The sequence below is a fragment of the Aulonocara sp. 'chitande type north' Nkhata Bay genome, linkage group LG19 (genome assembly GCF_057382095.1).
Source record: "Aulonocara sp. 'chitande type north' Nkhata Bay isolate Kocher_YH1m ecotype deep benthic linkage group LG19, A_spYH_male_GT1.1, whole genome shotgun sequence".
In the NCBI taxonomy this organism is placed as follows: domain Eukaryota; kingdom Metazoa; phylum Chordata; class Actinopteri; order Cichliformes; family Cichlidae; genus Aulonocara; species Aulonocara sp. 'chitande type north' Nkhata Bay.
This window is the reverse complement of record NC_141362.1, coordinates 18,184,167-19,308,737: the sequence shown is the minus strand read 5'-3', so window position 1 is coordinate 19,308,737 and position 1,124,571 is coordinate 18,184,167. Positions and strand designations below refer to the sequence as shown.

The window sequence follows — 1,124,571 nt, the reverse complement described above, 5'->3', positions numbered from 1 at the left end:
GATCACTGACTGTTTTAGGAGCTTTTTGAGATCAAATAGAAGAAAATACATAGCATTAAATATGTTAACAACACAAAAGCCATATTAAACGCAGACTACTTTAGACCCGGAAGTAGGATTCGTCGCGTCATCACTGAACAACCGGATAGTCATCTATTTCAAGCTTGCATTTTGACCTAATTCATCTCCTTTGCTTCACACACACTTTTTTTTTTTTTATGTATGTGTTACCGGCACCAGACCTAGGGGAATCTGGACCGGCAGCAAGCGGCACACAGGCTAGAGAGCACTGCGTAGCCAAATATGAGCAAACTGTGGATTAATAGAGAGGACACCGAAGTTAGCGTCTTGCTCAGGCCGGAGCTCATTTATTTCTACATATACACAATACAAATCACACTAGACCATGCATTCTTCCCATAAAATAACAGAGTTCATAAACATAAATAAAGTTACAAAAAGCATTCTCTCAAAAGCAAAATAAATACAAACTAATTCAAAATGACTTTACATACTCACAACTTAAACAAAACACTCGCGGTTAAAGCATAACATCATACCAAAATAACCCATCTCACATTCACACAACCTTTCCCCACATTCGCGCCATATACGCTATTACTTTTGAACATGGCGTCCCCTGAACGCAACACAACATGGCGGCAGACGACTGCAAACGTTGTTTCACCAACAAAAACCTTTCCCCTTAATACATGTACTCAGTACTGCTTGGCTAAAACTAAAACAAACACTAAAACACATTTTCGGAAGTCGCAGGTTGCCACTATCATAGCATATACTTATAGTGCTACGTAGCATTATAGCATTATGCCGATGATACACTAATACTCATTACAACAAAATACCACTCTCAAAATATAGCCGAACAGTTGTTACTCAACTTACATGACATTTATTACCAGTTCGGTAACATAAAAGTTTGTTTGTCAGTACCTGTGGATTAATAGAGAGGACACTGAAGTTAGCGTCTTGCTCAGGCCGGAGCTCATTTATTTCTGAGCTGCGCATGCGCAGAGCCTATAGCTAGAGTCTCTCTGGTAGTTTCACAGCAGTGCAAGAGCACCATCTACTGGCATAATGAAATATAACCATGGTCTGGCAACACATAACAATGTCAAAATAAGTCACAATAATAAACAAAAAATAAGGGGGTAATTGGTTTTCTTGCAAAAACAAACATGTAGCTTTTTCAACCTGCTACATATGCAGCAAAAACCTACTTAAACGTAACTGGTCGAGAAAATTACAAGCCAACTACAGGAAAGCTCATGGTACAAAAAGTGATGGTAGTTTCCCTTAGACAGAGTGTTTTCCTGCTCATTGTACAGAAGGCGATGGTCTTTGCCATACAGATTCACTAATACAGTTTAAGGATAGTAAAGAATGTATCTATGGCTTTTATTATGAAAAATAGACCGGAAGTATGTGCATTATTGCACAGGGGAAGAACAAGTTGTGTTTCCAGTGCGGGTGCGCATCATCAGGCAGGAGCATCCAGAGGTAGAGTAGAAGGTGTATAATGGCTGCGGGTGAGTGTTTTGAACTTGTTGAAATAATTACCGGTGATCTGTGAGGTCAGCGGGTTTTTTGTGAATGAAAATCTCCGCATATGGCTCCAAACAGTGCGCAGCTTGCCACGTTTGCGTCAGTCTGAACAAGCGTCCCCCTAACATGTAGTCAGCTACATGAACTGATACCTTCCAATAGAAGGAGAGAAGGAGCTAAGGGAGGAAGCTAAGCGACACACGGACATTAAGCATGGTCGTATGGGAGCAGTGAAGGCAGATACTCGTCTGATAGATACAACCCCATTTCCAAACAAAGTTGTGTAAAATGTAAACAAAGACTGAATGCAGTGGTTTGCAAATCTCATAAACCCATATTTAATTAACAATAGAACACAGAAAGCATACCACATCTATAAACTGGAAAAATTAACCGTTTTAAGAAAAGAAATGAGATCATTTTGAATTTGATGGCAAGTTGGGACAGGGTCATGGGCACGAGAGCATAGGAACAAGAGCAACCAACTTTGACTGAGGGGCATTTGGCTCAAGTAAATTTACTATTCCATTAAAAAAAAAAAAAAATTAAAGGTGCTTGCTCTCACACACAGCCTGCATAACTGCAGCCATGCATGTACACTCAGAGAGCTGTAGCCACAGTTATAAAAGTGCATACATGTCTTTGATTGCAGAGGCAACAAACAACAGAGACATTATCTGTGCAAACAGCTGACTATGAGCTAAAAGTATCCTCAAAACATTAGCATTTGATTTGCAGAATTTTAGTAGACTGATACTTTAAAACTAACAGCACAAGCTGATGTGTGACCTCGTTTTAGAATCAAAGACAAGTCTTCCCAAAGTCTGACCTGCACCTGTCCATCAGCTCAGGGTCCCCCTCGGTCATGCTCGTTAGCACTATTGCTGTACAACCATTAAACCACTGTTAACCAGATAAATAATCTAAGCTCGCAAAACATTTAGCTGTGACATTTGACAGGTTGTCTGTGTTCTATTGTGAATTAAAAAAAATGTGGATTTATGAGACTTGCAAATCTGTTTTATTTACATTTTATGCAGTGTCACAACATTTTTACAATTGTGATGTCATATGCAATTCCTCTAATATTGGATCATTAGCATACAGATTACAGAAAAATTGTACACAAAAAACTTCATAAAATGCAGAAAGTTGAAGTATTAAAAACAAGAAATCCAGCTGTGCAAAGAAGTCAACGTCCATCATTAGCTTGTCCCAGAGGAATGAAAATACTCAGTGAATGTTACCTGCATTTAAAAATATGGAGAAAAGGACCACTTCAAATGATTGATTTTGTATTTCCTGGTCTAAAATGTTTGCCAGTGGATGATCGTTCTTTGTGTAATGGTTAAATGTTAGCTAATCAATCAAATGGTTCACCCTGACAGAGAGAAAAAAATACATTTATAAGTATTCCCTGTTAACTGAAACAGTTCAGTAAAAGGAAATCTATCCTGCTGATTTTTATGTTATAGGTTAGTAGTAGGTAGCAGTAGTGGGTGTAATATTCAGCAATAGGAAATGGTGGGGTGAGAATAAATTTGGAGTATTGTAAAGGTGTATGATACCAATAGCTGTACATATCAGAAGAGGAGCTGCATGGCTAGTGTTGAGTTGTGTATTTCTGGCACAAATGAAAACTGAATACTCAGTCGGACACTCAGAATTGAAATGATTTTTTGAACTGGGAGAATATACGGGCATTTGTGTACCCTTCAGCCGTAAAAGCCTGATAGGGTATTGTCGACACCCCACCTGATAGGTGGACGATGTGGACACCCAGGTTTGTGCATGTGATACATCGTCATAGAGGTGATGTATTGTTTTTGAAATTCATAACGTCGGCACATCAACTGAAAGATTACACTAACTTCAAGGTCAAGATGAGAAGTCAACTTTTCTGAAAACTACCCATGATTTTCCAACTTATAACATAGGTTCATCTGCTAAGAGGCTGAGGGGCAGCACTGCTGGCTGGATGGTATTGGATGGCAATGTCATTTTCTATTAGGTGGTCACAGTTAAGATTAATTTAGATTATATTTAATAGCACTGTCTATCCACAGTCATCTCAGATCTCACTAACATGGAGTATTAGTACCAGTGATAAGTTATGTGATTATAGAGTTTTTGCTCTTAATTATGAGTGTGTGTGTTTCAGTCTTCCCTGTAGATGTCCAGCAGCTACTGGTGATAAAAGAAGAGGTTTCCCATGAATGTGAATGGAGCCCCAGTGTGAACCATCCTGACTCAGAGCTGTGGAAAAATCAAGAGCGAGTTCACTGTAATGGGCTGGAGGAGGATATCAAGAGGTTTCCATTTACTGTTGTTCATGTGAAGAGTGAAGATGAAGAAGAGAAGCCTCAGTCATTAAAGGTTCATCAAAACCAAAATAAAAACAAGATAGAGACTGAGACTCAAGCGAGCAACTCCTCTGAACAGAGGAAAATGGACCGAAGTACAAATAACAATATACAAACAAATACTGATGGCGAAGCACCGGAATCTTCTGAGACTGAAGTCAGTGAGGATGGCTGGCAGGAACCTTTGTCAGATTGTGGACCTGAAACTGACGACAGCGACAGCCAATTGAATGACGACAGAACACCTGAGTCAGGTGTAAATAATGCAAAAAGGTCTTCCAGTTGTTTGGTGAATGAGAGAAGTTCTAGAGTGGAGCAAAGTGTCGATTCTCAGATGAAGCGATTTGGATGTGATGATTGTGGTAAACGATTTAACCAAATGAAAGATCTTAGAGTACACATGAGAGTCCACACGGGAGAAAGACCATTCTGTTGTGCAGATTGTGGTAAAAGATTTAGATATCAAGGAAGTCTGAATGTACACATGAGGCTCCATGCTGGAGAGAAACCGTATGCTTGTGATAAATGCGGTAAAAGATTTAGCCTAAAGACAAACCTTACCAGACACATAAGAGTCCACACGGGGGAGAAACCATTTAGCTGTGACATTTGTGGACAAAGATTTAACTATCGAAGAAATCTTAACATGCACATAAGAGTGCACACAGGAGAGAAACCGTTTAGTTGCGACAATTGTGGGCAAAGATTTAACCAAAAGATCGAACTTAGGAGACACATGAGAGTTCACACAGAAGAGAAACTGTATACCTGTGGCGATTGTGGTAAAACGTTTAGTTACCAGTGTAATCTGAAGACACACATGGCACTCCACAAAGGAGAAAAACAGTTTGTTTGTGGTGTTTGTGGTAACATATTTAACCAAGAGGGGAATCTAAAGATACACATGAGAGTCCACACAGGAGAGAAACCATTTGGTTGCGATTTCTGTGGCAAAAGATTTAATCAAAAGATTCATCTTGAGACGCACATTAGAGTTCACACAGGGGAGAAACCTTATAACTGTGGATTTTGTGGCAAAAGATTTAGACACCAGTGTAATCTAAAGATACACACCAAACTCCACAAGGAATAAATAAGTATTGAGAGTCTCAACGGGATTTTTTCCCGTGACTGGGAGTAGCGATGCCCATCAAAATTATCTCTGCAAACACAATGATGTGCAAAACAGTGTTCTTATCAGTGCTGTTTTTATTTTTGACAAAGCTAGCCATAGGGCTGCTCGATTATGGCAAAAATGATAATCACGATTATTTTCACTGAAATTGAGATCTCGATTATTTGACGATATTTATTTAACAATAACAATGTATTGAATAATGACTTTAAAGATTGTCAAAAAATAATATAAAATAGTGTGCAAATACTGATAACGGTGCAAATGTTTGCAATATAAAAAATAAATGAAAAATGTAAACATCTATGTTTAGTGAACTTTGCAGCGTTGCTCTGTGGTGCAGCTACGACACTGTAGCAAAGTTTACACACTATGTCTACTTGATCCACGTCTGACTCCGCGAACCCATAATGTTTCCACACCACTGAAGTTTTTTTTTTTACCTCTCTTTTCAACCAACGGCAGTCACTCTCCTCTCCAAATAACTTCTGCTTAGCTTTCCGAGCTTCCCTCGGGTCCTCTTAATCAGTGGTCCCCAACCCCCAGGCCTCGGACCGGTACCGGTCTGTTAGTCGTTTGGTACCGGGCCGCGAGAGTTGAGGCTCAGGTGTGAAATGTATAGTTTTCAGGGTTTTTATCGGTTTTCAGCGTTATTTTGTTATCGTTTTTATCGTTTACTCGGTTTTCCTTGGTCTTTTCACGTGTGTTATGAATAAATCTTCTTTTTTTCGGTACCGGTACTAGTTTTATTTTGTTGTATTTATCCGCGACACCTTAAAGGCCGAGTGTTGTGCCAAGTGATTGCCTGCCAAAAACTGATTTCCAATGTTTCTGTTTATTTTTTTTTACATGTAATATCTTTACGTATGTTGGTAAATAGACTTCGGTGAACAGGGTTTACGAAGGGGTTATATATAGAATTAAAAAATTATCTGTTTTTCAAGTATCTTTATAACTCTGTGTTATTGTACTTACATTATAACCAATCTGGTCCTTTATCCCCACTTAAAATATTTTTACAGAACTATTGTAATATTTGCTGCCATTTCTGCTGTCCTCTTGGCCAACTTACTCTTACAGAAGACATTTTTAATGTTAATGAGATTTTTGTAACTGCATAAGTAAAGGTTATATAAAAGTCACTGCCAAAAACTGATTGTGGCTTCTACCTTGTTACACGAATGTTGCTTGTGGCTCAAGATGACTTTATGTCATCCATGAGGGATGCATTTGACACGTGTTTCACATGTTATAGCCCAACAAGTTACTTTTAGCAGTTTAAATACGAGCAATCAGTTTTTGGCAAATACCGGAAATCAGTTTTTGGCAGACAATCACTTTTTGGCACAACACCGGTCCATGAAAATATTGTCGGGCATAAACCGGTCCGTGGCGCAAAAAAGGTTGGGGACCGCTGCTCTTAATTGTTGTGACACGTGTTCGAAATGCAGAGAGGTGTGCTCGATTTGCCACACGGAGCAGCGCGAGTAAAGCACGAGGGAGGGGCTAATAATCGGCTCAGTTATTTTTAATGATCGTTGAAAGCCCAGATCGTAATCGTGATTAAAATTCGATTAATTGAGCAGCCCTAGCTAGCCACAACTTCCAATTTTCAAAGGTGGAAAATGTTTGTCATTTTGTTGCCAAAATTCAAAAATGTGTTTGTTTGATTGTTTTTCCTTGACATAACTGTGCTTTTCTTACTCATTAATTTTACTGATCTACTGGTCCAATTCTCGTCTTTACGCAGCAACAAACTGTCCTTGAGAGTTCAGTCAGACTTGTGCCACATATCAAACACACGGTTACCACTATAAGAGATCCTTTTCATAATATATATTGTCTTCATCATTCTGGTAAGTGATAGCAGTCTGTCAGTCAGACGTGACAAACTTTAACACTAATACAGGCATCATTAATATAATTGCTGGTGTCAATAATTTCAGAGTCTCAGCTGAATGTTCACTGCTTAGAATAGTTTTCATTTGCTCATTTCTTAACTTACTTATTTGCTTTATCACACAAGATCACCAAAACCCAGATTTCCAAATGAACAAGGACCGGAAATCTTAACACCAGTTATCAGCCTTCACATGTATTTTGTAACATGATGGAAAATTCAGATGACGTCACATTGCAACTACTTTAAACCACTGAAGAATGGAAAGATAGCCTCTTGTATTTTTAAAACTGTTAAAATGATATTTTTGTGTAGTATATAAACATACTACATGATACTGCACAGTCCAAAAAGTACAGTGGCACTATTGTGTAGTGATTAAAGATTTGCCTAACACCTGAAAAGTCTGAGTCAAGCCTGGGAGGAGACGCAAATCCCAAAGAGGGTTGCGTCATGCAGGACACCTGGTGTAAAAATTGTGTAAAATTCAGTATGAGTACAAAACTTCTTTATGATAAGCATATTGTGTATTTGTGGTAGAATATTCTTTTTATTGATTGATTTCTACTCATTTCCAATAGTATATTTAGCTCATTCAGCCAAAGGACCTGTGAACTTTTCGTTACTCATTAGTCCTCCTATAGAAATGTTCAAATTTACACATAATGGTCTTTGGGCTTTACCTTACAATATAAAGCGTCTCAAGATAGCATAATTTCCTTAGGGATTATTAAAGTATTCTGATTCTGATTGTGAAGATCAAGGTTACGTTTGTCACTTTACAGGCAATAATCTGAATTGTGAGAAAACTGAGCTGCTGGGTTATTGACATTATGCTCTAGTTTTTGGTACATTAAAAATATGTATATAGAGTATATTCCACTTTGACTTTTATTTAGTACGTTTATGAGATATTTTACTTGAATTAATCATCACTAATTTGCACAGAGATAACTACTTTGGCTTTTTTTAATTCATGTTCTTTTACTGTGCTGTAAATAATGTTTAAACCTGGATTATAACAGCACCATGAGGTATGAACAGTGAAATTTAATGGTGATGTTACATTAAACAGTGGTTTTTGTGTTGGTTATTTGTTAGGTGTTACCATTTTTATTATGTACAATAGTGACAAGGTTTTTGTTTTTGATTTGTTAATCAATCTAAAATTTAAAGTCAAGCCAAGTTTATTTATATCACTCATATCACAACAGACATCAACCGAAGTGCAGCACAACAATCGGTAAAACAATTTAAAAGACCGATTTACATAGCATTAGGAGGACATGCTAAAGAGAAATGGTGAGTCTTCAGTTGAGGTTTGTAAGCTGTTATTGAAGCAGGCAGTCTGACCTGGAAGGGGAGATTGTGCCAGAGTTTCAGAGTTACGTCTTTATACCCCAGTCTGATAGATACTGATACTTGTGTATGACCGATGCAAACATTTACAAGTGAACTAAGGAATTTTATAGTGAACTCTAAACTGCACAGGTGTAACGATGCCAAGGCTGGTGAAATGTGTTCATGTTTTTCTTTACCAGTCAGATAAGGCATCTGGTGTAAAAGATGTCCCAAATCAAACATGTGGAGCTACCCACTTTGGCAATAAGAGAACAGTCAAAAGTAGCTGCTTCAAATTTTCAGACCACAAGTTTTTACCAGACAGATGTGGAGCACCGTCTAGAATTAATTCTTGGCGTCTAGCATTACAATTGCATTAAAATCCACTGATAAAATCCTATGATTTGTTCAGACAGACACTTCTAGTCTCTCTCACTCATACATTCTGAAACTGCACAAATATCAATATAATACATTTTTAGACCAGGACATTTCAGACTGTCTAACGTTTTGCATAAACATCGCTGTGGATTCAATTCTGGGACAGTTTGTGATGTAAGAAACCACAATATAAAGTTAGGCTAATACCCACTGCTCTATTGATTGTTAAAATCCAGATAAATTAACGTGAATGTTTCTCTAAAGAAAAAATTCCATTGAATTTTATTTTGATCTCAATAAAGACAGTTTTGCCGCTCATGATCCAGCAGTGCGTGTATCTATGACTTTTATTTTGACAAAACAGAGACCGGAAGTTGTTGAATTATTGCACAGGGGAAGGACGTGGCGTATTTCCGGTACTGGCGGCATATCCAGAGGTAGAGTTGAAGCTGTCTAATGGCTGCGGGTGAGTGTTTTGATCAAAAAATTTACACCGAACTGTGAAGCCAGCGGATTTTCTGTGAATGAAAGTCTCCATATGTGAATCCAAACAGTGCGCAGCTTGTCACGTGTGCACATATCAGACATTACTGTCATATTATGCTGTGGCAATCTGCGCTAGCTTCCCCCCTAATATTTAACCAGCTACATGAGAAATGCTGCTTTCAAAAGGAGGAGAGAGCTGATGGAGGCAGCTAAGAAAGCGCTGCAGCAAGTTTTGATCTCTTGTAGTTTATTATTAAAACTGGGAGCTGGTTTGACAGAAGAGGGGCCTGAAAGCTGAAGGCTCTGCTTCTCATTCTGCTTTTAAAAACCCTGGGATCTACAAGTAAACCTGCCGTCCAGCGTTGCCAACTCCTCAGTAAGGAAAATCGCTATCGGCTGTCCTAAAAGTCGCTAGAAGTCGCCAAATGACGTCATCGCCTAATTTGCATAATTGGTCATGCTAATGTCATTGTAACCTACGCTGTTGGAGAGAGAAATAACATCGTAGAAGAGACATAAAGTGAGTAACAAACGTCCTAAATGCAGTTAGAATTTATTTAGAACTACAAATTAAATTTCTTTTAGCAATTATTGTTTTTTTAATGTCACAATTCCAACCCTGCTCCTTTATCCGGGCCTGGACCGGCAAAAGTGACCTGAAATTGGCACTCTGGTGGAGTTACTTTGTGTGTGAGAGTGTGTGTTTATAAGTAGTTTTTAACCTTGTGATCCACAAAACAGCATAACAGTAAAAGAAGAACTGACTGCGTTACAGTCAGTGCGGGAGCAGCGGCTTCGCTCATGCGCGATTCATTTGCTGTTCGGACGCACAGGTGTGAACGTCTCCTGCTCTGATAGCAGCTGGGGAGGACTATCCTCTGCCTGTGAGCACTTTGGCACGGGTGAGGTGCCCAAGGCAGCACTGCTGCTTGTTGAGAGTAAGAGTGATACGCGTTTTCACGTCAAAAAGTCGTCATAAATAAGTCTCCAATAATACCAGAAAAAGTCGCCAGATTTGTCGCTAGTCGCTTTTTAGAAAAAAAAGTCGCTAAGGGGGTCTGAAAACTCGCTAAATATAGCGACAAAATCGCTAAGTTGGCAACACTGCTGCCGTCTGAGAGCAAAGAGCTCTATTGGGATGATACGGTATATGAGGTCATTAAGGTAAGATGGGCCTGATTATTTAAGACCTTGTATGTGAGAAGCAGGATTTTAAATTTGATTCTGAATTTAACAGGGAGCCAATAAAGAGAAGCCAGTATAGGAGAAATAAGCTCTCCCTTTCTAGTCCATGTCAGTACTCTCACTGCAGCATTGTGGATCAAATGCAGACTTTTCATGCAGTTTTTAGGACATCCTGATAATAATAAATTACAGTCACAATACATACATGAACTAGGTTTTCAGCATCACTCTAAAACAGGATGTTTCTAACTTTAGAGATATGGGACTAATGAAAAAAAACTGTTTAACATTGAGCTAGCTGCCATTGTTCATTATAAGTGTGTGTGTTTCAGTGTTTCCAGCAGATGTCCAGCAGCTTTTGGTGATAAAAGAAGAGGTTCTCCATGAATGCAGTCTCAGTCTGGACCATCATGACTCAGAGTTTCTTCACATAAAGGAGGAACAGGAGGAATTCTGGAAAAGTCAAGAGGGAGAACAGCTCAGTGGGCTGGAGGACTATATCTCTGGGTTCCCATTCACTGCTGTTCATGTGAAGAGTGAAGATGATGATGAGAAACCTCAGTTCTCAACGCTTCATCAAAGCCAAACTGAAAACAGCAGAGAGACCGAGCCTCCAGCTAGCAGCTCAGCTGAACAGATAAAAATAGGAAACTATTCTTCACCAGATCCAGTCAGACACCCCCATCCAGATACTCCTTTACAATCAAGTACTGATGGAGAGGCCTCAGAGTTTGAAAAGACTGAAGTCAGTGAGGACGATGATTGGCAGGAACCTTTGTCAGATTGTGGACCTGAAGCTGATGAAAGCAACAGCTGGCTGAATGACAGCACATTAACTGAGTCAGGTGTAAAAAATGATGTGAGATGTAACGCTGCAAAAAAGTTTCTAAGCTGCTCTGAGAGTGGAGAACAGTTTGTCTGCAAGCAGTCTCTTCAGAAACACGTGACATGTCATTCAGAAAAAAGGTCTTCCAACTGTTTGGATAATAAGAAAATTTGTAGAGTGGAGCAAAGTGTTGATTCTCAGGTGAAACGATTTGGATGTGACGATTGTGGTAAACGATTTAACCAAAAGAAAGAGCTTAGAATACACATGAGAGTCCACACGGGAGAGAGACCATTTGGTTGTACTGAGTGTGGTAAAAGATTTAGATATCAAGGAAATCTGAAGATGCACACAAAAGTTCACGCAGATGAAAAACCATTCGGGTGTGATGATTGTGGACAAAGGTTTAGCCGAAAGACAAATCTTACCAGACACATGAGAGTCCACACGGGGGAGAAACCATTTGGCTGTGATGAATGTGGACAAAGATTTAACCATAAGGCAAACCTTAAACTACACATAAGAGTACACACAGGGGAGAAGCCCTTTAGTTGTGAAGACTGTGGACAGAGGTTTTACCACAAGACTGATCTTAAGAGACACATGAGAATTCACACAGAGGAGAAACCATTTGTCTGTGATCACTGTGGTAAACCGTTCAGATATCGATGTAATCTGAGGAGGCACATGTCAGTTCACTCAGGAGAGAAACGGTTTGTTTGCAGCGTTTGTGGTAACACGTTCAACCGGGAGGGAAATCTAAAGATACACATGAGAGTCCACACTGGAGAAAAACCATTTGACTGCGAATTTTGTGGTAAAAGTTACAGACATCAGTACAGTTTTAAAACACACATGAAAATCCACGTAGTGTAGAAACTGCACTGTTGCACTTCATTAAAACAACACATTTCCTAATATATTTAGTATATTCTATTTAAAATATTTTATTCTTTATTTAAAAAAGATAACATTTGATCAGTGTACGTTGATCTGTGTCACGAATACAACCCAGGAGTACGAGTGCTGCATGTTAGTTAGCATGAAAGGTAGAGGCACTGACAGTCAAAGATGGTGTGGATTTAAAGAAGAAATGAGGTGTGTAACAGTCAACTGTTTTTAATGTGCTTTTTTACTGTTTTGTGTACAATGTGCATATTCAACACCTGCATTAATTTAAAATGTACAGTATTATACTGATGTCCAGAACTTCTTTACACTTCTACTTGTCTTAGGTATCCCAAAATAATTTCATAATGCATATTGAGATACACACTGCTGTGGTGTCCATAAACGTGGAGTCTTTGTGTTTTATATGCGTTGCCAGCAACAAAAGAAAAAGAATGCTGGGACTTCTTCCCCTACTGTGTCGACTCTCTTTGTTATGCGCATTCTGTCTGTAAACATAGTAGCTCAAAAAGTTTTGGATGAATTCTGATAAAGACTTTGCAGGGGTGTGGAGTCATGTTAACAATCCATTAAAATTAGATTTACATCCATTGAGGTCTTAAAGGCCAACGTAATAATTTATTGCTTGAAAATTAGGGCTGTGCGATATGACCAAAATCTCATATCCCAATATAAACCATCTATCAGCCGATAACGATATAAATCACAAAAATTTAACATTTTCTGTAAATTCTGTGAATCTCAGGTTGCTGAACTGTTTCCAGCTGGGCGTCGTGTACATGGAGTTGAGTGTTTTAACCGATGCATGAAACTACACATTTTTAGACATATGTTGTATCGGCTGCTGTTTCCTTTGTGAGTATTTATTACACAGCGTGCTGCGGGGGAAAGCCTGTTCTAACGTTTGAGTCTAAGGTTTATTTTTTAGCACCACACCTCCTTTTTGCTTCTCATCTGTAAATGCTCTGCATACTTTTTCACGTGATTCCGTTTATTTTGAAAAGTCAACAGGATCTTGAGCTTTATTGTGAAAGGTTTATGTGGAAAATAAACAAGCGGACATGCGATGGTTTTACCGTTGTTGTTGCTAACGACAACGCATAAAAACAGCCGCTTGTCCGTCTGTAGTGTAGTTATATTAAATATAAGAGAAAGAGAGAACTTTAATAAATTAATATAACCACTACAGTGACCATCAAAACGATGAGAAAATATTTCCGTAAACAGTTTATTTTGTGACACCGCGAAACAAACGATAGCGTAAAATGAAACGATAGATGTTTTTATATCGTCATCTGATATATATCGTTATATCGAACAGCCCTATTGAAAATTAGTAAAAGTTTTAAAACTAAAGTATAAAAGTATAAATCTAAATCTAAAATATGTCACAATTGACCTCTGACCTCTCCTTCAAGGCCAAAAGATTGATATGAAGTTCAAAGTGATTAAAATGTTAAATAGGTTTTTACCCCACAGCCTTAAAACACTGATGGGAGATTTTTTACCTTGCAGGGCGGGCGCGCCGTGTGGACACCTAATTTTGTGAATGCGATAACTGGAGAACAAGGCGAGATTTTCAAATTAATTCAAATCTCAGCGACAGGTGCATGTACAAGAAAGCTTAGGGAAAATTCATCAGCCACCAGTATCTTTGTAAGACTTCTTTCAAAAAAAATGCCTTATCTTTAAAGCAGTTCTTAAAATTCTACTCCCTTTGTTTGTATTGGAAGCATTTAGGAAATGATATGGGGATTCTAAATATCACATTATAGTTTGCATCCCAATAGCATGTCATGTTTCACCGCTGATCTCAGTTTTACATTTCATGTCTGCCTTTCTGTCAGGTTTACTCCAGAATGTGTTATTTGTACAAACAAAATCTCCTTCCAGGAATTTGCTGACATCTGTTAATCTTTATAATCAGGCAAGAATTATTAATCTCTCACTGAGAAAAGTAAAATTAAAAAACTGTAAATGCAAGTGGGGAAGCTGAGGGCTGCATCAATGCAATGTGGAGTTGCATTCCCATGGAAGTGCACGTGAGGTTACTGCATAGATTACCTTGTAGGTTTTCAGAGCATTTGCGGTTAAAACATACCTATTGTCATGGTGAGCTGTGTGGTAGGCCATGGTTGGACTCAGGTGCAGGACTCAGAGACGAAATATTTAACTTAAAGGTGGCAGTTTTTATTCACTGGCAGAAAACAAACCTAGAAACACAATACATAGGCACTAGAAACAAAACCAAAATTCAAACTAGGAAGGATGATCTAAACTGGGAGTTCATTACGTGGCATGACATAACCTGACAAAACATGACAACTGAGGAACACACAACTAACGCAGAGGACGCAACAACAGGCAGGGAAAAACACAGGGCTTAAATACATACTGGCGTAATCAGTGAATGGGAGACAGGAGGGAAACAGCTGGGATAATGCACTCATGACGAGACACGAGGAGCAGAACTGAAATTATAAACATGGGACAAAGACTACCAAAGTAAAACAGGAAACTGAGACAAAGCACCAAGATGCAGACTTGACACTAAGACGCGGAAACATAGGAAGCTGAAGCACAGAGATGATACAAAACAGAAACCACAATCCAAGGACTAAAGATGTAAGCTAAGCAGAAAATCATAATAATAATCAGAACTATCAGTTCACCAATAAACACAAAGCACTGGGTCTGTGACCCAGTACCGTGACAACCATGGCAATATTAACACAGAAGTGTAAATCCAATGAGCGACTTTAATCAAAAGCCAGACTTCCCAGCATGGTGCAGGTGGTGCACGGATGTGATCGATTGCTCCAGCAGAAGATGAAGGCACCTGAAAAATGCTTTCAGTAAGAAATGCATCAAACAGCTGACACCAAGGTGGATTTCATTTATTATATTGTGTGTATCTGAGCTTATGTCTAGCAAATAAATCATTTTTACTGATGGCAGTAAACAAAAAAAGCTGCCCAACAAGGTTAAAACTGCACCAGCAAGAGAAAAACTAGAGAGCTCAGAGACTTGATTTTCAAATAGGACTGAATGTTAAGATTGTGTTGTAAAAATTCAGTGGACTGTTAACTCTTTAATTGTATATATAATATACATATATAATATATAATATCTTGCAAGATATTATATCACAGATCTACATTCGGTCAGTCAGCTTTTTCCATAAAGGCCTGCCATCTGTGGAACATACTTCCAACCGAAATCATATTGATTACAGACATCAGATCCTTTGCATTGAAGGTTAAAGGGAAATCAGAGATGTAGTCATTTTAACTAATGATTTTAATTTTATTTGAAATTATTGTCTATTAACTGTAATTGTATTTATGATGTTATTTGGCTTTATGAAAATGTATGTTTTATTGTAAAATGTACCTATTTTGATTGTAAACCCAACAAGGGACAATTGTTGAAAATTAGCAATAGCTATAAACTTATGTGCGTTACATCAGTTTCATGTTTCGTACTTGGACTATGTTAAACCGCACTGTCCCTTTTAAATAAATAAATTCAAATTCAAATATTTTTGGGAAATAAACCTAAAAATTTAGACAGCAAAGTTCCTCCAGATTCCACTAAATATCCAGGTAGGGCATGCCCCTGGACCCCTATATGTCACCTTCTGGACCAACTGGTACAACTTTTACTGCCTTTTCAGGCTTTTTGGGGGAGGATCACTCTCTTATACATAACCTGCTATTCAGTGATAATTTAAAGACTAACAAAAGACCAGAATTAGAGCACAAATTTCTTGGACAGCCTGTACATCGAATGAAATTCTCATATTCTCATAATTCAATTAACATGATCTAAAGAGCACAAACACAATGGAGAGCTTTAGTTTAATGACTCCCAGTTAGTGAAGTCTAGCAGACACCGATTGGCTACAGCTGCTGGAAAGCTTCATGAAAAGCACCAGGATTTTAGAGAGGCTCTGCTCTTTAATTCTATACGCCTATAACCTCTCTGCTGTCTCCCAGGTGAGAAAACCTGCACAGTTAAGCATGCATTCATGAGAAAATGGGAATGTGCTGTGGACTCGGGATGGCAAGCAGCCAAAGGAATCTGTTAAGCACACAGAAGACACAATAACAGCAAATCCTGCTTTTTCAGACACAAGCACCTTACTTAAGTCAGACTCAAACATACTTATCTAAGATAAAAGCCGAGCGTTAAGCCTTTTAACAGATAAGAAATGTCCGTCTGAATTTCCTTCTGTGTAACATTAACCATAAATCAAACATTATTTTCCATAAAATGACAATGTGTTTTGGCACGCCAGGATGTGAGACGCTCTGACGCAGGTCAGCCCACGTGGTGCGCCCGGTTGTCCTGGTCACACACACTTAAGCACAAACACTCGCTGTTTTTTTGGTTCACAGACTCTTTGTTCGGTGGGTGTGTGTTTGCGTGACCACAGCTGGTTACACAGAACACATCGCTGGTCAAGCTCATGCTTTCTGAAACAGAGAAAGGAGTTCCCTTTGGGATGATAAATGGCACCAATTCACATGCCAAAAATGCTACTGATTATTTCATATGCAAATTAGCATTTCTTGCTATTAAATAATTCAAAGAAATTCACATACTTGTTTATTTTTCTTTCTTTTTGGGCACATTTGCTTGGAGTAAAATTTCAGTGCCACAGGAAATTGTTGTCCTTTTTCCACCAACGACAATTGTTCCTTTCTGTAGTCACTCTAGAGATAAGGATAAAATTGGCCATATACAGCAGTGGCATTAAATTACTTTCCAATAACAGTGAAATCGGGGGGAAAAAACAGGATGTCCCTGTCCGGGAGGACACTGTGGATAACTATCTTACTGTTTGCTTTGACAATCTCTCAATCATAGGCTTCTTCAATAAAAAGTGACAATAGTAGCACAGTGGTTTATGGTTGTTGACTTGTCTCATAAGTACTGCAGAGTGTGTGTAACGAGTGTAATGTGCAGTACATGCTGTAATCCAGTCTGTTTTTTTTTATATGTGCCACTTGTATTTAAACCTGTTTTTTCAATCAACACACTTCACATTTTCAAACAATATGAACTTTTTATTACACTAAACTTTTACATTCAACACTTTTTATTTACATTCAATATATAAAAAAAATCAGAAGCACAGAGCTAATGTTTGACACAGAAGCCGCTGTTTTCTCCAGTAACATGACACCCTGTGAAGTTCAATTATGGTAAGGGAAAACCTTCTAGCTCACATTTAGGGAATTTTAAAGGAAGTACATTTTGTTTCTCCAAAAATATTTAGTAAAGTGCCGAGAGATACAACTTAAAATTGTTTTTTCTACAAAACACTTGTTCATTCCTCAAGTTAGGTGCCTGATTTATTCATATGTCATTGTTAGAGCCTAATAAAATAAAATAAAAGCTCCTCTGAAACTGGTCAGGTACAAGAACTTGACTAAAAATGAATAAAAAGCAGCCAGTGTCCAAAGAAAAGCTTTGAAAGGCTGTCTGAAAGCCTATTAAAATTACAAGTAAGTCCATGGAAGCAAAATATAAAGACATGATGAGTGGCTCAAAAGTTTTGCACAGGACCAGAAGAAAAATACTATTTTTGTAGGTTTTATAATTATTTTATATTTCATTTTATGCCTAAAACTATGAAATTTCATTCTGCTGTCGTCATGCTAGCCAGCTTGCTTTAAAAAATATAAATGACACTAAATATTTCTGGCTTTTTTAAAAGAATTTTAAAAGATCTTTAGTTAATAAGTGACTGAATAGCAGACTTTCTATGGTTTTAAAAATACAGAATACCACCAACCTTACACTATTAGATGAATCTTCTTTACAGTCTGAAACCACTAAAGTAAATATGGTTTTCCTATCACCTTTCTCCTGCTTGTAAACTTTCTTTGCAAAATGAAGCAGACTCATAAAGCATGATACTTCCACGTCATGCAACTTGCAGAAAACAGCTTATGTACAGTACAGCTAAATGCTAAGCAATTGAATTGTTAATTTAGGAAATGCTCTACTGTTTTTAAGAAATATCCTTCATTTAGTCTACAGTAAACACACACACAAAAAATAACCTTTCGACCATCTACATTTTGTTCGAAACCCTTATTTATAACTGATCACTGAATACGTGCACTGTCTCTGTGGAAATTTCCCAGAGAGCACGTTCAGCAGTTTACAGTCTGGTCAATCAGAGTTGACTATGTCAACGTACAGGACTGTGGCTGGCCAACTGGAAAAGTAAGCAGGCACAGCGAGATGTGCAGCACGAGAGCACTATGTCAGTAGCTGAGAGAAGAGGTTTAGGAAGAACTCAGCCTGTGCCACGCTGCCACCACTTTCTCTGGATGAGCCATTGTGTCCTTCCACTGCTCCACAGCCTCTGGAATAGGGCTATTGAGTCCCAGCTGAATCTGCCACAGACGCAGAGGAGGCAACTCCTCATCAGATTGTTGCAAATAACTTAAAAACATTTTGATTTTCAGGCTAAAATAGATGAAATTGTATTCATTATATTAGAAGTAATGAAAGAATAGGCTAATAAAATACACCAAGGGACTCATAACTAAAAGTAAAATCTTTGGTGCTTGACAAACTCACCTGTCCGAGATATTGTTTCCTTCTGACTGAGCTGCGACTGTAGAGTTTCACTGAGAGTGAGTAGGCGTGGTCTAAGGTGGCCAGATGGAAGTGAAACGTCTCAGCCCACTGACACTGACCTCCAGAGGCCTTGAGCACTCGGGTCTTCTTCTTGGTCACCTCCTCTAACTGGGTCATCTCCACTTTGACAAAAAAAGCTTCAGAGGACAGGTGCAAGAGAAGACAAGTTACCATTAAAGCTACAAAGCTACTTATTTTAGGGGTTAAATATTGAAAAATACAGATGTGTATTTTACAGGTACCTTGAGTGAGCGGTGAGGAGGACACTGGGAGGTTTTGAGCAGCAAGGACCTGGACCTGGATGCGTCCATTCACCGGCTGAAAGCACGTAGTAAGATGCAGCTCAGAGTGGCACACCTGTAAGAGAATGGTGTCAATGAGCTTTTACATTTACTAACATTTAGAAAGAAATAATAAACCTCTTGCGAGCCACTGTCCTCAAATAAGAGCATCACATTTCTGCACCTTATAAGTTATAATTACGGTAAGTAAAAATCCATTAGCTGCTTTCTAGTAAATTAGACCCAAAGTAGCTCCAGTCTTGCGCATTTGGAGCTTTAACCACTGTTCTGCCTTTAAAGTAGTCAGTGCAGGTTGTCAGGGCATGTTTTAGTTGCACTCATAACATGAAAGCTTCAACAGATTGAGCTTTAATAATGGTAAAGTGGCTACAGTTACAGTATAGAGTATGCTTTTGGTCTTATCAACAAGGTTTTAGACTACAAGGTGCTTTTACTGCTTTTTCTTGTTACAGGACATATTTCAAAGAATTAAAACAATATAAAGGCTGTTTGTCAAAGGAGGCTATGTAGAGTCATTTAATAATCCAAAATAAATAAAACAAGTTAAACACTGTTGCTCATAAGGCGTTTGGTTTGAAAGAACAGCTGTAAAACTGATGCAGTGACACCATACAGGTTCCTGTTGAACAGCTAAAAACAAAGAAGAGATTGACACGGTTACTTTTCTTTCATTACTCAGTGTTGTGGTTTTTCCCCTTCACTGCCGTCTCCACCATATTGTCAACACTGAGTGCCACACCAGCGCACTGAATCTCATCATGCTTCACAGGCATCTTTGCAGAGCAAGTCCAGCCTCAATGCCAGCCTGGAACAAAACTTACTTCATGGTCTGGAGTAGTACTGGAGTATGAACCCTAATGACCTGATTTCTTCTACATGAAGTGCAATTTTGCTTCATCTCCTACAAATATCCTGAAGTGACATCACATCAGCAGCAGCTGTACTTTGTGTTTGGTGCTACCGAAGTTGACTGAAGGGTAGTCTTCTAATAAGATGAAACTCATAGTCTATAGATGATGAGGTGGGAACATGTCAGCATGTTTACATTATCACCAACACTCTTAACAACTTTTAGACATTAATACAGTTTTGACAATGAGATATTTTGGGACAGTGAAGTATTTTTGGTCATTTGTTTTCTGTACAATAGTCAAGATGAAGTGCAGATTTTGGGCTTTGACTTTAGGGGTTCAACAAAACTATTTCAGTAACTAGTCTGTAATTACAGCCTTTTTATTTTACTTTTCACAGGCTCGAGAGTAACTGGACAAGCTGAATAATCTGAAATACAAGAGATGTTTTAAATACTTGGTTGAGAAGTCTTTGCAGAAACCACAGACCTAACCAGAGGCTGCATTTCCTCTTAAAGATGCTCCACCAAGCTTTTACTGGAGCCATCTTTAGCTGCTGATTATTTGTGGATCTTTCTGCCTTCAGTTTTGTCTTCAGTAACAGAAACACTGCTATGTTGGGCTGATGTCAGTGGACTGCTTAGGCCATTGAAGAACATCCCATTTCTTGGGGTGCTTTTACAGGATGTGTCAGGTCAGTGCTGTGCAATGAGTTTTGCAAAATTTGGTTGTATCAAAGAGCACAGCCATGTACACTTCACAGTTCATCCTAACCGTAACCATTCTGCCTCTATAAGCAGTCACGTCATCAATAAACTCTAGTAGCCCTGTTTCATACATCCATACATCACCATGCCATGTTGCCTCCACCATGTTTGGCAGATATTCTGGGCGGTAGGGGAGCTTTGGATCATGAAATGCTAAAGAAAAGTTAATCTTGGTAAGAAATTTCTTCTGTCCTAAGACTTTTCCCCAGATCTTTGCTGGCTCTATTAGGTGTTTTCTGACCTTCCTGTCCTTGAGTGTATCCAGTAGTTTGCAGCCTGCTATGAACACCCAACAATGATAAAACCTACTTCTTTGAGTGTGTTCTTAGCGTTGTTAGATGTTGTGAAGATGTGTTTTTCTTAAATAAAGATATGAGGTCAACCAGGCTTTCAGGCCCTTTGGTGTTATTTTGCTGGCCAGTTTATTTCTTCTTGTTGACTTGCCCACTCCACCGGGAGGAGGCCCCGGGGCAGACCCAGGACACGCTGGAGAGATTATATCTCTCGGCAGGCCTGGGAACGTCTTGGTGTTCCCCCGGATAAGCTAGAGGAGGTGGCTGGGGAGAGGGAGGTCTGGGCTTCTCTGCTTAGGCTGCTGCCCCCGCGACCCGGCCCCAGATAAAGCGGATGAAGATGGATGGATGGATGGATGGATGGATGGATGGATGGATGGGTGACTTGCCCACTCTTAAAGTCCTTGTTATCTCTCTGACAGGTTTTGGTTTGCAGAAAAATAAAGGGACAGACCTTACCTCACCAAGAAACTCCTTAATAGTCCATTTTTGATCAGTAGGCAGAAGGGGACTATATAAAAATTGCTGTAATTCCTAAACAGATGATGCAATTCTTTTACCAAACCCCTTGAACTGAAGCTAAAAATCTGCAGTTCAATCACATATTGATTGTTTAAGATCAAATCCACTGCAGTGGTGTACAGAGGCAAAACTACAAAGCACATTTCAGTGTCCAAAAACTTATGGGCCTAACTATGGGCTCTCAGAACTCCTAAACATGCTGCAAACCAGTTTTCCCACTTAATAAGTCTACTTTTTTTCTTCATTGGGTTCAGCTGTCTTCAGCCTTAAGAGCCCCCCCTCTGAATGACAGTGATTTGGACAATTTTGCTCTTTTGTGTCCAGCAGATGGGTAAAATAACCGAGTGAATCAATTTGTCCCTCTGAAATCTAATGATGAGTCACCCTCTGATTTTCCAACTATACAGACAGTTTGTATTTTACCATCACTGGCCAGACATAAATCCATTTATCAACAAAACCACTCTGCACTGGTAAAGTGGTTTAAGGTCTGACCTACTTTCCATGTCTCACATTTCCAGGACATGCTTTCTGCTTTTTACTCTCTTATTGTTAAAGCCTGTTTCCTTATTCCCTGAAAAATGAATTCCATTTCTGTTTTTCCTGTGATTATGCAACAAATTCAGCCACAGCATTAATATTTTTCTGTTCAGGCCAAGAGGATAGTGTGTGTCAGTGGACTACCATGCATCATGGGGACAGTTTTATGAGGCACCTATAGCACTATTTCCTTATTTTCTATACTTTTAAAAAGAAGTGACAAAGGAAAGCAGCCAACACAGGAAATGGTGAAGAATAGGTAGTAAAAATCCAGGGAATTCCCACACAGAGTTTTTGCTCTTGGCCAAAGGAGTTGGAAAGTTGTGGCCAGGTACAAATCACATACATGGTAGTTAACACTTTTCTTATTCTTTGCTTTCAAATAAGTTACAATCTTATCTAAAACTTAGAGCTAACATAAAAGTAAAAACAGCTGCAGAATTCATGCAAAGTACTGATGCAACATTGCCCTAAAACAGCAACAAGATTGGCAGAGATAGATACAGAATAACAACTTTCTCTCTCTGTATACGTCTTTCATTGTCCTGTATTACTATTTAACACATCAGTGATGGAAAGCATCATGGAAACAGCAAACAGACTCTGTAAACCAAGCTTCAGCGCTACAGGCCCACCTAATGAACAATGTAGTGAACTCCTACCGAAGATTTAGACGGAGGGTTGAGTTCAAGCCAGTGCTCCGTCTCCTGAGAACCGAGGTGTCGCAGGGAAAGGACACACTCTGCCACCGTACGTTTTTTGGGGTTGTGTGTCTGCAGTCGCAGCACCAGGGCACTGCAGCGCAACAGCTGGAGATGCAGCGCAAACACAAAGGTCTCCATGAAGGACACATCCTGAAAGCAAAGAAAGGTTAAAGTAGAGATTAGGCAGTTCTGCAATAGCGGTTTAAGGGCCTATAAAAACTTAATAAATATAAACAGCATCAATACCTGACAGTACTCTCTAACTGAGCTCTTGAACTGTATGGGTTTGGGGGTGGTAATGATTGATTTGAAACCAATCATTTGCTGCTCCCCTCCATCCGGATGAAGGTTGAGGTCTGAGCACTGTTAAAAAAAGAAGATGTGGTTCAGTCTGTGTGTAGAACAACAAAGGTTTTATCCACGGCGCTCTACTTGGAACAAAAGATGAAAAAAAAAAAAAAAACAGTTCAGGTTTTGTTCTAAGAAAGTCATCAGGCCAGACATCAGTGGCAAGATCAAGTGCCACTAATGTGACCTTAGGATAAAAAACAAACCCAAACCAACAACAAATCCCAAATCAAAGCTGGCAGAAGAGTACACCTTGTGGAGTTAGAGTACATATCTGCAGTAGAAGTTTATTTAGTGTAGGGTTTTGATTTCTGAATAAACATACACTTCCTTAGACGATGTTGGAACTATTGTAACGTCAGTCAGGACAGTTCAGTTCCCTTAGAGGAACTTTTCCTTCTGAGTGTCTGAGCCGGAGTTAATAGAGCATTGAGAGGAGCTAAAGGAGAGCTGTATTCTGGACGCACAGAGGGTCCATTGAGAAATGCTACCAGTGACCACAATAGGGCTTTTTGTCCCTGAATCCCCCTCCTCCATACTGCATGTAACCTTACCTGAACCAGGGTGATCCACACCTGCTCCAGAGCCTCCTGATAGTTCAGCCGGACACACACCTTCCCCAACTCGCGCTCATCCCCAGACAAGGTGACAGACTCTGCAACATTTGGAAACAGACAGCAGGATGTGGCGTTAGCATTTAAATACGAGTTTATGTACTGTATAATATGATGTTTTAAAGATTTTAAAGATGATGCTTTTCAATTGTTAAACTCAAAACTCAAGGCAGAAAGATTTACAAACACACAGTAACTCAAGATTGCTGCACTAAAGGGTGAGAGGAGCATCTCAAGGGAGGAAACACAGAAATTGGTGATGTCCATGAGTTCTAAATTTCAAGCAATTATTTTAATTGTGATATTAAAAACAATCCTTATATTTGGGATTATAATTGTTTTTCCAGCTACTTTTGAACCTCTGAAAATTCCTAAACAGTAAATGCTACATTTTGATTAAACCCCTTAAAAGTCTCCACTTCAGTCACATCTTGATTGTTTAATTTCAAAAACTGTGCCTTTGTCCCAAAAATGATTTGCTTGGCTGTATGAAAAAGCCAGAAACATTATATATCAGGAACTAAGGTTGAAAGTCACTTTTTCTTTTTACATTGGGAAACTGCTAGAACAAAAAGGTTTGTTTGTATGATGTTTACCCAGGCTGCTTGTCATGGAGCTCATCTTGGAGGATGCACTGCTGAGGGACTCAAACCGCTGCAAGGAAAACAGAACAGACGACACGTGTGAGACCAGACTTTCTGCAGTTTCCCCCTTCTTGATCCCACACCCCCTTTTTTTCTTAGCAAATGTGTCACACTTATCATTAAAGAAATTTTAAGAATACAATTTCAGTTATTAGGGGTAAAAAGCTATCCAAACCTACCTGGCCCTGTGTGGAAATGTAATTGCTTCTAAAACAATAACTGGTTGTTCCACCCTTGCACCAAGAACTGCAACCAAGTGTTTGTCATAATTCAAAATGAGTCATTCGCATCATTGTGTAGGAATTTTGGCTCGTTCTGCTTTCCTGAATTGCTTTAAAGAGGCCAAAGTGGAGGAGTTTTTGAGTGTGAACGACCCATTTAAGGTCAGGCTAAAGCATCTCAATCTGATTTTAGTTGAGATTTTGACAAGGTCAGTCCTTTTTTTTTTTTTTGCTTTTTTTGTGTGTGTTTTTTAACATTCGTAGGTGGACTTGCTGCACTTACTTTCAGATCATTGTGCTATTACATAACCCACATGAACTTTAGCAGGTCCTGAAGCAGCAAAGCATTACACTACCGCCACCATGTTTGACTTGTTTGATGTTCTTTTTATAAAATCCTGTGTTTGTTTTAAACCACACATAAACCTTCTAAAAAGTTCATATTTTGGCTCATCAGTTTAAGTTTTCTTTTACAAAGAATGTTGTTCATTTTATAAATTGTGGTGCCATTTAGAGTAAAATGGAGAAAAAACATAGTATGATGTGGTGTGTAGCTCCCCTGTGATTGCCCTGCAGTATCCTCTGGATTTTCTGCCTATAAAACTTTTGTTTGCTCATGATGGTGTCAAACTAAACAGCTATGCTAATTTAACTGCAGTTGTGCATGCAATGGATGCCGTAGTGAGCCATCAAGCCAAAAGAAATGCACAGAAATGTATCTGTGTTAGTTCCCAGGAAGAAACTGCTCTGACATTTTTCACACCGTGGGCTCTGAATGAGGTTTTGTAATGTTTATTTAGGTTTAGAGAGTGACTAGATTGATTGTAAGAGACAGTCAACTATTTATGTAAAGTAACAAGGAGCTGATGACAGGTGTATCACACCACATCCTTTATTGAACAAAGAAATCCAACCCAACCTGGTCTTTTTTTAAATTGGCATTACTGATAAATGGCCACTTTATCAAAGGCAATCAACAGGTATGTTCAATCAAAACAGCTGGAGCTGAATCACATGTGGAAGTAGATTTTATCATAGCTACTAAAGTGGAAGAATAAGCCCAAAAATGAATCACGACTTTCAAATTCATCGTCGTAATTTTAAAACAAAATTATAGGCTTATCTTAGCCATAGATTATTAGTTGAGACTGAAGGTAACTGAATGCTTTAAATGAGGTCTACTACCTAAATAAATTACACAGTTACATAACTAAACGCGACTGTAAACATCATCTAAAGAAGATTTCATCTTTATTTCATTGTCAGATCAGTTGATAACTACTACTTGGCTTAACTAATCTCAGAACACTTATTCTCACTTCTTTTTTCTACCAAGTGTTATGGGACAGGAGTCATACCAATCTCATGTCTGTATGGTAAATATAGAGGTAGCTGCATTACACAGTACACATTACACTCTTTGCTGCTTAAATCAAAATACCAGCTTCTGAGCCTTGTTTGCAATTCTCCACTATGCTGCTGAGGACAGTGGAAACTATAAAAACTATATTTAGTCTAGGTTGAGACAAGGTGAGAATTCTGTGTGAATACAGATTAGATAGAGGACGGTCTCACCTGCATGTGACCCTGGGGGTTGGACAAATCAAACATGGAGCTGCTCAGTCGCTCCTGGCCACCTAACTTCATATTCCAACCTGGGAAAAAAGATAAAAAGATGTTTTGAAGCTGTTTCAATCCTGAGATAATTCTGGTTTTCATGCTTCACTCTGCAGCAATCTGTTGATGAGTTCAAGTAGAGCTCAGTAAACTACTGAATAAACTGCTCAGTACTAAGATGAAACATGTGTCTATGTCCAATTTTGTCATTATTTAATATGTTTACCACAATTTTAGTTAAATCATGCCCAAATTCTTGTTTCATATTCCTTTCATCCATCCGTTTTCTTCCATTTATCCAATTTAGGATCATGTTGGAATTGGAGCCTGTCCCAGCTGCCATTAGGCGAGAGGTGGGTATGGGGTACACCTCGGACAGGTATTCAGTCTGTTGTGTTTCATATTAAACAACAAAATACCACTTTTTCTGGTATTTGGTACCTGGGCTTTGTGGACCAAAGCTTCTCTTCTTCATTGTGTCTCGGCGGCTCGAGCCGGGGGAGATGTGCTCTGCCATGTGACCCTGATGGAAGAAGGACTCAGGGTAGTAGATGAAGGGAGTGGTGCTGACCAGCTCTGCCTTCCTTGCTGCATATGTGCACCGGGCTGAACCTGCAAGCAAACAGCGCAGCTGGTTGTTATCATGCTTCAAGCACATTATTGTTCTCTGCATCTCTAACAAGTATGAATAGCTATTCATCAAGAAACAAAGTGCCTTCACTTCAGTGCATTGAAGAGAGCCGATAATATCTTAATAACCCCTGAGATAGATTTACTGCAGCTTAGATTCTGTTTGTTTGCCGTAGCCTTTGCGTCAAACTAACCCTGAGTTGAGGCATGTTATGTAACTTTCACTTATCTGTCTTGTGGGGCTTCTTGTTGAATTTAAGAGTGAATTAAAATTAAAAGTAAATGTTTCCACTTTTGGCAGTAGGATCCTGCACTAGTTGATCATACCCCAGGTGTAAACTTCCAAGTCAGCGTAGTCATACGTTTTGTTGTGATATTCCCTGGAATCTGAGTGTAGACGTGGGCTGAGTTGAGCAGAAATTCGGCTTCATTTAGAAGGAATTCAGCCCAAATGAGCCAGATTTGGCAAACAATCACCAGCAAAAGTCATTTTTGTTAACTCACATTCTAGTACAGCCAGTCAAATAAAACAGGTACAAACAGCAGTTTTTATTTTATAATTTGTCTGTTAATTTATATGTTTTGCTTTTAGGATAACTCTTAAGGCAGACTGCACATATTTAAATATTGATATGAAGCAGAACCGAAACCAACAGTTCAGTCTCATTACTGGAAGTATCATTATTTACCAGCCCATCCTATAAGTCATCACTATCCTCTCACACGCTATAACTAATTTGGATCACCACTGTTTGATTCTTTAAATCATATACACACCTTAAGACTTAAAATGTACTAACTGATACAAGTACGTACTCTGTGGCTCAGCCTGTAAATTAGGGTAGCTTGGTTGGACATAGGTCGGCACAACAAACGGAACCTCTCTGCCGTCTGGGGGCATCTTGGAAAGTAAGTAATCTTCAGATACATTTGGTCCTGGGACTGCTGCTGTGTTAGGGGGCATCTTCAGTGCAATCACTTTAAAACAGAAGATATTATTCAGTGAGACACAAGTAGGTCTGTTGAAACCTGTCTGATACACATCTGTGCAGGACGGCAGCTTACCTTGGGTCTCCCGCTCCTGCTCGTTCTTCTTCATGAAGTTCTTGCAGCAGTTTTTGATGCACTCCATGGCTGAATCTGGAAATATTTAAATGTTGACATAGTAAGTGGAAGTTGCAGATTGCATGGTAAACAGTAACAAGGTGGATAACAATGAAAAGCCAAAAATTATTCATGGAACATGCCAAAATGACCTGGGTTTGCTACTTCTAATCTAACTGAACACTCAAAGCACTTTGATCTGTAAGCCTCAGTCACTGAGTTACTCTGACATTCATGCAAGCATGCAGACTCAAGGTACCCAGGATTAAACCAGTGACCTTCCAATAAGTGGATGACCTGCTCTGCTTCCTGAGCCGCAGTCACCACCTTTAAAACAAATAGTCCGCTTGCACAAGTCTAATAAATTTTAGGAAAGTCCCCAAAATGTGCTGAACTTGTTTACCTGCTCTGCAGTTGCCACAGTGTGGTAGGCTATTTTATATCTGTTGAATTCCACTCTTTGATATGATCTGAGATCTCAAGGTCCCCTCATATCACCCCCAAATTTAATTTGGTAACATGTCATTTTTTGACAGTGCTTAAATGTGGTATAAGTACCTGTTGCTATGGTGTGACCACACTTTATAAATCGGATACATTAAAAAATATATGTTATCTGTTATATGCTCAAATTAGGAGCACATAAAAAAAATCATAAGACACATAAACATAAGAAAGTTCAGTCATTCCACACCACTTCTACAACTATTCTAGTCCCCAGAAACAAACAACTACATTCACTGCCATGACTTTCTTCAGGGGGCTTTGATTAACCGGGATTATTGATTAACTCACCGCTTAAAACTTAATAACTAGTTATTTAATAAACCAGTTGGGCTGCCAGTGGATGGAGGAATTTCCCTATGGCGCACGCTAAAAATAGCATATCATCAAACATCACTTTAACTTACCAAACAAAACACAGATACAAAAAAAGTTTATAAAAAATAAACTTACCGACGCCTTGTTTTCATTTAAAGAGGATCCGCTTCGACCACCCAGGCCTGAGGTTCACACTCACCGGCAGGCGGGAGAGAAATGCCACCGAGCTCAGGTTTAAGGCTGACTTTCGTTACAGGTCTGGATCCCTCCCTCTCTTACTCCCGCCCACGCTTCTCTCCTCTGTCATTCCCGGACTGACAGTGGCGCGCGCTTCCTTCCCCGAACAGCTGTGATCACAGCGCTTTCTATTATTACCTTTTTGTTTTTCACTTATCGCTGTGTGCTCACTGTCATTTGTTTCTTTTCATCCTCGGTCGATATGTTTGCATTGTGTGCATCATCCCAGCAGGAACTTGGCCATCTCCCGGGATCGGCGCTTACTGACAGATTTACGGCTCCTTGCTGAGATAACAATGACGCAAATAAGAAATTGAAAGAAAACACGTCATAACTTTCTCAAGCTACTGTTTTCCTTCTAAGTCGCCTATACTTGACATATTACCCACCGATTAATTAATGTAGACTGAATTCGCTGATTGCAAAACATTTGCTGATATGTAAATATATACATTTTTTTCTTTATATACCTAAAAACCGTCATGTGTGCCCAAATCACGCAAATTTTCTCAGTCACCCCTCAAATCTATTAACAGTTTAGACCCTGAAAAAATTTACAAGAGGTGTTAAAAATGTGGTTCCCCATATTCAAATCAAGTGTTGCTATAACAACCATATTAAGTAACCCTCACATGGTATAGCACCCAATGGTTTATTATATGCCCTTTTCACAAATTCTGATACCCAAATAAGTGCTGCTATCAACCCATACTTATCCCAAACTGACACTTTTGTATATATGTGTAAATGCAGTAATTCAAAATGTATCACAGTCCCACATTATAATCCATAAATTAGCTGTTGTTTCAGGAGTTTTTGCTAAAGTGACCCCTAAAATGCATTGATATAATCCCACATTTTGTTATAGTGCCAAAAAAAATCCCCATCCCAAATTCCCCAGAGTATCCACAAAACCAGGTGATGCATTAGTCTGGGAGCCGCCTCATGCCAGGGACAGCTGTTTGTGTGGTGAAGAAGTTTATTGGTCAAAAAGAAACTGTGATCAATAATTCAATTAATGACTTGTTGTTACATCATTTTAAATACTGCCTCTGTAAAATGCACATTTACACTTCTGCTTCGGATAACTGGCTCTCCTCTTGTCAGCTAAGATCAGATGCCACTTGAGAGGAAATGACAACATAAAACTCACAGCTTATGTGAAGGGATGAAGGTTCACAGACAAATGGACGAGCTCGTGTGTATATACACCGATTCTCCGTGATGTTGCTGTTGTCAGGTCGTCCTCTGAAATTGTACACCATAAATATCCCTGCATGTCTGTGTGTGCGTGGGTTTGTGTGTTGAAAGTCAATATCGTAGTCGTAAAAGCTCAGTGTCTATTAAACAAGGGTGGAGATTCCAGCACGGGAAAGTCTTCCCGTCAGCTGTTCTCAGCGGAGTCCTGTTGTGTCTCTACCGAAGGTGACATAATGAGGGGGGAAGGGGGGCAACAAGCAAACTATTACATCAGCTGCAGGTGAAAACAGCTGCTTCATGCTTGACTTTCTTTTGTGGCAATGAAGTTCATTTGGGACCCTCAAAACGGATGCTCTGATACAAATATTGTCAGACGGATGATGGAGCTGCCTCTGAAGTTGATGACATTGTTGACCGTGACCATCTCCAGGTCCAGCACCACCTTCTTCGGCCCCTTGATTGGCCGCGATAAGACGAGCGTGGCGCTCACATTACTGGTTTGCTTTAAGAGAAAGAGGACAGAGACAAAAGGGGAATGTGAGGAATGAATTACAGGAAACACTACTGCACACAGCGGAAGAAACACGTGGCTCAGTGCCTGGTTATACAACTTCCAGTAAATAAAACAAGAGCACACTTGTTTAGAAAGCCAACTTAGCAGTTTCTGATCAAACTCAGCTTCTCAGATACATTACACCATCTGCTGGGTGCACTCTGCATTGTCAGGTTCTTACAACTCATTAAACCTGTGGTACACACATATATATATTTATAATTTATTCAAAATAAACGGTATTCCGTAGCCAATCTTATCTAAACACCTGATATTTCTTTGAAGTGTATCTAGAATTTGATCATAATCACAGCTACAAAAAAAAAAAAGATCTAACCCTAACTTTAGCCCAGGATCAAAACTACCATCTTTTTCTTTCCGTCTCTGAGCACAAACTCGAGTCCTTATTTTAAAACGTCAAATCAGTCCTGTGCAAACTGTAAATAAAAACAGAATGCAATGATTCGAGAATCTCATAAACCCACATTTTACTCATAAAACTACATAGAAACCATGTCAAATGCTTAAACTGAGAAAATGTATCACTTATGAGCTCATTTTAAATTTGATGACACCAACACATCTCAGAAAAGGACAGTGCTATGTTTACCACTGTGTAGCAGCCCCCCTTCTTTTATCAACAGTCTGTAAACATCTGGGAACCGAGAAGACCAGCTGTTGGACTTTTGAGAGGAATGTTGTCCCATTCTTGTCTCATGGAGGATGTTGGACTGCTCAGAAGTCCTCGTATTTTTGGTTTCACGATACTCTAGTGTTTTCAGCCAGTAAGTCACATGTACTTTTTTACAGATTGGTCAACCTCTGTCCATTTACTTCTGGGTATAAAAAGAACATCAGCTGACTTGTTCCTAATTAACCTCATTAGTCGCGAATTGTTCCTCGAGCTGTTTCTTTTTAGCACCACTTCCTTTTACAGCCTTTTGTTACCCCCATTCCAACTTTTTGAGACATGTTACTGCCACCACAGTCAAAATGAACTCTTTTTTTTTTTTTCGAAATAGCAAAAGGTCTAAATTTAAAATGTCATGTTTTCAATGTTCTATTATGACTAAAATATGGGCTTATTGGATTTTCAGATCATTGCATTCTGTTTTAATTTACATTTTACGCAATGTCCCAATTTTGGGAGAGAATATGGTTTGTATTAGAATGAAGATCAAAAACTTTGTGTAATTATTTGTTGTATTTTCGGTTACATGTCACTCCGTGCTGTGGGTGAACAAATCCCGATCATCTCACTGTGTAATGATACGAGGAAGTGCTGATACTATTCACTTAGATAAGTGCCAATACTAGATGGAAATAATAAAGCATTACAAGGAAAGGTGCTCCAGGTGGTCTTACTTAAATCTCAGATCAAACGCCTATTTTGTTACATTATATCATATTACTGAATCAATAAGATGGATTACATTAAATGTATCTTTTAGACAAAAGTTTTTGTAATGCACTTACATAATTCTTTCAGTTGTTTTCAGTATTTCATTATGAATAAATTTGTATTCATTCATCTTTTTAGATAAATGTCAAGCATTGCATTACTTAACCTTTAAGATAAATGCAATACAATAAAAAGGAGATTTTCTTGCGTCGCATGGTATCTTCTTTGCAGTGATTCTAATATGTTTTTCTCACTATTAAGCTGGTGAATTATCATCATCTAGGACAAGTCCAAGACTGATTTTGAAAACATCTTTGGTAACTAAACAGTCACAGCTGTGGAGTTTCTGGACTGCATTCTTTAACAACCAAACACTACTGTCATTTCCTTTCCTGCCTAGTTCTGCAGTTTCCTTGAATTTCCCCATCTATAGAGTTTGAGTTTCTGTAGGAGTGGGGGCCCACTTTCATTTATTGTGTTACTTTGCATTAATATAGTGCACTAAAGTCTTCCATCTGCCATATCTTCTGTTGATGGGTCTCTGAAAAACGTACCCTCATGTAAAACTCTCGCCCATCGTTGCCCGACTTTATCTGGAAGATGTAGAAGGCGCCGGGATAGCGCGTGGTGGCCTGCATCTGGAAGATATCTGCAGGCACACTGCGCCCCGACGACATGTCCATGTGTCGGTACAAAATGGTGAAGGGCTTATCCCTGCAGGCAGGGTTCTCAGCTGAACACATACACTGACTGCCAAGGAGGAGACACGGTCACTTTAAGCTTTAGAGGATATTTTAAACAAATAAGCAGTGAAACAGTTTAGAATTTGGTGTTAAAAGGCGTCTAGAGAAAGCGAAGAAGTAAGACTCACTTGTCACTAACTTCGATGTAAGGAAGGTTGCACTGTAAAGGATTCAGGCATGTATAGCTTCCCTGGAAATTGAAACACACTTGTGCTGTTGTACAGGTGTTGTTACCAGTGTCACATTCATTGACATCTTTAAGAATCAAACACACAACAATCAAAGTCAGTTTAAACATACTCATCACGAGAGAAGAAGAAGAAGCTTCAACAATGTTGATATTAAAGAAAAATAGATGCATGTGTCCTGAGTCAAGAGAAGTATTTAACTGATAACAATAATAACTTTATCACATAAACTAATGCATTCAGTTAGGAAATGATGTATCTGTGTGAGAGTTCCTCATCTTCTTACCCTCACAGCTCCTGCCGTCCTCATATATATAATATCCAGGTGGACAGATGCAGGAGTAAGAACCGGGGATGTTGACACATCTGTACTGACACAGAAACTCAGAGAAACTGCACTCATCCAAGTCTGCACGAAGCAAGAAACAGAATTAACACCTATCAGAAAAGGACATCAGCACCAACAGTGTTCAGTGTTCAAGCTCAACCAAGCCCGCCTCAATATGTCTGAGTGAAGTCTGCATGTTTTGCACGGTGTCAGTCATGCAGCTTGCTCTTTCTAAACTGTGTCGACCTAGCCTGTGATAAACTGGAACTAGTCTCATACAGCACACCTGCTCTCTGTGATCCTGCTGCCAAAGCAAACATTTTTATTCTGTTCAATTCACCTCTGTCATACGACTTTTTGCTCCTTTTTACAAAAATGCATCTCAGTTTCTGGTTCTTTACCGACTCAATTATTCACACTGCTTCAAAGATAGATTAATATTGATATATCAAAAGAATAAAATCTTCCTCACCGATGCAAGTAGTACCATCAGATGCCAGCTCAAATCCTTCGTCACAGTTGCACATGTAGGACCCGTAGGTATTCAAGCAGCCATGACTACAAGGTTCATCTGCACACTCATCCACATCTGGAACAACAGAAGCTGGAAGCTGACAACACTGGTACACGATATACAGGTGTTTCTTTTCCTGTTGTAAAGCCGTGGCCCGGTGCTTGTGAATGTGTTTACCTTGACAGGTCCGGCTGTCTGGATTGAGGATGAAGCCAGGATTACAGGAACAAGAATATGAGCCGGGCACGTTGGCACACAGCTGTTGGCAGTAACCATAGCGACATTCATCAATATCTGGTACCAAAAAAGAAAAAAAAAGAAGAAAATTTAAGTAGAAGGTAGTCACTGACCATAATACATATTGTGCTGTAGGCAAGTTTACTGTAAGTAAATATACGATTAGTGTTTTGATTTGAACAGACTCTGCTGAGCTGCATTGCACCACAAAGCATCAGGAGGGCGCTGTTCTTCTTTTCTAAATGAGGACAAGTACATGCAGGGACTTTTCTGCATTATCCGACAGTGATCATAAAAATTGACATGACCTCTGATCTATGCTTTTTACAGTGTTAGTACTAAGATATAATAGATTGCTGGTTTTGCATGTCCAAGACTACATTTGCATTTATTAGTGCTTGAAGAAGAAAATCAAAGCTTTTCCATCACTTGGTAATTCCAGAAAATATTGAATTAAAATGCTCAGTGCTTGTTTTCCTAGCTTCCCTTCATTTGATAATTTGCACAAAGTAATGGCAAAATTGAGCGATGGCTGAACAATAATAAACTGACTCTGAGTTCACTTTGTAGAGTATTTGCAGTGATGCAATGTGAATCCCATTGGGTAAAGTGTATTGTTAATATATGCTAATGTTTAAAGAAGTTTCAGGGAAAAACTGGCTCACCCTGACACTGTCCACCAAGGAGCCAGTAACCTTCAGTGCAGGAGCATGTGTAGCCACCTGCTGTGTTGATACAGACCTGGGTGGGGTTACAGTGGTGAGAGTTTGTCTCGCATTCATCAATGTCTGCAATTAAAAAAAAGAAAAAAAAAAGAGGAGAAAAAATTAACAAAATTCAACAAAATTAAAAAGGACGCTCAAAGAGGCAGAAGCGACATAAAACAAAAAAAAGTTCAGCACATTAACACAAAAAACATGTTTTTCTGTTACATTTGGCAGCCAGCCCTTCAAATCTACACAAAAGTAACACCCAGAGAGACACTTTCAAAGTTTATTGAGAGTTAGGAGAAGAGTATCACGTATCATCTAAAGTATTTCATAAAGTGAGGCATGGATATTTTTAAAATGACATCAAAGTAAACAGATGAGATAAAAGCACACTGATAATACTGATTTCCATGTGGGAGTTATGCTTTTTGCACTTCTCGGACGTCAGTAGATTTGATTCCAAACATTTAGGTTTAGCCTTCACCTCACCTTTTATTGACTAACTCCAATGCAGGATTTGATACTCATGTGCCTTGCTTGAAAGCACATCAGCTAGGGAACTTTTTCCTGCTGGCTTGAAGATTGCACCAGCAATCTTCTGTTTGAAAATCAGTTTATCCAACACTCAGAGTTTCATCGCCCTGTGCTTAAAAAAAACCCAAACTCTTAACCAAACAGTTATCATTTCAGCGCTTATGATCGTTTCTACACAGATTTGCAGATTTCTCAGATTACAATCTGAATTCCATCAACGCCCCTGGAGCAGCTCACACACTAAATCATAATGCCCTTATGAGGATACGACAAATCGCAAATTCCAACTTCTGTTTATGGTTCTCAGACAATGAAGTCACCGATCTCTAGAAAACCGGTGGGGGGAAGTGGGTGGGAGCCTGGTTTTTTGTTTGAACAGGCAGCTATGATAAGCGATAACGTCTGTCTGTGGGACCGTTGCCCTTTATGCCAGCTGGGACCACTGGCCCTTCACGAGGGTGGAGGAGACCCGGTGCATTAGGCCACCGGCCAAAAGCTACACAGCCACGGCACCTGCTTACAGTTTCCAGTGAAAATCTCCCTGAATGCCCCTCATCTGCACCCCATGTGTAGACCTTACTGCAGATCTCCAACATATACACACACAAGCCGCAGGAGCGTTTCAGTTCACCTCCTTATATAGGCTGTTTTATGAGCTGCCCACAAGTTTTTGGAGTTGCTGACAGCCCTGATCAGCTTCAGAGAAGACATGACAGGGTCAGATGTAGATGCAAAAAAAAAACCAAACTCCTGTGCAGAAAGATCTTGACCACATATGGCTGCACAAACTGATTCAAAATAACAGTAAGTGACACAAAACCAGCTTGCTTTTCTTTATCAAGATTCCAATGAAAATATTATAAAGGATAAGAGTTTATAGCTTCACTACCAGAAAAATGCTCTGTTAAAAGATGAGCTGTTGTGCATTTTTGAGTTGACCCACTGGTTTCGAAAGTGCATAAGGCTGGATACTTTTCTCCAGGCACAACGGAGCATGTAAATCCCTGGACTCCAGTAAAAACCTGAAAATCCCTAAAACTGAGTTATGAGCTGTAATGAATATTACAGTCTCTAGTGGGATGAAAAGCACAGCATCTGAACGTTAATGGTTTCTTTTTTTTTTTACTTGGTAGAGAATAAAAAGTGTGCTTAAGCAGTGACAGTTTTGTACAGATTTTCAGCAGGTGTCATTTTTAGAATGTTAATTTGATCTATCCTCATCTATCCTAATTATTGTGTGTTTGTCTAGAAAGTAAACTGTAAGCACTTTTATTATGGTCCATTTATTAGAGATAGTGTGGTTAAATAGAGTGAAAGCTCAACCGTATTCAACACCTTCAGGATGAAGCTTATCATTTCTATTGTTCCCCCAGACTGGTTCCATTTGAAACACTGACATACCATTAACTCAGAAACAAAACCACAATTGTTGCAGGTTCAGACGGGAAGTCGCAGTCTGTGTATTTTATGCCCCACAGCAGCATCAATCAGCAACTAATTACATCACTGCACACACAGTGTGCCAGCCTTCAGGGGTGTGCTGAGTCGCTGCCTCCACAGAGGCATGCCTGTTCTCTTGCCCTGGCCTGGGCACAAATTTGGCAGCATATGACCTCATTTTTGGCACTCACATAGTGTAGTTTACCCAAACAATGTTGCGAGCTGATTCCCTCACAGACCTTCTCCCCTACAAAGAGGGGAAAAAAGTCCATATTTGTCCATGAGCGAACTTCTAGAGCTCTCTTTGGAGGGGGAAAACTGTACCACATATGTACATTTTCCTCCTCCCAGCACAGTCATGGCTAATTTATCCAAAATGACAGGAAAACACCCCAAATGGACCTTAAGGAACCCATTTTTTAACAGCTTGTCCCTGCTAGACCCGCCAAGGAAAGTTTGTGAAGTGTTTATCTAACAGCTGGGAACTCTTGAAGTTGTGAAATTGAAACAGCTCAATTAAAAAAGATGACATTTATTCGCTTTGAAACGTTAAATGGGCCTCTGGGTCGGTGGGGTGACAGCAGACAGGCTGCGGCACAAAACACTAAAAAACATCTGTCCCTGTGATGCGATGGATTCATGTATTTCTCTGGATTTTAACCACACTGAATTCCTATTCTTTATCTTTTCCCACTGATGTTACCTCGTTCATAGCTTGACTCTAATATCTGATAAACAGCAGCAGGTGGCAGATGTCAAGACTGTATTCTGCAAAACATTCAAATTTTTCAGCCACTGCTGAAATCCAGTTAAGAGCCTCAAGACCAGAAACAGCTGCAGCCGCGGATAGACACCTTCCACCCTTATATCTCCTGCAAGCAGTGAGACAGTATAAAAATGAGCTTTGGCAGAGATGGGTTGCAAAGCAACTTGCAGATGTGCAGTAACTTCACGCCCTATGATGAAATTTGCCAGGTGATTTCTGATCAGCTAATCCACAGGGATCCTGGTTGAAATTTGACTTCATAACTTGCCTGAAGTAACTTTAAAGATGCATTAGAGTGGCAGCAAAGGGAAAAGCTGCGATTGTGTTAAGAAAAATACTCCAGAAAATCAAATATGACATTCTTATGTCAGTTAGGGGGTTAGAATCCTCTTAAAGGGTAAGGTAATTAACAAGAGAGGTTACAAGATGACCACACATTTTAATGGAAATTTATGAATAATTACGTCTTCAGTCCCCAAATAGAGTTGTTGAATTTCAGTGTTTTTCTTTGTTTGTTTGTGCGTTTGTTTTTAATAGAAAGGCTGGGATCTAAACCCTGCTTGTGGTTACATTCCCTCACTGTGATGAATGGGTGCAAATGTTGACCCACCGTGAACAATCAAACAAGCGCTTTGTCAGACTGATGTAAGCAAACGACTGAAAACAATAAGCAACTTTGAACTTTCGGGGACTTCTGATGAACACGAACAAAAGACTTGGCTCGAACAATGTTTACTTCATTTTTGAAATTGGCTTGAACGGAAGAATTGTGAAGTTTTCAGCAGAATTTTTTATGAGTCAGTCTCGTATGACTGAACCGAAGCTACGGGAGTTCTCCTGAGCCCAGAGTTAATACTTTCTGCATGCGCAAATATGCAAGCATCCAAGTGACATCAATTTCTAATGGATGCTAATTTTGTCATCAGAGGTTTTACATGATGATTTGCACAGACAACCACATACCCTATGATTATCAGGATTTAACCCATTAGCAATTACCAGATCATTTCTAAATAGAGTAGTGACTGCACTGGCTTCCTCCAAATGGACAAAAAAGGTTGTATAATAAGAAAAACTGTAAGTATAATCCTGGCTTCAAGCAGGTGACCAGCCCCGTATAGAACAACTGGGGAATGAAATCAGACTGAAAAACCTGCAGTACAATGTTGAGTTACAATACTTTGCAAAAGCCTTGAGCTGGCTCTCACTCCCTTATATTTTGCTTCCAACAGGCCAGACTTTCTTGCCTTTTTTTAAGGGTTCTTGAGCAACAGTTCTCCATCTTTCAGAAGGTCATTGTCTGCTTTTTCACATGAACATTTTCAGAGGAATGTTTTTTGTGTTTGTTTGTTAGGCAACATGGACCTGTGTAATTATGTAAACAATTATTCAAACATAAAAAAGGCACCTAACTCAAGGGATAAACCAGTGTTTTGTCTACAGATCATAGACAACTGAGCAGGCACTTTGTTAACAGCAGCCTGTCTCACAAAAACACATAATTTGTTCGAACTTCTTTAGTTGAATTCTAGAAATTCCAAAGATAAGGCAGTTTGACAGACATAAAGAAGCACTTTTGCACTATTAACTACTAGCAGCTATTAGTTGAAAACTTGTCACACCTCAGCATGGTGTGCAGTCTTTCCTTTAAAGAAGGGAAGCAGGGAGAAAAGATGGAGGCATGTCAAATTACATAGGAACTGGACTGAAAATCAATGGGAACAGGTCTTATGGAGTGATGAATCCAATTCCCCCCCTAAAACTGACAACAATTTGAGGGAAAAATTTGAGGGAGTTGGGGAGAAAGGTACAACAGTAACCTGTGAGCCATCTGTAAAACACGGTGGAGGCTCTGTCATGGTTCGGGGCTTTGTTTCAACCAGTGGTGTTGGAGATCTCATCAAAGTTGATGGAATTATGAAAACTGAAAAGCACCATCAGAATTAAATCCAACATGAAATACCATCTGGAAAGCTTCTGGTTGACAATAAATTCATTTTTCAGCATGACAATGATCCCAAACACACTGCCAATGCAGGAAAGGCATATCTGGACAGACGAACACACAATACTATCAGTCATAAATTGGCCTCCCTAGAGTCCAGACCTCAAAGTTACTGAAGCAGTGTGGGATCATCTGGACTGAGAACAGAACAAAAGGCAGCCAACATCCAAAGAAGAGCTTTGAATGTCCTTCAAGAAGCCTGGAGAACTATTCCTGAAGAGTACTTACAGAAATAACAAGAAATCTGGCCTAAGAGACTTCACACTGTGTAAAGAATAAAGGTTTTCATTTTAAATATTGACTTTCAAGCTTATTCAAATTGTACAAACTGTATTTGTGCCTTTATTTCTGTTTTAATAAATTATTGCAATTATTTCTCATTTGCTTCTCAAAATATAAAGAAATCAGGGGTAGCTCAAAAACACATTACTATATTCTACTTGTGGTAGTAAATATCTTAGACCAGTGAGAACAAACTGCAGAATCCTACTAACCGTTACAGGTGCCATCCTCTGCAAGAGTATATCCCAGGATACATTGCGCAGTGCTGATCACTCTTGGGTAGCTGGGCTCCACAGATCTTGGGGGAGATGGGAGGAAAGAGTTTGGAAATCCAGCTGAAGGGTCCGGGTAAACCGGCTCAGGCACTATGGGATCCGGTCTGTAAGGCTGGTTGTACAAGTTCCTTGGGATGCATAGGTAACCTCCGTTCTGGTTCACACAGCGCATGTCTCCTCGGCAAGCATCTGGCATGGTACGGCACTCATCCACATCTGGAATACAGAGCCGTGCACTGATAAGGACATTCTTGCATCCGGAGCATGTGTGAATCTGTGCTACAACCCATCCCGGTGCTTTGGGATTTGATTTTCTTGCGCACACTGTGTTTGAATTCCAGACACGTCTCTTTGTTCTATAAATGTAACTTTTCGATGCAAAAAAAAACAAAAAACAGAAGTGATGCCACTCACCTATACACTGTCTTGTTCTGGGTTCATATGCGAAACCTTCTGTGCAGGTCTGAAGAGAAGTGATCAAAATGCGGTTTGAGCATGTTTTTAACGCATTCATTTGCTGAGATGTCAAACTAGTATGAGAAGAATATATGTTATAATGCATAAATATATTAGCTTGCATCAAAGACGCATTTGCATCTTTATTTGGCTTTGGTAAGTTTCAGAGCAACTTTTTAGTTAAGTGATCACAGCCTTAGACTAAATGGATGAAGGTGTCTTACCTGTCCGCGCCCAGGCTGGACACAAAGCAGAATAAATACCAGAGCTGTCAGCATCCTGCAAAGAGGAAATTTTACGTTTTTAGGCCCTTCTCGGAAGGAGTTCGCAGAAGAAAACAGGAACTTGATACAGGCATTTGTCACATATTCATTCAAACATGCAACGTAAGTTTAAAAAAAAAAAAAAGAAAAGAAAAAAGAAAAAAAAAAGTCCGTTACGCAAAAGATGCCTGCGGAGAAAATAAAGTGGAGACTACTGACCTTGAAGGAGAGCAAAACCTGAAGCCACGTCCCTCTAAATGCATGGTTTACGACTCCAACTGAGTTCTCTCAAAGGAAAGATTTGAAACGACCCGTAAATTTGAATCCCCTCGCCACTACTCAGCAGGACTCTCACCACCACCCCCAACTATGCGCCTTTACGCGAAAGCCGACACCAGGTTTTCATTAACCGCTGCCTGGTCGAGCTGAAGCTCCAGTACATTGACCAAGTGTTGGAAGAATGCTTTTTCAAAATGGACTGTTCTGCTTCTTCCCCGCTCTGTCGGCGCTACAGATTATTTAGCAATGCAAATTAACGGGCCCCCTCCGAGCACTTTCCCAACAGCTGGATTCAATCAGGAGAGCCAGCCCCCTCCAGTCAGAGCGCACGGAGACGGCGGCCCCACAGCGGCGCGCTCACTCCGACAAGCGGCTTCTCCTGGGCGGTTAGGAGGCAGAAAAGCATAAAGCTTACACACACAGTGTCTGTTTTCCAAAGATATAAACAGCCCACCCCCTCACCCCCTTCCCCGGGTTGAATGACACTGCACATCTGGCGCAGGAAACGTACGCTGTCCGCGCTGTAGTAGCCACATGTGGTTCAGATGCCTAAAATCTGGCGTTAAAATAAATTTAAAAAAACAAAGCAAAAAACGGTAAAAATGACAAGATGCACACAAACATGGGGTCAGCAGTGGTACCTTTATTTGATGATAAAATTCCAATTAATTCACGGGTACTAAACTTAAGTAAAGCTCATCAAAGTCCGAGGCAACCCGACTCCTTTTAGACGCCCAAGTGTTTCAGATTTTACATCTACAAAAATTATTTTCAAGGAGGATTTACAGTTTGTACATTTAATCATTACACCTGGAGAAGCCCTGTAACATTCCTTCTGCAGCAGCTGATTGATGTCTATACAAAAATGTAGAGCAGCTTCCGCTACTGTGGTCCTTCTAAATGTGCAATTTTGTAAATATATATTTTTTTATATTATTTTTTACAATCCTGATTATACAACTATGAAATTAGGAAAAAAGACAGGCACTTTTTACTTCCACAACATCCTCAGTGCCTATAAATAGAAAACAAAATAACACCACCCATTTTTACACATATAACTATATAATAGTACTGTACTTAAACATAAGAGCAGTCTCAAGCTTCCGATCAACCACAGTCAGCAGTTATAGCCATAATTACAACGCTTATTGCATATCACAGTCTAGCCGTCTGGAAAAGACAAGATTTCTGCAGAAATGTCTTTATGGTTTTAACAGATGTACTGAACCACATAAATCTCTATGCAGGCTGCTGCTGCCAGAGTGTTTCAGGCGAGTCCTGGATAAGAAACAGCTCACTGCATTGTTGAAAAGAAAAATAAAAGTATTCAACAAATAAAAAGTTGTCCTGTGAAGGACGTGTTTCCTCTTGCTAACAGAGGTGATGACTAGATTCAGCCCACTTGTATTGTACTGCGCAGACGGAGCTGAAAAAGGTCACTTGTGTTCAGATGTGGTGCGATAAATAAAAATCATAATGTAACTCAGATGACCAGATCTTTGAAAATTCTCACTCTGAATGACTCAAAACTTTAAAATGCTCCGATCCTGCATCGTTTTTGAAGGTAGTCTCATCATTGATCACTTATCAATAATTCTGAGTGGGAAACACTTTCACTGGTGTGTAAAGGGAGAGTCTGTTGCATAGAACAGTAATTGCAAGTGAAACAGAATCTAAAAAAACCAAAGAACTTCCGTTTTAATCATCTCCCCGAAATAGTGACATTAAGCCTTTGTGAACGCTCTGCTCATTTATTTTTGCAGAAAGTAAAGAAAGCAGCAAAAAGAAGCAGATCTGCTCCAAAATCTCAGTCTTTGTAGTGTAAAACTTGTGTTGGCTAAATTAAGACATCTGTGTTGCACTCCTCACAGGGCCGATCACTGCTTTAACAAGTCTTTGAGCACGGCTCCACCGCTGGCCTCAGCTGAGACCGGCACAGGAGTGAAGGTGGGCAGGGTGTCAGAGATGGGCTTCATCAGCAGGTGGCCTCCTGGGCCCCCAGAGCCGGAACCAGCCAGCAGAGGCACCGCTGCAGAGCGAGGGGCCAGGAACGGATTGGAATCACCGGCTCGCTTCTGGGAAACTGGAGCCCCTGAGAAGAAAGAGGCTTAAATTTAAATAAAGCTGGATGCATGAAAGGAAATAAGAAGCAAGTGTTTTTCTTTTAAGTGGGCCATTTACCTGCGGCCATGCTGGAAGTGCCGCTGCTGGTTCTTCCCGCGGGTGGGGCGCTCAGAGGCTTGATGTCATGAACCGGAAGCTTTGGTGCAGGCAGAGAAGGAGTCGACTCCATCTCCAGAAATTTCACAAACATCTCTGAGAAGGACTGCAACAACAAGGAACATGACAGCGAGTGAATGAGATATTTTACTGAGCCAAATGGGGAAATTCTTCCTGAAAACCAAAGTAAAGAGCTAGCATCACAGTAGCATCCTGGTAAAAAATAAGATGAAATTTTTAAAAAGAAACTTGTTTTCTTATTCTTTAAATGTGGATTCTTCACAAGCACTAATATTAAAAAAGCATTTATTTTGCTAAAAAGCAGTTTTGTGTTGTAAAGGGTTTTATTTATAATTGTTGCTATCATCTCAGCCTTTTGCACATTTCTATATCATTCTGTTCTGTCTGGTGTTGCACTGTCTTTGTTTTTTTTGCAATTTTTGCACATTGCACTTCATGTAGTCCTGTGTTGATTGTGTGTTATATGTCATATGTGGCACCATGGTCGTGGAGGAACGTTGTCTCGTTTGTGTACTCTACCACTGCACGTTCTATACATAATTGTGGCTATTAAGTACAGAACACTTGTCAGTATTTCTCTTTAATGAATCCTGTGTCAGTGCTACACTGCATGGTGATGAAAGACAGTTTAAGGAACTGTTGGGCTGGGTTCTATTCTTCAGGGCAAAATATATACAGTGAGAACTGTGAATCATGTCTTACAGAGTTGAGCCCTTGGCCACTGGTGGGTCTCTGTGGAGTGTTTGGGACACTTTGTGCTCCTCTGCCTCCCAACCAGTTCGATACCCATCCAGTAACACCGTGGCCCCTGTCCTCCAGCATCTGCAGGTAGGAGAAGTGCAGATAAATATTTGGGATATTTAGAAGAAATACACCGATTTGCTATGATCAAATACACAAAATAGACTTAATTCTTATTTAAACAAGCACAAGGATGAACAGTGCTGGCAAAGAAAAGGTGACACTGATGATTCAGGCTACTTTTTGGGATTTTCTTTTGTCACAAAGTTTTTTTCCCCCTTACAGCGCTTGCCAAAACTTTCTGGAAAGTTACCCCCTGTCACTCACTCCAAGTCCACAGTTTGTAGAAGAAGCTTTACTCACTGTCACACAGTCCTACCTAATCAGAATCATCAGTTCTCTGGCAGGATTTAACTGGACAGAACCCATATAGACTTTATGGATGACAGCATAAGACTTAAAAAGGGGACAAGAAAGGGGGTTAGCTTCTCTACAGAGACAGATTCTGAAAACTTGCCTGGTTTTGTGGGACACTTGGCTCCCATAAACACGAGTTGAGTGGAAAATTTAAATAGCATTAACAGGAAATGAAGAAGGGATGAGGAAAAAAAAAGCAGAATGATTTCCAACACAATAAAATGGCTTTTCTGAGGAGTTTTAATCGCATTGCCCCTCACTCTGTATCTGTTTTCTTTTAGGAGGGTTGGATAATATACTTGGAGTACTCTGGCGGGAGCCCTGTGGGAATCCCGCCAGAGTACTTCAAGATCTGGACAAGAAAATGTTTTTTTTTTTCCAGGGCTGAGCTCCGAGAGGATTTTCAGGGACTGCTGGAGTCAAAAGAAACTGTTGGACAACTTTGTAGTTGACTGAACGATATCTGAAGGACATCATTACCCAATTCATCCTGTCAAAAATGTAAAAAAGGCCTGTTGACAGAGTGTCAGTGTGACCTGTGACGGAGAACGCAAATAACGGAATCAGCCACTGAACTAAACTAATATTGATCAGCCTGACATAAATGTAACATTTTGTGAAGCTGACATAAGTAAATGTTTTTGCCAAGTGTGCCAACGCAGCGTTAACGGTGCAACATTTAAAAATACTACACAGGTGCAATTTTGCTGCAATTAATATTTGACTCATTTTAAACTGAACTTGCTGGAGTTTCTTCTACAGAAAAAGGTGTCGCTGGAGAATCTTTTTAAAATACTGATGGAAGAGGGAGTACAGAAGGCTCTTTTTTTTTCCCCCCCTACGGCTTCTGCAGAAATTCTCCTTTTATTTTTCCTACTGCTACATTCGTCTCCCTCTGTAAGTGCTGTCTGGGAGTCCCATCATCCCACGTGGAAGGAGATGCTCACAAACTCAAGCCTGCTGGACTTTGCATATGCAACTTTCCTGTTATCATTATTTCATCAATTGTGACAAGATCCCCGACAGCACTGCCTGAAACGCAGCCCCAAACCATGACAGAGCCTCCACTGTGTTTCACAGATGGCTGTGGACACTCACTGTTGTTCCGCTCTTCTGACCTTCTCTGTACTTATTGTTGATGACTGAGCCAAAAAAATCAAATTTCATCACTCCATAAGACCTGTTGTTACTGATTTTCAGTCCAATTCTTGTGTAATTTGGCAAACCTCATCCTTTTCTCCCCCTTTCCCTTCCTTAAAAAATGAATTCTTGACATTCACATTTCCACTGAGACTGTGGTGGCGGGTGTGGTTTTGGCTCGGCTACAGGAGGAGATGTGGAGAGGAAGGTTCAGAGGTTCAGTGTTAAGGAAAAGCTGAGTGGCACAGCTGTCGCCGATCTTTTAATCAACCTCATCTATTTATGCAGTAGCATGTTAGGCATGGACACTCATGGAAGTACCGACAGCAGCTAGCTGATGAGTCTATGAATGCACATAAGAGTGAAACACACCTCGCTGGAGTATAAAGTGTAAATATAATAATAATAGTGAAAAGATGAGTTCATGTGTGAGTGTTTGGGAACCCACAGTAGACAAGAGGCCAATCTGATGAGGCTTCAGTGAACAGTAGATGGATCAACAAAAGAGCCATGTGTCATGTGTCAGGCCTTTGCTCGATTTCTTTTCCCATTTCTTAAAGACATGACTTTCAAATACTGCTAGTAACAAAATGTCTAAAGACACTGCTTTGTTGAATTGCCTGTAATGTGTAGACAAAACTAGTTCATCCCTTGAATTAGGTACCTTATAATGCTATAATGGTTCATAGGTCAGTGTGAAGTGGCTAAACAAACATATACACACAAATACATTCCTCTGAAAATGTTCAGATACAAGGACTGAAAATGATTGAAGAAAAAAAAAAAAAAAGGCAGCTGATGTCCAAAGAAAAACTTTGAAAGGCCTTTAGATTACTGGAGAATTATTGCCCAAGAGCATTTTAAAATAATTACAAACTGACTCCGTGGAAGGAAAATATGAAATGATGAAGGGTGGGTCGAGAATTTTGCACGTATAAATCTTTAAACACTTAATTAATTTGGCAAATAACCAATATTCAAGACCTTTTAGTGATTACTGCAGGAAGCATAAGGATGTTAAAGAGTCAGTTTTATTTTTAATTAAACAGACTTTCATTTTTTGGTTTTCTACTAATTCAGAGTTTTAAGAGAAGCAAACCAGCTGCTACCAGACAGACGCTGTCGCATTGGTGTCTTTTCTTTATCAACAATGCTTACCAACCTTTTAGGTAATTGGACTTTTTGCAAAAAAAAAAAAAAAAAATCAATGAAACAAAATGATTATTGTCAGTCCAGAAATCTCTCACCTTTTCAACATCTTCTCGGTTTAGACCCAAGACACTTCCCATGAGCTTCAGCACATCGGCACGCTTGGTTTTGGGTGTGTGGAAGTATCCTAAGAACAAGTTACGCATCAGGACCCTGCAGAAAGAACAACATGGGCAACAATGCTGACTGATGATGTAATTTCAAGGTTTTAAAAAAAACAACAAAAAAACCCCCAAAGATGTGGCTATGATCCATTTTTATGCAGCTGCATGAACAATACCTAAATTCAAAATGCATCAATCTTCATCAAAGCTTATTTATAGCACTAAACACTAGAGTGGCTAGAAGGGTACATTTCTTTTCCATAATTGCTGCAATCCTTTAAGACCACGTATCTCTAAAATAATCCAGTTTCTGTGAACTTAGTACAATTTGGAGGGATTTATGTTGCTAAAGATGGAAAGTATTTTTTTCAAGCTAGAAAAAAAAAAAAGGATTCAATCACTTCAGTTTAACAGAAAAGGTTTAGTTTGATTCACCTGGTTTTCCCTAAATGGGAACAAACTGCTTCAATCATAAGCTTGATCTTCTCAATTTCACAGTTAAAAAAATGAGAACTTGAAAGTGGGAAATCTACCTGAGGATTTTATAATAATCCATTAAAAACAATGGAAAAATGTGATCATAATCTAAATAAACTGGAACTAATATTTAACAGAAATGCACTTGAAACTTACTTGTCTATTTTACCCTCTGTGCTGTTCAAAAGGTTCATGAGTTTCCTCTGTGCCTCTTCCAGCATCTCCTGCCTCACATCCACTGCAGCATGGACACAAACAAAGCGACAACTTTACAAGTAATGTTCAGGCCTCTATTGCACATGGGCCACTTTGTGCCTCTTGTGTTTCAACATCTGCAGTGAAACCACAGTGACACAAGTTACAGACTCCTCTAATCCTTCTTGATTAAAAATATAACAACGACTGCACAAATACAACATTTTTCTCTCCCGTTTATCAACAGATGTAACAACAAATGGCAAATGACAAGCAATAAATTGTACTATTTTGTAGGAAATCAGGATAACACAACAACAACAAAAAATAAAAATGTGTATGTTTTCTGGCTAAGGTGGAAAATACAGTGCAAAAAAATGTTTGGCAAAGTCTTAAATGAGTCAGAAAAACTTTCAACAAGCTGTTAGTGTTGCAAAAAGATCTGGATTTACAAAGATTTCAGGCTATTTACTTTTCTGAATCTCAGATATGTTAATCTGTGGTTCAAATGACAGAGCAATGCTCCACTGTTCAGTGCGTTCTCAAAGTTAATCAACTATTTTTAGACACAATGTAAATTTTCATATAGGTGACTGATTTGTAAAGAAAATATAGCGCCTCGTATCAGGTCTGGACAAAGTCTGAACAGCCAGAGAGCAGTCTGAGAATTTGCTGTGATGTAATGGTCATATCTGATAGGAATGAAATCTGCTGCAGAGTGTGAAACAACGAATGGCTTCCCACTTCAGAGAATTACAGTTTCACTCATTTGGTCCTTTTCTTGGCCTATGCAAGGGAAGTAAGTGTTTCTTCAAAGGCTGGCAGGTAGATGCCTTCCACACGATATTTACAAAGTGCTGTGATCTTTAAACCGACAGCAGTTTTACTGCAACCTCACATTTTTCAGTAAAACTGGAAAGCTGTGTTTTATACAGTCTGATAAAGACACCATTAACACAACATTTATAGTTGAGATTTTTAAAAAAAATAAAAAAATAAAATAAAGACATGTTTAAGTCAGTAGGTGAAAGTGCTTGGCTGAAGCTCACCTTGTTTTTTCAGCTCCTCAATTTGTTCCTCCTTCAGATCGAGCTGATCCGTGAGACGAGATGCTGAATCTAGAGCAGCGTTGGCTTCATCCAGGTTTATCTGACAGAGAAAGTTACAGCGTTACATAACGTTTGTCTTACTGATTTTTATTAAAGTGTGACATCCACCGTCTTCAAAAGATTACCGTATTTTCACGACCATAAGGCGCACTTAAAAGTCTTAGATTTTCTTCAAAAAGTGCGGCGCGCCCTATAGCGCGGTGCACCCTATGTGTTGTAAGGAGGACGTAGTAGAGAACACCATGAGAACGTTAAAGGGTGAAGTGTGGGCGTTGATCGTATATACCGGGACAATCGCACATACCTGTATAAAAGAACAGGTATGTGCATTATGCAGGACATCGTTGTTTTAACAACCCTGAAAATGGCAAAGAGACACGCTTACGAAGCACAGTTTAAACTGAAGGCCATCAGCTACGCGGAGGAACATGGAAATCGAGCAGCGGCGAGAGAATTTAAGATTAACGAATCGATGGTTCGCAAATGGAGGAAGCTGGAAAACAAGCTCCGGCAGGTCAAGAAAACGCAGCTGAGTTTCCGCGGACATAAGGCGAGGTGGCTCGAGTTGGAGGAAAGACTCGAGCGGTGGATCATCGAGCAAAGCGCGAGCGGGAGAAGCGTTTCGACGGTCACCATTCGGCTAAAAGCAGTTTCACTAGCTGAAGAGATGAACATTGAACATTTCCAAGGAGGTCCGTCTTGGTGCTTTCGTTTTATGAAACGGTGCCATTTTTCCATCCGGACCAGGACTACGGTAGCGCAGCAACTTCCAGCGGATTATAAGGAAAAGCTGGCCATCTTCCGCTCCTACTGCAGCAAACACATCGGCGACAAAAACATCCAGCCCAGCCACATCACTAACATGGACGAGGTCCCGCTCACTTTTGACATCCCGGTGAGTCACACTGTGGAGAAGCAGGGGACCAGCACGGTAGCGATACGCACAACTGGGTATGAAAAGTCTTCTTTTACTGTTGTGCTTGGCTGCCATGCTAATGGACAGAAACTCAAACTATGGTGATTTTTAAGCGAAAGACTTTGCCTAAAGAGAAGTTTCCAGCAGAAATCATCATTAAGGCAAATGAAAAGGGCTGGATGGATGAGGAAATGATGAAAGAGTGGCTGAGGGAGGTGTATGTAAGGAGACCAGGTGGTTTTTTCCACGCATCACCATCGCTGTTGATCTGTGACTCTATGCGTGCCCATCTCACAGCCGATGTGAAAAAACTAGTGAAACAAATGAACGGTGAGCTTGCTGTCATTCCGGGAGGCCTGACAAAGGAACTCCAACCGCTGGACATCGGTGTGAACCGCCCGTTCAAAGTAAGGCTGCGAGCGGCCTGGGAGCGATGGATGACCGGTGGAGACCACAGTTTCACTAAGAGTGGAAGGCAGCGCCGGGCGAGTTACGCCACAATTTGCCAATGGATTGTAGATGCTTGGGCTAACATGTCTGCTGGCACTGTTGTTCGAGCTTTCGCAAAAGCCGGCATCGTTTCCGAGGAGCTGCACGGCACGGAAAGTGACTCTGACGGTGAAGACAGTGAACCTGGCATGTTTGATGGAGATTTAGCGCAGCTGTTCAATTCAGACACAGAGGATGAGGACTTCGATGGGTTTGATTAATGATAAAAATGTGAGTACCAAACTTTGTTTTGCTCCTGCTTTATTTTTAAATACGCACACTTGTATGCTTGTGTGTTGTTGATGATGACGATTACCGGCAATAGAAATGTGAGTAAGGTACCGAATTCAGGGTTGCTCCCGCTTTATTTTTAAATACGCATACGGTACTTGTATGCGCCCTATGGTCCAGTGCGCCTTATGTGTGTGTTAAATACAGTAAGGGCACACATAACTGAGACTGCGCCTTTTAGCACAGTGCACCTTATGGTCGTGAAAATACGGTATATGAAATTCTGATATCTAGCAACTTAAAAAAAGAAGAAGAAAAAAATAGCGCTACTGATGCTAATCACAGAAATGATTCTCTGACAGGTGATTGGTTGCTGGTTTACCTGGAGAGCAGAAGCTTGGTCCTCCAGTTTCAGAGCTTTTCTTTTCCACTCCTCTTTCTCCTTCTTGTGCTTCTCAAGTTCTGCCGAGTACATGGCTTTCTCTTCTGTCGGAGAAATGCAGATAAAAGTATTACTAAAAGTAATCAAAAAAGGCATTGCCGGGTACACCAACTGTAAAGTGCTATGAGGAAAACACAGTTTTAAATATTCCAGGATAACAGACACACTTATCCTGCTCGAGTCTGGTCTAAACAGCAAAGATCTCTTTGAAGCCCTCAAACTTGCCTTGTTGGAATTGCTCTAGCACCATCTGCAGGTTGGAGAGTGATACTGCATACTGGTTGACTTGTTCCTGAGAGGTTCTGAGTTGGACCATTGCATCGTCTCTCTGCTTCACCACCCCAATTAACTGCTCCTGCAGAGACTCTACCTGCATGCTGGCCTGTTGGCTGGAAGAGAGAGGACGGGTAAGTAGAAACACAAAAAGAATGACACAAATAATTTTAAAACATTTTCATGCAAAATTATTTTAAGGTAAACAGCAATGTTGGATCCAAGTGAAAGTAACACAGTTTTATAATCAGTAAATAATTAGCTGTCAACTAGTGGTACAAACAACATTTTAGTTTGACAAAAAATATTTGATCCTACCAGGTTTAAACATGTTATGTAAAAAGGTCAAGGGTGAGGAAAGCCTACTGTAGATGTGTTATTTCTATGCATTTCCGCTTCCTTGTCAATGAGAACAAAGTGCAATATACATAAAGAAAATACCTGAACTAATTACAGTAAATAACGAAGAGTTCCTGGTGATTTTATCAGTCTTTAATCAAACATTTTAAAACACACATTAGTTTTATGCTAACCTGGCACTCTCCACAGCACTTGAGGATGTCGCCAGTCTCTCATCCAGCAGAGCCACCTTCCTGCGCAGCTCTGTCTCTCTGTCCTCTGCAGCGAGGGCTTCTCTCGTGTATGAATCTTCAATTTCCAACAGGTGATTACGCAACCGCTCTAGCTCCAAGTTTAGGCGGTGCTCTTTGTCTCTCACATGTTGGAGCTGTAAACAATCAAACAAACAAAAACAAAAAAGATAGCTTCAGCAGAGTGCCATTTAATTTGAAGCAGCCATGTGTTATTATCAACAGACTAAGTATTTACTTGACTATACAGTTATAGGGTATATATACACAATGGTTGAGCGACATGATGAAGCAGAGATTCTATACTGCAATAGTCTGAGTATTTAATGAATGAAAACAGAGCATGTATAATGATGCCTGATAATTAAACTTGGTAACCTGGAGGGTTCCATATGAAGTTACAATACCACAAGTAAAATTAAGGGCCATGGGTGAATATCGTTCTTTTACCTCAGACTGTAATGCCGCAGTCTCCATTTGCTTCTGCTTGAGTGCCATCATCACCTGATCCCTCTCCTGCTGAAATGCCACAGCTTTGTCCTGCATGGACTTCACTTCGTTCAGGAGCTGATTCAGCTCACCAGATCTACCCTACAAGAGAGCAATAAACAGTAAATCATAAACAAATTTTGAAAGAATAAATGACAAAGTTTCCTGTCTAAAATGACGCTGATGGATACATTTCATTACTAAAATGCGTCAGTATAAATTCAACTACCAAAAAAAAAAAAGTTACTGACCTGCTCTTTGTCTTTGAGCAGTTTCTCCACAGTGGCAGCCTTCTCGCTCATCGCACTCAGTTCAAACTCCTTCTCTCGTAGCAGGAGGGAAACCTGCATGTTAGTTTCCTGCAGAGCTCTAAACTCTGACTCTTTCTCTCGAGAGCGTGCAGCAACCAGCTCATTCTCTTCCTTTAGCTTCTTCACGTCCATCTCAAGAATGAGCGCACGCTCTTTGAGGTTGGTCACCGCCTGCTTCAGAACCTCGTTGTCATTCTCACGGTTACGCAGTGCTTCACTTACTTGAACTAGTTGGTCTCCTTTGCTTTTGATGAGCAAGTCTTTCTCCCTCACAGACCTCTGCAAAGCCTCCAGTCTCTCTCTGACCTGTCGAGCCTCCTCTGCCTGACTTCGCTGCTCGCTTTCTGAGGCAGACGCGGAGTTGGAGAGTCTGTGGTTGTTTTCTTGAAGAGTCCTGATCGTGTTTTCTTTCTCAGTCAACTGTGCTTTTAGTTGAACAACTTCTTGCTGCATCTTCTCATCTTTTACAGCAGAATCTGGCTGATGGCTTGGAGCATCAGTACTGAGAGAAGAGCCACTACACTGAGTGGCTGTGACTTCAGGTGTCTGTGTGACGCTGTCCAGTTTACCTAACAGGACATCCTTTGTGCTGCTGAGCTGGGTAATAGTTTGTTGAACCTGTGCGAGCTCCAGACTCAGACTTCCCAATCTCCTTTCCTTCTGCTCGTAATTCTGGACCAGTCGAGCGTAGTCCACTGAGAGCTTTGAGCTACAGTCACTGTCGGCAGAAACCTGACTCTGCAGTTTGATCAGCTCCTCGTGCAGCTGAGCCGACTCGTGCTGCATGTTCTTGACTGTTGTGATGACCTGCTGCTTCCACTCCTCCATCTTCTTCACCTGCTGCTTCAGTGTGTCCCGCTCCTGCAGTAGCTCCTCAAACTGGTTGCTGCTGACCCCTCCAGAGCCAGCACCGGGCTCTCCTCCTGAGGACTGCAGTACGGTCACCAGCGTTTGGCACTTCTGGGTCAAGGCATCGATCTCTATGTCCTTCTCCCTAATAATTCGAGACAGATTCTGGATGGTCTCCTTGAACATCTCCTGGCTTCCCGAGGGATCGCTCATGTTAGAGAGGCGCTGATTTTCCTGCTGAAGCTTCAACAGGGCTGCTTCCTTTCCTGCCATGATATCCATGAGGCGGTGATAGTCGGACCGAAGCTGGCTGTTCTCTCTGGTCTTCTCGTTAAGCACGGCAATCACTTGCTCTCTCTCCACAGCGTATGCCTGTAGCTGCTGCTGTAAGAACATGACATCCTGGCTGTGTCCGCCTCCCATGGAAACTCTGGCATGAAGTGCCTGAATTTCCAGGTCCTTCTGCATGATCATCTGTGAGAGTTTTCCCACTTCATCACGAGAAACCACCAGCTGATCCAGCTGCCTGGTCAGTGAGAGGTTCTTCTCATTAAGCTGGGTGATCTCAGTCTCTTTCTCCTTGATGCCCCTCACCAGTCTTTCTATATCTACCTTAGACAGGTCGTGTTTCTCATTGCCATTCTCCTGATTTAGGGTCTGAGTCTTTTCCTCCTGCAAGATGACCTCTCCCTGCACAGACGGAGAGTTGGCTCTGCTCTGACTCTCACTAAGCTGCTCTACATTTTGCTGGAGGCGGGTTATCTCTTCGTCTCTGGCCTGGATGAGTCTGTCATAGTTTAGCGTTGTCTGCTGATGGTGAGCACGGGCCTGTTCAATCTCACTCTGCTGAGCCTGCAGAGACTGTTGAGAGAGAAGTAGAGAAGCTTGCTGTTCCTCAGTGGTTCTCCTCAGAGTCTGGACCTCCTCTTCCAGGGCATTACGGGAGGATTTGAGTTGGGTGATCTCCGTCTCCAGCTCTGTGATGATGTCCAGAGTCCTGGGCTCAGCCAGAGGTTGAGGTCTGCTCTGTTGATCCCTGAGGCGGTCAATCTCCTCTTTCAGATGGCTGTTCTCCTCCTTCATACCTCCCAGCTGCTTATCCTTTTCATCTAGCGACTGTTTGAGCGTTTCAACTTCCTTGGTGAAAACTGAAACCTTATTATCCAGCTCTGTCTGTAAATCTGCAGCATTTTGTTTTAAAGTGTCCATAAAGACATCTTTCTCTTGCAGCAAATCCGTCAGCTGCTGCTGCCCTGCAACTGTGATCGATAGCATCTCATTGGTGTCTCTGTGGTCAGCTGCCACCTGCTCCACATCTCTTTTCAGCTGAGCAATCTCCATGTCTTTCTCCTGGTTTAGTTTGATGGCACGTTCATGCTCAGTCTGCAAAGCAGAGGCGTCCATAGATCGAGCTCGAGTTAACTCCTCGATGGTCTGCTGGTACTGTTTTACCTGTTCTTTTAGTTTGTTCTCAGCCTGCGTCAATTCACCTTCGAGCTGGTATTTCTCCAGTTTTAAAGCTTCAATACGAGTATCCTTCTCCCTCACAACCCTGTTCAGAACACCCTGGCTTTCCTTCAGCTGCTTGGTTAGTTCTTCCACTTTACCCAAGGTCTGCTCATTGTCCGCCTTGAACCTCCTGTTCTCCACCTTCAACTCATAGTCTTCAGACATCACCTTCTCGTGGGAGCACCTCATCTCATCCAATTCTCTCCTGAGGTCTGACAACTCTCTCTCCTTCTCTGCTAGCGCCTCATTAGCACCCTGTGCCTCACTTGCTCTCTCCCCTCCTTCATAAAGTTTTGCTTTAGCAGCAGATAACAGCTCCTCTTTCTCCTGCAGGGTCTTCTTTAGCTCGGTGACCTCTCTGCGTGCATCCCGGCTCTGCTCCTGTGAGTGTCCCAGTTTGTCTTTTAGCTCTTTCACTGTCCGTTCCAACTGTTGTTTTCCCATATGCAGCTCGTTAAGGGTAAAAGCACTCTGGCTCATTTTCTCTTTTTGGGTCTCCAGCTCTTGCTCAAGTGCCCTTTTCTGGTCACTGGATGTGTTGAGCTCTGCAGTCATTCTTTTCAGCTCTGTCTCAGCCTCTTTCAGCTGTCCAGAGAGCTGCTCTTTCACTGAGATCATATGCTAAAGTAGAAAAACAAAAGTGTTAATGTTGTCTCTACTGTTGGTCTTTGTTGTGTCAAGTTGGACTGTATTTTAGTTTTTGTTTTGTTTTTTCAAAACGATGTTTTTTCAGGGTAAACCATACAGACTTCATATAACTGCTGAGGAAAAGGCTGAGTTGTTTATTGTGCATTTTTCTAATCAAGTAAAAAAATTTAAAAGTCCAAAATGTGTCAAGAAATGACAATCTGAGATGCTAAAATGTGACACTTGATATCAATATCTCTAAATAAGTTGCTGAAATACAAATAAACAAAGAGATAAAGCACCAAAGTCATGCAGACCTGTGTAGCTTCCTGGTTTTGTTGGTCTAGTTCCTCCAGTTCAGACATCAGCGTGTCCCGCTCCTCCTCAGTAGCTCTCAGGATCTTTTCTCTCCTCCCCAGTTCTGCCTTCAAATCATCCAATGACTCCAAATCAGACTCGGCTTCATTTCTGCTGACTAGTTGTTCTTCTGCCACTTTAAGTCTTTCTTGCAGATTAAGCTGTGGACAGAAAATCTGAAACTTACTTACAGAGGCTGAGTACCTTCCGCAACCCATTATTGGCAGGAACCAATCAACAAAACCACCTTTTGGTTTTCTTTGGTGACACTGTGTTGTCTAACTGAATACTGTTTTTCTTCTTACCACTAACTGACACAATTACACAGAAAAAATTCAAATAAATTAATGCGACAAGTTCACGGGTGACTAAAATAATATTTATGTACAATATAAACAAACCTTTTCTTGTTCTAAGTCTTCCTTTTCTTGTCTCAGTGCTCCAATAATGGTGTTCAGTTCTAAGATGTCTGCATGCTCGACTTCTTCCTTTGGTTCTGCCTAAAGTTAAAATAAGTCATTAAATTAATTGGAGAAGCCTATGAAGGTGACTCCAGCCATTAAAAGCAAAAACTGCACACCATTTAAATGTATCTGTTGTCCCCATTTAGGTCTTCGTCTTGTGCAACTCTTTTGAAGGTCGCCTTTCTTTGGTGTCACATTTGACATGCACTAGATCTCCTCTTTCTTTTTTAAAGGAATGGTACACAACCTCCTTAAATTTGGCAAGCCTGATCCTGTTTGCACTCCTGACCTGATGTGTTGATTTTGTGCTTAGACAATGCAAGCTTTCCACTTGAGACTGCTGTTTGATCTGAGTCACAGCTGGAAACGCAAATCTTATCATCGGTGATGATCTTCAACAAGAAAGCTGAATCAATGTGACTGAAGTCCATCACAAAGTGTCCAGGATTGAAAATCCAGTGTAAACAAAAAGCAGCATAAGCACATGAAACAGTGCAGCACATCACTAGATGACAAGATTAAAAGAGAGGTAGCCAAACTTGCACACAGATACAGTTTTTGCTTTTATAGCCAGAGTCACTCAGTTTATGCAAACATGTGCACATTGCTGATCTTCATGCTTACCTCCAGGTTTTTCAGTCTCTCTATTTCCTTTTCTGCAGCTAGAAAGTGGACATTTGAGTTAATATACAGATAAGCAATGGCTTAAAATGTGACGCCTATGACAATTTTCTGCATCTACATGTTCCTACAATAAAAAATAGAATTAGCAATAGCTGCAACATCAATAAAGAATGTTAATTAAGCAGATAACACATCCATATGAATAAGCCATAATTTAACACAATGAATACCTTCCAAGCTATTTCTTAACATTTGGATCTCATGGTCTAGCTGGGCTTTTTGCAAAGCCTTCCCCTCCTGCTCTTGTACTCGTGTCTGGAGCTCGGCCACGGAAGCCTGCAGCCGCGTGTAGTTCTGCAGGAGCCCGGTATTCTCTTGCTGAGCATCATCCTTCTCAAGCTGTAGTGAGGCTTGTATCTTCTGTGCCTCCTCCAAATTGGCAGACAGTTCGGCCAGCTGCTTCTCATGCTGCTCCGCTGCTTCTTGCAGGGACTGTATGGTTTGATGGAGTTCATGCAGCTTGGAGGTGTCTGACACAGAGGTGGGCTGACCGCCACCTGGAGAAAATTATTAAGAGGACCAATTTAATTTGTGTGCGACACCAGAGTTGTGCGACTGAGATACAACTATTTTACATCAGATGCATTTACATATGTGCCTTGCTCTAACACACTGTAAGAATTTAGGTCATAGCAGATCATTGTTGCAATAAACTCTCAAAACTCTCTAATGGCCCAAGCTTCCCACAGTTATTCCAAAAATGAGCTGACCACTCTGAATCTGTTCCTCCAGCTCCTCTATCCTCTCCTCGTACTCTGCCAGCTCCTGCCTGTGTCGCCGGGTGACATCTGCCAGCTTCTGTCGCTGGGCATCTTGCAGAGCTGCAAGTTCATGCTGGTGTTCATCCACCTCACGACTCATCTCATCTCGAAGCTCCTGAAATGAAAATCCCACAGCAGCAAAGTTAGAAAAATGCAATATCATTTGTACAGACAACAATAACAGACCATAACATTTACCTTAATAGTCCTTTGAAGCTTGAGAATCTCACTGTGGTTGCCATTACCAGCTCCTGTTGCTGTTGATGCCTGTTACAAAAAACAAACAAACAAAAAAAAGTGTGTTCATGTGGTTATTTTTAAAAAAATATTCAAAAGGTAAAACCATCTGTTCCATAGTCATTTAATTATTCTGTAGTCTTACCTGAGACATTCGTCGCCAGTGTGCTACCTCCGACTCCAGACGCATGACTTCTGTCGACAGCCTGTTGATCTCTTGCTGCGACCAGATCACGTCGCTGAGGTCCATTTCTTCACCATGGAAGCCATGGTGAGATCCTGGGTGACGTGACAGGAAAGAGGAAGCAGAAGAGGAGGTAGTGGACGATGACGTAGTGGTTACGGGCAACATCGCAGGGCCAGCTGAAGCAGACTGGGCTGATTGCTGCAGCTTCTGGACTTCTTCTTGAAGCCCACTCTGCCGAGCTTTCAGGTGACTGATCTCCACCTGAAGGGACAAAAATGACAAGACTTTCCCTAAAAGACTTCCAAATGAAACTGGGTTTGTCTTAGTCTAACAAAGCACAAATGCCAAGTTTGATTTAGGCTAGACATACATGTCTATTTAGAGCTAAAATTCCTTTCATAAGTAGCTTTCCATTGCAGATAAATTCCCAGTGTTATTGCCACATCTGCAAACAAGGTTCACATGTTGGTGCATACAAAACCTTTTAATAAATCTAAAACTGAAATAATGTGTCTTAACCACTTTTCAATCTTTTCTCACTTAAAGCCAACACTGTTAAATTCACATGTACATACATCTTTCTGCTGCAGGAGGGTCCTGTATTCTGCAGACTGACGCTTGATTTGGATCTCCGCTGCCTCCAGCTTCTCCTCAAGCTCTGCATGAAGCTTTCGCAATCTCTCATGCTGCAACAAAGACATATCAAGGAGTAAAGACTGAAATACAGAAACATTCAGAAAATTAGAATGTATTTACAACTTTTACAGGGATCACAGTCAACTACAAGGCAGACATATTGGATCTCAGAGACACTAAAATACTGCATTTTCGCCAAAACTAAACCAACAATATTAACCCATTTCTGTCTATTTACAACTTTTCTGTCTACTTTTTTCAGTCGCACTGAGCTCCAAGCTTATTTAATCCTTCCAGAGACTTAAATCTGTTTGTGACCATAAAAAGCACATCACAGAGTACATGGCCTTATGCTTTTATAGGGTTAAATACTGGCCACAAAACGGATGGGAACAGCAGTAGCTTTGAGCAACTGTTACTCAAAAAGGAAGATCTAATGTAGCACATTTGCCCAGGGCTATATTTAGCCACAGATTACAATGCATTTGGAAGAGTAGTGAAAGCAGCAGGATAGTGTGTGAGGGACTCAAAGTCAACTATAGCTTGAGTCATGGTAAGACAGAAGCATACAAACAATGTTTTTCACTAATGTGTTTTTAATAGTTTTGTGGGAGCTCAATGTCACAGAGGAAAAGCAATATGAAGCCTAGAGACAGTGCATGCTACTAGGTCAAATTCACTGTTGGCTTATTTATCTTAATTGGCAGGAAGACAAAATACAGAATGCTGCTACTTTTATTCATTAAGGAAGGACCTATTGCCATCTTTAAAACATAGTTCGATAGTACTGATAAAGTTCAACTATGATTATGGAAGTTTGATGACTTGGGGTATGAGCAAAACAGACAAACCAAACAACAAACCCACAGTTAATAATATTAGTTTCACATTTCCTGTTATGAAAGTGGCCAGAAAGGTTTAAAGTATTGCAGAGTAAAAAGACTAACCTCAGATTTCTGAACACCAAAAGCAGACTCGACTTCAGCCAACTTGGAATTGGAAACCTGCAGTTCCGTGGCAGCATCTGTAGTTGCATGTGGGGGAAAAAAACATTTTAAAAAAGTAGCAGTTCCAAAATTATTCATGACTCAATGTAAAAATCACGCAGCACATGATTTAAATCTGTTGCATCATTTTAATGATACAACTACAATAAACACAGTAAAAACACACTTGTGCATTACTTTTCTTTGTATTGAGAGGGGCTTTTCTGCTTTATTCATCATGGTATATGTAGCACATTTAAGTGATTCTAACTGGAGCCTAACCTTGCTCACATGATAAACAAACACGCTTGGCTGAGCAGGCTGAACATTCCTCGCCATCTTGTCTGAGTTATGTGATCTAACAGCTGAAGGAATCTCAGCCAACACATAACATTCACACCAAGCCTCAGTTAAAGATCCAGCAATAAAAGTTTACTTAAAAGTCCCTCCTGCAGTGATAACAATTCACACTTCTTGTTTCTGTCTGGAGCTGTGAGTTGGATATCTGTGGCCAAAGTTCTCTTTCTGTCAGTGTTTTATCATTCATCACTGTTTGCTTTAGTAAGATGACACTTCAGGGTTTAAGTGGGTAAGGTTGATGGGGCTCTTCTAATCCAATCTCTACAATAACTGCATTTTAGTACTATGCCCAAAATTGGCGAATCAGCAATCAGTATTTTCATATTATGCAGTAGTGTAAAAAAATATATTAAAAAAAAAATCAGACTCTTTGCTCCCTTTTTCATATCTAGCAACTGATGAGTTCAAAACAACACTGACAGGAAAATTGTTAAACACCGACTACAGTTTAACTCTTGGTGTAAACAACGAAGCAATTTAGTGAATGATGATGAGTTCAAAAACTAGATATGAACACCCAAATATGAGCAATTCCGGAAATCAAACAACGCCTCTCTATCAGTGTTGACGATATGCTGCTAAACCTCAGCTGACAATGAAAAACAGGGCCCATGTTTGCTTAAGTTTGCACCTAAATGAACTCAGAGTTGGAGCTTTTACTTCGCAGATAGCCTCAGAGGTGAATCGAGTCGCATATTTGGTAACATGCATTTGTAAAAAAAATTAATAAATAAAAAAATTCCAGTTGATAAAATCAAAGGCTGATGGGGAATTAATGTGTTTCAACATACAAGAATGTGTCTACATGGAATATAAATAACCAGTGGTAAAGCTGAATAATCCAGTAGTGTAACAGGAAAATAACATAATGCATAAGAGGGAAAAATCCACTTTAGGATTCTAAAACAAAGAGCTGAATCTACTTTACAGTTAGTTCTTGAATACTGAAGATAGTCTGACCATGTTCTGATAGCAGATTATGCTGCACAATAGCCATCAGTCTAATCAGGCAACAGTCAGTTTGAAACGAGACACCTTTGTAACTGCACCACACCAAAATCACTGGTACAGACTTTTGTGTTACAACAAGTAAACTGCTGTGTTTCTCCGACCCATGTGTCCATATTCAGCTGCTCTCACCTGGAATTTATCTGTCGGTTTACAACTGAATTATTATTTTTAAATTCAGATATTACTGACTTTAATGTACCATTGAGAAAATTTTGAGTGTAATAAACACAAAAGGAAAATTTTATTTTTTCAGGAACTAGGAGTTCTTTCAGTCAACACATGTCTATCAGAAGCTCAACCTTAAATATAGTGCTGTGGTGGTGTGGGAATGCAAGTATGCAAGTATGCTCTAAAACCTACACTGTAAGTCACAGCGGCTGTTTCAGCCCTTCAACAATTTGGAAACTTTTGGAACTTTTAGTTCACTGCTAATGGATATAAAACTCAAACACTGTTATCATACTAGCTGTCCCACTCATTCAGTGCCAAACAGAGGAGCTCCTTTTAAGATCAAAAAAGTTGTTTAACTTTTATAGACTAATAGCACATAACTATAATTATATACAGCACAGCATGGATTGTTTTGGGGGGGGGTTGTTGGGATTTTTTACATCTAATGAGGACTCACAGGTGTCTAATTAGATACGTAGATATTTTACTGTAAATACACAAGAATACAGAAATGCTTGCAACTTATTTGAACTTCTAAAGACTTGTATGACAGGCCTTTTTAAATTTTTAGTTTTGAATTGCATTGTATATTGTGCTTGATACTGAATTCAAAATTTTCAGAACTCTTAATAAACTTTCAGAAGTTTTAATAAACCAATTTGTTTATATTTTATCCTGCATTTTGAATCAATCACCATTTTGAAAGGTATGCATCCCAGTTTAATACATAGCTAGGTATTTCACTGTCTATATTATGTGCTGCTGTAGAGCACTAATGTTATTATTTATTGGAAATGGCCTATATCTCATTTGAGATTAATTCCAAGCACCTAACAAAGTAAACTACATTTACACACTGATTTGACAATTTATAGCAAAACTAAGCTGAAAATGACAGACTTTAACACAACAGCGCTACTGTAATCGTGATGTCAGTTAAGTTTAAATCTTTATACAAAGAAGATGATTCAACTTCAAGTTGAAGTTTGTGATGGTGTTAGAGTGAGCTGTGCGGCAGTGCAACTCGTTTCTGATCCTGATATAAATGTTTGTATAAGCACGGTGCAGTACTATATTATTTTCTCAATTTCTTTCAACAAAAGTGAGTTGTGTCTGTTATCCGTTGTGTCATATCCAAAATGCTCAGTGAAAGTATAATTCAGAGCTGAGAGGCCACCAAAAAGTTCAGATTTTCTTTGTGATGATGTCTATTTTGGCAAGTATTATCTTGTGTGGGTCAGGCAAAACAAGCAATTTATGCATTTCTGCTCTTTCTGTCACATCTGAAAATTAGAAAATGCACTGCAATATAACCAGTTACTTCAAGTCAAAACTTTTGAGGGATTACTTTTGGACGTTTATGAGCTTTAGTAGCAGTTTATTAGAGTGAGGTTATAGGACATATACCAAAACTGAAAATCATGTCCCTACACGTGTAGAAAAAGCCTCACTCAGGTGTGCTCTAAAGGTGATGTGGACATCGCACGGATCAAACCAGAAACACAAACAAACTTACCTCCTACTTCTTCTACACCCTCCAGCAGCATGTCTTTGGTAAAGTTCGATATCTGCCCGGTGAAAGATGACAGACTCCCGCTAACCTGGCCCAGAGACTGGCCGAGGCCGGAGCCGATTCCCCCCAACCACGATGACATCTTCGGAGGAGACAAAAACCAAACAAAAACAAAGCAGGGCCGAGGAGAACAGGGGAGCTAGCCTAGCGTAGACTCGAAAGATAATACAGCTAGCTCGCTCATCAAGCTCAGCTGGAGACTCTCAGCCACGGGGGACCCGTAAATTCTAAAATCCAATTTCTTTCCTGCGTGACAAAGTCGCTTTCCAAACCGACAGAAGCTCATTTAGCAAGCCCACAACCCGGCTAATGACAGCTGGTCGTCCACACGAAGTAGTTCCTGAAGACCGGCGGACATAATATCGAAGTCTGACAGCTAATACCTGAGATGACGACTTTATGTTGGAGTCTGTGTCGTCTGCGGTCAGCCTGAGAGGAATATTCAGCGGTTTTTTTGGCAAGTCTAAACACCACAGCGACCCAAAAGTGCCACCTCGACTGCAGCCATTATCGACTCGACCGTAGCGAAGGGTGTCAAGTTTGACGTGGACACCGCACACGACAGCGGTGCATTGTGGGATACTGGAGGACCAACACACTGAAGGTGCGTTCAAGTCCCGAAGAACACCAAGCGTTGCAGTTCCATTTAAATAGTTTATTATAAATGGTGTAAATTCCACAAAATACACTATACTACTACCAGTGTTGGGCAAGTTACTTTGAAAAAGTAATTAATTATAGTAACTAGTTACTTCTTCAAAAAAGTAACTGAGTTAGTAACTGAGTTACAAGTTTCTAAAAGTAATTAATTACTTAAAAAGTAACTATTGCGTTACTTTAAGAAAATGTTTAATTGGCCATTTTTAACTACTTTTGATGTTTCCTCTACATTTCACCTTTAAAAACTATTTACTTTGCCTTGTTTGGTATCATCCTTTTCAGCACAACCTCACGTGTCTGGATTTACAGTTATGTTTTCATTTTGGCATACTGTATTAACACAATTGATCTAAAATCAGATAAAAAAACATTTAACGTTGATTGAATAATATTTCATAACTTTAAATGTAAATATAAATTGTAAATTTTAAAATCATATACACAAGTTTTGCAAAACAAACAAAGTTATTTGCAGCCATTTACCTTTTACCCTTTTTTTAACCATTTCAAACTATTTACATAACAATCAGGTGTTCTGCATTCAATAAGATGCCACACAAATTATTTGTGCCACTCCAAATATTTCTGTCCACTATAAAGGAGAACATCACAGCCTGATACCTGCAGGTCTGACAGCAGCAGGTGTATCACTCCTGTTTCTACCTGGAGACAGCAGTCACCTCATTGTTCTAACACACAACACAAAACTATCCACAACACTACACACTAACTACACAAGACAACACATTAACTACACACTATAAACAAGCTAAACGTCACAAATCTCTCTTCCTAAATAACCAAATGTCGTATTGCCATATCATTTTTGATTGGTCGCGCGCAGCTGCTTAAAGGTGTAGCCCCAGATTACTTACAGCTACTTCTGTACAACTGATGCGGTAAGATGCGGTAAGCTGAGCACAGCTTCAACCGTCTGTTTGTTGAAAAATAGTAACGCGACCGCACCGAATTTTCTTGTTAGTAACGGTAACGGCGTTGTAACGATAGAAATAGTAATTAGTTAGATTACTCATTACTGAAAAAAGTAACGCCGTTAGTAACGTCGTTACTTGTAACGCCATTATTCCCATCACTGACTACTACTATATCTTCTTTTCATAAAATGGAAAATATTATTAAGATAGTTGATTAATTATTGTCAAATAAGCAATAAGTTAGTTTATTACAGTGCTTATATCTTCCACTCAGTATTTTGAGAAAGAGCTTTATCGAAATGCATGCAAACATATCGAAAAACAATTTATAAGGGATAAGCAGAGCTTGAAACTCAGTATTTGGTCTGATCACCTTTATTCTTCAAAACAGCCTGAAGTGTCTTAGGCAAGCTTTATTATAATTTCTTCAGACAGTCTTCAGTTCTCCAGACTTCTTGAAGGACAGTCAAAACCCTTTTTTGGATGTGGACAGCCTTTTGCTCCATTCTGTTTAAAGATGATCCCACACTGCTTCAATAATGTTGATGCCCAGGCTGTGGGAAAGCCAGTCTATGTCTGATAGGGTTCCACTATGTGTTTTCCTATCCAGGTATGCTCTTACACTGGCAGTGTGTTTGGGATCATTGTCATGCTGAAATATGAAGTCGCTGCTTATCAGATGCTTTCCAGATGGTGCCATGGTGGTTCAAAATGTGACTGTACTTTTCTGTATTCAAAATTCCATCAACTGTAACAAGATCCTCAACACCACTGAATGAAGTGGAGCTCCAAACCACAACACTCTGTGTGAGCCTCCACTCTGTTTATGGGCACTGTTGTACCTCACTCTTTGCTTGTGGTGCACAACAATGATGATTTCGACCAAAAACTTCACTTCTGGATTCATCACTCTATTAGACCTGTTGCCACAAATTTTCAGTCCAGTTCTTCCTTAATTTGGCGTATCTCAGACTTTCTCCTTGTTTACCCTTCTCCAAATGATTTCTTGACACCCACCCTTCCACTGCAACCATTTGTCTGGTCTTGTGCCAGGTCTTTGCCGTCTTTCCTGTTTCTGAAGGACATGACCTTCAGATACCGTTTGTCTGCAGTTTTGTCAAACTTTTTAAGGATACATTGCTCACCAAGTCAGGATATGCTGAGTTTTCAGCTAACAACTCTTTGGAAACCATCTTTTTGGTTGAAAATACTTGTTTGTTTGTCAAACCGTGTTATCACATCATCCTTCTGTTCATCCATTGTGTTCTTCATAGCCCGCAGAATTTTGATTCTGTTCATCTGAACGTATCGTATTCAATCCTCAAATACTTTTAAACTGAGTGTTGTGCAGAAGCTCTGTGAAGGTTCCATTTCTGTTGCTTTGTGGCTCAAACAATGTGACAGAGAAGAGCCAGTCTCTGTTTTTCCTTCTAATTCATTTATTAAAAGATTATTTTTTGTACATAGTGTTAAATACAATCTCTCAGAATTCTGAAACCAACACAGTTTTTGATTCATGTCCATTTAAAAGACCACCGAGACAATATCACTCTGTAATTACTTTAAAACTCAATGCTAACCATCTTGATTTGGAAACAATATAGAAGAAATTAGAGGAAATGTCTTTTAATTCATAGCATATTTGTGCAAAACAGGGAGAGGTCCCAGAGCCCATATTCCAGCAGCTTCCTTACATTAAAGGCCAATGAAAACATCTTTAAATACCCAACCATAAAACTCAGGCCTTCTATCTTCCATCAGGACGACCATGCATTTCTGGTGTGTAGGTCAGAAGAACAATCATGACCCACAGGTGCAGTACCGCCTGCAAAGAAAGAAAAAAGATCATGAATAAACTACAGATGTTACAGACCACTTTACCAGCTACTGAGCACTCTCTCATTGAACAAAGGGTTCATATCATTTCAATACTAACACTGACCATGTACAGGATGACAAAAACTCTGGCCATTGGGTAGCGCCTCAGAAAGATTCCCAGTCTTATGCTGTTAGAAATAAAAGTATTGGTCACAGTGAACAGTTTTTCACTTGTAAAACAATGGAACTGTTGCACAGTAAAACGGTGAACAGTGAAAGCTTACCTGAAGCGGTCAATTGTGCTGGCTGCCTTACGTACTTTTCCATACACTCCTGGACTGTCCTGGTCACTGAAGAGCACAGGTGTGTTTCTTTGTCTTGCCCCTGACAGTCCAAAACAGAGAAATGTAAATGCATATATTATATATTAGGGTTTTTTTTAAATAAAACAACTGTTCAAAACAGGTCTCATTTACCAAAACAAAAAGAAAATGACAGCTTCTCCTACCTGCTCCCTCTAAACCGCTCATGTTGATTGCCGGCCCTCCACTTTGTCCTCCCTGAGTATTCTTCAGCTGCTGCTCCAAGCGCTCCAGCTGAAAGACGAGGGAGTTTTTTTCCGTGCCAAGAGCTTCCACCATTGTCTGCTTCTGGATCAGTGTCTCCGTCAGCTGGTGGAGCCGGTTCTCCAGCTCTGTTTGGCTGTTGCTGAGTGTCTTGTTGGTCAACTGCAAAAGGAAATTCATCAGACATTATTATTCAGTGGTTTTAATAGACACAAAGCAAATGTTCCCTAAGTTCTGATCTGGGAAGGAGACTCCTCAATTTTTTTGTATAACTTTAAGGTACTGACCTGGTTCCTGAGTTTTTGGATTTCATCTTCTCTGTCTTTGATTCGACTCTGCAGAGTGGTTTTGGCTCGATGGTGCTCTTCCTCAAGGTACTGAAGCTCCTATAGGCACAAAGATTAAGTTAGTCAAAACAACAGCTTGTGCACAGCTTTTATCATTTTTAGCCTATTATTATTATTGTAACTCTCTTTTACCTGTTTGTAGCGCTCCACCTCAGCCTCTACCTCCTGCTTTGCTCTGTTCTGTAAGGTCTGCTGCTCCTGTAACTGCGCCTGCTGCTCCCTCCACGTCTCTGCCTCTGCCAGCGCCTGATTCTCCAAATCCTGTAAGCAAAAATTCAACCTCCACTGAATTACTGGCCTCTCTCGCTAGTAAGTAATTTTGCTTTTTCCTACTGCATATAGTATCTCACCTGTATTTCAGTCCTCAGAGTGAGAACTTGCCCCTGCAGTTTTTGGATCTCCTCCCTCTGCAGGTCCTTTTCATGACGTAGCTCCTCAAGCTCCAGAGCCATGGTCCCACTGCCGTCCAGGGTGTCTAGACCAGATCCCTCCTTCAGACTGCTGATCAACTTCTCTTTGGACTAAACAAATATTTAAAAGTATTAAATAAAAGTTCAAACATATAATAATGAGATTTACTCCACTTTACTCCAGGGTAAAGCTTTCAATGAAATCATTTTTCGGGAGAGCCTCCACAAGCCTTACTTGTAGGATGCGTGAAGCTTTTTGCTTATAGTCTTGTAACTCTTGCTTGGCAGACTCAGCTGCAGCTTTGGCACTTTTTAATTGGTGTTGGAAGTCGTCGACCTTGAACTTCTCCTCTGCTGCTCGCCGCTCAGCTGCAGTCACTGTTTCTGCAAGGGTTTGCCTCTCGGCCTCCAATTTAGAGAGCCGGCCAGCATATTCAGTCTACACAAGAACAGAGAGTTAAGTCTCATCATTTCCATATGACCAGTCTATATTTAACCGTTGTAAATACAGAAAATGAATGGCATCATGTGCACCTGCATCTGCCGGTAGCTGTCCTGTTCTCTTCTGAGCGCCAGTTCAGCCTCTCGCAGCCTCTCCTGTAAGGTTTCCAGAGCTTGGGACTGCATGCTGTTCCCTTCTGTGTGGTCTTGCATAATTCTAAAAAAATCAAACAAGACAAGAAAATGCTATCTAAATCAGTTCTTTATAAGTTTAGTGTAATTTCTATTTAAGACTTTGGCTCCAAAAGCATACTTTGACTTTTCCTTCTGTGCCTCCTCTAATGCAGCACTGCGGGATTTTAGAAGCTGATCGGCTTCATCGAGTCTGATTTTTAGGACTGCAAGCTGACCGTCTTTGGCTGAGAGAGCTTCTGTTAGGTCATCGACTTGTGACCGAAGTTCTCGTAACGTTCGGTCAGTCTGGGACTGCTCCGAGTTCCATTTGTCTGCACGTAGACGGGCCTGGTTTAGCTCTAAGAGAGAAAAAAACAAATTAAATCATAGGAAGAGGTGTAGCCAGGTGAATGTGTGCCATTTTCGGGTTTCAGTATTGGCTTTTTTTTGCTAACCATCTTGTAAGTCTTTTGCTCTCTGGATAACTGAAGCCATCTCTTGATTCAGGGAGGCCACCTCACTGCGCAGCAACTGGTTCTCTAGACGCAGGCTGGACAGGATCTGGTTCTGTGGTTCTTCTGTTGGTGGAGGAGGCTCTTGCCTGCTGGACTCCAGAGGGACAGCCAAGCTTGAGTCTGAACTCTCAGGTGTATCTGTGGTGGCCAGGCAAAATGGTAAATGGTAAATGGCCTGTATTTATATAGCGCTTTACTAGTCCCTAAGGACCCCAAAGCGCTTTACATATCCAGTCATCCACCCATTCACACACACATTCACACACTGGTGATGGCAAGCTACATTGTAGTCACAGCCACCCTGGGGCGCACTGACAGAGGCGAGGCTGCCGGACACTGGCGCCACCGGGCCCTCTGACCACCACCAGTAGGCAACGGGTGAAGTGTCTTGCCCAAGGACACAACGACCGAGACTGTCCAAGCCGGGGCTCGAACTGGCTTGGACAGTTACAAGAGTAAAGAGAAAACAGCATTTACAGATATAAGTGTGGTAGCTCTTATGTTATACTTCTAAACAGCAACAAACTGGCATAATAAAGCATTAATATAAAATTATCTTATTTCATACCATTGTACTTTAAGGTTCCCTGTCAAGTTTTGGACACCAAGTGGGTTAATTCTTTAGTGGGGCGTGGTAAATTTACCATTTTAAAAAGGAGTCCCACAAGGTTCAGTATTAGGTCCCATGTGGTTCATATTAACAATATTGCACCCTCTCTCTATAAGAAAATATACCATCCATCTTTATTCAGATGCTACAGTTCTGTACTGTATTAATAATATTCTTTACTCAGCCACTGAAATCCAACAGCAAGTCTTTCTAAATTGCAAGAACCACATAACTTGAAATTAGCTTTGAAAGCAAACAAGTTATCAAGAGCTTATGAGAGATTATGGAGACTATCTGTAAGTACACCTCTGACTCCATTCTTAAACCCCCTTAATTAATTTCAGCTCTTCAACCAAAGATTTACTAATAAAAACATTGATTCTTGTTTTTACTGGGTTTCATATAGAAAAAGCTGAGTTATGACTGTGGCACAGTAGTCACTGGTTTTCATTCACTTTCTTTAAAGACCTTTATTTTGTTGTAAAATATTTTTATCCCTTCAAGCAATTGACTATTTCAATATGCAATTACAAACCAGAATGTTCTTGAAGGTAACTTTTATCTTACCAAGTGACTAATTATTAGTTCCTTTTCATGTGTTTATTCACTCCATTTTCACTGTACTCTTTAAATCTTTGCAAATTAGAGCATGCTATCACTGATTTATTTAAACAAAGGCTGCTTTCATGTGCACCTGCACATAATTTTTCTCTCATAGTCATGAGAGCCTATCAGTAGAAGTAATGTGACAAAAATGCACTGATGCGCCAATAAAGGTGAAGAAGTAGTTAAAAAAAAAGTGTCTTAACTGTAAGCTGAAATTTTCTTCTCCTGTGAATAAAGTTTATTGTTTATAAAATGTTTGAGTGTTGTTAATTAGTCAGACAGTGCGCTGTTGGCTTTGCTCATACCTTGGCCTTGCTCTTTAGCAGAGTTCTCCTCTGTTTTGATGCTGTGAGCTGATAATGAGCTCATGCTTGAAGCTCTTGATACACCCCGGGTGGAAGGGGGTGTGGAGGGGACTGATGGGGTTGTATGAGAAGTGGTGGAAGCGGGAAATGTTGGGTTTTGGGCCTCTACCACTTTTACAAGGTCCTTTCTTGAATCTCTCCGATTGCTGACTTGAGGCTCAGAGCTATTCAGAAAATCAAAGAGCATGTCATCGTCCACATTCTGCTCACTCTTTTTGGGCCTCACAAACCCAGATGAAGTCTTGCCAGTGTTGGGGGCGCTGCTACCAGAGCCCAAGGGTGTACTGGTCACGTTGGCAGACCCAGCCAGCATGGTTGCATTAGATTTCTTGATGTTGCCAGCTGCAGCAGAGATGTAGCCCTGGGCATCATGAGAGGATGCATAGGTATGATGTGTCACAGCTGGGTTGGTCTTGTAACCTGCAGAGTTGTAGTCCGTTTTAGCAGTGGATTCTTCTCCATAGGCTATTGAGAAGGAGGAGGATTTTTCCTGGCCTTTACTCAGGGCAGTAGCAGCTCCCTGGTCCACTTTATTAAGGAAGTCTTCAGCTTTCCCAGCCAAGTCAGTAAACCAAGACATTTTGCAACCTAGCGATAGAGACAAACAGCAACATGTAAAGATTTATTTGACGGATAATATATTTATTTACTTTCCAAGTTCTTGGATTTCTATTTAACAACATAAGGAAGGTCAGTGGTGGAGTAACGGTCACTATGTCAATGACAGACGCTAAATCTAGACACGCAGTTTAACTGTAAATAGCATTTCACCTCCCCTCATCATTATCACCACTGAGATACCATCCAGTGAGGCCTTCAGTTTCGAAAGCTCAGGATACACTGCCTAACTGTACCTGTGCATGACAGAGCTACTTCTGGTGTGGCTACTATCAGCCCAGGTAACCATAGCAGATCTTCTGCCTTCATCCCCCTCTTTCTCTAAGGCTACGTTCACACTGCAGGTCTTAATGCCCAATTCCGATTTTTTGATCAAATCCGATTTTTTTGGTCTGCTTGTTCACACTACAAATAAAATGTGACAGCAAACACGCTCTAGTGTGAACCCTCAAAGCGGCCCGCATGGGCAAAAGAAGATGTCACACACAACGCGCTCTGTTTAGATCCAGACCAAACAGTATTGTTTGACTGATGGACCTTAATATAAAGACTTGTTTTGGACTTTACATTTCCCAATTTTGCTTTAAGTTATAAAGTTATTTTATTATTTACATATGGCCTAATAATTATCCTTATTGCTGTTTTAGAGAGGAGCGGTGCTTCAAAGGATAGTTGCAGATTTCTGTCAGAATCTGCAGATTATACAGTACAAATAAAATGTTCACATTTCTCCAACGTTGTCTTCCCAACAGTTTCACTAACATCTACACTGGATGGCCAGGAAGCGTTCACATTGTCTTCTCGGGCGCTGATAATTGGCGTCTGTCTTGTTCAGTGACGTAAAAGACAGATTTAATGTCTGCCGGTCTGATTTTTAGGACTGCAAGCTGACCGTCTTTGGCTGAGAGAGCTTCTGTTAGGTCATCGACTTGTGACCGAAGTTCTCGTAACGTTCGGTCAGTCTGGGACTGCTCCGACATGACCATTAAAACAGCAGTCGCTTTCTAAAACATCAGATATGTATCGGATTCAGTATCACATGCGAAAGTGACCCAGGTCGGATTTGTGCTGTTCACACTGTCATACCATGATCGCATATGGGTCGCATAGGGTCAAAAAAGTCGGATTTGATGCGCTTCCGCCTGCAGTATGAACGTAGCCTAACAGTCTCCTCTGTTACATCACACCACTGTATGCCCTCCTTCATTAGATCTATAATTCTACTCTGATGTCTTCCTGTAGACTACAGGAAGAGCAGAGCAAACCCCCTCCCCCTGGCTGTCAACAAAGGCTGTGTAGAGAGGGTTTCTCAGAACCTTTATTGCTGACAACCTCACCTGGTCTGCTAACACAACAGCTGCAGGTAAGACAGCTCAGTGGCGCATTCGCTTAATAAGGTTCCTGAAGAATAACTGTCACGGATGAGAAACTACTTTTGGTAACACTGCAATATGCCAACTGCTTTGCAGCAGCTATACATGTTATCCACAGGGTTATAAAGACAACAGAAAAGATCAATGCCTGTGCTCTTCCCTTTCTCAAAGCAACTGCAAAAGCAAGAATCCACTCAAGAGGGTCAAAACAGCTCTCACCCTGGGCACTTGCTGTTTGACCTGTTGCCCTCTAGTAGGCACTACTGATCCAACAAAGCAAATGCAGGCAGTTTTGGGTTTTGTTTTTTTTAATCCAAGTGCATATTGTCCAAAATAAATGTGGCAATAAATGCATTCTGAGGATAGCATTGAAACTAGACAGGACCGAGCTAGATGGGAAGAAAAACTGCGAATTGATCCATATTAAATAAACAGGATCGCAGCAACAAATTGTAGACAGTTAAAGTTGGGACTCTTCCAGCTTTGTGAGCAGCCTCTCAAGTTCTACTCAGGACTAAAACGGTCCCTGCGACAAATGCTGCACAGCTAGCATGCTATAACAAAAAACTAAGCAGCGAAATGTAATCAGCTATAATTTTTAACGACACCACGCTTTTTTTTTGTAAAACGTAAATGAACAAATGGGGGGTTATTGGTTGTGTTTTAACTCTAACGTTATCGTAAAACGATGTAAACACAGTTGTTCAGGATCAACTCCATCAGTGCTGCGGCTAACAGGCTAGCTGGCTGTTAAAGGAAACATTTAAAGGTACCGTTTGACAAGAGGTATCAGTCTCAGGGTGTCTCCAGTCACCTGGCTGCCGCCGAGGTTAAACAGATCAGAGTGAAAGAATAAAACTGCTTGGAAAACGAAGTCAAATATCATCATCTGTCAAGGAGGATGTTGGTGATCCTCTCAATACGTGGACCAGGAAGCGCTGCAAATAAGGACCCGACAACAGAGCGCCCTGAGAAAAGCCTGATCGAAAATTAACCAACGGCGTTTCCAAAGCGCAGAACTCACCTCTGTTAAGGACTTTACTTTACTGTAAATAAAAATAAATTAATGGAGAACAACAACAACAGCAACAATAATACTAAGAAGAAGGAGGCGGAGGAGAAGACCTGACCAACTGGTAAGTTGTTTACTGTATTTTTTAAAGAAAATTAAACATAGTTTTTAAGTTTAAATATGATCCTATTTTAATTAATATTCGGATAAACACGTATAAAGTACTCATCTTTGGATAAAAGCTTGCCGTTTGAAACAAATGAAGCTAAACACTGGGAAAACTACTATAAAATAAAAAATAAGAAATAAATTACAGACTATGGCCAGAGTACTTTATTTTGTTAAGACAATCGAGATATTATTGAAGTGCAGACTTTCAGTTTTATTTCAAGGGGTTTACCAAAAGTTTTATCAATTTTGTAGATTGTACCTCATTTTCAGAAGACCAAAAGTATTTAAGATATTAAAAAATAATTGCTTGTTTGTTTGTTTGCTTTAGTCCACTAACCTTAATTATGGAACACATGGACGTTGCCAAATAGATGTTCTGCTAACCCTTTACTACTGTCACCTTCCAGTCCTTGTGACACTTTCCGTATTCAGTTTTTAATTTTTTTTGCTGTATGCAGCTGTATGGGTTGCCTGTGAAGGTTCTCAGTCATCCAGGTCATAGTAGTCTAAGGAGCTTGGAAAGAAAAGCCTCTGGACTTCTTTGTTTCTTCAAGACGTTTCACCTCTCAACTGAGAAGCTTCTTCAGTTCTAAGACCAATTGGTGGAGAGTCCCTTTGAGCTATTATCCATTTGCACTATGAAGCACTGTTCAATGAGTTTGGGAGTATTTGGCTGAATCTGAGCAGAGAATATAGGTCTGTAGACTGTACATTTCATCCTGCTACTTCTATCAGCAGTCACATCATCAGTAACAACTAGTGACCCGGTTCCACTGACAGCCACACAGGCATATGCTGTAATATTATTTCCATTACATTGGATGCGGTATGGTTCAGCTGTTTCTGTGCTTCTTCGTACTTTTCTCTCCCATCATTCAAGTGCAAGTTCTTCTTGGTTTCATCTGTTCAAAGATTTTTTTCTCAGAACTGCACATTTGAGGGTTTTCTGGCAAACTAATCTGTCCTTCTTGTTCCTGAGTGTAATCAGTGTTATTGTAAACCTTCTCTATACATCTCCTAAATGTAGATCTTGACAATGATATGCCTACCTGCTTGAGAGTGTTCTCAACTTGGTTAGATGTTAAGTTTTTCCATCTTAACCATGGATATAATTCTTTTACCGTGCCCTTTAGCGGTCTTGTTTTTTTTTGGGCCATTTAATGTTGCTGAGCTGCCCAGTGCATTCATACCTTTTAAGAATTTACCAGAATGTTGTTATGCAGTTCCTGTGACATTCAGCCTAAGGATGACCTCCTTTGCTTGCATCTGCATGTCTTTGGACTTCCTACTTAAGAGTTGTCAAATACAAATTCAACATTTGGAATCAGCTCCAGCCTTTTTATTGGCTTCATTTGTCAACAAATGGTGAACACTTGTCAGTTAATTGCCTTCTTACTTTTGAGTGGGGCACTAGCATACAATCGAATGCGACTGTCTTCTTTGAGGGCACAATTCATTTGCTCATGTCTTGGCAGCTGTATCCAGACAAAACTGTCACTAGTTTTCTTTCCAGTCTTTGAAATCTCTCTCTTCTTACCTCTGCTGAGCTTGTTCTGTACTTGAAGGCTCTCTTTAAATTTCTTGATTACTTCTAACTCCAGTTCCTGAAACTTGGAAACATTGTTCTAACTTTGTATATTCACTTGTCCTCATCTGTAGTCCATGCAGAAGACAGACAAAATGACACAGAAGTTATGAAACAGTGCCCCTTTATTTTTTTCCGCACTCACTCAAAAATGCATATTTACATGGCATGCCACATCAAAACAGGAACTGACTATGGACACAATCAATAACACATAGAATCTGCTCTGGGAGTTGAGGGCATGGGAGTTATCCCATGAACAACCAACCGAGGGAAACCAAAAATGAAGCAACACTTAGAATAAGGTCGGCCATACAAAAGAGTTCCTCTTTATTTAGGTTGATTAAAAAGTGACAGATGTCCAGCTGACCTGTACTGAACGTTTTACATTTTTCATGAAGGGCCAACACTGTGGTTAAGTCAGAGATGATGATAGTGTGAACTCTGCAAATAACCACAATGCTGTTGAAATTTAGGATGGAATGCAAGTACAGATGTTCATACATACAGAGGGGGAAAATGTACTATTTTAATTTATTACTGATGAGAACAAGCTGGTCAAATCTGAAGATGTCCATAGACTTTAAAATGCCTAAACAACCTAAATTTTCTAAGATAGGTTCCTTGTTCAAGGTAATAATCCACAAGCGTCATGTTGTCTTTGTCCTCTTGGAGAAAAATTTTAAAAAAAAAATTAAAAAAGGGAGTTGACTCCAGAAGATCCAGAAGAGTAGGAGAGAAGTTAAATACATTAAAAAAAACAAACAAACACACAAACAAACTCCGTATACAAGTTTGTCTGTGAATGCAAAAAGAACAAAAAAAAAAACAAAAAAAAAAAACCCCAAAAAACAAACATAACTGGACAAGGTTTTCTTTTTTCTTTTTCCCGAGAAAGATCCTTTGAGAAAAATGTTGTCTCCGTTTAATCAGTATTTCCTTTGTGTTGGATGAACAGTCTATTTTATCATCATTCAAACACACATCCTTCAGGACATTCTCGCTCTTGCTCATACATACAAACACCCAGTCTCTCACTTTCACTCACACACACACAAACTCTTGCTTACACATGCAATGTGGGTTCTCGATGAGGTTCTGCCACATCAAATCAGCCCCCTCCTCTTCTTGTAGTCTTCCAGGTTGAGGGACCTGCGGGGAGCGCCGTCCTTCACTGGCAACGCGTTAGAGCTCACAGACAGAGACTTCGCCTCTGCAGACGAAGAGCAAAATTACACAACTTCACTATATCACTGTGATACACACTGGCATTCACCTTGTGCTCCAAGCAAGCAGAACATCTAGGTCGTATAGCTTCAACAGTACCACAAAACACACAAGGTTAAAACGAGGGTCTCACCTGCATTGGGAACCTGTAGGTCAATCTTTACATCAAAGTCGTGAACTTTAAACAAGTCTTCCGAGAGGTCAGTGGTTGGCTTCGGGACATCTTTGTCTTTCGGGTTTGTTTGACCCTAAAACAAACAAAGTAAAGATTTCTTCAGGATAAAGAGCTACAGTTCAGGTTAGTACTCATTTCCAGTCCAATCTCTTTTAACAAGACCTCAAAGAAAAATACATTATTTTCTGCTATAGTTTTGCCATATTCTAAAATAATAGTTTTGTTTTCATTCTTTTAAATACGACAGCTTATAATTCATGAATTCACCAAAAAACAAAAAAAACAAAACAAAAAAACAAAACAAAACACTACAGTGCTGAACTCAGTTTAGTCTTTCAAAAAGTTGAGTTTATCTCAAAATGTCTTTCCTTGGATAAAGCCAAACTTCAACACCAGTTTTGGCATAATTTTTATGAGCTATCAGAGAGGGTCCTGCTTACCAGTTTGTTCTTCTCTGGACTTGAATTGTCTGGTGTTGAACCAGAGCCATATTTCTGGTTTAGGTGAGCAAGAATAGCTGCATGGACTGACGGATCTCTGGCCTGCCAAATTAAAAGAATCACAGTGACAGATCAGATCAACGGAAGTAGAAGTAGTGGTAGTTTAGGGACATTTCAGACTGCTGTTATGCTGCGTGGACATAATTAAGCATGTCTTCAGTCTTATTTATAACAATTCAGTCATTTAAACTGTCACCTTCATGATTCAGGTATAAGTGTTTGTGAAAATGAGGCACGTGTTATTTCAGTGTGTTTAAACAAGCACAATTATCCAATCTGATAAATTTATTATAGAATACTTACATTAGACACCATGGTGGGTTTGCACTGTCTTCGTGTGAAAGGATCCATTTGTTGGTTTTTGGCATTTTGTCCTTCAGCCTGTTGGAAAATAATTAATAATATAAAAATGAATAAACTAAAAATTAGTATATAGAACCCCGCACTATCAAGGTGATGTATAATCATGAAAGCTGCATTAAAATTCATAGGTATGTTATTTTTACTACACATGCAATAGGACGTGACGCCTCTGCAGGTTGTCTTGGACATACAGGTGCTATAGTATAAAACTCTTAGGCTGGCAGATGCCTGAAGTGAACCACAGTGATACTGAACACGGTCACAGTAAAGCAGCACCAAATTAAGAAAACACCTGACATGAGGAAGCACTTTGAGGAAGATTATGAATGTACCTTTTTTATAAAATGCTGCAAAAACAGACTCCAAGTGTAAGAAAACAGACTTTATAGCCTGATGCTTGAGTCATTTATGGTTTTCCTATCCATAGATGTATTAATATGGTGTTATGCTGTCAATATTTTAGCATAAAGTTATGAATAATGAGTAATTGCATTATGTAATATAGCTTTTTTTTTTTTTTTAGCTCATCTAAGGTTGTGATGACTGTCTATGGTGCTGTTTAAGAAGGTGAACACTTACCACAAGAGCTTTCTCAGATTCAACAATGTTCCAGCTTCTGTTCCTCTGATTAATGTAGCTGGGTGGCAAAAGAACAGTTTAAGGTCATTACAGAGTAATGATAAAGGACTGTATTTACATATCACAAAAAGTTTTTTTAAACATAATACCTGGCACTACCAACAAAACACAATTTAGCTGTTTTTCTGTAGTTTCCAATAACTTTATTTAACATTAGGTTTACTAAAACCAGTGTTTTAAACTGTGTATTTTAATTCAGGAACTTTGGATAAGCAGTTTTATTAAACACAGTAAAATGTTTATAAGTGTAGATTGTGTACCTAATAGCAGAGATGTTCTTGGTCCTTTGTCTGTCGAGGGCTTCTGCCCTTTCCTCAAGCTCATTCAGTTCATCCTGGATCACTTTCACTCGTTCACCATCTCCACTTTCCTCTGCCATGGCCTTCAAACCAAAAGAGAAAAAGAAATGAAAAGGTAAGCCTGATTAGCCTTTGTCTCTCATCAAAGTTCAGTTCAATGACATTTGCTGTCAGTGTCCATGTTTTGTTGGTACAGATTTACAGGTTATCAGGGTGACATTTAAAGGGCTACGATAATTCCACCTTAACTTGGAGTTTAAAAAAAAAAAAAAAATTCTGGTTTTCTTTTACCTTATCTTTGAGTAACTGCGTTTTCTTCATGGCATAATTTGGTGGTGCTTTCCGGAATCTGTCCTTTTCTTTTACAATCTGCAGAGAGTTTAGACAAAAATTTTTATGATCGCTCATAATTAATGACGTCAGAAAAAAGAATGAAGACCTAGTAAAAAAAACAACAACAAAAAAACGACTTACATCCTCAATGTCTTTATCATTGAACTTGTAGTTGAGAGCTTCTTTGATGGATTGCTCCTTCTTGGTGATTTCATCCAGAGTTGGTACTTGCATTCCAGCAGCAATCATCTGAGAAAAATCGATGAAACACATTTCAGCATCACTTTATCGATTATATATTTAGGACTGTTTAAACATTCTTCTTTTTTAAAAATCACCTACCGCCTCTTTCCACTTCATGAATTCACTTTCTGTGAACTCTTGATTTGATACAAACTCAAGCCTGAAAACCCGTGTGTCACCACCATGCCTGTAGATGATTTACAACATTAAGAGTTGTGTTTTTGGAAACCAGGACAACTAAATGATCCATGTATCCATGACAGTATACCTACCTTAACTGTAATCCCTTGTTTGTTCGTGTTGATCCAAGCTGGTAAACCTTTGCCGTCTCTACTACATCAACAATTTCAGCAACCTTTCAACAACAAGGGAACAAGAAACTCAAACATAAGTAAAAATACTTCCAAAATAAATAAATAAACCTTACAATAATATATTGGTGGTAGAGGAGATGTAACGAGAATATAAGCTCACCCTATAAACTGGTTTACTGCTGCTGTTCCCGATTCCTATCCTTACAAAGCAGCCAGTCACAGTCTTAGCAAAGAAGGGCATGTGGCACCAGCGCTCCAGCTTGTGTCTGGACAGGCGGATCCTGTTGAGTTCATCTGGCAGGGAAACGGGCTGTGACTTTGGTGGAGTCTCCTCTTTTCTGGTAGCAGAACACAGTTTAAAAAGTTACTCAGAATCAAGAGAAAAGCATCAAACTTGACCATTGCTCTTGTGATGGCACTGTGGTGAATGCACTGGTTGATACACTTACTCGTCTTCATCGTAAGATGATGAACGGGAGCTGCGATCGCTTTTGACAGATGACTTGTCATCATCCTCCTCCTCTTCTTCCTCATCGTCAGAGTAAACCTCACTCGTCTTCAGCGGCTGACGCTTAGCCAGCAACTCCGCTGTTAAGAGACGACACGTCAGCGTTTGAAAGACAATCAGATTGGCACAACAACCTGTCACAAAGGAGTACAAGGCATGCCAACCTGTTTTATTTTTCTTCTTCTCTCGTTCAGCCTTTAGTTCTTCCATAGCCTGGGATTTTTTGTCAAGTTTTTCATCACGCTTGGATCGTCTTTCCTTGTTGTGGGACATGACCTGTAGACATGAGCACTTAGAGGTTAGAATTAGAAATATGATAAAGACAACGTGTAATGCCACTCCTTCTCATACCAGGCAGAAATGAGAAGCAAAAGAGGAATCTGATTTCACTTAAATTACTGAGTGAAATTAAAACTTCAGTTCAAGCTCCTATTTAGGCAAGACTATCAATTATTGATAGAGGCTTCATTAATCCTACACTGGGGAAAATCAGTTGAATTAGACAGCCTAAAGTATTATAGAAGTGTAATTTGTACTATATACAGATTACTACTATATACAGTAAAAGGCACTAAAAGACGTCACAGAGATTTTTTTGTTGTTGTATATATTATAAAGTGCAGTGGGAGTACTAATATACTCCCACTGCACTAAAAACATATTGCTAAAACAATATGTTTTAGCAGGTACTGATACACACTGTTGTATAGTATGTAGAGCAGGGCGATATGGCCAAAAATATTTCGCACGATTGAGTGGAAAAGTGTTAGCATTCATCCTGCAGCTTCACTGTGTTTATGTTATGCTAACATAGCTGTGTCGCTAGCGATCACGTAGCACATCATTATATACCAGCTAGCTCACCTTCAGTAACCCTACAAACGTCACTGCTGTTTAGTTTTGTCTTTATTTATGTTGGAAGTGATAGCAGAGCTGTACGTTTGAATTTTTTCAGAAATCTCTCAGTCAGAACATGCTATGTCATAGGGCTGTGCAATATGACCAAAATCTCATATGCCGATAAAAGAATTCTATCGTCCGATAACGATATAAATCACAAAAATTTAACATTTTCTGTAAATTCTGTGAATCTCGGGCAGCTCGACTTGCGTGAAGTGTTTCCAGCTGCGCGTCCTTCAACCGGAGTCGAGTGTTTTAACCAATGCATGAAACTATACATTTTTAGACATAAGTTGTAACGGCCGCCGTTTTCTTTGTATTTATTACACGGCGTGCTGCGGGTTGCCTGTTCTAACGTTTGAGTCTAAGGTTTATTTTTGAGCACCTGGCGGCTCTTTTTTAATTCTCATCCATAAATAATCTGCTCTTTCACGTGATTCAATTTATTTTGAAAAGTCTCAACAGGATCTTGAGCTTTATTGTGAAAGGTTTATGTGGAACATAAACAAGCGGAGACGCGAAGGTGTTACTGTCATTGTTGCTAACGACAACGCATAAAAACAGGCGCTTGTCCGTCCGTAGTGTGGTTATATTACATATAAGAGAAAGAGAGAACTTAAGAAATTAATATAACCACTACAGTGACCATCAGAACGATGAAAAAATATTGCCGTAAATCGGTTTATTTTGCGACACCACGAAACAAACGATAGCATAAAATGAAACGATTGACGTTTTTATATTGTCATCCGATATATATCGTTATATGAATAGCCCCACTATGTCATGCTTAGGTAACTAGTGAAACTAGCGAGCTGACCTCCGCTAGCTTCCTGCTAACGTCTAACTCTCTTAAATGTAATAAATTCTGTTTTCATGGATGCCTGGATGTTAAACTTAATTGTTACACCTGGTAAAGCAGCAGTGCTGATCATTTTATTAAGATGAAAGAATTTAGACAGTTTTTAACTCTCAGTGATGCTGCAGTGTTCGTTTGACTTTGGGACCTGAAGAGGACGGAGTTTTGGTCCCAGATTACTCCCAGATTTACGAGCACCTTAGTCCGACAAATACAACAATAACAACAGCCCGCTTGCATGTTGTACAAAACAATGTGCTTTGGTGGGTATCTGACAGACAAACACTAAACCAGTTCCACATCACTGAAGTTGCAACATTTTTACAAACCAATTCTGTTTCATCCGTTTCACTCAACGATCCGCTTTCCCCCCCCTTCTCATTCTCAGTTGCCGCCATGCTTTTTCGGCCATGTGCGTATGAAAACAAAGGCACTGTGCATGCGCGTTTTACCCATTTTCTATCGCGATATTTTATTTTCTTATCGTTGCCCAACATTGTACCGGTATTACCGTGAACAGTATAATATGGCCCAGCCCTAATAGTGTGTCTAATATTGTTTTAGATGTGTGTGAAACTAGACTCACCACTTGTGTATCTTGAACCTGAGATTGCTTCCTTTTTTCTTGCTCTTCTTCCTGCTTTTTCTTCTTCTCCTCCTTCTCCTTCTTCTTTGCTGTCTTTAGTTTCTTCTTGATTTCAAACCTTTGAAAACAAGCAGAATCCTGAGTGAATAAACTGTGAGCTCACGTCATAACTTAAAAATGCCACGTTTTTGCATTTTTTGGCAAATTTGTTGAAGTAAAATAGGAGTGCTCTAGTGTATTTTAACAAATAACTATCTTGTAGGATTTTTTTTAACAACTAAGAAAAAGTTATTTATGCCAAGTACAACTTTTTTTAACGATTTTTATTCCCCACTCACCGTCTCTTTAGCACCTCTCTTTTCTCAATTCTGTTGAACAGCTCTTGTTCTCTCTCCTTTTCTGTCATCTGCTCAAGTCGAGCTCTGTCCTCAGCATCACCCATCAAGTCATCATCATAACCATCCCTGAACACCTCGTCCTCAGAGGAATCCGAGTCAGAGCTGGAGGACGAACTGTTGCTCTCTGAATCAGACACCTCGCCTAAAAAATTTCAAGGAACCAGAGACAGGGAACACACAAAAAAAAAAAAGCTGTTTTCAAATCAATTACAAAACAAAAAGGTAGACACGTCATCAGAGAGATTTTAATTCTAATATATCTGACTTTTGTCTACGAAATGTGTCATAAACAGCTTTTATAAGCAGAATTTGGAAGGGAAGCTTTTAACTATGAAGCAGTTCTAAATCCTTTTAACATTGCCAATGTAATTAGGTCCCAAAAAAAGTAAATAAATAAGTGTAAATGGCTTAGTGAAGTTGTACTGTAGGCTTTTCCTCACTCAATGTAGACAGTTTCATGTTAGTGGATTACCAAAACTGAATTGGATTTGTGAACAACCACAAATTCCCAGGAGAATTTTTTTCCAGGTTTTTCTTAATGCTGTCAGCCAGTTCACACCAGGACAATGTGACAAAAATAAACAACAGCTTAGATGCTTTGCTGTGAGACACCTGAGATAAACAGGATGAGTGAGTGAGTCATGTAATCCTAACCTCTTGAAAAACCTGTGGATGCAGCACTCTAGTGATGTATAATCTACAGTTCGTAATATGTCTGGATGTCCCGCTCTACACTTCATGGAACATGTTTTGAACATGTTTTGAACATGAGAACGCGTGCAAGTCTGTTTTGCTCACCAGTTTAGTAGCATTTCAAGGATACTAAACTTATGAATAGATGTGTGACTTAATAATAACTTAATCTTAATAATAGATTTAAAAAAAAAAAAAGGCTGCAAAGAAGCCTTATTTGAGAGCAGGGAAAATCTTTTTCAATGTGAACACTGAATTAAGAAACCCACCTTCCTCCGGTGCAGAGCTTTCAGCTGAGCTGTCCCCATCTGAGCTACCAGACGCTGTCGCTTTATTAACCTTCTTCTTTGTAGCGTTCTTCTTTTCAGACCCTTTGCCCTGCTTAACCTTCTTTTTGCCTTTGGTGCCACCGACCGTCCACTACACAAAAGGAATGAAAATGTAACTTTTGATTATATAATTGACAGAGAATTGAGGTTTAGTCTCCTGTGCCTCACATGTCCAAAACTGTAAGGTCTTTTAGAGTAAATACTAATAGTGCTATACCTCGTCATCACTGTCAGATGTCTCAGAGTCTGTGGAAGCTGCTGCTTTGCCAACAGGTTCTTCTTGCTCACCCGAATCAACCCTTTTCCTCTTTGCCAAAGACAGCAGCTCCTGAAAGTGACAAAACAGCGATGTGGTTCACCTACAGTGAGGGAAATAATTATTTGATGCCCTACTGAATTTGTAAGTTTGCTCACTTACAAAGAACTGAACAGTCTTTAATTTTGTTCCACTTTAATGAAGAGACAGAATATCAATCAAAACATCCAGAAACAACACATTACATAAAAGTTATAAATTGATTTGCATGTCACTGAGTGAAATTAGTACTTGTTTGATTGACTAAAGCCCAGCCAGAATTAAGGCTCCACAGGTTAGTACTCCTGCCTACAGAATCAATTTCTTCCATTCTGATCTCATGACCACCATAAGTAATAGGGCTGAACGATTATGGAAAATAATCTAATTGCGATTTTTTGCCCCAATATTGCGATTGCGATGCGATATGCGATTATTTTTTAAGGTCTTTGTCTTCTGTATTATTAAACAAAGACAAGCAATACATCATATAGTATGGTCAATACTATATTACATTAATTTTAAACTGTTCTTTCCTGGAAGACAGACCTCTGTTATGATGACATGAGGTGATGCATGAATTGATGACTGACATTTTTATTTAACTTCTTCAATCACAACAGTATATTTGAACATACACAATAGTTTATTTTTAGCTTACAAACATCTGAGCATAAAGTGCTGACAAGGAACCCTGGTGTAAACATTAAAATGAAAGTCAGTACAATGTGCAGATTGCAGAAATATACATAAAAAAAAATCAGTGGCTTTACCACACTCAGTTTTTCGACATCTGTGAACTACTAGACAGTCATTCAATTAAAAAATAATATTAAATAAATAAAACTAATAAATAAAAAATACACACATCTTACTGATCTCTGCAGTCAGTAACATTACACATAAAGTGCAAACATAATAGCAATTGTATAAACACACACACAAACACGCCTTTAAAATTTAAAGGCGTGAAATTGGACGGTCTAGCCTTCTGAATCAGAAGGCTAGTTCTGATTAGCGTCACCGCTGTCTCGGTGGAGTTTAATAAACTCGGCCGTCTGCTTCTTGCTATCTAAAATATAACCAGACACTGGCGTAAATTCTCGACTGTCTCATACTTCTGTTTAATAAGTTTTCTGTTTGACGTTTAGTCAGCTGTGTGAAAACCAAGGAGGAACCCACCCGGGGGATTAATAAAGTTTTATTTTATCTAATCTAATAACTTTAATCTCAGCCAAACCGATTTACTCACGAACAAACAAAACACTGAAAAAAGCCCAACAATAACATTTTTAGGTTGTCTAAGTGACTTATATATTACGTTTAACCCGAGCAGCGACAGACAAAACGCAGATTTTGGCAAATGTGAGCCTGAGGAGAAATACGATTGCTGATCGGATTTGGCCACTGATTTAAGAACACAGTTAGAAGCAAAAACTTTATTGCATACTCTCCTGCTGTAGATGAAAGTACAGACATGATGGACATTGCACAGCTGGTCATCTTCATCCGTGGAGAGGAAATATTGAACATTAAATCGATGCACGGGACGACGACAGAAAAAGACATTTTTTAAAAGGTATGTCAAAGTGTAACCGACATGAAACTGCCCTGGGACAAACTTGATGGACTTACAACAGATGGAGCGCCGGTGTTGTGCGGTGAAAAAAGCGGACTAGTCAGCAGGATGTGAGTAAAGATGCAGGAGGAGAACTGTACCGGTGAGTTATCAGCATATCACTGCATCGTACACCAGGAAAGGCTGTGTGGTAAAGTCCTAAAAATGGAGCATGTAATGATCACTGTAACGCAAACCGTAAATTTCATCTGAGCAAAAAGTTTAAATCACCGTCAATTTCAGTCTTTATGTGGGAAATAGATTCAGAGTTTGCCGACATTCCTTATCACACAGAGGTCCGTTGGCTGAGTTGGGATAAAAATGCTCAATAGAGTTTTTGAGCTCAGCAAGGAAATCTGTCAGTTCATGGACATGGCATGTATGATGCGGTGAAGGCATTTCAAGTGAAGCTGCCACAAATGCACCAGTGCAACCTGCCTCACTTTCCCTGTTGCCAAGTAATGTTGAACCAAGTCAGCGGACTTTGCTGAACTGCACCTGTGCAGATTCAGATGGAGCTGCAGTGTAATGATACACTCAAGGCAAAGGACGACACTGAATGGCCCACACAGTTTATTAGTTCCATTCCTGAAGCAATGCCCAGCTCCGTCTATATGCGTCTCGAACCTTGCGTATGCTTTCATTTATTTTTTCGGGGGTTTTTGGCAGCATGTTCATATTTCTAACTTGCATAATTTTGACAGGATATATTTTTATTTTATTTAAAGTTAAAGTTTATTTTTTTAAGTTTATTTAATCTGGAATAATATTCCTGTCTGTTTTTATTCATATTTATGTTTAAAAAAACATTGTTTTAGTGTGTTCAATAAATGTTTATCTTGTTTGGCCCGCGACCTAAAGTGTGCCTTGAGTTTTGGCCCCTGTGCAATTGAGTTTGACACCCCTGATCTAAATGATTCACAGGTTTGGTGAGAAAGTGCTGTAGTCAGACAAAACCAAAAATCAAGTTCTTTGTCATCAACTCAACCTGGCGTGGTTAGAGTAAGACAAATGCCAAGTATGAGCCAAAAAACACCTTGCCCACAGCCAAGCACAGAGGTAGAAACATTACGCTTTGGGGCTGTTTTTCTACTAAGGGTAAAGAACATCACTACATTGAAGAGTCAAGTACCAGAAGATTTTCTGGTATGTGAAGAGTTTTAGATAAGAGACCCTTTCCGTCAGGCAGAACACTCCGGAGAGGTCGTGGATGGGTCTTCCAGCATGACAATGGACAAAAGCATACCACCAAGGGATCAGGAGTGGCTAAAGAAGCAGCAGATTAAGATAATGCAGTGACCTAGCCAGTCTGAAAAGTGTGAAGGGAGCTGAAGCTTTGAGTTGCCAAGCAGCAGCCAAGAAAATTAAAGAACTTCTTTATAAATGAGCAAACATAAAAATTCAGCAACGGGGTCAAAAAAAAATTATTTACCCATACTGCAGTACAAATGGACAGAACTTCTCAAGCCACTTGAACTGAAATTCATATAGTGGGACAAAGTCAGCAGAAGTAGAACACTTTAAATTTAATGATCAAACCCATGGAAAGCTTCTCTTTCTTATTATTTAGCAGCAATCTGTTTCCCAGAAGTAAAATTACATGTGCCTTGTATTTCTCAAAACACCTTCTGATACTAGTTTGATGATTAACTTGCCTCATTAATGCGGTTATTCAAGACAACTACTCAAACAGACCTGATAACACACAAAAAGAAAGTGAACCTGCATACTCCACTACTATAAAATGTAGAAAAAGAAAAACAAAACTATGCTCTCTCTCTCTCTCACTTGAGAGCTTTCATTAAATATAATTTCTTTCCCTGTGACATAATATAATGCAGGGAGGATCAAGTCGGGACACTGGTCAAAGATGGTTTCTCTCGTGAAGTTCACAATAGCAGCTTGCTTGTTTAACAAAGACTCCATTTGGTTTATTCAAGGTTACCGATTGTATAGAGCAGCAAAGAATGTAAAGCCTGACAAAACTGCTATATTCTCACATGGATGAAGCAAGACATGTGGTATTTGTACTAAAGAGCAAGCAGCGTGGAGAACATTCGCAATTCAGCTTAGAAAAACAACCGCATTTTCATATACAGCTCCTGCAGTTAATGTTAAGATTCACAGCCACATGCCTGTGAAAACAACCTGTTATACTATAGCTCCTCCAAAACACTGAGGGCATCTCTTTAGCTTTACATGCATTTATTAACCATTGCTCCATATCATTAACAAGTCCTCTCAGTCTTGCAGTTTCTACTTTTTACCTGTACCCAAAGAAAGCCATGTACGTCTGCAGTTATTGTCCTCAATAATTTGGCCAAACACATATCCATTAACTCTGAGTCTGCTTCTATTGGAGGTCTCTTCTTGTTACAAAGGAGCTTTCCTCACCGCTGTCTTGAAATGTTTGCTTTGGGGCTAATTTGAGGGTTCATCTCTATGTTAAAAAGATCTAGAAATTCAATTTGTAAAAAAAAAAATCAAAAACCTTAACTTAAATTTAGCTAATTTAAATTTTCCAATGACCTGACTTATTTGGGTTCGGAAACTGCTGGCTCTTCCAATGAAAACTCAAATTCAATCTTTGGGAGACTCAAACCAAGTTTCTTCAGCAGCGATTATACTCATTGTGAATTTTGCTTGAGTGTTTAAGGTCCATGGCGAAACTTTTAATATCCACACTGAAGTGCTCAGAAAAGGAGTTCCAGGAACCAATCTCAAAATAGCATTGCAGGAAGAACCAGCGCAGAGACTGGACATGAGAAGAACGGCGCCTTGGCTACAAAATAAGGTTGGTGAATTAGAGGCTTATTAAAATGCCTTCTCCTACATGCATGTTCTGGCTGTCATCTTTGACACATTGTGCCACGGATTCACAGACGTCTTACACATCCATTTTCTAGTGCAATTACAAAACAAATTTGGTTATTCAGACCATGAGGGTACTATTGAGAAATACCAACAACACTATCATGCTGTAAACATGAATTGATGCATGTTGCTCAGATTAATGTCAGGCTTAAACAGCAGCAGCGTTGTCGTCTTTCTCACAAACTGTGTAAACAGGCATGCATGACAATGAGTAACTATGGTTACAGTGTGACGCTGTGAAGCTCATGATTGCCAAGAAAAGATCTTAAATTATTATGCATACGCAAAATCAAGTATGAACCTCAGTGCTTACGTTTAAGTAATATGGATATATACTCTGTGGGTGGCTGTAGCTCAGGAGGTAATCACAGGGTTGGTAGTTCAATCCCTAGCTGTTCCAGTCTGCATGATAATATCATTAGGCAAGATACTAACCCCGGCTTGCTCTCAGATATATCCATCGGAGTGTGAACGCTAGATAGGAAGCACTTAACCATAGAAAAGGTCCTTTTATGAATAGGTCAATGAGACAAGATGTATAAAGCGCTTTGAGTCCTCAGAATAAAATAGTGCTATACAAAAAACAGTCAATTTACTATGTAGCATAGATTACCTTTTCAAACATAATATTATTGACACAAAACTATATACTGTGTGAATAATCATATTTTAGAAGGAAACAATTAACCATCTGTGTGCATTTTATGTAACTTACCCTATAAACATTTGTTGTGCTATTCAGAGCTATGCATGTCTATTTATTCAAAGTGTGCCATAATAAGAAGAATATTTGAGTCTGATTAGTGCATACTGATTCTTTTTATATCCTGGACAGGAGGAGAACTGATTGCGTACTTAAAAAAGAAAGGCAGGCTAACACACTTGATTGCAACTGTTACAGAGTATGATATTTTACTATAATGTCTAATTAACAACTTTAAAAAGTTGCTGTTATCAAGTGAAAATCCAAAATATTTCTGGGTCCTTTTAATCACCCAAAGTTTCAAGACCCGAGCAATGCCTCTGGTAACATTCGACACCTCATTCCTCAAATTTAAGGCTCACCACAGTGGATCATCTGCCTTGAGCTCACACCATCCCTAGAATACCTGCATGTACTCCTTTACTACATCCATGAACTACATCTGTGGCTTCTATTTTTCTCCTGCCTCACAGATCCATATTCAACACCTTTTTTTCCAATATATCCACTATCCCTCATCTGCATATTTCCAAACCATCTCTAACCGTCTCCAAACTGCTCAATCTGAATTGTCCCTTTGATGTACCCCCCCTTAAATCTTGGCATTTTCTGATCACTCCCACTGATCAGTGATCATCTCTACCTACTCTACCCTGTCTGCACTCTCTTTTTCACCTCTCTTGTCTGTTGCTTTGGATGGTTAACATCAGGTATTTAAATGCATGTATCTTCACTACCTCCTTGCAGCTTTAGTTACACCTGTTTCCCTCTCGTTCACATACGTTTTCTGTTTTGGTTCTACTGACTTTTATTCCTCATCTCTCCAGATTTACTTCCATCTGCTCCCAGCTCTCAATACAGATCACTATGTCATCTGCAAACATCTTAGTCCATGGAGACTCCTGCCTGATCTCACCTGTCAACCTGTCCATCAACACTGAGAAGAAGAAGGGGCTCAGAGCAGATCTTTCAATGTAATCCCATCCCCACCTTAAACCCTTTCTCTTACCACACACCTCCCTACTGTCTGTGTCCTTATACATTATCCTGCACCAGCCTCACCTGACTTCCTCATGCAGCACCACAGATCCTCTCATGGCACCCTATCACACGCTTTCTCGAAATCCACAAAGACCGTGCAACTACTGAAGATAACTATATTAATCCGCACTTGGTCAAAAAACACGCACGATCAAACCTACTGACGGTTTGAGCAACCAAAGAAGCTCGTCTTACTGACCCAGTCTGAGCTTCTGTGGTCACAGTTTCTGTTTTCTCGGGGGGGGGGGAACAAACGGGTCAAATACACGTGAGTTTACAGGTGATGTAAACAGCGTTGGCAGCTCTTCAGACTGACATGTTTCTCTGCCAGCTCCAGTTTGACAACAACACCACCGAAATAGAACTTCGTCTCATGACGTCATGCAGGAGATAATGTTCTGACTAAAGCAAACGCGACTCCAGAACGATTTCACTTTATCAAAAAATAAACAAACAACACACTCCATTCCAGTTTAGTCTGAACGCTAACGCACCAATTATTCAACAGAGCACGGCTGCAGTCACGCAGCTTACGGCTCGAAACCAGTCAAAGGCCCACGGCGCGGCATTTTCATGGCTACTTAATACTGCATGATTGCAAGCGTTGGGTACCTTTCATAACTTAACGAGCTGGCTCTGTTCAAACTCAAACACTTTCCATTTTATCCAGTACCAACCCGTAAACGCTTAGTAGAAACCTAGCTCCGTGTTAAGATTTGAGTGTTTTATCACAAAGGAAACAGCGGTTGTAAATAAAATAGGCCCACTCAACGCAATCAGCTAGCACACATTAGCGTCAGCCTGAAACTGTTGTCAACTTCAGAATCCACCGGTGGGGAAAAGGGTAAAAATAACACCTACCTGATCTAAATTATCGTCACTAGCGCTGTCTTCGGAGTCAGAGTCAATAACGACTCGACCTTTCCGCTTCTTTACATTCACCATGATTAGCTGCAGAGCTAACCCACTAGCTACCACTGTGTCGTCTAATGTAATGTTCTCTACGATAGCTGTCGCTGCTACCTGGCTAACTCCGGAGTCGATCACACAAAGGCGGCACTGCGCATGCGCGCCTGTATTACCAGCTTGATTAACGAAAACATGTTTAAGTGAGATATAACAAAAATTTCTGTTCTTGGTCCCTGTGTATTAAATACGAAGATTCAACCAAAGAACATACCGCAGAAACGGAACCGCTGGATATAAGAGCATATACAGTTAGCAGAGAGAGGAACCATATATGAGTACAGGAGTCAGGACAGTAATCTTTGATGCACGGAAGCTGTGTTGAGTGATTACCTTGTGGCTCATTCAGTGACATTTCTGGTCGAAGGTTTGCTGAAGGAATTTCAGTCGTGTTGGTTTACCTATTTTTACTAGGACAGCGTACACCGGCAGTCTATATATTCTTTTGTACCTCATAGCATAGTGTATGATGAAACCTAACCCAAACAAGCCCTGATGTATCTACGAGACATTTGCTTCTACATCGTGGTCAAGGTAAATGTAAACAGTTTACACTGTGTTAAGTTATTAACTGTAGTTTACGTCATGTAATTCTTTCCACGAAGTAAACAGTTTCAATCATTCCAGTATGGTTAAGCTTTTGATTAATTTGTGTGTTTAGACAAATATAATTCGAAATGTATCTGACAGTCATTCTAAACGAATAGCACGCAATCAATTTTAATTCTAAGGACTTAGAGGTAACAGTCTTTATTCACCAACTGTGTAGACAGAAAAAAGTAAGTAAACCTCCTCATGACCTCTCCCGAAACAACCTGGAGTCAGGTGATCGAATTAAGAAGTGAGAGTGGGAGTGTGATTATAGAAATGCCCCTCCCTATTCTAGTAAGTGTCTTGGGTTGAATTCCTCTGTCTTTAATGTTTTCCCTGTTGTGAATAATTTTTCGCGTTGTAAAACCCTTCCAGAAACCTCTTTATGATCTTTGCTAATGTCATTTTTCATACACACATGTGAATGCTCCAGACCAGCAAACTGCCAAAACTTCTGCTCACACTTGCCGATATGTGAGCAAGTGTGAAAATGGGATTATACGTAAAGAAAACCCATGAACACATAATTCAAACAAGAAACCTTTCATTTTTCTACATAAATATAGTTGTTTGAAGTGGGACATTTTAAATGCCCTCTATTGGATAATTATACAAAACGATATAAATATTGTTTTAAGTGTGTCAGGCCATTATTTTGTTTTTGAGAAACATATTCTTATTTATATTCATTTTGACTCTGTTACTCTGTTTTGTATCTCAGCAGTGAAACCTGCAGATCAGCGTTGAAATGTCCCTGCCGAGGATCACACACCTCCCTTCTGGGAGGCTGCTGAGCACCATCCTCCACCACCAGCCGCTTCTCCCCTCCATCATTCCTCTCACTGTGCCCAAAAGAGCTGTGATCCAGGGTGAATACAGACGACCTGGCCAGCCCAAAAAGACCAAGTTTGCCTGGCAAAAGATTAACTTTAATTTCTCAAAAGGTTTGGAGGGGATAAAGAAACATTTCACACTCCTAAAAAAGGAGTTTACTGACCGCTGGGTTGGCCCTGAGGGTAAACCGATTGTTGAGCACATGCTGGAGCAGAACAGAGTTGTATGGGAGTTCAGAGGTCCAGAGAGCCTGAGGGAGTGGACGGTGTCCTCTGATCGTGAGATTGGAGGCCATAGTGAAGCTTACCTGAAGCTGGGAAGGAACAATAATACCTGTTTTCTGTACGGGACACTGAGCTCTACTCCCCCACGAGATGGAGAAACACGCTACAGTGGATACTGCACTATGCGCTCAAAGCAGCCTCTGGTTAGTGTTAACTGCTGGATACCATGTTTTTGTTGAATTCAGTAGCGCAGAGAGAGATTAGTCTCCCTCCCGTGATTACTTTTCATTTAGAACATAATATAGGATGGATGCAGAGGGGAGGAGGGGGTTCCCCCATTGCAGTTTATCAATGAAAGTTTATGTAAATGCCAATTTCCAAGTCTTTTGTGTCTTCTAGGCTTCCTTTGACAGAAAAAAACACCATGATTGGAGCAGTTTTAACACTCTGCAATTACGTGTACGTGGTGATGGTCGCCCATGGATGATTAACGTCTCAGCAGAAACATACTTCTCTCACCAGAAGGATGACATATACTGTTATTTCCTATATACCAGAGGAGGGCCCTACTGGCAGGATGTTAAGGTGAAGTTTGTTTGTTTTTTTTTTTAAAGTAAAATTATTTAATAAATCTATATAGGTCTGTTTAAGAGGCATGATAGTATCAAATACGTTGATCAGCCTGACTTCAAATGCTCTTCTGCAGATACCTTTCTCCAAGTTCTTCCTTACACATCGAGGGAGGGTACAAGATGACCAGCATCCTGTCTGGCTGGACAAGGTAGTGCAAAGAAAAATTCCCTCACAAAGTGATGATAAAACTGATGTATCATTACCCTAATCCCTTTTTAGCTTGTGGCCTTCACATTGTTTTTCATATTTGCATTTACAGGTTAACACCATTGGGTTTACTTTGGGAGACAAAGCTGATGGCCCATTCCAGCTTGAAATTGATTTCATTGGTGTTTGCAAAGATTATGCACACACAGAGGAGTTTGCCTATGAAGCATACAAGAGGAACCCAGAAGTCTAAGAACGGTTAATGCTGCAGTCAGACTGTTGGGAAAAATTTGAACTTATATTGACACCATTTCTGTAATGTCATTATAGATTTCAAACTATTAATATTAATGACTTGTGCAGACCGTTTATTATTAAATTATGTATTAAATACCACAATAGAACAAATATAAAAAGACAAGATCTTGGGTCTTATGAGTGCCTCAATTCTAGCAAAGTAATAAAGCAAATGAAATTTTTAATTAGTAGTTTCAAAATGCAGCAAAACAGGACAGACTTATATCACATCAAAATATCCTTTTAAAAAAGGTATTAGCGTTTGAGCTAAAAGTATTTAAAAGAAATGCAGGATTTGAACCTCAAAGACGCTGGACAGTATATGTAAGCTTCTACTACTTTTCTATAGGGGCTACAAAATGCTGAAACTGAAGCTGCAGACAATGAAATATTTACACTTCAACAGGGTTTACAAACGGCCCCAAGCAGGCACAATATTTTATGCCATGACAAGGCCTCTTCTTGCCCCAAGCATACTTTCTTTCTTCTGCTTCCGATCTTGTATCTGCTTTGCTCTCCTGCCCTGCCTAAAATAAGAATAAAGATATTCAGAGATGTGGCATGAGCCAACTGCAATGGGAGAATTTTCAGCATCAATTAAAAACCTACCTTGACTGGACTTTGTGCTGTTTGTAAGCTTCCTGGTGCGGATTTGAGACAGACTTGTTCATGGCCGTGTTTTCTTTGACATCTTCAAATGGCTTCAGTTTACCTATGTATAAAATAAATAACTCAATGCTACATCTTGTCCAATCAAATGGTGTTTCACACGAACAGGGAAAATGAGAACATTTTTATACCTTTATGAGGCTTGTAGGTGAGGGGACGTGACAGACTCGCCTTCAGATCAAAGCTGGGTTTCTTGTTTGTGCCAGGCGTTGTTGAAGTGCTTGTGTTGCCAGTGAAAACAAATGGTCCTTTCAGAGGGGGGGGGAAAAAAAACAAAAAAAAAAAACCAAAACATAATCATCTACTTTTTAGAAACATACTTCAAATATATCATTCCAAGGGTTGAAAGGCCAAAGTACCTGGAGTTTTTGTTGCAGAGAACGATGCAGTTTTGACACTGCTGGGCTTTAATCCATTGGCAGTCGGTTTCTGCGGGGTGCTGGAAGCCACGCAGGGTGACATGCGTGCAGGTGTCTTCACCAGTGACCTTTTATATTCATTGTCATGAGTAGCTTCTGAGAACCTGTATGTAGACAGTTCTCATTAAAACCCCTTAGCAGTCCTACAAATTTTGCCTAAAATTTGTGAAAAAGGCATATCCAAAATAAATTGCATGCTGCTCTTGAACCATTTGGAGTATATGCATGGTTTTGGTCTCTTTTGAAAGGAGACAATCTGTAGTTTGTTCCTGAGGTGTCAGAATCACTTTATGTCATACTGCTATTGAGTAATAGAACTTTGAACACACTAAAAAAGAGAGAAAAAAAAATCCGCCCAAGTTTTTTTTTGTAAGGAATGCATGCAGATGCCTACCTTGTGAGGTATTAGCTGGAAAACACAACAGGATCAAAGCATGAAGCCTTACCAAGCCACAATTCAAATTTGATAACAATATCTTAGAAAATGAGTGTTCTATGCAAGTTTATTTAGGTCTATGTATAGGCGCTACCCAAAAAAGGCCACTTGGAGACTCCAAATGGCCCTTTGTAACAATCAACACATAAAAGGCTGTAATTCTTGAATGCTTTTATGTACAGTCCTAATTTTGGTCTCTAATTAAAGGTTACACTCAGAGCTATTCTTACACTCAGAGCTATTCTTACATCCAGATTTATTGTCAATACTTTACAAAATTACAGGAGCATAAACATTATACAGTGTTTTTTTTTCAATTTCGAAACAAATGTAAAGGGAAAAAAAAGTATTATGGCATTAAAACTCACTATATATACACATTATGTATATGCATCTGTGGGTGTATAAATATATATATAGTTTTTCACACAAATGTATTTTTACAATTATATTTTTTAGAGATCATTGGCATCATGCCAGTCTTTATAACAATCTCGACTTGGCAAAAAGCACAAAGGCACATCACAGGAGGAGCACTTTACTGGTGTCTTTGCCTGGCAGTGTCTGCACCTCAGACGACCTGTGGTGCTGTGTCCACTGATATGCACAGGCTTGTGATGTGCTCTGTTTGGAGAGGGTGATGGTGCGGGCGATGGAGCAAGGCTGCCAGCTGCCGCTGCCAGCTCCTCAATAAGTGTCTCCCGAAAAGCCTTTTGGTGCATGGGTACCTCTCCTTTACCCTTTGTGATGCTCTTGTGAAGCAGGAAGGCATTCACAACAGCAATGTCCAGAAAATGATAAAAAAATGTCTTATACCACCTCTGAGTCTTGTGGATGACTTTATAGTAGTTTATCAAGGCATCGGAGTGGTCCACCCCACCCATGCACCTGCATTGACAGAAAAAACAAGAACAAACAGAATTGAATAACAAGAACAAACAAAATTGGATTTCCAAAAAACAAAATAAATAACATAATAGTTATATAGATTGTTGAATATAAAATACATACCGATTATACTCCTTCACTGCTGGTGGAACAGAGATGTCTTTCAGCACCCAGTGTCCATCTGCATCTCTAACTCTCCTTTGAACAGTGTCCCCAGCATGGGCTGTGTGGAGGGTTGAGCACAGGAACACATCCCTTGTGTCTCGCCACTGAACGAAGAGAAGGGAGTCCTTTCGGATCCATCTTATGCTGCCACGGGGAGATTTAGAGTCCAGGCAATTTTTTTTGGTTTTTGGAAATCCAATTGTATTTGTTCGTATTGTTCCACATGCCCAGATCCTCTTCTGAAGGAGGTCACAGAAAAGGGAGGGACTACTATAAAAATTATCTACAAAAAGTTTGTATCCTGTGCCAAGCAACCGTGTATCGATAAGCTCCATCACGGATTCATAACCTAGTCCCTTGCCACTGTTTCCCTGCAGCTTCCCTTCATACACGAAAAAGTCCCATGTATATCCGTTGCTCGAATCTGCCAAAACAAAAAGTTTGTATCCCCAGCGAACAGGCTTATTTTTCATGTATTGCTTTATTCCAATACGTGCTTTGGAGGCAACCATTCGCTCGTCAATGGAAATTTCTTGGCCAGGGTTATAGTTTATTTTACAGACCTCCCTCATCTCCGTGTATAATGGTTTTATTTTGCAGAGACGGTCAAAATCTGCCGTACCTCTTCTCTGCTCATTAGCAGCATTGTCCTCCAAACTGCTTAGGTGAAGGGAGCGGCAGATCCTTTGAAACTTCTTACCAGACATTATTTTTTTAGGGAATGGAAGGCTGTACAGTTTACTACCTCGCCAGTAATCAGTGATTGCAGGGAGTTTGACCAGACCCATATAAATCACCATGGCCATAAAAGCATACATGTCCTGTAAAGTCAAGTCAATCCATGGGTTAGAGGGCTTGTGGCATGTTGATCCAAAGTCATTTGTGTTTTTAATTATTGTCAGCAACATGGAGTTTGTGAAATAAAGTTGAAAAAGCTGTAAAAGTGTGTATGAAGCTGTAGGTATGATCTGAGGTCCTGGTGATTTGATGGGCCTGAAGGTGGGCTGTGGTGGTATTATGTCTGGAGCATCTGTATCATTCCATCCCTCTTCAGATGTACTGGCTGGCATCTCAGCTTGACTGCTGCCAGTTCTCCCTCTTCCTCTTCCTCTCCCCCTCCCTCTTGGCCTTCTGCTTCCAGAAACTCTTTGGAAAGTGGAAGGATGTGGCTCCTCTTCTGACGAAATGCTAGGGCTGCTCGATTATGGCAAAAATGATAATCACGATTATTTTCACTGAAATTGAGATCACGATTATTTGACGATATTTATTTAACCCTTTAAGACCTACTATAGAACCAAGTCCACCAGAGCTTATATTATTTTTTTACATGCTGTAGTGCCATTTGTGGGAGCATTTCAAGTTGCTATACATCAATACAACTGTTATAGCCCATATTTTAATAATATGTATGCATTAAGTCCATAGTAATTACATAAATTGCAAAAAAGTGCAATAAACTACAAAAAAAATTGAAAATCGCTTTTGTTTTGTTTACATATATTTCTACTTGGAGAAATTTAAGAGGCTTATCCCTCAAAACTTTAAATACAATAAAGTTGCAAAAAATAGTTTACAACAACAGGAAATTTATTTTGAGTGTCTTCATAGTTTTATTTTGGAGATACACCAATTTTTATATACACTGCAGGAAAAACAAAAAACAATCATATGATGCAAATTTGCAAAGAAAACAGCATGTGCATCATTTCACTGTGGGAAGTGTTACGAACAGCTGATAGGAACGGCAAAGCGTGTTTCTGGAATATTATGTTTTTGTTCCTGCAAGCGCTTTTTATGCAGTTTTTGCAAAGCTATATGTGGAACGAAACCGTGACCGAGGACAAGCTGATGGCATCAGATGTAAGTACAACTCCTCCGGTTTCATATGCAAAACAAATTATTGCGCTAGCTTACACGGTTCAGGTTCTACAGGGATTTAAAAATAGTTATGCAAAACGGAGCGTGCTGCTCTGACCGGCTTTAAAGGGTTAACAATGACTTTAAAAAAATAATATAAAATAGTGTGCAACACCACTGAAGTTTTTTTTTTTAAACTCTCTTTTCAACCAATGGCAGTCACTCTCCAAATAACTTCTGCTTAGCTTTCCGAGCTTCCCTCGGGTCCTCTTAATCAGCGGTCTCCAACCTTTTTTGCGCCACGGACCGGTTTATGCCCGACAATATTTTCACGGACCGGCCTTTAAGGTGTCGCGGATAAATTAGGGAGGGGCTAATAATCGGCTCAGTCATTTTTAATGATCGTTGAAAGCCCAGATCGTAATCGTGATTAAAATTCGATTAATTGAGCAGCCCTACGAAATGCTGTCATCGTGTTCCTCTGTACTTGTCTTTTTACTGGCTGGCTCCCATAGTTCATCTGATTCTGATGATTGTCTGTGATATACAAAAAAAACAACAACGATATAAGTTAGCAGGAACACCTCAAAACACACACAAAATAAATATATATATATATATATATATATATATATATATATATATATATATATATATATATATATATATATATATATATATATATATATATATATATATACGCATTATATAAAGACACACGACGTGAGTTAGTAAGAACACAATCAAAACACAAAGATGCACACACACAAACAAACAATATAAACACAGCAGGAGTTAGTAAAAACGCATCAAACACACAGAGGAGCAGGCGCGCACACACACAAAGGCGCACACACACACAAAGGCACACATACAAACAGTAATATCATTGTATGATATAATAAACACTTACATGTCGAGAGTAGCGTCTCCTCCATCCAAAAAAATATCCTCTGCTACCGAGTCAACAAAGGAAACATCACTGTCTTCTTCGGAAATATCTTCCTCCGACTGATCACTGTCACGCCGAGTGCATTGTTCGAGGACTTCTTCCAGTGAGAAGTAAGTTTTCCTCTTTGCCATTTTGTACTTACAAAGCTCCTTTGGTCGCAAGTTCTCTCAAAATGCTGTATGAACACAGACGCTGTCGTCGCTATGAAAGTTTACGCAAAAGCGCACGAGTGACAAAAACCTTTTGCGCATGCAAATAAAAGGGGAAAAACAAGTGTCCTCCCCCTTAAGCTGCATATCAATCTTCTTTAAAGATCATTGGCTATCTGATACGCCAATCATTTTGACACTCTGCCACAATTGGAAGAAGTTACTGCCCATCAAAGGGGGGCTGGCCAGACCGCTGACCACCAGCTGTGTTTGGCTATCGCTGCTTGTTCACACCTGTGTGAAGCACCCATTGGTTCAAATGAGGTGTCAATCGAAAGTGCAGAGGTCAGCGGCCATTTTGAGATCAAAATACCCGTCAAGAGCTGCTAATGCTTCAGGAAGCACCGAAAATAGGATTATTCGCCGGCTACTTTGAAACAATACTATTACATTCAGTGGATGTTTATCAACATATAAATGTCTCAGAGACTAAATATTGGACTGATTTGGATTGCCTGGACTCTTGGCAGTCTAACTACACCGTTTTTGTTGGAATATTATGAACCAGTGCACTAACAGGTGCTTTATATGTGAGTACAGACCTTATTAGTGTGAATGCTTGAAAAGCATTCACAGTATTGTTATTCGAATCTTTATTATTAGTGTGAATGCTTGAAAAGCATTCACAGTATTGTTATTCGAATCTTTATTAGTGTGAATGCTTGAAAAGCATTCACAGTATTGTTATTCGAATCTTTATTATTATTATTATTATTATTAGTGTGAATGCTTGAAAAGCATTCACAGTATTGTTATTCTAATCTTTATTATTAGTGTGAATGCTTGAAAAGCATTCACAGTATTGTTCTTCTAATCTTTATTAGTGTGAATGCTTGAAAAGCATTCACAGTATTGTTCTTCTAATCTTTATTAGTGTGAATGCTTGAAAAGCATTCACAGTATTGTTATTCTAATCTTTATTATTAGTGTGAATGCTTGAAAAGCATTCACAGTATTGTTCTTCTAATCTTTATTATTAGTGTGAATGCTTGAAAAGCATTCACAGTATTGTTCTTCTAATCTTTATTATTATATTTTATTTTTCCGTACGTTTTTTGAAAGCCTACTCCTTCAAAACCGTTCAACTTAGAAAAACCATTCAAACATCGTTAGATTCCTATTATTTTGGACAACATTGCTTCTATTTTTCTCATTTTTAACATTTATATTTTTAATTTTATTCAACTTTATTCAACAAAAATTTCCCATGTATTTCAATGGGGAGACCCTTCAAATTCTCATTCAACTTACTCATTTTTAAACTCTTACTACTTCAACATACGTTCACATAGAGCCACCATTCAAACTTTAAAACGAAGACAAGACATTCAACTATTCAACTTGTATTTATCTTTTCAATATCTATTATACTTTTTCTTCAGTTCCAGTTTAAGTTTCATGATGTTTTTTCACCCGTTTCAGAGTTTATAATGGGTGTGTATGGGACGGAATGTTGGGGCTAGAGTGAGGCAGCTCAACTGCTAGAGTGAGAGGAGCAAAAAAATTAATCTTAAAATCTTTTTTAAAACTGCTGCTGTGTCCACAGCATTTGCTCTACAGGTATGATTTTACCCTCAAAACGTAGCCATGGCTGTCCTCTTTCATCCAATGTGTTTACTATTGTACTAGGTGTTATAGTTCTTTCATAAATGTCACCAATGCACAGCCTCCTCCCTCCAACTCTTCCATAGACTCTAATGTTAAAATGGCTCAGAAGGTTCGTTTGAAAATCAGAAGAGCATGGTGTCTTTCCACTGTCACCACGTCCATATAATAAGCTCCACAGGCATGAAAACTGAGAATTAGGTAGACTAGACATTGCTGTCGCTCACGGTGAAATAATTTTGTCAATACGACTTTTACTTTTCATTTGGGAGCGATTTGTTTCGGCCTGACTTTTCTGTTCATTTTAAGCAGCAAAAGTGAGGTGCATGTCTGTGTACGTGTGTATGGAGCCATTGGGTGCGGTCACTATAGCAACCAGGCTCACACCTGCCTGCTTAACGAGCTCTCTCTCTCACTCTGCCAAGATTCATCTTAAACACTTCTCTTTCAACTGCTGCTGTCTCCACAGTTTTACAGCCATCATTTTACCCTCAAAACGTCGCCATCGTTGTTCTCTTTCCAACATCTTGTCTTTCAAAGCTCAGAGATGTAAACTTTTTAAACTGTGTGGATCCAAGTGGAGGGATCACATTTTAGTCATTCAGTGATTCAAAGAATATGACCTTTTAATATTCTTTCAGATGTTTTCTGACTCTAAATGTTCTTTTCTCATTTCTTAGGTTTTTCTAATTTACAATTAAAACATTTTCAGCTTTTTTCCAACTTCTTCTTCTGTGTAACCTTCAGCTTTTAGCAGTTCAGCACTTTTGTTTTCAGGTTAAATTTGGTTTTGTTTTTTTTTATCTCATTAAAAAAGTTTTAACTCAAAATTCAGCAATTAATTCATTTCAGTGCATACATTCAGATTCAAGCATTCACACTGCAGTTTCTTCAGAAAATGCACTTTCTAGTTCTATTTTATTATTATCTATTCCGTACGTTTTTTGAAAGCCTACTCCTTCAAAACCGTTCAACTTAGAAAAACCATTCAAACATCGTTAGATTCCTATTATTTTGGACATGACTGCTTCTATTTTTCTCATTTTTAACATTTATATTTTTAATTTTATTCAACTTTATTCAACAAAAATTTCCCATGTATTTCAATGGGGAGACCCTTCAAATTCTCATTCAACTTACTCATTTTTAAACTCTTACTACTTCCACATACATTGACATAGAGCCACCATTCAAACTTTAAAACGAAGACAAGACATTCAACTATTCAACTTGTATTTATCTTTTCAATATCTATTATACTTTTTCTTCAGTTCCAGTTTAAGTTTCATGATGTTTTTTCACCCGTTTCAGAGTTTATAATGGGTGTGTATGGGACGGAATGTTGGGGCTAGAGTGAGGCAGCTCAACTGCTAGAGTGAGAGGAGCAAAAAAATTAATCTTAAAATCTTTTTTAAAACTGCTGCTGTGTCCGCAGCGTTTGCTCTACAGGTATGATTTTACCCTCAAAACGTAGCCATGGCTGTCCTCTTTCATCCAATGTGTTTACTATTGTACTAGGTGTTATGGTTCTTTCATAAATGTCACCAATGCACAGCCTCCTCCCTCCAACTCTTCCATAGACTCTAATGTTAAAATGGCTCAGAAGGTTCGTTTGAAAATCAGAAGAGCATGGTGTCTTTCCACTGTCACCACGTCCATATAATAAACTCCACAGGCATGAAAACTGAGAATTCAGTAGACTAGACATGGCTGTCGCTCACGGTGAAAGAATTTTGTCAATACGACTTTTACTTTTCATTTGGGAACGATTTGTTTCGGCCTGACTTTTCTGTTCATTTTAAGCAGCAAAAGTGAGGCGCATGTCTGTGTACGTGTGTATGGAGCCATTGGGTGCGGTCACTATAGCAACCAGGCTCACACCTGCCTGCTTAACGAGCTCTGCCTGCCACTGTACCAAGATTCATCTTAAACACTTCTCTTTCAACTGCTGCTGTGTCCACAGTGTTACAGCCATCATTTTACCCTCAAATTGTCGCCATTATTGTTCTCTTTCCAACACCGTATCTTTCAAAGCTCAGGCATTTAAACTTTTTAAACTGTGTGGATCAAAGTGGAGGGATCACATTTGAGTCATTCAGTGATTCAAAGAATATGACCTTTTAATATTCATTCAGATGTTTTCTGACTCTAAATGTTCTTTTCTCATTTCTTAGGGTTTTCTAATTTACATTTAAAACATTTTCAGTTTTTTTCCAACTTCTTCTTCTGTGTAACCTTCAGCTTTTAGCAGTTCAGCACCTTTGTTTTCAGGTTAAATTCGTTTTTTTTTTTTTTTTATCTCATTCAATATTTTTAACTCAAAATTCAGCAATTAATTCATTTCAGTGCATACATTCAGATTCAAGCATTCACACTGCAGTTTCTTCAGAAAATGCACTTTCTAGTTATTAGTGTGAATGCTTGAAAAGCATTCACAGTATTGTTCTTCTAATCTTTATTATTATTATATTTTCTTATTCCGTACGTTTTTTGAAAGCCTACTCCTTCAAAACCGTTCAACTTAGAAAAACCATTCAAACATCGTTAGATTCCTATTATTTTGGACATGACTGCTTCTATTTTTCTCATTTTTAACATTTATATTTTTAATTTTATTCAACTTTATTCAACAAAAATTTCCCATGTATTTCAATGGGGAGACCCTTCAAATCCTCATTCAACTTACTCATTTTTAAACTCTTACTACTTCCACATACATTGACATAGAGCCACCATTCAAACTTTAAAACGAAGACAAGACATTCAACTATTCAACTTGTATTTATCTTTTCAATATCTATTATACTTTTTCTTCAGTTCCAGTTTAAGTTTCATGATGTTTTTTCACCCGTTTCAGAGTTTATAATGGGTGTGTATGGGACGGAATGTTGGGGCTAGAGTGAGACAGCTCAACTGCTAGAGTGAGAGGAGCAAAAAAATTAATCTTAAAATATTTTTTAAAACTGCTGCTGTGTCCGCAGCGTTTGCGCTACAGGTATGATTTTACCCTCAAAACGTAGCCATCGCTGTCCTCTTTCATCCAATGTGTTTACTATTGTACTAGGTGTTATGGTTCTTTCATAAATGTCACCAATGCACAGCCTCCTCCCTCCAACTCTTCCATAGACTCTAATGTTAAAATGGCTCAGAAGGTTCGTTTGAAAATCAGAAGAGCATGGTGTCTTTACACTGTCACCACGTCCATATAATAAACTCCACAGGCATGAAAACTGAGAATTCAGTAGACTAGACATTGCTGTCACTCACGGTGAAAGAATTTTGTCAATACGACCTATACTTTTCATTTGGGAACGATTTGTTTCGGCCTGACTTTTCTGTTCATTTTAAGCAGCAAAAGTGAGGCGCATGTCTGTGTACGTGTGTATGGAGCCATTGGGTGCGGTCACTATAGCAACCAGGCTCACACCTGCCTGCTTAACGAGCGCTCTCTGCCACTCTGCCAAAATTCATCTTAAACACTTCTCTTTCAACTGCTGCTGTGTCCACAGTGTTAAAGCCATCATTTTACCCTCAAAACGTCGCCATCGTTGTTCTTTTTCCAACATCTTGTCTTTCAAAGCTCAGAGATGTAAACTTTTTAAACTGTGTGGATCAAAGTGGAGGGATCACATTTGAGTCATTCAGTGATTCAAAGAATATGACCTTTTAATATTCTTTCAGATGTTTTCTGACTCTAAATGTTCTTTTCTCATTTCTTAGGTTTTTCTAATTTACAATTAAAACATTTTCAGCTTTTTTCCAACTTCTTCTTCTGTGTAACCTTCAGCTTTTAGCAGTTCAGCACTTTTGTTTTCAGGTTAAATTCGGGTTTTTTTTTTTTTTTATCTCATTCAAGATTTTTAACTTAAATTCAGTAATTAATTCATTTCAGTGCATACATTCAGATTCAAGCATTCACACTGCAGTTTCTTCAGAAAATGCACTTTCTAGTTAGTGTGAATGCTTGAAAAGCATTCACAGTATTGTTATTCGAATCTTTATTATTAGTGTGAATGCTTGAAAAGCATTCACAGTATTGTTCTTCTAATCTTTATTATTATATTTTATTTTTCCGTACGTTTTTTGAAAGCCTACTCCTTCAAAACCGTTCAACTTAGAAAAACCATTCAAACATCGTTAGATTCCTATTATTTTGGACAACATTGCTTGTATTTTTCTCATTTTTAACATTTATATTTTTAATTTTATTCAACTTTATTCAACAAAAATTTCCCATGTATTTCAATGGGGAGACCCTTCAAATTCTCATTCAACTTACTCATTTTTAAACTCTTACTACTTCCACATACGTTCACATAGAGCCACCATTCAAACTTTAAAACGAAGACAAGACATTCAACTATTCAACTTGTATTTATCTTTTCAATATCTATTATACTTTTTCTTCAGTTCCAGTTTAAGTTTCATGATGTTTTTTCACCCGTTTCAAAGTTTATAATGGGTGTGTATGGGACGGAATGTTGGGGCTAGAGTGAGGCAGCTCAACTGCTAGAGTGAGAGGAGCAAAAAAATTAATCTTAAAATCTTTTTTAAAACTGCTGCTGTGTCCTCAGCGTTTGCTCTACAAGTATGATTTTACCCTCAAAACGTAGCCATGGCTGTCCTCTTTCATCCAATGTGTTTACTATTGTCCTAGGTGTTACGGTTCTTTCATAAATGTCACCAATGCACAGCCTCCTCCTTCCAACTCTTCCATAGACTCTAATGTTAAAATGGCTCAGAAGGTTCGTTTGAAAATCAGAAGAGCATGGTGTCTTTCCACTGTCACCACGTCCATATAATAAACTCCACAGGCATGAAAACTGAGAATTCAGTAGACTAGACATTGCTGTCACTCACGGTGAAAGAATTTTGTCAATACGACTTTTACTTTTCATTTGGGAACGATTTGTTTCGGCCTGACTTTTCTGTTCATTTTAAGCAGCAAAAGTGAGGCGCATGTCTGTGTACGTGTGTATGGAGCCATTGGGTGCGGTCACTATAGCAACCAGGCTCACACCTGCCTGCTTAACGAGCTCTGCCTGCCACTGTACCAAGATTCATCTTAAGCACTTCTCTTTCAACTGCTGCTGTGTCCACAGTGTTACAGCCATCATTTTACCCTCAAATTGTCGCCATTATTGTTCTCTTTCCAACACCGTATCTTTCAAAGCTCAGGCATTTAAACTTTTTAAACTGTTTGGATCAAAGTGGAGGGATCACATTTGAGTCATTCAGTGATTCAAAGAATATGACCTTTTAATATTCATTCAGATGTTTTCTGACTCTAAATGTTCTTTTCTCATTTCTTAGGGTTTTCTAATTTACATTTAAAACATTTTCAGTTTTTTTCCAACTCCTTCTTCTGTGTAACCTTCAGCTTTTAGCAGTTCAGCACCTTTGTTTTCAGGTTAAATTCGTTTTTTTTTTTTGTTTTTTTTTAATCTCATTCAATATTTTTAACTCAAAATTCAGCAATTAATTCATTTCAGTGCATACATTCAGATTCAAGCATTCACACTGCAGTTTCTTCAGAAAATGCACTTTCTAGTTATTATTAGTGTGAATGCTTGAAAAGCATTCACAGTATTGTTCTTCTAATCTTTATTAGTGTGAATGCTTGAAAAGCATTCACAGTATTGTTCTTCTAATCTTTATTATTATTATTATATTTTATTTTTCCGTACGTTTTTTGTAAGCCTACTCCTTCAAAACCGTTCAACTTAGAAAAACCATTCAAACACCGTTAGATTCCTATTATTTTGGACAACACTGCTTCTATTTTTCATATTTTTAACATTTATATTTTTAATTTTATTCAACTTTATTCAACAAAAATTTATAATGTATTTCAATGGGGAGACCCTTCAAATCCTCATTCAACTTACTCATTTTTAAACTCTTACTACTTCCACATACATTGACATAGAGCCACCATTCAAACTTTAAAACGAAGACAAGACATTCAACTATTCAACTTGTATTTATCTTTTCAATATCTATTATACTTTTTCTTCAGTTCCAGTTTAAGTTTCATGATGTTTTTTCACCCGTTTCAGAGTTTATAATGGGTGTGTATGGGACGGAATGTTGGGGCTAGAGTGAGGCAGCTCAACTGCTAGAGTGAGAGGAGCAAAAAAATTAATCTTAAAATCTTTTTTAAAACTGCTGCTGTGTCCGCAGCGTTTGCTCTACAGGTATGATTTTACCCTCAAAACGTAGCCATGGCTGTCCTCTTTCATCCAATGTGTTTACTATTGTACTAGGTGTTATGGTTCTTTCATAAATGTCACCAATGCACAGCCTCCTCCCTCCAACTCTTCCATAGACTCTAATGTTAAAATGGCTCAGAAGGTTCGTTTGAAAATCAGAAGAGCATGGTGTCTTTCCACTGTCACCACGTCCATATAATAAGCTCCACAGGCATGAAAACTGAGAATTAGGTAGACTAGACATTGCTGTCGCTCACGGTGAAAGAATTTTGTCAATACGACTTTTACTTTTCATTTGGGAGCGATTTGTTTCGGCCTGACTTTTCTGTTCATTTTAAGCAGCAAAAGTGAGGCGCATGTCTGTGTACGTGTGTATGGAGCCATTGGGTGCGGTCACTATAGCAACCAGGCTCACACCTGCCTGCTTAACGAGCTCTGCCTGCCACTGTACCAAGATTCATCTTAAGCACTTCTCTTTCAACTGCTGCTGTGTCCACAGTGTTACAGCCATCATTTTACCCTCAAATTGTCGCCATTATTGTTCTCTTTCCAACACCGTATCTTTCAAAGCTCAGGCATTTAAACTTTTTAAACTGTGTGGATCAAAGTGGAGGGATCACATTTTAGTCATTCAGTGATTCAAAGAATATGACCTTTTAATATTCATTCAGATGTTTTCTGACTCTAAATGTTCTTTTCTCATTTCTTAGGGTTTTCTAATTTACATTTAAAACATTTTCAGTTTTTTTCCAACTTCTTCTTCTGTGTAACCTTCAGCTTTTAGCAGTTCAGCACCTTTGTTTTCAGGTTAAATTCGGTTGTTTTTTTGTTTTTTGTTTTTTATCTCATTCAATATTTTTAACTCAAAATTCAGCAATTAATTCATTTCAGTGCATACATTCAGATTCAAGCATTCATACTGCAGTTTCTTCAGAAAATGCACTTTCTAGTTAGTGTGAATGCTTGAAAAGCATTCACAGTATTGTTCTTCTAATCTTTATTATTATTATATTTTATTATTTTTCCGTACGTTTTTTGAAAGCCTACTCCTTCAAAACCGTTCAACTTAGAAAAACCATTCAAACATCGTTAGATTCCTATTCTTTTGGACAACATTGCTTCTATTTTTCTCATTTTTAACATTTATATTTTTAATTTTATTCAACTTTATTCAACAAAAATTTATAATGTATTTCAATGGGGAGACCCTTCAAATTCTCATTCAACTTACTCATTTTTAAACTCTTACTACTTCCACATACATTGACATAGAGCCACCATTCAAACTTTAAAACGAAGACAAGACATTCAACTATTCAACTTGTATTTATCTTTTCAATATCTATTATACTTTTTCTTCAGTTCCAGTTTAAGTTTCATGATGTTTTTTCAGCCGTTTCAGAGTTTATAATGGGTGTGTATGGGACGGAATGTTGGGGCTAGAGTGAGGCAGCTCAACTGCTAGAGTGAGAGGAGCAAAAAAAATAATCTTAAAATCTTTTTTAAAACTGCTGCTGTGTCCGCAGCGTTTGCTCTACAGGTATGATTTTACCCTCAAAACGTAGCCATCGCTGTCCTCTTTCATCCAATGTGTTTACTATTGTACTAGGTGTTATGGTTCTTTCATAAATGTCACCAATGCACAGCCTCCTCCCTCCAACTCTTCCATAGACTCTAATGTTAAAATGGCTCAGAAGGTTCGTTTGAAAATCAGAAGAGCATGGTGTTTTTACACTGTCACCACGTCCATATAATAAGCTCCACAGGCATGAAAACTGAGAATTAGGTAGACTAGACATTGCTGTCGCTCACGGTGAAAGAATTTTGTCAATACGACTTTTACTTTTCATTTGGGAGCGATTTGTTTCGGCCTGACTTTTCTGTTCATTTTAAGCAGCAAAAGTGAGGCGCATGTCTGTGTGCGTGTGTATGGAGCCATTGGGTGCGGTCACTATAGCAACCAGGCTCACACCTGCCTGCTTAACGAGCTCTCTCTGCCACTCTGCCAAGATTCATCTTAAACACTTCTCTTTCAACTGCTGCTGTGTCCACAGTGTTAAAGCCATCATTTTACCCTCAAAACGTCGCCATCGTTGTTCTTTTTCCAACATCTTGTCTTTCAAAGCTCAGAGATGTAAACTTTTTAAACTGTGTGGGTCCAAGTGGAGGGATCACATTTTAGTCATTCAGTGATTCAAAGAATATGACTTTTTAATATTCTTTCAGATGTTTTCTGACTCTAAATGTTCTTTTCTCATTTCTTAGGGTTTTCTAATTTACAATTAAAACATTTTCAGCTTTTTTCCAACTTCTTCTTCTGTGTAACCTTCAGCTTTTAGCAGTTCAGCACTTTTGTTTTCAGGTTAAATTCGGGGTTTTTTTTTAATCTCATTCAAGATTTTTAACTCAAAATTCAGCAATTAATTCATTTCAGTGCATACATTCAGATTCAAGCATTCACACTGCAGTTTCTTCAGAAAATGCACTTTCTAGTTAGTGTGAATGCTTGAAAAGCATTCACAGTATTGTTCTTCTAATCTTTATTATTATTATATTTTATTATTTTTCCGTACGTTTTTTGAAAGCCTACTCCTTCAAAACCGTTCAACTTAGAAAAACCATTCAAACATCGTTAGATTCCTATTCTTTTGGACAACATTGCTTCTATTTTTCTCATTTTTAACATTTATATTTTTAATTTTATTCAACTTTATTCAACAAAAATTTATAATGTATTTCAATGGGGAGACCCTTCAAATTCTCATTCAACTTACTCATTTTTAAACTCTTACTACTTCCACATACATTGACATAGAGCCACCATTCAAACTTTAAAACGAAGACAAGACATTCAACTATTCAACTTGTATTTATCTTTTCAATATCTATTATACTTTTTCTTCAGTTCCAGTTTAAGTTTCATGATGTTTTTTCAGCCGTTTCAGAGTTTATAATGGGTGTGTATGGGACGGAATGTTGGGGCTAGAGTGAGGCAGCTCAACTGCTAGAGTGAGAGGAGCAAAAAAAATAATCTTAAAATCTTTTTTAAAACTGCTGCTGTGTCCGCAGCGTTTGCTCTACAGGTATGATTTTACCCTCAAAACGTAGCCATGGCTGTCCTCTTTCATCCAATGTGTTTACTATTGTCCTAGGTGTTATGGTTCTTTCATAAATGTCACCAATGCACAGCCTCCTCCCTCCAACTCTTCCATAGACTCTAATGTTAAAATGGCTCAGAAGGTTCGTTTGAAAATCAGAAGAGCATGGTGTTTTTACACTGTCACCACGTCCATATAATAAGCTCCACAGGCATGAAAACTGAGAATTAGGTAGACTAGACATTGCTGTCGCTCACGGTGAAAGAATTTTGTCAATACGACTTTTACTTTTCATTTGGGAGCGATTTGTTTCGGCCTGACTTTTCTGTTCATTTTAAGCAGCAAAAGTGAGGCGCATGTCTGTGTGCGTGTGTATGGAGCCATTGGGTGCGGTCACTATAGCAACCAGGCTCACACCTGCCTGCTTAACGAGCTCTCTCTGCCACTCTGCCAAGATTCATCTTAAACACTTCTCTTTCAACTGCTGCTGTGTCCACAGTGTTAAAGCCATCATTTTACCCTCAAAACGTCGCCATCGTTGTTCTTTTTCCAACATCTTGTCTTTCAAAGCTCAGAGATGTAAACTTTTTAAACTGTGTGGGTCCAAGTGGAGGGATCACATTTTAGTCATTCAGTGATTCAAAGAATATGACTTTTTAATATTCTTTCAGATGTTTTCTGACTCTAAATGTTCTTTTCTCATTTCTTAGGGTTTTCTAATTTACAATTAAAACATTTTCAGCTTTTTTCCAACTTCTTCTTCTGTGTAACCTTCAGCTTTTAGCAGTTCAGCACTTTTGTTTTCAGGTTAAATTCGGGGTTTTTTTTTAATCTCATTCAAGATTTTTAACTCAAAATTCAGCAATTAATTCATTTCAGTGCATACATTCAGATTCAAGCATTCACACTGCAGTTTCTTCAGAAAATGCACTTTCTAGTTATTATTATATTTTCTTATTCCGTACGTTTTTTGAAAGCCTACTCCTTCAAAACCGTTCAACTTAGAAAAACCATTCAAACATCGTTAGATTCCTATTATTTTGGACATGACTGCTTCTATTTTTCTCATTTTTAACATTTATATTTTTAATTTTATTCAACTTTATTCAACAAAAATTTCCCATGTATTTCAATGGGGAGACCCTTCAAATTCTCATTCAACTTACTCATTTTTAAACTCTTACTACTTCCACATACATTGACATAGAGCCACCATTCAAACTTTAAAACGAAGACAAGACATTCAACTATTCAACTTGTATTTATCTTTTCAATATCTATTATACTTTTTCTTCAGTTCCAGTTTAAGTTTCATGATGTTTTTTCACCCATTTCAGAGTTTATAATGGGTGTGTATGGGACGGAATGTTGGGGCTAGAGTGAGGCAGCTCAACTGCTAGAGTGAGAGGAGCAAAAAAATTAATCTTAAAATCTTTTTTAAAACTGCTGCTGTGTCCGCAGCGTTTGCTCTACAGGTATGATTTTACCCTCAAAACGTAGCCATGGCTGTCCTCTTTCATCCAATGTGTTTACTATTGTCCTAGGTGTTATGGTTCTTTCATAAATGTCACCAATGCACAGCCTCCTCCCTCCAACTCTTCCATAGACTCTAATGTTAAAATGGCTCAGAAGGTTCGTTTGAAAATCAGAAGAGCATGGTGTCTTTCCACTGTCACCACGTCCATATAATAAGCTCCACAGGCATGAAAACTGAGAATTAGGTAGACTAGACATTGCTGTCGCTCACGGTGAAAGAATTTTGTCAATACGACTTTTACTTTTCATTTGGGAGCGATTTGTTTGGGCCTGACTTTTCTGTTCATTTTAAGCAGCAAAAGTGAGGTGCATGTCTGTGTCGTGTGTATGGAGCCCTTGGGTGCAGTCACTATAGCAACCAGGCTCACACCTGCCTGCTTAACGAGCTCTCTCTGCCACTCTGCCAAAATTCATCTTAAACACTTCTCTTTCAACTGCTGCTGTGTCCACAGTGTTACAGCCATCATTTTACCCTCAAATTGTCGCCATTATTGTTCTCTTTCCAACATCTTGTCTTTCAAAGCTCAGAGATGTAAACTTTTTAAACTGTGTGGATCCAAGTGGAGGGATCACATTTTAGTGATTCAGTGATTCAAAGAATATGACCTTTTAATATTCTTTCAGATGTTTTCTGACTCTAAATGTTCTTTTCTCATTTCTTAGGTTTTTCTAATTTACAATTAAAACATTTTTAGCTTTTTTCCAACTTCTTCTTCTGTGTAACCTTCAGCTTTTAGCAGTTCAGCACTTTTGTTTTCAGGTTAAATTTGGTCTTTTTTTTTATCTCATTAAAAAAGTTTTAACTCAAAATTCAGCAATTAATTCATTTCAGTGCATACATTCAGATTCAAGCATTCACACTGCAGTTTCTTCAGAAAATGCACTTTCTAGTTCTATTTTATTATTATCTATTCCGTACGTTTTTTGAAAGCCTACTCCTTCAAAACCGTTCAACTTAGAAAAACCATTCAAACACCGTTAGATTCCTATTCTTTTGGACAACATTGCTTCTATTTTTCTCATTTTTAACATTTATATTTTTAATTTTATTCAACTTTTTTCAACAAAAATTTATAATGTATTTCAATGGGGAGACCCTTCAAATTCTCATTCAACTTCCTCCTCTTTAAACTGTATCTACTTCCACATACATTGACATAGAGCCACCATTCAAACTTTAAAACGAAGACAAGACATTCAACTATTCAACTTGTATTTATCTTTTCAATATCTATTATACTTTTTCTTCAGTTCCAGTTTAAGTTTCATGATGTTTTTTCACCCGTTTCAGAGTTTATAATGGGTGTGTATGGGACGGAATGTTGGGGCTAGAGTGAGGCAGCTCAACTGCTAGAGTGAGAGGAGCAACAAAATTAATCTTAAAATCTTTTTTAAAACTGCTGCTGTGTCCGCAGCGTTTGCTCTACAGGTATGATTTTACCCTCAAAACGTAGCCATGGCTGTCCTCTTTCATCCAATGTGTTTACTATTGTACTAGGTGTTATGGTTCTTTCATAAATGTCACCAATGCACAGCCTCCTCCCTCCAACTCTTCCATAGACTCTAATGTTAAAATGGCTCAGAAGGTTCGTTTGAAAATCAGAAGAGCATGGTGTCTTTACACTGTCACCACGTCCATATAATAAGCTCCACAGGCATGAAAACTGAGAATTAGGTAGACTAGACATTGCTGTCACTCACGGTGAAAGAATTTTGTCAATACGACTTTTACTTTTCATTTGGGAGCGATTTGTTTCGGCCTGACTTTTCTGTTCATTTTAAGCAGCAAAAGTGAGGCGCATGTCTGTGTACGTGTGTATGGAGCCATTGGGTGCGGTCACTATAGCAACCAGGCTCACACCTGCCTGCTTAACGAGCTCTGCCTGCCACTCTGCCAAAATTCATCTTAAGCACTTCTCTTTCAACTGCTGCTGTGTCCACAGTGTTACAGCCATCATTTTACCCTCAAATTGTCGCCATTATTGTTCTCTTTCCAACACAGTGTCTTTCAAAGCTCAGGCATTTACATTTTTTAAACTGTGTGGATCAAAGTGGAGGGATCACATTTTAGTCATTCAGTGATTCAAAGAATATGACCTTTTAATATTCATTCAGATGTTTTCTGACTCTAAATGTTCTTTTCTCATTTCTTAGGGTTTTCTAATTTACATTTAAAACATTTTCAGTTTTTTTCCAACTCCTCCTTCTGTGTAACCTTCAGCTTTTAGCAGTTCAGCACCTTTGTTTTCAGGTTAAATTCGTTTTGTTTTTTTGTTTTTTTTTTATCTCATTCAATATTTTTAACTCAAAATTCAGCAATTAATTCATTTCAGTGCATACATTCAGATTCAAGCATTCACACTGCAGTTTCTTCAGAAAATGCACTTTCTAGTTCTATTTTATTCTTCCGTACGTTTTTTGAAAGCCTACTCCTTCAAAACCGTTCAACTTAGAAAAACCATTCAAACATCGTTAGATTCCTATTATTTTGGACATGACTGCTTCTATTTTTCTCATTTTTAACATTTATATTTTTAATTTTATTCAACTTTATTCAACAAAAATTTCCCATGTATTTCAATGGGGAGACCCTTCAAATTCTCATTCAACTTACTCATTTTTAAACTCTTACTACTTCCACATACATTGACATAGAGCCACCATTCAAACTTTAAAACGAAGACAAGACATTCAACTATTCAACTTGTATTTATCTTTTCAATATCTATTATACTTTTTCTTCAGTTCCAGTTTAAGTTTCATGATGTTTTTTCACCCGTTTCAGAGTTTATAATGGGTGTGTATGGGACGGAATGTTGGGGCTAGAGTGAGACAGCTCAACTGCTAGAGTGAGAGGAGCAAAAAAATTAATCTTAAAATCTTTTTTAAAACTGCTGCTGTGTCCGCAGCGTTTGCTCTACAGGTATGATTTTACCCTCAAAACGTAGCCATGGCTGTCCTCTTTCATCCAATGTGTTTACTATTGTACTAGGTGTTATGGTTCTTTCATAAATGTCACCAATGCACAGCCTCCTCCCTCCAACTCTTCCATAGACTCTAATGTTAAAATGGCTCAGAAGGTTCGTTTGAAAATCAGAAGAGCATGGTGTCTTTCCACTGTCACCACGTCCATATAATAAGCTCCACAGGCATGAAAACTGAGAATTAGGTAGACTAGACATTGCTGTCGCTCACGGTGAAAGAATTTTGTCAATACGACTTTTACTTTTCATTTGGGAGCGATTTGTTTCGGCCTGACTTTTCTGTTCATTTTAAGCAGCAAAAGTGAGGCGCATGTCTGTGTACGTGTGTATGGAGCCATTGGGTGCGGTCACTATAGCAACCAGGCTCACACCTGCCTGCTTAACGAGCTCTGCCTGCCACTGTACCAAGATTCATCTTAAGCACTTCTCTTTCAACTGCTGCTGTGTCCACAGTGTTACAGCCATCATTTTACCCTCAAATTGTCGCCATTATTGTTCTCTTTCCAACACCGTATCTTTCAAAGCTCAGGCATTTAAACTTTTTAAACTGTGTGGATCAAAGTGGAGGGATCACATTTGAGTCATTCAGTGATTCAAAGAATATGACCTTTTAATATTCATTCAGATGTTTTCTGACTCTAAATGTTCTTTTCTCATTTCTTAGGGTTTTCTAATTTACATTTAAAACATTTTCAGTTTTTTTCCAACTCCTTCTTCTGTGTAACCTTCAGCTTTTAGCAGTTCAGCACCTTTGTTTTCAGGTTAAATTCATTTTTTTTTTTTTTTTTTTTATCTCATTCAATATTTTTAACTCAAAATTCAGCAATTAATTCATTTCAGTGCATACATTCAGATTCAAGCATTCACACTGCAGTTTCTTCAGAAAATGCACTTTCTAGTTAGTGTGAATGCTTGAAAAGCATTCACAGTATTGTTCTTCTAATCTTTATTAGTGTGAATGCTTGAAAAGCATTCACAGTATTGTTATTCTAATCTTTATTATTATTATTATTATATTTTATTTTTCCGTACGTTTTTTATAAGCCTACTCCTTCAAAACCGTTCAACTTAGAAAAACCATTCAAACACCGTTAGATTCCTATTCTTTTGGACAACACTGCTTCTATTTTTCATATTTTTAACATTTATATTTTTAATTTTATTCAACTTTATTCAACAAAAATTTATAATGTATTTCAATGGGGAGACCCTTCAAATCCTCATTCAACTTACTCATTTTTAAACTCTTACTACTTCCACATACATTGACATAGAGCCACCATTCAAACTTTAAAACGAAGACAAGACATTCAACTATTCAACTTGTATTTATCTTTTCAATATCTATTATACTTTTTCTTCAGTTCCAGTTTAAGTTTCATGATGTTTTTTCACCCGTTTCAAAATTTATAATGGGTGTGTATGGGACGGAATGTTGGGGCTAGAGTGAGACAGCTCAACTGCTAGAGTGAGAGGAGCAAAAAAATTAATCTTAAAATCTTTTTTAAAACTGCTGCTGTGTCCGCAGCGTTTGCTCTACAGGTATGATTTTACCCTCAAAACGTAGCCATGGCTGTCCTCTTTCATCCAATGTGTTTACTATTGTCCTAGGTGTTATGGTTCTTTCATAAATGTCACCAATGCACAGCCTCCTCCCTCCAACTCTTCCATAGACTCTAATGTTAAAACGGCTCAGAAGGTTGGTTTGAAAATCAGAAGAGCATGGTGTTTTTACACTGTCACCACGTCCATATAATAAACTTCACAGGCATGAAAACTGAGAATTAGGTAGACTAGACATTGCTGCCGCTCACGGTGAAAGAATTTCGTCAATACGACCTATACTTTTCATTTGGGAGCGATTTGTTTCGGCCTGACTTTTCTGTTCATTTTAAGCAGCAAAAGTGAGGCGCATGTCTGTGTACGTGTGTATGGAGCCATTGGGTGCAGTCACTATAGCAACCAGGCTCACACCTGCCTGCTTAACGAGCTCTCTCTGCCAAGATTCATATTAAACACTTCTCTTTCAACTGCTGCTGTGTCCACAGTGTTAAAGCCATCATTTTACCCTCAAAACGTCGCCATCGTTGTTCTCTTTCCAACATCTTGTCTTTCAAAGCTCAGACATTTAAACTTTTTAAACTGTGTGGATCCAAGTGGAGGGATCACATTTTAGTCATTCAGTGATTCAAAGAATATGACCTTTTAATATTCTTTCAGATGTTTTCTGACTCTAAATGTTCTTTTCTCATTTCTTAGGTTTTTCTAATTTGCAATTAAAACATTTTCAGCTTTTTTCCAACTTCTTCTTCTGTGTAACCTTCAGCTTTTAGCAGTTCAGCACTTTTGTTTTCAGGTTAAATTCGGGTTTTTTTTTTAAATCTCATTCAAAATTTTTAACTTAAATTCAGTAATTATTTCATTTCAATGCATACATTCAGATTCAAGCATTCACACTGCAGTTTCTTCAGAAAATGCACTTTCTAGTTATTAGTGTGAATGCTTGAAAAGCATTCACAGTATTGTTCTTCTAATCTTTATTATTAGTGTGAATGCTTGAAAAGCATTCACAGTATTGTTATTCTAATCTTTATTATTATTATTTTTTCCTATTCCGTACGTTTTTCGCCGACTATCTCCTTCAAAACCGTTCAACTTAGAAAAACCATTCAAACACCATTAGATTCCTCTTCTTTTGGAATGGTGTGCTTCTATTTTTCTCATTTTTAACATTTATATTTTTAATTTTATTCAACTTTTTTCAACAAAAATTTCCCATGTATTTCAATGGGGAGACCCTTCAAATTCTCATTCAACTTACTCATTTTTAAACTCTTACTACTTCAACATACGTTCACATAGAGCCACCATTCAAACTTTAAAACGAAGACAAGACATTCAACTATTCAACTTGTATTTATCTTTTCAATATCTATTATACTTTTTCTTCAGTTCCAGTTTAAGTTTCATGATGTTTTTTCACCCGTTTCAAAATTTATAATGGGTGTGTATGGGACGGAATGTTGGGGCTAGAGTGAGACAGCTCAACTGCTAGAGTGAGAGGAGCAAAAAAATTAATCTTAAAATCTTTTTTAAAACTGCTGCTGTGTCCGCAGCGTTTGCTCTACAGGTATGATTTTACCCTCAAAACGTAGCCATGGCTGTCCTCTTTCATCCAATGTGTTTACTATTGTCCTAGGTGTTATGGTTCTTTCGTAAATGTCACCAATGCACAGCCTCCTCCCTCCAACTCTTCCATAGACTCTAATGTTAAAATGGCTCAGAAGGTTCGTTTGAAAATCAGAAGAGCATGGTGTCTTTCCACTGTCACCACGTCCATATAATAAGCTCCACAGGCATGAAAACTGAGAATTAGGTAGACTAGACATTGCTGTCGCTCACGGTGAAAGAATTTTGTCAATACGACTTTTACTTTTCATTTGGGAACGATTTGTTTCGGCCTGACTTTTCTGTTCATTTTAAGCAGCAAAAGTGAGGTGCATGTCTGTGTATGTGTGTATGGAGCCATTGGGTGCGGTCACTATAGCAACCAGGCTCACACCTGCCTGCTTAACGAGCTCTGCCTGCCACTGTACCAAGATTCATCTTAAACACTTCTCTTTCAACTGCTGCTGTGTCCACAGTGTCACAGCCATCATTTTACCCTCAAATTGTCGCCATTATTGTTCTCTTTCCAACACCGTATCTTTCAAAGCTCAGGCATTTAAACTTTTTAAACTGTGTGGATCAAAGTGGAGGGATCACATTTGAGTCATTCAGTGATTCAAAGAATATGACCTTTTAATATTCATTCAGATGTTTTCTGACTCTAAATGTTCTTTTCTCATTTCTTAGGGTTTTCTAATTTACATTTAAAACATTTTCAGTTTTTTTCCAACTCCTTCTTCTGTGTAACCTTCAGCTTTTAGCAGTTCAGCACCTTTGTTTTCAGGTTAAATTCGTTTTTTTTTTTTTGTTTTTTTTTTAATCTCATTCAATATTTTTAACTCAAAATTCAGCAATTAATTCATTTCAGTGCATACATTCAGATTCAAGCATTCACACTGCAGTTTCTTCAGAAAATGCACTTTCTAGTTCCATTTTATTATTATTATCTATTCCGTACGTTTTTTGAAAGCCTACTCCTTCAAAACCGTTCAACTTAGAAAAACCATTCAAACATCGTTAGATTCCTATTATTTTGGACATGATTGCTTGTATTTTTCTCATTTTTAACATTTATATTTTTAATTTTATTCAACTTTATTCAACAAAAATTTCCCATGTATTTCAATGGGGAGACCCTTCAAATTCTCATTCAACTTACTCATTTTTAAACTCTTACTACTTCCACATACATTGACATAGAGCCACCATTCAAACTTTAAAACGAAGACAAGACATTCAACTATTCAACTTGTATTTATCTTTTCAATATCTATTATACTTTTTCTTCAGTTCCAGTTTAAGTTTCATGATGTTTTTTCACCCGTTTCAAAATTTATAATGGGTGTGTATGGGACGGAATGTTGGGGCTAGAGTGAGGCAGCTCAACTGCTAGAGTGAGAGGAGCAAAAAAATTAATCTTAAAATCTTTTTTAAAACTGCTGCTGTGTCCGCAGCGTTTGCTCTACAGGTATGATTTTACCCTCAAAACGTAGCCATCGCTGTCCTCTTTCATCCAATGTGTTTACTATTGTACTAGGTGTTACGGTTCTTTCATAAATGTCACCAATGCACAGCCTCCTCCCTCCAACTCTTCCATAGACTCTAATGTTAAAATGGCTCAGAAGGTTGGTTTGAAAATCAGAAGAGCATGGTGTCTTTACACTGTCACCACGTCCATATAATAAACTCCACAGACATGAAAACTGAGAATTTGGTAGACTAGACATTGCTGTCGCTCACAGTGAAAGAATTTTGTCAATACGACTTTTACTTTTCATTTGGGAACGATTTGTTTCGGCCTGACTTTTCTGTTCATTTTAAGCAGCAAAAGTGAGGTGCATGTCTGTGTCCGTGTGTATGGAGCCATTGGGTGCGGTCACTATAGCAACCAGGCTCACACCTGCCTGCTTAACGAGCTCTCTCTGCCACTCTGCCAAAATTCATCTTAAACACTTCTCTTTCAACTGCTGCTGTGTCCACAGTGTTAAAGCCATCATTTTACCCTCAAAACGTTGTTCTCTTTCCAACATCTTGTCTTTCAAAGCTCAGAGATGTAAACTTTTTAAACTGTGTGGATCCAAGTGGAGGGATCACATTTTAGTCATTCAGTGATTCAAAGAATATGAACTTTTAATATTCATTCGATGTTTTCTGACTCTAAATTTTCTTTTCTCATTTCTTAGGGTTTTCTAATTTACAATTAAAACATTTTCAGCTTTTTTCCAACTTCTTCTTCTGTGTAACCTTCAGCTTTTAGCAGTTCAGCACTTTTGTTTTCAGGTTAAATTTGTTTTTGTTTTTTATCTCATTCAAAATTTTTAACTTAAATTCAGTAATTAATTCATTTCAGTGCATACATTCAGATTCAAGCATTCACACTGCAGTTTCTTCAGAAAATGCACTTTCTAGTTATTATCTATTCCGTACGTTTTTTGTAATCTATCTCCTTCAAAACCGTTCAACTTAGAAAAACCATTCAAACACCATTAGATTCCTATTCTTTTGGACATGACTGCTTCTACTTTTCTCATTTTTAACATTTATATTTTTAATTTTATTCAACTTTATTCAACAAAAATTTCCCATGTATTTCAATGGGGAGACCCTTCAAATTCTCATTCAACTTACTCATTTTTAAACTCTTACTACTTCAACATACGTTCACATAGAGCCACCATTCAAACTTTAAAACGAAGACAAGACATTCAACTATTCAACTTGTATTTATCTTTTCAATATCTATTATACTTTTTCTTCAGTTCCAGTTTAAGTTTCATGATGTTTTTTCACCCGTTTCAGAGTTTATAATGGGTGTGTATGGGACGGAATGTTGGCGCTAGAGTGAGACAGCTCAACTGCTAGAGTGAGAGGAGCAAAAAAATTAATCTTAAAATCTTTTTTAAAACTGCTGCTGTGTCCGCAGCGTTTGCTCTACAGGTATGATTTTACCCTCAAAACGTAGCCATGGCTGTCCTCTTTCATCCAATGTGTTTACTATTGTACTAGGTGTTATGGTTCTTTCATAAATGCCACCAATGCACAGCCTCCTCCCTCCAACTCTTCCATAGACTCTAATGTTAAAATGGCTCAGAAGGTTCGTTTGAAAATCAGAAGAGCATGGTGTCTTTCCACTGTCACCACGTCCATATAATAAGCTCCACAGGCATGAAAACTGAGAATTAGGTAGACTAGACATTGCTCTCGCTCCCGGTGAAAGAATTTTGTCAATACGACTTTTACTTTTCATTTGGGAACGATTTGTTTCGGCCTGACTTTTCTGTTCATTTTAAGCAGCAAAAGTGAGGTGCATGTCTGTGTGCGTGTGTATGGAGCCATTGGGTGCGGTCACTATAGCAACCAGGCTCACACCTGCCTGCTTAACGAGCTCTCTCTGCCACTGTGCCAAAATTCATCTTAAACACTTCTCTTTCAACTGCTGCTGTGTCCACAGTGTTAAAGCCATCATTTTACCCTCAAAACGTCGCCATCGTTGTTCTTTTTCCAACATCTTGTCTTTCAAAGCTCAGAGATGTAAACTTTTTAAACTGTGTGGGTCCAAGTGGAGGGATCACATTTTAGTCATTCAGTGATTCAAAGAATATGACCTTTTAATATTCTTTCAGATGTTTTCTGACTCTAAATGTTCTTTTCTCATTTCTTAGGGTTTTCTAATTTACAATTAAAACATTTTCAGCTTTTTTCCAACTTCTTCTTCTGTGTAACCTTCAGCTTTTAGCAGTTCAGCACTGTTGTTTTCAGGTTAAATTCAGGTTTTTTTTTATTTTTTTTATCTCATTCAAAATTTTTAACTCAAAATTCAGCAATTAATTCATTTCAGTCCATACATTCAGATTCAAGCATTCACACTGCAGTTTCTTCAGAAAATGCACTTTCTAGTTATTGTGTGGATGCTTTAAGCATCCACACTATTGAGTTCCTGTTTCTCTTTATTCTTTATACTTTATTGTGTGGATGCTTTAAGCATCCACACTATTGAGTTCCTGTTTCTCTTTATTCTTTATTATTGTGTGGATGCTTTAAGCATCCACACTATTGAGTTCCTCTTGGGACTTCCGTACACTTTTTGGCACTTAACTACTTCCACAATTTTCAGCCGATTTTCACCGTTCAAATTTTAAAATATTCTGCTATTTCTGCTAATTCCTGCTATGTCTTTTGGTATTTTTCACTATTATACTTTTTAAAATATTAAGCTTAATTTGTCCCATTGAAATGAATGGGAAACTTCTGCAATTCTGCTAAAATTTGCTTGTTTCTGAAACTTAACTACTTCCTCATATTTTCACGTAGAACAACCATTCAAACTTTAAAATGTTCTCAAATTATTGGGCTATTCAGGTATGAGTCAGCTTTTTCAAATCTTTTACCGTTTTACCTTTATGCCTCTTAAAGTTTTCAGTTGCAAAATTGTGATTTTTCACAAAATACATGCGTTGTTATGGTTGCTATGCACTTGGCTTCCAGTGTGCCACTGAAGGTTTTGCAGTCTTCTCTTCATGTCCGAACAACTTCTTGCTACTTGCTCAATCTTCACTCAACTTCCACAAATTATACATCAAAACGTAGGTATTTTTGCTGGGTTTCCGAAAATGTCACTATCATTGTTGTGGGATTTATAGAATTTTGGCAAATCTCCTCAGACCAACACAAAGTCGCAAAACTCTCCATAGAAAGTCAATGGAGAGCTTGTTCAAAATCACCGCTTGATTTCTGTAATGAGAGGCATATTCGAATCGTCATATCTCCTTAACGAAGAAAAGTTAAGACATAAGGCTTGTCCCAGTATATCTTCAGACACTCCTGACGCTCACAATTCAAGAATTATTTTCTCACCTATTACCGTTCTGAAATGAGTTAGACTTGTTTGAGGGTAGGAAATTCGTCCTTCGCTCAGATTTCTTCAGATTTCAAACTCTGGAAATGAACCACTTTTTTCTCTCGTCATATCTTTTTAATGGATTTCCACAGAGACCTGAAAATTTCCATGATTGTTCACCAAAGCCTGCTGTCTCTTACGGTGAAAGAATGATATTGATACTCCAAATAGATTTAGAGTTAGAAAGCGTTGTTTGAGGGCAAGTCAAGGCAGTTTTTGCTTTGCTCTACTCAGTTATGGTGCATTAGAAGTCAATTATCTTTAATAATTCATATTTTAATGATAAATTGTCAACACTTTAAGATTCCCCCATCTCTTCTGAACAAAACGGTGTAAGAATGACCGTTCTAGCCCCTACAGTTAGGAAATTATGGTCATTTGTTTGAGGGGAGTCGTCATTATGAGAAATAGACTGCAAAAATCCTGTGTCTCTCTGTGCTGCGTGCACCTGTTTTGGCGGGAAAAAGTGCACAGGCTCTCTGATTGGTGGATTCAAATTCAGCAGCTCCAAGGCTGCTTGACTGAGCTAGAAACTTACTTCTCTCTCTCTGTGTGTGTGTGTGTGTGTGTGTGTGTGTGTGAGAGCGAGAGCGAGAGAGAGAGAGAGAGGGGAAGCCTTTTTATGGGATGATCTCATTGTAAGATTCAAATTCAATATATTTAGACTGGTTGACTGAATTGGATCTTGTGTGTGTCTCTCTCTGTGCATGTGTGTTTCCATATGTGTCCATATTTGTGATTGTGTGGCTGTTATTTTTTTTTTGCCAATTTTTTTCATTTAACAAGTATATTTGAGGGACCCTTAGCATGTTCAGCATTTTTTCAGCTGTCCATTTTGCTTTTCCAATTTTTCTGTTTAACTTATTACTATTGTGCTAAATCATACTATTTCTGCTATTTTATAAGATTTGTGCCTAATATAGTATTTCTGCTAAATTACAGTATTTCTGCTTTTTATACTATTTGTGCTAAAACATAGTATTTCTACTAAATGTAGTATTTATGCTTAATCATACTATTTCTGCTTTTTATGGGATTTGTGCCTAATATAGTATTTCTGCTTTTTATAGGATTTTTGCTCAAACATAATATTTCTACTAAATGTAGTGTTTATGCTTAATCATCCTATTTCTGCTTTTTATAGGATTTGTGCTTAATATAGTATTTCTGCTAAATTATAGTATTTCTGCTTTTTATAGTATTTGTGCTAAAACATAGTATTTCTACTAAATGTAGTATTTATGCTTAATAATAGTATTTCTATATATTTCTGCCAGGTCCCCAGGCAGCCAATCCTCTGTGAGGACTGAGACATTCAAATTTTCAAATCAGGGCCTGCACAGTTTCCCAGCCAATCAAATAAGTGTCCTGAGGCATTCAAATTTGCATATTGGGGCCTTCGTGGCTTCTAAGCCAGCCAATCATATCTGAGGGCTGAGGAATTCAAATCCACAAATCAGGGCCTGCACGGCTTCCCAGCCAGCCAATCACATATGTGGTCTCAGGCATTCAAATTTGCATATTGGGGAATTCGTAGCTTCTAAGTCAACAAGTCATCCATGTCATATATCTCTAAAAATTCATATTTTAATATTAAATTGTCAACACTTGAAGATTCCCCCATCTCTTCTGAACAAAACGGTGTAAGAATGACCGTTCTAGCCCCTACGGTTAGGAAATTACGGTCATTTGTTTGAGGGGAGTCGTCACTATGAGAAATAGACTGCAAAAATCCTGTGTCTCTCTGTGCTGCTGCGTGTGTAAACAGATGCACCTGTTTTGGTGGGGAAAAGTGCACAGCCTCTCTGATTGGTGGATTCAAATTCACCAGCTCCCAGGCTGACCTAGAAACTTACTTCTCTCTCCCTGTGTGTGTGTGTGTGTGTGTGTGTGTGTGTGTGTGTGTGTGTGTGTGTGTGTGTGTGTTTGTGTGTGTGTGTGACAGAGAGAGAGAGAGAGAGAAAGCCTTTTAATGGGATGATCCCATTGTAAGATTCAAATTCAATATATTTAGACTGGTTGACTGAATTGGATCTTGTGTGTGTGTCTCTCTGTGCATGTGTGTTTCCTCATGTGTACATATTTGTAATTGTGTGGCAGTCATAAATTTTTTTGCTGATTTTTGTCATTTAACAAGTATATTTGAGGGAACCTCAGCATGTTCAGCATTTTTTCAGCTGTCCATTTTGCTTTTCCAATTTTTCTGTTTAACTTATTACTATTGTGCTAAATCACACTATTTCTGCTATTTTATAAGATTTGTGCTTAATATACTATTTCTGCTTTTATAGGATTTGTGCTTAATATAGTATTTCTGCTAAATGTAGTATTTATGCTTAATCATACTATTTCTGCTTTTCATAAGATTTGTGCTTAATATAGTATTTCTGCTAAATTTAGTATTTCTGATTAATTATAGTCTTTCTACTAAATCATAGTACAGTATTTCTGCTTTTTATGGGATTTGTGCTAAAACAAAGTATTTCTACTAAATGTAGTATTTATGCTTAATCATACCATTTCTGCTTTTTATAGGATTTGTGCTTAATATAGTATTTCTGCTAAATTATAGTATTTCTGCCAAATTATAATATTTGTGCTAAAACATAGTCTTAATTTAAAATTACAATATTCATAGTTCATCACAGTGTCTCTGGTAAATCACAATATTTCTTCTCTGTTGTACTATTTTTCTAAATCATAGTGTTTCTGTAATGTTTAAGTATTTTTGGCTAAATATATTCTTTCTGTTATCTTATACTATTTCTCCTAAATTCTTGTATTTTTGAGAAGTTATCATGTTTCTGGTAAGTTACAATATTTCTGCTAAATTCTGCTATGCTATTGTATTTCTGCCAAGTATTATGTTTCCTCTAAGATATTGCAGTTCTGCTAAGTTATTCCATTTTAGCAAACTTCTTTTGCTTCTGCAAAGTTTTTACAATTTCTGCAACTTTTCAGCTTTTTCAGCTACTTTTTGCATACAGCTTCAGCTTTAAGCATCCACACTGCATTTTCGCAGGAAATGCAAATTTTTCTAGTTATTATTATTATTCTAGTTGCTTCCGTACACTTTTTGGCACTTAACTACTTCCACAATTTTCAGCCGATTTTCACCGTTCAAATTTTAAACTATTCTGCTATTTTCTGCTAATTTACGCTACGATTTTTGCTATTTTTAACTATTATACTTTTTAAAATATTAAGCTTTTTTCCTTTAATTTGTCCCATTGAAATGAATGGGAAACTTCTGCAATTCTGCTAAAATTTGCTTGTTTTTGAAACTTAACTACTTCCTCATATTTTCACCTAGAACAACCATTCAAACTTTAAAATGTTCACAAATTATTGGGCTATTCAGGTATGATTCAGCTTTTTCAAATGTTTTACTGTTTTACTTTTATGCCTCTTAAAGTTTTGAGTTGCAAAATTGTGATTTTTCACAAAATACATGCGTTGTTATGGTTGCTATGCTCTTGGCTTCCAGTGTGCCACTGAAGGTTTTGCAATTTTCACTTCATGTCCGAACAACTTCTTGCTACTTGCTCAATTTTCACTTAACTTCCACAAATTATACATCAAAACGTAGGTATTTTTGCTGGCTTTCAGAAAATGTCACTATCATTGTTGTGGGATTTATAGAATTTTTGCAAATCTCCTCAGACCAACACAAGGTCTCAAAACTCTCCATATAAAGTCAATGGAGAGCTTGTTCAAAATCATCGCTGGATTTCTGTAATGAGAGGCATATTCGAATCGTCATATCTCCTTAACGAAGCGACTTTAAGACATGAGGCTTGTCCCCGAATATCTTCAGACACCCCTGACGCTCACAATTCAAGAATTTCTTTCTCACCTATTACCGTTCTGAAATGAGTTGGACTTGTTTGAGGGTAGGAAATTCGTCCTTCGCTCAGATTTCTTCAGATTTAAAACTCTGGAAATGAACCACTTTTTTCTCTCGTCATAATTTTTTTTTGGATTTCCACAGAGACCTGAAAATTTCCATGACTGTTCACCAAAGCCTGCTGTCTCTTACGGTGAAAGAATGATATCGATACTCCAAATAGATTTCGAGTTACAAAGCGTTGTTTGAGGGCAAGTCAAGGCAGTTTTTGCTTCGCTCTACTCAGTTATGGTGCATTAGAAGTCAAATATCTTTAATAATTCATATTTTAATGATAAATTGTAAACACTGGAAGATTCCCCCATCTCTTCTGAACAAAACGGTGTAAGAATGACCGCTCTAGCCCCTACGGTTTGGAAATTATGGTCATTTGTTTGAGGGGAGTCCTCACTATGAGAAATAGGCTGCAATAATCCTGTGCCTCTCTGTGCTGCGTGTGTAAAAAGAGGCACATGTTTTGGCGGGAAAAAGTACACAGGCTCTCTGATTGGTGGATTCAAATTCAGCAGCTCCCAGGCTGACCTAGAAACTTACTTCTCTCTCCCTGTGCATTTTTTTGCTGATTTTTTCATTTAACAAGTATATTTGAGGGACCCTCAGCATGTGCAGCATTTTTTCAGCTGTCCATTTTGCTTTTCCAATTTTTCTGTTGAACTTATTACTATTGTGCTAAATCATACTATTTCTGCTATTTTATAAGATTTGTGCCTAATATAGTATTTCTGCTAAATTACAGTATTTCTGCTTTTTATACTATTTGTGCTAAAACATAGTATTTCTACTAAATGTAGTATTTATGCTTAATCATACTAGTTCTGCTTTTTATGGGATTTGTGCCTAATATAGTATTTCTGCTTTTTATAGGATTTTTGCTCAAACATAGTATTTCTACTAAATGTAGTGTTTATGCTTAATCATCCTATTTCTGCTTTTTATAGGATTTGTGCTTAATATAGTATTTCTGCTAAATTATAGTATTTCTGCTTTTTATAGTATTTGTGCTAAAACATAGTATTTCTACTAAATGTAGTATTTATGCTTAATCATAGTATTTCTATATATTTCTGCCAGGTCCCCAGGCAGCCAATCCTCTGTGAGGACTTAGACATTCAAATTTTCAAATCAGGGCCTGCACGGTTTCCCAGCCAATCATATATGTGTCCTGAGGCATTCAAATTTGCATATTGGGGCCTTCATGGCTTCTAAGCCAGCCAATCATATCTGAGGGCTGAGGAATTCAAATCCACAAATCAGGGCCTGCACGGCTTCCCAGGCAGCCAATCATATATGTGGCCTCAGGCATTCAAATTTGCATATTGGGGGAATTCGTGGCTTCTAAGTCAACAAGTCATCCATGTCGTATATCTCTAAAAATTCACATTTTAATGATAAATTGTTAACACTGGAAGATTCCCCCATCTCTTCTGAACAAAACGGTGTAAGAATGACCGCTCTAGCCCCTACGGTTAGGAAATTATGGTCATTTGTTTGAGGGGAGTCCTCACTATGAGAAATAGGCTGCAATAATCCTGTGCCTCTCTCTGCTGCGTGTGTAAAAAGATGCACCTGTTTTGGCGGGAAAAAGTACACAGGCTCTCTGATTGGTGGATTCAAATTCAGCAGCTCCCAGGCTGACCTAGAAACTTACTTCTCTCTCCCTGTGCATTTTTATGCTGATTTTTTCATTTAACAAGTATATTTGAGGGACCCTCAGCATGTTTAGCATTTTTTCAGCTGTCCATTTTGCTTTTCCAATTTTTCTGTTTAACTTATTACTATTGTGCTAAATCATACTGTTTCTGCTATTTCATAAGATTTGTGCTTAATATAGTATTTCTGCTTTTAATAGGATTTGTGCTTAATATAGTATTTCTGCTTTTTATAGAATTTGTGCTTAATATAGTATTTCTGCTTTTTATATGATTTGTGCTTAATATGGTATTTCTGCTAAATTATAGTATTTCTGCTTTTTATAGGATTTGTGCTAAAACATAGTATTTCTACTAAATGTAGTATTTATGCTTAATCATACTATTTCTGCTTTTTATGGGATTTGTGCCTAATATAGTATTTCTGCTTTTTATAGGATTTTTGCTCAAACATAATATTTCTACTAAATGTAGTGTTTATGCTTAATCATCCTATTTCTGCTTTTTATAGTATTTGTGCTAAAACATAGTATTTCTACTAAATGTAGTATTTATGCTTAATCATAGTATTTCTATATATTTCTGCCAGGTCCCCAGGCAGCCAATCCTCTGTGAGGACTTAGACATTCAAATTTTCAAATCAGGGCCTGCACGGTTTCCCAGCCAATCATATATGTGTCCTGAGGCATTCAAATTTGCATATTGGGGCCTTCATGGCTTCTAAGCCAGCCAATCATATCTGAGGGCTGAGGAATTCAAATCCACAAATCAGGGCCTGCACGGCTTCCCAGGCAGCCAATCATATATGTGGCCTCAGGCATTCAAATTTGCATATTGGGGAATTCGTGGCTTCTAAGTCAACAAGTCATCCATGTCGTATATCTCTAAAAATTCACATTTTAATGATAAATTGTTAACACTGGAAGATTCCCCCATCTCTTCTGAACAAAACGGTTTAAGAATGACCGTTCTAGCCCCTACGGTTAGGAAATTATGGTCATTTGTTTGTGGGGAGTCCTCACTATGAGAAATAGGCTGCAATAATCCTGTGCCTCTCTGTGCTGCGTGTGTAAAAAGATGCACCTGTTTTGGCGGGAAAACGTAAACAGCCACTCTGATTGGTGGATTTAAATTCGGCAGCTCTCTCCCTCTGTGTCTGTCTGTGTGTGTGTGTGTGTGTGTGTGTGTGTGTGTGTGTGTGTGTGTGTTTAGTGGGAGAGAGAGGACCCTGCCCTTATTTGGCAGCATGTCATTGTAGGATTTAAATTGAATATAGTTAGACTGGTTGACTGAATTGGATCTTGTGTGTGTGTCTCTCTGTGCATGTGTGTTTCCTCATGTGTACATATTTGTAATTGTGTGGCTGTCATAAATTTTTTTTCAGATTTTTGTCATTTAACAAGTATATTTGAGGGACCCTCAGCATGTTCAGCATTTTTTCAGCTGTCCATTTTGCTTTTCCAATTTTTCTGTTTAACTTATTACTATTGTGCTAAATCATACTATTTCTGCTATTTTATAAGATTTGTGCTTAATATACTATTTCTGCTTTTATAGGATTTGTGCTTAATATAGTATTTCTGCTTTTTATAAGATTTGTGCTTAATATAGTATTTCTCCTAAATGTAGTATTTATGCTTAATCATATTATTTCTGCTTTTCATAGGATTTGTGCTTAATATAGTATTTCTGCTAAATTTAGTATTTCTGATTAATTATAGTTTTTCTACTAAATCATAGTACAGTATTTCTGCTTTTTATGGGATTTGTGCTAAAACAAAGTATTTCTACTAAATGTAGTATTTATGCTTAATCATACCATTTCTGCTTTTTATAGGATTTGTGCTTAATATAGTATTTCTGCTAAATTATAGTATTTCTGCCAAATTATAATATTTGTGCTAAAACAGTCTTAATTTAAAATTACAATATTCATAGTTCATCACAGTGTCTCTGGTAAATCACAATATTTCTGCTCTGTTGTACTATTTTTCTAAATCATAGTGTTTCTGTAATGTTTAAGTATTTTTGGCTAAATATATTCTTTCTGTTATCTTATACTATTTCTCCTAAATTCTTGTATTTTTGAGAAGTTATCATGTTTCTGGTAAGTTACAATATTTCTGCTAAATTCTGCTATGCTATTGTATCTCTGCCAAATATTATGTTTCCTCTAAGATATTGCAGTTCTGCTAAGTTATTCCATTTTAGCAAACTTCTTTTGCTTCTGCAAAGTTTTTACAATTTCTGCAACTTTTCAGCTTTTTCAGCTACTTTTTGCATACAGCTTCAGCTTTAAAGCATCCACACTGCATTTTCGCAGGAAATGCAAATTTTTCTAGTTAGTGTGAATGCTTGAAAAGCATTCACAGTATTGTTCTTCAAATCTTTATTATTATTCCATATTCCGTACGTTTTTTGGCATCTAACTCCTTCAAAACCGTTCAACTTAGAAAAACCATTCAAACATCGTTAGATTCCTATTATTTTGGACATGACTGCTTCTATTTTTCTCATTTTTAACATTTATATTTTTAATTTTATTCAACTTTATTCAACAAAAATTTCCCATGTATTTCAATGGGGAGACCCTTCAAATTCTCATTCAACTTACTCATTTTTAAACTCTTACTACTTCCACATACATTGACATAGAGCCACCATTCAAACTTTAAAACGAAGACAAGACATTCAACTATTCAACTTGTATTTATCTTTTCAATATCTATTATACTTTTTCTTCAGTTCCAGTTTAAGTTTCATGATGTTTTTTCACCCGTTTCAAAGTTTATAATGGGTGTGTATGGGACGGAATGTTGGGGCTAGAGTGAGGCAGCTCAACTGCTAGAGTGAGAGGAGCAAAAAAATTAATCTTAAAATCTTTTTTAAAACTGCTGCTGTGTCCGCAGCGTTTGCTCTACAGGTATGATTTTACCCTCAAAACGTAGCCATGGCTGTCCTCTTTCATCCAATGTGTTTACTATTGTACTAGGTGTTATGGTTCTTTCATAAATGTCACCAATGCACAGCCTCCTCCCTCCAACTCTTCCATAGACTCTAATGTTAAAATGGCTCAGAAGGTTCGTTTGAAAATCAGAAGAGCATGGTGTCTTTCCACTGTCACCACGTCCATATAATAAACTCCACAGACATGAAAACTGAGAATTAGGTAGACTAGACATTGCTGTCGCTCACGGTGAAAGAATTTTGTCAATACGACTTTTACTTTTCATTTGGGAACGATTTGTTTCGGCCTGACTTTTCTGTTCATTTTAAGCAGCAAAAGGGAGGCGCATGTCTGTGTCCGTGTGTATGGAGCCATTGGGTGCGGTCACTATAGCAACCAGGCTCACACCTGCCTGCTTAACGAGCTCTGCCTGCCACTGTACCAAGATTCATCTTAAACACTTCTCTTTCAACTGCTGCTGTGTCCACAGTGTTAAAGCCATCATTTTACCCTCAAATTGTCGCCATTATTGTTCTCTTTCCAACATCTTGTCTTTCAAAGCTCAGAGATGTAAACTTTTTAAACTGTGTGGGTCCAAGTGGAGGGATCACATTTTAGTCATTCAGTGATTCAAAGAATATGACCTTTTAATATTCTTTCAGATGTTTTCTGACTCTAAATGTTCTTTTCTCATTTCTTAGGTTTTTCTAATTTACAATTAAAACATTTTCAGCTTTTTTCCAACTTCTTCTTCTGTGTAACCTTCAGCTTTTAGCAGTTCAGCACTTTTGTTTTCAGGTTAAATTCGGACTTTTTTTTTTTTTATCTCATTCAATATTTTTAACTCAAAATTCAGCAATTAATTCATTTCAGTGCATACATTCAGATTCAAGCATTCACACTGCAGTTTCTTCAGAAAATGCACTTTCTAGTTAGTGTGAATGCTTGAAAAGCATTCACAGTATTGTTCTTCTAATCTTTATTATTCTATTTTATTATTATCTATTCCGTACGTTTTTTGAAAGCCTACTCCTTCAAAACCGTTCAACTTAGAAAAACCATTCAAACATCGTTAGATTCCTATTATTTTGGACATGATTGCTTGTATTTTTCTCATTTTTAACATTTATATTTTTAATTTTATTCAACTTTATTCAACAAAAATTTCCCATGTATTTCAATGGGGAGACCCTTCAAATTCTCATTCAACTTACTCATTTTTAAACTCTTACTACTTCAACATACGTTCACATAGAGCCACCATTCAAACTTTAAAACGAAGACAAGACATTCAACTATTCAACTTGTATTTATCTTTTCAATATCTATTATACTTTTTCTTCAGTTCCAGTTTAAGTTTCATGATGTTTTTTCACCCGTTTCAGAGTTTATAATGGGTGTGTATGGGACGGAATGTTGGGGCTAGAGTGAGGCAGCTCAACTGCTAGAGTGAGAGGAGCAAAAAAAATAATCTTAAAATCTTTTTTAAAACTGCTGCTGTGTCCGCAGCGTTTGCTCTACAGGTATGATTTTACCCTCAAAACGTAGCCATCGCTGTCCTCTTTCATCCAATGTGTTTACTATTGTACTAGGTGTTATGGTTCTTTCATAAATGTCACCAATGCACAGCCTCCTCCCTCCAACTCTTCCATAGACTCTAATGTTAAAATGGCTCAGAAGGTTCGTTTGAAAATCAGAAGAGCATGGTGTCTTTCCACTGTCACCACGTCCATATAATAAACTCCACAGGCATGAAAACTGAGAATTCAGTAGACTAGACATGGCTGTCGCTCACGGTGAAAGAATTTTGTCAATACGACTTTTACTTTTCATTTGGGAACGATTTGTTTCGGCCTGACTTTTCTGTTCATTTTAAGCAGCAAAAGTGAGGCGCATGTCTGTGTACGTGTGTATGGAGCCATTGGGTGCGGTCACTATAGCAACCAGGCTCACACCTGCCTGCTTAACGAGCTCTGCCTGCCACTGTACCAAGATTCATCTTAAACACTTCTCTTTCAACTGCTGCTGTGTCCACAGTGTTACAGCCATCATTTTACCCTCAAATTGTCGCCATTATTGTTCTCTTTCCAACACCGTATCTTTCAAAGCTCAGGCATTTAAACTTTTTAAACTGTGTGGATCAAAGTGGAGGGATCACATTTGAGTCATTCAGTGATTCAAAGAATATGACCTTTTAATATTCATTCAGATGTTTTCTGACTCTAAATGTTCTTTTCTCATTTCTTAGGGTTTTCTAATTTACATTTAAAACATTTTCAGTTTTTTTCCAACTCCTTCTTCTGTGTAACCTTCAGCTTTTAGCAGTTCAGCACCTTTGTTTTCAGGTTAAATTCGTTTTTTTTTTTTTTTATCTCATTCAATATTTTTAACTCAAAATTCAGCAATTAATTCATTTCAGTGCATACATTCAGATTCAAGCATTCACACTGCAGTTTCTTCAGAAAATGCACTTTCTAGTTATTAGTGTGAATGCTTGAAAAGCATTCACAGTATTGTTCTTCTAATCTTTATTATTCTATTTTATTATTATCTATTCCGTACGTTTTTTGAAAGCCTACTCCTTCAAAACCGTTCAACTTAGAAAAACCATTCAAACACCATTAGATTCCTATTCTTTTGGACATGATTGCTTGTATTTTTCTCATTTTTAACATTTATATTTTTTATTTTATTCAACTTTATTCAACAAAAATTTATAATGTATTTCAATGGGGAGACCCTTCAAATCCTCATTCAACTTACTCATTTTTAAACTCTTACTACTTCCACATACATTGACATAGAGCCACCATTCAAACTTTAAAACGAAGACAAGACATTCAACTATTCAACTTGTATTTATCTTTTCAATATCTATTATACTTTTTCTTCAGTTCCAGTTTAAGTTTCATGATGTTTTTTCACCCGTTTCAGAGTTTATAATGGGTGTGTATGGGACGGAATGTTGGGGCTAGAGTGAGGCAGCTCAACTGCTAGAGTGAGAGGAGCAAAAAAATTAATCTTAAAATCTTTTTTAAAACTGCTGCTGTGTCCGCAGCGTTTGCTCTACAGGTATGATTTTACCCTCAAAACGTAGCCATGGCTGTCCTCTTTCATCCAATGTGTTTACTATTGTCCTAGGTGTTATGGTTCTTTCATAAATGTCACCAATGCACAGCCTCCTCCCTCCAACTCTTCCATAGACTCTAATGTTAAAATGGCTCAGAAGGTTCGTTTGAAAATCAGAAGAGCATGGTGTTTTTACACTGTCACCACGTCCATATAATAAGCTCCACAGGCATGAAAACTGAGAATTAGGTAGACTAGACATTGCTGTCGCTCACGGTGAAAGAATTTTGTCAATACGACTTTTACTTTTCATTTGGGAGCGATTTGTTTCGGCCTGACTTTTCTGTTCATTTTAAGCAGCAAAAGTGAGGTGCATGTCTGTGTGCGTGTGTATGGAGCCATTGGGTGCGGTCACTATAGCAACTAGGCTCACACCTGCCTGCTTAACGAGCTCTCTCTGCCACTCTGCCAAGATTCATCTTAAACACTTCTCTTTCAACTGCTGCTGTGTCCACAGTGTTAAAGCCATCATTTTACCCTCAAAACGTCGCCATCGTTGTTCTTTTTCCAACATCTTGTCTTTCAAAGCTCAGAGATGTAAACTTTTTAAACTGTGTGGGTCCAAGTGGAGGGATCACATTTTAGTCATTCAGTGATTCAAAGAATATGACTTTTTAATATTCTTTCAGATGTTTTCTGACTCTAAATGTTCTTTTCTCATTTCTTAGGGTTTTCTAATTTACAATTAAAACATTTTCAGCTTTTTTCCAACTTCTTCTTCTGTGTAACCTTCAGCTTTTAGCAGTTCAGCACTTTTGTTTTCAGGTTAAATTCGGGTTTTTTTTTTAATCTCATTCAAGATTTTTAACTTAAATTCAGTAATTAATTCATTTCAGTGCATACATTCAGATTCAAGCATTCACACTGCAGTTTCTTCAGAAAATGCACTTTCTAGTTATTATTATATATTCCGTACGTTTTTTGGCATCTCACTCCTTCAAAACCGCTCAACTTAGAAAAACCATTCAAACACCGTTAGATTCCTATTCTTTTGGACATGAATGCTTCTACTTTTCTCATTTTTAACATTTATATTTTTAATTTTATTCAACTTTATTCAACAAAAATTTATAATGTATTTCAATGGGGAGACCCTTCAAATCCTCATTCAACTTACTCATTTTTAAACTCTTACTACTTCCACATACATTGACATAGAGCCACCATTCAAACTTTAAAACGAAGACAAGACATTCAACTATTCAACTTGTATTTATCTTTTCAATATCTATTATACTTTTTCTTCAGTTCCAGTTTAAGTTTCATGATGTTTTTTCAGCCGTTTCAGAGTTTATAATGGGTGTGTATGGGACGGAATGTTGGGGCTAGAGTGAGACAGCTCAACTGCTAGAGTGAGAGGAGCAAAAAAATTAATCTTAAAATCTTTTTTAAAACTGCTGCTGTGTCCGCAGCGTTTGCTCTACAGGTATGATTTTACCCTCAAAACGTAGCCATGGCTGTCCTCTTTCATCCAATGTGTTTACTATTGTCCTAGGTGTTATGGTTCTTTCATAAATGTCACCAATGCACAGCCTCCTCCCTCCAACTCTTCCATAGACTCTAATGTTAAAACGGCTCAGAAGGTTGGTTTGAAAATCAGAAGAGCATGGTGTCTTTCCACTGTCACCACGTCCATATAATAAACTCCACAGGCATGAAAACTGAGAATTAGGTAGACTAGACATTGCTGCCGCTCACGGTGAAAGAATTTCGTCAATACGACCTATACTTTTCATTTGGGAGCGATTTGTTTCGGCCTGACTTTTCTGTTCATTTTAAGCAGCAAAAGTGAGGCGCATGTCTGTGTACGTGTGTATGGAGCCATTGGGTGCAGTCACTATAGCAACCAGGCTCACACCTGCCTGCTTAACGAGCTCTGCCTGCCACTGTACCAAGATTCATCTTAAACACTTCTCTTTCAACTGCTGCTGTGTCCACAGTGTTACAGCCATCATTTTACCCTCAAATTGTCGCCATTATTGTTCTCTTTCCAACACCGTGTCTTTCAAAGCTCAGGCATTTAAACTTTTTAAACTGTGTGGATCAAAGTGGAGGGATCACATTTGAGTCATTCAGTGATTCAAAGAATATGACCTTTTAATATTCATTCAGATGTTTTCTGACTCTAAATGTTCTTTTCTCATTTCTTAGGGTTTTCTAATTTACATTTAAAACATTTTCAGTTTTTTTCCAACTTCTTCTTCTGTGTAACCTTCAGCTTTTAGCAGTTCAGCACCTTTGTTTTCAGGTTAAATTCGGGGGTTTTTTTTAATCTCATTCAAAATTTTTAACTTAAATTCAGTAATTATTTCATTTCAATGCATACATTCAGATTCAAGCATTCACACTGCAGTTTCTTCAGAAAATGCACTTTCTAGTTGTTATTGTTTTTTTTCGATGTTGGCAGCCTGACATAAACACTAATTGTACCTGCTATGTTGATTCTATCTTGAAATGCTTTACATCGTTCGAATCACGAGAATCTCAGCTTTCCAAATATATATAACATGTTTAGCTTCTTTTTTGATAAGTTTTTGTACGTAACCAATTAGTCCCCTAAACCATCCAATGTACCGTGGGCGGTACGTCCGACTGCTAACAGGTTAAAGCATTAGATTTAATACAAAACTTAAATTTGAATGTTTCCACTTTGCAATACCACTTAAAGTTTATTTTGGAATATCCACTCTTGAATTCAGGTTTATCCTTTAGAATGAACCATTATTTAACAAGTGTTTGCAAACAGAGACTGCATCGCTAAGTCATAAGTTTTATACACCTGTGCGAAAGTGATTGATAACTAATGAGAAGATTAAAAGACTGTGGCTCAGTACTTTTGTCCATTTAAAAGACACAGATCCCGAAGAAATTCATTAGATTTGTTGTATCAAAAGGCCAGAGGATAAAACGGTGACTCACCGAACATTGATCCTGCGAGTAGAAAGAACAGACGGCCTGAAGGAGGTGACCTCCTTTGAAAGAGGTTTTTTGGTGGCTGAAAGCACAGTGTGCCTGCGGTTTTTGCCACCTGGTGTCTTGTTCACTGGGGCAGGGCTGAACATGGAAGCACGAGTTGGATTTGCCCTCTGTGGGATTATATACATGTGTCATTAGTGTGCTTCAGAAGTAATCAATATATACATCAAATGTGGGTGACCAGTAGATGGTGGTGCTTACCACTTGATCTTTGCCATCAACTTGCAGCAGTTTAGTTTTGTCTGACAGACTCTACAGGTAAAAAAAAATAAAAATAAGACAAAGTTCAAGTAAAAGTTACCTTTAATTTTTCCTGAATAAAACTAAGCCAAGATAATTTGGCACCTTTAATTCCTTCACTGAATTTCTGTACGTCTCCATCTGTTTCGTCTTCCGCTGAACATAGGAATCAATGGACTCCATCTTGTTGAAATGAGCCTCGTGAAGTTTTTTGAAATCTGGATAAACAAATAAAATGTATAACATATTCAAAGATTTATTTATGCATTTTTTTTTGGGGGGGGGGGGGGGGGGGGGGTTTCTTTTTAATCGATTAAGGTTTTATTTACTCAAGCAAAATAGTTGTGCATCTATAGAAAACAGGAAAATGTACACATTTCTCTGAAATAAAGTAGGACAGGCTCTGCTGTACATAGCAGAGACTCCAAAAAAGCTTTTGCTGAATCAAGCACAAAAAGAACCATATCATTGAAAGAGGAACAAACAAAACTTACTGGGGGTAACAGGCTTCAACAAAGGCTTACTCTTCTGCTGGAGACGAGGAATTCTACCAGCTTTTGCCCCTTTTGGTGCCTTTTCTGGACACAGACCTTTAAAGGTAAAATTTGTGCAAAAGTACATGATCGTAAAGTCCAAGGAAGAAAACATAAGTGTGTATCAGCTTTTATCAACTATTGCTAACCTGTTTCAGCAGTCACTGGTGCTTCATCCTTAATGGCAGGCTGTAGCTGCTGCTCCTCACGGTCAGCAGTCTGGATCTTTTTAGGAGGCTCATTTTTTTCTTTATCGTTTGTAGAGGACACCTTTCTCTTCTTACCACCCCTGGCATTGCAAGGTGCAGTAAATGCATCAGCTTCAGTGTCATCCTTAAAAAGAAAAATAAGCATAAAGGTTTTAAACCTCCAGAATGCAAAGAACTTAAACAGCTGCAAAGCAACCCTATGCACAGGGATATAGAGTGCTTCAGATGTATTTATGTTGAATGCAGTGTAATGTATAATACCTTTGCAGCAACTGGAGGCATCTTGGCATCGCTTTTAGTCGGTGTCGCAGTATCAGAGATTTTTCTCTTGTTACCCTTTCCTTTACCTCGACGTGTGTTCACAAACCCAGTAGTGCTGGAAACTTCTTCCTTGCAAGCTGAATCCAGGACAACCTCAGATTTCTCCTGAGCTTCATCATTAATATCTTGCCCCTGGAACAGTCATAAACGCATTAGCGCTGTGCACATGAGATGCTGACAACAAAGCCAATACATTACAAAACAGCAGTAAGTTACCTGCTCCTTCGCCTCTTTGTTCTTTTCTTCTTGATAATGCTGCTTTATGGCCTTCAGAAGTTTGTCGGCCTAATGTTGCCGAAAAAAAACGGGAAAAAATGCATTTGAGTGTAGTCTGCCCAACACACGTTGACGTTAGAGAACAGCCAGCTACCGTTAGCGAATACAAGGTAAGTCTACCATAACCCCGCTAGAAGCAAATTTTTAAAAGTACCGCTTCATTACCTTCATGTTCGCCTTGAGTCCCAGCTCCTTAGCGAGACTTCGCAATTCTGCATATTTCATAGAGTCCAAATCCATGCCGGTATGACAGTTTATTTCGCTTTTTTTAAGAAAAAAAATCCGCGCACACGTCGGTGTTTCTCCTCACCACAAACGGCGTCGGTTAAAACTACCCTCCGATTCAAAACACAGAAGCGCGACACATTTGATTGGCTCTTCACTCTAACCGGATATGCCTCTCAGCCAATCAGAACAACCGTGCATTTTCGGGATTTTGTTTTTATCCCTCATGCTTATTTTTTCTTTCTAAAATCTTATTTTTTATTAGACATTTTATACATTTAAAATATTAAAATTTAATCAGTCACAATTTTTTTGTTAAACTTGTAGAAAAGTGTTATTTGGTATCTTGCACGTTTCTTTGTAAGGGCGTGGTTACGCTGAGGGCGTGCTTTCCTCTGTTGTTCAAATTCGCGAGGAGGCCAAGTTGCTGGCTAGGCACCGTGAAGCATGGAATTTAACGACAGCTTTTTAATTAAACACACCGATGACTTAAAGCTGCCGGTCACAGGAACAGTGCACAGACAGCAGATGACTTTCCACTGTCAGCAGTGCAACGCCGTCCTGGCGGACTCCACAGGCGTCTGTGGAGAGATGAAAAGCATGGACTCGCTTATGTGCTTAAGTAAGTACACTTCATTTCTAAAAGCTTGTTCGCTGAGGCATTGGGCTTGTGTTAAATGCAGTATCAGTTTACAGTGCTAACTAAACTCATAGTAGATGGATTTTGACTTGTTTTTATGGCGACTGTTTACATCATATGACCTAATATGTTCGAGTAAGATAATCAATGAGATGATAAATACATTATTCAATAGCAATATGGTAGTATGCCTGGTGATAGATGCCTTTCCTGTAGCTGCAAAGCTGAATCAGTCTTTTAGAGAGACTGCCTATTCAGCACAGTGGTGGATTATCAATGATGGATAAGTTTCATCACAATATCCTCAAAGTTTCCAATTTACAGCCAGTTACAGAGTCAGCCTTTATTCAGTCTTCTCCCCCAGCAGAGTTCAGCCTATTGTTGATGCGGACACCCAGGTACCTGTACTCCTCCACCACCTCAAAAGGAACCTTCTGAACTAGATCACATTCCCTCTGGTCTTATTCATATTCAGAAGCAGATGAATCCTCCCAGGCCATGACACAAAATCATCCACTAGTGCTCTCTACTCTCCATCCTGCCTCTAAAATCAAACCGTTGCATACTCATTAGAGTATTTCTGTAGGTGCCACAACCCAGAGCTAAACTCCTCAGTGTCTTAGGTGTGCAAGGTGAACAACAATGAAGATTGCAGAGTCCCCTGCAGAGCTCCTGAACTGAACATCACCAAACACACGGAGTACTTCCCCAGTCTCATGTGCTGTGACCTGTCTGTCAGTGGATGTGTTTCCTGACATTTCCTGTAGATTCTCTCTCAGTAGCAGCAGATGAAATTGTGTTAAATGCACTTGCGAAATCAAAGAAGGTAATCCTCACTGTGCAGCCATTACTGTCTAGATGGCAGTAAGCTCCCTGCAGGATGTAGTGCAAACTGCTGAGGGTCAAGAGATGATTTCGCCTGTGGTCTCAGCTGGGCCAAGATTAGTGTCTACAGTACCTTTGTCACATGCCGTGAGGGCAGCTGTTTGATAATCGTTAAGCTTTGGCGATGTTGACTTCTTTGGTACTACTTGGGCCAGCGCACTTGCTCTAGTGTAGTTTCTTCTGCTGTCTGTTTGGGAGTGGAGGGGATGGAATAGTATCTCGGGGTCTTGTTCGCGAGTGATGGGAGAAGGGAGCCGGAGATCGACAGACGGATTGGGGCTGCAGCTGCAGTAATGCGGACGCTGCACCGGTCCGTCGTGGTGAAGAGGGAGCTGAGTATAAAAGCGAAGCTCTCAATTTACCGGTCGATCTACGTCCCTACCCTCACCTATGGCCACGAGCTGTGGGTAGTGACCGAAAGAACGAGATCGCGGATACAAGCGGCAGAAATGAGCTTCCTCCGAAGGGTGGCTGGCCTCTCCCTTAGAGATAGGGTGAGAAGTTCGGCCATCCGGGAGGGGCTCAGAGTAGAGCAGCTGCTGCTCCACATCGAAAGGAGCCAGCTGAGGTGGTTCGGGCATCTGACAAGGATGCCCCCTGGGCGCCTCCTGGGTGAGGTGTTCCAGGCATGTCCCACCGGGAGGAGGCCCCGGGGCAGACCCAGGACACGCTGGAGAGATTATATCTCTCGGCTGGCCTGGGAACGCCTTGGTATTCCCCCGGACAAGCTGGAGGAGGTGGCTGGGGAGAGGGAGGTCTGGGCCTCTTTGCTTAGGCTGCTGCCCCCGCGACCCGGCCCCGGACAAAGCGGATGAAGATGGATGGATGGATGGGGATGGAATAGCCTGCCTGTAGTCCTGTCCTCAACACCATTGAACACTTGTGGGATCAACTGGGACGTGCTGTTCGTGCCAGAGTGACAAAAACAACCACATTTGCTCCCTAATGCTCTTTTAATGTCTGTTTTTTCAGGGGTACTATACTTAAACTCCACTGATGATTTTCAAAAGTTTTATGCCAATATGATATTTCTACCTAATGTCTTTCTACCTAATTTTCTTTAGGAGTAACCAATGATGTAGTCATTAGTGACAAGATGGAGTCAGAACATAAAGGGGAAATGACTAATTGGTGAGTAGGGTTAAGCTGCAGCGTTTATTGACCTTGTAGAGGAAATTTGTTTTGTACCACAAAGCATTGTCATGAGCACAGCTTAGACTTTAGTAGTATAGACAGGTTGATAATGAATGTCTTGATCACTCCCAGCATCTACAGCTCTTTAAAATGCCGTGGCTGCCGCTGTGCTCTGGGGAAAGTCATTCACTCAGCACCCTCACGTTTGGCTCTGATTCGGTCCATCTTTCTCCTCTACAAAGCAAACATCAACTGGTAAGCCCTCCGGTTTCTACTAACCACACGACCATATTGACTACTTGTGTACATGTTTGTCTGGGGAGGGTAGAATAAACATGTGGCTTATGAGCTTTCTTTGTTCACTTCATATTGTGAGCTCAGGTCAGAGATGAAACAAACCCTGTATATGTTGTACACTTGATGAGTAGGTTTAACTATTCACTTTATAAATAAGTGTGTGTGGTAATTATATTTTTCATTCTTTAATGGAAACCATTTCATTGAAGTTATTTTTTGCATCCCTCGATCTTCAAGAACTTGCTTAATTCTCTCTGCAGTTACATCCTCAACAGCAGCTCCTTGGTGAAGGCATCCACACTCACATTTGATCAGAAGCCGCTCAGACAAAGCATGAATGAGGTGGGACACTGAAATAATAATATCATGTCGGAGCAAGAGAACCAATTTTACTTTTTTCATTGGGTTTTATTGTGGTTCATCAGTGCACACACTCACTTCACAATAGAAGAGATTAGTGCATAAAGCAATCCAGTTAGGAATGAAATAAATTATAATTGCCTCTGCTGAGCAAATAAATGTGTTACTTGCTTTCCGTTGCAGGTGAGACAACAGTTTGAAGCACAGCTGGAACAGATGTCACGCATTAAGAACAGACTGGTAGACAGAAGTGTTACCAGTAATATGGTCAACTAGTGTACACAGGACACCCAGCTCAACCTGGGATTAGGGAAAATATGTTCTTCAGTCTGCTGCGTACTGTAGATGGTTTTTGGTGATGGTGGCATTTATGCGCCTCCATATGCTTGTAAAGAAAATTATATCACTAATAATGGATTAGAGCTGAAATGTGTTTGTTCCATCGGAAAATAAAGGGAAGATCAGTGAACACTAATATGTCAGATTGTATGTAAACAATGGATGCAGCTCCAGCATTCAAGAGTGTGAATACTTAAACCGGACACAGACCTGCATTCTTTAGAAGAACCAGCAGAGGGCGCCTCCTCATTAAAAAATCAATTCTTAAGGTAAAGATGGAAAAACCCTCCCGCTTCTTTGATCTGCCGCTTTCCTGTTGAGTTTATGGCCTCCGTCACTATTTTTATGTCTTACTGAATACAGCATGATTGTTTTATTTTGTAAATTATGGCCCCGCTTAGGCTATAAGGATACAAAACAAAATGGTATGCTTTATGATAGGCTAGTTGCTACTGTGTGACCATGAAGTGTCCTTGGTTAATCTGTCAGATTCACCCCTCCCTTCTGATGTGTTGCTTGCTGACCAGAATGCTTCAGAACTGGACCTCACTGTGCCAACATCCATCTTTTATATACAGTCTATGTTGACAGCTACTAAGTGAAATTACTTTTTATTATTCATTTTCTTAATTGTTGTAGGTTAAATCAGGGCATTGTTGTGAAATATAAACGTCATTCCACCTGTATTGTTACTTTGGTTCAAAACATTGTTGCTGGTACCCTCACAAGGTATTTGTGAGGGTGGCAGAATGCAGATATTAACAATTGTTACAGATGATAGCAACAGTTGTTGACACAGCTTCTCAGATCCCTTCTCTGCTGCTGATAATGACTTCTTGCCAACGTTTGAGATATGGTCAATGTTCAGTCACGCTCAGTTCAGTTCAATTAAAATGTCAAAGTAATCTTGATTTACTGTAGTTTGTTTGTAATGGACAGCATACACTCAGTGGCCACTTTATTAAGTACATCTTGCCAGTACTGTTTTTGCCTTCTGATCTACTCTAATTCTTCATGGCACAGATTCAACAAGATGTTTGAAACATTTCTCAGGGATATTGGTCCATTTAGAGATGATAGCATCACACAGTTACTGCACATCCATGTTGTGGATGACCTGTTTCACCACATTCTAAAGGGATTATTGGATTGGATTGAGATCTGGTGACTGTGCAGGCCACCACTACCAGTCTGAACCTTTAATTATGAAAGTGAGATCGATCCATACTTGCATATTGTTTATGCCAAATTCTGACCCTACCATCCTCTTGTTCTCGTAACTTTCTGTTGTTCAGTTTTTGTAGCCTGAGTTTCCCATTCTTAGCTTTGCCTTAATTTTCTTATGCTTGCATAATGACAATAAGACAATCCCCTCTTACTGAGAGGAGTGGCACCTGCTGCGATCATCTCTATCTGCTTCAAGGCTGGACATATTATGTTTTAAGACATGTTTTTTTTTTTTTGCATAGCCTGAATGGGTGCATAACTGCTAATCTAAATTATTATTGTTGACAGCAGTTTCTGCCATACTCATTCAAACAACCATGTCACATTCAGTGTCAGTAAATTACTTTTTCTCCCCGCTCTGACGCTCGGTTTAAACGTCAGTAGATCATCTCAACAACAAACACAGCCCTCAATGCTTTGAATTGCTGCCATGTGATCGACTGCTTAGATAATTCTATTATAAAGCAGTTGAACCTAATAAAGTGGCCAGTGAGTGTATATCTCATGTATTTGCTGTAAATGCTATTTTGTTAATAAAGTTAATTGTTCCCACGATTTTAGGATCAACAGTTCAGTGAGAGCAAAGGTGGTTTTGTTCCTGCTTACAATCTTCAAACCAAGCTAGAATTAGGTTCAAATCTTCCTTTAGTAATCATTTTCTGGTGTGTAACCAGCCTCAGAGTGGTATTAAGGACAACAAACTTTTGGTTTGTTGGTTTGTGTTATATGGCATTCAAACTGTAGTCGACACCCAAAAATTTAATTGGCACCATGCTGCGTTTTATTGCTTAACTTCTGATACAGATTCTTTTTTCTTTTTAAAGTTAATACAAAACCAGACAAGAGGCTCACACATAACAAGCATGCCCATTTCCTCCCTCTGGAGTGCATAGTTTCTACACAGTCCACGTCCTCTGTGGGAAAAGTTGATCAACAAAGTGATGTCGTTAATCTTACCTAAGCTCTTGATATTTTTTTTTTTTTTTTCCTTAATGGGAACAAAGGTTGATTTGTTTTTCAGCTGCACTGTGGCTACACTGTCAGGTCATATTTGACACAATGGAGAACTACTCTGTTCTTTACTGTATCAAACTAGCAGGTAGTCTGTAAAGCCGTTGTGTCAAACAAGTCCTGACAGAACATCCAAAATGAACATTTCAGTTTCCTAATTACACTCATTCACATTACAAAGTTGGATTATTGCATGCAATACAAATCATTCATTATTCTGCTAAGACATGCATATTTTTCAAACCCATATATTAATGTTGCTAGATGTCTACTTGCTTATAAATTTTTGATTACAAATTCCAAGAAAGAGCATTACAGGGTTGTTAGAACAAAGTATCCAAGACAGGGTGGAGATGATGACGGTGCAAGTCAGTACATAGAGAGAGAAAGTGCTTTTCAAACAAGTGTCAAGTTCGCTCAGTGAGGCCTTTACAGTTACAGAATTACTTCAATATTTATTTCTAAATAAGAAGTGGGCTTTGAATGGATGTAAAAATGCTACGATTGAAGTTTAAAGCATCTCTCGTGTACTGATGTAATAACATGACGCTACAGCTGTTCTAGAATACACTTTGTTCTGCAGAAAATATCCTAAGCTTTCAGTGATAAATCCATAACTCCCCAATGAAAGAAGTGTAATCGACTGCATGAGCAAAAAATAAATAAAATAAAAACGGGTGAATATAACCCTTTCCATGTGATGCTACAGAAACCTTTAAAACACTTTCACCCGGGCACTAAACTCATGCATTATTGTAGGTTATTGCTTCTAAAACTCTAATCAAATACAATTTTATGGAATTAAATATAACGCTCTGAATCCCAAAACTATGAGGTAATATGTACAATGTGATGTCATTGAGAGATCATTATTCTAGGACTAAAAGTCAATTTCAGATCCTTACCAATCAGATCCAAATCTAGGATTAAATTTAATCTCATTCCCAATAGAACATTTCTTCGTCACCATCACACGTGAGACTTGAGAGATTTTTGGCTTTTGCATATTAACTAATTCTTTTAATGCTTTATAGTGCATAAATAAAAGAAGTTACTTATTTTAAGCATATATGCTATAGTAAATGACTTGTTTAAATACTTAACTTACCCTGATTGTGCCTTACATTAGTTGTATTTCGATTGCACAAACTAGCCATGTGATGAAAATGAGATTTTGCAGTAGAGTTTAGAGTAAAGCTGTGTCTCTATGCAGTGTATTTAAATGTACCTAAGTCTACCACCCTTTAACTTCGCTGAAATAGTTTCCAAAGTTTGGCGCTCCAGCTTAGCCTAGAAATCGATTTCACTATTCCTCATGAAGCAAGCATCACTACTGGTCATGCACGGCTACTATAATGTTGGCACCACAGTCCCGCTAAATAAGCTAATGCACATGAGTCTATACATATCTTAATGGAAGACATTGGTGATTTTGTTGCTTTCAAACAACTTGTCACTTGTTTATACAATATACAGTTTGGTCAACAACATGACAGTTAGGATAAAATATTGCACAAATCCCGGTAAAATGTGATTTTTTTTCCTTTGAAAAATCACAAACGTGAACAAAAGAAAGAAAATGCACAGAAGCAGCATGCATTCACTTGAGGAACAATTATGCATTTCATTAGATTACGTTACCATTATCATGAGAAGCTCTGACCAGCCTACTCTTTGCCACTTGTTTATGCTTTCAAATACATACCTGAATGCAGTTTAGATGCATGAACATCAACTGAGCTGCGAAGAATTTTTTTGTTCGGCTGATCCTAAAGAAACACCATAATGTCCGACAGACCAAGATGAGCTATCTACCTAAAGAAAAAGCTACACTAGATTAAAATAAACAAGCAGGACTTTGTTTGATTCCATTGGGTGGATCTCTAAATTAAATGTAAAGCTTCTTCTAGGAGTAATTTCACTAATCTCTGAAATCTGAGATAATTACCTGGGTAATTCAGTGGGAAACTGTCATTTTCTTCCTCAAGTGACTGCATTTTACTTCTGTTAAAATAAAAAAAATAAAGAAAAAGAAAAATGAGACCAGGTTTTTGGATGAGATAAAGCATGTTTGATAAAGAAAATCTGATTGCATCTTCTCACAATTCCTTAAAAGAAATCAAAACTGAAAATCTATCTCAACCTGAATGTCCCATTATACACGCCCTACATGCAGGAGGGGGGGAAAAAACCTCCCAGCAATTTACATGGGAAAAAACTAAATAAAAACATGTTAAATTGAAAATTTAAATTGAAAGAGACCAGATGAAGGAAAACTGAATCAGAATGCTTCAGGAGACAAATCTGAAATAATACAAGTTGCCAGATTTCTACGTAAAGGACTCAACATTAAAAGGAAAACTTCCCAATTTTATCTCTATGTGCTATTTGTAAAGAAACACCTGCCGACCTGACAAAGGAGAGCACAATACAATGCAAAACAGATGCATAGGAGACCACAGTTTGAGTGGTTCAGTGGTTTTTTGTTTTTGTTTTACCTAAAATGAGTGAAAGTGTGCATCGTGTGCTGCTCAGTCTTCTCCCATTTACAACCTCACTTTTTGACCCCCAGAAACAAAACTAATCATCCAACATTATACAACTTTCTGTGGCACTTGACAGCCTTTTAGCTAATTCACCACTCTCCTCGTCCATGCTGTTGGACTTCCCATGGCAATGAGGTAGAGCAAAAAACAAAACATTAACACACCCAATGAGTCTAATGAAAATCACAGGCCTTGATCTTTGCTACAGTATCTTGTGTCTTTTGCTATGTTTCCCAGAAAATTGGGAGCAGTTACTTTGTTCTTTATCAAACTGTTTTTTGTAACTGTGGTGAAGTAATTTTTTCCTTTCTTACTATTTGGGAGAGTAGAGACTATGTTTACATGCAGCCTGACGAGAATGTCACGCGTATTTCTAAAGGACTTTCAGGCAGACAAAATAATACTAGGCTACATGTAGGCATAAGCAGTGTGCATCATGCAAGTCCGACCGCCCAAAATTTCAACAGATGGTGTTCACTGATGATCCGTGGGATGCTGTGGAGGAGAAGTGGTTAATGTCCCAGCAGGAAGGAGAGCACCAGTGTCCCAGAAGCCCAAATGAGGTCATCTTGATAGTGTCCGTTTACCTCCAAATGTCTTGGTGGTGGCGGATGTTACATGTTGGTGTTGCTGGGGTAAATTTGCAAAGCAATATCACTTGCAGAGGATTCATGACTCCATTAAATGACGGTTTATTCCTAAAATAACAATTCACATGTTACCTTCATAGAAGAAATATGACCATTATTCATAATTATACTCAGCACATTCTCTCATTGCATTTGGAACAATTAGATATGCAGTGATGTACAAAAATCTTAAGCCATTCTTGATTTCTTCATATTTTATCTCAGCAAATGGTAAATATTCAATATTGAAGTAAATTCAAAACTCTTCTTTGGATGTTCACTGCCTTTGTTTTGTTCTGTCCCAAAAATCTGTTTTATTTTCTCTAAGCTGTCTGTTATGTGTAAACAGAAGAACACAGGTCATCCCTTGAGCTAAGTGCCTTTTTTGTGCTTCAATGACGAGGTGATTATTAAATGGCTTAAACACTTAAACAAATAAATGAAATATCATGACTGGATTGAAAATGAGTGAAAAAGCAGCCAATGTCAAACCCCCCCAAAAGAAACATCAAACAAGGGAAACAAGGAGGGAGAGAAAGCCTGAAGCCACTTTGAAAAATAATAATAATTTAGGTTGACTCCGTGGAAAAAAAAATTCATAGAAATGAAGGGTGGCTCAAGAGTTTTACACAGTACTGCATAATGAATGCATTATATAATGCTGCAATCGATTCTGCTCCTTAAGTTAATTTATTCGATTACGAATCATTTCAGCTTTAAACAGAGATTACAGTAGAATCTTATGGTGCTTAATGGACACAGTGTCATTTAATGCAGACAAACAATTTTCGATGGTGTGACTTTCGGTTAATGTACAGACGACTCCTTAAAATAACTCAAATAACACAACGTAGAAGTCCGCTGGCATGCAATTGTCATCAGTTTTCAAAAAGTGAAGACAGAGGTTTAAGTAAAAGCTGACCGAAGCACTGACCTTGATGCGAGTTAGACCGAAAGGATGCAGAGATATTTCCTCTGTGGTCTGAGCTGCAGTTGCACACAATGGTAAACAAAAGCCGTGGGGAGGAGAGGGGGTTTCTTCCGCTACCAGGACACATTTAGGACTCCCAAACGAACGACTGTCTGATTTATCTTACTAAGAGAAACCGCAGCGGCGAAGAAATAAAGTTCTGGACCCTCTTCTTTCCCCGGTTACCACAAACGAGGAGAGAAGAAGGTCCTGTCGTCCTGTTCTCCTGAACACCTCCGCTCTACGCCATTTTCGCTCCGCTACTACGAGCTAACGGGAAAAGGATTGCGCTGGATGGCTGTCAATCAACATTAAACCCGCCCCGGAAGTTGTTCTTCTTGTGTCCTGAACATGGAACGCTTCACTGCCGCTAACTGGGTCACCCAAAAAACTTGAAAATAATCCATACAAACAATAATAATAAAAAAATATGTTGGTTGTGTGAATTACATTTGCCCCAAAGACAAAATACTAAAATTCAAACCTATTTAATATAACAAATAATTAACACAGAAAAAGGGATATGCGGTTAATCTTCGGAAAGTACCAAACTCACAAATTTATTTACTCTAGTTTTTCACAACGTTTAAAAAGGAAACTGCGTATTACATTAAAACCACATCTGAATTCAAAAATAATAAATCTCAGTATATTTCTTATTTATTTTATTGCTATCGCCGTTGACTCCGTTAATGACTACCAGTGTTTATTGTATTTGCCAATATTTACGATTTTTTAAACTCCTTGAATGCCACATGTCATATCTAACATCTAAAATAGTTACAAATCCACGGTTCATTTTGTTTATACATGTTTCTTGTTGTTGTTTTTTACGATTGTTAAACCACTTTTACTAGAACAGTAATCATGCAATCATCCACAGTGCATTACACTCCACAACTTGCTTCTGTTTTTGAGAAAACACCAATATTAGCACTTATTGCAACCTTGTTACCGTGCATACTGAAATCAACTTTATAAAAACACGTTAAAAACATATAAAATACTGTTAAGTAAAATTTCTTAAAATGTAACCATGTCACCATATCATTTTCAATAAAAGTAAGCAAAAATATTTTTATTAGCTCACAAAAGGGTTTAATCTGTTGCCTTTATGATAAATGTATTCATTATATTGATAGTGTATTTAAGCATATATTTGAAAATAAATACAGAAATTACTGAGGGAAAACATGTGACTATTAAAAACTTGGGCAAGGATGTCAAAAGTTGCTTGAATGAGTGAAAATTCTCTATTAAGGTGATTTTTCAGGTTCTAGGGCATTGGTAACAGGGTTGAGTGTTGTTTAAACCATAGCTGCTTCCCACCAGCCAGACAAGAGAAATGGCGGCCTTGTGCTAAATGTAAAGGTACAGTGCTTTTACAAATTACAATTTTCAAAGACCACCATCCAGAGCTTTATTATTAGCAGAAAACAATAATAAAGCGTGTTATTATGTTTTGATTGAGATGATTCAAATTTCCACATAATCACTGTCTCTCCTATTCAGGGCCTTAGTGCACTATAGCAAGTCTAAAACTCAGCAGGTGATTATTATTTATGAATATCTGCTGTGTGCCTGCATCAGTGTAACATGATGATCTGTTTCCTGTGTCAACTGTTGATTAGCTTTGTGGGGGCAGTGATCTGATAAATGTCACCTTTAACATTTCCAGAATCCTCCCATAGATTTTTATGGAAGATTTTTGATATTTCTGGGCCATCCACTTATAACTGGCTGCTTTAACTCCTCTCCCTTTGAGGTTCCACAGATAATACAATTTTCTTCTAAATGGGAGATCTGTGCCCACGGTTGCTGAGATGACCGTATTAAGAATACCAAGCGTAAGCAGTCCAAAGTCTAAGAGTTTGTTAACATGGGATCACTTTGTACACACTGACCTCATCATGTGGAAATCTGGATATGGTTAGTATCCACAGTTCTAACAGTATGTCACACAGAAAAAGAAGGAAAACCATGATAGGTCCACTTTATATCCCTATAAATATAGTAAGTATATCTACAGTATATTATTTGTCACTGTTGTCATTGTTATCAGCCAAATATTTAATCCAAGAAATCAACATTAACATATGAAGTTGTAGTCTGTTATATTCTAATTTTATCACACTCTACAATTTTTTAATTCCTAAAGAATAAATAAATAAAATTGCCAAGCTGGATGTAAACTGTGAGTAGCACAAAAAAGTGTCATAAGAACATCCCAATAAATGAGACAAAGAAGCATGGCACTTATTTTTATTCAAATCAAATTCCTGAATCACTTTGATAATACCTCGACCAACATCACATAACGTGATTCACATCTGACTGATGATCACAGAATGATTGATAAAATGGTTGAGCTGTGTTTCCTGCACTGGAGGGTGCTCTAGTAATGACTTCACAGACTCACATTAAAGATTTAAAAGGGGTCATGCACAGTGACATGTCCCAAAAAAAATAATAAGCCCAATGCATCAGGCGCTGGTCAGTGAGGAAAGACATTCTAAGAAATACAGAGCAGAGGAGAAATCAGCATTTTTCCTTAGCTGCAGGGAAACTGATCAAATGAGTAAAAGCACAGTATGTTATCTTTGCCTGCTCTAAGTCTACAGACTAGCTGATCCCACAGCCCAATTTCCAAAACAGTACTTATAGCAAGGCCTTCTTTAAGTCTTAAAGCCTTTGAGGGCTGGTCCAGGTGGCAGATACTTTTTGAGGATATCAAAAAACCTGCTGTGAAAGTCTCACATACTGATGAGACACCAGCATTTTTGAAATCTCCATGCCACCGTTCTCACCTCTAATTGAGTGAGGCACTCCAGTGGCTCCAACAGGCCCATAATTTGAGTCTACAGGTAGCAGTTGATCCACGGTGTAGTGGTTTACACATTCATCTAACAAATGAGATTCCAGGGTTTGATCCCAGTCGTGAAGGGCATCCGGCTTAAAAACTGCCAACATCAAACATGTGGTCCTACCCACTGTAAATACGGGAGCAGCTAAAAGTAGCTTTAGATTCTACTGGCAGCAGCTCTGTTAATTATATGAAACCGTACACAAACATGGCCATGGGTTACTGTTTAGCTAATAACTTACAAAGGGGAACCAGACACTTCAGTGAATTACACAAGAACCTGAGGAACAGGTCAGTCCGATTTTGCTTCAAGAGACAAACTCGGATTGGCTGGTCTGGCTCGCTCAAAGGAAACAATTCATAACAGATGGCATTAAAACACTGACATTTTGAAGTGGAATCACACAATTTTGAATCTTTGCATATTTATATGGACAAAGATGCAGCATGGGCTAAATATCAGTGGAGCAGCATAAATAAACTTATAAACTTACCTACTGCGATAGCAAAAAGTTAATCTGCCACGCTATAAATATTTAAATGTTCATGTGAAAAATGAACAGAAGTGGTAATAACTACGATCCTCTAAAAAGTTTCCTAATAAAGAATGTATCATTACTGGGGGAAAAAATACATAGTGACATTGCATAAAACAACCCAAGGCACGCAACGTTTCCCTTTGTTTACAGAGCAGTGCAAAGGCCGAAACTCAAGATTTATTATGGTATCCACCCAATGCTTGGCCTGAAGGACTGAACCCATAGCGTGGGCCACAGCAGCTCGTTGAGCAGCCGGATGAGATTGTGTCTTGAAATCAACGGACATGTTCAAGCGCTACTCTAAATAGAATTACAAAAAAAAAAAATGATAACAATAATGAAACTTTAGTGCAGGAACCGGATGCTCATCTTCTGTTCCACATCCACCTTTTCCAAGACCTGCGAATAAACAAACAAAAACAAGAAAAGTTTATACTACAGAAAAATGTGCTGCTCTAAAGTTTACATTTGCGGCTGGGCCTTAAAAGAACATCTGTTTTAAATCAATCCCAAAAACAAGTCAAAGCTCTCCTGCCATTTCAGTTAACCATCACCCCTGTCCTGGGTGCTGGTTCACCCATTACACCACTACGACTTCAGTCCCACACAAACTATTTAAATCTCAATGTTACACAGTGTGACATTTTTGTCCAGCTACCCCATAAAACACCTTTAACTGTCACGATAAGCTGAAAATAGCACATTATATATTAACTAAAACAAGTCTTTAGAAGAGTTAGAGGTTGAGACAGTTTAACTTACTTGTAAATGTCCACACAAATCAAACTGTGAAAACCAAGGCCTGAATTAACTGGGATTATTTCATCCTCATCCTCTCTTAATAACTAACATAGATACACAATCAAATTTTTGTCCTCTGGAAAACCATGCTCTGCTATGCAAAATGCATGCTTGATAGATATATATATTTCCTTCTTTTCTGTGGTTAGTCTTGGGTTCTAGTTTGTGTACCACTGAGGCCTCAGATGCTAAAAATATACCTGCACATGGTAGTGGTCAGTTTTTAATTAAAAAGAATCCTTCAAACAGCATCTGTTATGTCATTTTAAGTTTAGCAGCAATGCTTCAGTGGTTAACTTAAAAAGGAAACCACATAACAGTACAAATATGTATGTTGACCACAAAGCTTGCCTTAATAAACTCATTGAAGGAAATGCAGCTATCTCCGTTTGTGTCAGCCTCCTGGATGGTCCTATCAGCAATGCTGCCGAGTTGTTCATCTGAAATGTTAACGCCAACCATCATCCGCAAGACCTGGAACAAACCAGCAAAATCTATTTTTAAGAGTCACCAAATAACAAGGTGACGTATATTTTTGCAAGATCACACAAGATCATTTGTAGCTATTTTGGTTCATTGGCAAAGCCACACTTGACTAGGAAATACATGATAATAACTGATGGTGCACGCATAATGAGTGAAAAACGAGTGCACAAATAGTACATTTAGCCCTACAGGTTCATGCATTACACAAAGCAGGTGACACAGTGAAATGTTTTGCGCAAAACAAGAGGTGTGGCTGAGTCATTAACCCTGAGCTTATAGCAATTACAGGTCAGAGAATGTCACTGAGCTTGACCCGCTTTAAAGCGGGACGACAAATAACACAGAGGGAGTGCAAAGGAAGCCAAAATACAGGATATTAGACTGTCTGGGAAGGATCAGCCTGTAGTTAAGGTGAGATATCACATCATTATCAGCACAAGGGCAAAGTCTTCTTTGATGGTGAAATCCTCCTCTCTGTAAAACACTTTAAAACAAATGTGGTGCAATAGCACTTGTTCATTTGTCAAACATACAGTCTGTAGATATAAATTTACAGAAATAATAACTGATATTCACCGAAAGGAAAAGTAGCAACTGAAAAGGTCTTACATTCTGTAATGTACAAGCAAGAAGGTAGGTATGAAATCATATCCAGACTTTATGAGGGCTTCCAAGAGGCCTCGGATGCAAACAGCCACCATATTAAAGACATATGAGAATTTGAAGTCAAAATAGTTCTATCTACAGGGGACTGGGATTAAAATGACACAAATCTCAACCCAAATACTGTTTCACGTACTTGGAGTGGATCCGATTAGAAAAATGTTGACTTTTATTTTATTACTCCTACCATAAAAGACACCAAAGAGTAGGAACAAAGTGCTGGAGGTTATACGGACTAACAGTAGCTAATCATTACCATTAATTGCGTTCTGAGTATCTATCTGGGAACATTTGAGCACAGAACATTCAAGCTAAAGAAGACAAATACAAATAAAAATACATGGAAAGCAAAAGCGAAATAAAGATGTGGTTACACTCTGAAGGCTGGCTCAAAATCATTTATGAAATCTACGTAAAGGAAGGAGTCATTTGCTCACATTTACAGCAGGATGAATTTATGGAATTGTGGTTAAAATTGATTGCATTCATCACCTCATTTAGATCAGATTTAGCCTAAGTGGAAGTCACAAATTATCTTTCACCGAGAGAAAAACAAAAAAAATCAACTTAAAACTTGTGTGTGAACTGCAACAAGAATAGAGAAGAGAGGGAAGTTTGACATCCTTCTGTTCTGATGTATTCTAGTGAAATTATACAGAAAAGTAAGTTAATATGACATAGAGGTTTCTTATAAATGTTACAGTTTTTGCTATATTAACAGACGACAATCCCATGCATGTAAAATTTAACCTGTATGCTGATGTTTTTATTTGGGAAATTACAATTTGACCTCGGAAAAATGATACATGACGTCTCAACTAAAGAATGACAACACAGGGCTGACTGAACTTCTGATAAATGGGTGTAGAATTAGAGATATTAATTTTTCTTGTAAGCCCCACAGTTGCCAAAAGACTCTGTAATGTTTAAACACACTAATTATTCACTGTGTGACATACTGTGTGAACCACAAACTACATGATGACTCCAAGTCAATCCACTCACCTGCAGGAGCTCATCTCGGGAGATCTTGTCATCTCTGTCCAGGTCATACAGACGGAAAGCAACTGAATAGAAAGAAACAGGTAAGTCACATACTCTTAAACCGACGCCAAGATGATACCAGTTACACCCCAACACTCACAAAGCAGCTTGTTTGTCCTGCTGTTCAGGGGCTCTGTAGCTGGGTTCTTGTTCTTCTCATTGTCTTCGATTGGTCTGAAGTGAGCCAGGGTCCGCATGAAACCCCGGAAATTTACCTGGTCCTCTCTAAAAATCACAAGCACGAAATATCTACTATAACTCTCTGGAAAGTTCAGTCAGATTACCTTTGTGCTCAAATGCGTATTGTGGACACCACAATGAGCTAGTAACCTAACACCAACATGCAGATTGGAATGGTTTCTACATAAAGTTGTTTAAAACAAACAGGCCAAAACCAGAGAAGCCAGAATCCGTCTGAAACCATTAAAACACAGAGCTGCAATTACAACGCCTACACATGTGACCTTTTAGAATTTTAATGATATATCTAAAGACATCTGTTTGGGTTTTTTTTCCCTCCCACAGTGATGAAAACATCCAAATAACTGTCAAGTATACAACTCAAAACCCCATTTGATTTACTTCCACGCAGACTTGGCAGTAAGGACTGAGCTTCTCCAGCCTGCAGTCAGGAAACCACAACTGAAAGCCTGGTCCAGCTTTGTGGCGATGGTGCTGGTGACTCAATTTTATAGTAGTGCAAAAACAAGCTATCCAAACTACTGCAGAGCAATAACACAGACTACTCACCCCTCAGGAAAGAATGCATTGATGATTCTATCTCCCAGAGGGTTGATGGCCAACTCGGGGATTCTCTGGAAATCTTCTCGACTGTAAAAATAAGGAGACGTGATCAAAGTTAAATTCTAAACTCAGTATGTTTTAACTGTTCATTTTTACCTAACAATTCACCAGTCTTATACTGAGAGTTGATGAGCTTTACTAAGACATGACACATAGCAAAACTTATGAGGTCATGTGATGAGTGATATATGACATAAATCATCATTTGTTTATTAGAACAAAAAAAAAATTTGTTAAAATCATTGTTCAGATTTGTTACACACTGAAAAATTTTCTTACTCCAGTTGGTTGGACTAGAAACAAATCTGTGAAATCTCACTGTTGTGAAAACTAATGAAACGATAAGGAAGTCACACTGAACAAACGTGACTTCTACTGTGACTGGAAGCACTTGAGCAAGGAAAAAAAAAAAAAGTATAGCCAGGAACTTATTATCTGTAAACACAACATCTTTCATATATCCAAGTTGAATGAAACCAAACAGAGTTGTGTGTGTGTGTGTATGGGAGGGGGGGTTCCGTCTGCCCTTGAGAAACTGACTGTCCTTTCCCCTTCAAGGAATCATTTTCAAATAACCAAAGGGCCATCAAATTTAAATTTTAGCTGCTTAATGATTACCAGTCTCTTCACCTATCAGTTAAGACAGAATCTGAACCAGATGAATAGTCAGTGACAGGAGAAAGATTCATTACATGATTTCATCACTGAAATGAGACAGATCTCACATTGCCCACCTTTATCTCAGCACAACACTTTGTCTTAGACCTAATTTATTAATATAAATACCACATTCAGAGAGGCAAATTTGGTAAAACAAAAAAAAAATATATATATATATACACACTGTAAGATTTTCTCAATTTAAATACCCTTGGAGGTGTGTTCATTCTCAAGTCAACCAGAAAACTTAACTGCTTAGGTGACCTCTATAACGGTGTCCTTGTAGTGTGGGCTGGTAAAGGAACAAAACAAATGAGGTGCAGCTTGTGGCTCCTGTTTATGTTTTTGCTCACCTGAGGGTGCCGTTTTCCCCTTTATCCAGGCTGGTGAAACGGCTGTACAGGCGAGTGATCTGACTGTGGGAAACTGCGGCGACAAAGATTTTGACTATCAGATGAGCCAAAGATAGCTGATACACAACTGAATCCACAATAACCCCTCACCGATATAATGCAACAGATTAAACTAGCAAAATATAGAGAGTTAATGAGTACAGCCTCAATCAGAAAAAGCATTCAGCCAAAGGCATCTCAATATGAGAGTACAGCAATCAACTAGCTAATGTCCAAGAGGTTTTGTCTTCACACAAGGACTAAACTCTAAACTCTGAGCTCAACTTACAGCCAGTTTCCTTCTTAATTTCTTCAATTTCCTCTTCTCTGAGTAATCTGGACGCTCTGGATCCCATGGTGAGATGTTAACGGAGGTCGAGATGATTCTTGCGCAAGCTCTCCAAGAGTCTCTATTAAAGTTAGCAAACAAGCTAACTAACCGAGCTAAAAAGGCTGCTATGTTCGGTTAAAAGGAACGCAGCTGGTGTTGAATCTAGAAATCTGCTGTTTATCTTCCTGCCGATGTAACGCAGCTGTAAGTCTGTCTGCTGCTATTGCTTTTCTCCGGCACACAGCGACGTTTTGACGTTACCAAGACGGGTTTCGGTGAGGTTATCTTCCTGGTTTATGGAGGAGGCGGGGTTAGGGAGGCCGCCTCCCCGTTGGGCCGTTCTCACCGGGGTTAGGTGGCAGACTTGATGCCTGCCTAAAAATGTCAAAAACGGCGATGTGTTTATACACAGCGGTGTATAAACAATAATTACAGTTTTAAAGCTTAACAATTATAATTAAAACTAATAATGGACAGGACAGAGCTGGATATATAAATGCTTTTAAAAATTGTATAATTTGTGGAAAATGTCGACAGGTTTATTTTCTGGCTGAAGTAAGAACTAGTAAATAAATAGATAAAAATAAAAATAGTTTCAACTTTTAACAGTTCCAGATAAACACACGCAAAGTGGATATCACTTCCATTATACATTATACTATACCATTTTTAAACAAAGTTCACTATGGCTCATAAAATTAAAACAAACAAATAATAATGATACTACTACTACTACTACTAATAATAATAATACTAATAATAATACGAAGAAGAAGAAGAAGAAGAAGAAGAAAATAATTTCAAGTTACGTTTCTCAAAATTTGAACTTTTCAACATACTTCCACATACTTTTTTGTATGATGAAATTTTGAATACCTTACTTTAAATTTAAAGCTATCAAATCAAAAATTTAAGAGGCCTGAAAAGAAGAAGTCCGATTTTTCAGGTCAGTACCCACAAACCTGGGCATTCTTCATAAATCAAATTGGGGTTTTTTATATCTCCCACAAATAACAAATAAATAAATAGACATGTACATACATACTGATGATAATTCCAATGCAGAGCTTATACAGAGACATACACTGCTGTTCAAAATGAAGGACTCAACCACCATTTCTTTCAGTTTTGCTACCAAGGATCCAGATGTTCTTCTAAGTTTTGTGTTACGCACATAACATCGACCTGGGAATCATTCAAGCATAAAAAGAAGAAATGAACCAGTGTTATGTCTACACATAACAGACAACAGAAACTGTTTTAATTTTTTCTTTTGCCACTTTGTAATCATCAGCCTGTCACAAAAACACATAATTTGTTCCTGCTCCTTAGCTGAATGAAAAATCCTGAATTAACCAACTGTAAGGGGGAGGGGGGAGAGAGAAAAAAAGGTTTGCACCAACAAGGCGATTCTAAAAACTTAGCAAATCTCAAGAAATTGGACAACTGGAGGATAAATAAAGAGTGATTGCGTGTGTGTGTATTATGTGCAAGTGTTGTCTGTTATGGTTGTATTGAGAGTGTGCATATGAGAAAGGATGACTCACAACTACAGATCTACCTTTGAGTAAGTAAGGTGAACCTGAAGATTTGTCTGCCCTAAAAAAAAAAAAAAAACTATCTCCAGCACATGTCTGGAATGCATTTCATCCAGCGGTCATGAAGATCTTATCAAAATGGGTGGAATCATCATCTTGACGCAGAATAGAGAACAAAAGCAGAGGTTTGGGTGTCCTTCAAGAGGCCTGGAGAACTATTCATCCTGAAGACTACTTAAAGAAATTACAAAAAGCTTGCCTAAGACGGTTCAGGCTGTTATGAAGAATAAAGGTGGTCATACCGAATATTGAAGTTTAATCTCGTTAAAACTCTGCCTGATTTACTGTATTTCCACGAATGTTTGCACATATTTAAATAAACTGCTGCCCCTTATTTTTCAAATTTCCACGCAAAAGAAAGCCGTAAGTGACACAAGGGTTTCACACAAGCATGTCAATAACAACAAATACGGGGGCTGAGAAATATAGTCAGTCAAAAATTAAAGAACCCAAACCGAGTATAATTTTAATTTTAACATGTAAGTAAAGATTTCACCACTAGATGGAGCAATTTTATAGTTTTTCCGTCACACTAGTTCATGCAGTTTTAAGGGTTTCGTGTTATGTTCAAAACTCAAAGTATACTTAGAATGACATTATCTTTGATGTGTTATAAATAATATCAATAAATAACAATAAACAGCACTTCCGGAGGAGCTAACTGGAAGGTAATTAGCTCTTCCTAATTTGAGGTAATCAGCTCTCTTCTTCCTGGAATCCATCTCTTTCGTTTTCTAAATTATAATTTTTAAATTATCACAGTTTAAACATATGTTTAAATATATATATACATAGGTTCAAAAATTCTTCTCAAAATGAGAACTTGTCAACTAGACTTAAAAAGCACTGATATTTATAACAACAGTCTCCACTGAACTCTGGAGAGACAAAAAATAGTAAAGGAAATGTGACTTCATTAGGTTCAAGTGTTCGACTGTTTGTTTTTTAGGCAAAATCACTAATCAGCCAATCTCATGGCCTCAACTCAGTGCTTGTAGGCATATATGGCCAAGATGACCTGCTCAAACTGTTCAAACTGAGCTTCAAAATGGGAAAGAAGGTAAATTAGGTGAATTTGAAAGTGGTATGGTTGGTACCAGATGGGCTGGTTTGAGTATTTCAGAAACTGCTGATCGGCTGGGATTTTCTCACACAACCATGTCTGAAGTTTACAGAGAAAAGTCCAAATAACAGAAAATATCCATTGACTGTCAGCTGTGCATGTGAAAACTCCTTGTAGATGTCAGAAGTTAAAGGAGAATGGCCACAAGTCTACTACTAGAATGGAAAACTGAAAGTCCCACAGGCTCACCAAAACTGGACAGCAAAAGATTGGAGAAACATTGTCTTGTCTAATGAGAGCGACATTCAGATGGCAAGGTCAGAATTTGGCGTGAACATGAAAGCTGATCCATTCTGCCTTGAACTGACAGTTTAGCCTTCTGGTCGTGGTGTGAGGGAGTTTTTCTCAGCAATCTTTGGCCCTCTTAGTACCAGTTCAGCACAGTGTTTACCCATCTTGTGATAGCTGCTTCCAGCAGGGTAACATGTCATAAACCAGTTTCATCTGAAACTGGTTCCTTGAAAACAGTTTACTCAAATGGCGTCCACAGTCACTATATCTCAATCCAACAGAGAATCTTTGGGACATTTTAGAACAACAGATTTGCATTACAGGTGTGCAGCCGACATCTGCAGCAACTATGTGATTTTATCATGACAATATGGACCAAAGTCTCTGAAGTTTGCTTCCACTACCTTAATAAATCTGTGCCATGAAGAATTAAAACAGCTCTGAAGGCAAAAAAAAAAAAAAAAAAAAAAAAAAAAAAAAAAAGAGTCAAAGCCAGTATTAGCAATGCTTAGTGAGTGCATTTTTACTTTATTTAGATTTCTTTCTGCAGTGGAAAATGAGGAAATTCCTTTAAAATGTTTTTAAAGGAATTTACATAAATCAATGACACTAATAGCCCCAATGCTGTAGTATAAACAAGTTTGTTTTTAATTGATCAATCTCAAGCCCTTCACCTGATCTCTGATGACCCCACAGTCTCTGTTCTGTTTCTGTAAATATAGACCTGCTCTCGGGCTCATTGGTATCCTGTAATAAACTATCAGCTTTTAAAAATCAAGATCACAGGGAGTCCAAAATCCTGTTAAAGCTCACAGCAGTTCACAGCCAGAGGATATGGGTGCATTTATGTATCTATCACACAGTGGTGTGCAAACTTAAAGGTTTCTGATCATAGGAAATGCAGAATTATCTGGAAAAGAAATCCTTCTGAGGTTAGCTGCTGAAACAGTAAACAGCAGCTATTAGAAATATCATCCAGAAAGCATGTCACCTTGGCTCCATCGGATTTTATTCCCAGCAGTGTCACAAAAAAAGTCTCTTGAGGCTTAACATTCATTGTTTAGTGGTCTGCCCTTGGCAATACCACAAATAAAGCTTAGCAAACAATTTTATTTGCAGTCCATATTATAATTGTGTATTTTGTTCTAAAAACAAAACGGGTAGCAATAAAAAGTCTTGCACGCTCTTCACTGTGAAGTCATCATAAAAGAAAAATCAGTAAAATCAAAAACAACTTTAAAATTTATAGTGTGCTCATAAGACAATAAGGTCAGCTCCACATCCAACTGATTCCCAAGTGGTGCAAAGAGAAGCTCAGTTTTCGCAGCTTCTCAAGCGGAAGAACCAGAGGCTTTGATGGTTTCACAGAAATCCTTTTAGTGGCCACACACGGTGTCCATGGCCTGCTGGATGCTGCGGAGAGACAACAAAACAAGATTACCTTAGTATTAGATCACCAAAAAAAAAAAAAAAAAAAAAATTATAATAATAATAAATACATACATACATACATACATACATACATACATATATATATCCACAAGAAAAAAAAAAAAAAGAGTGTCTTTATCACTTTTCAGTAAGAAATATGACTGATTATCAGCTATTGATTATCTGTCAAAAATGTTATTTTTAAGGACTGATGTGAAAAATTCACTTCATATGTTCCTAGAGACCAAGATGATTTATTCAAACAGCTTTCCCCTTGACAAAAACACAGCAAAACCCACTGTTAACAGACAGGAGAGTCATAAACAAACAAACAAAAAGCCACATTTAAATGGTGCAAAGGTTTTGTACTAGTGTATAGCTACTTCTATTTACAAGAAACAAATCGACTAAAATCTGAGTTAAGATCAGCTTGAATCCACACACACACACACACACACACACACACACACACACACACACACACACACACACACACACACACACACACACATACGTGTTTTCGTGATATATCAGTACGTATGACAAAAATGTGACAAATGGGAACGTGCCTTTCCGAAGGTCCTAGAGGCATGGGGATCTCAAAAAATTTGACCCATGCTTCCAGGAACACACCCATCTGTTGAGATTTTGGCTAGGGCTAAATTTTGGTCAAACCTGAATTTAATGCTACTTGTGAGGACACTGTCAGGTTTATGTGACTTATGAGTACCATAAGGTCACACACAGATATTTCATGTTTAGGTGAATTGTGAAGCCCATGGAAACACATAATTTTCAAGTATACATGACTTATAAGGACCAGGTAACGGTAGGTTCTGCATTTTTAGCTTGGCTCCTTTTGAGATTACAATATAATAGACATGGATGCACAATAGTAATGCTCATCAGTTGGGTAACTTCTGACAGAAATATCAGACATTTATGTGTTAATAAAACAGTAAATCTGAGCTGTGTAAAGACTTTTAAAAAAAAAAAAGACATGGGTCAAATGTGGTCAGTCTACTTTTTAAGTCTTGATATTGTAATGCATTAATTCATTTTGTAGTGAATGTTCATGTGAATAAAAACGTGGAACATTATCTGCCTTTTTTATCATTTAATTGCAAAAAGCACCCAGCATAAACCACAGATTTATGAGTAAGAACAATGCAATACAGAAAACTGCAATACTGACATAACTGTGGAAGTAACAAAGTATCTCTCTTGCTTGTTTCTTTTTTTCTTGCATCTTTCTTTTAATGCTATGATCCTGTTGTGGCTGTAGTACCTTATGACAACCCAGTCTCTGCCTTTCAGAGCTGCCGGCTCTGCTTGGAGGCAGCAGTCACATTCCTTTTTACCTGGTACTTTGCAGCTTTTTATGAAGTGAAACATGCCGCTCAGCAACCTTCACTTCATCATTTGTCCACTTGCTTCTCACCGTCCCAGCTGTCATAAATGGAAACAAAAGAAAATATCTTAATGTGAATGCAAGAAAAGATAGAAAATATTCTAGTTTATAATGTGAATACAAAATGTTCTTAAACCTTGCTTTCTACTGGAGCACTTTAAAGGAGCAATAAGCACAATTCATCATACTTAGGTTGAAGGAATTAAAAATGACTATGTGAAGAACTAGAGGTGTAATTACATCTGAGTACAGCATGAAGTCACAATCCCTCTCTCTGTGTTGATCTCCAGCCATAGACTTTGGTTTGGTTCACAGGCAGTGCAAAACAGCACACCTAGCAGTGAAAAGATATTGCTTATTGCTCCTTTAAGGATGCTTGGAATGAACCATTTGAAGTGCTGTGTTCTGCTGGGAATCAAATAAGATGAAATGATTTATGATAAAAGCTCTGAATAGTGTCATGTCTGAAAACAAACTTGTTCTTTGATCACAAGTATATTAACCTAAAACATTTTGTATTTTGGTGCCTTTACCCCTTCTTGGTGAAGTGTTGCTAATGTTTTTGTTGTCCAGGGTGATTGAGGCAGAGGTGCCCTTCATGTTGTCCAGGGCAGCTGAGTAAAGCGTGTGGCTTGGAACCCCCGGAATACTTGGTCCTTGAGCCTTTGAAAAGTAACAGTGAAATATGAGAATCAATGCATGCAATAGGTCTGTTTGCTTTTTTCTCTGCATTGTAGGCAAAGTCAGCGTTGGGCAGTGTGTAATTCTACATTAAGGGGCTAAGGGGCGATCGTGGCTCAAGAGTTGTAATCAGAAGGTTGCCGGTTCGAGCCCCAGCTCCGACAGTCTCGGTCGTTGTGTCCTTGGGAAAGACACTTCACCTGTTGCCTACTGGTGGTGGTCAGAGGGCCCGGTGGCACCAGTGTCCGGCAGCCTCGCCTCTGTCAGTGCGCCCCAGGGTGGCTGTGGCTACAATGTAGCTGCCATCACCAGTGTGTGAATGTCTGTGTGAATGGGTGGATGACTGGATGTGTAAAGCGCTTTGGGGTCCTTAGGGACTAGTAAAGCGCTATATAAATATAGGATATTTACCATTTGATATGAATATTTTACATGTGAACATAATCTACTAATAATACTCATCACAGTGTGATTGTTTGAAATCGGATAGAGTGTTATTATCTTCATGACAAACATCCCTGCTGTTCAGTTTCAATGTAACACAAACTAGAGTTGTTGGTTCTACCAATTGAGAAAGGCTAAAAACAAAAAAACAAATTCATGTCCTTCACAGCTTAAAACAATCTGAGGACAATGTAACACAGAAATATCAAATTTAGTAGGAATAAAGATCAAGCTGATGCTTTAAAGGGAAAGTTAGGACTAACAAATGATATGCCAATTTCTTTCTCCTAAGATGTTCACAAACAAGTAATGCTAATGTTGAATATGGGAAACTTTCAATCAAACTGATTATTTTAATATAATCAAAGGGCACTTAATTTATGCACTAGGCCCAACTGACACATATACTTGATGCCAAATACAAAAAAATAATGTGTAACCTGTTGGAAGAATGAAGTGGGTGTGTCACTCACCAATTGGTCTGAAGGAGGTTGAGACAGGACCTCGGCACTTGGTGTCTGCAACAAAAGACAACAATATAACGTCAGAAACATTCTCTAGTATAAATCCCGACTATTTAATTAACTACAGATCATATTTGTATCAGTGAATATTATTACAGAAGGATCTGACTTCCTTATACCAGATTCTATAGAAACTTAACACTGTACGGTTCTGCTACCCAACGATATGAGGACATTGTAACACACACTAGAGTTGTTGGTCCTACCACATGAGGAAGGCAACTGAAACACACTCCTGTCCTTCACAGCTTAAAACAATATGAGGACAGTGTAACACACACACTACAATCACTGGTCCTACCATATGAGGACTTCTACTTAAACACACTCCTGTCCTTCACAGCTTAAAACAATATGAGGACATGACGACTGAACACATGTAGAGTTCACATTCCTGACCTCTAACTTCTCCTGCTGTTGTCAATAAAAGCTCTAAACCCAACACTGATGTACAGCCATCTATTTCCCCAGAAATTAAATCATGTAAACTGATCAGCGGGAGCTTATTTTGACAAAAACATGTGTAAAACGACAAAAATATCAAATTTTGTCAGAATAAAGATCAAGCTGATGCTTTAAGGGAAAGTTTGGACTAACAAATGGTATAGACAATTACTTTATCCTAATGCTAATGTTGGTTTTGGTTAACTTCGACTAAAACTGATTGTTTTAGTACAATTAAAGTGCATTTCATTTATGCACTAGGCCCAATTGACACATATACTTGATGCCAAATACAAAAAAATAATGTGTAACCTGTTGGAAGAATGAAGTGGGTGTGTCACTCACCAATTGGTCTGAAGGAGGTTGAGGCAGGACCTCGGCACCTGGTGTCTGCAACAAAAGACAACAATATAACGTCAGAAACATTCTCTAGTATAAATCCCGACTATTTAATTAACTACAGATCATATTTGTATCAGTGAATATTATTACAGAAGGATCTGACTTCCTTATACCAGATTCTATAGAAACTTAACACTGTACGGTTCTGCTACCCAACGATATGAGGACATTGTAACACACACTAGAGTTGTTGGTCCTACCACATGAGGAAGGCAACTGAAACACACTCCTGTCCTTCACAGCTTAAAACAATATGAGGACAGTGTAACACACACACTACAATCACTGGTCCTACCATATGAGGACTTCTACTTAAACACACTCCTGTCCTTCACAGCTTAAAACAATATGAGGACAGTGTAACACACACACTACAATCACTGGTCCTACCATATGAGGACTTCTACTTAAACACACTCCTGTCCTTCACAGCTTAAAACAATATGAGGACATGACGACTGAACACATGTAGAGTTCACATTCCTGACTTCTAACTTCTCCTGCTGTTGTCAATAAAAGCTCTAAACCCAACACTGATGTACAGCCATCTATTTCCCCAGAAATTAAATCATGTAAACTGATCAGCGGGAGCTTATTTTGACAAAAACATGTGTAAAACGACAAAAATATCAAATTTTGTCAGAATAAAGATCAAGCTGATGCTTTAAGGGAAAGTTTGGACTAACAAATGGTATAGACAATTACTTTATCCTAATGCTAATGTTGGTTTTGGTTAACTTCGACTAAAACTGATTGTTTTAGTACAATTAAAGTGCATTTCATTTATGCACTAGGCCCAACTGACACATATACTTGATGCCAAATACAAAAAAATAATGTGTAACCTGTTGGAAGAATGAAGTGGGTGTGTCACTCACCAATTGGTCTGAAGGAGGTTGAGGCAGGACCTCGGCACCTGGTGTCTGCAACAAAAGACAACAATATAACGTCAGAAACATTCTCTAGTATAAATCCCGACTATTTAATTAACTACAGATCATATTTGTATCAGTGAATATTATTACAGAAGGATCTGACTTCCTTATACCAGATTCTATAGAAACTTAACACTGTACGGTTCTGCTACCCAACGATATGAGGACATTGTAACACACACTAGAGTTGTTGGTCCTACCACATGAGGAAGGCAACTGAAACACACTCCTGTCCTTCACAGCTTAAAACAATATGAGGACAGTGTAACACACACACTACAATCACTGGTCCTACCATATGAGGACTTCTACTTAAACACACTCCTGTCCTTCACAGCTTAAAACAATATGAGGACATGACGACTGAACACATGTAGAGTTCACATTCCTGACCTCTAACTTCTCCTGCTGTTGTCAATAAAAGCTCTAAACCCAACACTGATGTACAGCCATCTATTTCCCCAGAAATTAAATCATGTAAACTGATCAGCGGGAGCTTATTTTGACAAAAACATGTGTAAAACGACAAAAATATCAAATTTTGTCAGAATAAAGATCAAGCTGATGCTTTAAGGGAAAGTTTGGACTAACAAATGGTATAGACAATTACTTTATCCTAATGCTAATGTTGGTTTTGGTTAACTTCGACTAAAACTGATTGTTTTAGTACAATTAAAGTGCATTTCATTTATGCACTAGGCCCAACTGACACATATACTTGATGCCAAATACAAAAAAATAATGTGTAACCTGTTGGAAGAATGAAGTGGGTGTGTCACTCACCAACTGGTCTGAAGGAGGTTGAGGCAGGACCTCGGCACTTGGTGTCTGCAACAAAAGACAACAATATAACGTCAGAAACATTCTCTAGTATAAATCCCGACTATTTAACCCTCGTTTTACCCTAGCGAAAAAAGGGACCCGCTTGGGTAACTTTGGATTTTTGATTCTCAATATATCAGTCATTTTAAAGACTAGTTGCATGAAACTTGGCCAGGATGTGTGTTTTAGGATTATTTTTGAAATTCAATGATCCCCTCTATGGTGTGGTGTATAGTAAAGAAGATTCACATATGTACTACCTCCTTTTACCCTTGTATCCGTTTGGGCCCCATTGACTCCCATTATAATCACATATTTTCGATATACTGTAATCCTGACATGCGATAATGCCTTTCTCGTGAATACCTAATGGATCTAAGCCTCAGCCTTCAAAATAAAGGAAAAATAGGTTTTGGATCAAATGAGCACAATATTAGGTACAGCACCACCATAGACATTTTCAGTGCTTTTGAATGGAGGACATGGTTATCTTACTATGCAAAATACATGACAATAAAACAGCTGACCACCATAAAATAGTCTTGATGTAGTGGAACTGATATAAGAGAGTGGTGTGAATGTGATTGAGAATATATATATATACTGTGTGTGTCGGTCACAAACAAAACGGCCCGTAGAGCCGCCTCCTTGAAGTGAACAACGGGAGCCTGCTCCGTTTTTTTCTCCTTTCTCTGAACCTCTGTCAATGTTATTTTGCTTCACTTTGCACATGAGCCTTGTTTTTGCCCTCAGCAGAGAGGGGAGGGGTGCAAAAGCAGCCACGTGTTTGCAGAGCAGAGGGGGAGGGGTGCAAAAACAGCCACGTGTTTGCAGAGCAGAGGGGGAGGGGTGCAAAAACAGCCACGTGTTTGCAGAGCAGAGGGGGAGGGGTGCAAAAGCAGCCACGTGTTTGTTGAGCAGAGGGGGGAGGGGTGCAAAAGCAGCCACGTGTTTGCAGAGCAGAGGGGGAGGGGTGCAAAAACAGCCACGTGTTTGCAGAGCAGAGGGGGAGGGGTGCAAAAACAGCCACGTGTTTGCAGAGCAGAGGGGGAGGGGTGCAAAAACAGCCACGTGTTTGTTGAGCAGAGGGGGGAGGGGTGCAAAAGCAGCCACGTGTTTGCAGAGCAGAGGGGGGGAGGGGCAGTCGTTACTCTCCCAGTGGCATCTCAACAGAGCCGGAGGGAGAGAGAGAGATCGTTTTGGATTCAAGTGCACACTTGAAGTCTGTGAGAATAGTTTGCAGCCTTGTCTTACTAGTCATTTCTGCACAGACGCCACTAAATGCACAGACTCACGCACACACAACACGAAGCGCACGGTCAATTTAGGGGAGCTTGGAAGCTGTGCTCATCGTGCAAACAGCGCGTTATTATCGTAACGGCTGCAAAAGTTAGGATATGTCCTGTCTGCAACATCCATCTTCACCTGTTGGAAGAATGAAGTGGGTGTGTCACTCACCAATTGGTCTGAAGGAGGTTGAGACAGGACCTCGGCACCTGGTGTCTGCAACAAAAGACAACAATATAACGTCAGAAACATTCTCTAGTATAAATCCCGACTATTTAATTAACTACAGATCATATTTGTATCAGTGAATATTATTACAGAAGGATCTGACTTCCTTATACCAGATTCTATAGAAACTTAACACTGTACGGTTCTGCTACCCAACGATATGAGGACAGTGTAACACACACTAGAGTTGTTGGTCCTACCACATGAGGAAGGCAACTGAAACACACTCCTGTCCTTCACAGCTTAAAACAATATGAGGACAGTGTAACACACACACTACAATCACTGGTCCTACCATATGAGGACTTCTACTTAAACACACTCCTGTCCTTCACAGCTTAAAACAATATGAGGACATGACGACTGAACACATGTAGAGTTCACATTCCTGACTTCTAACTTCTCCTGCTGTTGTCAATAAAAGCTCTAAACCCAACACTGATGTACAGCCATCTATTTCCCCAGAAATTAAATCATGTAAACTGATCAGCGGGAGCTTATTTTGACAAAAACATGTGTAAAACGACAAAAATATCAAATTTTGTCAGAATAAATATCAAGCTGATGCTTTAAGGGAAAGTTTGGACTAACAAATGGTATAGACAATTACTTTATCCTAATGCTAATGTTGGTTTTGGTTAACTTCGACTAAAACTGATTGTTTTAGTACAATTAAAGTGCATTTCATTTATGCACTAGGCCCAACTGACACATATACTTGATGCCAAATACAAAAAAATAATGTGTAACCTGTTGGAAGAATGAAGTGGGTGTGTCACTCACCAATTGGTCTGAAGGAGGTTGAGACAGGACCTCGGCACCTGGTGTCTGCAACAAAAGACAACAATATAACGTCAGAAACATTCTCTAGTATAAATCCCGACTATTTAATTAACTACAGATCATATTTGTATCAGTGAATATTATTACAGAAGGATCTGACTTCCTTATACCAGATTCTATAGAAACTTAACACTGTACGGTTCTGCTACCCAACGATATGAGGACAGTGTAACACACACTAGAGTTGTTGGTCCTACCACATGAGGAAGGCAACTGAAACACACTCCTGTCCTTCACAGCTTAAAACAATATGAGGACAGTGTAACACACACTACAATCACTGGTCCTACCATATGAGGACTTCTACTTTCCTGTTGGAGGTTGAGACACGACAGAGGGACAGCAGGGTAGTAGCTTGCACAAATGATTCTATTGACACAACAGGGAAGTGAGATTAATGAACTGAACGCAACAGACTCTTTCAAAATAAAACAGGAAACATGGCATGAAAATACAAACGTGGTAATATACAGCCCTAACATAAACTCCTTAAAACGATATTAATAACGTTAAGCCAAACTCAACTAACCCGCCATTAAACATAAGAAACTCAAAAACCTTAGAATAACATCAGAAACGCTGGGCCAGAGACCCAGACCGTGAGCAAATAACTATAATATTATTGATTTGTGCTGAATAAGAAAACATTAATATTATCATTTAAATCCCCCCAAGCATATCTTGTGTTGAAAAAAAAAGTGTGTTGCAGTTAGCTACACTGAGCTTAGACTGACTGTCTCTGCAGTTGAAGATGCAGAGCACATGCAAGGCCGCAGGTCCCTTTAACTCCGGTGGGAATTTAAAAACAGTTAAATTTAACTTCTAATATCTATTGTTAAAGATAAATCTTAAGTAATTTTTTAGCATTTATCATCATTCACCACTTTCAATTTGTTCAAATCGGTTGTGTATTGTTTTAATTCCGTTTAACTAACCTTAATTAGCTTGTTAAACATACAACTTTACCTCGCGGAGCTTTCGTCGACGCATGGATATCAAAGGTAAATACATACCTCAAGATAAATCTCTCCTGAGTGCTGAAGGTCCCGGATGTGCCGTTCACGCAGAGCTCCGGCGAGTTTGTATCTTGCCGTGACCAGCAGCTCTTTGGTTGACGCTTTCGAACAATCAGATGCATCTTTACTCACTTTTTGACCAATCAGAGACGTCGTTCTATGCTCCACTGACGAAATGCTGCATCCTCTCACCAGCCACGGTCTCTCCTCGTCCATTTAACAACAAAAACACAGCAACACGTGCTGGATTTGAGGTAGGAACACTTGAGAACTGTCACAATGTTTTGCAAACTGCTGTTACAGTTCATTTCGTTCCGTTAATTTGTTTGGTTCCTATTCTGAAGTAACACTTAATACACATGGGGTTAGCTTGCTGGTCTAGTTTAAGTTAGCATGGGCATGCTGTTCACTGATAGAGTAAGGCTAAAATTGTCCTGATATTGTCAGTGTGTTATCATAAACATGCAGCACCCCTAGACCCCCAAGTTAAAATACAGATAATAGATAAGCAATTTAAGAAAATAAGTATAATGTGTATAATAAATGATTTTACTGTCACTTTCCTGGGTCTGTTGACCCAGCGTTTTAAGTTTTAGTTTGTTTAGATGTCGATGTTTATTTATAAGTTCTTTAGGTTTGCTAAGTTCATTTGTTTATTAGATTACCCTTGTGATGTCTGTTTTATTGGGAAAGTCTTTGTCCTAAATGCAGTGAGTCTAGTTTTGTTTCCCCTTGTCCCAGCTGTTCCTCATCCCCTCATTATCTCTCTGTGTACTTGCAGTGGCTTGCAAAAGTATTCGTCCCTCTTTTCCACATTTTGTCACATTACTGCCACAAACACAAATTGTCATGGTCCTGGGTCGGTGACCCAGCGCTTTTAGTTTATTATTATGATGATGATGATGATTATTATTGTTTGAGTTCTATGTGTTATATTTGGTCTGCCTTTGAGTCTGTGTCTCTGTCTATGCTGTCACCCCGTCTGTTTGTGAATCTGTCTGTTTAGTTCTGTGTCTTGTTTGGTTCCCCGTGTCTGAGTTTCCTGTTTTATTGTGAAGGTCTCTGTCTGATGTGAGTGTGTTCAGTTTACGTTTCCCCTGTCCCGTCAGCTCTGATTCCTCCCAGCCGTGTTGCCCTCCTGTCTCTCATCCCCTGATTACTGGTGTGTGTATTTAAGCCCTGTGTGTTCTCCTGCCTGTTACTCGGTGTCCTGCTCGGCGGCTGCCGCGCATCCCTTTGTCGTATGCACCCAGGTCTGTTATTTTAGTTCTTCCCAGTTTAGGTGTCTTCAGTTATTTGTCATGCCCCACTGCTTGTTTGCCACTACACCTTGTAAATAAACTTCACTAGCATTTTCATCCACTGCTTGCATCTTGGGTCCTCCTTCCTCCACACCACACGGCTCGCCTTCCCAGCCGTGACACAAATCAATTTTAATGGAATCCAATTGCAGCAAAAGGTGGTTCTACAAAGTATTGACTCAGGGGGCTGAATAATTGCGCACACCCCACTTTTCAGTTATTTATTTGTAAAAAATGTTTGGAATCATGTATGATTTTCTTTCACGTTCCTTTGTGTCAGCATTTTGGGTCCACTCCTCAAATTCATACATATGTCTAACCGTTTTTCCCCACTCGGCGACACACCCGTCGGGGGTCAAACTCTGGTAATTGGCAATTCTGTTCTCAGACATGTGAAGCTAGAGACACCGGAAACCATAGTCAATTGTCTTCCAGGGGCCAGAGCAGGCGACATTGAAGGAAATTTAAAACTGCTGGCTAAGGGTAAACGTAAATTCAGTAAAATCATAATTCACGTCGGCAGTAATGACACCCGGTTACGCCAATCGGAGGTCACTAAAATCAATATTGAATCGGTGTGTAACTTTGCCAAAACAATGTGGGACTCTGTAGTTTTCTCTGGTCCCCTCCCCAATCAGACCAAGAGTGACATGTTTAGCCGCATGTTCTCCTTAAATTGCTGGCTGTCTGAGTGGTGTCCCAGAAACGATGTGGGCTTCATAGATAATTGGCAAACCTTCTGGAGGAAACCTGGTCTTATAAGGAGAGACGGCAGCTCTCATTTCTAGAAATATGGACAAATTAATTAAACCCCCATAATATGACTATCCAGAGTTGGGACCAGGAAGCAGAGTTGCAGTCTTACACGCCTCTCTGCAGCTTCTCTCCTCCTGCTACCCCCCCAAAAACCCATCTCCATAGAGACTGTGTCAGCTTCCAAAAAGACAAAAAACAAACTAAAAACCAGCAACAAACAACTTAAACATAAACAATTACAAAGAAAGAACAATACAGTATCCACATCCTAACTAAAGAGTAAAACAGTGAAATGTGGATTATTAAATATTAGGTCTCTCTCCTCCAAGTCTCTGTTAGTACATGACTTAATAATTGATCAACAAATCGATTTACTCTGCCTTACAGAAACCTGGTTTTAGCAGGATGATTATGTTAGTTTAAATGAATCAACACCCCCGAGTCATTCTAACTACCAGAAACCTCGAAGCACAGGCCGAGGGGGTGGTGTGGCAGCAATTGTTCACACCAGCCTATTAATTAATGAAAGACCAAGACAGACTTTTAATTCATTTGAAAGCCTGATGCTTAGCATTGTCCACCCCAGCTGAAAAATTTTAGAAACCAGTCTTATTTGTTATCATCTAATTGTCCACCTGGGCCTTACACAGAGTTTCTCAGACTTTTTATCTGATTTAGTGCTCAGCTCAGATAAAATAATTATTGTGGGTGATTTTAACATCCATGTAGATGCTAAGAATGACAGCCTCAACATGGCATTTAATCTGTTATTAGACTCAATTGGCTTCTCTCAACATGTAAAAGAACCCACCCACCACTTTAATCACACTCTAGATCTTGTTTTTAACATATGGCATAGAAACTGAACATTTAACAGTGTTTCCTGAAAACCCTCTCCTGTCTGATCATTTCCTGATAACATTTACATTTACAATAATTGATTACACAGCAGTGGAGAGTAGACTTTATCACAGATGTCTTTCTGAAAGCGCTGTAACTATGTTTAAGAATGTAATCCACCCACTGTTATCATCTTCAATGACCTGTACCAACACAGAGCAGAGCAGCTATCTGAACGCTACCCCAACAGAGGTCAATTATCTTGTTAATAATAATTTTACCTCCTCACTACATATGACTCTGGATACTGTAGCTCCTGTGAAAACTAAGGTCTCAGATCAGAAGTACCTGACTCTGTGGTATAATTCTCAAACACGTAGCCTAAAGCAGATGACTCGTAAGCTGGAGAGGAAATGGCGTGTCACAAATTTAGAGGATCATCATAATTGGAGAAATATTTTGCTGATTTATAAGAAAGCCCCCCGCAAAGCCAGAACATCTTACTATTTGTCACTGATTGAAGACAATAAGAACAACCCCAGGTTTCTCTTCAGCACTGTAGCCAGGCTGACAAACAGTCAGAGCTCTTTTGAGCCAACCATCGTTAATTAGTAATGACTTCATGAACTTCTTCACAAATAAAATTCTTATCATTAGAGAAAAAAATTACCAATAATCATCCCACAGATGTAACATTATCTACAGCTACTTTTAGTACCGTTGATGTTAAGTTAGACTCTTTTTCTCCAATTGATCTTTCTGAGTTAACTTCTATAATTACTTCCTCCAATCCTCCGTGTCTTTTAGACCCCATTCCTACAAAACTGCTCAAAGAAGTCCTGCCATTAATTAATGCTTCAATCTTAAATATGATCAACCTATCTCTAATAATCGGCTATGTACCACAGGCCTTCAAGCTGGCTGTAGTTAAACCTTTACTCAAAAAGCCATCTCTAGACCCAGCAGTCTTAGCTAATTATAGGCCAATCTCCAACCTTCCTTTCATATCAAAAATCCTTGAAAGAGTAGTTGTCAAACAGCTAACAGATCATCTGCAGAGGAATGGCTTATTTGAAGAGTTTCAGTCAGGTTTCAGAGTTCATCACAGCACAGAAACCGCTTTAGCGAAGGTTACAAATGATCTTCTTATGGCCTCTGACAGTGGACTCATCTCTGTGCTTGTCCTGCTAGGCCTTAGTGCAGCGTTCGATACTGTTGACCATAATATCCTATTAGAGCGATTAGAGCATGCTGTAGATATTACAGGTACTGCACTCCAGTGGTTTGTATCATATCTGTCTAATAGACTACAATTTGTTCATGTAAATGGAGAGTCCTCTTCACCCACTAAGGTCAATTATGGAGTTCCACAGGGTTCAGTGCTAGGACCAATTCTGTTTACATTATACATGCTTCCCCTAGGCAGTATCATTAGAAGACATAGCATACATTTTCACTGCTATGCAGATGACACCCAGCTCTATCTGTCCATGAAGCCAGATAACACACACCAATTAGTTAAAGTGCAGGAATGTCTTAAAGACATAAAGACCTGGATGGCCGCTAACTTTCTGCTTCTTAATTCAGATCAAACTGAGGTTATTGTACTCGGCCCTGAAAATCTTAGAAATATGGTATCTAACCAGATTCTTACTCTGGATGGCATTACCTTGGCCTCCAGTTATACTGTGAGGAACCTTGGAGTCATTTTTGACCAAGACATGTCCTTCAATGCACATATTAAACAAATATGTAAGACTGCTTTCTTTCATTTGTGCAACATCTCTAAAGTTAGAAATATCCTGTCTCTTAGTGACGCTGAAAAACTAGTTCATGCATTTGTTACTTCCAGGCTGGACTACTGTAATTCATTATTATCAGAATGTCCTAAAAACTCCCTGAAAAGCCTTCAGCTAATCCAAAATGCTGCAGCAAGAGTACTGACAGGGACTAGAAAGAGAGCAGATTTCTCCTGTTTTGGCTTCCCTTCATTGGCTTCCTGTTAAATCCAGAATTAAATTCAAAATTCTACTCCTCACATACAAGGTCTTAAATAATCAGGCCCCATCTTATCTTAATGACCTTGTAGTACCATATCACCCTATTAGAGCACTTCGCTCTCACACTGCAGGCTTACTTGTTGTTCCTAGAGTATTTAAAAGTAGAATGGGAGGCAGAGCCTTCAGTTTTCAGGCCCCTTTTCTGTGGAACCAGCTTCCAGTTTGGATTCGGGAGACAGACACTATCTCTACTTTCAAGATTAGGCTTAAAACGTTCCTTTTAGCTGAAGCATATAGTTAGGGCTGGACCAGGTGACCCTGAATCCTCCCTTAGTTATGCTGCAATAGACGTAGGCAGCCGGGGATTCCCATGATGCATTGAGTTTTTCCTTTCCAGTCACCTTTCTCACTCAGTATGTGTTAATAGACCTCTCTGCATTGAATCATATCTGTTATTAACCTCTGTCTCTCTTCCACAGCATGTCTTTCATCCTGTTTTCCTTCTCTCACCCCAACCAGTCGCAACAGATGGCCGCCCCTCCCTGAGCCTGGTTCTGCCAGAGGTTTCTTCCTGTTAAAAGGGAGTTTTTCCTTCCCACTGTCGCCAAAGCGCTTGCTCATAGGTGGTCATATGATTGTTGGGTTTTTCTCTGTATCTATGAAGCGCCTTGAGGCGACTTTTTTTGTGATTTGGTGCTATATAAATAAAATTGAATTTAAATTGAATTGTACTTCTGTGACATTTACAGTTGCTTAGTTAATTAAGTGACTTAATTACTCACTTTTATTTACTAATTGAATTACTAAATGAAGCTGGAATTGTGCATTCTGCAGTTTTTAATAGTGTGTTATTAGTTTTTAAAGAAACAATATGCATTTTATACTATATTGTAAAAAGTATAAGGTAAGTTGAATTTAAAATATAATTAATAAAGTGTTGACTTTTTTCATCAATTCTTGTAGATACACAGAGTCGAGACTGAGCCTGATGATCATACTGAATCAGATGACAGCGGCAGGAATCTCCAAGTTCAACTGCAGATTGCAGATGCAATTATATTAATGTAGATTAATATAAACTCTTCAAGGGTCAAAATCTGCACACACATCATTCTGCATAGTGAAGGTCAGACAATTTGTGCATTGATCTTGAGAAGTAAGACTCATTAATTAATAGTAATATAATTAGACAAATGTTGAAACTTTATATTTCGATACATTTTGTCAACAACAAAAGAAACCAAGCTGTGCAGGTACTGATAACTGAATCTAAAGACCTTCATTTTTGTCAAGATTTGCCTGATTTAACTGTTGTTACCCTTGCTTATAGCTCACCTTAATATGTATAAAAATGTGAAAAGTTTTTGATGTGTGTTAGAATGATTGTTTAATTGGCAAGGTTTGAACGAACAATTTTCAGAAGCCTCAAAATTCATCTGTTACTATTCCACGAATGATTGAAATAAAGTTCACCTCCATTTCAACATTGAATACGACTTTGGACATAAGAACTAAAAGGTGCTGTCCACGCATGTGTCCGCTAAGCCCCAGAAGGGTATAACCTGGGTCAAATGTGTTATTGTGTCTGACACACCTACAATATGAGGACTCGCAGAGTGACGTCACTGAAAGTGTGTTTAAAGTGTGTTAAGTTCCAAAACTGGCCAGTAGGCGGCGAAACTGAAAGTGAGCAAAAACGCTAAACACACTTAAACACACTTTTTCATAAAATTGTGATGTTTCAGGACTTTCGAGATTTTTGGTTTGGGAGCATGTTGGGAGCCTCTAGAACACTTTAGAAGGCTCAGAAAAATGAGGACCTCAAAAATGTCCTCATTTTTCTGAGCGTCCTCATTTTGTGAGTGTGTTATCATAAAATTGTCCTAAGATGTCATGAAAACAAGTACACACACACACACACACCCCTAATCAGATGACTGACACTGAATTACAGAGAAAAAAAACCCCAAAGACAACAGAAACTCAGGTAACTCGTTACATTAAATGAGAAGTGGTCTATACCTCTCTGCAGGATATCCTCCCTCACAAAGGTTCACCAGCGCATACAGATGTCTGAGTGCGTATTCGTACTGCAAAGAAATCAAATCGTCACACGTCAGAAACGTCACCACAAGCTGTGTTTTACACGAATCTTCAAATGTTCACCAGCTTCCTCTTTTTTTCTTTTTTTATCTGATGCCCTTAAACGTCAGAAACTGTCCAGAGAAAACAAAAGAAGATTTTCAGAATAAAAGCACACAGCTGCATGAAAGCACCTGGGAAAATACTGAGTTTAAATCATGTGATTAAGGGCTTTCCCAGTCACTGAGATTCAAGCTTATTCTCAGAGTGTCTGGATTAGAGTCAGCTGAATGCAAAAGAGCAGATGAATGCGAGTACGATACCTGCTGATGAATAGCATGTGAAACTGGTCTGGCACTTCCCCTTTACAAGGAGAACCAGAGTCCAGGCATGAGAACGAAATTCTACTATAAGCTTGAAATGTGGCCACAATGGTGACTCATTTATTAATGGCTTTATATGAATCACAGACACTCTGTAAACTGCAATGGGATGTCCCGGGTCTGTTAAAAAGGAGCTGAAAGACTCATAGTGTGTGGCTCTACGTCAGAAACATCAGAAACTGTCCAGAGAAAACAAAAGAAGATTTTCAGAATAAAAGCACACAGCTGCATGAAAGCACCTGGGGAAAATACTGAGTTTAAATCATGTGATTAAGGGCTTTCCCAGTCACTGAGATGACAATTAGTGTTACGGAAGTTACTGATTGTAACTTTGTATTCTGGTGACGTCTTTCCCTTATAATAAGCGCCTTGAGGCAAATGCTGTTGGGATTTGGCAATACATAAATTAAACTGAATTGAATTGAAGTATTTCTGATCATTCACTGCCAGATGGTGTGACAACCACGATGAACAGAGAAACAACATTTACTGCTCAATTCTGTTTTAAAAATCCAACTAATACTGATTTTTTTTTTTTTTTTTTTTTTTACACGTAATTAACATATTTCTCAGTATTATTCAGCAAGTCAATCCAATATCTTAGTCATGTGATTTTCTTTCATCATTTATTACTTTATTGAGTGATATTACTTTTAATTTACCTTATTATTTATATATTTTTTCCTCCATTTTCCTTTATCCTGAACCTAAATAATCAAAGATCACAGTGGGCAATATGCTTACTGTGTGATGCTTTTAATATGGCTTTCATAGAACTGTGAGTGGGAGTTCAAGCTTATTCTCAGAGTGTCTGGATTAGAGTCAGCTGAATGCAAAAGAGCTGATGAATGCGAGTACGATACCTGCTGATGAATAGCATGTGAAACTGGTCTGGCACTTCCCCTTTACAAGGAGAACCAGAGTCCAGGCATGAGAGCGAAATTCTACTGTAAGCTTGAAATGTGGCCACAATGGTGACTCATTTATTAATGGCTTTATATGAATCACAGACACTCTGTAAACTGCAATGGGATGTCTCGGGTCTGTTAAAAAGGAGCTGAAAGACTCATAGTGTGTGGCTCTACCTCAGGTTTGCTCCAGTTGAAGCAGTTGTGTTTGAAGTGCTTCACTGCCGCCTTGTAGCACTGATGCTGGGAGAGGTCAGCTCTGCTGTTTACCATGTCATTGGCTTTGAACGTATTGCCGACGACTCTCTCGACCACTTTGCGCATAGTGTCGGCCATAATGTCCCTGAGCTACACAGACAAAGGTTCACACACTCTTTAATGGTAAATTGTCATCAAATGGATTTTCAGTGTACTGGCACACTGCCACAAACATTAGAAAGCTTTGTCAGTCTTTACCTTGAGGTGGGCACTGATCTCCATGAGCAAGCCCCGTGCCACACTGATGTCATTGGAGGCCATCATCTTCCTCTTCAGGATGGCCAGAGGAACGTCAGGGCTCGGGGTCAGATCCAGGTTTGTAATTGGTGGCAGGTTCATCGGAGCTGGACTGTCTGCTTTGTGATTACCCTGAAACTGTATAACTTTCATGTGGGCCAAAGTCTGTAGAGAAAGATGTACAAGCGTTAAAATAGAAGGAGGAAACAAACTTTGTTTTTTTTTCACTCACATACATGAACACATTCTGCAAGTCATTCCAACTTTAAACGAAACACTACTTCCCCCTCAAATTTCTTTAGTCTAGAACTGACAAGTGCTCATTGAAGCATTTCGTTCACAGTTTGCACAGCCTTCTTGCTCTAACCTTGTTTCCGTACTGCTGGACGTGGCTCGTGTCTGTGTGGTTCTTCACAATCTTAAACTGCTGTAGCAATGTTTCTTTTCTCAGATCCTCCTGGATGCACAAAGACAGAAAAAAAAAAAAAGTGAATGTGATAAAATGCTTCCAAAATAACAGTCACATGAAGAGTCAGTGAATTCGTTCCGTAAAATAATGTGTGGCAGTTTGACTGTCTCATGGTCAGGTTTCTGTTCTACTGTTACACACTTATGCAAAGTACTCGGGGCTGGTTAAAGACAAAAGTTCTGCTGCTACGTTTGGAGACGTTTATCACTTCCTTTTCCTGCCAATCTTAGACGTTAACCGTTTCTTCCTTTTTCATTCTCTCAGTGGATTCATGTTTCTGGATTAAATCTACATCTACACCATAATCCGATGTGCACCTCTCCCTGCAGCCTGAAGTCTAAACATTATAAGATGTGTTAAAGCCACCACACAAGATACTCTGAAGTTCAGAGTCACAATATAACAGACAACAATTACATTTTTCTTTTTAAAATATTTTTCAAAAATGAATAAATATTAGAAGCTGTGATTTGGACACAAATGAGGAAGATAATCACACACCACATCAGAGTCCTCCATCCAATTCACGCTGTACCAGTCACCCAGGTAGGTGTCCCGTTTCTCATCATAGTAGCAGGCATAAGAGGACTCCTCAGCGTTGGCTGCTGTGGTGGCATACACTGAAGAATACACAGAGATTCTCATGTTAGGAGACTTTAGTTTTACACTAGGCAGATCTAAAGGTCGCTCGCTAATCTGTTCAACAGCCTCAGAAAAATTTGAAGGTTGTAACTGAAGATCTAAACACAAATTTCAGTAACTGCTTTACACTTGGACACATCAAAAACAGACATTAATTGAAAACAATCAAAGAAGAATCTTGATCAATGTCATGTGCAGGTCCGGTTCTGTTTATCACTTGATGTCCGACACAGTAACTGTGCTTAAAGATGACCACAAGCTGGGCAGCTGACCTCAGCATTTAATGGATTCTTACAAAAGACTAAAAGTCAAAAGCAGAAGTCCTCAAACCACGGACCTGACATCTGTCTAGTCAACATAACACGTAGCGTAACGCAGGGCTGATTTAAAAAAAAAAAAAAAAAAAAAATTAAAACATGAAAAATAAAAATCACATGATCCTAGTCTGATCCCATCAAAAGCATAGACCAGCATCAGTTTCGCTCTCATCACTTGATGCTGGTTCATCATTTTTTTTTTTTTTTTACAGGAAAGTAATTCTGCTGATAAAGTTCAACTCACCATCAACGTCAGTAGGCAGGTGGTTCATCATTGACCCCGACTCACATGCTTCAATGTAGAACACCATCTATGTGTGTGTGTGTGGACCAAACACAAATGTTATGACCTTACACATCAGCACAGCTACATCAACACTTTATCAACTGAATTTTAGACTGCGGGACGTGCCCACACTTGTACGGTACATATCAAACATCACCTTTTTGTATTTCTTGTTGTCGTGCATGTATGTAATGGCTGCTTGAAGGTCTTCAACATGGAGCTGCAGACAGAGAGGTGACAAATTTGCATTAACCACAATTATACACTAGTGTTTCTTAGAGCACCGTGATGGCATGCACTGCAAACATAAAAACTGATTTATCAGCAAATTAGGAGATATGTAAGGTCCCAAAACACGGTTAGTTTACTTGGTGAGGATGTCTTCCTGGTTTGACAAGTTAAACACTAACAATGCTGATTGCAATGATAATGTTAATGTTCAAATTGTGTTAACCATTTGTGTTTGACCTCAATGCGGCGACTGCTATCTTTTCATAATATTCCATCTAATAATTAGATATTTCACCAAATTGCAAAAAACAAAAAAAACAAAAAAAAACCCAACCCAGACATATCAAAGTGATTGTGAAGCAATAAGGCTCTTTGTGAATCTGGTGTAACCTGTCTGTGGTTGTTGCAGTGCCAGGAAGTTAAAAAAAACAAAAAGGTACTCACCTCATCGGCGGGAAATGCCAGAATACCAGGTGCTCCGTGATCGGTGAAGTAAACAAACACATGATCATTGGGTCCACTGCCAGGAAAATGAGAACAAAGTTAACAGGGACAAAAAAAAAAAAGTATATAAACCAGATTTATTGTTGTTTGGCCACGCGCTCGTTACTTCCTGTCTTTTTTTAACCACTTACCTCTTCAGCACTTTTCCAGAGCCACCTTTGACTTTTGAGGCATCACCCTTCAACACTGCCAGGAAGTTTTCTGGGGTAACATCCTGCAATAACAGACACATCAACCCACAAAGTTTGCTTTCAGCAGAGAAGCCTCTTCAAACAATCGTCTGGAAAATATTGAAATCAGTTGATCTTTTATAGAAATGCACTGAAGCACTCACTTCCCCGATGTAGTCTTTAGGAACTCCCTTGTACACATCACTGCCATTTGGTCTATTGATCAGTATCCCAGGGGTAGGATTCCTGGAAGAAAAACATGATTCAGACACACAGAAGGAAGTGCAAATAGCTGATAAAACACTTTGTGAGATAAAAGGGAAACAGATGGATAACAATGATTCACTCATCTGGTGACAGAGCCACAAAACAATATGACACCACAGGTGTTAAAATAAATCAATGAATAACATTTATAGTGAAATGTTATGGTATACATATCTGCGCACAGATACGTACAGTTTGTCTTTCTTTTTTACAATTCTGTAGCTAGATATTTATTAACCAGATGCTCAGTCTGTGATTACAATGGCAGTGATACAAGCGCGTGACACGGATATTAAAATTTTTTATTTTTATTTTTTTTTAAATCCCATATTGCATAATGTCTCTCAAACTCTCAAAAAACAAAGCAGACTGACATTCATGGAACATTTTAAGGTGTGGGAACAGTTAACAATAACAGCATTACTCAGCGTGCATCGTGCCTGTCAACTTGAATAAACATGTCTACACATGGGTTATGATCCAAAATAACCAAAAAAATAAGGAACATATGTCTCCCATTTTATCAGAAAGTTCTATCAAAAACTTTACTAAATGTCTGAAATGAACCTGAAAGAATGACTCGATTGACTGCCCGGTAAACTTCAAGCAAAACACAGTGAAAAGTCTTTGTTGTAAACAGCTGCTAATATATTAAAGTATCTCTAATTAAAGTAACAGCTAACTGAAATTTAAGTAGCACAGGCCAACTCTATCAAATCACTGCTAAAGCTGGGTTTTACATCGCGTCCCACTATGTAACTGCCATTGTGATTCCCGCAACCAACACATCTCCTTACATTACCCCTCCTCTGCCAGTAACATAACTCCGAGACTATTTCTATGGAAGCACCTTCCTCGTGACTCCTCTCAGCACGACTCATTCACTCAACATGTTTTTCTGAGCGATGCAGGGCCCTGCAACACAGTGACAGGAGGAATGCCAATGCAGCTTTTTGATCTGATTGGGAAATTCCTGTGAAAACCCTGAAACCCACCACTATCTCCAAAGATGATGCCAGCAGACTGTTAGTTTTCCATGAGATAGACTAAAGATGTTCCATCAGAATCAAAAAAGACAAAGACAAAAAAGTAATGACTGACAATACAACTATTTTTATTTTTTGAAAAAGTAGATCCAAGAGTAATTTAATCTTCTGAGCATTTTTAAACATCAAGAATTCATTCATTAAAAAACAAATCCTGTTGTTCAGTGTCTACAATGGTTGCTCTGATTTGTTTGTTTATGTCAGTCAGTCACCAAAGCTGAAGGCCATTTAAGGTAATTTAGCAAACAACTGGATTGTCAGCAGTTACTTTTTGTCTTTGTCTTTGTCTTTTGTGATCCTGATGAAACAGTGTTAGTCAGTCTTTACAGGGAGGAGATTCACAGTTTGACACCATAGAGAGCTGGGGAAAGTCTCCAGCTTTAGGTTCCTAGGAGTCACCATCACAGAGTGCCTTTCCTAAGCCAGACTCCTCCAAAAACCTGCTTAACAACTTCTATAGATGCATCCTCACAATCTCCGGCTCATCTTTAGCCTACTCACTGTGCAAAGAGTGAAGGGGAAATCCACAAAGACTCTGAAGGTGCTTCAAAGCTATCCTCACACAGAGACTTGAAGATTATTTCAGGCTTCTTGCTGAACATAGCTGTCAAATGACTTTATAACCCTACTGTGATATATTCTCCTGCTCAATTCCACATGTTTATGCTCCTCAGGAATATATGGATACATTTATACGTTATATATTTAGTAACTCATGTAAAGTGCATTATCCTATTTTTTCAAATCCACCCTAAGATATATACATTACACATATTTATATACAAGTAGTTTATAATATCTCATATTCAGTGCTAACGTACAATATTCTTGTGTATACGTGTATTTGTATGTATATATACACAAACACAGCAGATACACGTGTCAGTATATTTATCTGTTATGTAAATGTAATGCATCATGTGAGATAGTAAAGCTAGACTTTTGTTATGGATGCATAATGACAGCAGAGACTCTTGAATTTGAGTCAGATGTAACAGGGCCTACAAACAGCCTTTTCTGGCTTAAGATTGAGTTTTTGTGTGCTATATCTTACTAATAGTTAATAGCCTACTAAGGTCAACAGCTACTAAAATTAGGATGAGTTTGTGTCAAACATTTTAAGGAAAGAAGAAGTATGAACAAGCAGAGAAACAAAAGTGCCAACTCACTGTTCATTTTCAGCCAAATCATCGTACATCATGACCACAATCTGCTCGTCGGGGATGCCATTCCTGTGGACAATCTGGTAGGCATGGCAAGCATCGGCCTGAGCGAGCAGGAGAGCAAAAGATTCGGAGGTCAGTTCCACATTATCACAGTATGCAGCCTTTTAAGCAGCGGGAGGAGCACTTGGAAAACATGCATTAGGGAGGGGAAGTTAGCTTATCAGAGCTTAAAGCGGTGCTTATCAAAAACCATGAGAGAAAACTATCGAGTCATGCACAGCTCGCACGGTGGTCGCAGTTTCACCTGGTGCCTGTAGTTGTACCAGCCGTTGGAGCCAGCCACAATAAGCACCCAGTGTTTTCCGCCACTGTTTTCCTCTTCCTGGGTGGGAAACCCAATAACGAGTCCGGCTGTCAGACCAAGCAGGGCGAATAGGACGGACCGACACATCTCCTCGCTTTCTGTGGGATTCCTGGATGGATGACAGTAGGGAAAAATATTCAGATCCTCTTCTAGATTTCAGCTATGTTTACCGAGGTGGCAACAAACACGTAAACGTCTCACCTGATAATTCTGGGAAGCTAACTAGCCATCAGTAGCACAACAAGCTTCGCAAAACATGGACTTTTAAAAAAACACTCGGAGTGAGTTAAAGCTATTAAGACACACCGCTCAGTCCTAGAAGTTTTAAAGGAAGACAAAAACATATTTTATTACCTTTTCTTTGCGTTGTTAGACGAGGAAGGGGGCAACAACCGACTACACTCAAATCCTCAGCGGCACTCCAGTTATATTTAATGTCGGGGGGCAAAACAGTTGGCATCGTCTTCTACGGGAGCCAATCAGAGTGCTCTGGGGCGGGGCTAATCATGTGAGTAAGGTAACAGCTCTCCGTCATGTGACACTATTATGTTATAAGGCTATAACACAAGTATAAATGCATTTATGTTTTGGATGTAATTTCAAAACACCATAATCTCCTTGGACATCGGTTTTTGTTATTATTTTTTATTATATTTTAATTTGGTTTTGAGGTAATTTTGTGTTTCCTTTTGAATGATCACCTCTACTTCTTTGTCGTATTTTCTCTCTGTGGTTACTATCTCTTTCACTTCATTTTAATCACCCTTTTATATACTACAGCAAAACCATAAATATAAAATTCAATCCACGTGCTGATCACAAGTTTGATTTTATGCTTACTGACACAATTATGACTGCTCAGCTTCTGCTTAAAAGTGGGAATTTTACCCCATATTTTCCATATATGGGGTATAATGTTAGACTCAGGCTTGTTGCAGCCCGTCATTAAGGTTGGAAGAGCAGGTAGGTGGGCTTGTTTTCACAGTTAAAGCGGTGCCCTTAACATTATCAAATTAGTGAAATCACCGCTCTTTAACATCAGAGATCCAAATGAAGAAGAAAAAAAAAACTTTCTGAAAGAATGATTTTAACCCATACAATTCTATCAAGCTTCAAATATTTCCTATGACCACCTTTGTTCTTCAACAACCAGAGCTCTCTTATTGTAATTTCTTATAAGTAGTATTCAGGAATAGTTATCCAGGCAACTTGAATATGGAACGCCAGGACTGATATAATGAATTAATTCAAAGCTCTTCTTTTGATGTTGCTGCCTAGATGATACCACACTGCTCCAGTAATGTTGAGGTTTGGACTCTAAGGATGTCAGTGTATGACATCGCTCCACAGCACCTGTTCCCACTGATTTTCAGTTTAGTTCTTGTTTAATTTGGCATACCACAGCCTTTTCTGCCTGTGCCTTAAGAATGGCTCCTTGACAGCCATCCTTCTATTGATGAGGCTTCAGTGAACTGAATAAACAGAAGAGCTCTCCCTCAGGGCCTGTGTTAGATCTTTGCTGGATAACCCCCCCCCCCATTTATTAAAGACATCACTTTCTGACACTGTTCATCTGCTGCAAATATATTTTTTAAGACTGTAGGTAAAGGAAGAGCTGGCAATTTTGTTTGATTTTTTTAAAATGAACTGCACACCATAAAATATGCTAATTGTAAGCAAACAGGTTTTTGGAAATCACCTTGTTGGTGCAAAAACACTATTTTATCTTTGTCCAACTGCATTTCCTTTGGCAATTTTCATAGATTCAGGTAAAGAAATGGGAACAAAATCTGCTTTTGTGACAGGCTGACAGTCTCAAAGCGTACAAAGACAGAATTTAAAATTGGTTCTTTGTCAAGATGTCCGTTATTTGTAAACAAGACTAGTTTCAGCCTTTAAATTAGGTGCCATTTTTATGCTTGAATGATTTATGTAAAATACTGATCTGAAAATGGTCAAGAACAAGGATTGGACTGAAAATAATGAGTGAGTTTCACAGAGTGAAAAAGCAGCCAATGTCCAAATGAAAAACTTGAAAATGAAAAAAGAAAGTCTGTCTCCTTGGAAACAAAATATAAAAGATATGATTGGTGGGTTGAAACTTTTGCATGGCACAGAACAATTAGCAAAGCAGAAGAGAGCTACTTTAATGATAAAGTTGTTTAGGTTGTTCTTTTGAAAATAAACTCATGAATAAAATCATTCAGAGTATCAAAGACAGCAATAAATCAAACTTTTATTTCTCCATATAGAAAAGAATTAAGTTAAATAGAGAAACAGTCCACTGAAATTGCGGCATCTCATTTTCAACCAATGGTCCTTTGTACATTAATCTTTGTCCCAAAATGAAAAAAAAAAAAAGATGTAACAAAGTGTAAATACCGTATTCACAGTAATAAATATTGAAAACAAAATCTTTTATACATTGACATTATATATATATATTTGTGTAAATATATATAGATATAGATATAATCATATACAGTAAAAAGTTATTTTCAAGTTTATCAAACATAAAATATTAAAATAAAAATGGCCAAAAACAGAATAATGATTGCATTTTTCTTTCCATTCCCAAGGCATCTGTAACCATGGCCATTCAGAATCTGTAATAAATAAAATGTGAATTTATCTAAAGATTGTAGTCCATCACTGTAAATTAAAAAAAATATATATAGTGCAAGTTCTTTTTTTCTTAGGCGTAAATTAATCTTGCAAATTTCAAACTAATCCAAACGGAATGACAACAATGAAACAGAGGGTGTTGAGGACAACATCGAGTCTCTGACTTCTGTCAGTTCTGCACCACAACTTTCTTTGTAGTCTTGGCAGCAAAAAACAAAAAATAAAAAACATAAGGATTTCACATGTATGAATCCATAGCAGATATTCAATAAACTTATTTGGCAAATAGAGGACAAACAAGAAAGAAGAAAGAGCTCCACGAGCTCCTTACACTCAGCTCTGTCAGGATTTCCAAAAGAAAAAAAGAAAAGGAAATGCATAGAAATTAATTACCAGTAGCAAGAACTAACTTAAGAGTTGTTTACTGTCATGCAGCATTTCTGAGACGCAAAGCAAGGCAGATAGTGTGGATGTGAGTGTCGATGAAAGCATTGGATAAATGTATACTCTGCCTGTGCTTGCACATTTCCCTGGCCTCCTTTCCCCCTCAGCAGTAAGGAACGGGGGAGGGGGGAGAGCTCCCATTTCCTGTTTGTCTCCAGCCTCCTGTTAAAAGCCAGAAGAAGGTCTGACTTCATCTCCACGCAAGCGCGCAGGGGTATATGTGTGCGTGCAAGTGTCTGTTTGTGTTTGTGTGCTTGCTTATCCTCAAACCTCTGCACCCAACTCAATGACCCCAGTCTCAATAATGGGCACTAGCTTATCTTCCACCTGTACCAGCAGGATGGTTTTGTCTATATGGGAGCGATTGGCTGGGTCTCGGCTACAAGGCACCCACCGGTGAATCACCTGCAGGGGGCAATAGAAGAAACATCCAATAAAATTTATGAAGCATTTATGACAGAACAAGTAGGTCAGAAAGGGTGTTACAGGGCAAAAAAATAGGTCATGTGCAAGCATGATAATAACTGCTAAATCACATTTATAGCACCAGAGGTGAGTGGGTGTGTAAAATGAGTGTATGAGGCAAACTATAGCCACATATTTACATGACCTAGAGTTTACTTCATCTGTGTGTGAAAATAAGTAAAGGTGCTGATTTGGTAACATCTGTGAGAACACACTTACATGCCCTTCCATGCCCTCTAAAGGGCTCCAGTCTCTCCAGCAGGTCCTTCCTGCTGTCAGTCTCATGGTTTCGTCTGGCCACTGCAGCTCTTTCCGCTTCGATAAGTTAATGTTCTCCAGCACCAGACTCACGTCCACAATCTGAGGTGAAGACACGGACCGACAGTGTGTAAAAACTTATGCAACCACAAAGGAACTGAGGGCTTTTACTAGAAAGAAATCACTGACACTGCACGCACAAACAAACACACAAAGGATAAAGTGGAGAACAATAAAAAATAAAAATAGTTATATCAGGACTTTTTTTGCTGTTGTGGATACACAGAACAGAGTATTTACAAACCTGCACTCTGTAGGAGATGTCATCTCTCCGTACTGTGGAGACAGTGGGGTTGTGTTGCTGTAGGTGTTGATGATGGTGATGGTGCTGGCTGAGGGGGTCTGTCACAGTGTTGCAGAGGCCATCATTGCCCAGTAGGCCAACCAGTGTGTGGCGTTTGCAGGGAGGTATGCTGTGGCTGGAGAGGGAGGCCGAAGGGCCAGCGGGATCAGAGGTGGAGCCCAGCCGGAGCTGCAGAGATGTAGGGAGCGTGCGTAGAGACAGCTGGCTGGTAGAGGAACGTCGACAGGGCTCCAGGCCGGTGGTGGAGGTGCGAAGCGAGGAGTGGCGGCTGCTGCCATAGCGGTATGATGACGAATGGCTCGCCACGGAGGCCCGGGCGGGAGAGTGCCGCACCAAACCCGACTGAACCGACTGGGAACTTTGACTGGTGCCTGGACACAAAGGGGAGAATTGGTTAGTTTTCATACTATGCTGTTAAAGGCAAAATGTGACAGAGGAGCAGTAGTTCTCACCCAGAGTATGTGGCTGGTATGAGTGAGGAGGGGGAGGTCCTGAGGTGCCCCCCTGAGATATTGAGCTCTGCTGAGAGTCGCCACCTGTCCCATTCCCACTGCCGCAGGACAAACCCCCTGCATCTGAATCCTCGATATTTCCGCCACTATTACAGCCTGCACCACAACCTTTCCGTAATCTGACAAGAGAAATCTTCACATTAATCTCAACGCAGATCCAAAATATACAGAAGAAATACTCAACAGAGAAGAACAACACAATAGGAAATCCAGCAAACCTGTGCCAGGTGCTGACAATAAAGTTGCGGATGTTTCCGATGCTGATGGGACCTCCCAGGATGTGTCCGAGCTGCGGGTGTGAGTTGCAGTAGGAGGTTGTCAGCGGGGATACGTAGATTGGATATCCAATAGGCTGGTCGCAAGAAGAGTTGATCATGTTACGCAGAGCCTGCTTGGCGTTCTGGATGCTCCCACGCTCTGGATTTCTATTTCTCAGGAACACTAACTCCTGCTGCTGCCCTGCCCAAAGTCCTCGGACACATTCTTTATTTACCTGCAGCAAAATTCACAAGTTTGCATTAAATAACCCGGCTTAGAGTGAGTATCATTAAACCGTTCTGTGCAGTCTGTTGACTCTGTTGCAGACCCACCTTGATAACCCGGAAGCTGAGGTATCGCCTATTGAGCATTATAATTTTATACTCGTTGGTTCCTTCGTCCAGGACGTGGCGCAGAGCTAGGAGCGACGGAGCGTTTGACAGAACGGCACTCCTCCAGGCAGGGTCCCCTTCGTGAGCGATGACCAGGTTCTGCTGGTGAGAGGAGATGGCCTCGAAAAGAACTGCTGGCTCATCGTACTCGTCGGGGGACGTGAAGTGGTCCTGAGAGGGAAAAAAAAAAAAGTTGAGAAGATAAAGTTGAGTATAGGGTTTAGGACAGTTTTTGTCTCAGTAGGGGGCTCAGTGGGGCCACATTCAGGGTCTCACCTGGTGTAGTTTGAGAGAGATTCGGATACCAGGCACCACAACTTTCCTGAGCAGTTCCATGTCTGCAAAGATCCACTCATCTCGCACTGAAGAGATGCGAAAATCTCCTTTAAAAAGAGCATGAAGTCCATAAAGGAAAGACTCCAGATTGCTGTGATGAAAAGAAGAAGAAGAAGAAGAAGAAGAAGGAAAAAAAAAAAGATTAGTCGGTACTCTTTATCTGGCTCACACAGACAGAGAGAAAATAGGAAAAGACAATGAGTGCATTTATGCTTAGAAAGATGTGCTTTTGAAAGCTAAACAGGAAAACTACAGGAACAATTGTCACAACAAGTCAACCTCCTGTTACTGTTTACTCTCAGTTCATGACACATTTGAACTCCTTCACTCACAATACAATAACAATTACTAAATAACCTGGACATATGATGGGCTGCAGTTCCCAGAGCTCTCCTTCCCAGCACGCACAGTCCAAAGCAGAGCAGCACCAGAGGTGAGTCTTTCTCACTGTCCAGTGGCTACAATCCAAGCAAAACATGAAAGATTTTAGAGGGCAGCTTTTATCTCCAAATACAGATATTTGCAACATGTCTCTGTGATCCCCCACATAGTTTTTTATTTAAAAAAAAAAAACAACCCCCCATATCATCTGACAACAACTGACGCAAATACAGGACCCCTTTGGGCAGTAACAAGATGCAATGACTTTTTAAAGAGTGATTAAAATCAAACTGCTCAAGGGATTTAAAGTCTTTGAAGATCTTAAGTTGCCACTGTCATGCTATTAGAATATTTTTTTATTTATTGTGACAATGCAATGAAATATGCTTTGCTTGTACAGCTGGGGGGAAAAAAGACCAATAGCCTGCTGCAATTTGGGGGACAATAACTGTTCCACAAGCAGAATTGAAGGCCTTATTACCTTGGGCCTTCGGGAGTTGCAGTACTGGATCCAGCCCAGATAGACACCACAGAAACTGTCCCTGGAGATGCCCGCAAGCCGGTGGTCATAGTCCTCATCAATGTTGGGATTGAAAGTGGGATCCAGATCGACATAGTTCCTCTCTCCACATCCCCGCAGGCCATCTTTCATGGTCTCATTGGCCAGCCATTCCTCCAGTTTAGGAGAAGCAACTACATAGTAGATGATACCCTGAGCACAGAAAGGGATGATGCATTTAGAACTTTTAGAAATCCCACACTGCACTAAAACATTCTTCTCTCGTGTCATCCCACAAACCTTGACATAGTAGGTGGTGAGGATGCGGCGTAGATCGAACACCTGCAGCATGGAGGCAGCGCTGTTATCAGTGATGCTGTAGCCCTCCAGAACATATTTGGTGACCAGCACCTCCCACGCCAGCCAGCGCTGCCCAAAGGCAGCATTAAAGGATAGGATGTGAGGGAGATGGCCTGGCTCGCAGCAGCAGCAGCCCTCATCTTCCTCCACCCCTTCAGTGATGGCTTCGACTTCCCTCTGTTGGCAGTAAGTTCCTGTGGAGGAAAAGTCAGCATGTTATTGATGCTGTGTGGGACACAGGTCCGTTCCAGTTCAGTCCGGTAAAGTGCAACGAGTGAGAGAATCGTGATTATCATTAATAGTTCAACCTATAATTTTCTGTTAACTAACTCGTTGATTAATCACTTTATCATTGGAGCTTTAATCCAATAAACCGGCAGAAGGAAGATGCTCTGTAATAAACACAAAGCTGCTGACAGAAACTGGTGATGAGTGTCATGCTTTGGGGTGTGCCTGCAATTCTATAAAACGTTTACTCCGTCACATGTTCTCAGCTAATGTTTCAGCAGGTTTATTTGCAGCACAAAGCTTCAGGCTGAATAAAACAAAGTCATGCTGATGATAAAGCACGACCAGGTGTGTTTGGGAAGGAGATAAGAATGACTAAACAAATACAGTGGAATGCCACTGATGAAATATCTCAAGTAGTACTTGTAAATAATTCTCAGGGTTTAGTTTGACCTCCTTAAAAAAAAAAGAAACAAAAAACAAAACAAGTGCACAAATATGAATGGAGATTGAAACTGGAGATCTATGAAATGCCAAACACACTTGAAAGCCAATACGTGTCACATTTATTTTGCTCTATGGCAGATCTACGATGGGAACTGGCTTCACAATTTTAAAGTTAACTTTGTGCTGCTACACTACATGGACAAACATACTGGGCCACCTACACATTACTCCTACAGGAAGTGTTTGGCCTTGGAAACTCATGTCATGAAGCTCCTTGTCCACAGTTTTCATGCTGATCGTAATGGAAGAGGAGGTTTGGAGCTCTGCAGTTACTGAGTCAGCACAGCGTTTGCAACTTTTACACATTACATGCCTCAGCGACCCCACCCTGTAACTTCATGTCATCAATTCATGGCTGAGTTGCTGTGGTTCTTGCACCATTCCCCTTTGCAATAATACACTTACAGTTGATTGTAGAAAATCCAGGAGGGAAGAACTTTCACAAAATGATTTGCTGCAGCAGTGACGTCCTTCTACAGTACCATACTTGAAACCAGTGAGTTCTTTAGAATGACCCACAAACGTTTGTTAAGACAGATGGCTAGGTGCTTAATATTATACACTTATGGCCATGGGACTGAAAAGGCCTGAATTATAAGATTAAGAGGTGTAGGACAATACTTTTGTTCATGTGGAAATATAAAAATCTTGTAAATAACAGAGGTCAGACCAGACAAAATAATAATTACACAAAGAATATAAAGAATATGTTGACACAGCTGTCCAAGCTCTAAAACTAACTGAACGATACATACAGCCTGTTTAGTGTGAAGAGTAAAAGGAGAGATGTGATATGGGCCACAGGTCTGACCTGACACTTGAAAATAATGTTTAATGAGGTACACTAAAAAGTCATAAAATACATTTTTACAAACACTTACAAAACGTTAGACCACATGATCTTGGTTAGGTTGACAAGACCCAAATAAGGTTACGTTTGAAGATTGTTTATAATATTTTAGTCACTTGGGATTCTACTTGGAAACAAATAAGACTGATCATATTAGCTGTAGTGAAACACCTGTTTTCTGAATTTCTTTTAACCTTCAGTTCTTGCACTACAACGCATTTGTTAATAATTAATTGTCATTAATTAGTGACTGAATTCCTGCAACAGCTGGTTCAACACTTTTTACAAATGGATCTCCTCACCTCTGAACTCCAGCCCTCGAAGCTGAAAGGTAACAAGGCCGTTACCAATTTCTATGAGGTGCACCAACGCGTTCAGGTAGTCAGAAGCCAAAATGAAACAGTCCCCGGTGCTGAAGTTTCCCCAGCGGCCCAAGAGGAGGTCTCCACAGAGGCTGTGCTGCAGGGAGCGGGTCAGGTGCTCATAGAAGATGGAGTTCAAATTGTTGTCGTCAGAGCCTGAGGACAGATGAAGGAAGGAGTAAAGTACATTAATAAATCACACGTCACTGCTTTATTGTGTAACCAGTGTGATCACTAGGACACAATGAGGATTTAAGTCTGCCCCAATTAAATATCAACATTTAAGCAAGCAATTCTCTGGTTACAGTTTTAACCAAAAGACATGTCGTCACCTGGATTTCTGTCCAACTGAGAGGCCAGTCGAGTGTTTGAGTGATCCACTCTTTTAGTGCTGCAAGAAAACGGAAAAGAGCAACACATTTTAGAAGTGCAAGAAAGTGTCAGAAAAATGTTTAAAAACAAAAAAACTCTTCACTTGTAGTCTCTCTCCCAGAACTTGACAGGACGGACATAAGAAGTGATGAAAATGGCGCTGCCCAGAAAGGGATTGAGGGGGGTGGAGAAGATTGCTGACACTACAGCCTGGACAAACAGCATGGCAGAGTCTGATGAGGCCTCAGGTCAAGGTCATTTGACAACTTGCTACAAGAAAAACTACAGCCTCAAAAAACAAAACACTTAACATGTTATAACAGGAAGAATTTACTGCAGTGCTGCAGACCAACATAAGAAACTGCTGACTCAGTCTATAGTATGCTGTGATAAGAGACAGCAGTGAAAGGATACGAGGCACGGCAAAGGGCTGAGCAAAGGCGTGGAAGGCTGAACCCCACGTGATCTGCCAGGGGGCGATGTAGGTGTAAACAAAGTGCAGCTTATAGAACAGCTCCCACATCTTAAAAAAACAAAACAAAACAACCCCCCCCCCCAGAAAGAAACAGTCAAGAAACCAGTAATATGAATCATCCACCTGTGATATGATATGTATGCATGTGTCTTGCAGTTAATCAGAATATTCACTCAAATAATTTAAATACATTTCTCTCACCTTGCTGAAAATGATAGACATCAGGAAGAGGTCAAGCAACAGCGTCTCCGACAGTTGACGGTAGTCAAAGGTGAAGAAGAGGACAGTGAAGAGGATCGTCACATACTGGTAGGTAGGACTGCTGTAACAGGAGCGAAGCAGTTTCAGGCCTGCCACTGTGATCATCAGTGCGCCGATTCTGGAGCAACAGCAAAGAACATTTTTTGTTTTAAGTACCACGCATTCAAACTTGCATCACTCTAAAAAGCTGATAGAAATCAGAGAAAGAGTCACAAAGAGAAACAACGGAGTCCTCACTCGGTGTCGAGTCTTTTCGGGCTGGCCAGCTCTCTGGCGCTGCCGCTGAGCTCGTTGAGAATAACGAGTGGATAGAGAACGTTCTTTTCCACAAACAGCAGCCACACGTGCAGCTTTTCAAACCACATTACATGTGCTGCATCTGACAAAAGAGAGGAAGAGCATTTGAGATGATGAAGAAAATGAAGAAAGAAAAAGACTAAATAAAAATTATTTTTCTGATTTCCCCCATGTGACTCAAATTCACTGTACTTACCCCTGACTTCAAACTGGTAGTACTCCTTGTTTTTTAAAAGAGGGTGAGAGAAGCAGTACCAGGGTAGCTGCTTGCGAACTTGAGGCAGCAGGTAGTGGGTGAGCAACCCCACCGTCCCCAGCAGAGCATACAGGACATAACTGAGGAAAGGCTGCGGGAACACAGAGATGCAATAATGCTTACAGTTTGTGTTTGCTGGTTTTAAGAACAAGAAAAAATAACTGCATGGATCATCATGAGTGTTAAAAGAATATATAATGTAACAATACAGCACACATTACATTTGATTTTCTGTATTCAAAACCAAAGAAATGACTGTACCTGCAGCGCTATGAATACTGTGCTAACGTGGATGGCGAAGTAAAGGACAGCAATGACCACACAGACGATCAGGTCGGACTGCAAACGCTCATTCTAAAACATTTGAAAAGAAACACTTAAGGGATCAAAGAAACAAAAAAAACTATTTTAGACTGAAAATTAGAACTGTGCAACAATTTTAACAACTAAAATTGATGTATACTCACCACTGAAGACCTAAGTTTCTCTGGCAGAGGGTCCTGGACCTCTGACAGGGGGTCTTCTGGATTTTTGTCTCTTAAATTGGGTAAAATCTTGGACTGTACCAGTGAGCTGTAAATCAAAGAGACGAAAATATTACCGGTTTGAAGGCCATCAACCTCCTGTGAGGGATTATACAATCAGAAGGATCGCAGAGTCAACATCTGTTAACACAACTATTTGGTGAAGCAGTGTTAAGCTATTTGAACTGATTTCAGGAAATCCATATCTAAGATAATCCACAGAATATGTTTGAGTAGAAAGTTCACACTTAACTCTTAACGGATGAAGCAGTTAATGGAAAATCCTTATTTGAACCAGATAAGGCATTTTCACCCATCCAACCATTAGGACCAGTTTTGGTTTTAAAAATCATGTAATATGTGAATTTTGCTTTAATACAAATCAAAGCTGTGGTGCATGTCTGTAAACTTACAGGAGGACAGAGGGGTCACTGCTCTGCCGGCTCAGGTGGTAAGACACTGCCACCAAGAGGCCACAGAATACAGAAAATAGCACAGGGATGTGATGAGGCTCCCAGGTCTCCTGAAACACAGTATCAAGGATTTAACACACTTCTGGGTGTCTGACCTTATGTTGCTGGTATATTTACACATACAGTTTGTTCATGTAGATGCCTGATGTTTCCAAAACTACTGGATGGACTACCATGAAACAGTCCAAGACGAATCCTGACAATAGCTTCTTTTCAATATGCTAAATTATGGTTCTGTGTATCCTCTATCCTGCCATGACCCACAAATCTCTTCCTCCAACATTATGACAGATCTTTTAGCAGATTAAAAAGAACATAGAGAAGAGGCTTCTGGAGAAGCTAGGAGTGAGCAAGAACAAATGTAGCCTATATGTGGCATCGACTACATCTGCATAATTTTAAATGTTGCTCTTCCACATGTGATGCAGCTTATTCCCACGAGGCTTACTTTGTAGTGCTATGGATAAAGACCAGCAGCCAGTATAACAGAACATAGCGACATAGGGAGAGTCTCTATACCTTCTTGTTTCATGTGTTAAATCTAACACGTTTGCAATGTGGTTTGGCATCACGGAAAGCAACAGTTAGTCTTATTTTTTATTTTTATATTTAACACCCACACCTTTATGTAGTTAGGTATACTGTACAGTAATACTTTACTTATATATGTGAATAAAAAATACGTTTTATGGACATTTGTACTTAACCGTTTTAAAGGTAATTCAGATGTGCAAAACATCAATACAACGATTAAAACTGATGCTATACGAGTAAGAACTCGTATAGCTCATAACAACTCAACTATGGATGTGTCTCTTCATCACATCTCTCTCCCATCCTCACCGGGAGGACGAGAAGCAAGTGAGGGAAGCGAGGAGACATGGAGAATTAAAGGATAATGAATTAGGACAATAAATATCAAGTAGTGTATCCTGGTGATTCCACAATAAATTCTCTACTGCAAACTGAGCATCACAGTTTTTAGTGTCGAGTGATGTTGACAACAACTAGTTGGACTGAAATTCGACACAATCATTCATGTTTTCCTCAAACGCCAAGAACAAGAATCAGGTACTTCTTATTTTTTCCATTTATTGTCACCACCTCAACAAAATACGTTTTTTTTTGTATTTTTAACATTATAGATCAAGAATACACTCCTCCTTGAGCGTCACTTGCACTTTGTGTTTAGTCGTTATTAGGCATTGTTTGCGTTCACCTTCAGAGCTCCGTAGCAGAAGCCGTAAAGCAGAGCGACAGTGACGATGCTGCGCAGGATGCTGTACAGTGCTGACAGAAGGCTTGTAGAGGCTGCAAAGGGAACAGGGAGGATGCCAGCAATGAGAGCACTCAAACTGACAGCAACAAGGGCAGGCAGAATTGAAATCAGCACAGTGGCCTCTTATGATGCCTGGTATATCATAATGTATAAGGTAAAGCAACGTGGATAAGTGGCTGACGTCTCATCCTGTAGAGGTCAAAGTCACCCCTGCAGAAAAGTTGTGTATCTAAAAGTTACTCACCATTGCCCCCGAATACATGGATGTCCAGCTGCTCGAAGAGATACATGACGAACGTGTTGACTTGTGGCAGCAGCCCCACAAAGAAGATGATGGGAAAACACAGAGTAAAGACTGCAGGGAGAAGCAAGCAAAGCAAAATTAAACACATTTATCATCCTATAATTCTGTAATTTGCAGGAATCACCTTTCACACACAGGAAACAATACCCTGAGGCTCACTTCAAATATTACTGGTTCCTAATAGTGTACAGCAACGTCTCCAAAGACAATGCAGCAATAATTATTGATTATGGGTTGATGAAAGGAGCATTTAATATCTATATAAACCAAAAGAAAAATTTTGTTTTTAGTAGAGATTTGTTGCTCACACACAGTCTGCACTTTATGACTGTTGCAAAATCAATGGATCAGATCCCAGAAACCTATTTCATACATCTTATTAATGGTGGCAAACGTTAGAACCATTTGGATTACTTTAGAGATTTCTGAACTCGGGCTATTTTGTCAGTGCTTCCATAGTTTAAAACACTTTCAACATTTCATGATAGCTGCTGGGTTGTTTGGTTATTACTGCTCACACCAGGAATTCTACATCAGATGAGTCCTGAAATTTAACTCTTAATATTCTCAATAAATTTTTCCAAAAATGCTTTTGTCAGCTTTGAAAGTTCCTTATTTAGTCATTAATATTTTATCAGATAAAGTGCTTATGGCCACTTGCAGGATAAGCAAACTTTTTAGGGCCCTTAATATGTTTACTTATAACTTTTAAAGCATTTCCTGGCCTGGATTCAGCCTCCAGCTTTTGCACACATACACACCCAAACTGTGCTGCTCAAAGTTGTCTTGCTACGTCACCCCCTTTCATTAAATCACTTCTAAAACATCCAGGATTTAGCATTTTGGCATGTTTCTCTTTGACTTTCCTTTAAACACTGATTGTTATTCACAGAGTACAAAGAAGTAACAAGGTAGTGTACTCACCTATGACGAGGTCCCTGGCAGAGGTGAGCACCAGGGAGCTGGTGAGTGCGACTCCATACAGGGTGAAGCGAGAGGAAGTGGTCCGCAGGCTGCTGTAGTGGAGAAGCCAAATGAGGCCACAGCACAGGCAGAAATAGACAGGCCGGCTGTATGCTATGATACGATTATGGCCCTGCAGGGACAAGGGTATGAGGATACAAATGGATCATTAAAGAAACATTTTTTTTGTGGTTCAATATAGCTCAGTAAGACATACCCTGTGTATTAAAATAAGAAAAAAAGGAGAGAAATCCTAATGTTTTACATTTTTCTTTCTAAATAACAATTGTCTGTTGTCATAGTATTTATTAAGCAAGATAAAAAGCCATAATGCTAGCGTGCGTACTTGTTTTAAACCTTGGATAACAGCAAAAAACAGTAACTGCCAAGTGTAATACAACAATCATTCTAACAATCGTTCTTTAAAGGCATCAGTGTTATATCAGCCCCATGGAGAGTGACACAGGTATAAACAGAAATAGTATCAAGTGTAAGGTTTCACAGGAGAAGGAGGATGCATATCTGCAGCGTGCAGGTTGCAACCCAAGAGGCTATAAGATGTCCTGCTTTTCTACTCTGGGAGGCAGCGACAGCTCACGCACCACCAATCAGATTAAAAAGACTTTTTTTTTTTTATCTCCCCACCCCGAAATGTCGAGAAATGGGAAGGAATAAAGTCCTTGAGGTGAGATGAGAGGACACCCAGGGGGAAAGAGAGAGAGAGAGAGAGAGAGACAGAGACAAAGAGTAAGAGAGTGAGCTGTGGTCTAAACTCTGACCAGCTATTTAAAGCTTGTGCCTGCAGCTGAGTATGAGCTGCATTAATAAAAGACGCCGTTTCAGAGCAGGCCACTGACACAAGGGAGGGAGGAACACCCAGGCTCATAAGGAAGGGGTGGGGGGTGGGGGTGGAGCAGCATCAACTTTCAGGACCACAACAAAGCAACAAAAAGCTGCTGAATAATAACTACAGAGCTTCAAAGTACTACTGACTTTCTACTTTTTCTACTTCTTATATAAAATCCATTTAATATCTTGTTTTGATGTCATTTCTCAATAAGTCTCCCTGTTCTAATGATTTGCAAATGACATACTTACATGACGAGGGGAAGAGGAGTCTGGTTGAACACTCTGTCGATAAAGAAAGGCACAATTAAAATGATAATGTTGACATACCTCGTACGAACATGTTATTACAAACTCTCCTAAGTAAAGAAATAAATCATTTTTATTTTTGCACCAGCTATTCCCTTAAAGGCATAACAAACCTCTGCAGGCATGCCTAACACATTTTGCAGCTTTTAAACTGCTTCTTTGCAGCAGTGCTCCTCTGTTGCACTTTAAGGTTGAGTCCTGTACACCCAGCTACTCACCTTTAGTAAGGAATACTGGCAGCTTGCAATGACGAGGCAGAACTGAAAGACCCAGATATCAGTGAAGAAGCCGTGAACCAGCAGCACGGAACCCAGAAAGGCCACAAGGACAGCCAGCACCACTGCCAACACATTCTCTAAAACCTCACGGTTCCTGTAACAATTGGGAAAAAGTCAATTCAAAAATTATTTGGAAGATTTAACAGAGAAGAAAAAAAACTGTTCCAAAGACTGGGATCAACAAATAAATAATGTCAACAGCTCTCCATTTAAACTGGCAGCATGTGGTGATGGGTCAGCAAACTGGAGCGACTTAGGAGGATAATATTGACTGCAGAGATCCACGTGGTGCTTTAAAAAACAACAAATCATAAATCAATTCTTTCACTGCCAACTGTGGTTATTCTTCTTGCTGCTGTTGAGAAGCTTACAGCTAGACAAGTCTGACTGAGTAACTCCCACATAGAGATAATTGCAGGCAAGTGATAGAAAGCAGAGACTCCAAATCCCCAAGCAAGATGAATGATTTTATTTTCAAAGACTTAACAATGTGGCTGATGTTCTTGCTGGATCCAGAAACAGAAACAGAATTGACAACAGTGCTGTGCAAAAGTCCTGAGCTATCCTGTTTTTGAAGAAGAAAGAAAAAGAACAAAAACTCTCTTAGGCATGCATTCTTAAGGTCTGGGTTCTGGGGAAGCCAGTCCATGACCAAAGGTGTTGCATTGTGTGTTTTTCCATCCAGGTATGCTTTTAGTGCCCTGGCAGTATGTTTGGGATAATTGTCATGATGAAAAATGAAGCTGCTGCCAAAAGCTAATCAAGGTTAACCCTTTCTTCTCTTTTCTGATCAGAGCCATTTCTGTCTGGCCTCCTTCCAGAACATAATCAATGGGTTACTGAGGGTGATCTCTGCCTGTACAGCTTACTACAGCTACACTTGGGAAAAACTTCAAACATAGTCTTCATTGATAGATATTGAGGTGTCATAACTTGTCATTAGGGAATGGGATTGTCGTCAAATATCATCTTTATCGCAGGAAGGCCTCTTAGTTTTTACTTTCGTCCTCAAATTGTACAATTTGTTTTCTCAAATTTCTCAGGGCTACACTGCACACCATGCTGAGACATGTTACTTTTTGGCCGATCCCCTTTTTGGTGCAAAAATACAAATTTATGCCTGTAATCTGTGCTGTATTTGACATTTTGCATAGATTTAACTAAAGACAAGGGAAGAAATCGTGTGTTTTTGATACAGACTGCTAATAACAAAGTACCAAAAGACAATTTAAAATTTGTTCTCTGTTATGTAAACACACACAATGCTTGAATGATTCAGAGGTCAATGTTAATTGGCTTTAAAAAATAAAAATAAAAACGTGAAGTGAAAAGGATCCCATGTCCAAAGAAAAACTTTGAACGACCTTCAGAAAGCCTGGAGAACTATTCCTCAATTCAACTTTGGAAACAAAATATAAAGAAATAAGGTGTGGCTCAGGACTTTGGCTCAGGACTTTAGCACAGTACTGTCGATTACCATAACAGCTTTTGAGTTTACTATTTGAAGACAAGACTTTTGCAGGAAACTGCTAAACAAAAATGCTTACGACAGAAACTTAATATCTAACATCCTAAAATGTTCACAACAAAAGCTGACAGCAGTATAAAGCCAATGTAATCAACACAAATTAAAAATTACGGCAAACAAAACAAACAAAGCGATCCCACCAAGCTGTTGCTACAAAATGTTTCACAACAAAAGCACTGTTAATAAGCAGGGATTGAACGATCTGATATACAGTATCGGCCCAGTAATGACCTAATTTACTGGATCGGATATCGGGGAGAAATAAAAAATAAATAAATAACCCAATCCATTAAATATCACAAAAGCGCCTCACAAAACTTGCGACATGGTATAACCCAGGTCATGACCTTAGCACGACGGAGGAGTGTGCGTCACGTGATTTCGTGGCTAGCGTGTGCGAGATCAACTTAAAAAAAAAGTTCATCTCTGAATGTTTGGAAAGCATTCCCATGTTAAGCTTAACAACCAATATCTGGAGCTCGGACGTCTGTCCGATGTCATTGCTAAGTCTGACTGTACAATGGTACTGTACAATAACAAATGCGTTATTACAAGAATGTTTTTTAGTTGTTTTTTTAGGGTTTGGGCAGCTACTGCCTTTGTCTGCTAATAGTGCACTTCATTTGTTTTTCAGAACCAAAAGGGTTTTTGAAATTTGCACTTTTAATTTCTTGAATATTACTTTATATACTTAGATTTAAAGTTCTGCATAAAGCTGCCCACTTTCAGGATGGATGTTTGGATGCCGGTGACAGATAAATGGTGCTAAAGTTTAAATAAAAAGATCAGTATTGCTGGACTGAGATATATTTTGGGTGCAGTGTATTTCTTGCATTCAAGTATAATAGCTTTAGCTAGAATAGCTTTACTGCTTTGTCCTCTTAAATTTGTATATGAACTAATACAAAATGCAGCAACACATAAAAACAAACAAACAGTTAAAAAAATAGACTATAACAGATTCATATCAGTATCAGGAGATATCCAAATTTATGATATTGGTATCTTGCCATCTCTATTATTAAGTAAAAACTCTGATCTAAAATTGTTACATGAGGTGTAGCAGCCTGAGAGGTCATGTCGGTGAGGATCTGGGTGTGCTTTAGCAAAGCTTATGCTATGACCATAATGATTCACTCCAAGCTTGTTCAGACATTTTTACAGTTTGTTTGCACATGCTGTGTTTCATTTACCTTTGCATTAAATTAGCAAAGGTCATCCCTGTCTTAGTGGAAACAGGTGTGGTAGGTGCAATACTCTGCTTAACCGTAAAACACAAGCTAACCTGTTGATCTCTTTGAGTAGTGAATGTAATGCTGTAATTCTGACTGGACAATGGAGAGCAGATTGTAGTTTTGTTTGTTTGTTTCAATTAAAGGCTTCTTGTGTGATTTAAATAAAGGCCTGTTTTTTTGTATTTTGGACTAGTAAACCTCAGCTAATAATGCACAGATAGATGTTTTTGCAAGCTGAGACAATTTCAGGTATACACTTATAAAGCAAAGTAACATCAAAAATTATTTCTATTGAATTTCACTTTATTCTTCAAAAGCAGGCACAAAATATCCTGCAATGGGTGACATTTAAGGAAAATTTATACATGTATGTGCTAGAGATGGACCGATCCGATATTAGTATCGGTATCGGTCCGATACTGACCTAAATTACTGGATCGGATATCGGAGAAAAATAAAAAATGTAATCCGATCCATTAAATATCACGAAAGCACCTCACAAAACTTGCAACACGCCGTAACTCACCTCAGAACGTTAGCATGTCGGAGCAGTATGCATCACGTGATAGAGCGGCTGTGGCATGCGGGACCTGTGGTCTGGATAGCATTTGGAGCTTCGCTAGCAACCTGGCATTTCATCTCCGACAAAGTTATCCCCGAGAGAAGTAAAGCAAGTGTGTAAGTCCATCTCTGAATGTTTGTAAAGCATTCCTGCGTTAAGCTTAACGAGCGACTGCCTCTCGCTCTCCGGCTGCTACTTCAATCGTGAAACTGCTTAAATGATCAGCTGATCGGCTTTTCTGTCGCGAGTCCGTCTTTGTTTTTGGCCCACTTTGCACCAGAAAGAGGAAACCAGCGGCTGAACAACAGCAGCACGTTTAAGCTTGATAAGCTGTTGTTAGAATTTATTTAATATTACTTTCTACACCAGGATCGTTTTCTACGTAGCTGACGCTGGTAACTGTGCAGGGGCGGATCTAGCAAAGTTTAGCCAGGGGGGCCGATAGGGCATTAACTGGGAAAAGGGGGCACAAAGACATACTTTTCTTTCTTATTCTCATTTAAAATGTCGAGCTTTTAATAAATAATAATCTGACACACAAAGTTTTAATTTGATGTAAAATGAATAGAAGTCAATTACTGTATATAGTGACTATTAAGTCTAATATATATACCCTAGTAAGCTATAGTACTTTTTCCTTTGGGAAGGTACCATCTGTGCAGTCTGCAATTTTGTTGAAGAAAGATGTTGAATCTATTTAATATTTCTTGAAAAATAATTGATTTCTGTGCATTTTTTTTTTCACACTGCATCAAATTAAGGTTGATTACGTCGATTAAGCATCATGAGGTGGAGCGTGAGGGGTGGTTCCCTATTTTTTATTTATTTATTTTTGTTGTTGCTGGGAGTTGGAACCCTATTAGTTAGGTTGCTTAATATTTACGCTAAGTACTCTTTAAAATACCAGAATAGGGAGGATGGTGTAGGTTTAAGTTTATTAGATTGATCAGTATTGCTGAACTATGAAATATTTTTTTTGTATACAGGTATAACAGAATAGCTTTAGTGTAGTTGTTGTTTTAAACTTGAGTATGAACTTGCAGACTTGCAAAATGCAGCAAGATATTTTAAAAAACAGTTTTGTTGATTAAAAAACACTATATCGGATTCATATCGGTATCGGCAGATATCCAAATTTATGACATCGGTATCGGTATCGGACATAAAAAAGTGGTATCGTGCCATCTCTAGTATGTGCTTGAAATACAGTTAGGTAGTTCTTAAGGAGCCGAATGCTCTGGGAGAAATGTCAGTCTCAAACTAGGGGATCTCTTTTCGTTCATTAGTCAGACACTGCTGCAACCCACTTGGCCTGCTTTTTAATTTAATTGGAACTGATTAAATAAATGGCTCATGCTGTGATAGGCAGACATTTCATAAAAAGAAATATCAATTTTCTAAATAATCTAATTTATCTAAAAAACAAACCGGTTTTCTAGTAGAAAAGTTCTAGACAAGTCCAACATTCAGTATTTTTGAGTCCGACTAAATTGTGATGAAGTATGCACGTGACACACCGAATTTAAAATTTGCATTGAGGTCACCAATGGTGCTTTGTAAAAATAAAGCTGAAGCAGATGGAAATGACCTGATGTGAAGCCCTACCTGTCGAACAGCGCCAGCAGGGTAAGTCGGTCAAAGTGCAGGCCGACCCACAGGTAGGGGAGAAGCCACAGACGGTAGTACTGCTTCGCTTTCCCAGCTGCAGCAGAGCCCGCAGGATCCTCTTGTCCCAGTGGTGCATCCTGAAGCTCCGGACTCAGATCTCCGTCCTGCTGTTCCAGCAGCTCTGGGTCCATAGTCAGCAGACGGTTCAAACGGATCTGAGGGAGGGAGATCTATCCCACAATCAGACAAATGTCCAAAAGACATGATTTGGAATAAAGAAGAAATTGATTACATTACAACAAGATAAAGAGATCATATAGGAGTAATAATAAAGCTTTAACAGCATTAAACATTTTCTTTTAGTACAATTAAATATTTGATTTTGACACAGGTCAAAGCTTGCACCATCACATCCCGTTCACTCTTCAAACCCTATGAGCCCTTGTTGCATACTTGGTTAGACAACACCACTGAAGACATCTTTGTTGCATATTGGCAAAAGAAGCAGAGCACATACAGTACTTTGCAAAAGTCTGTAGCCACCCTTCCCCTGTGTCTTTATGTTTGGCTCTCAAAGAGCCAGACCTTTTAAGTCTTCTTTAGCAATAACTTTTAGGCTTACATAAAAAGGCACCAATCTCAAAGGTTAAAGCAGTGTTGTGTCTACACATAACAAACAACTTAGCAAAGAGCCAATTTTAAAGTGTACCTTGAGACACCTGCCTGTTGCAAAATATACAGTTTGTTCCGGTTTCTTTAGTTAAATAGTTTAACAGACAGAAAATACTTTTTTGCAACAACAGGGTGAGTCCTAAAGAGCTATTTGCTGAAAATCTGGTAAGTGTCCTAAAAAAAATTTTTTTAATAATGAAAACTGCAAAGGGAATGACAAAGAAAAGAAGTGGCAGGGTTAAAAACAACTAACAGCAGATGAACACTATCTCAAAGTCTTTAGGAAATAAGAAAAACTCCAGCTGAGACCTGAGAAAAGATTTAACAGATGTATCTGTCCTTTCATTCATGGACTGTTTGGTGAAACCTTCTCAGATACATACTTGCCTAAGGGTTGTTAGAATTACGTAAACAGTTTTTTTTTCTTCTTATGTACTGAATTTGCACACATGTATCAAATTGTAAATTGCTTCACCTATTCCCCATTTCCTGAGCAAAACAAAGAAACGATAGGTGGCTTGAGAGTTTTGCACAGTACTGTATAACCACGTAAAACCATTTTAAACTGGTCAAGTAGACATTTGAGATGTGAAAGTCTCCTTTTTTTTCACAAACATACATGCCAAAAGGAGCTCACTGGTTGGGTACACACCAGGTCATGAGGGTAAAAGCGAACTGAGGTAGAACTGGAGAGGTGGGAGTCCGTATCCCTGCGGGGTATAAAGAAAATGAGAACACTGATGAAAGAAAAGCATCTGCTGCAATTACTGTATTAAACCATGATTCATTTCCTGATGACCTCAAACTAAATAGCCAATAGGCAATTTGCTGTGTTTTTGTACTGTACAGTCATGTTTTCCTTTTAAGCTAGGGTTCCATTAAAAATAACCGTTGGAGACATGACGAACTCACTGCAGCGACTAGCAAAACACTACAATCAAGAAAAGGTCAGCAAGCTAACTTGACAAAGTTAGTAATGTATTTATTTCAATTTAAATCAAGGTAAGTGATCCGATTTCAAAACTCAAAAAATGCTGACCAAGCAAAAATCATCAGGGCATGTGTTATGGTGTTTAAATCCTTCAAAGCTTAATGAGAAGATTAAGACTTCTTCTCTTTCAGTGGCATTTTGTTAAATGTGAAGCTACTGCCATCAGAAAGTTCTTGTATTTTATAACAATGGAAACCAGGGAAAAAGGTCTAGCATGGTACAGAAGAAAAGGTAACAGAATCCACCCACGAGAAACCTTAGAGGTACTGGTAGATGCTTTCGTTTAACCAATCATTTCGCAGCTCTTTAGAGAAAACTGCTACCTCCTGATTAAAAACACAAAAAGCTCAGGGTTTGTATCCCGTCGTCTAAAAACCCACTACACAAATCAGGTGATCATTCTGATACTAACCATATGTTATTGGAGGCTCGTCTGGTTGCAGGTTCAAAATTGACCAGCGACATATCACATCCGCCAGCCTCATATAAAGAGGGAGTGAGCTTTCCTGGAGGCACACAACAAAAAGAAAGAGACGCAGAGTCAGTCCATGGAAATCACAAGCACAGAGTGGCGTCGTCTGTGGGAGTAATTTCATTAAATTACATGTTTATATGTGGAGAATTAGATGGATTTGACAATATTGCTGTATTCATCTGAGCTAATGTGATTATGCAGTGAAAGTGCCTCCTCCCAGTGGCTGTAGGCAAGTCACTCATTTCCTGCTCAGTCTTGACAAGTGGTCAGATTTTTCCTAATACATGTCTGTTGCTTCAGAGTAGTTTTACTGCACTTTTTTGTGATGAGGTACAAAACACCACCCAAAAATTACAGATGTACTAAGCCTTTCTATCAAATCCAAACCCTCCAGTATGAATCCACTGAATGTAATGGGTATTAAAAGTGTGGGGAAAACGCAATAAAAAAAAAATAAAAAAAAAAGCCTAGCTAGACATTTAAAATATTTTACGTACATTTTCTGACTCTCAGTGATAGAAATTAGGATTCCAGCAAGACAAAAAAAAAAAAAAAAAAAAATCACTTTCAGGAATTTGTTACAACCCATTTCTATTGAAGTCCTTTCTGTTAAGGACCTGACCGTTTGTGCAACGCATATCCTCCTGGGAACCAAGTTAAAGAAAAATCTCTCAGTTTAACTTTTTTTTTTAGTCCACTACAGAGAACATAACGAATAGGCGGGATCTCAGGAGGACATGGCATGATGAAATTTTCTGAAAAATTTCGAAAGATAATATACTTCATCTAGTTGTTCACAGATGTTCCAAAAACCACATCTTCACTTGAGTATTCTTTGAATCACCTTCACATCTAGAGTACATAAAAACCTGCATCAGACCACTCTCAGTCTGTCCTATACAGACAAGACAACGGGACAAGTGTACACACACACACACACACACACACACACACACAAACCATGCAGCATGTCACAAAAGTAATCTGCTTCTAGTTCAATTATGAGCAGGAGTAATAATCCATTCATCACTGGTTCTGGTGAAGAGTGCATGGCAGCCCCTACACAACCCCTTCTTTTCCTTGATGTAAGTGTTTAAATAGACATGCTTACGTATAGACATCTATACCAATCTGTTACAGTGCTGTCAGCATTGGGGTATGTGCTATGATGTGACCATAAGGTAACATTAATATCCAAGTAAGGTCAAGTATTAGCTACAGACCACAATATCACAGAGATAAATGGAGCATGGATAATGGTGCCAGGCTTTGACTGATTACAACAGTCCACCGACTGTGGAAAATAGTGCACTGCTATGACTGATGGCCATGGTCATATCTGCGACAACTCTTTGAGCAAATCCAAAATATCAAGCAGCAGCTTTCTAATCAAGCATGAGGAAAATACCACAAAATATAGGTCTTATGACAAAAATGACCAGATCTGTCACCTCTCCCCAAAGAAATTCTTTCCTAACTGCTCAGCTCTGTTCATGAACTCCCTACCGAAGTCCTCCTGCAAGCTGGTGGCACCAACAGTTGAGGCCTTGTCCTGAGAACCCTCCAGGTGTGCGCTTCCATTCCTGGCCAGCAGGGACGCGCTAGCGCTCAGCACTGTAACCTGGGACGAGGTTCTGGATGGCTGACTTTTCACCTGGGAAGTAGAAGGCTGGGAGGCCTGGTTGAGAGCCTCCTGAAGACTGTTGGGAGGAGAAGGGAAGAAGGGGAGGAAATGAGTGGTGGAGTCCAAGGGGTTGGTATTGCTGGCACATAACGTCAAAAGGTGAGCAGGATATGACGTGTAGTTTTGAAATGGTGGGATTTGATGCGGAGGCTACAGACTAATTTTTGCTCCTCACACAATAATCGTTTTTTGTGATGGTGTCAGACATGGTTTAGACTTGTGAATGAAGAAGTTATTTCTTATTGTTTCTCAAGTTACAATCATTTATAAAGCTGTGTACCTAACTCCATTCTTTTAATTCTTCTTAGGAAAAAAAATCTACTAAGACGTGAATGTCCTGTCAAACTTTAGATGGAGATTATCCTTAATGAAGCTGATAAATTCAGGCCTCTGATTACAACAACAGAAATCAGACTAATGAATGCAGACAATTCAGAGGATTTTCATCAAAATAATAAACTCAATTGCTTTCCCTTATAATGTTGGATTAAGAAAACTACCTGAGAAGGCAAAGGTGTCTAGTGCAGCATAAGTACATAAAGTAAAAATGTGCTGGGAGTGAAGGGACAGTGAAGGGTGGAGGAATCAGTGAAAGAGGGAATGATTTTGCAAGTTTATTGACCCCTGGCAGGCTGCACGCTTGCTTTTGTTGCTTAAGGCTCAGCATTTAGCAACGTGACCTTGTAAGATAGATTAAAGAAAACAGAGCTTTGCCTAGAGCACAAGTAAATGGGAGGGGGTTTAAAGAGACCTCGGAGGAACCTGATGTGCATCCACAGAAATATATCAGTGGAAGATTAACATATTTTTTCTTTGAGCATCGACACAACTGCTACTTTACATCTCTGAGTGGTTTTCTTCCTTTTAATCATTCTACAAACCGAGGAGTAACGGTTCATTTGTAGTATTCTGCAGGGAAGCATGGAGCACAGAAAAGATTAATACACTCCAGACAGTACTCTGATCTAATATAAAGGGTGCTAGAGACCTGCTGAGTTTGACACTTACTAAACTTGTGTAAAGATGTGATTTGCCCATGTAATAAAATGAATAAAATGTTGCATCAGGGATGTGATCGGGACAAGCCACAACATTGGAATTAAATTACATAAAGGCATTTTTTTTTTTTTTAAAAAGAGCTTGAATTTAAAAGAAAAAGGTGGGGACATTAAAACATCTTTGTCCAGTGTGCTGAAAAACTGTCAAAACTGGGCTCTTAAAATCTAGAGAAGAGCAACTGGGAGTATCACAGATAATAAACAAACAAAATAAAAACATTCTATCGTCACATATTATTATTTTATCATGTCAGGAAAGACTGCAGACCTAACCTGTGGCTTTTTAATGATCAGTATAATCAGTCTCTCTCTGCACAGAAAGTTCTTTCTGAAGGGCAGAGCAATGTGATACAGCGGGGCGCCTGTATTGCTTAACAAATCATGCGCACATCTGAGAGGAGACGGCGTGTCAGCCAAGTAGATTAGTCAGATCTTGTGGCCTTGTGCCTTTGAATTTGTAAGGACTCCAAGTGGAATTTAAAAGATTGGATGGGATGACAACAGGAGGAAGAGAGAAGTCTTGAGAAAAGGAGGACCAAAGAAACCACATGCAGAGTGGAGAAACCAGTCCAGTCATAAATGATGTCCCGTTTGATGTCATGCACAGCAGAAGACCGAAATTGGTGGTGATGTGGCACAGGAAAGAGCGCCACCTGGTAACATGCTCATACCAGGCAACACAACAATAGAAACGACCCCCTGCTCCATTCACGGCGTACCTGAGAGGAGATCCAATGATGGAGGTGGGTGGGGTGGGGTTACTCCCTGCGTTGTGTCGCCGCCGCACAGCCTGCCGACGAAATGTGCTACGTTCGCGGCGAAATATGACCGTCTCCTCACTTCCTGGGGCTGTCGTGATGAGAGACATCATTGGCCAGTTAGAATGGATAAGTTTCCTCTCTTTATGAGAGCTTTATGTGGACACGAGGACATGATTTTTCCGTGTGTTATGGCTGCTTTCAGGTACATTTTAAAACGGTTACAGAGCAACACCGAAACACAAATTAATGACATAGTCACTGAAAAATGAACCTGGTATGCATATCCTGCATCTTACTCTCTAAACAAATTGTCTTCCTACACCTTTATTGTCACAATAAAAGGTACAAGAAAATATTCCCCAATATATACCAAAATGTGAAATATTTTAAAGATGGAGGTGCAGTATTTAAACCATATCTGATGAATTCTGCTGACAAGCACATGCTCTGGTCATGTGGAACTGGAGGCAGGATGATGGCAGAAACAATGAATTTTGCTTTTACGGCGCTACTTGATCTGTTATGACCAGCAGCTCCTTTTAGCTAAAGTTAGCACATCCGCTAAGTAGGCACAGCCTGTTTACGTCTTATGCTCCATCAGATAAAACACTCCAAGGGTCGATGGGTGAAAGACTAAAAAAGTATGCCAAACAGATAAGGGCAATAAAAGCAACAAAATGACACAGCAGCTCCTAGCTAAACTTAAGTATCTCCTACTAAATTTAGTTAGCATTGGGTGCAAGTCAACAAGGAGTGCTGCAGCAGCAAAACCACCCAGTGTATCAAGATGAGCCAATGTGGCCTTTTGTTTGCATGATAAATAATGCACAACTTATTCACTGAAAAAGTACTTAAGCTTGTCACAGAGGTAGGGTTTGAATTCATCGGCTTCTTCCAAATCGGCCAAATCTCCACTAAAAACCACCACTGATAACTTCAAGTGCAGTCACGGACTTATATTATAACACCAATAAATATCCCTCGACTGACTGTGATATAACAGTGTATAGTGAAGTTATGACATGTTTCTAGCCAACCAGTCATATGCCCTGGCATATCCTGCCTCCAATACTGTATCCAATCCCACGAGGTGTACACTCCAGAAGCCAAAAAATAAGAACCCAGACAGAGCAAATGTGAGATCAGGTTGCAAATTTGAAGAATGTGGAGTATGGAATGTCTATTATACTATCTGAGCTTTACACTAATAAGAGAGCTGCTGCTTGTCTAACCTCAATACAAAGCACACACTGTGCCATCATGCTAACTGATCTACACAGGGAACACTATGCTTGCCACTCCATGGTAACTTACCATGGCTACACTGAACGAACAAGAGAGACAGCATCTTGTCTGCAGTCTTGTCTCACGCACTCACTCCCACACAAACACACACACAATTTTGAGGCAGCTGGACGACTACACCTAAACAGATTAAAGTTGATCAACTTTACCAGTGTGCTCCTGTTTCATGTGCCAGAAACCATGAGTATGACTAAAGGTTTCCAGCGAAGCAATGTTCACTGTGTTCAATACATATCCAAACCATCACCAGCGATTATGTAAACAATTTGCAAGGCAGGTAAAAACAAAACCAGACTAATAACCCTTAATTCTGTCTGCCAGCATAAAAAGTAGACTAGTCATGCATCACTAATGCAAACCACACAGAATGCAATGTGTACAGTACATTGGAGCTCAGTGTGTGGTACATACCCCGTAGGGAAGCAGCATTAGCATCCTGAGGCTCAGCGAAAGCTGCCTGGTTGGGCAGACTGTTTCTGGAGCGAGTCACTGATTCCAGCTGGGAGGCCCGACCCAGTAGGGATGCCGCATCCAGGACTTCCCCTTCTTTGGCTTCCAAATCTGACTTGGAGGTGGTAAGAGGTCGAGGTCCTGCTGGAGCTCCTAGGTGGGTGGGATCATTAAGGCATGCAGCCGTACCGCTGTCTAAGCTCAACACTCTGGCATGTGTTTTGGCACTGCCTGTGCTTGGAGTACGGCGGGAGGTACGCCGCTTCCCTCCGTTTCGAACTCCTGTCTCAGGTTTTACTGTGGTGGAAGAAGAGGAGGAGGCGTTGGCTGAAATGTGCTTGGCTTTCAGGGCCCTGTAGTGGCTCTCTGGTGAGTGGCAGGAGCGGGAGGTGGTGCTAGATGAGCTGTCTGTGCTTAGGTGCTTGGTGGAGCGGAGACTGGAGGCACAGCTGAGTTCACTCTGATCACTGGAGTCATCCTCTCCACCACCAGTGAATACAGCACTACAGGGCTTGGCCATAGCACGCGTAGAGATGTAATCCCGGTGATGGCTGGCATCAAAGCTGCTTGCTCTTTTCTTTCCAGTCCGCCGGCGTCCACTGCGACCCGCTGATAGAGAAGAAGTCCTCTGAACAATGTTAGCTGAGTTTGGTTGAACGTTGTCTTTCACCTGCTCCTGCTCTGTGACAGCTACACCTGTTGAGCCATCGGCACTGGTCCTGATGCCAGGCTCTTCGGCACACTTGACAGGTTCCACCAGTTCTTGGGTTGCAGGTGACTGAGTGTCCGCAGTTTGTTTAGCAGTCAGCTCATTGGCATGTGGGTTTTTATTGGCTTCCCTGGAGGGAAGATTACCGAGACTTCGAGGTCTAATACTAGAAGTCCTGTCGTCTGCAGGAGCAGATACTGTCTCTCCCGTTTCCCGTGCACGTTCATCCCCTGAAAGTGACAGCAGGCTCTCCACATGTGTAGAGCTGGTCTGTTCACTGTGGAAGCTGCTGACAGTGCTGTTGGTGTCTCTGTCTGTGCCACTGCAGTAACTCTCAGTGGAACCACTACTGCGAGTACTCAGACTCCTCAGGCTATCGGCACTTCGCTCCCCTCCTTGGGACTTTGCTCCTCCACCAGAGGCTTTTCCACCACCACTTCCTTCCACCTGGTAAAGTCCCGAGCTACTCTCCCCTGCTTCCTTAGAGGCTGAGCGAGCAACCCTGCGTTGCTCTTTGTGTCTGTAGCACTCTACTCCAGAAGTTGAGGGCACAGCTTGGTCCTGCTGGTGCAGGGGGTCTGCCCCATCTCTGTCACACAGCCCTGGCCTGTGTGGTCTGGCAGTCTCCAGCTCACGCACAGGGTCAAGGCCACCTCTTCTGGGTGGAGGATACAGAGCAAAGTCTGGCAGACTCGGGTCAGGGAAAGCGGAACCTGCCGAGCTAGAGGTCCGTGGCAGACCTCGAGAACGGAGCTCCTTCCTGAAGGTCTGAGATTGCATGGATGAATGAGAGGTTACCTCCGTGTCACAGGAGGAGTGTGACAGGCTGAAGTGATAAGCAGCAGAGTTACAGAGATCAGCAGGCTCCCTGGACAGCTCTGAAGGACACAAGGAGGTTGACGGCTGCAAGGAGGCGAAGGAATCATTGGGAACGAGGCAGTACATCTTTGTGTCTGAGAGCAGATCTAAATGGATACAAAGAAAATATACATTGAGGAAAATACTGAGAAGTAATAGTAATAGCATATGTGACTGTGTGTTTACCATGATCATGACTACAGCTCTCAACAAGAGTCAAACTAATGTCATCTGAGGTCCTTCCACAATCTCCTGAAAATATAGGAAAAACAGTTTTTAAGAAAACCATCATCTTTGAAAACCTACACGTAACTGGGAACTACAGACTACATAACAGAACATTATGAATACAAACTGTTGCCTTGCACTAAGAAATGCTTTTTCTGGGAGGTTTCCCTAATTGTTTATGGGGAAAGGCCACACTTAATGGAGGTATGAGCTAGTCTGAATAGATTCTTTGAATGCTCTGATGACAGCACAAGATAACAATTGAACAAAGATGTAACTGTTAGGATTTGTCTTGGAAATGTTAAGGTTTTTTTTAAAGGAGTTGCCATAACTTCCTGGAAGTCTGTGGCAAACTGTCTAAGTGTACAGTAAAGGGGAGGGGAGATTAAAAAACTAAATCCCTGCAGAGCCCTTGTCCCACTTCAGACCATTTAGTCTCATCACAAACTGCCAGCTAATTAGAATGGCATCGAACAGACTCACTGAATTATTCAGGCAACGCAGGCGCCTCACTCAAACACTCAGTACAATGGCCCCCTAGCACAGCTACAAGTTCAGTTGTTGTCTTCATCTCTGTGTTTCAATAATGTGCTCTCAGAGAATGACTCCCATGCTGGGTCTTACAATGTATAACCCCCCTTCCCATTTTTTTCAAAGCCAGCAGTGCCTGTCGAAAGCTGCCTCATCATGGTGTGACTGTTGAGGTCACAGCAATGCTGAGTCAGGCTGCATCTCCTGAGCAGCTTGGGTGTGTGTGTGTGTGTGTGGGGGGGGGGGGGGGGGGGGGGGGAATCATGGTTACGGATGTGGTTCTTTCACAGTCAGAACATGCATTAGTGTTACATACAAAGGATTTTTTAAACCAACCCTACTTGTAACACGTCACTTCTTTCTCTTTTGCTCTTTTTAAGTTGAATAGGCACAGAAGAAAGCTGTGTGGCATATTACCTTTGGCAACTGTTGCTCTTCGATGTGAAGATGCTATCTGAAATTTGAATGAAAAGATAAGTTAAGCTATTTGTCTTTCAAAAGGAAAGGTGGTCAGGATATCAGAGGCTTATTTCTGCAACAACATTTTCATCAAGAAAACTGACAAGGTGTGATCTTTACAGAATATGACATCTCTAAGAAGACACCGTTTGTGTATTACAAATAGCTAATTGCTGTGTACTGTCAAAAGAAAAAAAGTTTTGGGTTGTCTTCCAACTTGCCACACAGCAACTGAGCAGAATGTGTAGGCTGATTAGAGACTCAAGGACATACAGTACAAAGACACAGAACACAGCACCCATGGGGATTCAGAGGTTAAATATATCTCACAGAATAAGGGAGCTAAAGAACTTTGAATATTAAAGGAGATATCAGCCTGACAGCAATATGTAAAAAAAATAAATAAAGAAATAAATCATTCCTAAGGAAAACACTCTAGTGCATATGCACACACACACACACACACACACACACACACACACACACACACACACACACACACACACACACACACACACACACACACACACACCCCAACAGTTGCTTCCTCTAGTCCAGCAACAACAAAAGTAAAATAACTTAGCATGCTCAGAAGACCCATATGAGGAAAACATCGAGGGAACAGTTTACCCTGCCCGGGATAGGGTTACCGGGGGCCCGCCCTGGAGCCAGGATCGGGGAGGGTGCCCGAGGGCAAGCGTCTGGTGGCTGGGCCTTAGTCCATGAAGCCTGGCCGGGTACAACCCGAAAAGGGGACATGGGCCCACCCTCCTGCGGGCCCACCACCCGCAGGATGCGCCCTAGGGGTTGGGTGCATTGTGTGCCGGGCGGCGGCCAGGAGCGGAGGCCCTGGCGGACTGATCCCCAGCTACTGGCAATTGGAACATGGAATGTCACCTCTCTGGTGGGGAAGGAGCCTGAGTTAGTGTGTGAGGTTGAGAGGTACCGGCTAGACATAGTCGGGCTTACCTCTACGCATGGCTTGGGCTCTGGAACCAGTCTCCTGGAGAGGGGCTGGACTCTGTCTCAGTCTGAAGTTGCCCCTGGTGAGAGGCCGCGGGCTGGGGTGGGTATTCTAATATCCCCTCGGCTTGCTGCCTGTATGTTGGGGTTCTTCCCGGTGGATGAGAGGGTTTGTTCCCTGCGCCCCAGGGTCCTGACTGTCATTGGGTCCTGACTGTCATCTGCGCTTATGCGCCGAGTGACAGTTCAGAGTACCCAGCCTTCTTAGAGGGCTTTCACTTCGGTGGCCTCAGAATCTCATCTCTGCTTTTCGCAGATGATGTGGTTCTGTTGGCTTCATCGGGTGATGGCCTCCAGCTCGCACTGGAACGGTTCGCAGCTGAGTGTGAAGCAGCGAGAATGAGGATCAGCACCTCCAAATTTGAGGCCATGGTCCTCAGCCACAAAAGGGTGGAGTGCCCACTCCGGGTCGGGGATGAGTTCCTGCCCCAAGTGGAGGAGTTCAAGTATCTCGGGGTCTTGTTCGCGAGTGATGGGAGAAGGGAGCCGGAGATCAACAGACGGATTGGTGCTGTGGCTGCAGTGATGCGGACGCTGTACCGGTCTGTTGTGGTGAAGAGAGAGTTGAGTGTAAAAGCGAAGCTCTCAATTTACCGGTCGATCTACGTCCCTACCCTCACCCTATGGCCACGAGCTGTGGGTAGTGACCGAAAGAACGAGATTGCGGATACAAGCGGCAGAAATGAGAAATGAGCTTCCTCCGAAGGATGGCTGGCCTCTCCCTTAGAGATAGGGTGAGAAGTTTGGCCATCCGGGAGGGGCTCAGAGTAGAGCAGCTGCTGCTCCACATCGAAAGGAGCCAGCTGAGGTGGTTCGGGCATCTGACAAGGATGCCTCATGGGCGCCTCCTGGGTGAGGTGTTCCGGGCATGTCCCACTGGGAGGAGGCCCCGGGGCAGACCCAGGACACGCTGGAGAGATTATATCTCTCGGCTGGCCTGGGAACGCCTTGGTGTTCCCCCGGATAAGCTGGAGGAGGTGGCTGGGGAGAGGGAGGTCTGGGCTTCTCCGCTTAGGCTGCTGCCCCCGCGACCCGGCCTCGGATAAAGCGGAAGAAGATGGATGGATGGATGGATGGATGGATGGATGGATGGATCTTAGCATGCACTGCTAAATAGCTCTGCTTACTAGAAGCACAATACAGATAACAATAAGACAATCTGTAGAAAAAGTATGTACATGCAATATCAGAAACAGGCATGTTCTGAAAACCCTTGTTCAAAATTCACTATTGGGACCGTTAGGAAAGTAGTGCTTCTGCTGCTTCTGTGGTTATTTCTTTTATCATTCAATGAAATGTAAACAAGCTCAGCTGCGATGCGGTGCACTTATACTGGTGCATAAACACATTGCTTTCCCCATGCTGTAAATAGGAAATAAACTCCCTGCTGTCTCCCTTCTCTTGAATATAACGCCACACAATTAGTGATTTGCTTTATAGCAGTAGACAGTATTACATGAGTTGAGTGCAACATTGCACTGTATTCCCACTTGGCAGCAACACTTTCTGCAGCCATCATATGTAACAACTTTCCTGTGGAAACCTGGAATTGTTAATTGTTTAGATTGAAAAATGTCCAAAATATGCTGTACAAGCTAGAATCTAAAAGGTTATCATAATAAGCCGCAACATGTATTAACTTGGATTTGAATAAACAGCTGGTAGGAACATTGAAGATCAGCAAGCTATTAAATATAAATCTAATGAAAGGTCTGCAGAAAGTAATACAGGGGGCAAAGGGACTTGACAATCAGGATCCTTTTATTTTCAGCTAGTTATGGAACACAGTGTACAGCAGGCCAGTGCTCTGCTTACCTGCTGGTTAGACTCCATCCCAATATAGGAGTTCCTGGAACTGCAGTCCACTGGTGGAGTCTCTTGTCGGATGAAGTCTGCCATCTCAATACCCCCTCCAGGGTCCCTTTGCAGACACACAAACACATGCACATCGATGGAAACTACTGAGTTCACCAAGATTGTTCAGCCCTGTTACATGCCATTTATCTCCTTCAGTCAAACAGAAAGAAGATGGCAGCAGCTTCAATTTAGGGAAAACACACCAAGTGAACTTCTTAAACAGGCCTTTATTTTAAATATTTTGCACAGGCTTTGAAATTCCACAGAGAGAAAACAGATGAAAGCATCCATGATTTTTTTCTGGGTCTATATTTAGCCCAGACGTGCTTATTTAACCAGATGGTATGTAGAAACAAACAACTTGCCAGGGATATAAATCATTTCCATATGCCAAAACTGCATCATAGCAGGTCAGACCACAAAACAACACTTAAAGAAATCAACCACAACATGTAGCACCAAAAAAAAAAATACTGGAAAAAATGGAGCAGGAAGTGGGGAAATTGAGTTGGTGGTGGAAGAGGAAATAAAGAAGAAGAAGGAGAAGAAAAAACACCTTAATGAATGTCATCTGAGCTTGTCGGCTTCACTGCAAACTCAAACAACCTGGAATGCTGTTCCAGATGTGTGGGCAAAGCTATGACTGGTTGAGAGGTCTCATTCTCTTTTTTTTTTTGCCTCTCCCCTGTCCCAGCATCCTGCTAAGCACTGCTTCTGGAATGTGAGTATGAGTCACTTCTTCAAGTCATTTGCAGTAAAAGGCTGAAACCTCAGTGGCTTTTGTTCATTGTGAATGAGAGCTAAACCTAATGTCAGAAACCTGGCATGCAGCAGCTAAATAATGCTCAACTGGTACTAAGGAGCCCGAAAAATATCCCCCACACCATTACACCATCACCACAAGCCAAAAACCACTTATACAAGTTAGGATGTATCAGTGGTTTTTACACCAAATTCTGACCCCATCTGCTGAATCTCACAGGAGAAATTGAGACTAATCAGACTAGGTTAAGTTTTTCAATCATCTGTTCTCCAATTTTGGTGGGCTTGTGTAAATTCTAGCCTCAGTTTCCTGTTCACAGCCAACCAGATTGGGCCTTGGTGTGGTCTTCTGCTGCTGTAGCCCATCAGTTTCAAGGCTCAAAGTGTTGTGTGTACAGAGATGCTCTTCTGCATACCTTGGTCAATTAGTGGTTATGTTAGTAGTTCATGTTGATTTTTCTTTATCTCCTCTTAACTCTGGCACCAACAAGGCATTTTTAACTAGTAACAAAGTGGTCAGTAAGTGTACTCCTACAATGTACTACTGTTTCTTAGTATTAACACTGATGAAACGTATCCCCACAAAAGGTGGGGATTAATTGAAAGCACATATACACCTGTACTGTTAAAGATAAGTGTAGATTTATGTGGCCAATGAGAAATAATCTTAACATCTTTTTAGTTTGTCACTGTGAACACTGAAATTGCATTTAAATAAGATAATGCTTCAAAATAACTAACCAAATAAGTGCCTGAAAGCATTTCAAGATGGCTGCTGAATAATGACGCTTGCTTCAAGAGCTTTGCCAATATGACAGATCCAATAAATTGGGAGGAAAAGAAGTAATAAAACCCAGTGCATGCTGTGTAAAGCACATGGCAATAACTGTAAAACCTCTATTTTTTGTCAACTGGTAGCCCTCTGGAGGTTTTTCTTTTTCCCTTTAAGGAGTACTCCCTCGTTTGGTTTGTACTTTAAAGCAAACATGTGGGAGACATGATGAATCTTCCTGCCAACACTTTCACGCCACTTCACTGGCCTACAAGTGCTGGTAGTGTGCCAAAACAAAACCAACACACAAATGAACCAGAAAATGGAGGGGATGAAACAGACTGCTAATGTAAGTAACACTAGTTTTACAGACAGAATTAAAAATAAATAAATAAATAAAAAATCAGCTTCATAGAAATTTATGGCCCAGAAAATGCATCCAACACATTTGTTAAACTTTAAAGAAAAACACAATAGTTCTGGATGAATCTAAACTTAAGTGTTGGCAATATTATTGAGACGGACAGAAAACTCTGCAATGGTTTTTAGAACAGCGCCACATAACAGATGTTTTAGCTGAGGAGAAATTAAAAGTCACTAAACAGTTTGTTTAAAAGTAACTTCCTGAAGTGGTGTCAGCATGTATGGTTTAATAATTTGAAGTCACCCTAAAGCAGCTACCCAGCTAACCTTTGAGTAACTTGTGTGTTTTCCAGAGTCATCACTACTCTAGACCTCCTTCCTCAGCTCCATTAGACAATGACAGATCACATGAAGTGACTGATCACTTAAAGTCAGTCACACTTTCTGATCACTCATCTTCAGTGTTGGGTAAGTTACTTTAAATTAGTAACTTAGTTACATTACTAGTTACTTGTATCAAAAGTAACTCAGTTACTTCAAGTTACTCATTACTTTCAAAGTAACTAGTTACTAGGGAAAGTAACTTTGGTTTTACTCAGAATTCTCTTGTTAATGTGTTGCTTCCATAACTTTGCCAGTCTTCTAGCTTGCTTACTTGCCACAAGTGCACTGTGCCACCTACCAATAGAAAGAAAAAAATAATGTGAATATTTCCACGAGAGAAATCCCACGCCTGGACAGTCATTGACTGCTGCCATGATTCTAGCGTACGTCACAGCGTCATGTGCGCTTTTTACATCCAACACAAAATCTGCAGTTGTGGTGCTTTCGATTGTACTCAGAACTCGGAAATTCTGCCTTCTGAATAGGAAGATGTAGGTAACACCAGACTGCAGATGAGCTGCATACAGGGCTGGACTGGGACTGAAAATTGGCCCGGGCATTTTGACTAGAGACCAGCCCGCCATTATAGGAAAAATCATAAAGCCTTTGAATGAAAACAAACGCTGTTGTGACAGTGATGTACACTGTTCTGATGGTATATATGTATCAATCTATCAATCGTTTGTTGTAAGACTCAGATAATTATTTTTTAAAAGCTAGACATTTTAAATGAGAATAAGAAAGAAAAGTACTTCTTTGTGCCCCCCTCTCCCTGTTAATGCCCTACCTGGTCCCCCTGGCAAAACTTTGCTAGATCCGCCCCTGCACAGTTACCAGCTGTCAGCTACCTAAAAAAGGATCCTGGTGTTATTTGTCTCTCAGAAACAGTTCATAACTTCCCTTCAACTCATTCATGTCACCTAAAAGGTCAACCTGTTTCTCCATCACAGCTCTGATGATTCAGTAAGGACATCTCCTGGTTTCATCTTCATGTTTCCCTCTCACCAGATGACCAAACCGATAACATGACCAGCAGCTTTTACAGCTGTGGCTCCAGCAAACATCAGCTGATACTAGAAATTAATATTGAATAAATTCTGTCGTGCTGCTGTTGTTTAACGCGACCTCTGCTGGTTTCCTCTTTCTGGCGCAAAGTGGGTGATAAACAAACAAGAGAGAAAAGCCGATCAGCTGATCATTGATCAGTTTTCATGATTGAAGTAGAAACAGGAGAAGGAGGGTGAGCGGATGAGAGAAGAAGAGGCAGCTGTACAGCTCCAGCTTTGTGTCTTTTTCATTGTAGCTGAAGTACGGGACAAACTGTGTTCCTTTTCACCTCAATACGAAACGCGCGATATTTTCTCTGAATATGAGACGATTCTGTTTTTTACGGGACGGTTGGCAACTCTAATAATTAACCTTGTGAACAAAATAAAGTTCAACATCAGTAACATCATAGCATCCACCCAGCTGTATAGAAACTCCGTCATGCTAGCTAGTACCCAGTACGGAAAAAGTCAGAATAACGAAAATAAACTCCACCTAAACTTGGTTTATATCTGACCCAGAGAGACTGCAGGTCATAACTTCTTACCTGAAGTTCAGTTCACACTCGGACCGGCGGCCGCCTCGGGTCTCTCCTCTTGCCTCCCCTTTCTCTCATCCACCTGCTGGCCTCCACCACTTGCTAATGTTACTGAATATGTGGAAGCTCCGCGATAGCCACCACACGAAGTAACGAGTAACGACCCTATCTAAATCCCAGTAACGACTAATGCGTTCCTGATTTTGGCATAATACCGTGCTCGTTACCACAATAATAACGTAGTTACTGTAACGCGTTACTTAATAACGCGGTAGTCCCAACACTGCTTATCTTACAATGCGATTTATTTCTGCTTAATGATCTTGCACATCCTCTACAGAATATTTTATCAGTTGTGCACTACAGTGCTCCATCTCCAGATAGTAAATCCGCCAACAGACTATAACGTGAACTTACCCTGGGCCATTGCTGTCCTCCCTTCGGGTCACGCCTCCATCAATAGCCCCCTCTGTGCCACCTCTGCTCCCCTGATTCTCCTTAGCCTGATGCTCCACCACCTCCCCCTCATCCAAGGCATAGTGGAGGCGGTAATTCACCGTCTTCAGCAGCAGGAACATGGCAGCAATCACACCACAGTAGATTCCCACTATCACCATGGTTGGCGGTAGGGCCTGGAAGTAGAGGAAGAAGTAGGGAAAAAGGTTACATAGACAACCCTCTAACGGTTTCATTTTTACCCATGTTACAGCATTTTATATCCATTTTCTTTCCTGTGTTTATCTCAGCAGCCCAGGAGTGATGTTGATTAAATTTGGACATTCAGACATGACACATCATTTATAAACCCGTGAACTGGAACCAAGCACTGCCACAGAGAAAATGAGCTCTGCTAAATGCAGCTAAAAAAGATAATTACATTATTGCACCTATTGTCCCAATTATTTATGACACATCTGCAGTGTCTTAAGATTTGATTATGAATTTTATGTCTGCTTAGTGCAGCTGACAAGGAGGCTATTACAAAAAGAGGTGACTAGATGGGCTCTAGGCTCTCTCTTGTCCTTGAGATATCCTCCTGCATCTGCTTGTAGCTCTCACAAACAGCAGCAGCGCAACTCAAACTTGCGGCTCAATATAAACCACAGAGCTGACCAAAGCATTTCCACTCCAGGAATAGAAAGGAAACCACAAACCTATTTCAAACACCCCAGTTTCTTTATATAGAAGTGAGCACACAGACATTCATAATCACGTCAGCAGTTATAAATGTGCATTTTATGTGTGCAGGACATAAAGTTTGGCAAGCAACCTTTTATTGACGTGCCACAGAAAAGAGCACCTTAAGAAAGTAAAGCCGTTTAGGAAACCCGCAAACAAAGACATTTTGAGATGAAAAAACTGAACAAGCAGCTCTCAGCTATATGATTTTGATTCCTGGGCTTTTACACGGGGAAGATCACTGCTAACATCCTTGTGAACTGTGCCCCTACAGTCACAGCTGGTAGCTTCTGAAAACTGGTGATACCGAAAATCACTGCCGACCGGAGGACAACAAATAGATAAAGATGGGGGAAGGGAAAATAAATTCACTGATTACAGCCTCACACAGTGTAAATATCCAAGTGGACCTTAACCGAAACACAGAATATGAACAAAAGAGCGTTTAGGTACGATCTAGTTGATGGACAGTAGACTGAAACCTGAAGGAGTTAAAGGCTCTTTTGTTAACGTCTCCACCAGAATAAGGTTTATTTGCTAAGAAATGCTTTTGCTTAATGGATAATTTGGATAATTCAACTATACTTCAAATATTCCACTCCGTTTTCTTAGTTTAATATTAGTGTACGTTGTCTTCGCTCCAGATAATAGACCGAGACCGACCGTTAGTGAGCTGTGGCTGCTAACCTAACGGACAGTTGGTTTGGTTAACTTAAGCTGTCAACAGTCATGACAAATACATAAAGAAATACCAGTCTATGAGGTAAAAATAAATAAAATAAAATAAAATAAAAAGGAGACAAAGCGGCTCACCATGTACAGCGTGAAGGGGAAACATAGCAGAAAGAGCCAGATGTATAGATGTAAAGCGTTGACGAACGTATTCTGATCGGGGTCGTAGTACCATCCGCCTGTGATTGAAGCCCAGACCCCCTGCCTCAGGATCTGCAAAGTCTGCGACCCCATGTTGTTTTATCCCCTCCGACGAATCCAGGCGGAACCGACCGACACAACAACCGGGGTGACACGCTGGGGCTAGTCGTCGTTCAACATGACAAACGGCGCTCTGTTTTCAGACACTGGCCTGAAAATCCCCTCTGCAGCCATCTTCTCTCTGCAGCTAGCCAGCCAGCTGGGGCACTGTTCAGTCCTCCACTGAGGAAGACTGCTATCCCACCACGCCCTGCGAGGAAGTTCTTCTTCGTGGCATCGGTACTGTTTACACTAAATATAAGACCATACGTATAAGCTTTGTGCCTTCACCCTTCTGGTTTTCACTCGCTCTCCTTATTGGAAAATTATATTTTTCAGTGAGTAGGCACGTTTATTTGATTGTGACTCAACAGGGTGATGGCAGAGAGCATAAACGTATGAAATAAATTTTTAAAAATCAGCCACATATATGGAGCTTTATACTAAATATGACTAAATGGCGACACCTGTCGGTTAAAAAAATACCTGCTACATTAAGGATGCAAAATGGTACGCGAATCCTCTCCCATTAACAAAAATCCTGGTCCCACATGGTGAAATATGGCATGTCTGTTTTTCTGTGGTAACTAGTCAAGGTGGGGTGACCTCCAACCACTTTTAATATATATGGTGTTGTAAAAAAGTAAGAAGCCTTTTGTTAAATCATGAATTAACTGCACATTTTTTTGTTCAATTTCACTACTTATACCCAGGTCTGATTACAGCCAGACCTGACGAATTTAGAAATCACCAAAATAAAACATATTTGACAAACTGAAGTAGGTTAAAAGATCTTAAAAAGCAACATATCATGTCATGATCTAAAGGAACAACTGAGAAACAAAGTCACAGATATCTGTCAGCCTGGAAAGGATTACAAAGATATTTCAAAGGCTTAGAAACTCCAGCCAACCACAGTGAGAGCCATCATTCACAAATGGAAAAAACTTGGAACATCGGTGGACCTTCCCAGGAGTGGCTGAGGTACCAAAATTACTTTAAGGGTTTGATGACTCATCCAGGTCACAAAAGAATGCAGCATATCTAAAGAACGGCTTCCTGTAATGATCGAACCATGAACTCCGCGCTATACCAGAAAATCCTGAAGGAGAATGTGCACCAAAGCTCAAGCGTACTTGACTAATACAGTAAGACAATGACCTGAAACACACCAGCAAGTTGAGCTCTGATTGTGTTGTGGTGAAGAGTGGTTCAAAAATCCTCCACAGAAATGTGAAGGACTCGTTGCCAGTTATCACAAATCCTTCAAAATTAGTGTAATCAGGTACAAAATGGGACGAATGAATAAACCTACAACCACCCATGAACTCAGATCATGAGATTAATAAGAATCAGGCACAGATACAGTAATGTGCAAAATTCCACCCCTCATTTCTTTACATTTTGCTTCCAATAAGTAAAAGTGTAAAGTGTCACACAAAACACACAACAAAATCCCCAGAAACCAGATGACGCAGTGTGAGATCATCTTGACAGGGAGCAGAACAAAAGGCAGCCATCATCCAAAGTAGCATGATATAAAGAATTCAGGGTTGACGCAAGACAGGAAAAACGCTACAGTGCAGCAAATCTTAATCACAGGTTGAAATAAAACAGAAGAAAAACGGATCAAATAAATGTGAAGCCTGTTAAATGTTAAGAATTAAACAGATCAGAACACATTAATCAATACCATTTAATGTATATTAAAAAAAACATACAAAAGCAGGACATTTCTTCCGAAGGAGATGAAAGTGTCTGAAACGAACAAGCCATGTTCGGGTCAAGAGGCCATTTGCTTGGCAGATGAGATGACACATCTTGTTTGTAAAGCAGACAGCGAATTAAATGATCCTCTGAAGTCACTACAACAGAACCATTAGCATGATGTTGACAGTAAGCTGACACCGATGCTGATGTCAGCTTATCATCATCAAAAAAAAAAAAATCCTCCCCCACTTCAAATTGCTTGTTTGTGCTACAGCTGCTTGAAGCCTATCAAGGGCACAGGACTAATGCTGCAGCGTAAAAGGAGTCTCAGCACTTACATAAACAACTGACTCCTTTTATTTTCAGTATTCTAAAAATTGATCAAATAAGCAGAGAGTTGGGGAGGTAACACAAATGTCTCAAGTCATTTTCCCAGTGAGTGATGTAGGACTGCAGAGCTGTGCGCAACCTTCCCAGTGTCTGACAAATATGGCTGTCACTGCAGTCTTGCCCTTTTCTCAGGAGGTGGTTTGTTAGGTGGAGCTGGGGCAGAGGACTTGGTTGCCTGCTCCCTCTCCTCTTGCTTCACTGTTTCTGTGGGAGGTTCAGGTTCCTTTTTCACCTCAACTGCAAAACAAAAGCCTGTAGTTAAAAGTAAACTCAAGAATTTGGCCTTGAAGGACAGACATTAAAAACGAAACTTAACTGATTTTAAAATTGAAATATTCAGCAGAAAAACTAATTGATTTTCTTTTAGTTTAATCAAACAACATGAATTCAATTCTGAAAGTAAAAGCAATGCTTCACATATGAAAATAAATTAACATATTAGTAATCTGCAGAGTGTTAAGCACTTCCAGACAGACCCTGATAGACTCTTATTATATATCATAATGATCTATAAACAAAAAACAGTTTTAAATATCATACCTGGAATGGGCTTCTCACCAGGCTTAGGCTAAAAGTTCAGAGAAAAGCAAAACAAAATCAATACGATTGACTCCTCTTAGACTCAAAATTCAAATGAACAAACTGGACAATAGCTGACAGTACCTGATAGAAAGTTGGTGGAAATTTTGACCTCAGGTCCAAAAGGAGTGTGTCAACGCGATGCCTCTGAAACAGAGAGCTAGGCTCCTCTTTCTTCTTAGTCTTTGGTTTGGCTTTTTCTGTATAAGAGATTCATGTTAATCACTTTCTGTCAAAGTCATTATTTTAAATAAACAAGGAAAACAGGTTCTGGCTCCTTCTTTGTTGCTAGTGTTTGTGATCACATCACATAACTGATAATCAGAACTTTAACATCTAAATTGTAAACTGCCAAACTGCTTACCTCTCTCCTCATGGTCCTTGAAGTGCCACCAGTATCCCTTGGATGGGTGATAGCGACAATAGGACATGGCCTCATCAAAAGCAGACTGGATTCCATGTACAGCGGAAAGCTAAAAACAGATATGATTAATATAAATAACACTGATTTTTTTAATCAATGTTACACAAACCTATCTTTTACAGAATTACAATGAATATTTTTACCACTCTAGAGCTGATAACTGTTCCCAGGTCTGGAGCCTGATACACGACTCCAGCTATGATGTAGTAATCAGCCAAGGGAACCACTGTAGTATGAACAGAGAAGCAGAAATTCAACTGATGTGAAATGAAGACTTTACAAATCTAACAAATAACGGCTTGAGTGTTTGGAACTCACCTTGAGTCGGTGACTGCCTCTGTTGTTTACGGATTATATAAAGAATTGGCTCCTGAGCATGAAGAAGGATGTATTCAACTCCCACCATCTGACTGTAAATGAGACAGAAGCAATGTTTTCACAAATCGGCAGATGTGGCAATATTATAATAGTATTACTTGTCTGTGTGTGTATGCGTTTGGGCTCTACTTGACAATATGATTTTGATCAGAATGTCTCCCTTCATAATACTTAATGTAATATGTTTAAAAACCTTTTCACTGCTCTGTATCAAATTTCCATCTATAAAACAAACTTACTTCAGATGATCCACGGTAAGCCGCTGCATCTTCACTACCTCATTATTGCAGGTACGGTCATAGAAAGGGTTGCTTCTGTCAGAAAAGTACTCCAGCACATTTCCAGGATTAAGACCTGGTACCCAATTGCTGTCCACCCAGGATATCCCGAGAAGGTTATCTGGAAATTAAACAAGCATTCAATTTATGAAATTATATTATTAACTGATGCTGCCTGAGAAATAACTGTGAGTGCATTTATATGTTAGGGATGAAATCACATCTCAGCTTGACATGGATATTGTCAATACTGATAGCATTTTATTGATGAAAATGTCTTGTTAAACAACTATAGAGATGCCTTCTTTTTGTGTGCATGTGTGTGTTTCTGTGTGTGTGTGTTTGTTGGGGGGGGGGGGGGGGGGGGTATGAATATAATTGAGGAACTGAGTCAGTATTAACACAACCTGATAATGAAAATGGGTCAAATGTTTATGAAGGAAACATGACGGTAATTCTGGTTTCCTGATTAACATGATTAGGATTTTGATAATAAAAGGTTCTATTTCAGGTAATAACAAGACACTCTATTAACAGATGACTTATCTCACTGTGAAACCCGCCTTTTGTGAGAGCCGAGTTCCTCAACAGATCCGAAATAATGCTCAAACAGAGCAGCTATTTGTATTTCTTGATTTTATATCAAATAAAATCAAACTACATAATATAGCTTAATCTTTTATATGCTTCTCTATTGCCAGTATATCTATCAGATGTTAGGATACATGAATAGAGATAATGAATAAATATAACTCGGAACAGCTAAACGGACCAGTGAGCAGCGTCCATATTACCAATAATGCAGACATCACTTTACCAAGGATGAATAACCCACTATACTGGAAAAACTGAAGGCTACAATGACTTGAAGTTGTTTTCTGTTGTAACCACCACCAAAAGTCATTCTAAGGCTCTGGCAGACAGCATAAGCTATGCTAGCCGATATGCTAATAAAAAGCGAAGGAGACGCTACTCGTTAACAGATTTTCTTGCAGCACAGACGAATAAGCTTGAAGCTGCAGAAAAAAAACAATCAAGGCGCTGTTTCGAAGTTATAAATAACATGAGATTTTTATACTAATTAAACTGCACATCTAAAAAAAAGAATATAATGGATTTAGCTACCTCTGAAATCCACCGACGCCATGATATAAACAAATGGTCTCCTAAAGATTACGTCTCTGGTCTTTAGGTCGTACTTTGATTACGTCATTGTACTTTTCGGCTGAGAATGTGATTAAGAGATGAGAAATGCTTTTGCTACAGCAGCTGAAATGGTGGTGAAATATTTCTGTTACTACTACTACTACTAATAATAATAATAGTAATACGAATAACAATACTAATAATACTAATAATAATGATATGACAGATATATATGACAGATATATAATGTTAAAGAGGGTGATGGCATGTGGTATGAAAGACTTTCTCTGTTTTTGTGGCAGCAGAGCTGAATCAGTCTGTCAGAAGAGATGCCTTTTAAATAATTTATTTACAATTTAATCAGTAACCTTCTCTTCACCACAGCTTTACTAGTCTCCAATTTACAGCCAGTCACAGAGCTAGCCTTTATCATCAGTTTATTCAGTCTGTGGGTGTGACCAGCTCGATCTCAGCTTTTTTGGAAAATAGTTTAGCTTGTGGATATAGACACCTAGGTATTTCCTGTCCCAGGATAGACATAGTTCATTTGGTATTCCTCTTCCTTCTGAAGCCTATCTCCACCTCTAGTCTTATTATTCACAAGCAGAACTCCTCCCAGACCACTCATCAAAAAATATCCAGTGGTGCTCAGTAGTCCTCCTCCTGCCCATCACTAATACATTCTGTAATTGGCACAGCCCAGAGGTGTACTGAAATTCTTAAGTGTAAAGCATGAGCAGGACTGGAGGCAGCACAGTCTCAGTGGAACTCCTTTGCTGCTCATCACCAGATCAGTCAAAAGCACTGCCCAGTCTCACATGTTTTGGTCCGTACTCAGTAATCCATGAGATCAATCAATCAATCAATCAATCAATCAATCAATCAATCAATCAATCAATCAATCAATCAATCAATCAATCAATCAATCAATTCACTTTAGAATAAATATGATCCTCCCAACCTACCAGTCATTACTATCTAGAGTGAAATAAGCTGTATACAGTATGCAGATGATTGCACCGTCCACTCCCAGATTTTGTGTTTATGCAGACTGCAGAGGGTTAAGAGATGTATTTCACCTGAGTGTTCAGAAATAATGCAGAATAATGAATGTTTATTCATTATGTATTTAAAAAGTGCATGCATGAAGTGGAGTGTAGGACAGAAAATTGTGCAAAAGTGTTTTATTATTATTATTTTTGATCACAGATAGAAAATATGCTATGATTCTAGGATAAAATAATAATAATACCAAGATAATGTTACCCAGAATCTACACAGTCAATGTAAGAGTCCAAATGTTAACGTATAATTCTTGTGATGGGCAGACCGTATTTTCCATTAGGTTCCCATTGTATAGACTTTATAGACTTTATAAAAAAGTTCATACAAAAACTTATTATAAGATTTTTTTTAACTAAAATTATGCTTTATGGAATATCTTATTGTAAATGTACGTTTTGTAATTACCCCATGCTAATTTTAACTAAAGCGTTCGCCACCAGAGGTCAACATTTTGCCAGTAGATGTATTGAAATGTTTTTTGATGCCTGCCATTTTTCTTATAACTTTTCTTTTCTTTTTAGGCCTAATTCAATTTCCTTATACCCTCAGTTATACTCCATTGTGGACGTGTGCACAGACTTCTGGAGGTATAATAATAAGGCAATCTGTTTAGTTATTTGGTAAGATTGTCAGCTAGTTTTTAATATATATATATATATATATATATATATATATATATATATATATATATATAAATAAAGATCTTAATATATATATATATTAAGATCTTAATCTTAATATATATATATATATTAAGATCTTTCAGTTATTACAAACATGCAATAACGTCGCATATTTTCGGAGTGTAGATTTAACTGATCTCATTTAGTATTTAGTATTGACTTAAAACCTTAAATTCTACCCTCACTTTCAGTGCATACAAACTCTTGTAGTAAGGCTAAGAACTGCAGAGACATTTTTACACGTGTTCGCACTTGTTGACAGCAGCATGCTGTAGATCCCAGGCGCGTGATAACGATTTCATGGGTTACATGGTCTTTATTTCTGATCAGCAGCATTTGTTCAACGCTGAAATTCCAGAGACACACCCAGACAGACAGCTGACTTCATTGCCCCAGTGACAGTCACAGGACAGACACGGTGAACAAACAACCTGACACAATGGCCAGTCAAAATGAAACCGTATGCCCGAAAATGCTCCTACACATGCCCTTCCGTCTTCATAACAGAGACTAATAACACTATCATCCTGCAAAAACCCCATCCGAATGACATCATAGTTTGTAATTAGGAGTCTGTAGTCTGTCAAGAGTAGCTGCTCTGGCAAAGCTGCTCTGTAGAGATAAAATGAGCTGGATGAGCTTTATCTGATTCATCTGAGTAGAGATGACTACATTCCTCCACTTTAAGACAAGCGTGACACCAACCCCCCCCCCCCCCCCCCCCCCCCCCAAAAAAAAAATAAATTATATTCACTCCGATCAAGTCTTTCCATGGGGTATATGGCTTAGGAAGGATGAAATACGGCAATTTATTACACGGTCATTTGGCCTTATTTAGAAATACAAGAAATCCCCGATTGGGCCACAAATTACCACTGGCGTCTGAAGGGGAAATAGAATAACTTCTTCTTTAAAAAAAAATGTTAATTCAAATACAGGACTGTAACTTCCCTCTCATTTCTCACAGGTTGCAGATAAATTGATAATGATATTAAACCTCTTCTTCCTGGTGTGGGACCCCCATGGGACCACTGGCTCTGTGTGTATCGACCAATCGGCGCGTTTGAAGAGAAACATACGAGAGCAGGCTACAACAGAGGAGCGCGCATCGCGTAGGGGTGCGCACACAGACGTAGTTGCGACACTGGCGAGGCGAAGGCGCGATACAGCCGAGAGGATGCAGTGAAAAGCCTCAATTTCCCAGCTAATTTACAGCCGGGCAGGGCAGCTATAATAGAAATAACGTTGAAGATGAGTGTGATCCAGGCTGCGCACGACGGCAGGGTGGATAGTGGCAAAGGCAGCCACACTGACAACGCCTGCGGATCCCCACGGCTTCAGCAGTGCGCTCACCCCCCTAACAGCAGCAGCCGGACCAAAGATGCCAGATATCAGCAGCAGCTCCAGCAGCAGAAGCATCATGGTGGGTCGATGCTGAAACAACCATCCTACAACGAACCAGCGGACGTCGTGAGACGGGCGCTGGACTTTAAGAGCCAAGGCACCCAGTGCTACAAGGATAAGAAGTACCGAGAGGCAATCGGCAAGTATCACCGGGCTCTGCTCGAGATTAAAGGGCTGTGCAGGGTTCTGGGGGATCCGGACACAAGCTCCAAGTCACCCTCCTCCCTGCTGCCGACCATCAGCAAGTCCACCACGCTGACGGATGAGCAGAAGGGGGCAATGGAGAACGCAGAGCTGGAGTGTTACAACAGTCTGGCCGGTAAGAGACATTTCTCGCATACATTTCCCACAGATGGACACAGATTCCACTTATCAGCTGTCTTTTCAGCAGAGGGAAATTCTGGGAATACTCCAGAGCTCATGAATGATTCACTGCCAGTATGAGTCATTCTCAGGCTTACCCCACAATCCGCCTCACTTTCTTTTTAATTATCACTTTGCATAAATGGTATATTTATTCACCCCTTGGCAAACTTATAATATTTGCTATATGTTTAAGATTTAACCAAAGAATCAGCTGTGTTTTAGTCCCTGACAGGACATATTAGTAGTTCAGTAAAATAATGCAAGTCTAACATTGGGTCTTGCAGTGTGATCAGGAGTTTCGCCCTCTCTCCCCTCTTTTAATCTCTTTCTAGCTTGTCTTTTGCAAATGGAGCTGGTGAACTATGAACGAGTAAAGGAATATTGCCTGAAAGTGCTTAACAAGGAAGGAAAAAACTTCAAAGCTTTGTACCGATCTGGAGTGGCCTATTACCACCTAGGAGACTTCCAGAAAGCCCTGTACTACCTGAAGGAGTCAAACAAGCAGGAACCTTCAGGTAAGGATTGCTGGTTCATGGCAAGGAACATTACACTAATATCTGAAATACACAATACATTATTTATGCAGCTTGCTGACTGTGAAAAACATTTAAGGGTGATGAGATGACTAGTAGAGAAAATAAAATAAAAACAAGTAGGAGTCATCCTTCATCATGCTTCATTGCAATTCAAAATGTGGGTAAGATTCAGTATTTCAGTCTGGACCAAATAGAAGATATCTAATTTAGTTGCTTTGAGCATTTAAAGAAACGGAGTTCTGGGACAAGGTAAAAAGACGGCATTAGTGTTGTAGTGGCTCATTAGTGTAGTGGTTTATACATTTGCCCAAAAAACAAAAGATCCCTGGAGGAGACATAAATCCCTTTGGGGTTGTATCAGGAAGGGCATCTGGTGTAAAAAAACAAAAACAAAAAACATGCGGAGCTACCTGCTGTGGTGACCCCTGTGAACAAGGGTGTAGCTGACAGTAGCTTGTGTATCATGTAAAAGTGTTTCACATGAACATGAACAGGTGCACTGCAGAGATATTTGTGGACTTCAATAAATAAATAAAATAAAACAGGTGACTGTTGTGGTATAGAAATGGAATAGCAGGCTGTTGACTGGCACTAAACTGACTTCATGCAAAAATATCAAGTGCATTGCAGATATGACAGTGAAACCACTGAGTGACATGTTTAACATAGTACAGAGTGCTTGAGACAGAGGTAGCTGGACTTCTATTGAGTTCCTGAAGATGTTTCACATCTAAAAGCTAACAGGGGGAACCAGGTATTTGATTAATAATATGAAATTTACAAGATTAAGAGTAAAATTATCACTGTGGGCTTTTGGCCTATTTGTGATTCTGTTCCTAGATGTTATTTAAATAATTGGGCAGTGAATCAGATTTTCTAGCACAACCTTGGCCTTTTCAATGTGGGTGCTTCATTCATGTCACCCAACATTAATCAGAGCTACAGAAAATAACACAGGAAAACTAGTCAAGTTAGGTAATATGACAACTTTAGAGGTGTATTTGTTGCTTGAATGGCAGGTGGGAAAACTGTAGATGAAGAGGAGTCTGCAAACAGCCTCCTTCACGTGGTTAATATCTATTTGTTATGTGTATGTTTGTTTATTTATGTACTAAGCTAGTAAGATCATTTACAAAAAAAAAACCTGCAGATACACAAGATCTTCATATGGAGCTTGTTTTGTTTTTGCACTGCCAAAAAGCTGTGGTATAAATGACTTCTAGCTGCTTTAATTCCATGTACTACAGAGTTGTGTTTAAATGGAAGATTTACGACCTTATTGATGCACCGTTTCCTGTCTGAGCAGGAAATAAATCAGCCTTTTCCTGCCTTTGTTTTCCAGACACCAATGTCATCCGCTATATTCAGCTGACAGAGATGAAGATTCGGAGAAATGCCCAAAGGGAGAAGAAAGAGGCCACATAAGCATTCGCTGTCCGATGACTTCTCTCTCGTCATAAATTTCAGCCCTACTGTGTGCCACCCAGACCTTAAACACCACGGCTTGGAGGTTTTGGTGTAAAATGATGTTTGCTCGCTTTTGCCTTGCACAGCATCTGGTTGCCAGTTACGTGATTGAATTTCACTGTTGTGTGCTTGAAATGTTTATTTTTATTTTTTTTAATTGTACAAGGTATTGTGTTTCAAACTTCCAATCATATCTAGTATGAATTTATCCTGAGTATGTTTTACCCATTCCAATCTGATGCACTGCCAGTCCAAACATCGCACATACAGGCCATAACTTGTGATGGAGACAGGAGCAATAAAGGTGAATCCAGCATGTCTGCAGGCGAGTATAACTGTAAATTAGCACCTGCCCTCGCACAAGATGTCTTTTAAATGCCTTGGAGTAAATGAGTAACAACCACCTACACTTCTGTCACCATAGTTTGATTTTGAAAGCACTACAAAACTCACCTTTTTATACTCCCAATTATACCTGAAGTAAAGGTGCTAGTCGTAAGTAGGTTTAAAACTCAAAATGCTTGGACAAGGACATCAAGAGCACATGGTTGCTAACTGCGGTATGAGACATATGAGACATATCACAAAATGTAAATAGGCTACTTTATAAAATCACAAGAAGATATCCTGTAGAGGTGAGCTTTTTGTGTTTATTAATGCCAAAACGAAGCACTTCACTCACAGCATTTACTGTATCTTAAAATACTGTGTTTACTGTAAAGGTATGGTTGTAATGTGTGTCTATTGATTGCATTATGTTTTGTGGTGCTGCAGCATTGGATTTCTCTTTAGTTTTCCTTTTTTATTTTCCTAATGAGCTTAACTAAATGAATAGAGAAAACATGATGAAAGCACACGTGTAAATAAATAAATGAAACAATGCTGGGTGGAAAGAGTTAACGTTTTTGTCTCGGTAGTTGACATTGTAAAGCATAATGTTAATTTTCTAGAGGGATGGTATCAGGATGCAGAAATCCTGACACTGGCAGTTATTTAAGAGTTAATCAATGCTTTTCATTTCCACCATTTTAGTTGATATGGCTAATTTCTTAGCCCCAGCTTTTAAATCTTTATATATTAAGAGTATTATCATTGACAATACAATAAAGTATAAAACTAACATTTACTCTCTTTTATGGAAAATAAAATTCATGTGCTAGCTAGCTACCAACTTATTCTATCTTATCTTAAATGCTGGATTTCGGTCTTGTGCCTGTATCAACATTAGTTACATGTGAATCAAACCATTTTAATATATCTGTTTAATGTTTGGCAAAGGGATAGCAGCAATAGCCCATCCTGTAGCATTAGCTGCAACAAGGGACAATGATAGCTTTCCTGTTTTAAAAAAAGGGTTTGCAAAACTACAGAAACTGTACTGAAAATGTTTGCATAATCACTTAGGAGAAATATTCAGTCCAACACTCCACATACAAAGATTCTTTAGATACATCATTTCAAGTTGGTGGCTAATTGGTTGCTTGCTAGCAGATGGGTAACAAAGAGTTGAAAACTCGATTTTCTTTCTTCTTTTTCAAAGTTTTAAATTGAGGATTTATAGATATTTTTGGTCAATTTAGACCCTTAGCGGATTGCAGAATCATGTTTCGAACATTATTGGATATTAAGTTACATTTTTCTTAAGTTGCAATTTGATGCTAATGCTAATATACATAAAACAAACTGCTACTCAGTAATTTTTCAGCAGCTTGTATATAATTTTGTCTGTTGCTTGCATCTGAGAAGAATTATGGTTTATAGTATATCTTTTTTAATAGTTTCCACTGTTTTCTTACATTTTTAGAACAGTAAAGTTACTGGTAGAGAATAATAAGTTTAAGCTGACATGAAGCTGAGGAGACCCAAAAACTTTGGCTGCCAGGTTTGTGGGACAAAAGCACCAGTGGCCACATGGTTGGGGATTATCAGAGTGCATTGGTTTTCATCTGCAATCTGAACATATGCATGAAAGCTTAAATGGTGATTCTAAATTGTCTGTAGGTGTACTTGCAACAAACAAAAAAAATGTCTATCTCTCTGTTTGCCCTGTGATTAACTGATGATCTGTTCAGGGTGTATCCTGCATATCCCGTAAAAAGCTCCAGCCCTACCAAGAACCTATATCAGAGGTGGGCAATTAATTTTTCCCAATGGGCCAAATGAGAAACTAGGACAGTTGTAGAGGGTAACACCAATAAGCCGAACTCAATCCTACTCAGTATTATTTTTATCTTATCGGCGCAGCCCCCCACAACAGTCCCAGTTTCTCATGTGGCCCCTTGGGAAAATTAATCACCCATTTCTGCCCTAGAGGGAAAAGTGATTAAGAAACTGGATGAACATTGTGAGGCATGCACAAAGGAGGCTGCAGAGAGTATTACAGCACATCGGGTGTGTCATCATGAGTAGCATCAGCATGTATGTGCTGCTCTGTTGTTGGTTTGGTATGTTTTGGGTATAAATTGAACATTTCACATAAAATCTACATATTTTTTTACATGCAAAATAGTTCACTGGGATAAGCAACACAATTTACTCTTGAGCTACTCAAACCCTACTGACTGGCCTAGTGAATACACGCTTGTGTTATCATCATCATGGCCCATAGTCACATAAACAATTGTAGAGCCTTAACAAAGAAATACTGATCCAGTTAAATAGTTTACTATGATTTTACTCAAGTGTGTTCCAGTGCAATACAAATCAGTCATTAACAGTATTGTTCCCAGCATGAGCAACAGTTCAGCTTATTCGTGGTAACGTTTCAGACATGACACCTTAAGTTTGTTTCAACTACTGCCCATAGTTGAAATACCGTGTTTCTACATTGAGCATGAGCACATTCTGAAAAAGCATTCACATACACAAGTACATCGGGTCACACTTAGAATAAAGAGAGCTGAAATATAAGAGGCCACTTAACATTTGGAAATAAAATGAGAGAATCAGGCATTGAGACTGAAGTCAGAGAATATTTCTGTTCATTTTTTTTTCACATAAGTGTTGCTCTATTTTAATGTGGTAGATTTACAGTCAATTAACAGGATTAACCTCTGGCAGAAGCACAGTAAATCATTCCTAAATATATTTTATTTTGTTATAAACTGCCCTGTCCAGGAAATTAAAACAAGTAGAATCTGTGAGGAAAATCCCAGTTTAAATGCATTTAGCACCTATTTATTTCAAAGCTGCTACCTTGTTATTTTTTTATTTAATAAAATGACTAAAAATTGTCATGAAATTAATTTTGATATGTAGCTGTGGTCATGAAATCTGTTGAATAGTGCAACATCAGATCAGACCGAGTGTTTATTTGCACAGATACTGAAAACCCTAAAAACATTTATGGAAATCATTAATAAGTGTCAGAAGGCAAATAAAACAAATTATATAAAAATAAAACATCAGATAAATTAATTAATAAATGCAATGAAATAAACGCAAATATAAAAATAACCGAGGCTAAACTTCCACATGCCACCAGGGCCTGATTGAAAGTGAAGTCTTTCATCACTGAGGCTCACATAACCTAAAAGCCACTTTGTATCCCTTATTACATCATCTTCCTAATCAACAATTTATGAGGCAGACAATTTACATAGTTACAAACACAAAGTTCCCTTTTTAGTTTGGAGAAATGTTTCTCTTCTGGCTGCTCTTGCAGGGTTACACCAAATAGTAGACAGGAGAGCGAATGGTCTCTATTTTGAACCCAAGCGGTAGTGACATTCTTCTTTATGGTCACCATACAGAGCTCGAGACGACGTCAGACATTAGTTAACGGAGACCGTTTCTAGACTGTAGGTTGCTAATACAAAGAAGTGCACATATTATACTAGAACATCCCCCATCACTGGGATAGTGGAAGTGACTGGTGACAACAGGTGGTCAGTACAAAACAGGAATCCATCTGCCATGAGAACAGGAGTGGGTGATATACATGAACAGAGGATTTCACATAACACAATGCTTTTACAGACAAGCAGAGCCAGAGGTTTTTGACAGTGGGAAAACCTGATGCTTTACATTCATGATGCTTTTCAAAAGTGCACTTTATTAAATGCACAATCTTTAACTCAATCTTAAAATCAACACAAGTATGCAAAGCTTTATGTAGGTGAAAGCCATTACTGACTTTAGTCTGAAAGAAAAAAATAAATGACACATGAAATCTCTTTCCTCTAATGAACAATCGAGCAGGCTTGGGTCGGATTATATTTTCAAATTCTTTTATTTTTTTGTTTGAGCAGTTTTGGATGCAAGATTTAAAGATTTACTGCAGCAAATGCCAGAAAGGGAGTGTTTTCACAGTAAATATCTTCCTAGCATTTACGACCACTGTGTAGATGGAGAAAGGTGAATAAATTCCAGATTGCCAACTGACCCAGATTTGTGGTCATCCAAAAGCTAACAGCAGGTAGAGTCTCCATGTTGTGTTGGACCAGTGAGGGTCAGGCTGGGTTATGACCAGAATCCTGGTTTGTAGCGGTGAGGTGAGTTTTTAGGAAGACTCGTCTCCGGTCTGCAGAGTGGGATTGTTCCATCCCGATACTGTCCCTCATCCAGCTGATCCAACAAATTTTCATTCCGGCGTGGGGAGTATGGTGTTGGGGCCTCCATGGGTGTGGGTAGCACTGTTGAGTCTCTCCCGAACTCTACAGTGGGTGGAGTCTCTGTGCTTGAGGTGTGGGCAGGGGAGTCGCCGTTACCTAGGGTCTGTCCGTTTCCCCTGGGCCTAGCTTCTGCCCAAAACACATCGGAGCGCGCTCGTGGTGAAGGCCGAGGTCGTGCCACAAAGTCCAAGGTTTTGGGGCGTTCAGGAGGACAGCGACGGCGGGGTGTTGGTGGGAAGACAACATTTGGATTGGGCAGCCGAGGGACCTCTGAACAGTCTTCTTTTAACACTCTGAAGCCACCTGTTGTAGCAGAATAAAAGTTGGCTAATTGTTTGGCAAAAAATTAGGATATTATTATTAAATATCAGCTAGTGGGAAATGATTCTAAACAACATCATCCGATTAAGGATGCTTTACCTACAGACTGTATATAAACGATGGACATAGTAGAAATGCTGTGACTCACTCATTAACTTTGCTTGAACAAGACATTATGAGGTCCGACTGGGAATTCACTTAATCACAGGAAAGGTTTTTACTGAGGTAATAGAGCAATGGCGCAGGTTTTTAGACTTTGCAACAGAAAATCTTTTAGCAGCTACACATTTTTCAGAATGGAGGCAGTATATAGCTGCAATCTAGCATCTCTTTGCAGATTTGTAAGCCACATCCACATTTGTCTTTGGTTTTACCTACTGAGAAAACATTTAATTAAAATAAATATGATTGTTTAAATGTTGTCTTTTCCACACAGTTTATGTTTTTTTTCAGCTAATGGCTAATGCAATGATCACAACATAATAATAGCAACATGCTGGTGGTGATGCTTAATTAACACTGTTAATCCTGATTCCCAGGCTTCTGTCTTCCTTAGATTTATGTTAGACATCATGGGAACCAGAAAAACAAATCCAATTAGTCCACAAAACATCATCCATCCATTTTCTTCTATCTATGTAGTTCAGACTTGGGGGAGACTTGGAACTTAACCCAGTTGCCATAGGGCGAAAGGTGGGTTACACCCTGGACAGGTCGCCAGTCTGACACAGGGTTAACATAAAGAGACAGGCAACCATTCATGCTTCATAACTGAAGAAGTTTCTCAGATGAGAGGTGAAACGTCTTCAAGAATCTTAAAGAAGTCCAGTTGCTTTTCTTTCCAAGCTCCTTAGATTACTAAGACCTAGATGACTGAGAACCTGCACAGACCATTCATACTCATAGTCACAACATGGCAACACAGTCAACACTTTACCTGCGTTTTCTAATGTTGTTTTTTCCGGTAATGGCTCCAGATTATTAGGTGGGCAGCTCTTCTTGATGGCTCCGTCTGATGGCGTTCGACGGAGGCTGCGTGAGGAACTTGTGGTGCAGGGAACATGTGTGGGTGTGAGCGACTGGCGTGGGTTGCGCTTGAAGCTCTCAAGGTGTGTGTTGACCAGTGGGTTGATTGGAGTTTGGATGGCCTGATGCTGTGAGACATGAGAGGGAAGAGGAGGCTGTGTGGGCGGTGAGGCAGGGCGGCAGACCAACAGCTCCTCGCTGTCAGAGCGCAACAGCGAGCGAGTGGAGTTGCAGTCAGACACTGATGATAAAGATAGCAGTGTGTATGAGGAGGGTAAGCCTCGTTCAGGTAGTGAAGGTGCCGACGGTTTGAGCGGGCTTTCCCGCCGGAATAGTCTGCGCGTCGGGGGGCTTGTGCTTCGCCTCTGGCTCCCCGTTCTGTGGAAAAAGCCCTCCCAGCGTGGTTTGATATGCTCTTCCGGTTGGGCCAACGTTAGCAAGTTGTAGCCCAGCCCGACGGCTGCAAGCAGAGCCCCACAGCCCAGCAAAACCAGTTCAGAGCGTCTGCTTCCACCTGGGCTCTTCCTGCATGGTGGTGTTCCTGGCACCTGACTGCTGAGGCAGTATTCATCTCCATCACCATCAGCAGTGGCAGCAGCAGTGTGGGTCTCCTTATGGAAGGGAATGCAGAGGTAGGACTGACCAGGAGCTGCTCCTGGTTCAGTAGTGAAGCAGCAGTCTTCATTTTCTGAAAAAAAAAAGTACCATGTTTGAACTATAAAACTTATTTAATTGGTTAAACAACATAAACATAAAACTAGTTTCTTTCTTGATATATTGACAGAAACAATAGTGTATGTTTAATAGTGGAAATGACCTGAAGTCTATTAGTATTTCAACTCCATCTTTCTAAATTCAGTTTGCTGAAAGTACATAATCTTCATACAGCTGCAAACATGCACATCTGTGAGTCTGCCAGGCCAACCACTAAGAACTGTGTGGGAGTGAAATAGCTCACTTCCAGCCAGCCTGCCACCTTTAAGCTACAGCTCCCTCTAATATAATGTGGAGTGTGCATATGTCAGACAAAAACAGATCTACTACGCTCTTCCTGCTCACCCATCTCCACAAGGCTTGGCACTCCAGGCACTGCTGGGCTGTGTCTAGGGGATCTGCGGAGGTTTGGGGCACTGCAGGACCGTTGTCGGCTGCCCTCATGGGGAGGCTTCACACTGTGAGCAAGAAAGGGTTTTGTATTCCAAATCATGCCTTTTAACTCTGGAAGCAATTCCAATATTGGAATGCAACAAAAAAAGTATAAGCCTTACTCCACAAAACCTCAGCAAAACTACAGTCTCCTCACCTTGCATCAGCGCTATGCTCCCTGTAGGGGCCACATCCACGAGTTCTGCCCTTCTTTCTTGACCCCTTCCTCTCACTTTCCTCCTCATCAGGTTGAAAACAAGTGTTGCGACCCCAACCTGTACAACCTTCCCCCGGCGTGACTGCAAAATGACATATTGCTAAATCTTTAGAAAGAAAATGCAAAATGGGTTTTAAAGAATAGTAACAAATAAAAAAGGAAACTACACGAGCCAATAACAAGTTTGATGGAAAGTTAAGTTATGGAATTTAATAATAAAAAACTGTATTATGCTTACGCTGGATGGCTCTCAGGCGAGGCAACATCGGTGGACTAGTGGGAGGGCTGGAACCGCTGCTAAGCAAACTCCTCCGTCGATCATGGGAAGGAGATGCCTGCACAGTGATTTTGTGCTGAAAATCTAAAATATTTAATCAGACTTGCATTAGTTTTTCTAATTGTGTATGTGGTACCTTAGTAAATGCAAATCCAAGACAAAAAAAGTAATATGAATTATAATACATGAATAGCTGGCAGCAGTAATGGAGAACAATTTTGATTAATCTTTATTTCTACAATGTCTGGACTGATAATTGAGTGCGTATGTTATTAAAATCATTGAAAATTGTCAGAGTTGTACAGCATTATGCACAGATACTGTATAAAAGATGGACATCACACATTCATTTTACACATTCACTGATTTGAGTGATTTTTAGAGGTCCCGATTGTCTGATTACAAGCCAGTCCGTATCATGCATGTGCACATTCACTCTCTAACAACATGTTAGCGTGTGGCTATGACCATTAGCGAGTTCTTCATTGTGAGTGAAGAAGACACAGTTCGTTAAAATAGGGCTGTAGGGCGGGTTGTTAAATATGAGTCCACTTTTAAAACATGTTTTAAAACCCATTTTTATTCTTTGGCCTTTGACCTCAGTGAGATTTAGTTTCTCTTGTAATGAAATTAGTTATTAACTAACTAATTAAATATTTTTCTTTTATTGTACTTATTGTAATTTTGTTATTTAGTTAGCTGTGGTTATTTTTTTTAAATGCTGCTGCTGCTGCAGAATTGACCTATCAAAGACTCCAATCCGGCACACTGGATGCCATTTGAAATTATGAAGGCGTACACAGATTTACAGTTTTATAGATTTTCTATTAATAAATACACCCTCCCCCCCAATTTGCCATCCATACTGCAATCAAGTAGTTTCACTGGTCCATCCCACTAATGATCAAAGTCAGTAGTATGTGGCCCACAATATAAAATGCATTTCACATCCCTGTTGTAGGGGGACCACCACGAAAATATTCATACCAACAAACCTAAATCACCCCCAGCCAGCTGAGCATAAACATTTCAGAGACACTAACAAAGGAAAAGTGGCTAAATTTCAAGCTATCCAGAGCTCAGAGCCAGCCACACGCCAGTAGCCTTGGTATGAGCCTCGGTATGAGCAATGAAAAGACAAGTAAAGAAGTGAAAAAGATTGATGTCCTGCTGTTTGGTGAAATTAAAAACATACAAGAAAGTGAACAAAGACCCTGTCATTTATTTTTTTTATACAAATCTGTCAGAACTGCTTTTGTTTTCAAGATAATATATGTCAAGTAAAGGTAGGTATACCCCAACCCATTTTCTTTTAATTATTTGCAGCATGTTTTCATTTTCAGTTGTTTCAGTGAGACAAGTTCCTGCAACTTACTCCATTTCAGGGAAAAATGTAAGAATTTCTGTTATCATAAAGAAAGGGACTTACTGGGACATACTGCCTTCACTTGTAGGGCTTGGAAGTGACACCTATCTTTTATATATAGTCTGTGATTACCCATGAGGAAACTATTGCTATTATCTGTCATCTGAGTGTGACGCCACACCCCAGCTATGTTGACTCAAGTGACAAAGTTGAAGACAGCTCGAAGCAATGTCTCAGTGTCATCACAAGGCCATATAAAAAGCTTTTTATGAGAAAAATTCCAACTAAGAGCAATAAAAGCAGCAAAAACCACACATTTGTTAAAGATCTTGTCAGTATGATTTACTTTATTGATCATGTGACACTGTGCTTGTCATGCTGATGGGAATGAGTCTTTATGAACAAACAAAAATATAATTGGTAATAATTACAACTATTTGCATAAACAATGGGGCAAAACATACAGGCGGAGTCTATAAATTCATTTCAGCTCGCTATAATCAATCAAGGGTGAAATATTGTATAGTGCAACTATGATTTTTGTTTAAGTACCATATTTTGTTTTCATTACCTGAAGGCAAGCTAATCCTGTTTCCATCCTTAAGTTTAAGACGGTTGCGGCGGAACTTGCCCTGCCTGCTCTCCACATGAGGCTTTTCCTGGTAGAGCTGGTGAATGATGATATTGAGCTCTCGCTCCAGGATGTGGATCTCACGTTCAGCTAGTTCCTGCTCCCGCCTCCTCAACGCCTCCTCCTGATACTTCTGCTGCAGTGCCGCTCGGGTCAGCTCCTCCTCCCACGATCTCAGCTCCTGGGAAATCCAAATACAAGAGGTGAATTTAAAACAACAACACTAAAACGTACAGCAAAAACAAAGCTGTATTTACAGTGAATGGGAAAAAGAAAAGCTCAGGACATCCCAAAACTGGGGTTGTTTTTCAGGAGTTTGGCTCGGCCCCTTGGTGCCAATGAAAGGAACTCTTAATGCATCAGCATAACAAAACATTTTGGACAATTTCATGCTTCCAACTTTGTGGCAACAGTTTGGAGATGGCCCATCCCTGTTCAAACATGACTGTGCATAACTGCACAGAGCAAAGTCCTCGAAGACATGAATGAGTAAGTTTGGTGTGGAAGAACTTGACTGGCCTCCACAGAATCCTGACCTCAACCCGACAGAACACTTTTGGATCAATTAGAGGGGAGACTGTGAGCCAGGCCTTCTCACCCAACACCAGTGTCTGACCTTACAAATGCACTCCCCCCCCCCCTCAAATGACTGTAAATCCTAACCAGCAATTTTCCAAACTACCTGCATCAAAGACCTCTCATCTTTACCTTTTCCTTGGTCCTCAGCTGATCAAACATGTCCTGGATCTCCAGTTTCCAGTCATCTTGGAGAGAGTGGAAGGATTCTGCTGGCATTTCAAAAAAGCCTGACTCCTCAATGGCCGTCAGCTGGTCTAGGATAGCTGTGAACTGTGGCCGAGAGTGAGGGTCTGGGCTCCAGCAGTCTGTGGCACCAGATGAAACACAATCCAAGCAAATTTGCTCTTTAACTGTTTCCAGAAAGTAATAAAATATTCTGTGCAAGTTTGATGCTTGTAAGTTATGGTTCACAGAATCTGAACACACAGGAATCTTGTAGTTAACCATCTCATTTTTAATAAAATAAAAAAAATAGAAAGAAAATCTGTGGTATGTTTGGGAAAACAAACTACCATCTGGTTAACATATTTGCTTCTGAATCTCAAATATATATGTGATTCCTTTCATCTAAGCTGAAGGGCGACACTTCACATGAACATTAAATTATGTTCTTTTCTTACCCTCCATAAGACGTGCAAAGGGCTCAGGACAGGTAGACGGGATTGGCAAGGCCATTTTGTTCATCGCCACTCCATAAGCTACTGCCAGACCATCGATACCACGAAATGGGACTTCTCCAGTCAGCAGCTCCCACAACAGCACACCATAACTTTTAGATTTTTTAAAAAGGAAAAGATAAAAAACAGTTGCTGAAAAAAAACCCAGAAACTGAAAGATTCACGAATTAAATTTGGATATATAACTGAAAAAAACAACAACAAAAAAAACATCAACAGGTTCTCTGGTGTGCTCTCAGGAGAAAGGAGCTTAATGTACATGCAGAAGTACTTGCACAATATCTGTCAGTGTGCCTCTAAAGCTAAAAGTGTGTATGAATATATGAATGTTAAGTACGATGCTTGCTGAAAGAGACTGTGAGTGTTCACCAAATCCATTTTATTTGAATAAATGTCAAAAAAGATTAGTGTGGCACTGCATTTGTGCACCACTCATGTAAATACCAAGGTGAGATATAAAAAGGTCAAAATGAGAAAATGTCAACAGGACAGAAAAGAAGCTCACAGATCCATGTGACTAATGCTGGAGCTAAATAACCAAGAAATCAAATAAATCAGGAATGCGTGAAGATCAGTGTATGACAGGTTAGTCTTCACAGATTTAAATCAGAAGGACTTGGAAGTAATGACACAAACTATGACCTGACTGTCTACACAGTTTGTTCACCTATATAGCAATTAAACAGGTCAAAACAGACCTCTGTTCTTAGGAATTACTGTATTTGATCTGTGTTTATGCTACATCAGGGTGGAACATTGATTAGGAAGAAGAAATAATTCCCCTTTCTTGTCTGCACTCTTGAGAAAAGAGTTACTTTTATAATGCATACTTCTTGGTCTTGGCTCCCACAATTCTCACACTATATGTGATAACGTGAACAAGTTATTAATCCAATAACGTCAGGGAACTTTGAAAATTAGCCATTTTTAAAGTCTATTCATTCATTCATTCATTCCTTTAACTGGCTTTCCAACCAGGGTGACAGAAGGGTTGAGTCTATCCCAGTTTTCATTAGGCGAGAGGTAGGGCTGCACGATTAATCGTTAGAAAATCGCGATCTCGATTCATACTTATGTGCGATCTCATTTCCAAATGACAACGATTTAAAAAAAGAAAAAGAAAAAAAAAAAAGAAGGACGACGACGACGATTGTACCGCATTTTGATCCGGGACGTACTCTGCATGAAAACAAGTGCTCACTCTTCCTGCTCAACAAATGACAAGGGCGGAGCCTTATACCACGTGATACAGAACATTTGTTGTTTTTATGTTTATTTATTGTTTTTATGTTCAGTCTCAACTGTTACGAAGTTGATGTGCAGTTAATAAGAGCAATAAATATTTATACTGGAAAAGAAAATCGTGAGAGAATCGTGATCTCAATTCTAAGTCAAAAAATCGTGATTCTCATTTTATGCAAAATCGTGCAGCCCTAGCGAGAGGTGGGAGACAGCCTGGACAGTACATCACAGGGCTAACACAGACAGACAGTCAGCTGTTTACACTTCACCCCTACACATAATTTAAAAATAACTTTTTATCCTGACATGTTTGTGTGGGAGAAAGCCGGAACACCCAGAGAAAACGCGTGCATCCATAAGGAGATCAAGCAAAATCAACACAGAAACGCCCCAGGTGACCAGCAGGCTCAAAGCTGACGGTGCTAAACCCACCACCAATATGCTTCCCACACTGAAATGACATACCCAAATTAGACATTCAAAGTGGAACAATTGTCATCTCATTTACATACACTGATGCTTGAGTTGGTGTGACTTGGCTTCAGACTGCTCTTGGCTCTGTATGATATCTCAGAGTGGGGATATCCTCTTTGCTGTCACTTCAGGAGTACAGCTCTGGCTGAGAGCACAGACTACCCACCCACCCACTGTGTAACCCTTCTGTTAATGAAGGGCAGCCAATCAGAAGAAAGCTGGGTTAAAGGGTTTGTGAAGGAAGCTAAAAAGGCCTATTTCAGATGCATGAACTGAGAGGATTCACCAAAGGACAGCACAAAAGATAAATTTAAATTATTTTGACCTGTAAATCATGCAGTTACTCGAGCACAGTTTAAGAATAAAAGCATGGAGATGGAAATGAGGATATAAGGCTAAATCATGATATCTAAATCCTCCAAATAAACAGGGCATTGTTATGTATTTTATTAAATATTCTGCTGATTATTTCCAGACAAATATTCCTTCCAGTTGATCAGAACATCCACTGACATCTTCAGATTGCTAATTTAGTATGACCAATGATCCAGACACCCAGTGATACACCACTGGAGACAAATATTCATATATTAGAAGCTAAAACCACCACATGCTTGATAGTCTTGCTTAAAACATGACTGCAAAGTACTGTAAATCAATCAACTAGATGACCGGCCTTTTCAACTTTTAGCATAACAAATAACACTGAAATGAATGTATGGGACCTCTGCTCTCACATTAAATATGGAAATGAAAACACATGAGCTAAGTATGTGCAGTATATCTTAGCAGTTATGGGTGTGAGGGTTGCAGGTGTTTCTCTGTACACATTTCTGTAAATCAGATATGTGATTGCAAAAATATTTAAAATATTGATCTTTTTTGCTTCCTCATTATCCGTTGGCATAAAACATCACAGTGCATAAAGCTACGGTTACATGCACTGCATTTGTATACCCTTCTCATAAAACTCAACATAATGTTCTTGTTCCCATGTGTCAGTCTGTGCTTTGTCACTATGGCAACTGCTGCCCGGGCTGAACTTTTTTCTAGTGCGTGGTGTTTTAACCGTTTCAGACCAGTTCCACAACATGATGCTTTTGGTTTTTTTCCCTGCAAAAACACCCTCCCCTGCCCACCTCCAAACGTCGCTACCCTTGGAGAATGTAGATGAGCGGATGACTTCAGGAGCCATCCAGGCGTAGGTGCCGGCAGCGCTCATCTTGGTTGTGCGGTGCCACTCTCGAGCCAGTCCAAAGTCTGTGATCTTCAGAGTCTTGTTGCTGAGATCTTCCATCTCAACCCTCTCAAGGATAAGGACTGGACAGGGTGGCAATGTAGGAGGGGGAAGTGATGAGGGAATTTTATTGCATGATGGGGAAGAGGTTGGAGGATGTGGGAAGGGGAGGTATACGTGCAGATTGGTGGGAGGATTGACGTAAAAATAAAAGGTTTCAGTAATCGCCATCAGAAATGTTTAAATGTTGGGGAAGGCAGCAGCAGGAGTACCATGATAAAACACAATGCATGTGGAAACGCAAAAAATTGGACATGTAATGATTGAACAAAACAGGGTGCGGTTGGTGGGAGGCCATGATGAAAGGATTGGAAGGATAAAAGTGGAGAAGAGAAAAGGAGAGAACAAACAGAGAAACCAAGAAATGGTGAGCTACTCCAGTAAAGCAGAGATGAAAACCACCACCCTTGATCAGTGACAATCCTCTCATTATGTATTTTAACAACACAAACCTCAAATAAACACTGATAATATGCTTAAACTACACAAATACCCTGCTGTGACACACCCATTTTCACCATTAGGCATTAAAAAAAAAAAGAAAAAGAAAAAAGAACCCAATCCCAACATGCGCAAGCCAAACAGGACTCCTCCTAACCACATGCTCCTTCTCCCCCATTCAGCTCTGCACTGCCAGACCATCTGCTGTGGCCGTGCCCAGTGGAGGGTGTGTCTGCAGGCTGTGGTGCACATCAAGAACCCCCTTCATCTGGTGCTCATGTGGCTCTAATGCTAGACAGGCAGTTTTCAAAGAAACTGAAACCAAACACATGGCTAAAGTAACTCCTGATAGGGAACTACAACATGAAACAAACACAGCTGATTCCCCTTGAGGCCAAAAATGCTCCTCTCACTGTAATGCGCAGTGCTTTAGATAAGAGCATCTACCAAATGGCTATGAAGGAGAGGCCAGAGAGGCAGTGGAAAGTGTTCAGATATAAAAATGGCATACTGCCGAGTGGGATAGAATGAAAAGCAAAGCTATGTGTCATTAAAGCAAGAGTTGCAGTTAAGCTGGTTTTCAGGTCAGCAAACGATGGAATATAAGGTTAAAATAGGATGTGGTGGATTAATAAAACTGTTTTTTAAAATATGGGCCAAGTTTTGACCATGTTTTGTAAAAACAGTCATACCAAGTACACTTCACGCTAGAAGAGAAGCTTGAGGATGGCCAAAAACACAAAGTCTCTGGAGACCAAGAATGTGCAATAGTTCAAGGAACTCCCAACTTTCTTTGTAAACAGAGTTATGCAGCTCTAGACCAGACAGTTATCTGGCCAACACTGCAAGTATGACTGAAAATGAGACTTCCACATAGATCAGTTCCTGTGTTACAAAAAGAAATCTTAACTTTTCTGCCTTTTTGGGGGATTAGTTGCATGATGCTGCCTTCAAACCCTTCATTACCACAGCAGCGTGTGACTAGGCAGTGTCTCACTTCTCTAATCACTATAATTCATTTGTCTGGATGTTAAAGAGACCTACTTTATAGAATAAAATGGGGAATTTTTCATTGGGGAATTTCTTAAACTAAACTCAGATACATGTACCTAAATATGCCCTAATTTCTGTTTAATTTACTATGCATAAAAAAGTTCTACAGACAACATATCTAATGTTGAAACGGAGAATAACTGTCTTCATTTTAAGTAAGTGTTCATTTTGAATCTAATAGAAATAAAGTTGACGATGAGTATCTTTACTGTTGAATTGTATCATATTTAATCCTGAAGAAACTGAAGAACCTGACAAGACCAGTTGGTGTAGTTTGGAAAATGAAATGTTCTCCCATGCTCGAAAAAGGATTTCAGTTGCTCAACTGCAGTTTAAAGCTGCAGTTACATGATATGTACTGAGAGTTCTTGTGTCGTCAAACCCAACTTAACACCAGAGCCGAATTTATATTTAAAACGGTCAGGGTTGATTTAAATGAGTGAAACAAATGTTTGCATATGAACCAGAAAGCATTTTTTTTTTTTTTATTTCAACAGCTTAGAAGCCCCTTTGTTGTATTTTTTGTTTAATAATGTGTCCCTTTTCTTTTCAGTGATGCACAGGTGTGGGCTGTAAACCAGTTAGCCTTGCACCTGTAGCCATGATCTCCCAAAATGTGCAGAATATGTTTTTGCATTGTCTTCCTGGAATAAGCAAAGGCCTCGCCTGGAGATGTCATCTTGATGGCAGCATACAGTCATTGCATAAAGAAAATACACCTACATTAACTTCTACAGTTACACATATTTATTTACCGCTTATTATTTTTGAATGTTACATAGTGGTTTTTCAAAATATATATAAATATAAATATTTGGTTCTTAGCAGCTTTACTAAGCCAAAATGCAGAATGTGAAAAACTCAGTACACCCTTACTGCTCCCAGTAAGTAGCAGCCAGTTATGCTAATCAAATACACGACTTGATTAATTGATCATTAGCATGTGTGATCTCCCCTATAAAAGCAGAAGTTTTGGCAGCATTCAAGTATATGTCAATGCAATTCCAAGGAGGAGAGATACTCGGAATGACCTTAAAGAAGCAATTGTTGCTGCCCATTAGTTTGTGAAGGCTAATAAGACCATTTGCAAACAATTTGAGATTCATCGTTCTGCAGTGAGAAAGATTCACAACTGAAAAACATTCAAGAGATTTGCCAGTCTTCTCAGGAATGTATGTCCCAGGACATTCAGCTCAAGGTCAGACAGTGCCATGCTCAGAGAATCCAGTGTCAGACTAGCATTTAACATGCTAACCAAGCTTGTAAAGTTCATGGTAAGGCAAACAGAAAAAGAATGAAAGAAGTTCGGCTTTAAGTTTTTCCAGCAGAAAGCTCTTGTCTCTAAAATGAATGTGGCTATCATTAGCATTGTATCATAGCTACAGTAAGCTGTGCTGCAATGGAATAATGTCCTTTGGACAAACGAGACCAAAGTGGAGATGTTTGGCCATCATGTATAGCGCCAGTTTGGGAAAAACCAGGCACAGCATTGGCACAAGCGCCTCATACCAACTGCAGAGCACTGTGACAGGTTGTTTTTTCCTGCCACAGGACCTGAGCACCTTGAAGTCATTGAGTCGGCCATGAACACCTCTGTTTACCGAAGTATTTGAAAGTCAAATGTGAGGCTGAAGCTTGGCTGAAAGTGGGTCATGTAACCTGACAAGCACAGGAGCAAATTTACAACAGAATGGCTGAAAAAGACAAAAATCAAGGTGTCACAGTGGTCGGTTCAGAGTCCAGACCTCAACCGGACTAAAATGCTGTGCTAGGACCATCAGAGTGCTGTGCATAAATGAAGGCTTGCAAACCTCAATAAACTGAAGCATTGTTCTGAAAACACGAGTAGACCAAAATTTCTCCCCAAAAATGTGAGATAATGATAAAGTCAAATGGAGAGTGATTACTTTATGCTAATATTACTGAAGGTGTTTCTACAAGCTTTTGACTCATGGAGCATACTTAGTTTAAAAACACTGCATCTGCATTTCTGGCTTAGTTTTTGTTAAATAAATAATGTAATATGTTGACATATATCATGTGCATCTGAAGTTATATTTACTTCAGTTTAAGACCTGCTAAAGACCAGATATTTTTGTTTTTTCCCGATATGTGAAAGCTTGGAAATGCCAGAGGGTGTACTTTATTTTTAAATGACTGTAGGTTTCTGACAGTAAGCTCAAATTTTGATTTGTTAGACAAAAGGACAATTTTCCATTCAGCTCAGTACATCTTAAATGAGCTCAGGCCCAAAGCAGCTGTTTGTGTAGAAACAGTATAGAATACATACAAAATATAACTGAGCATTACAGTATAGGCCTTTAGGCATTCACTCAGAAACCACAGCACTGAAAGGCGAACAGTTTGATTGTTAAGAATCAAATTAAGAATTAAAGAATCAGATTAAGGAATCGCCAAGGTTTTTACAATTCATGCCAACAGTGATATGAGTCAGCAGTGAATTAATTACAGAATTTTTACCTGGGAGCCAGAAGACTGCTGCCAATCAATTATTTTTCAGAGTTCTCCTGTGCATCTAGAGAGTTCTTCAAATTCTGAAGTCCTCCATGTTCTATAGACAATGAACTCCCCTGAATCTTTTTTTTTTTTTTTTTTTTTTTTACAAAATAAATATTATTCTTTCACTGTCAAACTATATGACCATTCTGTCTTTTGCAGACTGATGGACCCCCCCTATTACTAATAAAAAATGTAGAATCTGTGGGATGTTGGTTTGGTGCTTAAATTCAGTCCTGTAGCAGTCCTAGTATCAAGGTCAATGACTTCATGTGTTGTTTTTGTAGTAGTTTAAACTTAAATATAGGGCTTGAAATTGTTTTATTTACATTTTAGATAGTATCTTAACTTTTTGGAAGGATTTTGCAGTCTCTAAAGAAAAACAGATAGATATTCTTTCATGTTATGTATGTCTTTGCTAGGTAAACTAAATTTTGAGTCACAAGAAACAACGGAGGGGGGAAAAATAATCACTGGCATAACTCTGAAATAGCTAAATGACAACTGCGGTGTCCTGCAGCGCTCCTGTACCGTGATGAGGACATGGGTTTTCCCCTAATTTCCCAGGATGGTAACCAGTTAGACTGACTTTAACGCTTTAAAGCACCCTATTGAAGTGCGGCGTCTGAGCTGATCACTGCAGAACAAGCCAATGGCAGGGAAGAGGCTTGGGCTATGTATTGTCAGAGCCTCCAATAGGCAGTCTGGGACAGAGCATTGGGCAAATCCTCACTAATAGGCTTGGGATTTAGGTGATTCAGTTGAGTAAAATGCAAGATTACAACTGCTCCATAAACACACACGAAAACTCCTTTTCCTCTCTACTCTCATTCCTGAAGTGAATACAAGCAGTGCAGGTCACAGAATGAGCATTACTTTCAAAATTCATTTCATGTGGTACTTGAATAGTGCATCAGCGGAGCTATTATTGTCCCAGAAAGACTGTAATATGATATATCTTTGGGTGAGGGCTGTTTGGAGGTGTTAAGCACCAGTGATTAGTATCAGTGACAAAGTCATGTCAGTCTTTGCAATCGTGGCATTGCTGGGTGTAGATAATAACTTCTTGGCCTCTCTTTTGTTTGGCAATTACATTCCTTATCGTATCTAAATACTGAAAACTAATGCTGTCGACTTAAATAAAAGTCCATTTCAGCATATTTCACGTTTTGCCCACACATATGGCAAGACTTATGATGTATCACAGACCTTTATTGCTTTGAATGCTATAACTTATGCATGAAAGACATCAAAGGCACAGACAGTTGTTCAATTAATTGAATATTTCACAATAAAATAGTAAGCCATGTCTCTAAGAACAAAGCCAGATACTCTTTTCTTTCTTTCTTTCTTTTTTTTTTTTAAACATGTTCTCTTCAGGAAACCTGTTTTTCAGATCAGACACACAATATGAAAATTGGCCTTTTTCACCATTTTTCAGCATTGGTTCTTAAACTTGGTAATAAAAAGCAAAGTGAGATGACTCTTACTGTTGCTGGACTTGAGATCCCGGTGAATAATGGGGACAATAGCCTGGCAGTGGAGGTAGTGCATGCCTCGGGCAATCTGCACAGCCCAGTCAACCAGAGTACATGGAGGGATGCGTTTCCCAGCTAGAGCCCGGTTGAGAGGGCCTCCTCGGGCATACTCCATTATCAGGCACAGGTTAGGCTCCTGCAGACACACTCCCAGCAAACCCATAATGTTGAGATGGCTGAGCATGGCAAAGAGCTTGGCCTCCTGGCGAACGCTCTCCATTGTCTGCTCCAAATCTTCATCGGGGTCCCGTCGTGCTGCCTTCACCGCCACCTCTGCACCCCGCCACATTGCACGGTAGACTTTTCCAAAACCACCAACCCCGATAATTTCTTCCAAGGTGAGCTCTGAGAAATCAATCTCAAGAACTGAGAAACAAAGAAGACACATATGAGACAAACATAAACATCAGCTAAGTGTATTTGTACTTACAGCCATCCAGTGACATTAGAAGTCAGGGTCAACCTGTCTGCAGCCTTTAGGATTTCCCCATTTTGCTTTTCAACAAGGTACATGCTTGCTAGCAAGGATCATAAAAACAGGTCATTGAGTTGAAGGAGGCCTTCTTAGAGCTCTAAGCCACCCTGCTGCCCCAAATTCAGAAACTATCCCTCTTGCTGTTACACAAGGATAAGCATCTGTCCTAAAATCTGGCTAGAATGTCTGGAGAAGGAATAAATGCAGGTTATATAGAAAAGAAGGTCTATGTGCTGATGTGAACAGACTAAGTGTTTGAGGCTGTATGTGCTCATGTTGTAGAGTCCTAACAGTAAGCAGACTGACCTTGATGAATATTTCAGGTGTGTGAAAGTAGGCCAGCTGCCTCAGTATGAAGACATGAAAGCCAACAAGACTCAGACAGCTGCTAACAAAGACAGCTGAGGTGGTTTGGTCTGCCCAAATAGCATGTGATAGTTTGTGTTTTATTACCTTAAAACACCTGCATATGCTCACATGCAGATTTGTAGTTATCAGTCAAAAAACAGTGGCTTTGTACCTGTGTTTGGAGCATCTTTATTGCTTAAAGGCCAATAAGAAGGAAGAGTATTTTCATTTAGGGCTTCACAGTTTAGTACACATAGCTACTTGTAATTATGCTCAGTGTATCTTTCTGAGGCATTGGCCCTACATTTCCCTCCAGAAGTTACTTTTTATTTTTCCCTAAGAGAAGAATTTTACATTTCTTTCTCTCTTGCACCTGGACACTGGACAAAAAATCCTTTCTGAAGCACATAACATCATTCAAATTTCATCTAAGAATATCTACAGGATTCCAGTTCTGTGACAGGCTTCCTGCCTTGTATCCTGCACACTTTGTGCGTTGTAATTTGAGAACTGAGGTGGGGTGCATCACTGTTTGTTTGAAAGGCCGTGTGATGAATAGCGGTCCTGAAGCTGTAAGGATGCTTGGGGCATCCTGTTTCTAGGCCAACAGGAATGCACTGCGCCTACCATGACACAGCACTCTACGTGGTTTTCCCCCTCTGACAAAAGATAGGAGAAAAGACTGCAGCCCTGTGCTCCTTTTCAGTGATAGCACATTTATTTCATTAGCAGAAGTATGAAGCACAGTGGGATACTCACGGTGCAAAGGAGGCACGGGGTACTGCTGTTCTGAAGTGGCCCGTATTTCCTCCGGAATGCCGGTGCCTTTGCTGACATAATTAGACGGGAAGATGCCTACCCGGTCTGCTATCATACCGGTCCACCATCCCTCATCTCCTGACACCAGGGAGTCCTTGGACAGGACTTCCACCAGATCCCCCTTTCGAAGGCTGAGCTCGTCGTCCGCAGTCGCTTCATAGTCGAACACGGCCGTCCAGAAGCCCGGTGCGGCTGGTCCCGTATCCGGCGCGGCGCTGATGCCATTTGCCGGTGTGGGCCAGCGAAAGACATCTTCCTCTGCTTCTTCCGTTGAAGAAACGCACGCCTTAGGACTACTACTGTCCAAAGCGGGTTTGAAGACATCCATGGACGCGATCCATAGGGACTACCTGGATCACTGCAGGCGCATCCACCTGGCGCGGCTGGCTGGAGGCTCGGTGCGCCCTGCTTCTACAACACACACACACGGAGCTAAGTAGCGGCTAATCCGGCACACAAACACTGCAGGAAACCACCATCCTGCTGCATCGCACGCCCCTCAGTCTCAGCTGGCTGCTATCAAACATGCAGCGCCTGGTTATTTTCAATGCACAATCCTACACCCAATCATCGCTGCAACTTCTCGGACGCAGTGGTCTTTATTCTAAGCCAATTGTGCCAGCGTGGGAATCATCCCCGGCGTCCTATTGGTGCACAGACACGTCAACAACACTTTATTTCCCACCCTTGTCCCAAGACAGTGTCCTTTTATTTAGTCGTTTGCCTTCAGAAAACCAAACAAACCAGAACAAAAATACTCAAGTTAGAGTTAAATTCCATGCGCAATTTCCTGAAATACAAAACAAACAACCCCAAAACAAAACAAAAAGAAAACAGACAACATAACAACCCTCACTATTTTAGTAATGTGATTAAAGAATGAGTGTATATAGATAGCTGAAATCCAATCAGCTGGCATTCTGCAACCCACTTTTATATTGATTTAATTAATTCCAGCCTATTTGCAAAAACTATAACTATCCTTAAATGTTATATTTTAGAAAGTCTCCATAGTGGAAATGCAATAAAAGTGATCTACTTGTTTTCTCAGCCTGAATGGAAACCACAAGTGAACAAAAGAAAACAAGTGTGAACAAGAGTCCTCTGCTTCAGTCCACTTCCTGACACGTTTTATAAGAAGCTGCTTGCAGTTTTAATTTGCACCCTGTATTTGCACGGATGCAACATGGATGTAAATAAATAATGTGAAAACACGATGACTGACATGATGGAAACCCAACACCCAAACATAAGAAAAGACATGGAAAATATAAACAGCATTATTCAGTTTCGATATTTTTTTACTTAACATGTCAAAAGCAGTTTAAAATTAACCTGTAAGAATGATAAAGTCAAAAGCACGAGGCTAAAACTTAAAATCTGACCTCACTAAATAAACAATATGAAGTAATAGCTGGAAAGATTAAAGAATAAAAAATTATGGCCTAAATATTGTTAAAAAATCATCTGCATCCTTTTTTCCTCCTTTGGCACAAAAGAGCTTCCATATTTTGATATAGTTGAAAAAAATATTATGCAAGCTTATTAGACAATTGCTCTTTCTAACAGGCTTATTTTTATGAAGCAGCAAACAAAGACTTCATTTATTTTGTGAGTGGGAAAGAAAATGATGGATTTATTGAACTAAGAATGATACAAAGAAAAGAAAACAAAAGAAAAGGGAAAAAAGAGTTTTAGATTCTCAAGGAGGCTTTGATTTAATGTTTTCCAAAAAGAGTAATATACAGACATTGACAATAATCCTTGTTAGAAGTTGCTTCTTATCTGCTTATGGTTGTGTTTCCTCAGTGCTGACTTTAAGAAGTGTCAAATATAAATTTGGAAGATTCTGAGGTTTAGAAAAATGCTAACAAAGCAGTTCCTCTACTGCCGGCTCTTGGTTTCTTTAACAGCATCAGGATAAACATTAAACCATAAACAGCAGGCAATTTGAGGTGTGGCTAAACAACCTAATACTCGAAATATGCTTTAAAGCTGCAGTTACATGATATGTACTGAGATTTCTTGTGTTGTCAAACTCAACTTAACACAAGAGCCTTGAAATCTTATCAGAATTCTAATGAAATCATTGGTTTGTTGCTGGATTCCTGGTGATTTAAATGAGTGAAACCAATGTTTGCATATGAACCAGAAAACATTTTTTTTATTTCACAGAAAAAAAGAACAAAACTGTTTAATCTCAAAACACTTTGGAAATTTGCTTTTTTATTTTTGACATCTCATTGCAGGCCAGGAAAACATACCCATCCATTAAAACGTGCCCCTTTTCTGTTACACAAAAACAAAGTTAAAAGAACAGTATTCACCTCATCAATGAAACCTTCCACAGTGTCTTACAACATCATCAACCACTAGTCCAGTTACTGCACGGTGATATTTCAATGCCATCCTATAGACAGAGAAGAAGAAAAAAAGACTGGTGCCTTCAGAAGTGATTTGTATGATTATGTTTTTAAAAAAAAAAAATTTTTTTTACAGACTTAAGACATGTATTAATACGACAAAATGACAGAACCAATTTTGAGTTGCGTCCCCGTGACGACAACAGCATCATCATCGGCGTGCACATCATCTGTGCACACGGGTGTGAAGAGGATGCGCAGCCTGGCTTCGGCACGGCAACATGCACAGCACACAAACACACACTGGCCAACGTTTCAACTCAATAAGTCCTGGCAGATAAAACCAAAAACACAACCAAATGAACAATATAAACAGCCACTAACGGCAGGGATAAAAGGAAGAACACTGGCACTTCCTTTTGTTCACGAATACCTGTTCAACTGAGGACCAAAATATTTCCTGTTGCAGGATTTTTACAAAGGGACAGATAACAAAGTGACCCCCTGTGACTTGCAAAAAAAAGAAGAAGAAAGAAATAAAAACTTCACACTTCCACTGGCTCAGACGAAGCGACTGCAGATAACCTGTAGATGAGATGTGAGAGTTGTATTGTCATGCTTTTTACCCCCCAGGACACCCAAACTGTGTCTATGTAAACATACACTGAAAGTTATGTACATTATCTGTTTTGTGTTGCATCTGAATTGGGACAGCAAGCCCCTCCAACTGTCCTCCCTATTGTGCAGCAGTGGACCCATCGCTCTTCATTGAATATATGCGTATGTGTGTTTATATGTAAGAGAGAAATAGTGTGAGAGAAAGAGAGATAGCGTGAGGTGAGCATGTGTGGTCCAGGGCCAGGAAAAGAGCATCCGATTCAGCCACGAGACGTATTTACAACACTGCTCACCACAAAGGAAGAACACTGAGGAAGAGGAGGAGAGTGCTGAGAAATTAAAGAAGGAACAACCACAGGGACTGGAGATTGACATCCCCCTTGTGGAAATACAGTGTTACTGCCATTTACTGTCGCCTACTCTAAAAAAACGTTTTTTCTTTCCAATATATTTTTTCTTTATATACTTTAAAACAGATGTTGCATCCCACCTCCTCTTTGGTAATCTCTTGGGTGATTTTAAAATTAGCCAAGAATCAATTCCCACATACACTTTCAAATTATTCAATAAACATGTTTTCTGACACTTTGGGAGTTTCTGTAGTTTTTTAAACTCTTGTTTTAAAAACAAAGCACCAGTCATGTGTTAAACGTAGTTCATTATTAATATCGGGCTACTTTCAAATCCAACCTGGAGCTACCTGCTGCTCTCACGCCCACACCAACAGCTCTCGATGCTGAGCAGTTTCACCCCAAACGGAGAACCGCTGACACTTGCTCTTTACATAGTGACTACAGCAAAAGGAGGCCAAAATTATGCAACACATACAAAACTAATACAGTAATAATAATTCTAAGGAAGGATACATTTGTAGACTTTGGCAAAGAAACATTTAATTACTTCAAAGCTGCACTAATGACCATTTCTTAACTATGAAATAAATTTATGGAAAGTGTATTGAAATGAATGAAGTATTTTAGCAGTTTTAGTAACTGAACATTTGTGCTAAATGCCTGCAATTAATCGGAAATGAAGCTAGCCTTCTGCACACGTCAGGTAAACAAATTTTTCCTTTAAATATTCAGTGATAATTCAAAGAAAGTGAAAACTCTAAAGCTATTACATACTTTATTATTTCAGCCTTCAAGCTCAAGTAGATTATAAAAGATGGTCAAGTCCATGCATGAACTGACCAGCAGGGGGTGACTTTTGTGGATGTATAATGAGCAAGAAGAAAAAATAACCCTGAAATCCTCACTCTGTAACCCCAGTGAACACTTAATGATGAATTCATGGGCTGATTGCTAGTTTCAGGTAATACTAAATAAAACATGAAGTTTATTCTCTGAGTTATCGATGGGGGATTATCCAGGATATCAGGAGTTTGCTGTCAGATGTTTGCTCATCATCTCCTGGTTTGAAACACAGAGAAGACAACAGCAATAATGCCCAGCTCATGTCATCATAACGAGACCAACCAATGGATGATGTGAGGATGGATATGCCCATCATTAACAGTCGACGATGGGCGACATTGCACTCACAACCTGGTGGCTGGTTGCAGATTAGGTACCTAAATGTTCCACTCTAAATATTAGACTTTGTTTTTTATTGGTTAAAGTAATTTCAAGGGTGTCTGTAGACCTCTGTAAATATATGTAGTTTGAATGCTTGAAGGACCTAAAGCAGGGATGTCAAACCCATTTTACATCATAGGCCAAACATAGCCCATTCTGACCTCCAGGCTTTAGTTTGACACCTCTGCTCTAAATGACACGGTTGACATGGATGGATTATAACTCTAATAATAGTCTTTTCTAAACTTAAACTTGTCTGCTTTAACCAAAGTGTCACAGAAAAAAAAATCAGTGAAACCCCACAAAACCTATTACCTTTGAAGGACCTTTTCTAATGTAACCATGTGATGGTGAATGAAGGGCATCTGGTATAGCTAAAAAGCTAAGCGCACAACCAATCCATAGGAGAAAGCTTTTTGTGATTGTACAGATACCTGAAAGAGAGATCTTAGCCAAATTCAGTGGGTATGTGCTCCTGGAAAGCCCTTAATTCCATGATTCCAATCAATTAATGAAGCTTAAAAAAATAGATAAATAAATAAAAGCTCATGCACCATATAAGAAGGAAACGCTCACGTTCTTCAGCAGAGCAAAGAGCTGGTGGTTGTGGGCAGCTGCAGCAAACGCCTTTCCCTCCACAGGCACTCTGTTCAGTCCATAACGACACCTTTTTATTGGCCTTTTGCACATGTACAAGTAGAATTCTCCAGAAGTCGAACTATACAGCAAAGTGCATGGAAGGAAAAGTACAAAAATACCTCTGAATTTATCTCTGCAGCAACACGTTTTTTTGTTTTTTTTCCTATTTTCAGATTTCTGATTGAAAAGGTGAAAACTTGAGTGAGACCAAGATATCAGTAAATAAATAAAATACAATGTCATACTTTTACCTAGGCAAGATACATAACTCTTAGAAATGTGAAGACATCGTTCCATTATATAGTTTATCCCCCACCCTCCCCTCCCACTTAGCCACAGCCTCTGTTGTTAGAGCAGAAGGTGACCACATTTAAACAAATATTCAAAATATACAGAAAATATGGAAATATATTATATATAGATACGTTTAGAGTACGGAAGTAATGTTCAGGGCAGTTTGACCATGTTCACGGTGTCCACCTCTTCCCCTCCTGTTTGAATGGTGACTCGTCTGCCAGTATGAACGGACGCTGTCGCTGCTGATTTTCCTCTTCGTGTAATTTCTGACAACTCTGCCGTGCTCCTTAGGAAACTATGCAAATAAAAATAAATACTATGAATCCATCCCACTGTCACTCAACAACATATTCCCATTTTCACTATAATCATTTGTTACTCCATAGATCTGAAAATAGTTCTTTGATTCCTCTTTGTGTCCTTGTGTGTTCGTTTTTTGTTTCTTTTATTTTTTGCATTTTTATCCCCAAAATACTTTTTTGTTTTTTAAAAAAAGTCATTCTCGTCAGATGTTGAGAAAAATATAGACCTCTGATTAACTCAACCCTCTCCGGATATAAGACTGCAGTCTCTTCCAGTGGAATGCAGGACCACCTATTGGCATCGCCATCTTCTGTACTCGGTGGTATCCCAATCCCAACTGTAAGCACACTCACACAGGCTCAGGGTCGCTCTTTATCAGCCAGGCCTGTCGGCACTAGAGGGCAGGATACACACCTCCAAGCATCCTTACAGAAGGGGTTGAGAGAGGAAGAGGAGTAGGGAGGTGTAAAGGAAAACCCTCTCCTGTCCTTTCCATACAAGATTGACCTAAATTCCACAGTGAGAATTCACTCTTTTACCTCTAAAGTTGTACTTTAAACCCCTGTATGTTTGTATTGTGTCACACTGGAGTCTTTTTTTGTTTGTTTAGAAGCCCTCTATATGACAGTAGGCCTCCAGACTGGAGAAGAGAATGTAAAGAAACCAGAGGCTGAAAAGGAAGGCTGATGTGGCCAGTCTGTGTCCCCGGGGCCCGCCCAGTTCTCCTCCGATGTGGGCCCGGCGCCGGTAAAGCAGCACCGAGATGGCCAGGAAGGCGAAGATGGTGAAGAGAGTGACAGAAAAGGCCAGCGAGCCGGCCTCCACCACAAACGGCTTCCCTTTCATGTGCCAGTAAATGGCCGCCACTGACCAGGCCATGCCGATTCCCAGGAAGACATTGACTGCGTTGCTGCCAGTCACATTCCCAATGGAGGCGTCTGCGTAGGTGTCCTGGACTGCTGCTACTTTACTGGCAAAGGTGTCTGTAGAGAGAAACCATCTGTCATGAATATTTTAATTTGATTTAATTATTTTAAATGTTGTGGATAAATCACAAAAGCTGTGATGGTGAAAGCAGCTGAATTTAAACACGAACTAATTGTGCTGGTGGGCAGCAGATTAGTGACGTAAAGAGGAAGGTAAGTACACTGTAGACCAAGTTATTTCTGCTCCATATGATACCAATCAGTGCAATATCCCCACAGCTCTGGCTATGAGTCATCCACATGTTGTTTAGTCTTTTCAGAGGTTTTGGAGGGGCAGCCAATCAGAAGAAGGCTGCCTTAATGGGAAGGAGAAGGGAGCTAAAACTGCTTATTCTAGACAGAAGTTGAACTGAGGGGCTGCACTAAGGCTCAGTGTAAGATAAATAAAGAAATGAGAATGAGCACAGGACAATGAATAGGCTTTAGAGTTAATGCTCTCTCCTCATTCATTTATGGTAATGGGAAGGCATTTTCATAGCCCTTTTCTAATCTTACAAACCTTTTGAAGCGCAATACAAAGCTCTACAAATTTGATCCTTTTCACATATAAATTCATACAGCACATTTTCTATGCACTTAAGAATTTTATCTATTTGCATTTTGAATTACTAATTAACCTGAGATGCACGCTCTTTATTTTGGACTGTGGGAGGAAACTGTGGCAAATCCACACAATAACAAGGAGAACATGCAAACTCCACAGTGTGAGGCTACAGTGTTGATCACAGCAACAGCTTCAAATAAGCGCAGAAAAAATAAAAACATTTTATGGCATTTCATTTATACGTTTTCTAGAGCAGTACATATATGTGGATAAAAGAGTTAAAAGAGTCTTAACAAAGCTAATCTTAATTGCTTTGACTCAGTACTGGTAACATTAAATTTTGATTGAAATGCTGCTAAATCAGGTTTGATGGGCAGAACTACATGAAGTCAGCTTTTTAAGCAAATCCAAGCATAAACCGAAGGCCCAAAAATAATGACAACAACAGCAAAACACAGAAAAGAAACACCCTCTCAAAGCTGCTGGGATTTCCTGATTATACATAAGGTGTCCGCTGGAGTAAATTTCCTGACGCTGTGGGTAATGACACAGTCGGTAAGTGTTACTTTTCAGTTTGCAGAGTTAAGGCTGCAAAAGAGTGTATTTAAACCCAAACCATGATCTTTTCCTAAACCTTCAGTCCTGTCTGACAAACATCTGACTTACTCCACCGCAACCCTTTCAACTTCTTAAAGCAGACTTTGTAACTCTGCAAAAAAGGCAAAAAAGGACAAAGTAAACCTTGTTAATAACTTCATGTAACAAATCAAAGCATCTGATTTTGATGAAGATTTCTGAGCCGTGTTTAACTGTCATCTAGATTCTTGTAGAATAGCAGTTGATATTTTTAAAAATGGAAACTACGTTTCCCACAAATTGTGAAAGGCTCTTCTGTGAGCCAGGCTTGGTTGTTTTAAAAAAATTTATATCTATCTATCTATCTATCTCTCTCTCTCTCTCTCTCTCTCTATATATATATATATATATATATATATATATATATATATATATATATATATTAGGGGTGCAACGATACACAAAATTCACGGTTCGGTTCGGTTCGATACTTTGGTGTCACGGTTCGATATTTTTTCGATACAAAAAAAATGTTCATGCCTTTTTAATTTGTCATTTATTAAAATTATAAATATATATTTTAACTCAAAAGTACAGTTTTTAAATTTAACCCTAACCCTTGTGCGTGTTTTTTATTTTGACAGCGAATGCGCACCTGCGGACCACTTATGTGCACCCCTGGTTATTTAGCTCGTCATATTGCAGCCACAGAAATTCTTTTGTCCATGAAACCATAAAGCTGCACTTTCTTTTTGCCTTATAGTCTGATTTGTCATAACTTCTCCGTTTTGTGGTAAGCTTTTCTTTGGCTGTCACTTCTTCACCCTGACCTGTCTTATTTGGCTCAGCAGAACTAAAATATATATCCTGCTGCTTTTACACAGGCACTCACATAAGCTCAGCGATTCTCTGCGCGATCAACCTGTCACATGTTTAAGCTTGCTGCAGGAGATTTCACTTGTCATGTTTGCATAGTAAGCTAACGATTAATAAGACGATGTCAGAGGAATTGGTGCACAAATTATCATCACTCACAGATCAGTGCTGTCGCTCTCTATACACAGTTCGCACGATTGCAAAGTGAAAGCAAAAAAACAAGCGCAAATTCAAACGCGATTTCAATATGTCACATATTGACAGTGGCTCACCGATGCCAATGACATAATTACCCAGCTACATTTCCGAAAGAATGCAAAAGCATTGACATATATTTTTCCTACAATAGCCCGACGGGCAGGGAAGAGATAGATTTTGGTAGCCCGACTGAAAAAATCGCTAGCCCCGGGACGTCGGGCTAGCGATATTGCAAGCCCTGTATCTGATTGAGGAATCACTCATCTTTGGAAAAGAGAGTTTATTACAGAGAAATGTCTCTTTCCAAAATAAAAGCTATACTACACGCTTCTTCTGGGCTATATTCTCAGCAGCATATTAAACAGCTGTCTAAATGACTCGGCTAAAGTTAGTAGCATGCTTGTTGTTTTTGTCTTTGCACTAGGATGATGTCGGCGTAAATGTGCAGTCATATTCGTTGTGTTCCCACTAGTGCTTTCAGGTTGCTACCGCCGATCGCCCCGTGCATGGGGCTAGACTGCGCTAACACACTAGTTCCCACCCATGTAATTGAGCATTGCACGACACATCCAACATACTGTTTTACTTTAGTCCATGACTCGCTTACCTTCAGGGTCATACGTCACATGAAAACCAAAATAATTCCAAACGCCAGATCTGAATGAGGGTGGGGGAGGTCCATGTTACAAGGAGAGCTTAACTTCTGTCTCGCTAGCTTGCCCTGCGCTCTTCCTTCTGTCTATGCTGTCTGTGTGGAGCGCTCAGTGGATCTGCGCTCGACAGTGCAGCCTAGGCGGAGTAGTCGAACGCAGATTCACTGAGCGCTCAACACAGACAGCATCGTCAGAAGGAAAGTTGATAAAATAAATTACAAATTTTGTATTGTTCGATACATATGCGTACCGAACCGAAAGTACTGTATCGAACGGTTCAATATCGATACGAATATCGTTGCACCCCTTATATATATATATATATATATATATATATATATATATATATATATATATATATATATATATATATATATATATATATATCATATCATATATATATATCATATTAGTGCCACATATAGGACCTTTAATAGCAGAAAATGCTGATGCAGTGAGAGTTTTTGGTGACATATTGTTCCTGTCAGGGTGGAAAATGTCATTTTGGAGTAAATAAGATCAGCAATCTTGATGACAAAGCATGTTTACTGTTGGAGCCCATGAAGTCACAATTTTCATAACAAAAATATGAACCACATATCCATCAAGCGACATAACAAATAATGAACACAATTTCAGAGCCCAGATTTGTATGTAATAAAAATTTGTGTATTGAAAATGACACGTGCTTTTCAAAAACAGTTCCTTCTGCTACTCTTGAACTCACCTGGGACTGAGGTGCCGAGTGCCACAAAAACCACAGCAGTGACTGAGTCCTTTAGGCCAATAGTGCAGCCGAAGTGAGATGCCAGGTCGCCGATGACGGCTGTGAGCAGGCCGATTATAATGATAGAGATGGTGAAACACGCCCAGCCATTCATGTAGTCCGTGGGAGGAACACAAGCAAACAGGACCTTCCAGAAGACGGTCAGGAAGTGCATGACGTAGTCAAAACAGGAAGGAAGCCTTTCTTCCCCTGTGTCATCCTCGTCCTCATCTCCTGGGCAGAAGTGGGGCCGAGCAGGGGGAGACAGAGGGGGAAAATAGGATGACAGGAAGGAGCGGAGGGAAAAATAGCAGCATATGGACAAGGATAAAGAGACAGCCGTGAAGCAGGAGAGGTAAATATTAAGTGAGGAGACAGGGAGCAATGAAGAAGAGAGAGACAGAAGATGAAGAAGCAAAGGGGAGTATGACACAGAAAGAAGGATGACATGATGAAGCAGAAAGTTGAGAGAGCGAAGAGGATAAAGAACCAAGAGTTGGAAAAAAGGGGTGAGATAAAGGATCCATAAAGTAAGCAGATAAGGGATGACAGAGGGGAAAGAAGAGAACAACATTTACTTAAATGACATCTCAACTTATTTCTCAGTGTGAGACAGAGAGAACCATCTATCTGTTTGTCTGTCTGTCTGCACAGTTGTTTACATAACTAATCACATGGAAGAAACTTAATACATTTGGACACTTAGACATAAAGACAACCTGCTGAAGCTGAAAAGGACGAAAGGACAACAGGAGCAAATACAAATCCAAATTTTAATATTCCAGAGTGATAACGGAGGTCAAGCAAATGCAGACTACTAACACAGGTAGTGCAGAAAACTGGTGGGAAGGGAACAAATTTCAGAAGGATGGATGAGAACTGATGATTACAGATTAAAACAAAAACCTATTGCAACAATAACGTTAAAAAAATTTCAAAACTACATTAGATATTAGAAAACTCTCATGAACTCTCCCTAAACCAAACTACGAAGTAATTCTGGGCAGGTTTTAACAAGGTTTCAGATTTACACTCGAAATGTAATTACGTTCTGGTTTGAATGACATGTTTCAATCACACTGTGTTTTGGTCAATTAGATTTGATGTTTTCTCTTGTTTAGTGAGCGTGTCAGAAGTGTTACCCAGTTAACAGTGACATGGATGTAAACTCTAGCATATTAAAAAAGCAGTGCACATAGTACTATAAATCAGCTGCCCTTGCAGAAACTCTGGGGTAACATAAGAGGGATTTTCAAGGGATGAACGCAGCCCTTTTGATTTGCAGGATGGCCAAGTGGCCAGAGAATGCTCCTTACGAGCGCATTCGGATAAAAGTTTCATCTCAGCAGCTGAAAATGTCCGTGGATACCCTCCTCAGGTGAAGGAGCAGGGTACTCTCTGTGTCCCAGCGCCTCAAAGGCAACTTAGCAGAAAGGCAGGGACACTGTCAGGACTCAAAGTGTCAGACTACGTGAACTGCATGCATTTTTCAGCCAGTGGTGGATCATGAAAAAATAAAGAGCATTGCAGGATTTAATATTTCAGCAGCAAAGTGACAAACCAAGGCCTTCATGGCGCTCACTGTTGTGGCTTGACGTGATAGATGAGGTATGTGTTATGTACAAGACATTATTCAAGAGCTTTGCTTTCACCGATATGAGTTTTTGCAAACGAATAGTGGCGTCTATATTTTTAGACTGAAGACTGCGGCAAAGCAAACAGTGCTGCCAGAGTCTTCGCCTGATTAGACTCTTTCTTTATGTTAAATAATTACACAGAAAAACGCATAAAAGATAAATGGCTTGGCTTTGTATACCTTTTGCCTTTATTGTCATACATAGTCACATATAACATCTCATACTGAAGTAAAGTTTGGGTTTTACAGCCCACTAAGAGCGGATTACATTACCTGCACTGACTGTAATGGCCTCCATGAACTGCTCTCTCCAGGAGTTTGTTCCCACCACCAGAGCCAGGTTGGTCTTCTTGATAAGCTTATCCACTGTGCTCTGCATGACACGACACCAAAACACAAATCAAATCCATCCGTTATTTAGCCCCAGAGTTTTTACTCTGCATCCATGGAGCCTCCTGAAGAAAAATACTCGAGCTTCACCACACGATGGCAGTGCTTTCCAATCCCTGATGACAAAAACCCGTTTAAAGCATGATAAAAACACACACACACACCAGAAACAAACATGGAGGGTATATTTGGAGGGCAGAGGATGCATTAAAACCAAATCACCTCCAGAAATAAATCTATGTGGGATGGGAAGCCTCGGAAGAGAAGCTGAAATTAGAAATATGTAGCTGTTCTTTTATGCAAGGTCGCAGCTGGATTAGTTATTATGATCTCTGTCTTACTACAACAACCATGTATGCGAAGCTATCTTCACCTTGTTTGAAGAGTAACCTTTCCCACCTTAAATTCATACGATTCCTCAATAATGACTTCTAGCTTGGAGTGCTCTCCCAGCACCGGCTTCCCCATCTCCGCGATGCGCTTGGCTTCCTCCTCGTCAGAAGTCAGCTTCCTGTCTGGTACATCTGAGCAGACGGTGCAGGAGGGAGCAAAAGACAAAGGAATCAAAGTGAGAAAGATGACAATCAGAACAAGCAGACGCACAGCTGAGCATCGTGTGGTGTTGCACTTTGGAGCGCACAAACAAAAGATCAGAAGGTTGCTTTATTTAGAACTTTCATATTATGCTCAGAAAACACTTTTTATGTGCGGTGTTCAAGTTACTTCTGTGTCAAACTAAAACAGTCATTGTGGCAAAGCATTAAAAGTCTCTCTGCACTGCATTTGGTGGTGAGCCAACTTAGTTGTTTAAAGGTTAGACAAACACATTCTTTATCGATCACAGCAAAAACTCAACCCAGGCAAATATTGGGTGTAAACATTTTCCATTTTGCTTTCAATGATTCTGTTTTTATCCACATGTGCTGGACTTTACAGCAAATTTCATACTATAAGTCAGCACTTCATCAGGAAATCTGTCATGCTTTCTTATTAGTCTTATAGGTATTTACTGTAAATTCCTCCATCTCCAAAAACATTGTAGCTTTTGGTGAGCTTTCAGTCTCACTTAAACTGACTGCTTTATAATCAGAATCAGAAAGGGTTTTATTGCCAAATGTTGAGCCGTATTTGACGTATAGACGTATTTGGTGTATTCCAGGCTTTAGCACTCAGTATTTCTTGTATTTCAGAGACACAAGTCTCAAAAGCTCAGCATAATAAACCTAATACAGTATAACTCTGCATGTAGCTACATGATATGAGAGGTGAGAAAGGGCATTCCCTGCTCAGTGTCCACATACTGGCTTTAAATGATATTACATGATCTTTACATGGCAGAGTAGAGCTTGTTCAGTTGTCAGTGAGATGGATGTTGTTGGTCTGCAAATTCAGTGGCTGATATGATTTTTACAGTTGGGAAAAGGTCAGCAGATTCATCTCAATGACAACAGAGTAGATCCATACACCGACGAAGACAGCTTGATATCGAAGAAAGTTCACAAAAATGAGTGAGTCTTAAGTTAGAATTATTTTATCAACCTTAGGAGGAATAATGAACTTTTAAGGATTTGACAGCTCAAGCTACAGCGCTCTAACAACAAAGTCCAGTAGGACGCTTTTAGAAGTATCTATTCTTATTCCTTGCTGTATTTTCTGTTATCCACACACTGTTCCACTGGTGGATGCTACAAACATGGCTGAAATTCCACAGAAGTGCAAGTAATTGAGAGATAAAAGCTAAAAACTAAACTTTATCTGACACATTGTTTTTCTACTCCTGTCTCTGTGTGATGACAGTGATAGTGGATATGCTTAATACAGTAGAATACAGATTCTACAAGTCTCACTTAGTTCATGAAACTACAATCAGAAAAAGGCTGAACAAGTATGGCTTATTTGGAAGGAGGACACCTCCAAAGAAGACCATGGCAGGACAGCTTAGGATTGCAAAGCTGCGTATGACAAAACCAATGTGGAGATATTTGGATGATGAAAACCAAACACAGCTTATCAGCACAAACACCTCCTACTAAGGCATGGTGGTGGTTGGGTGAGTGTTTGGGCTTGCCTTTCAGCCGCAGCTCCTGAACACCTTACAGTCACTGAATCAACCTGAATCAACCATGAACTCCTCTGTATACTGAGGTATTCCAGAGTCAGATATGAGGCAGTCCGTCTGACAGCTAAAGCTGGGCTGAAAGTAGGTCATGCAACAGGACAAAGATCCCAAGCACAAACAGAATGGCTCAAAAAGAAATGAATCAAGATGCTGCAAGGGCCCAGTCCAGACCTAAATCTGGCTGAAGTGCTGTAGTGAGACCTTAATAGAGCTGCACCTAAATGAATGCTGGGAAACCTCAATGAACTGAAGGAATCTTGTAAAGAAGAATGGGTCAAAATTCCTTCACAACATGAGCGACTCATAAAGTTATGCCAGAAACCATTACTTGCAGTTACTGATGCTAAAGGTGGTTCTGAGTTATAATCAATCATGGGGATGTACTTAATTGTTTTTCACAGGAGTGCATGGAGTTTTTTTGAAAACCTTCACATGACTTCACTTTCCAGTTTTTGAGGGACAGTTGGTTTAAAGAATCAGCAGCTAAGAGAGCTTGACTGAAGCAGAGGATAAACTGAGGGGCTCCACCAGGTCCCAGTATAACATAAATGAAAAGTTTTGCAAGTAAAGCTGAAAGAGCAATAAACATGGAGATGGAAATGAGCATGACAGGTCCCCTTCAACTGTAATGTGGAAGCTCTGATGAATTTGCTTCCAGTCCGTGTGTGCCTGCGTGCCTTTGCTTTGCAAAGAAGCAGCAATGCTTTACTGAGCTCCTAAGTACATTCCATCAAGCCCCATAACATCAGTCCTGTGCTGTTCAGCTCTATCAGGAAGGAGCCCTTGTGCATCCAGAGGCCTCTCATCCTACTCTGCGTATGACACCCCCACTGAGCCACCTGGTGCAGAGACCCTGTCATCTTTTATACGACTTCAGAGTTAGCCCTGCTGCTCTTTGCTGACAACATGCTTACCATTAAATATTAACATTACCATTAACGATCACAGGCAAGTCCCCTTGATAGGAGGGCGCGTTTGCAAGTGCACACACGCGGGCATGCATAATATACCAGTGCATGAGTGCCTGCCTGCACGCACACACACACACACACACACACACACACACACACACACACACACACACACACACACACACACACACACACACACACACACTTTTAAGCTAAATCAATTACACATCCAAGACAGTGTGTACCCTCAACTCCTGACAGCATTCCTTTTGCACAGTGCTGCACCTCTACATGACACAATTTGCTTGACAAGGATGGGAAATATAATAATAACAGAACCACAAAGAGGTAATTAAATTTCAAATTTCAGGACTGTAGGTTTTTATCTTGATTGTTATCAACTGTTTGTACCTTGCTCTTGACTAGAGAACATAATTTATGGATTTGTGATTAATAATCCTCTGATTAGCATGCAAAACCATCATTAAGTGAAGAAGAGCGCTTCAAAGGAGCCATGTATTGTTTGTAACAATGACAAGAGAAGAGGACACGAGCGTGGGCATGCAGTTTATTTATACCAAACCTCTCAAGTATCAGTTCAGACTCAACATCTTTGATGGTGACAAAAAATTGTTGTGATTTGGATTTCAGATCATTAAGGCCTCATGTTAAGACCACAGCACGCACAAGAGGTGATGTTAGTGGAGATTCTTATAGAGAAGGAATGGACAACTTACCATCCGCTAACAACAGGGCTGTTGATGGAGAGGAGAGAGGGAGGAAGAGGAGGAAGAGGGGAGGGAGGAAGGCATGGAGAAAACAGAAAATGCAATGAGCAATGGAAATGCAACAAAGAAACAAACAAGAAAGAAAAATGGTTAATAAGAAGGAGAGAAATGTGATGGCCTCGGAGAATTACTTTGTACTGACCCCGAGGTGCAACCGAACGTTCGATTGGCTGATGAGGAGGAAGGATTACGGCACTTTGTAGCTTTTTACAAGCATTTATTATGTTCATTAGGGGGGAAACTGTTAGAAATCAACAAAGCTGTTGAAAGTTTTCCTTCCCCGCCTTTTTTTCATGTTTTTTACTCTCAGCTTTGGTCAGATAACTGAGAGTAAAGAGATGACAGTTTCACATGAACACATATTTAACAAGAACGCTCATCTCCTAAACTACTAATGACCTCTCCTCCTCTACAAGCCCTTTAATAAACAGAAATAGTACGGTAAATACTAACCCCTGAAACAAATTAATATATGCATCAATTGCAAAAGTGCATTTGCTGTGGGCATCTGCAACTCGTGAAATGTAACACTTCTATAAATACTGTATTATGTAAAAGCTAGATTCACTACTGTCAATATGGTGGAGGGGAGGATGACAAGAATTTATTTGGCAGCTTCGGTTAGGGGGTGTGGGCCGTGAAACAACAACAACAAAACCTGCATCAACCTGTCGTGAATAGCTGCCAGCCAGCCTAAAAACCCAATGAGTGTTTTAAGGAGTGTGTCACGAAAGCCTGCACGCTGCTTTTAAATTCTGCAGAGATTCAAAACTAAACACTAGCAGTTCATGAAAATTCCCTGAATTTAAAGATTTTAGTCATTTTAGTCATTTTCAGTTTAAACCTGCATTAATTGGTGCTTGGCCCCTCAGCAATGATAAATAATTGTCTTGTAATACACATGTGTGCATCAGTATCAGCAATCATTAATTTCTACCTAGTTGTTTGTGGTCACCACGCACTGCTGAGAACACTAGGTGGTTTTTCAGCTGCTAAACTTTCACCTTTGTGAACAAGCTAATCATAATCCAAAACATGGAGCCCATTATACTCAACTGCCCACATTGTTATTGAGTATTTTCGTAATAACATACTTGAAACTATGAGCAAATATCTGTATTTAAATCTCTTTTTGGGCCGATCAAAAAATGTCACAGGACGAGGAGGCTGTGATAAAAAAAAAAAAAAAAAATACACTTCTGCAGTATATGTTCACCTAGAATAAGCAAGCAGGCACTTGTGCACTTGCTGAAATATTCTTAGTCAGATGTGGTATTCTGTAACACGATGATGAAAATGTCTCTCACAGCTGCTCCAAAACATCACTCCCCTTTCCCCACGTTTTGATTTGACTTTGCCTGGTTGTTTATCTGCATGCCGTAGCTGCGGATCACTGACACACTCAGATGCCCTCGGGAAAGTTTAAACCATAACAAAGATGAAATCATAAAGAAAAAAACTGGGGGTTTGTAAAGTAATTTGGCAAGAAAGATAATTGCATGACAAATTTTGCCATTAGTGAATGAAAAGCGAGGAGAAAAGCGTCCCTATGGCTTTCAGCCTCTAGAGGTTCACAGTGACAGCTCTACCTTTTGACATCTTCACGGTCAAATTCTCCTTAAATTTACAAACCAAAGATTTCACATGACTTTAAAAAAGGAATAGGACGACAAGCAGGAAGAAACTAAGCTGTCTACATCCAACATGAATGGACCGGCTGCTTACTGAAACCTTTTTCACTGAGACATGATACTAATTGACCTGTTTGTGTTCAGAGGCACCTTATCAACTCCCGAAATCAAATACAGTCCACAGTTAATCATGATTAGAAGCTAAGTGCATTAATTGCTATGGGTGACTTGCTTCATTATCATTAGTGGTCGCCGAGCTGTGTTGATCTTAAGCCAAATGTGGTGGAGTGTCCACACCACACTAAGTAATAATAGGATGACATTTAAAAAAAACTGAGAAGGGAGCGTCTAGCATTCACACATTCAGGTGCAGAAAATACACTAGAACAACTACACATTGTTAAAGTGGGTTTCTTAAAATCTCTAGCATGTATTAATTCATCAATAACTGTTCTGAACACCAGAATGATATCTATAAAGTACAAATGTTGTCTTTGGTGAACAAAAATTCAATTCAATTTACTTCTAATTTATTTATATAGTGCTGCCAAATGACAACAATAGATGCCTCAAGGTGTTTTATATTGTAAGATAAAGACTCCATAATAAATAAATAAATATTTCCAGGTAGGAAAGAAGTGTTTTTGCTCATTATTTTGTTCATAATGATGTTGATAATGTGGAATGGTACGAGGAAGTTAGCTGCATCTAAATGTTCCAATTTTCATGACATAAATTTATGTTTTATTAATCCAGAACAGCCATGTTTTGATTGCAAGGGCCACTGCTCATTTTTGTCTAACATGCACACAGAGATCATTGCTAGTTGGTCTCTTTTTATTAGTTGTTTATAAAAATATATAAAATGAACTATGTGCATGTAGTCATAACTAGGGCCTCCAGTGAATGAAAGGCTATAGTGACATGCATGTTCTTAGGCCATGAAGCCCTCATGAAGTAACAGCTCGGGGGGTTTAGACAGATTGACAAAATACTGGACTCTGATGCAAAAAAAAAAAAAAAATGCTGTTTATTTGTGCAAATGCTCAATTACTTTAAGAACAAAAATGCCCAGAATGTCAACATGTGTAGGAAGCCTCTATCCTGTATCATTTTTCACTTTCGGTGGATAATTTCTGAGGCATTTTCAGCACAACCATCAGCGTGTGCACCCACAGTCATGCCAAAAAGGGAGCAAACAAGCTCACAAATCTATTATCAGACACATAAACAGGAGTGTTTTAAAGGCAGTGGGCTGGCAGTACTGACTGCACTCACAGGCCAGAGTGCTGTCATTTTGCCAGGAATACAACTGCGATAGGGAAGATTAACCTAAGAGATGTAATTGTAGAGGTGGAGGAGTGTGCTTGTGTGTGTAGACAGTGAATGTGTAAGTGGAGGGCTAGGATATCTGTGTCTCTGTTTAATTGCCATCATCAGCATGCTCTTTTGTGTGCTCTGCCTCATCAGATCTGTCCGGCTACAAAACAGTGAGTCCTCCTCTTGATGTTGCACACATCTGGACTCTGAGACCGGCATCAATACGACACTAATGGGGCGCCTTTTCTCTCTTTAGCTCATTACGGAAGAATCATCATTTGACTTACTGGGGCTACTCTGGTTGCCAAGGACAAAGTGGCTGTGCTGGGAGTGTTGTATGTGAATACATGAAGGAGTGGATGTACGTACGTATGGATTGGGGAAAGAGATACAAAATGAAGGAGAATTTTGTGCGTGCACAAGCAAAGTATGGGAGATGGGTAAATAGATTTATGAGGCAATAACAAAAGAATAGAAATGAGCGATTGGTGGAAAAAGGAGAGTAGCAGTGGAAGCAAGGATGGAGAAAGAAATTGAGGAAGCAAGGGGTATTAAAGGATAGAATCTGAAGAGATGGATGGATGAACACTGGCAGGAACTGCTACATGTGGATAGACAGATGAAGGGAGTAGTAGATATGATAATAAAAAAAAAGAAAGAGGGATTATTGAGTGGAATGAAAGGAGTGGGTGGTTGGAAAAAAAGATGGGATCAAAGATGAACAATCTGTTGGATGCAAGGAAGAATAATAATTTAGTGAGTAGTTTAATGGAGGGATTGGCAGAAATGGGAGGGCAAGAATTTACAGAGCAACCAAAGATGTGAGGTTGAAAAAAGGAGAAGGAGTGGAGGAAAGAATACATAGGCCACAGCCAAAACAAGGACAACTAATCTAAGGAATATGAAAGAAAAAATGGGAATCTCAGCAAATGAACTAATGGACAGGAGGACAGATGGATGTTTGCGGGGATTGAAAGGATGGATAAAGGTACTAACAGAGCTAGGATGAGTGATGCATGAGTTCTCTGATGGATAGAAGAGGTACAGAATGAGCACCATTGATCTATATACAGAAAGATGGATGGAAATGGAGAAAGAGACTGCAAGAACAGGCTATGGAGCAAAGAAGGGATTGCAGATTCTTGATAAGAAAGAGATCACAGCTTAAAGGAAAGGCTGGAGCATACAGTTGGATGTGATGTTAACTTGTCTGCATTTCGCATGTGTGACAGTTATGGTTCAAGTGAATAAGGTCCCATTCACACAGGTTAACAAACAACATGTCATGAGGGGAAAAATGTGTTTCATAGCAGTTGCTGGAAAATCAATTGCTAAAGCCCCAAACACACAGCGACCACCTGGCAACCACTGGTTGCCATGGAAAAATGTGTATTCCCAAACTGTGAGGCACAAAACCTGCTTAAGATTGCTGTGGTCACCTGTAGCTTGCATGACTCATGACGACTTGTCTACAAATACTCGCCAGCTGCTCTCTGAGTGGTAGCGAAACTGGGAAAAGTGCGACAAACCAGAAACAAAGGCCGCTTGTTCCTAATGCAAAAAGTTGCATCTTTTAAAATGTGTCGGCCGACTTTTACTTTGAAGGTAGGCAATCTCAGTCTCCAGTTTGCGTTGCACTTTTTCAAGTTTTTTCTACGACTTTGCTTGGAATTCATGGGTATTTTCAGATTCAGAGCTCCTTTAGAGAACTAAGCTATTACAAGTCATCTTAAGGAGGATATCTGCAATCCATGTTATTGTTATTGCAAAAACTTCACCAATTTTTTCAGTCTCATGGTGCCACTGGAGATCAGGAAAATTATTAGGTCTCATCAACCACACTGTTCAAACAGATAAATAAAGACAATCTGCAGGATGTAAGCTAGAGACCATACAGCGACATGCTCAGGCAATAAAACCTCAGACTACACCTGCCGTTGAAAATATCAGAAACGGGTACAGATACCTTATATAGAGGGCTAGAAAGAATATGAGTCAAGGGTGTAAAGTGGCCAATCACCTTCAAACTTAACTTTTATGTGATTTAATGTGAAACTTTTGCGACTGTATGCGACTATGACAGAGCTGTGATATCCCTGTATTGGCAAAATCAGTTCAACACACACACATACACAGAAATGCGATCAGATAGGACAAAAAGGATAAGTGGAAGGCTGAAGATGTGGACATAGAGGGAAGGAAGGAGGGTTGAGTGATGTTCATCTGTTTCCTGCAATCGTCCAATCATGAAGAGACATTATCTACTGTACTGAGCACAAGTCATCAGTCTTCATAAGGCACACATTTGCATTTGTGAAGATATCGACACCCGTACTGCACATCATTTCCACACACACACACACACACACACACACACACACACACACACACACACACACACACACACACACAAAGCGACTGTGAGAGAAAACGTGGTGCACAGGAATCTCAGCAGACAATCTGAGTGTTTCCTGCAGCTCAGAGTGATTCGTTAAATAATAATGGTTCAGGATTGCAGCTGAGTGGCCACCGTCTCTGGTCTGCACCGCTACTCAGCTTGCACCAAACACACGCACACAATTGTCAGCCTGTGAGAGAAACAAGATGACAAAGACGGATGCTTCAGCTGCCTTTATTATGTTTCAATATGCAGGCTGTGTAACGCGTCCATCATCTTGTTATGCTGTATCCATGTTTCTGACGGTGTGGAATCGGAGGGAGTCAAAATGCTGAGCACACACCATGCTTCATCTTCTCAGGCAACGCTGCTAGACTGAATGAACTGATAATTTAACTGAATGCTGGATGATTTCACTTGAGCATCCTGATAGAGGTCTTTCATGGATGAAAAGTCATGTTTTTAATCTTGCTGCGCTAATTAATGCCGCTATGAGTAACATTTTGACATAAACAAATCGTCGGCACATTAATTTTGAAATATTATAGTGATTACTGTAAACAAATACAATCATTGGCAAGAAGATTGGCACACCCTACCACACACAACACTGTGCTTAAATAACATGCAGCAGGCAGCTGATGGTGGTCTGGTTTACGACAAATGAGGAAGAGTTTTGTGTTCTCCCATCTTCCTATTTATTGCGTGTAATTCATCTTATATCATATCACAGCATATAATATGTTGATTAGAGATGCTGGTAGGTGAGTTCTGTTAACCGTGAATACAACAAAGCCAGCTTCTCCTCTCTGATCCCACTCTTTCTGCTAATATAGGTACAGTAATGATTAAAGTGGTACTCACTTGGTAGAAAACACTAATTATGGGGATTTCCCCAAAAAGCCTAACTGTTTCTTTAAACATTTGTAGGAGGAACTGATCAGTTGCTAGGTTCCATATTTGGTTTAATCTGCATCTCTAGATAACGGCTGCTTGGGAAAGCCCACAAAGCCCCAGACAGTCTGCCTCGGGACACACCAGAGATGCTCCTAATCGGCACATATGGCGCATTTCGCTTGGGACGTTTTTTTATATTAACAAGAGTCTTGTTCCTCTCACTATTACTGCCTTATCATCTCTTTGTGGCCTTTCCCTGTCTGTCTCTGGATCTTTGCCTTCAATCCTTCGAATGTTTTCTTTAACATCTTCTTTCTGTGCCTCATGTGCACATCTACCTCTGTCTTTATTTTCTTGTTTTCTTTAGCTATAATAACTTGGTAGGTGTGAGGTTTAAAAGGTAGTGATTTTAACTGATTTTCACTGTCATTTTTTATCTATCATTTATATTTTTATAAGGGTAAAACTAATTGAAAAATTAGGGTCACCGGGCTTTACAGTCTTTCTGTCTTTTTCACTTCCTTTTAAATTAAAACTAGACTACGTAAAACTCAATGCAGGTTGGATCTTCCTGTTGTAAGTAAAAAAGAAATTTCATGATTTTACATAAGCTACATTCAGCTCTTCCCTTATTCAAAGGGGGTCACCATAGCAGGTAGCTCTGCGTGTTTTGCACAACCCCTTCCCGACGCAACCTCAAAGGGATATACGTCTCCTCCCGGGATTGAAATGAATCTTTCATTTGTTAGGCAAATGTTTGAACTAGTACACTAATTTCCTGCTTTTATGTATGAAAACAATTTCTAAGACTTATTAGAAAGATGTTCTGGTTCTGGATCAGCTACTGGCCAGCTTTACTGATATTTGGCATCAAAGATATCTCACAGAGTCCTGGATCACTAATATAATTTTGACTGCTTCGGTTTTCATGACTCTTGAGCATTCTTAAAATAGTTTTTAATATCATGCGGCGGCTAACATTTTGACAGGAAATATCAGAGTAGCAGTTTCTGCCTCTGTAAAGGCACCATTCTGAGCTTCTGTGGATTGATCGATGTGTGGAGGTCTCTACCTACGCGCGACGTGTGACTTGCTGTGCTGCAGTGGTTTCACATGATCCCTCTGACTGATTGCGCTAAACAAGCAGGAGAGGATGTAATTAATGTGGGTTTAAAAAATCAACTTTGAAAAGATGTTCTGGTGAAGCAAATGAAATGAACACAGAGGAAACACGTTCGTTAAACCTCAACGATGCACAGTGCATTTCCATGTGGAACACTAACACACTAAGCAAACTTTATTTGCTTGCAAGGAGAAAAAAAACTATTATCTCAATCGACACCTTTCAGCTGATTTTGTATTCTGCAGCTGACTCTAGAACGTTGCTACTACTGTACACATTCTTGGCCTCCAATTTTACTCTGTGTTCTGTATTTGTTTACACGTTATTTGATTCTTTGATCTGGCTTTGAGGACTAGCTGCCCATTGCTTGTAGAGATAGCATAATTCACTATTTTTAAAAAACAGGCCATATTCTGCCAAATAATGCCACTGTTACAACAGCACCACCTCTTGTCTATGTTCATTCCCTACACATCCTCCTCGCCTTTCTCCATCCTGCCTCCATATTTTATGCATCTCTTATTCCTCGCCTCTGTTTTTCTCTCTCCCCGATTTGTCCGGTCCAAATTTCACGCTGAGCTGCGCGGATCAAGTGGAGACGAGCTCCCTCTACTTGTTAACACTCTGTTTATTCTGCAGCCATATCAGCCTCTCTACCGTGTCAGCAGCAGGCAATTACAGAGCAGATTACCAGCTCTGATAATGTCATCAGACCAAGGCTTCGACACAAACACGCGCAGTGAATACACACATATGCATGCAAACAACTAAACACTGAAGTTCACCAACATGTAGAGGATAAGCAAACTTACACCTGCAAGTAAACAAGCGTTCCGCAAGTGTGGAAAGAAAGTTTATCCCGCTACATTGTAACTGACAGCTGTATGTGATCATTTATAATAAATTGAGTAATTACATAGAGTAACACAGTAGTTTAAAACTAACAGTTCACAGGTTCCTGGTTCAATCCTGCCACCTGGCTGGGTATTTTCCTGGGTCTACTGCAGCTTTCTACCAAAGCCCAAGGACATGCAAGTTAGTTCATTATTTTAAATTGGTGGTAGCTGTTGATGTGAGAGTGTGTGCTTGTCTGTCTCTCATTGTTAGCCCTGCGACTGGTGATCTGTCGAGGGTGCACCCTCGCCCAAGCAACCCTGGATGGATATCGTTTCTTTATAGCCAGTGTTGCAATGGACGTATGCTGAAGTACAATCCAAAAATTATTTTATGCTTCTTTCTACTTTAACTTCACTATAGTTTGGGGGAAATGTCCATTACTCTGTCTATCTGAGAGCAGTAGTTACGTTACAGCTAAAATATATTATTAATGGTATACAAGAGGAATCATTTATCATACAGTCAAACAGGATAGTGAATAATAGAACACTGACAAAGTCCTTTTCTGTAATAGTTTTATACTCTATGTTTGCTGATAACAGTTTTACTTCAGGTTTAGCAGCATTTTTACTTTAAACAGAGTTATTTAAAATTGTAGTTTTGCTACTGGTTTGAGAATGTCTTCCACCATTGCACCAAAGCAATACTGTGTAGTTAAGATAAGATCAGGTGACTTGGTGTTCAAACTGTGTTGCTGTCACACTCCGATGACTAAATCACAGAGACAGAGAAGTTTTGTTAAACTGAGATGCAACTGCTATGTTGCAGAGAAGCTTGTAATCATGAATCATGTTTAGCGATATCACTGGATTTTAACCTTTTGCAGTCTGGCAAAAACATCTGCATTGTGTTCTTATCTGTTTAGCGAGGACTATGCATTGGTCTGCAATCCACCAGAGGGTTCTCTCTCTGGAGACTGTGTGTTGGAGATGTGCTGAGTTCATCGGGAATCGAGGGGTCTCTCAGCTACTCGATTTAATCTATTGTGGCCACTGTGCTTACTGATGTTACCCTGAGAGCTGATTAACTGCCTTGCTTGGCCTTTGCAACCGCACAGGCAAAGCTGCAGCCGCCACTAAGTCGTCTCATCGGCTTTTTAAAGCCCAAGGGGTCCTTCTAAAGCCCTCAATATCCACTTATCATATACAACATTATTATCTGCACCATTATTATGCCTTTTCTACTAAGCACTAAACTGGAAGTAACTTTTTTTTGGTTGTTTTACCCTCTGGATATAAGACAGCCTGCATATGAATATTTCAACATGTGTATTTTGTCCCTAAATGAGACATCTTTCAGAATAGCTGGCACCACACAATTAAAACAAATGATTCAGCAATGTTACTCATTTGTTGACACAAAAAAAGAACAATTTCTTAGACTAAGCCAACTGAGATTCAATCTAGAAATACTGAATTTTTACAGGCAAGTAATCTTGTCAAGAGAAAAAACCTAATTTCTGCATCATTTTATGTATTTATGGTACACTGCAAAAACTCAAAATCTTACCAAGTATATTTGTCTTATTTCTAGTCAAAATTAATCTCATTACACTTAAAATAAGACACAATCAGCTACAGGGTAACATTAGAGACTAGAGATTTTTTCCCCTTTTCCACTGGCAGATTTTTTTTCACTTATTTCAAGCTAAAATATCTTGTATTAAGTGAAAAAAATCTGCCAGTGGAACAAGTGAAAAATCTCTAGATGACACGGATGACACGCTCCTCTTCTTTAACTTCCTGTGCCTGATTGCTACAGTGGATCATTTGCTTTCATCCTCTTCTGTCACACCAACAACCTGCATGTCCTCCTTCAAACATAAACCTCCTCTGTGGTCTTACTTTTCTCCTCCCAGATAGTAACTTCATCTTCAACATCTATCCACGGTCTCTCCTCTTCACAGGTCCGAACCATCTCGACCTTGACTTTATAACCTGATGTCCATCCTGGTCACTCCCAATGAAAAGCTTCACATGTTCAACTTCGCCACCTCCAGCTCTGTGTCCTGTGTTTTTGTCAGTGCCACCATCTTCAAACCACACATCACAGCAGCTCTCGCTGCCTATTAAATAACTATTAAATGGTAATCTAAGTCACCTGTAAAGATTTCAAATAGTTAGCCTAACAGCTTCTGCATACATGTAGACCTACATTTCACTCACTTTACTCACTTTTAGACCAATAGGGATCCAATTTTCTATTGTGTACATTCCTGTAAATTTATGGCTGGTTTGATGATACAATTTTGTAACAGTATTTGGGTTGAAATGAAAATGAAAGCTACAATGTAGCTGCAACAGTGAAATCTGGTTTAAGCGCTTTCTTCAGCTGAATTTGGTCAAGGAAAAAGAAATCATTCTTTCTTTCTTTTTCTTTTTTAGGGAGGGTACTATACATAGGAGCATGGACACACAACCACACACGTGCTCCTCACACGTCCGAGGTGACTGCTGACATGCCCCAAAATAAACTGGCTTAGTCAAAATAAATCAAATCAGAAGTCAAGTGACTACTGGGAGCCATCTAGCATTAAAGGGAGGGACCTTCCCTAATGCAAGAAAAAGCACCTGAGCTGCTCCTCCTGTTAGGTGTGTCAGTGAGGGGTGAGCTTGGTTTTCGGGAGGGTAGGGGCAACACAAGGTCATCAGCGACACAGACTTTAATGAGGGCCCACACAGAAGCCGGTGCCCTTGCCGGTCCCCCCGTGTGTTAAGACAGGCCTGACACTGTAGTGTGCCACTGGCATGGCAGGTAGCAGTGCAGCTCATCCATATCTCTGTGCTGAGAACAGCCCCTCCACACACCTCTCAGGAACAATTACTGCTCTTCCAGCTCCTCATCACAGATGGCGAGGGCTTTCAGAGCGACCCCCGCCCCTCACCGCCTTTCCTCCGCGTCTCATTGTATCTTTGGTTGACTGTGTCTGTCTCTCTCCACCTCTCTGTCTTTTTTTATTTATGCTTAGACTATTTCTGTCTGCTTCCTCCTCCCTCTGCTTCTATCCCCCTCCTCCTCCGCCTTACCCCTTTGCCTCTCCCAGCTCCAAACTCAACAGTTCAATTTAAATCCATTACACCCAAGCCCCTGACAGAGTGTGGCATCCATGGTAGCCGTTACTAGACAACATTCTCGCTGTGACTCTGCAGCAAGGCCACCGCTGGCAGGGAGATGCACTGAAGGCATGTGGGGCCTTTTGACGTAAATGCCTGTGTCATTTGCTAAGTGACAGGTCCCGTCCCTCAACCGCAACCCCAATGTGGAAGGGGAAAAGATCACATCATAAATCATATCGTGCTGACGGAATGAAACATATTTGTTTAAAAGCATGACAATTCAAAGCAGAAGGATGAATCTAATTTGATAGCAATATGGCATCCTTCTATTGTCATTCCCTGTGCATGGCTGCCCCTGTAGCCCTCCTATCTGCTGAGCATGATGCTGAGTAAACATGGGTAGGAATTTAGCAGCAGTGATGGCTGAGGTAAACCTGCTCCAAGCCTCCGTCCTTGAAGAAAGAGTAAAGACACGCTAAATCACCAACACAGCATCTCACATCCTACACTAACTATTGTACAAAACCACAGTAATCATAGCAGAGAAACTCAGCTCTGACCTTTCCACTTGGAAGGCGGTGCTGTAAGCATACACTGCACTTCCACTATTGTCTTGATCCATGCAAAGTTGGGCAAACAATGTACATAAAGATAAAGATTCACAGTGAAAATATGCAAGGTTATAATCACAATCAGAGATAATTAAAGGGACTGCTCATGCAGTGCTTCCCACAATAACACTGCATCAATGAATTACCATTTAATTGCATGTTGATACAATCAATGCTGCTGTGACAGTTAGCTTGGCGCTAGCAGAAGGGGAAAATTATCATGCATTTCTTCACTATAATGGAAGGAAACTGTAAAAGAAGACATCTGCCTTTTAAAATAAGTGGCAACTGTTCTTGGAAAATGATTGCTGCCATCATGCCATTACAGCTGTCTGAAAAACTTTTTGTGGACTTGATGCAAATTCTGACACTGTTTTGAAATCTTTATTCTCTGCAATAGTCATTCCGTCATTCTGTAATACCTCCTCTGCTGTTACTGGTAGATTTAGCTGTTACTGTGCTAGATTTAGAATAAACAGGCCTCAAATCCAAACACAGAAAACGAAGAGGTGGGACTCTGGTGTGGTGGTTATCAGTGTCACCGCAGAGCATAAATGTTCTGGGTTGGTACCTGCGAGTCTGCTGGGGCCTCTGAATCTGCATTTTTTGCAGGTGCTCTGGTCCAAAGACAAAGAGCACAAAGGTTTGACAAAAGCGGCGTACGCTAAAGGTTTAGCTTGCTATTGTGCCCTTTTTAAAAAACATATTTTAATAGGTGGCCTTTTCACCACTTTTCTAGCAACGGTGAGCTGCAAGGTGGTCGTTGTCCTCCAGCAGCTTCCTTCTTATTCTTCTCACTAAGCTCCAACATGTACCAGCTCAATTTAAGTTACGGTATTTTGGATGCTGAAATTCTTGCTTTTTTTCTTTATTTTTGGCATTAGCAGCCAGTTTCTCTCTTAACAACTTCACGGCTGTCTTCATGGCACTATGCAAATTGTAGATAGCAATCAAAGACCTGTCAGTTTGGAATGGAGGTCAGAACAAACCAAGCTGGTGGACACGTACATACATTTTATGGTAATGATGATTTTTTTGGGCATTTTATGCACACATTAGGAAACAAGGCACCTTGTGAAGCATCTGAAGAGCCATAGGTGACAAACTCAAGTTAACTGCTTATTATTAACTTTCTTTACAAAACTTGAGTTTGCTTGGCTGCACTATAAACAGATGAACCAACTAAATATCTGTTTACGTCTGCCAAAGCAGATGTGTTTTTTTTTATGAATCTTTATTGATCAAAACTTCGATAGCTCCAGTTTTCAGCTTTTAATTGACAATTTTCTGTGTCGAAGGTATCCCAGTTATATAGACAGTACATTAACTCTACATAACCTTCATTATCATGTCACACCCTTCCTCTGACAATCTTCTCAATGACCCGAGAAAGAAGTGGAGCTTTAATGAAGTCAGGGTCTGCGAATGCATGAATAGCACTGGACTCCCATTTGAATTAAATCTATTCATCCATGCCAGTGTGATTTCTCTGTGGTACTGAGGAAACCGAAGGCCCTCTGAGTCGTGACATTTGTGCCATGGCTGGTGGAGCAGGCTGGGAGGTGAACACCCATCTGCCTATATCCCTGACCACAAATTCCAAACCCATTGCAATACACAGACTTTGCCTGGAATGAGAAAGATAAGGGGAAAGGAAATCACAGTGTAATAGGTTTGTGACCAGGTGTTTTAGCAGACATGTATACATGTGTCTATTTGAAAGAAAAGCAAAAACACATTTCTTACAAGCAAACACTGTTATTCTTCCACATACACCAACAAAGGAGCATCCAGATTCACTTCCTGCAGTGCACCTGTGACACACAGTCTCTGGGGCGTATTTTATGATTACATAATAATCTTTACTTAAATCCATTTCTTGCATGGGAATTAGTATCAGTGTCACACGATTCTAATTTCAGAAGTCTCTCGACATACTAAAGTAATCCCTCCCAGATTTCAATATTAATTTGTCATGTGTATTCAAAGAGAGCCTTGCACGCTTTGAAAATGAGCTGAGAACAAACCAAGAGACTTTGCTGACAACAGAGAAGGGATTTAAATGATTTTAGACAGGGGGAGGTCAAACTGTGAAACCCCCACCAGGACTGACGCAAGTTCATAAGACAGATGTGCAATGTGCAAAGCAGATCTCCAGCAATTAAGACAAGAGAAAATAGCACATCAGAGATATAAGAGATGTTCTCGAGGCTGATTTCATTGCTCAAATGTCAAGGTACTGATTATGAGAAAGAACTGCAGCACAATGCTGAAAACACAGTTTTATACACTGTAGTCCATGCGCTATTAGTATTATTAATAAAGTGGACCTATCCTACTTTTTTCCTATTTTCTGTCATAACTATGAGCTAAAACTCAAGAGCAAAAATTTATTATAAAACTAGCTTAAAGGGAGAGGTTAAACTCAGCAGCTTCACCAAGTCCCATTGTCAGATAAATACAGACTAGTTATTATAGAATCTGCACAATTACTCTAGCAAAGAATAAAAATAGGGAGCTGGGAACGAGCTTGATATGCACCTTTTACACTCTTATTAAACATCATTCACACCACAAATCACCAGACTACACAAAGCATCAAGTCCAAATTGCAGCTCATTATCATTTTGTTGAAGGACTGCTGTGTTAACTCGTATAGTAAATCTGAAATCTGACAGTTTAAGCCAAGATAATGATCAATAGTCAAAGCCTACTGCTGTGCTCCCATACTATTTAATTAATCACTGTGCAATGTTTCAATGGAGATTGTCTTTATTTTTAATTCAGGGCACAAAAGAGTTATTTAGTAGCTCCATTTAAAAAAAAACTGGTCAAATCTATTGTCTCGCTTTGTTTTTGTGCATTGTTTATTGTGTCAGTGGTCTCTGTGGTAATGCCATTTCTGCAAAGCTGTCGAATACATTGTAACTTAAAGCGAAACACTGATCAACACAGTCTTATTTGATAAATATAAAGTCACTTTCACTGGCTGATTAGCTTAGCACAGATGAAAAAAGCGACTATGTTGCAGAAAGCCCTGCTCCCAGTCTAAAAAAAAGAATCTAAAGAGTCCATAAAAAAATAAATTATTTTTCATGCACTATAGCTATCACACAGATGAGGTATAAATTGTTATTTTTGTAAGTTGCAGTACTTGTTTCCTTAGTCTTTGTGTAAACCCACAACTCATTTCTTTATATTTTTCCAGTAAATCTGGAAATAGGTGCAGCTATTTATCAAAATGTATGCAAAAATAAGGAGCATATGAGGGAAAAACAGAGTATGTAGAATCTAAAAAACTTGAAGGTGAATGTTTGGTATGATGACCTTTATTCTTCAACACAGCCTGAACTCCCTTAGGAAAGAGTTCTGTCATTTCTTTAAGTAGCTTTCAGGAATAGCTCTCCAAGCTTCTTGAAGGACATTCAAAGCTCTTCTTTAGATGTTGGCTACCTTTTGTTTTGTTTTCTTCTTCTAAAGTAGTTTTCAGACAGTACTTCATGGCGAATCAAAATTTGATGGTACATTTCTGCGTACATTTTCCAAGTCCACAACACCACTGGCTGAAATGCTGCCTCCACCACATTTACACCTGGCTGAGTCTAACCTCAGCCTTTTCTCCCTGTTATTCATTAAGTATGGCTTCTGGACAGTCCCCCTTCCACTTACAGCATTTCTGGTGAACAGGAGGTGGATCAACAGAAGGTCCAGATGCATCTCTCAGGTCTTGTGCCAGGCAAATTTGTTCCTATTTCTTCAGGACATAAGTTTCACATATTGTTTATCAGCTTCAGATTTTTAGGCCTGCAAGTTCTTTTTTTCTCTTTTGTCCAGTTTATTCGGTTTTGTTTTTCGAGATATGCCTTATGCATTTTCAAACTTTATGTACAGGAACTAAGCTGATCTTTTAAATTAAATTCTCAGTGGGAAAGCAAACAGAAGGTGTTGAGGATTGTGTAGTGAGGCAAAACTCACCTTAAATACTTCAATTTGAAGCCTGAACATTGCTTGATGTTACAGATCTTACTGTAATTGTCAGCGTTCATCCATCTCTGCCATCACTCCACCCACTTTTCTTTTTTTCCTAAACTGAGCTTTATTAAGAAAACAGACTGAGGTCCTAGGGTCACATCCCTGAATTGTTTGCCAACAGGTGGTGAGGTTGCTGCTCCTGCAGGGAGCGGCAGCTGTTCCCCATCGCTCACTCACCAAGGTCTTGCTGTTTCTGCCATCATTCGTGGAAACAAGGGCAGAGCTTGATGAGCCTCTGGAAAACTGATGGCAAACGCACCGGGAGACAGCTAAAATGGCAGGTATTAGTAGATTAGTGGCTCTTGTGTGTCATTAGCTAAGGTAATAATGGAAGGCTTTGTGGGAGGTTATGTTGTGTAATGATGCATATGATAGCATAAGCCCTTATTAAACTACATTTCAGGCCTATACTGACCCACATAAAATGTGTCATTTGATCAGTAAATGGCATCTAATCCATGGATTTTCTGATTACCACTTCCTGTGCGTTCTTGTGCGGACTGCAGCCGTCGGTTCTCTGCACACCTGTTAAATTGTAGGAATATTTAATCCACCTTTCTCAGAGGATACCATGAAGGGAATGTGTCCTTACATGCTCGTGGTGCCGTGGGAGGTTCCACTGCACAGTCACATAAATGGTTGTTCAGTGTAATCCAGCTCACGCACCTATGCAAACCTAACCATGCTGCAGTATAAGTCTCCCGTTTTGTTTTTTTTAATCTTAAAGAGCTTAACACAAAAACACAAAAGAGAAAGGAACAGGAAGGTATTTTATGGAAATACCCGCCACAGGCCACCTGTCATCCAGACAAATTGAACTGACGTAAAATATAAATAATTTATGCTGAACAACATAATCCAGAATCTGTTATGCTGTGCTACTTTACTTCCTCAAAACTTGAAATTAATAAAAGACATATTAATTCATAATAAGTTCATAATAAGTAGTCATACAATGTATAGTTGTGGTGTGCGTACAGTACACATCCTTTTCCTCAGATTCCCTGGATTACTATGAGATTGCCAAAAAACATGAACAGCTTCATTCTGACATACTGGCACATCCATTGGGAGATCCCCAGTGCCATCTGTAATGGCTGGTGGGGCTGGTGATAAGGAAAGTGAGTCTTTATCTCAGCCCAATTAGGCAGCTAATTGATTCAATACCAGTCATTTAGACCTCCTCCAGGCTCAGGATTGAGCACTTCAAGCCTTTGAAAAGACATCAGGTCCCCGCAGGGGAGCAACCAGGGAAAGATTGTGTTTGACCCTGCAAAGGAGGTAGATTATAATCTAGATTTAAATCCTCTAACTAGGAAGAAATGGGTAAATCTGACAAGAGATTCAACCCTTAATATTAACTGTCACTTTAATCTCTGACTAGTTTCATTGATTATAAGACAAAACTGTTTCATTTTAACTTCGCAGTGATCAATTAGCATTTTTTTTAAAAGATATTAGAGTATTTTTATGGGTGTTTATTGGAATTATTGACCAATAGAATGTTAATAGTAATATAAAACATGATATGCTTCAAAATGTGTCTATTTTTGTGTGGGCTATTGGTTCCCAGCCAAGTGTAAAGTGGATGGAATGAGAGTTAGCGCCTCCAAGTCTGAGTCCATCGTTCTCAGCTGTAAAACGGTGGAGTGCCCCACTCCGGGTCAGGAACAAATTGCTCCCCTAAATGGAGGAGTTTGAGTATCTGCAGTGATGCGGTTGCTGTACTGGCCTGTTGAGGTACAGAGCGAGCAAAGTGTGAAAGCACTGTCAATTTACTGGTGAATCTACATTCCTACCTTTAACTATTACCATGAGCTGTGGGCAGAGATCATGATTACAAGCAGCAGAAACAAGCTTCCTCTGCAGGGTGGCTCAGCTCTGCGAGATAGGATGAAGGAGTCTGGTCATTCATCTTATCTCCTCCACATTGAACGAACCAGTTGGGTTGGTTCAGGTATCTGATCAGGATGCCTCTTGGGCGCCTCCTAAGTGAATGGGGAGGAGGCCCCAGGGGAGAATAACTCTTGGGAATTTCTTGGGGTCCCCCCTGGATGAGCTGGGAAAAGTGGCCCGGGAGAGGGAGGTCTGGGCTTCTTTGGCCTTATGACTCAAACATAGATAAATGGAGTGGAGACCAGAAAACACGGGAATGCATAGATTTTGAAAAATGCAAGACAATAGGGACAAAATTGCATACACAGCAATTTTGTCCCTATTGTCAACGTCTGTAACAAGTACCACCTATCATACATGCTTATTACAAACTGCACAATTACTATAAAACTATTTATAAAAGAGCACTGCAGATTAACACTTTCTCAAATCGAAATATTTAAACAAATTTTTATCCATTCTATTTTCTATAACACCTGGATTTTCCATGTAATCTATCTACATATTTCCATAATTCCATTGATGTGCGATCAGATTAGGTGCAGATCAGGATCAAACTGCAAAGTGGGACACTGCCCTTGATTGAGAATATGCTCTCTTAGTGTCCTTCTGAAAAAAGGATGAGCCTACTGAGCCTATACTTGCAACATAAGAACAGTGCTATTTACAGAGATGGAGGTGGCCTTTCATTTCCCACGGTGCTAATCCAGCACTGCCTCTGGCTTTCCATTTCACTTTTCTGAGGAGGCAAATAACTCTTTTTCTTGACATACTGAAAGCAGGCGATTCATTTGAGGTCAAATACAGGTTGGCTGCTAACAAAGGGATGATAAGCTTGACTTTTAATGCAAGACAAAGAGCAGGTACATGAAATTCATTGAGTCATAGAGATTTATGCAGCCCGTGACCTCAGCAAAGGGAACGTAATGAGCGTCAAGTTCATAAGTGGTATGCTCTTGGTTCTATCACGTAGGACAAAGCAGATATTATTCATAGGATGATGACATGGAGGAGACTGTGTGGAGCATCACATGGTCTCTAGTGGTTAGTCTAGTGGTTATGGAAATAAAGCAAATCTCAAAGAGATGCCATTTTAAACAATTTAGTCTGGGTATAATATTACAGTATTGTGGTCACATGTAAAGGCCTCATCCACACATACACTTAGTCTTGCTTCTTTAATGAAGACAACTTTTTCCCTTTACACACAAAGCTCGTGAGTAAAACATTTTAGATGCAGGTATCTTCAGAAACACAGAGAAGTGCAGGAAAATGTCGATGGCTGGAAAGCTGGTCTATTTGTCTATTTGAACTTCACGTGTCCTAGCGTTGGTGATCTGGCCTGAGCATCCCGCCACAATATAACTCACCCCTCATTCGGAGGTAATGAATGTGTGTGCGTGTGTCTGTGTGAGATGGAGAGAGAAATCTGGAAGAAGGACCCGGCCAAGCTCAAAGAACAGCATGTGAAGTGCCCTTAGATGCCACAAGAGCTCACTCTGAGCGAGGCGCCTGACGGGTGGCACATTTCCCAACGATGGGCATGATTTGAATGAAAAGTGGCAGGGTTGGAGATGGATTACCACAGGGAGGAGAAGGGAATTAATCCTCTAGCCACGCACGCACAAACGCATTAACACATGCAACAAATGTAGGGGATAATAATATACTTTCATCACAAACACGCTAAAGCCAGGAATACTTTCTCCCTGATTCTGTTTTAAACAAATGCAAGAAACACACTCAAGTGTTTGCTCCTACACAACACACCACAGTACATGAATGATGACACTGCCAGCCAGTGCTTTGTAGCACACTTTTTGCAGTGTCATTTGAAGGTCCCACACTTTCAAGTCTACCCAGGATGCTCCACCCCTCCTCCATCCCCTTTGCTCATATACTGATGTTTTTCCTGAAACATTAAAGTAGCTTATTGTTTCCTCTGTCCTTCCTTTCTTCCTAAACATATCAATTATTATCACGTCTTGACTCCAACTGGCCAAGTTTATAATGGCTTTAGATGTCAGGAAGCAGACTGTTTGGGTATGATTATTAATTTGCATCTACTTACCGTAGAAAGCTAGATTAATTAGTTTGGCCAATTTTATTTGCAACTAGTGCTCAAAAGACTTGTTAATTAGTCTTTTAAAAGCAAAAATACATATAATGTGAAGATGTGACCTTTTTTGTTGTAAATATATATCTTTGTATTTTTGGACTGTCAGAATGAACAAACTTGACATTTACATTTGACATTTTTGAAACATGCTATGAGTCTGATTGCATAGAAGTCTATGAGAAATTACTCTACAGCCACTTTGATGTAATGCAAGAGTAAAACCTTCCCAGCTGGTCGCAGTTGGTACTTTCTAGTCAAATTTTAGTACAGCAGGATATTCGTTTTGCAGATTAAGCTTCCATTTTGTGCAAAATAGACTATTAATCAGGGTATGAGTTAGTGCATGGGTACCCTGAGATTGACAAGTCACTAGTACAGGTAATCAGTATCCATTACGTTTTTTCCTAAATCTGTAAAACAGTGGTTATTAGATAATCAAACCAGAGGCTAAAGGTGAAAATTAGCCTTTGTTGTCTCAGCAGTGTAAAAGTCACACTCTATGCTGTCCTGTGAAAACTAAGTGCACCCCAGCTGCTTAAACAGGAATTAAGAGGGTAAGTAGCCAAGTGCTTCTTCATTAATTGATTATCAGCTAGTCTCACCATCTCTATAAAAGCAGAGGTGCTAGAATCTTCTCAGGAATGGATGTGCCAGGAAATTCACCCTGAAGTCAGACTGTGCAAAAAAACCCCAAGACCTACATTGCACAGTCTACAGGCCTCGGTTAGCATGTTCAGTGTTAAAGTTGATGACAATGCAATTACAAAAAAGTCTGAACAGGTATGGCTTGTTTTCAAGTATTGCCAAGAAAAAACTCTTCCCTCTAAAACATCTGGCTGCAGGGTTTTGGTTTGCATAGCTGCATCTGAACAAACACAAAGACCTCTGGAAAAGATGAGACCAAGGTGAAAATGCCACATTTAATAAAACCAAACACAGAATATCAGCACTAACACCTCATACCAACAGTCAGCACTTTGGTGAAAGGGCTGATCATTTGGCTTGTTTTGCATCCATAGGACCTGGGCGCTCAGTTATTGAGTCGACCACAAATTCCTCTGTATACTAAAAAATTCTGGAGTCAAATGTGATGCCATCAGTCTAGAATTTGGAGAAAACTGGGTTATGCAACTGGACAATGAACCCAAGCACGACAGCAAAATTACAACAGAGTGGGTGAAAAATAAAAGAATCTAGGTGTGTAATGGCACAGTCACAAGTCCAGATCCCCAAAGACTGGAATACTGTGGTGATGATGTGAGATACTGATAAGCCAAGTTACTGTAAAGCTGATTTTAAGTGAATGCTGCTAAAGATGGTTCTGTAAGTTCTTGAATTCTTGAGGTGTACTCAGTTTTTCACAAGACTGCATAAAATCTACCTTTCTGTTCTTTCTACCTTGCTGCTAAAGCTTTCATTCCTGTGAAGAAAACTTGAAAAACATCTGATTATAAGCAGTACTCCACAACAGAAACCGCGCCAGGTTCAATAGTGATGTCTCCAAACGCGACTTACTGCTTTCTATCAGATGTATTTTACTGCTTTGGCCTGGATTGCTGCTAATTTAATTAACGTCAACAATCCAAAGATTTGTTACTTTATATAATTTTAAATAAGATTCCATCATTTTTGAATGTTACAAGGGACATTCAAGTGAGTTTCACTTGAGTTTAATAGTTTAATGCTGCATATTTATCTGGTTTACGCACATAAAAAATGGCAGAATTAACAATTAATACTACTTAAATCAAATGTAACATATGCCAAAAAAAGGCAAACATTTGTGCCAAATCAACGACAACAACATAGCTTTGTTGCATATTACAATATGTGTGTTTTAGGTGAACATCCATTCTTTATTATTCTACAGAAGCCCTGGCCTAACGTCTCCACACATGTCTGACATGAATATCGACATGCCTGAAATAAAACTCAGTGGACTGGGAAGTGACAAGTCCTAATTCTGCAGCTTGTGTTGTAGCCGCGTAAGTGGACTGGCTGGACTGGCCACCTCACCAAAGGTGCTAATGGTATTGACCACTTCATTGTGAGTTAGGGAAGGGCATTGCTAGAGCTGGCAGTAAACAACTCCAGACTGACAGGTCAGGGTGACTGTTGGCTTGATTGCTTTCATTACTCAAACACTGTCCAAAGTCTGACCCAGCATCAGCGCCCAGCTTCAGCACCCCCAAAAATGAATCAAAGCACCCCCAAAGATTTCTTACTTTTTTGACAATATTTGCTGTTTGTGTGACACACTGCTAAAAATATAAAAAAGCATACAGTACTTTGTTGAGACATAACATTTTAGTATAGATACACCCCCCCCCCCAAAAGCTGCATTTAACCTTCAGTTACTCTTTATATAGTTAGGTAGGAGTCAGACCATGTTTCTTTTTAGCTGAAAAACATTACACCAGGTAACCTGGGTGTAAAAAAAACAAAACAAAAAAACAAAACAAAAAAAACCTTTTCCGGCGATGTTTGCTACCCTACAATCTGTCCTACAAATCAGCGACATTTGACCATCCTGTTGCTCCCATTGAAATGTATACAGCCTATTTAAAACCTAAAACTTAAAATTGTCCGTAGCCTACTGTTGTTACCACTGTCCTGTTTTAAGGACAGTGGTAACTAACTAGCTAACTAACTAGCTAACTGACCGAATGCCCATTAACCTTAGAACTCCTGTTGTGTGTGTGTTTTGGGGCCACCCTGGGGCGCACACATGTCAGTGCGCCCCAGGGTGGCTGTGGCTACAATGTAGCTTGCCATCACCAGTGTGTGAATGTGTGTGTGAATGGGTGAATGACTGGATGTGTAAAGCTTTTTGGGGTCCTTAGGGACTAGTAAAGCGCTATACAAATACAGGCCATTTACCATTTTTTTTTGTACAGAGAGACAGCCAGTTCTGTTGGCTTCATCGGGTGATGGCCTCCAGCTCGCACTGGAACGGTTCGCAGCCGAGTGTGAAGCAGCGGGAATGAGGATCAGCACCTCCAAATCTGAGGCCATGGTTCTCAGCCGGAAAAGGGTGGAGTGCCCACTCCGGGTCGGGGATGAGTTCCTGCCCCAAGTGGAGGAGTTCAAGTATCTCGGGGTCTTGTTCGCGAGTGATGGGAGAAGGGAGCCGGAGATCGACAGACAGATTGGGGCTGCAGCTGCAGTGATGCAGACGCTGCACCGGTCCGTCGTGGTGAAGAGGGAGCTGAGTGTAAAAGCGAAGCTCTCAATTTACCGGTCGATCTACGTCCCTACCCTCACCTATGGCGACGACCTGTGGGTAGTGACCGAAAGAACGAGATCGCGGATACAAGCGGCAGAAATGAGCTTCCTCCGAAGGGTGGCTGGCCTCTCCCTTAGAGATAGGGTGAGAAGTTCGGCCATCCGGGAGGGGCCGAACAAAAGGAGCCAGCTGAGGTGGTTCGGGCATCTGACAAGGATGCCCCCTGGGCGCCTCCTGGGTGAGGTGTTCCAGGCATATCCCACAGGACCCGGGGGCAGACCCAGGACACACTGGAGAGATTATATCTCTCGGCTGGCCTGGGAACGCCTTGGTGTTCCCCCGGATAAGCTGGAGGAGGTGGCTGGGGAGAGGGAGGTCTGGGCCTCTTTGCTTAGGCTGCTGCCCCCGCGACCCGGCCTCGGATAAAGCGGATGAAGATGGATGGATGGAGACAGCCAGGTTCATAATGGATATAAGGGAGTTTTTGGGGGTTTTTTTTAAAAAAAGGAGCCACATTCAGGTAAAAGTGTAAAATCAAATGATCCGTCAATCAAGAATAATGTTGGATCAGTGTTTCAATATTTTTTTATATTGAATTTATATTGAATATTTTATATTTCTTTATACTTTTATTAGATGTTCATGTGGTTTGGTTATTTTCCTTTTGGTTGAAAGTAAACTGAGAGAGGACTTTTTGTTAGTGATCTTAATAGTATTTTTTTCATATTAATGTAATTTTTCATCTAATTGAATACAATCTATTTGTGTATGATTGTCAGTCCAAAGAGGAAGAGGAGAAAGAGGTGAATGTGAGGAGAAAGTACAAGGTCAGGAAGAACCAGGTAAGAAAACAGACAGGGAACAGTGACAGGCAAAACAGAAACTATTAAACTGACAAAGAGAAAAAACCTTATTTTACTCATACAGTCTGGAAGTTGTGTTCTCCCTATATTAAAGCTGCTATACAGAATCTGCAAAACAAACTGGTTTGAAACATTTTTGACCCTCTTTAACAACATTCCAACATAACATTATAATTGATCACGGAGATTAAAATTAATAATATATTTTTATGTGGTTCAGCCACAACTCTACTAAAACCTCAGCCAGTAATAGGTAGGCCAACTTTTGAACCATCCAGTTGTCTGTATGACTGCCGCTGTCACGGTCCTGGGTCGGATTGACCCAGCATTTTGAGTTTTTTTATGTCTTGGTTTATTTTTGAATTATGGATTGTTCTTTATGTTTCTCTGGTGCTTTGTTGGGTTTTATGACGAATCTGTGTTTCAGTTATTTTGGTGTGTTTTTGCATTATGGATTGTTTTCTTATTCTCTTGTAGGGCTTGTGGTGGTGATGATGATTATTAGTTTCATGTTTCTGTTTATCCGTGTTTAAGGATTTGTTGTTGCATGTATTGTTTGAGTTGCATGTGTTATATTCTGTCTGCGTCTTTGTTTAGTGGTTTCTTATTTTCTGTTTTATTGTGAAGGTCTGTCTCATGTGAGTGTGTTCAGTTCTACTGCTCCCCCTGTCTCGTTAGTCCAATTTCTCCCAGCTGTGTCTCCCTCCTGTTGCCCATTCCCTGATTACCACCCTGTGTATATTAGCCCTGTGTTTTCCTGCGCTCAGTGTCGCGTCGTACCCTCAGATCCTGCCTGTGTGTTCCAGTTAGTGGTTTCATGTTTGGTTTCTGTTCTGTTCTGTTTTGTTTGGTGCCAGCAATAAAGCTGAGGTTTTCAGTTACATTTCCATCTCTGAGTCCTGCACTTGGATCCACACCTCCACCTGCCCGCACACAGAGCCCTGACAGCCGCAGTACGTGCGCCACATTTGCGCGCTATCAGAAAGTGCCAAACGGTGCCCTGGTGGAGTGAGGAGCTGTAAGGAGAAGTAGAGTGCTCTGTTTATATTCTAAAAATGTTTTAAGCTAGCTTGTTTCAGAGATTCTGTACAGCAGAATGTGCACACATACTTTTTACAGTGTGTACCACCTGATAAAAATGTCAAGCTCTCCTAAGTACCACTATGAAAGAATGAAACCCATAAATCTTACAGCACAAAATTAGTATTATTAAATTAGTAAAATTAGTGTCTGCAGTAAATATTTTTATTTGTAATAATTTATTCTGTTTTGGGAGTGTTTTTTTTATGTATCTGTATTATATTATACATAAACATTAAAAGAGAATCTCTGTCCAAAAAATGCACTCAGTTTACTTTTTACTCACTATGAGCATCATTCACTATTCTCCCCCAGTAATTAAGGTTAGGATATGTATTTTTTCTTTTTATTCCAATCCATTCTTCTTTGGCAGCATTTAAATAACCTTTATCAGATTTGATGGTTTTGTTACAAACTTTTCAAAAAAGTGTTTTGCTTTTCTTTCACAAATGTGGGGATTAAATTGTGTTAAAATGTACAAAACAGTGATGTCATGTTTTGAGACAAGGACCCAAGGACAGAGAGACTTGATGAATTTAAGAATCCTATGATTTATCTTGCCTGGCTGGGCAGCTCTCTGGGTGCGCAGCACCCCCAAAGCTCTAATCCTAGAATCTCCCCTGGCTGCAACAATGAGTGATGTCACTGTGAAGATCAAAAATCTAACAGTTGTTTTTTTGTGCTCCTAGTTTGATCATCATGGGAAGGAAAGAATAAAGAACTAAGAGCTAAGTTTGTTGTTTGATGCAAAGGCTGCGAGGAAAATGGAGCAAGGCTGTTGCATATGAAAAAAAGGGCAACAAAACAAAGACTCTCATAGAATATTCATCAATTCTGCTCCTACACTACAGCTTTAATAAGGAGAAAAACAAACCCAATCAGCCCCACATCAGCGGTTATGAACAACAATATAATCGCTACATTATATATGAAAACGGAGAAATTATCATATCATCCATATCACTGTGATCCAGCAGCACCTACTATGGCAGCAGGAGAATAGTGTATATGTAACCTCTAAAACACTGGTGTGTGCTTTCTCTAATATCAAATCAAACAGATTTCATCAGCACGGGCACATTCATAAAAGATAATCGTGCACGGGAAATAAATAGAGAAAAGCTTTTTCATTACCTCCTCATCACATATAGATCAAACATTTATTACCCTTGATCAAACATTCATTACCCCGTGCATTTAAAAAAGTAAGTAGACAGAGCTCACATTACTCACTGTCAACACGGTCTGCACTTTCATTGTGTTTTTATCTTTCTAGTATCAGAATTAGTAACACTTTAATCAGTCTGGCAATAAGTATACACGAGTATGTTTAATAGAAAGAAATTGAAAGAAAAACATGCATTGAATATTTTCAGCCTATGGCCCAACAAAGCAGCTGTTCTGATTTCTTTAGACTGAACCTGGCCATTGGCATGTGTCCTCCTCAGCTCCAGCCGTCATTATCCATCTTCATCTCTCCCTCCATCTGAGCAGATAGCTCGCTCTTCCTCCACTTCCTCTTCACCTATTCTGTCTGTAACAATCCTCACTTGTGTTCACTGCAGTGAACCCAGTAGTCCTGCAGTAGACCTCGACCGTTGGAAGCAATAAAAAACAAACGCACAAGTGATTAAAATTATATATTTTTTTTTGCATTAAAGCACCAGGAGGCACCTACTGCAAGGTCTAATCATATTTACAGCAATCTATCAAAATATATTTATTTCACCTGTCGATACAAATGCTTCCAAACGTCTTTACCTCCTTTTAAGCACCTGTCTCTTTAAAGTTTTTGGCTTTTTGTTTAATTTTACTCATGTTGGAAGAAATATTATACACTACTAAATATATTTTTGTGTTGTTTTATATACTAAATGCTAATTTGTGTGACTAATTAGTGAAATCTTGTCCAGATTTGATTTGATACTAATGAATGTATGTGTCACAGGTTTTATTGACAGCTTACGTGTGCATGTTGAAGCTTATTTTATTAAGAGAATATTCAAAAACTAAGAGTGGACGTAAAGGAAACGTTATACAGTAGATGCTTCACCAAAATTTTGCACTAACTGTTTGGGAATTACACATTGTTTTATACAGAGTCTCTATTTTCAGAGTCTTAAAATGAACTTGACAAGCTAACATAATTTTACATATAAGAACTCTTTTTAATCATCTTTGCATTCAGTGACTGTCTGACATCTGTGATGCTCTGCCAGGCTTTTACTGCAGCCACTTTCAGCTCCTGTTTGTTTGTGGGTCTCTGTGCCTTCATTTTGTCTTCAGCATGACCTTTCCGTTTTTTGCCTTGAGAAACTCTTGGGTTACTATTACAGTATACTTTGGGCCATTATCCATTTGTACTGTGAAGCCCAATTAGTTTTGCAGCATTTAGCTGAATCTGAGCAGAGATTATATCCCTGTACACTTCAAAATTCACCCTACTGCTTCTATCAGTAGTCACATCATCGATGAACATTAGTGGCAGCCATACATGACAATGCCACAACACTGCTTCCACCATGTTTGAATAATCTTCACCTCATGAGCTGTTCCTTCCTGTTCTCTATGCTTTGGTTTTCCCATCATTTTGATACTGGTTACTCTTGGTTTCATCTTGACAAAGATTTATTTATTTATTTTCATAACTGTGCAGACTCTTTTCGATGCTTTCTGGCAACGTTTAATCTGGCCTTCTTGTTCTTGAGTGTAACCAGTGGTTTGGACCATGTAAACAGACACCCTGTTGTGTGTTTACAAGGCCAAAGATCATCTACCAATTGGCAAGTCCGTGGTTGGCTCCCTTCCTGCATGTGAGTTTGTGAATATTACATTAAAAGTGCTTATGCACAGAGAAAAGCACATAAGCGATTGAAGATTGTGGTAAAAAGTGCTTTGGTTGATCAAATAGAGCAGAAAGACATAATTAGGGATGGGTATCGTTTAGGTTTTATCCGATACCGGTGCCAAATCGGTACTTTTGAAATGGTGCCGGTGCTCAAACGGTGCTCAAACCGGTGCTTAAAGAATGGAGAACACAAAATTGGTCCAAAAACCTCTCATGTTCAGCTGTTTTTTGTAAAAAGATAACAATGTTAGCCTTTTCTGCAGCTATGGGGCATATATGGTATCACTCTTGGCTGGAAGCAGTGCCTAAACAATGGAAAAAAACACAAACTTTGTCCAAAAACCTCTCATGTTTAACTGTTTTCCACTTTTTCTTTGGTCATTTTAGCCTTTTTGGCCAGGGTGAAGGGAATATCTGCCATCAAACAAGAAGACAGCTGCATGTAGCTACGAAGGTGTTTGCTAGTTCACCTTACATGCATTAATGTAATAACGTGGTTAGCCTACTCAACGTAAATTACACACGAACAACATTTAGCTACTCACGCAGAAAAGAACGGCTGCTGCTGCATCATCATCCGTCATCATTTCTGCTACACTGGCAGGGCTAGGGGCCAGGACTCTCCTCTTCGTGTTTTTGGGGGATGTTGCATAACAGGCAACCCACCCGCAGTAGATGCGCTCGGTGTGAGGTCTCGCAGCAAGCTATCAAATACGGCGCATTTCTGGGCTTTTAAAAAAAACGCTATGCGTCGCCAGCTGTTTCATCGGATTCTTGGTGTTACCTCCTTTGACAGTATCACAGTATCAGCTTAAAGCACTTGTTGCTGCTGAGTTTGCATATTTTGCTGTGAAGTACAGCCAGACTTTTGACCGCTTCGCCTTGGACATTTTTAATCTGTAGCTCTGCTCTAAAAGAGCGTACGTACCTGGACCCGCCTACTATCCTCGGAAATGTAAAATGATTGGCTAGAAGTGTATCACAGCTCAGGAAAAAAAAAGCACCGAAATAAAGCACCGAAATGTGCGCTGCTTTTCGGTCTGGTTACTACCGTTTATGTCAGAACCGGTGCCATCATGGCACCGGACACCGGTACCCATCCCTACATATAATTATAGTTTATTTTTACTATTACATTCACAATTGGGATAAGCTTAAAGGCAATCTTACAAATTTAAAACAAGATGCTTGACAGACAGCTTGCATGTGTGCGTATGGGGAAAAAACCCCTGCAACAACACAGAAATGGAATTTAAAAACAAGAAGCATCACAGAGCAGCGGCACAGTGACGCGGCTGTCACTCATGGAGACCTGCGTAGTAGCTGCTCTTCATCATGACTCTGAGAACATGGGAAGCTGGCGCACAGACAGTGCTGCCAGACCCAATAACGTAAACATAATGAGCTGTAGTGTTTGGAGGGAACAGCCAAGTGTTAGTTTCTGCACCCTCCGCACCAGCTTGTGAGCTTCTCCCGTTGCCTGGCCTTGAGCATGGTTAGATAACACTGCATTAGATAACGGTGCACAAAACTTAAGAAAATGCCTGTTGGCTTCTTTCAGCACACATTATCAACAACAAAAGGCAACAAACAAAACTTATGACGAAAACTTGCTCTGATTTGGATTCTTTTATCTTACTTTTATTCTCTTATTCACCTTGTTGCAAAAAAAAAAAAGTTATGCTTGTTATACAGGAGAAGAAATATAAGAAGCTAAGAGATGCACATGTCCTCATTATGAGATGCTATGATAAAAAACAATGTTTAAAGCTCACATAGTTTCAGGTAAACTATGAAATTCAAAGATTCCTGTGAGTTATTCTGTCTCACAGCAAAACAAAAACCGGCAACGTAATTTCACCAACAACGGCATGCTTGCATTTTTCACTCAAGCAAGAATATGGTTAAAAATAGCTACTAGTAAAACGTGTCTTTGCATAATAATGGCTACTTGCTCCTTTGAGAAGGTAAATGAAAGCAGCTCCTAGACTCCCTGTTCTCTTTTTATGCAGATGATGATGCTGTCTGGGGAGACTGTCATTACAATAGCGATGGTGTGATTTTGCAGCTGTTTTTATTTATTTATTTTTTTGAAAGAATAGCTGAGAATGGGTGTAAAATAAAAGGAGGGTGTCGTGAGGTGAATAGGGCGCCAATGTCGTAGAGTAGTGTAATGAAAGAGTAGGTGAAGCAAGAGGACAGATAAGCAGGGAGGCTATAAACAGTGAGATATAATACAATGACAATGTAAGAAGATAGCAAGAAGAAACTGAGGGAAAGAAGGGAAGTGGTTAAAAAATAAATAAATAGAGACAGTACTGCACCTTTTTGCAGACTCATGTCTACCATGCGAGGTTCGGCCAGCTCCAGGAAGAAGTTCTTGTTTTTCTCATACTCCTCATCATCAATTATTTTCACGTGAACAAATTTGCTGCAAGAGGGAGGAGGGGAGGAGGAAGGGGGGGGGGGCGTGAGAGAAAAAAGGACAGAAAAGGAGAGAGAGGGGAAAGAGAAGAAGAAAAAGGTTAATTTGTGATGGAGGGACACAGGAAGTGTGCTGTAAGTAGGATTAATAATCAGCATGGAAGAAAGGTTAGGAGGTGGAAGGTCAGCTTGCTTTGGACCAGCCTGTCTGTCAGCAGCTGGACATGACACACACACTGGTTTCAGTGAGCTCATTGGCTACAACGGGTGTCATGACAACCACATTTATCACGTCGCCAGACACAAGTGGAACGAGTACGAGGGAGGTGGGGGACGTTGAGAAGCACTCCACGGCAGGGCAGATAAAAAGAGCACAATGAACTGAAAACAGCAGCGTGTAATCACTCGGGTTGTAAAATGTGTAAACGAACATTTCGCAAGGGCAAGAAGGTGAATGAAGGATAAATGAAAAAAACTGCCACTACTACCTAAATTGATTTTTGCGGCTCAGTGTTTCAGTCAGAACCCCTTTAAACGAGATGGCCGGCTGGACACAGCGAGAGCTCGGCCACCTCTCGAGGCACAGACGTGGCAGAGGAAAGAGAGAAGCAGCTCGTTGCTGAGTTCACTGCTCCGGTTTGGGGAGAACACCCCTTTAATGAAGTGGAATGTCTGGAGGGCTCAGGCTCCTTCTCTGGAAAAGGACTGCTTGTGACTTCATCACACAGAAAAAGCTCAATATGGCACCTCAGCCCCAGCAGCGTTCTCACCACTGATCGCCCTAATTGATCTTTATAAAGAGTTATCGACAAGCGCAGGCAATTAAGTGGTCAGTAGGTACCCAGATGCCTCAGTGACTTGCCATATCGCAGCACGAAGCTCCTCGAGGAAAAGCTCTGTTGGATTCAACAGGATTCACGAAAACAGCTCATCGCACATTGTCTGGTGCTGGAAAATATAAGCAAATTCAAGTCTTGCTGCATTCACTACATCAAGGCCTTGAAAGCATTCCCTGCAAGCACAGACAGGTCAACAATACTCAACGGCGACGCTGCCGCCCCTCAGATAGGGATGACACACTTCATTATGCGTCTGACATCTTCACAGGAAGACGCTTTTCGTCTTGATCGGCCAAAAAACACAATTTTCCGCATGTTATTTAGGGAAAGTACTTGGAGAGCAGGGGTTCAGCTAGTAAGATAAGTAGCAGGGAAGCATTCATTATGGATAGCTGCTCATGTATCAAGTCAAAAAGCAGCTCCCTCTCCCAAAATCCCGCTGATGTACTTCCAGCACCATGACATGTAGCGCCGCTTGTGTCAGTCAAAGCACTGACACGCACAGAAGTCTGCCGCACAAACCAGCATGCTGCACACATGCCACGCATATAAAACTCCTAATCCGAGCATCTCGAGAGGAATGAAAATGCATAAGTAACCTTGCTGTAATGTATAGCCAAATTCCTGTCTCTGCCCGGGGTATTTTCTAGATCTGAATTTGAATTGCTGCGGGGTGTGAGCCTACAGTTTCAACCTGTTAGCACAAAGAAGATCCATGTTTGTCTTTCCCCCTCTCCTTTCACATTAGATCAGCAGGTGAGACGTCTCCAGTGCTGTGAAAAGCGCCTCAGTTGTCATCAGGACTGAAAGAAGAAAGACCTGGAGTCTGATGAGCAAGTGGAACACGGCAAACACACACACACACACACACACACACGGCCTGGCTGCTGTAGGCAACGGTAATCTGGCCTGACATTCACAGCGAAGCTACAAATGCAGCCTCTCGATTAATCTAATCCCACATGCAAAAACCCCAAAACAGCTACATAGTTAATGACGCTGAGTAAAAATGAGCTACAGGACCCAGATTCCCAACTTTCTCTACGCACTTACTACAGTTTTCAAGCCAAGATGCTATCCTTGCTCTTAGATCCTTAGGTTAATTTAGAAATAGGCAACAAGTAATTAGACAAGTGAATTTTTTTATGCCTTAAACCTAAAAGAGTCACATTAGACACAATAATCTTAAAGTTATTGGATTTCTGCACTGCTTAAACCTAATATAGTAGAAAATCATCTGGAAAAAAAAATCATATTTAATTTTCCATGAGTTTGACCAACCTGACAAGGGACTGATGCCAATGAAAATGATCTTCTAATAATAAATGACCATATTAGTGTTATTGAATAACTTCTCAAAGAATGAGTCACATTTAGCAGGCAAATGAGTAAATGAGATCACAAAATTAATTTCTTTTTGTTTGTGTTGATAACAGAGTAAGCATCATGCTTTTGGAGCCTCTTCAACTGAAGTCAATAATAACCTTTCTGCATATTGGATACTACACTCCTGCAAACCCAATAGGCTCTGGTTTTAGGCTTTTAAAAATCTAGGCCAGGGGTCTCTAACTCCAGGCCTCGAAGGGCCAGTGTCCTGCAGTTTTTAGATGTGTCCTTGATCCAACACAGCTGATTCAAATGGCTAAATTCAAATGGCCTCAACATGTCTTGAAGTTCTCCAGAGGCCTGGTAATGAACTAATCATTTGATTCAGGTGTGGAGACCCAAAACCTGCAGGACACCGGCACTTGAGGCCTGGAGTTGGAGACCCCTGATCTAGGCAATGAAAGGAGATTTTATCCAATCACAAGCCTGTTTAGACAAGATCAGTACAAACCATAATATATCCTTCAGCATAAATTAGTACAAAGAGGAAAGAACATGAAGAAAGAAAGACTTTGTAGTGCGGTGGGTTAAGTAGCGGACTTTCACCTGGAAGAATGGGGTTCATTTCAGAACATGTGTTCATATGCCCAGGCTCGTCTGGTGGGAGTGTTTTATCTATGTTTTGGCCTATAGGATTGCTGCAACTTTTAAATGGCAAATGTTGAGGCTCATTGGTTGAGGCTCAAGAAGTAGCGCCCCCTGTATTAGAGTTTGCAGGGATGGTAATAGCATAGGACGAAGGTAAAGGGGCAGCTATGGACTATGGTTCACTCCTCTGCGAAGTTATACACTTTTCTCACCTGCTGGTTTAAAAAACTAAAAACGATTTGTTTTTTATTGTAAAAGACTGTGGTTTGGTTTTAAACACACACCTTCACATCAGTAATGCTTTATGTTGACAAGTTAGAAGTGACAGCCCTGTCTCACTAATGCCACAACCTAGTGTGTCACGCACCACCGCCAAAGGACACCTTGTGCGTAAGCGAGACACAGTGAGCAAGTGAGAAAAAGAAGAGGAAGGGTGAGAAGATAAGAGATAATAGAAAAGGAGTCCATACAATAAGTCCTTATTATAAGTTTGTATATGACTGGTGGCAAAAAAAAGGAAAAGAAAATATCTGTGTCCTGCAGTGTTCCCTTTTTCTAATTTAGAGTAATATTCACACCCATGGCACACACTTCACAAAGCATCGCAATCATAACTGCCGACAGGCTAAATATAATCACGCACAAACCTATACAGTGCTTAACAAATTTATGTAAACATCTGTCGTTAAAACAAGACAACAAATGTTTTGGAAATCTGTCAAAAACTCAGTCATGTCCAGAGGGCCGGCTCAAAATTTGGTTATAACAACATTAATTCGGTTTTGTTATTTGCAAAATAAATACCATTATTTTTAGTTCTGAACAAGTCAGAAATGAATCATACATAACATTCAGCCACTAAAATGACCCACACAAACAATTAATTTTGGTAAGTAATTTGGCATTATAATAAAAAATAATAATAACACACTCGACTATTTTTATATGCATTTTTTGCAAAATGGTAAATTTGAAAATTCATGGATAGCATTAAAAATGTCATTCAGATTAAAAGACTAGCACACACTAGTAGGTTAAACATTATTTTGGTAATTACCAATACTGTAGGACAGCTGTGGCATAAACCTTAAACTGGGTGGGGTTTAATAAATTTGTTAGACACTGTGCATGACATGAGATTTGTCTGTGAAAATTGTCAATAATTCGTTCATTCAGGCAGGTTGATACAGTTTGTGTGAGTGCATTGTCAAACATCTGCTGTGCACACTGACGCAAACCAGAGTGTTTGAAGAGAAGTTTTAATATCGCCTTTATCTACAGGGAGTGGTGTAACAGCAAAGCTTTGGATTGATGTGTTGACATAAAAGACACAGAGGGTTTGATAAAGTGATACAGTATACACAGACACACAAAGTACTGTAAGCTTCTGCTGCTCTGGTTTTATTTATAGTTTTTTGATACATTTTTTGAGTATGAGCTGCTGTGATATTAGTTTTTCGGAGGTGTAACAGGTATTTTCATGAACCAGTTGAGATGTGATTATCTAAACACTTATCTTTAGTCAATCTTTATGCAGTTAGCTTGACATGCACATTACAAAGGAGAAAAAAAGCAGCAGAAGTACAAAGACAAATGCATAGTGTTGATATGCAATTTCATATTAGTAATTTACTATATTTACTGACATGTAACAGAGAAATATGTGTGCAAAATACCAAGAAACAACAATTCCATCTATTAAATATATTAAATGACATGAGAAAATGGTACATGGCTTCAAATGAAGCTGCATGACATGGAAGTAAATAGTGGATGTTATTCTACCTTTAGTTATAAAAACAGGCTAATAGTGATAACACAGGGACAAAGGTGGCAGATGGTGGCTTTACACATTAGCACAGGATGCTATAGCTTAATATACAGTAGTGTGCAGCAGTCTTGAGCCACCCCTCATTTCTTTCTATTTTGCTGCTAAGGAGCCGGACTTTTTTAACCTCCTAGGACCTGGCGTCCACATGTGTGGACATCACATTTTGGGTTGTCTAGACCAAAATACTAAATTTTGCTCTACAAGTGCCTGATTATAATTATACTGATTATACGAGGACATTATACTGTCACTGTTCTATCGAAATTTAAAGCAAATGTCCTCATGTGGATCTCATTGTTCTCAGAAAATACAAAATCAGGTTAAAAATAATTAAATTAATCTTTGTTTTTACATTCATCAGGTCCCAATCAGTCCAAAGAGCAAAGAGACATTAAAAATGCATGCCATGAAAGAGCTCAGGTTTTAGGAGGTTGTGATCTTGAGCGGTAGTTCTTCAGGCTTTTTGAAGCATTTTTTCTTTGGACATTGTCGGCCTTTTCACTCATTTTCATTCCAGTCCTTGTACATGATCATTTTCAGAGGAATGTTTTTTTGTTAAGCCACTCAATACTGACCTATGAATCATTCAAGCATAAAAAAGGCACCTAACTCAAGTGATGCACCAGTATTGTGCCTGTATATTACAGTCAAAGAAACAATTTTAAATGTTATCTTTTGGCACTTTGTTACCAGCAGCCTGCTGCAAAAATGTATAATTTGGTCCCTTTTGTTTAACTGAATCAATGAAAAATGACAAAGGTAACACAGCTTGACAAGCATAAACAAATATTTTTGCCCCAACAAGGTGATTCTTAAAGAGATAACAGCCAGTATATCTCAGTATACAGTATATCTCTGCATGGTGTGTAGTGTGTGCTTCAAAAATATTATGAAACTGGTCAAGTGGAGGACAAAAAACAGTGGCAGTCCTGAAAAAAAAAAAAAAACTATCTAGAGTAGATGAGTTTCAGAACAGTATCTGAAAGGTATGTCCTCGATGGGGAAAAAATCCAGCAAAGACCTGACACAGGACCTGACAGTTGCATCTGGCCCTTTAGTTGATCCATATACTGTTCACTGAAATGGTCTCAGTGGAAGCATGGCTGTCAAGAAGCCTTTTTTAAGGAAGGAGAAAAGGGAGAAAAGGCTGAGGAGTGCCAAATTACACAAGAACTGGGCTGAAATTCACAGGTAACAGGACTTATGGAGTGATGAATAATTTGAAATCCAAATTGTCAATATGCAGGAGAGAGATACAACTGTGTACAGCCATCTCTAAAACACGGTGGAGGTTCTGTCATAATTCTTGGCTGCTTTTTAGCGAGCGCTGAAGAGATCATACGAACACAGAAACATACAATCAGATATATTAATCCACCATCTAGAAAGCATCCGATTGGCATTTTCATACTGGCAGAGCACTTAAATATTATAGAGAAGGCAAATTTACTGATGAGCAGGATCTGAAGGTTTATGTATATGGTGGGGGAAAAAATTAAGTAAATATTAATAAGCAGTTTAATGTCAGTCAGAAAGGCTCTACTTTTGGTACATGACTGCGAGCTGCGAGGCTAGAGCAGGATAGAACTTATGACTCAGGAAACAAAGTTTCTGTACTTCCTGTAACTCTCAACAGATTGTGGTTCTGCACTGTACTTACAGTAGAAAGGCAAGTAAGCAAGACAGTCATTAAGTATATTACCTATGATGCCAAACTAATCCTTCAATGATGCTATCTGTAGCAAGTGGCTTTGATCCTTGTACCCCCTTACTGCATCCCTTTACTGTTCTACTTCTATGGAAATTGTGTTTGCTCTAAAATGTGGAAAAAATAATAAGTCATAAAGCTCAAGTATGAAATTCAGCAAAAATAACATAAAGTTGAATCTGCTCAGTTCTGTGTCATTGAATATGCATTCTTTGTTATGAAATAAGAAACACATCATGCAGGAAAGTACAGCAGAGTAAAAATGATGTCAGTCTTCGCACCAGTGTCCTCATTTGTTAAAGTGAATTACCCTAATGTGTCAGAATTAATGTGATAATGATTTATTGATGCTAACATACTAGACATGACGCCCTTAAGTTGAGTATTAGTGTGGGAAGTGCCAGTGGGTAATGACAGACGATTAGAGGGTTCACACCTCCGCTGCACTGGGCTGCCGGGCGGCCAGCAGTCTCTGTGTTCCCCAAGTCCAAAGCAGATGGAGAAGAGGAAAAAAAGAGGGATGGAGGGGGGGGGGAGGAGAAAAAAGTAAAGGGAATGAGACATGAAAGTGGAGGTGGTGCAGGGAGCCAAAGAGAGAGAGGGAGAAGAGATGGAGAGGCTGATACAGAGTGCCTCTTTCTCCCTCTGTTCTGTGGCCAAAATCCACACTGCGGCTGAAATTTGCTTTAGCTGCCACCTCCTCTCCATTTTCAGATGCCTCTTCTTCGACAGCAGATTTACTGTTTTGGTCTCCTCGCTGGCTTCGGTTCCACAAACACTAAATAATACAACCGCTCAGAGTGTGAAGCCACTGTGGTGGAGTAACACATCAGAGGAGGTGATATGTGAGATGTGTGATATCCAATCTCCAGTTTGACTTTTTGCTTGTCTGTTGGTGCAGACTGACCCTCAGATTATTGCTCAGCTTTTCAGCAAAGTTCTCTCTTTTTGAGAAAATCTTTGGAAAGACTCGGGTACTCAGGCAGCTGAAAGCATTGCAATTAAATGTGACCCTTTTTTTTTCCAGGGTCGTCCTTCTCTATAAAACACCTGCTAACACCAACCTGCTGTCTTTCTGGTTTAAACTAAAGACAGTGTGTCCAAAATGTCTTTCCTCTGTTTCCATCGACTGAGTTGCTTTTTCACCCTCACGCAAGGCTGCTTTTACACAGCATGCACGAAGGGACTCGAGCAGGGTTTTTAAACAGAACCCATTACTTCTACTTCAGTGGAGCAGCCCTTGTTGGTTGTAGGATTGTGAGAAGTTCACTTCCTAAAAAGTTTTTGTAGTAAACATCATTTGAATATTGCTAGAGGTAAAAGCAAACATGTCATAAAAGATCAGTAAAAACCAAATATTCCAAAACCAATCTCTTTTCCTTCGACAGATCTTGGAGACATCTCCGCACAAAATACCAAATAAAGCGAAGCCTATAAAGTCAGGGCGAGGACAAGGGGGGTGAAAAAAAGGCCCGGTGCCCTGTGGGAAATCAGTGCCTTAATTAAGCAGGCCTGGTTTCTGTCACCAAGCACAGGGATTATGGGCCTTACTCATTATAGTCCTGATTATTGCTTTTCCCCAGCAATCACAGAAAAAAAGCCAGTAAACACATTTGTCAATGATTTCTTGCCAATCTGACAAGCTCACATCAGATTTAATACTCCACACCCAGCAGGCCTACATGACTGGTCTTCCTCTTACCCTCATCTTACTTTCATTCTTTTCATCCCTAAAAAGAGATCAAACTATACTTGACCTACTAGTAATCATCCCAAAGAGCAAAAGCCTTGATAAACAAAGAAATTGTGACTGACCTGCTTGAGTCAGACATCAATCTTATACAAAATCAAACAAAACTGAAAGTCTCTAATTGGCCGCTTGCAAATTTGCTGGACAAACTTTAGCCAGATGAGCTTTGAGTGGGAGTTGTTTAAGGGAAAACGCATCAGAGTTCGTGCAGTGGTGCCAGATGTTGTTTGAATAATACATGCGTCAAAGTGACTCCCAGTTTAAACAGTGCACAGTCGAGTCAGGAGAAGGGAGAAAGCAATTTGGCCAAATTTACCAATACTGAAGATGTGATGTACTCCCTGTTATGTTCACTCAGTGTGAGGGGAAGGGTTGGCCTTGTATGTGAGAGACAGTCATTCATCCTGAGAACCCAAAGTCAAGCCCCCGCTCTGGCAAACACCCTCCCTTCTTAAGTGTCCTTGAGCAGTTCATGAAGGGTGTGATCACACTAGAGGCAGCGGTTGTTTGTAGAGAGAAATTGATTTCAGTGTTTATACAACTAATGTTTTAAAAGGGGCATAACATTCACACACAAATATGCACTCTGTATCTACAGTACTGCCAAGGGACTTGCGTGGTGATTTAGAAATAATACAATAATCTTTAATGAAAAAAAGAAAATGTTTTTGAGTTTCTAGTTTAATAATGCATTGTAGATTTAGTTCAGTCATTTGGACCTCTGGTGGAACTTAGCCCTGTAAAGCCAGTTCAGGTCATTCTATTTTAAATCAGTTCAATTCAGTTCCCATTCTATTTAAGTCCAATGTATTTATAAAGCACCAAGTCACCAACAAGAGTTGATGTACTATAAGGTAAAGAGCAGACCCCAGCAATTAGAGGACCCCCTATGAGCAAGCACTTGGTGACAGTGGGAAGGAAAAACTCTCTTATAACAGGAAGAAAAAAAGGGGCAGCCAAGAGCAGTTGGGGGTGAGGGGTAGAAAAAAGGACAACAGAATGGATGAACATCCTTACTAAGAAAAAAAACATCAATTTGCATATATGAGTTTAAATTTGTATATAATTTTTTAAACTGTTTTTTCATCCTAAACAACAACAACAACAACAACAACAACAACAACAACAACAACAACAACAACAACAACAACAACAACAACAACAGCAAAACATCAGAGAGTTCGAGTTAAAAAAATCCCACTGATGATGTCGAGATCTCAAAAACTCATGTATCAAATATAACACACTTGGTGCTACAGGTTTAAATTGATCAGAAACAAATATATCAGCGCAAATGATTTGAAAAAATCCTGAACTTTGTTTTAATCACTGCTTTTAAAACTCATCAGTTTCGCTCAGTGGGAATCCCGGGTGACTCACCTCTGTTACATTTTTTCCTTAAGTATAACAAAAACACTTTATATCCAAATTATGAGATGTTAAGCTTGAACCTAAGAACATCCTGGTGTGCAATAATGTGTAGAAAGAGATTTTGCATCATATCCACACATCTAAAGTAAGTACAGAATGGGAACATCACCAAACTGCCCCAAAAGTAAATCTCATGCACACCATCTGGTTGCAAGATCTGTGGGAATGAAAGAATCTGCTTGGGAAGATTCCCCTGATCCAGTCTCCTTCTATTTCCACATGGAAATTTCCGATCTCAGAGTGTGTGAATATGGAAAACTTGGACACTATTATTCTTTTTCAGCAGAAATGGGGAAGACAACTGGAACTTCTAGGGTTTTGACCTCTGCCTTATGTTTGTAGTAGTTTTTCTTGTGTATCTCATATTTCTGTTCCAGGATATTGTGTAGATTCACTCACTTCCCATGATTTCGATTATGGACTACACACTTTACACCTTGAGAAAAAAACTTAATAATAACTTCATAACACACATCGTCTTCATTGTCTGAATCACTTTTATAAAATAATCTGTAAAATTTCTTCCAAGATAAGACAAATTTATATTTGCAGATAGCACCATTGCTTCTACAACACTGTATCCTAAAAAGAAAAAGCATTTTTGCTAATAACGTATTTGGCATATAACAAACACGTTGTTTACTGTTTCCTTCCCTGGAGAACTTTGATTATTTTGTCTTGTACAATATTCAGTTGTATGGTTACACAACACTTATTTACATAAAATTGAAATCCTTCTCCAAGCTTAGCCAAAGATTGTAGTTTGAATGGAACACCAGTCTCTGATGTATTAAAGTTGTGCTTATCATTGACCCCAACGCCCTCCTGCGGATGCAGGTCATAAATATGGAGCTTCATTTATTGCAGGTGAAATCCATCCATCCATCTTCCACTTATTCAGGGCCTGCAGCCTACATGGAAAATCCCAGACTTCCCTCTCCCCAGCCACCTCCTCCATCATATCCAGGGGAACACAGAGGCATTCCCAGGTCAGTCAAGAGATGTAATCTCTCCAGCGTGTCCTGGGTCTGCCCCGGGGCCTCCTTCCAGTGGGACATGCAATAGAGGGGTAGTAGCTCTACTCTCTCAAATGACTGAACTCCTTTCTACATTCTTTAAAGGAAACTAATTTCTGCCGCTTGTATCCACAATCTCTTACTTTCGGTCTCTACCCAGAGCTCGTGACCATAGATGAGAAAGTGAAAAAAATCCAGCCAGTGATTACGATGCCACAAAAACTGTGTCTAAGAAAATAATTTAGTTATCTAGGAATGTAATTTCTCTGTGACAGGGCTGCTCAATAACACCACAATTCTTTACATAAGGTGTAAGAGGTAACCTTGGGTTCTGTAGTCCCTCAGATTGGTATTTTGGACAACTATCTGATACCTTGACTAATAAATGGAATATTAAATCATTCCAAGCCCCCAAACTAAGCTCTACTTTGGTTTACTCACTCCGCTTTTCTTCTGATGCCTTTAAAACGACCACTTAGAAACCAGCGGTAGATGTCACTTTCACCTCGTCCACTATTATTTATTGTCAGTGGCTTCAAAAAAAGAAATGCAGTGTGCCCAGCCTTCACCCTGAGCAATCACGGCAAGCTCAGGGGACACAGCTGCAGTTAACTCTGGGGGAAGTGTCATGGGTCATGGCAACAGACTGATCAATAAAGTATTACATGACTTCACAATATCAGGTAGAGGACGTAGGGGAGGGAACGTTTTATCAGTTGCAGGCGCATATGCAAACACGCACGTATACAGAAGCAGATGGAAAGGTGACGCCTCGCAGTGAGGTACACGTTCCTGCAACTCACTGGGGTGTAACTCATGTCGAGAGCTTGCAGTGAGAACGCAGCCAGGTTTATTAATACTGCTGCAAAGAGGAATCATGGGTAGTCACGATGCTGGACTAGGTGTCAGATTTTATGGATTCCATGGCAGGACTGCAGCTGTCCCTTCTCAGCCCTCTCGCTTTCTTCAGCATAGCCTCACACACCTGCATCCATCTTTGTGGGAACATTATATCTCTCATTTATCTTGCCTGGTGGGCAGCTGATCAGGTTAGAGTGTGTGTTACATTTAAGAGAGGGGTGATCGTATATGCCCTCACAGACAAGACACGTATGAAATTCTCCAGCCTCGGATAGAAATGTGTAATGTAAAGAACCCGCTCCCATTTGCTGCTCTTGCTTTTCCTTGTTGTCATGGATACAAAACCCCTTCACCAGCCCGACTCTTCTTTAAATGCGATGCGTGACACACGAGCACTTTCTGCAAAACTTTTCCATTCATTTTCTTTTCATGTGAAGGCATCGAGCTAAGCAACACAATGAACCTGTCCCTGGAGGGAATAAAGACCCCTAACAGGTTTACCTCTGTCTGCTGACACACACTCCATTACTTCATCTCCGACCTGCACACACATTAACCTCAGCAGCTGTTGCAGGTGGCAGGAGGAAGGACCAGGAGTTCACACAGTGGCAGCTTGCTTCCTGTGCCCTATTGGATAGTTACTCCAGCACTTAAACCTATTGTCCACATTAGTAACAGCTGAGATTTCATAGTTCTCTTGGCCCTGCAGAGGGCACAAACAGCACGTACCCTACTCTTGACATGCTCCTTAAACATTACGTTCAGAACGTAAACTGAATCTAACAGTCAGGGCCCATGGTTCTGAGAAAATGGGATGAGCTTTTTACTATTTCATGTCTTTTTATATCACATATCTGATCAACAGGTGGTGGTAGCACGGCGTTTGGCAGCAAAGATGATGACTGAGAGTGAGTAAGCATTAATGTAAACAATGCAGGCTTTCAAATTCAAAAATGAGGAAGGAAATCCGCTTTTCAAAAATTACAAGAGGAAGGATAAAGTATCCATTGTCTGTCTTTAATCTACATGTCTGCATTATCAATTTAAAAAAAATGTGTGAAAAATAAATACAATCCTTCAGTACTTTTGGCAATTGGGTTTTAACTACTTTTTTTCCCCTTTATTTGCTTTGGAAGTTTAAATTGTGAGCAGATTATACAAGTATGTTTTGGCTACAATGATCATGATCACTCTAGTTTATTATTAGAAAATAGAATTGCTTCATTATTAATGTCTGAATAAACATTTTACCTTTTTTTACCATAGACCTTGATTTATTGGAAAGCTATGAAACTGGGTAACAATCATTAACTGGACCTCAATCAAATTTTTAATCTTAACTCTTAACGCTTTGCGCAAAAAAATAGCTCTCATTATGCATTCGCTAGCTTAAGTCATAGGAAAGGGAAGATTTTTCCTAATAAGATTCGAAGAGAAAGGCCAGGGTACGGATTTTGGACAGAAAGCGGGGAAACGGAGAGCTCTGATAAACCAGGAATACTAAAGACATGAGGGACATGGCTGAGAATGAAATGTACTTTCTGGAGAGGCAAGAGACTGTCACTGATCTAAAGAGAGAGGCCTGGATTGGGAGGAGGAGGAAGAGTGGAGCTGGTCGGCTTCACTTGTCATGCACCCTTGCAACACTGTCTCCATAAAAACATGATGACTGCCAGCACTGAAGGAGAAAAAGACAAAAGAAGAAGATTAAAAAAGGGAGAGGACACTCAAAGGTGAGCGAGAGAACGGGGGAGCAAGTGAAAAAGCAGACAGCCATGCTCCATATTTTCTGAGCAGAGAGCAAGGCGAGCATCGGGTGTGGGATTTGGGGGGGGTGCACGCTCTATATTTTTAATTTTTTTGTGGGGGGAGGAATGTCTGGAGCAGGCCCAAAGGTCCTCCTCAACAAGGACACAACGCAATAAAACACTCAGAGATGAAGTGTCTGATAGGGGGCGACAAGGGAAGGAGAGGAGAAAGAGTAAGTAATAGAGGATGGAGTCAAGCCTCCACAAAGAAAGAAAGAGCACCAGCCTGGTGGGGATGAAGGAGATGGTCGAGCTGAGGGCAAGAAATGCACGAGTGTTATTCTGGGTGTCTGGTGTGGGTCCGTGACAGCCCAGAGAGCCGAAGCAGGCTAAGTTAAACTGCCGGCAGCCAAATGACAAACACCATCATATATGAGTGACTTGGGAGAATGAAAAGCTCCCATTGCATCAGGGACGAGTAAATCTTAGAAATGCAGTGCACATAATAAAGCATAACCTTTCTTGTCAGAAACAAGGCAAATTGTTACAGTTTCGGAAAAAGAAAGCTGGTCTCCGCTGTTGCTCTACTTGCTCATCCGTGGGCCTGGGTCAAGACTCTAAAGCCATTAGATTCTTTGACTGTATATAAACAGTCAAAATATGTAGGTTTGCAAATAACTGTAAATTGCCTGTTATTTTCTCTGTTACTTATTTGATGACTTTAAAAATTATTAAATTTGCTTAACATACACAGTATAGTAGACTAAGTTACTCCATTCAAGAAGTGCATGGTGAGAATACTGGTGAAATACGTCTGCCGAGGAGAAGAGCCAACATCTAGCTTCAAAGCAAGAATCTGATGATGGTGCATTAGTAACACAGGATTGGTAACTTCCTAGTGCTAATCGACATACAAAGGTACTGGAGCAATAGAGCATGATGCCATCCAGATAATATCATTTTCAGCAAAGGCTTGCTTGCTTATTTTCAGCAAGACCGCAATGTGCATGATTCTGTAGAAAGAGTTCAGGTGCTAAATTTGCAAGTGAAAATAGATTTTTTTCAAAATATGTAAGTAATAGTATCCTGTTGCTCTACTGATTAAAGTGTACACGCTGTATTTTTTCCTTAACTTTATTTCTTCTTAATTTCTATCAGAAAAAGGAAATAAAATTGTGGCTTCGAGTCTTTCTCCACTTCTTGTCACACTGTCCCACATCACTATCTGAACAGTAATAACCTTAACATATTCTTATTATTCATTAGCCCAACAGCCTTATCAGTTGGTTTTTCGAATTTAATTTAGACTTGGGATACGAGGCTATTGAGCCTCACTTCCAGATGACTGAGAATAATTTCCCCACACTGTCGCGGCCAGTGTCAAAGTTGTCAGCAAAGATAAAAGGTAACTTAGCCTACTGTCTAATTTATTTCTGCCTGCCGGTTTTTCTTTCAGCATGACCACAGTCGTTCGCAGAACACGACTGTTCCAAGATATCTGACTCCCACTGAACAAAAAATAATTTAGCTAGAAAGCAAACATAAAAGTCATGTTAATGTCCACAGGGACTAAATGTCATACATCATTGATGGCTGTACAGAAATTCTCTACTCCCCTGCTCTCAAGGAGGACACAGCACAGAGGACCTATTTTAGAAGAAAATGTGCAGTTGTTTAAATATTTTCCCTCACACTCTCTGCAAACATAAAAAGTACAGTGATCCTGCTCATGAAGAAATACGAAGAAGAAATCTTAAACAAATGGTTATAGTTGATTTATATCATACCGTATATACATATCATTATTCATCTAGCAAAACTAATGAGTCCAAGTCCACGAACGCTGTCAGAACTTGGGCCTCAGTCACAAAAGCCTAAAGACCAGTCGGTGACCACCTAGCATCGCGTAATTCTGCAGTAGTCACCAAAAAAGAGGGTGCAAGGAGATCTGAAAGTATGAAACAAAGAACTCTTTGGCCTGAATGCCAAGTGTCATATCTGGAGGAAACCAGGCACTGCTCATCACCTGGCCAATACTATCCCCACAGCGAAGCAGCATCATGCTCTGGGATGTTTTTCGGTTTTATCTTCTAATAGGACAACGACCCTAAGCACACTGCCAAGATAACAACGGAGTGGCTTTGGGACCACTCTGTGAATGTCCTTGAGTGGCCAGAGCCAGAGCTGTGCTCCATCCAAACTGATGGAGCTTGAGAGGTTCTGCAAAGAAGAAGAACGGGAGAAACTGCCCAAAAATAAGTGCATCAAGCTTGTAGCGTCATGCTCAAAAAGGCTTGTGGCTGTAATTGCTGTCAAAGGTTCTTGAACAAAGGTTGTGAATACCTATGTGCATGTTATCCTTTTTTATTTTTAATACTTTTGCAAGACTTTAAAGCAAACGTTTTTCACTTTGTCATTATGGGGTATTGTGTGTAGAATTTTAAATTGAAAATATGAATTTAATCCACTTTGGAATAAGGCTGTAACATGACCAAGTACAAATGGGGATAAGTCTTTCTGGGTGCTCTGTATATAGCATTATTATCACTTTAACCTTCAAATCAATCATTGTCCTTCAAGGAGAGGTCAGAGGTCAAATGTGACATAATATTTTAAATCTTTATAAGGTACTTTCTATGCTCTGACAATACAAACCACACTTGCAAGAATCACACACTTAGCTTATAACTTGTAGTTATAAGGCTTTTTGTCTTTTTTTTTTACCAATAAATCCTTAAGCTGGCCTTGAAGACCTCGGTGGATGTAACAGAAATCCACTCTACGCTCCTACAAAGTTTTATCAGAATTCCTTCAAACGTTTTCGAGCATTCACATTTACAAATACATGCGAATGCTACCAAAAACACGGCCTCTTTGGCAGAGCTAATGTAGCACAAATTAACAGTTATAGTACTGTGCAACAATAACACAAGTGATCATTGTCAGTATAACAGTTAAGACAAACAGGCCTGTACACTATAAATAAAGCCTAAAATAAAATCTAGTGTGCCCTCTTTGTTATGCACAGTATGTACCAAATAGAGGTATCATCACGTATCGAATGGTGGTTTTCGAGCAGTAATTTAGACACCTACTAAATGATGATCCCTAAAGTTGGGTCATCACAATGAAATCCTTCTCTGTAATTACTAGGGCACGCTGTCACTACCTGTAATGTCTGAATTAGAGCTCCAACCACACCTGTCTGTCATGTTGGCTTTTCTGTGTGTTACGCTCTAGAGGAGCTGGGCAGCAGACCAACCCCAGCACAGGTTTCACACATAAGGCATCCCTTCCTCTGCTCCCGTTCTGCACATTAGTGTTATGTTCTGCTTCTTTTATTTTTTCCTGCACCAGGAACAGAGGAGACCAATAAAAGAAAATAAGAAATAAGACACCTCAGCAAATCTCTAATCAAGCAAAAGAAAGCACATTTATGAGTGTGAATATGTCAGTTGGCGCAAATGTTCCTGAGCATTATGTCAATTTGCGCATTCTGTGGATGTCACCATTTTTACAGCTACAGTGGAAAGAACAGATGTGGCAGAGGGATTGAAGTTTTTTGCATATGTCCAAATGTTGCTTTTCTTAGCAGGATAAATGGTGTTTTAAATATTGAGAATGAGGACGAATGTAAGACGAGGGCATTTTTTAGGGAGTGAACCGTCTGAAGAATAAATCAGTATTTCAAAATGTCAACAGCTTAGTTATTCTTGTGACTACAAAACCGATTTGAAAACAACTTGCTGCAAACCTACAGTATATTTGGCTGCCACAGTGTTACACTGCTAACACATTTCACTGCGTGTTATGCTTGTATAACTATGCATGTGATGAATAAAGAATCTTGAATCTCATAACCATTATTGTATGAGTGCAACATGAGGTAAGGGTGCTGTTGTGATATTTATTCTGCTCGTCCACTGTAACCTCCAAATTTATTTAATTCGAGGGAACATCAGTGGTCCTGACAGATGAACTCCTTCAGAAAAAAAAGTTGAACCTGGCTCAAAACTTGGCTCAGTTGCACTGCGTTAGCCAATGAAATACGGGTGCCACTGAGTGTCATTCTGCTGCTTACAATTGGTAAGACAGAAAAGAAAGGAACTGCAGCAGTGATGATAAAATCCTGTGTCTTTTGAAGGCGGGCCCTCATGGCTAGGGGTTATGGCCACAACCATGAATGTCACCCTGCATCTCTCTCATATTATTTCTTATTTGCTGAGATTTGGAAGCATCACACGATCAGACAGGAGCTGAAGCGGTCAGAAGATCATAGAGAGCACACAGTTTCAGCTTTGTTTTTCAGTCACCCAGCTACTACATTAACCAATCCCAGCTGTTCAGGTGCACATTATGGGTTGCCTTTTTTGTGACCTGAAGTTTTTTGGGGGGGATTTCACCTTTTGAGTACATAATTTGGGATATGGCCACTGTGAATTGGGCTTTGAGTGCTCCCAAAATGCAGATGACCTACAGATCAATATTGTTTTCAAATTCCCACTGTTTGGACATACACTGGTGCTAATGTGCTGCTCACATTATGTAGACACAGAGTAAACAAACCGTTTACTCAGTTTACCGAAAGAGAGACAGAGGTGTGAATGGTAAAATTTTCAGCTATCTCTTGTAAACAGCCATTACTGCTGACTTCCTGCTTTTATTAGAGTAGCATGCAGACAATTCTTGTGTGCAATGATGGGTTGTTAGTAATGTTTGGGCAGCCTCGCTCACAGAATTATCTCTAAATGGAGATGTTAAGAACAGTGCTCTCCTGCCTCGAGGTTAAGATGATCACATTTCTAAAATCCTATTTTTTTCTTGCTAAATACAGAGACTTTCGGTATACCCCCTATGTGCCATAAAGTAAAACAGGCTGAAAAGACAAAAATCATGTTTTGATTGTACAAAAAATAGACCACTCTTTAAGTAGATGTGACGTGTCTTTGATTTCATTTAAAGCAAAAACAGGGTAAATGAGAGTCCTAACAAGAACTACAGACGTGTGTGTGTGTGTGTGTGTGTGTGTGTGTGTGTGTGTGTGTGTGTGTGTGTGTGTCTGGTTTGGTTTCAGTGGGGGGGCTCATTTGATTCGATGCAGACATTGAAAGACATCACTGATTGGGAAGCGGATCGCACAGGGAAGATGCACACATTTCTAAAAATAGTCAGGGACATGGATTCTTTCTGGCAGGGTGTGTGTGTGTGTGTGTGTGTGTGTGTGTGTGTGTGTATGTGTGTGTGTGTGTGTGTGTGTCAGTCAAATACCTCTGTGTCTCTGACATTTAATGACTACAAGCATACACCCTATAATACAGCAACGCACTTTAACTCACATGAACACAAACTCTTGAAAACACCATGAAATTGTGATCACTATTCAGAGCCTGGGGTCCTGCACACACAATGCTGCCATACAAACTCCACATACGCATACATAACATGCTCATAGCTAGGTTTTACTCTGCAATTCTCTACAGTACATCACAGCTTTCTAACCTTAGGGCTGGCAACCAATGCAGTGTCTTCTGATGTTGAAATGGGTCCCTTGATAAATTCCTAATTATACAGAAATGACTGTGGAATGTCTTCAAATGGCCTTTGGGCTGCATAGAACAAGTATAAAACGTCACACAGCTTGCCAATGAATTTCCATTGACCGGCTTATGAGAGCAGCTTTATTTCTGCCCTCTGGAGCGTTAAAACACTCCTCTACTGTATGTAGTCTACAGCCTCAACCTAAACATTTCCTTCAGTAGTTACTGGGGTCAATGTGTATTTTGGTCTCAACACAGGGCTGAATAGCAAAAACTAAGATTCTGAACCTTACATAAATTCATGCCCCTGCTGTTCACGTCTTCAAATGTAGTGCTGTGAGGCGAGCAGGTGCAAGGTTTCTTCAGCTGGCATGAGGGTTTGGGTGGAGGAATGGGTTGTTAACAGCAAGGTTAACCTCTAAATCAATCCGGCCCTATTATAATATACAGTATCTATCCTTGTCTTCTAGGTGCTGAGAGATAAACCCACAAGAAAAAAAATGAAGTCAGCTTAGGAACTGAGCACAAAGGGTAGAGAAGACTGCTGGCTTTGTCCCTGAGAGAGGATGTACTGCATTATGCATTGTATGTTAGTGAGTTTAAGAGGTTAAACTCACTATCTGCCCATAAATGTGCTTGGAAGTCTGTTTTTCCAGCTCCAGTTTATGCAACAAATCCAAGCATTTTTTTTTTCACAAGTCACCATTAAATGAAACTGATATTAGAATATTGTTCAGATGTTCATTAAACATTTGCACAATTTAAAATAAAGTTTGTTAGCTTCCAGATGTGAGTTAAGAAAGGTGAAACTTTAGCAGGAACTGCAAAGATATTAGTAATATGCTAGTGCTTTTACTGCCAGTTTAACTGTGTATTAAATTCAATCTTATATAGTGTCACTTCCCAGAAGTTATCTTATATTAAAGGCAATCCAATCACAGAACTCAACCTCTTGGCCACCTTTGTGTTGTTGGAGCCTCTTGGAATATTTTTAAAGGGCTTTATCACACAGATACTATGGCCTGTTGGAAGATAAAGCTGTACTCCAGTTTTGATGAATGGAATTCACATATTATTGTATTAGTCTCTAGAACTAATGCATGACTACCAGTCCAGGCTTCAATCCAAAGCGCAGTATCGTGTGTATGTTCCTGACAGTCTCTGGCTGGGCACCCTACTGTGCATACAATATAAGTAGACTTTAGGGAGATTTCTTTAGCAGTAAAACAGTACAACAAATGATAAAATAACTTAAACTTTACTGCCTGTGCTTAGAGCGGTGGTGAAGACTTGCACATCTCCCATTAATAAGAAAGAGAAGTTAAGGGATTTCATGTAGCATAAGAATCATAATCTGACACTATATACTGTGCATATACACTCACTAGCGTCTTCATGAGTTGCACCATGCTAGTACTGGGTTGAACTGTCTTAATTCTTCATGGCATGGATTCAACAAAGTGCTGGAAACACTCCTCCCAGAGATCCGTGAGATTTTGGTCCATGATGAAATGATAGCATCACACAGCTCCTGCTGATATTTGTCTTCTACATATCCTGGTTCTAACAAGTGATTATTTGAGTTATTGGTGCCTTCCTATCAGCCTGAAACAGTCTGGCCATTCTCCTCCGACCTCCGACATCAACAGCGTGTTGTCTTCCAGAGAACTTCTGCTTATTAGATATTTTCTGTTTTTATACCATTCTTTCTAAACCCTACAGGGTGGGGAAATCTCAGTAGATGAGCGTGGCTGGCACCAACAACCACATTCAAAGTCACTTAAATCACCTTTTCTTTTCCCATTCTGATGCTTAGTTTGAAGTTCAGCAGGTCGTTTTCACCATGTCTACATGCCTAAACGCATTGAGACACGACCATGTGTTTAGCTAATTTGAGAATTTGCGTTAATGAGCTGTTGAACAGGTATAACAAATGAACTGGATAAAGCATTACCAACTTCCAACAGGTATCACAGTGTTGTGATTAAAACTAATGTTAGAAAAGCCTAACTAGATTACTTACTCTTAAGCGTTAAAGTGGTAAAAAAAAAATCTGTTTGTCATATTGTGTGTTTTGGACAATAAAAGACTTGATTATAGTGAACAGAATTTCTTCGAAGTCTGTCAGGGTTATTGTGCACTCTGTATTCAAAGACCTGTAAATGCATAATTTCACAGTATTAGGGGTATTAGTGTTATTTTAAATATGCATAGAAATCTGAAAACAAATGTGCAGAAATGCAGTACGATCACTGTGTGTTTAACAGTTACTGAGAAGATGTTTGTCCTGCCAGCGTGCTGTTTTCTGTCTTCACTTCAAAGCACAGCTGACAGTTTGTTACAAAAAAAAATTAAAAATCTTGAATTTCCTTCACATGTACTCTGTACGACTGATAGTTCCCTTGCCACATTACACCTTTCTATAATGCAGACAAGGATGCTTGCATACACACACATACACACACACACACAGAAGATGAATGGCTGCATGGCGTATTCCCATCTCGCGCACACACATAGCAACAGGGAAAATAGGGGTGGAGGAGTAACAGGAGAGGAAAGAATTGAGATGAGCCAGGAGAGGAGGATGATTCAACATGTAAGGGAGGAACTCGCCTCCGTCGCACTGTATGTCCTCTGGTGTCTGATGAGATTATTGGGTGGCTCCTCCCTCCCTCCTGGCCCTCAGCTGTGTTGTCTTAAAAAGATTAACCACACCATTGTCTCTGCCAATAATGACGGGATAACAGGGCCTCTGCCTCACAGGGAAAGTTGAAATGCTCTGCGCTAATTCCATCCCATGGAGCGTGTTGCCATCATCCGTCCTCATGAATCCTGATTACCATTAGCTAACAGCGCAAGAGATCGGATTGGGTGCCCGAGTCGCGCAATCTGTCCCACTAAGCACAGCCCAGTGCTGGGGAGGTATTCTACCTGTTTGGAAAAGACTGAGGCCTCTTTCCCCAAATTTACTGGCAGCAGCAAACAGTTAACAGGCCGACAGACCACACTGTTACCCGTGAAGCCAGCAGATTATAAATAACGAGCTGTGTGGGCTGATGAGCTGCTGATATGAACCTTCTCACATCTTATCATAACGCCACGTCAAATCATTATCATTTCACAACTGAGATCCAACAGCCTCTGGGCAAAACTAATTACGTCTACCTGAGTTGGAACACTGAGTACAGCATCATCTTAAAAACAGCAATCACATATTCAGAAATGACTCCTTTATGATATTTTATACTCCACAGAGGTATAATTATAATTATCCATTTTCACTAATTTACACACTATTTAATTTATAATAAAGCATAAAATATGTAAACGCTTAATGTATTTGTATTTGTCATGACCTGAGAGATGTTGACTTTCCGATCATAATTCTCTAATGTCTCTGGACTGAGGTATGCGTCTAGTACACCCTGGTCATGCAGTTTTAAAATTAACTGAGAGTTTAATCATGTTTTTAAAGTAAAGTTATTACCCATAAAGTCTGCAGATCCAACAAATTCAGGGGCGCAAATCAAGTTAAACCCAAATCCTGGCTTACCTTTGCGGTCGGAAGCTACCTATAGATCCTTCCATAATCTGGGAATGCAACAGACCTTCAAGTTTTCTGTCTGTCCTTTGGATAAATTTAAAACAAGGCTTTTGAAGCCTTGCCATGAACATCAGATCTCTGACCTTGAGTGCTTGTTATTAACTTTAATTGTTTTGTGGTGCATAACAAAGAAAAATAGTGGCACCAGCTACACAGTCATCCACTTTGTAGGAACCTTCAACATACTTCGGATGTCCATCTACACTATCACTCGTAAGATTAGATCCAGCATCCTTTGCTGCATTTATGATGATGATGACCTTGTGAGCAGCAGGATATCAGCCAGGTAGAAGGAACATGCAAATGGCAAGAACCAACAGTAGAGGAAGTGGGGGGGTGGTGAAGTGCTGGTGCGCTGTATGCCTCGGGGAAGAGGGGAAATGAAGAGCATGTAGCCAGTCAGCCAGTCAGTGGAAGCATTTAGGTTCGCTGAGGCAGAGATGGGAATGCACAAATAGCAGGAGAAGTGGGGGCAAGGGAAGAACCAGCAGGAACTAAACGATCGATACCGTCCTCCGTCACTCACCTCATTCACTATGACATTTGTTGAAAACCTCTCGAGGACAAGCTCTACAGCTGTACATGCCTATTCGATTAAGATGCCTGCCTGATGTTTTGCTCGCATTCCCCTCTGTGCCTCCTTTGGCATGCCCTATCTTCATCTCTGTTTCCCCACATTATCCCTGTTTATCTCTCTTGGCTCTTATGTTTTTCACCAAAGTTAGTTCAGGGACTAAACTCGCGAACTTAAAGCTTCTTTTATGTATTCTGTGTATTCAACTAAACATGCCACACAATCCCTGAAGTCTTTGTGACGTTGCACACAAGTTATTATCTCACAAGCACAAATCATTTATTATTTGAGCAGTGTTAGATGTACAAATGCATACACAGAAAGCTAGGCCTTCTGTGTATGCATTTCTAGTTTTAAGCTCAGCACTTTGCTGTAGCTTTGTATTCCCAAAAAAGTCGAGTCCATTCTTTTAAAGATCAGTTGCATCTCCAGTTCCTTCTGTTGGCAACACATTAAAGACATTTCATGTTTGCTTACAGTGTGAATGATTGTTGATTTGTGTTTGAACACTAAGCAGCGTGCAGTGCTGCTAACTTGGCCTGCATTCCAGGGCCCACCGGGAGAAAACGCCCACTAAGCTGCTCGTTTTCGGGGGTTTAGAAGTTAAATTTAAGAACCTATCTCAGGTGAAATGCAGACATAGTCCCTAAGTTCATAAAAAAGGTTGTGTTCTGGAAAACTTCTGGGGTTGAAAAGAGTGTTTTGTCGCCTGTCACGACAGAACATTCTGTTGAAATTTATTTAAATCTTCACTGTACTCGAGCAGCCTCCATCAATCATGTCAAAGCAAACACTAAGAAGTTATTGCAAATCCCATCTGACCCTGGTATGACTCTGTTTCATATTCACCCCCCTTTCCGTACTATGTGAGCTAATCCCTCTTTACAGTATGTGTCTTCTTTCTTTCTCTCTTGTTCGTCGACTTTCTCCTTTGCCCACCCTGCGTGACCATGTAATTCAGCCTGAACAATACAGCAATGCCTCCTGCAGCCACTGTTCCTTAGGAGCTCTGGTTTTTTTCTCGTGTCCCCCCCTGCTGTGTTTGTCAGGAACACAGTGTGTCAGCACCTAAGGAAACACCTTAACAAGGCATGGCAGGGGCAATCATGGAGATATGGTTTGCCCCATTCAGCCACCTTTTCCTTTTTCCATCCTCATCGTCTCTCTCATTTTTCCCCACTGTCTTCTCCTCCCCTATACGCTCCTTCTTTCACTCTATGTATATCTTCTACCTACCTTCTCTCCGGGCCACCCTTGCGCTCATCATATCCTCCACTTCAGCAAATGCTTCTGCTTTCATTTACTTTATTTTCCTGTCCACCCCCAGTCGGTGACAACATTATTTTTAGACACTCTTGGCAGTGTGTAGCAATGTTTGTGTGTGCAAGTTTAGGAAGCTGACCCGATTTCCTAGTCATCTCAATGCCAACTTCATTCCTAACATCTCCTTCAAGTGTGGCCCCCGACAGGGAAATAACACCTGTTCACGGCACCGTAGGTGTGCCAGCTGGGCCAAATACAGAAGAGAAGCAGGGAGGAGGTGAAATACAGGGATCGAAGGAAGGAATGAGATATTTGGGAGGGGAAGTGAATGTCCAGCAGCTGCCCAGACCCCAAGGGAGCATACTTGGGGTATTGACCTCCATCAAAAACAGCTCAGAGTCCCTGAAACACTGTGACAAGCTGGGATTAAAAGCGTGGATTTGGTAATAGTTATGACTGATAACCACTGAAATAGACTTAACTTTAAGATCTAACATTGATGCTCACTGCATGTCATCAGTGTCCGGATCTGAAGAAGTTCTGCCTTTTGCCCTGGCTCTCTTTTTTCATTTATAAGACTTTGTTTGTGCTAATGTTTAATATGTACAGCTGCACTCAATACTGGCAGTGCTAGGGTCAAAACATGTGTGCTGTTATTGCAGTTTCTAAACAATATCCCATCTCAAGCCACCATCTATGACAGCCACCTCTTTACTTTCCAGCATACATGTGTTGGCATTTGCTGTGAAGAACATTCGACTTCTAAGGTGGTCGTAGAACAACTGTCCAACTCACGATGAATATTAGAGGTTTCAGAGGAAGTCACGGAAACATGCAATGTGATCCACAGGTGAACAACATCTGAATGACTATTTAAAGTATTGGAATGAACCTTTTCTAACCTTTTAAATCCATTCAATTTGCATCTAGAACAAAAAATGTAATTTGTCCAGCGTAGCCTGGTGTTTGAGTCATGACTAAATACCTCATATAGCTTTTATTAATGCCTTCATAATAAATAAATTATTGTAGTAGTCAAACAATATCATAGTCATGGTTGAGGTATGCTGAAGGTCAGAGCTAGCCTGTTAGATGTGAAAAAAATCAGAGTTGTAACAAGTGCAATTCATTAATTGTCTCTGTATGCTTGATCCTTTTCAGTCTTAAAAGATTTTGGGAATCTTGGGCTGGGATTACCAGTCCACTGCAGAAATAACACAGACAGGAATTTGCAATTTAAAATCTCAATCCTTTCTGACCTGCACGTCTGTCTTCAGAGTCTGTAATGAAATCCGTCTTGAAGAAGCCCAAACGGCACAGGAATAATGCAGGCCTGCATTAAACCCAATTAAATTATCCATTTATTTTTTTATTTGCTTCAACTGGTATCCTTAAAATGCATTGAAGCTGGAAAGTAACAGTAAAGCTGAAGACAAAGGAAACACAAAATGACCAGCCTAATCCACAAGGACCTCTCAGCTGTATCTGGCGACCTTGTGGAGGGAAGTAATGACTATTTGATCATTAGAAGATTAAAACAATACAACACCACAATAAACTTAGATTCACATCCATGAGAGAATAGGTCAGGATCATTCAAGTCTTGCATTAACCCATAGTCTGCTGTGTCCTTGATCTCACATCCTCTGTTTTCTACACTGCTTCCTTCCCATCATCCCAAACTCATCTCTGTTCAGTCACCAGCTGTTCACACATCCAAACCTACGCCTCTTTCGCTTCAAGTCTGCTGGGGAGGTGCACAGATCGTCTGCCTGCTATGTCCTTCTGGCATGCAGCAACCACTTGGATTCTCTGCTTCTTGCTTGCACACAGCCCTCATTCATTCAATTTGAGTCCACTCCACAGCCAGGCATCATTAGTTGGTAACCATTAGATTTATCTGTCTGTCTGTGTGCAGGAAGGCCGCAAGACATAGACTGATGTAAATCAATGCAAACAGGGATGACATATGACAAAGTAAGGAAAAAAAATGACATAGGAGCATGGTAGACAAAGCGTGGCCCACAGGGAAGAGCTGGCTGACATGCTTTAAATGAGTGTCATCTGATCAGGGCAGAGAGTTTGTCCTTCAACACGCTTTCCCCTTTGGACACAACAGCACTATGGATAGTGAGCAAACATGTTTAGGCTACTGAGTAAACAGTTCTTCCAAGTATTCCACTTCTTAGCCAGCACTGCTGGGAATCGGAGTTTTGAAACTGGCATTTTAGGACATACAGTAAAAGACACGTAAATTATATAAGAAAAGAAAACACTATTTTATTATATTACAAATGTGCAACTGAATTACGTCTTAAATCTTAATTTATATAAATATCCATTTAAAGTCATAGACTGCTCCACAGCATTTTTTCTCCCTCCCACAGGAACTGAAGTCAGCTGAGTATGCAAAAAACTAAAAGACATGATGGATGTTTTTTTTCTGCCTATCGTCCAGGTGATTAAGGAAAAAAAATGTAAAAGCATAGTTGTTTAATTTGAATTTAGCACAACAAAGATGTAAAGAAAAATGTATTTAAAGTAATGTGCTACTGTGGGATGTGTTACACCCAACCAATTTAGACCAACAGTTTGAATACACGACTATCTGCAGCCCTGTGAAAAACTACGATTTAGTAACTTGGAGAAGCACATTTAGCAGCAACAGCAGCTTCATTAGTCTCTCACATAGTTGTGGAGGTGTTTTGTCCCACTCTTTTCATTGAGGTTTGCAGAGATTCATTCGTGCACAGCTCTCTAAAGGTCCCGCCACAGCATTCAGTCCAGCTGAGGTCTGAACTTTGGCTGGACAATTGCATCATCTTGATTCTTTTATTTTTCAGTCATTCTGTTGTAGATTTGTTGCTGTGCTTGGGATCATCATCCTGTTGCATGACCCAGTTTTGGCCAAGGTGTTGGATAAATGGCCGTACATTTGACTCCAGAATACTTTGGTATACAGAGGATTTCACGGTCGACTTAACGACCAAAAGATGCCCAGGTTCTGTGGCTGCAAAACAAGCCCAGAACAGCAACCCTCCACCGCCATGCTTGACAGTTGGTATAATGTGTTTGTGCTGATAAGCTCTGTTTGATTTTGTGCATTATGGCCAAACATCTCCACTTTGGTCTTGCCTGTCCAAAGGACATTGTTCCAGAAGGCTTCGCAAGCCATTTTCTTGGCAACCCTTCAACAAGTCACACATTCTCAGTCTTTTTCTAATTGTACTGTTGTGAACTTTGATATTTAACATGCTAACATACACAGCTAATCTGAGGCTACAACTCAAGAGCTGTAGCTCTTAAGTTTCGTGCAATCTCTCTAAACATTGCAAAGTTGAAAGATGTCCACTCTGGAAAAGATTGTGGATTTGCATTAACACACACCTGAATGGTCCAATCTAGCAACATTTCTGCTTTTATAGAAGTGCTCACATGATCAGTTAATCAAGTATATTAAATTAGCAGCAAGTGGCTGCTACTTACCCTTTTAATTCCTATGGAAGCTGCAAGGGTGTACGCAGGTTTCACGGAACTGCATAGAGTCCTGTGGAAACTTTCTTTTTCACATGACTGCAGGTCAATTTTATATTACTCGTGACTTCATAAATAAAATATTCGTATTATTTAACGCAAAAAGATTCAGTTCAGCCTTGTAATGTGTTAAAGAGACACCTAAATGAAATAGTAAGATCACATTCAAGTTTTACAACAAGACAAGAGAGCTCATACAGAGAAAAAGTCAACACTTTCAGATGCTGTAAGATTGTTAGAAGTGCAGCCTTAAAGGGGCTTAAGGAGTTCAGAATTTCCTACACAGTTATATGCTACTATAATAAGTCATTTCTGGTTTGTTTAAAAACTGAATCATGCATACATGCTTTTAACATGTTGTCCAGGGCTCATGTTGTCCATTAAGAACTCTCCCAAGTTATATAAGGTATGCAATCAGGTATCTTTTGTTTACACCTCATGATTCACCTTTTACCACACAAGCATGCAACACACCACATCTCTTTCTTTATAAAAACAATTAAGAAAAGTTCATTTAATTTGCATAGAAGATTGATGAGTCATCCAGAGCACCCCTATGTTTAGTTGTCAGTTGTGGGAGGCGTTCACTAAGTTTGACTGTGCCTTGCCTCTCTTCTCACCAGTGAACACTCAAAACTGCAGATCAACACACGTTTCAAAAGGACACGCCTTTTCATTCATGTCAACCTTTTTCATCCTGAGAAATCGAGAAAAAAAAAACCACTCTGGCATGAATAATTTATATTACCAAACAGATATGAATGAACTTTGACTGGGAGCCTCTGTCTCACAGCTGAACAAACAACGCTGCTCACGTGACCAAAACCTGAGCAAACCACCATAGCCACATGGACTCTATCTCTCTTAACTCTGCCCTCAGTGAAAGTACTGTAGCAACAGAGCAGCACACGGCGAACCATCAACATGCAGAAGCACTTTAATGAAAATTGGATGAAAACTGGGTTTAAATGTGGGTAAAAAGCAAATAAATTCTGACGGTTCTTTCAGTGCCAGATGCACGGTCATTGTGAATGCGAAATGTAAACTGTGTGCCAACACTACATCTTATATTGCTCTTAACATTTCTCACCAAAACTACTTAATTTTGAGGCTAAGCAAGTGCATCCATTCTAATAGAGAGCTTTGAGAGCAGCCTTATTTTTAGTGAGGTGAAACGGCCAGTTCACCTCACTTTCCTCCTAATCACTGCTAACTCTTTCTGGCCTGAGGAGGTTGAGGAGATCTGTGCCTATCACTTGCACCAGCTGCTTCTTTTCACGCAACAATGAGATGCTTTCACCGCTGGGAAATGACTGGCTGCACGTGGTCATGCTATCCTACCATCCCAACCAACCTAGGTAAGTAAATGTTGAACCAACATGGCATCAGGAAATGTGGATAATACACTCTGAAATACTAAACCTCTGTCTTTGTTGTTTTGCTTGCTCCTCTTCTCTGAATACGTGGACACACACTGATACAATGAATGAAAACTTATGACTATTGTATAAAAAGATAATACAATAACAAGCTAATAAAAGTAAATGGAAAGTTATAGATATAGAAAATCTTTTAAGGAAAATTACAGAAGGTCATTCAGCAGAATATAAAAAAAAACATCACTAACTGAAGCAAGTCACAGCCATTAACCATGTTCCACAGTGGGAAATGATCACTTTTTGATGTGTGCTGAATAATTTCCAGGTAAGTGGACTTTGAGAACAATAATCTTTTTTTTCTGTCTCTGACCAGTGACAAATCTGGCTCTGGACTACACATCCTGACTCAGAGAGTGACACAACGTCATGTGACCAAAATGGTAAAGAAGAGGAGGGAGAGAGAGGAAGAGAGGATGAGGAGGTGGATGATGTCACCCTTAGTGACTTTTCTATTAACAAACATGAGTAATAGACTACATATCTGATCATCAGAAGTGCGGCCATTCCTAAAAAAACAAAGTTAGAAAGAAGCTGAGGAGGAGGAGGTAGGGGGGCGGACAGTTGTTTCTTTTGACCAAAGTCTGTGCAGCCATGCATAAGGTGTGCATGCATGATTATATAAGAACATCTGCTAAACCTTTTGCACATGGATGTATGCAGGTACACAGACATGCACACACACACACACCTAGACCTTGTTTTATGTTTGTGCGCATACTTAAGATACATTTGGTGAGCTCAGAGAGGAAGAGTAGCAGCATTAGAAGGCTCATTAGCATAATGCAGGATGCAGGGAGAGATGCCATGTACTTAATTTGCTTTTGCCTGATCCTGTCTGATGGTATGTGTCACATACACCCTGAGCAACTCCCCAAGCTCCACCGCCACACATACACATCTACCCAGTCTGTCCTCCCTACAGTCCCATCTCTCCCTCTCCTCTTTTCATTTCTCATCTGTCTTACTATCCAATAACACCATCCTCCTTCCTCATTCTCCTCTTTCTCTCTCTGCTATCCTCCCATCACTTCTTACCTCATGACTCTTCTCTTATTCACTTCCTCCTTTCTCTTATTTGGTCCTTTGTTCTGCTTCCAACACTGGACTTCAGATTTTGGACAGTCTGATAAAAATGCACATATTCTGACACATTTTATTTAGATTACATTATATTAAAAAGTGCTAATTGGAGGTTTATAACAGGTTGTTGACTTTTGTTGCATGCCACTTCCCTCTGTCTGCACTTATTAGCAGCAAAATGCAAAGTTTTAAAATAAGAGCAGACAATCAGAAGTCTTTTAGTGTTATATTAAAGAATAAAATGAGTTTTTATACAATGCTTTATCAGCCTTTAATATTATGTTACTGTTAAGGCATAAATGTTTTACATATTCATGGTTAGACTCAACTAAGGTTGAGCAAAAGTATTTCTCTTTTAAATGTAGAGTTTAAGTACTATAAAATGGAAATGATTAAGTAAACTACTACAAATACCTCAAAATTTTAGTGCACAGGCTTAAATGTACTTAATCACAGAATGTAGCAGATAAATCTAATCATCTAAATAATCTGTAGCGTTATATCAGCTTTAATGTTCCCTCCTCATGCTCTTCATACATCAAACTTCTCTTCTTTACCTCCTGCCTTATCCAGGGACTCCTCCCCCCATTTAATTTCCACGCTTCCTCCACCGCCTGTCATGGCTCATCTTTGTCATTAAAAATTAAAATGTTGTCTGCCTTTTTGCTCTCATTAGAGATCACACAGTCTGGGGTAAAAAAAAAAAAAAAAAGACAAAAGGAACGTGAGCGATGCAGGATGACAAACCTACATGAGCCTGATTTAAACCTGCAACACTACAAATTCATGGCACACCCCTCACTCGGGTGAACTATGAAGACACCCCGTCTAATTTCTATGGCTTCCTCCGTTGCCTCTCGTGGCCCCTCTTCGTTATTAATCTGACACTTTCCTTCCCCCTGAGTCAACACTTTCCCGGCTCGATATTGCCTTGCCTCGCAGCCAGATAAGGGGAGGGGGAAAAAAAAAAAAAACGCAAACATGCGCTTTGAATTTTGACAAAGAATGGCATCCCAGACTAATCATGTCCAGAATATTAGGTCAGTCTCGCTTGAATGGAGGGATGAAATTTTTTTAGAAAAGATACTAAAAGCCTTGGCATGACAGGAAAGAGATGTGGTAAACAGCATCTTCCACACCTGTCATCGACTTTGGTTTGCGGTATTTTAAATCAACATCACTCTGCATGGTCCTGACAGTACAACCAGCCACTTCATAACACAGATGAGCGCAAAGCATTGAAAAGGAGAAAAACAGCAAATAAAGCTCTGTCTTAAGGGAACTAAATCCTCCTACCAGCACTTCTAAATCCCTAAATCTCAATAATAACTAAGGTACAGTGGGGCAAAAAAGTATTTAGTCAGCCACCGATTGTGCAAGTTCCCCCACTTAAAATGATGACAGAGGTCAGTAATTTGCACCAGAGGTACACTACAACTGTGAGAGACAGAATGTGAAAAAAAATTCCATGAATTCAACTGGTAGGATTTGTAAAGAATTTATTCGTAAATCAGGGTGGAAAATAAGTATTTGGTCACCTCAAACAAGGAAAATCTCTGGCTCTCACAGACCTGTAACGTCTTCTGTAAGAAGCTTTTCTGTCCCCCACTCGTTACCTGTATGAATGGCACCTGTTTGAACTCATCATCTGTATAAAAGACACCTGTCCACAGCCTCAAACAGTCAGACTCCAAACTCCGCCATGGCCAAGACCAAAGAGCTTTCGAAGGACACCAGGAAAAGTATTGTAGACCTGCACCAGACTGGGAAGAGTGAATCTACAATAGGCAAGCAGCTTGGTGTGAAAAAATCAACTGTGGGAGCAATCATCAGGAAATGGAAGACATACAACACCACTGATAATCTCCCACGATCTGGGGCTCCACGCAAGATCTCATCCCGTGGGGTCAAAATGATCATGAGAACGGTGAGCAAAGATCCCAGAACCACACGGGGGGACCTGGTGAATGACCTGCAGAGAGCTGGGACCAAAGTAACAAAGGTCACCATCAGTAACACACTACAACGGCAGGGAATCAAATCCCGCAGTGCCAGACGTGTTCCGCTGCTGAAGCCAGTGCATGTCCAGGCCCGTCTGAAGTTTGCCAGAGAGCACATGGATGATACAGCAGAGGATTGGGAGAATGTCATGTGGTCAGATGAAACCAAAGTAGAACTTTTTGGTATAAACTCAACTCGTCGTGTTTGGAGGACGAAGAATACTGAGTTGCATCCCAAGAACACCATACCTACTGTGAAGCATGGGGGTGGAAACATCATGCTATGGGGCTGTTTTTCTGCCAAGGGGACAGGACGACTGATCCGTGTTAAGGACAGAATGAATGGGGCCATGTATCGTGAGATTTTGAGCCAAAACCTCCTTCCATCAGTGAGAACTTTGAAGATGAAACGAGGCTGGGTCTTCCAACATGACAATGATCCAAAACACACCGCCCGGGCAACAAAGGAGTGGCTCCGTAAGAAGCATTTGAAAGTCCTGGAGTGGCCTAGCCAGTCTCCAGAAAATCTGTGGCGGGAGTTGAAAGTCCGTGTTGCTCGGCGACAGCCCCAAAACATCACTGCTCTCGAGAAGATCTGCATGGAGGAATGGGCCAAAATACCAGCTACTGTGTGTGCAAACCTGGTAAAGACCTATAGTAAACGTTTGACCTCTGTTATTGCCAACAAAGGTTATGTTACAAAGTACTGAGTTGTATTTTTGTTGTTGACCAAATACTTATTTTCCACCCTGATTTACGAATAAATTCTTTACAAATCCTACCATGTGGATTCATGGATTTTTTTTCACATTCTGTCTCTCACAGTTGAAGTGTACCTCTGGTGCAAATTACTGACCTCTGTCATCATTTTAGGTGGGGGAACTTGCACAATCGGTGGCTGACTAAATACTTTTTTGCCCCACTGTATATCGATGTATACCTGTACAAAGAATTTTCTTTAGCATTTTCTATTTCTGTTGTGTGAGTGAAAGATGCAGTGCTTTGTAAGGAGATTGACCATCTTTCCATACTTTTTAACTGTGTATCCCACAAAGGTTGCAGAGGCTATCAAAATATATCCTTATATGTACAGCTATGTATCCATGCAGCTGTGTTTGTATAGTAGTGTGAAGTGAATATAAATGTATAAAAGGTCAGATTCAGTCACCAGAAAATTCACAGTGAATCAAACTGCTCGCTGGAAAACCCAACGAATGGATTCCAGAGGAGGTGTGAACCCAGAAAGTTAATGAAAGAGTAGACAGTACAAACACGACAGGCATACAATCCTAAACATGCATCCACATATAGAGAAGAACATAGGTGCAGGGAACTCAAAAGCAGCATAAAAGGTCACTGTTGCTCGCACTGCCTTGAGCAAGATGTAATGATGTGTCACTGAGCTGTCAGGCAGAAAACTACAGCCAGTGGAAAACCCTCTCTGCGGCTGCCTGTCAGTCCCCCCAAAAAGCCACGTCTGAGCTGCACAACACCTGCACACACAGACGTAAACGCTCCTGCATTTCACATATGGGGTTTTCGAAACGTAAACCTGGCTAGCTCATGCATATTGCCTCAAAATCCTTTTCATACATACAAACGCAACCCCCATTTGCAGCAGACTGTGACCAAACATCACTGTAGAGCAGCAGAGCAGTCCCTCCGTGATGCTCACGGCTGTTTCTCTCGACTCAGCTGCAACAGTGAACATCAGACCCAGCTTCGTACAATGACTGAGCAGGATGAAATGACTGTGAGTGCAACAGAAGCCAGCGCGGGACTGTCGTTACCAAAAAGCTGTATCAACAACAGTGTGATAGATCATTGCTTTGCTGCCTCGCTCTGTAATCCAAGATCAACAATAATATTACACTGCTTTGTCCACGTCTGCCATCATAATGCCTGGACGGGCGCCAGATGTAATTTCCTGATTGACCCGAGAAGGTTTTTTCATATTATCAGATTTGAGAGCTCGGGGTGAGCATCCAAGGTTTTTACACGGGATAAGGTCAAGATAACAATGTGGAAAGGGGCAGGTTTCCTAGCAAGCAGTGCACACATTTGGCAAAAACATAGTCACTACTAGCTGAATTTACTCACGACAGGAAAAACAGGAAAAGTTGAATCATTCAAAGAATTTCACATGTTGTCAATGACTGTCACGGTCCGCTGTGACGGACCGAGTGGAGACCCAGGTGCGTACACAAGTGAACAGACGGGAGTGAGCTTTAACAGAAGGCGAGCCTTTAATATGGCTGAAAACAAGGTGTGCAAATACAGCAGGGATGGCGTGGCTAAACAAAAACCTAAACTGGAAACAAACTATGGTGAGGCTATGGCTTGGAAGACAACAGACCAGGCATGGAAACACGGAGGGTGGGAACACAGACGACGCGACACAGACTGTAAGAAACACAGAGACTAAATACACATGAGGGATGATCAGGGGAAGTGGCCACACATGGGAACGCAGCTGACACACATGAACTTAACGACAGGACAGGAGGAGTGAGCTGAATACACAGACAGTGAATGCAGGCCTTCAAAGTAAAACAGGAAACATGAGACATGAACCGGGGAGACGTAGTACAGGGGGAGGTGACATAACTGACAGCATGAACTTGACAGTACAAGACACACAGACATAAACACACGAAGGGCAAGGGAGACGTAATGCAAGGGTAACATAATTACAAAAAGGACTGGACTACCTTAAAGAACTTAAGCAAACAATAAACATCAAAATAGGTTAAGCATAACACACTGGGTCACACGACCCAGGACCATGACAATGACCTTCTTTGAAGAACCAATTTACGACCCTACGTCACCAGGACTGTGAACTTGCATTTGGTGAGTTGCATCTTATGTTGTTGTTTTACATTATGAGTAAAAAAAAAAAAAAAAAAAAAAAAAAAAAAGAGTTAAGGGGAAGCAGTTATCCCCCCATCAAACTCCAGAAAATTATATCTAAATTATATAAATGTAGTACTAAATTATACTAGCATACATTTAAAAGAGGAAGTGTTATTTCCACAGAAGAACTACAAATGCACTAAGTTAAATATGATATTATGACATGTCATTTGGGACAAAACAACAGTTATACTGCATTGAATGTATATTATTATTTTTTTCTAGTTTGTGGCAATTTTTTTACTGAACATGTTCAAATGTTAAGATGCAGGTAATTGTTCTCTATTACTCTTTTCTATTATATAGCCCAGTATAAGCCAACACTACAGTAATGACTGGCTCTTTGTGCTGTGGGCAAATAAAATTGCGGTAAATGCAATATATGTGATAAAAGTGGGTCATTTTAGCTGGTTGCTAGGTGGTTACTAGGCATGTATAATTCAGTGTGGATACAAATGATGTTATTGTAATGCAATTAAAATGAAAGCATGCTTTCATAAGGTTCTGTAGGTGCATAAAGGGCTAAAAACAGATCATTATAGCCCCTTGTTAAGTGGTTGCCAGGCAGCATAATGGCGTCATAATATATCACAAATAACTCGGTTTTTGTAGATACAAATGAAATGATATTGTTGTGAAATTAAAATGATAAGATGGTTTCTTGAGGTGCTGTAGGTGGATAAATGCTAAAAACAAGCCATTTTAGCCTGTTGTAAGGCGGGAGTGAGGCAACATGGTAACATCATAATCTCTGAAGTACATGTACACATGTGGCTGCCCAATTCCTGATGGTCTAGCAGAAGCTTGAGGCCGACGAAACAGACACAGGTTTTGCATATTATAAGATGAAGGAATTCTGTGAGTTTTTATCTCTTTTTACAAAATGTAAACAAAACTGCATCATTTAATTAAATATTTAATCACAGAGTATATTTAATAAAGTATCTACTTTAAAAATCAAAACTATTATGTTACAATGGATGTGAATAAAAGTAACTCTGTTACAAAGTATAACAATGCATGTTACTGCAGAATACATACAAGCATATCTATACCCGTAAATTACTACAAGTTCGATAGTTTCCACTTAAAGTAAAGTGAAACAGTGTATATTAAGAATTAAGTGGGTGGTTTAGCTAACATAATAAACACAAATGACTTTTGACCAGTGACTAGATTTAAATCTTGTCTTGTCACATCGAGCTTAACTGACCTGGTTGAGTTAAAATATTTACAAGTGACTAACATTGATTTTAGATCGATTTTAATGCCTCTTCTAACTCTGGTTGGGGGTGAAATGCCTGACTGTCTGTGTTGGATCCAAAAGTGTTTCCGGCTGAGGTCCAGCAGATAAACCATATGGTTGTGTGTACAGTAGTCCATTAAAACTCCTTGGTTAGGGTGAGGGTTAGGAAAAGGTGGAGTGAAAAGGAAAAGGTCAGTAACTCCTGAAATCAGAGACAAATCAGACCTCGACCAAGAAGCGGTGCAATCCTCAGTTTATGCCCCCAATCATAGCTGCTTACAGTGCCTCCCTAACTACAGTACAGTTACTGCTTGAGATGCTGACACGACCAAGTGTCAAGCAAAAGTAATTAGAGATGATAGTGTAAGCATTTTTCCACAGCTGTACAGAAGTGGGATGCTGTGCATACATGCAGTAGCTACTGTTACTTTTTGATGACTCCTCGGATGTGGCATTGATCCACTCGTTCGCATCAAATACACCTCGCCGTACAGCAAAGACCAGCAAACATGTAAATCCACAGAGAGGTCATATACGGGTAAAGCTGTGATTTGCTGAATATTACGGGAGTAAGGCAGAATGGGTTATTCCCACCAGCTTGGCTGCTGGCCTTCATGAGCCCACTCTGCCTCTGATCCCACTAACTAATCCTGAAATGTCATCTATTTTCAAATTACCTTAAGGAATGAGCTCACGCAGACGGGGAGGAGGGGAAAAAAGGGCTAAACAAGAGTGTGGATCACAGCCCACTTGGGATATGAGTCTTTAAAAGCAGCAAGCAAGACTGTCAGAGAGGATCTCTGGTCTTTGAGAAGTCTTTGTGCACTCTGCACCACCTTCTTCTAATTCTGTAGTGTTACAATCTGTTTACTCACCCATTTCTCTCTGTGTTCTCATCGTGTCTCTATCTCTTTTGCCTTACCATATTTTCTCTAATTCTTTCTCCTGCTACATTGCTCTTTTGCACCCCCCATTAACAAGACTATAGAGTGCCATAGCAAAGGTAGAGATGTCTGTGTGGCGAGGATAAAGAAAGAAAAGAGAGGAGAGGCGAACAGATACAGATGACAGTTGTGGGAAAGACAGAAATGCACGAGGAGAGGAAAAAAAAAAGGAGAAGATGTTGAGTCAAATATATAATGAGGCAGGGAGCATGGGGGGACTAGAGACTGAGGCCGGAGAGATGGAAAGAGGAGTGGAGAAACAAGAAAATACCAGGAAAGAAAAAAAAAAAAAAAAAAAAAGCAAGAGAGAGAACACATAGGAGGAAAAGCAGAGCAAATTTGGCAGATAGGGGCTAAAGGAAATACAGGAGATGTTTTCCCCTTCCTTTTATTTCCCCCTAGTGTCACCCTGATTATATAAGCACCACGTGCTAAAAATAAAGCCTGCAGTACAAACTGTGAATGTGAGGCTCTGTGTGTGCGCGTACCAGTGTGTATCTCCCTCTTGTGCACACATGCCTGCACTTGATGCTCACAGAAAAACACACACACACACACACACACACCAACCGAACGGCAGTTACACTTCAGACGGAGGCACACATGCAGCGGCGATGAGCCGATGTGTTTGCGCACCACACATTCATGCATGCGCACGTACAGCCCAGCCCGGTGAGCCGGGAAACGGGTGCAGATTCTCGCTCGTTGCCATGGCGACGTAGCCTCCTTCAAATGGAGAGGAGAAGTGCTATGACTTCCTGGAGGGACAGAGCAGAGCAGAGCAGAGGCGCTCCCACAACCAGCATGCATCACATCATCCTCCTTGGCCTTCTCCCTTTCCTTTCGCTTCTGCGCCTCTCCTCTCTTTCTCTCCTCTCTTTGTCTAATTTCCTCCTCTCAAGTCCTCGCTAGTGTTTCATTTGTCTTATTTTCCTCTGTGTGTTTACTTGACCCCTCCAGCCAACCCCAGCGTATTCATAAATCCCATCATCAGCACTCCAGAGAGCCCTCACTGACTTGGGGCCAGGAGCCAGAGGGCTGGGGCTGCTGTGCCTCTGGAGAGTCAAGGATGAGTCTGCCACTCATCCCCTTCACACCTTCATCAGTAATCTCCTCATGTGCTGCTTGTGATGCGCTCCCCTCCATCCATCTCTATCAGCGCCTGGCAGGGGTGAGACAAGGGCCTCTTAGAGCCGCTTTCATCTGTTTTAGCAGCTCCACTCCTGCAGCCGAGGACCACATCACATCAGCTTCCATCAGGAGGACGCCCGGGGAAAACGAGGGTGTCCAGAGATAGAGTGGGAAGGGTACAGTTACTGGAAACATGTGATCCATCCAGCTGACACTTATAACTGTGGCAAAAGAGCAGCGACCCAAACACTATCTGGGACTCGAGAGATTTTTTTCCCCCTCACATTGAGAGCACGTGCATTCACACGAATAGCAACACTCCAGTCAGTAAAGCACTAGCGGTGCATTCCCCAAAATAATGATGACACAGGTACAATCTACACACACACTAGTGATGTGCGGATCGATCCTGAAATATCGATTCCTCCGATACCAGTCATTTATGTTCTAGAATCGATTCTCCCATTAAAATATCGATATTTTAGTAATTTAGGGTAAATATCTAGTTTATCATCAACAGGAACACAGTGGATAGAAACTATAACATTCGGATTATCTACATTTGAAGGAACTACTTCCTCTTCCGCCTTTCTTAGTCATGTGCGAAATACGGCTGTATAAATGTCTCGCAGCCCCTTGGCGTGCGCACTTGCGCACTCAAAACAATGGCCGAACGCAAGCGAAGTCATGTGTGGACATATTTTACCTCCACAAACAGCCAAGACGCGGTTTGTGATGTATGTGGCAAGACAGTGAGGTGTTGTGGCAACACCACTAAACTCGTAAAACACCTCAGAATTAATCATAACACAGAACATGATCAGGTCATGTTGAGGCGAACCGAAGAGGAGGAGAGGAGAGGGACAGGTGCTGCTAGGGCGAGACAGACGTCTCTCGCGGAGTCCTTTAGTGCTGCAGGCAGGCACTATCCAGGTACAGAGGAGGAAAATGCTGGGTACACAGGCTAGGTCGCATTAAAATATACAGAGTACTTGCAGTAAAACAGGCATTGTAATCTTTAAAACATAAAAATTCAGTTGAAGATTATTTCATAGATAAGAGAAACGTTTTATAGATACTATTATTATCTATTAGCTTTATTATTATTTTCACTCAGTTTAATTTTTTTGGCTGAGTTATTTGAATATTTTAAAATGCAGGTATTGACAAACTTATTTATTCCTTTAATTATGTATTATACTGACAATTTCATTCACACAGCATTCTATGTAAAACAGCAAGTATATGTAAACTATCAATTCCTTTCCCCTTAGGCTATTTTAACAGACTGCATACATGACTCTAAAAAGATTAAACATTCAGTGCAGTATACCCCATCTTTTGTTTTGCCCTTTGTATTTTCTTTTCTTTGTAGATGATTCCCCAAGAGCAGCAACACTCACAAGATGCCTTGTAGAGATGATTGTGAAGGACCTCCAGCCTCTGTCCATAGTGGAGGACCAGGGTTTCCAGGGATTTGTGAGCGCTCTTGACTCAAAATATAAACTCCCAGGAAGAAAATCACTGACTGAGACTCATCTTGTAAATTTGTTTGATGAATGTAAAGACAAAGTAAGAGCATCTTTGCAAAATGCTTCCAGTGTTGTTCTCACCACTGATATGTGGACCTCAGTGTCCACAGAGGCATATTTGACTGTAACATGCCATCTCATTGAAAACTGGCAAATGAGAGAATTTGTCCTGGAAACCCACTCTTTCCATGGGCAGCATACAGCAGATAATATCAGCTCAGCACTTAAGCAAATCACAGAAGAATGGGGCATAACTGAGAAGGTGGTTGCAGTTGTCACAGACAATGGTGCAAATATGGTTGCTGCAGTGCACAAAGCTGGATGGAGGCATTTTCCATGTTTTGCGCACACACTGAATTTAGTTGTAAAGGACAGTGTAAAAGCTGTCCCAGAAGTGGTGCAGGTGCTGGAAAAATGCCGTGCGATTGTGTCCTTTTTTCACCACAGCACAAAGGCTACTGAGAAGCTTAAGGATATTCAGCAACAGTTGAAAGTGGCAGAGCACAAGCTAATTCAGTCAGTAGATACCCGCTGGAACTCTGTCTTTTACATGTTGGAGCGGCTCTGTGAGCAAAATGAAGCCGTGACCACAGCCCTCTGCCTTTTAGGGAAGAATCAACTATGCTTAAATGCGGGAGAATTATCCCTGATCAAGGAAACAGTTGTTGTACTACGGCCGTTTGAAGAAGTAACACAGGAAGTTTCATCTGAAAAACATGTTTCAGTCTCCAAAGTGATTCCACTTGTGTCACTCATTCACAGGGCTGTAGCAGCCTGTGAACATCAGGGCAGCTCCCTTGCCACACAGCTGGCACAGCAATGCCAGCGCAGATTCAGGGGTATTGAGAGCATTCACTGTCTAGCTGCAAGTACATTTCTGGATGTTAGGTTTAAACACCTTGGTTTTCGTGACAAAGACAATGTTGAAGTATTAAAGAAACGTCTCCACACTGAAATGCAAGAAGTCTATCAGACAGGACAGTCTGCTCCCACTCTAACTGTAAGCTCAACGCCTATTGTTAGCTCTGCCTCAGGGCCTTCTACTTCAGGGTCTATCCCGAGTCCTCCACCCGCAGGTCCAGCTGCAACAAAAGGAGGGATATGGACAGATTTTGACATGCAGGTTGTGTCAAGCCAACATCACCGGTCAGCTTCCAGTGATGTACTCATTGAAATACGCCGGTACTCAGAGGAAAAACTGATTCCCCGAGATAAGAATCCATTGGTTTGGTGGCAAGAACATGAACAAACCTTCCCATCCCTAAGCAGACTTGTAGTGAGATACCTAGGAATTGTTGCTTCTTCTGTACCTGCAGAGAGAATCTTTTCAAAAGCAGGAGAGGTTGTGAGCAAAGAACGGAGCAGACTTAGAGGGAAAACTGTAAATATGCTGTTGTTCCTAAACAAAAACCTGTGAATAAGGGAAAGTGTTACTGTCAAATGTTTTTGATGACATGTCCAGACAAGTTAAACGTTAAATGACATGTTAAATTATGTTGAATGTTTTTGTTGACATGTCCAGACAAGATAAACGTTAAATGACATGTTAAATTGTGTTGAATATTTTTGTTGACATGTCCAGACAAGATAAACGTTAAATGACATGTTAAATTATGTTGAATGTCTTTATTGACATGTCCAGACAAGATAAACGTTAAATGACATGTTAAATTGTGTTGAATATTTTTGTTGACATGTCCAGACAAGATAAACGTTAAATGACATGTTAAATTATGTTGAATGTCTTTATTGACATGTCCAGACAAGATAAACGTTAAATGACATGTTAAATTATGTTGAATGTCTTTATTGACATGTCCAGACAAGATAAACGTTAAATGACATGTTAAATTATGTGTTCAAATAGCACACAACTTCAGGTTTTTTTTTATGTATATAATAATTCTGCATTATTAAACAGTAAAAAAAAAAAGTAGTCTGATGTTCTGTAATCAATTTGAAGCTAAAATTTGAAATACAATGTAGAAAAACTTAATGTTAAAAAGTATCGGTATCGGATCGGTATCGCCAATACCACCCTGAATTTTACTTGGTATCGGATCGAAAAGGAAATCACTGGTATCGCACATCACTAACACACACACAGTCACACACACACATGCACTTTGTAGAGATTTTGCAGTTTCAACACAGATTCCCTAGCAACAACGGCTGGGCTGCTGCCATCACGGAGTACCATGAGAGAATTGGCTGTGCTCAAAAGAACATCTAAATGTAACAAACGTGAAACCTGTAAAATACTTTTGTGCTGTCAGCTCCATGTTTCCACTTTAACACCTGCCAGGTAGAATCTATTTGGCAGGGAAATCACATCCCAATATTTCAATCCACTGATATTTTTTTTTAATTCATTACTGATATCTACAATGTAGTGGTTTACACATTTGGCTAACAACAGAAGATCCCTGCTTGAACTCGAAAGCAGACACAGATCCCTTTGGACTTGCATCAGGAAGGGCATGCGCCCTGAAAGATCTGCCAAATCAAGCATGCAAAGCTACTCCTTGTGAATAAGGGAAAAGCCAAAAGTAGCTATCGAAACGTCTGAACCCTCCCTTAATTACCCTGCAACAGGTCCAGGCTGCTCAGGGCTTCACATGAATTTGGTGTTGTGTGTGAATACAAGAACTTAAATATAGTCGGTTACTCCTCTGTACCATAGAACTCAAACAATAAATGCCAAACATGTTCTTTATCACAATGAGCACAGGCGTCACAGTTTATTTTGAGCCAATCTCCCATAGATTATAATCACCAGTACATCAGAATTGGTCCATCAAGAACATCATGCTTGTCCATAAACATGTCATTTGCAATAAAAAATATTAAGAGAATACCCCCCATCCTACAAAACTCTATCTTTGATATCTTAGATAATCATCCTTTAAATGTTCAGCATGTAAAATAATTAACTTTTTAAGCTCTTTAAGGCAGAGTTGCTGTTTTTTAATATCCTGGCTTAAATTTCTGTGGATCATTGAGCAACGACTGTTAGTTTCTACCATCACCAGTGTGCCCTGAGGGCAGACTGAATGTAACACAGATTCAGTTTCTCACTGTGAGATACAAAGTTGCATTACATGAGGATACAAGCGAGTGCAGGCTGGTTAGCGTGCTAAATTCAGCAGAGATTTCTGCAACACAGTACATACATATGAAAGTCAGCATTTGAAATGACTGCCGTTATTCATCAAAACAACCTGAATTATATCTGAAAAACTTTCTTTTTACTTGTATTTGATCATTATGAAAATGTTGAGAAGGATTGCACAGAAAATGAGTGAAAAAGCAGCCAATATCCAAAGAAAAGTGTTGACAGACCTATCAAAGGCCTGCAGAAGTATTGCCAGATACCTCTTTAAAAAGATTTAGACTTTCAAGACGTTTGCACAACCCAGTACTCTTAATAATTTTAGGTAATTTTGAAGGTTATAAACTATTTTTGAACTAGATGTCTAACATATTGGATCTTTAAGTGCTCGCAAATTACGTGTAGTCATCTTGCACTGGTCCTGGTTTTACACATCTACTTCTCTTATTTTGACCTGCACATTCAGTCCATTCAAAGAAAAGTCTTGCTTCTTAGTTTTGAGGAGGTATGCGACACACTGAGCGCTAAGCTCGGCTGCAGAGAAAGTAGCTTTAATGACTGAAAAGCAGATTATAGAGCAGCCTACAAACTCTAAGAGCCACATTTCAGAGCTATTCCCACTCCAAAAACAATTTCTTTAAACTTTTGGGGTTCCTGTGTTTGGCACAGGAATGAGGATATTTCTATATAAACTTTTTTTAGTTAACCAGTTAGTTAGAAAAATTTGCTAACATGCTACGATGATCAAATCAAAGCTGATAAGATGTGTCAGAAGCAAAGTGATCAGCTCCCAGCTAAATCAGTGCAGAAATTAGCCATGTCAAACACAATTTTCACTCCAGACAGCCACGACTTTCATGTCTTCACTTGAGAAACCCAGTGTGACATTCACAGTCATTGTTGCCCATGACCTCAGGACCTCTGTCACGACTCCCAGAAGGGACATTACATCATCTGAAAGCTTCCTACAAGCATGTGTACTTATGTACAACTCACAGAAACAAGCTAGTGTGATATAGTCTTTGTGGCGGAGTGTGGTTTGTGGCTCAGCTACAGGGGAGGGGTGGAGCGGTGGGTTTGGGGGACAGTGCCAGAGAGGATGGGCCGGCACAGCTGAGGTACATCACGTTAACCACGCTTTCCCTATTTCAGTAGCTGCCAAGGCCCGGAAGAGGTGTGTGAGGTTTGGAGAGGAGAGCAGTGGACTGGAGCACGCTGGAAAGCGTACAGCTGCACAGGTGGATACCTGTGACAGCAAAATAAAAATGAGTTTGCTAAAACAACCTGCAGAATCTTTGGGTCCTTGTGTCACAGTCTTACTTACAGTTTAAGCTTTTTTTTTTAAAAGCATCATTCCTCACTGCTCTCTCACTGCTAATCTCCTCATTGCATACCACATGTATAATGTATCCTTGGGTGATATGATCAAGGCTTGGTATAAATTCAGACAGAAAACTAATCCACATTTGGTCTCAGGGTAACTTTAGATGGATTGTAATCCTATAGCCTCCAACGAGGCCCCTGAAATTCATGGACATTAGAGGAATGTGCTGGGTCTCTTTGGCAGATAGACATATACAAATAGCGTATTGACACAAACACATTTGGAGCCATTCACACACGTATCAACTTCTTACAAGGTTGCACCAGCTAACTAACCATCTAGCTCATCTTGCAAAAATCCCCTTCATCTCTTGCCACAAATAAAAACCTGGAGGGCATCCCAAAGGCCTTGTCACATGGGCAGCCATCTACACGTTTTATTGCTCATCCCAAAGTGCCTTCTACAGCCCGTAAAACGTGGTCACGCTATCAGGCAAAGACACGTACTCACGGGCCACATTGGTACGTGTAGGATACAGCAACTGATCTCTTTCTGTGTTGTTCTGTTAGTATTACTAAGATATTCATTCAGAGTGTTTCACAGCATGTGAACAATGCAGACAGCCTGTTATGCTTAAGCTGACATTGCTTGGCTGACATTATGACAGTCTGACAAAAATAAAGAAAATAGATGCTTAGATTAGACGGTCTAAAAATACCTGATTTAGCATGGAAACTTCAAGCTGAGGGGGAAACTTGTACCCCACCGGCAGGTCTTATTTTTCCTATTTCCATGTCTCAGCGTGCAGCTTTCACATCACAGATTTGCTTTCTCTTTCTCTCTGCCTGGGTTTCTCAGTCAGTCACAAGCCTGTCTCCAAACCAAATCAAGAGAATGGAGAGTCCCACTAGCTCTCCCTTGTCGTCCCGTTGCTTTTGTCAGGCTCTCCAATTATTGCTGCGTTCAAAGAACGGACTCTCACCCAAAGAGCACAGTTCCATTTTCCATTCGTTTTCATTCAAAGCCACTTTAAGGCCTATGAGAATTCACTGAGAGACCCACGTAGTTGTTGTGCTCCCTTTTTTTCCTTTTTTTTGTTTGCATATTTGTCACACTTACATGTTTCAGATCATCTAATAAATTTTAATAATAGAATTGCTCTAAATGGTCGTCCAAATTTTTGTAATATAAGTGTAGACGCCGTCACTGTTCCGGGATATTTATCCTTTTGTAGTAAAGCCATACCTCTAAAGTATGGAATATTTTACAATAAATGTTTACAGTTTTCTGTCCAAGATTATAAGGAGACAAAAATTTGATTTGATTGTCATTGTGAAAAACGTCCAAGCTGTACCTGAACTCACGACCTTCAACATACAAGTGAGAGGTAAGAGAGAGGACTGGCTCTTCCCTCAAAGTTGATGGGACTTCATCTCCAGAAAAAGTAAAATATTTCAGAAACAGTATGAAATTTAGAAAATCAAAGCCCGCAGTGCAATGGTCATTTTCTGGTATGAATGATGTGATTATAAAAAAAAAGAGAAAACATGGCTGATGACAATAATATTAACAGTATTAGTATACTGATTGTTTTCCTAAAGTAATGATTTGTATGTGAAACGTTCTTATACACAATTTGCGTGCAGATGTGTGCATATACACTGTTAGTGAATGAGTGCTATTGAATGGATAACAATATAATAAATATCAGTGATATGGTATCATCCTGTATACCAGTGGTTCAGCCACTTTTAGGAGCAGACAACAAAAGGTCATGTGCAGTAACAATAACCTATGCACGCTACACCGGTCACCATGTCTTTTTGTATCATTAGTCTCCTGTATACAGGAAATGACCACAGCATCTGCATTTATTTTTGCTAGTGCCAGTCTGTTGTTGCTTAGTAACTTTAACCATTATATAAAAGTGAAGACAGCAGGTGTTAATTTACCCTTATTACACAAACTTACATTGCCCTTAGTCCACAAACTGAAACCACAAGAAAATCTCACCATCTTTTCTTGTCTTTGCCTCCCACAGCCCGACACTACTGTACATGGGCGCTGCAGGTAAACTGAATATATTTAGCAGCACATTTCTTCTGAAATGGACCACAAACATTATGCAATCGGTGTTTTTTGAGTTATCTGTGACTATCAGCACAGATATTGCATCAGAAGAACTAACAATGTAGTTTTAAGCTTTAAGCGTTTATACATATGAAAGAAAAATGACTTTTCAGTTCAAAATGAATCAGTGGTAATCAATTACTTATTGTTTTTATTATTAAGCAAATATGTAAAATATTGAGAATTGAGAGTAGCAAAGCATAAAGAAGCTGTCTGTGCAGGCTTTTGGACTGTAATGCCTATTCATTTCTATTTCTTTTTTTAACATTTTTGAACTAACAAAGAATCAGCTGAGCAACAAATTATTCGTAAGACTAATCAGCAATGAGAAAAATCATTAGTTGCAGCCTTGGAAACTATGGAACGCCAGGACTGCCATAATGAATTAATTAAATACACCATTAAATAATTAATTAAATGTGGCAATAATTAATTAAAATTGGAATTAATTAATTAAATAAATAGTTATGATATATGTAATTAATTAATTATTGACACATTTAATTAATTATTTATGTATTTCACGTTTTAATTAATTATTGACACATTTAATTAATTAATTATTGACATATTTAATTAATTATTTATGTATTTCACATTTTAATTAATTATTGACACATTTAATTAATTATTGACACATTTAATTAATTATTTAATGATATATTTATTTATTTCATTTTGGCAGTCCTGACGCCTGGCTCTCATCATGAAATAATTTTATCTGTCAGCCTCACCCATCAAACTCAGGGGGCGGGGTTAACGCTGATCGAGTCAAAACCATTGCTTTGGCCTGGTGGCCATTGTTTCTAGCACACAACAACCGGCATGTGGAAGCTAACAGAACTGAGCTTTGAAAAACCCTGTTTGTGTGTTACCAAATACCGTTTTAATATTTTTTTAGCCGAGAATGTAGTGGTTTAATCTTCATGTGTCTGGTCGGTTTGTCAAGATACAGCCTCTTTGCAAAAGTGTTTCGATGATTTCGGAGATGTCGTCCCAGTCTCACGGCAAAGCGTGGGATAGACCCGCTCGCCTCGCAAGCAATCCCACCGACAAAGCGCAGGCCCCGGTACACAGCTGTAGTAACCCCCGCTGACTTCTTTTACTGAGGTTATATTTATCGGTGTTTTATTTCCTGATGTTCTTATGTGTCCTACGTGTTTCAGTCGCCAATTCTGAATTATAACTAACATTAAAAACATGTTTAAGGAGGAGAGAGAGCAAATAAATCTGTTTAACATCTGATCTTTGGGTTTTTGTTCAGTAATCAGCGTGACCTGTGTATAAACACATAAAAGAGATAACGTTGGTGTTTCCGTCATGTAGTAACTGCTGGCTTTAACTGTACAAAGGTTGTTCGACACTATGAAACACATACAGACTTCATGATGTTCGGCTAATATTTTTATTGTGAATATTAATCATGCTGACCTCGCTCTGTACACCACGCAGCGAGGTCAGCATATCCACGATATCCTCAGCTCCATGAGTTAACACAAAGTTTCCCAGCTGACTATCTAACTGCCAACTATTCCAGAGACGTGAAAATATACAGCATAAAGAAAAGTGTAAGAGACTCAGCAGCAGATTAGAATAACAGTTTGTGGCGTGAATAAGACACGGCGGGACCACGGAGCAACGTTCAGAGTCATCTTTATTTACATCTCACCACACCACAACACCCCCAAACCCCTCAGTCCCCGTGTTTTTAACTAGGCGGGCGTGATTAAGGATGCCGTGCAGGTGCGTCCGCCCTCCCTGCACGGCACCGCAGACCACGCCCCACCACATACCCCCATCGCCCGATTGAGGCCGGGGAGCCATCCGGCCGAACCTACTCCCCCACCGCCAGTGGGAGAGGGAATCAGCCCGGACAGCTGGCACCCCCAGGCCCCGGCCAAGCGACGGGGAGGTGCGAGTTCAGGCGGTCGCCCGCGAATCCAGCGGCGCAGGCAAAGCTGGTTCGGAAGTCGGACACGTGACAGGTGCACCCGGCGCGGCCGGCACAAGCGTGAGCCCCAGCTCACAGGTGGCTGGGCAGAGGTGTGGCGTGTACAGGCCTCTGGTGGTGGTGAGGCCGTTCTGGCGAGCACGGCGATCTCAAGCGTGGCGCCCGCCTCGCTCGCCAGTTCCACTCGAGCAAGCTCCCCTGGCACTGGGACCTCCAGCTCCTTGCGCGGCCCCTCCGTCACCGCTGTCGCTCCCTGCTGGAGCAGCCCATAGCGCGACTCCTCCGTCACTACTGCTCCCTCCGCCGCCACTCCCGGCTCGAGCAGCCCCTCGTGCAGCTCCTCTTTCTCCAACCGGCGCAGACCCTCGCGCACCTCGTCTGCCGCCTCCGGTTGGAGCGGCTCATCCACCACTCCCGGCAGGAGCAGCCCTTCACCTGGCTGTTCCCCCTCCTCCAGCAGGCGCAGATCCCCGCGCGCCTCGTCTGCCACCTCCGGCTGCTGAGGTGCCTCACGCGGCTCCTCCACCGCTTCACTGTCCTCGGGACACACCTGTGGGGGTGGCGCCCAGGCCCAGAGCAGCGCCGCCAGCTCCCCAATCCTTTCCAGGTGCCGCTCGGACTGGTCCTGCAGCTCTTCCTGCTGGCGACGCACCTCCGCCGCCTGCTCCCGCTGGGCGGCCGCCATTTCGGCCACCCTCTGGGCCAGCTCCTCCATTCCCTGGCTCCGATATGGACCCGCCGTGCTGCCTCCTGGGTTTCGGCACCAATGTGGCGTGAATAAGACACGGCGGGACCACGGAGCAACGTTCAGAGTCATCTTTATTTACATCTCACCACACCACAACACCCCCAAACCCCTCAGTCCCCGTGTTTTTAACTAGGCGGGCGTGATTAAGGATGCCGTGCAGGTGCGTCCGCCCTCCCTGCACGGCACCGCAGACCACGCCCCACCACACAGTTATACATTTAATAAATCACCAAATGAATCCAAGAAACGAGCAAACCTGTTCCGACAATTTGAATTTGTATTCCCTCAGCTGCAGACTCGCTGCTGTTTAAATGTTTGAAAAGGAAGATTAGATATAAACAAACGTCAAACATAGACTCAGTCTGCCTTCACATTTGATATGAGGCCAGCACGTATAGTGGCCTCAGCAGGCTATTACTGAAATACACGTGCTATATCATAAACTATGATATAAACAGGGAGGTCCTATTAACATGTTTAGTTTTAAAGGACACCTTCCTGCCTTTAGTCTCATTCATGAGCAGTATTCGTTTTCTTCTAACATCCAGAAGTCTGCACAATGTGTTTCATAGTTTGTAACAAGCCTTTGACAGGTAAACATAACATGACCGAAAAAGCAAAAAAAAAAAAAAAAAAAAAAAAAAAGAGAGAGAGAGAGAGAGTGTTGACATAAGAAGAGAAAATGCTCTCAATTATGGAGACAGGCAAATGGTTCATTTATGTTTGATGTGTGTTTATTCCTCCCTAAATATCGTCGGTGAAGTTTGCCATGCACGTCAGATTTTCCTGCGCATTTTTATACCTCTGCCAACAGAGAGAGAGAAAAAAAATCACATTCTAACAGACAGCTGGTGCTTAGAATACAGTTGAATAACTATTAAAAAACAGATGATATTTAGATGATAGTTCAGTCTAACACATGTGCCAGTGGTTCATTAAACGTCTGTGAAACTATGCAGTTATGAAACGTAACTTTAACCTCAGCCAAACCGATTTGCTCAGTTGTAAATAAAACAGCGAAGTAAACGTGACCCGACAGACAGAACCTGAGTGAATGAAGTCCAGCGTTTAACCACTGAGAGCTAAAACTCAGCTGAGGTTTGAAAGCTGTGTGCCGGTGATTGGACATCAGCCGCTGATGAAGCTGTTCGCCTATAAAGTGCTCTGTAAGGAAACAAGCTCCAGCAGCTCTGCGCTCGGGGAAAATACTATATTTACTTATCTTGTGCAGTTAAACTGTGACTATCACCAGGTAACTAGGCGTGTTTCTTGAATTAGCAGCAGGTGTTAAACAGCTGACAGATGAGGAGGAGGATGCATGCAGGTAAACTGAGGGTCTGCTGAGCTGATCGCTGGTTTCGTGAGAAAAATGTCAGCTCGTTCTTTATGTTACAGAAGCACAGAGACACAAGACCAGGCGGAAAGAGACGATCGTTCGGTGAAAATGAGAATCTGCGAATGCAACATGTGGAACACGGAGAGTGGAATATGTAAACAAACCGGTTAATGTAACCCCCTCGGTGCGCTCTGCATGCTAACTGTTAGCAGAGCTAGTGAAATCTCTGAAAACATCTGAGCACTTTTGCAAACATGTTCTATGTTGACAACCTGACCAGACATACCGACATTCGCGGCTAAAACACTGTTAAAAGTGTAGCTGGTGACAGAAAAACGGCCTGTGATTTGATCTGCATTCTGGGATAACTGGCTGCCCCAAGTCTGCACAAGCAATCGATTATCTAGGATCGACCTGTTTTGACTTACTTTGCACGGCAACCAATCAAATGTTAGAGAAGCTGCATGGGCAGCGTTAACCCCGCCCCCTGAGTTTGATGGGTGAGGCTGACAGATAAAATTATTTCATGACGAGAGCCAGGCGTCAGGACTGCCAAAATGAAATAAATAAATATATCATTAAATAATTAATTAAATGTGTCAATAATTAATTAAATGTGTCAATAATTAATTAAAATGTGAAATACATAAATAATTAATTAAATGTGTCAATAATTAATTAATTAAATGTGTCAATAATTAATTAAAATGTGAAATACATAAATAATTAATTAAATGTGTCAATAATTAATTAATTACATGTGTCATAACTATTTATTTAATTAATTAATTCCAATTTTAATTAATTATTGACACATTTAATTAATTATTTAATGGTGTATTTAATTAATTCATTATGGCAGTCCTGGCGTTCCATAGGAAACAGCAGACCAAAGGACAATGTAAATCATGAGCCAAGCACATGAGTCAAACTCAGATGAACACTTGGGCTAATTCTTATGCATCTACTGCCGGAGAGGAATCGTTGACACTTCAAAAATAACTTGTGTTTTCAGTTCACAGTGGAGATTAAACCACACCATCACTTTCAGCGCTGACAATGAGATTCATCAGCCTGAGTATTCTTGGGGTGGCAAACACCTGCACTAATCCGAGCCTGAATGATGTCCTCCATCCATTATACGATGATTAAATCATTACCACCCCCCTTTCCCCCAGTCACATCACTGTTATGAACCAGACATTCATCAAGGTCCTGTCTCGGCTTTTTTGGCAAGAAGGTGAGCACTGGGAGACTGAGGATGTAGAGGAGCATCTCTGCTACGCAGCCAAGCAACTCCCAGAAAATGAGGCATGATGGGTAAAGACCCAGTGACCCGTTAGGCCTGCGGTCACGCACACTGGCACTGATGCTGAAAAGCCAAAATGAGATTTAAACAAAGCAAGCGTACTACTGCTTCAGATATCACAGCTTCAGATTAGAGGATGCTGTGAGTATTTCAAAACGTAGGTCAGCCAAATAAACACAAAGTCATACGATGACCATCTTTTTCTAGAAATACATGAAAATAGCTGCAGATTTTAGGATGTTCAGCTTGCTTAGCTTCCTCCGTAGAGTCTTAATTTTACATATCATTACTTCCAAAGCCAAGGGAATGTTTTTCCTACATACTACACAGTAAGATTAATGGTTACGGAAGTACTGAGGATAAAGTTATTTAATGCCATGAAGTTGGCTGGATCATCATGGTAAGTTATGGCGCACACCTAACCTGCTCCAGAGGAGAAATGTCTCTTTCCAAAATAAAAGCTATACTATCCGCTTCTTCTGGGCTATATTCTCAGCAGCATATTTTAGCGGGTCAGGGCTGTTCGGGGTTCTGTTTGTACAGTTATGTTTTGTTTATGTTGCCATAGTGACGGGTGACGCCCTCTCGCTGCGACGGTGTGTCCTTCCGGGGTCAGAGGGCGCCTTGTGTGTTGTTGTTGTTGCTGTGCGGTTGCCGCGCTGAGCAGTTAGCTAGCGGCAGTGTTCTTCTGCAGATGTCAATAAACGGCTGTGCTCCCTGGCTAGCTCACGGGAAGCAAGACCAAACGACACATCCGTCTCCTCGTTGTCTGAGCTCGCCACATTGGTGTCAGAAGTGGGATGATGGTGGCACCCCATGTTCTGACCCGAGTGACTTTTCCCCCGCCGGTCGTGACCGGCCGGTGCGCCAAAAGAAGGCACTTGGACATTTGCAAAGTGAAAGCAAAAAACAAGCGCAAATTCAAACGCGATTTCAATATGTCACATATTTACAGTGGCTCACCGATGCCAATGACATAATTACCCAGCTACATTTCCGAAAGAATGCAAAAGCATTGACATATATTTTTCCTTCCTACAATAGCCCGACGGGCAGGGCAGAGATAGATTTTGGTAGTACGGCTGGAAAAATCGCTAGCCCCGGGACGTTGGGCTAGCGATTTTGCAAGCCCTGTGTTACAGGCATGGCCCTTTAAGGATGAAGCCTGATGGGAAATGTATTCGGGATGTGTGTAGCGGGACTGCCTGGTGTGTGTGTGAAGAGAGAGAGCGGAGCAGGGGAAAAGTAACGGTTAGCTACAGAAGAGACTAAAAGAAAATAAATAAAAGGAATATAATAACTCCCTCGACAGCCAGAGTTGTGTCGGCGATGCTCGCTGTGAGTAAACTGTTTCAGCCCACTGTACGTGGTGTTCGTGCCTTAGAGAAGAAATAAAGTTCGGTGAAGCAGTTTCCTAAGCCTCCTTCGATCTTTTTGCTAGCGGAGTTGACCTGTATAGTAAGCTGTTGCCGGCTACGAGTCAGTTACGGAACCTTCAAGTAACTGCCAGAGGTTTCCTTACTACGGTTCGGGGCCGCGGATCTGGCGCGGTAACACCTGTATCTGATTGAGGAATCACTCATCTTTGGAAAAGAGAGTTTATTACAGAGAAATGGCTCTTTCCAAAATAAAAGCTATACTATACGCTTCTTCTGGGCTATATTCTCAGCAGCATATTGTAGCGGGTCCGGGCTGTTCGGGGTTCTGTTTGTACAGTTATATTTTGTTTATGTTGCCATAGTGACGGGTGACGCCCTCTCGCTGCGACGGTGTGTCCTTCCGGGGTCAGAGGGCGCTCTGTGTGTTGTTGTTGCTGTGCGGTTGCCGCGCTGAGCAGTTAGCTAGCAGCAGTGTTCTTCTGCAGATGTCAATAAACGGCTGTGCTCCCTGGCTAGCTCACGGGAAGCAAGACCAAACGATACCTCCGTCTCCTCCTTGTCTGAGCTCGCCACAATATTAAACATATCAGGTCCCCATAAGGAGAATCATGTGCTAACGGCTGTCTAAATGACTCGGATAAAGTTTGTAGCATGCATGCTTGTTGTTTTTGTCTGCTTCCACTTGTCTTTGCACTAGGATGATGTCGGTGTAAATGTGCAGTCATATTCGTTGTGTTCCCACTAGTGCTGTCAGCGTTAACCTCGTTGAAATGACGTTAACGCCACAACACGGCAAATCTCCGTTAACGAGCTACCCCTGCATGGGGCTAGACGGCCAACACGTTAACGAGCTAACTGCGCTAACACACTAGTTCCCACCCATGTAATTGAGCATTGCGTGGCACATCCAACATACTGTTTTACTTTAGTCCATGACGTGCTTACCTTCAGGGTCATACGTCACATGAAAACCAAAATAATTCCAAACGCCAGATCTGAATGAGGTTGGGGGAGGTTCAATTTGCCATGTTGCAAGGAGAGCTTAACTTCTGTCTCGCTAGCTTGCCCTGCGCTCTTCCTTCTGACAATGCTGTCTGTGTTGAACGCTCAGTGGATCTGCGCTCGACAGTGCAGCCTAGGCGGAGTAGTCGAACGCAGATTCACTGAGCGCTCAACACAGACAGCATCGTCAGAAGGAAAGTTGATAAAATAAATTACAAATTTTGTATTGTTCGATACATATGCGTACCGAACCGAAAGCACTGTATCGAACGGTTCAATATCGATACGAGTATCGTTGCACCCCTAATATTTACAGGAGTGTGCTGTGATAACTGCATGTTGCAATGGAAATTGAAATTGACACATTAATTTTAGCTCTGGAACCATTGTAAAAAGCAAAACAAACAAACAAACAAAATAAACAAACAAACGAAAGAAAACAGAAATTTGTAGAATAGATCATTTAACTGTTTATCTGTTACTTAATAACTTTGGCCATGGGGGAGGTCTTTATCAGCAGGAAAAGCTGTAAAACTTAAAAAGAACAAAAAACAAACTGTTAAAAGTCCAAAGTTTAAGCCATATTTTCCAAAGCCCTCTAGTGGGCCAAATTGAAGTCTTTTTCTAGCCAATTCTGACCCCTGAGCCTTATATTTGACACCCCTACTATAAGACCTGATTATAATACTTGGTTATGGTATAAAACTGTATAAATAAACAGCAGGAGGTGTCAAAAGAGCTCTCAGCGGTAAAATAAATATATTTAATCACATATATACAAGATTACAGTTTTTCTATTGCCTTATTTGTGTTGCACTTTTCAACAATGTTTTTTTTTTAATATATTTCCGTGACTCAGGGGACAAGACTTCAACTCAAAAACAGCTTTAAAGTAAAAAAAACAAAACAAAACAAAACAAAAAAAACGAACAAAATAATGGCCACGGTGGAGCCAGGAATTCAAACACTAAGAATCCAGGGGAAACCACAGAACAAGGGAGCACACAACCAAGAGGGAGGATATGACAAAGGGCAAGAAGAGAACTGAGGTATAAATTCACACAAGATAATGAGGCAGAGGGCAAACCGGTGGGAGACACAGTGGGAACAAATTACAGATAACAAGACACAAGAGGAAAACCAAATGCAAAGCACAAAAGACACAGGACTATCAAAATAAAACAGGAAGTAACTACACACAGAGACAAGACTAATATAGAAGTTGACACAGAAGGACTCCAGGGAAAGGTTAGGAAAATATCAAGGCTATACCTGATGAGCCCAAAGCAGAATACTAATGAAAATATCCATTTACATAAAACAAAGAGCTGAGATTTAGGAACTACTAATTAATCATGACTGAACTAAGAACCAGAAAAGGCCTGGTTATGTTGAACTTGCTATTGACATAACACGCTACTATAAACTTCATTAGCTAATCAGCTAGCTTGGATGCTGACATATAAGCAAGAAACGTCTTATAAAATATCAGATATTTACACTTTAAGTTATATTTAAAATGCCTTTTACACTGGGTGTAACAGACTTATAGAGCACATAACTAATTGGCAAGCTAAAAAAGAAACAGTATTGTAATATATACACATAATATTCTTTGAAATGTTACTTCTGTGCTGCTAGGTTTCAGGTGAACTTTTTTTTCACAAAACAGCTTTGCCGTGTTTTGAAATGAAACCTTTCAGCTGTTCTATCTTCCTGCCACTCCCATCTTGCCTCTGACAGCAATTAAAGCAACCGAGTCTCCTGTTCAATACTGGCTCTTCCACAAGGCACTCCTTTGAAACTGTCACTTTTCTGTGCGCACGTCTCTCTGTCTGCATGTAACTGACAAAGACTGGGACACACCAAAAAGAAGAAGAAAAAAAAAAGATCCAGGAAAAGACATAAAGGCGGGCAGAGTGAGACGTAAAGAGGAGATGAAGGGGAGGAAGAGAGTCTAGCCAAAAAAGAGAAGAGAGAAAGATCTCAGACAGGTTGTGTTTGTTTGCGAAAGGCGAATCCCTATTTATGGGCTACAATTACCATCACATAAGACCTCAATTATTCAGCTGCAGTTCTTTTAAGCTTTCATCTGTTACACATAGGCAAAAAAAGTTCCAATCAACTCTCAAACTCACAACAAGTAAATGTCTGAGTTTCCACTCTGGCCAAACACGATCGTCATTGTAGCTCAATGATGAACAGTGTGTGTGTGGGTGGGGGGGGGTTGTATTGCTGCTTTTGTGACACAACTCTGTTTCATACCTGCAGCTCGAGGGAGAAAATCTACAGCTTCTCGTGAAATCTCATTCCCAGCGAACAATCCCTCATCAATCTATATCTCCCCCAAGTCGCAGTCGGCCTTCCCTCCCCTTTGGGTGCCACATTTGTTCTGTTCTCCTTTTGCTTGCATTCATCAGTAGGCAACAGAAATTCTATGCTACTCTTTTTTCCCCTTATTGACATTCTGATGAAATGGCCTGGCCAAAGATGACATGCAACAGATTCCCATTAGCCAGGGCTGCCACGCAGCGCGCTGCCTTCCGAAGACACGATGTCCCATGTTTAACCACGACCCATCAACAGAGGAACACCTCCACCTCAGCTGTCTCCTGCACTCTTTTTCTCTCTCTCACACACACACACTTCCTATCCACAGACTTTTTACTCCATCTTTAATCTAGGCTGACTCAGAAACAGGCCAAACTTCAAACAATCAAAGATTAAAAGTGTCTGCTACTGCCTTTATCTTGACGCCAAATTACCTTGTCAGAGTTGGCTGGGTTGTTCCTGCAAACGAGCTAGTGGATCACTTTAAACTTAGGGTGTTTAAAAAAAAAAACAGCATACCATTACAACTGGTAATTTTGACAGATCGACACTGCAGTAATTGCTCAATTAACAGTTTCATAAATTGTGGCAAAAGGAATTAAAGCAATTTTGAGGATGTCAAAACATCAAAGGATGGATTTCCAAAAGAGAACACATGGAAAACAACAGAGGCTTCAGAATGAGCCGTTTTAAATATCTCAGAGGATTGATGCCTGCGACGTGAAAGCAGGAGGGAACAAGAAGACCAGAGATGACCCTTCCCGACACGTTAGGAATGAGAGATGCATTTCTGCCCACTTCCATGTTGACGTCTGTCAAGCTAAGTCAAACAGAAAGTGCACTTTGAAACAGCTATTAGCGTTTCTGTAATTTAATTCTTAAATAATAGCCATGTGATTTTTTTGGCTAATATGTTTAATATATTTTTCAAGCCTATTATGTAAAGTTTGGAGTCTAATTACCAAAGGAGTTTAGAGAGTCCGATATGCATGGGAGAAAGGATTAGCATCATTACTACAGTGTAAAGCAGGGTTGGGTTCAGTTCACTTTGCAGTTTAGGGAGTAAATTATAATCTACTCTGAAATCCCTAATGTTTTTGCAAAGTTTTAATTATTATAATTAATCTAGGAAGAAATTACTGAAAATGAAGGCATTATTTAAAACCTAGAACTCTGTGTTTTTATTGCAAAACCTATAGAAAAACTAATTTATATCATAAAAACTCCAAACGCTCTTATTTGCTTTCAGACAAGAAGATAGATGATGGAATTAAGAGATTAATACCATCTCATGTTTATGAACTACCTGCAAATTTACAGCCCAGCCTGTCTAGCCCAGTGAAAAGACTTGAAACCTTCAAAATGGCCTTCAAAGTTAGATTGTAATTTACTCTGCCTTAACTGACAGCCAGTATTAGTTTTACTCGCCTGAAAAGCTGAGTTAATTTCAGACTAAAGTAGCATCAGCACAGCAGAGAACAAACTAACCAAACAAAACCCTGGATACGGATGCTTGCTGCACAGAGGCCTTGTGTATGGAGAATTCAATTTGAAGAGCAAAACATACACTCACTGTTAGGTACACCCATTCAGCTGCTCATTAATGCAGATATTTAATTAGCCAATCACATGGCAGCAACTCAATACATTTAGGCACGTGAACAAGGCAAACTGCTTAAGTTCAAACTGAGCATCCGAATGGGGAAGAAAGGTGATTTAAGTGCCTGATAGGCTGGTCTGAATACTTCAGAAACTGCTGATCTACTAGGATCTTCACACAAAACCGTCTGTAGGGTTTATAGAGAATGGTCTGAAAAAGAGAAAATATACAATGAGCGGCAGTCGTTTGGGTGAAAATGCCGTGTTAATTCTGGTGGTTTAGAGGAGGATGGCCAGACTGTTAATAGGAAAAGTAAAACTCGAATAACGACTCATTACAGCAAAGTTATACAGTGGACCATCTTTGAACGTACAACACTTTGAACCTTAAAGTAAATGGGCTAAGGCAGCAGAAGACCACACCGTGTACCAACCCTGTCAACCAAGAACAGAAAACTTAGGCTACAAATGACACAAGATCACCTAAATTGGACAACAGAAGATTGGAAAACATTGCTAGTCTATGAGTTTTAAGTTCTGCCTTACAATTTAAGGTCAGAATTTTGCGTAAACAACATGATCCATCTCCATTTTATGGATCCATTCTGGTTCAAATCAACTGTTCAGGCTGGTGGTCATGATGCAATGATGTGGGGGATATTTTCTTGGCAAACTTTAGTACAATCTGAGCATCTCAGCCTACATGAGTATTGTTGCTCACCGTGTCAAACCCTTGACCACAGTGTACTCGTCTGTTCCCTGGTTTCTGAGTCACTGCACTCAAATGGCCCACACAGTCACCAGATTATATTCGAATAAAGCAACTCTGTTATATGGTGGAATGGGGGATACACATCATGGATGTGCAGCTGACAAATCTGCAGCAACTGTGTGACGCTATCATGTCAATATGGACAATATGTTTCTAGGACCTTGTTGAATCTGTGCCATGAAGAGTTACAGCAGCTCTGAAGGCAAAAGTGTCTTTTTAAGCTGTTTATTTCTCACTTGCTAGCTATTAATAGGTTATAAGTACTACTGATTCAGCCAAACCCAAACATAATAATCAAAGCTTAGCCCTACCCACATTCTGCTGGCTGACTTAGAAACAGTTAGCTTGGCTCATTCCAAGCTAAGCTAAGCAGCTGCTGGGGTAAACCTCATATTAAACAGGTACATATAAAATTGGTACCAATCTTCTCATCTGACCCTCTGCCAGAGAGCAAACTTCAAAGCATTTCTTAACTTATGCGAAGAGATTCAAAGTATCCCTGGGGACTTTCTTAAACTCGCAGTACATTTTGATCCAGTTCTGCTACAATGCACTTGCAAAATACTACAAAATGTCTCATCTGAATGCACACATATGTACATCATATATACCTGTACTTGGAAACCTGCTTCTGTGATTAACTCAGAGAACTAAAACATCAAGAGAGTTATCAATTGCCCACGAAAAACAGCAAAGTGACCATTATTCTGATGAAAATAACAATAGAGGAACAATAAAGAGACTCAAACAAGAGGAGATGGTGGGTTATAGGACAGAAGTACAGAGGGGAACTGCGACATTGAAGCCCATCCACTGGGACTCTATAGAGAGATCAAAGAGAATTCATAGCATTGGAAGTTTTAATTAGGCTTGTCTAAAGCCTCGCTGCCTTTCTCTTTATGAGGCCTCTGACAATGAGAAGAAGAAATACGTGCTTCCTGTCTATTTCTGGTTTCAAAGACCTGGCTCTTTGCTGACACCCACTTTGCTACAGTTTTGTGTAGTTCAATTGCAAGCGTATAGTATTCATTTCCCACTGGAGCCACTTGTTGTACAAATTAATACACTCATAGTACAACAAGCTGCAGTGTCAACCTAATAACATCTGTTATAGGTGGATATGATTTTATGACTGACATACCAAAAAAAAAAAAAAAACAGTCCTATGTTCTGTTACACCCCCCAGGTGGATGCTGTTTTCTCTCTTGCTAAATAATCCCTCATGTTCTGTCTAGGCTCCGCCGCCTCTGTCCTGATTGGATGCTGCTCAGAGAATCCGCCTAATTGCCAATCAGCAGAGCACTATATAATCCATGGGTAGCTGTGTTTCTGGGCCCTCTGGCCATTCTGACTGCCATACTTGTGCAGGCTTGCATGCCTTTTGACGTGTATGTGCATTTTGTGTTTCCATATTCAGATTGCTTGTAGGGGAGAGCTGCCTTTTGTTTTGATCGCCTGTTGTCTCCTGTTTATGTGTTGTTAGGTAGGTTATGGTTATAGGTTGTATATTTTGTTTCCTTTGGAGTTAGGCAAGTTTCTTTTATTTTCGTATCAGCGATGTTTTGTTTGTTATGTTGGCCTTGGCTCTCCCTGAAGTTAATCCTCAGTCTGAACCAGAACTTTAATGCTAGCAGAAAATAAACATTTTAAAACTACCATCTTGACTCCTCCTTCACTATTTTACCTTTATGTTAGTCTCTTCTAACCCCTAGACTAGCCTGGGGATGTAAAAGTTCTAAAAAGGTAACAGATCCTCAACAAAATCAAGCTATGCTAAAAAAAAAAAACAGTTTCATTCCCTGGCCTGTCACATATCTGTTGTTTGGCACAAAAGTTTAATGGATGGCGAATGCAAGGTAAATATTTTTCCTACAGACAGTTACGCATGCTTCTGACATTCATTTGCTCCGAAAATCCACAATAAAAAGTGCCAGTTTGATCAAATGCCACTAACTTTTAACAATAGCTAAATAGCTATAAATTCAAAGTCCTCTTGCTCAGACGTTCTAATTTTAGTTATCAGGGTTTTTTTTCACCAGTTTGAAATGGCGCTGAAAAGAACAACAAAGAGAGCATTGATGTGCTGAGCAGGAAATTGTGTTGTGGTTTTTTTCAGTTTGTGATTGGCTCAACCAAATAATCTCGCTCAGATTATCTCGCTGATCTCACTCAGAGATCTGGCTGGACTTCTCTCCTTTGTCTCCTAACGATGGAAGATTTTCAAAGTGTCCAGTTCAATAATCAGTATTGATTGTGAGGAAATTCAATCCCCTCCGTTGTGACCAAAACACTGCTTTCCTCCTCGTCCTGTTTCCTCAGGCCTGGTCAGAGAACATCTGTGGGTTCCTCTCTCTTCGCTTCTGTCTAGTATTTCACTCTCCTTCTCAAACAAGCTCCACTTTTGTCTCTGCCCCTCATTCTTTCTTCTTCTCTCTCCATCCCTCCTTTTTTGTCTCCATTTCTTCTGGCTGCCTGCATGTTTCATTTCACCGTCACAACCTCCTCCACCCCGCTGTCCTCTTGTTGCTGCAGTTGGTGGCATGTTAAAGAGCGCTGCTAGACCAAGTTGGATGAAATCCAACATGACAGTTGCCTTGACTATTGCAGGAAGGCAATGTATTTTTTTGGAGTTTACATCCAGAAATGACAGCCTCTCATTTCCTTTGACACTGGTCTGAATGTTTTAAAGGCTTCATTTCCTATAAATAACCACTGTGTACATAGGCTGGGAACACCCTGAACTAGATTCTAGTACATCACAAGTTAACAGCAATATTTTCTGAGACTGCAATACACTTACTCTTCCAAAAAAAAAGAAAAAAGCCAAAGCTGATACATCATTTTAAATGTAAAAAAAAAACAGCATTAAAAGAGTTTCACAACAGCTAAACATTAGAATTAACAAAAAATAATAAAACTACAAGACATCAAACGATGAAAGTGAAACGTTTGAATCTGATGTTGAAAAAGTGTCAGCGGCATGTTTACTCCTGCATTGCATCACCTCTTCTTTTAATAACACTCTGTAAGCTTTTGGAAACTGAAGGAACCCACTGTTATAGACTTGAAAGAAAAATGTTTTTCCATTGTTGCTCGATAAAAGATTCCAACTAGGAGAGAGATCCGAACAGAGCCGGAGGCCAGTTTAGCACCCATATTCTTTTTTAAAGAGCAGTGCTGCTGTAACATATACAGCAAGTGGTTAGACATTGTTTTGCTGAAATAAGCAATTATTTTACTATATATGTAGCTTTACCCATGCCATGTGCACTACTATACCTCACATCTAATGAAAGCCAGTATTAAATTTAAAAACTGAAATAAATAAAATGAATGAAATGTATCTGTTTGTCCATTTCATAGAGTCCTTAAATAGGACTTTATTTGCTGATGACACCAATTTTTTGGTATAGAGGAAAATTTCAAGCATCTTTTGGATACTGTGGGAAGTGAAATACTAATTGCAAAAATGTGTTGACTCTAAATCTAATTCAAGTTATCTTCACCTTTGATAAACAAAATGTATAACATTTGGAAATCTTACATTATATACCCAAAGAAATGTTCAAATGAATGAAATTGGCAGGTTTATGTTTATGTTGATAATAAATTAAATTGGAAATTGTGAATAAACTTGTGCAAAGCAAAATGTTTAAATCTGTGGTAATATTGTACAGTGTATTTTAGATTATTAACTTATTGTTAGATATATCACTTACTATGTAAATCTGTGGAGAAACAAAGATAAAAATAAAAATCATAATAATCAACTCAAATGTTAGTCAAAAGAATTTAAATGCATCATAACACACAAACAGCGCCTATGGGTGTCACGGAAATTCAACAATTTTGCAAATTATAAGATATTTCATTCTTATAATGGCTCTCTTTCACAGCATGTTTCTATCCTGTCTTCATTCGCCCTCCCTGAGCCTGGTTGTGTTGGAGGGTTCTTCCTGTTAAAAGGGAGTTTTTCCTTCATATGATTGTTGGGGTTTTCTCTGTTTTTTTGCTGATGTATTATTGTAGGGTGTGTTATTGTGATTTTTTTAGCTAAATAATTAATGTAATAACTCAAGAAAGGGGGGGAAGAAAATGATTTATCAGTTGCAGCTTAACATCATGGTCTTTACATCCAGTGGGAGAATGTACTAATTCACACATCTCAGTTCACCAGAAATGATCTATTCTATTAAACTGTGCGTGACCAGTTTGCCCACAAGTTTAACACCTCAGCCCTGATGCTGTGACACTCTAAGGGACATTGGTGTGAGCAGCTCTCAGTCCAAAGCACAATTACAGGTTGAGACAGAAGTAGGCCAACATCTATAAAGAGGAAACGGCACATACGGAGGCACTGCTGAGGGCTTAAATAATAAATATGAGCAGTGGGAGGGTGAGAAGAAATAAGATGGAATTAGAACGATTCAAATGAAAAGAAATTAAGGCGATATAAAGAGGAGGAGGATGGAGAGAAAATAGAAACCTGGGTAAAAATGTGAGAAAGGTTGTTTGAAAATAGGCTTGCGGGGATAAAACAGAGAGCAGCATACAAGGGAGGGGGTGTTGGGGAGGGGGCATAAGTGAGCCAGGAACAAGGATCCCCAACACGATAAGGGACAGAGGAACTTGAGGAGAAGAAAAGGAGAGGGTAATGAAAGGGGCGATAGTGAAGGAGATTAGGCTGAGTGTTGTAAAGGGAAAGAAGTCCTGCAGGCTTTGGCAGAGCTGTGATCCAAACAGCGTAACCTCTTCATCTTTCGCCAGCTCCCTCAACATGACAGCTCTTCCCGTCTTTGGACCCCAGAGGGGCAGCGCAGGCACGTTTGTTTGCCAAACTGACCCTCCTACCGACCATGCAGTCCCATTACTAAGCCTCTGGCAGGTCTGGCCTTTGACATACAAGTGGCCAAAATGTAAGCATCTCAGTTTAAAATTATTGCACAGACACTATGCATTACAGGCATCTGAATTTGTCATTCGTTACCAAACTTTGTTTGCAAACCTGTAAAACAATGCCAGTGAAATTCCATCACCTTATTAAGCTGCTGTGAAGAATGTGAAAGCAAATAGCAGCAACAGCAGCATTTATTTGGAGTAATTTCTGGCCAGCTCATGAATGTAAAGCTGCATCCAGGAACGACTCGCTGGTCGCTAACGGATGTTGCAGTCTTCGGTTGCCTAGGTAACCCTCTAATGTATTTGCTACCCTGTCATATTACAGTATCCTGCACTCTCACTGGCTTCAACCGCTTGCATCGAAATTGACAGAAGTTTCTCTCGGGATCCGCCTACTTTGCATCACCATCCATAGTCATTGGCTTTCTGTGGTCTCTGGTTGCCATGTCGCTCCAAGGCGCTTAAAACCTTTTTTTTGTCTTTGGCAGCTGTAAAATGCTGCACTTTCTAATAATCCCACTGTACAGACATAGGCAGCTATTTATACAGCGTTGTTGCATGTGCATTATCGTTTTATGTTTTCTAATTAGTTTTTATTTTTACTTCATTTTGGATTTTTGTTTTTAATTCGGTTTAGTTTCAGTTTAGTGGATTTTCGTTTTAGTTTAGCTTGTATTAATTTTAAAAACACTCTTTTATTATACAATAAAGTCGTCCCGCCCCCAAAACGATGTCATATTGTTAAAGCACACTGGTTGGTCAATTAGGCATTCACAACAGGACGTACTCACTAAGGTTCAAACCTTTAAAAGCATAGTTAAATTGCATACAGGTGGTCGATGGTGACAGTTATCAGCTGGCAGCGGCTAGAAATTCTCTGCTGGCGCTTTAATTCTTATCCTTAGCTTATGGAAATGTATTTTACAATCTAAAGAAATAAAAAAGCAAACTAAACCTTATATCTGGCTACTGCTATAATGAAAATTTACAGAAGCGTTCCACAGGGCCTCAGTTATTCCAGACCATCCAGTGGGAGTTCTTTGTAGTTATCCACAGTTAAGTCAGATCAAACAAACAGAAATCAGTGAATTTCAGAAAGAAACCTTAAATAAGTTTTTCCTAAAAGTTCAGCAAACAAGTAAACAAGTGGTTTTTTTCCCCTTTTTAAAAAAAAGGCTCTACAAGTGAATTGTGATTTCTTTTTTTTCGGGGCGGGGGGGGAGGGGGGGGGGTAAATGTAGACCCTATACGTGGGAGGCAGCTTGTAATGCTGGTGTTTTGACGTTATGTTAAAAATAAAACACAAGCGAGGAAAAGAAATTCAAACTCCAAAGGTAAACAAAACTGACAGAGTACAAACAAGCAAGAAAAGAGTGAAAAACAGCACCCCACAAACACACAGACTAAAAAAAGAGATGGCAAGCAAGTGACAAAAACATCAGAAGTGAAGAAGCACAACAGACAGGGAAACAAACACAGAGTTTATCTCTATAGACAAAACTCAAGTTCTGTTGAATGTGGACCTGAAGATGTCTGCATTCACCAAAGCACATAAAAATGTGATGTCTGATTCCTGGGGCAGGCAAAGCAGACACAACTTCTTAGAACTAAGAATGTTCAGGCTTTTTAGAATGAAGGCTAAAAACACATAAAACAAAAGAGGAATATAAATATAACTCCACAGGTAGAGCCAAAAAACCCAATGGGAATTACAAAAAGGAGCTCACCCAGAAAGGAGACAAAACAGAAATGCTGAAAAAAAACAACAAGACAGAAACAGACGCCAGAGAAATGTACTGATAAAAGATAAGGGACTGAAACAAAAGACTAGACCAGAGGTTTCCTGGATTCGGGATATCTTTCTGCTGTTCAGCAAAGTTCATCGGATCACCCGCAACCTTAGCCGACCCGAGGCTTATGCTTCCTGTTCCCTGTCGTGATTCATATTGTGCTATCCAATAAATCCTTGAGGAATATAGTTATCAGGCAACTTTCCCCCTGTTGTGAGCCTAAGTGGGAGGGATTGCTGCGCTATTACCACATTCAATTCTCAACCTCTTAAGGGATGTGGCACACTGCATAGAGGATGCTTTATTTTGCACCTACTGTTGTGGGTTTGAAGCACGTGGAAAGCCCTGAGAGCAAACCTTCCCTTGGTGCAAAGCGTACGTTGTCTAATAAGTCTGCCACTCGAGTATCAACAGGGAGGATTAGGAGGAACACAAGATCTATTTCCTCTCCCTCTCTCCCACCGGCACAGACGCATCAGGGAGAAATTTCACGCATACAAACACACACACTCAGTCTCACAAACGCACCCCGACAAGCATTCAATATGTGTCGAGCATGCAGTCTGTCTTCAGCTCTGTCCTCGAGGCACCAGGGAGAGTGTTTGGCTAGCTTTTGCCTCAGGGACCGGATTGTTTTTTTCCTCAAGGGGGAAGAAGGAAAGTTGAGACAGACGGGGGGGGGGGAAAGGGAATTGGACAGAGAAGAGATGCATAAAAAGAGAAAGAAAAAATATTTTCCACTAATTACAAGTCTGTCTGAGCTCAGATTTATCTGTCACAAACGAGCACTAAGACACACTGCCTCTCATCAAAGTGATTCCAATCAAAAGCTGGCATTTTCTTCCTGTCTTTTTACACACAGTGTTGCTCACCAAACACAATGAATCTATGATAGGACTGTCTGAACCACACTGCCAATGTTTTTTCACCAACTTGGAAAAATAAAAGCACTCATTATGCAGCGGGATAGTCACAGGCTGTCGGTATACATATTTGTGGAGCATAATTATGGCTGGGCGATATATCGGTCTATATTTTGGGAATATCTACACCTGAGATTTAGCTGCACTGTTTTAACTAAAGTATCCTAGCACAACTTTAGCATGGCTACTCCACTGAAATCCAAAATTAGACTATTTCTTATTATGGTGAGGTAAGTTGAACATTCATCTGTGTTATTCATTGAATTAACTGGATTAACTGACTTTCTAATGTAACAGTTTTATCTGCAGATGGTTTCCTAATTTAAACTCAGATGAATGATTTACTCTACTGCGATACATCATAGTACAAGTATTGAGCTACCCCTCATTTCTTTATATTTTTGTGAGGACAATCAGAAATCAGAAATAAGAAAAATGGAAATTTAATATAAAAGACAAGAACAGAGTTTGTAAAATTCTAATAAGCTTGAAAGCTAATATTTGGTATTGGCCAAAGACTGCAACACCACTGACTAAATTGTGGCTTGAGCCTCCACCTTGTTTTCTCCTTGTTTCCCTTCCTAAATGGCTTCTTGACAGCCACCCTTCCACTGAGACAAAGCATCTCTCAGGTCCTTTGTCATCCTTGCTGAATTTTCCCTCCTGTTTTGTAAGGACATAACTTTCACATACTGTTCATCTGCTGTAGTTTTTATTTTATTTTATTTTTTTAAACCTGTCACTTCTTTTTTTCTCCACTTGTCCAGTTTCCTCAGATTTTTTTAACGCCACACTACACGCCATGCTGTCTGTTAAACTGCCTTTTCTTTTCTATTTTTGATAGACTGAGCTAAAGAAATGGGAACAAATTATGTATTTTTGCAAAAGGCTGTTAAAAAGTGGCTAAACATACAATTTAAAATTGATTTTTTATCAAATGATCTGTTATGTGTAGCCATAACACTGGTTCATCCCTTAAGTTAGGTTCTTTTTTTTATACTTGAAGGTACAAAGACTTGAGTAATAATGAGTGAAAAAGCAGCCAATGTCCAAAGAGGAACTTTAAACGACTTTCAGGAAGCAAAAATATATATTATTGAAGACCACGTTTTAAAAAAATAAATCGAGAAAGCAAAAGTAAAATATAAATAAAAAGTAGCTCAAAACTTTGCAGGAAACTGTATAGAACAACTATATAAATTGATTTGATCCCTGTGACCCTCATATACTGATGGATAAAAGTGTAATATAAACAGGTGAAATGATTTTATTATGTGGAATATTGTAAAATAACCAGAATTGATCATATATATGTTAAATGACTGTCTGCAAAGTAAGGAGGAACTATTGCAGTCATTTAAATTAAATGCAAAGTTTCCTCCTGAAAGGCAGTGCAGATAAAGTACTGTAAAATGATAATGTCTAAGTAAAGCACATGTGCTTAAGTGCAGAAGCTGAGTAAATGCACTCTCTGATTCTCCACCTCTGCTGTTTGTAAAAATGATCTGACAAATACAGCTGCATAAGTAAGATGAAAACAAGAAAAGGCAGACGAAATGCTAAATAATACAAAGCATGTAGATAATAAAAGTGGATGGATTCATGATAACAAAGTGCATTTATGACACAACATTCACTTTTTCTTGTTCTGCATTCTCACTGAGATGTTGTCCAGCTATGCAGTTCCTCACAGACACCAAAAAATATTTAAGAATCAATGTCTCCAGTCTTTTAAGTTAAATATAGAAAAGTCCTGCTGGCTCTGCAAAGCAAGATTCACTGCCTACCCTAATTTAGCTTCGAAACACAAATTAAGCAATTCTTTTAAAACAGCTGATACGTGAATGTTGAGGTCATGCCTGCTTTTGCACCAAAGAGCTGCTGCCCCAACAGGAAAAGGATGAAAAAGGAAACAGGAGAAATGGGAGGCAGCATAGGAAAGAGATGAAGGGTGAGGGTTGACATGCAGGAACAGGAAGAGGAGCGAGGAACTACTGATGCATTCTGGCGTATTTTCTGCTGCAGCATCCAGGGAATATTACGGAGAAATGAGTTCCCCCCCCAAAGAAGGTCCCCTGAGCTGCTCACAGAGCATGCTGGTCCAGCCTGAGAGGAGAGGAGAGGAGAGCTAGGGGACTGTGGACAGTCTACATGGTAAAACTGGAAAGAGATCACAACAAAAATCTGTTCGGGGTGTTTCAAGAGAAACCCACTGCAGGGACGGTGGACTTTGGCAAGAGAAGACTGCTACAAGTTGGATAATCAAAGATGAAAGAAAGAAACACACACACACAGCTGAATGTGAGCTTCCTTGAATGCTCTGCATGGATCGCTACATTATGGCACGACAGTTGTCTGAGTTCGGGGAGTGAATAATGGACCTGAGGCTGATGCATTTCACTCACTGACCTGACCAGAAGATAACAGAGATCGACTGGACAGATTAGCAGAAAGAGAGCTACCAAAGTCAGTTACTTGTAATACAATTACATTTTAATATTTTAGCACCAACGTGCAGTTCCTCTACTGGCCACTTGAGGTCGGCTTCAAAAGTAAGCACACAGGGGTGATTTTATTTATAACTCACAGTTCAAATTTTTATAAGCCTTAAGTTTATGTAATATTGTGGAAGCTTTGAGTGACATGTCAGCTAGGCCACTAGCTCATCCATCCATACACTTCCATACAGCTCCAAAATGTTAGATGATGGACCAAGATGACAGTCAGATTGCTAAATTTGAGGTTTCCTACCAGATGTTGACAAACCATCGGGTGAAGTTACAGTGATCTAAAAATGGTAATTTACAAATTCCCATTCAAAAAGTAATCATGCCTCAGTTACACAGGCCTAGAAAGATCAGCACTCCCCCTGCTGACCTCGAGTCAGGGGAATAACCGTGTATGGTTGCTGAAGGTTGCGCTGGTCGCAAGACACACACTTGTCTGCAAATATTTGCCGTTTAATCTCAGAGCTGTACTGAAATTTGAAAAAGTGCAATACAAACTAAAGTGAAATAAAGCTGTGTCTGCAGAGCTGCAGGAACGTGTTTCAAAAGGCACAACTTTTATTTTGAAGGTCAGTGTTTTCTGTTTCCAGTTCTCGTTGCACTTTTCACAGTTTTGCTACTGCTTGACCAGTAGTTTGTGATAGTTCGCAGACAAGTGGGCATCTTCCATTCAAACTACAGATCACCACAACCACTTGCTAGCGAACAGAGCAATAGCAGGGAGGTTACTGAAGCAGCATATGGCTATTTTCAACCAATTCCATGCCAGCAACCAATCAATAACCACTCTACAAGCTGTTGCAGAATACAATATTGGACTATAAATTACCAGTTAACTGACATATAAATTCAGCACTTAATAGAAAAGGAAAGGAAACACAAGTAATAACTTAAAAACAGAAAAATGGAAGCTGTCAAATTATTCTGCAGGACTGACAGGTGATCTCTGGGAAATGAAGTACTAAAAACTCACAGCAATTAACAGTCAACACCAAAGACACCTCCGCAATAAGTAAAAAGGATGATGCAAATTCCCTGCTTCTTTTCTTTTTGCAGAAGGAAGGGAAATAAAGGTGAGAAATGTTTACAAAAAAGACCTAATTCAGATTCATTCATTCAGCTTTACTGATTCTCATCTGCCTCTGGGGTTGCTCAGTGAAGCACTTTGTATATTGGTCAGACATCAAATGCCAGTAGCCAAATTCACATATTCACCGTAGTACATTTGAACATTTGCAAACACATCCCATTCTCTCATATCCTTTTCTATTGTTCTTTAAGGTACTACAAAAATAAGACAAGAGCAGGGGAGGAAAAAAAGCTGACATCTTCTCTCATCTCCTTCAGCCTTTTGCAACCTTAGCTCCTCTCTCTGTGAGCCGTATCGATTTCTAGTCCTAATGCTGCTGCGCTGTGCATGGAGGAAGATGCTGTGAAGCGAGACTGACCTTTATCAAAGTATGCAGATGCTGGATGTAGGTGCAGGGGCAGCAAGGGCACCTCCACTGGCACCACAGACCGCCGCCCTGGCAGGTAGGGACCAAAATGGGAGCAGTGACCTGTATTGACCAACACTACTCTCCGTCCCCTTTTTTCAAGTTCAAATCTACATCCAGACTTACACACAAAAAAAAGACATCAACAGCAGTGTAAAACTAAAGAGGGGATAAACACAGTCACATTTAGAGATGAAGTGACGGGCAGAAAAATGAATTAGTATTACTAAAAAAAAGAAAACTATATAGTCTCTTAAAAAGCTTTTTTCCAAGACCATTGAATGAGAAGATTGCTCCTTATGAGGTCCAATATGAAGTATTAACCTGATTAAATGCAAACTGGCATTTCTGATAATGTCACTGCAATTGATTATTAGGAGAATAATTCATTAGGTGCAGTCGTATAGCCCTTTCTTATCTTAAAGATCTTAAAACTTTTGCCTGTATGCAAGTTTGTTGTATTTGTTTATTCTTCCAGTATTTAAAGTGTGAGAACACATGGCTCTGTCTTTGTCAACATTTTTGAAAAGTGCTCTATAAATAACTAAAAGCTAAGAGCTAGCACAGCCTCCACAAGTCAAAATTGAAGCAGTAACGGTCAAAGCGTCCTGACTTTTATAGTCCCTGTGGGTAAAGTATCATCCATTGTGCTTAATGGTAAACAGCCTTCGACCTCCAGTTTACCACTTCCACACTTTCAATAAAAATGTGCAGCTTCCAAATCGAAGCATAAAACAACCTGGAAACTTTTTATTTTTTTTATTTATTTTTTTATTTTTTTACAGACTTTAGAAAAGTAATACTTCTCTAAAAACTTTACTAGATCATCATGGACATGTTTTTAATATTCACTCTTTTTTGTCTTGCCATTTCTGCTGACATACTTCCACATGTTTTTATGTCAAGCTGTAGATATCACAGCCAATGAAGAATTCCCACATATCCTACTTGTCACCTCTAGGAGGCCAACATCAAATGTTTTTCCCAGCAGGCAGTTCCTATTTACAGCACATGTTATATGACTGAAGGCAGCCTCAGAGTGCTTGAATAGTCGACTCACAAACAAGCTCGCACTAATTAAAGACACATATCTAATACCGCAGCACGCTCCGGTTTCAGGCTGCATATGATCATAACATCAGCTATGATGTTGCTGTGCTGAACAGGATGCGTTTAAGGAGGATCTGCGTTATATATACTACAAAATCATTAGTATTTTGTAGTATTTGGTAAGAAATAAATGTACTGGACACTTTTTCACTCAGTAAGTCCTGGGATTATCTGTTATTAAAACCTAACCTGCCATCAAGAGTTTTTGGATATCTCTATAGATAAAGGGACATCAGTATGACTACACTGCAAAAACTCATTTCAAGCTAAAATATCTTGTATTAAGTGAAAAAAAAACTGCCAGTGGAACAAGTGAAAAATTCTTCTGGCAGTGTACAGTGGGGCAAAAAAGTATTTAGTCAGCCACCGATTGTGCAAGTTCCCCCACTTAAAATGATGACAGAGGTCAGTAATTTGCACCAGAGGTACACTTCAACTGTGAGAGACAGAATGTGAAAAAAAAAATCCATGAATCCACATGGTAGGATTTGTAAAGAATTTATACGTAAATTAGGGTGGAAAATAAGTATTTGGTCACCTCAAACAAGGAAAATCTCTGGCTCTCACAGACCTGTAACGTCTTCTGTAAGAAGCTTTTCTGTCCCCCACTCGTTACCTGTATGAATGGCACCTGTTTGAACTCATCATCTGTATAAAAGACACCTGTCCACAGCCTCAAACAGTCAGACTCCAAACTCCGCCATGGCCAAGACCAAAGAGCTTTCGAAGGACACCAGGAAAAGTATTGTAGACCTGCACCAGACTGGGAAGAGTGAATCTACAATAGGCAAGCAGCTTGGTGTGAAAAAATCAACTGTGGGAGCAATCATCAGGAAATGGAAGACATACAAGACCACTGATAATCTCCCTCCATCTGGGGCTCCACGCAAGATCTCATCCCGTGGGGTCAAAATGATCATGAGAACGGTGAGCAAAGATCCCAGAACCACACGGGGGGACCTGGTGAATGACCTGCAGAGAGCTGGGACCAAAGTAACAAAGGTCACCATCAGTAACACACTACAACGGCAGGGAATCAAATCCCGCAGTGCCAGACGTGTTCCGCTGCTGAAGCCAGTGCATGTCCAGGCCCGTCTGAAGTTTGCCAGAGAGCACATGGATGATACAGCAGAGGATTGGGAGAATGTCATGTGGTCAGATGAAACCAAAGTAGAACTTTTTGGTATAAACTCAACTCGTCGTGTTTGGAGGAAGAAGAATACTGAGTTGCATCCCAAGAACACCATACCTACTGTGAAGCATGGGGGTGGAAACATCATGCTATGGGGCTGTTTTTCTGCCAAGGGGACAGGACGACTGATCCGTGTTAAGGACAGAATGAATGGGGCCATGTATCGTGAGATTTTGAGCCAAAACCTCCTTCCATCAGTGAGAACTTTGAAGATGAAACGAGGCTGGGTCTTCCAACATGACAATGATCCAAAACACACCGCCCGGGCAACAAAGGAGTGGCTCCGTAAGAAGCATTTGAAAGTCCTGGAGTGGCCTAGCCAGTCTCCAGACCTCAACCCCATAGAAAATCTGTGGCGGGAGTTGAAAGTCCGTGTTGCTCGGCGACAGCCCCACAACATCACTGCTCTCGAGAAGATCTGCATGGAGGAATGGGCCAAAATACCAGCTACTGTGTGTGCAAACCTGGTAAAGACCTATAGTAAACGTTTGACCTCTGTTATTGCCAACAAAGGTTATGTTACAAAGTATTGAGTTGTATTTTTGTTATTGACCAAATACTTATTTTCCACCCTGATTTACGAATAAATTCTTTACAAATCCTACCATGTGGATTCATGGATTTTTTTTTTTTCACATTCTGTCTCTCACAGTTGAAGTGTACCTCTGGTGCAAATTACTGACCTCTGTCATCATTTTAGGTGGGGGAACTTGCAAAATCGGTGCCTGACTAAATACTTTTTTGCCCCACTGTATGTGAAAATCTTCATTCAGCAAATTTTTGAGCTTCCAATGGGTCCTGGAACCTGGGCTAAACAAGTGATTTGATTTAGTGAAGTGATTCACGACCTTACAGGTTGTGCACTTTAAGCATTTCATAGCATGGTTACCCAAAGCACCGTGACTATACTTGCAATCATTGGTTGTTGGACTCACAATGTCCAGTTGGAGATTATTAACATATTGGCAAACCCATTACAGCGATTTAATTAGTCATGGGGGTAAACACAGATCTCTGTCTGAACTAAATTTCATAAAAATCAGCTTCTTCAGTATTTTATGGTGTCTTTAGAGGAGATGATCATCAATCTGGACCAATGAACCTAAAGACTGATACTGTCATGAATCGCTGTACGGCAGGCAGGAGTTGGACCCAAAATGCAGGACTCACAGACTCAGGGGATGAACTCAAAACACAGCTTTATTTGCTGGCAGGGAAAAAACATACAAACTAATCTAAACTGGGAAACCACAAACTAAGAACTCACAGAGAGACACAGGGAGATCCACACAGCATGAGGGACGACGCGACACTGACTCAGAGAAACACAGGGTTTAAATACACTGGGAAGTAACGAGGGGAATGAGACACAGAAGGAGGGCACAGCTGGGAGAAATCAGGACTGACGAGACAAGCAAAGCAGGACACATTCATATAAGACACGGAACTTCAAAGTAAAACAGGAAGGATCACACAGAGACGCGAACTTGACACAGTGGAGACAGCAACTAAGAAACACAGAGACATAAACCATAAGGCAGAGGACTCTAAGAATCGAGAGACACAGAGGGGAACTCAAACATGCAGACACAGACTACACAGAACAGAGGGGACACAGAGAAACATGAAGGGCAAGGGATCGAAACTAGAAACCATAAAATAACTCACACAAGTACAATATTACAAACATCACAAGGAACTAAAAACGCTGGGTCAGGGGACCCAGGACCATGACAGATACTGCACTCCACAGCAGCCATTTTCAGTCCTATAATTCTCAGAAATTAACCCTTTTTTAATGAGCATTTTACTGTAGTATGCATAATAGAAAATGTTCACATGGCTACACAACAATAGCGTTTATCTTTTTTTTTCTTTTTTTTTTTTTTAACTGCTCGCTTATTAGTGCAATCTGTTAATTTTAGCCTCTAACATTAGCTGATGAGGGTCATTTTCAAGTGTGTGACACCTTAGAGTAAACACATTCTTGGGGTTAATTAAAGGAGGCATTTTTCTGAATTATTTAAATTTTATTATTGCTTTGAATACCTGCAGATTTAAGGTGAAATAGCCCTACAATGCATTGCTGATTCTGGTCTCTGAAAGAATTACTGTTCTGTTGAATGAGCACTTAAAATTACAACGTTGCACTATTAAATCACCACGTATGAATAGATCTCTATAGCTATGAATAGTCATCTGTTATAGAATGAAAGCAAATTGTAAATTAGTGCAGGGTGCCTTTGTTAAAACATCTGCAGCTCTGACAGTCAAATGGGTCAAACTGATGCACTTACTTCCATCCTAACTCCATTAGGCTGGAGAAGCTGTCAAAAGTTTGGGGAGCCTGAATATACAATCCCAGTCAGATTTACACACTCTGGGGGTGGAGGATGGTTGGGGGGGGGGGGGGGGGGCTCAGAGCTGGTGACACGCCCTGCACTGAGCTGTGTTATAAATAAGCTTTAACTGAATTGCATTTCCCCAACTGAGAGAAACAAACGCACAGGCAGCATATTTATTACCACTAAACCTGTACGTGATTAAATGTGTTGGTGTGTGTTTGTATGTGCGTGTTCCTCTACGGTATTTGTAAGTAAGACCAAAGTGCAAAAGGTACACTAAGTTGGCAGAGGAAATGTTTTCATGAATCTTTTGCTACTGTACATCTGCGGTTGTGGTTAGAGCCTGTGTGAAACATTTGTTTGGCCTTCGTTTCACTATTTTATACTTTTTTGTAATGTTATCCAATCGTTCTGATTATTTTTTCTTTAATAATAATAATAATTTTTATTTTTTTTTTCTTTACAGCTCAGACTCTCATCTGTCCTCCAGTAGGCTGTTTCCAGAAACTATTTATATCATATTTTTATTATTTATGACCTTTCATGACTGTGACTGGATGGAGGTGTAGCCCTGTATTTACCTCCAGCCAACTGGAATACACCTTAATGAATAATGCAAAACCTATGTAAAGAGCGCTCCTTTCAACTTAAGCTAATACAGCTTCTATGAAGCGAAGACTGACCCTTGATGGTAAAAGGAAACATCTAACTGCACCAATTACCACTCAAAAAGACAAATTTTCTGCATTGCAGCCACAGGTAGGTTAGCTTTAGCATAAGTTTTGCTGCGCAACACAACCACTTGGAAGGAACTGAAGGAAAAACTGCCTCCAAAAATTAATTTCAGCCATTCCAGATGTAATTTTTCATCCTCATGAAAGCTCTTTACAGACTATTTAGCTGCTGACAAACAGGCAGAAATACCCTTCAATGCATCACTTGTCATCTTAGCACACTGCAAAGCAAACTCTAGCTATAGAAGTTATGTGCATACTCACTGTGGCACTGGTCACAACAGACCACTTCAAAATTGCTTCATCTTTCTAGGAAGATGGATGTTTAACAATTTGTCATCATAATCTAACCCAAAGCGTCTTGCTCTTCTACAAAGAACTGCTACAAGCACTGGGGGCTGAAGCACAGCAATTCGTGTCGTGTTGTGTGATTCCCAGATTATTTCACTAGTGTCACAATTAGGTAAAAAATCTTTGTCTCCTGCAGAAGTTTCTTGGCTGGATTGGCATGAAACTTACAACAAACACTTGTGATTTGCAGAGGACGCTTCACTGACTTAATTCTTCAGGTGAATATTCATTTAATGAGAGAAATATTTCTTTATCTGCAAAAAAAAGAAAACATGGAATGGAAACACCCATCGTCCCCAAGAGGATGAACTCTAATAGTATTGGTGACCTGTGACCTTTTCAAAGGCCCGCCCATAACTACTGATTTATTGGTGACATGCAGGTCAAGACTTAGATACACAGGCTAAAATTGGACTCAATTCGGGAGCAAAGATGGCTGATGTAAGCGCCTTGAGGCGACTTTTGTTGTGATTTGGTGCTATATAAATAAAATTGAATTGAATTGATGTATTATCAACATTGAAATTTCTATATTTAGAGCAGGGGTCCCCAATCCCAGTCCACGAGGACCGGTGTCCCGGCAGGTTTTAGATGTGTCCTTGATCCATCACAGCTGATTTAAATGGATAAAATACCTTCTCAACATGTCTTGAAGCTCTTCAGAGGCCTGGTAATGAACTAATCATGTGATTCAGGTGTGTTGACCCAGGGTGAGATCTAAAACCTGATTTAGAGCAAGCTTCACTATGAAATACAGCTATAATATAAATACCTTTTAAAAAATATCACCTTTCGAACCAAAAACGGACTGATGTTAACCTACACGTGAGGAGAATTTTTCCCCCAAGGAGGAGGTAAAGCTGAGTGGTCAGCAGGATGAGGATCAGTGTGGACATGTGTTCTGTCAGTCATGGCACCCAGAGGGGGTTACAGCTACACAGTCCTTAGATATTAAGGAAAAATGTTGCATGAGGGGATTTAGGGGAGGTGGGCATTCATCTCCTTATGAGCACAATGCAACCCCCAATGCAATGTTTTTCATACAAAAATATAAGGCGAGTTTACAAGCACAGAGGCGTGCTCACAGAGGCGTAACTACAGTGGCAATTACTGTAGGTGATTCAGGTCTGTCTGCTGCACACCACTCATTTGTTTATTAATCTTTCAGTGCCTGGTTAAACAGCCGTCTCTCCGGGGGATGGAGCATCTCCACTTCACAGCTGTGTTATCTTTAATGGGTCAAAGGAAACAGAGGCCTACATTTATTATTCTCAGCAGCTTAATACCAATGGCTCCTGAGCTAAAGATAAGAACAGCCACCCCTCAAAGACACAAATGAGGGGTCACAAAGGTTTACTACCAATTAATATTTCAGTAATTTTCTTGATTATTCATTTGTCAAAACAAAAATTCAGTCGAAGACTGAGAAGTCTGAGGTGTCTTCTTCAACACACATGGATATTCAGGTCAGGGAAGCAGCCAATAGTCATTTTTCTTTAGTAATTATTCAAACTCAAGGACTTGCTTTGAGGATAGCTGCTGAATCAGGAGATGATCAACCAATGTGAGGTTTTGCAAATACGTGAGCATAAGATAGTAACTTGTCCATCGTTTTGGACTGTGACAGTTACGCTGACAGTCTAGGATCAAGTCCATAAGGTCTCATGTATATAGGACTAGAGACTGGACTGTGACCATCAGTATTCCCCAACCGATTGTGAGTGATTGGTGGAGGTTGGTGACTGCTGAATGGTAGCGATTGCTGGAACCACAGTAATGCAGGTTTACAGACTGATCAGAGAACCATCTGTCGCTAAAGTAAATTTTTTATTTTCCAACGAGTTGCCAAAAAACTCCTTTTGATTGCTTGGTTTGCTTGCATATGGCTGCAGTCATAGTTTGAATTGAAGTGACTTATTTCTCTCCAAACATTGCCCAGCTGCTCTCTGAGCTGTGGTGAGACTGTGTGACATAAATTGGAAATGGAAACCATGTGCCTTAAAAGCAAAAGTTGTGACTTTTGAAACATGTTAGCTGCACCTCTGAGGCATAACTTTTACTTTAACAAGGAACTTTCTTTATTTCTGGTTATATTGCACTTTTTCAAGTTTTACTATAAATGCCGGCAATCACTGGTTTTGTGCCACATTAGGGCTCCCAAATTTTTTATTATGTTCATCCTAATCAATTAATTAATGAATACAACTGCAGCATTCACTGATCATTGCTTAATAATTATTGATAAATAATCATATTTCTAACATATATAATTAAACTTAATATAATCAAATAATATAATTGATTAAATTAAATAATTATTAATTTAAATGAAATTAATAATTTAATAAATAAATTGTTGTAACATTGTAAATCAAATACATTTGGATTGTATTTGGGGTCTGAGTGTTGATTAGGAAAGATTCTTGACTGTTTTTATTGGAATTTTTTAATCAATTAATTCATTAGGAAAAAAACTAAAAGTGATACAAATCAATTTATGGTAATGGTTAGCTGCAATTATAAATGAGAGATGTAGCTACCCACTGGTCTGTGAATTCCTTTTATGAATTTCTGAAATGTGCACCAGTTAAATTAGCCAAAATTAATAATTTATTAGGAAGCAATCTTGGAGTCAGAAGTTACTGAGCAGTTTTGACCACCAATTTAAGAGGTATAATATAAGACGCTTATGTTATCTTGATGAGATTCATACCAGTTGGCTTGGCCCATAATTACTGGCACCAATAACTGAACTATGACAGCTATTGTCCAGCTAAGAAGTGAAGTGATGTATTCCAGAGTTCCAGATTAGGACTCTAATACATTTCCAGTCTGGTTGTTAACAATGGGACCAAAGTATGTCAAAAGAAATTGAAAGTCAATGCCTCATAAAACATGAGGAGAACAAAAGGAAGAGTGAAAGAGTGGAAGCACTATGTGGTCTCATTGCCCTATAGGGCATCAAAAGTGCCCTGCTCTTTAGACTCTGCCCTCACTCGGCTCGGCTGCCACAGTTACCAATGAATTAGCGTCAGGAGCGTTTTTATATGCATGCCAAACAGGGAATCCTCCTGCAAAATGGAAATAAACAGAAGATTCCCATTTTTAAATATAAATGTGAACGCAAAGGAGGGAAATAAATTCAGTATTTTTTCTTGTAAAGAGCATGAAAATGACCCTGGGGAGAGCTTTCAAGGCAGTAGAAGAAACATTGTTGTAATTATGCCTTTAGTGAATATTCTACACATTCATCCCTTTTGTTTTGTACATGGAAATGTTCTCATGAATCTTCTGGTATGCTTCTGGATGAAGCTGTCACTTCCACTGTCTTTTTCTGTCTCTCTGTCTTTTTTATGGATACACACCGAATCTAATTCATCACTACCCAAGTGTAATTATGGAAATTTCTGGAGATTTGTTGGAAGTTCTGAAACAGCAGTCTGCCATTCTACAAAAGATCTAATAGTCTCTGCAGAGAGGAGCAAAAATTTTCATATTAATACCGGAGCGTGTTGATGCTTTTGACAATTTTCAATATTTTAACTGCTTAACTGAAAATTCATTCAACATCTGTCATTACTGCATACAAGTACATTCATCAACACTGACAGTGTTCAATACCTACGATGTTTCAGGATGTGCTTTCGCAACAAAAGTCTTATTTTGTAGCCTTCACTTCTGTACAGACTGACACACGTTATGTCTATATAACTGCAGGAAAACTGACTTTTTATTTGCGTACCATATAATTCCTTCCTTAAAGTGCACAGCCTCTTCTTTCCACTGCCAGTGAAAACCTCAGAGTTGATATTTATCACTGATTTAAAAGCCAGACTATGATTTTAGAGCTCGCTAAAAGAATCAAGGGTTGACTTTTTTCACTGTCCTTAACCTTTGCCTCATAATTCATTGCAAAATGTTGACACAAATTTTCACATCCTGGGTGCATGTATAATAGAGTAAGGCTATGTTTCAGAAGGTGTTTTGGTAATTTATTTAGCTCTTTCTTAGTTTAAAATTAGTTTGAAAGAGAGGGTGCCAAACATAAGGCCCATGGGCCAAACGCAGCATGCCAAAAAGGTCCTGTTCTGTCCAACTGAGGGGCTTTGCAAAGTAAAAGAAATAAAAAAGAAAATGTACTGAGATTTCTGATGTGGGAACAATAAAGCACAGGAATGGAAATGCATGGACAGGCGGACGCGTTTCTAGATCACAACAAGTTGCTTGAATCATAGAGACGTAAAGTACAAGTGCTGATGAGTAACAAAGTGCTGATCTGATATCTGGATCAGATATCGGACCGATACTGACCCAAAAAGCTGGATTGGCTATCGGTGACAATGAGCCGATCTATTCAGTTCAGTTTTATGCTGTTCCGAGTTTACTTCATCACTGGACGGCGGGAGCTATCGGCAGAGTTAATGTAGCATGGAGGAAGCTAACAGCAGAGGGACAGCAGTTTGGAGGTATTTCACGCTGCTACACCAACAGCTTCTATCTGTATGTTTGCAAAGATTTTTCACTTCACTGCAAACTGTGGTCAAAGTGAGCTGACAAGAATGAAAAGCTCCAACAACGGGATGCTGTCTCTCTCTCTCTCTCTCTCTCTGTCTCTCGTCAGTCTCTCCCTCGCTTGTTTATTTTACTACTTACATTCAGTCAGAGAAGAGAGTTGGGTGAGTGCAATACTTGTTGTTGAGCTATTTATGGTGTTGTCAACAGTATTAAATATTATTTCACTTCAGTTGTCTCCTGAGGAGAAAGTGCACTGGTGTCACTTCAAATGACAGCAGTTTGAAATGACACCAGTGCAAAATAATGCAAATAAATTACTGTATTTATCCTGGGCCTGTTTTCATTTATTATTTCATCAATAAATACAAAAGAAAAAAGCTCTAAATTTATATTCTTGGATATATTTATATTTGTGACTTCCAAGCTGTTTAAGAATGGTTCCTAATCTCTTCCTGACAGCCAGATTATTAATATGATATAATAATTAATACTGACACTCGGTAGACAGTATTGGTATCAGATCAGATACCAATTTTAGAGTGAGAGTGTTCTGTGAACTGCATTGCAGATATAATACCAGGAGAGTAATAATTAAGTGACATAATAAGACCTAATGGTTAATTATTGATAAATGATTTTTTAAAGGCCATTTTTTGTTAAATATACAAGTTATTACATATTGGTTTTAACTGCCAAGCCAACTTGACCTTAAATTGGTCTGCATGTGACATAAGAACTAAAATTACTTTAAGTTAACAAAGCGTTAAAAGTGTTTCCATTTTGCAAATAAAGCCTTTCATTCTGTTACACGGGACTTTTAAAACTGATAATTTATAATTTAGCTACAACTAAAACACAAAGAAAGAAACAGTTAAAAATCCACCATCATGTAAACCCAGATTGTTCACCCCATGCGAAGACAGATGCTATAAAGAGTATTAGTGAGCTTTACAAATGCTTGTTAGGAGGATTTAGTTAACATTATCCGGTTGTTCAGTCTGACGTCACTAGCCGTGTCTGGGTCTAAACTCAGCTGCAGGTCCATATATCAAACGATCACTATGGCATTACTGAGAGTTGAAAAACTGTCTAAAGTCTTTCATCTTTAATAAAATGATCAGCGTTCTGCTCTACCAGGTGTAAAAATTGAGTTTAACATCCAGGCATCCATGAAAATGGAATTTATGACATTTAACGGAGTTAGAAGTTAGCAGGAAGTTAGCTCGCTAGCTTCTATCTAAATACAATATAGCATGTCCTGACTGCGGGGTTTTGGAAACAAATTAAAACGTACAGCTCTGTTATCACTTCCAAGACAGAAAACTAAACAGCAGTGATGTTTTCAGGGTTACTGAAGTTTGGCTAGCTGGTATATAATGATGTGCTACGTGACCGCTAGCGACACAGCTATGTTAGCATAATATAAACAAGCTAACTTTTTTTCCACTCGATAAAAGTTAACGTGAGTGTTGTCGGTGGTCAGGAACAAATGTAATCGCATGGCAGGATGCTGTAAAAGGACCAAACTTCAGCCAGGAGAACAACTGAGATAATCCATCCACAATACGAGGTTAGTCATTCATATACTGCTGCATGGGCTGGGCTGTAGTTACATCCTAAGGTTTTAAAAACTGAGCTTAAATAAATGATTAGTGGTAATAAAAGCCGAGGGAGGTCAACAGGGATCACCGACTGTTTTAGGAGCTTTTTGAGAAGAAAATACATAACATTAAACATGTTAACTGCACAAAAGCCATATTAAACGCAGACTACTTTAGACCCGGAAGTAGGATTCGTCGCATCATCACTGAACAACCGGATAGAGAGCCTGGCTCGCTTATCAGCCCCTTTTCCAGTGTTTATGCAAAGCTAGGCTTGCAGGCTGTGGCTTTAAGCTACATGTTTCGATTAAGGGTAAACATTAAAAAGTATAAAAAGCATTCGTTTAATTATTTCAACATGGATTCTCATTTTTATACCTGGCTTGTTTATATTGTGAGATTGAACGCATCCAATATACAACAACGAAAATAGTTTGGACCATTTTAAAGAAACGTTTGCTAATTCTGCTTCTAACACATGACTGGTCTTTATCAATTTACAGTGTTGTGCACTCATACTGAAGCTGTGCCGCACTGTAAGAAGCTCGCAGCATGATGCTCAACACAATGAGCAGATCGATACGCTAACATTCCCTCACAATGCCGACAGCATCACAGCAGTCTCTCTCCGCATTTCTCCCTTCTAACTCCCTCAGCAGCCCAGCTCCAAAAAAGCATCTCTCACATAAATCAAGCAAAAGCCTGAGAGCTCAACGGGCCCCGAGAGCATGGTGATCACCCCGACACCCCTCCCCCCGGTCCCCTGGGCTGCCTCAGCCCTCAGGAACCCACAGCCTGGAGCACAGTCCCTGCCAGTCCGCCACGGCACACTGAGTGGGTCCTGATTGGTGGCGGAAGGGAATGTCACAGATGCATGTCACTTTGATTCAGTGCCTGCAGACCAATATGTGAGAGGCAAACGGATGCAAGCTGTGAAATAAGCAAATCAATATTTTTTAAGAGCCACTGTTTTGTGTACAATCCAGTATCCTAGAGAAGTGCTTTGTATACATCTTTTTTTTTTTTTTTTTAATGCAGCAGTGTCATACAATATATGGCCCTGATAGAATTTCTGCTACAGTATGGTATGTTGGTGTTATTGCAAAAACCGCCAAAAATGCCCACTCATTTGTAAGGCTATGTGTTTTTGGGGTTTTTTCCGTTGTTGTTGTTTTTGGGCAATATTGTACACAGATGGTACAGCTGACAAGGCTACACAACACACACAATTTACGTAATTGTACTATCTAAAATTAATTCAGGGTTTTTTTGTTTTGTTTTTTTAAATCGGGGCTGCCTCATGGAGGAATCACACCTACATGTCTCATCAAATCCCAGAGTTTGACAAAACAAAAACAGCAAGGATTAGAGACGAATTCGTGTGACGAATCCAAAAGTTGAATCCCTTTTGCATGCAACACACACGCAGGATTGCTACCAAAGCACTGTGATGACAGCAAAATCTCCTGACGGGAAAACAAGGGGATATAGAGTGCACGCTCAGATGAGAGGATACATCACCCAACCATGTAAAGAAAAAAAGGCATTTAAAGGTCACAGCTTGATGAGTGCAAGCTACACATGAACAGGTTATCAAAGTATGCTCCAAACTAAATGATGTCAACAGGCAAAGAAGACAATATCTCTTTTCAAAGCAAATGCGACGAGCTTCTCACAGCCTTCTCGCAGACTGCTGAATATCTTTGAAGCTATCAAATAGTATATTATTTCTAGAAAGGTACACCGGCATCAAACTGAATTTCAAAAGCAAAACATAAATCAGTGAGTTTAAACTAACCCAAAATTATCAATGACTCCTGGGTGCATTTCATTTTGAATAAGCTTGCTAACTAAAAATACCAAAAACACAATAAGAAAAAGCAACTCCTCTCCAACCACACAAAGAAAATGTTGGTGCCTTACCAGGTTTCATCATTTTTGAACTCAAGCTCTCCGTACGTATCTTCAAAGTCCTCTCCTCCTCCTTTAGCAAGTCCCTCCACAGTGCGATAAGGCACGATGACCGTCCCCCTTGCCCCAGAAGTCCTCAACACTTTGACTTCCATGATACCGATGCTCTCACTGACATGGGCTGAGTTACTCTCAAAGGTGAAGATGCCTGAATGATCATCGTCCAGAATGGTCACAGTAGCCACAGTGGGGAACCCCAACACCGCCTTTGGATATGGGAGACTGTTGGCAGACAACACCTCATCCTCAGTTTCCAAGACGCGCAGATTACTGAGACGTACAAAGAAGTGCTCGTCCTCTTCGAAGATGTCATCATCTATGATGCCAATGCTTATTTCCTTGATCATCTCTCCGGGTTTGAATACTACCATACCCTCTGTGAACTCATAGTCTGCCCCGGCATTAGCCGAGCCATCCTCCGTCTTATAATCCACGTAGATAGTCTTATTGATGTCGCCTCCTTTTCTGGTGATGGTCAGAATAACGGCCCCGCAGTTCTCGAGGCACTGGTAAACAGCAGGCTCAAAAGCGATCCGGGAAACATACTCTTCTGGTTCCTCCACGTGCACCTCCTGCACGCTGGCGCTCTTTTTCGCCTGTTCTGCTACGTGTTTTTTCAGGATATTTCCAGCTCCGGTCATCATGCGCGTAGCTTGAATGCGGTAAAAGGCACGGCTCTTTTGCTGGTGCGAGAGAGCGTAATAGTTGGCCATCTCAACAAGCTGATCCAACTCTTTCTCCGGGTGCTTCTGCTTCAGGTCTTTCAAGATGCGAATCATATCGCGTCGGGACTCATCTACCTCTTTGCTCTCAATCAGACCAATCAGATTGCTGGTTGCACCTCCATCCATGAAGTGAGAGTTAACCATCTTGCCGTCCATTTCAATCCCCTTGGAGCGTTCGGTCTCGGTCTCAATGATGACACCCCTATGTTTTTCAGTGCGGTACTTCTTGTGCATGAACTTATAGAAGAGCAGTCGTCTGTCTGCCACCCATGCGAGGAGTACACATATGGGGAAGAAGGCCAGCGTGACTAGACCCTCCCAGACTTGGACTTCATTGGGAGAAAAAACAGCCAGGATCATGTAGAGCCAGATGTAGGCAAAGATACTCCAGCCTGTAGTGACAAAGAACACTCTGAGGTGCTTGACCTTTCGTACCTCGCCTTGGGGGATGACAGACACGCAGAGGCCAATGATGACAAACATATTGAAAGCTGCACTGCCAACGATTGTGGAGGGCCCAAGCTCACCAGATTTGAATTCATGTCCACAAACTTCGATTACAGAAAGCATGATCTCAGGAGCCGACGAGCCCAAGGCCATGAGGGTAAGGTTGGAGACCGTTTCATTCCACACACGGATCGTGGTGGTGGTTGTTTCCCCATTGGGCCTTTTGATAATAATTTCTCTCTCTTGGGAGGTGATGACCTCAATGGCGGCCATAAAACGGTCAGCAATGATGGATACTCCGAGGAACATGTAGATCAGTGCCACGAAATAGACAATGACCCGTGCAATCTTGTCTCCCATGGAAGGATCCTCGGGATACCAGATGGGCAGGATAATCCCTGTATGACACTTTGTGTTCCCTTTGCAGGTGCCATTGCTGGGGCTGAGCAGAGGGCTCGGAGTGGTCCGGGCCTCTGTACAAAGGAAGGCTACAGCCACAGAGACCAGCCCCAACCAGAGGCAGGCTGAAGACCCTGGTTTTACAGGCTTTGAGCCCTCCATGCACCCTCCTTCGTCTCAAGGGTCCTTACCACACTGAGAGTCGCTCTGGGATCCAGCACTGGGCTGTGTCTTTCCTCCGCCCACCACCTAAACACACCAGACAGAAACAACAGATATTATACAGTTTATTACAAGAATGAAAGACTTTATTTTCAGCCTTACAAAGCAACTGTCTCACATTGCTTTGTAAGCTTTTTTTTTTTTTTGCCTTGAATATTTTTAGTACCAAATAAATATTATTGTACTAGAGTACAGTGCATTCTCAATAGTTGCGTAATAATTTAATATTTAATGTAATGACATAATGGAAGGAGTATCCAACCTCAGGGTATTTTCACATCGTTTTAAACTTCAAGTGGTACAAGTCTGCAAGACTGTGTTTGCATTTCACAGGGAGAAACAAACACGAACTGAAGCAAGAAAAGAATTTCTTAATTTTAAATGAGCGCAAGAATTCAAATTATCCAACCATCCTTCTGTGCGGCTTAATTGGGTTTCTCCTTTCTACTTCAAACACCATTTTCATGAGATCTTTATGTTATCTCCGAAAATGCTCAGCGATTCAGGTCGGTAAATGAATATGTGAGCAATGCAGACAACATTCGTTTAATAAAATTACAGCCTGCGGGCTCATTTCCAATCATAAACTTTATTTTGATTTGAGATGTGGATACATGCAACAAATAATGTGGATTTGAGCATGATTGTCTGAAATCTCTCGGGTAATACACAGCTCTGAACCGAACAGCTCGCTCAGCAGGCATGCAATGTTGCCAAACTAAGCACTGTCCAAAATGTCGCATTGGCAAAAAAAACAGCAGCAGGGAGGCAGGAGATTGTCAAGAGGCAAAGTGAAACAAAGGCTACAGATGTCCCATCCAAATTCATTATACACTGAGCCCTAAACACGCACTTACCACTTCTGCAAGAGAGAGCAGCATTACAATAGCAATGCAGACACTGTCCAAATTCATAAAAGCCCTAGCTAAGCATTTTACGCACCTCTTCAGCTCTTATGAGATACAACTCGACCATCCTTCTGATGCCAACAGCTGGGGCCTAAGGCAGCAGGAGCATAATGAACAGTTGACCACCCCAAAACTTAGATGATATAACACAGGGGGGAATTATTATAAAGGCTCTCCCCTTGGTGTTACCCGATTGTTTAACAGTTCAGTGAGTTGGATGGGACCCTCTATGCAGCCTCCACAACACCTCCGGACCTCCTGAGGCTCACAGGCAGTTTAGTCTGAATTAAAATGATCTCTTAAGAGAGATACATGCAGGGTAAGTTAATAACGCTACCCAAAATTCACCAGAGGATTACATTTTTGTATTACTGTCACACTTCCCTTTGCTTTTTTCGAACTAAATCTAGTTCAAGTCATTTTTCAATTTGTACACAAAAAAGTGCATTCTTAGGTTCTGATTCCTGCTTAAAGGGTTGATTACCTCTGGGGCCACCCTGCACTAAAAGGTGTACAATACAAACCCATGGCACTTTAAAGCACTCTCGGGAAAAAAAAAAAGAGATCCATTAAAGGACATATTTTATGCAATGTAATGCACCTTTCTTATTTGATTTAGCTCATTCAATCTGAAAGGCTCTTACAATAACACCAACTACTTGAACTCCCAGGTGATGTTTTTGGATATGATATCATCCGGGTGGACCGCTGGCTAATTTGGAAAGCTGAAAAAACTTTTATTGGAGGTGTGCATAGCAAACAGTTGGTGGCATATTTTAAAAAGTACACCAATTCAAAAGCCAAATATTGGATAGGACAATGATAACCCACACCTTCTGTGAAATCTGCAAGAAACCGGGAAAATCTCTGTCAAGGTCTTGTGTGCAAGCGTTGATAAGATCAATTCATCTATTCTGGAATAAATTATCCTTAATATCTCTAATTTAATGGTTCACAGGCATAAATAATTGCATCACTTGCAAGACTATAATGTCTTTTTGAGAGATCATAACCTCAATAACATCCACAGAGATGAGTCTTTTTAGAGGTGATACAGAGGCGATCTCAGCTCGATATAACAATCCTCTGATGTTAATGTTAAAAAAAAAAGACGTTGATTGCAGCACAGCACACTGATCTGGAGGACAGAAAATGGGATGACAGCAAACGGCAGCAGAAGCTGGAGACAAGGAACTTAAATTTAACTGAATCAGCAGCGCCATTTATATGGATTGGAGCCAGCTATGCCATCCCTGTGAGAACCAACAGCGCCGAGCACAAACAAAATCAACAGGAGAATAATTGAGTGACAAAGTTATAACTTAGCGAGAGAAAATTTGAATTTAAAAACTCAGGTTTTTGCCTTTGTTTGGACCTGGACACTGATGAGAGTAAACTTGGGGGGCAATTAAATAAAATATGTGTGCATTCCCCTTGTTAGTGCTATAAATCTCTAATAACACGTACTAACCATTTAATTTAAAAATGTGAAAATGGTCAAACTGACAAGCAGGTATTAAAGAGCTGCTGAAGCCACTGAGAAAGGCTTAAGGAGATGCTTCTTCCTGTTTTAAAATCAAGAGCAGTACTGCTGAGCTGCTAGCTTCTCCTTGTCTTTTTATTGCATGGTGACAAGCTGAGGTGGAGGGGTAAAAACTGCAATGAAGCACACAGGATTTAAGATTGCAGGGTCAGCCTCTCTGCATGATACATGTTGGGAATGGCAATAATTAATTCACACTGCTGTTTCCATAAAGAAATAAAAGCTGATTTGAATGAACAGTTATACCAAAAAAATTTTAAAAGTTTTAAGTTTTATTCATTATGTCGCATTACCTCTACTTTTAATAACACTGTGCATGCTTTAGGAACAGGCACAGACAGGCCAGGTGAGTTTCACACCTGGCCTCTTGCAGTGGGGCCATGCTGTTGTAATGCATGCACGGTGTGCTTTTGCGCTGCTAAAGTAGTCAAAGCTTCCCCTGATAAAGATGTCAAATTCAAAATCTCTCTGATCAGACCATATTTAACCTTTTATTTAACCTGCCACCATAAATGAGACACAGCGGAAGCATTTTTGGAAAATGTTTATGCATGTTTTTCTCTTTCAGTGAAAGAGTTTTAACTTGTATTTGTGATGCAGTGATGAACTGTGTTCATTGGCGCTGCTTTTTGGTGATTTCCACAACAGAACGTTGGCTGTTTTTAAAGACGCGCCATCTGAAATCCCAAAAATCAAGTCCACTTTGTTTTGCAATAGAAATTTTTAAGGATTCTGTGAGTTTTGTTAAATTAAATGATTCTGTACTTGTTAAACTGTCATTCTTTGTCAAATACCACACAGCCTGGCTGCTGCTATACCCTGGCCTGCTATTAGACCCCTTTGCAAATGTAAATTCAAACCTTACAAAGACAACTTGTTTCAGATTCCCAAAACAGTTTTTAGCCTTTTAGATGTCACCAGATTTCCTGTTTTATTTTAATGATTTTATATACTTTAACCCTTTAAGACCTACCATAGAACCAAGTCCGCCAGAGCTTATATTATATTTTTACATGTTGTGGAGCCATTTTTGGGAGCATTTCAAGTTGCTATACATCAATACAACCATTACAGCCTAAATTTTAATAATATGCATGCATTAAGTGCATAGTAATTACATAAATTGCAAAAAAGTGCAATAAACTATAAAAAAATTGAAAATCGTTTTTGTTTTTTTAACATATATTTCTAGTTAGATAAATTTAAGAGGCTTATCCCTCAAAACTGTAAATACAAAAAAGTTGCACAAACTAGTTTCCCACCACAGGAAATTTATTTTGAGTGTCTTTATAGTTTTATTTTGAAATACACCAATTTCTATACACTGCAGGAAAAACGAAAATAAATATTATACTGCAAATTTGCAAAAAAGCAGCATATGCATCAAAATAAACTATTTCCAGCAGTGCAATATGAGTCCTAAGCATCCCAGAAACGACACAGAAAGTCATAAAGTCAAACATAACTTTTAAAAACACCAGGCCTTGATGGCCTTGATGGGAAAAAAACTACATTTCCACGAAAATGACGTCACTTCCGGTTTCGGGCAGGTCATGGCGGACATGCGATAGTTCGTGCTGATGGACGTAGGAAGTGTTATGAACAGCTGATCGGATCGGCAAAGCCTGTTTCTGGAATATTATGTTTTTGTTGCTGCAAGTGCTTTTTATGCAGTTTTTGCAAAACTATATGTGGAAGGAAACTGTGACCTAGGACAAGCTGATGGCATAAGATGTAAGTACAACTCCTCCGGTTTCATATGCAAAAAAAATTATTGCGCTAGCTCATGTGGTTGCAGTGCTACCAGGATTTAAAAATAGTTACGCAAAACGGAGCATGTCCGCTCTGGCCGGTTTTAAAGGGTTAATTAAATCCCCGAAAACTCCTTTCCATTTGGCTATGCAGTCTTTCACAGAGAGATGAAGCCCACTCATCTTTACCTCTTAAACGCTCAGGCTCTCTGGGATGATTTTTATACCTTGTCTTGTTACCTATTAACCTGCTTTGTTGTGAAATGTTCCACCAGGTCTGACAGTCTTTTGTTGCACTTCTGCAATCTATTTTTTTAAAATGTGCTGCTTGCTCAAATTTGCCCTAAGCACATATTTTTTTTAAAAGAAATAACGATAGAGTTTCAGTATTTGATACTCCGTCTTTGTGTTATTTTCAGTTAACAGACTTTAAATAATTTGAAATCCGCACACTGTTTTTGCTGTGTATCATCTTCTATTGTGTCAACTCAAAACAGGTCATGAATTTAAAAAGTACATTGCCTGTCCAACTTATTACTATAATAACTCCTGTGGGAAATATATTATCTGCTAAATGCTGCATTATATATCATCGCTGTTTATCTCCAGTGTTGTGCTGAACAGGTAGAGCGCAGCTGGTTCTCTGAGCTTTTTCACTCAAATCAGCTGAAAATTACACTGCAAGAGCTGTGCAGATTACACCGCTCTTATGGGGTAATTTTCAACACTTTCAAAACGATAAAACCAGATCACGACCAACAAAAAAGGGGTAAAACGCTGGTGTGATGATTAGCACTGTCGCCTCACAGCAAGAAGGTCCTTGCCTTTCTGTGTGGAGTTTGAATGTTCTGGCCAGGCCTGTCTGGGTTCTCACTGGGTACTCTGGCTTCTTTGCAAGGCCAGAGGTTAACTGGTGATTCTAAATTGGCCGTGGTTATGAGTGTGAATGGTTGTTGGCCCCACGACAAATTGGCGACCTGTCCAGGGTGTACCCGACCTCTCAGCTTGTGACAGCTGGTGTGAGTCTCCAGCCCCACTATGACCTTGAATTGGATAAGCAGAAGAAGACAGATGGATGGACCAAAGCAAGAACAGACGGGCCCTGCAGAGTTAACTGATAATTTGCTGTTGATTTATTGCTACAAATGACGCCTTTCATTCATTGCAGTTAATATAAAATTATTGATTCTAGCTGCTTCCAATGAGCTGTGATCCCCTATGATTTTAACACTTTGCTGTCATTTCCTGCAGCTTTAATTGAGGCAGCGGCACTCTTGTGCCTCCAAGTGTAATGTGTGTGGAAGGGGAGTGATGAAAAACACTCAAATGTGTTCAGTCACTCTGCCTTGGATAAACAGAGGTAAAACAAAATGGCAAACAAGCCAAATACCCACGAATCCAAGAGCAAACTACCAGGCTGACAGAGAGGGTTTAAAGATATAATGCCATACAGTGACACTGGACACAGAGAGTCAATTGCTTGGTAACTGCCTCCTGTCTTATCCCATTAGACTTATAAATTTCACAAGCTGAATAAAATCATGCTCGGAAGAAATACTTCAGCTGTAAACCATAGTCGTGCTCATTTTCATGCCTCCCAAAAGACAAATAATAAACACTTGTACTTTTCTAAGCTGTAGATTTTGCCGTTTTAAGGGCACAGTCATTCCTTATGCATGTAAAAATTCCTTCCTCGCATTTGCAGCCCTAAAAGCGAGGAGCTGATTGATTGACTCACTGACTGACTAACCGAAGACACAAAAGTACATAATCTTAAGGAATAAAGTAAAGTTCATTACAGTAATTACATTAAGCACTCAGAGAGACTGTTCAGGTGTATGACCCCGCGAGGATTTTGTTTTTGAAATATTGATTTTCTATCTTCACACAAATTGCATTCGGGGGCTGTTAAGCAGTGGAGATTTAACCATCCCATTACTCTACGTGCATCACCATTAGAACCGTGACCCCTAAATTAGGAGCTACACAGAACAATTTGCATACTAATTACTGTTTTAAGGATTGTATTTTGCATTGTGAATGCAGGGGCATTTAATCGAGGCCGTTCAGCAACTCCCGGAAATGTGCTAAAAATGAACAGATAAGACCAAGTTATTAACATATGCTGGACATTAGCATAGGAACCACATCACAAGTGACATTTCTAAATTAAGGCTAAAGATCAGATTTGACGTTTTCCAATTAAATCCAACAGTGACCTCTTCAACCACAAACAGTTAAGAGTGAAAACATTTCAGCTCCATTCACACAACTTTGAAACACTTTTTACTTCAAGAAAATGAAGTTCAAGTGATATTCTGAATATGCAGAGTTCTTTGTGTATGTATATAATTGAACTTGATGGTGAAAAATCCAAACGTCTGATCTACATATGCCAAACACATTTAATAGACGAGGCACTAATCTAGATAATTAACAACAAATATTGAGTCATACTATTGTTGCTACTGCAGATTAAATGCAAACAGATTGTTGGCTTCATTTTGAGGAGATTTTAAGCTGAAACCTACAGGCCTGAAAACCAGGACAACAACAGCATAGCATAAAACTGATTTCATTTTGCTAAGATTAGGCAGTCCTGTCAACTTTTAGCAACAACCTTTAGCAAAAGTTGTCTAAAACATGAACTGAAAGTGTTACAGATATTTATTATCTGTAATGGGGAGCCTCCAGTTAATCAGCACACAGGCCAGTGTTGCACAAAATCATCATTTCAGTGTTTTTTGTTCTTCTTGTTAAAGCTTCTAAAAATGTCAGTTTGTTGTTTTCCTTAAATTGAACAGAATATATTTGTTAGTTTTATTTTGAGCTTTTTCTTAGATGTCAAATCCGTTTTTTAGTAAACAATTTGTGGATTATAAAACAGTTTTTAAAAAGTATCCAAGTATACCATGCGGGGTTTAACAGAGAAATGCACATTTTCTTATCATGTGCATCATATAGTAATCACTGTGCACCCCCTTCTATATGTCCTGACAGATGCAGATAGCATTATGGACGAGACAGTTGCTCTTTCTCTATTTTGGGAAGAGGGGTCTTGTTTAAGGAGGCTATCTGAGATCCGTGAAACATGGACTCAGCAGACAGGGAGCCGCAGCTGTTGCTGATTAATCATCAGAAGGCCGTTTCGCTCTCCGTACCAGTGTCAGTACTACCTGAGGGGGGAATCCCTGCTGGAGAGACTATAGGCCCGCAGTTTAACTTATAGTGTGCATGCAGGCCTGGGCTGCACATGTCTAGGAGACACTCGTCTTCAGATATTAACTCCCAATTGAGACACAGCGTACAGGAGAATCCGGGATATAAACGTAAACATAAAAGCACATACGTGAAACTGGAAGTCCAGGTGTTCAGCCAATCACCAGCAATGATGAGCTCGGCAAGCTGTAACAACCGGTATCCTTCAGTTGCGTTGCCAGACGCCAATTATTTTAATGGCACACCCATTAGAGTGTATCACGAATCCATTTCAGTCCGTTGCAATGGATCATATCTGCACAATCACGAGGAGCAGTGTGAGCGGACAGACAGGTTAAAGCCTGGGCAGAATGAAGCGCTCCGGAGTGACAGACCGCATCCAGCTATCGCCTGTTTTTGCATCTTAAAACGCATGTAATGTGATTCGTGTTCAGCAGCATATTATATTTAAAATTCTGTCTTCTGCATACCAAGTTGCCCTCCATGTCACGAAGACTAGGTTCTATAGACATACCTGCGAGTTTGAATCATGCCTTATTCATTGTAACCTACCTGGATTTGTATTCCGGGGAGTTTAGCGACTGCGAAATAGCTCCTGTCCGCCCCCTTTATTATTGTTTTACCGCGCAGATCAGCCTGCCAACAGTCTCAAAATAACCTCGCTGTTTGGATCTCTTTAGTCTAACGTGCTCCTCGGACCAAAATCCTCCAGTGATGCCGCTGTCTCGGTCTCCAGCCTGCTCGAGATTGGCGATTGGATCAAACTGGTCAGAGGTGATCGCCTTTGGTCTTCTTCTGCCTTGGCGCCCTCCTGCCCAGATCCTCCCCGTCTGACGGATTGACCGGGTCGCAAAGCTGTCAGTGACAAGGGAGGAGGAGGAGGGGGGTGGTCAGTATTTTAAGGTTGCAGCCTTGGTGGAGATGGATCCTCTTAGCCTGTCCGCACGGCTCTCCCTCCTCCTGCAAGCCGTGAATCAGCGCTCTCCTCCTCCTCTCTCGGCTGCGGTAGCGCAAGAAATCTGTGATGTAGCTGTTAGAGACACTGGCGTAAAGCTCCCCGCCTGCTGTCTTCGCTACAGATGTGACATCGTGTGTTCATGGAAAGCTCAGCTGTGCATCCAGCTCTCTGAGTTGCCAGGGCTCTCTGCTGGACTTGGCGCACCATCGGAATGACCGCGGTGTGTCTCCTGTGCGCTCCCCTCAAAGTCAGTTTCTGCAGCTTGCAGTAAAAGCTGGAGACGAGCGTGCCGTCCTCGCGTGAGTAATATTTAAAAAATTTGTATAGTTGTCAATATTAGAACCACTCTCACGCGACGATGGTGTGAAATGGTTGCGCCCTACAGCCCTCCGCCCCCCATTTCTAAAAGTCACACAGACAGACTCGGTTAGGCGCGCAACTACGTCACCATCAGCTGAGAGAAGAAACCTGCAACACAAACCGTGAATCTCTTCCAGACCCACAGTCCGCTGCTGCTAAGAATGAGAGGAAGGGGATAATCGAGAGGTAGGAAATCACAAAGGTTTTGACACAAAAACTGATTGCTGTTTTTTCCTGTTTGTTTTTCTTTTTATTAGTTCTTTAGACCATTTGTTAACTCTAGCAAATACAATATGCCACAGAAGCGAGATGAAAATTACTCTGGCTGGCTACATCCCACAGATACTAATTATTATTATTATTATTATTTGGTATTCCTACAGAAATAACGCGCGGATACGCTGGATACGTGTATATGATACGATGGACTAATCTTAACAATTTCTTTCCATCTTATGAGCATTATTATATAACCTACAATGGCTGTAGGCATGCACTTAAAGAGCCAACTTAAAATACCAGCAAACATTAAAGGCCCAACACATCAGCACACGTGTTTTACTCACACAAACTCTTAACTTACTTTGTTATGTCATGATGGCTGATCTCAAAGACGAAGTTATCAGCCAATGCTTCCCAGCTTGGTTAGTAGAAGCTACAGCTGAATCCAAGCAGGGCAAGTGACAAAAATGGCAGTTCCCCTAGGTGCCACTAGAGGCTGCCTGCAAAAGGGAGTCAATCCTCCTGGATTATCATGTTAAAAATGGCTACCTCTACATCATTCAGAAAAGTTGTGGGGTGAGGGGAATTAGTTGTATAACTCTTCCACCAGAAGGACTGAGTCAGTCAGATATCTGTGTTGAGTGACAGGTGTCCTTACCAGGCAGTTAGAACCATTCGTTAGAGCCATGGCAGCAAGACGGCAATCAAGTGTTTTCTGTAACTGACACAGACTCTTTCATACTGCTGTGGAGGAATTTTGGCCCACTATTATTATTATTATTATTATTACTATTAAATAACAATTATTCCATAATTGTTTTAAATCAGCCACACTGGAGGGCCTCTCTAGTATTACAGGCTTTCTAAGGTCATTCCAAAGCATCTCAATATGATATATTCCAGACTTTGACCAGGCCACTTCAAAACCTTCATTCTGTTGTTTTGGAGTCACTCAGAGGTGGACTTGGAGTGGTGGACATCAATCCATCTTCTACCAACTATCTAAGTCCGGGTCGTGGAGGCAGCAGTTTACGCAGAGATGTCAAGACCTCCTTCTTCCTGACCACCTCCTCGAGCTCCCTTAGTACAGTTAATTATGATTTGTGAAATAATGACATTTAAAATTTGCTCCAAAAGTAACCAACAACTTAATCTCTGTCAAGAGGTCCAATTCAGTGACTCAGTTTAGCAGCCATCTGTTGCCTAAAGACACCTGTGTTCGAAGTGGCAAATATTCATTAACACAAATAAAACGTGTGAGATTTAAAATACAATACTTTTTTGAAGCTGTCTGCTGTCTTCTTAATTCTTGTTGGCGTTTTAGCATGGGTATCTATAAAAAACAAGCCTCAAGTGGCCATTGGATGAACTGCATGTTCAGTGACGACATGGTGCTTCTTGTTGTTATTTATTATGTTTCATATCAGGCGACAGAAGCTTTTTCATAAGAGTCTTTGTTGGACGTTTATAATACAGAAGTCCCTGAAAAATAAGCAATAAATTGAGGGCGCCACAATCTGTCGTTCCTGCTAGTTAAACCCACATTTGATGCATTATATTGTCATCAGGCAGCGGTACAATCAATCACACAAGTTGTCAACATACAAATTATATCAGGTGGCTGTGGCTCAGGAGGCAGAGCAGGTCATTCACTAAGCAGAAAGCACTTTGAGTGCTCAGTAAGAGTAGAAAATAGTATAATATAATTACTATTCCACTTCCATTTACCACCCTAATTAGTATCAGCATTAGGGATAAAGGCTGCCTTTAGAGGTGTAACATTAGAATAGGATATATTCTATTAATGATCTTGAGAAAATCAGATGGAGTACATGAAAACATACTGAATGTGTCAGGGCACAAAAGGTGTAATTTAACTATAAGTAACAAAACAACAGGGCAAAAAAAGCTTTTATATCATGTTTGTACTTATATTGGATGCATGTGTTTATAAATGTATCAAATCACCAAGGAATTAGAAATATTAAAACATATAACATCAAAAATGAGTACTAATACGTATAATTCTTTCATAAAAGGAAACTCATTCAAGTTATTTGAATATGGTTACCATCGACAAGGGATCACTTGGTGGTCCTGCTGAACACATTCTCAATGATCTCTCATCAGCTCTTCTGTGTTGTTGTGCCCATTGTTTAGTTGCATTGCACAACCCGATGATCTCTATCTCCAGTTATATGCATTACTAGTCAATAAGAGCTTCGCTGGGCACACAGTCCTTGATGCAGCACAATCACCCTGCTGACGAGACAGACGAAGCCCCAGAGACGGGAGCAAAGCAGGAGGATGTTGACACCACCACCACCTCTAATTATAGCATCATACAGGCCTGAGGCACTGTGAGGGAGGGGGAAAAATCCTTAAACTCCCAGAGCAAACCAAACTGTATGTAAAATTAATTCCGGTATTTAAGTCTTTTAAAATAATTAGCAGTTAATCAATAATGAATAATTATTCCCCTGTCTAGAAACAACACGGATAGACTCTTACTGCAGCATGCAGAGTCCCTCTCTGTTGGGACGGAGCCTGTATGCAAAGCAGGAAAAATCAATTGGATCCGATTTTAATTACATAGTCCGGCACTGTGGTACAGAATCTCATTAGCCTCTTCAGATTTCCATGCTTGTTGAATTCAAGTCTGAGATTCAAAAACAATCACTCCCCAAATGGACAGACTGTGTTTTTGTGTGCGTGCGTCTGTGTGTGAGGAGTGCGGAGGTAAAGAGGGGGAGGGGTGCTATGATGAGCCAATCTGTCCAGGTAGTCCAAACCACTAGCACTCCCCCATCCTCCACTCCTCTACATGCAATGCTGTAATTAGTATGGAGACTACAGTTGGATTTTTAATGAAGTTTTCTTATCTGCAGGAAAAAGGGTGGAGGCTGAGAATACACTGGACATACTGGTGGTGCTTAAGTGTACCTGCACCCAGCATGCATCACATGATTGGAATTCAATGCCTGCTCTTGCCCCTCTCATCAAAGTCCTCAATGCATTTAGTGATGATTAATGGATTATACACCAGGCCTGCTTGTGCTACCCACTGAGAGGAGCAGCACTTACAAGGGGGAGGGTGGCTTGATGGTCTTAGCTCTGAAAACTGACTGCTGACATTGATTCTCAGAATAAGGCAACTTTTCTCCAGCTCCTCCTTGCTAATTTCTCTCTTCACTGTTTTACCACAAGAAGCTTGACAACGGCATGCCACACCACGCAGGAGCACCAGCAGCAGTGGGGAATAAAACAGCATAGCAGGAGAGAATAGTGCTGCACTTGCATTTTCTGATTCGTAATTTCACTCTCTCTCTCTGTGCTGCACTCGGCACTTGCTGATAATTTGTAGGATTGAGATGCAACAACTTTGCCCACCCAGGCAAAGGCACTGTGGGAGCGGCCAGAGAGAGAAACAGGAGGGAGCGGTCATCAGGAAAGTTAACATCAACATCACCCCCTAGGCGACGTCCACTTACAATAGGTGGTAATGAACGGTGAACCTGTGAAACAAGAAAGGTAGAGAGTCACCTTGCATCAGGATCGCAGGGATGGCAGTCACTCTGAAGACTTAAAAGATGCATGGAGTGTGATTTAAATCAAAATATGGCTAGGCTGAAGGGTCATTTGGTTTTCACTGCTTAGCTAAATGGCTGTCTGGCATTATACATTAGTTTTAGTGTTATCTACCATGTAGACATTTGATTGTAGCATTTGTAATGTCATGAGAAACCTGTGACCACATCTGGTAGCCCCTTCTATCCTTGAGATGAGCTGACACACACTACCACCACCCAGGATGTATCAGAAGAAGATCTATCATCTAATTCTGAAGAAGTCCAATCAAGGACTGGTCGTCTTCTACCGTGAGTTTTTTCTATCCAGGCATGCTTTTACTGCGTTGGCAGTTTGTTTGGGATCATTCCCCATGAAAAAATTAGGTCAGTTGACAGTTAGTTCATTTCAGATAGTATTGCATGGTGGATTAAAATCTGATTGTACTATTCTGTGTTCATAATTCCATCAATTTTGACCTCCTTCGTGCATGACGATGACTTGAACAAAAAATTTAGAATTTGGATTCATCACTCCATAAGACCTGCTGTCTGAGATTTTCAGTCAAGTTCTTGTGTAATTTGGCACACCTCAGCTTTTTCTCCACACTTGGTTTCTTGAGAGCTACCACCATCCACTGAGACCTCTGAGGTCCAGGATTCAGATGAGGCTTCGGTGAACAGTAGATGGATCAACCTCTCCTATGTCCTTTGTCAGTTTTGTTTGATTGTTTTGTTTTTCTTAAGGACGTGACTTTAAGACATAGTTCATCTGCTGTAGATAATTTTTAGGCCTGGCACTTTTTCTTTGTCCTTCTAGTTCCCTGGACCCTGCTGAGATATGCCGAGTTTTCAGCTAATGGCTGTCTGGGACAAAACAAAAATCTATTTTATGCCCAGCAAAGTGTTATCTTTGGCATTTCTCATATATTCAGCTCAAGAAATGGGAACAAATCACACCATAGGGCGACCAGCATTTTTATTCCGCATCTATGCTTACAAATAACAGTAGATTGCTGTACAAAATGTGCTGCAAGAATTTGCTCAAATGTTTGAATATGTTTGCCATATAAATATACTCACAATGTTGTAGTCCCAGAAGGAAAAATCCTAATATAGTAGAACAGCTCACACCTCCACTGCACTAGAAATATTTTCTTCTTTTTGTGGCATCTAGCCAAACACCATCACCTTTATCCCATCATCCAGACATACATGCTTTGGCTTGATTAGGTGGGGATGCACATAATCAAATTGAGAGGACGAGCTGGTTATTTTTTCTATAATGCAATAAAAGCTTTACCACTGTGCACCAATAAATCCTCTCCTCAAATAAAAACCTGACAGTCCATAAATTTGTACTGAGTGCAGATAGAGAGGAACCACTAAGCTTTCCCAAATATATGATAAATGCACTTTTACTTCAGTATTTGCTCACATAGTGTAGCCTGTCTATGAAGAGTGCCACCTCCGCAGCTGCAGCTATTGGAGCTGAGCATTCAGTGGTTCACTGGTCCGGAATATATTTGCAGGGGAAGATGGGTGAGTGAGGGATACCCGCACCGACTCCATTACATCAGAGGGACGGTGCACAGAAGACGAGTGTAGGACACTGGACTCCACATTCATCTACTCGTCTCCCTTGTGCCTTATGGTGCTGAATGAAAGACAGAAGGACAGGATGGAGGGTGGAGCATCAAAAGTACGGGATGGCGATATGAAGGAAGACCGGATGAGACACAGATCAAGGCGGAGAGGTCAGTTCGACTGAGGGACTTAGCGTCACATCGCCCGGGCCCCTGTGCCCCACAGCCACATCTCCATGGCAACTTGTGGCCCCTGCCTCGGTCGCGGGGAGAGTGGAAGTGACGGCGGCGATCTGTGCGTGTTCCGTCTGGCTCATTATGTGGCGAATGAAGTGAAACAGCCAGGGGGTGCATTTGTTCTGCGTGGACTACCCCCTCAGCTGCCAAGCGTCTGTCTATTTATAGAAATGAAAGAAAAAGAGAGAAAGCGGGCCTAAATAAAATAAGCACAAGGGCCATTTCTCGACTCACTTTTCCTCCTCTCTTCCCCCTCCTCCAGGTAGTAAAAGTCTCTATTTTCTGCATCTCTCTGAGACTCAGAAGGGTGATGAAGGCTCTCCCTAACTAAAGACCGTTTTCATATTTGATAAAACTCTGTTATTTTCCTTTAATGTATAAAATTTCACAGATAAAACATAGAAAATCCTGAAACTACAAACTGATACTGACTGGAGTCTAATACCAGGCATCATCATGAAACAAAGTTTAAGTTTAATAATTGAGTTATTAACATTTTAACTGATAGATGACTGAATTTAGACAGAAAAATCAATGTTTCTTTAAAATATATAACTCTATATTGATATATTACAGTGAAAGCCTTGTATCTGTGATGATATGCACAAGTTATTCTTCCATGATGTTAATTATTTTACCCCCAGCCAGGAAGAATATTCAAATCCTCAGTCAATTATAATACAGAGGACAATAGACAGTTAGCGAGTGACTACCCTACTAAAAAGGACATAGGCATGCAGGAGGGGTTTCCACAAGTACTAACTAAACTGGCCTTTTTGAACTTATTGCAGAGAAAATGGTGCCGAAATCAAATGAGTGCAATACAGATGTGTGCAGTTCTTTGTTTGTTTTGCATGAACAAATTTCTGCAAATCTCAATGAATTGAAATAACAAGAGCAAAGCAAAATTCCTCCACATTGATGTGAGAGTGATAAAATCAAACAGAAAGTTATTACTGCAAGTTATTGCTGCTAAAAGTGGATCATGGTGTGTACTTGGCTTTTTTTTAACTAAATAACAACACTCTGTAATATGTGTTGTTGTTGTTTATAATATTGAGATATTAACACCTGGTGAGAACTAGATATTATTTTATTATGTCCAGATATGTCAAATCTGGACATAGTGGGCATACATTCTTTTTTTTTTTTTCTTTTTTTTTTTAAACCATGCCTGTACATCGAGTTCTCTAAAAAGCAAATTCATCAAAAATCCGAACATCAGTCTCTGTGACTTAAAGATTTCAAACTTTCTGCTTATTGCAGCTTTAAAACAACAGCATTGATGCTAACGTCAAAGATCACATTAAATACAGTTCCTGGAAAGAATCAATTCTCCAGTGTTTACTTTGTGTCATCAAAGTGACACAGTATTTCTTTTTAATTTTCTGGTGATGATTTTTAATCAAACTACCATTCCCTATATAAGTGACAGTCTGCTGGTTAAGCTGTCACTGATTAGCATTAAGTAACAAATATCAAAACGTTGTGATTTCAGTCTGGTGTGAGAATTCACCCGATGATGACAAATGAGATATTATATTCTGCATTTCTCTCACTGAAGTGAATAGTCATGTCTGCAATCCTTGTGAAAAATGTCTTCTCATGAGATAATACCAGTGGTAATTAATCATCATCTGGGGAATGTGTGAGTGAATCTGCGGAGAGGGAATTTTTCATTCATCAAGGGCCAAAAGGACTGTGAGCAGAACGCTTTTTCTGCAGAGTTTCCACATCAGAGTTGTGATGATTTGGCAGATTAAAAACCAGACTTGCAGGGCTGCTAATTAAAGGGGGAATCGACTGATGGAGGGGCCCCAGAGCTGAATAGGGCCACTGGAAGATGCTCAAGATTATTTTGAGAGCCCCAGTTGTCACATTGCCCAGAATCTCAACCGACTCCACAATTCTTGTTTCTCAAACTTCATTAGTTCTCATCAAACAACACGGTAAATATTGAATTTCATTTCCCCCTTGTTTAGCCTTGTCCACTTAATATTTAATTGCATTTAATTGCATTTTCTTGCATTCTCTAATAAAAAATTGATGTGCATGTGAATGGGCGTATGTTTTTCAAATATGGGCTCCATCTCATAACACATCTTGGCAGCTCACTTACGATAGCAAGCCCTTCCAGGCTGACCTATTTTGGCCTCTGATGACTACACCCCCGCTATATCTCCTCATCGTAGAACTGTAGAGCTGTAACATGTCTTTTGCTTCAGCGCTCTTAAGTCTTCTTCACGTGACTCACTTGAAGTAGGCTCTGTGGAAAAGCTGCGAGGCTGTAGAGCCGTACACAATTAACAAGGTTACACGGTTCACCAAACACTGAGCTAAATAACTTCCATATAATGTACAGTGAAGTAGGACAGTGTGGAGGAAATAAAGAAACAGCTAAACGAGTGGGATGTTTAGCTGAAAGCAAAGCCACCTCACCTAATTTCACACATCATTTTGTCTTCTAGAGATTTCCTTGCTAGCAAGAGAAGGGCCCACTTTCCTAGACATGTGTTACACTTCGTCCAAGAATCTTGTTTCCTTTTTGTTTCTTTTTTTTTGTTGTTTTTTTTCCAGGACACGGTGCAATCTGTGTTTAGGAGACCGACGCCAAAAGTCTGCAGTGATGAAAGGACATCTGTGAGGAAGCTAACTGCTAATACTATCATGCTGTGATCCATTTGTTACCATGTTAATATCAACCACGTTCATGCTGACAAATATTTATCATGTCCACGGAAAAATCTTGAGCTACCCCCATTTCTTTATATCTTTGCTTTCTAGGAGCCAGATTTTTAATTTTATATTTCGTTATTTTTGGAAAAAATGATCATGAGTAATAGTTTTCTAGGTTCTCTTAACGTCTTTCAAAGTTTTTCTTTGGACACTGGCTGCTTTTTCATGAATGTTTTAGGGTTTTTGGCTGCATTTCATCCAGTGATGTTGATGATCTTGTCAAAATTGATGGAATACTTTTCCGCATCACGAAAAAACACACTGCCAGTTCCCTTTCTACCACAACTGTTTGATTTGTTTGTTAGTCGGATTGTAGTGCTTCTTTTACTTAGACTTTGAATGTGTCACTTTTTATTGTATCACATTTTCAAATGTTCCTGTTATTTAATAAAGAAAATAATATTTTTTTCCACCACCACAGCTAACCCCTCAGTATATTGAGGCCAAGCTTAATGAGCATCATCAAACTCAATATCTTTTCTGTCCCAAAGAAACAGCAGCATCCTCGCTGTAGTTCTTATTTCTAGACAGTATTCATCTAATCAAAAACAGCCCTGGAGCCACCCGGTGGAGCATCCAGCACGAGTGTGTGATTCACCTCTAAGATTACAAATGCACCAACATGTGGCTATTCTAATTTTAGAAGCCTCTTCGCAAAACACCAGACATTTTTATCAACCCTCCGCCTGACGCAAGAGCTTTGATGTGATCCGCTAATCCTGTTATAAACACTTGATTACTCCGCTTTGTTATTCAGAGGTGTTTGGCGGATAAGAGGCGATTGCTACTTCATGGCGCTTTGCCACACATTCAAACAGCCTATGACAAAACAGCACTCTGAGCAAGATGTATTTTTGTACAACCTGTGCATGGGAAAAATAACCCTCACATATGATCTGCTGTTTGTTTCTTGAGCCCAAGAACACTCTGTATTAAAACAGCTCAAAAGTCAGGAACGTAAAAAAGGGATTGCGGAAAATGTATCCCAAGACATTTTCATGCACCTGAAGAATATTCATTACATCTCATTTCACAGCTGAATGAGATGAGGCAGCACATGCATTATCTGTCACTCACCCACACATTACCTAAACGTACGAATCTAGGGCCATTGTTGCATACAGAAACTATCATGTTCTTTTGTTTTTAGGACCAAAAAAGCAAAAAGGTAATACTATTTCTATTATAAGCACAATAAATCCACTGCAGTGCAAAGTAATAACTGTCAGAAAAACAGATTACTGTCGAGAAGTATAAAGCCTGAGGAAAGGCTGGACTGTTCTCTTATTTATTCCTTTATGCTTCCAACTGGTAAATCAATGCAATACCATTGTAAACAAAGACCCACCACATCCACCAGCTTTTGTCAAAAACAAAATGAAAGTGAAGGCAACACTGTGGATAAACAACAATAATTTATTGAGTCATGTAAATCATACATGGATATATAATCCTTTCTTTGTGGAAGATGCAGCAGGACACAGATGGGCCACCTGCTGGCTGAGACAGGTGACACCTGATTTATATTTGTGCATTAAATTATAAGTATCAACTTTTTTTTTTATTATAACACCAGTTTTGCTTCTATGGCATAATAATAGTAGTAATGGACAGCTTGAGCCAATCACAATGCTGGTATTTTGGGTGTAAAAAAATGATGATAAAGTCATTGTCTATCAACTTCCCAGCAAATCAGAAAACACCGCTTGACTCTGCACCACCACGTATTCAGGTGTGAAGCCTACTCTGCTCCACGTGCTGAAAACAATGGAGACAGCATGTGTTTTATGACTGCATTATATCTATATAAATATATATTAATAATAATATTACTTAATATTGGACACCACATGAATTTATCTGTGAACGCAGAAATGGTCCTGATGATACATCAGTCTGACTAATAGCTGTGAACATGTTACAACCAGAAGAAACCATTATCGCCTATTAATGTATATTCCCCAAGTCTGAATTCCTGCACAAGCAAAGACAAAAGAGTCCAGGCCCTGAAGCTGCAGAGACTACCATAACTGAATCTCAGGTCTCTCCACAGTTCATTCTTGTAATGTTCCCGGTGTGTATTTGTGTGTGTGCCTGCTCAGCCTGATGTCCTCCAGTCTCAGTCTTTATTGCTCAGCTTCCTGCGCTGCTGCTCCTGGTACTCCCTGGAGTCCTCCCAGGGACGAGGGCCACGGATGTTCTTCCATTCGTCCAAATTCATCTCCTTTAGCTTCTGCAAAGCAAAAAACCCACAAGAGGCAGAGTTAAACTCCAAGATGCCTTGAATGAAAAAACAAACAAAAAAATATAAAAGAGGATCATCTGCCCCCATCTCATCCTATGCTAACATCCTCCTCTGTCACACAAACTCTCCTCTTGCCTTATTGAGCTCCATATTTAACATTTTTGTCTAATACATCCACCATCCTCAAACCATCTCAGCGTTGTCTCCAAGCCACTCAATCTGTGCTGTCCCTCCGATGTACTAATTTTCAATCTTGTCCACATCCAAATCTTCACTTTCTGCATCTCTTCCTCTGCCACACCTCCAGCTCCTGTCTTTTTTGTCTGTGCCACTTTCTCCGAACCATACATCACAGCAGGTTTCACTATCTTGTCAATCTTTCCTGTAAATTAACCTGGTACTTAAAATTTTTAACAATGCACCAAAAATTCTGTCAGTGAGGCATTTTGACACTTAAAAGCATGATTTTTGCTCTCCCAGCTTTCTTGCAGACACACTACACAAGTCAGAGTCTTTGATCTATTCCACTGCTAGTCTCACAGCCTTGTTCCCCTTACCTCGTACTCTTCTTCCAGTATGACCGGCTGCCTCTGGATGTTCACTTTAGCCTCCAGTGAAGGATCCAACTGCAGGATGGGGGAAAAAAGAGGGGAAACAATGTTTACTTAGCTGTCACAGCGTCACAGAATTAAATTCCAACAGTAAGAAATAAAGAGATTATGCAAAGGCTCCCCTTGCTTGAATGACTGATTTGTAGATAGTTAGTTAAGAGGAAATTAAAAGTACTAAAATGAGGTAAGAGAAGGTTTGTATAGTTGCAACTTGCAAATGAGGTCACCATTTCATTTCCCACAATGTTATTAAATATTATGTATTATGCTATTTAAAAGATGACATATGCAGAAGAGGTGAACTACTTTCCTTGTGACTATAAATAGAAGTAAGAAACACTCTACACTTTGTCTCACCGGTGTAGAACTCTCTAAACCCAGAGGGAGGATCCAATTTACCCTGTTTTACTGTACAAATTGTTCTCCTTGAATTGCCATCAACATTACCCAGTTCAGTTACATATACACACACACACACACACACACACACACATAAGAAGGTTATCGGAGAGAGAGTTGAGTCCAGTCGAGTTATGAGGACTTTGCAATTCAAATTGATTTTGCCTGAGAATAGGGCTGAAATGAATCCCATTCCGAATCATTACTTTTAATGAGTTCTAATATTTCACAGCAATAATGCTGCAGTTACACAGCTGACTGATGAATTTCATAACACCATGATTGATTTACAATTAGACCTACATTACTACAGCCTATTAATAATATATAGAATATTCTAGAGCATTGACACCAGGGAATTAATTGCCTAAGTTAGTCAGGTACCTGCTGTGGAGGTGTTAGCAGCTGAAAATGGGTACAAACTGGGTATGCCAGAAATAAAGAAAGTTCACAAAAATCTGAACAGGGAATAAAAAAAAAAAGGCATTCAGGTTCATCTCTGCCAACAGGCTAAATCAAATCATTGAAGGGAAGATGCAAATTGGATCACACAGTGACTTACTCTGAGTGGCTTCACTGACTTAAGTGAGCACTTATCTGCGAGAACAAAAGAATGAAACTGGCCAATAACAGGCAAGCTAAAAACAGTAAGAGTGGTTTTAATCATGAGCATACAACTTTTTAGATATGCCATGCATTAAATTATACATGCAAACACACACACAGCAGAGTTCAACATTTACTCCACAGTGTCAGAGAGAGAGGAACAAGATTCTCTTTGCTGCAGGCCCAATCAGAAGAGAGTGATACGTGTGGGGGCTGCTGCACAGGCACAGTGCCAGGGGCCCAATGCCCTCCTCCTCCTCCACCATGATGATGATGACGATCATCATCATCATCATCAGTCTAGTGCTGCTTCACATGGACAGTAATAAGAAAAGAAGCCCCTGCTATCTGGCTCCCACCCAGGTATCACGCATCAACGTATGTCGAAATAAAATAACACAAAACTTGTGCTATTACTTCCCCTCACAGCCAGCTTATCAGACTGTAATGCCTTCTAATAAATGCCCAACCTTTTATCATTTTAATGAATTGGTTGTCATTTAATGTATTATTAGAACTTGTTCTCCCAGCTTGCTCTTCTACCGACTCTACCGCTTGTCTGAAAAGATGGGTAGACTAAGTATTCAATTCAGATGTCTTAAAACTTGACCACACTGTACTAATCTGTAACAATCCAGGAGTCTTAACAATGAGACAAAGTGTGTTTTGTTTTGACACCTTACACTTGGGAGGAAATCTGCTGCAATTACAGTTCCAACCACTGGGTGGAGAACTTGCACACTGTCTACTGTATTGTACAGAGAGAAATTATTTTACCCGCTAACTGTACACTTAATTACATTGTATAGGAAGGGGTCTTCCCACTTAACAGTTTATGTAACCATAAAGATCTGGGAGTTTAAATGTAACTGACAATTAACTGACTTTGAATAAACCTCGACCAAATCCTTTTTCTTCTTCTTAAAATACAAAAGGAATCAAACTACAAACCCTTTTTCTGATCTTCTGGGAATCATACCGGATTTGTGTGAACTCCCGCAAGCCAAAGGAACCACCAACTACCAGCAACTGAAATAAGAAATATAAGAGAATGGAACCATAAGCATTGTGGTTATCTACAGCACCGTGCAAAAGTCTGGAAGCACTCCACACTTTGTAATATTTTGCTAGGTAAATCAGTAAATAGCAGCAATCAATTTATTGAAATAAACACACATGTAAATACAGTATATAAAGCAGAAAAAATGAAGCTGTTGCCGATCACGTGCTTTCTCATGGTGGATCAAATCTGATGGTAACTTTCTGTGTTCATAATTCCATCATTTTTGAGAAGATCTCCAACACCACTGGCTGAACTGAAGTCCCAAACCATGACAGACCTCTACAATGTTTAACGGATTGTTGTACCTGTCTCCTGAGGTCCTCTGCACATATTGGTGACAGTTTGAACCAATAATTTGATAAGATTTCTATTCATTACTGCAACAGACCTGTTGTCACTGATTTTCAGGATGACTCCTGTTTCCCTTCCTTAAGAGTGGCTTCCTGACAGCCAGTGACACCATTTATGATGAGGTGAACAGTAGATGGATCTGAAGGGTGAAATGCACCTGTGAGGTCATCTGTCATGTCCTTGACCGATTATTTCCCTTATTTCGTAAGGATGTGACTTACGAGGAAGGATAGGCAAAATATAAAGAATCCAGGAATGGTTCGAGACCTTTGCACAGTACTTTATGGTATAACTTAGGTATTTCTCGTTAAAGTGGATATAAATAAATAAGAAAATAAATGCTGCGGTCACTGTAGCTTTCAAGACTTTCAAAACAGAACAAGAATTGCTAACTATCTAAAACCTTAATGATTTAGTCCACTGTATGGGCCTGTATGCCTACCAGACGAACAAATACAGCTTCCTTCCTAAAACTGTCAACAAAACCAAGCACTACAACCTTTAAGATGCTTCGACTCACATTTGTATACCTAACTATAGAAGCCTGGGATTCGGTTTGAAATACTGTTAAACAGTCACGATTAAAGATAAATGTCGTTACAGCAAAGAAAGGAAATGCCCAAAATGGGCTTTAACACCCAATTTAACTATAACTAAGACAAAACGAAAAAACAACTAATACTATTATGAAGTTCCAGATACAAGATCTTACTTCAATATTAGGAGTGAACTGGTTAAAGAAGTCATTTACACGCACCACGGTGGGGTCATGTATTCATAAAACAGCTAAGCTGCTAGCAAATATTAGCTCAAACTGCTTAGTCTCCGTAAATATCGTCGCATAAAAGTTACTTACAAGCATAGGGATTCCATATTTCACCGTTTTGTTTTTCTGCAGCAACTTTAAATTAAACATAACTCTCCTTCAGACTACAAGCCCATGTTACAGGTTCAAACAACAAACAGGTGACATCTGAGATGCATTTCCTGGAAAGGTCCCACACTCAAACTGGTCCGTATAGTTTTGAGGGCACGCTGAATTGTTCCGTTGACTGTTCGTATAAGGGAAATGAGTTTGTCACATTTTTTCTCGTTGGTTTAGATAAAAAGTAAAATATCAGATCTTTACTCATGTCGCTCAACCAGGGGCTCTATAAATGTTCCCAGCAGGATATTTTGAGCACCAATCATTTTATATCCTGTGAATTTGTAGCATGAAACTTTTGTTGAAATATCTTTATAAAAATAAAAATAGATATCTTTCTCTATTATGCACCCTCTAATTTCTAACTAGGCAACCAGCCAAATTCTTTAAACAGATCAGCTGCAACAAATTTGAGACTGATGATGTTGACGATTAGTACAGATGATCCAAATTCAATTAAATAATATAAAATGATTCACAGAAAGCTTTGGAGAGTAGTGGAAAGGGCTGCTGTCAGGTGTAACAAAACTGAGTTCTATCCAAAATATCCAAAGGTGATCTGAAGTAGTTTATATCCCACAAAACCAGATGAAAATTATTTTTTTTAAAGATACACCAACTGAAGTTTATTCTGCACTGAAATAGTTTCGATTAAGCAATTTACTGATAAAACGTTTTTTGTTTGATGATTGCTTACACAATAATGAAAAAACATCTCTGAGAATTTCACAAAGTGACCTTCAAATGTTTTCAGTTCAAATGTATTCAAATAATGGCAAATTACAGCTCCGTCACTGATGAAGTAAATGCAATTCAGTAATTAAAGGTGAGTGGCTATAATTGACTATGTGTGTATACTGTATCATAAGTGGACAGACATGGATGTAAACCACACCTTAACTGTTTGGCTGAGGCAAAACAACCACAAGGCAGTGATTCTAACTTAAAGGTACTCTGGGTATTATTAAATGTGAACATATCGTTAGAAATGACATTTATTGTTTGTTGGGTGTCCTGTTTGAAGAAAACACTTGGGAGCCACTTGAATGAATGTATATAAACACATTTACATGAGAGGAACCTGATTTCAAGGAAATGAAAATGCTCAAATTTGAAAGTTTCTGAGTTATTTTGTTCATGTCCTCGTGTATTAGCTGTTTAGTTGTTTTATGATGAGATGGACGCTGTCATTATATTTTAGTATAGTGTTTGAGTTGAGGAGAATAAAAGAATATTTAACATTAATTGTTGTGTACTAAGCACAGATTAATTTGATAAGTTATAATTTACGCATTTTTGAGCAAATGGTGTATTAGGTTGTAATTGTATGTTTAAGGATATAAAGAAGTACATTCACACAAAACACAGAAGCAAACAATATAAACAATATCTTATATGTAAAACAAATGAGTCATAATAAGTGAAAAGAAGTGCTTGGAAATGGTAATATAAACAGAACTTTCAATTTTTCTATTACCAGAAAATATCAGTTAATGACACAAAACATTTATTCAAAGAGTTTTTGAGTTCATGTGTGAAGCGCTTGTGCACAACAACTGCTGTTTTCTTATTGTCAGGGACCTGGTCTGTGTTGGCATCAGTCCAACACTTTGCAGGTCCGTTAGTGTAAAGCTGCTGTGCAATGGCTATGTGTTTGAGAATTATACCAGGGAGTCAAGTACTTCTGATTTGATACTCTATTTTTCCCTGGTGCTATATATATATATATATATATATATATATATATATATATATATATATATATATATATATATATATATATATATATATATATATATATATATATATATATATATATATATATCACAAGATCTAGAGTGTGATTAAAGTGGTGGGTGGGTTCTTTTACATTTTGAGAGAAGCCAATTGAGTCTAATAACAGATTAAATGCTGTGTCGAGGGCGTCATTTTTAGCACCTACATGAATGTTAAAATTAACCACAATAATTATTTTATCTGAGCTGAACACTAAATCAGATAAAATGTCTGTTTTACTCTTTGGTGCAGATGTGGATATTGTTCTTTCTTTGTGATTTTTTATGTTTAAGTTGTTTTTTTGGTGGTTTTTAGTTTATTTTTTGCCTGTTTGCGAGCTGCTAAAGGGATGGAATTTTTAGGGGGATAACAGGAGGAGAGAAGCTGCAGAGAGGTGTTTAAGACTGCAACTTTGCTTCCTGGTCCTAACTTTGGATAGTCACATGTTGGGGGATTTAATAAATTTGGCCAGATTTGTAGAAATGAGAGCTGCTCCATCCAACGTGGGATAGATGCCATAACTCCTAACAAGACCAGGTTTCCTCCAGAAAGTTTCCCAATTATTTATTTATTTATTTATTTGCCTGTCCCCTTGGATCTTTAGCCATCAGAATTGTTGTCTGAAGGCCAAGAAAGATGCCAAGCAGATTTACTTTACCAATTGGATGTCTGTGAAGGTTCTCAGTCATCCAGGTCATCGTAGTCAAAGGAGCTTGCAAAGAAAAGCGTCTGGACTTCTTTAAGTTACTTGAAGACGTTTCACCTCTCATCCGAGAAGCTTCTTCAGTTCTGAGGTCAAATGGTGGAGAGTCCCAGATATAAACCTAGTGGGAGTATCCCCCCACAGAGGGACAAAAGGACCCCCTGATGATCCTCTAATCGCCTGAGCCAAGGTGTGAAACTGGGTGTGGGTCCCAATCAGCCAGAGTTTCGGGTGAGTTCATTGTGAAACCTAGCCCCACCTTATCATGCAAATTCCTGAGATCAGATGGCCCAGGATGTGAGTGGGCATTAAGGCGTCTGGGAAGGGATTCCCAATTATTGATAAAACCCACATTGTTTTTTGCTCTTCATAGACTACAGCTCTGCATTTAACACCATAATTCCCTCCACACTCACCACCAAGCTGGAGCATCTGGGACTCAGCTCATCTATGTGTCAGTGGATCTCCAACTTCCTAACTGGCAGACCACAGGCAGTAAGGATGGGCGGACATGTCTCAACCTCCACCACTCTCAGCACTGGAGCCCCCCAGGGGTGTGTTCTGAGCCCCCTGCTGTACTCTTTGTACACATATGACTGTGTGGCCACTACCAGCTCCACCACCATCATCAAGTTTGCTGACGACACCGTCGTGGTGGGCCTGATCTCTGATAACAACGAGACGGCCTACCTGAAGGAGATTAGGAATCTGGAGAACTGGTGCCAGAGGAACAACCTCCTTCTAAACGTCAGTAAGACAAAGGAGCTGATAGTGGACTTCAGCACTAAGCAGGAGAGGAACTACCAGACCCCTGTCATCAACGAGTGCCCAGTGGAGAGAGTGGACAGCTTCAAATACCTCGGAGTTCACATCACGCAGGACCTGTCATGGTCCTGTCACATCAACACCGTGGTGAAAAAGGCCCGTCAGCGTCTCTGCCACCTCAGACGCTTGAGAGACTTCCAACTGCCCTCCAAGGTGCTCAGGAACTTTTACTCGTGCACCATAGAGAGCATCCTGGCGGGAAACATCTTAACCTGGTTCGGGAACAGCACCATGCAGGACAGACGAGCTCTACAGAGGGTTGTGCGGTCAGCTGAGCGCACCATCCGCTCCGAGCTCCCTGACCTGCACTCAATCTACAGCAGGCGGTGCTGGACCAAGGCCAGGAAGATCGTGAAGGACCTCAGCCATCCCAACAACAGACTGTTCTCTCTGCTGAGGTCAGGAAAGCGATTCCGCTCCCTGAAGACCAACACAGAGAGACTGAGGAGGAGCTTCTTCCCGCAGGCGATACGGTCTCTCAATCACACCACCACACAGTACTGACCCACACATATGGTTCTTACACACACACTGGACATTCTGGACATTGTTTTCACTTCATCACTTAAATCACTTTAAGCATATTTGCACTGCACAAGACATAATGTGGATTGCACAACACTGGTCACTACATTCTTCATTTCTGGTTAATACTTGTACAGCTGCTGTTATTGTGTATATATTTATTTATATTTCTTCATACATTCTTATATAGTTCTATATTGTGTATTTTGTTGTACAGTTATTTTATTTTCAACTTTAATTTATATATTTTATCTTATTCTTTCCCAGTTAAATTTACCCTTCATTCTAATTTGTGTTGTACAGTTATTTCATTTTTAACCTTAATTTATATTTTATTCCTTCCTAGTTAAATTTACCCTTTTTAATTTTTCATATTTATTTCCTATCTTATTCATAGCCTTTTCCTTTTTTGTTTTCTTTAGGTCACGAGCAGTTGTCCAAGCATTTCACTACATATCGTACTGTGTATGACTGTGTACGTGACAAATAAAATTTGAATTTGAATTTGAATTTGAATTTGAATTTGAATTTGGACTCCACTCAGACAGACAGAAATATAAGGAGAACATGTGGCTAAACATGTGACTCCTGGTCCAATTGGGGAGGGGACCAGAGAAAACTACAGAGCCCGATATTGTTCTGGTAAAGTTACACACCAATTCAATATTGAATTTCATGACCTCCGATTGACGTAACCGGGTGTCATTACTGCCTTTTTCATTTTACTGAATTTACATTTACCCTCAGCCAGCAGTTTTAAATTTCCCTCACTGTCACCTGCTCTGGCTCCTGGAAGACAACTGACTATGGTTACTGGTGTCTCTAGCTTCACATGTCTCAGAACAAAAAAAGAAAACAAAAATAAATAAAAACAATTCTTCCCTCTGAGGGAGCTGCTGGGTCCTATTTGATTACTGGAATGAACTTCAGGGTTCCTGATGTTTCTGACATAATGTCTGCCTCATCTGGCACAGGACAGCTGTGATGAAAGAAATGGAGTACGTTTCTACAAAACACTAGACCAATCAGTCCAGACCCTAGACCCTGTTTCCTTTGCTTGATTTCCCCAGGGCAACTGTAGCTGTTGCATTGTAAAATCTAATTAGTTCGTAGAACTTAAAAAAAAAAAAACTATGCAAAATTGTTGCCTCAAAAATGATTGCTGAATGTTAAGTTAAAAATGTTGAATAAGCGGATATTCACACAGAAGTTTGAAAGTTGAAAAGTAGCTCTTTTGAGTAATGACAAAAGAAAAAAAATAGAGTCAGAAAACATCTGAACATCTCAGTGTCCTTTTCTCCCTGCTTTTAAATCAGATGTCACTCTGAACATAAACACAAGCTACATGTGATATCTCTGATTGGTACCTTTTTCTGCCTGTGCTCATGCTGGCATGATTAAAGCTAGCCAAGCAGCAGTAAATATGTGAAGCATGGCAGAAGGATATACTCATAAAATGAACAGAGTCATAAGAATATAAGACTATGAGCACTGCAAATGTAACAAATATATGTTGACATCAAATGGTAGGTTATTTGAAATTTATATATGAAAAAATGAGACATGTATTTTTTTCCAATATTCTTTTTTCATTTGTTTTAATTAATTTTATTCATTATTATAAGGAGAACTAACGCAAATGTGTTGTAAACGTCCATCTGCAGCTGTTACGCTCTGTTATCAGATGAGGAATGCCGCCAAAAGAATGGCACAGATAAATACAGCAGCAGCAATTAGGAATTTGAAGGCATCATCACGCCAAAAACCCCTTGGCCTCCTTGCAATCTGCTCGAGGATTTCGTTCATACAGAACTGAAAAACCTTCACAATTATTCTGTCCACAGCAAGATCTGGTGTGGTAATTGTGTTTTTCAGTTTCTCAGCAGTTAGTACCTTTTGAAGGTCACTGAGGACAGCCCTGCTGATCCGTTTGACGACATTTTTTGACATGTCTATGCTCTTTGGGAAGCTGAGGCCCTCCATTATCTGGTCTAGCAGCACTTTAGTGTGGGTGGCATGCTCGTCTTTAGTGCAGCTTTGGAGAGCATTACATTTACTCAGGACTCTGACCAATACAATGCAAGCAAACAGCCGGTGCTGCTCTTCCTTGGCTGTTGTTTCAGGACCTGGCTGTGATCGGTCAAATATATCTCTTGCCAATGGTTCCATAATGTAAAGGGTTTCTTGTTTTTGTTGTCTTCCAACTAATCTCAAAACTCGCCAAAAGTTCACTGACAATTTTGGTGAGTTTAAGGTCCCTTTATGTGCCCTAGCGAATTCTCATATTTGTGACGCATCAAAGGTTTACATTCGCACATGCGCACACCCGCACACTTATAAATCATAGTTTTTTTGTTTGTATTTCCAGGTGAATTGATCGAAATGGTTTTATTTACATATGTAAATGCAGTGTCCCAAACGTGTGTGTGGAAAACAGATTCTTAAAGTTTAAGGAATGCCTGCAGTGTCGCATTCAGTCCAGAAATGCGATAATGCAGAAATGCTTAATGAAACGAGGGAACAACGGTTGAGTTGCCAGGATCATATGGTGATGATCGGTAAATAATGTGTTAGTATCACATCCGATAGGTCATTTCTAAGTAAGGAATACACTGGATCTTTAAGCATTTTTTTTACAGTGTTTTAATTGTTTTTGTCTAGAAATTGTTCATACAATAACATATCCAAAATGTTTTCTTCACCACAATAAAACTAAAATCGGCTGCATTCACGCAGTCATTAAATAATGCTGCCATTAATGTACTTTTATCATTAATATTGTACTGTAAGAACAATAATCCGGACTCTTCTTCAGCTCCGTTGCGGAGCTTATTTCCTGTAAACACTGGTATGCTTCCGTCTCTCTCATTAACTCAGTAACCCTCATTAACTGCAAATTTAACGCTGTATTGTGAAAATGTTTTCACAGTATTTGTGGCTGAAACAAACTGTTTATAGAATCGGTTTCATTGTATAGCAGGTATCTCAGTTGGTTGATGGCATAGCTGATGTCCATAAAATAAAAGAAACCTGCTAAATTTAAAAACCAACAACAATAAAAATAGTAAAGTAATATTTATGTGTTGAAACCAAATGATGACATTTTAGCTTATTAAGTCAAAGTTGTTGTTTTTTTCAGGAGACTCTTTTTTGGGGGTTCTTTGGGGTTTGTTTGTTTTTTCCATATATCAATACTAAAAATCTGTCTGCATCGTTCTTTTATAACTATAACTTACAATTGTTCCAGGTCCTGCACAGCTCCTCCTCACCAAGAAATGTGTTCGTATGTGTAGAGAAAAGAATTGTTATTGGGAGCAAATAAGGTCTACAATTAAGGAGAACTAACGCAAATGTAAATGTGGTGCAAAGAAGTGGTCAAGATGTGATTACTCACACCAGTTCCGCTTCTTCTTTTTCTGTGGTTTTACTTCTGGTGGGCTCTTAACCTCTGGTGTCCTTTTCTCCCGCAGGCTCCTGAAGAGACATGAGGTCTGTGTCCTCTTTTTCTTCCTGTTCTTGTTCTCCGGTCTCTTTTTCTTCCAGAGGTTCCTGAAGAATGGTCTTGTTGGAGCAGAGCTGGGCTTTCAGGTGTCTGATTTCCATTTTGAGTGTCTCCTGGTCCTGGCTATGTTTAACTACCTGTTCTTGGAGTTGATTTTGACATGCTAGGAGCTGTTTCTGGAGCATCTCTATCTGATCATTTTGGTTCCTACACTGGTCCTCCAATTCAGCCTCCAAAGCAAACTATAAGTTTTAATAAATGTTTGTTAAAAAAAAAAACCTAACCAATGTAGAAGACGACTGTTTAGTGGAAAAGTATTTGACATTTGAGAGATTCTCACACATAATAACTTATTTTAATCACGCAAACTAGGACATTTAGAAAACTTTCATGTTTAGGGAAAGATATTTATTAACACTATGCAATGACTATTACTGAATGTCTGTTGGCAGTGGGATCTTGGTGGTTGCCAACGCAACAGAATGTCAACTAAGTTTTCTTTTAAATTCAGTTTCATTGCTGAAACTTTCATTGCTTCATTGCTTTTTTGACACATCTATGCTCTTTGGAACGCTGAGGCCCTCCGTTGTCTGGTCTAGCAGCACTTTAGTGTGGGTGGCATGCTCGTCTTTAGTGCAGCTTTGGAGAGCATTACACTTCCTCAGGACTGAGCTATACGATGCAAGCAAACAGCCGGTGCTGCTCTTCCTTGGCTGTTGTTTCAGCATCTGGCTGTGATCGGTCAAATATATCTCTTGCCAATGGTTCCATAATGTAAAGGGTTTCTTGTTTTTGTTGTCTTCCAACTAATCTCAAAAGTTGCCTGACTTTCACTCACAATTCTGATGAGAATAAGGTCCCTCATAGGGACAACATTTATTAAAGCTTTCGGGGCAGGGAGCATGTCTTATATTGATGCTGCTGAGAGTTACTTTATTGACAGCTCTAAAAAACATAGATCTACGTCCTTGTTGCTTAAACTGGGCTCAACCTTAAACATTCCATAAAATTTAAGCAATTTCTGGAGGATCACAGTTTTGTAAGTATGCGCATTTACATGTAATAATGGGTTTTTCATCACACCCAGTAGGTCAGCTGTTATACAGTGGCTTGCAAAAGTATTCAGCCCACTTGAACTTTCCCACATTTTGTCACATTACAGCCACAAACATGAATCAATCACGTGAAAGACCAATACAAAGTGGTGTGCACGTGAGAAGTGGAACGAAAATCATACATGATTCCAAACATTTTTTACAAATAAATAACTGCAAAGTGGGGTGTGTGTAATTATTCAGCCCCCTTTGGGCTGAGTGCAGTCAGTTGCCCATAGACATTGCCTGATGAGTGCTAATGACTAAACAGAGTGCACCTGTGTGTATTCTAATGTCAGTACAAATACAGCTGCTCTGTGACGGCCTCAGAGGTTGTCTAAGAGAATATTGAGAGCAACAACACCATGCAGTCCAAAGAACACAGCAGACAGGTCAGGGATAAAGTTATTGAGACATTTAAAACAGGCTTTGGCTACAAAAAGATTTCCCAAGCCTTGAACATCCCACGGAGCACTGTTCAAGCGATCATTCAGAAATGGAAGGAGTATGGCACAACTGTAAACCTACCAAGACAAGGCCGTCCACCTAAACTCACAGGCCGAACAAGGAGAGCGCTGATCAGAAATGCAGCCAAGAGGCCCATGGTGACTCTGGACGAGCTGCAGAGATCTACAGCTCAGGTGGGGGAATCTGTCCATAGGACAACTATTAGTCGTGCACTGCACAAAGTTGGCCTTTATGGAAGAGTGGCAAGAAGAAAGCCATTGTTAACAGAAAACCACAAGAAGTCCTGTTTGCAGTTTGCCACAAGCCATGTAGGGGACACAGCAAACATGTGGAAGAAGGTGCTCTGGTCAGATGAGACCAAAGTGGAACTTTTGCCAAAATGCAAAACGCTATGTGTGGCAGAAAACTAACACTGCACATCACTCTGAACACACCATCCCCACTGTCAAATATGGTGGTGGCAGCATCATGCTCTGGGGTGCTTCTCTTCAGCAGGGACAGGGAGGCTGGTCAGAGTTGATGGGAAGATGGATGGAGCCAAATACAGGACAATCTTGGAAGAAAACCTCTTGGAGTCTGCAAAAGACTTGAGACTGGGGCGGAGGTTCACCTTCCAGCAGGACAACGACCCCAAACATAAAGCCAGGGCAACAATGGAACGGTTTAAAACAAACATATCCATGTGTTAGAATGGCCCAGTCAAAGTCCAGATCTAAATCCAATCGAGAATCTGTGGCAAGATCTGAAAACTGCTGTTCACAAACGCTGTCCATCTAATCTGACCGAGCTGGAGCTGTTTTGCAAAGAAGAATGGACAAAGATTTCAGTCTCTAGATGTGCAAAGCTGGTAGAGACAGACCCTAAAAGACTGGCAGCTGTAATTGCAGCAAAAGGTGGTTCTAGTATTGACTCAGGGGACTGAATAATTACGCACACCCGACTTTGCAGTTATTGATTTGTAAAAAATGTTTGGAATCATGTATGATTTTCGTTCCACTTCTCACGTGTACACCACTTTGTATTGGTCTTTCACGTGATTGATTCATGTTTGTGGCTGTAATGTGACAAAATGTGGGAAAGTTCAAGGGGGCCAAATACTTTTGCAAGCCACTGTATATGTCTGACTTTCTATGTTTTTAACAGGAATATTCTCTGTGGCTTATTGTGGCGCTCTATGTCAACTTTATCATAGAACCATCTCACTCACCTCTAGGCCATGACAAATAACGCAAGGATAATTATTAATAAGCGAAAGCTGCCTCTGGCTCTTTTCTGGTGTGCCCTCTTTTTCCCCCACTTTTTTTCTCCATTATTTTTCTAATTTGTGACATCGAGAATAATTTTAATCATTTTATGTACATCTACGGTAACTAAACTGGCTGCTATATGGGGCTTTTCTACTCTACTTGAGCAATCAAAGCTCTGTGTAAAAAATGTCTCATTCACCCATTCATTCGAGCACCATTTCTAGTTTCTGTGTAACATTCACATACATTCATAATCTGATGGATGCATCAGAGAGCAACCTGGTGTTCAGTGTCTTTCTCAAGGGTACATTGGCATGCAGACTGGAGCAGCCAGGAATACACCAACCTTCCGATGAGTAGATGGCCTAAAAATGTCTATATATATATATATATATATATACGCATATACACATACTGGCTACCAGCTTTTCTTTGGATTTTAGGAGTCATACAGGTAGTTTAAAGATGTAAGAAAATATACTACAGGCACAAACTCCCCACTTAACCCTCTTTGGGGAAAAAAATGCCACTGATGATTCCTGGAGCAAACAAAATTAGAAGAGAAAGTATAGCATTTTTTTCTTTATTACAATTGTTGTCTCTTATTTTCAATCAGGTGAAGAAAAATACCTTTTTTGTTCAGTATAATAAAATATGTTAACTTTATTCATTTCATGAAGAAAAACAATGACAACAAGAAAATAAAAACAGAAAAAATATTTTTTGTCTCTCCCTCTTTGTAAACCTGGAGAGCTGCTGCATTGCGTGGGAAGCAAATACAACGGAAACAGAGTGTGAGGGAGCGGTGGAGAGGCTGGACAGGTGGAGGGGGAGAAAAGCAGGAGGAGACATAGGATAATGACAAAAAGATAAGGCCAGAGACATACCAAAAAAAAAAAAAAAAAAAAAAATGAACAGGAGGGTGGTGACTGGGCATTTTGGAGGACGTGGCGGTTGATTAGAGTAGGCTGGTGGTCCCGCGCCAGGACGACTGACAGTGTTCAGAGGTCACTCTCTCCATACAGGGCGGTGGAGAACGACATGTAGTCGAGGGCTCCGGGGACACCGTCGGGGCCAGTGTACGGGGCCATGCGAGCGATGCAGTACTCGGCCTGGTCTGGGGGCAGCTCCCTGCGGAGCTCATCAGCTAGGATGTAATTCTAACAGGCATGACAAAAACAAACAAGAGATGTTACAAAATTAGACAAACATAAGATAATAGAAAAGCCAGGAAAACAAACGATGATGGTCAAAAGCTCTGCAGAGCTGAGATGTATTGCAGATAATCTCCTGTGTACTTATGGTAGTCATGCCATTCATTGTTAGCGCTCAGTTATTAACTATGACCACTTTAAGTGCAATTCTAAAGGATTAAGCTTCAGAATTATCTATGTTTAATTTTTACCAATATATATAGGCTGTGTGTTGTTTAATATAATACTTTACCTTATCCCCTGCCAGAACTTTGAAGGAGGCCATGACTTGGTCGGCGGTGTCTGTGTCGGCTGTTTCGCGGGACATAAAGTCGATGAATGCCTGGAAGGTGACGAGGCCCATTCTGTTGGGGTCCACTATGCTCATGATGCGGGAGAACTCGTTTTCACCCTGTGGTAACAGAGAGGATGTATGAGAGACGATGCACAAAGCACAGCAAATGACTGACACCCTGCATGCAGTGATATATTTGTCCTACTGTTAATGTGCAAGTATGTAATAAACAAGCAAATTTTAAGCAGTTCAGAATAAATTGAATTGCACTTAAAAAAATTTAGACAAGTCCAAAATAACATCAACAGCACAGTATTTGATCATATTTAAGGTTAAAAAAAAAATCTCATTACCGCTTCTTGTTACTAACACATAAACAAATGGTCATACTTGAAAACTGCACATGGCTTTACCAGGTTGTAACCCATGGAGATAAGGCAGGTTTTGAAGTCTTCAGGGTCCATGATTCCTGTTCTCTTCTACAAGATGTCAGCGAGGGAAAAACAAAACCAGGCGGAAAAGAGAGAAACAGAGAAGGAGGGGCAGGGATAGCCATGTGAAGCATTAAAGGTTAAAAAAAAAAAAAGAGTAGAATTAAGGAAGAAATCCACACAATTCGCGATGTGGATGTTGCAAGGTGAGGGGGAAACCACAGAGGGACATGTAGAGAGGAGGAAGAAAAGCAAGAATAGAATCGAAGGGGAGGGATTGAAGTATAAGGGGGAAAAAGCCAAAGAAAAACAAAAAAAGAAACCAGTTAAACCTCTCACCGTAAGGGCGTGGTTACAATTAAGTACCTGTGCATCGTTGGCGATATCGAAGCCCAGGCTGATCAGGCAGGCCTTGAACTCCTCCGCGCCCAGAGTGCCCGAGTGGTCCTGGGGTGTGGGAGGCCAGTGCCAGGCGAGGCGTCGGGCCACAGGCCATGCAGCAACACATACAGGGGTGTCAGTGGTGGTGAGGTGAGGGAGTGGTGGTGGAAGGGGGCAGGACAGGTGAGGTGGTGTTGGTGGGGAAGGAGTAGAAGTGGGTGGGGGGAGGGCGTAGTGCACCATGCACGGTGGGGGCAAAAAGAGGTGAGGGGGTGAAGAGGGCCATGCACAAGAGATAGAAAACAGAGAACACAGTGCATATTAATTAGGATCTGGCAGGTGAACACACGGTGGCAGCAGTGCTGCCATGCTTGGCGAGGCATTCAGAGGCGTTAATGTGCAGTGTGGCAGGCAGACTACAGGACCTTGTGGAGAGGTTATCGATATCATTGATGGCACATGTACTTAGCAACACAATGGTTATCCTTCTTAGAAGCAGAACTTTCTTTTTACAGCAAAACACTGGAGTGAGCACGTCATAAAACAGTTACAATCATAAGTCTTTTTTTTTTTTTTAAATCACAAAATCAGATGGTTTAAGAGCGTCAGTTTGGGTTTCGAAAACAAACATTTTCAGTTTAATATGAGAGAAGATGAAGTAAACCTCAACTATTCCCATTTGAGAAGCTGTAACCACCATCATTATTCAGTTATTTTTTTCAGTATTGGCTAATCTGGCTTAATATCTGGCTAATCAAGCAATGTCAGAAAAGCTGTTCATTAAACATGAACAAAGAAAATCTTCAGAGAAAGATGTGAATCCTGAGACAACCAGGAAATACTTTTTGCTTTTATCCTCAGTAGAATTTAAAAAGCAGATAATTGCAGCACTTTAGGTCCCCATCACATCTACCAACTCGTGTTTAGCTGAGCTTTCAGCTAAACATGTGTAAACCAAAGCAGGACGAGGTCTACATTTGTGCTCCTGTGGACTCTGATTGTTGAGCTCGGGTATTGATTAACAATAGGATGGCTCCGGATGAAGGCATGAACTTATGGTAATATGCGGGGGTGGGATGGTGGAGATAAATAAAATCTCATCCATAATTGATGCTGCTCCTGACATGTCTGCGCCAGTGTAAACACTAAGCTCTGGAGGTAGGAGAAGGAGCTTTACAGAGGCAGCTATGCAAGGAAAGCCTGTAATGTGAACTTTAATATTCCTCTTCTGTTCCATCTTAATTTCACGTATCACAAAAGCATCCAGCTGAGCCTTGAGGCTCATTCTGCCAGACTACCACTTTTCCAAAAATGTCTGAAAGCTTTTAAAGATGAATGTTGCGTCACTGAACTGTAAGTCTCTTTTCAACCCAGCCATAACACTTGGGTGCACCCTTACGCGTTCCACAAACAACTCTACTCTACACACTCATTTTCTTCAAGTTTCTGGTTAAAGGATTGCTGTTAGCCACACGTCGGGCAGCATGACAGGATAAAAAAAAATGATCTCAAACCGGTTAGGTTATACAGCCTCACCTCATCTTCTTTGCTTTGCTGGTGATGTCTGAATATACAGAAAAATGAGTGACTCCACATGCCACAGTGTTACTTAAATCTGCAGAAGAATAGTTTGACATTTCGGAAAAATGCATTGTCTAATAGTAGAGGCAGTACATGGTTAGCCTAGAGCTCATAAAGCTCACAAAAGGGCACCTCAGAAGTTCAGAGTTTTTCCTGCATAGAGGAATTTTTGGCACTTCCCAAAGAGGTTTGAGGTTGTTGCTATTGGTGCGTGTATGTGTAGAAACCCCAAAGACCTGGCCAGGAAACAGTCTGAGTTAATACCCTTGTCAAACTGTGCAACTTGCACTTTGAAACCTTTTCATCTCATTTGCTGAATGCAAATGAGGTACAGCATGCTAATTAACCAGCTAGTGTCTGATGTCGGTTGCTTGAACATGGAAAACCGTTTTTCTTCTTCTGTGTTTAGCTGGTTTAGTCTCACATTTATCAGACAAACATGAGAGGTGCATCAAATTTGTTAGTGAAGGAACCTAAAAGCATATTTCCCAAATGTCAAAAAAAGTTTAAAACAAACTAAAGCTGTCTGCAAATGTCCGGACCTCTCCAGTGTGCCTGCACAGTGCGAGTACTGACCCTGTCGAAGTGGTTGAAGGAAGCCCGGAACTCGTTAAGCTGCTCCTGGCTGATGCCCTTGGCGTCTCGTGTCAAGATCTGGTTCTCGATTTCGTTGATGGTACGAGCGATGGTGGTGAGCAGCTGCTCCCAGCCCACACGGATGTGCTGGAGGGGAGAGAAAGATGAAGACGAAGGAAGTGTTAAGGTGGGCTAAAGAAGAGTTTCAGAGGGACTGGTTTTAGCTGAGCTTTAGCCGAGGTGGTTTGTAGATTGTTTTATGCCCTGTGTAAAGAGAAGAGGAAAATTGCAGCTCAGTACAAGGCAGATGTGTCAGATATAGACTGTAAATTGAACTTTTGAAGAATAAAATGTTAGAACTATCTGAATGCTGATAATGTACATTCTATTATTTGTCTGCCCTTTTGCTCTAACAGGTACAAAGATTACAGTGAAAAATGATGGCTGTCTATCAACCGCACTCCAGACTGAGTACAATTCACTCAGCTGTGTATAAAACAGCATCCTCCAAACTATGTTCATGTCAACAAAGCCCATAAAAACAGCAAAACCATGTTTATACCATCTCTCAGCACTGATTTTACAGCGTGTGGTACTCAGGGTTCAAATCCATTAGATTCTGCTCAAATATGTGCAGCTAGAAAATGGTCAAAACACAAACAAATATGCAAAATAGTTTACTAAACCAGCCGAGCATGGCAAACATTGCAACAGGAGCCAATATTCTACTTGCTGGGGACTAGTTTCAACTGCAGATCAGTGCGTGTAAGGCAGGGGTGTCAAACTCCCGTCCTCGAGGGCCAGCATCCTGCTTGTTTTTGAGATATCCTTGCCCTACCTGCAGCTGATTACCTGGATCAGGTGTGCTTTGCCAATAAGAAGCTACAAGGGCAGGTTAGTTGGAAAACAAGCAGGAGAGCGGTCCTCGAGGCCTGGAGTTCGACACCTGTGGTGTATGGAGAGGACTGTATATACGGGACTGACCCTTAAACAAAGGGCGACATCACGGCTAACAGATGTGTTTCTTCTCTAATTTTTGGACAACAGTAGAGCTCGCTGGCACAGAAATACACCAATGAGCTTTTAGTGAATTTATTGCTGGTTTTAATATTTTCATGTAATTTGTTGTGTGAGACAACAAGAAAGTAGATTAAGAAGAGATCTACTCTCATAAGAAAAAAAGAATGTCCTTCATTTACTAAAAATCAGTAGACGAGGTGCTTTTGTTGCTTCCCAGTAGCTGATTCTGGACAGATGCCTACATAAAAGTTTGGAAAATATGTCTGTAATTATGCAGACAAAATACAAATTAGTTTGGCTTGTAAAAGCTATTCTTGGCGGGGATAGTTCCCCAAAACTTGGCTCATGAGCCAGAAAGTTGATACTGTACACTGAAGACCAGATGGTATTCTTAAAGGCCTTCTTGTGGGCATGTAAACATACCGCCATCTATTGTTCTGTAGTGTTTGGAAACCAAGAAAACCAAAGTATTCACAGGACACAGACAAGTCAGACAGACGAGTCAAAAAGCCGGAGTGAAATTAGGAACAGTAATGTGAATATTTGTTGGCGCCAGAAGAAATGTTTACCTCCATGGTGTAGTTAGTGTGCTTGTTGTCAAAGATGAGAGCTTCCTGAATGAGCTGGTGGTCTCCCTCCAGCTGGTCGATCTTTGGCTTGTAGTTGACGATGCTTTTCTCGTACTGGCGGAGGTGCGTCAGCTGGTCCTCCAGGGTGCCGTGCATCTCGATTGAGATGCGGCCAATTTCCTGTGTAAGCGCACAGAGAAGGTTATGACACCTTTTAATGAGAACAATGAGTCACAGCGGAGAGGAGGACATGCACACATGAATCCATTCAAGAATAGTCAAAAATCAAATACCACAGCCTGGCTTTGAAGCTTTTCGTTCATCAATTTTTTTTATTTTTTATTTTTAAAAGGACAGCATCTCTGCTATTTTACTGAATATAACATATGTCACCATTATGTAAGTACCACCTGGATCAAGCTTTCAAGAACACGAAAATGTCTCCTTTATATAAGGCTACAGTAGCTCCCACATTTCAAAGTGTTATCAAATAATATTTTAACACCAAATAAGAGCAACTATCAAAAAGCCAAAACTAAAGTCTTATATATTTTATCATTATTTAATATGAAATTGAATATGAAATTCTGTGACAGGAAAAAAAACTAATAACCTCTAGTTCAGACCTAAAGACCAAACCATCACTCTGGCCTCATTCTCAACTTATAACGTGCTCCTCCGACTGCGGTTTCTGCTCACACTGACCTCCATCTTGGTTTGGATCCAAGGCCCGATGACATTGGCCTGGTTGGCAAACTGTCTGCGCAGACGCTCGTTGTTCTGCTGCCGGGCATGCTCTTCAATCAAAGCCTGGTCGCGCTGCGGCACCAGCTGCCTGACCTACAGCAGCCGGGAGATTGATGGAAACACCCAAGTGCGTTAATACTGAGTCGTGTGGCTATAATAAAGATGGGAACAACGCAACCTGTAATGAATGGAGAAACTCTTTTTTCCCCCCCCATTTTTTTTTTTTTTAAAAGATCTTCTCTCAGCGCTTCACTCTTTTCATAACACAAGTTCTTATTCCCTTACTGAATATAAAAATAAATCTCTTATGCCACTAAAGCTTACCAAAGCATGAATTTGCTTTGACTGGAGCTGCCATACTCATTTTACGTTACTTTAAAGAGCTCACATTTTCTTTGTTGTCTCTTTTGTTGCCCGCCTTTTTCTCCCAGTCTTTTGTTCTAAATTTAATTATCTCTGAATTATTACGGTATGCAGAATTGTAGGCAATAAAATGTGGGTTTGTATTCTGACTGATTAAATATTAAAAAGTAATAAAAACCAACATGACACAAAACAAGCTTTTCTTTCCCTGATGTTTTTCTCTTTACCAATTGTTCTCCCAAGACCTCTATTATTTACTATGTTATGCCTCATCCAAAGTTTTTGTCGTGTACATTTTTGCTTTTATTTCCTTCACAGGCTTTCTTTCTTTCTTTCTTGTTTGGATGTATGGACAGTCCAGATCACTTAAAAATCTGGATTAAGAAGGGAATGGATAACTGAAAAGGGGGAAAAAAATGCACTAGACCCCAAATTTTCACTCATCATGCACAAAAAAAAAAAAAGGGGGGGAAAAACCCACACATGAAAACACCAACAAATGAAAACAAAAAACATAACATTTTACATGTTTATTGATTATATTACCTTGTCCCATTTGGCATTAATCTCCTGTGGGTTGATGGTAGTATAGGGGTTGGTGCCGGCAATATTCACGTGATAGGTCTGCACAATTTTGGCAATCTCATTGTGAATTCCCAGGATGGCCAAGCGCTCTTTGTCAGCCTCTGGTAGCGTGGCTTTGAACTGCTCGTGGGCTGTGCTTAATCCCTGAGACACAAAATGTAGACAAACAATTAGGACGACTTCTTTGAACATCAGGACTTGGAAATGTTCACAGACAGTGTTCTCTGCTATATAAAACACTGCATAGACACTGTTACAGCAGTCAAATGGATCTGGGCTTATCCCAACCAAAAGCCCTGGATGACCCGGGAGGTCAGGCAGCTGCTGAAGGAGAGGAACATTGCGTTCAGGTCTGGCAACAGGGATTACTACACCACAGCCCGATCCAACCTGAAGAGAGGCATCAGAGAGGCGAAGGGGGACTATAGGAGGAGGATTGAGGACCATCTGAAGAGTAATGCCAGCCGGCAGGTGTGGCAAGGCATCCAGCACCTAACCAACTATAAGATCAATCTCGGAGCTGCGGACGGTGACCTGGAGCTGGCAGAGGAGCTGAATATCTTCTTCGCCCGCTTTGAGACCAGGGTACCGGAGGTATTGGAGCCACAGCAGCAACACGCCACCCATAGCAGCACCACCCTCACCCTGGAAGAGCACGAGGTGAGGCGCATGCTGCAGGCTGTTAACCCGAGGAAGGCGGCGGGTCCTGATGGTGTGCCAGGTCGAATATTGAGGGATTGTGCAGAACAGCTGGCTGGGATCTTCACCAGGATCTTCAACAAATCCCTCGCACAGGCGACTGTCCCACTCTGCCTCAAGTCCTCCACCATAGTCCCCTTGCCTAAGAAGCCCCACATCACCGGCCTGAATGACTACAGACCGGTGGCACTCACCCCAGTGGTAATGAAATGCTTTGAGAAGCTGGTCCGCAGACACATCACAGCAGCCCTGCCCCGCAGCCTGGATCCACACCAGTTTGCCTACAGAGCAAACAGGTCCACGGAAGACGCTGTAGCCACAGCACTCCATGCTGCATTAACACACCTGGAAGAGCATGGTAGCTATGTGCGGATGCTCTTCGTGGATTACTGCTCAGCTTTTAACACCATCCTTCCACACAAACTGGTGGCCAAGCTACAAGACCTGGGGCTTCCATACAGCACCTGCATGTGGATCAACAGCTTCCTCTCAGGCCGTAGACAGAGAGTCAGAGTTGGCCATCACACATCCTCAGCCCTGAGTGTCAGCACTGGCTCACCCCAGGGCTGTGTGCTCAGTCCACTGCTCTACTCTCTCTACACACACGACTGCACTCCTCGCCACCACAGCAACATCTTTGTGAAATTTGCAGATGACACCACAGTGGTGGGGCTCATTTCCAAGGGAGACGAGTCTACGTACAGAGACGAGGTGGAGCAGCTGACGTCATGGTGTAAGGCCAATAACCTCCTCCTCAACACTTCAAAAACCAAAGAACTCATAATAGACTTCAGAAGGAAAAAGGCAGAGATCCAACCACTATTCATAAATGGGGACTGTGTAGAAAGGGTGGCAAGCTTCCGCTTCCTGGGAGTCAATATAGAGGAGAACCTTTCCTGGAGTGTGAACACCTCCGAGCTGCTGAAAAAGGCCCAACAGAGACTGTACTTCCTGAGAATTCTCAGGAGGAATAACATCACACAGAGACTGCTGGTGTCCTTCTACAGAGCCACCATTGAGAGTGTTCTAACTTACTGCATATGTATTTGGTACACTAGCTGCACAGGGGCTCAGAGGAAAGCACTCCAAGGGATCATTAACACCGCCCAAAAGATCATTGGCTGCCCTTTCCCCACACTGGAAGTTCTACACAATGCCCACTGTTTTAAAAAGGCCCAAAACATCATAAAAGACACCTCACATCCTGGCCACTCCCTGTTCGAACTGTTGCCCTCAGGCAGACGGTACAGGGCAATCAGAGCAAGGACTAATAGACTCAAACACAATTGTTATCCAACTGCAATAACACATCTGAATACTACAAAAAAAAAATGTCCATCACGCCACTCTGAAACATGTGTGTGGGAATGTATGTGAATGTTTCACTGTTACATCTTATTAGTATTTTAAGTATTCTATCTATTTTATTTATTGAATTTTATTGGTTTATTTATATTTTGATATTGCTAGGGATGATGCAATGATCGGGGACCATTCTTAATTTCGTTGTTCTCGTGACAATGACAATAAAGTTTCTGATTCTGACTAGCCTTTTTTGTGAATTATGAAATATAAAAAAATTTGAGTTTGAATTTTTTTTGCTTAAAAACTGTAGTGATATGGAACTTATATAACACTGTGCAGAGATATTAAGAAAGATTTATTTTAAAAAGAAGCAGCCAAAACCAAACACATGTAATATAAGCTTCCTCAGTCTGATGAAGTGTTGATTCAAACAACTGCATTTTCATTTTTGTTCTCTTGATTGATTCATTAGTTAAGACAAACTTGCTTAGGTCTGCTTGCATCTGCTTTTATGGTTTTATACCAGAATCTGACAAAGTCAAACTCTGATATTGTGTTTAATTGCATTCCTGCTGTGAGTGAGATGAGAAGATCCATGTCTGTGTGTCTGTGTCAAATCTGTTTGATAAATGTTAGATTTAAGTCTAAAGCCCATCAGAAGAGAACAACATCCACCTGCTGAGAGTTTTTAATTTAAAAAAAATTCAGTTTTAAAGAGGCCCCAGACAGTGCTTTATTTTATGAAAGCTTTCTGTTACAGCCATCCTATCACTGGGCTGGAATTCTCCTCTGTTAGATCAAATATGATTTGTGGCAAAGAGGAAGTACCTCACACAATAGTGCAAACAAACCTGGAAGTGCTTAACTGTTAACAATAGGCTCCCTAATGCAATTTCAGTGCTAAGCAGCTATAGAGAGAAATTCAAAACAAACAGTCAGCTCATGTTATCGCGATTTAATCATTAAGTAGCAAAAACACCCTGCTTGTTGTCCAGTTCATAATTTTCATATGATCTTAGAATACTCCAGGGGTCCGTTCTTCGTACCTCGCTAAGTAAGTTAGCTGGATTTGATTGTTGACGATTTCGCGTGATCCTGGATCGTTCGGTTCTCCGAAGCTCATCCGGGACTTGCTGTCATAGCAACAGATCCGTAAGCGTAAACCTGCTCGGGAGCAGGCTTACTTTATGTAAACAAGATTAGATCGCGGCCACTCAGGTATGTCCGCTTCATTTATACGAAAGCAACAGCGATATTTTACCACTGTTTTACCATAAATAAATATTATCAATGTACAGTGGGGCAAAAAAGTATTTAGTCAGCCACCGATTGTGCAAGTTCCCCCACCTAAAATGATGACAGAGGTCAGTAATTTGCACCAGAGGTACACTTCAACTGTGAGAGACAGAATGTGAAAAAAAAATCCATGAATCCACATGGTAGGATTTGTAAAGAATTTATTCGTAAATCAGGGTGGAAAATAAGTATTTGGTCAATAACAAAAATACAACTCAATACTTTGTAACATAACCTTTGTTGGCAATAACAGAGGTCAAACGTTTACTATAGGTCTTTACCAGGTTTGCACACACAGTAGCTGGTATTTTGGCCCATTCCTCCATGCAGATCTTCTCGAGAGCAGTGATGTTTTGGGGCTGTCGCCGATCAACACGGACTTTCAACTCCCGCCACAGATTTTCTATGGGGTTGAGGTCTGGAGACTGGCTAGGCCACTCCAGGACTTTCAAATGCTTCTTACGGAGCCACTCCTTTGTTGCCCGGGCGGTGTGTTTTGGATCATTGTCATGTTGGAAGACCCAGCCTCGTTTCATCTTCAAAGTTCTCACTGATGGAAGGAGGTTTTGGCTCAAAATCTCACGATACATGGCCCCATTCATTCTGTCCTTAACACGGATCAGTCGTCCTGTCCCCTTGGCAGAAAAACAGCCCCATAGCATGATGTTTCCACCCCCATGCTTCACAGTAGGTATGGTGTTCTTGGGATGCAACTCAGTATTCTTCTTCCTCCAAACACGACGAGTTGAGTTTATACCAAAACGTTCTACTTTGGTTTCATCTGACCACATGACATTCTCCCAATCCTCTGCTGTATCATCCATGTGCTCTCTGGCAAACTTCAGACGGGCCTGGACATGCACTGGCTTCAGCAGCGGAACACGTCTGGCACTGCGGGATTTGATTCCCTGCTGTTGTAGTATGTTACTGATGGTGACCTTTGTTACTTTGGTCCCAGCTCTCTCAGGTCATTCACCAGGTCCCCCCGTGTGGTTCTGGGATCTTTGCTCACCGTTCTCATGATCATTTTGACCCCACGGGATGAGATCTTGCGTGGAGCCCCAGATCGAGGGAGATTATCAGTGGTCTTGTATGTCTTCCATTTTCTGATGATTGCTCCCACAGTTGATTTCTTCACACCAAGCTGCTTGCCTATTGTAGATTCACTCTTCCCAGTCTGGTGCAGGTCTACAATACTTTTCCTGGTGTCCTTCGAAAGCTCTTTGGTCTTGGCCATGGCGGAGTTTGGAGTCTGACTGTTTGAGGCTGTGGACAGGTGTCTTTATACAGATGATGAGTTCAAACAGGTGCCATTCATACAGGTAACGAGTGGGGGACAGAAAAGCTTCTTACAGAAGACGTTACAGGTCTGTGAGAGCCAGAGATTTTCCTTGTTTGAGGTGACCAAATACTTATTTTCCACCCTGATTTACGAATAAATGCTTTACAAATCCTACCATGTGAATTCATTGATTTGTTTTTCACATTCTGTCTCTCACAGTTGAAGTGTACCTCTGGTGCAAATTACTGACCTCTGTCATCATTTTAGGTGGGGGAACTTGCACAATCAGTGGCTGACTAAATACTTTTTTGCCCCACTGTAACTAAAGATAATGCAGTATTTGATTCTTTTATTGATTCCATACAGATACATACAGGTCATTTCCTAAAAAAAGGGAAATGTACTATTAATCATTCTATTTCATGTATTTGATTATTTCAGATGTAATTCATATTTCAGAGTAGTAATTGTAAATTACTTCATGTAATCAAGATGAGAGACCACGGCTATAAAAGCGAAGGTGGATTTGGGAAGTCTGTCGCAGCCATGTCCTGTCCGTATACGCGAGCCACCCATTGCGGAAGGTGCAAGATTGATAAGGAGAGTCCTCAGAATTCAGCGTATATTGCGGGACAGACAGGATCCTTTAGCTCAGCGCGACAGTGTGCTCATAGAGAGATATCGATTTTCCCGTGAGGGTATTATTTACTTAACCAACTTGTTGACGAGGGGGTGCAGGACCACCACCTGTCTTTTTTTGCTCTGCCCTTTTCTTGGTTGCTGTTATGAACAAACAAACAGATTATTCCAGGGTCTCTTTCCAAGAGACGAAAAGCAATATCAGTGATAAATATTACCATTCTGTAGACTATTCTTATATTTCACTTTTACTTGTTCCCATGTTCTAGTGGGTCCTGTCGTGGCTCTAATGTGAAAGAGGATATAATGTAATATAATATAATATGATATAATGTAATATAATATAATAAATTACTTACAAGTTTAATTTGTCAGAAACTTTCTGCCAGCCCTCTCTCCTTGCTTTTGCAGCCTTTGCAGTGTTCCCTTGCGTTTTAATTAAACTCTGAAACTCCTGAAATCCCTCAATCAAGAGTTCTTGCTCTGCTGCCAAAAAATACTGAGCGCGCTCCTTCGACATTTTCGCCGACCAATCAAAGGGTTGCCGATCAATGTTTCTACTATCGATGCGTAGCCCCTTTTAAGCCACCCAGTGATCTCACATTACTTCATCCAGCTGTACTAATCGTCAACAACAGGTGTGTTCGGAGAACCGGAATAGCGAGCTCAAAGTTGGCACGATGATTTGATCTTGGATGTAGTAAGCGAGGCACGAAGAACGGACCCCTGGAGTCATTTGACCTTGAAATTCAATTCAATTCAGTTTTATTTATATTGTGCCAAATGACAACAGCAGTCACCTCAGGACCCTGAAATATTACAGAGAAAACTCCAATAATCAGATCAAGTACTTGGTGACAGCGGGAAGGAAAAATTCCCTTTTTAACGAGAAGAACCCTCTGGCAGATCCAGGCTTAGGAAGGGCAGCAATCTGCTGCAGCTGGTTGGGGGTGAGGACAAAAGAGAGCCCATTCCTGTTGAACTCTGCTGTTGCTTCCTTCCCTGTTCTAGCCCACAGATCAAAGGCTCTGAATACTGAATGGAACTGAAATTAATGGAATTTGTTTTTTGTGTGACAAGTCGTTAAATATTTAGATAATGGTAAATCGTACACCAAAACTTTACAGAAGCACACTTTGCACAATTGAGCCGGTCATTTTAGAGTTTGATTGATCTTTCTAAAACAGACGGTGTTGGACTAGCTAGGAGCAAAAGTTTTGGAGAATTTGTTTCCATATAATAATGTAGTCATGAAATAAAACCATAAATCTTAGCATATTTATGATTTTAGTAGTCTCACATCATAAGAAGTACTCAGCGAAATGTAAAGTAACAACCATTATGACTTATCCAAAGCATCTATTTAGTTTGCTGAAGATATATCAACTTGGTCATATGTTCATTTATTACCATTATGTACCACTAGAAGGTGCAATATGCTGTTATGGTAGCAGGCAATATGTTGCTTCTTCACATTAACTTGACATAGATGATAGCTGCTTAGCCAACGCTCATCAAGAAAGTAAAGAAGCACCAAACGAACAAATACCTGCGTTAACTTCGCAGCTACATAACCCCTGCTGTGTGTTTAAAGGCTGACAATTCTATTTATTCCCTAAAGTCGCATGTATTTTTCCCCATCTCACCTGGATCTCTTCAATGGTGTGGACAATAAATGTATCCTGCAGGTCCTCCATTGCGCCCTCCATCCAGTTGTTGAACGGAGCCGCTCTTTTGGCAAACTCAAGGTACAGCTGGTCGATGGTTTCAAGGAGCTTCTCTGTTCTCTGTTGAGCATTAAAAATGTGATAAACATAAATTTACAGGGTTTTTATTGACCTTCAAAGTCTATTTGGGTGAAATTTAAGAATTCGTGGAGGCTTTTTTTTTTTTTGCATGAGCATTCACAGAGCTCAGAGGGATTTGGGGGGTTATATCTTCACAAATAAAGTCTCTAAACTTGAAAGGCTTTTCAAGGCCAGCAGAAACTCTGAAATTGTCGTCACAGTTTCTCACTGTGAGGAAAAACTCTTTCATCTCTAAATTTTTGCCCTCACCGGCATAAAGAAGGACAGGGGGAATTTAAAACACTTTAAAGCGAGTCAGAAATGTGACTCTTTGCTAGGTTGTTTACTTTCGATTCCCTTTGGGCTTGTCCCATGTTACCTGCAGAGCCTCGCTGCGTTTCTGGGTCAGACCTCCCAGAGCGTCCCATTGGTCGCAGATCCGCTGGCAGCGAGCGTTAACACTGGGGGAGTCATAGTAGTCCAGCTCACTGGAGCACAAAAGAGAGGAACACAAGTGGTTCGTTATCTGCAGCAGAGCAGCTTTAACTCACATTAATCATCTTTCATAGATAAGAATTTTGTTCCTGTTTGTCTGTCATCTTGATTTGTTGATTTTGTGTTTTATGTGGCGTGAAATGAGAATGAGCAGAATGTCCTAGTTGTAGGCTCAGCTCTTACTGTGCAAACAGGCAAGCTGTAAATGCACAGGAGCCCTCAAATTATCCAACTCTACTTCATCCTTTTATTGATCCACAGAAGGTGTTCACTTCTCTTACTTTAACTCCTGTGCAATGGCTGCAATCTGCTCCACGCGGTCCTGGTGTGCCGCCAGGTCACTCTCAAAGGCCTCGTGTTTTTTCAGCAAAGCCTTAATCTCTGACAGAGAGGCCGTCTCATAGTCCCGCTTCTGCAGCATGTCCTCTTTACCTTCAGGGGGAGACACAGAAAGTATATCATTAAAGCTAAAATATCTCCCACCTATACTTCTGCATTTTTACTTTACCTCAGCCACACAGCACTAAACACAGGAGCGCTCTGGTTCGTTATGTTCATATGTGCACTTTTTTCAAAACAGCAGATACCTTCAGTCCAGGCTTCGTGGATGGCTGCTTTCTGCCTGAACTTCTCTGCCAGGTGGTCGAGTCTCTCCAGCCTGCGGATCTCGTTGAGGAGCCATTCTTCGTAGCCTTTCTCTGCTCCCTCTAGATTTCCCCATGCATTGTTAATGTCCTGCATGAGGCAAAGGAGAAACAGTCTAAAACAGGCTGTGACTTCAACGGATGAAAATCTGAGCTATAAATCCAAGTAAACAAAACAGCTTTCATGTTCTGCGACTACATATATTATTTTACAAATACACACATCCACAACATAACATTACTTTACTTAAACCTCACATTTACTTTTATGGCTCACTGTCTTAAGTCTGTACTTAGCAACTGTATATATTCTACTTAAGGAGTGACGACTTATTCTGTTTAGATCAGTCCTCAACGTGGAGCTGAGACTGCTAAACCTTGAGTGTAAAATGTTAAGGTACTATTTGTTGCACTGTTTGAAAATGCTAAATGTTTTACATGCATTCAAATTGCTTGGAATTTGCATGTGCAAATGTTGAGCACCTTAATTACACAAAAATGGTTTTAGAAACTTGGTTTGAGCCATTTAGAAGTTCAAAAGCAGTTGTTACTTTTGTCTGGCTGTATTTGAGCTTTGATAAATGCTTTGCAGATGAGGCTTTATTGCCTTTTTCAGTTAATAATGAAAGCTTTAAGACTGAACCAAAAGGGAATTGAAAACAGTGAAGTTACAGTTGGTGGAATCTTATTCGATTTGTTCGTATACTATTTATTTCACAGTTATAATGGGAAAAATGCCTCCTGATGTTTTGAGACTTTACAAATTGTAAAATGTTTATGTAATTGTTGTCACGGCGTAATTATTCATATTATGTAATAGTAGAAAATTCAAAATTGTTAGAGTAAAAAAAGTTACAATGTTTTCTGACATCTCAAACTTTTTCAAGTTTGTTCTTTCAGAAACTGCCCTGACTTACCGAGACCATCTTTCCCTCAGAGGGCATGAACGCAGGCCTGTTGCTGAGCCTCAGCTTGGTCTGCAGGGTGTTGAAATTGATCTCCAACTGGCACTTTTCCTGCACTTTGGGCGGCTTGTGGAGGCGGCGATAATCTCTGAAGTCCTCCAGCTTCTGCTGCATGGCCTGCATGGTGTTCTCCGGCATTCGGTTCTCCAGCCAGGGGATGGTGCGACGGATCCACTCCAACAACTGGGGTGTTGTGTAATGTGTGGAAAAGTGTATGTATGTATGTGTGTGTGGTAAAGGATGAGATTATGAGGAGGCAGATGGAGGGAAAATGAGTTCATGGAGATGAATGGGGAAGAAGAACCATGCAAATCACAGAAAATGGAGCGTAATGATCGTCAGAGAGGAAGAAGATGAGATGTGTTGGATGTGATTGACATGTGAAGAAAGAATATAAGGTGAGATAATTAGTTGACTAGTTACGTTTTACTAACTGATTGCAACGAAATGTATGTTTTGTGTCTTTTTGTTTTCTCTCATTTTCTTTACCATTATCTATAACACAGCATCAGATATACACAAATATTTTTGTATTGAAAGTTCACTTATTTTAACCTGACTTTACAACAAGAATGCACCAAAAATAAGTCTTTTTAAAATAGTTTTTAATAAACAGTTAACTTTTAAAAATCCACTGCTTTTTTCAAGGAATTGTTCATCATTTGGGGAAATAGACATACTTTCTTTTGTCATGAGAGATAAAAGTCTCAGCTTCAGTGGCATAAAGTGCTAGCCTGAACCTGCCCACTGGTACTGTGGTAGGTAAATACGTAAGGATAGAATGAAATAAACACGTTAAGTTCATATCTGTTTGTTTAATCTGTGACAATTTACATAACTGTAAGGTAACTCTATAATGTTATCATGCAGCATGTACTTTACCAATCTGGTCTAATTCTCTGCTACATCAAAAAACCTCATTTATAAGCAAATGGTATAAAATGAGAGAGAAAACAGACCGACTACCAAAAAATCTGATTTTATCTGGTGCACTTCTATGCCTAAAACCTGTTTGTCTGGCCGCTGGTTATCTTGATCTGCCATGTTTATACCTGTTTAGAGCACAAACACCCCCAGGGGTAGGAGGTGAAGGAGTGGTGCAGTAAGGGTGGGGAAAACAGAAAGGGGGGGGGGGGGGAGTAGAGAAGTTGCAGGGCAATTAAAGGATAAAAACTGGGGTGTGCTCACATCACTGGCCAGCTTCTCATAGTCCTCCATCAGCTGCTCATTCTCTTGGTTGACAGCCAGCACCTTGCAGATCCTGTTGGCCGCTGTCTCTGCCTAAATGGCGGGAGCGAGGGGGGGGAAACAGAGTGAGACCCACAGCTGAGAGAGACAGAGCAAATTTTGAGCCTTGGTGTTATGCAGCTATCTCTAATGTTCCTTGCATATCTAACTGGTGAGTGTGCCACAGGTGATATATTTGATCTGACTGCATCCATCCATCCATCCATCCATACTGCCTACACAGAAGCACTCCAAGATTTCCCAAATGAGTCATTTTTAGGGAATGAAGCAATACATCAGCAACAGCTCTGCAGGGAAGTAAAATCAGGACAGTCACTGCATGTTACCATACCTATAATGTATAATGATGCCTGGACGTGTGTGCTGTACTGAGAATGTCAATGAAATGCCCCAAGATTAAATAGAGTCCAGCCTGTTTCCAGCAGGCACGACTCTAGAGAACAACGGTGACAACTCAGAGAGCTGTAACAATGATGCATTAAACTGTACCTGCCATCAGGTGTAGGGGCAGCGTTCTCTCTGCAACACTATCTTTTTATAGCATAGCAGCAGCAAATAGTGTTATTTTAGCCTCTCAACCTACATAAAGAGAGCTCTGACTGGAGAAATGTAGAGTGAAGCCCAGTGGGGGAACAGAGGGGCTCATCTCTGACATAACACCTCTCTCAGTCTTTAATACTGAATGCACAATGTATGAATAAGTCACTGTGACGATATGTAGTCAGGTAACCTGTTGTGTGTAAGATGAAAATGCTGTAAAGAGAAAAGAATTCTGAAAGAAAATACAAGCAGAAACTGAAGTGACATGCATAAAGTCTGGAAAATATGCAGCAGATTTTAGCTGAGAAATGCAGCACACCCAGACACAGTTTTTAGAATAAAACAAGAAACTCCATCTGCGACTGCAGCAAATCAAAACCATTGGCAATATACCTCTGAAGTGCTTGACAAGTAAATGTATTGATTGAAAAGGCAGCACAGCCTTGCAGCAGTGTCCTTTTAGAGGGTGCACAGTCTCAGTAAGCTAAACCAGAGTCTCCCTCCTGCCCCATTTCATAGTTCACAGCCTGGCATCCCACACTGAGGACTGTTTCCAGCCTCTTTTGTTAAGAGATCACAGGGGAAACTTGGCTCGGTCAGAGACATGCTCCGGGGGTTCCACCAGGAGTTGCCTTAAAAGGAGAGCCATGATGTGCAGGTCGTGCTTCTGTGAGCAAATGTTTGCATGCTGGGCCTGTTTAATGAAAGGCTCGACAGCCAGGACCTCTTTCATGAATTACTTTGTTGTGACATCACAGCGACCAGAGGGAAGGATTATTAAGGTGAAAACCATCTTCCCATTTATCTGCGGTGCCACTGTGGACACTGCCCTATTTTGTGTCTCTTCTGTATGATCAGCAGAAGCCCCACAGACCTGCTGCTCAAACCTTCAGGTCAGAAGAAAGTCAACTCGAAGAGATGGTTTGTTTCAGACAGTGGAAAAACTAAGGGGGCGCACCAAGACTTGATATAACAAATATTTTTAATGGAACAATTAAAGGAAATTTTATCATAATAGGTCCCGCATTAAAACCTAGAGATCATAGTTCTTTGATTCTTTTGACATTCCTTTTTTGATTCAAGCCCTTAAACTTGCAATTACTAATTTTTAGCCCCTTTGGGACAGCAGAAACACTCATTAAACACCACAAATTTCTACCAAATAACAGATTTTGAGCATGATTGCAATTTTCCCTCCCGTTCCCTCCTGTCTCTTTAGCAGCTATAAATGAGTTCTTTTGTCTAGTGTGAAGTTTAACTGAGCTTTTCACTTTAAACATTTGACAACACTGACTGAGAAACAAAAGAAATAAACTGGCATGTCTGACAGCAAAACTAAGAGCTGAAAGAAGCTAAAACAAAGCACAGAAGAGCGACAAACTGTGATAAAATTCTGGGCACTCTCCTCGCCACACAGACTATGCACTAATAAAAATGGACCATGTGATCCAATGTTAATAATGGGGCCGTAACTTAAAATTGGACCTTAAAGAAGATGGAATATGTGTGTAACTACAAACTCCATCAAAGCTCAATGAAACCTCCACAATGAGAGAAATAACTAATAGTTTTTTATATTCATGTTCCATTGTCATGTAGCAAACAGGTGATACACATGTGTCTCCTTGCTGCCACCTTTTTTGAACAAGGGAGAAAAAGGAATAACAACATAATCATGTAGCACAGAATCTATTTTTGGATCAGAGACTGAATTGTAACCTGATTATCAGGAATTACACTTCCTTAAAAAACAATACTGTTATTTAACTTTGTGGAGTTAATGTGAGGATTTCCACGTGCAGAGCGTTCCAACATAGGAATGTCTAACTCATAGTGTTTATTGCTAAATATCTGCCCTAAAGGGTGAAATCGGAGGTGTTAAAGAGAGGAGGAGTAACTGTTCCTCCACCCATTGTTTCTGAAATCTACGCCAGAGCTGTAAAACTGTGTGCCAGCCAGCAGCAGTTTCCGGACTCCTGCTTCTCAGGAGAGCTCCATTAAGAAGTGGATCCTAATAAAGATTTTAAGTACAGGAGACTTAGCGGATATCCTGCATGTGTGATAAGTCTCTATTACTCGCTGCGGAGATCTTTAGCGGATTTGGCATGTCTTTGGAATAATATATTCCACTGAGAGTGCAGGGACTAGTTGCAGGGGTGTACATTGTATCAGGGATCAATATACTGCTGAAAGAGAGGAGATAAGGAGGCTCTGAATAAGCCAAGTCTCCCAGTGGAGCCACCCACAATAAAAATGCATCAAGCGATAGCACTTCGAGGCACATAAACTCAATTTTCAGATAGCAATGATGTCAGCAATGCAAATATGTGTGTTTCTTGGATTGCTTAATGTTTTAATATGAAGTCAGAGCAACCAGATATCCTACTCCCACCTAGTCTATAATCAGGATTTGCTGTGCAGAGAGGAAGAACTCTGGGTGCCCTGCCTTTACTGCAGGACAAGAGAAAATGCTCTTTAGAAACTTATGTTATTGTAGTAGGAAACGTGACACTTTACATACGAATTCAAAACATAGACCCTGCTTTTAGCTCTATTTTTCATCTCCACAGACTTCCTGTTAGCTACTGAATGCTCCATTATGTTAAATACGTAAACTCTTATTGTTTCTGTCTGCTGTCTGAAGCTGGACCAATGATGTACAGTAAGGGTTTTTGAACATTGCTATGAGGGAGGTGTAAGTGAATGGAAACATGGAACTGTATAACCCAAACAATGAGCTAAAAAAAAAAACGCTAAAAAGCTTCAGAGAACTAAGACAAAAAAAATACTGCCAACCAGTACAGCAGGTATTTTGTGATTTTTATTTTACTTTTTATTATGTTTTATTTCTCACCTTCTGTTTGCCTGAGAATGCGTGGTAATAACACGACACATAAGTCATGACGGCCTTCTCATCTGGCCTCAAGGTGCTAATGATATCTGCCAAGGGAACAGAGGAAAAGGAGAGAGGACAGGGAAGAGAAAAAGGCACCAGTGTAAAAGTGTGCAGAGACAAAAAAAGGCCAGCAGGGGGTGCAGTGACAAGTTATCTCCAGTTTACCTGCAGTTGGTCTTCAAGTTAGCTTGTTATTAGCGATTCTTAATTTTTCTCGTGAAAAGTGAGATGCTTGCCTTGATTCAAAGTGGGAGGTGGAAGCATGAAGTGAAAACACATTCATTTTATAAGGAGTAATGGTTTCTTGAGTGTTTTAACTTTTCATTTTGTTGCATTGAGAGCCAGCTGTATGTCATCCCACACCTCCTTATCTATGATGCAATCCAGAGTCCAGCTGTAGTTTAACTTCTCTCAATGAGGCACACCACTCTCTCCACTTATAAACACAGACGTTTTTAGTGCACGTTGCTTAAACACAGCTGTGGTGAAGTGCTCTCTCCACTGCTGGGCCTCTTAGATGAACCTGGCTCTTATATAACTTGTGCCTCATGATGCTGCAGAGGTGCAGCACAGTCTCACATTTCCTGTTGTATTTCTATGTACGCTGTTGTCAAACTAACAGACAGGAATTCGTTATCCCACTGAGAAACTCCAAAGTAGCACTTCTTTCCTGTAAAGAAACAGGGAAATGGACTCCTGTGTGTAACCAGCTGCCACATATCCAGCCTCCTGCTTGACTACGAAGCACCAGTTTTAATTGTATTCATTCCTTCACTCTCAATTTAAGCTGTCACTCCGAGGGCTGAACATAATCGTCCAATTAAACAGTCACATATCCCCTTCTGTAATACACTTCAGGCTAATTTGTGTCAAGCCATTGCTGTTATCACAGCCAATCACCATCACTCCGATCAGATAAACGTCGCCACACTTCCCACTCTGCTTTTGCTCAGCACCATGAAACCCTAATGAGGGGTGGCTCCGCTAGCCTGCAGTGCCATTACAACAAGGTAGACTGGAGACACACTTGTACTCGCTGCCTTTAAGAACAGCGTGTTTTTGTCCCATCATGCATTTGGTAGTGTGAACCATGCGGAAAGTAAAGAAGACGACCCCTGCAGGGGGCGTTGTGCACTGCAGAGAGAAGGATACTGTTAGGAGAAACACGTGGAGGTGGAAAAAAGGGAAAGAGGGGAGTGAGGCGAAGAGGAGAAGGAGGAGGAAGGAGACGCTGCATCCAGGATACCTTCTGAGCGCCTGAGAAGGCGTGGTAGAAGCTAGAGACGTAGGTCATGATTGCCTTCTCGTCCGGACGGGCAGTGCCCACAATGTCTGTGGGGAAGAGAGGACGTCAGGGAGGGGATGGAGGTTAGGGTTGAGTGGGAGGAGGTTGAGGTTGTTAAACACAGAACAGTTAAATGAAGAAACAGGAAACAAAACTCATCACATAAATAATATTTAGAACGAAAACAAAATCAGTGGTATGGACCAGATGCGCTTATGGGCTTTAGCTACATCTCTTAACAGAAAACCTCCAGTTTTCAAATCTAAAAACTACTTGGTGAGCAAACCATACTTGAAGATACAGGATGACGTCAGTAAGGCTTAATTTATTTGTAGAGAAAGAACTGAATATTTACATTTAGTAGAAAATAGTCTCCCATTGTTTGCACAGCTGCACAAGTGAATGCTAAGGCCAAAATATACCCTCTCAGGAATCAGGATAACGCGCACTTGTTGAAAAGTTGGTCATTTAAAGTCAAAGCAGAATGTCATTACCAAAAAAAAATTCAACAAATAGACAGAAAAAGTGGTATTTTTTGCATTCCTCCACTCTTTCTGAAGGCACAGTAACTCTCACAGCTGTAAACACTAAAGCAGTTAGAGTGGTTGAAACTTGAAATAAAGTGATGCAATAATACAAAGATCGAGTTAAGGTGACACCGAGGTCTTCAAAGAGCTTTCAGATTTCTGAAGAGGAAATCTAAGAGAGCAGATTTTTGCTTTTAAACAAAGAGAGGCAAGAAATCTGCTCTTCGTGACGTGATTTTACAGTTTGACTCCCTGCCTGCTCACCTTCTGCGTCCAGCATCTTGGGGATGTCCAGGTACTTCTCTGCCACGTCGAAGGCTGTGTTCAGGTTGGTCATGGGGTCGTCCTGGCAACAGGAACAACCAGCAGATCATCAAGACTTTTACATTGCTTTTAACTGCACCATAGAAATAGTTAACATCATCATTGGAGATATAAGCATGGTAATTAAAGTTAGCTACAGGGGCTGGCAACCACTACAGAAGAAGGTACAGCTAGAGTTTCTCGTTAATTGGTCAGAAGACAATCATGTTACTTCCTTGTCTTATTTTCAGAGTTTATTTGAGGCATCTGAAACGCAGTGACTCCTGTCTACAGCTCCAGTTCGGGGTTTCCATTGCCTTTGAGCAGCACACTCACCTTGCGCAATTTTCCATAGTCAATGAGCTCTGGACGGTGTCGATGAATGAGCGCGCAGAACCCCAAACCATCTTTCCAGCTGAGAGAACGAGGCAGAGAAAGAGTGATCAGGAAAAATGGCAGGAATTTAACTTTAATCAAGACCATCCCCATCAGTCTGTCCTCCTTAATCAGCTCTGTGTCAACCCCGAATCATTCCAACACCACGTGCCATTTTACTGTTATCTTCTGCACCAAACGTGCTCAAACAATAGCTCTTAAGAAATTCAATGTTTTTTATCCTTTGCCATGAAATTTTCCTTTGTGCTTTTGTTGCAGAATAAGAAATAAGACATACTAAGACGAGACAGATGTTCAACGTGTGTTCGGGACCCAAGGTGGGGCTTTTGGTGCTTTTCAAAAGAGAAACTGTTTAAAACTCGGATATCTGTTGGAATTTGAGCGCCAGAGCCTGGAACACATTCAAAGAAAAAGATATTCCTGCTCAGACACTTTTGTACACTCAGACATGATATCTTGGTACTGGTTTTCTTTCATTTTCCAGAGCAATTGTCTTGGCAAGCGATCTCACTGCGACTCACTAACAGATGTTACGTGGTTCGCTTTTTATTGTATGCAGAAACCAACTGGCTCTCTTCTGCACAAATACAATAGAATGCCAGGTTTTAGTGACTCATATAAAGTTATTTATAATTCATCTTCAGCATTTACTGCATTTTGTCATATTTAAACGATGCAGCACAACAATCTTCATGCAGATATTCTCTGCCTATGCTTTCCCTTTTGATGAGACTGGCAATAATGCTAACATTTGGCCATTTGATGATCAACATGTTATATGCACTAATATACTCCCATATCATCCAGATGCTGGTAATGTAACCATGTGTTCATAAGACACCAGATGGCCAGATCCTCTTTTACCCAGAACATGGAGTGTCTATGATTTTCAAAAGGAATTTCAAACTTTGATCACACATGCTTACACTCCACAGGTGTTTTTTTGTGTTGTTTTATTTGGTTTTCTTTTGTTTTATTATATTTTGCCGTTTTCACTGCCTTAAGGCACCGTTAACCTAAACAGGACTTTAATCCTCTGTGTTCAGCACATCAGGATTGTGTGTAATAAAATGTGCTTTATAAAGGAAACCGTCATTGCCTTCAACCTAAGTAAGCCTAAGCACAAAGAAGGCCTTTGTATACAAATAATTCTCAATCATTTAAAACTATCATGCACTGTGATGTAATCTGAGAAATAATTCCGTATCATATTACTGAGCTATTGTCAATTGTTTTGTTTTGCTCTTATTTATATTTCACTACTTTCCAGCCTTTCGTATCTCCAATATGTGGAGAAAAGCCGACCATGTGGATATTTTGCGATTTTAAGATTAGATATATGAGATTTGAAATTATTTCCAAGTCATTGCATCCTATTATTTTTGGATCCCAGGTTGTAAAATCCATACAAGGCATAGCAGCTAAATCTGATTTTGATCGTGATTTTGTTTCTCTGAAATATATTTCTAGCTTGGCCTTCTGTGGCTCATTGATTGGTGCCCTTGGTGCTGAAACCAGTCGGTCTAAATGCAGCACGATGAGATGGAGCCTCACAATATCATCAATCTGGGGAAGCTGGAGAAGGTTTATTAGTGCTTTCTGGCTCCAAACAACAAATTAGTGAGATGGGATGCTTAATGTATTATTCGCCATAAAAAAGTGCCTGCAACACACAACAGGAGTTTTTACAAGGGTGCTCATTGCTTCTTATACCTGAAGCAGCAGTATGTGAGCGTTCAGAGAGAAAAAGCAAACTCTGTACTCTTCCCTCCTCTTCCATCTCAAAAGCCCTGCTATCATCTCTCACAGTGAGACCACATCAAAGATCGGGACTCTGCTCTGGCAATCCCATTCTCCTGAAATGACCTCATCTCCACCTTCTCATCTCAGCTTTCATCCACATCTGAGGATCACAGAGGTCTTCTTTCAATAATTCAACATACATGGAGGCATTCTGTGTCATGGATCCAGGCCCAGCCAGGCCTGAAATAGGGATGCCTGGGTAGCATCCTCGCTTGTATTTTCACATTCAGAACTTACAGCTAGTCGCTGTAATTTGATTAATTATTTGCATGCAACATGTCTATGGATAATTACTTCCACTTCCTGCGTTTCACAGTATACTTTACGAGGATGTCTACTGTCTGTTCCTGGTTAAGGGTGTGCACTCTGCTATTTCAAGTCTGATCTGTTACCTATCAACGCTGTCTGAGGCAACAGCTCTCATCTGCATCGAGTCTGAGCTATTTATGAAATTATGTGTTTGTGTAATTCGGGTGTTTTAAAAAATTAACTCCACATAAAGACCTCACTGAAACAGCCAAGCTGAAAACCACATTTTAACTGAAGCAGTGCCCTTTGCCGATATTTGGAGAAGGATTCATGCATAAAAAGCTTACCAGTAGGAAAGTATCATGTGTCAGTAAGGGGACTTCCAAAATTTAAAAACACTTCACTGAAAGAGGCTTATGCTTTAATTTTTTTGGCATAGGTGGCAACAAATGGTTGCAACAGGATACCTGAAAGTGCAAGTCCTCGAACACGAACAAAGACTAAACCCAAATACAGAATTTAAACACATGATGAAGCATCCTGTCAGAGATTTAAAAAAAAAAAAATCTCTAACAGGTTGTCTCACAGCTGGGACGCAACCTAAGAATCTGTGTTGCATTAAGGTTATTCATAGTTCATAGTGTTAGAAGAGATCTAGATCACAAGGTGACACAAATACACTTCTGTTTATGTGTGTGTGCACCTGCCAGTCGAGCAACAACATGCCTCAGGTGCTTAAGCGTTTCATCGTCCGCCCATGATGAGATTTGTGCGTTTGCAAAGATTTGTTTTTCCCAGAGTTTCCAAAACAAAGACGAACAACAAAGACAAAGGTAACATAAGCCAGAGTGGACGGGACGATATTTAACCATCCTCCTGTAATCCAGCTCTGAACTTTTGCTCAGGTAATATCTGCTTACTGTATCTCCTGATTGTCAGAAATATTTCCAACACTAAGCAACAAACTGGGCTGTTTTCCTTTTTCCCCTCATCTTATTTTAAGGTTTGCTTATAAATGAGCATTAGAACAACGAAGAGCCAAAAGCAAAAATGCACAAAAGGTAAATTTTTCCACTGAGGTTAAGCTAAAACTGTTTTTAGCTGAGGTGAAGGCACCCCTGCTCGTACACATTCTTTAGTCTAATTTTCCCTGTTTGACATCAAATTTTGAGCCTCCGATAGTTATGTTTATGGTTCCACAATCTCATGTGATTAACTGCAACTGCAGCTTAGCATGTGAGTAAAACAACCATCTGTGTGGCTTAATTTGTGCTCCTCTCCAGCCTCGTACCTGATGTGAAAGTTTTGGATGTTAACATTCTTGTATGGCGCAGTCTTCCTCTGGCACCACAGCAGGAGGCCCTCTTTGGCAGATGTCTCTGTGGTTGGAGAGAAGGGATCATTGTGAAGTTGGAGGAACTCTCGGGCTTTTACTTTGACCGACTCTCCACTAATCCCTGTTTAGTGCTGGATTAAGTGGAGGTGAAGAGAATGGAAAGCATGTGTGACTGCTTGGAGGTTTCATGCTTTCCTATTTCCAGTCAATACCAAATGGTGTCAAACATCCTCTTTTAGCAAACCAGTAAAGCAAAGTTCACTAATAAACACAGTGTGGAAATGCCGCACAAAGCAAACTTTACAAACGTCTGGCGTTTAAATTGGATTATCCTGTAAATGCATTATATACGTTAACCATGGGCAGGACCACATCGCAAACGTTTCCACCTTGAAAAGAAAAAAAAAGAAGCTTTTTTAAGCTCAGTGCAAAGGTCTTAACACTGAGACACTGTGTCAATGAAAAGTGTTTTCAATTGCAAATGAAGACAGTGAGCTAGGCTTCTTTTCAATAAACCAAATGAATAAGACGCGTGTGGAAATGTTCCCACAAACACAACCACACACACACAATGCTACCTTCCACAGAAATGTCTTGAATGGCAAAGCGGAGGATAATGGTCCAGATCATTCCCAGGGTCATCTTGGCGTTGCCATCTACGATCTCTGTAAGAGGGAAAACCAGTAACATTTCAGGACTGATGCATTCAGCAGGCACTTATAGTATAATATATTTTTCTCACATCTGGCTTGTTTGGTGGTTTTCAAGCAAAGAAAAACTAAATTTTTAGGTTTAAAAGCTGACAATTTTGTCCATGGCTCTAAGGAGAAGGCAAAGCCCTTTGGTTTCATCTATTTAATGGATTGCCATAAACTTTGAAACTTTGCCACATCAGGCTTTACAGACTGCACCTATTCTTAGTCCCTTGATGTGGATTAAAAACACTCAATAAAACTCCTTCAACAGGGTGGGAAAAAAAATAGAAGAAGAAACTCTCAGGAACGCAGACACGTTTAAAAACAAACAAACAAAAAAAACCCCATCATATTGCTCTGTGAGACTTGTACAGTAATATTAGATGTTAAGATTACTTATAATAGCTTTTAAAAGACTATATTGCTATTCTGTGTTGTATAGATACAGGCATTTACTGTAAATGTTATTGCAACAAAACTTATATGTATTTTGGGTGTTTGGAAAACATTTCCATTAAAATTATCATATTTTAAAGATGCTAAAAATACAGCACAACAATTGGATGTCATCCTAAGGCACCAACATCCCAACTTTGAGTAGTTTCTTATACTTAAACTACTGAGTGAATGCTTGTGAGGCCAGCAGTTTAACAGACTCACATAACCTAACATGCACTTGCACACAAACCAGCTACCAAAACAGAGAGTGGAGACGCTCAGGTTACAGCTCACGCGCAGGGAGGCTGATCTCATTTGCTGCTAAGAACTCCACTATATTTTGATCCCTATTTAGTAAAACAGCTACTTGCTGAGATATCAGTGTTCAAAATCTTTTAATCTCGATGCTTAGATTAGACAACAAGATAACCAAGAGGTCAACTAAACACTCAACTCCACTTTAATGATTTCCCTTATGTGTGCAGCAAAGCCTTTATGAATGAAACATGTGATGATTCAGTGATTTGAGCCAAGACCTGTTAAGCTGTCAATCAGCTGTGTGCCGGCAGCTGAAGGCTGTGAACGAACTGCCTGTGTCCAGCCCTCTCTGTGTTGTCGATAATGAAAATCCCCTCCAACAGGTCACCCTGTTTGCCCGCCTTCAATAATTATTTGTTTCTGCCTCTAATCCAATAAGGCTTGGAGCACGGCCGCTCGACTGTGACAAACTCAGACTGCGAGATGCCAGTCAGATGTCTCTGCGTGTAACGCGGTGCGAAAGACGCCCGCGATTGAATTAGGAGGCAGAAAAAAGTCAAGCTCGGTGCTTCAGGCTGACACATGCAGATACATGTTGAGATTAGCTCTAATGAACATGACTGATCCACCAGGGGAAGAACAAAAATCCTTCTAATTCCATTTGAAACTGCATCCCCCAGTCTTTTATCCCTCACCCACAACAAACCCCCTGAGGAGTCGCAAAGACCTGAGCCTTCGACTAGTCACTTCCCACCAACACAGCTAGCAGAGCGGCAGGACCAGGAGGGGATTCCAGGCGGATAATCTGTCTGGAATGTTGGTCTGGCTTAGGAGTTTTTATACTATTACTCTGGGCAGAAAAAAAATCTCTAGTTAATTTCAAGTTATTTCAATTAATTTAAATTTAAAATGCACCTGCCCTGTCTCAGTTGTGATTATTCGCTGGTGTTCTTTGTTTGTAATCAAATATTTTTGACTTTCCTACTGCTGGTCTCATTGAACACATAACTGATATCTCTCAAGCTAAGGAAAAATGACACAACCAGTTTTTTTTTTTTATAGTTTAGACATTGCAGATCAGGTCTGTCAAACTCATCTACCCCACAAGTTTGAGCTCATGTGGGGTGGACCAGAGTAACTAATTATTCCCCCTAATTGCAAAAATCACCTAAAATCTTATTCAGTTGCTATATTTTAAAATAAAATAATACTATAAGCCACTTAAAAAGTTGACATTTATACAGCTTGTGAATTAAAAATATGTTAAATCAATTTTTCATTCAATCCATGTTTACGCAGATGAAGCACAATTGTGACTTTGTCAGATTTTGCGTTGCAGCTCAGCTTTTGTCATTAAAACCTTCTCAAGCTAAGGAGTTCTTTGCAAGATTTGTGCACGACGCTGACAGAGACCGGCTTATGATGGAAAGACTAGAGATTCTGAACAGCAGGCGTTAAGACTGGTCAGAGGTTAACCTTATTAAGGAAGGGAGGCATTGGGGAGGGACAGTAATGCCCGTCTTAGCCACCGTCCAAGGGATCATATTCATTAAAGGGACACTTCACAAAAACATTAAAACATATAATACATATTTAGTCAATACAGTTATAAATTGAAGGAGAATCTATCAACCTTAAATTCTAAGGCTTTAGTTTTGTTTATTTTCAGTAGAACAGACTCTGCTAGAGTGCTTTTTACAGTTAAAATTATTCCTTATTCCTGTATTTACCTTCAATTGTTCCTTAATGAAGAAATTTTCACTTGTCTCACTTTAAGATTAACCTCACTTTGCACATGCAGGTTTGTGGGACTTCTGTTATCATAGGCAGAGCTGTGTGGCTGAGTTGACTGCATTAGGCCTCAGTCACACAGCCCTAAAGACCAGTCAGCAACCATATGGCAACCAGAAAAAAATCCCACTGATAGGTGAGTGGCTGCTGGAGGTTGCTACAGGACCCAAAGAGATATATGGTGCTGCACTCCTCCTTGGGATTTCTTTGTTGCTAGCAGGTCGTCACCAGTAGTTTACCGCAGAAACAGAGAACATACACCTTCAAAGTAAAAGTTTCCCCTTTTGAAACCTGTTGATTGCAACAGTAAGGCAAACCTTTTACTATGAAGTTGAATTTTCCAATTTCCTTTTCTCTGTCCCATTTTTTCACGTTTCCAGGAAAAAAGGAGATTTTTGGGTGAAGCTGATCTTACCCAGCAACCACTTGCCAAAAGGCTGGGGGATACACATTTATAGCCACTGACTATATCAGGGGTAGGGGACTCCAGGCCTTAATGGCCGGTGTCCTGCAGGTTTTGGATGTGTCCTTGATCCATCACAGCTGATTTAAATAGCTAAATTACCTCCTCAACATGTCTTGAAGTTCTCCAGAGGCCTGGTAATGATCTAATCATTTGATTCAGGTGTATTGACCCAGGGTGAGATCTAAAACCAACCCTTGAGGTCTGTATTTCCCCCCACCCTTGGACGATATATAGAAATACCTGTTTCCAACTCAAGAACCGAAAACTTCATTTGTAAGCAGATTTCATAGGGATTGCAGTATGTGTTCAGGAACATAAATGTTAAACTGTTAACAGCAAAATCAGCACACCATCTTTAGTAATTCTGGGTAGTTTTTAAAGCCATCTTTCAGCGTTTTGAGGATATCTGTTTACTTTCACTCTAAACTAAACAGTAAGCCAAAAAATATCTGACAGTATATGATTTTTTTCAGATTATCTACAGCCATTGACAGACTTCCTGTTTGTTGCAACACATGTATGCAAACTATGCATGTGGCCAAGACTGGGCAGACAGTCAGAGAGAGTGAGAGAGACAGAAAGTGAAAGTCGAGTGTTTACTCTGCTAAAGACTTGTTTACTCTCAGATGGGAAGAGGGTGGACATCCCCAAGTTATTTGTGCTGAACAATGAGCAGCCTCAGCCCCAGAGGGGATTGCTGATCCTAAGATCTACTCTCAGAAAATGCACTGCAAAGCACAAGCTCTGCCCGAGCACTCGGCAATAAGGATCTCATTAAACCGCACAGCAGCCTGTGCCACTGCCATGGTAACGGGTGAGAAAGCGAGAGGGAGGGCCGGAGGCCACATTATACATAACTATTTACAACAGAACAGTAGCTATTGATTTGGCTGATGACCTAATTAAAATCAACAGGTGACAAATGCAAACTAACTACAGAGAAGGTCATTCTGGGTTTTGTGGAAACTGTCTGACCTTTGCTTTGATGTGACATCACTCACCTTCAGCTCCAATAGAAACCAGCTTCACTCCTTTGCTGGCGATAAAGTCGAGGGCTTTGTTAACATTGGAAATCTTGTGGACTCTCATTTTGCCTCTCTCTGGTTTGGCCAAGCGTTCGCCTGGACAAGAAACACATTTTCAATTACAGAAAAATGTTTTTTGATTAGCAAAAATACATGACATCTTACAAAAACAATGTAATGTTATTTTAATACTTCATTCTGAACTCCACCTTCAAATTGACCTACAGCTCTGGTTTCCATCTGCATAATCAAATATGAAGGCCTTAATTTAAATTCCTCTCATAACCAGACACATTATAGAAGATAAAGCTGTTAAAATTGTGTTTCTTTAGTTCAAACAAACACGAGAGTGTTATCTACACTATGATTTAGCTGTCAGAAATACATTTTATACAAGCATACTGTTGGACTAGTCCTGTAAGGGGAATTCTGGTAGCTAAAAATCAACAAGTGCTGTTTTCATTCAGGTAATCTTGTTAAGCAAGGAGCTTTTTTCCCTCACCTGAGATGACCTCCAGCAGCAGCATGAGTTTCAGTCCATCCCGGAAGTCCTCTTCGATGTTCTCAATCTGCGTGCCTGCTTTCCTCAGGTGAGAGTTACACCAAGCTGTAAACGTCTATATGATGGGGAAAGAAATCAGATAAAAACACCGTCACATGTGTGTATTTAATGTGCTGCAAAATATACACCAAACATGAGCCAACCAGGTTCTTAAAGGGGCAAGTTTACTTATCAAGCAACTAGAGTTTCTTTGTTTGCATTGTATTGTATTGCAGGCTTATTCAGTTTTACAATCTGATGATATTGGCACTAGTTCAAAAAAATCAAGCAAGCAACGGTGACAATATCATCAGCAGGAGATTATTTGGATTAGCAGATTTATTTAATTAAGTGGGTTTTTTTGCATTTTCTCAGCCTTCCAGATCACACACCACTTCCTCCTCCTTTCAGACCTCATCTGCCCTTTCAAAGTACACACTGTTGTTGTGTCTTGAACTGTAACCTTTTTGCTGTAAGAGTAACGGGCACAGTGGATGGTGAATGCCATAAATCCTGCATTTTTGGCTCATTGCACTTGGCATAAATAATGGGACTAAATCTTTCTCTGACATATTAAATAACACCAATGTGGGTACAGTAGCGCACCAGAATTATCAGCTGTAAAACAAAGAACAGCTCACAGGAATGCTGTTAGCTTTAGGGCACAAATTTGGTAAAAAATAAGAGAATCAACATAGTTCATCTTTTGGGAACTACGAATGTTTGTACAAAATTTGTGCATTTTCTGAGAATTTGAAGTAGATGCTGACATTTTTCAGTCTAGCCCAACATTGCTATCCACAGGGAAAAGCTGCCAGGAAATCATGTCTGGTTAGGATATCTGTGAACAAAATACTGAAACACTGCCAGCTCCGTTTACAGTTTATGAGGGATAAGGAAGTTCTCCTACAAGGACTAATAAACCACAACATCGGGACCTTTAAAAGTTACATATCAATGGAAATCTGTTGATGGACAGATGCAATCCCTGCTCCCACACTTTCACCTTTTCCTGTGGTGCCGACAAACTTGACTTCTGGATTTTCTTCACTCAACACACACACTGGACCATTGTATACATACAGTAGGTGTAGCAAGCCTTGGATTGTCTGGCATTGCTGGCATGCAAACATGCTAATGGAAACCATCTGGAGCAGGACCTCAACCGCCCAACAGGAGCTGGCATGAGGACTGGGCCCGTTATGCACCCTGTTGCAAAACGCCTTTTTATGAGTTCCCGGGTTAATTGCATCCACTGTGCGCAGATCAGACACTGTGTTTCCTCCAGAGAGCTGAAGGAGGACCTGCAGGAGCAGAGCCAGGCGTTTATGAAAGCCAACACTGTCTTTCACTGGCTTGCTTTCCACTGCTGGGGAACAAAAGCCACTTAAAAGTCATTGGCGATCTGGTTCGAAGCACTTGTGGAACTTCCGCGATGAGATCACGCTTAAAAATGGAGTCGCGTGAGGTTTACACGGCTATCAATAAACTACAGTGTGGAAGAGCTGGGTTTAAGATGTGTGCGAGGTTGATGGCGTGTGGTGGAGTAAGAAAAAAAACTGGAGGAAACTCTGTAGATACCGTAGAAGATGTGAAGGGAAACAGACAGATTATATGGTGTTTCATCCCTAAGGGCAGGACTGACGGAAAAAGACCAGCACTGAAGATTTATGTGCAAACAGCAGGCACACGCCCTGAACCCAGAAGATACTACTTTCCAGCAATACTACTCATGATTTAAGTCAAGCTCCAACAGGCACTAAGATATTTGAAATAATTCTAATCAATAGTCCCTTTAGGGGCTTTCCAAATGTTTTAAACAGTCGAGGCAGAGCTGTGCTGTCAGCAGCTTGTGTGAATACTGTGCAATTTAATCAAAGTATTAAGATAAGAGTGTTTGCTGGCTCTGCAGGTTCAGATTCTTACAATGTTCTGTCTCTTTTTTGTCTAAGATGTCATTCTTGACAAGTGCCAGCTCTTTTGTTCCCTCCTCTTTGTGAAACACCTTCAAAATAACAGAAAGACGATCTAAATTATATCAGGAAATTTTGCTAACCACCTGCAAACAGCTTCATGTTAAAGGAGAGCAAAAAAGACAGGAAATGGTGTGAAGTACAAAGTGGAGTGTTTTGTATGCTCTGAGCAGAATAAAATGAGTTTTTACCTAAAACTCGTGATTAGTGCAGGTTTATGAAGACCAGAGTGTTGAAAACACTCAGAGTGAAGCTGCAAAGAGCACAGTTGTGAAAACGACTAAAAGTTCCCAGAAGGAATGTTAGCTTGTTAAATGTCTTGGAAGGAGGGCAAGTTTGGCTGCTTCGGGTTGGACGACAGGCCTCCTCCTGACAGGAATTAGCCGGCCCTCCTGCAGTTTCTCTAAGTCTCTGGGTCACTGTGGAGTTTGGCAACAGCACACAGTCCAGGCTGGCAGCCACCTGCACCCTCACATGACCCCCCTCTGGCTGCGCTGTGGACTACACTCCCAGACACCTTCAGGTGTTCTGAGGCTCTTGGCAGGGCAGGGCTCAGAGTTGCTGCTCCACTGATCACAGAGAGACAGATTACTGCACGAGCAGACAGCCAAGCATGGCTTTGACCTGAAAAGCTCTAGTCAGTCTAATCTTACAAAAAAGAAAGTTAATAAAAGAAATGTGCACATTTTGTTGACCCAAGATCCACTTGAGGTCACCGCATCTGTGGGACTTGCCAGCGACATTACCCAGCACAGTTCAGTCCTCAACCTAAAAGTCTTTCTATTGTAATGTTAAAAATGAAGATATACTATCTGATCTGTTTCAAATTTTCCATCAATAAATTGTTAGGATGATAATTTATTTTCCTGGAATAAAACACTTTATCCTGGAAGACCAGATTTAAGATCCACTTTGAAGGATTCTTGGTTATAGTTGCTTGTCCAGCACCGACTGCTACAGAGTGGAAAGGTCACGTTTTCCCCATTGCTCCTCCTTGGGATTGAAAGTGACAACTGTGCAATGAGTTTCCATATGACTCAAGCTCGTCTTTGCAGAAGATTGCCAACCCAACTTAATTAATAGCCGTGGTGGACTCCCTAAAGAGCTAAGAGAGAAAAACCTCTGAGAGTTACCTAAGAGTGAGGCTGAAGGGCTTTCCCTGTGCTTAGCACATATATATTTATAGCCTGAGGAGGACGCAGGTTGAGTAGCATCGTCAAAAAAAAAAACCTTACACAGTATCATCAGGCACAATATGATGTGACATCAATATAATATACTTAAAACTTCAAGACTTACATTTATTTAAAAAAAACAATATTAAAGAAAGCCCATGTTTACCCATCATCTCAACTCTGTAGCTCACTGAGACTCTGTGTCTCTACTACCGTCAACTTCTCTCTGTGTGATTGTTGAAAAGCAGGGACTGATTTAAAAAGAAAACAAAAAAAAAACTGTGTCATTGTTTTTGGATCTGCAACAAAAGGACAGAGTTGCCCACATCAATACAGCAAACTGACCAAAAACTCATGCAGCTGTGAAGCACCTAAAGCAATTAAAAACTGCTCATTATATGAATCCACGGTGTGGCGTGTCTCGTACTATTCCTCTGCACTCCATGTGCAACTGTTTGGTCCTTGTACAGTTTGTGTCAGTACAGTATGTGCTGTGAATCTCTGTAAGCTGTTGACATGTCTGCTCCAGAGTCCTGCCAGTGCAAAATCGTTCTCATTACTGCCATTTAACGCAGTCTGTTTCAGCTTCAGCATCATAACGTGTAACAGAGCAAAGTGAAAGCATGACTGAAGGGCTGAATGTGTCTGTGGGAGGAACTGGAGGGTCGTAAAAATTGGAGGCCTCCCCCATTCTCTGCTCTCTCTCTTTCTCTGTCTGGTCTCAGCCTCCCAGAACTGAGGCAGGCTGTAAAAACAACAGGGGTCAAGAGTGGGAGAAATCTGCTCCACATCAACTTCGGGGAAGTCTGCCAGTGAGCATCATTGCATGCAATGTTTGTCCCATGGCAACCACCGAATCCACAGTTCAGGACCCTTGAATACCACAGGATACTCAACCTGGATAACCTGTACTCAGTGGTTATAAACACTCTATAATAATTTATGTCACTGGGTATTTTGTTAACCACCAGCACCAATGAAAGAAATCTGACTCAGGTTTTAGTAAAATACAGCTAGAGATCAGTGAGCAACCATCTAGCAACCACTGGTTGCAAGGGAAAAATCTGTATGCAGTAGCTGTAATTACTATTCATGCAGCCCTAAAGGCCGGTCGGTAACCTCGTGGTAACTCCTGGTCACTAGGGAAAGGTGGTTGCTAGTAGTTACTACTATGAAATTGGTTGCAAAGAGTGCTATACTGAAAACTTTCTTGTGATGGCTTGCAGGTTGCATGTAGTTTGCATGGCAGATGTCGGTTTGGCAGATGCTAACGAAGCAGAAACAGAGAAAATTCACCTTTAAATTAAATGTAACCAACACATTTAAAAAGGTGCAACTTTTACTTTGAAGGCAGACATTCTTAATATCTGGTTTGAGTTGTACTTCCTTAAGCTCAAGTCTTTTCCCTTGTGACCATTTGCCAGATGGTTGCTAACCAGTCTCTAGACCTGTTACATAGAAGTTCACAGACATGTACTGCATGAAATTTTTATTTGTGATTGTCAAAGCCAACTGCTTACCCACAGATACTCTTGCTAAAGTTATTCTGCTAATATACTGGTAAAACTTTGTTTTGTTACCGTTTGCATTTGCTTGGTGGCTGTTATGCATAAAGAGGATATGAAACAGCTCACTGCAACCAAAATAAAATGGACTATTAAAGTCAATAAACATGCATATTTCTGTGGGTTTGGACATTTCTGGGAACATCTGGGGCAATGTTAATACATACAGATGAATAAATAAAAGAATAAAACTGACCAAGTTTAACTGCAGGGAGTGGGGCAAAAAGAAAAATGTATTATATAAATAAATAAGCAAATAAATAAAAGAATTCTGTAAACTTAAGAGCTTTTTCTTTTGTTTCAACCATACTTTCTTTAAAGTGCTTTTTACAAAGCTGTTTGGATTTAATAGGTTCACTTATATGTAAACCTCAACCTGTCAAACTACCAGGAATAAATGATAATACTGATCATATATTGCAAAATGGGAGAAAAATCCCTAACAGACTTACAAGAAAAAAATCTACCAATATAATTTGACTTGATTTGGGAATTTTAAATATCTAATGAAGGTCAGCTCGACTGAAGCTTGATTATAGATGACACAGATTAACTTGTTTTAGCAGACTCATCCTGACATATGACATTACTCAATTAAAAGGTGACTGTGAGTAAGCCACTGTTGTTTTTATTTTAAAAAGCACTAAAGAATTAATCAGGTTTTGAAGCAGTGACTATGATTAATACACTATGATTAGTAACTACAATCATTTCTCACTGTATAAAACTCTCACATATTTCCCTCTTCTTTAAAAACCCACCACCTCCCCTCACTCCTCTTCCTCTACTCCCATCCTCCCCCTTTTTGCCCACTCTCTCCTCTCTCCCACTTCATTAATCACCCTCACGTAGAAAAAAGATTTCCTGCCTCTCTGCCAGTTCCATATTAGTACAATCCTTTTAGTGAAACAAGCCAGCTCATGAGTGTGAGCCCCTGCCATATCCAAACACACAGGCAGGGTGAGTTTAGGCGAAAGAGGAAAGGCAGACTGTGCTGGCAGAGCCTTTGACACAGGAAGGCGGTTTTCAACACTGCGACCGGTTTCTCAAGCCTCAGCCTCCAGCTCAGGGCCTCTCGTGTCCCCACGAAACCCCAGAAACAGGCAGATAAACTGCAATGAAAAAAATAGAGTCTAGGAAAATATCTTTCCAGCATCTCCTCCAAAATGTTTAACAAAGATGGTTAAAAAAGAAGTAGTTTTTCTGTTTTATAATCAAATCCACAACATGAAAAATTGTACTGCTGCTTGCAGCTCCTGCAGTAATGAGAATAAATACTGTCTGGATGAGCTGACATGGAAATGGGCCTCTGTAGATCCTAGGCAGGTAAAAACTGTCATCTCTATCCTAAGTATTTCTCCTACCTTCACTTCACACTGGCTCGTGGGGCAGGAAAGTGCTGATGGAGAGAGTTTTTTGTTCCAGGAAAACTGAGCTGCTAACAGTCATACAGCACTTTCCTCCTCCTCAGACCCCCAGATGATTTCCTGATGTGTGATGGATTAGGACATTGCATTTAACCAGACATGCTCACAGAGAGCACATTCTGATTTAAAATGGCACCCCGGAGGAACAGCTGTGCAGGAGAGGAGTGCCTTGCTCAAGAATACGTGAGCAGTAAATGATAAAAGGCTGAGTTGTTCCTCATTTTCCCGTTCATGGGAAACAGGAAAAAAGCTTAATCGTAGCTGTGTTTGTAATTTTATTTCCAATAAATTACAGAAATGTGTAGATTCAGACATGCAAAGCATATCAGTACAAATAATTCACGCTTAATTAAAATTTGGTGAACTCTGACAATGCCGTTGAGGAAACTGAGGTCCAAGGAGACAAAAACACAGGGCCTTGTGGTATAAACTGAGCCCAAAGCACATCCAAGAGAAGCCTCTATGTGGCCAAAAAGCCACAAAACGCGAATGAAAACCAAGCTAAAGTTAAACCACAGCTGATGCTTCCCTGTGCATTTCTGACAATGCCATAATCTGATATTGGCTTCATTTATTTGTTACATCCTTCCATCCAAAACCCAGAACTGAGAATAAAGGTCTGGCAGAGCAGATCGGATAAGATTCGTGTTACTGCCGTCTTCAGTTTGGAGGCATAGCGGGAAAAAGAGCCTTGCAGGACGAGCCAAACTGCTGTCTGGATGCTCTGCAGACTGCTGCGCTGTGGCTCCATGCATCTGGCATGCAAGAAGGCTTAAAACCCATCTCAGAAGTTGAGGGGGAGACAAAAAAGAAACTGATGGTACAGAGAGGAATAACTATGTTATATGTTCACAGACAGAGACGATGAAGAACAGCCAGCAAGAGTTACTATCTCTAAGCCTTTCAAACCATGCCCAGCTGGTGGGGGGTGGGGGGACCCCAGGTAGACCCATAACTCACTGGAGAGATTTTAGATCTTGCCTGGCCTAGGAGTGTCTCAGGACTCCCCAGAAGGATCTGGAAAATGTTGCTGGGGCTTAGACAACTGCCATTGCAGTCCTACTTCGGAAAAGCAGATGAAAACTGTTGGATGGTTGGAGATTGTAGGCATTCACCACCAGCCAAGTTGCAGTTGTATGAGGTTTACATGGATGTAGGGCTGTGCGATATGACCAAAATCTCATATCCCGATATAAGACATCTATCGTCCTGATAACGATATAAATCACAAAAATGTAACATTTTCTGTAAATTCTGTGAATCTCGGGCAGCTCGACTTGTGTGAAGTGTTTCCAGCTGGGCGTCGTGTAGGTGAAGTCGAGTGTTTTAACAGATGCATGAAACTATACATTTTTAGACATAAGTTGTAACGGCCGCCGTTTTCTTTGTATTTATTACACAGCGTGCTGCGGGGAAAAGCCTGTTCTAACGTTTGAGTCAAAGGTTTATTTTTTAGCACCTGACGGCTCTTTTTTGCTTCTCATCCGTAAATACTCTGCATACTCTTTCACGTGATTCAGTTTATTTTGAAAAGTCTCAACAGGATCTTGAGCTTTATTGTGAAAGGTTTATGTGGAAAATAAACAAGCGGACACGCGATGGTTTTACCGTCGTTGTTGCTAACGACAACCCATAAAAACAGGCGCTTGTCCGTACGTAGTGTGGTTATATTAAATATAAGAGAAAGAGAGAACTTTAAGAAATGAATATAGCCACTACAGTGACCATCAAAACGGTGAAAAAATATTGCCGTAAACGTTTATTTTGCGACACCACGAAACAAACGATAGCGTAAAATGAAATGATAGACGTTTTTATATCGTCATCCGATATATATCGTTATATCGAACAGCCCTACATGGATGTATATTTTCAAAATTCAGAGTAATAATTTAAAAAGGAATTCAATAGGTGAGCACCACATATAAAACATAGCTGCAACCCCTCCACCCTTCAGTTCCTGAGTTATAGCATTGCGCAATGACCAAAAACAGTGTGATGTCATAGTCAAGCTGACCTTTGGGATATAAAATGCTTCATCATTTCATTAATCATTTTACCAACTAAAAAAGCCATTTATAAAATTCTAGCAGTCTTTTAGAATGATTCAATGGATTTGCAATCAGTCTTGACATTGCTGACCTTTTAGGGAACACAGAGTAAACTGAGGAAACCACGCACTAAAATTAAAGTCTCACCAAAGCATGCATTTTAAAGAATGAAGCAGGGGTTTCAGTCATTTGTCAGGAAGTAGCTGATTGACTGAACTCACTGTGTAAGCCAAACAGAGCTACTACAACATCTTTCATAGCAGAAATGAGTTCAGTGTTGTCACTTTCTGGGCTCAACTCCTGGATCTGGGAACATGTTTTTGTTTTTTAAAGTCTGGCCCAGAGTCTAGTCTTACTGTCTGTCAACATCTGATCACTGAGCTGTTATCTCTTCTGCCCTAATGCAGTTTGTTGTACTAAAATCCACCAAAAGCAATGAATACGGTGACCAGAACTCCCAACAGTAACATGAAGCTGTTACTATCTATTTATGTCACACGTGTACTTAGGAACATTGATGCTACCGGTCAGTCAGACAGGTAAACAAACACACCCAAACAGAGGCTCCTAACATCCCTGCACGGGTGTGTAATAAAAGCCGCTGCTCCATCCATCCTGCTCAGAGTGAGTCATGCACATGAACAATATGACCTTTCTGACTCCTGAACCTGGAGGAGAGATGAAGGGAAGGCATCTGCTTTACTCTCTCTCTCTCCCCTCTCTCTCTCTCTCTGTTAGTAGTCACAGTGCTCTCTCTCCCTAACAGAGGAAGGGCAGGAGTGCCAACGAGCAAAGGGAGTGTTCTGAGAGGGTCAAAGGTCATCATTCATCCCCCTCTGTCTCCTTCCTTCAAAGCGCACTAGAGGATGCAGCCTGACTACCCACACTGATATTTAAGCACTCACTTCTCTGGCAGTGAAAACTGTGAACCAGGCCAAGGCTGAGGCTGCAGGGCACATGTGAGCGCTGGTCCAGTTGGCTGAACCAAAACTTACCAGTATAATCTAGCGGAGTGGGAGGAAATATCAATACAGCATGCTATCGCAATAATTTGCATGGCAATATTGTATTGATACAGGACACCAATATTTTATTGAATAAAAAATAATAATAATCTGGGAATGCTGTGAAGAAGAGGGCTCAGCTCTTGCACTACCATCCTAAAATAACATTAGCCGAGCAAAAAACATCTAATGCTGGACATGACAAAGCTACCTCCTTGTTCACAGCAAGCTAATGGCTCAGTCACACACACACAAAAAAATAATAATAATAATAGAGCAACCTCCTTACATCTATGAACAAATAAATAAATAAAGATAGTGGCTTTCTGGTGATTTTAACCACTCTTAGAGAGATTGCTGAAGGTCTGCAAAAGGTCTTGCTGTCTAATTTATAGATGCAGACATGGCAGCATGTTGCAATCAGTCTGAATGACTGCCAGCTAGTTGTATTCTGTTTATTTTTCTATAGAACAGGAAGGTTGCAGAGAACAATTTTAACAGTTAACTCTGAATTTGTGTCTATGTAGACCGCAACAGATACGTGATTCTTGATGGTTTATGAGTTAATTGCTGTATCATTAGAAATCGATTGCATGTAATTGCCAACTTGGCCCCAATTAATCACAGACTGATAGCAGACTTCCATTTTACGGCAGATTTTACGGTTGATGTGCTTAATAATCTCATTTGACAGTAAAAAAAGAAAAATAACTGAAGTGAGATAACTTTATCTTATCGTATATCAACAAAGATTAACTTTGAGGACATAATCTCAATCTTAATTTACATCTCAACATGTTAGTGCAACACTCAGCATCCCACAAAATGCTAAAAATCACAATAATATCATATAGTGCTTGTAATATCGTGATAGTATAATCTCTGGTATAATCCCAGCACTGTTGTTTCCCTAGTATGTCCCCCTAAGAGCTGCATGACTAAACCACTCACTCTCACTTTCTTGTTCTCTCAGTTACTTCCTGTATTACAGCTCTCTACAGTTTCTGGATGACAAACACAACAAAGCCAGACTGAAAATTAAGCGAATATCACAAAACTTCTGGACAAATATTCAAATAAAACTGAAACTCCCTCACCTTCAATTAACTGCCCAGTTGTTATGCCTATAAAATGTTGATTAACAGCTGAAAAGAGCGGTTATTGTCTACGGACGGTGTCCTAAAATCTCCAACTAAAAACTGGAAAATATTCCCCTGACAAAAAGCATCATAATGAAGTTTTACTTGAAAATGATCTCAGAATTGTTGCCAGCGTTTCTGTACTCAATCTGCTAAGCTTTGCAGTCCAGTTAGGCGGTACTCAAATATGTGCACGAGATACCACGAAATATGTGCACGATGTGTGCATAAAACTACAGACTAAAGATCTAAAAAATGTCAAATATAATGCATGACACTGAAGTATCTGCAAAAACATGTACTGTAGATTAACACAGCTCATTTCAGTCCAGCCGTGCGATGGCGTGTGAAAGTCTAGTCTCTCAGGTGCAGCATCCATCCAACCAGGCACTCAAACAGGCTGTTACTACAAACTGCCAACTCAGCAAAGTCATCCCATTACATTTAACTATTGCCTTGGCTGCTGCTTCAGCATGCACACATGCAAGGAGGCAAGTGTGCCTCAGAAAGAGAGTGCAAAAAAAACCAGCATGCGACACAGGAACACATATAGCCAGTGTGCAGCTGGTGCAGAGAGATACTGTATGCTGTGCAGGCAGAGGCACTTTGCACACATGCATGTACACGCTCCTCACTGTTCCCGCGCGTGCTGACCAAGCTGTGGACGAGCCAAAAAGCGCCAACTGACAAAGAATAGCAGCCATTGTGACCGGTCGACTGATATTTACTCTCTCGTGGCCCAGAGCTGCCCTGCTGCATATTCATGTGTGTGTGCGTGTCACAATAGAAAGTCAAAGCGTGGCGATAGCTCTTTCCTCCGGCGTGTTCATTTAACAAAGACCGGCTCGTCTGTGAAAATGTTGCAGAGTGCCCGACACTGGGCGGTTGCTATGACAACCATAAAAGCCTGGAGACCCGCAAACAAACAGCTCGGCTGCTCAGAGGCTCTTAAAAAACAGAGTCCACACACACACTCTCCCCACGCAACACAAGTTTATGACCACAAAAGCATCTGTGTTCAGTGCGTGGCTTCCTCCCTGGATGTCAGCAACGTTTTAGAGATGATCTGTTGCACTCCTGAAGTTCATGTAATCTCGCTCAGGTCATAATAACACAGATGCTGCATCAATTTCCCATCAGATTTAGATTTCTAAAGGATGCAACAGTGATGTTATTTAATAAAAATATGTTTTAGATGCAGACAGTTTATGCAGCAGATACACTTACCTTGTAGATTCAAAGATTTTCACCAGAACATTTAGTCAGTTAAAAGTATATCCTCACAAAATGAATTCAAAGGAACATCCATCCATTTTCTTCTGCTTATCCGGTTCAGGGTCATGGTTGAGCTGAAACCCATCTCAGCTTTCACAGCGCAAAAGGCGAGATATACCATGGTGACATCGCCAGTTTATCAAGAGACACAAACCACCATGCACGCTCACATTCACACCTACAGCCAGTTTAGAATGACCAACTAACCAAACCCCATGCATGCCGTTGAACGGTGGGGGGGATAACCAGAGTACCTGGTTAGAGCAACACACAGGAAGGCCTCAGCCAGCTGGTTAGGTTCGAACTCAGGACTTTGTTGATGTGAGGTGACGGTGCCAACCATTCCACCACCGTGCCTCCAAAATTAAAGGAACATGTTTTTCCATTAAGGCATCTCGATTGTTTTTTGGTGGGAGTTACCCAGTATTTGAGATATCGGCTCATTTTTCATATATAATGGAACTCAGTGGCACTCCCTCTGTAGTGTCCAAAGCACCAAAAACTTACCAGCAAGGTCACATTGCAGAAATCTACGAAAGCTTTTTAGCCACTGAAATGTTTTTCCCCCTATCGAAGCCACATTTTGACTTACTAACTCAACCATCTGAGATAATAACCTGAAATTTTGACTTACGAATGACAAAAAAAAAAAGATTTTCTTTCAGCTTCCATAGAAATCAGCTCAGTTCTTTCCAAAACTCTTATTTCTACCAAATTACACGAGGATTTGTCATGATGCTCAAACTTCAAACTCCATACGACACCCAGGAATAGACACTGCTTTCAATACCGTGGGCAGAAACTGAGGAAATTAAGGCAGATTTTGGTTAGCAATGATTGGAACTACAGTGGCTCTTGCAGCAGCAGTTCTGTTTATTTTCTGTGCTTCTGGCACCATATTGTCATTGCTGATGACAATATGGTGACAAACTTTTCTCTGCTTCAAACTGGGACTTTAAGAGAAACATAACACTTCTTAGACACAAATAATTGTGTTATCCTATTAATGTAGCACCATCTTGTAACATCACAGACACAAAGGACTGACAACACTTGTTGAAACGAGAGCTTTAGTGAGGTCTCGAAATTCTCCATAAAAAGCGTGAGGTCAACTTTAAGGTACTTCACAGAGTTTTTGGTGCTCATGTTCATGTTTGTGCTGCCATTCTGCAACAATGCTGTCAAACCTGCTGCAACTCCAATTTTAATCTTTACTATCAATTAGTGTCCAAGTATCAATTTCTCTGACAACCCTACTCGCTACCTATAGCATTGAAAGAAGTCCCACAGCACTTTCAAAATTTTGGTATGGAAAGTTACCATAAGTAGAGGCTCTGGCGACATCCCTAATTACAACTGTCAACCACATCACTGCACAGAAGGAAGCATCTATCCGTGACGGCGTGTTGGGAGGTAAATCAAATGGCATTCAACCTCAGTTAAGCTAATCTTTAGCCAGATGTATTATGACAGAAAGAAAATGGTTTCTAAATAATCCAACAGTTTCTCTCTGTGCCATCTCCTCACTAAAGACAATCAGGCCTTTGATGTCATTGCATCTGGGCGGCCTTCCCTCATAAAAAAAAACCTCTTCAAGAATTGTTGAAATCAGCTGTACCTAGTCTCAGTTGCTTTAAGTCACCTCTGAGGTCCCTCACGGTTTGGTCACTGTAAATATGATCTATTCCTCTTTTATTTACCACAGTTGGAATTTAACATTTTTATTCTGACATTCTGACTAATTTTCAAGTTATTATCTTTACTATATTGTCTGTGTGTGCATGTTCGGTGTTGTGGGTTCTTGGAGACGTGGATTGCGAATGAAGGTATCTGTTCAATTCAGTTTTATTTATATAGCACCAAATCACAACAACAGTCAAACGCCCCAAGATGCTTTATATTATATTTAGGTACACCCTACAATACATACAGAGAAAAACCCAACAATCATATGTCGACAGTGGGGAGGAAAAACTCCCTTTTAACAGGAAGAAACCTCTGGCAGAACCAGGCTCAGGGAGGGGCGGCCATCTGCTGTGACTGGTTGGGGTGAGAGAAGGAAGACAGGATAAAGACATGCTGTGGAAGAGAGCCTGTTAAGCACTTCGGGTTGGCTAAAATATGCTATATAAAACTGACTTGACTTGAAGCTGTACTCAGCAATTTTGTTTGAAATTTTCGCACTTTGAGCACCACTTTTCCTGAAAGATGCATCACCATCTAACCCTTTTGCAGCTTTTGAATGCACTAGAAATAAATAACTAAAAACATCTTACAATATGTAGTTTTATTTCTTCTTCCTCAAATGTACAAAGTGCAAACTTTGAAGATATCCATAAAACAGCAAATACCTTCTATCTACTTCCTGAATTTTACATATTTGATGAGACTAAGAACAAGCAGGTTTATATCCAGACAAATGTCTGAGTATGACGCAAGCTGATAAGAAGACGCAGCACTTCTGATGATCTCACAGCACACAAATTGGATGCAAATCTATGTGCAGATGCTATTCAAATAGACTCTGGGCATCAAAGAGGCCTTGCTGAGCAGCGAGTCATTGAAAAGCCCAGCGTGAACATGTATCTCCCCACTTCGCTGGCTCAAAGCAGGAGTCTCCCACCGCACAAAGGCCACTCTGTGACGGATCCCATTTCACTGCAGCGTATGTGTCCAAAATGAAAGTACAGCTTATGTTCCTAGTACTTAAACAAACATTAAGGTCTGTGTTTTTGCAGGAGGCTGAGTTTACAGCATGTGCATACACTTGTAGTTTGAATGTTTCTTTTATATGCTTGCGTCAATTAAATTATATTGTTTGTTTGCAGTGTTAGTATCAATACAATTTTGTTTTTAAAAAAAAAATACAAATTTACGAAGATGCTGACACTGTAAAGAGAACTTATTATCACAGCTTCGAGTCCTGAGTCATGCCTGAGCTGTCTCTGACAACAGTTGGACAGCAATGTAAACAGATATGATGAAGCACAGTGGCCGGGTTCAGAGTAATCGTGAGTCAGCTCGAGCTCGGTTTGCCAGCAGCCGTCGTGTGATGGTAGGTAGCCAGTCGTGGTGCTGCTTTGTGCCGAAGCAGCGATTTTCACTGCTGACCATCACCTGACTCAGAGAAATGCTGAGCTGGGGAGGAGCTACACTGCACTCAAACAAAAGACACTTTCAACTCATCCACCCATCAGCTATACTGCACATGTCCTGTTAAGGCCAATGCACTTCTGCAGTAATTTTCTGTGCACCAAACTAGAAGCTTCCAGGAAAACAGACATTTCTCTCCAAGTTCGCAAACAAAATATGCTTTCCCGATTTATAATTACTTGAATTAACATATTTAATTCTGCAGGTAGCCAGAGCAATGAGTCAGTGTGTCTTTCACATGTCCAAAAAAACCCCCTCATATCTGTAGTTTTTCTCTTCCTCTTTCTACCTTTGTAATTGTTTCACTGTGGCAGACAGCACAATTCACACAGGAATAGATTTGTTTTTGGTGTTTGTTGATGATCTGTTTCCAAAGTTGTCCTCAAAAATGCTGATTTGTTCAGTGTTTTAATGTTAATGGGAGAGTCTCGAGGGACGCTATGTGACGTGGGCCACATGAGGGTGTTTCAAGCCTTTAATAGGTTCTTTGCTTGTTTTTCTGTGGCTAAAAATGTTATCAGTGAAGCTCCCCACGTCAAAAAGGGAAAATGCTGAGACCTGTTCATCCAATTTCTTATATTAATGTAGCATTAAATACAGCATTACATGGGAAAAAAAAAAAAGAAAGAAACTTGCATGCACACATCAATTTATTGTGTATAATTCGGTTGAGTTTCAGCACTGAGCCATAAAAACAATGCAGTCTGATGCTGTTGATAGCCAGACATACAAAATTAAACTTCGTGTTCATCAGTTCCACCTGCGAGTCAAACACAGAAGTGGTAACACTCTCAGTTCAGAAAAAAAACCTGAACTGAAAATTTTCTTCAACAGAAACGAGCACTGCCAAAGGTCCAAGTAATACATGCACCCAAACCTTGGTTACAGCGTCCTTGACCTATACAGCTCAGCTCCAGGGGCCACTGACCTGCTCTAACATGAAACAGCCCCTTAAAGTGGTGCCAACCTGCTGCTGACCCCAAAGAACATCAGAGTTTAGCTTAAATATCAGTTTTTCAGAATAAACGTGGCAGAAAAGCTCCAATCAAACGCTTCCATCTAAATATGTGCACCACATATTTTCTGTGGCAGTTACATTTGTAATTGTACACATAATCCTGTATGAAGTTTATGAAACCCTTTTTAAGACTTATGATGGATGATTTGCTCATTGCTCGTTTAGAGAAACAGCAAATAGCAAAAAGTCACATGGTATGTGGACTATAAAAATAATTTAAATGTGGGCTCATATTCCCACATCTGGAAGAATGACCAAAAATGGCTACACAAGCCTAGATTAGACTGATGCTGCAAGCTGAGATAAATGTCCTGGAGAAAGTGCAGAGAGCTATGATGGAGGCACACCGGCCCCACATGAAACACTTTAATGAAAGTATTGAAACGAGCAGTGGCCTTTCTTCTTTCTTCCTTTGGAGTCTCATCTAGTAAATGCTCGGCTGAGATGACCTTCAGCTGGATCAGTGATTGATTCATAAATCAAAGCCATCAAACGCACCAAGAAATGGATAACTTGACTTATTAGAAAGGATGAATGTACCCCATTTTACCCAGTTTAAGTTCTTTTATTCCTATTTTTGTTTTGCTCCTGAGAGAAACTCTGTGCTCAGGGCAACACAGCTGAACCACAATTTATCATCAACAGAAAGGAGAGAAAACTTCATACAAATAAAACCATCCAACACCAGTGGATAAAGTGATATGTGATATACGTTTCTCCTCTGGCTGTTCTGAGCTGTATTGGTTTTTGGTCATAGAGATTATCCTTCAAAAAAACTGAGAAAAACAAAGTGTGGGAAGACTTTTATGGGCGTTCAGGAGGACACACGCGCACACATCTGCCAAGACTACAACTCAACTCCACAGTTAGCTACTGTGACGGTTGTACCACCCTCCCTCCTAAAGTCCATCCACCAGCACCAGCACCTGCCAGCACTTCATGCAGCTTAAACCACTCTGCTGCCCCACCGCTCTGCCGAGGGCTCTCCACTACACACCAACAAGCAGCAGGCTGGCTTTCCTCCTGCTTTGGGTTGCTGGGGTGGGGCCATCAAGGGGAGGTGTCTGTTACAACTTGTAATGAGATCTGCTGCGAGCACTTCACAGAAGCTGCTGCTGCTTACCGTCATAAATGAAGTGACGTCAGGAGGTTGCAGGCTAATCCTGCAGGAAACTGACAAAAGAGAGCAGGGCAGGGAGCCGAGGTGTCGCTCAGCCCTCGCTGCTACTGTGCAATTTAAACGCGTATCACAAACAGCTCAGAGTCGTCAGACCACAATGTGACGTGCCTGCAGGGAGTCCGCTCTAGCTGACCATGAGTGCCGGTGGAGCACAGGATCAATAGCAGCCACTGATTGAAATTCAGACGTTCAATACTTGTCCCACTTTAGAAGAGTGTAGGAGTACAACAGAACAAATAGCCCCCGGCCTCAATTTTCCCAGTGACACTCCCCACGCCAAGAACTCACTTATTATCACTCACAGGATCATTTTCATCTTCATATTTACTTCCTCTCATCTCTTTCTGGCCACCTAGGAAGGCTTAGTCACTGCAGTGAATTTGACTCCTTCTGAATTAGACTTAATTGCCCACAGTGTAAATAAAACACTAAGAAACATCCCGCCTGTATTGTTCAAATGCTCCAATTGCCCATTTACTACACACAGTGCAAACAGTGATGCACCACCCTGTGCGCAGTGGCTTCCTGATAAAGCTGGAGGGAGATTTCAACATGCCCAGACTAAAACAAGCACGGAGGAAAAAAGCAAAACAAGTTTTCCTTAAATCCATTGCCACCCACTCAGCCACACAAAGGGGGATAGATAGTGGAGAGAAAGTAAATAACGGGAAGCGAGGGAGAGAAACGGATGAAAGGAATGAAAAAGAAAATATAATATGATGGATAAGATGTTTCAAGCTGATGTTATGGAATGATGTTTGTAGTGATTGTTTTTAACCCTATATCTGATGAGTTTTTCACATCCACTTTGTCAGTGAGCTTCCAAAATCAGTTAAGCCATCCAAGAAACAATTTTACATCATGTGGGAAGTGATCAGCAAAAGCAGATTTTTGATAAAGAAAAAAAAAAAATTTTTCTGTAAAAAGGGTGGCAAACTGCTTCCTGGAAATCCATTTAATTTGACCATGTTCTTAGCTAGTTTGCTAATTAGGAATGTCCTTCCTGTTTTTTCCCCTCAGTCTGGAAACTTTGCAGCTGGTCATTAAGTGCTATGAGTCCTGTTTTACCATTTCTTTCAATGTTAAATGAAGAACTCAAAAGCAAATTCTAGAAAACAAGGTTACCTGCTATCTGGTATAGATGTAATGAGGAGGTTTATATGCCTTACATGTCTGTCTATTAAATGTAAAAAATAAAAATAAAAAAATAAAAAAGTAGCTTGGTTAGCTTAGCTAGAGATTGCTTGGCAACCACATTTCTCTCAGGAAAAACGTGTATTTCCCAACCAGTTGTCAAGCAGTTGCTGGACATCGCTGGGCAAAATCTTTCACAATGAGGGTGTGACACTTTTTGCAGTTGCTCTAGGACTGGATGAATGAAGCTTTCCACAGCGACTGTCGGCAACCAGTTGGGGAATACTAATTTTTGCCCTCATAACTGGTGGTTAGCAGGTGGTCACTGACCAGTCTCTGGACCCATGTGACTGTACCATACCATCTTTTTTTTCCTTCTACAAAAACTGAGGAATAGAAACAAATCTTCTCTTTTATTAATCGGTGTAGGTTAGCCGTCTCCCCAGTTTCCAGTGTTTATGGTAAGCTAAAGCACCTGAAGAGGGAAGTCATTTGATAGCTCAAACTCTAACCTTGCTGATGATGATGAATTATTGAATCCAGGTTGACAATGTGACAATAGACGGCCTCTTGAACACACTCTCTTTGTCCCGAGCCCTGAAAGCTCCTCTGTCCGAGTCTCTTCTTCCACTCACTGCCTCCTCCCCCCCATGCTCTCCTTTCTCTGCCCCTGAGCTACACCCACACAGATGAATGAATGGAAAGGTGTGCCTGCGCCCTGTTTTTACCATGGTGTCTGTTTACTCAAAGCTTTTTTTCCCCCTTTTTTTTCTGTATAGGAAACGCACTACAGCTGCTCCCATGAGGAGGCTTAAAGCTAATACACTAGCATGTGCACAGACCTTCTGAGTACAGTACAAACCCCCTCCTGGCTTCAAAGCAGTCAGCACATGCACTTGAGAATGCATGTGGTGTGATTAATAGCATTAGCGGAAGAAAGACTCGACTACATCCTTCCCATGTGGTGCATGAAAAAAAATTCTTGGAAACATGCAGACAGATCACCTATAAACGCCCCTCTGGGTCGTACGGTATTGAAAACATGTGATCATAAGTGTGCAGTGGATCCACACATGGTTGCATATTGGGTATTGAGCAGATTTATTTTTTTGGGATCGGCAGTGTCGTCTCCACAGGAAAGCACCTTGACCCCAAAGCTCAGAGTTAATGCAGAATCTAAAAAGTCTGGGGTCTCAAAGAGGCTACAATAACGTACACATAACAACAAACTGCAGTCTATGCAGCATTAATTGTCATTCATGAAACTTCAAATGAAGCAAAGCAGTCAAACGTATCCAAACCCGTGAAACTAAGTAATTAAAATTCACTGAACAATGGGTCTTGAAACTGTTTTAATGACCGATGGCTTGGGGTTGACTTCTATATACAACGTTTCTAAATTTGGAGCTAGAGAAAAGTCAAGAATTTGCATCAGGGCCTGGGCCTTTGGGAGCTGCTCAGATAAGAGCCTGGTAATTGCTCACATTTGACTTTTCAAACAGTGGATTCTTACAAACTAAGATGTACTGTTCAGCTGGATGAGGATAGATTAGCATGCACCTTCCTGAAACAAATAAAGGAGAAACTGTTCAGCGATGAGAATTTCACCAACAGCATGGAAATGTTTTTGCAGGCCAAGAACGGACGAGAAGTTGTGCAGCGGTCTGACCTTCTTTCTTCAGACAGCTGGGAACAACTCTCTCAGTCGCTGGCTCTCACTGCATGGTAACACACACACAGAGGAGATACATCCACAGTGCTGCACATGGCTATTCAGATATTCAAGTTTAAACTAATTCTTCCAGCAGCATCTGATCAGGAAAATCTGTATCCAAGGAAAAATTCAGGTGAAAAAAAACTAAACACTAAGCAATGCTCCAAATGCAGGGACCTAAAGCACACTCATGCCAGAAAAAAGATCCCACCACAATGCCAGTGAGTTCTGAGAAAATACTCCTGCACTTCATAAGGAAACTAGACATAAAGTGGGAACTGACATTTGCCCCTCTGATTCCAGCACTCTTTACTTTGAACTAACAAAGTTTCATGCCTTTACCTTGCACAGTTGCAGTGTTATTTCCTTGACAAATCCAGTCAATATAAACTCAAAAAAGCCTGTGCGGTTGAAGAAAGAAGGTGTCGTCAGGTCTCAACTTTCCCCTGAAGACAAACACACACAGACTCACAAGATACAGACAATACCTACTTCATAGCATAGCTGGGAATCATGAAAACTCATTGAGTTACATCTGAGAACCATTAATGTGTGCCAGTGCATCCAGTAGTTCTTCCAAAAATTATGAACTCAGTAAGGGAACATCACATAAGAAGCAATTAAAGTAAAAACAGCTCCTTCAATTTGACATTTCCTGGGCAAACAGTGACACCAGTCCTCCAACTAAAGCCCCAGCAGAATAAAACACCTTCTTGAGACGCAGAGTGGGGTTATGTAAGAGTCATTAGACACAGGTCAGTCTTCTGACACACCGTACATCCACCAAAAGCTTCAGGCCATAAAGAGGAGAGGGTTTCCTCCAGACTGAAAGCTTCTCATTAGCAGCAGATAACAAGATGTTTCAGCTAATTATGAAACAGACTCCATCAAACCCACATTGCGTTCACGCCGGATCAGTTTACAGGAAGATTTTACAAAAGAAGAAAGGAAGCAGTTTCATGGCAGGAATCTTGTTTTTGGTTTGAATCCCAAATGAGAAAACTGGAAGAAACATGGAAGACATTCAGTTTTTCATGGGAACGTGCATATGGCATTCAACAGGTTGACAGTAAATGCTTCTTTCATGAATAAAAATCTATTTCAGTCAAAATTATAAACACGTCTGTGTCATTAAACCACTGCATTTCAATTCAAGATAAAACATCTGCTCTTTAATATCTGGAATATAAAATTTGCACAACTCCTCTGAGCACACCCCTCCAGCTGAGCTAGGAGCACGCACATAAAACTTCCTATGATGGGGAGAGTGGATGATCCTGTGCGCTCTCAGCCTGGGTGTCAGCATGTGACCCCATCAATACAGAAAACGAGACAGAGCCCTGAGAGCCGTGACCGGGGTATCATGACTGCTTCTCCTGGGAGCCCCTGTTGGGATTTATAGTCTGGCGGCAGTAACCACAACAGTAGGATCCACCTGGGAGTTCCTGAGTCTTCTAATAAGATATCTTTCACTCACATATTGAATTTTGAGACTTTTTAGTGCTTCACAGGGAGCTGCAGCCACCCTGACAGATGACTAAGTGACTGAGAAAAGGATGCTGAACTGCCTCCTGCTGACAAACAGACAAAAGGTTGCTCACTTCCCTGAAGCATCTCTGAATCAGATAAAGGCCGCATCGGAGAAACGACCGGGACTTCACAGTCTCGCAATAGTTTTTTTTTTTTTTTTTTTTTTAAAAGTCCTCTAAATATAAAGATACATCACAGAAATGGGAGAGTGGCTAACACATCCCAGCAACATGTCACATCTCGTCTTCTTAACCTTGGCAATAGCTCTCCAGGCTTTCTGAAGGTCTTTGGCTGCTTTTTCCACTGACGTCCAGTCTCGTAATCAGAATCATCAAGGGAAGAAAACTTTCCTAAGAAAGTTCAGGCTGCGTGAAGAATAAAGATCGCCATACCAAATACTGACTTTCAAGCTCATTAGCGCTTAAAACTCTGTTTTTACCTTATATTCTGTATTTAAATCCATGTTTACATACATATTAATAAATGTTTCCCATTTTCCTAGGAAGATATAAAGAACATTAACACAAATTCATCTTCCAAACTTGGAAACGGTTTAGGATAAACCAAGAAAATGTCTTTGCTTGTATTTTTTTGTAGCCTGTCTCACCCCGAGGAAGCGGATAACCTGAATTTGTTCACATGTTAAACCATGACTGTGGACATATTTTAACACTATAACTTTGACTATTGCACATTGTGCAAAGCACATGCTGGGAATGTTTTACCTCAAAGCTGGCTGAGCAACAACTCTTCCCATTGACTGTGTGTGTTTGTTTCTGTGTTTGTAGACCGGAAATAGTGCAAATATTATCCATATTATTAGATTGTATTGTATATTTAAACAAACTAAATTCACATGTGTAAATTTATGTTCCTAAACTGACCCTCACAAGTTAAAAAAAAAAAAAAAAAAAAAAGCATTTTCTCTTTTGTTGTTCATATTTTCTGCATATCTCAGTCCTATCGTGTGTTTCATTTAACTGCTATTATAAGACTTATAACTGTTTCTCTCATAAGGTCACTGACAAAATGACATTTTACTGGCTCAAAATATCATTCAAGCGCTATGTACACAAACGATGATAAGCACATGTGAGTTTAATCATATGATTGAGTGCAGTCCTTGGTGGCAGTGGTCATCAGGGCTCAATGACAGGCCGCAGCAAGGAAAACATCACATGACACAGACGGGCAGTTTACTGAAAATGGAAAATAAATGTGACACACTCTTCAGCCTGCTCATGTTTTATGTAGTGAAGAGGAGCAACATTTCAGCACTTGACGCCTTGATCAGTGTGGAGAGCAGAGCTGCCTGGGAGACAGAGACAGAGAGGAAGGTGGGTGGCTGGAGGGTTTTTTTACTCTTTTGACATCCACCGCTTTGTCACCAACGATCTGACACTCTTCTCCTTTTGTTTAAAAAAAAAAAAAAAAAGGTTTGGAAAGGTGCATCATGGGAACAGAGGAATTTGATGACAGGAAGCATTTTGAGAGGTGGCCAGAGCTGACATTACACATCCTATTATGCAATGTAGCAAACAGCTGCCAGTGTGGAACAAAACACTCATCTCTTAAAGGTTTTCTTACTAGAAGTAAAACGTCACACCGTCATTCATGTGTTGAGTCAGTTTCCTGAGTGATGAAACTTGATGTTTTTTAGGACACGAGCAGCCAACAGACTTGCTTATTTACAGAACTAAAATATCCATGTATGGTGAAGGAAATCACTCAGCACATCGCCACATGGGAAAATCTTTGAAATTTTTACTTCAGTTATTGAAATTATTGCTTATCAAATTAATCGTGCTACTTCTTCCAGAAGAGGTTGAGTGACTGTACGTGGATGTTGGTCAGGGTGCCGAATTGGGAAGTCTGCTGCCTGTGACAGCCACGCCCAGTGCTGATTGATCACAGTGGTGACTGATTCGCTTTACAGACACTTCCCACATATGCATCACACAGACAGGCAAGCCTCTGCAAAGCCTTCCTGGCCACATAGCACATGAACTCTCTGACATCACAATTCAGAGAAATCTATTGATCAGCACGCTGATTCTGCTGCCGGCAGTCATCACAAATTAAAGAGACACACCACTTTTCTGCTCTTTGCCTCAGAGAACAGGTATGCTCTGCGTCTGTCTCCACTTTATTGGCGAAGGTGAACAAATCGTGAGATCAGAGACTCTGATCTGTGACCTGGCTTGTAGAGTCTGGCCAGGGGAATGTGGGTGTGGGTTGGGAACACAGAGTTTAGGGGTGTGTGAGATGGGAAGTAGGAGGCGGGAGGTTTACAGGCAGATCTGGTGGAACGTGCTGCAGCTCATACCCTTATAAGGACAAACCTGGACAAATTAGCTAGAGCAGTTAACACCTGAACTCCACCTTCCAGCTACAGAAAAACAAAATGACCAAAAATTAAAGGAGCGCGACGATAAAGTTCACTCAGAGTGATCACTAAGGAATGTATCATGTGATAAAGGTGACAATATGTGAGCTTCATGTAACCTTTGGCAGAGGGCAGCAGACACCTGGGTATGCAAAGACATTAGGATTTCAAGATTAGAAGATATCTTTGTGCGTGGGAGTCAGGTTAAGACTTGTATCGGACTCCAAATATTTTAAGCACTCTCAGACACGCCAGGCTTGTGTGTGTGTGTGTGTGTGTGTGTGTGTGTTAGTGAATTGCAAAAGAGCCTGGAAAAAAAGCCCTCACCTGTGTAATGTGCTCTTTTTTTGTACTTTTGCACTGTTAAAAAGTTTAAAAGACACTTGAACAGTAAAGAGACACCCAGCATGGACACATATGGCCACTTGGACCCAAAGAGAATTAATTTGGTTGTAAATTTTTATCCACCTAATTATCACATCTTGGTGGTCTGTATCAGTATCCAAACAACAGTGAGTTTAGATAACTCCAGTTATATTCTACAACAGCAAAAACCTTCAAATAATCAGCTATCGTTTCATTTTATGTTTAAGTACAGTGACCAACATCTTAGATGTTGAAGCACTTAAACACTAAGATCAGAATAAAGAAAGTTATGAGGGAGAGACTGAAAGGCTTCCTGGTTATCTGTACATCAGCAGTAGAGCTGATTGCTGAAGCTTGGGAGGAATTTTTCAGTGCTGTGTGCACGCGTGTGACAGTTATCCATGCCCTCCTTGGGGCAAAGGACAGAGGTGCAGGCCTGCAGAGGAAGGTGGGGGCTGCTGTGATCCCTCTCAGTCTGCAATTGTGTCTGGTCAGACCTCAACATAACCCATCATCAGTGCTCTGTCAGACAAGGGGAAGTTTACATGAATAAATATCCTTGCTCTCTGCTGGATGATTAGATCAATGAGGGCCATGCAGGCACAGGAATGTGCAGGTTATCACAGGCAAGTGTTTCACCACAAATTCTGACTTGTTTGCGATATGGGCAGAACAAAACAGCCAGGTGAAACTTTCCCGTTTGTTGCATGATGACCTTTATATACCAAAAGCCCCTAAAGAAGCACCAGCAGGAGACAATTACCTACTGATGTCCGAAGCACTTCGGTCTACTGTTCACACCTGACATCAACCCCGCATACCTTTCCTTTACTTCCCCTTTATCTGCTCTCGACCGGTAGCAGCCTGCCGATGACATAATCCAGGAAACCAGAAGCCGAGAGCTTCGTAGAGCAAGAAAGAAACTCGGGGAGAAGTTTTCCAACAGCAGCGAGAGGGGCCGATTATTACCATTTTTGGGCACGCTTGCTCCCATCCAAGCCCAGCCCAAACCAAACCACAGCTTACTCAGATTCCACAGCGTTTTTCTTCCCCCTTTTTCAAAGCAGAGGACAAGTATGGGGAACAGGGAGGGGAAAAGTAGCACCCATTCTCGAAACAGACCATTCATATTCCATTTGGAAAACGAGCAGCAGCTGGGAGACGCGTGTAGAAGATCCGGACTTGTTAAGACGTCTTAAAGCTCTTTATTGAAAATATAAACCGTGTGCAGTTCGGGTTACAGCGCTCATAATCACTCAAAGGGGAAGAAAAGTAGTGTCAGAAGTCAAATGGCTAACTTTCTATCACTGGTAATAACACCGCAAACAACTTCCTAACTAGAAACAAGTACTCCTTTGTTAGTGGCGCTAGAAAATACGTAGAATCCGCGCGTAAAATGGCTAAATAAAGGGGAGTCGGAGGGAATTATGGTGAGTTTACCCCCCTTCTCACACAAATACACTCCATCCCCGGGTTGTTAATCATGGCCTAATCCACGTCGCATCATAAGCCAGATGACAGGAGGGGCCAGGTACACACCATATGCAGTCAAGCGCATGGCTGACATCTGTTGCGCTGAAAAAGTGGCCGTCCCGTCCGCCTTCTAATTGTCCCTCCTCATACGCTTTCCCTCCTGCTTCACGTAAAGTGCTGTTCCTACACACGGTCGCTATACGTCTACAGCTCTGCGGGATATCCGCAAGTCTCTCCGAGATCTGTAGACGAGAAAAGTTTTGGAGCCGTATTTAAAAGTACCCAAAGAAGCCGTACAGGTGATTTTGGCCGCGATAATGAGCCTGATAATTAAAGCAAGCCACTGCCAGCTGGTTTTTGGGGCTGCCGTTGGTTGTCTGCTGGCTCCACTAACGGATCGATCTGGAGCCAAAGTCGCCAAGTGCAAATCCAAGCGGATGTGTGGCGATAATATTAATGAGCTGTGTTATTAGAGCCTAATTATTATCACAGGCAACAATCCCACTTCCGCACGGGAGACAGAAGGAAGTCAAAGCCCTTACCTTTCTCTGCTGCTTCTCCCATGCAGGATCCAAGAGGAGATCCCGATCCCAGTCATCTTCTTGTTGCATATAGTAATTTTCTTCATCATAGTGTTCCATATTATACATGTATATATAAAGCTTTATATATAGACGCTCTCTGCTTGTCTCGTAAGTCCTCCGGTCCTCGGCGAGGTGATGTTTTTTTACAGCAGCTCAGTCTACTCTCCTCCACGCATTCAAGACGGTGTGTGGATGAAATTAACGGTCCACCCCCGGCTTCCCTCTCTCGCTCTCTTTTTCTCTCTCTCCCTCCAACTCTGCCTCTTTTCTTCTTCTTCTATCTGCTCTATTTTTTTCCCCAAGCAGGAGCATTCAGCCCTCAGTAGGCAGGTCTAGTATCGAGGAGCGACGGACGCAAAAACTTTGCCTCAGACAAATTGGAATCGATAGCAGACCCAGGAATCCGATTGGACGCCTCTGGGACTCAGAAACCGCCTCCCCGAAGCAGACTGGCTGCTTGGGCTGTCAGTGGTGAGGCTTTATAACCAAGGTTGACTGCCTGGGTCGAGCCAAATATCTTTCGGCCTGTAATCTGACTAAAACAAGTGTACTTTTTTTTTTATTTCAATTGTTTTATTTAAATAATTAGAGGTAATAATCTTTCCGCAAGTCAAAGTATCAAAAAGTAAAATTAAAAGCTGTGCATTCAAAGTGAAGTAGAGGAAAGTAACCTAGAAACAGGGGCGTTTCTAGATATTTTTCTTTTTCAGCGGTGGGGGCTCCCCAGAAAATATTGAAAACAGAAATAAAATTATGGTAGAAAACAGGCATAGTAAACATGATTTTCGTGCTCATGTGCAGCCCTGTTTCCTGTTTCAGACTTCTTATGTGAAGAGTGGAGCTTCACAAGAAGGCATGTTGGATAATTGTTCTGCTAGGGAGAATTTAATGCATTTAAACTTTAAATGCATTAATGCAAGTAAAACCTATAATCCTACTTCAGTAGCTTAATAATGCACAGGTTGTATAATCCAAATATATTCCCAATATTTAATGCACGTATTATGTCCAGTAACACTTTTCAAAATGATATTATTGGATTATGATAACAGATTCATTGATGCATGTATCTCTTTAATGTTCCAGCTGTTGATGATTTTAATCACTTATTTATTGTTCTGTAGCTTGATCTACAATAAGGCAATTAATCTGCAAAAACACTAACTAACAAGACCTTTAAAATAATGCAATGCGGTAAAAGCAGAAAGTAGCATAATATGGAAAAACCACGTGTCTAAGTAACAGTACTCCAGTCCAGTAGCTTTGGTGGATGGGGCACCAGGGGACCAGTCATATTTTGGTAGGTTGTTTTGCAGAGTGCATTGCAGTTATACCAAATGCCACACTTTGAATTTAAAAGGCTATATAGGTATTAAAAGTAAAGTAGTCCCCTCATTATGCAGAATATCATGTACTGGTACTGCTTTAAATGTTTTCATTATTGTTCAGGCAGTAACACATAAGCAGGATATCTTTAAAAATATTTACTACATTTATATTTTAAGCAAACTGGAATTATTTGTGTGACTGTAAAGCAAACATAAAGGAGTGGTTTCAAAGAGGGCTGCATTCATGTTGTGGTGTTGTGTTAAAAATTTCGGTCACTATTGAGATGCTTTCCAACCGTTTTGATATTATCCAGCAGGAACGAAGCTCCTCTTTCAATCTGTTTAGTCATAAGTTGGGATCCAATGACATGAACCAACTCCAACTAAAGTTTGGAGAAAATATTTGACATCCAAGAGGAGGTCATAAGATCGTACAGTTGCTTAAAAATGAAAAGAAGCACAATCCAAGAGAGATCATGCATAAATAATAAAATCATTGCCAAAACTGATGCCTGTTCACACATCACACTTGGCAAATGCAAAGAATGATGCAAAGTGTGGATGAATGAAACCAGTCTGACACTCCATGCAAACGTGTTGTAAATTAGTGAGTGTGGACAAAGAAAAAAATGGTCCTACTAAACAGGGACAATTCTGTGGCTCAGAAACACTTCAGAAATTAGCATCTGTGACACAGTTCACTTAGCCATCCACAACTGAGAGTTAAAGTTAAAGAAAGTTGATTTTAGTGACTTTGAATCTGGTATGGTTATTGGACCGAGTTTTTCAGAAACTGCTGATCTACTAAGAGCTGAGCTCACTGCATTCAAATGGCCTTCACAGTCACCAGATCTCAATCCAACAAATCACCTTTGGGAAGTGGCGGAACAGAAACTTCTCATCATGGATGTGCAGCTTACAAATCTGGAGCAACTGTGTGATGCTATCATGTTAACCAAAATTAGAAAGGTGCAGAATGTTTTCTGCACCTTTGTAATTCTATGCCACAAAGAATTAAGTCCATTCTTAAGTCCAACCTGGTATGAGCAAGGTTGGATAACAATGAGATGTAAAAACAACAAAATTAAATCCAACATCATGCTATAAAAATAATAGATTATTGGACAAGGTGGGTAAGGGGGTTCCTTTTGTCTGAGCCCCAGTGCTGCTAATCTCATAATCCATCCATTTACTACAGTATGAGAGCTGTGAGTAGAAAGATGAGTCACCACAAAGCTCCTGCAAACATGTGAAGAGATGGCCAAGTCTGTCTGCCTTGTAAGGTAAAACCGGCTATATCTTTCTCTGTCTCTCTCTCACACACACACACACACACACACACACACACACACACACACACACACACACACAATGCAGGAAAGCGGGATAGACCTGACAGTCTGGAGAAAGTGGAGCTCTTCCATATATGGACAACCTTCCAGTGGTAAGTGTTTGGAAAAGTGATGTCACAGTCAGAGAGCAGGCTGCCAGCTCACTGCCTGCAGTCCCCAGCCAAAAGGAAGCTGCCTGCCACTGCTCTGCACCTACAAAGGAGCAGAAAGAGGCATGCAGCAGCAGCTCTGTGGCTCAAAGATGGAGGCAGTTGGCTGCAGCTTTTACTAAAGAGTTTGGACTCATACACACTCCCATTAGCTAATTAGCCTACAGCCATTTGAAGAGCAAAGCAATTCATTACATTTACTTTTAATATAATTCCAGAAACAGCTGGCTAAAAGGTGAAACAGTGGTTATTATCTATGTGAACTAACTCTGTTTGATAAGTCATTTGCAGACTAATGATTTAATTAAGAAAGCAGAGCCTGCAGCCACACCGTTTGCATCTTCAGGTCTTGAAGCTAACAGTTATATGCTATCCAATGTTAGTAAGCTGATACTTTATATTTAGCATGCCTGTGTAGGTTCTCAAAGTCAGGGCTAAAATTCAAAGCAACTGGACTTCTTCCCCCACTCCTAAATTTTGGATCACATGAGCCAAGATCTAAATCTTGGGGCATTCAATTTGAATTTAGAAATCCGAAATACCAAGTTCCCAATCAGAATTTTCAACTGGAAACCCCTCCCACTTGAGTTGGAGTTCCAACTCCAAAAGTCAGAGTAATGCTACCCCACCCCAGACTCCACAACCCAAGATGACAGCAGTGCACATAAACAGCAGTAAAATTCTACAAAGTCTGTACTGCTACTGTTGTATATTACTCACAACACAGACCAGCTGCTATCCATGAGTGTGCTGAAGCACAAACAAGTGTTACACCATATTGTTAGTGAGCATGGCTCTAGTGGTGCAGTGGTTAACATGTTCATTTAGCAATCAAAAAGGCATCTACTTCAGTTTCACCCAGAGATGAAAATTCTCTTTAGGGTTGTGTCTGGAAGGGCATCTGGTGTAAAAAGCTACCTTTGTGGAAAGGAAGGAGCTGAAAGTAGCCATCAAGCTGTATTGCTAGTAATGCATAACTGGCTCTGCTTTGCTAAGGAGCAGTCAACGTGCGAATGATGGGGAAAGAGATTTCAAGAGTGCATTATAGGTGGCTGATATTTTGTGTCCTATAGGGCACCACCTCTTTTCAGCGATGGTGTCCTTTCTCCTTTAGGTGCAGATTTAAAGCTCAGTCTTGCTTTGAGGAGCTGTTTCTATGTAAAGGCCCAAACTCTCTTGCACAGCATATGTTTTATTGTTTAGCTTGTTTGTGTATTTTGTCCTTGGGATGAACCAGATTTTGTCCGAGGCTGTTGCTGGGTCTGAAGCACGCCGAATGTGATGTTTGGACAAAATTTTGAGTTTTTCCGACAAACCTGCCACATAAAGAACGCCAGTGTTGTTCCTCCTGCTGTTCTGCTTCTCCCTGGTTAATATCTTTTCCAAGGCCAAGTTTAATAACCACATATTTTAAGTGCTCTCTTAATGTGCTGTGTGTCCCTTTTCTGTCCCTCGTGCCTAAGAGGAAACACTCTCTGCTCAGCAGTGCGAGGTCATGATAACCAAGTTTTTGTTCCAGTGGGCGGTGGGAGTCCGAGAGTTTTTATATCTGAACAAGTCTCTCAGATAAGACGTGAACTAAAAAAAGGAACTCTGGTTGCTTTCAATTAAAGGACCAGAACACACAATGCAGCCAAAATGATGGGAAAGTATATTTTGACCCTGAAGGGAAGTTGAGATTACTTATGACAAGCTTCTCAGTCTCTTTCCAGTTTTATGATGTCCTCCTCTTGTAACATGAACAAGCTTTCCAAACTTTGAGAATGATAGTGAAATCAGCTAAAGTGTGAAAAAAATCCTACCTGGAAAAAAAAAAAAAAGAGCATTTAAGAGGACATTTGTTATTAATGGATGCTGCTGCTATCAAATTCATGGAAAAAAGAAAGTAGACATTCTTTAAATTCTATGATTTCACATTTCTCAACGTAATAAAACAAATCATCTTGTCCTTAGCAGGTTTTATAATAGATAAATACAGCCTCGCTGTGTCAATCAAATAAACTTCCTCAGAGAGTGTGAGCTCCTCTATAAAACACAGATGTTTTGGCAGCTTTCTAGTCTGGAGCATCCAGATATGTGTTGTTCTCAAGGTCTTTCCAAACAACTTGAAGTCCACCATTCCACAGCGAAAAAGAATATAAACAAGTGGAAAACATTCAAGACGGTTACCAGTCTTCACAGGAGTAGATGTCCCAATTTCACCCCAAGGTCAGACTATGCAACACTGCAAAAAAAACAAACAAACAAAAACAAAAAAAAATCCAATCCAAGAGCTACATCTCAGACTCCCCAGGCCTAAGTCAGCATGTTAAATGCTAAACTCCACAAAAGCACAATTAGAAAAAGACTGAACAAGTATGGCTTGTTTGGACAGGATTACCAAGAGAAAGTGTCATCTGTCTAAAAAGAACTGCTTAGATTTGCAAAGCTGCAAGGGATGAAACCACAATACCTCTGCAACAAAATTTTAGACAGATGTGACTGATTTCTGTCCATAATGCACATCACCATGTTTAGTGAAAACCAAAAACATAGCATATTAGCACAAACACCTCAAACCAACTGTCAGCACGGCAGTGGTGGTGTGACGATTTGGGCTTTTTTTGCAGTCACATGACCCGGGCACCTTGAAGTCATCGACTTGACCATGAACTCCGCTATAGAGGAGAGAGTTTGTCTGGCAGCTATAGCTTGGCTGAAATTGGGTCATGCAACACGACAATGATCTCAAGTACAGCACTAAAGAAAAAAATGAAGGCGCTGCAATGGCCAGTCAAAGTCCAAACCTCAACATGATTAAAATGCTGTGGTGGGACCTTAAAAGTGCTGTGTATAAACAGATGCCTGCAAACCTCAATGAACTGAATCCCATTGAAAAGAAGCCAAAATTCCTCGAGAGTGACGTGAGAGACTGACAAAGTCTGCTGAAGGTGGTTTTACCAGCTGTGGCATTATGGGGTGTACTTTTCACACTCTGTTGCAGTATTTTGACTTAATTTTTCTTTGATAAATAATAACATCCAATATGCCGTATAGTGTTGTCCATCTAAAGTTGGATTTAAATCATTTTAGAATCTGGTAAGGACGAGACAATTTTTATTATGACCTGAAACCTTAGACTTGAAAGAGGGAGTATTTTATTTTATTCTCCAAAAATCAGGACACTTTAAGTTGTTGAGCCATTTCAAACTAGTGAACTGACCAACATTGTGATCTCTACAGCTATACTGCTAGCAGGGCTAATAAGGTTTCTATTTTTATGCTTTAAAATACAGCCAAAACTAATAGAAGTCCACCCCAGAGAGCAGCAACAGGAGCTCTAATTGGCCGTCTGACAAAAGAGGCTCGTCCTCTCAGTGCTGCAAATGATGGCTTATTAAACGCATCAGTTAACCCATTCTAATTAACCGCTGAAATATGTATAATTACTCTGGTGGCACACTCCACGCCACACAGTTTGGGTGGGCAGACAAGGGGAATTTCTGTGCGGTCCGACTGCTTGACGTCAACATTCAGCAGAATCCCAGAATATCTTCTGAAGAGTTAGTGGTGCAAAGACGCTCAGGCCTGCTTTCTGAGGCACACGGGTCATGTGAAGAGCTGGTGCGTTTGGCTCAGTCTGGTCTCTGGCAAGTTCCCAAGGTATTCCAGTCATGTCGGGAGGGGAATTCTTAAATAGCTGTCCTTGCTGTTAAAGCTGAGCCATGTATGGGATACTGCAGCACAACCATGATAATCCTATTGAGTTGTACATGTGTTTGGGTTTGTGGTCAAACATCAGGAGCCAAAACACCATCTGGGATCAAAAGAAACATACTGCAGGAACAGGATAGAGAACAGCACGACTCGGTCCAAAACAAAAGGTTGGTGCTTTTAGCGTACAGATTTGCAGCAACTTGCAGGAGCTGATTTTAACTGAGAGCTCAGGATCAAAAAAACGACATTGGACAAAGCTCCTAAAAACATGGTTTAAAATCTGTACCTCTTAAACAAAGCAGGACCAGTGTCCTTGGATAATTATGCCTGCAATAGGCCAAGTTTTTAGGCAACTTATCTGAATAAATCTAAAAAGGCTTAGCAGCTCAATTAGATTGATGTTATGAATTAGAAAGTTGCCACCTTGAACAGTGGCTAATGCAGTTTGCAGATTTAAACCAGGGGAAAAAGTGTTTATTGCCTGTAATGTCAGACCTACAGAAATCTCATATTTCAAGCATTCAACAGCCTGATTATGCCATTGAGACTGAATTTAGTTGGTTTTAATTGGACTGAGTTTCCAATAAATATATATATGGAGATATTGCTAAATCCTTACTTGATGATGAGAAAGACAAAATATGCAAGATGCATTGAATATTTCTTTTTCAGTCACCTTTCTAAATCAACATGTGTTAATAAACCTCTCTGCATTGAATCACACTTGTTAATCTCTGTTTCTATTCCAAGGCATGTCTTTTATCCTGTTTTCCTTCTCTCACCCCAACTGGTTGCAGCAGATGGCCCCGCCCCTCCCTTAGCTGGGAGGTTTCTTCCTGTTAAAAGGGAGTTTTTCCTTCCCACTATCGCCAAAGTGCTTGCTCATACCGGGTCATATGATTTCTGTATTTTTTCTTTGTATATATTATTGTAGAGTCTACCTTACAATATAAAGCACCTTGAGGCAACTGTTGCTGTGATTTGGCGCAATATAAATAAAATTGAATTGAAAATATAGAAATCCCTCATCAGAAACGACCAAAACTGTCAGAAAAAGATGTTTTGTGTAAGAGCATAACACTCCACAAGGAGGCTAATGGGAAAATTAGATTTTCAAGACTTTTATGTAACTTAAACTGACACGGTGTCTCCTCCCAGGCCAGTACAATACATGTGATTAAACCCATTCCTGCTCCAGTGGAAGTCCTCAAAGGCTTTGGCTCGAGTGGCCCTCTATGAGGGAAGGAAAGGGAACAGAGAGCCAGTTAACCTTCCCTGAACAAATACAGATAAAGAGTTCACAAACAAGTGCAGTTCTCCTCCTAATGTGACCACCCAAGGACACTTGAGTTTTCTGTGACGTGTGTGACCTTTTTCGGGTTTCTTAACTGTCCACATAATTTAGATTGACATCAATGTGTGAAACAGTACAATTAGCTCATAAAACAGGGAAAGCCCCCGTGTGTGCCTGTAGTCTGTAATTAATCATTAAGCCACATGCACCCAGCAGGCACACGCCTAGCAAAACAGAAACAGCTCCAAAGCATATAATATTGCAACTTGAATACTTGTACGAGGAGAAGCATGGGTTAAACGAGGGTGTCTACTTCCTGCAGATAAGTGACAGCCAGTAGTAAGAAGAAAAGGAAATTATTTTGACAAGAAAGCTGTGCAGGCAGCTCGATAAGCCTGCCCTCAGATTACCACTTCACCACCAGCCCGAGACTGTGATGCCTTGTGTTGTGCTTTCTTTTGTAATCTTTCTCGACAGCTGCCGGTGAGCCCTCTGTTAGTCTGCTTTCGCCTGGCAGAAGAGTCTCATCGTTCAAGCGGAGACAGGATGCCAGTTTCCTCAGAAAATAATGACGTTGCATGCTTCATGGACAATCGCTACACTGTTAGAAGAGCTGAGTGGTAGTCAGAGGGGGCGTGGTGTGGCTATCTGCTGAAAATATTTGGGCATATGCTAAAATAGACTCTCCTTTTTGTCTATTTCTGGCAAAAAAAGCTCTAAAATCTACCTTAAAGTTCCTGCTCAGCACCAAACATCTGACTAACACAGCTGGGAGCTGCTTTAGACACAGTGAACCAACCAAGTCCATTTTTGGAGATGGTAGAGACCAAAAACAGAGCTACAGGAGTGTGACGAGACCATTTATATGAATGATAATGTTGTTCTGCAATGTTGGATATACAGAACTTTCTCATATCGGGTTAAAAATGTCATGCTTTACCTCCTGGGCTGCTGATTGATGTCTACATTACAGTTTAAAGAACACAAATATAATTTATTGTATGCGAAAAAATCTTGGTGATTGAAAAACGGACAGTTTCTATGTATAAAGAATGTGATTGTGGGGACACTGTGTTTAGGGAAAGATTCATTAAGTGGAGCTTAATACAAACAAGAAAATCTCAGGATCTGAGTCCATCTCTTGTCTACCTCATTTTGGTGGCATGTTGCTTGGCACTAAAGGGTACAAGCCAGATGGGTGACAGCTGTGGCAGAAACCACGACCTGTATCAGAAAGACAATCTAATTGTTTCTAAATGTGAATCCTCACAGTAGCCTGAAAGGCAGAAAACCGCATTACTCATCTTCTTCCGAGCATAAAAACATATTGTGGTAATTATCCAAGTCCATACAAAACTTCCAAAGCCATAATGAGTATCCCACATGGCTGTTTTAAACTTTCTAATGCTGGTTTCCCGGCTGGTATCTAAGCAGCACGAGGCTTAATGAGCCTACTGCTGTGAAACGATTTCAAAACTATTTCAAAAGACGATACAGGAACAAAAACAAATTGTCTATTAATTGCAGTACAGCTTTTTCAAAGTATCTTGATCATGTCCATGACTGAGCTGGCATTTTAGGTCTTGTAAATAATAAAAAAGGTCTAATTACTCAAATTATATATACCTGATATGGCTGTTTATATATAGCCAGATCCCTAGAAATCTGCATTTCTGATGTTTTTTGGGGGGGGGATTATGCTCCAATGGAAGCTATTGATGTAAAACTTACCATTTATGAAACACTACTGCCTTTAATGACTACTTTTATTACTTTTCCCCAAATCTTTCTGTTAGCACAGAGTTTGTCAAAATGTTGACCAGCTGGGAAAGCAACCTTTTAAATATACTCAAAGGTAGACATGGCCAAAGTACAATAAATTGTCAATGATCAGTCATACAATAAAGTGTAAAGGTAAGCAACAAACAAGCTATTCTGAAGCTTTTGATTGGTCAATGTGTTGTACGCGGATAGTGGGAACAGCAGAGAAGATCATCGGGGTCTCTCTCCCCTCTATTGAGGACATCTACACCACATGATGCATTCGCAAAGCCACCAGCATTGTGGCTGATCGGACACACCCCTCTCACACACTCTTCACACTCCTGCCATCTGGAAAAAGGTACCGAAGCATTCGGGCACACACATCCAGACTGTGCAACAGCTTTTTTCCACAAGCCATCCGTCTCCTCAGCAAAAAGGGACTGACTGATAAACACGCACACATACACACATACACACACAAACATTATCACTCAGCTTAACTCAACTACCTCAAAACATTGAGACTGGACTGACTAATCAACACAAGCGCAAACATACTGACCTACACCACCAAACCATCGTACACACCAACCTGTAAATGCTCTTTTGCACAATATTATTACTGGACTTTCTGCACTAACTTCTGCACTTCCTAATTTTTGCTGCTACACTAAGGAATGTTTACTGTTCCTCCACTACCTCAATTCATCATCACAAAACCTTATTATTATGTTACGTTGTGTTTTTTTTTGTCACACTGTCACTTGCTGCTCTTGTTTGCACATTTGCACGTGCACTTTGTTGTCTGCTGTCTGATAACAAAAAAAAAAGTCTTCCTTAGATAGTTAGATAGTTTTTTGTTAATTTATGTTGTAATTTATGTTAGGTCAGTCTGTCTTGTCTCTGCTAGCCAGCTAACTAGGCCTCTTAGTTAGCTAGTTTAGAGTTTTCTGTTAATTTATGTTGTAAATTTATGTTGCATGTAGCACCTTGGTTCCTGGAGGAACGTTGTTTCGCCTCACTGTGTACTGTTAAACTGTATATGGTTGAAGTGACAATAAAGCCAACTTGACTTGTCTTGACTTGGCTCTCTAATATCGCTTATATTAAAATTGATAACATTTTTAAGTCAAGGTGGATGAAAAGCCATTAAAACATTCAGAATACCGGAACGTATCCATGTGCCAAGTGGGTAACACATCATGTGACGTGAAATAAGAAACATGGAGCTTGTGGTGAATTTGTGTTGTTAGCTGTGTTAAATGCAGCTTTAATGCAGTTGTTTTAGGGGTGGTTTTGGCTCAGGTGGTTGAGTGGGTTGTCCACTAATTGCAGTATTTGCAATTGCCCCCCCCCCCCAGTGGAAGTCCTGGCTTTTTTTTTTTATCCCTCCCAGAATTTAAGTCAGACTTGCTGCAAATCTATTTTGAAGACAAATCAGAATTCTGAGAATAGTGTTTTGTGATAAAGTTGGACTTCTGTGGAAAAAATTGTAAATAAAGTCAGAATTCTAAGAAAAAAGTCAAGTCTGTGAAACAAAGTCATATAATAAACTGTCTTCTGTGACTAAATTAGACTTCCACAGGAAAATATATAGATATTTAGAATTTGGCTAATAAATTCAGACTTGCGTGGAACAGAGTCAGACTTTCATGTGGGAAAAATTCTGGCTTTTTTTTGTAGTTCTGTGAATTAAGAAGAAAAAAAAAGACTTTCTTCTGGCATTTTTCCTCTAAATTCTGGAAATTCGTGGACTGAAAATATAGTTTGTTTGTTTTTTATCCTTGATCCCAATCTAGTTCCTTAAGAGTGAAATCCAAGACTTCGGTCCTGTCCCACTCCAGTGTTTTTCAGAAATTAATCACTTGTGTTGACATGTAAATCTGCAGTATTAGCAGACTGATCATAATTGACTGAACTCACTCTCCTAAATAAATGCAGCTTTTTGGTTAAGTCAATAAAAGATTCTACTCGGACTGATACGGTTTGCACAGGGTCACGTTTCTTTCACGGGAGAGTTGAGGTTGCGTTGCCATGGCAACTCCGTAAGCTCACAGCAGTAGAGTAGCCGATATCTACAATAAAATGACTCGTTTTCCATTACCTCAGACAGACATGTGTCAGAAAGAGTAAATGTTTCACCCATCGGCGAGTCAGCCTTAGGAAGACGCTGTTGCTTTGTCACTAGAGAACAAATTATTCTTTAATTGCAAGAAAACAAAAGCGAGCTGGCTTGTAATGGTACCCATGGGCTGGATAATGAGACCAAGGACAGCTGGTTGAGACAATGAAAGCATCGTTTCAATACACAGCTTATACAAACGGTGCTCCTCAGGATTTCTATGGAGGCAGTCAATTCTTCAGGCCCCCCTGAAGCAGTCTGAGCCGAGAATCACTTAAAAATGAGAATAAGCCTAACCAGATTTACACTCAGTGTGAAATCACAGAAATTAAAATTCCGCCAAGCTTCTTTCCTACAAAAGACTGTTTTGTTGTTATGGTTGGAAGAGCTCCAAATCCAGGGTGGAGTTTTGTGCAACAACCAGAGCTTGAGAAAGAAACACTGATGATGCATGAAAATAAATGCGTCTCACTTAAACACGTCTCACTGTTATCAACAATATTAAGCTTATGTTATACATCTCTTAATGTCATCTGTGGTTCGACCTGAAGAATGATGACAACGTCTGACTGATTTGTTCTCAAACAAAAAACGAATTACTGTCATTTTTTTTTAGCTTCCTAGCGCCTTCTGCTCGTAAGCAGTTAGTGTGTGTCACATGACAAAAAAAACAGAGGAGAAAAGCTGAGTTGTAAAAACGCATAGAAAACCCACTTCCCAAATGAAGTCTCTTAACAGTTTCTTTCCAGGGCGAGAAAGCATCACTATGTTTTTAGCTTCTTTTCTGAGGGCGAGGAGGCCGACTCTGCTTCGTCTGATCCCACGTGAGTCCGCTTTAGAGCACTCAGTGCAGGGACTTTTTCTCTCTGTGGCCACTTGTCTTCAGGTGGAACGCCAGTCTCTTCCTCTGGATCTGAGGCAACATGTGGGCCCTCAGTCGTGTACTCTCCCATTGGTGCCACAGTCCGGTGCTGCCCGTTCACTCCGAGGGTGCATCGGCTCTGGGAGGTGCGGTCTACAGCCGGTGAGCTGCCACACGCTTCTCCGCTATCAGAGCTGTCTAAAACTGGCTCTGTAGCAGCCCTCCCTTCAGTCCTGCATCCATCCAGTGACTGAGGAGATGCAGCTGGATGTCTTTCCAGCTCAGTCCTGTCACTCCCTTCCTCATTCTCTTGGCTCTCAGGAGACATTACTGGGCTCAGACACACAAAGTCCGAAGGGCTCAGACATTTTTCCTCCTCTGTGGCGCCGCCGGTTCGGGGCTTGATTTCGAGGGCGTTTTGTTCCTCGCCTGACGAGGAGGAAGACAGGTCATCGATGGAGATTGATGGGTAACTGCAAGAGTCGATGGCGGAAAAGAGAGCTTGCACGGACTCGGGACGATCCCCAGCTCTGGAGACAACATGCATGCGTCTGCGCCTCATGACGTTACGCCGCCTCACGGCGCTACGGCGCTCCTCGTCGTCGCTGCTGGAACTGGAAGTGGATGTGGAGGAGCTAGAGGCTCCAGCGGGAAGCGAAGGAGAGGAGGTGGGACTGGAAATTGTGGAGTTGTCCCTGGGGCTTGGGGATCGAGGCCGGGGCATTGGGTCGAGCCAAAATTCGCTGGAGTCTGAGTCCTCATTCACCAGGAAGCCAGATTGATGGCGCTGATGTCTGCTTCGTCTCCTGGGTCGTTCCTCCCCCTCGTCTCCGGCTTGCTCTTCCGCTCCTGAAGCATCAGGTCCAGCCAGGGAGGAGGAGGAGGAGGAGTTATCAGAGTTGCTGTGGTGACCCGCAGCAGAGGCAGCAGTAGGAGCGGTTGGTGTGGTTCGTGTGGAGCGGCGTCCCCGGGCGTGGAGCTGCATGATGGCCTCCTCACTTAGGTCAGTGTCAGAGTCTGAGCTCCAGCCCTCAATCTCCCGACGCACCAATGAGTCGAAGAAAGCCATCATGCGGGGGTCCTCCTGGATAGACTGGCTGACATAATCGTGGGACAGACCACTGCCGCTGTTGAGAACCAGGGTGATGTACTCCTCGTGAGTGTAGAGGCTGCGGGATTTGTCCTCCACACGACCCTCCAGATCTCCCAGACTGTCAGGCTGCTGGTAGGGACTCCACACCTAAGATGGGCAGAAACATAAAAGGGTAAAGGTGGGTGAGTGGAGGGTGAAGTAGAAGGAAGGAAAAGGGAAAGATGCAGTTAAAAAACACAGTTAAAAAACACACAAAAACATATGAGATGACAGAGAGAAAGTGAGGAGTAGGAAGAGTGAGCCAGGATCAGGTTATAACACCTGTACCTGTATCGACTTCCACTCAGAGCAGTGACGTACAAGTTTGTGTAACCAAAATAACAAAAAAAGAGAAGCTGGCTTTTGTCACCATCAATGACAGAATTTCTTAAACCGAAGAAGCCATTTTTAATTTTTATATAATATATAAACTAATACAAAAAGTTTAGAGCTCAGCTAGGCTATGTTGTATGCTAGCAGTCTGCTTATTATCATGCACAGGTATAACTGTACTGTGCAAAAGTCTTGAGCCACTCCTCATTTCTTTATATTTTGCTTCAAAGCAGCCAAACGTTCCTGAATCATTCAAAGTGGTGCTGAGCAACAGTTTTCCAGGATATTGGAAGGCCTTACAAGGTTATGCCTGCTTTTTCACTGCAGCTCCGATACCCAACTATTTTGAGAGGATTTTTTTTGTTTGTTTGTTTTTGTCAAGCTACTTAACACTGACCTCTGAATCATTCATGCAGAAATATTGCACAGAGCTCAAGAGATGACTCAGTATTGGGTCTGCACATAACAGACAACTTAGCGAGATGTCTGTTTTAAATTGAAATAATTGTATGTGCATTTGTATTGTTTGGGGTTACAGTGGTGTTGGGAGGTAGTGTCAAAAATAATGTAAAACATTTTACATCCAAAGAAGAGCGCTGAATGTCTTTCAAGAAGCCTGGAGAACTATTCCTGAAGATTCTTAAATTACAAGAAAGCTGCCAAAGAGAGTTCACACTGTGCTGAAGAATAAAAGGTTTCACTTTCTAATTTGCCTGATATGTTTGTTTCCATGAATGTTTGCACATGTTTAAATAAGATGATGCAACCATTTTCAAAACAAATTATAAAGAAATAAGGCGTAGCTCAAGATTATTGCAGAGTACTGCATGTTTACAACCCCACCTCCTCTACTTTCAGGATTTTTTGAGAAACACACATCCAAGGATGTGGACCACTTACACACACAAGCAAAGAGGATAAAACAACCGCTTCTATGGGGAGAAGCAAACTGATGATGCAAAGCTGTGTTATTAACTTTGAGACATGAAGCAAACTTCAAATACTGCTTGCCTGGTTTACTGAGAACATGAGCAGCATATTTTCTCATAAGATAATACAGAAACGCAGCTCTAATTCTAATATTATAAAATCATGCTGTACCAAATGATTCACTATCTGCAGACAACCAGATTCGATGTGATACACAGATGAAAACAAATGGCTTCAGCAGACTGAGAGAACTTAATGAGAAGCCTCAGTTTTTATTTTATTTTAACTACAATATTTAACTGATACTGCAGCTTAATCAAGCTTGAGCTCAAGTGAAGAGTTTAACAATAATACGTGTTTATTTCAACGCTTACACAACCTTTAGCTGCCTTAAACTGCAAAGATTTTAGAAAGCCTTGTTGTATTTCATAATATAGTCTAGCTCTGGTTTCAGAAATACTGTATGTGTAGAACCTCTCACATCTTTCATGACCCACTTTATGAACACCGCCCAACATCATCTGCTTCAGTCGACAATAGTGATCGGGGAAATCCATCCGTTTTCAATCCCCACTGCACAAGCGGGACGTTAGAGCTCAGTCAGTTACTCAGTGGTGTCATTGGAGACCAATGTCTCACTTAAGGGCACGTTTGCTGTCCAAGCAACAGATGATGCTGAGACTCGGATGTTGGGACAGTCCACTAACAGGATCATTTCTCTAACCGCTCGTCACCCTGAAGCTGCAGAAAATGGAAGAGACACATCTGTGCACCAACACGAAGCCCGAAAGAAGAGCTGACGCCAAAAACTGCAGTTCCTCAAACGTCCATTTGAGGTGGGCTCAAAGAGCGAGTCAATCCCAGGAGATTCCCTGTTAAACTGCCTGTTTTATTTTATATTTACAGCCTGGTCAGAATGTTTTAGTGTCTGCAGCAAACATTTCTTATATGCAGTTAGTAAAATCAGAAAAACAAATCACAGTATAAAGGTTCCTTTACTTACCTTGATGACTTTCTCCACACCGGAGGAGCAGATCATGTATGTGTGAGGGTTGAAGCGGACCTGGTTGACTATGGAGCGGTGACCCTTCAGGACCATGAAAGCTCCGTTAACAACACGACCAGGGCCTCCTTAAAAGAAAAGCTTTGTTAACATGTTACCGGCACACAAAACACATCGTTCAGAGCCACAGAAATGAAAGACTACAACAGGGACTCATTAAAGAAGAAAAACATTCGGTTATACAGCAATTCAGCCTGATTCTTGATCTCCTGAGACAGAAAATGCAGACTGTGAAATATAGCAGTTCTAATCTTTATAATATACCATTAGCCTGACAAACAAAAAGGCTCTGTGTGCATATTTCAAATGTGAGTAACTCCTTGAAAAGTCATAAATATGGCAGGTGGTGTTACAGAGCTACAAATACCACATTCTTGGATTGCTGCATTTCTGGGGATTTTCCTCTTGGAGTAATTATATCTGAGGCATTTTCACTGTAAGAATATATCGAGCAGTAATTTCTAAATTGTTTTTAGTTCGTGTGAGCAGGTGGAAACATTCAACGTTAATTTGACATTGCATTGAAGCTTAGCTACAGGTTATTCTGTAGTTACTCGTGCCTGGAAAGTCTATTATAACCAAATGAGCTGAGGGTAAACCACAGTCTGCCCTGATGATGTCTCCAAATGCAAAACGTTGTCAGGCTTAATGTGCTGACTAGACAGAAGACAATCTCACACTGGGATATAGATTATCAAATCATTTCACTTCTTTTGTTGCACCAAAATGTCAAAAATGCAATAAATCCTGCTCAACATAACAGCGCAAAGACATAAATATGCCATCGGTGCAGTTAGATCCAATAACTCACCTGCTTCTGGATCCTTTGGGATTTTCCACATGTAGAGGTTGAAGTCGTCTGACCCAGACAAGATGTACTGAAGGAGAAAGGGGAAAACAAAAGGATGTTTAGATTGCAATCTGCCCCAGTTTGTATGACTTAAACTTTCCATTTCAGCTATAAAGAGAAAATTGCTGACATGCGTATGTATGCTGGGAGTAATGAACCATGGGGAATTTGGGTGGTTGGGCAATACGTAGCACAAAAACAACCGATCTTATCGCGACACAGTGTCTCATAATGTGCGATCAAATGCCGCCTTCACACGACACGGCAGTCTGACCCCAACAGAGCTCCTGCTGCCCGTCTTGACTGTTGTTGGATTTTGGGAACAGATGGTTCCACTTGAACCTGTCGCTTAAGGTAGGCTTTGACAGAGTCGGGGTGGGGGTGCTCTATGTTCTTATACGTATGACTTAAAACAGCATGAAGAAGGAAAGACTAGAATGAAGAATTACTTTATGGTTAAAACCCATTTACAGCTAGCATATCCACTGCATTACATGTCCTGGTGATGTTAACCAGACTTTAGAGTTTTAGAAAAAAGAAAGGGATTTGTGTAGAGTAAGCTCTTTCTAATGTTCAAAAAACCTGTTTCAGATGATTTCAGCTATGTGACAAGTCACATTATCCTGCTGGAAAAAGCCTTCATAGAGGAATGGCTGTGATCCACAACAGTACTCAGGTAGGATGTGGCATTTAATCATCCTCACAACAAGCCTAAACCGATGATTCAAGGCAGGAGGGAAAGATGTTTTCATGTTGTTTATGCCAAATTCTGACCCTAACCTGTGAACAACGCAGCAGAAATTGAGCCTCAGACCAGGCAACATTGCTCCAATCTTCTCTTGTCCAATTGTGTTGAGTCAGTATGACTTAAATCCTCAGTTTCCTGTGCTGAGCTGAGAGGAGTGAAAACCAGTGCGGTCTTCTGCTGATGTAAGCCGTCTGCTTCAAGGTTTTATGGGATGTTGATTCAGAGATGCTCTTCTGCATATCTTGGTTGTAATTACTGGTTATTTGAGTTACTGTTGCCTTCAGCAGTTTGGCCATTCTCCTCTGACCTAAGGCATCAACAATGCGCTTTCATCCAGAGAACAGACGCTCACTGGATATTTCCTCTTTTTCAGAACGTTCTCTATAAATCCTGAAAATGGGTGTGTGGGAAAATCCCAGTACATCAGCAGTTTCTGAAGTATTCACACCAGTCTGGCACCAACAACTGCACCAAGTTCAGAGTTACTTAAATAACCTTTCTTCCCCATTTTGATGCTCAGTTTAAACTTCAGCGGGTCATCTTGACCATGGTTACAAGCCTAAATGCATTAACTTGCAGACATTAGATTTGGCTCATTTTTGCATGAACAAACAGCTTATAAAGCAGCCAGTGAATGCATATTTTGCATATGCAGATGTTACCCTATTCAGGTAACCAGCAGCAGTGTTCAAAGAATAAAAAAAAACAAAATCTACATCTTTGCATTTCTCTTTAGCAGATTTTTATTTAATGGGAATGGCTTTCAAGCCCCATTTTACAAGTGGAGGCAAATTCTTTTGTGATAAAATAATTCACATTCGCTTTAAGGCATCGTCATCTGCTCCTTACAGTCTGTCAAACTGTGGAATATTTTTGTGGTGTTTCATCAGCAAATTACTTTAAATGAATGTCTTCAATTTCCTTCTGTAAACATTCTGCCGGTCTGCGCCGGTGCATTTTTCTTCACAGGGTTTTACTGTCCACTGTTTTTACACAGTTCTTTTCCAACATTATATGCATGCTTTCAGAAAACCCATGTCTTCATCTAAGAGAAGTCCTACATAAAATGATCAACAGGGATGAAAAGTAATCATGCCTGAGGCTGAGACGGTGAGATTAGTTTAGCTGCTGGGCATGGACACATTTTTAGCTCAACACCTGTGTGCTTTGCCTCCCGTTCCCAGAGGACACATCAGGAAAGGAATTTTGTGCCCAAAACTAACTCCCCTCTTTCCTTTCTATCAGCTTCATGCAGCAAGTCACCACTCAGCTCTTCTGCTCTCACACCATTCTGAGAAAATCCTCTACTACAAGCAGAGCCTGCATGAAAAAAAGAGCTACTCGGTTACAGCTGCTACATTTGGTCAAACCTCCATCACATCCTGTCAGTTGCTTGGTTTCTTATACCACTTCTTCTCATTATCCTCCAACATCCATTGTGTAATTAGTACACCTAGTACAAGAAGCTGAGAGTATTCTACTTGGCTTAGGAAATTCTCAAACTGCACTCACACACCTGTAGCTCAGGTGGCAGAGCAGGTCAGCCACTAATCTGAAGGTCGGTGGTTCGATCCCAGGCTACCTCCTGGCTGCATGCCAAATATCCTTGGGCAAGATACTAACCCCATGTTTGCCTACTGGTGGTGGTCAGAGGGCCCGGTGGCGCCAGTGTCCGGCAGCCTCGCCTCTGTCAGTGCGCCCCAGGGCAGCTGTGGCTACAATGTAGCTTGCCATCGCCAGTGTATGAATGTGTGTGTGAATGGGTGAATGACTGAATGTAGTGTGAAGCGCTTTGGGGTCCTTAGGGACTAGAAAAGCGCTATACAAATGCAGGCCATTTACCATTTACTCAGAGGCTCACTAAACTCAGTTTTAAAATATCAATGTAATTATGATGCAGTGCTTTTCCTGGAAAAAAAAAAGATAAACTGATTATGGCAAAAAATAGCTACACAGATGGCTCACTGTGTATATAATAACCCTTTGCAAGATGCCTTCTGCTTTGTTTATGTCAAACAAGTCAGCAAGTAAGTTTTCATGAAAACCTGCTAAATATTAAACACAGGGAAATGATTTGTGATTAAACAGGCCCAGAACAGCTGCTGCACAAACAGGTTAGTACAGCTCAGGTCATGATTATGTGAATGTACACCTGACAATTTGAAAGTCGTTACATCCCTGATTACAAATTAAACATAGTTGGAACCTAATGCATGTTATTACTGCATATGTAATTGTTTTCCAATAAAGTGAAAGGTTGATTTTATCAGTAAATTTTGAGAATAGTTCAATAAAAATGAATCATCTTAAAATATTATCTGGAACTCTGCAAATTCTAGATTAATGAGTCCACTAATGAACTCTGGAAAATATCAGAAAGAGGCAGGAAGACTGTTCAAAGTCTGTTTTTCTTCTTGAATTTTGACACAGAGCAGGAAACAGTTCCTGTCAGATGCATTCTCGCTGGTCAAAAATCAAGCAATTTAGGCAACAGTGTTTTCTGAGTGGAGGGGGTTGAAGCAGGACACGAGAAATACACTTACAAGCTGTGATTTCATTGGACAACTACCTGCACTGATCTCACATCTGTGCAAATCAGAATTTACAGTCTTTGTATTAAGGAGCTAGCAGGTCAAAGACTTAGATATCGGACTTGGCTGGGTTGGAAATTTGCCTCCTCACATGTGCCTTCATCAATTAATGTCTAGAAAAGTTCGCGACTGCTGTGTAGGTATTAAAGAAATTCCATTCCATCAGCAGCTGAGGAAATTCAAACCTTATTGTGCTGTCCTGACCCGATTCTGCACTCTTTGAACTACCTTCAGATCTTTTTTTAAGCCTTTCTGAGCCTAACTGACACCAAAGGCAAATGTTAACGTAATAAACATGACTAGAGGCTGATGTCATGTCTGAAGAGGACCAACAGGAGGATCAGTGACTGAGGCCAGGGGCTTCTGGTGCTCCTCCAGCACTCAAAAGTCCCAGTTTCACAGAAGGAACTAATATATTCTATTTTCATTGTGTCTCCAAATACCCTCCTTAAATTTCATTTGAGGTATCCACAAAGTCAGTTAAAACAATCACTGTTCTATGTTTCGTACGTGCTTATTGTTTTAGGAGCTAAATCCCACTCGAGAAAATCAGCTGTCCCGTGTATCATTTAAAACACGGGTCGGTAAACACATATGATCTGTTTACCGACCTGATCCTTGTCCCCGGCGAAGCAGCAGCTCTTCATGGTGCAGGAGTTGAAGTAGCCCTGGTTATCGAACTGGAAGCTGGGAAGCCGGGAGTGCAGCTCGTAGAGGACCGGCGGCAGGCGGCGCCGCAGAGCCAGCAGCTGGGTGCCGGTGCTGTTGAAGCGAACACTCATGGCGCTCTGCAGGGACATACTGCCTCCATAACGGAGCAGCGAGCTGAGAGGGCGAGAGGAGAGAAATGATAATACCCGTCTCATTGTTCACAGTACTACAATCACAGAAGACAGCAAGAATATGTAGGTAACCGCTTTTTTAAACAACCAGATGAGGATAAAACAAGGTGATTTTCACTACATAAGTAATCCCAAAATAAATATCTTGTAGTTCCAATAATGAGAGCCAAAATATTTAAGTATTTATTTAAGAGAAACAACAGTGCTGATGAGTCATTATTCAGACAGATGAATAGCACGACTTTTTCTTGTGGTTTAACTTTAACATGCTGTGAAAGTTTACTAAAACAGCATTACACAATTTCTAAGTACTGATCTTCATACTTTTCCACATACTTTGGCACCTTTGAAAGAACTCCCCACGAGAAAACAGCGAGAGAAAGATACAATTCTGTGCAAGACTTGAGTAAATTCTTTATACTTTGCTAAGAAAATGGGAAATGGGTGCAGTGACTTACCCAAACATTTGCAAATATACATGAAAATACAGTATATAAATCAAAAACTGCATTTGTACAATTCTAATGAGCTTGAAAGTCCATATTTGGGATAAACACCTTTATTCAACACACCCTGAACTCTCATAGTCAAGCTTTCTTGTAATTCTTTATAGCCTTTGGGAAAAGCTCTCAAAGCTAGTCTGTGGATGTTTGGATGCCTTTAGATGATCCAAAACTTCAATAATGTTGAGGTTCAGTCTCTGGAAAGGCCACTGACTGATAATCAACTGAAGGGTCAGATACATGTCTCAGGTCTGGAGTCGTTCCTGAAAAGTTTCCTTTTTGTTAAGGACATAACATCCATATGTTATTCATCTGCTGTGGGTTTTTTTTCTTAAGGGCTACCACTGGACATACTGGACACAATGAAGACAAATTGAAAGTTTTCAGCTAGTAGCTCTTTGGAAATCACCTAGTTGGTGCAAACATACTTTTTTATGTCTCTCAAACTTGTTATCTTTGGCAAATGGGAGCAACTGCTGTGTTTTTATGACAGGCTGCTAGTTAAAGATACAATTGAAAATTGGCTCATTGCTAAGTTGTCTGTGTACACAAAAAAAGATTCATCCCTGGAGTTAGGTGCTTTTTTAGATGGGTGAAAACATTATTCTGAAAATGGTCACATACAATGACTGGACTGAAAATGAGTGAAAAAGCAGCCAAAAAGAAAAACTTTGAAAAACTTCAGAAAGTCTGGAGATTACAGCTAAAAACCACTTTAGAAATTATAAGAAAGTCTAGCTGCAAAATAAAAAGAATGAGGGTGGCTCAGGACTTTTGCACATTACTGTACATCATAATCTCGATGAAAATGACATCATTAGAAAGCATGTCTGCACTTTAGCCAAGGGGAGACTGTTAAATTACTCTGGCTAAGGAAATTAAATATTTCATGAAACACCTTTTAGCTGGAAGCTATTTTTAAACTTGATAGTGAACTGAGGACATTTCTAAGGAGCGTCTCTAAACATCCCCCTCGCTGCAGAGAAGCAGAGCCAACACCGGTGGGGGAGAAATGACTCAGTGTTTACTTTTACTGGCCATCATCTCTGCGCTAAAATCCCAAGTATGTCTAAACTCACACTCAGCGCCATTCAGTTCAGTGTTTTCACAGACACATTTTTATTGGTGCAAACATTTGTTTTTGTTTTGCAGTGGGAGGAGAGTCCTACGGTGGCCCTGAGAGGCCAAACGAACTGCAACTTGAAAACAAACAAACAAAAAAACACCAGCAAATAGAAAAATGCTGTAAAAGCACAATTTTATGGATAATTAATGCCAGTTAATCCACAAACAGAAGGTGCTGAAAAATGCAGACAGGTTGTGAATGCTAGCATTACTCGCTATATAAAACTCCTGTTCCTTTCAAATCTTTGTTATCCTCAGAGTCATTCTTTTATCTGGTGTCTGGCGAGCAATGAGCCCTGTGCTGTAGCTACATCCTAAGGTTTTAAAAACTGAGCTTTAAAACGTGCTGCAAATGAACAGCGGTAATAAAAACCCAGTGAGACCGACAGTGATCACTGACTTCACTTTTCGGTGCTTGTTCATATTAAACAGAATAAGATACAAAGCATTAAAACAAGTTAAAACAACAACATCCTTAATGACCACAGTGTAGTTTGGACCCATACCTAAAAATAAATGTCACTATTTCTTTTTCTTCAGTTATATGAATATGCCTGGATATGGATTAATAGTATAGCTGTTTGTTGCATGTTATTGCTGCAGATCTTAATATGCTTTATATATTTTGAGGCAAGTTTATCTATAGTGTTACACCATATATTGTAAGGATGTTATGTGTTTGTATCAACTGCCTTCTAAGCCCCATTTAGCAAAAATTAGCTTCTTTGAGCCTCTGATATCCATTCTATATGAATTAAGACACTTATGTTTACTGGTAGCTTTTCACTTCCAGATCTGATTCATCAACTCATTTTGTTTCCACAAACACTTCAGTTTTTGTCGCTTATTTTTTTATAACCTTTTGTTTTATATTTTTGCAGCATTTTTTTTTTTTTTTAATTTGCTGGTGTTTTCTTAAGTTTGAGTCCGTTTGGCCTCTCAGGGCCACCATACAGTTGTGCTATTGGAAGAGGAAAAGCAGGTGTTAGTTTAATGGTGATGTTACAGTGCCATCTGGTGGAGATTGTCAGGTAAATCTGTTACTTAATAATTTTCTGGCTTAGACTGCTTTATGTGAAACCACAAAGATTTTTTTTTTTTTTTTTTTTTAAAGCTAGATTCAGGTTTTTTCCATTTCAGTAAAAAAAGTTTTACTGCATGAAAGGCTCTTACTACAATGGACAAAATACAAGCAGACGCCATCTTATTTTTATGCTTCAACATCATAATAATTTCCACTGCTGAGTCAATTTATTCTTCGAGAAGAACAAATGTTAATCTCTTAAAGACAAAGAAAAGAGAAGCATGTCTGACCTGCGCGGCTTGCGGATGTCCCACAATCCAACACCCTCCTTGGAATTGGCCGTGGCGAGCAATCTGGGCTCCACGGGGTTAAACATTACACTGTGGAAGGCTGAGGGGTAGCTGGCCAAGCAGAAGGGCTCTACAGGGAGAGAAGATTTTCATATTCACAGCAGTTTTTAATAAAGGAATGTTACATTTCAAACAATCACACTCAATCATTCAAATAGCAGCACAGGGCTTTCTGCATACAGTGGAAATTATGATTGGATCCATCATGAGAGGAACGCAAAAACATTTTTTTGGACTACAGCAGGTGAAAAAAAAGCCTGCAGGCAGAAAAGGAAGCCCAATGTTGCTAAATGTATTATCAGGCCAACTTGGTCACAAGGAAGGCTTCTAAAATAGCAGGATGGAGACGTCATGCAAGATGATCCACTGCATTTGTAAAAATATCAACAAGTCTCACCAAGACCCATCACACACACGCACTTAAAATACACCGTGTGACTGGATATTAGCAGCTTTATCAATTACAACCATGACAGCAAACATAAGAGATCGGTGTCTGAAACGTCCAATGTGCGAAATGCATGGGATTTCGAACTGATCTATACAAACTTATTCATCATCTAATCCAACTGCTCTTACCTCCATGAGGCGGTTCGCGAGTGTCCCAAATAAGCACCCGTCCGTCATCGGATGAGCTGGCAAACACATTGTCATTGACCGGGCTGACGGACAAGCTGTACACAGCATCGATATGCAGGAACACGTTCAGAGTTTCCCTCCTGCAGGAAGTCAAGCGTTAATCATTTTGTTAGCGCGGTTAAATCGCTGACCTTTTCATGATGGCTATGAGCTCATCAAAACATTTTGATACTACAGTAACAAGGGTCATTTTACCCACCTCTCCACATCGTGAAGAATCACCTGTTCATCATTTCCTGTTCAACAACAAATACATAAAGCAGGTTACAAGGTGAAGGAAAAGAATACATTTTAAACTTCAAGCTACAGCTGTAGTCAGAAGTTAACATACAGTCACATGCATGAATGTCGTAGTAATTTTGAGCTTTAAGTCGTTTCTTTGAGCTGTTCTTTTTCCCAGGGTGGAATGATTGTATAGCAAATTTGAAAGTGATTTGAATGTTCTCCAGTCCACACAGGGTCAGAGTATACATACAGACTCAAATATGTACAAACACTGCTAAAAAATATTTGGTAAATGTTCGAGTTGCACCTCAACCACATGCTTTCTAAAGCCATGAAAAAGCTTTTGGTAGAATTCTGGCTGGATACTTGGTAGAATTGGTAGAGTTCATTTTAACTGGTTGGATTCCTGGCACAGACACCTTGGAATGGTTATTCCAGAAGTTTAATGTTAGCATGTTTAATTTACTCCATAACCAGTTTTGATGCATGTTTAGGGATCATTATCCTGTTGGAACAACCAATTGTGCACAGATTTCAACCAACTAGCTGTTGATCTGAAGTGAAGTTGAAGGATTTGGAGGTGGCCCTCCTTCATTATTCAATCCACTTTGGCAATTTACTACCAGTAGGAGCAAAACAACCTCAGAGAATAATGCTACCACCATCATGCTTTAGAGCTGGTGTACTTTACACAGGTTTCAAAGCCTTACTTTTAATTATCCAAAAATAACTAGCTATTATTCTGTAGAAGGCATCTGGCTTGTCCATGTGGGCAGCTGGAAAGTTCACTCAAGCGTGAATAAGTCCATTTTGGAGTAGGGCCTTCTTTCTTAGTCGACACCCACCCATGACGATGTAAAACTCAGTTTTTGAACTGATGATTAGAGTCTTCAGTTGTTTAGAAATGACTGGAAGAGACCTTACCAATGTATAAATCTGCAGTTCTCCTTCTTAGATCAGCACAGAGTTCCTTGGACTTTAACATTGCTCTGAGTATTGGTCAGTCCAGTGAGTGCTGTGAAATAATTCCTTTTTTATGCTGCAAAGACAAACTACTAGTTGTAATCAATCTTGATCAGTGATTGTAGAACCTTCAGCACCACTTATTAAAAGATTTAAGTAAGTGTAAGATGTATGCTGTACAATCATTTCACTGAGGTAAAGAACAGTTCAAAGAAACCATTAAAAGCTCAAAATTACCATGAAGTTCATGCCCATAATGACTGGATGTAAACTTCTGACCACAACTGTAGTTTTCTTTTAAAGGGTGTGTTAGATACTATAGTTATTTTATTCTCAAATAATAGCTCAGTAAAGCCTGACAGAACTTTAGAGTCTCTGGACTCTTTTGCATAGCAGCCAGACTGAAATCAGCAACTCCTGCAGCTAATTTAATTTTTTCCCCCCATCTATTATTTATACTCAACATCGTTCATGTGCAGTGAATCAAGCTCAGCCTTTTCCACAGTGCACATCAAAGTCTCTATTAAACATTTTATCTGTCTGAATACTTTTTAAATTCTGTTTGCTGTACACGTCCCACAAACACTTCCAGCTCAAAGGTTAAAAAGAGTAGTTACGTCCAGCAGGGATCAGATAGTACTTGTCTTTTTCTTACCACCAGAGAAGACTTTTTTGTTGGTGCTGTCAAAGGCCAGACAGAAGATGTTAGAGAGGTGCTCCCCCTTCAGCTTCACAGGCTTGGAGCGGCCGTGGATGGCTTTCTCCATGTGCCACAGAAGCACCCGACGGTCATCTCCACCTGCAAGTAAAGATGGAGCATTACGACCAAACTTTTAAAAAACAACGCTTTCTCACGGGTTCCAGATAAATGAGCTTTCAGGAAAGAAACTCTTCGTGAAATCAGTGCAACAAGTAACAGAATAGTGACAGAACTTTGAGCAAAAATACTAGATAAAATAAAAATATTTTCTATATGTTGTTTAGCAGACCAAACAAAGTGCTTAGACATACATGGCAGTATTGTATGAATGTATTGAGACTTGCAACAGAAAGTGTTTGGGGTACTAAACTAAGTAGACATGAACTACATATTTACCCTTAACACTAATCACATTTTGCCAGAGAAAACCTGAATGCGACCCCAACAACATGACTGGACCTTGCTTGTCCTGGAACCACTGTTTCCCTGTTACAATATTTTCCTTATCCAAATTCACAGGATTGCAATGAGATACATTTGTCTCCCAACTCCCTTCAAGTCTCTATATCACCGCCTGCATACCAGCAAGACTAAAACACCAGTGATTTGCATTTCATGCAAGAACCTTACATACTAATTAACTCTAGCCAAGTTTGTGTTGTATGCATCTTTTACTTTTTATTGTGGCAGATAAACAGATGCGTGTCATAAGGCAGACTCATGCTAACATGCTGGAATCCCACGGTGCAATGTAAACTGTAGACTCAAAATGGCAAGCCACAGGCTGTCACGCTAGGCCAGATGATTGTTTTTAATCCTCTCAGGACACTAACAGCTTCCATGAGGTCGCCATGATTTGACTCATGAGAGGGAAAAATGTCCACTTCAGAGCCCACATGGGTCGTCTTCTGCACTGACAGAAGATGGGACCGGTCCGAGGTAGCTGCTGCTGCTGCCCCCTCTGACTGTTTGACTCCCACTAGCCATCAAGAAAAGCTAGGCTAACTTAGCATCGGCTACGGTTACAGCTGACTGCCTGGCTAGCTAGCGTTAGCATGCTAACAAATTAAAACAGTGCAAGCTAGAGGAAGAAGAGGAGGGTTTGACAACTTACCAGACACCAGCCATTCCCCGCCGTTGTTGGAGAACTCAATGGCGTTGACACAGCCGAAATGTCCGAGCATATCCTTCTTGTAGAGGCTGGTGCAGCCTGCCAGCCTGCGCCTCTGGAATTCCTCCTTCAGGAGCGGCTGCCCAGTCAGCTCTCTGCGGGACAGAAAGCCCAGTGAGGAGCGCATAGCGCAGCCCTTCAGCTCCTTCATTTTCACCGTGCACGAATACGGCCCGCTCTGCTTTTGTTTTCACTACTGCACCCGGGACATCTGCTCACACTGTGGGGAAGATGTGGCGCACTGTTGGGTCTACATTATGGTGGATACCCCGCTGCCTGCTGATGTCGACGTTATTTCGCACCTCCTCTGTCTTCTCGCCAGTCCCAGCAGCAGCTTCCTGCTCCGGTGGAGGAGGACCTCTCTCTCCCCCTGGCTGTCACTCGGCACCACCAGCCAGCACTCCAGTCCCTTTAATTCACACCATTCAGCTCACATTTTACCATTGAACTACCCTCTGTCAAGTTTGTACCATTTTAATATTTTAGTTTGCTATCCATGTGACGCACAAATGCCGCTAATTATTCTTATTATTCTTATTACAGGTTAATAATTAATGCAAATGTTACACAAGAGAGTGGCAATTAATTAATTGAGATCTTTGTATTTACTTTTTAGTGCTTCTTATTCTGGTACTTACACTATAATGGTTTATCTATTCCCGTATAGGTATGAAGTATATTACTTTCTTCTTATTGCCAAATTGATCAGTATATTTATGTATCTATTTATTATGCAATACCTTGTTATAGATCAAAACTGTGTAGTTTTCTGTAGTTATATTCCAGATAGACAAGCAGCTGCCGGCCAACCAGCAAGACGCAGTGGTGCTTGACAAGGAGCAGAAGACGTAACAATCCCAGCATACAGAAAGGAGGAGTAAATAGAGGGTTATAAAGAGAAGTACAGGAAACGGAACAACTGGCGTATGTGGAAGGTGAAGTCCAAAGTGATCTCAGTGGTAATAGGAGTGTTTGAAGCTGTAAACCCCAAGTTGGACAAATAGATCCAGCAGATTCCAGGTCTCTGTAAAGAACAGTACAGTCCTAGGGAAGGACTCCCAGGAGCTGAGCTTTAGAAACACATGCATATATCATTGGCATACCCCAGCTTTTCCTCCCTATTTTCCTTCCTTATGAATGGCTTCTTGACAGCCACCCTTCCACCCAGATCGTTTCTCATTTCCGATGAAGCTTCAGTGAACAGTAGATGGATCAACTAAAGGGTCAGATGTGCCAGGTCTTTCCTGGATTTGTTCCCAATTCTTATGCACACACTCCCTGTAGTTCTTTGTATTTGTATCACTTTGCACTTTTTCCACCATTGCTACTAACAGACTGGTGCAATAAAGATCACCAAATTTTTTCTTGCACTTTCATTCACATGGTCCTCACCAGATATGTAGATCTTCACATTTTTGAGAAGTATAATGAATTCTTGGTTTTGAGTTTATTATAGATGTTGAAAACAGCCCCTCAGTTTATTTGGTAGTTGGTCTGTTAATAAAAATTATCAGGTTTGATTAACAGGTAGATGCCTTTAAATAGTTGTTTTTATTAAATAAACAGTGACAAAAGTGTCATCTTTCCCACCTTAGATTTTGAAACACATTAGTAATATAGCTCTTTCTGCATTATTTCCACCTACGCAGGATTTGTTAGCTGTGCCCATTCTTTATAGCTAACAGTTGTGCTATTCTTGTACATGCTCTGGTTGCATCTCGTATTGATTATTATAATTCTGTCCTCTCCATCTAACCTTACCATACAAACTTCTTCATAGACTTCTTCTGCTCGTGGCATTACCAGAATCCCTTCCTTCCTTATTACTCCTGTCCTCCTCCTGTTCCTGTGTAATATCGCATTAATCTTAAGATTCCGCTCCTTGCTTTCAAGTCTCTCCACAATCTCACACCTATACATTTCTATGATCTTCTACACATCACCGTCCCTGGCTGTACTCTCAGATCCACCTCCTCTACCCTCATTGTAGTATCTCCCCACCTGACCACCATGGGTTTAAGAGCTTTCAGCTGAGTGGCCCCCTATGCACCACATACAAAACGTAGATTGCCTCGCAAGGCCAGCCTTAAAACACAAGGTTTTCCTTTTCTGTCTAATTTTATTTTTATCTTCCATAGACTGGTTTCTATACCATGATTTTGTTTTTTAATGGCTTGTAAGGCATCCTTGAGTGTCATGAACAGCACCTAGAAATCAAATGTATTATGATTAGCTAGTTATTGTGAATGCAATGCTAAATCTGAAAAAAAAAAAACCCTGCGTATTGTGTTGAAGATATCGAGGAAAGTTGAACTAGGGCTGGACGGTACTTTTGTTTAAAACCAGTTTGTACCACAAGATGGTGCAAAAAGTCCACGTAAGCTTTATCACATGGACATTTATATATACAGTCGCAGCCTTTTATAGGTCCTCTTAAGAAGTAGGGCGAACGAGATATATAAAGTTTGTAATCACATATTCTTATTTTAAATTTATCAGTTCTGGAGCACCAACCAAGTCAAGTAACCCACACATGAAAACTACATTTTAGTGTGTATAGTAGTTTTATTACTCCCAGTTGTTGGGATTACAGTGGTAGTCTTTAGGGAACTTACAACAAGCCTTTTCTGAGACAACATGGAAAAAAAACCATCTAAAATATTCTCTAAACAGAGAAACAACAAATGTATGCTCGCCATGAATGGACCGTAGTGTTCTTTAAACTACTGATAATCAGCTGGTCAAGCGTGACTTTACTTCCCACCGATGCACACCGCACGTGTTTGTGTTGCGAAATCAATGTGCTGTACTGAGATATTTTGTTGTTGTCCGGGCTCGAATCAGCACCATTTCAGCCAGGGATATTTACTTCAGTTGATTTGTCAAAATTAAGCAATTTAGGCACTTATCAAGAAACTGGTAAAGGTTATGATGACACTGCTACTGAAAGAAATTTAAGCAAAATACTACTCAGTCTTAAAAGTGAATTAAAGATGGAGCAAAATCTACAGACGTAATCCACATACACTTTCTAGGCTTACCTCACAGAACATGTAACTAAAATCTAAAATAGTTTGACGAGGCCTCAAGCCGAGCATGAACTTTGCTTTTACAGCACTGAGGAGACACGGATGCTTGTTTTACTTTGCTCAGACATAACGGCAGACAGCCAACAGTACCTGCAGGTTCCCAGGGTGTAACATACTAATCTATACTGGACAAACATTTAAAAGTGCTTTACATTAAGGTACCGTCAATACATTCACCTCTACATTATGAAGTCATCTATAATACCACACAAGTAATGAGTGAGCTGCAGTTCTTGAGTGTTTCCTTTGGCAAAAGTAACATTTGCTTTTAGCGGAACATATGGAGTGTATGGAGGAGTGTGGGGCTCAAGGAGGAAGAATTCATGAATGTAATGTAATACACTCTCCGCTTTTGTTTCACCTTGTATGCTGATCTTAAAGGACAGTTTGGCATTTCGAGAGATATGCTGTTTTGCTTTCTTTGCCGAGTTAAATGAGAAGATCAGTACCACTGCCACAGCTCTACACCACACATTTTGAGATGAGGTGACATTAGTCTGCACCATGCCTAAATATGATTAATCATGAGCGTTGTGCACTGGTATTTGACCTGCCTGCAGATTATGGCTGCTGCATACACACCAAAGAACTGTGATGACTTCTGTTTAATTTAAGTAGGATTCTTGTGTCATACATGACTTCATTAAGAGTCACATTTAAAAGAGTGATACCGGTTTCATTAAGGAGTCGTGTGTGAAAACATTTTTGCAAGACTGGATTTAATCATTTTTACACTGTTTTCTTAATGACTACTATAGAGTTTGACTTTTTCAGGGTTCATTCACAACCAAAATCTACCCTTAGGGTAGGGGTGTCGAACATGAGGCCCGGGGGCCAGAATCAGCCCAGCGAAGGCTCTAATTCAGGCCACTGGATGGCTCTGGAATGAGTGAAGAAGGGTATAAATGTAAAGGGCATATATGTATTTTTGTCCTGATAATGACCTCTCCCATGGCTTCAATAGATTATTTATTGATTTTATTATAGTAAAAAAAAAAAAAAAAAACTAAAACAAAACAGGAAGTGGTCAATTTTTTCCAATAATCAGTGGGGCATTTCCTAATTTTGGCTGAGCTGATGTGTGCCACACTTGTGCAGAGTCTGATTCATTCAGATAACTCTTAGGAAACACAGTGGACATTGGGCTCCAACTTTCTCAAGTACAGTACTGTGCAAAAGTCTTGAACTACCCCTCGTGTCTTTATATTTTGCTTCCAAGGAGACAGATTTTCTTGGAATGTTTTTTAAGTGGTATTGAGAAATAGTTCTCCAGAATTTCTGAAGGGTTTTCAAAGTTTTTCTTTGGACATTGGGTGGTTTGTAACTCCTGTTCAGTTCAGCCCTTGCGCTTGATTATTTTCAGAGGAACGTTTTTTTGTGGTACCAAAAACTGAACTATGAATCATTCAAGCATGAAAAAAAATAAAATCAAAATTTAAGGGATGAACCAGTGTTGTGTCAGAACATAAAAACAAGAAGTTTTAAATTTTTTGAGGCCCTGTGTTACTGTCAGCCTGTCATAAACACATATTTTTTTCGAATTTTCTTTAGCTGAATCTATAAAAAGTGAGTTTATCCATCTGCTGTTTGCTTATCATCAGAAATGTTGGAACGGTGGTTGTCACGAAGTGATTTATAAAGAAGGGAAACAGGGAGAAAAGGCTGAAGTAAGTCAAATTACACAAGAACTACACAAAAAATCTGTGGCAACAGGTCATATGGAGTAATAAATACTCTCAAATATGTACAAAGAGAGAGCAAAGAGGTACAACTGTGAGTGTCTACAGCCATCTGTAAAACATAGTGGAGGCTCTGTCATGGTTTGGGGCTGCATTTCAGCCAGTTGTTGATGGAAAAATGGAGGGAATTATGAACACAGAAAAAGTACAGTCAGATTTTAATCCACCGTGCAATATCATCTGGAAAGCAATGTCTACATCTAGAGAAGAGCTATGAATGTCGTGGAGAACTATTCCTGAAAACTACTTAAATAAATGACAAGAAATCTTGCCTAACAGAGTTCAGGATGTGTTGAAGAACAAAGATAGTCATACCAAATATTGACTTTCAAGCTCATTAGAATGATGCATATTCTGTTTTGTGCTTCGTTTTTCAATAACTCACTGCACATATTTCTAATTTTCCTGCAAAGTATAAAGAAATGAGAGGTGTCTCAAAACCTTTGCACAGTACTGTAGTTGATACCAGATGTGTAAGCAGCCAATTAGCGTAGCTCAGCGCTGCAAACAGAGCAATAGCTACCCTGTCTCATTTTCTATGTGGATGTTTGATAGACGGTGAGATCTGGAGATGCTGGTAAGAAGATTTTGTTCCGTTTGTTTAGAGCCGGGTCAGTCATTAACCATTAGCTTAGCTTTATATAGAATGTATAAAACCTGATTTATTTATTTTGTGTGTGTTGGAGGAAGGGTGCATTATGTGCCAGCCATAAAACCACAATGCCCCATTCTTACTCTACTAAACATAGAAACGGTTAGGTTGGCTCAGTTTCTATAGGGGTTAAACATACAAGATATAAGGTTTTAATTAAGTGAGGTTCAGAAGTGCTGGTAAGTAGTTATTCTTTTACTTTTCAAAAGAACAAGGGTACCTATTTACTCTACTGTAAACAACTATAGCTTCAAATTTACCATAAAAAATAAGAGGTATTAATCTTCTCATTCAATTCTCAACAAGATAGCATTTCCCAAAGTTTTTCCTGTAAGTTTGTGGTTAACTGCGCTCGTAATTCTAATATAAAAAGCTTCTCTTCAAACCTTGAACTAGTTTATCAGGAGGGTAAAGTAAAGAAGAGAAGGGATGCAAAGAGTGAAAATCACCACTAAGAGCAGTGTGAAATCTTCTAGCAGAATCGCATTCACACAATATTTCGTCTATTGCACATTACACTTCTTCACGGAGGCCGTTTATCCTTTCTCCCTCTGGCTTAAGACAATGAACTGCCAACAGTCTCTGTGGCTGTAAATCCAAAATTTCTTCTCTGTAATTAGAAAATATGACCTTTATTATGAGGCAGATGGCTCTTTTTTATAATATAGCTGTGATTAATTGTGCTGGCCAAGTGTTTAAAACCATCCTCATCGAATTTGAAAAGGAAAGAAACAACAACGAAAAAACTGATGGCCAAGTGAAACCAGGGCACTCATTATGTTAAAGGTTAGAAGTCATTTCTAGTTGTTATTCAATTAATGTTTTTTCCTCAAAAGTCTATAAAACGTCAGCAGGATTTTTGTTTTAAAAAGCCAAGTAAAGAAATATTCTCATAGCAGCTCTGCCTTGAGATGTGTTTACATAAATAGAAAATTAAAAAACAAAACAAAACAAAACAAAAAACACGCAAAAGATTAAATAACGGGGACAATGCAAGTGTGGAAAGCAGGAGTTTAAATTAAGACAGCAGAATAGGAGGAACTGTGCAGGCGAAGGTAGGAGGAAGGGGGTTAAGAGCTCTTGGCACGAGGGAGGGAGGCAGGGAGGGTGGGTTTGCTGTCCTCCATGTTTCAGTCTCTTAGGTGCTGCTAATAAGGGCCTTTCGTGTGTCCAAAGATCCCAATGGGGAAATGTTTGACGTGTGAGGACCACTGAGCAGCCAGCTGGAAAAACTTGACATCGTTCCACTCGACGCCGTCGATCAGCACTGCGGAGGAAGAGACAAACGGTTACACGCCGAAGTATTTCTACCTGCAAATCTAGCAAGAGGTGACACACTTCACCCATTCATGGCACTTTAGGGTTTTGAGTTAGCAGCTGAGTGAATGTGTAAAAGCACATGGTCGTGGTCTTCTTTGGAGTTCATTATGAAATGGCTTTTTTTAAACTCTTAACGAGGGTCCTTGAATAACAAATACTCCTTCTAGGTATGTGCAAGGCATGCATTATTTTGCATTATCCAGTACTACTCTTCAAATAGCTCACAATTTTTATGGATTCATTTCCTGTTGATATGAGTGACGCTAAAGTTTGGGAATAAATGCTGAACAAGTATTCCTCTTGTCTTAAGATCTGAATCACCAGATATGAACGCCCCTCCCATAAAAATAAACATTGCTTTTCGCTGAAATTCACACGGTCCTCTTCATGATGTAACAGGTGTTACTGCTTTCAAATGTACATATTAACTGCCAAACTGCCACACCACAGTACACGGAACAAAAAGTGCTCTCAGTATGAAAGTGGTTATTGGTCTCAGTTCCACGGCTCATGCAAATTTTAAACTTTAAACTTTGCAAAGTTGCTTATTGGAGCTACAACAGAAGTTAATAAAGTAGTTCCACAATAGACCAGATAGATTTTTGCATTGATTAGGTTCCCAGAGTTGGGGACACCCCCCCCCCCGCACACAAACATCCTCCAGCCACACACACCCATATTTTGTTGTAAAACTCCATTGCGGTTTATTTCACACCTCAAAAATTCAATCAGGTAGTAATACACTACTAACTCTTTTACGCTAAGTCCACACCTACACGGGCATCTTTGAAAACGCAGCTGTTTCTATGCGGATCAGTAGATCGGCAGCTTGTGGAATACTCAGACCAGCTTGTCCAGCACCGACAACCATGCCATCTTGTCATCTTGAACATGTCTACATGCCTAAATGCCACCATGTGATTGACTGATTAGATATTGATTAGTACGAAGTGGTCGGCGAGGAACAACTCCTGATCTGATCTTTTTAAAATGTGAGTAATCAGTCAAAATAGAAGCAGCTGTGGTCTGTCTGAGGATGTCTGGGCCGCTGAGCAAGAAGAGTAAACCGAGCAGGAGGTCTGTGCAGAAAATTACCTCTCAGCATGGTCTGCTGGTGCTTGGCAGTGCAGATGAGGCGGCTGATGCCCTCAATCACTTGACTCTTTGACTCCACCTCCTTGTCTTTGCTCTTTTTTGGCAGGAACATGACTGGTAGAAGGGAACAACAGAGATGCACACTGTGATCTCAGAATCTTTCTGGTCTCTCAGGAGTCGTATGTGAAAACATTTTTGCAAGACTGGATTTAATCATTTTACACTGTTTTCTTAATGACTACTATAGAGTTTATTGACTTTTTCAGGGTTCATTCACAACCAAAGTCTACCCTTAGGGTAGGGGTGTCAAACATGAGGCCCGGGGGCCAGAATTGGCCCAGTGAAGCCTCTAATTCGGGCCACTAGATGGCTCTGGAATGAGTGAAGAAGGGCATACATTTTGGACTTTTAAATGTATTTTCAACCTGATTAAGACCTCTCCCATGGCTTTTCATATTACACCAAAATAATTAATCAATAGATAAACAATTAAATTATAGTAAAAAACAAAACAAAAAATGTGTTCTATCAACTACAGAAATTCATTTTCATACAAAGGGACTACAAAAAAGAATATGACATTTTCTGTGAATTAACAAAATATTTCTGTTTTATAGTTACAAGGCGGTCTGAACAACGAGCTACTATTTTCTGTGATTTTGCACATTTATTTCTCAGTTTAAGCCCGAGGAGTCATGCTCACAGATCTCTTTCTTTGCCACAGCAGCTTTTTCTTTTTCATGTAGAAAACCCGAGATTTATGTTTGAAATTGTGCTTTTTTTATACTAAGATATTATGTAGTTAAACTTCTTTATACTGACAGAAAGGCGGAGTTTCACAGGACCGGCCCCCTTACTGTAAGATCAAAGTGGGCTGTTTGCAGCCCACGATGCAAAATTAGTTTGACACCCCTACCTTTGGGCTTCCCACGACTGCCTCAGCGCACCGTGACAACACAGTCATACAACATACCCTTCTTATTCTTCTCCTTGGTCACCACAGTCATAGACATGGTGGGCTGGGAGCTTGGCTCTGCGCCCCCCAGTGGCAGCCGGCTGACCTGCAGCGAGCGGAAATTGCACTTGAGAGTGTTTTTGGAGGAGGAGTCTCGCTTCTCCACATCTTTCTTCCTTTCTGTCGGAGCCACCCAGTAGTCCACCTGAAGCCCCATGAGCTCCACCTGACCACCAGAGCTGCAGGAAAACAGCAATGTTGATACTGTGAAAAGGCTTTAATTTTAAACTTTATTGCATAAATTACATAAAAACAATATGAGATAATATAGAGAATTGAGCAGTATCGTATAGAAGGAATTCACGCAGTCATTGTCTTTAGGAAAATGTACATAAATACAGCACTATATAAGTACACGAACATGGTATTCATTTTTAAAATAATTAATCTCTCTAGTTTATTCACACTGCTTCTCTCTTTTGATTCTTTGTTAAATAAACAATGACACACTCAAATATTTCTACATTTTAGAAGCTGCAAAAAACCAGATTTTTATATCCTGATATGTGAAACTTCAGACTTTAAAGGAAAGATGTGCTTAAATGAAACAAATGAAAGACAAATATACAGCTGTGGAATACACGTACAAGTCGTAAAACGTTACAGATTTTTGTAAAGAATTTGCATCAGTAGCTTTGAATCTGAAAGCTGGGACCCCTCAAAGAGACTGCGTTGCATAAAGCTTCTTGCAATGTGCCAGTTTTGCTCTTAGACTTTGTATAGAGTCTCAGAAGATGAAATATCTTCTGGCTCAAACATTTAATTTTAAACTTTGTGCAGAGACGTTGCTTTGATTTACCAGGACATTAGTAAAAAAGAACTTGATGTAATTTCCCTCCAGCAGGCAGCACATCTTACCTGTAAGCACAAAAGCTGGTGTTGACAGAGGGAGACGAGGGCGGCGTGGGCGATGCCTCTTTGAAAGCGGGTGATACCTGTGGAGGGGTGGAGGAGAGCAGCGAGGAGCCCAGAGGCGCTGCATCATCAGAGTCTCCTGAGAAAGGAAAAAGCAAAAAAGAGCTGTGAAAGGAGGCAAGCAGCATCAGGAATAACAATTTCTTGCAATTTCTTTTGAAATATTGTTAGATTGCATCATACCTACAATCAGTAAACTAGCCATCTCTCCATTTAAATGACTTTAAACACAAAAATGTCTTCTTGTTGACTTGCAACACTAACATGAAGCTTTTTATTTATTCAAAGTCTCAGCATAACAAAGATGATATAACATCAGGCTCACAGGATTAATTGCTACAGTATAAATCAACAAGTCCTTCTGGAATTGATTATTAATGCCTTGAGAATATATTTACATCTAATAAGCTCATAAGGATCAACAGGAATGTAGATATGGCAATGCTGCTCACTTCATTCAGTAAAGCTGTCTAATGAAGTCTTATATAAAGGTTTAACATGCAGCCTATGACAAAACATCTCTTTTAATATTCAACAACCACAAAGTGGCCAAACAGTGGTGTACCTGATGTTGCAGCTGTTTGCTCCACAATGCCAACTTTCACCATCTGAAGAACAGAATGGAAAAGCAAAGGTTTATCACTTTAAGCACCACTTCAAAGTGCCACAAAAACCCACAGATAAACTGAAAAGTGCAGCATTTGCATCAATCAGACATAACACTGTGACTGCCTGGTTAAAATTGTGCTGGTCACTCATTTACTGCTACAACAGCCCTGAGTACTCGAGGCATGGACTCCAGTAGACCCCTGGAGGCATGCTGTGGTATCTGTCACCTAGATGTTAGCAACAGATCCCTCACACCTACACTTATTTGTCCTGCACATCACACAGATGCTCACTTGGATTGACATCTGGGGAATCTGGACGTCAAGTCAACACCTTAAACTCGCTTCTGTGCTCCTCAAATCATCCCTGATCAAATTTTTTCTCTGTGGCAGGGCACATTATCCTGCTGAAAGAGGATGGGAATGCAATTTCCATGAAAGAGGGTGCATCCTCTGCAGCAATGCTAGGTGTGGTACCTGTCCAAGTAACATGCACATGAATGGGAGAAGCCAAGGTTTCCCAGCAAAACATTGCCCAAAGCATTGCATTGCCTTCGCCTGGTTACCTTCTATTCACAGAAAGATGTTCCCCAGGTAAGCGATGCATACACACCCGGTGATGCAAGAGAAACTGTGATTCATTAGACCAGACCTTCCTCCATTGCTCCGTGATCATCTTTTGTTATTCACTTGGCCATTGTTGGTGCTTTCACCGGTAGACGGGGTCAGCAAGGACACCCTGACTGGTCAGAAGCTATGCAGCCTCACGCATAACAAAAATACGATGCACTGTGTAATCTTTGACACCTTTCAATCAGAACCAGCATCAAGTTTTTCCACAACAGTAGCTCATTTGCGGTCTGTTGGACCACACGGGCCAGCCTTCACTCCCCATGTGCATCAGTGAGCCTTGGCCACCCATGACCCTGTTGCTGGTTCACCACTGTTCCTTCTTTGGATTGCTTTTGATAGACACTGACCACTGCAGACCAAGAAAACCCCACAAGAGCTGTAGTTTTGGAGACCCAGTCGTCTAAGCTTTCACAATTTGACCTTTTGTCAAACTCGCACAAATCCTCAAGCCCTTTCCTGCTTCTAACACATCAACTTTTAGGACAACATGTTCACACGCTCCCTGATATATCCCACTGACTAACGTGTGTCACGATAAAGAGGTAAACGTCACCTGTCAGTGGTCATAATGCTATGCCTGATCAGTGTATTTAGGCAGAGAGAGAGATAATACTTACCCCGATAAAAGGAATGAATTTCTGACATGAATCCTCATCTGGGCTGTAACGAGTGCAGGTAACAAGAAGGCACAAGGAGAGAAATTAGAGTTTGATCAAAATAAAGTAGCCAGCTCTAAAGGGAATACATGCTACAAGCATTTCCTAAACTTGGCTACAAAGAGTACTAAAAGAAATTAAGATTATAATTTGAAGAAATGTAAATCTAAAGTTAGTAACATTGAAATCTAGTCATTAGTAGCTTGTGCATAATGACTTTGGGTGATGCTGATTTCCATTGTTTTACATCTGGAAATAACTGAGTCCTCTCTTGCATAGGGGACTATGCAAAGCTCAGCTGCACATGCTGCTTGGATTTAACCTCCACTAAAACGGGTTCACTTCCTGACGGCAGGCCTCTGATTGGAGTTGGAGAAGCAGAGAGCAAAACATGCAAGCTTTTGGCCGATTTGGGGCCTCGAGCAAAGCCATCAAATCACTGCAGCACCAGACTGGATCGACCCAAACAGAGTCATGAGGGCGTTCAGCAAGGCAGCAAGTCCATCAGGGGAACAAGTCAACTAGAGTCATAAAGGAGTCGATGAAAAGGAAGAGCACCAACCTAAGTCCAAAACCTTTTGGCTCCATGCACTACCTGTCAGAGGTAGTGCATTACAACATTTAACAAGCCTTCTACTGTGTGAACTATTTTCCCGGAAATACCCAGAAAAATAGCCGGAATAAAGTTCTACTGTTCTGTAGGTCTACGTGTTCTGAATGTAAAGATGTTCAGCGACACGAAAGGTCGTTGCTCTTGCCTTGAAGAAACCTGCCATCGCCCCCCCAGGGAAGAAACAGAGAGACTAAAGAGGAGGGGGAGAGAGAGAGAGACAGCCTACAGTAGGTAACAGTTTGTTTTTCCAACACAAACACATCTCTGCTGTAATCACTTCAAAGCAGCCGGAGAGAGAGAGAGCCTGATGTCTGCCTGGTATGGACCACGACAGAGTACGTGAGTATTGTTTGAGCCACTTCATCCATTCATTAAATTTAATGTTTGATATCTGAAAGATGCACATGCACATCAACCCATGTAAACAGTTGAAGACAGCTGAATTATGAACATGCACTTTATAGAAGCATTTATACTCCTCTAATTAAAATAAGCTTTTTCCATGTCCAAGAGTGGCACTTCTCAATGATCTCAATAATCTCCAAATATTTTCTTAATAATTCTCACTGAAACAAATTTGCACAATTTCCAGTAAGTTATTAAAATTATTTATTGAACATCCAGCAGGATCGTCTAAAGATTTACCTCAAATTTGTGCATGGATATTTACCTACAGACAAGCGCATAGAAAGAGTGATGCTCTCCAAAATAAATGGATATATAGTTGTGCTTATTGAGCTATTCCATTAAATAAAATAAAAATAATCAAATCACCTGAGCCTCTCCAAGACACAGCCTATTAAAATAATTTAGAAATAAATAATATTCATACAATAAAATGCCTGTTTAGCTATTAAAGCCCTACAGACTTGTATGTGTAATTTGTGTGTACATGTATAAATATGTTTGTCCGATATTAAACTGGATTCAACCAAACAATGTTGTTGGTGGTTGCAGCTCATAATTAAATAAAAGAAGAGTGCATCAACATAACACCCTATTTTTACTGACAGTATCCACATCTCATACATCTTAGTAGATAAATAACAGACAGACATGATTGGCCGGGAAGCATGAAACAGCAGGGAGGGAGAAACAAAAGAGGCTGATTGTAAATGTTCACCTGCCACTTTAACAGCACAATTGTTCCTTGAAAATTACGGCGGCTCAGCGCTGAGAATGAATTGTTCTGTTTCAGCAAACGCCTGCATACATGCAGCACTAAAAGCTCTTCAGTGGATGCTGATAAAATTTAATTATTAAAACATTGGTCCAATCAAAAGGAACCGAATCTACTTCCTGCACATTAAAAGTTCACTAATTAAAATATTAAATCATGGTTATTAAATCCATACCAAACCATGCCAATTCCTGGTTTGACAGAGGATTATGTGCAGGGTTATTACTGCTGTAACATCCATTTAAAACAGTTTTCGTTAGCTTTTAGCACATTTAGCACAGAGATGGGCTCAGCTCAGTTTACTAATCACCCAATAGTTGTTTCTTTATGAGCAGATAGAAATGATATATAAATCGTCCCCTCTCTATTACTACAAAATGACTTTTGACTGTTGTGTTAAACACTGCACTACGAAGCTATTACTCTCTCTACCACAACAGCCTTGTTTGCAAAAACAGTGGGCAACTAAAGAATGAGAAAGTAAACAGCTATTCCAACATCTACCACTAAAGTTGGTCAATTAATTAAAGAATTTAGGGTTTTTAAACATCTGATTCCAAGAATCAGGGGAAATATCAAGATGCAAGGCTAAAAAAATTATCTTCAGATGGCACTGCATTAAAAACAAACATGCACAGCAGTGGAAATAACCACATGGTGTGAAAAGCAGTTCTGAAGAACCGTTAAACCTCTACATGTTAATAAAATACATGAGGCAGTGCTCATTTGATATATGTACCAGAAAGTCTTTTGGCCTGACCAATCAAAACTTGAATTCCTTTTTTAAATTGACGTCCTCTGGACCAAACAAGAGGGGGACCCATCTGGCTTTGTACGAGTTCAGAGCTCAAACGAGAGCATGCATATTAGTAGAGATGCTATCACATTAGTGCACCAGACATAGGGAAATATGCACATGTGTGGAAGCTCCAATGCTGAATGAGATACACATGTTTTTGAACAACCTATGCTGCCAGAAGGGAGAATTGCAACAAAGGAGGATCTGAACTGAGAAATGGGGAAACATTTAACTTTGAAACTTATAGAAAACACACACAGTGGTCACCGTGCTCCTGTTACATATATATTTTACACAACATCCTAACTAATGTGGTTATTTTATTTATTTTTAAATATCTTTATATGCTGAGAAATGTAATCAGTGTATAAAGCTCCTTTGCATCCCACTGGCTGATTTCATAAAAACGTCAAAATCAAAACTTCATCTGGTGCAGCTTCAAACATCTCATACTGCTTCTGTGTCGTTGCAGCTTTACTCTGGAAAGCTTACATTGAAACTTTTGATAATTTAGCCAGCTGTTAAAGCGACAAGATCCAAAAAACAATGAGAGGGTTCAAGGAGAAATGCGTGAACCACAGAGAAAGCGCATGAATCACCAGGCTACATGAGAAACAGACTATCGTTCACAATACCTTACTGCAAAATCAAAATGAAAGCTCTTTTTCCTTCAAAGAAAGAAAACATACAACACAAAGATAAATCATGTTATTCACTCACACAGTGATGGAAACACAGTGATGCTTAGAAGACACACTACCCACCCCCACACAAACAGACAAACCCTGCAACATTAGTGAAACTATTCACTCAGTATTTCTTTCAAAAAGGGGCTGAATGGAAACCAGAAGGTGCACCTCATTTCTGTGGCCTTTAATCTTCGCCTGAGCTAAGCTGGCTGTTTACTACTAGCAAATGTCTAATAATCTACTCTCCGTAGTTAATGTTTGCTTTAAAACCTTCTTGTGCGTGTGAGTAACTTGCACCACAGAAGCATACTTACAGCATATATGTAATAATATATGCAGTGCAGGTATTTTTAATTCAATTTGTAATGTTCAGGGAGATTCTAGTAACTTATCACTGTGGATTTCTCTTTAAATAAACATTTGAAACCCCGTTTAAAAATACTGAAAGCTCTGCATTAGAAGCATATGTTAGAGCAAACATAGACTCCGATTTTTTGACTGTAACGCCTAAAACAAAGGCTTCCATGCATCTCTGATAACAACTAGACTGTAACTTTATTTTGTCATTAAATGAGGGTGAAATCCTGAGAAAAAAAGCATGTACCTCTTCTGCTTGTAGGTGAGCATGGCCTCTGCGATAGGGAGCTGGTGAGCTCCGTTAGCTCCCACCATATACTGTGTTACCCTGGAAACTACATCTGGGTTCTCCTGGACTGTAAAGGAGACGGTGATTAGTACCTGATTACAGAGTCAGCAACATACAGTATTCATTCACCAGCCATTTTATTAGGTATACTTTACTGGTACCGGTATGGGTCAACTGTTGCCTTCAGAATTACCATAATACTTGTTATAGATTCGACAAGGTGCTGGAGATTTTGATATGTGGGCTACACACCCCTGATGAGAAAGTCCAGTTCCCCCACATCTCACAGGTGCTTCACTGGACTATGATCCAGTGACTGTGGAAGCCATTTGACTATAGAAAACTTTCTGTCATGTTCAATAAACTCCTTTGAGATGATCTGAGCGAACGTAGGAGCTTAAATTGAGACCACCAGACACGCAGCATTCGTCTGTTGTCCAACTTTGGTGCAAACTGTAGCCTCGGTTTAATGTTCTGAGTTGACAGGAGAAGCATCTGGTGTGCTCTTCTTCAGTGTCTGGCGTGTTGTGCATTTAGAGATGCTCTTCAGTGTTACTGTCCAGGCAGCTCAAAGAAAATCTGCCACTCACTGGATGTTGTTTTTTCTTTTCCCTGACCATTCTCTGTAAAACCCTAGAGATGGTTGCATGGGAAGTAGATGGCATCATCGACCATGACACATTCAAAGTCCCTTAAATCCCCTTTCTCCCTCATTTTGAGTTTAAATTTTGAGCTTCAGCAGGTTAATGCCTTATTAGATATTTGTGTTAACAAGCAAATAGGTGTACCTAATAAAGTGGCTAGTGAGCATGTAACATCATAATTATGTTTCTGGTTAAAATAATTTCAGTGGCTCTTTAAGAGCTCTTTAAACTTTGAACAAATGAGTGTTATGTTGTTCAAAGAAAAGCGTGACAGCCCACCAACAACTGGAGCCTCTGATTTGTGAAACAGGTCCCTCCAGGCAGCATCTTGGAACAAACTGTTGTATCGATAGTCAATAGTGCCGAGATACTTGGAGACTGGATGTGCACCTAAAGCCAATGGAAAAGAGAGAGAGTCATGATTTAAAAAAAACAGTGCAGAGCTGCTGCAGTTTGACATCAATATCACCACCGCGTTTCCACTACAACAAGGTTAAAACTAATATTAACAAGCAGCACTGCAATTTACACAAATACAGCACTTTTAAATATTGAAAAATTAGTAGAGCACAAGACCTCTGAAAAAGCTGCTGGTCTGCTTTTCACAAATGTGCGAATATGAAAAAAAACAAACAGAAAATTTGAAATATCCAGACGGCTCATGAAAGTTTTTAGCTTTAGTGGTCAAATCCCACAAAGTTGCTTTTGCTTCCTTACAGTGAGGCCCTGAGTGCACGTCGCTTTCTCATTTCTGTCATTTGTGCCTCCTTGTCTCCTCTGTCCTCAGTCCTCCTGCCTGTGCCTCTGTATGCCATGCTAAGAGACGTTACTGGATCCCAACATCTATCTGGAGGTCAGAGGTCGGAGGACAGAGGAGGCTTGCCTGAGGAGATATAATTGAGGATGCACACTTACATCCTCTGCAGAAGTATTTTTGCAGCGTATAACAGAGTTGCACACAGCTGGGATATATAGACCAGGGAAGGAGCAGAATAATTTATGTCTATTCATAAAGTGTTTGAGTTATTTATAAATTGGTCAACTATTTGATTTTTGTTAGAAGTAGCCTTAAAAATAAAAAAGTCACAAACACAGTTATATCAGGGATACAGCAGACTTTGAAGCAAGGATGTCTAAGGATTTTGATAAATGTGTGTCGCCTCAGCTCCTCTCTCCTTCTTTCTTCCCTGGTTGAAGGGACTAAGATGTGAGGAAAGGAATCGAGAAGGCACAAACTGAGAACTGAGAAAGGAGCCTTGTATGACTTCCTGTTTAGCAGCTTCACAGCTGATTCTGACTGACTGACAGAAAATGGGTCTGGAAAGCAAAACCCAATAAAATAACTTATGTGAGAAATCATATAAAGTAATTTTTTCCAAGTAAGTAGCAGTAGTTTCAGTTTGCAGTCACAAATGAATATATCTTTAAAAAGTGTTTACAGCTTATAGAAGGCAAAGATTTCAGCCGATTCTGCTCCAATCATATGGATATGAAGATAATAAATTACATCATTTTAGTATGTAATGCTTCTAGCACATAGGTCAGCATGTTGTTATAAAAACATAAAACATCAACGTTTTAGTATAGCCCTTCGAGGGAAGCTGCGCCTCCTCTTGAAGAAAAGTGGAAGCATTTAGGAACCACAGCAGCTCAGCTCAACTGCAGAGTGCTGAGGTGTAGAGTGTGTAAACGTCGCCCAAGCTCTGCTGAATCTCTAACTGCAGAGCTCTAAAGCAGCTCTGGCATTAACATCAGCACAAAAACTGTGTGCCGGGAGCTTCACAGTATAGCCTCGCAGTTCCTGTCGGTGTAATGTGTAGGTGGCCCAACGCTTCTGTCCATATAGCATACGTGATGGTTACATGGATAATCTTGCTTAACAGTCTAGCTCCACCTCTAGCCCCCAGTCCTCCACCCATGCTAACCATTTGCTTCTGCTGTAAGCGCCACCTGAAGTTTAATGGGCCTCCGTTTGTCCGTGCTCGACCTCTGTACCAACTTTAAAGAAAATCATCAAAGTAGTTTTTGCCTAATCCCACTAAACAAAAACATGACCTCACTGGTGCACCTAACAACAGAAGAGACGAGAGCTACGCCGTCACAAACCTAGAGGGATGATGAGGAACCTCATGTAGCCGAGCCAGTCAGGAGTTTTGTGGGACAGGTGGTCCACAAAAAGCCTCAGAACTGCACTGAGGTAGTGCTGCGCTCCGGCCACCGCTATCTTTATAGGAACAGGCGTCTGGGAGTTACAGTTGCAGCTAGGGAGAAAAACGAGCAGCGCAGCTCTGCATTACTGCAACATTAATCCAGAGTGTGCGTGCTTTCATAAAGCATGGGAGGCAGACTTACAATCTCTGTATGCGGGAGACGATGGTGTTGAACGCAGCTTGGATGTCAGCCGTGGTGCAGGTGCAGACCACTGGCAGATGGTGGTTTTGCAGCATGTCTGAAAGATACTGAGAGAGGAGGGACTCCATTATAAACCAATAATTAATGCTCTGTAAATCTTTAAACACTTAAAAACTACTGGTCAAAGAAAATTTAATTAATTAAATGACCTAAATGAAAATTGTATACAAGTAAGTAAGACCTTTATCTTTGAAAAGGCCTGCTGCTTACCTGGCCCTGCCAGTCAGACGTGTTGATGAGGATGATACTATCAGGGAGGTGGTTATCAGATACCAGGATGTGGTTAAGTTGGTCATACACTGTCTTTCTGGGAATCTAGGGAAGTAAAATAGGTAAACCTTAATGTTAGGTTCATGTTAATGTAAGATCTCATACTTTTCTTTTCCGGCACAATCTATTAGACATGTCTATGAATACATTAACACACGGACGGTCATTACAATAAGCACCTCTGTCCTATACATATATGCTGCCAAAACAGTGACTCTCTTGCCTGAATTGAGAATTATCTTCATATTAACTGTTTTAACATTCCTGTGCACTGGCTTATGCTTTCTGGCTGAAATTAGGCGGCCTGGTTTTGAGTTCACCCTGCTACCCTTTGTTATGTGTCTTCCCTCGACACGTTTTCCCTCCTTTCTTGTCTTTTTTTCCCCGCTGTCAAATAAAGGCTAAATGCCAAAATCTTTAATATTCAGAAAATCTTTCCCACGCCTGTGAATACAAGAAAACTCATAGTTTTTGGTTTGTTTTTGGTTTCCCCTGCACTTCTACCCTCCTACCTGTAGGTGGCATCTGGTATCCAGAGACCGCTCATTGTCCAGGCTGTTGGCCCTCTCATTCTGGGGCCTGCTGGGTTGGCGCTCCTTCAGCGATGTGCTCCTGCCTCGCCTCCCTGCCAACTTTGGTTCCTGCCTAAAAGCAAAAAAAGCAAAGGAAGAGAGAGACAAGTTAAACAATTCTTTGCATTCAGACATGAAGAATCATGCGTGCGCATTTACAGCGTTGCCTTTACAGGCTTGAAATAAGTGTGTTATCATTAAATTATGTATATTTACCTGTTGGATGAAATGATAAGAGACTCTGTTTTGGTCATTTTGCCACTCGGTGGGAGTCTCTCTAAAAACGTGTCCATGTTGTCCATCTCCAGCTCTGTGGTTGGGGTCACCGCCTCTGGCTGCTCCTGAGGGGAAACAGAAGCAGAGAAAAACTGGAACAGTGTTTATGAGCTAAGAGCTGGCAGATGTGTTTCTGCATTCTTGCTCTTCAACACTTTTTCACATCTTAAATGCCTTAAGGATCGTCTTTGGATTACAGGTTTTATTGACAGTCTTACAGAGAACACAGGAGATCTTCTTTAGCCTTTCTTACATATAATAAAAATACAATATTGAGTCAGTGCATCAATCTGAAAAAGCTTAGATTCACACTCACAAAAGGGATGTTATCAGACACGCCGTCATCCCCGGTGCACTTGGTTTTATCTGGGTCAACCTGGAGTGAGGTTGTGGGAAGAATAATAAACATCACCTGGATTTGATGGACTCTGGGAAACTTTAATTTCAGAGAAAGTAAAGCATTGTCTGACTCGACATATCATCATGAATTGTTAGTTCAACTGAAGCCCTACAGTTTCGCAAACAGGCAACCAGAGGGATAAACCTGAAGGCTGAAGGAAAAACCTGAGCCGGAGAAGCCATCAGAGCAGCTCACCTGCCTCCAGCTGTTCACTCACATGTTACTTAACTCATTTGTTTAAGTGAAGGAGGAGATTTGAAATCAATTAATGTGGAAGATAAGCAGAAACTACTGGAGGCCATTTGGTGTTTCACAATGTGCTCGTGTGTCGGGGGTCTCACCGGGCTGGGAGGCTCCCTGTGGCTCCGAGTGCTGTGGATGCTGCCAATCTCAGTCTGAGAGCTCGAGAGGGAGAGACCCTCGAAATATGGCCTGAAACAGAAGAAAAATACATTTGTTTCACATCATGTAAATATACCTGCTGAGGTTTATTGACTTGGCAGTCTCCTCTGAGTGAGGGGGTAAGTACACGGCCAGAAATGAGTTCAGTCTGTCAAGCATCCATTCCTAAGAAAGAGAAACAGGGCGAAACGGCTGATCTATGCCAAATTACACAAGAACTGGACTGAAAATCAGTCTTATGGAGTGAGGAATCCAAATCTGAACGTTTGAGTTGTGCAAACTCTGTTTTGACTTGCATATTATATTTCCAAGTAAGTTTGCACATGTCCCAATAAACTCTGCACCTGTTTCCCACACATAAACACATGAGTCTTTTGGACCGTTTTATAAATCGTTTTTAAACATTTTCACTATTCAGAATATTTTTGGAAAAATATGGACCAACTGTAACAAATTAAAAAGAATTTCTGCCAACGTTACATTAGAGCAGGTAAAATAGACGCAGCTGCTGTGAACTGGTTTGCTGACTTACACAGAGAAGCCAGATTTGACTGATACACCAAGTAAATCGCAGATTCACACCTTGTCAGTCACAAAGAGGCCACATCCTAAAGCGCGCCCCTCCTTTGTTGTCTATTTTAAGGAATATTTGAGGGAATATCTTGTAAACGGGAAAACTATTTACAAAATAAACATTGTGCTGTATTAACAAAGAGCTGAAACTTGTAAAGGTACGGTGGCTCTGAGAGGCCGAACAGACTGCAACTTTTATCACGATTCATATAATACTGATGACGGATTTTTAGGCTAATAGTTAGGCTAACACTAACTTACCTCTCATCTTTTCTTTCCTCACAAAACCAATAGATCCTCCACTTCTTTTAAGTGTCTCCCAGCGCAATTATTAGCATATTTTGGTTCCTGCAACCGGTCCGTCGGGTTATTGTCTCCCCAGAAACACTTCCCTTGTGCTTTTGGAAATCTGTTTTTTCCTATTTCTGTTTTGTTTTTTCCTATTTCCGTTGTCGTTTTTCCCATTTGCGTTGTGTTTTGTGTGCTTTTGCAGCATTTTTCTTATTGCTGGAGTTTTCTTAAGTTGCAGTCCTTTTGGCCTCTCAGGGCCACCGTACAAAGGAGAACATAAACTCAATTGAGGTCACAGATTAAAGTGAGCAAAAGGTGCTTTTCTTACAGATTTATATACAATAAAAGATATGTCTGCAACAAGAGGACTGCCCCCTGCTGGCGATTAGAAAGACCAGAAGCTACATACAGAAGCTATATACAGTCCATGTAGTCTAACCAGCAGGAAATCCATGAACACCATGGATAAGTATGTCACTCACTTGAGTTTAGGTTTCGGCGTGCTGAGGACGCTGTCGTCATCATCCATGTCTGGGCCGCTGTCGCTGGGGTTCTCAAACTCCACGCTGTCCAGGTCCACATCCTCCTCCTCCACATCGGGAGGTGGCTCTGCAGGATCTTGCTCCGAGTCCAACACCTTCACAAATACAAAAACATCACATATCCGATGGCTCTGCAGCTCCACAGTCAGACGACCAGACCAACGCAAGACAGTGACACTCACCTCATCTGAAACTCTGAACCTCTTCAGAAGAGCCACCACACGCTGCTTAAAGTTCTGCTGCTAAAACACAGGAGAACAAACGCAGAACCGCAAGTCAGATTGTGACCTAGTTCTGAATTACTTCGGCCAGTACAAAAAACAGCTGAGCCCAACTTAGTAATTTTACCAGCAGTAGATACATTTGCAGTGTTGGCCGGGTATCGATTTTGCAGTGTGTGCTCATGTAAATCAATAATCAAGCAACATCATCCTCCATCTGCTTTCTGAGGCTTTCATCTGCTGCTCTGGCTTGCTGAGCCTTATAACATCCATCATCTGCTGTTTAGGTTTGTTGAAAAGCAGCTAATTTATAGGTGTGGCGCTTTTTTTATAGCAGTTTTCTGCATCCAGAACCTTCTTGCACTATGTAGTAGTTTTACCTCAGGTATAAACAAATGAAAAGTAAAACCCACGAGTCAACTGGACTCCCAGGCCCAGTGCAGCAACAGAGCTTCAACAGAATCTGGAATAATTTTTTTGCGGTTCAGGACACGTGCCAAGATAAAGAAAGAAACTAAATTATCTTTACAAGAGAAGCCAATTAACCTTGGTTAAGCTGTTAGAGTGCAGAAAGGTGAAAATGGCGACAAAATTAATCTAAAGCTCTCTAATTAACACGGCTTTCTTCATCAGGCCAAACTCTTAAAATTTAAGTTGTCACGCTGTGGTTGGATGGAGAATTAACCACACATTCACTGTCACAGAGAAAGCTTTGTTTCCCTGCAGGCAGGATGTTCAGAGTAGATCTGCAGTTGCTGTTTCACATCTCTTACTCTGGTGATGGAGGGAGTCCTTACAATCGACCTCCTTTGCTTCTTTGGTTTTCTCACGTCATACTCGTCATCCTCGAGATCCTGAAAACATGAAGGACACATGTTTAAACCAATACAGAGAGAATACAGACTGACCTGAATAATGTAAAACATGTTATCCCCCCAAACTGCAAAAGCCTTTAAAAATAAACAAATAAATAAAATCACCTGTGGCTGCACGGCGTCATCGCTGGCCTCCTGCTCTGAGGAGAAGCTCTCGTACTCTTCTTCTGAGTAGTTATCTGGAGACAGCAGGCAGATTAAAGACTGAGTGTAGAAGATGCTTCATACATTTTTCGATGACCCCTTTAAAATTTGACAACCAGCCAGTTTCTAAATATATGCATGATGTTGCATGCTACCTGGATTTTATTGCTTTCATGGTGATTAGAGAAAGAGAAGTGGGGGAAAAAAACACTCTAAACCCTGTGAAACGCCACTCTGTTTAACTCATCAAGCATATTAGGTGATTGTGATGGCGTCACGCTGTTTTTGCCTCAGAGCATCAGGGGTAATGAGAAGCAAAGCATACCAGAGCATTTGATCTTCTGTCCCCCCTGCAGGGCTGCCTCCTCATGGTCTATTGGCTGACTGGACAGGGAAAAGATCCAGATCTCTGCCACTTTTCCAAGCATGTCTTTCTGGTTGCTGCAGAGAGGCAGAACCTGGCCTCCCTCTGTCGGGTGCTGCATCACCTGCGAGAGGCCAAACATCATGAGCGAGAGAGGAAATGCCCAGTTCAGTCACCTCCTGCAGGTACTACACTACCTAAGAGGCTTCACACAAACAGCTGAAGGTCAAATGCCTTCTTCCACAGCACCTAAGCAGAGAACAAACCCAGGTCACTTAAGGACAATACTGCTGAAAATCAGACCGATCCTTTCTGTTCCAACAGTCTCACGAGACTGCATACATCCCCTTGCAGCAGCTTACACTGTATCCTATGTGGTAGGTTTTGTTCACAGATTTAAATCCTTTAGCTGAAACTGTAGGGACTGTTTCTTTCTTTCGAGTCAGTACAGCTCTGTGCTTCTTCTTTTCCCCCCCCAATCTCAGCTGCATTAATGCTTTTTTTATCCTTCTCTCAGCTGCCGGGATGTGACCTTAATAAGCTCCGCTGAGCTTTGTCAGCCAAATGGGAACTGCTTGGTGGATCAGCATCATGTGCAGTGAAATCAAGCCATTCATTTGTGTCTTCAAGGTTTTCTTAAAACACAAAAAGCCTGTTTCTATTTTTTCCTCCATTTTTAGCGTCTTTCTGATGCCGCTGTACATATGTTTGATGATTTTACAAATGCTTAATATCTTATGCAAAGATCATGGAACTGCACCTAAAACATAAAAGATTCATCTACTAAAAGTATAAGAGAATAAATGCATTAAACCTGTGTTATTGCTATTAAACTGTCAATTTTCTTCATGGTGGTTACAGAAAATTTGCAAAGAGAAGTTACCTTCTTTTTATTTGGATTTTGAAAAGATGGGGGGAAAAAAACAGGCCTGCTGGACAACATTCAGTACAGAGTCTGTGAAGCAGCTGTTCACTACCACAACGAGGTACAAGGCATGACAAAGATATGATATATTACTGTACTCAGCCTCAGCATAATTCAAAGCAGCAGCAAAGAAACTCAAAATTATTTAAAAAAAACTGCTAAGAAATCCAAAACTGACTATAAATTCTCACCATAAACACAAAAAGAAACTAAAAAATGCCTACAAACAACAACACAATGCACAAAATGACTTGCAAACAACAAAGACACAAAATTTATTAAAGTAAAAGCCAAACCACTGCAAAGAGAATGACCACAGACAACCAACGCAACAACAACACCAACAGCTTGACTTGTGGTTTGAGATTTGAGGTCGCTGTGTGTTTCTTTAAGTTTGAGAGTCTATATAGGACAGGATCTTTTACAAGTCTGTGCCAAGGGCTCATAATCAGTCACTTGGTTTTTGGATGAGCACAAAAAGCTGCCCAACATCTCTTTGGGTTATGAGCCCTAATTCAGAAGATACTTTTATTAGAACTTATAAGCCTCTAATTTGAACAACAATAAAATGTGTATTTATTTAATAAAAATCATAATCTGGGTTGAAACGGGGGAAAAAAAGAACTGTATCCACACAGAGGGACATGTTAAGGATAATTTAAGGCTTTCAATTATTACTCATTTTTAAGTGTTTTAAGTGTTTTGGCACGATGGTAGAAAAATGACCGGCACTTTTCTGCTATTAAAGAGAGTCTTCAGAACACAAGTGCAGCAGAGCTCCTGAACCCACTGTTAACACTTGAGGCGAAGAACATGAGCATATATGCAGGGCAAGACTGTACCTCTGACATATCGATAGATCCAATCGCGAGAGTCTTGTAGCCTAAAATGGTTCGGTTCTTGTATCTTTTCCGCCGCTGGAGCATGATCTGCAGCTTGTTTCCTTCCCGCTTTAAGAAGTGTGGGTACTGAGTGTGAGAGAAACAGGAAAACAAGGAGGAAAAAGTGTAAGTTACTCATTCATACTTGGACCCACAGCTTGGAGTATAGATTTGAGCAAAGGTCTGTTGATATTCTATATTTCACTCAAAGTCCATAAAAAGACAAAAAAACAAAAACAAATACATAGAAAAAGCCAGCACTGGTGTTCGAAACCATCAGCGAGGCAAACTGGAGCACTGCGGGACAGTTCCTTCATTAGAGAGGTGCTGTAGTTTTCCTTCGAGTCAGCTGCACATAATCATAAACTGATGAACTGTTCACTTAAAATGACAAATGCTAATTACTGCATTACGAGCAATTCAAACATCCTCAATTAAAAGTCGCCTAATCTGCCTCTTCATCACCCTGTGGGTTTGTTTTTGAAACCGAGCTGACTGAAAATAGTCCAGAGACACGCCATTAAAGTTTGCCTCAGCCTCCAGCTTGTAGTGAACGCGTGTGCGTGCACAAATTGATGCAGATTTTGTTGTTGCCAGGCTTAATATCTGTGCACGCTCAAAGACTAATACATGCTTTCAGCACTGCGGAAAATACATTTCTTCATTTCTTACAATACTCAAAATGATCTATAATGGAACTGTGTTACCATGGCAACTATGGCAATAAACCTCATCCCACGCATAGTTAACAATGTCAGATGTTACCTCGGAGAAGAAGAACAAATGCAGAGTTAAGACCTGTTCCCATATGGTTTATTTGGGAACATATGTTTGAGTTTTCTCATTGTTGTTTTTTTTAAGGTGATGATTTTTTTTTTTTTCTCCTTTACCTGCAGCGAGAAGGTGAGAGCCAGATCAGTCTCCACAGACCCACTGGGTGGCAGCACAATCTCATGGGACCTTAAAATCCGTTTGGAGCCCTGCAAAAACACACATGAATATTTAAATAATTTAAAAAATACTAACCCTTTGGTGTTTCATTTAATGAGCACTATATGCTGAAAGTATGCACTCTCTCTGAAAGCTGCTACTTACTTTGCAACACTTTATAGAGTGTGCATATGAAGGACCTAAAATGATGCGTACTACCATTTAAAACAAAACATTTCTTTAAATGACCAAAATGAGATCAATCAACATGACTACCTCAACCAGGACACACAAACCACATTCTGTTGTGTTGTGTTTATAACTGTATGTAGAGCGTACCTGGATTTTTACTGCTATGACCACAGAAATCAGCTCTTTATCAAGTTCCCTCATGACGACCAGCTTCTTCAGGGTCAGACTGCACAATCTAAACACAGACACGCAGAAAGAGATGAAGGCAGGAAAACATGTTTAGTTTAGTACTGCTGGGGTGTTTTTAATAAGCACAAACACATGAGTCATTCACAACAACCCAGATGGTGAGTTTACTAAACACGCTCAGGAAAAGAGATGACGGCCAACAATTGCACAGAACACGTACAGAACTGCGCAAAGGTCTCGAGCCACCCTTTACTTCTTCAGGTTTCCATCCATGGAGTCAGATTTTCTTGTAATTTATAGTTCCCCAGGCTTTCTGATGGTCTATCAAAGTTTTTCTTTGAACACCGGCTGCTTTTTATCTTATTTTCAGATCAGTCGTATAACCTGTGACTCATTCAAGCATAAAAACTGCACCTAACTATTAAAAAAAATGCAACACATAACACAGTTTGACAGGCATAAAAATAAGATTTTTGCACTAAGATGATTCCCAAAGAGCTATCTCCAGCAAATGAACAGTATCTAATATTCATGTCATTAAAGGAATAGGAAAAAATCCAGTAAAGACTTAACACAAGACGTGCAAGATTCATCCCGCCCTTCAGTTGATCCAGCTAGTGTTCAATAAAGCCTCATCAGAAATTGTCTCAGTGGCTTTCAAGTAGCTATTTTTATGGCTGACGTATGCCAGATTACACAAGAAGTGGACTCCAATGATGGAAACAGGTCTTTTGAATCCAAATTTTAACTCTCCTGACCTATTAATTGTTATCAATATGTGTGTGGAGGAGGTCAGGAGAGACCGTGAATGTCTGGTCGAAGCTCTGTCATTGTTTGGGGCTACATTGGACCCAGTGGTGTTGGGGATCGTGCCAAAACTAATAGGTTTATGAACACAGAAAAATAATGTCACACTGTTTTTCCATGTTTGTTTGAACACGTTTCAAAAATTTCCCATTTTCGAAACAGAAAGGATCCTCTGTATTTTGCCCAAAGATGCTGCCGGCGTGATCGAGCCACCGACCCACTCTACCTCCTGAGACTCTGTAGAAACGTTTGTGGGTTGTAGCATTGACACATTTAGTAGAAGAGAAGAAGAAAAAAAAAAACTGCCTTTAGGCCATGTTGCCAGAAAGACTTTCATTTAAACTTCTGTTGACATTTTTCTTTTAGAACTCTTTAACTGTGACTTTAATGGACATCTCCTGCATAATAGGCACTCCTGCAAATATTAATAAGTCTTCTTAGAGCTGTCGCTTTCTAGAGTGGGGGATTAGCTGCCATTATATACAGTGTACATTAGACACAAGTGTATGATCATGTTGATTTTTACCACAGATTTAATGACATATCAGTACAGAAACTCGGGGATTCACAGATTATGCAGAGGGAGGTGTTGCAAAAGTATGTCTTTGCTTTGGGTAAAATTTGTCTGAAATCGAGACGTGCACGACCGGCAGACACGGCGGCTTATAACAGCTAATGTGATATTATTTTGATGTAAGCCGGATAGCGGGTATTATGAGCCCCTTACTCTTCTATTTGATCCAAGTGTCAACCAAATATTCACATTTAGGAACTTTGGCTTTTTAATTAATTTCGAGGTTGCAATCAAACATGTGACCAGAAGTGGCCCGTGAGCACCTAAAAGTGATCTCCGTTCAGAATAACGACAAAAGAAAATCCCATCTAACTGAAAGTGAAGTTCACACGAACATTTTCCTACACTTCTTAGTCTAACTTGAAGGGAACCAAGGGTTTTGCAGCAGGCTGAGCTAAATCCTCTTAGTCGTCATCAACCAGTAGAGCAGAAGAGCAACAGTGAAGGAGAACAGTGGCGGGGTAGCATTGTTAGGGTGGTGTGTGTTGAGGAGGGGGGGCTGCTTTAACAAGCCTGTCACGACTTTTTTCAGGCACTTCCTCAGAAAACGTAAGAAGAAGAAAAGTTTTGTGTGTGTGTGTGTCTGTGTTTTTTCCCCCTAAAGGAGCCATTCTTTCGAGGCACTTTGGCTGCTTTGACTAAATCATTCAGAGCAGGCTCAGTCTGGAGGTCAACCATTTATCATCTGGCTCTCCTTTTTACGGCAAAATTAAACAGTGTGTTCACAGTGCTGCTACTTCGAATGACATCACTCCTAAATTATTCGGGTGCATTCAGGAGTAAAAGTAGCTATTCACCAAGTTTTGTTGGTTAAAACAGCCATGGGAGGCACGGAAGAGAGAAATGTCTGAGTGAAAGTCCAAGGCGGCTGCATTATTAAACCATCAACCATATTCAGTATCGTTTAGCAAGACAGCCTCATTGACCTTGTAAGTAATCTCAATCCTCTCTGACTTTCCTATTTTGAGAACAGGAAACGAAGAGGTGAGGCGGCACCGGTATCAGTCAGAAGCTTCCAAACCGCACAGTCTGCTGAGCGACAATTATAAAGTCGTGTCTCTGCAGCGGAGAGGTATCAATCATCCTCGAGGGAAAGGAAAACACTGCGACAGAGAGACGAGATGCCACGACAATGGCAGGTCTGAAGAAGCCCTAGCAGGCTGAATGAAGACTTTTCTGTTCTTCAGCTGAGACAGGACCCAAGAAATCCCAGGCACAATGGAAGCAAACCAAATGAAGGCTCGCATTGTGTGCGAGCTGCCTCACACACAGACAATATGCAGCATTCTTGTACTCCTGTTTTGTATTCTACCCTGTTCCCATTGGTCCCAAGCCAACAACAGCATCTGTCTGAGCTATGCTATAGGTGTCTAGATGTTGATTTGAGTAGGCACTGACAGCTGAATGATACCTGCTGCACAGACTGCACATTTGGCTTTTTTGTCCTATTTTGCAGCATTGGGGTCAAATCTACTTAATGGAACTAAAGTCAACCACTGATATCACACGACTGGTCAAACAACCCTCTGACGTTTGTTTGACTTTCTTCGCTGAGTAACAGTGGTCACATTTTTGGCCCTTTCACTAAGCAGTGGAGTGAAAATGTATAAGCTTTGCAAATGTAGAATCTATTGCACAGCTGTTGCATTGGATTGCATCGAATCTGAAAAAAGTGTACCAAATATACCCATCTATATACAGTACTATGCAAATACTTGGACAACCCCCATTTCTTTATATTTTGGGATAAAAACGGGAAATAGGTGCAATATGTATTAAAATGTGCTAACACATGTGGAAATACAGTATATAAGGCAAAAACTGTTCTGTTATAATTTGGCATTAATCGACCGTTCCCCCCCTTTCCCTACCTTAAGAATGGCTTCTTGTTGACAGCATCCCTTTTGAGTCCTGTGGTTTTTATTTTCTGTTTCTTAAGGACATGACTTTTAGATACCGTTCACCTGCTGCAGATAGTTTTTTTGTTTGTCTGCCACTTCTTTTTTCCTCCACTTGTCCAGTTTCATTAAAAATTTAAAGTCACCCTGCACACTCTACAAACATATGCCAAGCTTTTGACTAATACTTCTTTTGGAATCACCGTGCTTTTGAAATAATAATATTTTCTGTCTGTCAAGCTGTTATCTTTGATAGTTTTCAGAGATTCAATCAAAGAAATGATAAAAATGAGGGGTGGTTAATGACTTTTGCTCTATACGTTAGATACTATATGACAACATTGTGTTGTTCCTAAGAAAATGTATTGTATTTATTTTCGCATAATTCCCATCTCTGCCTGAGCAAACTCCATGTAGCCTGGTACGAGACATCTGTGGTACCGCCTACATATGTCTGATGTTCTGCTCATCCATGTTTTCCCCCCATCGCAGAACAAAACTAAACAAAAAGACAGAAAAGAAAGACTGGAGCGGGCATCTTCTTAGGCCTGAAACTGCAAACCTATTACTACAAAGCCAACAAAAATGCAGCACTTAAGATGTCAAGCAGTAAATCTAAATGAAGACGTAAACGTTACCATTCACTTTGTCCACTTTAGTGTTAATTGGGCCATTTTTACATTATGCAATCCCATTCTGTGCTATAACACTGTGACGTATGGGCAGGAGAAACTGTCGTCAGCTCAGCCTTGAATGTTAAGTGCATAATTTCATTCAGTTGAGTATGAAGCCAGGACTAAAAAGGTTAATAGCTCTGTTTCTGTGCAGTGCACAGACTCTCAGGAAGCCTTTAACAGTGAAGCACTGTAACATATTGTAAATCATGATCTGATAATTGCCCTTTCAGAGGGAAGCTTCCAAGTGAAAAGTTACTGGTCATTGATGCTAACAAGGAAAAACGATAGACGTCATTTTTATAATTTCTGAATGTCATATGTTGTAAAGACATAAAGAAAATCGACAATTGCACCGGACTTAATAATGTTAATTGATAATTAATATTAATACAGTGGTTTTACCAATAACATAACTCCAGGAAGCTTCCATTAGTTTGCTTGAAGGCTGTAAAAGTTGGTGAGGCCGTGAGGAGTATCCGACTCAGCCTGAACAGCTTCACTGTTCCAAAGAACAATATATGACAACAATGCACAGTGCTGGCGTTTCACTCAGCAGCTGCTGCCTTTTTCACTCTGCATTGAACTCGAAGGCGTTCCCACCACTTCGCCATCTCCCGCAAGTGAGTGCACACATCGACACTCGTGCTCACACACAGCCGTGCTGCTGGCGCTGGAGCAAAGAAACCTGTTCCCTGTTCTGTCCCCTCTCTGTCACCCCAGGGGAGACTCCGGCCTTAAGAAACACACGGCCTGCTGCCTCGAGCGTTGCCTGCCAAATCCCGATCCAGTGGCCAAGCTCGGCACAGATGCTCTGGCAGAGGGAATTAGCATCGGGCCCAGTGTGGTGCTGTGATAGCACCATCACATTTGCTTCTTCTGCCAACAGCAACACTCCGACAGGAATTTGTTTTGGTGTCACTGAAAATAAACACCATTCACTGGTGAAACAGGACAGAATCATATTGATACCACACACTACAAGAAATGTCCTGAAATGTGTCTATTATGAATCATGAACTTTTTCATTTGGATCACTGAACCTACCCTGTTAAAAAAAGAATAAAGGAGCAAAATAACAGGATAAAGACCCTGATACTGCATAGTGGACAGAAAATCACATTTTCAGATGGAAAGATGTTAAAACCACTTAGTGTAATACCATCGTTTTAGCTACATTGCTCAGTTTGCATCTATTGTTGCCATGACAATGTCTTATTCAAGATATGTGCAGTATCTATCTCAGTACTCTATAACTGCTCTGTTTGTATAGTTGTAAATCTTGTCCTTGAAGAAGGTTCTGGCTGATACGTATCTATGAACTTTATAACATTTAATTGAAAATTATTAAATATCCTGGAGGATCTTTCTGACTTCTGTGTGTGGATAGTACAGATGGATTTTACCACCCACTCCTCTAAGCATTAACATGTCATCCTAAAACAGAGTACCTATTTCCAGGTGCTGATCTTATACCCAATTTGCACACAGAATTAAAGTGTAGTCTATTTGATATTTATCTTTTATTGCTCTCAGGGCTGCAATCAAAAGAATAAAAACTAAAACTGTCCTTTAGACATTAGTTTAATGAAATCCTCAATTTATAATCCATCAGATTCTCCTGTCATTTAAAGATAAGGCTGTGATCTTGATAAGTCTGTTAACTTAGGCAGTTGGCATCTCTTCTCCAGTCTCACTGACCAAAGCACTTAAATTGCTCACTCATTCATTCAGCACTCTTAATGTCAAACTGTAGCATCCCTGGCTGAATGATGGTCTCTTATACTGATGCTTCACAGAGGTTTTATTGGAAATGTTTTTATTGAAACATTCAGTGAAGACACCGTAAGAGCTAGGAGCAAAACAAAACCAGCAATATTAATACCATAACATCAAAGGAAACAAATTTCTCCTGCTCACATATAGCATATACATCAAATTTACATCACTCAATTCATTATATCACCTCACTAAGGTCAAGGTTAACAACATAAACTCTATTAAACGACATTTTGATTGCATGTAACTTATTCCGTTAAAGAAAACATTAACAAACCTTGTGCCACTGTCAGCCAGGTACTAATTGGCAAAGTAAACGTACATATTTTTCACTTTAAGGCACACTATTTATCATATCCTAAAAGAAACGTTACTAACAGCCCTTTAACGGTTTTGTGCCAGTTTCCTGTTTCAAAATAAAAGCATGGATTTCAAAATAAAACCGAAGTGCCTTTCAAACAATCGTAAAAAATATTTACCAAATTTAAAGGTCATTTACACAAACTACTGCACACTCTTCCTCTCACCCCAGCTCTTCTTCATTGTCTGCAGCAGCTGTGTCGCTTTCAGTCTGTATTATGTGTTTAATCTCTTCGTATAGTTTTTTTTTACTTCATTTGTAACATCAGCTGCTCTTCTGCCAGTGAACTTACACATAACTGTGATTGATCAGATGCTGCCAGCATGACTCCTTTCATGTGTACGCTCTGGGGAAATGCTCAGTTAATTTATGGAGGTGATTGCTAGTTTTCTGTGACTGCCACTCTGTGGTGGAATGAGTTTTGGCTGAACATCCTCCAGTAACTGGTCAGCACTTTATGGAAAGGGTGTGAAGGATTGTCCAATACTGTCTGTAATTTGCACAGCATGCTCCTTTCTGACTCTGCCATCACAGTCAAGCTCCACACCCACAACATTACTGGCACTGAGGATCAGTCTGCTGGTGTGTGCTGCTCTGACTGCTGGCCCAGCACTCCACAGCATAGAGGATCTCCACAGACTAATAAAACATCCAGAAAATCGCCCAGCAGATATTAAAAGACCTCAGTCATCTGAGAAAGGAATGACTTCAACCCTTCTCGCAGAGGGCTTCTACTTTTTCCAAATACTGGGGTATTTGTAATCCTTCATCTCACACAGACCCCTTGGATGGAAACAGGGGGTCACTGCTGTTCTGGTGCTCATCAACCAGCTTCTTCTCCTTAATCGAGACTATAAATAACTTAACAACAAGCCAGCAAACACTGAGGTTACTCAGAATTTTTACAAAATTCTCAAGCACAACTCTAACAAATACTATACAACTGAATATACAGCACTTTGCAACTTTCAAAAAGGAGCTAGGTTGCATTTTATTAATAGACGCAGCTGCATATTGGCATCTTTACACGGGAAAGCATTTAAATTTTACTGGAATTTAAATGAAAGCTGATGTTTTGTTTCTTTAGTCGAGCACAGCATTAGCTTAAACAGGCAAAAGACAAGTTAAGTACAAACGTGGCAGATCAGCTCAGAGAAGTATCTCTCCCTTTTTTTTTAAAGGCTCTGCAAGCCACTTTGCAAGCCGTCCTAACCCCAGCTGCTCCTTTCATAATGTATCTGACTTTTTCTGTGTCATTGCTTTCACCGAGTCCCGCTCTATTATGTGTTCAGAACCGCATCTCAAGATAGAAATAATTGTGTTATGGATTCAGTGAAATAAAATCTATAATTTCTTTTAAGGAATCATTTTAAAACTAAATTCTTTTAAAAAAAAAGCACACTCACGGAGGCAAGGGAAGAGCACAACAGCAGAGACTTGAGGTTCAGTTTCAACTCCTGGATTTTCACCTTCTGTTAATAGTGTGAATTGAGCAACTGGACACTGGGAGCTCTGCAGCATTGAGCAGCAAACTGCATCGATAATGAGATTTCCTATTTCACACTGTGACTTCCTGCCCTTTTGCCCCACATTCCACCCACACACCAAGGCACTTAAAATAGATGGTAGAGCATGATATAGGAATTAGGTAACAATATCAGATTTCTGATTTCATGAGTGAAACAATCTCAGGGGTCTGGTGGGTTCTACAAGACAGTGGGTACTCTGCCTTCGTGTAAGCTAATACAACGTGTAAGCTAATACAATACAATCCAGCTTCAACAATAATGTACCACATGCTGCTTTTGTAGAAACTGAGTCTTAGACCATGAAGCAAATGACAAAGTAAAGGGTTTACCATATAGCAGTATGCTTTTTTATTAAAAGCTTGGAGAGAACTCAATATTTTTCTTAGAGGAGCGGTGGAGAATCATTTTTCCCCATCAGTGCAGAAATTTTTTATGGTGAAACACAAATTCACTCTTAAATAACAAGCCAGTCAATCTCATCACACGACACAGGCCGTGTCATGCTTTCTGCATCTTTCAATCACTAAGAGAAAATCCAATTTCTGAATGTGTCGAACTGATAATGGACTTGAGCCAGCCTTGTAATGTTCACACTTCAGGGCTGAGCAGAAAGAAGGATTTCAAAGCTGCACAAAGCACTATAGCTGCAGCTCTTCTACACCTTCAGCACTCCAACCTCAGGCTGGCTGAGCCAGCGAAGCAGACTGCACCAAATTGTACCACAAAACCTTTCCTTTCCAGTTCACAACGCAGTCTTTTCCTCAGAAACTGAAATCTGATCTGGGGTTATTCTCCAGGGTAGTATTTATTAATAAAAAATAATCTCATTACACTCTAATTCCATTAATTGTTCAGGTTTTATCATATTTGAGAATCTACAGGCGGCGGTGGAAAGAAGAAGCCACACTTGTCAGCTGTCTTTACTCAGCGTGTGGATTTGATCCGTGTTTGGGATTCTTTCCTCACTAATAAAATGAGTATTTAACTCACAGCTGGGAGCCAAAGGGAACGACTTGCCTCTGCAGCATAAAGCAGCATTTTTTTATTAGCAACACTTAAAAGCGTTTCACCTGCAGTTTGGCTGTTGTTCAATGTACTACTGAGCTCTCAAGACACAGAGGAAGCATGCTGTATCCGTTTGCTTGTATACAGGAGGGTAATTAATGATCTTTAGATGGAGATAAAGTGCATGGGTCTTAAATTTTCTGCCTGCAAAGTTGGTGCATTAGCCCGCTCCATGCAGGCAGACCGAGCCAAACATGCGACAGCTGCGCAAGCATGAACCCAGGACTGATGGGAAACAAACTGATGGCAGTGGCAGTTGGACAGTCTCTGATAATCCTTTTTAATTCAGACACTTTAGTTTGCAGCATGAATTTTCCGGCCTGCCAGGGAATTGTTTTGTTTCTCTGCGTCTAATGTAGGTTAACAGGCAGCCATTAGTTATGAATAAAGTAGAGTGCAGACCATGCGAGCGTGTGCGTAAGCAATGATTTTGAGTGCTCGCTGCTTTGCAGGCTGGAATGCATTAAGAGCCAGTTTGATGTGTGTCATACTGATGCACTTCTCCTGGTCTGACATTTCTATGAGTACAGCCAGCACTGTGAAAGGCTTAAGCGAACAGCTGATATCATATATTTCACTACAGCATTTATGTGTCCTATGTTGCATGTTTATCAAAGTAAATCTGTTTGGAAACTGACACATCCTGAAAGTACCAGTATCTACAAAAAACTTGGAAAAAACTAATATTGGACAAAGTGTGACCAGATGCTACACTGAGGTTTATCCTGTCTTGGTGCAGAATGTTATCCAAACATGTAACTCCCAACTATTTTTGTTAGATATGCTCCCACGGGCCTGTCTGATAAGCTCCAACACCCATCATGCTTCAAATGTATCCATCTGATTTCATATTAAACCAATGCTACCACAACTGAATCAGCTGAAAAGTCAAAGTTTGGATTTTTATTGCTGCAGTTTGGAGGGAGAACAGTACATTATATTTACAGAGTAATTCATGTAACTTTATGTACTGTTCAATAGGTTTTTGACTGTTTCAACCATTTATCTATTTATAGATAATTGGTATCCATTTATTTAATTTTTTAAGCACTTGCAGTTCTGTGCACAAATCCTTATATTTCACTTCCAGGGAGTCAGACTTTCTCATATTATACTAAAGTGGTCTTGATCAATAGTTCTCCAGGCTTCATGAAGGTCTTTCGAAGGTTTTCAGTCCTTGTGCCTGACGTTTTCAAAGGTCAAACGAAATCATTTAACCCTGACATGTGACTCATTAAAGCATAAAGACTACACCTAACTTGTGTTGTGTCAACACAAAATATTTTAAACTGCATGTTTAGATGTTAAATGTTTAGACACTTTGTTATTAGCAACCTTTTACCAAAATACACCACTTGTTTTCATTTTTTAGTATGAATATGTGTGAAGAAAATGCAAAATGTAACAGTTTGACAGGCATAAAAATTATATTTTTGCAGGAAAAAGATTCCCACAGAGCTTTTAGCTGAAGACACAATGTGCAGTATGAGGACAGTGTTCAAAACACAGAGGATATTATTCAATTCAATTTTTATCACAACAACAGACGCCTCAAGACACTTAATATTGCAAGATAAAGAGCCTACAATAATACAGACGACACCTATGAGCAACCACTTGGTGACAGTGGGAAGGAACCAGGCTATGGGAGGGGCGCATAGACCTCACTGTTACACCTGCTAGTAAGAGAAAGTTTGCACACAAATAATTTTCTAGCAGCTTTTCCAAAACGATTCAGACATCACAGGCACAGAGGGGATGATTGCAAGAGTCCAAGCAATCAGATAAAAATAAAATAGAATTTAAATGTGTGAAATGATTAAAAAAAAAAACTAAAAATGTTTATTTAAAGAAAAATGTGATCTATATTTCAGGCGTTGTAAAAAACGTTCTGACCTGACCTCCATTCTACGTGCAAATAACATCCGTCTGTCTATGGTTCAGTTTTTGCTGTCGTATAATGACTTTTTTGACCGAGGAGATGATATCAGGGTTTCAGCCTTGTTTGTTTGCAATGGGCTAATGTGTCTAAGCCAGCTGGAGAAGTTTTAGGTGGTTATTAACCATGAACAGGAAAGGTTTCTACCCGCTGCGGTGGAACCCTGTTGTAAATTATAACTGTTCTGCGATGTGAGCTCAGCTGCATTGTGTTAATGTCTCACTCGTTTCACTGCCGCAGTGACTTTCCATGTTCAAACTTGCTGTATGTGTGTAGCAACAATTAAAAAACAACAACATTTTTTCTTATTTTTTTCCTCTTTTTCCCCTTTTTGGGTGTTTCATCCATGGTACCACCCTGGCTATGGATTTATGTATTATTTTCTGGTAATTACACAGCTTTCGAGAGAATACAAGAAGCAAGACAACGTGTAGGCCTACCGTAGTTTTCAGGTCACAAGCCGCTACTTTTCCCCACACTGTGAACACTGCGGCTTATACTGACGTGCGGCTAATGCATTTTTTTTTCATGCGGCCAAAAACATTTTGCCTGGTAACGACCAAGAAAATTGATAAGTAGTATATATACGGTATATATTTTTACCGGTTGTTAAGAGACGTAATGTTTGTGCACTGTTCCGTAAAAAACCATAAGCTACGTAATTGTGTGTTACTGATACGTACGTATACTTAAAGGTAGCCGTGTTACAGGCGCTGTTCGAGGAAAAAAAGCATTTGCAGTATGTATTTTTGTATGTTACCATAACGTTTATGTTACCACGTTTATGTTACCTTACGGATTAAATTAAACGTTAAAAATCCTCACGTGTAACATTTCTGTGTAAATATCTCATATTACGAGTGAAACGCATACAGCTTAAAATCCAGTGCAAGTACAAAATTGATTTTCTTTCTAAAATTAGAGCATGCGGCTTTTAATCAGGTGCGCTCTGTAGTCCGATTACAGTAATTCTCCTGTTAATTCTCCAACCTACCAACCGGCCCTGGAGTGAGAGGGTCCCATGATCTCCGACTCATGTTTGCTGAAAGGGATGAAATGCGAGTTTATTTAGGAATATGAGCTATAACTAATATTTTATTGGTATTAAAATCTGGTTTTAATGTGGAAGCCCTCCAAAGATTTGATTCTGAAGTAGGGAGAAATGTCGCTCCCCTGTCCTTTCACTCGTTTGCCATCTACCTCTGCACAGTCCTTTCTGACCAAAGGTCCTGAACACTGTTTCAATGGCAGTTGTTTGGGGTTTTTTGCAGTCGGTACATTTTTCTTTGTGATTAGGAACAAATGGAAATCTGACTGTTTTCGATATTCTCCGGTCTGGCATAAATACGACCGTATGTGCTAGAGAACATCACGGCCAGGTCCCTGCCTGTCCCAGCCTCTCGTGCAGTGTTGATTTTCCTCCCTGTGTACAAATGCTGCATGTCACAGGGCTAGATTGACCTACATTCTCACGTCTCCCGGGATTCTGGAAAATCCACGTCCTCTTGTGTCAGCCCATCCTTCTTTCATTAAGGTAATCATGCTCTCCCTCTCTCGTTCAGTTAGTCACACTCAACCCATCTCCAGCTTTATGACTCATTGAGAAAGAAGTCTGCAATCACCAACACAACTCCTCAGCTGGAGAATGCTGTGTGCAGTTTAAGAAAGGCAACTGTCGGATGCACCAACCGCACACCTTTCACCTGTCAGAGACCAAAAATGTCACATGGGAGGGACCCACGGTTTACGCTTCATTTTTTTTAAGGGTACTGCCTCGTGTGGCTCTGTTGTTTTCTTCCCATTGTTAGTGTCTGATTAAGTTCACCTGTGGAACATTAAACCTCCCTGTGGCCCAATTCCAATCCGGCCCCTGGAGCCTCTCCCTCCACACACTCACTCTGTGCTTTGAGTGGAGGATCCACCAAATTAAGTGCTCTTTAAAACCAAGTAGTTCTGTGGAAGTGTTACTTAACCATCAAACAGCGAGTCTGCACCGACACAGGCTTAACAAGGCTTACCAACCACAGTCTGGGAAGGTGCAGCATCTGTTTTGTGTGTCTAATAATGCAGGAAACTACGCACTACACACAGAAAGAAATGCCTCATTAATTATTAAAAATTAAACAGGTTTTGAGAAATGTTCTACACGTGTCCATATGTCGTTTTTTTTAAGGTGCCAACAAATTAAATATATTATTATTATCATTATTATTAGAATTATTATTACTGGAAGTTCCTGCTCAGTGCAAGAGACTCACAGCTTGGTCATGACTATCTTCCAAGACAACTAACTGATTTTTATTGTTTACCATTTATTTTATTCAGTTTTTGTTTTGTTGCTTTCTTATCATTTCCACAAGGAAGACACTGACACCATTACTGTTGTCCAATCACCTTCTTGCCTTCCTTCTTAGAGCCAATCAGCCACCACTCTGTGTCGTTTAAATCTGTGCTCTTGGTCATTCTCCCTTTCAAACTCTCATCTCCACCTCACTTCTTTAAAGTGAACTCTCCTTATTTAACCGTTATTGTTTGAGAGCTACACTTGAACTTCCCTGACGGAATTATCTGGATCTATGGATGTTGTTCCATCTCATTTAACTCTACTTGAGTTGGTGTTAAATGAAGGTAAATCATGTTTTTCTCAAATGGCAAAGAGAGCCAAACCATTCAAGGGCTTGATCACTGCAGGCTTTTATTTTTACCATTATTTTTTTATTAAGAATTTATCAATCACCTCACCAGTCCCTAGAGAGTTTGGATGCTGCCCATCATTGTGCTTTACAAAAAAAACCCTGCTTTTAAATACGTGGACCCAATTTCTTGGAATAATCTACAGAAAGAGCTGAAATTGTCAGAACTGGTTACATTCGAGAATGTAACCAGTCTGTGCCTTTGGGTCGGTTTGACTACTTTTAATGTCTGGTTAATGCTCTTGTAATGATCTGTTACTGCACATGATTTGCATGTTTGCGGTCACTTGTCTGAACTGACTATCGGTTCAGGTGCTTTTCTTTTTTTGTTATGTTCTTATGTCCAAGGCCCTCTTGAAAGAGAGATTGTAATCTCAGCGAGACTCAAGGATAACGACCTATATATCTAGTCTTTGTGTTAGGGCAGTGATGGGGGCAAAAACTAAAAAAAAAAAAAATCATAGCTCATAGGTCAAATCCAACCCTACATCAAAAAAAGATGTGTTTTATTATTAATTTTTTTATTTGATATTCCAGAAAAATACTTTTTCCGACAGTGCAAATACATAACATTTCGATCCTAATAAATACAACCTCTTAAAGCATAATGACAGTCAATTCCTGACACACAAATACAGGGCAGCGTAATAAAAACAGTCTGCTGAAAATGCATTTTTTTAAAGTTAGTAACAACATTAAGAGCAGCACTTTCCATCAACGATGAAAGAAAATGGTTGAAGATCGCTCCAATTCGCTTTTCTTTCTCTGACACATAAGTACCACCTGTGCGATCGTATTAAAACTAAAATAATTTCGGAAGAAAAAAAAAAACATCCACTCAAACCACTCAACAAGTCAATCTGCAGTCTAACAGGTAACAAAAGGAGCTTGTTTGGACTGAATAATCATGTTTAAGTGTATAAGAACCTCAGCAATGGACAGCTGTATGTTATTTGCAGGGAAAAAATGTAAACGGTGAACAAATCTGTGCAAAGAGTATTAATAAAGTAAAAACTTATGGGAAAAAAAACTATTTTTATGTTTTATTTTCTTTGAGTAGGTCGCAGATACTGTTCAGAACTTTTATCGACAGACTTTCGAGGTGCAGCTGTGGGGTGGAGGGCTTCAGATTTGGTGGTCTCAGCACCTCGTCTCTACTTTTTCGCTTAATCGAGTCATGGCCTCCAGCTCACACTGGAGCTCCGAGTCTGTGGTTGTGATTCTCAGCTGGGAAAAAAGTGGAGTGTCCACTCTGGGTCAGGATTCCCACGCTTGCTCATGAGTTGAGCGTGAGACTGAGGAATGAACTGGTCCACCGTTGGCAGTGTTGCGCACGCTCTAACAATCTTTTGTGATAAAGAGCTGAACGTGAAAGGTGGCGATTTGCCGGCCAATTTACATCCCTACCTTCACCTGGTCATGAACTCTGGATAATGACCAAAAGAGTGAGATCACAGATACAAACAAACAGATACAAGCTTCCTTTAAATGGGGTCTGGGTTCCCCCTTAGCGACAAGGAGAAGAGTTCGGAAATCTGACAAGGAATGCCTCCTGTTTGTTTCAGCCATGTCCTACCGGGAAGAGGTCCTGGGGAAGACCCAGAAATTGCTGGAGTGATTACATCTCTCGTACTTAGCTGGAGGAGGTGACCCAGGAGAGGTAAGTCTGGGCCTTTCTGCTTAAACCTCTTGCCTCTGTGACCCAGATCTGGATGAGCAGCAGCAAATGGATTGAAGATGGATTCTCTGAATCCCTCGTCCGTATATTTTTTGATTTTTAACACATTTTGAGTCATTTTAAACTTTTATATGAAGTGGGTTAGAGATTTGAGTTGCTGACAAGTCGAACCTAAACCTTCATTAAAGTTATAGTTACAGTCTTTAATCTTAAGTGGTCCCACCTGCTTACAAAGTTGTTGTGAATGAGCTAATGTTTCTTCCAGCATCTTACAGAAAGAAAATCAATCCTTTATTATTAGCCACACATCTGTGAGAAAATGGCAGACTTCATAAGATGCAATCCTTTTTTAAATGCCTGTGTGCCTGAAATAAACATTTAGGGTGCGATTGTAATTGCTGCTTGTTCATCTCCCCAACAGCACGACTGGTCTGTTCACACATCTGCGTCTCCTCTCCGATGAGGCGAGGCGGCCACTTCATCACATCCTTTCAAAAGTTAAGCGTTAGATTTGACGAGGATGCGTCTCGCACCTGTCACACTCTGAAGTCAGACATGCAGCGGCTGATTGGTGGGTTACTGTCACTGAGGGCACTGGGATTATACATACTGCAGCATATGGTACATGCACAATACAGTGTAAATACTGAAAGCAGATCTGTTAGCGTGCTGTGAAATCAAAGAGAGAAGAAGCAGCAGCGGTCACAGGGGACACAGTGTCCTGCCTGTCTGCCAGGCTCACAACGAAATCTGAGACACATACGTCGCAGAGGAATACTGCATTCCAGCTATTTAGATTCCCTCTGTACACACACACACAGTTGGGTTTGGTGTCATCCTACTGTAAACATGCCACGCACAAGCTTCTATAACACCACAGGCATCACCCCCCCCACTCCCAACCCCCGCATGCCTCACCCGCCTCTGTAGTCAGAAGCTGAAGCTGGTAAACAAGACTGGATGATTTGGATTTTCTAGACATTTCTGGTTGGTGAGCATTACAGACAGGAAAGATGAGTGAGAGTGGTGGATTTATGACAGGAATGATCGACCACGCTTGAAGTTGTTGTGTGTATTCCCCCCCCAAAGAAAAACCCCCCACAAAATATCAAAAACTTTTGTTTATTCTCATCTAAACAGTGTTACGTGCAAAGACTCAGATTATTGACTTAACAACTGACTTAGCAAAAATATAATTTCAAAAAAGATGCTTTCGGTTTAAAGTACAATATTTGGAATATTTCTGCCTACCTCAGGTTTAAGTCAATGCTAAGAACTGAAAGTTCAATATCCATCCTTCATTCAAAAAAAAGAACAAACCTCCCTCCAACCATTTCTCATCACTACCAGCGAAGCTCTTATTGTGAAGTCATTTTAATTATAAATTAGTTGCAGCAGGTAGGTTCAGCTTTTCTGGCGTTTACATGTTGTAGCTGTTTACTGCCACCAGGGGGCAGTGTCACAGACAACTGGACTGTGGGCTACTCTTGCTTCCCTGTTGTTGGTCTATCAGCCAACCACAAAGAAGAGCTAAATTATTATGTACAAAGAGCTGAAGTGAAACAGAGAATTGAAAACAATCTCCAAAGCGGTGTCATCTGAGCTTCTCGTGTATTCTTTATGATTTTCATATAAATCTCCATACGATCAGACTCAGTTGGCCAGTTCACTGACCAGTCTATGAGTAAGGCTTTAGCAATAAATTTCACAGCAAGTACCCTCAATTCCCAGCAACCATTCACAACCAGTCGGGGAATACTGATTCTTCCCTCCACGACCACCAGTTGCCAAATGGTTGCAGACTGGTCTTTACCCCTGTGTAACTGGGACCTTATTCACTTGATCTTCTTCTTCAGATTTGACAGTTTCTTTCTCTATAATAAAGTTCACCACTATGGAAGCATGACATGAGTCATGTTTCAGGTTATGGACGACTGTATGTAAACTCTGACCTTTGTTAATTGCCATGTTAGTGTCTGTCTGCTGTTTCCCCTCAAAGATGAATCAGCTCCAGTTTTTAAATCACCCAAAGCAGCTGTGAGACCGAATGCTTAATTTGTAAAAGCTATAAACCAATTCAAGTCCAGAAAGAGAGTGGTTCAGACTGATGATCAGGCAATTTCTTCTTGTTTTTCTTCTCTCCTGTTGGATAGTATTATCCTGATAGAGTGAGGCACATGGTGAGACGCCAGGAAGCCTTAGGATGGAGGGAGGGAGTCCTCAGCTGGATCAGTGCCCAGGCTGCCCCCTAAAACACTGCTTTTACATCTCTGAGCTTTACAAATGTGCATGAGGCTGCAATTTTGGGAGAGAGGCAGGATGAATTTATACTCAGCGAGACCAGAGAAAGGAGAGAGAGAGAGGGAGAAGGGGGGGAGAGTAAAGCTAGAAAAGAAAAGCTTTATAATGAGAGTGAAAGCACACCAAAGACAGAAAGAGAAGGAGGGCAGTGCTTGCACAGATGCAACAACTTATTTTAGATGGTGCAAAAACAGATTTGACAGCCAGATGCTCTTTCTCAGGGTTTTGGTTTCAAGCACTGACATCTGCCAGCCTATAACTCTCAATTACTGCACCTTCTTGAGGAAACTTAAAGCAGCAAGTCAAAAATAAAACTTTGCCAAGAAAAGGTTATTTTTCGCTCAGTCTGGGACTACTCTGGGATTTACTGCTAGGATAGCTTCTGTGGCACATGAGGCAGCGACAGGCGGTGAACTAAAGGCTGACCGCAGAACATAAAATACTATAAAGTTCGAAAACCTCCACTGACTCCTGTCCGTTATTAGCCTTGTTGAGTCCTTCTTCTTCTTTCAGCTGCTCCCTTTGGAGGTCACCATGCGGATCATCTTCCTCCACCTCACCCTATCCCTAGCATCCTCCTCCATCACGCCAACCCCCTGCACGTCCTTGTTGCATCCTTCAGTCAAACTATTTGTTCAGTAATTGTGAAAACAATGCATATATTCTAGGAAGTTACACTAAAAATCGAATATACACAAAACTAGATGTGCATACATGAAAACCTTGCACACTTTTGCATAAGTATTATCCATTGAAGAAGAGTGTGTTGCCCTGCAAGTGTGTGAGTTCATGGTTTCACTACCATTTGGTGATTAGTTTGGAAATAAGAGGCATCTTGGATGGGTGACAATGGCAGCCTGGTAGCGATCAAGATCGCGCAGCTTGTGTGACTGAGGTCTAAGGGAGATGAAGTGATCCACCATCCCAGAGAAGAGAGCCATGTAGTGGCTGATAAAGACTGTCAGATGGAGCTGAAGCTAAAGAGACAGAAGATCTAACGAACTATTCAAAGTCAGTGATTGTGTGTAGTCGACGACTATGTAAATTTTCTACCACAGGTCCAGTGGTTACCTAACTTCAGAAATAAAGCGCATACCAGCTTAAAATGAAATAAGTAAGTTATTATGTATTAAAAACTGCAAGTCCCTTTTAAAGTGTGTATTCGCTTTTAATGAGTGCACAAACAAGTTCTCACACAAACTGACATACAGCAAAGTTTCTGGCACATTGAGAAGCATCTGGCAGGTTGTTGGAGACACTAAAGCGAGTCTCACTGGACATGACAACCTTTTGGGTGCTTCAGGAATGAACTGGCAGTGACTAAACCCACAACATCATTAGTTCAGACATCAACCATCAACTGTACAAGCTTACAGCTGTCTCCGTTGACTACACATTCACTCAGAGAGTGTAATGTTAATCCCGGATGTCAGAATCAGAGCAGAGAGCAAACCCTGTGGGCTCCCACTCGGGCTCATAATAACATTTAGTCACGCTTAAATGTATACAGTAAAGCATGAAAACATCAGTGCAGTGATTTAAGAAAGTCACTAGTTTTCATGCAATGACAAATGGTTAGGAAAGAAAACATCCTCCATCCCCGCATGAAGATTGACAGCCGCAGTCGGAGAGATAAGAGGGTAATGGATGTTGTCAAAACTTATTAGTAGGATTGAGGAAACCCCCAGCTTGTGCTGTACTAGCATGCTGCAAAGATGCAGCCTGTCACTTGTGCTGTGGAACGACTTGTAAAAAGAAAGTTTCTTTCCAATGTTTGCATGCCTTCCCACCAAAGAAATATGGATTTCTTGTTTTACCCACAGAGTGCAAAGTGTCTTATTTTATTTGGTATTTAATTGACCACAGATACAATTTTCATGCACCATTGAGTCCTTTGCTTCTGTCATGACATCTAAGAAATGCCTGGGAACATCATGGCGCTGCGTCAGCACATTTTCAGTTTGTTAGCCTGTTGGGGAATTTGTCCTTTCGACTTCGCTTTTCAGTGACTGCTGACTTTGCTTATGGTTTGCATCTAAGACGCTCAGCTGTTTGCAAACACTTGCCTTTTTGCTCCATTTAGCTGTAGTAAAACTTGAAAAAGTGTGATGCAAACCCGAACGGAGTTTAGACTTCGCCTCAGTCGTCTGTTTATTATTCATGAGCAGCTTCAAATGCCTTTGAAGTAAAGTTTACACCAACACATTTCAAAAGGCCAGCTTTTACCCTGATGGCAAACGTTACTGGTTTCCAGTTTGTGTCCAAATTTCAGTGTTTGACTACTATTTCAATACCAGTCTGGACCAATGGTTACCACATGACAGAGCTCTTGGCCTGTGTGACTGAGGCCTAATCCAGTGAAGTCCCACAATAAATTCATATAGTGTATAAAGATAAAAATGAGTGCAGCAACAACTGAAATGATCAAAGTATCTGCCGACCAAGTAGGAGCTGAATCTTATCCACTGCAATGTTAGAGTACCTGATCAGGAGATACTAACACCCTCATTACAGAGTGTCACAGATACATATATGGAAGTTGTAAGTTTCTATACACAATAAAGGTCCAGAGTTTTGCCATGGTAGGCAGACCAAGTAGTCACACCACGCACGCTATAATCAATCTGCTGCGGTTCTTTGCCATTATTCAGGCGTGTGCCGGAGGCCCTCGAGCGCTCAGCTGCTCATGCAATATTCAGCTGCGGGGTTTACTGGCTGGCTAAGGAGAAGATGCAGTGAAGTGACAGAGCAAAGCCTAGTAGGTGTGTGGGTGTGTGCGCGTCTGTGTGTAAGTGTGTGTGTTGGTCATGAAGCTCAGGACAAACAGAGCTTAAAATAGATTTGACTTCAACCCTTCTGACAAGAGAAGACAGCTTTGACAACAAGAGTACAAGTCTGTGAATGAATGAGCGCTGAAGTGCACACGCACGCACACAAACACGCCAAGTTAAACATGTTGGCGATGAGTTAGTACAGAAGATGAACATCATCCTCATCTCTATCTGTTAAACATAAAACTAGCAGAGCCGGTCTAAGATCAGCCATGTTTTTAAGTATTCAGTAGTGACAGATGTGCAGGACACAAATGGAAACTGTGATCAGATCATTCCTCATACAAGCTGAACCCATACAGTCCACAACAAAAGCACACACGCATGTACTCATACACTCATACACATTCATCCCTTGTTTGAAGTCGCTCATGAATAATAAACAGACGACTGAGGCAAAGTCTAAACTCCATCCTGAACCTCCACGCCCTCCCTCCATATAAATCACGCTCGTATTTGCTCAGTGAATCTGTGTCAGTAGATCATTAAGCTTTGAAGGCCAGCGCATTCAGCTCCGCTCTGGCTTCTTCACACCTCCACTTCTGTCTGCACAACAGCATGCTTTTATCATGAAAGGTGGTGAGGAGGAAATGCTGGCTGAGGCTCTCCTCAACACTGCCAAACACAGGAATGCCATTACTTATTAGGTCGAGGAAAAAATAGCGAGAAAGAGCACTTCAGATTTTTATCTTTACATGGCAGTGGGGAAAAAACTGTATGCTAGGATTGTAGCTTGGTATTTCCTAATTGGCTCAAAGGGAGGACACGGCATAAAGGGAAGCCAGTAGGAGTGAATGGGTGCACATGAAAGATAAAGTAGAAAGAAAAACGAAAGCACGAAAACATAATTAAAGTAGTATTTCTGCATCTGGTTTGGACTAAATAAACTGGAGTTGTGTTAGTGATTGTGTGAGAGAGAATTTAAATTTTTAATTGCACAGCAGGGTAATAATGAGCACAAAAAGTAATTGCGCAAGCTTCAAAAGCGTAACTCCCTGCCGTGTAAACCGTAAAATTCATGTGAAAAATGGAACTGAAAGAGAAAAACAACAGTTAAGTCACAGCACTCACAGCTAAACCGAATTAGACTGAAATGAAAGCAAAACTACTTTAAAAACGAACCAAAGCAGCAGCAGCAGTCGCAAGCAGTTTAAATGCAGTTTCATTCATTTTATACATGAAATATGAAGAGAAGAGGAAGAAGGCGGATTTAATTTGGGGACTAGTTTATGCAGAAAAAGGGGGAAAAATGTAAAAGAGGAAGGAGAAAGAAGGCAACAGAGTGCTAAAGGTGACAGTCTCTGAGGATAGACACTCCCTTTTCTACTTAAAACTCTGGCTCTTCGCCTCCCCTTAGCCCTCCAGCTCGTGTCGTCCCAAAAGTCATTTTGACAGCTCAATAATTGACTGCTTATCTTTTATTAATAGAGAGATCCATTAGGCCACGAGGCCACGTCGGCGCTTCACTGTGTGTGTGCTCCGAGACAAAGCACCGCCGGCCTTCACACGAGACACCTCTTTCTTATTGTCTCATATTCTGGCATCTGCTCAACGCTTCACTGTAACACGGCCTCTTAATTAGCCTCACGCACAACAGAGGAGTCTTCACCGTCACTGTGGTGGTACATGTTAGACAGTGCAGAAGCAAGGCTATCATCACAGAAGCAGGAGGGAATGAATGGGTTCATTTCATTTCCTGAAACGTCTCTTTTGAGGTTAAAAAAAAAAAAGAGCTGTAATCATATTTTGCAAAGGCTGCAGAGACTGAGGCAGGTTTGTGTATTCTTCAAAGGGGCTGTAGATATCAAACATATTCCTTCAGCAAAGTAAAGCCTGTGCCTCATTATCTCGAGATAACAAATTCGAGGTTTGCCAACACTCACGCTTGATTGCTTCACTGACGTTGTCCCAGTTCAAGCTGAAAGAAGGAGCAGAGACAAAGGGAGAGACGGCCATCGATCAAAGAGCAAACTCAATCACTCGTGAAGGCTGAAAGTCGACATTTAAGGAGGTGTGATGGGGGACAAAAGAAACAAAGATGTGCTTTTATTACATTTTATGTGTATATTGAGACAATTAAATGGGAATGACTGCGTCAATGACACAGTTATGCCTGCAATCATGCACAAACAATTCTTGCACTGTCCAAAGCAATACTAGCATCAGTGTGAGCACTGTATTAATAAACTCTTGAGACATTCTATATTTGTTTGGATTTAACAAGTCTAAGCTGAAATCACCTCAAACAAGCATGACCGTTTGGTTTGATTTAGGTTTTAAATCATTTTAAATCAAACATCAGTGAGAAACCCCGGGGTGTGATCATTGAACATGTTAGGGGTCATCCTCTGGAGAACACGAATATCTTGAAAAAGCTTCACAGAAATCCTTCCACTGGTTTTTGAGATTTTTCATCCTGGATTGACAGACGCTGCCACCCTGACATACACACCATTTCTAAAACAGAACAGCAAAAATGGATCCTTACTAGGTGTAACCTCAAACGCATGATGCTATGAAACACTAAATGAGACTGACATGGAAGTTCAAAGTTGTAGTAACAGCCTCCTCGAATAAATAATGCATTACTTTCTATCAAAAAAGGCTTTGGATGCACATTAACTAGCTTCCCAACTGACCAGCAACAGCCAATAGTTGCACTGTAAATTTGTGAACTTAGAAGACAGTATTGAGCAGGCTAACCTTCCCTGCACCATGAAGTAAAAAAGCCCCACAAAGTAATCAATAGCAGTCTCCCTCCCTATCTCCCAGTCTGTGTACACTGGACGTCAGGCTGATGGTGGTTTATGGCTTTTAGTACCTGCAGACACCAGAGCTGTTGAATGAAATCACAGTAAACCAGCGGGGAGAGGTTCATGCTCCCATAAAAGCATGGGAGAAAAGGTGCACTGAAACAAGAGCACACATTTAGCCATCAAGCTGGCCAGAAGACGTTTTTGGACAAAAGGAGGATCAGATATAGTGCGCAATAAATAGCTTTAATATAAATTTCAATATATCGCTCTTGAAAAACAGCCGCTGTGTAATACTCACTGTTGACTGCTCTTTTGTTATATATCATCAGACTTTCATTATGACAACGCAAGCAGCGGGCTCCAGAGAAGTCTGACGGAGAGTGAAAATCCCAGGAAACTCCAAAGTCAGACGATGTTTCGTAATTAATTTGCTCGACTCTTCTTTACAATGTTATTTCAGTTCATTGAGGTTTGCAGGCATCTATTTGTGCACAGCTGTCTCTACAGCATTTCAGTCAGATTGAAGTCTGGACTCAAAACACCTTGATTTTTTTGAAATTTTTCAGTCATTCTGTTGTAGATTTGCACTTGGGATCATTGTCCTGTTGCATGACCCAGTTTTGGCCAAGCTGTAGCTGTCGGACAGATGGCCTCACATTACACTCTAGAACACGTTGGTATACAGAAGAGTTCATCGTCGACTCAATGACTGCGAGGTTCCCAGATTCTCTGGCTGCAAAACAAGCCCAAATCATCAACCCTCCACCACTGTGTTTGACAGCTGGTATGAGGTGTTAGTGCTGCATTGGTTTTCTCAAAACATGTTGTGTGTTAGGGCCAAACATTACTTTGGTCTAGTCTGTCCAAGAGGACTTTGTTCCAGGTGTCATGTGGTTTGTTCAGAAGCAACTTTCCAAACCTAAGCTGTGCTGCCATGTTTTTCTTGTTGGTGTGTTTTTGTGTTTTTGTTTTTTTTAAAGAGGCGATCCTTCAACACAATACACACTTCTTTAATCTTTTTCTAATTATACTGTCATTAACTTTAACATTCAATATGCTAACTGAAGCCTGTAGAGTCTGAGATCCTGTTTTTATTGCAGTTTCTCTAAGCATCACACAGAAATAGCACACTATAACAGTGTGTTGCCTAATGAAGGGCCAGACAGACAGAAACGGCCCAATAATCAAATTTTCTCACATCTGCTATCTACCCCACGATATCCTCTACCATGAAATTTGATGGTCGAGTGAGAAAACACTGACCTATTAGAGCTATATTCACAATGTTAAAAAAAAAATCTATAATAAATGTGCTCCATTAAATATGCAGGACAGGAAAATTTGAATTCTATGTTTTACATCAGCTCAGAGTCTGAATGACCTAGAAACAATTAAAAGCACGATGGATACGAAAACCGATTTATCTCCAGGGAGATGTGTCTGCTTTGTAAGGAAGAGTGTCTGGGGGAAAAAATGTGTATGTATAAAAGGATAAAGTATTAACACACTGTTTGCTGCTACAACTACACATGTTTCTTTTCCAAATATTTATTTATAAGTGACTTATGTATGTATGTATGTATATATATGTATATATTGTACTATTCTTAGTTAGCGTATTGTCTGTCTTGTCTTAATGTTGGTTTAAAATGGAGCACTGTAACAAAAAATAATTTCCCCCAGGGATCAATAAAGTATTCTGATTCTGATTCTGATTCTGATATATAGGTTCTGAGTTGGCTTTGAGGTACAGAACAGCAGACAAACATGAAGCAGGCAGCCCAAAGCAAAGTCTTTGTTTCATGTTTTGCAGCCAAAGTGCAGAGAAACTGATGCACTAAAGAATAAAATGATCTGTGGCCTCTGGGAGCAGGAAAAAAAAAGATTTGTATGCAGCAACGTGCTGCACACACTCCTCTTATGATGCCAGCTTTCTGGACACCCACTTTAATCATCTCTAGGCTGTCAAATCCTGGTATTTACAGCATGTCTGAGACCAGTGTCCATATCCAGGACTTTTCAAAACAAGATGATCTCGTGAAGTCATTTTAATCCACACGAAACTTTCAGCTGCCACACTACCGCAAAACATTTGCATATGCTGTGTGAGTCTGGCCTGTGGGCTTATCTCTGATATGAAAATTTCGATTTTGGTACACTGAGACAACATATATTGCACAAGATTGTTGTCAGAGTCTCTGCTAGTCCAGAAGGATGAAGAAAAAGCAACTTTAAAAACAATCTGGCTGCTCACATTCAGCCACAGGAGCATTAGTGAGATCCATCACTGATGTCTGGCAGCAATGCCTGGCTCCCACTTGTCCAATTCCTCCCAAAGGTGTTGGATGTGTTTGAGGTCTGGAATCTGTACAGGCTAGTTAACGTCTTGCACAACAGGAAAAAGATCTCTTTAAGTACTTGGCTTTGCACAAACAGGAATGGCAATGCAGGAAGAGGGAAAAAATCACAAATTTTTAGTTTTTGCAAAATATGACTGAGAATGATTCACTCAATCATTTTTAAAAAGCCTCAGATCTTGCCAGAACTTTCATTTCACCATGCTGGGGTTAAAAATCCAATCTAAAGATGCATTAAACAAACAGCAGACACTTCAGATTCCACTGCAGCCAGTCTGAAGTGTCCAACATAATGATTTTCATACCAGTCGAGAGTTTGGGAGCTCTTTCGCCTGTGTAATTATGGAGCAAATTAACTGCGCAGTCACAACAGAGAAGGCACATTTGCTGTATTCACCATGTTCTTCAGCTGAAGGGCGCTTTCGTGCAGATCTCATATTGTTGCTCTGACAGGTTTCTGCATTATAGGGGAGCTGAAAATGGACGAGCAGGGCGCTCTGTGCAATTATATGAATGTTTTTTGACTGAAGTGGCTGAAAGGGTCACACTGTGGCCACCTGGACCTCTGACTGTTTTAGTCAAATGGCCCGTGAGAGTGTATGAACTGCACGCGAGTGTGCGTTTTGTGGCTAAAGTGGATGTTGAACGTAACGCAGTATGTTCAGAACGCCATTTGAAAATGGATACTCCAAATAAAATAACTTCTGGATATAAATGAGAACGAAAGACTGCTTCATTTACAGAAAAAAAATCCAGCAAACATCAAAAAGAATTCATCTTATTAAAGCACAGAATGCACAAATTTAGTAATGATAAGAAATAGAAGTCTTCCTTTAGGGAAGCTCCTCCCTGCAGTAGCTGATAATAGCAGATGCACAACAGATCTCATGAATTCAGATGGCCAAATGTTCCAGTCAACATTTTAAAAGCATGCTTCACCCTTCTTCTCACCCTCTCATAAAGTCCTGTATTTTTTTGAAGAAGAATCAAAAGCTGCAGAGTATTTTGTAGTAAACTAAAAATAGATATTTCAGAGTTGGCCGATAGTAAAAAAAAAAAAAAAAAAAAAAAAGTACTTTAAAATCACACACAAGGAATAAAAGTATAACATATAACAACTTAAACAAAAGACTATCTGTATACAAATGTTTCAGCTGCTTTTTAACAGACTCCGTGGAGTCTGTACAACATAAAGGCTGTCTGAAAAGCCCGATCCTCGCCAGGAAAGCAGCAACCTTTGAGCCAATGACGCAAGAGCTCAGGAAGAAGAACGAGGCTTCAGCAGGTCAGAAACATACTGGGAGGCTCGACCACGTAGGGCTCTAAAAGTTAAAACTAACATTTTAAAATGAATTCTAATAATTAACTGTCAACAAACGAAGAATAGCCAAAATATGTGAAGTAAAAAGCCCGTTAAAGGAGTTTGAATGAGAAAAGGTAAAAGCATGAGCAAGTTCATTTTCAAAGCTAGGAAACCTCTGGAATCCGTGCTAAGTGCTATTAACTCAAGCTCAGTGCAACTGTAGTTTTCTGTAACGCTTAAGACAGCTTGTGTTGCATCTAAATGTAGAGAAATTTTAAATGATAGAGGAAAATGGCAACTGAAGCCCACTGGGATCCAGTACTTTTATCTGGATATAAGTAGTCATCAAAATAAACAACCAGTGGTGCAAACTGTGCAGTGGATCACTGGAGAAGGTTAGCATCAAAATCTGCGAATCATTTAAAAAATTACCTTAAAAACTGACTTTATATTATTTGACAGCAGTTCTCATTCCTGCAGCCAATTATTTAGCAAGTTTTAAAACTTTTTTGCAATATAGTCACTTTTTTCTTCAATTTTCTGATTTTCCAAGACAGGAAAGCTATGAGTAAGACCTGCATTAAATGGCCTCGGGGTGGATTTGAACCTTATGGCATATGTGTCATCTGGTGTACCCGGTGAGCTAAACAGTCATCTCCGTTTCATTTTTATAGGTCACCCTCTGCACCATTTTTTTGGACAATCGGCTCTACATTTGTGACTTGCTTCAGCTTCACGGAGGCTCAGCTGCCTTTTGTCAGAGCACAATATTTCCTTTATGGGGTCACACATCACACGGTAACCCATTTCAAAGAACGAGCCTGTCTGAGCTGTAAGAGAAGCTTTTAATGTCGTCTGTCTGCTCAAACAAAAATGGATTAAAGAGGTGAAGCGCTATTTAACAGTCAGGTCAGAGACTAAAAATCCTCTCCTTCTGGACAAAACAAAGCTTTTTTTTAAAAAAAATATCATAGCAGACTTGATGAATAATTTGAATCACTGATCTCCGTTGTTAAAATCCCCACAACTTTATTGACCATCCGTACTGGAGCAGATTAACAGGGCTGCGCTGTCGAAGCTTGCTCAGCGTCCAGGAGGTCAAAAAGGTTATGTTCACAGGCTTGTCAAGCTACGCTTTACTTTTGACTGGCAGTGATAATGAACGTTCATTTCTACAGTTATCCAGGGACACATGAGAGGTTTTAGCTGCTAGTGCCAACCTCAGGATTTTCACCGTGTCCATCTGTCCAGCCATCAGGGAGGAGCTCGGTGGAAACACGAACGAGGTCATATGACTCAACCACCCAGGAGTGAGATGCCAGATGTGGCATAGCAGCTTTCCTAATTACTACAATATGTAAAACCTTCTAAGCTGTCCTCACGGCTGCAAGTTTTCCAGAGAAACCTGACCTACATTTCTCCTGCATGCTCTGAATTCAGAAAAAAAAGTTCTTTAAGTCTCTGTGAAGGGAGAACCGAAATAGCAACTGCTTCTCACGCCAAGTGCTGCAGGAGCCACGCTCACAATACAGCCTACAGGGTCCTCCTGCAAAACCGCAAGAATGAAAGGGCGCGCTCATGAGAGACCGCACAAAAATGCAGGGAAGGAAGGCACGAGGCACATATGACATTAATGATCAACAAACAACGTCAGATTTACCTGCTGCCAAAAGGTAACGCGACACAAACACTGCTGCTAAGGAAATCAGTGATTAATGTATTACGAGGATTTCCCTGGAAGCCACTGTTTGGACACACAAATCAAAAACCACACAGCTACACTGGAAATAAGGTCGTAGTAAGAAACAATAAGTCCGTTCAGCACAGAAATTCACTTTTCTGCAGGATAAAAAAAAACCGAAAACAAAAAACACTAGCATGAAAACGAGGGAACAAATCAAGTAAATCAAAGCTAGGTGCTCGATGAATACTAATGCCGCAAAGAAGCCAAAGTGTAAATATAAAACTTCTTCAGACAGACACTAGCGAGGCAGAAAATTTACTTTAAGCCTGAGACATCGATTCTTGTTGTTAATTTTCTGTACATTTTTGTGACAGTAATGATTAAATCTGCATTTCTGTTGTCTCGTTAACCAAACTTTATCACCCTGATTAGAGGAAATAGACTAATCAATATTTTTCCTCTGGGCTACAAAGACATCTTGAATCAGAGCGGGACGAGCTGAAATCTCATCTACATCTAGCACAAATTTTTGACATGTCTCTCGCTCTATTTTCAGCCTGTTAACCTCTTTTTTTATTCCTGCATTACACATAAAAAAATAATACTGGAACATGGGATAAAGTAAACAGGCCCCATGGTGGCCTGTGTAATCACGGAGCTATTTCAATAATTTGAGCCACATTTGGAAATAAGGTCACCTCCAGCAATCACAGAAAATCCAGTTTTACACAGTGATGTTCTTTAGAAATGGAACTCATCTATTAGCAGAATTGTGGATTTGGGTGCAGAAACGAAGCGGGCATTGTTGTAACAGAATGGAGCATTATCACACTTACATAACAGGGTATGAAAGTAATGAGCGCTGCGTAACAATGTTACCTTTTCAACAGAATTAATCAACTCAAGGCCCGGAAACAAGCGTCTTATAGGCTTAAAAACTATGCAAAGGCTAATGAAGACAAGGAGAAACTCTGCAAAAGCAAATGAAGCTACAGGAAACTGTTAGTTTAACCAAAGTACAAGAGCTTTAGTATTGTGAGCCACCCCAATTCTATACATTTTGTTGGGAAAATGGGAAATGGGTGCAGGAACAGATCTTCAGGCTTCCCGAGCCCTTTAAAATCTCTTCTTTGGAAGTCGCTGTCTTTTGTTCTATTCACTGTCAAGATGATCCCACACTGACTCAGTAATGTTGAAGTTCGGACTCTATCACTCTTGTGATAATTATCAAGCTGAAAAATGAAGCTGTTGCCAATCAGGCACTTCTCAGATGGTATTGCACGGTGGATCAAAATCTATTGGGATCTTTCTGCATTTATAATTTCATGAATTTTGACACAACTGGCTGAAATGTAGCCCGAAACTATGAGATAGCATCCACTGTATTTTGCAGATTACTGATGTTGAGTCCAGTTCTTGCGTAATTTGGCATACTTCAGCCCTGCTCATATGTTGTAAACAACTTTTTTTTTAGGCCTGTCACTTCTTCTTTTATTCTCCACTGGTCCAGTTTCCTTAAATATTTTAGGACAAACAATGAAGAAAGATTTCAAGTATTCCTCTATTAACTCTTTGAGAATAATTTTTTTGGTGCAAAAATACTTTCTGTGATATGTTTCATAGATTCAGTAACAAAGCGCCAGAAGATATGTTTAAAACTGCTAACTTTGTCTGTTATGTGTAAAAACAACACTGGGTTCATCTGTTGAGTCAGATGCATTTTTTAAGCTTGACTCATAGGCCAGTGTTAAGTGGTTCAACAGCAAACAAAAACATTCCTCTGAAAATGGTCAGGTACAATGATCGGACTGAAAATGGGTGAAAAAGCAGCCAGACTCTGAAAGACCTTCAGAAAACCTGCAGAACTATTGCTCAAGACCACCTTAAAAATGACAAGAAAGTCTGGCTCCTTGCAAGAAAATATAAAGTACTGTAAAAGTTCAAGAAGTTTAAAAAAATTTATTTACACCTTCAAGAAATATGAAAAAAGTCATTTATGGCTGTTCTCAATATAAAATCCACAAAGTCCACACTTACAGGAGAAAAGCCTCGTGTTACTAAAGATCAAGCACACACAACTTCAACCACAACACACTAGTTCCCAAAGGGGATATTGAACACACAGTCCACTACTTTAACAAACACTACTTCTAATCGCTTCTCACTTCCTTTCACAACATTAACCACATGTTGCAGGGCAATATTTCCCACCAGCAACAAGCTCCTCCTCCATCCTATCTAGGTTATCACTGCGGTGGGTGTTGCTGACACCATCATAGGATTTCAGAAATGAATGATGAGGGCGCTCACCTCACCGTCACCTACTCTGAAAAGAAAACTTTTGCGAAAGTTGCAAAAGATCAGTCTTTCAAATGATAAAAATGCCACATTCAGATACATTTATCAGTCTGTGTGGAAATCAGTAGTAGACGTAACATTTCCTGTGCCAGTTTTGCTGATATTGTCTTATTAAGACATTTTTATTATGTGTTGGGTTCAGCAGGACACCGTTTAGTCTTTAGACATCTTATTTAGACTAAAAGACCCGCTAAAGACAACGCTGTGTCCCTGGACTGAAGATTTCAAGAACATAGATGGCGGCGATGGTTGGTTTACATTTGTTTCATTGGGGCTCGCATTTTCTTGCAAGAAGAGCCCAAGAATTGTAGAAGAAATGTATTTTTCCATGTTCTGTTTCCCGGTTAGCATGAAATTCATTTGTGGTGCATATGTTAATGCGACATCAGTGCTGTGGGTGCATGCAGCATATTATAGCAGTTTTTTTCTCCTGAACTGTCTTTCATTTTTGAGCTACCCTACCAACCTGGGTTACATTGGGCCATTTACAGTAATTTGATGTTTATGTCTGCACTTTATCATCTTTCTTCTGCAGGCCTTGACATTTAACTTGTTCTTTAACACAGGCTTGTTCTTCCACCATCTAGATTCAATGTAAGCAATCCCATATTGTGCAAACAGAACCTATACAGGCTGCCATGCAGCATTTTTTTCATGCTTGTAATCTCATTCTGCAGGAAAGCAAAACAGATATTATCAACGCAGGTTCATAGAAATCTAATATTGTCTGGGGAAATAAAAGAGGAGCACAAAAAGCAGGCAGTCAAGCATGGAGCTGGGCGCTGAGGCATGAGTGAAGTCAGCTGTAGGCAAAATTGATCGGCCTGCAGAGTCACAAAGCATTTCAAATGTGTGTTTGGAGGGTGTGTGTGTGTGTTGCAGTGAGGAGACAACTGCCCTTTCCTGTCCTGCCCTGTCTGTCCTACAGGATGCTCTGCATCAGCAAGATTCAGGGGGGATCTCTTACATAAGACCTTCTAAGTTAACATTCAAAGAGCATGGTAGGAGAATGACTCTACAAAGGTGTCTGTTTAAAGTGTGGAAATCATCAGAGCATTTGGGGCTCTGTGTATGGCAGTGTCAGTCCACTGGCGCTCCACATCTTTGCTTTTAAGATCCTTTAGCAGTAGAATCTGCTGCACATCAGTATTGCTGCACTTCTGTCTTCTTTGTTCCCTCAGGGCAGCTTCTCAGCCCTCAAACACAGCTCCTCTCTTTAATCCAGCCAACCAGTGCTACCAGCACAAGCTTTCCCAAACCTGCTCCCCAGCTTCCCATAACACTGCAATAAATACAGTTTCTAATTCCTGCCTCCTTTTCTGTGCCTGTGCGCCTGGCATAAACATAATCAACCAACTGCCAAGAAATTTAGTTCATGGTTTGCACAGGTCTGCCTGGCACCCATCCGCAGCTAGAGATTGTGTATTCCCCAAACAGTTTGGCAAATGTCTGCAGGAGGCTGCCTGCTGATGCTAGGTGAAACTAGATGTAAAGAGGTATGCGATGCTGCGCTGAGCAGCACCTGGTGATTGCTTTCATCACTAATAGACATTTTAAAAGTTGTACGGTTTAAAATGTTGATTTCTACAGTGAGGTACAGTAAGACTTTTATTTTGAAGGTGAACTTATGTCAAGTCTGTCAATTGTGTTGTTTAACTGCCGTTCTGTGGTTCAGTTAGCAAATATTTGCAAGCAAGTCGACATCTCCTGTGCAAACTATGGGTGACAGCAGCAATCTGCAAGTGACCATCGCAACCCAGAGATGATTCGTAGTGTAAAACCCTTTATGTGACTAATTTGTATCCAGTGACATCCAGTGATCTCCATACTTTCCCTAGCAACGAGTCTCTGGGGCTGCGTGACTGAGACCTAATCTACAACCACCACTAGGGTGAGATTTTGCTATTTTTTCTTTTAATGAAATGTCTCAATGACTGTTCACACTTTTGCCATGAAATTGGTTCATTCATGGTCCCAAGAGGATATATGAATGTATATACATCTTCTGAACATCTGGCATTTTATATATCACCACAAGAAACTTAAACCCTCTGACTTAACAAATAAAAAATGGCAACACTTGCAGGAAAGAAGGGACAAATGTGCTCCCAGATGATGAAACCTACTTTTTGTTGAAATGTTTTGAAGTTGTTATAATAAGAAAAAAATTCCAGTTGTTACCCTCAGAATAAAAACCATTTGCTAACCTCTGCTATTGATTTTATCACTCTTGCATGCAAAGCTAGGATGGTAAACACTATACTTGCTGGAGATCCGCACGCAAGCATTGTTATTCTAGGCACGTTATCATTTAGCTCAAAAAACTTCCTAAGCACAGCTTCACAGGGCTTCTGGCATAGTTGCAGCCTCTTAGCCTTGTTAAAACTCACAAACATTGGTACAGAACAAGCACCGAGTGCAGGACAACAAGAACAACAAAGGGAACAAAAAACAATGAGAGGCTTTAACTACCCCTCATTCATCCTACTCTAAATTCCCGCAGTGTGACCATCCCAGGCAGCCAGGGGACAAAAGAGCAAGTGTCTCGCTGCTGCTCAAAGCGACATCTCAGCAGTCTCGCCTCCAACAGGCCCAAATATGACTGCCTACTGGCTCCAGCTGCCATTCGAGGGCCCGTTCAATCCCTGCTCTGTCTCTGAGATTGGCCCCGTCTCTTGTAGCACTTAGCCACACGCCTGTGGGCTGATGTGCAGAAATGCAGCTGATGCCCACTTCAAAAATACCAAAATGAAACACAGCTCCTTGCCCTTGGCTCTTAAGAGCAGATGTAGCATCAGCAGCTGATTGATTTTACATGCATGATAGGGGTCTTAAGAGGCTCTTAGAAGACACAAGCATCTTTAGGAACAAGTGTGCAATTATAGCACAGCGTTCAGATGCCCTGAGCAATGAAACAGCGCATTTGGTGCTCATTCAAATGCCTCTCACGATGAGGTGACAGGACTTACCACTACATTTCACATTCAGAGTTGGGATCACTTAAGGAGGATGCTGAGAATATAAGAGGAGCCTTCATTGTACCTATCATGTTCTTTGCTTCCTTTCTTAGCATTATTAGTAAGCACGGATCAGAGCCTCATAACCACTTAGTGCTACCTCATAAAAACTGCGGCCACTTTTAGATCTCACATCTGGATTTTCACAACCCACCAACCTCTACGTTATGTGTTTAAGGCCCCCTACCTCTCCTGAGGTAGGTGATTATGAAGTATCTCAGCGTGGAGAGGCACGTGTCCTGAAGTGACTCTAGGAAACGTGAGATCAGTGCCGAGGCAGCACTTCTATAAGCCTCCCAGGCTAATAGCCTTTGGGCTTCAGAGACCTCCGAGCCACTGCGAGCAGTATTTGTGGAAGGATGAGGAAGGTACAGGATAAAATGATAAAAATCAGGAGAAGAGCACATATGCTAGTTCAAATTAAAAATGCTGCTTGGTCCCATGTTACTAACAGTAGCTTGGCTGATTTTTAGAAATGTAATGAACCCATGTGAGGTAAAGGGATGCCAGGATCTGATTAGCACTGTATACAAGTTTACTAATTTAAATCCTCATTCTGGCAACAGAACAGTATAATGAGTACAGCTCTGTGGAACCATGTTACCGACTCTCTTCACACCAAACCTGATTTCCCCATAAAAAATTAAACTCTGGCTCCTGAGGACTAAAAAGGAGATGTGTTTACAATTTAAAAAAATCACTTTTCATGCTAAGTACTCTTCCCTTCATACTACCTCTGTCTCGCATAGAGAATCCACTAACTTGTCATGGTCGCTGCTGACAAGAACTGCACTGTTTTTCTTATTACAATGCATAAGCTGAAGGCTTGCTTGTACAACTGCAAAAATTAGGATGACAGATGGCAGTTAATAAAACTTAACATGCATTCAGTTTTTATTGAGAGCTCACATTTTTGAGAAAGGAAGCAAATATGATAACAATTAGATTTCAGTCGTTTACCATAGACTGTATGTAAAAGATGTACACAGCTACCATCATCCACTAGTTTGCAGAGTTGCTCTTAACATTTTAGCTATCGACAAAAATATTTCTCAATTTTTGTCACGAACTGGCAGATACTAAGGTAAAGACCCTACAGCATTAGAGAAAAAAAAAACCCTCTAAATTTGATGATTCTCTAATAAGAGCTCTTTGAGAAGGTGGGAAGGAAAAACTCCCTTCTAAACAGGAATAGACCTCCGGGAGGGCTCGGGGAGGGGCAGTCACCTGGTTAGGAGTGGAAAATAGAAGATACAATGCTTGTAAGGGAATTTTTTAGAACAACCTGATAATAATGAATTAAATAGCCACACTAGAAGCAATTAATACATTAGCTAGAATCAAATAAAAGCAAGCAATCTTAAATAGTTGTTTAATGTGCATGGTGAAGGATATATCCTGATTAGAAATGACTGAAAGTTTCCTCACAGCGCTGTAAGTAAGTATCTGGTTAGACATAATGTTGCAAAGATTTTTAGTTGTGTCTATAGTAGGAAATTGGCAGTCATCAGAGGCTTTATAGCTTTAACTGAGCTAATTTATTTTGGTCTTTCAACCTCATAGATAAATATAAATGGGTATCATCTGCATAGCAGTGAATGATGAACTCTAGACCCTGACTGATTTGTCAAACATAAGGTGCCCATGCCCTAAAGCATACAATTTACAAAATGAGCATTAACACATTTCATGATCTGAAGCTACCGCTGAAGATTATTACATTTAATGCGAATGTATTTACTGGTCTTTTCTCAATCAGACTTCTTTTTGTAAGTGGAAAAAAAAAAAAGACCTCCTGCTGACCATTAGGGGAAAGAAACGCAGGTTTAAAGGTCTTCTGCATTTCCCGATCCATCTTTTATATACAGTCTATGTTTTGGAATAATAGAAACAACCAAGTTCATTTTTCACACTATTTATCCAAAGCTAAATTTTTAATTATCATAACCATGAATTATACTACATGAAAAGAAAACTGAAAGAAGAGCCTCTCCATTGTTTCAGCAAAAAACAACTAAATACTAAAAGAAGTAGATAGTAGTGCAGGCAGTGAGGCGTTCAGTTTATTTAGTTCCCGTGTGAGACTGACAGAGGAAGACAGTTGATTTGACACCTGGTTAACAAGCTGAGTTCCTCCTGTCTAAACTCTGACAGACAGCAGTCAATAGAGAGCTACAGCCTTTAAAGGTCTTGAATTCACTTCACACTAGCAGGCGAGTTGCTGCAGTGTCTGAGCCCACGAACACATTAAGCGAAGTAAATCCACTCTGTAAAGCAGCTTCATACGCCAGCCCACGCTGCTCTTGTTGCTGACAGACGTGCAGGGTCGGTGCAGATTGAACCCGGGACTTTTTAGTTACAGGAACCTTTTTATCCACTTGTCCACTCAGCTGAATAACATCTCGACTATGCTATTCCTGGAAATGAATTAGTTTTATTTCAGCTAAAAGCCATGCAATTTAATGCCCACTGAAGGTATTAACTTAAGAGGATAGATCGAGGCTGAAGAGAGAGAGTTTTAAAAAAAGTAAATAAACACACAAACATACTCCTCCATATTCTGTATCAGTTGCAGCGTTTTCCCTCTTCTCTGCAGCCTGACAGATGCTGACCGAAGTCTGACAGCAGGATTTTGTCTGTGTTGCATCCAAGTGCTGAATAGTTACCGTATTTTAATCTGATATACGACCATTAAAAAAAAAGATTTCTTTTCTGACCTCCTCTAATGAGGTTTTGGCTCTGATTTTATGGGGGGAAAAATACAACTTTATTTGATTATATGCCTGTAAACATAGATTTATTTACAGTTATACTCGTACTGAAATGCCTCATATCTGTTTTTAATTCAAAAAAATATCTAACCACATTACATGCTTGTGCTGATAGTTACAACATTAAATATCGGAAGAGATCAGGTTTAAAGGATAGTTTGTAGAACTGCTGACCAAGGTTTTATACCAAGGCTGTGGTTTAATTCAATGCCACTTCATAATCAGACCGACTATTTTGTGCGATAACCCAGCGTTTGAGCTCAAGGTCTGACACTCAGAATTATTATTCTCAAACTGAACATTTGCATTAGGCTTTCAAACACAGAGTTATAGCAAAACGAAAGTAAACCCTCTTTCAATTATAAGGTTTTATGCATAACGCCACAGTGAACAATCAACTGCTCCTTAGCTGGTCTTAAAATTAGGTAACTACAAGCCAAGATGAATGACAACACATGACATATTACACACTGTGTCTATTGAAACAGCATCTGAAAAACTAACAAAACTAAGTACACCCCATGATTCAGTAGCTTGTTGACTCACTTTTAGCAGCAGCAACTTCAAGTAATCAGTTTCCTGTCTGACTTTATCAATTTCTCTAATCATTGTGGGGGATTTTTGCCCACTATTTTTATGTCATTTCAGTTCATTGAGGTTTGTGGGCATTTGTTTATGAACAGCTTTTGTAACGGCCCATCAAAACAATTCAGTCATTCTGTTGCAGATTTGCTGCTGTGCTTGGGATCGTTGTCCTGTTGCATGAAATTTTGCCCAAGCTGTAGCTGTTGGATAGATGGACTCACATTTGACTCCAGTATACTTTAATATACATCTGAGTTCATGGTTGATTCAGTGACTGTAAGGTCCCAAAGTCCTCTGGGAGCAAAACAAGCCCAAATCATCAACCCTCCACCACCGTGCTTGGTGTGATGTGCTTCTGCTGATGTTTCCCTTCTCTTTTCACTATAACCAGTCATAACTACTTTGGCCTAATTTGTCTTTTGGACGCTGCTGCCAAAGTCTTGTGGTTTGTTCTTTTTAGAAATGCTTTCTCCTGGAAATTTGTACCGTTAATAAGTTTAACATTTAACATAGTAACTAACTTCTTTTTTGTTGGGGTGAATTTGCTGGGATGCCCGTCCAAACGTCTTGTTTTCCACTTGTGAATAATCTTTCTCATTGTAGAATGATGGACTTCAAATCGTTTGGAAATGGCCTTTTAAACAACTTCCTGTCCATCAATCTGTCCACCCAGATTGATGAACAGGAAAGATTGGTTCAGTGGTGATGTAAATTCTCTTTTAAACCACACCTGAATGCTCCAGACCACCAAAACTTTAGCTTTTATAAAGGAGCTCACGTTTACTGATGATCAGTTACTCAAGTGCATGAGTCAAGCTGATAAATAAAAGCATGATAGGTCATGCGTTTCTGTTCACCTGAAGTTGTATTTACCAAATATTAAGACCTGTTAAGGGCCAGGATATTTTTGTTATGTCCTGATATGTTAGACATTAAAACTGTACTTTCTTTTTACCATGACTATATATGGAAAAGCCTAACAGACAAATATATTCAGAGGAGGAGGAAATCTCATATATTCCTGTATTTACTATAGCCTTAATTATATACCCATGTTCATTTGAATAATGAATGAACCGTTTACGCTACTGTAATTAACTCCAGCATCAGAAAAGTGAAAATTTGCTGGTTTTTTTCTCCCTTTTGAATCACCGTATAATTAGACATTGTTGGGTTTTAGGAGCGCAGTCCAGTAAAACCACAGTGACACTCCAGCTGAGAACAACTACACAAACACTGCTCTGTTCTGTTTGCAACCTGAGGGCAAGGCATAAGTTTAAAAGAACCAAACACACCTACACAGAGCTTTTTTTGTTTTGAGTATTGAAAAACAAATAGGCAACAAAGGAAAATTAAAATTGCTTGTTGCTTTTTCAGCAGCTGCACACACAAATTTAAAGAGAAGTTACAGAAATGACATTTTGAAGTTTCTTGGCTGTTTTTTGTTTTTTACAGTATGTTTACATAGTGGGAGATATGAGGCAGTAAACTAAAAACAATGCCAAAGCCTCCAGAGACTTTGAGATATTATTGTCTGTGAAGGTATTAAACTATACTTTCTGGCAGAAGACAATCAATAGTGAAAATTGTTGTGAGCTGCTCTCCTATCATGGGTGAAATGTTACCAGTGCTGAGATGAGGAACACTAGAAATCATAGAAATGCACCCAAATCGGGGCAACCTTGGAATGCACACTGCATTTAAGTCTCCTCGAGGGTGGAGGATGGGGGGGGGGGGGGGCTCACAAGAACCCAATGAACCCACTGGGTCTCCATGATGCATGAAGCGGGGCACAGTGATCTGGCACGGGGCTGGTTACCTTTCATTCTTCTGCAGAACACACACCTTCACGGTGGGATGTAACCTTGCACTGAACGTGTTTGTTTTTGTAGCCTACCAACAAGGCACAGTTTACCCTCCCTTTGCAATATTTACATTCAAACAGTGCTGCAGATGGATGGAGGATCCCGGTGCAGGGCCTGCCTGCATGGGCATCCACTTGGCATGATGATACAGCTAGCTGGTGCAAGCGTAACGTTAGCCAACTGACAACTGACAGCTTGCGCGTATGGCACGGTGCAAGCGTCGCATTTAAAGTTTAAAAGGACACCGAGATACGGCGCCAGCCGCGTTTTACCTCGGGATGCAGTTCGGGGACGATCCGTCTATCTCCCACGTTGCAAACAGGTTCATGGGAACCGGTCTGTTGAGAGCCCCGCTCCCGGGGAAACTCAGCCGGCCGCTTCTTTCCGCCATGGTCCGAGCTGCCGGTGGGACTATCCGACACCAAGCTGGGGGGGTTGGAAACAGCAGACCGGTGCAGGTCCTCTGTATACGCGTGTGTTCCCGTGAAAAAGAGCCGTTACGCACTCACGTTAATGCAGTGCAGACGGCGGAGGACGAGCTCATTTCTCCGGTGTGGTCCTCTGTGCCAGGGAGGGACTGCAGCGGAGCCACCGCTGAGCTTGTTGTGCCTACCACGCTGCTCTGAGTGTATGGAGGGCGATTCGTGCCGCCCTGTTGCGGGAGGGAGGGGAACGTTTTACCCACTCACACACTTATTCACAGCATTCATTGCATTGTGTTTTTGTTTTTGCACCAGATAATAAAATGTGTCTTGTAAAGGAAAAGCATGTATGATATGACATATGATGCCAGCTATATGATAAAACTGTGGTAAGAGAGCATGCACTTGTATAACTGCATGTTAATGTAAATATTTAATCAACCAATCAGATGGGAGTAACTCAGTGCTTTTACCAGGGGGCCCTAGTTGCTGAGGTGGGGTGGAGTGAGTGGGAGAGACTACCTAAGGACAGACAGTGGCAGGAGTCCTCCAAAGCCTGTTTTGTTTGCAGTTTTGCATTTCCATATTTAGAGATACAGATTTGAAATCCACCAGCCTGCTGGGCCTTTTCTCTGTGGAGTTGTATGTTAGGTTAACTAGATAAGTGGAAAAGGATGGATGGAAACAGATGGTAAAATGGTTTAGTCCACCCCACAGTTGGACTCATCTTTGCAGTACAGTAAATTTATTTTATCAAGCCGAGTCCTGCAAATATGCACCACGAGTCGTGTCTTTCTCCAAAAAAGCAAAATCAGTGCATCCATAAACAAAAGGAAATTAAATCTATCAGCAGCTGTTAAACCCAGTACACCAACTTCAGATAGAACACTATAACTATCACAACCTTACATCACGAAACCCTCCAACTGATGTGAAACCATAAAAGCTCAAATAGTGGCGTAGTGGCAGTTATTCCAGATAATCATTTCTACCGATTGCAGTTCAGCTAAAAGCTTAGCAACACTGACATCAAATAGCGTTAAGTTTTATTGTATGTTGGATCAGTGTCGCTGTGAGATAAACGAGGCATTTTGAGGAAGTTGGTGCGTTTCAGACTGATGAAACAGCATTTTGTAATACCACAGTGGCACTGTTTATTTAAAAAGGAAAGTGTTAGGATGTTACTTATACAGCAAGAGATGTGTGTTATTTAGTTTTTTTCAGTTCTAATGACACATTTGGATGGTAGGGCCAGAATTAGACATAAACAAGATGAATACCTAATAAAGTAAGTGTTTATTACCATATAACAAAGACCATTTCCTTGAAGGCAAAACGAGTGTCTGAGTATCATACTTCCTCCAATGAGAGACTCAAGGAGCTTTATTACTGCAAAGATACTGCAGTGGTAAGAAAGCATACAGCTTTTAGTATCTCACTAAGATTAAGTCATTATATGCAAAACCTTTGTTTTTGTTTTTGTTTTTAAAATATGGCATTAATTTCCTTCTATAAGTCTGGCACTTAAATTTGACTGCCTTTGCATTCATTGCGCTTCAACAGGGCATTAATTATCCCTCATATATTTCTCTCCAGAACAAAACGTCACCGCAGGACTTCCTTCCCTGCAGTGGCAGGTAGAGTGATACCTGAGTGATACAACAATAACAACAACAAAGCTTTGCTGTGAGAGCAGCTGGGGGTGGAGCAACATTGAACTACAGATAGATAGATAGATAGATAGATAGATAGATAGATAGATAGATAGATAGATAGATAGATAGATATGCAAAAACTCCATGTTAAATTCCATTTCAACGGCTCGAGTTGCGTGATTACATCTTTCACTCTTAAAATCACAGCAGTTTACCTGCGTAAATTATTTCCATTCATTCACCTGGAAAATTATGTCCTGATTATTGTCATCCCTAATGGTGGATCACTCATGTACAGCCATGCAGCGACTTTGCAATGCGAGTAGACACTGCCACCATGTGGTGACCACGATGAATGGGATTAAAGCCAAAGTAATAAAAACTGCTTGCATTTAACCAAGACCGCAACAAACATGTTTTACTCTTTAACGGTGAGTAACGTAAAGAGAAACCACTCATCTTTAAAGCACGTGGCCACTTTAAGGATTAGCATGAGCTCCTGGATAAGCTGTTACTATATTAATCCTCAGAAAGCTTGTCTATAATCATATTTGCTCAGTAATCGCCCCTCTGTCCCCTTGAACAAGCGAAAAAATGAACTTTAATTAATTTTTTACTGTTCAAAATCAGGTTTTTCTCAGTATAAAGGCCGTCAGAGCCAAAGACTGTACAAAAAAGTGGATGTAGTCACCACTGGAGCCAGAAGTGATCATATGTGGATGAAAGGGAGGAGCAATAAGTTATAAACTGCAAAATGCACCAACAGCCCAAACATAGCAGAGAGGTCCAGTTAGCACACACCAGGTACAGATGTCTTTGTTGGAACACCTGTTAGTCAAATGTGTGCCCAGTATTCAGATGTATTCCAAATACATTTGGCCCCATGATGTCGTTATAGTTAGCTTTTATAATCCTGTAAAGTTGGGCCCTTTAACATGGAAGTCTATGGGGAGTGACTCGCTTTTGGGACCAGCCCCAAAAGTCAAAAACAAGTGCTTCTTAAAAAATACGAGTTGGGTGCACAAGTTTGCATTTATTTAGGATTTGGCACTGCATAAAGCAGGTGGTATAATGTACACAGAAACTTCACCTCAAATCAAAAGCTAGATGGTTGAAACTTCGACACAATCTGGGGTTCCAAAGAAACAATGATCCCAAAGATACATTCAAAGATACTGGTTGTGTAAATGAATAGAGCAAGCTAACACTCTGGAATGGTCTTCCCAAATCCTGATCTCAACTCAAGTACCCTCAACAGGTCAGTAGCAGGAAATGCAATCAATTTAACAATTCTACCAAGAGCAGTGGTCAAATATCGAGCCAGAATTAAGCAAGAAGCTTGTTTGTGGCTACCAAAAGCATCTAATTGAGGTGTAACCTGCTAAGGGGGATTTAACCAAATATCTGAAATATGTTTATATAACTGAGCCAAAAATAAATTCAGAATTGTTTTTAAAGTCATTAAAGATATATTCTGTATCCACACCGAAAAAAGAACCGTTCAAAGAAATCATGGAAAGCAGCAAATTACCACATTCATGCCTATGTGTGTATGTAAACTTCGAACACAACTGCAGTTTTATTACACCTAAGAGCCATTGACTTTCACCCTGTGTGCCTCTTCATTGTACAATACATAGAATATCTAAACAAAAAGCCTTGAATTGTATCAGAGGACTTGAAATAAAGTCAAAATCTTAATACAACCCATAAATGTTTGCACTTTGCTGTATCAGCTTCATTACAGCAAGGTTTGAGCCACACGTGTTCAAACAGGATCTTGTGGTAGTTATGAGCTTGGCTTAATCTTCACTCTCAAGCTTATCCACTACTGTATGTGCACACAAGAAAGCTGCAGCACCTGCACTGCAAACCCTCCAATTTTAATTAATGTTGCTCAATACTGACTTGAGAAACGACAAACGAACAGAATTAACAGTTGTGAAGCTTTATTGAGTTCAATCGCAGAAATTTTAATGCGTATGTGAATCTCTTGAACCACATTCACAAAGTATTTTAAAAAACTGACATAAAAAAAGGAAAGGAAATGCAGTGGGCATTTTATTAGTATCAAATTATAAACTTATTTAGAGACAAACGTGTTCAGGCCCTCAACACCCAATAGGGTGGAGATTAAGAAAACTCAGCAGGTGGAATAAGGCCATGATTTAAAAACAAATCTAAATCCATTACAAAAATGAAAGAAAAAAAATCCAGACAAATAACTAGCTGAAGTCTTTGCAGATTCACATATCAGGGCAGTGAATGAAACGTGTACAAATACGTCATCACAAGCGTAATCACAGCAACAACCGGGAGCTCGCATTACCAAAACATACTCGTCAACATTTTGGAGAATCAATGACGTGACCAAAAGCCACAGAGTGCTGGATGGAATCAAAACATGGCAGACAGCTTAGACTGTAACGGGCATCATCACCAACTGAGTATTTCGTATATATGAAATGCCTGTACAAAGATGGGATACATAAATCTCACAAAAACAAAACTTCCTTCTACGGAGACGCATCCAAAATTAAGATTTACAAATAATAAACACGAAAGTGTCATTAATGACAGTCTTTATTTCAAAAGAAGCCATATAAAAAGGCAATGCATCCCCTTCACTAAAACAAAGAAGGAAAAAAAAAAGAAAGGAAAAAGACTTAGACCCACACCGAGCAACTACAAGTCTATGTTACAACATACAGGTGTACCCATCTCAGTGTTTGCTGTCTGCTGAGGCGGAGCGGGAACGAGAGCGGGACTGGGAGCGAGAGCGAGAGCGGGAACGAGAGCGGGGAGACTGTTTGTCCTGAGCCGGTGCAGGTGAACGCGAGCGAGATCTGGAGCGCGACTTGGAGCGAGACTTGGAGCGGGACGGGGATCTGGCTGAGGCCTTGCCCCCTCCTGACGTCTTCTTCTCGGGAGTCCGGCTGGCGGATCTGGATCGGCTCCTGGAGCGGTTGCGGCTCCTGGAGCGACTCTTTGAGCGGGAGTAGCTGCGGGAGCGAGAGCGGCTCTTGCTGTGACTGCGGAGAGAGAGAGAGAGCGCGCAATTACAACACAATGTTTCGGCTTTTCAAAATAAAATATTAAATCTCTTAACAGTTTGTCAAACTGACTTGAAACCTCGCAAATTCCTGAACAATTTATGGATACAACCTAAAATAAATTAAAAAACCTTACTTTCTGCTGTCCTCAAACATCTTCAGCTTGCGACCATTCAGTTCTGTCCCATCAAGCTTGGATATGGCATTCTTCATGTCACTGCGGGATGCAAACTCAACCACCCTGCATGAAAAGAGAAATTAGTGGACAAACAGTTCACATTAGGAATACAGAAAGGCTCAACTCAAAAAACAGCAACTCACCCTTCGTTTTTGGTGGGTCTGTGAGCGTCCACAAAGGTAACTTCCCCTGCTTTCCTCATCAGGTCCTTCAGGTCCTATTTTTAAAAGCATAAAGGCGGGTTAGCAACGGGGAATGAAACCTGAGGTGTCAGTGAGAGCCTTCTCAGACCTGGAGGGAGAGAAATGAACAGGCAGCAAGAAACCACTGAAACTTGGGTCATCTAGTCCTGACGTTTGTCACTTAGTGATAAGCTTCCATTTCAGTGGAGGCCACGTAAACAAAAGAGCCACACAAATTGCATTTTGAGAGCGGACAAGTGTTGCTTTTTCATTTATTTATTCTTTTAAATTCCTTTTGTACCCTTAAATTATATTTTTAAGCACATCAAACAAAACCAGATTGAATTGTATTATAAAACGCCTGAAGGGTAACATAGAACTGTGTTTGGTTTTTTTGGGTGAACGGATGAATTTCTGTATGCCAACTATTTATACGATTGAGATAATGCTATGTACTTACAGGCAAAACTATGGGTAGGTGGAAAAAAACCCTAATGTGGACTTCCTTTTTGTTGATGTATTAGTTCTAAAGAGATTTGGCTCAACAGAGATACACTGTTTACGTGAGTCCCCTTTAGGACTGTAACTCTACACCCCGTTACCACCCGACCCTAAACAAACCCAATCACATGAGTTTTATGCTACTTACCGCTCCATACCCAGGAAGATATTAGCATAGAGCCACTTGTCCAAATAGCAAATGGGAACCAATGCAGTGTTAAGCCCTTGAGAAACGCCCTCGGCCTTGACTCAGCATCCGGCCTCCACAAGTAAGGAACCACCAGAGATCAAGGAGGAGGGGTGTGCGCCCGACCCAACACCCCCCACAGCTCCATCAGCAACAGAAAAAGACCCAAATGGGAGAGTGTAGGGACCGTGGATTTGAGGGGGGTTACATCAGTCGGGAGTGCCAGCCCACAGAACCTCCAGACTGTGGCTACGGACCTCCTAAGGCTACCGTATCCTGCGCTAGACCACTCTCACCCGTTACTGGGCCCAGCCAAGACTTTACATCAGCGGCAACTGCGTGTAAGGAAAGGCACCAAATGGACACTATTCAGAAAAACAACCAGCAGAGGGCGCTACACACTTGTGACACCCAGTGGAGGGTGTGCATTTACCTCTGATACAAAGGAAACCATATCAGAGCAGCTGTTTGAAAAAAAAAATAAATAAAAACAGTTAAATGTTTTTGTTAGAATGCCTGGCATCAGTAATAACATGTGCTTTTGTGTGGAGAAAAAAAAAAAGAGTGTTTAAAAGGAAAAAGTATTTATAAACACTAGGGGGCTTCCTATAGTAAATAGAAAATTGCCTGGTATGTGTTGTTTTCTGTACCTTGTGTGTTTAAAGAAACTGACCCGGCCAATAAAATTAATTTTGCTCCTTTACAAAACTAGGTCATTTTTAAAAAGCTTGTGTCCTGTTGTCTCTTACCTGCCAGCTCGTCCGCGAAGACAAGTTCTCCACAACGAGTCTGTGGTCAGTCCGCACTGGAGGGCCATATCTGCAGAGGCAACAAACACCAGCACAGCTTTGATTACATTTTCTGTAAGGAGCACAGATCCGGTGAATGCATCCACATCCGGATCTGCCTTTGTGCCTGAAAACACGGCTGGTGTCTCGTCACGTTCACCGTCTACCTTAGGGTTCTGTAAATATTTGAGTTTGCTTCAGAGGTGAAACTCAACACTGGCCAATCCTATTTTAGTGTAGTCCATTAGAGACTCTCAATCCTACTTTCCTGCCACATGTATGCAAATTTGTATGTGTATCTTTCCAGCTTGTATAATATTGGTTGAGCTGTCACAGGACTGTATTTGACTTTGGACCAGATAAACTATTGTCACACCCAGTTTCCACGTAACAGGATCTGTTATCACGTGTCAGAGGTTTACAACCTAATATCAATATTTAATCTGCATCTGTCCATTTATTAGAATTTTATTTATTTAACATCATTATTTCTTTTTACATGAATATTATCTTTAAGTGCTTTTTAACATCATTATTTCTTTTTACATGAATATTATCTTTAAGTGCTTTTTATAAAATTATTACTTTGTTTTAAAGGAAGCTACTGAAAATGTGCTGTACCTGGATCCACTGCTGCGAGACTGACGATAGCCGCCGCCACCACCACCACCACCGCCGCCGCCGCCTCCGAAACGTCCCATTCCAGGGCCGCCACCTCTTCCTCTTCTGGAGCGAGCATGCTCAATAGTGACCCTGATGGGCAAAAAAAGAGGTTCAATCAGTGTTATCAGATTATATACAAAGTAATTATATCTGATTAAATGTGTGTGCTCCATGTGACTCAGGCATGCGACAGCTCCACCACAGGGAGCCTGACGTCATTATTTTGCGATAAGCAAGACTGAGGAAAAAGAAGTTATCAGCTCAGAGAAATTATTCTTAATAACTAGGAACTAGTTCTCCTTTCCAGCCACTGTCTGAATGTTTACTTCTTGTTTTGAAGGGCCTCCTGAGTTGTGTCAAACACTCACAAATGAGCCTTTAAAAGGTCTGTGGCAGTCTAACAGCACAGAAAGAGGAACCGGGACCAGCCAAGGAAATTTACTTATAAAATGAAGAAGCTGCTCGGTCATAGAGTATAAACAGCTTGTAAGGTTCTCAAAAAATAAACTTAATAAGCTGCGATAAAGTAGCAATTATAGCTTGCTGGAAAAAAGTCAAATGTAACCGACCCACACCCACCAAATAAGACATAAAGACAACATCATTACCGTTCACTACACAGTTCTTTGCCATTTAGCTCATACACAGCATCATCTGCATCTCTGTGGTCATCAAATTCCTGAAAGGAAGAGGAAAATGTGATTATGTATAAGCAAAAACACTTTGAAAACTCTCACTTTGCACAAAAAAAAAATGCTCAAACTCACCACAAAGCCAAAACCATTCTTCAAGTTGATCTCACGGATGCGACCATAGCCCTTGAAAAACTTCTCCACATCTCTCTCTCTGGCGTGAGGACTCAAGCGTCCAATGAAGACACGGCAGCCACTCATGATGATTTTATCAGCTGAGATGAAAGAGTAATTAGTTAACAGCATCTAGCTCAGCGCTTTTACCGCACAAAGTGTTTACTCGTTGCTTTTTATTTATGTGCTAGTCATGTGCTGCCTTTTATGGCCAAGATAAGCAGGCCACACCCCTTGAAACAAAGGTCACATCCGCTGCAAAAATACAAGTTAATCAACCAATATCTAAATTAAATATTAACCACAAAAAGAAAAAAAAAGCAGATAGTTTAAACTACATGTATTTTATGAAACTTTAGCTAAATTAATTATGTTAATCCGTTTTAGATTTGCATGACAAATAACGTAAAGAGACTTGCAATACACTCAAGCTAGGGTGAAAAACAGGCTCCTGGCAAACTGAACAAAGCTCAACAGGATCGGAACACGCACCATGATCCCTCTCCGGTTTAAACGAGTGTAGTTTAGCTTGTAAGCAAAAAAAAAACTGGGCTTAGCGTACCCCGACGGTTCGCAGGCTATTTGCATCATCGAGCTCAAAATGGAAAACGGTTTTGTATGGAGCTATTGACTGAAACCGTACAATCATTCTCACGGCTAAATTGTAATTTAAAGCGCGTTTATCAATATTTACAGGTATTTCCACACATTTTCTTCTTATGCGATATGAAATGTGCAGACAGCACAACAACGGCGATCAAGGGGCCCGTTAAAACAGCTCAATGGATCTGCATCAAAGGAGAAAAAAAAATAGTCCGATTGCATTGCAGGTAATCAGTAATGATTAAATAATCGATTCTCTCCGATTATGAGACACCAGAAAAATGACTTGGGGCCTTGCCAATCGGCCTCAGATAAACCATCGGCGTCGATTATTATTGCAATCCTACCTTAAATTAGAGGATCGCTGGTAAGGGGATGTAAAAGACTGCGGATCTGACAAATAATGTGCTATATTAGCTGGGTAACAGTAAGCACAAGCAGGCCTCATCACAATTTCGCTCTTGACGCTCGCCTCGAGGTCATCCCCAGCTAGCCGAAGCTAGCCTGTGACCTAACTTCGGTTTCAGCGCGAAGAACGCGCCAATTTAACGTTTGACAAAAATCGCAAAATCCTTGAAATAACACAAATACGCTTTAATAACCGCTCACCTGTTTCTTTGTTCCTAATAGAGCTGCTTGGGCCTTGTTGCTTTCGCTGCTGGCTCGCTCCTGCTCAAAGTAGGTCACCGACTGTGCTGAATCAAAATGGCGAGTGAGCATAAAAAGAGCAGAGACCGCAAAATGCGTTGCTGCCCTCACAGTGTCACGTGATTGCAGCAGGTAACGCTTAACTAGGTTTACGCTGTTAGAGCCATGGGCTTTACCCCCAGTAATATTTACAGCTAAAATAATAAACCATCCACATAAAATAACAAAGAATGTGTGCAAACGACAAACGAGTACATGCATTAAGGTTAGCGTCTTCGAATACTTGAAAGGAGGATAAGACACAGATTTGGCAACTCATATCAGCCTATTCTTGGGTACGCAGCGTTCTGCATGCCTTAATCTTAAGTAATTTTCATACTAGTTGCAATGATTTTACTCCTTTATGATATTATTTCCTTAAGGATTATTAAAATTTGTACATAATATATCACAAGTAGGGTTAGTTTTCAAGAAAATTAAAACATTTTTTCACATCCTGTATCGCAAGCCCTACAGGCCTCATTTCCTAACCGTGCTGAAGCACAAACCTAAGCGTAAACTTGCCACTCACAAAACTCTTACTCTGTTTATCAATATTGAATTTGTTCTTTATAAACCAATTTATAAGTACCTCTTACCATGGCATGAACAAATGAAAGCCTGGCTGTGTTAGGAAGTTAAAACGCAAGTCTTTAAAATAATTACTACTACTACTAATAATAATAATGTCAAACACGTTTTTCCAAAATACCAAAAGGCAATGCATACAATTGCAGTTAAAATAAAATAATAAGAGTAAAAAATAGAATTGCATGTAAAAATACAAAATACTGCATGTAAAGGCGTAGACTTTGACCTTTTAATTTAAATCTTTTTCTTGTATTCCTTATTTCATATCAAATCTTAAACTAGCACACCTTTCATTGAAAATGACTTTTTATTGCAATCCACGTTCTTTTTTTTCTTTAACTTTATCTGGCTTCCTGTTTATTACTTCCACGTTCGATATTATTTGCATGAGTGCCTGTCATTCTGTCTGTAAACAAGACAGTTTGAAAAGTTTTGAATTAATTCTGATAAAACTTTGTAGGGGTGTAGAGTGAGTTCATGTTAATGATCCATTAAAATCTGTCTCACATCCACTGATGTCTTCAAGGTGAACTTAATGATTTATTGGTCAACAGCTGACAAAAAGTCTTGTAACCTGTTTCGTGTGTATTGTCGACATATAAAAAAAATACCTTAAAAGATTTGAAATATTATGTCACAATTGACCTCTGACCTCTTCTTCAAGGTCAAATATGGCCAGACTTACAAAAAATGACTTTTATCTTTAACACTATGCTTAAAATCCCACAGCCTTTCTTTGTATTGGCAACATTTAGGAAACAATACTGGTAAACTGGGATTCTAAGTATCACATGGATTGTCCCAATTGACCTCTGATCTCTCTTTTATTTTCACATATGCATTTCTTTCAAGTTGACCAAAAATGTGTTATTCTTACTGCACTGCAAACATTTTTAAATTATTTTTCTTTAACTATTAACACTCCCGTGGAAACATTTTGGAAAGCTGTGCCTTTTTTCTAACTTTCTCTTTGTTTGTTTCAGTTTCTTCAGTCAGACCTTCCTTCCTGTCTTTTCTTATGTCATCAATTTCTCTGCTTCAACAAACTCATTAAAACTGTACAAACCCTGTTCTTGTATTTCCATGTATCTTTGCACATTTAAATAAATTGCTGCACCTCTTTCACCTTTTCCTATTAAAATATAAAGAAATGAGGGGTGGTTCATGATTCTTTCACAGTACTGAACATCCAAAAGATAAAAGAATAAGTATTTTATACTAAAAATGTGAATGATAATTTGAAATATACAAATATATGTGTTATGGTCCTCCAGTGCCCATATTTTGGACTATAACAGAAGAAGCCAGGCATCACTTAGGATTCCATCTCTTTTATTCTAGCACTATCATCATTGTTAAAATTGTCCTGGGTTAGGAAAAACAAATACAAGGTTTAGGTTGACACAGTACAACAGAAAAAAAAAACCTGTCTGGTTTGCTTTGTAGAAAGTGTTGAAGACTTTTGAGCATGTAGTACTGATCACTGTACACTCCCTCTCCCTATCAACTCAAAATGAACCAAAAAGTTGATCACAGCACACTTCAAAAAAACTAAGAATATGCCAACATATAGGGAGATACGGTAGCTTATTTATGAACAAGAAGAAAATAAAATGAAAAAGTTAATTTGCACTTTTGAGCCCATTTATGAACGGGATGACTGTCACTACTACAAGTATGTGATTTCCTTCCTGAGAAAAGAAAGCTGTCCTTCAACGCACCACAGCAGGAGAGGTGGGGAACAAAGATTCAAACACGTGGCCTCGTCTTCTTCAAGCAAGGAGCAGGTCTTCATCGTTGTAACAGTTTCTTAATCAGGGTCCAAAGTCATTGATGTCGTCTTTTACTGACATGTATGCTAAACCTGCAGTGACTGGAACTAATTTTACGACATCACAATTCCCCCCCTCTGAGAACGTGAGCTTCTCTCTCTCTATCTCCTCATAATGACTCATTATTTTAAAAGGCTCAAATACTTTCTGTAAAAACATCACTGGGGAAATCAATCAATATAATATGTACTTAGTTAACAGTTTTATATTAGGAAAAATGCTCTTTTATACTGTTGCGATATTATCACCAGTCTAATGTTCATAGGATTCATATCTAAGAAACTGTCTACCTCAGTTTAGCATGACAGGAACTAGTTACAAGGACTAGCATGGTTCTGTAAAAAGGTCACATAATCCTCCGCTAACACCTCTAACATGTTGTATATGGCTTGTTTAATACTCACAAACACTGTGTGTTTCTCTGTGACTGGTCCCAGTCAAGAAAAAGACCCACAGGTCTTTTTTTCCAGTCCTACGCCTTAGTCTGATTAAACAAACACAATATAACTGTGAGCTTCAGTGATGTTTACCTGCTGGCTGTAACTCAATATTAACTGTAGAGGCATAACATGGACTTTATGTTGTATTTTAAATCTAGGCAAGAGAGCCAACGGGGGTATTTAAAAAGAACATTATCTTTAATGACTTCTGCAATTTAGAGGAAACACTGAATGTCTGTCGTTCTTTCTCGTGGCAGCTCGGTCTCAAAGGTGAAAAAGATGTCATCCAGGGGAAATCTGTCTGTAAATGTCTATTTTCCCTTTCTGTAAGTTAACGCACCTTTATAATATAAAGATCACTTGGATATAAAAGTATAGACAAAATGTGTTCTGGGTCACAAAGTCAATATTTGTCAGAGTAGCAGCTTGACTTTCTTTGTGTTTGTGTCTCTGAGATGTTCACAGGTCGTGACTGGGCTGTCCGAGGCTGTGTGCACAGCGGCACTGTTTGCCCTTGATTGTTTCAAACCGTCTATGTTTAAAACAAGCTTGAACGAAGGTAATCGCTTTAAAAAATAGAAGAAGGAGCTTCTATCTGAAGTAAGTTAAGTGGGATCTTTTGTTAATTTCTTTCCACATGCAGGACTTTTACTCACTCAGATTGAACTCAGGGAACAATCAAATCTTTTTCCTTTTTTTTTTTTACCCGTTAACCCTCTAAAATGGCCAAAGAAAAGTTCCAAACAAAGAAAGCCGAATCAACAACATCAGGCAAAGGCCACATAGAGGTTATCGAACGAGAACTTGTTGGAGTCGAGCAGATTCCTGCTGACGTAACCATCCAGTGTCTATGTGGTCATTCTACAAAAGCAGCTCTGAAGGCAGGGCAGGGAACAAGGCTGACAAAGATTTCAAAGTTTGTGGAAAAGACTAATAATAACATACTACAAACTTCAGATCTACAAGTAGTCACTGTCAAAATCAGACACGCACTTCAGGGCTCAGGGAAAAGCACGCCCTCGTCATGCTGTCGTCTGCTGAAAGGACAAACGGCTTCTCTGTAAGTCTGTAGGCCTGAAGTCTCTGGCAGCAGCTCTCTTTTCAAAAAGGAAACTCTTCTTTTCCTGCCTCTTTTACGCAGAGGACAAACAGTATGAGGTCAGGTGGTTGTTCAAGCCTACAAATGCCATCAGAAGCAGTGGTGAGAAGGTCCAGAGGTCACGTCACACTCTGGTGTGACGACAGCTGTGGGAGGAGCCCGAGCCAGCGGCTGTGGCTCCAGACGGCGACGAAGGGTCCTCGTCGCTCGACTCGTTATGCTCCTCTTTGTGAAGGCCGAGGCTGATGTGGCTCTGCAGGGCGGCCGGGGTTAACCACTCCTTGGGTAGGCAGCTCTGCAGGAAAGGGATGCAGGAGCTGAAGTACGCCAGTCTGTTGACCCAGCGGGGGATTTCCCGTCCACACAGCAACTGAAAAAAGTTTGAATAAGTGATGATAAGAGCTGTATCCCACATACTGTCTTTGTTTTAGCTGTTTTAGAGCATAAGGCATTTAAACATTAGAAGAAAATGTGGTTATAGACGGTTATGTGGATGTGTTCCTTATTTCTCTTTATGTATAATGAAGTTAAAGTCTAGCGGCTGACTAGCAGACCTCAGTAAATGGACCATGGCCCAAGACCTCAGTATGGCCTAATAATTATCCGTATTGCTGTTTTAGAGGAGCAGTGCTTCAAAGGATAGTTGCAGATTTCTGTCAGAATCTGCAGATTATACAGTACAAATAAAATGTTCACGTTTCTCCAACGTTGTCTTCCAAACAGTTTCACTATCTACACTGGATGGCCAGGAAGCGTTCACGTTGTCTTCTCCGGCACTGATAATTGGCGTCTGTCTTGTGTCAGTGACGTAAAAGACGGATTTAATGCGACATGACCGTTCAAACAACAGTCGCTTTCTAAAACATCAGATATGTATCGGATTCAGGACCACATGCGAAAGTGACCCAGGTCGGATTTGGACATATCAGATTTGTGCTGTTCACACTGACATACCATGATCGGATATGGGTCGCATAGGGACAAAAAAGTCGGATTTAATGTGCTTTCGCCTGCAGTTAGTATCCTACATTTTGTTTTGATGCACGCTCAATCATCCAGGTAAGGAAATCCCAATTTTTTTTTGAGATTTCCTTACAGCTTTTTGGGGTACATCCTACATTTCCCAAGATGCAGCTTGACCAAGTAATGCAATGCTACTGCAGGATGTTTTTTCTTTAATTGGGTTTTTATTGGTAAGCCACCAATAAAGAGGCAGAAAAAACGACTAAGACTAGTGCATTAGTGCCCTTAGCGATGCTCACATTCATACAGGGATTTCTTTATTTTGTCCACTTTAAGCACTTTATCTACTTCATACCTCGAAGCCAAAGGAGCTTGCAAAGAAAAGCGTCTGGACTTCTTTAAGTTACTTGAAGACGTTTCACCTCTCATCCAAGAAGCTTCTTCAGTTCTAAGGTCAAATGGTGGGGAGTCCCAGATTTAAACCTAGTGGGAGTATCCCCCCACAGAGGGACAAAAGGACCCCCTGATGATCCTCTAATCGCCCGTGCCAAGGTGTGTAACTGGGCGTGGGTCCCAATCAGCCAGAGTTTCGGGTGAGTTCATTGTGAAACCTGGCCCCACCTTATCATGCGAATTCCTGAGATCAGATGGCCCAGGATGTGAGTGGGCGTTAAGGCGTCTGGGAAGGGAACTCAAAACTGGATTATAGATGGCAGAGAGTTGGTGTCGTAAACCACCACCTCTGTTCAAAGATGGTCGCTCACAGTGGACTTCTTTCACTCCTCTTTCAAACCATCTGTCCTCTCTGTCCAAAATGTGAACATTGGCATCCTCGAAAGAGTGTCCTTTATCCTTCAGATGCAGATGGACTGCTGAGTCTTGTCCTGTGGAGGTGGCTCTTCTGTGTTGTGCCATGCGCTTGTGAAGTGGCTGTTTGGTCTCTCCAATGTAGAGGTCTGAGCATTCCTCGCTGCACTGTACAGCATACACCACATTGCTAAGTCTGTGTTTTGGCGTTTTGTCTTTCGGGTGAACCAGTTTTTGTCTGAGCGTGTTGCTGGGTCGCTTTTCTTTGCAAGCTCCTTTGACTACGATGACCTGGATGACTGAGAACCTTCACAGACATATTTCATACCTCGTAGTTAACTTTGCAGGCACGTGTTTGAAAAGAACATTTGCATAATACTACACGAACCCCAAAACCCCAAATTGCTGACCTCATAATGGTGCCGGAGGAAAAGGACAGCAAGGGTTGTCTTCAAAAAGTTCCTACCTCAACAAATACCATTTCATTCATGACTGAAATTCCTAGTGTGGATTTTGGTGGTATGACTGCTTGACACGATGCTTACAAAGCATTACTAAAAAATTACAAACAGGCAATGTGTTGTTAAACAAAACATATTAAGTTATCTTAGCAAAGGTGATAACCTTCTATCTGTCATAATCCTAGGGTCTTTGCTATTTTTCGATTATTGTGACTTGGGACTTCTTGCATAGCTTTAATTTTGAGTTTCTGTTTTTCTTCCTTTATAGAATGCTTCTGTTTTTTAAATTATTCTTTTACAGACAGTGTTATAGTCTAGTTTCCATGGAATTACAGTTTCTACTTTGAGTTTATTGTTCTTCATGTGTTTACTTCCCTCAGGGTTTCCCTAATTTTTCCTTCCTCTGCCTCATCCTTCTCTTTTGTCTTTGACCTGCAGGCCTTCTTTGTCTGTGTCTTCGTGTTAACGTCTGAATATCTTTATCTAGATATAAAACCCCAAAGCTGGATGCTTTACAACTACTAAACTGTTTGTCCTTTTATTGTTCTTCTCCTGTGGTAGTTTGATGCTGAATGAACCTCCTGAACCACAGAAGGCACTTTTACAACTTTCACTAAGACTGCTTGTAATGACTTAACTGACCTTCGATGTGTAGCTCTAAATGTATTCCTGTGCACAAATTTTCGCTTGAAAAGGAAGATTTCTTTTGTCTTTTTTACAGGTTTTTACTTAGACCTAGAGGAACATAGTTGTATGAGACTGACCTCAGACAGCGAGGAGGAGAAGTGGTTGCAGTTTTTGTGCATTAGATGGTAGGCGTTCCCTTTGAACTCTTTACCGAGCTCCTCCATGATTTTATCTATGTCCTCCTCTGTGAAGTCAGTGGTGCCCAAAACAATGGCCTCCCTGTTTAAAAGCAGAAAGAGTTACGTGAGCACACTCACCTCCACCATTAACAGCATCACAGTGCACTGTATGCTAAAATGGAGCACGCTCACTTGAATTTGAATGTCTCTCCCAGTTCGGCAGCATTGCCGGGGTTGATTTCAAAGATGCCACTGAAAGGGTATGGATGGCCTCCATATGCAAATTCTGTGTGGCAGAGGACAAAGAGGCAAAACACAGGTTAGCGCTTTGAATGAAAGCACTGAGCAACTGTAATTACACAGAAGCACACAATTAATCACAGACACACTGTTCTTAAATTATTAGGCCTGTTTAATTGCAGGTCTCTCAGCCCTTTGTTTACAGCCTTCTTAGGAAAAACTGTGATCAACAAAGTATTGCATAGAGATGCTTAAACATGTAGCTAAATGCAAGTTAGTAAATACTAAGTTAACTAAACTACACCAATAAAACCTCCACCTGATTTTGTCCAAAAGATGGACTAAATGCAACCAAGTCTACGCGTTTTATACTTTATTATTAGGTCCAAAGTAGCGTTAGATCAGTGGCAGTATATTTAATTCATGGGTCATTAATTCAAACTCAGGTTATTATGAGTAAATTCCATTAATGGAGTCATTTCCTCTCCTAGTAAAGCCCATATTTTCGCTATCATCATATTTCTCTGTGCAGAGAGCCAATATTTCCAGTTGCAAGGATGTAATGGATTCCCAGTGATCTGGTTTCATGCTGGTTTCTGCCTCTATTTTAAAACCAAACACACACACACACACACACACAGTGAGTCAGTGATGACTCAACCCAGGGAAATGGGGTCATGATATTAGGAACATAACCCGTTATTCCATTTTTAAAACCAGACTTCATCTGTGCAGTGATGCACCGCTCCGAGTTTCCACTCGTAGTGTTATTCTGATGCCACTAACTTGGATTTCAGAGACATACAGGAAGCTCCATTCTTACCTCTCCCATAAATCTCAATGCCTGAGTGGAAGACACCAATGCCCAGATTGGACGTGTATTCGTTTATCCAATACTGCAGAGAAACACAGAGAGAAGGAAAGAGTCAGGAAGGAGAAACCATGCGGCTGCCCTGCAGAATCACACTGCGATCTATAATAGCACTGTCTTATACTTTATTACCAAATAAGAAGTGAACGGCTTTGACTGCACATGCATCTTTTAGTGCATTTTGGACATTTTTCAACTTTCTTGGCATTTTTAGAATACACTTACTCTCTGTACTGTTTGTATAGGCCTGTGCAGTAAAGCTATACCAGAAGCTTGCTCTGTACAAAGGTGACGAAGCCTTCCCGCCAGCGGCTCTAAAGTTCACTTTTTTATAATGTTCGATTAAACCAACAAATGTGCTGATTTAATTTGCGTGTCAGTGATGTGAGGATTCCTATTAGCACATGTCTATGTGCTTTATTTCTCCATGTTGTGTGCAGGTCATCTGACTGTTGCAAGGTTTTTAGTTTAGCATAAAATGCTTGTCCTGTAGCAGAATACTACAATTCCTCCTACTGTTGGTAGAAAGTATTTAATTTAATTTACCTGCACTTTAGAGCACGAATCAGTGCATTTGTTGGCTTTACCTACACATTTCTATTCAGATTGCAAAAGCATTGGCATACCAGCATCCACTGAGAATGCCCAGTGATGGATAGATTTGCCACAGAACAGCATTGCGATCAATCACAGACTGGACTACGGGAGGAAATTTTACCCATCATCCTTTGATGGTGGTGTTGTGAGCCAACCTGCTTGCCCTTCACTGCAGACAGTTATGAGATAATTCACTGAAGGTCCAAAGCTCCCTCACCCAACACCCACCGACACTCCCCTATCCTCAGACACCCCAGGGAAAACATGCTAAGAGCCATCTTTGCTACCCCAGCTGTCCCTTATTAATAATAAATCATGTTTCCGGACGTAGAATAATACAATAAAAGCATTTCCACCGCACTGCTTCGTGTCAGCAGGCTCTCCTCATGTTTTTGCAGTGACCTCCTGCCTTTTAGCTCTCACATGAGGGATGGAAGAATAATACAACCAGAAGGAAACAGTCTACAAGGACAAACATGTCCAATGACTTGACTTCCCCGAGAGTGCACAAACAACTGAGTCCCATTAGCGGAGCTTTCTTTTATTTCCTGCCTTTGCAGATAAAGCATGCATCGCTGCACACATCTACAAATCGCTTAGATTTCATTTCAGAGATGATTGATTCATCATCCTCGTCGATTTACTCTCATCCTGCTGCTTCCTCTTCTTGTCGTGCTGAATTCCCCACAAATTATTTAAGGCTGACTTTGGCTGTCACCGCCCTCGTGATCACTTTCTCCCAGTTTAACAACAACAACATGACCTGTTAAGTCCCAGCACAGTGGAGCCACCACCCTGGAATTTAATCAGCTGTTTAAGCAGCTGTTACTTCTGCTGTCACAATGAGATCCTCATCTGTGAGATAGTTTGAAGTTATCAGGAGGAAGCTGCCAGGTCCAAAGCTGCACCTGGCTTCGTTTGTGGTTGTACGCAAGTGCGTGCCAGTATACACTCTCAGTTCTGGTGTGAATCATGACTGTATTCCTTCTCCAAACAGTCTTAAAGCTTGGAGATGAAAGCACTTGTTGAAATATTTAACTTCACTAAGAATAGAAAAATGTGGGATTCAAATACCTAGTGGGGAAATTTCTTGCTTTAAATATAAGCTCTACAGTTTTATTTTACAAGTGAGAACCTTCCCTTTAAGAAATCTTCAGGAACAGTTCTCCAGGCTTTGTGGAGACCAGTCTATGACTCTTGCATGTTTTTTCTATCCAGGTTTTTACTGCATATACAGTGGGATTACTGTCATGCTGAAAAATGAAGGTGCTGTCAGATGCTTTCCACGTGGTATTACATGGTGTCTCACAATATGATGGTACTTTTCTCTGACCTGTGTCAGGTCTTTGTTGGATTCCCCCTAATTCTTAATAACTTTCACATACTTTTAATCTGCTGTAGATAGTTTTTAAGGCTGACACTTCTTTTGTCCTCCACTTGTCCACTTATCTTATTTTTTAAAGAACACATTGTACAGCATCCTGAGATATGACAAGGTTTTGACTGATAGCTGTTTTGGTGCCTTATTAGTACAAAAAATGTTATGCCTGTCAAATTGTTTTATATTTGCCATTTTTCATAGAGTCAACAAAAGAACAATTTTTTTCATGACAGGCTGTTAGTAACAAAAGTGCCTAAAGATACAGTTTAAAATGGGTTCTTTGCTAAGCTGTCCGTCTGGTTCATCCCTTGAGTTAAATGCTTTTTTTATGCTTGAATGATTCATAGGTCTGTGGTAAGTGGATTAAAAAAAAACAAAAAACACTTCTGAAAACAGTCGTGTATAAAAAGTGGCCTGAAAATGAGTGAAAACGCACCAAATGTCTACAGAAAAACTCTGAAGGACCTTCAGAAAGCTTGGAGAACTATTGCTGATGACCACTTTAAAGTTTACAAGAAAGTCGGGATCCTCAAAATATAAAGAAATGACACATGCCTCAAGATTTCTGCAAATTACTTAATTACTCATGAATGTTTTTTTATATATATATTTTTAAAATTCTCTTCTGTCCTGGCTTTGAGATGTAGCTAAAGTCCACCATTTTGCTTTATTATCAAACTTTGTCTTGGATACTGAGTGAAATCCCTGAATTTACAATACATTCTGTGTTTGTTGTTGCACAGAATCGTATTTTATTTGTCTGCATGCTGCTAAATGATAACATTGTTTCAATCTAAATGGAGGAATTCTGCATAAGATTCACACAGGACACTGCTCAGCAGTACAGTATGCGAAAACAGCCACTGGGTCCAAGTCTGAATGAGGACCCTTGTCCTTTGCTGGTGTGTTTGTGTATACATATGATGTGAATCCCAGGCACAGAGACAGAGGTCAGAAGATTGAGGGAGTCTCTTGTTTCACAGGTCTGTGGTTGCCTAGTGGCCTATAAAACAAAATTTTCCTATCATTCTTCTTTTCTTTCTTACTTTCTTCAATTTAAATGTCAGAGATAAATGATTCCACCTACCAAATGGGGCTCACAGTTAAATAATGCCTAGAATAAAACAATGTAGTCACGTCTGCAGCAGACCAACCTACATGCTGAGCGGCTACCAAACCACCCAGGCTCTTCTTCACTTGGCGTTGCAGTAAATCTTTGAAGGTGGGTGTAACAGCAAAAAATTATACAAAAAAATGCTTTGTTTTAGTGTGACACTACAAGAATGTGAAGTGGAAACCTCAGCTTTAAAAGTGATACTGTAAGAGTGGACTTTGCTGCAGGTACCCCACTCCCTGGTTTTCAAAGCATGAGCACATGTGGATTCCTTCACTCCCCAAGCCATTGTTCTGAGTGTAAATACCAAACAGAGGACAGTGACTAAAAAGAAAACAGAAAGTGAGTGCACTTTGGTTCAGGTGGATCCTTACCATATCATACACGTTAAGGATGACGGGTTCATTAGCCATGGTTTTAACCTGAGCTGGAAAGGCAAACCTTAGTCCGCGTTTTAAGGTTGTCAGCACCTCCTCACCCGGTGGAGTCACAGGGCCACACGGTGGAAGGCAGGAGCTGCAACGGGCAGACCTCTGCAGGAGGGACGGCCGATGCTCATTCCCCCACAAGGCAACAAAACTGCATGGACGCAGCTCCGCGCGTAAAAGTCTAAAGAAAGTGGGCAGCTGAGGGCTGAGATAGATGTCACAGAGCCATTACGGCAAGTACGGTCAGGAACTCAGATCCGAGCAGGGCAAAGCGAGGTGCAGCAATGAAAGAGGCCCATCTCCGAGCCCCGAAATATAATCAGCTGTTAAGGGAAATCGATGGTGGCAGCAGGCGCCTTTGCGTAATAACAGCAACCACGGCACTCAGCTCACAGCATCAGATCAGGGGTGATGATGTGATCCATAGTCGACACGAAGGCCCTGCATGCGCTGAAATCCGAGGCGGGTGCCCTCCTGTCATCATGAGCGAAAAGGCGACAGCTAGAGCAGATGGAAGTCGAGGATGGAGGCGGAGTGCGGGCCATTTTCACGCGGAGGATGATGGAGCAACTGCGGGAGGGAAAGACTCCTGGGCCATGGCGGTTAATTACAGCTGATAGGGGAGTCAAGTTCAGCAGGAGCATCCCCAGCCGGTGCTGCTGCTACTGCTGGTCAGCATCAAACATCCTCTTCGTAGAGAAGGGAGGACAGCAGACTCAAACCTCCGCGATACGACCCCCAAAACATCGCCGATCCTCTCCCCGAGACCGCTCCACGAAGGCTTCCAAATCGGTTTCACCAAGTCCCGAAGCGGCCGAGATGCATCCGTATTGTGCGGCTATTATCCAGCTCTGGCTCTGCCTCCCCGGTTGATTACATCATATGTGCCTGCAAGGCATCCTCCAACAGCTGATGGGAGACAGAGCCGCTGGTGGGAGTACAGGAGCACATTTTGTTACAAAAGACACCTCTTTACTATTTCTGTCAGCCCGCTCGACAGACTGAAATGCTCTTAATGTTCCACCTCCAACTTACACCGATTTAGGGTTTAAAGTGAGAGAAACAATTTCAGCGTTTTGTGTACTTAAAAAAAACTCAACTGGTGCTACACTTTGACACAAAAAGGAAAAAAAAACTCTTAATATTCGCAAATCCACTTTTACTTTGAAAAACAAACAGACCACATCCGGTGTTGGTCAACGTCCAAAATTCCAACAAAAAAAAGAAATAAAAAGGAAAAAAGAGATAATTTATAATTTCTCTTTAATGTCAAATAATGAAATTATTTGTTTTCGTGTTTCGGAAATCTCAGTTTTAAAAAAACGAAACTCACTAACCAATAACTTTAAATAAAAAAACATGAAAAAAAAACTACTTAGACTACATTAAAAACTTAAGATGTGCACGCATTCCTAATTTACTATCATTTTAGAAACTTAGAAGTAAATTTGGATGAATAAATTAATCCGCTTATGATAAAGTATAATGGCTGGATGGGCACTTTGTTTGGAACAAATAAATACAATTACAGATCAAACTATTTTCAATCTACAGAGAGGATTACATGAAATAGGATAGCACAATTAATACACATGCAGATGATGATGAAACATATACTAACTTGCTATATTTGCTTTAAACGTATATATTTATATATATATATATATTAAAACTCAACCTCCCCCTTGAATTAGTAATTCACCTGCTTAAAGTCACCTCAGGTTTGACCCTCAAAGCTAAACACAACATTGTAGTTTATAATTAAATGGCTCACAATTCTAAACATCCTGAATTTGCAGTTCTCTCTGACGTTCCTTATTGAGTACTTTTTATTTTGTGCAATCTTCCACTAGCGTCTTGTTTTTATTCACTTAAGTAAAACATTACTTGCCTTAAAGATCGACCTCCACCCCCCAAACTAAAAATCACAACCCCCCCCCCACACACACACACACACCAGTTAATTCTTCATGAATTTTAATAGTTGCCTGCTGGATGACAAACACACAGTATTTGCATATTTTATTACACTTTTCACATCTCTTTCTCTGAGATACTTTACATCCTACCGTCTCACTCAGCAGAGCAACATGAAATGTATTTACAGACCACACACCACCACAGTGGACACGATTCACTTCTTCTTTACTTGCACTATGGTCCTTAATGGAGGAGTTGCATGATTGTGGCTAGTGCAAGAAGAAACGTAAAAACATCTACAGAGGCTGACAGCAAATCGTTTCTTAGCTGCGTTTCAGTGTCGAGCTGCTGTTTGGTCCGTCAGACAAATACAAACAATTTCTTTCGTATGTTCATCTATGTTCAAGCTCAGCAGGAGGTTTAGTGTCTTTATACACACTGGCCTCAAATCGCAATAAGATGAGTGTTTCAGCCTGAAGAAATGAGCCTGATTTCAGATCAGCGGTTCACCCTGAGTGGCCTGACCAAGAGTTTTTTTCTAAGGTACCAAATTCATACTACTGAGTTCATATTACCAAACTGTGGACAAGTGTCACAGACTAATAACCAAATATTAGGTGATTTCACTAACCCATCTTCTCATAGGTTAGCTGTCTGAGCCACAGGGCTCTACGCTGTCATCCAGCTGCTCTGTTGCACCAAGTAATGTTAATCCCACACACAACTTCCTGTACTTGGAATGCTCATTAGAACACTGAATGTGTATTCATCTGCAGCTGAAAACAGTCCCCAATAAATACACCATTTCCTCCTGCTTGAGTAAGGTTTTCAATAAATTTCAGTCACCAGAAGTCTTTAAATAAAATATTTTTTTTATGTAATAATATATCTGATGTCTATTTTTAAACATTTAAGAGAGACGACTGGCTCATTATAGGTTCTGGTCTTTTAACAGGCTACAGTGAGGGCGGATGGGTCTGATTTTCATTTTGAGAGCAAAATGAAGCAACGCAATCTCCTCCGTTTCTTTGCAAACAGGAAAAAGGCACACAAAAAAAAAGTCCATTATGAGCTTTTATCACAGCAACTGCTTTCATCAGTTGCCACAGCTCCTGATAAACACCACATTAGGGTGCTGCTCCTCCCACAATTCTGTGCAACACTTCAAAATGAAAATCAAACCTATGTGTGTGAAGCATGAAGGTAGAGTTCAGAGAGATCCCCCATTCAATGATGGAGGCTTAGATGCCTACAAGTGACTGAACCTAAACACTCTTTCAGTTTATAATGATCAGGTTCAAGCAGTCAGACTCTATCCAAAGATTAAATAGTTTTGCATATACAAGCAGCCATTTTTTTCTGCCTGAGAAACTCAGTCCAGCAGCAGGAATGTATACACCCTTCTTTTACTTACCATCGTAAAGCTACCTAATAAAAGTTATCTCATCTCTGTGGTAAGACTTTTTGCATAGGAGGGGTATCAAAAAGCTATCATTAATCACAAAATATGCACGTATGTGTGTGGGGGGGGGACCTCATCAGTGACACCAGCACCTGCTAATCGCAAAAACAAGATCTACTTTTCACATTTTGTTCCCTCTCTCATGTAGTTGGCATTTAGCAATGGTTTTTGATCCTAAAAATTATGTACAGACATTGCGCTTTCTAAGCGCGCCGCCTGTAAATGTAAAAGAGGATTGCGGCAGCTCCCGTTAACACTGCCAGTAATCCCAGAATAGACGCAGGAGACTGGTGTTCGGACTCAGAGCCTGTGGAGCCGTTCATGTGGTGGGATTCCTGCAAGACATAAAAAGGAGCAAAGATTAAAGTTGCACTGAGGGGATACTGACACAAATGTTTGTGGTGGACAGAGAAAACTTATCTTCTGTGGTTGTTTATACATGCGTGCACATACGCACACTTATTTTAAGCTCAACAACCGACGGAAAGTAAAACTCTCACGCGCAGTTTAAAGATGCTTATCTCTACAGGTATGTTCATGACATCACTGATTTGCATAACCGTCAGGAAACAGTTTTAACAGAAAGGATCTGATACGCTTGGAGGCGCATTGTACTGCACTAACTGGTAGCAGTTCTTCTTTATGTTTTGGTGTTTTTTGTTTGTATTGGCATTGCCAGACTTATTTTTTGCTTATTTCTCACTTTGAATTCAAGAAACATTAAAAGATGCTAAAGGGCAATCAGCAATTTAAATTCCTCCAGCAGAGCTATAAACTTTTACAGACTTGTTTTGCATGATGCACCTCTCCGTCCTCCTTAGCTTGCAGCAGTGAGACTGTTTATAAAAACCTGCTGACACTCGCACATCACCACTACTCTTGTTACCAGTGAAATTCAGAATTAATTTTAAAATTGTCTTAATAACATAAAGCTTGAAACAATAATGCTCTAGAGCTACTGAGACCACATAACAAGCAGTCAGTCTCTCTGATCTGAGAGTGTAGCTCCTGACTCCTGACCTTTTTCTGTATAAGGAGCTCCACTTCCTCCCCAGCTGTCCGAAACAGCTCCACCACGGCTTTGTGTGTCCGGCCTTCTAGCACAGCTCCGTTTATCTAGAAATATTAAAGTTAATAAATAAATAAAAGCTCACTTCCAACCCGTTCTGCAGCATATATTTGGTTTCATTTTCTATTAGTGAGCTGTTAAGAGAAAAGGCCATGGTGAATGCATGACATCTCTTCAAATGTGTCTTTTTCAGTCCAAAGCAAAAACATGACGCTTTTATTACCGAGAGGATCTTGTCGCCCTCCTGTAGTCTTCCGTCCTGGCCTGCAGCTCCATCTTCTTTGATTTTAGACACGTATACACCACTGTCATTGTACACATACTGCTGGTCCACGCCCCCAACTATATTGAAACCCAAGCCTCAAAAGAAAACACAGTGTAATCAGTATATAATCAGGTTCACCAGACCAGCAGCTGCTGACCCAATCAATAATATTTATCCAAGTAGATCAAAGTTCAAGAGGAAATCTTCCAAAGCTGCACTGCTACTTAGACGAGCAGATTAAAAGCAAGACCAACCTGACAAAATGTTACATAACCGAGTGTAAGCGAGTCTGTAAAATAAATAAACCACTGGTGTCTATGAACGAGCTGTCCATCAGCGTGATAGGGCCGATAACTTTTAAAGATTTTAACACTGGGTCAAAGTGCATAAATCAGCTTTTCCTTTGCAAATAAGGCAGCTGCTAATACTCAGTTGGCCTCGATAATCTACTTCCTCCATTTACGCCACAACGACGCGGAGGTTTGGTCGCTTTTATTTGCAAATTAGCCTTTAGCTTCAGGACACTGAGCACAGCCTGACAGCGATGATTTTTGCTAGCTTTCGCAGCTAGCTAGTGGTGCTATCCACTGGTAACAGTCCCACTAATTATCTCCTTACCAGCCGGTCCTCGCTTCAGCCTTATGGTTTCCACTTTGGAAGAAGTGTCCAGAGAGCCGTTCATTGTGTCCAAACGTCAACCTGGTAAAATAAATCTTTAGAGAAGAGGGACAAACTATGTATCTGAAGGTGAACTCATTGAGGAGTTTCGATTTGCTTTTTGGCCACCACCGGCGCAGACAGAGCTGTAACAGTGCCCCCTGACGGCAAGAGGCTGAACTCCAGGCTGATTTTCGAATTACAGGGCAGGGAGGCAAATCAGAGACAAGTTATTAAAAAATACTCAATATCAGAGTTAATGAGTGAAGGGAATGGGCTGAGGAGGTGCAAGGAGTGCTTTGAGGAGTTGATGAATAAAAGACATAAAAGAGAAAGGAGGGCAGATGGAGGTCAGTTAGTGAATCAGGGAGTGAAGAGAATTAGTAAGGAGGAAGTGAGAACAGATGTAAAGAGTGGAAAGGGTGTTGGTGACATACCTGTATAGATAGCTAGGCAGTGGAAAATGTACTGGTACAGATTTCCACGAATAAAAGTGATGTGCAAAGCAGTGTTGATGGACAGGTTGACAAATGAAGTCCAGTAGCAGGCTCTGTGAATGATGAGATTGTGAGCCCTACTGAGAGTAGGAGGCCAGTGGAAGAGAGTCTGGAGAGGTGGATGTATGCTCTGGTGTGATAAGAAATTAAAGTGAGTAGAAGCAAGGCAGAATACATGTGTGTGAACGAGAAGGAGACAGGTGTAACAGTGAAGCTGCAAGGGATAGAGGTAGTGAAGTTGGATGAGTTAAATACCTGCAGCCAACCATCCAAAGCAATGGACGGTGCACAAGAGAGCTTAAGAACAAAGTGCAGGCAGGGAGAAGTGGGTGGAGAAGAGGAGGGACAAAGGACATGGAATATGGCAGAAAACCCAAATAGAGAAGGTTCATGAATGTAGTAAAGGAAGATATGTAGAGGGTTAAGATGATCTCTGTGGTGACCCCTAAAGTAACAGTTCTGCTCTCTACCAGGAAATCCTGAAGGAGAACGTCTGGCTATCAGTTTGTGCCCTGAAACTTAAGCTCACTCGGGTTATGTAGCAGCACTGAAAATACCAGAAAACTGTTAACCTGGATGGTCTTTCTGCCCACGGCATGAGGCACCCTGTCATTAAGGTTCAATCAGGTTCAACACAAATGGCGGTTACTGCTGTGAAAAACATCAAATTTGATTTTGAGTTTTTCATCTCAGAAATTAGGTAAAAAATCATCTTGAATGGTGGATGTTTCTGGTCTAAATCCTGTTATAGATACAGTAGCAACCAAAACATGATCTGCAATGTGTGGCCCAAAGACAGCCATGAAGACACAAGAAATACATGCAACACATACAAGAGTCCCTCGTGAGTTGCATAAGTAAGCAAAGTGTCCAAGGTTGAAATGTTTTTATTTTGTACTGAGTGGCATAACTGTAGTCAAATCTATTAACATCAGAATCTGGCACTTGCACCACAGGGGGCACGATATATAAATTCAGTCAAACACACAAACTTACACCATCAGTAACACAGGAACTGATTCCCTGGCTTTAGATTCAGAAACACTACATGGGGTAACCTGTATTTATTATAAGTGCACGTCAGAAGCTCAGGGGAAGTAAACAATCTTCTTCCATCAGTCATTTTTCTTGTTTGTTGCTCCTTTCAATTTATAACCTCAACAGTGTCAGTGCTGGCAACAAACAGAGACCCCATCCCTCCACATTTTTCTTTAATACCAGCCTTTAATATGTCTTTTTACCATCAGGGTTTTGACTTCAACATGAAATCATAATTCTTTAAATCTTTTCTTGACCCTCCAGCCTGAGTACACATTCTCTTTATATTACTCTGTGCATTTTAAGAAACCTCATCATTGTTCCACTGTACAGCACGTCTGCAGGCCAGCAGATAAAAAAGAAATGATTTTCAGCATCACACTCTCATGCAATTACAGAGACTTAGAATGATTACATGTAAACGGAAAAACAAGATACCAGTGGAAAATATTTGAAATGTTTGGGACTTGTCATGCCTTTCTTCTTAGCCTACAATCTTTTCATTAAGTATAAATTAATTTTTCTCCCAAAAATACCTATTTTAAATGCTTTTAAACTTTTTTACCACTAAAAATTCTCATATGTGACCAAATTAATTGGATTGGAGCAACTATTAAAAAAAAGAGAAAAGGATTATGGCGTACAGCTGTTCTGTGACAAATGTGCCAGGTAGGCAACGATTGCGCTTTGCAATGCGACCAAGTATTTAAAAAGGATTTCAAATACAGTGGTAAAGTTTGACTCAGGTCGCCTGTACAGCATGTGCTTCAGCCGTGGGTTCAGATCATGCTCGGGGCAGCGCTGTAGAGGACGAGGTCTCCGCACACTCGCACGAGGTTCACTTCCTCCAGGCCACCGACTCTGTGCTCGTACTCCAACAGGTGTGTGCCGTCCACCGCCACTTTGAACATGTCTTCTTCCACGAGGATCTTCAGCTGTAGGGGACACCAGTTGCTAATTAATTGGTTGGTAGACTGACAGAACGTAGCTAGTATGTGGCTAGAGTCCAGCAACGTGCATAGTATGCTTTATCTCCCCATTTAACATTTGTACTTGTATCTTTTCATCATCATATTTTCATCAACTCCTTCTCCTTATGTCTCTGTCCTCCATTATTTCTACACCACCCACTTCTTCCTCACCTAAAGCCTCACTTTCTGCACTGAAGTCAGAGCTCTACCACATAAAAATGTGCATAAACATGCTCATTTATGCCCATATCACACTGACATGAAGGAAAAATTATACTGGTGTAAGCTGAACAAAATCCTTGGTTAAATTCAAGGGCTCTGTTAAATGTCATCTCCCTAATCTAATCAGCTAATTTTAAAAAGAAAGAAAAGAAAAAGATTTTATACTAACTTACCTCAAAACGTCGTCCCTGAACAAATGGAAACCCTCCTTCCCGCTCTTCAGGTCCCCAGTATCCGCCTAAGTTGGAGTTTCTAACAACTGTTTGCTCGTTAAAACGAGGGTTGAAGTGAAAGACTACGTCTGGACCTTTGATAAAGTCAACATTGAACCTGCAAAAAAAACCCATATAAGCAAAGCATTAGCAGAAAGAAATGCTGCTGCTAATCAGTTTAACATAATATGGTGGTAAACATTTTAAAGAGTATTCCCACAGTGCAAATCATAGATGTGTTTTAAAGGAGACCTATTACACTTCACTTCATATAACATGGTCATATAAAGGTACCTGCTGTTCAAACAGGGGTAGCCAATCAGAAGCTTAAGGTGTTAAAATAGATTTATCCTATACCAAGGCTCAGTACATGACAAATAAGGATTGTTTTGAACTATTCTACTCTAGAAGCGTCCAAGAATAAACATTTGGAGCTGAAAATAAGTATACTAGGTCCCCTTTATTATGTAAGTATGAGTTGAAGGAATCAGGTTTCGGATTGCTATTAGCAGGCACAGATGTTGGATGATTACTGTACCTGTCTGCACAGGGAAGAGGCTCCCCTATTATTGTGATTAAAAGTCGCGGCATTATTCCAGCATGAAGAGGGAGATCGTAGGGCACCATCTGCAAGAAATACTTCCATTTTAAACCGTGACAATATATGTACTGTTCTCAGTGTAGATATTAAGTTTATGTGTCACAATGCAATTCTATGATTTCCAAGAAAAATATGCACATATAAAACATTTGATCACTGAGTCTTAAATTGGCAATTCACAGCAGCATGCCGAATGACGTATAATAGAGAATTTTATTTAAGCACTGTTCAAAACTTTGACCCTGCCCACATTCCTACAGCAACACCCAAGTGAGTCATTATATCCTTCGGTTATTCCAGCACTATTACACAAGTAGCAGTGACGGGTCATGGCAATGACAGAAAAGTACATTCACTATATTTTTACAACAGCTGAGCAAAGTAAAAGAAAACAAAAAAACCCCATTTATTATTATCATGGAAACAACTTACAAGTGTGTTTTGATCAATTCATAATTTTATTAGAGATCATAAAAGGCGTCATGATGCCGTAAACACGGGTCAAGTAAAAGTGTAAATTATATCATATTGCACTTAATTAAGACAATACATTGAGCAATTTAGTTGAATATTATGTATATATTGAGTCTTTGGCACTAATCAAACCATATGTTGATTCTGGAAGTGATGTCCTTGTCCAACTGAAAAGCTGAGTTCATTGCTCATTGCTTAATACGGTGGCCTATATCTGGGCTGAAAGACAAGAATACATTTTTCAGAACTGCTTCTGAATACTGTATTATTCTGTTTTATATTTGTTTAGCACCCCAGCAGAGCCAAAGAGACAGAAATAATCATCCCAATTCCGCCGTTATTGAAAAACATAAATAAATACATTAACCCTCCTTCAGCAGCAAAGAAATAAGACTAACTTCCTTTATCCACCACTTACAGGATTATGTTACTCTAAAAGAATTTCACACCAGATGCTCCACTGCACACCAGAGAAGCACACAAGCAGGAAAATGCAGCAAGCAATATTGCATTAAAGTACCAGTACTCACCAGTGTCCCTCCTGGGGCAGCAGGCCCACCATATGGACCCATAGGCCCCGGACCAGGGCCAAAGGGACCAGGGGCAGCTGGGAAGCCTCCACCTGCTGGTGGTCCCCAAGAACCGGGTGGTATCGGGGGAAAGCCTCCGCTGGGGAATGCAGGGAAAGCACCAGGTCCAGCTGCAGGTGGGAATGCACCTGGACCACCTGGCCCATACATGCCATTGCCTCCTGGCTGGCCACCTGGGAAAGGCACACTTGGATAAGGGCCAGGGGGAGCTCCGGGGCCCGAAGGAAATGGTCCCATTGGGTAAGGAGCAGCGCCTCCAGGTATCTGTCCTGGAGCTCCTTCTGGTGGATACTGCCCAGGGTACTGCCCAGGAGCTCCAGGGCCGGAAGGAAACTGACCTGGAGCTCCTGGTGCAGGTGGATATTGTCCAGGTATCCCAGGACCAGGGGGGAACCCACCAGGTGCTGAAGGAGGTCCAGGGTATTGCCCTGGTGCTCCAGGACCTGAAGGGAAGGGAAACTGCCCTGGTGCCCCTGGGCCAGATGATCCACCGTGGTAGTCGAGTGGAGCAGAGGGCTGGGTGGGGGCTCCAGGAGCTGAACTAGGCCATCCTGGGTTTGAAGGAGGTGCAGGATTGCTAGTGGGGGCAGATGGGTTGTTGTTGCCTATTTTCTTAGCCTGGCTTGTAGTATCATCTCCTAAGGCATCTGCTAGCTATAAAAGAGTAAAAGGAAGTGACTTGTACAATAAACTGTAAGCTAATTGAACATAATAAAAATAAAATGTGTATTTGTTTGAACTCACCGAGAAATCATCCATGATCTACAACAAAACAAGAGACAAGCTTTATTAGGTAGTTATAACAACTGACAATAACAAGTTGTCAAACAGTGGTGGCACACAAAGGCTCTGAGTAACAACACACTCAATATTTCCATCCTCAAAAACCTTTCTGACAAAACTCCAGCTCAATGAAAGATTACTAAGGCAAGACATACAGATGTTACACTGAGTCCAGGCTACAAATCAGGGCAGAGAGTCACAAAAACTGTCATAAATTAAATTAGAGTTGGCTAGCGAGCTAGCTGGCAGCAGCTAACTGTTAGTTAACGCTGGCTCGTTTGTTTATTTTTAGCTTCATGGTGCCTGAGGAAAAAACTGCTGAAAGCTAGATTTTGATGCTACCTCGCTAGAAGATGGACTCCTCTCCAAAGAAAGACGGCGGGTAGCAGCGAGGATTTCTTCAGCTGTGGGAACCAGTTAGCTCGCTAACTTAGCCTGCCGAGGTACACAAGTAGAAGCTAACGATTTATCTGCTTTCACAACTACAACTCTTGAAAAGGAGGCACGCACACGCGCTTCACTGATGACGTATTGTGAAGGGTGGGCGCGTTCAGGCTGGAAAACACACAGACAGCCGGTCGCCTTCTATCTTTGTAAGAGCTCTCGCTGGTACAGTTTACTCCCTAACCCCTCAACATCACGACCACACATACCTAAAACAAACCAATAAACTAACCCTAACTAAACACGATTGCAGACATAACTTTAAAACTCCGTGTCAGCCTGTTAAGGTGTGTCAGGTTTGCCTTCTAAAGCTGGGGACGACACAGTGAGAGCCAGAGGAAAACTAGTCTAAAGGTTAGGGGACAAATGTCGTCAGTTGTGTTATGTGTATGTATTCTAGGAATTACGGTAAGAAATGGTGGCTTTCGAGCACAAACCAGCACACAAATTGGTTTGCGTTGTGTGTATATACTAAGTTCTACGGCAAGAGAAACTGACACCCGATTTCAAAACAAAAGCAATCTTAAGGCGAACGTGAGTTTAACATTAACCAACACGTTATCAATCATATAAAAAACATAACATTACAGAAATGCAAATATTACAAAATATCAATTTTACTGTCAATCAAAATTACTGTTTTCTGTTTCCACAGAAGACGTCAGTCTGGTTTTTAATTTTAAAATTAGTCTGTTGGACAGTGGTTTTACTTGTAATTGCCGTACACATCTCATTAAATGTTATTTTTTAAATGTGATTATAGTTACTATGTGTAATATTCAAATATTTCTGTTATTTGTAATATCACCTTTTTTAAAATAATTTTTATTTCTCTATTGTTATTTATTTCATGATTATAGGATTCATATTGGACTCATGTAAATGTGCTGGTTAACCTAGAGATCACTTTTATTTTGAAATCGGGTCTCAATTGCTCTACCGGGATCTCTAGTATATGTGCGCACAAAGCAAAACAACTCAATGTTAGCATTAAAAAATTGATGTTATGCTTTAGCGGAAACTGTGTGGAATCTGGTACTCAGCTTTGATTAAAAATAATTAAAATATTCCACATAACATTAAAATATAATAAATTAATAATAGTTTATTATTATACTTTGATTAATAATATTACACTCTGAAGAGACTGAGCCTGTAGACATAAAAGGAAATAGTTTTTATATAATGAATATTGTTCTGAAGTGTGGCCACAGACTTGCTGAGCTAATATAAAGGAAATATTTCCTACCACCCTCTATAAAACTACAGAACACTTGTCCTTTTAGTTACAGTTTGAAAGCCTCACTTTTATTCATCCAAACACTGTTTGTCATGTCTTAACATAATTTTTAAGAATAAGTAATCTCACTTTGTTTAAAATAATTACCAAATTAATTTAGTGAAATACTCTGAAGGTTCTAATCATGCATTCCAAGTAAAAGCATAAGTAATCATTTCTCAGTTGAGGTCATATTGAATTAACTACACTGAAACATTATTGATGTCCCAGCAGGAAATACAGCCTAGGTGGGAATCAATAAGCAGAAGTATCGACTGTTATTAAATAGTAACGAGTATGAGTCGTTTAAAAATGACTTAGCAGTGTTTTTAACGTAAGACGCTGGATTTCAAACTCAAATTTAACTCTAAATTAGACTGAGCACAGATTTACAGGAAACTTTTGAAGGAGGGGGCGCCTGTATGGGATTGGTCAAACCAGTCACAAGATGATGTGAGGTGGAAAAAAACGAAAAAACACTGAAAGCGTCCCTACCATTCAGAACAGCCGCTGCAGCTCCGGGGGAATTTATTAACTCCACAACAATGGTAAGTTACTCGGTTTTCTTTGCAAGTGAGCTGCTGCGAGCTTCGTCGTTGCGTTTTAATCGTGTGCTGTTGGCAGATGCGGAGTTTATTGAGGAAAAAGTAAGGTCGCAGATTGGCTAGCTTTAGCCTGCTAGCATGGCATTAGTTCCACCCTGTCAAGTCAGCCGTAGCATAAGTGACGCGTTTCCTGCCATGAATTTCAAAATAAAAAACCCAGAACGCTGTGCCGTAAAAATAAATTGAAAAATATATTTTAATTTGGGTCATTATTAGCATTTCTTAATCTAAACGAATAAATAAATGGCACAAATGGCCGAAAAGGTGAAAGATGAACCTTTATGTACTGCATATTCTAAATCTCGACACTTTTTAAAACTAGATTTTGACACTAAGTATTAAGAATAAAAAATAAACTAGGACAAAACTAAATATTACCTCTCTTTTACCTTTAAAAAAAATATAATTACGTTGTAAATAATACAATACTAGGTCCTTATTCCAGTTACTCTACACGCTTACCCCTCTAACAGATATACATCTTTTGTTTTTAAAATATTTTTATTATTTATTTTTTTCCTTTTTTCAGGTGACCTTTCCCTCTGAATTCACACGTTGTCTTTCTATTTTCACACAACATCTGAATCCAGTTTGGATCAAGATTATTTTGTGCTTTGTACGTTTTCACTGTGGTGCTTATCTCCACTAAATTATGAATTTGTAAGACACATAGTCTTAATTTTAGCACTCAATGATTAAAATTTAACTTTCTTGAATATACCACTTATTAAATACAATAACAGTTACAAAAATTAGTCCAAGGGACTTTATATTTTAGTGACTTTTCAATATTAGAAAGAAACCTCAACACTTGGTGACCGTGAGAAAGAAAAGCTCCCTTTTAACAATAAGAAACCTCCAGTTAAACCAAGTTAAAGGAGGGCCAGCCGATCTGACATGATCATTTGGGAGGAGGGGAAGGAGACAGGGCAAAAGACAAGCTGTGGAAGAGAGCCAGAGATTAATAATAACTAATGATTAAATGCAAAGTGGTGGATAAACAGAGAGAGTGAATAGAGGTGAATGAATAAGAAATACTCAGTGCATCCCTCAGCAGACTAACTAAACCAGGACTCAGGGTCACCTGATACAGCCCTACATATATGCTTTATAAAAAAAAAGGAAAGTTTAGAGTCTAATCTTAAAAATGGACGGGATGTCGGTCTCCTGATTCCAAACAGGTAGCTGGTTCCAAAGAAGAGGGACCTGAAAGCCGAAGGCTTTGCCTCCCATTCTACTTTAAGAAACTTTGGGAACCACAAGTAAATAAGTCGTTTGAGAGTGAATTCTGGATTTAACAGGGAGCCAATCAAAGGAAGCCAGTATGGGAGAAATATTGTCTCTCTCTCGCTCTCTCCCTCGTCTCAGTTAACTTATTCAACTGAAACCTTTCCAAGGACATTTTAGAGCAGCCTGATTATAATTCAGGAGAACATTGCAATATATTTAATAATAACAATAGAAAAGGCAAAAAAAAAAGAGTAGTTTAAGTTCATGAGGTGTAGAAGTGACGTTTCTTTGGTTTTTGTTTTTAATTGTCAACTAAACATTTGTAGTTTAGGTGTTTAAATGAAGAAAACAAGACATTATTTAGTATGAGGTTAGAGCAAGTTTGTGCATGTTTATATTTTGAAGGCGAAGCTGTTGCACTTCCTGCAGCTGGGCGCGGGTGGCTTGATGCAGCAGTCTGCATTGATGTGCTTCAACACGTCTGGGTTTTGGGAGCTGCCTTAACGTTAGCTCGGCTGTTTGTCCAGATGAATCTCGTTTCCCTCTGGGTCTTTCGCTGCGTGTCATGGCAGTTCAGCTATCTTCATTAGAGCAGTGTTACTGATTTACTGCATAAACACACCGGGTCCATTATTAACTGGTGGTTTAAGTTAACTGGCTCTCATTTCCTGGTTGAATTGGCAGCCAAACTCATGAGCTAGCTGTCATTGACTGGAGGAATTTGAACCAGAAGTAACCCTTTGGCCATCCCCAGCTTTCATTGTCCTGGCTGTCCCTAATCCCTTCCCCATGCATCCTGTTTTTAAAGAGTCCCAGCAGCGACAGACACTCCAGCCTCCTCTTAATCTATGAAGATCTTTCCTTGAGCTCAGTGAAATCCCGACTCCCACCAGCCATCTGTTCTCCAAGGTGTAATTATAGATTTCAGAGAGTCTGAAGAGACTTGTGGAGAGTTTATGTCTTTATGATGGTGTTATGTAATGTTGTGTGTGGATGTGACAAAGGTTCAGAGAAATGAAATCCTGTTCAGGCTGGTGCATTGATTTTTCATTTAATTTAATCGATTTATTTGTTTTTTGGATGAAATCCTGTGCATCATATTGGACTTTTGCAGGAAGAGACATGCTGATTATTCGGTGTTCTTAAAAAGCCTCTGTTTTATAATTTTTTCCTTTCTTTCTCTATTACACTACTATACACAAACACAGGATAACATATCTCACAAAGACACAGCAAAGTTAAGCAGAGGTCAAGAAGACGTGAAGCTCCTCACGAAAGTACAAATCTTTTAAATCCAAAACATGGAGTTTCCGTTTTGAGGTTGGAACTGTAAACATGACAGAAATATTTACACAAAACAAAAAATTGCACCAGCATTGGTGGGTTTTTTTGTTCTTTTTTTTTTTTTTTTTACCCTGGCTCACTAATTCAGGATATAGCTGCTATGACAAAGTAGTAAATTGCATGAAAACCACTTAAAGCCACAATCTGTGACTCTGCAGCTGTCTTTCTTACCGATAAGCTGTCTTCAAATATTAATTAAAATTAACACATATAGCAGTAGATTAGGATGAATGTAAAATTTCTGCTGATTTCATTTTCTGCTTGAATGTCACAGTGTGTAAGATGCTCTTTATATGTACTACTGCAACTGTGTTTTGTTACTAATATCACATCAGTGCAGTAATAGCGGTGTTTTCTGTTTTCCACTTCATTATTCAATTCAATTCAGTTTTATTTATACAGCACCAAATCACAACAACAGTTGCCTCAAGGCGCTTTATATTGTAAGATAGACCCTACAATAATACAACAGGTAAAATCATATGAGCACCTATAAGAAGCGCTTTGGCGACAGTGGGAAGGAAAAACTCCCTTTAACAGGAAGAAACCTCCAGCAGACCCATGCATCATGGGAATCCCCCGGCAGTCTGGAACTATTAAACCACAGTATCATTGACTATATAAAATCATCTACCTCACATCAGGAAAAAGTCAATCATATATGAATGTTCTGACTTCATCATGGCGCTGCTAGAATATTTGCTTTACAGTACTTTAGGCTGCCCCCCTCATGTCTTTATGTTTTGTGAAACGTGAAATGTGTGTGGCAGTTTATTGAAATGTGCAAACATGCATGAAATTACAGTATGTAAGGCAAAAACAGAGTTTGTACAATTCTAATGAACTTAATTATGTGAATACTTAATACTGCCTTTATTCTTCAGTCTGAACTCTTTTAGCCAAGCTTTCTTGTGATTTCTTTTAGTACTGTTGTGGAAATTTTAATTACCAAAGCCTGCAGACACGATGAGTTGTAACAACACCTTTATTTCAGCTATCTCATGCCTAAGGAGGGAAGTCAGTCAGGGGGCACTGAAAGTCGTCTCTGACAATGAACAGTTCAGGTCCTTTTACAGTCACAGAACAAAAGGCTTTTACAGTTGCAGTTCACACCTTGGCTCTAAACAGACAGACTCTCTATCACCTGTGTGAATCTCCCCCACTCTGGGGTCAAGCCTTCCTGTGTGAGCTTCCGCATCCTGGGAGACATTCACCAGTTTCTCACCGTCTGTTTCCCAGCGTGAATGAGGTGTGAACCAGACATACTAACTAGAGATGGACCGATCCGATATTACGTATCGGTATCGGTCCGATACTGACCTAAATTACTGGATCGGATATCGGAGAAAAATAAAAAATGTAATCCGATCCATTAAATATCACGAAAGCACCTCACAAAACTTGCAACACGCCGTAACTCACCTCAGAACGTTAGCACGTCAGAGCAGTATACATCACGTGATAGAGCGGCTGTGGCATGCGGGACCTGTGGTCTGGATAGCATGTGGAGCTTCGCTAGCAACCCGGCATTTCATCTCCGACAAAGTTATCCCCGAGAGAAGTAAAGCAAGTGTGTAAGTCCATCTCTGAATGTAAAGCATTCCTGCATTAAGCTTAACAAACGATATATGGAGCGACTGCCTCTTCTTGCTGCTACTTCAATCATGAAACTGCTTAACGATCAGCTGATCGGCTTTTCTGTCGCCAGTCGTGTCTCTAGTTTGCTTTTGGCCCACTTTGCACCAGAAAGAGGAAACCAGCGGCTGAACAACAGCAGCACGTTTAAGCTTGATAAGCTGTTGTTAGAATGTATTTAATATTACTTTCTACTCGAGGATCTTTTTCTAGCTGACGGCTGGTAACTGTGCAGGGGCGGATCTAGCAAAGTTTAGCCAGGGGGGCCGATAGGGCATGAACAGGGAAAAGGGGGCACAAAGACATACTTTTCTTTCTTATTCTCATTTAAAATGTCTAGCTTTTAATAAATAATTATCTGACACCCAAAGTTTTAATTTGATGTAAAATGAATAGAAGTCAATTACTGTATATAGTAACTATTAAGTCTAATATATATACCCTAGTAAGCTATAGTACTTTTTCCTTTGGGAAGGTACCATCTGTGCAGTCTGCAATTTTGTTGAAGAAAGATGTTGAATCTATTTAATATTTCTTGAAAAATAATTGATTTCTGTGCATTTTTTTTCACACTGCATCAAATTAAGGTTGATTACGTCGATTAAGCATCATGAGGTGGAGCGTGAGGGGTGGTTCCCTATTTTTTATTTATTTATTTTTGTTGTTGCTGGGAGTTGGAGCCCTATTAGTTAGGTTGCTTAATATTTATGCTAAGTACTCTTTAAAATACCAGAATAGGGAGGATGGTGTAGGTTTAAGTTTATTAGATTGATCAGTATTGCTGAACTATGAAATTTTTTTTTTTTGCATACAGGTATAACAGAATAGCTTTAGTGTAGTTGTTGTTTTAAACTTGAGTATGAACTTATACAAAATGCAGCAAGATATTTAAAAAACAGTTTTGTTGATTAAAAAACACTATATCGGATTCATATCGGTATCGGCAGATATTCAAATTTATGATATCGGTATCGGACATAAAAAAGTGGTATCGTGCCATCTCTAATACTAACTAAGTAACATGAAGGCATTTCATCAAGACAATACATTAAAGAGAGATCCCACAACCCATACTAAACTAAGTAACATGAAAGCAAGACAATACATTACAGGACAATACACTAAAGAGAAATCCCACAACAGTAATTTTCGGAATAGTTCTCCAGGGTTATTGAAAGTTATTCAAAGCTCTTCTTTGAAATCTGCCTGCCTTTTCTTCTGTTCTCTGCCATGATGATCCCACACTGCTTCAGTAATGTTGACAGTTCCTTTGGGATCATTGTCATATAAAAAAATCAGCTGTTGCATATCAGTTGATTTCTAGATGGTAGGATCAAAATCTGACACTAACACTTTTGACAACATCACCAACACCGTAGCTCCACCGTAGCTGTTTTTGTTAGAAATGGTTTCTTGACAGTTGCCCTTCCACTGAGGCCATTGCTGATCAGGATTGAGTGAAAAGTATGAGGATTCAGGTGAAGGGCCAGATGCATATCTCTGGTCTTGAGTTACAGGTCTTTGGTGGATTCTTTTCCTGTTTCTTTAAAATACCATTCATCAGCTGTAGATATATGATAGTTCTTTGCTAAGTTGACTGTAATTCCTTCATAGGTGCCCTTTTAAATGCTTGAATGATTAATATGTCAACTGCTTATCACACAAAATAAAAAATAAAGATAATAAACTTTTGTTTAACTTTGCATCAACCCCCAAAGAAGTAATATACAGTTTAATTTGTGTGTCGAGTGACTTGTATATTAAATTGTTAATGTATTTGAAATTCATTTATTTGTTTCCATTGCCTTGTTTTCCCACACCGGATCAGAGTGAATCACTGGTAGTGTGTGAAGTGGATGAAGATCTGGTTAAAAAGCTGAAGGAGTTTCGTTTCCGGAAGGAGACCAACAATGCAGCGATCATCAGTAAGTCACAGACTCTGAGCAGTGTCTCTCCTGAATTTTTAATCTGAGTCATAAAAATCGGAGTAACTTGAAATTCGTTTTTTGTTTTCCACTAGGGAGCTTTTAATACTCGTAGAGCTTCTAGATTGCTAACTTGTGTGACTCTTGAGATTCAAAAAAGAGTGTCCTCGCCAAGATGGGCAGCAGTTCAATCAGCAGTGGTTACAACGTAATTGTGAGCATTCTGTGGTTTGACATGGATTGTACAATTCTCTGTGGTTTGTTGCAGTTAAAGTCAAATGTTATAAATATAGCACAAAAGAAAATGTTCCTGGTATTAGATACAACTTTAAGGTAGCTGCTGTTCTGTATGCAGGAAAGAATGAGTTGCCTCCGAATGCAGCAGGCTGTGTGTATCAAACCTGATCCATCTCTGGATCAAAATGTCAAATGGGATTAGCCGTTTGTTTGCACGACATGGACTCAGACTCACGGTCACGTTTTAGAGCTTTGCAGCCCAAAATATTGATTTTTCCCCCCTTGATCATCATCATTTTTGAAGCACTAAACAACTGCTTGTAAAATGTGACTGTTTTAATGCAGCTTTTATGTTCTTGTTGTACCATTCAGTGAAGATTGATAAAGACAAGCAGCTGGTTATTCTGGAGGAAGAGCATAAGGTGAGCTTTATATTACTCTATCTTTCAAATACATTCAACAATATTTAAAAATCAGGTTTAAAATTTAAATGTTTAATTAGATAGCAGTGTATGGTTTGAAAGAAGTGACGGTGAACTCATTAAGCTCTGACCTGACAGCCTGCCAGGTGCTGGATGTTAGTAGATGATTGCTTTTCTTGATAATGTCAACTGAACTCTTTCTGTTTGTTTTAGGATATTTCTCCTGATGATCTAAAGGACGAGCTGCCAGAGAGACAGCCAAGATATCCTTTGAATAGATCTTATTTTAACAATATTTTATCAGCATAAAATGAATTATAATCGTTGTAAGCAGCCTATATGTCACATGGAACGGTTAGGCGGTGGGTTTGTCTTACATGTGATCTATCTATGTTGGTTAGTTTCAGTCCTTAGCACCAGGAACATTTATCGTCTACAGTTATAAGTACGAACATGACGACGGGCGTGTGTCTTATCCCCTCTGCTTCATCTTCTCCAGCCCCGTGGGTATGAACCTCTCTGAGATTACTTTTTAAATATACGTACACTTAGAGCAAAACTTAGGTAACTACTGTTTGCTAAACTTTTGTCAAAGTTGCTGATTTTGTGTTTGGCAGGTTGCAGACCAGAGCAGCAGATGATGTACGCAGGAAGCAAAAACAAGCTGGTGCAGACTGTCGAGCTGACCAAGGTTAGTAAAGGTTTTAAATAAGACTGAGTTTTGATATTTTTCTTTTGTTTCTGTGTTATTTGTTTTCTATTTTTCTGTATTTTTCCTTTTCTGATTTATTCAATTTAGTTGTATAGCACTTAGGTCAATCCCTGTTGTTTCTAAATGTGCTTATATATAAATTGACTTGACTTTTATGATACACCAGTTTAATGTCACTTTGCTGACATCAAACTGGTGAAATGATATAGCCCACTCTAAATGTAATGTGGCTATTTCCTCTACCTATGAAATTATGAGGGCTCAAAAAGAAATAACACAAATTAAAATGTATAAAAATCCATGTGACTTTGAGACCTTGTAAATTTTTAGAAATGCTTAAAACACTGTATTTAAAAAAATCAACTTAAAGGAGGAGGTAGTTGAGAATATTTTTTGTCCATATTTGGGATATTTTTTTCATGAAATGAGCCAGTGTCATGGGTGTATTTGGTGCAGCTCTTATATTCTTGTATTTGCCACATTAATGTTTAAAATTAAATAAACTGGTAGTATAAATTTGAATTACTTCTATCAGTTGTGTTAACTGCATAGATCTATCGACGCGCAGTGCAGCCCACCACTGTGGTCCAAACTGAAATATGTCAAGAACTGCTGTGTAGATTGCCATGTGCCATGTAATGTAGTCATATGAAAAAGAAAGTTTCACAGGGTCTGTGTAGCCTTGTGAAAAACTAAGTACTCCCCTACACACAGAGTAAGTGGGGAGTGCTGCTAATCACTTGATCAACTGATAGCAGCAAATCTGATCAGAGCATGCGATGCTAAGAAAAATTGCAAATAAATTAAGAGCTACATCTCAGTCCATAGAGGCCTCACTATGCATTTCAAATGTTCATCAGAGAAAACTGAAAAAGTATGGCTTGTTTTGAAGGGCTACCAGGAGAAAGCATCTTGTCTCTAAAAAGAACATGGCAGCACAACTTATGTCTGCAAAGCAGAATCTAAAGAAATCACAAGACGTCTGGAACAATATCCTTTAGGCAGAAAGACACACAAACACCTTGTACCAGCTGTTAGCACGGCGGTGGAGGGGTGATGATTTGGGCACCTTTCAGTCAGTGGGTCTGCACGGTGAACTCCTCTGTATGCCAAAGTATTCTAGAGTCGAATGTGAGGCCATCTGTTCAACGGCTAAAGCTTAACCCAAACTGGGTCACGCAACAGGACAGTGATCCCAACATCAGCAGCAAATCTACAACAGAATGGCTGAAAAAGAAAAGAATCAAGGCGTTGCAATGACCCAGTCAAAGATCAGACCTTAACTAGATTGAAATGCAGGGAAATGTGGGGTGGGAGTTTAAGAGAGCTGTGCATAAACTCATACCTGCAAACTCAATAAACTGAAGCAATGTTGTAAAGAAAAATGGGTGAAAACTCCCCCACAGCCGTGTGAGAAAGTGATAGTCCTTCCTTTTCTTTTCAAGGTGTTTGAGATCAGAAACACAGAGGACCTCACAGAGGAATGGCTTAGAGAGAAACTTGGATTCTTTCGCTAAACCCATCACCTCCTCCAGGGGTCTGGGATACGAGGAGAATCCTGATTGCACAACTCGTGACATCTCTTGGAGACAACACACCACAGTTAACCTTTCCCTCCTCCCTGCATCAGACCTGATTTAAATAGTGTTTGCAGTCGTCTGTTTTAGGCCTGCTCGGTGGCGTTTAACGCTCAGTACAACTCATAAGATGCCAGAAGGTGCACACAATTACAAGAGTTTGAATGCTTCTCTGTGACTGCCAACATTTCTGGCACTTATTAAATCTCACCGATCTGGCAGCCTAAAACTGACCATACTGTTTGAAGCAGGTCTGTTATTGTCTCCATACAATCTCTCCATATTTCTCTTACGTGTCTGTTTTGAATTAACGAGGGCTGCCCCCATTAGTCAACCAAAGACTCAAGTCATGATTAATTGACACTGACACTCAGTTATTTGTGCCAGATACTATTGTTTACACAGCTACTCCCTGAGCTCTTTGGCTGATAGTTGCATATTATGAACAGGAAATCTAAAGGGTGGGATTACTTTGAGATAATAGGATAAGTGTTATTACTGTGCTATCACTTTTCTTTCTCAGCCCTCCCTCCTAAAATACACATTTAAATACTTAAATTAATATGAGAAACATATAATTGCAACTTCTACTCGACTAAGAAAGTCTTTGTTTGGGGGGGCAGCCCTAGAATTAATGTTCTCATTGCTCTTCAAGTGCAGAAATTGACCATTTCTACAATTCAAAAGAATTCGAACACTTTTTAACAACACTTTCTGTTTCTTCTAGATGTTTACACTCAGAACCTCCTAAGTTTTACCGTTTTATGTTCATTAGATTTTAATAATCTGAGAGTCTTTTTTTAATATTTAGTTATTTCTGGTGTCTCTAGGGTTAGCTAAGTATATACTTTATATTCATTTCATTTCTTTTATTGTGAAAGACAAACTTCCTGCCAGAACCTCGGAACAATCATAGCTACAATTCTGTTTTGTTTTACTCCGTCTCTCCTTTAGTCAAGGGCATTTCAGTTATAATTTACAGTAACACTAATACATCTATCTATATGATATGCGTTGCACCTTCTCCTGTGCACAAGAACACAAGCTGGCAGAAGCCCTTGAGTGGTGCTTATTTAGCTGCAGATGTAACCCTGTTAGTCTGTCATCAGGTTTTTTTTTTTAAATCTCTGTTTAGAGGAGAGAAAAAAACAGTGTGAATTGTGGGTAATGCGTTCGACCTGCATGTTTATTACAAGAATCCAACACTCCAGGAAAACGATATTTTTCCACTGAAACATTCCAGATGTGAACAGTTACACACAAAAACCTCTGTCTAGCGACCATGACAGTGATGATTACACTGCATTACACAGGGCGGTAGTTCCCGCCCTCATTTTAATCTACTGGGCGACTCTGTTTAAATGGGTTACTGTGTCTTTAGGGTGATTGTTAGCTCCTATCGTGCATTATAGCTCTTACTGTTATTGGTGTTTATGAATGTCGTACTTAAATCCGTATGTAAAGCCACGTGAATTGCTTCATGGTTGTCGCAGCCTTGAGAATGACGGCTGCGATTTCTCCAAACGCCAGATGTGCCAGAATTGGCAGGTAAATGACAGCATCTGGCCGATTTACATTCTCCATGCAGACGCGGGATTTGACCGGTGTAGCTTTTTCTTTGAAAGGCTGATATTTATGTATTGAATGTGCCAGCAGCTCATTTTTGTGCCAATGTCTAATATCCTCAGCTCAGTCTGTAGTTTTTGTTTACCCGATTTTTCTTAGCTTTGAGCATTTTTAAAATACATTGTGCTGGAGCACACAGCTCAAACACTTTACAAACGGATGTATTTGGCTTTTCATGCCCCAAAGGGACAGCATTTTTTCCTGGCTTTTGGTTCCCTGCTGAATATTGTCAGTATTTAAGCCAGTGCAGCACACTACCCAAAGGATTAGTAGCAGCATGACCAGCCCCAGATAGTTAAAGCTGTATAAGAATGTACTATGCATGTATTGCAGATAATACAGACTGGTTTTATTGTGATAAAACAGGAGTAACCTCAGTAGTAAGTGACCCGAGAAGCAGACTTCTTTTTTTTATTTATAATACTACAAATGTCCACTTTTACCCTGAATTATATTGCTGAATTAAAGCCCAGAAATTCTCCAGATAGTGCATGATATTATATTGCAAAGGCTACCATACCAAGGCCATGCTGCAAGGCCAAAACCTGTTTTTCTCTGATGGCGTCTATGCCCTCATAAACAACAGAAACTCTCCCAGAGATCTGGCTCAAAGATGTTTTCATACAATCAAACTGCTCCACGTGCATCATTCGTAAGGGCAGGGTTTTATCCAACAGGAGCAAAGGGGACATAAGTGTAATCACTTGTTTTAATGTCTACTAATAGCAGAAAAACACAAATCCACTAGATTAAATGACCTTTATATGACCTGAAAAACCCTTCAGAAAGTCTGTAAATTCAGGAATATGCACAGCTTGAAATGAACACTGTTTATTCAATGCAATTGAAATGTGCAATGTACTGGGTTAGATGTGAATATATTTATCTTTCTAAATTCTAAAGACCTCTAAAATGTGGAGAGCTACTGTAGAAGAAGTGTATGCTTTAAAGTAAGTAAGCCTTACAGAAGGCTTTACCGATGCTTTCTGAACAGCTACACAAAGTCTCTGACATCGTTTATTTGCACATGAACGCTATAAAAGGTTTGCATCACAGTCGTCAGGTGTGATATCTGAAGTGTGCCCAAACTGACATTAATTTCTCTAAAAGAAAGCCTCTGCTGTTGCTATTTTAAATGGGATGTATAAGAAACTGTCCATTCATCGTGTATCAAACTCAGTCTCCCTAATGTAAGGTCCAGTTAACTAAGAGCCCCCTTTGGTTATGAGCCATGTATCTGGTTATGTCCTGTGGATCTCTAACAGCTTTTTATCTTTATGTGGTGAACGCATATAGTTTTTGGCCTCTAGTGGTTTTTTTTGTTTTTTTTACTTTAACCTGCAATTGTGTTGTCAGCGCTCGGTGTCCTCTGATTAAATGCCTATTCTATTTTCTTTCCTTTTTACTAAAAAAACCACCTGAAACATCTGTCATAACCAGCTGCCTCGTGGCATCAGTGAAACTTGAGATATTTGTATTTTCCCATACTTTATAAAAGTGTCTTGTCCTGTTGTCCAAATAAAATGACAGTGATGTTTACCCATGTGTTTCCAGAGACTGCTGTTTTCAAACTGAAATGGTCATATGAGCTTCATCAGAGATGGTCTTGGTGTCTGAACACAGAAAAGTACCATCAGAATTTGATCCATCATGTAATACCATCTGGACAACATCTGATTGGCCCTGACTTCATTTTTAGGCACAACAATGATCATAAACACACTACCAATGCAGTAAAAGCATACCTGGATAGAAAACCACACAATGGACACTATTCCTGAAACTGTGGGACTCCAGGAGATAAAGAAAACACCGAAGTTCAGAAAGAAATTCCAGGAGATGGCGCTAATGCATGTTAAAAGTGATTTCAGATAAGTAAATGGTCCAGTAGGTGGCGGTAACGCACCCTGCTGTAAGATGGTTGACTTGCAGCTACTAACACTCGAAGAAGAAGGGGAAGAAGCAGCAGTAATCGGTTGGGAAGCTGCCTGCATCATCTGCCGATCGAGCCAGGAACCGACCAGCAGAACCGGAGAAAAATGGCGTTCACATTCGCGGCCTTTTGCTACATGCTCGCACTGCTGCTAACGGCCGCGCTTATCTTCTTCGCTATCTGGCATGTAAGTACACATTTCTAGGTCGCCTGCCAAACGGTGCGGACGTAAAAGTAGAAAGAATGAGAAAGACGGGCTAACAGTGAGCTAACGAAGCCTGGGAATGAATGGCACACACCCTGTCCGGTCGGCTAGGACAACAAGTTAGCAGTTTTAACACCAAGACGTGTTTTTAATAAACTATTTCCCATCATCCATATAGAGCGCAACACCACTTTTACATGTTTTATACCCCTTTATTTTGTTTGTATCGCTTGCCAGCTCAGAGTGCAGTGTTGGCTAGTTAGCATGCTAAGCTAACGTTTGGCTGTCATGTGTTTATCGACATGTCACATCTCTGCATTGTGTAATACCGCCAGGTTTTACAGTCACAACCCCAACGTAAGCATGGGGAGTTTGGAGCACATTAAACTAGCTGTAAATAATTAACTAGCTGTTCAGTCATTTACTAGATTGAGGTAATCAGTGACGTGGCTTGGGATAAATAATAAATAAATAGATAAATAAACTTTCCAGTTTGGATATCTTCAGTTTTCTGCTTCTGGCTGGTCATATTGGAGAACTTACCTGTTGTATTGTGAATAAATAACTTGAAGACAGAGAACATGCAATTTGCTTTTGAATGCAAACCAAATACTAATTTTCTTTGATTTTCATTCATATCACTGATTAAAAAGCTTATTTGAAGTAATACAATCATACAAGGTAATCTTACTCCTTTCTGTAAAAGACCCTCTCTAAGTATTTCAAACCATGTTTCAAACAAATCAGCCTCACAAATAAGTTAAATATGAGAATTTAGCTTATCTGATTGTATCCACACTTGAAATCAGGGTTCAGTATTTTGCCGAAGGATACCTGACAAGTATTCTATCACCTGAGCCACAACCTACCCAATACCCGAAGATGTAGTAAATTAATTTTCTATAAAATGACCTATTTTGTTTAGATTCTGCTTTCTTTTTTTTTTAAAGATGGTGCTGCATCTTAAAGTTTTTTTGTTCCTGTTTTTTAACATGTCTCTGGTTACTGCAAGCGAAAGAATAAGGGAGCAGTTTTGGTGTGAATATTATACGTGTTATTGGGATATTTTACCACTTTAATGTAGAGCATAGGTGTCAAACTCTGGCCCGTGGGCCAAATTTGGCCCGCAGCCTAGTTACATTTGGCCCGCGAAGCCATACCAAATTACTATTAGAGCTGGCCTACAGGTATTATACAGCTAATATATATATTGTTTAGTATTAAGCTTTGCTTGTTCCATATTCAGTTTTTCAGCAAAACGTGTTTGAGTCCATTAGAAAAGATTCATTCTTATATCTGGAGGAATAAATATATTTCAATAAATATATTTCAATAAATATATTTCAATAAATATATTTCAATAAATATTAACGTTAACTCGCGACTTTGTTTCAGTTTAGAATTTTGGCCCACTGTGTATTTGAGTTTGACACCCCTGATGCAGAGGAATCATTTACTAACAAGCAAATGATCCTCTGTTTGATTTCGGGAGGAGATAGAAATCCCTTTGGGGCTGTGTCAGGAAGGACATCCAGCATAAAGACTCTGCCAAATCAAAAATGTGGTAAAAGTAGCTTTTATTCTATGCTAAAGTTTGTCAAATGGCCTGGCCTGTATTTATATAGCGCTTTACTAGTCCCTAAGGACCCCAAAGTGTTTTACACAACCAGTCATCCACCCATTCACACACACATTCACACACTGGTGATGGCAAGCTACATTGTAGCCACAGCCACCCTGGGGCGCACTGACAGAGGCGAGACTGCCGGACACTGGCGCCACCGGGCCCTCTGACCACCACCAGTAGGCAACGGGTGAAGTGTCTTGCCCAAGAACACAACGACCGAGACTGTCCAAGCCGGGGCTCGAACCGGCAACCTTCCGATTACAAGGCGAACTCCCAACTCTTGAGCCACAATCGCCCCAGCCACAAAGCTGAGGGTATAGCTGAGGGTATAGCAGATGAGTTTGTTTGAGCTGATTATAACTTGGGGTTTAGTCTTTTCTGAAAGCCATTAACCATGAGTGACATGCATAGTCATAGTTTGGTTGGACTAGAACAGATCATTTATCATTTGCCTTTGTTTTACTGAGATGAATTAATATTTTGTCTATAGGAGTGGAATTTTTGCAGTTACCTTATACATGATACATTTTTAGTTTCTCCTAGATGTGTTAAATGATTAGTTGAGCTAATTTCAAACAGAGTCACATTTGGCTAACAGAATTCTACCCTTGTTATGTTTGCAGTTACTGGCAAAAAGCATAACTTCAGTTTTCCTAAGAGGAAGTCAAAGCTTATTTTCCTGTAGTCAGAGGCTAACAGATTAGAATTTTAGTTAAATATTGTTAGGATTAGGGGAAAAAAGTTCACAATACAGAGCTTCAGACCTGTTATTAATGTAGATGGGGAAAAGTAATAGACCTGAAATAGATCCTTGTGGTACACCACAAGTAACATTTCCAGCTGGTGACCTTTTGTCACCTATTGATTAAATCTATTGCTTTTATATTCATCCACAGTATTAAAAGCCATTTGAAAGTCAGTAAATACAGCACCAGTATACAAGGCATTATCCATATTAAATCAAATTTTATTGTGAAGGTATATAAGAGCAGTATGGGTAGTGTAACCTGGTAAAATATTATTGCACCTGCTGTCCTCTGAGTCTCTGTTTTTAACATTTTACCATTGATCACCTTGGTCCTTCAGATAATCGCTTTCGATGAGCTGAAGACTGACTACAAGAATCCTATAGATCAATGTAACACTTTAAATCCGGTAAGTGATCTCACCTCTTCAGCTATCATACCTTCCTTGCATGCAGATATGCTCTGACGAAAGATGTTCTCTTTATTTTAGTACAACTTTATCCACCTATCTGTCTTTTTCTCTCATTTCTCTGCACTGTTATGCTAAATAACCTGCCTGTTATAACTTCAGTGATCTTGTCAGCTGTCAAACTCTAACAGCCTTTTTGTTTTTCCTTATCTGCTTTTTTTTTTTTTAAACCACTTTTAACGACAAAAAGACAGTTGAAAAGGTCAAAAAGATTAAAAGAGTCAAAATTGCATTAAAGGTTTGTACCAATCTTTAAAATGCCCGCTCAAGTCCAACTCAGTCTGCAGTCTTGTCATTTTGCACGGGGAAGTGTTTGCAAACGTCTTTTCAGTTAACTAATCTTTAGGTCAGGGTTCAGCTCGGGATTAGACAACATGCCACCTGTGCCTCACCTGTATCCTTTTTATTTCCTCCCCCCACCTACACGGTCGTTATAGTTTTATTTTTGGCTTTTCAATCTCTTCTTTGTATTTCTCTCCTGTACGCCTCAAAGTTCAGCTTCAGACTGATTGCACTGGCTAACAGGCATGTTTTCAGCTTTCTTGAACTACCTTTTTTTGGCCGTAGAAGCAAATGGATATCTAACAGTGGGTAAGCACTATACTCTTGGACGAACAGTCCTCCTTATTGATTATGAATTAAGAATAGCTGTTAACTGAAAAGACTTGCAAATGCTCAAAACATGCATGATCTTTACTACAACCTACCCTTTGTTTGCATATAGTTACAAGTATAGAGTATTCCCAGGAAACTCTGAGAGATGGGTATCTTGTTTTCCATTTGAAACAGCAGTTCTGGCAGAGCTTGCACATAACTGTTAGGATGGTATAGAATCACAGCAGCCCGAACACTAGTCTTTTGATTTTGTAAAACCCCCCCCCCCTTTTTTTTTTTTTTTTTTTTTAATACTTTGCGTGTTTGATTTTTCCAAGACAGCTTGTTTTATTCTTCAATCATCGGTTTTCTTAAATGCATGTCACAACTTGTTTTTTTGCAAGGTGAATGCTACAATTTGAGTCAGCAATTAGCAGACCTAGGCCACTGTTTATGATCTCAGTGTTGGCTCTAACCCGCATCACCTGCGGTTCAGAACAGATGGCTGCAGAATCCAAACACTCTCCAGCTCAGCAATATTTAGAGCTCCTGATTGGTCAGTGATTCGTAGCTGAAAAGTGAAGGTTCCTCTACGTTTAAGCCTTGACATGCTCCACAGTCCGATTTGCAGTTTTGGCCTCTTTTTTTCTCAGCTCAGTTGGCACAATAAATTTATTTATTTTTTTGTGCAGTTGTTTTGTATTTGGCAGCACAGTGCAGGATTTCAGCACATTTAAAGCCCGTCCCGTCCTTCCTGCAACTTCCTCTTTCCCACATACCCCTCACCCTTCCATCTGTGGGCTGTTGGTTGCCCCCTCCTCTCCGCCCTCTGCTCTTATTTTTAATGCATGGCTTCCATGTGGCGCCTCCATCTGCCCCCCTGAACCCCGCAACCAGCTCGAACTCTGTCAACCTGAGGCAGACTGCTGCATCGACAATGCTAAGCGTGCTCACAGCATGGTCCTTCTCTGGTGTGTTGTCCAGTGCGCTTGTCAGGAAGTGGAATGATCTGTAGGTTCACCCTCACTGCAGAAAATGTCGATGTTGGGATGCGCAGATATTCTTCAGAGCAATTTGTCCCCCTTTAATTGTGGTCACACTTGATAATGCATGACATAACCAGGGTGGGAAATTAACCATGTTCTCTATCCATTTGCAACAGTTTATTTAAAAAAAAATTATGCAAGCACCACATGTTTCTTCAGTGACTAAAAGAGGCGATTATACAAATTAATTTTCTCAATGCGTAGCCACATATGGCTTCACTGTGGCACCTTTTGTAAGCATTAAACAAGTGAGGAATGGCTTAAAATCTGCATATGGATGATTTTAATTTTTCACCCTGTTTCATGTGTTAAAATAAGGCAGTGTTTATGTGTTTTACATAATATAAGATGAAGCTGGACCTCACTAAAGGCCTGTATAGCACATGTAAAGCACAAAATTATAGCTTAACCAGAGTTCATTTGTGATTCAGTCCTTCTCTTGTATTCTTTCAGCTACTGCAATTTTTAGACGTCTGCTTCTTTAAATAGCGCCGCTTTCTCCTTGTAAAAAGGACTCATTACCTTTGAGGATTCGTTACATCACATTGTGTTGTCCTCTGATCAGTGTGCTTCAATTTCTAAGTCTCTGCATTTATTCCACACATTGAGTGGATTGATTAACTTTGTTTAGACAGTACATTACTAAGTCAGAATTAGAACAAGAGAATTGAACTATCAGCTGTATGCGAATATTGACGTCTTCTTCCTTGGCTCCTTTAGCTGGTGCTCCCAGAGTATCTTATCCACTTCTTCTTCTGCGTGATGTTCTTCTGTGCGGCCGAGTGGCTCACCCTCTGTCTCAACTTACCACTGCTGGCTTATCATGTCTGGAGGTACGTATTCGAAAACACTGATCCTAGAGTCAACACCTGGTTTTACTTAACTAAACCTTTGTAAACAAGTCACATCTGCGTGTAACTCGCTGCTTTCATGTTTGCCTTTCTGCAGGTATATGAGCAGACCTGTGATGAGCTGTCCAGGACTTTACGACCCAACAACCATCATGAACGCTGACATCCTGGCGTACTGTCAAAAAGAAGGCTGGTGCAAACTGGCTTTCTACCTCCTGTCATTCTTCTACTATCTCTACGGGTATGTTTTTCACTTGTATTTTTCTGCTCTTTACTTTACTTTTCATTTGTATCTTTGAGACTTAGACTTCATTACGGCGGCTATTGTTTGCAGTGCAAAAAATGTGTGGATATGAAGATATGTTGATCCTGGGGTAGTTTTGTCAGAGAGGCGGACACCACTTTATTTGTTCGTTGAAAGGTAGAGGCAGTCAGTAGTGACAGGAGAGCAACACAGCATGGCTCTGTCTAAAATCTGCCTACCAGCAGCTTTTAAAAAGGCGCTCAGTCTTCCTTTGTCAAACAACAATTTTTGGATTTATGTACCAGTCTTGATGCTTATTTAGATATTCCTCTTGTTCTCTCCAACAGGATGATCTACGTTCTGGTGAGCTCTTAAATGGTGCGATGAAGCAAAAGGACCTGCATGTACAGTAAACGACCAGACACTATGATCTTAGTGCTGGAGCACTGGACCTGCTGGAGACCACCTTTCAGCAACACAAGACGCCATTTCCAAGTGGACAAACCTGTCATTTCAGAAACATTTAGCCAGTTTTAAGAGAATCCTGGTTGCAGTGTTCCTCTCATAGCACTATAGTTACAAAGCTTTTATGGAAAATACGGACAGACCTGAATGGACACATCTTTCTCTCTCTTCTTTTTTCCCTGTTTTTTTTAATAGTGTTTTTTTTGTTTTTTGTTTTTTGTTTTTTTATGCTTGGGATTGAAAATAAAGTTTGCTTTTTTTTCATCACGTTTCCCAACTGTTGAGTGTTTACAGACTAGGTAGACATTTTCAGGTGTGCATTTATCTGTGAGAATCTAAGCTGTGTGCTGAACTGCATTAGCTTTTTCTGTGAATAAGATCCCGGGCTTTAAAAGCCAATTTACACCTGCCACGTGACTCATTACCATGACTAAAATGAACAGCGGAGTGTAAAACAGACTTTTGTTCTTGCCCGCAGATGCAGAAGGTCTTATAACGTGACACTTTGAGGGCTGAAGTGCATGTTAACGAAACGTGTCGCACAAGGACGGTAGTAGTCTGGTTGTCGGTTATCACCTTTCAAGCTATCTGATGTATTGTTTCCATGCATCCCTGTCAAACTATTGCTGATATGTTTTCTTAAGTGTGGACCGCCATGTGTGTGATCTGTAGACCCGTCCTTGCAGGTATCTGTAAATAAAAGGTAGACTCAACAGTACTATAATGCAGCGGTTCCCACGGACTGGTTTGAGCCCGACAATATTTTCACGGACCGGCCTTTAAGGTGTCGCGGATAAATACAACAAAAAACTAGTACCGGTACTGAAAACAGATTTATTCATAACACACGTGAAAAGACCCAGGAAAACAGAGTTAACAAAAAAAACGATAACAAAATAACGCTAAAAACCCTGAAAACCATACATTTCACACCAGAGTCTCAACTCTCTCGGGCCACGGACCGGTACCGGCCCGGGGGTTGGGGACCGCTGCTTTAATGTATTCACCGTTAGGAAGGAACACTATCCTCCTCTTTCCTTTCGGCATTCAAGTTTTGATCGACATCAGCTGATGTGCCATACTGTTGAATGTACCTTTGAATTTCTTTTTGTCGTTGTGCGTTTTAATTTCAACACCAAATATTCCACATTGTTAGAAGATCCAACGTTTTATTTTTCATGTTTTCAATTTGACCTTTTTTCTTGTTTTTAGTAATTCTTCAGAATATCAAGCACTCCTTGCAGTATCGCTCATCTCCAGAATCAGAATCTAGACTGATGTTTTAGGCCACTGCAAAAAAAATTTCATTCATGTTAGAGTATTTATTGTCATGTTTAACATGTAAATTTATCAGGGAAAAGGATTATCATTTGTCACATTCAAATAAAGAAGTTTTTATGTGTTCGATCACATCAAATTACATCTAGGAAATTGTTTATTTAAATCTAAATAAACTATCCTGCTCTGTTAATGTGGACTGGAGTGTTATTTCTATGCAAATGTCAACAAAAAACCTTAAGACAGCCCTCATGTCTTTATATTTTGCCTCTAAGGAGCGAGACTTGTAATTATTCAAAGTGGGAAGCGTATCTGTAACCGGAAGGTCACCAGTTTGATCCCCGGGCACTCTGTCCTGGTCGTTGTGTCCTTGGGCAAGACACTTCACCTACCGCCTACTGGTGTTGGCCAGAGGGGACGATGGCGCAATATGGCAGCCTTGCTTCTGTCAGTCTGCCCCAGGGCAGCTGTGGCTACAACTGTAGCTTGCCTCCACCGAATGTGAGAGTGAATGAATAGTGGCATTGTAAAGCGCTTTGGGTGCCTTGAAAAGCGCTATATAAATTCAATCCATTATTATTATTATTATTATAAGTATAAAAAGGCAGCAAGTGTTGTCCACAAACCACGCCCCCCCCCCCCAAAAAAAATTTAGTTACTCGTACCCTGTCATCAAAACACAATGTTCCTATCTTTAGTTGAATCTATTAAAATCTATTGCACTTAAAAAGATAAGGGTGGCTGTCAAGAAGCCGTTCTTAAAGAGGAGCAATAGAAAAGGCTGAGGTATGCTAAATTATACAAGAACTGGACTAATAATCCAATGCAAACGTTATTGGCATTTCACTGCTGCAAGTGGTATGAGTCACAAAATGTAGATAGAAAAATATAAATTGTGGGATATTTTAATACGATGAAAAATAAAACATAACTTTGCAGCATTAGATTTTGTGCTACAAGGAAGGAACCATTACAGTTCATACAAGCCTAATTTCATCATTAGATTTAGTTCACAAAGACCCCATTTGAGTAATTTCTGGTTTCAATGAAGAAAGTAACTTAGAAATTTTAGAAATAACTGATAAGCTTCACATTTAGAGACAGACTTGATGTCTGAAAAGCTGTTGTGCAGTTTTATTCCCCTTAAATAAAAAGACCATTGGAAAGTACACACATATATTGCCCAGCTGACATAGCACTTCTAACACACACCATTATTTTATTTGCAATATAAACGAAACAACATTTTCCATCTAATAACATAAAGCAGTATCTCCTCATCAAGTCTTTAATTAATTATAATGAGGATGATAAAAAGCAATATATTACAGTGTTCATTCTAAAGTGCATTTCTCAAGAATATAATCATACCACCACACAATCAGGAAAGCATCACTGGCAAACAAGCAAGCTTGAGGAACTCGAGACTTTTCCAGCTCTGTAGAAAGGAGCAGTAATCACCGAGACACCGAGCGCTCCGAGCGAGCTTCACTTTGGTAGGCTGTGTACTTTTCCCGAAACTCGTGAAGGAAGTTGTATTGCTACAAAAAAGTAAAAAGATGCTGGTAAATGGAAAATTAGGGATCACACAACAGAAAGACTAAAGTTTTAATAAATCAGAGACTATATAATGCTGTGATGATACTTTCTTCATGAATTCAGAGGCTTTATTTATAATTTATGGTGTTTTGATTGACTGGCAGTTGACACAGCCATCTCTGGGGTTTACAGAGAATAGACTGAAAACAAAAACAAATCAAATAACCACATCCAAGGAATGTAGAAAAGCATCTCTGACAGTGTACATCAGCAGAAGACCACACTTGTCACTTCTCTTTATGTCACTTCTCTCAGCAGGACAGGAAGTGAAACTACAATTCACACATGCTCACACATCGAGAGGACTGTAAAAATGTTGCCTGGTCTCATGAATCTCAATTTCTGCTGCAAGATTCCTGGGGTAGGGTCAGAATTTGGGGTAAACAGCATGAAAGAATGGCTCTAGTCTGCCTTGTATTAGTGGTACAGGCTCCTGGCGGTGGAATAATGGTGAACGGGACGCTTTCTTGGCACAATTTGAGTCCCTTCATACCTGAATTATCACTGACCATGTTCATCCCTATATGACCAGTGTACCCATCTTCCAATGAGTGTTTCCAGGATGACACCATGTCACAAAGTGTCTTATAAAGGTTTCTTGAACATATCATTGAGTTCACTGTATTCAAATGGCCTCCATAGTCACAAGATGTCAATCTAATCTCCAGGAACTGTGTCAATGTGGACTAAAATCTCTGAGAAGTGTTTCCAGCACCTTGTTGAATCTGATGAATGAAGAACTAAGACAGGTATGAAGGCAAAGGGGTCCGTTGCAAGTACCCAATATCAGGTACTAACAAGCTGTACCTAATAAAGTGACAGTTGGGTGTAAATTGATTATTTTACATAAGCAACATTTTTTCTTTTTTTTTTCCATTTATACATTAGATCCCCAAGACTCTTCTAGCAGCAAGTTACCTGAAAATCATGAGGTTCTGGTTTTAATCACTAGTTACAGATCTTATTGCAATCTGTTTAGAGTAACAGTGACATAGCAGTGAATGATCAGACTTAGAATAAGGTGAATAGCAAACTGCTTTCATATAGGTATGTAACAGTATTTACAGTTTCTCATCAGATCCACCGCTTGCTTGCGACATCTGCCAAAGCTGAGGCTGAGGTTGGAGGCTCAGTAGCTACATCCATTTTTTACATGCAGTTCTTCCACGTTTATGCTTTTCTTTTCTCGAGCAGATTCAATTGAGCATTTTGATGTTAGAGTTAATTTTTAACTACAATTTTGTTGTGCCTGTACAATGACAATAAATTCTATCCATCCATTCTCTTTTCGCTTATCCTTGTCAGGGTCGCAGGGGGGCTGGAGCCTATCCCAGCTGTCTGTATAGCCCGCTTAGGGGGAGAGGCAGGATACACCCTGGACAGGTTGCCAGGCTGTCGCAGGGCTAAAAAATTCTATTCTAATCTAATTTATTAATCGCAGCAATTTTAGACCATCAAATGTCTCTGCAAGGTACAAACCAACAAAAACACGAGTTTATAATAAACTAACAAAAGCAGCAAAATGACCCCTTAAAAACTATAGATGAAGAGGAAGAAAAGCAGCGACTCACCCTCACTGTTTGTATTGCTCCTCCTCCTCTGTGGTGCCTGAGGATTTCGATGGCTTTGTTTGGCGTCATTGTGGAAGAGAGCTGAAGCAGCAGGCAGGCAGCGACTGCAGGGCAAACAACAGCCATGTGATGGGAGCAGTGACATTAAATTAGGTTACATGACATTTCTAATGTTGGACAGAGAATGTTCGATAGAAAACTTCAAAATAAAAGAATAATAATCTTACTTAATGCTGAGCGTCCCAGGCCCCCGTAGCAGCTGAGGAGATAGGGAAAAGGAAAATGACAAAATCCAATGAAATTGACAGCTAAAGAAAAAAAAAACTGTTGTATTGTATAATGAAAGGTGTCCCGAGGAGCTAAAAACAGATGTATTTGTGGTGATATGATGCCATTTGGCACTTCAAAGTTTTATGATACCAAGGTGTCCTTTATTGGACAGGGAATACTGTGGTAGCGATACCTCTCAGCATTAAAATTAAAACCCACTCATATCATACAAGTTCAGGACAACCAGTTTCCTCCTGTTGCCTAGCGAGCAGCTTTATAAGCTCTCTGGGAGAGTGGAGAGCTTCTCAGGGGCCTTTTAGTAACAACAGTAAAAGCTCTGCTCACTTCAGATCTCCTGGTTTTATAGAGCGACACAAAAACCTCTCTTTACTATCCAATCTGATCTGCTTTTGTAGGTAACTCTGTTTAACCCTGGTCATGTGTAAAAAGTGCTTCTTTTTCACTCGTTTTGAATCCAGTCCTTGTACCTGAACATTTTCAGAAGGTTTTCTTTCATCATATCTACAGAAAATGCCAAATATAACATAATTGCACCAACAAGGTGAGTCCGAAACAGCTATTAAACGTTACACAAGGCAATGATCCAAAATACACATCCATAGCAAGAAAAGTATTCTTGGATAGAAAAGCACACAGTGGAACACCATCGGTCATGGATTGGCCTCCACAGAGCCTGGAGCTCAACATTTTTAAAGCAGGGTGGGATCATCTTGACACAATGGAACCAAAGGCAGCCAACATCGAAAGAAGAGCTTTGAATGTTGTACAAGAAGCCTGGAGAACTCTTCATGAAACTACAAACAAGATATTTTCCTCAAGTTAGCTCAGGATGTGTTGAAGAACGAAGGTGGTCACGCCAAATACTGACTTTCGAGCTTGTTCAAATTGTACAAACTCTGTTTTCTTCCTCTTCTATTGTGTTTACATGTTTCACATTTTAATACATCCCCCATTTTACTAGCAAAAGCTTTTTAAAAAAATCTTAAGATTTTTGCACAGTACTACATGCTAACTCTCCTCTCTGCTTTGTCTGTATTAATTAGCAGGTAGACATCACGCACTGTGTGGAACATTAAACTGAACTCAGTTTTGACTTACTGGATCACCGTCCTCCTGTCATTCTTGAGGCTGATCTGCAGCTCATCAAGGATCTGGCAGCACTGGTTCAGCTCAGGTGCGTCTCCATCTAGAAAAGGCATGTGGTGAACCCTGAAGCCCCGCTGCTGGTAGACCTCCAGCAGTGAGGGAACCCTGTATTTGCTAAGCTCTCCTCTTGTGCAGAAAACAAACACATCCTGCACCCCCTGGTTCTGGAGCTCCTCTGTAAACAAGAAGAGAAGTTTCTCTTGTAAAACGGGAAAACCCCAGGTTATCCACATTTTTTCCACCACTTAAGGCTAATTTCTGCATAAACATACTATTTATAAAATACTGTGAAAAAATGAAATCATAAATCAGATAGCTAAGCGAATAAAATGTTTTGCATAAAGTTAAAAAAGCATCCACTATCAAGTTTGTGCTTGACTTCTGGTGAGTTCAGTTCTAGTATTTTATAAAAATTTTAATGTGTGCTAATTAGAAGGTATCTATACAGTTAATTACTGTAGGCTGTATAAGATGACAACACTCACTGACTGACTTTGACTCAAAAAAAAAACATACTCAACATGCTCTAAATTGACAGATTTTTGCACAGACAGGGTTGCATTCAATACTATTGTACATGTGCAATGACAACAAGGATTGTTAATTATTATTACAAAGTCAAGGTTTTCTACATCTTACAGTAAAGACTATTTTTCAACATTTAAAATATATGTTGAAATCTTGCTTCTTAATTAAGTGGTTAGATTCAAACATCTGCTTGTGAATGCTAATTACATCTGGTAAAATCAGGATCAGCACCAACTTACCAATATCTCTTTGCAGACATCTGCGGATTTCTTTGTATTTGCAACCTTTAGTCAACAAAAACAAAACAAAAAAGAGCAAAAACAAAAAAAAGTCAGAAAAAACCCAAAATTCAATATACGATGCAGTAAATACAGTAGACAAATTGTTTCACCTGGTAGTGCACATATTCCAAGAAACTGCGGGCACCCTACTATGGATAGCGGCAACCTTAAAACCAATGAAAACCAATATTAGCAGGGTGATATTTGTTTGTCCATGTCAGCAAGAACACGTAGACATCCACACAGCTTTTAAATTGATCAAAACTTACCAGGAGATGTGCAGTGGAGTCAGCTCCTCTTCTCCGACCTCATCTTCAGATGAAGAGTCAAACTCGCTTGTCCTCATTTCTTCAGCCCCCCCCTAAACAGCTGAGAAGCGACACACTAAAGTTTACTTACGTTTGGCAACTGACACTTTACCGGTCCTGATAATATTCAACAATATATCATGAATTATACCGTCTTGAATAATCGCCACATAAATTCACATCACTGTAATGTCAGACATGCAGAGATTACTAAAAATTTCCATTGCAATACCAAAATGTAATATATTTACTGCCATAACAAGCTTGCTGTAGTAGGTTTTTTTGTTTTCAAAAAGGCTAGGCTCCCTGCTTTTAGTTGAAGAGTTTTCCAGTGTCACAATGGATTTTTTTTCAGGTGGTGACTAACTGTGTTGAGCATTATCAAAACCCACAGTAAAGGTAATAAATGTGTGTAATCATTTAGCAGAACTCTATGCATGATCATGTTTTTTCTGACCATTTTATTAACAAAAAATATATCTCCACGTCAAGTCATACTGCCAATGATGATGTAAAGTAAATGATATTCAAACACAATGCAACTGCCCTGATATTAGGCCTGCCATTATTAAGGCATTTAAGAGGTTTATGTAGAAGTCAGGTTAATGTGTGGATATAATTTCCTTAGGGATTAATAAAGTATTCTTATTCTGATATATGATTCTCTAAGGAGGCTTCAAACCAATCCTTCAGCCTCAAGGTAAACAAAATATCTACACACTTGATTCTCCAATATTTTGCAGGTATAAAATTTCCGATAAATATAAAGTTTGATTTATTATGAACATTATTATCAGAACTGACGGTTTATTTCACATCGAACCCAGCTAACGCTAGCTGTGCAGCTCATATCAGAACACGATAACAACAAGACCAAAATTAAATAAAACCACCATCTTACTGTCGCCCAAAATAAACGGAAAGCTCCGTAGCTTTAAGGAAATACATGTCTGTGAGTAAGTATTCAGAATATCGGAGTAGTGTCGTGATTTCTCACCAGTCACGCGATCTTCCTCGCGACTGTTTTGACAGCCCTGTAAGTCTGTCGGCAGCTGCAACAATTTAAAAACTCCATGAAGCACGCAGCCAATCAGATTCGAGCAATGACCCTTGGCCACACCCCAGGGCAAAACAAAACAGGGGCTTGTGCGTTCGATTTAACTAGAGGAGTCATCGAGGCGGGCGGAATAAACATACGACTAGAAATTACACAAAATCGGATATTCTTAGAATTAAACAGACTGGGTCTTACAGGGTGGGGTGTACAGTATATACACATATAATATTCCCATACTAATGTTCATATTTCAGTTAAGCGTATTTTCGTAATGTATTGTACACACAATGGGGTAGGTAAAAGAAATTGTGGCCATTTTCTGCATTGTGGTGAATTCTTGTGCGCCAATTTCTGCATCAATTTAACGAGGAAATGTTGTTATTTACTTACTGTAAAACACACACAACAGGCACCAGGTGGCAGCCAGGTGCGCGAAACACATTTTCGTGCTCTTTGCTATGTCAAACTTTATTGTCCCTTTTAAATGAACAAACAGATAAAAATTTGTAATTTTTCCATTTACATATTGAAAACCCTTGGACGTATATTTAAGTGTCATGCCAATAAAATATAGGCATTACAACAATTTAAATATATTTAATAAATTGAAAAACAGAGCACATTTGCACAACAGCACCAAACGGGCAATCCACTATGAAGCAACACTTGCTTCATAGTTCACTGAGCGTCACGCAGGACATCTGCTGTCTGCACAGAGCAGCACACAGAGCCTCACGACCCTTCACGCTGCAAACCAGTTCTGACGTTAGAGCAGCAGAAAAGCGGAGACCTGGAGGTTTTTAGGATTTACTGGACCTCTTTCGGATGTCTGAAGAAACACTGTTGAGGAGCTCTGACTAAGGTGAGCTGCTTTAGCCTTCTTTTACATTGTTTGCTTCAATAATCAGCTTTTCTCTCATGTATTGTGAGTGGTTTGATTGATGTTTGGACATCCCTAACATGTATATGTGTTCATAAATTTTTTTTTTTTTTTTCGTTTCTGTAAATCACAGTCTGGCATCCTGGAATAAAAAACCCATGATGTGCATTATTTCAAAGAATTAGAAATAATTGTAAGGCTATAATGAATCTCTATAATAAAGTGATCGTATCTGGTTTATTTGATATTTAAAAAATGAATCCAATGCATGTTTAATTTGTCTTTTTTTTTGATGATCCCTGCCTCTCCTTCTGTCAGCAGACTTATAAGGAGGGATCTTGGCTCCTGCAGCCATTTCCCCTGCAGGGCTGAGCTCTTTGGCTGGCTTGCCACTTCCTTAGCAGAGGGACTGCTGGCAGGGGCAACATCTGAGCAGGTACCACAAAAAAACAAGACGCAGAAGTTATTAAATCAGGTTCTTTGAATAATAAGAAAAATAGGTTTAGTTTGCTGAAAGAGAGATAGATTGACTTGCGTGCTTGGTCTCCATCTGAGTTTTTTTGGATTATGTAAATCAGAAAGATGACTGTGAGTGTCAGCAAACACACTGATTATTAATGTGTTTGTGTTTGTCTCCCTGCACAGGTCATGAAGCCTCAGGAGGCAGAGCTTGTTACTGAAATCTCCAAGGTACGCTGAACCTTCCCTCATCAGCCAGCCTGGATTTGTGAGACATATTAGTTGAACTTTGATGACCAAAATAGCGTTTAGACGATACTATGTCATCCCCTCCAGTTACAATGCATGGTCTCGGAGCTGAAGTCGGGGTTCACCAGCGCTCTGCTGGAGCTCAGTCAGATCCAACATGGAGACACATACCTGAGAGAGGAGCTGGAGGAGAACAGGAGGAGCTGTCAGAAAAAAGCTTTAAGGCTGGAGGCTCTAGTCGACTCACTGAGGGTAAGACTTAAAAATTAACCCGAAGGGTTTCTCATATTTCTCCACAAGTGATGATGCTCAGCTACTTCTAGATCGAAAGCTCAGCGTCAGTGCTTTGTCAACTACAGGAGGAACTCAGTGTGATGAGGTGTCAGATCGTGCAGCTGTACAGCAACAGACACAGACCTCAGCAGGATGGAAAAAGCTCCACATCCAAGCAAAGAGAAAGGTACACATGTACCACGACCCTGGAAGAATGCATTGCTATTGCTGACATACCTCGGTAAAAAATTCAGCATGGTATCATTAAAGCACAGCTCAGATGATTTTTAGCCTCGAACAGTCCATCATTAACCTCATCCTTACATCTCATCTTTGCCTCATGAGTCGTTTGGACCTTTATTAGTCAATGCAAGCTCATTTCTCCAACATTTTATCCATAGGAGTAACACCTTTTTCCAGTTTTGCAAACCTTGAGTTATAAAGCAATTAGATTCATGATGTGAATGCACAGTAGAGACTGTAAACATTTTTAGGTAAGATTATAAGTAGTAAATGCTGTCATTTGTTCATTGCTGTGCAGCAGCGATCCAGCTGAGCCGCAGCGTGTACAGCGTCAGTGTGATTGTTCATCTGCTCCACCTGCCTGTCTGTCCAGAGGAAAACTGCTTCTTCACTGTTTCCTGCAGGGCCTCAAAGCTGGTCTCAGTGAAGGCACAGGTGAGCTCACACGTCACTTGTATAGATGCAGAGTATTTTCTTCTGATTTTGCAGATTCATCATCCTTTTCTTTTTTCTTTGGGTTTTACAGATGCACGCCATCAGGTCACGATGCAGCTCCTGCACTCTGAGTGGGAATATGTGTCAACCTTAAACCAGCTGTATGACAAATACAAGACCCCACCGGCTCACCACATGACTGCAGAACCATAGTAAGTGCTGGAGAGGATTTGTGACCCTTTTTTCCACTGCGAGTTACAGAAGTTTCCATTTGTGGTAAAAGATTCTGTGTATGCGTGTGTGTTTTCTGTGATCCAGTCAGACCTATTTGAAGTTTGTGGAGCAGCTGTTACAGCGCCATCTGCTCTTCAGAAATACACTGCAGGAGCGGTTATCAGCTGAACACTGGAAATCTCTGATTGGAGACATCCTGGTGCAGCTTATTGGCCACAACGATGTAAGCCTATGTTCTGTTGTGACGTTTTTATGATTTAAGTCTATCTTTCATTTCCACTGATACACAGGTTTTCATATTCTTCCTCATTTGTGTTGTCCAGACAGCTTTTTCAGACATGTACCTCGGATACACAACGACCCTGGCGTCATTCCTCTCACTTGAGTTCAAGAGACTCAATCATCCTGACAAGAGTCAAATTTTGCAGGTATTTCAAGAGATTTACCATTAACATTGTTCAGCTAAAATCCACCAAGGACACCAGAAAGACGCTTTGTGTCTTGTTTTACAGGGCAGCCAGATGGAGAGAGAGGAAATGAAACTGCTCTCCTTGCTTTTGGCACCTGTCGCGCGCATACACAGCTACCTGAGTCACATTCAGGTGAGTCAGCAGCCAGAGCAAATCCAGTTTTGAAGATCTACAGATACTTTCAGTGTATTAATTTAAGTTAATTTAGTAAGGATTTGACTTGACAGCTTACTCTTCCTTCTCCAGAACCTCTTGCAGTGGACTGGTAAAGAGCATCCTGACTGCAGCCTGTTGTTGGGAACTGAGCGAGCTCTGAGGAGCATTTTATCCCGCTGTCATGTAATTCTCGAGGAAGACGTCCGGTGGGAAGAAGGAGAAGTAGCTGGACAAAGGTAAGAGCATTATCAAAGATGTCAGATTATTTGTTTCAGATTTGGGTTGCTGATGTGGAAGTCTCACAGAGGACCTATTTGCTAGTTTTCATCTCCATGTTTTTATTTTTGGACTTTATTAGACTAGTTTTGCATGAATCATAGTTCAAAATATTATTGGCTGCCCGCTGTAAACAGGTGGTTGTGGTTATGTGCCCGAGATGATCGTAGTAAGGATATCCACTGTCATTCACATGATAAAGCTCCATGAGTAGAAAAACTGTCTAGAAACAAGCATTTGGTGCAGTGCTTTGAGCTTTTCACTCACAGGGATTCCACATATGCTGACCTCATTATCTGAAACTTTTTCCATCATAACACAGTACATTATATGTGTGAGAAAATACAGAAGAGCACAATAGCTCCACCTGCATTTGTCTGCATTTAGAGTTTTGCAAGTAAACTTGTTCTTTGCATAAAAAGCACCTCTGATGCTGGGGCTGGCGTTTCTGCTGCAAACTGTTGCACGAGGAGCCAGCACACCAGAGAGTCTCAGCAGGCCAGGGAAGAGTCAAACGCTGCTGCTCAGAGGTCAGTGACACCCGCATCGGACGTCAGACAATACAGCATGCATGAGAACAGCTGTGGCACAAAGTGTTGCTCAAAATCAAGCAACAGCCTATTTCAGTGGCATTTATCTGCAAAAATGTTTTGCATGTTTTTACTTTAAACTGTACAGGTTCACATTGCTGTGAAAAGGCATTCGAACCTTTCCTGATTTCCTTTTTTTGTTTGTTTTTTAGATATTTGTCACACTTACATGTTTCAGATCATCAAACAATCACATTTTAACACTAGACAAAGATAACCCAAATAACCACAAAAATGAGCTTTTAAATGATGTTTTCATTTATTAAAACAAAAACCCCAACCCCCCCCCCCCCCAAAAAAAAAAAAACAACACAAACAAACAAACAAACAAACCAAAAAAACCCCACCCCATCTTGATCATCCCTTAGACTTCTGGGAAAATGTCCTATGGACTGATGAAGCAAAAGTTTAACTTTTCGGAACATCTGAGTCCTGTTACATATGGTGTAAAACTAACACAGCATTTCATAATAAGAACATCATCCAGCCAGTCAAATGTGATGGTGGTAGTATGACAGTCTATAGCTGCTTTGCTGTTTTAGGACCTGGAAGACTTACAGTGGGGCAAAAAAGTATTTAGTCAGCCACCGATTGTGCAAGTTCCCCCACTTAAAATGATGACAGAGGTCAGTAATTTGCACCAGAGGTACACTTCAACTGTGAGAGACAGAATGTGAAAAAAAATAAAATAAATCCATGAATCCACATGGTAGGATTTGTAAAGAATTTATTCGTAAATCAGGGTGGAAAATAAGTATTTGGTCAATAACAAAAATACAACTCAGTACTTTGTAACATAACCTTTGTTGGCAATAACAGAGGTCAAACGTTTACTATAGGTCTTTACCAGGTTTGCACACACAGTAGCTGGTATTTTGGCCCATTCCTCCATGCAGATCTTCTCGAGAGCAGTGATGTTTTGGGGCTGTCGCCGAGCAACACGGACTTTCAACTCCCGCCACAGATTTTCTATGGGGTTGAGGTCTGGAGACTGGCTAGGCCACTCCACTCCTTTGTTGCCCGGGCGGTGTGTTTTGGATCATTGTCATGTTGGAAGACCCAGCCTCGTTTCATCTTCAAAGTTCTCACTGATGGAAGGAGGTTTTGGCTCAAAATCTCACGATACATGGCCCCATTCATTCTGTCCTTAACACGGATCAGTCGTCCTGTCCCCTTGGCAGAAAAACAGCCCCATAGCATGATGTTTCCACCCCCATGCTTCACAGTAGGTATGGTGTTCTTGGGATGCAACTCAGTATTCTTCTTCCTCCAAACACGACGAGTTGAGTTTATACCAAAAAGTTCTACTTTGGTTTCAAAGATGGAGGGAGATTATCAGTGGTCTTGTATGTCTTCCATTTTCTGATGATTGCTCCCACAGTTGATTTTTTCACACCAAGCTGCTTGCCTATTGTAGATTCACTCTTCCCAGTCTGGTGCAGGTCTACAATACTTTTCCTGGTGTCCTTCGAGAGCTCTTTGGTCTTGGCCATGGCGGAGTTTGGAGTCTGACTGTTTGAGGCTGTGGACAGGTGTCTTTTATACAGATGATGAGTTCAAACAGGTGCCATTCATACAGGTAACGAGTGGGGGACAGAAAAGCTTCTTACAGAAGACGTTACAGGTCTGTGAGAGCCAGAGATTTTCCTTGTTTGAGGTGACCAAATACTTATTTTCCACCCTGATTTACGAATAAATTCTTTACAAATCCTACCATGTGAATTCATGGATTTTTTTTTTTCACATTCTGTCTCTCACAGTTGAAGTGTACCTCTGGTGCAAATTACTGACCTCTGTCATCATTTTAAGTGGGGGAACTTGCACAATCGGTGGCTGACTAAATACTTTTTTGCCCCACTGTAATATCAGCTGATGGAACCATGAAATCTGCAGCAGGTCAACTGTGAATGGCTAAAAAAACAAAACCAACAACAACAAAAACAGCATGAAACATTTGTAGTGCCCTAGTCAAAGTTCAGACTTCAACCCAGTGGACATGGCTTGATGTAAACAAGCTATTCATGTTTAAAACCCACCAGTGTGGCTTTATTAACACAATTCTGTATCAGAGTGGGCCAAAATTCTTCCACAGTCGTGTGACACTCTTATTACCAGTTATCACAAATGCTTGATCGAAGTCCTTGTTGCCAAGGGTAGAACAACCAGTTATTAGGTTTAGGGTGAAATAATCTTTTCACATAGGGTCAGGTAGATTTGCATAGCTTTTTTTCTCTTAATTTTTCTTTAAAAAAATAGCATTTTGTCATTTGTCTAGGTCATATTTGTCTAATGTCTAATCTGTTTGATAATTTGAAACATTTCATTGTGGGAAATACACAAAGGAAAAAAAATCTTGTTAGAGCACTCTACATGAGTACCACGCAGAGTGCTTTCTTCCAGTGGATGTAGATGTCATGGTGGGGTCATCTTATTACTTTTGCCAGCAGAGAAGAGCAGATAGCTGTCGGCCTCAGCAATGGCGTGAATGGCTGCCAGTCAATGCGTGTGGAGTGTTGGTCCTGCAGCCCTGTGAGAAGAGACCGAGCCCTCCTGAACCAGCCGGCCCATGACTGTGGACATGCCTACTGCTCCCTCCTCACTCCAGACACAGCAGGATGGGGAGACAACAGCGACTCAGGCCAGGGCACCTTCAGCCAGCCCACGGGGAAAGGCACCAACGAGCTAGAGGCACCTCGCACGAACCACAGCCTGGAAGACTGTGAGACAGACCCCGATGACACCTCTGCCTTTGACTATTCCTCAGTCACCTCATGTAGCCCTGATGGCACTCTGCGCAGAGAAATGACCGGTAGCAACAGCGGGGAGGATGAAGAGGAAGACAGCCAGGTGCCAGTGCTGTTAAAGCCCTCATACAGTCAGCAGCAGCAGGTCAAAGAGACACCAAGAGAGAGGACTGTGTGTCTGAGGTGGCAGATTCCAAGACTGACCCCTCACCCTCCTCTGAGGAACCCATCAGGACCCCACATGGACGGGCCAACGCCGTGTCTCGTCAGCTCCTACGGGAAGAGGTTAGTCAGCGTTAGAAAGGGATCGCCTCCTCTTCACCCGAAAAGTGCCTTCAGGCCAATCTGGGATGATCCGTCAAAGCAGGTATTCACTTTTAATTTAATACACCTTTCAGTGCTGTTTTTTTGCAGAGTTTGTCCCTTCCAGGCGGTATAGTGCTGCAACAGCTCCCACTGAGATCATCTTATTCTTTATTTATGTGGAAAATGCTATCAAAACAACCTTTGATATTCTGCACATAGTGACCTCGATCAAATAGGGGATCAGAAAATTCTCTATAATGTCTTAACGATTTTGCCATTTAGAAAATCTGTTGGAGAATATATCAATATCAATAGTCAGACCATCGATCAAATCATTCAGAACTGTCAATTTGTTTGGGTGTCTTACCTAAACAGATGTTAAAGACAGTCATCTGAGGCATCATCATGAAATGGTGGAGAATTGTTTTAATTTGAAGTATCTCCACATGACTGATTCTCCAGCCTGTTAATGCTTTAATATATACCTGCACTTCACGTGTCTTCATGACGCAGGCTGATTCAGCCCCAGAGAAAGACAACAGGCAAGGTTTCATTCCGATTCAGGCTCCAGCGAGGCAAAACTTTCAGAATTTCAACCCGAGCAGAGAAAATTTGAGGTAAGAGTATGAAATATGTGATACCAGTGAACCTTTCTCCAAGGCAAGTTGATCAAACATGCTCGGGGAAATTGCACTGCGATTATTTGCGATTGAATGAATCTAAATATGATCACTAAGCTGACTTTCCTAACACATTTCCCATCTCTTCAGGACAGGGCTGGCTCAGCAGCGAGTGAACCATGCAGCAGCAGCCACGAGCAGTGGAGGATTGTGGGATGACAGTGAGGACAGCGAGGGACCCTGCAGCACTGTTTGATAACTGCCATTTAAAAAAATCCAAAACCTGAGCACAAGCGTTTTTCCACAAGGCCTCTAAAGTTGTGAAGTGCATGAATGAGCAATGAGCAACTAACAATCAGGGACTGTTTTTGGATTTGATGTTAAATTAAAGCTTGATTGAGCTCTGCAGAACTCTTTGTTCTTTATGTCTTGTCTTTTCAGGATTACACTTTTTTATGTGGGCAGGATCACGCTTAAGCCCAGGTTCAACTCACTGTGGAAGAGAAAGGAAAAAACAAAAAGCAGCAATAATCAGATGTTTCATCAGGATTTCATGCTTGAAAGACTTTAATGGTCCCAATGAGACAATTTAAACAGGTTGCATAGCTTAAAAAATGATTTACTTTAATATTTACCTAAAGTCCTTTACTACATAAAAGAAAACAACTCTCACTGACCTGCTAATATCTGTGGTCTTTTACTCAAGTCTTGTACAGCGCTGTAAACCCTTGGCCTTCTCTTAATGAGCTTCATGTGCTATTTGAAAACTGTTAGAATTCATATTATGGCAAGAACCAATCAGCTACTTAAAGAGAAACGACAGTCCATTGTTACTTTAAGAACTAAAGATCATTCAGTCCGTAAAACTGCAAAAACTTTGAATGTGTCCCCAAATGCAGTTGCAAAAACCATCGAGCGCTACGATGAAACTGTCTCGCATGAGGATGGCCCCAGGAAAGGAAGACCAAGAGTCACCTCTGCTGCTGAGGATAAATTAATCTGAGTCACCAGCCTCAGAAATCGCAAGTTAACAGCACCTCAGATTAGAGCCCAGAGAAATGCCTCAGAGTTCCAGTATGAGAGGAATCTCTACAGCAACTGATCAGAGGAGACTGGGGGAATCAGGCCCTTATGGTCAAATAGCTGTTAAGAAACCACTACTAAGGAGAAGCAAAGAGCAGAAGAGATTTGTCTGGGCTAAGAAACACAAGGAATGGACATTAGACCAGTGGAAATCTGAGCTTTGGTCTGATGAGTCCAAATTTGAGATCTTTGCTTCCAGTGGTACTGGTACATTGCACAAGGTGAAGGGAATAACGACTAAGAAGAACTACCTCCAAAGCATTAAATTTTTACTTAGATCAGTGGCTAGATGTTTAAAACTTGGACAAAAATGACAGTCATGACTAAACCCATCAAAAGTGGTTTTGAAATGGATCAAGCAGGCTAACACTAAGCTTCTAGAATGGCCTTCCCAAAAGGTACATGCCAGGAACCCAACCCAACCAATTTAAATAAATGATCTCAATTCCTTCAAGAAGGATGATCAAATATCCAAACAATTATGTCAGAAGCTTGTTGATGGCTACAAAAAGCATCTGATGAAGGTGCAACTTGTTATAGGACATTTCACCAAATATTAGTGGGCGGAGTTATGAGTGTATTTGAGTTCAAATACATAAAAATCTCAACTTCTGCACCTAATTCTTGTTTTTTTAACAACTGTACCCATTATTTAGTTACTGTATAGTAAAAAAAAATCCAGGATGAATGAGAAACCATGTCGTAACAAATTATATTGGTAAGTTCTCCCAGTTTGAAGATGTGGTAGAGGATAGAGAGGCAGACACAACTAACAACAAATTATCATTTATTGAAATTGTAGGTGGAAAATTCAGATAAATAAACTGCACCACAAGTTAAAAGTCCAGCTGTCTTTCTCCAGATCTCCACAACACAAATGTTTTTTCTGTACCACTAAAGCAGTGTTAAAGTGAGGTGGCTCACGCAGTATTCTATCACTCGTAATTTTTTACATATTACAAACTTACTGCCTGTATCCTGCGTTGTTCATCAGATGCCACCGGAGGGCGACAGAAATACCTAAAAAAACAAAAACAAATCACATGTTTATGTTTACCTCCAGCTGTTTCACCATTGATCAAAAGGACGGGGCCACAGCTGTGAGCTGAGCAACTCTGAGTAAGATATCCCGCATGCGCTTTCTAACACTTCACTGTTACCTCACACAGATAGTCACCGAGACAGAAACACACTATTTTCCCCCTCTTGCGTGTGTGTTTGTGTGGCTCTGTGGGGAGAAAGTCAGTCACAAAAGAAAGTACTCAAACAGTGAGCGCACGCTGTCGACCTCCACCTCCGTTTTTTCCTTTCATGGCTGATCTTTGAACCTCGTTAACTCCACACAGATTACTCAGAGCACCGCAGCGGAAATTGTACCTCTATAATAATTTAGGCAACTGGATAAAACCCCGATATCTCCGACCCTGGAATGGATCTGCCTCTGCGCTGCGTGCGGTTTCCACGGACAGCCTAATTCTTATTTCCTGGAGGATCGGTGAAATGCTTTGAGTAAAGCAGAAGTAAAAAAAAGAAAAAAAAAGAAAAAAGATTTATGTCCACTAGAAGAAACTACATCGCGTAAAAGTAGAAACTACATCGCTTAAAAGTAGACAATGTTGAACCTCATATGTTTTCTAACGTGCGTCTTGGCTTTTATCACAACTTCCCAGAGTGTGCGTGGGAATGTCACTGATGGAGACGCGTTTTTGGAGAATATTATCCACTACTATGGTGAAAATAATTCCATTACAACAACGAATCTTGAAGATTTACTGCTGTTGATCTCAGCCAGACGATCTGACTTAATAAGTAAGGAAAATCCACTGGAAGAGCAAGAGGTACAAACGTATTCTATTTCCTATATACTGCAGTTTTTATTATTTAAAGTTATTGATCATTAAAGTTGCTTACGACCAAGAATGTTTCTCTGGGGCTTACAACCACACACTATTTGACCTTGCATGTAATCCTTGAAATATTGTGTAGCAATGATATATGAGTAGTCTTGTAGTGTAATTACTCATTTCTTACCCCCATATATGCAATTATAGAACATTTTAACCTTTATTTTATTACTTTTTATTATCATTATTTTTTTTTATTTTTTTTACATTTTTACTCAAGTCCTCAAAGTTTCTCCATGTGCCATATGGTATCATTTCTGCCTTTAAAAAGACTCTAAATGACCTTAAACTTTCATTACTGAGCAGAATTGTCTTCAAATATTTCTTTACTGCATGTCTCTTCTGCCACTTATAATGAAAGTTTTAATTACACAGCATATCCAAGTACATGCATCACAAAGGGCTTCAGAAAAGAAGCCGGTACATTTATATTTAAATGCATGAAAATTATGTCTAATAACAACTTTCTGTCCCTCAGTGTCTCTCTGCAAAGCAGATCTTATCCCAGTTTGGCTACAATAATGTCAGTCAGCTGACTGTGGAACATCTGGAGAAGATCTGCCCTGCTGTGTTGACCCAGGTGCTGCTGCCTTCCTGCCCTTACATTGCCCCCGAGGAACTGCTTCATGTGGACTACTCTGGTGAGCCAAATCATCCCAACGTGTCTATTTGTCAAGACCTCTGTAAATTAAATAATTTGCCAGGGTTTGCTTGTTTACTTGAATTGGGTCAAGAAAATTTTTGTGGACAGTCCCATTTATGGCGAATGATTTTTAAAGCTGCTGTTGATAGGGTTTTTTTCTTATACTGACCCTGATAAAGAAAATGTGGGACATTCTTGATTCTGATTGCTTAGAGATGGTTTGAGAATGGTAATAATAATTTATTCCTGCTGGACAGTGCAGAAGAAGAATGTTGTAGTTGTGAAGCTATAACGCGCCACATTGTCGGACTCACGGAGCCACTGACCTCGCAGATATCGGCCATATCCACAGTCCTGCTCAGTGCTGTTGACACAGTTATAGCCAACTGTGACTGTTGTTCAGCATGTTGTTCCCGAATCATGCTGTTTCCTCTGCTGGCCTGAGAAGAATTTCTCTCAGGCAAATAAATAGTAATAGTATGTTTTAAAATCTCGAAATAAAAGAGGCCTGGCACTGAAAATAAGAAAATCTATTCACCATTAGATTATATTTAAGAAAAGTAATTTGTGCCCACATTAAAATAATAACTTATATCGTCATATTTCACTAAATAGCATTATTGCTGGTCTAATAACAATGTCTGGCACATTTATTGAAGTTCTTTTAAAAAAAACTGGCAATTTTTCAAAAACAATAAAACACACACATTTGCAGATGGTGTTACAAATGCATTTAAGAAGGTATATTTATTTCTGCAGGTGAGTTTGGTTAGCTAGGGTTTAATACTGCAGTGTTTCACAGGTTGCACATTCCAGGTTCTTGTCACATTGCCAGGCCCCATTTTAGTAGGTATGTTGGAGGTATCGAGGCTGCATTTAAGAGTCCAGAAAGAAGTAAAAACCTTGAATTCTCGAGAACCTTTTCTTTTCGTTTTGTGCCGTGACAGTGTGGGGTTATGGGTTTCTGGCCGTTACTGTGATCAACCTGGCATCCCTGCTTGGTCTCCTGCTCATCCCGTTCATCAAGAAGCCTTATTTCCCCAAAGTGCTGACCTACTTCATTGGTCTGGCCATCGGGACGCTTTTCTCTAATGCTGTTCTTCAGCTCATACCAGAGGTTTGTAAATGGATGAGTGAGTAAAATTAAGCTTGTCACTGGTTTTTTGAGAGATGTTTAATTGTTTCATAGAATAATACCTATGAATGCACACACACACTCTAGAAGTCTTCTCTGCACCACTGACATTCTCGTTTTTTCCATAGGCCCTGGGGTTTGATCCTAAAGTGGATCACTATGCGACAAATGCAGCTGCAATATTTGGAGGGTTTTACCTCCTGTTCTTTGTGGAAAAGATACTGAAATTATGCCTCCGGATGGACCACGAGGTAAGATAACAGTGCAGGAAGTTTCTCAGGTTCAAAGAACTATAATGTTCTCATTCCCTCCTGTTTTACATCTGACATTGAGTATGTCTGTTTTATTGGATAATTTGATCACTCTAATAACACTTCAAGGTAGTCATGTGTACATAAATAATTTCTTATCAGAAATGACACGCGAGATATTGAAGTTCACAGCAATTAGGTGCATTTACAGTTTGGACAGTGACACAGTTTCTGCAGTATGTGCACATTACAGTGACTAGACTGACTGTTTTAAAATACACTATGATGATGTAGTGAGGCAAATCTGCAAAATAAAAAATGTGTCATTGTCTCATTATTCATGGATCTAACTGCATGCTGACCTTATTATTTGAAACCCAGCCCATGTTTAGCACGAGTAATCGTATATTTAGGGCACATTTAGGGCAAAAGTCCAACACTGAAATCTTTATCTTTTGGGTCATCCACACATGATCACTCAAAGAGTGTTCAAAGAGCAGTCCAAAAGTTGTACAAAAGGAGAAAAGATGTGGAAAATAACAAAGCGGTAGTATGCAAAATCGAAACTAGAAGAAAAAGAAAACATGAGGAAACCCACCAAAACCATAAATCATGACACAGATAACAAGTAAACACCTAAAATAGCCTAAATGTAATGTGTTTTTAAGTTCCTGAAGTGGAAAAGGCTTCTTTAACCTGAATTTGATGTCTGTCTTTTTAGCACGGCCACAGCCACTTCACACTTTCAGAGACATCTCAGGAAAACTCTATCCACAACGGAGACGTGGTGGCAACAAAGGACTCCATCATTTTAACTGCCATCACCACCGTCGCTACAGACAAGAGCAGCCCAATCCTAGATACAAACGTGGAAACTTCTCAGGTAACATTTGACACATGATTGCTCTTTAACAGCAGAATAAACTGCGCAGGTTTGGAAGTCAACAGGTATCAGCTCTAGGTCACATCAACCTTTGGAACAATCAATTTTATAATCAAAGACATTTTATCTAGAGTAGCTCAAATGTTTTGTTTTTATCAGCTTATGATAAGCTTGTCAATCTACTGAACCTCCGTTGAAATTATATCTACAGCATGTGTTTGATTGATAGAGACTTGCTGTCCAGCAAATTTTGCTATAAAAGACACACCTCACAGGAAGCAATCATGATATGCTGTTAGGATGTGTGATATGCATAAATAAATTGAAAAGGTAGGCAATATTTAAAAATATTTAATAAGTAAACAGCGATAGTTTTTTTCCTGGAGCCGTTTATTGAGCTGTTTTCAGGCTGATTGGCGTGTCTGTTAATATTTAACAACATTTCTTGTGCCATATGGAGGCCAAGCAAACAGACTTGCTGATGACAAGAAGGGACCGAGCAGCGAAACCAAGCTTCAGGTCTTTCCCCTTGGTCTAAACGCTGGAATTGTCAAAGGAGCACAAAGACTCCTTGTGTGCCCACTGCTAGTAAAAGGGGTTTATTGTTACTGCAGAATGTCTTTAATCAAATCCCAAAGGCGCTGTTTGTGTCCGCATGTTCTCAGGTTTCCTATTAACAGCACGCGTGCCATTATATGTGTAAGCGAGGAGTTGTGTGAGTAATGCAGTGCATCCACTTAGAGAAAATATTTCCTGTTTTCAATTAATCAGTATTATTCTGTGGGTTAAAGATGAAGACTCTTTCATGATTAAAGCCTTTAGTACCATCTTTATTTTTGGACTTTCTAGCTGCGTTACTCTTTCTATGACTGTGTAACTATCGCTCAACCTTGAGATCCAACTATTAATAGGACTGCTGATAAATTTCTTAGAAACACACATTCATTTAGCATCATGTCCATGTTCTGTGGTAAATGTCGTAAGAACTGGATGAAATCGTTTAATATCAAGATTTGTGTGTATCCTTTACAGTGGATTGCAACAACATTGGCATTAGCATCATAATTCAGTCAGAATTTAACATTCCAAACTAAGATGTCAAACTATATTAACGCTTAATTTACTTTTTATAATTATCCGAAACATTCACCAACAGGGGGCAGCATTTTCCTGGTGGGTGTGTTTAGTCTTTGATATGACTTTATAGCTATCCTCATTTCCTCAAAAGACTATGGCAGGTTTGTAAATAATAATAATAAGTTCTGTTGTTGTTGTGTTCTTATTCATGTGAGGTTCTATTTATCTGATCCTGTTAGAACAAGATCATTTTTATTGTGTCATGATAATATAAAACCTTAGAATTGAAAGAGGATGTGCTTTCCTCTCACTGTGAAAGTATGTGATGTAGCTACATGTTGTCTTTCACACTCACTATCAAAACACAATCAGGCATTAGTCGTAGCCGTGTATGTGTAACTTCTCCTGCCACTCTTCCAGGATGCCGAGGTGCCTGATGTCATGTGCCGCTGGTTGCGGGGCCAGCGCATCCGCAGCATCAAGACTGTGGCGTGGATGATAACTCTAAGTGACGCACTCCATAACTTCATAGATGGTCTGGCTATCGGCGCTTCCTTCACAGTGTCTGTCTTGACAGGGTTCAGTACATCCACTGCCATCGTGTGTGAGGAGTTTCCCCATGAGCTGGGTGAGTGATATGTAGCGGAAAATCAGTTTCAGCCTCCTCATGAGTCATTCCAAACTCTGCTGTGCAGCCAAACTTTGCATTGAATGTGCCTGTACATCCTGTATCTATGGGCATGTAGAGACAAGCTGCAGAAGTGCCCCAAGAATACATGTTCTTAGAAATAATGGAAAATATGAGTTGCAACTAAAAAACTTCAGAAAAGACATGAGTGGAAGGAACATGTATATATTTACAGTTAGAGTTCAAACTTGCTTTCTGGGTATAAAAATGAAAATAAATCTTTTCATGAAATATACTGTAGCTCGCTTTAAAGGGGGAAATGTGACTAACAGACAAGACAGAAAGAAAAAATGTTGCTTTAAGTATAATGTTCAATCTGCTTGTGTAAAAGAGCTATTTTGTCCTCTCAAGGTGACTTCGTCATCCTGCTGAATGCTGGAATGAGCATCCCGCAAGCCATTTTCTTCAACCTGTTGTCAGCCGTGTCGTGTTACATCGGCCTTGTGTTTGGCATCCTGCTCGGCAGCAACTTTGCCCCCAATGCGATCTTTGCCATTGCAGGAGGAATGTTTCTGTATATCGCTCTGGCGGACATGGTGAGTTGAGTTCTCTTGATGGCAGATACAAAAAAAAGCAGAACCAACATTTATTTAGTCAGTCACTGGACTTCCCCAACATGTTCGAGGCTTCCACTCTATTAAATTACTGATGGGTTTCATGGTTGTCTGCATGTAGTTTTTTATGATCATTCAGCTCCATTGTCTTTGTTTTACAATGCACAACTTTTCAGCTTAAAATCGCTCGTGTTGAGTTTATCAGTGTTATTCCTAGAAAAAGTTGTGTGCTATCTGTGTGAAGCCTCTGATACCTGTAAACTCTGTGTACACTCCTCCTGTTCAAACACGCTGTGACCAAAATGGAGCATTAAGACAAACATTTCATGTGAATTAAAAGTAGAGAACATATTGGACCTATCTTTAGCAGATACTGGAGAGACTGTCAGCTGTGGATGGTTTGATAAAAAATTCAGTATGCCAGCTTATATAATATGATAATATATGTCAGTTACACTCTGTGACCACTATGTTAGGTACAGCTATTCAGCTGCTCGTTAACCTTGATTCATTTAGGATCAAAAAAGAACTGCTGAAGTTTAAACCCAGCATCTGAATGGTGATTTAAATTACTTTCAATGGTATGAGTTTTGCAGAAGGTGCTGATTTACTGGGATTTTCCTCCACAACCATCTCTAACATTTAAAATAAAATACCTTGTTGATATCAGAAATCAGAGGAGAATGCTAAGAGTTCTTCAAGTTGATAGTAAGGTGGCAGTAATTCAAAACCAAGGTATGCAGAAGAGCATCTCTGATAGTCTTTAGAAACAAAAGGCAAAATGAAAGAACAGGAAACTGAGCCTGCATTTTGTGTGGGCTCACCAATATTGGACAATAGAAAGGAAAATCTGGTTGGAAGAGCATGTCAACAACTTGAAACAACTATTAACAACTTGAAAACAGTGAGTTTGTGCACATATACAACTTGAAAACATGGGAAGGTGAGGGAGAACATTTCTTGACTCCTTAGTACCAAGTGAGCATTGTTTAAACATGGCAGACTACTATTGCCAACCATCTCCACCCCTTTATGACCACAGTGTGTCCATTCTGATGATGGCTTCTTTCAGCAGGTTAATGCACCGTGTCCCAAAGCTCAGATCTTCTGAAACTAGTTTCTTGATCAAAACAGTGAGTTCTCGGTACTCAAATGTGCTCCACAGTCAGAGCTCAATGTAACAGAACACTTTTAGGATGTGGTGGAATGGGAGATTCATATTATTGATGTACAGCTGTACAGCTACAACTGTGTGATACTGTTATGTCAATATGCACCATAATTTATGAGGAATGTTTCCAGCAACTTGTTGAATCTATGCCAGTTTTTCTGAAGGAAAAAGACGCTGAACTGGTACTAACACCTAATACCTAATAAAGTGGCCAGCAAATATAGCAGTATCCTGGTAATATTCAAGTGTAGGTTTAAAATTAAGTCAAAAATACATATTTAATTAAAAGGTTCAGAAATGTGTATGGCACCAAATAACCTTATATTTTCCTGTATTTCTGTAAGCTGTCAGTGCCTTTTCTACCTTTTAAGTTTGGTTAATTAAGGCCAGTGAAATAAAAATATTCACTGCAGTATTTGGTATTATAAGTACAATGTGTTGTGTGAAGAACTTTGTTTTTGTTCCTGTTTTGTTAATCAACTCAAACCTTCAGCTGTTTCATGTAAAGGAACGTATTTAAGAAGGGCAATTTATTTAGTTTTGGTTTTCATGGAATTTGTTAACAATGAGAAAACTTCCCTCGTTTCATATGAACCACATGAGAACAATATAACTGTAGCCATACAAACCTGAATATTTACACTTCTTCTTTTTATATTGTTGCTTCCCAAATCTAAACCTCAACCTTGCTAATTGCTATTCCTCATTTCAGTTCCCAGAGATGGACAGCATAGCACGGGAACAAAAAAAAACTTCTACGAAGATTGTTTTCTTCCTGATCCAAAATGCAGGGCTGCTAACCGGGTTTACCATCATACTTCTGATCACCATGTTCGCAGGAGAGATCAACCTGGGCTAGAGGACACAGAGACACAAGCTGGAAATAAAAATAGATTCGAGCTGCTTCTGTTTCTGCTCACAGCTCACAGAGCTGGACTGCAAAGTAAATTTAAAGTGAAATCCTGATGTTAAAAGTTAAAACAATACTTTTCTACCTTTGTACAATCAATATAGTGGAAGTGTTTACTCCATAAAAAGGGAATACCTTTACATCGTCATGTATGAAATCTAGATGTATTTTAAGGAGACAATAAATTATTTTTTCAGCCTTCATGTATTGTGAACTATTTTATTTTTTAACCTTTTCAGTGCTACACTGTAAACCAAATTTTTTGTTTCCCTTTGTGGCAGGAAAATGAAAATGTTTGACCTCTCTGACCTTTTCCAGGTTGTGTTGCTGCGGCTGTATTTCAAACGTGCAGATTTCTTTTCGCTGCCCTTTCTCGTTTAGGGATTTAACTGAATGATAATTACACCAAGACTGAACTGTGATTGATATAGCAACTCTTTTAATACAGCAATTAATGTAGCACAATATAACCTAGTTATTATGCTCCACTGGACAAAGACATATAACAAAAAAGCTTATCAGAATATGTTTTCTTACTTTTTTATGAGCTCTCTTCATTATCCTCAGGGTGACCTGACAATGGAGTGATTAGGACACATAAGACATGGGAGAAAATGCCTTCAGTGGTGGTTCCTGTTTAGCTGGGCTGTCTGCTCCCCTATCCATCCTCTAAATACCCTCATTTCCCATCTCTCTTCACTGTCTTTGTTAAGTTAAAGCATTCAAATATTTTCAGAAATGAAATAAAAAGTGATTATCGTAATATGTGTGACACTTTAAAAAATAAATTACTTTGCAATGAAAAATTTTAAAAATGGTTTCTATATACAGACTATGAAATCATGAAATGTACAAAAAAATGCTGATTACATAAGTATATGTGTATCTGAGGATATAAACAGTGATTGAGCAGAAGAATACTGCATATTAGGGCTATACATAGTTGATGTGTGAGGACATCTTAATTTTTTAACTCATGAAGGTGAGTCTTCAAAACAATACTCTTAAGCAGTAACATGTATATGCAGTGTACTTCTGAATCTGCAATACAACTTACACATCACAGAGAAGGCTAGGGATACTATTTATCCTTGTAATGTAGTGAAGTTGTTTGGAAACGTAGCAGGAAACCTGGCAGTGCACCACTGCAAAACTGTGATATTACAATGATATTGCAAGTAAAGATTTAAACTTTACCCAACATTATCTCCATATCTGGAACAATATCTCCAAAAAGGCTGTAGCAACAGCCTAAAACAGTAACAGTAAAAATACATTAATACATTAAATGCATTAATATCAACCCTAAAACACTTTCACGCCAGCTTTCAAAGTTCTTCCGACGATCCCTGAATGTAGCACGGTAGACATGAGGAAGTAGTTTAGGAGCCAAGCGAAATGAAGGGCTTTTGACTTGGGTAAACTGAATTTACACTCCACTTTCAAGGACTGGCATAAAACAGGTAAGTCGCATTTATTTTGTGGTTTTTGTGAGTCATAAAATATCAGAGCAAACTGCAGTCCAATCCTCAGCGCCTTTGTGAGGTTAGCACTGATGCTAGCTTCTGTTGGCTAATCTGGATTGTTTATTCACCTTTTCTGAAAGGACACGACGAGTTTAATATGTGAACGTGTCCCGTCTAATATCTGGTCAAATAGCGGACAGTTAGCATTACTAAAGCTTATTTCGGTTTTGGGCTAACTCATGTGATGTGCCTTCAGGTGTGTTTAACGGACATTTCGATCAGAGATGAAACTGTTTAATTTTTAAAATAGCTTCCAACTCCAGCCATACCGTGTTTGTTTATTTATGTTTACACTGTTTATTCTGGTGCATACTTTACGAGTCATTTAAGCCAGCAGGGTTTTCTTAATCTTTGTGATGGTCGACATTTTCGCTTATATTTGGAAATAGACTACAGTCAACAGGATTTATAAAGGGGTTGCATATGAAATAAAGAAGAAACCTGTTCTGCAAGTGTCTTAATGACTCTGTTATTGTACTCACATTACAATAAATCAAGCCATCCGATGGAGGATTTCATTATTATTAACATTTATTTCGAGAATAAAGTCAAAATGTGGAGATTGCATTTGTTGTTTCAAGTGCCACGGCTGTTTTACCCTGTACAATATGCCTTGTGCAGAAGAGTTGGTGAAACAACGTGATCAGCTGTGTCTTAAAAAAGAGGTAACGGAACAGGGCATTTGCATCACGGGTGTGCGACCGATAAATCTGCAACAGCTGTGTGATGCTGTCGTGTCAACATGGACCAAAGAAGAAGAATTAAGGGAATTCTAAAGGCAAATCGGTGTCTAACCCGATACCAGAAAGGTGTACCTAATAAAGCAGATGTTGAGTGTATTATCTCACTGAAATATATTGGTGTCTGTATTTTTAGGTTATAATTTCTGCAAAGACAAAATATATTTTTCTGGAAATTGAATTGCATTCAAGTGTTGATGATTAGATGTCTTTACTACCACTAATTACTACAGAAAATGATTGTTTTCGCCTGAGATAAAGAAAGCTTTTGTCAGAGTGAAAAAAGTGATTTTGTATTGCAGATTTGTTTGATCCCTGCTTGTATTTTGACATCTCTCATGTCTTTACCTCTGTGATTGAAAAGCTGAACGAGCCATGGACAACATTCAGATCCGGAAGTTTAATGATGAAGATGCTGATGTTGTGAAGGAGCTCTTCACCTTGGGGATGAGTGAGCACGTGCCTTCATCCTTTGTGCACGTTCTGAAGCAGCCGCTGACCCAGATGGTCCTCATGTGCATGTTCTGCGCTCTCCTGACCAGCTCTAAGTCCTTCTTGCTTCCCGTCTTGGCCGTCACCTTCTGCCTGGCTGGAGCCCGGCAGATGGTCGTCTACATGTTCAACAAATACATCGAATCCACGCTCAGAAAGGACCTCAACAACATCAGTGAGACCTACCTGAAAGGGAAAGACTCATGCTTTTGGGTGGCTGATAGCGATGGCCGGGTAGTGGGTTCGGTGGCTTGTCTTCCTGCTGAGGATGCTCCTGGTTGCTTGAAGCTGAAACGCATGTCGGTCCGCCGCAGTCACCGCGGGATGGGCATTGCAAAGGCTCTGTGTCGTACAGTGGCTGAATTTACTCGCGACAGGGGTTACGGAGCTGTAATACTGCAGACTTCTGTGGTGCAGACAGATGCTCAGAAGCTGTACGAGCACATGGGCTACAAAAAGATAAGAGAGTTTGTCGTTCCAGAGTTTCTTGGCAAAATCCTAAACTTCACCCTGCTTGAGTACAGACTTGATTTACAGCAGGACTGAAGAATGGACTGAATCAGATATAAACACTGACAACCATTTCAGGGCAGCAGTACAACACATTTATCTAGTTCCTCCACTCTGTGTTTTCCCAGCATGTATTTGATTGAGGCAGAAACACTCTGGACAGGTCGGGCATGGGGGGTTGAGATGGGGGCGTGTTTACTCAACACTTGTAGAGCTGGTCCAGTTGTGTTTTCTCCTGTTTCAAACACACACAAGATCGTTACTGTTTTATTTGTGTGTAAAATAGTTGGTTCCACAAAATGTTAAAGTAGAAAAACTCAGCTTTTGTTAAGGGTTTTGTGTTGATTTGTCATTTTATTTAACTTCTACATGATTTTAACAATAAATGTATACATCTGAACACAAAAGCTGCAATCACTTTTGCAGTGTTATTTCAAATCTGTTGTTTTTGCTCAGTTTGTGATGCATTGATCCAATACAGGAGATCACTAGAGGCCCTTTTAGTAACTTAGCCACAACAATCTCTGGTGTCATTAAAATATTCATAATAGTTTGGTTATAAATTTCTCTCACTGTACTTTTCTGTGTTCATAATTCTATTAATTTGGACAAGATCTTTAACATCACCAGATGTTAGCTAGGTCCAAACAATGAGAGAGCCTCCACTGTTTTTAACAGATGGCTCTACACTCTCACTGTTGCATGTCTCTCCTTACCTCCTCAATATATGTATTGAAACATTTTCTAATTTGGAATAATCTCTCCATCATCTCCTTCGACCTGTTACCACTGATTTTCAGTCCAGTTCTTATATCATTTGCCATACCTTATCCTTGACAGCCACTTTTCCACTGGTCAGGTACAAAGACTAGAGATGGACCGATCCGATATTACGTATCGGCATCGGTCCGATACTGACCTAAATTACTGGATCGGATATCGGAGAAAAATAAAAAATGTAATCCGATCCATTAAATATCACGAAAGCACCTCACAAAACTTGCAACACGCCGTAACTCACCTCAGAACGTTAGCACGTCGGAGCAGTATGCATCAGGTGATAGAGCGGCTGTGGCATGCGGGACCTGTCGGTGGTCTGGATAGCATGTGGAGCTTCGCTAGCAACCCGGCATTTCATCTCCGACAAAGTTATCCCCGAGAGAAGTAAAGCAAGTGTGTAAGTCCATCTCTGAATGTTTGTAAAGCATTCCTGCGTTAAGCTTACCAAACGATATATGGAGCGACTGCTTCTTCTGGCTGCTACTTCAATCATGAAACTGCTTAATGATCAGCTGATCGGCTTTTCTGTCGCGAGTCCGTCTCTCTGGTTTGTTTTTGGCCCACTTTGCACCAGAAAGAGGAAACCAGCGGCTGAACAACAGCAGCACGTTTAAGCTTGATAAGCTGTTGTTAGAATTTATTTATTATTACTTTCTACTCGAGGATCTTTTTCTACGTAGCTGACGGCTGGTAACTATGCAGGGGCGGATCTAGCAAAGTTTAGCCAGGGGGGCCGATAGGGCATGAACAGGGAAAAGGGGGCACAAAGACATACTTTTCTTTCTTATTCTCATTTAAAATGTCTAGCTTTTAATAAATAATTATCCGAATCTTACACCCAAAGTTTTAATTTGATGTAAAATGAATAGAAGTCCATTACTGTATATAGTGACTATTAAGTCTAATATATATACCCTAGTAAGCTATAGTACTTTTTCCTTTGGGAAGGTACCATCTGTGCAGTCTGCAATTTTGTTGAAGAAAGATGTTGAATCTATTTAATATTTCTTGAAAAATAATTGATTTCTGTGCATTTTTTTTCACACTGCATCAAATTAAGGTTGATTACGTTGATTAAGCATCATGAGGTGGAGTGTGAGGGGTGGTTCCCTATTTTTTATTTATTTATTTTTGTTGTTGCTGGGAGTTGGAACCCTATTAGTTAGGTTGCTTAATATTTACGCTAAGTACTCTTTAAAATACCAGAATAGGGAGGATGGTGTAGGTTTAAGTTTATTAGATTGATCAGTATTGCTGAACTATGAAATATTTTTTTTTTGCATACAGGTATAACAGAATAGCTTTAGTGTAGTTGTTGTTTTAAACTTGAGTATGAACTTATACAAAATGCAGCAAGATATTTAAAAAAAAACAGTTTTGTTGATTAAAAAACATTATATTGGATTCATATCGGTATCGGCAGATATCCAAATTTATGATATCGGTATCGGTATCGGACATAAAAAAGTGGTATCGTGCCATCTCTAACAAAGACTGGACTGAAAATACACGAAAAAGCAGTCAATGCCGACAGAAAACTTTAAAAGAACTTTAGAAACCTTGAAGAAGTATTCCTCAAGGCCCTCTTAAAAATGTTAAGATAGTCTGGCTGCTTGGAGTAAAATATAGATAAGTGAGGGGTAGCTTAGGACTTTTGCACAGTGGTGTGTAATGTTACAATGCATGCACTACTTCTGTTTTATCCAGAAATACACTCATATATGTACAAATCACTTAATACCTCTATGCATGGAAAACTACCTGAAGTCATCTTTATTTCTATGGTCCTCTGAGCAGAGTGTTGAGACTATAGATTGTACTGCTGGAGGCCCAAAAAGGAAGCTGACAGCTGTTCAGCCCAACAGTGTCTACTGTGGGCCAGGGGGAGGTTGTGGCTGCAGGGTGAAGAACCCAAACAGATATTTTGGGTCACTGCTTTGGTTTGAGTTTATTTTACATGCTATATGCCTCGCTGTAAATGACTACCACCTCAATGATGCTCACCTGTGTCAGGTTGTTGTTTTATTCCTTAAAAAAATAATTAAAGCTGTGAAGAGTATTTTTGTTTCATTTAAAATTTATACTTAAATTGTGATATAAGGTACTTTTGTACTTGCCTGTAATCAGGAAATAAGTACAAAATAATGCCACGATAAATAGCACAAAAATGACAGAAAAAAGCAAAATTTAAATTAAAAAGTTATTTCATTTTTTATTGATATAGCCTCAGTCTGTATGTGTTTAAACCGTGTCATCTTTGTGCTGCTGAGCTCGTTTAAATACTTGAGTTTTCATCGGGCCCCTGAGTTTGTGTCAGGCGGGCTGAGTCAGGCAGCAGCTCGGCCACCTCGAAGCGGATGTGTCCGGCCAGACCTCCATGGATGGATGTAGCCTGTCAGGGACGAAGCGGAGCAGTTAGCCGGATATTTTGACGTAAGCAGGTAGGTATTAGTGCATATTTATCATCTGACCGTCGGGGTTTTAACTCAGAATACACACACACACACCTGTCTTAAACTATAAGCTTGTGGGGTTTCTTAATATTATCTCTTGGATATTATTATTTTTATTCATTTATTGAAATTGCCAAACGAAGCTAACGAACGTTGCTGCTAGCAGCTGATCAGGGAGTGTCTGCCTGACAGCTGACAGCACCAAATGTGAGCGTTAAAATTAAGGTTTAGTATTAGTTACAGCTGTTAAAATTAAATGTTCTCACATTAAAACGACTAATAATGAAGAACATGGCAAGTGTAATGAGCCTTGCTTGCTATTAAGGCGGCTGTGTCGATATCCAATCCTAAAGGGATGATTATTCTCGGTTAAATTAAATAATCTTCTAATCCAGATTGTTTTTCTTAATTTGTCATCCAGTTTGGTTAATCTGTCGGGAGAAAATGTCCTGTAGGGCTTCAGCCACACCCATGCTGTGATTTATTGTGATTACCAGCAGAAGCAATACGCAGAAATGTATATAGTTATTATTTTAATGTGTAGTAGTATCTTAATTCTTTCCCAGTAATACATGTATAAATAAGATATCATTGTATGTCCCGATTATTGCAGCAGAATTTCAGCCTTCAGTAGATTTTATACACACTAGATGGCACCAGATTACATATGTAAACATATGGTACAGACTATAGACATGCACACTATAAATACTTTATACCAGTTTATACTAAGGGTGCTTTGTGTTTTATGCACTCAAATCCTAATTGAATGCATACAGGGTTGAAGTGCTGGCTTTACACAACTATTCAACTGATGACCTACTTTTCTTTTATGCATTGCTCAGTGATGAGACCATCCTGAATATCATTGACATGCAAGCATTACAGGCTGTAATTCCCCCAGTATTCTCCAGCAATTAGACACATTTAAAAACATTGTTTGAAAAAAGGTTTGCATGGTCACATCTGCTGTTTTAATCTCACTTCAAATAAACTTGAGTGACACTGCTCAACTACACTGATTACAATTTAAATGTATAATTCAGTGACTCAAGTAAGTCCATTAATTATGTTTGTTATTCACATAAAGATTAATAAACCAAGCTAAAAATAATCACAGTAACCTCAATATTTCCTGACCTAAAATGAACAAATTATTTATTCAATTTATTTCAGTTAGTTTCTTTTCTTTAACGTAGTGTCTCCTTTTAAAAATGGTCACCTCTAAAACTCTACCTGGATGATGCTGCAGTTTCTTTTTCAGTCGACCGTCAGCTGCTGTGTCCATATTGGCAAAATTTGTGTCATATAAGCCAAGCTTGTGCTAAATAAAAGCTGCCTTGGAGCAATAGTTATGCTCGTTTTTACCTTGTTGAGTGATATTGATTTGTTCCTCCCGGACAGACAGACAGAGGTGCAGTGTGGCTGTAATTTTCCTGCTTAAAATCCCAGAGTGTCACCTCTGTTCCTGCGTCCTTCCCGTTCGCTGGTCTGAGTGGGCTCAAAGCAGCAGCACCGCCTCTTTCTCAGTTTCTCTTCCATCATCTTCTATAAGGAGGACGAGCTTTGAATTAGACTGTCTGCTAGTCTTTAGAGAGATAAGAGGCTCCCCTTCTCTATTTCTTCCCACAAATGCCCAACACCCCCGTTTTTTGGTTCTGCCTCCATCATTTGCATAAAAGGGTGCAAAGACACTGCAGAGGTTTGTTTTGTCCCTAAACATCCCCAGCTATCCCCCAGCTGAAATATTAGTCTGTGGATTGCATATATGGCTGGTTTTTGTTGTTATCCTGGCCCATGTTTGTTGCTGAAGCTTAATATGTCCTGCATCATTTTGAAAGGAAAAATATTCTCCTCTTGAAGGCTTGGGTGCCAGCGTTTCTCATCAGCCTCTAAGCTGAAAGCTTTTACACAGAAACCCTGCAGCGCTTGCTTCCATTGCAAAGAGATGACAGCAGAGAAACAGAGATGACTGGGAGTTGAAAAGCTCCAGCCATGCAGTTAGCAGATAAAAGAACTAATCCTTGCTCTGTGATGGGCCACAGTTTTAGGCTGGACCCTAATGCAACCTCTGCTGCTTTTTGCTTACAATGTGCTGTGTTATGGAGCATCACCTGGACCTTTTGTGTTCAACCACAATGAAACAGCAGTTGATTAACTTGAACTGGTTCACCTCCCACTGGATGAAAAATGCTTAGCACCTGTTTTTTTCTTGACTTTCCCCCCCTCCCAGTTCTCACTCTAGCAGATGAAAGAAAGTGGAATGCTTTGTAATAAAAAAAAACACACAAAAAAACCCTGGAAATCCATTATAGGCTGCAGTGCAGCGAGAAATTAGGTTTAGTGTAATTTCAGCCTTTTCTTTTAATGTATTTACGACCCCGTATGTTTTTTCTTTTTCCATTCCCTGACTGATTAATCATAACTTGAGTCAATATTATTAATTTTTACCTTAAAAGTCTGTGTTGCCGAGGCTGAAAGTAGCCTTTGATCAGTGCACTCATGATAAGAAGTAAAAAACAAGCCTGAACCTCTGCATCATCCTAAACAATGAGGGCATGCACGGGAATAATAGCTGTCTATTTTGAGAAGTATGTCTGCAGGCTTTAGGACCCAGCAGCACTGTCTGGGCCTAAACCACCCTCCCTCCTGCAGAAGCCAGCTTAGACACAGCACAGTGCAGTGCTGCCCCTCAGCTGATGCGCTCACAGCAGACCCAGCTTGGCTTTATTTTTTTCCCCCGTCTTCATATCGCTGCTGTTCGCCTTTGGCACCTTTAATCAGAGGGCTGGATTGGCAGCATCCTCCCCAGCAGAGACTTCCTGATATGGTGAAAAAAGCTCCCGCAGACTTTGGCTTGTGGGCAGCAGAGAGGCGGGACGGTGGAGTTTTGGGAGCTCGGGCTGTACTGTGAGCAATAGGAGAGGGATGGTGTGATTCTGCAAGGAGACAGAGAGGAAGAGGGAGACGCTCCGGCAGCATCACTGAACCCCACTCCCCTCTCCTCGACCCCCTTCTGTCTGGCTGACGCTCTCCCCAATAACACGCTCTTTCAGTCAAGACTGGCAGTTTTGAGTGGGGGGCTCAGCAACCAGAAATCATGTCACACACTAGGAGGAATACGTACACCCGGGTGAGTGGATATATATATACGCTCAAGGTAGTTGAATGAACGGTCTGAGTGGCGTTTAAGTTTGTCCTGCTCAGCGGGCCATTGTTTCTGTAAGGTTTCTTTGATTTGTTTCACTCTGTCATCCCCTCCTTGTCAATTCCTGCCTTCAATAGGAGGGTTTCTAATCCATTTCACTGCTGCATTCCTCTGTCTGAATTGTCGCCTCTTTGTTCGGCTCAAATGCCCCTCTGGGGCAATATCAACATTGCTGCTGCGATGTTGAGAGCTCATACCTTTGCTATGACTTGACTCTGACGACCTGTGAACTAGTAGGTAGGTAGTTGGCTCGCTTTTTGTTATCAGCTAAACACACAATCCATGAGCCCAGAAGACTTCCTGTTTGTCATCCGTGTCTGAGTCAGGCGACTTTGCTGTCAATGGGAGGGATGACATCAGTGTGTGATCTTACATGTCAGCTTACTAAGCAAAAATAGCTCCTAGACTGTATGGATTTTAACTTATATGGAGGCGGTCTGTGGCAAGCACGCATATGACAGCTTTTCTTGCTTAAATACAACATCGTGCTGACAATCAGAAAGCTACATGCGTGTTTTTCATCTTATTTCAGCTTTAAAGTCAGTGCGAGCCTTGCATGTGTTGTAAGAGTAGAGTGGCACTAAATAATTCAGCACGCCCTCCTTGGGTCTTCTGCCTCCAGCACATGGCAAACGGTTCTAAGCAATGACTGAACATCGGTGAATACATCATTACAGACTCGTTAGCTTTCAAGTTTTCATTATGACTTCAAGTATAATCCCCTGATGGATGTGTGATTGCAGATTGTTGAGCTGTGTTGCCCTGTGAAGCCATGTAGACTGAAGTGATTTGACGCTTTAAGTAAAAGCTTCAAGGACTCAGCTGTGACGTAGAAACTGTGGAAGCATCATTTATTGCTCATGACTAGTTAAAATGTCTCGCTCCATGTTGGTCATGAATTATAAGAGGAGTTAATTCGACTTTAAACAATTAAGGGGATCCAGGCTTTGAATAAAAGCTGCCACTTAAGTGAATATCAGCAGTGACTGTCTGACTTTATGTGTGAGGAGCTATGGTTGTTTATAATAAAGATACATGTATGTAACTTTCATTCAGTGTGAGGTGAGTGCCTTTAAATCATTGAAACACCAACTTTATACTTAAATATGTTTTTCAAGCCAGGATTTTATGACCATTAAAATTCTTGGAGTGATTGTGCAAAGCGCTCCTTACTTTACAGCATTCCAATGTATACTATGCAAAGTTTCAGTGACCTTACATTAGGGTACTGATTGTCTAAGACCTTTAGGCATGTGGTTTAACCAGATTTTATGTTTTAATGTTTTCATGAATACTGAAACTCAAGAATAATGCACAATGTAGTGGAAGCTTCATGCTTTATGTGGAGCAGATGATCAGATTAGATTTTGAAGACCTAAAAGCTAACAAGTTCAAACTTATACCAAATATGTAGTACGGTAAGCCACATGTTTGAATAAAGGGGTTTCCTTGAACGCATGAAATTATAATCCAGTTAACAAAATGTGTGTCTTGGTCCATAAATCACATCAACTGTTTTTGAAGCTTTTGCTATCTGAAGAACAAATGGCAGTCCAGTGTACTTGTGTTGATTTCTTTTGAAGAGAGTAGACACCTGTTCATAATACGTTTTGCCTTTATTGAGGACCTTCACTGTAGACTTAGACGCCACTTTAATCACCATGCAGGCCAGAGAGGACATTAACTGAGGCTCACTAAAACAGGACTGGAAAACTTGTTCAGCTGGTGTTAACTGTTTGGACATTTTTGGAGCGAGTGTGTCACAGAAAACAAGAAGTAAAGTCAAATGTTTGAGGTTTATGTTTAGAACTAGAATGACCATAATGTACATTTGTGTTCAGAAATTTACATCGACTCATTGTGGACATACATGTCACAGGGCTTTGAATTATTTCTTTAAATTGTTCTTTTTGCAGAGTGGAATAATTGTACAGCATACATCTTCATTGACTTTAAAAGCAAGAACTGGGAACACAAGTTTAAATTTATTTTGGACTTTCTCTATTCCACACAGGGCAAAAAAAGTTACAACCACCTCCAGTTTGGTTAAATGTCCCTTAGCAGGTTGCACCTTGACCAGGTGCTTTGGCTGAATATTTGACAACATTTCTTGGAAAAATTGGTAGAGTTCATTTACATTTTAAACTGGTTTATTGCCTTCCTTTTGGGAAGGCTGTTCCAGAAACTTAATGTCAGCCTGCTTTTTTTAAATTCCAAACCAGTTTTGATGTGTGTTTGAGATGATTGTCCTGTTAGAATACTGTGTTCAAGTTTCAACCGTAGCTGTTGATTTGAGGTGAAGTTGAAGGATTTGGAGGTAGTCCTCTTCCTTCATTGTTCCATTCACTTTTTTCAGTGTACCAGTACCACTGTCAGCAGAACAGCCCCAGAGCATGATGCTACAGTTGGTACAGTGTACTTAGGTTTGAAAACCTCACCTTTACTCTTTCAAACATACCTTTTGTCGTGACCAAATAGTGCTGTCTTTGTTCTGTCTGACCAAAAAACCTTTCTCCAGAATTAGTTTGATTTATTAATGTGGGCAGCTACAAATTTAAATCAAGCTTAAAGGTGTTGATTTTACACAGGCCCAATGTGTAGTGGATTTGAAGCAGAGGTTTCTTTCTTGGGTGGCACAAAAGATGGCTCTTAGTCCATTGCAACGTGAAACTGGCTTCACTGTGGACAGTGACGCTGTCATGTTGTGCTGCGTGGAAGGCAGGAGATTGGACCCAAATGCAGGACTCGGAAAAGGTTAAACTAAAGTGCAGCATTTATTGCTGGACGAACTCTTCATGAATACAGGGCAAAAAAACAAGAACTCAAAGCACTAAGCATTACCTTGGAAACTGGAAAGCTAAGCTTTGAACGGAGAACTAGAAAACTATCGTAACACAGCGGTGAAGACACAACAGGGAAAGGGTACGACGTGACAACAAGCTGGGGATGACAGGGGTAATCAAGAACGGGAGACAGAAGGGAAACACAGCTGGGACTAATTCTGCAGGATAAGACAAGGGAAGCAACACAGAATACAGACACAGACTTTCAAAGTAAAACAGGAAGCACAACAACTGAACTTACAGACTCAGAGACCCGATACTGACACGGTACAGAGGGAACTTAGACAGGAGATGTGGGACCAGGGCAGGCACCGAGACACAGACTAGACACTAAACAGAGGGAGCACAGAAATCAAACCTAGGAACTAGCAAATCTTAATAAGAATTAATCAGAAACATAAGCAACTCTTAATCAAAACAAAAACACTGAGTCAGCAGTCCCAGGACCATGACAGATGCTGGTGTTCCTGTAGTTTTCAGCTCATGGCAGGCTTGAGCCTTGGTGGTTCCTGGGTTGATCCTAACCAATTTTCCCACAACTGATGATAACAGTTTAGGTCTTTTTCCAGACAAAGGCAGAGTGGTGACTCATCCAAATAACATCGGGATCATCAGGTCAAGCAATTGTACTCATTCTTCGATCTTCACTGAGTTTGTTCGACTTTAATACTGTGCCTATATGACTATTGGGCAGTCCAGTGAGATGCAGACAAAGCAAAACTATCAGTTCCTGTCAGTCATGATCGCTAACGACAAGTTAATAGGGCTTGGCATTATCAAGTTAAAAGACACAGACCTCTTTTTAGAACCTTCATCACCACTTGTTACCAGATTTGAGCGAGTTTATGTATATATTTAAGGCTGTATACTTTTCAACATGCGTAGATTACAGTTATTCCAAAATAAACTAGATAAAAAACTTGTGCACGCAACTCTTGTTTGTTAAAGTCAGTAAAGATGTACGATGTACTATCATTCCACTCTGAAAATGAACACTTCTAAGAAATCATTAAAAGCCCCAAATTAACATAACAGCACAGCTTCTTGCAGCAGTAGTGACAGCAGAGGATACAGTGTCTGTCGAAGAGTCTTCATGCTATAGGTGTTTTTCTGTTTTTGGTTAAACTTTCACAAAGGTTTTTGTGTAGTTTAACCTTTAAGTTAAACAGCAACACATAGACAGTGTGTGTTTAGCTGAAGCAGAGAATGATATCTGCTCCTCTCTGCACTGTTCTGCTGAGTCACCATCAATTCTAGGACATTGCTCTGTAAATTGGGTTATGCAGTATTATTTGATTACAAAATATTGTAGCTGAAGCCAATTTGAAAACGTTCTTGTGTGCATTTTGTTCTTCACACATCCAAATTGCATTGTGACGTCTCAGGTGTTTGTTGCCATGGAATTACCATAAAGTTTGCCTCCTCAGCTAGAAAGAAAGAGCAGTGCTGTTCAAGCGTGCACTGACATTTAGAGAGAGCAGCATCAGGATGAGGCCTGGTCCTCTGTCCCTCAAAGGTGAGCCACTGTGTCTCATAAAAGCACCCGCTGTTGTATCACCCAACCAACCCTAATCCCTGAGCTAATCGGTCTTTGCTACAGTCACACAGTGATTGAAAACAGCAACTTGACCAAAAATTACTATTAACATGTGCAATCATCTTGCAATATTGTTGCCTGTTAAGGTCGGCGACCACGCCTGTGACCACTCGCGGTCAGTTACTCTCTTCTAAGGGTCTTAGGTGCATCAGGAGTGCAAGAAAATAACAATAAGACTGAGTCAGTTTGCTGTCAGTCTGCTATCAGATTAAATTGGGTTAAGTTGGTAGTTACATGCAGTTGTTTGTTATAATGTGATGATTAACTGTGATAAATTGGGGAAAATCACAATTTCAAATTCATTTGAACTTTTTATTTTATTTTTATTTTTTAAAGAAATTCAGACGTTCCCTCACAAATTGTGACAGAGTTTCTGCATGACTATGATTTAACTGCAAAAGGACACAAGTGTTTGGCGACCTTACTTTTATATAGAAATATAACCAGAACACAACCAGTTCAGTCATCTTGACAATCTATTGAATGTGAAACATCAATTTTTTGCAAACCTTTGCCAACACAATGTGGAAAATGGTTCTTTCAAAGTAAACTAAACAGTAGCATTTAACATAAATACATTAACCTAAATCTAATGCTAAACATTAAATACCTCTTAATACCACTCAAACTAAATCACCTGTGATGTTGAGCTGATTATAAATGCCTGTTTTAACAGCCCAGGTCTGTGTTTTCTTTCCTCATCCCACCCAGACCACCAGCAGTGGCAGCAGCAGGATGAGCTCAGACGGGGGCGGGCGGCCCGTCAAAGTGGGCTCCCTGGTGGAGGTGATTGGGAAGGGGCAGCGTGGCACAGTGGCCTACATCGGGACCACCCTCTTTGCCTCTGGAAAATGGGTGGGGGTCATCCTGGATGAAGCCAAGGGCAAAAATGACGGCACCGTACAGGGAAAGCGTTACTTCACCTGTGAAGAGAATCATGGGATTTTTGTGAGACAGTCACAGGTAAATACAGGTGTATTAAGTAAATGTCTTTACCCCAGTTATTTTTTTTAACACATAAGAGATTTTGTTTTCCTTTTATGTGGCACAGTGTGCTGTGTGTGTGGGCTGATATTTTCCTTTATTGTCTTCTGTGGTGCTTTTGGTTTTTGTTGCTTCGGGGTCTTTGGTTATTCTTTTTGATCTGCAACAGCTCCGAGTTTCTCTCCCTCAAAATTCTGCATAATGTGACCATAATTCAACTATAAATCAGAACTCTCACAATGTATTCAGGCATCCCTTTATGACTCAGCTCAGCAAAATAACTCTGTTTTACACAATCAAAGGTTTGCAGGCATAGAAATAAAACAAATACAAACTGATGACTTCTTTTCTTGTGTTTGTTTATAATTTCCTTCAAAATATACATACACAGACCAGTTCCATGTTTGGGTTTAAATTTAAAAAATGTATTTATCCTGCAAAAGTCTTTCTGAAATATTATACTGGCTAAGGTTATGGACCTGTGATTATTACGATGGCTTACTTTACCTGTTTTATCCTTCATAAGTAGCGCTAAGAGAATAGGCCACACTGAGTCTGGCAATAAATAAATAAATCTGTTTGGGAGGAGCAAGTTTACAGTGAGGTTTATGTTAATCATATGACTGTAATCTACATCTCTAGGGTTGCCAACCTAATGTGGAACTGGACTGTTACTACTAAAAAGAAAAAGTCAAAAGATTGGAAGAAATGGTACCTGCAGGATATCTCTTATGTGCGGGCTCACAATAATAAACAGTCAGTGTAATGTAACTTGCAGTATTGTCATATCGGTCTTTGTGACTGTCAGTTTAATTCTATTTGTTTTAGTGCTGGGACAAGCACCATTTTACGGTAGCTTATTATGATCAAATTACACAAAGTTGTTGCAGTCATCAAATCAGAACGAGATGTCTACATTGCTGAATCCAAACACATCAATCACTCTTTGGCTGCTCGTCAAATCCATCCACTTCAGGGCTAAAAAATCATTACCAATTAATGTGATGGTGGTTGTACTTAAATGTTAGCAGAGAACAGTTTATACTTTGTGTGTTCTGTTACAGTTACCAGTAACTGTTAAAGCTTTTTACCTTTTGACTGTGCTGAAAAAAAGTGATACGAATTTAATGCTAAAAAGAAACATCAAACCTATGTAGAATTACACGTTTATGCATAAGATTCAGCTTTACTGTAGATTAGCAGTTGTGTCACTAATCCTCTTCAGCGTGTCTCCTGCTTGGCTTAAAAGGCTCGCTTGTGCCTCTTCTTCTCTGTCACCTCTTTCATTTAACAGCAGCACTCACAGTTGTGTTTTTGGAAGACATGACTAAACGTCTCTCTCCCGCTGTCTCAGATCCAGCTGGTAGATGATGGGGCAGACACAACGTCTCCTGAGACACCTGAGCCCGGCACTGGCAAGGTTCCCAAACGAGGTGAGAACGCACACACACATCCAGATGGTCATATTTGCAGGTCGTCTTTAGTATTCTGCTGGTACTGCTTTATCAGTAAAATAAAAAAAAATGCCCAAACACAGTAAAATCCAGTCTATCCTGTCCTTATAGAGCCTGATAGTAAGTGTGCATGCCATATTTGAAACCAATAAGCAGGGTTTATTCTCACCTGCTCTCCTGCTGTAGTTTAGATAGACAGCTGAAGATCTAAGATATAAAAGCACTTTGGTACATTTAGTATCTTATTACAGGGATGCTGCCTGGTTTTACTTATGTGATGAGTGAATAACAAGTAAAAATTGTGGATTTGAATCCCACGTACGGTAAGTTAGCCACCACCAGATGTCAAAATCTTTATCGGTGGTTGTTTTAAAGTGCTTTATAGATAAAGGTGATGATCATGCCACAGTTTAAACAATAGCTGTGTCTTTATTTAAGAGTACTTTGCTATATCTTGAGCCACCCCTCATATCTTTGTATTTGTCTTCTAAGGAGCCCGACTTTTTTGCAAATCTTTTGAGCAGTAGTTCTCCAAACTTCATTTCTCTGGCTGTTTTCAGAGGAATGTTTTTATATATTTATTTTTTTAAAGTCACGTAACACTGACCCGTAAATCGCTCAAGCATAAAAAAGGCACTTAACTTGTGTCTATGTCTCTACGCATTACAGATAACTTGGCACAGAACAAACTTTAAATTCCCATTTTATGCATGTTGTTACTAACAGCCTGTCACAAGAACATGTAATGTGCTCCACTTCTTGAATCTATATAAAATGTTAAAGATAACATAGTTTAACAGGCATAAAATTGATTTTTTTTGCACAAATAAGGTGATTTCGAAAGACTTATTAGCTGAAAACTTGGTGTGTAGCATGTCCTTAGAAAAATTAGGAAACTGGATAAATGAAGGACAAAAGAAGTGGCAGGTCTAAAAAACATAAAACGATCTACAGCAGATTAACATTACGAGGAAATATGTTATCATGTCATGTCTTATCAAGTGAGGGAATTATGAATGTGGATCCCAATGTGGATTTGAGATTTTAACACACATATATGTGGATAACACATTATTTTCTCCCCACTAAACTCGTGATGTTTCAGTGGTAAACACTTTTTTTGTGAGATTTTTGATGGACATCTGGGCCATGAAAAGGCAGATTAAATGAGACTGGACAGTTGATTCAGATGTAACCTGGCAACAAGACACTTTTTCATTTAAAGCAGTGACGCGAAGAAAAGGCCTTGAAACGCTGAGTGCTTCTGTAAATGCTGCTATGCACCAAAATGCAAAGGGAAAGATGAGCAGTAAGTGTAGCTGACAGGTATAAGTAATAACATTCAAAAGGCTCCAGTCTATTTAGGTGAGCTACTTTTTTTTACACCCCATAAATATATTTAAAAAATGTCTGTCTCTTGTTCTGGTACCTTTTTCAGTGAGTTTTATATCCACTCTGGCTTTACCGTTATCCATTCAATGTTATTGAATTCTTATAACATGCCTTCCCAAGTCTTCCCATATTACATCTTCATATCTTCAAATATATTCAGCCTCTGTGGGTCTCAACTTTACAGTTTTCTCTTGTTTTGCCTGTTGTTGCTAATTTGCGGCAAGGCACATTGTACACATTGTACACATTGTAATTTTACCTCTGCCTTATTGCCAATATTTTCTTATTTTTAAACATGAAGGGCCTCCAAGACACAAATGAAATCAATCAGCCAACTGAAAACAAGAAAATATCGGCATTGGAACATCCGGTTCTGTCGCCCTTTCATAATAATCTCTGACACGCAAGTTTGTAAACCACAATCACATTTCTATTAGTTTTATTTTGTGTGAGTGGAAGAAAGAGACATTATTCAGATTATTACTATTACACAAATCTTCCAGGATGCAGATTTTTGTCTCTCTTACCTGCTGCTGCAGCCATTATGTGAGTTAGGGCCTTTAATTTGGAACTCTGCCAGCCTGAAAGCCAGAAAGAAAAGTTATTGTCTTACGATCTGGCTTTTGTCTGAAAGTAAATGGGGCTCTGAAAGTGACGGTGAGATCACCAGCATGCAAATAACACTTTCCCTCAATAACTTGAGTAGGGAAAAAAGGGCATGGAGAAGTGAATTTTAAATAAGGGTGCATACAGGTTTCAACAGCTGCCAGTCAGGTTTGACCATCTGGTGAATGAACAATAAATTATGTTGACTCTGTTTGCGCCATAGCCTGCTGTGGGACTTTTATAACTCTTAAAGATTTTTATCTTAATGTTCTGGGAATGTGTTTCTTCTTTATCTCGTCAGAAATCCTGGAGTCAGCCAAGTCTGCTAAACTGGTGAGTCAGATAACGCTGCACTGTGACGCAAAGTTTGCAGGAAAGCCGAGGCAAACGTGTGCCGCCTGACACCTGAATACACACACACCCACACTGCACGTACACACATTCATGCATACAGACTTCCACCTGCACACACACACACACACACTCACACATAGACGTACTAAAGTAAGTGCTATGTGTTGGTGTTTATTGTTTGGCGATTTGCACTCTGCAGGGAGATTCATATGTGAGATATTTAATTTATTTCTGACGGCTGCTGTTTTGTTAGGTTTTGTTAGGATCAGGTGTTTGGGGAAAGTGCCTGCAGTAGATTAACATTTAATTTGGCTTCTTCATAGCATGGCTGGGAATTTAAAAGGTGATTCCTACATGAAACTAGTGTAACATAACACTGTGATGTGGTAATTAGTTTTAATTTACAATAAAAAAAATAAAGTAATGGGATTATTAAACAATATGCAATATTATATGAGGCTCTTGCATATTTACATCTGTAAATATTTCCATTTAATTCATCTTAATGCAATTACAGTTTAATCTGAGTTTACCAAATTCAGAAATGTGCTAAACCAAATTGTAGCTCTAGAGCTGAATGAGTTCTCTCTGTCCAGTAGAGGGCGCCGTTTACTCACGTAAGTCCAGTGTTACTCTGCATGTTTGGTAGACACTAAGAAAAATGTAGAAAGAATCCAGCACATCAGAGCCATGACTCAGGAGTAAAAAAGCACTGATCTAACTAATAATTTATTTAGTGTGCTTGACTTTTGCCTTCACGTCAAACTGACACTTAAATCCATTGCAGTAATTTTTCATAGGAATTGTTATATGTTTTAATAGAAATCTGGTGCTGAAGAGAAGTATACTGGTTAAATTTACCTTAAACCTGCAGTCTGTTAATATGGTGTGAGTTCACTTTTGATGAAAAGAGCAAAAGCAAACATGGTTTATGGATGTGACTATAGTGATGTATGGATATCTGGATTTAAAGGAATTTTGAGAAGTTTTGAGTTTGAATTAAACTTTAAAGTTGTACACATCAAGGAAAAAAAAATCTCTTTGCTGTTAAAGGTTAATCCACTGACAGTCCTGGATTCAAATGTCAGCATTTTGAGAGAATCTTTGCACAGGGAATAACCTGTAATGATAAGTTCACTCTGTCAAGTGGAAACCAGAACGGAGGCATTTGATTTAAAAAGTATATTCCAAATTAGTCACATTTAAATGACTTTTTTCTGTGACCAGATATGTTGTTTTATTTATGCAAATTGTACGGTCATTGTAAAAAGAAAGTTAACTGTAAGGTTTCATGTATGAGGACATAATGAAAATAATCTGGTCCTTAGTAAGTGATAAAGTGAAAACAGTCACTTCAGGTTTTTGTTGCTGTTGGTGGTTTTACAAGGTACTGAATCATGGGGTGTGCTTCTGTTTTTCACAGGCTGCTTCTGATTTTTCACTCAGTTTTTGTTAAATATATTACAACTTGTACTGTGTCCTGTTTATTGTTCATCTCAGGTTGTGTTGATCTAATTTTAATACCTGGTAATGACCAGATAATCTTTTATGTCCTAATATGTAAAACCTTACCCTTGAAAGAAGTAGTACTTCATGTTTACATATACTGTATTTGTAGGATCTCATTGTTTCCATTTTTATTGCTTGTGTCATAGAAAATGGAAGAATCATTTTTTTTGTTGACCAGCCATGGGAGAATGGCTCAAATTATTTTAATAATAGGCAATGAAAATATTTTTACACGAAAGTGTAGTTTAATGTGTTTTTAATGTGGAGAAAATGAACAAAATGAGAATGAAGAAGTGAGTATGAAGAGATTTGTGTTTGTGAAAGTTATTGAGGTCCAACACACAGGTCCAAACCACCACAGTTCCCATCACCTCTGGCATGCTGCTGACAAACTCCTGATCTTTAACCTTCACCCTCCCTCCCTCCTCCTTCCTTTCCTCGTCTCCTTACCTCCTTTGACCGACGCAGCGAGGAGTGAAACCCAAAAAGGTGCTGCATGTTTCTCTAACCTCGGTACAGTGGTAATGTTATGATGATGACCGTAGTAACCGTGGTAACCGTGGCTCTGAATGGCCTCGCTGCTGCATGGCAACAGAGCCTCACCCCTCATTTTACCCATGACTCCTCGCAGCCATCTCTGGTCTCTGTACTGAAGCGCTCTGTGTTTGTATGAATGAAAGCTGTGTCCCATCACCTCACCGCCCTCTCTGCTCTCTGTTCGGTGCAGCTCTGTCCAACATTGTCTGCTTGGTCTTCTGCTTTCTGTGCACATTCAAACATGCTAAGTTTGCTAAGTGTCCAAAGGTTTTTCAGAGGCTCTGTGAACGTGCAGTGGTTCCTGCATGGAACCCTTGTTTTTTAACAATAATGGTTACCACTTACCACCTACTTCCTCTGCAAGGTTGCATCTATAAAAGTAAAATGACACACACGAGCTAACAAAAAGGACAAAAAGCAGTCCATCATTATCATGTAACTATCTTAGGCTTCTGACCAGGGATGTCAAACAGATTTTACATTATGCACCACATACAGCACTTTTTGGATGGGCCACAGTGGTGAAAATCCTCTTTGTGTCCTTGTGTAAAGAAGTTTAACTGCACATTTAATCTCCGCAATATCAAATTAAGAAAACAGTATGTCTCAGGTTTTCTACATGATAAAGAAATCTGTCAACACAACTGTTACGATCTCCCCCCACCCGTTAAAGCCATGGTCTGCTGTTTGGTTTGTATGGGAGGGGAGGGTCACCTGTGTCTTACAGGCTGTAAAAGGTGTAGAAGTTGTGGCAGCATGTTACCCACACTGTCCTGTAATTGTAAAGCACAATGTTTTTGTTAATTCACAGACACACTTTTAAAAAAAATGTATAGTAGACAATGAAAAAACAGGAAATTGTCTTACTTAACTGTTTTTCTATTGGTTAATTACTTTGGTGTTGAATGAATGGCCATGGGGAGGTCTTTGTTTAGTAGGAAATGTTGTAAAAAATACTTTCAAAAATGTATATCCTCCGTCACATTCTCCAAAGACCGGCCAGATTTGAGTCTTTGCCAGGCCGTTTCTGGATCTTATGTTCTACACCTTAGCTTTGGACTTTTTGGTTGGCAATAGATATTTTTTGCAGCAGATTAATTGCATGAAATAAAAATAACTGTAAAGATCAGGACATGTTTTGGGGTTCATGGGTTTTGGTCCTGCCCTCTCATTCACTCCTCTGTCACTTTTGGGATATTTCTGCTCAGTCTAGATACTAAGTTGTATATTCACGCATTTTTGATAACATTAACATATCTTGCAACCTATTATGGAAGTTAACACTTTTATATTAAACCCTGAAGTCTCTGTTTTTGTGAATGAGATGGATTAGTTCGGTTGTTGTTGAAAAGTCCAGTGATTCAGCCTTTGATTCTTGAATGAAAGCCTTACTAAATCACTTTAATTTATTACTAACTAAAGCATTAGTATTAAGAGAACAAACTAAATTAAACCAGTCTTTGGTGTGACCGTCACCAAGTTTCCAAGGTTGTTTGAAGCATCTTAGAGAACTGCAGTTCTTCTGTCTTTTCATGTAATCCTACACTGACTGCATGATGCTGACTTCACTGCTCTGTGAGGGCTGGACCATCTGTTGCACCACTCCCTATTACTCTTGTTAATAAAGGTCTTTATTAAAGACAGGGTGGTGTGTACATTATCCTGTTACACAATAATTTTGAGACCAGCCACAAAGTTAGAAAATATAATTTCCTTATAATATTGTATTTGTTCCCACACGTCTATCATGAGATCCAAGCTGGCTGTCCGCTGCTCTTTGTCATTCCTGGCTGACTCATACATGCAGGCGTTCCTTGAAAATGTCAGAATGCGACTGAGGTGAAATGAGCTGCCCTCCTGCCTGCAGTAACCTGCAGAGTATAGATTTCCCGTCAGCTCGGTTCTTCTTTATCGTCTCCTGGTCTGCATCTCCTCCTTGGCAAGCTGACTTTGAACATCAGGAGGGAACTTTAAAGCAGGAGGATCAAATGTTCAGTCACAGAGCCGGTGAAACTGAGGAAGAGTAGGAAATGTTAGACAAGACCAAAATGGAAACTCAGCGAAGGAAAAGCAAAGTAAAATGCTTTTGTACTGCTGTTCTGAAGCTTGACCCATAAGCCATTATTTTTCTCAGCTAAGGTTTTGGGCTTATTTATGCTTTCTGGACAGTAATTTTATCTCCTTTCGTTTCGTTGAAGCTGCATTGCAGTGACCTCGGAGGCAGCGATCCTCCCTCTGTGTGCTGGGAAAGCAGGAACCTGATACATCTCCACCCATCTCCGCATCCACTCTGTCTGTCGGCCGCTCTCACTCCATCGCTCTCAGAGTAGCACTTAGTCTGTGTGCTGGAGAGAATTTGAGTGGATTATGAAAAGATATGTTTAATATTTGAACAGGACAGTTTTCTCTAAGCTGCTCTGTAATAGATACTCATAAGCTGTTTTTCTTTCTGCCTCTGCTGCCTGACGTCCTGTTGCTTGTTTTGTTTTTTTCTCTCCACAATCAGATTCCTAATACTCTTAAACATCGCCCGTTTACTAAAACCTCATTGGACATTTTCTCCCCATGTTATTTTTGCCCATGACGTGAAAGTATTCGAGGTTTAAAGCTCACAACTAATCAGAGTATCTTATACTTTGTGGATTAATCCTCTTAGATATCCCTCTCTCTTCCTGCTGAGCTGTTGGTGCAGAGCAACAGATTAGTGAGGAAGGTATCACGATTGCTTCCTTAGACGGCTCTTTAGGAGACTGTCGAACTATTAAATCTCCCTTTTAAATAAAAAAAAAAATCCTTTTGCTACAGTTAATGTTACTTTTAAAGTTCGGATCTTATCTCTGGCTGTCATGATGTTTGCATTTCTGAGTTTTTATGTGAGGCTTTCTTAACCTCTGTACTCTGGGTATGTGTCTATGTAAAGCACGGTTAGGCGCAGTTCAAAAATAGCAAGACTCACTAAGAAAGGTAGACCTCATAAAGCCGCTCAGGTGTCGCGCCCCCCCCCCCCCCCCACCCCCCACCCCTTTTGTTTTCATCAGCCTCATTTTAATGAACCTTTTTGAGGATCTGCCAGCGTTGCTAGGAGATAAGAGAGGCTTGCATCAGCATGGCTGCTCATTTTCCCCTCTCACCTCCATTTACAGTCCCGCCCTCCTCTCCCTCACATCATCCCTTTCCTCCCCTGTCTGTCCCCAATCACCACTTTACACCCATCCCTCCCTCCCCCTCTCCCTCCCTCCCCCCTGTCTGTCTGTGTTAGAGGTGGTGATGAGTGGGTGAGCAGCAGGGAGGGAGGAGGGCACACAGTGATGTAATGCAGGAGCAGCTGACAAATCCCAACAAGCGAGAGAGAGAAGAGGGGGGGAAATGAGACAGAGGGTTGGAGAGAGAGGTTAGGGGAGGAGAGGCGTCTCCGGTGTAGCAGGAAACGGCAGCAGGCTGGAGGCTCGTGGCAGAGGGATGTTCGAGTCCTAATCAGAGGCGAGAGCAGAAGAGAGGTGCTGACAGAGGGCGCCGGCAAATGGATTATGAGAGAAAGAGGACATAAAGGAGGACGATAGCAGGAGGAAGGGACGAACAGAAGGAGGGAGGGGGAGCCTGGGAATAAATCGCCGCGGCCATTTGCACCACTGCAGCTCCCCGGCCTGAGCCGCTGCCTGTCTGACTGTTCAGCTTCAGCTTTCCGCCTGTCTGTTCTGAACCCGCTGTCTGTGGATCTTTGCCTGTTTTATCAGCTTCCTGTTTGTGTGTGTGTGTTTGTATGTTTCTGGGTGACCGTGTGTGTGTATGTCTTCTTCCCTTGCAAAAATGATGAGACAGACTCCTGCACCCCGGAAGGTACAGAACTCCATGTGATGCTCTTTTTCTGTTGGGTTTCTTGTGTTGATGTTATCATCCTTTTCGTTTTGTTGGCAGAGCTGTTGTAAAGGTCATGTGTCCTCATTTTGTTTAAGGTGGAATTGCCTTTTTTCCCATTTTTTTCCCCAGACCATTGATATTTAATATTCCCAGCATAAAAGTAAAAGTGTTTGCAGCTCAGCTGTGCTCTTTCTTTGACTTCTAAGTTTATTTTGCCCATGCTGTCGGTAGCTGTCCATGCTTCTACATGTGTTTGCAGTTGTTGAGTTGCCTTGTATCATATTTATTGTTTTATTTAGCCTCATCATACAGAAGCTATGTCTTACTCAAGACTATACGTTGATTTCCATCACTGTTTGCAGATGTGGCAGGCAGGCAGATGTGGTTTGAGTACAGTTTGTTCTGGCAACTATAGCACAACATGGTGGTTTAAGAGGACTGACAGATCTTAGGTGGTACAGCTATAAGCTTGGGCAAGTTTCTGTTGGATGGTAGTGCTTTAATCCAATAAAGAACAATAACAAGCCAAAGCCCAGATGGAGATGGATATTGATTGAGTGTACTGAGGGCAGATAGTGGAAGATAATTGGATGCAACAGATCATTTTACATGAATATGGTAGAAAGTATACAAGTGTCTGGTCAGGCTTGGGTTAAGTTTAAATCATCATCATAGACGTACTTTAATATGAAGTGATAGTCACAAGAAAAGATTAATATTGTTAACTGTAGATTTATTGTAGCAGTGCCTGAATGCTTCAGAATTTTCTGGTATCGTCAAAGATTGTTTCCTCTGTAATTTAACATTAATTACAGGTAACAGAGACAATGGTTAATTGGTACATTTGTAATATATTAGAAATCTTTTCCATGTGCAAATCTAGACTTACTAGTCGCAAGACTTACTTCCAGGATCTTTAAAGAAAATAATTTGAACTTTAGTATGTTGTAGAAAAACAGACTATGATTTTAATCTGCTGAATAGTGACTCAGTTTCTCAGTTTCATGTCGCTGGAAAATAATTAGGTCATGTAACCTGGGCCTAGAGATCAGTCTATGAAGCCCTGATAACCTTTGGTTAGTTGGGGAAAAATGTATTTCTACCAGTCGAATGTTGGAGGTTTTTTGCTGTTAGTAGGTGAAGTTGGGTTACAGTGCTGTACCGAGCACCTCCTTGCAGACTTATGAAAGATGCCAGCTTGTCTGCATATACTCCCCAAATACTTGCTAAGCAGTCGTAAAACTACAGAGTGTAACACAAACCATAAATGGAGACCACCAAAGTAAAAGTTTTAAAATGTATTGCTTTCAATCTCTTATTTTGGAGGCATTCCCAGTTTGCATAAGTTTTACTACTGGTAGTGGTTAGATGGCAAGTGTTTGCAGACAAGTTGGTATCTTCCATGAAAACTGTAGTCGGCCGTGGTAGTCTGCTACCAAAACCAATCACAAGGGCATTTGTGTTGCAGCAACTTTGCAACTGGTTTCAAAAACCACTCTCCAACCCACTGAGGAATACACATTCCTCACAGGGGATTGTTGGCTAGTCTATAGGCCTGGGTGACTGAAGACTTGTGGAAAAGTTACCAGGGAATCTATAGTTTAACTGCATTTGTCATTGTCATCCTCGAGGTAGGAAATCAAAAATAGTGTAACCCATGTGTGTTATACAGTGCAAAGTGTTTCTTTACAAGCTCAACTGCAAATCTTGTCATCCACCCTGCGGTGTAGCATGTCTGAAACACATGTTGTACCTGAATGCTGCTGTTACCTCAGCAGTATGAGTGTAGTTCGACATAGATGAAGCTAACTGAGATACAATGCGGTCATTGAGGTCACAGCGGCAGTACCAGTCAGTGTCTCTGTTGTTGCCAAGACTGTGGTCATATGGGTGGATGAGATGAGGCCCAGAGATGAGTTAAGACAATAAAGATCATTAGAGAAACAGAGCAGAGATCTGTGTAGATGTTATTATGATAGATGATAGTAATATAAGTAGGGGCGTCTTGTCAAGAAGAATACATTAACAGGGTTTCAACTGTGAGTGAAGCAGCAAATATTCAACAATGGCCTAAAGTCATATCAGCTTCATCCACTCATTCTTACTTTTTATTTTTTTGGAATCTTTCTTTACTATGACTTTGCCTTGAATTACTAACCCTGGTTGTTTGTTTCCTTCCCTTCCCTCCTCTCCTCCTGCTGCCCTTTGACCTTTACCTGCTTCCTCTCCTCTTCTTCAGACCACGGCCAGAAGGCCAAAGGTGAGCCCAGTCTTCAACATCATCAGGGTTTCCACCTTTTGTCAGCCTGCGTTATTTGAACATGCGATTATTATTTTCACTTCACGAGGCAGATCAGATTTATGCACATAACTCATAACACGAATCATATTTTTGTTCAAAAGCATAAAAGATGGTCCACTTTAATCTTACAGATTTTACACTTTTTAAAACATCTTATGTTTATGTCAACACTACATTTATTCATCTAAAGTTTGCTTTATTTCTTATTGCTTTCCATCTGCTGCACACCTTTTTTCATATATTTTTAGCACTTCTCATTTAGTATTACATCGGTATTTGTTTTCTCTATTTTAAGGTCTTAATTGTGTCTGAGGTCACTATTGAGTTCTACTGAAGAAGGGCCCATTTGTATATTTCTTTGGGAAATTTACAACAGCTAATAAACAACTCAGTCAATTTTTAGATAAACTGAAATTCTCTTTTTAAGGTCTGAAGCTAACAAAACAATGAGCATGAATAATCAAATATCTGTTAATATACTGTATAGACATTTAATATTATACAGATGTTCAGGTCTCAGCTAGTAGAATAAAAAAATGTAATGATAAATAATTTAACAATTATTTTGATGTAGGTGATTTTATAGAGAAGCTAAATCCAGCCCCAAAGTTGAGTTAAATTAAGAGCACAGTGCAAAAGTGGTGAACTTTACCCAATGTCTTTACATTTCGCTTGGAAAGAGAAAGAGGTGCAGTGATTAATTAAATCATGCACAAACATGAAAGAAAATGCAGCATCTATGGCAGAGTTCGTACAATTTTAAAGACCGTGTTGTTATGACCATGTTTTATTCTTCAACATATTTATTTTATTGAGCTATACATTTTTTTTGCAGTCTGTTAATAACAATGTGCTTAATGGTACAGTTTAAAAGTTGTCCTGTTTAATCGGGATCCTTGGAAAGAAAATATAAAGAAATGAGGGAAGACTTTTCCACAGCACTGTAACTCAGTCAGATGCAGCTATTAACATTTCTCATGGTGCTTCTTCTCATGTTGCTTGTAGACACCACATCCTGAATCACAGCTGTCAAGCCAAAAAAACCCCAACTACAATAATTAAATGCAGTCAGCTTGCAGAGGGACACCTTTTTTGGCCTCATCCACACAAATGATTTACTCTTAGCTGCTTTTTGCAAAGTGTTTCTCTCTTTTAAAAAAAAAAAAATGTAATTCTTGTTGTTGATTGGACTTTTTTCTCGATTCCTTCAGCAGCCCAGCCGACCTGCAGGAGGGAAGGGGGCCGCGTCTGGCTCGGCTTCAGCCTCTGCTGGGGAGATGAGCAGCAGCGAGCCCAGCACGCCGGCACAGACCCCCCTGGCTGCTCCAGTCATCCCCACCCTCCACTCCCCTGGAAACCCTCCAGCTCCCATCCCCAGCAAGGTCAGTGTGTGTCTGGATCAGAAGTTCTATTCACCCTGCGTTGGACAGATCTGATGTGTTTTACTGTTTATCTATACATTTTTCTTTTCTTTGAATGCTTATTGACCCATTATGAAGGAAGCTTCTGTGGCAGCACTTAGTCCACAACAAGTATTTATGCGAATGAGCAAAGCCTGCTTAAAAAGGCACTACCCATAGTCACATTAATTCATTCATACATTTTGTTTAGCAGGATTTAATGTACCACCACAGTCAGTGGACTCTGAGTATAACCCACACAAGCCCAGCGAAGGAGTAAAATCAGATGTGACAACGTTGTCAGTATCTCTCCTCTAAATTTAAGTGTATTTTTTGACCCAGCTGTCACTTTGTGTTGACATCATCCAGCAGAGTCAGAACGAGAGCCGAAGGCCTGAAACGCTTTTTAGGCAACGTGACAGAATTTACCTTTGTTTTTGTGAATTATCTGCCTGTTAATGTGCTGATAACAAATCAACACCAAGATTTTATCTGTGTCTCTCGTTTTCTTTTGCATATTAAGTTGTATTTAAACATCAGAGATTATCACATCAACCTTTTGTAAAAATCGCCTTCTGAGTGTGTTGATTTTTTTTTTGTTTTTTTTTAATGAAATGTTAAAGTCGGAATAATCAGTCTAATTGGTATTTTGTCCCCTCAGGAAGATGTCACTATGGAAACACAGGTGCAGCGAGGTGGTGTGATGTGATGTTTCTGCACTTGAAGTATTGAAGTGTTGTTCTGCTCTCACTAACGTTTTAATCAGCTGAGGCGTGGCTCCTTTTTTAACCTGTGTGTGTGCAGTGATTGTCTCTGCTGCACGTTTATCACAGGATTCAGAGAGTGTTTAGAGGAGTGTGATTATCTGTGTGTGCACACTGGATGTGTAATACAGCATGTGTGTGTGTGCGTGTGTTTTCTCTCCACAGGTGAATTTTCTGCAGGTTTAATATTTAATGCGTAAGTGCTTCTAACACAAGACTTTAAACCTGATTCACTGCTTTCGGTCTTCACTCTGAAGAATCATTAAAGAGAAATGATTCATAAAAAGAAAAGAAAATGGAAGTTTGAATCCTCCTTTTGTGTTTTAGAGAGTTTCCTCTAATATGTGTTTATTTAAATCTCACTTTTCCCCTTCATCTTGTCCATATAACTGTTACCCAGGAAGAGGAGGCGCTGCGTAATCAAGTGAAGGATCTGGAGGAGAAGCTGGAGACCCTGAAGATGAAGCGCACGGAGGACAAAGCAAAACTGAAGGAGCTGGAGAAGCACAAGATCCAGCTGGAGCAGCTGCAGGAGTGGAAGACCAAGATGCAAGAGCAGCAGGCCGAACTGCAGAAGCAGCTCAAGGAGGCCAAGAGGGTAAGGAGCCACAGATGGAGGAGGGAGGGGAGTGTAGATGCTCAGGCTCAGCTGAAAAAGTGTTAAAAAGCAGCAGTTGACTGCTAACAAAAACTATCCAGCAATTGCATTCCTTCCTTAGCTTCCAATGAACTACAAATTTAAAAATCTTATTAATTACTCTTAATTTAAGTCTGTAGGTTTTGAGATTATTGGGCCTAAACTTATCTCAACCTTTATTGCAGATTATTTATTTATTTTGGTGAAGTGTTCACAGTGTGTTTGATTAACAGCACCTGGCTGCCACATACCTTCTTACTTTCTGTAAAATTATTATTAAAGGGGAATAAGGGGAAAAGTATACGATTTGCATGCAGTTTAAATAACATGCAGTTATGTAATACTTTGTTGAAACTAAGCTTTTCTGTGTGTAGGAGGCTAAAGAAGCTCTGGAGGCAAAGGAGCGTTATATGGAGGAAATGTCGGACACAGCGGACGCCATCGAGATGGCGACGCTGGATAAGGAGATGGCTGAGGAGAGAGCAGAGTCTCTGCAGCTGGAGGTGGATTCCCTCAAGGAGAAAGTGGATGAGCTCACCATGGACCTGGAGATCCTCAAGCATGAGATTGAGGAGAAAGGTACTGAAGAGCTGATTTTATCATTGCAGATGTTGTATCCAGGCCTCATTTCTGTTAAATCAGGACATGAACAATCAATACAAATACTGAAGTTTGAGTCTGGGTTTTAAAGTATGTAAAATGAACATCAATTTAGAGTGAAAAGTTTGCAAGCTTTAATGACGAGCTTTTCTTTTTTGTATTGTTTTTGGGTTTCTGTCAGGCTCAGATGGTGCCGCCTCCAGTTACCATGTGAAACAGCTGGAGGAGCAGAACAGCAGGTTGAAGGAAGCTCTGGTCAGGTAGGTCCGCTGATGTCTTCATGAAAGCCACAATTATACTGAACTGAACTTTAATTCAGAACTTTACAAGCTCCAAAACACTGATGCGTGTTTTTGTGTCCAGGATGCGTGACCTGTCTGCGTCAGAGAAGCAGGAACACGTGAAGTTGCAGAAGCAGATGGAGAAGAAGAACGTGGAACTTGACTGTTTGAGAAGCCAGAAGGAGAAACTGCAGGAAGAGATGAAAGCGGCAGAAAAGACCATCGATGAGCTGAAAGAGCAGGTCAGTGGACCTTATGACTCAGCTGTATGTAGAGGAAGTGAAAGGTAGCTCCCCCCAGGCCTGTGATCTTTTAATTCGTGGGATGGATAACAGCAGAAAAACAACATGTGCTCTGTTTCAGGTGGATGCAGCCTTAGGCGCAGAGGAGATGGTGGAGACTCTGACAGAGAGGAACTTGGACCTGGAGGAGAAAGTCAGAGAGCTGAGAGAGACAGTCACAGATCTGGTGAGTGACAATCGCCCAGAACAAACATGGCTAAAAAAAAAATCCCAAAGTGATTTTCAGTCCATAAACACTCTGATTTATTTCTCACTATCTCGTTTTACTGCTCAGACTGGCCTACCTGCATACATTCATAGTAATAAGGTCTGAAAAAATTGAAGTATTGCTGTTTGCTGACTCATTTCATTAATAATATGGGGCCGGGGTCATTAATATGCATTTGGAGCCATCTGGTGTTTGTCATCACTGCAGCTTTTGTTGGATTAAAGTGCTCCTTTGGTGTGCACTGACCTAGAACAATGATCATATGATCCTACACAAGAAACTCGTCTGTCTTGTGCCTGTCATTAAAGAACGTTGTTTTTTCCAAGAATAAACAAAACATGAGTTTATACAAGCTGCAAAATCTCATTATTATCCCACAAGAATTAATTGATCTAGAAAAACAGAGACAGATTTCAAAAATCAAATTCAAAAAAAGGAGGTGGCCCTGATTGTTTGTGTGCACATCTCCTTTGTGCAGGAAGCTATAAATGAGATGAACGACGAGCTGCAGGAGAACGCCAGAGAGACGGAGCTGGAGCTGAGGGAGATGCTGGATCTGGGAGCAGCGAGAGTCCGAGAGGCAGAGAAACGAGTTGAAGCCGCACAGGAGACCGTAGCCGATTACCAGCAGACCATCAAGAAGTACCGCGAGCTCACAGCTCACCTACAGGTAAACATGTAGAGGAAATATGTAAAATGTGTTTTCACATCTAACCTGTTAATCACGTGTTGGTGTCCTACAGTCAGTCAGTCACGATTGTTCTCATGTGTTTGCTGCAGGAGGTGAACAGAGAGCTGACCAGCCAGCAGGAAGCCTCAGCAGAGCTGCAGCAGCAGCCGCCAGCAGAGATGTTTGATTTCAAGATTAAATTTGCAGAGACGAAGGCCTACGCCAAGGTCAGAAACAATCACAGGGTTTTGGTCTGAATAATAAGTAGCTCTCATCCTCTTTTCACGTGTTTACAGGTTTTAAATCAAAACTTCTGATTTTAACTTTGGAGCTAAACAAAACTTCTAATGTCTGTGTATGTTTTAGGCTATTGAGATGGAGCTGAGGAAGATGGAGGTGGGTCAGGCCAACAGACACGTTTCTCTTCTGACCTCCTTCATGCCAGAGTCCTTCCTCCGTCACGGTGGAGACCACGACTGCATCCTGGTGTTGTTGCTCATCCCCAGACTCATCTGCAAGGTAAAAGCCACTGCATCTTTTAGAAACTGGAGACTTGCTCTTCGTGAGGTTTAAATATGTTTTTGTAACTGTTTACATGTCTTTTAGGCCGAGCTGATCAGCAAACAGGCACAGGAGAAATTTGACCTGAATGAAAACTGTGTGGAGCGAGCCGGCTTGAAGGGAGCTTTGGGTGAGCAGCTGAGCTTCGCGGGTGGTCTCGTCTACTCGCTCAGTCTGCTGCAGGCCACGCTGCACAAATATGAGCAGTAAGTTTCACCACAGACTCTAAACTAAAGATTAACAACTATTCTATCAGTTTTTTAAGTTGTAACTGTATTTTCAGTGTTAATGTCCTGGCTGTGCCGGACGCTGTTTCACTGCTTCCAAATAAAGAATTTTTTCAGGGGTTGCTTATCATTAGAGTAACTCCTCCATACGCTCTTCTTGTGCTTGTCAGAGCTCTGTCTCAGTGCAGCGTGGAGGTCTATAAGAAGATCGGCTCTCTGTACCCGGAGATGAGCGTCCATGAGCGATCTCTGGACTTCCTTATTGACCTGCTGCACAAAGACCAGCTGGATGAGACGGTCAATGTGGAGCCGCTCACCAAGGCCATTAAATATTATCAGGTACACACAAACAAACGTAATGCGTGATTACTGCAGTTTAATATAACTGTGTTTTATTAAAACATAAAGTATTTAATGTCTAATATTCTGCCTTATTTTCATTATATTTATATTATTTATTTTTATACTATAATACATTTTCAATATATTATGGTATATTTTTCTATATTGTATTACAAAATTCATTTGCATTATGATGAAAACATGCAATTTATACTCCTACTGCTTGTTTAATGATATTTGTCCTTTTTCAGCACCTGTACAGCATCCACCTGGCAGATCAGAATGAGGACTGCACCATGCAGCTCGCTGATCACATCAGAGTGAGTATCGACATCACCTGCAGTCTCCGAGGAATCTGTAGGAAGTTTATAAACCCCATCGGCCCTCAATCCAGCTTTGTTTCAATCTTTTTTCATGTATTTTTATTAAGATGCTTCTGTTTCTGCTGCCTAAAGAAAATAGACTTCACTGGTTACTCGTGGCTTATGTTCATGTGCAGTTTACCCAGAGTGCCTTGGACTGCATGGCTGTGGAGGTGGGTCGTCTGCGGGCATTCCTGCACGCGGGTCAGGAAAAAGCCGATCTCGCCGTGCTGCTGAAGGATCTGGAGACATCCTGTAGTGACATCAGGCAGTTCTGCAAGAAGATCCGTCGCAGAATGCCTGGAACTGACGCGCCCGGCATCCCAGCGGCACTTAGCTTCGGACAGCAGGTAACCATAGTGACCAAACCATCAAGTTAAAAAAAAAAACCCCAAAACAACAAGAACCCCAGATCTATGGTGAAAGTCACAGTAAAAAAAATAAATTTTTTTTAAATCTTTTTTTCATTTCATGTTCGTTTTTACCTTTTTACCCAACAGGTGTCAGACACCCTTTCAGACTGCAGGAAACACCTGACCTGGGTGGTGGCAGTCCTGCAAGAAGTGGCAGCAGCCGGAGCTCAGATGATGTCACCTCTCGGTGAACAGGAGGGGCTGTCGGCCGTCAAACTGGAGGACGTGGCGTTCAAAGCTGGAGAACAAGTACATTACATTACATTAGTACTTAATTAATAAAGGCCAAGTGACCTGACTGAGACGTATGTCCAGGACACTGCTTAGAGTCATTTGTAATTCAGAATTGTGGCTGACAACAAAAAGTAATATTGATTTAGGTGCAAAAATTCTTTTATAGCAGAATATTTCAATTAAATGAATTAAAAACAATGCAGTGACACAGTGACAACAGTTTCCATTAGAAGTCATCTTGCAGCAGGAATTATTGGAAATTTTGCAAGCCAGCAATTTTTTGAATGAACTCAATGTGAGCTGAGGAAGTGTTTATGTAACGGAAACTATTATAAAAGTCTCACCTGCTAATCGAGGAGTTCATGCACTTTGACTTTTGTTGTGTGTCTGAGCATGTTTATGGACAACTGTTTTGACAGCCTCCTGGACAATCATACTTTCGTTTTCAGATCTATGGATCCCAGGGTGCCAACCCCTACGAGTATCTGCGACAGTCCTGTAGCATCGTCATAGCAACCATGAACAAGATGGCGACTGCTATGCAGGAGGGAGAGTATGACTCAGAGAAGCCTCAAAACAAGGTAATTAGCTCAGTCTGGGGCCACTGTGAAGGTGTGTCGGTATTTTAGTTCTGGCTTTGTGAACCCAGAATATTATTTTCATATTACTCCGTTTTTCTTCCAGAACCCTCCGCCAGTAGATGTGCGAGCGGCAGCTCTTCGAGCAGAAATCACAGATGCAGAAGGACTCGGCTTGAAGCTGGAGGACAGAGAGACGGTCATCAAGGAGCTGAAGAAGTCTCTCAAGATCAAGGTAGAGAGAAGCAGCAAATTCACTGTGAATAAAAACATTAAAAACACAGAACTGCCGAATCTTTTGTCAGGTTAGAGCTCATGCAGCTGAAATGATAGGTATGTATCTGGAGTTTATTGTGTAATCGTGTTTTCTGAACTGGTCAACGTTCACATCTGTACACACTGAGGGAATCTGCTCCAAAATATCTGAAGAAAAGTCACAAATTCTGCAGAGACACAGTGTTTTGATTTAGGGGGGTATGTGTGCTTTTTCAGGGAGAAGAGCTGAGCGAGGCGAACGTGCGTCTCAGTCTGCTAGAAAAGAAGCTGGACAGTTCATCCAAAGATGCAGACGAACGTGTTGAGAAGATCCAGACTCGACTGGATGAAGCCCAGACTCTGCTGAAGAAGAAGGAGAAGTAAGAATAAGAACACGTCTGTAGATTACTGAGATCTACAATTGTGTGATGTTGTCCTCTCCTCTGCAGAGAGTTCGAGGAGACGATGGACGCTCTGCAGGCCGACATCGATCAGCTTGAGGCAGAGAAGGCCGAACTGAAGCAGAGAATCAACAGCCAATCAAAGATGACCATCGATGGGCTGAGAGGAACCGGGCCGTCAGGAATCGCTTCCATTGTCACAGGAATGGCCGGAGGTGAGTGAAGCAGCTGCATAACATGCTCTTAGTTTGGTGGTTCTCTGGTAATAGATAAATTCCCACTTTAACTAACCTACCTGATAATCACACTGCAGGATTGATACTGAATTTTGTGGTTATATATCATTATTTTAACTCCAGTTTAATACCTTTCCTCAACAACCAATGATTCTTCTCTCCGTATAACTCTGCTTTAATTCCTCTTATTTTCACCTACTCATTCTTCAGAGGAACAAAAAGGTATCTACTTGCTTCTATTGGCATCTGATGTGATAATGCATGCTTATTTATTTTATTTTTTTACCTTTAGTGGTTCACTCGCATGATATGAGAGGAGTTAAACATGACATGCATGTGTCACTACAAATAATAATACCACTAAACCAGGACGTTGTAGCACAAGAAAGAGCTTTGAATTAAATTGAAATAAATAATCTGACGGTGGATCAAACAGCATCATATTGTTTGTGTTGTACTCAGTATCTAAAAGTCTTAGTAAACCTTGTAGGAACTCATTTTTGTGTATATGCATTGTTTTGGCATGCACACCATATCCCTCCCATGTCTTTAAGGACATCTGCTTATTATTTATGCATATGTTTGTATGCAAGTCAGTCAGAATGCACAGGAATGGCATCTGCCAAGTAAATGCAGTGGAATAAAAAGTCAAATGTATTTTTGCTTCCACCGCCGTGCACCTCTAGCATGCAAGAGGATTATTTACTTTTTCATCAGAACTCAATGTTAAAGACGAGAGTGCAAAGCTGTGGTCAGAGGGTCAAACGAATGTGAAAATACTGCCAACATTCAGGTTTAAATAAAGCTTTGGCTGCACTCAAATACTCATAAGGCGTTCCTGTTATCGTTCACAGCAAACATGGTGTCAGGTGTCGGCTCTGGATCGGGCGTTCAAGTGATCGACTCACCTCTGCTGACTCAGCAGATCGAAGCTCAGAGGCTCTGCATCAAACACCTGAAGAACGAGAACAACAGGCTGAAGGTAACGAATGCCTCTCCACCACCTCAGCATGCGACGGATGCAACAGTGAAGTCACACTTTAGAGGTCAAAGAACCTGCAGAGGCTACACAAATAACTGAAGAGTGAAATTATTCCTTCATTAAACACAACAAATATGGTTAAAAAAAAACCCAAACTTGTAGATTTTCAAAGCTGAGATTTTACTTCGACTTCCACATGGTTTGAGGCTTTTTGAGTTAAGATCACCACACCTAAAATTAGATGGATTATTTTTATTCACCATCAACATGTGTTCTCCAACAGGCGGAGAAGATGCGTGCTCAGCTCGCCTCTCTGCCTCCTCTCAATGTGACCAAGCTTCCCTCCAAAGACGGACGTCCTGAAGTGCTCTCCAGCGCCCTCTACCGTAAGACCGATCAGCTCCTTGAGACACTGCTGCAAATGAGTGCCAATGTCAAGGTGGTGGACATCACTGGAAAATCTCCTGGTATGTGACATTTCTTCCTCGAGGAAAGGAATTCATAAATATTTGACACGACAGTGTCAAAAGCAGCACAGTTAGACTGAATAACTTTTAGCTGAGTGAAGAATTAATGTGCAAAGAAAACTAAAATGTTCTCCTACCTGATATCTCACCACCAAGAGTAATTATTTTGATTAAACTGGCATTTTCCCATTTCTGTAGGCTAAAGCAGGTTAGGTAACAGGAAGTCTTCATAATATTTGCCTTGTATTGTTTGTGTTGTCTGCTAAATCTATAGAATCCTGGATGATCTTAACTTAATTACACCAGAAATCATGTGCAAATATTTAGAACTGATTGTTGGGCACTGATTTCAGAGATTTTCTCATTTTGTTTTTGCCCTGCAGTGACCCCTGGTGCTCAGCTTCTGGAACAGACAGCTAGACTGCAGTCCCTGAATGACACTCTGGACAGACTGAAGGTGCAAATAAAACACAAAGCTGTGAAGCACAGAGAGAATAAGCTGATAAAAATGCACAAAAGTTACATTAAAACATTACTGTTCAAGCTGATGCTGAACTTGAAGTACTCACCTTAGTCTTCATCTCTTCTGCTTCTGTCAGGACGAGGTAGCAGAACATGTCGTCAACCTGCAGCCCGGAGCCCGAGTCTCATCTGATTTCGCCACGTTCCCTTCGACCTCATTTGTTAAGGTAAGTCTGCTGGTCCATGCACTCTGGTAAAGCTCTGTTTTGACTTGGAGGTGGATGAATGAAAGCTTTTGGAGGTCTCACAGTAGCAACAGGGTACAAATACTTGTGAATTTAAAGTTCTAAAGCCGACTGCTTTTCTGTGTTTAGGTGAAGGAGGAGAAGAAGGGTGACACTGTGCTGGTGGGAAGGGTCATGGTGCCGTGTCCCCGCGGTCAGGAGCAGGTCCACCGCCTCGTCCTGTCACAGTCGGAGCTTTGGCGAGTTCACAGTCTGCTGCGGACCTAAACATCACATGCCCCGCCTTCCCGCCAGCCGCACCAAAACACTCCACCACCATCAGCTTTTTCTCCAGGGCCAAACAAGTCAAACCAGGAGGCTTTTTAGGTTATTAGCTATGAGATTACAACCTGCAGCTCTGGCATCAAAGTGCACAGGTGAAGGCTAAAACGTAGAAATATAGAAGTCTGAATTTGTTAGTCGACTGACAAGCAGCTTATTGGCAACTGTGTTAGTCATTGTCACATTAAGTTTTGAAGACTGAGAAGTCTTCCTCAGATTTTTAGCGTTTTTAAATGTCGAGGGTTTTCATGTGTTATTTGAATATCAGTGGAATCTACACTGATGGCTTGAAAAACATTTATTGTAATTATTCCTATTTTAAGACATTTTAAAAGAACTGAGAAAATAACTGGGGAGATTAACTACTAGTGATTACTTTCAGTCCAGGTCAGAGGCTAAAGAGAAGGACTGTTCTGTTTTTTTCACACAGCCAAAATCAGACTGCACATCTTTGCACATGTGACTTGTTTCAGGCAACTCTGCATTTGACTGAGGCCTTGCTGGCTGTAAATTGGAACCTGGATGATGAGATTGTGATGCCATCCTTGTAATTTACGTCTAGATTTTGTTTTATGGCCAGAAAAACAGAGATACAAGCGACAATGCTCTTGCATGCTGCCCAGATTCACCAAATCTATGTAGTAGAAAATGAGCCAGCCTCCTCCTGCACCCTGGTGTGGTTTATATTTGGCCAGAACATTGGATGTTGTTTCATATTTCCCGTTTGCAGTTATTGCCTAACGAGATGTGAAGAATCATGAGCCTGTGCTGTAAACTTTCATGAGGTGTCACAGTGACGTTCTCCGTTTTAAGAACATTGCTGTAAAAGGAAAGGAGCACTGAAATGATGGATTTGCCAGTTTAAGTGAGCGGGCATTGACACGGTTTTTTTGGGGTTTTTTTGCACATTTAATTTAAATACTGAGCCTTCTGAAGTTAAATACAAACTGAGGGTTTTAGTGTTTACCTCTGTGGCTTTGCTGGCTGCACAGAACAGAAAAATAAAACAAAAACATTAAGCTCAGTGGTTTTCCTGAAATTCTTCTGCAGATTTACACACAATCTGGCTGCACTTTAGCCAGAGCATTACATGGTTTAAATGATTTCACATATACTACACTTTTGGTGTAACCTGTAACTGTGTACTTTATTGGCTTGGTATAAATGACACACTGGTCGCACTGGTGATATTCGACTGCATTGCTTGTGTTCTGCCGAGCTTCCCGTTGCTGTAGATTTTGTAAACTTTGTCCGAGCCTTAAACCTGCAGAGAGCCTTTTGGTAAAGATCAGTCACCTGTCTTATTTTCAATTTGTTTCAACCAAACATTGTTTAAGCAAAGCAACATCTTTGCCAAAGAGTCTTTGTTTTTCTTCTCTTCACATCTGCCATGTTTGATTTTCAAGGAGCTTTTAATTTATTATTAATTTGTCTAATAGACTGTTTTGTTTACACAGTGCTGTCATAACTTGAAGTTTTATTTATTAATGGGAATCTAAGTAACTGTAGTTAAAGAGGGAAATGCAGACATCTCTTATTTATTGGTTGTAATATTTATCTGTGCTCTCAGTGAGCAGCTGATGTACTGAAACTGCAGCTTGTCTTACCTTTTTCCTTGTGTGGCTTCTTGCTCATGCACAACCAATAACTGATCAATAAAGACATTAAAACAAGCATTTCACCGTCTTGAATCTACTGTGGGTTAAGCAAAAACAATAATTTACATCTAAAACATGTAAATTTGTTCAAATTGTTTATTTTAACATAAAAACATTTTCTAGTTGCGAATTTGACCTTAAAAACAAACAAACAAAAACATCAGAGATGTTTCCATTTAAATGTAATTCTAATTTCAACATAATCTTTAAATTAAAAATATGTACATTAAAAGTGTAAAAAATAGTTTCACGTCGTTGATTTCAATATCCAGTCTCTTGTTCTGATTATTGCCATGCTGATCTTCTGCCCAGGAGTCTGTTTGTGATTCTCTAAAAGAGACACAAAACACAGTCATTGATTCGATTCACACAACGTTACAGTTTGACACAGCAAGCAGTCTTAAAGACATCTGTGGTTTCAATCATACAAACTGCTTTAACACACAACTTTCTTCTAATTTGAGCGCGTGAGGCTTATTTATAGGAACATGTAATTGGAGTGCTCGAAGCACGGACACATGAATGACAAAAGGTGTTTGTACCTTGTTGAAAAGTTGTGCATTCAGTCGGTAAGTGTGATACTCTGCTTTCCTTCGTTCCTCCTCTCTCCTCCTCTGCACCTCTGGCAGATTCTCGTATATCCTGACGGAGAGACAGTGTTCAGTAGAAGATAGACTGACACTGATACTGTGTGAGGTACAGTTATGGTTCTGATGTCGTCACATAAAATGAATCATAACAGCAGCTTACTGTTTGGACCTCTGGATCATCTCCTTCCTGGGAACGGCCCTCTGGAGCAGAGCAGCGCCTTCAGAGAGAGAAACAAACCATAATTAAAAACTAACTGAATAACTCTCTAAGCTAAATCAAAAAAGACCTTATAGTCCCTCAGGTAACATTTACTGGATATAAGAAGGACAAGTGGACAGATTATCAGCTCAGTAAACTAAAAGTTCTTTGAGCAGCATCCATCCCCTCCGCTGTTTGGTACCTGCAGGCCTTGGCAGCCTCCCAGCTCCTCCTGGGTGGTTAAATAGATCCCCCCTCTCTTGGATTAAAGCAGCTTGTAGCTTCCTCTCCTCCACCTGCAGAAACAGACGATTCACCCTCTGCATGGACCGGGAAATAAACTCTGGACGATGCATCTCCAAGGCCTCCTGCAAAGTAACAGGAAACCGACAGTGTTACCTTTTTAATTGGTATTATGATGGTAAAGTTTATCTTGCTGACACCCATGATAGAAGCCTTTAAGTAGGTAAGTTACACGTCTGAAATTCAAATCTTTTCATACAATTCCTACGACTATAATTCTCTAAAGAGGAATATAAGCTAACCTGAAGTGACATGTATGCTGGACCAGAAGACATGTGTTTAGGATCAGGCTCCGGCTCCAGTTCAGGCTCAGAGTGATGTTTGTTTGTGTCCTCATGCACTTGTCTCTGTCTGAGCGGCTGTCTCCATGGGTTGATTCTGCTGTACGGTTCAAACCAGGCGATGTTTGGTCTCTCTTCCTCCGGCTGGTTCTCCTTCCTTGCCTCTGACAGCAGGCCGTCAGCAGAGATGAACCATGAAACGGCTGAAAAAGCCCACAGAAAAAATTTAACCAAGAATAAAACAGGGATTTAATTTAGAAAATGAAAATTTACAGTTAGCTACAAACAGGGATGGGCACCGGTTCTAACATAAACGGTAGTAACCAGACCGAAAAGCAGCGCACATTTCCTGAGATTTTTTTCCCTGAGATGCCGTACACTTTTAATTCTAGCCAATCATTTTACCCTTGCAAGCGTAGTAGGCGGGCCCAGGTACATACGTTCTTTTAGAGCAGAGCTACAGATTAAAAATGTCCAAGGCGAAGCGGTCAAAGTCTGGCTGTACTTCACAGCAAAAGATGCAAACTCAGCAGCCTGCAACAAGTGCTTTAAGGTGATACTGTGCAAAGGAGGTAACACCTCGAATCTGATGAAACACCTGGCGAAGCATAGCGTTATTTTTAAAAGCCGAAAAATGCACCGTATTTGATAACTTGCTGCAAGACCTCACACCGAGTGCAGGTGTGGGGTGTGCACCTGTTATCGGACCCGGAGTTAGCAACATCCCCCAAGAACCCGAAGACGAGAGTCCTGGTCCCTAGCCCTGCCAGTGTAGCAGAAATGATGATGGATGATGATGGCAGCAGCAGCCGTTCTTCTCTGCGTGAGTAGCTTAATGTTGTTCGTGTGTATTTTACGTTGAGTAGGCTAACCACGTTATTACATTAATGCACGTAAGGTGAACTAGCAAACACCGTCATAGTTACATGCGGCTGTCTTCTTGTTTGATGGCAGATACTCTCTTCACCCTGGCCAAAAAGGCTAAAATGACCAAAGAAAAAGTAGAAAACAGCTAAACATGAGAGGTTTTTGGACAAAGTTTGTGTTCTCCATTCTTTAAGCACCGGCACCGTTTCAAAAGTACTGGTTTGACACCGGTATCGATAAAACCTAAACGATACCCACCCCTAGCTACAAATCGTTGCTAGTTTACAAACCTTTAGGGTAAGGCTTTGGTGGGGTTCTCTTGCTCCTCCTCCGCCCTCCTCTTTCTCTCACTACGCTGGACGAAGACAACGAGATCTGCTTGAAAGCTCTAGCTCCTCCCGGGGAAGGGAACGTGGTTCCAACATCTCTGGTGTGTCGTCGAGTCCCGTTATGAACAATCTCCAGGTCACCTGTGTGAATTTGGACTGAATGTATATTAACTCCATCACATGTGCTTCACTCGTGTTAAAAAACACTCCTGCCTTATTTTCAGGAGAAAGCCTTAAAAGCGTGACAAACACAAATGAATACATTTTATGCCAAGGAATTTTAACAGAAATGTAATCTTAGCACAGACGATTTCACAAAGATTTTACAGCACCAGCAGCTGGTGCCAATAAACCTTTACAAAAAGGACCAGAATGTTCTTGTATATCACAATTTTAACTAAATCTGATGAATCAGTGGGACATGCGTCTTCTCTGACCTGCCTGGATTCTTTTGTTCACCAGTTTAATGGCCTTCCTACCCGGCAGACTCCGGGAAGGCCCGTGGTGTGAAGGGACGCTGTAAGTGCTGGTCGACGATACAGAGTCAGCAGCAACCTGAAGACGAATACAGTAACATCAAATGTTATAAAAAGCTATAATTTTTCACTCACCTGCCACTTTGTTAGGTAATGTTCAACTACTCATTATTGTAAATATCTAATTAGTCAATTATATGGCAACAACTTTGTGCTTTTAGGCATGTGGAGATGGTCAAAATGACTCGCTGAAATTCAAACTTGTTGGTACCAGACGGGCTAGTCAAAGTATTTCAGAACTTGCTGATCTACTGAAACACAACCATCTCTAGTGTTTACTTTTGCTTTACAGATTAGTGAACATTCCTTAAGATCGGTTTAATAATCTCTTACTCAGCAGCACGCAGATATACATACCGACTGATCAGTGCTGGTTGTCACTGACAGTGCAGAGGCGTGAGGAGGCTTTCTGTTTCTTCCTCCACTGTCCTTCCTCTCTTCTTTTTGCTTGTTGATGGTGTTGTACAGTTTACTGAGGCTTGGGGCGCTTTTCAGGTGCTGTACTTTGTGGGGGCCAAAGACTCGGATCAGTCGGGCTGTGTCCACAGTGGACATGGAGCCAGACGTGGTAGACAGGGTCTCCAACACATGTCTGTCTCTGGGAGAGGCGTACTGGCTCGGGGAGGAGCTGTGGGAGAAGCTGGAGGTGAGGGAGGCATGGCTGCCATCCTCTGTAGACCGGCAGGTTTCATCAACACGAAAGCTCAGTTGAATGGGAGATTCAGTTTTTCTCTGTCCTCTTAATTTACTCCCATCTTCTCTGACTTCACCTCCTACACTCCTCTTAATCTCCCCCAAAGTCTGCTTTATTTCTTTCTTCCTCTTTGACACATCCTCTCTCCTCCTCTCCTGTTCTGGATGATAACCAGTCACCTTCTGTGCATCACACACATTAAATCCCCTTGCACTTTGAATAAGGCGAGAAAGGTGCTCTAAACGCTCCAGAAGTGATGCTTCTCTGTCACTGCTGGGATGCAACTCCTCCGTGGTCCACTGATCGCAGAACTTTTGCCACAACTGGTCCAGAGGGTGCTCAGAACCCCTCTGCTGCTCGCTTCCTGTCTGAGGCTCAGAGGTTTGGACCCAGTGATTGTTTCCTTTACCGTAGTCCATTTCAGAAATAAACGGCTGAAACCTCTCAGGGTGAGACTCGCTTTGATGGTGTTGGGTGAACTGGATTGGGCTGGTCCCCTGGTCTCTCTTGAAGGTTTCTTGATTCCTCAGTAACGATTCCTCGATAAAAGTGACAGAAACCTGAGAAGAAGGCTTTAGTCTTTGGCTCACAGTCTGCAAGCTTTTATTCGATGTTGTAGAGGCATCTGTCAGGAGACACACACACAGAAAAATTACACACAGTAACAGGACACCAAGAACCAGCTAGTTTTCAGACACAAAACTGTCCAACTTAACATTTACAGCAACTTCAAAAAAATTAATGAACTCACATGATTACCTTTTTTCCACATACTAGTAACATAATGTTTCAGAATCAAACCAAAGAAATAAAGGAGGTATCCAGTGTGAATATGCATGCGTCGTGTTCAGGTTACCTCTCTTCCTATTTTCTTGCATGGTCAAGTTGGCAGTTTTCAGCCTCTTGCTGTAGATGCCCTCTGTGTGTCTGATGGTCACTCCGCGGTCCAACCCTGGGTCCTTGTTCCCGAGGACGTCACTGCTAAAGTGAGGAGGCACGGCGTCGTCTGAGCCTAGTTAGAATTCAATACTCTCTGTTATCTCATGAGGAGTGGCATTCAGAGCAAAACACGACTATTCTTCTTGTAAAAGCAAAACAACAACAAAAAAAACCAGTTAAAAAAAGTAAGCGAAATATTTTGGGTAAATATTTTGAAAAGATGTTCAGGGACAGCCTGCGCTTGTCGTCTCAGGGTCTCAGCCCTGCCTTTGTTTCACCCAGCCCCTGAACATGAATAATTAATGTGCTGCTTGGTGTACATTACAAAGAACCAGCTGCTACCCATTCAAGCACAGGAGAAATGAGAGCTCACAATTCAATTCCCAGCATGCCTCTGAATTCTTATTTCTAATCCTTTGAACATGTTTTACAGCTTGCAGTGTGATTTACGAAAGCATTAAAGATGCAAAAATGGCCCCAAAAATTCACGTTATAGACATAAATAATATATTTTATTAATAATATATATTAACAGACCTCTCTGCATTGAATCATATCTGTTATTAACCTCTGTCTCTCTTCCACAGCGTGTCTTTTATCCTGTCTTCCTGCTCTCACCCCAACCGGTCGCAGCAGATGGCCGCCCCTCCCTGAGCCTGGTTCTGCTGGAGGTTTCTTCCTGTTAAAAGGGAGTTTTTCCTCCCCACTGTTGCCAAAGTGCTTGCTCATAGGGGGTCATATGATTGTTGGGTTTTTCTCTGTATCTATGAAGCGCCTTGAGGCGACTTATGTTGTGATTTGGCGCTATATAAATAAAATTGAATTGAATTGAATTTTGTTCAAAGAAAAGAAAAAAACCACCCTAAACTCACCAGGTATGAAACTGTGGTTTAAGATCTAACAGTGTGAACAGACTACAAGCTGCGAGCTGAACTGCAGATGTTAAAATCCTCATCTTGTGACACTTCAGCACAGCAATATGGGAACAAGGCTGAAAAAGAAAAAAAAATCTGTGATAAATGTACCTGTGTGGGTGCTCTCCATGGTGGTGTCAGATGCCTCTGTGGAGGAGAGATCAGCCTCTATGTGAGGGACATAGAAGACCTCCTCACTGCCATGAGGTTTATAAGGCAGCAGGACAGGCACTGAAGTAGGAGGGAGATGCAGTTGGAATCAGTTGGTATTATGACTGATGTATTGCTGAAATTACAGACAATTAAAAAAGGGAAAAAAAAAAACTACCTGGGGTTTCGGTGTTAAAGGGTCTTGTTGAAATTTCAGATCTTTCACGTGGTGTAAAGGGCTGTGCAGACGTGGTGGTCATCCTCTCCTGAGGCACAACAGTTTTAAAAACAGTAGAGCTGTTGGATCTTTCAGGCAGCCGCTGTCGTGATGGCTCTCTGGTGTCGCACCACTCAGGTGGACTGGACAAACCGACACCTTCATCCGGACTGCTGGCGGCTGATAAAGAATTTGTCCCCCTGAGACATTCATTAGGTGGCAGCCTTGAGATTACATCAGCCTGACTGGAGTAGACTATAGAGGTGAAGCTGGGATCTGTAGCTTTGGGGGGCAGAGTGAGATCGACATGTGAGCTGTGACCTGTATGGGCGGAGGTTTCAACTACAGATGAGCCTGTGGCCTGATCTAAAGCATGACTAACACCCATACCAGAAGCAGATAACTTACTATCTGGCCTGAATGACTGTGTGCTGTTGTATCTGACAGTCACATCTACTTTATCTAAACCCTGTGAGGGAGGAAGCGGCTCTTCAAACTGGCCTCCCTCAGTGTCTTGCCTCTTCTGATTGGCTGGTGCAGACTGAGTCACATTTTGATTCGTGCTGTGCAAACTGTTACTAGGTCCATGCACTGATGATTGTTCCCTGGTTGTTGTTTGTAGTAAATCAACCCCATGCTCTTCAGTCAGTTGCCTGTCTGTTGTTGTGGTTCTGACGGCTCCTGATGAGAGCTCGGTCAGGCGGAGGGGCTCTGGGGCTGGGCTGATGGGAGGTGGGGAAGTGGAATTTGAGGGGGAGGTGGAGCTTCTGTGGGTGGCGATAGTGATGGATGTGAAGACCTGAGGTTTTTTAGTAGGAAGCGTCACTCCTTCTCTGGCAGCAATTTCACACACTCGAGCTTCTAGGTCTGACTGAAGAGCAGTTTGTAGCAGTGTCCTGGAGTCGCGGGTGGTCCTACTCAGGCTGTGCAGCAGCTGGATTGGCTCATTTATAGCATCCCTAGGAACAGCAAACGTCTCCGCAGATTGAGATGGATCAAGCTCCCTCGAGATTTTAACACTGGATGCTACACTGCTCTCTGTATCTGTGCTGAACTGGCTCTGAAAGAGGCAAAAAACAAGTCTGTGTCAAATAGGGAGACCAGGAAAGGACATTGTTAGTGTTATACGTGTTCTTCATTCACCACACATCAAATATTTTTGCACTGCAAACCTGCATGTGAACCATAACTGGTGACAGTTTTATTATTATTATAATTTGTCTACAACAAATTAACATTTGCCCACAGCAGTCCTGCAACACACCAGTTACCTTGAGTATGAGAGCTGTCCAGACACGTTTAGCAGATGATAAATAAACGTTTACACAAATTTAGTTTAAAATGCATACAAACGTACGTATTTACATTTTATAATTCACTATATTTAAGTACATTGCTACAAATTACATACGGCGGTTGCCTACTTTGTAAAGTGCAGTAATTAAGAGTCGTTCTTATAATAATTACCTTTATGGGATTTTTTAACAGCAGTTCTCGCTTGATCTCTTCTATCCGCCTTCTATCTTCTTCGTCCAGCTGCAGAGGCTCACACTGCTGTCCTGATAGCTTCAGCTTAATCCATTCTGCAACATTAAGACACGCTTTTTCATCTGACAAAGACGTCTTTGATGTCTTAAGCTACAATTTAAATAGGATCACAATTTAAACTAGATCAAATCTAAACAAATTTGAAGGGTCAAGTTGTGCAGCTAGTGGTCAGTGCGGCAGGTGAATTTTTGAAATTATCTAAAATGTTAAAACCTTAGATGTAAGAAACTCATTCATGAGTGTATGTTAATTGTTTTACCTCTAGCTTTGCTCTCCTCTTGGTCTGAAATGCTCGGTGTACTGGAGACCATGGTGGATGGAGATTCACTCTGCAGCAACTTGGCCACTCTGGCTGTCAGTGAGCTTTCACAGCTCCCATCACTCATCACTCCTTGATCAGCATCCTTGAGGATGGGTGAGGAGGACCTGCTCTGTGAAGCACCTTCAGAGGGAGTGTTTTCCTCCTCCTCCTCTGGGACATCAACTGAATCTGTAGGCGTAGAAGTGAGCTCTTGTGTACTCACAGCTGGTGGAGGTTTGATGGCCACCGGCTGTGTGGGGGCTTTGTCAGGAGGTGCAGCACTGCAGCCCTCAGGCTCTGTCCGGAAGGCTGATTTGGAGAGGACAAGTGACATCCCTGCACCATTAACATTGCTATCTTGTGGTGTTTTGTATGCCACTTTGGTTGGTGCAGTAAAAACAGCTTGTGTGGATAAATAATCAGATTGCAACGATCGATTTACACCTTTCTGACCAAAAGAGCTTTTCCTCATCTTCTCTGAGGTCAGCATGGAGTCAGAGGAGGATCTGGTCCAAAGCAGTGAGGAACATGTTCTTTGGTCTCCAGTTGTAGAGGACGAGGACAAATCCTCAAGTCTGCTGGTTTTCTTCTTCAGTAATGGGGATATGTCCTGATCGGGGAGAAGACGGGGGCTAATGGGGGAGGTTGAGGAAGCCGCAGAAGACCCAGTGGACATTATGGTCTCTGTATGAGAGACCAGTTTACGGATTTCCAACAAGGCCTTGGAGCTAACGAAAGAATCTTCTGCACTTTGATCTGCACTACGACTCGTTTGTAAAAGCAACTCCAAGCTTCTTTCTCTGTGCCTCTCCTTGACAGCTGGTGGCATGTCAGGGTTAAATTTGTCTTCTACCTGGCTGATTCCCCCACTGCTGCTTAAACTGCTGTCCTTCTGCTGTTGGCAAGGCTGCGGTATGGAAGAACGAGTGTTTTCATTGGGTGAGGTGTAAGGTGCCAGTTTGTGTTTACTCTGTCTAGCTTCTGTATGTGATGTAGGAGAAGTCCACCTGGCCTGCTCTGGGATAGTTGCCGCTGGACAGAGACTGTCCAGGCTGAACGGTATGGATATGCTGGAGTCTACTGACAGAATGCTGGACTGGGAAAACTCCTCTTTGTGGGGACTGCCACCTGAAAACACAATACCATATTTCAAACTGTAAAACCCCTCAAATTTGGGTACTTAAATGGGTGTGTGAACAGGATATATGACCATATTTTCATTGCCTGAGGAATTTTTAAAATCTCAACAGCTTTTCATAAAAGTAAACCTGTAATAGTAATTGTTGAGGTTAAATACCCTCGGAGGGTTGAGTGCTTTTAGTTGGGGTTCCAGTAGATCCTTTAATTGTGCAGAACTCAGTGGGAGAGAATTCAGGCTCTCTGATTGGTCCCCTGGGCACAAACGGAGTCAGGATTGTAGATGGAGACTGGTCTATACCCAAGTTACGAAGATACAACTGGAAAAAAAAAAAAAAACAGAGAGAAGACCAGATAATAAAGTGTAAGTCTAAACATAGAGTATTTTTCCCAGGTTGTTTTTTTTTTTTTTTTTTTTTAAATTTACCGGAATTCGTTCATCAATGTTGAGCTCTCGAGGCTTGGGGAGAGGTGGTGTTGACAGTTTTGAAGTCCACGAGGGTACGTAGTTATCAATTTCTAGGCTGACAACAGATGACGTCCCAATGGAAGTTCCTAACTTTACTCCGCTGCAACTATCTTGAGAACTCGAAAGTGTCAAGTCTCGATCAAGTGACACATCACTGAAGTGACCGAGGCTTGTGAGATGTGAGGTTTGAATTGTATTGGTTTGATCATGATGATGAGCATCATCATCCTGGTTTTGACTCTTGTCTCTTTCTGAAGGGCTGTCGATCTGCTGATCTTTTTGAACTGACATCACAACTGTGCTAAGAGAAGAGTGAGACTGTGACCTGCCTAGGGGTGAGGCAGAGGGTGGTACTGCAGACCCCGTGTTCTCCTCATCAGCAAGAGCACTGCCCACTGCCTCCGTTCTTCTTGGAGAAGAATAGCCAGAAGGTGCTGTTGAGGAGGTCTGTGTGGCAGCACCTGAAACAAGAGGCTGCTGTAAACTCCTAATCTTCTGACTAACCAGTTCATTCAGGCTGCCAGATACTGCGTCATAACCTTTCTGTTTAGAGGGGATGCTAGAAAATCCCTGCAGTGACAGTCTATCAAACAAAGACACCTTGCCTGAACTCTGATTTGCCCTCCACGCATCTACTTTCTGCATATAGTTTAGACTTGGGAGGGACTGGACTTTTGCAGAGGCAGCATCCTCTTGGCACTGAGTGGCTGTGTTTGTGTTATGGGTGCAAACTACAGGAAAAGCTGGTTGTTGAGAAATTTTTGTGACTGACTGATAAGAGTTCTCTTTACTAGATTCAATGGAGGAAAGGTGCCCCAATTTATCTTTAACACTGGATTTGGTTGGGGCATTAAAAATCCCTGGAGTGGACTGAGACTGTGGAAGAAAACCCAGGTAGGAGCCATCCAACCCTGTATGGTTTCCTGAGGACCAGAGGTCTTGCTCTCTGCAAACCCGTTCAACACCTGTTGAAAATGGCCCTGTCCATTGCATACCAACCACATTTGTTCTACTCGCACTTGGCTTCCCCTCAGACATCTGTTTGAGATTAGGTGTGAGAGATGGACCAGGTGGCGTAGGACGTTTTTGCTGTTTGTTTTTGGATTCAGCTTCAATCCTGCTGCGTTTCTCTACTTCAGAGAGCAGCTCTCTATGTAACATTTCACTACTCTCATCAGGCTGAGTACTGCGGGAACCCACAGTGATGTTAGACACTTCAGATAACACTGTTTGTGGTTGGTCAGGATCTGAAACTTTGTGCTGCTGTTGTGTCTGCTGCTGGGGAAAAGAGACTTCACCTGGAGGGTGTTCTCTTACATCAGTAGTTTGCTGAGTGGTCAGTTCACAAACCTCAGTACTTTTAGACTCTTCTGTAGAAGGCTCTGTTCTCTTCACAGAGGTTTCAGAGGCAGAGGAAGTAGCACTGCTATTGCTGCTAAGCATCCCAACATCTTTCTGCAGGAGCTTCAGAAGATGCTGAGCAGGTATATTCTTACTCAGAAAGAAAGTCTCATCTTCAACAGGTTCTCCTTCTAGCTTTGCTCCAGGTTTAATCAAGGTCTCTAGGTCCTTCTCTCTGCTACTCATATCAATGACAATCACTGGGGGATGAACCCTTTCCTCTCGTTTACTTTGCTCCCCTGGTGATAGACTGTGCTGAGAGAGGGAGCAGCAGCTGCTTTCTCCTTCTTCAGAAAGGATGCTTGCCTGGGCCAATGGGTGCTGGGATAATGAGCCACGCTCAGAGGTACAAGTGGTGTGATCCTGGGATAAAAACTGAAACCGCTCTGAAGCCATGGAAACATCAGGGTATGCCCTTAAAACGTAAATAATAATTATCCATCTACATGTTATACATTCACACAATATGTAGAAAACTATGCACACAGAGCAAGCGATTAAGATGACTTTTTTTTCTTACCTTAGAGGGGCAAATTCTGTCTCACTTTGTTGTAATAAAGAAAACTCAGTGAGGTTGTGATCAACTCCAGGTAATAGGGAAAGGGCTGGAGACATGTTACTGTCCTGAAAATCTAACAGAAAGTGCAGAATGAACACACACAAATAAAAAAAGCAGCAATCTAACATAAAACTATGGTAAGACCCATCAGTGTTGGCAGCCTCCTGTTGTCATGAATAAATCATACATCAAACAAAATCTGTTTGATGACAAAGTCAGAGTTAAGTGGGCTGAGACACTTGCAAAAGATGAAGAGATTAAAGCTCTGCTGACACTCCAGTAGTATACAATCTGCAAACTCTACTTTGTCTATACCAAATCTACCAAATGTATCATGCAGAGGAAATAGGGGTTTAATATACTGATAGCATTGCAATCTACAATCATTACTGTGTTAATATCCATACCTAACTGTAGAGCAGGTGTTCTTGGCTGCTGAAGTTCAGAATGTCTTTGTGTTCCTAGTTGGCTTATGTGTGTTTGTCCAGCAGAACGGCTCACATCTTCATCTGCTGTCAACTCAGGAGATGCTGCCCTCCTCTGTGAAAAGAATCACACTTTAATTCTGGCAGCATTTCATTTACAGGAGGTCCCGCATTACTACATGGTGGTTTGAGGGCATCAAACGAAACTGAGCAATCAATAACTCTGCTTGAGACAAGCCAATGTCTTTTGAGAAAAACGTCTGTTACTTGATGAGCAAAGTGGAAAGCAGAAAGTTCATACATTCATCCCATGCAGCTCTGATTCCAGTTTGATTACACCAGTATTACACTGTTGTCAGTCAGAAGTCAGAGGAAAATTCCCAGACTGATTTGAGCTGATAGGAAGGCAACAGCAACTCAAACAAGTGTTTGTTACAACCAAAGTATGCAGAAGATGTACAATACATGAAACCTTTAACAAATAAGCTACGGTAGGACCAGCAAGACCAGACCACGTGCCTTTGGTATCACAGGAAAGCAAGAAACTGAAACCAAAGTCTGCAACGGGCTCACCCAAACGGGACAAAATAAGACGAGAAAAACGTTGTTTGGTTTGGTTTCAGGTGGGTCCTTTCTTACCAAATGAGCATCATTTAAACACCGCAGTTTACCTGAGTATTGTTGCTGATCATCTCAGTACATAATACAATTATCGACACTCTTCTATTTTGGATAAAGAACACGCTCTTCTCCTCGTTTCTTCATTCGTAAAATTTTTGGAGTTCTTCCTTTTAGAAATGATGGTGGATAGCTACAGACTGTAATGATCCTCATAGCAAGTCTGGGTTTTTTTGGGTTTTTTTTTAAACTATATAAACAAAGCATTATTGTAATCTAACATCTCTATCTCAGTTAATTTTATAAACAAATCTGCGGTTTTTCGAGTCGGCACATTAGCAGCATTTAGTCATCAAAGTGATTTATTTATAACTAACAGACTAAATGGACTGACAAACTAGAAGCAACAGGTTACATTTAACCTGGTGTAACTCAAGAGACTAACCATTGACTAATGTGCATATTCTTTACGTTTGTTGCAACTGGACATGGAACAAGGAACATTATACTGGAGAGACTTGGGTAACGTTAAATGCTAGTTAGCAAAGCGGTTAGCATTTAGCTAGCTAGCCAGCTAGCTACTAATATCGCCAACACTGTGATTATATTCACATTTCCCGCCTTGAGAATTACTTTAAAGGCTCCCGAACCACGAGTTCCAATATTATCACACCAGAAGACAAGCTGCAATCGTGCAAATTACCTCTGGAGGTTCCATGCTGTCGTTTTTGTTGTTGTTGTTGTTGTTGTTACTGCTGACAGTCCGCCACAACGAGCGCGCCTCCACCTTTTCCTAGCAACAAGGGGCGTTGCTAGGAAATACAAGCTCCTCAGCAAGGGACGTTCTTCTTCTTCTGTGGTGTTGGCACTTGGCACTTTACATCTCCTTATGTTATCTTACTGCCTCCTTTTGATTCTTTCAGTCGTAATTTATATTCGTGAAAAAGTCCCATTCCCTCCACTGATCCATAGACAGACGAGCTCACTTTTAGATTGATGTCCAGTATCTCCGAACTTTGTATAGTTGGGTCTTGTTTTACAGCACTCAGGAATGAAGACATGCTCCTGATACATGTTATAATAGTCATAAATGATTTTTTATTATTATTTTTTTGTGCATACTTGTCCCACTTACATTATTCAGATAATCAAATAAATGTTTAATATTAGACAAAGATCTATCTCTCTATCTGGTAGTTAATTAGTTTGAGCAGCAGGTGGCGGTGCTGCATAAAATAAATGAATTCACCTAAGACTCAAACATATTTCAGCTCCTATCCTTAATAACTGGTCCCAAATCAATTACAAGTCATGAATTAGCCCGCTTAAATGATGAGACCAGCTAATTTATCAACACTAACACAGCATTGTAAATCTGAATATTTCTATTTTAAAATCTACAACATTATGAGTAACTAAAACTTTAATAAGTTTACTCAGAAACTTTTCCTTTTGGCTTGTCAGAGTAAAAGTTTGATGTACCAGATGTAACATCTGCTACATCTTTTTCCAAAACAGCAGCCAAGGGCTGTGAGTGAGCTAAGGGGTAAATTGAGTTAGCAGTTCACCTTATCCCACCATAAGCCACTGAAATTGAATTAAATCTCGGAAATATAAACTGGTATTTTAATGTAATATCACATAATTGGCTTGGTTTTAGTAATTTATTTTAGTTTACTGGGTTTATTTGATTGGGACAGAGCACACATACACCAAACTCCTCCTGTCATGAGAAGCAGAAGATGCTTTGAACCAGATTATAATCATAAATACATTTCCACCTGTAGTCCTTAATAGCCTGACAAGTTAGATATGACAGAAAAGCTATTGTGTTAAGAAACTAAACAATAAAAGACTGGGGTTCATTGTCCCTTTATACAGTCATTGGTTTGAATCTTTGTCTACTAAAGCTGTGTGACTAAGAATCAGCTGCTTTTTTTTTTTTTTTTTGCAGGTTGTAGGCCCTTGTCTGTATTTTTTCCAGCCCTTGTAAGTTTATAAATCTAAGTGATAGACACACTAAAGTCTCAGGGTAATACAGTGCAATACACCAGTGATCAGCTATAATCCTTAACTTTACTAAAGGATTTATGCAGCACATTAGGTTCTTTCAGCGTGTTTCCTTTTCTGCTTTTTTAACTTTACTGAAGACATAGAGCATAATTTCAGTGAGGATCTTGTCAGGTCAAAGGTCAAAGCTGCCACTTCCCTTCCTGGAAGCTTGTGGTCAACATAAGCAGCTGTTACCGGCAGTGTTGAAAGCTGCTCCATTTCTTTCTTTCCCATCCCTTTCTTTAAAAAGCACTGGGCAACGTGCCAGTGTACTTTTTGCGTCTTCATTTGCACTCTCTCACATCCACAGCACGCTCGCACACTAACGCCCGGTGGAGTGCATGAACACATGAGTACACACATACAAAGCAAGCCCCCGAGGGGTGCCCAAAAGTTTCCGGTCCGGAAGGCCGGACACAGAAACTCAGGAAACAATTGGGTGTCAGAGAGGTCCATGGAGTATTCGCTCCCTCCTGAAGTGTCGTTGCTGTTTTCCAGGCAGCAGAAACAACTCTCCATCTGGTTCCCCGTCTTCCTTTGTTGACAGGAGAGCGTGCTGGCATCATTCTGTCTCAGGGTGAATGTGCTACTGATACACAATGGAAGATGGCATTTATGTATTTATACATGCTATTAGCCACCGCTTTGAGCTTTTGGCTTTTGTTTTGCAGGTTCTAGACAAACATGTGTAACGTCATAGGTGCCATTCAGACTTTTGTTGTGTTATTAAAATAAAACAAAATAACTAATTTTTTTTAATGGCATGTTAAGTTGTTCTCTACCACATTTTGGGTTGGAACAATGTGTAAAAAGTAAATAGAGGTAAAAAAAACAAACAAACAAAGTTTTTTTTTATCACTTTGTCATTAAAATTCCACATTTGATTTAAAACAGTAAAAAGAGAATGTGTAAAAATCTGAAACTGACAGAGCTATAGTTTTATTAAATAATGTACACTCTTTGTTCTAGGTTTACTTGCTCATATGCTCATTGTTCTAAATGCAGTATGTAATTGCATGGCAGCAGCTCAGTGCATTCAGGCATTTAGACATGATTAGTCACATCTTCCTTCCTCATCTGCTTGACCTCCAGTTTCCTTCATGTTAGTTTTGTTATGCCTATTTCCCATGCTTTTTTTCAACTCAGTATTTTTGGTGTAATTACTTTTGGTCTTTTTTGTATTTGGCATCCTAGTCTGCCATATGATGGCCCAATTTAAACTACATCTTAACAGGAAGACGTCTAAAAACCATTGTCAGTGAGCATAGTCCAAAATTTAGATTCAAACTTTAGCGTGCAAAGGGAAAACAAAGACTAAAAAGAACATGAAATGCTATCAGCCACCTTCTCTGGAAACACGTCCCATGGATGCTGCAGAAAAGGGACCAGCTAGCTTGTTATCAGCATTGGTGAAGGTGTGGCGGGTGGTCATTAGTACACTTTTCATAGATAACTTGTACATCTGCGAAGGCACCATTAATGCTAACTGATGTGTACAGGTTTGTGGGGAGCATATGCTACAGATGTGTTTCAGCAAGACAATAATAAACTTAATAATAAAGGTTTTCATGCATTCTGCACAGTAAAAGACTCCAGGCCCATAAGAAACATTATACAAAGTAAGTAAGGACAAGGGAGGCACCAAACTGTCAAGCACCTGATATATCAAACAAGGTAAAAGTACAATACCAAGCCCCCACTTAAACAACTTGTTTTTTTTTCTATTTACCCCCCCCCCCACACACACACACTATTCTGCTTAACTCCAAACCCGTTTTGTAACGAGGTTACCAAAGGTTTCAGTTTTCTGACAGAAAGAGCTTGCTAAGCAGTCTTTGACATTTCACAATCGTTTCACATGAAATCTGCAATGTTGAACAAAAACCTTTTAAGGAAACTCTGCAGGGTGCAGGTCCTTGCATAACCATATCACAACCATATAATTATATAAAGTAAAAAAGCTGTGCAGCTTTTAGGTGTTCTTGAGTCTCTTCATTTGAGTATTTAACCTGATCTTTTCTTTGTTTTCTGGTCTTTTGAAACAGCTTCAAATAACTGTCGCAGCAGTGCAAGGAAGGAAGCGCTTTTGAAATGAATAATAACATTTCAGCTTCAGTCTATGATATGCTGTCATTATATCTTAAATCACTCTATCTCGCTTGAATCTGCATTTTACAAAGCGGGTAAACTTTGTAAAAGGTGATAGGCTTCAGTGTGATTCTAAATGTTTTCCCAGAAGTCTTGCAGCTGCTGTCTTACTGTAATCTATTACACAAGCTAATAAGGAAGCTGTGCCAGAAGGTGCTTTGCTGATGGGATAGACAGAGGAGGCTTTGAAGTGTGGTTTAGGTCATTCTTGCATTATCGTACTCCCTAAACGAACAGCACAGAGCACACCCATGAAGAATGGAAAACATGCAGGTCATTTGATGTGCTAAACAAGGATAAAGTTCAAGTTTTACTGTAATATAGATATAATTATTTGAGTATTAGCAGTTAAACTTTATCTCATCATTGCTACTTTGTGGCTATCCATGGAGGACCGATACAGGTTTGATTTTCCACCACGCCCTCTACACCTAGAGAAAGGTGTTTGTGTTTTTAAATTCTCTTATAGTCTTGATTTGTTCCACTGTTTCATGTAGAAAGTAATTTTATGACATTATATAGAGATATTAACTTCAAATTGATACACATGATTTCTTTTTTCCATGATGTGATCAGAATATCTAAAATACCCGCTGAATATTTGATCCTGTTTTGTGCGTCTTTGTTCTTTATGAGCTTATAAAAAGCTGCAGGAATGTAGATTCAAAGGTCAGACTCTTTTATGACAGGTGAACTCTGAACTTTACAAGTTGAGATTCTAGGTGACAAGTGCCAATGTGCAACCCTTTTGCTTTATATTACTTCTAATTATAACATAAACTTTATAAACTTTGGACCATAAACCTTAGGGTATTTAGTGTGGCTCAGATTCAAGTTTCCAGATAGAGCCAGCACACTTGATGGAGGCATGTTCTATCTAAAGTGCAAACAAACCTCTCACCCTGATCTAATCTGACTCCAAAAATCCCCTAACCATATAAAATCTTCATGGCTGACATTGTGATAAAATGTGTGAAGCGTAAGCACCATGAAACCAAAGACACGAGACCCTCTGATCCTCCTTCACCTGTCCTTTTTCTAACCCGGTCACTTTTTGTTACTCCCCCCTCACCGCCTAGACCCCTCAGGGGAACGTAACAGTTATCGCCCCATGAGCATGACGGCACACACAGCCACCAAACAAGCTGCTCCCTTTTGAGCCGAGTGCCAGACAACACTGACTCTTTGAGTCCGATCACAGAGACCAACTGAGACTTGTCTCAGACCAAATGCCAAGTATCCCGAAGGCATCTTGCACATTGCAGTTACTCTTATGATGAAGAGAAAAGCCTTGAATACACTCTTTGCACACATTTGTACTGTGATGTTCAACACGTGCTGCCTCTCCACAACTGCCTGGTATTCCTGGCTCTAATAATAAAACCATGAAATAATTGCTCACGTACATGCAGTACGATTGAGGCTCTTTTAGCTGCACATTCAGATGGTAAATAGACAGTATTTCAGACTATATTTTTTTCAGACTTGCAGACAAAGTGCTGTTTTTCTGATCGTAGCTTTTAAAAACCTTCCAATTCAATTTTGTTTTTGTAGCAATAATTCATAAGAGTTGCTTTCAGGTAAGAGGATCAGATCAGTCAATCAATCCACTTTGAACAGCAGTTGGTGACAGTGGGATGAAGAACTCCCATTTAACAGAAAGAGATCTCCAGCAGAGGCAGACTTGTGAAGGGCCAGCCATCTATAACAACTGATTGGAGGGTGAGGGCAAAGAAAAGAGAACAAATGGATCATTGAATAAATGACATTAATTGATTTTCTTAATGAATATGTCTAAACACAGGAGGAGTGATGATGTTTCTCCATTTCACAGCTTTATTTGCAAGTGTTAAACGATGCCTATTTTAGAATGGAATCACAACTGGAGGATAGCCGGGTAACAAACTGTAGGTAAAAATGAGGCCTTTCATATGATAGAACCTGTTTTAACCAGCAGCCCATCTCATATGGTGATGTGACCCTTGAAATGCACTTTTTGAATCTTCCTTCAGTGCATATCAGAAACTGGATTGAACATCCAGAGCACCAAAGCTTGTTTCTGTTACTCCATCTCACAGCCATTATACATCATTGCTGTTTAATGTTTATGTTATAGCCCATTATTTTGATGCTTCGATTTATGGTGACGATTGGAGTGAGTGTAAGACTTTTTTTCTCCCTGATTTTTAAAGCGATTGAAATCTTTTTTTTCTGTCCTGACCTTTTTCATATGGATAAATCATGTACTTATTAACTTATAAAGGACTAGATCTCTAGAAGTGGTAAACTTTTACCTACTCTTGTTTGGGTATAGTAGCTATATAATATGTAAAAGTTTAGATTTGAGATATTTAATAGTTTGTTACATATGGCACAGGGAGTGTAAGCATTTACGCAGATGGTACTTATATTCCCCTTTGTTTTAATTTGACTTTGAATTTGTTTTCTTGATATGAAAGTATCCACAGAATAAACCAAGATAAAACAAGAATCTAAGGCTCAAAAATACTCAAAGTTTGAATGAAAAAGTGGAACATTTCAAGCCACCCCCGTATACTTCTGTGAGTTAGATATGCAAGAGTTATTGCATAGAAAATGTGCTTATTTAGAGGTGGCAACATTTGTTTTAAGACTTTGTTGATTTTAATTGAACTGACCACTTAAGAAATTGATTCAAAAAACTCAGACTGAGTCGTTTTGACGAAGTTGCAGAGTGATGATTTAAGTTTTGCTTCAACCGCACTGTAATAGGAGACGTTTGTGTTTCTGCCACGCTCAGCACGTTTTCATGCTGAGCTCTCCTTTTAGTTCGGTTCAGTGAGAATCATCAGTGCTCAGCATCGGCTCATATTCAAAGTGTGAGCACTTTCGGATCTTTAAATTGTGTTTCGGCTCCGCTACCCAAACGACAGATACGGGAAATCTGTCACAGCTCATGCAGTAACTCTACAGTGTAGCAGATATGTATGAATAATAATCTGTTCTCACGTTAATAGTTTATCTAAGTGTTTGAACGATGAGTATTATTTCAGTGATTTCATTAACTATGTAATTACACTTGGTGCCACTTGCAACATTTTCTCCCATCAAGTGAGAAAGACAGGTGTTACGACCCCTCCCTTGTCTGTGAAGTATAGGGGGCACACTGGCTGGCCACAAAACAGGAGAAACAAACTACGTCCCACAAATTTGCCACCTTAATCTTCAATAACAACTGAAGCTAGACAGGACTAACGCAACACTTCCCAGCACTTAATGGTTAAAAGAGAGGGCGAAGCACTTGTTGCTAGAGCTATATGTACTTTTCCACAAATGATCTTGATGCTGCTCTGCTGTGGCAAACGGGTGTGGTAACCTGGAACAGAGAGGGAGGGAGGGAGAGCAGCTCTCTTCTAAGAAGAGGCTAAAAGGTCAGTGGACATAACAACAGTTAAGAAACTCATTATTCTCACTTCTGAGTAAAACCCCCTGTTATAACCTCTGAGATGGTGGATTTGAACCCATGACCTTGTTAATATGATGCAACAGTTCTAACCACTGCTCCACTATTGCTCAGTGTCAGTGTGCTGTTTTATTAATTTCCCCCAACTACATGATGTTCATCTTACACCATTTTCACACACCTTCAAACGGAGACGCAACAAAAGAAAAAGAAAAAAAGTTTTAAATAGAGATTAAAAATATCAGCCGCTGTCCGTTTTAAGCCTTTTCTACAACTTTTTGGAGGCTCTCTGAGCAGATTTCTTGTAAGTGGAAGACGATCATAGTTTCTGTGGGCGACTGTGCCAACAAAAACTGGTTGTCAAGCAAACATTAACCTTATGTTCTTTTAGCAGATCAGGAGATGTCAGCAGCCTGGCTCCACCCTTATGAATAAACTGAGTGTCATTATCATAGCTGCTTTTATTGCTTTTAGCTGCTGTGTCTGTGTTTACTTGTTGTCTGCCAGCATGACCATGACCCTGTACAGACTGAATTAGTGTTTCCAAAAAAAGGGGGGAAATAACACAGTATTTTTAATACTGTAAATGTAACTTGAAGCGTTACGTTCTTATAATAAAGGACAGACTGTAGAAGATGAAATGAAAGTATCATTAAACCTTTGAAGGATACTTAAGATGCATTCCAATATGGATTCAGTTTAAAAGGAAGTCATTCTGCTCATTTCCAGAGTAGCTTTGCAAGATTCAATCAGACCAGGAGTGACATGTTTAGCCGCATGTTCTCCTTAAATTGCTGGCTGTCTGAGTGGTGTCCCAGAAACGATGTGGGCTTCATAGATAATTGGCAAACCTTCTGGAGGAAACCTGGTCTTGTTAGGAGAGACGGCATCCATCCCACTTTGGATGGAGCAGCTCTCATTTCTAGAAATATGGACAAATTTATTAAACCCCCCAAAATATGACTATCCAGAGTTGGGACCAGGAAGCAGAGTTGCAGTCTTACACGCTTCTCTGCAGCTTCTCTCCCCCAAAAACCCATCTCCATAGAGACTGTGTCAGCTTCCAAAAAGACAAAAAACAAACTAAAAACCAGCAACAAACAACTTAAACATAAACAATCACAAAGAAAGAACAATACAGTATCCACATCTGAACCAAAGAGTAAAACAGTGAAATGTGGATTATTAAATATTAGGTCTCTCTCCTCCAAGTCTCTGTTAGTACATGACTTAATAATTGATCAACAAATTGATTTACTCTGCCTTACAGAAACCTGGTTGCAGCAGGATGATTATGTTAGTTTAAATGAATCAACACCCCCGAGCCATTCTAACTACCAGAAATCTCGAAGCACAGGCCGAGGGGGCGGTGTGGCAGCAATTTTTCACACCAGCCTATTAATTAATGAAAGACCAAGACAGACTTTTAATTCATTTGAAAGCCTGATGCTTAACATTGTCCACCCCAGCTGTGAAACTCAGAAACCAGTCTTACTTGTTATCATCTATCGTCCACCTGGGCCTTACACAGAGTTTCTGTCTGATTTCTCAGACTTTATATCTAATTTAGTTCTGAGCTCAGATAAAATAATTATTGTGGGTGATTTTAACATCCATGTAGATGCTAAAAATGACAGCCTCAACATGGCATTTAATCTGTTATTAGACTCAATTGGTTTCTCTCAAAATGTAAAAGAACCCACCCACCACTTTAATCACACTCTAGATCTTGTTTTAACATATGGCATCGAACCTGAACATTTAACAGTGTTTCCTGAAAACCCTCTCCTGTCTGATCATTTCCTGATAACATTTACTTTTACAATAATTGATTACACAGCGGTGAAGAGTAGACTTTATCAAAGTAGATGTCTTTCTGAAAGCACTGTAACTAAGTTTAAGAATATAATCCACCCACTGTTATCATCTCCAATGCCCTGTACCAACACAGAGCAAAGCAGCTATCTGAACGCTACCCCAACAGAGGTCGATTATCTTGTTAATAATTTCACCTCCTCACTACGTACGACTCTGGATACTGTAGCTCCTGTGAAAACTAAGGCCTCAAATCAGAAGTACCTGACTCCGTGGTATAATTCTGAAACACGTACCCTAAAGCAGATGACTCGTAATCTGGAGAGGAAATGGCGTGTCACAAATCTAGAGGATCATCATTTAGCCTGGAGAAATAGTTTGCTGCTTTATAAGAAAGCCCTCCGCAAAGCCAGAACATCTTACTATTCATCACTGATTGAAGAAAATAAGAACAACCCTAGGTTTCTCTTCAGCACTGTAGCCAGGCTGACAAAAAGTCAGAGCTCTTTTGAGCCAACCATCCCTTTAACGTTAACTAGTAATGACTTCATGAACTTCTTCACAAATAAAATTTTTATCATTAGAGAAAAAATTACCAATAATCATCCCACAGATGTAATATTATCTACAGCTACTCTTAGTACCATTGATATTAAGTTAGACTCTTTTTCTCCAATTGATCTTTCTGAGTTAACTTCAATAATTACTTCCTCCAAACCATCAACGTGTCTTTTAGACCCCATTCCTACAAAACTGCTCAAAGAAGTCCTGCCATTAATTAATTCTTCGATCTTAAATATGATCAACCTATCTCTAATAATCGGCTATGTACCACAGGCCTTCAAGCTGGCTGTAGTTAAACCTTTACTCAAAAAGCCATCTCTAGACCCAGCAGTCTTAGCTAATTATAGGCCAATCTCCAACCTTCCTTTCATATCAAAAATCCTTGAAAGAGTAGTTGTCAAACAGCTAACAGATCATCTGCAGAGGAATGGTTTATTTGAAGAGTTTCAGTCAGGTTTCAGAGCTCAGCACAGCACAGAAACAGCTTTAGTGAAGGTTACAAATGATCTTCTTATGGCCTCTGACAGTGGACTCATCTCTGTGCTTGTCCTGCTAGACCTCAGTGCAGCGTTCGATACTGTTGATCATAATATCCTATTAGAGCGATTAGAACATGCTGTAGGTATTACAAGTACTGCGCTGCAGTGGTTTGTATCATATCTATCTAATAGACTCCAATTCGTGCATGTAAATGGAGAGTCCTCTTCACACACTGAGGTTAATTATGGAGTTCCACAGGGTTCAGTGCTAGGACCAATTCTGTTTACATTATACATGCTTCCCTTAGGCAGTATCATTAGAAGACATAGCATACATTTTCACTGCTATGCAGATGACACCCAGCTCTATCTGTCCATGAAGCCAGATAACACACACCAATTAGTTAAACTGCAGGAATGTCTTAAAGACATAAAGACCTGGATGGCCGCTAACTTTCTGCTTCTTAATTCAGATAAAACTGAGGTTATTGTACTCGGCCCTGAAAATCTTAGAAATATGGTATCTAATCAGATTCTTACTCTGGATGGCATTACCTTGGCCTCCAGTAACGCGGTGAGGAACCTTGGAGTCATTTTTGACCAGGACATGTCCTTCAACGCACATATTAAACAAATATGTAAGACTGCTTTCTTCCATTTGCGCAACATCTCTAAAATTAGAAATATCCTGTCTCAGAGTGACGCTGAAAAACTAGTTCATGCATTTATTACTTCCAGGCTGGACTACTGTAATTCATTATTATCAGGATGTCCAAAAAACTCACTGAAAAGCCTTCAGCTAATCCAAAATGCTGCAGCAAGAGTCCTGACAGGGACTAGAAAGAGAGAGCATATTTCTCCTGTTTTGGCTTCCCTTCATTGGCTTCCTGTTAAATCCAGAATTGAATTCAAAATCCTGCTCCTCACATACAAGGTCTTAAATAATCAGGCCCCATCTTATCTTAATGACCTCCATCCATCCATCCATCCATCCATCTTCATCCGCTTATCCGAGGTCGGGTCGCGGGGGTAGCAGCCTAAGCAAAGAGGTCCAGACCTCCCTCTCCCCAGCCACCTCCTCCAGCTTGTCCGGGGGAATACCAAGGCGTTCCCAGGCCAGCCGAGAGATATAATCTCTCCAGCGTGTCCTGGGTCTGCCCCGGGGCCTCCTCCCGGTGGGACATGCCTGGAACACCTCGCCCAGGAGGCGCCCAGGGGGCATCCTTGCCAGATGCCCGAACCACCTCAGCTGGCTCCTTTCGATGTGGAGCAGCAGCTGCTCTACTCTAAGCCCCTCCCGGATGGCCGGACTTCTCACCCTATCTCTAAGGGAGAGGCCAGCCACCCTTCGGAGGAAGCTCATTTCCGCCGCTTGTATCCGCGATCTCGTTCTTTCGGTCACTACCCACAGCTCGTGGCCATAGGTGAGGGTAGGGACGTAGATCGACCGGTAAATTGAGAGCTTCGCTTTTACACTCAGCTCCCTCTTCACCATGACTGACCGGTGCAGCGTCCGCATTACTGCAGCCGCAGCCCCAATCCGTCTGTCGATCTCCAGCTCCCTTCTCCCATCACTCGCGAACAAGACCCCGAGATACTTGAACTCCTCCACTTGGGGCAGGAACTCATCCCCGACCCGGAGTGGGCACTCCACCCTTTTCCGGCTGAGAACCATGGCCTCAGATTTGGAGGTGCTGATCCTCATTCCCGCTGCGTTACACTCGGCTGCGAACCGCTCCAGTGCGAGCTGGAGGCCCTCACCCGATGAAGCCAACAGAACCACATCATCCGCAAAAATCAGAGATGAGATTCTGAGGCCACCAAAGCGAAAGCCCTCCGCCACTTGGCTGCGCCTAGAAATCCTGTCCATAAAAATTATGACCTTGTAGTACCATATCACCCTATTAGAGCACTCCGCTCTCGCTCTGCAGGCCTACTTGTTGTTCCTAGAGTATTTAAAAGTAGAATGGGAGGGAGAGCCTTCAGTTTTCAGGCCCCTCTTCTGTGGAACCAGCTTCCAGTTTGGATTCGGGAGACAGACACTATCTCTACTTTTAAGATTAGGCTTAAAACTTTCCTTTTTTCTAAAGCATATAGTTAGGGCTGGACCAGGTGACCCTGAATCCTCCCTTTGTTATGCTGCAATAGATGTAGGCTGCCGGGGGATTCCCATGATGCATTGAGTTTTTCCTTTCCAGTCACCTTTCTCACTCACTATGTATTAATAGACCTCTCTGCATTGAATCATATCTGTTATTAACCTCTGTCTCTCTTCCACAGCATGTCTTTATCCTGTCTTCCTTCTCTCACCCCAACCGGTCGCAGCAGATGGCCGCCCCTCCCTGAGCCTGGTTCTGCCGGAGGTTTCTTCCTGTTAAAAGGGAGTTTTTCCTTCCCACTGTCGCCAAAGTGCTTGCTCATAGGGGGTCATATGATTGTTGGGTTTTTCTCTGTATCTATGAAGCGCCTTGAGGCGACTTTTGTTGTGATTTGGCGCTATATAAATAAAATTGAATTGAATTGAATTGAATTCACAACTCAAAGTAAATTATCAATTTAGTATTATTTATCTCATAATTTTATTGAATCCTTAGTTTAGTATTTTAAGCCAACTTTCTTCTGATCGACTGGCTCTCACTATCATAAGATAGAACAGAAAATGGTTGGAACTAGTGAGTGTCCTTGACTCACTCCATAAATTAGGTGTTGAGAAGGAAAAACAAATTATGCCCACTTTAATGGATAGTCTATGTGTGCTACACAACTTCTGGGGCTGCATAGCAAAGATGGTGTTAAAAACATGTTTGCAATCCATTTTTTTGCTCCTAGCATAGATAAATAACAGAAGAAGAAGAAAGCTATAATGGGTGCACAATGCCAAAAGCTGGACTTTTCCCTCTAACGGCCACTTGAGGCTGGCTCCAAAAGTGAGTCAATGCCCAGACTTGCGTGTTTAAATGTCCAAATTTTGCAGCATGCAACACCAAATGCTTTAGATCTCTGACCAGTTTATATTTAGGCTTGAGCTACAACTGGTATGAAATTGTTACAAAATGGGAAATGGCAGATTACACGGTCACTCATCATTGAAATGATGCCATCCCTGGAATTTATTGTCTGCAAACATGGAAGCATTCAATTCATTGAGGATTCACCATCCAGTTTAATTTTGTCATTCATGGAAGTGGGAATACTGTGGAACTCATCTGGCAATTAGCATGGCTTGCTGAAGTATAAAAGAACATTAATCCAAAATTTCAACTTCTCTCATAAATACATAGGGGTAATTATTATTTTTTTTAAGTAACTTGCCCTCTGAAGTACATTTAGTCGAGCAAGTGTTACCAAGAACAAAGCACTTTTATTTTTAGCTATACAACCATAACCTGCATGTTATGGTTGCCAAAATTTTACAACAGCACAGTTTTTAAAACACCGTTCGTCTATCCTGGTCACCCCACACAGTGGGGTGACCAGGATAGATTTGTGGTCATTTTTGGGCAGCATACACAAAAAATACAGGACTATTTAATCCCCTAAACCACCCATGACTACAACATTTGGAATGCAGCTAGTGATGGAAAGGATATTTGGTGTATCCAACTGTTTTTCCTTATTTGTGAAAATAGGGTTTACAAATGTAGCATAATTTGAACTGTGTATTACTACCTGCGCAGAGGAAATGCCCTTCAAAACAAAGGGCAGTGCAAAGTTACATTCAAAAACTTAAAATATCTGCACCAAAATGCCCCCCCCCCTCCCTCTTTCAGTTATATGATGCATGGCCACAGCCAACCATGAACTAAGAGCTACCTCATACCTCCACCACTGGAAAAGACATCAATGCATTACCAGTCCAATAAATGGAGGGGGAAAAAAAACAAAAACAAAAAACAAACAAACCTCAAGATTTCATTCAGTGTTTATTTTTAACGAAATATACAGTTTTGTTCAGAACTCGTATACAAAATTTACACAAAAACATGAATAACTTAATCATAACAAAAAGAAACTTACAGACGAGTATAATGGAGTTTTATTACACCATGGAGCAACATTAGGAAGGAAACAATGAACAATGGCCCTAAATCTACCTAACTTGTTCTTAAGTAATCATTTTTTGCTAGAAATTCAGTCCACACACACACACACACACACACACACACACACACACACACACACACACACCAATGCTGCACTAACACATCTCAGAAAATGTGAAAAGAAAGAAAAATAAAAAGTGGCTCTGATGAAACACAAGAGAGGAAGCAGAACTTATTTCCTCATCTTCTTTCACCCAGTGTGAAAGAACTTTTCAGTGAGTCACATTCAACAGATGTTACAGTGATGTTCATCTACTGCTTCACAGTGGATTTAAAGCCATTTCAGGTGATGGCGGTCACCTGCAAGGCAGTTTTCATGTTTACATGAGGAAAACAAAACAAAACGTTTTAATGTGTATTTTATGAGTTTTTAATGAACTTTACTAAATTTAGTTGGCTTTAGATTTAAAGTAGCCCTTTGTGGCACTGGATCTCTGCCATTTTACCATTCGGAGTAATACTGTTTCAAGTTTGTGTGCCAGTTCACGTGCAAAAAAGGCAGAAATAATTAAGGCTGAGACGCATCAGACATCAACAACTGACAGGCCTGTGCAGGCACGGCTGAAACATGCGTCAAAGAGGATCGATCTGCTCCGAGTTAACCTTGGCTCCCTTTCACAAGTGGCACTTCAATCATTGACGGCAGTGCGAGCCCCCCGAAGGCAAACATGAGTAGCAAGGCCGCGTCCCAAGCCCGAGCCATGTTTGAGGCTACTGACGGGCCTTCAGCCAATATTTACATGGCAAATAAAAATCGTGTAAGAGTGGTAAGGAGGAATGTTTTTACTGTTAAAGGCTTGTTCCAGTCAGGCAGCGCCATCCCAAGTCAAAATACCAACTTTAGGAAGCAAATGCCTAAGGAGGCATCGAACAGATGTGCACAAAACCACAACACTGCCCCACAACTTCACAAGTTTGGAGTCTGTTCACAAAGACGTTTGTTCTAGGACGCATGTGTAGCAGAGTACAGTCATATCTGTTTCTTACAGTCAAAATAAATTGAAATCTCAGACACAGCAATAAGATTTGGCCCTTCATTTTTTTTAAGACATGCTTGGCTCAGATTATATAAAGAACAATGTGCACTGGGATGAACTTTGGTCTATCCTCACTTGGTGGAATTGTGCAACGGGAAACATAAACCCACGTAGCCACTGAATAAAAGCTACCCTTTCCTTCATTTGAATAAATATATTAAAAACCAAAACAAAACACCAATATGGTGATTATAAATACATGAAAATACAGGAAATCAGAAGAAATCCCATGTGAAAGTAGAAAAAAACAAAACAAAGAAATACTTGCTTCTTTGGACATGACAAAATGTTGCTTATAGTTTTTCCAAACCGTATAAAACAAAGAAACAGATCAGTCGTTAAATACTCCTGGGGTTATGTGTCACGTACTTTGCAGTTCAGATTCAGCAAGACAAAGAACACGTGCTCAAGAGTTTGATTTGAAATTTGATCTTGACTTCTCATGATCAGACCCCTTCAAAGTGCAATGCAACTTTCCTCTCAAACACTTCACATTACAATGCTTCACATGTGTTGCCTTCACGTGTCAGGAGTCTGTGTTTTCCTCCTTTGCATATTCCTCTACCAGTTTCTCGTACGAGTGGCTGTGTTCTGAACCGTCACTCGTGAAGACAGATCCTTCGGACTCGGAGCTTTGCTCCTCCTTGGAGTTCGTCTCAATGTTTTCGTCGCACGTGGTGATGGAGAGTTTTGCTTTAGAATCGTCGTCGTCGTCCTCGAGCTCCTCAGAGTTATTGCTGAGGAAGTTCTCCTCGTCGATAAAGGTGATGTTGGCATTTTGGAACATTAGAGAATGGTACTCCTTGGAGTCCCACGCCCTGTGACCGACTGATACACATTCTCTCTCTCCTCCATTCTCCAGATTCACATCCTTGTCAAGCTGGTTCTCAAACATTTGATCATGGTTTAGTTCTAGGTCACCCTCCACCTGATCTTCCTTTAGCAGTAAACCATTGTCTGAGCCCAGGAGGTAGTTCTTAGACTTAGAAAATGCAACAGTGACGCAGTCACTAAAGCTATAGCGCCTCTTTTGACGTGGCGAGCGGTCCAGGCTGAGGATGGTATGGCCGTTAAACATAGGAGCATCGGTGCAACTCTTCGAGCGACCGATCTCTTTAGAGTTACAGACCGTTTTGCTGCCATCTTTTTTGTTGCCAATCTGTTTAATCAGGTCATTGTAGCCTTCCTTCTTCTTGGACAAGAAGCTGAAAATGTTGACATCATTCAGAGTGGGAGGCGAAGTAGGGGAAACTTTGTTAGACTCTTTGTAGTGGCGGAGCTCTTCGAGAGATAGCTTGCGCAGCTTGCGGCGTTTCTTCAGGGCTTTGTGGGCTTCAATCACCATCCGAACTTTCCAGTTAAAGAACAAAGAAAGCCAGGCCAAGCCTAGATAAATCCAAACCTCCACAAAGTAACGATACAGAGGTGGATATTGTTTGTTTGGATCCACACCTGCATGGACAAAGAACAGTGTGAGTGATTTGCATTGAAGTTCAAGGTCATCAAGAGGCACCTTTTACTATACTAACTTAACAGTCTAAATTTTAGAAGCCAGCTTACCTGCCACCATGTCTCCAAATCCAATTGTGGTCAAGGTAACAAATGAGAAGTACAAGCCATCAATGTAACTCCAACCCTCCTGAGACATGAAGACTAAAGGCGGGAGGACTAAATGGATCAGGACACCCCAAAGAAGAAAGATAGCCGTGCAGGTAAACTGAGATTTCCTCTGGAGGGAAGAAAAAAAAAAGTTACTTCAGCTGAACAACAGATTAAAGTACTTTTCAAAGAAATTAAAGAAGGGAGTGAGGGGGAAAAAAAAAAAAAAAAGGAGTATCAGCATACCAGTGATAGGCCTTTTTTGGTTAAAAATAGGCCCAGGTGCTTGGCTCTACCGCCAAAAAACTTCCCCAGTTCACTGATCCAGGTAAGACACAAAGGCACACCAAACAGGCCATAGAAGATGCAAAACACACGTCCTGCTGATGTTTTCGGAGAAATGTTCCCATAGCCTTAAGAGAGAGAGAGAGAGAGAGAGAGAGAGGGGGGTAAAAAACAAACAAACAAAAAAACCCCCCAAAACAACCTCCATTGTATTATACAAATAAGTGGCTCATGATCAAATCTGCAAAACTATGCGGACTGACTACCGTCAGAGTTACAACATCTGATACTCCTGTTGGCTAATTTGTAAATAATTTGTTTTTCTGATTTATCTTTGAATTTACTTTTATTATCATTCCTAACAGCATGCTTACATTTGGACAACCTATTGGTTCCTGACTACTCCCTGAAATGTCCTGCGTTGTATAATCAGAAAACAAGAGGCCATTTAATGCAACATGCAAAGATAATTTAAGAGGATTTGAGAGTCCTACATTAGAGGTAAGCAAGTTATAAAAGACTCCAAGACGCCACTTGAGCATCTCTTACAATTTGAAGATAAGCACACTGTTGAAACGTATAAAAATGCATGATGTAATGTTACTTTCAAGCAATAAACAATTTTACTGTTCACATCTGAATGGATTGTAAGTTGCTCTGTTGCCTCCAAGAGCTTTTGGACTAAATTCTGTGTAATGGAATCCAAAGGATGTGAAGCTTTTAGGTTTGTTCCCAAGTGTCTCTTCCACTTACAGCTTTCAACAGTGAGCAACACTTCACTAATCACAAATGCGAACAAACATTCAGCTCCCGGGACAACACGAAGTCCTTAAAAGGACAACACTAAAAACATAGATTTTGCTAAAATGTTAGCTAGCATCTGCCCTACCAACTCAGCTGCCCATTTTCCAGTCACCAAAAGCTTGCTGGCTCACGATATCACCAGCAAAAGAAAAAGCATATCCGAGTGGAAACACTAGTTGACTAGTTTGCCAAATTACTTCAATATTTAACTCTACAGTACTGATTTTAGAAATCACGTAATGGCACAAAACAAAGAAAAGCAACTAAAACTGGCTTTCTACAGCAAACTGTTACCCATCAATCTGTTACTTGGCTACATAATCACAAAACCATCTGAGATCAGTAGCTTCACAATGTCCAAGTAAACTCTGCCGTCAATATGCTGATACTCGGCTCAGTCTCTAAGTGGTTGCATGACATACACTACAAACAGGACAGACTGTATATCTCATCGCTTTGACTGATACAAACGAGCACGATCTGGTGTCATTAATAACTGTCCTCTAAGTTTACACGGTGCTCCTTTAAGATTAAATTTGAGTGTAAATATAAAGACATTTAAAATATAAAAACCACCAAGAGCCCAGCTCTAAAGTGATCCTGCATCCGTTTTATAAATCCAGCTGTCAAACATCCAGAAGAACTTACCGATGGTGGTAATAACTGTAGCGGCAAAGATAACGGCATTTGGCCAGTTCCAGTTATTGAAAGTCTTATTGCCTGTTATTGTGACCCCTTGGCCTGCAGCATCTGACACCACCTGGGGACAATAAACATAGACTGTGCATGAGAAAAGGCTGGACTTTGTCTTAGAGAGAATTAAAGATAGAACAACAGATGGGTGCTATCAACTAGCATTTAGAAAACAGTCCACCGAGCTCAGTACAAGAACGCAGGAAGTGCATCCTGTGCAACCTGCGTTTCTTCTAGCACATCCTTCCTGTGATATGCTGACAGTATCTAGAGTACTACTGATGAGCTGAAACGTCACTCTGGCACCCTTGAGACTCATCTTTAACCTGAGGGCTTCTAAGTCTAAGCCTTTGCTTACTTTGGTAGAGAAACAGGAAGGCAAGCACTGCAAACCTAAACACCCATTTCATAATCGCATGATTATGCAGCATTAAAAAGATCAGGTAGTTTGAAAGCAGTTCTTTTGTTGGACTGTTTTTCCTTTTCCCAAGACCCAAAAACCCGGTTTAACCAAGTTATGTGTGGAATATGTCAGCCAACTCTTTCAATGACATTTTGAAATCCAGATGATGAGGCAAAAGGCGCTTAATCAATCATCCCCAACCATACGTGTCCATCCGCAACCACAACAAAAACTGAATTTTTCCTCCTGGGAATTAGCAAACACCCAACCATGTGTGCCGGGACAATGCACTACCCCACGCTCTCTCTCCCCGAGGGCTGAAAAGGGGGGGAAATGTGCAGGCGTTGGCAAAATTCACATAAGCCCTCAAGTCCTGAAAGATGCTTGGTTCTCTAATAATAACAGGCCTGTTACAGTTCTCCTCTGTAATTACCAGAACAAGGGGAGGCCAGTCTTTTGTCTTCTGAAACAACACAGTTGGACTGTTGGGCTTTAGGATGACAGCGGTGATGACCAAGTTTGTTTTCAATCCATGACTAGAAATTAAAGAGGAAAAACCTCAGTCGTTTGCTGTTCGCTTACGCACTTTTGCCAATCCTCCCAGCAACCCAGCACATCTAATGACTGCTTACATTTATATGCATGAGGTAAACTACTTATTGGCCATGTTGAGGCTTAAATTTTGCTTGTATAAAACTGATTACAGGAACTGCAACTGCATGTACCAGATGATCAGAGCAAGGATCTAACTTAGAGAATAATCTACCTGCATAAAAGAAAGAAAATGTAGTATTGTATCTAGGGATGGGTACCGGTGTCGCACCGGTTCTGACATAAACGGTAGTAACCAGACCGAAAAGCAGCGCACATTTCGGTGCTTTATTTCGGTGCTTTTTTTTTCCTGAGCTGTGATACACTTCTAGCCAATCATTTTACGTTTCCCAGGATAGTAGGCGGGGCCAGGTACGTACGTTCAGTTAGAGCAGAGCTACAGATTAAAAATGTCCAAGGCGAAGCGGTCAAAAGTCTGGTTGTACTTCACAGCAAAAGATGCAAACTCAGCAGCCTGCAACAAGTGCTTTAAGCTGATACTGTCAAAGGAGGTAACACCTCGAAACTGATGAAACACCTGGCGACGCATAGCGTTTTTTTTTTAAAAGCCGAGAAATCCGCCGTATTTGATAGCTTGCTGTGAGACCTCACACTGTGCACGTTGGGTGGGTTGCCAGTTATCAGACCCGGAGCAACATCCCCCAAAAACCCGAAGAATAGAGTCCTGGCCCCTAGCCCTGCCAGTGTAGCAGAAATGATGAGGATGATGATGCAGCAGCAGCCGTTCTTCTCTGCGTGAGTAGCTAAATGTTGTTCGTGTGTAATTTACGTTGAGTAGGCTAATCACGTTATTACATTAATGCATGTAAGGTGAACTAGCAAACATCATCATAGCTACATGCGGCTGTCCTCTTGTTTGATGGCAGATACTCCCTTCACCCTGGACAAAAAGGCTAAAATGACCAAAGAAAAAGTGGGAAACAGTTAAACATGAGAGGTTTTTGGACAAAGTTTGTGTTTTTTTTCCCCATTGTTTAAGCACTGCTTCCAGCCAAGAGTGATACCATATATGCCCCATAGCTGCAGAAAAGGCTAACATTGTTATCTTTTTACAAAAACAAAACAAAACAGCTGAACATGAGAGGTTTTTGGACAAAGTTTGTGTTCTCCATTCTTTAAGCACCGGTTCGAGCACCGTTTAAGCACCGGCACAGTTTCAAAAGTACCGATTTGGCACCGGTATCGGATAAAACCTAAACGATACCCATCCCTAATTGTATCAGACTCCTCTTGGTTAGAGGTAGGAAAAAGAGTTTAGGATCTAAGAGGATTTTTAGAATATGTGTCACAGATAAACAGGCTAATTGGCTGGATATAAACAATGTTTGGTCAAGTCTACGGTCAGCCTTTTTTTGGGCACGTATAAAAATATGCTAATTCCATCATCCTTTTTATTTTGCTGACCTTGAGTGGAGAGCTGTACACCTACACTCGCGTGCGACTACAGTGCGATCCATTTTTCTTTCACTTTTGTCCACTTTTTCCCCCACAATCAAAAGGATCCCTAAAAGTTTGAGGATTTTGAATTCTTGCATGCATTGCACATCCATGCTTGTGCAACATATCCCCAATCGCTGCACTGTCGGCAAAAAAAACTAGAAAGTTTTAACACATGTTAAAAAGCTATTACGCAAGCTGCCAGGGTGGAGAGATCTATGTACAGATCTCCTCTCTCGATGAACAAAACAGGTGGCACCGAAACCAGCAAGCTGAGGAACCTGAATAAGATGAAGGATGCTTTGCAGCCTCTAAATGAACAGATGGGAAAAACACATGGTATTAGCTAGCTTACCAGGCATGTGAATCATGTTAGAAAGTGTAACAGAGACTCCCACATAGGTGCTTTGTTCCACAGTACTACTCACTAATCTTTTCAAAGGCTGTGTCATAGAGTGTATTAAAAAAATGCACCTATTCAGCTGATCAACAAAGGTCTCTTTAACCTTATAAATTCTAGATACAGATATAACGTGTCATCTTCTAGATGATGACGACGACTCTCCAAGAATCTAATATGCGCAACAAACACAGCTCTAATCTGAGCAATGCACTTTTTAGACCTGAAAAACCTGTCTGGTTTTTGTTCTTTGTCAGACTTTGATAGCTTGGGCTGCTTTAATGCAGAGTGATGGCATTTCTAATAACACAGCTAACTTTCTGGAAATCATGGTGGATATTTAATCTCAAGATGAAGCAATAAATAATAAGCGATTCGTTCATTACTCTGAAACTGATGTGAACTCTTCACCTCATTCTCGCATTATACAGAAGATCTGAGGATGTTCATAGTCTGTCTGGCAGATATACATGGCTCAAGTTTAGCACATATAAAGCTACTGATTCACCTGAATGGAATGAGCACAGCAAAGGCTGACGCATGGAAGCAAGTACCACATACCTCCGGTGTATGTCAGTCAAATAGAAAATGTGATGACATCTAAAATTAAAGCAGACTGAAAATGCAAGTCTTCAAATTTCTTGTGTTTCCACAACTAAACTTTCTCTCGAACAAGCTCTGCAGAGCTAAAAGTCCGTGAAAGGTGAAAAGGTCAGCCAGAGGCCACCTCAGGTCACTAATGAGCATGAGGAATGAGCAAAAAGCACAAAAGTGTGTTTGTGTCAAAACGGGACCAAACAAGCTCAGGAGGAAGCTGTTAAACTGGCTTCATCACATGTCTGCCACTGTCCAAATAGTAGCTAAACCACACAGATTAAACTCCCACGGGGCAGCTTATTTTGCAAATAAAGTGATCACAGAATGTAAAGTTTATTTATAAAACGTTTATCTCTAAATGCACAAATTAAAAAAAAAAAAAAAAGAAAAAAAAAAAAAGGGTAAAATAAAAAGAAATTTGGCAAATCTTGTTAAGCAAACTACATTTTCCCCAATTTGCACACAGAGCACATGACAAATTAAATGAGGGAAAATGAATAAAATGCTGCTTTCAATAAAATGAACCACACAAAGACTTCATTTCATTACTGGACTATAACATTAATGACAGCAAGATGCTTGTAACTTTAAGCAGGTTTAACATGCTTTAACACCTCTCTATCATGATAAAGTTTTATGTGAGGAATTCTGAATGGCACACTTTTAGTTAGGTCGGAATCAAAGACTGCTTATTAATTAGAGAAAGAACAAACAAATTTAACTACTGTGGAGTTGGGCAATATCTTCAAATCTTCCAAATGGAGATCTGTGTGCGACCGCTCTCCCCACTGCCTCATTCACAAAATGAGAGAGAGAGGAAAATAAATAAAAAAAAAATCCAAAAAAAAAAAAATCCACCCCTTGCCAGAACTGTTTTCACATAAACAAACAAACAAAAACCCATGGCCCAGAATCAGCCCATGGACCATCCTAATCCAGCCCCCTGAACACCCAAAAGAAGGAGTGAAACAACTCTACCTCAATAAAAGAAAAGAAAAAGAAATGCAGCTTTATGTTAATGCATCTTGAGCTGATGGATGTAATAAGTCTGTATTCAACTCCATTTCAACTGAAAGTAGCCCAGTTATATGCAAACAAGCGCTTTCTGTAATGAGCAACCACACCTTGACTTTAATGACAGAACTATTGAAAGCATTAGAGTGCATCGTTTTACGTCACAATATACAAATAACTAACATTACCATTTGTGTCTCTCACGTAAAGTTCCCGGACCAATTATCTGTTTCACCAAAATTAGAGAAGAGCATAATTCTGTGTCTCACGTTTTCAGTGTGCCATTTTTTTTGTTTGTAATTCAGAGCTACAATCTTGTCCACTGAAAAGACAGAGATGAAATCTTTAAATATTTCAAATTACACTACTGTGTCACAAAAAAAAAAAAAAAAGTAAAAACAAACAACCCAGCCCAACACTAACACTCATCACACACACATCGCATGACAGAACACAGTTCACTCCTCTACTAAAAGCTCCTTTCATTTCTGTATAACTAACTGAAGGTTTACCACTCTGCTGCAGGACACAGATAACAAAAATAACAGTTAAGAAAAAAAAAAAAAAAAAACCCTCCACAATGACAAACTGTTATCAGGACGGCGGCAGCTCAACATGCCACTCCAGCTCTTCTGTGTTTTTCCACTTTCAGTACAACAGAAGCAAACAGCAGTGTACAAAAGCCCTTTCTGAGCTGCAATTAATGAAGAAACTGAAGCTCTTCTGTCTCATTATGTATTTATTCCTGAGGAAGAGGCAGATAAGCTGCAAACAAGGCATCTGAGTAACAGTACTGACATCTGACTGCATGTACGGTACTGCAACCAAAGATCCAAGCATGAGGAAAAACAACAACAACGTCTTCAAACTTTTTTAGGATAAATGAAGTAACAGTAAAGGGAAAAAAAGGACTATCCATCTTTTTCATGGATTTAATGAATGTATAAAAAGGGGAATAAAATTGTAAGCCAGTAAAAGTGAAAAGATTTTTATATCCAAGATGGTGAAATCAAGATTTGTGAGTGGTTGCTTTGAATTAGGTTGTTACCATCACATGAAGCAGGCTTGCTTTACTGACACCACAGTGCGTTCTTTATTATCCAATTTATTGAGTTTATTAGTATTTAAGTAAATTAAACCAGGCTCACTGAAGGTTCAGAGGAAACAGGCCTTATCTGGAGAGAGGCTGCACTGACCTAAATGCTGAATCAGCATGTACAGACACTGTATAGTATGTGCCGTTATCTGGATAAACGCTACAGATTATTTAATCCTTGCTTCAGCAGGGTTTCCCCATGCTATTACTGCACAACACAACCCTCAAACCTTAATGTACAAATTTCTGTTGAACTACTCTGCTTGCCCACATTTTCTTTCAGATATCCTGGTGAAACGGCAGGTTTTCATATTAAACATGGCCAAAGTTTTAAAAAAAAAAAAAAAAAAAAAAAAAAAAAAATTTGGTCCCACTGGCACCTCTGTCCATGTACACAAACAAACAGATCCCATTTCCACGAGATGTTATGATGCTGTGCTTCATTAGAGAATGAATACTGTATTTGTTAGAGCACTAGATAATCACATGTTTTGATTTTGTTTTTGAATGAGTCCGGACTCCATATTTTTGGCCCTAATGTTAGTCAACTACCAACTTTATGTCACACTTGAAAATGTACAAATATTTAAGACTCAAGGCTCCTTTAGATCAGTGTCTACAACTAATCATGTGCTCACCCATGATGGAGAACAATCCTGGCTTTAATTGGGACTCAGCTCAGTTTAACCTCCTGGAGACTAATGTATGAGTTTTGAAGAGCACCTAAAGGGAGTCACCGACACCCTACAGAAACTTACAGGGCCGCACCCTGTGATTTCTTCACTTTCCAAAATGAGGAACCAAGTCTTGGTTATCACAAGTCAGTGACCGGTGGACAACATTTCCAGGCACATGACAAAATAAGCTGTCCCCAAAAACAGAGAGCCACTTCTCTTTTCTGCTTCTTTTGAATTTCTTGCCAAACGCGTGAAAGCAGGACTGGGCGATATATCGAGTTTTTAAATATATCTTTATATTTTTATTTGAGATATAACAATATAGTTTAAATCGATAGTCTATGTTACGTCATAATTATACTTGTGGAGACGCAAGTTTGCTTCTCTTTCGTCTACTTTTGTCTCTCCCACACACGGGGGCTGCAAGGCCTAAAATCCTTTCATTTTCTCAAAAATCGACAGCGAGCCTTATGTATGAATTCTGGTTGTGCTTACTGACCTCGAACCGATTTTATGTGGTGCTCAGCAATCTGTCAAAAAATGTTTTAGTACAACTTTGGTAAGCTGCGAAGTCGCACCACTTGATGGATTGTCGGAGCATTACGGCTATCGTAGTCAGGAGCCTCGCGGAGTGATACGTACTGTGCTTCAACGTAATATTACTGTATTGTGTGCATATACGGACCACAAATGGCACCTGTAAGAGACATGGTTGCAAAGAGGATTTCAAACTCAAGGCTGTCAGTCACACAGTAGAACTTGGGAACAGAGCAGCTGCGAAATCGGTCTTTGTTATTATGCTCAGCGTCTTTTAGTTTAGATTTAACTGCACAGTTCTGAGTTTTTTGTTATGCACAAAAACATTATTTTATTTATGGAGCATTATTATTTAATAAATGCTGATAATTTATTTCTGAGTAATTTTTCTTTCATGTACATCTACACTGTATGTTAATAAAAGTGCCTGTGTGAGATCTGGGACACAGCTTTGACTAAGAACTCTTTTTGTTCTTACTTTATGGCTTTAAAAAATAAATATCAAGACAACGTATATCGTCCTACGTGAAAGCGCTAAAAACGTCTTGTTCAGACTCAAATTTCTTTCTTTAAAAGTTCAAAAAAAAAAAAAAAAGACACCCCCCCCCCCCCCAAACTAAAAATACCAATTTTCTTAGCAAGAAAAAGAGAGAAAAAAAACCAAACAAAAAAAAACAAAAACAAAAAACTTTCCATCAGAGACTCAAAAATACTTAAATCTTAAAATATATGTTAGTGAATTTGCTAGTGTGGATGGCTGTGTGCCTGCCAGTTTCTTTTAAAACTCGGACTCATCCATGGAGAGACTGCACTTTAAAGCACCAACTACACATGCATTCTTCAAGTGGACTTCAAAGAGTGACCACTGGTCTGGTTATCTGCAGTTTTCCATGTTTACAACAGAGCATAATCCCACCTTAGACTGAAGGTTAACCTGGCAACGCAGCAGATAATCAGAGGATACAAGCACTACAATTTGTATGTTTGTCTGGAGCCAGTCATTTGAAACAAACAAAAATCCTGTAATTCACTTGCATTTTCAGGAAGTGGACACCTTTTTCCAAGATCATTTAAAGTCATTTTACTGCAGAATTCTAACCACACAGAGTTTGAGTGGAGTGTTTTTTTTTTCCCCTTCTTTTTTTTTTTGGGGGGGGGGGGGGGGGGGGATTGTGGGGAGTCAGATTTATAGCGTCAGTTTATTTTACTCATGCCAATGGGAGTAACAACTGAGCTGTACCTCTTACCAAACTATTTAGGGGCTTCTGAGTAATGAAAGACTTCTAAAAACATGACTTAACACCAAAGCCGTTCCAGTCTGGATGATTTCATCTCAAGATAAATTTTCTTCCAAGAGATGTCACATACCTTAAAAATGGCTGACTTCTTGATTTTTTTTTTTCAGAAGGCTAAAAAGAAAAGGCCTAAAATTGTTACCTGTTGTGCTACATAGTACAGTTTGAAGTGATCGAGAAGCCATCTCAGTGTATATGATAGGCAGGATAATGATGACGTAACTGGTTAAAATCTGCAGACTGTACATAAAAGATGGATATAGCCACTGAGATGTAACCGACTGGTTTGAGAAGGCAGGTTTTGAAACATCGAGCTGAGGGTGACAAGTAAGGTGTGAACCTGCCTGGCAAACTAAAAGATATTCATATGGTAGCAAACTGTCAATCTCAAGTTAGCACTGTCATAAATCACATCCTCTTGACGATAATGTGATCTAAAATTAATATCACATCGTATTGCATAAGACTTCAAACTTGCAAGCCTGTAGATTCATTTAGCTAATTTTCTCAGACTTTTGTACAATATGATTTTTGTTTACACCCGTACGTTACCCCCTGGGTGGCCATTAAGAAGAATGCTGATTGACCACATTACGGCACTGGATTCATTTTGCAGACCAAGAATATGCATCACACTTTTTTAAAACTTTAACACTTATTTAATATTGTGTGCACAGGCCTCAGGGCTACACATGGAAATTGTACATCTTTTCTCTTACTAGATTAGTGTATAGTGGTGATGAAGAATACAACAAAATGTGCTTCTATTTGTGCCATAATTGCTTAAAGATAAAAACCAAACCCGAGCAAATAAAACACCACTTGCTGCAAATGCAGCTCAGAACACTTTTTACCTGCATGTGTAAATTTCAGCTCCTCCTCCTCTTGTTTATTCTGGGCTGTAACAGAAAGCACGCTGCTTCCACTTCTCTTATAACAGCTACTGCTTTCAGGAAACTTCAGTCGTTTTTGTGGGAGAGATAATGTTCACCCCCCCCCGCTGAACTTTTAGCAGCCTCTCAAGAGCCAACTTTGATGGGCCATAAAATCCAATCTGCAAACTGTGACCACTTCAAGGCTCCTGCAGTTAATAGTAAAACTCCTTGTTAATAAAACAGAACTTTTACAATAGTGTTACAGTCTCTCGTTAAGCTTGCTTACATTTGATTTAATCGTTAACGAGCTGGGCAGAGTTACCACAGTGGAAATCTAATAGAATCTGCTTCTTAAAAAAAATCTTGTTATTAAAATGACTGTAATGCTTTTGCAGCAGGTGTTTCAGCAAACAGCAACAGAGAAAACATAATACCACAAGAGGAGAACAACTGTCTGCGCAGCTGGGGGAACATGTCAATGTGACCCCCCACCCACACACACACACACACACACACACACACCATGTTGCCTAAGACTTCAGAGAGAAAACAGAAGCAGGAGTCATTTCTGCTGCAGCTGAGCAGCTACTAACACCAAATAAACTTCTCACTCTCAGCTGATTTATAGCAGCAGCTGCTGCTGAAAGGGAAACTGCCAAAATCTCTCAGCCATATTATTCTCAACTACATTCATATGCAGATTTGGCCGCTTCAGGGGTTTTGGCTGTTTGAGACTCTTTCAACTGCCCACAAAGAAGCAGAAGGAGGAGAGGGGGGGAGAATCCCCCCAATACTGGAAGGGGGGGGGGGGGGGGGGTAGAAACAGGTTGAGACATGTTCCAAGTGCAAAATGTGAGAAACAGGACCCAGATACCATCTAAATTTTCACCTCTGGCAGATGGTGAGGCTTCTCTCCTTTCTCTGATGCGTCCCAGAAAACAATGAATGCCTGGCCCAAATATGGGAGTATTCTGTGGCCTTTATTGATGCTCCCAACTCTGAAATAATCTGAGAGATTATATCGGCCACTTGTTGGGTGTGTTGGCACTCAGGATGCGTCAGGCCCTTCCACCCCTTTCCTGCACTGAAACAGAGCTGAAAGTGCCACAAGTAGCCTGAATATGTCCCAAATATGACTGCTATGGATTGTGATAAAGCATGTAATGATGATAAAACATACTTTGAGCATTCATTTTCACACAGCACAAATTCATTCACAGTTTAGCTCATCTAAAGTGTCAAGATGACAAAAGGAGAAGCTTTGGTCTTCAAGATCCTTCTAGAAGAAGTGCGTTTCTGCAGGTGATCCTTTGGAAGGACTTCTAATGCTGGGAGCATTGCATGCCAAGAAAAGGTGTCAGTTGGTGGCTTCAGCTCACCATCAACCCCTGCCCAGCTGCCTTGCTGTTCTCATGAGGAGCACGAGTTCAGTCTTATAACCCATGCTGAGCCAGCATGGGTTATTCCCAGTTTTGGGGGGCCCAAATGCAATTAATGAAAAATCCATTTTAATCGATGAAGTTGGATCTTTGGCTGATTCAAGGAAGCTAGAAAACTGCAAATACGGGCCAAACAGTTTGTTTCAGCACTCTTCTTCTCCAGTGTAGGACTTCCCTCCAAGTTCAGATTCAACAAATGGAAACCAAAAGGTCATAAAGCTCTGACAGTCAAAGTAAATGAACAAACAGCATTGCGTGGGGCAAACAAACAAAAAAATTACATGATTGTTGACATATTGTGGTCATTCCATGCTGACGGGGGAAACCACAGAGGTCAGTGGCCCCGGTTTTTTGGTAAAGAAACTGCCACTGTGACAAGAAAGTAAATGGAACAACAAGTACTGCAGATTTTAAGATCTGAGGTCACAGATTAGGACATCCACACCCACATAATCACTGCTTTAGATACACTGTCACGTTTACAAGTAATAAAATAATTATCCTAATCATTAGGCATGGACAACAGGACGCCAGCAAAGATAATAAGACGGTTTGATGATAATTATTACATGAGTTCTGGTCCTGTAAATTTTAAGATTGGGGGCATGTAAACAGTTAAAGCTAAGTTATCTCTCCTGCTAAGCTTTTTCCCTGCATCAATTTCTCGTGGAAATTTGTTGCTTTATGATTTATAAAGGACTAAAAATAGGCACCGTTTAGTAGTGAATTTATATATTAGTGAAACTGCCAGTCTGACAGCAGCTGGTTAATCAGGCCAGGAGGTTTGTGTCGTAAAAGCTTACAAACCAGCTGGGGCTCAATAAACACTCAAGTGTCCAGTGCCTTCCAGTAAAACTAAACAGGAAGTTATCTTCATGCAGCTGTGAAACACAGAATGAAACGTTTGAATGAAGATGTCCATACCTCCAATATTCTGTCCAAATCCCCCCCGGACAAGCACGGATATTTCTCCAATATTTTGTCCTTCTGGGCATTGTACTGCTTTACAGCCTGGTTCCAGTTGGGCTCCTCTAGCACCTGAAAAATGGCTGCCCCGATGGACAGGTAAAAAATGATGGCAGAGGTCAACAAGGGACCTTTATCTACCATACTTCTGCACAAAGGCTCGGAGAGCGCGCGGGACGGGGGAAAAAGACAGAGGGAGGGGGGGCAGATAAGAGCAGGAACCGAAACTATGCAGAGCTCATACTCTGCAAGTTTACCAAAAGTTTCCCAGAAAGACCAGCTGACAGCATCGGGCTCCGGACAGGGAAAGCTTTAAAAAAGCGCTTCAAAAAGCTCGTTGAGCGTGCGCGCGCGTGGAGCTGCAGGAGTAGTAATGTGTCCACGTGCGCAACCAGTGGTAAACTGAGCACTGAGAGCAGCAGACTGCAAATGAAGAACAACGGGACCGAGCACCGCCCACGAGTGAACCACTCTGAAATCCGCTTCCTTCTTTCCCTGTTTTCTTTTCCTACAGGTGCACTCCTGAACACCGTTTACACATCCAAACCTCTTTAAATCGCAGAAGCTTCAGTCAAAAAGAATGAAAATTTTTAAGAGATCACCAGAGCAGGGGCGTTTCCACGTTTTTTTTCGTCTTTTTTTGTAACAGGGTGGCCAAGAGCAAGGGAGGAAGGGGCCCCACAGGAAATTAGTGTGGAAAATTGGTGTAGAAAAAGTCTGGCTACGATTTTCAGGGTCGCCTGCAGGCCCAGGTCCTCACACAGATGGTTTTATTCAGTGTCAGGTTATTATGTATTTTATTTTATGTATTTAATGTCAATTTCATTGGCATTTCCTGTTTTCATTGTCCTACTTGTGGCAATGCCAATAGATACCTCATACATTGTATTGTGGTAAGCACCAAAACACCTAGAAGATTCAAACCCAGGGCCTTTCTGTTCCGGTTGCTTTGGACTCTGAATGTGGTACAATTCACAGTCGTGAAGTCAGCTTGTTCCGACAGTTATTATAGTAAACTAAGTAAAAGAAAATTGATTCAATTCAATTCAAAATTATGCTAAAAAATAACAATTAACCATTAATTAAAACCACACCGTGCACTTGCAAAACAAGCTAAATAAAATAGAAATAAACAGTTAATGTCTTAGTTTTAGAATTTCTGAATGGGATCAGATTCTTCAGGTTTTACTACATCCATCTACATATGACAGATGCACGCACTTTGCCTTCAAAATAAAAGTCCTCAATTGGTTTCAGCGTTAACATTGAAAAAGAGCCAGAATTCTAAATAATAATGTGTATAAGTAATAAGAAGAAGAAGTAAAAGAAAATAGCTCTTTAAACACAGTTAATGTGGCCTTTGTTATAACATTGTTTGGCTCACTATCTATGCCTACATTCCATCCAGTTAAAGATTACTTATTTAATCCATTTATACAGACAGTTTGGTAGGAATTTACATGGATAGAGTGATGTAATTGTCATGACAAGTTCAAGTTAAATAAGCTTTCTGTCACAATACCATAGACTTAAATATACATCCCAAACCTTTATAAAATACAGAAACTGATGAATGATCTCCCCCACAGGCTATCAATTTTGCAAAAGGGCAGTGTTTGAAATAGCTGATTTGTATTCCAGAACATGAATTTCCCATCCTTATTTTTATGCCATCTCCATGTGCACAAAATTTATTTTCCATTTTTTAAGCATTAAAAAAAGTCCGCATTTGGAGAGTGGTTGGGCTAGTGTTGGAGTGAGTTATTTAGCAACCGCAGACCCAACTTTTACACTTCATTTGAATTTTTTTAATCTGTCATTCATTAAAATATGTGACTCCGTTGCTTCATTTTTCAGCTCTGGAGATGCATGCTTGGCTCTAAAATCGAAGCCACAACCCCTAATGTGGGGTTTCTTCTTTCTAGTGTTGGTTATTCAATGTTATTTCTTTGCACCAGGGGCAAGAAAAGCATGAAATTTGTAGACGTCTTAAATGTGGTGTGCTATGGTTTAAAAGTGAGCTTCTCTCCTGCCTCGCTGTAAAACCAGAAGACTCTGGTTTTGGGAGGTTTTTTTTTTACTGCTGCTACAAAATTATCTTAAATCTGATGCACATTTTTACACCATGACTATGCCTATGTAGGCCTGTTTTGACACGTTTCAAATGTGCAGTCAGTTCTGGTTGAAATAAACTTTCTCAACTACTGAAAACAAAATGGGTCTGAATGCATCTTTGGCATACTGATGGTCTTTATTTGCAATTTTTCCAGGAGGTAACAGGACAGTCACCTCTAGGAAAAAGCGCCAGCACAGCGTAAAGACATAAAACGAGGACTCTGTCTTGCAACATGGAAAATTACTGTTTTGGAGTGAACCTAAATATTTTAAAGAAGGACGCTCTTGTGTATAATTATTTTAAGTGTGTGTTAATGTAAAATGTCAGTGACATTCTTTGACATGATGAAGGTGTTTTTTTCTGCTACTTATTACTATATTTTATTTCTTCGGTATAGAAATCAAACAGGTTAACACTTGCACTGCCAGCCTGCACAAAGCTGTGTAGCCAGCCAGATATTTCCCACACTTTCAAGTGTTATGCCATGAGAAAATGAGCTATGGATAGGTTTGCCAATCGTTTGGTGCAGCTCTGAGTACAACTGTTATGTTAGGAAACTTAATATGTCTCTAAAAATCTTTTTACTTTTTACTGCAGAAAGCAGAGCTCTAAAAACGTGTGTGTGAGTCAAGCAACCTAAAAATAAACTGAGTTTATACCTAACTTGTACTTGCTCGAGCATAAAACCAAACACACTCAAGGAAAAAAAAGCCTAAGGCTAGCAGTACATGACTGATCCTGATGCAATACCTGAAATTCATTCAAGCTGAACTCATATACTCAGTATAAGTTACAAACTTGTAGTGTTTTTACCACAAGCTCGGTAAGATCTGACCATCCCACAAACAGTGTTGATCTTGATTAAGAATTTCAGAGCTGCAGGTCATCCTAGTACGTTTTGAGCCTTCATTACTTAATCACAGTAAGAAACGAGTGCAGGAACTAACCACGTGAAATGTTCAGGGATCAAGGCGACATTTAGTTAGCCATCTCTTTTCAGTGACTTTGAAAAATGTCTTCAGAACTTGATTGATATGATGCAGTCACGTGAAAAACAAAGGACACCCCATGTTTCAAAAGCTTGTAGAACCACCTTTCATAGGAATAAACTGAAATAATCAATTTCTGTTTGGCTTTATAAGTCGCTCCCATCAGTTGGGGGGAATTTTGGCCTACTCTTCTTCTTGCATCAGTTTAATGTGGGCATTTGTTTTTTCACAGCTCTCTTAAGGTCACAACACTTCAGTTGGGTTCAGATCTGGACTATGGGCCATTTCAACACCTTAATTTATTTCTTTGTCAGCCATTCTGTTGTGGATTTGCTGTTGTGCTTGGTGTCATTGGCCCTCTATATACTTTGATATACAGCAGCGTTCGTGGTTGAATTGGTCGACCGAACATGCTCAGGTCAAACAAGCCCAGATCATCACCCTTCCACCATTGTGCTTGCTGACAGTTGGTATAATTTGTTTGTGCTGATATGCTGTGTTTGGTTTTTACCAGACATCTCCACTTTGGTCTTGTTTGTCCAAAGGAGATTTTTCCAGCAGTGTTGTGGTTTGTTTAGATATAACTTAAGCTATGCTGCCATGTTTTTGTGAAGAAAAGAGGCTTGCTCTTGCAAACCTTCCAAACAACTCATACTTGTTCGGTCTGTTTCTAATTGTACTGTCATAAAGTTTAACATTAAGATAGAATTAAGATAGAACTTTATTAATCCCTCGGGTGGGTTCCTCTGGGAAATTCGACTCGACATTAACACGCTAACTGAGACCTGCAGTCTGAGATGTATTCTTGGGCTGTTTGCAGTTTCTCTAAGTATTGCATGGCTCGACATTATGAATTTGCACATCCTCTTCTGTGGCATTGTGCTAAGATACACCTGAATACGCCAGACCAGAAATCTGCTGATTACTAATTAAGTATATCTGATTGGCAACACCTGGCTGCTGCTCTCTTAGTTCCCCATGCAAGCAGAAAGGGTTTACTTTTTTTTTCACAACTTTGTGCAGATATATGAAAATGTTCTTTTTTTTACAGGGTTACGTGTCATAAAAAATGTGAACACCAATTTTGTTTCTCAGCTTCACAGCTGCAAGCTGCATTTCTGAATGTTATAATGCATAAAATATTCTTTTTGGATCAGAAAACATACAAAACATCCAGGGTACCTTAACACCATTAAACTGATGCAGGCATACTACTGCAGCTCTGACATATTCCATGATATTGAACTTTAATTAGAAAAAGTCATAAAATTTTCATGTGACTATCTCCTGTGTTTCTGAAGTTATAAAGGCTCTATACTGTTAAAAAAAATACTACAAACACCCATATTTCAGTGGCCTTAATATAATGAAGGTAAAAGCTACTTTACCACAACACCCCAGCTAATTCTAAGAATCTCTCGCAGGAGCTTTATTCATATTTTGTTAATTTTACACGAAATAGCCCAGCAGTGATTTTGAAAAGTCTAATTGGTGTAATTTTTTCATCTTTCAACCTTTAAAACAAACTTCAGACTCACATATAATGATAATAAACCCTCCTATCTCTGTCTGATCGCCTGAAACAGAACAGACATACAGATAAGGGTTCCTTTGTTTGATCTTTGCTCCTCTCAGTATCAACAAAGAAAACAGAGAGCATCACTTGAGCAAACATTTAAGAAGTTCATATCTGGACACTGACACATGTTACCTTTAGCCTTCCAGTGACTGAGTGCGGTCATTAAGTCATTTTTTTCAGCAGTTTCTTTTTCACCTTCACTTCTTTATTTGCATGTCTGCCACATATTGTCCTGATTAACAGTATCTTTCCAAACACCCTGAGGACATACAGTATACAGGCCACACCTGTCAAACAGGTTCAGGTACTCAGTGGCTCATCTTCAGAGACACTTATACTACATAACTGTTTGTGTCTCTAGTGGATTTTTAAAAAAAAATTTTTTTATTTTTGAAGTGGTAAAATCTAAAAACCCAAATAAATGAAATGTCTTTATACCTTTGAAGGACATGATGGGAAACCTGCATGTTCTCTATAGAGAGGCAGAGGCAGCACGTTTTCTCATGTACAGTGGGATGCAAAAGTTTGGGCAACCTTGTTAATAGTCATTATTTTCCTGTATAAATCGTTGGTTGTTACAATAAAAAATGTCAGTTAAATATATCATATAGGAGACACACACAGTGATATTTGAGAAGTGAAATTAAGTTTATTGGATTTACAGAAAGCGTGCAATAATTGTTTAAACAAAATCAGGCAGGTGCATAAATTTGGGCACTGTTGTCATTTTATTGATTCCAAAAGCTTTACAACTAATTATTGGAACTCAAGTTGGCTTGGTAAGCTCAGCGACCCCTGACCTACATACACAGGTGAATCCAATAATGAGAAAGAGTATTTAGGGGGGTCAATTGTAAGTTTCCCTCCTCTTTTAATTTTCTCTGAAGAGTAGCAACACGGGGGTCTCAAAACAACTCTGAAATGCCCTGAAGACAAAGATTGTTCACCATCATGGTTTAGAGGGATACAGAAAATGGACTCAAAGATTTAAGCCGTCTGTTTCCACAGTTAGGAACATACTGAGAAAATGGAAGACCACAGGCTCAGTTCAAGTTAAGGCTCGAAGTGGCAGACCAAGAAAAATCTTGGATAGACAGAAGCGACGAATGGTGAGAACAGTCAGAGTCAACCCACAGACCAGCACCAAAGACCTACAACATCATCTTGCAGCAGATGGAGTCACTGTGCATCGTTCAACCATTCAGCGCACTTTACACAAGGAGATGCTGTATGCGAGAGTGATGCAGAGGAAGCCTTTTCTCCGCCCACAGCACAAACAGAGCCGCTTGAGGTTTGCTAAAGCACATTTGGACAAGCCAGCTTCATTCTGGAATAAGGTGCTGTGGACTGATGAAACTAAAATTGAGTTATTTGGGCATAACAAGGGGCGTTATGCATGGAGGAAAAAGAACACAGCATTCCAAGAACAACACCTGCTACCTACAGTAAAATATGGTGGTGGTTCCATCATGCTGTGGGGCTGTGTGGCCAGTGCAGGGACTGGGAATCTTGTCAAAGTTGAGGGACACATGGATTCCACTCAGTATCAGCAGATTCTGGAGACCAATGTCCAGGAATCAGTGACAAAGCTGAAGCTGTGCCAGGGCTGGATCTTTCAACAAGACAACGACCTGAAACACTGCTCAAAATCCACTAAGGCATTCATGCAGAGGAACAAGTACAACGTTCTGGAACGGCCATCTCAGTCCCCAGACCTGAATGTTATTGAAAACCTGTGGTGTGAGTTAAAGAGAGCTGTCCATGCTCAGAAGCCATCAAACCTGAATGAACTAGAGATGTTTTGTAAAGAGGAATTGTCCAAAATACAGGAAGGGTTTAGAGGCTGTAATTTCTGCAAAAGGCGGGTCTACTAAATATTGATTTCATTTCTTTTTTTGTGGTGCCCAAATTTATGCACCTGCCTGATTTTGTTTAAACAATTATTGCACACTTTCTGTAAATCCAATAAACTTCATTTCACTTCTCAAATATCACTGTGTGTGTCTCCTATATGATATATTTAACTGACATTTTTTATTGTAACAACCAAAACAGGAAAATAATGACTATTAACAAGGTTGCCCAAACTTTTGCATCCCACTGTATTTATGTTTACCCACTCCAGTTAATATTGCAACCTTATAATGGTAGTAATGTTTGTGTATTCCAGTGATCCCAGAAGCTATGCTGTCAAATTGCTATGCTGGCAATTTTCATTTGGGTAGGGTCTCCCATGGCAAATAAATCCTGGGTGAGGGACCAGACCTGTGATGACCAGAAGACCAAGAGACCAGTTCACCTCTCCTGAGACGGGGTTACTGGAGTCCTACCCTGGCATCAGGCCTGGAGTAGGGACTTATCATTTGATCGCTGGGACTTAGCCCATGGCCCCCAGCTAGGCTTAGCCGGAAGGAGCTACACAGTGTGGGTGCTCCATCTACAGGAACTCTAGTGTCAGCAAATCATCACCTGGTGGTGAGTTGGATCAGGTAGCAGGGGTGCAGGTGATTCTGATTCTGATTCCCTGAGAAAAGCTGGGGACATTGAGTCTGAATGGACCATATTCCACACCTCCCATGCTAAGCCTGCTGCACAAAACTGCGGTTACAAAGTTACTGGTGCTTGTTCTGGTGCTAAACCCAGGAGTTGGAATTGATGCTCTCGTGACACAGCAGGAATAGAGTGCTGCTGCGGCTGCTGAGAATATAGTCTATATAGTAGTCAACATATATAATATAGTCTCACTGAGAGGAGTCTGTTGAGGTGGCTGGGAATCACCAGTAAACCTAAGCCTAGTAATTGCTTGTTTGGAAGCTGGAGTACCTGGAGACAACCCACACAGACACAGGGAGAACATGAAAACTCCATACAGAATGGATAGATGGAGGATTCAAACCCAGGATTTCCGTGCTGTGAGGCAACCGCGCTAAACAACGTGCTACTCTGACTCATTAACTCACCTGTTTAAATTGTTTTAAGGCTTAAATTTTAAATCTTTGATGGAAACAGGCATCGTAGCTGCTAGCTGTTTGCCAGTCACTGGCAGTTAATTGGAAAATTAAACTGGACCTGTGCACTGTAATTTTTTTTTTTTTACTGTTGGTCTCTTATTTTACATTCCTGTGCTTTTCACATGGTTGGATTTTCCAGTTTTCCAGTTACTGAGATAAGCTAGCTAGCTTTCCAAGCTAGAGCCCAGCTGTCACAGGATGAAAGACAAGTTAAACCCTGGACAGGTCGCACGAGGTCACAGGAGAACCTCATTTAACACGCTGAACTGTGTCATGTGATCTGTGCGCCTGACAGAGCATCTGCAGATTCAGCTTTTTTTTTTTTTTTTTTTTTTTTAAACGTAATGCTTTTGCACAACTTTCCTGCATACATGGTTGAAACAGTTTCAGTTCAATTCAGTGCAGTTTTATTTATATAGCTAAATCGCAAAAACACTCAGCTCAAGGTGCTTCAAAGTAGGGAACCTACAACTGACTGCTGCAAAAAACAAACAAAAATTAGAAAAGAGGTTAATGTTGTTTGCACAAATAAAGAAGGTCCAGTCAGGCCGCATTTAATAATTATATAACAATCGTTTCTTTTATTTTTTAAAAATATACACACTTTTATGTTATTTATGTATATCTGGAATAAATTAAGTCTCATTGTGTGTTTCACTGCCTGACTAGTGTTTTCATCAGCAAGTGGCAAGTTTGAGTCTTCCTTGGGTGATTTAGCTTTTGCAAGTTTCTGTCATTGTCCCAGGTTGTTTGTTGTCTTTTTGATGAGTGCATTGAATTTTTTGTTCTGGCTTTGTAATGAATTAGATTGGACATACAAACAGAAATGAACTTCCTCTTTAGGGTGTCTTGACTCTCCCTTAGAAATGTGTTGAGGAGCTTAATCATTCAGGAGAGGCTCAGCGAAGAGCCACGACTCCTCCACACTGAAAGTAGACAGCTGAGAAAATTTAGGCAACTGACCAGGATATCTCCTGAATGTCTCCTAGATGAGGTGTTACAGGATAAGGCTCACAGGAAGATACTTACATCCTGAAAGAGAGATTGTGTTTTTTGGGCTACTGTGTGTCACGGTTCTGAGTCATTTTGACCCAGCATTTTGAGTTTCTTATGTTTTGGTTTATTTTTGAATGATGGATTGTTTTCTGTTTCTCTGGTGCTTTGTTGAGTATTATAATAAATCTATGTTTTAGTTATTCTGATATATTTCTGTATTATGATTAATGTTCTGGTTGTATTTTGTTATTATTGCAGGTTTAGTTCAGTGTCTAGTCTGTCTCACCCTGTCTAGTCCATGTCTTAGTTAAGTGTGTCTTGTTTCCTGTTTTACTTTGAAGGTTCCTGTTCATGTCTGATGTCAGTGTTTCTAGCTTTGTTCCCCCTGTCTCGTTAGGTCTCATTCCTTCCAGCTGTGTTCCCCTTCTGTCTGTAATTCCTTGATGACTTCCTCAGTGTATTTAGTGTTTCTTTGTATTAGTGTCACGTTGTACCCTCAGAATTGTGTGTGTGTTCTTGTTTCATGCCAGCAATAAAGCTGAGGTTTTCAGTTACAATTCTGTCTCAGAGTCCTGCATTTGGATCCTCATCTCTGCCTGCCCGCACAAAGAGCCCTGTCACTGTGACCCTTTTGGAAGAACTTTCCAAAGCAGTGATTTTGTAAAAAAAACAAAGCATCAACAACATTTAATCATGATTAGAAACAAAAATATAATCTTATCAGTCTTATCACACAAATTGTGTTTTGGAATTTTGGCCATGTGAATGAAACACATCACATATCCATTTGTTAAGGAGTAAACACTGAGTATTTTCACATGCCGTGAGAAAAATAGGGAGAAACAAAGTCCTCTGATATTGACGTCAATACTTATCTCATAAATTAAATCTGATAAATATTTTGTAAATGTTGCTCGATTGGTCCCTTTTGGCTGCAGTTGTATGAAAGCCAAACATGAACAGATGCTGAAGGCCATCTTGTTGGTTTGTGGTGAAAAGAGCTTTGGGATATGGGGGACTTCCAGATTTTCCGTCAACCCAGATAAGACAAGCAGAAGCGCCACATCAGATAAAACAACATCCACTGTGGGTGAATTAAAACAATGTTTCATTTGGAGGAGACAATCTTTGTAGAGATCTGTTTTGACATTTAAAAAATAAAAATGGTTTCTGTATTTACTGAGAAATGTTAGTTTTAAAGTGCACAATAACAGCTAAAGTACGCCATTCAGCTGTTATTTCTTTTCTCTGATCTCTCAAGCTATCGCACAAATAGTCTGTCAGATTTGCAAATAGAAAGTGAAAGAACCTTCTTTGTGGAAGCAAAAATGAAACTTTGAGTTCAAAGTTGGATTAGCTGGCACTGTGTGTACTTCTTCCTCATTGCAAAAATATCCTTTAGGCACAAAGCTCACCCTCCTGTGTAATCAATTCACAGTCAACGGTTATTTCCTTTAAATAGAAGAAAATGAAATACTTTATTCCTAAAGTTGGGATCTTATAGAAGAAGCGATTCAAAAAAACTCAAGTTACTCAATAAGGATCCTAAAAATCATCGTAGGTAAGATGAGAAAATGTTAGAGAGAATATTTAGCTGCACAGTAACCAGTACAGAGGGTGGTTAGCATCTCTTGATTATCCACAGCAGTTACAGTTATTTGGAAGTGCTTTTTGTCACCTGATGGAGGAATCCAAACAGCGTCGATTCAAACAGCAACAACAGTGAATGACGTGGATGCATACCCAAATTTAGTGGCTCAATATTCAGGACATAGAACCTACCTCTTGACAGAATGTCATCTGGGGTCACATCAGTTTTCCACATTTCTTCCTATTGTCCAGGTTAACATCTCTGTCAATGTTCTAAAGCCAGGTACTGTCAGAGGATTGGGAAGTGTGACTGTGTCACATTGCAACGTTACATCGAGGGCATCAAGCGCCACTCATCCTAATCAGCTCACCGAGTTTATTGATATTATTTTTGAAACATCCGCTATGATGATTACTTGAACAGCTCCAGTGCAATGAAACCCTGTCATTTCCTCTTTAGGTCCTCCAGGATTACAGCCCTCACTCAGGAGGCAAAACAGTGAGCACGATCAGCTGGTGTTGCCAACAATGTAATATGACGAAAAAGCACCGGTACACTTGTAAAAATAAACAAAATCGCAACAAGCAAGAAAAACCAGCCTTTTCCAGCAATAAAGTCAAAATTTTAAACTAAACAAGTAGATAACTACAAAAAGAGCTGCTTTAACAGACTGCCACTCAGCATGACACCAAAAAAATGGACTGTGATATTGTTTTATGCTTTTATAAACAGTAGTGACTGAAGGAATGAAATCACAGATACAAGGGAGGTTATTTGAGGTGGTTCAGGCATCTGACTAGAATGGAGGAGGCCCTGTAGCAGACCCAAGACATGCTGGAGAGATTATATCTCTCAGCTGACCTATGAAGACCTTGGTGTCCCTCGGGATGAGCTGGAGGAGGTATCTGGAGGAGGAAGGTTTTCTGCTTAAACTGCTGCCCCCATGAAACCGGGCCTCCGGATAAGCTCCCAGGGTAACTATAGGTGCATGCGTGGATGGATGGAAAATGTCCAGTCCTCCATTCCTTTGGCGTAGTCGCAGTGAGATTCTAGATTTATAAGCTAGTAGTTTAGTGCCAAAACCCCACAGAATAGTTTCTAGTTGTAATAGTTTACTGTGTAAACCTTTAGTCATTTTACTTAACAAAGTAATTTTTAGTGGATAAACCTAAACAAGATGTTGCTTCATTATATTGGCAGCATTTTTGAGCAGTGTAATATCATCTTTTACAGACTGTAACAAATGTAAGAAGATGCATGAGACATATCTGTCAGTGTTCTTCAGGTGCAATAAATGGCATGTCATTAAAATCTTTACTACAAAAGGATGAGAAAAAAGAAATGATATCATCCAAAAACTACCAGTATGGTGTCGGTACCCGTGACTGGGGACAACCACCAAACACAGGAGGAGAGGACAGGGTCAAAATAAAAGCCTACAGTGAGCACAACTACTAACATGACTCAAAACAATCCAACTACACTGACCATCCTAAAATTAACAGCAGTCATTGCTTTCCCTGTAAACAAACAGAGAATTAGTAAGTAAATATAACGTACAAATACAGAAATAAAACATTACAATAAATAAAACATGAACTTATTAAAGTATCTTTGGGTCCAAACCATATAGCGAACCCAGCACAGTCGAGGAACGTGCACGATCTGATATCCTCGTGTTGGTGTTGTTCCCAGATCATCATACTAAATGTTGTTCCAGGATCAACATTGCAAGTGACCAATCAGAATGTTGTGACGTCATACCTTTGCGACTTTGGGAAAAACCGGCGTAAAACAAAAAACTGTACTTAAGCTGCGAGAAACCGCCTCTGTCCGCCGATCAACGGACCCTAACCCTAACTGTAACCCTTTAATAAACAGTAAGCAGAATTGATATTGTCCTTGTAACATTGGAATTTCATAAATGCACGAATGGCTTGGCGCGCAAAAGAATAACGTCACAACAATGTGATTGGTCACTTGCAATGTTGAACCTGGAACAACATTTTCATGATGGTCTGGGAACAACACCAACACGAGGATATCAGATCATCCCGAGGGGCACATAGCTGAGAGCGCCTATCACCTATTTAACACTTTGTGCCTCACCTCTGATTGGCTAGTCTCCCACTTAACATCCCTGTGCAACAACACTATAACTCATATTCAACAGGCTAACAAGCATCTGCCCTGTTAAACAGTCATTATGCAAGAAGAGCACACTGCTCTGTATCTGTCAGTGACCTGTGATTTTAGAACAGTGAGCAGGAGCAGTTTCTCAGTACCATTAACTTTACTACACACTCAAAAAAAAAATAATTCATTGGATGAACGTAATTTTATCTTGCCACTTATATTCCATCTAAACAAATCATGTTATATTAATCCATCTTGATTGTGTTGTGTCAACACGATATATGTGTGTAGGTTTAACATAATATTAACATTAACATTCAATTAATTTGACTTTTGTTCAATCAACATGTTTGCACCACGTTAGTCTAATTAAATCTATTTAAATCCATCTTATATTGTTTAAACACTTTAGCACATCAAAAATCAGTCTTGTTACATGAACTAGTAAAATAGTTGTTTGTTACACCAATGATAATCTTGTTGAATGACTGAAATGTAACTTATGTCTGTAGTACATGTTGTATTCATATTAAGTAATGTTCAACCAAAAAAAAATCAATGGATTTACAGCAACTTCCAATCCACCCATCTTCTTAGCTTTATCTGGGCTGCGGAAGTGATAGGGCAAGAGGGACAGGGTACATCCTGGACAGGTCGCCAGTCAATCATACAGAGACAAACAATCATTTGCACTTCAACACCTTTGGGCAATTTAGAATAACCAGTTACCCTTACAACTGCATGACTTTTAACTGTGGAGGAAACCAGAGTACGCAGAGAGAACCCACTGCAAACTTCGCCACATTGTGGATTTGAACCCAGGATCTCCTTGCTCTGAGGCAACAGCACGAACCACCATGGCATTAATCTGTCAATACAGACTTAACAAAAGTAGGAAAGCTATGCTTGATGATGCTTTATGTTGTTGTTCTTGACAAGTTAAACCATAAGAAATAGTAACAGCATACACGTGGTTTGGTTGTCTTCCTCTTGTAACCCCACTGATTTTCCTGTGGTTTGACATCTAATGTGATCTTGTGAATTTCGTGAGTCGACCCCCAAAATGAAATTGGGTGGTTGTTGCATGCATAAGATCCAAACTTGTAATTTGAACTAAATAATTCCATGTTTTTATGGTGACCGTAATTAAATCATGTAGGATCTGCATGAAATTCAGCAACTTAATTTGTTCTTGTTGAGATGACATCATACAATCTAGTAAGAGCGGTTAGTTGCCTGGATCCAGCCACTCTTACTAGTTCAAATTACAAGTTTGGATCTTATGCATGTAACAACCACCCAATTTCATTTTTTTGAGTGCAACAAATAATTAAATTTGCAGCTGAAGTATTTTTGTGAGGACATTAAAACAAAATTTAGTTTCCTCTCAATCACTGAAATGTCTGTTTTATGGCAGGTTCTTCCTGTTTGTTAATTAATATTGTACGCCAGCCCTTTGTAAAGTGATATTTTTAGCACGTCCGGGTGTATAGAGTGATTTTACCATGTGTAAAGAGTGAGAAACTGCTTCCTACTTTCCCATTGTTTGATGTTTGTCTTGTTTTCCAAGCTTCTCGATAGGAAGGAAAGCGGCACAATCAGCAAGCTAATTTACCTGGGGTTTGTATGAGTTTCTGTGAATGCACATCGTTACTGTATGTGTTTCCAAACATGAAATAGAGGACAAATGGACAGAAGCTCCCAGGTTTTTCACATAATACTTCTTTAATTAAGTCTTAAACTTTGGGGCTACTAATTTAGCTTATGCTATCACGCTTTCTATATTCAACTGTAAAACAGATGAGTAAAAACTCGTTTTACCAGCTAAGTAGACAGATTTTTAAAAAAGTAACTACTTTAAGACTATTATAAACTACGGCCTTGACTCAGGGCAAGTTGTTACACTCTGTTTACTCCTGCGGTTTCTCTGACTTGTTGCATAACAAGTTAGTTCATCATGCAATTCTGAAGATTCCTCTTCTCGAAGATTCTGGTCCTTTGTAGCAGGACATAGCAGGAGTAGTGCAGTCTAAGTGTTACTATTGCTCCTGCAGATTTTTCTGCAACGTGTTTGCTTGGAAGAAACTCCAATTTGATTTTATTTAAAAGCTATCATAGTTAAATGCGCTCTGTACAAGTTAGCTTTTCATACTAAACATTTTCCAAGCATATGCACTAAATGCACAGAAGCTAAAAGAACACTTTTTACTGTGTTTGTCTGAGAGATTCAAACATTTTGGGAAAAGACCTGAAGCTATGTCTGCTTGGTTTGATTCTATAGAAAAAAATAATACTCACAAATATATTAAATGCCCAAAACACTAAAAGCGTTGTTATAAAACAACAATGTTGCACACTGTGCATGGCATACAGCATTATGAAATAACAGTGCAGAGCAGTCTGTGCATGTCTCATCCCTGTTTGGGCTGATGGTAGTGTGGAGAGGGCATTCACATATGTAAGAGAACGCGAACTGCAGTTCACTGCGGGTGTCATTAATAACAACGGTATGTCGAAGTTACACAAAGCTAATTTAAAAATGTGGCAAGAGTGTTTAAATGTTCTCAATGTGAAGGGATATTCATGGGACAAACAGACTGCTTCAGTCGGACTGAAAAATGTGAAGTCCTGCTCATCTAGTTTAACATGGGGTGTTTGATTCTGGACCACACAGTGGGAACATAAGCAGCTGGTAATGAAGTACGCATAGTTTCATAGAGAGAGTTAATGGGAACTTGAGGCCTACAGACACACATTCATTGTTCCTTATGAACATGTAAAGTGTTGCATAACTGTAATTATCATGGCATATGAGAATGCACCGAGCAACAGGTTGGCACAGGCTACTAAATGTCTATAAATAACACACTGAGAATCTCAGCACTTTAGTGGCCTTCATTGCAAAGTGTCACATACAAAAAGGTTAGTTTATATCGAGATGTTTGGTGTCAGTAGGACGGGCGTTAGCTTCCTGTTTATTACTGGGAGGCTTCAGACTGAGATAAAATTAAAGAACAAGCTGTCTCAGTGACGCAAACAACTTCTGAGAGCACCTAGCTGCTGTTTGTACCAAGCAATATCCTGGATCAAAGTGAATCTTATTCTGCCATTTCCTTACTTTTGGTCGTATATACACTGTCGCAGCAGTGGGTGAGCATCTTGCACAAGGTCAAAGTTTCAGATATTTAGCTCATCACTGGTCTGAGGGCTAAACCCACAGAACATGTAATATTTATGTAAATATTGTGACTTCCAGAGGCACACAGATGTCAGAGTGATTTGAATAATTTTAAAAGGCTGTAATGTAATTTAAAAAGGAAGGCAGTAAACAAAAGTAAATGATTTAAAGAAATATTCTAACACTGCCACTGCACAAATGAAAAGGTTTACTTATTCCGCATTTCGTGTCTTTGAAGTTCAAAGGTTGGATTTTCATATTAGACATAAACAAAAACTAAAATGTGTATATATAATATTCATACAGAGAGAGAGAGTGACACTTTAAGAGGGGCAGCGAATCAGACGATAGTTGTCTTTAAGTGAGCCTGACCTTATAAGGGGAGGAGCTAATAGCTTGTTTTGACAGAGGGGCTAAAGACATTAGAATGAAGTCATTCTGTCTGTTCCTCCATTTACACTTTTGTGGTTGTCTCGTTTTGATAAAGCCCATTGTTTTATTGTTTCATTCTCTATAAGTAGAAGTGATGCAGAGGTGCAAAAGGAGATAGGCTTGACTTCTATTTATTATTATTTGTTTGTCACAGGTCTCTAAATTTATTCCCTTTGTCCTTTAATTTCCTGTCAAATGAAGGACAAGAGTTGTGATTACGTATCAGACCACTGAAGGTCAGTGTAGTAAGTATTTACCAGGCTACACTGCAACGAGAAAAGTATATCAAATCACAAATACACTCCATATGAAAACCAGATATAGATAAGGTTCCTGAGAATGCTTTTCAAACACTAGTACTGGGAAAATGTATTTACTGCCCAAAGTTGTAAGCAATCTCCCAAGAGGCTTTAAAAAAGCCAAGCAGAGGTGCTGACTAAACACCACAGGTTGTTTATGTTGCTGTTCACCTCTCATGCACAGGCTTGTCCACGCTGAAGAGAGGAAATGCTCTGGGATGAGTGAAGGCATGCCATTGGCTTGAAGTATAATCTCTAAATTCACCTTTATGAGATTCCTGAAAAAAGGCATGACAGAGATTATGGTTTCCCGTGTATTAGAAGTGCTTAATTCCTGGAAACCAAAACTCAGCTTCCTTTATCGGAGTTCAAAGTTTACTTATATTATCACACAGCTTCATTATGTGTGTTATTTAATAGCCAGATTACATTAGGGTCACCTTTCACCTGCCCCTCCGTAAATCACAACCTTATCATTGTGGAGGGGTTTGTGTAGTCTAGTGATCCCAGGAGCTGTGTTGTTGAGGGCAGTCTGTCCCTGATAAGGTTTCACAAAGGAAATGGTCGCAAGTGGGGTCAAAAGTTTATCATGCACCTTCTGTGCTCTGTGCCCACCACCTGCAGGAACCACCATAGGGATTTCATGTAATTAAATGGCATCACCTCTCACGGGGAATGAGTCTAAACTAATGCATCGGGTTTAGAGGTGATTAGATATAGTCTGAGCCCAAGAGACGGCCACACTCAATGTTTAAACTCTGTCAAAAACTTTGACCAAATCCATTTTACATCCACTGCACCCAAGTGTCTTTTCTTTTTGAATTAATATCATATCAGAAATGGTTCATTTAAATTATTTTGACCCATAAGGAATCACAGCTACAAGAGTAGGCAGCCATTGAAATGTAGGCAATCCAGAGACCCCTCATGTGGGCTTCATTTTGACTAGTTGCCTGTCAAACATTTTGATATAAGTCTTCAAATTTTTGTGGAAAGCATTTTTAAAAACATATCATCCAATGAGTTACCAGAACAGATGACACATCCAGGAGGTCAATGGCTGCTTTTGTTTCTCTACTCCATAGACGTCAAATTGGTGCAGTTTTGCTATTGCAACTATAAAATACTATGTTAATACAAAAATATCATTATAGAAATTTTTACAAGGCTTCAGTTAATATGCCTAAGACCATTTAAGATTTTAGACCCCCTGGACTTTAAATATTAAAACATTATGAAAAAAAAAAGAAGAAAAATACAGTTTTAAGAGTTGCTTTTTAAAGGTCACTGGTACAAAGCTTTCATTCAGCTGTAACAGCCAGTAATAAAGACAGCAAGAGTTTTATTACAGGCTCATATGACAGCAGTCACAAAACAGTTAGTCTATGTCAGTAGAGGCGCCTTTATAAATCTCTGCCCTTTACTGTGAACATGTGAGCAGCAGCCGGAGGAACGCACCCTGTAAGGATGCATTAATGTCTTAAAAATATTTTATTCACACAGGTCTTATTGAGAGTTATGTGGCATGAGTTCAGTAAGCGACGAGGAGGAATGTGCAGTGGTTTGAGTTAGTAAGCTCATCGGAAAACTTGTGTAAACTTGTGGATGATTCAGTTTGCTTTACCAGAAGCCTTTGCAATGCAGCTTGCACAAATTGTGACATTTTGTGTTAGAAAGGAAGCGGACTCTGTGTCTGCAGACTGGGTGTTCCTTTGAAAGATGTTGCACTGTTGCATTTTAGCATTGTGTCTGAACAAGTTAAAGTTCCAGCAAAATTCATAGTATGATACCCAGTTTTAGCATGTTTCATCACATGGGCTTCATCAGGGTCTAAGACAGGTTATCCAATGGGTATTCTAGGCACTTGCTCAGGGTCCAATCCAGAAAGAAGGAAAAAAACTAAAACTAAACTAAACACACTTTTATTCTCTTAAACTTTAGTTCTTGTAGCCAGATTATTTATTTATTTATTGTTAAAAACATGTTTGTACTTCACCTGCCCCTCTATCCCCACCCCTACTGAGACTAACACTCTCTCCAAACTCAGCTATCTATTACACAATGTTGACAAAATGAATGACACTAACAGAAGAGTGCTCACATGACAGAAGAAAATATACAAAACAATGGGGATGCATAACCTTTATGAAAATTGCCATTTTTTTGTTTAGCCAATTCAGAATGAAAACACAGCAGTTGATGTTATAATTGTTGAAACATTATTCGGCAAAATGACACTCAAACTCAGACAGGGAGGAGACAACAACAGGTGTGTGCATGTTATTGGTCATCTTGTTCATGACCCTGAAGTACATGGGCATAAATCAGTTCACACGAGGCTGGATTTAAAAATGAATGTCCACAAACATGAACAAATAGATTACTCCTTTGTAATTATCTTTTGATAGGAGAGTGGACTGTACACGTCTAAATGTTAGCATTCTTTTTTTTTAATGTAAAACAACTGTAGGAGACCAGAGGACATTACTATGCTTTCACATTGACCTCATTGAAGATGGCCTGAGACCTCGTGGAAAAAGTTCCTGTGGTCTCACCAATCAGAAAAATCATGGACGCTGCATCCTATGGGCTAAAGAGAAGAGGGATTATCAGCTTGTTATCAGCACACGACTCATAGCCAGCATCTGTGATGGTATGCGGGGCCGTAAAGCACATGACAGGGATAGCTTTCACATATGTAAGGGCCCATTAATAGTGAACAATATATAAAGACTTTGGAGTGACGTATGCTGCCAACCAGAGGATTTCTTTATCAGTGAATAACGTGCATTTAATAAAAACTGTGTCATTGTAATTATTTGATGTTTTATGTTAGAAATGAGAGGCTCTGAAGACAGTAGAAGAGGAAAAAAGAAATTCATCCAGTGGTTGAAGTTTTGTGGTAAAACAGTTGTTTCTTAGGCTGAGAAATGTTGGGGTCTTTAAAAAAAACACCCACACACACAGGGGCCTAATAGTATGTTTTTAAAATGACTCTTGAGAGACAAACACACATATTGTCACTTTTGAGAGATTGCTGTGGTTATCTTCTCCGCTATTACTATGGATTGCACATCCGGATTTCTCTGATACGCAATTTCTTCCGCAGTCTGTGGTGAGTCAATTACGCACACATAAACATGTCTCTGCTGACAAACACACAGTCTCAGACAAAAGTCGTGTTTTTGTGCGCACGCCGTGTAGTAAGTATGTTGTGTGGGTTATCAGCGAGTGTGTAAACAGATCACTGTTTCAGCTCAGTTAACCCAGAAAAATGTTGACATTTAGGATTGAAGGTCAACACAAGGTCAGCTTTTAAGGAAGACTTTGGGTGCGTGCCAAAGACATATTTCTGTTTAGTGGTGATACTGGTGTTTAAGGTGACATAAAATGAGCAGACCCAGAAAATAGAGACGTCTTTCTTTCTGGTGCAAACCCAAGATAACAGACTAAAAAAATGTCACTTTTTTCTTTTCTTTTTTTTTTCAGACATATTAACTTTATGATCTCATGACTTTTCCTATTTTTGGCATCATCAAATTACAGTTTTAATTGGCAGATTCTATATTGGGCACAGTGACCTTATATAACTGCTATTAGTGTCATTATTTGTTATTTTCTGGCAAGTTACTTCATTTATTCCAAAGTGCTACATAAATACGCTCAGTTCTAAGTCAAATATGTTCTAGTTTTGGAAATAGAAAGGCTGTGTGTAGAGTGCCTTATCTTGTTATATTAAAGAAAGTTATCGTCACCAAGTTTCAAACCAGGCTTACGCTCCAATGTTTGTGAAAAGCATTGTCAGATGGGCAATAAAGCACATTATGGCTTTTAAGCCATCATCATGTTAAGCCTGCCTTGATAATTAAGCTGAGTGAGCTTTGCAAGCATATACAGTGTTGTAAATAATTATTCTATCCCATGCTGTATTTGTAAGTTGGCTCATGTACAAATGAACAGTGTAGTTTCATTTTAATGGAGAGAGAGAAAATGTCATCCATGAATCCAGAAAAAAAAAGATCTCCAAGTAATGCTTCATCCCTTTTTTCACACCTTGGGTCATGTGATGATGCACATGATTAATAGTGGGTCAACAAACACCTTTAGAAGGTGGTATACCTGAGACTCTCCACTCTTTGATAAGAGGTGATCATCTTCAAAAAACAAAAACAAGTCCAATCACCTTCTTTTAAGCTCTTAACAATAAAAGGAAGTTCAAAATAATCTCCTTTAACAAAAGGATTAAATCAATAAGATTTGGACCAGTTTGTAGCTTAGCCAGGCGTTATAAATTATACAAATGTTCACCCTCAGTCTCATTCAGTTGGATGAATTTTGTGGCTTGTTTAACTAAGCTTGCTCTGTTTACATGTTGTCTTTTTGGAGCCCGAAGGGTTTATACTAAGACAAGAGACCAGAGTGCAAAGGAAAAGTTGATATCCCAAGAAAGGTAATTGTGGATGAAGACTCACACAGGAAGAATACAAATGATCCTACAAAGACTCAGAAAAAGAAATACAAAGATGTACAAGCATTATAAAGTGTATATACAAAGAATATAGAGAAGACACAGGTGGAAGTAAAGCATAGATGGAAACAATCGACCAAAACATGACATATAAACTATCAAATTAAAACACGGAATATTTCGGATTTTCACTTGTGCATGTATATGTTGTATGTTTAGCTTAGTCAGGATGGCTCATTTTAAAGCAGACTATTGATTTTCAATCCAGTTCTTGTGCAATAGAAGCCTTTGATCTCTGTTCTCTTTCCTTAAGAATGGCTTCTTGACAGCCACCCTCCCACTGAGACCATTTCTGATGAGAACAGTAGATGGATCAACTCAAGAGCCAGATGCATCTCTCAGTTCCTGTGTCAGATCTTTGCTGGATTTTTTCCTATTTCTTAAGGTCATGACCTTCAGATACTACTCATCTGGACACACTGAACACGATACCAAGATATGCCAAGTTGGTGTAAAAGTATAAACTGGAATTGTGTTGCCATTCACTGTAGATTAAACTAAGGAAATGTGAATGAATCTGTGTTTTTGCAACAGGCTGGTATTAACAAAAAGCCTAAGCAAAGAAATTTAAAATGAGTTCTTTGATAAGTTTTCTGTCATGTGTAGACACAGCACTGGTTCTGTCTTGAGTTAGGTACTGTTTTCTTGAGTCAGTGAGTCATGGTTAAGTGGCTTACCAAACAAACAAAACGAAAAAAAAACATGCCTCAGAAAATGGCCAGGTACAATGACTGGAGTGGAAACCTGGAGAACAATTGATCAAGACCACAAAACTTCAAGAATGTCTGGCTCCTTGGAAGTAAAACATAAAGAATTAAATAGTAAAGGCTTTTACACAGCACAGTGGTGCCAAAAGGTTCACACACAGTAAACTACAGTACAGTAAACACATTTCCTGCTGAGGTAAACAGTTGGAAGTGGACAGACGTGTAGCTTTGGCTCAGTGTGTATGCAGACAGACATGTTTTGACACATGTGCTGTGAACAGGGGAGAAACGGAATACATGTACCAGCGTTACATATTTAAAATACGTAAGGTGAGGTGAACTCTCATGTTTTGGGCAGGTCAACTTGTCCTGGGAACTTTATCTGTCGACTCTGCTCAGATAGTTTCAGTGTGACCTTGCTCAGAGCTCAGTGTTTGTTGGGCCGTCAAAACGCCCGTTTTAATGCCAAACATCCTGCTTTCACACGTTCTCTTTCGCACGTTTTGTGTATAGCAGGCGCTCTGATATCAGGGTAAAAGCAAAAACACAGATGTGTAGAGGGCTGGCATACACCCAATACAAAAGCCACACTGCAAAATTCAGCCATCAACATGGAAAAAATTATAAAGATGGGAAATATTTCTTAAAATAAAGGAACTCCTCGAAAAACAGAACAGAAAATCTTTTAAATCAAAACCATTTCTCAAAGAAACCTCAGATTAAAAGTATCATGGGGATACAGAAAACAAGATCAATTGATTGGATATAGAAAATTGTTATAAATTATTAGAATTATTTACAGTTGTCTTAAAAATGAGTTCAAAGGTATATCATTGAATATATTTTTGATAACACCCTTTAACTTTTACAATAGCAAAGCACCAACACAGCAATCCAAGTATCAACCTCTGGAGTCTGCAGTTCCTCTAATGGCCACTTGAGGCTGGCTACAAAAATTATTAAATCCTTATAAACTTTCATGTTAACATTTTAGACGTTTGCAGTCAGATTTGGTAGCTTTTCCCCTTTAGATCTATAGATTTTCCACTTATAACAGTTGTTTTTAATCAATTTTATTAAACCTCAAAAGTCAGCATTACTGGTGTGGTGTTTTCAAGTTATGGATGGATGCAAGCACAAGTGGATATAGCACCTACCTATCTGCTTTGATGCTACTGAAGTAGTCTGAGTCCTTAAACCGGACCAGTTGATGCCTCTTGGAGTAAATTGAATGCAGTTATCCGATACAAAAATAAGGTTTACTGTACAGTTAACTATACTATTTTTTTTTTTTTTTTTTTTTTTGTGTGTCCCGTTTGGATCTTTAGCCATCAGAATTGTTGTCTTAAGGCCAAGAAAGATGCCAAGCGGATTTATTTTACCAAGTGGATCATCATGGCCTTGCCATATTGGTCCATTTGATTGACCTTTATTATAATTATGAATTTATTTTATTTTCAGTTGCTACAAACGGGACAGACATGACTGGGAGATAGGACAGGGAGAAAGAATGAAAGAAAGAGAGGGAGAGAAAGAAAACCAAAGGGGAGAAAAGACGGTGAGAAGGGGGGGAAGAAAGGAAAAAAAACAAAAAAAACAAAAAAAAAAACACCTGGGTCACCTGTATGGAGAAAAAAAACAGAAGAGAAAGCAAACAACAAAGAGCAACATAATAAAAAAAACAGCACCATCACAATAAACTAGCTAGCAGTAGATATCAGTAGATACTAAATAATAAACGATATTGTGCAGCACGCAAGATAGACAGCGCACAATGTGCTTTGAGGCAGCAGCCAAGAAAGCTGTAGTCCGCGTCTGTGAATACCCGTGTGTACACCTGTGTGCATACCTGTGTGGATCAGCATGCTTGCATTCCAAAGGTTTCTCCATGTAACGATCTGCTAGGGAGTGTGGGGGGGCCACAGCCCCGTCCTCCAGGGCATGAAGCAGGTATGGAGGAGATCAAAACTCCAGACATCCAGATGCCCCCAGAACACAAGAGACCAAGGAAGACCAACAGAGGGGCAGCCGCGCCACTGTCCCAGTAAGAGCTGAGGAGAGTCCCAGATGAGGGGTCACTCAGCAGCCGCGGAGCAGAAGCCAGGGGGGGTTGCAGTGACGCGCCCGTGAGCTCCGCCGGCAGCCAGCTGTGCCTGAGTGACCGAACCCCAGGCCGAGAGGCCGGGGGCACCCCACCTCCGAAGTGGCCCGAGCAAGCCCCAGGCTCCAGGCCCCGATAAGCGGCCGCCAAGGAGTGAGCCGGTGTGTACCCAGACGCCCACCCCCAGACACAAAGAACCACCAACGCACCGACACCTGAGGGAGTCCGCCACTGGCAGGGGAAGTGGTGGTGGGTGGAGATAGGCCTCCAAACCTTGGAGGGCCTGAGGTGTCCCCAGAGAGGTGGCGTCTGATACCCAACCTGACATATAGACACAGACATACAGGCACACACAGACACAAGCATCCATTCCCACCCTCATGCTCTCATACAGTGGGGCAAAAAAGTATTTAGTCAGCCACCGATTGTGCAAGTTCCCCCACTTAAAATGATGACAGAGGTCAGTAATTTGCACCAGAGGTACACTTCAACTGTGAGAGACAGAATGTGAAAAAAAAATCCATGAATTCACATGGTAGGATTTGTAAAGAATTTATTCGTAAATCAGGGTGGAAAATAAGTATTTGGTCACCTCAAACAAGGAAAATCTCTGGCTCTCACAGACCTGTAACGTCTTCTGTAAGAAGCTTTTCTGTCCCCCACTCGTTACCTGTATGAATGGCACCTGTTTGAACTCATCATCTGTATAAAAGACACCTGTCCACAGCCTCAAACAGTCAGACTCCAAACTCCGCCATGGCCAAGACCAAAGAGCTTTCGAAGGACACCAGGAAAAGTATTGTAGACCTGCACCAGACTGGGAAGAGTGAATCTACAGTAGGCAAGCAGCTTGGTGTGAAAAAATCAACTGTGGGAGCAATCATCAGAAAATGGAAGACATACAAGACCACTGATAATCTCCCTCGATCTGGGGCTCCACGCAAGATCTCATCCCGTGGGGTCAAAATGATCATGAGAACGGTGAGCAAAGATCCCAGAACCACACGGGGGGACCTGGTGAATGACCTGCAGAGAGCTGGGACCAAAGTAACAAAGGTCACCATCAGTAACACACTACAACGGCAGGGAATCAAATCCCGCAGTGCCAGACGTGTTCCGCTGCTGAAGCCAGTGCATGTCCAGGCCCATCTGAAGTTTGCCAGAGAGCACATGGATGATACAGCAGAGGATTGGGAGAATGTCATGTGGTCAGATGAAACCAAAGTAGAACTTTTTGGTATAAACTCAACTCGTCGTGTTTGGAGGAAGAAGAATACTGAGTTGCATCCCAAGAACACCATACCTACTGTGAAGCATGGGGGTGGAAACATCATGCTATGGGGCTGTTTTTCTGCCAAAGGGACAGGACGACTGATCCGTGTTAAGGACAGAATGAATGGGGCCATGTATCGTGAGATTTTGAGCCAAAACCTCCTTCCATCAGTGAGAACTTTGAAGATGAAACGAGGCTGGGTCTTCCAACATGACAATGATCCAAAACACACCGCCCGGGCAACAAAGGAGTGGCTCCGTAAGAAGCATTTGAAAGTCCTGGAGTGGCCTAGCCAGTCTCCAGACCTCAACCCCATAGAAAATCTGTGGCGGGAGTTGAAAGTCCGTGTTGCTCGGCGACAGCCCCAAAACATCACTGCTCTCGAGAAGATCTGCATGGAGGAATGGGTCAAAATACCAGCTACTGTGTGTGCAAACCTGGTAAAGACCTATAGTAAACGTTTGACCTCTGTTATTGCCAACAAAGGTTATGTTACAAAGTATTGAGTTGTATTTTTGTTATTGACCAAATACTTATTTTCCACCCTGATTTACGAATAAATTCTTTACAAATCCTACCATGTGGATTCATGGATTTTTTTTTCACATTCTGTCTCTCACAGTTGAAGTGTACCTCTGGTGCAAATTACTGACCTCTGTCATCATTTTAAGTGGGGGAACTTGCACAATCGGTGGCTGACTAAATACTTTTTTGCCCCACTGTATGCACTTACTCCACACTCAACCAACGTGGAGACAGACATAAAGAGACGCTGTACACACGATCACACTCCCCAAGCGTACTCTACAAACCGGGTCTAGGTACCCTTGCCCCTGGAGGGGGGAACTGCACCCAGACCCAGGTGGTGTTACCCTTTTCCCTGCGGTGGGGAGAGGCAGACCGCCCCGACGCCGCAGCAGCAGGGAGGCCCCACACTCCAGACCGCAGTCGGACGGCCAACTCCTCCTCCCGCTCCAGCAGGTCGCAGAGAATGGGGGTGAGAGAAGACTCCAAACCTCCCTCCACCCGCTCATTGTAGTGTTGATGCATGTGTGTTGTAAGGTGCATTTAAAACCCAGGAGGGCATGGAGCTACCTGCCAGAGAGCAGCAGGTAAGCGCATGGTCCCTCCTGCTAGCCCTCCATGTCTACGTGTATTCAGTTAACTATACTAACATACCACAAACGAGTCAGTGCTCCAGTTGTGGCAAATTAAATCCTAGCATTTTATTACAATTATAAAAAGACTGAACAAGTATGGCTTGTTTGGAGGGGCTACCAGAAGACAACATCTCCTCGCTAGAAAGAACGTGGCAGCATAGCTTAGGTTTGAAAATTTGCAACTGAACAAACTACAAGACTTGTCGAACAGTGTCCTTTGGACAAACCAGACCAAAGTGGAGATGTTAAGTCATCATGGCACAGCACTACATTTTGGCAAAACTCAAACACAAAACACCACAAAAACACCTCAAACCAATTATCAAACACGGTGGAGGAGGGGTGATGATTTAGGCTTGTTTTGCAGCCACATAGGGGAGTCACTCAATTGACCAAAGTATTCTAGACTTAAATGTCCAATATCTAAAGCTTGGCCTAAACTGGGTCATGGAAAGAGCATTGATCCTAAGCTAACCAGAACCTCTACAACAGAGTGGCTGAAAAAAAACCCCAAGAGGTTGCAATGGTCCAGCCAAAGTCCAGACCTCAAGCTGATTAAAGATGTTAGAACCTCAATAAAAGGAGACAGAGCTAAATTATTAAAAAAACAAAAACAAAAAAACCCCAACAACTATTCGGTCATATAGTGTAAATTCAGAATTAATTTCTCTGACTTGTTCAGTTTACCAGAGGCTATCCTGGTTTGGCTTTATCTTTGCGCTGCAGTTTTTTAGCAGCAGCGCACACTGTTGTTAGCTCCGTTCACCTGATTACAGTAATTGTTAGGATTTGTGTGAAGTGCAGCTTGAGCCGCGTAAGTAAACAAGTAGGCCGGTCGATCAGACAGGTTCAGAAATGCACACAAACAGAGGTTAGGTATTACGTCATAGGTGAGAGGTTAAAGGAGGGTAAGTGTGTCACAGCAAGGCAGATCTGGCAGAGGAGGAGGGGAAGGTAAGGGAAAATAATGCACTTTAGAGGTCGAATATGCATTTTGTCTTCTCATTGGCTCAAAACAGTAAGCTGAGGTCCAATGAGTAGGATGGAGAGAGGGATACGCCTAAGGCAAACATATCAGTTGACTAATATGAGAGCCAGCTTAGGTAGATAAATACTGATCATTGATCATACCTTCAATAAATATCCTCAAACACTTCTGAGTTTATCTTTTATCTGTCACAGTTTTGGAGTTTTACTGCAGCGTTTGCCCTTTGCAGCAGTAAAAGATTTAGCTTTATTACCCAGAGTTATCTGCATCGAGTTCTTTCTCTTTTATCACCATGATTAGAGCAAATGTTCTGCTGGTCAATGACTCATAACCACAGAAAAGTTTAGGCTGGCTGTGGAAGTAGAGCAGATTGTCTACTAATCAGAAAGTTGGTGGTTTGATCCCTAACTGCTCCAGTGTGTGTGCCAAAGTATTCTTGGGCAAGATACTGAACTGATACATGGAAGTGTAATGGCGAATTACATGAGGATAGCCTTGTCCAGCTCTTCTCATGTAATTCGCCATTACATGAGGAGAGCTGGATAAGACCATAGAAGGACATCAACCCACCAGCAGGACGAGCATCTTTTCCTGTGTGTTAAGAGGAATGACCCACAGATTACTCACATGTATATTTCAGACCAAACTGTTAGAAACAGACTCTATGGATATAGCATGAGGGTCTAGCAAGCTTTAGTGTAGTCTTTCTTCACAGCCCAGCCACTGTGCAGCCTGATTTTCATGTACCTGAGAACACCAGAACCTGTAGGTCTGCTGTTGATGCCCTGTTCTTTTATCCATATACATTTTTTCGTTGGTTTAGGTTAAGCTACCAAAACTGCTCTGTTAAGTTCAGGAAGAGGCCATGATTAAGGGTTGAATTAGATGTTTTCACAATGATTATTAGCCAACATGGCCAGTCTGCAAGTTAACGTTTCCTTGGGCAAGGTACTGAATACCGAGTTGGCACACTGAGCGTTTGTGAAAGTGCTCAGAAATAGATAAAAGTGTTGCATGAATGTGTGTGGGAGACTGGGTGAAAGAGACTTGTAGTAAGAAAGCACTTTGAGTGCTCAAATGAGTAGCAAGGTGTTGTATGGGTACCAATCCAATTCTGCTGAAAAGTTGGATGTGTTAACATGGGAGTCTATGGAAACTGACTCACTTTTGGAGCCAGCCTTAAGTGGATATTAAAACGTCTGCAGGTTTGTGACATTCCTCTGCACGTTTAATAAAGAAGTCAAAACTTAGCAGCAGTGTATCCCATTGAGAAATATTCAGGTTCACATTGCTGTCGGTTATAATAACAGTGTCACCTGGTTTTTGCAGCCTGCAGCCTTGTTTGTGCTGTAGGAAGCAATATAAGCAAATGATTTATAAGCTTTAATCACTTACTGTATTATGTGCTTGAGTGTATTTACATAACAGTAAACCCCAAGTTTGCCGTCACATTTACTGTTTAAACAAAGCAGAGGGTCTGAGTGGGGAAAAATGTCTCATGTCTTATATCTGTTCTTTTTAAAATTGGGTTTGGGGTTTTTCAAAACAACATTTCTCAATGAGGTGCCAGAAAAGGCCAAAGAGAACATCAAGCAGGTCACACACAGGAGCACTGAGAGCAAATCTGCATGATGAATAACCCTGGTCTCATGGAAAATCACAAAATAGTCCCGAAATGTGATCTGTTTGTTCATGCACACAAATTTTCCCTTTCTTTGACCAAACCACAACTAACCTCCAATGACCTACCACCTAAAGAGAAGTACTGGGCAGCAGACAGTACTGTGGAAAAAATACCCGTTCTGTTATGGAAGGCTGAAAGTGTCGAAATCAGAACTAATAAAGAAATGAAAACTATTAACTCCACTGCAAATTATGCTAAAATAATTGTGGGCATTCATTAAGTTTATTGAATGGCCATCTTTGAATGACATTCCTCTTATTTACATAGTTAATTAAGAATCAAATGTAGAAAGAAATAAAGAAATAAACAGGTTAACTGCATGTATATGTATGTATAAATAAATAAATAAATAAATAAATAAGAGAAATAAACTGGGGGAAAGAAGCAAATAAGAAGCATTTAAGTGATTTTGATCAAGATGACCAAATGTCATATTTCAGAAATGATTAAATATCTAAAAAAAAAAGTCAATTTATTTTTTATGTACATTTATTTGGCATATTTATTTGTGTCAGGGAAATTTTTATCCGTTATATGATTTTGGCTGTTTTGGTCCTCCATACATATATTATGACGTCAACTGGAACCTGAAAACTAACATGGCATTAAGCAAGCTGAAGTAGCACTCCTGCATAAAAATAAAAGTAGCACGTAGGGTCTGGGCGACACAGATGGGCTGTTACAAATGAAAAATAAAAGGTGAAATGTCTTTTTTTTCTTCTCCAGGCTTTTATCACTTCATTTAGCCTAATTATAACCATGAATTCCTGTGTTTCTGTTATAAGTGTAACAACATAGACAGCTATGTCACAAAAAGCTGTTTAGTAAAGTTGTCTTTAGCATCTGTTTTTGCTACAGGGAGAAAGAATAACTGATAACATCAGGAGATAGGTCAATAATCCCGTCATCTTTGGTCACATGCAGACATGTGGTCCACACAACACAACAAAGGTAAATGATACTGCAGCCAGCTACTATAACTAACACTAAGTATCAGCTATTAATAATTACCACACTTTTAGTGTTCTACAAAAGATTCAGGGCACAGAATACTTTATCTGTGAATGACTCAACAAAATATGACTACCCATAGTCATATAGACAACAAGCCCTAAAGTGATTCTCATTGCAGTTATATTCACCTTAATTTCTCAGGTTTTCTCCCACTGCTAGCTGGATCGTCTGATAGAAAATCAGGAAGTGCTTCCCATCTGAGCCAACCAGAATAAGCAGATTGTCTTTTTGGAATTTCACTGTATAAACTGTATTTCGTTACCCTATATTCATACATGTGTAATGACAATAAAGTTGAATCCTAATCCTAGTCAATGAGGCCATGGCTATTAGGTAAAATTTGACACTTTTTATTGCCGTATTTCTCCAGCTGCTATGTAGATGTTGCCTGAAATTTTTAGGACCAAAAACGATATTTAAGCTCTGTTAAAAAATTCCACCAAAAGCGCCACTCGCATAGCTCATTGCAATCTAAATCCAAAATCAAATCTTGTCATTGATATAATGAGATTACAATAATTTCAAAAGCAAAACTGAATCAGCTTAATGTTTATGATGTACAGTAATAAAAACAAGCAGCTTTAAGGGTGCAGGGATTGGCCCACTGACCTTCAGGCTGTTAGACGTGGATACCTCCTGAGCTACAGCTGCCCATGTATGCATCCACCCCTCAGCCTGCTTTCGTGTCAAGAAATTATTTATTCTATTCAAAAGAAATTTAACATAAAAAATAAAACTAAGACATAAACTAGTAAACAAAACTGAAATTGGATAGTTTCAAACAATAAAAGGTAAATGGAAACTAAATAGAGCCAACTTTAACTTCCACTAGTGGGATTGATTGTTTTTCAGGATCATAGCCTGAGCGTGTGTGAAAGTGCTTAGAAATAGATAAAAGTGTTGCATGAATGTGTGTGGGAGACTGGGTGAAAGAGACTTGTAGTAAGAAAGCACTTTGAGTGCTCAAATGAGTAGCAAGGTGTTGTATGGGTACCAATCCAATTCTGCTGAAAGTTGGATGTGTTAACATGGGAGTCTATGGAAACTGACTCACTTTTGGAGCCAGCCTTAAGTGGATATTAAAACGTCTGCAGGTTTGTGACATTCCTCTGCACGTTTAATAAAGAAGTCAAACCTTAGCAGCAGTGTATCCCATTGAGAAATATTCAGGTTCACATTGCTGTCGGTTATAATAACAGTGTCACCTGGTTTTTGCAGCCTGCAGCCTTGTTTGTGCTGTAGGAAGCAATATAAGCAAATGATTTATAAGATTTAATCACTTACACTGAAGCACATAATACAGTATTTACATAACAGTAAAATCTCAGTCATATAAAATCTGCACAAACCCGAAGTTTGATGTCACATTTACTGTTTAACCAAAGCAGAGGGTTTGTGTCAGGGAAAAATAGGTCTCATATTTTGTTTGTTTGTCTCATATGTTGGCTACACATATAGCCAACATTCTGGCCAGTGTTAGCTGACCCTAGCTGACAGATGAATTGCAAGCTGTTAGTCTGTAAATCAAGTAGTTTGTGGGCATCTGATTTTGTTCTTATTCTGCTAGTAACATCACTGAGATGTGTATAATTCCTAAAAAAAATAATCCCAAAAACACTGTTTGAAATTTTCACTACAGTGACCAGGTGACACACGAACGTGAACCACACCAAGATAACAGGAAGAAGAGTAGATCGTGTCTTCATCTGTGTAACTAGGCAACACAGAACCCCTGAGACTTTTCTCCATTTTATCTGAGCTCATGCTGGATTTTGTGTTTTTCCTTACATGAATAAATGCAATTACAACATAAACCTGACCATAAAGTGATACCATCTGATAATAACATTACATAACAACTGGTTCTCAGATGCGAACATATGTGGGCTGAATTTCAAAAGGCACCAGGACCAGCAATGGAAAGAAAGAAGTAGGACTGGGGACAAAAACTCACTCTGGAAATGAACTTAAACTAATCTCAACTGTATGATAAACACTAAAAATAAAAACTGATGATCTAACATGAAGCTGTCATAACTCTGGCTCCAAGTTTGGGGCCCAACTATTTTTGATTTTTCCTTGCAGAAAAAAAAACATCACTGCCTCCTCTCCCTCTGGGGGTTTTCTCACTTTCCCTCAGATATTTATCCTTTTTCCATCACCTCCATCCTTCACCTTTAATGCCAACACTTTTCCACGCATTCAGTTTTCCTCTCCACCATCTGTCTTTCTCATTGTCTCCTCCTCAGTGCTGACTTTGTATGTGAACATTAGGATACTGACCGATACTGTATGCTGTGCTATGGCAGCATAGAAAGCATGAAAGGAAGTGAGGAAACCAATGTGTTTTGGTTTGTTTGCCTTTAATTTGACAGTAATTTCCCTCCGCACTTTGTATTTGTTGCTTTGCTTCTGTTTTTAACAGCCAGTTTGTACACTATTGGTACAGCGGCGCCACCTAGTGGACATAGACATAGATGTGACTTGCACCCATACTCATGTTTCGTCTTTCTAATCACTTTTATTTCCATTTAAAATGAAGTGAAGACAAGATGTGAAGGAGAATTTATGAAGAAGTTCAGAGAATCTGACAGTACTTTCAGAAATTTCCTAAATTATACTGACATATGTCCGCTGTGGTGAAGCTACAATACCCTGAAGATAGACTAAAAAACCTTACCGTGCTGTTTCATGCAGGTCCTACAAACATTTCATAATTAAGGTTGCAACTTTACAGAAAAAGGAATAATTTTTCTGAATAGCTGCTCATGTTGTCCATTCATGTTCCTAATGGAAAGGTTATCCAAAGCAACTCCTGCTTTCACAAAGGACTCCTGTTAGTGAAGTCTAAAGTTACTCATGTCTGTAACTAATGCAAACTAAATCATGGTGACCCTTAATTTTACTCTGATTAGCAATCTTAATTTACAGAATTGAATAAAGTAAATCAGTTTTATTCACCTATGGAATGGATTAATCTGTCCAGCTTTAATTATCCCTACTGATATTTCAGGGTAAATTAAACTCAGTGAGGAAACTTCCTAAGACTGACTATCTGAACCTTGCCCAGATCCCAAGAGGTAGACTGAAATGTGACATATCTAAAACTAAATTCATGCAATGAACCATGCCCGTTGCAGGTTTTGCATTTAACAGTAAGGAAGATTATATTTTATTTAAATGCAACTTTCCCATCTCTCTCCTTCAGTAAATAAACACATTAAGGATCTAAAGAAGCTAAAGCTTTTTGTTACATTGTTCTGTTTGTATTTTTATATTGCCTTTGACCATCCAGGCAGCTGTTAAAACCGATGGTAACTCTTACTTCCTCTTAATTCCACAGTATAGAAATTGACTGCAGCTGCAAAAAACTAACAAACAAACAAAAAGGATTTTATTGTAATTAACAGCATCGATCACTTGTCTGAATGCATTATGAGGCGGTTGTTGGAGGGACTTCTGTTCTAAGAGTAGAATAACTGTGAACCTCAGCAGTTAGAGCAGTCTGGCAGACAATAAGGAAAAGCAGAGCAGGTCCCTTTTAATAAATATTTTTAATTTGGTTTGGAAGTGTTAAAACAATACTTAAGACAAAAACTTTTTACACCTTGACAAATGAAATAAATTTTCCTTCTCTTGCTCTTCTGTAAGGCCAGTTAATTTACTTCACTGTATTTTATAACCTAGGAAATTCCACCACCTCTTAAAATATGCTGAATAATAATAATCCCCAGGCCTCTGTGGGCCACGGAGTCCCTATACCATACAAAGTAGATCATTTTAAAAGACTGTGGCTTTGACTACAGCCAAGCTGGTGCCACGGAGTCGGTAAATGACTTGTGGTCAACTAATTAAGTATATGAAACAGGCTGACTGTCCTGTCTACTAGACCACAGACGGACAGAAGTGCTGAGTCCTTCTCTAAACTTTAATCTAAAGGGTTTTAGATTAACAAGAGGCACTTAAACAGTGCGTGAATGCTGCTGTCACATAAACCTGACTCATCAAAAATGAGCCAATAGTTTAGTGGCAGTTACGGAGAAAATGTCTAAAACTGACAAACAATAACTCAGGCACGTATCAAATCACCACAAACAGATGTAGGTAACTCTATAACTAGGTGGACTCAGTAACTGGAGGCTGGGTGATCTCGTCTTCCTCCTCCATCTGTGTCTCTGGGGTTTTATCAGCTGTACCGTCTGCCTCATCCCCCTGTTGATTATCATTCTTTTTGAACTGCTTTTTAAAGTAGTTGTTGAGCCGCTCCAGGATTTCGATTGAGTGGTTGATAACCAGCGCCAGCCAGGCCATGCCAAAGAAGATCCACGAGGCTATGAGGAAGCTGTACCAATCTGGGTAATATTTGTCTGGATTGCTATCTGGAAAGAAGAAAGGATTTGGGGATTTTACAAGATAAAATTCAGTTTGAGTCGAGTATACAAAACAGATGTGATCAGAATGCGATCATTTCTAAAACGTGGCTTATACTTTTTCAAGGTTTTCTCACTGTGCACCACTGAACCACTTTTCCTAAATCACTTCTTAGAAGTCCTCTTCTAACTTCCTCCTAAACGATGTCCCTGGATTCCAGAGAAGAGAATCAACTTGCATAGATGCAAATTTGATAAGCAGGGTGAAAGGTGAGCAAAGCGTGCTCAAGTTTCTAAACGTAAAATGGGACCCAGAGCTTTCACCTATCAGACTCTTCTCCTGTGTATTAAGTTTGGATCCAGAAACTCTACTCAGCTTTAATATTAAACTCAGATTTTTTTTTCAATAAACCTTACAGTTAGAGCCCTAAACCATCCGTCAACTATTCTTTTATAGGCTCAGACTGATGCATGACTTAATGTGATTCACAGAGTTCTTCTTCTCTCACTTGTTTTCATTTCCAATGTGTTTATATACTACTAGGGCATGCCAGTACATTTCTGTTGTTTCTCTTCCCGTTAAAAGGGAAAATTTAGAGTATTCAAGTTGGCTTTATAGTGATAGTTTTTAAAAGCATTAGCTAACTCCTTAGCAAATGATAGTTGAAGTGGTCAGTTGCAATATTTATCCTGGCCCATAATTATTATGTTGATATAGGAACAACACCAACACTGGGATGTTGATGTGTCTCATATCCCCGTGTTGATGTTGTCCCACATCATCCTAATAGTATTTGGGTTACAGTTCACTATTAATACATATACTATATGTATTATCTGTCATCCACTTTGTATTGGTAATTTCTTAGAGTGACTGATTTAGCCAATGAATGAGTTCGAGACTTCCTGTTCTGGACAGCGAATGCAGATGACATTTTTTTAGAACTGGAAAGTATAAAAATACTTTACTGGTTATCCATTCCATTTTTATCTGTGCATAAACAAAGCCTGCTCAAACAGGCTCAAACAGATTAGTCAGTAAAACACGGACTGCAAACAGGAACCCAGAAGCTCCAAGTACCAAAGATCTGGTTCCTTGCCAACAAGAATTCTGAATATACAAGTACAGAATTAATGAAATGATATCTGTGAATGTTGATAAAAATTATGGAGTAACAGTTTTGTTAAAATTATAGGCGGATGTTAGAGACCCAGTGTTGATCAGCAGTGCTGAATGATTTTAAAGTCAGGCCACTCTGACTCTAAAGTTAATATTTACCCTCTGCACACGTTTGCCTATGATTTTACCATCAATGTCAATGTGTTAAAATAGGACCGGAAGAGGCCAAGAGGTGCATACAAATTTCACACTAAATATGAGACCTTAAATTGCGAAATCAGGTATGACTTTCCATTTTTACAGGCAATTCTATCTTGCAGAAACCGAGCAAATGCTGACAAGTCTTACGTAGGACTGCTATTTAAGCTCCCTTAGTCTGCCTGGAGCTGCTGCTCAAGTGCAAGCTGTTTTAGTACTCATCTACACCACAGCACTTCTTTTTTCATGCTGTTTCTTGACTCGATTGGTGTCACATCTGTTCTAAACAAAAAACACAATTCTGCTTTACCTGCCACAAAATCTCCAAAGCCGATGGTGCTGAGGCTGATGAAGCAGTAGTAGATGGCCTCTGCATTTGTCCAGTCCTCTTGCTGCTTGAACACAATCATGGGCATGATGAAGAAAAGAACCACTCCGCAGATGTAACATACAAAGTGGATGAAAAAGCGGGTACATGTCTGCAGCAAGACATGGGAAAGAGAAGCAGTGTTAGTCATCCTCTACAGAATAATCGCTCCTTTTCAAAAGGTTTATCTAAAATCAGGACATCCTTACTTTTCGACTAGTCTTTTTCTCGAAGAAGTCTGAGATGTTCCTCACTATGGCTAGGATGTACTTGCCCACTCTGTTGAGAACCACAATGTTGAGTGGTATACCGAAGAGCGCAAAGAACACGCAGAAGATCTGGCCACCTGTAGTGCTGGGACATATGTTCCCATAACCTGAAAAACTTTAAACTGTTACTGTGGTGGAAGGAGAATGGTACTATGGAGGGGTGTACTGCATTGTTTAAAGCAAACCTTTAAAGTTATAGTGTTCAAAATATCACAATTAGATGTCTGTAGATCGCAGTCATATCGCAAGTGCAGGGGGCTACTGTACCTCATAAAGGCATGTTTCTACTGCTATCTTTGTTTAAAAAAAAAAACAACAACATTTTTTGTGCACACTATATTTGAACATATTTAAATAACACTTACACAAACTAATACAGTCAAATATTTTAAATATTTTTTTGGTATTTTAGGTTTCATTGGTAGTGAGTGCACTCAGATAACAAAGTGACTCTAGACCAGATCTGCCCGGGAGTTTTCTCTAAGTTGTCGGGCCACTTTTTACCTCAGCTGTCAATGCCGGGTGAGATGCTCAACTAGTTACACGATAAGAGGCTATAAAACTTTGCAAAAGGAGTCCAAAATGAGTCAGTAAAGTTAACGTCTGCCCAATGAAAGCGATACTAAAATGGTAAATAAATGGCCTGTATTTATATAGCGCTTTACTAGTCCCAAAGGACCCCAAAGCGTTTTACACAACCAGTCATCCACCCATTCACACACACATTCACACACTGGTGATGGCAAGCTACATTGTAGCCACAGCCGCCTTGGGGCGCACTGACAGAGGTGAGGCTGCCGGACACTGGCGCCACCGCGCCCTCTGACCACCACCAGTAGGCAACGGGTGAAGTGTCTTGCCCAAGGACACAACGACCGAGACTGTCTGAGCCGGGGTTCGAACCAGCAACCTTCCGATTACAAGACAAGCTGCCAACTCTCCACGATCGACAACTTTTCTGTTGTTAAGTACAGCTGTTAGCTGCAGTGAAGCCGTCTTTGACATAGATCTTACATTGTTGTACTCTGACACTTCATGAATAAACTCTCATACAATGTGACAATGTAATCGATCTGTTTCTCAGAGAGAAAGTGCCTATAATATTAGCAGGAATAACATTAGCTTGCAACCAGTTGTTGTTATTGTTTAGTGGGCTTCTTGTCAGCTGTCTGGAAATCGGACAGTCACATGCTAAATCTGCTGACAATAAGTAACAGCGAGAATTTCAAGAATGAATGCGCACATGTAAGCAGGCTGTCATGTATTAGAGCCCTGGCTTTAGTTCAGGAGATCAGGCTTGAGGTGAGGAGGTAGAGGATGACATTTTACCAAGATATTGGTAGCACTGTCCCTTTCCTTCACATTTTTGCTTCTTTGGTGAAGAGGACCCCTTCACTTTTCTTTATTTTTACTACTTTCTACACTGTAGATACATACTGAAGACATCAACTATATGAAGCAAGATGGAATTATGTATTATGACAAAAGTGATAAAAACTGATAGAAAGATTATATAAAAACTCATATGGCAGGAACCAATAAGCTAAGTAAAGAGGAACCACCGTCCATTATTACTTTAAGAACTGCAGTTGCAAAAACCATAAGCGCTACGATGAAACTGGCTCACATGAGGTTAGCCCCAGGAAAGGAAGACCAAGAGCCACTTCTGAGGATAAATTCATCTGAGTCACCAGCCTCAGAAATCACAAGTTAACAGCACCTCAGATCAGAGCCCAGATAAATGCCACATAGAGTTCCAGTAGCAGACACATCTCTACATCAACTGTTCAGAGACTGTGCAAAACAGGCCTGTATGGTCAAATAGCTGCAAACAAACCACTATTAAGGAAAAGTAAAGAGCAGAAGAGATTTGTCTGGGCCAAGAAACACAAGGAACGGACATAGACCAGTGGACATCTGTGCTTTGGTCTGATGAGTCCAAATTTGAGATATTTGGTTCCACCCGCCGTGTCTTTGTGCGACACAGAAAAGGTGAAGCATGGAGGAGGAGGGGGTGATGGTGTGGGGGTGGTTTGCTGGTAACACTGTTGGGGATTTATTCAAAATAAAAGGCACACTGAACCAGCATGGCTACCACAGCATCCTGGAGCAACATGCCATCCGATATGGTTTGCGTTTAGTTGGACCATCACTCATATTTAAACAGGACAATGACCCCAAAACATCTCTGGGCTGTTTAAGGGCTATTTGACTAAGAAGGAGAGAGATGGAGTGCTGCACCAGATGGCCTGGCTTCCACAGTCACCTGACCTAAACCCAATTGAGATGGTTTGGGATGACATTAACTGCAGAGTGAAGGCAAAAGGGCCAAGAAGTTCTCAGCATCTCTGGAAACTCTTTCAAGGCTGTTGGAAAAGCATTTAAGGTGACTACCTCATGAAACTCATTGAGAGAATGCCAAGAGTGAGCAAAGCAGTAACCAAAGTAAACGGCAACCATTTTGAAGAATCTAAAATATCAAACATGTTTTGAATCTTTTCATACTTTTTTGTTTACTATATAATTCCATATGTGTTCATTCATAGTTTTTAGCCTTCAGTGAGAATCTACAATGGAGATAGTCATGAAAATAAAGGAAAAACATTTAACATTTAAATGAGAATGGGAAGAAAATATATATATGGTTGTTCCCTTCCCTCATAGCTGACCTATAGTTGTGACCACAGTGGCAGCAAACACAGCTGAGCTGGTGAATTTCCAGAAGCCGTCTGCCGTGTAGTTTCTTTTCAAACTCAGGCCCACCTTTGATGTGTCTTTAACAACCTGAAAAACAAATTAACAATAATATAAGTAATAACTATAATAAAAATAATAATGCCCACATTTTTATCTTGGTTTTCACTAGTTCTTGACCTGACAGGAACATTTCCCATAAGATCTTATGAGTCACAATTACGTAACTGCTTTGCATACTGGTCCACCTTGTTAAAGAGGTATTGAAACACAATGACCTTGCTATCAGACAGAAAGCAGCAGAAGGTAAATCAATAAGAATATAAGTTAAAATTAAGATAAAGTAAAAAAAAAAAAAAAGATATGAAATGCAATATATATATGTATATATGGCAAGAATGGAATAAAAACATTAGCAACTAAAAACAATCAACAAACCAACTTTACAAGCTGTCTGCATTTGCTTTGACACAATGCAAATCAAAGCAGCTTACATCAACAGGCAGAAGGTTTCAGCCATTTATTACATTGTGATTACCATTTCTACTCTTACATGCAGTATAATATTCATTTTTGAGGACAACTTTCTACCTTTAAATTAAGTTTATGAGTTTCATGGGGAATTGAGTATAGAATGTAAAGCTTCATAAATGAAGTCTGGTCAAATTCACAGGCAAAGCAAGTGCAGCTGGGAATGTCTGAAGGAGCTGCTATTTGCATGTAAGCTTGTTTTCCTTGTCACATGAAAACATGTTTATAACTCAGGCTCATTTTCACCTGTTTTGACCCATTACTGTTGCCAGTCACTTAAATAATTTACTGAAGGTATAAAAGACTGAGCACATAAACATCCTGCACATCTATTTTGAATGTACTTTTTCGAATTACCCTCTTCAAAATGTAGGTAATTCAACTTTCACCACCAGGGGGCAGCGTTTTACCAATGTGTGCTCAGTTTGATGGTACGAACGTTTTAATAGCTCTAATAATATTTTATCATACCTATACAATTTTCCTTACCCATGACAGCAATTGTAAAACATTGCAATTAACTATAGATAACAATGACTTTTATCCATACAGGAGTAAAATAAAAATCAAACAAACAAGCAAACATGAACAAAATATAATTATTACGTATAGTTACAGTGTATTGATTAGTGTAAAATTACCACAAATTACCGTCAAATTATTGTAACAAAAAACATAAAAATGTGTTGAAGTAAATTAACAAATTTATGGTAGGAAACATTTTCAAAGTTCACAAACAACATATATCAATATATACTAAGCCAGTTTAAGCATATATTTAGATCTAATCACTGAATAGTTCCAAAAAGCAAACTGTAATAAATTAGTTCCTTCTGTCAATGTATTCAATGTTCCACAATGGTGGACTGTCGCCATAAAGGAATATAAAAATGCAAAATCATTATGGTTGTGGTTAAGATGTAAATACAGTGGTAGAGAAAGCTGCAGAAAAGGTCTATCAAAACGCGCAATCATAAATTGCAGATATGTATAGAAAGTTTGTTTCATTTCCACATTTTTGTTTCTCACCTGAGCTACGGCCTCCAGGCCAGCTTGGTTGAGACATGGGTATGTGCTAAGGAGCCTTTCTTTGTTTTCACGCAAGTAGCTGACGTCCTTCATTCCGAGGTCTCCCTCCAACTTCCAGAAAACCACCCCACCGATCAGCACATATGCCACATAAACAAAGCCGAGCACAAGAATGGAGGGGATCTGCATCACACTTAACTTTTCCTTTACTCCCATCTTGGCAAATGTCTCAACCTATGCAGCCGGGGACAGACACTGCTCAGGCTTTACCTGCTTTTGGCTTCTCGTGCTGCATTGCAGGCAAATGAACCTCCACCTGTGCTACTGTTTCAATCACACCAGGCCTGCCATGCAAATCCAGAAGGACAAAATAAGAAAAGGCACATGACAAAATCTTAATCTTAGCATTTCAGACCAAGTATGTAGAATTTGCTGATTCATTCTTTTTACCTTAATATTACAGAGAATGGCACAAATGGTAAATGGCCTGCATTTGTATAGCGCTTTACTCAGTCTCTAAGGACCCCAAAGCGCTTTACACTACATTCAGTCATTCACAAATATGATAGTTCAAGGTTGTGTGCTTGTATGGCTGTATTTCAACATGTATTTAATAAAACTACGGCAATTTTACGATTGGGGGGGGGGGGGATTTCAACACCATGCTTTTATTAGAATACATCAAATTTAGCAAAGATACAATAATGGATTTATTTAAATCTACTTAAGCTCTCACAGTGCATTAAAAATACTTTAAAAATTGGACATTGAATTCTGCTTTTCCCCCTGAAAAGTGAAGACGTCATAAAACTGACAAAACTGCAGTTCCTTTAATGGCCTCTTGAAGCTGTCTTCAATCCCCATAGACTCCCATGCTAAATTCTCAGTTCACTTCAATTCAGTTTTATTTATACAGTGCCGCATCACAACAACAAACACCTCAAGGCACTTCAGATTGTAAGGTAGACCCTACAATACAGAGAAAACCCCAACAATCATTTGGCCCCCTATGAGCAAGCACATTGGCAAATGTGGGGAGGAAAATCTCCCTTTTTAACAGGAAGAAACCTCAGTCAGAACCAGACTCAGGGAGGGGCGGCCATTGGCCGTGACTGGTTGGCGTGAGAGTAGGAAGACTGGATAAAAGACATGCTGTGGAAGAGAGCCAGAGATTAATAACAAGTATAATTCAAGGCAGGCAGGTCTGTTAACACATAGTGAGAAAAGTGGCTAAAGAAGAAATACTCAATGCATCATGGAAACCCCCCAGCAGCCTACGCCTATTGCAGCATAACCAAGGGAGGATTCAGGGTCAGCACCTAACTATATGCTTTAGCAAAAAGGAAAGTTTAAACTTTAAGTAACTTTAACTAAAAGTAGAGATAGTGTCTGTCTCCTGAATCCAAACTGGAAGCTGGTTCCATAGAAGAGGGGCCTGAAAACTGAAGGCTCTGCCTCCCATTCTACTTTTTATTACTCTAGGAACAACAGGTAAGCCTGCAGTACAAGAGCTAAATGCTCTAGTGGGGTGATATACTATAAGGTAATTAAGTTAAGATGGGGCCTCTATGTTTAAGACCTTTATGTGAGGAGCAGGACTTTGGATTCAGTCCTACTTATTTCTTTAATATGTGCATTGAAGGACATATCCTGGTCAAAAATGACTCAAAGGTTCCTCACAGTGATACTGGAGGCCAAGGTAATGCCATCCAGTGTAAGCATCTGGTTAGATACCATATTTCTAAGATTTTCAGGGCCAACTAGTTTAACTAATTGGTGTGTGCTCTCTGGCTTCATGGATAGATAAAGTTGGGTGTCATCTGCAAAGCAGTGAAAACGAGAGTTTGATCCCCGGCACGTGTGGTGCGGAGTGAAAAACCCGGTTAGACACATAGACACCAACAGGTTGGTGGTGTACCAGGGGTTTCTGTTTAAGACTACGCTTCCTCCTTGCCGTCAGTCAGCCATCCTGCTTCCCCGGCTGCTCGGACAGTCTGTCGGGGGTCAGCTAGCGGGGCCTACGCTACCTCCTGCCTTAACGGCTACAGGGGCCTGGCTAGCTACGAGTTTTTCAACGGTGCGAAGCCGAGTCTCCAATTCAGTGAACCTGGCCTCCAGAGCTGCAGATAGGCTACATTTATTACAAGTATCGAGGCCGATGATTAACTAAACATCTGACACAATGAGCAGAAGAACAGACAGGTGAAGAGGCCATGCCGCTAACGAGTCGGCTACGAGCTAAGGTAAGCTAGCGAAACCCTAAAGACCAGTGAGTGAATATTGTCAACATTATTTTGCGAGTGAATACACAGAGTGTGCTGCTAATTAAGCACGTGGAAATTACACCGTGAAATAAGAAGTTATCTGTATCTGTTATCTGTAAGTTTTTTAATTAAATTGCTACACAAAAATACAACTATGTGCTGAAACAGGAAGTGATACTCTACCGTAGAGAGTGACCAAGTGACAGTGCCACCGTGCGTGGAGGGGTGATCATAGCTTATTTCTACGATCGATTCGATTCAGATTCACAAGGTCCCGGTTCAATTCCATTTGAATCGGGGAAATTTTGCCCCAGACAGTCAGAAATATTATAATTCTGATCATTTATCAGGACATATCCATATTTTTATATCTATAAAAAGAAAGCTGACGCTTGCGAGACTTTATCAAAGGTGAATGCATCACATCAGATGTCTTTGTGTCAAAGTAACTGAGCATAAAACACAGAAAAACATGGAGATTTTCCTGGCCTGGCTTTTTTATAGCAGATAACCACCTTAAAATTTTCTGCAGTAACATTACCTGATGCTGCTGAAGTGAAGCAGAGCAAAGTTACAGAGGTTTAATTAGAGACACAACTAATCATTTTGCAATTTCATGTAATTTTAAAAAGTTTGCATTTCTTCAGTATTAAACAGCAGAAATGAGACTTTTTTTTTGTCGGAAGTGAGTTAAAAAAAAGCGTCCGACAGCGCTGTACATAGACTGGTGGGTAATAAGCAAGCGAATAATGCAGAAAACAGAGATTTGACATGGGAAACTGTTCTTGAAGTACACTGAGAGGGAGAGAGAGAGCTGTGCATGAAGTGTGATTTTTATTTATTTATTTATTTTTATCGTGGTGGAAGCAAAACATCAAAAGTAAGAGGGAATTCACGACGATGTTTACAGTGGGATGCAAAAGTTTGGGCAACCTTGTTAATAGTCATTATTTTTCCTGTATAAATAGTTGGTTGTTACAATAAAAAATGTCAGTTAAATATGTCATATAGGAGACACACACAGTGATATTTGAGAAGTGAAATGAAGTTGATTGGATTTACAGAAAGTGTGCAATAATTGTTTAAACAAAATCAGGCAGGTGCATAAATTTGGAAAATAATGACTATTAACAAGGTTGCCCAAACTTATGCATCCCACTGTATGTGAAGCGAAATGTGAAGAGTAGTTTGGATCTTCTTTTGCTGCTGGTTCAATAAATTTTGGCTGGAGAGAGACAAAACCTACAGCTTCAGAATCTAGCGCAAAAAAAGCCAACCTTCTCAAAAAAAGACGTAAACACAAACATATATATATATATATATATATATATATATATATATATATATATATATATATATATATATGTTTGTGTTTACGTCTTTTATATATATATATATATATATATATATATATATATATATATATATATATATATAATTTTTTTTTTTTTTTTTTTTTTTTTTTTTTTTTCAGTGTTGAATGGATTTATTTTTTTTCTTTTTTCTAATAACCATGTTTTCAACCTGGTACAAAAACCTGTTTGGACATCTATACATATACAAATATATGGGGGTAGTTTATTCTATTATTAGTTTTTTAAATTACAGACTGTTGAATTACAGGTGGCTGAGGGCTCCAGCTGTGTGCTAGTGTTTACGTCAGCTATCTGAAACCAACCTTGTTTTCATTTTACTTCCTTTTGAAGCTTTTTTTTTTTTTTTTTTTTTAATTGAAAGTTTTGTAATTATGACAGTCATCTACATGAAGAAAACAAAAACAGCAAAAACAAACAAAAAAACAAACAACAAAAAAACCCAGAAAAACAACCAAACAAACAAACATAATACGCACTGACAATAACATAATGGCACAGTGAAACTCTCAGATCTGCCCGGTCTGGGGGAGCTCCCCTCCACCTCTTTACAGGTCCCATGTCGTCAGGTTTTTGCTACTGTCCACGCAGCACTTTACAGTCCATCCCTGATGATATTCGGAAGGGTATTTCCAGTCTCTTTTATGAGCTACCTTATAAAAAAACGTGACCACGTCCTTAGCAGACCTTCCTTCTTTCAGTAGTTGCGTGAAAATACTTAGTTAAGCTCTTGTTATATAACCCACCACCCCTCATCCCACATTACCACCTTCAACAAATCTCTCCCACTTCCTCCAGTTTTTATGAAATTGGTCCATTTTGAGGTTCAAAAAAAAGTAAGTTTTTCCATTCTATATATTTCCTCCATTATTCCTATCCAATCTTTCTTTGTTGGGGGCTCTTTCTCCAGCCACCTTCTGGTAAGCGCTTTTTTGCCCGCTCCCAACAGGATGTTTATCAAATATTTGTCCTTTAAGGAGGCTGCTGATGGGATATCGCCCAAATACACAGTACAGAAATCCAAGTTTAATTTGAGACCAGTCACCAAGTAAATTGATTCAACCACTTCACTCCAGTATGGTTGGATTATTGGGCATTTCCAAAATATATGAAAATGATCTGCCATGTTTTCCCCACAGTTTCTCCAGCATTGTCCATCTGTCAGTTGACCTTTTTGTTTGTATTTTATTTTGGGTGTTATAAAAAACCTAATAAAATTTTTCCACGTGAATTCCCTCCAGTAACCCAAACTAGTAGTTTCCATCTGTGTCCTGCATATATTTAACAAACTGTCCTCTGATATGTTGATTTTAGCCTCCGTCTCCCATTTAATTTTGATATAATTGGTTGATTGATCCTTAAGTGATTGTAAGTTCTGATAAAGTTTAGCAATCAATTTATTTTTAATCTGACCTTTATAAGCTTCTTTTATAACGGGGACTAGGCCTTCACTATGTTCTTCTGTAGTTTTTATATTACTATTGAAATAGGACCTGACTTGGAGATATCTGAAAAAATCTTGGTTTTCCAAACCGTAGGTGTCTCTTAATTTTTCAAAACTTTGTAATCCTTCTTTTCCTAACAATGAGCAAAATGGTCCGATCCCCCTTGTTAACCAAGTTGTATAACGTCTATCTATTTGTGCAGGGATAAATTCCTTATCATGTGTGACCCATCTGAGTTGTTTGAGACCAGCTCCTGATTTAAGACTTTCACATTCATCAAACCATATCTTTAAAGGAGTTTTAGTCCATTCGTTTAAATTATTTTTCTGTTCCAAATATAATTTTTTATCTCCTAGTATTGTCTGTAGTGGTAATTTTAATTTTGTCACATCTAAATATTTTCATTTTGCTTCGTACGACGGATCACACCAATAAATTAAATATCTTAATTGTGCTGCTTTAAAATAACTTTCTAAGTTTGGGAGGGAAAGTCCACCTCTTTCCTTAGGTAGTTGCAATGTTATATACCTAACTCTGGGTTTACGGCCCTTCCATATAAATCCGAAATCATTCTGTTCCATAACGCAAATTGTTTGGCTGGTATGTGTACTGGTATAGATTGAAAAAGGAAAAGCAGTAGCGGAAGTATATTCATTTTGATCAGGTCAATCCTATTATACAGATCAAGTGGCAGTAGGCTCCACCTTTGAATGTTTTCTTTCAATTCCCTTGTAATTGGTGAGTAGTTTAATTCACAGATTTCTGTCAGTGTTTTGGGAATCTTAATACCTAAATATTTAATTATTTTATTTGTATGAATTTAGACAGATTTTTGATCTTTGTTGTGGGTACATAATTGTATGTGATCACCTGTGTTTATTTGAATGTTTATTTTATATCCGGAAAGTTCTCCAAACATTTCCATCTTTGACCATAACTTAGGTAAGCTTCTTTCTGGGTCTGTGAGGGTCAGCAAAACATCATCTGCAAATAAACCCATTTTATATTCCGTATTCCGTATCCATATCCCTTTAATTTGTTCATCCTCCCTAATAGCTTGCGCCAGCGGTTCAATAAATAAAACAAACAAGGCTGGGCTAAGCGGACATGCCTGCCGACATCCTCTCTGCAAGTCCACTACTCCAGTTAAGCTCCCATTTATTTTTATTCTTGATGAAGGTAAATAATATAAATTTTTAATCAGTTGAATAAAAGGGTCTCTGAAACCAAACCGCTCCATAACCAAAAGTAAGTAAGTGTTGAATGGATTTAAAACAAACTTAAAAAGTGGGACAGGTAAAAGCCATCCTTTTTTTTTTTTTTTTTACAGCTCACTTCACCATTTTGATTAATGTGTTTGTCTAAGATAGCCCTCTGCATTCAATTCACCTGAATTTTCCATCACTACACAAATGCAGACATGCTCTCAGAGAAACGCACACACACAAGAGTTAATAAAAAACACAAACGTGTAGCAGAAAACATGATTTCCGCCTGAGTAAACACATTCTCTACTAGATCATCTAAGAATATGTTGAAATAATGTTTACAAAACAAGAAAGGCTCTAATGCTGAGAGTCAGCTCATTATGGCGGCGCCTTTAATTGTTTTATGACTAACACTGAAAAAGTTGATCTTCTTAACTTGTGTTTCTGAAGAATGGCTACTTTTTATTTTGCAAGTCACATACTTACATTTGTTTTGTTTTTTTTAATGGCAGTCAGTTCTTGGAGAACCATTACCAACCAATCACACTGGTGGTACTCCTGAAGATTTCAGAGCTGAAGCTAAGTAGAGCGCTAATAGGAGGGATGTTAACCTATACTGATACCAACACATGGAATAACATGGGCAAAAATGTGAGCTGACCCAGTAGGGACTTGGGAGCTACCATGAGTGCAGTATGAAATATCATGGCATTGTTACCACATTCACACTGCCTCTAGTGTTTTACAGCATGAATGTTCCCTTCAGGTTGGACCCATCAGTGCAGAGTTCTGGAAGAACATCCCAATTATTGTGAGGGAGGAAATGTGACAAAAACATGAACTGTGTGCAAGAACACCTGCACAATCTTAAGATGCCAACTGACTCACTTGTCAGATTTTCCATTAAGTTTTGATTTTGACAAACTGGAGGAGATCACAAAATAAAGGGGGGAAAGGGAAATGAGAAGACTTCTGCAATGAGATCTAAAATCTGTCCAGAGGTGCATGAGAAAATAGTGCTGAATGGGAGATTGGCCACATTTAAATGAAGTCAGGCTTTTGATTTTTTCCCCCTTCTGTCAACCTGTTCTCATAACTTTCTGAGCACACTTTGTATATAATATGTAAAACATTTTGCTCTCAGTGAGAATAATTAGAATTAATTAGAACAGTGTTATTTGTGTGAACTGTTTGCATTTTATGACAGTTCAACGCAAATATTTAAAGCACCGATTGTGTGGCCTGAATGAGGTAGAAGTCATCCTGCTTTGTCTATTTTAGCACAGTCTCGCTAAATATATTTTACGCACTGTATATGGTGCTATCTGCAGTCCATTTTCAGATCTTTGATGTGGCTTCTATTTCACTGGATGGCATGTTCTCTGCCTCCCTTTGTTTCCTGAGGCTCGGGTAAGTCTGGTCCAGCACATGCTCCATTATACTAGCTGCCATGTTGAAGATGAGAGCGAGCCAAGCGAGGCCAAAGATGATCCAAATGCCTGCAACACTGCGGTACAGATAGATGTAGGTCTTTCCAGGGTTGGTACCTGCAAAGACATTACGTCCAAATGCCTTTTACAGTCCACTGGATAGAATCACAAAGGTTAGGTTGACTTCTGTGCTGTTTGTTTGCTCTCTCTACTCACCCACCACATAATCTCCAAAGCCAATGGTGCTCAGGGTAATGAAGGCGAAGTAGAAGCCCTCGCCATATGTCCAGCCTTCCACGTAACTGAACAGCAGAGGGGGGATGACCAGAAACAGGAAAGTGCCAGCGATAAAGAACAAACTCGCTGCAACAGCCTCAAATGCTTGCTGCAAAGGACAAAAGGTTTGATATTATACACAGAGATAAAGGCTATCAGCATGCTGTGGCCTACACATCCAATCAATGCAACAAATGTTGATGTCTTTTTGGCAGCACTTTAGTATTTGATAAACAAATGAACAGAGTAGTTAGAGTATTTCTGTAATCTTTTGTTTAAGCCAGTATTTGCTTTCAGTATCTGAAGCAGGTCCAGAAATGTGATGCTTGGCTTGTAATATCTGCCAATTCACATGGGAGCTGTGTAAGATTAGGTTTTGTCAAAGCTGTTAAAAAAGGTATAGTTTCAGAAGCTAAAAGAAACATTTTGGTGTTAGAGGTTTTAGCCAGGAGTTTTTTTTGTTTTTTTTTTTAAAGCTTTTCCACTTCGGTGTTCCAAAAGGCGCAAAATCTATAAAAAGATGTGATTGTTTACCAAACTTTAACCCTGTCCCTAGATTGGCCAGCAGTTACCTGGTGAAGGTTAGGAAAATAAGTGGTATGTGAAAGTGTGAGGGCACTTATCACCTGTATTGCTTGTTTACATGGGCTCCCAGCTAGTTTACCAAAGAAACAAAAATGCTGGAAAGTTGGTGAAGTTTCTTTCTATACATGTCATTTTTATGTCGTGGTGACCACTGATGGTGCTGATAAGGTTCTTCACATCAGAATCTCATCAACACTGGACATTTTAACACCTCATTTTTATTCTTTGGCTTTTTCACTAGACTGTACTAGATAATAGGCCAACCTATGTTAGCTTTAAATGTGCTTATAAACAATTTTGATTTGATGTGATCCCTAAAAAAATTTAACTCCATGCTGTAGCTAATGGACATGAAGCGGTACCTTGTGAGGAACAACTGAGACCAGTCCCTTCTCCAGCCTCCCCAGGTGGATAGTGAAACACTTCCCCAGCTGTTTGAAGAAGGCCAGGTTCAGGGGAATCCCACAGAAAGCATAAAACACACAAAACACCTGGCCAGACACAGTGCTTGGGGAGAGGTTTCCATAGCCTGTGAACCAGATAAGGAGCCGTTATTAAGCGGGGCAGGCATTTCCCACAAATGGGAAAACTGAAATGTGAAAGTGCTCACCGATAGTTGTGATGACTGTGCTTGCAAAGAAGAAGGAGCTGCTGAAGTCCCAGTTACTGGGGTTTGTGGAGTTTCCTGAAGGATTTACTCCATTTTTCTTGGCATATAAAATGACCTGTGTGTACACACACACACACACACACACACACACACACACACACACACACACACACACACACACACACACACACACACACACACACACACACACACACACAAATGCAAGCACAGAGATAGTAAAATCAGGATTAAATGTGCCTGAACATTTAATGACTCATGACACTAAAGGGAGCCAGTAATCTCACTGGCAAATATTTTAGATTAGAACACACTAAATGACGCATTAGGTCAGGTTACAGTCAGCTATTATTACCATGTATTTAACATAATGGTGGGGCCAGCAGCTATAATCCTGTATTCACTGTGTCCTGTATCTGACAACAGCAGAATCTATTTTTACATAATTTAACTGATTAATGTCCGTTGAGATGCATTTAAGGCTGCATCTTCTAAAAGCGTTATTGTCATGATGTTAAAAAAGCTTGTAGTGTAATAATTGATTCTCGTGTAACATCACTAGATATGTAGTTCATTGCATTATTAACATTTATGGTGTTGATAGACATTTATCATGGCACTAGATCTGATGCTGAACACATTTTGGTAGAGTCTGATAATGTAAAGATGCAGCACAAACTTAAAATTGGTAGAAAAACTACTCACATATATTAACTCATTCACTGCCATTGACGTCTATAGCCGTCAATTGCAGTGAATGAGTCAATGGGTTTAACTCATTCACTGCCAATGGCTGGCAGTGAATGAGTTAATTAGCCAGGCAAGGAGGCCTGAATTTTTTAAAAACTGCTGACAATCAGTGATCCACTCTCCAGGATCACTGATTGGAGAGTGGTGAGAAAGCATTTGTTATAACCAAGGTTCACTCTCCTCAAATGACCTCACCAGATCTCAATCCAATAAAACGTCTTTGGGATATAGTGGGCTGGAATCTGCATCAACTGTGTGATGCTATCATGTCAACATGCACCAAAATCTCTCGTGACTGTTTCCAGCAACTTGTTGAGTCTATATCACAAAGAAAAAGGGCAAAAGTGGGTCCAACCAGGTGTATGTAATCTAATCTAAAGTCTCCTGCATGTATGTGTACGGCTCAAGAGCTTGGTCTTATTAGCTACATTGTGGATGTGAGGGGTATGGGTGTAGCAAGAAACTGCGTCCATAATCATACAATTGTTCATTCACTTTCTGTTTTTGGAAGCACTACTGACCTCCCAGTACATTCTTAACCATCCAGACCCATCAGGTTGTCTGTGACAGTCTCCTAGGATAAGTAGCCAGGCAAGTAAATTACAGTTTTCTAATCAAAATGAGCACTCAAAGCTACTTACTGTCAAGCCTTCAACTCACATACACACACTTTATTCTATACTCAAGTGCCTTATCTAATGATTTATTATTGCACTGGAAGGAACTCAGGGTTAAGTATCTTGATGACTTCCTGAGCCACAGCCACATCATTTTTAAAACTATGATTTAAAACTATGGAGAAGAAGCATTCATTTTTGGCTTTTTCTCTTTGCTTTTCATTTCAGATTATTTTATGTTAAATTACATATATTTCAGTCTATTTTCTATCTAGAAGGTCTTACATTTTTGTAATGTTGCTCATTTTACATGAGTACCTTTTATCTTTTAATGTAAAGCACTTTGAATTGCCTTGCTGTTGCCTTGCCATCACTGTGTTGGTAAAGTTGGGACTATCAAACACATGCTGACAGTGTAATAAATGCCAGACCTTAACAAAGTACTCCAAGGCGTCTCCATCCAAGCAGGTGTAATTTGCTAAGAAATTCAACTTCTCCATCAGAAAATGGTTTCGATTGTAGTTTTCGGCCTCTCGCTCCAGTATTCGGAAGATGGTGGCTCCAGCCAGCAGGTAGATGAAATGGGACAGAGCCAAAAGAGCCGTCCAGCTCACTCTGACCCGCACCACGTGAAAGCTCGCCATTGACCTCCCGCCACCAACAGAAAGGATACGATACCAATCAACAAACTTGTTGGAGGAGTTGGTTGTTTTTTTTTCTTAGTTCAGAAAGAATTGAAAGACAAACCCTCGTTCAGCGTGAGATTCTTTTTGAAAACAGGCAACGAAAGCGGTTTGCTTAAGGAGAAAGCATTTCTACATCACAGCAGGATGAGGGCAGGCTAATGTTTGGTGAAGCTCTGAGTCGATAGGTTATCAGGTCTCATTCTGCTTGGTCAGAGTCCTGTAAATTTATGGGTTATCTGGGTAATGGCCAAACTTACTTCACCTCCATTAGTGACATCTGGGCACACACATACACTTCCAACTGTTTCCACTAATAAGGGAGCAACATCTTGTCAGCATAACAGAAGTTAATGTTTGACCAGCGGCAGCACAGGCCATCTGATCCCAGCCTGTACACAAGCCCAGACTCACCTACCTCTATAACTTTGGGTTTCCCCACATGCCTATTCCAAGTTTCGGCTCCGACTGTGCTCATTATGATTATTAAGGAGAAACTTAAACAGGATTTAGTTTTTCAGTCACGTAGGTTACAATAATTAAAAAAAATGTCAACACATCAAGAAAACAGCATCAACCATTAGGCATATATGGCTTACACACCCAAAGGTTACCAATTATTTAGAGGCATCTGGAAAAAATTAATCAAACAGATGTCAAATATTTGCTCTGTTTTGGTTTCTGTCATATAAAAAACGGACTGGATGTTACCCAGTGTTTTGTGATTTCCTGTTTTAAAGCCAAGAGTTCAACATTTTTGTCGTCTTGAATTTTGAACTGATATTACATGGTTATGAAGGAGCACCACCCTTTTATCCTCTTTATACTTTACATAACAGTACCATCATTTACAAACTGAACATCATGTTGTATTTCATTGGAATAACACTAGTGACTAAGACCATAATCTCACTAGGAAAGTATACTGATCTTACTCCAAAAATCAAAGCAGGAAAAAATGATGCTTCAGACCATTTTTCTGAGATTTCACTCCAGCAAGTTAAAGGGACTCAGTGGTTTGTACAGTCCTCATGTTCTTATATGCATGCTTGACAACATCAGGGCATGCTCATAATTAAATAGTATTCTGGGGGATCTCCTCCAAGATCTGGACCAGGGCATCTTTGAGCTCCTGGACAGTCTGTGGAGCAACTGGGCTCCACAGTGCAGGGAGCACAGGGCCCTTTAAAGGATATTGTGTCATCAGGCCACCTCATGAAGTCTGTTTTTGATTGTCTGGCCTGCTGGAGTTTATTTTGTAGGGTTCTGGCCTGTTCTTCCTTGCACAAAGGAGCAGATACCAGTCCCGCTGATAGGTTCAGGACCTTCCATACCCCCATCCAGCTCTCCAAGACTAACCTCCCGTCTACTGGAATCTCCTCCTTGTTTTGTGGGTTGTCTCATACAGTGCACCTGTTCTTAATTTAGTTAAAACCAGACACTGAACAGATCAGTATCCCAAAGTTTTAACTGACTTGATGCTATACTAAAATTTAAAAGTTGTCCTTTTTTATGAGCAGTGTACGCAAAGTAAAACAGCTTCTAAGGAACTAGTGCATTCTGGGAAGTGCAGCAATCCTAGCACATCCCTTCTTCCTGGGAACACCCTCTCTATTACAATTACCAGTGAACCCAGTGATCGGAAGTGATGTTCCCGAGGGAAATAACAGGTGTAATGACGTGACTGAAAAAGGACCTTGCTCCAAAGCCACTCAGCCTCGATGCAAAGCGTGCATGTGTCAAACAAATTGATGCAAAGCCATGTAAACCTGTTGACAGGTCGTCTCTGTTTGGACAAATGGCTTTGAGGTAGCTAGGTAGGCAGACACAGCTTATTAGCTGATGCTGATGGAGATATTGATTTTTTTTTTTTTTCAAACCTGACAATCTCCCTGAGATAGCAGTAAACAAGCCTCAAGTTAAAACTTATATTATCGTTGCTTACTGTGGAAATAGGTGCAGTGATTTACTAACGTGTAGAAACATGCATGTAATGACAGTATATAAGACAAAAACTGTCTAATGAGTCGGTATTTAGTAAGAAAACCTTAATTATTGAACACAGCCTGAACTCTCTATTTTAAACTTCCTTGTCAATTTTTTATGGAGTCTTCAGAAATAGTTCTACGGGTTACTTGAAAGACATCCAATGCTCTTTTTTGGATGGTGGTTGCTTTTTTTGTTCTCTGGCAGATGTAGATGATCCCACACTGTTTCAATAATGATGAGGTCTGGGTCACAGCAGGCTAATACATGACTGACTGTGTTTCACTCTATATTTTTACATGCATACTTTCACATTAGCATTTGAAATTTGGGATCAGTGTCATGTTGAAAGAGGAAGCTGCTACCAATCAGCTCTGGATTTTTCTTTTCAAAGGACACGACTTTCAGATAGTGTTCACCTGCTATAGGTTTTAGGCCTGGCACTACTTCTTTTGTCCTTCGCTTGTCTAGTTTCCTCAAAATCTTTAAGGACACACTGCACACCATGCAAAGACATGGCAAACTTTTACCTAACTAGGAATTACTGGAGTGAAAAAATAGCCAATGGCCACAAAAAAACTTCAGAAAGAACTTCAGAAAGACTGGACAACAATTTCTCAATTCCTCCTTGAAAGTATAATATAAAGAAATGAAGGGTGTGTCAAGAGCTTTCGCTGTTCTGTGTCTAATAATAACTATTTAGTTCAGAATCCAACAAGAAGAGTTTGTAACACAATCTGAATAGAGCTTTTTACCGACTGGACACTTCTCCATGGGTGTTTCTTTACCTTTGGCACAGTGCATGCTGGCATCATTTCCCTGAACAGCAGCTCAGATCAGCTGCAGTTCCTGTAGCGTCCACTTGGTGCTGGCTCCAAAAGTAACTCCTATGTTAATGTCAAACTTCATAGCAGAAATAGATATGTTTACAGCCTGTTAACATGTTAAGGCCTAAAGTTTACATTAATTAGAGGTGTGGCTTCCTTAGTGACAGGTGAATACAGACACAGGTGGCTTTAGGTGCAAAGGGAAGGAGGGGCTCAGGAGTCAACCCATGTAGACAGCAGCCCAGTCCTGCTGCCAGTCTTCCAGTGCTGGACAGATCTGCCTGCCTAATTTGGATGGGAGTAAAGGTTCGGAGGCATTTGGAGGGGGGAGGGGGGTGAGTGTGTGTCTGTGTACATGAGAGATTTGAGTGTGTGTGTGTGTGTGTGTGTGTGTGTAACCAGTGTTCAACTTGAAAGAGTGTCCTTTCACCCGGTTAAGCAAAAGTCAACAGTCCTCCAGGTGATGCAGGTGACCTTGAAGTATAGGAGCAGATAGTCAAAACACAGTCCTGTTATCAGGGAAATTTGTTGTTTTGGGCAGTCTTGGCCTTGACAGTCTTGAGTAGCTGCATGAAGGAGATGGTTATTTGGGTTCAAATTAACAACTGCATTCCAATTTCGCATTTAGTCTAAATGTCCATCACTGGTCATCAGGTCTCTCAATTCCCGATGCAGAGTCGTGAGCTTCTCCAAGATCTTATCAATATTGCGTTCAGTAAACACAGTCTGAGTACTCACGGCTTGACCATGGTCAATCGTGTTGGCCAACCTTGTGGGGTTTTGAACAGCTGTAACCGCTTTTTTTGTTCTTCGATAAGCCAGGTCCGCTCCAGCTCCAATCAGCCAGAATACTGTTATCATGGTCCAGAACAGGTAGATCTCGTTCAATGCTGTCCAACGAGAGTGTCGCCAGGAAATGACGCAACAGCAGCAAACATCTCTGCAGGAGAATCGGGCTCTCATAAGTCTTTAAGTTTTAGAGAACAAGACTGAGAGACTATCTGAGGGTCCGAGTGAATGCCTGATGTAATTTTAAATCTGCTGCACAAAAACTGTTTTTGCTTATATGATCTCATACAGATCATCTTCAAATTTCAGGGAGACCTAAGAGATACTCTAATTTTTTCAGTACAGCTGTTAGAACTATAGTTGACAGTGGTTTTCCACTTTTCCAGTTAAATTCCAAAGTGAAAAAAAGCCACTGTTACACCTATTACATATTATCAAAGAGAAATAAGGAAGCACTCATGAAAAAAGATTTATTACTAATATAAATGGCAAAAGAAAATGAGCTTTGTGCATCAACAGCTATGATCTGTGGATTTTAAATCACAAGGCAGGCAGAGTGGAGAGTTTAAAACTAATACACAAAACAAGAAACTCAGAAGTAAGAACAGCAGTAGTGTGTGTCATAGCATCGCACAATTCTGCTTCATTTTTTTTGTACATTTTAAATAGGAAATGTCCTGATATTATACACTTTTACACCCCTTTTGAATAAAGTAAAATTAGATGGAAATATGAAAGTTATTTGTTTCTGCATCATTTACAGTTATGATTCATTACTTCCACAAACTGGAGGAGCCGGCTTCCGACTGGCCGCTCCTTCTTCTGATATCTTGAGACAAAATTTGTCAAACAGTCGGAGCAGGCTGTGATTTCCACTCATGACCATTATATCACGTCATTACCAGGAAGAAGCCAGTAACTGAGTGTGCACATTTGACAGCAGGCATAATGTGTGCGCGTGTGTGTGCGTGTGTGTGTTGTATTTCTTGGAGAAGCCTAGTACCCATGTACCGGGTCATGAGTAATTATTTCAACTGGTAGACGTGGTGTCACGGTTCTGGGTCAGTTTCCACCCAGTATTTTGAGTTTATTATATTTTGGTTTAATTTTGCATCAGGGATTGTTTTCTTGTTCTCTTGTTGTGTTAATGATGATGATTATGATGTTTATTATTAGAGTTTCATGTTTCTGTTTGTGTTTAGGATTTGTTCTTCGGTTGTGTCTGCTTAGTATATGTCTAGTTCCATGTGTCATTTTCTGTCTGTCTCTCAATGTCGAGTCTGCGTCTTAGTGTGATGGTTTCTTGTTCCTGTTTTATTGTGAAGGTCTGCGTCTCATGTGAGTGTGTTCAGTTTTACCTCTCGTCTCGTTAATGACTCCGAGCTGTGTCTCCCACCTGTGTGTAATCTCCCTGTGATTCTTTGAGTGTATTTAAGTCGTGTCTTCTGTGTTTGTAGTTGCTGGTTCGTCTGTGTATCCACCCTGCTTCATCTGTGTGTTTCCCTGCTGTCAATCGGTTTCTGCTCGCTCTCGTTCATGTTCAGGTTCGTGTTCTGTACTCAGTTTGTTCCCAGTATAGTTTAGTCTTTGTTCGGTTCGCCTTTTGTCCATTTTTATTTTGTGTTTAATAAACCACCATCACACCTTTACCAAGTGCCTGCGTTTGGATCCTCCTTTATTTTCCACACGGCTCATCTCACTCGCCGTGACACGTGGAGGTCAAACTTGAAACACATCACTGCTGATGTTTGCCTGAAATTCAGAAAACAAAGAAAAAGTTAGAATAAGCTATTGTGTGGCGATGTTCAAATGCCTTTGCTAGTGTTACTACACTTCCCAGAACGCACTAGTGTCTTGGAAGGTGTTTTGGGAAGACGTATACATAAATATAGAAAGAGTAAAAATTGACACTGGTAGTGCCCAAATAAAGTTGAGGAAAGAACTTAGTAAACATTTAGTGGCGAAAGCTATAATGATGGAAGAAAAGACGAAGAAAAACAGTTTAATAAACTAATAAAGCAAGAAAACAAGCAAGAAGAAAGTCAGCAGTTATTTTCCTGATAACTCCTGAGATTAAAAATCTTTTTGCAACAGTGTCGTGACCAAGAGAGATAGCATTCAAGTAACACACATGAATCCATACAGCAAAAATACTGTATTCAATATTAATGTTCAAGCAATTATTGAATTAATTCAACCTCAAATTCGTTCAGTAAGACTAGCTCCCTAAGTTGTAGTGAATGTAAGCTGGTAAGTAAGGTTTGTAATAAACCTCAGGGCTTTGTGAAAGGAGTGTCCACCATATATGTATGCTGTCTGTGACCATAATGCAACACTGTGACAGAGAAGTGGAAGCAACAAGTCTCTTTATTCCCTCAGTGGACAGAAAACGAGGATAAAGAAAGCTACGAAAAGTCCTGAAAGAAGCTCAACTTTATTGTCAGGCCAGCAGAGGGCGGTGTTGAATGCATAATGCATACTGTGCTTAAGGTGCGTTTTTTGCATGTGTGTATCTGTGTGTGTCACCTGCCCTGCTGACGAGATTCTGCCTAGCCCTGATAAAAGCCAGGATGTCAGCATCAGTTTGCTGGTCTCCAGTCAGCGGAATAGAGGATGAGACTGTGGCAGAGGTGAGGGTCCTGAAATGTATGAATAGTTACTGTGACAGGCAGCCATCATCATTCATTGCTTTAACAACCCAGCAGTCCTGTTATTCTTGACTATTCGTAATCCAGAGGTTTATAAGAAACAGGTAACAATGCAGTCTCTGCTGGTGGAACAAAAGCACGAGTGTTTAACTGTGATCGTAAAAAGGTAGCTCAGGCAGCAGTGAGGCCTGTTTGATTTGTTAGCACAGTTTGTAGACATTACTTCACAAAGATATAAAAAATCATAGCCGTGCTCATGACTGAAAAAAAAACAAAAACACTGCAAATCTATAAAATCTACACGTCTATATACAGATTTAAGTGCTTCAAAATGTCGACAATAAATCCAAAGAACTTTTAGTTTGTTTTAAAAATGTAAAAAATAAACAATAGACAATACAAGGACTATGATGTCTCTTATTTCTAAAGAGATATGAGTGAAGTCAATAGTTCCTCTGAACATGTTAAATGGCAGAACTCTGAGAATATACTGGAAATAAAGCTCTGTCACTTTATTCTTTACAAGTGAAACAATAAAATACATGCACCCCCATAATTATGTTCATTAATCTGTATTAAATCTCACAGGATCTCCTGTGAGATTTAAGAAATGTAAGCATTTTATTTGTAAGTATTAGTTCAACGATGTCATCAAAACTAAAAACATAATAAAGATTGAAGTTAATAATAAAGATTCAAAGTTAAAGGGCACACGATAATGATCATAAAAAACCCCCACGTAGCTACATGTGACAAAAGAAAAAATATTTTTTAGTAACATGTATACAAAGTTATACTTAACAAGGCTGTGTCACTGACACTGTAGGGCCTAAATATGTTGTTCCAAAGGATTATTTTGGCCAGAAATAGTTTAAAACTCCTCTTTTGATTGTAATATTTGTCAACCTTTGTTCCAGGCCACTGATTCACATACTTCCACTCAGAAGAAGGGGTGAAGTCTGTCACCTTCCTGTTCACAGGGTTATTCTGCCACGCTGGCACAGCTGGTCCTGGAGGTTTGCTTTCAAGGGCAAAACTTCTGAAATTCAAAGAATCAGTGTATGTGTATATATATAGTGTTACATATCGTATGGCTACATGCAGTATAACCCATCAGTACCCAGAGCAAATAAATGAGAGGATCAGTGAAGCGTAGCTGACCTGAGCTCCTGAGCAGAGATAGAAGGATCTGGATTCAGGTGTCGGCCTGCTGGCGAGTCTCTCACAGTACTGCTGAGAGCAGGAGCCCTAATTAAAATTAGAAGAGTATTTCATGAAGACTGACAACAAAATACCACAGAACATTATATCATCTGTAGGAAATGTATGCATGTACATGAGCCAACCACCAGAGGGCGCTACAACACAAAAATAGTTTGTAGCAACATTTTGTTAATGGAGTTTCTGCAAAGTTCACTGAGTTAAAACTAAAGCTGCCATATTCTCAGCTCCATTTTTCTAGTTCTTGTACTATATTCCTTATAAAAAATGGTGGTTAATAATTTCTTTAATCATTTTCAACATTTGTGATGAAGTTTAGGTCTTTTAGTATTGTTTGTATCTTTCACATAAAAACATTGTTTTATTGATTTAACATTGTTCCAGCAATTGTTTGCTATTTATTAAAGTAAAAAAAGGTTTTATAGAAACAAGCTGCAGGTTGCTGGCTAAAAATCAAGTGTTCAGGCACAGAAATGAAAAGGAAACTATAATATTATTAATAAATCAGTAAAAAGAGAGTGGTTCTCATTATAACTTCGCTAGTTTTTATACGTGTATGAGCTGAATAGAAGCTAAAAATGTCTATTTAATACACAGTTAATATTAAGAGTGCATACCAGCCAACTGGTCAGACCTTTATTACATCTTTTGCAAGGCTGGGCAAAAAGCAATCTCACCCAAATCCCGGAGCTCGAGGTGTAGATGGCTGTATGGTCCTGTTCAGTGTCCCAGTGTGACTTTGGGCTGCAGCCTCTGACTCAGACTCCTGGTTACAAATAATGAAAAGTTAATTTACTGAAATATTTCTGTACCACTTCTCTACAAACAACATCATGCCAGCCTGGTAACAGTTAAATGCAATGTGGCCATAGTTCTCTTTAAAAGGACCAGACAACCTTAGGTATTTTGTGTCTTCTGGCTTTGTCATAACACAAAGTTTAAGCGATCACATGTGTGCAGAACAATAAACGTGTGAACAAAGCTGATGAATATATACAGGCACGAAAAAGGACGTCCTGCTTTGTGGACTCAAACTGCATGTGTAAGGCCCGTCTGTTGGATTTCCTCTGCTTCCCATTCGTCACTCAGTGACACATTTCCAAACTTTTCTCAGATGTGAATGAGATATTCTTCTCCATTCATAAGATCAAAACCAAAGAGCGGCAGCCAGCGACGTCTGCTCATCACATGTTGGTGCCTAACATCTTCTATGCAGTTGGTTTCCGAAACCAACCACATGACAGCCATCAAGGCTGAGGAAAGCGTGCAAGTGGAGAGACAAGTCTAACTTGGTTTTAGACATGAAATTTTATCAGCTTTTCTGTCTTTAAACTTTTGCACAAGACTTATCTCTTATTACCCACAGACAGATATAGCCATGTAGATACTGGTAAAGTACTTACACATCATACGGTAAAAGCTCAAAAGTTGGTTAAAGGTACAACTGAATGAACTATATTTGAATTTTTTCTAGTATCTATACTGTGAACTTTTTCACTGTGACTTTGACTGGACCATCGCAACACTGCGATGCTTTTTCTTTTTCAGCCGTTCTGTTGCAGATTTGCTGCTGTGCTTGGGATCGTTGTCCTGTTCTGTGACCCAGTTTGAACCAAGCTTTAGCTGTGAGACAGATGGTCTCACATTTGACTGAGATGTAGCTCTTGGGTGTTTTTACAGTTTTGCTGAGCGCTGAGTGCTCCGGACCTGGGGTGAATTTCCTGGGATGTCCACTTCTGCGAACACTGTGGCATTGTCCCGACACACATCTGAATGCTCCAGACGGCAAAATGCCAAGGCTCCTGCTTTTATAAACCTGCTCACACATCCTGATAATTAATTAGTGAATTGGATTATCAGCTATTTAGCCTCTGAATTCATATGGAAGCAGTACATAGCTGTATGGAAACTTTATTCTTCACATGTCTGTTAAAGACTGTTAGCCAACAATTTCAATAGCTAAATCTTTAGCTACTAAGATTTATGCAATATTTATAGCGTTATGGCAACTGTTCTCCACTATGTTTAGCTGGCTGCCTCCACTGTGTGACATTTTGTTCCTGTTAATGCTATCTGCTGGGACTGTCCATCATCTGTTGCTGTTCCTCTAAGCTGCTTTCCAGGCTCTTGTTTGGGTCACAAAGAGTTCCATGAAAATGTCTTTGTGTGTATTTGCCTCCTACATATCTTCCCCCCAGGACCGACTGAGCATGATGTTGAACAGAGGCTGCAAGGGTCACACTGGTGCCATAAAGGCCCCACAAGTCAAAGACAGATGCATATCAACTTACACGACCACAGAGCCCTGCATTCAGAAAACAAACGAAAGAAGACATCCATAAACAGAAAGACAAAAAGCCAGAGACAAGGCTAATGTCAAACACGTCTTTAACACTCTTCCCTGGACTTTACATCAGGCTCCCAGATGCTTTATGTGGTGTTGTCACATGGATAGGTAGAGGAAGGTAAGCTCAGCCACCTGCAGACTGGAAGCTTCCTGGCTCCACCACTTATGGAAGTCCTTCTGGAGCTTGACCTTTGACCTCTCCAACAACAGCTGCAGATGCTCAATCTCGGTCCTCAGCGCTTTTAGACGGCCAACGATGCTCTTGTAACTGACAGGAGAAATTAACGGTACTGAATTCAACTTTTATCCACGTTACGAAGGATCTGCTGTATCCAGTCAATGCAAGCAGGGTCTGCCATAGTAATTCATTAAAAAGCACTACAAATTCACCCTTTTTTTTCTTCCTCAATGTGCTTGCAGAGGTTTTCTTCAGCTGGGTCAAACTCCTCCTCAGACCCTGTGTGACTTTCCATGACACCTGTGGTGTAGAATTGATAGGTTGCAGAGAGGACAAAGGAGTTAAAAACAAAAAAGAAACATGGTCATGTTTTATATAAAATGACAAGTGCAAGATTAGAAGCTGAGAATTTGTGTGTGTCATGAGTCCATTGGCTTCAAAGAAAGCATTTAAACTTTTGGCCTCGGATAATGGAAACCAGGCTGCTGTGAAGAGCTCTCTGATGCGGATCTCCAAATAACAAGAAAAGCCTTTGGGTGGGAGGTGTTTGCATGCTTTAGAACCAGGTTTCCCCATCAAAGGTTTTATCTCACTGATCAAAACAGTCAGAATGGAGCAAATGAAGGCGTCTTAGAGCCTGAGCCGCCCAGTCTTTGGCCAGTAAGCTTTCATTCACTGAGGCTTGCTGCAAAAGCTTTGAAGTGGCCACCAGTAACAGTTGAAAAGGGGCCACAATGTGCTCAGCGTTTATCATCCTGTTTTGAGAAGAGTTCAATATCAAAAAGATGATAATAAAAAGACCTGATACTTCCTCAAGCTGCAATCCCAATGCAAAGGCAAGAAATGTGCAGAAATGTGGTGAATTTTAATTGCTTCACATGTTTGTTGTTTAGATGTTGGTGTGGGCAGAAGTTATAAATAATTTTTACCATAAGCGGCTCTCTGTCTCCTCCGCACATCCAGCTGCTTCTTCAGTTCAGCTGAGAGAAGGAGAACGACAACAAAACTTTTTAATTTCCATCAAGAGACTCAAAGCACATCAATCTCCAAGGCCACTGGGCTTCATAACTTAAAAAAAGTCGCCTGGTTCCACATGATTTCATAAAAGTCAAGCAAGTAAATGCATGACATTGTTTATGAAGAAACATTTTGGATTGTCATTCACCTACTTAAAACCCCTGCAATGCAAAACGGTTAAAACCCATGTGCTGCCTAATACAGGGAGTCCTCATTATAACCCAGAAGAAAAAACATTATTTCAAACATTACTCTTGATGATCGGCATGTTTGATTTGGTAAGACATTCCGAAAGCTCTCTCCCAATTTACCTAGGATTGAGAGTGGCACCAGCTAAACTTCTATCCATAACAGTTCTTTCAAATCTCACACTTCGTTTTTGTAATTCAACTGTAATCAACAATCTCACACAAATCCTAAAGCTCCCTCTGGAGTTGGCCTGTCAAACTCTATTCTTCTTAGACATTTGAACCTATGATTTATTTCCAGATGATTAACCTTTTCTGCACATTTTCTAACTTCTTATTTTTACTCTTGAACTCTACTAGACTGGCTTTGCATGACTTACAATTCAGAATAATTCATATTTACCTTATTTATCTTATAAAGTGCGTGAGTACAGCCCCTCAGTTCATCCTCTGCCTAATATCTATATGATCATCATCATATTGAGCCAAGAATAGAAAAAAAAACTGTGAAACAGTGTTTGGAGGAGTATGAGGCCTCACAGGGATTACTTCTATATACAATGACCTCATAAGTTGAAAAATTTCCCAAGTTTATTATGATTATCTACTATACAGTACTGCAGGAAATAAATCAAAACAGAACAATAGTCAAGATGGTGCTGATTTATAAACTTCCATAGTCCTCTAAATGAAGTCTTCAGTAAGCAAAGAAGCAACAAGAAGGAGGCATTCGGGTGAATGTTGATTCTCGTGGCTATAGTGCAGTCTTTACATATGGGCAAGTCATTTACTGTTGCTGAACTGAAGTGTTTAATTACATTGTTGGAGAAATTGCTAATAAACCGCTTCGGTAGTAGAAGACAGTTGTAAGTAAAGGGACAAAAAATGTCCAGGGATGCTTTTGCCATAAGACGAACACAGGATACAATTTCATGTTTATTTCATGTTTAGATCAGAGCCAGGCTACGAGATAAAAGCAGTGTTGAATGGCAGTATCTTCTGTGGTGTTTCCATTAAAGTCCCACAGGTGTCATTCACTTATAGACGCTGCTGTGCTGCAGCTCTTTGTATAATACAACCCTATCTCAAGTGGAAATCAGAAAATGGGAAATCCAGATGAAGTATGTGGGGGGGAGGAGGGGGGTGGGTTTCTGTAACACCTCACATGACGCCACAAAATGGTTGGATTAGAGCTCTTGCTCGGCTTTCTCCTGTGGAATACTTTAAATCTGTTTGCAAAGTGCCCGTGTAACCAGCTCGTCTTCCAGGACCACTTTTCTGAGGGTTTCAGTAGACAGCAGAGACATGAATGGATGATGTGAAACATTACAAATGAGCAGCCCTGACACAGTGTGCCCATGATGACAGTGTTTTTCCAAATGCCTATGGAGTATGAAGCTGGGTTGTGTGTGGATAGCTGAAAATGTAGTTGTACTGAGACGCCCTGTGGCTTCGCGTTGTGGTGAGGTGGGCAGCCTGAAACTTCACTAACAGACACAGCTCTCTCAAACATGACCCACAACCCCTTTCATAATAACATAAAAGGATTAAAAAATATTTATGCCATGACCACGCTATGATGACAGGGTACAAAAAAGGGGCAGGGAGCACGTGAAGGCAACATAAAAAGCACTTTTTTTTTTTTTGGTTGGCTTTTGTGTTCACTCTGATCCGTACATGGTCATGGCCAAAGTATTCTTTAACAGATCTGTTATATTCGCCCGAAGCCCCTGCATGGCCCCACCCTTTTATTTAGCCATAAATTTTCCAAATATCTTCTGTGTAAACTCGTCACACATCTCTCTTAAAGGCTCATGGACTGCACCCAAGCAACGATCTCTTTAAAATGGGTTTGAAAAATAAACTACAAAAACTGCAGTACTTCTAATGTCCACTTGAGGTGGGCTACAAAAGTGAGTACTGTATTGACTCCTATGGTACAAATCAAACTTTAAAGCTGAACTAACCATCTTTGCAGCCTAGAACAAACTTTTTAAAAAAAAACTTACTTGTTTAAATTCTTTTAAGGAATAAAGTTTGTATTATTAGGGACGTAGATTCTAACGCAGCCAGTGTTTTTGACACCTTTCTGAATACTTTTAATGCAGCTGTCGGACAAAAATATGGCTCATTTACAGACAATCCAAGAAATATGTTAAGTATGCTCCAGTTTTAGTTGGTAAAGTTACTGTCTATAGATCCATGTCTTTGTCTCCTGCCTTCCTCCGCTCACCTGGTCACGGCAGATGGCCGTCCCTCCCTGAGCCTGGTTCTGCCGGAGGCGTCTTCCATTAAAAGGGAGTTTTTCCTTCCCTTTGTCGCCAAAGCTCTTGCTCATTGGGTGTCATATGATTATTTGGGTTTTGACTGTTTTCTCTGTATTATTATAGGGTCTTACCTTACTACATAAAACACCTTGAGGTGACTGTTGTTGTGATCTGGCGCTATATAAATAGAATTGAATGGAATTGAATTAAACTGAACTGCATGTAGCCATCCAAGCTAACCAGTGTCCCATTCAAACATGGTCACTTCTGGCTCAAACACAAAAAACAAAAACAATCAAAAAACAAGAAAGCAACAGGTAAAAAGCTCCAAAACAACACAATAGGTGACAGCACCACTGCTACATCTAACTTTTATGTACAGTCTGTGCCTGAATCAGACAATCTGATTCAATGATTTTGACCAGGATTAGACAAATAACCTAAACAACTACCGGTAAATACCATACCACACCTACCATAAATGCAGCCAAAGTTTGAGATAGAAAATATTCAATAGTAACTGTGTGAACTGTGTTTACAGTAAAAGACTGAATACTGGCCAAGGGACAAATATCTCTTATTTCTTCAGGATCTGCAGGGTATCAGTGGGAGGGAGGAGACACCATATACCCAATATGACTCTGGTTTCAGAAGGTTTAATGTACAACAGATTTACTTTTTTACCTGTCCCAGCAATGATCAGAGAAATAAAAAAGAATCAAAACTTTTTGGTCACAAAAGCCAGTTCAAGTCCCAAAACAGACCAAAAAAACAACAACAAAAATCCAGGATATTTGTCAAGTAAAGGTGGGGTGCAGACTTCAGTGCTTCTATTCTCCATCCAGGACAAGATTGTGAGCTCAACACCAAAAACTCTTCCAAACCACACAGGGTTTCCCCCCCACACCACCGTCAGTAGACGTGCTGTCGACTTTAAAGGCTGGTTTCAAGCTACAAGCCTCAATAAATATTTGGTGATTTTTGTGGCCGGGAGGTTGAATGTGATATGCCACATAAATACCAAAGTGAGGTGAGATTTGAGCACCATACTTGCAGCCCAGCTTTCCAGCATCTGACTTATGTGTAGATGAAGAATAATATCCACAAGTAATCTGGTAAATGTTTAAAATTCACAAGACAAATAAAGAACCGCAAGAACACAGGAAGCAAGATTTGTTTCTATTAAACAGAGAGCTGCACTAAACATTCTCCATTTTTGTAGGACAGCTGGGTTCATGCTGCTGTTGACTGAGGCTTTGACCTAAACTATGGACTTTTTATAAACCACTTTAATATACGGCTAATAGCACAGGAATTAATCACAGAAACAGTCAGCGCAGTAAAATGCAGCTCATGTTAACAAAGACTACAATATTTCTCTTCTGGTATTTGTTCTAAAAAGTGTGGCACATCTCCGGCTCCATACTCATTTTTCCTGCATCTGTGGGTCACTTCAGCGAAGGTGAAATCAAAGTGATACCAAAGACGGTGTCACATGCTTGGCCCAAATTCCTCAACAAAGTAAGAAACAACAGAACTGCCCCACCAAAACTGGTGTAAAAACAGGTGTGTGTTTCTAGGAACATTATATAAGAAATCTAGAAATTTAGAAATTTTTCTCAGGAATAAATATATAACCAAACCACTTGAATATTCAGAAAGCGCTATTGATTTTGATTTAGGACAACCTCCTGCCTCCACAAACATGCATTTGGAACTGTAGCTGCCTTGTAAAAATACGGCAAAGTATTACTGTGCTGCAGAAAACAGAAACACAAAACTGAGACATAAAACAAAACACAGGAAAACTGAAAGGCATCACCAGAATAACTATGAAGTAAAACAAAGAATGAAAAGACTCAAAGATGTCACAGAAAAGCTTGCAATCTGGTAGAATAAAAGAAATCAATACAGTAATCCAAGAAAAATCCAACAAAAACCAAAACCAACACTCCCGGACTATGACAGCTGGGGTTCTTCTACAGTAAATTCAAATAAATAAGAATGTTCAGAATCTACGTTCTTATACAGTGGTTTTACTGATCTAGGTCAAATCTGCACATACAGTATCTATAGCAGCGTAGCATTGGGAACAGACTAAACAGGATATTCCAGACGTCCATCTCCCTAACAAAATGTTCTGGTTCCTCCAAGAATTTCCCAATCCAGATAACATATATAATTTCTCCCTTTCCAAATTGGGAATGCTCAGAAAACCTCCAAAGAAACAGAAGAGCAATAGCTTTATTCTGAGCTCCATCCTGATGTCCAAACTGTTCACCCTATGTGTAAACCTGCATTCATGAGCTCACTTTCCTGACTACTGCTCAGATCTCAAGTACCGATGATGACTGAAACATAGATTGACAGGTGTATCAAAAGCTTAGCCTTCTGGAGCCATGAAACCACGGTCTCAGACTTTGAGGTACTGATTCTCATTCTCGCCACTTCACACAAATTGCTTTAGTGGGAGCTCAGAATCACATCAGTCTCATACTCCTGCTACAGAAGATGTGCATCTGTGACTTTCTAAATAGAAATCTCTTCTTTCGACCTATGGTTTCAGAATGCGTCTCTGCAGTAGGACTGATCTCTAGAGTCATAGTGAGGCCAAGAAATACAGCATAAACTAGAGACTGATGCTTCCTCTAACCCTCAAGTTGGGTCCTTTAGAAAAAAGCACCTCATATTATCCTAAAAGTTTCCATGTTCTCCTTTAACCATGAGACACAGGTGGTGTAAAGTTTCCGAGCAAACCCTCCAAGATGGCATTAAAACACAGCGAGCCACTCTCCAGCCACTAAAAACACCATCTCTCATCCAGGAAGAATGCAGCTCTGTGCACCTAAAAATGTAATAAGCTTTGACAGCATTGAGATGTTTGACTAAGATGAGGAATGTGGATAAATTAGTAAAAATCCAGTTTTTCCTCGCTTCAGCCTCACTGTGTGGTCTGCAGAACACATTTAAAGAGTTAATAATCTGCATGCTGTCAGGGTTGATTTCTGCATGACATGTGACAGATTCGTCTGTGTCAGCACCTCATGCAGTGAAGGCTAAAGACAAAAAAAATGAATTCAGAGGGTGATAAGTGTACACTGGCATGTGTGGTGCTAACGGGCAAATGCTACTAAACCACTGAGCGTGCTCGGAGGCAGCGCTGATGCCAGGCGTTGGTGTAAACCTATCCATTTCAACGGCATGTGAAATGAGCCACAGACAGAGCAGGGAAATTTATAAATGTAGCTTGCAGTAGTAAACGCAAACCAGATAAAAACACATTTTAACTGCTCTGAGTTTACTGGAAAGTTCAACCAAACATTAATATCATTTAAACTCACTGCCAGCGGCGACAGGACTCGGCTTTTAGTGTTTCTGTAAACAGCAGCAGGTTATGACACAATACTGAGCTTCTAACAAGGCATCTTTTATGATTTCTATATTAAAGTGCACCTTCTCTGCTTTTCCTTTTTTTCCTGTATGGAACAGCTCTAGGAGTTTTTAAAATGAAGGGTTTTTTTTACCTGCACAAAACTGAAATGGAAAAAAAAAAGCAAAAAATAAAGAAACGCAAAAGTAACAAAAGAAAAAAACAAGAGAGATCAGTAATAACTAATAGTTAAATGCAGAGAGGTGTATAAACACATAGTGAGTGAAGAAGAAGAAGACGAAGAAGACGAAGAAGACGAAGAAGAAGACTCAGTGCATCTAGCCAACATCAAGAAAGTTATCACTGGAATGTTTTCAGATGTCTGTTGCTATTTAACGTAATTCTTTTAGCTCAGTTCCTCAAAAGGCTCTGCATTCTCAGAGCGTTGTTCTTAATGGAAGCCTCATCTTGTGTCATAGAATGTCGTGTTACATGGAAGTATGACAGACTCCTAGTTCAGCTTGTTTCAGGCAGAGAATGAACTCATAAACCAAGTTTACAATACATAAGAATTATTTTGAATTATGACTCAATTAGAATCCAGAAATAAAAATATTTACTTGGAAATAAGAAACAAAGTGCAAATGAGACAGTCTCTGTCTAATCTTCACTTTGGGTCACTTGTGGGCATTTAGAAGACACACATTGTGTAGTGAATATAGTCCCAGACTAACAACATAAGGCTTAGAACCACTAAGCTTTGGCCTAAGCCAATGCCAAGTTTACCCGTTATGGATATCACACAGAACAGCACAAGAGTGACAGCCAAGTAAAAAGCACAGGTTGGAATCTTCAGTAACCGGAAATCCAAATGTGGAAATCTTCAGGCTGTTTCAAATGTATTAATATGGAACTTGTTAAAATAACTGGCCAAAATAACTAAATTGGGAAATATTCAAAAGTAAAGACACAAGACAACAAATCCAAGAAAAATAAAACTGCATTATTGTCGCCTATTGTCAGAAAGAAACAGGTGAAGTAAAATATGAAACTAGTTAAATATTAAATATCAATCAAGCTGAGGACGTTATGTTGCCATAGTAACAACAGAAGCTTCCCAACATCAAATCAACGCCCTTTCAGCTTCTTCCTATACAGTGGTATAAAAAGTCTTTGTCCCCTTCCTTATTTCCTATTTTTTTTTATATTTGTCACACTTAAATGTTTCAGATCATGAAACTAATTTTACTATTAGACAAAGATAACTTGAGTAAACACAAAATGCAGTTTCTAAATAAAGGTGTTTCTTATTAAGGGGGAAAAATCCAAACCTACATGTGAGGAGCAGGGGCAAGCACTGTTTTTACACCACTGTATCTCCGAACACACAGAAAAAGAAAAACCTTTTGAAACATATAGCGAAAGGCTGTTGCTATCGCAGCATGAACCTCCAAACTGCTCGCTCTTTGGTCTTAGCTTGCTTCATGCTATGTTAGCTCTTCTGCTGCTGATGTGTGGTAAAGTAAACACAGAAGAACACACCACAGAACTCAATGGAGCGTCTTATCAACTGTATCTCAGTTTCCATTAGGATGATCAAGTCCTTTTGCACTGCTTCCCAGCAATTTGCTCTCCGATGTGTGCCTTTCTCTTGTTTTGTATATATCCCTCTCTTCTGTTTGCTATTAATTCCTGATGATGTCTTTACTATTTATATCTTTCTTTTGAATAGAGGGCTCTATTCTATTCTATGACAGAAGACTGCGCACCTGAACATTACGCAGCTCTTGAGTGCAATGTGTTTTTCAAAAAGAATGAGAAAACTTACTGATTCTGTTTCTGGCTTCATTCAGTTCCTCTCCAAGTTTCCGGGCCTCTGCTGATCTGTTCAAAAGAATCAAAGAATTAAAAGCAAAGTTCACCCCCAAAATCACATTTACATATGCTTCCTCTGGCCTGTTGTGCTGTTTATACATCTGGATTGTGGAAATGTCTGGCATCTCTTAAGGATAGAAAATCCACTGAAAAACAATACAACAATAATGTGTCTTTACTAGAGATGGACCGATCCGATATTACGTATCGGTCCGATACTGACGTAAATTACTGGATTGGATATCGGAGAGAAATAAAAAATGTAACCCGATCCATTAAATATCAATAAAGCACCTCACAAAACTTGCGACACAGCGTAACTCGGCCCATAACCATAGCACGGAGCAGTGTGCTCATGTGATAGAGCGGTTGTGTGTATTTGGAGCCTCCTACCAAACCGGCATTTCATCTCCGAGGAAGTGATCCCAGAGAGAAGTAAAGCAAGTGTGTAAGTTAATATCTGAATGTTTGTAAAGCATTCCCACGTTAAGCTTAACAACCAATATATGGAGCGACTGCCTCTTCTCTCTCCCTCCCTCTCCTGTTGCTACTTCAGTCATGAAACTGATTAATGATCAGCTGATCGGCTTTTCTGTCCAAGTCCGTCTCTCTTCTTTGTTTTTGGCCCACTTTGCGCCAGAAAGAGGAAACCAGTGGCTGAACATCAGCAGAATGTTTAACCTTGATAAGCTGTTGTTAGAATTTATTTAATATTACTTTCTGGACCAGGATCTTTTTCTACGCAGCTGACGGCTGGTAACTGTGCAGGGGCGGATCTAGCAAAGTTTAGCCAGGGGGGCCGATAGGGCAGGGAAAAGGGGGGCACAAAGACATACTTTTCTTTCTTATTCTCATTTAAAATGTCTAGCTTTTAATAAATAATTATCTGAATCTTACACCCAAAGTTTTAATCTGATGTAAAATGTATAGAAGTCCATTACTGTATATACAGGGAGTGCAGAATTATTAGGCAAATGAGTATTTTGTCCACATCATCCTCTTCATGCATGTTGTCTTACTCCAAGCTGTATAGGCTCGAAAGCCTACTACCAATTAAGCATATTAGGTGATGTGCATCTCTGTAATGAGAAGGGGTGTGGTCTAATGACATCAACACCCTATATCAGGTGTGCATAATTATTAGGCAACGTCCTTTCCTTTGGCAAAATGGGTCAAAAGAAGGACTTGACAGGCTCAGAAAAGTCAAAAATAGTGAGATATCTTGCAGAGGGATGCAGCAGTCTCAAAATTGCAAAGCTTCTGAAGCGTGATCATCGAACAATCAAGCGTTTCATTCAAAATAGTCAACAGGGTCTCAAGAAGCGTGTGGAAAAACCAAGGCGCAAAATAACTGCCCATGAACTGAGAAAAGTCAAGCGTGCAGCTGCCAAGCTGCCACTTGCCACCAGTTTGGCCATATTTCAGAGCTGCAACATCACTGGAATGCCCAAAAGCACAAGGTGTGCAATACTCAGAGACATGGCCAAGGTAAGAAAGGCTGAAAGACGACCACCACTGAACAAGACACACAAGCTGAAACGTCAAGACTGGGCCAAGAAATATCTCAAGACTGGTTTTTCTAAGGTTTTATGGACTGATGAAATGAGAGTGAGTCTTGATGGGCCAGATGGATGGGCCCGTGGCTGGATTGGTAAAGGGCAGAGAGCTCCAGTCCGACTCAGACGCCAGCAAGGTGGAGGTGGAGTACTGGTTTGGGCTGGTATCATCAAAGATGAGCTTGTGGGGCCTTTTCGGGTTGAGGATGGAGTCAAGCTCAACTCCCAGTCCTACTGCCAGTTTCTGGAAGACACCTTCTTCAAGCAGTGGTACAGGAAGAAGCCTGCATCCTTCAAGAAAAACATGATTTTCATGCAGGACAATGCTCCATCACACGCGTCCAAGTACTCCACAGCGTGGCTGGCAAGAAAGGGTATAAAAGAAGAAAAACTAATGACATGGCCACCTTGTTCACCTGATCTGAACCCCATTGAGAACCTGTGGTCCATCATCAAATGTGAGATTTACAAGGAGGGAAAACAGTACACCTCTCTGAACAGTGTCTGGGAGGCTGTGGTTGCTGCTGCACGCAATGTTGATGGTGAACAGATCAAAACACTGACAGAATCCATGGATGGCAGGCTTTTGAGTGTCCTTGCAAAGAAAGGTGGCTATATTGGTCGCTGATTTGTTTTTGTTTTGTTTTTGAATGTCAGAAATGTATATTTGTGAATGTGGAGATGTTATATTGGTTTCACTGGTAAAAATAAATAATTGAAATGGGTATATATTTGTTTTTTGTTAAGTTGCCTAATAATTCTGCACAGTAATAGTCACCTGCACACACAGATATCCCCCTAAAATAGCTAAAACTAAAAACAAACTAAAAACTACTTCCAAAAACATTCAGCTTTGATATTAAGTTTTTTGGGTTCATTGAGAACATGGTTGTTGTTCAATAATAAAATTATTCCTCAAAAATACAACTTGCCTAATAATTCTGCACTCCCTGTTAGGGATGGGTATCGTTTAGATTTTATCTGATACCGGTGCCAAATCGGTACTTTTGAAACTGTGCCGGTGCTCAAACGGTGCTCAAACCGGTGCTTAAAGAATGGAGAACACAAAATTGGTCCAAAAACCTCTCATATTCAGCTGGTTTTTTGTAAAAAGATAACAATGTTAGCCTTTTCTGCAGCTATGGGGCATATATGGTATCACTCTTGGCTGGAAGCAGTGCTTAAACAATGTAAAAAACACAAACTTTGTCCAAAAACCTCTCATGTTTAGCTGTTTCCCTCTTTTTCTTTGGTCATTTTAGCCTTTTTGGCCAGGGTGAAGGGAGTATCTGCCATCAAACAAGAAGACAGCCGCATGTAGCTATGATGATGTTTGCTAGTTCACCTTACATGCATTAATGTAATAACGTGGTTAGCCTACTCAACGTAAATTACACACGAACAACATTAAGCTACTCACGCAGAGAAGAACGGCTGCTTCTCTGCGTAAAATGATTGGCTAGAAGTGTATCACAGCTCAGGAAAAAAAAGCACCGAAATAAAGCACCGAAATGTGCGCTGCTTTTCGGTCTGGTTACTACCGTTTATGTCAGAACCGGTGCCATCATGGCACCGGACACCGGTACCCATCCCTACTCCCTGTATATGTAATTTGAATTTTACTCAAAACTATTGCTCCGTGTTTATGAGGGCAAAGAATCATTTTCCTGAGTGAACGTGACTTTGTTAACCACATTCATGTGACCACTCAGACTGATTCCTGGTGTTAGAGAAAGAGGTGCCCGAGAAGAAAACGATATCCTTGAAATGCTGAACTTTGTGGTACTGCTTATACGTTGAAGTAGTCTGCCTTAATTTGGGCATTATCAGGATAATATTTTGTTCTACTAGTCATTAACCTCTGTTTCAGCAGACTCTTGTTGTCTTCAATGGTTAGGTGGTCTTCATGGTCTCTTATGAAGATCTCAAAGGCCTCTTGTTTTCCCATTGACAGCTTGGGGCCTGAAAGAGAGAGAATAAAAATCAGCACTGAGATGCACAGTGTGCTTTATTTTATGAATCAGAAACACTGTGTATATCAGCAGCTCCACGGTAAAAAACATCATCTAACTTGAGCACTCATGCCAGGTCCTGCTGTGCAAATAATAATGGATAATAATGGATTGTATTTATATAGCGCTTTTGAAGGCACCCAAAGCGCTTTACAATACCACTATTCATTCACTCTCTCATTCACACAAATGTGAACATGTTCCCACATTCACCGGTACTCTACTCCAGTCTGGGAGCCAGATGTGCGCTACAGAGCTCTACTGATATGGCTGATTATCGCGGCATTTGATGATTAGCGAGAACATAAACACAAATATAAACAGCAGTTCTGAACATGTCAAGATTACATAGCGGATATACCCCACCCCTCGCTGCTCAACCTCAGCAGTGCATCGCACATCAGGAAACATGATGTTGAACTTCCTGCTCACTGCTCAAGTTTTTATTAAAGCTGTACACATCTGCTTTAAATACTGCACTTCCACCAAGGGGATAAAACACAACACAGCAGAGAGCGTTGATTTGGTCTCCTTCTGAAAATGCGATTGAATTAGAAAGGCTGGATTGTAAATTTTATTCTCAGGAAGGTTCCTAAAGGAGTGAAATGACCCAGAAGCATCTGTGTGGTAACCATTATGCACCATCTCTGTGTCCAAATGCACCTGGAGTCTAACTACAAAGCTATGGTTAGACTAATATAAACACATTAGCAAAGGAAGGATGTTTATTTGTAGGTTAAATAGTTCTGAATAAAAGTTCTTGTTGAGATTCCTGATGGGCAGAGGCAATTGTCATCATATGGCAGAAAGAAGACACCAAAATCGGACCAAACTCGACCTAAGAAAATCCTTGAGAAGAGCCCATCCACAAGATAACGTTAATATGTCACTGCATGGTTTGGATTACTTGGGGAAAGGGGAAAGGATCAGTTGACAAAGAGCGAGCGAGTGAATTCGACAAAGTCGAAAGCTGACGGCAGCTCGCGGCCCTTGCTGTCGAGGTAGGGCTTCATGTGTGACAGACAGTAGTCTGCCTGCTCTTTAGTCAGGTTCTGGTAGAGCTCCTCTTTAGTGACGTTCACATCCTGACCTTAAATACTGACACTGCAATCTTAGTCAGTCAACTGTGATTTTTTTCTGTTGCCTCCTTAAATAACACAATGAGATCAGTACAGATTATATTGGTATTAGAGAAAAATCTTACAATTAGCGCACTGTTATTTTTCATGCTATTACATGATAATAAATCTGTTGTAAAAACTTTATTTCTCTTAGTTTAACACAAAAAGCTAAACTTGTATGTAGACATTAAATGACTGGGAGCTATTTATTATTTATAAGTGCTGCATGTATCATGGTGACTGGAATTCACTCTATTTTTTTTCTGTTTTATTAAGAAGGCGAAAAACAAGTTGTTGTTTTCCTCTCTGTTACCAACTGTTTTCCAACTGTTCCTTGGAAAATCCAAAATGCCACCATGATTTCCAATAATCCCTGCACCCCCCGTTAAATCTGTGGACTTATCCGTTCTAACCAAAGACATTCGTACACAGGACACTAACTCATGTGAGATTAATCGTGGGACAGTTAGGAATGCTGTTTCTTTATTTTTGGAAAGTCCTGATTAAAACCAACTTAGACGTGCGCTACAAGAGCCAAACTCTACAAATCAGCATGAGGGGATCTTGAGGGGAAATGCACTCCGGTCGACTCTTGTAAAAAAGCAGCATTCCAGGAATATCTAAGGGTGATATAACATCATATTATGTTGTGCTCACAGAATTTGTGGGGTAATGAGATCACACGGTCCTCAGGCCAACTTTCCTCATTTTTCTTTTCCGTGCTCCAAGTGCAGACAAACCACAGAGGTTTGAATGTGTTGTGACTGTTGTTGCTGCTTCAACAAATTTTAGAGGTGAAATGCCAGCAAAGAGAAGAAGCTAGGAGCTTTCACAATTGTTTTTGGGTGAATTTTATGTTCCTACTGCACTTTCTCACTCACTGAGGTGTCTCCATTTGGTCCAGATCACAGAAACGTGTGGACGGCCTGCTAGAATCATCAGCGTCTCATTACAAGCTAGCCGGATTTACGTTAAGATCTAACTCTCACTTAAGACTCGTCTCATTTCTGGTTAATTCAATTCTTTAACAGTCTGAGCCACAACAGGAACACCTTGTCTTTCTATCAGCGCTCTATGAAAAGAACAGGAAGGAGACACTGTACATCTGTACCTTCATAAGACTCTAAACACTCCTATTAGTCCTGTTTTCATTGTACAGCAAACGCAGCAGAAATCCAGCTCTATGACGTAATGTGCGCAGAGTGCTTCTACAGAGACAGTGGTAATCAGAAAACCCTTCCTAATGTCCAGGTTCTATTATGTGTTGGCTGAGCTAGGAGGCCAAGAACAGAAGGAAAAAACAGAGTCTGACAGTATGGCTTTCAATCATCACAAATGGTTTCCATGGAAAGTTCATCATCATTATATTTACAGTGCATCTTCAGGGGACAGTGATTTTTATCCAGCGACTGCAGCAGCAGGACCCAAAGATTAGACCTAATTGAAATGTACATAAACAGTCAGCGACCCTCTGAGCATGCGGACATGATAAGTGTAGCGCATTTGTTTTAAATTAAGACAGAATAAAGAACAATGATCTAATGTGCATATAGTTTGAGTCTCCAAGTGGGTCATGGAAACCAGCCGCTGCAGATGAGAAACATATGATATCTGCTCTATTGTTAAAGAACTGCGTCAACTGTGTGTCCCTCTGGTATTCTGCTCATTCTGTGTATTTCATAAAAAATGTATTTAGAGCACACATAAGAAGACACACAAGGACAGCTGTATTTTTCTTATCCTTTTTTCTCAATGCGTTACTTTTAAATCTATGGGTCTAAAAATTCAATAGTTAGGTACTGATTTACTACTGTGGCATATTAAATAAAGGTAACAACAGAAATAGTAAGGTTATTGCAAAGAGTGCTAAAGTGCTTTGCAAAGAATAAGAACATATATAATAAATAAATACAAAGGAAAAAAACAGATACTATAAATAAATAAAGCTATACAAAAAGTTAACTGTCAGCTAATAATAAAATTCAAAAATCCTAAAATATTCTAAAGATGGAAAATAAATAAATAAATAAATAAACAAACTGGGAAAAGGAGGTTTCTAAAAGATATATATTTAAAGGCACAGGCAAAAGTAGGAATAAATCCGACATTTTCTGATATGAAAATTGTAACTATTAGGAAGAAAACCTGTGAAATGAATAATAATAATAATGATAATAAAAAATACACAGATGAAGGGAGGCAACATTCTGAAAAACAAAAGGATGAGATATGTAAGATTAGACTTCAATTTACATGAAAAAATTGGACATTTAGAAAAATGAAAGCCAAAATAAATAAAGATAAAAAGCTGAAATTCTAATCCACCAGCCTCTGTAAAACTGCTGTTTTACTGCATGAAACTGCAGAAACAACAGATGTTGCACAAAGCTCGTCTAATTCAGTGTGTAATTATGTTCTGAATCCACCCATTTTATGACAGTGTCTCTTTAAAGCTTGAAATTAGAGTTAGAGCTACAGTTATCAGGATTCCCTTAGTGAATTTGACTGCAAAGTGTAATCTTTTTTTGTATATTTTTTTCTAGATAATCTACAAAATATTGTGCATTTTCCCTCAAAAATCTAATCTCAGAGTTTGAGAGTTTTTCTCAGAAATGGTCTCTTTTTAAACAGAGAATAAAGAATGGACCTCATAAATCTTTGTAGAAATGCAGCATGAACACCAAAGTCTAAAAAACCAAATAAATAAATATTGACCCCACCTGTGCTCCACATAAAAAGCATTACAACTGTAGGAAATGTCTTCTCTGATTCTCCTGTAAGTACTCAGTGTGGTCTTGTGCTTTCCAAAGTTACAGAGTCTCCCTGGACAGCATCAGGCTGAAAGAGTCAGGAATTTCTCATGAAGTGTGAGAAAATTGGTTGAACATTCCTGAGTGGACGTTTAACTACTGCAGGATCTGGAGATTTCTGGGGGTGTGCAACTTTCCCCACAACAGAGTGGACAGTACTAATACTGTTGGCAAAATTAAAAAATGTAGTCATTATATAGTCTGGTTTAAGAATGAAGTCATCTACAAACACCATCTCAGTCTGTGACTCCACAGCAATGCTAAATCAGTCTTGGTCAGCATGCCGTCCACCATTGTTATAATCCTCCAGCCTGGAAAAGGGCACACATTTTATTTTCTTGAGGCAAGAATGCTGCAGCCTCCTTATTTCTGATGTAAACCAGAAGTGCCTCTTTCTTCTACAAAGAGTACAAAATGCTACAAAGTTGCTTAGGTCGTCACCGATGATGACTCAGACGTATGTAGCACCATACCTCTGAGTCTTTATGTAGCACCAAATCACAACAACAGTTGCCTCAAGGCACTTTATATAGTAACGTAAAGACCCGACAATAATACAAAGAAAACAGAGAAAACCCCAACAATCACATGCCCCCCTATGAACAGGCGCTTTGATGACAGTGGGAAGGAAAAACCTTCCTTTAAACAGGAAGAAACCTCCTGCAAAACCAAGCTCAGGCAGGGGCGGCCATGGGCTGCGACCGATTGGGGATGAGTGGATGAAGACAAGACAAAGACATGCTGTGGCAAAGAGCCAGAAATTATTAAAAACTGCAACAACATAACTGCAAAAGGAACAAAAGAAAAAACAAGAGAGATTAATAATAACTAATAATTAAATGAAGAGTGGTGTATAAACACATAGTGACTGAAAAAGGTGACTGTAGAAAAAATACTCCATGCATTTACAAGGGGTCAACCACAGTGGTTAAATTTTCATATTTAACTTGCCACAGATTTTTACACCAGATGCCCTTACTGGCACAAGCATCCCTCCAACGTTGCTTTGTGGAGAAAAGAAGATACTTCGAGAAGGAAAGCCATTTCTGCAGCACTCCACCAATCAGGCTTGGATGGTAGAGTGGCCAGATGGAAGCCACCCCCCACTAAAACTTTGTCAAACTGTGACAACCGACATGTAGTTTGCCAAAAGGCACCCTAAAGACTCTCAGACCATAAGAAACCACATTGTCTGACCTTATGAAACAAAGACTGAACACTTGGGGCTGAATACAAAGCCTCATATCTGGAGGAAACCAGGCACCACTCATCACCTGGCCAATACTATCCCTACACTGAACATGGTGGTGGCACCATCAAGCTGTGGGGATGTTTTGTTTTTGTTTTTTTTTCGAGGGAAAGATGAATACAGCAATGTACAGACATCCCTAGCACACAGTCAAGATAACAAAGGAGTGACTTTGGGACCCGTCTGTGAATGTTCTTGAGTGGCTCAGCCAGAGACTAGACTGAACAGCTCTGGAGAGATCAGAAAATATCTGAGCACCGATGGAGCCTGAGAGTTCCCAAAAACAGGTGTGCCAAGCTTGAGGACTTGAGGTTGTAATTGTTGCCAAAACTGCTTGAACAAAGTGTTGAGCAAAGGCTGTGAATACTTATGCACAATAAGTATGCGAACCTCAAGAAAACACTTTGTCACTGTGGGTATTGTTTGCAGAATTCTGATGTGAAAATTTGAATAGAACTGATTTTGGAGGCTTTAACATGACAGCTGTGGATCAGCTGTAGTTGCAATGATCTATGTTCATTAAATTTATTTTCACAGCTGTTAATATACCTGGATGGACTGCCCAAGTAAAACTAAGAGGAACCAGAATCCATGGAAGTTCATGTCTCACAAGAGAGAAATAAATAAATAAAATGGCCCTTTGAGGCCGAATGAAAACAAATCTTCTGCTGTGACAGCCCATATAATAATGTTAACTGCATATCAGATAATCTAATACATATGGAACATCATTTATCAGTGATTTTAAAAACCCCTGTTCATGGTCTTTGTTACTTCTATAGTCCTTTATGGACAGACTTGAAGTGTGTATTTTGTTTTCAAACAGGCTCTTCTGGTCTTATTACTGCACTGGGCACCATGACACAAAAATGTCAGAGAGGATGAGAGAGCTGTGGTTAGCAGAGACAAGAGCGCAGGCTTGGTTTGATGAGTTTCTGGCTCATACCGAGCCTGATGGCTATGACCAAGCTTGTTACAAAGGCTCAAGTTCATCATCACTCGAGGCTCCACTTAACCAAAATTAAGCAGGAAAAGCCAAATAAATGCCGCCTTTGGCTGGAGAGCTCATCCAAAAGCTTAACTTGCTTAACCTCAGCATTCCCCTTACATTTAAACCAAGTTTATGTCTAAAGAAGTTCAGCTGCAGCTGAAGTTTCTACTTCTAAAGCTGCCACCTTTGGGTCATTGTTATCATGTATCTTTAAACTTTTAGTTCATAAAGGCTGTCAACCACGCTTAGGCTGCCAGTTAAGTAAAACAGTATGGTTCTTTATTATGTACACATTTGCCAAAACGAAAGAGTAAATATCCTCTGGCATATTTACTTATGTATTTATGCATACATTTTTGGATTTGAATTGAGAACTACAAACAAATTACGTATTTGGCATTCATAGACAGGATCTCAGGGCACACTCAGAGTAAGGAGGGTGTTGGTTTTAAGAATCTAATGCAGTCCTTTTGCCTTTCTGAATATGACTGTTAGAACGCACAGTTACAGTGGGGCAAAAAAGTATTTAGTCAGCCACCGATTGTGCAAGTTCCCCCACTTAAAATGATGACAGAGGTCAGTAATTTGCACCAGAGGTACACTTCAACTGTGAGAGACAGAATGTGAAAAAAAATCCATGAATTCACATGGTAGGATTTGTAAAGAATTTATTCGTAAATCAGGGTGGAAAATAAGTATTTGGTCACCTCAAACATGGAAAATCTCTGGCTCTCACAGACCTGTAACGTCTTCTGTAAGACGCTTTTCTGTCCCCCACTCGTTACCTGTATGAATGGCACCTGTTTGAACTCATCATCTGTATAAAAGACACCTGTCCACAGCCTCAAACAGTCAGACTCCAAACTCCGCCATGGCCAAGACCAAAGAGCTTTCGAAGGACACCAGGAAAAGTATTGTAGACCTGCACCAGACTGGGAAGAGTGAATCTACAATAGGCAAGCAGCTTGGTGTGAAAAAATCAACTGTGGGAGCAATCATCAGAAAATGGAAGACATACAACACCACTGATAATCTCCCACGATCTGGGGCTCCACGCAAGATCTCATCCCGTGGGGTCAAAATGATCATGAGAACGGTGAGCAAAGATCCCAGAACCACACGGGGGGACCTGGTGAATGACCTGCAGAGAGCTGGGACCAAAGTAACAAAGGTCACCATCAGTAACACACTACAACGGCAGGGAATCAAATCCCGCAGTGCCAGACGTGTTCCGCTGCTGAAGCCAGTGCATGTCCAGGCCCGTCTGAAGTTTGCCAGAGAGCACATGGATGATACAGCAGAGGATTGGGAGAATGTCATGTGGTCAGATGAAACCAAAGTAGAACTTTTTGGTATAAACTCAACTCGTCGTGTTTGGAGGACGAAGAATACTGAGTTGCATCCCAAGAACACCATACCTACTGTGAAGCATGGGGGTGGAAACATCATGCTATGGGGCTGTTTTTCTGCCAAGGGGACAGGACGACTGACCCGTGTTAAGGACAGAATGAATGGGGCCATGTATCGTGAGATTTTGAGCCAAAACCTCCTTCCATCAGTGAGAACTTTGAAGATGAAACGAGGCTGGGTCTTCCAACATGACAATGATCCAAAACACACCGCCCGGGCAACAAAGGAGTGGCTCCGTAAGAAGCATTTGAAAGTCCTGGAGTGGCCTAGCCAGTCTCCAGACCTCAACCCCATAGAAAATCTGTGGCGGGAGTTGAAAGTCCGTGTTGCTCGGCGACAGCCCCAAAACATCACTGCTCTCGAGAAGATCTGCATGGAGGAATGGGCCAAAATACCAGCTACTGTGTGTGCAAACCTGGTAAAGACCTATAGTAAACGTTTGACCTCTGTTATTGCCAACAAAGGTTATGTTACAAAGTATTGAGTTGTATTTTTGTTATTGACCAAATACTTATTTTCCACCCTGATTTACGAATAAATTCTTTACAAATCCTACCATGTGGATTCATGGATTTTTTTTTTTCACATTCTGTCTCTCACAGTTGAAGTGTACCTCTGGTGCAAATTACTGACCTCTGTCATCATTTTAGGTGGGGGAACTTGCACAATCGGTGGCTGACTAAATACTTTTTTGCCCCACTGTAAAGCTGACAATGAGGTGACAGAACATAGTTAGCACCATCAATGGGAGACCATGATTCTCATCCAAAAACAGGAATGGACAGCTGCCTCTGCACTAGAGGAGAGTTGTTGCCAAAGAACTTGAGTATCGTGAGATAATTACTGATACATACACGTTCATCTTATCAGGATATCTCCTAGTCGTCTAACTTTGGATGGTCAGTTGGGAGGAGACCCAGACTAAAGAGATTATACAAGATGTGATCAAAAAATTCTTGGATAGATCTATTTAAAAAAAAAATCTAGATTTCAAGATCATCTCTTTGTTCAATTCTGGACAGTATGGCTGCTCACTCTGCAAATGTTCACTCATACTTGTGCCTGTGCAGTGTGTGCTGGATCTCTTCTGGATCTACACAGAAGTATAGAAAGTTGTAGGGAGGCAAATTTGGCAAGTGGTTCAGGGGTGCCTGTGAAGATTGTGTTAGTGTAGTTAAAAAAAGCCTTTCTCAATGTGTTTTGTACAAGCATTTGATGGCAAGCACCACTCTTCGATGTCGGTTGACAACCTCACCCTGAAAGACAGTTTTATAGTGCACAACACGCATGCTTCTTTTCTCGCTGCTCAGCTGAGTCACTGGTTTCAGAATTGGAAACGGCTTGTTTGTAGCAAGAGCTCCTATCACCGTCATCCGTGGGTGTTGTTTGTTAATGTGCGTACCATGCTTGACTTTGAGAACCGTGGGCGCAGAATACAAATATTCAAATCGGGACTTCCTGGATGAGATCTGGGCAAGCAAGAGACAGCGATCTTGAAAAGGAGATTAAACATATTTTAATCAGGTAATCATGAAGCTCATCTGGCTTGGCAGCTTCTCGTGATACTGAGGATGAACTGGATGTAGAAAACTGCGAGCAGGACTTCTGGAATAACCCTTTTTGGCCTGCTTCACAAAGGCACAGACATTCTGTCTCTAAATTAAGTGGATGCTTTCTCAAAAGTTGTCAGTCTAGGTTTAGTGTCCTGGTCACATCTGCATAGCGTCTCTTGTATTTACATTGCAGAAGTCTTGGCTCACGGCCTCGGCTTCACGTTCCAGTCAGTATTACAGGTTTTAAACCCATTAGCTTTTCACCAGCAACAAATTACAGGTTTAAAATACCATACTGTCCTTTTAATACATATAATCCTACTCATGGCATTGTGTAGAAATAAAGAAAAGGGTTCTGGTATGTCAGACCCTTACCATGCAGTAAAATCCACAAATCAGGAATTTGTTATGGCCCAGAGACACACAAAAGGCACAGTGAAAATCTAAGACCACAAAAAACAGCCTACATTCCAACCGAGAGAGATCACCTGTCTGTAGGCTTAGCACCTAATTTTTCAAAGCTTAAAAAGAGCGAGTGTGACGCTTAATGGAGTCAACATCTGTGAAAATTTGATTTAATTCATACAGTGCTTTATTAGTCCATGTGGGACAGGACCTGTTCTGATTATTTTGGTAAGCGTGAACAGCATTAGTACTAGGTCAGCTCTATTTCTGAGGAATATTACCCAGCCAGTTTTCATTTCTTACTTTTAGTCTTGAGCACTGATAGCTCACATATATCAAATACCACACCAAATGCAAAAATGACATTGGTTTCACTCTCAACATGTGGACAAGTGGACACTTGTCTTTAGAAACACTGAAATGCTTTGGAAATGCATAATACTTTAACACACACACATGATTAAACTCTTTTCATGTATTAAATGCTTTTTAAAGATATTGTAACATAATGTAAAACAATGAAACTGTCTCTAACAGGCCTCTAACAGCCTGGACTAAAAACATTCCATTCTACAAACAGTTACATTACTAGTTAGTTGATGGATGTTTTTCCTTTTAATTTGGGTTTTTTTAAATAGTAGAAATACTATTAAAAAAAGACATTTTCTATTGAAAGTAGAAAAATCTAGAGAACATTAGACAAGAAAGGAATTACATCAGAGAATGTTTGCCTATGTTATTTTTTCCTTGAAAGTACAGACAGCTTTTATTGAGATAAGTCCCTCTTAAATACCACTAGTTGTACTACCTGTTCTTTTTTTTTTTTTTTGATAATTTGGCTCAATGAACTCCTTTTGAGTTGGTTGAACCAAGTTATATGGCCTCATTTTAAGGCCAGAAATTGCTATGTTTAGGAAAAAACATCTGAAAGAAGCTGGACCTGATTCACACTTTGACTCTATATCACAACATATCAGCAGTCTTTCAAACACGATTTTGCATATGTAACAAGTAACATGCCAAATCTTTCAATATTGCCTTTTAAGAAAAGGGGAACACCTTGAGGTTGACGTACCTCTTTTCATGTACTGTATAGCTCGTCCTCTGTGTTCTGCTGAGATGGTCTCCATACTTCCTTCTTGTGACAGCTCCACCGTGGACACACTCGATGTACTCTGACTCTGGCTGTTGGTGATGTTTGCAAGCTGAGCAGCAGCATCCTGGGCTCTTTTTTTCTCCTTCTTCAACATCTTAACTAGGATGCCTGTCGCAAGGAATTAAAAAATGCACTTGTCTTTGTTTTGGAGGTAAGATACTGCAAGAAAATCTCCCTCAATTCAATTGGACAGATCACAAATCAAAGAACTTATGTCAAGCATATATGAGGACAGTTAGGTAGCTGCTCTAGAGTTAATTTTTGACAAAATTGTTATAAAAGTATTCCCAAATGTTTCAATATTTGATAAAGGCTGTGCTATTTGATAAAGGCTGTGCTTCTGTAGAGATTTCCTAAATGACATCCGACCTTAGAGAAACGGGAAGGTGCAATGTCTGGCATGAGTCAGTGGAGAGGAGCCAAAAGCCTGCAGAGATGACACTGCCAAGAATTTCTTGGGAGTCTTTTCCCACTGATGTGGTTGTCTGCTCAAGAGTATAACTGAGAATAACTGAGTGACTGTACTGACTCTTCTTAGATCTTGTCCCAGGGCTGGTTCGAGCTGACTACTCTTAGGTCCAAAAGTATTTGGACAAGGCCTCTGGCCTATAATTTAGGAATTATAGCAGTTTTTATAATGCGTCCCTTTTAATGGGCTCAAAACTAACTGGACACATTAGTTTCATGGCCTGCTTTATTTTTGGCAATGCAAAGGTTAACAAAAAGAAAAGCTTATGTTAAACTAGGAATTAACTCTGAGGGGGAAACAGCACAACACAGAGCTAAGAAACACACTACCATGTGAGGTGAGGACATGACAAGGGACAAGGGAAGGCTGAGACAATAAATACACAGCAAGTAATTAGGAAGACTGAAAACACCAGGGAAGACAGCTGCAGCATATCAGGGGAAGTAAAATTCAATATGAAGCACACAAGATATAAGACTATCAGATTAAAACAGTAATTAGACGCACGCACACACACACGCACATACAGACTGAGACCCACACTAAGACGTGAATCTGACAAAAGATAAAAACAGAGATAAGATGGGAACACAATGAGAATACACAAGGGGAAACGGGAATGGAAAGACCTGAGAAGAGGAAGGCCAGTTTAGAGTTTAGCAGAAAACAAAGAAAAGAGTCTGCACAGTTTTACAAAAAAGGACAAATGAAACCAAGATTTACTTGTATAATGGGAAGAAAACAAGTATGGAGAAAGACAGAAAGAGCTCGCGATCTTAGGCATACTACATTATCAATCAAACATGGTGGAAGCAACATTACAGTATGGGCATGTATGACTGCCAGTGGAAATGGGCCACTGTTTATTGACGATGTGACTGCTGATTCAAGCAGCAACACGGACTCTTAAGCGCACAGGCCTATAGCCTTTGCTCAGATTCAACCAAATGCTGCCAAAACTGATTAGACAACGCTTTACAGTGCAAATAAATAATGACCCAAAGCATACTGCAAAAGCAACCAAAGAGTTTTCAATGCAAAGAAATTAGATATTATACACTGGCCAAGTCAGTCATCTGATTTCAACCATAAAGAGCATTTTTTTAAAAAAGTTATTTACTTTAATACTCAACGACTCACAAGAAGGAAACAATCAAAGGTTGCTACAGTGAAGGCCTGGCAGAACATTTCAAGGGGGAAGACAGTGCATGGGTTCTAGACTTCCTGCAGTCACTGACTACAAAAGAAAAGTGTAGAAAGTTATCCTTATAGTTAAAATTGTTTTAAAGGGATTTTATTTTATATTAGTAATATTTTCATTTCAACGTGTAACCATATTTTGATTTATTTATCCTGTGAATGGCCCTTCCCCTAATTTATTAGTCAGCATGAAATAAGAGTTGCCTACCCCTAATTTTGAGTCACACAACTAACAATGAGATCTGCAGACATCTCACTATAGTCAGACTATAACCGCGGGGGGATTTTTAAAGACAAAATCGGCATAACTTAACTTTTATTCCCTTCAGCCATGACAAAAGGGGATGTCAGTGGAAACAATAATATGAAGAAGTAGTCTCTAATTACAATTTCCATTGAAATAAAACATACAGTGTTCTCAAAACTGCCAAAATCTAAACCTAACACACTTCCAAATGACCTACTGTAGCCAACATTTACAGAAAAAGAGCCTGTTTCTGTGGGTCCTGTGTCATTGATTCAAACAAGTCATTACTTCAAACCGCTGTTCATCAGGTTTTTCCATTATTGGCATCTGATATCTTCATTTATGCACAAAACTACCACAGAAGTCTAGTGGAGATAAAAACTTCTATAGGAGCAAGAACGTGAGATCTGTGGGCTGTTTCGCATGCCATGTAGTGAAAATGCTGCGGTTAGATTCAGCTCATGATGTTCTTCTCCTCCTCGGCTTTTTAGTCATTCTCTAATATAATTTCCAACAAGCCAGACATTACAGGAAATACACAAAATGCCTTTAAAATTGCCACACATGGCAGATGTTTGATTTCATTCTCAATGGTGCCACAAACTACTCCAGTTTCAATGTACCACACAATGTATGCAATAAAAATTATAAGGAACAATTTGTTTCCCTACTCTTTACGTTTACGAATACAATGACAGTATTCAAGGAAAGGAAATTAGTGCAAGCAAGTGGAACTCGTATCTTTTGGCCAGCTTTGCCCCCAAACGGGTCAAATATTTCTGTTTCTTGCCAAAATGAAGTGTTAGTTTCTTTAAAGCTCGGTCATGACCATTCTGTAAAATATTTGGAGCCATGATATTTTCCTGACCAAGCAACCGAGTCCTCTCTGGGCTCAAAACCAACCAAGCTTTAATGGCCCTAGCCCAAAGATATTTTTCACATTTTCACCTAAGTAAAAGGAGACCCAAACAGCTCCAATTACAACATCTTGGATGAATTGAACAGCGTAAAACTAATCCAAGTACAATAAATGATCAAAAGCTGATGTTCTCCACCGAATGTGTAATAAGTGACACCCTATGGTACTGCTTTAACAAAGACAGGGCATCAGCACAGGCCTGTCAATTTTAAGTTGTTATCACAGATACAAAGTGAGAGACTATAGTTACTATCAGGAATGAAATTAATGCACAATACTAACATGAGAGGGTTTTTTTTGGTTGTTTCCACGTAGTAATACATGATGCTTTGAGGGCTTAGTATTTACACCAGTGAAGCCATGTTGCTTCTGGGTAGATAAGTCATGAGATCTCAACACGATACACCACCCAGGTCTAACTAATCTATGTTCAGTGGTAGCTGAGTATAGCTTTACACAAGTTTTGAACACCTTTGATATATATCATCACCCACCACAGTATTTGAGTCACAAATGAGACTGTCAGTGATGTTGTCGCTCATACAGCTCACAATTCATCACAGTTCACAGGTTATTTTTTACACTGCAGCCATGAAGTGCACAAAATTACAGGTGGGTCTAAGTATTTTTGAGCTGGATGCTGCAATTTGGGAGGTCAAGGACACAAAATTTCTTATTACCAAAGAAAAGGTGAGAGTTAATTGGCTAAAGCCACCCAATTGTCACTTTGATTATTGTAGAACATGTATTGGATAGGTCGTGTGGCTTAAATCCAGACTTTCTGATGTCAGTTTAGATGACCGACCACCGAGAAGCTGCTGTAGAGATGGAAAAACTGGCACAATGCATGACAGAGAAGTGTGTCAGCATGCATTGATATAAACTACAATATATACACTTTGAGTTTAACTAGCATAAACTTTGCTTAAAAAAAAGTGTATAAATAAATAAATTAATAACACTTTCCTGTTAGGAAAACTCGGGATATTCAAGCCCCACAGAAATCAGGTCAATATTTTCTCTATAGGATCATTAGCATGAAGTTTGAATTCTATTGTTTTATATCTCATAAATTCAGATTTCTCTGAAATTTGCCGATCCTTTTTAGTCATCGTTTTTAAGGTGCAATGTGACCACATGAGCTGTCCTCAGAAAACCTTGTCATTTTGACATCGGCTTGTTTTATTTGTCACCCTAACCACTGTGCTTTCTTCGTTTGTTTAAAATCTGCTATGTTTGTTGCTTCTCTGTCATCATGTTACTGGTGGATATCTATTCACTCTTGCAGAGTCAACTAAGCAAAACCAGGTGCCCTAACTCTTGCAGATAGGATGCCCCCCCTTTGTTTTACTGGGAACTTTCCCATAATAAACCCTGTGAGGACTCCTCAGTGTCGCTGTAGAGCCAAGGGCGTAGGACATTCATACAGACATGGGCAGCACAGTAATTAGCTAGCGGATACAGGTTTGAAATCTAGATAGTTATTAGTGATCTGTTTGGAAATAATGTCACTCTTACAGACTATAATGTTACAAAGTGCAGACAGACCACCCTGACTGAAGGATTGACAGTTTAGGCTACTGCAACCTTATATACAAACTTCACAATGAAAGAAGGCAACATGGTCAGGAGAGCATGTACATTAGTGACTGTAATATGCGCCTTTAGACACGTACAGGGGCACTTTTGGCAATTACACGTGCATCATGTGAAAACCAGTATGTGACAATTTGAGGGGGAAAAAATCAAAGAAGAAAGGAATTTACATTCCAAAAAACAGGTCCAAGAAATACTACGGTAAAATATCTGTATGATAATATTCGATTTGTTTAGGAGACCTGCGAATTTTCTGGCTAAATAATCAAGCAGACGTCTCAATTTTCCAGCTAATGTGCAGTGATCTAACGGCAAGCCACAGCAAAAGGGGCTGAGGGTGGAATAATCCCATAAAGCCATTAGAAATATCGTATTCACACACCAATACCATTATTATGATTAATAGTAATTATGATTAACAGCAGTCATTAGAATCTGTGTTTTTGTGGTGTGCTAGTGATGAATGTTAACCTACTTATATTTCACAGAAGTGCAGTAACCCAACCGTGCAATAACACAGACACATTTCCTATAAAGACCTTTTTCCTAATGAAGGCTTTACTATCAGCAGTAAGTGTGATTAAATGCTGAGGTGGGATGCAGAAAGACTAATTTAAATTGAAATCCACTCTGCTCAATTTATTTTCCACCCATTATCACCCAATTTAAAAAAGCCATTTCCTTAAACACTGTAACTCTTGTTTCAGCTAAGCGTGAACAGTGGAAGCTGTATATTAGAGGAATGAGATGCTGTACATCTGGATCTGAATCTCTGTGGTTTGAAATTGCACCAAATGTGCACGCAGTCCTATCAGGTCAATACAGCTCACCAGTCAAGGTGATTTTTGCCTCATTTCCCTACTGATGCATTAAATAAATATCATTACATGTAGCATCTTGACATATAACTGTCACTTCCAAAACAGATGAGTCTGGGCATGTGTGGGTGTGCTAACATGAGTTATCTCCTGAATGAGTTAGTAAAACTGTAAGGTAAAGAAGTAAGAAGCCAGCAAATGTTATGACTTAATATTGTTTTAGATGTTCAGCATCTTCTACCAGTTAGAAGGTTGACAGTTTGCTCCCTGGCTCCTCAAGTTTGCATGCCAAAGTATCCTTGGGCAAAATACTGAACCCACAGTTAATGCCAATGCATCCATCGGAGTGAGTGTGTGTCTGACTGTTAGACAAAGTATAGCAAAAAAGAGCTTGTATGAATCTGTGTTTGATTGGATGAATGAGGCTTATGGTGTTCGAGTATAAAAGTGCTATATAGGTACCAGTGCATTTACTGTATTTAATGAAGCCATGCAAACTTTTACCTTTCTAAGTTACAGGTCTTCAAAGTAATTAAAAATGGGTCAAAGTTTCAGTTTTTAAGTTGTTTTAATGGTACTTTTTCCAGCATTTTTGATTCTCATAATAGATGAAAGAGTTCAATTAAAAACTGAAACCAAATCAATTTTAGACATGCTCCAAGTCTCACAGCCTAAAGCCAAAATCTTGATTTTATTCAGCTTGATTTCTCCTATAACAACTTGGAACTTCAGTATCATGGGATACATCATAGCTTCAACATCAAAACTGCACCAATTTAATGTCCAAGACGCAGAGTAGCAGAAACAAGCAATGGTACCCTGGATGATTGTTCTCTTTCCTGATAATTCACAGGAGAGATCTTTGAAAAGTACATTTTGGGTAAAAACAGTCATTTCACCATATGGGATAGGTAGTTAGTCAAAATAAGTTAAAACACATAAGAGGTTTGATGTTTCATACCAAGGTCCCTAATTATTTTTCCTTTGTTTGTAAAACAATTTTTTAGTACAATCAGATTTTTATTGCTTCTTATTGACGCTCAGTCCAGGAACCTGGCAACTATTCTAATGACTAAGCTTGTGGATGCAAAAGCCAATTTTGCCAAGTTTTCTTGTGCAGCCAGAATATCAAAATAACGGAGAACAGAAATGTAGGCCAAGACGTTGTGTTCTGTGTGCCTCGCTGATTGTTAAAAAAAAAAAAAGTCAGACGGTAGCTGATGGTTTTGAAATTGCACTTCAGAACATTCAATCCCTTATTGCCTCTCCACACAGGCTTTGATCTATGTGCAACCAATGCCCAAACATGATGGATCAATAAAACACAGACTAGAAACAGAAAGAAAAAAGTCTTCCGGTATGAAATGTCAGATATTTCTTTATAGAGATTAACTGGAGCTGAAGTAAGCTAGCTGCAGCAAGCCAAAGGATACTAATCTCGTTATCACGTTGCCCGAGCATCTCTTTTAATTTGGCCACCTCTCCTGCACTTTGGTGGCTGTGTTGAATTTCTTCTTCCCTCCCTGTTGCTGCTGGTGTTGCTTTGTCATCACTGGATCTGTTTTTTCCTCCCTTTTTGTCCCAAATAATTACCTGTACACACACACACACACACACACACACACACACACACAGACACACACACACACACAAAGACAGTTACAATAAAGATTTCGTGATTTATTTATTTTTTACCACAGGTGCTCAGACAGGGTCTTTAAATCTGAAACATATTAGGGGGAAATGTAATTTTTGCAAATGCAGAAGGCACAAAAGAGGAGTGAAGCTTGACCCTGAACATTTTGCGCTAGGATGATGCTCCCCAGGCTTGTAAAATAACTTTTCAGTTTCATGTCATCACTGTGGCACAGAAACACAAAAGATAAACTGTTGAACAAAAGCCTGAAATGGTGACAATCAGCGCTGGGAACAAATGAAATGAAATGAAATTCAAACCGGACGAACTCTTACAGGTTCACTGGAGTGCGACTCGGGTGATGCTCAGAGGAATGTAAACTGAACGGGAGATAGAGTTTGCAGATCATAACAAACTGAAGGAGAGATAAACAGACATTCAAGTGGGGTCTGGAACAGCTTCTGGTGGCTGCTCAAACTTCAACCAAACCAAAGCCCAGGGACGACGTGAGTACTGCAGCATTTTCCCATTGCTCAGCAGCAGCAGCAGCAGCAGCAGCACGTCATTGCCTAAGACTTTCTCCATAAATGAGAACTTTTCTACAAACATTTTATGCACAACATGCAAGGGCAAACTGAGTAGATAGCCAAAGCAAAAAGAACTGTAAAAACACAAATTTTCTAACAACAACTCACCCAAGTGTTTAGTTCAGTCTGAGCACCAGCTGCCAGATATTAAATACAACAATACTTCTCTGCACAAGTCCAAACCATCTCCGCCTTGCCTCTCTAACTTTGTCTCCAAGTAACTCAACCTGTGCTGTCCCTTTGATATACTTATTTCAACAAACGTCTCAGGAACCCCTCCCTTTAAAGATACTTTCTGGGATTGAAGGATCAATCTAAAATCTTCACCACCTGGCAGCACCAACCACCTTCACTATTGTGTATGTTTTTGGTATTTCTTTTTAGCTACCGGCATTTCAGCAAAAGGCTTTTTTTGCCTGTTTTCACTGAAAATCAATGTTTCTAACGGTTGAATAAATGTTGTATTAACACAGTGTAGCATCTTGTAATACAAATTGGTATTGCACTTAAGTACAACCCAACCCTATTTAAACTTCAGTTGATATCGCTTCAACACCATATATAAATGTTTTGGACATAAGGTCATGACAGGTGTTCCTTCAAAAGTTTTAAATCATTTTTAAACACATGAATTTATACTTTTTAGAACATTTAAGTCACCTTTTTTAAAAGGTTTGAAAAGCAATCGGAGTTCACAGCCAGAGATATGTGACTCTGTAGGGTACAACATAACCAGTGCCAGGCTGATAGCCACCTTACTGACACAGCAGGAAGTCAACACTGATTGTAGATGAATGCCGACTATCAAGTATATTTAGCACATGTATGATTAAAAAGGCTTAAAGGAAGCAGCCCAGTGAGCATCTACAGGGAAAACCACCAGCAGTTAAAAGTACATTGTCATAGTTGGAGCTGCAGGTTCTCCTCTATGAAATACCACAAGCATCAAACAGATGGCAGTGCTACAGCAACGGCGAAAGAGATTATTTTTTCTAGAGTTGACAGCAACAGTGTCATTACTATAATCACAATCAAAACCTCCACAGGTAAAGAGCCCTTTATCAGATCACTTCAACTAACATGGCACTCTTCAAGCTTCATGTTCAACAAGCTTGAACATGAATAGATGCAATCTTTTCAGCTACTCCCACTATTTTAAAATAATGACAGACAATCTGAATTAAGAACAAGTTAAAACCAGAAGCTTTCTCTATGGAAACTACTTGTTTATTTGACACAATCTCTGACCAACAAGATTGCCTCTCTCTCTTTCTATCTGAGATACCTGTAGCATGCAGGATGTCCAGTATTTACTACATTTATTTTAAAGCTTACGTTAACAATTATTTTGCAGATTAAGACTGTAAATATAAAGGGCTACCGAAAACTCATTGTTACAGGTTAGTTCTTCTTTAATTAACCCCTTGTTTCACACCAAATGTTTGTAGGTAAGCGTAAATGCATGTGGGAACACATCCTCGACTGTATGCTTAAATGTATTGTATAGTTGTTATGTACGCTTCTCAAATGTATGGTTTTAATCCAAACTATAAAGCACTCTGTAACTGTGTGTTTTAAACAGTTTTGTTTAAAGTTATAATTATTATCCTTATCCTCATAAATTTCTATTGCAAATCTACTGCTAATATAAATTGAATACATTTTGCAGTATTATTATTGATTAACTTCCATAGAAAACAATGAAGATGACCTTTTTTACAGGACAGTAAATATACAAAAGTAGCCAGGATGTAATCTGCTCTTAATGTTATGTTGGTCACTGCTGTACGGTGGCCCTGAGAGGCCAAACGGACTGCAACTTAAGAAAACACCAGCAATAAGAAAAACGCTGTAAAAGAACACAAAACATAACAGAAATAGGAAAAACAAAAACAAAAATAGAACAAACAAAAACGGAAATAGGAAAAAACAGATTTTTCAAAAGCACAAGGGAAGTATTTCTGGAGAGAAAAACAGCGTTTTTCTTATTGCTGGTGCTTTCTTAAGTTGCAGTCCGTTTGGCCTCTCAGGGCCACCGTACTGCTGTGATATTTCCACTCTGTGACACAATACGTAGCCAAGAATTTAAAAAAACAAAACAAAACAAAAAAATAACGGTGTAAAACTGAGCATTTAGAGCAGTTACTATGTGAAACTTTGACCATGTTGGAAAAGAGCATCTACTATTGGAACAGGATTATCAAGGGAAATAAAGAAAAAGCCGAAGAGATCAACTTTAATATTTCATGTAAATATGTTTGATCTCAGTTAACTGTTTCCTTAACTGCTTATCTAATTCACTGTTGAAAGTAATCAAGACCTCCTGAAAAGTCTCCCAGGTTGTCACAGGGCCATCACTTTCATGTAGCTAGAAAATTTCATTAAACTGTGAAAAATACACAACACATCTTCAAATGGCAGTGCCGCTGCCTTCTAGTGACTCGGGTTAGGTGAGTGGGAAAGAAAATGGCATGGATGAGTTTTCAGATGGGTTGATTGCTACGATCAGGTGGAAATTCTTGGAAAGTTTTAACTTAAAGACGTGCATTAAGGGCGGCGTGTCAACATTACACCTAGGATCTAATTAAATGGCAAATAACTGCAAAACTCTGTCTTCAGACTTTAGCCAGGCTATGGGAAAATCAGCCTTCAGCCATCAAAATCAACAACTCTGAGTAAAATCTGACATCACTAAGAAGTAAAACATTTTCAGAGTGAGATTTAGCAGCCACACACAATACCAAAAAGATATTTCCCGTGACTGCGTACAATACAATACATACAATACATTCCTAGTTAATTATTTTAATGTTGGCTATTTCAGTGAAATTACAGTGATAAAATTCTGATTAGTAACCTTCCACAGAGCCTTTAATTGCTTGAAAGCAGGAAATTCATTTAAATAAGTTTCAACCATAACTCAGGGGGTGACAGCTGGGCGAGCAGTTCAGAAGATGTGGGTCACCTGGTCAAAGCTGAGGTGATGAATGGTGGGAAATAAAAATTTTGGTGGTTTCATTAATTCAGTAACTGAAATGTGTGATCAAATTAGTAAAATAATTGCATATTTTAACAAACATGACAAAAAATAAATGATTAAATTTATGATGAATTCACTGAAAATCTGTTGCTCAAATCAAAAGAACCTAATTTTAAAAAAGACATTAACACCAGATTATAGGGCTGGTCGATATAACGATATATATTGGATGACGATATAAAAACGTCTATTGTTTCATTTCACGCTATCATTTGTTTCGCGGTGTCGCAAAATAAACTGTTTACGGCAATATTTTTTCATCGTTTTGATGGTCACTGTAGTGGCTATATTCATTTCTTAAAGTTCTCTCTTTCTTTTATATTTAATATAACCACACTACAGACAGACAAGCGCCTGTTTTTATGTGTTGTCGTTAGCAACAACAACGGTAAAACCATTGCATGTCCCCTTGTTCATATTCCACATAAACCTTTCACAATAAAGCTCAAGATCCTGTTGAGACTTTTCAAAATAAACTGAATCGCGTGACAGAGTATGCAGAGTATTTATGGATGAGAAGCAAAATAAACCTTAGACTCAGACGTTAGAACAGGCTTTTCCCTGCAGCACGCTGTGTAATAAATACTCACAAAGAAAACGGCGGCCGTTACAACTTGTCTAAAAATGTATAGTTTCATGCATCGGTTAAAACACTCGACTCCAGCTACACGACGCACAGGTGGAAACACACAAATCGAGCTGCCCGAGATTCACAGAATTTACAGAAAATGTAAAATTTTTGTGATTTATATCGTTATCGGGACAATAGATGTCTTAAATCGAGATATGAGATTTCGGTCATATCGCACAGCCCTACCCAATTAATGAAAATTGAAAAAAACTGTGTCTAACTGTCCCGTTCACCAGCTGAGGCGACTTAGCAGGACTGTGCAGATTCTCAGTCCTCCAAGTAATGGTAGTCTCACAGTGATTTTACCGAATAATACGGGTAATGACCGATGCCTTGTTTCACACCTTGGGTCATGTGACAAGGCACATGATCAATAATGGGTCAACAACACTCTTAAGGGACAATCCCCACTAGAGTTTAAAACTCTCCACCATTTGGTTTTAAAACTGAAGAAGCCTCTTGGATGAGAGGTGAGTGTCTTCACAAAACTTAAGTCCAGTCACTTTCTTTCCAAGCTCCTTAGACTGTACACATAGGTTACTGTGAATACATTACCTTTAGCAGGGAGAAGCAGTGCTGGATCTTTCTCATGTCTGGTCCCAGTGACAGTGTCACATCTGGATCGGGATCATCCAGATAAGCCTTAACGAGCTCCTCCAATCTAAACACGTGCACATAAACACACAGAGACCATCTAAGCAGTGCCACACTCCCTCTTATATTCTTCCTCACTCAGCACTTAAACAGTTAAGATATACATTTGAGTAGTTTAAAATGTGGGTCTGGTCAAAGAAAACTATTTACTTAAACTTGTGTTTCAGCTCCACTGGGCCGGACTGTTGATAAACTATCATTAAACGATAGTCCAAACATTAGTTCTTCAAGATCTGGAAGCGGCCACAGGAAAAGAGCAGGAGGCAAGTGCCCAAACCCATCCAATGTAGACACGACAGTGTGTGGTTTTTATTTTTTGTTCAACACAAGAACATGCAAGGTTTACATGATGAAGGACTTAAAACAAACGCAGCGGTCCTGTTTCAGGGTCCTGCAAGACATCAGTGGTTTCATGAACCTTAAGAATGCCCTTGGATGCAATGTTCAATACTTTGCAAGAGGAAAGAAATACACACTGGAATCGGAAACTTTCCAAGAAGTGGCTCAACTGTGTGTGATGTGAGCCGTTATCAAGCAAGTGTAGCAAACTAACACTGCTTGTTAAAACATTTACTTTGACTTTAGCTTGTATAGAAGTGGACTGACACAGAAGTGTCTTTTGGAAACACAAAAGCCCAGCAGTCCCGAGGATGTGTGTGCGTTTGGAACTGTGACAGTAAATAACCCAGGATATGTGCAATCGATCAGCGCAGGAAATGAGTGGGGACATCAAATAGAGAGGAAACGACAACAAAAAAACTCCAGCAAATGTGGTCATAATAGATACTATTAAAGATTCCCAGTGTGAGTTTGGCACAAACAGAGGCAAATCAAGGATAATCACCTGGGTAGAGAGGAAATAATAAAACGGGTGAACTGTGGGGGCGAAGGCATGGGAAATGCATCAGCATTTGAGGAGCAATCTGCCAAATCCTCCATGAAACCTCTGGTCTGAACCCTGGCCCTGCCCGACTGCCTGGGTCAGTCTGCCACTTGAGTACAGCAGCAGAAATAAAGCAGCGCTGGGAAACGCCATGAGATCTGGTTAAGCCGCACTGAGCAAGATTTCAATTCAGCACCAATGTGAAGCCAGCACCATAAGTTATATACGCACATTAGGCAGTCCCCAAATACTTATAAATCACCAGACATTTTTCCTTAAGAATCTGTGGGTTTGAGCTTTGCAAATACAAATTACAGTTCATAAAGTATACTCTGCACTTTTCTGTGTGTCTGAGGATCAACACAGCACTCTCTAGGCCTGAAAATGAAGGAAACGCTTCAGTGAAATGCAAAACGACTATCCCAACAGACCTCAATGTTAAATATTCAGCTTTACATCAGAAATAGACATGTTCACAGTTAACTACAGAAAATAGTTTGGTCTCCACTCCAATGATCAAATTAATAATTATAATAATAATTTGATTATAATATTAGGGGCTGATGAAACAATGAAATTGTTTGTTACTTAGTATTAATTAGCAGGTACCTGTACTTCTGTGTAGCACCTATACATACATGCCAACCCACCTGATTTTTCCGTGAGAATCCCGAATTTCAGTGCCCCTCCCGAAAATCTCCCAGCACCACGATTCTCCCAAATTTCTCCCGATTTTCTCCCGATTTTCCACTCGGACAACAAAATTGAAAAACTATATCCCAGATTGGCCCAGCCAATTCCAGTTTCCAACAATGGCTACTACTACTGCAGCTACTTAGCTCAATATTACTCTTTACTCTTTTACTTTTAGCGTATTTTCAGGCGAGAATGTAGCTGTGCAAACTTCAAATATCTGAGCCGACGAGAACAGCAAACTCCCAGCACATTGTTTTCAAATTCGGTCTTTCGCTACTCAGGTTAAACATGATATATAAGTCACTTAAATAACTTAAACATGTTATTGTTTGGCCTTTTTCAGTGTTTTATTTGTTCATGAGTAAATCGATTTGGCTGAGATTAAAGTTATTAGATTAGATTAGATAAAATAAAACTTTATTAATCCCTCAGGTGGGTTCCTCCGGGGTTTTCACACAGCTGAATAAACGTCAAACAGAAAACTGATTAAACAGAAGTGTGAGATGGTCGAAAATCTACGCCAGCGTCTGGTTATATTTTAGATAGTAAGGAGCAGACGGCAGAGTTTCACTTCACCGAAAGATCTCGTGATGTAATTCTGAAGGCTAGACCATCCAATTTCACCGTCACTCATTTCCAGTCTACCCAGCTTTCGGAGGACCTGGCCCACTTAGAGCGCGAAGGCCGGGTCCGGTCAGGTGGACGCAGCCTCTGAATTTGGACACCCCCGCTGTTTCCGGCCGGACAATGATAATGGTGTCATTTAACTTATTTTATCCGATAAATAAACATTGTAAAATTCAAGTGTTTTGTATATATATGTATATGTATACCACCCCCCCAACAGCCCTTTTGAATGTCTCCCTAATTCTGAGGTCTCAAGGTTGGTAAGAATGCAGCTATACAGTTTGTTGATGCAGCTTGCAAACAAAACCGCTTAGTGTTTGCGCTTAACCTTCCACCCTCTAATCCAAATATGGTCATATCTGACTCAGTGAAACTAAATGGCACGAAGATTTTAACTAAGCACTAATTAGCAATATCTGTGTCTGTGTGATCTTCATCTGATCATCTTCTGGCACAGAAAACAACATGATGATGGTGATAACACTAATGCAGAACCCACATATCATTATGTGACGTCACACCGGCTACTTCCATCTTTTACATACAGTCTGTGGAGCTTGGATACACGTTTGAGCTGCTCTACATTCTTAGTTAACTCGAGAACAACATCTGACGATGCAACGATTAAAAGTACGAGGACTTTAAAAAGTAGAGGTGACGTACTTCTGGATCTCCTCTGGAGTTAGTCGGTCGTCTCTCTGCTCTCCAGTCACCATGGCCAGCTCCTCCTTAAGAGACAGGATCTCTCTTTTCAAACTTGCTATCAGCTGAAATACACACCATATACACAGAAAGTGGGGATTAATGCACACATTTGCAAGTACAGTACTCCACACAGACAGACGCTCATACACAAGCACGTGCAGACAGAAACTATCCAGCTGCTGCCAACTGATGAGACAATCCTGCTGAAAATAATCTTGCGGCTTATGTTGCTGATGCTTTCTGAGGTCAAACTTAAGTGATTCCAGACAAGTGGATACTCGAAGAAGAAAAATGCAGAAAGCAAAACACAAAATAGCATTAAACCTCAACGGTGGCTGTCTCTCCACACGTGTTTGGTAAGGACTCAGCAAGCCAACAGGCTGCTGGCTGTCCGGGTCTGGTTACTCTATATATACGTATAAAAAGAAAAGTATGACACCAAGCCCAGACACGGATTCTTAAATAAGTACTTAGATAGCCAGGTTTGGGAAAAAAATAGTTACAAGAAGAATTTATATTAATGTTTAAAAAATCATAAGCCTGAGAAACACTACTGATCAAAAAAGGTGTTTTTATTTAGAGCAAGAAGCCTCGTTCGAGTGATTTACACTGACAGCAGTATGCTTGTTTATCACTGAGAACCAAGGCTCCTAGAGAGATTTTTTTGATTAAAGAGGCTCAATAACAAAAGATAAAAGTGAATTCACCACCACAACCTTTACTCTCTGGAGATAAGTCTGCCTCTTTTGAAAGGCTCTATGCCTAAAGAGGTCAGTCTAAGCAGCCTCGTGTCAGTCTAGCAGAGGATTAACTGCCATCTGGCTACCTAACACGTAAAGGATTAGTCAGTCAGTGATCACAGATTTGGACACTGCTCATCTCATGGGACAGTGTCAGTTCAGCTTGGTTTCATGAATGTGTTAATGCTCTATTAACTCTGATTAATTCACTAAAACGCGAGATACCAGTGACTCTGGTGATACTGGGGATAATGGTATGATGAGACATGATTTGGTTAATCGTTTAAGGTCCTCTGAACTAATACTGCCAATCACCCACAAAAACATTTTAAACAGGAAATGTGCTTCTTATCCTTAAAGTGTCAGACTGATCAGGGAATTGGCTCCACACGAGGAAAAGATTTGTGTGCAGAAAGAGAACAAATTGTTACAACTTACAAAAGATTTTACTGCATGCTTGCATCATCTTAACACCAAAAGATAGATAAACATTTGACTCTGTGATACTTTGATCAGCAGCAAATTCATTTTTTATCCATTATGACCGTGTTTCTCTATAAAAGTAAAAAAAGAACCTCTACTTTGCAGATGTGTAATAATGCAATGACATGGGACCAATTCACCACAACAGTTACATTGTGCATAGGCAGTACAATATTAAACAGAGAGAAGAACACTAATCAGGTGATTTCCTATGAGCAGCACTTGGGGACAGTGGGAAGGAAAAACTCCTTTTAACAGGAAGAGCTCTCCAAAATAACCAGGTTGAAGGATGATGAGCAAGAGGTCAGAGGTGAGTCCAATTCTCATGTGCCACGACCTAACGTAAAGTGCTATGGTAAACTGAAAATGTAGATCCGGACAGCAAAAACATTGTGAATGACTGGCTCAATAACTTGGTATTTACACACTGGAAATCTGTTCAAAAAGAGGAAACAGTCCCAAAAGAGAAAAACAGAGACATGCAATTACATGTTAATGGTGGGGAAAATAGTCAGTCAATGGATCATGAAATTACTGAAATGAAGCCAAACCCACTGTAATAAAAATTTTACATAAATCCCCAAATGAAACAACACACTAAACCCTCTAAAAACACAAGTGGCCATTGTTCTTTTTGCTAAAACCCCCTTACTTAAGGGTAAATCCTACTTAAATATCTCAACAGCAAAGAGCAAAGGGAATAGAAATTAGCGACTGTGTGCAAGTGTTAGTCAGTGCCACTCCTGACACAGAACTGCTAAAGAGTTAAAGGTCAGTGAGAATTAAATCAAGGACAAAGGTCAGACTGAGTGTCAACCTCAAACTGAAAAGCCAAAGCAGCCAGACACTCGAACACAACTTGAGACGCTTCTGAAAAGAAACAGATCTGTTGTGTGTTTTTGGAAAGGCGTGACTTTGCTGTTTCAACCTCGATCACCCCACATCATCCCATCCCTGTATTTATTGTATGCTTTAACACCAAACACCACATCTGACCACTCTTCACCAGAGCCGCTCCCTGTATCTCCTTTTTGGAGCTCGTGGTCTGATGTAATTCTTCCAGCTGCATCCCCAAAAGCTGCCCACCAGTTGTTGGTCAGCAGAATTGCGCAGTCTATTTCAGAGCGCCAAGCCCACACTGGCACCACAGTTTCAGGGCAGGCTCTGAATAAAAACGGACTCAAACCATGTGACTGATGATGTCAGCAAACCCTATGGAAACCCAACAACACAAATCTGATGATAGAAGAAACATCTAGATGTTCATTTTCCCTCTTTCTCTCTACCTTTATGTCTGTCACAGTCTATGTACTGACAAACACAATTAACTTTGAAACATTAAACAGGCCTAACTTTAAATTATACCTCCTCTTCTTGAAAACATACCCTCTATCCTGTGCACATAACCACCCACACTAAAGTGTAAGCACTGCAGTATAACCCGCAATATAACCACAGGTTACACCTTAAAAATGTATATGTGCAGCGTTACGCAGTATGCCACTCACAAACATGCTGCTATTATGGGGCCTCTTTTATAAAGGAAGATTAGGCAAAATTTCCCATTACAACTAACTGTGTGCTAGGTTTTCATCCTCCACAACAAAATGCGAACACATGGGCTGAATTTCTTGTGTCATATGGCACTACTTTGGTATTACAGACTAAAACAAGAAGCACTGCACTGAACCAGTGATTCCCAAGCAGGAGTACAAGTAACCCAAGGGGTATACTACTAAAGCACCAACTTGGGGTACAGCTAATCAGAGCTGTCTTTTAAAGCTGGATGTTGTTTGCGTTTTTGTGAATACTGGCTTTAAGTTTAAGAGGGCCCCTAAGTTAACCTCTGCACAAATGCATAACCTCAAGCCAACATTTTTAACCCTTTTAAGAATTAAAGAAATATAAATAATGGGAGCATTAACACATAAATGCATCAGTGCGATGTGACTGTTACAATAGCTGCTGACAATCTCCACTGATGAATGCAGATTGGGATCAGCCGGGTCTAATTGAAGGATTAACGCCAACATCAGTGCTCTTAGAGGAACTAACCGATGCAGCCTTATATGGTGCGGCCACTGTGGCTGACTTAATCATCATCACAGGTCACTTTCAACACCTCATTCTTTGCCTGTCAGTGAGAGACGTGTTCAGTGTTTTGTCTGGTCTGGCTGGTTTCCTGCTCCTCAGGATTTGAAGCCTGCAGGCTACAGTATAGGACCAGGACCAGACAAATCATTGTGAAAAGCAAACTTCAGGTTTTAAATCACCAAAGCCAGCGACTCCAAGACACAGTGCGCCTTCAGACGGGGCAGGCCAAAAATTGGAGTCAGTGTGTCCCCCCCAAACCACAATAAATGACATCACTCTATTCTGCATGCTGCGCTGCTGCTTGCTTTGCATTTTCCTCAGTAAACTGGGCCGAGAGATAGATGAGACAGAAGCAATGAACATAAAATGAGAAATACACTAAAAATCCATAAACAGAGACAAGAGGTTTGCCCATGGAGGTTGGGTTTGCCTGGAGCTGTAACTGTGCCGGACCCGACTGGGAGCAGCCAGACACTGTCACAATTACTGAGCCGGCCGCAGACTCTCTTAAAAATACCTCTGTGGGGTTTGCAAGTGGCCAGCCAACTCTTAGCAGCAGCAGTAATACAGTAGCTGTCGATAGGTTGGGAGCAGAGGAAGTATATACAGGAGTGATGACTCGCTACCATATATCTGCCCATTAGGCCTTTTTAACAACTACCAGGTTTGCAAACTGCAACAGTGGAAGGTGTGACAGGTATTCCAAAGTATCTAGTATAACTAGAATTACTATTTTGTTACTGTTTTTGAGAATTTAAATAAATTATTTCTGTGAGGCAAAGAGTAGCTTTGTTAAGAACAGTGTTATATAGTTTACCACAAATAGTGAAGGAGGGGCATCGTGCCAGAGGTTAACCTGGCTGTGATTATGTGATTTCCTATTATTAGTGAATGAAATAACAACAAAAAAGCCCCCAAGAGCTCAAAGCAGTCTCTAGGCTGCATTACCTTTTAAGCTAATAGTTGTTATGATCCTGGGTCGGTGATCCAGCATTTTGGTTTTTTGTGTTATCATTGAGCTTTGTTTTCTTCTAGGTTTTGACTGATAGGTTGATGGTTTGTTTTGTATTTCTAGTTCTCAGGTCCCTGTTTTCTGTCCCCTCTGTGTAGTTTCAAGTCTGTGCCCTTGAGCCAGGTGTATTTCTTGTTTTATTGTGAAGGTCCGTGTCTTATGTCAGTGTGTTGACTTTGCGTTTCCTCGTGTCTCCTTAGGTCTAATTTCTTCCGGCTGTGTTCCCACCTGTTCCTCGTACCCTCATGTTCTTGCCTGTGTATTTATAGCAGGTGTCCCCAATCCCAGTCCACGAGGGCCGGTGTCCCTGCAGGTTTTACATTTCACCCTGGGTCAACACACCTGAATCATATGATTAGTTCATTACCAGGCCTCTGGAGAATTACAAGACATGTTGAGAAGGTAATTTATCCATTTAAATCAGCTGTGATGGATCAAGGACACATCTAAAACCTGCAGGGACACCGGCCCTCGTGGACTGGGATTGGGGACCCCTGATTTATAGTGTCCACTGTAAGGCACTCCTCTCCTCCTGATGAGCCCTGTTTTTTTGTTAGTTTTTGTCCTGTGTTGCTACTTATTTGTGTAGAGTTTATATCCCCTGTAGGCTTTGTTATTATAAGTAAATTAAATGAACTGTTATCAGGTATGTGATTAATGAGTGTATTTTAGGGATGAGGTTAGGGTTAGGGCTGAAATACATAGCTGGATTGTGTATTACCGCGGGACTGTCATTCTACTAGATTTCATCCATAACCCGGCATGTAGCATAAGAACGCGGACGGTCACCTTTCACGTTCCTCAGGAACGCCGCGGGACTTGACAAATCGTCAGTATATAATGCCTCGGGAGTGAGAACGGGCTGCCACTCTACACCCCTACAAGTTTTAATCAGAATTTATTCAAAACTTCCTGAGGTATTGCTTATTCCTTGCTAAATTAATAATTACCAGTACCACCCCTGAAAAAGTATTATTAGTTAATCCCAAATATATAGATACCAAATAAAAATAATGATGTTCAGCCGACTACCCACTCTTGGTTTAAAAAAAAAAGTCTCCTCATAACTACATCTGGGGAAACACTACTCAGTGAGGAGTGCAATGTGTAATTTCTGCTTCCTTGCATGACTGTGTGAAGGACATATGTATACACCAGCTGAATATTTTCTCAAGAGGCTGGGAATTATTGGGAGAGAATATGCCATAACAGAATTGGAGGCATGTAAACAAGACAGAGAGAGATTGCAAACAGGACGTGTGAGCAGTCTAAATATCACAAGATGGACGGGCGTCCACATGTTGAGGGTGGAAAACGGCTTCTTTCAGACTGACTGTGTCACAATGGAAAAACTAACTTGGTGCTGGAAACCCAAAGAGGACACTTAAGCACATGGTGGGTTACACTTAGTTTAGAAACTGGATTCTCACTGCTGTTCATTTGCCGATCAATTTAAGGTCTGGAAGCTTAAGGGAGGGTCTGGCCAAAATAAAACGGCACATTAAGTCATGGATCTGTGGTGTGATTGTGCAGCTCAGCGTCAGAATTCCGAGGGCCTGGCGAAGCAGCGCGAGCGTCTGATTGTCTCACCAGCGCAGGATCCAGTTCTTCGTTCAGTATCGCCTCGTTCTTGATGACAGCCACACGTTGTGCGAAGCGACACGTCGAGATGGACTCCTGAGGAAAATAGTTTGAAAAATCTGTCAGTGATCTGATCTGTCAATAGGAGGGGGAAAAATGAATACCCCTGATTACACCATAATTTAGTAATCATGTGATACTGTACATTTCCTCAAAGGAATGCATGCAGAGACTCAACAAAGGTAACAACAGTTTCTCTACGAAGCCCACCGACAAAAGTAGTGTCCTAAAACTACAATAAAGTATTGTTTTTTGAGGGAATCTAAGAGACTTGTGTCTGAACATGTCCTCATTGTAACCATGCTTACCTCGAGGTTCCTTCTCTCAACTGCCATAGTGGCAATCATGGTGGTCATGCAGTTGCCCCCAAGACTGTCCCTCAGAACAGACGTTAACATGGAGTTTCTGTAGGGAATATGGGAACGATTCTTCTCTGACAGTGCTATGATGACCTGAGGAAGAGAAAAGTGCTGACATGACTGAGAAATACCACGCAAACCAGGGAAAAGTTGGCACACGGCTCATGATTCAAAAGGCTGCCATTATTTTTGCATTATTTCTACAGTGTTAATCACATCTTCACTACATGAGACCTTTCTATCTGTACGCTGCTTACAGAATTCTACTGGCCAATCAGATATACATCTGTATGAAGAGCCGACGAGGGACGAACTGCAAAACAAAAAGCTTGAAAACAAAAATCGGGCATTCTCAGCCAACAGTTTAGCTTTTTAATATGTAGACTGGAAATGTCCACGCCCAAATCCTACAAATATGGGCCAGAGACTAAAAGACTACATACACAGAAAAAGGGTAAGAGTCATGTGTTGAGTAGCATTGTTGGGTTTATTACCAATGGGCTTAAAAAGCTTAAAAATTAAGCCACTGATGAAGTGGCAAAAATTGCAGTTTTTCTAATGGCCACTTGAAGCTGGCTCCAAAATCCCTTTAGACTTTCATGTTAAGATTTCCAACTTTACAGCATTAAAGAGCCTATTTAAAGCCTGGCCTCTTTTTTGACCTCTATGGATACGTTTTAACATTTGCAAGTGAATATTATTTATAACTGCTTAACATGGATAACTGAGATAGGTGTGCTGACACAGTCTGCCACCCTTCATCCATTAGTTTGGCCATTAAACTACATCTTTACACAGTGTTTGTGTGTGTGTGTTTGTGTGTGTGTGCGTGTGTGTGCAGTTGATGCCATTTGGAGCATTTTCAATGGCTTATCTGTGGTATATAGCAGCGGTCTCCAACCTTTTTTGCGCCACGGACCGGTTTATGCCCGACAATATTTTCATGGACCGGCCTTTAAGGTGTTGCGGATAAATACAACAAAATAAAACTAGTACCGGTACCGAAAAAAAGAAAATTTATTCATAACACACGTGAAAAGACCAAGTAAAAACCGAGTAAACAATAAAAACGATAACAAAATAACGCTGAAAACCGATAAAAACCCTGAAAACTATACATTTCACACCTGAGCCTCAACTCTCGCTGCCCGGTACCAAACGACTCACGGACCGGTACCGGTCCGAGGCCCGGGGGTTGGGGACCGCTGGTATAGCGCATCCAAGCAGTCTATGCTTCAGTTTAGTGAGTAAAATTCAACCATTTTATTAGTCCTTTATTTGTTACCTGTTACTCAATATGTGTGTCTGCGCATTGCATCTGTTCAGTTTATGAATGCAGTTTGCTAACCAAACTGCCTCCATTCTCAACAATGTAATGAATTGTACATCAATTGTTACTCTTTAAAAAAGCAATATTCTACACTACTTATTTACTCGATGTAGAAAGTAATTTATTTCTCTACTAGTTTTGCAGTACTCTGCAAAATCTCCAGGGATAAACTGTCAACCTGGCGGAGTGTGCACGATATCATAGGAAACACACTGCAGCCACTCTCAGTATATGAGTGCACAGTGTCTTTGAGTCAGCCCAGGGCTTCAAAACGGGCCTTCACAAATTAGTGGGAGATTTCACAGTGGCTATTTCCATCTTTTTTTATCCAGTCAATGTTATTAACTCACAGGGAGTAGTACAAATGAAGCAACTGAAGTCCTTGGGGAAAGAGCTAAATTTCTGTTTGGTATCAGTAACAAGAAAACAAACATTAAACCAACTGATAGATTATATCTTTACACTAAACATGTTTTTTTTTTTATTCTAATCTGTATTAATATATAACAAAGAAAAAAAAGAGCCTACCTGTTCCAGGTAATGGAGAGAGAGGTTGATATACTTTGCATCGGTGAGCAGCTGCCCATTTAAACCAGTCTTGCTAACTCGGTCCGATCCTGCCAGATCCACCAGGTGGAGCTTGGATCGCCGCAGGGTGGCTGAACCAGGTTCACGCCTGCATAGGTGCACAGTGAATATACAGTGGGAACGAGTGGACGCCTGGTTCATGGGAGTCTGAGGATGACAAAAGTGGTCAAGTGACAAGAACAGATTTTAAAATAATGTTGCAGTTGCAGGTTTGTGAGAGAGTAATAATCCTGAATCCTGATAAACTGGCACACGTGGTGAAACCAGAAAAACAAAGGGGGGAATTAATTCTTCATTTCTGGTATTTTCCAATTCAAACAACAACAAAAAAACACGTTCCCTTTGATTCTTTTTTTTTTTCTTGTTCCCACTCATTTATAGATCAAAGTCACAGCATGTGCAACCAATGCGCGGTGAACACATGGTAGCGGCTTGACAAAAGCTGAGGCTGATTTTCAGAAGGCCACTGGAACAGCAGAAAGCAGGTTGAGACCAGAAGGAAACAGAAATAGAGCATGAGTCACTCTGCACAAACAAGTTTTATTAACTAGAGGAGGATGAGGGCATTGCTGACAGAATAAACGGAGGAAATGGACATTCACTGACATAGCGCTGAGCATGCACTTCTTGCAGTTTGAACACATGATGCAGGTTTTATTAAGCAGCTTTTAATTAGAAAGGAGGTATGACACCTCCTTTCTAATCTCATCTTGTAACTCTCAGTCATCTAAGATATTGACATGAGCCACTTTTTCTCACTGCTAAAAAAGATCACCATAGACAGTCTAAAAAAGCTGCTCTGACTCTGACTTACTCTCGGCATAAAAGTGCCAACACCTGACTGTTAGGGTCATGACAGCTAGTGACAGATCTTTCACTATCTTAACCCTCTGCTGTCATCCCTTTCCTCAGTGCAAATTCCCTTAACTCTACACATGTCTATCTTTTCTCCATATTGTATCCCCAAAGTAACGTGAGGCAGCTCTTATATGTTGAGCTGGGATCGCATTTCTAATAGTTTTGCATAATGGGTCAAGGTTGGGGATAGTGTGTCCATGCTAAATTAGAGAATTTACTTCAGGAACCCTTTTCCATCTGTAGTCTTGTGGATATGGATATATGTTGTGGGACCTACCATGTAGACAGATGGAAAACTTGAGGTGGAAAACAGAGCAGTGATGTAAATGATAAGTAAGGATGATTATTAAATCAGAAAAAGCAAGACAGGGAGAAGCTGGCACAAGGGAGGCTTGCAGAAGCACAGCAAGCTAAAGATGTTTAAATATAGAAAGCATAAATGCTCAGGTTATATCCTGTCTTTTGCCCTGTGGCATTTGGAATGGGCTTCAGCCCCCCTTCCCGACAGGAGGGAAATGGATTGATGATAGGATGGATGAATGAACAGATGGATCATAGTTCCAGAAGTCATAGAGTAACTTAGCATATAAGCATGCAGGCACACTGGGGACACAATGGATATTAATAGTTATAAACAATGTGTCCACAGGGGAAAGTATCCCTATTCAAAACATATAAACTATGGAGTAACATCAGTAAAGTACAAGTTGTCCTCAATGGAGTCATGTCCTTTATTCTCACACATGCAGACCTTATGATAACCTCACACTAACCACACACAGTGTCGCAGGGGATCAACAGAAAGTGGTGCTACAAACTGCTAAATATATAGAGTTTGCTGATCCAAAATACTGAGAGGGAAGCTGAAATTTGGCTATTTGTGTACAAACATGTAAATAATTTTGATTCTGATTGGATTCTATTCTGGTTCTATGCACCCAGCTCACCCCCATAAGTTGGAGGGGAAATCTGAGAGAAGAGGAGAGGTCTAAGTCCGACATCGATGTGAAGCCGAAACAGAAAAGAGCAAATGAGAGGAAACCTTTCCTTGTGAAGCTAAGGTGTGTTTTTTTTTAAGTCCTGTTCAATAAAGTTGTGGAGGGGATTGTAAAGTCTCAAACCGAGTGAGCTCACTGCCTGCGGAGTGCGATGTGATCCGATGTGTCATCTATTAGCCACATGGCTGGGAGTAACAGAAGAAAGAAAGCATTGCTTTATTGGAGGGTCTGCATGGAGCAAGGACTTGATTCTGGCAGAGACCATTTGACCATGTGGAGGGTTCTTTGTTTGCTTCAGGCTCAAGAGAAACCTTCCTGTGATGAAGTCCCAAAGAGGACGAGTCAACAAAAGTCTGAATGTGGGTGGACAGCGGTGGGGTCTCCCCTGCTGCACATCGCAACCCTTTAAAAGTTTTATAATGAGACTTCTGAGAATGTGTTTGCACTGAAATATCCCTGAAGGTTTCACAGCAATTGACATAGGAAGCGTGTCAACCAAACAGATGCAAAACAAATGTAATATTGTTCAGGGTCCGGGCTCTGACACTGAGGGGGTCGCGGAAAGATCACATACAGAGTTATTTTCCACTCTTTGTGATTGTCCCACCGCCATTAATATAACCTCTGCTGAATTAGTCTCACCTGTGATCAAGTATTCTGTCCATCTCATTACTAGACTCTTATGTTTAACCTCGTCTGTTGCCAAACAGACTTGTTCTTGTCATAGTCGAGCAGGTGCTGTATTGAATTGTATTTTTATTGTTTCTAGTTTTTTTTTCTTCCCTCGTATTTTTAATTCCGCTGAATCCTTAATGTCCTTATTGCAGAACCTTTTGCTTGTTTCGTGGTTTTTAAATGCCTTTGGTGCTGCTCTCTCTGTCTCACATGTTTGTGTTACAATTCCTGTCTAGATGAGGCTCAGTGGAATAACTGCATTATTTGATGTTCATATTTTCCCTCATTTTGTGATACTCGTATGAAACACTACCTACTAAACATATTAAAAAGTTCCAGAAACTCAATCTTAGATCCTGAAACAGCTACTATATTTTTTTTACTTTGGTTTTGTTTCATGATAGCATCACAGCCGCACACTTCAACATTCTCATTAAGACTAAAGAGCCTGTTTGAAACCTGATTATCCTGTTCACTTTTACTGTCTGCTATTTACTTACAAACTACCGAAACGAGCAAACGAGGTGAGATCAGCCTTTTGCTCCAAAGCTCAGGTTGCAAAGCAAAAGCTGACCCACCGCATGTCTCATCAGCGTGGGGAGTCTGGGCGTCTGAGTGTGGAAAAAAACAACACCACAACATAAACATAAATTATAGAGAGAATGCTTGGTTTTACTGGGGAAAAAAACGGTAAAAAGGACCACATGGGACCAAAATAATATTTTAGATGGGTCTTAAGGTACCTTTTAGAACGCATATTGCATTTGTGGACAAAAAATGCCTTTTATGCTGCTTACCCCGGTAGTTGTTAGCGATATTTTTGTATGCTGCCTACAATCCTAATTCTTAACACTGCTTTCATAGCATGTAAATTAAAAAGCAGAAGCCTTTATTTCCCTTTTTGCTCTTACTTCAGCGATCATACGATTGGTGTCACCAAGGAAGAGTAGATTTAGAGCCTCCTCCTCATTCACTGACTGCTGCAGGGACAGGTTCCTCAGATGGATGTTTTGGTCTTGATCCTCCATAATCATTACTTTTCTGAAAAAACAGAAAAAGAATCTTTAATGGGGAGAATTATCAAAGACAAATGACCAGAAATCAGACAAAACCCCCAATCATTCCAAGCAAAGCAATTACAAAAAAAGAATTATCTGAGTTATGTCATCCATTTCCCTCTCTTCACCAGGCGTCGCTCAGCTCTGAATCCAAACAAACCACACATGCATGTCAGTGTGGGCTGCGACCCACTTTGTGCTTTATCTATCTGGGAGTTCATGATTTGATAACAGACAGGGCTTGCTTTTAAAAACAAACAGGTGATTGGTTCTTGCCCACATCAGGCACCCTTTGAAATACGGTGCACTTAAGGAACCCCTGTGATCTCACCACATTATTTCCATCCCGCCACAGGGGCTGTGACACGATGGCTACTAGACTGACATGTCAAAGAGGGTGGAATGATACGCGAACACATGCAGACAATTATACTAACATGTGTAGGCAATTGAGGTGGTTTGATAAAACAGAATTAATCTTAATGTGATTAAAAGCTGTGGCCTGGCAGGGTTGTTTTCCTAAACAGCCACGCCAACCCGAAATATAAATGTTTATTGTATTTTTACAAAAACTGAGAATGGATTAAGGTAATTTGCAGACTTCTGGCATCGAGAGGGTGGAAAACTGAGTATGCGATGGAAATAATAAATAAAGAAGAGAATGGGGTACTGTAGGCAGTGAAAGAGAGACATCAGTCAGTGCCACAGCTTCTCCTTGAATCAGCAAGTGTGGCCAGAGCACAGTTAACGACGGGCACTGTCTATTTCCAGAAGACTGTGATTTGTGGGTATCTAAACCTTGAGCTGGATTCTCTGTGAATGGAGAGGAGAAACCTAAATCGAGCAAGTACATGAAAATACTGGATAACACTCTCAGAAACAGAGGTGACAGTAAAAGTCTATTTTTGCCTCTACATGGGTATAACCTAATTACTTAACTTTTCTGAGAAAAAAGGAACATGCAGGAACACATTTGCCTTGATTCTTCTAGATTTTAAGTTGCAAAAGCACAAGACCGACTGTTTTCAGTCTAAGGTAGCAAAAAATAATAGTTTTGCCGTAAGTTGCATGAAATGTAATTTAAAGTAAAATGTAAGTTACATACATAAACCCTGTGAAATCAGCTGCTCTGCTGAACCATTACTGCAGCCATCCTCAGTTACCTGTTGTATGTGGATCTTTCTGCATTCGGTTTTTAAACTGAAAAGCATGCTCTACTGGGTTAACATCAGGTGATTGTCTTGGCCTTTGAGTAGCATCACATTTCTTTGCCTTGAGAAACTCTTGGGTAGCTTCTCTACTTTGCTTTGGACCATTATCTATTTGCACTGTCCAATCAGATTGCAGCATTTGGCTGAATCTGAGAAGAGCATAGACCTGTACACTTCAGAATCCATCCTGCTACTTCTATCAGCAGTCACATCATCAATAAACACTCCGCTGCATTGGCATGCCAGTGCCATAATATTGCCTCCACCATGTGTGATAGATGATATGGAATGCTTTGGATCACGAGTTGTTTCTTTCCGTCTCCGTACTTTTATTGTACCGTCATTCCCATTTAAATTCCTATTTAAATTCTTCAGTAAAAACATAGAAAGCACCCAAGGTACCAATTCCCGCTTTTGTAACTGTCATGGACACTTAATTGGTACAATTTTCTACTGAATCTAGGATATATCCCATCATACCAAATGTCATAGAAAGACTGTTATAAACAGCTATGACAACAAGAACATGAAACTGAATAGGAACATGTGAAACATGGACGTGAAGTAAACTAAACCTGACATGAACATGAAAAGTAGAAAGCAAGACTCTGTAAACTGACAAGAATTGACATGAAGTAAACAGATGACCCAACAATGAACAGAGGAAGACAGAGGACTTAGATACACAGAAGGATAATGAGGGAAGTGGACACACCTGGGGAGACAACTCTGACACAAATGAACAAGATGCCACAGGGGAAGCAAAACTAAACACACTGAACATGGAAACAGAAGACTTTCAAAATAAAAGAGGAAACATGGAGAGACATGAACTGGGACGTGCAAGCTTGACACAAGAGACAGAGAGAGGGAGCGAGAGAGGGACACAGAGGAGAGAAAATACAAACAATAGAGAGAATACTGGGTCGCAGACCTAGTCCCCTGACTATGTGCTTCAATTTACATGGAATGAGCCAGGTACAATATTGTCACAACTACTGATAAGTCCTATCATGGGTTCAATGGCAATACCTCAGAAGGTCCCACTAAAGGTAAAATAAAGTGAATGAATATAAATATTGTGTGTGACACAAACACAATAGGCAAAAAATTAAATGCACAGACCAGCGTCTAGACAGATGGAAATTAGGATTGCAAAGAAAGATGGAGGCAAAGTAAAAAAGAGGATCACGACGGAAAGGAACAAACAAACAAGAAAAAGGTTCTGAGTAAAGCAACAAAAGAGCCCATGAAATCCTGCAAACAAATGGCAGATGGACAAAAAAAGACCGGCTGCAATGACCAGCTTTGAAAAACTATTTATCCACATGACTCTTTTGCTCTCCTGCAGTCTGCCACCAGGTTGACCACATCCATTGCGGTCCCACAGCCTCATTATGTCAGCTGGCAGTTCATAGTGGGCTGCTAAACACTAGAGTCTCCATATTTCACCACACAATAACTGTGAGCCAGGCTGAGGTGGCTAAATTAAAGTTAAAATATACACCATATGACCCTAGTTGTTGACATGTGCAACCGCTTAAAAATAAGAAAATGGGCACTGACGGTAGGTCTTCCAGTCGAGATGCTTCATGTCGGGAATCCAGAAGGTCGTATCCCATCTCATTGTAGATCTCCAGATAAGAGATATGTGTGGTATAAACCATGCTGCTGTCCTGTGGAGCACCAATAAATCACATAAAAGACTTACATATTTTTGACATTTTTCTGAAGCTAATAATAATAATAATAATGGGTAAAAAGACGATTGTTATGTTCTGCACATAATCAACTGAAAAACAGGCAAATGAACAACAGTTTGCTGACCTGGCTGAACCGTTCATATAGGTAGGAAAGGGTGCGAGGAATAATCCCACGATCGCTGTACCGCTCAGCCCCTCCTGTGATGGTAAAGGTCTTCCCGCTTCCTGTCTGGCCGTATGCAAATATGGTGCCATTATAGCCAGCCAACACACTGCAAAGACACCCACATTATTAGCAAAGTTTTCGCGAATAATTCAAGCTAAAGTCAAAAAATAAAAGTACTACCATGTAAATGAGCCATTAAATATCTATCACTAATGCCATGTTTATACTTTTCAAGTTGTGCTTGACTCCTTTCTCTAAAAGTCGAAGGCACACAAATACATAAACACAGGTGACAAATTAAAGTAAAAGAAAGCTCCTTGGCATTAAATATATATTCTTTCAAAACACATGATAGTGGTGGACAGTGCACTAATATCTCCCAATAGTTTCTTCATCTGATCAATATGAAGGCCATCATTCACATAAAGCTAAAACAGCTTTATCGAGTGAACTGAAGGGCCAAGTATAAGTTAAATGACAGCTGTCTCTTGAACTGTAAATCATGCAGAGTTGCTCTAGTAGAGTCTAGCCATAAAAATATATTTCTGAATGACCAGAATAGGTCCACTTTGAAGTCTGGAAACAAGTGGCACAAACCTGTGAACAATACTTTTTCATTTTTAAAGAAAACTGTAACTTAGCCCACCCTGTCCTGTCCCACTGACGTACTCTCACTTTTCCTTTATAAAGACCTCTGGAAGGAACAAGATCACACTTGGGGCTTGGTACCCAGTGCAGAACAGCAAAGTGAACTGGACTCAAATTTCTTGTCTTGGCCAAATGTGGATGTTTCTAATTCTGATGGCCTTAAATTTTTCAAATTTTAGTAAACTGAGGTTATTGTGTTCACTTCCAGATGTGGTTGTGTCGCGCCTCTCTTGGACCTGGGCCCTTTGCAGCTGTATATAATATCAGCAGTAACGAACCTCAGTAATGCTCACAGTTATGCTCATCTTTTAACGGGTACACACAAACATGAGCACATTTACTCCATCGTGGCTTCCTGCCACTGGTTTCCCATTAATTTTAGGGCCCATTTTAAGTTTTATTATTTGTTTTTATAACTTTTAATAGATCAGCACCAACTTACATATGTAAGCTGCTGACTGCAAGAGTCCCATTGAGGTCGGTGAGGTCAGTGGACCAGCTGCTCCTTGCAGTCCCTGAAGCTTGACTCAAAACAAAAGGTAACTGAGTTTTTTCAGCCACAGAAGATCCCCTCATTTTTTGCTCCTTGCCTTTTAACTCAGAATGAGAGTGGTGTCTTCTTGCCTTTTGTTTCTTGTCATTTTCATTGCTTTGCTTTGCTGTTTTGGTCCTATAAATAAAACTGGATTTGGTTGGACTTCCCTAAATGTCACCAGTTCTTGCTCATACGCCTCCAATGACATCAGCATTTTAAATCTGAAAAAGACCATTGACTGTACTCTTCAGCAGACACCAGAGGCCTTTGTTAATTGAATGTGACACTTCAAATCCACAGGAACGGATGGCGACGGCGAGCAGAGAACTGCAATGGCGACAGATATCTGCCGGTGAAGGAGGAATGTGGTGGAGTGACAGAAAGAGCCCAAAACCACTCAGCTGTAGCAGGTCCGGTAAATTTTGGTTTGGCACAGAAATGTCCTTCTGCACGTGCTCAGGGCCATGGAAACCAATGGTATTCAGATCTGTCTGAATGAAATGAACATCTAAAAATGATAGAGCTCACATGAGACAAAATTTATAGGCAAAACAAATTTTGTGTCTTCTTGGAAATAAACCAGCTAGTAATGGTAAAATGACAGAGGGGCCTCTGACACGCGAGCTTGGATCAAAGGTGTGGGTATCCTGTGTGCTCCTGACTCTGCCAATAGCAAGGAAAAAGGATATCTTTACACTATATTTTTCGAGATGAATTATAAACGAACTTAAGCCTCGCACTTATTCTAATGGTGTAGGCGAGCCAAGGTTTGAGCAACGTGTGGGTTTCCTTCCCTGTGTTCCACACCCTGTATGAAAAGGGCGAGGGAAAAAACTGCATCTCAGTTAAAATAGAACACTGGGTCCACTTATGAGAACGGCGGTTGGTTGGTCAGCCAACGGGCGTCCATTTAATCTACTGTGAGTCATGGAAGTGATTGGCAGGCGTGGGGAAAAGACACTGGCTCAGTGTTTAGCTTAATGTCAGTACTAATGATGCGGCCTGGGCCCTGCCACTGAGGCTTGGGTGTTTCCCAATGCTTGTTCCTGTTTACACCTCAACTTTCCTGGAGATTGGAGAGTGATCGCTCAAAAGATCCTTGTTCTTTCTGTTGTTTAAATGCAAAGCTGTGTGTCCAACCTCTTCAGGTGCAAAGATAAAACTGAACAGACCCTAACTGAACTTCAGCAGCAGGTTTCACAGCCTTGTGAAATAGATTACTGTCCTGATAGAGGGTTTGACGTGTCAGCCCGACATCATTTCACTGGCTCGTCCCCTTGTGGAGCTATTAATGCTGGTTTGTTTTTAAGCTACTGTGCTGGAGTTGAAATAACTGGTTCCAGTTACACCACAGCACAGACACAGACTTTAGTGCAAGTAAACGAGTTAGAGCTTTTGGCTAAACTTGAAGTGTGCCAAGTATGACAGAGCACCAACCAAAACAGCAACCTGACAGTTACTGCTAGCCGAGATGATAGGCAGCCGAGTTTTAGTGCAACAACAGCGAAACTGCTGCAAATTCCTGAATGAAACAGAATAACAACGATCACCGTTTCTTAAATACCATTCATCGTTTTAACCATGACTGTCAGCTTAATACCTTCATGTAGGTTAACTTCCTTTTCACTAGCATTTCGCCTGTTTATCTCTTATATTTAGCTAAATATTTTGTTTGTGTCAAGGTCTGTGCTCTGTCAAGACCATGTGAAGGTTGAAGTGTGGACCCAAAAGCAGACACGCGAAAACAAAACTTGATTTCCACAAAGAGTGAGCTGTTTATTAGAAACTGGGAAGCAAAAAACAAACAAAAACAAAAAACGAAAGGCAGGAGAAAACAAACACAAAACTAACATGGGGGGACTTGAGCTTGACACATGACAAACAGACGACCAAACAAAGGGAAACTAACACAATATATACACAGAAGGTAATGAGGGAATGTGCAACAGGAGGGAAACACAGCTGGAACTAATCTGACGTAAGGAGACAGGGAGGAAGCAAAACTAAATACCCTAAACGCAGAACATGGGACTATCAAAATAAAACATCAACCACAACAAATATGGAGACGAGGACTTAACACTTAGGCCGGGGGAGAAACAGCCATGGGGACACAGAGAGGGAACAGTTACTACTACAGTCACTAGAGCAGGGCGATATGACCAAACATATTTATCACGATATACATTTGAAAATTTGCGATAACGATATAACTGACGATATAATTGACACTAGACAAACTAGTTTACAACTCCACAACTTTATTAGTGCAAAAAAAAAATCAATGCATTTTCACTTAAACAAGCAGCTGTTTTTATGTGCATTAAAGTTATATAAAAATGTAACACTGCAAATGCAAATTCATATTGGGCGTACGTATCCTCAGCATAACCATGTATAATATCCACAAAACTTAAAGAGGTTATACACACACAATACTGTAATATTATGTTGAAGCACAGTACGTGTCACTCCGCGAGGCTCCTGCCTACGATAGCCGTAATGCTCCGACAATCCATCAAGCGGTGCGAGTTCGTAGCTTAGCAAAGTCGTACTAAAACATTTGACAGATTTTCGAGCGCCGTGTACGACATAAAATCGTTTCGAGGTCAGTAAACACAACCAGAATTCATACATAAGGCACACAGGATTATAAGGGGCACTCTTGATTTTCAGAAAAATCAAAGGATTGATTTTAAGTGTATTTTCCAAAAAACACGGTAATAACGATCGCCCGCTAGCACGCTCTACCAAAAATAGTGCTTTGTTGTGTATCTGATGGATGAAAGCCAAACCAGTTCCACACTTCACTTTCAGGTCTGTTCAGATGGAACTTTGCGAACCTAAACCTGCCATGTTCTTTTTAGAGAAAAGATGCTTTCTCCCTTCCAAACAACACATGCTTGTTCAGTGTTGTTCAGTGTGCTTCCATGAACTTTAACATTCAACTAACTGATACCTGTACAGTCTGAGTCAGCTTTGTGCGGTTTGTCTAAGCAAAACAAGAAGCTGAGCCTGGGGTTGTCCAGTGTCTTGAATGTTTTCCACTTGTGAATAATCTTTCTCACTGTAGAATGATAGACTTTAGAAATGGCATTATAACCTTTCCGAGACTGATGTGCAGCAGCATTTTTCTGAAGCCTGCATTACTCATTATGTTTACTGGACACCTGTTTTTACTCACATGCAATGTGTTTGTAATGTGCTTGTGCACTAGATGCTCACATGCTGCTCAGACATACTTTTATGTACGTCTGAGTTGATGTTAGATGATTCATATTAGCAACCATTGCTCGGCCTTCATGCATTCATTATGCTGGTGTTTATGTTGTGTTTTCAAGAAGTTGAAGTTAGTTGTGTTCCTTTGGAAATCAGACAGAACTTTACAGCACTCAGCCTATGTTGTGTTCTTGATTTCCAATTAACAGACCTTGATGTGTTTTCAGGGACAACCTCATCGCCTGCTGGCTTGCTAGACATTTGACTTTTCTTTTGATGGTCTGATATCTGTTGTATTAAGCATAGTGTTACTCTTCCAGATCCAGAAAATGTCAAGCTTCACAAGAGCTGTGACTGAGATAGACAGGCACGTTGTCAGGCGGTAATTGGGGGAGCACTTAATTTGTTTTTGGTTTGAATTTTATTGGTGAGACACACATTTTGAGTATTTTTTAATAATTTAATTGTGGTAGATTGTAATTGTAATTGAGTTTTAATAATTGTGCAAACTTATTTTGCACTGTTGTCTGGACTGATTAATGACATTGACTTTACTTTCTCTGGTCGTTGGTTTCCACATCATTGCTAGCTTCCTGGGTAGATGGCCTTTGTCTATTAACATTACCATTTAGCTCAGTGGGTGAGCAGACGACCACATGCTGAATGGCTAAAAAGCAGCCGCCTGGGTTCAAGTCTGACAGCTAAGCAATAACTAGTTGGAATAAAGCCATGTCTTCACATTAAGTTACTAATGTAAAGATACTGCATTTCCCTGATAGTTTTTAAACAAAGCCCTTACTGTCTTGCTTTTTTAATAAACATCTGTATGTTTACATATATGGAAAGAATACTGACTGATAGACTGAGATGAGTCTTTGTGTTTTTTTGCATACTTGTAAAAGCCAGCAAGTCACATTAGCTGGGAAAAAAGTTTTTAAATCTCTTTTTGATGTTATTGATACAATTGTATGTCTCAGCAATCACTTAAATTGCCAACTGGTTCTCCACCTGGAGGGTCAACTTAACCCAAAATAACTGCCGAGGGGTGTTGCCAACATGAAGACACTTACAAATGGACTTCCTTGATATCAGATTAAAGACTAAACAACTAAAAGATGCTAACTTGAAACTGATACAGCAACACAAAGCCGGGCTGTGACTGCAACTTTTTAACTAGATTTTTACCATATGCAAGAACACAGAGGAAACTGTCGAAAGGTTGCGTGGGGAGAGCAACCTAATAACCTGCGTGAGTCAGGTCAAATGCATCCATATCCTTAGTCAACCAATCCAGACATCTGACTGTGCTGTTTATATGTCTGCTAATGGCAAAGATAATTCAAAGCACTTGTGGGAGTCCATAAATAGCTTCTATTGTGATTAAGACCAGTGATGGTAGGAACGAAACTGAGACAGGACAGGGTTCGACAAGGAGAGGAAGAATCTTGTTCACATAACAATAACAACAGCATGACTTGCATTTGATGACAGGAAATTCCAAGTAAATTCCATCTTGTGTGCTGTTTTTCTGTGTTGAATGTCAGAGCGGGCAGGGGGTAAAGCTCTGTAAGACACAGTGTGTATTTAGAGGAGTCTTAAAGAAGCAAGAAACTGCAGTTTATCACTGAGGTACCATTCTGCACTGTGGGAGATGACAAAATGGTCTATAAAGTCAACAAATAGGGTTATTTCATGAATGCATGATCATTTTTTAAATTAAAGCCCGATATGAGATAATCCTATTTTTTCCAGTTATTTCATTTTCATTGACTTCTATTCTATTTAGCTGTTTTTCTTCTTTTTTTATCGTAGTTACTTTATCTAAGCCTTAATACTTACTACTACTATCCATTAAAAAATGGTATCAAAGTACGTTTTTAAATACATGTTTTATTTTTTTTACAAAAATACTCAATAACATTCATGTAGTAAGTGTCTCTTACTGTACACGTACATTGTCTGTGTACTACATAGTTTCACTATGTAGTACACAAATAACAACACATAAAAAATATTCAAATCAGACATGGGTTTATGTGTGTGTCTGAAAAAGGAATTCAGCTGATACTGTGTATCAGTCTTAAAAATCCTACACTGGCTGGGCTCTACTCTGTTCTGCTACTTCAGCTTTATTTTTAAGAAGTTATTGGAATGTATATTAGCTTACTGGATTAGCATTTGACCTCCACTTAAGGTAACCTTACTCTAGGTTGTTACAGGCTACACGATTTGAGTTTCCTTGGCTTCTAAAGTACCTGAGCCGGAAAAGGTAATTGCTAATTAATCCAAGGGAACTGAATAGTGCAGGTAAAATAATTAGCTCTGCTGATAAATGCCTTGTTCTATGAATGCTGTCTTCAATATTGGAGTCAAAATAAAAATGAATCAGCTACAGTTTACAGTGAAGCTCTGTACTGTGGCTTGAAAATGCTCTCACATTCATGATGGCACAGTGTGCCATCTTGCCTGCCAGTTCCATCCACTTAGTGGTTTAAGTATGCAAAGCATGCCAAAAATCACAGACACCCTTCATTTACATCTTAAGCCCTACTCACTTCCTGTCAACAAGGCCCTCTGAAGCATGTGTGGTCTCAGTGTGCAGAGAGGAACACTGCACAGGACAGGTGGACAGCGATGGCTGCGGTTTCGAAGTTAGCTGTATGCTATATACTGCATACTTGTACATCAGCGCAATGGTAAAACGACAACAAAGTTTACTTGGACACGATGAAGTTATGAATACCAGATAGATGCCAAGTTACAACTATCTAACTGCCCCCTTGTTGACCGCCATTGCAATATAAATGCTATATAGCTTTGCTTTGTACCATTAAGTGATTAACACCTAGTTCATACTCGCTACTGTCACTTTCACAAACAGCAGCATGCACCAAATGTGACATCAAACGAAGAATAAGGGTCAGTGTGAAAGAGAATGTGTTGGCTGATACTCTGTCTAGAGCACTTTCTCCTTGAATTAAACATTTTGGGGGTAATGTTAATTCTTGGGAAAGGGGGTGTTATGACTGTGATCGTAATCATATGTAAATTTGAGTGTGCAGGTGCTCCTCCGTGATTGGTGCATCCAGGGTGGATGGCTCGCACCGATTGGCTGAGGACCGGGAGGCAGCGGATAAGAAGAGACTGCCAGGGACTGCCAGGTCATTCATCCTCGGCCCAACCCAACCGGCAGACCGTTCACTGTGTCACTATGTTGGTTAATGTAAGAGCATGTAGGGGTGGACCGCCTTTTTGTTCGATCAGTTTTCTCCTGTTTTTGTTAGGCAGGGAGGAAAGTGATTGTCGTTTGGTTTAGTTCTTTTGAGTAGGTAAGTTGTGTTTATTCCTGAGATAGGCTACCTTTTGTTTGTTGTTTTGGCATTGGGTTCACCCTGAAGTTATGATATGCTGCCTTCCTTTGTTTAACTGCACTCATTGTAAATAAATCACTGTCACAAAATATTAAGTGTGTGACGTGCTGCTTGGGGTTGGACGGGGATGGATCACCCTTTATGTTGTGGTCTGGCCGTGCCTAGACGGGCCATAACAGTCAGTTTTTTACCAGCGTTACAATGATTTCTCAGCACAGAGACACAGAAATTCTTGAGTAGACAGAATTTCTGACAGTGGCGCTACAACAGCTTGAAAAGATGACAATTAAAAAACTGATCCTTGCTGGCAATCAGCATTTTCATATGATTTTATAGCAATAGATAAGCAAGTTGTTGTAACGTAGCGACACTACATTAACCTGATGGTTTAGTTATTTCACAATATTAGCAGATAAAATCATTTGAAAATGGTCAATTCAGCCAACTTTATCCATTCAAGGAAGTGTTTTGCTTTGTGAGATAACTTGAAATTTGTGTGTGTTAGCAGGCGATCTACTGTTGGTTAAGATTTGGTAAAAGAAAAACAGTGTGGGATTGGATTTGTTCCAAAAAAACAAACAATCCCTCCATGAAGTGAATATCCTGCTGATGTCTTCTCACTTACAGTGCCATTTTTTATTTTACAATCTGTAAATAACATAGCAAAATTATACATTAAAATAATTACCTAATGGACACTTAACAACTTTCTTTAGAGTGCCACGTCCACTTAAAGTTTACCTGTCTGCAACTGGTTTGGCGATGTTTTCAAATATCTCTTCTTGTTTGGCGACCTGATCGAACACTTTCTGGAACCTGGAAAAAGGTGAGAGGTAAAAAAGGTGGTACGGCCATGATAAACTTGGCATAACAGGTATTTAACCCCGGGGTATTTAACCCCAGGTGTTTAACCCCGAGTCTAATATAGGCAGAGTTGTGAAAAAACTATTTGTCTTCCTGAGTTCTAAGTAAGGGGTAGACAATTATCCAAACCTTTGTTAGATCATAAATTAACTCTGATTAATCACAGTTTTTGGGAAAGTTGAATTCAATTTCATTAACCACTCACAGGCCTGATTACTGCCCGACTTGTTGAATTAAGAAATCACTTTAATAGAAGTTGTCTGACAGTGAAGTAGGCTATCTATAAGTTGGAAGAAAACTTAAAACAGATGAACCTTCCCAGGATTGGCCCTCCTACCAAAATTACTCAAAATCGATGACTCACCCAGGTGGTCACAAAAGAACCCAGATCATTAATATAAGAACTGCAGGCCTCACTTGTCTGAGTTAAGGTCATGATTCAACAATAAGAAAGAGACTGTGCAAAAATGGCCTCCATGAAAAACTACTGCTGACCACAAAGGACACAAAGACTCGTCTCACATTTGCCAAAGCACATCCTGATGATCCCCGAGACTTTTGGAAAAACATTTTGTGGACTGACGAGACAAATGCCAAACCTTTTGTGCTGTTACTTCTGATGTAAAACGAACACACAATTTTATAAAAAGAACTGCTGCTTTGTTGCTTCTCGACGACTTGCCATAATTGGTGAAACCTTGAATTCCGTGCCCTGAAGCAAACAGGCACAGGTACATTCGGAGAGCTTTTTCTCTCTTAATAAATGAAACCAGCATTTTGTATATATACTGTTGACTAATATATATATAAAAAAATCTAAAATATGTAAATGTGACAACAGGAAAACAAACACAAGAAAGCAGGAACTTGTGCTGTATATGTTGCTGGTATATCTGGGGTCATGTACCCACAGCAGAACTGAATAAGCACAAAAAGCAGCAAGAATTTAGTTTCCTGAGTGGAAGAGGAGGAGTTTGGTCATTCTGTTTTCTAAAGTAGTCACAGCCCGTCATGTTTTATCCCACAGTAAGATGAGAGAGATGAAGCGAGGAATCCGCCCAGGAAGGTTGTTAAATGTGGAAATTTTATTTCTATAAGGGCACAAGGGAACCTCCACAGGTTATTATAAGACTGTGTGGTTTTCAAGGCTTCTGAGTGTCCAGTGCTGTCTGACTCCCCAACTGTGAATTTAGGGCTTGGAAGCGTGGCATGAGCCCTGCCCAGAGGGTATATAAGGCTGCAGCTTTCACTACCAGCATTAAACAGATGTTCTGGCTCTTCACTGACAGGACTGGGGGATGAATTATTCACGGGAAAGTTCTTGTGCAACATTAAGAGCTTGAATTCTGTGTGTTGTCTTTATTCACACGATCTATTTCAATTTTTTTTTTTCTTGGACATTTTTAATGTCATGCCCTTATTTCAGACTGTAGCTAATTTGACTTTTATTACAGACACAACCAAGCAGTAACGTCCACGTTTAAAAATGAAGCCACTGTGGAAATGACAAACTCTCCAGGTCTTCTAATATCCCCTTGAGGCTGAACCCCATAGACTCCAGTGTTAAATTGCCAGCGTTATAGCAGCAATAAACTCTCTTTGTCATAGCTTTAATGTTTTTTTTTTTAGAAGTAGATATGTACTTTTGCCCCTACTGTTATTTTCCATTGGGCTGCCTCTACCGATGGATCTGCATATTTGATTTGGTACAGATTTTATGGTATTGAAAACGGGGGTCTTTACGGTAATGGGTTAACCACTGTAACATGCAACCACTAGTTCTTTTAAAAAAAAATTATATAACTCTTAAAGCCCAAATTTGCAGTATTAGGAGCTAAAAGGTCAATATGACCATAGACTGCATATGAAAGAGTCATGTATGACTGACAAGTCGCTATTCTATGAGCACAAAGTGCGCCTATTTTTGCAAAGGGTGAGCAGATTCGCCCCTCCTTTGTCACATCCAGTTTCAAAGCACAAAGATAGGTGATGTCAGGGTGGCTACATTCATTTTTTTTTTTTAGCTCGCTAAGCTTCAGTGAACTGACCTCTCAATTTGTGCTATTTGTGCTGGTTGTACCTTTTAATCCAATTACATGACAAATAACATGGGTTGCATTTGTTACTCAGGGCACACTTGGATTTTACTTATCACTAAGTAGCAGGATTCTGTGTCTATAAATGCAGCTTGCTAAACAAGCTATCTAGCTTTTGTTTGATAACTTAGCACTTCACCGATTCTTGTTCAAAGAAAGACCCTACAACAATACCATTTGATCTCTGGCTGTCACATACCTGAAGTTGTAGCACTCTCTCTTGTTGTTAACAAAGCCATCAGCCAGGTCCTTGGGCACAAAAAACTCCAGAGAGGAACCTGTCTGGTTCTCATTGTCCACAGAGTACACCTGAGGGAGCCAAAGACAACAGCAGAGTCAGTTTTATATAGCAGAGGAAGGCCTAAAGACTTCTATATCATACCACAGGACTATGCAGACGGATTATAAGCACAGGCAGTTATGTTCCAGCTCAGTAGCCACACAGGAATTCGTAGTCTTCTATATGTTTCAGTGTGCATGCTGTTACGGTATGTGGAGCCATACATGCGGCCCAAGTTAAACACAAAGACAATATATCATGTTAGGTCTAAAATATACGTTTAGACGTTTTGTGGCTTGGGTACTGCGAGCCCTGAAAATAAAAGGGTGGAGTTTATGGCGCTCATATCCTGTGGAAACAAATAGAACTGAACAAGCAATCACGATCAGCGTATAGTGTTGGCAAGCCCTGCAAAATCACCTCTACTAACTGAAGCTGAAGCCAAAGCGAGGAGGCGAGGAAAAACGGCATAACATTAAACCAATATAGAGTATTGAAAGTGAGGTCAGTCAGGTCAGCCTAAACACTCCTACCATTCGCTTTTCAGCTTCAAGCTTCAACATATGTTCTGGCATATGTTTCCAATGGACACTGATGCAATTACAAGTCCCTGAGGTTGCAGGAATAAAAGATAAGACCTAAATAACTGGATTGTTTTTCACTGTCACTCCGCCTGCAGTACTGCCTCTTCCATGTGCCAAACCTCAAAAAGCCCCCAGGAGGTAGCTGTTCTCATTTCACTGTGGGTGCCACAGAAAACCTTAAAGAAATAGGCTTATTTGTTTCCACCAGCTGCTGTGCTCACACAATAAAACAAGGAGAAGAAAATGATTTTCCCAGGAGTGCAATGACTATCATTTCCTATTTTTTTAATTAGTTAAACATTTTCTGTTAATTTTTCTCTCTCGCGCGCGCGCGCGCTCTCTATCTATCTATCTATCTATCTATCTATCTATCTATCTATCTATCTATCTATCTATCTATCTATCTATCTATATGTGTGGCATTCATCTCACAGCAGGTGTGTACTTTATTGCAAAATAATTCCAAGTGAGTTGGCTGATTATACCTTTTGGCTCATAATTTCATGTTTCATCATGCTGAGTCTGAAGCTCTCTGCAAAAAGATTATAAAGATATTACATCATTACTTAGAATGATTGTAATAATTAGTTTTTATACCCATACCAACTAGTGTGTTTTGTGGACTTGGAGAGGGCTTTTGAGGGTATCGTGCAGAGGGTATCAGTCTCTGTAATCTCAGGATCAACGACCTCCAGTTTGCACTGGGGCAGTTTGTTGTTTCAGTTATTTCTGTGCATTATGTTCACATCCATATTGTTATATAGCGCTGAACTAATCTAAACCACAAACTTTAGACATACTGTTTCATTAGTTCCAAATATTAAACATACAATATTTGGATATTCTGTTTCACAGCTAGAACTCCAATCACTGAATCCTCTTCTATTTGTTGTTTTTATTTAGTTGTTTATGCTGCAAGTCTAGTGTACGTGTTGTAGACTTTTATTGTGAAAGGCAAGACCAGGAAGAAGCCCTCTTGCACATGTATAGAACAAATAGGATTTCCGGTAGGAATAGGGCTGCAACAGGCCCACAAGCTTCAGGTGTTTCTGCAACCTTTGCTATGAGGCCTCATATGCTCAGGGACTTCCATCAGGGCACCACCTGGTACTGTTCACCACCTGATAAAGGGTTGCTGAGGCCCTAGAGAGGCTGGTGTGGATGGCACAGCACAGCAGTGAGCGCACGCTGCCTGACCTGCACCCAGCTGTGCCTCAGGAAGTCACTGAGAGGCACAAAGGACTCAACTCATCCAAACAGCAGCCTGTTGTCCTCCCAGTGCCCTCCGGCAGGGGATTCAAGATCCATAAATCACGTGGGAACAGAGTGATGATCGGTTTTATCCCCACCCCACAAGACTAGTCAATAAAAGACAAACACAAACATACACACAGACAAGTGCAACCTAACTTCTGGGTACTAATTCCTTTTATAAAACATAATCATTATTATATATTCATCTATTTTGTGAGAAAATCAAAAAAAACCTTGTGTTTTCTTTATTAAATTTGACTAGTGAGTCCATGCAATTCAAGGTTATTATGGTGAACTAAAACTAAAAAGAAGTGTAAAAAACTTTCTGGTTCACTGCACCAGGAATACAAAAGTATTATCTTGAATAATTCATGATTTCACTGCTACTTTTACACTTCCAGAGCCATCCAGAGAGCCGAACTGGACCCTTTGGGCCTATTGCGGTGCCAGCTAGAAAGTTAAAACCAGCTCTAGTATTAAACAAGTTGTTTGAAACATAAAGATGTAAAAATCGTATTACTGTTGAAGTTTAGTGTCTTTCCTGCTGCGTTATCTGAATTGTAATGTGCATCTAATGTCAGCAGACTTAATGAATTCAAGAAACTGAAATATACTCTTGAAATTGAATCCACTGTTTTAAAAAGGGTTTTTGTGTGACTACACGTGGAAGCTTGATCAGTCTCTATACAGTAACAAAATCTTGTTTATGTTTTTTTAAACATTTTTAAAAAATAATAAATAAGGCCTTTTCCAGATTTCATTATACATAACAAATCAACCACATACATGTGGTTGATTTGTCCACGGTGCACAGTCTCATGTCTATAACAGTTTTTCTACTATCTTGCATCCAAAATTTTGAATTTCTTAACACTCAGCAGCTTCATAGATCTATATGTATGTAATTACACACACACAGTCCTTTTGCCTTACATAGAGAAGATTAGACCTAAAGATAAAATACTATCTATTTTTACACCTGACAGAGGTGAACTGTTACACAGAGCATTTGAGTCATATCACTGGATTAAGGATTAAACTACTCCCCAAATATGTTACTAAACTTACCCAGCGAGTTTTTTCTTCTTTCTTTGTATCTATCCACCTTAGTGGCGTCTCTGATTTCCTTTAGTTTGCCTGCTGTGTGCAGTAACAACACTGTCGCTCAGTTGTTCTCCAGGTCTCTCAGACTGTTTTGTTTCTTTTCTGGTTCATTTATTGGACTCTACTCCACTAATATAAAAGTAATATATAGATTTAGGTTAGTGCAAAACAAGTGTAGTAGATAAGACTTGATGATCTAATGTAAGGCCTTGTTTAAGCAAAAGAATCTAGCACAGTAGTGTTGGACTAAATGTTACTGTGAGGCACTTACCGCCACATTTTTCTTGGTGGGTTTAATGCGAGCGAATATCTGAATCGTCTCTTTCACCATTTTCCCCCCGGTAAAATGAAACTAAACCGGTTTGTTTTCCTCACAGCCAGATAGCTATCTGGCTAACGTTAGCATCACGGTCCTGCTGGCAGGAGTTTGTTGTATCTGGTTGCTAGGCAACTGTGTTCCGCCAACAAAGATCATTTGTTGATGTCAAGATGCCCCCTTGAAGTAAATTTCGCAGACTAGCAGTTTTAATTAATTTCACTTTGAAACAGTTTACATTTTTGAATCAGTAACACAATATGTAATTCTTGGTCTTTTCAGATAGTTATACAGGAAGTGCAACCACAAAACAAAGAGTCAGGCGGCTAAGAATAGGTGTTATTGTAGCGCACAGTGTGGTGGATGAATATATTAGGTGGCACAGTCACAGGTAAAAACAAACAGGGATTCACAGCTGTGCCATTTTGCTCTGATGCTTCTTATTCTCCTCTAAGAATGCATTTTGTATATACAAGACAAAAGGTCGGCGCAGGTTCAATGACTCATTCAGTGGGCATACTGACAGAATTGTATTCAGCACTGTTGGCACTCCCCACACATAAGGCCGACGGCTCTTAGTCACAATGCAAATAGGTGTGACCACAGTTGCCCAGTCTGGCAGTTATAGATTTATAAAGAGGAAATAGGAAGTAATCATAAAGCTGCATTGCAGTTTTTTACTTTACACATAAACAAAACATGACCAGAAGTAGCAGCAAATCATAGCATTTTACTAACTTTTCTTTGATCCACCACAGACCAGATTCTTTCGGAAATGAAAGATCAGAGAAACCAGAGTGTGTTAAAATGAGAAATGTGAACAACCACACTGCTGCAGTTTTCCCACTGTGTGTTTTCAGCTACAAAGAAGTCAAATGCAGTTGCTATACCTGGTGTGTATAGCAGTCTATTCAGGCACAGATATTATACTACATCTCTTTATGTAAGCTTTGCAGGTTAACTTTTATTGCTGTGGTTGGAATTTTTTGCTTGATGTATTGTTAGTGACTGTGAATAAGTACGAGATCTTCTCTCTAATGGAAACACAGATTTGCTTATCAGCTGGTTTTCACTATGCTGCGGGTCTCTCTGAGAAAATGGGTTTGAGATGGGTTGATGGTCGCTGAGCAGCTGTCTCGGGTTCCAGTCTATATGTGTCCTTCTGTTTGTGGTATTTCACCCAAAAGCTGCACACCAGGCGGGCTATCAGAGACTTGTGGTAAAGCAGGATTAAATGAGATCATTTCAGATTTAACCAATGGTTTTTAGTGTTAAAAAAGTGGTCTTTTATTTATCAGGTTAGAGATCAACAAAATCACCGCCTACAGATCAGTCAGATCTCTGGAAATAGTGAAACCCCTGTACATGAATCATATGAGGGTCTAAAGTATTTGTCTTTTATCTTGGTAGTAACTTTATCCCTGTTTTTTTCCTGCTGACTGCAAACCAAAAAACTGTGTTGCTCTATAAGCATTAATATATAATCCTAATCAATGATACTGATTTATACTTGCACACCTTATATCCAGTTTGCACAGAGTATATATTTAGGCTTGAATTTTTATTATTCTTTTTACTGTCTTTTAGAAAACAAAAAAGAAAACAAATAAAACAACAACAACAAAGCTGGAGCTGAAAGAATAAAAACATGCCTATTTATCTCTAAATATTGATTTAAGCAATTTGTCAGATTCTCTGATGACAGGGCTGTTCACTTGTAAAGTACAGCTGGTATTTTCCACCTCACTTCAAATAGGCTAAACTTTATTAATATGGTAGGGCTTACTGATATAGTAGAACCTTTCCAGCTTTACTGGAAATGCACACACATACTGTATTCATGAAGGGCTTTTAATGCCTTTCCCTTCACACACTCGCACTCTGCTGCTTTGTCTCCAGCGTTTGAATTCCTTTCAGACTGTATTGTGTGTTTAACCTGTTCATACTTTTCTGAGATCTTCCTTTGTAAAAACTGCTGCTCTGCCAGTAGACCTGTCCGTGCTTATGATTGGTTACATACTTCTGACTCTGCCTCTTTCACGTAGGAAACTATGGATTGACTTGTTGAGTTGATAGACACCTTCACGTGACCTCTTAGCCTGATTTCTTATTTGTGAAGCCAAATATGGAAAAAAGAAAAAAAAATTGCTGAACTTGTTTCATAGTACAAAGTCCGGGTAATTCAGTGAGATCTGATGGATATCCTAGTGAGGGTATACACTATACTCCCAAAAGTATTCACTCACCCATCCAAATCATTGAATTCAGGTGTTCCAATTCTTGGTTGTAGGTGTGTAAAATCATGCACCTAGGCATACAGACTGCTTCTACAAATATTTGTGAAAGAATTCTAGTGTGGTAATGACCACGTCTCAGCTGTGAAGTGATTGAGCATATAAAATCACAGAGTGGGGTCAGCGGATGCGCATGTTGTGCAGAGGTTGACAACTTTCTGCAGAGTCAATCGCTATAGACCTCCAAACTTCATATGGCCTTGAAATAAGCTCAAGAACAGTGCGCAGAGAGCTTCATCGATTGGTTTCCATGGCCAAACATTTGCATCCAAGCTTTACAGCACCAAGCACAACAGAAAGTGTCAGATGCAGTGGGGTAAAGCATGCCAGGACTGCACTCCAGAGCAGTGGAGATGTGTCCTCTGCACTGATGAATCGCGCTTCTTTCTCTGGAAATCTGATGGACGAGTCTGGGTTTGGTGGTTTCCAGGTAGACGGTACTTATTAGTCCGAATTCTGGTATGTTGTGGGGTTGTTTTTCAGGAGTTGGACTTGGCCCCTTTGTTTCAGTGAAAGAAACTCTCAATGCTTTAGCATACCAAAACAATTTGAACAACTTCATGCCCCCAACTTTGTGGGAAATGTTTGTGGATGTCCCCTTCCTTTTCCAACATGACTGCGCATCAGTACACAAAGCAAAGTCCATAGAGACACGAATGAGCAAGTTTGATGTGGAAGAATTTGACTGGCCAGCACAGAGTCCTGACCTCGACCTGACAGAACACTTTTAGGATAAATTAGAGTTGAGAATGCGAGCCAGGACTTCTTGTCCAACATCAATATCTGACCTCACAAATGCACTTCTGGAAAAATAGTCAAAAATTCAAACACACTCCTGAAGCTGGTGGAAAGCCCTACATATATTAAACTCTATGAATTAAGCCTAGGATGTAATTTAAGTTCATATGTGTGTGAAGGCAGACAAGCAAATACTTTTGGAAGTATACGGGGCGATCGTGGCTCAAGAGTTGGGCGTTCGCCTTGTAATCGGAAGGTTGCCGGTTCGAGCCCCGGCTTGGACAGTCTCGGTCGTTGTGTCCTTGGGCAAGACACTTCACCCGTCCTTAGGGACTAGTAAAGCGCTATATAAATACAGGCCATTTACCATATACCTTTAAATGAGCTTTGCTCAGAGAATGTAGTGGCATTTCTGGGTCTCATTTCCTTCTCATCTTATTTTTGTGGTAGAATTTGAACTTGTGGATGCAGCAACGAACTGTGTTCACTAATGATGGTTTTTAGATGTGTTCCTAAGCCAGGTACTTTCATCTGCTCCATTGTTTCCTGAGGGGTTGCCTCAACAGATGGATCCACATGTTTAATTTGGCACAGATTTTATGCTGGATGCCTTTTTTGATGTTACCCTACCATTTACACTTAATTTAGGACCGGCACCAGGAATACACAAGCTTGTGTCCTCCTGAGGGTGGATTTAGCATGTAAGGCAAATCTTTCAACCAGTGATTTCCACAACAGTCACATCTTCTTCTTTTTTTTTTTAATTCAGCAGCTTGTCCCAATTGTGTGCAGAGATTTCTCCAGATTCTCTGAAACTTTTCACAAGATTATGAACCCTAAATGTTGGAATCTCTATTACATAACCTGATAATATCATTCCTGAATATTCAAATAACTTCATAGTTACTTCTGAAAGACTCAGCCTACATGAGGTGCTGCATTATTCAAAGCCTAATCCACAACTCTTTTAGTACTATGTAGCATTTCCAGTCTTTTATTTACACCTCTCCTGACTTTTTCCTTTTCAAAAGCAATAATATTTTTCATTTCAACGTGTTTTTAAATGTAAATCATTGCATTTATGTCATGGTCCAGAGTCTGTGACTCCGTGTTTATGTTTAGTTTATTGGTATTCTGTGGTTTTGGGTACCTTGGGTGTTTATACTCTTCTGTTTCATGGTTCATGTTCTGTGTCCCCCAGTCTGTGTTAAGTTGGTGTGTTATGTCATTACGTGTATGTGTTTCCTGTTTTACTTTGTAGGTCCGTGTCTGTTCTCAGTGTGTTCAGTTTACTTTTCCCCTGTCTCGTCAGGTCGGATTACTCCCAGCTGTGCCCTCCTTTTGTGTCTCATCTCCTCGTTATCCTTCTGTGTATTTTAACCTCATGTCTGCCTCTGTTAGTTGCTGGTTTGTCTGCGTTATTTCCCCGCCGCCATTCTGTGTTTATTCCTCCGGCTTCCTGGTCATTCTCCCTGCAAGGTACCCTCGTTCGTGTTCTGGTTTTGTGTTTAGTTTAGTTTTCCCAGGTTAGAGTTTTTACCGTTCTGTTTCTCGTCACCCTTTTTTGTTGTACTTCTCTGGTTGTAAATAAAGCTCACCCTCCACTTAAGCAGTCTGCATGTTGGGTCCGTTATTAATCCACACGGCCTGCCTCGGCACCCCGTGACAATTTAGCTCTTATTAGAATCTCACCCAGCAATTTATTTGGAAGCTGGGTCATAAGTATACATATACTCCAAGATGGCGCGGCCACGTCCAGACGCCTTCCTGACCGCTCCGCTCCGACTATCCACTTTTCTTGTTTTTTACTTATTTTTTGCTCTGGTTTACATCCCAAAATCCTCTAGTCTTATAGTATACGACAGCGGATCACTTGTAAACATCGGTGCCAAGGTTGCACATCTAATCTTGGACACTTTTAAACCTGACCCTTCCTGGCCGCCAGAGATTCTACGCGGCGCGGAGAACAACAAAGGATGGGCCGCTCATCCGAGGCGCAGAACAAAGAAGCGCGCTGGTATTAGGAACAGACTGAGACAGCAGGCGCATCGCGCACCACTGCCCAGTATCCTACTGGCCAATGTACAATCCATGGAGAACAAGCTCGATGACCTAAGAGCAAGGGTCACCTTCCAACGTGACATGAGGGACTGCAACATTCTGTGCTTCACGGAGACATGGCTGACCCCCACCGTGCCGGACCAGGCCGTAACTCCGTCGGATTCATTCTTTGTGCTCCGCGCGGACAGAACGGCAGAGTTGAACAAAACCAAAGGTGGAGGAGTGTGTTTCATGGTAAACAGAAAGTGGTGTGATGCCAGGAGCATTTCTACTCTCTCCAGCGGCTGCTCGCCACATCTGGAGTTCCTGAGCATTAAGTGCCGCCCTTTCTATCTGCCCCGTGAGTTCACCTCAGTCATCGCCACGGCGGTCTACATCCCACCCCAAGCGGACACAGGTATGGCTTTGTCCGAATTACATGATGTGCTGAGCTCGCTTCAAAACAAGGACCCGGGCGCAGCAGGAGACTTTAACAAAGCGAACCTCAGACAAGTCATGGCAAACTTTTACCAGCATGTCTCGTGTCCAACGAGAGGGGATCGGATTTTGGATCACTACTACACGCCATACAAGCAGGGCTACAAAGCTGTCTCACACCCGGCTTTTGGGAAGTCTGACCACAACGCCATCTTCCTCATTCCCCAGTATAAACAAAGCATACGGAGGGAAGACGTGACCACGAAGGAAGTAAAACGGTGGACTGCCCAATCAGAAGCTACGCTACAGGACGCACTCAACGACGTAGACTGGGACATGTTCAGAGCATGCGCAGTCGACATCAACGAGTTTACGGAAGTAGCAGTATGCTTCGTCAATATGCTAGCGGAGGAGATTATCCCCACTGCGAGAGTCACCACATTCCCAAACCAGAAACCGTGGATGGACAGATCGATCCGCACTGCAGTAAATGCCAGGACCGCCTCCTACAACGCGGGTCTCGCCACTGGCGATATGAGCGCCTACAAAGCGGCCTCATACGGCGTGCGGCGCGCGGTGAGAGATGCCAAACGCAGGTACCGGGAACGTGTGGAGTCCCGCTTCCACCAGGGCGACACACGGAGTATGTGGCACGGACTACGCACCATTACGGACTACAAAGCCAGGGACACTGCGCCGATCAACGCCGACTCTGCATTCACCAACGAGCTGAATCGGTTCTACGCCCGTTTCGAGGTTAGCCAGGCGGCTAATGCTATCTACCGCCTGACTACCGAGGACAGTGACGTCATCAGCGAGAGACCGGTGACCAGCATCGCGGAGCATGACGTCCGAGCGGCACTGAGGAGAGTGAACACAAGGAAAGCGGCGGGGCCAGACAGCATCACCGGCCGTCTGCTGCGCTGCTGTGCTGACCAGCTAGCAGGTGTGTTCACTTACATCTTCAACGAGTCCCTGGCGAAGTCTGTGGTCCCCACATGCTTCAAAAGATCCACCATCATCCCTGTGCCCAAGAACAGCAAACCCTCATCCCTGAACGATTACCGGCCAGTTGCACTGACCTCGGTAGTAATGAAGGTGTTTGAGAGGCTGCTGAAGAACATCATCTCCTCCGCCATCCCAGACACCACAGATCCGCTGCAGTTCGCCTACAGATCCAACAGATCCACAGAGGATGCCATCGCCCACGTCCTACACACCACTCTCAGCCACGTGGACAAGAAACAGGGTAACTATGTGCGAATGCTGTTTGTTGATTACAGTTCAGCGTTTAACACAATAGTGCCCTGCAGACTGTTCACAAAGCTGAGGGATCTGGGACTTAACAGCCATCTGTGTGCATGGGTGTTGGACTTCCTCACTGGCAGAACTCAGGTGGTGAGGGTGGGCAGGTGCTTCTCCAACAGCATCACCATCAACACAGGAGCACCTCAGGGATGTGTCCTCTCGCCACTGCTCTACTCCCTCTACACTTCAGACTGTGTGGCCACCCATGGCTCCAACACCATTGTGAAGTTTGCTGACGACACAGTGGTGTTGGGTGCCATCTCCAACAACGATGAGGCGGCCTACATGGATGAAGTGAAGAATCTGGCATCGTGGTGCCAGGACAACCACCTCCAGCTGAACGTCAGCAAGACCAAGGAGCTGGTGGTGGACTTCAGAAGGGGTCAGCACAGAGACTACAAGCCCATTATCATCAATGGAGCTCCAGTGGAGAGGGTGCAGTCCTTCAAGTATCTTGGTGTCCACATCTCCTCAGACCTGACATGGGCTGCCCACATTCAGGTCCAGACCAAAAAGGCTAGGCAGCGCCTGTATCACCTACGACAACTGAGGAAGTTCAGGGTCTCTCCAAAGATCCTCAGGATTTTCTATACAGGCGCTGTGGAGAGCATCCTCACACAGAACATGACATCGTGGTTCGGGAACAGCTGTGTGAAGGACCAAAAAGCTCTCCAGAGAGTGATCCGTACAGCAGAACGCTGCTGCAGGATTGCTCTCCCCCCGCTTCAGGACACCTACACCAGGAGATGCCGGACTAGAGCAGCGCAGATACTGAAGGACCCGTCCCATCCTGGCAACAAACTGTTCCAACTTCTGCAATCTGGTAGAAGGTTCCACATCTTCCGGGCAAGGACAGAGAGACTCAAGAGGAGCTTCTATCCCCAAGCCATCCGTGCCCTAAACACACACACCCGCCCTCTCACATCATCTATAATTGACTGAGACAGGACTCTTCCAGACACTAAACCAAGGCTCAATGTACATTTCAATTCCTTTAATTTTAAATATGTTTATATTGTCTATCCTGTAAAATAGTCAGATATCTATTCATATTAATGTACAGAATTCACCTGCTTGCTGCTACTACTGCACATTCACCCAGTGTATATACTATATGTGTGTGTATATATATATAATGTTCTTCCTCTACACCCCCCCCAATTTTTGCACATGTCGAGGAGTGTGTCAGGCTACATTTCACTGTGTGTTATACTTGTATAACTATGCATGTGACAAATAATAAAGAACCTTGAACCTTGAACCTTGAATACTCCAGGCTATTTTACTTCTAAGATCATACTGAAATTAAATATTCAGGTAGGATAAAGTGATATTCAAAAGGTCAAAGGTGAACTTCATGGTGTCATAAATTTTAGCAAAAGCATATTTTTTTTTTTTTACCATTTTAGTCGCAGTATTTCAGGAACAGAAAGAGAGACTCTGGCCATATTTCAGCTTTGGTATGTTCCTGAAGTCAGATCTTTAATACCCCCCTATTAAATTCCTTTAAAGTCTTCACTGCACATAGTATGAGTCGGCATGATGGGAAGGAGACAGGCAATTCTAGTTTCTCACACAGCTCCTGAAATCTGATTGTGGCCCTTGTTTCACCACTGAGGTGTTTTTATCACGGTGTGTGACACATTACAAATGACAACTCCTTACTGAAATCCTGTTGTCCCACTTGCTAATCTCTTGTGCTTTCAATGCGGTAAAAAAAAAGATAAGGAAGTTGGATTCTTTCATGTGAAAGCAGTGACAATTCAGACCAGCTGAACTCTTTCACAAATATGTCAACAGTATCTTATGATTCCAGGACTGATTCTTTGCATGCAAAATGCAACCTTTTTTCATTTCCAAGAAGGAAGCAGCCACGTCCACTTTCTGCACAGCAGTCATACAGTGTAGTTAAATGTTCTTCCTGGACAGAAAAGTGCATGCTGTAAACACCAACCAAAGGCTGGACTGGGCTTGTTTGGGAGCTGTGAACTCTTTTTTTTTTTAATATCCTGCTTTGGTCCGTGTGTTGTCTTTAGCTTCAGCTGACATAGCTGTGGTTTCTCCCCAATGGAGCAGCCACTGCACGAGACTGACGCACGGAAGCGGACTTCAGGTCCGGATCAAGCACATTTTTGTTCTCAAGAAATGATGGACACTCTTTAAACAGTTTTCAGTTTTACATACATGCAAAATGAATTTTTCTAATGAATGATTTCCAGTAACTCAGCTTCAGTGTTTTTCACTTTTATATTTTTAATTTCCTGTACAGAGTTCACAGGCAGATCAAGTGACAATAAAAATGTACACAGGTTTCACAGTGGATTCAGTGATGATTACACAAGTTGACATGTGCAAGCATGCGTGCGCACGCACACAGACTTGCTCGCAAATGCATGCATCATCGCCTCTGAAAAGACTAAGGTACAGACTGTTGTTTTGCTACAGACACAGGCTCAGGCTACATGCTTCAATCAAGCACATTTCAAAGCTCATAGGTCCTTAAAGGCAAAGAAGGAAACCAGTTTTTTCAGTCATCTTTGCCAGCATTGAACACCTTTGTCTCTCTAGTGCTTTTCCCTGGCTCTTGATCAAAAAGGTGTGCTCCAAGTCAGAGAATTTTAGCTGACAAACTCTGTGGTTTGTGGCTTTGACCTGCCATCATATCACCCAGTCTCCCTTGAGTTACATCCAGCTCACATTTTTTGCTTCTCCTTTTAAAAACCCATCCTCCTAACTACGTGCAAAACAGTGAAAAAAAAAAAAGAATATTTTTTCTCTTTTGCCTCACGGCTTCGGTACCTGATCCAAATCCAACCCCTTTAGTAGACTGCACAGAAGTGGATGAGACATTAACTCTACTTGCCACTGCATGCTTACAGGACTTACAGTAGCCTGAGAACCAAACACAGACATGTTTGAGTATTTCTGTTTCTCTGCATCTTTGTCTACATTTATATTTATACTTAAAGATAGTGAACATGACCTAATTCATTGTTATTTTACTATACTGATGTTAACTGGTATATATATATATATATATATATATATATATATATATATATATATATATATATATATATATATATTGGTAGATTTATACCAGTACAGAGTGATGATATGTTGTATAAGACCACTAAAATAATAATAACAAACATTATATATTATCCTTCCATCCATCCGTTTCCTGCCTCTTATCTGAGTCCATGTCACAGGGATAGTAGTCTAAGCAGAGATACCCACATTTCCCTCTCCCCGACCATCTCACGGCAAAAGCAGTTAAACTGCATTCGATCCACACCGACAGCCTCTGAGCTTTCATCACAGGCCCGACTTTAGCCAAGTGTCTCTTCTGCAGTGTTGACTTTTGATTATAAATGTTAGACGAGATAGACAAGATTAAAAATGAGTATATCAGCTCAGGTCAGGCTGAGTTGGTTTGGACATGTGCAGATGACATTTTATATACTTTACAAATGATTTTGAAGATGGAGCTGTAGGGTAGGAAGAAAAGAGAACGACCTCAGGGGAGATTCATGAATGTACTGTAGGTGTCAGAGTTCTGGGTCGTTCTGGCCCAGCATTTTGTGTTTCCTTGTGATATTTCTGTATTTTGGGTAGTTATGTTCCCTCGTTAGGCCCTTGATTATTTTGCATTTTCCCCCTGTGTCTTTGCACTCTGTGTCTCCCTCTGTGTGTCTGTGGTTTTTGTGGTGTGAGTTCTTGTACAGTGTTTCCCTTAGTCTGTTATGTTTTCCGTCTTGTTTTCCCAGCCCGTCATGTCTGCCTCTCTCCCTCGTGCTCATCTGTGTTCTCTCTCCAGTCTATGTCTTTGTACTTCCTGTTTTACTTTGATAGTCTCCGTCAGTGTCCGTCATGTTGTGTTTGCTCTTCTCCCTGTCTCGTTATAGTTATCCGTGTCAGCAATACTCCTGTGTGCTCCTGTGTTCCTCTTTAGCTCTCTGTGTATTTATGTCAGAGTCTCCCTCAGTTCTGTGTCGCGTCATCCCTCATGGCTGTGTCTCCCTGTGTGTCTCGTGTTTTAGTTTAGCATTTCCCAGTGTAGTTTATTCTTTGGACATCTTCCACGCCTGCAATAAAGCAGTGTTTTGAGTTCATGTTTTGGTTTCCACGTTTGAGTCTGCATCTGGGTCCTCTCCTGCTTGCACACAGCCGCTTCATGACTGTAGGAGAACCTGCACAGGGTTGGTGTGACACGATGCTAGGAAAGGGAGAAATGCAGGCAGACCATAGTTGCACAATGGAGCCATTGCATAGTTGCACATAAAATGGGACACTTGGTCACTTTGCTAAGGAAGCATCTCACTTCAACTGGCTCTTTTTCATTTGGAGGTGTAGAACAGTAGAACTGAACGACTGAGCTCCAATTTCTAATTTCTAATTTCTAATCTGATTCTCTGCTGTCAACGGACACCTTGTGCAAAATTTGGAAATGCCTGCAGCAGAACAGGGTGAACGCTCTAGTGCAAAATCAAGTGATTCTGAATTTCTATTGCATCTTTACTCCACTGTCAGTATAAAAGTGTGTATTAATTTGGCTTTAATAACATAAGATGAATGTCTGTGTTGTTTTGAATTTCCCCATCTTCACATCTTTTTACTAGTTGCTTTTGAATGATGTACATTTGGATGGATCCTTGTTACTAAAAAAAAAAAATATATATATATATATAGTTCAAATGCTTTCAATATCACTTTCAGTGCATCATAAAAATATATTTAAAAGTACTTTATGGCCAGATGGAGCATAAACCAAAGTGTTGAGTGTCGTTTTCAGCAGTGGAGTTTTTGCTATTTCAGTCTGGGGTTTCAGCAGCTCTCCTGCCTTCCTTTCCAGTGCACCGTTTTCTGGTCAGTCGCTGCGTCCAAGGGAATTCTTTAGGGCTTTTCGCTATGTGTTATTCTCTGAGGCTTCTGCCCTCTGTTATGCTTGCTAGGCCCCGGCATATCAGACTTCAGTCTGCATTCCTGAAATACTGTATATGAACCTCCAAGACAAAAAGACCTGCAATATTGTGAGTCGGATTTGGGGATGAGCCAGGAGTCATGCACAGTAACATTTAGCATTTTCTGGATCCATCAGCATGTTTTTTTTTCTGTCAGTTTGAGGAGGAAATAAATTACTCTTCAGTGATTTATTTAATTAAGAATGCCTTGCTCTAAATGAGATGTGTTTCACAGCAGTGAAATGCAACTAGCTGACATGTAGTCTGTCCACAAGGCAAAATGAATGTAGAATTCCTTCACTAAGCAACTGTTTTCCATCTCTTACTTATTTATACAATAAAAGGCAATCAAGGTTACCTGCCACAACATCTCCCAGATGATTATCTTAAAAAGCATTTAGTTCTGTTAGTAGATATGACACTGTCGCACAACTCTTTCTGATCACAGCTTTTTAAAAACTTGTCAAAATGGTAAAACAATTACTGACGTGTAGAACGGACACATTTGACTGGAAAATCTGATGCACACTTTTTCCTTTTAAAGCAACTCTCGTGCTTGGCATTTTTAGCATGGGGGAATTTTTAGACTGTTGTTGCATAATGAACATTATGTCAAGCATTTTCATTGACTGCAGCCCAGCAAACCTTGCTTTCCTCTCACTTCAGGCCACTGTAATTCATTTTTAACCATCTGTGTAAATAACAGCTTAGTCACCTCAACTTCCTCGTCGTTTGGAAAAGATGTTTCTACTCATGGAAAAGGCTGCACTTCACTCGCAAGTGACCAAACACTAGAGCAGATTCTTGTCAAGCAACTCCTTTTTGGCCATTCCTTCCTCCTGCTCCAACTCTCCACCCCAAATTCATGCGGTCAGGAGTTTGGACAGTGGAACTGGGCGGTCCTGCTGGTCCGGCAATGCTTGGCAGTGGGTAAAGAGGGTGGATTTAATCCCTCCCTCCAAGGCCTGGAGCTCTGAATTCAGAGCTAACCGCTCTAACTGCACCGTATAAATAGAACAAACTTGGTTTTGAGCGAGCCCACATCTTCACTTCACTGTCAAGCAAAAAGGAGAGGCAAGAGGTCAGAGAGCAGCGAGGAGAATGTGTGTACAATAAAACATACTGATTTTATTGAGAAGTGGAATTTCCTTCTAACCTTTGGTCAGCAGTGAAAGAAGAAGGATAGGGAGTGCAGGAATGGAGGGAAAATAAATGGATTTGAAACGAGAGACAGGGTGAAAAGAGCAGCAGAAGAACATCTGCAGCTGGAATGAGAAACTCTGAAAGAACTGCAAGAGTTGGAAATACTGGGCAGGATTTCTACAGTAAATCCACATTCTCCACCTTTTTTTATGTGATGATGGGCAAGAGCCAGCAGCTCTCTGTCCAAGTCCACTTCCCAGCACAAACCAAGTCCAGGTGATGGTCCAGCACATGTGCAGTGTTATGTAAGAACTGTGGAAATGCTTGCTGGCTGATTCTAATGAGTTGAGTGGGAATTTGTCATGAGAGTTCCCGCAGGTCCAAAAAATTCCTGCTGGCAAGGATATTCCAGGATCCAAATTAATCTCCTCATGCGGGAGACTTACAATTCACTAACCTGCACTGCTGAACTCAACGACCTTTAAAGTCATGTTTAAAGAAAAACTAAAAAATGAAACAGCTGCCATAAACTGCAGTTCCTCCAATGGCCACTTGAGACTGCCTCCAAAATCCTCATAGACCCCATGTTAAAATGTTAAACTGTGGGGTCAAACAAAAATGTTAGCTGTATAAACACAAAGTATGTAAAAGGTGGTGGGTAATCAGTAAATCACGCTCCATCCACCACAGCACAGCAATGTATATGTAGCCTGTGTGTAGTGTGTGCGTGGTGGTAGCACTTACAAATTGGAGTTGTGAGTTTGTTTCTTCATTGCTTTAGGGCTGCTTTGCCAAACTGTTACCTCTCCCTTAAAGACTCACAAAGAGAGGGATTGGGTTGTGCTTATGGAGGATGCTCATTAGCCAGATGTCAGGGTAATGTTGATTATCTCTCCTTCACAGATGCTTTTTTTTCTCATTCTATGCGACCTGGCATTGGGTAGCTTGGAGTCGTGGCACGTAAATAATGTAACAATAATGTAATGTGGGTTCAAATCCTGACCAAGGCATACATTCATATTTTAACAAATATGTCTGCTGAATAACTAAATCTTCTCCAAAGGTAAGGCAGTCTCCACAAACTCCCATGTTACAATGTCTAACTTTATAACAGAAATATACAGTGGCCCCAGAGACAAAGCAGGTACAAACTCCAAAGCACAACGGAAGTGCTCCAGGACGCTAGGGGCAGTGTTGAACTCGATTTGCAAAATAAACGGCAAGTTTGTTGCAAACACATAGAGTTGGGTACCGGTGGAAAACACCTGCAAGGATAGAACAACCACACTAATATCTATTCAAATAATTTTTTAAAAAATGTAAAAAAAAAACCCCAACAACAACAAAAAACTACCACACACCAAATCCGGTCGTTGGTACTTCCTGGCTTGTGTAGCCACTAGGTAACAATAGCTCAACACTGCCCCTAGCGTCCTGGAGCACTTCCGGTGTGTTTTGGAGTTTGTACGTGCTTCGGAATTTGCATGAGTTTTGCAATTTGTGCGTGTTTTGGAGTTTGTACCTGCTTTGTCTATAGGGGCCACCTAGAAATAAACCAGTTTACACTCTGCTACTAAAACTGTTTGGGTCTTTGTAGTTAATGCCATGAATTCATGTTACTGTATTTGTGTTAGGGTTTTGTTTATTTAGCATTTTAAATGCAATTATCTAACAAATAATGTGGCTTGTATTGCAGTTATTTGTGTTAACAAACTACCAGGCATGCTGCGCTCCAGTTTTGGTCAAATAAATTTTGTAGCTGTGTCCAAATTCATGGGCTGCATCCTCCTGAGGACCCGGCCTTCGCGGTCTATGTGGGCCGGGTCCTCAGGAGGTCGGGTAGGCCGGAAGTAAACATCTGTGAAATTGGACGGTCTAGCCTTCAGATTCTCGGTGGAGTTTAATAAAATCGGCCGTCTGCTCCTTGCTATCTAAAATATGACAGGACACTGGCGTAAATTCTCGACCATCTCACACTTCTGTTTAATCAGTTTTCTGTTTGACGTTTATTCAGCTGTGTGAAAACCAAGGAGGAACCCACCCGGGGATTAATAAAGTTTTATTTTATCTAATCTAATCTAATAACTTTAATCTCAGCCAAACTGATTTACTCACGAACAAATAAAACACTGAAAAAAGCCCAACAATAACATTTTTAGGTTGTCTAAGTGACTTATATATTAAGTTTAACCTGAGTAGTGAAAGTTCGCGGTGATCTGGGAGTCCGGGAGTTGTGCCGGGAGTTGTGCCGGGCGTTGTGCCGGGCGTTGTGCCGTTCTCTGCGGCTCCAGTGACCCTCGAGCTCCCGGCTAGCTATCGAGCTGGTGGGTAACAGACGTCTCCGAAAACGTCCAAGCACTTTTGCAAATATGCGATATCTTGATAAACCGAGCAGATATTTGAAGTTTACACACCCACATTCTTGCCTAAAAATATGTTAAAAGTTTATTTTGTGACCCAGAAAGATTAATAAGAGTAATTTTAAAACTTAGTAGCGGCCACCATTGCCGGAAACTGGAGTTTGGCTGAGCCGCACTATGAATTCTGGGATATGGTGGGCCACGAAGGACACACCCGACCCATCCTTCAAATTTGGGGAAAAGGAGGACGCATTTGTCGGCTGCATTCGGAGGAGTCTACGAATTTTGGACAGCCTTCGGCTTTTGTCTACATTATATTGAAATGTTTCATTATTGCAAACGTTTCAAGACATACTTATTATTCTTAACATCTTAACAGATACTCTGACCCATAACTATCGTAAAATGCTTCAACCGGAAGTGGACACCTTTTGCACATGCATGGTATGGATCGGGTTTCCGGTACGGATCAGGTGGTGACATGTTACTTAGCACTAATTAGCAGGTATCTGTGTAGCGTCTCTTGCTAAACAAGCTAGCTAGCTTTTGCTAAAAGCATAGCACTTCACCATTTCATCCAAATATGGTCACTTCTGATTTCAAAGCAAAAACAACAACAATAACAATAAACCAAACAAACAAAAAACAAAACAGCGCTAACATTTACAGTAAACACAGGGCTTAATAAACCACTTACACACTACTTTTATCTTTTATTTATAGTCAGAGCTTTAGGGCTGCTGTTGTTGCGTGCCACTCCTCACGCAATAACCTGTGGGCTGTCACTATTACCCCTTGCAAGCCATGTCATGTTATGTCAGAGAGTCCATGGTGATATTGTAGCTGCCAAACACATTCTGCTTTTTTTTTTTTTTTTTTTAAAGCCCAAAACAAAACAAGGCAACAGAATAAATAGTTGGACCACACTGAAAACCATAAAGGGTTTTAAAATGTTTTACCATGCAAATAAAATTATATTTGCTTTGTGTCATTTGACCATTTGGTTACATAATGCTTTAAAATCCACAAGCAGGACTGGGGACAGTTGGCCACAACAATGGATTTGTGCATTGATTGGCAGCAATGTGTCACCATTAATCAGACCAAAGTAAAGAGATCAGAGAGTGTGGAGTGGGATGCTGCTTTACAGCAAGACAAAGTCAGTTTCTTCTCTAGTTGTCATCAGGAATCATTATTTTTGCCCAAATCAGTGTTCATGTAATGGCACTGCAATGATATTTTTTTCTTGAAACCCACGCATTAAAGCATGCACACAGTGTTCCACCATAAACAGGAGAAGATAATAGCTCTACGGCTCTGCAGCCAAAGACAGAGAAACGCAAAGAGGCTTTGATGACAGTCAGGAAATGAAAGGGAATGTATCACACGAGGCAAAAATAGAACAGAGTGCTATCTTATTGATTCTCAGACTCTGTAGTCATCACAATAAATGAAGCAAGAGAAAGAAGAGAGGATAATCTAAAAGAAAGGGTGATGAAAAGCACATCCAGATGACTTTGCATCCTTCCACGTTGAAAGCTAATACGAGAGGTTGGTTGGAGAGCTAATTGAGCTGCACTTTTTGCTTCTGTCTTTCACCCTTCATCAGAGATGGAAAAACAGATACTCTGCATGTCTGTGCTTACAGTCTACGTCATATCAGCAGTCAGAATCTATCAGAGCATGCAGTTCAGTCGAAGAGAGCCGGGCCTCTGTTTTAATGAGTGACTCATCTGAGTCATGTCAGGTGAGGAGTAACAGGAAGGCGTGAGAAGGCGTCCTTCAGGTGTAAGCCGCATGCTTTCTCTTTTTTCTCCTTTTTGACCTTTTATTTAACATCCACTTAATCACTAGTGACCCATTTAGGATTAGAGTTTGCTTAGTAGACAATATAATAACAGTAGATAATATAACAACAACAACAACAACAACAACAACAATAATAATAATAATAATAATAATAATAATAATAATAATTTAAGAATATTAAGGAGCATTTACTTTAAACTCAGAGTACTGTGTTATGATGCATAGATCTTATAGTTTTTTTCTTTTTCATCTCATCATTGTGCTATCAGCACTGGTGATAGATAACTTCTATGTGGCATTGATGTTTTTAAATCTGACATGTCTCAAAAAATAACTGTTTTTATTCTGAAAAGTAGAAAATAGATGTATTTCTGTTAAAATGTGGGGAGTAAAAGCAAAAAGTTTGCAAAAAGCAAACTCTCAAAGTTCTCAAAAATTCTACTCAAGTACAGTATTGATGTATTTGTACATGGCGGTTGATAAATGCTATTGTTGAGGCTTTAAAGTGTTCAAAACCAGGCAGCCAGCAAGGAAAGAAAATGCAGACAGTGTCTTTTTATGAACTCATCAGCATCACAGTCTGTCTTTAAGTTCTGTTGTTTTTTTTAATTTCATTTGTTTAATTTGTTGTGTTCTTATAGTGTGTAAGGCAGTTATGATGATCCCTGGTTTTTGTCCTTGGTTTAGATGGGGTTTTTTAGGTTTGAATTCTTTGTTAATATTTTTATATCTTGGTTTATGTTTGATGTTTGGCAAATTTTCTAATTCTTCTTTTGATGTCTTTAATCTTTTAGTTTAATGTGACTCTTAGTTCTTATAATCTTGAGTCATTTGATTCCTACTTCCTACTTTATGGTTATTTTTTTACTTTATGGTAATGAGTTTCATTTTTGCAATCCTGTGTTTTGTTTGAAGTCTTGATTTAATTTAGAGGTAATCACAGTTTTCTCAGCGTTTCCCGGTCGGTTTGTTTCTCTGGAACTGATCGGGAAGCGCTGGTCTCATCTGTTCCAGACTCTTTGTTTTTGTTGGGTCTGATGTGAGTTTTTTTGTATTTTACTTTGACATTTAGATTTTGTTTGTATTCTTTATTAGTTTTAATTGCAGGGTGTGTCTTCCCATCACATGCTGATTTTTCTGACTTCTCACTAAACCTGCAGGGTATAAATTGTCCCCGATTTTCCTCTTTGGATTTGAACATGAAAATTCCTCAGACTTCTGTGTGAGTTAAGTTTTTCTGAAGTTTTTAAGAGCATCTAAAGTGTTTGTGTTTCCCAGATGAGCATCAGTAATAAAAAAAGATTCTCTCACAGAACATCCTTCTTTCATTTTTCCCTCCTGTTATCTGCAAACAAATTTTTACAGAAATGTAATTGTTCTTTAAGCGTTAATATATGATTGTAAAACATGTCACTTATTTGTGCTTTTTACTGTTCTACTGTGTTATTTTCTATATATAGACTTTATTGCACATTTGCAATGATAAAAAAGATATTCTCTTCTGTTCCATGTTGAGCTTGCTTATAGTAGAGGCACCTGCTCTGAAAGCCAGGTGTGCTTCATTGACTGTAAGAAGGGAACCACATTCAAAACACTGTAACAGGTTATCCCTGATTAAGTCTGAAGTGAGCCTGTAATCCTGCTTTGTAGTACAAACCTCAGGAAAAAAAACACACACAGATGTTGTTAAATTTCAACATGTCAGCAAGTAAAATGAAACAGTCAGTTTGGTCTGGACTGACTTTTTCAGAACAGAACAAGCTGCTGGTTTTGATAAAAAGTCAGAACTGACTCATACCTTTAAAATTAGCTCTTTGGTAAGATCTCATACCTAAATACTTACTCTGGCAAACAAAAGGTTGCAACTTGGTTGTATATTTGTTGGCCAGTGAATCATAACATGTGGCATTTTAACACATTTCATCCCTGAGTCTGGCAATGTGCGCCACATGTTTATCTTTGAACGCTTTGAATCTTTTGAATCCTGGAGGCAGGTCTCCTTGGAAAACTGACGTTAGCATGACCGTGGGGGTAGATGGTCCCAGAAATACTGAGATTTAGATGCTAATGTGTCATTTGGGATGCATGAAGTCATTCTCCTCGTAGCGGCTCCCTTTTATTTTCCATCATCACTCACTCAGCTGAGTAGTGGAGTCATTTTTACCACTTAAACTGAACGTTTCCATCATTTATTCAGCTGGTTTGTTATTGAGGCAGTTTGAGGTAAGGGCCCCTGTTCATTTTTGTACCAGGAGGTATAAGTGAAAAGAATGTATCCGTCTTTATGCAAATAGTATTTGACTGGTATTTGGTTTTTGATTTTGTAAGTTTGTGACATCAGCTGCAGGTGGGAAAGCTCACACACGAAAGGAACCAAACACAATTTACCAGGAACAAGCAAAAGCCTAGAATCTGAATCTTTTTCTGCCAGGCTTGAGGACACAACACAAGTAACAAACAAGGTGTGAAACAGACAAAGACAAGCAAACACTGGAAAGACTAACAAAAAGGATTTTAGCAAAGGTTGTTGAGGGAAAATTCAAGTTAATTGCCTATTATTTTTAGGCTAATGTTATGTGTGATAACAAACAACTCTTTAATATTAAGTGTTGCTCATATTTTGTTTACATAATTTATTGGTGCACTCTGAACAGGTATCGCAACAGTTATAGTTTAGCATTTTCTTTATGAAGTTGACTGACATTAAGACAACGGCAACAGAAGCAAAAATATATATATAAAAAATACAACAACAAAAAAGATCCATATTCTGGTAATTCTGCAACATATGTTAAAATTAAATAAAAGCTTGCAAAACTCAGCCTGCGAAGAGTCCACAGTTTTTAAGCACTGATGACAGTCAGTTTCTGAGACAATAGTCTAGAAACATAAAGATGAAGGATCCCTTTTTATTTATATCCATTTCTGAAGAATTGATGAGATGTTCTCGATCAATGGTGAACAATCTTTAAAAAAATTGCTGGTCTCAGGTTCGAATCAACAGGTCAATCACTTCCAACAGGCTCAGTTTTGCATTAGTCCTATGCCTGGTGTCACTGACATCAGGCTACATGCAGTTTTGGATTTTTATTTATTTATTTATTTTTTAACCTAACATTTTTATAGAAGTCTGGCCCTGTCTTTTAGATTCCTGCTAAGAAACACACAATTTAAAGCAACGTAACAACCTCCTTTGGGGAGGTGATCTCAATCAGCAAAACTGATTTTAATGAATAAAATCTATGGTTCTTAAAGGTTTTTAAATTAATAATCTGTGTGTGTTTACTTACTAAGTCGACATGTGTTTATTCAGTTAGCGCCATTCCTTCCCAGACACCCTTGAGATCTCGACGTGTTGACTGGACCTGTTGACATCTGCAGCCCTGTCAAACTACAAGCAGCCCGGCTCCCGTCTGACGGACAATCAGAATATCGTCCTGTAACTAAATCTGTTTCTCTTGGCTTTATGCATCAGACTTCAGAGTTTCTTCTTATTTAAATGGTTTGACTTGTGCTTGAGTTGTCTGCCTGGACACTCAGGATTATGAAGTCCAGCGGTCGTCATGCCTTCCAAATTTATACTTAGGAGTATTTCAGCTCCACTTCAGCAGAGTCTGGATCTGTTCTCCACTCTGTTCTCCAGCTCTGAGCCTTGGACAGGTTTACTGGAAAAATACTTAATTTGTGGTGGCGTCACTTAAGATACTGTTTACTATGACATGGCGGGTTTATTATATTATATTAAATGTTGTACATTTATATTCCAAACAATAGGATTGTTAAGATAAGTCTGACCCACCACTAAACTTAGAAGCCAAACTCTACATGTCGCCAAATCCAGTTCACTAACTTTAGGGAGGTGGGGGATTGGGTTAAAAAGCTAAGGTTAAAGTTACTGACTGAGTATCATTATCTGCCATTAATCTCACTCTTCTATGATACTCTATCCTCAGTGGATTATAGATTTGACCACCTCCTCCCATTTTGCCAAATTGAGGAGATTAATCAAAGCATTTTGCTTGCTTTTCTCCCACGGCCTGAATCACTCGCTCTCACTGGATAATGTCAACCCAGCTTTGACAGGCCAAGCCACTGAGCTACTGGGCAGCTCCACTCTGGCTTCCTCCTCCTGAAACACATACAGTATACCCTTGTTTCAGCAATAGCTGGCACATTTTGCTCTAGACAGAAAGTGATGATACATAGAGACAAGTGCAAGCTATTTAAAAAATTTTAAGCCACACAGTAAGAGAAAGAATCTGTCTCTTAATGTGTAACAAATGTTTAAAGGGATTTGTTTTTTCAATTAAGGCACAATACCTCCATAGCAACAACTCAAAGCACTCGGTTGTTCTGTAACTCAATGTAAAATAGCATTGAGAGCTTAGGAAACTGGTTATAGTCTAATAGCATGACAGTATTTAAAGAATGCTAAATAATGCGGGTACCAGCTAAGTGTCTGCTTTCAGTTTGACACCTTATTTCCACAATGGTACTGGCTACAGGCTGATATATTTAGAAAATAAGTTCCTGGAAACTGTTTTTATTCTTTCAGTTATTTAAATTTTATTATCACATAAAGCATGAGAAGAACCATTCCCCACCTGCCCCCGTGTTAATTTTGTGATTAGACTGGCATCAGTGCAGTGCATCAGCATAAAATAGCATGTCTATCCTGATGATTGCTAGGGTATCTCTTACTCCTGTGCCACTGTGAAAACCTGAAAAAAAGATGCAATACCTCAACTGACCACTTGAGGTTGGCTCCAGAAGTGAGTCAATCCCCATAGACATGTCAAAATGTCCAAATTCATCCTCTTATGTGAGATAGTTACAATTCAGTGATCCGCAGTGCCGGACTAACTAACAAACTAGTAACTAGTAATGAAGCCATTAGCGTATACTTTTTCTCTTAACTGTTTACAGCTTGGTACTAAAAAAAAGTTGTTTTTTTCCCAAAAGAGCCCCACCTCTTTAAGTTTTGATTAGGAATTTAACTTTCGCATTATTAGGAGCATTGCTTCTTCTTCGACGTGTGGATGCTGACCAAGAAGTAACCTACAGACCTGAATAATGGACCAAATGAGGAAGTTTACTAAACTGCATCTCGCAAAAGGTTGATTCTGTTCATCTGGACGTAGTGTTTTCACCAGGAGAAACATTTTTAATCATCCAAGTGACTTCTTCAGTCTCAGCTGACTGCAGGTTTTCCCCAACATTATAAACAGTACATTTGCACAATAACTAAAATGCAGTTTTGCACAAAAACTGAATCTCCTTTTAAGTCATTCTGTCGCAAGTTACCTCAGAGACTCTCATGCTAAAATGATAAATTTACTTTTACTATTTTCAGTCTTGTACAGAAAACCAATGTTTTATCTTTTCATCCTTCATAACAACTGGGCTCTGGAGTTTGGTTTGAGTTATGGGTGAGGTTACTTTGACTGTTGGACTTTCTAAAATAGACAGCTCTAGCTGTTTGCTCTTACATGGTGGTTGCCAAGGGGCAGAGTCAGTAAGGAAAACAAGAACAGGTAAACTTTAGAGCTTCCATCTATTATACAACCATGAATTCTAACACTCCATATTGCATGTGGAGGAATTATCTCACATGCTGACACCACAGCAGGACTCGTTCTCACCCTCAAACATATAAATTAGTGCTGATGTCCACGTTTGAGCCCAGGTCAAAGTGTATGCCCAGAATTTGCAATTAATGAAGGATCACAGGCTGTGAGGAGATCAAAACACAGCCAGTCATACTGTTTCTTCATATTTCAGAGGATTAAGTGCTTAGCAGCTGCTCCGGCAAGACCTTTGCTTTGTATTTGGGGAACTTTATTAGGCTTTAATTCACAGGAAAACAAGAAATTTGCAGTAAGTTTGAAGAACTTATCTTCTACAATAAATTTTAGGATTTGTGGTTATGTGACATGAATGTTCTCTTCCTGCAGAGAGATATATTGGCTGTTTTGATGTTTATTGAGATCAATGACAGTGTGCAAATAATTATTCACTATTAACAAAATGAGTTGGCTTTACTTTAAAAAAAAAAAGAAGCAAACTTGCTGTCTAAATTTTGAGACAACAAAGTTACAGTTTCAGTGCTCCAGGAATACTACTTTTAATAATGTATGAATGACAACCGTGAACAAAAACACTGACTGCGATTCATTAATCGCTACAGAAGTCTTAGTCATGGTGGACTGTTAAAAGGTAAACCATTGTGCTATTCTTGGCCACACAAACATATTACACAGCCCCAAGAAGCAAAGTCTAAACACAACATAACTGATCGAAACGCTGCGAGAATAAGGATTTCATGTTAAACATTAGCAGGTCCACGATTCCTTGCGCTTGCATACAGAAGTGTTCTGTACTACCTGTTCTTCATTATTCTGCTTAATATACTTTATACAGCCTTAATTTTGTTGTGTTCCATGACAAGAACACTGGTTTTAATAATGTAAGGACAACAACCCTGAACATGAACACCAACTCTGATTGATAGTCATATCAATTATTAAATAAGGATTTGGAGACAAACAATAAGAGTCCAGTGTCAGCATTGTGGACAGGAGTCCCAGACACCTGAGCATGCTGAAAAAGGTCACTGTACCCTCTCAACTGAACTCTGCTGACTTAGTTTTATAAATATGAATAAAATTAATTTGTTCGATAGGATTATAAACAGTTAAATGCCAACATCAATAAAAATCAAGCCCATGCTAATTAGAGCATCTGATCCAATCGTAGCAGCATGACTGAAGACAATCCTGGATTTTGGAGCGCATGGCCTAGACATGTCAGACCTTGGAAAGCTGGCTACCTCTTACGTCTCTGTTCGGAACTAATAAGAGGCAATCATCAGCTCTGTCAGTTGAAACTCACAAAACAAATTGGCAATGAGTGCACTGTGCATTTATGGTTATTATGTGTACTAGTTCATGATGTTGTTTCAGCTATGTTGCTTGAATTTGTTGTGCAGGCAGCATTTTTTAAAAACCGAAGTATCAAAGTCAGTTGAGCCTAATGCCCTCTCTCTGCCTGCCCTGTTCATCTGCTCTGTCACTGAGCCTGTAACAGTCCCATGAGTCTTTACCCTTCTACCATGGCAGAAGTGTTCTTTGTGATTACTCAATACAGTGTTATTTAGTGTAACAAGTATGCATCACTATACTTCTCAGTATGACAGTATAAAGGACAGAGTGGTACTGCATGGAGTAACCAATGGTGGATTGCAACTAAATACTGTTAAATACTTTACTCAAGTACTATTATAATTTACTGGTACTTCAAGTATTTCTTGTGTTAAATTCTACTTTTACTCCACTGAATATCACACTTGCTATTTATTGCAATGCGTTAGTTACTTCTTACTTTGCAGATTTGAAATGCAAAACCATCTGCTGCAATACAGCAAGAAGGTTGTGGCTTTGACGCCAGCTGCAGATCCTTTTTTGTAGTCTTTGCGAGTTCTCTAAAAAGGTGCGTGTTTTCGGTTAATTGGTGATTCTAATGGTTGTTTTTCTCTCTGTATTAGCCCTTCAGTTGGCTGGGTCTTGCCCTATGACAACCCCCGACCCTGAATTAGGCTAGCAGTTAAGATGAATGATAATCCTTTTCCAGGCTCTTGCACAGCCTGTGTTAGTGTTCTTTATGAAGAGCTTCACAGGAGCATAGAAATGTTGTCGAGTTAGTATATATGGAGCATAAAAAAAGAATTATACGATGCTATTGCATTTGTATTATTTTCCTGTAATGAGCAAGCTATGATTTCATGCGGTCGTGTTCACCTCTCACACACGCACACACCCACTCGGATAGGCAGGCAGAGTGCGGTGACTTTAAGACAGGAGGCGTGGTGCTGCTGTTGTGACCGACTTGTCAGTGCCTTCACTCTCCACTATCATTCAGCTGAATGAACCTCCTCGTACAGTCAGCACAGCTCAGCGGCTCTCTGTTTATCCAGCCCGCTGTGATTTCTCTCCCATATTCCCGCTGACAGCCACACGGGATTATTATTTCCGAGCAGCGACTGATTCTCCGCAACGCGTCTGCAAGGTAAGTTTACGTTTCCTCTGCCAGGCAGCCTGGGCTGAGCTGGAGGCTGGGATGGTTCTGCCTTCAGCAGCCGTAGAGGCAATCGGGGCCATCGGTTTGGATATATATTTGAACCCCTGGATGTGGGAAAGTGTCATTTTGATGCTACAGTCTCTGCTGATTAGGACAGATTAGAGTTTAATTTTAAATGTGATCAAAGAACCTTTGCTGTGGCTTTACCTGACTGCCCTTTTTTCCTGCTCAACATGCCAATTAGGATCCAGCACCTGATCTGAAGCCTGCTAGTTCGCCTGCATTAATATTAAAGGGAGAAAATGATTAATGGCTTCAGTTATAACACATCATTGGTGCCATTAGGTGTATATCAGTGCATTTATATGCAGTTTTGCGCATGACAGCCACCCCCCACCGATTATCTTTGATCTGTTTGACGGTTTTCTCACAGTGATGTGATAATTTTGAGATAATAATGTCGCTTTGTGTTATAATGATGGACTGCAGTGAGTTTTGCACGATGTTCAATGCATTTGACCTCGATATTATCCACCTATGCATTCACTGGGCCACACAGCGCTGATGTTAGTTCCTGTCTCCGTCTATAGAGGGCGCTGCGCCACCTCCACTGCTGTGTCATCACCCACACTGCAAAGAAATAGCTTCTCATAAGAAGATCTGTTCAAATCAAGTAATTAAAAAAAAAAAAGGGAAAGGCATTTAGACTTGGGGCACAATTAAGGCCTCTGATTTTTTCCACTTTATTATTATAATTAAATGAAATGGAAAATATTTTCTGCTTGTTGCACCAGATTCAGACTCTCAAACTTATTGGGGGACTCCTGTTGATCCATACTTCTTTGAGTGGATAGGAGTTCCCTTTCTCTTGGACTAAGTCTGGCTACACCAGCTGTTCAAGTTCATTAATTTATTCTTTGTTAAATGTATTTATTTTTAATTTTGTAACATTTCGCCCTGTTGATAACCCTAAACCTATTTATTTCTATATTTCTTTCAACATTTCTTTTCTCATCCAGAGTTAAATACCATTCAAAGTATCATGTGATGGCCTCTTCACTTACTTCTTCACTGATATGATAGTGCAGAGATCGATATGCCTTTTATTTTTGGTCCATTTAATGGGATTTGTGAAGTAATGTGTTTAGTCTTGATTGCAGTTTTTTTTCTTTCTTATCTTTCATACTGTTTTACATCCAGATGTGTAAAAACTTGACAACCTCTCCATCTCTAACCGAAATCAGGCCATTCAAATGACAGATATTAATGTTAAGGATCATGTATAAAAGGGAAGCTTTTGTGAATCTTGCATTGCTATTGGAAAAAGAAAACTGCACTTTAATAATCAGAAGATACAGGCATCCCTACTTAATGGCCACACTGCTTGTCAGAGGCATCAGGAGCTGTTTAATCCGTCTGAACATCTGGCAGTGATGCAGCGTCGGCTGCTCTTGGCCAGCGGTTGAGGCTTTACAAGCACAGCACCATGCTAAGCACAAAATGATCCCCTCCTTCTCGTCCTCCTCTGCCTCCTCTTTCTCCTCCTTACCCACATGGCTTAGCATCATTCCTTCTTCCGGATCAAGATTGTGCTGCATCAAATAAAGCCACAGCGATCCCCAACTTTTTGGCCGTGTGTGTGTGTGTGTGTGTGTGTGTGTGTGTGTGTGTGTGTGTGTGTGTGTGTGTGTGTGTGTGTGTGTGTGTGTGTGTGTGTGTGTGTGTGTGTGTGTGTAAAAAGGCCATTATTGGTGAAAGGATTGGGGTGGATTATGGCATAGAAATTACATTTTAATCATTGGTTAAGTAAGTGGCTTGGAGGATTTGTGCATGTAAAGCTGCTGAAGGATTTTTTTTAAACAATGTGTAATGCACGTACGTCACAGGCAGGAATAGGTTGCCCGCTGAACCAACAGACTTGTGTTAAAGGATGTCAGTGATTCAAAAGTCCTGTTGCATATCTCTGAGCAGAGCTGAGCTTTTAATACATTATAAGCTCTTTCACAGGCATGCAAAAATTCACATATAAAGCAGGAATATTTGTCCCGTTTAACCTTAAATCAGACTAAGGAAGCAATTTTCCTGGAGTATTTTTGAGTCCACTGTTTTGACTGTAGTGCACAATCCTTGTCCAGCTACCTGTGTGTTTTTAGAGGAGGTAGGGAAGAAAAACACATGTGTAATCCAAGAGAAACAGGCCCGGTGGGCTGAGGTACTCGGCTTCTGGCTGTGCCCCTGCTGACTGAGCAGGAGCTGGACTACTTTTGGATGTGTATGTTTGTTTCTGTGGCCAGAAGCATGAGTAGCAGCCTTGCTTAGCTTTGGGTGGTTGTGTGTGTTTTTACCTGGTATCTGAGTGGCCACAAAGCTGTGGACTGTGCCTGGTCTAAGCTAGGACTGTTTGCCAGCTGGGGAAAGACAGGACCATTGTTCCCGCTGAGCAGTTGAGGGAGAAGTGTGCTCTCTTCTAACAGAGCCAGATGTTTTGGCTGGCTGTTGCTGCTCGTCCAGTCTGTGAGGTGAGACTGTGGCAGTGAGGAGGGGGCAGGAGTGAGCCTGTACTTGGTCATGGGAGAGCATGTCGCTTCTCCTTTCTGCAGCCTGCTGACTGATGATGTGTTTTATCAGATGTTCAGACTCGATCCAAACTTTAAATAAATCACTGTGCAACAAGTGCTGATCATCTCATCATCTAGAAAGCAGCGACACCCCCTTGTGCACCCTTACAGTTCATCAACAAGTGTTCCAAGTCGATATATTTGTCCCTGTCTCCCCTCATAAAACTTTTCATTTGCCTTCTTTACTCGTCCCTCATCAATTACACACTGAGTGGCTGCAGTAGACCTTCTGCCAGTCTCTCTCTTTGTGTGGGGGAGAGGCAGCGTGCTGACTTACTGTATCTGTGCAGAGTTTCTGGCACAGAGCTAAGGAGTCTGGGAGTAATTAGCTGTGAGGTTATAATCTAATACCAGACACAGTTTTGGGTCTGTTGGATGCCCACCCGCCCCCTTCCTCTCCTTCCAATCCTCAGGCACAAGTGGTTATGAGACCCCTCTTCACTCCTCATCCTCCCATTTCCTACTTTACTAGACCTTCATTTATGAGTACATGTGAAAAAAGTGGAAGTGGTTTGATTCTATGATTTGTTTTTACAGCAGGAGGTAACCAAATTTAATGCCATGAATACAGTACAGCCAAGGGTTTCTTCTTCTTCTTTTTTTTAAAGGTTAGAGCTGTACATATGTTCAGAAACACTTTGAAATCCATGCAAGGACACATAAAATGTCCTCTTAGTAGAAAGTTGCACAGTATCTATCCTTTCTGGAATTTCACACCACTTCACTATTGGGTTATGAAGCCATCACTACCTGAGGCTCTGCCTATGGTTCCTCTTGGGTTGTCCATATTGTAATCTAGATTAATGTTGGTGGTGCAATCTAACCACATTCACTGCAGGTGTGTAGATGTCAGAAAAAGATGCCACACTCTGATGTCTTCTTATTTGCAGACTAGTTGATTAGCCTAAATTGAATTTACTGGGACATGCATGCCTTTTTCCATAGTTTTTTTTTTTTTTTTTTTTTTCCGCGAGGGACTTGATGACGGTGACACATGAGTGTGCTGATGATGTGCTGATATTGATGGCAAACTTGAACTTTGGAGTGTTTTCCTTCTTAGCCAAACCCTTTTAGGTGCAAACAGTGCACACAGGTTTATACATGTTGTGTGGTCACCTTCACCAACAAAACAAAACCCATGTTACACCCCAAAACTGTAGTCCTTCACTTGTGCCACAGTTTGAAATAAATCAGCGTGCTGCTTATGTTACTCAACTAGTTTAGAGCTCATCCAAATGACTGTGGCTGTGGTAAATGGTTATGGATAGTTGATGGATCCTGACCACCCTGTGAATTTTCACTGGACAAGCAACATCTACATCATCTCCACAGAGATGTAGAGATGCAGAGTCTTTGCCACAGTAATTGCATTCATTTTACATTTAAATTATTACCGATATTATTTTACAGATGCTTTTTGGGGGATTTTTGCCTTGTTGATAGTAGAGTAGTGAAGGCAGACAGGAAAGTGGGGAGAGAGAGAGAGAAAGGGAAGATGCCCAGCAAAGGGCCACTGGTCAGACTCAAACCGATGCTGCTGCATTCTAGTCATGTGGCATATGGTCTTCTGCTCACCCACTGAGCTAAACCTGCTCCACTATTTTTGCATTATCTGTTTAAGTAAGCACCTTCTTCAGAGCAATTCTTTACTTTTCTGTCCTAAGTTGTTTTTATATATTTTGCTCATGTAACACTGTTTTTATTTTAATCCCAGTCATTTTTATTTAACAGCTCACTGAGCTCAGCAGAAAACAAATGAGTGCATGAAAGGTGTCAGAATAAACTCAACTGGTGCATCATAACAAGATTCAGTACTTGACCAAGCATGCACATTATTACTCTGAAAGAACTTAAATAAGCATTGAAAAGTATAAGTAGATAAATGCATATGGATCTCTTGCACCATTTGAGATTCATTCTGTTTGAGAGACTCTTTAAGAGTACATGTCTCGTTGACTTCAGTCAAAAGCCTGATTTCAGCTTTTCTAGTGTAGCTCCTGGCCACAGAGGCCCAGTGTGCAGGACTTGTTGATGAGCGGTTGCAACAGGCTCTGGTCTGCTTCTCCCATACAGTAGTGAGGTTGTTCTCTGCTGTTAAAAACCTAAGTTTTAAAGTAACTCCAGCATAGCAGGAATGCTCCCACTGTGCCAGAAACCATTGACATTCGACCAACATTGGTGTAACCCAACTGTAAAGGAGTGCTATGATATGATCTTAATACACGTCAGTAATTTACTTTCTCTTTCTCTTCTGTGGATCCTTTTTTTCTTCTCATTTAATTATTGTGGTTTGTATGTAAACCACTTGTATTTATAAGAGTTTACATACATACAAAAAACCCCAGCTTTGGAGGTGTCTTCACTGTCCAGTGGAATCAAACAGTGCAGGACACGTTTCTGCCTTCTGCTGTGCTTCTTCCTCCTTTTATGTCCTCCCCCTCAAGCTGCCACTAAAGTCTTAATTTCCTGTCATTCTCACTAGCAACAGTCACAAGGTAGAAATGTGGAGTTACACAATCATGTGTTTATTAAATATGGAGGAGACGCTTCGCTTTCTTGACCGTTTTTTTGCACATTGTGCCATTGCAAACTTGTTTTTGTGCACTAGTGCTGCTATAGTGTTTGTAGTGGAAACAGTAGCCTGCTGCCTTGACTACCTGATCAGACTTGCATGTTTCCACCACTGGTGTAAATTGAAGGCAATTTAAGTTTTGGTTTCACCATATGTTGTTGAACCTCTACAGAGGGGAGTTTGTCACCACAATAAAGGTGGTATTTTGGGTGATTACCTATTCCATCATATCAGGACAAAATTCAAAAGGAGCAGGTGCGCAGCGAAGATTGCCTCTTTAATGCTCTGAGGAATTATTTTGCCATGGGTGGGAGTGATTTAGCACTAGGGGTAATAGAGGTTGAGAATATCCCAATATTTCTAAACTTACTGACAGTTCCCTCCCCCAAATACCTCTCCCTCCTTGGTCTCAATCTCTGTCAACTTTACCCTGCCCCCCCACCCCCACCCCCTTCTGCCATCTAACTCAATGCTGTGGTTGTTTTTGGTCCACTGTCTCCATGTAGTCACAGGCAATTAGATCCCGTCAAAATAGGGTGCAAGAAGGCGGACTGAGACTCGGGCACCCAGACCTTTTGCTCCTGCCACTTACACTTGGCTAATATTACCCTGACCTGCCGAGAAAAGGCCAAATAGGTTTTGTCAGTAGATGGAACAGAAAGAAGGGGAGGGGTATGCACTTGGGACCTGTGCACGTGCTACCTCAGTGAACACAAAGCAGCTCTTTCACTAGGGATCTGGAGCACATATGGAATCATTTATCAAACCTCCAGTGCGTCAGCCCCACCATATTCTCTTGGCTTCAGGTCTCCCCTCACCTCTGCATCTCAGGTTCACTTTGCCTCTGAAATTATGTTGAAAAGTGGCGCCTGGAGATGTTCCTCCTTCGCTCTCCTTGGTAGTCATTGGTAAACCATAAATACACTTTGATTTGCAGTGGCTTGCCATGTAAAGTCCTAAAAAGGTTGGCAAGCTAGTCTTGGCTTTCAAAGGCCAGAAAGAAAGCAAAATGCTTAAAAAAATGACACATGTGGAGTTTAATGTGGCGTTTGTGTTGAAATATTGCTGGACATTTTTCAGGATTATTGACTGGTGAACTCCAGTTTGAAGTTAACACTGGAAAGTTGCTGTTGGTGCTGTAGGAGAGTTGAATGAGACATTGTGGCAAGGATCTCAGGAGCAAGCACACCGTATTTGTGGAAAATTCACACAGAAATAATTCCAGAAAGAACAGAACTTTAGTTTTTTATACTGCAGTCTCATGATGACTGTAGACTTGGATCTGTCATCTGCACATCCATGACCCGAATCGCCACATCCCAAAATTGCTCTATTGGATTGCAATCTGATGATTTTCAAGGCCACTTGAGTACAGTGAGCTCATTGTCATGTCAAAGAAAATGGTTTAAGATGATTTGAGATTTGTGACATGGCATGTAACAGTGCTGGATGCAGAAGATGAGTATATTGTAGTCATAAAGGGATGGATGTAGTTGGCAACAATACTCGCATGGTATGTGGTGTTTAAACAATGCTCAACTTGACCTAAAGGGCCCAAGGTGTGCTGAAAATAGATCTCCCACACCATAAGATCACCACCAACAGCCTGAAGTGTTAATTCCATGCAGGATAGATTGGGTCAACTTAACGATATCTGCATACCTGAATGCATGTGATTAGCTGATTAGATATTTGCAGTTGAGCCGATGTATCTAATAAAGTGGCTGCTGAGTGTATATAGATCTCTTTTAAAGTGATGCATTTGTTCATGCTAATCTTAACTGACAGTGATAATTTTATCTTTGGGTGTTTTTCATTCGGGTTAAGGTTGTATGAACTCAGTTCAAGGTCTGTGCTAACTTTGAGTTAGGTTCACACACAGGGTTTGTTGGCTACTACTTGAATGAATTAGTATCCACTCTAAATTATAAGGACAGTATTTTAACAGTAACCCAATGCCAAAGTGACATCATCTCCAAGGATTGGGCTCTAAACTGCACAGCTGGGTGTAGATAACGGAGCAGCTTGGATGTTTATTTTTTTCCCTTTCTGCATTCCAGCTTCTTATTTATAATAGCTTTGATATCCAGCTCTGGGGGCTACTTCTATAAAAGGAAGTTTGAAGACTTTTACCGACCCACTCGAAAGGAGGCTTGCATGCCACATTTTCGCAAGATGTAACCTTTAGATTTTCATTAGAAAGTAGACATGAATCACACAGGAAAAGAATGTCGTGTTTGGCTTTGGACAAAGCCAGAAACCTAAAGTTATCAGCTCCCTGAGTCGGTTTCTGCTTTTGTGTCATCCAAGAGTGTCTTCAAAGTATTTAAAGTTGTGAATGTTTGAAATTCGTGATTGTGATTGCGTCACCTCTTCATATCACAGGTCAAACTTATGGCTTTGTTGGAAATATACTCCGCAGAGTTTGATGATAGGTGACTTTTGACCTGTTACCTCATCCCAGTGCTTTGCTTGCCCTTCAGGAAATTGATTTTGTTTACAAAGGCCTAGCCGTTATGTGCTTTAGATTGAATTTTCCTGTTGCATTGGGTAGCTGAAGTTATCAATATCCAGGTCTGTATCTTTGTTTTGACTGAGCTGTAATGACAAAGTTCAACCCGTTCCTGTTTAAAATGGGAATATCCTCTGTTTGCAAGCTGAGCAGATTTGATCTCAGTGGCCAAAATGATGCTAAATCTCTTGGTCTAGATTGTCAGTCTTGAGTTTTTATCTTAATGTTGTCTCAAGTTCAGACGGTGCCTAAATTAGCCTAAACTTTTCAACGATAGCAATCCAGATGTCCTCTGTGGCTTGACACCCTGTTTAATGCGTAGCAGATGGTATTTGTAGTGGTGGATTGTGCTGAAAACAGATTACCTTAATGAGGTCATTTACCAATGAACTGTGCAGAGGGGTATCCAAGGCCTCTGGGTTTCTGAAATTTACTGAAGGTTACCTACAGGTTAAACATCCTTGGAATACTGTTGAGACCTCACTTGGATCACTGAATATTCTTTACAAAGCAGTGCATTCTCTTTGAGGGTCCTCTTTACAAGAGATATGGCCTAGCATGTACTTCTATGGGTTGTGTTATTGTAACCGTCAGCTCTTTCCCTCCCTCCCTCCCTCTGTCTCCTTGGTGGACAGGGGTCCTTCGCGCTGCCCTGTGCGGCTCTGTTTGCGTTTGATTGTGGGAAAATTTCTCAACTGTCCGTGAGAGTCCCCCGCTCTCTGGACCGGCTTTTCCCTTGGGGAGGTGAGGGGGGGGTCCTCTGTGCTCAGAGATGCTGAGCCCCACTACTCCTCCAGGACCGTTCTTGCCTCAGCAGATCCTAGTGGTAGAAGTGGTGGCAGAATTCCTTTGCCCAGTTTTTAGATTCCCAAACTGGAGTTATTTGCATTATCATCAGGCTCAGGAGTAGGATTTATCTTATCTGGTTGGTGGATCCTTCAAGCTCTTCAGCACAGTGATGAAGAAGCCTGGTAAAAGAACTCACAGCCAATAAATCACTTCAGATTGAGGCCTGAGATTGCGATGTGGGTCTTGATGTGACACAGAGTTTTGAGAATGGGCCAGACTGTGGCAGGTTTACTTTGGCTACCCATGCAAAATATGTTCTGGCTCCAGGGTTGGATATTGAACCTGAAATATGTAAAGTTTATAGCTTGGAGGTTGCTGGGTTTTTTATTTTTATTAAAAACATTTTTAAAGAGACTTTTCCTGGTTTGTGTACTGAATGTGTCATTTGGCTGGAGGAATTACCTCATTAAACAGAGTTTGTGGCTTTTTATATTTAGATTTTGAATTTCAGTTTTCATTTAATGCATTCAATTGTCGTTGGCAGTGATTTGTTTCCACTTTTGCATATGGATAGTGATGCAGTTTTATTTTCACATTTGCTTTACGGGAAATCCCAGAAACACAGGTTTTGTGTATTTAGTGTCATGGTGACATACTTGTTATGTGTTTCGTGCGCGTGTGTGTGTGGCACTTTATATTGACCAACAACAACAAGATATGACAGGCTGTCAGATAGCCAAGCCTCCTACCCTAATCCTCAATTCAATTTAGTCTACTGTAATTCACTTTGCTAGTGTGACAAATGAGCTTTATTGAAGTGATCGAAGGCTGGAGCATCTTAACAAGATTTAAGAAGTAGCTGAATCACATTTACCCCTCTTGTTTTCCCCCTCTGATCCATCTGAATAATTCTTATCCTATCCTCACCTGCAGCGTTTGGAATCCATAAGCCTATAAATAGTCTGACCTGAGGAAAAAATATGGTTCAGACATGCAGTATCAGACCAAACCTCCCCTGTGATGTCACTTTGTTTAAAACTAAAGGCCATTACTAAACAGTAAAACGTTTTATAAGCTCAACGCCATCATAAATCTCGGGGAGAGTCTTGGATTACTAAATTTGGCTTCTGTATTTTCCCATGCATTTCTTTCTAATCATGTAACGACTTTATGGTGCACTTCAAAGCTCCTAAGCAGAATAGAAAGCTGTGACAGGCACTTTTACTGTGCTCTACAGCCTCTCTCCCAGGCCCTAATGCATCATCCAAGCTAACTGCCATCTTATTGTGTTTGAGCTCTGAGATAGATGAGCAGATGCAGTCGAGGATCCAAGAACGGTTCTGTCCCTTTGCTACTGAGTAGAGCTGGGCGATATATCGAGTTTTTAAAAAATATCGATATATTTTTATACGAGATATAAGATGTGACAATATCCTTTATATCGATATAGTCTATGTTACGTTATAATTATACTTGCGGAGCCGCAAGTTTGCCTCTCTTTCGTCCACTTTCGTCTTTACGCAACGTTACTCGGCCTCGCCTCTCCTTCACTGAACACAACTCCCCCTCCTCCCCCATCGCTTCACCTGCAGGAAGCGACAAGATGGACACGGCAAATCTGTTAACGAGTTACTGCGCATCGCCCCGTGCGTGGGGCTGGACGGCGTCAACGTGTTAGCTAGCTAACCACGCTAACGAGCTAACCACGCTAACGCCATGCAGCCCAGAGGTGCTGCACGGACTAAAATCCTTTCATTTTCTCAAAAGTTGACAGCGCGCCTTATGTATGAATTCTGGTTGTGCTTGATGGCCGCGCACCGATTTTATGTGGAACACGGCGCTCAGCAATCTGTCAAAAAATGTTTTAGTACGACTTTGGTAAGCTACGGAGCTGCAGCGCTTGATGGATTGTCGGAGCATTACGGCTGAGCCTCGCGGAGTGATACGTACTGTGCTTCAACGTAATATTACCCTACTGTGTATAAGGACCATAAATGGCACCTGTTAAGAGACGTGGTTGCGAAGCGGATTTCAAACTCCAGGTTGTCAGTCACGCAGTACAAGTTGGGAACAGAGCAGCTGTGAAATCTGTCCTTGTTATAGTGCTCGTCTTTTAGTTTACATTTTGACTGCACATTTGTGAGCTTTTTGTTATGCACAAAAACAACATTGTTTTCTTTTATTTATGGAGCATTATTATTTAATAAATGCTCATAATTTATTTTTGAGTAAATTTTATGTACATCTGCTCTATGTTAATAAAAGTGCCTGTGTGACATCTGGGACACAGCTTTGACTAAGAACTCTCTTTTTGTTCTTACTTTATGGCTTTAAAAAAATATATATCGAGATATATATCTTATATCGCCATCCAGCTAAAAAATATCGAGATATGAATTTTGGGTCATATCGCCCAGCCCTACTACTGAGTAACTAAACAGACAAACAGAATCCAAACAGTGGACCTGAGCCATAGATCCTTCATCCCTGGCGAGTTTTTTTCAAAAACTCTTTTTCGCCAAGTGACAAACCGCGTGGTTGGCAACAACTAAAGCATTCAGAGGAGGAATGAATGGGGTTCTGTCTCTGGAGAGGCCTGTTGAAATGGGGTCTTTTGCTTTTATCCCTCCGGAGAGCAGATTGATCTCGCGCAGGTTTGCACTGGCACTGCACTTCAAATGGACTGTTGAAAGGCAGGAAGGCAGGACGTTTATTTGTGCTGCGTTATAAACTGTGTCCTTTTTCCAGATTTTAAGATTTTGTGGGTGTTCTCCATCGTCTGAAAACACTACCAGGCCATCGCTCGCTCCCCGCACTTGTGTTATTCTTAAATTCACCTGTAACTCTAACCCAGACTTTCCCTCTCAACCTGCTTGTTTTCCATGCGTGCTTGCCATAAGTGACAACAGCATCCTCTTCTCATCTACTCTGCTTCGTCCATACTGATGAAAAACACAGGTACTCGTGTAGACTCTGGGTCCTGTTTTATAGTTGTGCAGATGGAGAGGAAGCTTCTTAAAACAGATGTCATCCTCCTCTGATATACGCTCCATCACTCCCCCTGTGGTAAAGATCACATGTGGACATCAGGTGACCCTCTTTGTGCCGTTCACTCGGTGAGTAAGATACTCCCTTCCTCTTCATGCACCTCCTCGTCTTCCTCCTTTGCAGAGAGTGTGCTGGTTTTCTTCTCCTTCTACTTATGTAAACTAGGAGATTGTCTGCCATCAGCATTCAGGAAGTGTGGGGCTAAACAAATGACAGAAGCCAGTAGGAAAATCTCAGATGACCCAAGAATGTCTTAGCAAATCTGAAGAGGAGGTTATTTTTGGTTAGTGACTGATTCAGCCACAACATTAAAACCACTGTCAGGGGAAGTGAATAATATCAGTCATCCCATTATGATGAAATGTTCTGCTGGGAAACCTACAGTCCCAGCACTCATGTGGTTACTACTTTGCCATGTACTAACAACCTGAATGTTGTGACAGACCAGGCCAACTTGTTTGTGCACTTGTGAGATTGCATGGCTTGGAAAGATGACACTGTGATGTCCTGACATTAAACAATTAGTCATTACAACTATGTTTGAAGTTCTTTAGTCGTGTGGTTTTGTAGCTCTGTGTGGTGTTTTTGCTTTGCACACATCTGCTCCTACTGGTGGCCATTAGGGTTGAGAGACTTTTAGTATTATTTTCCTGTCCCCCCCACAGGGGGCTTTTTTTTTTTTTTTAGTGGTTTGCCTCTTTGAAAATTAATCTCTTCAGATAAATCCATTATAAAGGACAGTCACTGAAAAAAATATTCTGCTGAGCTACAGTAGAGCTAAACAGATATATTAATGAAAATTTTCATCATGTATGTCTAGTGGATGTAGTGCTGTGGAGACCTGCCATTGTATATTAAGTACATTAAACAGTGGCAATGTGGAAGTCCCCATTTCCTTGTCTGACAAACTAAGTATCAACACTAAGTAACGTTAAGCATATGTTTGCTAGGTAAGCTAGCTGTATTTTTAGGTTTTTGACCAATGTAAGCACACATTACAGGCATCTTTCATTTTCTAAATTTTGGTCCATCAGCTTGCTAATGTAGGTTTGCCCGATTTTAGGGTGTTTTCTCACAGCTGTGCTGTGTCCATTTAAATTAAAAGTTAACTTTCCTACTTGGTGAAATTTGTTTGTGCACGTGTGAACATGATAATCGCACTCAGGTGTGGAACCAACCAGACAGAGACTCACTAGTTTGTTTATGGTGAGATCTGACCTCATACTGACCAGGTGATGCTGCAAGTTTGAGCCGAATGCCTTCCTGTAGCCAGGTATGCTTTGCATTCTGGGATGCAGCAGAGTACCATTGCCTAGCCCATGCAGTTTTGGCTGATGTCTTGCCCAGATAAATGCAAATGTTAGGGATATATCAATTAGGTCCTGTATTTTCTTTTGTCGCTCCAATGACAACACAAAACAGTTTTTTGTACCAGACAGTAAACACATACACTTGGACACTTTATAATGGGAGTCATGGAGCGCCACTCGGTTTTGGAGCCAGCTTCAAGTGGCCGTTAGAGGAACTGCACTGTATCATGACATTTTAATTCAGCCCTAGATATTTCAACAGCCTTCTGCCTTTATATTAGCAAGCGCTGATTATTAAATGTTTGTCAAATTTGAATGTTGTCCAACCATTGTGTCCATAATGGTGCGCCTTTTTAAAAGCAGTTTTGAAAACAAAAGAATTTATGTGAGAGAGATGCAGACCCAGGATGCTAAAAGCTCTTGCAAATGTATGCGTGTGTGTGCACACATGTGTTGAAGGGTCCAGGCTGTCAGCAGTGGAGTGATGGAGAGATAACCCATAAGCCAGTGCTCTGTGTGCCAAGCCATCTGACAGGAGTTGGCCGGCATTAAAGCTACTGGAGGCTGATATATTTTCTCTCTGTCGCTCTCTCTTCCTGCAGAAGCTTAGATGGGCTGCCCATTTTCAAAGTCTTACAGCCTGTATTATTTCTTCAGGCAGTGATCCATCTAGCAAATGGCTTCTTAAAGTCCAGTCAGTTTCATCCTCTTCTTTACCTCCTCACTGGTCACATGGTCCAGGAGCCACAGGGATTAACTGTGCCCTGTAAAGAGGAGACTCATATTGTGATTATCAGAAGGTGAGAGGGAGCTGAAAAAGGGGAATAGGGATGCTACTGGACTGTAACCATGCCCTTGACTCTATCTTTTGGGGCTGATACTAGTAGCAGGGGGTGGATTAAAGGTATTACTCTGACAACCTGGACCATTGGAACAGACATAAATGCTACCATATCAACCCATGCACACATCACTGCCTTCATAATCCCCAGCATCCACCCTGCTGTGCTGACAGACAAAATCCCCAAAGTGCACAACTAACTGCGAGTGACCGTGACTATTTCAGCAGTACGGAGATTAGCTTTAAAGAATAAAGATGCAACATTTGTAAGTTGATTTTTAGTGGCTGTGGGAGGAAGGATATCTTAGACAAAACTTGCACTGCGTTTGTTGAAGTATTTCCAGGATAATGATTCACATTCAATTAGTGAGAATTAAATGGGATTTTCCAGTTGACCTGAGGGAGGTGGGTGGGTTTTGAACCTCCTAATTGGAAAAAAATAGGTGATGTTCCTGTAATTGTGAATAATCTGTAGTGCAGGAAAAGTGTGCTGTCTCAACTTCATGCTCAAAGATGAAACCATCGGAATAATAAATATATTTTATGTTGATACTTTTGTTATTTTTCACCTAATTTTCTCCCTCGCTCACTTTTTCCAGTCTTTGGATGCCTGCCTCTCTTGTGCTCTGCCCTCATTTGCTGCCAGGTTTCCTTGACAACAAGCTGCAATACATAAACTGGGCAGCGTTCAGGGAACGTAGCACTGCAAAACAGAAAGTCGTTCTCGTTATCTCTCATCCCTTGCATGGTGCTCCCATGGTCCTCGGCTAGGAGCAGGAATCTCACAAGCAAATGGATTGTTTTTCAGTGTTCATCATTTTAAATCAGAGAAGAACAAAATCTTCATTCACTAATTTTTTTTCTTTCAGTGAGATGATGCACTTGAACATAGCTTCAGTACAGAGCATTAAACTGATGGGCTGCATACAGAGTTTAATTTTATTGCTAATTTTCAATCCTTATCCCCAGTTGGGCATTATATCCACATTTTATGATCTTCAAACTCATAAAAAAGAACACACTCTGGATAGAAAACGTCTATAAATGCAAAACAACAAAATTACAATGAATAATGTCTGAACAACAATTTCTGCAAATGCTGAGGAGAGGATGTAAGGTAAAAAATAAGTGTAAAAAAACAGTGTATTACATATTAATTTTTAATTTAAACAAAAGAACTAATACATCACTAACGTTACTTAATTACTCACTAGAGTAACTTGCTACACTACATTTGCATTACTCCACAACATAATATAACACTATAAAACTTAGGATACAGTCTCACACATGAAGACATGCTCAAGATTTTTTTTCTCCACACTTCACACCTGATGGCTCATCACTTCCTTTGTTACCTGTTGAAGGCCCTGGCTCTTAGCTGGGGTGAGCATACGCAGCTTTAACATCAATCTGGGTTCTTCAGTAGCTTTGTGTTTGCATGATGTCTTTGCACATGAGTTCTGGCTGGGCACAGTTTGCACTTTGTCGTCACTTTCTTTCCTGCAATAAAAATGACAGCAATATTTATATCTCCACTCTGCAAGAGTTGTGCAGCAGACTGCTCGAATACTCTCCTCCTTCCTGCACATGAACTGAATCAGGTGATTGTAGTGCAAGCTTGCAGGAAAAAAGGTGTGTTTGAATTTTTCTTTCTACTCACCCATATTGATGCAAGTAACAGCATAATTGCTTACTGTAATATGATTACTAAACTTTATACAGCAATGTGTTAAACTGCAAACTCTTTTGCAACTTGCAAAAGAAAGCTTTAGTGTAAAGTAGAGCTTGAAAGTTTTGGACTCTTAGAAATGCCCCTGTCAGATTTCTGGTAATTTATAAGAGAAAGAGTTCTTTTGTTTCAGTAGAATTTTGTTTGCTCCAATATAATTTTCCTACTGATAAATTCATATTAGTAAACACAACATGCTACTGAAAAATATGATTTATACTTGCTGAAAATGCTAATGGAACTGCATTAAAACCATAAAGTGACCCAAACGGCTGAGCGGTAGTGTTCATGAATGAACACACACACACATACACCCACCCTACCTGACGTGACCTTGCTTTCCTGACATTCTTTCCAAGATCTGGGGAAGAGGAAAGGTATCTGCTGATTGGAGGTTTGGCCCATGAAACAGAATGGATGGAAGAAGCCCTGCTGTGATTCATTTGCACACACAAACTGTCTTAGAGCGCCACTGACAAAGTATTAAAACAGGCGGTGAACATAAATCTGTCTGAATTCGTTTGGCTACTGGTCAGTGCTGTGCAGTACATTTCCCAGACTTGCCTTCTCTTCCTTTTAATCTTCATTAGAAGCAAACCTTCAGACATGATGGTGCATCGGTTATTTTTACTGTAGTGTATTCCTATCTGTGGTGTTCGACATTGCAAACACCTCTCTGGCTTGGGTTCCCTTTTTCACAATTGTCAAAACTCTTTAAGCTCCCCCGCAGAAAAGGCCTTCAAACAGGAAGCTGTTGACAGGTGAGGTCATTTAAATCACCCCCCCCCTTTTTTTTTTTCATTGACCTACTGCATCCTTCCTTTCATTACATTCACAACAATCAATGCTCATAATTATTGAAATGGCTCCTTTGGACTGTGTTTTGAAAGGTTACCGAGTTCTCTTATATCACACCCTGCATCGCAACTTGGGGTCTCAGTGCTCCACAGTGGCCACCGTAATAATGCCAGTTCTCACTGCACGTCCTGGTGCTGTGGAAAGAAAAAGAAAACTCAGACTCATTGTTCTGTGAAGGAAACTCAGATGCAAGGAGAGGAAAGGCTGCAGGGGAAGAAGTACTGACCCACATTTTTGCTACAGTGTGCAATGGGATTCGAGGCCCAACCTGACCATTTAACTTTGATAGCATGTAATCGGAACAATGTGTGTTGATTGTATGCCGCCGGAGCAGATTAACCCAGATTTGTAGTGCAGGGGTCAAGGGTTTAGTTTTTTTTTTGGGGTTTTTTCCCCAGTAGGTTTTCATCCCATGGGTGCCTGTGAGTCAGACACCTGTATATTGTGTGAGAGCTTCTCTTTACTTATAACTTGAACCCATATATCTGCAGTGATATACACTAAGGCATGAGTGAAGAAACATCTGCTTTGAATTTAAATAAATACAGTGACTTGGTGATGACTATAGTTTTTCAGTGTTGGTGGATGCTACATATGACTAAAGTGAGGATGGGCCTGACACTCAGGGAGCTTACATCTGCTGAACACTTCTGATTGTGTTAAACATTTCTGTAACTGAATGTATTTTACGTAACGGTGAAGGAAAAATACCCAAAAGAACGTGTCAAAACTGGAATAGTGCTTGCAGCATTGGTGGTGTATTGGAGAATCTGCCATCAATATCTGAGAGTGCATGTGTGTCCACTGCAAGGTCAGAGGTGCAGAGAGACCTTGGACTGCATGATTTCCTTTTGGTATCTCAGCATTAAGACCTGTCGTAGATGACACCCCGGCACCAGTTGCTAGGGATTGTTGGGAAAAACTGTATTTCCACACTGGTTGGTAAGTAGCTGTTGGGTGATGTTGGCAGTTGCTAGGAGAAACTGGACACAAAAAAGTGTCTGGTACTGCTCAGCAAAACTTGTAATTGGGTGACCTCAGAAATCTAAAAATCATTGTTTGCATGGAAGATGATGACTTGTGTGCAAGCACTCATTAAGTACTAAAGTAAAAGTTGTGCCCTTTGAAACATGTTGGTTGCACCAGTAAGGCCACTTGGAAAGTTATCAGACTTTTTGAAGTTATTAACATTTTGAAACAAATTATAAATTGTGAAAAGCTTGAAACAATTTGAACACTTGCCAAATGCAGTGCAGAGAATTTGGACATTCAAGTTGTCCTTGATACAGCATATGGCTTCAAAAAGCTGGTAAGATAGTGTAAACATTGAAACATGAACGTTCTATCCCAACCAACTTTAACATGAAAATAGCTGGTTGTAGGCTTGTAATTCCAACATGGATTAAAAGGGTTTGCGAGGTGATCCATCAAGCATGTATTTAGAATCATCCTGATCCCTTTATCTGGGATTTACACCAAATAAAAGTCCCTGGTGACGATTTGTTGTTGAACATACAGGGGAAACAATATAGTTTACAAAAAAATTAAACGCTAAAGCCATCATATATTTGTTCTGTCGAACATGGAACCTGTTAGAATAGAAGAACTGCCTCTATTGAAATGTATGAAAGGACTGCATATTCTTCAGAGTGAACGTGGCCTCATTTTTTTTTTTTCAAGTAAAAGGAATGAATTTAATCACTGGAAAGTCCTAATCAGCGTCTATGTGTAGAGTGGGCAGATTACAGCTGATGAGCATTGTAGAGAAAGACTTGTTTGTTAGCTTGATTTCATAAGCATGGCGGGTGTTTGGGTGTGTGTTTGTGTACACTTTTAGCTGCAGAACATAAAGCACGCAGCGCTCGATGGTAAGCATGTGTTACTGAGTGACCAGATGGATTTCATGGGCACATGGGGCCGTGCGTGCGTCTTCTGCTACAGGAGCTACCCCGGGCTCAGCTGGCTTTAATCAACACAATCATTTAGCCCTCGTGCGGGCAGTCGGTGCATACTGGAGCCCCTCAGCAACACTCCCTTTCACCACTGCTCTCTCAACATCCCTCAGCACCACATGGTGTGATAGCATATATATTTACATTGTCTCTCTTGTGCACACAGCAGTAACAAGATACACATGCGCGATTCTACACTCATTCTCACTCTGTTCATTCACTCAATCCAAACACCTACACGGCTTGTAGACTATACTCAGCTTCAGGGATAATCAGAGGTTATTATAACTTTAAGAAATCACTTATAATTTCTGCATGTTATAACCATTTAGGAAAAAATGCTGAATTATTATGAAGTTAGAGTAAAAGTGAGTGCATCCTGTAAGACAAGTAAAGCCATAATATTATTGCTATTATACTCCTAAAGCTTGCACACATACCACATTATGTGACCGCACACTATTAAGATGTGTCCATAATTTAGTTATTATGCTGCTACGCCTTATTAACTCCTGACCATAAGTTATTGATCCTGTAATTTTTTCCACCCACCAGATGATAGTCGTGATGCACCAAGATCAAATGTCGGTGTCTCAGGATAACTAATAATAATTAATATTGATGTGTAATAAACAATTTTGGATTGCTGTTTCCTATTTAATGGGCTATTTGGGATTTTTGTGGTTGAACACTGATTTGGATGTTGAATACTGGCTGGAGTTTTGAAGCTTCAGTATGTTGCTCAATCAGGCTTAATAGTAGACTCAGTGATTCATTACTACAGAAACAAATGACTAATTCAACTGTTTATAGGTTTCAGCTTGTACCAGATTGAATTTGAATGTTTTAGGCTGTAGTGAGAGGGTATGTAGGGTGAGAAGTTTATTCTGCAGCCACAATATGTCTTTGTCCGCTGTGACATAGATGGGAAATAGAATGGATTTTTAAATTAAGATTGGGTTCCTATCATTTTAGCCTGGGTGTAATCTCCTCTCACTTGTTTGTATATGTCTCATAGCTTCCTGCGGACAGGGCTGAGTGTTGCTTATCAGCCGAAGCACCAGGACAGTCCCGACCCAGCCCTGAATGTATGCATCTTAAGGATGCTTTGCCTCGGTATCTAAACCGCTAAAGGATGTAACCCACTGGACAACAGTGTAATCCATGTGACCGTACGCTGCAGGATAACTTTTACGGCGCCCCCTCTCAGCTGGGGGACAGGATGTTGCAAAGGAAGAGCTGCTTGATTTAGCGGGGGAAGTAAATCAGTGTTACAACATGTTCGACCCTTCCCACCATATAAGAGGCAGCTGGACAAGGAGAGTCACTGTGTGGTTGGATGGAGCACGAGGCACGTGTGGTTCACTGACGCTATATAGTTCTCCACATAGATCTGTTGGATGCTTGTGGAGAAAAATCCTTAAAATCTGGTCCGTGCTTGCTAACTTTTATCCTCATCTGCCCATGAATGTGTTGACAGGTGTTCTGCTGCCTCTTAAATTTGCTGTTGCTTCTTGTTTTCTGAAACATTAAGACGTGATAACCACTGTTATTTGTGTTGGAATGAACAGTGGCTCAGAACAGACTGTTCTAACTTACTGTAGTGATAAACAGGAAGTGTTTGTTATTACTCTCTTATCCCGGGAGAGCTCGGAAGATGGTTTCACTGTGGTATAGTGCAACACCCAGCTGGGGCGTCATTCCAAGCATTACATTAAGCAAGACTGAGAGAAAAAGTTTTAAAAATGTCATTTATTCTCAGCTGCGGATCTCGCCGTAAACTGTAGCTTTGTTGGAGCCGTCGTGGCGAGCCCAGACCAAAGGCTTTGAGAGTAAAATTGGTGGGCTATTTTTAGGCAACCCACTTCCTCTGGTTTGTGATTAAAATCTTTAGAGAGAGGATGCTTGCTTGGTCACTTTGGCTTCAAAGTTTTGGTCAGTTGTTGCTTTTGCTGTCACAGCATGATGCAAGTACATAATTACAGCGGTATTTGATTTATGTGTGCACCAATCATTGCATCTCCTTGGGCACAACCTATCATTAGCTAATTAAAACATGGGAGCATGCTTTCTGTTTGTTTGAAGCGCTAACGTGATCACTGCACTGTCCAATGCAACGTGACCTTGGCTGATCAGACAGCACTGTCTGTGACCAGTGCTGCCAGTGGGTTCAAAGAGTTTCCCAGCCTTAACTAGAGGTGAAGGGTCAAGGAAAAAGGGTATGAGGCCTTGGATGCAGACGCGCACCTGTTCACATGGGGCCTCTGTTAGCGGAACAGATGACTCCCAGATGTTTTTATCTAGACACTATGACAGTCGTGACCATGTATGTCTGTGGGGTCAACCCCTTAAACTGCGCTGTTTAGAATTGGACTTATGGTTACATTCACATAACTCTGACATTCACCGCCGTACATGGGCCTGTGTTTGAAGGGTGTAAAAGCCTTGATTTATGTTGCTTTGAATGGATACTAAGAAGTGACATTAAGGCACCTGGAACAGCTCAGGTGAAGGTGAAGTTTTGGGTTCAGTGAGTGGTCAGATTTGTGCTTTTTTATTTTTATTTTTTATGAATGGCAGGATAAGGAATTTTGATAAATTGTAATGTCATACAGCCACAGGAGGAGAGCCCCATGTTGCCAATATAACAGCAAGAGGAATATATCAAATTTGATTTTAAATGGAAGCATCTGGAAAAAGAGCAAAGGCCTTTCTTGTCTTCTTTTGTCATTATTTTTTACTGACAGCCTCTATTCTCACTTTTACAGTTTACACACCTGGACTCATTTTGGCAAAAAAGAGCTGTGAGAAGTGAAGCCGCCTTAAAAGCATGACCTTTTATACATCTTTGTATTTTCCATCTCATATTTCTAAAATTGAAGAGATTTGCTTGTACTGCTATAGACTCGTATAAGCTGATGTTTGGCACCAAATACTTTAAAAAGATTTTAAAAGAAGCAGAAGAAGATGGCAAAACCCCCCAAAAAATAATACTATAAGCAAGTTGCTTAGATGGACTGTACATCTTTCCAGGTAAGAGAGGGGGTAGAAGTTTTTTCTGATTTCTGCTAACATATACTTGAAATATAGTCACATAAAAGCACATTGGGGTTAGCAGATGTGTTTTTTAAACTAAATCTTTCCGTAGTGAACTGTATTTCACTCATACAGTGTGTGTTACTCAGAGACTTCCAATGTTAACTTGGAAACTTTGCAAGCTTGTTATATAAAGATGTCATAAGATGTGCGACTTATTGCAATATCTGATAAATGCCTTCAGCAGTCTTCAGGCTATTGATTGTAGCGTGAAACCAATCATTTGCTTTTGGGGGGGACAAAGTGTTGCTTGCACACTGACGTCAGTGTGAGAGTGGCTATTGCCAGAAATTCACAAATGGTTTGCAAATAGATGTCTCCCATGTTGTTTACCCAAACTTCAATATCTAAAGTCTTGGTCACACCTAGAAACGAGTTTTCAACACCAGATGGTAAGGGGGGGAAAGTGCATTTGCAGAGAGGTTGGTAAGTGGTTGCTGGAAGTTGCAAAAATTATAGACTGCCAGGGGGTAACTGGCTGGTCTCAATCTGTGAGACTGGGGCTTAACATCCTGCCCATCTTAGGAATTGGATAAAGTAGAAATAGCAAGGCTAATGATCTCCCTACTCAAAAAGTGCATCCATCTGGTAATCAGCATGTCCATGGCTCCAAGAATTCTACTTCTCCTCTGGTCCAGTTAGCAGTGTCCTTTCTATCCTTGGTTAGTTTGAGTTAAATTTGAGACAGCACAAATAGAATTATACAAACAAAATAATAATTAAAAATGAAAAAAGGAAAAAAACATTAAATGCAAAAAGTGAATTAACCTACCAGCTTAAATTCTCATATTTCCAGAGTAAACAGCTGAAATTGTTAACCAGTCAAGAAGAAGAAACGCGCCATTGGCGCATTTCATTATGGTTACACTATGACATAATTTAGAAGTTATTCAAAGTCCAATAGCGACGGCCTTCATGCCCAGAGATCAAGGTATTACATCACTGGTTAACATGATGAAGCTGTCATGAGTCAGTCAGTGGAAAGCTAGACCATTGTCTAAACATGACAGCACGTAGCTGGCACATATCCAAGCAGACACTAGAGCCACTGTGGAAGCAGGCAGTTGGTTGACCTTTGACCCTGCCCAGTCTGCCTTTTAAACAAAAGAGCCATTCAGATACAGACTGCTTTTGCAGAACACAAAGGGGGGGGGGAAAAGCACTTGGTACAAATGAGAGGTAATTGTGTTGAAAAGCGTGTTTACTCTCATTTGAAGTTGGTAAAAGCAGGTGGATTGTCAAACATTTGTGATGGAAAGCCACAAAGAGTCGAGCTAGAAGAAGAAAGCATGAATTCATGCAACAGGGATATAAATAATAAGAGCAGGAAGAAATGTCACCATAAAAACAAAGTGACTTAAGTTAGATTTATGGTTGACTGCTTTGCTGTGATTAGGTTGCTTTTGTGCAGAGGCTTTTGAAAGATGGATAGTATACCGTTCCCCTGCTTCATGATTTATAGCTAACATACAATTACACCATGTATAAAAATGTGCACTCATATTTATGCTGTCAAGAGTTCAGGGTTTTGAACAGCAGAAGTATTTTCTCAGGGGCAATTTATTTCTGCGTGGGTGTGAAAGAAAGTGCAAAGTGCTGTCACAAGGAATTCCTCGCCTAAACAAAATACAGTTAAATGAGAGCTGCCTGGTCTAAAGAAGCCCTAAATAATACATTAAGGAACAACACATCGTAAAGCATGACCGTTTGCCATGTTAGCTCTGGCAGCTGCTGGCTTGGAGCGCTGCACCAGCCACTTCTCTTCAGTGACAACCCTGGAAAGAGTCCTCCTGATGCCAATATCTGTAATTTCAAATGCCTCTTTACAGGCTTTTCTCTGGCTGTTATCAGGTTTGACTGCTGCTGCACGTTAGAGGGGTCTGCAGGAGAAAGTGTGGTTTATGAGCCTGGAGGAGACCACCTTGGGTGACCCACTTCTTCTCATCCAATATTCCATTCACCTTTCGTCCAGCGTAACACCAAGTGCCAAGTTCCCTTTTTTTCTTTCTGACTAAATTTAGCACTTGTTGGCCAGGCTGTGACTGTTTCTGTAATATGATGGTGAATTCTTTCTTAAAATATTACTTCATGAATGCTCCATATAGCGGGCACAGAAGGGTTTAGACCAATGATTTTAATTGTTAGACAGACTTTTGACAAATGATTTGAACTAATCTGTTCCTTTTTTGAATCAACCTTCACTCATTTCAATCTCTATAAATTCCTCAGTATGCAAATTTCTTCATTTCCTTTAGTTATAATTATCTTGAATGAGCTAAAATCTCATTTTTAATTCAGTTGATTTCCTTCAGTACTTGAGATAATTTGTCCATTAGCTCCTGGTCATGCATTACCACTCCCTGGGGTACTCCTAATCGGGAATCACTGATTTGGAAAGCAGCTCAGGAAGTTTCGCCCAACTGACTGACAAGTGACAGGCAGATTTTAGGGGTAGCTGTGTGTCTTTTGGCAGCACACAGCTCAGCGGAGGAGAAAGCTCCCCGCCTCTCTCTTTGCAGCTGGTTTATCAGTCATGACATTTGCCATTCACTGTGGGTAAAGCCTAACCCTGCTTGAGTTGATATGAATATCCCAGGGTGAGGTTTACTGAAGCCAAGTTAGTAGAAGCTATGATCTGGAGTCATTTGTAAATGTGGAGGTACACATGAGTGTCTAAGCTCCTCTTTTCTTTCTTCCTGTAACATGTGTGCTATTCAGGGGTAATGAAAATCAGAAAACCCTCAAAGAAAAGGAGAACAGATGGAATAGAGAGCTTGTTGGATCTTTCACCCTCTCTCTTTTTTAGAGACCATGATTTTTATCACATGCATGCCAGGCCCATTCCATTTGCGTCAATTATCAGGCTGTGATGGATGATACAAGGGTTACTGGTACACTCAGCAATACTGGAGCCTGTGCTTACCCCAAATAACCCCGGAGGAATAGGCTATCTTCCCTCATTTTGGTGATGGAGAAGTTACCCTCTAGAGAGAGAGAGAGCGAAAGAGAGAGACGGAATGGAGAAGTGATGCAAACTAATGTCACTTTGACACTAGTGAACATCATGGAAACAAGCTGGTTCTGGCGCTCAGCTGGGTTAATGGATGTGTCCCCAGGGCTTCTTCAGGAATGCACCCAAGCATTACCGCCAGCAATTTGGTGTCATCTGTCTTCTGTCCCTAGAGAAAGATGATAAATGTTATTGTGACTGCCCCTTTCTCCACTCTTTAGCATATCAGTGGCTCCAGTTTGAGTGTGTGAATGTCTAAACAATAGTTTCAGTGGGTGGTGGTTCTGTCACAGAGAGTATAATAAACATAATAAATGAATCTAAATAAATATAAAAGTATAATACCAAAAGTATAAAAAGAAAATGTGCTGGATTTTAAATGTGCTGATTGCCAAAAATGTATCTAAGGGTTCAGTCCTGTAGGCCTAGAGACAGGATGGCGAACCCTTTGCAACCACAGGTCGCAAGGGAATAGACAAATGGTTGCTGACTATACAAAAGAACTCCTTTTGATTGCTTTGGTCTCTAGATACAACCGACATATTTCAAACTATGTTTGACTACAGCAATCTGCTAGTGACCAAAGCAATGACAAGGAGGTTTTAGTGCAGCACCATATACCTCTTTTCAACCATTTTCACATAGTAATTGCCAGCAACCACTAGGCAACTGGTTGGAGGTGTAATGGATACATTACACCTCTCCCGATTGACCTGTGGTTGCCGGGGGTTGCTGACTGGTCTCTAGGCCAGCCCTTTATCACTAAATCTAAATATGTGATTTTTTTTTTTTTTTTCTAAATCAAACAATGAAAAAATAGATTGGGGGGAAAAGTATTTGGTATACTCTAATGGCCCCCAAGTAACAGTCCTTGTTTAGAATGTGGTCACTTGCTCTCATTTACAGTATATGCATGCATTTATACTGAAGTCAATATTAGAGACAAGCCAATACTTTTTCCAACTTGGTCAGCAGACAGGCAGTCCCATGAAAGATAAGACGACGGCATATGACCTCAGTCTGCATGACCCATGCCTTTAAAGTTACATCAATAGTATTGATGAGTCAGTTGTGGTCAGGAAGCTGTCGATGTCTAAAGATCACGATTGACATGTCAATGTTTTTTCAGACATATTGATCACTTTAGAATGCTCATACTCAGACTTGTCAGTGATGATGAAGCATACCATACTTTATCATATAATTATCTCTACAAGCGATGATAGTTTACTAAATGGATATTATGCTGCATACAATACAGATGTTTTGTTGAGGTAAATTTTCCAGTTAGCTGTAGTGCTTCTAAATGTAATGTTAGATGTAATATTATTTTATTTATTTATTTTTTTTGCAATTAGAAGAGTGGCCCCCTGCTGATAAATTAATGAAACTTGGATTTTTGTGGTCTTTGACTTTATTTTCTGGTGTTAATCTGGTGCTAGAAGCATTGGAAGCACAGTTGGTGATGGGAAAGGGCGGGGCGGGGGGGCCATAAACTCTGATAAACTGCTGCATAGGTGTTTTATTTTGTCTGGCTGAAGGTTTGGGTGTAAGGAGGGGTGGAGATGAAGAGATGATGGTTTCTGTCTTTCACAGGAAGTCTCCGGTGTCTTGAAGTTTTTGTTCGCACTCTCTTGCCACTTATGTTATCACAAGTAACATACTTGAACTCCAATTCTCTGAACCCTCTGTGGTGTGGCCCTCCAGCTGATTTCCTCCCCACCCTTCAGCTCCTTTCCACCCTTCCACACATTACATTTGGCTGAGCTTATACTGCGAACTTGACCAAGCCAAGAGATCTTTGTGTATCAAGGTTTCTGACTCACCTTTTTCTCAATGAACACTGATGACTAAATCACAGGGAAATCCTTTTCCTGTCTGTGTCAAAGGGGTAATTCCTAATGGACAACGCCATATTTGGCACATCAGTTTATGGGCGTGTGTGCTTTTATGCATGTGTTAAAGATGAGAGGACGGGGCAGGAAAGAGGTTTCCTTTGGGTACTGTGTGTGATATCCCTACATCGACTGCTCATTTAGACCTAAATGTGTTGGGTGGAGTTGGAATTGTGGACAGGCATAGGAAGCACAGGCCGTTGAGGGTCATTTCCTTTTAGCTTCCCCTCTCCCATGGCCTCTCATAACAGACACGCACAGATACTATAGTATAAGGTAAATGCATGTATGGTATATTCACTGAAAATCCATAACATTTTAGCTGACATCCACATGGATGCTGTCATATGCTGGAGCTGGAATCCAGAAGGGGAGGGGAAGGTAGATTAGTAATCCAAAGACAGAGAGACTGTGAGAGAGCGAGAGAGACAGAGCAGGAGAGGGAGGGGAGAGAGAGAGAGAGAGAGAGAGAGAGCGGGGACAATGTCAACAGCTCAGCTCCCAGCACAGTCAGCTGAAATCTAGAGCTCAGCTCAGAAGCTCAGAGAGGTGAAGCAGACGAAACTAAACGGCGTCTGTCAAACTCTGCAAACCCATGGAATTTGGTCATGAAGCTCCAAAAAGCAAAAACGGTTGCGTAGAAGCAGAAGATGCGGGATTGCTTTAAATTTTTCTTCTAACTTTTTTTTTCTTTTGTGGAGTGCTTTTTTTTTTTTTTCATTTGCTAGTGAGGCAACACAGAGACGGTTCATCTCTTAGTGCAACCGGTCTGAAGTGGGTAAGTAGGCGATACTTGATCTGGATACTGATACTCTTAACCCTTCCCGGTCATTGTGAGTATTAGCTATTCGGTAGTCTTGTTCACCCATGACAGGCTACAGATGCTCATGCTGCTTAGTCCAGGCAGGAAAATTTGAAGATTTCTGCAGGCAATAAAATAAACATCAGGTAGGAGTGCTCATAGAGAGGAAGGGGAAAAAAGACCTGGTGGGCAACAAGGGCTGCTGTTCCCCTGTGATAAAGTTTCCACATTTTGTGCTGTTGTGATTGGAGGGAAGGGCAGTATTTTACAATCGTTTTTCACTACAGTGGCTTTATAGCTCATAAACAGGAGCAAAAGTTGGGTTGTGAAATGAATGTGGTCTTGATGTTTGGGCTCGTTCTCCAACGGTGCTGACAGGACATCTTGCTGTGTACCCACATGTGTGCTGTTGCACTGTGTAAGAAACAGTTTTGGCTTAATAGTGATGCTTTTGGGTTCAGTTTGACATGAGATTCTAGAAGTTTTGGGAGTTTCATGATTTCATGGATGATCGGAGGCTCAGTGTTATTGCTGCTGCTGCAGATGTGAGTTGGAAGACATCAACATTTAGTTTCAACCAAATCACATTACAAGATGTCTAATGCACATTTCAGGGGAATTGTTCACATTTAAAAGACTGAAGGGTGATGGGATAGTATCATATGTAAAATGGATGCTATTTTGGGACCTAGATGATGAGTGATCACACATCTTCATCAATCACACAGTCATCTTCCATTCCATATTCCTCCCATGCAACCCATTATAGACACTGGGGGCTGAGTATGTATGGAAGACAGTTCTTTTTAACTGACAGTCCTTTCAAAGCTTCCTTAAGGGATGCCAGTACATGGCTACATGGCCCCTCAGAGCGGTGAAAATACCCAGCTTTACTCTTTTGGCTCGTCTGTCAGCTGTAAATCCTTTGCATGCTTTGAAAGCATGGTCATGTGAGTTCATTCACCAGCCGTCCAAATTTCCAACTAAGAAATTGATTAGGGATCCTTTCTTAGTCTCTTAACATCCCTCAAGGTTAAGGTTAGGACTAGGCATAGGCGTGGGATTTGGTGAAGGTTTACCCCTTTTTAAAAAAAAAAAAAGAATTTTCATAGAAAACTCAAAATGAAAACCTTGCAAGAAACAACTTGTCCCAGAACATGTAAGATGTCATTTGAAACCGGCTGTTTGGCATGTGGCTAAAACAAACTTGACCCTAACCTTAGATGGATTGTTGGTGACATGATGGACGTAAAGGGGGTTAGGGTTTACTGAGGCATAAGTTTTATTTATGGAAAATCTTCCAACTAGATAATATAGCATTTTAGAGTGATGTTTTCTTTTCTGGAGACTTTTATACAGCTAATGCAGCAGTAAAAGCAATATGAAAAAACATGAGACACATGTTATTTCGGTAACACTCATGTAATTCATCCCTTTTGGTGTTTTGCATTTTAAGGTCACTGAACCAGAGGCAAAACTCATTTATATAGTCAAAGGGCCGTGTGTGTTTTTCTTTGATGTCTTTTTGCAGTGTGAACAAGATAGTATTTATTTCCACCACATTAAAAGCTTACTCTGCAGTCTGCTGGAAGACCTCCTACATCCATGTGCGCTGGGGGGCAAACAGAGCGACAGTACTAAAAGATTCAGCGTGCCGGGAGAGCATTAACGAAAGTGTACATATACACCCTCTGCTGCCGTCAGCGCTCTCGGGGCTTTTCATATTTTATCGACCATTACGGATGCATGAACTGCTCTCTCAGGCTTAGAGGGAGTGTGAGGGGGAGTTATTAAGCAAGGGTTGGCCTTTTATCGCTTCAGCCCTGCTGCTGACTGGCAGCTCAATGGCCTGCTCATTAGGATAGGGACAGAGAGAAAAAAGAGATGAGCTCTGTAAAGTTGCTTGGACGTCAACTATCTGATCTTTTGGCCAGGATCATCTTCATGTTGCGTTCACATTAGAGTAGTTACAGTGTCTAGAGGGCAGAACCCTGGAAGATTTTTAGGAAAAATGCTGCTGGTCCTCTCTCCCCTTCACTGGAAGTCCCCACACAGTGTGTGTCAAATGCTGCTATTGTATTTGTGCCAGTGACACACTTTCTGGGGCTTATGATGTGTAAGCATATCTCCTCTTTACAGTGCTTCAGTTCAGTACAGTATTACCGCAGGCTATTTTAAAAAGTGCTCGTCACTTTGGAGAGCTGTTCCTGTCTTCTTTGCTATAACTGTCTCGGCGGAGCATTCCAGACATTACCCAGAAGCCCTATGTCCTCTATGCTGCAGCTGTTGACCTCTCACCCAGGCAAGATTAGTAGCCATTCACATTGTAGTGCAAAGCATGAGAAGTCAGATCATTGCAAGGTGACAAAGGCACATCTACTTAATCGGAGAGCGCAGTTGTGAGCTGTAACATGTATGAAAACAAACTGGTTCAAGAGAACAATCTCTCTCAGTTTTACTGATGGAAATCGCTCATCCTCTCAAGAAGACAAGACTGCAGGGTGTTTGAGGAGCACAGTCTCTGAGAATTTCTGCATCTTTTCCCTCTTGAGAGTCATGGTAACTAGCTCTAAGATTTTACTAGTGCCAACTTTGTTCCCACTTATAATAACACGTCTTTAGCTAGACTGGGAGCTCGTGACTCTGGAACGTTCCTCCCAGATGAAATCAGAAAGCGATTTGACACGGCAGGATGGCGTTTTGGAGTTTGAAGGGAAGGGATGCCAAGTATTGGATTTCATTCTGAGCCCTGTTAATATGTGGGAATGTCAAGGACTTTGGAATGTGGCGTGGCTGACTTTCTTCTCATTCCCAGTATTAATAGCATAGATATCCCAGTGATCCGGTCTATTTGACGAGCAGAGATGTGCCCATTGGCTTTTTGTAGAAATGGGTCAACAGCATGGCTGTATTTTCTATTGCTGGCCTCTGTGCTTGATAGAACCTTCACCCGGAGCCAACATTAACATCTGCATTGTTTGAGTCTCACAAAACAACTGGCAGACTGATTTTTCCTTGTGCAACGTGGATGTCTTGCAGAATACAGTTACTAATCAGGGTTGAGCGACTGGATAAATGTATCTATGAATGTGTCAGTGCATTGCTGTTTTTATTTTTTTCCTTGATATTTTTCCATTAATTTTTATCATTTTTTGGTTTTGTCTTCCTGAGGGTGGGAAAAAGCAAACTGTAAAAATGTCTTTGAAAAGGATGCACTCTTCCAGTATATACGTTTGTGGTGCTAAACTAAAGTGTTGCAATTCTAGTACAGAACACCCAACAGTAAAAAAAAGACAGGACTTTTGGGTTACCTGATGTACCTGATGTAGTTTTGCATCTTTGTTGACATGGTTGATCATTTTGTAAGTGCTGTCCTTTTGGTATTAAACACTGAGCGGAAAAAGTCTTTTACTCTACCAAATCTCCAAAATGTGCAGACAGGCTTTCAAAGTCATGTTAATCCCTTGTTAACGTGGCCCAAGATGTCTGTTGCTGGATGGCTTCTTATTTCAGCTTTTTTTTTTCTTTTTTCTTTTTCATGTAACCCGTGTCTGTGGTTCGTGGCTTCTGTGAAGGGGTTTACCATGTTTCTAATAATTTGCTTCAAACTGGAACTGTACATGGTTGGGTACTTAAAGGGTGCCCTGCACTGCTCTATGGAGCTGCTAGATTTGTTTTGGTTAAAGCAACAATTTAAAAGCACACTTGTAACAACCCCCTGGCAATTTATGTGGCCTGCACTGTTATAAATGTTCCTTGCATCAGGAAATTGCATTTTTTTTAATGAATCAGACTAAATGAAATGGCTATTAATGACATCCCTGGAGGATTGGAAAAATCTCCTACCCCCTCCCCTTTTTCCAGTGGTTGAGTTGAGGCATTTCCGCTTAATGGGTGAGATGGGTTACTGTGCCTCATGGCCTTGTTAAAACCAACTATGCTTATATGTTTGTTTTCAATGAGGCTAGAAGCTAATAGGACCTCTGAGAGAAAGAGATTAAAATTTACAATGTGATGGACTGATTGATCGGTAAAATGGCACAATGAGGACACCATGGGAAAGTCTGACGATTCTATTGTCTAGAATAACCAATTAACAGCATCCGAGTCCTCAGTTGACATATAGATGTAAAACGTAGGCTGCTCTAAGATGGTCTGTCAAGTTCATACACATAACCAGTAAAGACTCTATAACCATGGGCCAAATCCATATAATTACCCCATCCTTGCATTGGCTGTCTGACAGAGCTGTTTGTAAACAAAATAAAATGAAAAATGTCTCTGTCTAAATTTGATTGCTTTTGCCTTGGAGACAGTCTGGAAATATTTAAGCAACACTATTAACCACAAACCATTAAAGTAATTAATAATAATTGTGGTTGTGGGCAGTTTAAGTGGAGGTACTTTATTTTCTTGGGGGGGGGGGGGTTACTGTATGGAAGCTACTTAAAAATGCCTGCTTTGTGTTATTCTGTGTTGTTCCATCTTTGTTAGTTTGTTGCGTCCATTGTGAGAAATGTGAGGGCGGCCATGAAATTCTTTGTACTTGTGGGTCATGTGTTTCAGAAGTGTTAATTCGCTACGAATTTTCCCAGTGAGTCAGTCTTGAGCCACACTACAGTCATGTGAGAAACGAAGTCTTTTGAGGCAGTGGGCCAAAAATGACCAAAGTGGAGATGTTTGGTCATAATGCAAACATCACAACACAGCACATCATACTAGCTGTCAAGCACAGTGGTGGAAGGTTGACAGTTTGGGCTTGTTGTGCAGACACAGGAAATGTTCATCTTGCATTCATTGACTTGATCATGCATTCTACTGAATACCAAAGTATTCTAGAGTCAAATTTGAGGCAATCTGTTTGACAGCTAAAGCTTTGTTGAAATTGGGTCATGCAAAAAGACAATGATCCCAAACACAAATACAGCAGAAAAGAAATAATAAAGCAGAGTAATTGATAAATAAATGAATCAAGGTCTTGCAGTAGATTCCAGAAATTCCAGATCTGTCCAGTTCAAATGCTGTGGCAGGACCTTAAGAGAGCTATGCATAAACAAATGTGTGCAAACCTCAGTGATTGCTGCTTAAGGTGGGTCTACATGCCACTGAATCATGGGGTTGTAGTTCACTTTTTACATAACTGCATAGAATCCTTTCTTTTTCACACGACTGTATGTCCTGGCTGAAGACACAACATCTTTGAATCAGTCATCAGCTGTCTTGCAGCTTCCCTTATCTGATCGCAGGACAGAAAGGAAGTGACTAAAAAGAGGACTTAGCAAAGAAATCAAGAAGGTTGTGAAGGAATTAGTTAAATTAGTAGGGGGTGAAGGGAAGGGTGGGTTTCCTATCTTCCGATTCTGAAGTCCTTTCCTGAAAGATGCACGTAGGCCTACCAGCACAGACAACCCTAATCTGTAATGACCTTAAACTCTTGATGGCCATGTGTAGATCAAGGCTTGACTGTAACATTGTAGAGTCCATGAATCTGGCTTCAGTATTGTGTGAGTGAAAATATAGGAAGACTGTGTTGTCATCAAAAGTCACTCTTTATTTCCCTGTGCTCTCTGATAGTCAGATTGGACTTCACTTTATACAAAGCCAGAATTTATTTTATGTTTTTTTTTAAAAAGGAAAAAGGTGGTCAAAAGGTGACCAAAATCATGGACTTCCTGCTAAGTTCTGAAAATATCCAACTGTGAATTAAATCAGCTGGTGGGTGTACTCTGTTGTTGGTTTCAGAATAAACTAGTCATTCTGTTGCTTCTAGCTTTCTCTCTGAGTGAATCTTTTCTGTAGCCAAAAATACAGCACAATCTCCATCTTTAAATTCCATGGTGGTATGTCTTTGGTTATCTCTGTCAGGTGACTTCTTCAGAGCCCAAAACATGCTAATTAAGGACAACCGTCCTAATAGAAAAGGCCATTAATACTGGACAGGGAGAGCATGGTGTCATAGCTAAAAATAACTGTCCCCTTGAAGATCAGATGCACATTCACTTGCAGTGTTCTGACGGAGACTGCGCTAACCTACCCCATTGGGCCCCAGCAGAATTGTTCCAACCAAATCTGACCCATTGTCCAGGTCCACATGAGAAAGCCACTCGGTGTACAGACTCTCATGAAAGCGCTGTTGGCCTTCCAACATGAAATCCCTCGCAGAATGTGTGCTTTCAGAACAAGCACAGGAATGCAGCGCATGCAAATGTGCCGTGAAATAATGGCAGCTCCTCCGCTGTCAGCTCTGGTCATTTGTCAACTGAGGCTCTGCTAACCATGGAGCTCTAAACTGGATTTAGATGGGTGATGTCATGCTTCGGGAATGCATGTCACAATGTGTGTGGTGTACTGTGTATTTCTAATTTACAGTTTACGTTATTTAGATCACCAGTGGATCCTGTCTGTTATTCAAGCCAGTTGTTTCAGATTAATCATTATTTATTTCTATAATCTGACCACCCATGGTGCTAAACTGCCTGTAATTGAGGAAGTGATGCATTAATAAGATGACTTTAATCTCTGTTGGCAGAAAGAACAAACTTACATTTACATGTTTGCATGTATGTCTCTTGTAATGGGGGCGGGGGGGGGCGGGGGGGGGGGGGGGGGGGGTTCTTGCTTATATGTCACTGTTAAGTAAATGATTACAGCATAACCCCTCACTCTAACAGAATAAGATGTATGTGGTGTACATGCCCTCCCCGGGGCAGGAGCATGGGCCGTGGGTGGGCCACATCCTTGAGAAAGTGAATTTTCAGTGTCCCAGGTGATTTGGTTTGCAGCCAGTGGTTTTAGTGTGGGGAGAAAGGAATCAAAGGACAAACAGGCAGACGGTAAAAGGGGTTAGCAGGGCATGCTGCACAGGGCATGTCTGGGGCAACAACAGCCAAGGCTTAATTGTCTTCAGCGGCTGGGGTGAATCGCTACTTCCTGTTAAATTAATCAACACGAATAGTTCACATCCATATACAAGGACAGATGCAAGTTTTATGTATGAAAATATGACTACCAACAAATATGGAGACATGCAGCCAGGACAAGATTTCTGTTGCATTATCACACTTTGTGCTTGCACGTTCAGTTGACTTTTGTCAAACATTTGCTCTTCATTGTCATGAAATCCAGTGTAAGCATTTCTTAATTTCTGTTTATCTAGCCAAGTCTTTTCTTTTTTTAGAAAGATGGAATTTTTGGATTTTCTATGTTCAGCCGTCCCATTTGGTGATTGTTCTTGGAGCTAACCTCAAGTGGTTTCTTTCTTTACTATGATAAGTAATCAAGATGAGGTTGATTGAGCCATGTTTACTACCTCCCAGTAGATGATGCATGTCATTTCCAACACCAATTGGGAAACTCTATAATTAAAATTGTAATTAGAGTGCCACTGGAATTGAATTGAATCATGGCTGTTCCTCAGCATTTATTGGTGTCACTACATCAAGTAGGACATAAAGTGAAAAAAACCCCAACCTAATCCCACCTTTGCCATCTCTGTCCCTGCAGCTTGCTTCAACAATGCCACTTTTTCAGTCAATGGTTCATCTTGTTCCTGTCTGTGCCAGCGTGGCACTGCTCTCCCATCCCTGGTACTGGCTTACATAAGCCCGCCTCCTGCATGGCCCAGCACCCCAAAGGAATGGTCCTCATTTGTGGGACCCAGAAACAATATGTGTGCAGCATAAATGTGCACCACACTCTTCCCTCTGATCTTTTATTCATTGCCTCTGTAAAACATAGTCAATGGCCTATCCTGCTTGTTATTTGTCTCGACTAGTTTTATTGTCGCTTTTTTCTCCTCCACCAAAACGCATTTGACTTCCATTCTTTCTCTCTAAGTATCTCAACTAGAATTCATGCATCCAATGCATCCATCAATGTGTTCACAAGCAAATGACAAAGATACTTGCAGATGTAAAGGTGGATAGAGGGGAAAAAAAAGAATGACAGGGGAATAAAAGAGTTGCAGGAACTCACTGTAGCATCTTTAAGGAGCGTGTATTGTGCAGAGTAAAAATGACCTCTCGGAGTAAGTGGACAATTCAGCTTGGAAGAGGAATGGGTGAAAAACAGATCTTGATTTTGATCTCATTTTGCATTTGGTTCGAACAGCTTTGTGTTAAAGTATTCTGATTCTGATTCTGTTGTTTGGCAGATGTTGTGGAGAGGGTTGAAATTATGCAGGCACAGATGTGTGATCTCTGCACAGATAGCCAGTGCTTCTCTTCTTCGGTCTTCTGCACACACACAAAATCCTGCAGCAGCAGCAGCAGCATGTCTCTCCTCACTGCGTTCCCCTCCTCCTCGTCCTCCTCGTCCTCCTCTTCCACTGACCTACTTCCTAACACTGTGGATGAAGGATGAGGTAGCAGGCTCAATGAGAAGTGGCAGCAATAGTATCTCCGTTCTTCCTCCCTTCTTCCTGTCTTTCCTTCCCTTGTCTCCTTCCCAGCTCTCTCTTTCTGCTCAGACCCTTCAGAGATACGGGAGCAGGTTTCTCACTCTCCTTGACATCTCTTGGTTTAAAGTGTCTGCTTACATTTGAATCTTATATTTGATTTTATTGCATGAGTGTCTGGCTATATAAATGGCATACAGCAGAATATGTCTGTTTTCATGACTTTTACAGACATGGCTGTGTGCGTACAGAAATTCTCTATCTTGACAAGCAGTGACAAATCTCTGCACAACTATTCCCATTTCGACACAGATGTTTTGAGTCTGTAGAGGTCCACAAACCATTTGCTCTTCAGTGAAAGCTTCCTTTTCCATACATGCATCTGTTTCCCAGAGATGAGCAAAGGCGTGTTAGGAAGTCTCCGTGTGATTTAGGGTCGGCATTTTGGGTACAGCTTCATCTGTTTCCAAGAGAAGAATATGGACTCTCATAATCTTCTTAATAGTAAAAGTTTATCATTATAGTATTTCAAGTTTTTGGTTATTCTAAGTTTATTTTTATCCATGCTTTCCGCTCAGGTTTCAATTGTTCAGTTGTAATTGCAGGGACAGCGATGTGGCTTTAAGCGACATGCCCATAAGTCCAGGGCATCCATGTTGGTACTTCATTAGTAGGTGTTTATGTGGATGTATAGGAGCTGGTATAAAAATAGGGAGCACAGCAAAAGAAAATAAATGTTAGATGATAATGTTTCTTTTTAGCCAACCATGCATTTAAATAGATAAATCATTCCAAAAAGTTCATATTTTTCTGTTTCACACATTCCTTTCTTCCCAGTTGTGCTACATATTGGCTGCCTTCTCCTACCAAGCTACTCAAACCAAAACCAACAAACAGACTGAAAGCAAGAGAGAAGCAGCCTCATTCTTACCAGCTCCTCTAAAACTGTGTTTGCGTTTCCTTTCAGCTATACATTAATAAGCTAAGCAATAAGCTAAACATTTCCCGACTGTTGCCCAGAAAGAAAGCAAAGTGTACATATTGAGATATGCTCCCAGGCAGAAGTAACAGCTTGTCAAGGATGGAAAGCATTTAAATGGAAGGAACAGAACAGCAGAAAATGGGGATTAAAGATGGATGGAGTAGATGGTGAGCAGTGGCAAGGACAAATGACAGATGTTACTGTCAGAGGGGGGTTGATGAAAGGACTCCGTTCACCCTGAAAGAGAGGAATAATGGGAGATGACAGGGAGTGAAGAAATGAAAAGCTGGGGGATGAAGTAGGGCTCTCAGGTCACATATGGCAGTGGACACGGTCAATTTGGATTGTTTGTGTGGTGACTCCTTCATACAAAGCATAGTAAAGGTTACACAAATAGTCACGGGTATAGTCTTGGTTCTTTGTATTTGCCATACAGTATATACAGTATTTTTTCTGTGTATATAATGTTTGGATTCCTTGGCCCACTTTCCCAGGGCACAGGCTGGAAGCAGGCCAGCAGACCTGGTGCTGAGTGAAGACTGGCTGCACGTGGGGCTCAGTGGGAGAGTGAAGATAGAAATGCACACAGAGACACTGGACAGTGCATTTTGCTGAATGGCTTTAAAACCCCTGTAGAGCGGCCTCTTTTCCATTAGGCTCGGCCAGCTGTCGGCAGCAGCTATAACTAACTCCATACAATAAAGCTTTGGCACTGTGCTTATATCTTATACTAATAAAATGATAACAAGCTGTCACTGTTACAGTCTGAGGTAAACCAATCTCCTTGATTTATCTCCCTGATGGGGCCTTTATTCAAATTTTGCCACCTTGCCTTTTTAAAGTGCTGTTCTCTCTCATTTTTCCTCCTAACTCGCCACTATGAATTCTCATCTAAGTCCATATAAGGCGTGATCAAAAAGTGCTTGTAAAGATCATCATCTTGTGCAGCTCTGGACCATTTTCTGTACAGCTACTATTCTTCTAGCCTTTACATGTCCAGTTGTGTTTGGGCTTCTCCGATATGTCAAAACGTGATCATTCAATTTTATTTTCATTTTCAGGAAGTTGCGGGGAGGAAAATATGGCTAATAGGGCAGGTGGTGAACAAAGATTGTGTTGATGTGGGTAGAAAATAGGTTTCAGTGCACTCACAGCTGGCACCACCACATTTCAGGACATTTTCTGTGAGTGCTCCCCCTCAGACGTTGCAGTAGAACTCCACATTGACAGTTTCCCCCTTTACAGTACACAATGCTGTGATGAGCATGCTCCTGGCTCACATCATGTGTTGCCTTCAGGCTTAAAAAAACTCTGGACTCTTCAGGTTGAAACAGAAGTTGCTTTTTCCTCTCAGTGAACTTGCAGAGTGCTCAGTGTAAGTGGTTTGAACAGGGCTTCCAAGGAGCAATCTAAAAAAATGGCAGTGGAGCTGAAAGCTGTACAGACATGACACAAATTGCACAACAAATGGAAATATTTTGAGGATATTCCTGTTCCAGTGTGTGGTGACTAAAACATCTCTTCTGTTTTGTACACTTTACTGGCAGAGTATTACAGGTATTGTTTGTATGTTTAGAACTGTGGCTTTCTTTGTAGTTATACATATCATTCCATGATGTCCTTCAAAGTAGGTTGTTTATCCTTGAATTATGTGTTGTGTAGCGTGTTGAAGTATCCCTCGTATATAAAATATATGGACTCGGCTATTTTAAATATTTTTCCTATTGTGCATCTTAGTTATGTTCACATGGTGTGTGTGTAAGTGCAAGTGGAATGTCATGCATAATAACTGGAGAAAGCTTGAAAAAGTGCATTTTGGGTAAACCTTAAATTTGAAACATGGTAATTGGACTGGTTCTTATATAAGGCTTTCCTACTCTACTGGAGCATGCAAAGCATTTTATACAACGCGCCTCATTCACCCATTCTCGCCCATTTATACGAGCACTTTTTTCTCTGTTTTTTGTCCAACATTCATTCTCTGATAAGCATAAAGCAACTTGGGGTTCAGGATCTTGCCCAAGAATACTTTGACATGCAGACTGGAGCAGCCAGGGACTGAACCAGCAACCTTTCAAATGAATGGATGGACTTTTTTTTTTAATGTAGTCATATTTTACCATTCTTGAATTTGGTATACAATGTACATAATATGTATAGATTGGATATATCACATCACTAAGGGGATTTTGGCTTGGATTGTGACTCTTAGAGTGGGTGTAAAGGATTTGGTTGTTATATAGGATGATCCAAACTGATCTAGAATAATGAATGGGAGATATCAGAGGTGAATAGGTGCACATAGCTCATTTTTAACCTTGAGCCAAGTTCAGTCCCCGCCTGATTTGAGCGGCGGCGGACTCTGGGATTGTCACCTCGGCTATCATAACACACATGCCGCTGTAGAGTTAAATATACTGCACACACAGGCACAAGATGCCACACATGCTGGAATTCACATTTGAAGCGCTGATGCAATGACTACCAAACAGTCCAAGTACTGGAAGGTGAATTACATGGAATAATTCCGAAATTAAGCCCACTGTTGGACACACAAGCATTTCCATGTTCAACAAACCAAAGAAAACTTTAAGTTGCTTTTTATTTAAAATAGCCTCCGGCTCATTCGTAGGTCTGCTCCTTCTGCCCTGAGAAGGATGACAGGTTCAAGGAGGCGGAAAAAACAAATGAGCAAAAAAGATGAAAAGGGCAAAATGGAAATGTAGTGTTTTCTCTGTTCATTTTTCCCCCTTTAAGCGCTTGTCATGGGTCCAGGGCATTCATAAAGAATTTACCATGTGGCTAATTTTAGACCGTGCGGTGAGAACTCCTTCACTGAGCAAATCTGCATGTGAGAGAGTCATGATGTAGTAGATTGTGGCTTCTTCTGGAAACTGAGGTCATAAAGTTTCACTGCCATCTTGAACAGATGTGTGCAAAGCTCCAGATATTATTTAATGCTTGTCAGGATATGTGAGAATATCAATAGAAGCATAACACATGGGAGTAGTTGCTTAAAAAAATCTGGTCCTGCTTCTGCTTTCCAAACATCTTGGACACTTTTTGTAGTTCCCATAAATGGCTCCCAAATTGATTTCTTGGTCAAATGTTTCTGCTAGATTTGCATGCCTAAGGGTTTTGCACAACAGGCCCGAGGTCCTTTCATTCACAAATGCAGTTAACTGTTACATAAAGAAGCGCTCTGCCAACTGTGTGTGCATCTGATAGGACATAATACAGTGTAACGAGTGTGTTATTCACGCAGTGAAGACCACCCGGATTCTTTTCGTAGCATCAAGGAAATCCTCCAGGATGTTTTACACCATTCGATCCTCGCTCATGTTGGTAGAGGGTGTCACTCACTGTTGTCTAAGGGGGGGAGGCACTGCCAGGGCACAAAGACACACATGCACACAGGCAACAAATGCTGCACAGTCGCTATTGTACTCATGGACAAGAGCTTTCTTTGTTGTGGCATAAGAGCAACTAATGTCAAGACTCCTGTTGCCACACAGCGAGAATATCTCTACAATCCTTGGGACATGTTTTTAAGGACACAGTAAAGGCAATCTGGATAAAGAATAGGCTTGGATAAACTGTAAGTTAATGTGCATTTCCAGTCATTCTAGCAGTTTCTGTACATGGAACTGTATTGTTTATTTATGTGGTGGCTGTTGCTGCTCATATCTTCCTGTATTTATGCCAAACAAACAGGGCTCCGGGAAACATAAATGGCTTAACTTCCTGTGCACTACAAATAATTTCTTTGCAAGGAAACATCGACAGGAGACACAGGGCGTGTAGACCATCATAAGGCCTTAAAGATCTGGGAACATTATGAATCCTGTGCTGTATTTGACTGAGAATCAAATCAATAATTTATTGTGCGGGGAAAAATGTCATGCTCACTTGTCTTAGCGTGTTATAAATCTTGGACTGTAGGAGAGCAGCTTCACATGATTCACAGCACAGAATAACGTTTTTTTTTTTTGTTTTTTTTTTGTCTTATAAGATTTAGCATCTTGGTTCCTTCTTTGACTTAGACAAGCTGCTTTAGCTCCCTCAGCCCTCACCTGTAGTTTGAGCCAACTCTATTCTGATTGGCTGCATCTTTAAAACAGAAGGTTTGAACAACTGGTTGGTGGGGTTGTTGTGGTCACATTTGAGGACTGAGATGGAAGAAAGTGCAATCACTGTGTTGCAGATGTTGTAGGGGTACCAGAGAGTTAGGAGATTTTTGGGGTTAGGGATTAGGATTAGGGATTGATTTAAAAAAATGTTTCCATTTTTCCCTGTTTCAATCCAAAAGTCGAATAGTTTGGAATAAATTATTATAGATTAAAGGCACTGCACGGGCCAGTGCACATCACTTATAACTTCCCAGATGCTGTGTTGCTCACCAGAGGTCACATGCTGTCCATCATTAAACTATTGAAATGTGTTGGTTAAAGATCCAGGAAACTTTAAATCCACTTTAAAGTAACTGAGAGCCATTTGCTTGGTCTTCTCTCTCTCTTTTCCAGATGATGCAACCTAGATAGCAGCCTCGTCCTCCGCTCCACTCCCCCTCCCTGCCCCTTGGCCCCTTCCTCTATCTTCCTGGACCTGCACCGCCACTGCCACCTGTGTTACCACAGCCATCATGCCCCCCAGGAAGAGGACACGACAGGGCCTGGGCTTCCTGTGCTGCTTCGGCAGCAGCGAGCCCCCGGAGATCAACCTGAAGGACACCGTGCCACTGCAGCTGCTGGAGTTCAGTGCGCCCATGCCGCCTGCTGAGGAGCTGCATGCGCGTTTCTCCGAACTGGTGGTGAGTAAAGATAGATTCAACTTGATGAATGATTAAGTAAGCTGTTTTCACACTCACACAGGGCTGCCCTGAACTTTTCTAGGACTTCGTTTTGGATGTTAGTTTTTGTGATGCTGAATTGCGTTGATTTGTGAAGCAAGTAGGCATCACGTGCAGTGCCCCCTGCAGGCTCTATCAAGCCAGCATCCTTATCTAAACCAATATATAGAGTTGCAGGAGTACATCCTGATGATCAAGTGCAATCAAGGAGGGTGTTTCCTCTGGATGCTGCAATGCATTAGTCTTGCAAGCATTAAACGTCCAGGGGCTTCAGCAGGGGAGGAAAATTTATGAAAGTTTTTCACCTCTAAGCAGTTTGGAACTGAAGAAGCTTTTTGGATCGGAAATGAAACATCTTTAGAAAACTTAACAAAGTCTATTGTCCTTCTTATCAAGCTCTTAAGACTACCATAACCTGGATGACTGAGAACCTACACAGAAAACATTTATCCTGCTTTCAGACTGCTGTGCTTCCCATGTTTGTTTTTTGGTGGAGTTGAATTGGCTTTTAAAATCCCATGTAAAAACTGGAAAAACAGAGTGAAACACTGCTGCAGACAGTTCATGCACCAAATAGTAACATAAACTTATATATTAGTCTCCATGAAAGAGATTTGTGTGCTATTTAGTGGTTTCTCAGTCTCATGGCTGTTGAACAGAAGCCTTGCCCTTCTCCAAACATTTTACAAACTGGATAGTTTAAAGTGAAATCACATCTGTCATAAGAATTAATCCAGGATTTGTCCAGCCCAGTTCTTTTTCTTTTCCTGCTGCTCATTATACCAAACAATACGAGATCAGTGTCTCGAATTAGAAGGGGATTTCTTACAGAGGATGCCTTGATGGTTGGGTGAGGCCACGTCTCAATTGCCACTACAAATTCAGAAGCTCATCCTCTCCAGTATGCAGCCCACTCTTGCACTACAGTCCCTATCGTTGTTGGCAGAGGTTGATGTCTGGTCTCTGTGCCAGACTAGGATAACTGTACTTGCATGTGCCCATGGTGTGGACATGGATCAGGTCACAACTGCGTCAATGGAGAAGGCTGCTGTTCGTTTCAGCTGCCCTGCAAACAGGTCATGGCTTTACAGCTTTGCTGTTTCTGTCTCTCCATTTGCTCACTTCCAGTCTCTTGGTTGGTTTCGTTCCTGTCTGCCTCCATCACTCTCCTCAGATTTCCTGCTTCTCTCTGTCTCCCAACAATGTGTTGACTGGTGTGGCCACAGGACTGCTTCTGGCACTGCTGAGTGTTTGGGAATGCTAAACTTTACTGCCTGCAGGATATATCACTCCACTGTTAAATTCAATTCAGGGGATCAATGGAACTTCCGTTTATGATAAGAAAATTATTCAAGCTTATCAAAGCAGATGTTTCCCCCAGTAGTGATTTTTTTTTCAAGCTAACTCACAGCATTATGCCCTGAATTTGTTCTTTAATAATGCATGAGCCATTAAAGCTTAGCTGCCTGTAGCTGCAGCATATTTATTGGCTTGATTGATGAAAATTCAAGCTTAAAAGCAATCAAGACACTGATTATCTCAATCAGGAGAGAGAAAAGCCTTTGTCAGTGCGCCCCAAGGCGGCTGTGGCTACATTGTAGCTTGCCATCACCAGTGTGTGAATGTGTGTGTGAATGGGTGGATGACAGGTTGTGTAAAGCGCTTTGGGGTCCTTAGGGACTAGAAAAGCGCTATACAAATACAGGCCATTTACCATTTACCATTTCATATTATACAGCTGTGAGGTCAACACAGTAATTTCTGAGGGATTAACAGGTTGCCCTTTGATATGCTGTACATGGCCGTACAAAAAAGTACTTAAACAAATTAGGCTTTGACATTAACGAAACCTCTTTAATGCCAGCAGAGACCAGTATTTCTGGGGTAAATTAAAAACATGCCGTCATATGGGAGCACTTAGCCAAATCATGGCAGTTTTTATGGTTGATAGGACTAAGTGACCCACAGCTTATTGTGCGGTAAATATTTCAGCTAAAAATGAAACTTACAGATTGATGTGCTGAATGAGAAGTAGGGAGGAAAGATTCGTCCCTGAGTTTAAAACCACTTGACTAGTTCAGAAAGATGATTCAGGGTTTTCTCATCGGACCAGGGCTCGTCCACTTTTGAAAAAACTGTAGTTCAGATAGTTGTTAGAGGGCCACTTTTGATGGCCTGTTTGTGCCTCACTGTAGGTTTCCATAACTAGATGCAACACTTAAAAATGCTTTGTGCAACAATGCAAATTACATTTTTTATGTTAGACACTTTTAAATTGGCAACATTGGCACATTACTTGGGGCTACAACCCCAATTTGAGGCAAGTGAAGTTATAGCATCTTTGAACAAATATGTTAATAAAATAAAAATGTATTTAACCGACTAGCATTTCTGATACCACCTATAAAGAGCAGCAATATTTGAATGCAAGTCGACTACTGTGCAGATCTCTAATTGAGAAAAGGTGCTGGATGATGAACAGAAACTTTACATCCTAGGATTTTCCAGGAACATCTAGCCTATAAAAGTGTCTGCAGGAAATTCTTAGGTAGACAGTCAGGGAACACGTTTTTTTTTTTTTTTTAAAGTTACTCTTCACATATTAGCAGTAAAGAAGCAATTTACACATGAAACTTGTGTTGTAGTTGTGCACACAGTAGCTTTAATATTTAGAATGTCTTAAAATTCAATAAAGAAAAATGATGCTCCAAAATAATGATCCCTCAGCCTGTAATAGCTGGATTCATGTCTAGTCTGACCAATGTACGACTGATTCTACCTAATAATGTTCATCTGGGTGAGCTATTGGTTCTGCACATCTGTTTTACTGATCCAGGAACCGACATGCTGACACAGATTTAACTGGGCATCCAAAAGTCTGTAGTACCAGACCTCTTGGAGTCAGCCAGCCCGGACACACTGATTGTTACTCAGGCAGAGAACTGATGTGGAGAGAGGTGGACCTATGTTGCATGGTAGGAAATAAAGAAAAATGAAGAAAAACATAACATAGTATGTTTCTGTGGCAACGGGCAATGGGGATTATTGTTAAATGAAAGCCTTTCCTGAGAAGGAGAATGAGACTCAATGGAGCCTCTGGAGTGGGAGCGACAGATCTGGGCCAAACGGAGGAGTAAACCACCTCCATGTGTCCTCACATTCATAATGGAGTCTTCTGCTGTGTCGAGAGACACGCGGTGCACACTCGGCTTACAGTGTGTGTGTGTGTGTGTGTGTGTGTGTGTGTGTGTGGGGAAGGAAAAACTTCAGCTGACTTTTGGACTGCTGTCCAGTTTTGGATGACAGTGGACTAGAATAGATATAACAGACGTATAACTGTGGCGATGAACCCTATTACCTCTTATGACATGAACAGTATTTTGGCCACTGTTGAAAGAAACAATATGAATTTGTGGCATTTCAAACCTACAGTATCCATGCCTACTTTCAGCAGCAGAATGATGTAAAAATATAGCAAATTATGCACAGTTTAATACTGTACATGCTGACATCTCTAAGGAAATATAATGAGAAAATATTACTAAAAGGCAACTGTACTTATTTTTGTAATATGAGACTGTATTTTTCCTTTGAGTGCAGAGACTTGTGATAATAAAATACAGTAAATTTTTCAAGTTGTTATTAATATTTTTTCTCATGTACAATATTTAACTGTTTACAAAAAAATATACAAGAAGCTTCTCTGCAGTTTTTTTTTCTTTTTTTTTCTTTTTTATAAACACATGAGAATAACAACTCATGCAAGTAGAGTTTAGTTTTTGTAAATCCAACAATGTGCTTGGAAACATTCCTCAGAGATTTTTGTCCATAGTGAAATGATAACATCACATAGTTGCTGCAGGATTGTCGGCTGCACATCCATGATGAAAATTTCCTCTTTCACCACATCCTATAGGTGCTCTAGTGGATTGTGGGGGCCATATAAGCACAAAGTCTTTGTCATTGTCAGTAAACCAGCTGATATGACATGACCTTTGTGACATGGTGCGTTATTCTGCTAGAAACGGCCATCAGAAGATCTCATGAGATGAGCATTGTTGTTGACCACATCCATCCCTTTATCACCTCAGTATACCCAAGTACAGTAAGAAGTAATGCTGTGATGCAGGCAAGGGCTCATCAACTCTCCCAAAGCCATGTTCAAAGTCACTTACATTACTTTTTTTCACCATTCTGATGCTCAGTTTAAACTTTAGCAAGTGATCTTGACCATGTCTATATGACTGAATTCACTGTGTTGCTCACATGTGTTTGGCTGGTTAGATATTTACATTAACCAGCAGTTGAACTGGTGAGTATGGCATGTATTGGATGATTATGTCACTTATTTTGTGTTAAGACTTTGATGTTGTGTTTGTGGGACTGCCTGCCAAACAACAAATAATCAAGTGAGACAAGGGTTCATAAACCCTGGCAAATCTGACTGGGACGTTTCTTACAGTCTTTTTTTTTTTTTTTTTTTTTACTTTATTAGAAGCCTCTGCCAACATTCCTGCTGTTTCATGATAAACGCAGGTGCTTGGTAATGTAGAAAAACAGAGAAGACATATTGTCTCCAGTTTATAGCTCACTAAGCTAATTTTTGCAGAATAAGCACATGTGGGATCCATCCTTGGTTACCTTGAGTAAACACGGACTCTCCTTTTTGAAATGTGGAACATCTCAACCCGGAGAAAGCCTGTAGGAAAAAAAACGTTTCCAAGTCTCTCATGGAGCCTCCTGTTCATGATGAAAAACTCAGCAAACTCATGCAAATGAACCTGGAAGCAATCCCCATGGATTCTGACACAATAAGTAAAGACCACATCTGAAGGGACTAATGGATCACATCAGTTAAAGTACACATTTGCAGCTGGCTGCACAGTTTCCTGATAGCAAATGCGCTGCAGTTCTGGGTTCTGTTTTTTTGGATCTGGGTGCATTTTAAATGGCTTTTTTCCACCAGTGCTTCAGGACTCTCACGCATAGTTGATATGTAGGCCATGTGGGTTGTCTGGCTGCGCACCAAAAACATTGACAGCTTTATTTTTGTTTATCGGGGCAATTCTCCGCTAACAACTTTTTATCAACAAACTTGAAATTACTCTCGTATTTGGGTAATTGAAAATGAGCTCTCCCTAATCATGTTGGGCACATTTCTCAGTGGTGGCAGTTCACTAAATCAAAATGAAAGTTTGGTTTCTACAAAGAGAAACCAAGTGTGAGGTTGTTTGGGGACAGCTAGACTTGGATTTACAAGTGTCAGCTAATAACAACAAACATTTGCCGTGGAAAGGTCAGCATATGGTGACAATGTGTGGACACATATGCAGCTACAGAGCTCTACTGAACCACGCCAAAGAAAAAAAATTGAGACAATAGAGAAAATGCCACTTCATCATCGACATAGTACTATTTATTTTTGCATACAAGTTGCAAAAAACTTGCATGCCACTCAGTGTGCTGTTATCCATGTGTTTTGAGCTGAGATGAGAGAGGATATTTATACAAATTGGTGCAACTGGATCAGGTCTACTAGTCGAACATCTGGCGAGTGCAGTTCTGGCAGGGTCAGATTAGTGTGCGTCTCTCTGCCCTCTTTTTGTCTGCTTTGTGTTTGTCTCTCTGTGTGTGGGAGCCTCGTTCCTTCTTTCTCTGTCCTGAGATTTGGGACAGTTTTAATCCAGACCGCACTGATCAGTCGTCCAGCTGTCCGCTGTCAGTCAATACATCTGGATGAACCAGCCTCTATTATCATCCTCTCCATGTGACTCTCAGTTGCTGATTTTAGAAGCAAGTAAATTTTGCAGTGGCGAATTTGTGTTTCCAGGAATAGCAGACTCGATAAAACATAAATGCTCTCTCCAGTGTGGCTTTTGAGCCCGGACACAGATCAGAAATGAATTGCATAACAGGAGGGAATGGAAATGTTCTTGTCCCTCTGGGCCACTGGGAGTGTGTTTCCTTCCCAGTGCATGCCCTGGATGCACCCTCTTTCCTCTCCTTCCTCCCTTCCTTCTTCCTATGCATTTCTCTGTGGAGCGATCTACCCATTTCTGATGCTCTCTGTTGTGAAGCCAGTGCTCACTGTCCTGTGCCAGTCTCATTATAAAAGTGGTCAAGCCCTGTTTGTATGAGGGGAGAAGCTGTAGGCTACTAACAGCTACTGACTGACTCATCAAAGCAAGGATACTCTGACTCATCTCAATGCTGCTAAGTGGAGCGAGCCCAATATGTGATGGTTTGTAGAGATGAATGATGTGACCAAATTAATTTCTCACCACGTCTTAAGACTAAAAAAGTCAATCTTTGATCTTTTCTTTGTTGTTGTTAATAACAGTACTGGTCTTTAGGAGTAATCAAGAGGCTGCGTCTGGTATATGAGGCTGACATACACACACAGGCAAACTCACTGAATCTTGTTTGGTTAATAATGGCAGCTATAGCTTCCTGTGGGTCCCCTTGAGGCCTCATATGACTTCCTGCCATCTTGCACGTCTTTCTTCTGCCTTCCTGTCTCGCCCAGAGATTGCTGGAGGATATATACGCACGGTGTGTGTGTGTGTGTGTGTGTGTGTGTGTGTGTGTGTGTGTGTGTGTGTGTGTGTGTGTGTGTGTGTGTGTGTGTGTGTGTGTTACACCAGACTAATCCTCTGAGCCAGCACTGTAAGACTTTACATGAGGTAAAGACATTCATATCCACTCTGGAAATGCCACCTCATAGACGCACATGCATTGGAGAGGATGTCATTATTGGATTCCACATTTCCCATTTAGGTGGAACCCCACACACTTTCAGTCACAAAGACACACCCACTCCCACTCCAGTGCCAGTCATTCACACATTGTAACTCACTGACCTCTCATTCTTCCTGCACATTTTGCTTCCCTCCGGTTTCAGTGTCACGCCTATACTCCACATGTACACTGGTCATTTTTTTTTAAAGCAGAAGAGGTCTGCTTTAATGTTTTTTTTTTTTTTATCTCTTATTTGCTATTCATGTTAAATAGACCAAAGTTTCTAATAATGAGGTGAGCGTATGTATAGTACAAGTAATGAGCCAAAAGCTCAGACTTCGGATTGCAGGGGTGGGGAAATCCAAGCCTCAAGGGCGGGTGTCCTGCAGGTTTTAGATATCACCCTTACCAAGCCTCTGGAGAACTTTAAGACATGTTGAGGAGGTAATTTAGCCATTTAAATCAGCTGTGTTGGATCAAGGACACATCCAAAACTTGCAGGAGTTCTAACCCCCCCTTTATTCTGTATCATGGGGCTTCACCCACCTGCTCTCCAAGCATTCTGTTTGCAAGGTAAAGCAGAAGATGGTTGGCTTAAAGTGGGAGGAGCTACAATGTCTTGGATCCACTGAGGGGCTTCACCAAGAGCCAGAATGAGATAAATAGGGATAATTTTGACCTCTGAATAATGCCACGGTACTCTAGAGTTCAAGAATAAAAATATGGAGCTGGAAATGAGCGGACTGGGTCCACTTCAAAGTAGGCATTTCCTCCTCTGTTCTTTGTCCACACGGCACCATGTCGACATGTATACTCAAGCATTAAGAACGTGCCAAACCAACAGGCTTTGATGTAGCCCTAACCCCAAAACCATGTCGGCCTATTAGTTAAAGCACTGACACTATGACTACACAAGGAATATTTTTAAAAGGTCAGTTGTTAGTTAAAAAAATGTCTTTCCTTACCTTTTTCGCTCCCATTCTCTGGTCTGTACCCTCTGCCTCCACTCCCACACTTAATTTCTCTTCACTTAATGTTCTCCTGCAGCGGTACGGCTTTCATAGTTTCATACACAGCTTAGACTTCAATCGCATGACTCATCCCTCTGTCCTATTTTACATTCTTCCCATATGGTGGAGATAAATAATTCAAAGTCCCTGCAGACGTGTTTGAATCATCTGACGTGTGTTATTTCATACAAATTAATTTTATGTTGCTGTAGAAGTCTCAATATGTGCCAAATGTTTAAAGATATCTTCATCATTACGATTGCTGGCAGTATTGGAAAACCTTCTGCATCTATTTGCTTTAGGTTCGCTTAAGTTTGTGCATCACTCCTAATCTGTTTTTTTTTTTTTTTTTTTTAAAGGAATAGTTGTGTTGTTGTCAGTTTAAGGTTAGGACGATTTAAATAATACCTTTTAATTAAGTTCATTTGTTCCATTACATGACTGGCATGGAAACTGAGTAGACAGGACGTTTGGGTGTTTGCAATCCCCATAAAACACTGAAATCTACTTTACATCCATTTTACACATTACATTTTACATATTTTCTGGAGACTCTCTCCTCTCATACTGATGTCATAAAATAAAATACTGCTATATTCATATTCATATCTGGATGTTTAAATAATGCTGCCACTGGGGAAATGAAATGATTATTAAAGCAAAGGTCATTGCCTTCATTAGCTATGATTAGTTAGCTAAAAGCTAATGCACAGCTTGCATAAAAAGACCAGGCTACAGAGTAGATCACTGCAACACATAGGCACGGTTCAGGCGCTCTTTCCAGGCCTGAAAAGTGTGGAAGTGCCTGAAAACCTGCACTCTTGCATTTTGTCCCATGGTCACCTTTAAATGATGAAGGAGGCTACACAGGGTGAGCATTCAGTGTCCCTCGATAACACAGTCAGTTCTGCCCTGCTGTCATGGTATCTGGATTCAAAGCACCATGATGATGATAGCAAAAACTGTTAGTTTGAGACTTCGCTAACTTATGGGTCACAGCAGCTGTGATCCAGATGTCATGTCACCTGACATCTATGATGAAGGAACTGTTCGTTCATTGCACCTTACTCTGTCCTTTTTATGCCTTGTTTCTATATTTGTTCTCATTATGCAGCTCTTAAAAATCCAGTTTTCTTCATTTGTATGCTGAATATGGAAATAGTTTTGCTTTGAATAACTGTCTGGGAACTTCCACTCCTTTTCATTTTATCTCAGGACATTTGAGAAGCCCAACAGTCTTTAGAAACAGGAAATTGAGTGACAGAGCTATCTGTCTGCATGCCTGCATGACACTTGGCGATTGCAACTGTAGCACTTCTTAAAAAATAAATACATTTGTCATATTATTAGATGGGGAGCTCGGGGTGAAATATGAAAGAAGGGCTTGGGAGGCCTTAGGTATGTATTTTCCCCTCTCAGACAGCAGGTGTAACAATATTAGCTTTGCTTTTGTTGAATTTCCAACTGAAGCTTGCTGGAGTGAGAAGACTGGGGTACTTCATGAAGTTGAAAGTAGTTTGGTTTTGTTTTGGAAAAATGAGAAAGGGACCGCATGCTCTTTGGGTGTTGTACTGGTCAGGAGATGCCATGTGATGTGGATGTGGTATTGGAGCACATTTTAAAGGTGATGGAGGGGGGGAACACGATGGGAAATTGCATAACTGGAAAGTGAAAAGTCCTCCTTACAGCTGGCATGACATGAACATTCCTACACCCAGTCGATGTCCTCATTTTCAACTTCATCTCTTTTTCCCCTTTCCTCGATTCTGACGCAGAACAGCACCGGCAGAGCCTGAGAAGTCAACATTATCCTGTTCATAAAGTCTTATGTAATCAATGAATTATATTTAAATGGAATACTATTGTAATCTATGCTCTTCTCACATAATTTCTTTCCATATAAGACCTTAAACTGAGAGGCCTGAGGAGTCTATACGGAGAACACAAAATAGCACAGAGGTCAGCTATGAACTGAGACAGGCTCAACTGCCATCTGGTTCAAATCCACGGGTCTCATTCTCATGATTTCCCCACCGGCTCTCTGCATTAGCTCCTCCAAAGACCAACAGCTTGGACAGCAGGGCTTTGACCCGGCGAGCAGGCGGCAGGCCAGAATGAGCTGCTTTCTTGTAGCCCATGGTTTCTTCCTTTCCACACTTGTTTTTGTGTCTGCTTAACGAATAAAGACCCAAATGGTGACAGAAATATCAATTTATGTCCCATTTTACAAATGAAAAAATATTTTTTCTTTTTAATGTATGTAATAGCAAATTAAGCCATTTATTTAAATGTGAGTTATGTTTTTTGATTTTAGCTGGGGCTCTTTCTGTTTAGAGTTTGTAGTCTCCCTGTACTTGCACGGCACAAGGACGTGCATTTTGGTGATTCAAAATTGCTCGTAAGTGTGAATGTGACTGTCAGGTCTCCACACTTGTCACTGTGACATTGTTCACAAGGTAGGTGCAATTAATCACCAAATAAATAAATAAAATAAAATAAAAAATACATACGGGTAGAGTGTGCTACAGACCAGAGGACAAATATGTAAATCAGATTTTGGGGTGAGCTTTCCCCTTGATACAGCCGGCCCTGTAGACCCACGATGATGAGCTCTGGGTGTGAATCATGCTGCTGAGATGAAAGCCACTTGAACTAAAGATTCTAAGGCTTCATTGTGGTTTCTACTTGTAATAGACCCTCTTGAAATTCACACCCATCGGATTTTCCCTTTTTTTTTTTTTTTTTTTTCCTCTCAAACCCACAATAATGCTACTGCTGGTTAGCCCATTGAAAGGACGAGAGATGATGTCATCCTTCATAGTGTCCGATTCTTGGAATGCGGGCCACCTCAGCCCATCCTGCTGAAAAGCGATGAAAGCAAACCCTGCGAATCTGCTGGTCGGCTTTAAAGAGGCCCCACCTCTGCCACTGGTGGTCATCTTCATTCCAGGGGCCCCAGGAGGCTCGCCCTCTTCTCGTTTACGTCATCGTAGCAAAACTATTATGGTGAGATTAGCCTGAGCCGGAGCACAAAGCCCTGGTGATGTAGCCTCTAGTTGTCTCTTCTGTGCCAGCCCATTTCCAGAGCCACATAGCCTCCGGGTCTCTAACCCGAATGCATTTCTCTTTCTGCGTCCTTCCTTCATCTGACTCCCCTTCCTTTAAACTTTTCCTCCCCTGGCACACAGAGACTCATTTCCTGGGCTCATATGCATTTCAAAAGGTGCAGGAGGCTCCTTGTACTGAGCTGAAGAATTGAGTAGAGCAGCAGGATGAATATTAAAACACTTGTCTGTGGGAAGGAGATTTAAATGTGGCTGTGTAAACTCGACTCATTGCTTAAATGTCTGTGTTGTTATAGGGATAAGGAAACAACAGGGCTTCTAGGAATGTGTCCTGAGGGACGGGTTGATTATATTATGTCAGTCTTTAAATGCTACTGGGCTGTTATGTTTGTTTATTCTTAATCACTGTTTTTCTGCACATTTATTCTTGATGAGCTGCAATAAAAACACGAGCCTGTTTTGAAATGTTGGGATGTGTGCTGTGGTGAATGTTAAAAAAAAAAAGGAACGCAATAGTTTGCAAATCATTTGGAAGTTCTTGTTTGTTTTCTTCAAGAACATAAAATGTTGACACTGGGGGAAAAAAAATTGCTGCCATATTTTGGAAAGTATTTTTAAATGTGATACTAGAACAAAACAACAAGGCAATAAAGGCTAGAAATGTCTGTATTGCAAACCATCACATTTTATCACTACATCCGCAAATGCAATGTCAACCTCTAGCATGGAAGCTCACCTGAGGCTCGTTTCGGGCCTGAGCTCATTTGAGGTGGAGGCCAAGTGGAAAACTGTCCTCTAGTCTGACCAACCAGAATCTTAAATTCTATTTGACAGTCAAAGATGCTGAAGAGAAGCAGAGCCTTGTTATTAGCTTACAATTCAAAGTGTACATTATGATTGTATGGGGTGGGGGTGGGTGTTTATGCACATTGAATGAGTAACTTGTAAATGTGCGAAGGCACCATTAATGCTACATGGCTGCCCATCCAGGTGATGTGTTTTTCAGGGATGACATTGTGTATTTGAGACATTCTGGATTTCAGCAAGACCATACAAAACCTTCTGCTTGTATTCCAACATGCATGGCTTTAAAGGAGTTCGAGTTCTAAACTACTTGCAATCCATACTTGCTTGTAAAAAGTCTGGCTGTGATAAAAACTGTGATAAAAAGAAGCAGCTGAAATACTATGTCAAATTGAATGGGGGGAAATTTGGCTAAAGAACTTCAGCAAATAGTCTCCTCAGTTCCCACTCATAGGGTATTATTATAAGAAGATGTGATGACATGTAGTGGGAAGCATGCCACTGTCCCTGTTACTGAAATATATCAGTAGCATCAAATTCATTCCAGGGATATTTTATTCCAAGCATATTTGCACTGCACAAGACATAATGTGGATTGCACAACACTGGTCCCTACATTCTTCATTTCCAGTTAATACTTGTACAGCTGCTGTTATTGTGTATATATTTATTTATATTTCTTCATACATTCTTATATAGTTCTATATTGTGTATTTTGTTGTACAGTTATTTTATTTTCAACTTTAATTTATATATTTTATCTTATTCTTTCCCAGTTAAATTTACCCTTCATTCTAATTTGTGTTGTACAGTTATTTCATTTTTAACCTTAATTTATATTTTATTCCTTCCTAGTTAAATTTACCCTTTTTAATTTTTCATATTTATTTCCTATCTTATTCATAGCCTTTTCCTTTTTTGTTTTCTTTAGGTCACGAGCAGTTGTCCAAGCATTTCACTACATATTGTACTGTGTATGACTGTGTACGTGACAAATAAAATTTGAATTTGAATTTTGAATTCAAAACAAAAACAAACTTTTTTCCTTCTTTTTTTGTTGTTGTTTTTTGCAGGATGAGCTGGATTTGACAGACAAGAACCGGGAGGCCATGTTTGCTCTGCCCGATGAGAAGAAATGGCAGATCTACTGCAGCAAGAAGAAGGTGAGTTGGCCTCTGCCGTCCTTTTTCGTACATGGGCTCTGATCTTTGGCTGGCCCTATATTGACTGGCTGCCTGAACCCACAGTTTAGGGCTAAACTGTCAGCAGTGAATGTTATTGAAGGCAGCCTTTTAACAATTTTCAATCAGCTCAGCCACACAGGCCACCTCTTTTCCAGCTTCTCATTTCTGCATTGACGTAAACATATGGACATATTATGCCAGCTATAGATTGCACAATATTTTCTGCAGGTTGTGGTTACATGCCACAACCTTTTTAAGGCCCTAATTCTCTATACGCAAGCAAGCAATTTCCTCATGCTGCCTATGAATTGTCCTCATACCGTAGACCACAAGAAAAAAATGGTTAGCCCTCTCTTTCACCCCTTTCCCCTCGCCAAAACAACGCTCGTTTTCTTCATACCCTTTAGCGTGTCTCTCCACAACAACTCTGGTCTCACTTTGTGGTCACTGTGTTTTTTTTTTTGTTTTTTTTTTTTTCTTTGCTGATTTGTTTTGTTGGCCGAGCGTTTGGTGTTGGAAGCAGAACTAGACCACTCCTTCCACTTTCCTGAGCATGCAAGCTTGACTTTGCTGATGTGATATGCTCTGACAACCTTTTTTAAAAGGGGTAAACACACTGCTTTGTGTGTGTACGCGTGTGTGTGTCTGTGCGCACCTGCGTGCGTAAAAGTCTCTGCTTGTATTGAGTTACTAGGAAAAAGAAGAGTAGTGGAACTGTGGTGTGTTCAGAGGGATGTCAAGGCGAGGATGGAAACTGGAGCACCGCGACAGTTTACAATGAAATGAAATGAAATGCCAGTTAAATTAATAGCAGAAGAAGTTGTAATCTTTTTATTTTTGTTATTATTGTTAAACCCTTATAAAACGATATTAAAGTCTTTATTTATTCATCTATCTATAGATGGAAGAGGCATATACAATACATGTGTATGTGTTATCATTAGGTTTATTTTTGTGTTCACATTAGTAAGGGCCAGTCATGAACTAGATCTGTGGCGTCTGTCGCTTCGGTCCTGAAGGGTGATAATCGGGGAATAACCTGGTTTGCCCACATCATCAGTGTAATTCCCCCTTCTTATTTCATCCAGTTGAAGGACCGATGAGCTGATGCCATGGCAAAGCATCTGCCATCTGTCCGTTCTGTCACAGTTCACAATAAAACTTGCACACACTGATCCCCTAATGGGTCTTCATCCAAACTGTGCTCTTGGTCAAGGTTACATCTCTCTTTTTATGGGGACATTTCCATTTTTTTCACAAGAATCAATACTTCTACAGTATTGGTCAGATTTTACTGAAACTTCCACATAATTATCATCAGAAGAATAAAATCATGCTCATAAGTGTGTTCACTAAGCTGGGAAAGTATTAGATAAGAACATTTGAAAAAGTGATACAGAAAATGAGATGTACATATGATTCCTGGTACATGTGTATAAATTCAGAGTTGAGGGCCATCAAGAAGCCATTCTTAAGGAAAGGAAGCCAAACTACACAAGAACAAAATGAAAGCAGCAGGTTTGACAGAGTGCTAAATACAAATGTGAAATTTTTGGTTTGTCGGAGTACGGAGGATGTAAGGAGAGAGGTACCACAGTGAGTGTGTACAGCCATCTGTAAAACATGGTGGAGTCTGTGTCGTGGTTTGGGGCTGCATTTAAGTCAGTGGCATTTGAAATTTTTTCAAAACTGATGAGATTATGACAATCAGATTTTAAGCTTCATTTTTCAGCATGACGACGATTCCAAACACACTGCCAATGCAGTAAAAAGCATATCTGAATAGAAAAAACAAAGGATTAACACTATCGTTGCTCAACCGGGCTCCCCACAGCTCAGATCTCAAAGGTATTGGAACACTGTGGGATCATCTTGACAGAGAGCAGAACAAAAGGCAGCGGACATTCAATAAGCTTTGACTGTTCTTCAAGAACCTTGAAGAACTAGGAAAGGAAAGGAAACACCCAGTGACATATATTTAAAATGCCATCTGAGTAAAACTGTAAAGATATGGGTGGTAGAGATAGTACATGTAGATCTGAGACCTGCCTGTATTCTTATTTGGTAGATCTACAGCAGTTGCTGTGCTATGATATCATATAAGATCTCTGATATAACCTTAGTATGCTTTGCACTTTAAATACCCTGCGTAGTAAGGAAAGATTTGAATTTCTGGCAGAATGTGAACCCACATAAAAGTTTTCTAATCCTCCGTATCAGTTATTGAATATCTCACAGAATAGCCACAGACATTTATAAGGATTCACTGTACAGTTGTAGAAAGCAGTGGAAACAAAGTGTTGGCAGCAGCCTGGGCATATTGGAACTCAAATGGTTTGCACTGTGCGGGTTCAGATGTAGGATATATTAGTTTGTCATTCCTCCCCCATCTCTGCTAGTCAGAAATAATTTCCTTTGTGAAGCTAAGGTAAAAAAAAAAAAAGAAAGAAAAAAAGAAATCAGCTGTGTATCCAGGCCAGGAAACAGAGAGCAAAACCAGGGTAACACTGAACAGCGGAAAGCCGGAGGAAAATCCAAACAAACCCTTTATTCATGGATAGAGGCGGCATAATGGAGAATGAGGGGGAAAAAACAACTGGTGTGCAATATCAGAATAATGACGTGTGTGTGTGTGTGTGTGTGTGTGTTGCCCTCACATGCACGCAATCGCACAAACATGAACCACCATATAGGAAGGAAAAATTGCATGTTATTCAAACACAAGTACAACATACAGCGTTGCCCTCTGTTGCAGAGAATTACAGCATGACAGTGATTTAAACAGAGAGCAGAATTTCCCCTCAGTCTCCCCTCTGAGACAAACACTACTCCCCTTGTTTCCTCCGGCCAACTGTCGGATCCAGTTGTTGTGGTTAGATAACACTTGGAGGCAGCCACCGAGGGCACAACAGACTAACTTTGTTCACCTGCAAAACAAACCGGTTAACACATTTGCAGCAAACTGTAATTAACAGTTCCATTTTGGCGCAGTCTTTTACTTCAGCTGAAGAACTGAAAGCTTCTTTGTGGGACAACAAATACGACTACGGGTCTAATAACAACAACAGATAGCCATGGATCACTTTACTGGGATCTCCTGTACTACAGCTTTCTCATGCAGTTATCTAATTGGGCAATCATGCGGCAGCAGGGCAATGCCTGTAATCATGGAGATGCAAGTCAGGAGCTTCAGATAATTACTGTTATTGCCAAATATCAGAATGAGGAAAAACATAGTGTTGTGGATAAATTTGATCTCTCCTGATGGCAGAAGCTCAGCCTGGTATCAACCTCTTGGCCTGTAGTTCATCTAATGGCCACTCAAGGCTAGCTCCAAAAGTGAGTCACTCCTAGGCTGTAGGCATCATGGGTGGTGTGGCACTCGGTGCTATTTTGACATGAGAAAACACATTTTCTCAGCAGCAGTGTTGGAATTGATGGCCTTAACGTGACCCTGTGAAATAACATCATTGTTTGTTGGTAAATTTAGGGCTATTCATTTAAAGATAAACTCAGTTTGTTATCACAGATTTCATCATAAATGCTCCTGCTGTGTAAACAGAGAGCTGAACGAGATCATAAAACAGACAGCGCCAAACTTTTTATGGACTTGAACACTTGCGGTGAAATAATGAGATATATAAATAATGGAATTCAAAACATTATAGCGCAAAAATTTAGATTAATGCAACCTTAGTATTAATGTTAGGTGGTTAGGCACTTCTCCTGTAACAGGAACGTGCAAACTTTCATGAGCAGTGATCTAAGAGAATTGGACGTAATTATGGTCTAGTGAAGAGTTCATCAGGCTTTACACTGATATCTCTGCTTCTGATCTCAGCCACCCAGTTGGCCACAGCTGGAGGTGCTGGGCGTTTATTGGTGTGTTTATCTGCAAAACATGGAGAGAGGGATTTGTTTTTGGTGCTGAGTACAAGTGAAACAGAAATGGCATGTGTAAATCCTTGAATAAGAGTACTGCATTCCTTGCTTGTAGTCGGGTTTGTGTGTGTGTATGCTTGTTTTTGCAAGCCTGACTTGTATCCTGCAGCCCTCAGGTACAGAACACGATGTAATATCCAATAGCTCCTGATAAGTGTTCAGTGCTGGGAGCCAAACAGGGTCTCCTGACTCCTATTAGCGCTGCACTGACACACAAACACACACTCACTCATGCTGTTTTCAGCTCATGATCACACAACATGTCCCTTTATCCGGGAGAAAACTAACAAAAGTAGTTACAAAACTGCTTTTGTTAACAAAACTGCCCTAAATTTCAATTAAATTAGGCTTTTCTGTTTGTTCCCCCAAATCACCCAGCTGGACGGTGTGCTATGATCTCCTGAAATGGCTTTCCCGTCTGTCTCCAATTATTAGCCACATGTGTTGAATCCCCATCACTTAATGTGACCCCAGGCGAAGAATTCTGCTTACTCTTAACATTTGCTACCTGCAGAAGTGTTACATAATCTTTCAGAATTCAATATCCTGTCCATTTCCTGCCTCCTTAGGTGAGACTTTATATCGCGGCTTCCTCAGATAAATATTCACCTCAGACCTACCGGTTCACTGGAATGTCGAATGATCCTCTCTCATTCCACGGGCGGTAACATATTGTCGTGACAGCTGGAGGAGAAAATATGGAGAAAATATTGACTCAAATAATTGCTATGGATAGACATGTAGGCATTAAGAAACTGCCATTGTAGTTACTGGGCAGCCCATCGCTTATGTCCTCTACTGTACATTACAGGAGCTACATGGAAAAATTCAGTGCATGCACTTATTTAATAACACTTCCTGCACAACTTCTGCCCCCCGCCCCCCAAAAAAATTATGATGCACTAGATGAAATGGTGAAATAGAGATATAAATGTATATTTGATTCAGTGGATATGTCTTCGAAGCTTGACAACCCCCACCCACCCCCTGCAAAAAACCCAAAATGTTGCAAAGAAAAATGAATATGAGATGGAAACAGTTTGACATACTACTGAACACTTGAATCGACTGAGCTCGGCGAATTAACGTTTTTGCTGATGTTTTGTTGCAAAAAACACGTTTTGAAATCAGTCTTCTGCAGTGTGCTCCTTTTTGCTTATAAAGTTGTCTTTGAAAAAAGGGTATTTCACTCAGCACAGAGCTGCCTGCTGGTGCTGTCGGGATTTTGGATGGCTCATGAGAGTCCCCACATTATAGCCAGGGTCCCCCAGGGCCTCTCTGAGCAAATGGGAACAGAGTGTGAAGCGCCTCACAAGCAGGCCAATCGCCAGAGAAACTAGAGACCGCGTGGAAACATGTTAGCATGTCTCTGTGAGCCAATCTATAGATTCTGGCCCTGTCTCAGAACCAGAACAGTTGGACGGCATTTAAGTGAGTGACTGTGCCAAGATGGTTGCCAAAGCCAGGAGAAAATAGTTGGAAAATGTGAACATGCAAATGTGCTGTTGTCAGATGTGTGTTGGGCAAAACATGCGAACACGAGTGATGCTATCGGTTTGTCTTAGTTTGTAGCATGGTGCTATTTCTTTGTACCTTCCTCCCACACTCCTGCTTATCTTTAAAATTAAGAGCATTTGGTATAAGGTTGCCATTACACTTCAAAGTGCTTTGTTTTTAACTGTGGCCAATTTGAAATCTTAAAGACTGCTCGCTACATGACAGCAGGGAGGCTGAAATATGTAATTTCATCCTCTCTTTCAACAGGTGCCTCTGCAAACAGTACAGCCTGCCAAACAGACAGGGAAATAATCCTGAACGCTGGTTTTAGGCGGGTATTAGGGCCTTCAGAGAAACGATATATACCTCAACAGATGGTTGTAACAAGAGGAAAGATTTACAGATACATACCTGATACACTGTTGGGGATTCCTGTCCTGCTATGCTTCAACCTGGGGTGTAAATCATAGTTAGTGTCACCAGACGTGGGTAATGTGTAAGTGTGTAACTGCTGCAGCAGAGTGATGGAATTGACCTTGAACTGCTGTGACTGAGTACACAGCTGGAATGTTTTTACCAAGGAGGGGACCAGAAGATCACTTGCATACAAAGATGTGCACTTACTCTCAGGGATTTGGGGTCACTTAGGAATGTTGTTGTTGAAAGAAAAACATCAAACTTGCATGTTTTTTGGCTGGGGAGACCTAAAGGAAACCACTGCCGTCACAGGGAGAACATCTGGTTCAAATGCAGAACGTTCTCAATATGAGGGAACAGTGCTAATAAATCATTTTAATGACATATGTAGGTAGATGTAAATATTAAAAGTCCAGATGCATATTAGGCTCCCTTACATCATTAGAAAAGCTGAATTCTTTGCTTATCATCTCAAATTATATTACCTTAAAAGTCACGAGACTATTCTTTTTCTAAGAAATGAAACTATTCCTTTGCTTTGTTAACACAATGTGCACTACTCACTTTACAGAACAGCATAAACTGGCCCTTACTGATACAACAAAAAAGGCTAAGTGAACATTAGGAAAACCTAAAACTGCTTATCTATTTTTCTCCACACAATCATCTCTGGACTTTACAGAGGATGGTCCAAAGCAAAGTGAGTGACAGTCCTCGGGTCCTACTAACTGTACCAGCCTGGGTATTGTTAATAATCATGCCCATCCCTTTATGACCACGTCGTGCCCATCTTCTGATGGCTGCTTCCAGCAGGATAACAAGTCACAATGCTCATGTCATTTCAAATGGCTCACTAGACTGCAATTCAGTAGAGCACCGTTGGGATGTGGGGAAACAGGAAATTTATATCATGTTTGTGCAGCCAATGGAAAAAATCTTGGGGGAACGTTTTCAGTATCTTGTTGAATCGATATCATTAAGAATTACTGCAGTTCCGAAAGCAAAAAGGGAGTTTGACTTGGTACTAGTGTGATGTGTCTGTGAGATCAGTCAAGAATATTTAATTTGGGCTGGTCTATAGCTGAACCCTCAAAGATGCTCTATATGCCCAACAGTTTCCAGCTTTTTTAAAACAAAGCATAAGAGTAATTTTAACGTGTATTAAGCAAACTTGCATTAGTAAAGACAGCATGTCACTGGCGCCCATTAGTAATGCATCCTAAAATTGGGCTTATGGGAGTTTTACATAAACGATTTATGATGAATGACTTTATTAAACATTAACAGCAGGTTTGATGATATCTTGCTATATTTGTTTCAAAGCAAAGACATTTAAAAGTGACCCCAGACATTTGAGTAGTAGTGTAATGCAATAAGCACATTCATGCAAATGTTTACTCATGAAGACAAACACAATCTTCTCTTTCATATCCAGAGCCTGCTGTTCGCACCATTCAATGGTAATGAGCACTAATCTAGGAAGTCTGGCGTCTTATCACAAGGTTTTAAACAGTCATCAAGTGTGATTAACTTCCAGAATGATTTGATCAAGCAAGCAGAGCACAAGAACAAACTTACCATCACTTCACCTCTTAGAAATGTCGTGAAAGGGGCAGAAAATTGAGGAAGTGTGTGCACTGATATGACTAGACTGGCCGAAACAAACCTCATGCTGTCACTATTTTTCATTTGTCCAAAAACACGACGCAAATTATAGTACTTTACTTTAAGCTCATGAAACTGCCAAAGTAAATGTTACATTGGACCGTTTTTGAGGGTGTGTTGACGACTGTTATTCGGCTCGAGGGTCAGAAGGAGGCAGTTAAGTTGTTAATCTCAGCGTCAGGATCTGTCTGGCATCGCGTCCTGAATGTGTCAGCAGAACACTGGAAAACACAGTCTGAGTAGCACACTGAGTGCTATTGTTTTTGTTTTAGCCTAGCTTTAAATCCATGTTGGCAAAGAATGCTGGGGATCAGAAACAATGGTTATTATGAGGCCTGAAATCCACTTTAACCAAACTTAGACATAAGTATAGCTGCTAGAGCGTATGCGATTCATAAATAAGTGGAAATGCTGATTTTGCAGCTCTTTTTTATGCCCACATTTGAGCTTCAATTAGTTTCTGTAGATAATAAGAGGATTTTATATCTGGTGCTGGTCCCAGAAAAGAGTTTTTGTGGCTTAATCAACAGAAATGGGGCCACCATGCAAATATTGAAGCAGCATTTTAAATTATGGAGGGAATGGGTACTATAAAATATAGATTTTTTTTTTCACATCAGGAAGGAACACAGAGACAACTGACTGCTTTCTACTGCAAGAATTCCTTTGAAGTTAATAAAGTTAGACCGAAAACAGACAAAGCATTAACTTTTTTTTTTTTTTTAAATAGAATTTATTCTTAAACTGATTTACGGCCTTGTAAAGTTGTATTCTTTTGTATTGGATTTATGCAGGTTTAATACCTTCATGTGCAGAAAATCTGCCTATGTGAACCTCTCTAATGCAGTGTTTGACCCTGCATAAAAAATCATTAAAAACATTTTCCCTGAAATTTGCAGAAGAAGAAAAATTCTAATATCCATCCATCCATCCATCCATCCATCCATCCATCCATCCATCCATCGTCATCCGCTTTGTCCGGGGTCGGGTCGCGGGGGCAGCAGCCTAAGCAAAGAGGCCCAGACCTCCCTCTCCCCAGCCACCTCCTCCAGCTTGTCCGGGGGAATACCAAGGCGTTCCCAGGCCAGCCGAGAGATATAATCTCTCCAGCGTGTCCTGGGTCTGCCCCGGGGCCTCCTCCCGGTGGGACATGCCTGGAACACCTCACCCAGGAGGCGCCCAGGGGGCATCCTTGTCAGATGCCCGAACCACCTCAGCTGGCTCCTTTCGATGTGGAGCAGCAGCTGCTCTACTCTGAGCCCCTCCCGGATGGCCGAACTTCTCACCCTATCTCTAAGGGAGAGGCCAGCCACCCTTCGGAGGAAGCTCATTTCTGCCGCTTGTATCCGCGATCTCGTTCTTTCGGTCACTACCCACAGCTCGTGGCCATAGGTGAGGGTAGGGACGTAGATCGACCGGTAAATTGAGAGCTTCGCTTTTACACTCAGCTCCCTCTTCACCACGACGGACCGGTGCAGCGTCTGCATTACTGCAGCTGCAGCCCCAATCCGTCTGTCGATCTCCGGCTCCCTTCTCCCATCACTCGTGAACAAGACCCCGAGATACTTGAACTCCTCCACTTGGGGCAGGAACTCATCCCCGACCCGGAGTGGGCACTCCACCCTTTTCCGGCTGAGAACCATGGCCTCAGATTTGGAGGTGCTGATCCTCATTCCCGCTGCTTCACACTCGGCTGCGAACCGTTCCAGTGCGAGCTGGAGGCCTTCACCCGATGAAGCCAACAGAACCACATCATCTGCAAAAATCAGAGATGAGATTCTGAGGCCACCAAAGCGAAAGCCCTCCGCCACTTGGCTGCGCCTAGAAATCCTGTCCATAAAAATTATGAACAGAACCGGAGACAAAGGGCAGCCCTGGCGAAGCCCATCACCCACCGGGAACGAGTCCGACTTATTGCCGGCAATGCGAACCAAGCTCTTGCAACGGTTGTATAGGGATCGAATGGCCCGTAGCAATGGGCCAGACACCCCATATTCCCGCAACACCTCCCACAGGACACCCCGAGGGACACGGTCGAATGCCTTCTCCAAGTCCACAAAACACATGTAGACTGGTTGGGCAAACTCCCATGCACCCTCAAGTATCCTGGAGAGGATAAAGAGCTGATCCAGTGTTCCGCGACCAGGACGAAAACCGCATTGTTCCTCCTGTATCCGAGGTTCGACTAACGGACGAACTCTCCTTTCCAGCACCCTGGCATAGACTTTCCCAGGGAGGCTGAGGAGTGTGATCCCCCTGTAGTTGGAACACACCCTCCGGTCCCCTTTCTTAAAGATGGGGACCACCACCCCGGTCTGCCAGTCCACAGGTACTGCCCCTGATCTCCACGCAACATTGCAGAGGCGTGTCAACCAGGACAGCCCTACAACGTCCAGAGCCTTCAGGAACTCGGGGCGGACCTCATCAACACCAGGGGCTCTGCCACCAAGGAGTTGTTTAACTGCCTCAGTGACCTCGCCCCCGGAAATTGGCAGGTCATTCCCCTCATCCCCAGACTCTGCTTCCTCCTCGGAAGACGTGTCAGTGGGATTAAGGAGGTCCTTGAAGTATTCCTTCCACCGCCTGACAATTTTCTCAGTCGACGTCAGCAGCGCTCCGCCAGCACTATACACAGTGCAGGTAGAGCACCGCTTTCCCCTCCTGAGACGTCTGACGGTTTGCCAGAATCTCTTCGAGGCAGTCCGAAAGTCTTTTTCCATGGCCTCTCCGAACTCCTCCCACACCCGAGTTTTTGCTTCAGCCACTGCCCGAGCCGCATTCCGCTTGGCCTGTCGATACCTGTCGGCTGCCTCCGGAGTCCCACAGGCTAACCAAGCCCGATAGGACTCCTTCTTCAGCCTGGTGGCTCCCTTCACCTCTGGTGTCCACCATTTGGTTCGGGGATTACCACCACGGCAGGCACCCACCACCTTGCGGCCGCAGCTCAATGCAGCAGCTTCGGCAATGGAGATGCTGAACATGGTCCATTCGGACTCAATGTCCCCGGTCTCCCTCAGAATGCTGTTGAAGCTCTGCCGGAGGTGTGCGTTGAAGATCTCGCGGACTGGGGCCTCTGCTAGACGTTCCCAGCACACCCTCACTACGCGTTTAGGTGCACCAGGTCTGTCCAGCGTCCTCCCCCGCCACCTGATCCAACTCACCACCAGGTGGTGATCAGTTGACAGCTCAGCCCCTCTCTTTACCCGAGTGTCCAGAACATATGGTCACAGGTCTGCTGATACGATTACAAAATCGATCATCGACCTACGGCCTAGAGTGTCCTGGTGCCTAATTCTAATATTTATGTAGATATTTAAAATATACTTTAAGCTTTGGCAAAAACGTTATCATGCAAAGCTGTTCAAATTTGAGTTAATTCGGCACACTTTAACTTTCCAACTATTGTTGGCATACACACAGTAACAAAAACAACAATAATGCTCCACCAGTACACTAGGCTTAAGCTAAATAAGACCAGATGTGAATGAGGAACGTGGTCTCTGTACTCCCCCTTGTTTTGTTTGTTTGTGGCATCATGCATCCTCGAATTGGCCAGGACAAATTGATCTCAGGCAGAGCTATTTGAAAACAATTGTGCTGCACACTTCATTCCTCTGGGCAGTTCTTCTTTTGAATGAAGAATCTGAAATGTTGTGACCTAATTATTATAGACTGGCATGCCTGATCTATTTAGTCTTCATGTGGATGTTGACGTTTGTGGCCGAGGTAGAAAACAAAAGGGAGGGGCGGGCACAAACAGGAAACATATGGTCCAAAATAGAAAAGTCTGGTCCCCAGTGTGATGATGTCTTCTGTGGAAAAGACACATGATTGACAGAAGCAAAAATATTCACTCAGATTATTAGTATTATTTTTTTTAATATTTTCAAAAACTCATAATCTCATATCGCATACCCTACCCAAGAGGCTTTAGCTTGCCCACAGTTGCTGGGGATATGCAAGCCACTTTACAACCCACCTCCACCCCAGCAGTTTCTCTCTTAATTAATGCCATGTCTGTTGTGTTTAATGTCAGCTTTAGCTGCTTAGTTGGCAGCATTAATCAGTGGAAATAATATCTCACTACACAAAGTATCTGTCCTACTGATAATAACTTCCTTTCCTGACTGATGGAAAATAATATTGATATAATAGATGTGTTTCTTCACAATGCTTGGCTTAATAATCCAAATGTGGATCTAATAAATAAACTGAACTTTAAAACCAGCTGACTCTGGTTAAGTTTACTTCTGCACCCTAACTACCAGTATCAAGCTTTACTCATAGCTGTTTAGACTTGTTGCTGAATATGAGGCGTTTTCAGACGTTTTGTGCTAATTTAGCAGAGCCAACATGCTTAAATGAAATGCATTTGATTAGTGATTGTAACGTCTGTTCAGAAAATGATGGTTTGTGTTGGTAATTGTCATAACCAGTCATTACCATTAGTGAGTTGGCTGCTGCATTTCTAAACACCAGCTGCAATTGTCAAAGTAACAAAGGGTCTGTCTCCTATGGTAACTGGAAAGAAGATTTCAATTCAATTCAGATTTATTTATACGGCCTAAATCACAACATTTGCCTCAAGATGCTTTATATTGTAAAGTAAATAATAAATAAACAATAAATGGAAAAGTGCTTTTACATCGCAATATGATGCAAAGTGGAGGAATAAAATGCATAAAATATATTACCAAGCAACTACCATTAGCATACCGTCAATGCTTTGATAACCCAGGGTCTGCTGCCGGTGCTCAGGCCAGCTGACTGACATCTGAAATCTTGATAAAAGGAGCAAGAACCAACATGCTTAATTTTTGCTTCATAAAAAGAAATGGAATTTCTAACTGTGATCAGCATTTTAGCTTTGTGGGAAAGCGAATGTTTTTTGACTTGGTATTAAAGCACTTTCTTTGTGTCCATGTGCAGGAGCAAGAGGACCCCAACAAGCTGGCCACCAGCTGGCCCGACTACTACATCGACCGCATTAACTCCATGGCGGCTGTAAGTTAAACTGATTCTCCACTATTTTTAAAAAAGATAAGAGAAGACATATTCTGCTTTTGCTTAGTTTGCATCATATATGTACCAGGTACTCTCTTTAAACATCTGTCATAAAATGCCATAGAAATGGTTGTATGATGGTCATCTCAGGAATGCATATTACCCTAATAACTACCATTCAAGCATTGTGTTTGTGAGGGGCCAAATCTGCTTGCTTCCGACCACGCATGAAAAATATCAAGGGCCTATTAAGGGAACATAATAAGTCCCCTTTACAACAGCTTTAGGAGCATTGATGGTACTGAACTCTAGTTAATGCAGACCCCACAGAGGTCACTGTTCGCTCAGCCGTTCTCTCTTAGATATCTTGGCTGGCGTTTTATCATCTCCCTGCTGACTGCTTGTTATATTCACACGAGCACATTCCTTCGCTGTGACCCCAGCATTCACACACACTGCGATGACAAACAGGCCATTTCGGCGCTCAGCAGTTCAGTCAGTGGGAAATACTGTCAGACACATGGAGCAAAGCCAGGATGACAATATTCGTTAGTTCTAGACCGTGTGTCTGCCAATAAAAACGGTGTGATACCATCGCAGAGTTCGCTTCTGCTGTGATCCCCATGTCGCTTTAGACAGAAGTGTTGTTATATGATGTTGTATTATATCAAACCGACTGGTTCGTGCCAGCAGCCTCTCACCCCGAGTCCTTCTGTGAACGACAAGCTGCCTCCCAAATGTTTTGAGATCTTAAAACATGACATTTTAAGCGAGTCTCTTGAAAGGTGACACATAAGCACAAAATGTAGAGACTAGCCAAACCGTCCGACATGTTTGCATTCATAAATCTTTCCAGTGTGAGGTAGAACAAACGGTTGAACCTTAGCATACCATAAACACCGAGCTGAAACGTAACGGCATTTAATATCTGTTTATTGCCCTGCAGTTTGTCGAGCGTAGCTGTCGTCGGTTGCAATTTTTGCAGCTGTTTTTGTTTACTGCCTCCACTCCAGAGATGAGAACTGCTTCTGAACAGCACACTGCTACCTGAGCTGAGCGTAGAGGTCTGGAGAAACGATTTTTCAGTCTCTTTAAGGCTCAGACGCTTGACAGCACGCACACACACTCACACAAACCGTATTTTAAGTAGAGCAGGGAGAAAGTGCTGATTTGTGAGTTGCCAAGAATTTGAAATCCACCAGGGCTGTAGTGGAGCCACTGTGCTATTAGGTGTCAGACGCTCTGTCAGAGTTATGTTTCAGATGTTCTTTTCCTGTTTTTCCTGCAAAACACGGTGATTTTAAAAAGTCTACTGTACAGTACCAGAGGTTTTAAAAAGTTGACATCTATTGAAAATGCGGCCGCCCTTGCTTGAGACTTTTACAAAAAATGTGTCTGGAATAATATCAGGGAGAAACCTGGTTTCAAGCACAGTAGCGTCAGCTAATATTACATCAGTGGGTGACATGCATGAAAAAGATTTTACAACTTGTAGCAGTCTCCTTTTTGCACAAGCAGACCTACTTTAAGCTCCATTATTCACCGACTGATTTCCTCCCCTTCCTCTCCAACTGCATTTGGTCCACCACGGAGCTCCAAACGATCTTCAACATCATTTTAAAATTTGGAGGCACTCCACTCCTACCCCGTGACCTCATGTTTTGGCTCCGGCGCGATCTCACCGGGGTCGGCCCCTACACAGTAGCTGAGTTATTGGATGATCTCATTTTGCCGCCCGGAGAGATTACTGTACAACCGGCATCTTGATGTTCATTCATAAAATTGTGTCAGAGCCCTGAGGTTGTTCGTGGGCCACCGCGTGATAACTCAAACGCCCTTGTGACTCTGACAGGAATTTCTGTAGCCCCGCTGTGCCCGAGTTGTATGCAGAGCTTCAGATCTCCCAGCTGGATCGTTTTTTCTGCAGAAATAAAGAAAAAGGAAAATGCATGAAGGTCTCAAACTTCTGGAAGTAATCACAAGACTGATTGATGGGATGAGATGAACTTTGATATGAACTGAGGTTCTGTGCTTTTTAGCAGGTTGATTAGGTGACACATTTTACAATGTACAGGATTAATTGTATTGCAAATAAACTGCATCGTGTTTTCATAATGTTTCGATTGGAAGCAGTATATCTTTGGAGCCATTCAGAATGATCTGTTAGCTAAATCTCTTTTATTACATTTATTTCTGGATATGATTTCATTAAGTTATTTTTTAATTAGTGTCCTCTGACCTGTAGTGCTATTTTCCAAATACTGTATTAATGTGAGTTGCTCAGTTTTAGAGATCTTTTTTACAAAACAGTCTAGCTCTGAAAAGCGGAGCCAAAGCAGAAGTATTTTAAACTTGCATGCTTTCTAGTGACCAGCAGGGGGGGGGGCTATTCTAGTCCGCTTTCAAAGAAGCGTATGAGAAAATGACCCTGCTGCTCGCATTGCCGGTGACTACGGCAAATGCTTACACGATGAGTTTATGGTCTCAGTTGCTAGTTCCAAGTCTGAATATGTTTATTTTATAAATTATGGTTCTGTTTACATCAAATACAATGATAAAGTTTGGGATTAGGTGACTGACAAGTTGCTACCATATGAGCGTGCAGTGTCCCTGACATCTGATGTTAGGTATTAAAAGAAAAACAGTCACTTCACTGCTTAAATGCAGGCTATGATAAATTACGAGAAATTTTTTTTTAGTCTGACGAGATATGAAACATAAACATATACGTTTACTTTTAATGCAACTTGACGTAAGCCTTCCAAATATCTTCTGATGGTGGAAGATACGATGGCAGCTGGATTTCACTAAATTATTTTGTTTTAGTTAACAAAATTTAGTTTGTCTTGGTTTAGATTAAACTCATCCCTTCTTTTTTTTCCTTTTCTTTTCTTTTTCTTGGTTGATGCGTCAATGATCCACATGGCCCACATTAAGACTTCGATTAGTAGCATTCATCTTTGTTAACGACGCTCTTATGACTAGCTTAAAGGCATAGTTCTGGCTGGGGGGAGGGCATTTCCCATCATAAGGATTTAGGGAAGTACCGTCTGCTGGTTTACCAACTGGCTCTAATGATATCCTTATGTGCATGTTGGCCACAGGTACGGGTGAGCTTACTAATAGCAGATGTAGGAAGGAGCCATTTGGCTAGACTCACTGACACGGTGAACTGGCTCACAGCACGACCCAATCATTCACTCAGCCCAACACTTGTTGTGTCCAACTTCCCATTGACTATGAACACGCTCATTTAGAGCAACAGGAGCCAGAGCGTTTGGCACAGGGCTCCTGAACCATCTGTACTTGAGGCTAAGTCGACACGATGGATGTTTTGAGTGTACCGTTTCTATATTAAACACTCTCGCACACTGGACAGATCTGAGCTCTTGTTGGAAAATCAAACATTGGGTCAGGATTCAGTTAGATATGTCATGGTAGCTAGTTGGCAGTCTATAAAATAATTCTACAAACGGCGGGTGGGGGGTTGTGTGTTACTTTTTAAAGGGACAGTGCACCCCCAAATCAAATTTACCTATTCTTCCTCCGGTCTTTTATTTTTGCCTTGGTCTAAGTTGCCCAATGGCATTTGTCTATGACTCCTCAAAGCAACAAAAAGCTGCCTTAGTAGAACCAAACAACAGTGTCTCTTTCCAAGGTCCACAAACCTTGTTATACTGCGCTTTTAAACGCTTTCACACACACTCACACATCTGGGACGATTTGAGGTTAAGCACTTGAGCAAGCACCACTTGCAGACTGCAGGGGCTGGGTATTGAACCATCAAGCTAACTTTTAGGTTGATGGTTTTATTTGTTTTGTTTTTTTTTGTAGTGGCTTGATCATCACAAGACAAGACTTATTTAGAAATGAATGAGCGAGCTGTACCAAAATTTTAAGGTTTAAAGTTTGAAAGCAATCGCAAACAAGTATCTTTTGAGGGAAATGAATGGGCAGCACTGTGACTGGCTGAAACATGCACTGTTTGGCCTCGGTGCCTCGGGGGGGGGGGGTAATTCTTCCAAAAATACAAGCATTTTGTAGGCTTGTAAAGAAAGATTTAGAGTCATTTCTGCTCTTCAATACTTAAGAAAATTAAACTCTCACAGACTGTGGCAAAATGTAACAAATTGCAAAATGCCTGGCTACGCCTTCATTAAAATCTCTGTAACTTTGCTGTGTTTCACTTCAGCAGCATCAGTCTTTGTACAGATAATGTCAATATGTTGATTCATGATGTTGTGGAGTTTATTGTGTACCGCAGGATATGTCCAAAGGTTTTATATGCTATAAAATACAGGAAAAAGAACAGAAATTAGGCAAGGAAAAAAAATTGTATTTTTCTATTTTCCATCCTCAGCTGCTTTGACAAACTAGCATCTGCTGTAATATTTACAACGCTGATGAAGTCTCACAAGTGTTAGCTTTATTTTGATACCAGGATTGTTTATACAGAGTTTGTAATTGCAGAGAAATACTTAATTCATTTTGGGCAGGAACCTCAGAATAGGTGCTTGAGTTCAAGGCAACTGGACTTCATTTTTAGGTTCTTGAAGAAGCCCTACATATTTAACCTCTCGTGGGGTTGTCACCTTAGACCAACTTCATCATCCACATCATCTTTTAGAACCAAAGAAGCCTTTTGCATGAGAAGTAAAATGTCTTAAAAACCTCAGAAAGAAATGTAGCTGCCTTCAGCTCAAGGACATAAGATCAGCCATTTGTTTTGTTGATTGGCTCTTTGCATTCAAGGTTGGGAGAACCACATCCTTAAGAATTTGAGTTGTTTAAGTCCATATTTCTCTGTTGTAATGTCTCATGTCAGGTAACATACAAGTCATGGTGTATTTCTTGCAGAAAACATATGCACAATGGTAATTGAGAGTGAAATCTCGTGCAGTGTTCCCAAAATTGCCATGTGGTTGCGTGCATTTGGTCTGTATCAACAGCCTACATAAATTAGCTTGTTGGACGAGAGATTCGACTGAACCACAAAAACCAAACAACCCCAATCAGTTGATGTTGTTTGTCTTCAGTTTTTGGTTTGTGTGAAATTGATTTTAAATTTTATTCTGAGCGGCATTAAAAAAGTCTTAAACCCAACTTTCCTCGGGCTGTAGGAGCCCTGCTCTAATTAAAAATGGAAAGTACCAAATTACTACCAGCAGGTAACATTCTCACTTGATGTAGAGTTGGAATTGAACTCTATGAATCTGTTATTTGTCCAGTGAAATCTCCATTTCTCTTCTTATCTGCAGATGCAGACTTTGTTTGCCTTTGACGAGGAGGAAATGGAAATGAGGAACAAGGTGGTGGAAGATCTGAAGACGGCACTTCGGACTCAGCCGATGAGGTGAGTGAAACTTAACTCTTCCATGTGACCTTCCCTTGGGCTGCACACAGCGCTGAGCTCTTTGCTCCATTCCTACAATTTAACTTGTTGAGGTTATACCACACACCGTAATCTGATTTAATAATGGATCTCGTGCTGCAGCGCAGTCTGTCTCTTGTCATGCTAAATGAGCCTATTCTTTACTTCAAACTGAAAAGTGATTAATTAAAGAAATTTTCAGTCGTCCACATTTACGCTGTGGTCATTAGCGGCTTTTGGCCTCACTCGTCACCACAAAGAAATATTCAAGGACACTGGGCATCCCCCCAACACAAACCGCCTACGTCTCCCAGTCGGCACCTCCTTTGGAGCTGTCCATCAGCCCGTGCCATTCTTATGAAGCAGTGGTCTGCCCCAAAATGGGGGGTGTTGAGTGTTCTCAAGGACGGCTATAAAATGACAGGCCTCATGTGCAGAGTGACAAAAACTCAGGGCAGCTCTCACGTCTGGGTCGCGTCTGGGTTGTGTGGGTGTATTTGTAGGCCAAGTGTGTGTGGTTGTGTTTGCTCCATGTGCTGACATGTGGGGATCCAAAACAGAACAAAGCTGGTGAGAAGCAGACTCAGAGGTCTAGACAGAAGACAGGAAATCGTTTGAAACTTTCTGTTTTAGACTTTCTGGCCTTGAATGTGAATCTTTATTGGAATATTATAAGGATACCAGAAATTATTGTCAGTTCCAATAGCAGTGAAATCCCACTACTGATGATATCATGCCTCAATAAAACAAGTCAGTCCAATTTAACTTTAACAGATCTAGACCTCTGACTTTGAGCTGCTTAGATAAGTCTAATGTCTATTTTCTGTCTGATATAATCCTAATTATGAGGCACAGATGGAACAGTGGAGCTATGCTGGTAAGCTGGCACCAAATCAAGATAAACGGGGTTTACAAAGAATGATTTAATCTATGGTATTTCCTTATTAGTTAATGTAAGTTGACAGATAGCAGCTGAACAGGTAAAACATTACAACTAACTGTTTTATCATTTGCAGTTTTAATTTTGTATTTAAAAGAAATCTTCTGCTTAAGTCAGATGGGTTCTAAACATTTTTTTTCTTGTTTATCGTCATTAACATATAGCCTAATCAGTATTTATGTGCAAACAAACAAACTAAATGCAAGTCTCAAAGAGTCACTGTAGCTGAATATGGTGTTTTTAACATAATGTAAAAACAAAAACACAGTAACATTAAAAATATATTTATAAAATGGACAACAACATGCTATATTTAAGTAATTAGTGGAATTTGCAGGTACTGGCAAAATTCTGGTAATAAAAATCACTGAGGTTTGAACGTGTGATATGATGATTGAAATAATTTGTTGGCAACTAAACAGGACAAATATATTTGTTGTGCTGCTGAATGAACAAATACAGATATATAGTAAACACTCTGTGACTTCTAACTCTTACTTACTGACCACACAAAAAAGAAAGTAATATGAATACAAAGGTGCGCTCGAAGGTTCTGGATAAGTAAGGATTTATAATATATTTAAGGTCAGAGTTGCACTTTTTTTCAAAGCTAATTAAATAAGATCAGCCCTGTTCATGTGGTAGACATCCTAAGCTGTATGTAGCTGACAGGGATGGGCTTTGAGTGTGCTCATTAAAGCTGATTTACAGCCTAAACCTGCTCTGATGATCTCACACTCATCCCACATGGGGACTACCGATGCTCTCTGTGTGCTCAGTGAAACTGAACTTTGAACACAGTTTCAGACACTGATAACCAGGAAAGAAAATCCTAATTAGTGGAAAAACTTCTTGCTGAGCTATATGTACTTTATGCCATTACCTGCTGTTGCGGCAAACAACATATCTGAATATATCGTCACAGTTTTCCTCCTTTGACATATTCAGGGTAGTAGGAATACTTATCCAAGTCTGAGGTAACAGGATTTGCACATTTGTGAAAATGCCATTTTAGTGCCTTGGGCTAATTTATTGAAGAAATTTTAAAGGGTTAGATGATGCAGTGCATTATGAAAGGAGTAGGTTTTCAGGAGGGGTTTGCACAGTTCATACTGCATTTGCAGTACATGATGAAAAAAATGTTGTAATTGTAGCAGGAAAGCAGGACGACTACTTGTAAACTTAAATTTACTTCAACATAAGCATCACTTTGGTGAGATGGCTATCTAGTCTCACAAACACTTGATAACGTTTACCCAGTGTTTATTTGGGAAGTACAGTTAATCTTCTGCAATTTTACTACCATAGTTTCTCTAAAGGCCAAATCCCAAAGTATTTGGCACTTGCAGAGCAACTCAATCCTTGAGAGGCCAAGTTAGGTTGTCATCTCTCTGCCATCATTACCACACTGTTGGTGCTGAGTTATTCCAGGTCTAAACTGACCCCCTGCTGGGCCTAATCATCAGGGAGGGTTTTTTGTACTGTTACGATGTTTTTAGAAACGAGCTACAACTAGCTAATGAATGTCATTAGCTTGGTGTTACCGTAAACTGTTTTTTACACACATAAAGCAGCCTGAAAGAATTAGAACAACAAAGTAGAAAAAAGAAGACCAGGTAAATGTTATGACTTGACACTTTAATTTGCTCAGTCCACTTTTCCATGATAGCGGTAGCCTAAATGATTCCCTGCTTGCTCCCTTTCTCCTATGCTAGGCAACTGTTGTGACTTTGCCACATAGTATGTTACATAAAATAAATGTAGATTTTTTTAAATACATATATTCAAGTGACACCCCACCTGATACCCCAGTGCAGTTCCACGTTCTCCTGTTTTTATTTTACCTAATTTATAGTTTAAGGCTTTTTTTTTATATGTCTCTTTTTCTCTATTCATTTCCTCGTAGTGTTGTATTCACTTATTTTACCTCATCAAAGGTGACTTTGCCAACACTATTCAGAGTCCACCTGCTCCCATGCTGTTCACAGAGTGAGTTATTGCTCATTAGCACGCAGATGTTTTAAAGTAGTGGAACAGCGATGCGGGCAGCAGGTGTGTTGCACAGAATATGGGTGTTCAGGGAAATGTCCAGCCAAGCGTGGGCTTTGTGATGAACGGGCAGTTAAAGCGAAATGATGACTTTGTGCTTTGCTGTCTGGGATACATAAAGCAGAGCCTCACCTGCGCTGTGTGTCATTTCCTTGTCCCGTCGTGAATGTATAGAGTTTTTACGGCCTCATCTTGTGAGACACGGTGGTGTCTGTGCGTATTCGGCTTTGACTCATGCCCAGCTTTGGATGCCTGCCTGAAACTGCCTTGCTCCCTCCCTCCTTCACTTTGGAGAGGCAGCTGGGCCTGGTTGTGAAGAGGTGCCCTTGTTGCTACTCATGCTGCTCTGCAGGGCCACGGGACCCAAACACATTGTAGACATGCAGGGTGCCAGACAGAGCACATCATCAGTAGGCCACCCACTTTCACTCACAGGCTGTTTTGCTGGTGACATGTTTCAATCAAGTGTTTGTTTGTGTGTGTGAACGTTATTTTAAGATTTGCACATTCTTTCTTCCTGACATTGCTACTTCAAGAGGACAGAATAATCTGGAAGGATCTTTTTGATCCTGGTTGATTTGGCTGTAGTTTCAGTTCCTGGAACAACAAACATGGATTTAATACTACAGGCCACAGAATTTGAGAGCAACAAAACAAACTGTTGTCGTTTTAATAATGAACTCAGCCTAAACGCAGCCGTAATCTGATTTCACAGTCTGGAAATACATCAGCTCGTCTGCTCACTTCAGGCTCTTGGGGCACCAGACAATTTGTCGGGGTCTCTGTTGCAGCCAGCAGGTATCCATGCCAACATTTCTGGCTTTTGCACCAGTCATTGTTTACCAAGACAGATAATTTGAAAATGCCAGTAATCACTTAACTCATCATTAGACAATAGTTGATCACTATCCAGTGCATTTCAGAAAATACCATCCCTGCTTTGCTCTTCATGCAAACTGATTTTCTACAAGAAAATGCAATGCAGAAATCTTCTGCTGCTTAAAATCTTTGGTCTCTTGCCTACAGATCACAGAGTTCAGTGGATGGAGTTTATTAAATGGGTAAGAAGTTGGTGTAGACTCTATCTCTTGTTTGTCTCTTGTTCCTGAAAGAGATCAAACTGATCTGCTGTCTTAAATTTTATAGATGATCAATAATGACCAGTAGTGGTAAACTCATTAACCAATATGTTGTGTAGCTACAGAACAAGGAAGTATATTTTTTGGATGAAAGCTACTAGAGACACACTAGCTGATTATAAGATACAAATATATGTAAATAACCCAAGGTTTCTGGGATCAAAGTGCTGGAAATAGAGGAAGTATGAGATGATGGTCTAGTAGTTGTGGTTGCTAGAGCATGGTGAGGTTTGTGGCTTTTGCTAGACGTCGTTCTAGATCTCATTAAGCACCAATTTCCGTTGGACAACATGCACTTAAATAAATTCCTAAATGTGAATTTTGGACTTGTTTAATTCCACAAAACCTAATCTATCAAACTAGTGGAAAGATGAGACCCAAAATCTAAAAGAAAAAACGACCCATGCATAAGTTTGTCCATGCCTTAAAATGTCAAAGGCTTAGTGTTTATTAAACTGAAGTTGGTAGGCTGGTGCAAGAAAAATGAAATCACTCAATAACAGAACAGTTGGACTGTATCGATGCCTCCCTGTAAGAGGAGACCACAGGCGAAATATTCTTTCCCCTGTGAGTGATGCTGCACTTAATTTGCCATTTACCAGAAACCTTTTTTTGATGGTTGGAAACTAATTTAATGGCCCAGATGTCTTCATTCAAATATAAATGTGATTATTTCTAAGCAGCCATAAAAAAGGAGGCATTTTGAAAATGATTTCTTCCCCTCGAGTTAGCAGCTTATCACGCGTCCATGCCGGTAGTTATTGTTTTGTTTACCAGCTGTCAAATGGAGCTTGAAGCATCACACTGCGGTTGTGTATTTACTCACGTAAAGCTGAATCTCAACTCAAGTGGGCATGTGAGGGTAGACAGGCAAACACAAACTGCTGCAGCTATGTAGTTAAATGAAATATACACATTCTGGTGTGCATTTCCAGTTAGCGTCCAAATATTTGAATGTTTACTTGTGGTATTTTAACTATGCAGTTGGATATACTTTCATAATCACTGTTGATTTGTTGAGTCATCTGCACATCTGCACTGATGTTTATGTTCATGTTGATGAGCGTGCTTTGCGCTTCTAAGACGTGACCCTCCTCCATCATTGTCATTTCCGTTGCGACATAACTGCACGAGGACAGGAAACTGAGTTATCGTGGAGGTCACTGAGGCCATTCTGGCCCACAATGCATTGCACTCCCAGGCTCATGTCAGCAGAGCACTGTAGTGCTTCCCAAGGCGGCTCTCTGTGGACATTGTTTCTGCAAATCTGTTCCAGCAAGAATATTTACTTGAGTCGACTGCAGCCTTTCACCCTGCTCTTGTGTCAACAGCTCTTTGGATGTTTCGCTGCCATCACATACAAATATTATCCTTCAAAACATTTTGTCGACAGATCTCTCAAAGGTTCCGCTCAACAGAGGGTGAACTTTATATCTGTTTTCACATATTACCAAATACATTAGTGGGGGAGTAGAGTCTCACACCTTCAAAGAGTCTCAGATGGAGTGTTTGCTTCTCTTAGAGCGCTGATTTCTCTCCCTTTGGTACTTAGTAGTTCAACAGGAAATGGAAAGAAACGAGTGATGGCCAGGTGGACCATGCAGGCAGGTTTGAACAGATGGAGAGTGGGGAAAAAGTGGAGTTGAGCACAGGGGTTATACTTCACTTTCACTTTAATCCCAAACGGCAACCTCATGGGTTAAAGCCAAAATGAAAAGACAAGAACTGAACACGTTTCTGCTCTTAGTGCCTATTTTTAATATAGTTATGGTTTGCTGTCCGGTTAAATGTACAAGCAAACCATGCAAGAAGTCTGTACTCTAGTTTTGGTAAGTGAAATTTTAGTATTTTATGTCCATGAAAAAGAAAAAGTAGTTGAGATCATCTTTTTTGCAAGCAGAAACCACATCCTCAATTAGATTTGACAGCATTTTTTGTAAGATAATAGCAGATGGAATCAGCATGGATGTGAGGCTAGGGTCTGGGAAATGCCTCAGTGAGGACTGGTGGCAGCTCATGGGCTGGGCCGATCCCCATGTACTAAAAAGGGGCGTGAGGGAGGGCAAGTGAGTCACGAAAATGAGAACAAGTCTTCTACAGTGCAGGAAAGCATACATTACTGGAGAACCAGAAGAGGAGTGTATGAGGTATGGTCCCAGTCCTGAAATTGAGATAAATTATCTTTAATACTTATACTTTATAGTTAATTTCCATTAGGTTTCCATTGAATTACCCTCTTTTGACCTACAAATACAAAGCTAATGTCTGTTAAAGAGAAACACAACTAATTTTACTTTTAGAAACCTGTTTGTAAGTATTGTATAAAACCTTTCTTTCCCCTGGGCAATGCTGGGTCTAGTCCATTAAATTACCCCACATGATGCCATTTGAGACATCATCATTAGTTGGGAAATAAAGGCTTCAACTCTGTGGGTGAATTAGAAAAAAAGTGATCTTATCTGATCGCCCTCGAACACTGCTGTGGTGTGGTCACATGATTTGTACTTCATATGAATTGAGTGTAAGGAGACAGTTGCCTTTTCTCACATGTGGCATAAAGCAGGAGATAGTCAGGTACATTTTCGCAACTGGAAATACTCCTGCTTCATGTAGGCTTGCTGTGGTGCCCTGGTAGATTTAGCAGGAGGTGAGACACATGAACTCAGTCATACACTAAAAATCTTTGAACAGATCAGAAACATCACACTGACTTTGTACAAGGAATCTTTGATCTGTATAATTTGTAGAAATGTTTGTGTGTGGAAAAAGTCACACACATATACACATGCAAGCACAACCAGTAAACCATGATATACTATATATGTACAAATCACAGGTGTGCACCTCAGATAGGGTTTGTATTGTAACTTCTATCTACATATGTGACAGTTTTATGCTCAACCCTTCATTTACCACATCGAGTAAAATGCGAGTAATGTTGATTATCGTATAACTTCTCCTAAAAGCCCTGCAGACACCTTGGTCACGGTTTAATCAGCACCTCTGGAGAACCTCCCGGGCTCTCGTTGTCTTTGGAGACCTTTTATAGTCGAACATGACGTGTGAAAATGCGTCTGGATATAGATGAGTGGGTGTCTGAAGGAGATGGTGAGTGTGCGTGTGATTAAGTGAGGGGTAAACGAGAGTTAGAAAGGCACATGATCACTTGAGTTTGTGTGTGTGGAAGTGTTGGCCTTTGATAAGTTTGTGTGGTTAGGCTTTGAGGCGAGAGCGAACTGTCGGCCAACTGTCTGCCACACACGGGTCATCCACAGTTCAAAAAGGCAGAATGTCTTGCAGCGAAAAATACGTTTGGTTGGAATGAAATTTAAATTTGAGCATCTGGATTAGCTTCCACACCGTCCTCTGCCTCTGGCTGAGGGGTTTTTATGCTTTTTAGATCAATACAGATACAAATTACAATGTTGTTTTAAAGATAGCAGCACTGAAACTCATTTAATAATGTAAGATAAAGCAAATATCTTAGGGCTTTTTTCAAATTTAAATCCGAGACTTTACCTTTGACAGGCCTTGACTTTTTCCTGCTACTCTGTCGCTTTTGTTTAGCCTCATTCTGTTCCAAGTTTTATTTCTTGCTTCTTTCTTTCTTTCATCTGTGTGAAGACCTATTTGTGTGTGTATGTGTGTGTGTTTGGCTCAGCGTCAGTATTGTTCGGCAGCTCTGCCTGTGCTCATATTGTATGCAGTTGTTGAGCTTTCACTGCGGGTTTTGAAGTATGCAGCGGTTGTTCCAAGAGCAAAGGGGGGAGGACAGAAACCCGTGCGCGCCAGTCGGCTGAGCGTGAATGTCAGTGGAGAGGAGAAGACAAGAGGGGACTACAAAGTCAGAGGATATGGGATCCATTGATTCAAGTGCTCACTGGAGAGAAAATAAATTGAGGAGGAGGAGAGAATTGTTGAATGTCAGCTTACTAGGTTTAGTAACGGTCCAGAGGATTAGTCACTGTTGAATGTTTTAAAGAGACATACATGTATATTTTTACATGTATCTGCTTAAGCGCCCGCACGGGCATCGGGTTATGCTGCAAAGGTTATGTCGGTGCATACTGGGAAGCGAAGTGAAGCTGGCAGTGAGCGAAGTCTTGAATCTCGTCCACTCTTTTGAACCCAAACTCCAAGAACAACATCTGTCACCCTCAGCTTTCCATACATTAATCACAGCGATGTTCAGCTTAATTTGTCTTCCACTATGAAAGCTCTTTCTCTGAGGTGGGCTCTCGGTTCGTGGACAGGCGCGTGGCCGGCCAAAGGCTTGTCACTGATATAATGTGGAACTTAAAACAGTTGGCTTTGTTCTGACTTCACTGCTTCCACTGTCTGTGCTACATCTGACTCAATTCATATCTCATACGTTGGATTTCTTTTTCGTCACCGTGGTGCTGAGTGGAGACTGCAGCGTCTTCGCTCAAACAGGAAAGTCTGCTGAAAGGTTGCATGAGTGTTCTGAATGCATTGCCAAGAGAGGCTGACTGTATGCATGCGTGCATACTGTATGAGCCTGCTGAAGATCAGAGGATGATATCTCTTTAAGAGATTTACTGGACGTGCCAGGTTGAGTTTCTGTGAGTGCATCTGCTGGAAATCTGGGATTAATCATGTGTGAGCAGAGGAAGAGCTCTGGCCTCGTCATAAAGGATAATAAATAGATTTTTCTGCATTATATTTTTTCACATTTCTTTTGTGCCAAGACAGCAGTGGGAGGGGAATGGTCTGCATACTTCTAAAAGCGTCAAAACAATGTATTTGCTACAATGAATGGTAATAAATCTCAGCACCCTCTTGTCAGACTCTCGCTCTTTCCTCTCTGTCCCTTTGTCTTCTTGACTCCATGCTTCTTTCCTCTTCCTCTTCCTCTCCCCTTTCTTTTCTCCTTACAATCCCTTGTTTGTTTGAAGTAATTTATGAGGCCTATCAGGAATCTTAGCGAGTGGGAAGGTCATTTACAGTCCAGCCCCCACTGTGCTCGCTGGATGTGACATCCCTCACTGTTTACATGTCCTGCCTGCCACTCAACCAGTCTGCTTCTCATCCACAGAGGTCAATAGCTCACTGCTCTCTAATTAGTTCAGCCACTTGATGGTCAGCAGGAGAGAAGTGTCAAAATTGAGGATTTTTTTTTCCTTCAAATGAGATAAATGTTAAAGTGAAGTCCATAAAGATATGTCCATAGTGAATCCCCAACCTTTTTCATCCATCTGTGAGCACAGAGGCACAAACACTTTCACTTTCATTATATTTGTCCAGTGCCAGTTCACCACTACTGGCCTCTAACAGAGTTTTATATTCTATGGCTACACTAGAGGGAGAAGAAAAACAAAAGATATGATCCCCTGTGAGCAAGACTTGAGTTTGCTTTAAAAAAGAAGAGAGAAAAGTGGAGCGCAGGAAAACTGTGATTAACAAACAGAAGGCAAAAACACAAACTGCAGGAGAGAAGGCATGGGAAGGGGTCTGGAGGAGAAAGGCCCAGTGTATCACCGGGAACTATGGAAGCAGAATTTCACTGTGTTGTTAAAATATGGGTTAGGTTACAGTTTTAGTATGAACCTTTGTCTTTATATTGTGCGTTGGTTGTAAACTAGCACACTGGCTCAGTCTTTACCCTGCGCTTTTCCTCCTGTCCTCCATTAGGTTTGTTACGCGTTTCATCGAGCTGGACGGCCTCACCTGCCTCCTCAACTTCCTGCGCAGCATGGACTACGAGACGTCGGAGAGCCGCGTCCACACCTCCGTCATCGGGTGCATCAAGGCGCTGATGAACAACTCGCAGGGCCGTGCGCATGTCCTGGCCCACCCGCAGAGCATCAATACCATCTCACAGAGCCTCCGGACAGAGAACTTCAAGACCAAAGTGGCAGTACTGGAGATTCTTGGGGCGGTGTGCCTGGTGCCAGATGGACACAAGAAGGTGCTTCAAGCCATGGCACATTACCAGAAATATGCTGCTGAGAGGACTCGCTTCCAGGTAAGAGAAGCTTCTTTTGTTAGTATCTGAGGTTAACGCAGGGCCATGTCACGTGGCACATTCAGGCTTGAGGAGCCTTTGCTGACAGTGTGAGGCAGACATAGATTATGGGTAAAGGCAGACAAATATTTCTGGGTAATGCTAAAATAAATCAAGCTGCGGTCATTTTGATAAGTTGGAGAATTGTGCCTCAGACGGCTGGCCTTGGGTTACGTCAACACACGTGCGTTATTAAAGGCAGGTGAGGACATCTTAAGTTATGGAGGTCACAGTATGTGTAGTGCTTTAGTGACTAGCAGGACTGAATCAACAAACCACATCTCATACATCCCCTGGGGTGTGCGGTAAATCATGCCACCTTGGCTAAGCTAACACCACAGGAGCTGAGTGATTCAAACTTACGAGGGCTTTTAATGTTTCTTTGAATTATGATTAAGATACTAAAGAGTGCCAAAGGTCAGTTTAAGAGGCAAAGAAGGGGGCAAGAACTGAGAACAGCAGCCCTGTGCTGCTTGCCTGTTAAATTAAATATAGATTGAAATTACTATCCAATTAATTTCTTTTTTTTTCTCCGATCAAACGCACTGGCTGACTAACTTTGCCGTCTCCTCTGATCTTCCAGACGCTGCTGAATGAGCTGGACAAAAGTACAGGACGCTACAGAGACGAGGTCAACTTAAAGACCGCCATCATGTCTTTCATTAACGCCGTGCTCAACGCTGGGGCTGGAGAGGTCTGCATTCACAGCCTCATGCCTGTTAAACACACTCTAAATAACTGTATACAAAACTTAAGGAGTGTAACGCTCATGGAAAGAGATTTCTTAAATACTTGTAAGAATAGTCACTAAAGCATCAGGAGAGGCTGTTTTTTATGGTTCACAAATAGTAAAGTTTGTTTCATTCTGAGCTTAAAGGTAAATTGAGTGAAATATACGATCAAGTGCAGCCATGCTTTGACTATAGATGCAGTGGCATGGCTTTTGTTTGTGGATCATCATGAACAACATAGATGGTGTTTTCCTCTAAGAACTGTTGACTTTTTAGTTAAAGATTTTGTACCGAGTAAACACAAATAAAAGACAGGACCTGTTAGATAGCAGTGGGTTTTGGAATCAAAGTATTCTTTTTGTAATTATGCTAAAATGCTGCTTAAAGATGATATATACCAAGATACATGCAACACTTTTAAGATTCTGAGGTATCTGATGTCCCATTAAATATGACATATGGATTTATTACAGCTTCATGTCCTCTCTTATTGTTTGATCCTTTATGTTCAGGACAACCTGGAGTTTCGCCTCCATCTAAGGTACGAGTTCCTGATGTTGGGCATACAGCCGGTCATCGAAAAGCTCAGAGAGCACGAAAACGCCACTTTGGATAGGTGAGTCACTGATGAAGAAATGGAAACTAAATCTTTGATGTGTTTTTAAAAATAACAAAACATCCCACCCTTTTCATTTAATTTTCCTAAAATGGAGTATCACTGCGGTACTGTTGTCTCAAACAGGGTTTATATGTTTATATGCTTGATTAAGATAATAGACGGGAGATCCAATCAAGACCAAATCAGATATAGTGAATCATGCTACCCTAGTACAGTCTAGGAATAGAAATAAGGAGCTGGAAATGAGGAGAGTAAGCCCTCTTTAACATTTGAAACTCTACAAAGAAATGCATTGTCCCCCAATGTTTACAAGCAGTTATTATTAACAAGTAATAAAATTCTAAAGGTAATTAAATAAATACAGAAGTTTGGGATCAAATGAAGGAACATTTTTTATCTCTCTGTTTAGGCATTTGGATTTCTTTGAGATGGTGCGAAACGAGGACGACTCTGAGCTGGCCAAAAGATTTGATATGGTGAGTTTTCCCTGGTTTGACATTAGTGTGTTCCTTTTAGATTGTAGGTAATTAAACAGCTGTGTGGTACCGATTCCTTCTGTTTACTCAACAGACCCATGTAGATACTAAAAGTGCTGGTGCCATGTTTGAGCTGATCAAGAAGAAGCTGAGCCACACTGATTCCTACCCACACCTCCTCTCCATCCTGCAACACTGTCTGCAGATGCCCTGTGAGTACTCACATTTACCTGGGGAGAAAAGACATCAAGTATTTCTAGGCTATACTTTGCTTCAGTGTTCATCTTTTTATATTGAGCTTTTTGAGCTTTTTATTCATGAAAACCCCCCCTAAAAAAACAGATAAGCGTAGTGGTGGCACCCTGCAGCACTGGCAGCTCTTAGACCGGATCCTCCAGCAGATCGTCATGCAGGACGACAAGGGAGAGGACCCTGATATCTCCCCTCTGGACAACTTCAATGTAAAGAACATCATTCGCATGTGAGTGAAATCTCTCATTAATCAACAGTGGACACGTGATCGCTAATGAAGCTTTTTACTATAGTAATGTATTTATATGACAGGATCTTGATTGATACCCTGCCAGGGCTGCTTGTACCTCATGCCCACTGGGAAAAGGTTGGAAATGATTGTTGCAAGTGATGATTCAAGTCAATCAACCACTCAATGCCTTTTTCAAAAGCTTCTCCTCATCCCCCAGTACTGTAAACACTCCAACTTTCTGAGAAAATCTTGTAGTTAATGCATTTAATCAGCATCACTGGCAACAGAGATCAAAGCCCTGATATCATGTGTTTCTTCTATATCAAAGATTGGGAGAGATAAACACTGGAATATGGTGTTTTAGTACAGAGGAGCATATACATATACAATAAACCACAGGGTTTTGCAGGCTATTGCAGAGGAGCACGTGGTAAAAGGGAGCAGGGAATGTAATTTTACAGGAAGCTGAGGTGATGTGAAGGTGGCAGCAGGGGGTCTTGGACTGAATCGGAGGAAACCTTGCTCTGTGCGTGAACTGGCATGGAAGTGGAAGCCAGAGATCAAAAGGAAATTGTTCTAATCGCATTAGGAGGGCTGTTGGGCCAAGTCAGCCATGTTCAGGTGCAGCGAGGCAGACAAGGGGGAAGCGTTATGGCTTGGAAGGAGAAGGTTTGCACAGCCAAATGATCATTGCTAAGTCAGGGTCTCGGTACATGACAAGTGCACACAGACTGAATTTAGAGCTCTGTCTTTGCTGTAACTTGGTGCTGTCATTCTTCTCTTCAGTTCTCCTCATTTTTGTTATTTTTAAAAGCAAGCTTACCATAACAGATGAATGTGTTTAGTCTTTGTGGTGAAAGCACCATAAAACATGTAGCTTGGTGAAGTATTCACCCACTGTTGTTAGTGCAATCAGCACGCTTGAGCAGAATTCTTTCCAGTAGCGATCAGAATGCAAACTTGGATGCTGCATCTGAGCCTGGATGCCCATTGCTATCAACTGAAGATGCATCAGAATGGTTGAAACCTTCCCCTCACTTTACATTTGCTGCCAGCCTCTTCTTGTTTCCATAAACTCACTTCAAATAAATGTTGCCTGGAAAAAGCGTGCATAAGCTGAGATTTCCTTACCGGATCGGCTACACGCAGGAGGTCCTGACGGTTAACGGGTAAAAACATATGACTAGTGCCGTGTTAGCTCAGATGGTGGAGCGCATGTTAAAACAACTGTTAAAACAGCCGGGAGACAAAGTCATTCATCATCTGTGGTCACTATGACGACAGCTCTGAATACTCACACGTGTGCCCGACCCCAGAATTGACGCTCTTGTACAAATCACATTTTTCCACAGTCATGCAAAAATGTTTATTTGACCAGTCAAGAAAAACTGATTGTGTCTTTTTGTTTTAATCAGTTGGATCCTTTTAAACACGACCACTTTAAAGGCCCCGAAACTGACTAATGCCCAGTTTGCTTTCCTGGTGTGAATTGATGCCTTTAAGTGTGAACCATCATCACAGTGGTATTATTGTCCTCTGTGTCATTCTATGGAGGACCAAAAGTGCCAAAATTATCCAAAACTTCCAAAACTATGAAAACCAAATAAATAAATATATGAATAAATTACAATTTATATTTACAATCTAAATCTTTACCTGTTGTTTTTTGGTTTAAATTGTTGAATAGATTGATCAGGGTAATAATGAAAAATAAATAATGAAAAATAAATGAAAGCAATATTTTAATTATTGTAACTATTGTATTTTAATATAATCATAGTTACATCTATTTTCTTAATGTATTATTTAACAAGTTAAGTTTAAAAAAACAAAAAACAAAATTTAAGTGGGTAAACTGATAAATTCACGCAAATAAATCAAAACACAGCAATTAATGGAAAAATAAATTTCTTCTTTTAAAAAATAATTATGTTTTTAATTATATTATTTATTATTACAATCCTATTTTTGGTGCATTGATTGTCTAATATTTTATGTATTTAGGCTCCTTGTTAAGAACAGCTTTTCTGTGAGTAGTGATGATGCAACATGTTTTTCTCTCAACTCTAGCCAAAGCTACCAGTGGAGCTCAAGGTTTCACTTTCCACTATTTCTCCTACAATTAAAAAAAAAAATCCCACTAAATACAATATATTTATTAACTTACACTTATATCTCATATTTGTGTTTTTTGTTTACATGTACAATAATCGGCAATGCGCATTCCTTACCTCCTTAACCTTAATTTTAAAACTAAACATAACCTCAATCTGAGCCAAGAACCAGGAGTTAGAACTCATAACAGATAACTGACAGGTTTTATTTGAGCACTAATGCTGTATAACGATGCTTAAAAGAGGAAACCGCAACAAACCGGTCAATGCAGGAAATAAATCTCAATCCCTCTCGCAAAGATGAAGTAAAGCAGAAGTAACCCTGATCAATGGGTTTCTCAAATGTCCTGTATTGACATGTTTGGACTGAAGTTTCCTCTTATATGCAAGAATTCTTTGCAGACCAGTGTCCACTTTCTCTGTGCTTATTCTTGTCTGTCTGCCTCACAGGTTGGTCAATGAAAATGAGGTGAAACAATGGCGAGAACAAGCAGAGAAATTCAGAAAAGGTAAAGCTGAAGTTCACCAGAATCCATCATGGTTTTATCTTTCTTCTTGCCTGTATTCACTGTTATCCAAATCTGCTAACACCGTGCCAACCCATTGCTCCACCACTGTTTGATTTTAGAGCATGCAGAGCTGCTAGCTAAACTGGAGCGGAAAGAGCGGGAGTGTGAGACCAAAACGCAGGAAAAAGAGGACATGATGAAGACTTTGAACAAGATGAAGGATAAACTACAGCGTGAAGGTGTGGAGCTGCGCTCGGCCCGGGAGCAAGTGCTAGACCTGTCGTCGCGCATCAATGACATCGCTGTGAGCTGCTAATGTTTAATGTTTAATTTATTCATCAATTTAAAGTAATTTGTAATCCCTTTTTTACGGTTTATTTAGTAACTGATCTTTCATTTGACCTCCAGCAGGGCGGAAATGTATCCTTCCCACCTCCCCCTCCTCCTCCTGGCGGCCCTATGCCTCCGCCTCCACTACCTATGACATGCGGCTTTCCTCCACCCCCACCTCCTCTACCATTCAGTTGCCCGCCTCCCCCACCTCCACCTCCTCCACCTGGGGCACCACCTCCTCCACCAGGAGCCCCACCTATTTTTGGAGCTCCGCCTCCTCCCATTCCCTCATCGTTTAACTCGATGAGCAGCATGCACTCCAAGTCCATCCCTCAGCCTTCACATCCTTTGAAGTCCTTCAACTGGGCCAAACTAGGAGAGGTGAGTGAACATGGAAAACTGCATTGTTAAACTAAAGGGTGGGGGTCATTCAAGCCATGGTTTTCCCAAAATTACATAAAAGGGTTGAACTATCGTTTGTGTATAAAAGGTGAACATGCCCGGCCATTAATTTTCTGACATATATATGTTTGTATATTGTTGTCAAAATAAGAAAATTTTCCTCTTTAGTACTTCTAGTATTACTTCTACTACTCTGAAATAGCAAAAATAAATATGAAGTGGATATGAATTATAATAAAACTCAAATCAGCACTTAAAGTGGACGTATTCTGCTTTCGCTGTCTACATTATCATTTTTGGACTCTTCTGGGCATAGACTGTATATAAAAGATGGAAAGATGGAGTCTCATTTTGAAGGCTCAACTTTGGCGTTCTGGTAACTTGCATATCTGCTTTGTGGAAATGTATTTTTTGGAACTTCTACATTTGCTTTTTCAGCCTCAGAGGTTTTCTTTTCTCCTTTTTTATGTAACACTGCATCTTCATTTCAGTTCACCTTCAGTTCATCATATTCTAGGTCCCATCTACCACTTCACTCAGCTTCTGTGCTCACAGTCTAAGCTGTCTGCCTCAGCAACCATGTAAGGATGTCCCCACTCTGTGACATCCCACAGAGGAGAGGATGAAAAAACATCCTGAAGTGGAGTGTTTAGAGCAGTCTGAAGCATGAAAATTTTGTTTGTACATATGCTGACCTCATATTTTGAACTGTAACAGTTTTAAAATGAGCAGTTGTGAATGAATCAGTGTATATGCATGAACCTCTTATGTCACTCCACCCTGTTTTTAGAACATGGTCAATGGCACCATCTGGAGCGACATTGATGATCTGAGAGCTTTCAAGATCCTCGACCTGAAAGACATAGAGAAGATGTTTTCAGCATATCAGAGACAACAGGTTTGGATTTGTTTGGAAGTGGCTTGTAGTTTTATGACTTGGAAGTGAGTGTGAGAGTGTGTGCGTATAAGCAATTGTTTTGTGTGTGTGGAGTACCATATTGGCCTAGATTCTTGAACTGTGTGTATTACTGAAAGTGTGTGTGACAGGCTAAAGGGTGGGTTGTGTAAAAAGGAACTCTTGAGAGCGCCAAGGTCCAGCTCCGGGCTAACATGAGCAGCTGTTCACTGCTGAATGCCTTATTGTAGAGATGCCACAGAGCTGCTGCTTTGCACTAGTGTCTGCAGAGCATTTGTGTGAGACCTTGACTGGTTCTTCATGGGCTCATGAATCAGGGCGACATGTAGGAAACCGCTGAAGTCACGAGGAGTCACGATACAGGAAACTTTTTACCAAAGCTAAAATAAAGAGGGCATTCACTAAATCATGGCACTAACTAATAGGATAATTGTCTTGGTGGCAACACCATACAGTGCGGCGCAATTACACCCCTCTGTGCCACAAACTAATTGCACACCACTTGTCATGTGGTAATACTGGGTGGAATTACACCAACTGATATATTACACAGATTTAAATATGTTTAAGTGGAATGTTAATTTGCTCTAATTAGTTGGCTCAATGCAAAGTCTCTTTTGAAGCATTAAAATTGTTGAATTCCTTTGTAATGTATTTTACAGTGTCGCTTAAAAGCCTTCTGACAGCCTTAAGCCCATCCTCTCTTTGCAGGCTTTTATTAAAGAGGAATGGGTCACTTGAGGTTGTTTCTGACAGTGATTTACTGTGGGTATTTATTTATACAGAGCAGGTTTTTATTGGCACAGGCCAACGGTTAAATTCAGATCTCTATGGACGTAGCCACATAAAACCCAACATCTTCCTGGCTTTGACAACTCGATTCCATTTGGCTAGATTTGATTCAGCTGGACAGTATTGCAGTGTTTATTCATGGCATAATTACTTATTTTAAGCTTGTCACTGGTCCTTCTACTTTAAAAATGGGCTTTTGTTTACATTTGCCCTCGGTAGGATTAGTTACCGCAGTCATTTTTCATGGTTGTGTTTTTCCACGTCAAGGCAGATGTAGATGCAATCAAAAGAATTCATTATAACAATCATGACCTCTTTGAGAAGACAGAAACCAAATTTATGCAGTACAGAGAGGTTTAGATTCATGAGCCCCTGATGACTCGGACGGTAGATGATTTTTCTCACAGAGGGCTTCCCGGCTTCAGCTTGTAGTGTGCGTAGTTATATTTCTTTGCTCTAGCCACCACCTTTTTTCTGCTTGATGTGCTAATCTTTGCATGTGTTTTCAATTTTTTTTTTGTGTCTTTCTGCACTCTTCGACTGCCTGGGCAGGACCTGCTCACTAACCAATCCTTCAAACAGGTGAGTTTAAATCCTCTAGCTTCTCAACCATCTTTATTTCTCTGTTATTTTCTCTTCTGCAACAAAGAAGCAGCCAGCCAGCTAGAATAGTGTAATGAATGGGTTTGAATGTATGAACTTTGATCGGCATACTTTAGCATCAAGATTTTGAATATTAATGATAAGTCATACAGTGTAAAAGTTATGACATAAAATTATCCTGTGCAGTTTCCTAATGCCAAAGCATTCTCATAGCTTAACGACAGAACACATGCACTGCAGCCCTGAACGTTTCTCAACATTATTATACCTAAATATGTTAGAACAAAAACATCAGTCAAATCAAATATCTCTCTAGCATTGTGTGGAGTTGATATGCAAAAACCACAGACTGTATATCAAAGATGGATGTGGCCATAGTGATATCACCTTTTGGCTTTGGGGACATTGTAAAGCTGTAAGATTAGCATTACCATTACCACCATGCTGGCTTTTTGGAGCCAGAAGTTACTATATTTAGATGACAGTGGACTAATATGTTAGCAGCAAATGCGAGCTAGCTTGTTTGCAATAGACAGACCCACATATCTGCTAATTTTGCTAACAGACTAAGGAAACATTAAAACCAACCAGAACTGCTGTATGGTCCATACAATTGCACATCCAACAATCATATTAATTCCTAGATATTTATATTAGTAATTATCCAGAAGGCACCAATTTCACAAACATAGTGTAGCAAGACAGCTACAAGCATCCATTACCTATGTGGGCATATACCTCTCTAACAAAGCCGCCAATATCCAGGTGGAGAAGTTATTAAAAAAAGAAAAGAAATTAGGCACTGTAAAATTTTTATGAACCATTTTTTTACCAAGCTGTACACATGTTTATGTTTGCTGTAAACTTAAATGGTTTAACATGCAAGTTTTTGCGGTTTGACACACTGTGGGAGCTAGCGATCACTAGTGGCCACTAGAGGCCACTAGAGGAACTGCAATTTTTTGTGTTGGCTTTGTTTTCAGCTTAATTCTAGGCTCTAGTACTACAAAGGCAGTAAAGAGAGGCAGAGGGCGTGGTGTTGGTCCAAATCAGATAAATGACTTTTAACCAGGAAACACAAGTTTGTGTGCCATTCGAGATCTTATCTTAATTACTTTTTTTCCATTCTCTGTTTGGTCAGTTTAGGCACCAAAGTGGTCACCTAGTATAAAAACCTATTGATTTTGTGTTTTGTTTTTGCTGAAACAGGCTTACGGTTTCTTTAAGATAATTGTTTTGGTTTTATGGCCCATGGTTTTGCAGTTTCCGTTCAATCTCACTGCCCTTGTTAGCACCATTTCCAGCCAAAGCTTTCTTCACCAAAAGAGTCTCGGTGAGTGGAGTAAAACCAAATTTAGCAACAACATTAACCAGTGAGCACGGTGGAGAATTTGGGGGGGGAAAAAAATCCTCAGAAAAATTAACTAAAAGTGGTCTTTTTTTTATTTTTTTTATTTTTTTATTTTGAAGCCAGTTGGTCTCAGGTTTCTCCTGGCATCTCTCTAGAAGTGCAGAAAACTTCCAGCAAACTATCTTATGTCATACACGCTTCATAAATCAGATTATTTTCCACTGCTTTAAACTAAGGTTAATAATTCTCCAGTGTTAAAGATATGATTTTCATCACTGGATAATATAATGGTGCCAATACAAATGAGTAGAGGGTCCACATTAATCCCAATCATCACTGCCTTATTACTCCTTATCTTGCCTTTTTGTTATTGTGTTGATTACCATAATTACAATAATCATCTTTAATTTCTTTAATTATTCATTATAATCTCAGCTGGAAAAAGCCTGAATATGCAATTGTAAACGCCACATTTCCATCACTGTTACTTCATAGCTGTTAGAAAAGATAAAGTCTCCAGTTACACTTGGTTAAGTTGGCACAATAGCTTTCACCGCTTGTGCAGAGAGGGCTTTGGCAGTTTTCAGTGAATGGGAGTTGTCCCCCTAACCCGGTGCCAACCTCAGTTGGCTGCCAGGCACCTTGGGTCAGCACGGGCATGGAAAAACGACACTTTCTTTACAAGCCACATCTGTTTTACAAATGTCATACTCAACGACCTCAGGAAGAACATTTTCTGGCAGGGAGGAAAGCAGATCGGACCATAAATAGAATGCGTTTAACATGCAGTCCTCTCAGACATGTGTTCTTTCCCCTGGTGCATTTTAATACTACATTTGTGCAGAGCTTACAGAAATATCTGACTGGCTTACATCAAGCTATCAGCCATGTTTCCTGTTGCTCTGCAAAGTTTATAGGTTTGCCTGCATTGGATTTGCAATGGTGACTCACCAAAAAAATGTCCTCGCCCAAGACCTGCTGTAGAGTTTCTTTATTTTTTTGTTCCACAGCTTGTGTCACATGTTTTCATGCCCCTTCCCATCCTGAGTCAAGGAGTTTATAATGTTTAATGAGATGTGCGTTATGGCCTCAGAAAACTGCAAAAACAGGTCGGGGGAATGACTAAAGTGTTTGGCCAGAGTGCAGCCTTTTAGTCTGAGTTTGATAAATGATTAAACAACTGCAACAAACTGTCTTTGGTAGTTTAAAGCAGAGTTTCGTGAATCTGTTCTAAATTATCACATTGTTAAACGCTCAGAAGGGGTCGTCTCTCAACCAGCTAAAGATGTCATGCAGATGCGAAGAAAAGACGTTACAGTGTGCACGCTTTGCATTTTATGCGAGCAAAACGTAATCTGTTTTTCTGTCTTTCTGCAGAAAGAGACTGGCTCGATGGATGACATATACGTCAGCACGCGGAAGGTCAAAGAGCTGTCAGTCATTGATGGCAGACGTGCACAGAATTGTGTCATCCTGCTTTCAAAGTAAGGGGCTTCGGCTTGAATGATTAATCATAGTGTATCGCATCATCAGTAAACAGCTGATTAGCGTCTGCTGTGAGATCTCGATGCGCTGCAACTTGCAAGGCTGCCTTTTGAGTTACTCTTATACAGATTACACTAACGTATGACATACATGTCAGTCTTCTGTAAATGCTGTAACAAATTGTAACTGTTATGCTAAAAAAGTCCGGCTTTATTTTTTTAATTTTTCTCTTGAATTAGACTTATAGATCCGGTTATTTCAAAGCTAAAGGTTTGTTTGTCCTCTCACATATACATGTATCGCTGACACCGGACTCTTCTCAGCATGCAAATCTCATATGAAGAATGTTGGCTTCATATTTGATTATTTTCTTCAATGAGACGGCTTTTATTTCTTTCTTTATTTTAACGAGCTTGAGAAGGTCTTTCATGCTTTTATTACATCCAGTCTCCACTACAGTCTGGAGAGATTATTGGTTTTATTTTGAAGTGTGCAGGCTTATTTCCTGATAGTTGAGAAGTAAATGTAGGAATATTTTTGCCTATGGTGACAGTGTTATATTGGATACCTCCTCATTAAATTAAGCAATAATTTTATAAAAAAATATTTAAAATATTATAAACAAGTGAAACATATAGCCTCAGGTTATTTCTCAGACCTGGAACACTCTTAAGCCTGGTTCGCTTAGGTCATTAAACCAGTAGCTTTTTAGTCCTGATTTCTAGATTCATGCCTAGTGTAACTCTAACCGGACCTTTTCACTTAGGCCTTTTTAATCTTTTCTTTTTACTCATATTCAGATCTTCTCTGGAAACCTATCTTTTCCAGCTAATTCCTTCAGCTTAGGTCCAACATGACTGTTTCCAAGACTTTCCCAGCTTTTTTTTTTCCTGGACTACTTGCAGCATGTTTGTTGTTTTTATTTTATTTTATTTTATGTTTTTGCTTTGTTGTATTTGCAGTGGTTCGAGCTCACTCAGCCACAGTAATTATCTGCTAATTAGTTTTATAGTGCTGAAGAAATGGCCTCAGTGCAGACCACTGATAAATAAGTAACATTAGGTCAGGGGTTAGAGCACTAACTCTGTGTGGGAGCTGCTTGGAATGATGGCCTCATGCATCTAGAGCCAGAAATGTGTTTTTAATGGACACCTAGGCCATCTGTGAGTGTAACTCAATCCATACATCTTTATCTGAAAGCATTATATAGCTAAAGCAACATCTTGGAAAGTAATGTTCTGATTTCTACTGTGAAAATCCGGTCTATTATTACACATTCAGCTACAAGCAGACTCTACATTGAGTCGCTTACATTATATTAACTCGCATTTATTCAACCCTAGTCCCCCACCCAAGGGCTTTTGAATCCCTCTGCATCTGTACCCGAATCAATTGTCATCATTTAAGATCCACTTGGCAATATGGCTCCTATTTGTCTGTCTCCTAATAGCGCTGGTCCGAAGCCCTTTTGAGAATTTAAGCTCTACCCCCCTCTACAGATCAATACATATGCTTTCTGAGCTCTTTGTGTGTCTGACAAAACATCAGCGTGGTCCCTGAACTCCTTTTCGAGTCAATAGCAAATGACCCTGGGCTACAGACTAGACCCAAATGGGGTCAGCAGTTGGTCAATAAGGGGTTTGCTGCACAGACTAACAATGCTGTTATTGATTGCAACCCGGCTCAGTGATCAGATGCACTGAAAACAGCTGGCAGTGTTCCCGGGGTTTGTCACTGGTCCAGGCTGGTATTATGAGCAATGAGCTAGTCCACTAGTAGTTCTTTTACTGTAATAAAGTTGTTGTTTTTTTTACCCTTTAGATTAAAAATGAGCAATGAAGAAATCAAGAGGGCAATCCTGGAGATGGATGAGAGAGAAGAGCTTGCTAAAGATATGCTGGAGCAGGTATGGTCCAGTGAAAATAAGCTTTTCAGGTTTTTTGCGACTGGTTGGGTCAAAACAATGTCCCTATACTTGCTTTATTATGGGAAGAAAATGTAATTATTGATGATAATCAAGCTTCAAAGTCTGAGGCAATGTAAAAAAAAAAAAAAAAAAAGTGAATAAAAGCAGAATGCAATAGTTAGTAAATCTTAATAATATATTTAGTTGGGATTGGTGCATTATTGTAAAGTAAAATAACAAGGTGAAACATTTCGCAAAGAGTAGAAGTAAAAAAATGAGACGTTGTTCACTGCATGGAGTTTAACAATAATGTGTCTAAATGTAAAATAAAGAAGAATTTGCAGATTATCTGCAGTTGCTAATTTCATGATTAGATTAAGAGCAGCCTGTGAAATCTTTGTACACAAGGCACAAAGCTACAATCTGTTGTTAAATATTGTTGCTCCACGGCATTAAAACAGACCCGATTCTGTCGTTTAAAATGCTGCCAACAGTCTTCTGCGTGAACTTTTGGATTCTTGTTGTCTTTCTAGCTTTTGAAGTTTGTCCCAGAGAAAAGTGATATCGACCTGTTGGAGGAGCACAAACATGAGCTGGAGAGAATGGCCCGAGCTGATCGCTTCCTCTTTGAGATGAGCAGGTAAACATAGTGTGATACTCAGCTTCAGGTAACAACATCCATGCTAGGTTAGGCGCATAATTCATATGTTTCACTGCAGTTTTAATTTACTAATTTTAAAGGAACTTAATTTCTAAGAAGCTGCAACAGATTTAATGCAAAAAGAAAAGATCATCCAGTCAGGGAATGGGTGCTAAATTGATAGCTTTCAATGCACGGAGACAAGGGTGGAATCCCAAACAAGCCTCAAGCTTGGGTGTGATTCATTTTTTTAGCTGAAGAAACTAGTCTTGTTTTGACAACTGTAGTAACACCAATGCCTAAATCAATGCCTTTTTCCTGGATGCTGTTCTAGTTCTCAGAACTCGTTTTTTCCTGACAGACAAATCTATTTGTTTCCTTTTAATGAAATATCACCTTTCTGCTTTGTTTCCTCTGCTACTACCCTTTTGACCACATATCCGCTGGTCTGAGGAACACATCTGGGAATTAGTTAGTTCCTTTTTTTTGCAATTTAATATCCTGAGTCCCTCTTTGAAATCCCCCCCACCCCCTCCTTTGGTGAACTTTTGAGCAAGTTTAACAAATCCATTTGTCAACTCTCCATTTTGATAGGCGCTTATTGGATGATAATGCAGTGAAAACTGAGAGAGGGAGTTTTGCACAGTTGAGTGACTTCTAGCTTTGAACTTGGACTCCCCTGGAGACAGATGTAACTCACCTCCCCCCATTTCCCCCCTCTGTCACTCTTTTCTCCTCAACAGAATTGACCATTACCAGCAGAGACTGCAGGCTCTGTTCTTTAAGAAGAAGTTTGCAGAGCGTCTTGCTGAAACAAAGCCCAAGGTTGAAGGTAAGAACAAACATAACCTTACAGGCCACTGTAAGGTTATGTAAACATGAACTTTGTTTCTTGGATCCCCATTTTTGTATAAAACACATCAGTGACAGTTTCACTCGTGCAAACGGGAATTCACCTCCATTTGTGTTGCCCTGCTCAAACTTGTGCCAATGCCCGGTCATTGCATTGGCTTTCTATGTGCATGAAAATTTTGCTTCATGTTTTCATCAAGGCTTTTCTTGCTACTTCTCTCTGCACCATAGCTGCACATGTGCGCTGATGTGAGGAAACCAAATCCAGCAGGGATTTAAATTTTGTGGCAGCTAAAGGAAAAGAGAAATATGGTTAAAAAAAATGTTTAATTATATGAACAGTGAAAAGCAAACAGTGAAAAATTAACTAGATTATTTGGCTTTTAAAACAGAACTGTAATGCCAGTGCCCCTCAGTGCTGCTGCTGAGTAATGAGAGGAAAAACAAAAACACACACAGTTGCCATAAAATGGAGTTATGTATTTGTGACCTATTTTTACAGATTATGTTGAGCAAGAATGGAGCTTGCAGCTGATTGCTTCAGATGAGATGGGGTGGAGACAGTCATAAAATATTGCATAATGGCAGCTTTTCCTTAGAAAGCCAGAAATATTAGTTGACCTTAGATTCGATTCATGCATCAGAACTGTCGTCAAACAGTCTTTTGACGCAGTTTGACAGAAAAATGGAAAAGAAGATTACATTTTCGAGCACTTGTTTTCTTTTTAGGGCACACAGTTACACACCCAGAAACAAAACAACGTTTCCCACACTAGAAATGTCATCAGCCGCGAACACCAAGACCAAAGCTTTTTCACAATCCTACCTTTGAGTTAAATTTGTGTGTGCGTGTGCATGATGCGAGAGGACGGTCAACTATGTATGGGTTTTTTTCCCCCATCAAGCCAGCTTTCAGGTTACCAGGGAGGCTGTTTTGGAAAGCTGGCCTATGTTAAGAGGGGAGAGCGTCTCTTGTAAATGCTGCAGCTAACTTCAAAGAGTGAGGGAAAAGGCTTCCAGTGAGGTTCATAGCCATGTGTGCATGCACGTGCATGCACAGGGTGTGTTGTGACTGAGTCTCTTTGAGCCAGATCTACTTTAAAGACACTGCTCTGCTAATCCGGAATGTTTTTTCTGGCCTTTGATGAGCATCACATCATTTATGAGAGCAACGTTTTATTTGCTGACTGGTAGTTCAGCTTGTGTGTGCTGTGAGACATTTGTCAGATTGTCTGGGAACAAGTAAAATGTTACAGCTAATCACCAGTGATTGAAGTAGGAGCCAAAAAGCACAAAAAATCCTCATCCTCCTAGTGGTGAAAATCAATTGTCAACTGTCTTTAATGTCTTGCACAGCTTGCAGAGATTGTGTTTTATGTAGCATTAACACACATAATGAATACGGGCAAAATGCTTTTATTAACCACACACAGTGCGTGTGTAACACTGTTACTGTTACTTAAGTGACATTTTGCATGTCATGTCCACAGTATTTATTCACTTTGGTCACATTCTAAAAATGTCACCGGTGTAGTAAAACATGCTTTTTAGTCATAAACAGCAGCTTCACTTCCGGTCCAGATCTCTCTGGATACAGACTTTATTTGTTTGCTTTTTTTGGATCCCCTCTTCTAAAATGAATTCGGCGCCTCTGCTTCTGATCCCTCGATGGACTGGAAATAAAGTACAGGCATCCTGTGAGTTGGTGGATCCACTCAGACCTCCAGAATCCCAAAATATTTGCAAACCACAGTTTGTGGATGACCGTAATAAAGTGTTCATCCCCTTTTATTATTCATGTTGCTTTGTCATATACTCTGCATGAGTCTATATTTCCCTGGACCACCCAGCAGGTTCAATAGAAGCCTTTCAGAACCCTGACAGCAGAGCCAGAAGACTGATTCCCATGCTGCATCACAGCACAAAGAACTGCAACAATAACAAGATGAAACTTGTTAATGATTTTCACATTCACACTGAGGTTTCCTCTGTGGAGACAGGGAACCACCTGCACTTTGCCAGACCTTGCAGCTCTCTGGAGGAAAGAGGCTGACACTACAGAGTTATGTTTGGAATATTCCCTCCCTCTGCTGTTTTATGGATGGATGGAAGGACTCGATGGGTTTCCCCACCGAGCTGCCCAGTTTTTTTGGGAAATATTGATCACTCATCATGAAGGATGTTAGAAATGAAGGAAAGGATGGTGATTTTTAGGTTGTATGCGTGTCTGTGGGTTTGAGTAGAGTAACAGAATGGAAGGAGATGGTGAAAGCCCAGAGTGTTATGTAATATGAAAAGCTGAGAGTGCACACATATCAGTCACCAGCTAAATGATGTCTCCAGCTGCAACCCTCTCTCTCTCTCTCTTTCTCCCTCTTCATTTTCCTACAGCCATCCTGAACGCGTCCAAGGAGGTGGTCCGGAGCAAACGTTTGACTCAGGTCCTGGAGGTGGTGCTGGCCTTCGGCAACTTCATGAACAAAGGCCAGAGAGGCAACGCCTTCGGGTTTAAGATCTCCAGCCTCAACAAGATCGCTGACACCAAGTCCAGCATAGACAGGTGGGCTGTCTTCAGTTAATCCACTTTGTTACAAGTGTTGACTTGTGCTGCGGGCCTGCTTGTTTATTGGAGTGACTACATTTGGATAAGTGCTTTAGTTTATTTGGATAGGTTAGTTGACAGTTTTAGCAATCTCGGTTAGCAAGTTGCATTTATAGGACTTATGGGTGCATAAAACGGATAGAAATGCTGAATAAAATCCAAGAATATTTCACTTTCTAAAAGCTGACAACAGACTTCTTGGATGGTCTGTCAGTACAGTTACCCGCACAGCAAGCATTAAAAGTTGTAGGTGCATTAAAAATTATCTAAAGAACACCAGCAGCACAAACATGCTCCCGAGATCTAGTTCAATGATCTAACAGGCTGAGCTGAATCCTAGCAGGCAGCTAGCAACCACAGCTGGCTGTGTTTCCATCTACCTGTCAGTCAAAGAGCCCACGGCCCTAATAATTCAAACCTTAAGCCCAAATACAACTGAAACAAGTACATTTGTTTCCTTTTATTAGTTTACTTTACACCTTTGCCTTAGGATTAAGTATCTCAGCTCTGTCTCATGTTCATGTTGCAATTGCTTATCTTTAAATGGTAAAAAAAACCTCTCAGATACTGATGTTGATTGTGCAAAGTTATACTAAATCCTAACTCAAGAGAGCTACTGCTTGCATCAGTTGCATGCACAGAACTGTGCCATGCTCAGCGGGTGCACTCACTGAGCACATCTATCAGTAAATATCATGTACTGCAACTCTTGTGCCAGTGCAATTTCTGTATATGTTGATGTATCTTATAGTTAGTATGGAAATAATAGCAAAGACCTGTGTTTTAAATAAAGTGAGCAAAAATAAAGGAGGCTATTCCTTATCCTTCCATAAATTACTTTGGTTAATTCTGTTTTGCTTGATTCTATTTTTCTTTTTATTTATTATTCGATAGGAACATAACCATGTTGCACTACTTGATCATGATCTTTGAGAAGAACTACCCGGACACGCTTCACATCCAGCAGGACCTCGGCAGCGTACAAGAAGCTGCCAAAGTCAAGTAAGTGTGCAATATTTCACTTGAGGGAAAAGAGCATTTCTCCCTCTGACTGCATGTGGTTACAGTAGGACCGTGTCAGCTGTTACTTGAGTAAAATTGTTTATGATTTTTAATATGTTGAGGAAATTCTTGATAAAAAGCAACAGACAATGTGAGTTGTGACACACATAAATAAACAGCTAACAAATGTTGTCTTCATATTTGTCTTTCCTTCTTCTGCAGTTTGTCAGAGTTGGAAAAAGAAGTGCATAGTATCAGAAGTGGACTGAAGGCACTGGAGGCGGTAAGTTGTTGTGCGTTTGTGTCACGCTCCCTCCCATCGGTTCTTCTCCTGTCTGTAATTATGTTTTCGAGTAGTGCGGAGATGGGCAGCAGGGCGAGGTGTTTAAATGCTGGTAATGTTCCACGCTCTGCGACACAGAAAGCGACATGTCATGTTTTCTGCCACACGCGAACACGAGCGCTACAGCACAAATACGCTCATCCGAGTTCCAAGAAAGCTCAAGTGAAACTAATTGTAATGAAGCATGCTTCAGCCTCAGAGACCGACCAATCACACGCCTCTCGTCTCGTTTTACCCGCATCAGGAGCTGCACTACCAGCAGAGCAGGACGAGGGAACGAGGGGATAAGTTTGTGGCCGTGATTGGTGACTTCATCACGGTGGCTGGCTTCAGCTTCTCTGAACTGGAGGACCAGCTGAGTGAAGCCAAGGACAAGGTAACCAAATATTTAACCGCTCATATTTGGGTCGTACTGTAAGTGTAAGTTCATATGAGCGTGTGGGTGGCGAGGCAACTTGCCAAGCTTTCATGTCAGGAAGACAGAATAGCAGGAAAGATGAAAATTACAGAAACTGATGCGGGGGAAAAGAAACTTCTGAGCATCCCTCTTTGTCCAGCGGGATGACTTTAGGCAGGTCGGGGAAACCCAGCATTGAAAGATTACCCCGTACTCCCCCCACGTCTTCTCTTTGTGTCTGTCTCTGAATGTTAGTGTTTTAAATCCACACACTTTTCTTTTTTACCACTGGGACAAATGCCCTTTGAACCATGCTGTCTCATGTATTGATGTATAGCAGGAGGTATGTAAGTTGAAGATATCAGTGGGACTTTGAGAATCCCAAAGTGTTGAAAAGATTTATGTGAACGCGTTATTTAATTTCCAGGCCTTGGGAGATCTGCTGCACATTTAGCATGTCGATTCTGGCACACTGAAACCTTATGAATCTTAGTATTAGCACATTTTATCATCAAAATTGTCTTCAAAAAGCCAACAAGTGGCATCACATTGTCCATTTGCATATTTTACATACAGTCTATGCCATGAACCAATTGAAAGGAGGACGTGTGTTTCAGGTTGAGCCTCGTCTTTGCTTAATTATTTGTTGAAGGAGGAGGTCAGTAAAAAAAAAAAAAAAAATGGAGGGAAAATGTTCTAGTTGGAATGTCACTGGAAGAGAAGGGGAGGATTTGGGCACCGCTGTAAAACAAAAAGACCTGTGTTCACCAGCCCAGACTGTGCCTGTGTGGTTGTTAAGTGGGGAGTCTGACACACTGATTCAGTGCTTGTCGAGGCCCTCTGACGCCCTGTTAAGTTTCCAGAGGAATAAAAAGATGGAAGCGTGGGCGTACGCTTCATCCTCAACAAGGTAGAAAACGACTAAATGGAGCAGGCAGCCTGCTGAGGCTCACACAGCATCCATGGCAACAAGCATGTCTGCATGCATGTCAGCGATGGAGATACACACAGTGGAAAAATCACTAGAAAGGATTACGGTTGTTCTTGTGAGTTATAGAGAGAGACGTTTCAAGAGGAGGGAATGGAATTATTTCAAAAAAGCCAGGATTGGTTTATATTAACAGTCAAAGATTTTATATAAAGATAAGCATATTTACCCCGTTTCACCCTTCTTTCTAACTCTAATATGGTCATTAATTTACAAAAGAAACATCATGTTGTGTTTAGTAAGACTTGAAACTAGCAGTGGAGACCTTTTTAACTGTTAAATGATCTTACAGAACAAGGTACATTTTCCTAAAGGCTTCTACACGATCATATTTTTACAACCAGACGAGACACCCCCTGCTGGCTCTTAGAAAGAATGCTTGTTTAAAAAAACTCAGCACTGGCTTACATTTTCAGACCCATAAGTTAAGAATCAAAGCTTCATGTTTTGTCAAAAAAAAGTCAGAGAGAAAGCCAAGTGAATGAAAAATCAAAAGATTAAAAGAATTATGAGCAATAGTGGTAAAGGTGGCCTGTTGAAAAAGTTCAAGAACTAATGTGAATTTGGCCACCAAAAAGAACATTGCAGACTGTTCCTGGTCATCAATCTGCCTTCATAACAGAGCTTTTCAAGTCACTTTCATTGTTCATACAACCAAACCAGAGTCCCTGGATGTCTGGGTCCATTTGTTTTAAATGACGTTTTTTCTTTATACTGCTGCTAAACCTTCTCCAACGCTTTCTGAACTGTAGTTTTAATACAGTGCCTGTTTTGCCATCTTACAGGTACTTATTAACTCTGTCTATTAAGTCTTTAAAGATCCACATAATGACCACCCTGTAGAGACATGATCAAATTAATCCATCACAGCATTTTTCACATTTGCCTGTTGTTGTTGTTGTTGTTGTTGTTGTCATTATTATTATTATTATTATTATTATCCATCCATCAATCCTCTATCGCGTATCCTTTTCAGGGTCGCGGGGGGGGCTGTAACCTATCCCACCTGTCTTAGGGCGAGAGGCAGGGGTACACCCTGGACAGGTCGCCAGTCTGTCGCAGGGCTAACACATAGACACAGACAAATTATTCGCGCTCACATTCACACCCACAGGCAATTCAGAGTTTCAAATTAACATATCCCCACTAACTGCATGTCTTTAGACTGTGGGAGGAAGCCGGAGTACCCAGAGAGAACCCAGGCACGGGGAGAACATACAAACTCCACACAGAAAGACCCCGACCTGATGATGGAATTGAACTCAGGACCTTCATGCTGTGAGGCAACAGTGTTAACCACCGTTATTGTTGTTGTCGTTGTTATTGTTAAAGTTAAAGGGTCTGCTTAAGCTTAACTTACCAGCTAGTAGACATATTTTGCTCTTTGCAGTTCTGTTAGAGCCTCTGACTATTTTAAGAAGTAAACAATTGCTAAATTATTTTGAGTCTGACTGGTTGCAGATATGGTAGACTCAAAATCAGAAGCATTGCTCAGATTGTAAGCATATATACCAAAATGAATGAAAGTTGTCTAGAACCTTTACTCATCTGGAAATACACCAGAAGATGTAACACTGATCGTCTTGCTACAAGTTTAAACTGGGAACCTTTAGGTTTCATTGAGCTGTTTTGGTGCCTACATGATCTTAGGCCAGCAGGTTGTTGTGGCTGATCAGTACTTGGATTTTGGAGTATCTGATGTTTAAGCATTGGAGGATGCTTGAGTCAGAGCCAGCACTCTTTTGAGTAGCCAGAGTTTTTCTCAGAAGTAATGTTTACTTTCTAAGTGCCTCTTTAGCTTGCTTGGCATTATGTTCGTATTAGCCAATGCCTCCAGACAAATGACTTGGTGAGGCTGACTGTGCATGTGCATCCTCCTCTCTGTCAGTTGGGGCCTTTTAGTGTGTCATGCTGTAATAAATGCCTCCATTCAGCAACTGTACTTACCCTAGGATTTCCTTTGACTATTTTTGTAATTAATTAATTAATTTTAAGGTGCATAAATTGCCTCTAAAAGCTGAGTACTGACAGCATTTATCACTTTTTGTGAAGCTGTATCATCTGCTTCTTTCAGCTGCTACCTTTAGGGTAGGGTATCTCTCTGATGTGCTCATTTCTAATGTTGTCCAATCTGGTCTCCAGACTCTCCTCCCTACTCTCACTAGAGATCATAATGTCATCTGCAAACATCAGAGTCTACAGAGACTTCTGCCCGACATCATCTGTCAACCTGTCCATCACTGTTGCAAACAAGAAGGAGCTTAGATCCCCAATGTAATCACATTCCCACTTTGAACCCATCTGTCACTCCTAGCATACACTTGTCCTTATACATGTCATACCCCAGTCTCACCTAACTTTCTCATAGAGCACAATGATTTCTCCCCTGGTACCCTAGCTCTAGATCCACAAAGACACAAAGCAACTGTTTCTGTTCTTCTCCATCAACATCTCATCTTCCAAAGCAAAAATTACATCTACGGTGCTTTTTCTAAGCATGAAAGCACACCGCTGCTCACTGATCATCAAAGGAGGACCGATCATCTCGTACAGGGTTTTCATGTTGGATAAAATATGATTTATCTAATGTGTAAACAGATCAGTCATATAGGTTTTCATAGAGTATTTTTGAACAACAAACAGTTTTATTATTTATTTTTTTAAAGTCGTAATTTAAAATCTATTATTAATAAAAATAAGGCACAATAAATAATCAGAGAATGCAAAGAGATAATTGGCTCTCTCACAGAGCTTGCCTGTGTTTATTTTAGTGGTTGTGTGAAATGAGCTGCACAGTGTTGTAACTTCACATTCTTCATTTTATTGTGTGTGCAGGAGTACGTGTGTGTGTGTGCATGTGCGCGCGTGTGTGTGTTTACTCATTTAGCTCAGACCCAAGGGGACGAGAGGAAACAGATTTGACCAGACACATAATTACTAGGAGAGAGAGAGTGATGACGGTGGGGTTGCCATGGAGACTAGTACCATAATGACAGGATGGTTTTATCACAACACGAGGACCATTTACAGTATGATGCTAACCTCATATAAACTAGAGTCATGTTTACTGTCACTGAACTCTCCCTGAAGATGAGACAGAGGATAATAGCACAGTGCAGAAGAGAACAACAGAGGCTGTTTTTACCTAAAGGGTTTAACATGTACCATTTATTGTTTATTGTATTGAAATAAATCAACCAAAAGAGTAAATATATGAAGATTCTTTGTTAGTGATCTGAGATGAGATATATTTTATTTACCGTAAAAGCTGGGGAATTTTGACTTTAAATGTGACTCTGTGAGAATAGGAAGGAGTGAAACAAAAATGAATATGAAAGCAGTGATGAGGATGAAACTTTAATTTAGTGATGAAACTTTTATTAGAAGCTGGATCAGATGACCCTGAACCATCCTTAAGTTATGCTGCTATAGGCTCAGACTATTGGATGCTCCTCTTGATGCACACTCTCCTCTTTTCATTCTCTTTGTCTTCAGCATGGCATATATTTTCAACATTTGCCTGCTCCCATAGTTTGATTTCATTCTTTGTTGTTTTTGTTTTCTCTTCTCTTTTTCCCCGCATTTCCCACCATTCAAGTACTTACAATAAAAAGCACCATGAGATGGTTTGGTGCTGTATAAATAAAATAAAGTTCAACTGAAATTTAATTAACGAATGAGAGAGTACACTAATAACTAAGCTGAACTGGATTTTGAGAAATCACATGCATTTTCTTCAGCTGAGATTTCCATGGTGCCTTTAGCGATATCTAGGAAGTCAAAGTATGGATAAATACTCATGGTTTGGGTTTGGAGTTTTTCCAGGAGATCATGTTTTTCTCCGATGTTAAAAATGCATTGGGTTCATTCCCCCGTGCCCTTGACCTGGGCACAGGAGAATGAACCCTCAAAAGCCCCCAGGTGGCTTTTGAGGACTTGCTTCTCCTAACACTTGGGATGTTTTACATTTTCCCAATGGAGATAAATAAAGAATAACTACCCAGCTTGTTCTGTTCCAACCAAATGGCCAAAAAAAACCAGCTTCAAATGCGCTTTGCAGATTGTGCTTGAATGTAGCCTCACCCTGAGTGTATTTTGAAACTTTATTTTTGCAAAATTTATAAAAGTGCCCAAATGTTTGGGTTTTTTTTTTCTTTCAGATGATAGAATGAACAGCTGCTACCCTTTTAAAGAATACTGACTCTCACTTTCACTCTTTCAGTGTGGCCTGTTTATCGTCTTAAACCAAATACATGTGTGACAGTTACGCTTTATGAAATCCAAATTTTTCCACAAATAACCTATCGCACATTATTTTGCAAAACTGGTCAGATGTGTTGCTAGTATCTGCCTCAAACCATGGCCTCTGCGCAGTACAGATTGTATCTTGTTGTGTTTTAGGACTGTGACTGGGCCTGTGTGTATGTGTGTGCGTGTAGTGGTCTGTAGTACTGCAGCACAAAGCTCAGTGTGGGAATGTAGAGCGTGTTTGGCCGCAGGCTTTGTCCTGGCGCAGAGCACCGAACAGCTTGAACAGAACTGGGTGGACATACGGTGGTCAAATCATGCAGTCATTTCTTACTCGTGTATGTGTGTGTGTGTGTTAATTTCCAGCATGAATGGCAGTAGATGAATTTGAAGAGCAGGCTCATATGCTCATGTCCAGCCTGTATAATGACGCATTTGGTTTCAATGTGTTTAAAATTGTTTATTAATGACGGTATATGTGCTTTGTGCAGTTTGCCAAATCTCTGAAGCACTTTGGGGAGGAAGAAGGGAGAATGCAGCCGGATGAGTTTTTCGGGATCTTCGACACCTTCTTGCAGTCGTTCACCGACGCACGACAGGACCTCGAGAACATGCAGCGACGCAAGGATGAGGAGGAGCGGAGGGCCCGGATGGAGGCGATGGTGAGACACAGAAGCAGAGAATACACCTGAGGCAGTGATGACAGTTAATATTTTTTTTTCCAATAACTCTGTATTCTATTCCTAACCAGCTTAAGGATCAACGGGAGCGGGAACGACGGGCCAAAAAGAGCGGCACCACGGAAGAAGTCGGCGGGGAGTTTGACGACCTGGTTTCAGCTTTGCGCTCCGGCGAGGTCTTCGACAAAGACCTGAACAAGTTCAAGCGAAATCGCAAACGCTCTGTCAATCAGCTGGCGGAGGGTGGCGGCCGGGAAAGAACCGTCACCAAGGTTAACTACTAGGTCGGGGAACAGGAATAAAAAAACCCCACCTTAAATCTGCCATTGCGTTGAGCTTTTAACACCTTTAGTCCAGGTTGTGGGACAGTGACCGCTGACATTGTAGAGGATGTAAATAACAGCTGGATTGGACTTGCAAGAACGGCCGAGCCGTGTTGAAGGATGCAGCGCTCTCCTCTGATTGGTCTTGTAAAGCTATTTCCACTCCGTCTGTCCTGGATGTTACCAGGATGGACAAGTGGACACACCACTGTGACACATTAGCCCATGTCATTTGACCATATCCTTTAACACTGTGCTCAAGGCTCTCACTGTCTATCACCCCAGTCTTTTTCACTTTTCTCCCCCATTCACACATCCTCTGCAAGCTCTCCGGTGCTGAAAAAGCTCTGTCATTTAACTACTGGGCTTTAAAGCACACGGGACATTGGGATCGGACAGTCACACTGTATATAGTCACGAGGCAAAGACAAAGGATTGGTAAAAGGACTATGAAGCGTCTCCAGGCAGATTTCAGGAAAAAAGAAGCTGAAGGGAACTAAAAAATAACCTCGACCATCAGGTGTTCCCCAGAAAAGAGACTTCTCAACCACAGAAAGTCAAGGAGTCGACACGTCCCAGAATGATTTGTAGGCTTCTGAAAGAGTGAAGAAGGATCCAGATTCATACCAACATTCTCCAGGAAGGACGTGTCTATCCCGATGTGCTCAAGGAAACTTCTCAGCCTGATCCACCTGATTTAAAACATGACTGTGCCACATGGGTCAGGCCTCACCTTCACTCTGACCAACATCGTTCTGGCATTAACAGTGCCAAAGGAAAGAGAAAACTAATGTAAATGTATTAATACAAAACATACTGCAATTAGGCATTGATATATATTTATATTTAGATGCAGACAAGCTAATTGCAAAGAGGTCTTTTTTTATGTTTTGGGATTTTTGTACACGCAATGCATTATTTGTTGGTGTTGCAAGTTGGCGTTGAAGTGAATTTCTATACATTTTGCGCTTTATGTAAAAAAAGGAAAAAAAAAAGAGGTAATCGCTCACACTTTTCACATCTGTACGTCTTGTTTGCACTGCAGCTTTTTTGTAAACTTTACACTCAGAAGTCCACAAGCCAATGACAGCGTCCTGTATGTTGTCAGATTATCTGTAACTAACATAATGAAGGAATGCCATGAAATTCATTTAAAGGCACAAGCTGCAGTTCCTTTACTGCAGTAAGGTTAAATTCTCACTCTATTCAGTATCTCTCTGCTTTCTTTTTTAAATTTTCAGCTTTTTCCGTGGTAGAGTCACACCGCACCATGTGATGAATCTCTCATTGTCATGTCAGGGTATAACAAAACACTTAAAGAAGGTAGGTGGGACACACACAGGAAAAAAACATCAGAGCATGTCATAGAAAAGAATTTGTACTTTCATCTTTTTCTCCAGCTTGTCAATCAAGTCAGTCAAATCAGGCCCACAAAGGGAAGCCAACCTCCTTTTTATAAGGTATTTGAAGTATTTAGAGCAGTAGGAGTGAGGCTGTAGTGTAATCAGTATTAACATCTGATTCTTTTTGAAAACAAAAAAATATATATAGCAGTGCACATAGACTGTATTAAAAGATGGATGTAGCATCTATGATGTCACTCATTGGTTTTTGAAGTCCCATTATAAAGCCATCTTGTTCTTTTGCTTGTTTTTTGTTTTTCATTTTGTTTTGTTCTTTTAAGGGTTTTTTTGTTTTGTTTTTTATTTTTTGGACCAGAAGTGACCATATTTGGATGAGAGGGTGGAGTGCTAATTTTTTAGCTAACATTTGCTTTAATTAGCAGTTATCTGTGTCTGCTAAGTAACATACAGATGAAGTACTAGAATTTAACTAGTTGTGAAAACTGGAGCACAGATAGTCTGTATGCAATTAACCAGACACCAATCAATGTCTCCAGTTTCCGGAGATGAAGCCTGCCAGATATCTGTCAGTAAAAGAGGCCACGGACCTGATAATAATTATATGTTTAACTTTAATAATGTTTAAATGGGGGAGTTACACAAACAAAATTGTTATAAAGTAGGAAAGTGGCTAAAAAGACCAAAACTATGTTTATTTTTGCTTTAAGCTGGTCATTTTAACATGGGAGTTTTATGGAGATTGACTCACTTTTGGAGCAAGCCTCCAGTGGTCATTAAAGGAATTGCAGTTTTGGGCACTGCGTTGGTTTGGTTTTGGCTTCAGCTTCGCTGCAGAATGTGTTCACACAAAGACGGCTCTAATCGTGGGGTGTAAAGTCAACATCAAGCATACATTTACATGTTAACCATCACATTCATTCAGAGTCAGAAGAGAGGTCTCGACCCACCATGTTTGTATTTCTAACAGCGACTTCCCCAGTTTGTCCTTTCTGGAGTTTTTCTGTTCTTCGTTGTGTAAACGTTCAGTTTTAAGTGCCTCTGATCCTGTTTTCACGTTTGTATTTGTGGCTTCCAAAGCAAACTTACAGAATTTGGTGGGGATATGGTGCCATCTTGTGGCCGATTATAGTGCACTTCACTGACCTCACAACCTGTCAAAAACAGCTCTACCCAGTATCTCCCAAATAACTTCAGCAGGTGCACTTAAATGTTTCCTCAGAAAGGTTTGGGGTTATGTGTTACCTGTGCACAGCTAAACTCACTCACTTCCTTTTATATGAGTTCTTCCACACTTTTAGTTCATTTTCTTCATTTCCCCTCTGAAGCAGAGAGAAGCTACTGTGAGGTTAAAAAAAACATAACGTGAGACAGAAATTGTATCCCAGAGATTAACCAGTGAACCAAAATCACTTAAAACTTTCAGACACTTTTAAAATTTTAAAAGAGGATATTACTTGATTTTGTCCCAATAAACCAGCATCTTGTGTATATTTTAGTCCTTTTGTTTTCTAGCCTCTGATCCTTTTTGAGTTATACTTCATCAGATTCTTTAAACCCTTCATTCAGAGCTTTAACCCGTGTTGTAGTGCAGACTATTTCCTGAGGGGTATTGTCAGTATTAAAACCTTTGTGTTGCTACATGGTTGGATGTCTATTTGGCCATTGACTGGCTGATGATTTTTGATTTCTTTTTTTTTTTTTTTGAGTGTAAAGATGGAAATAAGTAGCTTGTTTCAATGCACTTTGTTGATGGGACATTTCCATTTGCAGCGAGGGCTGAGGTCCCTCAAGAAACTAGAAGGGTGCAACGAAAGAGTGGTGCAAAATAAAAATAAAAAATTTAAAAGAAGAAGAAATTAAAGATGGTGTTTATAGGAAAGGGAGGAAAGTGAGGCTGAGTATCTGGCTGGGCCGCTTGGAACACTTTAAGAGTCTGTTGAATGGCAGAGATGGGATTTGTGGGGAAACTAAGAGGCGACTGTGGTACAGAGCAGGTCCTGTCTCCTGGTTTGGTGAGTCTGGAGAAAAAAAATTAAAAAGAGGGATTGGGGGGCGGTTGTGGGTGGGGTATTTTATGTCAATACCACATTTCTGTCATTACATGGTGTTGAGCTGCATGCCTAAAGATGGGTGCACAGAGTGTGAATTGTTTCTCCTTTCGTAGAAAACTGCTTGCAAACTGAAACACACCTGTTAAACCACAGCCTGTACTGCCTGAGAAAAGTTGCACCCGTTCTTCGAGCTTGTATAATTGTGAGGAGTCAGTATTTTCATGTTTGGAAGAAAAAGAAAAACGTACCCTCCACCTGAAAGATATACAGTTGGAGAAATAAAAAAAAAAGCATTTTGTACACGTTTGTTGATGTTTGAGTTAAGATTAAAAAAAAGATGAAAACATGAGGAATGTTCCATTTTCCTGTAAATTGTACCTCTATTTATTTGCCTTATTTAGTTTGCTATATTTTGTATGTACACAACGCATTACGACAAATGTTATATTAAAAATCAGAATCATTAAACTGTGGTCCGTGTATGATGGATAGTTCTGACACTTGTATGAGAACGAGAAGCTTTTCTTTTGGTTTGTTTTTCATTTATTTTGTTTCGGTTTTGTTTTTTTTCTCTCACCCTGTGTCTTTTGTAGGGTTACAATAAACTTTTGTCCCTTACAACAAATTGTTTTTTTCTTTCCTTCACTCTCATTGGTTATGTCAAGCGTTTGGATCATGAGGAGGATGGGGAGATGCTTGTATTCATTTTGAGTTTAGTGGCAGCCATTCAAATCAAATTCCTGAAAAATGTCAGTGGTTTTCAAATTAACTTGTTCCAATGAGCTTAATTTTCTGATGGGATGTAGGAATAAAGTGGTCAAGTGTCTTAAGAAGATGGATGGATGATTTAACCCTCACGTCATACTTTAAAAAACTTACGTTCATCACCCTGGGGACCGTTTTCTGCCACGCCCGAAAAATGCTATAAAAAGATTATATATTCATATTTTTTTCCACTTTAAATTGGCCAGTCTTTTAAAACTACTTCTCCCTGAAATATTCATGTAAAGTTTTAATTATATTTCGGGGGTTTTAACCCTTTTAATCGCAGTTTAATTACATGAGCGCACCGTTTTTTTTAGCCCCCCAAAACAAAACGAAATATTAAAAAAAACAAAAAACATTTGAAGTAATATTTGATTGTTATTATAATTAGGCCTTTAGATGGACTAAAGATTGGCACCAACCTTCATTTCGATCGCCTTTTTTTTTTTTTTTTTTCAGGACCAGAAATGGTCTCCAGGCGGCAAATGCTCCTCCTCTAGGCCGAAATCAGTGCATCCTCCCGGGTTAACTCGCGACGATGAACGGGGCATGTTGCGTCGGACTCCTTTTTCCAGCGCACACGTCCGATACCACGTCACAACAAATACGTCATTTCCTGTTGATTAAAAAAAAATGCACCCTCAAACGGTCCTAGGGGCCGAAAATGGTCCCGCCCGATCAGCGGGCGAAGCCGCTGCTGCACGCCGGAAATGAGGCTTCGTTTCCCGCAGGTCTGTTTAAGCAGCCCGCTGTTTTCCAGCCCCGGGTCAAATGTGGAGCAAGGGCGCCACCGGGTGGACAAATAAAAAAATTACAACTCTAAGGCCACTACTGCAAACGGAAATGGAAGCATTACCTATCACGATCGATTTGACCGTAATTTTTTTGCCGTGAAAAATAGCGTTTATAATGGGTTTCAATGGGGCACAAAACGGTCCCTAGGGTGTCAAGTGTGAGTATTTTTGCTGCTAAGCCGTGTTAGGCTGATGTAAGAAAACCAGACTGAAATTTTGAATTTTTTACAAAAACAAAACCGGGTGGCAAGTTTGGCTATGTTACACCCAACACAGCGGAAATGGCGTTCATACAAATGAAAAAAGTGGCACAAAAAGAGCCCAGTATGACGTGAGGGTTGTGAGCTTTATGAATACTCTCTGTGCATCTACATCATCCTGAGGAAAGTATTTGGCTCCAGTGATGAAGAAATAAAGTGGCTCCATCCAGGAAATGGTTATTTGTATGTTACTTTATTTATGCACAGGTCACAGCCTGCCTAAATCTTCCTTAACTGGAGCCAGGTTACGAGAGCCTATTGGACTGCAACTAAACTACAACCAAAACATTTTCCAAAGCACTCTACAAACCCCAGTTTGTGCCTCTCATTATGAAAAAGTGAAATTATTCAAGGTAACAAATGGTCCATGTTTAACCGCTGATGCTGATGAATGTTTGGTTTTTACCCTGATTGATCTCCGTTCTTAGTTTCAGCTTTGGTTACTGGTGCTGGATTTAAATTGTAAAAACATTCTGCATAATCTGCGTGTTTGAACCAATATTCAACCCATTTCTTGAGTTATTTCAGAGCAGAGCAGAACGTGTTGTATAAAATGACAGCATGGTGAATTACATTTCAGAAAGACTGATGATCACCTCTCACTGAAACAGATGACAGGTACAAATTTTGGGGGGCAAAGTGTGAGGTTTGCTCTTATATTAATCATTCTGATATGGTTGTTTTTGATGAGTTATTTAAAGCTAAAGAAAGGGCGTGTGTTACCAAGACTTACAGAAACATAAAGTCATCACAGAGGTATCTGGAGTCCTTGTTGCATACACACACACGGATGAAAATTCCATCATCCTATTTACATAGCAGCTCGGTATTTTCGTCTCTGGTTCCGCAACACCTGACGTGGACCTTGTTAGAGTTCTCTCTCTGCGTTAAGCTTGGTTAGCAAGGACCTTTACTGGATACAAACACTGCAGGTGAGAATCAAACCTGCAACTCCTTTTCCAAAGGCATGGAGTCTTACCACTACACTGTCCAGCTGCTTTTATTCCTGCTTTTATTTCTGTTTATTCATATATACATATATATATATATTGTAACAGGGAGAGTGTATGAAATAAGATCTGCCTAAATAAAATGGCATATGTTACATTAAAAATAGAAAAGATGTGTGATAAAGGTACGCCTAGCCTGCCTCCAAACAGCTGAGAAAGAGGGAAGGCAAAATTGACACAACACACAGACAAGAGAGTATAGTAGTGTAGAGACTAGAGTAGTGGTTAGACCACACGTCTTTGGAGCAGAGGATCGCAAGTTTGATTCCCACCCGGAGTGTCTGTATCCAGTAAGGAGCCTTAGGCTAGACTAGACTCCCCACCCCCCTGCTAAGCAATCAACAAGGTCTGTGTCAGGTGTTGAGGAACCAGGGCACCCTGACAAGAAGGAAGGTACAAATTAAGTGCTATGGCAAGGGGGAGCCAGGACACCAGGTCAGGGGGAGTTATCATCACCCCCATATTAGGTCTGCTAGATGTTAATGCAGCACTGTGTACAATATCTATTGAGACTAACTAGATCACTACAATAGGGCAGCAGTAATCAGTAAGATGCTTGGCTGAAAGGGCAGGAGGCTAAGATCAGGGTAGCACAGAGGGAGGTTGCAGAAGTACAGGACCCATACCTGAGATATGCCAATCAACAACTAGACCAGAGAAATCAAAAGCAGGACCACAGAACCAAGGTGTCAACAGCTAGAGATGGATGCAGTGGCCATGATGATCCACTGGACAGCCAACATGAAGATTTTTGCTGTGCCCTGGAAGGAGACTACAGAACCAAGAACCCATATGAAGAGGGTCAGTGGACAGTCGGCCGCTGTGATGGTCTCAGAGTCGAGTGGATCATCATGACCACTGCGTCCCTCTCCAGCTGCTGACACCTATGTTGACTACCTTGATCTTAGCCTCTAGCCCTTTTAGCCAAGCATCTCACTGATTACTGCTGCCCTATTGTAGTGATCTAATATGGGGGTGATGATAACGCCCCCTGACCTGGCGTCCAGGCTCCCCCTTGCCATAGCATTTATTTTGTACCTCCCTTCTTGTCAGGGTGCCCTGGTTCCTCAACACCTGACACGGACCCTGTTGATCGCTTAGTAGGGGGGAGTTCTAGTCTAAGGACCCTTACTGGATACAGACACTCCAGGTGGGAATCAAACTTGCGATCCTCTGCTCCAAAGACGTGTGGTCTAACCACTACTCTAGTCTCTACACTACTATACTCTCTTGTCTGTGTGTTGTGTCAATTTTGCCTTCCCTCTTTCTCAGCTGTTTGGAGGCAGGCTAGGCGTACCTTTATCACACATCTTTTCTATTTTTAATGTAACATATGTCATTTTATTTAGGCAGATCTTATTTCATACACTCTCCCTGTTACAATATATATATATATACGTATATATGAATAAACAGACATAAAAACAGAAATAAGAGCAGTTGGACAGTGTAGTGGTAAGACTCCATGCCTTTGGAATAGGAGTTGCAGGTTTGATTCTCACCTGCAGTGTTTGTATCCAGTAAAGGTCCTTGCTAACCAAGCTTAACGCAGAGAGAGAACTCTAATAAGGTCCACGTCAGGTGTTGCGGAACCAGAGACGAAAATACCGAGCTGCAACGTGAATAGGATGATGGAATTTTCATCCACATTGACAGCAAAACAGTGATTGCAGCGTTCCATCATTCGGAAGAAGGGAATGAGCTAGAGACTAGCTACAGATTGGGTACCAAGCCATGTACAAGATGAGCTTTGATAACTATGCAGTCAGAAAACCAAGACTCCTTCATTTCAGTTTGTCCTTATAAACCTGCTATAATAAGTCGTAAGGCATTCATTTTACAAGCTATAAGACTTCGAGGCCAAAAATACCAGGATCGTCCCTTTTAGTGTTTCTTTATTAAGCTGAAAAACATAATGGAACAGGCTGTGTGTTGTAACCAGAGTGGAACCACCCTGTCAAGCCACTCATTAGTCATTGTTATATCCAGTGGATGAACGTTATTATATAACCGGAGAATACTGCCATTCTCTGAGAGGGAAATGAACATGCCATACTTCATTTTTAAAAAAAGAGATGTGTGATGATGTGAAGTGAATGCACAGTTAATGCAACCAATGAAAATCATAATAATCTTCAAAAACAAAAGAAAACGGCTGGTACAGACAGCACACAAGTGGAGGGAAGTTACAGGAACACAGACTTTAACAACATATTGAGCAATAATGGGTTAACGTACTGTGTAACGGGTTATTTGTGTTATCAGTCATTTGATAAGTTTATTTTACTACCATCCTCTACTTTAATGTAGTACAAATCTAGTTTGCAGTGTACTACAGAGGTAGGTAGAAAAACATCAAAACTAAAATTTCATATCCTAATTATCTAAAAAAAAAAAAAAAAAAAAAGCAAGGTTAAAACAATCATAGTGGTAGTGTTAGTCACTGCAATAAAAAGCAAGTTAAGAAAAAGAGCAAGCGAGTATGGGACTGACTGGAATATGCACTGAAACGTTTGCTGCTCTCTTCTTTTGTTTGTGTTCAGTTTTCAAGTTTCATAAATTAAATTCTTTCAAATTTAAAAGCACATTATCAGTGCCATCTGCAATCAGTTTCTTCTCCACTCCAAAAACCTCCAGGGAGGACTATCAATGTAATACTTGTGCACCCTCTGGAGGGAAAAGCAGGAATTATGACACTGAAAATATTGATAAAACTTCAGTAAACTACATATTAGACAAAACGATTCAGACTAGGAGAGATAACTGCCCAAGAGGATGTGTTTTTCATTGATGGCACAAAGTTTAATTTGTGGAAAACCATAGTGCAGTCTTTGATCTCATTCTTCCTGTTTTGAATGACGATGAAAGTCCTTTTTACCGCCTGTCTTACTGACGAGTTTTATATCCGTGATGATGATGTCATGGCTCACCGCCTTGCACATATCGTAGACGGTGAGCGCTGTTACAGAAGCAGCGGTCAGAGCCTCCATCTCCACTCCCGTCCTGCCCGTGGTGCGACATGTCGCTGTGATGACGACGGCATTAAGAAGCTCATCCAGGTGAAATGTGACAGCGGTGTGGTCTAAGGGTAAAGGGTGGCAGAGGGGGATGAGGGTGGAGGTCTGCTTCGAAGCCATGATGCCAGCCAACTGCGCCACAGTCAAGGCGTCGCCCTTGGCCAGCTGGTTATCTCGAAGCAGGCGGAAGGCGGTGGGGCCTAAGCTAACGGTGGCGCAGGCTACGGCTGTTCGACATGTGGGAAGTTTCCCCCCGACATCCACCATGGTGGCGCGGCCCTGGGCGTCTGTATGTGTCAGCTGAGCTTTGAGATCTGTTGTCTGGTTGCTCTCAGACTGTTTACAACTGGCAACCTTGTTGGAATTTTGACTGTGGCAGAATCTAACAGGGTGGTTTCTCTGATTTATTTTGGCATCTATCAGCAGTGTGCAAAAAACAGCTGCTCCTGGGGTCCTGGACACGTGGCTCGTCAGAACATTAGGACTCAGGGCTTGTGCGTTCCTGAGACAGACTTCATTAACATAGCTTGTGACATTTGTGCGTGTTCTGAAACATTCAGTCTTAGTGTGACAACTAATGTGATCATTATCAATCTCTGCAGAGGGAAGGGATGCTACTTCATTGTGGTTAGGTTTTTCTGTGTTGATATGCATCTTAACATGGGTACCCCCACTCATTAAGGTTCCAGAGCAGCAAACACTGGCTTCCTGTGTTAAGTTAGTGGAGTCTGAAAGGCACAAACAATCCTCTCTATTCAAGACTTTCCTGCTGCCTAAATGATGAGTTGTTGCTGGAGAGAGGAACGTGTCATTTTTAAGCTGGGAACTAATGGGGAAAGCCCTCTTGCTGTCTTGTAGCTTTGGCAGGAATGTCTGAGATGTGGTACCTGCTGGAAAACAAAAATAAATGAGTCAAGAATACTGACATAACTACTTTGGCTGCAACCACTTCTAAAACACTAGTTGGCAGCCCAGCAGTGTGAAGTTCAGCCATAGCTGAACTTTTTGATTCAACATTCCCTGATCTTTAAGAAGGAAAGTGCATGGATGTGGATCTGCTCCAATCCTAATACAAAACATTAAAGAAACACGAATGAGGTCTTTGTACGTACAGCTGTGTCACCCACCAATGAGGATCATAGGCCTGTTCTTCATCTGAGAGATACTGAACATGCCTGAAGAGAGAAAGAGGGATAAATTACAAATATTACAACAATCTGTGCGCATAATCCTAAAATTGTATGATGTATTGATTTCTACCTGCATGCTGTTTCTTCTTCCGGCCCACAGCAGCACTAATAATTTGCAGCAGCTCTTCATCGGACGCGCCAGAGCGTAAGACATCTCTGAGGGAGACCTCTGAGTTACCAAACAAACACACCTGAGAGAGGAGACGGACGGGAAAGAGTGAAAAGCTGTTTTCTCAAATGCAATGCAGTCCAAATCCAAGATTAGACACCAAACATTAACTAAATGGCTCCCTGGAGTCTGTGTAAAAAGTTCACTTTAATATCAAAAATTGCTTAAGAACTTAATAATAGATCAGTAGAGATAGTGGGAGAATAACCCACTTTTTATATTAAGCTAACAGCAGCAATAGCGTGCTTTATTCTGTAAGGTAAAGACTCGACAGTATTCTTAGAGAAAATCCCAACGATCAAGTGATCTGTTATGAACAAGCACTTTTGAGATGACGGGAAGGTAAAACTTCCTTTTAAACAGGGTCAGGGAGAGGCAGCCATCTGCTGCTGTGACGGGTTCTGGGGTAAGGGGAAAGAGAGAAGAAGAAAGAGAAGACAAAACAGAAAGAGAGCAGAAATAAAGCAGGTCAAAACAGACTAAGGGAGAGATTAGACACAATTCAATGACATGCTGTAGTGGTATGTAACACGTGGGGATATAAAAGAGGTGAGAGGTGAAGAAATACTCAGTCTATGACATTGGTCTCGATACAAACCCAAACAAATATTGTATAATTTAATGAATTCAAATGCATCATAATAAACATTTCCTCTACTTTGCTCTGCAGCTCACTGTGGCCAATAGAAGACCTTCTGCCATATTCAGCTGAAGGCAGAGATGGCCTGTAGTGGACCTTACCAGTAGAAAGAGATGCCATCTTCCTATTGGGTAGACAGGCAGTCGTCATAGTTCACAGTGGTCAAAGTTACATTCTGCTGAACTTTGACCGTAGCGCCTACAAGAGCTCTGTAGTTGTGCTTGTATCCTGTTGCTTGGCGCAAACCACTGAAATCAGTGTTTCAGAGTGAAGTGTATGCAGCCTCCTCTACACCTTCAGTGTATATTGATTCTAATTAGTTAAAAGTTTTGTCTCAAAAACAAAGGGAATGACCAGAAGGAGAATCAAAGGACCTTAATGGTGAAGAAAAAGGGACACTGATACATGAAGGTGAAGAAAAATGTATAAAAGCAATAAGATTCTCATCAAAATTACGAAAAACTCAAGTAACAGCAAAAGATTCTGTCACTTATTAACAAATCACAAACCACCCTTTTTGCTCCACAACCTGCCGCCCACAAGCTCCGCCCATCTATAATTGCACACATGCATACATGAACATTTGTGCCATAGGACAATAACAGACCTCACGAACAGCTTTAAAGCTTTATCGGCTTTACCTTTAGGTTGCCGTCTGCAGTGATGCGTAAACGATTGCAGGAGCGACAGAAATGGTCGGACATGGAGGTGATGAAGCCCAGCTGACCTTTGAAGCCTGGCACTTTAAATGTCTGTTTCAAAACAGGGAAAAAAGTGAGAAATATACTTTCAAATGTTACAACCAGTGACAAAAAGTTCTTCATTGGACTCCGACACCTGAAACTTTGTTCACTTGGATGTTTTAGTTTAATGTGTTTAATTGGGTTGTCTTCTTTTTTGTTTTTAGGACTTGTGTTATAATCTGATGATGTTTTAAGCAGAAATATAGAAAAATCCTGCAGGTCTATTTGATCAGAGGGACTCGGATGTGTCGGAGAAAATGCACAGAGGAACACAAGAAACATGACTTTTTATTTTTCAGTATAAATATAATAATTAATCAACCATCTTTGTCAGGATTTCATCTCCAAAGTAATTTTTTACAGTTGGAGACACTGACCTTGGCTGTGTCTGTCTGTCCAGCTTGAAGCTTCTCCAGGTCGGGCCACTTCTGCCTGATGCGGTCCAGCATCTCCTGGTAGCTCACCATCTTCTTAAAGTTCCACTTGTTGCCTGCAGAGAGGAGACGAACCAGGAAGTGTGGGTTTAAACAATGGATGTTTAAAACATTTGCACGAGCATTTGAAACTCTTCATGGGGTGTGAGCACTTACCATCGAAGGGCATGTACTCTATAAAGCGCACCTCCAGAGGCTTCTTCTCTGTCAGTGCTGCAAAATCAAGCAGCTCATCCTCATTCAGGCCTCGCATGACCACGCAGTTGATCTACAAAGAGAAGTGAACAACAATAGGCCTCTGATTACTGAGCCATTATTTTCCTAACAAGCTGGTTATGTAACAACCGACAGAAAATGACTTACTGAAGATGTGTGGGCCAATATTTAATTATGTAACACAATAATAACAGCCTTATAAGACTTTGATGTACTATACATGAGAATTCATCCAGTGATGTTAATGACTGGAATAATTCACTATATTTTTAAAGTCTAAATTTTTCAAAAGGAGACCCATCCACATAAGCTTTTTCTTGCCTTCTTAAAGAGTTGATAAATAACGTGAAAGTTTAAAACAGCATCATGTTTTATTTTAACTGTCTAGCAGATTTAATGTGACTCATTTGATGCTTAAAGATCTACAAATGAAGGTCCTTCACTGACCCAAGGCTGAACCACAACACTTCTTGATCAACATGCAGTCAGGGGCATCAAGCTAACCGCACAGCTTAGCAAAACAGAATGAAGAACAACAATTTTTTAGACTAGGTAATGGACATATAATGTTATTTTATGCTGGCATTCCTAAACTCCTGTAACAGAGAAGCCTTATAAAAATCACACTCTTCCTAAAGGGGAATCAGGTTACGAGAAGCTACTGGAGGAAACATATTAAACTACAACTAAAATCTGACAACTTCCAAAGCACTCTGCAAAACAGTTTGTGTCTCTCATTATGAACAAGTAAAAGGAATTGCTCATAATAGTGGTCATTGCTTGATTTTGGTTAACGGACTGATTCATATGCAGCATTTTTCTACTACTAACTAAGCACACGAAGTGTTTTATATGACTTGCCTCATTCACTCATTCAAACCCATTCATACAAGCACTTATTTCTGTTCTTTTCCTACATAAGTGCTTTATATCAAATATTCACACACATTCATACTCTGATGGATACATTGGAGAGCAAATTGGAGTAAGTATCTTGCCCAAGGATATTTGGCATGCCAACTGGATCAAACCACCAACATTTTTGGTGGTTTGATCCAGAGCAGAGCAGCTTTTGCAACATTTCTACTTGCTTAGGTTTCAGTGTGTTTGACTTCTCAGCGCCACAGTAGGATTGATCTTAGATCAGTACAAATGCCGGTCCCCAAGGCTCCATCCTCAGCCCCTTGTTGTTCTCTTGTTCCAGGCTTTCACTCTGACACATTATCCAAAAACACCATATGAAAGTCATCACAGGGAATTCACCTTTCCTAACCATGATTTTATTGTTTTCTCTCACTGATATTAGCTGATTATCTCAGAGTTTTTGGGCACTCTGCACTTGCTACATTTCTGCAACTGTGAAACACTTGTCCTGCAATTAAATCTTACCCATTTTAATACTTATATATAAACTGCAAAAATGTTAAACAGTAACAAAAAGGAAGACACTGAATCGTAGTGGGGATATTTTCCATAACAGAGACTTAATAATGAATGAAAATGAACAAATACCTTCACAGGACTGTAGCCCAATTCAATGGCCTTTTCAACGCCCTCCATTACTTTGTGAAACCCTGGAAAAGGCAAGTAGAAAATGAAATGTGACTAAGATTAACATTTTACATTAGGTGCATTAGTAATGCTACTAATAAATAATAATCGTAAAGTTTGTATGTTATTAAAATACGACTAAAGTTGAGAATGGTGTGTGATTGGAGGCAGGTTTTGAGAAATAAAAATGCACTGAATCATACAACAAAAACAAAGATCAGAACTAAGCTTTGTGGTTTCTGAAATGAGTGGTGCTTCCACACGAAAAGCTCGGCCTTGTCTGTTCTCCTCCACCTTTTAATGTCCGTAATTCACCACAAACCACTTGTATAGAAACATGTAATCCCTCCACAGCAGCTCAAGCTTTTGAAAAGCACACTGTCGAGGTCAGAGTCATTATTTGTTTTCACTTGCTCAAAACAATTAAATCAAAGCAAGATCTTTATGTAGGATGAGGCTTATGTTTTATTTACAGTTTGCATAACTGCAATTTGTCCTGAATAAAGAAAAGAAACAAGATTTCAACAGTAACTTCTATTACAAACACAAGAAGGCAGGTGCTGTAAATCCAGTTTTCTTTTCTCCGCTCTTCTTCATGTCCTAATCTCAGTTAGTCCATCTGTGTCTGCCTTTCACGAGCCAACCACCCATAGCTCTGCCCTGCTGTCACCTGCAGTGTTTACAGCTTACAGCCTTCTTCCCTAAGCTTGTGGGATGGACCCACAACAAAAACTACACTGATTTATGCCTATCATACACTAGAAGAAAAAGCTGAACTAGGGAAACACTAAAAAAAAGGAACAGTTTCATACATAAAGACAGTGAGAGTTTTTAGCCACACATGAAGAATATTAAATATGTTTAATTTCATCTGAAGTCAGTCAGTCAGCCAATTATCTGGGCACACTTTGGGCCAGTTAGCACCAAATGAGCATTATTTAAACATTACAGCCTGTCCAAGTACAGTTGCTCAGTACCCATCACTTTATCACCACAGTAACAGTAACATCTCCCATCTTCTGACCGCTGCTTCCAGCAGGATAACACACCACGTCACAAAGCTAAAATCATGTAAAACTGGCATCTTAAACATCACAATGAGTTCATTATACTCAAATGGCCTCCACCATCACCAGATCACAATCTCCTTCATATTTTCTAAAGACGTAGGGATTTAGAAAATATCTCACTGACCATCTGACACTTTTGTGGTTATACACTCCTAAACTACAGCGTCAATCAGCTACAGCCTCGTGATGTCGCTTTTTTCCCTCCTCAATCTACGCACACTATTGGTGTTCTGATCATATGTCTCACACAGCTGACATTGATACACTGACGACGCTTCCATACCTTTCCGTCTGACAATAAACTCAAATTTGGCAGGAACTAATGAATCCAGGCTGATGTTGATCAGGTCCAATCCGGCGTCTTTAAGGTTTGGCAAAAGCCGAGCCAAGTTCATGCCATTGGTTGTCATGGCGATAGTCTTGAGGCCCTCCAACTTTCTGAGCTCAGCTGCAGAGTAGAAGTGGAAAGGCAAGACAGAATGAGAGAAAACTGATGAATGCAATGAGTGAACTTTTACCTTTAAGGTTGAAATATTATATAACAGATGAGTTTATCCATACATAAATCAATCATTACAGCATGATAACAGAACAAAATCTTTAGCCATGTAAAGTGGATATCTTTATCTGTTACTATGCAGCATATTGTGCCACCGGGAAATTATGTTTCCTTGCTTGAATGCCTATCAATTTAAAAACGTCTTTAAATAAATTTATGGGTTATTAAAGTCTTTATTATCCATAACTAGTACAGTTACTCTGGTCATTTTGACATTAAGCAAAGATAATGCAGAATGAACTCACAAACACACACAGCACCACAATGCAACTAAATCCATCCAGTAAACCTAGCCAACTACCATTACTTGTAACCAGTAGATCTTTGTGGATCCTGTTTATAACTGTACACGCCACATCAGCGGTTCTGTGAGCCAACAAAAACAACACAACCAGCTTCACTGCAGCTTTTTCACGCTCCTCCTGTGAGACATTCAGCCTCTGTTCCTTGAGCTTTAAATCTCAGTGCAGTCGTTTCAGACTCTCATTCATGTGTTCTGCCTCCTCCTCATCTCCACCTTTATTCTGGATGCTCAATGTGCCTCATCAGAGTCTCCAACTCTAATCTCCATCAGCAATACTGTTGTGTATTTCTTCCTACCAATGTCGGCAAATCATTTATTAGTCAAACTCCACACTTCAATAAATTATACTCCGTTATTTCAAGCGATCCTCTTGCTTCCTGAAATAACTAGTGCAACCAAATCCAAGTTATGCATGAAGTCTCATGAGCCTCACACACAGCTAGTGGCAATCAATGGTCCTCTTTCCAAAAAGACCTGACCCACTAGTCCTGTCACACACCCTCATTCATTCACGACAGGCTTTTTCTTGCTGCAGAGGCTTCACTTACAAAGTTTAATTTAAAATCAGGCTGTAAAATTCAAATGATGCAATAATACATCATTAGACCAAAAACACAACTGTGGTGTAACAAATCATTTCCCCTTCCACAGAAACCCTTAAACTGAAGGCATGCATGCAAAATTGCTTCTCTTCACTTCAGCTGCAGTCAAGTCAGCAGAGTTAGCACATGAATCATCGGTCGCCTGGTTGCCAAAGCTGACTTGCTCCTCTGAAAACAGTGTCACTACATCATTTTAGTCATACGGTAAACTGAAGAAAGCAAGTTTATGTTTGCTACAAGCTGATCCAAAGTGTTAAAAAAGTGTGAAATGACTCAAAACAGCTTCCAAGTTGTTTTATTATTGAAAAAAAAAAGCCTGCACAAACTATTTTCTCCTTGTTTCTTACTGATAATATGGAGCACATCAGGTCTGATGAGCGGCTCCCCTCCAGTGAGGCGGATCTTGTCCACCCCCTCTTGGACGAAGAGGCGAGCCAGGGTCAGCACCTCAGAGGTGGATAGCAGCTGGCCCCGCGGTGTGAGCTTCACCCCCTCCTCTGGCATGCAGTACTGACCTAGAAATGAGAAAGATGAAAGATGTATTTTAGCCTACATTAGCGAGAATTCCTTCTTTTACTACGATAAATACTGAAGTAACACAACTAAATAAAAGGGAACGAGGGGACAAACCAAGAACTCTACTGTGCGGGAAAGAAAAACCTTTTCTTTCTCCAGTAGGTCAGCAGAATTTGGGCATTTTAGTGCACTTCTGTGAAAGGTTTACTAATTACGATGGTTAACTTGGTCTAATAATGTTGCTCCACTAGTGGGCTGGGAATGTAACAATGGTTTCTTGATAGGATCCACAGAAAATAAACATTTACTCACAGCGGAAGTTGCATTTTTCTGTGAGGGAGATTCGTAGGTAGTTGTGCCTGCGGCCAAAGTTGTCAGTCAAGAATGCTGAAAAGGGGAGTATGCTGTCATCCCTGAGCCTCTTCTGGGGAGGAAAAGAACCAGGAAAAGACACCGATCAAACTATATACCCTGGCATCACTGCAGTCTTATTTTGAATCAAACACAACAGCCCCTCTGAGTCCCATCATGCCAGAGACACAATAATGTCAGCTGAAGCCAAATCTGTGTCCCAGCTCCTGACCTTTGCCCATCACTCATGAGCACCTGCGGTTATGTCAAAAGTTACCAGTGTAAAAGCAAACCAGTGACTCAGCAGTTGCTCCGGAGACACTGTTAATCAACAGGCTGATCATTTAACTGCACTGATCTTTTTAGACCTTCCCAAGTCCCTTCATTGTTTCTTAAGGTAAAAAGCTTCATATAAAAGCCACTTATGCACACTTTAGTCAATTTTTCCCTATTATTGCCATATCATAATTATTATAGTCACTGATGTAATATACACCTGCAACCCAGAGAGACACAGCAAGAAGATGAACAATGAATGCTACTCTGTTATTTGACTACTGGACATTCAGGAGCATGCTTGCTCTGTCAATCATCTCTGATTATCAAGCACATGGATAGAGTATGTATGTATGAGGTAGAAACAATATTTTAAAGAAGTAGACTATCTCAATAACACCCTCTTAAACTGTTTATACTTTGGGCCTCCAAACGGTCCAAAAGATTCAAAATCTGTATCATCTAAAGCACAACTTCAATCCAAATAGAAAAAATTACTTTTAATCTCAACCAACTTTATTAGTTTATAACAATTCTTTTCCTACTTGCAACATGCTGGCTATCACATCTATCTTATCACATGATATCAAGTATGTAAAACTACAAAGCAGTGACAAACGTAAAGCAGGTGAGGTGTTGTTTCCCCCCTATGATTGGTTCTCACAATCACGCCAAAAATACACCCCATGACCCCCTTTTATATCACAGCCACGCTGTCATAATGGATAACCATTTGGTTTAATATTTATTCCTTAGTTTAGTGTTTCCTGGGCCCAGTTTATAACCTGTTCAGGTTATAAGCTTCTCACCTTTACTCCTTAAAGGTTTCACTCAGCCTGCGACTCAACACAGACAGGACAATCTTAGCTGCAGGCCCGGCTTGTGTTACTGTTTTGGAGGTTGACTTACCTGTGTTGCCCTGGTTTTGAAGTTGGAACCAGCTATAGTCGAGTCTGTGAGTTCAAGTTCATTTTCCTCGTGCGTAACACCGGAACAGCTCCGCGCGATGCTTCTGTTCACGCGCCGTGCAAACAGTTTCCTAACACGTGTCAAAGCGCCGTTTCTGTCAAACAGACGGCAGCACATGCTAACAGGCGCAGCCATAGTTCAACCATTTGACAACTCCGAGGTCCTCTGTTTGCTCTTTCTCTCCGACCTGCAGTTCAACAACGTCTCTAACCAACCTGGACCAATCACAGTAACGGACGCATACCATGGTGCACTATGGGTAGTGTAGTCAAGGGTAACCAAAGATTTATTTATTTTTTTTACATAGAAACCGCCAATGGAGGGTGGCACTGAGACAGGTTATTTCAGGGAACTAAAAGCAAATTAAAACTAGGAGTGAAAAATAAATAAATAATAAAAAGTCGATTTTAGACAAATATGAAACCTAGTTTAAACGCGCTGTGAGTTAACACAGCAAAGTTGTATTACCTCTTATGAAGTTCTTAAATCAGCCATCCTGCTATTATATTTAAAAAAAACAACAACAACAACAACAACAACAACATTTTTTTAGTAAAACCTAAACTAAAAAAAGAAAAACTAAAAACTAAAAATATTGTGTACTTGGACACAACTCGGACCTTGGAGAGGTAATACTGACAGATTATGTTCCCAAACAAAATAAGCAAAAGCAGCCTGTTGTAAGACACTTCTCTTCCTCATGGGTGCTGGTGTTCAGTGATCCAAACTGAATAACTCTTAAGGTGACAGTTCCCATGCTTGATCCTCTGAACCACACAAAATTTAATTTAACATGAGTGCCATCTAACTTATAAATAAGCCTTCTCCTTTAGGAAGGAAAAGAGTCTTGAAGGAAGTCAGGCTCGGGGCATGGTCCCATCCAAATCAGGTCTGGAAGAACCTCAGAGCTCTACAGTAATGATGTAAACTCAAAATAATCCCTATTACTTAAAGTACTTAGTCTGACCATGGTTTGTGACTTAGTATTTCTTAGTATTTCTAGTGCCCCGATCTTTGATGGATTCTCAGATATACTTTACATCTCAGTCTACTTGAATGTTATTATTCCTATTTTTTCCCCATCTTACATGCATATCTTTTATCTGTTTGTTTTAAATAAAGCTTAAGTTGCACATAGATGAAAACAAAATAAGTAACGTCTTTATGTGTGTTGACTTGGCAATTACATTATTTAGCAAGAAATATTGAGAGTAATTAGTTGAAAGCAAATTATAATACTTAATAGCTGCAGATGATGTGCTGAACTCTTGCTTGGTGCACAGTTTTGGTGTTTTTCATAACATCCTGTAGCAATGTGCATAGGCATTTGGCTTTTTCACCAGAAAAATTCACCCAAAAAATTAATTTAGTGCATAAAAATTACCAGAACTCTCAGCTCAGTGCATGAAAATGATGTGCTGGAATAGTCCAAACTTGACTAAACTAAAAGTAATATTTAACTGAATATGCAACAAACTGAAATAAATATTGAAAGTACTGTTTTGCATTTTTTATGTTTTTTTTAACTACTGCAAAGTAAGAAAAAATGGGAAGCATCCTGCGGGAGTCTTCACTACTGGAATCAGTCAGCAGTTCACACCTTGCCCACTAGATGGAGATGCAATCACATGCGGAGCATTTAGGTGTTTAAACGTGAACCTGTTGGCTTAATCAGATGAATTAAATAGAAAAGGGAACATTTTGTGATTGGATTCATCTTTCAGACCTGCTCTCAGTATAATCTACACAACTCATACACATCAAAATAACAGACTGTGACTAGTAAATATTTAGTGTAGCAGGGGATATCAAGGTGACTTTTCTGGCTCTGAATACCTGTAAATCAACACCTTTTAGCAAATACAACTGCAAAACATTTATGTGAATTTTAAGCTCTCAGGCAATCCACAGCATAACTGTGAAAAAAAAATAACTCCCTCCCAGAGCTATAAATAGTAAGGCCAGCTGTTGGATCTGCAGACTTTCTGTTTCCCTGATGAGGGCTATTGTATTGCAATCAAGACACCTCGTTTGGACTAAAAAGCTCTTTGTCTGTGAAGTATATTTCTCAGCACCCCTGCTGAGTTCAACCCTGCCAGTAAATATGTATTTCCACAATACAAGTATATCTTGAAATATAGGTGTGAACATACTGCGTGTTTAACGCTCTGTTCCTATAAAACACAGTTATACACCATGCAGTGCAACACAAGGAGAACCTGCAATAACATAAATACACACACATATGTGTGTGTATATATATACACATATGTGAGTACACATATATGAGACTCTGCAGAGTGTCATTTTGTTTAAATCACGTCAGTGAGATGACACAAAATCAAACCTACCTCTCTAGTGTTCACAATGTCATACCCCTTAGATTTCCTTCTCAACAAATTTTCACTAGCTCAGTGCACACAGTGACAGTGAATCCATGCAGGTCATCAAGGGGTGATTTCAGGTATTAGTGTTTTGGGTCAGTGCACACAATTTTGCCTTTAATAGATTCACATTTTCATCAAAGCTTCATTTCATTTGACTTCGAAATACTACAGGAATATAGCAACTTGCAACTCAAGCACATATACTTTCCACCACCCTGAAGATGCAGACTGCCGCCTGGGATCTATTTGAGCTCTGCAGTGAGCAGATCCTCAACCAATCTAAAGGTTGTGAATTTCTTTTTTGTTTGTTGTTCTGATAGAGGCATAGAAAACCCTTACTTGTTCGATTCAGATCTTTATGGTCCAAGGTGGGAAAGTATTCTTGCACTAAGCATGAAAACATGTTTTAGCTTCTCTCTCTGAACCTAAATGTTTTGCAGATTTAATTATCTCTGTTTTATCGATGGACAATTCCTGATTATGATTTGACTTGCCTTGATAGTATTTCTCATCTGATTCTCCCATGTTTTAACATTTCCCAGTGGTGAAAATTAACTCAGTTAGTCAATGACTGTGTTTCAGTACAGTTTTGAGGTATTTAAATTAAAATTTTGTACAACTTTATCCTTCTGTCCTTTTATTTTTATTTAACAGCTCTATTACTATTCACTATATTATTCAGTCCAAGATTTTGCACCACAAACTTGATTTGGTTTATAATATTTTTAATAGTACAGTCCCATGAAAAAGTATTTGACCCCTTGCTAATTTAATTCCCCCGCTCCCCTTTTGCTTATTTGTAAATTTGTCACAGTTAAATGTATCAGATCAACAGATCAAAATGAATGAACTTTGTCCCCAATTCACTGAATACTGTGGGGAAATGTAGCAGGAATATTTCCTGGAATTAAAGATCGTAACTCCTTATACACCATGGAAAATAAATACTAGGCCATGAACACATTCCACCTACAGGAGCTGCTCAGCTATGGAAACCCATGCCATGAACCTCCAGCACACAGTTTTTGTGCTGATGTTAATGCCAGAGCTCTTAGAGCTCTGCAGTCATCGAGTCAGCAGAGGTTGGCAACTTTTAAACACTAAGCACCTCAGCAAACCCCACGCTGTAACTTTATGTGGTCTTTATGTGGGGCAGGGATAGCTCAGTAGGTAGAGTGGTGGCCCCATGACCGTGGCAACGGGACAGAAAACACCTGAATTCAAAGAGTTAAAAGTTGTGGCTTAATAATTTTGTTCGTATAATATAAATATATAAACAGACCAAGAGCAAATTTTAACTAAACACGTGAAAAAAATTAGTATAGAGACAGGATGGCCATCTATGTCAAGAATTGGTAGTCAGATATTTCATCTGTTTAATATCTATCCAGTGCATGTAAACATTGTGGGAATGGAAGCACGCTTAACATCACAATAATGAAAGTGGATTAAAAGAAATAGACCTGAAACCAGCTAACAGGGGTTCATTGTAAAGGTCTGATATTCATTGCAGTCTTGGTTTACCACTGTTGATGAATATTTACCTTTGCATAAAAATAGGCAGACCTTACACTGAAAATTCAGTGTTATGAAAGGGTTTTATCTCCATTTATCTCCTTATTTTAGTGATCAGCACATTTCTACATTGGCTATTACACAGGTTTCTCATCTCTCTTAGCACCTGAAATGCATCCAGTTTCACAGACCTCTTCAGCTGGGCAGAAATCGCAGCCAACCAACAATCCTGTGAAACATGCTGATTTCTTCAGTACTCAAGAATATCACTAAAATGTACCTCTCTTTTTTTCCAAACTCCCTTTTCTTTTCTTTTTTAGCTCTTTCTTTACCCAACAGGTGACCATGCATGATTTTATGTTTTTTGTGTCTTTGGATTTTTAGTTTTTGGAAACATCAGTCGAAGCTCAAGGTTGGAAAAATTTGACAGGGTCTGTATTTAAAATGCAGGTTTTTCACACTGCATTCATAATGTGAGCAAAAATGTGCAACAAAACCCATGATAAGTGCATCAGTGTATTTATTAAACACAGCTAAAGGCTGAATGACTCTAGACAAATAATTATTCATCGAATTTCAAATGATGGCCATTTGCATCACAGAAAAGCTGTGAAATGCCGCTTTTTAGCAGATGCACAGAGACTTGTCAGAACCCTTAAACATCTGACACATGGCTTGTGTTACTGCTGTGGTCTGGCTAGGTGTGAGGAGTGCATTAGCACTCAACCAAAGCTGGAAGGGATGCATGTTGAAGCAATACCTTTCCCTCTCTTTGAATGTCTATGCCACTATTCTATCTTTTTAGTTAATGTTCATATTATTTCCATTGCTATTTTTCCACCAAACAGCAACCACAATTCCCAACAGAATCGTGGCAACACACCGAATAGTGTTTTGCAGTCTGCAGGCCTGTTGATGCCCTTGATTAGTTGGTAATTATCCTGTCATGACACAGCAATTAAACGGTGGTATTTAAAGCCAGCGCACAACGTGAAAGAGATTCCTCAAATAATAGGCTCACTTCCCACTCCCGTCCAGCAGCAATTCTCCTGCTCTGTGTGGGTGTGAGTTACTATTGAAATAAAGGGAACATGAATTTGCATATGGCTAACACCAAGTGGTTTAAAAGCTAATCTCAGGAGTTGTTTTTCCTGAGCGCTGTGTAAGAGTTTAATGTACTCGCCTTTTCGTTTAATTTATTTATGAACTGAAAGAAATAAAACCTACCTACTACACCAACTATTTGTGTGTAGTGGAATAAATATATATTTGCTTTAAATATAAATATATTATAAAATCTTAACTGACATATCTCTTTATAATGTGAATACAGTGTAGACGATAGTCAAGCCATAATTTCTTTCTAGGAACTTTCTAAACAGACCTGAAAGATGGATAAATGCAGCCAAACAAACAATACCTCAGCATGATGATATCACTGCCATGCATCATGTTGTGTATTTAACTGTGTTAATTGTCTTTGCTTCATTTATTATAATTTGGTGCCCTCTTGGTCACATTAGGTATTCTGGGAGGTTTGTAATACCCAGCTAAGGCTAACAGCTAGCTAACACAATTGCATAGAGGTACAGTTTTAACCAAGTGAAATCTTGGCCCAGGCAAGCCTCTGCTATCACCTTGCTATTTGACTCAGTATGATTTGAGTATATTAAGTTAAGTTACTCAGTTAATAAGCTGTGTAGCTATGAATTATTTGTATGTTTAATACTAGCAAGTATAAATTAGCATGTGTATGCTAATGCATTATCAGGAATAATGCTACTTCACTGAATGTTATTTTGAATTTATTTAGGCTACTTTGGGATTTATATTATTGCTATTTATGACAATGACACTCAGTCTCAGCGATAATGTTTATGCATGCTCAGTAAATGAAAAAAAAAGAAGTTTCCCTCACTCCCAAGGCGTAATATACCGATGATTTGTCAAGTCCCAAGGCGTTCCTGAGGAACACGAAAGGTGACCTTCCGCGTTATGCTACACGCCGGGTTATGGATGAAATCGAGTAGAATGATGCTACATGTTCCAGCCATAACCATAACCTTATCCCTAACTAGCACTTTAATGACGTTAGTGTTTTCCAAAGCGATTTAAGTAAAAATAAACATAAATGTGTAGATTCATTCCAAATGGTTCTCATGTTTCCTCTTTTTTCTGATCTCGTAATATAGGGACGTGTTAGGTGCCCGCAAGCATAATATATCAATGATTTGTCACCTAGCGTAAAATGTTACGCTTTAGGAGTGAAAACGTGTTGGAAAAAATATTGATCTGTATTGTTGTTTTGTGTTTATTTAGTTTTACAAAAAAAAAATTATCCTGTGCTTCCTAATGTTATAAAATGTTATAAAACAAATATGACTCCCCTCGCCTCATTACCTTCTGTATGTCTGCATCCTCTCCTCATCCTTTGTCGCATCCTCCCTCCTTGCCGTGTGTTCCCTTGGTCCATGTTTCCCAAAGTTATGTGCTCTGTTGCTCAGTGGTTTCCTCAGGTTTCAGCTGAGATTAAAGCGAGACAGTTATTAGAAAATACTGATATTATCTAACATTTTTTTTTAAAAAGCATAAGCGGTGCAGAAAACCTCCCTCAAGTCAAAAACTCATGTTTTCTTTTATTTCTTTATTTTTTTTCAGTAATGGAAGCAAACTGCTTTGATTTGCCAGGTTGCAGTCACCTCACAGACACAAGTGATAGACAGAATTTGAGATTTTAGCTCACGATCAACAAACATCTAACATATAAAGAGGCATTTCTGTGAATTTGTACCATATCACATAAAATCAACATTCAGCTTTTGAGAAGGTGAGAGATTCTGCTTTATCAGCTACTATGACACAAGGACAGATGTGAGGATATTGCTTGAAAAATCGTGATACTTAAGGTGGCATCTGTGGTGTGATGGTTAATCCAGCCTTGCAAATTAAAGCAAAAGGGTGGCATGACAAAATGAACACATTATTCCTTCATAACTGCTCCACTTCAAGCTCCATATCTATATTTTCCTTGCAGAAGGTTTTTCTTAGAATAGAGCCTCAAGTATATATATTTTTCTGTCCACATTGGCCTTAATATGCTATTACATTCTCTGTACAAGATTCAGGAGAAAATAACTACTTATTTAGCTGCTAAAGGCTGCACTATGTACTCCAGTCTAGTTGCAAGCTTTGTGTTTGACATTTGCTGCTGGGCTGACAGCATGCTGCACGTTCTGAGGTTTTATTGTGGATTGAAAAAATGGAACAGGTAGAAAATCTCTATCAACAGCACTGATAGAATAGTTATTACGTTATTATTAAATACTCATTAAAGCAGGTTTAACTTTTGCTTCTTTATTTGTTATCGTTTCCTTTTATTTAACTATTTCCTGCCAAATCTTTTGTCGTATTCATAATCATTCATGTGTCTCTCCCGGTTTTCAATTTGAATGTAGTCAATGAGTCCAGTAGCCATCAGAACTCATCAGAAAAAAAACCCCTGAAACTCAAATTCTGAAAGTATTAGGAAACGAGTTATTTTTATATGGTGATGAATGACTGGTGAGCGGCTTAAATGCAGAGACAGAGTATAGACCAGCAGCAACCACAGCAAGGAAACAGGCAGCCTTTTTAGGAAAGGTTAATCTCATCTTGCTTGTGTCTTAACAGGGATGCTTGCATATTTACCAAAAGTTGACTAAGCCATGTATCATATTTGCATATAATATGTATACCATAAAAAGCTACACAAAAACCAGTCAAATATCTAAAATCCACAAGCAACTTGGTGAGACTCCATTTCTCAAGGAACCTTCAAAGGCTGTTCAAAGCTCTGTAGTCAAAGGACCAAACAAGTGAAGAAGCACTCCACCCAATTCAGTCAACACTAACTTAAACCTACAGCCCTACACACAATAAGTTGAACCACACGATCTGTTTCATTCCCTACGGCTAATATAGTCGCTTACAGGATCTGTCAACCGTACAGAGAATAGCTGCTCAAGTGCGTGGAAGACAGAAGCATACACAAATCATTAGAATGTTTAATAGATAACCAATAAATATTTCAGAGTTCTCGTGTGCAAGTTGATGCATTTTAATGTGCAAGTCTTTTTTCTTACAGTGCAGAGTGTTCGCTGAAGTGCAAATGTGCCTAATGTTCTCTAAGAGAGAATAGATTTTATTCAGGATCAGTAACAAAATACTTCTTCACTACACACATGAAACTTCTTTTTCGAGGTTTTGTTTTTGGCACAGCTCTGCTGAAACTCACGTCTCCTACAGAACAGGTGGATTTCCAACAACTTGCTGCAGGGTGGCAGTTAAAATCATTCTGCCCTCAAGCAAGATCTCTTTGTGTTTCTGGCACCAGTGATCAGTAAGCAGGTGGTGCAGGTCTATGAGGCTATTTAATCATTAGTCATCAGCATTTGTCATGCCATTTGGGATGCATGGAGCCTCCACAATTTTTGCTTTTATGGTGCAGGAAGTCGGGCATCCTCCTGTTCCCCACTGATTGGAACCTGCCAGGTTTGGAGCTTTGATGCATACATCTCACTGAATGCCAGCCCAAAAGGAAAATGAGATTTTTAATGGTGTAAAATAATGATAATAAGAATAAATCTGTTCTTTCAGAAGCATAATGACTCCAGGCGTAGTTTTGGTTTTGGTCCTTTAAAGAAGCTCTTTCACCCAGCCACATTGAATCACCTTCATCCATTTGTGTGTAATTACCTGCTTTTAGCCTCTCAAAGTAAAACCATATAATATATCATTCTCCTTGGCCTGGAGTTTAAATGCATGTCAGAAATGGCAGAAAAAGGAGCTGTGTCTTTCTACAAGCTGCTCACGCATGGCAAATTACTTACTGAAATATTTCAGGCCCTTTAATGAGGAAAGGATTTTGTTGAAGATTGTGGGAGGCCAGTTATTAACATGTCACAGTTCAGGCTTTTTTGTCATCTGCCAAGAACACCAGGACAAAAACATGACAGCTGAGATGTTATGATGGAAGATGACTAGAGACAATCTGATGTTTTTCAGACTCCATCAATCTGAGTAATGGCACATGGCATTGTCAACTCATCACCCATTACATGCCCACAAAGTACCTTAAATTATTGAGTGTGTTGCTTTTTAACGCTGGCGATGGCAGCGATGACAATCAATCTGCAAGTCAGGTAACGAGACATATGCACTTCAATTTTGGGGAGCCGACAGTGCTTTCCCCGTATATAAAAAGGAGGGAGGACAGATTAAGATGACCATTTCCAAAGCTGTATCACCAATGAAGCATCCACCAGTAGATGCTAAGGTCACTGGGACAACCACTGGAGACATATAAATAGCTTCTGAAATATTGTGGCCTATAGCGAGATGCTATCATGCATTTTATAATACTATATGAATGCCATATAACAGTTTATCACTACAGAATGGCAGGAAGGTGACTTTCTCGTTTATGCTCCTAACAGCACCATCAGTCTGGTCTCAGAAGGAAAGACTGCTGAGATAAAAGTGCAGTAAACTGTTTTTTTCCCTGCCAGAGAACACCACAGCTTTTTAAATATTCTCCCTTTTTTACAGTTTCATAAAATTGGGAAAACGGTTAATTACAAAAATACAACATACATAAGTACACTTTGCTCATACAGCACATGTGGTTGTCTATATATGCATTGGCATGGAGCGCCTAGTTAAGAATTTGATTGAACAATTCGACGTCATTCACACATTAGGACTATGCAATATGGCGAAATATATCAGATGATGATCATCCATTGTCCATTGTTTCCTATTATACTCTAGCATATATTCCTTGCTGTCCCAAAATACAGTTTGCTGCAGGGGTCTCAAACTCCAGTCCTCGAGGGCCGGTGTCCTGAAACTTTTCCATGTGTCCCTGTTGCAACACACCTGAATACAATTAGTAGGTCATTAGCAAGAGTATAGAACTTGACTGCATGCTCAAGTGGCAACCCATAACCATACTCAAGTAAATTTAAGTAAATGTTTGGAAAAATGTACTTCTAAAAGTATTTTTATTGCACCACGTTCGTTCACTCATGAGCTGCTGTAGCATTAATCAAATGGCTGAATTGCCATCTCAGCATGCAGCCAAGTTCTATAGTCTTGCTAATGACCTACTAATTGTATTCAGGTGTGCTGCAACAGGGACACATGGAAAAGTTACAGGACACCGGCCCTCGAGGACTGGAGTTTAAGACCCCTGCTTTACTGCAATGCTTCTTAGTTTATTTAGATGAGGCTTGCAGTAGTCACCATGGCGCCACAGAAGGACCATCAAAATAAATTGAGGTCCTCATTCAGAAATGATTGGCTACCTCTGTAGGTTATGAAATGTTATGAAAATTATGGCACAAACTGCTCCCCACCACAGACACCAACACAATTAACCTCTTGTGCTATCTATGCAAGAATTATGTGAAAGAGTGTGGAGAGAGTTTACGAATGAGAAGCAAAAAGAGCCATCAGCTGCAGAGTCAAATGTCAGAACAAGCTTTTGCTGGCATATCATATAATTAAGACTCCTAAGGATAATAGCGACAACTTCTATCAATAGATATATGGTGTTGTGCACTTACCAAAACACTCGACTCCAGGTATACAATGACCAACCGAAAACATTTCTTACAAGTCAATTTGCCTTGTTTATATTACGACTGTTAGGCCAAAGTAGTGAAGGAAATCTACAGCATAGCGTACTATGCTGCAACAAAAGATAAGTGAATGAGTTTAATGGTGCACTTTATCAGAGACTGGACACTCTGCAGTCATTGTCAGTCGGAAAACCCAGACTATACTGTAATTTAGAAGAAAGCGGACTGAACATTGCACATACATGAGAAAAGAATGACGAAAACACAACAAAGACCAAAGGGAGATTCAGACAATGTACAGGGCAGAGGGGACACACCTGAGGAACGTGGCTGAAAGGAATCTAGCTGACAGGAGACAGGAAGTAAAGCAGCACGTAACATGCATGGGTTAAAAGACTGTCAAAACAGGAAACACAACACACCGAGAGCCAGACATACAAACTAGACATAGGGAGAGAGTAACAGAACACAGACACATGACAGGGACCACAGATGAACATAACCAAATATACCAACAGAGAGATATGACAGAATACAAACAGACCCACAGACTAAGCCTGACATGGGACTGTAAACCACACTCGGCCCAAAGGTAAACAAGCACTGAGACCTGACAGGCGCAGAAACACAGACTGACACAGAGACGGAAAAGTAATCAAACATGGACACATGACTGATTTCTACAGAGGGTGCATGGAGGTGAGACTAGGACAGAAGACATGGGGACACAGCTGGAGGGACAGGCAAGAATACAATGCAAGCAAAACTACGGACTACGTAGTAAAACTTCACAGCATCCACCAATAGATATTAAACCCTGTGTACATTAATATACTTTATATTATTTTGTAAATTTTAGTTGTCACATGAACAGGACAGACCATGTGCACATGTTTTTGATGAGTTGTAGGATGACATATGCAAAGATATACTTACATATGGACATGTGCTGTTTCCTTGTAAAAGAGCTTAACTGACAAAAATGTCTTTTTTCAGCCACCTACATTTTCTTGCAAGGGTACAATTAAATTTTTTTTACAAAACAGAACATTTCTTCCCCTTTCTCAGGTCAGTTTAAAAAATATATCTAACACATTCATACTGTCTCCTTCACAGAAAGTTTCCCCATTAAAAAAAGAGAGAACACAATTTCTCAAAGTCCAAACTCTTACCGGGGTTTTAATCTGTCAAACGCAGCTTCTTGTTTTTCCCCATTTTGGCTACTAATAGTCTGTCTCTGCACCATCGACCTTGACACAACTGAGCTGGAAAATGAGTCTTTCTTTATATGCAATTATTAGCTTTGTAGGTCGGGGGAAGATATCTCTATTGACAAGGGATAAACACACCAATCAATATCATCCAGAGCCGCTGTTCTTTTGACTCAGGGACACCCCATTGTTCTGTTTTTTACTTAAAGCTCTAGCTCTGGGATGCGAGGCCTCCTGGAACATGCGCTGCGTCTCTGAAGTTAATCCCCATGCTGTTTATCGGTTCTCATCCAGAGTGGGTGTTAGCCACAAGAGATCCCTTTGGAAAATGCTGGGACATAAAGATGTTCAGAGGCAGGCAGCAGGACAGCTGTAAAATCATCATTTGTCAGACATCAGATGATAAGAGTGGTTTGGGATGGAGGATTTGCCTTATGATGCAGTGCTGCAAATGCACATTGATTACAGATACTGATTCTGTAATCACATGGTTCCCACTCCCAGGCAGTGGAGAGGTTAAGACGATCATGCTGACTGAGCATTGCAGTCATTAAACTTTTATATTGTTTTCCGTTGTATTCAGCATGAATTGTAAATTTAATTTCCTGAGATACTGCATAAGAAAATGTCTTGTACAACACTGTAGACATATTCTTTTGAAATATAGTTAAATGGCTAGTACTGCTTTTACGGTATTGATTGACTGATTGATTGAAATGTGTGGACAGATGCGAAACATTAAACAAGACCTATGATCATTTTCCTTATTCGCTCATATACAGTATGTTCTATATATTCATATATATTCTTTTGGTAGTGAATACTCATATTAAACACATAATGAGGTCAGATTATCTACAAGAAATGCCAATCAGGAAACTAAGTGAGGGGATAACCCATGGTCATTTTAAAAAACTGGCATGGTTGTGCCGGTCCATTTGGATGACCATGCAGAGTTTTGCAGACCATTGTCTATATGTTATAGGTTATCACTCGGGTGGAGAGATAAAATATGTAGAAAAAAATAGTAATGTGGGCTTTTGCTTAGCCTCTAGCTTCAAGGTTAAGGGTATACTCACTGACTTATGGCCCACTGATCCTCAGCATGCTGCTTCGTCCCTTTCCCATCCTTTTGCATCTTTACAGGAGCTATTATTAACTCCTCAGAGGTGAAGCACTTTCTAGTTCTCAGAGATTAATGAAAAGGTAGTCAGCACGTGAATAATTTAGGTTTGCCCTCTTCATTCATTGCTGAACTCAGTTTTGGACATATTTAACCCCAGAGTTTCTCCTCCTTTGATCTGAGAGCGCTACAGGAATTTTTTTTATTTTAATTTTAGTGCGCAATTTTAGAATCAGAAGCTGTAAACAAATGAATAAATTATGAGTAAAAACAGAAAAATATGGTAATCGGAGAGAAATGTAATTTCTATGAATGACTGAACTTTAAAACTGCCAAGCCTCAGCAGCTAAGCTCCGCTAAAAGCTGCAGAGGAAACCATTATTTGACAGTTGACTGTCAAATTTCTGCTTCAAAACACCACTAAATATAATTTCTAGAAATGCTTGGAATGCAATTATGGAAATATTTGCAAGCAGTTCAAACATCATGCTTTAACTTCAGCACTGAGAATATTCTTTGGGTCTTACCTATTAGAAACTTTAGTGTACAGCCATCAGTTTCTAGAGTTTTCCCAGTTCTTAAAGTTAGAGCAAGCATATACACATCATCTCAAGTGACAGGAAACGTCATGGTTTTGGATTTTGATGTAGTTTTGCTTTTTTTTTTTTTGAAATTGTGGCCAACCAGTCAGTTTTTTGGATACTAAATGAGGGAAATGACTCTGCATGGCAACCATAATGAGCTGCTCTAACTCTTTAAATACTAAGAAAAGGTGTTTCCTTTATTACACATGTAAACAGAGAAGGCTTCTGGAAGAAGATAATGCTGCCCCATTATTCATGCAACACCATTTCAACGCACCATTTGCACAAACAAATGCTCAAAATATCTTTTATGTGATGCCTAAATTGTAAAGATTAATTTGTAGCCTGCATATACATTCTGAGCCTTCAGCTACAGGCTGTTAAGCTCACCGCCAAACTCTGAACATTATGCTGCTGTGATAAAAATCTGCTTCTTATGAAGTTGCATAACATACCACACGTGATGCTAATTCATCTGAGTTGACTAATTTTCTGTCTCTGTGAGCACCTCTGAAGTGGGCTGGAAATGTTTAGCCAAGGGTGAAGAAAATGTTTTTGGGGTCATGGTGTCACATGGTGTGTGATGTGTCAAAGAAATGTTTTCTTTTAGATTTAACATTTACTTATAATCAGACTTTAACACTATTAAGATATTGTAATGGAAAGAGTGCAAACTGTGTTTGAAGCCCACACAGAATTTTCTCCCATACAGCCTGTTTCTAAACACAATAAGCAGCTGTTTCCCACAAATAAGCCACAAAATCAGCTTACAGCTTGATATTAATACTTAATGCATTGGGCGAGTGTGTGTTTAAACGTAGTGTATTAGAATGTGGATGTGGTTAACCCAGTGCGTGATGCAAAATGTGCAGGGAACAGCAGGAAAGCTGCAATGTAGATTAGAGAAGAGATTTTGACTTGCTATACAAAGAAAAGAACAAGAGTACTAACGAGTGAAGAGTGTGTACTGAGAAGGTGGAAGGAGTTCTTTGAGGATCTCATGAATTTAAAAAAAATGAGAGCAAGGAAAACAGATAGAGGAAGGTTAGTGAATCAGGAAGTGAAAAGGAGGAAATGAGGGCAGCTATGAAGAGGATGAAGAGCGGAAAGACTGTGGGATGACATACCTGTGTAGGTATCTGTAGGAGAGAGGGCACTGGACATTTTAACCAGATTATTTAACGCTATCCTGGAGTGTGAAAGGATAATTTTCACTTCACAAATAGGGGTGATGTGCAGAGCTGTTGAGTACAGGGGGATAAAGCTGATGAACCATACCATGGAGATATGGGCAAAAAGTATTAAAACGAGCTTAAGAAGAGAGGTAATGATCAGTGAGCAGCAGTATGGCTTCCTGCTGAGAAAAGCACTGCAGATGTAAGTTGTATCTTTGAGAGTGTTGATGGAGAAAGATAGAAGACGTCAGAAGGAGTTGCACTGTGTCATTGTAGATCTAAATAAACAATATGATAGGCTGCCATGAGAGGAACTGTGGTACTGCTTGAGGATGGTGCAGGAGATGTATGAGGACTGTGTGACAGTAGTGTGGTGTGCAGCAGGAGTAAAAGGTGGGTTCACGTTGGGGGTGGAATTACATCAAGAATCAGCTCTGAGCCCCTGCTTGCAAGACTTCTTCTTCCGTGATGGATGAATAGCCACTAAATCTTGATAAAAATTGCACTCTGTCATTACCATTCTCCAACAAGGTGGAAGTTAAGGTGGATATTTAGAAATGGTTTGATTAAAATGTAAAAATTTGCAAACATGGTGGAACTCCCCAACCCTGTGCATTACACCAGTTACCCATGAAGTGTAGAAAAGGCACTGAGGCAAATCACATTTAAGAAAACATGTCTTTGAGGTGACCGGTTATCATAGAGAATACTGGTATTTTACCGGTGATTTTTTTCAGCTTTTTAAAAGTTTAATTTTATCATTCAGTGACGAAGGTGTTCTGATAGTTTGCTCATCATGTTGTTCGGTGTCTTTGTTTTTACACTTAAAGAAATGTGACTTCTAGGTTCAGAAACAAACCACTTGTTTTAAAAGCCTTGTAATAAATCTTTGCAAATGAGAATGCCCCTCTAGTTTATACTGGTGCTTTTTTCTACTATAGCATGTGAAAATGTTATACAAATGTGCAGCATGCAGGCTCCGGCTCTGAGGTTGCCTGGGCAACTTTTGCACCTCATGTGAAATGTATTCATTTCACAATAATAACATATGAGAATATATAAACGAACCTACGAACCAGAAGGATGTGGGAACTTTCTGCACACTCTTTTTTTCTGTTTCAGGATTTAGTAAAGCTGGAAGGAGGATATGTTAATGTAAAATGTGAATATAGAGGTGGTATCTCAGCAGGAGAAAGCTTCATCTGCCCTCAAGGAAAGAACAAGCTCTATCTCAAACCGTCCCCTTTTAGTTGTTTGTCCCCTGGTGTTCAGAGCGCTGGAAATGCACCGATGTACATACAGCCCAAAGTACAGCATGGAATAAAATATTCCCATTCTTCCCTGAAGGAAACATTTTGCATGGTCACAGCAGCTCTGCAGCTTTGACATTTTAAAGAGCAATTTGCAAGAAACGGATGTGAATAAGAAGTGAGCTCAACCATGTGATTGAGTTTCCCTCCTGTCCCCAACGATATTTAGAAAAGCTCAGCGCCCAGAACAGTAGAGCTCAGAACACATTATCCTCAGTCGGGTTTTCTCAAGAATCATAAAGTTGTGTGTTTGCCATGGCTGAGGGAGTGCTAATTTCTTATAGGATGATTAACAAACGCACAAACAGATGATAGCTCCTTAACAGCTTTACTTAACTGAGGATCACCAGCCAAAAAAATTGTCATCGTATGAGAACAAAAGGCAGGGGGAACCTTTAAGATGTTATATCTCCTTCATGGGAGGAACACAAAGGAGCAATGACAACTAAAAAAGCTTTCAGTGCAACTTTTTAAAGTGTGGCTTTGTCCTAATGGCAGAAAACCTTTTTCTATCACTTACTTCTTTTTGTATCGTGCATCAGCTTCTAATTTGTCCACATTCTGAGAATGGCACATCTTCTGTTTACAGCATTATTTTTATTTTTTGCATTTTCAAGTTCTTCTAGTTCCTCTTCTTCTTCTCATTTTAGGCGTCACCTCAGCATCATCTGCCTCCCAAACATCCACAGCATGTTTTCCCTCACTATATCCTTCTCTGAAAGTCTTGAGCCACTGCCATTGAAAAACTTCACCCTTTCAGCTCTGCTACCTCCAACTCACCTCCTGTCTTTATGGTAGTCCCACCGTTTCCAAACCATAAATGTAAACTCTTGCTGCTAACCTTCTGTCACAAGTCACCCCAACATTCGTCTCCACCCACTCCATCTCTCTTCTTCGTCTCTCTTTAATGCCAGGAATGACATTAAAGGTGAGAGAGAGAAAGAATCACAACACAACCAGCACAAAAGCAGCTAAAACTGGTCAACTGAAACAGCACAGAAATTTAGACTCTATGAGAATTAAACTACCTTAAACAACATATTGACTCATCTCTGTGAGATAGAGGAGGTTACACACTTGTGAGTAAATTTTTTGTGCCGTGCTTGTTGCCTCTGCGTTTATAGTTGAACACCTGCTCTGACAGTGACAGCGGTCTATTTCTCCCGACCTCTGTGTGTTGTTATGTCTGATCAGGATGAGAGGGTGAGCAGCGGGAGGATTTGGAGATACTTGTTCTGCTTTTTGCACTAAAATGACTTTTCTTTACTGTGATTTGGGTGGGCAAGACAACCTGCTTTAAGCTGAACCTAATTAAGTAGTATTTAGTACATAACCTAAGGAGTGATTCAAAATAAAAGTAACAAGCAAAAACACAAAATATCTTCTGAGAGCAAAGAGCAAACACAAAGGAAAATAAAGAGCAAACCACATATGTCCCAAAGGGATTCATTCCATAAACACCCCTTTGGTTTCCGAAAGCTTGAGTTTTATTGCTCTTTAAAATTGGATACTTATCTCATGGTATCTGACAGAAGAGCAGCATTTAACACCTTGGCATGAAAGCGTTTTGAGAGGTTGTCTGATTATACCAGCTGCCACTTTATGCACACGTCTCGTCTTGCTCACCTGGCACAAACGGATTTTGCAGAATCCTTTGTCAGAAAATGACAACAAAGCCTTTGTGCATTAAAATGTGATGCAAAGGGGCCCTGACCCATGTGACAAGTTGACAGTAAGAATAAGTTGGACAAGTAGTTTTAAGGGTTTGTCAGAGCTCTGCCAGGGTGTGCCGAATATTAGAACATTACACGTGTCAGTCCACAGCCACACAGCACAGCGGACCACCTCTCAACCCCTGCCAGCAGTGGCATTTCCAGAGAGAACATGCATTATTGACCAAGAAGTGCTTTGCAAAACTAAAAAAGAGAGGCACAGAGAGTCTCCAGCGTCGGCACTTGAAAACATTCTCTGAAAGAGGCGAGCTGCCCTAAAAAGTAGACGGGGTCACCAGCTGTGAGCAAGTGGGGTCCAACGAAGAGTACAAAGCAGTTATTGAGTGGGTAAGGCTGAGTGCTCTCAATCTGTCTGAAAGGTCACCATCCTGCCGCTTTCGCCGATTAAAATTCTAAAGATCAATAAATTAGCTGTCAGAAGGAGTTTTGAATCAAAGCAGTCTCCACCTCAAAGTTACATTTCCCCATTTTCCCCTTTAGACTGAAGCGGTTGTTGAGAACGCCAAAGTCGAGTTCACCCTGAAAGATTCTGAAACTGAATAAAAGGAACACGTGATTCTGTTTCAGTATGTCGGCAATAAGCACGCACGCAAGCACGCACACACACGCATACACACACACACACACACACGCACACACACGCACACGCATACACACACACACACACACACGCACACACACGCACACGCATACACACACACACACACACACACACACGCACACACACGCACACGCATACACACACACACACACACACGCACACACACGCACACGCATACACACACACACACACACACGCACACACACACGCACACACACACACACACACACACACACACACGCACACGCATACACACACACACACACACACGCACACACACGCACACGCATACACACACACACACACACACACACACGCATACACACACACACACACACACACACACGCACACACACACAGCAGCAGCAAAGACTCAAATGAAACTCACAAAAATAACACACTTGCACAATTTGTGTTTCCCTGAAAGACACCGCCAGAAATACATTAACAGCTTGAGTCACTCCACAAGTAATCCAACACTGGTGAGTCTCCCTCTGTCGCCTCGAAGCACATCTAACGTCTAGCAGTACTACCCAGTGACACCAGTGCTACCTGTTGTTTGACAACAGGTAGCACTGAGAAACCAGAACTGCAGGAAGGACATGGACAGGCAACTAAGAGGCAAATGGAGAAATGAGGTTAATGAATGGAATATTAGGTTAACAAAGACAGAGCATAATTACCACCATGGTCAGCATAATGATCAGGTAGAGATCATCAGCTGTGGTAAAGATCATAGCTGATGAAGAGGCTTGGAACAGACGTAAAAGGACATCTGAAAGAGATTAAACTGAGAATGGCCTTGAAAAATGAGCGAGAGAGAGAGAGAGAAATAGAGAAACTAAAACTCCCAGCCAGCCTTGATCTGTATTCTAGAGTCACATGTCCGACCATCTGTTCAACTTCAGCTAAAACTTTCCACAGCATGTCTTTCATCCTGTCTTCCTTCTCTCACCCCAACCGGTCGCAGCAGATGGCCGCCCCTCCCTGAGCCTGGTTCTGCTGGAGGTTTCTTCCTGTTAAAAGGGAGTTTTTCCTTCCCACTGTCGCCAAAGTGCTTGCTCATAGGGGGTCATATGATTGTTGGGTTTTTCTCTGTATCTATGAAGCGCCTTGAGGCGTTGTGATTTGGTGCTATATAAATAAAATTGAATTGAATAGAATTGAGTTAGCTGAATTGAGTCATGCAATGGAACAACGACCCCATGCTCATGAGGAACTCTGCAACAGCAAAGACTGAAGGTGTTGCAACGGCCCAGTCAAAGTCCAGACCTCGGCTGTGCTGGGACCTTAGAAGAGCTGTGCATAAACAATGGATCACAAATCTCAATGAATGGAAGAGACGTTGTAACAGTGCAACAGATTAGGTGAAATTGTTCAAGATGTGAAAAAAACATATATTTCAAGTATTTAAATATTACTGTGTTAATTTTTTAAGCAGTCAAAACCTCATATAGCATCACGAATAGCACACCAGTTCCCCACCCTGGTCAAAATCAGCATTTTTGGCAGTAATTTTGAAATCAACACAACACAATCAACAGTGCTCAGACTGCAGTTTGTTGGTTTTATATATTATGCATAAAATGTTTGTAATGTGAGGAATAGTGCATTGTTTATACTGTGTAGGTGAGAAAAGGAACCTTTATTTAGTGCAGTTAATCTTTTAACATTCACCAAATCACTGGTGCAGCTGTGTTTTAGCTTTCAGCCCCTAGTTTTCATATTTTACCTTTTCAAATACCCTCTAAGACGAACCTAAACCCAAGTGGAAGCTTCTTTCATTTTTTTGCATCTTAAAAAAAGGTTCTAATTGCATCCAAAAGTATAAATAATCTTATTAGCCAAACTGTGCTCATTTAAACACCTGTGTTTCTCTTCCCCATCAAGTATCAAACACTGAGCACAGGTGTAGCAGCCAGGATCCTTGACATTAGTTTAACACATAGATAACACAGATCCAGATCATGCTATGCATTTACTGCTTGCGCACTTAAAAATCCTGGTGGGAATTTGAATAAAAGTGTGAAATAAGCATTGCTCTTCAGATGGTAACCTGTCTCCCAGTGCAGTGCTGATATCTGATCAAGTGGAAGGAATCTTATTACACAGAGACTTGCTTAGATTTCAAGTAATACAACCCTGTTTCCTATTTTCATCTCCAGCTCAGTAGCACCTTAAAAATATCTGTAATGATTCATTCCTCTGACGTGCATTAGATGGGGGGAAAAAACCCACCTTGTTGCTCTATTAAATCTATTACAATAAACTGCGGAGTGCATTCAATGTGGGAGTCCAGTCTGAAAGCAAAAAGCTTCGATGAGGCAGAATAATAAGAGCAAGACTGTTATTTAAAGACTGGAGCCATGACAACAGAAGACCACTGCTGGCGAAGGAAATTAGTTGTCCTTTTTTGAGAGTGAATTAAGAGCAGATGGGTACGTGATGCTCTAATGTTATGCATGATATTCTCTAAAGGACATAAGGTTTACTTTTAAATTGAGTACAATGAACTCGACTGACACCAACACTTTTCTCTGTTTTGTCTCACTAGACAGCAAAATCAAAGAGCTGCATGTTTAAATCGAACAACCCTTTAAATCTGACACATCGCAGTCATATTTGCAGGAACAAACCCCGAGGCAGAAGTGTTGCTGCAGACTGGTGAGAGGGTCTAGGATCTAAGATGCAAGAGTTGGCTTTGTTGAGCTGATGTTCTATTATTATAATGTCAAACCCAGAAAAAGACATGCACACTGCAGAGCCTAACAGGAAAATCTAAGATTTGCATAGTTGGGATTGGTTGTTTTCCTTGCAGTTTTTGTTTTCCCACACACAGAGTGGAAAAGAGAATAATTTCTTTTGTTGGATCAGTGTGTGATGATGTTGAAAATACACATCTTTTCTTAATACTATAGTTTCAGGTAGTTTCCACACACCCCTAAAAATGAACTGGTCAGAGTAGTACAGATGTTATAGCAGTTTTTTTTTAAGTAGTGGTATACTTCCAAGAGTTCAGGCTTGATTAACAGAAGAAAGGCTCAATCATATGGATTTTAAGAGAATGTAGGAAGAAAGAAAAATGTCTGGAATACAAAATAGAATAGAATAGTCAGAAAAACACTGGAATAGGATAAGATGATAAGAATAAAAATAAGATACTACACAAATTGATCTAATTTTTATACGTGTGTATTCACTAAATTAAAAAAAAAAAAAAGCCAAACAACAAACTCCTACAACAACAACAAACTCCATAGCTGAAAAATGAAGCCCACGCTGAAGTGACAAAGACTGCAGTTCTTCTAATGTCCACTTGAGGCAGAAGTCAGTCACCACAGATTTTTCTCTTAAAATCCTGACTTTACAGCAATAATAAATATGTTTACAGCCTGTTAAGGGGCAGGGATTTCTGACTTCATATACACACAAAGTTTGCGCTATTACTTCCGCAAAGAACATTATGTTTGTGGTAGGGTTTGTGTTTATGTGATTCTTCCTAAAATCAAAACTGCTCAAGAGGCAACCACATAGAAGCATTAAATTAGGTAGATTTTTTTTTAGGTTCTGGTGAGTTTAGTGTAAGATTGGAAAGGACTCCTTCAGTTTTTTTCTAGGCTAACAATATATTGTGTTCGGAGAAATCAACAGATGATAGTCATGTGCACAGCTGTGAACTCAAGCAAAGGAAACTCCAGTGCACACCAGGGATGTCTAGATCATCTCCATTTATCCATAATGTGTTTAGCAAGAACAAAAAAAGAAACACATACAGGCCCTTTTGTTTTCCTCTAAGATCTAGTTGCCACGTGAGACTCATTTTGCTGCATTATATTTCTTTAAAAGTACCTGAAAAAAATGAGCATAGGAGAATTCAGCTACCTAAACCCACTCCTACATGCATGCATTACTAGATTACTGTTACCAATGGAGCTAATTAAAAATAGCAACTTTACCATCAAGATCCACATGGTGACTCTGAGGTTGGGGATTGTGGGAGATATCTGGTGTGAAGCATCAAAGCTCCCTGGGGCAATCCAGGTTCGATAAGGAGGCTCTTGAGTCTCTGATGTTTGTTTACAGGTTGCCAATGATCAAACATATCTGAGGGGAAATAGATGAATTATATCCTCCTGTTTAGAGCAGATTTTCTGATCCACCTTTGAAGGTCGCTGCAGACTCTGGTCAGCAACTTGTAAATCAAACCTGAATGTGTCCCTGCCATGCGGTGGGAGTGAGACTGAGTCATCTGTAATGGTTGCTGATGCATAACATATTAAGTGCTATATTTGGCTGAAGTCAGCTAAGTAATATCAATTTCCCTTCATCCTTACACACACACACTATGTGATGAACAGTTAAAAATTTACCTCCAAAGTCCAGCACACATTTAGAAAAAATCTGAAGGTGCAAACTTTTGAGTCACACGCCCTGAAAACATGACAGCACAAACATTTTACATAGTGCTTTCTGAGCCAGTGAAGCTGACAGATCATCATCTGAGACGGAGGATGAGGAGGTGGAGGCAGGACAGTGGAGTGAGAAGGAGACGGAGAGGAACAGCGGGTGGGGTGGGGTGATTTTCCGCACTCAGTGTGTGTGTGTGTGGGTGTATGTAGCTTTACTTTGAAGTGTTTTCCCAGCGGGGATGGCAGTTTCTAACAGACCACTGCACTGTTTCGTGTCAAATGCAATGCACAAGGAGAGATAAGCACGGAAAACTTAAAGACCAGCATGAAGATGAAGATCCAGACAGGCAGCTAGATGTACACAAAGGCACACACACAGCTAGACAGACACACACAGGATCAACAGTTTCATTGATTTATATCACAGAAAATACTGACCCGTTCCTGCACATATCCTGCACCCACTCTCAGTGGTAAAGCGTTTTTCGGGTCTGGCTAATCAAGCAGTTATTGTTATATTTCCTGTGCATGCCTGCAGGAAGAAACAAACAATGGGAGCTTAAAAGCAGCAGCTGTAGGATTGTTTAGAAATCAGCAGAAAAATTTGTCAAGGTCTCAGAGGCGTGCATTTTTAGAACCTTAATTTTGCAATTTTGTTCTGTTAAACTTTCTTTACTTCATCATTTTTGGCATCTCTGCTACTCTGTGTGTAATCTGTGTGAATGGATGTGCCAGTTTGCCGAGCTAACCATGTTGTGGTTCAAATGCACAGAAACTATGTGATATACTTTTACTGAATATGTTTCACTTGGGAGCCTTTCAATGCTTATACACTTGGAGCCATGTCACCAAAAGATGTCAGTATGAATGTTGAAACATATTTTGTGTGGATTTTTTGAGGATTAAACCTTTCCTCTGTTTTTCCAACACATTATTTGTTTGGTCTGACTTCTTTGAACTGTGCACTTGCACAAAGAGTGCAAGTGCACAAAGGCATGATGGCCTTTGTGCACTTGCACTCTTTGTGTTCCCTTTGCTCTTTTGTGTATTTGTGCACTTTTGGATTTCTGTTTTTCTTGACTCAGTCCTGTGGACTTTGTGTGCCAGGTAGTAAGCTTCCATCAGCTATCAAAACGTCCTTTCTATTGTGTTTGTATGCCTCATGTGTCCTGCATTTCAGTCCTCACTCTTAAAAATCAAAACAGACGCACTAAACACATAAATAAAAATTGTACATAAATGATGGACATAGTCACCACCCACATCATGATTTTCCTTGATTTTGATTCTAACAGTCTCTATCTAGGGAAAGTTTGAGGGACTAAGGGGCACTGCACACTCAGGCAGTAGCACTCAGCTGCAAGGTAGCCACACCCCAAAGCAAACCCTGCTTTTTGATTCTAATATGGCTATGATTAATAAAATAAAAAACATGTTGCATTGAAAAAGAGTTAAAAGCAAGAAAATGTTAACTGAGGTCATAGGCCAAGAAAGGCCCATCTATCTATCTATCTATCTTGGATAGGTGGATCTATCTATAGATAGATAAATACAGTTTGACATACTGGACATGAAAAAGAATTTAACTTTAAGCCATTTTTCACACCCAAAAACTGAGTCTGTATATTTCATATACAATCTGTCAGTACTTTACACACCATCTTTTGTTTATACTCTTGTTTCCAGTTCTTGTATCTGGGCCAAGCTACAAGAATTTATTCATCTACAATCACTTTATCCAACACTGCAAGCATGCTACCAGACAGAAATATCATGCATATCATCTTTAAACCAGGACTGTTTCTCCTGCAGAACTGAATCATTTTACCCATGAGTTGGGCAGACCTAGTTTGCATGAAAATTAATTAAAAGCCCCCCTTTCCATCCTGTCAGCCCCTGCAACGTGACAAGGCCATATGTGTAATTACAACACAGCCTTCATTGAGTGAAGAGGCAGCCCACTACGACTGAAATGGATGCAGCATTTGTTGTGCTTCATTTCTGTTGCATCAAATCTGGACATTTCGAGTTGCTGTTGAGAATTTTTAGAACAGGCTCTGTAACATCAGTCTTTACTGACTCATTGTTAAAGGGATGTTATTTACTGGAGCTTTTCAAGTCTCACTCTAGCCTGGTGATGGAACAGAGGGAGAAATTTTATTTCAAAATTCTCCCGAGTATCTCTGATCTGTGGAGCCTGCGGTTGTTTGGTTTTGCAGCAAAGTTGTTGAGCTGTTAGTGACAGAATGTAGGAACGTTTGCTTCAGGCGAAACCTTAAAAAAATATTGTATAGGGCTTAAAAATTATTTGCACTATGAATTCAGTTTTTCATCCAGAAAAGGAGATTCATGTCCCTGCGAAGTGAGTAAAACAAGCAATTTTATACATCTAATCAACTACATAAATAAAGTCATGTAAGATTGACAAACACAACACACAGAACTGATCCAGTCTTAACTAAAAGTCTCACTATTGTAAACCTCCTCTTTCCCTCTTGCTGCTATCCTTCTGTCACAAATCACCCCTGACACTCATCTCCACCCACTACACTCTGTCTGCACTCTCTTCTCCACCTTTCTTCTTCACTACTCAGTTGACTCCAGTTATTTAAACTCATCCACCGTCACTATCTCTGGTCTTCCCAGCCTCACTATTACATGCGTCTCCCTGTCATTCACACACAAGCACACAGTCTTGCTACTACTGACATATAATGGAATATAATGGAACTAAATAATCCTTCCCTTTTACTGCTCGAGACATCAAAGAAATACGTTTTGAAAAACCCAGAAATTTCTCTTTTCAGAAATCATGACCTGACTCATGAAAACCAGTTCTATTTTTATTCTAGTTATTTAAAAATATATTTAAAAGGTCACCTGAGCACCAGTATCAAATGTAAAGTAATGTATAATTTCTAATGTGTTTTCCATTCTTTTTTTTTTGTTCTTTTGGGGTGGCTGGAGGTCAGGAGGTAGAGTGGTTCTATTCCTGGTTGTATCCTTGGGACTGAACCTCAAGCTGTTTTCCGTATGTGTGTGAGATTAGATAGAAAGTGCTTAGATGTAGAAAAACAAATGCTTGTATGAAAGGATGAATAACGTATGTTGTATAAAAAGCTTTGAGTTCTCAAGTAAAGTAGAAAAGCACTATATTAAAACCATATGTCCCCAAAGCTGTGACACGAACACTAAAATGATCTAGCAGCACAGGCCAGAGGAAAATATGCGAATTTGACTTTTGGTGATAAACTGTCCATTTAAAACAGGTGTCAAACCTACAGTCATAAATAGCCCATCATTTCAGGCTACTGAATAGTTTAGCAAATGGCAAAAATTGCAGAGAACCAGGCAGCAATTTTGGATTTCTGCTGTATTTTGCATCAAGGAGCATTGTGTTGCAGGTCCTGAAAAACGATCCATCATGAGAGTGGTCATCCAATTTTGATCTGAGTCAGAGATCTGAGTCATTGTCAGTTTTCGATCCTTCTCGCTGGCGAAGATTTTAACCATTACTTGCCATTCAGCACTGAGGTGAGATCACCGCTCCAATACGCTGTGCCATGCCTCGGTAAACTGACTAAACGTGGAAAAGCTCAGATTTATTGCTTTATCTTTCTTCCCTATTATTTTCCTATCACACTCTTTATCAGGTGTTTGATGGCTCTTGAAATGTGAATGTTTTCAAAATGTACTTCTTTACAGTAAAAGAAATGGGGAGAATTGGAGGTTTTTGAGGTTGTAAAATGAAATTACACTGTGCTGGATGCAGCCCATGAACTAAAATGACTTCTATTAAAGAACAGGTTCACATTTTAACTTTGATTTGCACACATTGCAAACAGCTGTAGAAATCAGTATACTAATGTGATTATATTTTCTGATGATATGGTCATTCTTAACCAAAGATTCAAATATTGCTATTTAAAAATTAGATTGAAAGGATTGGTGTAAGAAGCACAGCCCGATGTTTAAATGAATAGAAAACCGAGAAAGGTATCTTTGTTCCAAGATCTGTTAGAGATCACAGTCTGACTTTAATTAGCAAAGAAAAGGCTGAACAGGTGACAGCATTTAAGTATCTAGCTGTACACTTTGATTGTCAGTTACAGTGGGTTGTATGTGTGTGCATGAATTAGTCAGCGCTTGCATTTATTGAGAAGACTCAGGGTCCATAGCATGGATAAATGCATTGTGTTACTATTTTATAGGGCAACTGTTGAATCTATTGTATTTTATAGCATTACTACAGGCTTTGGTAACCTTTCTACCAAGCTCAGATCCCAAATTCAAAATTGGATTAAAAGGGCTGGAAAGATAATTGAACTGCTCCCTCCAGGAGATATTTGAAGGGTCAGTGATAAAGCAGAGTCTGAAAGTCACTAAGGATAAAAATCACATCCTTTGTAAAGAACATGAATCGATGCCCTCAGGAAAAAGGTACAAGGTACCAAACTGTAACATAAATAGGTACAAATTTTCTATGGTCCTTTTATAAATCTAATTATTCTCCCAGAGACAAAGACTAATCTAATTGTTTGTCATGCTGGTATTTAACTAAACTGAGTGTATGACGAACTGATTTGCCTTTATTCTCATTCATATTGATGTAATGATTTTCTGAGGACATGCACAATATTTTTTCACATGCAGAAGCTTTAATTCTGTGACAACAATCTTCACAATGACAAAAGGAGATAAACGGGCCACAAGCAAAAGCAACACATTGAAAATGGCCCAAACAAAGCGACAGAGGACTAAAGACAATTATGTTACTCTGTATAGGCGTTGAGTTCATAAAAAAGAATTATCTGGGGGCCTTTGATATATTTACTAAATATAACGAATTAATTATTTTTTTCTTTAATCTTTTGTTTCGGTCACACCTCAGTTAATAAATTCCTGCTTCAGTCTTTGTTTCTTTTTTCTTCTCAGAGTTTTCCTTTCTCCTAATAGCTATTTCTCCTGCGCGTCTCCTTGCCGGACTTTAGCTCCATCAGCTCCACTTCATGCTTCGCCGCTGTCTCCAGAACTTTCTGCTTGTTGTAGAAGATGACAAAGTTGTTAATGATGGGGTGGATGGGCAGCGCGATGGCTATCACCCCGCACAGAAAGCTCACGGCTGCGTTGCACTTGCCCAGAGTGGTTTTGGGGTAGATATCGCCATAGCCCACTGTGGTCATTGTGATGATGGCCCACCAAAAAGATTGCGGGATGCTCCGGAATAAAGTCTCCGGGTGGCTTTGCTCCATAGTGTAGGCCAGCGCTGAGAACACGAAGATGCCCACGCCCATATACATAAGCAGCAGCCCCAGCTCTTTGAGGCTGTTCTTCAGCGCGTAAGTCAGAGTTTGCAGTCCAGAGGAGTGGCGCGCCAACTTGAAAATACGCGCGATGCGCATGATGCGGAGGGCCTGGACAGCTTGCTGTACGTTTGCCAGCTCCATGATGGATGTGGTGCCGAGGTAATTCAGGGCCAGGACCACGTAGAAAGGCATGATGGCCATAAAGTCTATGATGTTCATGATGGAGAGCGCAAAGCGCAGCTTGTTTGGTGACGAGGCAAGGCGCAGAAAGAATTCCGTGGTGAACCACAACATGCACACCGTCTCGATCGCCTCCAGAGTCGGATGCTCCACCAGTTTCCCTTCAGCGTCCATCACCTGGAGCTCCGGGATGGTCCCCACACACATCACCACTGCCGAGACCAAGATGAAAAGGAAGGATGCGATAGCGATGATGCGCGCCGGCAAAGAGGAATCCGGCTTCTCCATCAGCCTCCAAAGGAACCTCTGGCAACGCTGGGTGCGCGTGATGCACTGATCCACCTCCATATCCTCCAAAATGACTTTAACTTTGTTTGCAATTTCTTTCAGCTCTTCCTCCTTCTCACTTAAGTAACTTTTACAGCATTCATCTAAAACATTTTGGTCTATTTTCCAAAACTCCATCTCTTTGATGAAGCAGATGGGGCAAATGCCGCGTTTGATGTGGATTTCATCAAAGTAATAAACGTCGATGATGCACTTGAACGCGTCGGGATCTCGATCAAAGTAAAACTCCTTTCTGCCCGGATCGAAGTCATCGCAAAGTGTCGAGATAAGTTCGGAATTCTGAGTTGAGCAGTTCACCAACTCAGCCAGTCTGCTCTCCGGGTAGCGGTTCAAAACATCCCCGAAAAGCACCACTCTGACTCCGCCGATGTTCACAGCAATCTCCCCTTCGGCGCACAAACCAGCTCTGTAGTTTGGCTTCGGAATTGTCCACATTTTATCAACTGATCAATACTTGTTGATCCTAAAATGCAAAAATGAAGCTTACTAACCGGAGTTAATGCCCATGATGGCTTGCGCGTAAAATGCTTCTCTTCCAGACTGCTTGGCGCACTGAATGGCAGAGTTAGAGCAGCCAGCTTTTTCTAACGCTCTCTCTCTCTCTCTCTCCCTCGCTCTCTTTTTTTCACACACACGGACTAAGAGAGAACAACCTCAACACCTATCATCTCTATCGCAGGCCTCCCTTTTATCACTGCAGTAATTCAGTAAAGCTTTTGGCCCTAAATAAAGCTCAGAAACAATTAAACAACACAATTAAACACACAAACTGTGCAGAATGGCTTTATATCCTTATTCTTCACTTGATACTTTTCTAAATTTAACATTTCCACACTGTGCATCATAGAATGGAATTAATCCACCAATCAGCTCCTGTACTGTCTCCAAAGGTAATCTTACAGCAGGAAACATGTGGATCAGATATTATTTATATCAGACATCAGATAAAATGGTTCATGCACACAGCAGAGACAGTGCACTCTCTGGTGACCATGTACTGAATAACAATTCAACTGTAGAAAGTAACTGAATACATTTACTCAAGTATTTCATTTAAACGCAATTATTATTTTTTTGTATCACTTTCACTTGACTATTTACAATTTATGCTACTTTAAGGAAGCACTAGCTATATTTTTTCATGATCCTAATGTTTTTGTCTTTGTGATTGACTGCAAAAACTGATCAATTAATTAATCAATAACAAAAAACAGTATCTTCCATAGGTGAGGTCTGCTAGTGGACTCGTATCCATTGGAGTAACTTTGCGGTTGAGTTTTTTCCTTTTCCTTAGTATAAGTTACACTGTGCACGTAAACTCCAAATCTCAGTTTCAGAAGCTGGTAAGTCCTTACTCTGATTACAAGGTGCCAACATGAGCTGAGGTTATTGCGGTGCCTGCAGGTGATTCTTGGTTTCTGTTGTATGTGTATAGGTTTTACCTTCCCTGTGCTCATGAGTGTTTTCCTTTTACAGGTGTAAACCAAAAGCAGGAGACTTCTCTATTTCAAATTTTAGCTCCTTGTGTGGTGTTTTGTATTTTTACTTCTCTTCACTGTTCTTTTTTCATCCTTGATATTGTTTCAGTTGAGTTTACCCACACCTTATTATCCCACTTCCTGGCGTGTACGTATACATATAGACTGTGTGTTCTCTTTCAGTAAGGATGTCATCTAATCTTTCTCCCTTTCCAATCTTTCCTGTGTTTAGTTTATTTGGTTAGTTTATTGGAGTTTTTATTCCCTCCAACTGTGCAGTGCTTTTGGCTTTCTATATTTTCTCATTGCAGATTTTTCTTTGGTGTAATCTGACTCAAGCTTCACACTGGTCCACATAAAACACCATATAAGAATCCAAGGCCAAACAAGAATTAGTCATAAGTTCAACAGTAAAAAAAAAGTAAGCATTTGACAAAACTATATTTTCTTCTTTGGTGTGCTGTTAATCATCTTACAAAACCTGAAATGCAGCTTGTGACCCTTGTGAGCTCATGTTAGGAACCCCTGAAGTAAACTAGTACTGCTATATACTACTAGTGGTACAAAGAGTATTTTCATCCAGTTAGCAACATGTTTAGATGATATTTTTTTCTTCTTATTAACACATTAAATACATGCAAAGGTCCTCTTTATTATCACTACTGCAGAGGTGCATGCTGCTGTAGTATGCTTACAATTATGACAAACTTCATATTTAATCCACACTGTGAATGTTTACCTTCTCATACCTGTTGCAGCACAAAATTTACCTTCTGCATCACAGACGATACTGAGTCCCCAAACGTAATCTTGTAATAGGCAACACATGGATCAGATATTATTTATATCAGAGGAAAAACTTGTGGGCGTGCATACTGCTAAATGCAACCAGATGCATTAGGATATCTTGGCATCTTAGCAATTGCTGGCATATTGCATTTCACATATTTGCTACTGGGGCATATGAAATCTTAGTAAACCATACAAAATCAATCAACATACTAAACAGAATGATAGTATTGGAAAATGCACCACTGGTCTCCAGCTGTTGAGCAGAGTTGGCTGCAGATGTCTGTTAAGCACTTGATCACAGCCCACCTTAAAGCCTAAGAAAACCGAATTACGGTAGTGTTTTTCCACACGCTGCATGTTGTTATTGCAAAAATGTCAGTACTGCTTTAATTGGCAACACCACCTGGTGATTGTACAGACTATAAAAAATATACTGGCTAATTAAAAAAAAAACTGATTAGAAATTTTACTCTGAATATTGACCGCTCTACCTACTGAGCTATCCCTGCCCGTGGGTTGTTACAACATGGTGACTACTTTCAAAGTGAACCTGTTTTGCTTTTCTTTATTGTTTTTAGATACATGTACAGTTCCAGTAGTGGATATTCATAGTGAATGGCAAAAGGAGCTCTTTTCTCACCCTTGTATTTGTGTGATATCACTGAGGGGAAATTCCAAATATGGTCATTTCAGGCACACAGATCTGGCTCTGAACACAGCAGCCTCACTCACCTGCTCTCAAAGTTTCTATTTATGAAAGGCAACGAGTGAGAAAAAAGATGGTTTAAAAAGGGGGAGTTGTAAAGGGGGGAGGATCTAAGAAGCTGCACCAAGGCCTGATATAGCATAGGTGTGAACTGTGAATCATGCAAAAGTACTTTATTTCACTAGCTGGGCCCACGTCGTCATTTTAGGTTTGACAGCGTTTTAGTAGGTAAAGGTGAATGCTTGGACATGAATTGAGCTGCGGTTTGGGGAAGGCCTTGAAGGGGACTGGCGACGGCTCCTGGGCCTGGCAGATCCCCAAAGAAGGCACCCCCTAGAAGCAGTAACAACTGTGCGATACGAAGGTCGAAGACGTCAGCAGAATAATTTGATTTTTCGATTCGACTTATTTATACAGCACCGGGGTGCTTAGCTGGTTAATTACTTCAGATAAGTTAGCAATAACGACTGAGCTGATTTCTGAATTAACAGAAGTGACAGCACCAGCTCGGGAAGAGTTAATGAATTGAAAGTATGGGCTCAAAATGTGGTCATAAATATTTTGTACTTGTAAAAAAGATTTGTATGTGTAAAAAAGATTTGTGTGTGCGTAAAAAAGATTTGTATGTGTAAAAAAGATTTGTGTGTGTGTAAAAAAGATTTGTATGTGTAAAAAAGATTTGTATGTGTAAAAAAGATTTGTGTGTGCGTAAAAAAGATTTGTATGTGTAAAAAAGATTTGTGTGTGCGTAAAAAAGATTTGTATGTGTAAAAAAGATTTGTGTGTGCGTAAAAAAGATTTGTGTGTGGACTTAGAAAAAAACCCCCTGCAAGTTACAAGTACGGATTTTTGACCCTATTTTTCTTCCCTTCATCTGATTGGTCAATGTCATGTCAATCACAAATGTAACAATCCAATCAGAGAACAGATGGGTTTGGCTGTCGGAGGGGCGCTTTTTTGAACTGCAGGTCCTTGAAGGGTGATACCGTTTGAAGCTGGAGGATCGCTATATAAATATCCGATAGCAGCTAGGTCCCCTAACTTTCAGTAGCTGTTGAAAGGAAAAGGTTGTGGTATATCAGTGGTTAGAAATAACATTATTGCTTTAGGATTAGTTTAAAAAAAAGTCAGGGCTGACCCAGGACCATTGCTGTGAGTCACAGTGCACAGCATAAAAGTCCTTTCACATCGGACGCAGGATGTGCTGCTAATGCTAACTGCTAACTAAAAGCAAAGGATCCAGAATTTGTTACGCTGGCTGCTGGGCTCTGTGGGTTTTTGCAGCAGCTCTACCTGTACTAGATGCACCTGCTCCTTGTCGTTTTTATCTCTGACTTTATGTCCTCTACAAGAGTTTGTTTTTTTTGCTAGTTCTTCAAATGTTCAATAAAAACATGTATGCTAATTCATAACGAAGAAAGCTTTGTAATAAAGACTGTCATTTCCAAAACACTGCCCGCCCCCACCCCGCGGTCCGCAGCGCTGTTGAAAAGGCTGTGGAAGTCCCTGTATTAAACACATAGACCTGTGACATAAAAATCACCAAACTCGGACGACCACAGACTGTTTTCCTTCGTGGTGATGAAGGAAAACGCTGGGTTGGCATGTAAAAGGGCATTTATTCCCTTCAAAGACCTGCAGTTCAAAAAAAGCGCCCCTCGACAGCCAAACCCATCTGTTCTCTGATTGGATTGTTACATTTGTGATTGAAATGACATTGACCAATCAGATGAAGGGAAGAAAAATAGGGTCAAAAATCCGTACTTGTAACTTGCAGGGTTTTTTTTTCTAAGTCCACACACAAATCTTTTTTACGCACACACAAATCTTTTTTACGCACACACAAATTCTTTTTACACATACAAATATTTTTTACACATACAAATCTTTTTTACGCACACACAAATTCTTTTTACACATACAAATCTTTTTTACGCACACACAAATCTTTTTTACACATACAAATCTTTTTTACAAGTACAAAATATTTATGACCACATTTTGAGCCCATATGAAAGACTGATTAGAGGAAAATAATCCGTATAATAATAACCCCCAAAATCGTCCGAGAGCAGAGTGCGAGTCCACTGGACTTCGTGGGAGATGATAAGCCGTTCAGACGCAGTCAGAACTGTGAGTCGACTTAGAGAGCAGTCTCGAATGATTGTGTCGAGGGTGAATGCCTGATGATGCTAGTGAAAGCACATGAGAAATGAAGGGACGCCATGAAGAATTATGTGCACGACGCAGTTTGGATGTCTTAAAAGGAGCAATAGAGGACAGAACCTGGCATCTCGGTACCACGAAGGTTCACCTTTCCTTTGCTAAGGCAGGAAAGATGGCAGCGAAACTGGCATTGCGGTGCAGAAAGCATGCTGCTGCATTTGCGAATGAGGGATAAAGAGAGAACCTGGCATCTCGGTGCCAGAAGGGTTTACTACTGCTTTGCAATAACGGATGCAGAGAAACTGGCAACGTGGTGGAAGAAGATTGCTGCTGTGATTACGAATGATGGATATAGAAGGAACCAGCTTGAAGGATTCTCTAGCCATGATGGATGGACAGGAACTGGCAACTCAGGGGTAAGAAGCTTGTCACTGCGGTTTGCACATGGCAGATATAGCAAGAACCTAACACCACTGTGCTAGAAGGGTTTGCTGCTGCTTGCAATGATAGAAGCGGAGAAACTGGCAGTTCGGTAGTAGGGAAGCTAGATGCTGCATGCAAATGGGGGATGAAGAAAAACCTGGCAACCTGGTGCCTTTTTATTTATTTGTCTATGCAGACAACTGCCAATCCGATGGTAGAAAAGCTGCTGCTGCTTTCGCGAATGAGGGATAAAGGAACCTGGCAACCCGGTGCCGACATTTGCTATGGAGTTTAGCCGAGGAGGGAAGAGGCAGTGAACCTTGAAACTCTGTGCCCGAAGCATGCTGCATTTGCTACGGAGGGAAGGAGTACTGGCAACTCTGTGCCCTTTTTTCCCCCCTTAACTATGCTGAGAAACTGGCAACCCGATGGTCGAAAAGCTTGCTGCTGCTTTTGCGAACGAAGGAGAAAGGAACTTGGCAACCCGGTGCAGAAATTTGCGAAGGATGGATGGGTGGCTGAGAACCTGGCAACCCGGTGCCAAGGTTTGTTGCAGAGTTTTGCAGATGAGAGGTTGGGAACCTGGCCACTCAGTGCTGACGTTTGCTGCAGAGTTTAGGTTGGGAACCTGGCAACTCTGTGCCAGGTTTGTTGCAGAATTTTGTGGAGGAGGGATGAGCGGCTGAGAGGCTGGCAACCCAGTGCGATGTTTGCTGCAGAGTTTAGCAGAAGAGGGTTGAGTGGCCGAGAACCTGTAGCAGAGGAGGGATGAGTAGCCGAGAACCTGTAGCAGAGGAGGGATGAGTGGCCGAGAACCTGTAGCAGAGGAGGGATGAGTGGCCGAGAACCTGGCAACTCGGTGCCAACATTTGCTGCAGAGTTCAGCAGATGAGAGTTTGGGAACCTGGCAACTCGGTGCCAAGGTTTGCTGCAAAGTTTAGCAGAGGAGGGATGAGTGGCTGCAAACCTGGCAACTCGTTGCCCACGTTTGCTGCGGAGTGTGTGTGTGTGTGTGTGTGTGTGTGTGTGTGTGTGTGTGTGTGTGTGTGTTCTTTCCTGAGAAACTGGCAATTAAGTGGTAGGGAGCTTGCTGCTGCGTTTGCGAATGGCGGACAGGGTAGAACTGGGCAACCCAGTGCCAACTTGGATGAGCATTTAGCAAAAGGAGGGATGGAAACATCACGACGATGGAGAACAGTTGAGAGTATGGCGCTAGCGACAGATTTCCAGCTTGCATTAAATGGTGTTAGTGGGAACGAGAACAGAGCTGAGCTTCCCCCTGCTACCTGGCGCTGGCGGGTGGGTGGAGCTGTTGGAGCTGCGATTTGTTTGGAAGCGTGGATTCGGCGCTGGTGGCTAACTCGCCCGGCCTGTGACCCGTTTCGGAGCAACATGAGAGGAGCTGTGAGTTCTGCTGGCGGGCGACTTCGCTGGTTTTCGCTGAAGTGGCGGGCGGCCGGAGTTACTTCATGACTGGATTTAGCGGAGATAAACCGACTGGATGGATGGATGTAGCAGACCGTATGTAGGGTGGCGAGAAAACTGCTAGAAGGTCCTCAGCATTCGGTTTTTTGGAAGCGCCGCCGGAGGAAAAGCGATGGATGCCGAGCTTGAGTAGTTATTAACGTAAAATTACATTACTCCTAAGAGATGAGCTGTTTTTAAAGGTATTCGCCAAGAATGGACCCTGTTTGCACGTAAACGACAATGAACAGTTTGCTGAACTGGGGGGAACCTATCCGGTTGTTCAGTCTGACGTCACTAGCCGTGTCTGGGTCTAAACTCCGCTGCAGGTCCATATATCAAACGATCACTATGGCATTACTGAGAGTTGAAAAACTGTCTAAAGTCTTCATCTTTAATAAAATGATCAGCGTTCTGCTCTGCCAGGTGTAACAATTGAGTTTAACATCCAGGCATCCATGAAAACGGAATTTATGACATTTAACGGAGTTAGAAGTTAGCAGGGAGATAGCTCGCTAGCTTCTATCTAAATACAATATAGCATGTCCTGACTGCGGGGTTTTGGAAACAAATTAAAACGTACAGCTCTGTTATCACTTCCAACATAAATGAAGACAGAAAGCTAAACAGCAGTGACGTTTGTAGGGTTACTGAAGTTTGGCTAGCTGGTATATAATGATGTGCTACGTGACCGCTAGCGACACAGCTATGTTAGCATAATATAAACAAGCTAACTTTTTTCCCACTCGATAAAAGTTACCGTGAGTGTTCTCGGTGGTCAGGAACAAATGTAATCGCATGGCAGGATGCTGTAAAAGGACCAAACTTCAGCCAGGAGAACAACTGAGATAATCCATCCACAATACGAGGTTAGTCATTCATATACTGCTGCATGGGCTGGGCTGTAGTTACATCCTAAGGTTTTAAAAACTGAGCTTAAATAAATGATTAGCGGTAATAAAAGCCGAGGGAGGTCAACAGTGATCACTGACTGTTTTAGGAGCTTTTTGAGATCAAATAGAAGAAAATACATAACATTAAACATGTTAACAACACAAATGCCATATTAAACGCAGACTACTTTAGACCCGGAAGTAGGATTCGTCGCGTCATCACTGAACAACCGGATATATAGATGACAACCGGAAGGAGCGTGTTTGGAGGCGTGGTCCCGCTCCTGAAATTCCGATACATAATCTCCAGAATCCAGAAAAACACTATGGAGTTGAAAATGAGCAGAACGGCCCCACTTTAAGATTTTGAGACTTGCAACACATGAACATTCTGATCTAAATTGGGTCACAAGTGATGTTTTTATACAGATTCATGAATCCATTCTCTGGATAATGCATTTCTAAATGTACTAGGCTGTCTTGCAGAATAACAGGCAATGGTGAATGAAGAAATCCATTTTATTTGTGCAAGCTGTAAGATTTCTAGAAATAATGTGCTCACCTAAAATGTTTGAAACCGACATTAATATTTACAGTACATATAGTTTTAAAATGAATCCCTGAAAAAAAAATCCCTCTGATATTACACATATTTTAAGGTTTTCCACAATTCCATGTGCAGCACATGACAAACACAGGACACGTGCAGCTTGCTTTGTGGTGAAGACAACCCAAGGATTATTTACACCTTCCTGTATTTACACCTTACATCTTTCTCCTTTAAGGGAAATGTTGAAAACAATATATTTATATTCTCCGGTTTTATTTTAGCCATCGGGGTCTTTATGTTTCTGGCTGTGAGTGACTGAATGGGAACAAACCACAGCTTGTGGGTGCTTGCTCTTTCAGTCTTGCTGTTGACAGCTAGCTGATGTCCAACACGTTGGTGCTGATATGAAAGCAGATGTAGGAGAAGTACTCCTGCTGACAGAGTCCTGGGATGTCACAGCTCACCTGTTTGCAGATCAGACACAGAAAACAGTCACGCACACACTGAACCAGCAGCAGTGTTTCACTAAATTCAGCTTGAGTTTGTATGTTTTTATTATTTCCTTTTTCTCTCTGTTGTCTCGAAGGTCACGAGTGAACTTGACTGAGAGATATGTTATTTCCTGCTGACTGCTGACAGGTTCTTCCTCACTCAGACATCAACAATCTGGGAAAGCACTTCACTTGTTGGTCTGTCACTGGTCTTATATAACGATACAATTTTACCCAATAAACTATTTGCAATAATTCTGTCATGTTCTTGGGTCTTTTGCCGTTTTTTGGTCATTTGGGTTCTGCTGTTGTTAAATATCTTCAGTTTATTTCTTAGTTTGTTCCCGTGTTTAGTTACTTCCTGTTTTATTTTATTACTTATTTGTCTCTAGTGCTTTGTATTAAGTTTCACATCCCTTGTCTCGTTGCCTCAGTTGGGTTCAGCTGTCCTCCCAGGTGTCTCTTGTTTGCATTAATCACCTTGTATCCATATTCCTTCAATTTGTGTGGGGTCTTCGTTTTGTTCTCCCTCATGGTTCTGTGTGTGGCCCTGCTCTGTTTCACTAGTTATTGGATTTCTCATTCCTGTCCAGCTTTTATTTTCTATTTTGTATGAGTGCAGCATTAAACCTGTGTTTGACTTTATTCCTGTCTCCTGTGTTTCTGCATTTGCATCCAAATCCTGCCTGCAGCAGATGCACATCATGCACAATTAATTTGTGAAAACATTTAGCTTTAAGTTATTTGTTGTTGCTTGAGTCTTGATTTCAAAATGTTTAATATTTTTAACCTAAAAAAAACACAAAAAAAACAGGCTACATGAAAAGGTTCAGGTAAAAATTTACATTTTACATCACCAAGCAGCAAAATAACTGTGCACATTGAGGAAAGTGCTTACAGTCAAACCCAGAGAAGTAAAAGCTGTTACAACAGTTAAAAGGGGTCCAAGAGTACACTACGAATGTTCCACTGTTCAAAAATGAAATCTCATACTTCTGTCTGTGCTACTTTTGTAGAAACACTCTTATTTAAAAAGTAAACTACAGCAAGTTTCCAATCAAATTAAATAGCAAATAATTCAACTGTTATGAGATTGCATATTGTTGAAAAAAATAAGGTTTGAAATTTTTAAATAATGTCTACCTGCAAAAAGCTCATTTTTAGTTTATCAGGATTAGTTCAGGCAGGCCATCAAGTCGAGCACTCCCAGCAAATGAGCTCATCTGTAACACAGTGCAGATCAGATTCTCCTACGTATCTATTTGATAAGCTGATTTAACCTGGCCACAGTTGTTGTGAGCCACCTTGCTGCCTAACTCTACCCAAACTCATAATTTTGAGGCTCTGTTTGATTTACTGAGTCACACAAAAGCTTCACTTGGATACACCATGTTTCCCATTAGTGTTAACAGTTTTTTTTAAAGAACAACATTAAGGTGGACATTTCATCTTTTACTAAGGAAAGTATCATGGGTATGTTTGCAAAAGACAACACAATGAATACCGTACAAAATGGCCCAGATCATTCCTTCCACTAATTTTCAGATATCTGTGTCTGTGTGATAAATCTATGTAGCACACAACTGACGAGGCCAGCATTAGATGACAACTTCATGCTTTCATCCATATATGGTCCCTCCCAGCTTCAACAAACAAGATGTTGTCAGTTAAATCCCTCAATTTGTGGCTTTTCCAACTAATGTTGGTGCATCCATCTTCTGTATGTCTGTGCTTTACATTACTATAATGACAACATTATAACACTATGGCTTCTTACATCAGTAATGCTGGCGGTGGGGTCCAGATGCACAAACAGTGAAGCGAGTTCTTCTTTGAGTTTCTTCGAGTGCTTCCTGTCAGTCTGCAGAAGAAGAGCCTGATAATTCACAGGTAACCCATACCTGAAAGGCAATATCATCACATGAATCAATCGCGAGCCTTCTTCACGAAAAAAAAATCATCACTGTCATCAGGTGCCGACCTCAGGACTGATTCCACAAACACCCGCAATGCTTTCAAGTGAATCCAGGCAACAAACACTTCACTGAAATTCACCTTCAGCCAGCGTACAAAGATTCCCTGTGAAAGAGAGAAGCGCATTAATAAAACATAAAAAAAAAAAACCTTCAGAGAGTGTGTGTAATGTTTGACTCACATATTGCTCCTTTTTGTGAAAACTAAGCTGCATAATCTCCCGCTGTTTCTGCTCCTCCAGATCAAAGCTGTAGTCCCGCACAAAGAACCTGTGTGGACCAGAGGCTACACTTTGGTAATTCAAACAGACAACACAGATTTGACTATATTGGGTGTTTTCTGTCACACCATCCTGCTTACTTGCTTTCCTGGGCTTTGGCTTTGAATTCACACACAGCTCTTTTGAAAAGTGTCACTGAGAAGACTCCCCCCTCTCCGTTCTCATACAGCTTCCTGACAGTCACATAAGACAACAATAGAAAAGATGTAGCAACAAGGTAAAAGACAACAAGGAGTAAGTCAAGTAGTGTTTACTTGCATTTGAACTTATTGCTGCAGGTTCATTTCAAGTCTGTGTTTATTAAGCCAATATAAAGCGCCTTGAAGCAACTGTTGGCGCTATATAAATAACGCTGAATTGAATTATATGGAATTTGTCATGAGTCCTTAACAGACTGATCACAATGTAATAGCAGGTTGATAGGATTTACATGGGCAAAATCAGGTTCACTGTAAGAAAAACACTCATCGGCCACTTTGTTTGTCATGGTCCTGGGCCATGTTGGCCCAGTGTTCTTAGTTTCCTTGTATGTTTGTATTTTATTCCATGCTTCCCCTGCCCATTATGTCTGAGTTCTCCCCGTGCTCTCTCTTCCCCCTGTGTGCCCTCTATGTATTTATGAGCCCTCGTCCCCTTTCGTGTTTATTCCATGTCTCCCCTGCCTGTTACGTTGGTGTTCTACTCGTGCTCTCTCTCCTCCTGTACTTCCTGTTTCACCTCTCCCGTCAGTGTTCAGTTCACCCCGCCCTGTCTCGTTATGATTATCAGTGTCACCTGTGTTCCCCGTGTGTTCCCACTTCCCTCGTTAACCCTCTGTGTATTTCTGTCTGCGTCTCCCTCTGTTCAGTGTGACGTCGTCCCTCATGTTGTGTGGATCTCCCTGTGTCTCTCTGCGTATGTTAGTTTACTTTTCCCAGTTTAGTTTTGTATTTCCTATGTTCTGCCATTCCAGCATTAAAGCTGTGATTTTGAGTTCATCCCTGTGTCTGTGAGTTTTGCGTTTGGGTCCTCCTCCTGCCTGCCACACAGCCGAGCCTTGACAGTGTTAGGTAAACCAAGTAGTAGGGTCAGAATTTGGCATAAACAACATGAAAGCATGGATCCATCTTGCATTGTCATCAGGCTTGTGGTGGTGGTGTAATGGTGTGGGGGATATTATCTTGGCAAACTAACTGAGTATCATCTGAACACCTGTTGCTGACCATGTCCATTGCTTTATGACCACAGTGTACCCATCTGCTGATGGCTGCTTCCAATGCTTGCATGACAGTGAGTTCACTGTACTCAAATGGCCTCCACAGTCACCAGATCTCAATCAAATAGAGCACCTTTGGGATGCAGTGGAATGAGGTTTTGCATCATGGATGTTAGCTGACAAATCTGACGCATGTGCGTGATGCTGTCCTGTCAATATGGACCAAAATCTCTGAGAAATGTTTCCAGCATTTTGCTGAATCTACACCAGTACAACAAGTTGTACCTAATATAGTGGCCAGTAAGTGTATGAATGTTACAAAAACTAAGATGGAATGTGGAGTGTTATTTTCTAGAAGTTAAACAATTATCAATTTAGCTGTCTAGGCCTTATACTGACAAAAGAGTGTCTTACAAGTGATAAGTAGATTTCTTGGATCAGGGGTGCCTCCAAGGGGGGCAAAGGGGGCACTGGCCACCTCCCAAAATTTGCTGGCCCCCCCAGTGGCTCTTCCTGGCAAGATTGTCCTATGTTGGTAACAATTTTAACAAACATGAGCACAAGTGATAGGAAGACACCCTACATTGAGTTGAAACATTAACTTGCGATTTATTTATGCATATACAATTTTTGTCATTGGTATTGTGTCACTTGGTATGACCCTCACAATTTCCCCTTCCTGTTTTGGATGAAATTATTTTTTTTATAGAAATTGGATTATTTCCTGCACGTCAGCTATGACAAAGTTATTTTTTTCATGTCAACTTTAACATTTTACTTGTCAAAAAAGACATTTTCTTTTCGCTGCTGCAGATCCAGGCCAAAAGACTCTTACTTTCTGCCGGTAATGAAACACCTGCGGTTACTTAGCCTGACCTTTTGGATGCTGAGAGCAGCTACCGGTGCACTTGTACTTGGATCGAGTAGAATTGTTTGTCTCATGGCCAAGAGTGCATAAAGACAGCTCACCTGCTCGACCGCGGAACCACAAATTTTGACAACGACTCGTAACTCCTCTCCCATTGCGAGTAGCTCCCTCTGTGACCAGAAAATATGCAGAAACAAACATTTTAATATTAAGACTATCCCAGAAAAACATAGTCATGTTGTGTCACTGACCGGGCCACCACTACCAGCAGAGTGGTGAGGTACTCTGAGACCACCAGGTCTTCTTTCCTCACGACATCATTCAGACTGCAAGTTTGTAAATTGCCACTGCAGAGACAGAAATTCCACTTTAGTATGTAGATATGTAAACATGCATATCTATAGATAATGTAGGAATTTATTTCTATTTAATATAACTAATGTTTCTCACTCTAGTTTGTGCTCGAGGTTTTGCAAGCTCGCTTTCACACTGTTGTACGCTGCAGAACGTGATTTTAACTCTGCCTCCACCTGCGAAACTTCCTGAAACACATGCAGGTGTTAAAACTTGGGTAGGCAACATGTTTCTACCATCTGAGAGGGAACTAGAATCATGTAGCTGCTTCAGAATTTGTTTTCAGCCTTTGGAAAAGCTTTGGTTTTTGCCAAACGTCTTTTCAGAGTTTATAATTTGAATAAAGTGTTGGAAATGGTTAAAAACAGAGGACTTTGAAGTGGAGGAACAAAGTCTGAATTAAGTGTGATGTCAAAAATCAGCAGTGACTTGTTCTGGTGGACAGAGCTTAAACAGGAGAAGCTGTAAAAGTAGTGCTCACTTTCAATTTTAGGAGTATTTTTTCTCCCTCGTAGTATTTAGCTTTAACAGCACACACATCAAATATGTAATGCGTTTACTAAATACAGAAACAATTTTAAGACAATGTAACCTGCAAGTTTATCTTTATTCTACTGATGTCAGCGTTAATCTCGTTAAAATGACGTTAACGCCATAACCCCATTAACATGGCAAGTCTCCGTTAGCGAGTTAGCGCATATTGCCCCGTGCGTGGGGCTGCATGGCGTCAACGCATTAGTGTGGTTAGCTCGTTAATGTGTTAGCTGACAGCACTACTTTATTCATTTTAAATGTAACTGAATGTAGTGAAATTACAATCTAGTAGTACAATCTAGTTTACTCTGCCATTAGTAGGATTTCTGTGACACACTGTGTAAAGAGTTGTTCAATATCTAGTGTAACTCTGGCTTGAAAATATGAAAATGTAAGAGTTTGTTGTGATGATCGTTAGCTGTGGTTTATTTATAGCCTCGTGTTGGGATTTTACTACTGCTTTTATGCTTCAAATATCAGAAAAGTGAGTCAGTTCATTAAGATTATGAATAAAATATGTAAGTAACTTCTAATGTAAACATTTTATAACATCGCCCAGTCATATAAAACTGCATATGAAGGTATGCTAACAGGTAAATATGTTAGCATGTGAACTGTGACTTTGCTGTGTTTTTTGTGTCTTGACAAGAGTTTAGTTATAAATTGCTGTCATATTTATGTCATTAATTATCATCCCCACTTTTTTATGATGTTGTACCTTGTTGATGATTTCTGCCAGACTGGAGAGAGTTAGAGATGTAGGATATTTTGCTTTGTCCCACTGAAACTTGATCATGAAGTTCATCAAGTCAACTAAGAGAGAGAGGAAAAAACACAAGTTGTGTATCCAAATGACACAACTTTAAACACACCTAGGGTTTGGTATGTCTTTAAAAAAAAAATCAAGCAGATACTACAGATGTGGTTTATAATAGGAGTCACACAGAACTGCACTCCAGCTCAAAGAGCAGATAAAATACCCCTCAGAGACTTGAGGTAAGCTTTCAGGGGTGACAGGGCTGCTCTCTGGTTCTTGCTGTGGTCTGATGGGGGGAGAGTAATCAGACATGCTGGTTAGCCTGGTCTGCTGTTGTTCTCTCCTACAGCCTGCAAGCATTAGTCTACAGTAAAAGCATCAGGCCTTTAATGGAGTTTTTCAGTAGCTGTTAGTCTTAATAGCAGTGTGTATGTGGCCTGTATCCAGTTTCTCTATGAGATAATTAACACTCTCAGCGTGTGTGTTTGTGTGTGACTCACCTCCATTGGCCAAAGCATTTTCCAGCACTTTGTCACTAGACTCCAGCACCTCCTTCATACACTGGCATGTTTTTTTGATCACACTGACCAGGCGACAGGAGAAACACCATCATTACACAGTGTTTATATGTTTTGCATAAAGTTCCTGCACAATGAACTGCTGATGTAGAAACATCTCAGACTGAAGAAAAAGTAAGGAATAAAACTAAAGAAATCTTTTTGCATTAAAGACTTCCCCTGATGCTCTGCTTGCTTGCTTGCCTAACTTGTCTCTGTGCAGATCTCTACACTGTCCAGAGCTCCTCAAGTGTGACGTAACTGTTTTCTGTCCTTGGTTTGCCTGTTGCCTGTTTTCAAGCCTCTTATATAGTTTCGCAAGTGTACCAGTTGCTCGAGTGAGCTCGGTTTTAGCAATGATTTTGCTCACTTAGCTTAGTTTTTCATAAATCTTGCTGAGGTGTTTCAAGGACACCCGCTTGCTTGCCTATACGTCATATTTCTATTCTTCAGTAAGTCAGAAACAGACCGTCACAGAGAAGTGTTCCTGTTAGATTCTATTATAGATGGCCGTAGTTTCCAGGTCTGGAAAATTAAGCCAAAACGGAAGTGCCTCGCACCTGCATTCTTTCAAATGGCCAGCAAGGCCTGAGTCCACTGGCTGCCAAAAGGCTTCTGGTAGTATAAACGTCTATGGGGGAAAAAGTCCACAACTCTCATCTAAACACTTTCCTGATCAATTGATGGGCTTAATGGCTAGTTTAAAGTCTTTATTTGGTACATAACTGTAATTATTTGAATCAGATAGGAGGGTTATTTATGTTATGAATTCACTGCAAGCAGTAATACACATACAATCACATCCAAATTCTTTCAATGGTTGTGCAACTGTTTAATTAAATGGCAAAATTATGATATCAAAAAAGTCTGGGCTCCACGCTTCATATTAAGACTTCAGTGGATGACATCACCAGGGTCTGTCCATCCATCCATCCTCAGGGTTTTCAGGGTTGCAGATGGCTGCATTTACCAGCAACATAAGTTATGCTTACTTTTTTACTTAGTGAAGTTCTTTCTTACATTTTCATTGTGCAATTCAACATTTCAACACCTGAAAATACTGACATTCACACCTCTTTGTGTTTTTTTGTTTTGTTTTTTTCCATGTTCTATGTTTTCCATGTAACTCAAACTGCATTTCTTATATTTGAGATTTTACTTTTCAATAGACAAAAACTGATAATTAAATTCTTACTGTTTTCGCTAGTAAGATATTAATTACTTAGTATTGAATTATAGGTTTCATAGTTTTAATTAATGCAACTAGTCTAAAGTATCTGCTGTCATAATTAAAGTTTTGTTATGATTTTCACTTTTCCTAGCATTTAAATCTGTTTTTCTGGCCCATGTCCTGCTTTTCCCAGTTTGTTTCCTTATTTTTTTCAGTCGCATAAGTAAATTTTTAACTTTAGTTGGATTTATGGGGTTCTTTGTGTTTAAGTTCTTACCTTTAATACTCATTTTACTTTAGGGTGAACTGTCTCTTTAAAGTCTGCACTGTGTCAGCTCAAATGCACCAGCAGTGAATTTAAAAGCAGGAGGGAAAACTAACCGATAGCTGCCCCTGACCATCAATTAATCATGGCACAGACTGCACAGGAGCTCAGAATCATTGGGTCTTAATGAGGAACAAAGCCGCACATGAAAATGCAAACATGCGATGATTAATGAGACAAACGTATTCATTAATCAGCAGGAACAGATTGAGAGCAGCACATTCAGCTTTTTTACCTTTCAGCCAGCGTGTCGAGTTTGGAAAGATCATCTGACACGCTGAGCAGACTGTCCAGTACTCCCACCTGAGGTCACGGCACACACAGCACAGTTAATGTTACTGCAACCTGCGTTTAATAAATCTGACTTCATAAGACCCTGCATTTACAATCACTACATCTAAAGCTGCTTAATGTCTGAACTCTTGATGATACGGAAATGCATTTCCTGGAAGACAAGATGCTCATTGATCACGTTGAGTGAAACGATTCAGATGGAAATTTTGCCTCAAACTGTAGAGAGCAACCTGAGCCTTTACCTCTTCATCAGAGAAAGACATCAAACACCATCACTCTCCTGTACTGCTACAAACACAGAGTTAACACACACTCGCGCCACTTACTCTTTGTTTTTGTTAGGGCTGAGACACAATACTATTTTTTTTATCATTCAGATGATGCACATCCTCACCTTAAGATCTGGAATGGAGAACTTGCAGCAGGAGGAGGCCAGGTTGGTTTTGACAATGGTGCGCTTGAGTTTCTCTACACTGGTTAAACTTGTTTTGTCCAGTGGAACAGAAATCAGCCAAAAGTCCGTCATGACTTCCCACAGGTACTGCCTTTGGCACCAAACTGTGATCCTTAGCAGACAAACTTATAATAACATGAACTCTACCACTGAAATATGTAGAGTCTTATTCTAAGGCAGATTTGTAAAATGGCATGATTCACCTGTGCTCAGGATTTTGTTCTTTCAGCTCTTGCCTTGATAATGCAATAAAGGAAAGAGGAACCTCTTTTCAGAGCAGAGGCTTACCTTCAGGTTATCTTCATGACTGTGCTGTGCCTGTCCCCGTGTGAGTGTTGGAGAGTCTGAGCAGCAGCTCCACCTGAGACTGGCTGACAGCCAGCCCACTGTCCTCTGCTGTCTGTCACCAGAAGCAGTTACATCACTCCAGGTGATCTGAGCACAAAACAAAATAGTCGCCATTTTTGTGTGTGTTTGTGTGGATGTGGCTGACTAATATATCGATGAGCGCGAAGAATATAAGTCCAATTCGTAAAGATAAACATAAAGATCTGATTAAAATGAATCGGACGGTTCAAGAATGGTATGATCTTTTTGATGCCAACAAATAATCTCTGTATAATCTCTTGTACATATTTCTAATTTCACAAAGGAAGTTTGGCTTATATATACAGTGGAGGTAAAAAGCTGAAGTACTTACCAGAAACATAAACAACATCCTCCAAAATGAAGCCAACCGTTATTTACTGCATTACAATAACACTGAAGCAACATTCAAAGTTCCACCCATGATAAGATAAAAGAGGAAAAATATAAGGAAGAGGATATAAAGGCAAGTATTCAAGAGCCTCAGACAATAAACTCACAAATAAACCTCTTCAAGCTCATTTTTAATTTGGACAAAATGCCAATGTTATTAAGAACATTTAAATGATACAGTCCAATTGTATATGTGAAATAGCCCATTAGCCTGAACACTGGAGCGCTGTTAAATAAATGACCCGACCACTTCTGTTCAATGAACATATCACATTTCATTTAGCAAAAATAATAATTTAGATATGTATAATTATAAATGAAAACTATAAGAAGAATAAGAAAAAAAGAATAAGAATAAAATAGTCTACAATATTCAACTGAAATGTGAAATGTATAGTGCTTAAACTCTTACAAAAACAAAGAGTCCACATTCTGGACTCTTTGCTCTACAGCTAGATTTTTATGAGATTGTACATTTTGGCATTAAAGGAAATGAAACTCCAGCTAAGGAGCCATAAAAAGCATTTTCATTGATTTAGTTTTCAGCTTCAGACAGAAGTCAACAATATAATCAAGTAGAAATTGAAGGAAACATGGCGATAGCAAAGGGAAATAGGTAAGAAAAGGATGATGGTTTCACATCGGTGCGTTGGTGGTTCTTTGTGTCTGGGGGTGGGCGTCCAGGTACACACCGGCTCACTCCTTGGCGGCTGCTTATCGGGGCCTGGAGCCTGGGGCTCGCTCGGGCCACTTCGGAGGTGGGGTGCCCCCGGCGTCTCGGCCTGGGGCTCGGTCACTCAGGCACAGCTGGCTGCCAGCGGAGCTCACAGGCGCGTCACTGCAACTCCCCCTGGCTTCTGCTCCGCGGCTGCTGAGTGAGCCCTCATCTGGGACTCTCCTCAGCTCTTTCTGGGACAGTGGCGCAGCTGCCCCTCTGTTGGTCTTCCATGGTCTCTTGTGTTCTGGGGGCCTCTTGTCTGGAGTTTTGATCTCCTCCATACCTGCTTCATGCCCTGGAGGAGGGGGCTGTGGCCCCCCCACACCCTCTAGCAGATCATTACATGAAGGAACCTTTTAAAAAAACAAGCGCGTCCATACTCACAGGTGTACACACGGGTGATCACACCCACAAACTACACCCTTTTTGGCTCCTACCTCAAAGCACACTGTGTTCTGTTGATCTTATGTGCTGCACAATAATGTTTAATATTTAGTATTTACTGTCATATTCCCATATATCATTGTGATGTTGTTTATTCTATTACTCTTGTTTTCTTTTTTCTTTCTCAGCAGGTGATCCAGGTGATCGATATATGCATTTTCTTTTTCTTTTTTTTTTCCTGCCCATTCTGTTGGTTTTTGTTTTTTGCCCTTCTCCCCCGTCCCTCTTCTCGGCTGTTTTTCTTTCCCCCAGTCAAGTCTGTCCCGTATTCAGCAAGTGAAAATAAAATAAACAATAAAAGGTGAATCAAATGGACCATTATGGCAAGGCTGGGATGGTCAATTTGGTAAAGTAAATCCGTTGGGCATCTTTCTTTGCCTTTAGACAACAATTCTGATGGCAAAAGAGCCAAACGGGACAGGCAAAAGAAAAAAAAAATAGGATGATGGTTTCACAGAAATGGAAGGAAAGGAGAAACTGGGATGTATAAGAAGGAGTATAAAACAATAAACTATTATCAAGACTCGGATTTGAAGACATTGGATTAAACTTAACATAATTTATATCTATTTATAGCTCCCCCCCCCCCCCCCCCTCATCTTGACTCTCTAACTTTACCTCCAAAATAGTCAACCTAAGCTGTCCTGCTGATGTACTCATTTCCAATCTTTTTCATTCTGATCACTCTCAATGAAAACAAATCTGCCACCTCCTGTCTTTTTGTTAGTACCACCATCTCCAAACCTTACATCACAGCAGGTCTCACTACCATCTTGGAACCTTTTTCTTTCACTCTTGCTGCTATTCTTCTGTCACAAATTACCCCTGACACTCATCTCCACCCACTCATCCCTGCCTGTCTCCCTTCTTTACCTCTCTCTTGCACTGTCCATTGCTTTGAATTGACCCCAGGTATTTCACTTGTACACCTTCTCTACCTCTACTTATAGCAGCTTCTCCTTTTTACCTGTCTCCCTCTCATTCACACATATATTCTGTCTTGCTTTTACTGACTTTCATTCCTCTTCCAATCAGAGGATAACTGCAAATCTCCAGACTCTTTCCCACCTACTCTCACTACAGATCACAATGTTGTCTTCTAACATCATAGTCCATGGAGACCCCTGCCTGACCTCATCTGTCAGCCTGTCCATCACCACCGCAAACAAGAATGGGCTCAGAGCCAATCCCTAATGTAATCCCACCTCCACCTTGAACCCATCTGTCACCCCGCACACCTAACCACAGTGTCACTGTCCTCATACATGTCCTGCATCGCCCTCACATACTTCTCTGACACTTCTGGCTTCCTCATGCAGTACCACAGTTCTGCTCTTAGCATCCTATCATATTATTTATGTAGATCGACAAAGAAACAATGCAACTCCTTATGGCCTTTTCTATGCTTCTCCTTCAACACTCTCAAAGCAAACATTAAATCTGTAGTGATTTTATTCAGCAGGAAGCCATACTGCTGCTCATTGATCATTACCTCTCTTCTTTAGCTTGTTTCAGCAACTCTTTCCCATATATCCGTGGTATGGTTCATCAGCTTTATCCCCGTGTAGTACATGTAGTACATTTCCATCTCTGTCCTTAATCACTCCAACCTGTTGCACATTCTTTTCAAATTGGTCTTGCTGCCTTTAGCCAATCATTATAAATTGTCTCCTTCTTTAGTGTCCAACCTAACCTCACTATAAGCCATTTCCTTTGGCTTCACCACCTCTCTATTTGTTGTACCTAGGTTCCTAGTACACATGTCTTCTTTCTTCATCTTCTGGACATCCTTCCTTTGAATAATCTAAGGAGCTTGGAAAGAAAAACGACTGGACTTCCTTAAGTGTTTTCTTTCCAAGCTCCTTAGATTACCATGGCCTGGATGACTGAGAACCTACACAGACATCCTCCTTTGAATACTTTACTGAATACATTATTCATAACAGGGCAGCAAAATACAGGAGAATGTGACTGGGCTTTCTCTTTCTTTTGAATCCAGCAGTTTGTTATTTACCAACAACAAACAGGAAGAACCCTTTCGCTATACGCTATTGTTTTATTTATTTAAAAGGGACAGTGAAGTTTAACAAAGTCCAATTACAAAACACAAAACTGATGTAACGCACATAAGTTTATAGCTATTGCTAATTTTCAACCATTGTCCCTTGTTGGGCTTACAATCACAATACATACATTATACAATTATAATGCTCTGTTTTTGTTTTGTTTTGTTGTCTATTTTTAACTAAAGTTAAACTACATTTTAAATTAAACACAGCTAGTTAAAACAGGTATATGATACATACAAAAAATAACTATATATGTGTATTAAATAGTGAAAAACAACGTAGCTAACTGGTCGTTTTTCAACCTCTCGGAACTTTGTGTAGTCTGTGCAGTTTCTACTCGGACCCAGTTTCTCTAAACTCACCTCCACTTCCTGTTTTTGCTCCTCTAGTAGCAACGTGGGTTTAGCACAGCTCACCGGTGTGTAGCAGCAGCATCAGTGTTATGCTCTCGTTCTACAATGCAGGTTTCCAGCGTGAATGATGTCAAAATTTACAATTTAAGCTACGGGAAGTCTCTTCCAGAGGTAAGAAGCACACTTCCTGCTCCTGATGTCCTTCATGTCATACCTGTGAAGTTACTGCTTACCTTCACCATAGCCGGCTAACCAAGCTAGCCGTAAGATGAGTGTTCTTAACACTGTATTAATGAAATGTCATAGCTGGATTCATACTTATTAACACCGCCATTTAATGAAATTATTCATATAAATAAATGGAAAAAATCTGCCGCTGCTTGGAAGAGGTTCACTGACGTAGATGAGGTCATACTCCGAAGATTTAATCAAAGTTTATCTGTATTTACAGCAGCGATAGTTGTTATTATTTGGGTATTATCACGGATCAAAGGTCTAACATTTCAGATACTACATGAGAATTGGGTAAAACGTTAAAATGTCTATTTAGCAGTTACAAACTTTATTTATAGGCATCTTTCAGGCAGGTTAGTGCAGATCAATGTGCTCCACAGACACAGTAAAATGTGGTAAAACTGAGCAAATGATAAATTAAAAAGACAAAAGATCATAATATAAAATAAAATGCTCATTAATTAAGGGAGCCTGTTGAAACGGTTAATGTATCTGATTAGGATGCTTTCTGCATACGATGAATAAAGTCCACCTTTAGTCTTCTTTTAAGTTTTCTTCTACATGTTGAGAACAAAATACAGCCGGACCACCTCAACCAGGAATCAGTAAAAGACAAGGAATACAACTGAGATGTTGGTGTTGTCCAAGTGGTGATGTCAAGCTCATTCGGAGAAAAACAGAATTTTGAGATAACTAACTGCTCTTTTTTTTTTTAAGGTGATTAAGTCCATACATATGCTTCTTTCCATATTCAAAACAGCCGCGTCCTTGTGTTTTCTTTTTTCAATTTCTGACAGTCTGCTCGCTGAGACAGATTCTCTATTAAAGGGTTACCGTTGATGTCACCTGACAGTTGCGGCTCCATTTGAGAGCTTTCTTACTGTTGACCCTGTTTACTATTTAGGTTACCTTTTTTACCTTCTATGTAGCTTTATTTTTGTGACCTGCCATCAAACTAAGAGAAGAGGAAGCAGTTGTGTTGTTGAATGTTATTCTTTATGCTAAATCCTGATCACCTTTGTGTTGTTAACACAGTGGCTGTCGGACAGGAAGAAGAGACAGTTGCAAAAGAAAGATGTCGGTGAGTTGACAGCTATAATTACAGTTTCACACACAGATTGATTTCCTTCTAAATGTTTGTCTTTACTCACACGCTTCTGTTCTTTGCATTACTCAGAAATTCAGCGCAGGATTGAACTCATCCAGGACTTTGAGATGCCCACAGTGTGCACCTCCATCAAAGTGTCCCGGGATGGTCAGTTCATCCTGGCAGCAGGTAAAAGATATAAAGCTATATTTCCACCTAAAAGTCTTTTATTCTCAAAACTCTGGAATAACTCTAGAAGTCCATGAATTTATCAGAGTCAATCAAAATCAGAATACTTAATTAATCTCTGAGGAAAGTATGTAGTTAAAAGCTTTCTTCAGACCGTTGTTAGTCTGCAGTTCTTAAACAATTCTTAGGCAAATTAATTGGCTTCATATAGAAAAATAAAACAAAAACAAAAGCTTCGGTCTTTACTAGTCATCCTTGTCTAAAGCTGTGTCTTGATTTCAGAGCTGTCGGAGCAGAGAGCATTAATTTCACATTCTGAAAAAGCTCAGCTGAGCTAGCGCACTTTAGGTAGCAGATTTCTCTGATATTGCAATAAACGTAACAGTGCTCTGCTCAAGTTGAAGTGCCATGATAGTAACGAGCAGTTTCTGCATCACACTGAAATCCCTGAATAAAGCATTTTTTGTTGCTAACTGACAGACATGCTCCTGTAGCAGAGGCACACATCCTGCAGAAACTGAGCAAGGAGCCTAAACCACTTGCACAAATAAGGAAAAAGGTGGCCAAAGTGATGGTTACAGTAAAAGGGCAAGGTTGGCAAACAGCACTCGATGACAAAGCTGATGTCAAATTGATATCACACCTGCCATTTCTGCATGTTGTGCACCTCTCGATTTTATAACCTGGTGTGTTGTGACATTGCTGTGAAAGCTGGCAGCGCCGTGAGTGTACCATTGTGTCAGTTTTTACTACCATTTTAATAATACATCAGTACAGATAGTCAGAGATTCGTACGTTTTGCAGGGGGAGATGTTGCAATTGTTAGAAAACATGGGACTTTGTGGAAACTGTATGTGTGAGTCTTAATTTGAAATTTAACAATGTTAATTTTAAAAAAAGCCTATTTACCATGAGGCAGGTTGAAAGTTAAAAAGTTAAAGTGATCATCTTGTCTTTTTAGTATCCTTATAACTATTGTCACAGCCAAAGGTGCCAGAGGATCATTACATCTCCCAAGTTCACGCAGCAGAACCATCACTTAGTGTCATCTTAAAGTAATACTGCCCGAGTCCAGGGATGCCTACAGGATCAAATCATTTTTTTTTTGTTCTAGGCACTTACAAACCAAGGATTCGCTGCTATGACACCTACCAGCTGTCCCTGAAGTTTGAGCGCTGTCTAGATTCAGATGGTAAGTTTTTAGACTCCGGCTTTGCTCAGCTCCGATTACTGGACAGTGACTAAATTTCATTATTGTCTTTTCTTCCTCTGAAAGTCGTGGCCTTTGACATCCTGTCTGACGACTACTCCAAGGTGCGGGCGGCCCTTTTATTTTGACATGTTGAGTTTTTTCAGCATTTTTAAATTCTGATAGTTCAAAACTCACTCTGCTTTTTTGTTTGTTTTTGTCATTCTTCTCTGTGCAGTTGGTGTTTCTGCACTGTGACCGCCATGTAGAATTTCACTCTCAACATGGACACTACTACAAGACTCGTATTCCCAAGTTTGGTCGGGACTTTTCCTACCACTATCCCTCCTGTGATCTCTACTTTGTGGGGGCGAGGTGAGAACACAGTCGGATTAAGAGTCCTCGGGTGCATGATATAGCAGTCAGCTAGCAAAGTTAAAGCATTAATAGGGTTCAGCATTTGCAAAAATCCACTACTTTGTCTGTAAAAGAGCAATTTAACATATAATAGAAGGCAGGAAGTCCTCAGACATGCCAAGAATCCCCGAGTTAGTTTGTGCAGGAGAGTGGACAAAAGCACCTAGAAGGGGGTGAAGGTACGCATGTTACTTGTGAGTTTAAAGTGCCGAGTGCAATGTTTGTCTTCCCTGTTACACCAGAGCTTTTTGCTTTACAGTGATGATAAAAGATTTAGTGGTAAAAATGTATATCAAAATATAAATCTGGCAGTTTTAGGATATTTTATTTATTTCTGTCTCTCAATTAATTAGTGTGGTTGTTTTCACTTTCAGTTCAGAGGTTTTCAGACTGAACTTGGAGCAGGGACGTTTCCTTAACTCTCTTCAGACTGATGCTGTGTAAGTGTTTTCTGCTTCAGTGAAAAGGTTTTATGTGTGTCGGTACTAACGATATTAACTCCTCAGCCAATCTTTGTTTTTTTCCCTGGACTTCTCAAACAGGGAGAACAACGTGTGCGATATCAACCCCATCCACCATTTGTTTGCCACAGGATCCTCTGAGGTAAGTGTGAAACGGTGACTGTCTCCTTTTAATGCTAATATAAGGTTGTTATTATTTAGTTGTTTATATTGTTTTTGCACTTTACATAATCGGTTCTCATTGTGCCACCAGTGCTTGGGCTTACTTACATTATGTGTTTCTCTTTTCAAGAGGTCACTAGCTACAGTAGAAAAATTAGCTCCATACTGAATAATGTATTAATTTTTTTCCCTTTTGAATTTCTCAGCGGTAGATCTTTCTCTTCTCGCCTCTGCTCGGTATTGTTTGTTAAAAAGAATCACACACCAGCTGGGCTGACAAAAATAAGTGTTTCACATGATTTCTGGGTGTTAAAGTTCAAATCGTTGCCTCTCACATAAAATTTAGAGCTGCCTACGGAAGAATTTGCCTATTATAGCTTTTCAATAGTTTTAAAGTTGTTTAGTTAATTAGAAAAGCTCAGATTTTCACTTGTGCGACTCTCTGACTTTTCTTCTGCCGGCTCACCAGGGACGGGTCGAGTGCTGGGACCCCAGAGTCCGTAACCGTGTGGGCAAGCTGGACTGTGCCCTGAGTAGCCTCGCCGAAGGAACAGAGTAAGGAGCAAACTGTCACGCTCAGAAAGCTGATCTCAGCCTGACGACGCATATGCAGCCACATGGCACTTTTCACCACAGCCTGCATGAAAACCATGCTGCAAGCTATGTGTCATTATGGCATAAAACACAAATATCCAGCTTCTTATCCTGTTTCTGTGTGTTTTACCCCATCTTTAAATGGTATTCTCTGGAACTGTCGACAGAGTTCAAGCTCTGCCGTCCATCAGTGCGCTGAAGTTTAACAGCTCCCTCACCATGGCGGTCGGCACCACCACTGGTCAGGTGAGCCTAAACATTCATGTTACCAGAAGGATAGCTTCTTTTTCTTTATCTATGTTATTGCTAATCTCAAAACAGCATTTTCTGTTGAACAGCAGTCAAAAATCACCTTACAGTTCTGTGGCTGCATTCTTCTCTGCTTCTTTTGTGTTTGTTTGTTGTTGTGAGCTGTCAGCTCCCCACAGGCTGCGAAGTTACTGTGACTAATCAGCTGACAATTAGGTGGCTGATGTCATGCAGTTTGCTAACAAGTTAACGCAAGTTCAGTTTTCAGTAAAAGGTCAAGGGATGAGCTTTTGGTTAATCATGTAGATGCTTTCTCATGCCTTTAATTGCACTTCTCTTTGTTTTGGTTTTTACATTTGGCAGACAGCTTCATCCAGGATTCTGACAGCTCTCTTTACCTTTCTGATCTCTTGCAGGTGCTGCTGTATGACCTGCGCTCCAGTCAGGCGCTTCTAGTCAAAGATCACCTATACAACCTGCCAATCAACTCCCTCAACTTCCACAATCAGCTGGACTTGGTTGTGTCTTCTGACTCCAAGATCATAAAAATCTGGAACAAAGACACTGTAAGTAACAGCCATCAGTTACAGATCATTGCGCTTTCACTATGTGGATCACAAGAAACTCATGCTCACTCTCATCTTTCATCCATCTTATATCTTTTCCACAGGGAAAGTTGTTCTCCTCCATACAGCCTCAGACCAACATCAACGGTGTTTGCGTCTACCCAAATTCAGGTGAGAATTAAGTTGTGGAAGCTGGAAACAAAGTTTGAGGAGAGCAGTCGCAGAACATCAAGAATGCATCTGCTTGACCACTACATGAACCAACACTGCAGATGTAGCACTGCAGAAATATTCAATAGGATGTTTCCCACATAGAGTCTAACTGTGGCTGCAGCTGTGAGCTGTGGAGGGTGGTCAATGTCAGTTCAGTTCAAGGTGCTTTATTAAGCTTCAGGATTTCCAATTAAGCAAGAATGATGCGATTATTTTAATATTTAATTTGATATAATGATTAATTATATGCGTGTGCTGCTTTCATATAGCGGTGAACTTGCTGTCCTCCGTGTCTCCATTTCTGTTCCCTCTTTGATCTCTTAAAGTTTTTTTTCTGGTTTGATCAAGCGTTCGGCATCTGAAAAAAATTACTTTTATCATTATCCACTTGCATGACCTGTTGATTTTTAACTAGCAGCTGTATACAGATCAACCTCATTGCCCCAGCTATATTTACTTTAATTTGAAGTTATCCTCCCTAACTCCACTCCTTGCATTCTTAATATTACAATATCAGATAACTGCACATAAATATGCAGCAGTGATACGTTCTTGAACTCCTGATCGATTGTTATCGGGAGTCGGGTTTAAGGTGCTGTGCTTTTCATTAAATTAATACAAATGTATAAAATTCACAGGTGGTGGTGGGTGGGTGGCTTAAGCTTTGGCTGTCTTTTAATATGCCTGCAGGTATATTAAAATACAGCCAAAGCTTAAACCCATCTAGAAACCCACTGAAGCAAAAACATTGTGGAAACTCTGCAGTGTGTTGAAGCGCAACCAGCAGCTTTTATGCATGACTAAATAGGCCTATGAATGAAACAGTAATGATTCCTGTAAGTTAAGCTGGTATTTAAAACGAGAGCTTTTTGTGCAGCTCCACCTCTGGGTGGCGCCATCTTATTGTAGAGCTCCCACACTTTTACTGTGTGATAGGCAGTGTGTACAAGGGGAATAAAACCTCAGATTTTTCTATAACTTATAGTGATGTTCTCTAAAGCTGTTGAAAAGCAGCACCAGCTTCTTGAGTTTCTTCTGTTTTTGTTCATTTTCGCTGCCTGAATGTTTTTTTTAACTCTTCATTATTAGAGCAGAAATGGGTTTTGCCATTACGATATGAAAATTCAGATCCCAGACAGTCTTTCATATACCAGTGCTGAAGGAACTTGACCTATAAATTACTAGATGAGGTTTTAACTGTTGCTCTGCTCTCTGGTTCATGAGCAGGTATGCTCTTCACTGCCAATGAAGATCCCAAGATGAACACGTTCTACATCCCAGTGAGTACAGAGACATTTATATTCTCATACACCAGTCACATTTATATTTACAGTACACCAAAGAATGATTCATGTTGCAGCTTTTCACACAGCTTTGCAATGCAAGGTCACCTTTAGGAGCTGGCCAAAGAGTGCGCACGTGCCATTTGTTTTCTGTCACCGAGCGAGTCATTGTCAACCCTGTGGGGCGGGGATGAACTGCAGGTGTGACACACAATGATGTGAAAAATAAGAAGAAGCAAACACGAGTTTGTTGATGGTGTTTTTGCTGGTTTATAAAAATCCTGATGTGAGGCCTGTTAACTTTTTCCCAGCTTCAATAGTGAAGCATGCCTGAAAAGCATGGGATCAGACTTCTCACGAGGCCTCTGCTTAATGAGTAATTGTTCCTATCAACAGTCTGTTCTGGAACTGATATGATCTTACCTCATGTGATATTGTCAGTGCATGCACGCGCATCTGTGGATGCGTGTGTGTGCATATGTGTGTACAGTCAACTAGGGTTTGCTTTGTGTAAATGGGTTCTTTCCAGCCCTGATTTCCATGCATGTGGTAAACTTTGGTCCTTTTGTCCTATGAGAAAAGGTGAGTCTGTCATTGTTTGAACATACAAGCCGAAAACCTTACCTGATTTAAAATTAGCCGACCTCCCATTCAGTATCATCTTCTAAGGCATGTCCTGACATTTTCCAGGACAGTTGCTGTTTTTAGACAGCACCATGGAAGTCCTGTTTTGACCTCTTATACTGAGCGCTCTGTGATTTCACCACGAATCCCAAACTTGGGCAGAGAGCAACTGGCCCAAAGTTCATATCAAATATCATCCATGGTAATGAGAGCTAGCTCTCTAGTCAAGAAAGAGTCTTTCTACTGCAACTCTGCAGTAGAAAGAGAGCACTCATTGGAAGCGATCAGTTTGTTTTGTTTTTTTGCCCACACCAACACAATCTTTGCTCACCACCTAACAATTTTGCCCCCTCAATATCATGATCTGGCTCATGGAAGTCAACAGAGGAGATATAATATGTACATAAATGCAGACATGCGAGAGGCTACTTGTGATCACACCTGTCAGCTGCTCAGGCCAGGGAAGTGATGCTGAAATCACTTGATTTCTTAAAGAGGTGGTATTGCAGAAAAGTTGGACCTGTAGCTGATTTGGAAGAAAATCTTAAAGTAGACTAAAACATAATTGAAAAAGATCATATTACATGTGATTTTTGGTGTTGACATGTTTATGAAAAAGCAGATCTGAGTCACAGATTAGCAAACATTAGAAACAAATGGTTGTTTTCTTTAAAAGCTCATTTCAACACTTTTCCTATTTCCCAGGATTTAACAGTAGAATGCTGTTGGTGTGACTTCAGGGCATTTTCAACCAAACTGACATTTTCTGAACCAAAAAGGGTTCTCGTCTCCACATGTGACCCCTGATGATCTCTGTTAGCTTTGTTAGCTCAGGAGTGATGTGACTAAACAATGACAGGGACACTGGACTTTGACCTCAGTGGTGTGACATCATCGGACTTCGAATCAGTTACTCCTTACTCAGCATTTCGATCAGCGTTCTCCAGTCGAAATATTTGAACTTTGAGAACTCGGTCACTACAAAGTGAAGAAGACGTGCCTTCAGTTTATTGAAGCAAGCCATGATATAAACAGATGACTGAGTTTGAAATGTACACGTGACAAAAGCAGAAAATGAAAGTAAGCATTTGGTATGATCATCCTTGTAATTCCACACAGCCTGCACACTCAGCTTTCTTCAGTTCTTTCTTGTACATTCTTTAAGTAGTTTTCAGGAGGAGTTCTCCAGACTTCTTGAAGGATATTCAAAGCTCTTCTTTGGATGTTGGCTGTCTTTTGTTCTGCTCTCTGTCAAGATGATCTCACACTACTTTAATAATTTCGAGTTCTGGGCTCTGCGGTGAACAGTCTGTGACTGATAGCTTTCCCTTGTGTATTTTCCTATCCTAGCAGTTGTTTTACTGCACTGGCAGTGTGTTTGGGATAGTTGTCATGATGAAGGTTGAAGCTGTTGCCAATCAGACACTTCTTAGACGGTTGCATGGTGGATTAAAATCTGATGGTACTTTATTGTGTTCATAATTCCTTAAATTTTGATCAGATTTCTAACTGATAAAAAGCCCCAAACCACAATCATCAAAGACGGTGACAATCACCAACTCCCACCTAACCGCCTCCATAGATATTTACAACTAACTAACTTTCTTTCTTTCTTTCTTTCTTTCTTTCTTTCTTTCTTTCTTTCTTTCTTTCTTTCTTTCTTTCTTTTAGATTTGTTACTTGTTTTGTCCTCAACTTGTCTGGTTTCATCATTCCTTTTAAGAAAATTACAAAAACTGTTATCTTTTTAAATTTTTTGTAGATTCTACTAAAGACATGGAAACAAACAATGTGTTTTTACAACAGGCTGCTAAAAACCAAAGTACACAAAGATAGTTTACTTTGGTTCTTTGTCTGTTATGTGTAGACACACCACTGAATCATCATTTGAGTTACATGCCTTTTTTATGCTTGAATGATTCATAGGTCAGTGTTAAGTAGCTTATAAATCAACAAAACACTCCTCTGAATATGATAAGTCACAAGGACTGCACTGAAAATCGGTGAAAAAAAAGCCTAAATTAAAAAAAAAAAAAAAGTCTGGCTCCCTGGAAGCAAAATGTAAAGAAATGAAGTGTGGCTCAATTTTTTGCACAGTAGTGAATGTCAGAGTGTGACAGATTTAAGTGTCTGCATTAGATGGTGAGCGTGGGGCTCTGGGCAGATATGTGCGCCTGCAAATATTCTTTTGTGATGTGTGGATTTTTCCTCAAAAGTGCTACAATACAGTGCATCACTATGCACTATACACTTTAAGCTGATCACAAAAAAAGCAGGACTGTGCATCTGCGGTATCTGCAGCTGTCCCCATTGTATACTTTAAAAGCTGTTTCCTGTTGGGTGTTTTGCATGTTTGCCTAAAAATAACTGCAAAGAATAATCGGGTCTTATTTGTAAACCCTTACTGACCTGAAGCTCTTTAGGTTGTTCGTAATGTTAGTTGTCTACATTTGAGAAAGTAGAGAATGGTGCCCAGTGAATTTTCGAGTGGTCACATGTGTTTGCTGGTCACCATTATGCTGTCCTGGCTGGAAGCAAATTTAACCTTAAGTTATATAATATCTTCAAGAAAACCTCAGTTTTCTCAACTCTGGTGTCACACTTTCTGTTTTATGTTATGGCTTATGAGCTGGTTCATAGTAAAAGAGTTCTGCAAGTTAGTGACAGTACTGCCAATTTCCACTTTTTGGATACCAGGAAGTTTTACCTAACAGGGGGCTGTCTGGTGTTTGGACCCTGAGACTTGTACTACAACCAACATATATGCTTTAACTAACATCAGCTTTAACTGATTGTCTTCAAAATCAATGTTTATGAAAACTTTACTGAGAAATGCTTGGAACAGAGGTTCTGTGGTGGAGACACATAAATCCATCTTCATGGGAGTCACAAGCTAGTCTACGTCTACTGCTGGTCCCAAACTCAAATAATTGACAAAGCTGTCTCCGTAAGGGCATCCAATGTAAAATTGGTGCCAAATCAATGTGCGTGTCCACACGCTGTGGCAACCCCTCGGGGTAAGAAGGAAGCAGCTGGTTCTTAGTGCTTTTCTATTCTAGTGGAGCACCGATTCATACACTTTTTTTTCCTATACCCAAGTCCTTTCTGTCTAACATTTAAACAAGTTCATATTCTGATGACCAATTTGGGTTTCTTGGGTGATTTTTTTTTCTTCTTCTTCTTCTTTTTTTTTTTTACTTTTGTGAACACACAAAAGGATTGTTTTTAAAACTACATACTCAAAAAGCGATTTCTCGACCTTTTGCTACTCTGCATTTCCTGTATCACCAGTGTTGCATTGCAAGTCGTTACAATTCCCTGAAAACCCTTAAGGACATTTATTTTCTGCTGTAATGGAAACATGACCTGGCTGAGTTGGGCTATTTTTTTTCTAACAACAAACAGTACTCAACAGTCTAAATCTGAACCAAGCGGGTGGATGTGTTTTTGTGTGTGTGTTTAGGCTCTGGGCCCAGCACCTCGATGGTGCTCCTTCCTAGACAACCTAACAGAGGAGCTGGAGGAGAGCCCGGAGAGCACGGTGTATGATGACTACAAGTTTGTCACTCGGAAGGACCTGGAAAATCTGGGTGAGACCTCATTACCTTAATTGTACCTCATGAAACTGCAGAGCACTTGGAGTAAATCAGCCCAAATTTGAGCACTTTTAAAGCAAAAAAAAATCCTCAATCTAAGTGTGCAATTTTTGCTTTGGCTCTTTTGGTTAGAAAGCAAAGAGAGCTCAAGAGATCTTTACACAAAGAGTGACTTTAATACCAGCCCTGATAGTTATATCCAAAACTATGAATCAGTGTGAGCCACTTCGCCGCCTAGGGGGGTTAGTTTGAGTGGCTAGACTGTCTAAGTAGAGGCCACGGGAATGATTGAAATGCTTTAGGTAAGAGAAGTAGGGTGTAGGGGTAAGAGAGGGGGAGCATGAAGGGTCAAAGGAGTGGATATTGGATGGGTTGAATGAACACTGGAATGCAGGCTCAGCAGGAAAGAGATCAAATGACAAGAAGTAGAAAGATGATTGGCTGATGTGTGATAAAAGAAGAGGAGGGAGTAGGCAGGGGAACAGCACTGTTGGTATACAGGAGCCATGTAATGCGGCCCTGTTATGTAACATGTCCATATTGAGTACAGCACACTTGTGAACGATTCTGAGAAGAGCAAGTTCCTCATCATTCAGCTTGTAAGAGTGTGTCCTTGTCTACACACGCTATTACACACTTCCTGTGATGGCCCATCACAGGAAGTGTGTAATAAAAAAGTTGCACACCTTAAAAGTTGCACAAATACTCCCATCATGGGAGTATTTGTGCAACTTTTAAGGTGAAGTCAGGCGTGGAAAGAAGGTCAATATTGACCATTTCCATATTCATTTACTCACACGTTCACTGGGGTCTGAAAAATTTATTGAGAAGTCTTGAAATGTGACAAAACCAAAGTTTTTAGATATATAATTTTATGAAGTAAAAATATGTTAATGTTTAAAAAAGGACTAAAGTGCAGATCTGTTGTAATCGTAATACAGAATAGTATAGAGGTAGGTCACAAAGATTTTTGCAGTTCATCCTGAAGGGAAGATGAATGTGTGAAATTCGATCCAGTACCTGAGACATTTCACTGATCCACAAACAGTCGCCTCTCGTTAGGAGAAGGGGAAAGCACGAAAGCCCTCATCTTACTACATTTAGAGCCAGTCAGTGTTACAAATCTTAAGACGGATGGGGACGGGAGGAATAGATGTATATCTTAACCAGTGTTTAGGTAAACAGGTGTTGTTGTTGTAAACAAATTTAAATTTTCTGGTTTGCTTTTCTTTTTTCTTTTCTTCTCACGTTCAATAAAATCATTTGGGTTCATCTTCTGGGCACCATGAACGTGTATTTACTGAAAGATTTCATACTAAACCACAAAGTTTCTCCTCTTGATGGTGACACAGGAAGTCAGTCAGTGACACACGTCATTAGAATTTATTCTCTGGTTACTGTCAATGTCTCAGTCGCATTATGTGGCAATCAGTATATGGAATATCGGTAGACATATTTTTTAGCGTTACATTTAGTAGATGTATAACTACAGCAGATTGTATTTGCAAAAAATGTGTGTGTTTATTTATTTTTTTTAATTTCATGGCCAGGTTTGACTCACCTGATCGGATCATCCCTCCTGAGAGCTTACATGCACGGTTTCTTCATGGACATAAGACTTTATCATAAGGTATCATCCTTTTTGTGTACATCTCAGACTTTTGTCAGGACTTGTTCAATTCAAACTGATCCTAACGTGACACACTAAACCTAAACTGCAAATGTTTATTTGCTTGGCCGTAGGTTAAAGGTATGGTCAATCCTTTTGCGTACGAGGAATATCGCAAGGATAAGATTCGCCAGAAGATCGAGGAGGCCCGAACACAGAGAGTTCAGGTTAAGGTGAGAGTTTAGTTTTTCTGCTAGTTGCTATGGAAATGTCAGGTCTCATTTTACTGGCTTTTTCATGTTCAGTACTGAAACATCATAGTTAGAAGATGAATCAACAATCAGCATTTGCTGTCTAAGAAACAGCTATAGCCTCTGAATTTCATTATGGTCGAGCAAACATTCAGATTTAAGTCCATTTAGTCCATATTTGACTGGTTTGGTGCAACAGCTGTAGCAGAATAAACATAATTCATCTCCTTCTTACAATGTCAGCGTGTGACTCCTGTGACAGTCTGTGTTTATCTTTTCCCTCCATGCCCTCATACAACACTTTTCTGTGTAGTATTTATTATGATCAATCTGTTTTTGAAAATATGACCTGAATAAATAAGATTCAGAGCTAAAAATCCCGATAACCTGTTGAATCAGCTACATAAAAAGAATTCCACAGAGTTAAAATACCCATTAAACTGGATTGTACTGGATTGAAGTTCAAAACTTTACTCACATCCTGTCACACTAAGTGCAAAAGCTAATAAATGGTAGGTTAATTTGAGGAATGTGTGATTCACTCTTCAAACTGATTGGATAATTTTCTCTCCGTTCTCGTGTGTGCTAAGTACAATTTGTTCTCTCTGAAACAGAAACTGCCGAAGGTGAACAAGGAGTTAGCTCTTAAACTGATGGAGGAGGGTGATGACGAAGCAGAGGTGGTTTCCAGGAAAAAGAAGGGCAAGGTAGAAAAACAAGATTACAACATCAATGTTTTTGACTAATTGTGAATGTACACGGTGTATTCAGAGATCATAATGTTCTTCCAGGCAGCTTCGTAGAATTCATGACGTAATGTTCCTCTTTGTTGACTTTTTCCAAACCGCAGGCTCTCCCCAGCATCCTGGGAGACGACCGTTTCAAGGTGATGTTCGAAAACTCAGACTACCAGGTGGATGAGCAGAGCGAGGAGTTCCGCCTGCTCAACCCCATCGTCTCCAAAGTCGGCCAGAAAAGGAAGAAGAAGCTGCGGCTGCTAGCTCAGCAGGCTGCTGTTTCCGAGCAGGTAAAATGGTTTCCAAGCAGGTAAACGACACAGTGTTTTACTGCACGAGCAGGTAACACTGCATCGTTTTACTGAGATGGCCTGTTGTGTGTGGAGGCCATGGAATTCAAAGTTTTTTTTGACCAGTTCCTATTTTAGTTTTTACCCCTCAGCCATAAAAGGCTGGCAATAGCCCATCAGTCAGGTGGGTGTGCAACACTGACACCCAAATTTGTGGATGCGATAACTTGAGAATGAAGCAACCTAGGAGTTTCAAGCACCACAGGTGCATCTACTAAAAATTTAAACGAGTCTGAGTCTCGGTGACCTTGACCTTAAGGTTAGCGGGCAGGTTTTTTTGCAAATTTTGTGAAAATGATAACTCGAAAACAAGGTGATGTAGGATTTCAAAATTCATAACTTGGGTACATTTACTAGGAGGCTGAGGGTACCACTGGCCACCGCCAGTATTTTCTAACTCTGGCTTACCAATTATTTATGTTCACAATAAAAGTTTAACTATTTAACAACATTATTTCTAAAATAGGTTAAAGGGCTTTTTTGCACAGTTACCAAGTGTTGATCTATAACTGTGTTAAATATATTCCTCACTTTAAGGATGTCAGCATTTGGCTCAACTTAAAAAAACGGTGTCCTAATTTGTTAAAATAAAATAAATGAAAAGGACCTTTTATTTATGATCAACTGGTTTCTCCCTGCCCTGCTCTCAGTCTCATTATGATTACATCTTAGTACTCATGGAGAGAAATAAGACAAAAACAGCTAAAGAGTTCATTGATTGGAGGATAACACATATACACACATATGTAACAGAAAACACAAAAGCGAGGGAGTGATTGCAGTTACATTTAAACCCCCCAAGCATCCAAAGAAGAACAATTGTTTGTTGTAGGTGTAAAATACCTTAATAGCCCTGAACCTTTACTGTTAGCTTCCTCAATGCCATGTTGGCTCTCTTACTGATGACATGAGGCAATGTAAAGACACAACATAGACCTGCATGCATAATTAGAGCTTTTAGAGCAGCAATGGGACTGATATCAATTTCAACTACTCACTGGTCATATGCCATGTTTACACAGGTTCAGGTGGTTGTCATATCTCGTTTGTTTCAATCTGCACCACAGAAATGTGGTTCAAACTCTTACAGAAGTGCTTGAGAGCCGAAAGGATGGGCTAATCAGATGGGCACAAAATCAGATACAGCTATGGCTAATTTGGTGTGCAACAATGGACGATCAGCTGAAAAACCAGCTGATCCCAGTCACCAGCAGACTGGTGTATGTGCAGTGTTCAGGCCTTTTAGAAAGCAAGTATGTGCTGAAACTTTTGCACAAAAGAAAAAGGGGGGGTGTAACTAAACAGTGGCTTTTCAGATTTATTTCCATTATTAGAACCAGCGCATTACTAATCCCTCTGGACATGATCACATGTTTTTCTGTTGTTTACAAGCCTCACTGAGCCAGCTGTGTATACACGTGCTGTGTTTTCTTGATATATTGGAAGATGAGGGCCCAGGAAGCAGATCACATCAGTGATTTTTTTGTTGCTCTGCTTCATCTCCCTGCAGGTGCCTGAAGATAACGACGAGGAGCCAGAGGGGCGAGCCAGCTCCGAGGAGGAGAGCTCTGACGATGACAAAAGCTGGGTGGAGGAGGTGAGGGAGCAGCGGAGGTTGCTTCGGCAGGAGGACAGAGACCGCCGGCGGCAGGAGAGGAAGGACGCAGACCGCAACACTGTCCTTGTGGAGAGGGAGCAGAACGGAGGAGAAGAATGCTCAAATGTGGCTGAGAGCAAGAAGACGAGTCAGCCGCAGTTTTATCAGATCAAAGCTGGCGAGGAGTTCAGAAGTTTTAATGACATGGCCCGCAAGCAGAAACTACAGAAGTATGTCTTTGGAAATGTACCCTGTGTTACATGACTTATTGTTTGAGACACTCTTTGAAACCCAAATTGCTTCAGGGTTTGCAGCTGTTAAAGGCAGAGAATCACCCCACCTGTAAAGTATTAATAGTCTGTGTCCTAACGCTTTATGACAACGCTCTGTCTGTACTGTTTTGTATATTGTGCCTGACGATCATGCGTTCCTTCTTCTAGGACTTCTCTGGAGGAGCGGCTAAAGTTAGAGGAGCACTCCGAAACCAGTGGCACGGCTGACACCGCAGTGGGCAGCAAACAGCTGACCTTCACTCTCAAAAAGGTACACTGCTTACTTAATCATCACAATCCCTCACAAAGGAGCAAATAATGGAGACACTTATGATGTCTCCAGGATCCAGAACTTAAATCTGGAAAATGTTCATAAGATGAAGGTTTTTAAAAAAAAAGAGAGAGATTTAACCACTGACTCTATACATTTATCTCCCAGTGAGATAAATGTATAAATGTAAGGTTACTTGGATAATCCTTAAGAAGAACAATCCCTCTCCTCAATTGAGCATTACTTAATGTCAAATTCGCCCATGTCTGGATGACATTTCGCTGGTCTGAAGTCATCTCATTGTCAGACAAAGCAAGCTAAAGCGCTTTTAGAGAAAATGCAGAGAGGGTTGTTGGTATATGATTGGTTCTTCACCTTAAACAAGTCAGTAAATACATCATCAATCTGCAGGTAGAATCGCAGCACTTGCATTTGTTTAACATCCATCCTCCTGTCCTCCTCTGCAGTCGGAGCAGCAGAAGAAGCAGCAGCAAGCGGAGCGGGAGCACCACGAAGAGAGGAAGAAGCTGAGGCGCTCCGCCGGACACTTGAGCAGCATCAGGGGCCGCGGGAGAGGCTGGGGCGGCAGAGGACGAGGCCGCCATTGACTGACGCCTAACTGGCAGAAACCTTGCCCTGAAGTCAGAGTTGAATAGTTTGTTCCATTAACTCAGCTCTGGCAGTCGTCTTCAAGAGTAGAAGTATTGTACTGACTTTAAGCTTTTAATCAGTGGTGGGAAGGCTGGAGACGTGCTGCAGAGACTGGTACTGCTGCACAGACGAGCCCGTCCCTCTCCTGGGTGGTCTGGGTCATGTGTTTACCTGTTCTCTGCTAATTCAGAGCATATTAAAAAAAGAGAGATTACCCATGTCGCTGTCTGTATGAATATAATGCCAGGCCATTATCCATAAGTACCCTGACTGCATATATTTTAGCAGGAGGGCCCAGGAGAAATTAAACACAGAGAGCTGAGAGGACTTGGCATGTAGCTGCTTTCTGTGGCGTCGTTTCTTAAAGTGGCTCCGTGGTGGAGCCTGCTTCAGCTAAAGAAGAATGGAATGTGTGGAATGAAAATGTAATTGTTTTTTATTAATGCAGAAACATTGTTAAGCCAACACTGAATTAGAAACATTTGTACTACATTATATTATATTTGGTACATTTGCCTGTCTCCATTGTTTTTACTGTTGAAAATCAAAATATAAAATAATCTGCCAGAATATTGGAGCCTCCCTCCTTTGCAGCAGATCACTCCCTACTTGTGTGAGAGAAGAGGAGAACAAATGAATGAGGAGACCTTCTTCCCCTTCCCCAAATACAACTGCAGTTCTTGGAAACTGGAGGCCTTCCCATCAGTCCTTCCCATCCCCCAACCTGCTGATGGTGTGAACCCCCTCTATTCCAGCAGTGGCTCTTTTCAAATGTGAAAGGGGGCTGTTTTCTGCACTCGGCGTGGTAACCCCAACCATTTGATGTTACCACGCCTCTGCACCACAATCCATCAGGTTTGTGACAGCGTGGATAGTATCTCATGCAGGAGAAATCCATTTCAGACACATACTTCACCCTGAAAAGTTGCTGCAGAAGCCTCATAATCTGTACTCTGTATAGACGAATAGTTTAAAATGAACAAAATGTAAGTGAGAAAAAATACACCTAAACATTAATATTGTATTTACATGATTAAACGTAACATGGGGATTTTGTTATTAAACTAAGATAACCTGAGTTAGCTCAGTCCTTTATTTATCCAGGTAAAAAAAATCCCATTGAGATTAAAAATCTAATTTCCAAGAGAGACCTGGCATCATGGCAACAAAAGTCAAAATACAAATACCACATAAGTATATAACATTTAAAACAAATACAATATTATGTACAAATGTGAAAAATAAAATAACAGATCAAATTAAGAGTGACTTTAAGAACAAAAGTAAAAGAGTTATTTTCTTGTTCCTTTAATGGACTTAAACTCCCTCAAGGTAACCAATTCTGATCATTTCAGTTCCTTCTGCAGATTATTCCAGGAAGCAGGGGCAGCGTATTTAAAAGCCGTATTTAATACAATCAATTGTATGATATTGTGAGCACGAAGGCTGTATTGGTTGTGGTTTTTACACATATAAACACATAAATAAGATGGAACCAGCCCAAGGAGAGATTTATAGATAAAGATCAACCAATGGGAGAATCTTCGAATATGCAAAGATGGACATTTAGCAGCAGCATACAAAGAACAATGATGTACACGATTTCCATAACCAGTAATAAAACGTACAGCACAATGGTACACAGTATCCAACCTCTTTAGGTAGTGGGCGGATGCATTCATTAAAAGCAGGTCACCATAATCTAATAAAGGTAAAAAAGTTGCATGAATCAAATGTTTTCTTACTTGGAGGGAGAAACAGGATTGATTTCTAAAAACACAACTGCACAAAGTGCAGTTTTTAAATGAAGTTTTCATTTTCTAAGGGAAAAAAAAACATCCAAACCTACCTGGCCCTGTGTGAAAAAAAGTAACTGTCCTCTAAACCTAATAACTGGTTGTTTCACTGTTGGCAGCAAGAACTGCAATCAAGCGTTTGCGATAAACTGGCACTGAGTCTTTCACATGGCTGTGGAGGAGTTTTGGCTCACTGTTGCATGACCCTAAACATCCTTTTTAAGGTCAAACCAAAGCACCTCAATCACTGCTCCTGCATAACTCAAGTGCAGTTGAACTTTAGGGTAGGAGTTCTCAGGGATCATCAAGATGTTTTTGGCAAATATGACAGAAACTTTTGTGTCCTTTGTGGTCAGCAGTGGTTTTCTCCTTGGAACTTTCCCATGGGTGCCATTTTCGACCAGTCTCTCTTTTCTTGTTGAATCGTGAACACTGACCTTAACTGAAGCACGTGAGGCCTGCCGTGCTCTAGATGTTGGTCTGGATTCTTTTGTGATCTCCTGAATGAATCATCATTGTGGTCTTTGAGTGATTTCGGTTGGACGGCCACCCCTGGAAAGGTCCACCAAGCTTGAAAGTTTTCTCCATTTGTGGATCATGGTTCTCACTGTCGTTCACTTGAGTCGCAAAACCGTAGAAATGTCTTGGAAACCCTTTTCAGATCTTTATTTGTGATTTAACAAGGCGCAGCCTTTACTTTTTCACACAAGGTCAGGTAGGTTTGGATAGCGGTTTCTCCTTAATGAATAAAATCATTATATTCACGAATGATATTTGTCTAATATTAAAATTTGTTTAGGCATGACAAATATAAAAGAAATTAGAAATAAGGAAGGTGATAAATACTTTTTCACAGCACTGTAGGCATGGACGTTGGGTCTCTAGTTGTCTACCACTAAGGTAGTGGTACAGGATGGGGTGTATGTGGATCAGGCTTGTTTAGAATCTGGGTCAACATCCAGCAATTTGATTCACTGACTCAGAGCTTTTTATAAGCAGTTTTTTTTTTTTGCTGCAGACAGAAGCCCTGGTGAAGGAGGCTGAAACTCAATAAAAGACACATTTTTGTTTTATTTTTTATTTTTTTTGGAATCGCATCTGTAACCGGAAGGTCGCCGGTTCAATCCCTGTCCTGGTCGTTGTGTCCCTGGGCAAGACACTTTACCCTACTTGCCTACTGGTGTTGGCCAGAGGGGCCGATGGCACGATATGGCAGCCTCGCTTCTGTCAGTCTGCCCCAGGGCAGCTGTGGCTACAACTGTAGCTTGCCTCCACTATTCATTGTGAATGAATAGTGGTATTGTAAAGCGCTTTGGGTGCCTAGAAAAGCGCTATATAAATCCAATCCATTTACTCTTAAGTCAAACTATATATGAATTGTTAATAGGTCCAGAGGTGTTTTAAGGGTGTTTTAATGCCTTAGTATGGAGATGGTTTTCTTTTCTCTACCCATATGACAAATTTTATCAGTGCTTCCACATCTACCTCCCCCCCATACCTCCCCAAGATATCAAATTATGATTTTAATCTTAAGTTTTCCCTTTACTCGAAATGAGGACGTGCTCCTTTAATCCTCTCAATTTGTAAATAGATCCAGGTGTAATATACTTTTAAAACTTTTCCAGGGTGAACGGGAAGCTTTAGGCTTGTGTAAGTGTGCAATAAAGGCTTTGTGACGAGACCCCTTTGTTTGGGGACACTGCTAACGTTTCTCGTTGAACAAATAAACATTTTTTTTTAATGTCATCTGGTGTAGTACCAGCCAGATTGGCCTCATTTTTTTTCACAATGCTTTGGCTTCACCATGACTACTGGCAATTAGGCCACAAGAACTGGGTCAGCCAGTGCCAGCAGAGAGAAAAAAGAACCTGAATGTAAGATGAAACATCATGCAGGTCATCATGAGGTGTGAATTTAATTTTGGGTTATGGAAGGTATTTTTACATCTGCTAGAAAGGTTATGTGTGTGGTTAATTTTTTTGTTTCGCTGTATAGAAGATATAGAAAATATCATAAACTAATCTGGGGACTTTATGCATGCTGGACTTAAAAGCCTCAGACTTCTCTGGTTTTTCCATGTAATGATCAATGAAAATCTCAGATTGGTTGTAGAATAGTGGCCCCTTGTTTGTTTCCGATTTAATTTTATGTTTTACATTTCTGATAAATATTTGTGCATCCAGTGGTTAAGGACAGCAATGGAAAGGTACTAATGAGTGAAGAGAGTGTTGAGAAGACGGAAGGAGTTCATGAAGAAAATAAGAAAGGAGGGTGGATCAGGATTACTAAAGAGGAATTGAGGAAAGCTATTAAGAAAAGTGTGTGTTCATGCTAAAAGCCAGATTTACAGTCTGTATTGGTGGACAACTCAAGAACCTGTCAGTTTAGCTATTAAATGGTGTGAACAGGGGCATTTCTACAGCTGTCAATACTGAATATGTATATGTAGGATTTTCCCTCTCAGATTGCAAAACATTTTGTGGGGTAAAGTTGAACCCACAACAAAGAAAACCATGTTATATTTTTCTCCTGACAGAACTGTATTATGATCGTTGAATTTATTAGTACTAGGATGCGGGACTGTTTAAAGCTGTGAGTGCTTTGCCAAAGACTATAGCTCTCTGTATCCTCACCACCATGTTTAGAGCAGAGCCCCAACATGTTTCTGGTCTCAGTACTACTTTTTATGAAACAATGTAGAAAGTAACAAAGAGCGATGGATGAAAGGGAAGAATATTTGCCCAAAACAAGATTCGTAGTAGCCATGGATGCATTACATACCATAAACGTACCTTTCACGCTCAACAGAGGAGTTTGTAGTGTTTCAGGTTTTTAATTACATTTTTACAAACGGTAAATGTACTGGTTCTCATATTGTAGTCTTCTACTCTACCTGTGCATTCATACAAGCACTTTTTTCTATACGTAAGTGCTTTCTATCTAACATTCATACTCCGATGGATGTATCGGAGAGCAACTTTGGGTTAGTAACTTGCCCAAGGATATTTGACATGCAAACTGGAGCAGCCAGGGATCAAACCACCAACCTTCCGATTAGTAGATGACCTGCTCTACCGCTTCAGCTACAAATACCCAACAAAGACATTGCTCCACACTGAAATCTGCAGAGTACAAAAGCCCTTGCATGTTTTTAATCAGCAGTGTGCACACACAGCTCTGTAAAATCACAATTTGGCTTTTATGTATAATTTTTTTAATACTCCATTATTCTTTTACATATCACGTTGACCTGCCTATAGAAATGCGTAATAATGTGATTCATGTTAGAATACTGCGTAAATCTTACCAATGTGTAATTCAGGTGTTCTTGAATGTAATTCGGGATTTTGAAGAAATCATTGTTGCACAGGGAAATGTGAGTCAGAATTTTTCCTTCAGATACCTGCATCTTCATGGCATGCAGTACAAATGTGTGCGCTTAGACATGCGGTACATGTGACAAAATAACATTAACTTCATTCATTTTATGATTATTAGGATTTGATTATAAATAATGCTTTGTGCTGTTCTATAAATCCCACATGTCAGCTGTTGGACACAGATTAGTGGTTTATTAACACAGGATTTTGCCCATATATTAAAATATACAGGTTCTCCTTCTACAACCTCACATTGATCTCAACTGACATACTGTTTCTGGAGAGACATGCATGTGTAAAACCTGCACTTGCACTGCAGTGTTTTTGTTCTATATTGCTTGCGTTCTTGTTGGGTCTTCTTAACTTAATAAGTTGCATTCCTCTTTGTATGAACTGTGTTGGTCATTATTGAAATGAAGTGGCTATGATAGTGGTCATAAATTTACACATTGTTACTAGATTACATGCAAAACCTTCTGCTCTCATCCAGCCAGGAATCTCAGTAATTTGAACTGCTTAGTAAATTTGGCCCTCAGTAGTACAGTGTGTGCAGTTAGGTATGAAATCCACTTCTAGATCCTGGTGCCAGTTGTCCATCTTCACCAAACAACCAAGGCTTCACAGCACCAACTGCAACTCTTACATGGTCAGCGGGGATGTGAAAATCAATTAGATGTACAATAGTGCCATTTTTCTTTAAATTTATTACATGCCAACTCGGTGTGATTCTGCAGGCCTCAGTAGGTGGCTTATTATTTATGCAACATTTTGTACTTTCATCCTAAGTTTCATAGACTAAATAGTAAAACTGTGATGCATGAAGTGTAAAGCTTTAAGCCTTCTCTTCAGTCTGGGACTTTTTCTGCGAAAGGATCAAAGGAGTGAAATGTGCTGATGCAGCAGCCTGTCCGCAGAGCTTCAGGCCAACCCAGGACGCATAAAAAAAATCTTGCAGTGACAATACCTACACTCTTTTTTTTCTTTTTCGAGGTCTCAGTCCTCACACCACCATGCGAACAAACGCCGAGCAACTCAACCCTGAAAGAAGAAAAATTGATGAGTCAGCAGAGAACAAGCTGAAACAACCCACTGACAAGTGGGCAAGTAGAGCATAAATATGTTCAAAGGCATGATAATAATGTTTTTTATTATACTGGATTTTGAAATTAGATTTGAAATTATTTCTTAATTGGTTGTGGTAATTTTGTAAATTTGACATGTTTAAGATAAGAAACGTCCTTTTATTGCGACTTTTTGTATTCTGGAAATCATGAACAGCTCTCAGATTTTACCAGACTGTTCTCATTCCTGGTCCAAATAACAATGTTATGTCAAAGCTGACAGTGAGACTAAGTTAGGCACAAGTTATTGGGCTGCTGCGCATGATTCACTCAGCTATGCCAATAATGACACATCGCTATAACTGCCGACTTGTCTCAACAATGAAGCTTACTGTTATAAGGACATGTTTTACCCCAAACCACAGTCTTGCTGGTTGTCCGAAGCTAATCAGTGAATAAAAGTGTAACCCTCCAAATATTTTGACTCACTGTGTTGTCTTCGTGCATAGTCATGTATTAATACATAAAACAAAAACATGTTGCACCTTCTGCATAATGGTCCATCCATCCATCCATCCATTTTCTTACACTTATCCGAGGCCAGGTTGCAGGTGCAGCAGCTCAAGCAGAGAAGCCCAGACCTTCCTCTCCCCAGCCACCTCCTCTAGCTCCTCTAACACCAAGGCGTTCCCAGGCCAGCCAAGAGATATAATCTCTCCAGCGTACAGGTACCCAGGAGGCATCCTTGTCTGATGCCTGAACCACCTCAACTGGCTCCTTTCAATGTGAAGGTGCAGCGGCTCTCTGAGCCCCTCCCGAATGGCTGAAATTCTCGCCCTATCTCTAAGGGAGAAGGCAGCCAGCCTTCGGGGGAAGCCAATTTCCATCCTTGTATCCGTGATCTCGTTCTTTCGGTCACTACCCACAGCTCGTGACCATAGGTGAGGGCAGGGATATAGATCGACTGGTAAATTGAGAGCTTCGCTTTTACACTCAGCTCTCTCTTCACCACAACAGACCGGTACAGCATCCGCATCACTGCACCGGCAGCACCAATCCGTCTGTCGATCTCCGGCTCCCTTTTTCAGTCACTCGTGAACAAGACCCCAAGATACTTACACTCCTCCACTTGGGGCAGGAACTCGTCCCTGACCCGGAGTGGGCACTCCACCCTTTTCCGGCTGAGGACCATGGCCTCAGATTTGGAGGTACTGATTCTCATTCCCGCTGTTTCACAGTTGGCTGCAAGGCGAGCTGGAGGCCATTACCTGATGAAGCCAACAGAACCACATCATCTGCAAAAAGCAGGGATGAGATCCTGAGACCACCCAAGTGAAAGCCTTCCACCACTTGGCAACGCCTAGCTCCAAAGTACGGTATGGACCAATACTTTATCCAAACATGGTAATTTCTGGCTCCAAAAATTTAACATGATGGAGACAAAAATGCTTATTTTGCGAGACTTCAAATACAGTGGACACTGTCATCTTTTATATACAGTCTTTGGCTGTGATGTGCCAATGTGACACCTCGATATGTCCTAGGTGGCAGACATTATTTTATGGGGACTCTGCAAAACCATCTTGCCCCTTGTGTGTCTTTCTCACATACTTCGACGTTAGAGATCCACCTGTCCTTACTGGATTCCTACGAGCTAGAACTTCATGGAACCAGCAGCTCTGGAAAGACATAACAGTCTTCATCTTTCAGATCACTTTTTTCATGATACTTTTTTTACTTCTCCTCCATTTGAATAATTCCAAAATCAACCTGCAGTTACAAATTCACTGAGTGGTGTCCACTAAAAACGATTAAGATTTAATCTTGAGTACATTCATCTACGAGTTGACACAGCTTGCCTGGAATGCAGGAATAGGATCACATCAGTGATTCTTGTCAATGAACAGCCAGTCAGCAAGCACTCACAAGAACAAACCTTTAATTGCCTTTTTTTTTTAATGTATTGTGGTAACACGCCTCACTTTAAAGTCAAACCTAAATTACAAGCCTCTCCATGCCTGTGGATTTAATGGAAATGCAAATACATTCTTTCACTGGAATTTCTTAGTCATACTCAGTAGTCCCATTCTTGTTTTATCTTGCTTTATTTCAGTATGCAATACTGTAATAAAACTAGTTCTGACAGTAGGGTGTGTAACCTCACTCCTCCTGTAAAAGGTGCCTAGTTGTGTTGCAATCGTTTTAGCTCTAGGCAGCGGTCGGGTTGGATTCTGTGGTCTCACCTGAGCTTTAAGTTAATTAAATTATCTGCATGTTTTGTTGCAAGTCACACTGTCTAATCTGAAATGAAGCAATGTAAACAAACACCGCAGGTACCATCCACTACACCAAATGGTATGCAGGGAAACATTAAGATTCCCGGTCTGATCCTCAGTCTGAGCCGGAAAGGTCGAGTCCATTTAAATGGATGAGTGAATTAGCTGTTGCTTTAGACAACAGATTTATACAAAGTGAATGTACATTCGCTTGTTATCCTGTTCTTTATTTTTTTTTATTTTTGTCAAGTCATAATTAATAACTGCAGTTGCAACTCTGGTCAAAGCTCAAAAGACAAAAGCAGTTCAAGCATGACCTGAAAGAAGAATAATTCTTCTTTTTCTTGTGAAAAAACAAAGTTATATATTTTGCTTCAGAACCTAAAAAAAGTACTTAGGCAAGAGCACAGAAGGCAAAGTGATAGATGGATGGAATCAGAAACAAAATATTCCAGAACCATGAGAGCAATTAGTAGCTCAAATTCTCGACTATTAAGAACTACTGAGAATGCTTGCTGGCGAGGAGACAAGGGGTGGCCCATTCAGCTGTCACGCATCAGTAATATTCATAGAACCAGTGTTACATCTAGTAACAACTTAATTCAAGTGGAACTTTGGAACCTTGGTGACAGAAATACTTCCTCTTAAACCTGTTTCTCTTAAACCTTGGGCAAGGGGAAGGTTACACCCAGGACAGGTCTCCAGTTTATCGCAGAGTTTTACATTTTTATTTTATTTAAATATTAAGTTATCTTTAAAGCTTTATCAACAATTAAAATTGAAGAGTTAATAAAGTTCTGTATTTTCTAATTAGTTTTTATTTTAGTGCTGTCAATAGATTTAAAAAAATAACTAATTAATCACATAATTTTCTGTAATATAATCGCGATGAATCGCAAATACTTGATTAATAGCTTGGTTGCATTTAGATTTTTTTCAACTTTATATTTAAGCTTGTAACTGACATTTGAAGTAAATGCAGAATAAATACAAAGAATGTATGCTCTAATTCAAAAAGAATTTGAATAGTTTTCTTAAATCTTTTAACACAGGGTCTCTCCTGTGAAATACAACTTTAAAAAATTAAAATGTTTAATCAGATTCATCGCAGCGTTACTGTGGATTAATTTTGATTAATCACGATTAAATATCATTCATTTTTATTCTATATTATTCTATATTTATTTTTGCTTTTTGCAGACTCACGAAAAAAGGGAAAATATGCGCTCTTAACATGTTTATTGAACATCATGAACATTTATCTTAACAAAAAACTCTGTAAACATTTATCCACTCTCTCTCTGTCACTCTTGGGGGAAGCACTTCAAGTCCTTGAAACGAGGAACCAAAGCTATGTAAAGTGCATGTTCTCAACAATATTAAAATGGCCTGTATTTGTATAGCGCTTTACTAGTCCCTAAGAACCCCAAAGCGCTTTACACATTCAGTCATTCACCCATTCACTCACACATTCACACACTGTTGATGGCAAGCTACACTGTAGCCACAGCTGCCCTGGGGCGCACTGACAGAGGCGAAAAACTAAAACTAATAGTGAAACTAATAAGAGGTGTATTAATAGGTCTGCCGTTTGTTGCAATTCACTTGGTATTGTGTCAGTACTGAGCAGGCTGACGCATTAGCCAAAGTCCTAGCAGCATCGCAGACTAACGTATGCTTCGTGTCAATGTGATATTTGAAGCTGGAAGTGCTTCGATGAAAAGAAATTCCTTCTTGCACAATGTGCATAATACTTTATGTCGGTTGATTGTTCCGTCTTGTTTGGTTTTTTTAAACTCAAATTTCCCATTGAGAGGGCCAGTATGCGTTTATCATCTTCCCTATTGAGTTGACTGGTTCAGTTCAACTGCCAGTCACTACAAGATCAACTGCCCATTTGCGCATGTGCAATGGTAACTCTACTTGGACAAACTGCTCTAAATGCTTTGACAGAAACATTTCAGGTATTTTGAGTCATTCTGCACTTCAGATGCGTTAATTGCGTTAAAAATTTTAATCACATTGACCGTGATGGCGGATTAATTTGCGTTAACGCGTTAATTTTGACAGCAGTATTTGATTTATTTATTTTTACTTTTTGTTTTTAATTCAGTCTAGCTCCATTTAGTTTTCAGAGTAGTTTTTTTTATTTCAGTTTAGCTTTTATTAGTTTCCCTATTAGTTTTAGTTTTTTTTTAATTATTACTGTATGGAGGGCATGCATCAGAGGCAAGATGTAGGTGGACTATAGGTGGACTTTCCAGTAGACAGTAGACATCCAGTCTCTATCAATGACTCATCAGGCAAGTTGTAATAACATTTTTTTTTTTTACCAAGCTGACAGATATTAGAACTAAAAATATTTCCTTTACATTTTTTATATTATTTTGTTTTTATAATTTATATTAAAAAAATTATGTTTGGATTTATCCTTATGGCACCCATACAAAAATGATTTGGCTCCCTGTAAAGGATCCAAATAAATGTATGTTGTCTTGGCCTTTTTAATAGAAATGCTCTCAAACTGTAACACTAGTTCAAACCAGACTGCAGTCCATTCTTGTGAGAAAACTGAAAATTCTTTTCTTATTCTCAACTGCTTATTATTCTCCCATCCCAACAATGGACTCTTCTCACTGTTGAGGTCTGGGAAGCGCTTCCGCTCCCTTAAGGCCAAAACAGAGAGAATGAGGAGGAGCTTCTTCCCCCAGGCTATTCGGGCCCTGAACCAGGTGTAGGACTGGACTCTCCCAAACACGTCACTATAAGACTGGACTCTCACACACGTCACCACACGCACCACCACACATTTCCTATAATCCTATAATTCCTATAATTTATAATCCTTATCTTTATAATCTCTTCTGCTATTTGCACATTCTTTACTGTAAATTCCTAAGTTAATTTGTAAATTTTTGTAGTAAACTGTAAATTGTAAATATTGTAAAACTTTTCTTCTGTCATTTAATGGTCGGGCATTGTACAGCTACAAGCATTTCACCCCCATGTCATACTGTGTATGGTTGTGTGTGTGTGACAAATAAAATTTGAATTTGAATTTGAATTTGCTGCAGAAACATACACAGAAACTCTAAAACTGTCAGTCTGTCAGCTGATCTGTGCACAACGAAAATCAAAAGAAATGAAGAGAAATAACAAAGCCAGATACAGCGATCCACGCAGGCACCAAAGCCCTTAACACTGTGCTGTATCTTGTGGGTGGCCAGTAACAATTATGCTCCTTGTTTTTGGTAAGGCCTTGGAAATGTGGGGGAGAGGCCACACTGGTACACAGACGTGCTAACGGAAAGTCCAGACAAAGCGAGATACAGACATTACAGGAAGAGGAGAAGGAGAGGGGAGAATCATGGGCAATTTGTGGGAAAAAAAATTACAAGAAATGAATAGCTGGAGTGCATGGAAGTAGTTTGCTATAAATGTTGCTTTAATGTTCTTTTGTTTTTGATCTTGTGATTTTGAAGAAGCTGATAAACATCTCCTGAAAATTAATTTGTCCCCATGTGTGCCCACTTCCTGCCTGACAGGCATGGGGCTGAAAAGGACGTGCATGCCTACTGGAAGTTCAGATTCAGGGCACGACTATAAGGAAAACTGCCGTGTATGAAAATAACTGAAGATTATGTCATCATGCAAGGTTGCTGCTAAACCTCACTTTAACTTTCTGACCAATCCACAAAGGGCTTCACTTTGTAGGTTTTTGGAATAACTTACATCATTCACCAGCCCTGTAGAAGATTTGAAAGGAAACTCTGTAGTGCAAAGAGTAAAATACTGTCCTGATTACAGCCTCAAGACCTGGAAAAGATATTAACTTAAGCCCACAGAAACAGTATGTGGTCCTCACGAAGTCCTAAAGTTTCCTGCAAAATGCCTGTGCAACATTTCCACATGTACTATTGGGTCACACTAACCAAATCCTTCGTTTTCCTCCATTTAGTAATGTCTGCTTGCAAACCAAATGTCTATGAAAGCAACCTTTGGACTGATTAGACTGTGCAATGAGGGGAAAATGTCTGGAGTCTGGCTAAAAAGCATTTTACTGCCTTGAAGTAGAAGCTTCATGAAAGTATTCTTTTCAATCCTGAACACTATTTTTAGTGGGATGTGTATTTTTCTATTCACAGAAAGTTTTTTTCTGAACTAAGCTGGACATAAAAATGTGCCATCATTCTGTGAAAATGGGGGATTACGTAAACAGCAGCTGTAATTACACTGTTACAATTACCACTGTGGTGCTGTACAAAGGGAAAATTACACAAATATTGTCTCACTGTCTAAATACTTATTCACCCAATTGCATATATATATATACACACAACACCTGACTTCACAGAGCTGCTCTGGCATCTGTGCTTGTGTTGACACTTCTGAGTCATCCTGTGATCTCCTTTAATCTCATTATACAGGTCAGGACGTCAGAGTGCGTCTAAACAGACTGCCGTCAGGTCACGGTCTGAGATTGTGCTGCCAATGAGACACAACACACTGCTGCAGTCTGGCAGCATAAATGAGCATCTCTGTGATTAACACAAAATCAAGTGTACGATATATGACAAGAATATATTAGTATCTCCGAGTATCAGTTTATTAGTATATTAGACACAGATCAGTAACTCATCAGCCTAGCTTGTCTTACTAACATTAAAAGTTAAGGCATAATGCTAGTGGATTTGTTTATTTGCTTTTATTGTTATTCATTCCCCGTTTTGAATCATAAAAACAAAGATAACATAAATTTATTTAAAAGAAAACCCCAGCTTGCTATGTTAGCACTTTAAACCTAATGGCTAACAAGCTTACAATTGTCAACCAGTGAGTACACCCAGGTTTATCCTGCACTGATGGACTATAATTTACAAAATTAAAAGCAGGTTTTAGTCGACATGACCTAATATTAGTGATTGAGCCCAAACGTCACCAGAAAATTGTTTACCTAGCTCAAAGATGAAGAGAGCGGTAGATTGTTTTTTTATACAACTGAAAGTCTTTTTGGAACAAGATGATTCGCCCACTGCTAACCAGTAAAATGAATACAGGTTTAAGGCGTCACTTTTAAGACCTCAAATCTACGTCCGTGAGTTGTATCCTGTCTTTGGCCTATGCTCTCTGGGCCCTGAAAGTGATACAAGGCTTTCATCTAGTATGGACTCTTCCAAACAGTCTTCTAAAACATTTACATGTGATGATGATACCAAAGTCCTTTCCACTTTATTAGAAAATTCCTTCGGCACATAATGAATCATGGTTAAATATAAACCTGTTATAACAAAGCAGGCAAAAAGGAGACCTTTTAAATGCTATAATTGTTTTGACCAGCCACTTATCTCATGTAGTGATATGAGAGTGATATGAGACTTGAGAGTTTACTCTTTTTTTCTCCAGTAAATCATTATGGGAATCATTAAAACACACAGGTTACTTGTGTTTCTGTTACTGTAGAACAATCAATTTGCTGCTTCAACTGTGATGTATGCCATGCAATTGATGCTCAGAGTTAAGGAAAAATCATGCTGAACAAAAAATTTGAATTTGCCTTTGGACTGGTTGTATAAATTGATTTGGTTGCACTTTCTAACAGAGCTTAAATATAGATTTTAACCCTGAAGATTTCAAGCAGTGCACCTCATAAGTTATGTGGGACTGAAAGTGCTGTAAACAATAACATATAAATAAAATAAATGGAGGGTTACAATGTGCCACGTTTTGGCACACTGCAATATCCTCTAAGGTTGTTAAACTTGTAAAATATTAAAATTTTGAATGGCTTCATAAAGGAAATTACTAAATTATTGTACAAAAAACAAACAAAACAGCTGCTTCTGCTGAGGTTTTTTTTAAGATAAGATAAGATAAGATAAGACAAGATAACCTTTATTAGTTCCACATGTGGGAGATTTGTTTTGTCACAGCAGGAAGTGGACAGTGCAAAAGTTATGAAGTTATGAATAAATACAATACACAACTGTACAGAATCGAATAAATAAAATACTATATACAGTAGAATAAAATAGAATAAAATATACAATAGGATAAAAATAGAATACAAATGCTGTATACAACTGAGTAAAAAATACAACGATGCCAGAAAATGAGTATTGCACTTAGTGTTATTGCATATGTGTGGATGTGTGTGTTTGATTAGTTGAAATGTGTGTGTTTGATCAGTTTTTCCCGGATTTGGCATATTTTATATGGAACGAGCCAGTAAATTTAAATTTGAGGTTTAATTCAAATCTATTGTGTCTTGTGTCTAAATCTATGTAAGAATTCATTTACATCTATAGTTTTCCATGGTTGTGTGTTTTGTTTTTAATGTCTCATGGAGAGGTTATTTAATATATAGTATATATGCACGCTATTACAAAAGCTTTAGTTACCTTTGTTAATGATGTGTGTGTCATAAACCAAGTTTGTCTTTCCCACCATGTGGATGAAGGGGACAAGACTAAACCGGTTCCTATGTGGATGCGAGGCCGGTTCCAGCTGGCTGCGTTGCCGCGGAAACGCGCGCTCTATAAATACTGCCGGGCTCTCGTGCCGGCTTACACTCAGTTCCATCTGTATTTGAGAGGTTGCGCTTCTGGCAACGAGCTTCGTCGTAAAGGGGAACTGCTTTATTTCTTTTTTTTATCCCAGCTTTTGGGTCTAATGGACAAACTCTTTGTAAATGCTTTTTAAGGTAAGTAAGGGTCTTTTGGTGAATTATCCTTCAATGGAAGTCTTTTTTTATTCTTTGACTAAATAGTCTTTAGCTTAGATTAAATGGCAGGGTTTTTTTTAGTTGTCGCGAACACATGAACAGTTTTGACATGTTATGTATTCCTATGTTATTTTATAGTAATTGAAATGTTGGTTTAATTCCAAACTGTGTTGCTGTGGATCTTAGAGTGTTAACAAACAGCACTACGTGGCCAGCGAAACAGATGGGGTGGTTAGCTTGTTAGCATTATCCTTTTTGTGTGTGTGCCTGAACAATAAAAGTACCCTCCGAGAGGTTGGCTTGTGATGGATGTTTTTTTTTTTTTTGGGGTCCTTTATGTTTGGTTGCGAGACTTTAGGTGAGTAAAGTTAAACCGTCTTGCCTGTTATTCATGTAACAAAGCGCGTTAGTTAATGGTAACCAAAAATTGCCTCATGGCACGAATGTGGCTAAGCGGAACCGGTATAGTGACGTCGGCGTTAAATGTTAGTCACTGATTGGCTACTTTTCGTGCTCTTCATGTAACTTAGAGCAGGGACGTTTTTGTAATTGGGTAAATTCTTGAATAGGCGGAACACTCTTTTCTTTGAATGACTTTTTCCTGTGCAATATCCTGAATTATGAAACCCAGTGCCATTAGCGACTAAAGTTAAGTGCGTGTATTTTAAACATGCCTGAAGTCTCAGAAATGCTCGTTTTAATAGAATAACTGGTAGTCATGTGTTAAACTGAAGTGTCATCATTTCATTAATGAGCTTTTTGTTAAACTGTCAACTGCTCCTGTTTGCAGAATCTTCACTCAAGGAAATCACACACTGGCTACTCAGCAGGCCCTGGCCTTGAGTCTTATTTGAAAGGGTTTAACTTCACTGGTGAGCCACCTTGGCTTCTCTGCACCTGAGTGACAACAACACCAAATTCCATTTCTTTCATATCAAAGTAAGTGTTCCACATCTGGTTATTTGAAACACTGCGTTGTCATCTGGGCATGACTTTCAGATAATATTGTATCAAAAACACCTGTTCACTTGGTGCTTTGAGAATTTTTTTTTTCCTAATTTTTTTTTTATGTAACTTTGCACTGTCCACTGCTGTAACAAAACAAATTTCCCACACGTGGGACTAATAAAGGTTATCTTATCTTATTACTCATCTGTGGAATATGAAGGGGACTTTAGTAACTGAAAACATAGAGGACATGGTGTTCTCAAAGTGGCATGTAATCTCAGTATAGTTCCTTTTTTCCAGTTCACCAGTGACCATTCTAAAGGACTTCTTGCAACCATGAACACTGCCACGCCCACTGACTTTGACTTGTCTTTCCTCGATGAGGGTTTCTCTGCTCGTGACATTGTTGAGCAGAAGATCAATGAGTCGTCCATGACGGTAAGCATCCTGTGCTGGCACTGATGCACTAATATTAAAAGTACAGTCTAGTTTATTGTGTAATTAATCATGTATTGATTTTTTTTTTTTTTCCCCACCTGTTACAGGATGACAGGGATGCCTTTTATGTCTGCGACTTGGGGGACGTGGTAAAGAAACACCTGCGCTGGGCTCGGGCTTTGCCTCGTGTTAGACCTTTCTATGCTGTCAAATGCAACGACAGCCGGGCTGTGGTGATGACACTGGCGACCCTCGGAACAGGCTTTGACTGTGCAAGCAAGGTAGGCTTTGAAACTGCTTTCATAGCATTAGATGATCTCACAACAATGCAGTACAAAGCACTCCTGAAGATTAGCTGAAATTGCATTGGCAGCTTGTATTTTTAAGTTGGCACTGTCTCATTGTTGACTTTGCTGCCCTCTAGACGGAGATTCAGCTGGTTCAGTCTCTGGGAGTCGATCCAAGCAGAATAATCTATGCTAACCCCTGCAAGCAGGTTTCTCAGATAAAATATGCATCTGCCCACGGGGTCCAGATGATGACCTTTGATAGTGAGGTGGAACTCATGAAGGTGGCGCGCTGCCATGACAATGCCAAGTAAGATTTTTTCTGTCTCCAACAAAGAGTCTTTGTCTTTGTTTATTTATTTCTCACCTCTTAACTCTTTGTGTTCAGGTTGGTTCTCCGTATTGCCACAGATGACTCGAAGGCAGTTTGCCGTCTGAGCGTGAAGTTTGGGGCCCCTCTCAAAGCTTGTCGAGGTCTCTTGGAGCGTGCCAAAGAGCTGGGGCTTGACGTGATTGGTGTCAGCTTCCATGTTGGCAGTGGCTGCACCGACCCGGAAACCTATACCCAGGCTATCGCAGATGCACGCTGTGTGTTTGATACAGGGGTAGGTTTTGACTGAAATGCACACACAGCTGCAATTATGTGGATTTTTATAAAGCCAACTTAACCCTGTTTGTTGTGAACTCTAGGCTGAGTTGGGCTTCAACATGGATCTCCTGGACATTGGAGGTGGTTTTCCTGGGTCAGACAATACAGAGCTTAAATTTGAAGAGGTAACTGCTTTATTATAATAAATGGTATGGGTCACATTTATGCATTTGAACTTTTTTTAAATGTCATATTCAGAAAATGCAAAAGTTTAACATGTAGATGTGGATACTTCTCTTAGATCACAGGAGTAATCAACCCAGCCCTGGATAAGTATTTTCCTGTTGACTGTGGTGTTAACATAATTGCCGAGCCTGGGCGCTTCTATGTGGCCTCTGCTTACACACTGGTTGTGAACATCATTGCCAAGAAAGTCATCATGGATGAGGAGTTTGCCTCTGATGGTAAAGATTATGCTTTCTACTAGCATCATCCTTTGATTTTATAAAAAAAAAAAAAAGTTTCTTACTGGTTATACTGATGTGATGAAATTAATTTTACCTCCACAGAGGAAGATGAAGGGACCAGTGACAGGACTCTTATGTACTATGTCAACGATGGAGTGTATGGATCTTTCAATTGCATTCTTTATGACCACGCTCACTGTCTGCCAACCCTGCATAAGGTATATAAAAAGGCATTAGTTAATCTTTAAATATAAAAAAGGTGAAACCTGTGTAACACATGTATATTCCTGTTTTAGAAGCCAAAGCCAGATGAAGTGATGTACCCCTGCAGCATCTGGGGCCCAACATGTGACGGTCTGGACCGCATTGTCGAGCAGTGTAGCCTGCCTGACATGCAGGTGGGCGACTGGTTGGTGTTTGAGAACATGGGCGCCTACACAGTGGCGGCAGCCTCCACCTTCAACGGCTTCCAGAGACCCGACATGCACTACGTCATGTCACGTCCTACCTGGTGAGTCGGTATCACAAGGGCTCAAAGTGTGGCTAAATGATTCATAAGAGGGAAATTTTGCAGCTTTAATGTAACATTTATTATTGTCTTTCAGGAAACTTGTGCAGCAGATCTGTTCACAGGGCATCCCAGCACCTGCAGAAGAGTCATACCTGTTTGAAGTGCCTGCCTGTTGTGGCAGAGAGAGCAGCTTGGATCTGTCTGCTGAGCCTTGCCAGGCCCATGTGATTTAAATATGCAGTATGTTTGTCACATTTAGCATCAGTTTATGGACAAGGGTTCTGTGTATAAGGAGTTTTATTTTCTTGTTTTTCTTCCCTGTTACCTAAAATGTACAGTGCTTAACAAATTTATCACACCACTAGTCATAAAAACCAAGCACAGATCCTTACTGTCACATTTATCAGGCAGATTCCACCGTGCCAGTCTGAGTCCGAGGTAATCAAACCTAATATTTAACCACTGAAACCTTTCCGTTCAGGAATTCAAGTGAATGACTGACATTTGTCATTTTAACAATATAGCCTTTTTATTTTTTATTTTTTTCCCTTCTGCTCCATGATGGCAATAATTACCTCTTGGCATTAAATATTTTGATTAAACAGATTACACATACTGGTAGATGAAACATTACAGAAACAAATTATCTTTGGCACTTGCACTAGTATTAATTAGGGCAGCTGTGGCATAAACCTTCCACTGGATGGTGCTCTAAACTTTTTAAGCACTGTATGTGAACTTTTCCAGGCCAGTTACTTAACAGAATGAGAGGGATGTGTCGCAGACATTTCAGTTCTTTATGGAAGCTCGAGATCAATCCTGAATGAAATGAGGCTGAATCACACTCTGTGTCTCTGTTGGTTCCAGGTACAGTGCAAAGCTCTGTACTTGAATTTGCTGCTGTAGGTTTCCCAGCAGAGTCTGTAAGCGCTTGAGTACTGTAGTTCACAATGAACCTATTTAAACTGGAATAGTATAGGGAGGGAATTTGTATGGACTTGCAGCACTGGAACCTGATTTGGAAACAAATTTTTTGAGCAGACTTGACAGCACAGTGTAAGAAGGCAGATTTATTAAAGATCCAGAGGCTTCGATTTGGTGCACTGTTTTGTGTGGTAATTATGTTTTATTAAATATATCTTTTTGTGGGTTAACTGGGGGAAATGAATTTCTGTCTCCTTTATCTTAAGTGAGCCCTCTGGTAGCCTTCTTTCTGTAGTACTCAAATTCAATCTGGATTTTTAGTATTCAATATCAAGTTCTCATTTATTTATTATATTTATAAGAAGTCAGGGAATGTGCACCCTTTTGTTAAACTGCTGTTCTGTCTACAGCTGAAGGAACATCCTCAGCTGGTAACTTGCACAGAGGCAATGGTGTGTGGTTTTAAATTCCTCAAAAGTGGCTGCTATATTATTTAAGTTTTCCATGATCTCGACTCCTGTAAAGAACATACCCCCCACCCCAAGAGTGTTAATCCTCAAGATGACAAAGCTTATTTATTTGTCAGCAGTTATTTAGTGCTTGTTCTATCAAAGCTTCTCTGTAGATTTTGACTATAACCTGTATTTCCTGTATACATTTTGAATATGACTCACATGGCATGATATATGCATGAATCATACTCTGCATGTTGAAACAGCATATATAATGTATATACACAACAGACTTCAGAGACTACCCAAAAGTCAACATCAATCTTAAAGATTAACACTTGAGCACAGGGACTCAAAGCAGACTGCCCTTCTCCTCTTTTTTTTTTTTTTTTTTTTTTTTTGTTAAATTTAATTTGTTTTCCAGTTATCGTATTAATGAGCAGAAGCAGTGTTTTAACTATACATTTGAAATGGATATGAAAGAGATGGGAATGCATATTCATAACGCTTTCCTATGGAAACTGAAGTTTTGTATTTTTTTAAATAAATAAATGACCACCTTAGTGTTTGTCGTTTTCTTCTCCTTTTGCACAAATATAAATGAAAAACCATTTAGTGGCTGAGGGGGGGGAAGAGTTTTACTTTAACTTTGCATGCAGTTAATAGGAGTAGTGATAGAGGATGATCCCCTGAAACTCCACTGCCCCCTCCCACCCACCAGTTTAACAGTATGAGTCAACATTGTCTTTTTCAGGAAGTTGGCCATTTTTACATGTTGCGCAGCTGTTTTATGTGTGAGCTGTGGGGCGTGCGGAGTGTCTAAGAGAAATATCCACACGCCATGACCAATGGGGATCGTACCTGTACATATGGAATATGTAACTGTGTGGAGAGATAGTCTCAATATGCTAGAGAACTTACATTGGGTGGTGGTCTAACAAATTTGTTAAGGACTAAACACACGTGTGTTTATATAAATATTTGAACATCATGGCAATGCACTTTTCATTATTTCTTTAAACAGTTCCTTGCGATTGCACAGCATACATCTTTAATGATTGTAGAAAACAATTAAGTGCACAAATTTGAATTTATTTTGGATTTTTAAGGAAAATAGGATTAAAACTATACATTTAGCCTATAAAATGACAACTATACAAACTCATCCATGTTAGCAGATTTTAAGAGCTATGATTTCTTCACCCAAAGTTACCAAACCTAAAGTTTTTCTACTAGATGTATATGACTATATATCTAACAACTAGTAAAAAAAAAACAACTGTTTGAGGTTTTTTTTTTAGTTCTGCAGCATTTTATTGGCCTACACAGTGAAAACTCCCGTGTATGTGAATGAGATGAAATACTTTATTTCCATCCAACCAAGAAAGTCATGATTTCATCATAGGAGGACAGATTCTTTTGCAGATCAGTATTATTTATAACTCCTACATGAAAGTGTGAGTCTATGACTGCACCACAGATATGCCCTTCCGTTCATAATGCTTCCTAATGTACTCAGTGATGGCGCTCTCATGATTAAGCTCTTTCCTGAACAACATAATATAACACTTGGGAGCCAAGTGACAGCCGAGAACGCTGAAGCATAAAGTGAGGATGGCTGCACTTTGTACGGCAGGTTTGTACTTCCCTGTTAAGGTCAGATAAATTGGGAGGAAGATAATCCAGATGACCACAAACAGCAGCATACTGATGGTGATTAAAGATGCATTTTTGTACAAATCCGGCAACTGTTTACCTTTGAATGCGAACACCAAACAAATAAAGCCCAAGAAAGCGTTGTAGGCTAACATTGCTATAAAGTATTCAAGGGATTGTGTCTCACACTGCTGCAGAATGGTCTCTTTCCCTGGCATCTCTTTAGGAATTGGTGGATTTACGATCAGCCATGAGACAGACAGGGCCAGCTGGATCCCAGAGACAATAGTAACTACCAACAGCGGCTTATTCAGCTTCTTTACCCAAGACCCTACGTTAAGGTTAAAGTTGAAAGCTACCAAGATCTGAAGCAAGTTAGCTAGAATGCAAGAGATACAAACGGTGAAGGATACACCAAAGAGAGGCACACCTACACAGTGAATCTTCTCAGTAGGTTTGCCTATGAAGGTGAATGTAAGACAGAAGCCAGCCACCAAGGAAAAAAGCTCCAGAAAACACAAATAACCTCCAACTGCCTTTACAATGGGAGTTTTAAAATATACTGCAAACAGAACAGCAAACACAACGGTAGTAATGATCCCGACGACTGCAAAGGAGCTGAGAATGACTGAGAAGGGATCGGTCCAGAGGAGAAATTCATCCGTTTTGTTGAAACACTGATCCCTCTGTTCAGGAATTGAATATTGGTAGTCAGTGCAGCTCTTGCATGCTGAACCTGCAGAGGAAATACAAACATAAATAGCATAAGGGAAGAGGAAAATATTTTATGACTCAATGTAAAGATTAAAATAATTTGATAAGGAGCAAGGGGGAAAACCCCTGCATTAAGAAAAATGTGCTTTTACGTGTGGAAGGGCCAAACTACATTATCACAGAGCAGCAGCGTGAGAGATCAGAGGATATTTGCAAATTAATGCAAAACTGGCTTTGGATATTTTGGGAGAGAAGACAGACAAGAGTATATGCGTCTAATATGTGTTCATCTAATAAGTACAACAGTTATTACATTTTTAGTATATAAACTTTTTAAATTCCTGAGCTCCATGTCAGTGACAGTCAAAAAACAACTCCAGAAAATCAAACAAGAAGCATCTCTTTTTCACATGACTGTAAGTGTAAAACAGGTGCATTACAAGGTTTTCAGTCAGATTTTGTAAAGTGTATCTACCTTAACATGATGTCAAATTTTTTAGTTTAATATGTATTATTTAATCTTTGCCATTTATTTTATGAGATTTAAGTGTTCGCAGAAATACATCTACATACAAGTATGCTAAAGTTGTTTTAAGTTATTGTTATCCTTTCTTTGGAACAAGCTGCCTTTTGATCATCTGTCAATAGATTTGAAAACAGACCTTTTTTATCCACGCTTATTAAGTGTTTTTTATTTTGGTATGTTTTGTTTTGTTTGTTTTTTTAAAAATTATATTTTGTTGTTTTTGCCACCTTAAGGGATTGTAAACTTACATGTTTTTTTTTAAATACTTTTGTCTTCTGTTAAATGCATTAAGTTTAGATGTAAAGAAGTGTTAAATCTAAATAAAGTTGCCATTGCCAGAATAAACTATTTCGTATAACTTGCCCACATTAAGTTGAAATACTAATTTTCTGTTTGAATTAGCTTTCATATTTGAATTTTTTCAGCAAAAACTTTCTTATCTAAAACTTAATATGGAAATAAACTCTTCAGCTGTCACTAAATAATATTTGTTTGCTACATTACTATCAGAATGAGCTGCTGAAGTGCATACAATAAATTTTTGCCTGTATAATTGAACTTTATCAATATTTGTAATAAAAGACTTACCGTTTCCAGGGGAAAACGTGCCATCAGCACATGAAACGCAAACTTTACAACAGATTTTTCTCTCCGTTAGTTCTTGTCCTGGATCACATGTTTTCGCACAGTTATATGCTGAGCCCTATGGAGGAAACAGTACACATACATGATGCTCATAAATTATTATGGGTAATAAATGAATGTTGAAATTTCATCTCACCGTCTGATTTATCAAGTGTACAAGAGACTCTGGGACTTTTGTAATTTTTCCATTCGGAAGGTATTCTCCAATAGTTTGTATTTGTACACCCTTGTTGAATTCAGACATATTCCAGTATACAATATCATATCCCAAACTGGGATCTCCATCACTATTAAAAAAGATATGTGTGGTTCCCACAGTAAAGTTTACTTTCTGGATTTCTGAGAGAAGCTGTGGAAACAATATGAACATAAATCAACCAAGACACTTGCTTAAACTGTACAAAATACAAAGAATAAAGAGAACTTTTAAGGGGGTATGTGTTGGACTGTTTCCGTGTTGGAAGTGATGACTTGCGCAATCCTACACCATGAAGACATTACCCATAAAATGAGAAATTATTAAAACATTACACACAAAAACAGGGCAAGCTGTCACAGTTATATTATATTTTAAGCCAAGGTCATCAACTCCTGGTCCAAGTATTATACTTTGACATAAAAAACTTGGTAAATGTCTTAAATTAATCAACAGCAAAACAACAACAACAACAACAAAACAATTAAAAAACATCTTTCCTGTACCTCTGATGCTGTGAATTTGGAGCTACGTTCACAATGATGGTCATCACACTTAAGCAAGTGTCTGAGCCCCTCACCAATGACTTGAACAGCTAAATAGATATTGTAAGATTCTTCCTTGTCAATGCAATTAGCCAAGAAGCTTGTTCCCAGACATTGATTAGATTCCAGCTGATAGTTTAGCGAGCAATTATTTACTTTTACTTCTTCAGACTGATTTGAACAAAGTGGATGCTGCGTCAGATAATATTCGACAAAGGCGTTTTTTTGAGTTCCATTAAAAATCGACATGACGTAGTCTTTAAAGCCAGGCACCTCAATCTGCTTAAATATGAACCCAAAAACTTGTCCGGCAAGTTGGATGTCTGGAATTGCAAAGATCTTTGGAGAGCTAGACCATGTATCACTTGCAATCCAAGTTCTGTTGAATTTATGTTTAATCGCTTCTTTCAGGATGATTTCAACATTAATCTCCTTTGTGAAGAGGATGATGGCTTCAGCGGAGGAGTTTTTGATTTTTTCCAGTAGTTCAGTCAGCTCAGTTTGGGTCTTAGCACCATTTATATTAAAATCAGCAGACAAGATGTGAACAAATTCAATGCAGATATTGGTTTTGCTGAAAGTTTTCACAAGGCTATCACTACCATACTTCCCGTACTCATCATCACTTCCCACAATAATCACTGTTTGCCAATAAAATGTCTTCACCAGCTCAACCATACCCCTCGTCTGATATTCATCACTAGGCACTGTTCGTAGAAATGTAGGGAACTTGTACTTCCTGCTGAGCACCTCACTAGTCGATCCATAACTAATCTGTTAAAAGACATAAAATAGGTAAATTCACCAATATTCATACCAGGTTAGATTCTCATATTTCCGAGGTTTGTAAGGCAGTATCAGATAAAGAAAAAACAAACCTGGGCAACTGAAGACAGCGCAACAAGTCGTGCAACAGCTATCGATGCTTCTGAGGTCCTCTCACCAATCACAACCTTGGTTTTGGGTTCAGGTAACTTGGACTGAGCATCTGCTGGCACTAAACAGCTTTGCGGGTCTGACTGATTCTTCAGCAGCTGGAGAGTTGCTCTCAAGGCGAGGCCAACATCTCCACAAGTGTCATAGATGTCGTATCCTATCGTGATGTTAGGTAGGTTGAGTTCTCTGATGGCGTATATCATCACTTGACTACGGAGGAACATTTGTATGTCATAGCTGCAAAAATGGACAGAATACAGATTAAATTCATCATTCATTTATTCACAGTAATGAGCTGATGAACTAAGGCAGTACTTACTCCTGACAGAAGAGAGGTCCAGAAGTGTCAGTCCTATTGGTTTTTAAGTGAATGGGGAAAAGTCCTCCAATGATGATATTCCCAGGATAGTATACACGTAGGAGACCATTCTCTCCTAAACAGGAATGAAACACGCTCATGACAAATAGCTGTATGAAGAACATTGTGGATCCGCAGAGATACAGATGTGCATTAGTTGTTTCTGGTGAGTATAAACTGGCCCACAAACACTAGCTGTTTTAAACTTCCCCTCATGGATTATTTGCATGGTCAAACAGAGTCTTTGTAACTCTATGCAAAACAGTCTGTCTTCCTAAATTCTTCCAAATACAAAAACACCAAGATGATTTGAATCACTCATAGAAAAGGACTCATTCGTGGACAGGCCTGAGTAATGGTTTAATTGTTTTTAGATTACAGAAAATAAGCAATGTTAAGGCTCAATGTCAAGGATTACTCTCTACTTTCTATCAGCCACAGTTGGTTTTGGCTGACAATGACTAAGTGGTGAGTCTACAACTGACAGGGTCACCTATTATGTGCCAAAGGTTAGATGTCAACCTGAACTTTGGTCCTTTTATGTTTTTAAAAGATTCTTAAACAAACAAATAAATAAAAGCTTCATACAAAGAAAATCCAGTAAATTAAATGCTGTTGTTAAACTATGGGATTATAATTATAATTCAACAATGAACTGTTCAGTTTGGATTATATCAACCATAAAATGATTTTTACATTTAAGTCATACAGAATAGATATTAGAGCCTTAAACAGGCTGACTTCTGCTAAATGGGTCAAACTGGGCAGAAAGTATACAAACACGTAACATCCTTATACAATATGATGTAACACCATAGATCAACTTACCTCAGAATATATAAAGCATATAAACATACAAACATTCTATCACCATGTTGGAACTGGAAGTCCAACATGGTGATAGAACCAGACATGTGTCACAAATTAATCTGGCTGTAGGCTATGGCACTTGGAGCTAGTTTGAGTGCACACAGAGTAAACTGCACGCTTTAGTCATGAGGCTAAATCACAGAAATCAGAGGGGAATGATAACGTAGACAAGATTCACCAGATCGTTGACTTTTGCTGTTTATGTGGTCAACTCGTGCATGAGAACAACACCAGGTAAACTCACGACAGTATTAAATATTTTACTGTCCAAGAGCAATAAGAGTGATGGGCCGTGTCACAAATGTCACAGATCAAATGAATGAACGAGCCTTTATTTATCACTTAAAATTGGACTTAGTAAAATTGGACCCCTTCCGACCATACATACATTACACAAACATCACATTGGGCAGACAGGTCAGAACAGGTAGCTTTTAGAAAAATAAGCAATGAAATGTGCAACACAATAGGGGAGAGGAGGAGAAAAAAAGAGAACTCTACCCATCAGTTTGAGAACAGAAAACAAAAACTCCTCAGCACAAAAAGCACATGGATCTTCATGGATCTTTGCGCCATTAAAAAAACACACATGACAAGCAACAGGGGTGGGTATGGGGTATGTGAGTGAGCCGGTGTAGACAGCAGCATCCAGTCCTGCAGCATCTCTCTGCTGGTCCAGTTGACCTGCCGACTGCATAGGGAAGGAGCAAGCATTGAACACTCTTCCAGCCAGGGAAATTGGCACGGGCATTGCCGTCCTGGGGATAGCAAAGCAAATCTTGGATCAGAAAGCACTGTGCATATAGGAGCTACTGTGTAGAGGTCTGGGGAAACACATAAAAGTAATACACAAAAAATAACTATAATACAGAAAAGGGCCATTAGATTAATAAATAATGTGGGGTACAGGGACCATACAAATGCACTCTTTCTCAAAATGCAAGCTTTTAAATTCCAAGACTTGGTGAAGTTTAAAGCAGGGCCAATAATACATAAAGTAAGAAATAAAATGTTTCCAAAATAAATTTGTAAATTGTTTCTAGAAAAAGAAGGTGAGTATACCTTACATTGTTAATGGAATTTAAAAATACAAAGTGCTAGAACAACTTTTAAAATTATGTCTATCTCAATAGCAGGAGTTAAATTATGGAAATAGATAAATAGAATATAAAAAAACAAATTTTAAACAAATATTAGAATGAAGCAAACAAGGTTAACCCAGGACGGTAGTGGTGTTCTTTTTTTTATTTTTTCATAAATTGTGAATCTGCAAATTTACTTTCTTGTTTTTGTTTTATGTATGTAAGTTTGTTTTGTTTTTCTTTTGCTTTATATGTTGTTTAATTTAAGACTAAAAGAAAATTAAATGAGTGAGAGGTAAAACGTGAGGGGGTAGAGCCAAATAATTCTGCCTACTCCTTTTCAAACAAAAAACTGGAATGGTATTTTTTAATGATTCTGAATGTACATGTTTGAAATAAAAATGAACTGAACTGAGCTGATGCTGAAAGAAGACAGTTGACCAAAAAGCTCGGTGATAGGAAAGTTGGTTGATTTATTTCGTAAGAAGTAGGGAAGTGAAAGTTATCTGGCCATTTATTTTTTAAGGCACACTCATTTGAATTATTTGTTGACATTTCAGTCCCCACTCCACACCAGTTGATGGCGGTAATGCACCATGCTGTTTGCCAATAAACAATATAAAGAGGAAGATGGACGACCTTTCCGATCCGATACCAAATAAAATTCAGGGTAGTATTGATGATACTGATCTGATACTGATACTTTGTACAAAAACTTTTTTTATTTATTGTATCTTTTATTGTATCTCAAATTATAGTGTCATAATGATTACAGGACATCAGATTACTTGTTCTTATCACTTAATAATGCAGAATTCATCATATAGAAATAAAAAAAACTGAAGTTGTGCACTATTTGAACACCTTGCCTGCCTGCAGCACTAAAGGACTCCGTGAGAGACGTCTGTCTCGCCCTAGCAGCACCTGTCCCTCTAAATCTGCTGACAGTCTGCTCAGACTGATGAACCCAGATTTCTCATGATAAAGGAAAGTTTATCTAGTAGTTCTCTAACACTCACTCAACACAGTAGTACAGGCTGTTGAGACTAGTGATGGGTCATTCTCGAACGAAATGGCTCTTAGAGCCGGCTCATTGACGTGAACGACGCGAGCCGGCTCCTTATCGCGAGCCGTCACGTGGGTTTTTTTTTTTTCTTTCTCTCAGCCTCTCTCTCGCACTTTTTTTCCGCTTCACTCCGCACGCGAGCCTTGTGCTTTATGCTGGGCAGAGGGGGGAGGGGCGGTAAATACACTCAGTAGCACAGCGACAGACCCAGAGGAAGAGAGAGAGAAAGAGAGCCAGGGACAACAACGTCACATTAGAAAGGTATAGTAATCATCCACAACTATTTTCGGTTGCAGATGATAAAGGATTCAGAAAGTTTATTCATGCAGGCCCCTATGACAGAGAATATGCATCTTCTTTTGTTTTCATATTTTAATTTATATTTGTGTTGTGGTTTACAGTGTTTTGTGTTGTTTCACTTTAAATTTGTAAAAGGAAAAAGCTGAAAATTTAAATAGTTAAAAGTTGAAATGTGAATAGTTGATTTTTGTATTATATGATTTATTTATTACATTTTATGTGGAGTGAATAAATAAAAGTATATTTAAGGTGGCCCCTAGAGACAAAGCACATACAAACTTCAAATCACGTACGAACTCTGAAGCATGTACAAACTCCAAAACACATAAAAACACGTACAAACTCCAAAACACGTAAAAACTCCAAAAGACGTAAAAACTCCGAAGCACGTAAAAACTCAGAAGCACATAAAAACTCCGAAGCACATAAAAACTCAAAACACGTACAAAAGACAACAGAAGTGCTCCAGGATGCTGGGCGCAGTGTTGAGCTTTTGTTATCTTGTGGCTACACAAACCAGCAAGTACCAACGACCGGATTTGGTGTGTGGTAGTAACAGGTAAATGAACTTTTTTTTAAAATAATTTGAATATATATGAGTGCCTGTGTATAAATACAGAAACAATACACACATGCTTTCAATTGTGTAATTTAAGTGATCTAGTAGCTCTGCTTTGGAAGTTCAGTTCATGCTAGAATTGTGTTTTGAAGTTTGTACGTGTTTTGTCTCTAGGGGCCACCGCATATATTTATATATAAACATATATAACTGAAACCACTTTATTTTTACGTTAGTAATTCCTTTTGTGCATAATTTCATATTATTGTTAATAATAAATTAATTAAAGCAACAAAACAACCCGAAGAGCCGGTTCGGAGCCGAAAGAGCCGGTTCGGAGCCGAAAGAGCCGGCTCTCTAAAAAGAGCCGGAAATCCCATCACTAGTTGAGACTGTCCTGATTTTAGTTAATTTAATCAAAGCACCTGAGCTGATTTCCTGATTAGTGTGTGATGTCACGGGAGGGGGCGTGGTCACGATTTTTGGTCGAGCCGCCATCTTAGTAGGCCAAACAAAGGGCTACAAGATCTAAAGCACAGGGAAACATCAACTATGGCTCATACTTGCCGTGTTGTCGGTTGCAGTTTTAGATCGCACGATCGGGAAGGGAATAAGCTAGAAAATGGGCTCTCTTTTTATCGTTTCCCCTCCTGGAAGCAACGCGAGGGATCTCATGTTACCAGACGAAGACGTCAGGCTTGGATAGCAGCGGTGAGACGAGTTGATATCGAGCTCTCTGCCACCATTTTTGTTGGTGTGCTCCTGACATTTTTATTCTGGTAAGTTCTAAAGAAATTCATATTGCTCTTTGTTGGCTTTTAATTTTATTTTCAATGCGCTGAGGTCATAGAAAATTAGAACAAACATCCTAATGTGTGATGCAGCAGAACTGTGTTCTGTTTATGGAGTAGCTTATCGGTGACAACTCCAGAGTAGCAAGTGGAATTTGCCTTTTTTGCGGGCGGCTCCTTTTGCCTTTCACTGCAGACGGTGTGTTTCTGTTTTCAGGAGAAGTCAGGTGGCCAGAGGTGCTACTGGTTGATTCGAGTCGCTCTCTGAAATCGGAGTAATAAAAACGTAGGAGGGGAACGATAACGACGACAAGAGTCTCCCGATCGTTTACTGTGTCTGTCCTGTGAACAGTGTTGGGTAAGTTACTTTAAATTAGTAACTTAGTCACATTACTAGTTACTTCTATCAAAAGTAACTCAGTTACTTCAAGTTACTCGTTACTTTCAGAGTAACTAGTTACTAGGGAAAGTAACTTTGGTTTTACTCAGAATTCTCTTGTTAATGTGTTGCTTCCGTAACTGGATACCCAGCAAGATTGCCAGTCTTCTAGCTTGCTTACTTGCCACAAGTGCACTGTGCCACCTACCAATAGAAAGGAAAAAATAATGTGCACATTTCCACGAGAGAAATCCCACGCCTGATTCTATCCTAGCCTGCTCAGGACCTGCAGCCCCACAAGGCTGCAGGTCCTGATGGCATCCCCGGGCTTGTTCTCAGAGCGTGTTCTGGGGAGCTTGCAGGAGTGCTCACAGACATATTCAATCTGTCCTTGGCCCACGCTGTGGTACCGGCCTGCTTCAAATCCACCTCCATCGTCCCGATACCCAAAAACTCCAACCCATCTTGCCTCAATGACTACCGCCCAGTAGCACTCACCCCCATCATCACTAAGTGCTTAGAGCAGCTGGTCCTAGCACACTTCAAATCCTGTCTCCCTGTGATGGACCGAGCAGTGAAGGAAACTTAGGCACAGGTTAAAGTCCAAAAAATGATTTTTTTATTTAACCCAAAAAACATAATTGGTTAACTCATGCAAAAAGAATCAAAATCTTGGGCCCATAAAAGAGGTCAAACTAACAAAACTCTACTCAAAGTTAACAACACAACTGATAACTCAAACAAACTGACCTAACTTAACGAGACAAAGGGGAAACTTAAATAGTGGCTGATCAGCCCACAAAAACAGGAAAAGGGGTAAAACACACAAAACCTAACTAAACCAAACATAATGAACTCCAATTCCCCCCCATGGTCCCGAGTTATGGCGTGAACCAATTTGTAGCCTTCCTTTAAAGCTCGCTCCGCCCCTTTTCCACCTCTTGGCTCCTTAATCAAGGGACTGGAACAGCTGCAACTAAGGTAACTCAGAAAACAAAAGATTAATCATACATAACAGTGTAAACTAAAATGTGCGCACTTATTTTAGAATGCAGCGTTATGTGGATATGTGAATGAATTCTAAACCAAAACCAGTTATTTATTGTTCTGTAAATAAATTCCTATATTTAAAGAAAGAAATGTGAATGCAATGTTACTTATAAGCCTCTACACTAACATGGTGATATTACCACTGTGTGGCTGTAAGTGCAGCCATCACACACTCCCCCTCTTCAGATCTCTCCCTGGGACAGCGAGAGAGACAGTCTGCAGTGCAGTTATCCTTGCCGGGGATGTGGTTGATGGTGAACCGGAATGGCTGGATTGCAAGGTACCATCGCGTGATCCTTCCATTTGTGTCCTTCATTCTCTCTATCCATTGAAGAGCCTTGTGGTCTGTTTCCAATATGAACTCCCGTCCGAGAAGATAATACCTAAAGGAGTCCAGGGCCCATTTGATGGCAAGTCCCTCCTTCTCGATGGTTGAGTATCGCACTTCCCTCGGAAACAGCTTTCGGCTGATGAAGGCCACTGGATGACGCTCTCCAGGCGGTCCCTGTAACAGAACAGCTCCCAATCCTCTCTCTGAGGCATCAGTCTGAAGAATGAAATTTCTCTCAAAATCAGGGCTGTGCAAGACTGGGCTCTTACTCAGAGATTGTCGTAGGTCCTGAAAAGCCATCTTAGCCTCCTCTGTCCAGGTGATCTTATTGGGACTTCGGGCACCAGTCAGATCCGTCAGAAGAGCTGCCCTGGCGGAGAAATGAGGGATAAACCGATGATAGAATCCTGCCATACCTAAAAATGATCTCAGCTGTTTTCTGGTCTCTGGCAAAGGACAGGATTCTATGGCGGTGACCTTATTGACTTGAGGTTTTATTACTCCATTTCCAATCACAAACCCAAGGTACTCAGTTTCAGCCTTGGCAATGGCACACTTAGCTGGATTAACAGTCAACCCTGCAGACTGAAGACGCCCCAATACCTTCTCCAGGTGTTCTTCCCAGGTAGAACTGAAAATCACTATGTCATCAAGGTAGGCTGCAGCAAAATCAGACATGTCAGACAGTATCTGGTCCATCAGTCTCTGGAATGTTGCCAGGGCACCATGCAGTCCAAAGGGCATGGCTTTAAACTGGAACAAGCCCCACGGGGTCCGGAAAGCAGTCAGCTCTTTTGAGCGCTTAGTCAGTGGTACCTGCCAATAACCCTTGCAGAGGTCTATTGTTGTCAGGTATCTGGCCTTCCCAAGGCGCTCAACCATGTCATCAATGCGGGGAGTTGGATATGAATCAAATTGTGATATTGCATTCAGGTACCTGAAGTCTATGCAGAAACGGATACTGCCATCCTTCTTTGGCACCAGGACCACCGGGTGGCACCACTCGCTCTTCGAGGCTTCAATGATTCCTAGTGACAACATCAGGTCGATCTCCTCTTTCAACGGGATCAGTAGACGCTCAGGTATCCTGTAACTCATTCTCCTCACAGAAGCTCCATCTTTCAACACAATGTCATGTTCCACAATGTCCGTTCTACCAGGATTTTCACTGAACACATCTAATTTACACAGGTTTCTCACCTGAGCCTGTCTTTCCTCAGGAAGATGGTTTAGATCCAGGTCCTGAGGAGTGGGTTTTGGCAGATACTGATCATCCACTTCCTCCTCCTCCGAAACCTCCCGGATCAGAAAGACATCTGCTTTTGGTCTCTCCACCCATTCCTTAAGCAGGTTAATGTGCAGTACTCTGCTGGAGCGGGGCTGATCTGGAATAGCGACCTTATAGGTTGTTTGTCCAAGTTTCTTTTGGACCTCATATGGCCCTTGCCACTTTGCTAACAGCTTACTGTCATCACTTGGAAGAAGCACCAGCACCTTCTCACCAGGACTGAAGGATCTTTGCCGAGCTGACTGGTCGTACCAGGCCTTCTGGTGCTGCTGTGCTTCCGCTTTGTGGGCTTGGGCCAGCTCCGTCATCTTCTCCAACCGTTCCCGCATCTGGACAACATAAGAGACAACATTGACAGCCTGTGATCTTTCTTGATCACCCTCCCAAGTCTCCCTTAGAAGAGACAAGGGGCCTCGTACCTCATGGCCATACAATAGTTCGAAAGGTGAAAAACCTGTAGAAGCCTGGGGTACTTCTCTATATGCAAAGAGGAGGTAGGGCAGCCACTGATCCCAGTCTGTACCAGTTTCATTGACAAATTTGCGTAACATTTGTTTCAGAGTCTGATTGAAGCGCTCTGTTAGGCCATCTGTCTGAGGGTGGTATGGCGTTGTCCTCAGGCTCTTAATCCCAAGGAGCTGGTACACCTGCTTCAACAAAGTGGACATAAAGTTAGTGCCACGGTCAGTAAGAATCTCACGAGGAAAACCAACCCTTGAGAAGAACTGTATGAGACAGAGGGCGACTGCTTTGGCTTTTATTGATCTCAAAGGAAAGACCTCTGGATACTTTGTAGCGTAATCTGTCACAACCAGCATGTAACGGTTGCCTGCCTTGCTCCTTTCTAGAGGACCAACAATGTCCATTCCTAGCCTTTCAAATGGAGTGCTTATAATTGGTAGAGACTGGAGAGGAGCTCTGGAGGGGATTTTAAGAGAAGACTTCTGGCACTGAGGGCAGCTTTTACAGAACAGTGTTACATCCGAGCGCACACCAGGCCAATAAAAATATTTTCTAATGCGGGCCATGGTTTTGTGCTTTCCCAAGTGGCCAGCCCATGGAATGGAGTGTCCCAAGGAGAGCACCACCTTCTGGACTGCTGTAGGAACCACCAACTGCAATGCTGAACCCTGCTGACAATACAGAATGCCATCTTTCAGCAGAAACTCCCCCCTGCTGTTCAAATCTTGCTTAGTTCCTTGGTTCCTCTCTGCAGCTTTCTGGAACAGAGATGTTAGAGATGGATCGTCATGTTGCATTTCAATAATATTAACAGGGATTTTGAAACCCAAAGGTAACTCAGGCTCTATGCTAGGAGCTTCTCGAACAGCAGTATGTAGAAACTTCTCTTGCCTTCTCTGTCCACGTGACTTACGAGACTTCCCGGGTGCAGTCTCTATGTCCGCATCATAGAAGGGCAAGGCACGGAGTGGGTGTAGGGACTCCTCTTTCTTCTTAGCTTGAGCTCTTGTTACTGCAACATTGCATGTATGACTAGGATTCAGCAAGTCAAACAACACAGGCAGATCTCGACCCAGCACTACTGGAAATGGCAGATTCTCTGCAACACCAATATTTAGAATATACGTTTGTCCTTGTACCTTGATGTACAGATCTGCTGTTGGATATGATCTCTCATCTCCATGAATGCAGCGAACAGGGATTGTCTCCACATTAACTTTATTTGCGGGTACAAAGTCTCGGTGCACAAGAGTCTGAGTACTTCCTGAGTCAACAAGGGCCTTTAATGGTTTCCCATCAACCTCAACTAAGGTCATTTTGAAACCATTCTCAAACTCCACTTTAGGCTCCACACTTTGTCGGGGCACAAAACACATCTGCGTTATTTTTGTAGCATTCTTTGGGCACATAGGTTTTGTGTGGCCCTCCATCCCACACAAATAACAAATCACAGTCTTGGGTGGAGGTCTTGACGGCATATTGACAGACTGGCTCTTTGGAGGTTTACTCACCCCTGCTTTCTGGTAGTGAGGGACAGATTTTGAACCATCTCTCATTTTCCATGCTGTGTGGCTCCATGGCTGTCCTTTTCTCCGTGCTGCCACAAACACATCAGCTAGCTCTGCAGCCGCCGCTGCAGAGTTTGGATTGCGTTCTTTAATCCATATCTGTAACTCAGGAGACAGCATTCTCAAGTATTGTTCTAAAATTAATATTTCACTAACCTCATGCACCGTTTTTCCTTTTGGCTTCACCCACTTCTCATATAACTCTTTCAATCTTGCATATAGTTCTTTTGGATTCTCATCAGGTTTTACCTCCAGTGAACGGAATCTCAGTCTATATGTCTCAGGATTAATGTCATATTTTTGAAGGATAGCTGCTTTCACTTTGTCATAGTCTAGAGAGTCATCCATATCCATATGAACATACGCACCTCTTGCTTTGCCAGTGAGTAAAGGAATCAGATGAAAAACCCAGTCCATTTTTTGCCACCGGCAAACTACAGCCATGCGTTCAAATGTTGTTAAAAAATGTTCAATATCATCCTCCTCTGTCAATTTTTCCAGCCTGGGTTCATAAAAGCGAGACTGACCTGACTGAGGATGTATTTGCTCATTACTGGAGCCAGCACAGGGAGGATCCTCCTCTTCAAAGGACTCTACCTCTGGTTGTTCAGGTTCCTCCATTTGAGGCTCAGAGACCTCCATTTGAGGCTCAGGGACCGGGGAAGTACGAGCTTGCACTTCTACCTGCAACAGCTGAAACTGATGTTGCAGTGCTCTAAAGCGCTGTTCCTGGCGGGTAAACTCCTCCCTTCTTCTTGCTTCCTGGGCCTCCTGCTGACCCATATGAGAACGAAGCATGGAAATCAGTTCTGACATTGTCGGCTCCTTACCTTGGCTCTCAGTACTATCCACCCCTCCAGAGGCTCCATTTTCCTCTCCTCCTTCTACTTGCTCTACAACTCCAACTGGCTGGTTTTGACAATCTCCTTTTGCTCCTCTGCCACTCCTTCCCATTCTGTGCATGGCTTGATGAGTGAAGAGGGGAAAAAAAGAGAAAAAAAAAATCCTGTGCCTTCAACTGCTGATCCCACTTCTGACACCACTTGTGATGGACCGAGCAGTGAAGGAAACTTAGGCACAGGTTAAAGTCCAAAAAATGATTTTTTTATTTAACCCAAAAAACATAATTGGTTAACTCATGCAAAAAGAATCAAAAATCTTGGGCCCATAAAAGAGGTCAAACTAACAAAACTCTACTCAAAGTTAACAACACAACTGATAACTCAAACAAACTGACCTAACTTAACGAGACAAAGGGGAAACTTAAATAGTGGCTGATCAGCCCACAAAAACAGGAAAAGGGGTAAAACACACAAAACCTAACTAAACCAAACATAATGAACTCCAATTCCCCCCCATGGTCCCGAGTTATGGCGTGAACCAATTTGTAGCCTTCCTTTAAAGCTCGCTCCGCCCCTTTTCCACCTCTTGGCTCCTTAATCAAGGGACTGGAACAGCTGCAACTAAGGTAACTCAGAAAACAAAAGATTAATCATACATAACAGTGTAAACTAAAATGTGCGCACTTATTTTAGAATGCAGCGTTATGTGGATATGTGAATGAATTCTAAACCAAAACCAGTTATTTATTGTTCTGTAAATAAATTCCTATATTTAAAGAAAGAAATGTGAATGCAATGTTACTTATAAGCCTCTACACTAACATGGTGATATTACCACTGTGTGGCTGTAAGTGCAGCCATCACACTCCCCCCCACCCTGGACCCCCACCAATTCGCATACCGCCAGAACAGGAGCACAGAGGATGCAGTCTCCATCGCACTGCACTCTGTCCTCTCACACCTGGACAACAACAACACCTACGCCAGAATGCTGTTTATAGACTTCAGTTCAGCATTCAATACAATCCACCCCTCACAACTCATCAGGAAACTGACAGACCTGGGCATCAGTTCCCTCATCTGCAAATGGTTACTGGACTTCCTGACCAACCGCCCCCAACATGTCCGGCTGGATAACCGCTGCTCATCTACCATCACGATGAACACCGGTGTACCACAAGGCTGTGTGATGAGCCCTTTCCTCTACTCCCTCTTCACCCACGACTGCAGACCTGCTGATGGTTCCAACACCATCACTAAGTTTGCAGATGACACCACGGTGATTGGCCTCATCAGTGACAACGATGAGGCCGCCTACAGGGAGGAGGTGGATCATCTGGCTGAGTGGTGCGACAGAAACAACCTGCTGCTTAACACCGAGAAGACCAAGGAGCTCATCGTGGACTACAGGAGGAATGCTGACCCACATCCACCCATCCACATTAAGGGGATGGCTGTGGAGCGTGTGAGCAGCTTCAAGTTCCTGGGAGTCCACATCTCTGAGGATCTCACCTGGACGACCAACTGCTCCAAGCTGGTCAAGAAGGTCACCAGCGCCTCTTCTTCTTGAGGACTCTGAGGAAGAACCACCTGTCCTCAGACATCCTGGTGAACTTCTATCGCTGCACCATCGAGAGCATCCTGACCAACTGTATAACAGTCTGGTACGGGAACTGCTCTGCCTCGGACCGGAAGGCGTTGCAGAGGGTCGTGAAAACTGCCCAGCGCATCGCCGGAGCACCACTTCCTGCCATAAAAGACATCTACAGGAAGCGGTGTCTGAAAGGGGCTGGGAAAATCATCAAAGACCCCAGTCACCCATCACATGGACTCTTCACCCTCCTGCCCTCTGGGAGGCGCTACAGGAGCCTCCGGACTAAGACCACCAGGTACCGGAACAGCTTCTTCCCCACAGCTGTCAGACTCCTGAACTCTGCCTCCTGACATCTGACCCACGTTAACTCATGGACTGAACATACACACACCCACAATGGACAACTATACCCTCAAACACACAATAATAACATGGACTGAACCACCACTCACAACCACTAGCACTTTATATAGCCTCTGTAGGAATTATATCTCACTTATCTTAACTGCACTACTGTATAGCTCTGTGTAAATAATCATTCTGTACATTCGATAATTCTTAACCCTACAACTGTTTACAACTTGCATAGTTCCCATTTCTGTATAACTGTATATCTCAGATTTCTGTAAAGTTATTTATTTCATATTCTGTATAGTTTTTCATATTTATATCCTGTTCATATCCTGTACATAGCTTGTACTCACTACAGCCTGTACATACTTATAGTTATAGAATATTCACAACATACTTCATACCGTGTACATTATGACATACCATAATAGACCCATTTCTGTAATATACTCACATATCTATATTATTGCTAATATATATTGTAATATATCTATATCACTAAAGCACTTCTGGATGGATGCAAACTGCATTTCGTTGCCCTGTACCTGTGCATGTGCAATGACAATAAAGTTGAATTCTATTCTATTCTATTCTATTTTTACATCCAACACAAAAACTGCAGTCGAGGTGCTTTCGATTGTACTCAGAACTCGGAAATTCTGCCTTCTGAATAGGAAGATGTAGGTAACACCAGACTGCAGATGAGCTGCATACAGAGCTGGACTGGGACAAAAAAAATCGTCCTGGGCATTTTGACTAGAGACCGGCTCACCATTATAGGAAAAATCATAAAGCCTTTGAATGAAAATAAACACTGTTGTGACAGTGATGTACACTGTTTTGATGGTATATATGCATCAATCTATCAATCGTTTGTTGCAAGACTCAGATAATTATTTTTTTAAAAGTGAGACATTTTAAATGAGAATAAGAAAGTATTTCCTTCTGCCCCCCTTTCCCTTTTAATGCCCTACATGGACCCCTGGCAACACTTTGCTAGACCTGCCCCTGCACAGTTACCAGCTGTCAGCTACTTAGAAAAGGATCCTGGTGTTATTTGTCTCTCAGAAACAGTTCATAACTTCCCTTCAACTCATTCATGTCACCTAAAAGGTAAACCTGTTTCTCCATCACCTCTTCAGCTCTGATGATCCAGTAAGGACATCTCCTGGTTTCATCTTCATGTTTCCCTCTCATCACATAACCAAACCGATATCATGACCAGCAGCTTTACAGCTGTGGCTCCAGCAAACATCAGCTGATACTAGAAATTAATATTAAATAAATTCTAACAACAGCTGATCAAACGTGCTGCTGTTGTTTAGCGCAACATCCGCTGGTTTCCTCTTTCTGGCGCGAAGTGGGCGATAAATAAACAAGAGAGAAAAGCCGATCAGCTGATCATTGATCAGTTTCATGATTGAAGTAGAAACAGGAGAGGGAGGGTGAGAGGATGAGAGAAGAAGAGGCAGCTGTGCAGCGTAACGACAGAATAACTCCAGCTTTGTGTCTTTTTTCATTGTAGCTGAAGTCCGGGACAAACTGTGTTCCTTTTCACCTCAATACGAAACGCATGATATTTTCTCTGAATATGAGACGATTCCGTTTTTAACGGGACGGTTGGCAACTCTAATAATTAACAAAATAAAGTTCAAAATAAAGTTCAACATCAGTAACATAGCACCCACCCAGATGTATAGAAACTCCGTCATGCTAGCTAGCACTCAGTACGAAAAAGTCAGCATAACGAAAATAAACTCCACCTAAACTTGGTTCATATCTGACCCAGATGGACTGCAGGTTATAACTTCTTACCTGAAGTTCAGTTCACCTGGCACTCTCGGACCAGCGGCCGCTTCGGGTCTCTCCTCTTGCCTCCCTTTTCCTTCATCCACCTGCTGGCTTCCACAACTTGCTAATGTTATTGAATCTGTGGAAGCGCCGCAATAGCCACCACACGAAGTAACGAATAACGAGCCTATCTAAATCCCAGTAACTCTGTATATTTTTATATGTAACTCTGTATATTTCGTTTACTCTATTTAATTTGTAAAATATGTGTATACACACACACACGTAGAAAAATATTTAGTATACACATCCAGAAATGCATATACTATTATATATTGTACATATATTTATTAGTTTCAGATGTAGCCATTCTTGTATTTTGCTTGTTTACATTATTGTATTTTGCACAACTCTGCTGCTTGTGAAGCTCGCACACAAGAATTTCACTCACATGTACTGTACCAATGTACCTGCACATGTGATGTGACAATAAAAGTAATTTGATTTGATTTGTAACGAGTAGGGCTGGGCCATATTATACCGTTCACGGTAATACTGGTATAATGTTAGGCAACGATAGGAAAATGAAATATCGCAATAGAATGGGAGTAAAACGCGCATGCGCAGTGCCTTTGTTTTCATACACACGTGGCCGATTGTTGAGTGAAACAGATGAACCAGAATTGGTTTGTAAAAATGGTGCAACTTCAGTGATGTGGAACTGGTTTGGTGTTTGTCCGTCAGATACACGACAAAGCACATTTTTTTGCAGAACATGCAAGCGGCCGTCGTTATTGTCATATTTGTCGAACTAAGATGCTCTTAAATCTGGGAGTAATCTGGGTCCTAAACTCTGTATGCTTCAGGTCAAACAACACTGCAGCATCACTGAGAGTTAAAAACTGTCTAAATTCTTTCATCTTTAATAAAACGATCAGCATTGCTGCTTTACCAGGTGAAACTATGAAGTTTAACTTCCAGGCATCCATGAAAACAAAAGTTATTACATTTAACGGAGTTAGAAGTTAGCAGGAAGCTAGCGGAAGTTAGCTCGCTAGTTTCGCTAGTTACCTAAGCATGATATTGCATGTTCTGACTGAGAGATTTCTGAAAAAAATCAAACGTACAGCTCT

At 40.3% G+C, this 1,124,571-nt stretch overlaps 44 protein-coding genes and 4 long non-coding RNA genes across 106 annotated transcripts; 15 read left to right on the top strand and 33 right to left on the bottom strand.

Annotated features, from left to right (window-relative positions):
• The first annotated feature begins 1,460 nt into the window (after positions 1 to 1,460).
• LOC147306835 (uncharacterized) lies at positions 1,461 to 8,994 on the top strand. The gene is made up of 2 exons (XM_086275951.1): positions 1,461 to 1,550; positions 3,728 to 8,994. Exons 1-2 carry the CDS (start codon positions 1,541 to 1,543, stop codon positions 5,020 to 5,022), a joined length of 1,305 nt encoding a protein of 434 aa, XP_086132077.1. The 5' UTR covers positions 1,461 to 1,540; the 3' UTR covers positions 5,023 to 8,994.
• An 87-nt stretch (positions 8,995 to 9,081) lies between these two features.
• Positions 9,082 to 12,829, top strand: LOC147306834 (uncharacterized). Of its 2 annotated transcripts, none has more exons than XM_086275949.1 (2): positions 9,082 to 9,152; positions 10,690 to 12,826. In XM_086275949.1, the coding sequence occupies exons 1-2, from the start codon at positions 9,143 to 9,145 to the stop codon at positions 12,057 to 12,059; spliced, it is 1,380 nt and encodes a 459-aa protein (XP_086132075.1). In that variant the 5' UTR covers positions 9,082 to 9,142; the 3' UTR covers positions 12,060 to 12,826. The 2 variants fall into 2 exon arrangements, with proteins under 2 accessions (XP_086132075.1, XP_086132076.1); XM_086275950.1 differs by lacking the exon at positions 9,082 to 9,152 and adding an exon at positions 9,193 to 9,692 and having other exon boundaries at positions 10,690 to 12,829.
• A 4,320-nt stretch (positions 12,830 to 17,149) lies between these two features.
• Positions 17,150 to 29,081, bottom strand: tc2n (tandem C2 domains, nuclear). The gene is made up of 12 exons (XM_086274574.1): positions 28,867 to 29,081; positions 27,871 to 27,945; positions 27,622 to 27,783; positions 26,617 to 26,787; positions 26,134 to 26,213; positions 24,290 to 24,347; positions 23,634 to 23,734; positions 22,978 to 23,094; positions 22,690 to 22,881; positions 18,995 to 19,109; positions 18,693 to 18,889; positions 17,150 to 18,505 (listed from the first exon to the last, which is right to left on the bottom strand). Exons 2-12 carry the CDS (start codon positions 27,935 to 27,937, stop codon positions 18,395 to 18,397), a joined length of 1,371 nt encoding a protein of 456 aa, XP_086130700.1. The 5' UTR covers positions 27,938 to 27,945; positions 28,867 to 29,081; the 3' UTR covers positions 17,150 to 18,394.
• Positions 29,082 to 29,872: 791 nt separating this feature from the next.
• On the bottom strand, positions 29,873 to 41,533 carry fbln5 (fibulin 5). Its single transcript, XM_086274378.1, has 11 exons — positions 41,084 to 41,533; positions 40,826 to 40,880; positions 40,560 to 40,608; positions 40,083 to 40,361; positions 34,799 to 34,921; positions 34,074 to 34,190; positions 33,855 to 33,971; positions 33,341 to 33,463; positions 32,995 to 33,121; positions 32,678 to 32,873; positions 29,873 to 30,670 (listed from the first exon to the last, which is right to left on the bottom strand). Exons 1-11 carry the CDS (start codon positions 41,125 to 41,127, stop codon positions 30,509 to 30,511), a joined length of 1,392 nt encoding a protein of 463 aa, XP_086130504.1. The 5' UTR covers positions 41,128 to 41,533; the 3' UTR covers positions 29,873 to 30,508.
• A 218-nt stretch (positions 41,534 to 41,751) lies between these two features.
• trip11 (thyroid hormone receptor interactor 11) lies at positions 41,752 to 63,496 on the bottom strand. The gene is made up of 21 exons (XM_086274640.1): positions 62,876 to 63,496; positions 59,779 to 59,855; positions 58,771 to 58,881; positions 58,154 to 58,456; positions 57,970 to 58,038; positions 57,721 to 57,886; positions 57,181 to 57,507; positions 56,951 to 56,988; positions 56,264 to 56,362; positions 55,823 to 56,023; positions 52,461 to 55,499; positions 52,171 to 52,311; positions 51,664 to 51,857; positions 51,083 to 51,246; positions 50,798 to 50,901; positions 48,720 to 48,819; positions 47,632 to 47,713; positions 46,933 to 47,047; positions 44,090 to 44,209; positions 43,328 to 43,472; positions 41,752 to 43,238 (listed from the first exon to the last, which is right to left on the bottom strand). The coding sequence occupies exons 1-21, from the start codon at positions 63,012 to 63,014 to the stop codon at positions 43,024 to 43,026; spliced, it is 5,949 nt and encodes a 1,982-aa protein (XP_086130766.1). The 5' UTR covers positions 63,015 to 63,496; the 3' UTR covers positions 41,752 to 43,023.
• Positions 63,497 to 65,970: 2,474 nt separating this feature from the next.
• Positions 65,971 to 73,338, bottom strand: golga5 (golgin A5). 2 transcript variants are annotated; one of them, XM_086274617.1, is made up of 13 exons: positions 73,144 to 73,338; positions 70,320 to 70,967; positions 68,739 to 68,936; positions 68,423 to 68,642; positions 68,203 to 68,326; positions 67,904 to 68,107; positions 67,609 to 67,779; positions 67,391 to 67,519; positions 67,199 to 67,297; positions 66,854 to 67,073; positions 66,630 to 66,729; positions 66,470 to 66,533; positions 65,971 to 66,352 (listed from the first exon to the last, which is right to left on the bottom strand). In XM_086274617.1, exons 2-13 carry the CDS (start codon positions 70,957 to 70,959, stop codon positions 66,275 to 66,277), a joined length of 2,247 nt encoding a protein of 748 aa, XP_086130743.1. In that variant the 5' UTR covers positions 70,960 to 70,967; positions 73,144 to 73,338; the 3' UTR covers positions 65,971 to 66,274. The 2 variants fall into 2 exon arrangements, with proteins under 2 accessions (XP_086130743.1, XP_086130744.1); XM_086274618.1 differs by having other exon boundaries at positions 73,185 to 73,330.
• Positions 73,339 to 75,245: 1,907 nt separating this feature from the next.
• On the bottom strand, positions 75,246 to 91,081 carry rtf1 (RTF1 homolog, Paf1/RNA polymerase II complex component). The gene is made up of 18 exons (XM_086274619.1): positions 90,897 to 91,081; positions 83,722 to 83,832; positions 83,445 to 83,595; positions 82,423 to 82,624; positions 82,085 to 82,202; positions 79,904 to 80,015; positions 79,681 to 79,819; positions 79,392 to 79,569; positions 79,190 to 79,272; positions 79,017 to 79,104; positions 78,816 to 78,923; positions 78,633 to 78,710; positions 78,303 to 78,424; positions 77,983 to 78,040; positions 77,344 to 77,421; positions 76,981 to 77,082; positions 76,499 to 76,613; positions 75,246 to 76,351 (listed from the first exon to the last, which is right to left on the bottom strand). Exons 1-18 carry the CDS (start codon positions 90,978 to 90,980, stop codon positions 76,245 to 76,247), a joined length of 2,034 nt encoding a protein of 677 aa, XP_086130745.1. The 5' UTR covers positions 90,981 to 91,081; the 3' UTR covers positions 75,246 to 76,244.
• ndufaf1 (NADH:ubiquinone oxidoreductase complex assembly factor 1) lies at positions 89,822 to 94,346 on the top strand. Of its 3 annotated transcripts, none has more exons than XM_086274622.1 (5): positions 89,822 to 89,968; positions 92,314 to 92,853; positions 93,050 to 93,235; positions 93,357 to 93,431; positions 93,543 to 94,346. In XM_086274622.1, the coding sequence occupies exons 2-5, from the start codon at positions 92,341 to 92,343 to the stop codon at positions 93,681 to 93,683; spliced, it is 915 nt and encodes a 304-aa protein (XP_086130748.1). In that variant the 5' UTR covers positions 89,822 to 89,968; positions 92,314 to 92,340; the 3' UTR covers positions 93,684 to 94,346. The 3 variants fall into 3 exon arrangements, with proteins under 3 accessions (XP_086130748.1, XP_086130749.1, XP_086130747.1); XM_086274623.1 differs by lacking the exon at positions 89,822 to 89,968 and adding an exon at positions 90,545 to 91,535 and having other exon boundaries at positions 92,317 to 92,853; XM_086274621.1 differs by lacking the exon at positions 89,822 to 89,968 and adding an exon at positions 90,550 to 91,535.
• nusap1 (nucleolar and spindle associated protein 1) lies at positions 93,782 to 139,370 on the bottom strand. The gene is made up of 12 exons (XM_086274620.1): positions 139,178 to 139,370; positions 138,953 to 139,021; positions 138,677 to 138,868; positions 138,356 to 138,539; positions 138,168 to 138,263; positions 137,779 to 137,891; positions 137,635 to 137,685; positions 137,377 to 137,543; positions 94,756 to 94,919; positions 94,528 to 94,644; positions 94,337 to 94,439; positions 93,782 to 94,254 (listed from the first exon to the last, which is right to left on the bottom strand). The coding sequence occupies exons 1-12, from the start codon at positions 139,250 to 139,252 to the stop codon at positions 94,167 to 94,169; spliced, it is 1,419 nt and encodes a 472-aa protein (XP_086130746.1). The 5' UTR covers positions 139,253 to 139,370; the 3' UTR covers positions 93,782 to 94,166.
• On the top strand, positions 137,992 to 145,804 carry oip5 (opa interacting protein 5). The gene is made up of 5 exons (XM_086274624.1): positions 137,992 to 139,859; positions 141,827 to 141,893; positions 142,029 to 142,151; positions 142,454 to 142,535; positions 142,737 to 145,804. Exons 1-5 carry the CDS (start codon positions 139,685 to 139,687, stop codon positions 142,827 to 142,829), a joined length of 540 nt encoding a protein of 179 aa, XP_086130750.1. The 5' UTR covers positions 137,992 to 139,684; the 3' UTR covers positions 142,830 to 145,804.
• On the bottom strand, positions 144,878 to 149,585 carry LOC147306825 (uncharacterized). Its single transcript, XR_015126373.1, has 2 exons — positions 149,240 to 149,585; positions 144,878 to 148,374 (listed from the first exon to the last, which is right to left on the bottom strand). It is a non-coding gene; the product is annotated as an uncharacterized LOC147306825 (long non-coding RNA).
• Positions 149,586 to 151,520: 1,935 nt separating this feature from the next.
• Positions 151,521 to 158,179, bottom strand: LOC147306824 (calcineurin B homologous protein 1). The gene is made up of 7 exons (XM_086275100.1): positions 157,817 to 158,179; positions 157,489 to 157,561; positions 156,422 to 156,502; positions 155,772 to 155,896; positions 155,633 to 155,694; positions 153,830 to 153,952; positions 151,521 to 153,076 (listed from the first exon to the last, which is right to left on the bottom strand). The coding sequence occupies exons 1-7, from the start codon at positions 157,881 to 157,883 to the stop codon at positions 153,023 to 153,025; spliced, it is 585 nt and encodes a 194-aa protein (XP_086131226.1). The 5' UTR covers positions 157,884 to 158,179; the 3' UTR covers positions 151,521 to 153,022.
• Positions 158,180 to 161,308: 3,129 nt separating this feature from the next.
• lgmn (legumain) lies at positions 161,309 to 185,999 on the bottom strand. Its single transcript, XM_086273952.1, has 14 exons — positions 185,860 to 185,999; positions 185,446 to 185,614; positions 185,145 to 185,242; positions 182,827 to 182,908; positions 182,624 to 182,706; positions 182,433 to 182,508; positions 181,915 to 181,977; positions 181,716 to 181,782; positions 181,014 to 181,132; positions 180,411 to 180,500; positions 180,005 to 180,208; positions 179,726 to 179,896; positions 178,198 to 178,265; positions 161,309 to 162,223 (listed from the first exon to the last, which is right to left on the bottom strand). The coding sequence occupies exons 2-14, from the start codon at positions 185,590 to 185,592 to the stop codon at positions 162,187 to 162,189; spliced, it is 1,305 nt and encodes a 434-aa protein (XP_086130078.1). The 5' UTR covers positions 185,593 to 185,614; positions 185,860 to 185,999; the 3' UTR covers positions 161,309 to 162,186.
• On the bottom strand, positions 162,230 to 165,296 carry LOC147306823 (uncharacterized). Its single transcript, XR_015126326.1, has 3 exons — positions 165,251 to 165,296; positions 164,186 to 164,315; positions 162,230 to 163,690 (listed from the first exon to the last, which is right to left on the bottom strand). It is a non-coding gene; the product is annotated as an uncharacterized LOC147306823 (long non-coding RNA).
• A 1,717-nt stretch (positions 186,000 to 187,716) lies between the features above and the next one.
• On the bottom strand, positions 187,717 to 225,204 carry pcnx1 (pecanex 1). 9 transcript variants are annotated; one of them, XM_086273681.1, is made up of 37 exons: positions 224,836 to 225,203; positions 223,261 to 223,475; positions 218,936 to 219,041; positions 216,056 to 216,092; positions 215,066 to 215,131; positions 213,274 to 214,986; positions 211,516 to 211,645; positions 209,561 to 209,754; positions 207,992 to 208,085; positions 207,208 to 207,298; positions 205,914 to 206,146; positions 200,924 to 201,077; positions 200,649 to 200,681; positions 199,512 to 199,683; positions 198,528 to 198,638; positions 198,224 to 198,315; positions 196,945 to 197,054; positions 196,475 to 196,580; positions 196,269 to 196,361; positions 195,948 to 196,098; positions 195,692 to 195,833; positions 195,395 to 195,572; positions 195,133 to 195,241; positions 194,822 to 194,951; positions 194,679 to 194,737; positions 194,287 to 194,502; positions 192,340 to 192,593; positions 192,022 to 192,252; positions 191,517 to 191,617; positions 191,100 to 191,250; positions 190,764 to 190,994; positions 190,392 to 190,666; positions 190,114 to 190,292; positions 189,602 to 190,032; positions 189,259 to 189,399; positions 188,845 to 188,979; positions 187,717 to 188,736 (listed from the first exon to the last, which is right to left on the bottom strand). In XM_086273681.1, exons 1-37 carry the CDS (start codon positions 224,986 to 224,988, stop codon positions 188,536 to 188,538), a joined length of 7,218 nt encoding a protein of 2,405 aa, XP_086129807.1. In that variant the 5' UTR covers positions 224,989 to 225,203; the 3' UTR covers positions 187,717 to 188,535. The 9 variants fall into 9 exon arrangements, with proteins under 9 accessions (XP_086129807.1, XP_086129808.1, XP_086129809.1 ...); XM_086273682.1 differs by having other exon boundaries at positions 196,945 to 197,051; XM_086273683.1 differs by having other exon boundaries at positions 205,914 to 206,131.
• A 1,468-nt stretch (positions 225,205 to 226,672) lies between these two features.
• Positions 226,673 to 229,939, bottom strand: med6 (mediator complex subunit 6). The gene is made up of 8 exons (XM_086274625.1): positions 229,879 to 229,939; positions 228,715 to 228,874; positions 228,416 to 228,507; positions 228,241 to 228,323; positions 228,038 to 228,146; positions 227,758 to 227,873; positions 227,635 to 227,662; positions 226,673 to 227,331 (listed from the first exon to the last, which is right to left on the bottom strand). Exons 1-8 carry the CDS (start codon positions 229,898 to 229,900, stop codon positions 227,201 to 227,203), a joined length of 741 nt encoding a protein of 246 aa, XP_086130751.1. The 5' UTR covers positions 229,901 to 229,939; the 3' UTR covers positions 226,673 to 227,200.
• A 2,790-nt stretch (positions 229,940 to 232,729) lies between these two features.
• Positions 232,730 to 236,302, top strand: ttc9 (tetratricopeptide repeat domain 9). Its single transcript, XM_086274578.1, has 3 exons — positions 232,730 to 233,370; positions 233,750 to 233,932; positions 235,296 to 236,302. Exons 1-3 carry the CDS (start codon positions 232,899 to 232,901, stop codon positions 235,376 to 235,378), a joined length of 738 nt encoding a protein of 245 aa, XP_086130704.1. The 5' UTR covers positions 232,730 to 232,898; the 3' UTR covers positions 235,379 to 236,302.
• Positions 236,303 to 238,086: 1,784 nt separating this feature from the next.
• On the bottom strand, positions 238,087 to 257,083 carry map3k9 (mitogen-activated protein kinase kinase kinase 9). Of its 2 annotated transcripts, none has more exons than XM_086274397.1 (11): positions 256,418 to 257,083; positions 254,788 to 255,201; positions 249,129 to 249,309; positions 246,217 to 246,365; positions 245,726 to 245,901; positions 244,958 to 245,198; positions 242,982 to 243,104; positions 242,684 to 242,849; positions 242,440 to 242,552; positions 241,292 to 242,068; positions 238,087 to 240,336 (listed from the first exon to the last, which is right to left on the bottom strand). In XM_086274397.1, exons 1-11 carry the CDS (start codon positions 256,803 to 256,805, stop codon positions 239,882 to 239,884), a joined length of 3,183 nt encoding a protein of 1,060 aa, XP_086130523.1. In that variant the 5' UTR covers positions 256,806 to 257,083; the 3' UTR covers positions 238,087 to 239,881. The 2 variants fall into 2 exon arrangements, with proteins under 2 accessions (XP_086130523.1, XP_086130524.1); XM_086274398.1 differs by having other exon boundaries at positions 242,684 to 242,825; positions 256,418 to 257,082.
• A 1,538-nt stretch (positions 257,084 to 258,621) lies between these two features.
• slc8a3 (solute carrier family 8 member 3) lies at positions 258,622 to 398,093 on the bottom strand. 3 transcript variants are annotated; one of them, XM_086275788.1, is made up of 8 exons: positions 397,293 to 398,093; positions 387,479 to 389,346; positions 303,039 to 303,145; positions 272,667 to 272,684; positions 269,299 to 269,423; positions 268,783 to 268,882; positions 266,835 to 267,107; positions 258,622 to 263,257 (listed from the first exon to the last, which is right to left on the bottom strand). In XM_086275788.1, the coding sequence occupies exons 2-8, from the start codon at positions 389,257 to 389,259 to the stop codon at positions 262,881 to 262,883; spliced, it is 2,781 nt and encodes a 926-aa protein (XP_086131914.1). In that variant the 5' UTR covers positions 389,260 to 389,346; positions 397,293 to 398,093; the 3' UTR covers positions 258,622 to 262,880. The 3 variants fall into 3 exon arrangements, with proteins under 3 accessions (XP_086131914.1, XP_086131916.1, XP_086131917.1); XM_086275790.1 differs by having other exon boundaries at positions 266,835 to 267,104; XM_086275791.1 differs by lacking the exon at positions 272,667 to 272,684.
• LOC147306816 (uncharacterized) lies at positions 397,259 to 405,693 on the top strand. The gene is made up of 2 exons (XR_015126503.1): positions 397,259 to 398,244; positions 401,169 to 405,693. It is a non-coding gene; the product is annotated as an uncharacterized LOC147306816 (long non-coding RNA).
• Positions 405,694 to 407,801: 2,108 nt separating this feature from the next.
• cox16 (cytochrome c oxidase assembly factor COX16) lies at positions 407,802 to 412,699 on the bottom strand. The gene is made up of 4 exons (XM_086275798.1): positions 412,537 to 412,699; positions 411,218 to 411,295; positions 409,208 to 409,276; positions 407,802 to 408,638 (listed from the first exon to the last, which is right to left on the bottom strand). The coding sequence occupies exons 1-4, from the start codon at positions 412,594 to 412,596 to the stop codon at positions 408,525 to 408,527; spliced, it is 321 nt and encodes a 106-aa protein (XP_086131924.1). The 5' UTR covers positions 412,597 to 412,699; the 3' UTR covers positions 407,802 to 408,524.
• A 10,613-nt stretch (positions 412,700 to 423,312) lies between these two features.
• Positions 423,313 to 481,900, bottom strand: actn1 (actinin, alpha 1). Of its 6 annotated transcripts, none has more exons than XM_086275793.1 (22): positions 481,501 to 481,900; positions 455,357 to 455,471; positions 454,831 to 454,950; positions 450,760 to 450,846; positions 450,137 to 450,224; positions 446,734 to 446,812; positions 446,359 to 446,440; positions 444,241 to 444,326; positions 440,787 to 440,879; positions 439,551 to 439,781; positions 438,577 to 438,724; positions 438,271 to 438,421; positions 437,874 to 437,982; positions 437,354 to 437,494; positions 430,448 to 430,630; positions 429,497 to 429,631; positions 428,792 to 428,971; positions 427,203 to 427,349; positions 425,031 to 425,111; positions 424,647 to 424,712; positions 424,192 to 424,350; positions 423,313 to 423,905 (listed from the first exon to the last, which is right to left on the bottom strand). In XM_086275793.1, the coding sequence occupies exons 1-22, from the start codon at positions 481,606 to 481,608 to the stop codon at positions 423,747 to 423,749; spliced, it is 2,748 nt and encodes a 915-aa protein (XP_086131919.1). In that variant the 5' UTR covers positions 481,609 to 481,900; the 3' UTR covers positions 423,313 to 423,746. The 6 variants fall into 6 exon arrangements, with proteins under 6 accessions (XP_086131919.1, XP_086131918.1, XP_086131922.1 ...); XM_086275792.1 differs by lacking the exon at positions 444,241 to 444,326 and adding an exon at positions 445,529 to 445,614 and having other exon boundaries at positions 481,501 to 481,899; XM_086275796.1 differs by lacking the exon at positions 425,031 to 425,111.
• An 11,410-nt stretch (positions 481,901 to 493,310) lies between these two features.
• dcaf5 (ddb1 and cul4 associated factor 5) lies at positions 493,311 to 509,681 on the bottom strand. The gene is made up of 9 exons (XM_086274984.1): positions 509,242 to 509,681; positions 508,083 to 508,226; positions 506,439 to 506,475; positions 506,180 to 506,319; positions 505,541 to 505,670; positions 502,368 to 502,581; positions 498,379 to 498,445; positions 497,508 to 497,635; positions 493,311 to 495,349 (listed from the first exon to the last, which is right to left on the bottom strand). The coding sequence occupies exons 1-9, from the start codon at positions 509,447 to 509,449 to the stop codon at positions 494,012 to 494,014; spliced, it is 2,406 nt and encodes an 801-aa protein (XP_086131110.1). The 5' UTR covers positions 509,450 to 509,681; the 3' UTR covers positions 493,311 to 494,011.
• Positions 509,682 to 511,845: 2,164 nt separating this feature from the next.
• Positions 511,846 to 575,475, bottom strand: pacs2 (phosphofurin acidic cluster sorting protein 2). Of its 4 annotated transcripts, XM_086274010.1 has the most exons (26): positions 575,148 to 575,475; positions 536,009 to 536,096; positions 535,630 to 535,719; positions 534,701 to 534,826; positions 532,895 to 533,057; positions 532,531 to 532,604; positions 532,324 to 532,404; positions 531,512 to 531,571; positions 531,270 to 531,424; positions 529,863 to 529,953; positions 529,438 to 529,497; positions 529,062 to 529,186; positions 528,786 to 528,918; positions 528,214 to 528,318; positions 527,944 to 528,050; positions 527,698 to 527,852; positions 525,871 to 525,981; positions 524,906 to 525,014; positions 524,248 to 524,280; positions 521,779 to 521,823; positions 520,982 to 521,024; positions 519,689 to 519,731; positions 519,067 to 519,202; positions 518,167 to 518,387; positions 517,194 to 517,307; positions 511,846 to 516,045 (listed from the first exon to the last, which is right to left on the bottom strand). In XM_086274010.1, exons 1-26 carry the CDS (start codon positions 575,264 to 575,266, stop codon positions 515,927 to 515,929), a joined length of 2,706 nt encoding a protein of 901 aa, XP_086130136.1. In that variant the 5' UTR covers positions 575,267 to 575,475; the 3' UTR covers positions 511,846 to 515,926. The 4 variants fall into 4 exon arrangements, with proteins under 4 accessions (XP_086130136.1, XP_086130133.1, XP_086130134.1 ...); XM_086274007.1 differs by lacking the exon at positions 521,779 to 521,823; XM_086274008.1 differs by lacking the exon at positions 521,779 to 521,823 and having other exon boundaries at positions 531,512 to 531,568.
• A 3,409-nt stretch (positions 575,476 to 578,884) lies between these two features.
• srsf5a (serine and arginine rich splicing factor 5a) lies at positions 578,885 to 584,679 on the bottom strand. Its single transcript, XM_086274685.1, has 8 exons — positions 584,523 to 584,679; positions 583,272 to 583,411; positions 583,113 to 583,183; positions 582,463 to 582,594; positions 581,803 to 581,872; positions 580,327 to 580,400; positions 580,142 to 580,246; positions 578,885 to 579,984 (listed from the first exon to the last, which is right to left on the bottom strand). The coding sequence occupies exons 2-8, from the start codon at positions 583,395 to 583,397 to the stop codon at positions 579,675 to 579,677; spliced, it is 888 nt and encodes a 295-aa protein (XP_086130811.1). The 5' UTR covers positions 583,398 to 583,411; positions 584,523 to 584,679; the 3' UTR covers positions 578,885 to 579,674.
• A 1,833-nt stretch (positions 584,680 to 586,512) lies between these two features.
• On the bottom strand, positions 586,513 to 597,271 carry LOC147306810 (deubiquitinase DESI2). The gene is made up of 5 exons (XM_086275040.1): positions 596,177 to 597,271; positions 592,663 to 592,735; positions 591,792 to 591,885; positions 591,558 to 591,699; positions 586,513 to 588,932 (listed from the first exon to the last, which is right to left on the bottom strand). The coding sequence occupies exons 1-5, from the start codon at positions 596,213 to 596,215 to the stop codon at positions 588,687 to 588,689; spliced, it is 594 nt and encodes a 197-aa protein (XP_086131166.1). The 5' UTR covers positions 596,216 to 597,271; the 3' UTR covers positions 586,513 to 588,686.
• Positions 597,272 to 598,190: 919 nt separating this feature from the next.
• synj2bp (synaptojanin 2 binding protein) lies at positions 598,191 to 601,768 on the bottom strand. Its single transcript, XM_086275041.1, has 4 exons — positions 601,565 to 601,768; positions 600,905 to 601,041; positions 600,633 to 600,728; positions 598,191 to 599,947 (listed from the first exon to the last, which is right to left on the bottom strand). The coding sequence occupies exons 1-4, from the start codon at positions 601,626 to 601,628 to the stop codon at positions 599,816 to 599,818; spliced, it is 429 nt and encodes a 142-aa protein (XP_086131167.1). The 5' UTR covers positions 601,629 to 601,768; the 3' UTR covers positions 598,191 to 599,815.
• A 1,203-nt stretch (positions 601,769 to 602,971) lies between these two features.
• lgals3a (lectin, galactoside binding soluble 3a) lies at positions 602,972 to 609,439 on the bottom strand. Of its 2 annotated transcripts, none has more exons than XM_086273909.1 (6): positions 609,210 to 609,439; positions 606,953 to 606,970; positions 606,149 to 606,862; positions 605,082 to 605,170; positions 604,505 to 604,661; positions 602,972 to 604,073 (listed from the first exon to the last, which is right to left on the bottom strand). In XM_086273909.1, the coding sequence occupies exons 1-6, from the start codon at positions 609,210 to 609,212 to the stop codon at positions 603,918 to 603,920; spliced, it is 1,137 nt and encodes a 378-aa protein (XP_086130035.1). In that variant the 5' UTR covers positions 609,213 to 609,439; the 3' UTR covers positions 602,972 to 603,917. The 2 variants fall into 2 exon arrangements, with proteins under 2 accessions (XP_086130035.1, XP_086130036.1); XM_086273910.1 differs by lacking the exon at positions 609,210 to 609,439 and adding an exon at positions 607,334 to 607,802.
• gmfb (glia maturation factor, beta) lies at positions 609,112 to 621,566 on the top strand. Its single transcript, XM_086273911.1, has 7 exons — positions 609,112 to 609,262; positions 615,357 to 615,453; positions 616,063 to 616,112; positions 616,326 to 616,377; positions 616,539 to 616,619; positions 616,730 to 616,803; positions 618,270 to 621,566. The coding sequence occupies exons 1-7, from the start codon at positions 609,260 to 609,262 to the stop codon at positions 618,339 to 618,341; spliced, it is 429 nt and encodes a 142-aa protein (XP_086130037.1). The 5' UTR covers positions 609,112 to 609,259; the 3' UTR covers positions 618,342 to 621,566.
• Positions 621,567 to 621,958: 392 nt separating this feature from the next.
• cnih1 (cornichon family member 1) lies at positions 621,959 to 629,667 on the top strand. 2 transcript variants are annotated; one of them, XM_086274992.1, is made up of 6 exons: positions 621,959 to 622,147; positions 624,879 to 624,947; positions 625,198 to 625,245; positions 627,368 to 627,480; positions 627,596 to 627,739; positions 628,090 to 629,667. In XM_086274992.1, exons 1-6 carry the CDS (start codon positions 622,067 to 622,069, stop codon positions 628,115 to 628,117), a joined length of 483 nt encoding a protein of 160 aa, XP_086131118.1. In that variant the 5' UTR covers positions 621,959 to 622,066; the 3' UTR covers positions 628,118 to 629,667. The 2 variants fall into 2 exon arrangements, with proteins under 2 accessions (XP_086131118.1, XP_086131119.1); XM_086274993.1 differs by lacking the exon at positions 625,198 to 625,245 and having other exon boundaries at positions 621,965 to 622,147; positions 628,090 to 629,666.
• Positions 629,668 to 630,584: 917 nt separating this feature from the next.
• Positions 630,585 to 636,324, bottom strand: cdkn3 (cyclin dependent kinase inhibitor 3). The gene is made up of 8 exons (XM_086274271.1): positions 636,207 to 636,324; positions 635,171 to 635,270; positions 635,012 to 635,067; positions 634,860 to 634,904; positions 634,045 to 634,267; positions 632,883 to 632,914; positions 632,656 to 632,759; positions 630,585 to 631,026 (listed from the first exon to the last, which is right to left on the bottom strand). Exons 2-8 carry the CDS (start codon positions 635,245 to 635,247, stop codon positions 630,943 to 630,945), a joined length of 621 nt encoding a protein of 206 aa, XP_086130397.1. The 5' UTR covers positions 635,248 to 635,270; positions 636,207 to 636,324; the 3' UTR covers positions 630,585 to 630,942.
• Positions 636,325 to 636,923: 599 nt separating this feature from the next.
• LOC147306804 (uncharacterized) lies at positions 636,924 to 644,612 on the top strand. 7 transcript variants are annotated; one of them, XM_086274269.1, is made up of 15 exons: positions 636,924 to 637,128; positions 637,468 to 637,582; positions 637,792 to 637,836; positions 637,942 to 638,106; positions 638,214 to 638,314; positions 638,672 to 638,805; positions 638,897 to 639,017; positions 639,124 to 639,262; positions 639,363 to 639,467; positions 639,552 to 639,641; positions 639,756 to 639,901; positions 640,364 to 640,471; positions 642,976 to 643,642; positions 644,095 to 644,198; positions 644,352 to 644,612. In XM_086274269.1, the coding sequence occupies exons 3-15, from the start codon at positions 637,795 to 637,797 to the stop codon at positions 644,455 to 644,457; spliced, it is 2,028 nt and encodes a 675-aa protein (XP_086130395.1). In that variant the 5' UTR covers positions 636,924 to 637,128; positions 637,468 to 637,582; positions 637,792 to 637,794; the 3' UTR covers positions 644,458 to 644,612. The 7 variants fall into 7 exon arrangements, with proteins under 7 accessions (XP_086130395.1, XP_086130393.1, XP_086130388.1 ...); XM_086274267.1 differs by having other exon boundaries at positions 638,214 to 638,368; XM_086274262.1 differs by having other exon boundaries at positions 638,214 to 638,368; positions 638,669 to 638,805.
• A 112-nt stretch (positions 644,613 to 644,724) lies between these two features.
• On the top strand, positions 644,725 to 654,701 carry slc39a8 (solute carrier family 39 member 8). The gene is made up of 8 exons (XM_086274270.1): positions 644,725 to 647,122; positions 647,667 to 647,829; positions 648,779 to 648,948; positions 649,095 to 649,217; positions 649,939 to 650,100; positions 651,598 to 651,805; positions 652,217 to 652,401; positions 654,303 to 654,701. The coding sequence occupies exons 1-8, from the start codon at positions 646,898 to 646,900 to the stop codon at positions 654,447 to 654,449; spliced, it is 1,383 nt and encodes a 460-aa protein (XP_086130396.1). The 5' UTR covers positions 644,725 to 646,897; the 3' UTR covers positions 654,450 to 654,701.
• A 1,105-nt stretch (positions 654,702 to 655,806) lies between these two features.
• On the top strand, positions 655,807 to 658,175 carry nat8 (N-acetyltransferase 8). Its single transcript, XM_086275437.1, has 2 exons — positions 655,807 to 655,963; positions 657,131 to 658,175. The coding sequence occupies exon 2, from the start codon at positions 657,142 to 657,144 to the stop codon at positions 657,802 to 657,804; it is 663 nt and encodes a 220-aa protein (XP_086131563.1). The 5' UTR covers positions 655,807 to 655,963; positions 657,131 to 657,141; the 3' UTR covers positions 657,805 to 658,175.
• A 2,559-nt stretch (positions 658,176 to 660,734) lies between these two features.
• On the bottom strand, positions 660,735 to 662,850 carry LOC147306801 (uncharacterized). The gene is made up of 2 exons (XR_015126516.1): positions 662,370 to 662,850; positions 660,735 to 660,940 (listed from the first exon to the last, which is right to left on the bottom strand). It is a non-coding gene; the product is annotated as an uncharacterized LOC147306801 (long non-coding RNA).
• An 882-nt stretch (positions 662,851 to 663,732) lies between these two features.
• Positions 663,733 to 694,269, top strand: LOC147306800 (dynactin subunit 1-like). Of its 7 annotated transcripts, none has more exons than XM_086276032.1 (31): positions 663,733 to 664,134; positions 669,361 to 669,612; positions 670,988 to 671,066; positions 673,387 to 673,418; positions 675,417 to 675,437; positions 679,305 to 679,322; positions 681,583 to 681,603; positions 682,857 to 683,027; positions 683,707 to 683,730; positions 684,210 to 684,407; positions 684,821 to 685,025; positions 685,228 to 685,306; positions 685,410 to 685,569; positions 685,691 to 685,795; positions 686,316 to 686,507; positions 686,618 to 686,734; positions 686,874 to 687,026; positions 687,114 to 687,274; positions 687,466 to 687,634; positions 687,889 to 687,957; positions 688,137 to 688,349; positions 688,500 to 688,661; positions 689,096 to 689,227; positions 689,331 to 689,459; positions 689,717 to 689,859; positions 689,929 to 690,095; positions 690,971 to 691,098; positions 691,382 to 691,565; positions 691,949 to 692,022; positions 692,165 to 692,254; positions 692,402 to 694,269. In XM_086276032.1, exons 1-31 carry the CDS (start codon positions 664,102 to 664,104, stop codon positions 692,537 to 692,539), a joined length of 3,819 nt encoding a protein of 1,272 aa, XP_086132158.1. In that variant the 5' UTR covers positions 663,733 to 664,101; the 3' UTR covers positions 692,540 to 694,269. The 7 variants fall into 7 exon arrangements, with proteins under 7 accessions (XP_086132158.1, XP_086132155.1, XP_086132160.1 ...); XM_086276029.1 differs by having other exon boundaries at positions 675,417 to 675,461; XM_086276030.1 differs by lacking the exon at positions 683,707 to 683,730 and having other exon boundaries at positions 663,735 to 664,134; positions 675,417 to 675,461.
• Positions 694,270 to 694,333: 64 nt separating this feature from the next.
• alms1 (ALMS1 centrosome and basal body associated protein) lies at positions 694,334 to 707,517 on the bottom strand. 2 transcript variants are annotated; one of them, XM_086275042.1, is made up of 18 exons: positions 707,432 to 707,517; positions 706,093 to 706,225; positions 705,647 to 705,758; positions 703,684 to 705,568; positions 703,417 to 703,576; positions 702,078 to 703,247; positions 701,738 to 701,853; positions 700,232 to 701,330; positions 700,015 to 700,134; positions 698,907 to 699,062; positions 697,714 to 698,675; positions 697,258 to 697,375; positions 696,782 to 696,961; positions 695,586 to 695,827; positions 695,243 to 695,408; positions 695,002 to 695,059; positions 694,794 to 694,893; positions 694,334 to 694,581 (listed from the first exon to the last, which is right to left on the bottom strand). In XM_086275042.1, exons 1-18 carry the CDS (start codon positions 707,444 to 707,446, stop codon positions 694,537 to 694,539), a joined length of 6,837 nt encoding a protein of 2,278 aa, XP_086131168.1. In that variant the 5' UTR covers positions 707,447 to 707,517; the 3' UTR covers positions 694,334 to 694,536. The 2 variants fall into 2 exon arrangements, with proteins under 2 accessions (XP_086131168.1, XP_086131169.1); XM_086275043.1 differs by having other exon boundaries at positions 703,684 to 705,541.
• Positions 707,518 to 721,126: 13,609 nt separating this feature from the next.
• Positions 721,127 to 737,563, bottom strand: kcnk5a (potassium channel, subfamily K, member 5a). The gene is made up of 5 exons (XM_086275381.1): positions 737,056 to 737,563; positions 725,705 to 725,816; positions 724,214 to 724,380; positions 723,929 to 724,097; positions 721,127 to 723,820 (listed from the first exon to the last, which is right to left on the bottom strand). Exons 1-5 carry the CDS (start codon positions 737,239 to 737,241, stop codon positions 722,895 to 722,897), a joined length of 1,560 nt encoding a protein of 519 aa, XP_086131507.1. The 5' UTR covers positions 737,242 to 737,563; the 3' UTR covers positions 721,127 to 722,894.
• Positions 737,564 to 770,418: 32,855 nt separating this feature from the next.
• Positions 770,419 to 777,673, bottom strand: LOC147306797 (potassium channel subfamily K member 17-like). Its single transcript, XM_086273990.1, has 5 exons — positions 777,458 to 777,673; positions 775,873 to 775,987; positions 773,144 to 773,310; positions 772,878 to 773,046; positions 770,419 to 771,258 (listed from the first exon to the last, which is right to left on the bottom strand). Exons 1-5 carry the CDS (start codon positions 777,671 to 777,673, stop codon positions 770,996 to 770,998), a joined length of 930 nt encoding a protein of 309 aa, XP_086130116.1. The 3' UTR covers positions 770,419 to 770,995.
• On the bottom strand, positions 777,529 to 791,455 carry LOC147306796 (potassium channel, subfamily K, member 16-like). Of its 3 annotated transcripts, XR_015126328.1 has the most exons (7): positions 788,465 to 791,455; positions 786,649 to 786,763; positions 786,401 to 786,567; positions 785,394 to 785,562; positions 785,058 to 785,294; positions 777,728 to 777,801; positions 777,529 to 777,568 (listed from the first exon to the last, which is right to left on the bottom strand). XR_015126328.1 is itself a non-coding variant. In XM_086273991.1 (5 exons), the coding sequence occupies exons 1-5, from the start codon at positions 788,675 to 788,677 to the stop codon at positions 785,086 to 785,088; spliced, it is 873 nt and encodes a 290-aa protein (XP_086130117.1). In that variant the 5' UTR covers positions 788,678 to 791,455; the 3' UTR covers positions 781,210 to 785,085. The 3 variants fall into 3 exon arrangements, 2 of the variants coding, with proteins under 2 accessions (XP_086130117.1, XP_086130118.1); XM_086273991.1 differs by lacking the exons at positions 777,529 to 777,568; positions 777,728 to 777,801 and having other exon boundaries at positions 781,210 to 785,294; XM_086273992.1 differs by lacking the exons at positions 777,529 to 777,568; positions 777,728 to 777,801 and having other exon boundaries at positions 781,210 to 785,294; positions 785,398 to 785,562.
• A 69-nt stretch (positions 791,456 to 791,524) lies between these two features.
• kif6 (kinesin family member 6) lies at positions 791,525 to 865,706 on the bottom strand. 8 transcript variants are annotated; one of them, XR_015126327.1, is made up of 24 exons: positions 865,543 to 865,706; positions 862,249 to 862,358; positions 859,831 to 859,905; positions 851,275 to 851,422; positions 851,014 to 851,123; positions 848,090 to 848,219; positions 844,588 to 844,794; positions 842,679 to 842,822; positions 842,320 to 842,406; positions 836,359 to 836,462; positions 833,391 to 833,496; positions 828,375 to 828,534; positions 821,612 to 821,800; positions 810,845 to 810,947; positions 807,383 to 807,438; positions 799,642 to 799,692; positions 798,925 to 799,012; positions 798,667 to 798,802; positions 796,865 to 796,953; positions 796,128 to 796,214; positions 795,901 to 796,005; positions 794,845 to 794,957; positions 793,963 to 794,070; positions 791,525 to 792,469 (listed from the first exon to the last, which is right to left on the bottom strand). XR_015126327.1 is itself a non-coding variant. In XM_086273985.1 (24 exons), exons 3-24 carry the CDS (start codon positions 863,426 to 863,428, stop codon positions 794,804 to 794,806), a joined length of 2,469 nt encoding a protein of 822 aa, XP_086130111.1. In that variant the 5' UTR covers positions 863,429 to 863,445; positions 865,236 to 865,400; positions 865,543 to 865,682; the 3' UTR covers positions 794,392 to 794,803. The 8 variants fall into 8 exon arrangements, 7 of the variants coding, with proteins under 7 accessions (XP_086130110.1, XP_086130111.1, XP_086130112.1 ...); XM_086273985.1 differs by lacking the exons at positions 791,525 to 792,469; positions 793,963 to 794,070 and adding exons at positions 863,399 to 863,445; positions 865,236 to 865,400 and having other exon boundaries at positions 794,392 to 794,957; positions 865,543 to 865,682; XM_086273984.1 differs by lacking the exon at positions 791,525 to 792,469 and having other exon boundaries at positions 793,032 to 794,070.
• Positions 865,707 to 890,593: 24,887 nt separating this feature from the next.
• daam2 (dishevelled associated activator of morphogenesis 2) lies at positions 890,594 to 1,001,322 on the top strand. Of its 8 annotated transcripts, none has more exons than XM_086273713.1 (27): positions 890,594 to 890,745; positions 931,693 to 931,979; positions 944,709 to 944,798; positions 957,270 to 957,344; positions 962,603 to 962,697; positions 972,496 to 972,829; positions 973,452 to 973,562; positions 974,112 to 974,215; positions 974,628 to 974,694; positions 974,789 to 974,906; positions 975,037 to 975,175; positions 977,249 to 977,272; positions 977,743 to 977,801; positions 977,921 to 978,105; positions 978,213 to 978,515; positions 979,327 to 979,434; positions 980,797 to 980,826; positions 983,576 to 983,682; positions 985,505 to 985,589; positions 986,123 to 986,229; positions 986,973 to 987,061; positions 989,473 to 989,641; positions 990,578 to 990,685; positions 990,908 to 990,968; positions 991,273 to 991,404; positions 997,153 to 997,323; positions 997,413 to 1,001,322. In XM_086273713.1, exons 2-27 carry the CDS (start codon positions 931,812 to 931,814, stop codon positions 997,623 to 997,625), a joined length of 3,252 nt encoding a protein of 1,083 aa, XP_086129839.1. In that variant the 5' UTR covers positions 890,594 to 890,745; positions 931,693 to 931,811; the 3' UTR covers positions 997,626 to 1,001,322. The 8 variants fall into 8 exon arrangements, with proteins under 8 accessions (XP_086129839.1, XP_086129836.1, XP_086129841.1 ...); XM_086273710.1 differs by having other exon boundaries at positions 978,210 to 978,515; XM_086273712.1 differs by lacking the exon at positions 890,594 to 890,745 and adding an exon at positions 917,482 to 917,768 and having other exon boundaries at positions 978,210 to 978,515.
• Positions 1,001,323 to 1,005,604: 4,282 nt separating this feature from the next.
• Positions 1,005,605 to 1,016,759, bottom strand: mocs1 (molybdenum cofactor synthesis 1). 4 transcript variants are annotated; one of them, XM_086275241.1, is made up of 11 exons: positions 1,016,456 to 1,016,758; positions 1,015,232 to 1,015,343; positions 1,014,751 to 1,014,918; positions 1,013,222 to 1,013,386; positions 1,011,830 to 1,011,891; positions 1,010,258 to 1,010,369; positions 1,010,045 to 1,010,157; positions 1,009,566 to 1,009,676; positions 1,008,186 to 1,008,306; positions 1,008,053 to 1,008,100; positions 1,005,605 to 1,007,815 (listed from the first exon to the last, which is right to left on the bottom strand). In XM_086275241.1, the coding sequence occupies exons 1-11, from the start codon at positions 1,016,648 to 1,016,650 to the stop codon at positions 1,006,746 to 1,006,748; spliced, it is 2,277 nt and encodes a 758-aa protein (XP_086131367.1). In that variant the 5' UTR covers positions 1,016,651 to 1,016,758; the 3' UTR covers positions 1,005,605 to 1,006,745. The 4 variants fall into 4 exon arrangements, with proteins under 4 accessions (XP_086131367.1, XP_086131368.1, XP_086131370.1 ...); XM_086275242.1 differs by having other exon boundaries at positions 1,005,605 to 1,007,812; XM_086275244.1 differs by having other exon boundaries at positions 1,007,672 to 1,007,812; positions 1,008,038 to 1,008,100; positions 1,016,456 to 1,016,759.
• Positions 1,016,760 to 1,043,544: 26,785 nt separating this feature from the next.
• Positions 1,043,545 to 1,045,590, bottom strand: LOC147306792 (voltage-gated potassium channel regulatory subunit KCNF1-like). The gene has a single exon (XM_086274682.1). The coding sequence runs from the start codon at positions 1,045,450 to 1,045,452 to the stop codon at positions 1,044,133 to 1,044,135; it is 1,320 nt and encodes a 439-aa protein (XP_086130808.1). The 5' UTR covers positions 1,045,453 to 1,045,590; the 3' UTR covers positions 1,043,545 to 1,044,132.
• Positions 1,045,591 to 1,053,563: 7,973 nt separating this feature from the next.
• Positions 1,053,564 to 1,067,286, bottom strand: atp6v1c2 (ATPase H+ transporting V1 subunit C2). Its single transcript, XM_086274392.1, has 15 exons — positions 1,067,096 to 1,067,286; positions 1,063,032 to 1,063,178; positions 1,062,684 to 1,062,847; positions 1,062,231 to 1,062,298; positions 1,060,443 to 1,060,525; positions 1,060,166 to 1,060,228; positions 1,059,904 to 1,059,998; positions 1,058,748 to 1,058,839; positions 1,058,549 to 1,058,644; positions 1,058,399 to 1,058,467; positions 1,056,315 to 1,056,407; positions 1,056,136 to 1,056,223; positions 1,055,962 to 1,056,059; positions 1,055,758 to 1,055,881; positions 1,053,564 to 1,053,953 (listed from the first exon to the last, which is right to left on the bottom strand). The coding sequence occupies exons 3-15, from the start codon at positions 1,062,813 to 1,062,815 to the stop codon at positions 1,053,864 to 1,053,866; spliced, it is 1,191 nt and encodes a 396-aa protein (XP_086130518.1). The 5' UTR covers positions 1,062,816 to 1,062,847; positions 1,063,032 to 1,063,178; positions 1,067,096 to 1,067,286; the 3' UTR covers positions 1,053,564 to 1,053,863.
• nol10 (nucleolar protein 10) lies at positions 1,067,091 to 1,084,202 on the top strand. Its single transcript, XM_086274391.1, has 21 exons — positions 1,067,091 to 1,067,257; positions 1,068,356 to 1,068,401; positions 1,068,498 to 1,068,596; positions 1,069,711 to 1,069,788; positions 1,069,873 to 1,069,910; positions 1,070,024 to 1,070,160; positions 1,070,577 to 1,070,642; positions 1,070,745 to 1,070,805; positions 1,071,295 to 1,071,380; positions 1,071,587 to 1,071,665; positions 1,072,085 to 1,072,234; positions 1,072,339 to 1,072,405; positions 1,073,675 to 1,073,727; positions 1,077,818 to 1,077,944; positions 1,079,501 to 1,079,580; positions 1,079,694 to 1,079,792; positions 1,080,425 to 1,080,517; positions 1,080,661 to 1,080,837; positions 1,082,408 to 1,082,724; positions 1,082,935 to 1,083,037; positions 1,083,505 to 1,084,202. Exons 1-21 carry the CDS (start codon positions 1,067,192 to 1,067,194, stop codon positions 1,083,643 to 1,083,645), a joined length of 2,163 nt encoding a protein of 720 aa, XP_086130517.1. The 5' UTR covers positions 1,067,091 to 1,067,191; the 3' UTR covers positions 1,083,646 to 1,084,202.
• Positions 1,084,203 to 1,098,741: 14,539 nt separating this feature from the next.
• Positions 1,098,742 to 1,104,101, top strand: odc1 (ornithine decarboxylase 1). Of its 2 annotated transcripts, none has more exons than XM_086274251.1 (11): positions 1,098,742 to 1,098,901; positions 1,099,713 to 1,099,861; positions 1,100,171 to 1,100,308; positions 1,100,416 to 1,100,589; positions 1,100,733 to 1,100,905; positions 1,100,984 to 1,101,200; positions 1,101,286 to 1,101,369; positions 1,101,486 to 1,101,648; positions 1,101,754 to 1,101,869; positions 1,101,948 to 1,102,162; positions 1,102,257 to 1,104,101. In XM_086274251.1, the coding sequence occupies exons 3-11, from the start codon at positions 1,100,207 to 1,100,209 to the stop codon at positions 1,102,393 to 1,102,395; spliced, it is 1,383 nt and encodes a 460-aa protein (XP_086130377.1). In that variant the 5' UTR covers positions 1,098,742 to 1,098,901; positions 1,099,713 to 1,099,861; positions 1,100,171 to 1,100,206; the 3' UTR covers positions 1,102,396 to 1,104,101. The 2 variants fall into 2 exon arrangements, with proteins under 2 accessions (XP_086130377.1, XP_086130378.1); XM_086274252.1 differs by having other exon boundaries at positions 1,100,157 to 1,100,308.
• A 293-nt stretch (positions 1,104,102 to 1,104,394) lies between these two features.
• On the bottom strand, positions 1,104,395 to 1,109,268 carry LOC147306788 (G protein-coupled receptor family C group 6 member A-like). Its single transcript, XM_086274250.1, has 6 exons — positions 1,109,076 to 1,109,268; positions 1,108,699 to 1,108,993; positions 1,107,782 to 1,108,594; positions 1,107,216 to 1,107,428; positions 1,107,023 to 1,107,137; positions 1,104,395 to 1,105,930 (listed from the first exon to the last, which is right to left on the bottom strand). The coding sequence occupies exons 1-6, from the start codon at positions 1,109,237 to 1,109,239 to the stop codon at positions 1,105,002 to 1,105,004; spliced, it is 2,529 nt and encodes an 842-aa protein (XP_086130376.1). The 5' UTR covers positions 1,109,240 to 1,109,268; the 3' UTR covers positions 1,104,395 to 1,105,001.
• Positions 1,109,269 to 1,124,571: the final 15,303 nt, after the last annotated feature.

What these genes read in the sequence shown, in the direction of transcription:
- tc2n (XM_086274574.1), bottom strand. Translation starts at nt 27,937, where the DNA reads ATGGAGTGCATCAAAAACTGCTGCAAGAACTTCATGAAGAAGAACGAG. An exon ending in ACCCCCAGGGTCACATGCAG is followed by an intron (nt 24,348 to 26,133) that starts GTGAGACCGTCC and finishes TTTTCCTTGCAG; the next exon opens with CGGTTTGAGTCCCTCAGCAG. An exon ending in GGAAACAATATCTCGGACAG is followed by an intron (nt 18,506 to 18,692) that starts GTGAGTTTGTCA and finishes CGTCTGTGGCAG; the next exon opens with ATTCAGCTGGGACTCAATAG.
- fbln5 (XM_086274378.1), bottom strand. Translation starts at nt 41,127, where the DNA reads ATGCATTTAGAGGGACGTGGCTTCAGGTTTTGCTCTCCTTCAAG. An exon ending in CAGAACAAGACAGTGTATAG is followed by an intron (nt 40,362 to 40,559) that starts GTGAGTGGCATC and finishes TCTGTATTCCAG; the next exon opens with ATGTGGATGAGTGCCGTACC. An exon ending in GGCGAGAGTTTTACATGAGG is followed by an intron (nt 30,671 to 32,677) that starts GTACGTTTTTCA and finishes TTTCTCTTAAAG; the next exon opens with CAAACCAGTAATGTGAGCGC.
- trip11 (XM_086274640.1), bottom strand. Translation starts at nt 63,014, where the DNA reads ATGTCATCGTGGTTGGGGGGAATCGGCTCCGGCCTCGGCCAGTCTCTG. An exon ending in TGCTCAAAGACAAAGAGCAG is followed by an intron (nt 52,312 to 52,460) that starts GTCAGTAACTTT and finishes GCTCTCTTGTAG; the next exon opens with GGTAGATCTGGTGAGCTGAA. An exon ending in ACAGAGGGTAAAATAGACAA is followed by an intron (nt 47,048 to 47,631) that starts GTAAGTTTCAAG and finishes TTCTTTCTGCAG; the next exon opens with GGTCCTGATGCGTAACTTGT.
- golga5 (XM_086274617.1), bottom strand. Translation starts at nt 70,959, where the DNA reads ATGTCTTGGTTTACTGACTTGGCTGGGAAAGCTGAAGACTTCCTTAAT. An exon ending in AGGTGGAGCGCTACAAACAG is followed by an intron (nt 67,298 to 67,390) that starts GTAAAAGAGAGT and finishes TTGTGCCTATAG; the next exon opens with GAGCTTCAGTACCTTGAGGA. An exon ending in TTTTTGTCATCCTGTACATG is followed by an intron (nt 66,353 to 66,469) that starts GTCAGTGTTAGT and finishes CTTTCTTTGCAG; the next exon opens with GCGGTACTGCACCTGTGGGT.
- rtf1 (XM_086274619.1), bottom strand. Translation starts at nt 90,980, where the DNA reads ATGGTGAATGTAAAGAAGCGGAAAGGTCGAGTCGTTATTGACTCTGAC. An exon ending in AGAGAGGTGCTAAAGAGACG is followed by an intron (nt 82,203 to 82,422) that starts GTGAGTGGGGAA and finishes TTGTTTTCAAAG; the next exon opens with GTTTGAAATCAAGAAGAAAC. An exon ending in CGCAGTTACTCAAAGATAAG is followed by an intron (nt 78,425 to 78,632) that starts GTAAAAGAAAAC and finishes TTTGGTTTGAAG; the next exon opens with GCCATGGCAGAGGAAAGTGG.
- ndufaf1 (XM_086274622.1), top strand. Translation starts at nt 92,341, where the DNA reads ATGTCCCTGCCGAGGATCACACACCTCCCTTCTGGGAGGCTGCTGAGC. An exon ending in TGCGCTCAAAGCAGCCTCTG is followed by an intron (nt 92,854 to 93,049) that starts GTTAGTGTTAAC and finishes TGTGTCTTCTAG; the next exon opens with GCTTCCTTTGACAGAAAAAA. An exon ending in ATCCTGTCTGGCTGGACAAG is followed by an intron (nt 93,432 to 93,542) that starts GTAGTGCAAAGA and finishes TTGCATTTACAG; the next exon opens with GTTAACACCATTGGGTTTAC.
- nusap1 (XM_086274620.1), bottom strand. Translation starts at nt 139,252, where the DNA reads ATGGATTTGGACTCTATGAAATATGCAGAATTGCGAAGTCTCGCTAAG. An exon ending in GACTCAAGGCGAACATGAAG is followed by an intron (nt 139,022 to 139,177) that starts GTAATGAAGCGG and finishes CGGCAACATTAG; the next exon opens with GCCGACAAACTTCTGAAGGC. An exon ending in ACCAGTGACTGCTGAAACAG is followed by an intron (nt 138,264 to 138,355) that starts GTTAGCAATAGT and finishes TTACCTTTAAAG; the next exon opens with GTCTGTGTCCAGAAAAGGCA.
- oip5 (XM_086274624.1), top strand. Translation starts at nt 139,685, where the DNA reads ATGGAATTTAACGACAGCTTTTTAATTAAACACACCGATGACTTAAAG. An exon ending in GGACTCGCTTATGTGCTTAA is followed by an intron (nt 139,860 to 141,826) that starts GTAAGTACACTT and finishes AATTTTCTTTAG; the next exon opens with GAGTAACCAATGATGTAGTC. An exon ending in AAAGGGGAAATGACTAATTG is followed by an intron (nt 141,894 to 142,028) that starts GTGAGTAGGGTT and finishes GATCACTCCCAG; the next exon opens with CATCTACAGCTCTTTAAAAT.
- LOC147306824 (XM_086275100.1), bottom strand. Translation starts at nt 157,883, where the DNA reads ATGGGATCCAGAGCGTCCAGATTACTCAGAGAAGAGGAAATTGAAGAA. An exon ending in AATTAAGAAGGAAACTGGCT is followed by an intron (nt 157,562 to 157,816) that starts GTAAGTTGAGCT and finishes TTGTCGCCGCAG; the next exon opens with TTTCCCACAGTCAGATCACT. An exon ending in CCCGAGATGAGCTCCTGCAG is followed by an intron (nt 153,953 to 155,632) that starts GTGAGTGGATTG and finishes GGTTTGTTCCAG; the next exon opens with GTCTTGCGGATGATGGTTGG.
- lgmn (XM_086273952.1), bottom strand. Translation starts at nt 185,592, where the DNA reads ATGTGTCGGTCCGTCCTATTCGCCCTGCTTGGTCTGACAGCCGGACTC. An exon ending in GATTTGGCTGAAAATGAACA is followed by an intron (nt 182,909 to 185,144) that starts GTGAGTTGGCAC and finishes TTTTTCTTCCAG; the next exon opens with GAATCCTACCCCTGGGATAC. An exon ending in TCAACTGGAGCAAACCTGAG is followed by an intron (nt 178,266 to 179,725) that starts GTAGAGCCACAC and finishes ATTTCTTTGCAG; the next exon opens with TACGAATACGCACTCAGACA.
- pcnx1 (XM_086273681.1), bottom strand. Translation starts at nt 224,988, where the DNA reads ATGGGGTCGCAGACTTTGCAGATCCTGAGGCAGGGGGTCTGGGCTTCA. An exon ending in ACATCTCCTACAGAGTGCAG is followed by an intron (nt 189,400 to 189,601) that starts GTTTGTAAATAC and finishes TCTTCACCTCAG; the next exon opens with ATTGTGGACGTGAGTCTGGT. An exon ending in TAGAGGGCATGGAAGGGCAT is followed by an intron (nt 188,980 to 189,258) that starts GTAAGTGTGTTC and finishes TGCCCCCTGCAG; the next exon opens with GTGATTCACCGGTGGGTGCC.
- med6 (XM_086274625.1), bottom strand. Translation starts at nt 229,900, where the DNA reads ATGGCGTCGGTGGATTTCAGAG. An exon ending in GAGGCAGTCACCGACTCAAG is followed by an intron (nt 228,324 to 228,415) that starts GTGAGTTCCAAA and finishes TTCATACTACAG; the next exon opens with TGGTTCCCTTGGCTGATTAC. An exon ending in CAAGGACCATGAGGAGAGAG is followed by an intron (nt 227,874 to 228,037) that starts GTAAGCAGTTTG and finishes TCTCTTATACAG; the next exon opens with AAAAAGCCAAACCAAAGACT.
- ttc9 (XM_086274578.1), top strand. Translation starts at nt 232,899, where the DNA reads ATGAGTGTGATCCAGGCTGCGCACGACGGCAGGGTGGATAGTGGCAAA. An exon ending in GTGTTACAACAGTCTGGCCG is followed by an intron (nt 233,371 to 233,749) that starts GTAAGAGACATT and finishes ATCTCTTTCTAG; the next exon opens with CTTGTCTTTTGCAAATGGAG. An exon ending in AAACAAGCAGGAACCTTCAG is followed by an intron (nt 233,933 to 235,295) that starts GTAAGGATTGCT and finishes TTTGTTTTCCAG; the next exon opens with ACACCAATGTCATCCGCTAT.
- map3k9 (XM_086274397.1), bottom strand. Translation starts at nt 256,805, where the DNA reads ATGGATGTCTTCAAACCCGCTTTGGACAGTAGTAGTCCTAAGGCGTGC. An exon ending in CAGGATTAGCTTGCCTTCAG is followed by an intron (nt 243,105 to 244,957) that starts GTAATGAAAACA and finishes TAAATATTTTAG; the next exon opens with ATTTTCAGCACAAAATCACT. An exon ending in GAGCATAGCGCTGATGCAAG is followed by an intron (nt 242,553 to 242,683) that starts GTGAGGAGACTG and finishes TCTTGCTCACAG; the next exon opens with TGTGAAGCCTCCCCATGAGG.
- slc8a3 (XM_086275788.1), bottom strand. Translation starts at nt 389,259, where the DNA reads ATGGAGGGCTCAAAGCCTGTAAAACCAGGGTCTTCAGCCTGCCTCTGG. An exon ending in TTCAAAAATGATGAAACCTG is followed by an intron (nt 303,146 to 387,478) that starts GTAAGGCACCAA and finishes TCCCTCTTGCAG; the next exon opens with CAAATTTGTTCACGTGAAAA. An exon ending in ACTCGGCACCTCAGTCCCAG is followed by an intron (nt 263,258 to 266,834) that starts GTGAGTTCAAGA and finishes TTCTCTCTACAG; the next exon opens with ACACCTTTGCCAGTAAAGTA.
- cox16 (XM_086275798.1), bottom strand. Translation starts at nt 412,596, where the DNA reads ATGTTTAATTTAAAGTTGCTGCAGAAAAACAAAACGGTGAAATATGGA. An exon ending in AATATGGAATCCCTATGCTT is followed by an intron (nt 411,296 to 412,536) that starts GTAAGTAACTTT and finishes TTCTTATTTCAG; the next exon opens with TTGCTGGTAGTTGGTGGTTC. An exon ending in CCCAGAAGATCAGAAAAAGG is followed by an intron (nt 409,277 to 411,217) that starts GTTTGTAGTTTG and finishes CCCATCCTGCAG; the next exon opens with TTGGATCCTTCACTGGAGGC.
- actn1 (XM_086275793.1), bottom strand. Translation starts at nt 481,608, where the DNA reads ATGTATAATATGGAACACTATGATGAAGAAAATTACTATATGCAACAA. An exon ending in GCTGCTGGAGGTCATCTCAG is followed by an intron (nt 454,951 to 455,356) that starts GTGAGGGAAAAA and finishes TTTCTTGTCCAG; the next exon opens with GCGAACGCTTGGCCAAACCA. An exon ending in TCAAGACATTTCTGTGGAAG is followed by an intron (nt 450,225 to 450,759) that starts GTAGCATTGTGT and finishes CTCCAACCACAG; the next exon opens with AGACATCTGCCAAAGAGGGC.
- dcaf5 (XM_086274984.1), bottom strand. Translation starts at nt 509,449, where the DNA reads ATGAAGGAGCTGAAGGGCTGCGCTATGCGCTCCTCACTGGGCTTTCTG. An exon ending in ATTCTTCACGATGTGGAGAG is followed by an intron (nt 506,320 to 506,438) that starts GTGGGTAAAATG and finishes GACTTCCTGCAG; the next exon opens with GAGGGAAACTCTGAACGTGT. An exon ending in CCCAAAGGATCCAGAAGCAG is followed by an intron (nt 497,636 to 498,378) that starts GTGAGTTATTGG and finishes TTTTCTTTTAAG; the next exon opens with GAGGCCCTGGTCGTGTTGTT.
- pacs2 (XM_086274010.1), bottom strand. Translation starts at nt 575,266, where the DNA reads ATGGCGGAAAGAAGCGGCCGGCTGAGTTTCCCCGGGAGCGGGGCTCTC. An exon ending in TCATAGCAGTAAAAATCCAG is followed by an intron (nt 535,720 to 536,008) that starts GTACGCTCTACA and finishes GTGTTTTTGCAG; the next exon opens with GGCTCCAAACGGATTTTAAG. An exon ending in CCAGCAGACCATGCTGAGAG is followed by an intron (nt 516,046 to 517,193) that starts GTAATTTTCTGC and finishes CTTCCTCCGCAG; the next exon opens with TGCTGATCGACGGCGTCGAG.
- srsf5a (XM_086274685.1), bottom strand. Translation starts at nt 583,397, where the DNA reads ATGAGTGGCTGCCGTGTCTTCATTGGACGCTTGAGTCCTCACGCCAGA. An exon ending in AAAGAACTGTGTAGTGAACG is followed by an intron (nt 582,595 to 583,112) that starts GTAATGATGTTG and finishes TTTGCCCATCAG; the next exon opens with GGTCACTATTGAGCATGCTC. An exon ending in TCTCGCAGCAGTGGATCCAG is followed by an intron (nt 581,873 to 582,462) that starts GTACAGCACATT and finishes TTGCCTCTGCAG; the next exon opens with ATATGGCCCTCCAGTGCGGA.
- LOC147306810 (XM_086275040.1), bottom strand. Translation starts at nt 596,215, where the DNA reads ATGGCTAATGAACCCGTCATCCTTAACGTGTATGATATG. An exon ending in TCCTTAACGTGTATGATATG is followed by an intron (nt 592,736 to 596,176) that starts GTAAGGATCCAC and finishes GTTTCTCTGCAG; the next exon opens with TATTGGATAAACGAATACAC. An exon ending in TCTCCTCCTCGCTGTCTGAG is followed by an intron (nt 588,933 to 591,557) that starts GTCAGTCTCATA and finishes AACTTTTTTCAG; the next exon opens with TTGCTGTGTGGACGGGAAAT.
- synj2bp (XM_086275041.1), bottom strand. Translation starts at nt 601,628, where the DNA reads ATGAACGGCTCTCTGGACACTTCTTCCAAAGTGGAAACCATAAGGCTG. An exon ending in AGGGCGACAAGATCCTCTCG is followed by an intron (nt 600,729 to 600,904) that starts GTAATAAAAGCG and finishes TAATATTTCTAG; the next exon opens with ATAAACGGAGCTGTGCTAGA. An exon ending in AGCTCCTTATACAGAAAAAG is followed by an intron (nt 599,948 to 600,632) that starts GTCAGGAGTCAG and finishes TATGTCTTGCAG; the next exon opens with GAATCCCACCACATGAACGG.
- lgals3a (XM_086273909.1), bottom strand. An exon ending in CTGCCCCAGGAGGGACACTG is followed by an intron (nt 605,171 to 606,148) that starts GTGAGTACTGGT and finishes TATTTCTTGCAG; the next exon opens with ATGGTGCCCTACGATCTCCC. An exon ending in CCTCTTCCCTGTGCAGACAG is followed by an intron (nt 604,662 to 605,081) that starts GTACAGTAATCA and finishes TTTTTTTTGCAG; the next exon opens with GTTCAATGTTGACTTTATCA.
- gmfb (XM_086273911.1), top strand. An exon ending in TTCTGGAGGAAGAGCATAAG is followed by an intron (nt 616,113 to 616,325) that starts GTGAGCTTTATA and finishes TGTTTGTTTTAG; the next exon opens with GATATTTCTCCTGATGATCT. An exon ending in GCCAGAGAGACAGCCAAGAT is followed by an intron (nt 616,378 to 616,538) that starts ATCCTTTGAATA and finishes CACCAGGAACAT; the next exon opens with TTATCGTCTACAGTTATAAG.
- cnih1 (XM_086274992.1), top strand. Translation starts at nt 622,067, where the DNA reads ATGGCGTTCACATTCGCGGCCTTTTGCTACATGCTCGCACTGCTGCTA. An exon ending in AATGTAACACTTTAAATCCG is followed by an intron (nt 624,948 to 625,197) that starts GTAAGTGATCTC and finishes AACGACAAAAAG; the next exon opens with ACAGTTGAAAAGGTCAAAAA. An exon ending in TTCTTCTACTATCTCTACGG is followed by an intron (nt 627,740 to 628,089) that starts GTATGTTTTTCA and finishes TCTCTCCAACAG; the next exon opens with GATGATCTACGTTCTGGTGA.
- cdkn3 (XM_086274271.1), bottom strand. Translation starts at nt 635,247, where the DNA reads ATGAGGACAAGCGAGTTTGACTCTTCATCTGAAGATGAGGTCGGAGAA. An exon ending in GACAGGAGGACGGTGATCCA is followed by an intron (nt 632,915 to 634,044) that starts GTAAGTCAAAAC and finishes CTATCTCCTCAG; the next exon opens with CTGCTACGGGGGCCTGGGAC. An exon ending in CCTGGGACGCTCAGCATTAA is followed by an intron (nt 632,760 to 632,882) that starts GTAAGATTATTA and finishes TTTGCCCTGCAG; the next exon opens with TCGCTGCCTGCCTGCTGCTT.
- LOC147306804 (XM_086274264.1), top strand. Translation starts at nt 637,795, where the DNA reads ATGAAGCCTCAGGAGGCAGAGCTTGTTACTGAAATCTCCAAG. An exon ending in ACAAGAGTCAAATTTTGCAG is followed by an intron (nt 639,468 to 639,551) that starts GTATTTCAAGAG and finishes CTTGTTTTACAG; the next exon opens with GGCAGCCAGATGGAGAGAGA. An exon ending in GGAGAAGTAGCTGGACAAAG is followed by an intron (nt 639,902 to 640,363) that starts GTAAGAGCATTA and finishes TTGCATAAAAAG; the next exon opens with CACCTCTGATGCTGGGGCTG.
- slc39a8 (XM_086274270.1), top strand. Translation starts at nt 646,898, where the DNA reads ATGTTGAACCTCATATGTTTTCTAACGTGCGTCTTGGCTTTTATCACA. An exon ending in ATCCACTGGAAGAGCAAGAG is followed by an intron (nt 647,123 to 647,666) that starts GTACAAACGTAT and finishes TCTGTCCCTCAG; the next exon opens with TGTCTCTCTGCAAAGCAGAT. An exon ending in CAAACGTGGAAACTTCTCAG is followed by an intron (nt 650,101 to 651,597) that starts GTAACATTTGAC and finishes CCACTCTTCCAG; the next exon opens with GATGCCGAGGTGCCTGATGT.
- nat8 (XM_086275437.1), top strand. Translation starts at nt 657,142, where the DNA reads ATGGACAACATTCAGATCCGGAAGTTTAATGATGAAGATGCTGATGTT.
- LOC147306800 (XM_086276029.1), top strand. Translation starts at nt 664,102, where the DNA reads ATGTCACACACTAGGAGGAATACGTACACCCGG. An exon ending in GGAGGAATACGTACACCCGG is followed by an intron (nt 664,135 to 669,360) that starts GTGAGTGGATAT and finishes CATCCCACCCAG; the next exon opens with ACCACCAGCAGTGGCAGCAG. An exon ending in TTTTTGTGAGACAGTCACAG is followed by an intron (nt 669,613 to 670,987) that starts GTAAATACAGGT and finishes CCGCTGTCTCAG; the next exon opens with ATCCAGCTGGTAGATGATGG.
- alms1 (XM_086275042.1), bottom strand. An exon ending in ACCAAAGCCTTACCCTAAAG is followed by an intron (nt 695,828 to 696,781) that starts GTTTGTAAACTA and finishes GGGCTTTTTCAG; the next exon opens with CCGTTTCATGGTTCATCTCT. An exon ending in GAGGCTGCCAAGGCCTGCAG is followed by an intron (nt 695,060 to 695,242) that starts GTACCAAACAGC and finishes CTCTCTCTGAAG; the next exon opens with GCGCTGCTCTGCTCCAGAGG.
- kcnk5a (XM_086275381.1), bottom strand. Translation starts at nt 737,241, where the DNA reads ATGGTAGATAAAGGTCCCTTGTTGACCTCTGCCATCATTTTTTACCTG. An exon ending in TACAGTTATTACCACCATCG is followed by an intron (nt 724,381 to 725,704) that starts GTAAGTTCTTCT and finishes CTCTCTCTTAAG; the next exon opens with GCTATGGGAACATTTCTCCG. An exon ending in ATTTGGAGACATGGTGGCAG is followed by an intron (nt 723,821 to 723,928) that starts GTAAGCTGGCTT and finishes TTGTCCATGCAG; the next exon opens with GTGTGGATCCAAACAAACAA.
- LOC147306797 (XM_086273990.1), bottom strand. Translation starts at nt 777,673, where the DNA reads ATGGGAGTAAAGGAAAAGTTAAGTGTGATGCAGATCCCCTCCATTCTT. An exon ending in CACTGTGGTCACAACTATAG is followed by an intron (nt 773,311 to 775,872) that starts GTCAGCTATGAG and finishes AAAGTTTTTCAG; the next exon opens with GTTATGGGAACATATGTCCC. An exon ending in AGAAAAAGACTAGTCGAAAA is followed by an intron (nt 773,047 to 773,143) that starts GTAAGGATGTCC and finishes GTCTTGCTGCAG; the next exon opens with ACATGTACCCGCTTTTTCAT.
- LOC147306796 (XM_086273991.1), bottom strand. Translation starts at nt 788,677, where the DNA reads ATGGCGAGCTTTCACGTGGTGCGGGTCAGAGTGAGCTGGACGGCTCTT. An exon ending in TCTCAGTTGTTCCTCACAAG is followed by an intron (nt 785,563 to 786,400) that starts GTACCGCTTCAT and finishes TGTCCTTTGCAG; the next exon opens with CAAGCATTTGAGGCTGTTGC. An exon ending in CTTTGGAGATTATGTGGTGG is followed by an intron (nt 785,295 to 785,393) that starts GTGAGTAGAGAG and finishes ATGTCTTTGCAG; the next exon opens with GTACCAACCCTGGAAAGACC.
- kif6 (XM_086273982.1), bottom strand. Translation starts at nt 865,602, where the DNA reads ATGGTGAAAGAGACGATTCAGATATTCGCTCGCATTAAACCCACCAAG. An exon ending in GCCAAACCAGTTGCAGACAG is followed by an intron (nt 851,423 to 859,830) that starts GTAAACTTTAAG and finishes GTGTCTTTGCAG; the next exon opens with TGTGTTGGCTGGCTATAATG. An exon ending in TGAAGCCAGAAACAGAATCA is followed by an intron (nt 799,693 to 807,382) that starts GTAAGTTTTCTC and finishes TCCTTCTCTCAG; the next exon opens with CTGAACTGAAGAAGCAGCTG.
- daam2 (XM_086273710.1), top strand. Translation starts at nt 931,812, where the DNA reads ATGCCCCCCAGGAAGAGGACACGACAGGGCCTGGGCTTCCTGTGCTGC. An exon ending in CGCGTTTCTCCGAACTGGTG is followed by an intron (nt 931,980 to 944,708) that starts GTGAGTAAAGAT and finishes TGTTTTTTGCAG; the next exon opens with GATGAGCTGGATTTGACAGA. An exon ending in CAAGAAGCTGCCAAAGTCAA is followed by an intron (nt 990,686 to 990,907) that starts GTAAGTGTGCAA and finishes CTTCTTCTGCAG; the next exon opens with TTTGTCAGAGTTGGAAAAAG.
- mocs1 (XM_086275241.1), bottom strand. Translation starts at nt 1,016,650, where the DNA reads ATGGCTGCGCCTGTTAGCATGTGCTGCCGTCTGTTTGACAGAAACGGC. An exon ending in AGAAAAATGCAACTTCCGCT is followed by an intron (nt 1,014,919 to 1,015,231) that starts GTGAGTAAATGT and finishes TCTCATTTCTAG; the next exon opens with GTCAGTACTGCATGCCAGAG. An exon ending in CTGCAGACGGCAACCTAAAG is followed by an intron (nt 1,008,307 to 1,009,565) that starts GTAAAGCCGATA and finishes CTCCTCTCTCAG; the next exon opens with GTGTGTTTGTTTGGTAACTC.
- LOC147306792 (XM_086274682.1), bottom strand. Translation starts at nt 1,045,452, where the DNA reads ATGTGGACAATTCCGAAGCCAAACTACAGAGCTGGTTTGTGCGCCGAA.
- atp6v1c2 (XM_086274392.1), bottom strand. Translation starts at nt 1,062,815, where the DNA reads ATGACGGACTTTTGGCTGATTTCTGTTCCACTGGACAAAACAAGTTTA. An exon ending in AACCTCGAGCACAAACTAGA is followed by an intron (nt 1,058,645 to 1,058,747) that starts GTGAGAAACATT and finishes CTGTCTCTGCAG; the next exon opens with TGGCAATTTACAAACTTGCA. An exon ending in TTCACAAAAAGGAGCAATAT is followed by an intron (nt 1,056,060 to 1,056,135) that starts GTGAGTCAAACA and finishes TCTCTTTCACAG; the next exon opens with GGAATCTTTGTACGCTGGCT.
- nol10 (XM_086274391.1), top strand. Translation starts at nt 1,067,192, where the DNA reads ATGCAGGTTTCCAGCGTGAATGATGTCAAAATTTACAATTTAAGCTAC. An exon ending in TTGCGTCTACCCAAATTCAG is followed by an intron (nt 1,072,406 to 1,073,674) that starts GTGAGAATTAAG and finishes GTTCATGAGCAG; the next exon opens with GTATGCTCTTCACTGCCAAT. An exon ending in CCAGGAAAAAGAAGGGCAAG is followed by an intron (nt 1,080,518 to 1,080,660) that starts GTAGAAAAACAA and finishes TCCAAACCGCAG; the next exon opens with GCTCTCCCCAGCATCCTGGG.
- odc1 (XM_086274251.1), top strand. Translation starts at nt 1,100,207, where the DNA reads ATGAACACTGCCACGCCCACTGACTTTGACTTGTCTTTCCTCGATGAG. An exon ending in GCTTTGACTGTGCAAGCAAG is followed by an intron (nt 1,100,590 to 1,100,732) that starts GTAGGCTTTGAA and finishes GCTGCCCTCTAG; the next exon opens with ACGGAGATTCAGCTGGTTCA. An exon ending in GTCATGTCACGTCCTACCTG is followed by an intron (nt 1,102,163 to 1,102,256) that starts GTGAGTCGGTAT and finishes ATTGTCTTTCAG; the next exon opens with GAAACTTGTGCAGCAGATCT.
- LOC147306788 (XM_086274250.1), bottom strand. Translation starts at nt 1,109,239, where the DNA reads ATGTTCTTCATACAGCTATTTGTCATGAGCGTGTTTCATTCCTGTTTA. An exon ending in CCAAATTCACAGCATCAGAG is followed by an intron (nt 1,107,429 to 1,107,781) that starts GTACAGGAAAGA and finishes TTGTTTCCACAG; the next exon opens with CTTCTCTCAGAAATCCAGAA. An exon ending in CACGTTTTCCCCTGGAAACG is followed by an intron (nt 1,105,931 to 1,107,022) that starts GTAAGTCTTTTA and finishes TTTCCTCTGCAG; the next exon opens with GTTCAGCATGCAAGAGCTGC.